This window comes from Ambystoma mexicanum, chromosome 14 (genome assembly GCF_040938575.1).
Source record: "Ambystoma mexicanum isolate Mex_15411 chromosome 14, UKY_AmexF1_1, whole genome shotgun sequence".
Taxonomy (NCBI): domain Eukaryota; kingdom Metazoa; phylum Chordata; class Amphibia; order Caudata; family Ambystomatidae; genus Ambystoma; species Ambystoma mexicanum.
In genome coordinates, this window is record NC_090940.1 from 645,837,288 (window position 1) to 646,990,286 (window position 1,152,999).

At 48.7% G+C, this 1,152,999-nt stretch overlaps 2 protein-coding genes across 5 annotated transcripts; one reads left to right on the forward strand and one right to left on the reverse strand.

Annotated features, from left to right (window-relative positions):
• Positions 1 to 263,878: 263,878 nt before the first annotated feature.
• Positions 263,879 to 774,532, reverse strand: LOC138527099 (protein ELYS-like). The gene is made up of 31 exons (XM_069638141.1): positions 774,257 to 774,532; positions 773,717 to 773,958; positions 707,404 to 707,584; positions 701,621 to 701,828; positions 681,227 to 681,343; positions 678,673 to 678,742; positions 639,085 to 639,217; positions 637,597 to 637,717; positions 633,495 to 633,661; positions 628,498 to 628,559; positions 470,577 to 470,664; positions 470,387 to 470,479; positions 466,703 to 466,843; positions 464,358 to 464,462; positions 459,897 to 459,978; positions 453,170 to 453,299; positions 451,678 to 451,734; positions 449,964 to 450,107; positions 443,370 to 443,563; positions 440,752 to 440,845; positions 436,478 to 436,577; positions 403,205 to 403,340; positions 398,542 to 398,725; positions 379,523 to 379,841; positions 375,873 to 375,999; positions 372,184 to 372,293; positions 370,369 to 370,538; positions 355,503 to 356,103; positions 317,215 to 317,340; positions 278,109 to 278,203; positions 263,879 to 266,363 (listed from the first exon to the last, which is right to left on the reverse strand). Exons 1-31 carry the CDS (start codon positions 774,387 to 774,389, stop codon positions 266,247 to 266,249), a joined length of 4,647 nt encoding a protein of 1,548 aa, XP_069494242.1. The 5' UTR covers positions 774,390 to 774,532; the 3' UTR covers positions 263,879 to 266,246.
• A 53,719-nt stretch (positions 774,533 to 828,251) lies between these two features.
• INF2 (inverted formin 2) lies at positions 828,252 to 1,048,453 on the forward strand. Of its 4 annotated transcripts, none has more exons than XM_069638142.1 (24): positions 828,252 to 828,606; positions 943,842 to 944,250; positions 948,286 to 948,401; positions 961,341 to 961,500; positions 980,855 to 980,888; positions 981,655 to 981,796; positions 983,044 to 983,185; positions 989,190 to 990,050; positions 1,000,142 to 1,000,284; positions 1,000,377 to 1,000,438; positions 1,004,190 to 1,004,292; positions 1,004,377 to 1,004,462; positions 1,012,319 to 1,012,419; positions 1,014,420 to 1,014,490; positions 1,014,620 to 1,014,727; positions 1,019,287 to 1,019,357; positions 1,022,930 to 1,023,053; positions 1,026,621 to 1,026,785; positions 1,028,142 to 1,028,244; positions 1,029,496 to 1,029,660; positions 1,032,657 to 1,033,319; positions 1,037,304 to 1,038,197; positions 1,041,208 to 1,041,261; positions 1,045,049 to 1,048,453. In XM_069638142.1, the coding sequence occupies exons 2-23, from the start codon at positions 943,857 to 943,859 to the stop codon at positions 1,041,258 to 1,041,260; spliced, it is 4,761 nt and encodes a 1,586-aa protein (XP_069494243.1). In that variant the 5' UTR covers positions 828,252 to 828,606; positions 943,842 to 943,856; the 3' UTR covers position 1,041,261; positions 1,045,049 to 1,048,453. The 4 variants fall into 4 exon arrangements, with proteins under 4 accessions (XP_069494243.1, XP_069494245.1, XP_069494246.1 ...); XM_069638143.1 differs by lacking the exon at positions 828,252 to 828,606 and adding an exon at positions 828,740 to 828,827; XM_069638144.1 differs by lacking the exon at positions 1,041,208 to 1,041,261.
• Positions 1,048,454 to 1,152,999: the final 104,546 nt, after the last annotated feature.

Here is a 1,152,999-nt window from a genome sequence, read left to right on the forward strand (position 1 = left end):
TGGAAAAGATAGGGGAGACGGAGAGCACCATGGGGGCAGAGACAGGAAGGGGTGTCAATTCAGCAATCCACATCTGCGAGCGTCAACCCAGCTGCTTTTTCATAGTTGGATATTTCATGAATAGATTGAAGAGTGCCACTTTTCCTAGTTAGCTTTGATGAATGTCTACCCATGGGTGTGTCAGATTTGCATTATTTCAGACACACATATCAACAGCTGTTTCCAGGAAGAGTTTCTATGTGCATCGTCATTGCGGGGCGCCGCATTTGTTGAATTTTGTGCACATTAGAATAGCCATATCTACAAACAAATCAAGTGACTCAATATTGCGCCCTCAGGCCCACGAAAATGTTTTCTTCATTCAGAGAGGTGATAAGAAGTGTATGTTATCATAGAGTGTTCCAAGTGTAAATGTCCCAGATTCCTGTTAGGATAAATTACATTTTTTTTTACCGAAAATGGTTTGTATTTTTGTATATGTATTGTAAATAATAGGTGAGGGGTGGGGTAAGGGTATAACTTATGGTAGGGGAGACAAGGGGGATGACAGGGGTCTCCCTCAACATTATTAAAAAAATGAAAAGGTTGAAAAAGCAAAAAGTAATTTTTCTTTTTCGGTCCCAAAAATTAGGTCATTTCTCTATTCTTTTTTTCCATTTGAAATGTTCACAGTAATCCGTCACAGACTCACGCTCTTACGCGGTACTATTGCGCGCCTTTTTAGATATGAAACTTTAGAGTTGCAGTAAGACATCCCATACTCTAGCCTCATGCATGGAAATATTCCTGGAATTAGGCCGCGCTGTCGATTTACCCTTCTATTCGATTGCGAATATTTCGATTTGATTTTACTGCTTGATTAATTTATGTGATAATTTGAACTGCCTTACCCTTTAAAACCTCATTTCTGATTGAAAGCCAACATCTACCTTCTCAATGTGTTACACAAGGAGCATGTTAAACAGTAAACAATTTAGTGCGGTAATCCAACATAAGAGGGCTCAGTGGAATAGCGCCGAGGCGACTGTACGAGCGCTCGGCGCTCCGTTGAATGGTTATGGAAGTTTCTCAGCACACAGCGACCATCATCCAAGCTCCACGGAGGTGAGCCCAGCTTACGCGATGCTTCTCGGGAACACAGGCCAAATTAATAGTATTGGCAGAGGAGCGAAGCAGGCTGTCAGAGTCGTAGGAATTCAATAATGGGCCTCATTACAACAGTGGCGGCCACGGTATGAACGGTGCCGGTAAGCCACCGACACCGTTCATTCCGGGCCGCTACATTACGAGTTCTGCTCGCGGGTGCCGCACTGCACACCTGGTCAGACCATGCGTGCAGAGCGGCACCCGCGAGCAGAACAGGATTGTAGCAACGGTACCGTTATGAACGGTACCGCTGCTACCATCCTCCCCACCCCCATTGAGCCCTATGAGGGCTCAAATGGGAATGGGGACGTACCGGCTCTGGAAGGGAATTACCGGGCCCTCCAAAGTAGGAATGGCCCGGTAAATCCACTTTTGCGGGACCCGGAGCAGGACCCGAGTTTGGGGCAGCCATGACCTTATTAAGAGCATGGCTACCTCCAAACTCGTAATGACACCCAATGTGTACTGCAGCGCTTCTTCGAATCACTTAGTTCAGCCGTTTTGAGGTTTAACTCCTCGGTGGCAGACGGATAAAACATAAAATATTCAGTAATGGAAAAGTATTGATGATGGATTTTGGTTTCAAATTATGGGTTTCGCTCGGGCCTGTAACCATGGGCCCCCGGAGCGTTATCTGAAGTGGTAATGCCCCCCATGCTCGGGGCTTATTGCTTAATTAAAAAATCGTTATAAAACCCCAAAAATAATACTTTAAAAATGCTCAAAATCCGTAATCCGGTCTGTTAGTGAGAATACCTTCAAAATGTCAGTGGGGAAACACAAACAAGTTTACCATCGACTTAGAATAAGTCCAACATCCCTCCACATCTCGAGACTTTCCAGCGATAGCTGTGTGTTGTCACTAAGAGTGTGGAGTGGAAACTGCAGATCTGGTACTAGTTACAGGTCCATGCGATCCAAGTTCACTTTAGGGGGTTATGACGCAGATTTAAAAATAAAAAAGTGCATAGTTTTTCATGTGAAACATACTATCACATGGCCAGGCAGGTAGGTTTGATATGATATGATATTTATAACGCGCTTAATACCCAGAGGTTTGTAAGCGCGGACCCGGGGATCGAACCTGTGTTGCTCCGTGTCATTTTGCTTCCAAGGCGAACAGGTTGGCCCTGAGCTATCCTCCCAAGTTTCCAAAATATTCTGCCTATTTACCACAGGGCAAAAGAAAAAGGGTCCACACTACCCAAATGTAACAATTTACAATATTACTTTGGAATTTTGCTGTGGGAAATGAACCAAGAGCAGGTGTTAAGCGTCGATACAACACCCGCTCCAGCCAACGGTGCAGACGGACACTAGGACCTGGGGGAGCCACTTGCCTCTACTCCGCGTACTTCAGCCAGTGGATGTTATCAATCAAACCCCATCCTCAGACTTTAAGGGGCTTCTAAAAGCAACCCCTCGATTATTTACCTCACAGAAATTCAGAAGGGCAATGTGCCCCCAACCTTTAATCTCAGCAGGTTGGCAGGCTTGGCAGTGTTGATGGCAAGGGCACTCTGAACAGGCCAATTCTCAGTTCCGGTGGTGGAGCCCGCATTATTGCTGGAGGGGTGTAAACTCTGCACGCATAGTGGCCATTTCTCGCTCCTGGCTTCGCTAATGTGTTACTCGTCGCGTCAAACGAGCCGAAGATGCGTGTCCTCAAAACAAAGCACCCAAGAAACATGAGGATGCTGATCTACCTCCTACCTACCCACTCTCCTACTTCCCTATTCTCCCTCCCACCCTTCTCCCTTCCCTCCCTTCCCTTTCCCTACTCCTCCTCCTTCCCTTTACCCCTCCCTCACCTTCCGTACCTAGGTAAATTGTTCTATATATTGTCTCGTTGGTTTGTCTCATGATTGTTATTACGCTTCATTCATTATTCTTGTATCCAGTTGTTATATTGTAAAGCGCTTTGGATTAAAGCGCTATATAAACCTAATAAAAATACAAATACTCAGACATAATTGCCCCAGAGATTGATGGTTATTCAGAATGTGGGATGAGATCAGCCCAAGCCACTGATTTGTTCATCTTTGGTTCAACGAAGGACTCAACGTGTTGGCAGCGGGTTACAGCCTTTTTTCCCTGCTTCCGCTGTGACTCAAGACAGAAGGGAGGGAAATTCATTGCAACCTGGCAATTTGGTTGGTATTCAACGTGAAACAGTTGGCTCATTTGAGCCCTGCAAGCTGCCATCCACTTTCAACAAAAACAAGACCACAAGAGGCACTCTTGCGGACAGTCTTAGGAGGGAGGCCAAAGCTTGAATGTAAAACAACAAAAATTAGGAATGAAGTAGAAGTAAGACCCAAAAATTGTTTTATTATTTCATTTTTGGTTCTTTTTATATAGCTTTGTTTCACTGGCTTTGGCACAACAGAGTAAAACAAAACTGGTGGACAACATGCATAATTCCCAAATACACAATAATTATGTAAAGTGCAGTGTGCAAAGAAAGTCCAAAGAGGGCATCCCCCAGAGTGGGGGAGGGATAAGGAGAGGAATGAATAAAGTGCATAAAGAGCCTTCGCCTCCTGCTCAAAGAGGGTAAAGGAAGCATTTCCCAATCGATTCACAATCGAACACAAATGATAGAAGAACTCCAATGGAACAACAATTTTGAATGCATAGCAGTCATCAAGCATTGTTCGTCATTATGCTAAAATCTGTCGTAAATTACAGAAACACAAGAGTCTCTTAGGTGAGACAATCTAAGGTTGAGCTGATTGTCTTCTAGAATTGGATGTCTTGAGCTCTGAAGAAGGGGGTACTGCAGCTACCCTAGTTTAAACAGATTCCCAACTTTGTGATGGGATAGCTTTCATCAAGACTTGCTCCCTATATTTGGATTCAGAGGAAGTCTGCGGTTGGCTTAGGGCCTCAATATCTGATCACCGGAAGAAACAGTGTCTCAGGTTGACGGGGATAATATCTGAATCAAGGATCCCATGGGGACAGAAGGCAAGGACTCCTAGAGGTGGACAGATGTCATGTTCTGGGTGAACACACGTGGAGGTGCAGCTCCGGCAAAGCCGGCGTGGTGCTCATGCTGAGGACTGACAGTGAATGAACAGGACGTTTGAACTCCATCTTAGCCATCCAGGCAAGTGTTTTAGGAATATGGCGTGTGTTCGGAGGTCACCTGTTTGCAGCGGAATCACAGGAATTTGGCAGAAACACCTGGGCTTCATTTTTCCCACCATGCATACATCGTAGAACATTGGTTTTATGCCAGTATGCCCTCTTCCATGTGAAAGTAACCCATAATATGGACCCTACTACTGTCTCACCTTACCAAAACTGATTGTCGAAGTTCTATGAGCTGAGCTCCCCCTCCGCTGGCTGAAATGGGAGTCAAGAATTACATTCAGGACACTTTGCATGCACAAAGCCTACTGGAGCAAAAACACCAGGTGCATGAACAATTGTGCCTTCCACTGCACACCAGTCAAGATCCGTCACATGACCACCATTCACGTGATCCACAAACATTCCAATACCAAAACTATGGACATATTCGCTGATCTAAGCACTGCGATGCACTAACCCCATGACTCAGGACAACAGCGGCCCGTCAATGCTTCTGGCAGCTTTGGAAAACTCAGATACTCTGGCAGGCGTGAAGGTTCCAACCCTTAGGGCAGTGACCAAGAGACACCAAAGAGGGGAGACCACCTCGTGCATCCAGCTGAAATGTAATGGTCCATGATTATCGATCACCGATTACTCTATTGGTCTACCAAGGGCATCGATTATTGAAATATATTATAAAATTATACATTGCACGTTTGAAATATGGAAACATTTCATTTGTTCAAACTCTGATCGATGCCCCCCAGAGAATGTTCACAAACTGTGCTGAATTTTCATGCAATTATTTCAATATTGTCGACTTGTTTTCCTAGAATGAGGGGCTTCATCAGGGCACATAATGAGGAGACCCCTTCCTAATGCAGGTGTGTACACTCTTCAACCTAGTCACACGTGAAGAACCTTGCATTTACGAGATGAGCCTATTCTTGATGTCATGCCTAGAACACATGCATGTGACCACCCTGCCCACTGCTGACATTCTTCCAAGCACACGGCAATTCAGACAAATGAATTAAATGCAAATAATTCCAGCTGGGTAGAGCGAGAGAGCAGTGTGCATGGATCAAGAGTGATGAATATTTATTTCTGCGTGCTTACCATACCTCGGTTTTATTTGGTTGGACGTGGCTTAGCAGGAACATACAGCACAGAGCTGAGTGATCTCAATAAGCTCTGCCTTGGCAAGTCTATTGCTCTTGTCAGCCCACACTAGCTATCAGAATGAGGCAACTTCATTTGCAATTGTAGAATCAGGCCGAGAGTATTCCAGGATTTCCATTATGATAAGCGTCCAGTTATTGTAGATTGCATGTTGTGCTTATAGAGACTGAATCTGGGGGTGGCTCCCACACGTTTACACTGCATGGGAGTGCGGAGAAATTAACATGATTGCACATGGTTTCTGAAAAGTTGACCTGCCCCTTGGCTTTATCGGAAGAAAGGAAATGAGTTGCGCCTCTGCGCTGATTCCTGGGCTGAGTGTGACATTTCACATTGCGACTGTCCATCACTAGAGAGATATTGATAAGCTTCGGCAGAAGGTTCTGGTTAGTGACTTGCTTCATAGATTTGTGGTCTACTGTAAATGTTTGGCCATGAGATCTTTCACTGGATTAACAGTCTTGGATAAAACACAACAAATGTGACAAAGAGGTGCAGGAATGTGCAGCTGTGTGCACACATGTTGTGGAAATCGATATAATATTGTGGCCCCAATCGCATTGTTTAAATGTATGTTGGCCTACGCCAAGCTGTCTAAAGAATACTATGTACATAGGTTCCGCGGCAAGGTCTTGACCTTAATGTATCGTGTAAGCCGCCATCTTGGATCTAGCCGCCATTTTAGGTACTCTTGCAGTGTGGAAGTCACCCTGAATCACAAAATGGAGGCCGAATGACATTTCGAGTAAGACTTCGGCCATGGTGACCTCCGCACACGTGAATGAATAAAATGTCCGCAGGCTACTTGTTAGGGTCATGAACTAAGACCCTGTCCTCTCTTTAACCTATGTGTAAATATGTAACCGTATCAGCGGAACTGATCTAATATATGGAAATTGTGTGTTCGACCTGGCTACGAACCCTAGCCATGGTTCCAAGAATGGTTAACTTGCAAGAGGGCTGGCCAATGCAGTACAAAATGTATAAAAACCCAAGCATCCCGATGATCGGTCTCTCCCACTTTCAGTGCGAACCTAACGTTGAAGGTTCGCGTGTTAGTCAGAGGGCCGAATAGCTATTCGCGTGTCAATTGACTTTGGTAACTTTGTAACATTGAAATAAAGCGCTTTGTATGTCCTTTGTAACCTGTGTTGGTGTGTTTCCTTTTGGGCTTCCCGGCCTCATATAAATTTCTCTGTTTCCACAATGTATACAGTCAACTTAGTCTCAGGGCGCTTGCTGAAGCTGAGGGTTGTTACTAGATTTCTGCTAGTATGAATATTTTCTCTTCATTTACAGTTCTGAATCCAGATGAAAGGTACCAGCGAAGGCGCAATGAGTATATCCTGAGGTTATTCCATTGCTATAGTCCTCACATTCATCACAATGACTTGTCTTACTCTCAGCAGGGTTCTCTTGTCTTACTTTCAGCAGGGGTTTCTTTTCTTACTTTCAGCAGGGGTTCTCTTGTCTTACTTTCAGCAGGGGTCTCTTGTCTTACTTTCAGCAGGGGTCTCTTGTCTTACTTTCAGCAGGGGTTTCTTGTCTTACTTTCAGCACGGGTTCTCTTGTCTTACTTTCAGCAGGGGTCTCTTGTCTTACTTTCAGCAGGGGTTTCTTGTCTTACTTTCAGCAGGGGTTTCTTGTCTTACTTTCAGCAGGGGTCTCTTGTCTTACTTTCAGCAGGGGTTCTCTTGTCTTACTTTCAGCAGGGGTCTCTTGTCTTACTTTCAGCAGGGGTCTCTTGTTTTACTTTCAGCAGGGGTTTCTTGTCTTACTTTCAGCAGGAGTTCTCTTGTCTTACTTTCAGCAGGGGTTTCTTGTCTTACTTTCAGCAGGGGTTCTCTTGTCTTACTTTCAGCAGGGGTCTTTTGTCTTACTTTCAGCAGGGGTTTATTGTCTTACTTTCAGCAGGGGTCTCTTGTCTTACTTTCAGCAGGGGTCTCTTGTTTTACTTTCAGCAGGGGTTTCTTGTCTTACTTTCAGCAGGGGTTCTCTTGTCTTACTTTCAGCAGGGGTCTCTTGTCTTACTTTCAGCAGGGGTTTCTTGTCTTACTTTCAGCAGGGGTTCCTTGTCTTACTTTCAGCAGGGGTCTCTTGTCTTACTTTCAGCAGGGGTTCTTTTGTCTTACTTTCAGCAGGGGTCTCTTGTCTTACTTTCAGCAGGGGTTCTCTTGTCTCACCCGAATGGAATACACAATCAAGCTAATGATTTGTAGATAATGTTCTGTTTTGATATTAGAAAGATTGTTTCATGTGATAAAATTAGACCTGGGCAATTTATTGATCTGAAATTCATAATCAGGACAGGTCAGCCTTCTTCAAAGCGTGAGGACTGTATTGAAAGAGATGAAGTTGGCCGAAAAAACTTCAACAGCATAGCACTGGCAATCCAGGCTATGGCAATGCACTTCCAGTTCTGGAAACAACTCAAGACCTTCCTCTTCAGTCAATAACTAGGTGCTTCCAAGTCTGCTTATTTTCCTGCTTCACACCCACTGCCATGGCGGCAACATCCCTCGCCAGAAATTGCATCCCAGCACTGCTCACCTTATATGTTACCCTCCGCGACACGCGCAGCTAGACTTGCGCAGCATGAAACCTAGATGGAGACACACCAGCAAGGCCAGGGTTGCCACTGATGCTGATATCGCGTGCAAAGATGAGGCATAAGTCAAAACACGTGATGCGATCTTGCAAGCTACACGTGATCAGCATTCCAACGCAAAGGTGCTGAGTGGCTCAGATAAGCCATCAAGTCTATCCCAGTTTAATGGAACGGGCTTAACCAGCTACTCACAAGGTAAGATGCTGCATTCTGTTCTATTGCATAGAGTGGTGCCCCATGGCCCCTACCTCGTGCTTTAATGTGTAGCTTGCACGTGATGAGAATGGTCGAGTTGCTGCATAGTCATCACTGGTCAGCAATGACGCCCTTGACTTCTGCAATGGCTGGTCAATACAGTGGCTCAGGGTGGATGTGAAGGCCTGGTGGCAGGCCAAATGATTCAGGAATGCCATACATACTCTGCTCTTCAGTTCTGGGAGTGTTTTGCTTGTTGTCTTGTAGCTTACCTTCGAGATGTGCTCGTTTATTTCCCTATTAATAACGTCAAATCCGAATAATTGCATGACTATCCCGGGAATTCATGTCTGGCTCAGCTGGTCATTAGACACACCTGCTACACGCCTTCAATCTCCCTGCTCAGGTGTTGCAGAGGCTAGCATCTGTCGGGTCCATGGAACTGGGCCAACATCTGTAAGATTGGAGTCCGGCCCAACTCGGTGACTCTCATTAAATGGACTTGGGTCTTTGCACCTAACTTCAGCGCATGTTTCCCTAGGAACATTGTCCCACCAACCTTTCACTCAACATCCCGAAGCACACATTTAAGAGACCACTTGAATTCAAGCCTGCTGGTTATAAAACATAGGGCTCATAAAAAAAAAAGTGTACATTGCAGAGAGGGAACCGCTAACGGGTGCACTTAAGCGAATGCTACACCTGAATTCCATACTGCGCGGAAGTGTGAAAGCCTCGAACCATGTAGGCGTGGCAGGATGCCTTGACCACAGATTCCTATGCAAGCCACCAGCTTTAAAAAAATATCCATTTATTTCTGCAAAGCAGGCAAATCAGCCATTGTCCAAAACCAGTGGCCGCACTATGCAGGACGAGACCACGAAACTCCCCGGAATGGACATTCTTAGGTCTGGAAGTAGCAGCTCCTTTTGTTCTTTTGTGACTTGAGCCTCTGGGCTTCTACGTGTTTTCTCCACATCAAACGACACCCAGAGCAGAAACTGTAGCAGTTCTTGCCATCAGCCCATGATAGCTGCCTCCAGGCCTGGGCTGTCCAGATGTTTTGTACTACAACTCCCACCAGCCCTAGCCAGTATTGTCAATCATGGACGCTGTGGTTCAAAACACCTGGATGGCCAAAGGTTGCAGCATCCTTGCCCATGACCATGCCCTGTCCCTACCTATGGTAGTCCCCCAAGGTTTTGACCTCTCTCCCTTGGATTTTCAATGCTCGCATGCGCCCAGTGGGCAGAACAGTTGAGCAGTTTCGGGTGTCGTTCCAGATGAAGCTGTGCAGCCCTCAAACCATTCTGCACATTGGTAAAGACGAGGATATAATTCTGACCAATTGGCATTGCTTCTCCAGGAATGCCTGTGCCCAGGTGGCATAACAAATCGTGCCCTAATGGATCCAAGCCTGAGGGGCTTTCAGTTTGGCAAAGATAAACCAAAGCAACCACCAAATGGCCAAGATCACTAGATAAACCAAAGCAGCCACCACATGGAGAACATCACTAGATAAACCAGAGCAACCACCAAATGGCCAACATCACTAGATAAACCAAAGCATCCACCAAATGGCCAACATCACTAGATAAACCAAAGCAGCCACCAAATGGCCAACATCACTAGATAAACCAAAGCATCCACAAAATGGCCAACATCACTAGATAAACCAAAGCATCCACCAAATGGCCAACATCACTAGATAAACCAAAGCATCCACCAAATGGCCAACATCACTAGATAAACCAAAGCAGCCACCAAATGGCCAACATCACTAGATAAACCAAAGCATCCACAAAATGGCCAACATCACTAGATAAACCAAAGCATCCACCAAATGGCCAACATCACTAGATAAACCAAAGCAGCCACCAAATGGCCAACATCACTAGATAAACCAAAGCATCCACAAAATGGCCAACATCACTAGATAAACCAAAGCATCCACCAAATGGCCAACATCACTAGATAAACCAAAGCATCCACAAAATGGCCAACATCACTAGATAAACCAAAGCATCCACCAAATGGCCAACATCACTAGATAAACCAAAGCAGCCACAAAATGGCCAACATCACTAGATAAACCAAAGCATCCACCAAATGGCCAACATCACTAGATAAACCAAAGCATCCACCAAATGGCCAACATCACTAGATAAACCAAAGCATCCACAAAATGGGCAACATCACTAGATAAACCAAAGCATCCACCAAATGGCCAACATCACTAGATAAACCAAAGCATCCACAAAATGGCCAACATCACTTGATAAACCAAAGCATCCACCAAATGGCCAACATCACTAGATAAACCAAAGCATCCACCAAATGGCCAACATCACTAGATAAACCAAAGCAGCCACCACATAGCCAACATCACTAGATAAACCAAAGCATCCACCAAATGGCCAACATCATTAGATAAACCAAAGCAGCCACCACATAGCCAACATCACTAGATAAACCTAAGCAACTACCAAATGGCCAATATCACTAGATAAACCAAAGCATACACCAAATTGCCAACATCACTTGAGAAACCTATGCAACCACCAAAATGCGAACACCACTAGATAAACCAAAGCAACCACCAAATGGCCAACACCACTAGATAAACCAAAGCAGCCGCCAAATGGCCAACATCACTAGATAAACCAAAGCAACAGTCAAATGGCCAACATCACTAGATAAACCAAAGCAACCACCAAATGGCCAACATCACTAGATAAACCAAAGCAACAGTTAAATGGCCAACATCACTAGATAAACCAAAGCAACCAGCAAATGATGAACACCACTAGAAAAACCAAAGCAAACACCAAATGGCCAATATCACTAGATAAACCAAAGCAACCACCAAATGGCCAACATCACTAGATAAACCAAAGCGACCACCAAATGGCCAAAACCACTAGATAAACCTAAGCAACCAACAAATGGCAAACACCACCAGATAAACCAAAGCAACCACCAAATGGGCAACACCACTAGATAAACAAAAACAGCCACCAAATGGCCAACATCACTAGATAAACTAAAGCACCAGTCAAATGGCCAACATCACTAGGTAAACCAAAGCAACAAGCAAATGATGAACACCACTAGAAAAACCAAAGCAACCACCAAATGGCCAACATCACTAGATAAACCAAAGCAACCACCAAATGGCCAACATCACTAGATAAACCAAAGCAACCACCAAATGGCCAACACCACTAGATAAACCAGAGCAACCACCAAATGGCCAACATCACTAGATAAACCAAAGCAACTACCAAATGGCCAACATCACTAGATAAACCAAAGCATCCACCAAATGGCCAACATCACTAGATAAACCAAAGCAACCACAAAATGGCCAACATCACTAGATAAACCAAAGCAACAGTTAAATGGCCAACATCACTAGATAAACCAAAGCAACCAGCAAATGATGAACACCACTAGAAAAACCAAAGCATCCACAAAATGGCCAACATCACTAGATAAACCAAAGCATCCACCAAATGGCCAACATCACTAGATAAACCAAAGCAGCCACCACATAGCCAACATCACTTGATAAACCTAAGCAACTACCAAATGGCTAACATCACTAGATAAACCAAAGCATACACCAAATTGCCAACATCACTTGAGAAACCTATGCAACCACCAAAATGCGAACACCACTAGATAAACCAAAGCAACCACCAAATGGCCAACACCACTAGATAAACCAAAGCAGCCACCAAATGGCCAACATCACTAGATTAACCAAAGCAACAGTCAAATGGCCAACATCACTAGATAAACCAAAGCAACCACCAAATGGCCAACATCACTAGATAAACCAAGGCAACAGTTAAATGGCCAACATCACTAGATAAACCAAAGCAACCAGCAAATGATGAACACCACTAGAAAAACCAAAGCAAACACCAAATGGCCAACATCACTAGATAAACCAAAGCATCCACCAAATGGCCAACATCACTAGATAAACCAAAGCATCCACAAAATGGCCAACATCACTAGATAAACCAAAGCATCCACCAAATGGCCAACATCACTAGATAAACCAAAGCATCCACCAAATGGCCAACATCACTAGATAAACCAAAGCAGCCAACACATAGCCAACATCACTAGATAAACCTAAGCAACTACCAAATGGCCAACATCACTAGATAAACCAAAGCAACAGTTAAATGGCCAACATCACTAGATAAACCAAAGCAACCAGCAAATGATGAACACCACTAGAAAAACCAAAGCAAACACCAAATGGCCAACATCACTAGATAAACCAAAGCATCCACCAAATGGCCAACATCACTAGATAAACCAAAGCATCCACCAAATGGCCAACATCACTAGATAAACCAAAGCAGCCACCACATAGCCAACATCACTAGATAAACCTAAGCAACTACCAAATGGCCAACATCACTAGATAAACCAAAGCATCCACCAAATTGCCAACATCACTTGATAAACCTATGCAACCACCAAAATGCGAACACCACTAGATAAACCAAAGCAACCACCAAATGGCCAACACCACTAGATAAACCAAAGCAGCCACCAAATGGCCAACATCACTAGATAAACCAAAGCAACAGTCAAATGGCCAACATCACTAGATAAACCAAAGCAACCACCAAATGGCCAACATCACTAGATAAAGCAAAGCAACAGTTAAATGGCCAACATCACTAGATAAACCAAAGCAACAAGCAAATGATGAACACCACTAGAAAAACCAAAGCAAACACCAAATGGCCAACATCACTAGATAAGCCAAAGCAACCACCAAATGGCCAACATCACTAGATAAACCAAAGCAACCGCCAAATGGCCAAAACCACTAGATAAACCTAAGCAACCACCAAATGGCAAACACCACTATATAAACCAAAGCAACGACCAAATGGCCAACACCACTAGATAAACAAAAACAGCCACCAAATGGCCAACATCACTAGATAAGCTAAAGCAACAGTCAAATGGCCAACATCACTAGGTAAACCAAAGCAACAAGCAAATGATGAACACCACTAGAAAAACCAAAGCAACCACCAAATGGCCAACATCACTAGATAAACCAAAGCAACCACCAAATGGCCAACATCACTAGATAAACCAAAGCAACCACCAAATGGCCAACACCACTAGATAAACCAGAGCAACCACCAAATGGCCAACATCACCAGATAAACCAAAGCAACCACTAAATGGCCAAAATCACTAGATAACCCAAAGCAACCACCAAATGGCCAACATCATTAGATAAACCAAAGCAACCACCAAATGGCCAACATCACTAGATAAACCAAAGCAACAGTTAAATGGCCAACATCACTAGATAAACCAAAGCAACCAGCAAATGACGAACACCACTAGAAAAACCAAAGCATCCACCAAATGGCCAACATCACTAGATAAACCTAAGCAACCACCAAATGGCAAACACCACTAGATAAAGCAAAGGAACCAGTGAACACGACTAGGGTCCTAGGGATACATTTCAATGGATCTTCACACTTCTATCTATCAATCTACCTGTGGGTATTTATAATGTGCCTACGGCACCTAAAGAGTGTGATATGAACAGTTTGCAATGGTGAGTTTTGAGTTTGCACCTGGAATCAAGGAGATGTTCATTGCATCAGAGTGAGGCGCCCGAATTAATGCAAAACAAAGGGGGCTCCCCTCTAGCGGCATATGCTTAGCAATCTATCCCCTGTGCTCGCTCAGCGTGGACCGCAAAGTGGAGTTAGTTTGAGCCTCAGTGCTCTCTCGCGTAGAGTCTCGTACTCTAGTGTGCATTAGTTATCAAGGGACATATTGAGCCATCAGCAACTCATGGAAAGTCCACCTGTTAGGTAAATACTGGGACTAAAAGGGACTGGTCACATGACCCCAGCGATAACATCTTTGCTCTTAATGGCGCAAAGGGCGAGGTCCAACGGGCGGCATAGAAGATGTGCATGGTTAAGTGGGCTCGAGGATCATGGTAACTACAGTAGCGAACGCAGAACAAGGACTCGCCGTGAAACCTAAGGCCAGCCCAAGGAGGCAAAATACCCCATCTCTCTTCCGAACACAAATTTCTCCATCAATCAAGTCTAGGCAGCGGTGGGTCCAAGGGCTGCAAGCACTGCACAAAAAACAAGATGTCTGCCTTAAATTCTGGAAGAAGCTGAAACACCACCTTTCCACCACTCTGACCCCCCATAACTGAAGAGGAGAAGACACGGCAAGCTTTAAAGGTTTTATGGACTGTCATCCGCTCTGCGACCACCCTGCGCCCGCACTGCTTGACCATTGGCCTTCGCTTCTCCCCACCCGTGTCTGTGGCCATGCTCTGCACACGCTATGCTGGGAAGCAAGGGAGCGCTGTGCAAAGGAGATGCACTCGTGGGGTTACAGGTAGAGTGCAGGGGTACCACAGGATCTGGGGTGCTTAGGGGGAGCAACGAGAAGGGGGACTCGAGATGGGAGAAATCTGCACACAGAAGAAATCAAGGACTGACCCAGTACAGGCCATTCTGACCATAGAGTTCACAAGCTGTTAGAGATGGGTGATATCACTCGTTATTCCTCTGGTGCATTTCTGATCCTCCCATGTGACCCTTTGACTGCTCTCCTAGCCGTGTTTATGTACATCTGCCAACGATTGTCCCGTTTTGCCTGTGGATGAGTATCATTGCCCTTGGGAATCATTATTTCAATGAGAGTCTGGGTCCCTTGGGGGGCTGCAGGTCTGTTAGAGGGTTAACTGAGCTGATTCTGATTCCTGGAGAGAAGCTGACCTTTTGCAGCTTCTAAATTCAGAACCCCCCCCCAATCTCTTAATTTTAGAACCCGCGCGAGGAGAACGTAGCTTGGAAATTCAAAGAAGCAAATCGATGAGACGAACCAGGCCATCATGTTCAGGTATTGGCACCTGAATCTTTCGTTTCGTACCTTAAAAAGACTTTGGGATTATACCCAAAATACAAAAGCATGCATTTCTTAATTATTTGGTGGAAATGTATTAGGAATCTTCCACCAACCCCCTTCCCAAGCCCCTGGTTTCATCTTGGTGGACATAGAGGCCTTGCTTGCTCTTCTTGGGCCCTCGGGAACATCTGCTCTTCTTCACCTTCTTACGCAAGACTTGACTCCGGGAACAGCGCGTGCATCGGTCTCCCTGCTTCCCCTTACCCGTAGACCTCAGGGTGCCCAGAACGCAGCCCCACATCTTCACATCAACCTCAGGACGACAGTCACATCATTCCGACGCCGTCATGCCTTCACCTGCTCCCTCCGGCTAAAAGCATCATTTGGAATCTTTATGGACGGCTTACCGAGCATCCTCCCACCACCCGCGCTCCCCTTTCCTCTTGCCAGACCCCCAGTCTCCACACCCGGGAACCTCATCTCCCCCTCTGCTCTCCATCCCTCCAGGCCAATCTCCTGCTTCACCAGAGCCCGCACCTGAGGCTGGGCCCTCTCTGTCATCGCCTCTTAATGCTCATCAATTGGCTTTATCTGGGAACACCTGACTTTCCCCAAATCCCTAAAAACCTGGTTCTTCAAAAAGGATTTGCTCTCAAGCCATTGGCCACAGCCTGATCAGCCCCACCAGTGACGTGCCCAGGGAGTGGCCTAGGGTGGCACGTGCTACCCCTGGAATCTGATTGGCCACCCCATTATCCTAAACTATGATCACTATGCGTGTGTGCGCTTGTACTTCATGCCCCCCCCCTGCATAAGTCAGTGCCCCACTTGGGCCACCCCAGTCGAAAGAGTCTGGACACACCACTGAGCCCCAAGAGGCCATCTTATTGGGGAGCCCAGTGCTTTATAAGTATTGCAATTCAGAAATACTACAACTTCTTGAGAACTGATATGGAATCTACACATGATCAGAAAGGGACCTTTTCATGCACCCAATCAAATGGATCTTTATATAGCATCGGGCGTTGCTGTTCTAGTCTGCAGCCACATATTTAATCTTACATTCAAATTTCCTGAATATTTCATGATAGGTTTTCCAGAAATATTTGCTAACATTACACAATTTTAGGAGTGGGTGTTTAGTTTCTGTCCTTTAGAACCAAACCACCAGCCAAGGAAGATCAGACAAATTATAACCTATCATCAGAAATAAACCACATTGCGCAAGGATGTCCATGCATTTTATTGAACACGGCGACGGAGGCCCCACAACAAGCAATTTTGAAAAGTGTCTTGAAGAGGTGGGAAGAAAAGTTGCCTCAATTGGGAACTGGCTTCTTGCAGTTTCAAATGCAAGAATAACAGTTAGTCTGGAAGGGAACTGTGATTAACATAGGGGATGTCAGGTATAAGAGCAAAATGGACCCTGATTTGTGGCATTAGTTCTTGTTCAATACTTTCCAAACTGTCCAAATTCCTGTTGTTCAATAAAATGAGTGCTAACTTGGGCTATTATCATATTCTCCATGCTACAGAGGTTTACGGTTCACGACTGAGAAATTACTGCTCCGCGGGCACCTTTTTGACGCGTGCGGAGGATCATTAGAATGCATTAATTAGCAGGGAAATGATCATCTCCTCTTCTGTGCATATCACAGTGACTATTCAGGTAAGTGACTCCAAAGTCCATAGTCACTGATTAATGAGGTACCTTCCCAGGGTGCCTTTTCAGACAGGCCGCGCCCGAGGGGAATCACTTTGAGGAATGCATCCTCATCCCTTTCAAACTCTTTTATAAGAAGATGAAGGGCCGAGACAACCCCGTACGGCTTGATTTGCGAAAGATATGGTCATGATATGATATTTATATCGCGCCCATACAGGAGTGTTTCAGGGCGCGCAAGTGTGAAAAGGAAATCCTGAATATTGGGCCGGTAGTGGCGCAGATCGGTGTTGTCACAAGAAAAACGTATCGGACAATCCAAGTGCACACTTGTGACGGAGATAAATTTAACTTCCAGTTGAGCTTTGTAAAAACGAAACACAAAGTTGCTGATTTGTCTTTTGACCAACGCGTCAAGGACCCAGGTCCAAGTACTATCCCTCATGTGAGAATTTTCTTTATTATGCGGCTAAATGTGGACTGTAGTAATTCTATGGCATGCTACCAGAAGTGGCCCTAATCCCAGAAGTGGACATAATCACCGATGTGGCCCTAATCCGAGAAATGGACCTAATCCCAGAAGTGGCCCTAATCCCAGAAGTGGCCCAGAAGTGGACGTAATCCCCGAAGTGGCCCTAATCCCAGAAATTGACTGAATCCCAGAAGTGGGCCTAATCCCAGAAATTGACCTAATCCCAGAAGTGGCCCTAATCCCCAGAAGTGGCCCAGAAGTGGACGTAATCCCCGAAGTGGCCCGAATCCCAGAAATTGACTGAATCCCAGAAGTGGCCCTAATCCCAGAAGTGGCCCTAATCCCAGAAGTGGACATAATCCCCGAAGTGGCCCTAATCCCAGAAATGGACCTAATCCCAGAAGTGGCCCTAATCCCAGAAGTGGCCCAGAAGTGGACATAATCCCCGAAGTGGCCCTAATCCCAGAAATGGACCTAATCCCAGAAGTGGCCCTAATCCCAGAAGTGGCCCAGAAGTGGACGTAATCCCCGAAGTGGCCCTAATCCCAGAAGTGGACATAATCACTGATGTGGCCCTAATCCCAGAAATGGACCTAATCCCAGAAGTGGCCCTAATCCCAGAAGTGGCCCAGAAGTGGACGTAATCCCCGAAGTGGCCCTAATCCCAGAAATTGACTGAATCCCAGAAGTGGCCCTAATCCCAGAAGTGGCCCTAATTCCAGAAGTGGATCTAAACCAAAGGCTTTGGAATTTTAGAATCTCTGGTGCGCCAATGCTTTAATACCCAGAGGTTTCTAAGCACAGACCTCCCGAGACAAAGGGAGCAAGTAGAAGGGAGTATAAACTCCTGTTCCCTTGTGTCTGGTTTCAACACACCAAGGCTCACTGTGACACTGTAGCGTTGTGGAAGCCTCAAAAACCTTGCCGCCCCTGAGCCAAAGATACGCCCACATGATAATTTCACAGGAAAGGGTGGCAGACTGGCACTGTGTGTTGCAGGAGAGACATCCGGCCCTTCGCTCCCGCTTGCCCTACTTGTCGCATATTCACATCAGTGTCCAGTGATTATATCGAACTTAAAAAACAGAGAGGTATTTAATAACGGAATCTTTAAGAATGAAAAAATACCTAATTTTGTATTACATTTATATATGGATCGTGGGATAAGGAGTTAAAACGGGTGGGGATGGGCTCCACATTTAAATAAAAAATAATTTGGAATGTTTTTATTGTAAAAGTGTTGTCATAAAATACCTCTCTGTTTTCTTATTCGTTATAATCACATAGTAGCATTCACACACACCTTCCATACAGTGCAATTACAGGGTTGTCCAACTCCGGGCCTTGATGGGCCCAAATCCTGATGGGTTTCCAGGATATCCCTCATTAATATTCATGAGATAAATTTGCATACATTTGGAATCATTGTATGCAAATTGTTCTCATGAATATTAATGATGGGTATCCTGAAAACCTGGCATGGATCCGGTACTCGAGGCCTGGAGTTGGACAACCCTGAATTAACACAACCAGCACAGGTAGTTTAATGCCTATGTTCGAACTATAGCCATTAATATACTTTGATAACCTACTCCCAAATAAGGCACCAGACTGTCTGACTGTGAACTAAAATAAAGTCTACCACAACACAACACAGAACCAACTCTCAATTATGTTCTGACATCAAGGCGCCGGGAATTTTCCATTTCACTCTACTGGTTTGACCCCTTCATTTCCATACCCTCTGTTAGCAACCCAATTTACCTTTATACAAAGTCTATCATTGAGTAGGCCACTCTTGCCTCAGGATTGGCAATCCCAGCATTAACACCATGGAGTTTGACTGCGGTACAAATGCCCGGGCAAATAAGACACCAATCTTCCCCGAACATGCAATCAAACCCCTCGTGCATCCAACATTGCAACAAGAACTAATTAAGTATTCTCCAAATCGGCCTGGTACACCCAACCCAATTATCTCAACACTTAAGGTCACCCCCTCCTCCTCTCGTTCGCAGAAGTAGGGTGCACCTAACAGGACTGAAAGGCACCCACGAAGGCACTAGACATTCTTCCCCGCTGCATCCAGACCGTCATGTGTGTGTGTAGCATGTCTTCCCCGCTTCCCTATGCTCATATCTTCCACTGTGACCCTTTAGTGCAAGATACTGTGGGGCTGGAGCTCCCCCTGAAGCTGTTTCCTGGGGTTCCCTTGGCCACCAGTGTTCTTTTAAGGAGCTCACGCTGTGTGTATAAAAGGCTGCAGGGTCTTCAGCTGTGCTTTTGGGGTTCTGGGCCTTCTCATCCCAGAATCGGGTCTGTGTCCCAGGAGATTCAAGTAATCCCTAGAGGGAGCAGTGTGGGCCTCATGGGAACAGGCTCAGAGACCAGCAACTACCACTTCACTAACATAACCGTGCCATGGCCAAAAGTAGCATGCAAACACATACAATAGGCCGGTTAAATGGCAAACTCTGCTCGCCGCCTGCCCCTACAAGCACAAGACCCAAACCCTAGAATCAAACACACAAGATGCGAATGTGAATGCAGTGCCAGCCTTAGTGGCGGCAGCGCCATGGGCAGAAAAAGAACAATATGGCACCCCCCACTCTTGGTCAATTGGCGAGATGGGGTGGGGGGGGGGTTGAGGTGCCAAATGTTTCTTTTCGGTGGTGGCTGAAGGCCGCAGGCGCATTTAGCAACAATTGGGTGCAGCGGGACCCTATTAAAATGATTATCTCCCCACTCCCGCGCCGGAGCAGGCATCAGCGTCCTATTCTAATGAAAACCGCTCCTGCGTCGCAGCGGGCAGGACATTATCTCAATAGGGTGCCAACACCCTATTTTTGTTAAATGCGCCCCCGCCCGCGAGCTCATTTAATATCAAAAGGACACTTCTCCCACCACGCCAGCTCTGGGTAGCGCTTGGGAAAGGCTCCCCCAGCTTGTGCCATAAGGGGCTTTGGTGCCCCGGGCGGTCTCCTGGCCCACCCTGCCCTAAGGCCGTCCCTGAGTGAACCCAATATACCTGAAAAGAAGACTCGGCAGAGTCATGAGCTGGAAGGGATTGCCCTGGTGCGTCATCTTGTAGAGGCTGGCGCTGAACTGTTTTACACCATGAGGCCGGCATGAAGGCATAGAATTTTCCACAAGTTCAGAACACTGCAACGCTGCAGCAACCCCAAATGCATACAGAGATTCCGGCCCAATAACCACCTTGTACAAAACCTCCTCCAGATGATAAAGGGTGATATCGAGACCTGTAAGGACAGTTTCAGCCCTGAAGACTTGGCAGAGGAGATTCAAGGAGACTCTCACCCGCCAAGTCATCAGAGCTGACATGGGTCTCTTATGCAACAGTCTCACCGCAGCGGGGTCACTGGTGACACCCTAGTAATGACCCAACCCCCCCCCTTCAGCTAAGCAGCATGGGCAGTCCCAAGAGTGCTAAACCTTCACAGTCACCGTATGACCTCAGTGCACCAAGGTCCCTGGCACCATTGACAGCAGGCAACTGGGCATCCAAAGACCTGCCACTGCAGCCAGAAAGGTTACACCAGGCTCGGCATAAAGATGGTCTGCCCTGCACACCTTCGGTGCACCACTCACGTCACATTCTTCCTCTGAACATGGCATCGCAGTGGCACGATGCTTGCTTGCGTCGAGGGAGCCAGCCAGGCATCCAAAACTGATACAAGTAGAGTGTCCTGGTAGGTAAGTCAAGGAACCAAGGCGCAAGCCTAGTCAACAACATCCTCTCTACACCCCAACAGCCTCCACAATTCACAGATGCCTCACGACCGGCAGATACCAGCTATGCTGCGAAGTAACACCGCCTTCCGCTGGCTGCCACTCACGGAATGCAGAGCAAACCCACTGAAGACATGGTTAACGAAACCACACAACAACTGTAGTGACTAAGCTTCCCCTGGACCCTGAGTTGAATGCTTGGAATGTTGGGTGAGTAACAGAGAATGCAGCCGGTGAGCATATTGATGTACGAGTGGAAGTTCTGAGCGTGCAGTTGGAGAGATGTAGACCCCTAGAAAGGATGCCGGTGCATGTTGCCCTTAACTTATGTGTACCTGACCGTATCTACCTGATGTAATGTACAAGGAACTTATTAAAGGAGTCACTGGTACATCCCAGGATGTCAGAGTCATCATTGGCCAGGACCCATCTTTAGACAAACCCACAAAGCAGCAGGTTGAGGGCCTCATGATTTAGGTGGGCCATTGACCACCTGTGCGGCTTGTGACCGGGTCTTTCCATTCCTAAGGTATTCAGGGATGCTTCTTGGTATGTGTGTAGACATGATGTTTGAAGCTACGTCATGTATTTACAAGGTGCCCTTTGAAGGCTATTTTCCTCAGTTGGTTTCCCTGGAGTTTTTACATTTTTCTCAGATATTCCAAAGACGGTTGCGCTTCTTCGTAGTTGCGCAAGACTCCGTTTTGGTGTTTCAGCCGTAGGGCTTAATGTGTTTTTGAGTACTGTCTAAGACCTTCACTGGAATTCCTTTGTTGGGAAAACTTTGGGATCCAAGTTCTTCAATGATGCACATCAAAGGCAAAGTGAATGATTGAATGAGTATCTGATGCTCAGTCTTAAGCATAGCATATATGGCGACTACCTTCGTCCAGTGTGTACATTCAGAAGGGCGTATACAGTGACCCAAGCGGTTCATCAAATCACAATTATAAAGGTGATTAATATCCCGGGTCGTCAGAACCCCAAACCTCAAACACAGTTGTGTGTTTGCATGCAACCAGTCGATCTGAAGTGAGGCCTAACCTAGAGAAGCGTTATGTGCTAAGCTTTCCTGGTTCCTCTAGGCTCCCGGTAGGAGCAGCATAGCTCCTAGCTACTCGTCGTTTTGATTGGATGCTAACGCGCCTCCCTGCAACCTAGCCCAGCTGCACTACTCACCTCGCCTCCTGGATTCCAGCAGCTCGACCTTGCTACCGCTCAGCCCTCTGCAGCTGACCATTGCTACCGCTCAGTCCCCTGCAGCTCACCATTGCTACCGCTCAGCCCCCTGCAGCTCACCATTGCTACCGCTCAGCCCCCTGCAGCTCACCATTGCTACCGCTCAGCCCCCTGCAGCTCACCATTGCTACCCCTCAGCCCCCTGCAGCTCGCCATTTCTACCTCTCAGCAGTCCATTCCAACCCTTGCCTTTGGGAACTTTTGCAGAAATGCAGGCAGGTAGACCTTTGGGTTGTTTGTTGGTCCTTCACAGTCTTGTTTTTTGCCAGCTGATTTTTGCTCATCGATGCTTGCACCTGATACACAAGCAAACACCCCTTTCAGGTTATTTACCATAGTGAACACCTCAAATGTTTGTGAGGCCCACGTGCCTTTCAGTGATAAAGACTTTTTGATGGGAAATGCTTGCAATCCGTTTGATCAGAGGCCCCCATTTGAGTATTAGCACATGAATACATTCTTTAAACCTCTGAAGATGCTGGCATCGTCCTGTTCATGAGCCAATTCGCTCTTCACTGACACAGCGGGCATGCAAATTATCACAAATCTCATCCCTACCTACCACCTCCTCTCCTACCATTACAGATTGCTCCTGTCTGCCCACCACTTCTCCCCTTCACCCTTCCCCTCCTCTTCATTACTATAACTATCATTAGGGTATTTATTTAGCACCGGAGCGATTCACACTCATAGGGCCAGGAAACTAGGTTAGAATAGCAGAGGAACAAGAGAGCCGCAAGCTAACAACACGGGGGGTGGAGAATGTGTCGGCAAGGGATCTACAAGCAACCAGGGGAGGAAACAGTGGGGATCAGATCAGCCAGTCTCAGGTAAGGTGGGGAGTGGAGGGAGTGTGGACCTAGTAACCAGGGGAGGAAACAGTGGGGATCTGATCAGCCAGTCTCAGGTAAGGTGGGCAGTGGAGGGTGTGTGGACCAAGTGAATAGGGGAGGAAACAGTGGGGATCAGATCAGCCAGTCTCAGGTAAGGTGGGGAGTGGAGGGAGTGTGGACCAAGTGAATAGGGGAGGAAACAGTGGGGATCAGATCAGCCAGTCTCAGGTAAGGTGGGGAGTGGAGGGAGTATGGACCTAGTAACCAGGGGAGGAAACAGTGGGGATCTGATCAGCCAGTCTCAGGTAAGGTGGGCAGTGGAGGGTGTGTGGACCAAGTGAATAGGGGAGGAAACAGTGGGGATCAGATCAGCCAGTCTCAGGTAAGGTGGGGAGTGGAGGGAGTGTGGACCAAGTGAATAGGGGAGGAAACAGTGGGGATCAGATCAGCCAGTCTCAGGTAAGGTGGGGAGTGGAGGGAGTGTGGACCTAGTAACCAGGGGAGGAAACAGTGGGGATCAGATCAGCCAGTCTCAGGTAAGGTGGGGAGTGGAGGGAGTGTGGACCTAGTAACCAGGGGAGGAAACAGTGGGGATCAGATCAGCCAGTCTCAGGTAGGGAGGGAGTGCAGGGTGTGTGGACCAAGTGAATAGGGGAGGAAACAGTGGGGATCAGATCAGCCAGTCTCAGGTAGGGAGGGGAGTGGAGAGTGTGTGGACCTAGTAACCAGGGGAGGAAACAGCGGGGATCAGATCAGCCAGTCTCAGGTAGGGAGGGGAGTGGAGAGTGTGTGGAAAAAGTGAATAGGGGAGGAAACAGTGGGGATCAGATCAGCCAGTCTCAGGTAAGGTGGGCAGTGGAGGGTGTGTGGACCAAGTGAATAGGGGAGGAAACAGTGGGGATCAGATCAGCCAGTCTCAGGTAGGGTGGGGAGTGGAGGGAGTGTGGACCTAGTAACCAGGGGAGGAAACAGTGGGGATCAGATCAGCCAGTCTCAGGTAAGGTGGGGAGTGGAGGGAGTGTGGACCTAGTAACCAGGGGAGGAAACAGAGGGTATCAGATCAGCCAGTCTCAGGTAAGGTGGGCAGTGGAGGGAGTGTGGACCTAGTAACCAGGGGAGGAAACAGTGGGGATCTGATCAGCCAGTCTCAGGTAAGGTGGGCAGTGGAGGGTGTGTGGACCAAGTGAATAGGGGAGGAAACAGTGGGGATCAGATCAGCCAGTCTCAGGTAAGGTGGGCAGTGGAGGGTGTGTGGACCAAGTGAATAGGGGAGGAAACAGTGGGGATCAGATCAGCCAGTCTCAGGTAAGGTGGGGAGTGGAGGGAGTGTGGACCTAGTAACCAGGGGAGGAAACAGTGGGGATCAGATCAGCCAGTCTCAGGTAAGGTGGGGAGTGGAGGGAGTGTGGACCTAGTAACCAGGGGAGGAAACAGTGGGGATCAGATCAGACAGTCTCAGGTAGGGAGGGAGTGCAGGGTGTGTGGACCAAGTGAATAGGGGAGGAAACAGTGGGGATCAGATCAGCCAGTCTCAGGTAGGGAGGGGAGTGGAGAGTGTGTGGACCTAGTAACCAGGGGAGGAAACAGCGGGGATCAGATCAGCCAGTCTCAGGTAGGGAGGGGAGTGGAGAGTGTGTGGACCAAGTGAATAGGGGAGGAAACAGTGGGGATCAGATCAGCCAGTCTCAGGTAAGGTGGGCAGTGGAGGGTGTGTGGACCAAGTGAATAGGGGAGGAAACAGTGGGGATCAGATCAGCCAGTCTCAGGTAGGGTGGGGAGTGGAGGGAGTGTGGACCTAGTAACCAGGGGAGGAAACAGTGGGGATCAGATCAGCCAGTCTCAGGTAAGGTGGGGAGTGGAGGGAGTGTGGACCTAGTAACCAGGGGAGGAAACAGAGGGTATCAGATCAGCCAGTCTCAGGTAAGGTGGGCAGTGGAGGGAGTGTGGACCTAGTAACCAGGGGAGGAAACAGTGGGGATCGGATCAGCCAGTCTCAGGTAAGGTGGGCAGTGGAGGGTGTGTGGACCAAGTGAATAGGGGAGGAAATAGTGGGGATGAGATCAGCCAGTCTCAGGTAGGGAGGGGAGTGGAGAGTGTGTGGACCTAGTAACCAGGGGAGGAAACAGCGGGGATCAGATCAGCCAGTCTCAGGTAGGGAGGGGAGTGGAGAGTGTGTGGACCAAGTGAATAGGGGAGGAAACAGTGGGGATCAGAACAGCCAGTCTCAGGTAAGGTGGGCAGTGGAGGGTGTGTGGACCAAGTGAATAGGGGAGGAAACAGTGGGGATCAGATCAGCCAGTCTCAGGTAGGGTGGGGAGTGGAGGGAGTGTGGACCTAGTAACCAGGGGAGGAAACAGTGGGGATCAGATCAGCCAGTCTCAGGTAAGGTGGGGAGTGGAGGGAGTGTGGACCTAGTAACCAGGGGAGGAAACAGAGGGTATCAGATCAGCCAGTCTCAGGTAAGGTGGGGAGGAAACAGTGGGGATCGGATCAGCCAGTCTCAGGTAAGGTGGGCAGTGGAGGGAGTGTGGACCTAGTAACCAGGGGAGGAAACAGTGGGGATCGGATCAGCCAGTCTCAGGTAAGGTGGGCAGTGGAGGGTGTGTGGACCAAGTGAATAGGGGAGGAAACAGTGGGGATCGGATCAGCCAGTCTCAGGTAGGGAGGGGAGTGGAGAGTGTGTGGACCTAGTAACCAGGGGAGGAAACAGTGGGGATCGGATCACCCAGCCTCAGGTAAGGTGGGCAGTGGAGGGAGTGTGGACCTAGTAACCAGGGGAGGAAACAGTGGGGATCAGATCAGCCAGTCTCAGGTAGGGAGGGGAGTGGAGAGTGTGTGGACCTAGTAACCAGGGGAGGAAACAGTGGGGATCAGATCAGCCAGTCTCAGGTAGGGAGGGGAGTGGAGAGTGTGTGGACCTAGTAACCGGGGGAGGAAACAGTGGGGATCAGATCAGCCAGTCTCAGGTAGGGAGAGGAGTGGAGAGTGTGTGGACCTAGTAACAGGGGGAGGAAACAGTGGGGATCAGATCAGCCAGTCTCAGGTAGGGAGGGGAGTGGAGAGTGTGTGGACCAAGTGAATAGGGGAGGAAACAGTGGGGATCAGATCAGCCAGTCTCAGGTAAGGTGGGCAGTGGAGGGTGTGTGGACCAAGTGAATAGGGGAGGAAACAGTGGGGATCAGATCAGCCAGTCTCAGGTAGGGTGGGGAGTGGAGGGAGTGTGGACCTAGTAACCAGGGGAGGAAACAGAGGGTATCAGATCAGCCAGTCTCAGGTAAGGTGGGGAGGAAACAGTGGGGATCGGATCAGCCAGTCTCAGGTAAGGTGGGCAGTGGAGGGAGTGTGGACCTAGTAACCAGGGGAGGAAACAGTGGGGATCGGATCAGCCAGTCTCAGGTAAGGTGGGCAGTGGAGGGTGTGTGGACCAAGTGAATAGGGGAGGAAACAGTGGGGATCGGATCAGCCAGTCTCAGGTAGGGAGGGGAGTGGAGAGTGTGTAGACCTAGTAACCGGGGGAGGAAACAGTGGGGATCAGATCAGCCAGTCTCAGGTAGGGAGGGGAGTGGGGAGTGTGTGGACCTAGTAACTGGGGAGGAAACAGTGGGGATCAGATCAGCCAGTCTCAGGTAGGGAGAGGAGTGGAGAGTGTGTGGACCTAGTAACAGGGGGAGGAAACAGTGGGGATCAGATCAGCCAGTCTCAGGTAGGGAGGGGAGTGGAGAGTGTGTGGACCTAGTAACCAGGGGAGGAAACAGTGGGGATCGGATCACCCAGCCTCAGGTAGGGTGGGCAGTGGAGGGAGTGTGGACCTAGTAACCAGGGGAGGAAACAGTGGGGATCGGATCACCCAGCCTCAGGTAAGGTGGGCAGTGGAGGGAGTGTGGACCTAGTAACCAGGGGAGGAAACAGTGGGGATCAGATCAGCCAGTCTCAGGTAGGGAGGGGAGTGGAGAGTGTGTAGACCTAGTAACCGGGGGAGGAAACAGTGGGGATCAGATCAGCCAGTCTCAGGTAGGGAGGGGAGTGGAGAGTGTGTGGACCTAGTAACTGGGGGAGGAAACAGTGGGGATCAGATCAGCCAGTCTCAGGTAGGGAGAGGAGTGGAGAGTGTGTGGACCTAGTAACAGGGGGAGGAAACAGTGGGGATCAGATCAGCCAGTCTCAGGTAGGGAAAGGAGTGGAGGGTGTGTGGACCTAGTAACCAGGGGAGGAAACAGTGGGGATCGGATCAGCTAGTCTCAGGTAAGGTGGGCAGTGGAGGGTGTGTGGACCAAGTGACCAGTGGAGGAAACAGTGGGGATCGGATCAGCCAGTCTCAGGTAAGGTGGGCAGTGGAGGGTGTGTGGACCAAGTGAATAGGGGAGGAAACAGTGGGGATCAGATCAGCCAGTCTCAGGTAAGGTGGGCAGTGGAGGGTGTGTGGACCAAGTGAATAGGGGAGGAAACAGTGGGGATCAGATCAGCCAGTCTCAGGTAGGGAGGGGAGTGGAGAGTGTGTGGACCTAGTAACCAGGGGAGGAAACAGTGGGGATCGGATCACCCAGCCTCAGGTAAGGTGGGCAGTGGAGGGAGTGTGGACCTAGTAACCAGGGGAGGAAACAGTGGGGATCGGATCACCCAGCCTCATGTAAGGTGGGCAGTGGAGGGAGTGTGGACCTAGTAACCAGGGGAGGAAACAGTGGGGATCAGATCAGCCAGTCTCAGGTAGGGAGGGGAGTGGAGAGTGTGTAGACCTAGTAACCGGGGGAGGAAACAGTGGGGATCAGATCAGCCAGTCTCAGGTAGGGAGGGGAGTGGAGAGTGTGTGGACCTAGTAACTGGGGGAGGAAACAGTGGGGATCAGATCAGCCAGTCTCAGGTAGGGAGAGGAGTGGAGAGTGTGTGGACCTAGTAACAGGGGGAGGAAACAGTGGGGATCAGATCAGCCAGTCTCAGGTAGGGAAAGGAGTGGAGGGTGTGTGGACCTAGTAACCAGGGGAGGAAACAGTGGGGATCGGATCAGCTAGTCTCAGGTAAGGTGGGCAGTGGAGGGTGTGTGCACCAAGTGAATAGGGGAGGAAACAGTGGGGATCAGATCAGCCAGTCTCAGGTAAGGTGGGCAGTGGAGGGTGTGTGGACCAAGTGAATAGGGGAGGAAACAGTGGGGATCAGATCAGCCAGTCTCAGGTAAGGTGAGCAGTGGAGGGTGTGTGGACCAAGTGAATAGGGGAGGAAACAGTGGGGATCAGATCAGCCAGTCTCAGGAAGGGAGGGAGTGCAGGGTGTGTGGACCTAGTAACCAGGGGAGGAAACAGTGGGGATCAGATCAGCCAGTCTCAGGTAGGGAGGGGAGTGGAGGGTGTGTGGACCTAGTAACCAGGGGAGGAAACAGTGGGGATCAGATCAGCCAGCCTCAGGTAGGGAGGGGAGTGGAGGGTGTGTGGACCTAGTAACCAGGGGAGGAAACAGTGGGGATCAGATCAGCCAGTCTCAGGTAGGGAGGGGAGTGGAGAGTGTGTGGACCTAGTAACCAGGGGAGGAAACAGTGGGGATCAGATCAGCCAGTCTCAGGTAGGGAGGGAGTGCAGGGTGTGTGGACCTAGTAACCAGGGCGGGAAACAGTGGGGATCAGATCAGCCAGTCTCAGGTAGGGAGAGGAGTGGAGGGTGTGTGGACCTAGTAACCAGGGGAGGAAACAGTGGGGATCGGATCAGCCAGTCTCGGGTAGGGAGGGGAGTGGAGAGTGTGTGGATCTAGTAACCAGGGGAGGAAACAGTGGTGATCGGATCAGCCAGTCTCAGGTAAGGTGGGGAGTGGAGGGTGTGTGGACCTAGTAACCAGGGGAGGAAACAGTGGTGATCGGATCATTCAGTCTCAGGTAAGGTGGGGAGTGGAGGGTGTGTGGACCAAGTGAATAGGGGAGGAAACAGTGGGGATCGGATCAGCCAGTCTCAGGTAAGGAGGGGAGTGGAGGGTGTGTGGACCAAGTGAATAGGGGAGGAAACAGTGGAGATCGGATCAACCAGTCTCAGGTAAGGTGGGGAGTGGAGGGTGTGTGGACCAAGTGAATAGGGGAGGAAACAGTGGGGATCGGATCAGCCAGTCTCACGTAAGGTGGGGAGTGGAGGGAGTGTGGACCAAGTGAATAGGGGAGGAAACAGTGGGGATCGGATCAGCCAGTCTCAGGTAAGGTGGGGAGTGGAGGGTGTGGGGACCAAGTGAATAGGGGAGGAAACACTGGGGATCGGATCAGCCAGTCTCAGGTAAGGTGGGGAGTGGAGGGTGTGTGGACCAAGTGAGTAGGGGAGGAAACAGTGGGGATCGGATCAGCCAGTCTCAGGTAAGGTGGGCAGTGGAGGGAGTGTGGACCTAGTAACCAGGGGAGGAAACAGTGGGGATCAGATCAGCCAGTCTCAGGTAAGGTGGGCAGTGGAGGGTGTGTGGACCTAGTAACCAGGGGAGGAAACAGTGGTGATCAGATCACCCAGCCTCAGGTAGGGAGGGGAGTGGAGGGTGTGTGGACCTAGTAACCAGGGGAGGAAACAGTGGGGATCAGATCAGCCAGTCTCAGGTAAGGTGGGGAGTGGAGGGAGTGTGGACCTAGTAACCAGGGAGGAAACAGTGGGGATCAGATCACCCAGCCTCAGGTAGGGAGGGGAGTGGAGGGTGTGTGGACCTAGTAACCATGGGAGGAAACAGTGGGGATCAGATCAGCCAGTCTCAGGTAATGTGGGGAGTGGAGGGTGTGTGGACCTAGTAACCAGGGGAGGAAAAAGTGGGGATCAGATCAGCCAGTCTCAGGTAGGGAGGGAGTGCAGGGTGTGTGGACCAAGTGAATAGGGGAGGAAACAGTGGGGATCAGATCAGCCAGTCTCAGGTAGGGAGGGGAGTGGAGACTGTGTGGACCTAGTAACCAGGGGAGGAAACAGTGGGGATCAGATCAGCCAGTCTCAGGTAGGGAGGGGAGTGGAGAGTGTGTGGACCAAGTGAATAGGGGAGGAAACAGTGGGGATCAGATCAGCCAGTCTCAGGTAAGGTGGGCAGTGGAGGGTGTGTGGACCAAGTGAATAGGGGAGGAAACAGTGGGGATCAGATCAGCCAGTCTCAGGTAAGGTAGGGAGTGGAGGGTGTGTGGGCCTAGTAACCAGGGGAGGAAACAGTGGGGATCAGATCAGCCAGTCTCAGGTAAGGTGGGCAGTGGATGGTGTGTGGACCTAGTAACCAGGGGAGGAAACAGTGGGGATCAGATCAGCCAGTCTCAGGTAAGGTGGGGAGTGGAGGGAGTGTGGACCTAGTAACCAGGGGAGGAAACAGTGGGGATCAGATCAGCCAGTCTCAGGTAAGGTGGGCAGTGGAGGGTGTGTGGACCAAGTGGATAGGGGAGGAAACAGTGGGGATCAGATCAGCCAGTCTCAGGTAGGGAGGGAGTGCAGGGTGTGTGGACCTAGTACCCAGGGGAGGAAACAGTGGGGATCAGATCAGCCAGTCTCAAGTAGGGAGGGGAGTGGAGGGTGTGTGGACCTAGTAACCAGGGGAGGAAACAGTGGGGATCAGATCACCCAGCCTCAGGTAGGGAGGGGAGTGGAGGGTGTGTGGACCTAGTAACCAGGGGAGGAAACAGTGGGGATCAGATCAGCCAGTCTCAGGTAAGGTGGGGAGTGGAGGGAGTGTGGACCTAGTAACCAGGGGAGGAAACAGTGGGGATCAGATCACCCAGCTTCAGGTAGGGAGGGGAGTGGAGGGTGTGTGGACCTAGTAACCAGGGGAGGAAACAGTGGGGATCAGATCAGCCAGTCTCAGGTAATGTGGGGAGTGGAGGGTGTGTGGACCTAGTAACCAGGGGAGGAAAAAGTGGGGATCAGATCAGCCAGTCTCAGGTAGGGAGGGAGTGCAGGGTGTGTGGACCAAGTGAATAGGGGAGGAAACAGTGGGGATCAGATCAGCCAGTCTCAGGTAGGGAGGGGAGTGGAGAGTGTGTGGACCTAGTAACCAGGGGAGGAAACAGTGGGGATCAGATCAGCCAGTCTCAGGTAGGGAGGGGAGTGGAGAGTGTGTGGACCAAGTGAATAGGGGAGGAAACAGTGGGGATCAGATCAGCCAGTCTCAGGTAAGGTGGGCAGTGGAGGGTGTGTGGACCAAGTGAATAGGGGAGGAAACAGTGGGGATCAGATCAGCCAGTCTCAGGTAAGGTGGGGAGTGGAGGGTGTGTGGGCCTAGTAACCAGGGGAGGAAACAGTGGGGATCAGATCAGCCAGTCTCAGGTAAGGTGGGCAGTGGAGCGTGTGTGGACCTAGTAACCAGGGGAGGAAACAGTGGGGATCAGATCAGCCAGTCTCAGGTAAGGTGGGGAGTGGAGGGAGTGTGGACCTAGTAACCAGGGGAGGAAACAGTGGGGATCAGATCAGCCAGTCTCAGGTAAGGTGGGCAGTGGAGGGTGTGTGGACCAAGTAACCAGGGGAGGAAACAGTGGGGATCAGATCAGCCAGTCTCAGGTAAGGTGGGGAGTGGAGGGTGTGTGGACCAAGTGAATAGGGGAGGAAACAGTGGGGATCAGATCAGCCAGTCTCAGGTAAGGTGGGCAGTGGAGGGTGTGTGGACCTAGTAACCAGGGGAGGAAACAGTTGGGATCAGATCAGCCAGTCTCAGGTAAGGTGGGGAGTAGAGGGTGTGTGGACCAAGTGAATAGGGGAGGAAACAGTGGGGATCAGATCAGCCAGTCTCAGGTAAGGTGGGGAGTGGAGGGTGTGTGGACCAAGTGAATAGAGGAGGAAACAGTGGGGATCAGATCAGCCAGTCTCAGGTAAGGTGGGGAGTGGAGGGAGTGTGGACCTAGTAACCAGGGGAGGAAACAGTGGGGATCACATCAGCCAGTCTCAGGTAAGGTGGGGAGTGGAGGGTGTGTGGACCAAGTGAATAGGGGAGGAAACAGTGGGGATCAGATCAGCCAGTCTCAGGTAAGGTGGGCAGTGGAGGGTGTGTGGACCTAGTAACCAGGGGAGGAAACAGTGGGGATCAGATCAGCCAGTCTCAGGTAAGGTGGGGAGTGGAGGGAGTGTGGACCTAGTAACCAGGGGAGGAAACAGTGGGGATCAGATCAGCCAGTCTCAGGTAAGGTGCGGAGTGGAGGGTGTGTTGACCAAGTGAATAGGGGAGGAAACAGTGGGGATCAGATCAGCCAGTCTCAGGTAAGGTGGGCAGTGGAGGGTGTGTGGACCAAGTGAATAGGGGAGGAAACAGTGGGGATCAGATCAGCCACTCTCAGGTAAGGTGGGGAGTGGAGGGAGTGAGGACCAAGTGAATAGGGGAGGAAACAGTGGGGATCAGATCAGCCAGTCTCAGGTAGGGAGGGGAGTGGAGAGTGTGTGGACCTAGTAACCAGGGGAGGAAACAGTGGGGATCAGATCAGCCAGTCTCAGGTAAGGTGGGAGTGGAGGGTGTGTGGATCAAGTGAATAGGGGAGGAAACAGTGGGGATCAGATCAGCCAGTCTCAGGTAGAGAGGGGAGTGGAGAGTGTCTGGACCTAGTAACCAGGGGAGGAAACAGTGGGGATCAGATCAGCCAGTCTCAGGTAGGGAGGGGAGTGGAAGGTGTGTGGACCAAGTGAATAGGGGAGGAAACAGTGGGGATCAGATCAGCCAGTCTCAGATAGGGAGGGGAGTGGAGGGTGTGTGGACCAAGTGAATAGGGGAGGAAACAGTGGGGATGGAATCAGCCAGTCTCAGGTAGGGAGGGGAGTGGATGGTGTCTGGACCTAGTAACCGGGGGAGGAAACAGTGGGGATCGGATCACCCAGCCTCAGGTAGGGAGGGGAGTGGATGGTGTCTGGACCTAGTAACCAGGGGAGGAAACAGTGGGGATCAGATCAGCCAGTCTCAGGTAAGGTGGGGAGTGGAAGTTGTGTGGACCAAGTGAATAGGGGGGAAACAGTGGGGATCAGATCAGCCAGTCTCAGGTAAGGTGGGCAGTGGAGGGTGTGTGGACCAAGTGAATAGGGGAGGAAACAGTGGGGATCAGATCAGCCAGTCTCAGGTAAGGTGGGCAGTGGAGGGTGTGTGGACCAAGTGAATAGGGGAGGAAACAGTGGGGATCAGATCAGCCAGTCTCAGGTAAGGTGGGCAGTGGAGGGTGTGTGGACCAAGTGAATAGGGGAGGAAACAGTGGGGATCAGATCAGCCAGTCTCAGGTAAGGTGGGGAGTGGAGGGAGTGTGGACCTAGTAACCAGGGGAGGAAACAGTGGGGATCGGATCACTCAGCCTCAAGTAGGGAGGGGAGTGGATGGTGTCTGGACCAGCCTCCGGTAGGGGGGGGAGTGGATGGTGTCTGGACCTAGTAACCAGGGGAGGAAACAGTGGGGATCGGATCACCCAGCCTTAGGTAGGGAGGGGAGTGGATGGTGTCTGCACCTAGTAACCAGGGGAGGAAACAGTGGGGATCAGATCACCCAGTCTTAGGTAGGGAGAGGAGTGGAGAGTGTGTGGACCTAGTAACCGGGGGAGGAAACAGTGGGGATCATATCACCCAGTCTCAGGTAGGGAGGGAGTGCAGGATGTGTGGACCTAGTAACCAGGGGAGGAAACAGTGGGGATCGGATCACCCAGCCTCAGGTAGGGAGGGGAGTGGATGGTGTCTGGACCTAGTAACCAGGGGAGGAAACAGTGGGGATCGGATCACCCAGCCTCAGGTAGGGAGGGGAGTGGATGGTGTCTGCACCTAGTAACCAGGGCAGGAAACAGTGGGGATCAGATCACCCAGTCTCAGGTAGGGAGGGGAGTGGATGGTGTCTGGACCTAGTAACCAGGGGAGGAAACAGTGGGGATGGGATCACCCAGCCTCAGGTAGGGAGGGGAGTGGATGGTGTCTGCACCTAGTAACCAGGGGAGGAAACAGTGGGGATCAGATCACCCAGTCTCAGGTAGGGAGAGGAGTGGAGAGTGTGTGGACCTAGTAACCGGGGGAGGAAACAGTGGGGATCAGATCAGCCAGTCTCAGGTAAGGTGGGGAGTGGAAGGTGTGTGGACCAAGTGAATAGGGGAGGAAACAGTGGGGATCAGATCAGCCAGTCTCAGGTAGGGAGGGGAGTGGATGGTGTCTGGACCTAGTAACCAGGGGAGGAAACAGTGGGGATGAGATCACCCAGCCTCAGGTAGGGAGGGGAGTGTATGGTGTCTGCACCTAGTAACCAGGGGAGGAAACAGTGGGGATCAGATCACCCAGTCTCAGGTAGGGAGAGGAGTGGAGAGTGTGTGGACCTAGTAACCAGGGGAGGAAACAGTGGGGATCAGATCACCCAGTCTCAGGTAGGGAGGGGAGTGGATGGTGTCTGCACCTAGTAACCAGGGGAGGAAGCAGTGGGGATCAGATCAGCCAGTCTCAGGTAGGGAGGGGAGTGGAGACTGTGTGGACCTAGTAACCAGGGGAGGAAACAGTGGGGATCGGATCACCCAGCCTCAGGTAGGGAGGGGAGTGGATGGTGTCTGGACCTAGTAACCAGGGGAGGAAACAGTGGGGATCGGATCACCCAGCCTCAGGTAGGGAGGGGAGTGGATGGTGTCTGGACCTAGTAACCAGGGGAGGAAACAGTGGGGATCGGATCACCCAGCCTCAGGTAGGGAGGGGAGTGGATGGTGTCTGGACCTAGTAACCAGGGGAGGAAACAGTGGGGAGCAGATCACCCAGCCTCAGGTAGGGAGGGGAGTGGATGGTGTCTGCACCTAGTAACCAGGGGAGGAAACAGTGGGGATCACATCACCCAGCCTCAGGTAGGGAGGGGAGTGGATGGTGTCTGCACCTATTAACCAGGGGAGGAAACAGTGGGGATCAGATCACCCAGTCTCAGGTAGGGAGGGGAGTGGAGAGTGTGTGGACCTAGTAACCGGGGGAGGAAACAGTGGGGATCAGATCACCCAGCCTCAGGTAGGGAGGGAGTGCAGGGTGTGTGGACCAAGTGAATAGGGTAGGAAACAGTGGGGATCAGATCAGCCAGTCTCAGGTAGGGAGGGGAGTGGAGAGTGTGTGGACCTAGTAACCAGGTGAGGAAACAGTGGGGATCAGATCACCTAGTCTCAGGTAGGGAGGGAGTGCAGGGTGTGTGGACCTAGTAACCAGGGGAGGAAACAGTGGGGATCAGATCACCTAGTCTCAGGTAGGGAGGGGAGTGGGGAGTGTGTGGACTTAGTAACTAGGGGAGAAAACAGTGGGGATCAGATCACCCAGTCTCAGATAGGGAGGGAGTGCAGGGTGTGTGGACCTAGTAACCAGGGGAGGAAACAGTGGGGATCAGATCACCCAGTCTCAGGTAGGGAGGGAGTGCAGGGTGTGTGGACCTAGTAACCAGGGGAGGAAACAGTGGGGATCAGATCACCCACTCTCAGGTAGGGAGAGGAGGGGAGAGTGTGTGGACCTAGTAACCAGGGAGGAAACAGTGGGGATCAGATCACCCAGTCTCAGGTAGGGAGAGGAGTGGAGAGTGTGTTTACCTGGGTGTTTTTCAGGGTGTTTTCAACCTCTCACAGAAGTTGCGATGATCATGTTCACGGCACAGAGGTGCCTGTTTTAGTTCCGGTGGGAAATCTGCCAGAAAGAGTCGGTCTATTTCCACAGTGCGGGCACTTTCTGGCCGCTTCTCCCCATTCACTGCAGAGTGCAGTGTTAGGCACTGGAAGCCAGCACACCATGGACTTATGTGATTAGCGCCCAGGCAGGTGGTGAGTTTACAGGGCTATTTGCCATGTGTGCACAGCAGTGGTCGGTGATGGCAATCACCATCAAGAAATATGAGGTTCTATGGGAGGATAGCTCAGGGGCAACGTGTTCGCCTTGGAAGCAAGACGATGCGGAGCAAAACATGCGCTTAGAAACCTCTGAGTATTAAGCACGTTATAAATAACCAATTAAAATTCATTTAAAAAAAAATCATCAAGTATTTTTTCTATGGGTGTTTTGCCGAATTTTCTTTGCTGAAAAAACAAATCAATACATTTTATTTTTATTTTTTGGGGGTTTCCCCCAACCCCCTCCTCTATTAATTTTACACTAATCCCTACCCTGGCCACTGCATATATACTCTAACCCACAACCCCTCCACCCCCTATATTTTTCGATGAGTTTTTTCGAGAAAACAAATTTGCAGAAAAAAACATTGAAACAAAGCACTCTCGATGAATGAAGGTTGTACCGAAAATACAGTGGCTGTGCTTAATGAGGAGCGCTACGGGCGCTGCCTTCTCTTTGCACGCATTAACCTCTCGATGTGGAGGGCCACATGGGCAGGTTACCTGCAGGGTGGGGGGAAAGGAACAGAGTGGGTTTCAAGCCCTGGGAGGCCATGAGAACCACTAAGTCAGGTATGGCCTCGCTCTTAGCCGCAGTCTGATTTCCAATACTAGTCTGCAGGGGAGTGGAGGGGTCCAGAACCTTAATTAGTGCTGTCGTGAGAGCTTGAGTTCGCTATCCGTTCATATTCATGAGGTGGGGGTCCCTTTGGCCGTTGCCCCTCTGTTCCATCATCCTTAATGAGCTTGAACTTAGAAAAACGGTCGAAGATAGACACTATGCAGATATCAGGGCCAGGGGGGTTGATGGATACACAAGTCACTATGGATTTTGTGGGCTTTCTTACGTGATTGATGGTAGTTGGGTCCATTTCACGCCAACCCTATTGACAATTTGAGCGGGAAGCATCGTGATTGGAGGAGAGGGTGCAACAGTTTGTATGCAAATGAACTGCCCTTGGTTGCTGCAGTGCTGCACTAAAACAATTCTGCTTAGTATAATTAGCGTATTCCCGCAGCACGTCTTGATAGGAACAGGGGCTTCGTAGGGTGTTTAGATAAAGAAGGGAACAATTGCCATAAGGGCGCTGTTGCGGCTTATTAAATGCCGGGTGGCAAGGTTTTTAGGCCGTATAACTGATATCAGGATCTCAAAGTGCTGGTGAACAGACTAGAAGGGCACGGGGCCCAGTAATCCAGTCCAGGTGCTCTGTTTCCTGGCTCTCTGCCTTCCGGAATGGTGACCTTCGTTTCAGCCGCGCATTTGGTTATCCGGCAGCATTGGGTCCATACTTATGCCGGATAATTATGGAGCTTTTACTGTATTTTCAGAAATCACCCATGGTTGGTCCAAAATGTGTTGAGTTATGAAGATCTCCCGCAAATAAATGTTTTCTATTTGCTTGGTTAATTTTATTATGTCTCTATGGTGGGCTGCGAGCCACACATGTTTCTCATTACTGGCTGCAGTGCATCATGCATACAACATACACTCGAAAGCCTGATAACGTGTTCTTATGTAGTCCATCGTGCCAGTCAGTGCGTGGAGGGACATTCCCTGGACAGGGTCGGATTGGACCCTCGGCCTTTCGGCCCGGCCGTCCCTGGGGAGTGGGGGCTGGTTTCTGCCCACACCTGGGCCAGTTTTAAAAAAAAATTGAAAAAAAAGAATTTTGAAAAAAAATTGAAAAAAAATAAGAATTTGGAAAAGAAATGTCTTTGTGATAAAATAATAACACATGGAGTTGCTGTGCTGTTGTATTAGTGATATTAATGATAAAGACCAATTTTAGAGTAGAATAAGCATCCATTTCGGACTCCGTATATTGCCTTTCGCAAGTTGCAGTGATAGCATGTTTTTATTTTCTGCTGTTGTCTCTGTTATGATCATCACAAGACATTCCATCTCTGTGTCCTCAGTCACTTGACTGAATCCTTGTGCCTAAAAGCTTCTGTACAGTGTAGAAACGTTTGACTAGAGCACATCAAGTGGCGCTTGACTTCATTGTGCCACAATTAATGCTTTGTTGTAATGGGCATCATTACAAGTTTGCGGTACAGTAACAACGGTACCGGTAAGATTGCTGGTACCGTTGTTACCGTACCAGCAAACTACGAGTTCTGCTCTTGTGTGCCTTTTTGCCCACCAGGTCTGACCTGGCGGGGGCACCAGCACCCGCGAGCACAGTATGTCGGATGCACCGGCACCATTCACAAATGGTGCCGGTGCATCCAGCCTCCTCATTCCCATTCAGCCCTATTGGGCACAAATTGGGAATGGTGAAGAATATTTTCTGGTGCCAGGGAATGGGCAATTACCGGGTCCGGCGGGGTTGTAATACCCCGGTAATTGCCCATTCTCAGGTGCTGGAAAAATTCGCAATTTCAGCGGCAGCCTGGCGGTTTTACTAGCAAGGCTACCGCCAAACTTATAATGAAGCCCAATGTGTCTATCTTTCCCAACTCCCTGGCATGCTGTTCAGGATGTTTGTTTGTATGTAAGAGGTAATGAGTGATTAGGGTATGGGATGTCCTGTGAGTGTGCTGCTTTCACTATTTTGCCAACCTCTGAAGCCTGAAAGTAGATGCATGCAGGCCTGACATGCAGCCAACTTTGCACCAGACCTGCAGATGAACTTAACTAGTCGGTTGTTAAATCTCAGTTACAAATTTAATGGTATCCATGACAGAATAATTGCACATTTTACTATAGCTGATATGATAGCTCAGTGGGTTGAGCGCTCACTGCTGCGATGTGTGTGTGATCTGCAGGTTCGAATCCCAGCAAGAGAATCTTAGCTTTTCATCCTTCTTAGGTCAATAAATGAGTACCAACACATGCTGGGTGATATTGTATGCATATTTGTTCAACAAAAAAGAGCTTTAGCGTAAGTGCTATACAATAACATATTATCGTTTGACCTTGGACGTCTGCTTGCATTCATAGTAATTTGACAATATGGATCTATACACACAGATATTAACGATACATAACATGATCCATTCTAGTATGAAATGTATATCACATTAGTGAAATCATAACCATATTTTTCATAGTGTACTTAGGAACAATGCTATTTGATGCCACTTCCTGTTTTGTCAAGGGGTGAAAGGTCATGTTTCATCGTTTCCCGGGATGTCACTTTGGGGTGGGGTCAAATTACATCACTTCCCGTGATGTCATCAGAGGTGAAGGGTCGTGAGGTGAGTGGTGGGCCACTTTTTTGAGGCAAGGGGTGGGCCACTTTTTTTTGGGTGTCCGGGCCTATTTCTTGTCCCAGTCCAACCCTGTCCCTGGAGCACTTTCTTATCTCTCTGTGACTCGGGGCATGCTGGGTCTTAGCAGAATATTAACACCCTGGTCTCTGAGTCAGCCAATCAGGTTGGTCGGATTGTGAGCTGAATCCCATGACACAAATGTGCATTCCAAACAACCTGATGGCTGCTTCCCCACCGCACCACCCCTCCCCCCACAACCTGCAATCACTGTTTCCTCCCCCTTCAACCACTTACCCCAATCACCTTATTCTTTTGGGGAAGCGCAACTCGCCACTGTTCCAGCCTCTGTCCTGGGTCCACCGTAGAAATGGAAGACATGCTTTGCATGGAGCCCCAACTTCCAGCTCCATGGTAGCCACCATAAGTAAATATAGTGTTTCAATGTGGCGTCTTGTTCATTCAAACAAAAGACATTGCTGTCAGCATCCCGGATTTCCACCGGATTGTGTTTTATTGCGCTATAGTCGATGATGCTGTCGTTCTCCGGCAGCCCTACTATCAATTACTTTCTCATCAGACAGAGGCAGACGCGCTGGTGAGACCTCAGCGCCCGCTGCTTCAGGGGGGTATAGGGTAGTTCTTGTGAAAAATATAGGACACACATATTCATAACCTTAACTTTCAAACATTCAAATGAGGAATTTCAAATATTTCTCCTCTTCGACAGCAGCAGACAGTCTAAGTCCTGTGACGAATCGGGACTGTTCATCCCTTCAACCAAGAGGGGAAACACCCCCTTTTAGGAGCACCCTTTCAAGAACACATTGGGCCTCATTATAAGATTGCCGGTCCGAGAACTACGGTACCAGTAGCATGGACCAGCAAACTACGAGTTCTGCTCGCGGGTGCCAGTGCGGCTGCCAGGACTGGCCTGGCGGCCGTACCGCCCGGCACCCACGAGCAGAGCATGTCGGATGCACCGGCACCCTTCAAAGCGGTGCCCCTGCATCTGGCTTCCCCATTCCCATTGAGCCCTAAGAGGCTCAATGGGAATGGGGAAGAATATTTTCCAGTGCCAGGAATGGGCAAATACCGGGTCCAGCAAGGCCGTAACGACCCAGTAATTGCCCATTCCTGTGCACCGGAAAATAAATACTGGCGGCAGCCGTGCCTGTATTACACCACCAGCCTCGTAATGAGGCCCAATTTGTGCATGCATGGGAATCGAAAAGACTGATGGAACTACTTTTTGGATTCAACAAATAGTGACATGACTTCAATCTCATTGGCTTCAGGTACAGCTGCATTTCTCCTGAGATTAACAGTCAAAGAGGAACAACACACCCCTTTCATTAGTGGTGGCAAACGTAAAAAGACGGGGAACCTTGAATGGAGGAGAAGGAATCCTATGCAGAGGTGAGCCTCTGATTGGAAGGCGTCCTGGAGGGGCACAGCAGAGCTAAACCGTTGAGCCAGTGATAGCATTAAGGTGGTCTGGAAAATCCCAAATAGACCCAGAGGATTGGGAATCATTCCAACGCAGACTCAATGATAGATTAGACAAAGTGCACGGCAAAATCCAGCTTTATTCACATCAAGACAAAGCCGAGACATCATCCAAGCATTGAAATCTTGTCCCTCACGACATGCTTATGAAAAACAATTGCTTAAGTACTACAAATGTGAACAAATAGTCCTTAATTCAGTAACCTGTCATGCATGGATGGGATGCAGAGTAACTCTTACACCAAATAATCAGATCGACTCAGGAAGTTGGCAAAGTCTCATTCGACTGTTTTAATATCAATTGTCTAAAACAGGAAGTTACAACAGACTTCAACGGACGTTTGCTCAGGCTCTCAACGCAAATCACATAAAAATACACTTAAGTACTAAAAGTTCCTCATAAATTACATCATACTACATGGCAAATAAGGAAAACCTGCGGGGTGTTGTGGTTGGCTCAAGGGGAACATATAAGTATACTTTCTATATAGGAACGGGTTGTGATTGGGCCTCTATAGTCAGGTGGACAACTTATGCCTTCCACTAGTGCCAGTCATCTTCAACACTTACTTGACACACAGATTACTATTTGCTCTTAAAATATAAAGCCCTTTGTTATATGGCCTCCTATAATTGATTGGCATATTTGTGCCATGCCTGGAACATTCGGCCCCTTAGCAGCACGTAAGCTCATACCCAGGTGCTGGGGGGTGGACATGACTTTTGCTTCCCACTCAATTAGCCCCTCATCTCTCATCGGCCAGGACTTCTGCCTTGGAGACTGTCTTTGAACTCGGCCTTGCAGTAGACTCTCTTCTCTTGGGAATAAAAGAGAGTACAGGCACACGCTTATCACAGTTCTGGTCTGCGTTACCCAACTCCTATTTCCATCCTTGGCTAACATGACAGGAGACCTTATTTCAGTCTGTTCTGCAGCATTTAATTGTCTTGAATTAATAAACTTGGCACTCATGGTGTTCCTTCTTTGCACCTTAATACAAGAAGATTCAGCATCTCACGGTTTCTGTTCTTCATGGATAGATAACCAGTTCTTGGCTGCATCAGCTTAGATACCAGGCCAAACAGCTTCACCCTTCAAGTCTGCAATCTCCAGCTAATTCTTTGTTGCGACACACACAGCTCTCGATCCTTCTTTCTCTGTGGCTTTGAACTTACTAAAATTGTGATACAGATGTCCAGACACTATATAATGGTGGCTTTGTCTGCAGTCTATTCACCACATATAGCCAGCTTCTAAGATTACTTGATCTCCTTGTGTTGCTGCATCTGTACAGCGATTGAACGGCTTGCATTATCTGCAGTGCTCTTCACACGTGCAATCTTGTTTTCTGCATAAGGATGTTCACTCAATTCCTTATTTCATCATCAGTGTCTATAAGGTCCATAAACTTTCTTCTTCAGCCACTCTTCTTAGTGCGTCACTCTCACTTCTTGTGACGTCACCAGCAATCTATTCCTCTTGTTTTCATATTCCGTCGGGGACCTCTTCCAAGAGCTTGCCATCTCTTCGGGGATACATCTGGTATAGCTTTCTTAATGGATACCTTGTCACGAATACTCATCGAGGTATGGTCACAACCACCGGTGTCAAGCATGGTGCAGTTTGAGGCTTCCAACATACAGCAAGGGTGGTGGGCACTTCCTGCAGAGGAATTCAACTGCTCCTCTACAAATGTGTCATCAATGATGTCATAACATGATATCAGCATACAAACCTTATGGGGACTGGGGATAGGTTAATGGGTTTGGCTACATGTAGATTCCATACGGGTTAAACATTTCATTGGGTTACAAGTATCTGATGGCTCCAACTGGAACCAACCCTAAATTGATAAATCTTAAAAGATCATCTCACGACAAGGGGTTGGTTGGCATACTACTTCAGGGCGGTGTGACACTAAGGAGTTTGATAGGTTGCCACATTGCTAACCAACCCTGGACACTTGAAAGGTCGTTGTCAAGATATGAGCCAGGTGTAAAGTAGGGGGAGAGAGGCCCATGGAACGTTCTTCCTTCAATTAAAAGTTACCACCCCTCATTCTCTGGCCATGAGACCGGGAAATCCCTTTGTACTTGGCCTTCTGTTGTGCCTCATTTCTACGTGTGTGCCTAGGGAGTATTGGAGGTGTCCTATCTATGTTTCTTTGTAATGAATGGCCAGTGTTCTCCAATTATGGGTCAAATATGATGGGACCATGTTTGGAATAGATTTACTTCCTATTTATTGAGGTTTTAACTAATATTAATGCGTGTGTTGTGTTTTCTGTGGCAAATAGGGACACTCTTGAGTTATTCTTCATGAAGTGTTTTGGCTTACAGTTGCTGCACCTGGCTAACAAAGTCTGTTTGTGCCCTTATAAAACCTTAACTAATCTGGGAGTATGCTGCTTGTGTCTTGGGAATTGCTATCTCATGCCTTACGGTTACGCTCACCTGGTCTCTGCGGAGGCGTTGGGGCATGGTTACAGCCCTCCCTGAACTTGCATCACCCCCTTCAGGCCTCTCCCTCAGTAGAAAAGCTGTGAGCGGTGGTACGTGGTGATATTGCTCCTGCGTGGAGATAAGAGTGTGTGAGTGCATCAATCTGTGATTGTTGAACCTCTCAGACCTTTCACCCCAAACTACGGTTTCTGTGAGCATACGCCGGCCCATAAAGCTCAGCTGTGAATTATGGAAGATAAGCTCTCCGTCCTGCTACTTCTCGCAGGGGCGCGTCGAATCTAGTTCCTTCACTGATCCCTGATAAGGATTAGTCCAGTCCAGCTGCGACTATGCTTCTCCTTATGATTGGTAAGTCTTTCTTGAGCTCTTGTGATGCTGTTGGTTCTGTTTAATGTCTTTATATGTTTCTTCCCTTAGATGGAAATGCGGCCTCATTGCAGCTGTGAGAAACGAGACGCGGCCGGATGGAAGATGGATGCTACCGCAATGTCCGACAGCAGGTAAGTGATGGTTTAAGGAAAGCGTGAAGTATGGTGAAGCGCAACCTTAAACTGACTGTTTTTTCTATGTCTAACCTTGTCTTCGGTTTTTCTTTGCAGGCACTGCTGTCGACGATGGAGCGTGTCATGCTGTGGTGCCAAGATGAAGATTTTGGCGTTCCGGAAAGTGTAAAGATGAATACTTGGTTCACCAATTTACAGGTAAGAACAGCTTCCCCCAGTTGGTAAGTATGCTGGCAGGAAGCAGGATGTCCAGGAAACAGGATCTTCAAAGGAAGTCTGACCTCAGTCGATGGTGAGCGTTAGGCTGCTTTTAAGTGCAGAATAACGCGAAGCGTCTGTCTTGAGGATCGGGGCAGCTTATATAGCTGAGATTGTGGGCACGCCCATTAGGGCCGGCTTACCAGCCACACCCTGCCCCTCCTAGAGAGTGAGCACGTGCGAAGGCAATCCATTAGCAGCCACACCCAAGAATACACTTGGGGATGCTTAATGGATGGAGTGTTCAAGGTTAATGAATCCTGCTTAATGGATGGAATGTTCAAGGTTAATGCATCTGAAGTGCTATGTCCATAATAAAAGCTTTTTGGTGTTAAATGGATGTTCTTGTTTACTTTTGTTCATGAGACTGGTGCCAAAGGCGCCAGGACAGTGTCCACCCAGGTCTCCTGTGCATGTGACCCCTGCATGCCTGGGCCCCTGACTTCATGACCATGACACTTGCAAACCCAACCTCTCTCAATGTTGTCCGCCAAGAAACATCATGAGACTATCACATTTGATGCCCTTGCAGCTCCACACCTTCAAGATATTTTAGGACTTCCTTGATTGAGATTTCAAAACCCACTCATCGAATGGAAGCAGAACAAATTAACCTTTGAAGGTCAACATTGTCCTCCCTCATGCACTCAAGATTATATAGAAAACCAGCCTGATTAACACCTAAACCTTACGTCCATTTAAGTACAAAGACTCCTAATACTGCACCAGGGCTATGTTGACATTTCTAACCTCAAAGAATCTGAAATTTTACCACCAAACCGGAAATACGATTGTCATGTTCAGTTGATACCAGGAGCTAAAATACCCTATGGCAGAACTTACTTGGATGTGATATGTGAAGAATCCTATGGATCTCACTACCCTGCCTAAAGTCTCCTCCCAGGTGACCCGGGAAAGGCAGACATTTCCTGATCCTGAACTTGGGGGTGGTGCTCTGCAGGAAGATCACCTGAGAGGAGACAGGGCCCAGGGCGGTGAGGAGATCCTGTGGAATGAGATGCAGTATTTGTCCTCTGAAAGGAAGTGCCTTTCTGGGTTGCCAAAAAAGATAATGGCATATTGCCCTTATATTGTCCCAGGCCCACATATAAGATGTGTTACCCTGGGTAGAAGTTCTCTTAAATCTGAACATACATTGTCAATAGAAGGACCTTATAAGAATAAATGTCCTCTTACTCCCTAAGGTATAACATAATACGATCTGGAGAAAATGTCTTAAAACCAATGTTCTCCTCTGTAACAGCCAATCCTAACAGTCCATTGTTTAATAAGCTTAAGGGAAATAAATATACTGTTAAAAATGTCTCAATTGTGGAAAAAACTAACTTTACTGAAGGGGACAAGTTCCATATTCCCAGAAGTACTGGGACAAGGAGGAGGGCTGAATAAGCAGGTTGAAGCAGCAGTCAGTTAATTCAGTCTAACAGCCCACACCTGAAAGAACCCAGGGTCATAAAAGGCCCCCTCAGATTCAGGTAATTGGAAGGAGTTGAAGGAGCTGGATGGTTTATAGTGATAGCATCAAATGCAAAAGTATCGAATGCAAAAGCCTCAACAAAAAAATGCATTAAAAAATTCATTTTTTTCATTTTTTTCAATGGGGCCGCGTTTTTTTACCCCTTAAAACCCATTTTAATAATAAAAAACTTTACCTACAAAAAAATGCATTTTTTCAAGGCTTTTGCATTCGATGCTTTTGCATTTGATGCATTGTATTCGATGGAATCACTGGATACCAGCTGGACTCGTGACTGTAATGCTAGCTGTAGCAGTAGTAGCAGAAGGAAGAAAGAAAGTGGCTGACAGACCAAACAGAAGTGGGAGGACAAGAAGAGGGTCCTGTTCCCCATAACCCTGAAGTGCAGAGGCTGTTCAGCGGAAGACGTGTAGGAGAGCTGTCTTTCTCCATGTGAGCCTGATTGCCGAGCGGCGGACGTGCAGGAGACAAGAAGCAATTCATACGCCATGGGTCTCAGGAGCAAGTGGGATTCCCGAAACGTGTGGCCAGACCCAGAGACACCTTTACTGTAGAAGGGTATGGGTTCCCAGTAAGCCCAAAGGTATGGAAGTTGTAGCAGAAGTTGGGAAAGCAGTGCAACCAGCAGGATAAATGTTTAAGAAGCTGTGACTGAAGCACAGCGTTCTAGCACATTTCAAAAGCGTTGCCGGCAACAGCATCCAGCTCCCCTTTTACTTATTTAAGACCTTAAGCAAGTTGAAGTTGTTTGTCGCAGTTAAAAGTATTTGAACAATGCAAATGTAGCACTCGCGTAGAACCTGAACAACATTTCATTGGCGTGGGAAGCTTTAATACATTGTTCTATTCTTAAAAGACTGTTACTGCTTAAAGGAGTGTTCACGTGTCCAGGGACATAATTTGGGGGGTGCCAGGGGTAGAAGCTGCTACCCCTGGCTCCCCCTCTACTACCCCTAGAACTGCCCTTTCAACCCATGGGCCACTGTACAAAGAGGCAGTGCCAAGAGCAGATATCTGCGTTGCACCTGAAAAAGGCGGATGTAAATGCAGCTAAATGTGCCACAGCTTTTTTTCACCTGGAATCTAGATCTCATTGGCTGGAGAAATAACAGGGATGTAAGAAAAACCATGAAGCCGCCATCACTAACAGGTTGGCAGTCCATTGGTGAAGCATGCCTGAATGGTTGGGTTCAGAGGCGGGGCTGTCTGTGCAGCTCATACCCAGTACTGTAGCAACAGGAAGGGTGTGGGGGCTAGGTCTAGCTGGCTGGGAATGGGTAAGAGCAGCCTTCAGTACTCAGTGACAGCAGAGCATGAACACACATCTCATCAGTGTTTCTCGTTGTCTGCTTTGTACAGGGTCGGATTGGCCCCTCTGCCTTCCGGCCCCTGGGAAATCGTCCCTGGAGAGTGGGGGGCGGATTCTGGCCATGCCTGGGCTAGTTTGGGAAAAAAGAATTTGGAAAAAAAAGATTTTCTTTTCCATTTTCTTTTTTTTTTCAAAAAGCCTTTCATCCTTCTTAGGTCGATAAATGAGTACCAACACAGGTTGGGTGATATTGTGTGCATATTTGTTCTATAAAAAAGAGCTTAAGCGTAAGTGCTATATAATAACATATCATTTGGCCTTGGGCGTCTCCTTGGATTCACAGTAATTTAGTGTACTTAGGAACAATGCTATTTGATGCCATTTGCTGTTTTGTCAAGGGGTGAAAGGTTGTGTTTCATTGCTTCACGGGATGTCACGTTGGGGTGGGGTCAAATGACATAACTTCTGGTGATGTCATCAGAGGTCAAAGGTCATGAGGCGAGGGGTGGGCCACTTTTTTGAGGCGAGGGGTGGGCCACTTTTTTTGGGTGACCAGGCCTATTTCTTGTCCGAGTCCGACCTTGGCTTTGTACATCCAGGGAGCCACTGGGCCTTTGATGTGAGGGGGGTGCCCCAGTGGCGTCTGCCACCAATCCTGCCTGAGCACTGTGTGACCCGTCCCAGGTCTGCCAGACCGGCATTACAGGCTCACTGTAGTCGCAATGTGAGATAATTAATTTACATGAAGTTGCCCTCTGCCTTTGCATTAAACCATCTGTTGCTTCCTTAATCAAAAAATATATATTTTTGGAAAGATAGCTCAGGGGCAACACACTTGCTTTGAAACAAGAGGATGCAGTGCAACATGGGTTCAGTTCCTGCTCAAGTGCTTAGAAGCTGGACAAGGCTGACATTAAGAAAGATATTATGGACCAAATAAATAATAAAATGGGTGTGATGTCATGGAGCTGCTGCCTCTGTCTACATTTAAAACATTTTTAAAAACCTGCAGTTACTGTGACCTGCAACACATCCTTCCCCTCTATCTCCCATCTAACAAAAACAAATGCGGGTTACTTACCAAACAAGCAAAACAGAAAGATGATGGCTGTAAGGTTTCAAATCATTCATAACCACTGGCACTGTTCTAGGCAACCCTCCAGCTCATTGTTTTTCTGGTTGAACTTGTGTTGGTCAGTTGCTGTTTCCAGTTTGTGTCCCGACACTTGACAGACACTGCATGTCTGCGCTTTGGGGTTTAGGTCTCTTCAAAAAGCTCTGTCTGTTTACAGTTTAGCTCGAGTGATGTACAATGGTCCAGGTTTTTGTGTTGGATGTCTGCTGACATTCGAAGTAATGTGATAATATGGGCCGATACACACTGATATTAACGCTACATGTGCTGATTCATTCTTGTATCAAATGCGTATCATAATACAGTGATATCATAACCATATTTTTCTTAGTGTACTGAATAACAATGTTATGTGACGCAACTTCCTGTTTTGTCAAGGGGTGAAAGGTTGTGTGGCACCCCTTCCTGTGATGTCCCTTGGGGGTGTGGTCCAGTGACATGACTTCCTGTGATGCCATCAGAGGTCACGGTTCATGTGATGTCACTTCTGCTACCCCTGACGTTTTGGTGAAATGATGTTCCTGTACCTGTACCTAATTAAGGAGAGGAAACTCTGCTAAATCCATTTCTGAATACCTAACGTTGACAATACGAACGGTACATTCTTTAAACCATGAAAACTACATCAAAGAATGGTCGGTTGTAACTAATTTTGATTTCTAAAAAAAGAATGAATTCTATTCTTTTTCCTTATATGGCAGACCTTTCATTTAAATAAGTTAACGTGTATAACAATTGAAGAGGAGAACAAGCATTACCCAAGCCAAGAGTCTCCCCATAATAACACTGAAACCAACCTTTCTCAGAGTTAAGAATTCATCTAACTGTGCTGTGAAGTTGATAACAGTTTATTGGCCTGAGATACAAGTGTGCAAATATTACCTGAAGCTAAGATATGTCACCAAGGCGTCTATGTAAATATTTAGGCTGATAACTGCCAGGAAGGTGCAGGTAAAGCTGGGCCAGAGACTGTGGAAGACCAAGAGATGTGAGTCTCAAAGACAAGCCCAGGTTTTTATTATGGAAGACAGACAAGAGAGGCAAAGAGGCTGCCCCCTTTGAAGAGAGTTATTCAGAGGAAGAGTGCCTTGCCTACTTAAAGTTGTTGAAGTACTTTGAAGTATATCTTGTTGAAGCCTGTCTAAAAATACAGATCACTGAAGCTGTGGTAGTATATCTCGTTGTCAGTAAATGCAACATTGTAGTAGTGCAAACCAAGAGTTGTACTGTGAGACAAAAGTGACTTTTCTCATAGTGAGTGAAGTAGAAGTGAAGTTGTTAAAGTTGAAGCAGCAGAACTGAGAAGTCATCCTAACAAATACACCATTGTGAAGTCTAAAACTGTTAACCAAGACCTGTGTATTACTGGTGGTCCTGGATATTGCATTTCTGTTGAACGGTGGCAAATCTTCTACTTGAGGAGGTGACAACGTATTGTGGCTGGGATTACCATTGGTGCTATTTGGAGGAAGTGGAAAGTGGATATTTCACCAAGAAGAAGAGTTTTGCTATTGCTGAAACCTTGGTTAACAAACTGTCACAATGACTTTTATCTACCCAGAACTGATTTGAGATATTTCTTACTTTTATCTATCCAGAACTGATTTGAGATATTTCTTACTTTTATCTACCCAGAACTGATTTGAGATATTTCTTACTTTTATCTATCCAGAACTGATTTGAGATATTTCTTACTTTTATCTATCCAGAACTGATTTGAGATATTTCTTACTTTTATCTACCCAGAACTGATTTGAGATATTTCTTACTTTTATCTACCCAGAACTGATTTGAGATATTTCTTACTTTTATCTATCCAGAACTGATTTGAGATATTTCTTACTTTTATCTATCCAGAACTGATTTGAGATATTTCTTACTTTTATCTATCCAGAACTGATTTGAGATATTTCTTACTTTCATTGAACACTAACAGAACTGACCCTGAATCCTGGGGAAGGGAAATCCACCAGGACATTAAAAGGTTACTCAGAGACTGTGAATGTTATTCATGTGATATTGTATCGCCATTCATTTTTTGTGTGTATTTGTTGCTTTATGCGAGGGCCAGTTATCTTGAGTGAGCATATTTTTCCTTAGTTTTGGTTGTGCAGGAAGATCCTCAGCAGAGTAGAGATAGTGAGGCATTTTTTAATATCTTTTTGTTAAGAATAAAATTGCATATGATAATAAATCATCCAACAGCTGTGCACCTCGCATTACTGACCCCTCACATATATCACAACCGACTCATCGATCGAAAGGAGAACAAATTAACCTTTCATGGTCAACATTGTCCTCCCTAATGCACACAAAGAGAATTTAATATTAAAACAGTACATAGCTGACAACCTCAAGATAGGCTTCATCCAAGGTTCTACTTCACCAGCAGAGGTTCCAATATTCTTTATCCCAAAAAAAGGATGAAACCGAACTGCGACCATGCATTGACTATCGTCAACTCAATGCCATCACCATCAAAAACTGTCATCCCTTACTACTCATTCAAGTGCTATTGGACCAAGCTCAGGCTAGCAGTTGGTACACAAAATTGGGCTTAAAAGGCACATATAACTTGATAAGTTAATGAGTGGAGAACAGCCTTCAGAACACGGTATGGGCATTATTAATACCTTGTAATGCCTTTTGGTCTTTGTAATGCTCCTGCCGTCTTCCAGTACTTTTTGAATGACATATTCAGAGACATCTTGGACACTATGTCATAGTCTATTTGGATGACATTCTTGTCTTTTCATCCTCTAAGACAGAACACATACATCATGTGCACACAATACTATAATGCCCCAGAACCCACTGTTTGTATGCTAAGATATCAAAGTGTGCCTTTCATTAAACCCATATAGCATATCTAGGCTATTTATTTTGGTTATTCTTGATTTAACTGTTATTAGCAGTTTTTACAAGACGTCCTCCTTGTCCTTTTGAGTTGTGTTTTTTTAGACCAAGATGTCCCGTTTCCCAGTTCAATGTATCCAGGCAGCGGACCTCTCTTTGGGGCTTCGATTAAGACGCTGAAGATATTGCCCGACTGCAATTACTGTTTTAGTTTCTTTCCTGCACATTAGCTGGTTCCACCAATGGTCTTCGTCCAGACATTGGGCGTACTTAAACAGATGACCCATATCTGCCATTCTTTTTGCTCTCAGGGCTGTGCATGTTAGTAAGAGGTGTCTTAGATTCTCAATGGAGTCCAACTGGGCACAGAACCAGCCGCTATTGTTTTTAGCAAAGCTTCTAATTGCAAGTATTTAGTTAGTTTTTAAAAGATTGAGCCTTGCCCTCAAGTAAGTAGATCTGATTTTCTCACTTGGGCATATCAGCAGGTATCCCATGGGTTTGTTTGCTTTTTGAAAATTGGTCGGGAGGTGAGTAGTTAGTTTGTTTTCGCAGCAGTTTCCAGAGTTGTAATCCAATCTGTTTCTTTCAGTCTTTTTGCAGTTTTGTTTGGGTTGGTTTCCAATTCGACCCACGAGCTTCCTATTTCTTCCAAAAAAAGGCAGCTCTTGTTTACCCATGTTGTCAGCATTTTGTTGGTCCCTGCATTTATTTCTTTGCGGATTATCTCAAATATTTTTGGAGTTGAGAGTCTTATTTTTCAATGTAACATCAATCCATTCAGGTCCACTGTTCCTTTTAGAGATGTCAAGCCAAGTTCCCTTCGAATTGAGGCCATAGGTGTAGATTGAGGGAGCATTAGTACTTTTCTCCAGAAGTGACCCTCTAGTTTGGGCCAAGTGTGTTGCGGTATCATTGGCAATCGCAGGTACAGCCTTGGCTTTGTAGAAATGTATTGCTGCTTTTGACAAAAATCTGCCAAATTCTGTGTCTAGAATACATGTCTGGGTTGTCATACCTTCGGTTTTGGCTAGTACTCACCCCTCAGGGTACCAAGATGGATCCTGGTAATGTTTCTGCTACAGTGAATCGGTCGGCACCCACTTCTATCAAGGAGTTGCAGCAGTTTCTGGGATTTGCTAACTTTAACAGGAGGTTTATCTGAGAATATTCTCATCTCCTTTTACCTCTAACCAGGCCTCTCAAGAAAGAAACCCATATGTTTGGAATGCCGAGACTGCAGCGGATTTCACTGACTTAAAGAAATAATTATCTTCAGCTCTAATACTAAGACTTCCTGTTACAAGTCTTCCTCATATATTAGAAACCGATGCCTCTAAATATGCCATGTGTGTCTTGTTAGGACAACGAGAACCAACAACAGCAAAGACACACCCCATAGCTTATTTTTCTCACACATTTAATCCAGCCGAAAGGAACTACGTAATCTTTGAAAAATACCTTTTCACCTTTAAAGAAGAATGTGTAACCTGGGGACATCTCTTAGAGGGAGCTCAGCATCCCATCACTGTTCTTACAGACCACAAACATTTGGGATTTCTTAAACCTGCTAAAGCTGTAAATCAAAGACAGAACCGGTGGATACATTTATCTTCTTGTTTTGATTTCACAGTCCGTTTCAAGCCAGGTTCTCTTAACACCAAAGACAACGCCTTATCTCAAGCCTACCAAAATGACGTTGATACCATCCAGGAGATTCCTTCTTTTTTCCTGAAGGGGTCACTATGGCCCTTTATGTTCCACCTCGCTTGTACAAAGAGACATTAAGAAAGACCTACACCCCAGTACAAAGGAGAAGGTTCCTACAACACGTCTTATTTAATCATGAACATCAAGGATTACTTTTTCATAAAGACAAACTATGGTTACCATCTCCTCCAAGCCAACAGACCGTGCTTTATGGTTTCCTGATATCCCTGGTGCTGGACATTTCGGAATACGAAAGACATTCCAGAGGATCTCAAGATATGCCAAGTGGAGTTTCATGAGAAAGAACACTGAAAATTATGTATCTATATGTGTTATATGTGCTAGTGCCAAAACGTCTCGACAGAAAACCCATGGGTCTATTATGTACTCTACTGGTTCCGGACCATCCATGGCAGTCCTGTTCAATGGATTTCATAACAGACCTCCCTGTGATGAAGGCAAGACAGTGTTAGGAAAGATTTCTTAATTGTAGGTAATTTTCCTTCCATGTGGCAACCCCTAAACGTTTTGCTGTTGTTTTTCACCATGATCTAGACTTTGCCAGAGAAGTGCAGCCTTCTGCTGCACTCCTCTGGGCTTTCGCTCCATTCTTACGGGGAAACTGACATGCCCTTAACAGTCAGTACCGGGAAACGTTATTTTCCGTAGTTCTTTTATCATGTTGCAGCTTTCGCGCAACATGACACAAGAGGGCACTGTAAGCTAAGTTACTGCTCTCTTGGGGCTCTAGTCACTCTACAGGCCCTAGACACTCTCTTTGGATTGTTAACGAACGGTGCAAGTGAATCAAGGACGGGACTGGTGGCAGCGATCGTTTCTTTGTGTTTTGAGCTCCTTTTGGCTGTTTAAACGCGTTTCTCGCGCTTAGCCCAAAATGGTGGCCTGGCTTCCAAAATGGCCAGACCACGAGGCTCTTTGTCCTGCCCACTGACCGTCTTGCCCCCTTCACCTTCCCCAGGTCGAGCCGACCCGGGGCCTTTCTTATTTGGGCATGTACTTTCCCGCGAAACACGGATGCTTTTGCGGGCTTCTACAGGCCTTGTGTGTGCCTCCAGGATGTGGGCTGGGATGTCTGGTCCCAATACACATCCTGGGTGCCAGAGAGTCTAGTGTTCTTGAATGCCCGGGACCACTGTGGTCCGTGATAGGTCCACGTATGGTGTGAGTGTTTTGTGAGCAGATCTCCCATTGCGTCCTCTCCGTTTTGGCGCGAAGGGAACTCTGGATAAGAGGAGGCTGGAAACACCACTACCATGTCGATCTACTGAGTTCTCAGGAACGACGGATACAGGAGCCAAGTATCCTGCAACTACGAGGCTGAACCGAGGAATCGCTGGTGACCCGCTGAAGGACTGCTCCTCTGCACTGCTGTCGCTCTGTGAAACCATTCTGCCTCTGATCGAACGAGAAGGCCTGTACTGGTACTTCGACCCTTTGGAATAGTGGGAACAACTATTCTTGGCATCTTCATCATCTCCTGCACGTAAGCCTTCGGAAGCGTCTCTGGGACATCCAGTGGACTGACCAGCCTACACAGGAGTCTTGCTCTGTTACCGCCATCAGGTTGTGTTGTATTCCGAGTCCTTAGCACTCTCACACGATTCGTACACTTGGCATTCCCAGGTCTGTCGTGAGAAGTGTACCTTGGGCTGAAATACACACGGCCGCTCTGTTGCCCTGCTGTGGTAACAATCTGTGCGGGTTCACTGTGTTTGGGACATCCTCAACTCTACCTTCTGCTGCCACGGAATCTACACGACGCCGAGACGTCCCCTGCTCGCATCTGAACCTGCCAGCACTGAAACTGACGCGGAGAAGCCTGGGTCTGCCTGCATCGGGGACCAGTGAGTAGCAACGCTAGGAACTGGTTGCCCTCCTGCAGTAGCCCGTAGCTTTTCATCGCTGTGTTAAACAGCACACCTTTTTTTCGCACTCGCGCTCTACTTCTGCCCACAAGTGGAGGCCGTGCTTGAGTAGCGGAGATCGCTTCGCCCTCCTTTGTTCACCACTCTGAACTGCCTGACTTCCTTGAAGAGACTCCCCTTGGCCCATCGGCACCAGCGTGTCCAGGTACTTTTGAGCACAAGGCTCCACTCTTCGTAGGGCTCGGACTTCCTGCTAGTTAGGTGGCCTCTGAAGGCGAACTGGGTTTAAACGATTACTTGCACTGCCTGTTTTCCCCCCCATCTAGGTGGTCTGCATATTTCGTGCTTCTAACTCTTTAGACTCTTCGGTAATTGTATATGTATTGTATTTGATTGTGATGTGTTGGTTTACTTGAGTTTTATCATGACTCTTTACTATGGTTAATATTACAAAGGCCTCGTAATGTGTCTATATTTTTAATATAACACCTGCTTGGAGTAATTTATAAGCGTCCTTGCTTTGTGTGCTCATTGCGGGCTTTCAGTCACCCTCACCCCTCTTGAGACCTAGGGCCTCATTACACGGAAGGCGGTAATGGTTAACGGCCACCGTTAATGGTAACGGTGACCGTTAACCATTACCGCCTTACTACGAGGTCCCTTAGCGGGTTGGTGCTTTAACGCCTGCTTTTTGCAGGCGTTAAAAACCAACCCGCTAAGGGACCTCGGAGCTAATTACGGCACCGCAAAATTGCGGTGCATTAATTAGCGCCTTCCCCATTCCCATAGAGCCCTATGGGGCAGAAATGGGAATTGGGAAGGGCAATGGCGGAAGGAGGATTTACCGCCCCACCAACCTTGGAATGGGGCGGTAAATCCCCTTTCCGCTAAGACGGTGCCGGTATTTTACCGGCATGAGCCATGACGCTAATAGCGCCATGGCTCACTGCCTTCCGTGTAATGAGGCCCCTAGTCTTGACTGCCGCGATCGCTACCTTGATTGGTCTGGCTTGTCCAGAGGTTACCCTGTTCCAAGAAACTAGGCTGGCCTTCTGAACCTCTGCCCCTCCTGGACAGAGTTCAGCAATCCATCTTAACAAATTGGTGTACAGTGGTGGGATACGACTGAAGGTATCCAGTGTTGCGCACGAGCGAAGGCATTTCAAGTTATTCCTACCAGGACACATAGTGAATTGTCGTAGTATAACTTTTTAAAAGGCCATAGTCCTATCTAATAGTATGGAAACAAATACCTTGTTAACATTAAATGCTTCTAAATCCGAAACATTGAAAAAGATGTGTGCGGAGAGAGGTGTCTCCTCTCAAGGCACCAAGTTGGATATGATCCAAAGAATCGTGGCGTGGCAAGAAGCTCAGCTTGACGCTATAACTTCTGAGGACAGTGCAGAAGGAGGTGGGGCTGCTCTCACTGGCAGAACCGACTGTTCTGCTGCTGCACTGGTCCACCGCGACCACGAGGACAGGGAGGATGAGATGTCTAATGTTTCCTCTGCCAGTGTCGATGGGGAGGCCATGCTTGAATTCAAGAAGCAAGAGCTGCTGTTTAGGCAGAAGGAGCTTGAGTTCAATGTGGCCAAACTACAGGAATAGCTTGAGTTCAATAGGGTCAAGCTAAAAATCGAACAGGCAGAAAAACAGAAAGACAGGGATCATCAGTTGGAACTGGCCAAGCTTCAGGTTGCAAATGGATCCAAGGGTCCTAGACATGGGTGTGGGGCCTACTATCATCCACGGTTTCCAAAAGATCTGCTCAGTCTGCATGAGGAAAAGAATAACATTATGGACTGGCTGAATACGTTTGAGTATGCATGTAAAGTTCAACAAATTGACATTGCCTGGTTACTCAGCAGACTGCCCCATTCTGGCTGTAGTGCCATTATGGAAATGTCGAAGGCTGAGTGAGCGGATTTTGCAATGTTGAAGCAAACTCTCATTTTAAAGTTTGGAAAGACTCCTGCCCAATATTTAAAACGATTCCGAGAGTATAAGAAAAAAAAAGGTGGTACTTGGGTATCTTATGTAACCGTATCCCTAAAAAACTTGACTGGCTGGGTCGAAGGTTATAAGGTTTCTACCTTTGAAGGCATGATAAGTCTTGTCATGCTGGAACATATCTTTGCATCTTCTTCCCCGGAGCTTAAGCAGCATTTGGCCGATTCAAAGGAGATAGATCCTAAGAAGCTGGCCATTGCAGCAGATTTATGGGTGTCACATTGAGTGTCCCATAAGGACAAAACTCATCCTGGTAAGCAGGAGGAAGGGAAAAAGTCAAAAGATAAGGAGGGTGGAGAATCTGATAAATCTTCTTCTCAAAAGGGCCACAAAAAGAAAAATAAGGGTAAGACACAAGAGAACTCACAGGGTAGTGGAGGTCAACCTCCGAAACAGAACTCTGGTTACAATAAGCCTCCCTATGTAAACAGACCCAATGGATCTTGTTTTGCTTGTGGAGCAACTGACCACATGAAGGGGGATCTCAGATGTAAGGTCAGTACCTTGGGGGTCCACTCTGCTAATCTGGCCTTCTCCTCCTACGAGGAAGAAGAGATTACCAGAGCATCCTTCTCCTCAGACTCCTTCCCCAGTGGGATAGAAGCTGAGGTAGTTTTAGTTTCCCTGGGTTCCTGGGACCTAAAGTCGCAGAGGCTTATGCTAGGATTCCAGATAATGCCAAGCACTACTTTAAAGACAGTGTGCTGATCAATGGAGTAGATACTCCAGCTCTTAGGGATAGTGGGTGCAGTCGAACCGTAGTGGATTCTACCTTGGTAGACTCAGAGGAAGTTGCCATAGCTACTCTGATGCCCACTAAGTTGGCTGACGGCCCACCTCGCATGTTTCCAGTAATACCTGTAAATCTTACTTTAAATGGTACAGCAGTCAGGATTCCAGTGAGCATTCAGAGAAACGTCCCAGGAAAGGTCTTGTTGGGCAACGATCTCACAGCTTTAGGGCTCGTAGGAGACACTGCTGACAGACCCTGCACACGGTCTCAAACACGGGCAGCATTGGCCAAGACCAATACGCTGCCCCAGCCAAAGGGGAAACCCAAGGCTAAAGGAGTACGAAAACCAAAACGAGGGAAAGAGAATATTCCCCCGAACTCGCCTACTACTGCGGTGGAGGAAGTTGGTCAATCGCCCGGGCCTGACGAGGAGGTGGCGATGCCTGAAGTATTTGACCCCAATAACCATCCTGAACCAAAAGACTTGTTAGTAATAGGTGGTCCTGACAGGGAAGAATTCAGTAAAGGACAACGTGAGTGCCCATCTCTGGAAGGCCTAAGGAGACAGGCCTGCTCCCAGCTTGAGGGTGAACCTCCTGGGAAGCATCGGATTTATTGGGAAGGTGCATTCCTGTACAGTGAGCCCACAGAGTCTACAGAAGGAGACCATAGGAGGTTGGTGGTTCCCCTTGCTGTAAGACCCTTCCTCCTGCAGCTGGCGCATGAAGTGCCCCTTGCTGGTCATCTTGGTATTAAGAGGACCAAGCAAAGGTTATCCATGCACTTCTACTGGCCCAAGATGGGGGTGCAAGTAGAAAGTCACTGCAGGAGTTGTGCCTCCTGCCAGTTATCTGGTAAGATTGGCTCAACAATCCAATCTCCATTGGTACCACTCCCAGTTGTGGGAATACCATTCGAAAGGGTAGGGATCGACATTGTTGTTCCCCTTGACCCGCAGACATCCTCAGGCAATAGGTTTATCTTGGTGCTAGTCCACTATGCTACCAGATATCCTGAGGCCATCCCATTGAAAACTGTAACTGCCAAGTCAGTTGCAAAAGCGTTACTTGGCATCTTTACTAGGGTTGGCTTCCCTAAAGAAGTTGTGTCTGACAGAGGCAGCAACTTTATGTCAAAGTATATGCAGGCTATGTGGTAAGAATGTAGGGTCACCTACAAGTTCTTTTCTGCATACCACCCCCAGACCAATGGTCTGGTGGAACGTTTCAACAGAACGTTAAAGAGCATGATTGGGGCTCTGGAAGAACCTCAGAGAAGAAAATGGGATCTTCTTTTACCATGCTTACTGTTTGCCTACCGAGAGGTACCACAGAAGGGTGTTGGTTTCAGCCCCTTCGAACTTCTGTTTGGTCATCCTGTACGGGACCCTTAGCCATAGTCAAGGAGGGATGGGAGATGCCCACTCCCCCTATTACTACCAACATAGTCGACTATGTGTTAGGGCTCAGAAAACGGATGGCACTTCTGATGGGCTTGGCTAGTGATAAATTGAAGGCAGGACAAGCGCTGGTAAAATATTGGTACGACCAGAGAGCTTCCCCCATCAACTTTACACCTGGTCAGCAAGTCCTGATCATGAATCCCATAAGGCCTAGAGCTTTACAGGACAAATGGTCAGGCCCTTACACATTGGTGGAGCCCCTGGGTGAGGTTAACTATTTAGTGGACCTTGGAAGGCCTGGACAGGCTCCAAAAGTGTTCCATGTAAATAGGCTGAAGGCTTTCGTTCAAGAGTCAAAATCGCAGCACTCCTACTGGCTTCAGATGTTGAAGAAGAGGAGTCTGAACCTCTCCCCGACCTGTTCCAAAGCGGTCCTTCAGATAGCTCCTTTGAGGGTGTCCGAGTGGCCCCTCACCTGACTTCTGATCAGCAGGCTGAGGTGAAAAGTTTGCTTAGGCAATGTTCCCCCCTGTTTTCGCAGTCCCCTGGTTTGACACCTTGGTGCAAACATAACATAGACACAGGAGACAGCGTTCCTACCAAAAGTAGAGGATACAGGATGTCAGAAAAAATATGGTCTTACATTAAGACAGAGGTCAACAAAATGTTAGATCTTGGGGTGATTGAACCCTCTAGTAGTCCTTGGTCCAGCCCTGTGGTTTTGGTTCCAAAAGCAGGCACTTCTGAATTGAGGTTCTGCGTGGATTACAGGGCTCTGAATGCTGTCACCAAGACAGATGCACACCCCTTGCCTCGAACAGATGAGCTGGTGGATACCTTGGGTGCCTCCAAGTACCTCAGCACGTTTGACCTCACTGCGGGCTATTGGCAAATAGCCTTAGCAGCACATGCCAAGGAGAAGACAGCGTTTTCCACTCCAGGCGGTCTTTACCAATTCAGGGTAATGCCGTTCGGGTTGAGGAATGCACCTGCCACTTTTCAGAGGCTTGTGAATCATGTGTTGAATGGGTTGGATGAATTCTGTCTCGCATATCTGGATGATATAGCAGTTTTCAGTGCCACCTGGGAAGACCATGTGAAACACCTCGGGTTTGTGCTACAGGCTCTTCAAAAAGCACACTTGACCATAAAGGCTAGTAAATGCCAGATTGGACAAGGCTCAGTGGTTTACCTTGGACATTAAGTAGGTGGAAGGAGGATACAGCCTCTTCCCAGTAAAGTACAAGCAGTACAAGACTGGCCTACCCCCACTACACAGACCCAAGTGAGAGCCTTCTTAGGACTCACGGGGTATTACCGCAACTTCATGGCAGACTATGGCACCATAGCTGCCCCCCTGACTGCCCTCACCATTCCGCAGAAACCCAAGAAGGTAACTTGGACCGATGAGTGTGAGAAGGCCTTCAACGGCTTAAAAGACTCCTTGTGCCAGGCCCATGTCCTCAGGGCCCCTGATTATCAAAGACCTTTTATTGTGCAGACAGACGCCTCTGACACTGGGATAGGAGCTGTACTATCACAAGTAGATGAGAAGGGTAAGGAACACCCTATTGGTTTCATTAGTCGCCAGTTTAAGGACAGAGAGCTCTGATGGTCCACAGTAGAGAAAGAATGTTTCTCTGTTGTGTGGGCCCTATGGAAGCTGAGGCCCTACCTCTATGGGACCCACTTCACTGTGCAAACTGACCATAAACCCTTAAAGTGGCTGATGAACATGAAGGGAGAGAATCCAAAGTTGCTTAGGTGGTCCATAAGTCTACAAGGCTTTGACTTCACTATTGAGCATAGGCCAGGTGTCCAACATAGCAATGCTGATGGGTTGTCCAGAATGTTTAACCGACCTGAACAAGAGACTCATCCAGGGGTGGATTAGTTCCCCCTGTCCATAGTCTGGGAGGGGCGAGTGTTAGGAAAGATTTCTGAATTGTAGGTAATTTTCCTTCCATTTGGCAACCCCTAAACGTTTTGCTGTTGTTTTTCACCATGATCTAGACTTTGCCAGAGAAGTGCAGCGTTCTGCCTTACTCCTCTGGGCTTTCGCTCCATTCTGACGGGGAAACTGACATGCCCTTAAGACAGTCAGTACGGGGAAACGTTGTTTTCCGTAGTTCTTTTATCATGTTGCAGCTTTCGCGCAACATGACACAAGAGGGCACTGTAAGCTAAGTTACTGCTCTCTTGGGTCTCTAGTCACTCTACAGGCCCTAGACACTCTCTTTGGATTGTTAACAAACGGTGCAAGTGAATCACGGACGGGACTGGTGGCAGCGATCGTTTCTTTGTGTTTTGAGCTCCTTTTGGCTGTTTAAGCGCGTTTCTCGCGCTTAGCCCGAAATGGTGGCCTGGCTTCCAAAATGGCCAGACCACGAGGCTCTTTGTCCTGCCCGCTGACCGTCTTGCCCCCTTCACCTTCCCCAGGTCGAGCCGACCCGGGGCCTTCCTTATTTGGGCATATACTTTCCCGCGAAACACAGATGCTTCCGCGGGCTTCTACAGGCCTTGTGTGTGCCTCCAGGATGTGGGCTGGGATGTCTGGTCCCAATACACATCCTGGGTGCCAGAGAGTCTAGTGTGTCTTGAATGCCTGGGACCACTGTGGTCCATGATAGGTCCATGTATGGTGTGAGTGTTTTGTGAGCAGATCTCCCATTGGGTCCTCTCCGTTTTGGCGCGAAGGGAACTCTGGATAAGAGGAGGCTGGAAACACCACTACCATGTCGATCTCCTGAGTTCTCACGAACGATGGATACAGGAGCCAAGTATCCTGCAACTACGAGGCTGAACCGAGGAATCTCTGGTGACCCGCTGAAGGACTGCTCCTCTGCACTGCTGTCGCTCTGTGAAACCATTCTGCCTCTGATCGAACGAGAAGGCCTGTACTGGTACTTCGACCCTTTGGAATAGTGAGAACAACAATTCTCGGCATCTTCATCATCTCCTGCACGTAAGCCTTCGGAAGCGTCTCTGGGACATCCAGTGGACTGACCAGCCTACACAGGAGTCTTGCTCTATTACCGCCGTCAGGTTGTGTTGTATTCTGAGTCCTTAGCACTCTCACACGATTCGTACACTTGGCATTCCCAGGTCTGAAGTGATAAGTATACCTTGGGCTGAGATACACACGGCCGCTCTGTTGCCCTGCTGTGGTAACAATCTGTGCGGGTTCACTGTTTTTGGGACATCCTCAACTCTAACTTCTGCTGACGCGGAATCTACACGACGCCGAGACATCCCCTGCTCGCATCTGAACCTGCCAGCACTGAAACTGACGTGGAGAAGCCTGGGTCTGCCTGCATCGGGGACCGGTGAGTAGCAACGCTAGGAACTGGTCGCCCTCCTGCAGTAGCCCGTAGCTTTTCCTTGCTGTGTTAAACAGCACACCTTTTTTTCGCACTCGCTCTCTGCTTCTGCCCGCAAGTGGAGGCCGCGCTTGAGTAGCGGAGATCTGTTTACCCTCCTTTGTTCACCACTCTGAACTGCCTGACTTCCTTGAAGAGACTCCCCTTGGCCCATCGGCACCAGCATGTGCAGGTACTTTTGAGCACAAGGCTCTACTCTTCGTAGGGCTCGGACTTCCTGCTAGTTAGGTGGCCTCTGAAGGCGAACTGGGTCTAAACGATTACTTGCACTGCCTGCTTTCCCCCCCATCTAGGTGGTCTGCATATTTCGTGCTTCTAACTCTTTAGACCCTTCGGTAATTGTATATATATTGTATTTGATTGTGATGTGTTGGTTTACTTGAGTTTTATTGTGATTCTTTACTATGGTCAATATTACAAAGGCCTTGTAATAAATGTGTCTATATTTTTAATATAACACCTGCTTGGAGTAATTTGTAAGCGTCCTTGCTTTGTGTGCTCGTTGCGGGCTTTCAGTCACCCTCACCCCTCTTGAGACCTAGGCCCTCATTACGACCCTTGCGGAAAGCGACTGACCGGAGCGCCACAGCGTAAATAGCGTTTCCGCCATTGTACGAAGGAGCAAAGTGCGGCCCATTCCGACCCATCGGGCACGAGCACCACGCCACGGCGGAAGTGCAAAGTCCGCGATGGCGGAAATGACCCCAAAACGGCCCACACCGCCGCCGTACGGCGCCCTAGGTGCAATACCGCCACCCCTCTTAGCGGTCACCGCAGTGTGCGCCTACCGGAAAGTACGGTGCCCGGAAATATACGGAAACGGAAGTTAAAACATGGGCCCGGAACGGGAAACATCCCGGCGTACACCTATAAAAACACCAAAACCACACAACCACTAAAATCACTACCCTGAAACACACCCCAACCCGTCAACCACCCTAGCGAAACCACGAAAAATGGGAAAAGTAGCGAAGAAAGCGTGCGACCGCAAGCGGCAGGTCCACTTCTCCCGTGAGGAACTCACCGTGCTAACAGAGACCCTCCAGGAGAATGCAGCCGTCGTCTTCTCCACGCAAATGACCAGGACGGCACTTGCAAACAAGAAGGCCATATGGGCTCTGGTGGCACAGCGGGTAAGTGCGGTGGGGACCGCACCCCGCACCCCACAGCAATGCCGCAAGCGATGGGACGACCTGCGGATACGCGTCCGCAGCATACTCTCTGCCAACCGCAACATTGCCACAGCCACCGGGGGAGGTCCTGAATCACCCATCAAGTTGACCCCCTGGGAAGAAATCTGTGCCTCCACCATCGGAATGGAGAGCATAGAGGGAGTCGGAGGGATGGAGAAAGGAGTGCAGACATCCGAAGATTCAGGTAGGTGGGCCAGATAAAACAATGCCAAATCCACAAAGTCCAACCATGTGAAGTACCATGCGTCCACATAGTGCAACAGAAACACATGTCCAGGAGAACGTCCACACACATCGGCCTGAAAGCGCACGTCAAAACCCACAATAAATACATAAATAATTAAAAACCCCTAATACACGCACTACACGTGCAGCAGGCACACCCTAACTGCAGGCTGCCAAACAACTGCACCCTCACTCCACACACAAATCAAAGCACCTCCAAGACCCCGACCCAAATCACCCTCAGGTACCACCCCAATGCATGTGATACAATGCCATTCCAATTCCCACTGACCCATCAATAACCCTCGCCCTCCTTTACTCCACCACAGGGTCCGATCCAAACGACGAGCTACAGGACACCCCTACCAGCACACCTGCAAAGAGGGCCAAGACCAACGGCCAGAGACCCTCCACCTCAGCTGCACGCATCAAGACACGGCAGCAGCACAAATCAGGTGGCAGCACAGAGGAGGGAACATCAACAGGCACCCCAGCAGCCAGCATGGCCACAACACCACCACCACAGGTCCCCCCAATGGATGCCACAGAAGGCACTGCCTCTGGTGGCAGCAGCACCATAGGTGACACCCCATTGATGGCAGCATGCTCGGACACAGAAGACGGGGATGTCGAGGTCAGATCCATCCATGACCTGTCCCAATCCCCCTGTCTGTCCCATCCCGTACAACATGAGGATACCACGCAGGTGCAGCCACAAGACGACGACTGGCCATCCCCCACAAGCCCTGTGGCAAGGCAACATGAGGACAACAGCCCCTCTGTGACACCACCGCAAATGGCCATGGCCCAGCAGAGGCAACAGTCCCTCGACAAGTTAATCGTCCAACAGCAGCAAATGGCCACACTCCTCAAGGGCCATGCCGATGAATGTGGGGGCACCAAGGCAGACATAGAAACATCAACAGAGACACTTAGGGCAGAAATGGAGAGAGGTACAGAGACGCTAAGGGCACAAATTGAGAGTAGCACCGAGAGCCTGAGGGGGGAACTGCATGCGACGTCCAAAGACGTATGTGCCGAACTTGCCGCAGTGCGCCGTGTGCTCACTGAGCTCTCGCAAACCCTTAGGGACATGCATGGACGTGAGCAGGCAGACACATCATCCGTTGCAAGTTCCGTCCAGGGCAGCCCCCAACGTAGATCTGGAAGGAACCTGCGCTCCACAGGCAGGGGTGCCCCTGATACCCGCAGAGGGGGCATGCAATAGCGACAGCCCACTGACAATGAGCATCTTTGGACACTGGTGTTCGGGTGGGAGGTAGGAGGGTGGAGGGGGTGTGTTGGGCTCACTTGGGTGGCGGGTCGATAGGGTGTTCAACATGATATCACATATGCCATAAAAAGTGCACGATCAACCAATGAGAAGTGTGGACATTGATCTTTGTGTACTAGGCCATCATAGGCGTACAGTCCATATTGTGCATGTCCCAGACACACGCAGTGCCACGAGTCCCGTGTCCATGTATCAGCCACCAGGCGTGAGTGCTAGAAGCATACATCAATGAGATGCTGACGAATGTCACGGCCCTCCGGTGCCTCGCAGACTCCATGAGGTGCTGCCACATCCCCACCCTCATCATGACCATCATCAGGTGCTTGCAGTTCTGCGTCAGGGGGCATGGGCACATTTCTACGTACGCACATGTTGTGGAGCATGACACATGCCATGACCATCTTTGCAACCTTCTCATGGCGGTACAGGAGTGCCCCGCCAGACCTGCTGAGGCAGCGGAAACAAGTCTTCAGTAGGCCGAATGCCTGTTCTATGACTACACGGGTACGTGAGTGGGCATGGTTGTAGTCCTCCTCATGCTGGTCCCGTGGGTTCCGGACTGGTGTGAGGAGCCATCTCTTCAGTGGATATCCAGCATCACCTGTATGTGGACGAGAAACGTATGATGTGGAATGCCATTGATACGTACGCACACCCCCCCCCCCCTTCCTGGCAGGTCATTGGCAATTCACATACCCCACATCATCATGCATGTAATGAGACTCACCGAGTAGCCAGGATCTGTTCCCTGCGTGTCGTTCCATGTAGCGTGGTATTGTAGAGTTCCTCAAGACCATAGAATCATGGGTTGATCCAGGGAATCGGGCACAACAATGTGTAATGATCCTGTTGGAGTCACACACCATCTGTACATTCAGGGAATGAAATTGTTTTCGGTTGCGGTTCTGTGCGCTTCCATGTTGCCTTTTCGTACGTGAATGTGGCTCTGTGTACCATGGGGGAACAGGGCGACACACAGGTAGTGGCTGGTCATTTCTTGCGGAAGCGGCCCACAATGGTGATTGGTGTTTTGGATTTCATGGCCTGATGGCTGTATGTGCTTGGTGATTTTGATGTGCATAAATTTCTATTCTGATTTGGCCCGTGTAGCGTTTTTCTTTGCAAGTGATGTGGCATATGCCTATTTGGGGGGCGATGTATTGTGAGGAGATCTGCATTGGGTTCCAGCTTCGGGGTTTAGTTGCGTGGTACTGTGCTGTGCGCGTTTGCCTACGAAGCCCAGTGAGGTCAGGGATGGGGGCTGCCAATATGCCAGTTTGAATGTTGTCATGCTCAGGGGCGGGGGATTGGGTTTTGTGTAACAGATGCCGGTCAGCCAGGTGGACTGGTTGAATGATGTGGTTTTCGGAATATTGCTGGTCACAGGTGCCTGTGTTTGCGTGCGTTTCTTGGTGGGGGTCTGTGGTCATGTCCATTGGGATGGCTTCTGTATTCGTGCCATCTGTGCCCTGCAGCTCCCATTGGCCCCTGTTGTGTTTCTTTTGTTCGTTGGCATGCATGGGTGACTTGTACATTTCAATGGTTGCATTGTGGCTTCATTGCACCTACGGGGAGTTGTACTTTGTGGGCAGGGAGCGGTGTACAGGCACTCAGTGGGGCCGTTTACGGTTGATTCGCGATGCCGTACTTCTCGCCATGGCGGAATGGTACATTCCGCCATGCCTGATGGCGTTAGGTACATGTCCGCTAGGGTCGGAATTGGCGTACCGTTGCACCATGGTGGTGTTTGCGGTTTGGCATGGCGCGCGCGCGCGTGCTTGGTGCAGTTAGCGTTGGCGTTCACTACGGTGTCGCTAATGGCTTCGTACTTTGCGGTGACGGGTCATAGTCGCACCGAGCGCTATTCGATGGCGGTATTGCATTTCCGCCATCGTTTTTCGATTTCCGCCAGGGTCGTAATGAGGGCCCTAGTCTTGACCGCCGCGATCGCTATCTTAATTGGTCTGGCTTGTCCAGAGATTACCCTGTTCCAAGAAACTAGGCTGGCCTTCTGAACCTCTGCCCCTCCAGGACAGAGTTCAGAAATCCATCTTAACAAACAGTAATACCCACTATTGACTTGAATTGAATCATTTAGAATGCTTGCCTGACAAACTCAATCATAGATGAGCGCAGCTGGAACCGTAAGGGCACCCACTGAGGTATCGACATCTAATACCAAAATCCTACCAACTTTCACAACCAGTGATGCCGATACTAACTGTATATGTTGCCAAGTTTCCCAAGCTTAACCGAATAAATATGTTTTCAGAGCTTTCCGGAAAGCAGTGAGTGTTTTTAATGCTCGAATTTGTAATGGGAGTTTGTTCCACAACTTTGGACCATAAACCCCAAATCGTTGGTCACCACTAAACACACATTTATAAGGCGGGACCTGCAACAGCAACGTATAACAAAAATGTAGCTGACGTGATGGTATATACAATTCAATTTTGTCAAAAAGATAGCTAGGGGCTGAATGATTACAACATTTAAATACCATACAAAGAATTTTCAAATAAATCCTCTCCTTCACTACAAGCCAATGCAGGGACTACGCAAGTCTGAAATTGGAGAGGATTTAGGAACCTCACAGATAAGCCTGACAGTCGTATTTTGGGCTATTTTCATTCTCTGGACTTGAGTAGCTGAAACACCTGACAGCAGAGCATTGCAATAGTCCAAAGATGTGTAAATAATGGTTCCCATCACTGCTGCATGATCCTTTGCTGGTATAAATGGAAGAACCTTTCTTAACAGGCACAAGGTCCCAAAGACTGATTGAACTTCTGTACTCACCTGTGTTTTACTCCGATGATCCTTCTCCCAAATACAAACCAAGTTTTTTTATCTTAGGTGCTAGAGTCAGATGGGAGCCCAAAAGCAGGGAGATGGCGGGCACCTACCACTCTGAAGCCTAATTTCTGGACCAAATAGAGCCACCTCGGTTACCCCGGCATTCACCAGGAGCCAATTCGAGCACATCCACGCTTGAACTTCCTTTAGGAAGCTTTTGGCTATCTCAAATGTCTCCTCGCTCTTACCGACCCTTAAGAACTCCTGAGTATTGTCCGCATATGAGTGAAATTTCACTTTGTGTTTCCTCAAGATTTCCATAAACGGTCTCACATATAGGTTAAAAATGAGGGGAGAGAGAGAATACCCCTGTGGGACACCACAGTCTGTGGGAGAAAGACTGACAGGTAACTCCCAAATCTAACCTGTTGTTCCCGATCAGACAGAAAAGACCGGAACCACCCGCAGGCATGCTTGGACACATTCCTGATCTCACTAAGGCATTGCAGCATGATACCATAATCCACTGTATCAAATGCCACTGACAGATCCAACATGATCAGCAGTGATAACTCCACCTGATCAGCCACCTCAAGCAGGTCATCCCAAACTGTCAGCAGGGCCATCTCAGTACTGAACCCAGGTCGAAAGCCTGACTGAAGGGGGTCCAACAAGGACTCCCTCTCCACATACTACTGCAACTGAGAGGTCACAATGTTCTCAAGATCTTACCTGGCCAGGGTAACCCTGCCACTGGCCAATAGTTCTGCAGATTTTGAGGGTCTAATGTCAATTATTTGAAGAGAGGGGTAACCACAGATTTTTTTTTTTTTTTAACACTGTAGGTCTTGAGCCCGAAGATAAGGATTTGTTCACGAAATCGGTCACAAAGGGTGATATATCTAAAGCAAGCCTTTTTTCCTACCCAGGCTGGCCTGGGAATAATGCATCAGTCTCTGGGCTTAAAGTTCTGAAGAAACGCTTGTACTGTATTATTCATACATTCTGCAACTTGGGGCATTCCATCGCCATGAAAAATGTTCCCTCAGACCATTTCCTCTCATTATGTTTCCTCCAAAACATATACAGACTCCACGGCCTTCCACAGAACATCGTCACAGATTGTGGATCACAGTTCGTTTCAAACTTTTGGAAGGAGATGAGCAGATTATTAGGAATCAAATTGGTGTATTCCTCATTTTACAACCCACAAAGCGATGGTTAAAGCGAACGAGCAAACCAGATCATAGGTCAGTATCTGAGATGCTACTTGACAGAAATAGAAACAGGATGGGAAGGCATGGTGTCACCCAGATTCATAGGCCTTTGTTCTATCCGTCGCATTATTAATCCTGTTGCCATGGAATTAAAACTCCCTCCTCAATATGAAATACATCCTGTTTTCCATGTCTCACTACTGAAACCAACCGCTATATCAGATTTGTATCCTCGTAACATAAAAAAAAGGTGAACCAGCGGTAGGAACTCACAAGGAATATGAGATACAAACCATATTGGATTCCCGTAAATACAGAAATGATGTGCAATCCTTCATACATTGGAAAGACTATGCCAAAGAGGACAGGTCATGAGTGGCTTCTAAGGAAATGAATGCCCGTACTTTACTCAAGAGATTCCATGCCAAATATCCTGAAAAACCAGTACCTGCTAATCCCTTGCATGGAAAGACCCTTAGAGGGTGTAATACTGTTGGGAACTCTCTTCCTACCTGCAATTTATGGCATAGTATGCAGGGGCTCATCGGCTGCCTTGGAGACTGCGGCAGGCACTGCAAGGTTGATGGCCGCGGCATCATTCTTCTGTATTCAAAGAACCACATGACCGTGCAATGCTCCCAGGTTCTTTTCTCTAGTGCGTTGCTCTGCACCTGATCTCTGCGTCTTCAATGGAGACTATTTTAACCACTGCAAGTCTCTTCAGAAGGATTCCAGCAATGGTTCCAGTGACTTGAGAACCCCAGATCAAGGACATAATGTATTCTGTTGTTTTCTTCTCTTTAGTTACGTAGGTAATTAATTACGACTCTCAGGACCTTATTGGATGTATCCGGATTCTAATGGATTTACCAGTTTACATGGACATTCTTATTTTTCTTGCACTCTGCATTGATCTTTGTCATCAAACTCCCAAGTACTATCCATTTTGCCTTGCTGTTGCATTTTCAACTATAATCCTCTACCGTTACCCCACTTACCCTCTATCCCTGGCATCCCTTGCAGCGCTTATACTCGGCATCAATATTCACAGATAGGAGGTGTGTCACTTAGCACTTCTGCCAGGGGGAAAACATTCCCCTGTGTGGTTAAAACCCGGCCGGGTGTCACTTTCTGACTGGTGGGTGGTGTTTTTCTTCATGCTCCTGAGAGGCTACCAGGCTCGTTGAATTCACTAACACTGGGAACAGAGAGAACCTGGAGGGTTGGGTCCATCGATCAAACCCAAACCAAGGACAATATCAAAAACAAGGTCAAAAGTGGTGGAATAGCACTAAGAACATTATTTTTCCCTTTAAAGAATGGAAAGTATTGGATGTGTGTGAAGGCTTAAGACTTGTCATTCAGAACCTGAAAAGAGGATGGAGGAATGTATTGTGAAAAGTTGACAAACTTTGAACATTTGATGAACATTATTTGGGAGGAACCCAAGGAATTTGGCAGGCGATGCCCGAGTCAATAGGCTACTGCTCTGGTCTCTTTTTATGTTATGTTTGTCTCAAGTGTTAGGGCCAAATAGCAAGTAGGTTTTGGACGTAGGACTATTTTGTTTTGGACATTTGATGAGCACCCTTAGTTTATAAGGTAGTGAATTTCCCTCACAGAAATACGGTTGGAAAGGCATTTTCTTATTATTTAAATAAAATCTCCTTGAACATGATAAATCCTAGTCCGACTCCTTCGTCTGACTCACCACAGTTCCCATTGAAAGGAATTGAGTCAAACATGTTTAAATAATACATTATTAATTATGAATTGATCTTTAATTTTGTTATGGTAGTTGGCCACTCTGTGGGCTATTTTAACATATGGCTGCTGCAGTCTTCCACCGCTGTCCTCTTGTGGGACACTCATTGTAGTTGTTATGTTTTTAAGAGTATTTGAAAATATATTAAAGTAGCCAATTCTGGATCTCAAAATCTGGTAAATCCATCTTTCATTCCTGATGGATCCTTCTTTCAAATCTGGTGAATCTTTTTTCCATACCTGGGGAACTCTTCTTCTGTATCTGATGGGTCTTTCTTCCCTATATGGAGGACATTTCTACCAGAATCTGTTGGTTCCTGCTTTCATACTGGGTGGATATTTATACAATATCAAATGAGGTGGATCCTTCTTCCATATCTATGACACACATCTACCATATCTGGCATATTATGTATCTAGTGGATCTTTCTTCAATATCTACAGGATCTTCCTATTATATCTGAATAATCCCTATTTCCTTACTGGTGGCTCCTTCTTTCACCTGATGTATCTTTGTATCATATCTGCTGGATCCTTCTTCCATATTTTCTGGATCCTTCTTCTTTATTTGGTGACTCCTTCAACCATATTTGGTTGATCCTTCTTCCATACTGTATGTGGTGGATCTTCCTACTATATCAGGTGGCAACTCCTTCAACCATATTTGGTTGATCCTTCTTCCATACTGTATGTGGTGGATCTTCCTACTATATCAGGTGGATTCTTCTTCCATATCTACAGGACCCTTCTTAGGTATCTGGAGGATCCCCCTTCTACATCGAGTAAACCCTTCTTCTATATTGGGTGGATCCTTCTTCGGTATCTTGTGGAAACTTCGTCAGTATTGATTAAGCTTGGTTATCTGGTGGACCTTTCGTCTGCATATGGTGAATTCTTCATCTATATCTGGTGGATTCTTCTTCTTTAACTGGTATATCTTTCTTCAATATCTAGAAAGTCTCTTTACCACATATAGCAGAATCTTCTTTCAAACCTGGTGGATATTTCTTTCATATCAGGTGAATCCTTCTTCCTTATCTACGAGACCCATCTTCTATATCCGGTTGATCCTCCTCCTATTTTTGTGTGGATCCTTCTTCCTCATGTGGTGGATCTTTCTTCCATATCTAATGGAACCTCCTATATCTAATTGATCCTTCTACTATATATTGTGGCCCTTTCCACTTTTTCATTTTGACCATCTCTGGTCGATCCTTCTTTCAAATGTGGTGGATATTTCTACCACATCGTCGGCATCCTTCTTTCATATCTGGTACATGTTTCAACCATATTGGGGGATCCTTTTCCCCCGTATTCTGGTGGATCTTTGTGCAATACCTGGGGATCCTTCTTCCCTATATTTTGGTGGATCTTTCTTCCATATCTGGTGAATGTTTCGACCATGTCTGCGGGATCATTCTTCCATATCTGGCGCATCCTTCTAATATATCGACTATACTCCTCCATATCGGGTGAATGTTTAGTCTGTATCTGGTGGATCCTTCGTCTAAATCTGGTGGATCCTTCTTCTAAATCTGGTGGATCCTTCTCCGAAATCTGACATTGCCTTCTTTATATTTTATGGATTTGTCATGACAATTAGGGATTTTGGATAAAATGAATAAAAGAGGCATGTCTCCCCCTAGCACCACAGACTCACTGCCACACCGTCAAAGGGATAGTTTGTGTAGTTTGGTAAATTACCCTGTATTAGGCACAGCTGCTAAGAGAAGGGTGATACAGTGGAGAACAAAATTGTCACATATTCGCAAATTTAAACTTAAGTGCGCTCATTCTTTTAGGGATTAACTGATTCTCTGTCCTCATTAAGCCAATGAATTCTCTGCACACTGTCCCTGGAAGGCAAAGCCCTCAGAGGTTTGGAGATGCAGACTTATGGCACACACACGAGTTCCAAAACAATGCTCGTCTGTGGTCTCTGAAGCGTAGAGAAGAATTAACTCTTCCCTTTACGAGATCTCCACATTCTACCGTGCACAAGTAGCATGTCTGCCTCTGTGCTGGAGCATTTCTGCCTCTGTGCAGGTGTATGTCTGCTTCTATTCAGGTGCATGCATCTCCCTGTGCTGATGCATGTCTTCTTCTGTTCAGGTGCATGTCTGCCTCTGTGCTGGTGCATGACTGTCTCTGTGCTGGGGCATGACTGTCTCTGTGCAGGTGCATATCTGCTTCTATTCAGGTGCATGCCTGTCTCTGTGCTGGAGCATGTCTGCCTCTGTGCAGGTGCATGTCTGCCTCTGTGCAGGAGTATGTCTGCCTCTGTGCTGGGGCATGACTGTCTCTGTGCTGGGGCATGACTGTCTCTGTGCAGGTGCATATCTGCTTCTATTCAGGTGCATGCCTGTCTCTGTGCTGGAGCATGTCTGCCTCTGTGCAGGTGCATGTCTGTCTCTGTGCAGGAGTATGTCTGCCTCTGTGCTGGAGCATGTCTGCCTCTATGCAGGAGCATGTCTGCCTCTGTGCAGGTGCATGTCTGCCTCTGTGCTGGAGCATGTCTGCCTCTATGCAGGAGCATGTCTGCCTCTGTGCAGGTGCATGTCTGCCTCTGTGCTGGAGCATGTCTGCCTTTGTGCAGGAGCATGTATGCTTCTGTTCAGGTGCATGCCTGCTTCTGTGCTGGAGCATGCCTGCCTCTGTTCAGCAACATGTCTGCCTCTGTGCAGGTGCATGTCTGCCTTTGTGCTGGAGCATGTCTGCTCTGTGCAGGAGCATGTCTGCTTCTGTTCAGGTGCACATCTGCCTCTGTGCTGGAGCATGTCTGCCTCTGTGCAGGACATGTCTGCCTCTGAGCAGGAGCATAGCTGCCTCTGTGCAGGAGCATGTCTGCCTCTGTCCAGGAGCATGCCTGCCTCTGTGCAGGTGCATGTCTGCCTCTGTGCTGGAGCATGTCTGCCTCTATGCAGGAGCATGTCTGCCTCTGTGCAGGTGCTTGTCTGCCTCTGTGCTGGAGCATGTCTGTCTCTGTTTGGGTGCATGTCTGCCTCTGTGCTGGAGCATGTCTGCCTCTGTGCTGAAGCATGTCTGCCTCTGTGCTGGTGCATGTCTGCCTCTGTGCTGGAGCATGTCTTCCTCTGTGCTGCAGCATGTCTGCCTCTGAGCAGGAGAATATCTGCCTCTGTGCAGGAGCATGTCTGCCTCTGTCCAGAAGCATGCCTGCCTCTGTGCAGGTGCATGTCTGCCTCTGTGCTGGAGCATGTCTGCCTCTATGCAGGAGCATGTCTGCTTCTGTGCAGGAACATGTCTGTCTCTGTGCAGGAGCATGTCTGCCTCTGTGCTGGTGCATGTCTGCCTCTGTGCTGGAGCATGTCTTCCTCTGTGCTGGAGCATGTCTGCCTCTGTGCTGGAGCATGTCTTCCTCTGTGCTGGAGCATGTCTGCCTCTGTGCAGGAGCATGTCTGTCTCTGTTTGGGTGCATGTGTGCCTCTGTGCTGGAGCATGTCTGCCTCTGTGCTGGAGCATGTCTGCCTCTTTACAGGAGCATGTCTGCCTCTGTGCTGGAGCATATGTGCTTCTGTGCTGGAGCATGTCTGCCTCTGTGCAGGAGCATGTCTGCCTCTGTCCAGGTGCATGTCTTCCTCTCTGCTGTAGCATGTCTGCCTCTGTGCAGGTGAATGTCTGCCTCTGTGCTGGAGCATGTCTGCCTTTGTGCTGGAGCATGTCTGCCTCTGCGCATGTGCATGTATGCCTCTGTGCAGGCACATGTCTGCCTCTGGGCAGGTGCATGTCTGCCTCTGTGTTGCAGCATGTGTGCCTCTGTGCAGAAGCATGTGTGCCTCTGTCCGGGAGCATATCTGCCTATGTGCAGTTGCATGTCTGCTCTCTGCTGGTGCATGTCTGCCTCTGTGCAGGAGCATGTCTGCTTCTGTTCAGGTGCACATCTTCCTCTGTGCTGGAGCATGTCTGCCTCTGTGCAGGTGCATGTCTGCCTCTGTGCTGGAGCATGCCTGCCTCTGTACAGGAGCATGTCTTCTCTGTGCAGGAGCATGTCTGCCACGGTGTTGGAGCATGTCTGTCTCTGTGCTGGAGCATGTCTGCCTCTCTTCAGCAGCATGTCTGCCTCTGTGCAGGTTCATGTCTGCCTCTGTGCTGGAGTTGGAGCATGTCTCTGTGCTGGAGCATGCCTACCTCAGTGCAGGAACATGTCTGCTTCTGTTCAGTTGCATGTTGGACTCTCTGTTGGAGTATGTCTGCCTCTGTGCAGGAGCATGTCTACCTCTGTGCAGGAAAATGTCTGCCTCTGTTCAAGTGCATGTATGCCTCTGTGCTGGTGCATGTCTGCCTCTGTGCTGGGGCATATCTGTCTCTGTGCAGGTGCATGTCTGCTTCTGTTCAGGTGCATGTCTGCCTATGTGCTGGAGCATGTCTGCCTCTGTGCAGGTGCATGTCTGCCTCTGTGATGGAGCATGTCTACCTCTGTGCAGGAACATGTCTGCTTCTGTGCAGGTGCATGTCTGCTTCTGTTCAGGTGCATGTCTGCCTATGTGCTGGAGCATGTCTGCCTCTGTGCAGGATCATGTCTGCCTCTGTGCAGGTGCATGTCTGCCTCTGTGCTGGAGCATATCTGTCTCTGTAGAGGAACATGTCTGCCTTTGCGCAGGTGCATGTTTGCCTCTGTGCTGGAGCATGTCTGCCTCTGTGCAGGTGAATGTCTGCTTCTATTCAGGTGCATGCTTGTCTCTGTGCTGATGCATGTCTGCTTCTGTTCAGGTGAATGTCTTCTTCTGTGCAGGTGCATGTCTGCCTCTGTGCTGGAGCATGTCTGCCTCTGTGCAGGAGCATGTCTGCTTCTGTTCAGGTGCACATCTGCCTCTGTGCTGGAGCATGCCTGCCTCTGTGCAGGACATGTCTGCCTCTGAGCAGGAGCATATCTGCCTCTGTGCAGGAGCATGTCTGCCTCTGTCCAGGAGCATGTCTGCTTCTATTCAGGTGCATGATTGTCTCTGTGCTGATGCATGTCGCCTTCTGTTCAGGTACATGTCTCCTTCTGTTCAGGTGCATGTCTGCCTCTGTGCAGGCGCATGTCTGCCTCTGTGCAGGTGCATGTCTGCCTCTGTGCTGGAACATGTCTGCCTCTGTGCAGGAGCATGTTTGCTTCTGTTCAGGTGCACATCTGCCTCTGTGCTGGAGCATGACTGCCTCTGTGCAGGACATGTCTGCCTCTGAGCGGGAGCATACCTGCCTCTGTACAGGAGCATGTCTGCCTCTGTCCAGGATCATGTCTGCCTCTGTGCAGGTGCATGTCTGCCTCTGTGCTGGAGCATGTCTGCCTCTATGCAGGAGCATGTCTGCCTCTGTGCAGGTGCTTGTATGCCTCTGTGCTGGAGCATGTTTGCCTCTGTGCAGGAACATGTCTGCTTCTGTTCAGGTAGATGTTTGTCTCTGTGCAGGAGCATTTCTGCCTCTGTGGAGGTACATGTCTGCCTCTGTGCAGGTGCATGTCTGCCTCTGTGCTGGAACATGTCTGCCTCTGTGCAGGAGCATGTCTGCTTCTGTTCAGGTGCACATCTGCCTCTGTGCTGGAGCATGACTGCCTCTGTGCAGGACATGTCTGCCTCTGAGCGGGAGCATACCTGCCTCTGTACAGGAGCATGTCTGCCTCTGTCCAGGATCATGTCTGCCTCTGTGCAGGTGCATGTCTGCCTCTGTGCTGGAGCATGTCTGCCTCTATGCAGGAGCATGTCTGCCTCTGTGCAGGTGCTTGTATGCCTCTGTGCTGGAGCATGTTTGCCTCTGTGCAGGAACATGTCTGCTTCTGTTCAGGTAGATGTTTGTCTCTGTGCAGGAGCATTTCTGCCTCTGTGGAGGTACATGTCTGCCTCTGAGCAGGAGCATGTCTGCCTCTGTGCAGGAGCATGTCTGCTTCTGTTCAGGTGCACATCTGCCTATGTGCTGGAGGGCCTGCCTCTGTGCAGGACATGTCTGCCTCTGAGCAGGAGCATATCTGCTTCTGTGCAGGAGCATGTCTGCCTCTGTGCAGGTGAATGTATGCTTCTATTCAGGTGCATGCTTGTCTCTGTGCTGATGCATGTCTGCTTCTGTTCAGGTGCATGTCTCCTTCTGTTCAGGTGCATGTCTGCCTCTGTGCTGGGGCATGTCTGCCTCTATGCAGGAGCATGTCTGCCTCTGTGCAGGTGCTTGTCTGCCTCTGTGCTGGAGCATGTTTGCCTCTGTGCAGGAACATGTCTGCTTCTGTTCAGGTAGATGTTTGTCTCTGTGCAGGAGCATTTCTGCCTCTGTGGAGGTACATGTCTGCCTCTGAGCAGGAGCATATCTGCCTCTGTGCAGGAGCATGTTTGCCTCTGTCCAGGAGCATGTCTGCCTCTGTCCAGGAGCATGTCTGCCTCTGTGTAGGTGCATGTCTGCCTCTGTGCTGGAGCATGTCTGCCTCTATGCAGGAGCATGTATGCTTCTGTTCAGGTGCACGCCTGTCTCTGTGCTGGAGCATGCCTGCCTCTGTTCAGAAACATGCCTGCCTCTGTGCTGGTCTATGTCTGCTTCAGTGCTGGAGCATATCTGTCTCTGTGCAGGAACATGTCTGCCTCTATGCAGGTGCGTGTTTGCCTCTGTGCTGGAGCATGTCTGCCTCTGATCATGTGCATGTCTTTCTCTGTGCAGGAGCCTGTCTGGCTCTGTGCAGGTGAATATCTGCTTCTATTCAGGCGCATGCTTGTCTCTGGGCTGATGCATGTCTGCTTCTGTACAGGTGCATGTCTCCTTCTGTTTAGGTGCATGTCTGCCTCTGTGCATGTGCATGTCTGCCTCTGTGCAGGTGCATGTCTGCCTCTGTGCAGGAGCATGTCTGCTTCTGTTCAGGTGCACATCTGCCTCTGTGCTGGAGCATGCCTGCCTCTGTTCAGGAACATGTCTTCCTGTGTGCAGGTGCTTGTCTCCCTCTGTGCTGGAGCATGTCTGCCTCTGCAGGACATGTCTGCCTCTGAGCAGGAGCATATCTGCCTCTGTGCAGGAGCATGTCTGCCTTTATCCAGGAACTTGTCTGCCTCTGTGCAGGTGCATGTCTGCCTCTGTGCTGGAGCATGTCTGCCTCTATGCAGGAGCATGTATGCCTCTGTGCAGGTGCTTGTCTGCCTCTGTGCTGGAGCTTGTTTGCCTCTGTGCAGGAACATGTCTGCGTCTGTTCAGGTAGATGTTTGTCTCTGTGCAGGAGCATTTCTGCATCTGTGGAGGTACATGTCTGCCTCTGAGCAGGAGCATATCAGCCTATGTGCAGGAGCATGTCTGCCTCTGTCCAGGAGCATGTCTGCCTCTGTCCAGGAGCATGTGTGCCTCTGTGTAGGTGCATGTCTGCCTCTCTGCTGGAGCATGTCTGCCTCTATGCAGGAGCATGTATGCTTCTGTTCAGATGCACGTCTGCCTCTGTGCTGGAGCATGCCTGCCTCTGTTCAGGAACATGTCTGCCTCTGTGCTGGAGCATGTCTGCCTCTATGCAGGAGCATATCTACCTGTGTGCAAGAGCATGTCTGGTTCTGTTTAGGTGCATGTCTGCCTCTGTGCTGGAGCACCTCTGCCTCTGTGCAGGAACATGTCTGCCTCTGTGCAGCAGCATGGATTTGTATGTTCAGGTGCATATCTGCCTATGTGCTGGACCATTTCTGCTTCTGTGCAGGAGCATGTCTATCTCTGTGCAGGAACATGTCTGCTTCTTTTCAGGTGAATGTCTGCCTCTGTGCTAGAGCATGTCTGCCTCTGTGCAGGAGCATGTGTACCTCTGTGCAGGAATATGTCTGCTTCTGTTCAGGTGCATGTCAGCCACTGAGCAGAAGCATGTCTGCCTCTGTGCAGGTGCATGCATGTCTCTGAGCATGTCATTGCTGCCTCTGGGCAGTTGTATGTCTGCCTCTGTGTTGGAGCATGTCTGCCTATGTGCAGGAGCAAACCTGCCTCTGTGCAGGTGCATGTTTGCCTCTCTGCAGGTGCATGTCTGCTTCTATTCAGGTGCATGTATCTCTGTGCTGCTGCATGTCTTCTTCTGTTCAGGTGCATGACTGCCTCTGTGCTGGTGCATGTCTGCCTCTGTGCAGGAGCATGTCTGCCTCTGTGCAGGAACATGTCTGCTTCTGTTCAGGTGCATGCCTGTCTCTGTGCGGGAGCATGTCTGCCTCTGTGTAGGAACATATCTGCTTCTGTTCAGGTGCATGTCTGTCTCTGTCCCGGAGCATGTCTGCCTATGTGCAGGTGCATGTCTGCCTATGTGCTGGAGCATGTCTGCCTATGTCCAGGAGCATATCTGCCTATGTGCAGTTGTATGTCTGCTCTCTGCTGGTGCATGTCTGCCTCTGTGCAGGAGCATGTCTGCTTCTGTTCAGGTGCACATCTGCCTCTGTGCTGGAGTATGCCTCTCTGCAGGTGCATGTCTGCCTCTGTGCTGGAGTATGCCTGCCTCTGTACAGGAACATGGCTGCCTCTGTGCAGGAGCATGTCTGCCTCTGTGTTGGAGCATGTCTGCCTCTGTGCTGGAGCATGTCTGCCTCTCTTCAGCAGCATGTCTGCCTCTGTCAAGGTTCATGTCTGCCTCTGTGCTGGAGCATGTCTGCCTCTGTGCTGGAACATGTCTACCTCTGTGCAGGAACATGTCTGCTTCTGTTCAGTTACATGCTGGCCTCTCTGCTGGAGCATGTGTGGATCTGTGCAGGAGCATGTCTACCTCTGTGCAGGAACATGTCTGCCTCTGTGCAGGAGCATTTATGCTTCTGTTCAGGTGCACAACTGCCTCGGTGCTGGAGCTTTCCTGCCTCTGTTGAGGAACATGTCTGCATCTGTTCAGGTGCATGTCTGCCTCTGTGCTGGAGCATGTCTGCCTCTGTGCAGGAGCATATCTACCTCTGTGCAGGAACATGTCTGCTTCTCTTTAGGTGCATGTCTGAATCTGTGTTGGAGCATATCTGCCTCTGTGCAGGAACATGTCTGCCTCTGTCCAGGAGCATGTCTGCCTCTGTGCGGGTGAATGTCTGCCTCTGTGCTAGAGCATGTCTGCCTCTGTGCAGGAGCATGTATGCTTCTGTTCAGGTGCACATCTGCTTCTATGCGGGAGCATTCCTGCCTCTGTTCAGGAACATATCTGCCTCTGTGCAGGTGCATATCTGCCTTTGTGCTGGAACATGTTTGCTCTGTGCAGGAGCATGTCTACCTCTGTGCAGGAACATGTCTGCTTCTGTTTAGGTGCATGTCTGCCTCTGTGCTGGAGCATGTCTACCTCTATGCAGGAACATGTCTGCTTCTGTTCAGGTGCATGTCTGTCTCTGTGCAGGAGCATGTCTGCCTATGTGCAGGTGCAGGCCTACTTCTATTCAGGTGCATGCCTCTCCCTGTGCTGATGCATGTCTTTTTCTGTTCAGGTGCATGTCTGCCTCTGTGCTGGTGCATGTCTGTCTCTGTGCAGGAGCATGTCTGCCTCTGTGCAGTTGCATGTCTGCTTCTATTCAGGTGAATGCCTGTCTCTGTGCTGATGTGCGTCTTCTTCTGCTCAGGTGCATGTCTGCCTCTGTGCTGGTGCATGTCTGCCTCTGTGCTGGAGCATGTCTGTCTCTGTGCAGGAGCATGTCTGCCTCTGTGCAGTTGCATGTCTGCTTCTATTCAGGTGAATGCCTGTCTCTGTGCTGATGTGCGTCTTCTTCTGCTCAGGTGCATGTCTGCCTCTGTGCTGGTGCATGTCTGCCTCTGTGCTGGAGCATGTCTGTCTCTGTGCAGGTGCATGTCTTCTTCTGTTCAGGTGCATGTCTGTCTATGTGCTGGAGCATGTCTGCCTCTGATCATGAGCATGTCTGTCTCTGTGCAGGAGCATGTCTGCCTCTGTGCAGGTGCATGTCTGCGTATATTCAGGTGCATGCCTGTCTCTACGCTGATGCATGTCTGCTTCTGTTCAGGTGCACGTCTCCTTCTGTTCAGGTGCATGTCTCCTTCTGTTCAGGAACATATCTGCCTCTGTGCAGGTGCATGTCAGCCTTTGTGCTGGAGCATGTTTGCTCTGTGCAGGAACATGTCTGCTTCTGTTTATGTGCATGTCTGCCTCTGTGCTGGAGCTAGTCTACCTCTGTGCAGGAGCATGTCTACCTCTGTGCAGGAACATGTCTGCTTCTGTTCAGGTACATGTCTGCCTCTGTGCAGGTGCATGTCTGCTTCTATTCAGGTGCATGTCTGTCTCTGTGTTGATGCGTGTCTTCTTCTGCTCAGGTGCATGTCTGCCTCTGTGCTGGTGCATGTCTGCCTCTGTGCTGGAGCATGTCTGTCTCTGTGCAGGTGCATGTCTACTTCTGTGCTGGTGCATGTCTGCCTCTGTGCTGGAGCATGTCTGTCTCTGTGCAGGTGCATGTCTGCTTATATTCAGGTGCATGCCTGTCTCTATGCTGATTGATGTCTGCTTCTGTTCAGGTGCATGTCTCCTTCTGTTCAGGTGCATGTCTGCTTCTGTGCGGGAGCATACCTGCCTCTGTTCAGGAACATATCTGCCTCTGTGCAGGTGCATGTCTGCCTTTGTGCTGGAGCATGTTTGCTCTGTGCGGGAGCATGTCTACTTCTGTGCAGGAACATGTCTGCTCCTGTTTAGGTGCATGTCAGCTTCTATTCAGGTGCATGTCTGCCTATGTGCTGGAGCATTTCTGCCTCTAACCATGAGCATGTCTGTCTCTGTGCAGGAGCATGTCTGTCTCTGTGCAGGTGCATGTCTGCTTATATTCAGGTGCATGCCTGTTTCTGTGCTGATGCGTGTCTTCTTCTGCGCAGGTGCATGTCTGCCTCTGTGCTGGTGCATGTCTGCCTTTGTGCTGGAGCATGTCTGTCTCTGTTCAGGAACATATCTGCCTCTGTGCAGGTGCATGTCTGCCTTTGTGCTGCAGCATGTTTGCTCTCTGCAGGATCATGTCTACCTCTGTGCAGGAACATGTCTGCTTCTGTTTAGGTGCATGTCTGCCTCTGTGTTGGAGCTAGTCTGTGTCTGTGCAGGAGCATGTCTACCTCTGTGCAGGAACATGTCTGCTTCTGTTCAGGTGCATGTCTGTCTCTGTGCAGGAGCATGTCTGCCTATGTGCAGGTGCAGGTCTGCTTCTATTAAGGTGCATGTCTTTTTCTGTTCAGGTGCATGTCTGTCTCTGTGCAGGAGCCTGTCTGCCTCTGTGCTGGTGCATGTCTGTCTCTGTGCAGGAGCCTGTCTGCCTCTGTGCAGGTGCATGTCTGCTTCTATTCAGGTGCATGTCTGTCGCTGTGTTGATGCGTGTCTTCTTCTGCTCAGGTGCATGTCTGACTCTGTGCTGGTGCATGTATGTCTCTGTGCAGGTGCATGTCTACTTCTGTTCAGGTGCATGTCTGCCTCTGTGCAGGCGCATGTCTGCCTCTGTGCAGGTGCATGTCTGCCTCTGTGCTGGAGCATGTCTGTCTCTGTGCAGGAGCATGTCTGCTTCTGTTCAGGTGCACATCTGCCTCTGTGCTGGAGCATGACTGCCTCTGTGCAGGACATGTCTGCCTCTATGCAGGAGCATGTATGCCTCTGTGTAGGTGCATGTCTGCCTCTGTGCTGGAGCATGTCTGTCTCTGTGCAGGAACATGTCTGCTTCTGTTTGGGTGCATGTCTGCCTCTATGCTGGAGCACGTCTGCCGCTGTGCAGGAGCATGTCTGCCTCTGTGCAGGAGCATGTATTTTTATGTTCAGGTGCACATCTGCCTCTGTGCAGGAGCATGCCTGCCTCTCTTCAGCAGCATGTCTGCCTCTATACGGGTGCATATCTGCCTATGTGCTGGACCATTTCTGCTTCTGTGCAGGAGCATGTCTATCTCTGTGCAGGAACATATATGCTTCTTTTCAGGTGCATGTCTGCATCTGTGCTGGAGCATGTCTGCCTCTGTGCAGGAGCACGTGTACCTCTGTGCAGGAACATGTCTGCTTCTGTTCAGGTGCATGTCAGCCACTGAGCAGGAGCATGTCTGCCTCTGTGCAGGTGCATGCATGCCTCTGAGCATGTGCATTGCTGCCTCTTGGGCAGGTGTATGTCTGCCTCTGTGTTGGAGCATGTCTGCCTCTGTGGAGGTACATGTCTGCCTCCGAGCAGGTACATGTTTGCCTCTCTGCAGGAGCATGTCTGCTTCTGTTCAGGTGCACATCTGCCTATGTGCTGGAGTGCCTACCTCTGTGCAGGACATGTCTGCCTCTGAGCAGGAGCATATCTGCCTCTGTGCAGGAGCATGTCTGCCTCTGTGCAGGAGAATGTATGCTTCTATTCAGGTGCATGCTTGTCTCTGTGCTGATGCATGTCTCCTTCTGTTCAGGTGCATGTCTGCCTCTGTGCAGGTGCATGGCTGCCTCTGTGCAGGTGCATGTCTGCCTCTGTGCTGGAGCACGTCTGCCTCTGTGCAGGAGCATGTCTGCTTCTGTTCAGGTGCACATCTGCCTCTGTGCTGGAGCATGTCTGCCTCTGAGCAGGAGCATATCTTCCTTTGTGCAGGAGCATGTCTGCCTCTGTCCAGGAGCATGTCTGCCTCTGTGCAGGTGCATGTCTGCCTCTGTGCTGGAGCATGTCTGCCTATATGCAGGAGCATGTCTGCCTCTGTGCAGGTGCTTGTCTGCCTCTGTGCTGGAGCATGTTTGCCTCTGTGCAGGAACATGTCTGCTTCTGTTCAGGTAGATGTTTGTCTCTGTGCAGAAGCATTTCTGCCTCTGTGGAGGTACATGTCTGCCTCTGACCAGGAGCATATCTGCCTCTGTGCAGGAGCATGTCTGCATCTGTCCAGGAGCATGTCTGCCTCTGTGTAGGTGCATCTCTGCCTCAGTGCTGGAGCATGTCTGCCTCTATGCAGGAGCATGTATGCTTCTGTTCAGGTGCATGCTTGCCTCTGTGCTGGAGCATGCCTGCCTCTGTTCAGAAACACGCCTGCCTCTGTGCTGGTGCATGTCTGCCTCTTTGCTGGAGCATATCTGTCTCTGTGCAGGAACATGTCTGCCTCTATGCAGGTGCGTGTTTGCCTCTGTGCTGGAGCATGTCTGCCTCTGATCATGTGCATGTCTTTCTCTGTGCAGGAGCATGTCTGGCTCTGTGCAGGTGAATGTCTGCTTCTATTCAGGTGCATGCTTGTCTCTGGGCTGATGCATGTCTGCTTCTGTTCAGGTGCATGTCTTCTTCTGTTTAGGTGCATGTCTGCCTCTCTGCAGGTGCATGTCTGCCTCTGTGCTGGAGCATGCCTGCCTCTGTGCTGGTGCATGTCTGCCTCTGTGCAGGAGCATGTCTGCCTCTGTGCAGGAACATGTCTGCTTCTGTTCAGGTGCATGCCTGTCTCTGTGCTGGAGCATGTCTGCCTCTGTGTAGGAACATGTCTGCTTCTGTTCAGGTGCATGTCTGTCTCTGTCCCGGGGCATGTCTGCCTATGTGCAGGTGCATGTCTGCCTATGTGCTGGAGCATGTCTGCCTATGTCCAGGAGCATATCTGCCTATGTGCAGTTGCATGTCTGCTCTCTGCTGGTGCATGTCTGCCTCTGTGCAGGAGCATGTCTGCTTCTGTTCAGGTGCACATCTGCCTCTGTGCTGGAGTATGCCTCTCTGCAGGTGCATGTCTGCCTCTGTGCTGGAGTATGCCTGCCTCTGTACAGGAACATGGCTGCCTCTGTGCAGGAGCATGTCTGCCTCTGTGTTGGAGCATGTCTGCCTCTGTGCTAGAGCATGTCTGCCTCTCTTCAGCAGCATGTCTGCCTCTGTGAAGGTTCATGTCTGCCTCTGTGCTGGAGCATGTCTGCCTCTGTGCTGGAACATGTCTACCTCTGTGCAGGAACATGTCTGCTTCTGTTCAGTTACATGCTGGCCTCTCTGCTGGAGCATGTGTGGATCTGTGCAGGAGCATGTCTACCTCTGTGCAGGAACATGTCTGCCTCTTTGCAGGAACATGTCTGCTTCTCTTTAGGTGCATGTCTGAATCTGTGTTGGAGCATATCTGCCTCTGTGCAGGAACATGTCTGCCTCTGTCCAGGAGCATGTCTGCCTCTGTGCGGGTGCATGTCTGCCTCTGTGCTAGAGCATGTCTGCCTCTGTGCAGGAGCATGTATGCTTCTGTTCAGGTGCACATCTGCTTCTATTCGGGAGCATTCCTGCCTCTGTTCAGGAACATATCTGCCTCTGTGCAGGTGCATATCTGCCTTTGTGCTGGAACATGTTTGCTCTGTGTAGGAGCATGTCTACCTCTGTGCAGGAACATGTCTGCTTCTGTTTAGGTGCATGTCTGCCTCTGTGCTGGAGCTATTCTGCCTCTGTGCAGGAGCATGTCTACCTCTATGCAGGAACATGTCTGCTTCTGTTCAGGTGCATGTCTGTCTCTGTGCAGGAGCATGTCTGCCTATGCGCAGGTGCAGGTCTACTTCTATTCAGGTGCATGCCTCTCCCTGTGCTGATGCATGTCTTTTTCTGTTCAGGTGCATGTCTGCCTCTGTGCTGGTGCATGTCTGTCTCTGTGCAGGAGCATGTCTGCCTCTGTGCAGTTGCATGTCTGCTTCTATTCAGGTGAATGCCTGTCTCTGTGCTGATGTGCGTCTTCTTCTGCTCAGGTGCATGTCTGCCTCTGTGCTGGTGCATGTCTGCCTCTGTGCTGGAGCATGTCTGTCTCTGTGCAGGTGCATGTCTTCTTCTGTTCAGGTGCATGTCTGTCTATGTGCTGGAGCATGTCTGCCTCTGATCATGAGCATGTCTGTCTCTGTGCAGGAGCATGTCTGCCTCTGTGCAGGTGCATGTCTGCGTATATTCAGGTGCATGCCTGTCTCTACGCTGATGCATGTCTGCTTCTGTTCAGGTGCACGTCTCCTTCTGTTCAGGTGCATGTCTCCTTCTGTTCAGGAACATATCTGCCTCTGTGCAGGTGCATGTCAGCCTTTGTGCTGGAGCATGTTTGCTCTGTGCAGGAACATGTCTGCTTCTGTTTATGTGCATGTCTGCCTCTGTGCTGGAGCTAGTCTACCTCTGTGCAGGAGCATGTCTACCTCTGTGCAGGAACATGTCTGCTTCTGTTCAGGTACATGTCTGCCTCTGTGCAGGTGCATGTCTGCTTCTATTCAGGTGCATGTCTGTCTCTGTGTTGATGCGTGTCTTCTTCTGCTCAGGTGCATGTCTGCCTCTGTGCTGGTGCATGTCTGCCTCTGTGCTGGAGCATGTCTGTCTCTGTGCAGGTGCATGTCTACTTCTGTGCTGGTGCATGTCTGCCTCTGTGCTGGAGCATGTCTGTCTCTGTGCAGGTGCATGTCTGCTTATATTCAGGTGCATGCCTGTCTCTATGCTGATTGATGTCTGCTTCTGTTCAGGTGCATGTCTCCTTCTGTTCAGGTGCATGTCTGCTTCTGTGCGGGAGCATACCTGCCTCTGTTCAGGAACATATCTGCCTCTGTGCAGGTGCATGTCTGCCTTTGTGCTGGAGCATGTTTGCTCTGTGCGGGAGCATGTCTACTTCTGTGCAGGAAAGAAACAAAGGGGTAGACCTGCACTCTAGTTCCTGATCCTTCAGGTATTATGCAGCGAAAAACTATAAGTTGGATCAGTGAAACGGGTTAACTCTGGCAGAATTTAGAACATATCATCTTTTATTTAAATTGTTTTATTACAAAAATATATCATTAATTACATAAGAACTCTAAAAAAATCAACAATTCATCATCTCTTTCATACCTTCATACAATCCCCATTCTGACATGTCTATCTAAAAAAACACATCAAGTAATACCCAATGCTTAATTTTTAGTAGAACATCTATTATTACTGTTTGTTAACATTTTTCAGCAATGACCCAGTCCATAGTTTCAAGTGTCATTGTATAACTGGTATGATGTTTGACCAGATATCGTATTTCTAGAGAAAAGCGTCGACACGTGTTTCGGTCAAAGACCTTCTTCAGGACGTTGGGCAGGAGGACACTTCTCCGCCCTATTATATACTTGTATGGGCCAAAGTTCAATCCCCAAGAAGCAATTCCTAGGATCATGAGAAAGGACCCACAGGATTAATCCTCCACTGGTCTCGGTATTTATATCGAGCACCTATCTGATGGCACAAGGAGCAAATCGTGCGAAGACTGCACGGTTATGTAGGTCGGACGTGCACTGGTGTATTGCAAGCACTAAATCCTCACTGGACCCATCAACAACTCAGTCCAGTCAATCGGCAACCATAAACAGGAGAACCACTGCTCCGGACGGCGTTCAATTCGCGCGTAACTGCCGACTCAATCCGATTGATGGTTGCCGATTGACTGGACTGAGTTGTTGATGGGTCCAGAGAGGATTTAGTGCTTGCAATACACCAGTGCACGTCCGACCTACATAACCGTGCAGTCTTCGCACGATTTGCTCCTTGTGCCATCAGATAGGTGCTCGATATAAATACCGAGACCAGTGGAGGATTAATCCTGTGGGTCCTTTCTCATGATCCTAGGAATTGCTTCTTGAGGATTGAACTTTGGCCCATACAAGTATATGATAGGGCGGAGAAGTGTCCTCCTGCCCAACGTCCTGAAGAAGGTCTTTGACCGAAACACGTGTCGACGCTTTTCTCTAGAAATACGATATCTGGTCAAACATCATACCAGTTATACAATGACACTTGAAACTATGGACTGGGTCATTGCTGAAAAATGTTAACAAACAGCAATAATAGATGTTCTACTAAAAATTAAGCATTGGGTATTACTTGATGTGTTTTTTTAGATAGACATGTCAGAATGGGGATTGTATGAAGGTATGAAAGAGATGATGAATTGTTGATTTTTTTAGAGTTCTTATGTAATTAATGATATATTTTTGTAATAAAACAATTTAAATAAAAGATGATATGTTCTAAATTCTGCCAGAGTTAACCCGTTTCACTGATCCAACTTATAGTTTTTCGCTACTTCTGTGCAGGAACATGTCTGCTCCTGTTTAGGTGCATGTCAGCTTCTATTCAGGTGCATGTCTGCCTATGTGCTGGAGCATTTCTGCCTCTAACCATGAGCATGTCTGTCTCTGTGCAGGTGCATGTCTGCTTATATTCAGGTGCATGCCTGTTTCTGTGCTGATGCGTGTCTTCTTCTGCGCAGGTGCATGTCTGCCTCTGTGCTGGTGCATGTCTGCCTTTGTGCTGGAGCATGTCTGTCTCTGTTCAGGAACATATCTGCCTCTGTGCAGGTGCATGTCTGCCTTTGTGCTGCAGCATGTTTGCTCTCTGCAGGATCATGTCTACCTCTGTGCAGGAACATGTCTGCTTCTGTTTAGGTGCATGTCTGCCTCTGTGTTGGAGCTAGTCTGTGTCTGTGCAGGAGCATGTCTACCTCTGTGCAGGAACATGTCTGCTTCTGTTCAGGTGCATGTCTGTCTCTGTGCAGGAGCATGTCTGCCTATGTGCAGGTGCATGTCTGCTTCTATTCAGGTGCATGTCTTCTTCTGCTCAGGTGCATGTCTGCCTCTGTGCTGGTGCATGTCTGCCTCTGTGCTGGAGCATGTATGTCTCTGTGCAGGTGCATGTCTACTTCTGTTCAGGTGCATGTCTGCCTCTGTGCAGGCGCATGTCTGCCTCTGTGCAGGTGCATGTCTGCCTCTGTGCTGGAGCATGTCTGCCTCTGTGCAGGAGCATGTCTGCTTCTGTTCAGGTGCACATCTGCCTCTGTGCTGGAGCATGACTGCCTCTGTGCAGGACATGTCTGCCTCTATGCAGGAGCATGTATGCCTCTGTGTAGGTGCATGTCTGCCTCTGTGCTGGAGCATGTCTGTCTCTGTGCAGGAACATGTTTGCTTCTGTTTGGGTGCATGTCTGCCTCTATGCTGGAGCACGTCTGCCGCTGTGCAGGAGCATGTCTGCCTCTGTGCAGGAGCATGTATTTTTATGTTCAGGTGCACATCTGCCTCTGTGCAGGAGCATGCCTGCCTCTCTTCAGCAGCATGTCTGCCTCTATACGGGTGCATATCTGCCTATGTGCTGGACCATTTCTGCTTCTGTGCAGGAGCATGTCTATCTCTGTGCAGGAACATATATGCTTCTTTTCAGGTGCATGTCTGCATCTGTGCTGGAGCATGTCTGCCTCTGTGCAGGAGCACGTGTACCTCTGTACAGGAACATGTCTGCTTCTGTTCAGGTGCATGTCAGCCACTGAGCAGGAGCATGTCTGCCTCTGTGCAGGTGCATGCATGCCTCTGAGCATGTGCATTGCTGCCTCTTGGGCAGGTGTATGTCTGCCTCTGTGTTGGAGCATGTCTGCCTCTGTGGAGGTACATGTCTGCCTCCGAGCAGGTACATGTTTGCCTCTCTGCAGGAGCATGTCTGCTTCTGTTCAGGTGCACATCTGCCTATGTGCTGGAGTGCCTACCTCTGTGCAGGACATGTCTGCCTCTGAGCAGGAGCATATCTGCCTCTGTGCAGGAGCATGTCTGCCTCTGTGCAGGAGAATGTATGCTTCTATTCAGGTGCATGCTTGTCTCTGTGCTGATGCATGTCTCCTTCTGTTCAGGTGCATGTCTGCCTCTGTGCAGGTGCATGGCTGCCTCTGTGCAGGTGCATGTCTGCCTCTGTGCTGGAGCATGTCTGCCTCTGTGCAGGAGAATGTCTGCTTCTGTTCAGGTGCACATCTGCCTCTGTGCTGGAGCATGTCTGCCTCTGAGCAGGAGCATATCTTCCTTTGTGCAGGAGCATGTCTGCCTCTGTCCGGGAGCATGTCTGCCTCTGTGCAGGTGCATGTCTGCCTCTGTGCTGGAGCATGTCTGCCTATATGCAGGAGCATGTCTGCCTCTGTGCAGGTGCTTGTCTGCCTCTGTGCTGGAGCATGTTTGCCTCTGTGCAGGAACATGTCTGCTTCTGTTCAGGTAGATGTTTGTCTCTGTGCAGAAGCATTTCTGCCTCTGTGGAGGTACATGTCTGCCTATGAGCAGGAGCATATCTGCCTCTGTGCAGGAGCATGTCTGCATCTGTCCAGGAGCATGTCTGCCTCTGTGTAGGTGATTCTGCCTCAGTGCTGGAGCATGTCTGCCTCTATGCAGGAGCATGTATGCTTCTGTTCAGGTGCATGCCTGCCTCTGTGCTGGAGCATGCCTGCCTCTGTTCAGAAACATGCCTGCCTCTGTGCTGGTGCATGTCTGCCTCTTTGCTGGAGCATAACTGTCTCTGTGCAGGAACATGTCTGCCTCTATGCAGGTGCATGTTTGCCTCTGTGCTGGAGCATGTCTGCCTCTGATCATGTGCATGTCTTTCTCTGTGCAGGAGCATGTCTGGCTCTGTGCAGGTGAATGTCTGCTTCTATTCAGGTGCATGCTTGTCTCTGGGCTGATGCATGTCTGCTTCTGTTCAGGTGCATGTCTTCCTCTGTTTAGGTGCATGTCTGCCTCTCTGCAGGTGCATGTCTGCCTCTGTGCTGGAGCATGCCTGCCTCTGTGCAGGAGCATGTCTGCTTCTGTTCAGGTGCACATCTGCCTCTGTGCTGGAGCATGCCTGCCTCTGTTCAGGAACATGTCTGCCTGTGTGCAGGTGCTTGTCTGCCTCTGTGCTGGAGCATGTCTGCCTCTGCAGGATATGTCTGCCTCTGAGCAGGAGCATATCTGTCTCTGTGCAGGAGCATGCCTGCCTCTGTCCAGGAGCATGTCTGCCTCTGTGCAGGTGCATGTCTGCCTCTGTGCTGGAGTATGTCTGCCTCTATGCAGGAGCATGTCTGCCTCTGTGCAGGTGCTTGTCTGCCTCTGTGCTGGAGCTTGTTTGCCTCTGTGCAGGAACATGTCTGCTTCTGTTCAGGTAGATGTTTGTCTCTGTGCAGGAGCATTTCTGCCTCTGTGGAGGTACATGTCTGCCTCTGAGCAGGAGCAAATCAGCCTCTGTGCAGGAGCGTGTCTGCCTCTGTCCAGGAGCATGTCTGCCTCTGTGTAGGTGCATGTCTGCCTCTGTGCTGGAGCATGTCTGCCTCTGTTCAGGAACATGTCTGCCTCTGTGCTGGAGCATGTCTCCCTCTATGCAGGAGCATATCTACCTCTGTGCAAGAGCATGTTTGCTTCTGTTTAGGTGTATGTCTGCCTCTGTGCTGGAGCACGTCTGCCTCTGTGCAGGAGCATGTCTGCCTCTGTGCAGGAGCATGAATTTGTATGTTCAGGTGCATATCTGCCTATGTGCTGGACCATTTCTGCCTCTGTGCAGGAGCATGTCTATCTCTGTGCAGGAACATGTCTGCTTCTTTTCAGGTGCATGTCTGCCTCTGTGCTAGAGCATGTCTGCCTCTGTGCAGGAGCATGTGTAACTCTGTGCAGGAATATGTCTGCTTCTGTTCAGGTAAATGTCAGCCACTGAGCAGGAGCATGTCTCCCTCTGTGCAGGTGCATGCATGCCTCTGAGCATGTCATTGCTGCCTCTGGGCAGTTGTATGTCTGCCTCTGTGTTGGAGCATGTCTGCCTATGTGCAGGAGCAAACCTGCCTCTGTGCAGGTGCATGTTTGCCTCTCTGCAGGTGCATGTCTGCTTCTATTCAGGTGCATGTATCTCTGTGCTGATGCATGTCTTCTTCTGTTCAGGTGCATGTCTGCCTCTGTGCAGGAGCATGTCTGCCTCTGTGCAGGTGCATGTCTGCCTCTGTGCAGGAGCATGTCTGCCTCTGTCCAGGAGCATGTCTGCCTCTGTGCAGGTGCATGTCTGCCTCTGTGCAGGAGCATGTCTGCCTCTGTGCAGGAATATGTCTGCTTATGTTCAGGTGCACATCTGCCTCTGTGCTGGAGCATGCCTGCCTCTGTTCAGGAAAATGTCTTCCTGTGTGCAGGTGCTTGTCTCCCTCTGTGCAGGTGCATGTCTGCCTCTGTGCAGGAGCATGTCTGCCTCTGTGCAGGAACATGTCTGCTTATGTTCAGGTGCATGCCTGTCTCTGTGCTGGAGCATGTCTGCCTCTGTGCAGGAACAGGTCTGCTTCTGTTCAGGTGCATGTCTGCCTCTGTGCAGGTGCATGTCTGCCTCTGTCCAGGAGCATGTCTGCCTCTGTCCAGGAGCATGTCTGCCTCTGTGCAGGTGCATGTCTGCCTCTGTGCAGGTGCATGTCTGCCTCTTTGCAGGAGCATGTCTGCTTCTGTTCAGGTGCACATCTGCCTCTGTGCTGAAGCATGCCTGCCTCTGTTCAGGAACATGTCTTCCTGTGTGCAGGTGCTTGTCTCCTTCTGTGCTGGAGCATGTCTGCCTCTGCAGGACATGTCTGCCTCTGAGCAGGAGCATATCTGCCTCTGTGCAGGAGCATGTCTGCCTTTGTCCAGGAACATGTCTGCCTCTGTGCAGGTGCATGTCTGCCTCTGTGCTGGAGCATGTCTGCCTCTATGCAGGAGCATGTCTGCCTCTGTGCAGGTGCTTGTCTGCCTCTGTGCTGGAGCATGTTTGCCTCTGTGCAGGAACATGTCTGCTTCTGTTCAGATAGATGTTTGTCTCTGTGCAGGAGCATTTCTGCCTCTGTGGAGGTACATGTCTGCCTCTGAGCAGGAGCATATCAGCCTCTGTGCAGGAGCATGTCTGCTTCTGTCCAGGAGCATGTCTGCCTCTGTCTAGGAGCATGTGTGCCTCTGTGCAGGTGCATGTCTGCCTCTGTGCTGGAGCATGTCTGCCTCTATGCAGGAGCATGTATGCTTCTGTTCAGATGCACGTCTGCCTCTGTGCTGGAGCATGCCTGCCTCTGTTCAGGAACATGTCTGCCTCTGTGCTGGAGCATGTCTGCCTCTATGCAGGAGCATATCTACCTGTGTGCAAGAGCATGTCTGCTTCTGTTTAGGTGCATGTCTGCCTCTGTGCTGGAGCACGTCTGCCTCTGTGCAGGAGCATGTCTGCCTCTGTGCAGGAGCATGGATTTGTATGTTCAGGTGCATATCTGCCTATGTGCTGGACCTTTTCTGCCTCTGTGCAGGAGCATGTCTATCTCTGTGCAGGAACATGTCTGCTTCTTTTCAGGTGCATGTCTGCCTCTGTGCTAGAGCATGTCTGCCTCTGTGCAGGAGCATGTGTACCTCTATGCAGGAATTTGTCTGCCTCTGGGCAGTTGTATGTCTACCTCTGTGTTGGAGCATGTCTGCCTCTGTGCAGGAGCAAACCTGCCTCTGTGCAGGTGCATGTTTGGCTCTCTGCAGGTGCATGTCTGCTTCTATTCAGGTGCATGTCTCTCTGTGCTGATGCATGTCTTCTTCTGTTCAGGTGCATGACTGCCTCTGTGCTGGTGCATGTCTTCCTCTGTGCAGGAGCATGTCTGCCTCTGTGCAGGTGCATTTCTGCCTCTGTGCAGGAGCATGTCTGCCTCTGTCCAGGAGCATGTGTGCCTCTGTCCAGGAGCATGTCTGCCTCTGTGCAGGTGCATGTCTGCCTCTGTTCAGGAACATGTCTGCTTCTGTTCAGGTGCATGCCTGTCTCTGTGCTGGAGCATGTCTGCCTCTGTGCAGGAACAGGTCTGCTTACGTTCAGGTGCATGTCTGTCTCTGTCCAGGAGCATGTCTGCCTCTGCACAGGTGCAGGTCTGCCTCTGTGCAGGTGCATGTCTGCCTCTGTGCAGGAGCATGTCTGCCTCTGTCCAGGAGCATGTCTGCCTCTGTGCAGGTGCACGTCTGCCTCTATGCTGGAACATGTCTGCCTCTATGCAGGAGCATGTATGCCTCTGTGTAGGTGCATGTCTGCCTGTGTGCTGGAGCATGTCTGCCTCTGTGCAGAAACATGTCTGCTTCTGTTTGGGTGCATGTCTGCCTCTATGCTGTAGCATATCTACCTCTGTGCAAGAGCATGTCTGCTTCTGTTTAGGTGCATGTCTGCCTCTGTGCTGGAGCACGTCTGCCTCTGTGCAGGAGCATGTCTGCCTCTGTGCAGGAGCATGGATTTGTATGTTCAGGTGCATATCTGCCTATGTGCTGGACCATTTCTGCCTCTGTGCAGGAGCATGTCTATCTCTGTGCATGAACATGTCTGCTTCTTTTCAGGTGCATGTCTGCCTCTGTGCAGGAGCATGTGTACCTCCGTGCAGGAATATGTATGCTTCTGTTCAGGTAAATGTCAGCCACTGAGCAGGAGCATGTCTCCCTCTGTGCAGGTGCATGCATGCCTCTGAGCATGTCATTGCTGCCTCTGGGCAGTTGTATGTCTGCCTCTGTGTTGGAGCATGTCTGCCTATGTGCAGGACAGGAGCAAACCTGCCTCTGTGCAGGTGCATGTTTGCCTCTCTGCAGGTGCATGTCTGCTTCTATTCAGGTGCATGTATCTCTGTGCTGATGCATGTCTTCTTCTGTTCAGGTGCATGCCTGCCTCTGTGCTGGTGCATGTCTGCCTCTGTGCAGGAGCATGTCTGCCTCTGTCCAGGAGCATGTATGCCTCTGTCCAGGAGCATGTCTGCCTCTGTGCAGGTGCATGTCTGCCTCTGTGCAGGAGCATGTCTGCCTCTGTGCAGGAACATGTCTGCTTATGTTCAGGTGCATGCCTGTCTCTGTGCTGGATCATGTCTACCTCTGTGCAGGAACAGGTCTGCTTCTGTTCGGGTGCATGTCTGTCTCTGTCCAGTAGCATGTCTGCCTCTGCACAGGTGCAGGTCTGCCTCTGTGCAGGTGCATGTCTGCCTCTGTGCAGGAGCATGTCTGCCTCTGTCCAGGAGCATGTCTGCCTCTGTGCAGGTGCATGTCTGCCTCTGTGCAGGTGCATGTCTGCCTCTTTGCAGGAGCATGTCTGCTTCTGTTCAGGTGCACATCTGCCTCTGTGCTGGAGCATGCCTGCCTCTGTTCAGGAACATGTCTTCCTGTGTGCAGGTGCTTGTCTCCCTCTGTGCTGGAGCATGTGTACCTCTGTGCAGGAATATGTCTGCTTCTGTTCAGGTAAATGTCAGCCACTGAGCAGGAGCATGTCTCCCTCTGTGCAGGTGCATGCATGCCTCAGAGCATGTCATTGCTGCCTCTGGGCAGTTGTATGTCTGCCTCTGTGTTGGAGCATGTCTGCCTATGTGCAGGAGCAAACCTGCCTCTGTGCAGGTGCATGTTTGCCTCTCTGCAGGTGCATGTCTGTTTCTATTCAGGTGCATGTATCTCTGTGCTGATGCATGTCTTTTTCTGTTCAGGTGCATGCCTGCCTCTGTGCTGGTGCATGTCTGCCTCTGTGCAGGAGCATGTCTGCCTCTGTCCAGGAGCATGTATGCCTCTGTCCAGGAGCATGTCTGCCTCTGTGCAGGTGCATGTCTGCCTCTGTGCAGGAGCATGTCTGCCTCTGTGCAGGAACATGTCTGCTTATGTTCAGGTGCATGCCTGTCTCTGTGCTGGAGCATGTCTGCCTCTGTGCAGGAACAGGTCTGCTTCTGTTCAGGTGCATGTCTGTCTCTGTCCAGTAGCATGTCTGCCTCTGCACAGGTGCAGGTCTGCCTCTGTGCAGGTGCATGTCTGCCTCTGTCCAGGAGCATGTCTGCCTCTGTCCAGGAGCATGTCTGCCTCTGTGCAGGTGCATGTCTGCCTCTGTGCAGGTGCATGTCTGCCTCTTTGCAGGAGCATGTCTGCTTCTGTTCAGGTGCACATCTGCCTCTGTGCTGGAGCATGCCTGCCTCTGTTCAGGAACATGTCTTCCTGTGTGCAGGTGCTTGTCTCCCTCTGTGCTGGAGCATGTCTGCCTCTGCAGGACATGTCTGCCTCTGAGCAGGTGCTTGTCTGCCTCTGTGCTGGAGCATGTTTGCCTCTGTGCAGGAACATGTCTGCTTCTGTTCAGGTAGATGTTTGTCTCTGTGCAGGAGCATTTCTGCCTCTGTGGAGGTACATGTCTGCCTCTGTGCTGGAGCATGTTTGCCTCTGTGCAGGAACATGTCTGCTTCTGTTCAGGTAGATGTTTGTCTCTGTGCAGGAGCATTTCTGCCTCTGTGGAGGTACATGTCTGCCTCTGAGCAGGAGCATATCAGCCTCTGTGCAGGAGCATGTCTGCTTCTGTCCAGGAGCATGTCTGCCTCTGTCCAGGAGCATGCGTGCCTCTGAGTAGGTGCATGTCTGCCTCTGTGCTGGAGCATGTCTGCCTCTATGCAGGAGCATGTATGCTTCTGTTCAGATGCACGTCTGCCTCTGTGCTGGAGCATGCCTGCCTCTGTTCAGGAACATGTCTGCCTCTGTGCAGGAGCATGTCTGCCTCTGTGCAGGAGCATGGATTTGTATGTTCAGGTGCATATCTGCCTATGTGCTGGACCATTTCTGCCTCTGTGCAGGAGCATGTCTATCTCTGTGCAGGAACATGTCTGCTTCTTTTCAGGTGCATGTCTGCCTCTGTGCTAGAGCATATCTGCCTCTGTGCAGGAGCATGTGTACCTCTATGCAGGAATTTGTCTGCCTCTGGGCAGTTGTATGTCTGCCTCTGTGTTGGAGCATGTCTGCCTCTGTGCAGGAGCAAACCTGCCTCTGTGCAGGTGCATGTTTGGCTCTCTGTAGGTGCATGTCTGCTTCTATTCAGGTGCATGTCTCTCTGTGCTGATGCATGTCTTCTTCTGTTCAGGTGCATGACTGCCTCTGTGCTGGTGCATGTCTTCCTCTGTGCAGGAGCATGTCTGCCTCTGTGCAGGTGCATGTCTGCCTCTGTGCAGGAGCATGTCTGCCTCTGTGCAGGAGCATGTCTGCCTCTGTCCAGGAGCATGTATGCCTCTGTCCAGGAGCATGTCTGCCTCTGTGCAGGTGCATGTCTGCCTCTGTTCAGGAACATGTCTGCTTCTGTTCCGGTGCATGCCTGCCTCTGTGCTGGAGCATGTCTGCCTCTCTGCAGGAACAGGTCTGCTTATGTTCAGGTGCATGTCTGTCTCTGTCCAGGAGCATGTCTGCCTCTGCACAGGTGCAGGTCTGCCTCTGTGCAGGTGAATGTCTGCCTCTGTGCAGGAGCATGTCTGCCTCTGTCCAGGAGCATGTCTGCCTCTGTGCAGGTGCATGTCTGCCTCTATGCTGGAACATGTCTGCCTCTATGCAGGAGCATGTATGCCTCTGTGTAGGTGCATGTCTGCCTCTGTGCTGGAGCATGTCTGCCTCTGTGCAGGAACATGTCTGCTTCTGTTTGGGTACATGTCTGCCTCTATGCTGGAGCACGTCTGCCACTGTGCAGGAGCATGTCTGCCTCTGTGCAGGAGCATGGATTTTTATGTTCAGGTGCACGTCTGCCTCTGTGCAGGAGCATGCCTGCCTCTCTTCAGCAGCATGTCTGCCTCTATACAGGTGCATATCTGCCTATGTGCTGGACCATTTCTGCTTCTGTGCAGGAACATGTCTATCTCTGTGCAGGAACATGTCTGCTTCTTTTTAGGTGCATATCTGCATCTGTGCTGGAGCATGTCTGCCTCTGTGCAGGAGCATGTGTACCTCTGTGCAGGAACATGTCTGCTTCTGTTCAGATGCATATCAGCCACTGAGCAGGAGCATGTCTGCCTCTGTGCAGGTGCATGCATGCCTCTGAGCATGTGCATTGCTGCCTCTTGGGCAGGTGTATGTCTGCCTCTGTGTTGGAGCATGTCTGCCTCTGTGCAGGAGCATACCTGCCTCTGTGCAGGTGCATGTTTGCCTCTCTGCAGGTGCATGTCTGCTTCTATTCAGGTGCATTCCTCTCTGTGCTGATGCGTGTCTTCTTCTGTTCAGGTGCATGACTGCCTCTGTGCTGATGCATGTCTGCCTCTGTGCAGGAGCATGTCTGCCTCTGTGCAGGAACATGTCTGCTTCTGTTCAGGTGCATGCCTGTCTCTGTGCTGGAGCATGTTTGCCTCTGTGTAGGCACATGTCTGCTTCTGTTCAGGTGCATGTCTGTCTCTGTCCAGGAGCATGTCTGCCTATGTGCAGGTGCATGTCTGCCTATGTGCTGGAGCATGTCTGCCTATGTCCAGGAGCATATCTGCCTATGTGCAGTTGCATGTCTGCTCTCTGCTGGTGCATGTCTGCCTCTGTGCAGGAGCATGTCTGCTTCTGTTCAGGTGCACATCTGCCTCTGTGCTGGAGTATGCCTCTCTGCAGGTGCATGTCTGCCTCTGTGCTGGAGTATGCCTGCCTCTGTACAGGAACATGGCTGCCTCTGTGCAGGAGCATGTCTGCCTCTGTGTTGGAGCATGTCTGCCTCTGTGCTGGAGCATGTCTGCCTCTCTTCAGCAGCATGTCTGCCTCTGTGAAGGTTCATGTCTGCCTCTGTGCTGGAGCATGTCTGCCTCTGTGCTGGAACATGTCTACCTCTGTGCAGGAACATGTCTGCTTCTGTTCAGTTGCATGCTGGCCTCTCTGCTGGAGCATGTGTGGATCTGTGCAGGAGCATGTCTACCTCTGTGCAGGAACATGTCTGCATCTGTTCAGGTGCATGTCTGCCTCTGTGCTGGAGCATGTCTGCCTCTGTGCAGGAGCATATCTACCTCTGTGCAGGAACGTGTCTGCTTCTCTTTAGGTGCATGTCTGACTCTGTGTTGGAGCATATCTGCCTCTGTGCAGGAACATGTGTTCCTCTGTCCAGGAGCATGTCTGCCTCTGTGCGGGTTCATGACTGCCTCTGTGCTGGAGCATGTCTGCCTCTGTGCAGGAGCATGTATGCTTCTGTTCAGGTGCACATCTGCTTCTATGCGGGAGCATTCCTGCCTCTGTTCAAGAACATATCTGCCTCTGTGCAGGTGCATATCTGCCTTTGTGCTGGAACATGTTTGCTCTGTGCAGGAGCATGTCTACCTCTGTGCAGGAACATGTCTGCTTCTGTTTAGGTGCATGTCTGCCTCTGTGCTGGAGCTATTCTGCCTCTGTGCAGGAGCATGTCTACCTCTATGCAGGAACATGTCTGCTTCTGTTCAGGTGCATGTCTGTCTCTGTGCAGGAGCATGTCTGCCTATGTGCAGGTGCAGGTCTACTTCTATTCAGGTGCATGCCTCTCCCTGTGCTGATGCATGTCTTTTTCTGTTCAGGTGCATGTCTGCCTCTGTGCTGGTGCATGTCTGTCTCTGTGCAGGAGCATGTCTGCCTCTGTGCAGGTGCATGTCTGCTTCTATTCAGGTGAATGCCTGTCTCTGTGCTGATGTGCGTCTTCTTCTGCTCAGGTGCATGTCTGCCTCTGTGCTGGTGCATGTCTGCCTCTGTGCTGGAGCATGTCTGTCTCTGTGCAGGTGCATGTCTACTTCTGTTCAGGTGCATGTCTGTCTATGTGCTGGAGCATGTCTGCCTCTGATCATGAGCATGTCTGTCTCTGTGCAGGAGCATGTCTGCCTCTGTGCAGGTGCATGTCTGCGTATATTCAGGTGCATGCCTGTCTCTACGCTGATGCATGTCTGCCTCTGTTCAGGAACATATCTGCCTCTGTGCAGGTGCATGTCAGCCTTTGTGCTGGAGCATGTTTGCTCTGTGCAGGAACATGTCTGCTTCTGTTTATGTGCATGTCTGCCTCTGTGCTGGAGCTAGTCTACCTCTGTGCAGGAGCATGTCTACCTCTGTGCAGGAACATGTCTGCTTCTGTTCAGGTACATGTCTGTCTCTGTGCAGGAGCATGTCAGCATATGTGCAGGAGCAGGTCTGCTTCTATTCAGGTGCATGTCTGCCTCTGTGCTGGTGCATGTCTGTCTCTGTGCAGGAGCCTGTCTGCCTCTGTGCAGGTGCATGTCTGCTTCTATTCAGGTGCATGTCTGTCTCTGTGTTGATGCGTGTCTTCTTCTGCTCAGGTGCATGTCTGCCTCTGTGCTGGTGCATGTCTGCCTCTGTGCTGGAGCATGTCTGTCTCTGTGCAGGTGCATGTCTCCTTCTGTTCAGGTGCATGTCTGCCTATGTGCTGGAGCATTTCTGCCTCTAACCATGAGCATGTCTGTCTCTGTGCAGGAGCATGTCTGTCTCTGTGCAGGTGCATGTCTGCTTATATTCAGGTGCATGCCTGTCTCTATGCTGATGGATGTCTGCTTCTGTTCAGGTGCATGTCTCCTTCTGTTCAGGTGCATGTCTGCTTCTGTGCGGGAGCATACTTGCCTCTGTTCAGGAACATATCTGCCTCTGTGCAGGTGCATGTCTGCCTTTGTGCTGGAGCATGTTTGCTGTGTGCGGGAGCATGTCTACTTCTGTGCAGGAACATGTCTGCTTCTGTTTAGGTGCATATCTGCCTCTGTGCAGGTGCATGTCTGCGTTTGTGCTGGAGCATGTTTGCTCTGTGCGGGAGCATGTCTACTTCTGTGCAGGAACATGTCTGCTCCTGTTTAGGTGCATGTCAGCTTCTATTCAGGTGCATGTCTGCCTATGTGCTGGAGCATTTCTGCCTCTAACCATGAGCATGTCTGTCTCTGTGCAGGAGCATGTCTGTCTCTGTGCAGGTGCATGTCTGCTTATATTCAGGTGCATGCCTGTTTTTGTGCTGATGCGTGTCTTCTTCTGCGCAGGTGCATGTCTGCCTCTGTGCTGGTGCATGTCTGCCTTTGTGCTGGAGCATGACTGTCTCTGTTCAGGAACATATCTGCCTCTGTGCAGGTGCATGTCTGCCTTTGTGCTGCAGCATGTTTGCTCTGTGCAGGATCATGTCTACCTCTGTGCAGGTGCATGTCTGCTTCTATACGGGTGCATATCTGCCTATGTGCTGGACCATTTCTGCTTCTGTGCAGGAGCATGTCTATCTCTGTGCAGGAACATATATGCTTCTTTTCAGGTGCATGTCTGCATCTGTGCTGGAGCATGTCTGCCTCTGTGCAGGAGCACGTGTACCTCTGTGCAGGAACATGTCTGCTTCTGTTCAGGTGCATGTCAGCCACTGAGCAGGAGCATGTCTGCCTCTGTGCAGGTGCATGCATGCCTCTGAGCATGTGCATTGCTGCCTCTTGGGCAGGTGTATGTCTGCCTCTGTGTTGGAGCATGTCTGCCTCTGTGGAGGTACATGTCTGCCTCCGAGCAGGTACATGTTTGCCTCTCTGCAGGAGCATGTCTGCTTCTGTTCAGGTGCACATCTGCCTATGTGCTGGAGTGCCTACCTCTGTGCAGGACATGTCTGCCTCTGAGCAGGAGCATATTTGCCTCTGTGCAGGAGCATGTCTGCCTCTGTGCAGGAGAATGTATGCTTCTATTCAGGTGCATGCTTGTCTCTGTGCTGATGCATGTCTCCTTCTGTTCAGGTGCATGTCTGCCTCTGTGCAGGTGCATGGCTGCCTCTGTGCAGGTGCATGTCTGCCTCTGTGCTGGAGCATGTCTGCCTCTGTGCAGGAGCATGTCTGCTTCTGTTCAGGTGCACATCTGCCTCTGTGCTGGAGCATGTCTGCCTCTGAGCAGGAGCATATCTTCCTTTGTGCAGGAGCATGTCTGCCTCTGTCCGGGAGCATGTCTGCCTCTGTGCAGGTGCATGTCTGCCTCTGTGCTGGAGCATGTCTGCCTATATGCAGGAGCATGTCTGCCTCTGTGCAGGTGCTTGTCTGCCTCTGTGCTGGAGCATGTTTGCCTCTGTGCAGGAACATGTCTGCTTCTGTTCAGGTAGATGTTTGTCTCTGTGCAGAAGCATTTCTGCCTCTGTGGAGGTACATGTCTGCCTCTGAGCAGGAGCATATCTGCCTCTGTGCAGGAGCATGTCTGCATCTGTCCAGGAGCATGTCTGCCTCTGTGTAGGTGCATCTCGGCCTCAGTGCTGGAGCATGTCTGCCTCTATGCAGGAGCATGTATGCTTCTGTTCAGGTGCATGCCGGCCTCTGTGCTGGAGCATGCCTGCCTCTGTTCAGAAACATGCCTGCCTCTGTGCTGGTGCATGTCTGCCTCTTTGCTGGAGCATAACTGTCTCTGTGCAGGAACATGTCTGCCTCTATGCAGGTGCGTGTTTGCCTCTGTGCTGGAGCATGTCTGCCTCTGATCATGTGCATGTCTTTCTCTGTGCAGGAGCATGTCTGGCTCTGTGCAGGTGAATGTCTGCTTCTATTCAGGTGCATGCTTGTCTCTGGGCTGATGCATGTCTGCTTCTGTTCAGGTGCATCTCTTCTTCTGTTTAGGTGCATGCCTGCCTCTGTGCAGGAGCATGTCTGCTTCTGTTCAGGTGCACATCTGCCTCTGTGCTGGAGCATGCCTGCCTCTGTTCAGGAACATGTCTGCCTGTGTGCAGGTGCTTGTCTGCCTCTGTGCTGGAGCATGTCTGCCTCTGCAGGATATGTCTGCCTCTGAGCAGGAGCATATCTGCCTCTGTGCAGGAGCATGCCTGCCTCTGTCCATGAGCATGTCTGCCTCTGTGCAGGTGCATGTCTGCCTCTGTGCTGGAGCATGTCTGCCTCTATGCAGGAGCATGTCTGCCTCTGTGCAGGTGCTTGTCTGCATCTGTGCTGGAGCTTGTTTGCCTCTGTGCAGGAACATGTCTGCTTCTGTTCAGGTAGATGTTTGTCTCTGTGCAGGAGCATTTCTGCCTCTGTGGAGGTACATGTCTGCCTCTGAGCAGGAGCAAATCAGCCTCTGTGCAGGAGCGTGTCTGCCTCTGTCCAGGAGCATGTCTGCCTCTGTGTAGGTGCATGTCTGCCTCTGTGCTGGAGCATGTCTGCCTCTGTTCAGGAACATGTCTGCCTGTGTGCTGGAGCATGTCTGCCTCTATGCAGGAGCATATCTACCTCTGTGCAAGAGCATGTTTGCTTCTGTTTAGGTGCATGTCTGCCTCTGTGCTGGAGCACGTCTGCCTCTGTGCAGGAGCATGTCTGCCTCTGTGCAGGAGCATGGATTTGTATGTTCAGGTGCATATCTGCCTATGTGCTGGACCATTTCTGCCTCTGTGCAGGAGCATGTCTATCTCTGTGCAGGAACATGTCTGCTTCTTTTCAGGTGCATGTCTGCCTCTGTGCTAGAGCATGTCTGCCTCTGTGCAGGAGCATGTGTAACTCTGTGCAGGAATATGTCTGCTTCTGTTCAGGTAAATGTCAGCCACTGAGCAGGAGCATGTCTCCCTCTGTGCAGGTGCATGCATGCCTCTGAGCATGTCATTGCTGCCTCTGGGCAGTTGTATGTCTGCCTCTGTGTTGGAGCATGTCTGCCTATGTGCAGGAGCAAACCTGCCTCTGTGCAGGTGCATGTTTGCCTCTCTGCAGGTGCATGTCTGCTTCTATTCAGGTGCATGTATCTCTGTGCTGATGCATGTCTTCTTCTGTTCAGGTGCATGTCTGCCTCTGTGCAGGAGCATGTCTGCCTCTGTGCAGGTGCATGTCTGCCTCTGTGCAGGAGCATGTCTGCCTCTGTCCAGGAGCATGCCTGCCTCTGTGCAGGTGCATGTCTGCCTCTGTGCAGGAGCATGTCTGCCTCTGTGCAGGAATATGTCTGCTTATGTTCAGGTGCACATCTGCCTCTGTGCTGGAGCATGCCTGCCTCTGTTCAGGAAAATGTCTTCCTGTGTGCAGGTGCTTGTCTCCCTCTGTGCAGGAGCATGTCTGCCTCTGTCCAGGAGCATGCCTGCCTCTGTGCAGGTGCATGTCTGCCTCTGTGCAGGAGCATGTCTGCCTCTGTGCAGGAATATGTCTGCTTATGTTCAGGTGCACATCTGCCTCTGTGCTGGTGCATGTCTGCCTCTGTGCAGGAGCATGTCTGCCTCTGTGCAGGAACATGTCTGCTTATGTTCAGGTGCATGCCTGTCTCTGTGCTGGAGCATGTCTGCCTCTGTGCAGGAACAGGTCTGCTTCTGTTCAGGTGCATGTCTGCCTCTGTGCAGGTGCATGTCTGCCTCTGTCCAGGAGCATGTCTGCCTCTGTCCAGGAGCATGTCTGCCTCTGTGCAGGTGCATGTCTGCCTCTGTGCAGGTGCATGTCTGACTCTTTGCAGGAGCATGTCTGCTTCTGTTCAGGTGCACATCTGCCTCTGTGCTGGAGCATGCCTGCCTCTGTTCAGGAACATGTCTTCCTGTGTGCAGGTGCTTGTCTCCTTCTGTGCTGGAGCATGTCTGCCTCTGCAGGACATGTCTGCCTCTGAGCAGGAGCATATCTGCCTCTGTGCAGGAGCATGTCTGCCTTTGTCCAGGAACATGTCTGCCTCTGTGCAGGTGCATGTCTGCCTCTGTGCTGGAGCATGTCTGCCTCTATGCAGGAGCATGTCTGCCTCTGTGCAGGTGCTTGTCTGCCTCTGTGCTGGAGCATGTTTGCCTCTGTGCAGGAACATGTCTGCTTCTGTTCAGGTAGATGTTTGTCTCTGTGCAGGAGCATTTCTGCCTCTGTGGAGGTACATGTCTGCCTCTGAGCAGGAGCATATCAGCCTCTGTGCAGGAGCATGTCTGCTTCTGTCCAGGAGCATGTCTGCCTCTGTCCAGGAGCATGTGTGCCTCTGTGCAGGTGCATGTCTGCCTCTGTGCTGGAGCATGTCTGCCTCTATGCAGGAGCATGTATGCTTCTGTTCAGATGCACGTCTGCCTCTGTGCTGGAGCATGCCTGCCTCTGTTCAGGAACATGTCTGCCTTTGTGCTGGAGCATGTCTGCCTCTATGCAGGAGCATATCTACCTGTGTGCAAGAGCATGTCTGCTTCTGTTTAGGTGCGTGTCTGCCTCTGTGCTGGAGCACGTCTGCCTCTGTGCAGGAGCATGTCTGCCTCTGTGCAGGAGCATGGATTTGTCTGTTCAGGTGCATATCTGCCTATGTGCTGGACCTTTTCTGCCTCTGTGCAGGAGCATGTCTATCTCTGTGCAGGAACATCTCTGCTTCTTTTCAGGTGCATGTCTGCCTCTGTGCTAGAGCATGTCTGCCTCTGTGCAGGAGCATGTGTACCTCTATGCAGGAATTTGTCTGCCTCTGGGCAGTTGTATGTCTACCTCTGTGTTGGAGCATGTCTGCCTCTGTGCAGGAGCAAACCTGCCTCTGTGCAGGTGCATGTTTGGCTCTCTGCAGGTGCATGTCTGCTTCTATTCAGGTGCATGTCTCTCTGTGCTGATGCATGTCTTCTTCTGTTCAGGTGCATGACTGCCTCTGTGCTGGTGCATGTCTTCCTCTGTGCAGGAGCATGTCTGCCTCTGTGCAGGTGCATGTCTGCCTCTGTGCAGGAGCATGTCTGCCTCTGTCCAGGAGCATGTGTGCCTCTGTCCAGGAGCATGTCTGCCTCTGTGCAGGTGCATGTCTGCCTCTGTTCAGGAACATGTCTGCTTCTGTTCAGGTGCATGCCTGTCTCTGTGCTGGAGCATGTCTGCCTCTGTGCAGGAACAGGTCTGCTTACGTTCAGGTGCATGTCTGTCTCTGTCCAGGAGCATGTCTGCCTCTGCACAGGTGCAGGTCTGCCTCTGTGCAGGTGCATGTCTGCCTCTGTGCAGGAGCATGTCTGCCTCTGTCCAGGAGCATGTCTGCCTCTGTGCAGGTGCACGTCTGCCTCTATGCTGGAACATGTCTGCCTCTATGCAGGAGCATGTATGCCTCTGTGTAGGTGCATGTCTGCTTCTGTGCTGGAGCATGTCTGCCTCTGTGCAGAAACATGTCTGCTTCTGTTTGGGTGCATGTCTGCCTCTATGCTGTAGCATATCTACCTCTGTGCAAGAGCATGTCTGCTTCTGTTTAGGTGCATGTCTGCCTCTGTGCTGGAGCACGTCTGCCTCTGTGCAGGAGCATGTCTGCCTCTGTGCAGGAGCATGGATTTGTATGTTCAGGTGCATATCTGCCTATGTGCTGGACCATTTCTGCCTCTGTGCAGGAGCATGTCTATCTCTGTGCAGGAACATGTCTGCTTCTTTTCAGGTGCATGTCTGCCTCTGTGCAGGAGCATGTGTACCTCTGTGCAGGAATATGTATGCTTCTGTTCAGGTAAATGTCAGCCACTGAGCAGGAGCATGTCTCCCTCTGTGCAGGTGCATGCATGCCTCTGAGCATGTCATTGCTGCCTCTGGGCAGTTGTATGTCTGCCTCTGTGTTGGAGCATGTCTGCCTATGTGCAGGACAGGAGCAAACCTGCCTCTGTGCAGGTGCATGTTTGCCTCTCTGCAGGTGCATGTCTGCTTCTATTCAGGTGCATGTATCTCTGTGCTGATGCATGTCTTCTTCTGTTCAGGTGCATGCCTGCCTCTGCGCTGGTGCATGTCTGCCTCTGTGCAGGAGCATGTCTGCCTCTGTCCAGGAGCATGTATGCCTCTGTCCAGGAGCATGTCTGCCTCTGTGCAGGTGCATGTCTGCCTCTGTGCAGGAGCATGTCTGCCTCTGTGCAGGAACATGTCTGCTTATGTTCAGGTGCATGCCTGTCTCTGTGCTGGATCATGTCTGCCTCTGTGCAGGAACAGGTCTGCTTCTGTTCAGGTGCATGTCTGTCTCTGTCCAGTAGCATGCCTGCCTCTGCACAGGTGCAGGTCTGCCTCTGTGCAGGTGCATGTCTGCCTCTGTGCAGGAGCATGTCTGCCTCTGTCCAGGAGCATGTCTGCCTCTGTGCAGGTGCATGTCTGCCTCTGTGCAGGAGCATGTCTGCCTCTTTGCAGGAGCATGTCTGCTTCTGTTCAGGTGCACATCTGCCTCTGTGCTGGAGCATGCCTGCCTCTGTTCAGGAACATGTCTTCCTGTGTGCAGGTGCTTGTCTCCCTCTGTGCTGGAGCATGTGTACCTCTGTGCAGGAATATGTCTGCTTCTGTTCAGGTAAATGTCAGCCACTGAGCAGGAGCATGTCTCCCTCTGTGCAGGTGCATGCATGCCTCAGAGCATGTCATTGCTGCCTCTGGGCAGTTGTATGTCTGCCTCTGTGTTGGAGCATGTCTGCCTATGTGCAGGAGCAAACCTGCCTCTGTGCAGGTGCATGTTTGCCTCTCTGCAGGTGCATGTCTGCTTCTATTCAGGTGCATGTATCTCTGTGCTGATGCATGTCTTCTTCTGTTCAGGTGCATGCCTGCCTCTGTGCTGGTGCATGTCTGCCTCTGTGCAGGAGCATGTCTGCCTCTGTCCAGGAGCATGTATGCCTCTGTCCAGGAGCATGTCTGCCTCTGTGCAGGTGCATGTCTGCCTCTGTGCAGGAGCATGTCTGCCTCTGTGCAGGAACATGTCTGCTTATGTTCAGGTGCATGCCTGTCTCTGTGCTGGAGCATGTCTGCCTCTGTGCAGGAACAGGTCTGCTTCTGTTCAGGTGCATGTCTGTCTCTGTCCAGTAGCATGTCTGCCTCTGCACAGGTGCAGGTCTGCCTCTGTGCAGGTGCATGTCTGCCTCTGTCCAGGAGCATGTCTGCCTCTGTCCAGGAGCATGTCTGCCTCTTTGCAGGAGCATGTCTGCTTCTGTTCAGGTGCACATCTGCCTCTGTGCTGGAGCATGCCTGCCTCTGTTCAGGAACATGTCTTCCTGTGTGCAGGTGCTTGTCTCCCTCTGTGCTGGAGCATGTCTGCCTCTGCAGGACATGTCTGCCTCTGAGCAGGAGCATATCTGCCTCTGTGCAGGAGCATGTCTGCCTTTGTCCAGGAACATGTCTTCCTCTGTGCAGGTGCATGTCTGCCTCTGTGCTGGAGCATATCTGCCTCTATGAAGGAGCATGTCTGCCTCTGTGCAGGTGCTTGTCTGCCTCTGTGCTGGAGCATGTTTGCCTCTGTGCAGGAACATGTCTGCTTCTGTTCAGGTAGATGTTTGTCTCTGTGCAGGAGCATGTCTGCTTCTGTCCAGGAGCATGTCTGCCTCTGTCCAGGAGCATGCGTGCCTCTGAGTAGGTGCATGTCTGCCTCTGTGCTGGAGCATGTCTGCCTCTATGCAGGAGCATGTATGCTTCTGTTCAGATGCACGTCTGCCTCTGTGCTGGAGCATGCCTGCCTCTGTTCAGGAACATGTCTGCCTCTGTGCAGGAGCATGTCTGCCTCTGTGCAGGAGCATGGATTTGTATGTTCAGGTGCATATCTGCCTATGTGCTGGACCATTTCTGCCTCTGTGCAGGAGCATGTCTATCTCTGTGCAGGAACATGTCTGCTTCTTTTCAGGTGCATCTCTGCCTCTGTGCTAGAGCATATCTGCCTCTGTGCAGGAGCATGTGTACCTCTATGCAGGAATTTGTCTGCCTCTGGGCAGTTGTATGTCTGCCTCTTTGTTGGAGCATGTCTGCCTCTGTGCAGGAGCAAACCTGCCTCTGTGCAGGTGCATGTTTGGCTCTCTGCAGGTGCATGTCTGCTTCTATTCAGGTGCATGTCTCTCTGTGCTGATGCATGTCTTCTTCTGTTCAGGTGCATGACTGCCTCTGTGCTAGTGCATGTCTTCCTCTGTGCAGGAGCATGTCTGCCTCTGTGCAGGTGCATGTCTGCCTCTGTGCAGGAGCATGTCTGCCTCTGTGCAGGAGCATGTCTGCCTCTGTCCAGGAGCATGTATGCCTCTGTCCAGGAGCATGTCTGCCTCTGTGCAGGTGCATGTCTGCCTCTGTTCAGGAACATGTCTGCTTCTGTTCAGGTGCATGCCTGCCTCTGTGCTGGAGCATGTCTGCCTCTCTGCAGGAACAGGTCTGCTTATGTTCAGGTGCATGTCTGTCTCTGTCCAGGAGCATGTCTGCCTCTGCACAGGTGCAGGTCTGCCTCTGTGCAGGTGAATGTCTGCCTCTGTGCAGGAGCATGTCTGACTCTGTCCAGGAGCATGTCTGCCTCTGTGCAGGTGCATGTCTGCCTCTATGCTGGAACATGTCTGCCTCTATGCAGGAGCATGTATGCCTCTGTGTAGGTGCATGTCTGCCTCTGTGCTGGAGCATGTCTGCCTCTGTGCAGGAACATGTCTGCCTCTATGCAGGAGCATGTATGCCTCTGTGTAGGTGCATGTCTGCCTCTGTGCTGGAGCATGTCTGCCTCTGTGCAGGAACATGTCTGCTTCTGTTTGGGTACATGTCTGCCTCTATGCTGGAGCACGTCTGCCACTGTGCAGGAGCAAACCTGCCTCTGTGCAGGTGCATGTTTGGCTCTCTGCAGGTGCATGTCTGCTTCTATTCAGGTGCATGTCTCTCTGTGCTGATGCATGTCTTCTTCTGTTCAGGTGCATGACTGCCTCTGTGCTGGTGCATGTCTTCCTCTGTGCAGGAGCATGTCTGCCTCTGTGCAGGTGCATGTCTGCCTCTGTGCAGGAGCATGTCTGCCTCTGTGCAGGAGCATGTCTGCCTCTGTCCAGGAGCATGTATGCCTCTGTCCACGAGCATGTCTGCCTCTGTGCAGGTGCATGTCTGCCTCTGTTCAGGAACATGTCTGCTTCTGTTCAGGTGCATGCCTGCCTCTGTGCTGGAGCATGTCTGCCTCTCTGCAGGAACAGGTCTGCTTATGTTCAGGTGCATGTCTGTCTCTGTCCAGGAGCATGTCTGCCTCTGCACAGGTGCAGGTCTGCCTCTGTGCAGGTGAATGTCTGCCTCTGTGCAGGAGCATGTCTGACTCTGTCCAGGAGCATGTCTGCCTCTGTGCAGGTGCATGTCTGCCTCTATGCTGGAACATGTCTGCCTCTATGCAGGAGCATGTATGCCTCTGTGTAGGTGCATGTCTGCCTCTGTGCTGGAGCATGTCTGCCTCTGTGCAGGAACATGTCTGCTTCTGTTTGGGTACATGTCTGCCTCTATGCTGGAGCACGTCTGCCACTGTGCAGGAGCATGTCTGCCTCTGTGCAGGAGCATGGATTTTTATGTTCAGGTGCACGTCTGCCTCTGTGCAGGAGCATGCCTGCCTCTCTTCAGCAGCATGTCTGCCTCTATACAGGTGCATATCTGCCTATGTGCTGGACCATTTCTGCTTCTGTGCAGGAACATGTCTATCTCTGTGCAGGAACATGTCTGCTTCTTTTTAGGTGCATATCTGCATCTGTGCTGGAGCATGTCTGCCTCTGTGCAGGAGCATGTGTACCTCTGTGCAGGAACATGTCTGCTTCTGTTCAGATGCATGTCAGCCACTGAGCAGGAGCATGTCTGCCTCTGTGCAGGTGCATGCATGCCTCTGAGCATGTGCATTGCTTCCTCTTGGGCAGGTGTATGTCTGCCTCTGTGTTGGAGCATGTCTGCCTCTGTGCAGGAGCATACCTGCCTCTGTGCAGGTGCATGTTTGCCTCTCTGCAGGTGCATGTCTGCTTCTATTCAGGTGCATTCCTCTCTGTGCTGATGCGTGTCTTCTTCTGTTCAGGTGCATGACTGCCTCTGTGCTGATGCATGTCTGCCTCTGTGCAGGAGCATGTCTGCCTCTGTGCAGGAACATGTCTGCTTCTGTTCAGGTGCATGCCTGTCTCTGTGCTGGAGCATGTTTGCCTCTGTGTAGGCACATGTCTGCTTCTGTTCAGGTGCATGTCTGTCTCTGTCCAGGAGCATGTCTGCCTATGTGCAGGTGCATGTCTGCCTATGTGCTGGAGCATGTCTGCCTATGTCCAGGAGCATATCTGCCTATGTGCAGTTGCATGTCTGCTCTCTGCTGGTGCATGTCTGCCTCTGTGCAGGAGCATATCTGCTTCTGTTCAGGTGCACATCTGCCTCTGTGCTGGAGTATGCCTCTCTGCAGGTGCATGTCTGCCTCTGTGCTGGAGTATGCCTGCCTCTGTACAGGAACATGGCTGCCTCTGTGCAGGAGCATGTCTGCCTCTGTGTTGGAGCATGTCTGCCTCTGTGCTGGAGCATGTCTGCCTCTCTTCAGCAGCATGTCTGCCTCTGTGAAGGTTCATGTCTGCCTCTGTGCTGGAGCATGTCTGCCTCTGTGCTGGAACATGTCTACCTCTGTGCAGGAACATGTCTGCTTCTGTTCAGTTGCATGCTGGCCTCTCTGCTGGAGCATGTGTGGATCTGTGCAGGAGCATGTCTACCTCTGTGCAGGAACATGTCTGCATCTGTTCAGGTGCATGTCTGCCTCTGTGCTGGAGCATGTCTGCCTCTGTGCAGGAGCATATCTACCTCTGTGCAGGAACATGTCTGCTTCTCTTTAGGTGCATGTCTGACTCTGTGTTGGAGCATATCTGCCTCTGTGCAGGAACATGTGTTCCTCTGTCCAGGAGCATGTCTGCCTCTGTGCGGGTGCATGACTGCCTCTGTGCTGGAGCATGTCTGCCTCTGTGCAGGAGCATGTATGCTTCTGTTCAGGTGCACATCTGCTTCTATGCGGGAGCATTCCTGCCTCTGTTCAGGAACATATCTGCCTCTGTGCAGGTGCATATCTGCCTTTGTGCTGGAACATGTTTGCTCTGTGCAGGAGCATGTCTACCTCTGTGCAGGAACATGTCTGCTTCTGTTTAGGTGCATGTCTGCCTCTGTGCTGGAGCTATTCTGCCTCTGTGCAGGAGCATGTCTACCTCTATGCAGGAACATGTCTGCTTCTGTTCAGGTGCATGTCTGTCTCTGTGCAGGAGCATGTCTGCCTATGTGCAGGTGCAGGTCTACTTCTATTCAGGTGCATGCCTCTCCCTGTGCTGATGCATGTCTTTTTCTGTTCAGGTGCATGTCTGCCTCTGTGCTGGTGCATGTCTGTCTCTGTGCAGGAGCATGTCTGCCTCTGTGCAGGTGCATGTCTGCTTCTATTCAGGTGAATGCCTGTCTCTGTGCTGATGTGCGTCTTCTTCTGCTCAGGTGCATGTCTGCCTCTGTGCTGGTGCATGTCTGCCTCTGTGCTGGAGCATGTCTGTCTCTGTGCAGGTGCATGTCTACTTCTGTTCAGGTGCATGTCTGTCTATGTGCTGGAGCATGTCTGCCTCTGATCATGAGCATGTCTGTCTCTGTGCAGGAGCATGTCTGCCTCTGTGCAGGTGCATGTCTGCGTATATTCAGGTGCATGCCTGTCTCTACGCTGATGCATGTCTGCCTCTGTTCAGGAACATATCTGCCTCTGTGCAGGTGCATGTCAGCCTTTGTGCTGGAGCATGTTTGCTCTGTGCAGGAACATGTCTGCTTCTGTTTATGTGCATGTCTGCCTCTGTGCTGGAGCTAGTCTACCTCTGTGCAGGAGCATGTCTACCTCTGTGCAGGAACATGTCTGCTTCTGTTCAGGTACATGTCTGTCTCTGTGCAGGAGCATGTCTGCATATGTGCAGGAGCAGGTCTGCTTCTATTCAGGTGCATGTCTGCCTCTGTGCTGGTGCATGTCTGTCTCTGTGCAGGAGCCTGTCTGCCTCTGTGCAGGTGCATGTCTGCTTCTATTCAGGTGCATGTCTGTCTCTGTGTTGATGCGTGTCTTCTTCTGCTCAGGTGCATGTCTGCCTCTGTGCTGGTGCATGTCTGCCTCTGTGCTGGAGCATGTCTGTCTCTGTGCAGGTGCATGTCTCCTTCTGTTCAGGTGCATGTCTGCCTATGTGCTGGAGCATTTCTGCCTCTAACCATGAGCATGTCTGTCTCTGTGCAGGAGCATGTCTGTCTCTGTGCAGGTGCATGTCTGCTTATATTCAGGTGCATGCCTGTCTCTATGCTGATGGATGTCTGCTTCTGTTCAGGTGCATGTCTCCTTCTGTTCAGGTGCATGTCTGCTTCTGTGCGGGAGCATACTTGCCTCTGTTCAGGAACATATCTGCCTCTGTGCAGGTGCATGTCTGCCTTTGTGCTGGAGCATGTTTGCTGTGTGCGGGAGCATGTCTACTTCTGTGCAGGAACATGTCTGCTTCTGTTTAGGTGCATATCTGCCTCTGTGCAGGTGCATGTCTGCGTTTGTGCTGGAGCATGTTTGCTCTGTGCGGGAGCATGTCTACTTCTGTGCAGGAACATGTCTGCTCCTGTTTAGGTGCATGTCAGCTTCTATTCAGGTGCATGTCTGCCTATGTGCTGGAGCATTTCTGCCTCTAACTATGAGCATGTCTGTCTCTGTGCAGGAGCATGTCTGTCTCTGTGCAGGTGCATGTCTGCTTATATTCAGGTGCATGCCTGTTTTTGTGCTGATGCGTGTCTTCTTCTGCGGAGGTGCATGTCTGCCTCTGTGCTGGTGCATGTCTGCCTTTGTGCTGGAGCATGTCTGTCTCTGTTCAGGAACATATCTGCCTCTGTGCAGGTGCATGTCTGCCTTTGTGCTGCAGCATGTTTGCTCTCTGCAGGATCATGTCTACCTCTGTGCAGGTGCATGTCTGCTTCTATCAGGTGCATGTCTGTCGCTGTGTTGATGTGTGCCTTCTTCTGCTCAGGTGCATGTCTGCCTCTGTGCTGGTGCATGTCTGCCTCTGTGCTGGAGCATGTATGTCTCTGTGCAGGTGCATGTCTACTTCTGTTCAGGTGCATGTCTGCCTCTGTGCAGGCGCATGTCTGCCTGTGTGCAGGTGCATGTCTGCCTATGTCCAGGAGCATGTCTGCCTCTGTGCAGGAGCATGTCTGCTCTCTGCTTGTGCATGTCTGCCTATGTCCAGGAGCATATCTGCCTCTGTGCAGTTGCATGTCTGCTCTCTGCTTGTGCATGTCTGCCTCTGGGCAGGAGCATGTCTGCTTCTGTTCAGGTGCACATCTGCCTCTGTGCTGGAGTATGCCTCTCTGCAGGTGCATGTCTGTCTCTGTGCTGGAGTATGCCTGCCTCTGTACAGGAGCATGTCTGCCTCTGTGCAGGAGCATGTCTGCCTCTGTGTTGGAGCATGTCTGCCTCTGTGCTGGAGCATGTCTGCCTCTCTTCAGCAGCATGTCTGCCTCTGTGAAGGTTCATGTCTGCCTCTGTGCTGGAGCATGTCTGTCTCTGTGCTGGAACATGTCTACCTCTGTGCAGGAACATGTCTGCTTCTGTTCAGTTGCATGCTGGCCTCTCTGCTAGAGCATGTGTGCCTCTGTGCAGGAGCATGTCTACCTCTCTGCAGGTGCATGTCTGCCTCTGTGCTGGAGTATGCCTGCCTCTGTACAGGAACATGGCTGCCTCTGTGCAGGAGCATGTCTGCCTCTGTGTTGGAGCATGTCTGCCTCTGTGCTGGAGCATGTCTGCCTCTCTTCAGCAGCATGTCTGCCTCTGTGAAGGTTCATGTCTGCCTCTGTGCTGGAGCATGTCTGCCTCTGTGCTGGAACATGTCTACCTCTGTGCAGGAACATGTCTGCTTCTGTTCAGTTGCATGCTGGCCTCTCTGCTGGAGCATGTGTGGATCTGTGCAGGAGCATGTCTACCTCTGTGCAGGAACATGTCTGCATCTGTTCAGGTGCATGTCTGCCTCTGTGCTGGAGCATGTCTGCCTCTGTGCAGGAGCATATCTACCTCTGTGCAGGAACATGTCTGCTTCTCTTTAGGTGCATGTCTGACTCTGTGTTGGAGCATATCTGCCTCTGTGCAGGAACATGTGTTCCTCTGTCCAGGAGCATGTCTGCCTCTGTGCGGGTGCATGACTGCCTCTGTGCTGGAGCATGTCTGCCTCTGTGCAGGAGCATGTATGCTTCTGTTCAGGTGCACATCTGCTTCTATGCGGGAGCATTCCTGCCTCTGTTCAGGAACATATCTGCCTCTGTGCAGGTGCATATCTGCCTTTGTGCTGGAACATGTTTGCTCTGTGCAGGAGCATGTCTACCTCTGTGCAGGAACATGTCTGCTTCTGTTTAGGTGCATGTCTGCCTCTGTGCTGGAGCTATTCTGCCTCTGTGCAGGAGCATGTCTACCTCTATGCAGGAACATGTCTGCTTCTGTTCAGGTGCATGTCTGTCTCTGTGCAGGAGCATGTCTGCCTATGTGCAGGTGCAGGTCTACTTCTATTCAGGTGCATGCCTCTCCCTGTGCTGATGCATGTCTTTTTCTGTTCAGGTGCATGTCTGCCTCTGTGCTGGTGCATGTCTGTCTCTGTGCAGGAGCATGTCTGCCTCTGTGCAGGTGCATGTCTGCTTCTATTCAGGTGAATGCCTGTCTCTGTGCTGATGTGCGTCTTCTTCTGCTCAGGTGCATGTCTGCCTCTGTGCTGGTGCATGTCTGCCTCTGTGCTGGAGCATGTCTGTCTCTGTGCAGGTGCATGTCTACTTCTGTTCAGGTGCATGTCTGTCTATGTGCTGGAGCATGTCTGCCTCTGATCATGAGCATGTCTGTCTCTGTGCAGGAGCATGTCTGCCTCTGTGCAGGTGCATGTCTGCGTATATTCAGGTGCATGCCTGTCTCTACGCTGATGCATGTCTGCCTCTGTTCAGGAACATATCTGCCTCTGTGCAGGTGCATGTCAGCCTTTGTGCTGGAGCATGTTTGCTCTGTGCAGGAACATGTCTGCTTCTGTTTATGTGCATGTCTGCCTCTGTGCTGGAGCTAGTCTACCTCTGTGCAGGAGCATGTCTACCTCTGTGCAGGAACATGTCTGCTTCTGTTCAGGTACATGTCTGTCTCTGTGCAGGAGCATGTCTGCATATGTGCAGGAGCAGGTCTGCTTCTATTCAGGTGCATGTCTGCCTCTGTGCTGGTGCATGTCTGTCTCTGTGCAGGAGCCTGTCTGCCTCTGTGCAGGTGCATGTCTGCTTCTATTCAGGTGCATGTCTGTCTCTGTGTTGATGCGTGTCTTCTTCTGCTCAGGTGCATGTCTGCCTCTGTGCTGGTGCATGTCTGCCTCTGTGCTGGAGCATGTCTGTCTCTGTGCAGGTGCATGTCTCCTTCTGTTCAGGTGCATGTCTGCCTATGTGCTGGAGCATTTCTGCCTCTAACCATGAGCATGTCTGTCTCTGTGCAGGAGCATGTCTGTCTCTGTGCAGGTGCATGTCTGCTTATATTCAGGTGCATGCCTGTCTCTATGCTGATGGATGTCTGCTTCTGTTCAGGTGCATGTCTCCTTCTGTTCAGGTGCATGTCTGCTTCTGTGCGGGAGCATACTTGCCTCTGTTCAGGAACATATCTGCCTCTGTGCAGGTGCATGTCTGCCTTTGTGCTGGAGCATGTTTGCTGTGTGCGGGAGCATGTCTACTTCTGTGCAGGAACATGTCTGCTTCTGTTTAGGTGCATATCTGCCTCTGTGCAGGTGCATGTCTGCGTTTGTGCTGGAGCATGTTTGCTCTGTGCGGGAGCATGTCTACTTCTGTGCAGGAACATGTCTGCTCCTGTTTAGGTGCATGTCAGCTTCTATTCAGGTGCATGTCTGCCTATGTGCTGGAGCATTTCTGCCTCTAACTATGAGCATGTCTGTCTCTGTGCAGGAGCATGTCTGTCTCTGTGCAGGTGCATGTCTGCTTATATTCAGGTGCATGCCTGTTTTTGTGCTGATGCGTGTCTTCTTCTGCGGAGGTGCATGTCTGCCTCTGTGCTGGTGCATGTCTGCCTTTGTGCTGGAGCATGTCTGTCTCTGTTCAGGAACATATCTGCCTCTGTGCAGGTGCATGTCTGCCTTTGTGCTGCAGCATGTTTGCTCTCTGCAGGATCATGTCTACCTCTGTGCAGGTGCATGTCTGCTTCTATCAGGTGCATGTCTGTCGCTGTGTTGATGTGTGCCTTCTTCTGCTCAGGTGCATGTCTGCCTCTGTGCTGGTGCATGTCTGCCTCTGTGCTGGAGCATGTATGTCTCTGTGCAGGTGCATGTCTACTTCTGTTCAGGTGCATGTCTGCCTCTGTGCAGGCGCATGTCTGCCTGTGTGCAGGTGCATGTCTGCCTATGTCCAGGAGCATGTCTGCCTCTGTGCAGGAGCATGTCTGCTCTCTGCTTGTGCATGTCTGCCTATGTCCAGGAGCATATCTGCCTCTGTGCAGTTGCATGTCTGCTCTCTGCTTGTGCATGTCTGCCTCTGGGCAGGAGCATGTCTGCTTCTGTTCAGGTGCACATCTGCCTCTGTGCTGGAGTATGCCTCTCTGCAGGTGCATGTCTGTCTCTGTGCTGGAGTATGCCTGCCTCTGTACAGGAGCATGTCTGCCTCTGTGCAGGAGCATGTCTGCCTCTGTGTTGGAGCATGTCTGCCTCTGTGCTGGAGCATGTCTGCCTCTCTTCAGCAGCATGTCTGCCTCTGTGAAGGTTCATGTCTGCCTCTGTGCTGGAGCATGTCTGTCTCTGTGCTGGAACATGTCTACCTCTGTGCAGGAACATGTCTGCTTCTGTTCAGTTGCATGCTGGCCTCTCTGCTAGAGCATGTGTGCCTCTGTGCAGGAGCATGTCTACCTCTCTGCAGGAACATGTCTGCCTCTGTGCTGGAGCATGTCTTCCTCTATGCAGGAGCATTTATGCTTCTGTTCAGGTTCACAACTGCCTCTGTGCTGGAGCATGTCTGCCTCTGTGCAGGAGCATATCTACCTCTGTGCAAGAACATGTCTGCTTCTCTTTAGGTGCATGTCTGACTCTGTGTTGGAGCATATCTGCCTCTGTGCAGGAACATGTCTGCCTCTGCCCAGGAGCATGTCTGCCTCTGTGCGGGTGCATCTCTGCCTCTGTGCTGGAGCATGTCTGCCTCTGTGCAGGAGCATGTATGCTTCTGTTCAGGTGCACGTCTGCTTCTATGCGGGAGCATTCCTGCCTCTGTTCAGGAACATATCTGCCTCTGTGCAGGTGCATTTCTGCCTTTGTGCTGGAACATGTTTGCTCTGTGCATGAGCATGTCTACCTCTGTGCAGGAACATGTCTGCTTCTGTTTAGGTGCATGTCTGCCTCTGTGCTGGAGCTATTCTGCCTCTGTGCAGGAGCATGTCTAACTCTGTGCAGGAACATGTCTGCTTCTGTTCAGGTGCATGTCTGTCTCTGTGCAGGAGCATGTCTGCCTCTGAGCAGGAGCATACCTGCCATTGTGCAGGAGCATGTCTGCCTCTGTCCAGGAGCATGTCTGCCTCTGTGCAGGTGCATGTCTGCCTCTGTGCTGGAGCATGTCTGCCTCTATGCAGGAGCATGTCTGCCTCTGTGCAGGTGCTTGTCTGCCTCTGTGCTGGAGCATGTTTACCTCTGTGCAGGAACATGTCTGCTTCTGTTCAGGTAGATGTTTGTCTCTGTGCAGGAGCATTTCTACCTCTGTGGAGGTACATGTCTGCCTCCGAGCAGGAGCATGTCTGCCTCTGTGCAGGAGCATGTCTGCTTCTGTTCAGGTGCACATCTGCCTATGTGCTGGAGTGCCTGCCTCTGTGCAGGACATGTCTGCCTCTGAGCAGGAGCATATCTGCCTCTGTGCAGGAGCATGTCTGCCTCTGTGCAGGTGAATGTATGCTTCTATTCAGGTGCATACTTGTCTCGGTGCTGATGCATGTCTGCTTCTGTACAGGTGCATGTCTCCTTCTGTTCAGGTGCATGTCTGCCTCTGTGCATGTGCATGGCTGCCTCTGTGCAGGTGCATGTCTGCCTCTGTGCTGGAGCATGTCTGCCTCTGTGCAGGAGCATGTCTGCTTCTGTTCAGGTGCACATGTGCCTCTGTGCTGGAGCATGTCTGCCTCTGTGCAGGACATGTCTGCCTCTGAGCAGGAGCATATCTGCCTTTGTGCAGGAGCATGTCTGCCTCTGTCCGGGAGCATGTCTGCCTCTGTGCAGGTGCTTGTCTGCCTCTGTGCTGGAGCATGTTTGCCTCTGTGCAGGAACATGTCTGCTTCTGTTCAGGTAGATGTTTGTCTCTGTGCAGGAGCATTTCTGCCTCTGTGGAGGTACATGTCTGCCTCTGAGCAGGAGCATATCTGCCTCTGTGCAGGAGCATGTCTGCCTCTGTCCAGGAACATGTCTGCCTCTGTCCAGGAGCATGTGTGCCTCTGTGTAGGTGCATGTCTGCCTCTGTGTTGGAGCATGTCTGCCTCTATGCAGGAGCATGTATGCTTCTGTTCAGGTGCACGCCTGCCTCTGTGCTGGAGCATGCCTGCCTCTGTTCAGAAACATGCCTGCCTCTGTGCTGGTGCATGTCTGCCTCTGTGCTGGAGCATATCTGTCTCTGTGCAGGAACATGTCTGCCTCTATGCAGGTGCGTGTTTGCCTCTGTGCTGGAGCATGTCTGCCTCTGATCATGTGCATGTCTTTCTCTGTGCATGAGCATGTCTGGCTCTGTGAAGGTGAATGTCTGCTTCTATTCAGGTGCATGCTTGTCTCTGGGCTGATGTATGTCTGCTTCTGTTCAGGTGCATGTCTCCTTCTGTTTAGGTGTATGTCTGCCTCTGTGCAGGTGCATGTCTGCCTCTGTGCTGGAGCATGTCTGCCTCTGTGCAGGAGCATGTCTGCTTCTGTTCAGGTGCACATCTGCCTCTGTGCTGGAGCATGCCTGCCTCTGTTCAGGAACATGTCTGCCTGTGTGCAGGTGCTTGTCTGCCTCTGTGCTGGAGCATGTCTGCCTCTGCAGGATATGTCTGCCTCTGAGCAGGAGCATATCTGCCTCTGTGCAGGAGCATGCCTGCCTCTGTCCAGGAGCATGTCTGCCTCTGTGCAGGTGCATGTCTGCCTCTGTGCTGGAGCATGTCTGCCTCTATGCAGGAGCATGTCTGCCTCTGTGCAGGTGCTTGTCTGCCTCTGTGCTGGAGCATGTTTGCCTCTGTGCAGGAACATGTCTGCTCCTGTTCTGGTAGATGTTTGTCTCTGTGCAGGAGCATTTCTGCCTCTGTGGAGGTACATGTCTGCCTCTGAGCAGGAGCATATAAGCCTCTGTGCAGGAGCATGTCTGCCTCTGTCATGGAGCATGTCTGCCTCTGTCCAGGAGCATGTCTGCCTCTGTGTAGGTGCATGTCTGCCTCTGTGCTGGAGCATGTCTGCCTCTATGCAGGAGCATGTATGCTTCTGTTCAGATGCACGTCTGCCTCTGTGCTGGAGCATGCCTGCCTCTGTTCAGGAACATGTCTGCCTCTGTGCTGGAGCATGTCTGCCTCTATGCAGGAGCATATCTACCACTGTGTAAGAGCATGTCTGCTTCTGTTTAGGTGCATGTCTGCCCCTGTGCTGGAGCACGTCTTCCTCTGTCCAGGAGCATGTCTGCTTCTGTGCAGGAGCATGGATTTGTATGTTCAGGTGCATATCTGCCTATGTGCTGGACCATTTCTGCCTCTGTGCAGGAGCATGTCTATCTCTGTGCAGGAACATGTCTGCTTCTTTTCAGGTGAATGTCTGCCTCTGTGCTAGAGCATGTCTGCCTCTGTGCAGGAGCATGTGTACCTCTGTGCAGGAATATGTCTGCTTCTGTTCAGGTGCATGTCAGCCACTGAACAGGAGCATGTCTGCCTCTGTGCAGGTGCATGCATGTCTCTGAGCATGTCATTGCTGCCTCTGGGCAGTTGTATGTCTGCCTCTGTGTTGGAGCATGTCTGCCTATGTGCAGGATCAAACCTGCCTCTGTGCAGGTGCATGTTTGCCTCTCTGCAGGTGCATGTCTGCTTCTATTCAGGTGCATGTATCTCTGTGCTGCTGCATGTCTTCTTCTGTTCAGGTGCATGACTGCCTCTGTGCTGGTGCATGTCTGCGTCTGCAGGAGCATGTCTGCCTCTGTGCAGGTGCATGTCTGCCTCTGTGCAGGAGCATGTCTGCCTCTGTCCAGGAGCATGTATGCCTCTGTCCAGGAGCATGTCTGCCTCTGTGCAGGAGCATGTCTGCCTCTGTGCAGGAACATGTCTGCTTCTGTTCAGGTGCATGCCTGTCTCTGTGCTGGAGCATGTCTGCCTCTGTGCAGGAACAGGTCTGCTTCTGTTCAGGTGCATGTCTGTCTCTGTCCAGGAGCATGTCTGCCTCTGCACAGGTGCAGGTCTGCCTCTGTGCAGGTGCATGTCTGCCTCTGTCAAGGAGCATGTCTGCCTCTGTCCAGGAGCATGTCTGCCTCTGTGCAGGTGCATATCTGCCTCTATGCTGGAACATGTCTGCCTCTATGCAGGAGCATGTCTGCCTCTGTCCAGGACCATGTCTGCCTCTGTCCAGGAGCATGTCTGCCTCTGTGCAGGTGCATGTCTGCCTCTATGCTGGAACATGTCTGCCTCTATGCAGGAGCATGTATGCCTCTGTGTAGGTGCATGTCTGTCTCTGTGCAGGAACATGTCTGCTTCTGTTTGGGTGCATGTCTGCCTCTATGCTGTAGCACGTCTGCTGCTGTGCAGAAGCATGCCTGCCTCTCTTCAGCAGCATGTCTGCCTCTATACAGGTGTATATCTGCCTATGTGCTGGACCATTTCTGCTTCTGTGCAGGAGCATGTCTATCTCTGTGCAGGAACATATCTGCTTCTTTTCAGGTGCATGTCTGCATCTGTGCTGGAGCATGTCTGCCTCTGTGCAGGAGCATGTGTACCTCTGTGCAGGAACATGTCTGCTTCTGTTCAGGTGCATGTCAGCTACTGAGCAGTAGCATGTCTGCCTCTGTGCAGGTGCATGCATGCCTCTGAGCATGTGTATTGCTGCCTCTTGGGCAGGTGTATGTCTGCCTCTGTGTTGGAGCATGTCTGCCTCTGTGGAGGTACATGTCTGCCTCCGAGCAGGTGCATGTTTGCCTCTCTGCAGGAGCATGTCTGCTTCTGTTCAGGTGCACATCTGCCTATGTGCTGGAGTGCCTGCCTCTGTGCAGGACATGTCTGCCTCTGAGCAGGAGCATATCTGCCTCTGTGCAGGAGCATGTCTACCTCTGTGCAGGAGAATGTATGCTTCTATTCAGGTGCATGCTTGTCTCTGTGCTGATGCATGTCTGCTTCTGTACAGGTGCATGTCTCCTTCTGTTCAGGTGCATGTCTGCCTCTGTGCAGGTGCATGGCTGCCTCTGTGCAGGTGCATGTCTGCCTCTGTGCTGGAGCATGTCTGCTTCTGTGCAGGAGCATGTCTGCTTCTGTTCAGGTGCACATCTGCCTCTGTGCTGGAGCATGTCTGCCTCTGAGCAGGAGCATATCTGCCTTTGTGCAGGAGCATGTCTGCCTCTGTCCGGGAGCATGTCTGCCTCTGTGCAGGTGCATGTCTGCCTCTGTGCTGGAGCATGTATGCCTATATGCAGGAGCATGTCTGCCTCTGTGCAGGTGCTTGTCTGCCTCTGTGCTGGAGCATGTTTGCCTCTGTGCAGGAACATGTCTGCTTCTGTTCAGGTAGATGTTTGTCTCTGTGCAGGAGCATTTCTGCCTCTGTGGAGGTACATGTCTGCCTCTGAGCAGGAGCATATCTGCCTCTGTGCAGGAGCATGTCTGCCTCTGTCCAGGAGCATGTCTGCCTCTGTGTAGGTGCATCTCTGCCTCTGTGCCGGAGCATGTCTGCCTCTATGCAGGAGCATGTATGCTTCTGTTCAGGTGCACGCTTGCCTCTGTGCTGGAGCATGCCTGCCTCTGTTCAGAAACATGCCTGCCTCTGTGCTGGTGCATGTCTGCCTCTGTGCTGGAGCATATCTGTCTCTGTGCAGGAACATGTCTGCCTCTATGCAGGTGCGTGTTTGCCTCTGTGCTGGAGCACGTCTGCCACTGATCATGTGCATGTCTTTCTCTGTGCAGGAGCATGTCTGGCTCTGTGCAGGTGAATGTCTGCTTCTATTCAGGTGCATGCTTGTCTCTGGGCTGATGCATGTCTGCTTCTGTTCAGGTGCATGTCTCCTTCTGTTTTTGTGCATGTCTGCCTCTGTGCAGGTGCATGTCTGCCTCTGTGCTGGAGCATGCCTGCCTCTGTGCAGGAGCATGTCTGCTTCTGTTCAGGTGCACATCTGCCTCTGTGCTGGAGCATGCCTGCCTCTGTTCAGGAACATGTCTGCCTGTGTGCAGGTGCTTGTCTGCCTCTGTGCTGGAGCATGTCTGCCTCTGCAGGATATGTCTACCTCTGAGCAGGAGCATATCTGCCTCTGTGCAGGAGCATGCCTGCCTCTGTCCAGGAGCATGTCTGCCTCTGTACAGGTGCATGTCTGCCTCTGTGCTGGAGCATGTCTGCCTCTATGCAGGAGCATGTCTGCCTCTGTGCAGGTGCTTGTCTGCCTCTGTGCTGGATCATGTTTGCCTCTGTGCAGGAACATGTCTGCTTCTGTTCAGGTAGATGTTTGTCTCTGTGCAGTAGCATTTCTGCCTCTGTGGAGGTACATGTCTGCCTCTGAGCAGGAGCATATCAGCCTCTGTGCAGGAGCATGTCTGCCTCTGTCCAGGAGCATGTCTGCCTCTGTCCAGGGGCATGCGTGCCTCTGTGTAGGTGCATGTCTGCCTCTGTGTTGGAGCATGTCTGCCTCTATGCAGGAGCATGTATGCTTCTGTTCAGATGCACGTCTGCCTCTGTGCTGGAGCATGCCTGCCTCTGTTCAGGAACATGTCTGCCTCTGTGCTGGAGCATGTCTGCCTCTATGGAGGAGCATATCTACCTCTGTGCAAGAGCATGTCTGCTTCTGTTTAGGTGCATGTCTGCCTCTGTGCTGGAGCACGTCTGCCTCTGTGCAGGAGCATGTCTGCCGCTGTGCAGGAGCATGGATTTGTATGTTCAGGTGCATATCTGCTTATGTGCTGGACCATTTCTGCTTCTGTGCAGGAGCATGTCTATCTCTGTGCAGGAACATGTCTGCTTCTTTTCAGGTGCATGTCTGCCTCTCTGCTAGAGCATGTCTGCCTCTGTGCAGGAGCATGTGTACCTCTGTGCAGGAATATGTCTGCTTCTGTTCAAGTGCATGTCAGCCACTGAGCAGGAGCGTGTCTGCCGCTGTGCAGGAGCATGGATTTGTATGTTCAGGTGCATATCTGCTTATGTGCTGGACCATTTCTGCTTCTGTGCAGGAGCATGTCTATCTCTGTGCAGGAGCAAACCTGCCTCTGTGCAGGTGCATGTTTGCCTCTCTGCAGGTGCATGTCTGCTTCTATTCAGGTGCATGTATCTCTGTGCTGATGCATGTCTTCTTCTGTTCAGGTGCATGACTGCCTCTGTGCTGGTGCATGTCTGCCTCTGTGCAGGTGCATGTCTGCCTCTGTGCAGGAGCATGTCTTCCTCTGTCCAGGAGCATGTATGCCTATGTCCAGGAGCATGTCTGCCTCTGTGCAGGTGCATGTCTGCCTCTGTGCAGGAGCATGTCTGCCTCTGTGCAGGAACATGTCTGCTTATGTTCAGGTGCATGCCTGTCTCTGTGCTGGAGCATGTCTGCCTCTGTGCAGGAACATGTCTGCTTATGTTCAGGTGCATGTCTGTCTCTGTCCAGGATCATGTCTGCCTCTGCACAGGTGCAGGTCTGCCTCTGTGCAGGTGCAAGTCTGCCTCTGTGCAGGAGCATGTCTGCCTCTGTCCAGGAGCATGTCTGCCTCTGTGCAGGTGCATGTCTGCCTCTATGCTGGAACATGTCTGCCTCTTTGCAGGAGCATGTATGCCTCTGTGCTGGAGAATGTCTGCCTCTGTGCAGGAACATGTCTGCTTCTGTTTGGGTGCATGTCTGCCTCTATGCTGGAACACGTCTGCCACTGTGCAGGAGCATGTCTGCCTCTGTGCAGGAGCATGGATTTTTATGTTCAGGTGCACGTCAGCCTCTTTGCAGGAGCATGCCTGCCTCTCTTCAGCAGCATGTCTGCCTCTATACAGGTGCATTTCTGCCTATGTGCTGGACCATTTCTGCTTCTGTGCAGGAACATGTCTATCTCTGTGCAGGAACATGTCTGCTTCTTTTCAGGTGTATATCTGCATCTGTGCTGGAGCATGTCTGCCTCTGTGCAGGAGCATATGTACCTCTGTGCAGGAACATGTCTGCTTCTGTTCAGGTGCATGTCAGCCACTGAGCAGGAGCATGTCTGCCTCTGTGCAGGTGCATGCATGCCTCTGAGCATGTGCATTGCTGCCTCTTGGGCAGGTGTATGTCTGCCTCTGTGTTGGAGCATGTCTGCCTCTGTGCAGGAGCATAACTGCCTCTGTGCAGGTGCATGTTTGCCTCTCTGCAGGTGCATGTCTGCTTCTATTCAGGTGCATTCCTCTCTGTGCTGATGCGTGTCTTCTTCTGTTCAGGTGCATGACTGCCTCTGTGCTGGTGCATGTCTGCCTCTGTGCAGGAGCATGTCTGCCTCTGTGCAGGAACATGTCTGCTTCTGTTCAGGTGCATGCCTGTCTCTGTGCTGGAGCATGTCTGCCTCTGTGTAGGAACATGTCTGCTTCTGTTCAGGTGCATGTCTGTCTCTGTCCAGGAGCATGTCTGCCTATGTGCAGGTGCATGTCTGCCTATGTGCTGGAGCATGTCTGCCTATGTCCAGGAGCATATCTGCCTATGTGCAGTTGCATGTCTGCTCTCTGCTGGTGCATGTCTGCCTCTGTGCAGGAGCATGTCTGCTTCTGTTCAGGTGCACATCTGCCTCTGTGCTGGAGTATGCCTCTCTGCAGGTGCATGTCTGCCTCTGTGCTGGAGTATGCCTGCCTCTGTACAGGAACATGGCTGCCTCTGTGCAGGAGCATGTCTGCCTCTGTGTTGGAGCATGTCTGCCTCTGTGCTGGAGCATGTCTGCCTCTCTTCAGCAGCATGTCTGCCTCTGTGAAGGTTCATGTCTGCCTCTGTGCTGGAGCATGTCTGCCTCTGTGCTGGAACAAGTCTACCTCTGTGCAGGAACATGTCTGCTTCTGTTCAGTTGCATGCTGGCCTCTCTGCTGTAGCATGTGTGGATCTGTGCAGGAGCATGTCTACCTCTGTGCAGGAACATGTCTGCCTCTGTGCTGGAGCATGTCTGCCTCTTTGCAGGAGCATTTATGCTTCTGTTCAGGTGCACAACTGCTTCTATGCGGGAGCATTCCTGCCTCTGTTCAGGAACATATCTGCCTCTGTGCAGGTGCATATCTGACTTTGTGCTGGAACATGTTTGCTCTGTGCAGGAGCATGTCTACCTCTGTGCAGGAACATGTCTGCTTCTATTTAGGTGCATGTCTGCCTCTGTGCTGGAGCTATTCTGCCTCTGTGCAGGAGCATGTCTACCTCTATGCAGGAACATGTCTGCTTCTGTTCAGGTGCATGTCTGTCTCTGTGCAGGAGCATGTCTGCCTATGTGCAGGTGCAGGTCTACTTCTATTCAGGTGCATGCCTCTCCCTGTGCTGATGCATGTCTTTTTCTGTTCAGGTGCATGTCTGCCTCTGTGCTGGTGCATGTCTGTCTCTGTGCAGGAGCATGTCTGCCTCTGTGCAGGTGCATGTCTGCTTCTATTCAGGTGAATGCCTGTCTCTGTGCTAATGTGCGTCTTCTTCTGCTCAGGTGCATGTCTGCCTCTGTGCTGGTGCATGTCTGCCTCTGTGCTGGAGCATGTCTGTCTCTGTGCAGGTGCATGTCTGCGTATATTCAGGTGCATTCCTGTCTCTACGCTGATGCATGTATGCTTCTGTTCAGGTGCATGTCTCCTTCTGTTCAGGTGCATGTCTGCTTCTGTGCGGGAGCTAGTCTACCTCTGTGCAGGAGCATGTCTACCTCTGTGCAGGAACATGTCTGCTTCTGTTCAGGTACATGTCTGTCTCTGTGCAGGAGCATGTCTGCATATGTGCAGGTGCATGTCTGCTTCTATTCAGGTGCATGTCTGTCTCTGTGTTGATGTGTGTCTTCTTCTGCTCAGGTGCATGTCTGCCTCTGTGCTGGAGCATGTCTGTCTCTGTGCAGGTGCATGTCTACTTCTGTTCAGGTGCATGTCTGCCTATGTGCTGGAGCATTTCTGCCTCTAACCATGAGCATGTCTGTCTCTGTGCAGGAGCATGTCTGTCTCTGTGCAGGTGCATGTCTGCTTATATTCAGGTGCATGCCTGTCTCTATGCTGATGGATGTCTGCTTCCGTTCAGGTGCATGTCTCCTTCTGTTCAGGTGCATGTCTGCTTCTGTGCGGGAGCATACCTGCCTCTGTTCAGGAACATATCTGCCTCTGTGCAGGTGCATGTCTGCCTTTGTGCTGGAGCATGTTTGCTCTGTGCGGGAGCATGTCTACTTCTGTGCAGGAACATGTCTGCTTCTGTTTAGGTGCATGTCTGCCTCTGTGCTGGTGCATATCTGCCTCTGTGCAGGTGCATGTTTGTGCTGGAGCATGTTTTCCCTGAGCGGGAGCATGTCTACTTCTGTGCAGGAACATGTCTGCTCCTGTTTAGGTGCATGTCAGCTTCTATTCAGGTGCATGTCTGCCTATGTGCTGGAGCATTTCTGCCTCTAACCATATGCATGTCTGTCTCTGTGCAGGAGCATGTCTGTCTCTGTGCAGGTGCATGTCTGCTTATATTCAGGTGCATGCCTGTTTCTGTGCTGATGCGTGTCTTCTTCTGCGCAGGTGCATGTCTGCCTCTGTGCTGGGGCATGTCTACCTTTGTGCTGGAGCATGTCTGCCTCTGTTCAGGAACATATCTGCCTCTGTGCAGGTGCATGTCTGCCTTTGTGCTGCAGCATGTTTGCTCTGTGCAGGATCATGTCTACCTCTGTGCAGGAACATGTCTGCTTCTGTTTAGGTGCATGTCTGCCTCTGTGTTGGAGCTAGTCTGTGTCCGTGCAGGAGCATGTCTACCTCTGTGCAGGAACATGTCTGCTTCTGTTCAGGTGCATGTCTGTCTCTGTGCAGGAGCATGTCGGCGTATGTGCAGGTGCAGGTCTGCTTCTATTAAGGTGCATGTCTTCTTCTGTGCAGGTGCATGTCTACCTCTGTGTAGAAGCATGTCTGCCTCTGTGCTGGAGCATGTATGTCTCTGTGCAGGTGCATGTCTACTTCTGTTCAGGTGCATGTCTGCCTCTGTGCAGGCCCATGTCTGCCTCTGTGCAGGTGCATGTCTGCATCTGTGCTGGAGCATGTCTGCCTCTGTGCAGGAGCATGTCTGCTTCTGTTCAGGTGCACATCTGCCTCTGTGCTGGAGCATGACTGCCTCTGTGCAGGACATGTCTGCCTCTGAGCAGGAGCATACCTGCCTCTGTGCAGGAGCATGTCTGCCTCTGTCCAGGAGGATGTATGGCTCTGTGCAGGTGCATGTCTGCCTCTGTGCTGGAGCATGTCTGCCTCTATGCAGGAGCATGTCTGCCTCTGTGCAGGTGCTTGTCTGCCTCTGTGCTGGAGCATGTTTGCCTCTGTGCAGGAACATATCTGCTTCTGTTCAGGTAGATGTTTGTCTCTGTGCAGGAGCATTTCTGCCTCTATGGAGGTACATGTCTGCCGCCGAGCAGGAGCATGTCTGCCTCTGTGCAGGAGCATGTCTGCTTCTGTTCAGGTGCACATCTGCCTATGTGCTGGAGTGCCTGCCTCTGTGCAGGACATGTCTGCCTCTGAGCAGGAGCATATCTGCCTCTGTGCAGGAGCATGTATGCTTCTATTCAGGTGCATGCTTGTCTCTGTGCTGATGCATGTCTGCTTCTGTACAGGTGAATTTCTCCTTCTGTTCAGGTGCATGTCTGCCTCTGTGCAGGTGCATGGCTGCCTCTGTGCAGGTGCATGTCTGCCTCTGTGCTGGAGCATATCTGCCTTTGTGCAGGAGCATGTCTGCTTCTGTTCAGGTGCACATGTGCCTCTGTGCTGGAGCATGTCTGCCTCTGTGCAGGACATGTCTGCCTCTGAGCAGGAGCATATCTGCCTTTGTGCAGGAGCATGTCTGCCTCTGTCCGGGAGCATGTCTGCCTCTGTGCAGGTGCATGTCTGCCTCTGTGCTGGAGCATGTCTGCCTATATGCAGGAGCATCTCTGCCTCTGTGCAGGTGCTAGTCTGCCTCTGTGCTGGAGCATGTTTGCCTCTGTGCAGGAACATGTCTGCTTCTGTTCAGGTAGATGTTTGTCTCTGTGCAGGAGCATTTCTGCCTCTGTGGAGGTACATGTCTGCCTCTGAGCAGGAGCATATCTGCCTCTGTGCAGGAGCATGTCCGCCTCTGTCCAGGAGCATGTCTGCCTCTGTCCAGGAGCATGTCTGCCTCTGTGTAGGTGCATGTCTGCCTCTGTGCTGGAGCATGTCTGCCTCTATGCAGGAGCATGTATGCTTCTGTTCAGGTGCATGTCTGCCTCTGTCCAGGAGCATGCCTGCCTCTGTACAGGAGCATGTCTGCCTCTGTGCAGGAGCATGTCTGCCACTGTGTTGGAGCATGTCTGCCTCTGTGCTGGAGCATGTCTGCCTCTCTTCAGCAGCATGTCTGCCTCTGTGAAGGTTCATGTCTGCCTCTGTGCTGGAGCATGTCTGTCTCTGTGCTGGAACATGTCTACCTCTGTGCAGGAACATGTCTGCTTCTGTTCAGTTGCATGCTGGCCTCTCTGCTAGAGCATGTGTGCCTCTGTGCAGGAGCATGTCTACCTCTGTGCAGGAACATGTCTGCCTCTGTGCTGGAGCATGTCTTCCTCTATGCAGGAGCATTTATGCGTCTGTTCAGGTGCACAACTGCCTCTGTGCTGGAGCTTTCCTACCTCTGTTGAGGAACATGTCTGCATCTGTTCAGGTGCATGTCTGCCTCTGTGCTGGAGCATGTCTGCCTCTGTGCAGGAGCATATCTACCTCTGTGCAGGAACATGTCTGCTTCTCTTTAGGTGCATGTCTGACTCTGTGTTGGAGCATATCTGCCTCTGTGCAGGAACATGTCTGCCTCTGTCCAGGAGCATGTCTGCCTCTGTGCGGGTGCATCTCTGCCTCTGTGCGGGTGCATCTCTGCCTCTGTGCTGGAGTATGTCTGCCTCTGTGCAGGAGCATGTATGCTTCTGTTCAGGTGCACGTCTGCTTCTATGCGGGAGCATTCCTGCCTCTGTTCAGGAACATATCTGCCTCTGTGCAGGTGCATTTCTGCCTTTGTGCTGGAACATGTTTGCTCTGTGCATGAGCATGTCTACTTCTGTGCAGGAACATGTCTGCTTCTGTTTAGGTGCATGTCTGCCTCTGTGCTGGAGCTATTCTGCCTCTGTGCAGGAGCATGTCTACCTCTGTGCAGGAACATGTCTGCTTCTGTTCAGGTGCATGTCTGTCTGTGTGCAGGAGCATGTCTGCCTCTGAGCAGGAGCATACCTGCCATTGTGCAGGAGCATGTCTGCCTCTGTCCAGGAGCATGTCTGCCTCTGTGCAGGTGCATGTCTGCCTCTGTGCTGGAGCATGTCTGCCTCTATGCAGGAGCATGTCTGCCTCTGTGCAGGTGCTTGTCTGCCTCTGTGCTGGAGCATGTTTGCCTCTGTGCAGGAACATGTCTGCTTCTGTTCAGGTAGATGTTCGTCTCTGTGCAGGAGCATTTCTACCTCTGTGGAGGTACATGTCTGCCTCCGAGCAGGAGCATGTCTGCCTCTGTGCAGGAGCATGTCTGCTTCTGTTCAGGTGCACATCTGCCTATGTGCTGGAGTGCCTGCCTCTGTGCAGGACATGTCTGCCTCTGAGCAGGAGCATATCTGCATCTGTGCAGGAGCATGTCTGCCTCTGTGCAGGTGAATGTATGCTTCTATTCAGGTGCATACTTGTCTCGGTGCTGATGCATGTCTGCTTCTGTACAGGTGCATGTCTCCTTCTGTTCAGGTGCATGTCTGCCTCTGTGCATGTGCATGGCTGCCTCTGTGCAGGTGCATGTCTGCCTCTGTGCTGGAGCATGTCTGCCTCTGTGCAGGAGCATGTCTGCTTCTGTTCAGGTGCACATTTGCCTCTGTGCTGGAGCATGTCTGCCTCTGTGCAGGACATGTCTGCCTCTGAGCAGGAGCATATCTGCCTTTGTGCAGGAGCATGTCTGCCTCTGTGCTGGAGCATGTTTGCCTCTGTGCAGGAACATGTCTGCTTCTGTTCAGGTAGATGTTTGTCTCTGTGCAGGAGCATTTCTGCCTCTGTGGAGGTACATGTCTGCCTCTGAGCAGGAGCATATCTGCCTCTGTGCAGGAGCATGTCTGCCTCTGTCCAGGAACATGTCTGCCTCTGTCCAGGAGCATGTGTGCCTCTGTGTAGGTGCATGTCTGCCTCTGTGTTGGAGCATGTCTGCCTCTATGCAGGAGCATGTATGCTTCTGTTCAGGTGCACGCCTGCCTCTGTGCTGGAGCATGCCTGCCTCTGTTCAGAAACATGCCTGCCTCTGTGCTGGTGCATGTCTGCCTCTGTGCTGGAGCATATCTTTCTCTGTGCAGGAACATGTCTGCGTCTATGCAGGTGCGTGTTTGCCTCTGTGCTGGAGCATGTCTGCCTCTGATCATGTGCATGTCTTTCTCTGTGCATGAGCATGTCTGGCTCTGTGAAGGTGAATGTCTGCTTCTATTCAGGTGCATGCTTGTCTCTGGGCTGATGTATGTCTGCTTCTGTTCAGGTGCATGTCTCCTTCTGTTTAGGTGTATGTCTGCCTCTGTGCAGGTGCATGTCTGCCTCTGTGCTGGAGCATGTCTGCCTCTGTGCAGGAGCATGTCTGCTTCTGTTCAGGTGCACATCTGCCTCTGTGCTGGAGCATGCCTGCCTCTGTTCAGGAACATGTCTGCCTGTGTGCAGATGCTTGTCTGCCTCTGTGCTGGAGCATGTCTGCCTCTGCAGGATATGTCTGCCTCTGAGCAGGAGCATATCTGCCTCTGTGCAGGAGCATGCCTGCCTCTGTCCAGGAGCATGTCTGCCTCTGTGCAGGTGCATGTCTGCCTCTGTGCTGGAGCATGTCTGCCTCTATGCAGGAGCATGTCTGCCTCTGTGCAGGTGCTTGTCTGCCTCTGTGCTGGAGCATGTTTGCCTCTGTGCAGGAACATGTCTGCTTCTGTTCTGGTAGATGTTTGTCTCTGTGCAGGAGCATTTCTGCCTCTGTGGAGGTACATGTCTGCCTCTGAGCAGGAGCATATCAGTCTCTGTGCAGGAGCATGTCTGCCTCTGTCCAGGAGCATGTGTGCCTCTGTGTAGGTGCATGTCTGCCTCTGTGCTGCAGCATGTCTGCCTCTATGCAGGAGCATCTATGCTTCTGTTCAGATGCACGTCTGCCTCTGTGCTGGAGCATGCCTGCCTCTGTTCAGGAACATGTCTGCCTCTGTGCTGGAGCATGTCTGCCTCTATGCAGGAGCATATCTACCTCTGTGTAAGAGCATGTCTGCTTCTGTTTAGGTGCATGTCTGCCCCTGTGCTGGAGCACGTCTGCCTCTGTGCAGGAGCATGTCTGCTTCTGTGCAGGAGCATGGATTTGTATGTTCAGGTGCCTATCTGCCTATGTGCTGGACCATTTCTGCCTCTGTGCAGGAGCATGTCTATCTCTGTGCAGGAACATGTCTGCTTCTTTTCAGGTGAATGTCTGCCTCTGTGCTAGAGCATGTCTGCCTCTGTGCAGGAGCATGTGTACCTCTGTACAGGAATATGTCTGCTTCTGTTCAGGTGCATGTCAGCCACTGAACAGGAGCATGTCTGCCTCTGTGCAGGTGCATGCATGTCTCTGAGCATGTCATTGCTGCCTCTGGGCAGTTGTATGTCTGCCTCTGTGTTGGAGCATGTCTGCCTATGTGCAGGAGCAAACCTGCCTCTGTGCAGGTGCATGTTTGCCTCTCTGCAGGTGCATGTCTGCTTCTATTCAGGTGCATGTATCTCTGTGCTGCTGCATGTCTTCTTCTGTTCAGGTGCATGACTGCCTCTGTGCTGGTGCATGTCTGCCTCTGCAGGAGCATGTCTGCCTCTGTGCAGGAGCATGTCTGCCTCTGTCCAGGAGCAGGTATGCCTCTATCCAGGAGCATGTCTGCCTCTGTGCAGGAGCATGTCTGCCTCTGTGCAGGAACATGTCTGCTTCTGTTCAGGTGCATGCCTGTCTCTGTGCTGGAGCATGTCTGCCTCTGTGCAGGAACAGGTCTGCTTCTGTTCAGGTGCATGTCTGTCTCTGTCCAGGAGCATGTCTGCCTCTGCACAGGTGCATGTCTGCCTCTGTGCAGGACATGTCTGCCTCTGAGCAGGAGCATATCTGCCTTTGTGCAGGAGCATGTCTGCCTCTGTCCGGGAGCATGTCTGCCTCTGTGCAGGTGCTTGTCTGCCTCTGTGCTGGAGCATGTTTGCCTCTGTGCAGGAACATGTCTGCTTCTGTTCAGGTAGATGTTTGTCTCTGTGCAGGAGCATTTCTGCCTCTGTGGAGGTACATGTCTGCCTCTGAGCAGGAGCATATCTGCCTCTGTGCAGGAGCATGTCTGCCTCTGTCCAGGAACATGTCTGCCTCTGTCCAGGAGCATGTGTGCCTCTGTGTAGGTGCATGTCTGCCTCTGTGTTGGAGCATGTCTGCCTCTATGCAGGAGCATGTATGCTTCTGTTCAGGTGCACGCCTGCCTCTGTGCTGGAGCATGCCTGCCTCTGTTCAGAAACATGCCTGCCTCTGTGCTGGTGTATGTCTGCCTCTGTGCTGGAGCATATCTGTCTCTGTGCAGGAACATGTCTGCGTCTATGCAGGTGCGTGTTTGCCTCTGTGCTGGAGCATGTCTGCCTCTGATCATGTGCATGTCTTTCTCTGTGCATGAGCATGTCTGGCTCTGTGAAGGTGAATGTCTGCTTCTATTCAGGTGCATGCTTGTCTCTGGGCTGATGTATGTCTGCTTCTGTTCAGGTGCATGTCTCCTTCTGTTTAGGTGTATGTCTGCCTCTGTGCAGGTGCATGTCTGCCTCTGTGCTGGAGCATGTCTGCCTCTGTGCAGGAGCATGTCTGCTTCTGTTCAGGTGCACATCTGCCTCTGTGCTGGAGCATGCCTGCCTCTGTTCAGGAACATGTCTGCCTGTGTGCAGGTGTTTGTCTGCCTCTGTGCTGGAGCATGTCTGCCTCTGCAGGATATGTCTGCCTCTGAGCAGGAGCATATCTGCCTCTGTGCAGGAGCATGCCTGCCTCTGTCCAGGAGCATGTCTGCCTCTGTGCAGGTGCATGTCTGCCTCTGTGCTGGAGCATGTCTGCCTCTATGCAGGAGCATGTCTGCCTCTGTGCAGGTGCTTGTCTGCCTCTGTGCCGGAGCATGTTTGCCTCTGTGCAGGAACATGTCTGCTTCTGTTCTGGTAGATGTTTGTCTCTGTGCAGGAGCATTTCTGCCTCTGTGGAGGTACATGTCTGCCTCTGAGCAGGAGCATATCAGCCTCTGTGCAGGAGCATGTCTGCCTCTGTCATGGAGCATGTCTGCCTCTGTCCAGGAGCATGTGTGCCTCTGTGTAGGTGCATGTCTGCCTCTGTGCTGCAGCATGTCTGCCTCTATGCAGGAGCATGTATGCTTCTGTTCAGATGCACGTCTGCCTCTGTGCTGGAGCATGCCTGCCTCTGTTCAGGAACATGTCTGCCTCTGTGCTGGAGCATGTCTGCCTCTATGCAGGAGCATATCTACCTCTGTGTAAGAGCATGTCTGCTTCTGTTTAGGTGCATGTCTGCCCCTGTGCTGGAGCACGTCTGCCTCTGTGCAGGAGCATGTCTGCTTCTGTGCAGGAGCATGGATTTGTATGTTCAGGTGCCTATCTGCCTATGTGCTGGACCATTTCTGCCTCTGTGCAGGAGCATGTCTATCTCTGTGCAGGAACATGTCTGCTTCTTTTCAGGTGAATGTCTGCCTCTGTGCTAGAGCATGTCTGCCTCTGTGCAGGAGCATGTGTACCTCTGTACAGGAATATGTCTGCTTCTGTTCAGGTGCATGTCAGCCACTGAACAGGAGCATGTCTGCCTCTGTGCAGGTGCATGCATGTCTCTGAGCATGTCATTGCTGCCTCTGGGCAGTTGTATGTCTGCCTCTGTGTTGGAGCATGTCTGCCTATGTGCAGGAGAAAACCTGCCTCTGTGCAGGTGCATGTTTGCCTCTCTGCAGGTGCATGTCTGCTTCTATTCAGGTGCATGTATCTCTGTGCTGCTGCATGTCTTCTTCTGTTCAGGTGCATGACTGCCTCTGTGCTGGTGCATGTCTGCCTCTGCAGGAGCATGTCTGCCTCTGTGCAGGAGCATGTCTGCCTCTGTCCAGGAGCAGGTATGCCTCTGTCCAGGAGCATGTCTGCCTCTGTGCAGGAGCATGTCTGCCTCTGTGCAGGAACATGTCTGCTTCTGTTCAGGTGCATGCCTGTCTCTGTGCTGGAGCATGTCTGCCTCTGTGCAGGAACAGGTCTGCTTCTGTTCAGGTGCATGTCTGTCTCTGTCCAGGAGCATGTCTGCCTCTGCACAGGTGCAGGTCTGCCTCTGTGCAGGTGCATGTCTGCCTCTGTCCAGGAGCATGTCTGCCTCTGTCCAGGAGCATGTCTGCCTCTGTGCAGGTGCATATCTGCCTCTATGCTGGAACATGTCTGCCTCTATGCAGGAGCATGTCTGCCTCTGTCCAGGACCATGTCTGCCTCTGTCCAGGAGCATGTCTGCCTCTGTGCAGGTGCATGTCTGCCTCTATGCTGGAACATGTCTGCCTCTATGCAGGAGCATGTATGCCTCTGTGTAGGTGCATGTCTGTCTCTGTGCAGGAACATGTCTGCTTCTGTTTGGGTGCATGTCTGCCTCTATGCTGTAGCACGTCTGCCGCTGTGCAGAAGCATGTCTGCCTCTATACAGGTGCATATCTGCCTATGTGCTGGACCATTTCTGCTTCTGTGCAGGAGCATGTCTATCTCTGTGCAGGAACATATCTGCTTCTTTTCAGGTGCATGTCTGCATCTGTTCTGGAGCATGTCTGCCTCTGTGCAGGAGCATGTGTACCTCTGTGCAGGAACATGTCTGCTTCTGTTCAGGTGCATGTCAGCTACTGAGCAGTAGCATGTCTGCCTCTGTGCAGGTGCATGCATGCCTCTGAGCATGTGTATTGCTGCCTCTTGGGCAGGTGTATGTCTGCCTCTGTGTTGGAGCATGTCTGCCTCTGTGGAGGTACATGTCTGCCTCCGAGCAGGTGCATGTTTGCCTCTCTGCAGGAGCATGTCTGCTTCTGTTCAGGTGCACATCTGCCTATGTGCTGGAGTGCCTGCCTCTGTGCAGGACATGTCTGCCTCTGAGCAGGAGCATATCTGCCTCTGTGCAGGAGCATGTCTGCCTCTGTGCAGGAGAATGTATGCTTCTATTCAGGTGCATGCTTGTCTCTGTGCTGATGCATGTCTGCTTCTGTACAGGTGCATGTCTCCTTCTGTTCAGGTGCATGTCTGCTTCTGTGCAGGAGCATGGATTTGTATGTTCAGGTGCCTATCTGCCTATGTGCTGGACCATTTCTGCCTCTGTGCAGGAGCATGTCTATCTCTGTGCAGGAACATGTCTGCTTCTTTTCAGGTGAATGTCTGCCTCTGTGCTAGAGCATGTCTGCCTCTGTGCAGGAGCATGTGTACCTCTGTACAGGAATATGTCTGCTTCTGTTCAGGTGCATGTCAGCCACTGAACAGGAGCATGTCTGCCTCTGTGCAGGTGCATGCATGTCTCTGAGCATGTCATTGCTGCCTCTGGGCAGTTGTATGTCTGCCTCTGTGTTGGAGCATGTCTGCCTATGTGCAGGAGCAAACCTGCCTCTGTGCAGGTGCATGTTTGCCTCTCTGCAGGTGCATGTCTGCTTCTATTCAGGTGCATGTATCTCTGTGCTGCTGCATGTCTTCTTCTGTTCAGGTGCATGACTGCCTCTGTGCTGGTGCATGTCTGCCTCTGCAGGAGCATGTCTGCCTCTGTGCAGGAGCATGTCTGCCTCTGTCCAGGAGCAGGTATGCCTCTGTCCAGGAGCATGTCTGCCTCTGTGCAGGAGCATGTCTGCCTCTGTGCAGGAACATGTCTGCTTCTGTTCAGGTGCATGCCTGTCTCTGTGCTGGAGCATGTCTGCCTCTGTGCAGGAACAGGTCTGCTTCTGTTCAGGTGCATGTCTGTCTCTGTCCAGGAGCATGTCTGCCTCTGCACAGGTGCAGGTCTGCCTCTGTGCAGGTGCATGTCTGCCTCTGTCCAGGAGCATGTCTGCCTCTGTCCAGGAGCATGTCTGCCTCTGTGCAGGTGCATATCTGCCTCTATGCTGGAACATGTCTGCCTCTATGCAGGAGCATGTCTGCCTCTGTCCAGGACCATGTCTGCCTCTGTCCAGGAGCATGTCTGCCTCTGTGCCGGTGCATGTCTGCCTCTATGCTGGAACATGTCTGCCTCTATGCAGGAGCATGTATGCCTCTGTATAGGTGCATGTCTGTCTCTGTGCAGGAACATGTCTGCTTCTGTTTGGGTGCATGTCTGCCTCTATGCTGTAGCACGTCTGCCGCTGTGCAGAAGCATGTCTGCCTCTATACAGGTGCATATCTGCCTATGTGCTGGACCATTTCTGCTTCTGTGCAGGAGCATGTCTATCTCTGTGCAGGAACATATCTGCTTCTTTTCAGGTGCATGTCTGCATCTGTTCTGGAGCATGTCTGCCTCTGTGCAGGAGCATGTGTACCTCTGTGCAGGAACATGTCTGCTTCTGTTCAGGTGCATGTCAGCTACTGAGCAGTAGCATGTCTGCCTCTGTGCAGGTGCATGCATCCCTCTGAGCATGTGTATTGCTGCCTCTTGGGCAGGTGTATGTCTGCCTCTGTGTTGGAGCATGTCTGCCTCTGTGGAGGTACATGTCTGCCTCCGAGCAGGTGCATGTTTGCCTCTCTGCAGGAGCATGTCTGCTTCTGTTCAGGTGCACATCTGCCTATGTGCTGGAGTGCCTGCCTCTGTGCAGGACATGTCTGCCTCTGAGCAGGAGCATATCTGCCTCTGTGCAGGAGCATGTCTGCCTCTGTGCAGGAGAATGTATGCTTCTATTCAGGTGCATGCTTGTCTCTGTGCTGATGCATGTCTGCTTCTGTACAGGTGCATGTCTCCTTCTGTTCAGGTGCATGTCTGCCTCTGTGCAGGTGCATGGCTGCCTCTGTGCAGGTGCATGTGTACCTCTGTGCAGGAATATGTCTGCTTCTTTTCAGGTGCATGTCAGCCACTGAACAGGAGCATGTCTGCCTCTGTGCAGGTGCATGCATGTCTCTGAGCATGTCATTGCTGCCTCTGGGCAGTTGTATGTCTGCCTCTGTGTTGGAGCATGTCTGCCTATGTGCTGGAGCAAACCTGCCTCTGTGCAGGTGCATGTTTGCCTCTCTGCAGGTGCATGTCTGCTTCTATTCAGGTGCATGTATCTCTGTGCTGCTGCATGTCTTCTTCTGTTCAGGTGCATGACTGCCTCTGTGCTGGTGCATGTCTGCCTCTGCAGGAGCATGTCTGCCTCTGTGCAGGTGCATGTCTGCCTCTGTGCAGGAGCATGTCTGCCTCTGTCCAGGAGCAGGTATGCCTCTGTCCAGGAGCATGTCTGCCTCTGTGCAGGAGCATGTCTGCCTCTGTGCAGGAACATGTCTGCTTCTGTTCAGGTGCATGCCTGTCTCTGTGCTGGAGCATGTCTGCCTCTGTGCAGGAACAGGTCTGCTTCTGTTCAGGTGCATGTCTGTCTCTGTCCAGGAGCATGTCTGCCTCTGCACAGGTGCAGGTCTGCCTCTGTGCAGGTGCATGTCTGCCTCTGTCCGGGAGCATGTCTGCCTCTGTGCCGGTGCATATCTGCCTCTATGCTGGAACATGTCTGCCTCTATGCAGGAGCATGTCTGCCTCTGTCCAGGACCATGTCTGCCTCTGTCCAGGAGCATGTCTGCCTCTGTGCAGGTGCATGTCTGCCTCTATGCTGGAACATGTCTGCCTCTATGCAGGAGCATGTATGCCTCTGTGTAGGTGCATGTCTGTCTCTGTGCAGGAACATGTCTGCTTCTGTTTGGGTGCATGTCTGCCTCTATGCTGTAGCACGTCTGCCGCTGTGCAGAAGCATGCCTGCCTCTCTTCAGCAGCATGTCTGCCTCTATACAGGTGCATATCTGCCTATGTGCTGGACCATTTCTGCTTCTGTGCAGTAGCATGTCTATCTCTGTGCAGGAACATATCTGCTTCTTTTCAGGTGCATGTCTGCATCTGTGCTGGAGCATGTCTGCCTCTGTGCAGGAGCATGTGTACCTCTGTGCAGGAACATGTCTGCTTCTGTTCAGGTGCATGTCAGCTACTGAGCAGTAGCATGTCTGCCTCTGTGCAGGTGCATGCATGCCTCTGAGCATGTGTATTGCTGCCTCTTGGGCAGGTGTATGTCTGCCTCTGTGTTGGAGCATGTCTGCCTCTGTGGAGGTACATGTCTGCCTCCGAGCAGGTGCATGTTTGCCTCTCTGCAGGAGCATGTCTGCTTCTGTTCAGGTGCACATCTGCCTATGTGCTGGAGTGCCTGCCTCTGTGCAGGACATGTCTGCCTCTGAGCAGGAGCATATCTGCCTCTGTGCAGGAGCATGTCTGCCTCTGTGCAGGAGAATGTATGCTTCTATTCAGGTGCTGATGCATGTCTGCTTCTGTACAGGTGCATGTCTCCTTCTGTTCAGGTGCATGTCGGCCTCTGTGCAGGTGCATGGCTGCCTCTGTGCAGGTGCATGTCTGCCTCTGTGCTGGAGCATGTCTGCTTCTGTGCAGGAGCATGTCTGCTTCTGTTCAGGTGCACATCTGCCTCTGTGCTGGAGCATGTCTGCCTCTGAACAGGAGCATATCTGCCTTTGTGCAGGAGCATGTCTGCCTCTGTCCGGGAGCATGTCTGCCTCTGTGCAGGTGCATGTCTGCCTCTGTGCTGGAGCATGTCTGCCTATATGCAGTAGCATGTCTGCCTCTGTGCAGGTGCTTGTCTGCCTCTGTGCTGGAGCATGTTTGCCTCTGTGCAGGAACATGTCTGCTTCTGTTCAGGTAGATGTTTGTCTCTGTGCAGGAGCATTTCTGCCTCTGTGGAGGTACATGTCTGCCTCTGAGCAGGAGCATATCTGCCTCTGTGCAGGAGCATGTCTGCCTCTGTCCAGGAGCATGTCTGCCTCTGTGTAGGTGCATCTCTGCCTCTGTGCCGGAGCATGTCTGCCTCTATGCAGGAGCATGTATGCTTCTGTTCAGGTGCACGCTTGCCTCTGTGCTGGAGCATGCCTGCCTCTGTTCAGAAACATGCCTGCCTCTGTGCTGGTGCATGTCTGCCTCTGTGCTGGAGCATATCTGTATCTGTGCAGGAACATGTCTGCCTCTATGCAGGTGCGTGTTTGCCTCTGTGCTGGAGCACGTCTGCCTCTGATCATGTGCATGTCTTTCTCTGTGCAGGAGCATGTCTGGCTCTGTGCAGGTGAATGTCTGCTTCTATTCAGGTGCATGCTTGTCTCTGGGCTGATGCATGTCTGCTTCTGTTCAGGTGCATGTCTCCTTCTGTTTAGGTGCATGTCTGCCTCTGTGCAGGTGCATGTCTGCCTCTGTGTAGGTGCATCTCTGCCTCTGTGCCGGAGCATGTCTGCCTCTATGCAGGAGCATGTATGCTTCTGTTCAGGTGCACGCTTGCCTCTGTGCTGGAGCATGCCTGCCTCTGTTCAGAAACATGCCTGCCTCTGTGCTGGTGCATGTCTGCCTCTGTGCTGGAGCATATCTGTATCTGTGCAGGAACATGTCTGCCTCTATGCAGGTGCGTGTTTGCCTCTGTGCTGGAGCACGTCTGCCTCTGATCATGTGCATGTCTTTCTCTGTGCAGGAGCATGTCTGGCTCTGTGCAGGTGAATGTCTGCTTCTATTCAGGTGCATGCTTGTCTCTGGGCTGATGCATGTCTGCTTCTGTTCAGGTGCACGTCTCCTTCTGTTTAGGTGCATGTCTGCCTCTGTGCAGGTGCATGTCTGCCTCTGTGCTGGAGCATGCCTGCCTCTGTGCTGGAGCATGCCTGCCTCTGTGCAGGAGCATGTCTGCTTCTGTTCAGGTGCACATCTGCCTCTGTGCTGGAGCATGCCTGCCTCTGTTCAGGAACATGTCTGCCTGTGTGCAGGTGCTTGTCTGCCTCTGTGCTGGAGCATGTCTGCCTCTGCAGGATATGTCTGCCTCTGAGCAGGAGCATATCTGCCTCTGTGCAGGAGCATGCCTGCCTCTGTCCAGGAGCATGTCTGCCTCTGTACAGGTGCATGTCTGCCTCTGTGCTGGAGCATGTCTGCCTCTATGCAGGAGCATGTCTGCCTCTGTGCAGGTGCTTGTCTGCCTCTGTGCTGGATCATGTTTGCCTCTGTGCAGTAACATGTCTGCTTCTGTTCAGGTAGATGTTTGTCTCTGTGCAGTAGCATTTCTGCCTCTGTGGAGGTACATGTCTGCCTCTGAGCAGGAGCATATCAGCCTCTGTGCAGGAGCATGTCTGCCTCTGTCCAGGAGCATGTCTGCCTCTGTCCAGGAGCATGTGTGCCTCTGTGTAGGTGCATGTCTGCCTCTGTGTTGGAGCATGTCTGCCTCTATGCAGGAGCATGTATGCTTCTGTTCAGATGCATGTCTGCCTCTGTGCTGGAGCATGCCTGCCTCTGTTCAGGAACATGTCTGCCTCTGTGCTGGAGCATGTCTGCCTCTATGCAGGAGCATATCTACCTCTGTGCAAGAGCATGTCTGCTTCTGTTTAGGTGCATGTCTGCCTCTGTGCTGGAGCACGTCTGCCTCTGTGCAGGAGCATGTCTGCCGCTGTGCAGGAGCATCGATTTGTATGTTCAGGTGCATATCTGCTTATGTGCTGGACCATTTCTGCTTCTGTGCAGGAGCATGTCTATCTCTGTGCAGGAACATGTCTGCTTCTTTTCAGGTGCATGTCTGCCTCTCTGCTAGAGCATGTCTGCCTCTGTGCAGGAGCATGTGTACCTCTGTGCAGGAATATGTCTGCTTCTGTTCAAGTGCATGTCAGCCACTGAGCAGGAGTGTGTCTCCCTCTGTGCAGGTGCATGCATGCCTCTGAGCATGTCATTGCTGCCTCTTGGCAGTTGTATGTCTGCCTCTGTGTTGGAGCATGTCTGCCTATGTGCAGGAGCAAACCTGCCTCTGTGCAGGTGCATGTTTGCCTCTCTGCAGGTGCATGTCTGCTTCTATTCAGGTGCATGTATCTCTGTGCTGATGCATGTCTTCTTCTGTTCAGGTGCATGACTGCCTCTGTGCTGGTGCATGTCTGCCTCTGTGCAGGAGCATGTCTACCTCTGTGCAGGTGCATGTCTGCCTCTGTGCAGGAGCATGTCTTCCTCTGTCCAGGAGCATGTATGCCTATGTCCAGGAGCATGTCTGCCTCTGTGCAGGTGCATGTCTGCCTCTGTGCAGGAGCGTGTCTGCCTCTGTGCAGGAACATGTCTGCTTATGTTCAGGTGCATGCCTGTCTCTGTGCTGGAGCATGTCTGCCTCTGTGCAGGAACAGGTCTGCTTATGTTCAGGTGCATGTCTGTCTCTGTCCAGGAGCATGTCTGCCTCTGCACAGGTGCAGGTCTGCCTCTGTGCAGGTGCATGTCTGCCTCTGTGCAGGAGCATGTCTGCCTCTGTCCAGGAGCATGTCTGCCTCTGTGCAGGTGCATGTCTGCCTCTATGCTGGAACATGTCTGCCTCTATGCAGGAGCATGTATGCCTCTGTGTAGGTGCATGTCTGCCTCTGTGCTGGAGAATGTCTGCCTCTGTGCAGGAACATGTCTGCTTCTGTTTGGGTGCATGTCTGCCTCTATGCAGGAACATGTCTGCCACTGTGCAGGAGCATGTCTGCCTCTGTGCAGGAGCATGGATTTTTATGTTCAGGTGCACGTCAGCCTCTGTGCAGGAGCATGCCTGCCTCTCTTCAGCATCATGTTTGCCTCTATACAGGTGCATTTCTGCCTATGTGCTGGACCATTTCTGCTTCTGTGCAGGAACATGTCTATCTCTGTGCAGGAACATGTCTGCTTCTTTTCAGGTGTATATCTGCATCTGTGCTGGAGCATGTCTGCCTCTGTACAGGAACATGTCTGCTTCTGTTCAGGTGCATGTCAGCCACTGAGCAGGAGCATGTCTGCCTCTGTGCAGGTGCATGCATGCCTCTGAGCATGTGCATTGCTGCCTCTTGGGCAGGTGTATGTCTGCCTCTGTGTTGGAGCATGTCTGCCTCTGTGCAGGAGCATAACTGCCTCTGTGCAGGTGCGTGTTTGCCTCTCTGCAGGTGCATGTCTGCTTCTATTCAGGTGCATTCCTCTCTGTGCTGATGCGTGTCTTCTTCTGTTCAGGTGCATGACTGCCTCTGTGCTGGTGCATGTCTGCCTCTGTGCAGGAGCATGTCTGCCTCTGTGCAGGAACATGTCTGCTTCTGTTCAGGTACATGCCTGTCTCTGTGCTGGAGCATGTCTGCCTCTGTGTAGGAACATGTCTGCTTCTGTTCAGGTGCATGTCTGTCTCTGTCCAGGAGCATGTCTGCCTATGTGCAGGTGCATGTCTGCCTATGTGCTGGAGCATGTCTGCCTATGTCCAGGAGCATATCTGCCTATGTGCAGTTGCATGTCTGCTCTCTGCTGGTGCATGTCTGCCTCTGTGCAGGAGCATGTCTGCTTCTGTTCAGGTGCACATCTGCCTCTGTGCTGGAGTATGCCTCTCTGCAGGTGCATGTCTGCCTCTGTGCTGGAGTATGCCTGCCTCTGTACAGGAACATGGCTGCCTCTGTGCAGGAGCATGTCTGCCTCTGTGTTGGAGCATGTCTGCCTCTGTGCTGGAGCATGTCTGCCTCTCTTCAGCAGCATGTCTGCCTCTGTGAAGGTTCATGTCTGCCTCTGTGCTGGAGCATGTCTGCCTCTGTGCTGGAACATGTCTACCTCTGTGCAGGAACATGTCTGCTTCTGTTCAGTTGCATGCTGGCCTCTCTGCTGTAGCATGTGTGGATCTGTGCAGGAGCATGTCCACCTCTGTGCAGGAACATGTCTGCCTCTTTGCAGGAGCATTTATGCTTCTGTTCAGGTGCACAACTGCCTCGGTGCTGGAGCTTTCCTGCCCCTGTTGAGGAGCATGTATGCTTCTGTTCAGGTGCACATCTGCTTCTATGCGGGAGCATTCCTGCCTCTGTTCAGGAACATATCTGCCTCTGTGCAGGTGCATATCTGACTTTGTGCTGGAACATGTTTGCTCTGTGCAGGAGCATGTCTACCTCTATGCAGGAACATGTCTGCTTCTATTTAGGTGCATGTCTGCCTCTGTGCTGGAGCTATTCTGCCTCTGTGCAGGAGCATGTCTACCTCTATGCAGGAACATGTCTGCTTCTGTTCAGGTGCATGTCTGTCTCTGTGCAGGAGCATGTCTGCCTATGTGCAGGTGCAGGTGCAGGTCTACTTCTATTCAGGTGCATGCCTCTCCCTGTGCTGATGCATGTCTTTTTCTGTTCAGGTGCATGTCTGCCTCTGTGCTGGTGCATGTCTGTCTCTGTGCAGGAGCATGTCTGCCTCTGTGCAGGTGCATGTCTGCTTCTATTCAGGTGAATGCCTGTCTCTGTGCTAATGTGCGTCTTCTTCTGCTCAGGTGCATGTCTGCCTCTGTGCTGGTGCATGTCTGCCTCTGTGCTGGAGCATGTCTGTCTCTGTGCAGGTGCATGTCTGCGTATATTCAGGTGCATTCCTGTCTCTACGCTGATGCATGTCTGCTTCTGTTCAGGTGCATGTCTCCTTCTGTTCAGGTGCATGTCTGCTTCTGTGCGGGAGCATGCCTGCCTCTGTTCAGGAACATATCTGCCTCTGTGCAGGTGCATGTCAGCCTTTGTGCTGGAGCATGTTTGCTCTGTGCAGGAACATGTCTGCTTCTGTTTATGTGCATGTCTGCCTCTGTGCTGGAGCTAGTCTACCTCTGTGCAGGAGCATGTCTACCTCTGTGCAGGAACATGTCTGCTTCTGTTCAGGTACATGTCTGTCTCTGTGCAGGAGCATGTCTGCATATGTGCAGGTGCATGTCTGCTTCTATTCAGGTGCATGTCTGTCTCTGTGTTGATGCGTGTCTTCTTCTGCTCAGGTGCATGTCTGCCTCTGTGCTGGTGCATGTCTGCCTCTGTGCTGGAGCATGTCTGTCTCTGTGCAGGTGCATGTCTACTTCTGTTCAGGTGCATGTCTGCCTATGTGCTGGAGCATTTCTGCCTCTAACCATGAGCATGTCTGTCTCTGTGCAGGAGCATGTCTGTCTATGTGCAGGTGCATGTCTGCTTATATTCAGGTGCATGCCTGTCTCTATGCTGATGGATGTCTGCTTCTGTTCAGGTGCATGTCTCCGTCTGTTCAGGTGCATGTCTGCTTCTGTGCGGGAGCATACCTGCCTCTAACCATGAGCATGTCTGTCTCTGTGCAGGAGCATGTCTGTCTATGTGCAGGTGCATGTCTGCTTATATTCAGGTGCATGCCTGTCTCTATGCTGATGGATGTCTGCTTCTGTTCAGGTGCATGTCTCCTTCTGTTCAGGTGCATGTCTGCTTCTGTGCGGGAGCATACCTGCCTCTGTTCAGGAACATATCTGCCTCTGTGCAGGTGCCTGTCTGCCTTTGTGCTGGAGCATGTTTGCTCTGTGCGGGAGCATGTCTACTTCTGTGCAGGAACATGTCTGCTTCTGTTTAGGTGCATGTCTGCCTCTGTGCTGGTGCATATCTGCCTCTGTGCAGGTGCATGTTTGTGCTGGAGCATGTTTTCCCTGAGCGGGAGCATGTCTACTTCTGTGCAGGAACATGTCTGCTCCTGTTTAGGTGCATGTCAGCTTCTATTCAGGTGCATGTCTGCCTATGTGCTGGAGCATTTCTGCCTCTAACCATATGCATGTCTGTCTCTGTGCAGGAGCATGTCTGTCTCTGTGCAGGTGCATGTCTGCTTATATTCAGGTGCATGCCTGTTTCTGTGCTGATGCGTGTCTTCTTCTGCGCAGGTGCATGTCTGCCTCTGTGCTGGGGCATGTCTACCTTTGTGCTGGAGCATGTCTGCCTCTGTTCAGGAACATATCTGCCTCTGTGCAGGTGCATGTCTGCCTTTGTGCTGCAGCATGTTTGCTCTGTGCAGGATCATGTCTACCTCTGTGCAGGAACATGTCTGCTTCTGTTTAGGTGCATGTCTGCCTCTGTGTTGGAGCTAGTCTGTGTCCGTGCAGGAGCATGTCTACCTCTGTGCAGGAACATGTCTGCTTCTGTTCAGGTGCATGTCTGTCTCTGTGCAGGAGCATGTCTGCGTATGTGCAGGTGCAGGTCTGCTTCTATTAAGGTGCATGTCTTCTTCTGTGCAGGTGCATGTCTACCTCTGTGTAGAAGCATGTCTGCCTCTGTGCTGGAGCATGTATGTCTCTGTGCAGGTGCATGTCTACTTCTGTTCAGGTGCATGTCTGCCTCTGTGCAGGCCCATGTCTGCCTCTGTGCAGGTGCATGTCTGCCTCTGTGCTGGAGCATGTCTGCCTCTGTGCAGGAGCATGTCTGCTTCTGTTCAGGTGCACATCTGCCTCTGTGCTGGAGCATGACTGCCTCTGTGCAGGACATGTCTGCCTCTGAGCAGGAGTATACCTGCCTCTGTGCAGGAGCATGTCTGCCTCTGTCCAGGAGGATGTATGGCTCTTTGCAGGTGCATGTCTGCCTCTGTGCTGGAGCATGTCTGCCTCTATGCAGGAGCATGTCTGCCTCTGTGCAGGTGCTTGTCTGCCTCTGTGCTGGAGCATGTTTGCCTCTGTGCAGGAACATGTCTGCTTCTGTTCAGGTAGATGTTTGTCTCTGTGCAGGAGCATTTCTGCCTCTATGGAGGTACATGTCTGCCGCCGAGCAGGAGCATGTCTGCCTCTGTGCAGGAGCATGTCTGCTTCTGTTCAGGTGCACATCTGCCTATGTGCTGGAGTGCCTGCCTCTGTGCAGGACATGTCTGCCTCTGAGCAGGAGCATATCTGCCTCTGTGCAGGAGCATGTATGCTTCTATTCAGGTGCATGCTTGTCTCTGTGCTGATGCATGTCTGCTTCTGTACAGGTGCATTTCTCCTTCTGTTCAGGTGCATGTCTGCCTCTGTGCAGGTGCATGGCTGCCTCTGTGCAGGTGCATGTCTGCCTCTGTGCTGGGGCATATCTGCCTTTGTGCAGGAGCATGTCTGCTTCTGTTCAGGTGCACATGTGCCTCTGTGCTGGAGCATGTCTGCCTCTGTGCAGGACATGTCTGCCTCTGAGCAGGAGCATATCTGCCTTTTTGCAGGAGCATGTCTGCCTCTGTCCGGGAGCATGTCTGCCTCTGTGCAGGTGCATGTCTGCCTCTGTGCTGGAGCATGTCTGCTTATATGCAGGAGCATCTCTGCCTCTGTGCAGGTGCTTGTCTGACTCTGTGCTGGAGCATGTTTGCCTCTGTGCAGGAACATGCCTGCTTCTGTTCAGGTAGATGTTTGTCTCTGTGCAGGACCATTTCTGCCTCTGTGAAGGTACATGTCTGCCTCTGAGCAGGAGCATATCTGCCTCTGTGCAGGAGCATGTCCGCCTCTGTCCAGGAGCATGTCTGCCTCTGTCCAGGAGCATGTCTGCCTCTGTGTAGGTGCATGTCTGCCTCTGTGCTGGAGCATGTCTGCCTCTATGCAGGAGCATGTATGCTTCTGTTCAGGTGCACGCCTGCCTCTGTGCTGGAGCATGCCTGCCTCTGTTCAGAAATATGCCTGCCTCTGTGCTGGTGCATGTCTGCCTCTGTGCTGGAGCATATCTGTCTCTGTGCTGGAGCATGTATGTCTCTGTGCAGGTGCATGTCTACTTCTGTTCAGGTGCATGTCTGCCTCTGTGCAGGCACATGTCTGCCTCTGTGCAGGTGCATATCTGCCTCTGTGCTGGAGCATGTCTGCCTCTGTGCAGGAGCATGTCTGCTTCTGTTCAGGTGCACATCTGCCTCTGTGCTGGAGCATGACTGCCTCTGTGCAGGACATGTCTGCCTCTATGCAGGAGCATGTATGCCTCTGTGTAGGTGCATGTCTGCCTCTGTGCTGGAGCATGTCTGTCTCTGTGCAGGAACATGTCTGCTTCTGTTTGGGTGCATGTCTGCCTCTATGCTGGAGCACGTCTGCCGCTGTGCAGGAGCATGTCTGCCTCTGTGCAGGAGCATGTATTTTTATGTTCAGGTGCGCATCTGCCTCTGTGCAGGAGCATGCCTGCCTCTCTTCAGCAGCATGTCTGCCTCTATACGGGTGCCTATCTGCCTATGTGCTGGACCATTTCTGCTTCTGTGCAGGAGCATGTCTATCTCTGTGCAGGAACATATATGCTTCTTTTCAGGTGCATGTCAGCCACTGAGCAGGAGCATGTCTGCCTCTGTGCAGGTGCATGCATGCCTCTGAGCATGTGCATTGCTGCCTCTTGGGCAGGTGTATGTATGCCTCTGTGTTGGAGCATGTCTGCCTCTGTGGAGGTACATGTCTGCCTCCGAGCAGGTACATGTTTGCCTCTCTGCAGGAACATGTCTGCTTCTGTTCAGGTGCACATCTGCCTATGTGCTGGAGTGCTTGCCTCTGTGCAGGACATGTCTGCCTCTGAGCAGGGGCATATCTGCCTCTGTGCAGGAGCATGTCTGCCTCTGTGCAGGAGAATGTATGCTTCTATTCAGGTGCATGCTTGTCTCTGTGCTGATGCATGTCTCCTTCTGTTCAGGTGCATGTCTGCTTCTGTGCAGGTGCATGGCTGCCTCTGTGCAGGTGCATGTCTGCCTCTGTGCTGGAGCATGTCTGCCTCTGTGCAGGAGCATGTCTGCTTCTGTTCAGGTGCACATCTGCCTCTGTGCTGGAGCATGTCTGCCTCTGAGCAGGAGCATATCTGCCTTTGTGCAGGAGCATGTCTGCCTCTGTCTGGGAGCATGTCTGCCTCTGTGCAGGTGCATGTCTGCCTCTGTGCTGGAGCATGTCTGCCTATATGCAGGAGCATGTCTGCCTCTTTTTGTCTGCCTCTGTGCTGGAGCATGTTTGCCTCTGTGCAGGAACATGTCTGCTTCTGTTCAGGTAGATGTTTGTCTCTGTGCAGAAGCATTTCTGCCTCTGTGGAGGTACATGTCTGCCTCTGAGCAGGAGCATATCTGCCTCTGTGCAGGAGCATGTCTGCCTCTGTCCAGAAGCATGTCTGCCTCTGTGTAGGTGCATCTCTCCCTCTGTGCTGGAGCATGTCTGCCTCTATGCAGGAGCATGTATGCTTCTGTTCAGGTGCACGCCTGCCTCTGTGTTGGAGCATGCCTGCCTCTGTTCAGAAACATGCCTGCCTCTGTGCTGGTGCATGTCTGCCTCTGTGCTGGAGCATATCTGTCTCTGTGCAGGAACATGTCTGCCTCTATGCAGGTGCGTGTTTGCCTCTGTGCTGGAGTATGTCTGCCTCTGATCATGTGCATGTCTTTATCTGTGCAGGAGCATGTCTGGCTCTGTGCAGGAACATATATGCTTCTTTTCAGGTGCATGTCAGCCACTGAGCAGGAGCATGTCTGCCTCTGTGCAGGTGCATGCATGCCTCTGAGCATGTGCATTGCTGCCTCTTGGGCAGGTGTATGTCTGCCTCTGTGCTGGAGCATGTCTGCCTCTATGCAGGAGCATATCTACCTCTGTGCAAGAGCATGTCTGCTTCTGTTTAGGTGCATGTCTGCCTCTGTGCTGGAGCACGTCTGCCTCTGTGCAGGAGCATGTCTGCCTCTGTGCAGGAGCATGGATTTGTATGTTCAGGTGCATATCTGCCTATGTGCTGGACCATTTCTGCCTCTGTGCAGGAGCATGTCTATCTCTGTGCAGGAACATGTCTGCCTCTTTTCAGGTGCATGTCTGCCTCTGTGCTAGAGCATGTGTACCTCTGTGCAGGAATATGTCTGCTTCTGTTCAGGTAAATGTCAGCCACTGAGCAGGAGCATGTCTCCCTCTGTGCAGGTGCATGCATGCCTCTGAGCATGTCATTGCTGCCTCTGGGCAGTTGTATGTCTGCCTCTGTGTTGAAGCATGTCTGCTTATGTGCAGGAGCAAACCTGCCTCTGTGCAGGTGCATGTTTGCCGCTCTGCAGGTGCATGTCTGCTTCTATTCAGGTGCATGTATCTCTGTGCTGATGCATGTCTTCTTCTGTTCAGGTGCATGACTGCCTCTGTGCTGGTGCATGTCTGCCTCTGTGCAGGTGCATGTCTGCCTCTGTGCAGGAGCATGTCTGCCTCTGTCCAGGAGCATGTATGCCTCTGTCCAGGAGCATGTCTGCCTCTGTGCAGGTGCATTTCTGCCTCTGTGCAGGAGCATGTCTGCCTCTGTGCAGGAACATGTCTGCTTATGTTCAGGTGCATGCCTGTCTCTGTGCTGGAGCATGTCTGCCTCTGTGCAGGAACAGGTCTGCTTCTGTTCAGGTGCATGTCTGTCTCTGTCCAGGAGCATGTCTGCCTCGGTGTCCAGTCAACTGGTCGAAAAAAACTGGTCGACCGCAATTTGGTCGATGCAATTTGGTCGAAAACCAAATGGTCGAATTTTTTTTTTTATTTATATATTTATTTTTCGGGTTTTTGTTTAATATAAAAAGGGGTTTTTAGAGAAAAAAAGGGGGTTGGGGGGGACCCCCCCGGATCCCCCCAAAAAAAAAAAAAATGGGTTAAAATAAAAAAAAAATAAATTCGACCATTTGGTTTTCGATCAAATTGGTTCGACCATTTGTCTGGTCGACCAATTTTTTTCGACCAAATGTCTGGCAACCGTCTGCCTCTGCACAGGTGCAGGTCTGCCTCTGTGCAGGTGCATGTTTGCCTCTGTCCAGGAGCATGTCTGCCTCTGTGCTGGAGCATGTCTGCCTCTGTGCAGGAGCATGTCTGCTTCTGTTCAGGTGCACATCTGCCTCTGTGCTGGAGCATGACTGCCTCTGTGCAGGACATGTCTGCCTCTATGCAGGAGCATGTATGCCTCTGTGTAGGTGCATGTCTGCCTCTGTGCTGGAGCATGTCTGTCTCTGTGCAGGAACATGTCTGCTTCTGTTTGGGTGCATGTCTGCCTCTATGCTGTAGCACGTCTGCCGCTGTGCAGGAGCATGTCTGCCTCTGTGCAGGAGCATGTATTTTTATGTTCAGATGCACATCTGCCTCTGTGCAGGAGCATGCCTGCCTCTCTTCAGCAGCATGTCTGCCTCTATGCGGGTGCATATCTGCCTATGTGCTGGACCATTTCTGCTTCTGTGCAGGAGCATGTCTATCTCTGTGCAGGAACATATATGCTTCTTTTCAGGTGCATGTCTGCATCTGTGCTGGAGCATGTCTGCCTCTGTGCAGGAGCATGTGTACCTCTGTGCAGGAACATGTCTGCTTCTGTTCAGGTGCATGTCAGCCACTGTGCAGGAGCATGTCTGCCTCTGTGCAGGTGCATGCATGCCTCTGAGCATGTGCATTGCTGCCTCTTGGGCAGGTGTATGTCTGCCTCTGTGTTGGAGCATGTCTGCCTCTGTGGAGGTACATGTCTGCCTCCGAGCAGGTACATGTTTGCCTCTCTGCAGGAACATGTCTGCTTCTGTTCAGGTGCACATCTGCCTATGTGCTGGAGTGCCTGCCTCTGTGCAGGACATGTCTGCCTCTGAGCAGGAGGATATCTGCCTCTGTGCAGGAGCATGTCTGCCTCTGTGCAGGAGAATGTATGCTTCTATTCAGGTGCATGCTTGTCTCTGTGCTGATGCATGTCTCCTTCTGTTCAGGTGCATGCCTGCCTCTGTGCAGGTGCATGGCTGCCTTTGTGCAGGTGCATGTCTGCCTCTGTGCTGGAGCATGTCTGCCTCTGTGCAGGAGCATGTCTGCTTCTGTTCAGGTGCACATCTGCCTCTGTGCTGGAGCATGTCTGCCTCTGAGCAGGAGCATATCTGCCTCTGTGCAGGAGCATGTCTGCCTCTGTCCAGAAGCATGTCTGCCTCTGTGTAGGTGCATCTCTGCCTCTGTGCTGGAGCATGTCTGCCTCTATGCAGGAGCATGTATGCTTCTGTTCAGGTGCACGCCTGCCTCTGTGTTGGAGCATGCCTGCCTCTGTTCAGAAACATGCCTGCCTCTGTGCTGGTGCATGTCTGCCTCTGTGCTGGAGCATATCTGTCTCTGTGCAGGAACATGTCTGCCTCTATGCAGGTGCGTGTTTGCCTCTGTGCTGGAGCATGTCTGCCTCTGATCATGTGCATGTCTTTCTCTGTGCAGGAGCATGTCTGGCTCTGTGCAGGTGAATGTCTGCTTCTATTCGGGTGCATGCTTGTCTCTGGGCTGATGCATGTCTGCTTCTGTTCAGGTGCATGTCTCCTTCTGTTTAGGTGCATGTCTGCCTCTGTGCAGGTGCATGTCTGCCTCTGTGCTGGAGCATGCCTGCCTCTGTGCAGGAGCATGTCTGCTTCTGTTCAGGTGCACATCTGCCTCTGTGCTGGAGCATGCCTGCCTCTGTTCAGGAACATGTCTGCCTGTGTGCAGGTGCTTGTCTGCCTCTGTGCTGGAGCATGTCTGCCTCTGCAGGATATGTCTGCCTCTGAGCAGGAGCATATCTGCCTCTGTGCAGGAGCATGCCTGCCTCTGTCCAGGAGCATGTCTGCCTCTGTGCAGGTGCATGTCTGCCTCTGAGCTGGAGCATGTCTGCCTCTATGCAGGAGCATGTCTGCCTCTGTGCAGGTGCTTGTCTGCCTCTGTGCTAGAGCATGTTTGCCTCTGTGCAGGAACATGTCTGCTTCTGTTCAGGTAGATGTTTGTCTCTGTGCAGGAGCATTTCTGCCTCTGTGGAGGTACATGTCTGCCTCTGAGCAGGAGCATATCAGCCTCTGTGCAGGAGCATGTCTGCCTCTGTCCAGGAGCATGTCTGCCTCTGTCCAGGAGCATGTGTGCCTCTGTGTAGGTGCATGTCTGCCTCTGTGCTGGAGCCTGTCTCCCTCTATGCATTCTGTTCAGATGCACGTCTGCCTCTGTGCTGGAGCATGCCTGCCTCTGTTCAGGAACATGTCTGCCTCTGTGCTGGAGCATGTCTGCCTCTATGCAGGAGCATATCCACCGCTGTGCAAGAGCATGTCTGCTTCTGTTTAGGTGCATGTCTGCCTCTGTGCTGGAGCACGTCTGCCTCTGTGCAGGAGCATGTCTGCCTCTGTGCAGGAGCATGTCTATCTCTGTGCAGGAACATGTCTGCCTCTTTTCAGGTGCATGTCTGCCTTTGTGCTAGAGCATGTCTGCCTCTGTGCAGGAGCATGTGTACCTCTGTGCAGGAATATGTCTGCTTCTGTTCAGGTAAATGTCAGCCACTGAGCAGGAGCATGTCTCCCTCTGTGCAGGTGCATGCATGCCTCTGAGCATGTCATTGCTGCCTCTGGGCAGTTGTATGTCTGCCTCTGTGTTGGAGCATGTCTGCCTATGTGCAGGAGCAAACCTGCCTCTGTGCAGGTGCATGTTTGCCTCTCTGCAGGTGCATGTCTGCTTCTATTCAGGTGCATGTATCTCTGTGCTGATGCATGTCTTCTTCTGTTCAGGTGCATGACTGCCTCTGTGCTGGTGCATGTCTGCCTCTGTGCAGGAGCATGTCTGCCTCTGTGCAGGTGCATGTCTGCCTCTGTGCAGGAGCATGTCTGCCTCTGTCCAGGAGCATGTATGCCTCTTTCCAGGAGCATGTCTGCCTCTGTGCAGGTGCATGTCTGCCTCTGTGCAGGAGCATGTCTGCCTCTGTGCAGGAACATGTCTGCTTATGTTCAGGTGCATGCCTGTCTCTGTGCTGGAGCATGTCTGCCTCTGTGCAGGAATATGTCTGCTTCTGTTCAGGTAAATGTCAGCCACTGAGCAGGAGCATGTCTCCCTCTGTGCAGGTGCATGCATGCCTCTGAGCATGTCATTGCTGCCTCTGGGCAGTTGTATGTCTGCCTCTGTGTTGGAGCATGTCTGCCTATGTGTAGGAGCAAACCTGCCTCTGTGCAGGTGCATGTTTGCCTCTCTGCAGGTGCATGTCTGCTTCTATTCAGGTGCATGTATCTCTGTGCTGATGCATGTCTTCTTCTGTTCAGGTGCATGACTGCCTCTGTGCTGGTGCATGTCTGCCTCTGTGCAGGAGCATGTCTGCCTCTGTGCAGGTGCATGTCTGCCTCTGTGCAGGAGCATGTCTGCCTCTGTGCAGGTGCATGTTTGCCTCTGTCCAGGAGCATGTCTGCCTCTGTCCAGGAGCATGTCTGCCTCTGTGCAGGTGCATGTCTGCCTCTATGCTGGAACATGTCTGCCTCTATGCAGGAGCATGTCTGCCTCTGTCCAGGACCATGTCTGCCTCTGTCCAGGAGCATGTCTGCCTCTATGCAGGTGCATGTCTGCCTCTATGCTTGAACATGTCTGCCTCTATGCAGGAGAATGTATGCCTCTGTGTAGGTGCATGTCTGCCTCTGTGCTGGAGCATGTCTGTCTCTGTGCAGGAACATGTCTGCTTCTGTTTGGGTGCATGTCTGCCTCTATGCTGGAGCATGTCTGCCGCTGTGCAGGAGCATGTCTGCCTCTGTGCAGGATCATGGATTTTTATGTTCAGGTGCACGTCTGCCTCTGTGCAGGAGCATGCCTGCCTCTCTTCAGCAGCATGTCTGCCTCTATACAGGTGCATATCTGCCTATGTGCTGGACCATTTCTGCTTCTGTGCAGGAGCATGTCTGCCTCTGTGCAGGAGCATGTGTACCTCTGTGCAGGAACATGTCTGCTTCTGTTCAGGTGCATGTCAGCCACTGAGCAGGAGCATGTCTGCCTCTGTGCAGGTGCATGCATGCCTCTGAGCATGTGCATTGCTGCCTCTTGGGCAGGTGTATGTCTGCCTCTGTGTTGGAGCATGTCTGCCTCTGTGCAGGAGCATACCTTCCTCTGTGCAGATGCATGTTTGCCTCTCTGCAGGTGCATGTCTGCTTCTATTCAGGCGCATTCTTCTCTGTGCTGATGCGTGTCTTCTTCTGTTCAGGTGCATGACTGCCTCTGTGCTGGTGCATGTCTGCCTCTGTGCGGGAGCATGTCTGCCTCTGTGCAGGAACATGTCTGCTTCTGTTCAGGTGCATGCCTGTCTCTGTGCTGGAGCATGTCTGCCTCTGTGTAGGAACATGTCTGCTTCTGTTCAGGTGCATGTCTGTCTCTGTCCAGGAGCATGTCTGCCTCTGAGCAGGTCCATGTCTGCCTATGTGCTGGAGCATGTCTGCCTATGTCCAGGAGCATATCTGCCTATGTGCAGTTGCATGTCTGCTCTCTGCTGGTGCATGTCTGCCTCTGTGCAGGAGCATGTCTGCTTCTGTTCAGGTGCACATCTGCCTCTGTGCTGGAGTATGCCTCGCTGCAGGTGCATGTCCGCCTCTGTGCTGGAGTATGCCTGCCTCTGTACAGGAACATGGCTGCCTCTGTGCAGGAGCATCTCTGCCTCTGTGTTGGAGCATGTCTGCCTCTGTGCTGGAGCATGTCTGCCTCTCTTCAGCAGCATGTCTGCCTCTGTGAAGGTTCATGTCTGCCTCTGTGCTGGAGCATGTCTGCCTCTGTGCTGGAACATGTCTACCTCTGTGCAGGAACATGTCTGCTTCTGTTCAGTTGCATGCTGGCCTCTCTGCTGGAGCATGTGTGCCTCTGTGCAGGAGCATGTCTACCTCTGTGCAGGAACATGTCTGCCTCTCTGCAAGTGCATGTCTGCTTCTATTCAGGTGCATTCCTCTCTGTGCTGATGCGTGTCTTCTTCTGTTCAGGTGCATGACTGCCTCTGTGCTGGTGCATGTCTGCCTCTGTGCAGGAGCATGTCTGCCTCTGTGCAGGAACATGTCTGCTTCGGTTCAGGTGCATGCCTGTCTCTGTGATGGAGCATGTCTGCCTCTGTGTAGGAACATGTCTGATTCTGTTCAGGTGCATGTCTGTCTCTGTCCAGGAGCATGTCTGCCTCTGTGCAGGTGCATGTCTTCCTATGTGCTGGAGCATGTCTGCCTATGTCCAGGAGCATATCTGCCTCTGTGCAGTTGCATGTCTGCTCTCTGCTTGTGCATGTCTGCCTCTGTGCAGGAGCATGTCTGCTTCTGTTCAGGTGCACATCTGCCTCTGTGCTGGAGTATGCCTCTCTGCAGGTGCATGTCTGCCTCTGTGCTGAAGTATGCCTGCCTCTGTACAGGAGCACGTCTGCCTCTGTGTTGGAGCATGTCTGCCTCTGTGCTGGAGCATGTCTGCCTCTCTTCAGCAGCATGTCTGCCTCTGTGAAGGTTCATGTCTGCCTCTGTGCTGGAGCATGTCTGCCTCTGTGCTGGAACATGTCTACCTCTGTGCAGGAACATGTCTGCTTCTGTTCAGTTGCATGCTGGCCTCTCTGCTGGAGCATGTGTGCCTCTGTGCAGGAGCATGTCTACCTCTGTGCAGGAACATGTCTGCCTCTGTGCTGGAGCATGTCTTCCTCTGTGCAGGAACATGTCTGCTTCTCTTTAGGTGCATGTCTGACTCTGTGTTGGAGCATATCTGCCTCCGTGCAGGAACATGTCTGCCTCTGTCCAGGAGCATGTCTGCCTCTGTGCGGGTGCATCTCTGCCTCTGTGCTGGAGCATGTCTGCCTCTGTGCAGGAGCATGTATGCTTCTGTTCAGGTGCACGTCTGCTTCTATGCGGGAGCATTCCTGCCTCTGTTCAGGAACATATCTGCCTCTGTGCAGGTGCATGTCTGCCTTTGTGCTGGAACATGTTTGCTCTGTGCATGAGCATGTCTACCTCTGTGCAGGAACATGTCTGCTTCTGTTTAGGTGCATGTCTGCCTCTGTGCTGGAGCTATTCTGCCTCTGTGCAGGAGCATGTCTACCTCTGTGCAGGAACATGTCTGCTTCTGTTCAGGTGCATGTCTGTCTCTGTGCAGGAGCATGTCTGCCTCTGAGCAGGAGCATACCTGCCATTGTGCAGGAGCATGTCTGCCTCTGTCCAGGAGCATGTCTGCCTCTGTGCAGGTGCATGTCTGCCTCTGTGCTGGAGCATGTCTGCCTCTATGCAGGAGCATGTCTGCCTCTGTGCAGGTGCTTGTCTGCCTCTGTGCTGGAGCATGTTTGCCTCTGTGCAGGAACATGTCTGCTTCTGTTCAGGTAGATGTTTGTCTCTGTGCAGGAGCATTTCTACCTCTGTGGAGGTACATGTCTGCCTCCGAGCAGGAGCATGTCTGCCTCTGTGCAGGAGCATGTCTGCTTCTGTTCAGGTGCACATCTGCCTATGTGCTGGAGTGCCTGCCTCTGTGCAGGACATGTCTGCCTCTGAGCAGGAGCATATCTGCCTCTGTGAAGGAGCATGTCTGCCTCTGTGCAGGTGAATGTATGCTTCTATTCAGGTGCATACTTGTCTCTGTGCTGATGCATGTCTGCTTCTGTACAGGTGCATGTCTCCTTCTGTTCAGGTGCATGTCTGCCTCTGTGCATGTGCATGGCTGTCTCTGTGCAGGTGCATGTCTGCCTCTGTGCCGGAGCATGTCTGCCTCTGTGCAGGAGCATGTCTGCTTCTGTTCAGGTGCACATGTGCCTCTGTGCTGGAGCATGTCTGCCTCTGTACAGGACATGTCTGCCTCTGAGCAGGAGCATATCTGCCTTTGTGCAGGAGCATGTCTGCCTCTCTCCGGGAGCATGTCTGCCTCTGTGCAGGTGCTTGTCTGCCTCTGTGCTGGAGCATGTTTGCCTCTGTGCAGGAACATGTCTGCTTCTGTTCAGGTAGATGTTTGTCTCTGTGCAGGAGCATTTCTGCCTCTGTGGAGGTACATGTCTGCCTCTGAGCAGGAGCATATCTGCCTCTGTGCAGGAGCATGTCTGCCTCTGTCCAGGAGCATGTCTGCCTCTGTCCAGGAGCATGTCTGCCTCTGTGTAGGTGCATGTCTGCCTCTGTGCTGGAGCATGTCTGCCTCTATGCAGGAGCATGTATGCTTCTGTTCAGGTGCCCGCCTGCCTCTGTGCTGGAGTATGCCTGCCTCTGTTCAGAAACATGCCTGCCTCTGTGCTGGTGCATGTCTGCCTCTGTGCTGGAGCATATCTGTCTCTGTGCAGGAACATGTCTGCCTCTATGCAGGTGCGTGTTTGCCTCTGTGCTGGAGCATGTCTGCCTTTGATCATGTGCATGTCTTTCTCTGTGCAGGAGCATGTCTGGTTCTGTGAAGGTGAATGTCTGCTTCTATTCAGGTGCATGCTTGTCTCTGGGCTGATGCATGTCTGCTTCTGTTCAGGTGCATGTCTCCTTCTGTTTAGGTGCATGTCTGCCTCTGTGCAGGTGCATGTCTGCCTCTGTGCTGGAGCATGTCTGCCTCTGTGCAGGAGCATGTCTGCTTCTGTTCAGGTGCACATCTGCCTCTGTGCTGGAGCATGCCTGCCTCTGTTCAGGAACATGTCTGCCTGTGTGCAGGTGCTTGTCTGCCTCTGTGCTGGAGCATGTCTGCCTCTGCAGGATGTGTCTGCCTCTGAGCAGGAGCATATCTGCCTCTGTGCAGGAGCATGCCTGCCTCTGTCCAGAAGCATGTCTGCCTCTGTGCAGGTGCATGTCTGCCTCTGTGCTGGAGCATGTCTGCCTCTATGCAGGAGCATGTCTGCCTCTGTGCAGGTGCTTGTCTGCCTCTGTGCTGGAGCATGTTTGCCTCTGCGCAGGAACATGTCTGCTTCTGTTCAGGTATATGTTTGTCTCTGTGCAGGAGCATTTCAGCCTCTATGCAGGAGCATGTCTGCCTCTGTCCAGGAGCATGTCTTCCTCTGTCCAGGAGCATGTGTGCCTCTGTGTAGGTGCATGTCTGCCTCTGTGCTGGAGCATGTCTGCCTCTATGCAGGAGCATGTATGCTTTTGTTCAGATGCACGTCTGCCTCTGTACTGGAGCATGCCTGCCTCTGTTTAGGTGCATGTCTGCCTCTGTGCAGGTGCATGTCTGCCTCTGAGCAGGAGCATATCTGCCTCTGTGCAGGAGCATGCCTGCCTCTGTCCAGGAGCATGTCTGCCTCTGTGCAGGTGCATGTCTGCCTCTGTGCTGGAGCATGTCTGCCTCTATGCAGGAGCATGTCTGCCTCTGTGCAGGTGCTTGTCTGCCTCTGTGCTGGAGCATGTTTGCCTCTGTGCAGGAACATGTCTGCTTCTGTTCAGGTAGATGTTTGTCTCTGTGCAGGAGCATTTCAGCCTCTGTGCAGGAGCATGTCTGCCTCTGTCCAGGAGCATGTCTTCCTCTGTCCAGGAGCATGTGTGCCTCTGTGTAGGTGCATGTCTGCCTCTGTGCTGGAGCATGTCTGCCTCTATGCAGGAGCATGTATGCTTTTGTTCAGATGCACGTCTGCCTCTGTACTGGAGCCTGCCTGCCTCTGTTCAGGAACATGTCTGCCTCTGTGCATGTGCATGGCTGCCTCTGTGCAGGTGCATGTCTGCCTCTGTGCTGGAGCATGTCTGCCTCTGTGCAGGAGCATGTCTGCTTCTGTTCAGGTGCACATGTGCCTCTGTGCTGGAGCATGTCTGCCTCTGTACAGGACATGTCTGCCTCTGAGCAGGAGCATATCTGCCTTTGTGCAGGAGCATGTCTGCCTCTCTCCGGGAGCATGTCTGCCTCTGTGCAGATGCTTGTCTGCCTCTGTGCTGGAGCATGTTTGCCTCTGTGCAGGAACATGTCTGCTTCTGTTCAGGTAGATGTTTGTCTCTGTGCAGGAGCATTTCTGCCTCTGTGGAGGTACATGTCTGCCTCTGAGCAGGAGCATATCTGCCTCTGTGCAGGAGCATGTCTGCCTCTGTCCAGGAGCATGTCTGCCTCTGTCCAGGAGCATGTCTGCCTCTGTGTAGGTGCATGTCTGCCTCTGTGCTGGAGCATGTCTGCCTCTATGCAGGAGCATGTATGCTTCTGTTCAGGTGCCCGCCTGCCTCTGTGCTGGAGCATGCCTGCCTCTGTTCAGAAACATGCCTGCTTCTGTGCTGGTGCATGTCTGCCTCTGTGCTGGAGCATATCTGTCTCTGTGCAGGAACATGTCTGCCTCTATGCAGGTGTGTGTTTGCCTCTGTGCTGGAGCATGTCTGCCTCTGATCATGTGCATGTCTTTCTCTGTGCAGGAGCATGTCTGGCTCTGTGAAGGTGAATGTCTGCTTCTATTCAGGTGCATGCTTGTCTCTGGGCTGATGCATGTCTGCTTCTGTTCAGGTGCATGTCTCCTTCTGTTTAGGTGCATGTCTGCTTCTGTGCAGGTGCATGTCTGCCTCTGTGCTGGAGCATGTCTGCCTCTGTGCAGGAGCATGCCTGTTTCTGTTCAGGTGCACATCTGCCTCTGTGCTGGAGCATGCCTGCCTCTGTTCAGGAACATGTCTGCCTGTGTGCAGGTGCTTGTCTGCCTCTGTGCTGGAGCATGTCTGCCTCTGCAGGATATGTCTGCCTCTGAGCAGGAGCATATCTGCCTCTGTGCAGGAGCATGCCTGCCTCTGTCCAGGAGCATGTCTGCCTCTGTGCAGGTGCATGTCTGCCTCTGTGCTGGAGCATGTCTGCCTCTATGCAGGAGCATGTCTGCCTCTGTGCAGGTGCTTGTCTGCCTCTGTGCTGGAGCATGTTTGCCTCTGTGCAGGAACATGTCTGCTTCTGTTCAGGTAGATGTTTGTCTCTGTGCAGGAGCATTTCAGCCTCTGTGCAGGAGCATGTCTGCCTCTGTCCAGGAGCATGTCTTCCTCTGTCCAGGAGCATGTGTGCCTCTGTGTAGGTGGATGTCTGCCTCTGTGCTGGAGCATGTCTGCCTCTATGCAGGAGCATGTATGCTTTTGTTCAGATGCACGTCTGCCTCTGTACTGGAGCATGCCTGCCTCTGTTTAGGTGCATGTCTGCCTCTGTGCAGGTGCATGTCTGCCTCTGAGCAGGAGCATATCTGCCTCTGTGCAGGAGCATGCCTGCCTCTGTCCAGGAGCATGTCTGCCTCTGTGCAGGTGCATGTCTGCCTCTGTGCTGGAGCATGTCTGCCTCTATGCAGGAGCATGTCTGCCTCTGTGCAGGTGCTTGTCTTCCTCTGTGCTGGAGCATGTTTGCCTCTGTGCAGGAACATGTCTGCTTCTGTTCAGGTAGATGTTTGTCTCTGTGCAGGAGCATTTCAGCCTCTGTGCAGGAGCATGTCTGCCTCTGTCCAGGAGCATGTCTTCCTCTGTCCAGGAGCATGTGTGCCTCTGTGTAGGTGCATGTCTGCCTCTGTGCTGGAGCATGTCTGCCTCTATGCAGGAGCATGTATGCTTTTGTTCAGATGCACGTCTGCCCCTGTACTGGAGCATGCCTGCCTCTGTTCAGGAATATGTCTGCCTCTGTGCTGGAGCATGTCTGCCTCTATGCAGGAGCATATCTACCTCTGTGCAAGAGCATGTCTGCTTCTGTTTAGGTGCATGTCTGCCTCTGTGCTGGAGCATGTCTGCCTCTGTGCAGGAGCATTTTTGCTTCTGTGCAGGAGCATGGATTTGTATGTTCAGGTGCATATCTGCCTATGTGCTGGACCATTTCTGCCTCTGTGCAGGAGCATGTCTATCTCTGTGCAGGAACATGTCTGCTTCTTTTCAGGTGAATGTCTGCCTCTGTGCTAGAGCATGTCTGCCTCTGTGCAGGAGCATGTGTACCTCTGTGCAGGAATATGTCTGCTTCTTTTCAGGTGCATGCCTGTCTCTGTGCTGGAGCATGTCTGCCTCTGTGCAGGAACAGGTCTGCTTCTTTTCAGGTGCATGCCTGTCTCTGTGCTGGAGCATGTCTGCCTCTGTGCAGGAACAGGTCTGCTTCTTTTCAGGTGCATTCCTGTCTCTGTGCAGGAGCATGTGTACCTCTGTGCAGGAATATGTCTGCTTCTGTTTAGGTGCATGTCAGCCACTGAGCAGGAGCATGTCTGCCTCTGTGCAGGTGCATGCATGTCTCTGAGCATGTCATTGCTGCCTCTGGGCAGTTGTATGTCTGCCTCTGTGTTGGAGCATGTCTGCCTATGTGCAGGAGCAAACCTGCCTCTGTGCAGGTGCATGTTTGCCTCTCTGCAGGTGCATGTCTGCTTCTATTCAGGTGCATGTATCTCTGTGCTGCTGCATGTCTTCTTCTGTTCAGGTGCATGACTGCCTCTGTGCTGGTGCATGTCTGCCTCTGTGCAGGAGCATGTCTGCCTCTGTGCAGGTGCATGTCTGCCTCTGTGCAGGAGCATGTCTGCCTCTGTCCAGGAGCATGTATGCCTCTGTTCAGGAGCATGTCTGCCTCTGTGCAGGAGCATGTCTGCCTCTGTGCAGGAACATGTCTGCTTATGTTCAGGTGCATGCCTGTCTCTGTGCTGGAGCATGTCTGCCTCTGCACAGGTGCAAGTCTGCCTCTGTGCAGGTGCATGTCTGCCTCTGTCCAGGAGCATGTCTGCCTCTGTCCAGGAGCATGTCTGCCTCTGTGCAGGTGCATATCTGCCTCTATGCTGGAACATGTCTGCCTCTATGCAGGAGCATGTCTGCCTCTGTCCAGGACCATGTCTGCCTCTGTCCAGGAGCATGTCTGCCTCTGTGCAGGTGCATGTCTGCCTCTATGCTGGAACATGTCTGCCTCTATGCAGGAGCATGTATGCCTCTGTGTAGGTGCATGTCTGCCTCTGTGCTGGAGCATGTCTGTCTCTGTGCAGGAACATGTCTGCTTATGTTCAGGTGCATGCCTGTCTCTGTGCTGGAGCATGTCTGCCTCTGTGCAGGAACAGGTCTGCTTATGTTCAGGTGCATGTCTGTCTCTGTCCAGGAGCATGTCTGCCTCTGCACAGGTGCAGGTCTGCCTCTGTGCAGGTGCATGTCTGCCTCTGTGCAGGAGCATGTCTGCCTCTGTCCAGGAGCATGTCTGCCTCTGTGCAGGTGCATGTCTGCCTCTATGCTGGAACATGTCTGCCTCTATGCAGGAGCATGTATGCCTCTGTGTAGGTGCATGTCTGCCTCTGTGCTGGAGAATGTCTGCCTCTGTGCAGGAACATGTCTGCTTCTGTTTGGGTGCATGTCTGCCTCTATGCTGGAACACGTCTGCCACTGTGCAGGAGCATGTCTGCCTCTGTGCAGGAGCATGGATTTTTATGTTCAGGTGCACGTCAGCCTCTGTGCAGGAGCATGCCTGCCTCTCTTCAGCATCATGTTTGCCTCTATACAGGTGCATTTCTGCCTATGTGCTGGACCATTTCTGCTTCTGTGCAGGAACATGTCTATCTCTGTGCAGGAACATGTCTGCTTCTTTTCAGGTGTATATCTGCATCTGTGCTGGAGCATGTCTGCCTCTGTACAGGAACATGTCTGCTTCTGTTCAGGTGCATGTCAGCCACTGAGCAGGAGCATGTCTGCCTCTGTGCAGGTGCATGCATGCCTCTGAGCATGTGCATTGCTGCCTTTGGGCAGGTGTATGTCTGCCTCTGTGTTGGAGCATGTCTGCCTCTGTGCAGGAGCATAACTGCCTCTGTGCAGGTGCGTGTTTGCCTCTCTGCAGGTGCATGTCTGCTTCTATTCAGGTGCATTCCTCTCTGTGCTGATGCGTGTCTTCTTCTGTTCAGGTGCATGACTGCCTCTGTGCTGGTGCATGTCTGCCTCTGTGCAGGAGCATGTCTGCCTCTGTGCAGGAACATGTCTGCTTCTGTTCAGGTACATGCCTGTCTCTGTGCTGGAGCATGTCTGCCTCTGTGTAGGAACATGTCTGCTTCTGTTCAGGTGCATGTCTGTCTCTGTCCAGGAGCATGTCTGCCTATGTGCAGGTGCATGTCTGCCTATGTGCTGGAGCATGTCTGCCTATGTCCAGGAGCATATCTGCCTATGTGCAGTTGCATGTCTGCTCTCTGCTGGTGCATGTCTGCCTCTGTGCAGGAGCATGTCTGCTTCTGTTCAGGTGCACATCTGCCTCTGTGCTGGAGTATGCCTCTCTGCAGGTGCATGTCTGCCTCTGTGCTGGAGTATGCCTGCCTCTGTACAGGAACATGGCTGCCTCTGTGCAGGAGCATGTCTGCCTCTGTGTTGGAGCATGTCTGCCTCTGTGCTGGAGCATGTCTGCCTCTCTTCAGCAGCATGTCTGCCTCTGTGAAGGTTCATGTCTGCCTCTGTGCTGGAGCATGTCTGCCTCTGTGCTGGAACATGTCTACCTCTGTGCAGGAACATGTCTGCTTCTGTTCAGTTGCATGCTGGCCTCTCTGCTGTAGCATGTGTGGATCTGTGCAGGAGCATGTCCACCTCTGTGCAGGAACATGTCTGCCTCTTTGCAGGAGCATTTATGCTTCTGTTCAGGTGCACAACTGCCTCGGTGCTGGAGCTTTCCTGCCCCTGTTGAGGAGCATGTATGCTTCTGTTCAGGTGCACATCTGCTTCTATGCGGGAGCATTCCTGCCTCTGTTCAGGAACATATCTGCCTCTGTGCAGGTGCATATCTGACTTTGTGCTGGAACATGTTTGCTCTGTGCAGGAGCATGTCTACCTCTATGCAGGAACATGTCTGCTTCTATTTAGGTGCATGTCTGCCTCTGTGCTGGAGCTATTCTGCCTCTGTGCAGGAGCATGTCTACCTCTATGCAGGAACATGTCTGCTTCTGTTCAGGTGCATGTCTGTCTCTGTGCAGGAGCATGTCTGCCTATGTGCAGGTGCAGGTGCAGGTCTACTTCTATTCAGGTGCATGCCTCTCCCTGTGCTGATGCATGTCTTTTTCTGTTCAGGTGCATGTCTGCCTCTGTGCTGGTGCATGTCTGTCTCTGTGCAGGAGCATGTCTGCCTCTGTGCAGGTGCATGTCTGCTTCTATTCAGGTGAATGCCTGTCTCTGTGCTAATGTGCGTCTTCTTCTGCTCAGGTGCATGTCTGCCTCTGTGCTGGTGCATGTCTGCCTCTGTGCTGGAGCATGTCTGTCTCTGTGCAGGTGCATGTCTGCGTATATTCAGGTGCATTCCTGTCTCTACGCTGATGCATGTCTGCTTCTGTTCAGGTGCATGTCTCCTTCTGTTCAGGTGCATGTCTGCTTCTGTGCGGGAGCATGCCTGCCTCTGTTCAGGAACATATCTGCCTCTGTGCAGGTGCATGTCAGCCTTTGTGCTGGAGCATGTTTGCTCTGTGCAGGAACATGTCTGCTTCTGTTTATGTGCATGTCTGCCTCTGTGCTGGAGCTAGTCTACCTCTGTGCAGGAGCATGTCTACCTCTGTGCAGGAACATGTCTGCTTCTGTTCAGGTACATGTCTGTCTCTGTGCAGGAGCATGTCTGCATATGTGCAGGTGCATGTCTGCTTCTATTCAGGTGCATGTCTGTCTCTGTGTTGATGCGTGTCTTCTTCTGCTCAGGTGCATGTCTGCCTCTGTGCTGGTGCATGTCTGCCTCTGTGCTGGAGCATGTCTGTCTCTGTGCAGGTGCATGTCTACTTCTGTTCAGGTGCATGTCTGCCTATGTGCTGGAGCATTTCTGCCTCTAACCATGAGCATGTCTGTCTCTGTGCAGGAGCATGTCTGTCTATGTGCAGGTGCATGTCTGCTTATATTCAGGTGCATGCCTGTCTCTATGCTGATGGATGTCTGCTTCTGTTCAGGTGCATGTCTCCGTCTGTTCAGGTGCATGTCTGCTTCTGTGCGGGAGCATACCTGCCTCTAACCATGAGCATGTCTGTCTCTGTGCAGGAGCATGTCTGTCTATGTGCAGGTGCATGTCTGCTTATATTCAGGTGCATGCCTGTCTCTATGCTGATGGATGTCTGCTTCTGTTCAGGTGCATGTCTCCTTCTGTTCAGGTGCATGTCTGCTTCTGTGCGGGAGCATACCTGCCTCTGTTCAGGAACATATCTGCCTCTGTGCAGGTGCCTGTCTGCCTTTGTGCTGGAGCATGTTTGCTCTGTGCGGGAGCATGTCTACTTCTGTGCAGGAACATGTCTGCTTCTGTTTAGGTGCATGTCTGCCTCTGTGCTGGTGCATATCTGCCTCTGTGCAGGTGCATGTTTGTGCTGGAGCATGTTTTCCCTGAGCGGGAGCATGTCTACTTCTGTGCAGGAACATGTCTGCTCCTGTTTAGGTGCATGTCAGCTTCTATTCAGGTGCATGTCTGCCTATGTGCTGGAGCATTTCTGCCTCTAACCATATGCATGTCTGTCTCTGTGCAGGAGCATGTCTGTCTCTGTGCAGGTGCATGTCTGCTTATATTCAGGTGCATGCCTGTTTCTGTGCTGATGCGTGTCTTCTTCTGCGCAGGTGCATGTCTGCCTCTGTGCTGGGGCATGTCTACCTTTGTGCTGGAGCATGTCTGCCTCTGTTCAGGAACATATCTGCCTCTGTGCAGGTGCATGTCTGCCTTTGTGCTGCAGCATGTTTGCTCTGTGCAGGATCATGTCTACCTCTGTGCAGGAACATGTCTGCTTCTGTTTAGGTGCATGTCTGCCTCTGTGTTGGAGCTAGTCTGTGTCCGTGCAGGAGCATGTCTACCTCTGTGCAGGAACATGTCTGCTTCTGTTCAGGTGCATGTCTGTCTCTGTGCAGGAGCATGTCTGCGTATGTGCAGGTGCAGGTCTGCTTCTATTAAGGTGCATGTCTTCTTCTGTGCAGGTGCATGTCTACCTCTGTGTAGAAGCATGTCTGCCTCTGTGCTGGAGCATGTATGTCTCTGTGCAGGTGCATGTCTACTTCTGTTCAGGTGCATGTCTGCCTCTGTGCAGGCCCATGTCTGCCTCTGTGCAGGTGCATGTCTGCCTCTGTGCTGGAGCATGTCTGCCTCTGTGCAGGAGCATGTCTGCTTCTGTTCAGGTGCACATCTGCCTCTGTGCTGGAGCATGACTGCCTCTGTGCAGGACATGTCTGCCTCTGAGCAGGAGTATACCTGCCTCTGTGCAGGAGCATGTCTGCCTCTGTCCAGGAGGATGTATGGCTCTTTGCAGGTGCATGTCTGCCTCTGTGCTGGAGCATGTCTGCCTCTATGCAGGAGCATGTCTGCCTCTGTGCAGGTGCTTGTCTGCCTCTGTGCTGGAGCATGTTTGCCTCTGTGCAGGAACATGTCTGCTTCTGTTCAGGTAGATGTTTGTCTCTGTGCAGGAGCATTTCTGCCTCTATGGAGGTACATGTCTGCCGCCGAGCAGGAGCATGTCTGCCTCTGTGCAGGAGCATGTCTGCTTCTGTTCAGGTGCACATCTGCCTATGTGCTGGAGTGCCTGCCTCTGTGCAGGGCATGTCTGCCTCTGAGCAGGAGCATATCTGCCTCTGTGCAGGAGCATGTATGCTTCTATTCAGGTGCATGCTTGTCTCTGTGCTGATGCATGTCTGCTTCTGTACAGGTGCATTTCTCCTTCTGTTCAGGTGCATGTCTGCCTCTGTGCAGGTGCATGGCTGCCTCTGTGCAGGTGCATGTCTGCCTCTGTGCTGGGGCATATCTGCCTTTGTGCAGGAGCATGTCTGCTTCTGTTCAGGTGCACATGTGCCTCTGTGCTGGAGCATGTCTGCCTCTGTGCAGGACATGTCTGCCTCTGAGCAGGAGCATATCTGCCTTTGTGCAGGAGCATGTCTGCCTCTGTCCGGGAGCATGTCTGCCTCTGTGCAGGTGCATGTCTGCCTCTGTGCTGGAGCATGTCTGCTTATATGCAGGAGCATCTCTGCCTCTGTGCAGGTGCTTGTCTGACTCTGTGCTGGAGCATGTTTGCCTCTGTGCAGGAACATGCCTGCTTCTGTTCAGGTAGATGTTTGTCTCTGTGCAGGACCATTTCTGCCTCTGTGAAGGTACATGTCTGCCTCTGAGCAGGAGCATATCTGCCTCTGTGCAGGAGCATGTCCGCCTCTGTCCAGGAGCATGTCTGCCTCTGTCCAGGAGCATGTCTGCCTCTGTGTAGGTGCATGTCTGCCTCTGTGCTGGAGCATGTCTGCCTCTATGCAGGAGCATGTATGCTTCTGTTCAGGTGCACGCCTGCCTCTGTGCTGGAGCATGCCTGCCTCTGTTCAGAAATATGCCTGCCTCTGTGCTGGTGCATGTCTGCCTCTGTGCTGGAGCATATCTGTCTCTGTGCTGGAGCATGTATGTCTCTGTGCAGGTGCATGTCTACTTCTGTTCAGGTGCATGTCTGCCTCTGTGCAGGCACATGTCTGCCTCTGTGCAGGTGCATATCTGCCTCTGTGCTGGAGCATGTCTGCCTCTGTGCAGGAGCATGTCTGCTTCTGTTCAGGTGCACATCTGCCTCTGTGCTGGAGCATGACTGCCTCTGTGCAGGACATGTCTGCCTCTATGCAGGAGCATGTATGCCTCTGTGTAGGTGCATGTCTGCCTCTGTGCTGGAGCATGTCTGTCTCTGTGCAGGAACATGTCTGCTTCTGTTTGGGTGCATGTCTGCCTCTATGCTGGAGCACGTCTGCCGCTGTGCAGGAGCATGTCTGCCTCTGTGCAGGAGCATGTATTTTTATGTTCAGGTGCGCATCTGCCTCTGTGCAGGAGCATGCCTGCCTCTCTTCAGCAGCATGTCTGCCTCTATACGGGTGCCTATCTGCCTATGTGCTGGACCATTTCTGCTTCTGTGCAGGAGCATGTCTATCTCTGTGCAGGAACATATATGCTTCTTTTCAGGTGCATGTCAGCCACTGAGCAGGAGCATGTCTGCCTCTGTGCAGGTGCATGCATGCCTCTGAGCATGTGCATTGCTGCCTCTTGGGCAGGTGTATGTCTGCCTCTGTGTTGGAGCATGTCTGCCTCTGTGGAGGTACATGTCTGCCTCCGAGCAGGTACATGTTTGCCTCTCTGCAGGAACATGTCTGCTTCTGTTCAGGTGCACATCTGCCTATGTGCTGGAGTGCTTGCCTCTGTGCAGGACATGTCTGCCTCTGAGCAGGGGCATATCTGCCTCTGTGCAGGAGCATGTCTGCCTCTGTGCAGGAGAATGTATGCTTCTATTCAGGTGCATGCTTGTCTCTGTGCTGATGCATGTCTCCTTCTGTTCAGGTGCATGTCTGCTTCTGTGCAGGTGCATGGCTGCCTCTGTGCAGGTGCATGTCTGCCTCTGTGCTGGAGCATGTCTGCCTCTGTGCAGGAGCATGTCTGCTTCTGTTCAGGTGCACATCTGCCTCTGTGCTGGAGCATGTCTGCCTCTGAGCAGGAGCATATCTGCCTTTGTGCAGGAGCATGTCTGCCTCTGTCTGGGAGCATGTCTGCCTCTGTGCAGGTGCATGTCTGCCTCTGTGCTGGAGCATGTCTGCCTATATGCAGGAGCATGTCTGCCTCTTTTTGTCTGCCTCTGTGCTGGAGCATGTTTGCCTCTGTGCAGGAACATGTCTGCTTCTGTTCAGGTAGATGTTTGTCTCTGTGCAGAAGCATTTCTGCCTCTGTGGAGGTACATGTCTGCCTCTGAGCAGGAGCATATCTGCCTCTGTGCAGGAGCATGTCTGCCTCTGTCCAGAAGCATGTCTGCCTCTGTGTAGGTGCATCTCTGCCTCTGTGCTGGAGCATGTCTGCCTCTATGCAGGAGCATGTATGCTTCTGTTCAGGTGCACGCCTGCCTCTGTGTTGGAGCATGCCTGCCTCTGTTCAGAAACATGCCTGCCTCTGTGCTGGTGCATGTCTGCCTCTGTGCTGGAGCATATCTGTCTCTGTGCAGGAACATGTCTGCCTCTATGCAGGTGCGTGTTTGCCTCTGTGCTGGAGTATGTCTGCCTCTGATCATGTGCATGTCTTTATCTGTGCAGGAGCATGTCTGGCTCTGTGCAGGAACATATATGCTTCTTTTCAGGTGCATGTCAGCCACTGAGCAGGAGCATGTCTGCCTCTGTGCAGGTGCATGCATGCCTCTGAGCATGTGCATTGCTGCCTCTTGGGCAGGTGTATGTCTGCCTCTGTGCTGGAGCATGTCTGCCTCTATGCAGGAGCATATCTACCTCTGTGCAAGAGCATGTCTGCTTCTGTTTAGGTGCATGTCTGCCTCTGTGCTGGAGCACGTCTGCCTCTGTGCAGGAGCATGTCTGCGTCTGTGCAGGAGCATGGATTTGTATGTTCAGGTGCATATCTGCCTATGTGCTGGACCATTTCTGCCTCTGTGCAGGAGCATGTCTATCTCTGTGCAGGAACATGTCTGCCTCTTTTCAGGTGCATGTCTGCCTCTGTGCTAGAGCATGTGTACCTCTGTGCAGGAATATGTCTGCTTCTGTTCAGGTAAATGTCAGCCACTGAGCAGGAGCATGTCTCCCTCTGTGCAGGTGCATGCATGCCTCTGAGCATGTCATTGCTGCCTCTGGGCAGTTGTATGTCTGCCTCTATGTTGAAGCATGTCTGCTTATGTGCAGGAGCAAACCTGCCTCTGTGCAGGTGCATGTTTGCCGCTCTGCAGGTGCATGTCTGCTTCTATTCAGGTGCATGTATCTCTGTGCTGATGCATGTCTTCTTCTGTTCAGGTGCATGACTGCCTCTGTGCTGGTGCATGTCTGCCTCTGTGCAGGTGCATGTCTGCCTCTGTGCAGGAGCATGTCTGCCTCTGTCCAGGAGCATGTATGCCTCTGTCCAGGAGCATGTCTGCCTCTGTGCAGGTGCATGTCTGCCTCTGTGCAGGAGCATGTCTGCCTCTGTGCAGGAACATGTCTGCTTATGTTCAGGTGCATGCCTGTCTCTGTGCTGGAGCATGTCTGCCTCTGTGCAGGAACAGGTCTGCTTCTGTTCAGGTGCATGTCTGTCTCTGTCCAGGAGCATGTCTGCCTCGGTGTCCAGTCAACTGGTCGAAAAAAACTGGTCGACCGCAATTTGGTCGATGCAATTTGGTCGAAAACCAAATGGTCGAATTTTTTTTTTTATTTATATATTTATTTTTCGGGTTTTTGTTTAATATAAAAAGGGGTTTTTAGAGAAAAAAAGGGGGTTGGGGGGGACCCCCCCGGACCCCCCCAAAAAAAAAAAAAAATGGGTTAAAATAAAAAAAAAAAATAAATTCGACCATTTGGTTTTCGATCAAATTGGTTCGACCATTTGTCTGGTCGACCAATTTTTTTCGACCAAATGTCTGGCAACCGTCTGCCTCTGCACAGGTGCAGGTCTGCCTCTGTGCAGGTGCATGTTTGCCTCTGTCCAGGAGCATGTCTGCCTCTGTGCTGGAGCATGTCTGCCTCTGTGCAGGAGCATGTCTGCTTCTGTTCAGGTGCACATCTGCCTCTGTGCTGGAGCATGACTGCCTCTGTGCAGGACATGTCTGCCTCTATGCAGGAGCATGTATGCCTCTGTGTAGGTGCATGTCTGCCTCTGTGCTGGAGCATGTCTGTCTCTGTGCAGGAACATGTCTGCTTCTGTTTGGGTGCATGTCTGCCTCTATGCTGGAGCACGTCTGCCGCTGTGCAGGAGCATGTCTGCCTCTGTGCAGGAGCATGTATTTTTATGTTCAGATGCACATCTGCCTCTGTGCAGGAGCATGCCTGCCTCTCTTCAGCAGCATGTCTGCCTCTATGCGGGTGCATATCTGCCTATGTGCTGGACCATTTCTGCTTCTGTGCAGGAGCATGTCTATCTCTGTGCAGGAACATATATGCTTCTTTTCAGGTGCATGTCTGCATCTGTGCTGGAGCATGTCTGCCTCTGTGCAGGAGCATGTGTACCTCTGTGCAGGAACATGTCTGCTTCTGTTCAGGTGCATGTCAGCCACTGTGCAGGAGCATGTCTGCCTCTGTGCAGGTGCATGCATGCCTCTGAGCATGTGCATTGCTGCCTCTTGGGCAGGTGTATGTCTGCCTCTGTGTTGGAGCATGTCTGCCTCTGTGGAGGTACATGTCTGCCTCCGAGCAGGTACATGTTTGCCTCTCTGCAGGAACATGTCTGCTTCTCTTCAGGTGCACATCTGCCTATGTGCTGGAGTGCCTGCCTCTGTGCAGGACATGTCTGCCTCTGAGCAGGAGGATATCTGCCTCTGTGCAGGAGCATGTCTGCCTCTGTGCAGGAGAATGTATGCTTCTATTCAGGTGCATGCTTGTCTCTGTGCTGATGCATGTCTCCTTCTGTTCAGGTGCATGCCTGCCTCTGTGCAGGTGCATGGCTGCCTTTGTGCAGGTGCATGTCTGCCTCTGTGCTGGAGCATGTCTGCCTCTGTGCAGGAGCATGTCTGCTTCTGTTCAGGTGCACATCTGCCTCTGTGCTGGAGCATGTCTGCCTCTGAGCAGGAGCATATCTGCCTCTGTGCAGGAGCATGTCTGCCTCTGTCCAGAAGCATGTCTGCCTCTGTGTAGGTGCATCTCTGCCTCTGTGCTGGAGCATGTCTGCCTCTATGCAGGAGCATGTATGCTTCTGTTCAGGTGCACGCCTGCCTCTGTGTTGGAGCATGCCTGCCTCTGTTCAGAAACATGCCTGCCTCTGTGCTGGTGCATGTCTGCCTCTGTGCTGGAGCATATCTGTCTCTGTGCAGGAACATGTCTGCCTCTATGCAGGTGCGTGTTTGCCTCTGTGCTGGAGCATGTCTGCCTCTGATCATGTGCATGTCTTTCTCTGTGCAGGAGCATGTCTGGCTCTGTGCAGGTGAATGTCTGCTTCTATTCGGGTGCATGCTTGTCTCTGGGCTGATGCATGTCTGCTTCTGTTCAGGTGCATGTCTCCTTCTGTTTAGGTGCATGTCTGCCTCTGTGCAGGTGCATGTCTGCCTCTGTGCTGGAGCATGCCTGCCTCTGTGCAGGAGCATGTCTGCTTCTGTTCAGGTGCACATCTGCCTCTGTGCTGGAGCATGCCTGCCTCTGTTCAGGAACATGTCTGCCTGTGTGCAGGTGCTTGTCTGCCTCTGTGCTGGAGCATGTCTGCCTCTGCAGGATATGTCTGCCTCTGAGCAGGAGCATATCTGCCTCTGTGCAGGAGCATGCCTACCTCTGTCCAGGAGCATGTCTGCCTCTGTGCAGGTGCATGTCTGCCTCTGAGCTGGAGCATGTCTGCCTCTATGCAGGAGCATGTCTGCCTCTGTGCAGGTGCTTGTCTGCCTCTGTGCTGGAGCATGTTTGCCTCTGTGCAGGAACATGTCTGCTTCTGTTCAGGTAGATGTTTGTCTCTGTGCAGGAGCATTTCTGCCTCTGTGGAGGTACATGTCTGCCTCTGAGCAGGAGCATATCAGCCTCTGTGCAGGAGCATGTCTGCCTCTGTCCAGGAGCATGTCTGCCTCTGTCCAGGAGCATGTGTGCCTCTGTGTAGGTGCATGTCTGCCTCTGTGCTGGAGCCTGTCTCCCTCTATGCATTCTGTTCAGATGCACGTCTGCCTCTGTGCTGGAGCATGCCTGCCTCTGTTCAGGAACATGTCTGCCTCTGTGCTGGAGCATGTCTGCCTCTATGCAGGAGCATATCCACCGCTGTGCAAGAGCATGTCTGCTTCTGTTTAGGTGCATGTCTGCCTCTGTGCTGGAGCACGTCTGCCTCTGTGCAGGAGCATGTCTGCCTCTGTGCAGGAGCATGTCTATCTCTGTGCAGGAACATGTCTGCCTCTTTTCAGGTCCATGTCTGCCTTTGTGCTAGAGCATGTCTGCCTCTGTGCAGGAGCATGTGTACCTCTGTGCAGGAATATGTCTGCTTCTGTTCAGGTAAATGTCAGCCACTGAGCAGGAGCATGTCTCCCTCTGTGCAGGTGCATGCGTGCCTCTGAGCATGTCATTGCTGCCTCTGGGCAGTTCTATGTCTGCCTCTGTGTTGGAGCATGTCTGCCTATGTGCAGGAGCAAACCTGCCTCTGTGCAGGTGCATGTTTGCCTCTCTGCAGGTGCATGTCTGCGTCTATTCAGGTGCATGTATCTCTGTGCTGATGCATGTCTTCTTCTGTTCAGGTGCATGACTGCCTCTGTGCTGGTGCATGTCTGCCTCTGTGCAGGAGCATGTCTGCCTCTGTGCAGGTGCATGTCTGCCTCTGTGCAGGAGCATGTCTGCCTCTGTCCAGGAGCATGTATGCCTCTGTCCAGGAGCATGTCTGCCTCTGTGCAGGTGCATGTCTGCCTCTGTGCAGGAGCATGTCTGCCTCTGTGCAGGAACATGTCTGCTTATGTTCAGGTGCATGCCTGTCTCTGTGCTGGAGCATGTCTGCCTCTGTGCAGGAATATGTCTGCTTCTGTTCAGGTAAATGTCAGCCACTGAGCAGGAGCATGTCTCCCTCTGTGCAGGTGCATGCATGCCTCTGAGCATGTCATTGCTGCCTCTGGGCAGTTGTATGTCTGCCTCTGTGTTGGAGCATGTCTGCCTATGTGCAGGAGCAAACCTGCCTCTGTGCAGGTGCATGTTTGCCTCTCTGCAGGTGCATGTCTGCTTCTATTCAGGTGCATGTATCTCTGTGCTGATGCATGTCTTCTTCTGTTCAGGTGCATGACTGCCTCTGTGCTGGTGCATGTCTGCCTCTGTGCAGGAGCATGTCTGCCTCTGTGCAGGTGCATGTCTGCCTCTGTGCAGGAGCATGTCTGCCTCTGTGCAGGTGCATGTTTGCCTCTGTCCAGGAGCATGTCTGCCTCTGTCCAGGAGCATGTCTGCCTCTGTGCAGGTGCATGTCTGCCTCTATGCTGGAACATGTCTGCCTCTATGCAGGAGCATGTCTGCCTCTGTCCAGGACCATGTCTGCCTCTGTCCAGGAGCATGTCTGCCTCTATGCAGGTGCATGTCTGCCTCTATGCTTGAACATGTCTGCCTCTATGCAGGAGAATGTATGCCTCTGTGTAGGTGCATGTCTGCCTCTGTGCTGGAGCATGTCTGTCTCTGTGCAGGAACATGTCTGCTTCTGTTTGGGTGCATGTCTGCCTCTATGCTGGAGCATGTCTGCCGCTGTGCAGGAGCATGTCTGCCTCTGTGCAGGATCATGGATTTTTATGTTCAGGTGCCCGTCTGCCTCTGTGCAGGAGCATGCCTGCCTCTCTTCAGCAGCATGTCTGCCTCTATACAGGTGCATATCTGCCTATGTGCTGGACCATTTCTGCTTCTGTGCAGGAGCATGTCTGCCTCTGTGCAGGAGCATGTGTACCTCTGTGCAGGAACATGTCTGCTTCTGTTCAGGTGCATGTCAGCCACTGAGCAGGAGCATGTCTGCCTCTGTGCAGGTGCATGCATGCCTCTGAGCATGTGCATTGCTGCCTCTTGGGCAGGTGTATGTCTGCCTCTGTGTTGGAGCATGTCTGCCTCTGTGCAGGAGCATACCTTCCTCTGTGCAGATGCATGTTTGCCTCTCTGCAGGTGCATGTCTGCTTCTATTCAGGCGCATTCTTCTCTGTGCTGATGCGTGTCTTCTTCTGTTCAGGTGCATGACTGCCTCTGTGCTGGTGCATGTCTGCCTCTGTGCAGGAGCATGTCTGCCTCTGTGCAGGAACATGTCTGCTTCTGTTCAGGTGCATGCCTGTCTCTGTGCTGGAGCATGTCTGCCTCTGTGTAGGAACATGTCTGCTTCTGTTCAGGTGCATGTCTGTCTCTGTCCAGGAGCATGTCTGCCTCTGAGCAGGTCCATGTCTGCCTATGTGCTGGAGCATGTCTGCCTATGTCCAGGAGCATATCTGCCTATGTGCAGTTGCATGTCTGCTCTCTGCTGGTGCATGTCTGCCTCTGTGCAGGAGCATGTCTGCTTCTGTTCAGGTGCACATCTGCCTCTGTGCTGGAGTATGCCTCGCTGCAGGTGCATGTCCGCCTCTGTGCTGGAGTATGCCTGCCTCTGTACAGGAACATGGCTGCCTCTGTGCAGGAGCATCTCTGCCTCTGTGTTGGAGCATGTCTGCCTCTGTGCTGGAGCATGTCTGCCTCTCTTCAGCAGCATGTCTGCCTCTGTGAAGGTTCATGTCTGCCTCTGTGCTGGAGCATGTCTGCCTCTGTGCTGGAACATGTCTACCTCTGTGCAGGAACATGTCTGCTTCTGTTCAGTTGCATGCTGGCCTCTCTGCTGGAGCATGTGTGCCTCTGTGCAGGAGCATGTCTACCTCTGTGCAGGAACATGTCTGCCTCTCTGCAAGTGCATGTCTGCTTCTATTCAGGTGCATTCCTCTCTGTGCTGATGCGTGTCTTCTTCTGTTCAGGTGCATGACTGCCTCTGTGCTGGTGCATGTCTGCCTCTGTGCAGGAGCATGTCTGCCTCTGTGCAGGAACATGTCTGCTTCGGTTCAGGTGCATGCCTGTCTCTGTGATGGAGCAGGTCTGCCTCTGTGTAGGAACATGTCTGCTTCTGTTCAGGTGCATGTCTGTCTCTGTCCAGGAGCATGTCTGCCTCTGTGCAGGTGCATGTCTGCCTTTGTGCTGGAGCATGTCTGCCTATGTCCAGGAGCATATCTGCCTCTGTGCAGTTGCATGTCTGCTCTCTGCTTGTGCATGTCTGCCTCTGTGCAGGAGCATGTCTGCTTCTGTTCAGGTGCACATCTGCCTCTGTGCTGGAGTATGCCTCTCTGCAGGTGCATGTCTGCCTCTGTGCTGAAGTATGCCTGCCTCTGTACAGGAGCACGTCTGCCTCTGTGTTGGAGCATGTCTGCCTCTGTGCTGGAGCATGTCTGCCTCTCTTCAGCAGCATGTCTGCCTCTGTGAAGGTTCATGTCTGCCTCTGTGCTGGAGCATGTCTGCCTCTGTGCTGGAACATGTCTACCTCTGTGCAGGAACATGTCTGCTTCTGTTCAGTTGCATGCTGGCCTCTCTGCTGGAGCATGTGTGCCTCTGTGCAGGAGCATGTCTACCTCTGTGCAGGAACATGTCTGCCTCTGTGCTGGAGCATGTCTTCCTCTGTGCAGGAACATGTCTGCTTCTCTTTAGGTGCATGTCTGACTCTGTGTTGGAGCATATCTGCCTCCGTGCAGGAACATGTCTGCCTCTGTCCAGGAGCATGTCTGCCTCTGTGCGGGTGCATCTCTGCCTCTGTGCTGGAGCATGTCTGCCTCTGTGCAGGAGCATGTATGCTTCTGTTCAGGTGCACGTCTGCTTCTATGCGGGAGCATTCCTGCCTCTGTTCAGGAACATATCTGCCTCTGTGCAGGTGCATGTCTGCCTTTGTGCTGGAACATGTTTGCTCTGTGCATGAGCATGTCTACCTCTGTGCAGGAACATGTCTGCTTCTGTTTAGGTGCATGTCTGCCTCTGTGCTGGAGCTATTCTGCCTCTGTGCAGGAGCATCTCTACCTCTGTGCAGGAACATGTCTGCTTCTGTTCAGGTGCATGTCTGTCTCTGTGCAGGAGCATGTCTGCCTCTGAGCAGGAGCATACCTGCCATTGTGCAGGAGCATGTCTGCCTCTGTCCAGGAGCATGTCTGCCTCTGTGCAGGTGCATGTCTGCCTCTGTGCTGGAGCATGTCTGCCTCTATGCAGGAGCATGTCTGCCTCTGTGCAGGTGCTTGTCTGCCTCTGTGCTGGAGCATGTTTGCCTCTGTGCAGGAACATGTCTGCTTCTGTTCAGGTAGATGTTTGTCTCTGTGCAGGAGCATTTCTACCTCTGTGGAGGTACATGTCTGCCTCCGAGCAGGAGCATGTCTGCCTCTGTGCAGGAGCATGTCTGCTTCTGTTCAGGTGCACATCTGCCTATGTGCTGGAGTGCCTGCCTCTGTGCAGGACATGTCTGCCTCTGAGCAGGAGCATATCTGCCTCTGTGAAGGAGCATGTCTGCCTCTGTGCAGGTGAATGTATGCTTCTATTCAGGTGCATACTTGTCTCTGTGCTGATGCATGTCTGCTTCTGTACAGGTGCATGTCTCCTTCTGTTCAGGTGCATGTCTGCCTCTGTGCATGTGCATGGCTGTCTCTGTGCAGGTGCATGTCTGCCTCTGTGCCGGAGCATGTCTGCCTCTGTGCAGGAGCATGTCTGCTTCTGTTCAGGTGCACATGTGCCTCTGTGCTGGAGCATGTCTGCCTCTGTACAGGACATGTCTGCCTCTGAGCAGGAGCATATCTGCCTTTGTGCAGGAGCATGTCTGCCTCTCTCCGGGAGCATGTCTGCCTCTGTGCAGGTGCTTGTCTGCCTCTGTGCTGGAGCATGTTTGCCTCTATGCAGGAACATGTCTGCTTCTGTTCAGGTAGATGTTTGTCTCTGTGCAGGAGCATTTCTGCCTCTGTGGAGGTACATGTCTGCCTCTGAGCAGGAGCATATCTGCCTCTGTGCAGGAGCATGTCTGCCTCTGTCCAGGAGCATGTCTGCCTCTGTCCAGGAGCATGTCTGCCTCTGTGTAGGTGCATGTCTGCCTCTGTGCTGGAGCATGTCTGCCTCTATGCAGGAGCATGTATGCTTCTGTTCAGGTGCCCGCCTGCCTCTGTGCTGGAGTATGCCTGCCTCTGTTCAGAAACATGCCTGCCTCTGTGCTGGTGCATGTCTGCCTCTGTGCTGGAGCATATCTGTCTCTGTGCAGGAACATGTCTGCCTCTATGCAGGTGCGTGTTTGCCTCTGTGCTGGAGCATGTCTGCCTTTGATCATGTGCATGTCTTTCTCTGTGCAGGAGCATGTCTGGTTCTGTGAAGGTGAATGTCTGCTTCTATTCAGGTGCATGCTTGTCTCTGGGCTGATGCATGTCTGCTTCTGTTCAGGTGCATGTCTCCTTCTGTTTAGGTGCATGTCTGCCTCTGTGCAGGTGCATGTCTGCCTCTGTGCTGGAGCATGTCTGCCTCTGTGCAGGAGCATGTCTGCTTCTGTTCAGGTGCACATCTGCCTCTGTGCTGGAGCATGCCTGCCTCTGTTCAGGAACATGTCTGCCTGTGTGCAGGTGCTTGTCTGCCTCTGTGCTGGAGCATGTCTGCCTCTATGCAGGAGCATGTCTGCCTCTGTGCAGGTGCTTGTCTGCCTCTGTGCTGGAGCATGTTTGCCTCTGTGCAGGAACATGTCTGCTTCTGTTCAGGTAGATGTTTGTCTCTGTGCAGGAGCATTTCAGCCTCTGTGCAGGAGCATGTCTGCCTCTGTCCAGGAGCATGTCTTCCTCTGTCCAGGAGCATGTGTGCCTCTGTGTAGGTGGATGTCTGCCTCTGTGCTGGAGCATGTCTGCCTCTATGCAGGAGCATGTATGCTTTTGTTCAGATGCACGTCTGCCTCTGTACTGGAGCATGCCTGCCTCTGTTTAGGTGCATGTCTGCCTCTGTGCAGGTGCATGTCTGCCTCTGAGCAGGAGCATATCTGCCTCTGTGCAGGAGCATGCCTGCCTCTGTCCAGGAGCATGTCTGCCTCTGTGCAGGTGCATGTCTGCCTCTGTGCTGGAGCATGTCTGCCTCTATGCAGGAGCATGTCTGCCTCTGTGCAGGTGCTTGTCTGCCTCTGTGCTGGAGCATGTTTGCCTCTGTGCAGGAACATGTCTGCTTCTGTTCAGGTAGATGTTTGTCTCTGTGCAGGAGCATTTCAGCCTCTGTGCAGGAGCATGTCTGCCTCTGTCCAGGAGCATGTCTTCCTCTGTCCAGGAGCATGTGTTCCTCTGTGTAGGTGCATGTCTGCCTCTGTGCTGGAGCATGTCTGCCTCTATGCAGGAGCATGTATGCTTTTGTTCAGATGCACGTCTGCCCCTGTACTGGAGTATGCCTGCCTCTGTTCAGGAATATGTCTGCCTCTGTGCTGGAGCATGTCTGCCTCTATGCAGGAGCATATCTACCTCTGTGCAAGAGCATGTCTGCTTCTGTTTAGGTGCATGTCTGCCTCTGTGCTGGAGCATGTCTGCCTCTGTGCAGGAGCATTTTTGCTTCTGTGCAGGAGCATGGATTTGTATGTTCAGGTGCATATCTGCCTATGTGCTGGACCATTTCTGCCTCTGTGCAGGAGCATGTCTATCTCTGTGCAGGAACATGTCTGCTTCTTTTCAGGTGAATGTCTGCCTCTGTGCTAGAGCATGTCTGCCTCTGTGCAGGAGCATGTGTACCTCTGTGCAGGAATATGTCTGCTTCTTTTCAGGTGCATGCCTGTCTCTGTGCTGGAGCATGTCTGCCTCTGTGCAGGAACAGGTCTGCTTCTTTTCAGGTGCATGCCTGTCTCTGTGCTGGAGCATGTCTGCCTCTGTGCAGGAACAGGTCTGCTTCTTTTCAGGTGCATGCCTGTCTCTGTGCAGGAGCATGTGTACCTCTGTGCAGGAATATGTCTGCTTCTGTTCAGGTGCATGTCAGCCACTGAGCAGGAGCATGTCTGCCTCTGTGCAGGTGCATGCATGTCTCTGAGCATGTCATTGCTGCCTCTGGGCAGTTGTATGTCTGCCTCTGTGTTGGAGCATGTCTGCCTATGTGCAGGAGCAAACCTGCCTCTGTGCAGGTGCATGTTTGCCTCTCTGCAGGTGCATGTCTGCTTCTATTCAGGTGCATGTATCTCTGTGCTGCTGCATGTCTTCTTCTGTTCAGGTGCATGACTGCCTCTGTGCTGGTGCATGTCTGCCTCTGTGCAGGAGCATGTCTGCCTCTGTGCAGGTGCATGTCTGCCTCTGTGCAGGAGCATGTCTGCCTCTGTCCAGGAGCATGTATGCCTCTGTTCAGGAGCATGTCTGCCTCTGTGCAGGAGCATGTCTGCCTCTGTGCAGGAACATGTCTGCTTATGTTCAGGTGCATGCCTGTCTCTGTGCTGGAGCATGTCTGCCTCTGCACAGGTGCAAGTCTGCCTCTGTGCAGGTGCATGTCTGCCTCTGTCCAGGAGCATGTCTGCCTCTGTCCAGGAGCATGTCTGCCTCTGTGCAGGTGCATATCTGCCTCTATGCTGGAACATGTCTGCCTCTATGCAGGAGCATGTCTGCCTCTGTCCAGGACCATGTCTGCCTCTGTCCAGGAGCATGTCTGCCTCTGTGCAGGTGCATGTCTGCCTCTATGCTGGAACATGTCTGCCTCTATGCAGGAGCATGTATGCCTCTGTGTAGGTGCATGTCTGCCTCTGTGCTGGAGCATGTCTGTCTCTGTGCAGGAACATGTCTGCTTCTGTTTGGGTGCATGTCTGCCTCTATGCTGTAGCACATCTGCCGCTGTGCAGAAGCATGCCTGCCTCTCTTCAGCAGCATGTCTGCCTCTATACAGGTGCATATCTGCCTATGTGCTGGACCATTTCTGCTTCTGTGCAGGAGCATGTCTATCTCTGTGCAGGAACATATCTGCTTCTTTTCAGGTGCATGTCTGCATCTGTGCTGGAGCATGTCTGCCTCTGTGCAGGAGCATGTGTACCTCTGTGCAGGAACATGTCTGCTTCTGTTCAGGTGCATGTCAGCCACTGAGCAGTAGCATGTCTGCCTCTGTGCAGGTGCATGCATGCCTCTGAGCATGTGCATTGCTGCCTCTTGGGCAGGTGTATGTCTGCCTCTGTGTTGGAGCATGTCTGCCTCTGTGGAGGTACATGTCTGCCTCCGAGCAGGTGCATGTTTGCCTCTCTGCAGGAGCATGTCTGCTTCTGTTCAGGTGCACATCTGCCTATGTGCTGGAGTGCCTGCCTCTGTGCAGGACATGTCTGCCTCTGAGCAGGAGCATATCTGCCTCTGTGCAGGAGCATGTCTGCCTCTGTGCAGGAGAATGTATGCTTCTATTCAGGTGCATGCTTGCCTCTGTGCTGATGCATGTCTGCTTCTGTACAGGTGCATGTCTCCTTCTGTTCAGGTGCATGTCTGCCTCTGTGCAGGTGCATGGCTGCCTCTGTGCAGGTGCATGTCTGCCTCTGTGCTGGAGCATGTCTGCCTCTGTGCAGGAGCATGTCTGCTTCTGTTCAGGTGCACATCTGCCTCTGTGCTGGAGCATGTCTGCCTCTGAGCAGGAGCATATCTGCCTTTGTGCAGGAGCATGTCTGCCTCTGTCCGGGAGCATGTCTGCCTCTGTGCAGGTGCATGTCTGCCTCTGTGCTGGAGCATGTCTGCCTATATGCAGGAGCATGTCTGCCTCTGTGCAGGTGCTTGTCTGCCTCTGTGCTGGAGCATGTTTGCCTCTGTGCAGGAACATGTCTGCTTCTGTTCAGGTAGATGTGTGTCTCTGTGCGGGAGCATTTCTGCCTCTGTGGAGGTACATGTCTGCCTCTCAGCAGGAGCATATCTGCCTCTGTGCAGGAGCATGTCTGCCTCTGTCCAGGAGCATGTCTGCCTCTGTGTAGGTGCATCTCTGCCTCTGTGCCGGAGCATGTCTGCCTCTATGCAGGAGCATGTATGCTTCTGTTCAGGTGCACGCTTGCCTCTGTGCTGGAGCATGCCTGCCTCTGTTCAGAAACATGCCTGCCTCTGTGCTGGTGCATGTCTGCCTCTGTGCTGGAGCATATCTGTCTCTGTGCAGGAACATGTCTGCCTCTATGCAGGTGCGTGTTTGCCTCTGTGCTGGAGCACGTCTGCCTTTGATCATGTGCATGTCTTTCTCTGTGCAGGAGCATGTCTGGCTCTGTGCAGGTGAATGTCTGCTTCTATTCAGGTGCATGCTTGTCTCTGGGCTGATGCATGTCTGCTTCTGTTCAGGTGCATGTCTCCTTCTGTTTAGGTGCATGTCTGCCTCTGTGCAGGAGCATATCTGCCTCTGTGCAGGAGCATGCCTGCCTCTGTCCAGGAGCATGTCTGCCTCTGTACAGGTACATGTCTGCCTCTGTGCTGGAGCATGTCTGCCTCTATGCAGGAGCATGTCTGCCTCTGTGCAGGTGCTTGTCTGCCTCTGTGCTGGAGCATGTTTGCCTCTGTGCAGGAACATGTCTGCTTCTGTTCAGGTAGATGTTTGTCTCTGTGCAGGAGCATTTCTGCCTCTGTGGAGGTACATGTCTGCCTCTGAGCAGGAGCATATCAGCCTCTGTGCAGGAGCATGTCTGCCTCTGTCCAGGAGCATGTCTGCCTCTGTCCAGGAGCATGTGTGCCTCTGTGTAGGTGCATGACTGCCTCTGTGTTGGAGCATGTCTGCCTCTATGCAGGAGCATGTATGCTTCTGTTCAGATGCACGTCTGCCTCTGTGCTGGAGCATGCCTGCCTCTGTTCAGGAACATGTCTGCCTCTGTGCTGGAGCATGTCTGCCTCTATGCAGGAGCATATCTACCTCTGTGCAAGAGCATGTCTGCTTCTGTTTAGGTGCATGTCTGCCTCTGTGCTGGAGCACGTCTGCCTCTGTGCAGGAGCATATCTGCCTCTGTGCAGGAGCATGGATTTGTATGTTCAGGTGCATATCTGCCTATGTGCTGGACCATTTCTGCCTCTGTGCAGGAGCATGTCTATCTCTGTGCAGGAACATGTCTGCTTCTTTTCAGGTGCATGTCTGCCTCTGTGCTAGAGCATGTCTGCCTCTGTGCAAGAGCATGTGTACCTCTGTGCAGGAATATGTCTGCTTTTGTTCAGGTGCATGTCAGCCACTGAGCAGGAGCGTGTCTCCCTCTGTGCAGGTGCATGCATGCCTCTGAGCATGTCATTGCTGCCTCTGGGCAGTTTTATGTCTGCCTCTGTGTTGGAGCATGTCTGCCTATGTGCAGGAGCAAACCTGCCTCTGTGCAGGTGCATGTTTGCCTCTCTGCAGGTGCATGTCTGCTTCTATTCAGGTGCATGTATCTCTGTGCTGATGCATGTCTTCTTCTGTTCAGGTGCATGACTGCCTCTGTGCTGGTGCATGTCTGCCTCTGTGCAGGAGCATGTCTGCCTCTGTGCAGGTGCATGTCTGCCTCTGTGCAGGAGCATGTCTGCCTCTGTCCAGGAGCATGTATGCCTCTGTCCAGGAGCATGTCTGCCTCTGTGCAGGAGCATGTCTGCCTCTGTGCAGGAACTTGTCTGCTTATGTTCAGGTGCATGCCTGTATCTGTGCTGGAGCATGTCTGCCCCTGTGCAGGAACAGGTCTGCTTCTGTTCAGGTGCATGTCTGTCTCTGTCCAGGAGCATGTCTGCCTCTGCACAGGTGCAGGTCTGCCTCTGTGCAGGTGCATGTCTGCCTCTGTCCAGGAGCATATCTGCCTCTGTCCAGGAGCATGTCTGCCTCTGTGCAGGTGCATGTCTGCCTCTATGCTGGAACATGTCTGCCTCTATGCAGGAGCATGTCTGCCTCTGTCCAGGACCATGTCTGCCTCTGTCCAGGAGCATGCCTGCCTCTGTGCAGGTGCATGTCTGCCTCTATGCTGGAACATGTCTGCATCTATGCAGGAGCATGTATGCCTCTGTGTAGGTGCATGTCTGCCTCTATGCTGGAACATGTCTGCCTCTATGCAGGAGCATGTCTGCCTCTGTCCAGGACCATGTCTGCCTCTGTCCAGGAGCATGCCTGCCTCTGTGCAGGTGCATGTCTGATTCTGTGCTGGAACATGTCTACCTCTGTGCAGGAACATGTCTGCTTCTGTTCAGTTGCATGCAGGCCTCTCTGCTGGAGCATGTGTGCCTCTGTGCAGGAGCATATCTACCTCTGTGCAGGAACATGTCTGCCTCTGTGCTGGAGCATGTCTGCCTCTATGCAGGAGCATTTATGCTTCTGTTCAGGTGCACAACTGCCTCGGTGCTGGAGCTTTCCTGCCTCTGTTGAGGAACATGTCTGCATCTGTTCAGGTGCATGTCTGCCTCTGTGCTGGAGCATGTCTGCCTCTCTGCAGGTGCATGTCTGCTTCTATTCAGGTGCATTCCTCTCTGTGCTGATGCGTGTCTTCTTCTGTTCAGGTGCATGACTGCCTCTGTGCTGGTGCATGTCTGCCTCTGTGCAGGAGCATGTCTGCCTCTGTGCAGGAACATGTCTGCTTCTGTTCAGGTGCATGCCTGTCTCTGTGCTTGAGCATGTCTGCCTCTGTGTAGGAACATGTCTGCTTCTGTTCAGGTGCATGTCTGTCTCTGTCCAGGAGCTTGTCTGCCTCTGTGCAGGTGCATGTCTGCCTATGTGCTGGAGCATGTCTGCCTATGTCCAGGAGCGTATCTGCCTATGTGCAGTTGCATGTCTGCTCTCTGCTGGTGCACGTCTGCCTCTGTGCAGGAGCATGTCTGATTCTTTTCAGGTGCACATCTGCCTCTGTGCTGGAGTATGCCTCTCTGCAGGTGCATGTCCGCCTCTGTGCTGGAGTATGCCTGCCCGTGTACAGGAACATGGCTGCCTCTGTGCAGGAGCATGTCTGCCTCTGTGTTGGAGCAGGTCTGCCTCTGTGCTGGAGCATGTCTGCCTCTCTTCAGCAGCATGTCTGCCTCTGTGAAGGTTCATGTCTGCCTCTGTGCTGGAGCATGTCTGCCTCTGTGCTGGAACATGTCTACCTCTGTGCAGGAACATGTCTGCTTCTGTTCAGTTGCATGCTGGCCTCTCTGCTGGAGCATGTGTGGATCTGTGCAGGAGCATGTCTACCTCTGTGCAGGAACATGTCTGCCTCTGTGCTGGAGCATGTCTGCCTCTATGCAGGAGCATTTATGTTCTGTTCAGGTGCACAACTGCCTCTGTGCTGGAGCTTTCCTACCTCTGTTGAGGAACATGTCTGCATCTGTTCAGGTGCATGTCTGCCTCTGTGCTGGAGCATGTCTGCCTCTGTGCAGGAACATGTCTGCCTCTGTCCAGGAGCATGTCTGCCTCTGTGCGGGTGCATGTCTGCCTCTGTGCTGGAGCATGTCTGCCTCTGTGCAGGAGCATGTATGCTTCTGTTCAGGTGCACGTCTGCTTCTATGCGGGAGCATTCCTGCCTCTGTTCAGGAACATATCTGCCTCTGTGCAGGTGCATGTCTGATTTTGTGCTGGAACATGTTTGCTCTGTGCATGAGCATGTCTACCTCTGTGCAGGAACATGTCTGCTTCTGTTTAGGTGCATGTCTGCCTCTGTGCAGGAGCATGTCTGCCTCTGTGCAGGTGCTTGTCTGCCTCTGTGCTGGAGCATGTTTGCCTCTGTGCAGGAACATGTTTGCTTCTGTTCAGGTAGATGTTTGTCTCTGTGCAGGAGCATTTCTACCTCTGTGGAGGTACATGTCTGCCTCCGAGCAGGAGCATGTCTGCCTCTGTGCAGGAGCATGTCTGCTTCTGTTCAGGTGCACATCTGCCTATGTGCTGGAGTGCCTGCCTCTGTGCAGGACATGTCTGCCTCTGAGCAGGAGCATATATGCCTCTGTGCAGGAGCATGTCTGCCTCTGTGCAGGTGAATGTATGCTTCTATTCAGGTGCATACTTGTCTCTGTGCTGATGCATGTCTGCTTCTGTACAGGTGCATGTCTCCTTCTGTTCAGGTGCATGTCTGCCTCTGTGCATGTGCATGGCTGCCTCTGTGCAGGTGCATGTCTGCCTCTGTGCTGGAGCATGTCTGCCTCTGTGCAGGAGCATGTCTGCTTCTGTTCAGGTGCACATGTGCCTCTGTGCTGGAGCATGTCTGCCTCTGTGCAGGACATGTCTGCCTCTGAGCAGGAGCATATCTGCCTTTGTGCAGGAGCATGTCTGCCTCTGTCCGGGAGCATGTCTGCCTCTGTGCAGGTGCATGTCTGCCTCTGTGCTGGAGCATGTCTGCCTATATGCAGGAGCATGTCTGTCTCTGTGCAGGTGCTTCTCTGCCTCTGTGCTGGAGCATGTTTGCCTCTGTGCAGGAACATGTCTGCTTCTGTTCAGGTAGATGTTTGTCTCTGTGCAGGAGCATTTCTGCCTCTGTGGAGGTACATGTCTGCCTCTGAGCAGGAGCATATCTGCCTCTGTGCAGGAGCATGTCTGCCTCTGTCTAGAGCATGTCTGCCTCTGTCCAGGAGCATGTCTGCGTCTGTGTAGGTGCATGTCTGCCTCTGTGCTGGAGCATGTCTGCCTCTATGCAGGAGCATGTATGCTTCTGTTCAGGTGCATGCCTGCCTCTGTGCTGGAGCATGCCTGCCTCTGTTCAGAAACATGCCTGCCTCTGTGCTGGTGCATGTTTGCTCTGTGCATGAGCATGTCTACCTCTGTGCAGGAACATGTCTGCTTCTGTTTAGGTGCATGTCTGCCTCTGTGCTGGAGCTTTTCTGCCTCTGTGCAGGAGCATGTCTACCTCTGTGCAGGAACATGTCTGCTTCTGTTCAGGTGCATGTCTGTCTCTGTGCAGGAGCATGTCTGCCTCTGAGCAGGAGCATACCTGTCATTGTGCAGGAGCATGTCTGCCTCTGTCCAGGAGCATGTCTGCCTCTGTGCAGGTGCATGTCTGCCTCTGTGCTGGAGCATGTCTGCCTCTATGCAGGAGCATGTCTGCCTCTGTGCAGGTGCTTGTCTGCCTCTGTGCTGGAGCATGTTTGCCTCTGTGCAGGAACATGTCTGCTTCTGCTCAGGTAGATGTTTGTCTCTGTGCAGGAGCATTTCTACCTCTGTGGAGGTACATGTCTGCCTCCGAGCAGGAGCATGTCTGCCTCTGTGCAGGAGCATGTCTGCTTCTGTTCAGGTGCACATCTGCCTATGTGCTGGAGTGCCTGCCTCTGTGCAGGACATGTCTGCCTCTGAGCAGGAGCATATCTGCCTCTGTGCAGGAGCATGTCTGCCTCTGTGCAGGTGAATGTATGATTCTATTCAGGTGCATACTTGTCTCTGTGCTGATGCATGTCTGCTTCTGTACAGGTGCATGTCTCCTTCTGTTCAGGTGCATGTCTGCCTCTGTGCATGTGCATGGCTGCCTCTGTGCAGGTGCATGTCTGCCTCTGTGCTGGAGCATGTCTGCCTCTGTGCAGGAGCATGTCTGCTTCTGTTCAGGTGCACATCTGCCTATGTGCTGGAGTGCCTGCCTCTGTGCAGGACATGTCTGCCTCTGAGCAGGAGCATATCTGCCTCTGTGCAGGAGCATGTCTGCCTCTGTGCAGGTGAATGTATGATTCTATTCAGGTGCATACTTGTCTCTGTGCTGATGCATGTCTGCTTCTGTACAGGTGCATGTCTCCTTCTGTTCAGGTGCATGTCTGCCTCTGTGCATGTGCATGGCTGCCTCTGTGCAGGTGCATGTCTGCCTCTGTGCTGGAGCATGTCTGCCTCTGTGCAGGAGCATGTCTGCTTCTGTTCAGGTGCACATGTGCCTCTGTGCTGGAGCATGTCTGCCTCTGTGCAGGACATGTCTGCCTCTGAGCAGGAGCATATCTGCCTTTGTGCAGGAGCATGTCTGCCTCTGTCCGGGAGCATGTCTGCCTCTGTGCAGGTGCATGTCTGCCTCTGTGCTGGAGCATGTCTGCCTATATGCTGGAGCATGTCTGCCTCTGTGCAGGTGCTTGTCTGCCTCTGTGCTGGAGCATGTTTGCCTCTGTGCAGGAACATGTCTGCTTCTGTTCAGGTAGATGTTTGTCTCTGTGCAGGAGCATTTCTGCCTCTGTGGAGGTACATGTCTGCCTCTGAGCAGGAGCATATCTGCCTCTGTGCAGGAGCATGTCTGCCTCTGTCCAGGAGCATGTCTGCCTCTGTCCAGGAGCATGTCTGCCTCTGTGTAGGTGCATGTCTGCCTCTGTGCTGGAGCATGTCTGCCTCTATGCAGGAGCATGTATGCTTCTGTTCAGGTGCACGCCTGCCTCTGTGCTGGAGCATGCCTGCCTCTGTTCAGAAACATGCCTGCCTCTGTGCTGGTGCATGTCTGCCTCTGTGCTGGAGCATATCTGTCTCTGTGCAGGAACATGTCTGCCTCTATGCAGGTGTGTGTTTGCCTCTGTGCTGGAGCATGTCTGCCTCTGATCATGTGCATGTCTGCCTCTGTGCTGGAGCATGTCTGCCTCTGTGCAGGAGCATGTCTGCTTCTGTTCAGGTGCACATCTGCCTCTGTGCTGGAGCATGCCTGCCTCTGTTCAGGAACATGTCTGCCTGTGTGCAGGTGCTTGTCTGCCTCTGTGCTAGAGCATGTCTGCCTCTGCAGGATATGTCTGCCTCTGAGCAGGAGCATATCTGCCTCTGTGCAGGAGCATGCCTGCCTCTGTCCAGGAGCATGTCTGCCTCTGTGCAGGTGCATGTCTGCCTCTGACTGGAGCATGTCTGCCTCTATGCAGGAGCATGTCTGCCTCTGTGCAGGTGCTTGTCTGCCTCTGTGCTGGAGCATGTTTGCCTCTGTGCAGGAACATGTCTGCCTCTGTTCAGGTAGATGTTTGTCTCTGTGCAGGAGCATTTCTGCCTCTGTGGAGGTACATGTCTGCCTCTGAGCAGGAGCATATCAGCCTCTGTGCAGGAGCATGTCTGCCTCTGTCCAGGAGCATGTCTTCCTCTCTCCAGGAGCATGTGTGCCTCTGTGTAGGTGCATGTCTGCCTCTGTGCTGGAGCATGTCTGCCTCTATGCAGGAGCATGTATGCTTCTGTTCAGATGCACGTCTGCCTCTGTGCTGGAGCATGCCTGCCTCTGTTCAGGAACATGTCTGCCTCTGTGCTGGAGCATGTCTGCCTCTATGCAGGAGCATATCTACCTCTGTGCAAGAGCATGTCTGCTTCTGTTTAGGTGCATGTCTGCCTCTGTGCTGGAGCACGTATGCCTCTGTGCAGGAGCATGTCTGCTTCTGTGCAGGAGCATGGATTTGTATGTTCAGGTGCATATCTGCCTATGTGCTGGACCATTTCTGCCTCTGTGCAGGAGCATGTCTATCTCTGTGCAGGAACATGTCTGCTTCTTTTCAGGTGCATGCCTGTCTCTGTGCTGGAGCATGTCTGCCTCTGTGCAGGAACAGGTCTGCTTCTTTTCAGGTGCATGCCTGTCTCTGTGCAGGAGCATGTGTACCTCTGTGCAGGAATATGTCTGCTTCTGTTCAGGTGCATGTCAGCCACTGAGCAGGAGCATGTCTGCCTCTGTGCAGGTGCATGCATGTCTCTGAGCATGTCATTGCTGCCTCTGGGCAGTTGTATGTCTGCCTCTGTGTTGGAGCATGTCTGCCTATGTGCAGGAGCAAACCTGCCTCTGTGCAGGTGCATGTTTGCCTCTCTACAGGTGCATGTCTGCTTCTATTCAGGTGCATGTATCTCTGTGCTGCTGCATGTCTTCTTCTGTTCAGGTGCATGACTGCCTCTGTGCTTGTGCATGTCTGCCTCTGTGCAGGAGCATGTCTGCCTCTGTGCAGGTGCATGTCTGCCTCTGTGCAGGAGCATGTCTGCCTCTGTCCAGGAGCATGTATGCCTCTGTCCAGGAGCATGTCTGCCTCTGTGCATGAGCATGTCTGCCTCTGTGCAGGAACATGTCTGCTTATGTTCAGGTGCATGCCTGTCTCTGTGCTGGAGCATGTCTGCCTCTGTGCAGGAACAGGTCTGCTTCTGTTCAGGTGCATGTCTGTCTCTGTCCAGGAGCATGTCTGCCTCTGCACAGGTGCAGGTCTGCCTCTGTGCAGGTGCATGTCTGCCTCTGTCCAGGTAGATGTTTGTCTCTGTGCAGGAGCATTTCTGCCTCTGTGGAGGTACATGTCTGCCTCTGAGCAGGAGCATATCAGCCTCTGTGCAGGAGCATGTCTGCCTCTGTCCAGGAGCATGTCTTCCTCTCTCCAGGAGCATGTGTGCCTCTGTGTAGGTGCATGTCTGCCTCTGTGCTGGAGCATGTCTGCCTCTATGCAGGAGCATGTATGCTTCTGTTCAGATGCACGTCTGCCTCTGTGCTGGAGCATGCCTGCCTCTGTTCAGGAACATGTCTGCCTCTGTGCTGGAGCATGTCTGCCTCTATGCAGGAGCATATCTACCTCTGTGCAAGAGCATGTCTGCTTCTGTTTAGGTGCATGTCTGCCTCTGTGCTGGAGCACGTATGCCTCTGTGCAGGAGCATGTCTGCTTCTGTGCAGGAGCATGGATTTGTATGTTCAGGTGCATATCTGCCTATGTGCTGGACCATTTCTGCCTCTGTGCAGGAGCATGTCTATCTCTGTGCAGGAACATGTCTGCTTCTTTTCAGGTGCATGCCTGTCTCTGTGCTGGAGCATGTCTGCCTCTGTGCAGGAACAGGTCTGCTTCTTTTCAGGTGCATGCCTGTCTCTGTGCTGGAGCATGTCTGCCTCTGTGCAGGAACAGGTCTGCTTCTTTTCAGGTGCATGCCTGTCTCTGTGCAGGAGCATGTGTACCTCTGTGCAGGAATATGTCTGCTTCTGTTCAGGTGCATGTCAGCCACTGAGCAGGAGCATGTCTGCCTCTGTGCAGGTGCATGCATGTCTCTGAGCATGTCATTGCTGCCTCTGGGCAGTTGTATGTCTGCCTCTGTGTTGGAGCATGTCTGCCTATGTGCAGGAGCAAACCTGCCTCTGTGCAGGTGCATGTTTGCCTCTCTGCAGGTGCATGTCTGCTTCTATTCAGGTGCATGTATCTCTGTGCTGCTGCATGTCTTCTTCTGTTCAGGTGCATGACTGCCTCTGTGCTGGTGCATGTCTGCCTCTGTGCAGGAGCATGTCTGCCTCTGTGCAGGTGCATGTCTGCCTCTGTGCAGGAGCATGTCTGCCTCTGTCCAGGAGCATGTATGCCTCTGTCCAGGAGCATGTCTGCCTCTGTGCATGAGCATGTCTGCCTCTGTGCAGGAACATGTCTGCTTATGTTCAGGTGCATGCCTGTCTCTGTGCTGGAGCATGTCTGCCTCTGTGCAGGAACAGGTCTGCTTCTGTTCAGGTGCATGTCTGTCTCTGTCCAGGAGCATGTCTGCCTCTGCACAGGTGCAGGTCTGCCTCTGTGCAGGTGCATGTCTGCCTCTGTCCAGGAGCATGTCTACCTCTGTGCAGGTGCATATCTGCCTCTATGCTGGAACATGTCTGCCTCTATGCAGGAGCATGTCTGCCTCTGTCCAGGACCATGTCTGCCTCTGTCCAGGAGCATGTCTGCCTCTGTGCAGGTGCATGTCTGCCTCTATGCTGGAACATGTCTGCCTCTATGCAGGAGCATGTATGCCTCTGTGTAGGTGCATGTCTGCCTCTGTGCTGGAGCATGTCTGTCTCTGTGCAGGAACATGTCTGCTTCTGTTTGGGTGCATGTCTGCCTCTATGCTGTAGCACATCTGCCGCTGTGCAGAAGCATGCCTGCCTCTCTTCAGCAGCATGTCTGCCTCTATACAGGTGCATATCTGCCTATGTGCTGGACCATTTCTGCTTCTGTGCAGGAGCATGTCTATCTCTGGGCAGGAACATATCTGCTTCTTTTCATGTGCATGTCTGCATCTGTGCTGGAGCATGTCTGCCTCTGTGCAGGAGCATGTGTACCTCTGTGCAGGAACATGTCTGCTTCTGTTCAGGTGCATGTCAGCCACTGAGCAGTGGCATGTCTGCCTCTGTGCAGGTGCATGCATGCCTCTGAGCATGTGCATTGCTGCCTCTTGGGCAGGTGTATGTCTGCCTCTGTGTTGGAGCATGTCTGCCTCTGTGGAGGTACATGTCTGCCTCCGAGCAGGTGCATGTTTGCCTCTCTGCAGGAGCATGTCTGCTTCTGTTCAGGTGCACATCTGCCTATGTGCTGGAGTGCCTGCCTCTGTGCAGGACATGTCTGCCTCTGAGCAGGAGCATTTCTGCCTCTGTGCAGGAGCATGTCTGCAACTGTGCAGGAGAATGTATGCTTCTATTCAGGTGCATGCTTGTCTCTGTGCTGATGCATGTCTGCTTCTGTACAGGTGCATGTCTCCTTCTGTTCATGTGCATGTCTGCCTCTGTGCAGGTGCATGGCTGCCTCTGTGCAGGTGCATGTCTGCCTCTGTGCTGGAGCATGTCTGCCTCTGTGCAGGAGCATGTCTGCTTCTGTTCAGGTGCACATCTGCCTCTGTGCTGGAGCATGTCTGCCTCTGAGCAGGAGCATATCTGCCTTTGTGCAGGAGCATGTCTGCCTCTGTCCGGGAGCATGTCTGCCTCTGTGCAGGTGCATGTCTGCCTCTGTGCTGGAGCATGTCTGCCTCTATGCAGGAGCATGTATGCTTCTGTTCAGGTGCACGCCTGCCTCTGTGCTGGAGCATGCCTGCCTCTGTTCAGAAACATGCCTGCCTCTGTGCTGGTGCATGTTTGCTCTGTGCATGAGCATGTCTACCTCTGTGCAGGAACATGTCTGCTTCTGTTTAGGTGCATGTCTGACTATGTGCTGGAGCTTTTCTGCCTCTGTGCAGGAGCATGTCTACCTCTGTGCAGGAACATGTCTGCTTCTGTTCAGGTGCATGTCTGTCTCTGTGCAGGAGCATGTCTGCCTCTGAGCAGGAGCATACCTGCCATTGTGCAGGAGCATGTCTGCCTCTGTCCAGGAGCATGTCTGCCTCTGTGCAGGTGCATGTCTGCCTCTGTGCTGGAGCATGTCTGCCTCTATGCAGGAGCATGTCTGCCTCTGTGCAGGTGCTTGTCTGCCTCTGTGCTGGAGCATATTTGCCTCTGTGCAGGAACATGTCTGCTTCTGTTCAGGTAGATGTTTGTCTCTGTGCAGGAGCATTTCTACCTCTGTGGAGGTACATGTCTGCCTCCGAGCAGGAGCATGTCTGCCTCTGTGCAGGAGCATGTCTGCTTCTGTTCAGGTGCACATCTGCCTATGTGCTGGAGTGCCTGCCTCTGTGCAGGACATGTCTGCCTCTGAGCAGGAGCATATCTGCCTCTGTGCAGGAGCATGTCTGCCTCTGTGCAGGTGAATGTATGATTCTATTCAGGTGCATACTTGTCTCTGTGCTGATGCATGTCTGCTTCTGTACAGGTGCATGTCTCCTTCTGTTCAGGTGCATGTCTGCCTCTGTGCATGTGCATGGCTGCCTCTGTGCAGGTGCATGTCTGCCTCTGTGCTGGAGCATGTCTGCCTCTGTGCAGGAGCATGTCTGCTTCTGTTCAGGTGCACATGTGCCTCTGTGCTGGAGCATGTCTGCCTCTGTGCAGGACATGTCTGCCTCTGAGCAGGAGCATATCTGCCTTTGTGCAGGAGCATGTCTGCCTCTGTCCGGGAGCATGTCTGCCTCTGTGCAGGTGCATGTCTGCCTCTGTGCTGGAGCATGTCTGCCTATATGCTGGAGCATGTCTGCCTATATGCTGGAGCATGTCTGCCTCTGTGCAGGTGCTTGTCTGCCTCTGTGCTGGAGCATGTTTGCCTCTGTGCAGGAACATGTCTGCTTCTGTTCAGGTAGATGTTTGTCTCTGTGCAGGAGCATTTCTGCCTCTGTGGAGGTACATGTCTGCCTCTGAGCAGGAGCATATCTGCCTCTGTGCAGGAGCATGTCTGCCTCTGTCCAGGAGCATGTCTGCCTCTGTCCAGGAGCATGTCTGCCTCTGTGTAGGTGCATGTCTGCCTCTGTGCTGGAGCATGTCTGCCTCTATGCAGGAGCATGTATGCTTCTGTTCAGGTACACGCCTGCCTCTGTGCTGGAGGATGCCTGCCTCTGTTCAGAAACATGCCTGCCTCTGTGCTGGTGCATGTCTGCCTCTGTGCTGGAGCATATCTGTCTCTGTGCAGGAACATGTCTGCCTCTATGCAGGTGTGTGTTTGCCTCTGTGCTGGAGCATGTCTGCCTCTGATCATGTGCATGTCTGCCTCTGTGCTGGAGCATGTCTGCCTCTGTGCAGGAGCATGTCTGCTTCTGTTCAGGTGCACATCTGCCTCTGTGCTGGAGCATGCCTGCCTCTGTTCAGGAACATGTCTGCCTGTGTGCAGGTGCTTGTCTGCCTCTGTGCTAGAGCATGTCTGCCTCTGCAGGATATGTCTGCCTCTGAGCAGGAGCATATCTGCCTCTGTGCAGGAGCATGCCTGCCTCTGTCCAGGAGCATGTCTGCCTCTGTGCAGGTGCATGTCTGCCTCTGACTGGAGCATGTCTGCCTCTATGCAGGAGCATGTCTGCCTCTGTGCAGGTGCTTGTCTGCCTCTGTGCTGGAGCATGTTTTCCTCTGTGCAGGAACATGTCTGCCTCTGTTCAGGTAAATGTTTGTCTCTGTGCAGGAGCATTTCTGCCTCTGTGGAGGTACATGTCTGCCTCTGAGCAGGAGCATATCAGCCTCTGTGCAGGAGCATGTCTGCCTCTGTCCAGGAGCATGTCTTCCTCTCTCCAGGAGCATGTGTGCCTCTGTGTAGGTGCATGTCTGCCTCTGTGCTGGAGCATGTCTGCCTCTATGCAGGAGCATGTATGCTTCTGTTCAGATGCACGTCTGCCTCTGTGCTGGAGCATGCCTGCCTCTGTTCAGGAACATGTCTGCCTCTGTGCTGGAGCATGTCTGCCTCTATGCAGGAGCATATCTACCTCTGTGCAAGAGCATGTCTGCTTCTGTTTAGGTGCATGTCTGCCTCTGTGCTGGAGCACGTATGCCTCTGTGCAGGAGCATGTCTGCTTCTGTGCAGGAGCATGGATTTGTATGTTCAGGTGCATATCTGCCTATGTGCTGGACCATTTCTGCCTCTGTGCAGGAGCATGTCTATCTCTGTGCAGGAACATGTCTGCTTCTTTTCAGGTGCATGCCTGTCTCTGTGCTGGAGCATGTCTGCCTCTGTGCAGGAACAGGTCTGCTTCTTTTCAGGTGCATGCCTGTCTCTGTGCTGGAGCATGTCTGCCTCTGTGCAGGAACAGGACTGCTTCTTTTCAGGTGCATGCCTGTCTCTGTGCAGGAGCATGTGTACCTCTGTGCAGGAATATGTCTGCTTCTGTTCAGGTGCATGTCAGCCACTGAGCAGGAGCATGTCTGCCTCTGTGCAGGTGCATGCATGTCTCTGAGCATGTCATTGCTGCCTCTGGGCAGTTGTATGTCTGCCTCTGTGTTGGAGCATGTCTGCCTATGTGCAGGAGCAAACCTGCCTCTGTGCAGGTGCATGTTTGCCTCTCTGCAGGTGCATGTCTGCTTCTATTCAGGTGCATGTATCTCTGTGCTGCTGCATGTCTTCTTCTGTTCAGGTGCATGACTGCCTCTGTGCTGGTGCATGTCTGCCTCTGTGCAGGAGCATGTCTGCCTCTGTGCAGGTGCATGTCTGCCTCTGTGCAGGAGCATGTCTGCCTCTGTCCAGGAGCATGTATGCCTCTGTCCAGGAGCATGTCTGCCTCTGTGCATGAGCATGTCTGCCTCTGTGCAGGAACATGTCTGCTTATGTTCAGGTGCATGCCTGTCTCTGTGCTGGAGCATGTCTGCCTCTGTGCAGGAACAGGTCTGCTTCTGTTCAGGTGCATGTCTGTCTCTGTCCAGGAGCATGTCTGCCTCTGCACAGGTGCAGGTCTGCCTCTGTGCAGGTGCATGTCTGCCTCTGTCCAGGAGCATGTCTGCCTCTGTGCAGGTGCATATCTGCCTCTATGCTGGAACATGTCTGCCTCTATGCAGGAGCATGTCTGCCTCTGTCCAGGACCATGTCTGCCTCTGTCCAGGAGCATGTCTGCCTCTGTGCAGGTGCATGTCTGCCTCTATGCTGGAACATGTCTGCCTCTATGCAGGAGCATGTATGCCTCTGTGTAGGTGCATGTCTGCCTCTGTGCTGGAGCATGTCTGTCTCTGTGCAGGAACATGTCTGCTTCTGTTTGGGTGCATGTCTGCCTCTATGCTGTAGCACGTCTGACGTTGTGCAGAAGCATGCCTGCCTCTCTTCAGCAGCATGTCTGCCTCTATACAGGTGCATATCTGCCTATGTGCTGGACCATTTCTGCTTCTGTGCAGGAGCATGTCTATCTCTGGGCAGGAACATATCTGCTTCTTTTCATGTGCATGTCTGCATCTGTGCTGGAGCATGTCTGCCTCTGTGCAGGAGCATGTGTACCTCTGTGCAGGAACATGTCTGCTTCTGTTCAGGTGCATGTCAGCCACTGAGCAGTAGCATGTCTGCCTCTGTGCAGGTGCATGCATGCCTCTGAGCATGTGCATTGCTACCTCTTGTGCAGGTGTATGTCTGCCTCTGTGTTGGAGCATGTCTGCCTCTGTGGAGGTACATGTCTGCCTCCGAGCAGGTGCATGTTTGCCTCTCTGCAGGAGCATGTCTGCTTCTGTTCAGGTGCACATCTGCCTATGTGCTGGAGTGCCTGCCTCTGTGCAGGACATGTCTGCCTCTGAGCAGGAGCATATCTGCCTCTGTGCAGGAGCATGTCTGCAACTGTGCAGGAGAATGTATGCTTCTATTCAGGTGCATGCTTGTCTGTGCTAATGCATGTCTGCTTCTGTACAGGTGCATGTCTCCTTCTGTTCATGTGCATGTCTGCCTCTGTGCAGGTGCATGGCTGCCTCTGTGCAGGTGCATGTCTGCCTCTGTGCTGGAGCATGTCTGCCTCTGTGCAGGAGCATGTCTGCTTCTGTTCAGGTGCACATCTGCCTCTGTGCTGGAGCATGTCTGCCTCTGAGCAGGAGCATATCTGCCTTTGTGCAGGAGCATGTCTGCCTCTGTCCGGGAGCATGTCTGCCTCTGTGCAGGTGCATGTCTGCCTATATGCAGGAGCATGTCTGCCTCTGTGCAGGTGCTTGTCTGCCTCTGTGCTGGAGCATGTTTGCCTCTGTGCAGGAACATGTCTGCTTCTGTTCAGGTTGATGTTTGTCTCTGTGCAGGAGCATTTCTGCCTCTGTGGAGGTACATGTCTGCCTCTGAGCAGGAGCATATCTGCCTCTGTGCAGGAGCATGTCTGCCTCTGTCCAGGAGCATGTCTGCCTCTGTGTAGGTGCATCTCTGCCTCTGTGCCGGAGCATGTCTGCCTCTATGCAGGAGCATGTATGCTTCTGTTCAGGTGCCACTTGCCTCTGTGCTGGAGCATGCCTGCCTCGGTTCAGAAACATGCCTGCCTCTGTGCTGGTGCATGTCTGCCTCTGTGCTGGAGCATTTCTGTCTCTGTGCAGGAACATGTCTGCCTCTATGCAGGTGCATGTTTGCCTCTGTGCTGGAGCACGTCTGCCTCTGATCATGTGCATGTCTTTCTCTGTGCAGGAGCATGTCTGGCTCTGTGCAGGTGAATGTCTGCTTCTATTCAGGTGCATGCTTGTCTCTGGGCTGATGCATGTCTGCTTCTGTTCAGGTGCATGTCTTCTTCTGTGCTGGAGCTATTCTGCCTCTGTGCAGGAGCATGTCTACCTCTGTGCAGGAACATGTCTGCTTCTGTTCAGGGGCATGTCTGTCTCTGTGCAGGAGCATGTCTGCCTATGTGCAGGTGCAGGTCTGCTTCTATTCAGGTGAATGCCTGTCTCTGTGCTGATGTGCGTCTTCTTCTGCTCAGGTGCAAGTCTGCCTCTGTGCTGGTGCATGTCTGCCTCTGTGCTGGAGCATGTCTGTCTCTGTGCAGGTGCATGTCTACTTCTGTTCAGGTGCATGTCTGTCTATGTCCTGGAGCATCTCTGCCTCTGATCATGAGCATGTCTGTCTCTGTGCAGGAGCATGTCTGCCTCTGTGCAGGTGCATGTCTGCTTATATTCAGGTGCATGCCTGTCTCTACGCTGATGCATGTCTGCTTCTGTTCAGGTGCATGTCTCCTTCTGTTCAGGTGCATGTCTGCTTCTGTGCGGGAGCATGCCTGCCTCTGTTCAGGAACATATCTGCCTCTGTGCAGGTGCATGTCAACCTTTGTGCTGGAGCATGTTTGCTCTGTGCAGGAACATGTCTGCTTCTGTTTATGTGCATGTCTGTCTCTGTGCTGGAGCTAGTCTACCTCTGTGCAGGAGCATGTCTACCTCTGTGCAGGTACATGTCTGTCTCTGTGCAGGAGCATGTCTGCATATGTGCAGGTGCAGGTCTGCTTCTGTTCAGGTGCATGTTTGTCTCTGTGCAGGAGCCTGTCTGCCTCTGTGCAGGTGCATGTCTGCTTCTATTCAGGTGCATGTCTGTCTCTGTGTTGATGCGTGTCTTCTTCTGCTCAGGTGCATGTCTGCCTCTGTGCTGGTGCATGTCTGCCTCTGTGCTGGAGCATGTCTGAATCTGTGCATGTGCATGTCTACTTCTGTTCACGTGCATGTCTGCCTATGTGCTGGAGCATTTCTGCCTCTGACCATGAGCATGTCTGTCTCTGTGCAGGAGCATGTCTGCCTCTCTGCAGGTGCATGTCTGCTTATATTCAGGTGCATGTCTGTCTCTATGCTGATGGATGTCTGCTTCTGTTCAGGTGCATGTCTCCTTCTGTTCAGGTGCACGTCTGCTTCTGTGTGGGAGCATACCTGCCTCTGTTCAGGAACATATCTGCCTCTGTGCAGGTGCATGTCTGCCTTTGTGCTGGAGCATGTTTGCTCTGTGCGGGAGCATGTCTACTTCTGTGCAGGAACATGTCTGCTTCTGTTTAGGTGCATGTCTGCCTCTGTGCTGGTGCATATCTGCCTCTGTGCAGGTGCTTGTCTGCCTTTGTGCTGGAGCATGTTTGCTCTGTGCGGGAGCATGTCTACTTCTGTGCAGGAACATGTCTGCTTCTGTTTAGGTGCATGTCAGCTTCTTTTCAGGTGCATCCCTGTCTCTGTGCTGATGCGTGTCTTCTTCTGCGCAGGTGCATGTCTGCCTCTGTGCTGGTGCATGTCTGCCTTTGTGCTGGAGCATGTCTGTCTCTGTCTAGGTGCAGGTCTAGTTCTGTTCAGGTGCATGTCTGCCTATGTGCTGGAACATGTCTGCCTATGATCATGAGCATGTCTGTCGCTGTACAGGAGCATGTCTGCCTCTGTGCAGGTACATGTCTGCTTATATTCAGGTGCATGCCTGTCTCTATGCTGATGCATGTCTGCCTCTGTTCAGGAACATATCTGCCTCTGTGCAGGTGCATGTCTGCCTTTGTGCTGCAGCATGTTTGCTCTGTGCAGGATCATGTCTACCTCTGTGCAGGAACATGTCTGCTTCTGTTTAGGTGCACGTCTGCCTCTGTGTTGGAGCTAGTCTGCGTCTGTGCTGGAGCTTTCCTGCCTCTGTTGAGGAACATGTCTGCATCTGTTCAGGTGCATGTCTGCCTCTGTGCTGGAGCATGTCTGCCTCTCTGCAGGTGTATGTCTGCTTCTATTCAGGTGCATTCCTCTCTGTGCTGATGTGTGTCTTCTTCTGTTCAGGTGCATGACTGCCTCTGTGCTGGTGCATGTCTGCCTCTGTGCAGGAGCATGTCTGCCTCTGTGCAGGAACATGTCTGCTTCTGTTCAGGTGCATGCCTGTCTCTGTGCTGGAGCATGTCTGCCTCTGTGTAGGAACATGTCTGCTTCTGTTCAGGTGCATGTCTGTCTCTGTCCAGGAGCATGTCTGCCTCTGTGCAGGTGCATGTCTGCCTATGTGCTGGAGCATCTCTGCCTATGTCCAGGAGCATATCTGCCTATGTGCAGTTGCATGTCTGCTCTCTGCTGGTGCATGTCTGCCTCTGTGCAGGAGCATGTCTGCTTCTGTTCAGGTGCACATCTGCCTCTGTGCTGGAGTATGCCTCTCTGCAGGTGCATGTCCGCCTCTGTGCTGGAGTATGCCTGCCTCTGTACAGGAACATGGCTGCCTCTGTGCAGGAGCATGTCTGCCTCTGTGTTGGAGCATGTCTGCCTCTGTGCTGGAGCATGTCTGCCTCTCTTCAGCAGCATGTCTGCCTCTGTGTTGGAGCATGTCTGCCTCTGTGCTGGAGCATGTCTGCCTCTCTTCAGCAGCATGTCTGCCTCTGTGAAGGTTCATGTCTGCCTCTGTGCTGGAGCATGTCTGCCTCTGTGCTGGAACATGTCTACCTCTGTGCAGGAACATGTCTGCTTCTGTTCAGTTGCATGCTGGCCTCTCTGCTGGAGCATGTGTGGATCTGTGCAGGAGCATGTCTACCTCTGTGCAGGAACATGTATGCTTCTGTTCAGGTGCATGTCTGCCTCTGTCCAGGAGCATGCTGCCTCTGTACAGGAGCATGTCTGCCTCTGTGCAGGAGCATGTCTGCCTCTGTGTTGGAGCATGTCTGCCTCTGTGCTGGAGCATGTCTGCCTCTCTTCAGCAGCATGTCTGCCTCTGTGAAGGTTCATGTCTGCCTCTGTGCTGGAGCATGTCTGTCTCTGTGCTGGAACATGTCTACCTCTGTGCAGGAACATGTCTGCTTCTGTTCAGTTGCATGCTGGCCTCTCTGCTAGAGCATGTGTGCCTCTGTGCAGGAGCATGTCTACCTCTGTGCAGGAACATGTCTGCCTCTGTGCTGGAGCATGTCTTCCTCTATGCAGGAGCATTTATGCTTCTGTTCAGGTGCACAACTGCTTCTATGCGGGAGCATTCCTGCCTCTGTTCAGGAACATATCAGCCTCTGTGCAGGTGCATGTCTGCTTTTGTGCTGGAACATGTTTGCTCTGTGCATGAGCATGTCTACCTCTGTGCAGGAACATGTCTGCTTCTGTTTAGGTGCATGTCTGCCTCTGTGCTGGAGCTATTCTGCCTCTGTGCAGGAGCATGTCTACCTCTGTGCAGGAATATGTCTGCTTCTGTTCAGGGGCATGTCTGTCTCTGTGCAGGAGCATGTCTGCCTATGTGCAGGTGCAGGTCTGCTTCTATTCAGGTGAATGCCTGTCTCTGTGCTGATGTGTGTCTTCTTCTGCTCAGGTGCATGTCTGCCTCTGTGCTGGTGCATGTCTGCCTCTGTGCTGGAGCATGTCTGTCTCTGTGCAGGTGCATGGGTGCATGTCTGTCTATGTGCTGGAGCATGTCTGCCTCTGATCATGAGCATGTCTGTCTCTGTGCAGGAGCATGTCTGCCTCTGTGCAGGTGCATGTCTGCTTATATTCAGGTGCATGCCTGTCTCTACGCTGATGCATGTCTGCTTCTGTTCAGGTGCATGTCTCCTTCTGTTCAGGTGCATGTCTGCTTCTGTGCGGGAGCATGCCTGCCTCTGTTCAGGAACATATCTGCCTCTGTGCAGGTGCATGTCAACCTTTGTGCTGGAGCATGTTTGCTCTGTGCAGGAACATGTCTGCCTCTGTTTATGTGCATGTCTGTCTCTGTGCTGGAGCTAGTCTACCTCTGTGCAGGAGCATGTCTGCCTCTATGCAGGAGCATGTATGCTTCTGTTCAGGTGCACGTCTGCCTCTGTGCTGGAGCATGCCTGCTTCTGTTCAGGGACATGTCTGCCTCTGTGCTGGAGCATGTCTGTCTCTATGCAGGAGCAAATCTACCTCTGTGCAAGAGCATGTCTGCTTCTGTTTAGGTGCATGTCTGCCTCTGTGCTGGAGCACGTCTGCCTCTGTGCAGGAGCATGTCTGCCTCTGTGCAGGAGCATGGATTTGTATGTTCAGGTGCATATCTGCCTATGTGCTGGACCATTTTTGCCTCTCTGCAGGAGCATATCTATCTCTGTGCAGGAACATGTCTGCTTCTTTTCAGGTGCATGTCTGCCTCTGTGCTGGAGCATTTCTGCCTCTGTGGAGGTACATGTCTGCCTCTGAGCAGGAGCATGTCTGCCTCTTTGCAGGAGCATGTCTGCCTCTGTGCAGGTGAATGTCTGCTTCTATTCAGGTACACGCTTGTCTCTGTGCTGATGCATGTCTGCTTCTGTTCAGGTGCATGTCTCCTTCTGTTCAGGTGCATGTCTGCCTCTGTGCAGGTGCATGGCTGCCTCTGTGCAGGTGCATGGCTGCCTCTGTGCAGGTGCATGTCTGCCTCTGTGCTGGAGCATGTCTGCCTCTGTGCAGGAGCATGTCTGCTTCTGTTCAGGTGCACGTCTGCCTCTGTGCTGGAGCATGTCTGCCTCTGTGCAGGACATGTCTGCCTCTGAGCAGGAGCATATCTGCCTTTGTGCAGGAGCATGTCTGCCTCTGTCCAGGTGCATGTCTGCCTCTGTGCAGGTGAATGTCTGCTTCTATTCAGGTACACGCTTGTCTCTGTGCTGATGCATGTCTGCTTCTGTTCAGGTGCATGTCTCCTTCTGTTCAGGTGCATGTCTGCCTCTGTGCAGGTGCATGGCTGCCTCTGTGCAGGTGCATGGCTGCCTCTGTGCAGGTGCATGTCTGCCTCTGTGCTGGAGCATGTCTGCCTCTGTGCAGGAGCATGTCTGCTTCTGTTCAGGTGCACATCTGCCTCTGTGCTGAAGCATGTCTGCCTCTGTGCAGGACATGTCTGCCTCTGAGCAGGAGCATATCTGCCTTTGTGCAGGAGCATGTCTGCCTCTGTCCAGGTGCATGTCTGCCTCTGTGCTGGAGCATGTCTGCCTCTATGCAGGAGCATGTCTGCCTCTGTGCAGGTGCTTGTCTGCCTCTGTGCTGGAGCATGTTTGCCTCTGTGCAGGAACATGTCTGCTTCTGTTCAGGTAGATGTGTGTCTCTGTGCAAGAGCATGTCTGCCTCTGTCCAGGAGCATGTCTACCTCTGTGTAGGTGCATGTCTGCCTCTGTGCTGGAGCATGTCTGCCTCTATGCAGGAACATGTATGCTTCTGTTCAGGTGCACGCCTGCCTCTGTGCTGGAGCATGCCTGCCTCTGTTCAGAAACATGCCTGCCTCTGTGCTGGTGCATGTCTGCCTCTGTGCTGGAGCATATCTGTCTCTGTGCAGGAACATGTCTGCCTCTGTGCAGGTGCGTGTTTGCCTCTGTGCTAGAGCATGTCTGCCTCTGATCATGTGCATGTCTTTCTCTGTGCAGGAGCATGTCTGGCTCTGTGCAGGTGAATGTCTGCTTCTATTCAGGTGCATGCTTGTCTCTGGGCTGATGCATGTCTGCTTCTGTTCAGGTGCATGTCTCCTTCTGTTTAGGTGCATGTCTGCCTCTGTGCAGGTGCATGTCTGCCTCTGTGCAGGTGCATGTCTGCCTCTGTGCTGGAGCATGTCTGCCTCTGTGCCGGAGCATGTCCGCTTCTGTTCAGGTGCACATCTGCCTCTGTGCTGGAGCATGCCTGCCTCTGTTCAGGAACATGTCTGCCTGTGTGCAGGTGCTTGTCTGCCTCTGTGCTGGAGCATGTCTGCCTCTGCAGGACATGTCTGCCTCTGAGCAGGAGCATATCTGCCTCTGTGCAGGAGCATGTCTGCCTCTGTCCAGGAGCATGTCTGCCTCTGTGCATGTGCATGTCTGCCTCTGTGCTGGAGCATGTCTGCTTCTATGCAGGAGCATGTCTGCCTCTGTGCAGGTGCTTGTCTGCCTCTGTGCTGGAGCATGTTTGCCTCTGTGCAGGAACATGTCTGCTTCTGTTCAGTTAGATGTTTGTCTCGTTGCATGAGCATTTCTGCCTCTGTGGAGGTACATGTCTGCCTCTGAGCAGGAGCATATCAGCCTCTGAGCCGGAGGATGTCTGTCTCTGTCCAGGAGCATGTCTGCCTCTGTCCAGGAGCATGTGTGCCTCTGTGTAGGTGCATGTCTGCCTCTGTGCTGGAGCATGTCTGCCTCTATGCAGGAGCATGTATGCTTCTGTTCAGATGCACGTCTGCCTCTCTGCTGGAGCATGCCTGCCTCTGTTCAGGAACATGTCTGCCTCTGTGCTGGAGCATGTATGCCTCTATGCAGGAGCATATCTACCTCTGTGCAAGAGCATGTCTGCTTCTTTTCAGGTGCATGTCTGCCTCTGTGCTAGAGCATGTCTGCCTCTGTGCAGGTGCATGAATGCCTCTGAGCATTTCATTGCTGCCTCTGGGCAGTTGTATGTCTGCCTCTGTGTGGGTTGCGAGAGGTTTTCAAGAATGGCTGCTTCCCTCGCCCGTCTGCATCATACTTTGGTCAAGCCGATATAGAGGTTATACACCTTTTATGCCAGTGATAAGGGACCACACCAGGCTACCCGATGAATGTGCTCTCCGCACTATATACTCCACCTTTCATCTGTGTATGCTATTTAGCTACAGGATATAATCCACATTTGTTGTTTTCTCCAATATGAGTCCTTACTCGATGCAGTGACACCAAGGGCCCTGTCGGTTCCGCTTTACAGGCATCACTGTCGTGGGCCCCTGAGCCCCTTTTTTCACGCCTGTATTTCTAACTTACCCACAGCCTTCGAAATTGAGGGTTAAACTAAGAAACTATGGCCAGACAGGCGGCATGTTAGCCGAAACGTTGTTGTGATGATGTCAACCTTGATTTTTTCTGAAATATTTTTTTTGACACCTACACGTAGGCAGACCTGTCATTAGGATTATTGGAGTTAGAGTTTGAGTGGACACGGCTGTTCTGTGTAGAAAAGGAAGAACTTTTTACCTTAAGAACCGTCCATATACTTTCTCTCCACTAGTACTCCAATCCTTCATTATTTCTTTTTTGTGACTTTATAAAAAGAACAACCTATTCAAAAAACAAAAAATTTTTTTACTGTTTCACAAAAAGAATAATTGATTGTTTTTTTGTTCTTAAAACTATACAAAATTTTGCACTGTGATTTACAATTCTGAGTGTTTTTATAATTTTTGTTATACTTCTCCGTTATTACAACTTTTGTGTTATTAGGATTTTCTTTGTTTAAAAAATAAATATTTCAAATAATTTTCTAGAAATTTGCCCTTTTTGTTTTCAGAGAATTTCACAAAAGTGCATGATACCAGAGTTTGGTACTTTTCTGAACAATTTAATCACGTTGACTTTGATACATAGCAGTAAGGGATCAATGGTGTTATTTTGGTCTTCTGTCCCCTCCCTTTCTGCTCATGGGACAAATCCCCCCCTCTTCTTTGTATCTGTGTTGGAGCATGTCTGCCTCTGTGCAGGAGCAAACCTGCCTCTGTGCAGGTGCATGTTTGCCTCTCTGCAGGTGCATGTCTACTTCTATTCAGGTGCATGCCTCTCTGTGCTGATGCATGTCTTCTTCTGTTCAGGTGCATGACTGCCTCTGTGCTGGTGCATGTCTGCCTCTGTGCTGGAGCATGTGTACCTCTGTGCAGGAACATGTCTGCTTCTGTTCAGGTGCATATCATCCACTGAGCAGGAGCATATCTACCTCTGTGCAGGTGCATGCATGCCTCTGAGCATTTCATTGATGCCTCTGGGCAGTTGTATGTCTGCCTCTGTGTTGGAGCATGTCTGCCTCTGTGCAGGAGCAAACCTGCCTCTGTGCAGGTGCATGTTTGCCTCTCTGCAGGTGCATGTCTACCTCTATTCAGTTGCATGCCTCTCTGTGCTGATGCATGTCTTCTTCTGTTCAGGTGCATGACTGCCTCTGTGCTGGTGCATGTCTGCCTCTGTGCTGGAGCATGTTTGCCTCTGTGCAGGAATATGTCTGCTTCTGTTCAGGTAGATGTTTGTCTCTGTGCAGGAGCATTTCTGCCTCTGTGAAGGTACATGTTTGCCTCTGAGCAGGAGCATATCAGCCTCTGTGCAGGAGCATGTTTGCCTCTGTCCAGGAGCATGTCTGCCTCTGTCCAGGAGCATGTGTGCCTCTGTGTAGGTGCATGTCTGCCTCTGTGCTGGAGCATGTCTGCCTCTATGCAGGAGCATGTATGCTTCTGTTCAGATGCACGTCTGCCTCTGTGCTGGAGCATGCCTGCCTCTGTTCAGGAACATGTCTGCCTCTGTGCTCGAGCATGTATGCCTCTATGCAGGAGCATATCTACCTCTGTGCAAGAGCATGTCTGCTTCTGTTTAGGTGCATGTCTGCCTCTGTGCTGGAGCACGTCTGCCTCTGTGCAGGAGCATGTCTGCCTCTGTGCAGGAGCATGGATTTGTATGTTCAGGTGCATATCTGCCTATGTGCTGGACCATTTCTGCCTCTGTGCAGGAGCATGTCTATCTCTGTGCAGGAACATGTCTGCTTCTTTTCAGGTGCATGTCTGCCTCTGTGCTAGAGCATGTCTGCCTCTGTGCAGGAGCATGTGTACCTCTGTGCAGGAATATGTCTGCTTCTGTTCAGGAGCATGTCTGCCTCTATGCAGGAGCATTTATGCCTCTCTGCAGGAGCATGTCTGCTTCTGTTCAGGTGCATGCCTGTCTCTGTGCTGGAGTGTGTCTGCCTCTGTGTAGGAACATGTCTGCTTCTGTTCAGGTGCATGTCTGTCTCTGTCCAGGAGCATGTCTGCCTCTGTGCAGGTGCATGTCTGCCTATGTGCTGGAGCATGTCTGCCTATGTCCAGGAGCATATCTGCCTATGTGCAGTTGCATGTCTGCTATCTGCTGGTGCATGTCTGCCTCTGTACAGGAGCATGTCTGCTTCTGTTCAGGTGCACATCTGCCTCTGTGCTGGAGTATGCCTCTCGGCAGGTGCATGTCCGCCTCTGTGCTGGAGTATGCCTGCCTCTGTACAGGAACATGGCTGCCTCTGTGCAGGAGCATGTCTGCCTCTGTGTTGGAGCATGTCTGCCTCTGTGCTGGAGCATGTCTGCCTCTCTTCAGCAGCATGTCTGCCTCTGTGAAGGTTCATGTCTGCCTCTGTGCTGGAGCATGTCTGCCTCTGTGCTGGAACATGTCTACCTCTGTGCAGGAACATGTCTGCTTCTGTTCAGTTGCATGCTGGCCTCTCTGCTGGAGCATGTGTGCCTCTGTGCAGGAGCATGTCTGCCTCTGTGCAGGAACATGTCTGCCTCTGTGCTGGAGCATGTCTGCCTCTATGCAGGAGCATGTATGCTTCTGTTCAGGTGCACAACTGCCTCTGTGCTGGAGCTTTCCCACCTCTGTTGAGGAACATGTCTGCTTCTGTTCAGGTGCATGTCTGTCTCTGTCCAGGAGCATGTCTGCCTCTGTGCAGGTGCATGTCTGCCTATGTGCTGGAGCATCTCTGCCTATGTCCAGGAGCATATCTGCCTATGTGCAGTTGCATGTCTGCTCTCTGCTGGTGCATGTCTGCCTCTGTGCAGGAGCATGTCTGCTTCTGTTCAGGTGCACATCTGCCTCTGTGCTGGAGTATGCCTCTCTGCAGGTGCATGTCCGCCTCTGTGCTGGAGTATGCCTGCCTCTGTACAGGAACATGGCTGCCTCTGTGCAGGAGCATGTCTGCCTCTGTGTTGGAGCATGTCTGCCTCTGTGCTGGAGCATGTCTGCCTCTCTTCAGCAGCATGTCTGCCTCTGTGTTGGAGCATGTCTGCCTCTGTGCTGGAGCATGTCTGCCTCTCTTCAGCAGCATGTCTGCCTCTGTGAAGGTTCATGTCTGCCTCTGTGCTGGAGCATGTCTGCCTCTGTGCTGGAACATGTCTACCTCTGTGCAGGAACATGTCTGCTTCTGTTCAGTTGCATGCTGGCCTCTCTGCTGGAGCATGTGTGGATCTGTGCAGGAGCATGTCTACCTCTGTGCAGGAACATGTATGCTTCTGTTCAGGTGCATGTCTGCCTCTGTCCAGGAGCATGCTGCCTCTGTACAGGAGCATGTCTGCCTCTGTGCAGGAGCATGTCTGCCTCTGTGTTGGAGCATGTCTGCCTCTGTGCTGGAGCATGTCTGCCTCTCTTCAGCAGCATGTCTGCCTCTGTGAAGGTTCATGTCTGCCTCTGTGCTGGAGCATGTCTGTCTCTGTGCTGGAACATGTCTACCTCTGTGCAGGAACATGTCTGCTTCTGTTCAGTTGCATGCTGGCCTCTCTGCTAGAGCATGTGTGCCTCTGTGCAGGAGCATGTCTACCTCTGTGCAGGAACATGTCTGCCTCTGTGCTGGAGCATGTCTTCCTCTATGCAGGAGCATTTATGCTTCTGTTCAGGTGCACAACTGCTTCTATGCGGGAGCATTCCTGCCTCTGTTCAGGAACATATCAGCCTCTGTGCAGGTGCATGTCTGCTTTTGTGCTGGAACATGTTTGCTCTGTGCATGAGCATGTCTACCTCTGTGCAGGAACATGTCTGCCTCTGTGCTGGAGCATGTCTGCCTCTATGCAGGAGCATGTATGCTTCTGTTCAGGTGCACAACTGCCTCTGTGCTGGAGCTTTCCCACCTCTGTTGAGGAACATGTCTGCTTCTGTTCAGGTGCATGTCTGTCTCTGTCCAGGAGCATGTCTGCCTCTGTGCAGGTGCATGTCTGCCTATGTGCTGGAGCATCTCTGCCTATGTCCAGGAGCATATCTGCCTATGTGCAGTTGCATGTCTGCTCTCTGCTGGTGCATGTCTGCCTCTGTGCAGGAGCATGTCTGCTTCTGTTCAGGTGCACATCTGCCTCTGTGCTGGAGTATGCCTCTCTGCAGGTGCATGTCCGCCTCTGTGCTGGAGTATGCCTGCCTCTGTACAGGAACATGGCTGCCTCTGTGCAGGAGCATGTCTGCCTCTGTGTTGGAGCATGTCTGCCTCTGTGCTGGAGCATGTCTGCCTCTCTTCAGCAGCATGTCTGCCTCTGTGTTGGAGCATGTCTGCCTCTGTGCTGGAGCATGTCTGCCTCTCTTCAGCAGCATGTCTGCCTCTGTGAAGGTTCATGTCTGCCTCTGTGCTGGAGCATGTCTGCCTCTGTGCTGGAACATGTCTACCTCTGTGCAGGAACATGTCTGCTTCTGTTCAGTTGCATGCTGGCCTCTCTGCTGGAGCATGTGTGGATCTGTGCAGGAGCATGTCTACCTCTGTGCAGGAACATGTATGCTTCTGTTCAGGTGCATGTCTGCCTCTGTCCAGGAGCATGCTGCCTCTGTACAGGAGCATGTCTGCCTCTGTGCAGGAGCATGTCTGCCTCTGTGTTGGAGCATGTCTGCCTCTGTGCTGGAGCATGTCTGCCTCTCTTCAGCAGCATGTCTGCCTCTGTGAAGGTTCATGTCTGCCTCTGTGCTGGAGCATGTCTGTCTCTGTGCTGGAACATGTCTACCTCTGTGCAGGAACATGTCTGCTTCTGTTCAGTTGCATGCTGGCCTCTCTGCTAGAGCATGTGTGCCTCTGTGCAGGAGCATGTCTACCTCTGTGCAGGAACATGTCTGCCTCTGTGCTGGAGCATGTCTTCCTCTATGCAGGAGCATTTATGCTTCTGTTCAGGTGCACAACTGCTTCTATGCGGGAGCATTCCTGCCTCTGTTCAGGAACATATCAGCCTCTGTGCAGGTGCATGTCTGCTTTTGTGCTGGAACATGTTTGCTCTGTGCATGAGCATGTCTACCTCTGTGCAGGAACATGTCTGCTTCTGTTTAGGTGCATGTCTGCCTCTGTGCTGGAGCTATTCTGCCTCTGTGCAGGAGCATGTCTACCTCTGTGCAGGAATATGTCTGCTTCTGTTCAGGGGCATGTCTGTCTCTGTGCAGGAGCATGTCTGCCTATGTGCAGGTGCAGGTCTGCTTCTATTCAGGTGAATGCCTGTCTCTGTGCTGATGTGTGTCTTCTTCTGCTCAGGTGCATGTCTGCCTCTGTGCTGGTGCATGTCTGCCTCTGTGCTGGAGCATGTCTGTCTCTGTGCAGGTGCATGGGTGCATGTCTGTCTATGTGCTGGAGCATGTCTGCCTCTGATCATGAGCATGTCTGTCTCTGTGCAGGAGCATGTCTGCCTCTGTGCAGGTGCATGTCTGCTTATATTCAGGTGCATGCCTGTCTCTACGCTGATGCATGTCTGCTTCTGTTCAGGTGCATGTCTCCTTCTGTTCAGGTGCATGTCTGCTTCTGTGCGGGAGCATGCCTGCCTCTGTTCAGGAACATATCTGCCTCTGTGCAGGTGCATGTCAACCTTTGTGCTGGAGCATGTTTGCTCTGTGCAGGAACATGTCTGCTTCTGTTTATGTGCATGTCTATCTCTGTGCTGGAGCTAGTCTACCTCTGTGCAGGAGCATGTCTGCCTCTATGCAGGAGCATGTATGCTTCTGTTCAGGTGCACGTCTGCCTCTGTGCTGGAGCATGCCTGCTTCTGTTCAGGGACATGTCTGCCTCTGTGCTGGAGCATGTCTGTCTCTATGCAGGAGCAAATCTACCTCTGTGCAAGAGCATGTCTGCTTCTGTTTAGGTGCATGTCTGCCTCTGTGCTGGAGCACGTCTGCCTCTGTGCAGGAGCATGTCTGCCTCTGTGCAGGAGCATGGATTTGTATGTTCAGGTGCATATCTGCCTATGTGCTGGACCATTTTTGCCTCTCTGCAGGAGCATATCTATCTCTGTGCAGGAACATGTCTGCTTCTTTTCAGGTGCATGTCTGCCTCTGTGCTGGAGAGATGTCTGCCTCTATGAGTGAGCATGTCTGCCTCTGTGCAGGTGCTTGTCTGCCTCTGTGCAGGAGCATTTCTGCCTCTGTGGAGGTACATGTCTGCCTCTGAGCAGGAGCATGTCTGCCTCTTTGCAGGAGCATGTCTGCCTCTGTGCAGGTGAATGTCTGCTTCTATTCAGGTACACGCTTGTCTCTGTGCTGATGCATGTCTGCTTCTGTTCAGGTGCATGTCTCCTTCTGTTCAGGTGCATGTCTGCCTCTGTGCAGGTGCATGGCTGCCTCTGTGCAGGTGCATGGCTGCCTCTGTGCAGGTGCATGTCTGCCTCTGTGCTGGAGCATGTCTGCCTCTGTGCAGGAGCATGTCTGCTTCTGTTCAGGTGCACATCTGCCTCTGTGCTGGAGCATGTCTGCCTCTGTGCAGGACATGTCTGCCTCTGAGCAGGAGCATATCTGCCTTTGTGCAGGAGCATGTCTGCCTCTGTCCAGGTGCATGTCTGCCTCTGTGCAGGTGAATGTCTGCTTCTATTCAGGTACACGCTTGTCTCTGTGCTGATGCATGTCTGCTTCTGTTCAGGTGCATGTCTCCTTCTGTTCAGGTGCATGTCTGCCTCTGTGCAGGTGCATGGCTGCCTCTGTGCAGGTGCATGGCTGCCTCTGTGCAGGTGCATGTCTGCCTCTGTGCTGGAGCATGTCTGCCTCTGTGCAGGAGCATGTCTGCTTCTGTTCAGGTGCACATCTGCCTCTGTGCTGAAGCATGTCTGCCTCTGTGCAGGACATGTCTGCCTCTGAGCAGGAGCATATCTGCCTTTGTGCAGGAGCATGTCTGCCTCTGTCCAGGTGCATGTCTGCCTCTGTGCTGGAGCATGTCTGCCTCTATGCAGGAGCATGTCTGCCTCTGTGCAGGTGCTTGTCTGCCTCTGTGCTGGAGCATGTTTGCCTCTGTGCAGGAACATGTCTGCTTCTGTTCAGGTAGATGTGTGTCTCTGTGCAAGAGCATGTCTGCCTCTGTCCAGGAGCATGTCTGCCTCTGTGTAGGTGCATGTCTGCCTCTGTGCTGGAGCATGTCTGCCTCTATGCAGGAGCATGTATGCTTCTGTTCAGGTGCACGCCTGCCTCTGTGCTGGAGCATGCCTGCCTCTGTTCAGAAACATGCCTGCCTCTGTGCTGGTGCATGTCTGCCTCTGTGCTGGAGCATATCTGTCTCTGTGCAGGAACATGTCTGCCTCTGTGCAGGTGCGTGTTTGCCTCTGTGCTAGAGCATGTCTGCCTCTGATCATGTGCATGTCTTTCTCTGTGCAGGAGCATGTCTGGCTCTGTGCAGGTGAATGTCTGCTTCTATTCAGGTGCATGCTTGTCTCTGGGCTGATGCATGTCTGCTTCTGTTCAGGTGCATGTCTCCTTCTGTTTAGGTGCATGTCTGCCTCTGTGCAGGTGCATGTCTGCCTCTGTGCAGGTGCATGTCTGCCTCTGTGCTGGAGCATGTCTGCCTCTGTGCCGGAGCATGTCCGCTTCTGTTCAGGTGCACATCTGCCTCTGTGCTGGAGCATGCCTGCCTCTGTTCAGGAACATGTCTGCCTGTGTGCAGGTGCTTGTCTGCCTCTGTGCTGGAGCATGTCTGCCTCTGCAGGACATGTCTGCCTCTGAGCAGGAGCATATCTGCCTCTGTGCAGGAGCATGTCTGCCTCTGTCCAGGAGCATGTCTGCCTCTGTGCATGTGCATGTCTGCCTCTGTGCTGGAGCATGTCTGCTTCTATGCAGGAGCATGTCTGCCTCTGTGCAGGTGCTTGTCTGCCTCTGTGCTGGAGCATGTTTGCCTCTGTGCAGGAACATGTCTGCTTCTGTTCAGTTAGATGTTTGTCTCGTTGCATGAGCATTTCTGCCTCTGTGGAGGTACATGTCTGCCTCTGAGCAGGAGCATATCAGCCTCTGAGCCGGAGGATGTCTGTCTCTGTCCAGGAGCATGTCTGCCTCTGTCCAGGAGCATGTGTGCCTCTGTGTAGGTGCATGTCTGCCTCTGTGCTGGAGCATGTCTGCCTCTATGCAGGAGCATGTATGCTTCTGTTCAGATGCACGTCTGCCTCTCTGCTGGAGCATGCCTGCCTCTGTTCAGGAACATGTCTGCCTCTGTGCTGGAGCATGTATGCCTCTATGCAGGAGCATATCTACCTCTGTGCAAGAGCATGTCTGCTTCTTTTCAGGTGCATGTCTGCCTCTGTGCTAGAGCATGTCTGCCTCTGTGCAGGTGCATGAATGCCTCTGAGCATTTCATTGCTGCCTCTGGGCAGTTGTATGTCTGCCTCTGTGTGGGTTGCGAGAGGTTTTCAAGAATGGCTGCTTCCCTCGCCCGTCTGCATCATACTTTGGTCAAGCCGATATAGAGGTTATACACCTTTTATGCCAGTGATAAGGGACCACACCAGGCTACCCGATGAATGTGCTCTCCGCACTATATACTCCACCTTTCATCTGTGTATGCTATTTAGCTACAGGATATAATCCACATTTGTTGTTTTCTCCAATATGAGTCCTTACTCGATGCAGTGACACCAAGGGCCCTGTCGGTTCCGCTTTACAGGCATCACTGTCGTGGGCCCCTGAGCCCCTTTTTTTCACGCCTGTATTTCTAACTTACCCACAGCCTTCGAAATTGAGGGTTAAACTAAGAAACTATGGCCAGACAGGCGGCATGTTAGCCGAAACGTTGTTGTGATGATGTCAACCTTGATTTTTTCTGAAATATTTTTTTTGACACCTACACGTAGGCAGACCTGTCATTAGGATTATTGGAGTTAGAGTTTGAGTGGACACGGCTGTTCTGTGTAGAAAAGGAAGAACTTTTTACCTTAAGAACCGTCCATATACTTTCTCTCCACTAGTACTCCAATCCTTCATTATTTCTTTTTTGTGACTTTATAAAAAGAACAACCTATTCAAAAAACAAAAAATTTTTTTACTGTTTCACAAAAAGAATAATTGATTGTTTTTTTGTTCTTAAAACTATACAAAATTTTGCACTGTGATTTACAATTCTGAGTGTTTTTATAATTTTTGTTATACTTCTCCGTTATTACAACTTTTGTGTTATTAGGATTTTCTTTGTTTAAAAAATAAATATTTCAAATAATTTTCTAGAAATTTGCCCTTTTTGTTTTCAGAGAATTTCACAAAAGTGCATGATACCAGAGTTTGGTACTTTTCTGAACAATTTAATCACGTTGACTTTGATACATAGCAGTAAGGGATCAATGGTGTTATTTTGGTCTTCTGTCCCCTCCCTTTCTGCTCATGGGACAAATCCCCCCCCCTCTTCTTTGTATCTGTGTTGGAGCATGTCTGCCTCTGTGCAGGAGCAAACCTGCCTCTGTGCAGGTGCATGTTTGCCTCTCTGCAGGTGCATGTCTACTTCTATTCAGGTGCATGCCTCTCTGTGCTGATGCATGTCTTCTTCTGTTCAGGTGCAAGACTGCCTCTGTGCTGGTGCATGTCTGCCTCTGTGCTGGAGCATGTGTACCTCTGTGCAGGAACATGTCTGCTTCTGTTCAGGTGCATATCATCCACTGAGCAGGAGCATATCTACCTCTGTGCAGGTGCATGCATGCCTCTGAGCATTTCATTGCTGCCTCTGGGCAGTTGTATGTCTGCCTCTGTGTTGGAGCATGTCTGCCTCTGTGCAGGAGCAAACCTGCCTCTGTGCAGGTGCATGTTTGCCTCTCTGCAGGTGCATGTCTACCTCTATTCAGTTGCATGCCTCTCTGTGCTGATGCATGTCTTCTTCTGTTCAGGTGCATGACTGCCTCTGTGCTGGTGCATGTCTGCCTCTGTGCTGGAGCATGTTTGCCTCTGTGCAGGAATATGTCTGCTTCTGTTCAGGTAGATGTTTGTCTCTGTGCAGGAGCATTTCTGCCTCTGTGAAGGTACATGTCTGCCTCTGAGCAGGAGCATATCAGCCTCTGTGCACGAGCATGTTTGCCTCTGTCCAGGAGCATGTCTGCCTCTGTCCAGGAGCATGTGTGCCTCTGTGTAGGTGCATGTCTGCCTCTGTGCTGGAGCATGTCTGCCTCTATGCAGGAGCATGTATGCTTCTGTTCAGATGCACGTCTGCCTCTGTGCTGGAGCATGCCTGCCTCTGTTCAGGAACATGTCTGCCTCTGTGCTGGAGCATGTCTGCCTCTATGCAGGAGCATATCTACCTCTGTGCAAGAGCATGTCTGCTTCTGTTTAGGTGCATGTCTGCCTCTGTGCTGGAGCACGTCTGCCTCTGTGCAGGAGCATGTCTGCCTCTGTGCAGGAGCATGGATTTGTATGTTCAGGTGCATATCTGCCTATGTGCTGGACCATTTCTGCCTCTGTGCAGGAGCATGTCTATCTCTGTGCAGGAACATGTCTGCTTCTTTTCAGGTGCATGTCTGCCTCTGTGCTAGAGCATGTCTGCCTCTGTGCAGGAGCATGTGTACCTCTGTGCAGGAATATGTCTGCTTCTGTTCAGGAGCATGTCTGCCTCTATGCAGGAGCATTTATGCCTCTCTGCAGGAGCATGTCTGCTTCTGTTCAGGTGCATGCCTGTCTCTGTGCTGGAGTGTGTCTGCCTCTGTGTAGGAACATGTCTGCTTCTGTTCAGGTGCATGTCTGTCTCTGTCCAGGAGCATGTCTGCCTCTGTGCAGGTGCATGTCTGCCTATGTGCTGGAGCATGTCTGCCTATGTCCAGGAGCATATCTGCCTATGTGCAGTTGCATGTCTGCTCTCTGCTGGTGCATGTCTGCCTCTGTGCAGGAGCATGTCTGCTTCTGTTCAGGTGCACATCTGCCTCTGTGCTGGAGTATGCCTCTCGGCAGGTGCATGTCCGCCTCTGTGCTGGAGTATGCCTGCCTCTGTAAAGGAACATGGCTGCCTCTGTGCAGGAGCATGTCTGCCTCTGTGTTGGAGCATGTCTTCCTCTGTGCTGGAGCATGTCTGCCTCTCTTCAGCAGCATGTCTGCCTCTGTGAAGGTTCATGTCTGCCTCTGTGCTGGAGCATGTCTGCCTCTGTGCTGGAACATGTCTACCTCTGTGCAGGAACATGTCTGCTTCTGTTCAGTTGCATGCTGGCCTCTCTGCTGGAGCATGTGTGCCTCTGTGCAGGAGCATGTCTGCCTCTGTGCAGGAACATGTCTGCCTCTGTGCTGGAGCATGTCTGCCTCTATGCAGGAGCATGTATGCTTCTGTTCAGGTGCACAACTGCCTCTGTGCTGGAGCTTTCCCACCTCTGTTGAGGAACATGTCTGCATCTGTTCAGGTGCATGTCTGCCTCTGTGCTGGAGCATGTCTGCCTCTGTGCAGGAGCATATCTACCTCTGTGCAGGAACATGTCTGCTTCTCTTTAGGTGCATGTCTGACTCTGTGTTGGAGCATATCTGCCTCTGTGCAGGAACATGTCTGCCTCTGTCCAGGAGCATGTCTGCCTCTTTGTGTGTGCATGTCTGCCTCTGTGCTGGAGCATGTCTGCCTCTGTGCAGGAGCATGTATGCTTCTGTTCAGGTGCACGTCTGCTTCTATGCGGGAGCATTCCTGCCTCTGTTCAGGAACATATCTGCCTCTGTGCAGGTGCATGTCTGCCTTTGTGCTGGAACATGTTTGCTCTGTGCATGAGCATGTCTACCTCTGTGCAGGAACATGTCTGCTTCTGTTCAGGTGCATGTCTGTCTCTGTGCAGGAGCATGTCTGCCTATGTGCAGGTGCAGGTCTACTTCTATTCAGGTGCATGGCTGTCTATGTGCTGGAGCATGTCTGCCTCTGATCATGAGCATGTCTGTCTCTGTGCAGGAGCATGTCTGCCTCTGTGCAGGTGCATGTCTGCTTATATTCAAGTGCATGTCTGCCTCTGTGCTGGTGCATGTCTGTCTCTGTGCAGGAGCATGTCTGCCTCTGTGCAGGTGCATGTCTGCTTCTATTCAGGTGAATGCCTGTCTCTGTGCTGATGTGCGTCTTCTTCTGCTCAGGTGCATGTCTGCCTCTGTGCTGGTGCATGTCTGCCTCTGTGCTGGATCATGTCTGTCTCTGTGCAGGAGCATGTCTGCCTCTGTGCTGGAGCATGTCTGCCTCTGTGTTGGAGCATGTGTGCTTCTGTGCTGGAGTATGTCTGCCTCTGTGCAGGTGCATGTCTGCCTCTGTGCAGGAGTATGTCTGTCTCTGTGCAGGAGCATGTCTGCCTCTGTGCAAGAGCATGTCTGCCTCTGTGCAGGAGTATGTCTGCCTCTGTACAGGAGCATGTCTGCTTCTGTTCAGGTGCACATCTGCCTCTGTGCTGGAGTATGCCTCTCGGCAGATGCATGTCCGCCTCTGTGCTGGCATATGCCTGCCTCTGTACAGGAACATGGCTGCCTCTGTGCAGGAGCATGTCTGCCTCTGTGTTGGAGCATGTCTGCCTCTGTGTTGGAGCATGTCTGCCTCTGTGCTGGAGCATGGCTGCCTCTCTTCAGCAGCATGTCTGCCTCTGTGAAGGTTCATGTCTGCCTCTGTGCTGGAGCATATCTGCCTCTGTGCTGGAACATGTCTGCCTCTGTGCTGGAGCATGTCTGCCTCTGTGCTGGAGCATGTCTTCCTCTATGCAGGAGCATTTATGCTTCTGTTCAGGTGCACAACTGCCTCTGTACTGGAGCTTTCCCACCTCTGTTGAGGAACATGTCTGCATCTGTTCAGGTGCATGTCTGCCTCTGTGCTGGAGCATGTCTGCCTCTGTGCAGGAGCATATCTACCTCTGTGCAGGAACATATCTGCTTCTCTTTAGGTGCATGTCTGACTCTGTGTTGGAGCATGTCTGCCTCTGTGCAGGAGCATGTATGCTTCTGTTCAGGTGCACGTCTGCTTCTATGCGGGAGCATTCCTGCCTCTGTTCAGGAACATATCTGCCTCTGTGCAGGTGCATGTCTGCCTTTGTGCTGGAACATGTTTGCTCTGTGCATGAGCATGTCTACCTCTGTGCAGGAACATGTCTGCTTCTGTTCAGGTGCATGTCTGTCTCTGTGTTAGGAGCATGTCTGCCTATGTGCAGGTGCAGATCTACTTCTATTCAGGTGCATGGCTGGCTATGTGCTGGTGCATGTCTGCCTCTGTGCTGGAGCATGTCTGTCTCTGTGCAGGTGCATGTCTACTTCTGTTCAGGTGCATGGCTGTCTATGTGCAGGAGCATGTCTGCCTCTGTGCAGGTGCATGTCTGCTTATATTCAAGTGCATGTCTGCCTCTGTGCTGGTGCATGTCTGTCTCTGTGCAGGAGCATGTCTGCCTCTGTGCTGGTGCATGTCTGTCTCTGTGCAGGAGCATGTCTGCCTCTGTGCAGGTGCATGTCTGCTTCTATTCAGGTGAATGCCTGTCTCTGTGCTGATGTGCGTCTTCTTCTGCTCAGGTGCATGTCTGACTCTGTGCTGGTGCATGTCTGCCTCTGTGCTGGATCATGTCTGTCTCTGTGCAGGAGCATGTCTGCCTCTGTGCTGGAGCATGTCTGCCTCTGTGTTGGAGCATGTGTGCTTCTGTGCTGGAGTATGTCTGCCTCTGTGCAGGTGCATGTCTGCCTCTGTGCAGGAGTATGTCTGTCTCTGTGCAGGAGCATGTCTGCCTCTGTGCAAGAGCATGTCTGCCTCTGTGCAGGAGTATGTCTGTCTCTGTGCAGGAGCATGTCTGCCTCTGTGCAGGAGCATGTCTGCCTCTGTGCTGGAGCGTGTGTGCTTCTGTGCTGGAGCATGTCTACCTCTGTGCAGGTGCATGTCTGCCTCTGTGCAGGAGTATTTTTGTCTCTGTGCTGGAGCATGTCTGCCTCTGTGCTGGAGCATGCCTGCTTCTGTGCAGGTGCATGTCTGCCTCTGTGCTGGAGCATGTCTGCTTCTGTGCTGGAGCATGTGTGCTTCTGTGCTGGAGCATGTCTGCCTCTGTGCAAGTGCATGTCTGCCTCTGTGCATGAGTATGTCTGTCTCTGTGCTGGAGCATGTGTGCCTCTGTGCTGGAGCATGGGTGCCTCTGTGCTGGAGCATGTCTGCCTCTGTGCTGGAGCATGTCTGCTTCTGTGCAGGTGCATGTCTATCTCTGTGCTGGAGCATGTCTGCCTCTGTGCTGGAGCATGTCTGCTTCTGTGCTGGAGCATATGTGCTTCTGTGCAGGAGCATGTCTGCCTCTTTGCTGGAGCTTGTGTGCTTCTGTGCTGGAGCATGTGTGCTTCTGTGCTGGAGCATGTCTGCCTCTGTGCAGGTGCATGTCTGCCTCTGTGCATGAGTATGTCTGTCTCTGTGCTGGAGCATGTGTGCCTCTGTGCTGGAGCATGGGTGCCTCTGTGCTGGAGCATGTCTGCCTCTGTGCTGGAGCATGTCTGCTTCTGTGCAGGTGCATGTCTATCTCTGTGCTGGAGCATGTCTGCCTCTGTGCTGGAGCATGTCTGCTTCTGTGCTGGAGCATATGTGCTTCTGTGCAGGAACATGTCTGCCTCTTTGCTGGAGCATGTGTGCTTCTGTGCTGGAGCATGTCTGTCTCTGTGCAGGTACATGTCTGCCTCTGTGCAGGAGTATGTCTGCCTCTGTGCTGGAGCATGTCTGCTTCTGTTCAAGAGCATGTCTGCCTCTGTGCTGGAGCATGTCTGCCTCTGTGCTGGATCATGCCTGCTTCTGTGCAGGTGCATGTCTGCCTCTGTGCTGGAGCATGTCTGCCTCTGTGCAGGAGCATGTCTGTCTCTGTGCTGGAGTATGTCTGCCTCTGTGCAGGAGTATGTATGTCTCTGTGCTGGAGCATGTCTGCCTCTGTGCTGGAGCATGTGTGCTTCTGTGCTGGAGCATGTGTGCCTCTGTGCTGGAGCATGGGTGCCTCTGTGCTGGAGCATGTCTGCCTCTGTGCAGGAGCATGTCTGCCTCTGTGCTGGAGCATGTCTGCCTCTTTGCTGGAGCATGTCTGCCTCTGCGCAGGAGTATGTCTGCCTCTGTGCAGGAGCGTGTTTGCCTCTGTGCAGGAGCATGTCTGCCTCTGTGTCAGAGCATGTGTGCTTCTTTGCTGGAGCATGTCTGCCTCTGTGCAGGTGCATGTCTACCTCTGTGCAGGAGTATGTCTGCCTCTGTGCTGGAGCATGTCTGCTTCTGTTCAGGAGCATGTCTGCCTCTGTGCTGAAGCATGTCTGCCTCTGTGCTGGAGCATGCCTGCTTCTGTGCAGGTGCATGTCTGCCTCTGTGCTGGAGCATGTCTGCCTCTGTGCAGGAGTATGTCTGTCTCTGTGCTGGAGCATGTCTGCCTCTGTGCATGAGTATGTATGTCTCTGTGCTGGAGCATGTCTGCCTCTGTGCTAGAGCATGTGTGCTTCTGTGCTGGAGCATGTGTGCCTCTGTGCTGGAGCATGGGTGCCTCTGTGCTGCTGCATGTCTGCCTCTGTGCAGGAACATGTCTGCCTCTGTGCTGGAGCATGTCTGCCTCTGTGCTGGAGCATGTCTGCCTCTGTCCTGGAACATGCCTGCCTCTGTACAGGAGCATGTCTGCCTCTGTGCAGGAGCGTGTTTGCCTCTGTGCAGGAGCGTGTCTGCCTCTGTGCTGGAGCATGTGTGCTTCTGTGCTGGAGCATGTCTGCCTCTGTGCAGGTGCATGTCTGCCTCTGTGCAGGAGTATGTCTGCTTCTGTGCTGGAGCATGTCTGCTTCTGTTCAGGAGCATGTCTGCCTCTGTGCTGCGGCATGTCTGCCTGTGTGCTGGAGCATGCCTGCTTCTGTGCAGGTGCATGTCTGCCTCTGTGCTGGAGCATGTCTGCCTCTGTGCAGGAGTATGTCTGTCTCTGTGCTGGAGCATGTCTGCCTCTGTGCAGGAGTATGTATGTCTCTGTGCTGGAGCATGTCTGCCTCTGTGCTGGAGCATGTGTGCTTCTGTGCTGGAGCATGTGTGCCTCTGTGCTGGAGCATGGGTGCCTCTGTGCTGGAGCATGTCTGCCTCTGTGCTGGAGCATGTCTGCCTCTTTGCTGGAGCATGTCTGCTTCTGTGCTGGAACATGCCTGCCTCTGTACAGGTGATTGTCTGCCTCTGTGCTGGAGCATGTCTGACTCTGTGCAGTAGTATGTCTGCCTCTGTGCAGGATTATGTATGTCTCTGTGCTGGAGCATGTCTGCCTCTGTGCTGGAGCATGTGTGCTTCTGTGCTGGAGCATGTCTGCCTCTGTGCAGGAGTATGTCTGTCTCTGTGCTGGAGCATGTCTGCCTCTGTGCAGGAGTATGTATGTCTCTGTGCTGGAGCATGTCTGCCTCTGTGCTGGAGCATGTGTGCTTCTGTGCTGGAGCATGTCTGCCTCTGTGCAGGAGTATGTATGTCTCTGTGCTTGAGCATGTCTGCCTCTGTGCAGGAGTATGTATATCTCTGTGCTGGAGCATGTCTGCCTCTGTGCAGGAGTATGTCTGCCTCTGTGCAGGAGCATGGCTGCCTCTGTGCAGGAGCATGGCTGCCTCTGTGCAGGAGCGTGTTTGCCTCGGTGCAGGAGCATGTCTGCCTCTGTGCAGGAGCGTGTTTGCTTCGGTGCAGGAGCATGTCTGCCTCTGTGCAGGAGCATGGCTGTCTCTGTGCTGGAGCATGCCTGCTTCTGTGCAGGTGCATTTCTGCCTCTGTGCTGGAGCATGTCTGCCTCTGTGCTGGAGCATGTCTGCCTCTGTGCAGGAACATGCCTGCCTCTGTGCAGGAGCATATCTGCCTCTGTGCAGGAGCATGTCTGCCTCTGTGCAGGAACATGCCTGCCTCTGTGCAGGAGTATGTCTGTCTCTGTGCAGGAGCATGTCTGCCTCTGTGCAGGAGTATGTCTGCCTCTGTGCAGGAGCATGGCTGCCTCTGTGCAGGAGTGTGTTTTCCTCAGTGCAGGAGCATGTGTGTGTCTGTGCTGGAGCATGTGTGCCTCTGTGCTGGAGCATGGGTGCCTCTGTGCTGGAGCATGTCTGCCTCTGTGCAGGAGCATGTCTGCCTCTGTGCTGGAGCATGTCTGCCTCTGTGCTGGAGCATGTCTGCCTCTGCGCAGGAGTATGTCTGCCTCTGTGCAGGAGCGTGTTTGCCTCTGTGCAGGAGCATGTCTGCCTCTGTGTCGGAGCATGTGTGCTTCTTTGCTGGAGCATGTCTGCCTCTGTGCAGGTGCATGTCTGCCTCTGTGCAGGAGTATGTCTGCCTCTGTGCTGGAGCATGTCTGCTTCTGTTCAGGAGCATGTCTGCCTCTGTGCTGAAGCATGTCTGCCTCTGTGCTGGAGCATGCCTGCTTCTGTGCCGGTGCATGTCTGCCTCTGTGCTGGGGCATGTCTGCCTCTGTGCAGGAGTATGTCTGTCTCTGTGCTGGAGCATGTCTGCCTCTGTGCATGAGTATGTATGTCTCTGTGCTGGAGCATGTCTGCCTCTGTGCTAGAGCATGTGTGCTTCTGTGCTGGAGCATGTGTGCCTCTGTGCTGGAGCATGTCTGCCTCTGTGCAGGAACATGTCTACCTCTGTGCTGGAGCATGTCTGCCTCTGTGCTGGAGCATGTCTGCCTCTGTGCTGGAGCATGTCTGCCTCTGTGCTGGAGCATGTCTGCCTCTGTCCTGGAACATGCCTGCCTCTGTACAGGAGCATGTCTGCTTCTGTGCAGGAGCGTGTTTGCCTCTGTGCAGGAGCGTGTCTGCCTCTGTGCTGGAGCATGTGTGCTTCTGTGCTGGAGCATGTCTGCCTCTGTGCAGGTGCATGTCTGCCTCTGTGCAGGAGTATGTCTGCTTCTGTGCTGGAGCATGTCTGCTTCTGTTCAGGAGCATGTCTGCCTCTGTGCAGGAGTATGTATGTCTCTGTGCTGGAGCATGTCTGCCTCTGTGCAGGAGTATGTATATCTCTGTGCTGGAGCATGTCTGCCTCTGTGCAGTAGTATGTCTGCCTCTGTGCAGGAGCATGGCTGCCTCTGTGCAGGAGCATGGCTGCCTCTGTGCAGGAGCGTGTTTTCCTCGGTGCAGGAGCATGTCTGCCTCTGTGCAGGAGCGTGTTTGCCTCGGTGCAGGAGCATGTCTGCCTCTGTGCAGGAGCATGGCTGTCTCTGTGCTGGAGCATGCCTGCTTCTGTGTAGGTGCATTTCTGCCTCTGTGCTGGAGCATGTCTGCCTCTGTGCTGGAACATGTCTGCCTCTGTGCAGGAACATGCCTGCCTCTGTGCAGGAGCATATCTGCCTCTGTGCAGGAGCATGTCTGCCTCTGTGCAGGAACATGCCTGCCTCTGTGCAGAAGTATGTCTGTCTCTGTGCAGGAGCATGTCTGCCTCTGTGCAGGAGTATGTCTGCCTCTGTGCAGGAGCATGGCTGCCTCTGTGCAGGAGTGTGTTTTCCTCGGTGCAGGAGCATGTGTGCTTCTGTGCTGGAGCATGTGTGCCTCTGTGCTGGAGCATGGGTGCCTCTGTGCTGGAGCATGTCTGCCTCTGTGCAGGAGCATGTCTGCCTCTGTGCTGGAGCATGTCTGCCTCTGTGCTGGAGCATGTCTGCCTCTGCGCAGGAGTATGTCTGCCTCTGTGCAGGAGCGTGTTTGCCTCTGTGCAGGAGCATGTCTGCCTCTGTGTCGGAGCATGTCTGCCTCTGCGCAGGAGTATGTCTGCCTCTGTGCAGGAGCGTGTTTGCCTCTGTGCAGGTGCATGTCTGCCTCTGTGCAGGAGTATGTCTGCCTCTGTGCTGGAGCATGTCTGCTTCTGTTCAGGAGCATGTCTGCCTCTGTGCTGAAGCATGTCTGCCTCTGTGCTGGAGCATGCCTGCTTCTGTGCAGGTGCATGTCTGCCTCTGTGCTGGAGCATGTCTGCCTCTGTGCAGGAGTATGTCTGTCTCTGTGCTGGAGCATGTCTGCCTCTGTGCATGAGTATGTATGTCTCTGTGCTGGAGCATGTCTGCCTCTGTGCTAGAGCATTTGTGCTTCTGTGCTGGAGCATGTGTGCCTCTGTGCTGGAGCATGTCTGCCTCTGTGCAGGAACATGTCTGCCTCTGTGCTGGAGCATGTCTGCCTCTGTGCTGGAGCATGTCTGCCTCTGTGCTGGAGCATGTCTGCCTCTGTGCTGGAGCATGTCTGCCTCTGTCCTGGAACATGCCTGCCTCTGTACAGGAGCATGTCTGCCTCTGTGCAGGAGCGTGTTTGCCTCTGTGCAGGAGCGTGTCTGCCTCTGTGCTGGAGCATGTGTGCTTCTGTGCTGGAGCATGTCTGCCTCTGTGCAGGTGCATGTCTGCCTCTGTGCAGGAGTATGTCTGCTTCTGTGCTGGAGCATGTCTGCTTCTGTTCAGGAGCATGTCTGCCTCTGTGCTGCCGCATGTCTGCCTCTGTGCTGGAGCATGCCTGCTTCTGTGCAGGTGCATGTCTGCCTCTGTGCTGGAGCATGTCTGCCTCTGTGCAGGAGTATCTCTGTCTCTGTGCTGGAGCATGTCTGCCTCTGTGCTGGAGCATGTGTGCTTCTGTGCTGGAGCATGTGTGCCTCTGTGCAGGTGCATGGGTGCATGTCTGTCTATGTGCTGGAGCATGTCTGCCTCTGATCATGAGCATGTCTGTCTCTGTGCAGGAGCATGTCTGCCTCTGTGCAGGTGCATGTCTGCTTATATTCAGGTGCATGCCTGTCTCTACGCTGATGCATGTCTGCTTCTGTTCAGGTGCATGTCTCCTTCTGTTCAGGTGCATGTCTGCTTCTGTGCGGGAGCATGCCTGCCTCTGTTCAGGAACATATCTGCCTCTGTGCAGGTGCATGTCAACCTTTGTGCTGGAGCATGTTTGCTCTGTGCAGGAACATGTCTGCTTCTGTTTATGTGCATGTCTGTCTCTGTGCTGGAGCTAGTCTACCTCTGTGCAGGAGCATGTCTGCCTCTATGCAGGAGCATGTATGCTTCTGTTCAGGTGCACGTCTGCCTCTGTGCTGGAGCATGCCTGCTTCTGTTCAGGGACATGTCTGCCTCTGTGCTGGAGCATGTCTGTCTCTATGCAGGAGCAAATTTACCTCTGTGCAAGAGCATGTCTGCTTCTGTTTAGGTGCATGTCTGCCTCTGTGCTGGAGCACGTCTGCCTCTGTGCAGGAGCATGTCTGCCTCTGTGCAGGAGCATGGATTTGTATGTTCAGGTGCATATCTGCCTATGTGCTGGACCATTTTTGCCTCTCTGCAGGAGCATATCTATCTCTGTGCAGGAACATGTCTGCTTCTTTTCAGGTGCATGTCTGCCTCTGTGCTGGAGAGATGTCTGCCTCTATGAGTGAGCATGTCTGCCTCTGTGCAGGTGCTTGTCTGCCTCTGTGCAGGAGCATTTCTGCCTCTGTGGAGGTACATGTCTGCCTCTGAGCAGGAGCATGTCTGCCTCTTTGCAGGAGCATGTCTGCCTCTGTGCAGGTGAATGTCTGCTTCTATTCAGGTACACGCTTGTCTCTGTGCTGATGCATGTCTGCTTCTGTTCAGGTGCATGTCTCCTTCTGTTCAGGTGCATGTCTGCCTCTGTGCAGGTGCATGGCTGCCTCTGTGCAGGTGCATGGCTGCCTCTGTGCAGGTGCATGTCTGCCTCTGTGCTGGAGCATATCTGCCTCTGTGCAGGAGCATGTCTGCTTCTGTTCAGGTGCACATCTGCCTCTGTGCTGGAGCATGTCTGCCTCTGTGCAGGACATGTCTGCCTCTGAGCAGGAGCATATCTGCCTTTGTGCAGGAGCATGTCTGCCTCTGTCCAGGTGCATGTCTGCCTCTGTGCAGGTGAATGTCTGCTTCTATTCAGGTACACGCTTGTCTCTGTGCTGATGCATGTCTGCTTCTGTTCAGGTGCATGTCTCCTTCTGTTCAGGTGCATGTCTGCCTCTGTGCAGGTGCATGGCTGCCTCTGTGCAGGTGCATGGCTGCCTCTGTGCATGTGCATGTCTGCCTCTGTGCTGGAGCATGTCTGCCTCTGTGCAGGAGCATGTCTGCTTCTGTTCAGGTGCACATCTGCCTCTGTGCTGAAGCATGTCTGCCTCTGTGCAGGACATGTCTGCCTCTGAGCAGGAGCATATCTGCCTTTGTGCAGGAGCATGTCTGCCTCTGTCCAGGTGCATGTCTGCCTCTGTGCTGGAGCATGTCTGCCTCTATGCAGGAGCATGTCTGCCTCTGTGCAGGTGCTTGTCTGCCTCTGTGCTGGAGCATGTTTGCCTCTGTGCAGGAACATGTCTGCTTCTGTTCAGGTAGATGTGTGTCTCTGTGCAAGAGCATGTCTGCCTCTGTCCAGGAGCATGTCTGCCTCTGTGTAGGTGCATGTCTGCCTCTGTGCTGGAGCATGTCTGCCTCTATGCAGGAGCATGTATGCTTCTGTTCAGGTGCACGCCTGCCTCTGTGCTGGAGCATGCCTGCCTCTGTTCAGAAACATGCCTGCCTCTGTGCTGGTGCATGTCTGCCTCTGTGCTGGAGCATATCTGTCTCTGTGCAGGAACATGTCTGCCTCTGTGCAGGTGCGTGTTTGCCTCTATGCTAGAGCATGTCTGCCTCTGATCATGTGCATGTCTTTCTCTGTGCAGGAGCATGTCTGGCTCTGTGCAGGTGAATGTCTGCTTCTATTCAGGTGCATGCTTGTCTCTGGGCTGATGCATGTCTGCTTCTGTTCAGGTGCATGTCTCCTTCTGTTTAGGTGCATGTCTGCCTCTGTGCAGGTGCATGTCTGCCTCTGTGCAGGTGCATGTCTGCCTCTGTGCTGGAGCATGTCTGCCTCTGTGCCGGAGCATGTCCGCTTCTGTTCAGGTGCACATCTGCCTCTGTGCTGGAGCATGCCTGCCTCTGTTCAGGAACATGTCTGCCTGTGTGCAGGTGCTTGTCTGCCTCTGTGCTGGAGCATGTCTGCCTCTGCAGGTCATGTCTGCCTCTGAGCAGGAGCATATCTGCCTCTGTGCAGGAGCATGTCTGCCTCTGTCCAGGAGCATGTCTGCCTCTGTGCATGTGCATGTCTGCCTCTGTGCTGGAGCATGTCTGCTTCTATGCAGGAGCATGTCTGCCTCTGTGCAGGTGCTTGTCTGCCTCTGTGCTGGAGCATGTTTGCCTCTGTGCAGGAACATGTCTGCTTCTGTTCAGTTAGATGTTTGTCTCGTTGCATGAGCATTTCTGCCTCTGTGGAGGTACATGTCTGCCTCTGAGCAGGAGCATATCAGCCTCTGAGCCGGAGGATGTCTGTCTCTGTCCAGGAGCATGTCTGCCTCTGTCCAGGAGCATGTGTGCCTCTGTGTAGGTGCATGTCTGCCTCTGTGCTGGAGCATGTCTGCCTCTATGCAGGAGCATGTATGCTTCTGTTCAGATGCACGTCTGCCTCTCTGCTGGAGCATGCCTGCCTCTGTTCAGGAACATGTCTGCCTCTGTGCTGGAGCATGTATGCCTCTATGCAGGAGCATATCTACCTCTGTGCAAGAGCATGTCTGCTTCTTTTCAGGTGCATGTCTGCCTCTGTGCTAGAGCATGTCTGCCTCTGTGCAGGTGCATGAATGCCTCTGAGCATGGTCAAGTGGCACAGCGAGTAGAGCGCTCGCTTTGACATCCGTGCAGAGCCTGCTAACGCAGGTTCGAATCCCGGCAGGGCCAATCTCAGCCTTTCATCCTTCCGAGGTCGATAAATGAGCACCACACACCGTGGGTAATAATAAGCAGCGCTCAGATACCTGAGGGTTTGTAGCGCTATATAAAAGCCTAATTATTATTATTATTATTATTATTTCATTGCTGCCTCTGGGCAGTTGTATGTCTGCCTCTGTGTGGGTTGCGAGAGGTTTTCAAGAATGGCTGCTTCCCTCGCCCGTCTGCATCATACTTTGGTCAAGCCGATATAGAGGTTATACACCTTTTATGCCAGTGATAAGGGACCACACCAGGCTACCCGATGAATGTGCTCTCCGCACTATATACTCCACCTTTCATCTGTGTATGCTATTTAGCTACAGGATATAATCCACATTTGTTGTTTTCTCCAATATGAGTCCTTACTCGATGCAGTGACACCAAGGGCCCTGTCGGTTCCGCTTTACAGGCATCACTGTCGTGGGCCCCTGAGCCCCTTTTTTCACGCCTGTATTTCTAACTTACCCACAGCCTTCGAAATTGAGGGTTAAACTAAGAAACTATGGCCAGACAGGCGGCATGTTAGCCGAAACGTTGTTGTGATGATGTCAACCTTGATTTTTTCTGAAATATTTTTTTTGACACCTACACGTAGGCAGACCTGTCATTAGGATTATTGGAGTTAGAGTTTGAGTGGACACGGCTGTTCTGTGTAGAAAAGGAAGAACTTTTTACCTTAAGAACCGTCCATATACTTTCTCTCCACTAGTACTCCAATCCTTCATTATTTCTTTTTTGTGACTTTATAAAAAGAACAACCTATTCAAAAAACAAAAAATTTTTTTACTGTTTCACAAAAAGAATAATTGATTGTTTTTTTGTTCTTAAAACTATACAAAATTTTGCACTGTGATTTACAATTCTGAGTGTTTTTATAATTTTTGTTATACTTCTCCGTTATTACAACTTTTGTGTTATTAGGATTTTCTTTGTTTAAAAAATAAATATTTCAAATAATTTTCTAGAAATTTGCCCTTTTTGTTTTCAGAGAATTTCACAAAAGTGCATGATACCAGAGTTTGGTACTTTTCTGAACAATTTAATCACGTTGACTTTGATACATAGCAGTAAGGGATCAATGGTGTTATTTTGGTCTTCTGTCCCCTCCCTTTCTGCTCATGGGACAAATCCCCCCCTCTTCTTTGTATCTGTGTTGGAGCATGTCTGCCTCTGTGCAGGAGCAAACCTGCCTCTGTGCAGGTGCATGTTTGCCTCTCTGCAGGTGCATGTCTACTTCTATTCAGGTGCATGCCTCTCTGTGCTGATGCATGTCTTCTTCTGTTCAGGTGCATGACTGCCTCTGTGCTGGTGCATGTCTGCCTCTGTGCTGGAGCATGTGTACCTCTGTGCAGGAACATGTCTGCTTCTGTTCAGGTGCATATCATCCACTGAGCAGGAGCATATCTACCTCTGTGCAGGTGCATGCATGCCTCTGAGCATTTCATTGCTGCCTCTGGGCAGTTGTATGTCTGCCTCTGTGTTGGAGCATGTCTGCCTCTGTGCAGGAGCAAACCTGCCTCTGTGCAGGTGCATGTTTGCCTCTCTGCAGGTGCATGTCTACCTCTATTCAGTTGCATGCCTCTCTGTGCTGATGCATGTCTTCTTCTGTTCAGGTGCATGACTGCCTCTGTGCTGGTGCATGTCTGCCTCTGTGCTGGAGCATGTTTGCCTCTGTGCAGGAATATGTCTGCTTCTGTTCAGGTAGATGTTTGTCTCTGTGCAGGAGCATTTCTGCCTCTGTGAAGGTACATGTCTGCCTCTGAGCAGGAGCATATCAGCCTCTGTGCAGGAGCATGTTTGCCTCTGTCCAGGAGCATGTCTGCCTCTGTCCAGGAGCATGTGTGCCTCTGTGTAGGTGCATGTCTGCCTCTGTGCTGGAGCATGTCTGCCTCTATGCAGGAGCATGTATGCTTCTGTTCAGATGCACGTCTGCCTCTGTGCTGGAGCATGCCTGCCTCTGTTCAGGAACATGTCTGCCTCTGTGCTGGAGCATGTCTGCCTCTATGCAGGAGCATATCTACCTCTGTGCAAGAGCATGTCTGCTTCTGTTTAGGTGCATGTCTGCCTCTGTGCTGGAGCACGTCTGCCTCTGTGCAGGAGCATGTCTGCCTCTGTGCAGGAGCATGGATTTGTATGTTCAGGTGCATATCTGCCTATGTGCTGGACCATTTCTGCCTCTGTGCAGGAGCATGTCTATCTCTGTGCAGGAACATGTCTGCTTCTTTTCAGGTGCATGTCTGCCTCTGTGCTAGAGCATGTCTGCCTCTGTGCAGGAGCATGTGTACCTCTGTGCAGGAATATGTCTGCTTCTGTTCAGGAGCATGTCTGTCTCTGTCCAGGAGCATGTCTGCCTCTGTGCAGGTGCATGTCTGCCTATGTGCTGGAGCATGTCTGCCTATGTCCAGGAGCATATCTGCCTATGTGCAGTTGCATGTCTGTTCTCTGCTGGTGCATGTCTGCCTCTGTGCAGGAGCATGTCTGCTTCTGTTCAGGTGCACATCTGCCTCTGTGCTGGAGTATGCCTCTCGGCAGGTGCATGTCCGCCTCTGTGCTGGAGTATGCCTGCCTCTGTACAGGAACATGGCTGCCTCTGTGCAGGAGCATGTCTGCCTCTGTGTTGGAGCATGTCTGCCTCTGTGCTGGAGCATGTCTGCCTCTCTTCAGCAGCATGTCTGCCTCTGTGAAGGTTCATGTCTGCCTCTGTGCTGGAGCATGTCTGCCTCTGTGCTGGAACATGTCTACCTCTGTGCAGGAACATGTCTGCTTCTGTTCAGTTGCATGCTGGCCTCTCTGCTGGAGCATGTGTGCCTCTGTGCAGGAGCATGTCTGCCTCTGTGCAGGAACATTTCTGCCTCTGTGCTGGAGCATGTCTGCCTCTATGCAGGAGCATGTATGCTTGTGTTCAGGTGCACAACTGCCTCTGTGCTGGAGCTTTCCCACCTCTGTTGAGGAACATGTCTGCATCTGTTCAGGTGCATGTCTGCCTCTGTGCTGGAGCATGTCTGCCTCTGTGCAGGAGCATATCTACCTCTGTGCAGGAACATGTCTGCTTCTCTTTAGGTGCATGTCTGACTCTGTGTTGGAGCATATCTGCCTCTGTGCAGGAACATGTCTGCCTCTGTCCAGGAGCATGTCTGCCTCTGTGTGTGTGCATGTCTGCCTCTGTGCTGGAGCATGTCTGCCTCTGTGCAGGAGCATGTATGCTTCTGTTCAGGTGCACGTCTGCTTCTATGCGGGAGCATTCCTGCCTCTGTTCAGGAACATATCTGCCTCTGTGCAGGTGCATGTCTGCCTTTGTGCTGGAACATGTTTGCTCTGTGCATGAGCATGTCTACCTCTGTGCAGGAACATGTCTGCTTCTGTTCAGGTGCATGTCTGTCTCTGTGCAGGAGCATGTCTGCCTATGTGCAGGTGCAGGTCTACTTCTATTCAGGTGCATGGCTGTCTATGTGCTGGAGCATGTCTGCCTCTGATCATGAGCATGTCTGTCTCTGTGCAGGAGCATGTCTGCCTCTGTGCTGGAGCATGTCTGTCTCTGTGCAGGTGCATGTCTACTTCTGTTCAGGTGCATGGCTGTCTATGTGCTGGAGCATGTCTGCCTCTGATCATGAGCATGTCTGTCTCTGTGCAGGAGCATGTCTGCCTCTGTGCAGGTGCATGTCTGCTTATATTCAAGTGCATGTCTGCCTCTGTGCTGGTGCATGTCTGTCTCTGTGCAGGAGCATGTCTGCCTCTGTGCAGGTGCATGTCTGCTTCTATTCAGGTGAATGCCTGTCTCTGTGCTGATGTGCGTCTTCTTCTGCTCAGGTGCATGTCTGCCTCTGTGCTGGTGCATGTCTGCCTCTGTGCTGGATCATGTCTGTCTCTGTGCAGGAGCATGTCTGCCTCTGTGCTGGAGCATGTCTGCCTCTGTGTTGGAGCATGTGTGCTTCTGTGCTGGAGTATGTCTGCCTCTGTGCAGGTGCATATCTGCCTCTGTGCAGGAGTATGTCTGTCTCTGTGCAGGAGCATGTCTGCCTCTGTGCAAGAGCATGTCTGCCTCTGTGCAGGAGTATGTCTGCCTCTGTGCAGGAGCATGTCTGCTTCTGTTCAGGTGCACATCTGCCTCTGTGCTGGAGTATGCCTCTCGGCAGATGCATGTCCGCCTCTGTGCTGGCGTATGCCTGCCTCTGTACAGGAACATGGCTGCCTCTGCGCAGGAGCATGTCTGCCTCTGTGTTGGAGCATGTCTGCCTCTGTGTTGGAGCATGTCTGCCTCTGTGCTGGAGCATGGCTGCCTCTCTTCAGCAGCATGTCTGCCTCTGTGAAGGTTCATGTCTGCCTCTGTGCTGGAGCATATCTGCCTCTGTGCTGGAACATGTCTGCCTCTGTGCTGGAGCATGTCTGCCTCTGTGCTGGAGCATGTCTTCCTCTATGCAGGAGCATTTATGCTTCTGTTCAGGTGCACAACTGCCTCTGTACTGGAGCTTTCCCACCTCTGTTGAGGAACATGTCTGCATCTGTTCAGGTGCATGTCTGCCTCTGTGCTGGAGCATGTCTGCCTCTGTGCAGGAGCATATCTACCTCTGTGCAGGAACATATCTGCTTCTCTTTAGGTGCATGTCTGACTCTGTGTTGGAGCATATCTGCCTCTGTGCAGGAACATGTCTGCCTCTGTCCAGGAGCATGTCTGCCTCTGTGCGTGTGCATGTCTGCCTCTGTGCTGGAGCATGTCTGCCTCTGTGCAGGAGCATGTATGCTTCTGTTCAGGTGCACGTCTGCTTCTATGCGGGAGCATTCCTGCCTCTGTTCAGGAACATATCTGCCTCTGTGCAGGTGCATGTCTGCCTTTGTGCTGGAACATGTTTGCTCTGTGCATGAGCATGTCTACCTCTGTGCAGGAACATGTCTGCTTCTGTTCAGGTGCATGTCTGTCTCTGTGTTAGGAGCATGTCTGCCTATGTGCAGGTGCAGATCTACTTCTATTCAGGTGCATGGCTGTCTATGTGCTGGTGCATGTCTGCCTCTGTGCTGGAGCATGTCTGTCTCTGTGCAGGTGCATGTCTACTTCTGTTCAGGTGCATGGCTGTCTATGTGCAGGAGCATGTCTGCCTCTGTGCAGGTGCATGTCTGCTTATATTCAAGTGCATGTCTGCCTCTGTGCTGGTGCATGTCTGTCTCTGTGCAGGAGCATGTCTGCCTCTGTGCTGGTGCATGTCTGTCTCTGTGCAGGAGCATGTCTGCCTCTGTGCAGGTGCATGTCTGCTTCTATTCAGGTGAATGCCTGTCTCTGTGCTGATGTGCGTCTTCTTCTGCTCAGGTGCATGTCTGCCTCTGTGCTGGTGCATGTCTGCCTCTGTGCTGGATCATGTCTGTCTCTGTGCAGGAGCATGTCTGCCTCTGTGCTGGAGCATGTCTGCCTCTGTGTTGGAGCATGTGTGCTTCTGTGCTGGAGTATGTCTGCCTCTGTGCAGGTGCATGTCTGCCTCTGTGCAGGAGTATGTCTGTCTCTGTGCAGGAGCATGTCTGCCTCTGTGCAAGAGCATGTCTGCCTCTGTGCAGGAGTATGTCTGTCTCTGTGCAGGAGCATGTCTGCCTCTGTGCAGGTGCATGTCTGCCTCTGTGCTGGAGCGTGTGTGCTTCTGTGCTGGAGCATGTCTACCTCTGTGCAGGTGCATGTCTGCCTCTGTGCAGGAGTATTTTTGTCTCTGGGCTGGAGCATGTCTGCCTCTGTGCTGGAGCATGCCTGCTTCTGTGCAGGTGCATGTCTGCCTCTGTGCTGGAGCATGTCTGCTTCTGTGCTGGAGCATGTGTGCTTCTGTGCTGGAGCATGTCTGCCTCTGTGCAGGTGCATGTCTGCCTCTGTGCATGAGTATGTCTGTCTCTGTGCTGGAGCATGTGTGCCTCTGTGCTGGAGCATGGGTGCCTCTGTGCTGGAGCATGTCTGCCTCTGTGCTGGAGCATGTCTGCTTCTGTGCAGGTGCATGTCTATCTCTGTGCTGGAGCATGTCTGCCTCTGTGCTGGAGCATGTCTGCTTCTGTGCTGGAGCATATGTGCTTCTGTGCAGGAGCATGTCTGCCTCTTTGCTGGAGCATGTGTGCTTCTGTGCTGGAGCATGTCTGCCTCTGTGCAGGTACATGTCTGCCTCTGTGCAGGAGTATGTCTGCCTCTGTGCTGGAGCATGTCTGCTTCTGTTCAAGAGCATGTCTGCCTCTGTGCTGGAGCATGTCTGCCTCTGTGCTGGATCATGCCTGCTTCTGTGCAGGTGCATGTCTGCCTCTGTGCTGGAGCATGTCTGCCTCTGCGCAGGAGCATGTCTGTCTCTGTGCTGGAGCATGTCTGCCTCTGTGCAGGAGTATGTATGTCTCTGTGCTGGAGCATGTCTGCCTCTGTGCTGGAGCATGTGTGCTTCTGTGCTGGAGCATGTGTGCCTCTGTGCTGGAGCATGGGTGCCTCTGTGCTGGAGCATGTCTGCCTCTGTGCAGGAGCATGTCTGCCTCTGTGCTGGAGCATGTCTGCCTCTGTGCTGGAGCATGTCTGCCTCTGCGCAGGAGTATGTCTGCCTCTGTGCAGGAGCGTGTTTGCCTCTGTGCAGGAGCATGTCTGCCTCTGTGTCGGAGCATGTGTGCTTCTTTGCTGGAGCATGTCTGCCTCTGTGCAGGTGCATGTCTGCCTCTGTGCAGGAGTATGTCTGCCTCTGTGCTGGAGCATGTCTGCTTCTGTTCAGGAGCATGTCTGCCTCTGTGCTGAAGCATGTCTGCCTCTGTGCTGGAGCATGCCTGCTTCTGTGCAGGTGCATGTCTGCCTCTGTGCTGGAGCATGTCTGCCTCTGTGCAGGAGTATGTCTGTCTCTGTGCTGGAGCATGTCTGCCTCTGTGCATGAGTATGTATGTCTCTGTGCTGGAGCATGTCTGCCTCTGTGCTAGAGCATGTGTGCTTCTGTGCTGGAGCATGTGTGCCTCTGTGCTGGAGCATGTGTGCCTCTGTGCTGGTGTTTGCCTCTGTGCAGGAGCGTGTCTGCCTCTGTGCTGGAGCATGTGTGCTTCTGTGCTGGAGCATGTCTGCCTCTGTGCAGGTGCATGTCTGCCTCTGTGCAGGAGTATGTCTGCTTCTGTGCTGGAGCATGTCTGCTTCTGTTCAGGAGCATGTCTGCCTCTGTGCTGCGGCATGTCTGCCTCTGTGCTGGAGCATGCCTGCTTCTGTGCAGGTGCATGTCTGCCTCTGTGCTGGAGCATGTCTGCCTCTGTGCAGGAGTATGTCTGTCTCTGTGCTGGAGCATGTCTGCCTCTGTGCAGGAGTATGTATGTCTCTGTGCTGGAGCATGTCTGCCTCTGTGCTGGAGCATGTGTGCTTCTGTGCTGGAGCATGTGTGCCTCTGTGCTGGAGCATGGGTGCCTCTGTGCTGGAGCATGTCTGCCTCTGTGCTGGAGCATGTCTGCCTCTTTGCTGGAGCATGTCTGCCTCTGTGCTGGAACATGCCTGCCTCTGTACAGGTGATTGTCTGCCTCTGTGCTGGAGCATGTCTGCCTCTGTGCAGTAGTATGTCTGCCTCTGTGCAGGATTATGTATGTCTCTGTGCTGGAGCATGTCTGCCTCTGTGCTGGAGCATGTGTGCTTCTGTGCTGGAGCATGTCTGCCTCTGTGCAGGAGTATGTCTGTCTCTGTGCTGGAGCATGTCTGCCTCTGTGCAGGAGTATGTATGTCTCTGTGCTGGAGCATGTCTGCCTCTGTGCTGGAGCATGTGTGCTTCTGTGCTGGAGCATGTCTGCCTCTGTGCAGGAGTATGTATGTCTCTGTGCTTGAGCATGTCTGCCTCTGTGCAGGAGTATGTATATCTCTGTGCTGGAGCATGTCTGCCTCTGTGCAGGAGTATGTCTGCCTCTGTGCAGGAGCATGGCTGCCTCTGTGCAGGAGCATGGCTGCCTCTGTGCAGGAGCGTGTTTGCCTCGGTGCAGGAGCATGTCTGCCTCTGTGCAGGAGCGTGTTTGCTTCGGTGCAGGAGCATGTCTGCCTCTGTGCAGGAGCATGGCTGTCTCTGTGCTGGAGCATGCCTGCTTCTGTGCAGGTGCATTTCTGCCTCTGTGCTGGAGCATGTCTGCCTCTGTGCTGGAGCATGTCTGCCTCTGTGCAGGAACATGCCTGCCTCTGTGCAGGAGCATACCTGCCTCTGTGCAGGAGCATGTCTGCCTCTGTGCAGGAACATGCCTGCCTCTGTGCAGGAGTATGTCTGTCTCTGTGCAGGAGCATGTCTGCCTCTGTGCAGGAGCATGGCTGCCTCTGTGCAGAAGTGTGTTTTCCTCGGTGCAGGAGCATGTGTGCTTCTGTGCTGGAGCATGTGTGCCTCTGTGCTGGAGCATGGGTGCCTCTGTGCTGGAGCATGTCTGCCTCTGTGCAGGAGCATGTCTGCCTCTGTGCTGGAGCATGTCTGCCTCTGTGCTGGAGCATGTCTGCCTCTGCGCAGGAGTATGTCTGCCTCTGTGCAGGAGCGTGTTTGCCTCTGTGCAGGAGCATGTCTGCCTCTGTGTCGGAGCATGTGTGCTTCTTTGCTGGAGCATGTCTGCCTCTGTGCAGGTGCATGTCTGCCTCTGTGCAGGAGTATGTCTGCCTCTGTGCTGGAGCATGTCTGCTTCTGTTCAGGAGCATGTCTGCCTCTGTGCTGAAGCATGTCTGCCTCTGTGCTGGAGCATGCCTGCTTCTGTGCAGGTGCATGTCTGCCTCTGTGCTGGAGCATGTCTGCCTCTGTGCAAGAGTATGTCTGTCTCTGTGCTGGAGCATGTCTGCCTCTGTGCATGAGTATGTATGTCTCTGTGCTGGAGCATGTCTGCCTCTGTGCTAGAGCATGTGTGCTTCTGTGCTGGAGCATGTGTGCCTCTGTGCTGGAGCATGTCTGCCTCTGTGCAGGAACATGTCTGCCTCTGTGCTGGAGCATGTCTGCCTCTGTGCTGGAGCATGTCTGCCTCTGTGCTGGAGCATGTCTGCCTCTGTGCTGGAGCATGTCTGCCTCTGTCCTGGAACATGCCTGCCTCTGTACAGGAGCATGTCTGCCTCTGTGCAGGAGCGTGTTTGCCTCTGTGCAGGAGCGTGTCTGCCTCTGTGCTGGAGCATGTGTGCTTCTGTGCTGGAGCATGTCTGCCTCTGTGCAGGTGCATGTCTGCCTCTGTGCAGGAGTATGTCTGCTTCTGTGCTGGAGCATGTCTGCTTCTGTTCAGGAGCATGTCTGCCTCTGTGCAGGAGTATGTATGTCTCTGTGCTGGAGCATGTCTGCCTCTGTGCAGGAGTATGTATATCTCTGTGCTGGAGCATGTCTGCCTCTGTGCAGGAGTATGTCTGCCTCTGTGCAGGAGCATGGCTGCCTCTGTGCAGGAGCATGGCTGCCTCTGTGCAGGAGCGTGTTTGCCTCGGTGCAGGAGCATGTCTGCCTCTGTGCAGGAGCGTGTTTGCCTCGGTGCAGGAGCATGTCTGCCTCTGTGCAGGAGCATGGCTGTCTCTGTGCTGGAGCATGCCTGCTTCTGTGCAGGTGCATTTCTGCCTCTGTGCTGGAGCATGTCTGCCTCTGTGCTGGAACATGTCTGCCTCTGTGCAGGAACATGCCTGCCTCTGTGCAGGAGCATATCTGCCTCTGTGCAGGAGCATGTCTGCCTCTGTGCAGGAACATGCCTGCCTCTGTGCAGGAGTATGTCTGTCTCTGTGCAGGAGCATGTCTGCCTCTGTGCAGGAGTATGTCTGCCTCTGTGCAGGAGCATGGCTGCTTCTGTGCAGGAGTGTGTTTTCCTCGGTGCAGGAGCATGTGTGCTTCTGTGCTGGAGCATGTGTGCCTCTGTGCTGGAGCATGGGTGCCTCTGTGCTGGAGCATGTCTGCCTCTGTGCAGGAGCATGTCTGCCTCTGTGCTGGAGCATGTCTGCCTCTGTGCTGGAGCATGTCTGCCTCTGCGCAGGAGTATGTCTGCCTCTGTGCAGGAGCGTGTTTGCCTCTGTGCAGGAGCATGTCTGCCTCTGTGTCGGAGCATGTGTGCTTCTTTGCTGGAGCATGTCTGCCTCTGTGCAGGTGCATGTCTGCCTCTGTGCAGGAGTATGTCTGCCTCTGTGCTGGAGCATGTCTGCTTCTGTTCAGGAGCATGTCTGCCTCTGTGCTGAAGCATGTCTGCCTCTGTGCTGGAGCATGCCTGCTTCTGTGCAGGTGCATGTCTGCCTCTGTGCTGGAGCATGTCTGCCTCTGTGCAGGAGTATGTCTGTCTCTGTGCTGGAGCATGTCTGCCTCTGTGCATGAGTATGTATGTCTCTGTGCTGGAGCATGTCTGCCTCTGTGCTAGAGCATGTGTGCTTCTGTGCTGGAGCATGTGTGCCTCTGTGCTAGAGCATGTCTGCCTCTGTGCAGGAACATGTCTGCCTCTGTGCTGGAGCATGTCTGCCTCTGTGCTGGAGCATGTCTGCCTCTGTGCTGGAGCATGTCTGCCTCTGTGCTGGAGCATGTCTGCCTCTGTCCTGGAACATGCCTGCCTCTGTACAGGAGCATGTCTGCCTCTGTGCAGGAGCGTGTTTGCCTCTGTGCAGGAGCGTGTCTGCCTCTGTGCTGGAGCATGTGTGCTTCTGTGCAGGTGCATGTCTGCCTCTGTGCAGGAGTATGTCTGCTTCTGTGCTGGAGCATGTCTGCTTCTGTTCAGGAGCATGTCTGCCTCTGTGCTGCCGCATGTCTGCCTCTGTGCTGGAGCATGCCTGCTTCTGTGCAGGTGCATGTCTGCCTCTGTGCTGGAGCATGTCTGCCTCTGTGCAGGAGTATCTCTGTCTCTGTGCTGGTGCATGTCTGCCTCTGTGCAGGAGTATGTATGTCTCTGTGCTGGAGCATGTCTGCCTCTGTGCTGGAGCATGTGTGCTTCTGTGCTGGAGCATGTGTGCCTCTGTGCTGGAGCATGGGTGCCTCTGTGCTGGAGCATGTCTGCCTCTGTGCTGGAGCATGTCTGCCTCTGTGCTGGAGCATGTCTGCCTCTGTGCTGGAACATGCCTGCCTCTGTACAGGTGATTGTCTGCCTCTGTGCTGGAGCATGTCTGCCTCTGTGCAGTAGTATGTCTGCCTCTGTGCAGGATTATGTATGTCTCTGTGCTGGAGCATGTCTGCATCTGTGCTGGAGCATGTGTGCTTCTGTGCTGGAGCATGTCTGCCTCTGTGCAGGAGTATGTCTGTCTCTGTGCTGGAGCATGTCTGCCTCTGTGCAGGAGTATGTATGTCTCTGTGCTGGAGCATGTCGCCTCTGTGCTGGAGCATGTCTGCTTCTGTGCTGGAGCATGTCTGCCTCTGTGCAGGAGTATGTATGTCTCTGTGCTGGAGCATGTCTGCCTCTGTGCAGGAGTATGTATATCTCTGTGCTGGAGCATGTCTGCCTCTGTGCAGGAGTATGTCTGCCTCTGTGCAGGAGCATGGCTGCCTCTGTGCAGGAGCATGGCTGCCTCTGTGCAGGAGCATGTTTGCCTCGGTGCAGGAGCATGTCTGCCTCTGTGCAGGAGCGTGTTTGCCTCGGTGCAGGAGCATGTCTGCCTCTGTGCAGGAGCATGGCTGTCTCTGTGCTGGAGCATGCCTGCTTCTGTGCAGGTGCATTTCTGCCTCTGTGCTGGAGCATGTCTGCCTCTGTGCTGGAGCATGTCTGCCTCTGTGCAGGAACATGCCTGCCTCTGTGCAGGAGCATATCTGCCTCTGTGCAGGAGCATGTCTGCCTCTGTGCAGGAACATGCCTGCCTCTGTGCAGGAGTATGTCTGTCTCTGTGCAGGAGCATGTCTGCCTCTGTGCAGGAGTATGTCTGCCTCTGTGCAGGAGCATGGCTGCCTCTGTGCAGGAGTGTGTTTTCCTCGGTGCAGGAGCATGTCTGCCTCTGTCCAGGAGCGTGTTTGCCTCGGTGCTGGAGCATGTCTGCCTCTGTGCAGGAGCATGGCTGTCTCTGTGCTGGAGCATGGCTGTCTCTGTGCAGGTGCATGTCTGCCTCTGTCCTGGAGCATGTCTGCCTCTGTGCTGGAGCATGTCTGCCTCTGTGCGGGAACATGACTGCCTCTGTGCGGGAGCATGTCTGCCTCTGTGCAGGAGCATGTCTGCCTCTGTGCAGGAACATGCCTGCCTCTGTGCAGGAGCATGTCTGCCTCTGTCCAGGAGCGTGTGTGCCTCGGTGCAGGAGCATATCTACCTCCTTGACCTACTAGAGCCAGTGATTGGGCAATGGCACTCGCAAAGCCCGAAGGACGCTTCTTGTCCTGGCTGGCTTTTCACTTTCATTGTTTTATAGAATATAAAGCATTTCTGGTATAAAGTCCAATGCGTCAGCATGTGGGAAACATGATATGGGTGTTGCTATTGTGCAAGCACCAACTTTTTAGAATGTTAATGTAAAAAACTCGGGATTTAAAACTCAGACAAAAAAGGGATAAAGTGAGAGGGCACCTAACGAACCTGCAGTTGCGTAGACAGTCTCTAAACCAACCAAAAAGTCACGAGTGGACAGATTTTAATCCCTTCTAACCATATGCCGTTGTGCTGGCCCCACTGCTTGCCCACAAGTGCCATTCCACGAGGAGAACCTACATATGCCAATCACTCGTGGTCCCACCAGTGGCAGAACAGTCCGCACCGCTCGGTCATATGCCTGCTTTCCTCGGGGAAACTTTGAAAGAACCTGAAAGGAATGACTCAAAACCTCATGACTGTTGCAAACTTGCAGGCCGCATTCCACACCATGGATTTGCACCCAGCATGTTCCATCACAGATGGGTGCAAAACAGATTGATCCCGCCACCCGTTTCAAGTGGGCGAGTCCAATCTGTTAGGAATCCAAGGACCCCCAGATAGGTTGTTGAGTTACCCATCACTGAATATGAAATTGATTCCAATTGATATAATGTTGGAAGGCTGGGCCCAGACATGGTCCTAAGCTTCCAAGCTGCCCCTCAGGAATTAATCCTGTCTGGGGCCACTTGTGCTCCAGGGCTGAAGGGATCTGACCCAAAAGGGCTGCACTTTCGCTTGTGGCGTAGGACCAACAATAATGTCCATCTGGTTTTCCCCTCTCTGCAACTGCAGAGAAGCAGCAAACACAGGACCATGAGGGAACTGTTCCCAACCTTCTGCAACTGCAGAGAAGCAGCAAACACAAGACCATGAGGGAACTGTTCCCAACCTTCTGCAACTGCAGAGAGTCAGCAAACACAGGACTATGAGGGAACTGCTCCCAAGCACTACTCAATATAGTAATATCTATGTCTATGTTGTTGCTTCAAAGTCTCGCTCAGTTGCAGAGGCATGGCTCGGTGGTCATGCAATCATGCAATCAATCATGTGTTTTGTGCAGCTTTCTTGAGTCCCAGCAGTGAGGCGCAGCTTGATTTCATAGACCCAACATGCAAGTGAACCATGTCTTGGCATAACACCTCTAACTTAGGGAATTCACTATAAACACCAAAAGATCGGGTTGCCCCTATGCCATCCTCCCTGGGGACACACCACATCAGTCGTGAGCATTTCTCTGACTTTACTTTTGCTCAAGTCCAGAAACGTGATCCAAGAGAACGACCCCCAGAATGCAATTGGTGGAAAAATGAAAGTCCAGACTGGAGCATGGTGTCCCCCTGAAACTTGGAGTCACCCTGGAACCCCAAGAAAAGGCATGAATGGGTAGCTGTGAATCATTCATTACTCAGAGGGGTTGCTTGTGGTCGCCCGCACGCGACCTCGCAGTTCCTGTCCCCCGGTTGGGGTTGAAGCAAAGCTGATTTGCATATGTTCTTTGCCTTGTCTATGATGGAAGAGTGGGCCACTTAGTGCACACTTGGAACACTCAAGAGGACAGGAGGGAATGTCTGCTGCATTGGACATGCAAAAGCTCCCTACACTTGTCTCCAGTCCTGAGAGCAAATGTTCCCGCCTGCATGGAGTATGTATTTGCAGAGGCGATTTTGGCAATTGGCAGCCCATTTAGGTTACAATATGTTGCACCGGATCAGTCAGAGGCCTGCTGCAATGAATGCAAAATGGCTGTGCTGCTGTAAATGTAAAATAAGGATGAACACATATTTCGACATAACTTCCCATCAAGCAATAAACACTTGAAATATGCAGCGAATACCGTTGAACATGTTCAGCAATAAACCACTTACCATTAACACTTGAATGTTGTTAGCGTCCTGATGTATTGCTGTAAACCAGACTGACAGCAAACGTCAATTGCAACAGGCATGTGTAATTATTACTCACTTCAATGCCCGGGCCAGTCATTTCAAGAACAATCAAACACGAAGAGTGCAGTAGGGCCGCCTGATTGAGGCTCATTGCGTTCACCTTAAAATGGCCGCCAGTGAAGCATCCTCTGCCGGGTTCCATTTTGGACCGCTTCCCATTTTAGAAAGCGGAACAAATCTGGCAAGGCGGCAGTCAATTCTCAGAGTAATTGCTCGCCTTTGCAAATTGCCGAGTTATTCGCATGGAGGACCACAATCGGAGGTAAAAATTGCAAATGGAGGGAACGCGCCCATCGCGCATTACTTATGAGGGCCATTAAGCGCGAGCCCCACGCGCACGGTTTCACAGGTTGGTAAGTAGCCGCTATTCATAAATGCTATTTCAGGGCTGAGGACACCAAGACGGAGGCAGAACTTATTCTCCTGAAGGGTGAATTAGAACTGGAGAAAGAATGGTTAACCCTCTGCTTTTTATCACCACTTTCTAAGAGCCGGCGCGCGGCTGGCGCGCAATGTAATGTAATATTGAGCGAATAACAGAAAATGAAAATATATTAAATGGGAATGCCTGAATACCTTTACAATTCTTTCTGGTACATTGGCTTCTAGGCTACTGAGACAAGCAGTGGTAGAGCCCAGGGCCTGTTGCTAGCAGATCCCAGGGCCTGTTGCTAGCAGACCCCAAGGCTTGTTCCTGAATCTCACTGTCTTGCCACCCCAGACCTCGTTTTAATGTATTACTTTCATTGGAGTGTCACTATCAAGGCATTGTTCTGTTTAGTGCCTCGGACTGACTACTAAAGACAAGATTCCATCAGTATGACGCCTTTGGAATTAGTAAATTGTGGAAAGCTACTGAAGACACCTGTTGAAGTATTTCATGCCCCCCGCCCCGCCCTTAAGGATTATTATAATTTCAATAAACCTATAAACCACACTAACCTAAAAAGCAATACGTAATACCCAAACTCGAGAAATAGGCCAAACAGTAGAGCGGGATTAAATAGGGTTCCAACACTATTTACAGAAAAAGTTTAAGAACTGTGGGTTTGTGTCAAAGGTGCATTTATTGGGGAAAGACCCCATGGATCCTCTGGCAGCCTCTTAGTTGCATCTACAGAGGTGTGCTCAGACCTCATTTGCGCGTGCAGGTTCCTCGTATCACTAGAAAAACAGAATGGAATGCATGCAGTGCAAAGGCATGAGAGCTGCACACGCCCTGTTGACCAGGACTGAGCTATATGGATGGTGGCCTGCATAAAGGTCCATGCTGCACACCCCGTTGACCAGGACTGAGGTATATGGATGGTGGCCTGCATAAAGGTCCATGCTGCACGCCCCGTTGACGAGGACTGAGCTATATGGATGGTGGCCTGCATAAAGGTCCGTGCTGCACGCCCCGTTGACCAGGACTGAGCTATATGGATGGTGGCCTGCATAAAGGTCCATGCTGCACGCCCCGTTGACCATGACTGAGCTATATGGATGGTGGCCTGCATAAAGGTCCATGCTGCACGCCCCGTTGTCCAGGACTGAGCTATGTTGATGGTGGACTGCATAAAGGTCCATGCTGCACGCCCCGTTGACCAGGACTGAGCTATATGGATGGTGGCCTGTATAAAGGTCCATGCTGCACGCCCTGTTGGCCATGACTGACCTATATGGATGGTGGCCTGCATAAAGGTCCATGCTGCACACCCTGATGACCAGGACTGACCTATATTGATTTATTTATTTATTTATTTATTTATTTATTTATAGAGTGCTTTATACCAAGGTGCTGTACAATGGAACAACATAATACAGAGTAACAACAACAAATAACATTGGGAGCAAAAATTACATCTTGAATCATTCAAGAAAACAGTGCAAAGAGCAATTAACTGAAGGGGGGAAGGGGAGTGGGAATAGGTGGGGGAGGGAGGGTAGGAGATGGATTGGACAAGAGAAAATGGAAGGGAGAGAGAGTGTAGCAGGAGAGGGGAGAGAGGAATTAGAAGAGGGGAAAAAGAGGGGGGGAGTAGAGAGGGCAGAGGGTGAGTTTTCAAGGTGGAGAATGGAGGAGGAGGGATTTAAGGGAAGAGCGAAATGAGGTGAAGGTCATGGTAGAGCGGATTGAGAGAGGGAGCGAGTTCCAGTGGAGAGGAGCAAGGAGTTGGAAGGCGCGGAACCGCAATAAAGGTCCATGCTGCACGCCCCGTTGACCATGACTCAGCTATATGGATGGTGGCCTGCATAAAGGTCCGGGCTGCACGCCCTGTTGACCATGACTCAGCTATATGGATGGTGGCCTGCATAAAGGTCCATGCTGCACGCCCTGTTGACCATGACTGAGCTATATGGATGGTGGCTTGCATAAAGGTCCGGGCTGCACGCCCCGTTGACCATGACTGAGCTATATGGATGGTGGCCTGCATAAAGGTCCATGCTGCACGCCCCGTTGACCATGACTGAGCTATATGGATGGTGGCCTGCATAAAGGTCCATGCTGCACGCCCCGTTGACCATGACTGAGCTATATGGATGGTGGCCTGCATAAAGGTCCATGCTGCACGCCCCGTTGACCAGGACTGAGATATGTGGATGGTGGCCTGCATAAAGGTCCATGCTGCACGCCCTATTGACCATGACTGAGCTATATGGATGGTGGCCTGCATAAAGGTCCGGGCTGCACGCCCTGTTGACCATGACTCAGCTATATGGATGGTGGCCTGCATAAAGGTCCATGCTGCACGCCCTATTGACCATGACTGAGCTATATGGATGGTGGCCTGCATAAAGGTCCGGGCTGCACGCCCTGTTGACCAGGACTGAGATATGTGGATGGTGGCCTGCATAAAGGTCCATGCGGTTGGCTGGGCGAGTTGGCATGACCACAAGGCTTAATGTGGACTGCTGCCAAGCGTAAACTTGCCACCAGAGGAAACCTGTGGTGCAAGAGCCTAATGCTCCAGAGATGGAGGGGTGGCCGATAGCAAATGTCTCATTGCGGTGTCAGAACCAAAAAGTGGTTCTGGTGTGCATGCACCACTCTCGAAATGTCTGCCGCGCTGTGACATCAACATGCATGTGTTCCAGTGTGGAAAGCCGAGCACCTGCCACGAGGCCGTCAACGAGCCAGCCGCTCTAGCACCGCTTCTGGCAGGACCACTCGACCGGGATGTGCCGCGCTCAACAGGTGATGCGTAGTCAAGTGGTGGGTCTGCCAAGAGCATCGCTAAGGCAAGGAGCCACCTACAGACCGAGGGCACAGCAAGCATGCCCACAAAATAGATTGGCAAAATCAAATCAGGTACACAGAGAGAATAGCAATTAATTCAGCAAGTCTATTCGTTCAAAATGATTCCAACCTCTGCACACACAATTGTGGAATTAAGTGGGGGGAACCCCCCTGATAGAGCCTGTGCCTAGGATTGGAGAAAAGAGTGGATGTGGTCTCACTAGTCCATCTTAAAGACAAGCCTGTCCGCTGAGTTTTGGAACACTCCCAGGCTTGTAATTGGCCCCTTGTAGTGTGTCGTTGCAGTGGTGCAATCTGGAAGGGATACGAGCTTAGTTAGGCGACAGGGTTCAAGCTGGATTTGGAGGGAAGGCGTTATGTTTCGGAGGACAGCTGCCAGATGGCAGTGCAGACTTGGAGTTAGCTTCAATGCAGAGCTAGCTGCCTAGAATGACAGCAGACTTTTTGCTTTCATAGTTCTGAAGATTGTGAAGTCAAGGAGAACAGTGTAAGAGCTCTGATGAAGCCATCTGCTTTTTTTGGGAACTTCTAAAGGGGCCTCATTGGAGGCAGATGCCTCCCTAAGCCAGCGGATGATGGGACCGGGAGTCTAATGGGTGGGTCGCCATGGCCCTCCAGCAGGCGAGGACCATCACGTGTGCCAAAGAATTGTTACTAGCTTTTCAACAACCAAACATGAATGCAGGAACAGACAAGAATGTTTCCCTAACATGTGTTACCAAACATTCTTGCAGCAAGCAACACGGTGAAGAAAAACAAAAGCTTACAATTGCATTTCTTGTGCAGCCTATATGATGCAAACATGGACCAGACAGATGGAAGCAGACACAACTACACACCCGAGCCAGGCGACAGTGCAAAGAATGTGAGGAAATATAAACTTTCCCAATCCAAGATGGCTGACACAGCTGCTGTCCGGTCATTTGGTCGACAGAAAATTGGTCGACAGACAAATGGTCGACGCAATTTGGTCGAAAGACAAATGGTTGATTTTTTTTTTTTATTTTTGTATATATTTTTCAGGTTTTCGTTTAGGAAAAAAAGGGTTTTTAAGCAAAAAAAGAGGGTTGGGGGGACCCCCCCCAAAAAAAAAAAAGTGAAAATACAAACAAAAAAAAATGCGACCATTTGTCTTTCGACCAAATTGCGTCGACCATTTGTCCTGTCGACCTTTTTTTTCGACCAAATGACCGGTAACCGACACAGCTCTTACAGCCACGGTCTGCTTGCTGCTCTGAAAAACGGTTCCAACAACTGTAATAAAAAGCCTATGATACAGGAACTAATCCGCTATGGAAGTTCAAACTAACACCTAAGTGGAAATCTTCAAGCTAAGCCCAATCCTGTGGAGGAAGCAAAGGGGCCTATAAAGCCACCACGGGGCGCACAGGGTGTGGGTGTTTGGAGTAAGGCAGGAGCAGAGGTCAGAGTAAGTTAGCGATTTGAGTTAGAGCTGGGAGATGGAGATTGGCGGAAAAGAGGAGGGGGTAGAGGAGAATGGAGGTGTGAGGGAGTGAAGGGAAAACTGTAGATGGTGGCGAGTGTCACTGGGGGCATGCACATTAATAAAGGACACAGTACCGGAGGGTTGCAACAAACGTCTTGCTTTATAAACTTTAACTACGCACTGCCTTTTCCCTCTCTTAACTCCTCCCCTTTCTTTTCCTTCCACCTCCTCCCGCTGAGGTCATGTCTCTCCTTTAAAGGGGCAGAGACCTGCAACATCACCCCCGGACAAATGTTCAAATGTCCAGCTTAACATTCTTCAACTAGACGAGTGGGTCTCCTGATCATGCGCTGGGGTCGTGCACTTCTCTCACCCTGTCCTGCCGGTCCTGATGCCTTGGGTGTCTCCGGTACCCGGTGGCAGACCTCTTCTAGAGGAGTACACGGGGGTTCCCGCAGCTCTCTTGGTTCGGGATCAGGTTCAGGAGGGGGTAATTCGCAATACTCTCTTTTGATGAGGTGCTTGAACTGTGAACTGTTTCTTGTGACTTCACGGTCTGCGTTTTGGACAGTCACCATGGTTCCTTTGATGGCGACAACTTTCAGTGGTTTCTGCGCATATCTTGCATCCGTTTTCCTTTTCATGGCTTGTTGGACGAGGACCTCCTCTCTCACATGGAAGTCTTTGAGTACAGCTCTTCTTCTCATGTCTTAGTCCGCCTTTGCCCGTTCTTTCCTTTCAGTGTCCCTTCGTATGACTTCTGCGTCCCCTTCTTCTTGGGCACTGGGTTTTCTCACAACGCGGGTGTGTACCTGGTAGCATATCATCAGTTCTGCCGGCGCCTTGTTGGTGGCCTCATGTGGTGTGTTACGATAGTCTCGTAGTAGCCTGCATAATGCTTGGTGTGGGTTCGTGCCTTCTATGCAGGCTCTTTGGACTGTCTTCTTGATGGAAGCCATGAACCGTTCGGCCATTCCATTTGCTTGTCGCCATCTGGGGGTAATCCTCTGGTGTGTAAACCCCATGTGTTTTGCGAACACTCCAAATTCATGGCTGTTGAATGGTGGCCCATTATTTGATTTGACGGACCTCGGGATGCCCCACTAAGTACTTTGTCAAACGTTGCGGCCAGTTGCGTGTATGCTGTTGTCATTTTCATGACAATGGTGAATCTAGAATATTCATTGATGAACAGCAAAAAGTATTCCCCCCGACTCCATCGGCCCATAGAAATCGACCACTACTCTGTCCCATGGCCGGTCTGGAAAGTGCGTCGGCTGTAGTGGGATGGGGGCTTCTGCTCTTCCTGTACACTGGCATGCCAGGCAATTCCTGACCCAGGTGTCTACCAGTGAGTCCATGAAGTGGAACCATGCGTGGCACAGCAGTTGCCTTTTCGTGTTGTCTGCTCCTCGCTGCCCTTCATGCACTGTTTTAATGACCTCTGCTCTGAGCATCGCAGGGATGATTAGTGTATTCTTGACAATCTGTCTAGCTCTTCTTTGCACACCCCCGGGTGGTTTACAATGGTAATCCTTCCACTTGTTGCACGTCAAACTGATGGCTACCGCCATGAATGAGTCAGCTGCAGATGCAGCTGCGACCGTCTTAAGTGATATTGGCAGAGGAGGTGCGTTTGCGGCCCGTAGTTGATGAATTCTGCATCTCTCTGTGGGGTCATCGGCGTACCTGCTGGATGGCAAGATAAATAGTCTGTCAGACTTTGATCCCCACCTGGCCTGAGAATGATGTTATAGTCATACTCCTGAAATCTGATGCCCCATCTCTCTATCCTGGGTGGCATCTTCCTGCGCGGATTTCCATAAAGGAACAGTAGTGCCTGGTGGTCCGTGATGAGCGTGAATTTCTTTCCAATTATGAAGTTGTGGACATGTTCACAGGCTCTCCTTTTCGGCTTGCGAGTATGCAGATTCAGGGGCTGACAGGGCTCTGCTCGCATAGGCGACGATGTGCCTGGGGTGTGTATCATCCTGCTTGTCTGCACCAGGATGGCCCCAAGTCCTACAGAGCTTGCATCAACTATGATTTCCATGTGTCAGTTGGGGTCGAAGTATGCCAGGCGGCGTGCCTCTGCCAGGGCCTTCTTGATGGAGTCGAACACCTCCATGCAATCTGCGGACCTGACGAACGCAGACTCTTTTTGAAATAGGCGTCGTATCGCTTCAGTGAGGGATGCATAGTGAGGGATGTAGCGTGCACAGTAGCCGGCCATCCCAAGGAATGATCGGACATCTGCTACTTGCGTTGGTTTCCATAGGTTGGTGATGGTACTGGCTTTGTCGGGGTCAGAAGTCATGCTGTCGGCAGAGAAAATGTGACCAAAAAATGATGGGTCTAATGACCTGTCTTATGGCCTCCTGAAAAATTTCGGCCGCAGAGGAAATGCCGAAGTTGAGGCATCTGTACCAAAATAGACCTTCGTGGGTGGCAAATGTGGTGATGCACCTCGATTCAGGGTGCAGTTCCAGATGGTGGTACCCTTGAATTAGGTTGAGTTTAGAGAACATCACAGACTTGTTGAGCTGGACGATCATGTCTTCTATGCACGGTCCAAGGTGGCATTCCCATTGTATGTCAGTGTTTGCCATCCTCATGTCTACACACAAACATAGTCACCCAACTTCCTTGGGCACGATAACCAGAGGGAAACACCCATGTGGTGGGGCCCATCGCTGGCTCAATGATACCATCGCTAAGCAGTTGATTGAGTTCTTTTGAGACAGACTCTTGCACATGACAACCCACCCTTCTGGGGTCTTGGGGAACAGGTCTGATGGGTTCATCTACGTGTAATTTAACAGGCGCCCCTATGAGTTTCCCTAGTCCTGTGCACAACTGCTTGAACATCGCCAGGATCGTCTCCTTAGTGATGAGGTTTGGCCATGTGGGGGCGGTGTTGATCGTGTAAATGTTCTCTTTTCTGTCACTTGTCAGTGCGGCTGATTGGATCACCTCACCTTCACAAAAGTGAATGTTAATGAGCCCTAAATAGGACGCTGTGTGGTAGCTGAGAAGGCAGCACCCTTTATTCGGGCTCTGGATGACATGGATGGTGGTGGCCACCGTTAGACCCTTGTGAATGAGATGTTGCTTCAAGTGTCCAATGGAGTGAAGGGGTATTGTGGCCCCCCCATTGGAAGATCCTTGAGTTTGTTTTCGCAAGCGTCAGCCTCTCGGGAATGTGCAGAAATTCCTGCTCCCCCATGATGTTGACTGTGGTGCCGGAGTTGACCAGAAAACAAATCTGTCTGTTCCTGATATTGACTGCTATTCTGGGTGCCTCTCTCGCCTCCCAGTCATCATGGATGAGGTTGACGTATTCATCCTGGTATGCTTGGTGGTAGTCAAACCTTCCGTGAGAGGATGCGAACTGTTGGTGTTCATTGTAATCTTTCTATGTTTGTGGGGGTTCATCATACCCGTCCTCGAATTGGGGGAGCAGATTGTAGTATTCGTAGTCATGGGCATGGTCTGGAGGGTGGTATTCTTCTAACGTTCTTACGTTTCGCCGTTGTCCGGGATGTTAGAAGCAGTTTTGGTAGACTGGGCCTTGCAGGGGTCGTCCATACATCCTGCTTTGTGGTTGCAGATTCATTTGTGGGGTAGGGAATGGTCTCCCTTCCCTGCAGACAGATTGGAAACGGCCTTCTCTCCCGCAGTTGGTGCATCTTTTCTTGAGAGGGAAGCACGTTCCTGAATGTGGGAAAGCCATTCCACAGCAGTAGCATTGCCTTTGTGGTCTGGGACGTGTCTGGCTGGCCACTTTGTAGAATGTGTTCCCTCTGTCTCCTGGTCACTGGGGTGCTGGTTGGACAGTGGCAATGAGTTCAGTTTTGTCTTGCTTTGCGTTGGGGCTGCCTGCCATGGAAGCTGCCTGTGCGTCTACTCTCTCGAAAATTCTCACCAACTCGCTCACTTCGTCAATTGAGAGAGGCTTCTTCAGCAATTGGTTTCTGAGGGCAGGTGGTAGGCATCCCTCTATCACCCGTAGCCGTATTGCTTCGTCTATGGAGAATGCATGGAACTGACAATGTGCGTTCTTCACCCGAAGGAAAGGTGATAAATTCATCGACAGTCTCTTCTACCCTCTGGTGCACTGGTTGAACATGTATCTTTCATAGTTTCGGTTTGGTTCAATTATTAGTTTTCTGTTTAGGGCGGTGATTAGCGAGGCGAAATCCGCTGGTCTTCTGGGGGAATTGTCTTGGCAATGCTCTTTATTTCACTGCCAACCAGGTTAATAAACATGTCGTGTAGGTTAGGTGACTTCTCCTCTCCCGCCACGTTTACAAAATGGCTAAAATCCTCCATCCATTTGATCCACCTTGGACCTTTATCCACTTGAGGGCTCATGGTGAATGGGCGTGGCTTACGCAGCAAGGCTGTTTTGGGTGTGGGTGCAAGGGGGCGGTGTCCCTGGGCTGCTCAGGGTGACAGGTGTGGCAGGTGTGGCAGTTGAGTTACCGGTTACACACTTGCTGTGGGTCTCTGTTGTGGTCGACGCAGCAGTGTTCTTTCAGAAACTGGGCAGTTGTCTTTGGCCCTCACCCGGTGTGGGACTAGGCCCGGGCAGAATTACTGTAGGTGCGACTTTGTTTGCAGCGCATGTGTGTCTTGTGTGCTAGTCGTTGTGCAAGGACCCTTAGTGGGTTAATGTTTCCTGACTGCATGATCACTCCCTCTTTGGTTTTTTTTTTGTTTGTAGTTTTGCAGGGACCCATCGTTGGTTAATTTTTCCTGAGGGTTTGTTTTCTCCCTCCTTTCTCTTCCCTGTTGTAGGTAATGGGAGGTCACTGTTCATGTCCACATTCCTGTGCCTTTGTCACTCTTTTGTACTTCTAGGGAGCTGCGTCGTGTGGAGGAGACTGGCTGACTGTAGCGGTTCTACCGTAATGTTGAATTTCGGAAAAAAATACTTTCAAGGCACAGACCTAGACATGCTGCGCACCAACACGTGTCCTCAGCAGGTGTAATTGAAGAAAGTGCTGGCGGATTGCCACGCGGCAGCCACGGTGGATGCCCGTATCTCTCTTCCTCGCATCGAGCACTGTAGGGAGGACGTCGTGGATCGTGCTCTCCTTCGGCATGGGATTGGGCGTGGCACTGTGCCGCGGGATCGCCGGCACCTGTAAAGATACACGGAAAGCGTATGCACTCTGGATGAATGTGCGGTGCGGTGGGATCACCCGCCAGTCACTGGAACTCTGGTCCGTTGGAGACAGCCTCGTCACCAGTTGTTACTCGGGGCATGCACGTTAATAAAGGACCCAGCACCGGAGGGTTGGAACAAACATCTTGCTTTAATAACTTTAACTACGTACTGCCTTTTCCCTCTCTGAATTCCAACCCTTCCTTTTCCTTCCACTTCCTCCCGCCAAGCTCATATCTCTCCCTTAAAGGGGCCGAGAATAGCAACATTGTGGACGAAAACAAGAAGTTGAGGCAGGATGAGAACGACTGGTGTATTTGGTTTATGTCAGTGTATTTACATATAATTGATATATTAGCGTCACAAGGTGGTTGGGTCATGCAGTTTTTAGTGCCAGTGAAGAAACTTTGAATTGTGTTGATATTTTTGTATTTTTGTATTTTTACATATTAGGTATATGCGTCTTCATATAAACAAATTGTTCGCAATTCCTCTAAGATAGTAGGAACCCCCTAGTTTGAAGAATCAATAACTATGCTCAAACCTTATTGTGTTGATATCATAGTATTTTGAGTCTGGGGAAAGGTTTGAGTCCATTGAGTGTGCAAAGCTCCTGGGACCCCGGAATTCCCTTCTTGTTCATACAATCATTATCCAAGACAGGAGTAGGGGAAAAGGCCCAAACTGAAGGGGTCAAGTCAATAGTGGGAGGAGGAACAAAACCATAGCATGAAGTCGGGTTTTGTTTATTTATGGATTGAGTGTTTATAAGGTGCACTATACAGCAAAAAGTGTTTCCAGGCACCACAAGGCAACGGGGGGGGGGGGGGAAGGGGGGTGGAGGGGAGACAGGGGATATAAACAATAATAACAGTCCTACTCAGCCTTGTGATATTCGGATCGTGCAAGTGTAGTAAAAAGAGGGCATAAAGGTTCAGGGGTGTGGGGAGGGGCCGAGGGGTCAGGCAGTGCTCAGGGGGAGACCAGGGGAGAATCAACATCTAAGTGTGAGGGGGTGGACCAGACTCAGGGGGGTGCCTGTCTCACCAGGCTGGTCAGGGAAAGGGGCCCAGAAGGGCAGTACTGGTTTGGGAGGGTGCCGAAGAAGACTGGTCAGTGAGGGCCTGGTCCTAAATCATAAGTGAACCAGTCCGCCAGTCGCAGCATCAGGTGGGGGCAATTAGCAAGGGAGGGAGAGGGGGAAGGAGGTAGAGAAGAGCATGGTCTTGAGAAGATTCCAGAACGTACGAAGGTCCCGATCAAGTCTGAGATGGGCAGGGAGGCCATTCCAGAAGGAAGCACCTGCCGAAGAGAGGTATCTACCCCCCACACTCTGCTTGGAGAAGCATCTGATCTACAGAGAGTTGGAGCTAGAGGACCGAAGGACTCGAGTAGGGAAGTATTTAGGGAGAGAGAGTTGGATGTAGTGGGGTCCTAGGCCCCGGAAAGCCTTATGAATGATGCAGATGGTCTCGAATTTGATCCTTGCAGCCGCAGGGAGCCAATGGAGAGATTTAAGGGCTGGAGAGATGCGGTCCCTGGGCTTGAGGCCAAGGATAGTTCTCACAGTCCTACTCTGGATTAGTTGATGGGGGCAAGGAGTGGAATGTGGCAGATTGAGGAAGAGACTATTGCCGTAGTCTAGCCGAGAGAGATCCAGATCTCTGGTTGAGAAGAGTACCCCATGGGAGGGTGGTGAGATGACTCTCCAGAGCACCCTTTGAGGATACTAAGACGGGAGATGGTGGTGGCTTGGCCTGCCACTTAAAGTGAAATTCCACCGAATACTATAACCTGTGGAGGAAACCCAGCAACATTTACATGCAGCAGCATCTAGAGGGTAACGCACCCAAAGTCAACCCAGGCAGAAGCCCAAAGGTTGACACTTGCAAACGAGAACAATGAATAGAGTGTGGGTGCCAAGGGTTACCAAGAGCCCTCTTGAGCTGTATGACAACGCTTGGGAAGGGCCCCGCAGAGTTGGCATTTAAGAATTTGGGTTTGATCATATTATGTCATGGAGTGTCATATTTGATTGATATGATATGATATTTTATTTGATCAGGGAACAGGCATGTAGGAGCATTTTGCCCAAGACCAACCAAGGACCCTGAGGCTGTAACCCCAAAAGGCTGTAACCGACCTGGCATGGCCAAAGCCGAATATGGAATCTAGTGATTCACTACCACATTCCCAACAAAAGGCCCCCACCGTGGCACCGCAAGTTCACCTGAGGGTAAACGCCGGCAAGCACACACTGATTACAGCCACACAGGTCGGACATGCCTTCTGCCAGTCCATACACAGCATGCACCACAACCACTAGCAATAACCAGCCCAATACCCACTCCCTACACGCACACACGCCGCACCTAACGGCAAACACTAACCCCACCACACAGCATACCTCTCTCTCTTCCACCTAAGTGCACACAGGCGTGAGATCCGCAGCCACGCGTTTCTATGGCAGCAGTTAGCTCATGCCTTCATTGCTGCAAGGTCAAGTGCCAAGGACGAGTATGCTGACACAATCACACGAGTAAATGTCACACATTAAGATACTGAGTATGCTCGTCCTTTTTGCATAGTCTTGCATAGCCTGGCAGTTAAGGGATAAGGGCAGCAATTATTACAGCGCTTCGAAGTGGAAGGAATGTGACATGTAGCGCTATACAAAGCCTGATAGTCGTATCATAGTGCCATCTGGTTGACTAAATGGTTCTAGCCGGTGCCCGGGTACACAAACGCAACAACCCTCCACACCAAAAGCGATGCAAGCAACAAACATTTTCCTCTGCAAATACCAAGTAATGTGTCCAATACACACATCAGTCCAATTCGTGCAACATCATACAGTGAGCACATCATCGTGCATGGATTGCTGGTTTGTCCTCTTGCCCCTGAGCCATTGAGGCTGTGCTGTGCAGTGTGCACTGCACTGGGGATGCACTGCACTGGGGTTGCACTGCATTGAATTCGCCCAACAAGGACCAATAGATTCATCCAAATGGAGATTGTGTCATTTTAACCTTAAGGTCACAAAGGGGTTTATAAATCCCCTGCCATTAAAACAGAACACGCGTGAAATCCGTTCCCAGCGAGGCTGTAAGAATGGTATTCTGGAGGGCTGGGCTAGTGGCAGGTCAGACATAACCCCTGCAGGTTATGCAATCGCAGTTTGTGGCATTTCAGAACGATTTCCTGAAATGCCATTGGATGCCTGAAGGGGCCTCTGAGATCAGATGAAGCCTCTCTGGCGAGTGGCTTTGATGGACCCATAAAAAGAGATGCTTGTAAAACCGAATGCATTATGCACACTTAGTTCAATCGTGATTAAAAGAAAGAGCGCGTGCTCAAGGTCGGGAGCAGCAAAGAGCAGGCTTTTCTCCTAGTGCTTCACAAACACGGCCTGAATGTTGTATGCGGCTACAAACTCAAGGGGCTGCCTGATAAGGCAACGGATGACGACTGCCACATCCACACAAAGATTCACTAGATATCAGAAATCTGTCGGATTCCTGGTTGGAGTTCTGCTCCGGCAGTTGAACCCATCGTGTAGCCGATGAGTTCTTTCTGCCAATGTACCCCTCAGGGAGGCAAACACAATCGCCTGAGGAGTTAATTGACCGAAAGATGGATAGACGCCACAGGATACCGCTAACCTGCAAAGGAAGGTCAAGATTAATACCAACATGTGCACAAGAACAACTGACAGGACAAAATCAAGGAAAAGTACCTTTAGATGTTCCAGTATTAAGATCTATGTTCCTGAGATAAGTAACAGGCGTACCCTATGAAATGGATAACAGGATAATAATTGGGTTGAATTAACCGAGGAAATTAGCAGTGTGACAAAACAAGACAAGCAAGACAACACCTTAACATATGTCCAAGAGTGGGTACTGTAGGGTGAAGTAGGCTTGGGATGAATGGAGAGGGAAGAACCTATCCTCTGTTAGACCGTCCTTGTACCAATGAGTTGAAGAATGCTCCTCCTAACATCCGCCGGCACGAGGACGCCTAGCAGAGTTCCCAGAAGCAGTCCAAGTTCCAGCGAAGAAATGAACCTCCTAACACCCGCCGGCATGAGGACGCCTAGCAGAGCTCCCATGTATGTGGCGCAATACACTGAGAGTGTAAACGAGAGAGGAAACCGTGGATAGGGAACCTAGCCCGTAAATGAGCCTTAATATTTTCTGATGTCGGGACCGAGGCGGTTTCCTGGCACTATACAGCCTCAGCTTTGACTGACCTAAAATGGCTGCCATCTGAGCATGTGCAGTGCAGAACTGTTGCACTCTGGATATTGCTCATTGGGCAGTCTCTGCCCGAGCAATTCTAAAGTATTACACGGAGCGTACAGGCCATATAAAGGAAAGCCCAGCTTCACATCATTGTTTTGTGATGTGATGACCACTTTTTAGCAGAGCTGCTGGAAGCCGATCCCTGTCGTTAGTCGTTACTCGATTACCTCATGCCCGCAATATTGTTAAGCTACAGGTAGCTCAGGGGGTTTCACTTGACTACACCATCCATTGGAGCTCAAATCTGGAAATTAAATTCCAGGAAGATACTCTGACAATGCAATGTTGCCTTATAACTTGAAAGGCCTGATTAGAATTTTTACAGGAATGGCGTCCAATGGGATTACAAAATGGAGAATAACCAAATTGTTGGTAGGACTCTAAAACATGTGAACGTTCCCCCTACTACATGCTTACTACAATACCGCCAAACACGCAATGAGCTGGTCCTTAATCTGATTTGGACTTGACTTGGTAGTAGTCTGCCGCTGTTCTCCAGGGGATCCCGCTGAGGGATTCGAGCCTGTATCCAGTGAGGAATCTACATCCATTGCATGCCCTCAATCTGGGGGGCGCTTTCACCCTGATATCTGTTGCACCATTAGCCACGAGTCACTCCCAAACCTTGACGAACGCCTATATTCAGAGTCGGTTTTTAAAGAGGATTTGGAAATTAAATCACAGGGATAGGTTTGCATAAGTATTTCCAGAAGTGTTTGAGACTAACACCAGGAAAATTGAGTCGTTTACAGCGACGAGCTCATTCCCGAAAGTTCTTGTTTGTGATTAAGAATACACTCGCCCCTCCCACGGAGGCATGGGAGGCGAGGCAATGTGTGTTTGGCGAGGCCATGTAGCATTGCGACTTCCGCTCACCGCCACCACTTCCTTTTCCTGTTTTCAGCATCAGCGTTAATATGGGGAGAGCGGACAAGGGCACGGCGGTGCCAGTCTGGTTCACTAGCGGCCTGCCGGGGACACAGGAGTATGACCCTATGAAGAAGAGACCTAGAACCGAGAAGGGCCACGAAGGAGGAACAAGGAGAGGTGGGGCCTGGTGCAAGGCAGTGGATGAGAGTGACCAAGCCACCCACCCCACCGATGTCCAATCCTGGCTCCATGCATAGAGAGGTTGAAAGGGGGTGGTGTTTCCTTGAGACAGCCTCACCTCCAGAAAACTGGGCCAATGAGCCTCACTGGGGCTCATTGGCCCCGCCCATGTCAAATATTGGGGCCTTGAAATGCCAAGTGTAATGTGGTGGTCGCTTGCTAACTGGCTCATACCTGCAGCCTTTTCAATCTACACTTTCTCCTATGTGGCATCTAGAACAACTTGTTGATGACTATGGGCCCGATTCATGAAATTATTTGCACGATAAATAGGGACCTTGCGCGCCAAAATGCATGCAAAATCAAATTTTTTTAACTTTGCGGGGACTTAGTGTGGTGGCTCGGCACGTCTCTGCAAGTATCTGGTGCCTTGCGCGAGACACCACAAAGAGCGTGGGCGTGGCTTTCGCAGAGGGCAGGGAAGGGGCAGAACTCAGAAAATGAGGAACAACAAGGGAAAATGTAGGCGTTATGAGGGACGGTCCACAGGCAGTCCATCACACGTCCACTATTGCGCGGAACAATACATATTCCGGGATCCAACCATGCAACCTCCCGTCATGGAAATCGCCTTGGAAATCCCTCAAATTATCCGCCACCCGAACGGCAGGCACACAGACACTTGCGCATAGGACTCATCGTGCAGAGGTAAGATCGGGTGTCAGATTTAGGGATGCGTGCGTGCAGCTGGGGTTCAGATATAACTTAGGGGTGTGCGCACACAGCATAGTGCGCTGCAGGAACGGTTTACGGGGTTCGCATGCAGATTTTCTGAGTTTTACCAGAGTTACGATAAATCGTACGCATGTTATCGGAGTCCCAGTAACAGTTACGGGGGAACGCTGCAGGGTCCCCGAGATGTAGGCCTGCTTACCGGGACCCTATGCACTGTTTTCAGGGTGCATGTATTTGCACCCAGGGAGCATGCAAGGTAGCTGTTTCTGGCTATTTTTTCTTTGTGTGGGGGTGTGTTGGGGGTGTTCTTGCCACAACTTGCATATATGGTTACTTTGCAAAAACAATTCAGTGAATACGCTAAGTGCGCAGAAAAACCTCTGCGTGCAGGCTCGCGCAGAGTCGTTCTCTGCGCGCTGGATTTGCTGGATTTCAGCACGATATTCCATGAATCAGGCCCTATATATTTATCATGCATGCACATCATTTAGTGGTTGCCACAGCCACCAGATGTTACACCTCGTAATCCCCGTGATGGTCATATTGCTGTCTTTGCGAACTCTGTTAAAGAGTTTGCAGAGGGCAGTTCCATGACCAGAATGACAAAACTGCTCTCTATGAAGCATGTTTACTTTCTTCAGTTTCCATACCTTGGGAGAAGCCAAATATCCAGCTGGTATATGTGGGACACAGGGGTACTGATAGCATCTGAGGGTGTGAAGGCCTACACAAGCTGACATTGTTTCAATTACTTACACTAGTATTGACTACAGCCCTTGGCGTCATCAGGTCTGGTGATAGTTTCACCAGACATGTTTCTGTTTTAGGTCTACGCTGTGGTCAGCCGAGAAGTCCTGGAGAGAAGAGGCGCCAAGCCAAGTTTCTGGATCTACGGAGCCAGTCTGCTGGGAGCGGCTCAACCGAAATGGATACATGCACGCTGCGCGTAAGAGGAGAAGGCCCACGCTGCTGGAAGGGCATGGCGTCGAAGACGACGCAATCATAGCCACCCCGTCACACAGTACTCTGATATTTTTGGCTTTGCTTGGTATACAGTACCGACTTGTGTAAATATTAGGCCGCGCCTCACATATGATGACTATTCCAGACATGCGGGGTATTGACCGAGATTAGATAGCATTGGTGAGGCATTACAGGCTGCCCCTGGAATACGATGACATCAGCTGATCATGTCAGACTGCACTTTCGCAGTCAGCCGGTCACTCAAACCGCCGACCCAGTTTCCTTAGTTCTCTCAGTAGTGCGCGCGCCGGTGGGTGCGCTGCTTTTAGTGTATCTCACAGAGTAACTGGCAGCTGCCCTAGAGGTGTAGCCAGGATTGTCCAACGAGTGGGGCCAGAAGCTAATATAGTTGGGCCCACCTTAATGACATCAACATATGTAAATGCCCATAGAGCACTGCTGAGTGGGCATTTACAGCTTTTGGTTGGGCCTTGCCCGCTCAGGCTCTACCCTGTCTACGCTTTTGACTGGGCATACCCAGGAATGCCGGCAGAACTTTGCTGCCAGTCTATTCAATATGGATGCTTCTGGCACAGGCAATTTCAGATCTATTGATGTCAGAAATTCACGTTTAATACATCGAAATATAAGGAAAGCACAATGTACTTATGGATTTAGAGTGGGTGCAAAATGTCAAACGTACATAAATACATTTTAAAAAGCAGACATTTGGTACACGGGCACCAGCGTTCACTGTGAAGCCATGTTGAGGCACTGCGTGATTCATTCTTGCAAAGGATCACACATTTCATCATTGCACAGGAGAATGGAGTGACTCAGTGGTATCAGGTTGCTGTCTGCAGCTTCTCCCCTCCACACATGAGCTTAACTAACCACCGGCAAGCACTTGTGCCGAGGACGAGTATGCGCATACTATTTGCACAGACATGCATAACAGCCCCGCAGCTAAGGGGTTAAGCCAGTGGTGAACGCCCCAGACTCTAAAGCAGAGCTTTCATGGTGAGACGATACCCCTGCGATTGGATGGGAGGCGGGGCACGTGGCACTTTTGCTCACATAATGTTCAGCATTGCCTCTGTGTCCATTGGGGATCTGGGTAGCGGTTGCCTCAGCAGTGGTTATTGCATTTCTCGCGTACCTCTAGGAAGGTGCCTTCATCTTGGCATGACGAACCACAGAGGCACAAGGTTCCCCCACCGCTTTTCATCTTCACCACCATCCGGCCACCCGCCTCTCTGGCTCACACCCAGTGCTTTAAGTGGGATTGGAAATCGAGGGTGGCTCTAGTTAGGGGAGGTGTGGCTTAAGGACACACCCCCTAATGAGAACCCCCCGCGATTAAGGGGGGGGGGCAACCAGTAAAAGAGGTTGAGCTGGGGTACACTGGCATGATATGATATGATATGGCATTTATAACGCGCCTATACACAAGTGTTTTGAGGCGCGACGAGGCAAGGGAGGGGGAACAGAGGGAAGACAGACAGCGATCTTACTAGGCCAGGTGTCATTCAGATCGCGCAAGTGCATGGGAAGGGGGAAAGGTAAAAAAAAGTACGTGGGGGAAGGGAGAGGGGAAAGTGCAGTACAAGAGATAGTAGAATAAATAAGATAAATAAAACAGCCAGCTGGTGGCAAGTGCAAGGTAAGTGCAGATATAAGTGCTGGTAGGGGGACTGTAGGGATGCAGAATAACAGTCCCCAGGTGCAGGGGTTCCTGGGAGGCAGTGCATGTGTGCAATTGGCGGGGCCTGGACCCGAGATCAGAAAGGGTGGCCAGGTAACCAGTCCAGTTTCGACCAGGAATTCAGCAGGAGAGAGAGGGAGAGAAAGCAGAAGCAAAGAGGAAGGCTTTGAGGTGCTTCTGGAACCGGAGATGGTTCTGCTCAAGTTTCAGGGAGGCAGGAAGGCTGTTCCAGAGGGAGGCCCCTGCCGAAGAGAGAGATATACCACCAACTTATTGCTTGGAGAAGCAACCGACCCTGAGGGAATTGGAGGTGGATGAGCGAAGAGCTCGAGAAGGAAGATATTTGTGAAGAGAGAGTTGAAGGTATTGAGGCCCCAGAAGGCCTTCTGGACAATGCAGAGGGTTTTGAACTTAATCCTCACAGCCACTGTGAGCCAGTGCAGAGATTTTAGTCCTGGAGAGATATGATCCCTGGGCTTGAGGCCAAGGACAAGTCTTGCAGTCCTGTTCTGGATAAGTTGCAGAGGGCAGAGAGTGGAGGCAGGCAGATTTAGATAGAGGCTGTTACAATAGTCCAGCCTAGGGAGGACCAGAGCTCTGAAGACAGTGAGCTTTTGGGGAAGGAGAGGAAAGGGAGAATACCTCTGAGGAGGTGCAGCTGGTAGTGTGACTTCTTAGAGATGTCAGAGATGTGAGGAGAGAAGGAGAGTGGGGAGTCGAAGATGACCCTGAGGTTCTTAGCCTTGCAGGTGGGAACAGAAAGAGGGCCAAGAGAGGCCGGCCAGAGAGATGCAGGGAAGGAGGGAGGGAGTGGGTGAGCCAATGAGTAAAATCTCAGTCTTAATGGCATTAAGGCAGAGGTCATTGGCGGCACACCACTCCGGGATAGCAGACAGACAGTCAAAGATGAGGGAAGGAGAGGAGGAGGCCGAGGGTAGCCTGAAAATGAGTTGGGTATCATCTGCATAGCACTGAAAATTGGGGCAGAGAACGTTGATGCGGTGGGCAAGGAGTGCCAGACACTGGTTGAACATCCAGGTAGAGATGTTAGATCCCTGGGGGACACCACAGGTAGAGAAAAAGATATATCGCAGAGGAAGGACCCAAGTTGGACCTGGGATGGTCGGTCAGAGAGGAAAGAGGTCAGCCACGCCAGAGCCTGACCAGTGATACCCAGGTTATCAGGGAGACAGTTGAGCAGGATGGCATGGTTGACAGTATCAAAGGCAGAAGAGAGATCAAGCAGGATGAGGGCACACGGGGTGTTGGAGTCAAGGTTGGGGAGCAGGTCTTCACGGATGTTCAGGAGAGCAGTTTCCATGCTTCTGGCAGCTCTGAAGCCAGACTGATGGTCATGAAGACAACCAACAGATTCAGTGTGGAGATTAGGCTGGAAGATGGCCAGTTTCTCCAGGAGCTTGCCCAGGAAGGGAGTAATGGAGATTGGGCGATAGTTAGCCGGGCAAGAGGGGTCGGCAGAGGGTTTTTTAAGAAGAGGGTGCACAAGGGAGTGCTTCAGGGGGATGGGAAGACTCCAGTGGCGAAGGAGTGATTGCAGTAATCAGCCAGGGCAGGAGCCGGGGAGTCGATGTGGTTCTTGATAGTTTTGGAGGAACATGGGTGAACCTGTTTCGACAAGACTTGCATAGATCGGACTTGTCTAGAAACCTCATCTGCAGGAAAAAGGGGAAGGGCGGAGAAGGAGGGAGGGGGGGGGTGGCTGCAGAAAGGCCAGAGGAAGAGCAGGGAATTTAGGGAGGGAGGTGATAGGAGGAGAGTGAGGACAGGATGTCCTGCATTCTTTAAATGAAGTGAGAAGCCAGTGCCGTGCAGAGGGCCTGGGAAGGTACAGGAGAGGTAGAGACTGCGGCTGTATTGGCTAGTTCATTGCAGATTTTAAAGAGTTCAACGGATGAACATGAAGCACGCCATTTTCTCTCGGCCACCCTGCACTTGCGTTTAAGGGTGACGAGATCCGAGTCATACCAGGAGTTGCATTTGGCTTTGGGCTTCAGGTGGATTCTCATGACAGGGGCAAGGATATCAAGAGTATCAGATATAGAAGAGTGGAGCAGGGAGAGGGTTGTGTCAGGGTGAAAGTCAGCCAAAGGGGGAGGATGGGGTGAGAAAGTGGTGGCTAAAGCCTCAACTGACACGTGCTTCATGGGTCGGATGACCGAGAAGGTGGGTGGCAGTGATGAAGGTGTCTTGGCCTGAGGGGTAGGGAGGGTGAGGTGGGAGGATAGGAGAAAGTGATCACTCCAGGAGAGAGGAGTGGAGAGAGGGACAGAGAGGGGAAGATTAGAGGAGATCAGAGCATCAAGAGTTTGCCAAGCAGAATGAGTCGGGCCAGAGGGGAGAATGGTGAGTGAGAGAGAGTGGCAGAGGTCACAAAAGAGTCCAGAGGGGGGACAGGAGGCATTCAGGTGGATGTTGAAGTCTCTGAGAAGGAGGAGTTGAGCGCATTACCTTTGATGCGCCCAGCACCTCCTTTTAAATAAAAGAAGGGGCTTGTGTTAGCCTTGTGAAGACATCCCTACACACCTCACAAGCGACACGGGAGCCAGGTTCAACACAACCTTCCCTTTATTCCTCCATCTACCATCTGCCCGTTGCTTCCCTTGTCCCTCCCCTCCCTCCCGCCTCCCGCTCCCTCCCATCGTCCTGATTCCTCTTCTCTTAAAGGGGCTCTGCCCTTATTCTCTGGTAACTGCTGGGCACACCAAAATGTGTGATGCCAGTGTGCTCCAGCTCGCACGCAGCAGGTAGTCCTTACATTCAAGGAGCCCACTTATGAAAGGTCTGCCTGCTGCTGGTGTCTACGTACTTGAAACAGTAGGAGGGGTGGAGGGCCCAGTCTCTCTTTTTGTTCCGAGTATCTAGTCATCACCCAGCATTCATGCTGGGTGATGACTAGTTACTCAAAACAAAAGGAGAGCTGAGCAGTCCAGCCCTCCTCCTGTTTCGAGTACATAGACATTAGGCAGCCCGCACTGCACGGTTACACCTGCTGCTTGCAGGTGTCAGTACTTCGGTTTAGAAAAAAGAAAAGGCGGTGTCTTTTCTTTTTTCTAAACCGAAGTGCTGACACCTGCAGGCAGCTCGTGTAACCGTGCAGCCACTTACACGGGCTGCTTGAGGTGTTGGCTGACTGGGGCTAGTCGGGGGTGGGGCGTGGCAGGGCCTTGGCTCGGGAGCCCTTTCTGGAGACTGATGGTGCCCGGCTTTGGCTTGCCCCGTCCAACTTAAAGTCCTGCTCACACCATAAGTAGATTAATTTGGGCACTTACCCATTGGTTTTCAATGTTTCAGAATAGTAGGACTTACGCTATTTTGTTCATTGGTGATGTGTACGGGTCGGCGATGGTCAGTATTGACATTTATACCAATATTGTTGGTGTTTCGCACCTTGCACTGGCTTGCACAGCACGCGTCAGGCCATGGCCAACAGTCAGGGCACACGCCGTCGTCACAGACCCCCCTTAACGCAGACCCGGAAGGACACCACCACCGAGGTGTTGCACTCGGTGCACCGCTCCCGAGACGACACCAAGGCTACACCGGATGGATGCTTCAAGTTGTCCACAAGACCCACAATTAGATTCTTCTCAACCTCTTAGCGCAAGCGCACTATTCGCAAACCAAGCACGTGCCCATTGCGCTGTGAGTCACATTTGCTTCTGCCCTGGCTTCTGTCCTGGACATAGGGAGGGCGTTTGCAAGTGGGAAGTGTCCTTTGAGCTGTTTGGAACATGAACGTGTCATCTTCAATGATGCAAAGCCTCATTAGTGAAGCAAAGGAAATCTCAGCATGAGACTTGCTTGCACAGTCTTGTGGCCATCCTGCGAACAGACACACTGGAGGAGAGAGACACACTGTTAAATGTGCCTTCTTGGAAAGAGTGTGTGTGTTTACAATAGCTGTATGTGAATGGCAAACAGTTGCATGCCAATAAAACTGCAACTTAATGTGAGTTAACAAAACGTTCAAGTTGCCTAACAACTTTTGTGAACACATTTAAATCGCAAGAACACATTTAAGTTACGTTACACCTGGTCTATTACTATGAATACATGCTGCATGTGGGAAGGGGGTAAGGGGTCGTTAATGCCTCTAAATGTTAATGTTAAAGGTATTTGTACCACGCACCGTCACCACTGCTGTGGTCCTCAGGTGCTCTGGCAGTTCTGAAACTGAGCGTGACAAGATAGGGGTGGGTGAGATGGTGGGGGGGTTAGTAGGGTCTAGCGTGAATAGGAAAGTGAGAGTAGTGATGTCCTGTTGGCCGCTTCAGTTCGGCTTGCACCGTACGCTGAGCTTAGGTGTGGTTTTCGATCAGTGCCAGAATTCCCATGTGCTGTTGTGCCGGGTTATGTGTTGTTAGTCTATTGTTGCAATGTGGTGAAGTGTGTGCAGATTGTTGGGCAGAGAGGTGGTTGTGAGAGTTTCTGTATGTCAAGTATGTGGAAATTGGAATTTTAAGGTATGGTTATAATGGTTTTCAAGCATTAGTCGATTTCATACCACTTTGTCTTTGCGTTTCTGCGCTCAACCACTATGGTTATCCTGTGTGTTTGGTACGCTGCTTTGACTGCCTAGTTGGCAGGCATGCTGCGTAGTCAGAGCTCTCTTTTGTGTGGCCTCAGTGGCTTGTGTATCTACGTCATATCCGTTACTTCCCCTGCCCTGTGGCAGGTGTAGTTTTGGTCACAATACTTGTCCCTTATGGTCCATCCTGTTGGTTGTCCCCACCTAACCAAGTATCCTTTAAGATTGGTGGCGTGTGGGGCTGGGTGGGTGATGCGTGCCTGCCCCTGATTTTTATTATGGAGGGGTAGATTAGGGTTTTTTGTTTCCTACAGGGGTATTCACAGCTTTCGTTGTGGACCTTTCTTCCTAATTGATTCCTCCTGAATCTGGAGCAAAGACCCATGTTTTGAGGAGTTTTCTGAACTCCAAATGACCCCTTGTGTTGCATATGTTTTTTGGTAGGTTATTCCAGATCGAGGTTGCCAGGTGAGTGAAAGATGATCCCCAGAGTTTTCTTTTGTTGTAATCTTTTGTTACTAGGCGAATGTCGTTGCTTGATCTGAGTGATCTTGTCGGGTGGTAGACGGTAATTTTTTCTTTAGGAACTCCGCTCCCTTGCTGTGGACCGCTCTGTTCATTATGCACATTGTTTTGAACTTTATTCTCTCTTTTATTGGTAGCCAGTGTAGCATTTACAACGCTGGGGTAATGTGTTCTCTTCGTGGTAGTGTGAGCAGGAGTCTTGCAGCAGCGTTCAGGGTGCGCTGACATTTTTTTAACAGCCGTTCTGGCATTCCCAGGTATAGGCTGTTGGCATAGTGTACTCTGGACATGATGAGTGCGATGATGGTGAGTGTTTTGTGTGTGAAAAAGAGGAATGGTAGGATTCTTTTTACTGCCTGTAAAAGGAAGAAACATTTCTTGTTTATGGTGGTTACTTGTGGTTCAAGTTCATTGTCCTTCAAAACTCCAAGGTTTTTTACTATCGTTGATGGAGTCAGTGCTGTACCCAGTTCTGTTGCCCATGGGATGTAGTGGTTGTTTTCCTCGCTTCTAGCTACGATCATTATTTCAGTTTTGCCCGGGTTGAGGTTGAGGCTGTTTGTGTTCATCCAGTTGTAGAGCTCTTGTAGGCAGTTGTTCAGCATTTTGTTTTCTTCCTGCGTATCTTGTATTTTGCGTGGATGGGAAGGCATATGTGGTGTAAATCTATTTTGCACCGAGCGGCATAACTGAGCACAAGTAGCTCTGAAATAAATCGTTCCCACAGAAGAATCATGGCCATTATCTTCTCTCGTTTAGTTTTTCAAAAGGGTGTGAAAGCAAAGTGAGTGTATGGCCCTTAGGAACGTGCATATGGAAATGGATGGGTAATGGAGTCCAAATAACCGAACAAACTCAATAATATGGCAAGTTCTGTTTTATTTAAAAAGTGTCTAAAACAGGAAGGTTACAACGAACATCAACGGAAGTACGCCCAGTCTCTGAATGATATCCACACAAAATATGGTCCTTATACTAAATAATGCATCATAGTGACGTCATACTACGTGGCAATAATGAAAATAATGGGTATCGAGGCGCTGTAAACGGAGCGTAAGAAGGCTTATTTAAGGTTTACAATAAAGCCACCCATCAGATTGATTAAGGTAAACATCTAATTATACATTTTATAGGAGCTAAGATTGTTATTGGCTGCCCGTTAGCAGGTGGACAACTTATGCCTACCTCTAAAAACATGTCATTTCAGAAATATTAGATATAAAGTTTCTCATTGGTCTTCAAACCACAAGGTCCTTCGTTATATGGACTTATACAATTGGTTGGCATGTCAAGAACATTTGGTTCATTTAGCAGCACGTAAGCCCAGACCCAGGTGCAGGGAGATGGGACATAAAGCTACCTCACCAGCCAATTAGCCCAGCATCTCTCATCGCCCATGCCTTCTGCCATGAAATTGTCTTTGTACTTGGCCTTGCAGAGTATCCTTGTCTTTGAGAATGCGCAGGAGTGGGGGCACTCACTATCGTGTCCGGAACTCCAAGTTCAAACTCTATTTCCACCCTTGGCTCACATGACAGGAGACTATGATTTGGTCGATTTTGCAGCCTTTAAAAGCTCTAACTGAATTAAAGATTGGCATCCTTTGTGTTCTTTCTTGCACCTTAACTTGAGAAGGTTCATCCTCCACACACTCGTCCTTCTTCAGAGGAGAAAGCTAACCTCGCTTTCTAGAATCTTGACTTTAGGCCAGGCAGCCTCATTACGCAGCGCCATGAGCCTACTATTCTTGCTGCTACACAGATTTCCATTCCCGCTTCGTGGTTTCTGGCCTACTTAATTCATGATACCAATGTCCAGTACCTGTACAATGGCGGCTTCGCCTGCATTTGAATCACTACTCATAGCCAGCTTCTATGATGACTTAATCTACCTTGCGTTTCAGTGTCTGTACACTTATTGAACGGTTGTTTTCTGCAGCACTTTGTGCACGTGTAATCTTCTTTTTCATTCGAGAGTTCACTCAATACTTACATCATCATTAGCCCTCTGGAATCCATACATCATGTTCAGTCAGTATCTCGATATGTCGTGCACACTTTTTATGATGTCACCAGCTCCTCTTCTTTGCTCTTTCTAAAATGCCTTCAGGGTGTTCCTCCTGCAGGTTGTCGTCACTTCGGGGAAACATTCGATAAGGTTCTCTTATTGGGTATCTTCTTCTAAACACTCGCTGCAGTATTGGCACAACGGCTGGTGTCAAACATGGCACGGTCTCATATCTCCAATACAAGGGAGGTGGGTGGCGCGATCTCCTACAGATGTATACAGCTGTTCCTCTACAAAAGGTTTGCGTTTATTCACAACAATTCCTGTTCCAGAATCCGTCTGCAGTCCTAAATTAAGGTTATCGCATTGTTTCAAAAAATAGACTGCATGTGGAACTACAAGATGAAAGTGTTTGCACGCTACAAGTCAATCAAAAGTTAGATCGTTTTAGAGAAATGCCATAGTTTTTGCAATAGCGTTAACAGAATAAATGGCAACAGATGAGCAATTCAAAAGTCAAGATGGCTACACTCTTTACACAGACATCTAATTACCATATCTTCTCTGATAGACAACCAGCTCAGTGAGAGGCTTATTAAGAACACATGAGGACCAGGCGGGCAATCGATCGAAGCTTGAACAATAACTATGTTCTGGGCTTCATAGAGTGAGATACTGGCTGTGAAGGTGCAGAGCTTGGTAAACCAAGAGGTTAAAGAAAGAGGGCACAAGAATATGGATACTGTTGAAAGGATGGACTATTAAGGTACGAGTAGCTCAGGGGCAACGCGCTCCAAGACAACGCAGAGCAACACATGTTTGAATCCCCGGTTTGGAATTAAGCACATCATAAAAAAAACAATTATAATAATATTTAAGGGCCCAAAATGGGCAAGGGCGTGATTATAACTCACTTAAACATGTTGACTTACTCTCACATTTCGGTGATTAAATATAATACAAAATGACTTTCAGAAATTTCTAAAACATTTTGGAAGAGTTCTCTTTGGGTTAACTTTAACAATAAAAGATTAGTTTGCTTTTTAAATACATAAAAACCTTTTAATTGACAAAGGTCTACACAGTCAGGATGATCTGCTGTTATAGCCTAGACTTCACTGAGGGGTGCAGTACAGCTCCCCTCCTTGCCTTGTCAGGACATTATTGGGGCCAGTTGTGGCTGTCTGTGCATGGTGTTAGGAAATCTGGTCTTGACACCCTCTTTACTTTCTATTTCTCCGGCATCCTGCGGAGTAGGAATTGTGGACGGTCTGCTTCTCTGCCCGGCTCACTGTGATCCTGTCGGCGCTCCTCTTTAACACAGAATCTTCTTTTCGGCTCTGCAAAGCAAGCACATCATGCATTTTACTGCAAAGTATACACCTTTCAAATATCATGTAATCCCCCCAGTCAATCCGCCATCAGCGGCAAAAAAACATTCCTCAAAGCCAGTTGTCTGTAACCTTTGGCTTGTCCAGATGTTTTGGAATGCTACTCCCATGATCTCCCCACCCCCATTGAATATGCTGGCTTGGGCTGAATGGAGGTGTAGTCCCAAACATCTGCATAGTCATAGGTTGCAGATCCCTTCTCTAAGAACATGTTGCAGTCAGCTAGAATGAGTGCACACAGATGCTGGGGCCGGTTCACAAGGAACAAACTATGAGTAACTTGGGGATATACCCAGTTTGTTTTTAAAAAAAATTATACTCCAAAAACGAGGCACAAATTTCATGAAGCCAAAAATTGGGTTCTATGTCATTTCATCGACGGGTGCAATTTCGATGTTTTTTTTTTTTACGAGTATGCTTTACCGAAAAAACTCATTGAAATTGATTTATTTTTTATTTTTGAGGGGGGTTCCCCTCCAAGTCCCCCATCACCTATTTTGTTACCTATTCTCGACACCCCCACCCCTTATATACACTTTTCCAAACCCCCCAATATATTTCGATGAGTTTTTTCAGTAAAATGTACTTGTAAAAAAAAACATGAAATTGCACCCGTCGATGAAAAGAACGTTATACCAAAAATTGCACCCAATATAGTAGATAAAAAAGGGAGAAATACTGTAGGTGGTCAGTAGTGGTAGATAAAGACAGAAAGATGGGTGAAAAAATACAGGCGTTACAGGGGGCCCCGTAAACAAGGTAATTCAGACAAAAAAAAACCCAAAGACTATGAGAAAAAGGCATGGGAGGAATACACAGAGAGCTGTAATTCTGAATTACCTGTGAACTACTCTGGAGAGGGCTTCTCAGTTCACAGAGACGTTCTTCATGAGTAATTCTGACTTCCTCTAAGTAAGCCAGGTGTAAGTCAGAGTTACTCATAGTAGCTTCTTTGGGACTTGAAAAGCCTTCTCCCGTAGAGGATCGAGCCAGAGTTACAAAGTGCAACTTCTTTGCGAGGTCGCCCCTTCGTGTTATTTATCCTGTAGTTCCCCGTATCATCTATTAGGAGGGTGCATTTTAAGAGTCTTGATGTCTCCTACATCCTTCCATACCATCCACACTGCAATCATTTTGCAAATTCGCTTGCATGTGTTTCTACTCACGCTACAGGAGATGGTTTGGGGTGGCCCGGTGGGGGGAGGTGTATCTCCAGCCATGTTCATTTCATAGTTGGGTTTTTTCTTTAGAAAGGTGATTCTAAAATATAGAGCTGTAGCCCTGGGCCTCGGAAAAGAAACCCCAGATTTTTTATTTTTTTTTAATCCTAAATTCCAAATACATTAAATAAAGGTCAATATGAGGCCACTATTCCAAGGGCTAAAAAGCTTTTTCTAGGAAACTTCTTTTATAGAACTCCCTTCCAATGGGTCCTAAGGCCTGCTGCTTCCATTAAGTGTCTTTGGATGTAACTGAGGGCCTTTCTATTTGACCAGCTCCTCAATTCCTCATGCCCAATATCCTTCTCGGTTTCTAATAACTACCTTTCTGAATGCATGTCTGTTTCCCTCTCTGCTTCCACTCAATTACTTCTGGCAGGTTTAATCGATGGCAACCTTGGCTGGAGTCCCTCTAAGCTCTCTGTACTCACGGACCAACGGAGCCTCCGCGAAGGCGATTCCACAAAATATAGTGATAATAAGGAGCTCCTGAATAGGCTGGACTCTCAGCCTGTTGGAGAATTGCCTCTAGAATCACAACGGACTGATGTCATATTTTTCGAGTACCCTATCCCCTCAACAGAACTTCCCTTTGTCTCATTGGCCGCAAATGGCTCCTAACTTTCTCTCCAGTAGATGGTGATAGACAATGGGAGCATTATGGCTTATTTATTTATTTATTTATTTATTTATTTATTTATTTACTTATTTATTTATTTAGTTTATTACAAACTTTTGAAGAGAAACAAAACCTAATGTCCAACACCAAAGTTTCTTAATAGTCTGCTGACAGGAATCACGACTCCATTTTCTATTCCTATAACGTGTCCTGCCATTTCGTTTCAGTCTTTTTATTTTTCGATGTTCACTTCCTCTGCTTCTTTCAACTTCTTTTGCATCTGTTTGAGGAACAAGGCGAGTGCCAATGTCCATTTCTGTCGCTCACTGCAGTGCTTTCGCCTCCACCAGTCTTCTGCGCTTTAAGTCATCCCATAGCTCAGCTGCTTTCCTAGGTGATTTGTTCTTAAAGCTCTTAAGTACGAACAGAAGAGGACCAGATGTTTGAAGGTTTCCTCTTCCTGGTGGCAAAATCGACATTTCAGATCTCTGACAGATTTGCTTTGCCTTTTTTTTTCATTTATTTTGTTTTGAACAAATTCAGTCTGAATTTCAAGTAGAACTTCCTTAGACGTTCACACGGAAATATTTCCATGTAGTTTGGTATGCTGTTGAGACTCTTGGCTTCTCTGGGGGAGTTTTTCATGCTTGTGCATTACTCTCTTCTCTTATGTTTCAATCCAATCTAATGGCTTATTTGCTTAATGTAAGGGATGTCCAAAAGGATACGGCTATGAACAGAGTACAGGGACTTGGACGGCGTTGGCCACTAAATCAAATGCAAGGATTTCAATTTGAAAGCTTTTTTTGTTGGATGTTGAGCGTTGTCTCCTATTTTGGTGCATATATTGCTTTATTGCAATGGTCCGCAACCTCTCCCGATGTTTCAGACTACAACTCCCATCAGCCCTAGAGAGGACAGTCAATGGTGGATGATCATGGATGTCTTAGTTCAGAAGAAGTTTAGAGCTGCAGGTTGAAGTCCCCTGTTGTGATTCCGGAATCAGCGCATGGGAAGCTGGAATGCAAGTTGTGTGAGGACCACAATGACCGTCGTGGAACTCAAGAACTGAACCAAAGCTTGTCTCGTGCAACTCCTCAAGAAGGGCCAAAGAAGTCAGTCAACGAAGCAAGAAAGGTTGCAGCCAGAAGAAAGCAGCAGATCAACTGGGAAAAGGAAGGCTGTAAGGAACTGAGCGGAAAAAGCCATGTCAGGACATAGCCAAATAAACCTGTCGCTCAGTGGCACGTGTGAACTGACAAGTGTAGAACGCACCCAGAACTAGAAGAGGAGCTTCCGTGGGCTTTAGGTCTGAAGATAGAGCCATTTTATTCACAGGGTTTATTTACCACAGAGCTGTCAGTGCTCAGCCTGTGGACACACTGCTGCGCCCCTGAACCCCAAACTCGAGGCTCAGTGCTCTATGCAAACCCTCTACCAGCTGCTGGGGTTACCAGCCCTAGTCACTCGTTGGCCGGTGGACTCGCCGCCAGCTGCAGTAGCTTTCCACCTGGGAGTAAGAAAACATTGCTAACACCCTGGTTGCACTTATCATGGTCCCCGATTCACGCCCTTACTGACCTGTCACCGATGGCAGCCATCTTTATTGAAGTCTCTCCGCAGGATTTGACTAATTTCGCCCTCTCTTGATCCTCAACCGGATCCTGGCTCCACGGGCCGCTCCAATGAGAGAAGCTTTTGCCATGTAAAGGAAAGGAGACTGCGCGGGGAAGCACAGATGTCACGCCGCTACCTGGAACGGAACCCGCCATAGAACGAATTCTCCATCCTCCTATCACAACACGCTGAGCGCTAGAACTGGCTGAGAAACATGAACCTTGATGGCTTCTTTGCTCAGCCCACACCCAGTGCTAAATCCCTCGGCTTCCACCCAACAGCAACGTTTCCGAAGGCGTTGCTAGGGGGGGAAGAGGGGGCTATAGCACCAGGTCTTTTGTTTGTAGCCCCGGATAGAAGCTCAGTCTTCAACCTAAAGGCTAGCGAGCTCCGAGTCCCGACAGTCCCGACATTAGCATAGCCCCCTGGCAACACCCCTGGTTCAAGACTCATGAGGGCAAAGGAAGCAAGGACAGCCTGGTTCCAGCTCTCTCTCTTCTGCAAAACCAAGCCCTCCATCCCCACCGCAGACTTGAGGACCGCGGCCTGAATCCTGACCTGGTCCCCCTTGGATGGGGCGCCAGATTCCCGCCCTGCTGAAAGCTGTGCACCCCGCTCTCAGCTCATGGCTAAAATACACCTCTTGATGACATACTAGTAACCCCTTCAAGCCTGCAACACTATATACCAGACAAGGACAAACACAGCCCTGCCCGGCTGATAAGAGCGCCATCACTGAAGACCACCACAGCACCAAAAGCCTCAACATCACCAGAGTAGAATCTCACAGAATAGAAAGAACCAGAAAAGTGGCCTTTCCCTGCTGCACCCCCAGGAGCATGGAATCGGCCACACCGTTCGCGAAACTTCAGTAAGGTGCTGTGCTCTTCAAGGAACGCCTTGAGATCTGCTGGCCCCTTGGCTGTATTCCTCACCCCACACTGCTCTCTCTCTGTCTGCTCTGCCCCACTCTGGGGCATGTCAGCTAGGTCTCTACTGTATCAATCCCATGCGTTCGTGGAAACACACAGGTGAGCGCTGGTCTGGGTGTACCTGATTAATCAGATCAGTGAGAGACAGGCTCCCCATTCCAACAGCACTGTCCCCTAAAGCTTGCATGTCCACATGTGCCAGCATTATAGCTCAGTTAGTTAAGGGCCCTCGGTTTGTGTATGGTGCAACGGAAAGCAAACGCTGTGTGGAAAGACTCGTGCAACATTCACGTGTGCCTTCAAAGTACTCCTGCGGAAAACCCCAGACGCTTTCCTTCGCCCAAAAAATCGCGTCAGGTTAATTTGCTAAAATATCCTGATAGTGAGGCCACAGCGCCATCTTCTGGCTGGACCCCTCTTGTTAGAACATGAAGTGTAAGCAGCCCACCCGCTGCTCCCCTTGCCTTCTCTGGCTGTGAACTGGGCCAAGACACACTTGTCATGGGCTCAGGGAAGTGAGTGTTTCCCATTGGTGACTTAATTCCAAAGCCACAATTAATCACCCCGCCTGGCTAAACGGATCAAAAAGCCCCATCAATTACTGCCCCCCCAGCGCCTAGCAACTGTGTTAGCAGCACAAAGAAGCGGTCCATTCTTTGATTAATTAGCCCTGGAACCGCCCGGAGGCCCAATGAAACCGCCTGCTGTCCAACACAATGAGCAACATTTTGTGTGAAATGATTTCATGAAATGCTTTACGGAGTGATGGATGGGCCACGACTTGAAAGGCAAGGCGTCTGATGTGGTCGCGAGATATGTTAACACGTTCGCATTAGCATAGAGTGCCCGAACACTCCCCATTAAGAAACACACAACACATTAGCAGCTGCGAGTGGAGGGAACCTCCGCGTTCCATTCTGCGAAACAACTACACCTAAAATATGTATAGCTTCAGAAAATAATTAATATGTGTTTTCTTTGATGCTGAAAACTGGACTGCAAGAAAGGCCTCTGCAATCATACAACCCGCAGCGAGGCGCGTATTAAACAATGGCCCTCATTACGACCCTGGCGGAAATCGCGGTGCTAAATGCACCGCGGAGCACGGCGGAAAGCTGCCGATAGCGCCATGGAGGTTGGCGGATTTTCCGCCCCATGCCGACCTTGGCGGGGCGGTAAATCCCCATTCCCCATTTTACCCTTCCCCATTCCCATTTTTGCCCCATAGGGTATAATGGGAGTGGGGAAGGCGTTAATTGCGCCACCGCAAAATACGGTGGCGTAATTAACATCAAGGTCCCGTAGCGCCATGGATTTCTCCGCCCGGAAAAACCAGGCGGAAAACGTTCCATGGCGCTACGGGAACTCGTAGTAGGGCGGACGGGTCCGCCGCGAATAACGCTGGCGTAAACCCACTCCGCCAGGGTCGTAATGAGGGCCAATGTCTGCAGCAGCAGGCAATCCAGAATGCAAATCCGAGAGAGGAGCTGGGGAGACACCATTACACAAACTGGCAGTGCAGCAGCCCGTCTTTAATGCAGGTGATGGCTCCTGAGAATGTAGACAAATAGGGTGTCAGCAGCAGGGGGCGCCACATCGACCACCCGAGCCTCTACTCTGAAATGACCTCATTCCTTGAGTAACGGCAGAATCTGAGTTCACCTCAGAGGGATCTTTTTGAAGCTTACCTGATTCATGTTGCATTGTAATATACCAATGTATTTTAAGGAAGACCCATATGGTTGCTCGTGTTTGCTACACGCGCCCCAATACTCCGAGTGCACGGCTGTCAGACTCTGCTCCACTGATGATCCCTAATAAGGGTGACATTCGTGTGTAGCTTTGGGAACTGTCTGTCTTGGGTTGAAAAAGCAATGTATAAAATAGCACAGACCTGTAGGAGAAAAACACATTTCTGTACTTGCGATTGGTCTAATTTGCATACCCACAATGCTTTCCTGTTGTAGCTCGGATCTGATGGTGAACTTGCCTAATGGCTACTAGGTGGCACTGTGGCACGTGTGACTTGGCTCAAATGGCTTACCTACTTTAAAGCACTGAAAAGGCAAGACTCTACCTTTTTTATAGCCTGGGTGCTTTCCTGCCCAGATGGGTATGGCCATTAGTAAACGGGACCTATATTCTTCCAGTGAACTGTTGCAATAAAACACAGGGGTGTCACAAGGGTGGCCCCCAGTATCAGGCGTAGAGTAGCATGTTCTCGCATATTAGCACCTAAGGGAGAGTCATCCACCAATCAGGTGGACAGGAACACTGGCGGAATCCGATCAGTACCGTGAATATTGTCGCGGAAGGAGGGAGTCACATGGGCTGGCAGCCGGTACGTGGAAGGAACACGCTATGGCTTTCACATGTATGCAGCGAGGAGTTGTCACCAGGAGTTTATTCTGGGAGATAAGATTTCTCTTGGGTTGGTTTGTTTGCTGGAAACAGAAGTGGGATTGTCTACTATGTGCTTTGTAAGTAAAAAGAAGAGCCTTGAACTATATTCTGGCACTTCCCAGGAGTAGGGGTGCGTTCCTAAAGACTGGTAAAACAGTACCCCCACATGGGTAGTAGTCACTGTTCTAGCAGCTTTGCTTAGGAGAATCAGAAGGGGCATCACTATGTTTTGATTGGCCATGAGAAAGAAAACACTCCAGTAGTCCAGTTTCCAACCTATGATGGTGCAAGCCATTGTTAGACCGATGGCTGCAGAAAGAAACGGCCAACATTGCCCCAAATGGACAATAGCATTAAAACGGGCGGTCACAGAGAAAGACGAATCAGGTGGCGGGTGGGGTCTGAGGGATTTTCCTGTTTTGAGTACAGTTGGAGGCAAACAAGATGAAAACATGCGGATAGATTTGGTCAGGCCATTGCTTGCAAGTATTCTGTATCAAGGAGTAAAGACTAAGCCTTAGACTAGTTAAGGCTTAGCCAACTTGTCTTCACCCAGGTCTCAATTAAGGTTGTCAGCAGGATTCCATGTAAACCTCTACATGATCTGTGTGCTGGCCTTATAACTGTGGAACACCACTTCTTCTTTGACCAACAGATCATAAAGGGTAATATTCAACATTACAGGGGACAGGTGGGACCCCTGTGGGTATATTATTACAGTCTATAATAAGTGAACATCATTAAAAGGAGTCCACTCTCACTCTTGATGATCTCTGGTAAATGCTCTTAACCATTTTACATCCACATCAGTCAGACCTACAACCTCCTTCAATCTCTCAAGGAGAACAAGACGGTTAATGGGGTGAAAAGTGGCTGACAAGTCCAACTGCACCACTATACCATTCCCGTCAGAGTCTGGAAGCTGGAGTAGAACATCCTTTGCCTCTAACAAGTCTCTGTGCCCCTCTGTGAACCATTACTCCACCATCTCCAAGGGATTCAAATCCCGCAACGAAGGAGCGAAGTCGAACAGTCGATAACTTCTCCAAGATGTTTAGGAGAAAGGGCACGTTAGCAACCAGCGTGATATTGCCACAGATCAAAGGCTCCCAAGCAAGTTTCTTTAGAAGCAGAGGACACAGGAACTTCGTTATCAATTCTGGAAAATGCCATCGACAGATGAGTGGTTTAGGGACCAAGACGTCAACGCAAATCCGTCATCGAAGCAGAGGGGCAAGATGGCGGGGATCGGCTTCATGATAATGGCTCAGATATCCCTCCCACTGGTGGATGGAAAGAACTGTTGGCAGTAGGTTCAACACCAGCATCAGTTGAGATGTTTGCGTGATGTAATAGGTTATTGTTAGTGGTATTACTAGCAGTTGTGTCAATATTGTTCTGTCAATTAGCTGTTTAGTCCATGAAGAAGGAGTGCAGATCAGTGCACCAGGGCTCAGAAGGCTGAGCTCCATCAGGGTTTGCTGACGGATTGGCACTTTGCTTAAGAGTTTTTGCTGAAATCATTATCTGGTTGTCATAACACTTGTTTTAGCCTCCATGATGGCAGCTTGGTTAACATTCCACGTCGTTCTTAAAATGCTGTATTGTCCTTAATTTGGGTCTTTCCCCTAGTTCCGTTTAGCTCTCCTGACCTCAGCTTAGGGTCGACTTATTTACTCCAAAAACCATCATTTTTTTAATTTAAGTCTTCTAAAACATCTTGTATTCTTCATAGACGCCACTAAGTGAGTTACCGGTGGCAGGGCAGGGATATATTGTGGAGCCAGCGCCGTGAAGTCAGGTCTGGCTCGGTCTTCGGGAGGTGCTCCCTTGATCAGAGGAGAAAGAGCATCTCCGCTTCTCTGATATAGATCATGGTACTAGCCAGAGGCTTGTTTCCACTCCGTACTTGGGTTGGGTCAACATCAAAAACAGCAGGGTTGTAGGTCAAAGGATCGACAACCAAAGGGTCGAATGGCCAAAGGATCGACACCAAAAGACCGAAAACCAAAGGATGGAATTTTTTTAAAACATTTTTTTTACTTTTTTTAAAAACTTTTTTTTTGGGGGGGTTCCCCCCAACCCCTGTTTTTTTGCTAAAAAACATTTTTTTTACCTATACGAAAACCTAAAAAAAATATATAATTAAAACAAAAAATTCGATCCTTTGTCCTGTCGACCCTTTGGTGTCGATCCTTCGATCCTTTGACTAGACACCAAACAGCAGCACTCTGGTCTGACTGGTCCAACGCTTCTACTGACCAATACTTCTTGCCACATTTGTCTTGCAAAAAGTAGATGGTAGTTTTGGTGAGGCAATATTGGTTGGCGTGAAAGTCCCAGTTAAACAAGGCTCTCTTGTCATAGTTTGTAGGAAACATGATGAAAAATGTGTAATTGTTCAGTAAACACATTGTTCAGACAGTCCAGTGCAAGGGAGGATAGCTCAGCGGTAACATGCTCACCTTGGAAGCAAGATGACATGGAGCAACACAGGTTCGATTCCCGGGTCCACGCTTAGAAACCTCTGGGTATTAAGCACGTTATAAATAACCTATCACATCATAGTACTCAGAGTGACACTCCATGGTAAAACTCAATAGAGGGTAGGTCTGTTGGCATAGGAGGGGTGGTGTGGTGTCTCTTTCCTCGAAGTCTAATCCGCTACCGCGGGTGGTGACCTTGGTGCTAAGACTATTGCAACTGGTCATTATGACACAAAGACAAGAGTAAATGCTCAAGGAATATTTTCAATTAAGGGTACCACGCCACCCCAACCACCATGTTGATCTGCATACCAGATAGACGAGCCAATAAGAATGACTGGGTAGAAAAATTGACTCGAGAGGCTGGATGGCCAGTCTGTGATTCTTACAGTGGAAACATTCTTCAAAGCCTGTACTCCCCAGGAGGTTCCCAGCGGAGCCTCAGGGGCAAATACATTGATTTATGGCAGCCTCGGGAATCATCGGACATCTTTCCCAATAGTTCTTGGATCCTGGAAAATGTTTTGGTGTTTGTTTGCCAAATAATCTGCGGAAATCAAGGATCCGGGGTGCCTAGCGCTATGTTTCTAGGTGCATTTGCGGCACCCGCAGATGAGGAAAAATATCCGGGGCATGCGTCTGGGCTGGTGACCACATATCATGCATGGTAATTACCAGGCAGTGAAAGAGGATTAGTAGCCAAAAGATTCATAAGGTCGTCCCGATCTCCAGCGGACCCCGTTTGGCCTGGTTGGCAGGAGCAGGGGTGTCTTTGTTGCTTTTAATCGCAATCATAACATGCAGCTGAAGGAACAGACTTCATAACTGCTTGTGAAGTACCCAGGAGAACCTCAATGAAGGACAAGAAGAGTTGGCCAATAGATAGGACCACGTGTCAGGAAAAATAACACGAAACCTAGTGGCTGAGATTCCTAATATCAGAGAGTTTAAGTGCAACTGCCAGCTAATATCTCACCAGCCGGTTATGTTAGACCTACGGGTTTGGAGAGTTAGCATCCGCGGTTTGATACTATTAGTATCTGCAAGACCTTCCCACCATTTTGGAAAATAAATTTAAGGTGCACCATTCAAACAGCATGTCCACTTGTGATGCCACAACTCGGTTACACAGTAAAGGAAGACTGCTCACCTATGTTCATTTCAAGTATGTTTCCCTCAAAAATATAAATTCTTATCGCTGACCTTTTCCTTGTTATCATTAAATCACTTGAAATTACTTTTGCCAATTTAATAGAATATCTTTTCATTTAAAATTCTTCTGTGCCCGTGCACAGTTGTCCACATATAAAATCTTTATCATTGAATGTATTCTTTACTTATTCATCTATATGGTGACAGCAATGTGATTTGTAAACCAGAACTGTTGTCATCCATTAGGTATCCGTGCAATATTTTCATCAAGTGAATTAATCTTTGTGTTTCTTGAAATCATGTTTCCTTTTAAAAATCTGTTGACATGAAAATAATTTTCCTTAATTTCAGAGCAGTTTAAATCTGCAGGAAGATGGAATTAAATTGTGTTAATTGTGATTAGCATAAAGAGGCACACTCTGCTAATGTTTGCAAATAATTTTGCGTTAGCGGAGAAGTGCAGAGCGTTAATCAAGTCTATGGAAAAAGGATGAGCATACTCGTCCTTGGCACTTAAGGGGTTAATAATCACATGCTTGAGCTTACAGGTTTCTTGTAAAGTACCACTGACCTTATGGACGATGTCTGCGGAAAAGACACAGAGTGGGGTCTTGGTAACATCATAGCCGGTGGGTGAGTTATACTGAGTGAATTACTCATATGTCAATCAGTTCACTCTTCCAACATAAAGCACCACAAACATATACATATATTCTTGCCATTCATGTACATACATGACCATCTACTTACATGACCATCTACTTATAGGTCATACATTTCCAGAGGTTTAAGAAAGCTTCTACATGCAAAGTCCTTCACAGTTATTGGACTCTGATGCAAGACAAAATGGCTGCCAGGGCAAGAGACAGACAGGACACTAACAATTTTTAAGTGATACTCATATCCAATAATTCTAATTGTGTACATTGGTTACACTTGGTATTTTATTTAGGATTTTGGTTGTTTTTTCCACACGTTGCGTGTAATCTAATAAAATCCTTTATGCTACGACTTGGTCCATAAAAGCCTATTGCAAAGTGATGAACTGAAGATCCCTCCAGGACAGACTTAATAACTTATTGTGAGTAAATTCACATAGAAAGAAACATAAGGAAACGTTGCACACTTTAATATCTTACATTTTTCATCAATGTTACTACAGTTCTGGATTCTTCCGAGAGACCACCATTTGTGTCAAATGCCTTTGGTAAATGTTGGACCGTTCATCGTTCACAAGATGGGGAATTCTCTTCCATGACACTAACCTTTTCGGGGGGCTTTCTTGAGGAACACTGCTGGAATATGCTCTTAGATATCGGGGTCCTTTTTAACTGCCCCAATGTCTGCGTCGATTCCGTGCCTTGAAAATAAATGGGTACATATTTGTATAATCCAAAAAGCATGGCAGATTCAGCTTGAAGCTGATGTGGAATTTGGTACACATGAGAATTATAGGGCTAAACCTTTTACATAAATGCATTTGAAATCCTGATCATTCTCAAAGCATGAACATTTGCAAAAACGGGGGAAATGAATGGATTTACAGAAGACATTTGTGCCGTTTAGGTCAGGGGTCTGCAAATTGCGGCTCTCTGGGTATTCCGGGCAACCCATGATCCCTCACCATGGACTGTGGAGGCTCGGACCTCAGGGAGGTGTAGTCCAAAGCACCCGGTGAGGTTGCAGACCCCTTTTTGAGGGCTAAGTATGTACACAGGCTTACCCAGAATCCCATTATTCTAGGCAGCTGCTAAAGTAGAGTTTAGAACCCAGGCCTACGGGTTCCAAATTTCTCAACGTAGTGACCTTGTCCCCGACCTACATTACTGCATGGACCGAAGCAGGGCTTTCATGCGAGGCCTTCACATAAACAAAGGGCCAATATGTTCAAAGACACACTAACCCGGAAGTGAACACTTGCAGCAAATTCTCAGTTTCATCACAAAGGCGTGTGCACATTTGACTTCTGTATTTAAATTATACAACTCGGAATCGTACAAAAATGTCGACCTGGGAATTGCGACTGCCGAAACTGCCGACTTTTTATTTTAACCCCCCCTTACACCACATATATATATATGTGGGGGGATTAGAGTATAATATTAATATGGGTAGGGCCTGCGGGGGCTGGGGGGGTTTCCCCCGCATATATATGTGGTGTAAAGGGTTAAAAAAGAAAGTCGCCATTTTCGGCCATCGCAATAATCACATAGATCAGTACAACTCCACTGCCATCATGAAATCCTAATGCATCATCGTGTTGCTTAGCAACAACAAATGTAACCACTATGCGTGTATTTGCAAAACAAAATTAGCAGTTTACATGTTCCAGTTTGGAAATGTGCCAAATCGCTTACCTCCTCTGATCTGGTGCCCCGTGCAATCAAAATGCAAAGTCTGCAGAGTTTTCTAGAATGTACCATAACATCTCACAATGAGAGAACTCTATGCCATGGTCAGGCAATGCAGAGGGACTGTGAGGGGCGGGATAGGCGGTTGAGGAAACCTCTTTAATTAAAAGCCCCTAAACCTTCACTGAACACCTTCCGCGGGTGCTTATCTAGTAAGTTGCATTAGCTAAAAACACGAAAACCTTTAAAAAACACCCATTGTAATTCAGCAGTTATTCATCTGGTGTTTTGTAATACACTACACTGCCATATGAACTGCTTCCAAGTGCAAGGATTTAGGAGGACAGGGTCCGGCGAGGCGTGTCGGCGGCGCCCGCACCTAGACCCATACGCTGCTTTCCGGAGGCTGAGTGGGGCAATGGAAAGGAAGACAGACAAGGGATGGACAGAGAAGCAGGGGAAAGGCCAAAGGGTGTTCCCAGACAGGCCTGAAGGCAACAGTCTGGGTGGATGGGCTAGAGAGTGAGCTTGATGGTGAAGGAGAGGTGTAGTGTGACGATCTGGAATCCGTGTTCCATGCAGGGACGAGGACTAGACAGCAAAGGCTATCTAATTTAGCAGCTTATACAGCTCACAGCCAACAATTATATAAAGAAAGAAAACATTACAGCAAATCTGGTGTGTGTATATTTGCTGGCAGACATGTATTTATCTATTTATTTATTTATTTATTTCCCATTTGTTAAGTGCACTAAACCCGGAGGAATCAAGGCGCTGGTTACTTGCAGTAGAGAGCATAAGGCGCAGGTTACATACAATTGAACAGTTAAGATTGAGAGGAGGTACAGGTGGCATAGTTGCACTCAGGCAAGAGGTAACTCTGTCGAGAAGAGTAGCGTTTTCAGTTGTTTCCGAAACACCAATAGGATTGTTCAGATCTCAGTGTGAAAGGTAGGGAATTCCAGGTCTTGGAAGCTATGACCGGGAAGCTAGACTCCCCCCCCCCCCCAACTCTCTTGTGCTTGAATCGAGGGATGGTAAATTGGTGAGAATGCGAGGAAGGTGTTGGTCTGTTGGATTGGGCGTTGGAGAGTTTTTGAGAGAGATATTTCGGCGCTGAGTTGGAGAGGCATTTGTGCGTGATTGCTACCATTTTGAAAGGAATACACGCGTGAATCGGTAACCAGTGCATACTTCTCCTTGCCACTCAGATGTGTTCACGCTTTGGGAAGTGGAAAATGTTTAGATATGAGCTGTGTTTTTTGTTGGTCAACAAAATTCCTCAATACAACAAAAAAAAAAAAATGTTTAACATACTTTTTCTATATGAAATGCCATGAACCTCACCAAATTTGGCAAGAGTGTTCAAGTGAGGCTACATACATTGCTAGCCATCTTTTATCAATTTTCAGAGATGGTGGAAAAGATCTTTTTTATATTCCTTTGTAAGATGCCATCAAATCCTATCTATAGTGTCACGCCTGAGACTCTACAACATAAATATGTCCCTTCATTCATAGTTGGTCAATAAACTTTTGTACAATTAAGACAAGTTTACTCCTATGAAAAGATAAAGGGCCTCATTACACGGTAGGGGGTAAACCATGATGCTATTAGCACCATGGTTGCCGCCGGTACCATACCGGTACCACCATGGAGGAAATGGGAATTACCACCCCATTCCAAGGTTTGGCGGGGCTGTAATTCCCCCTTTCCCCATTGCCCTTCCCCATTCCCATTTTTGCCCCATAGGGCATAATGGGAATGGGGAAGGAGCTAATTACGGTACCGCAAATTGCGGTACCGTAATTAGCACCAAGGTCCCTTTGCGGGTCCCAACTTTAACGGCTGGTCTACACCAGCCGTTAAGGTCGGGTCCCGCAAAGGGACCTCGTAGTAAGGCGGTAAGGGTTAACGGTCACCGGTACCCTTACCAGTGACCGTTAACCCTTACCGCCTTCCGTGTAATGAGGCCCAAAGTCTACAAAGTCTGTGAATGCCGACGTTAAGGTCGGCAGATATTACATTTTTTGGCCAACAATAGACATTAAATATTTATGAACCATAAACATACTCTTGCACACTGTAAATAGACAACGACTGCGTTGCATCACGCTTCCTTTGCACAATATTTGGGTGCAGGGATAACGCATAGGTTCCTCTGAGCTGGGTACCTTAAGACATTGCCTTGTACAGAAGAATTTACTCTGCAGAGCCCTCTGCAGCCACCACTCTAGGAATAACGAATTTCTCACCGGAAATATCTATCTTGTTATTTTCAGTTTCATTAAAAAGTCTAAAAAATGCATTCGTGAAGGTAGAGAAATCTTGTAAATAGTTAATCACACTAGTCTAATTAAGGCCCCTGCTTCCTGTGTTCCTTGGTGATTGACTTTACAATCACAATTGTTTTGAAGAAGCAGGTTTACGTAATGATTTCTGTTCTCATGTAGCGCTTCAATGCTGGATTCTTCCAGCTGTAGAAACAGGTTTTATCACCCCATTTTTTAATAGTATTCGATTTATTGACCTCAGAAGTGAGCATTGCAAGACAATTCAAATTTGCGAAGTTCTGTCTGTCCTCATGTCTGAGACAAGGGCTGTACTTTTTAGCAAGTGTTTTACAGTTTATAAAAAAAAAAGGAAATCACATCATTGCCATGAATTATAAGAAAGTAAAAAACAAATTCACCAGCTTCTCAGTATCTCCTTGAATCTCAACAGAGCCATAATTAGCCCATGTACTTTGACCATCCATAGTATTATCCAAATGTATTATGTTACCACACCTGTTAAATCGTCTACATATACAAAAACCGTCTCAACATCAAACTTGAGAAATCCAAGGTGAAGATATGCCCAGGCTCTAGACAAAAAAAATTATCTCCAGAACATGGACTCTCTCTAAAGCACCTATTCCAACTGTACATCAGGATATCTATCTAGGAGTAAATACAAGCGACAATCCAGCTGACATTCCGCTGACATTCCGTACCTTACCTCAATTACAACTAAAACACGTGCTGCCATGTCACAAGCCAAGGTTTTACACACCAAGTACGGGAAATGCTCATGCTTACCAATTCTAACATTCTTTAATCAAAATGTAGCTCCCCAAGTTCTACATGGCTCAGAAACCAAGTCGATTATAGCGGAACAATTCTGGACAAGACTAGAGGGCAGATTTTGGAAGGAGCTATTATGTCTGCCTAAAGCTACCCACACGGTTCTCATAAGATTTGAAATGGGTGCATCTTCATTGTATTGTCTATTCCTGTGTACACTTTGCTTACTCTATAGAAAGTGTAGGCTGAACACAAATAGGAATTATTTAATGTCTGTTATAGCAAACATTTTTGCCAATTCAAAACTAACTTTCTGTATCCAATGGAAAAGAAATGTAATGGAAGTATTAGAGGCAGCAGATATTACTGATGACATTTTGTTAAATGATCCATCTCGTGCTAAATGCAAACTGTTGCTACATGATTGGATAAGAACATGCAATCTATGCTCAAACTGTAAAGAGTTCAGCTAGAACCCATTTACTTCTAAAGCTTTAGGCATGGTTGAAGGATATATAACTAAATGTGCCTCCCCGAAATTCAGAAGCACGTGGGTGTGACTGAGGCTCAACCTATGGCCTACGAGACAGATTTTGGCTCATCGTAAAATTAACATTGCTCGATAATAACGAGCGTTGCCATTGTCAGAGTGAGGGCAACGTCGAGACGCTGATGCACCTGATAGCAGAATGCCCCTCCTTGAGTGATCAGCGTAATTTGCACTTTAGAACGATGTTTTTACACAATCAAAATTTAGATGCAGATACCTTTTGGTCTCTAATCTTTGCAACTGATAGAATTTGAGTGAAAATAACTGTGATGAACTATTTGGAAGCACTAAATTGGAATCAGGATGAGTTGACAGTTCAGTCTATTCCTCAATTAGAAAATGTGACTAGATTCATTAGTTGTTTTTAGTTGAAATAAAAATTGACCGCGTAAAATAGCTTTATGAATATTTTATAATAACTGACGATGACATGAATTAATGTATATACACCCGACTGAATTGCTGTACATGCAATCTTATGTTTTTCTTTTTATATTTTTACTATATTCTCTGCTCATTGAACTGATCCAATTTGCACCTCTTGTGCCTTCATTAATTATAAATAACTGAGTAGATGTCCAATTAGAACCCAGTTGTTAAGACTATATTCATGCCTACTTAGTAATGTACAGCTAAATAATGTATAGATAGTAAAGGGGATATATTATTGTAAAGTGGCTGTTGCTAATAGATATTGTAATGCTAACTAAGCCAATTCATGCTTTTCTGTTTTCTGTCTTCTTCTTATATATCTGTGTAACGTTTTACTAAAAAATGTTGTATTGAAAAGTTGATGTAATCAGCTTGTTCAATAAAAATATATACATATATATATATATATATATATATAGACTTCTGCTTCCTCCTCTTCCTCTTTGTATTTGAGGCATTATGGGAGTTGGAGTCCGTGAGTGTTCTAGGTTTCTCAAGGTGATATTGGTTAGGGTTTTTATTTGAAAAAACGTAAGAGACAAGGAATGGTATTTTGCCTAGAGTGATTTTCCAAAAAGGGGCTTCAGGGTTTTTACAAAGGGAGGGGTTTGTACAGTGATAACAGGCCATCAAGAATTTAGGGATGATGGGGTCTTCCTCCCCTGGAGGGGAAGAACACTGTGTCTCTCCTGATGGGGTCATCACCTTCCCCTGACCCCTTCCCACATGATTCTCCCTCATAGCACCACCCCAAGGGTCAGAATCAGGTATTATCCATCCCCAGGGTCAGGATCAGGTAACACCTGCCGTCCCCTGGTCACATGATCCTCGCTCATAGTACCACCCCCAGGGTCAGGATCAGGTAGCACCTGCCGTCCCCTGGTCATGCGGGAGGAGATCCTAAATGGGGAATCAGTGACGACTCCATAGGTTTCATCACATTACCCTCCAGTGAACTGTACTGATTAAATAAATATGACCTGTTACAACATCTTACAAACGTAAAATACTACTTTGTTCTGTACTTATAACCAAAGTGGTCTCATATCTGAAGTACTGACTGCGTTCTACAGGCTGCATAGTTTCTTTTCCTTCCCTCGTCATATGTGCGGAGGCACACGCCCATATCTTCTCCACATTGCATATTAATAGAGAATGTGACCTGAAGAGCTAAGCTACACTTTCTCTTCGGTATGTGTTGCTTCACCTCTCATGAAATACGACAGATCCTGAGATTCTGGGAAACGCTACCTACCACCGCCAGCTGATGCTTCTAGAAATCACCTGCTGAGCGCGGGAGGATTTGAAAAGACCCCACACCTGAGCCACATTCAAAGCACAGCTGAGTCAGCAAACAGCAGCTTACTTGTCAAACGCCCTGTGCACGCTTGCTTGCAATATCTCGCAACAGCTCAGTGAGTCCATAGCTCTTAGGTGGCCTCCACACCATGTTTGATATGACAGCCAGGCCATGCCAGCGTATGTAGGACGGGCTGAGCAAGGTTTCCGCGGGTGGGACGGGAATCCAGAATTCACAAACAAATGTCAGATCAAGGGGGAAAGAGCAACCTCCGTGCATTTTCCACCACTGTTGATTTCTGTAATCTTTGCATGCCTTTTTGCTGGCTCGCCACCCAAATCTCTGCACAAATGTGATACCATGGACTTTCACACATCGCCGTGGCCAACACACATGAAACCTCATTATAAATTGGCCGGTGCAGAATTGACGTGCTGGTATTAACATATACCGGGATGTTTTCCCAACTGCGATCTACAAGTTTGTTGGTGGGGTGGAGGAATTACCTCCAGCTAAGAGGGGGAGGAAATTCTGCCACCCCATTGCCATTATGCCTTCCAAGATGGCTGTTTTGCTTGTTTCATTGTGAATGTTGCTTCCATCTTCTGGGCCAGCTCCTGCCTACCTCTCCCATTGGTTGCCTTGGCCCCCTTGAGCCAATGGCTGCAACCGGGAGGCAGGAGCCGGCCACACTGTCGAAGGCTCACTACGAGGCCCTCCCTCCATCTACCCTCCATTCCTTTCCTTTCTCCGACTTGGATGAGCCCCTTCCCTCTGCTCCCTCTCTCCCCATTACCATCCACCTGCGCTGGACTGCCAATACTGATGCGCTTTAATGGGGGTAAGGAATCTGCAATTTGGAACTTTTTTTCAGGGTGCGACGAGTGACGCTGCAAATTCACTCAAAATGCACGTTTCCATCATGCGTGCATACTTTGCTTTGTTTGTTGTGCATTTCCGCCCTCCTTGCATTACCCACTTGGGATTACATTATTTGAGCAATTGACTTGCCTGTTACCATTATGCCTTCCAAGGTGGCCGTTTTGCTTGTTTCATTGTGAATGTTGCTTCAATCTTCTGGGCCAGCTCCTGCCTCCCTCTCCCATTGGTTGCCTTGGCCTCCTTTAGCCAATGGCTGCAACCGGGAGACGGGAGCCGGCCACACTGTCGAAGGCCCACAACAAAGGCCCTGTCTACCCCTGTCCAGCACGGTACGCCACATTCCTGCCCCCCATGATTGTCCGTGTACCCCCAATGCCCCCCTTGAATGTCTGTGTATCCCGAATGCCCCCGTGAGTGTCTATGTACCCCCAATGCCCCCGTGAATATCTGTGTATCCCCAATGCCCCTGTGAGTGTCAGTGTACCCCCAATGCCCCCTGTTAGTGTCCACCTGTCTCCCCTGCCCCCCTCCAGGTTCCCTTGTCCCCTTGTCTTTCCTCCTCCTTCTTTTACTTCCTTCTTCCCTTCTGCCCCTTGTGATTGTTCTTCTCCCTCTCGCTCCTTTCCTGTTCCTTCCTCTGGCCTCACGCCCTATGCCCCCCCTACCTTCTTCTCTCCCCTCCTCTCCACTACCCCCTTCCTCCCCTCCTCCCTCACTGCCGTCTGTCATTTTCTGGCACTACCCCAATTGCCGTCAGGCATAGTAATTCGTAGCCGCCAGTCTTTGCAGCCGTCTTTCCACCCCCTCACCCCCTCCCCTATACCTCTTTACTTCCCTAAGCACTTACTCTTATCACCGGTCCAAAGATCATTGATAACAGCTCATCCATCCCCCCGTTTGCCTTCTGTTCTCCCTCCAACACTATCTTGACAGTCATCGACCTTCTATTAATAGTCTCTTCTTTTGTTTCCTCTCCTCACCCCTTCAATCCTCTCCCCTCCGCCCCCCTTCCTTCCCTTTCCTCTTGTCACTCTTGCACTGCAACAATCGTCGTCAGACATAGTAATGTTACTACTAGCTCTGTCTCCCTCCTTCCCCCATCCACTCCCTTACTGTTTCTATGCACTTGTACTATCTGCTATGATTTGATAGTACATTTTTCACATTCTGTACTGTTTCAAGGACTTGTAAGAATGTACGTGTATTTCTCCCATGTTCCCTTCCTCCTTGAAGCGCTTTGAAACACATTGTGTATAGGTGCTATACAAATAAACAATCAATCAAACCCCAGGGGCAAAAATCGCTGCTGTTATACATACAAATCCCCCAGGAAGTCCTATGGGTCTCAATGAATGGGGATTAACACTGTCACCCCGGCACTCAGAATCCGGCGTTAATACCACCAAGAACTCTGCTGGCAACTGCATCACCATTTCCCAGTATGCTGGCGGATTTACCACCAGAATAAAGCGACCGAATACAGAAAATCATTGCTCCGTGCCGGCATTCACGAACATTTGCAGTGCAGGGATTTGATGAATGCACTGCTGAAGACGAAGGAGGCGGCGATTAAAGCAACCATGCCACTCTTGTCATCGCAGCTCCTGCGCAGGCATTTTATGGATGCATCGCCAGGGACTCCCGGGGATAAAACAGGGAAAATACCGGCAACATTCTAATTTTAATCAGGAAAAAATGTATACACCAGCAGGTGATATCCCTGCAGAAGACAGAAAAGTGTCCCACTCCTCGGAAAACACCTGCAGAAGTTAGGCAAGGAATCCAGCCCACCCTTACCTGTAAGCCCAAACCCACAACGGGATAACAAAACGTCAAGTCCCAGAATGGAAAGTGGTGCTTTAGATAAGAGGAGAGGGGGAGAGAGAGTTTGTTTGCAGGTACATCATTTGGAGGGGAGCCAGGGGTAGCAGCTGCTACCCCTGGCTCCCCCTCTGCTACCCCTAGACCTGTCCTTGCTACCCCTGGGCCACTGGACAAAGAGGCAGTGCCAAGAGCAGATGTCTGTGTTGAACCTAAAAAAGGCAGTTGTAAATGCAGCTAAATGTGCCACCTTTTTATTTTTTTTCACCTGGAATCTAGATCTCATTAGTTGGAGAAATAACAGGGATGCAGGAAAATCCATGAAGCCGCCATCACTAACAGGTTGGCTCTCCATTGGTGAAGCATGCCTGAATGGTTGGGTTCAGAGGCAGGGATGTCGGTGCAGCTCATACCCAGTACTGTAGCAACAGGAAAAGTATGGGGTTTGGGTCTAAGTAGCTGGGATTGGGTAAGAGCAGCCTGCAGTACTCAGTGACAGCACAGCATGAACGTGCAGCTCATCAGTGTGTCTCATTGCCTGCATTGTACATCCAGGGAGCCACTGGGCCTGTGATGTGAGGGGTGTGCCCCAGTGACGTCTGCCACCAATCCTGCCTGGGCACTGTGTGACTTAACCCATCACAGGCACACTGTGGATAGATGCATAGTGAGATAATGAATTTACAGGAAGTTGCCCTCTGCCTTTGAAGTAAGCCATCTGTTGCTTCCTCAAGCAAAAAAGATGTATTTAGAAGGATAGCTCAGGGGCAACACACTTGCTTTGAAACAAGAAGATGCAATGCAACATGTGTTCAGTTTCTGTTCCAGTGCTTAGAAGCTGGAGGATGCTGGCATTATGCAAGTTATAATGAACCAAAGAAAATAATAAAATGGGCCTTTTCTAGGGGTGATGCAATGGATCTGCTGTCTCGGTCTACATTTTAAAATAAACCTACAATTACTGTGACCTCCCATCTAACACAAAAAATGAGGGGTTACTTACTAAATAAGGAAAACAGAAAGGTGATGGCTGGAAGGTTTAAAATCATTCATAACCACTGGCACGGCCCTGGGCAGCCTTCCAGCCCATCGTTTTCTGGTTGGACTTGTGTTGATCGGTTGCTGTTTCCAGTCTGTGGCCAGACACTTGACAGACACCGCATGTCTGCGCTTTGGGGTTTAGGCCTCTTCCAAATGCTCTGTCTGTTTACAGTTTAGGTCGAGTGATGTACAATAGTCCAGGTTTTTGTGTTGGACGTCTGCTTGCATTCACAGTAATTTGGTAATATGGGCATATGCTGATCCATTCTTGTATGAATGTACATCATATTACAGTGATATTATAACCATATTTTTCTTATTGTACTGAGTAACAATGCCTTGTGATGTCACTTTCTGGTTTGTCAAGGGGTTAAAGGTTGTGTGCCATCACGCCCCGTGATGTCACTTGGGGGTGTGGTCCAGTGACATCACTTCCGCTACCCCTGGCATTTTGGTGAAATGACGTCCCTGTTCGTGTGCGTGTTATTTGAATGCTGCATGACTGTTGCTCATTTGCTGTAAAGATAACTCAGTCAGTTAAGCTCTTGCTTCAGAGGTCTGTGTGACCTACAGTCACAGGTGCGAATCGGAGGATAGCACAGGGGCAACCTGCTGGGCTTGGAAGCAAGACCAGCAGAGCAACAGAGGTTCGAATCCCAGATCAGCGCTTAGAAACCCAACTAAGGTAATAAGCACGTTATAAAAAAAACAATTTAAATGAAATTAAAAAATACAGTCCGGGAGGGCTTCCTCATCCATACACCCTTGATGGTCGATACATTGGATACCATGATTTGGGAATAATCCCAGCTATCTTCACAATACTTTGGAGCAGCGGCACTCTGTCATGCAGAACTGTAAAACATAAATGCAGTTTTGGTATTCCAGTCATCCTCACAAAAAACACAACTGTCTCATTTTAGGTTTCAAATAAATGACTGCCCATGGATGGCAACTCATGTTAGTATTTTTGGCGTCGAGCGCCTGTCCCAATTAATTAAGCCAGAGTTACGGGTCCAGTGCCTCCTGCTCCGGCTCTTCTCTGCATATCCCCAAACACTTGTGTCTCCGGTTTTACCGCTGTAGATTTCCAGGTCTCCATGCGTTCTGCCTGCTCATTTTAATTGTTTCTCTGGAGTACAGTGTGCAGCTAATGAGTTAATCATGCAATTTATGGACTTGTATCGTTAGAGGAGCGCTTGCTTCGCAGGCCCAGGGAGATTAACACAGCTCTGACATGGCTCGCGAGGCCTTGCTCGTGCCCACACTTTTTCTCCGAGGTGCAAACCCAGCATGTGTAATTAGCCTCAAAGGTAAAAAGCAGCGGCTAGACACATGATCATTCTCTTCTAAATATGCTCATTCTCAGAGCGCTGATTGACTAAGAGGCTGTTTAGGAGTTTGGAGGCAGTCACTAATTGCCATTAACGGCTAGTTTCGTTTTCCAAACTCATATTTGTCCCTGCTTTAGTGTGGAGGTAAATTACCGCCTGTATTAATTACCACGTGTAGTAATTACTGGACCCCAAGCAGTCCTTTGGATCTCAAAAATGGGGAATAACACAAAGTTTTGTATGAAGCACACCTTCCGGGAGCACTAGATAATTACTGCATGCCGTAACACTAAGGGCCCGATTCATGGAAAAGTGCGCATTTAGCCCGCAAAGGCTGCGCGTCAAGATAGACATCGCGCGAAGAATACAAATTGTGGGCTCTGCAAATTCATGGATCCAGACACGCACAACACACCCCCACGCAAACCAAAAACATAGCCAAAGACCAACCTTTCCGCAAAGCTCTGTATCCACCTATGACATCACATCCAGCACCCCAGCTACTCTGCGTGAGGTTCCACGTAAGTAACGGCTTCACCCAAGCTACTCCGTGCGAGGTCCCACGTACGTAACAGCTGCATCCCAGCTACTCTGCAAGAGGTCCCACGTAAGTAATAGCTGCACCCAGCTACTCAGCGCAAGCTTCCACGTAAATAATGGATGCACCCCAGTGTCCACCTACGACAACACATCCAGCACTCCAGCTACTCTGCGCAAAGTCCCATGTAAGTAATGGCTGCACCCTAGCTACTCTGCGCAAGGTCCCACGTAAGTAACGGATGCACCCCAGCTACTCTGCTCGAGGTCCCCCATAACTAATGGATGCACCCCTGTGAACCATCCCCCCTACTTCCACTGCACACAAAGTGCTGGCACATACCCCGGCTCCACATCAGCCCCTTCATGTGCAGACACCACCGACCAGCCCTCCTCGCCTCCGTAACATCCACCGGCAGCTCTCACACCACCCGCCAGCCCCCCTCAACTCCACCACTACCCCAGGCAGCCCTCACACCAGCCACCACCCCCTCACCTCCAAGACTACCCCAGGCAGTCCCTTCAAGTACTGGTACCACCCACCACCCCCCCTCACCTCTGACACTACCCCAGGCAGCCCTCACACCACCCACCAGCCCTCCTCGCCGCCGTAACTTCCACCGGCAGCCCTCACACCACCCGCCAGCCCCCCTCAACTCCACCACTACCCCAGGCAGCCCTCACACCAGCCACCACCCCCTCACCTCTGATACTACCGCAGACAGCCCTCACACAACCCACCAGCCCCTCTTCCCTCTACCGCTACCCGAGGCAGCCCTCACAACAGCCACCAGGCCCCCTTCACCCTGACACCAACCCAGCAAGCCCCTGCCACACCATCCCCCTAACAGTGCAATATTGCACAACAACTTACCTGCCGCCAACATGATGCACACTGGCCACGTACCCACCCATAAACCTAACAACTGGATGCATTGATGCAGAATGCAGGTCTCTTAGCTCATCACAGGACGCCCTGGTACATCACAACCAGTGGCACAGCAACAGGCCAGCTGAATTCAGCAGACGCTACACAGTGAAACCACCATGTACATGTCACACAGTAAACCCATGTGATGTATCATTATGCACACGTGTCATTGCAGGTGAATGACCTAGGAGGACACTAGTCCAAGACATCACTGACAGGACAGAGTCGCATGTCTTGTCAGTGCATAGTAGCAAACAACATGCAATGAATCAAGGGACTGAGGTCGGAAACCTCAGCATTTTAACCCCCACTAACTAACTTAATTTGAACAGGCATGTTCTATTGTGATGCAAAGGAATTCTGAGAGTGTGTGAGCCAAGCAGACGTATGATGGGTACAGCTACATATAATCAAACTCATATTTGATGAAGAAGCAATACAGTGGCTGAGGTGCTGCGTGACATGAGACCACACACTGTTAGCTGATGTGTGTTGGTGGGTGTCCATGCATTGTGACCCCCCCCCACACCACCTCCATACATAATTGTTGGGCATATGCCACTCCTCCACAGTTTGGCCCCCAACCCACGTGAGACTCACATAACAAATGCATAGCAAAATAAAACAAAAACACATGAACAAAAAGACAACAACTGTGTGATGAACGAGAAACTGTATTAACAATATATACACCATCAAAAATCTCTAGGTGGAAAGGGGGAAATGTCCAAGGGAAAAAATTAACCAAAACAATAAACCACACAGTCAACTATTTACATGGGCAGCGGGCGCCATACTGTGCCATTATGCCCTCCAGGGCCGAGTCGCATTATTCATCCTCCATTTGGAGGCGGGCCACTGTCTAGTCCTGGATGGCTTGCAGGCGATCCCGCATCCTCCTCCCCAGCATCCTAGAAAGCTTCCTTTAGAATCTCAATCCGCCTCAGTGTCCTTCTTTCCACCACCTCTGCCCTGGCCCTGTCAACCCGTGCCACCCTAGCCCGCTGCCTCTCAGCCATCAGGTGCACTCTCAAATCCATCCTGATGCACACCATGTGCCTGAACCTGTCGGCGCTCCTCCTGACAGTTGTCCAAACCTTGCTGTGTAGCTTGCCTCGCCGATGTTGTTGGGCCTGTGTTTCTTGCACCTGGACACTCCTATAATGATGCTGCTTGCCCAAGCGTACCCTGCGCATAAACCCCCACCATCTGGATGTTGCACGATGGGGGTACAGTACTAGCACTATCCCAATGTGCCAGTGGCCCCACTGATGCCTGGGCAGGCACAGCAACCACCTCGCTGTGCTTTTTTCAACTTCCACCTTTAGCAGAGACGTCCTGACCACCAGTCTGGGTGGCGTAGGTAGGACAGGAGGAGAGGGGGCCATGATGGCAGGTGGCAAGGAAGGCCCCGCGGATGATGACTGGAGGAGGAGGCAGCTGAATGTGCCAGTGCACAGACACCACCCGGGAGCAGCGCACGTGACAGCTGGGACATTGAGACGCACTTCGTTTGGTCAAGATGTGAGAGGAGCTCGCTAATCTCTCTCACATCATCACAAATACCACCTGTCCGGCTTGCAATCCCAGCCAGCAGGACATGCAACATCTCTGTGGTGACCTTTGTGGTCCCAAAGGCAGGACCGGACTGGGAGGAGGCACCCACGACAGTGGTTACCGGTGCATCAGATGGAGCGCGGACAGGAGGTTGGTCAGCTCCCTCCATGGTGCACTGCACATCCTCCTGTTCCTGGCCCAGGGTTGACACCTGAACACCCTCCTGCATGGACCCCACCCGACTCCTTCCACTGGCCTTCATCTTCCTCCTCCTCCACCACCACCTACATCTCAATGGATGACTCCAGGGAGCCTTCCTCCCTGGATGGCACCTCCATCCCTGCACCCCGCCCCACAGCCTCTGAGGAGTCCCCTTCCACAATAACCTCCTGGGACATACCCCAGCAGCTCTACCCTGAACTGGAGGCTCCGTCCAGCGCTTTAAGATGAGTAGCGGTACCCTGGACATAGATGGGGATGCAGATTTTACCCTGGAGATAGATGGGGATGCAGATTTTACCCTGGAGATAGATGGGGATGCAGATTTTATTCATACATCAATAATCAAGATGACACAAATAGTTTGGCAAAGTTCGTCTGTTTTAATGTCAAGTATCTAAAACAGGGAGTACAACGAACATCAGCAATCGCTTGATACTCCGACTCTACTTCATAAAAAAAGTGGGTTCTTATACCCATAACTGGTCATAATTGACATGTTGACCTGCGTCATTACCAACGTCATCCTACGTGGCAAACTAAAAAAACGGGAGGTGGGATTGGTTCTAAGTGAATAACTAGGCATAGGTTCTGTATCTGTATGGAGTAACGATGAGAGGTAATTGGATAGTTAACATCAGGTAGGGCAACTAAGCCCTCCCTTCAAAATGGCCACTATGAACATCACTAAATGCACAACGTCCCATTGGCTACACAAGCTATAGGACCCCCAACTACGTGGTCCCCTACAATTGGTTGGCTTCTAACACCCATCAGTACTTTTCCACCTACGTTTAGCAACACGCAGACTGAACAACCAGGTGCGGGTGAGCTCGTCTTTGCACCAGCTTCCCACCAATTAAAATATCATCCATCATCACCTCAATGGTCCAGTGTCAATTAGCACACAGAGGGGAGTCCCCCAGATGAACCATTTCAAATCAACTATAATGGCCTAGCTCTAATTTAAACTAGGTCACATTTCGTGAAATGTATACATCACCTCACAAAATGAAGATTACACAGAGTACCAGATTTTTCATTTAATAAAAATTGTTTTCATAATTTAATTACGTAGGCCATAGGTCCTACGTGCAATAGTCATAAAAAACACCACACAAAGACATGTATCAAATGTGGAAAATATGTACAGTGCATCAATTAGCAATTACATGTGTAATTATAAAAACACGGATGGCACCGCCAGGGTTTTGTGTCACTGAGCTGGGAGGGCACATATTCTAACTGCCTATCCCTATCTGGCTAACAAGTCACAGATATTCTCTGCATGGCAGTGTCACCCGATGACAATGCTACAACTAATTAGACATGGCACATAAAAATTGCGTCTGACCAACACACACACATCCCGGGTCTGACAATGCTACAACTAATTAGACATGGCACATAAAAATTGCGTCTGACCAACACACACACATCCCGGGTCTACGTCCGTTGTGGCGTTGATGAGCCACATCACCAAACTCGATTGTGCGGAATGGTGTACCGGGCGTTTCGGCAGGGCATTAATTCTGCTGCCTTCATCGGGACCCCAACGGGAATGGAGTTCTGTGGATGTGATAAATTGTAATGTTACTGGCCTATACAACCAAATACACATATCATCAGCAACTCAAGGAATAACTGCTTACAGTTACTGGTGCAATTAACTAACAACAACATATTAGTGGTGGGGGAATTCTCCACCTATAGAAAACCCCAAACTCCTGTGTATTGGAGGAAATCCACCCTAGAACAGAGTGGTAACAAAAATATAGAAACAACCTCCACCAAGCCGAATTAATCACCGTGCCCATCTCTATTGCAAGCAGGAGAAGGGCAGAAAAGACAACACTCACCGAAAAACGTGAAAGAAAAGGAAAAAAATTATACAGCCTAATAGTATAATTCCCCAAAGGGGCGAAATGAGGTGCTACTGTGTCAAAATGTATGCATGCCGAGAGAGCCCAAACCCCCTCGACCCAAAGTGAGGAGGTATACCGGACCTTCCGTCATGCACAAATAGGGCTAACAATGGCCCAGTACTTACTAAGAATGGTAAGGTGGCGGCCCCATAACGCATTTCAGAAGCCGAAAAAATGGCGTGGAGGCCCAAAGGAGTGCCTCCTCATCGGCTCATCTGAAACCACAGGACCAAGTTGAAACACACATAAATCAATATATAAGCCAGAGCCCTACTAACAAGAACAAAGCCAAAAGTGGGAGATTTACCTGCAGCTGTAGAACGAAGCAGGTGATAGGAGATAATCAATCTCACGGCCGACACAAGATATCGAGGACCGGTAGTGCCGCTCTTGGGGGAACAATGTCACATGACCACTACCCCGACTGTAGACGGGAGAGAGGAGCCCTGTGCCGTTCGTTCCTGCAGGAAAGACGCAGAAAAATATGCCGTTTCAGAGAAATGTAAATTCGAAATATATTGGAACTTAACCATATCTTAAAATCGTAAAAGCCACAGGCTTGCATATAAGTGTGTGACGTAATCCGCTCCTCACGAAAAATCTACCCCGCGCGGTCTTATCCACGCGTGTCCCATTTCTACATTCATATTGTTATAACAAATGCATGGGGTAGGCACCTACCTAGGGAGGGCCCACAATCCGAACGGAGCCCTACAGTTGAGGTTGTTGGTCTGAGCCGATGACGACCCGCGCCGTGATCTCATGGACTCAGGCTCAGTACGTGCTCGGAGGTGAACTCTCCACTTGCCGTATCTGAAAATCGGCACAGAGGAAGGGACCCAACGTTGCCTAGGCAACGTGTGTAAAAATAGAAGTCGAGCACAAAACAGGCATAGAAAACGAAATAGGACTCAGGAAAAGGGGCTGGCTGTAAGCTGAGCTTAGCCAGAGTATCAGAACCTACCCCAAGGGGTCTCATACAGTCTTTATAGCCAGATTAATGTAAGTGTGGCGTCCCTGTACGGGGACCCCGCACACTGCTGTCGGTCCGCATGAAATCACCCCGAAGGATCACAGTCCGCATGAATCCGAAGCTACGGGGGCAGGGAAAACTATCTACACGTTGACTGGTAAGCATCACAATGTGTAGTGGGAAAAGAGGGTACATCGAAGGGAATCACCACCGAAGGGGGTTATTTTCATTTAAGCCCCGTTCTATGGTGTCCAATCTGTGTATCCACCTGGCTTCTGCTTGGTTAAGACTACGTGTCGAGATATTGTGTTTCGGTAGGGCCTCCAGAATCCACCAGAAGAGATCCTCAGGGGAATGACCTAATTGCATATAGTGAGAGACTAAGGGGGCCGTGATATTTTTACATCTGATGCGTGACCTGTGTTCCACAATACGTGTGTGGGCAGGTCTCCCGGTTTGGCCCACATACTTAAGATTACATGGGCACTGAATGCAATAAATAGCATTAGATGTTTTACAGTTTGTCATATCTCGGATGTCCCACTTCCTGTCTCTTACCTGGAAGTCCTTGATTTTTTTGGTGTACTTGCATACAGAGCAACCTCCACACGGGAAATGTCCTACAAGGGGCCGGAGATCCCATCCTGTAGTTCTATTTCTTGAAAGCCGTGGTTTCGAGTGCACAAAGAGATCTCTCAGGTTTTTCTGTCTAGTCATAGCAAAAAGTGGTGTTGGCTCATCACACAATTCCAGTTTAACCAGAGGCCAAAATGTTTTAATCAATTTCTTAACCGCATAAATATGCGTAGAATAAGGCAAAACACAGACAAGTTTTTCTTCTGTGGTGCGGACTTTGGGGGTAAGCAGGCATTCCCTCGGAGTAAATCTCGCCCTTTTAGCCGCCTTTAAGACCAATTTTCTCGGGTAGCCCCTAGCCACCAAGCGTGTGGTAAGGCTATCTGCATGGATGGTGTATTCATTGGTAGATGTGCAATTTCTGCGTAATCGCAGAAATTGGCCATATGGAAGATTCTCCTTCACTGCCCTCGGATGGAAACTCGAGAAATGGAGTAATGTATTTCTATCCGTGGGTTTTCTAAATAGCGAGCATTCTAAGTTGCCATCTCTTACATAGATTCTGAGATCTAGAAAGTGAATCTCTTTGGTACTTGAGCTAATCGTGAATTTAATCTCTGTGTGTTGTCTATTAATCCACGAGAAGAATTCCTGGAGAGCCGATGCTGGGCCCTGCCAGATAAGAAAAATGTCGTCAATGTACCGCCGCCAAAGTTTTATGTGATTTACAAACGGGTTGGTTTCAGCTAGTACAAAATGATGTTCCCACATAGCCATGTATAATATGGCTAAGCTAGGCGCGAACGCCGCGCCCATCGCTGTTCCATGCGTTTGCACAAAGAATTGTTCCTTATATCGGAAATAATTCTTTTCCAAGGCCGTAGTAAGTAACTCTAAAATGAATTCTGTAGGGGTATTACGTGGTGATTCCTCAATCGAGAGGATTTCCCGTATACATTGAATCGCCTCCTGCTGGGGGATACTCGTATATAAAGCACATATGTCCAGTGTGACAAGGATTTCTTCCTCAATATTGAATGGTCTACCCTCGACCAGTCCTATAACTGAGGAGCTATCACGTAAGTAGGTGTTAGTGGCCTGACTAAGAGGCTGCAAGAATTTGTCAATATATTTACAGACTGGTTCGAGAACCGAACCGCAGCCCGCAACTATTGGGCGCCCCGGGGGGTTATCAGCATTCTTATGAATCTTCGGGATCGCATAGAATGTAGGGGTGCGCCCTTCCGACAGATTCAAAAAATCAAACTCATCTTTAGACAGCCAGCCCCGCTCGAGCGCAAGAGTGGTAGCTGACTGTATAGTCTGCCTAAGGTCCATACGTGGATCTTTCTTGATTTTCTTGTAACTGACCTTGTCATCCAATAGGTTCAGGACCATCGTATGGTATTGTTGTTGGTTGAAAACAACAATACCTCCACCCTTATCCGCTGGTTTAATAACTAATTCAGAGTCCTCCGATAGGGTTTTGATGGCTTGTCTCTCCAAGTTGGTCAGGTTATATCTGATAGATTGCTTCTTGTGTTCTAAATCTCGGACTCCCTTGAGGACACATTTCTCAAAGGTAAGGATCTCCTTAGTCACCTGGTTGTCGGTAGGTGTAAATGAAGACGGACCTTTTAATCCCGTATCAGAACTTTTTTCCAGTGGTTCTGAGTTCTTAAAAAAAGATTTTAGTCTAACTTTCCTCAGGAATTTTCTGATGTCTGTTTCAACTACAAACCAATCAGTGCGGGTAGTAGGAACAAATGAAAGTCCCTTTGTTAGAACATTTTTTTGTGCTTGTGTTAAAATTTTGCCCGACAAATTAAATATGGGTAAGTCAAGCTGGTCATCAATCTGATTTATCTCCTCCGGCGTTGCCGAGGCCTGTATGTCGGAGGAAACCACATGGGGGGCGGCGGATATTGAGGGCCCCAAAACTGGCCTTGTGGAGAACCTCTGCCTAAAAAAGGTCTGTAGCCCGGTTGCGGGGGCCCAAGGGGATACTGATTAGAGCCCTGGGACGAGTCACTGCCTGAGCTTGAGAAACTAACACGTGTCCCCTGTCTACGTACCCGGCCTCCTATTGAATTTTTACTATTTCTACTCTGGAGGAAATCAGCTGATAAATATGGATAAATGGTCTCCAATTTGAACTCTTGAATATCTTTAGATAATTTTTTGTTTTTTTTAGTTAGAGTCATATTTTTAAATTCTTCGAATAATTTTTGGACCTCCTTAAGTTTTTCCTGTGCATTGGCAATCACCGTACTGGTACGAAATTTAGTCTCTGCCTCATCCAATTCAATTTGTATCTGACTTGTGAGGCGTTGCGCCGTAGATATAGTGAGATACATGAGATCGCGACTACATTTCGTCGCAATAAAACTAAAGTTTGTTTTATACATCTCATCTTCTAAGAATAGACACGGTTCGTTTCTAACGACCAGGCCTGCCGGTATAATATTGGCCTTCAAATATTCCCGAAGGAAATGCCCATGTAATTCGGTACGAAAAGATTTTTTCTTTAGTTTAAGTAAATCTTCCCCCGATGATGTTTGGGGAACGTTGGCATCAGAGCTGCCTAGATCGAAAAAAGAAGGGCCTTTAAGAATATTTGTAATCTGTTCCTCCGTAAAGCTGAGCGTGGCCGCTTCCGCCATCTTGTCTTCAAAATAAAGGACAAGTGGCGCTAAGAAAAAAGGGGAAAAACAGGATACGTAAAGGGACACCACACATCCAAATAAGTACTGAGTCGAAGGAAAGAGGGCTCCCAGCAACAAACACACACCACCGACACAATCTCACCACAAAGTCCAAATGAAAAAATGGCTACCCATGTAGTCAAATCGCCTCATACACCAAATGTGAAACCTCAAGAAAGGGGGAAGAAAAAGAACCAAACTAATTGGAAACCCCTATAGACAGCAACAAACTGTCTGGGTATCGCCACACAAGGGATACGCACTCAAAGGCATACAGGGGACAAATGAGTGACAACATTAGCACACAGAGGGGAGTCCCCCAGATGAACCATTTCAAATCAACTATAATGGCCTAGCTCTAATTTAAACTAGGTCACATTTCGTGAAATGTATACATCACCTCACAAAATGAAGATTACACAGAGTACCAGATTTTTCATTTAATAAAAATTGTTTTCATAATTTAATTACGTAGGCCATAGGTCCTACGTGCAATAGTCATAAAAAACACCACACAAAGACATGTATCAAATGTGGAAAATATGTACAGTGCATCAATTAGCAATTACATGTGTAATTATAAAAACACGGATGGCACCGCCAGGGTTTTGTGTCACTGAGCTGGGAGGGCACATATTCTAACTGCCTATCCCTATCTGGCTAACAAGTCACAGATATTCTCTGCATGGCAGTGTCACCCGATGACAATGCTACAACTAATTAGACATGGCACATAAAAATTGCGTCTGACCAACACACACACATCCCGGGTCTGACAATGCTACAACTAATTAGACATGGCACATAAAAATTGCGTCTGACCAACACACACACATCCCGGGTCTACGTCCGTTGTGGCGTGATGAGCCACATCACCAAACTCGATTGTGCGGAATGGTGTACCGGGCGTTTCGGCAGGGCATTAATTCTGCTGCCTTCATCGGGACCCCAACGGGAATGGAGTTCTGTGGATGTGATAAATTGTAATGTTACTGGCCTATACAACCAAATACACATATCATCAGCAACTCAAGGAATAACTGCTTACAGTTACTGGTGCAATTAACTAACAACAACATATTAGTGGTGGGGGAATTCTCCACCTATAGAAAACCCCAAACTCCTGTGTATTGGAGGAAATCCACCCTAGAACAGAGTGGTAACAAAAATATAGAAACAACCTCCACCAAGCCGAATTAATCACCGTGCCCATCTCTATTGCAAGCAGGAGAAGGGCAGAAAAGACAACACTCACCGAAAAACGTGAAAGAAAAGGAAAAAAATTATACAGCCTAATAGTATAATTCCCCAAAGGGGCGAAATGAGGTGCTACTGTGTCAAAATGTATGCATGCCGAGAGAGCCCAAACCCCCTCGACCCAAAGTGAGGAGGTATACCGGACCTTCCGTCATGCACAAATAGGGCTAACAATGGCCCAGTACTTACTAAGAATGGTAAGGTGGCGGCCCCATAACGCATTTCAGAAGCCGAAAAAATGGCGTGGAGGCCCAAAGGAGTGCCTCCTCATCGGCTCATCTGAAACCACAGGACCAAGTTGAAACACACATAAATCAATATATAAGCCAGAGCCCTACTAACAAGAACAAAGCCAAAAGTGGGAGATTTACCTGCAGCTGTAGAACGAAGCAGGTGATAGGAGATAATCAATCTCACGGCCGACACAAGATATCGAGGACCGGTAGTGCCGCTCTTGGGGGAACAATGTCACATGACCACTACCCCGACTGTAGACGGGAGAGAGGAGCCCTGTGCCGTTCGTTCCTGCAGGAAAGACGCAGAAAAATATGCCGTTTCAGAGAAATGTAAATTCGAAATATATTGGAACTTAACCATATCTTAAAATCGTAAAAGCCACAGGCTTGCATATAAGTGTGTGACGTAATCCGCTCCTCACGAAAAATCTACCCCGCGCGGTCTTATCCACGCGTGTCCCATTTCTACATTCATATTGTTATAACAAATGCATGGGGTAGGCACCTACCTAGGGAGGGCCCACAATCCGAACGGAGCCCTACAGTTGAGGTTGTTGGTCTGAGCCGATGACGACCCGCGCCGTGATCTCATGGACTCAGGCTCAGTACGTGCTCGGAGGTGAACTCTCCACTTGCCGTATCTGAAAATCGGCACAGAGGAAGGGACCCAACGTTGCCTAGGCAACGTGTGTAAAAATAGAAGTCGAGCACAAAACAGGCATAGAAAACGAAATAGGACTCAGGAAAAGGGGCTGGCTGTAAGCTGAGCTTAGCCAGAGTATCAGAACCTACCCCAAGGGGTCTCATACAGTCTTTATAGCCAGATTAATGTAAGTGTGGCGTCCCTGTACGGGGACCCCGCACACTGCTGTCGGTCCGCATGAAATCACCCCGAAGGATCACAGTCCGCATGAATCCGAAGCTACGGGGGCAGGGAAAACTATCTACACGTTGACTGGTAAGCATCACAATGTGTAGTGGGAAAAGAGGGTACATCGAAGGGAATCACCACCGAAGGGGGTTATTTTCATTTAAGCCCCGTTCTATGGTGTCCAATCTGTGTATCCACCTGGCTTCTGCTTGGTTAAGACTACGTGTCGAGATATTGTGTTTCGGTAGGGCCTCCAGAATCCACCAGAAGAGATCCTCAGGGGAATGACCTAATTGCATATAGTGAGAGACTAAGGGGGCCGTGATATTTTTACATCTGATGCGTGACCTGTGTTCCACAATACGTGTGTGGGCAGGTCTCCCGGTTTGGCCCACATACTTAAGATTACATGGGCACTGAATGCAATAAATAGCATTAGATGTTTTACAGTTTGTCATATCTCGGATGTCCCACTTCCTGTCTCTTACCTGGAAGTCCTTGATTTTTTTGGTGTACTTGCATACAGAGCAACCTCCACACGGGAAATGTCCTACAAGGGGCCGGAGATCCCATCCTGTAGTTCTATTTCTTGAAAGCCGTGGTTTCGAGTGCACAAAGAGATCTCTCAGGTTTTTCTGTCTAGTCATAGCAAAAAGTGGTGTTGGCTCATCACACAATTCCAGTTTAACCAGAGGCCAAAATGTTTTAATCAATTTCTTAACCGCATAAATATGCGTAGTATAAGGCAAAACACAGACAAGTTTTTCTTCTGTGGTGCGGACTTTGGGGGTAAGCAGGCATTCCCTCGGAGTAAATCTCGCCCTTTTAGCCGCCTTTAAGACCAATTTTCTCGGGTAGCCCCTAGCCACCAAGCGTGTGGTAAGGCTATCTGCATGGATGGTGTATTCATTGGTAGATGTGCAATTTCTGCGTAATCGCAGAAATTGGCCATATGGAAGATTCTCCTTCACTGCCCTCGGATGGAAACTCGAGAAATGGAGTAATGTATTTCTATCCGTGGGTTTTCTAAATAGCGAGCATTCTAAGTTGCCATCTCTTACATAGATTCTGAGATCTAGAAAGTGGATCTCTTTGGTACTTGAGCTAATCGTGAATTTAATCTCTGTGTGTTGTCTATTAATCCACGAGAAGAATTCCTGGAGAGCCGATGCTGGGCCCTGCCAGATAAGAAAAATGTCGTCAATGTACCGCCGCCAAAGTTTTATGTGATTTACAAACGGGTTGGTTTCAGCTAGTACAAAATGATGTTCCCACATAGCCATGTATAATATGGCTAAGCTAGGCGCGAACGCCGCGCCCATCGCTGTTCCATGCGTTTGCACAAAGAATTGTTCCTTATATCGGAAATAATTCTTTTCCAAGGCCGTAGTAAGTAACTCTAAAATGAATTCTGTAGGGGTATTACGTGGTGATTCCTCAATCGAGAGGATTTCCCGTATACATTGAATCGCCTCCTGCTGGGGGATACTCGTATATAAAGCACATATGTCCAGTGTGACAAGGATTTCTTCCTCAATATTGAATGGTCTACCCTCGACCAGTCCTATAACTGAGGAGCTATCACGTAAGTAGGTGTTAGTGGCCTGACTAAGAGGCTGCAAGAATTTGTCAATATATTTACAGACTGGTTCGAGAACCGAACCGCAGCCCGCAACTATTGGGCGCCCCGGGGGGTTATCAGCATTCTTATGAATCTTCGGGATCGCATAGAATGTAGGGGTGCGCCCTTCCGACAGATTCAAAAAATCAAACTCATCTTTAGACAGCCAGCCCCGCTCGAGCGCAAGAGTGGTAGCTGACTGTATAGTCTGCCTAAGGTCCATACGTGGATCTTTCTTGATTTTCTTGTAACTGACCTTGTCATCCAATAGGTTCAGGACCATCGTATGGTATTGTTGTTGGTTGAAAACAACAATACCTCCACCCTTATCCGCTGGTTTAATAACCAATTCAGAGTCCTCCGATAGGGTTTTGATGGCTTGTCTCTCCAAGTTGGTCAGGTTATATCTGATAGATTGCTTCTTGTGTTCTAAATCTCGGACTCCCTTGAGGACACATTTCTCAAAGGTAAGGATCTCCTTAGTCACCTGGTTGTCGGTAGGTGTAAATGAAGACGGACCTTTTAATCCCGTATCAGAACTTTTTTCCAGTGGTTCTGAGTTCTTAAAAAAAGATTTTAGTCTAACTTTCCTCAGGAATTTTCTGATGTCTGTTTCAACTACAAACCAATCAGTGCGGGTAGTAGGAACAAATGAAAGTCCCTTTGTTAGAACATTTTTTTGTGCTTGTGTTAAAATTTTGCCCGACAAATTAAATATGGGTAAGTCAAGCTGGTCATCAATCTGATTTATCTCCTCCGGCGTTGCCGAGGCCTGTATGTCGGAGGAAACCACATGGGGGGCGGCGGATATTGAGGGCCCCAAAACTGGCCTTGTGGAGAACCTCTGCCTAAAAAAGGTTTGTAGCCCGGTTGCGGGGGCCCAAGGGGATACTGATTAGAGCCCTGGGACGAGTCACTGCCTGAGCTTGAGAAACTAACACGTGTCCCCTGTCTACGTACCCGGCCTCCTATTGAATTTTTACTATTTCTACTCTGGAGGAAATCAGCTGATAAATATGGATAAATGGTCTCCAATTTGAACTCTTGAATATCTTTAGATAATTTTTTGTTTTTTTTAGTTAGAGTCATATTTTTAAATTCTTCGAATAATTTTTGGACCTCCTTAAGTTTTTCCTGTGCATTGGCAATCACCGTACTGGTACGAAATTTAGTCTCTGCCTCATCCAATTCAATTTGTATCTGACTTGTGAGGCGTTGCGCCGTAGATATAGTGAGATACATGAGATCGCGACTACATTTCGTCGCAATAAAACTAAAGTTTGTTTTATACATCTCATCTTCTAAGAATAGACACGGTTCGTTTCTAACGACCAGGCCTGCCGGTATAATATTGGCCTTCAAATATTCCCGAAGGAAATGCCCATGTAATTCGGTACGAAAAGATTTTTTCTTTAGTTTAAGTAAATCTTCCCCCGATGATGTTTGGGGAACGTTGGCATCAGAGCTGCCTAGATCGAAAAAAGAAGGGCCTTTAAGAATATTTGTAATCTGTTCCTCCGTAAAGCTGAGCGTGGCCGCTTCCGCCATCTTGTCTTCAAAATAAAGGACAAGTGGCGCTAAGAAAAAAGGGGAAAAACAGGATACGTAAAGGGACACCACACATCCAAATAAGTACTGAGTCGAAGGAAAGAGGGCTCCCAGCAACAAACACACACCACCGACACAATCTCACCACAAAGTCCAAATGAAAAAATGGCTACCCATGTAGTCAAATCGCCTCATACACCAAATGTGAAACCTCAAGAAAGGGGGAAGAAAAAGAACCAAACTAATTGGAAACCCCTATAGACAGCAACAAACTGTCTGGGTATCGCCACACAAGGGATACGCACTCAAAGGCATACAGGGGACAAATGAGTGACAACATTAGCACACAGAGGGGAGTCCCCCAGATGAACCATTTCAAATCAACTATAATGGCCTAGCTCTAATTTAAACTAGGTCACATTTCGTGAAATGTATACATCACCTCACAAAATGAAGATTACACAGAGTACCAGATTTTTCATTTAATAAAAATTGTTTTCATAATTTAATTACGTAGGCCATAGGTCCTACGTGCAATAGTCATAAAAAACACCACACAAAGACATGTATCAAATGTGGAAAATATGTACAGTGCATCAATTAGCAATTACATGTGTAATTATAAAAACACGGATGGCACCGCCAGGGTTTTGTGTCACTGAGCTGGGAGGGCACATATTCTAACTGCCTATCCCTATCTGGCTAACAAGTCACAGATATTCTCTGCATGGCAGTGTCACCCGATGACAATGCTACAACTAATTAGACATGGCACATAAAAATTGCGTCTGACCAACACACACACATCCCGGGTCTGACAATGCTACAACTAATTAGACATGGCACATAAAAATTGCGTCTGACCAACACACACACATCCCGGGTCTACGTCCGTTGTGGCGTTGATGAGCCACATCACCAAACTCGATTGTGCGGAATGGTGTACCGGGCGTTTCGGCAGGGCATTAATTCTGCTGCCTTCATCGGGACCCCAACGGGAATGGAGTTCTGTGGATGTGATAAATTGTAATGTTACTGGCCTATACAACCAAATACACATATCATCAGCAACTCAAGGAATAACTGCTTACAGTTACTGGTGCAATTAACTAACAACAACATATTAGTGGTGGGGGAATTCTCCACCTATAGAAAACCCCAAACTCCTGTGTATTGGAGGAAATCCACCCTAGAACAGAGTGGTAACAAAAATATAGAAACAACCTCCACCAAGCCGAATTAATCACCGTGCCCATCTCTATTGCAAGCAGGAGAAGGGCAGAAAAGACAACACTCACCGAAAAACGTGAAAGAAAAGGAAAAAAAATATACAGCCTAATAGTATAATTCCCCAAAGGGGCGAAATGAGGTGCTACTGTGTCAAAATGTATGCATGCCGAGAGAGCCCAAACCCCCTCGACCCAAAGTGAGGAGGTATACCGGACCTTCCGTCATGCACAAATAGGGCTAACAATGGCCCAGTACTTACTAAGAATGGTAAGGTGGCGGCCCCATAACGCATTTCAGAAGCCGAAAAAATGGCGTGGAGGCCCAAAGGAGTGCCTCCTCATCGGCTCATCTGAAACCACAGGACCAAGTTGAAACACACATAAATCAATATATAAGCCAGAGCCCTACTAACAAGAACAAAGCCAAAAGTGGGAGATTTACCTGCAGCTGTAGAACGAAGCAGGTGATAGGAGATAATCAATCTCACGGCCGACACAAGATATCGAGGACCGGTAGTGCCGCTCTTGGGGGAACAATGTCACATGACCACTACCCCGACTGTAGACGGGAGAGAGGAGCCCTGTGCCGTTCGTTCCTGCAGGAAAGACGCAGAAAAATATGCCGTTTCAGAGAAATGTAAATTCGAAATATATTGGAACTTAACCATATCTTAAAATCGTAAAAGCCACAGGCTTGCATATAAGTGTGTGACGTAATCCGCTCCTCACGAAAAATCTACCCCGCGCGGTCTTATCCACGCGTGTCCCATTTCTACATTCATATTGTTATAACAAATGCATGGGGTAGGCACCTACCTAGGGAGGGCCCACAATCCGAACGGAGCCCTACAGTTGAGGTTGTTGGTCTGAGCCGATGACGACCCGCGCCGTGATCTCATGGACTCAGGCTCAGTACGTGCTCGGAGGTGAACTCTCCACTTGCCGTATCTGAAAATCGGCACAGAGGAAGGGACCCAACGTTGCCTAGGCAACGTGTGTAAAAATAGAAGTCGAGCACAAAACAGGCATAGAAAACGAAATAGGACTCAGGAAAAGGGGCTGGCTGTAAGCTGAGCTTAGCCAGAGTATCAGAACCTACCCCAAGGGGTCTCATACAGTCTTTATAGCCAGATTAATGTAAGTGTGGCGTCCCTGTACGGGGACCCCGCACACTGCTGTCGGTCCGCATGAAATCACCCCGAAGGATCACAGTCCGCATGAATCCGAAGCTACGGGGGCAGGGAAAACTATCTACACTTTGACTGGTAAGCATCACAATGTGTAGTGGGAAAAGAGGGTACATCGAAGGGAATCACCACCGAAGGGGGTTATTTTCATTTAAGCCCCGTTCTATGGTGTCCAATCTGTGTATCCACCTGGCTTCTGCTTGGTTAAGACTACGTGTCGAGATATTGTGTTTCGGTAGGGCCTCCAGAATCCACCAGAAGAGATCCTCAGGGGAATGACCTAATTGCATATAGTGAGAGACTAAGGGGGCCGTGATATTTTTACATCTGATGCGTGACCTGTGTTCCACAATACGTGTGTGGGCAGGTCTCCCGGTTTGGCCCACATACTTAAGATTACATGGGCACTGAATGCAATAAATAGCATTAGATGTTTTACAGTTTGTCATATCTCGGATGTCCCACTTCCTGTCTCTTACCTGGAAGTCCTTGATTTTTTTGGTGTACTTGCATACAGAGCAACCTCCACACGGGAAATGTCCTACAAGGGGCCGGAGATCCCATCCTGTAGTTCTATTTCTTGAAAGCCGTGGTTTCGAGTGCACAAAGAGATCTCTCAGGTTTTTCTGTCTAGTCATAGCAAAAAGTGGTGTTGGCTCATCACACAATTCCAGTTTAACCAGAGGCCAAAATGTTTTAATCAATTTCTTAACCGCATAAATATGCGTAGTATAAGGCAAAACACAGACAAGTTTTTCTTCTGTGGTGCGGACTTTGGGGGTAAGCAGGCATTCCCTCGGAGTAAATCTCGCCCTTTTAGCCGCCTTTAAGACCAATTTTCTCGGGTAGCCCCTAGCCACCAAGCGTGTGGTAAGGCTATCTGCATGGATGGTGTATTCATTGGTAGATGTGCAATTTCTGCGTAATCGCAGAAATTGGCCATATGGAAGATTCTCCTTCACTGCCCTCGGATGGAAACTCGAGAAATGGAGTAATGTATTTCTATCCGTGGGTTTTCTAAATAGCGAGCATTCTAAGTTGCCATCTCTTACATAGATTCTGAGATCTAGAAAGTGGATCTCTTTGGTACTTGAGCTAATCGTGAATTTAATCTCTGTGTGTTGTCTATTAATCCACGAGAAGAATTCCTGGAGAGCCGATGCTGGGCCCTGCCAGATAAGAAAAATGTCGTCAATGTACCGCCGCCAAAGTTTTATGTGATTTACAAACGGGTTGGTTTCAGCTAGTACAAAATGATGTTCCCTCATAGCCATGTATAATATGGCTAAGCTAGGCGCGAACGCCGCGCCCATCGCTGTTCCATGCGTTTGCACAAAGAATTGTTCCTTATATCGGAAATAATTCTTTTCCAAGGCCGTAGTAAGTAACTCTAAAATGAATTCTGTAGGGGTATTACGTGGTGATTCCTCAATCGAGAGGATTTCCCGTATACATTGAATCGCCTCCTGCTGGGGGATACTCGTATATAAAGCACATATGTCCAGTGTGACAAGGATTTCTTCCTCAATATTGAATGGTCTACCCTCGACCAGTCCTATAACTGAGGAGCTATCACGTAAGTAGGTGTTAGTGGCCTGACTAAGAGGCTGCAAGAATTTGTCAATATATTTACAGACTGGTTCGAGAACCGAACCGCAGCCCGCAACTATTGGGCGCCCCGGGGGGTTATCAGCATTCTTATGAATCTTCGGGATCGCATAGAATGTAGGGGTGCGCCCTTCCGACAGATTCAAAAAATCAAACTCATCTTTAGACAGCCAGCCCCGCTCGAGCGCAAGAGTGGTAGCTGACTGTATAGTCTGCCTAAGGTCCATACGTGGATCTTTCTTGATTTTCTTGTAACTGACCTTGTCATCCAATAGGTTCAGGACCATCGTATGGTATTGTTGTTGGTTGAAAACAACAATACCTCCACCCTTATCCGCTGGTTTAATAACCAATTCAGAGTCCTCCGATAGGGTTTTGATGGCTTGTCTCTCCAAGTTGGTCAGGTTATATCTGATAGATTGCTTCTTGTGTTCTAAATCTCGGACTCCCTTGAGGACACATTTCTCAAAGGTAAGGATCTCCTTAGTCACCTGGTTGTCGGTAGGTGTAAATGAAGACGGACCTTTTAATCCCGTATCAGAACTTTTTTCCAGTGGTTCTGAGTTCTTAAAAAAAGATTTTAGTCTAACTTTCCTCAGGAATTTTCTGATGTCTGTTTCAACTACAAACCAATCAGTGCGGGTAGTAGGAACAAATGAAAGTCCCTTTGTTAGAACATTTTTTTGTGCTTGTGTTAAAATTTTGCCCGACAAATTAAATATGGGTAAGTCAAGCTGGTCATCAATCTGATTTATCTCCTCCGGCGTTGCCGAGGCCTGTATGTCGGAGGAAACCACATGGGGGGCGGCGGATATTGAGGGCCCCAAAACTGGCCTTGTGGAGAACCTCTGCCTAAAAAAGGTTTGTAGCCCGGTTGCGGGGGCCCAAGGGGATACTGATTAGAGCCCTGGGACGAGTCACTGCCTGAGCTTGAGAAACTAACACGTGTCCCCTGTCTACGTACCCGGCCTCCTATTGAATTTTTACTATTTCTACTCTGGAGGAAATCAGCTGATAAATATGGATAAATGGTCTCCAATTTGAACTCTTGAATATCTTTAGATAATTTTTTGTTTTTTTTAGTTAGAGTCATATTTTTAAATTCTTCGAATAATTTTTGGACCTCCTTAAGTTTTTCCTGTGCATTGGCAATCACCGTACTGGTACGAAATTTAGTCTCTGCCTCATCCAATTCAATTTGTATCTGACTTGTGAGGCGTTGCGCCGTAGATATAGTGAGATACATGAGATTGCGACTACATTTCGTCGCAATAAAACTAAAGTTTGTTTTATACATCTCATCTTCTAAGAATAGACACGGTTCGTTTCTAACGACCAGGCCTGCCGGTATAATATTGGCCTTCAAATATTCCCGAAGGAAATGCCCATGTAATTCGGTACGAAAAGATTTTTTCTTTAGTTTAAGTAAATCTTCCCCCGATGATGTTTGGGGAACGTTGGCATCAGAGCTGCCTAGATCGAAAAAAGAAGGGCCTTTAAGAATATTTGTAATCTGTTCCTCCGTAAAGCTGAGCGTGGCCGCTTCCGCCATCTTGTCTTCAAAATAAAGGACAAGTGGCGCTAAGAAAAAAGGGGAAAAACAGGATACGTAAAGGGACACCACACATCCAAATAAGTACTGAGTCGAAGGAAAGAGGGCTCCCAGCAACAAACACACACCACCGACACAATCTCACCACAAAGTCCAAATGAAAAAATGGCTACCCATGTAGTCAAATCGCCTCATACACCAAATGTGAAACCTCAAGAAAGGGGGAAGAAAAAGAACCAAACTAATTGGAAACCCCTATAGACAGCAACAAACTGTCTGGGTATCGCCACACAAGGGATACGCACTCAAAGGCATACAGGGGACAAATGAGTGACAACATTAGCACACAGAGGGGAGTCCCCCAGATGAACCATTTCAAATCAACTATAATGGCCTAGCTCTAATTTAAACTAGGTCACATTTCGTGAAATGTATACATCACCTCACAAAATGAAGATTACACAGAGTACCAGATTTTTCATTTAATAAAAATTGTTTTCATAATTTAATTACGTAGGCCATAGGTCCTACGTGCAATAGTCATAAAAAACACCACACAAAGACATGTATCAAATGTGGAAAATATGTACAGTGCATCAATTAGCAATTACATGTGTAATTATAAAAACACGGATGGCACCGCCAGGGTTTTGTGTCACTGAGCTGGGAGGGCACATATTCTAACTGCCTATCCCTATCTGGCTAACAAGTCACAGATATTCTCTGCATGGCAGTGTCACCCGATGACAATGCTACAACTAATTAGACATGGCACATAAAAATTGCGTCTGACCAACACACACACATCCCGGGTCTGACAATGCTACAACTAATTAGACATGGCACATAAAAATTGCGTCTGACCAACACACACACATCCCGGGTCTACGTCCGTTGTGGCGTTGATGAGCCACATCACCAAACTCGATTGTGCGGAATGGTGTACCGGGCGTTTCGGCAGGGCATTAATTCTGCTGCCTTCATCGGGACCCCAACGGGAATGGAGTTCTGTGGATGTGATAAATTGTAATGTTACTGGCCTATACAACCAAATACACATATCATCAGCAACTCAAGGAATAACTGCTTACAGTTACTGGTGCAATTAACTAACAACAACATATTAGTGGTGGGGGAATTCTCCACCTATAGAAAACCCCAAACTCCTGTGTATTGGAGGAAATCCACCCTAGAACAGAGTGGTAACAAAAATATAGAAACAACCTCCACCAAGCCGAATTAATCACCGTGCCCATCTCTATTGCAAGCAGGAGAAGGGCAGAAAAGACAACACTCACCGAAAAACGTGAAAGAAAAGGAAAAAAATTATACAGCCTAATAGTATAATTCCCCAAAGGGGCGAAATGAGGTGCTACTGTGTCAAAATGTATGCATGCCGAGAGAGCCCAAACCCCCTCGACCCAAAGTGAGGAGGTATACCGGACCTTCCGTCATGCACAAATAGGGCTAACAATGGCCCAGTACTTACTAAGAATGGTAAGGTGGCGGCCCCATAACGCATTTCAGAAGCCGAAAAAATGGCGTGGAGGCCCAAAGGAGTGCCTCCTCATCGGCTCATCTGAAACCACAGGACCAAGTTGAAACACACATAAATCAATATATAAGCCAGAGCCCTACTAACAAGAACAAAGCCAAAAGTGGGAGATTTACCTGCAGCTGTAGAACGAAGCAGGTGATAGGAGATAATCAATCTCACGGCCGACACAAGATATCGAGGACCGGTAGTGCCGCTCTTGGGGGAACAATGTCACATGACCACTACCCCGACTGTAGACGGGAGAGAGGAGCCCTGTGCCGTTCGTTCCTGCAGGAAAGACGCAGAAATATATGCCGTTTCAGAGAAATGTAAATTCGAAATATATTGGAACTTAACCATATCTTAAAATCGTAAAAGCCACAGGCTTGCATATAAGTGTGTGACGTAATCCGCTCCTCACGAAAAATCTACCCCGCGCGGTCTTATCCACGCGTGTCCCATTTCTACATTCATATTGTTATAACAAATGCATGGGGTAGGCACCTACCTAGGGAGGGCCCTCAATCCGAACGGAGCCCTACAGTTGAGGTTGTTGGTCTGAGCCGATGACGACCCGCGCCGTGATCTCATGGACTCAGGCTCAGTACGTGCTCGGAGGTGAACTCTCCACTTGCCGTATCTGAAAATCGGCACAGAGGAAGGGACCCAACGTTGCCTAGGCAACGTGTGTAAAAATAGAAGTCGAGCACAAAACAGGCATAGAAAACGAAATAGGACTCAGGAAAAGGGGCTGGCTGTAAGCTGAGCTTAGCCAGAGTATCAGAACCTACCCCAAGGGGTCTCATACAGTCTTTATAGCCAGATTAATGTAAGTGTGGCGTCCCTGTACGGGGACCCCGCACACTGCTGTCGGTCCGCATGAAATCACCCCGAAGGATCACAGTCCGCATGAATCCGAAGCTACGGGGGCAGGGAAAACTATCTACACGTTGACTGGTAAGCATCACAATGTGTAGTGGGAAAAGAGGGTACATCGAAGGGAATCACCACCGAAGGGGGTTATTTTCATTTAAGCCCCGTTCTATGGTGTCCAATCTGTGTATCCACCTGGCTTCTGCTTGGTTAAGACTACGTGTCGAGATATTGTGTTTCGGTAGGGCCTCCAGAATCCACCAGAAGAGATCCTCAGGGGAATGACCTAATTGCATATAGTGAGAGACTAAGGGGGCCGTGATATTTTTACATCTGATGCGTGACCTGTGTTCCACAATACGTGTGTGGGCAGGTCTCCCGGTTTGGCCCACATACTTAAGATTACATGGGCACTGAATGCAATAAATAGCATTAGATGTTTTACAGTTTGTCATATCTCGGATGTCCCACTTCCTGTCTCTTACCTGGAAGTCCTTGATTTTTTTGGTGTACTTGCATACAGAGCAACCTCCACACGGGAAATGTCCTACAAGGGGCCGGAGATCCCATCCTGTAGTTCTATTTCTTGAAAGCCGTGGTTTCGAGTGCACAAAGAGATCTCTCAGGTTTTTCTGTCTAGTCATAGCAAAAAGTGGTGTTGGCTCATCACACAATTCCAGTTTAACCAGAGGCCAAAATGTTTTAATCAATTTCTTAACCGCATAAATATGCGTAGTATAAGGCAAAACACAGACAAGTTTTTCTTCTGTGGTGCGGACTTTGGGGGTAAGCAGGCATTCCCTCGGAGTAAATCTCGCCCTTTTAGCCGCCTTTAAGACCAATTTTCTCGGGTAGCCCCTAGCCACCAAGCGTGTGGTAAGGCTATCTGCATGGATGGTGTATTCATTGGTAGATGTGCAATTTCTGCGTAATCGCAGAAATTGGCCATATGGAAGATTCTCCTTCACTGCCCTCGGATGGAAACTCGAGAAATGGAGTAATGTATTTCTATCCGTGGGTTTTCTAAATAGCGAGCATTCTAAGTTGCCATCTCTTACATAGATTCTGAGATCTAGAAAGTGGATCTCTTTGGTACTTGAGCTAATCGTGAATTTAATCTCTGTGTGTTGTCTATTAATCCACGAGAAGAATTCCTGGAGAGCCGATGCTGGGCCCTGCCAGATAAGAAAAATGTCGTCAATGTACCGCCGCCAAAGTTTTATGTGATTTACAAACGGGTTGGTTTCAGCTAGTACAAAATGATGTTCCCACATAGCCATGTATAATATGGCTAAGCTAGGCGCGAACGCCGCGCCCATCGCTGTTCCATGCGTTTGCACAAAGAATTGTTCCTTATATCGGAAATAATTCTTTTCCAAGGCCGTAGTAAGTAACTCTAAAATGAATTCTGTAGGGGTATTACGTGGTGATTCCTCAATCGAGAGGATTTCCCGTATACATTGAATCGCCTCCTGCTGGGGGATACTCGTATATAAAGCACATATGTCCAGTGTGACAAGGATTTCTTCCTCAATATTGAATGGTCTACCCTCGACCAGTCCTATAACTGAGGAGCTATCACGTAAGTAGGTGTTAGTGGCCTGACTAAGAGGCTGCAAGAATTTGTCAATATATTTACAGACTGGTTCGAGAACCGAACCGCAGCCCGCAACTATTGGGCGCCCCGGGGGGTTATCAGCATTCTTATGAATCTTCGGGATTGCATAGAATGTAGGGGTGCGCCCTTCCGACAGATTCAAAAAATCAAACTCATCTTTAGACAGCCAGCCCCGCTCGAGCGCAAGAGTGGTAGCTGACTGTATAGTCTGCCTAAGGTCCATACGTGGATCTTTCTTGATTTTCTTGTAACTGACCTTGTCATCCAATAGGTTCAGGACCATCCTATGGTATTGTTGTTGGTTGAAAACAACAATACCTCCACCCTTATCCGCTGGTTTAATAACCAATTCAGAGTCCTCCGATAGGGTTTTGATGGCTTGTCTCTCCAAGTTGGTCAGGTTATATCTGATAGATTGCTTCTTGTGTTCTAAATCTCGGACTCCCTTGAGGACACATTTCTCAAAGGTAAGGATCTCCTTAGTCACCTGGTTGTCGGTAGGTGTAAATGAAGACGGACCTTTTAATCCCGTATCAGAACTTTTTTCCAGTGGTTCTGAGTTCTTAAAAAAAGATTTTAGTCTAACTTTCCTCAGGAATTTTCTGATGTCTGTTTCAACTACAAACCAATCAGTGCGGGTAGTAGGAACAAATGAAAGTCCCTTTGTTAGAACATTTTTTTGTGCTTGTGTTAAAATTTTGCCCGACAAATTAAATATGGGTAAGTCAAGCTGGTCATCAATCTGATTTATCTCCTCCGGCGTTGCCGAGGCCTGTATGTCGGAGGAAACCACATGGGGGGCGGCGGATATTGAGGGCCCCAAAACTGGCCTTGTGGAGAACCTCTGCCTAAAAAAGGTCTGTAGCCCGGTTGCGGGGGCCCAAGGGGATACTGATTAGAGCCCTGGGACGAGTCACTGCCTGAGCTTGAGAAACTAACACGTGTCCCCTGTCTACGTACCCGGCCTCCTATTGAATTTTTACTATTTCTACTCTGGAGGAAATCAGCTGATAAATATGGATAAATGGTCTCCAATTTGAACTCTTGAATATCTTTAGATAATTTTTTGTTTTTTTTAGTTAGAGTCATATTTTTAAATTCTTCGAATAATTTTTGGACCTCCTTAAGTTTTTCCTGTGCATTGGCAATCACCGTACTGGTACGAAATTTAGTCTCTGCCTCATCCAATTCAATTTGTATCTGAATTGTGAGGCGTTGCGCCGTAGATATAGTGAGATACATGAGATCGCGACTACATTTCGTCGCAATAAAACTAAAGTTTGTTTTATACATCTCATCTTCTAAGAATAGACACGGTTCGTTTCTAACGACCAGGCCTGCCGGTATAATATTGGCCTTCAAATATTCCCGAAAGAAATGCCCATGTAATTCGGTACGAAAAGATTTTTTCTTTAGTTTAAGTAAATCTTCCCCCGATGATGTTTGGGGAACGTTGGCATCAGAGCTGCCTAGATCGAAAAAAGAAGGGCCTTTAAGAATATTTGTAATCTGTTCCTCCGTAAAGCTGAGCGTGGCCGCTTCCGCCATCTTGTCTTCAAAATAAAGGACAAGTGGCGCTAAGAAAAAAGGGGAAAAACAGGATACGTAAAGGGACACCACACATCCAAATAAGTACTGAGTCGAAGGAAAGAGGGCTCCCAGCAACAAACACACACCACCGACACAATCTCACCACAAAGTCCAAATGAAAAAATGGCTACCCATGTAGTCAAATCGCCTCATACACCAAATGTGAAACCTCAAGAAAGGGGGAAGAAAAAGAACCAAACTAATTAGTGCTTTGAAGTTGGTCTTGAGTTTGTACTGTTCTCTGACAATTGTTAAGGAGTATGGGCACTAGCTGGCTTCCGTGCGTAGGTGTGATAATCTCGCTTGTCCAACTTCCTTCTATCACATGACTGGACACCATGAATTGAGCCTTTTCGTGTATTTGATTTTGTATTCAATAGTCCTCTGATGTCTTTGTTTTTTGCTTGGCCTCTCTGAAGAGGAGCTTCTGTTCTTTCACGTTACTTGTATCCAATGTCAGCCAATTGCAGTTTTATAAGAACTTGGCTTTCTTGGCTCAGTGAACTCCTTAGCTGAACTTTTATTCTGTTTAATTCAATTGCTTTTCTGAACTATGACACTTAAAATGGGGCCTTCTTGCTTCATTCAGTACTGCTTATATACGTAGTGGAAACATTCATCCTTTACTTTTCCATATATATATACATATATATATATAAGGGTATATATCAATATGTTGGCACGTGCCAGGGGCTAAGGACAAACGCACACAAAATGGAGCAGGTAACAGGGAAGTGCAAGTAAACACTCCCATCCCCAACCTTAAACACGTTTCACAGCACACAACCATCTGACATTCCACCCTCATGACAACTCACCAACAAAGGCCCTACAGTGATTGCCACTCCCCCCCCCAATAGGGGTATATATAGGTATATATCAATATGTTGGCACGTGATGTGGTCTAATCTATTTAAAAGCATGTGGCTAGCTTTATGATTGTGTTGCTGCTTGCGTTTCATTACATCTGTACATGTTTAAATTAACTAAGTATCTTCATCAGGTCTGTGGCATAAGTCTCTTCATCTTGATCCCAAGATGTCACTCATCCTTGGCACCTTCTTTTACTTTATAAATCATCTGCCGCTCTGGTCTGATTATCTTTCTATATAGGTGTCGATTCAACTTTGTATGACGTCACCATTCATCTTTGCCATTTAGTTTCTCTGCTTCTTGGGGAATGTCATTCAAATGGCCATCATATTGTCTTGTATGCAGGCATGGTTTCCTCAATGGGTACTTTACCCCCCATATTCTCTTAGGTATAGGTATTCTTATGGGTACTGCACAGAGTACACGCTCTTCCCTTTGCTGGTTTAACTGTTCAGTATACGTCACATGCTTTGGTTCATACGTTTCAGGTAATGTAAGCGGGGCAGTTGGAGTGGGGGTACTTGGCTCCTCCTCCACAGCATGATTGAACTAGAGCTCCCAAGCCAACTCACCCTCAAATAATGTAGACTCCTGTAGGGCTGTCCGGGGTGTGTGCTTTTGCCTGGTGGCTTTGTCCCTGACCTTCAGCTCCACAACAATGCCTCCGCCCTCTTCACGAGCAGCAGTAACTGTAGAAACTTCCCAAAAAACATTGACATTAGTAATTGTCATCAATGGATGTCTTGCATACACAAAATTAACAAGAGAAATCATGCATCATGTCACAACCATGAACTGACACACACACAATACACATACACATGATTGTGCCCCTGGTAAACTTCATTGAAAATTATCCATGATTGTAGTGTGAAGGCTCAATCATAGTAATGACCCATGCACTAGTGAACAATGCACATTGTACAGTGCCCAACAACACATCCCCTACAACAGGCAATGCCACCATACCAGTCAGCAACCAACACAAGAACAACCTGCAGCCATGGTCGTGGAGACAGCACCAGGGCACCTGCTCACACAAACACAATCACCAATGTCCACATTCCACAGCATAACCTGCATGCAAGCAACATGTACCGCCAGCCATGTCTGACATTAAATTGCGCATGTCAGTTGACCAACCACACTAATATTGCATGTACACACTTACACTTGTCTTAAAAATCCAGTGGAATGATATGTCACATTCCAGTCTCGGAGGCGTCAATGCATGAACCCCACACACTTAGGCATCAAAGTACATGTGTCACCATCATCAGATGTGCCTGCATGGATGCACTGTCAGTTGTGCCAAATATAGACTCGGACAACATGCATGTCACTCACATGCCCACAACATAGCATGTCCACATCGGTCATGTCCAAGCACTTGCTCCATGCTCACACACTGCACGTGCACAACAACAACAAGCCATGAATGCACAATCTGGCAATCCTCATGCAAATGACAGCATGCAATGTCTGACGCCACAAATAGCTTGCATCAGCAATCAGCTGCGTCCCACAACACAAACAAGCCACAAACAGGATGTGGCATCTGCAAACATGCATGCCTAACATACGCCCTAGAGCATTGTCCCACATAGGTACTCACCAGCACCATCCAGATGACTTTTCCAGGCAAAGAGCCGGGAGTGGAGGTCCGGATAGAACCTCTCAAGTACTGCAGCTGTATATGGGCAAACCAGCGGCAGCCAGCACAGTACACCTCCATGGTGGGTCCATGGAAAGGGCTGCCAATGACTTGGTATGGCTACGGGTCTTGAGGTTGTCCTTGCATTTCAGGACCGTCTCCCTGGGCCGGACTGCCACCTCCTCCATGTTGATGACAGCTATGATGTCGTCCCAGACCTTTTGCCTTGCGTTGGTGCGCAGCTGGGTAGCTGGGTTGAAGAGGGCATCATAGCCACTGAGGACCCGATCCACCACGATGCCAAGTATGGTGTTGGTTAACTTGGAAACCCTCTGTCTCAACACAGGGGTGCTGCCCTTCCAAGATTACATGGATGGGGCAGACATGGCACACCCAAGGCAGCTATGACTTCCTGGGTAGTTGCTGTGTAGCTACAGTGGTGTTGGCAGTGGTGGAAGTCCTGGAAATTCCAGAGGAGGTGGTCGCAGGGCCAACACAGGAGTCCAGGCAAAAGTGGGGCAGCTGGCACACCAAGGCAGTGCAGGTTGCAGGCCAGCACTCACTCTTTAGCAGGCAGCAGCAATATAGGACTGAAGGAGGCAAAGCAGGGCCAGAGGAGGCAAAATCAGCTGCAGTTTAGGCAGGAGGAACAGTGGTGTGCGTCTTGCATACGCAGCAGCCGATAGCAGAGGAAAGACCCTTAACGCGTAAGTTACATTCTGCCTGCGGTGATACTGTAGGCCTACGTGACACGCATATGCGGCTCACGGCAATGATGCAGTAATATAAGTCAAGCGGCACGCATCACTTGTTGAGCGCATGAAGGTTACGATCCGGAGGAGTTACGCAGTAGTATGTGTTTTTGCTACGAAATCATTACCTTCAGATATCGCGTACCCATTTTTCTTTGGAGGGGTGTTTGCTTCTGCGCATCCGTGCAAGTATTTGTGTACTTTCTGAGGCATATGATGTGTTGCGTACAATTTTTGCATATCTAGGTGCCATTGTGTATCGGGTACCACTCTTTTTTACTTGACAGAAGCTTTCCGGGTACCGCGTATGGATTTTTTGTTTTTTCAGGGCACCATTGTATATCGTGTACCTTTTCTTTCCCTTTTGGGGTACATTTGAGCTTTGCTGGACCACACATTTATTGCGTATATCACATATCATGTTTCCTGACTCATATTGTCCAGGACAATAACTTGGTGTGCCCTCCATTCATCCCTTACACCTGTGACATGAGTGGAAAGGCCCCAAGAGGGAAAGGGGGCAGGCGGGGTCGGGGACGCGGTGATGAAACACCTGCCCCAGCCCTAGGTGGTCGGGACACACTGTGGCGACATCTACCCCATCCCCAGGAGGACATGCCACTCGTGGCAGGAAGGGACACCCTGCACTGCATGAACAGGCTCAGCAGCAAGACACAGCACAGGACACTGGCCCGCAGAGGAGGAAGAACTTCACTGATGAGGAGCTACACATCCTCATTGACTACGTGACTGATCACCATCATGACATGTGCCTGTATGCGGGGAGCACACATACACACGCACAATGTATGGTGCATTGGCAGCATGTCACTGAACAGATAAATACCTTAGGTGTGGAGATGCACACTGCTAAACAGGTTCTGAAGCACTGGAATGATCTCACCAAGCTGAGTGTCAACCTGGCCTCTGCTCTGACAACCGCAAAGGGGTCCAGCAGAGGAGGAGCAGCTCACACCGCATGAGGAGGCCGCAAGCCAATTCACCCTCCTTGAGCAGGTGCAAGTTGTGGGAGGACTGGAGAATTATGAGAACACATCAGGTGAGTGTCTGTCATTGCACCTCCTGTGTTTGCCAGTCATGCATCACCCACATAATTTGTGTATTGACACATCTGGCTGCATGTGTATGACAGCCCTCGGTAATGCATATCCTGTAACGTACAGACTCATGTCAAATGGCCATCATACTGGGAGTACCCAGTGTGGCTGCCATTTCTGGCACCTGTCTGTGTGACGGGACACATCTCCTACAGGGTACTCCCCTGGTACATTTGCACAATGTGGCACCTACATGTACTGCTGAGTGCTATATTCTTGTTGCATTTCACCCTGCACTGCTAGACAGGTGCATGCAGACAAAGTTTACATTTCACGCCGTGTCATGCAGAGTTGAATGTTCAATTTGTCACCTGCTCCTATGGGTCTACTTGTCACGATGCATATCACAGCTGCCTGTCAACGCAAGTTGTGGTGTTCCCTGAGTGAAGTTGCATACGTGTCCACACACAACATCCACAGTGACTCAATTCCTGTGACACAGAGAGCCAACTCATTGGGATGCCTGCTCTCTCTTACACTCTGGGACCCACTCCATGGGGCCACTCCCCTCACCCTCATATGGCTCAGTGTTTACATCGCTCAATCCACTCTCCATCTCTCTGCACTTCAGGGACCGTGACCAGAAGTCACACTTTCGGGTGTACCTACTCATGGGCTTTTCCCCTTTCCACACCTTCCTGCAGGTCCTCATTGTATCCAGTTCCCTACACAGACCTGACTAGTGAGTCATGTTTTGACCGGGGTGTGGTCTGTGGATATGGATGCCTTGCTGTTGCCATGTGATGTCATTGAGCATTCAAATGTCACATGTGAATTACTTTCCCCCTGCTATGTGTGTCGAATTGACAGTTGAATGGCCCCTCGTTGTGTGCTTACGACACTGTTGAATGTCAATGGGCCTCATTACGAGGCTTGCGCTCCCGTAATGAAGGGTGCCGGTACGGGACCGGCACCCTTAATTACGGGATGCGCAATTACGAGGTTCCCTTTGCGGGACCCTGTAAGGGCGCCTGGTAAAACCAGGCGTCTTTAGCGGGTCCCGCGAGGGGAAGAGGGAGCTATTAACGGGCCATTTGTAATGTGCCCGTTATTACCTCCCTCCCCATTCCCATTGAGCCCTATGCGATGGGTTCCTGCAAGGAGGAATTACCGGGTCCTCCTATGTCGGAATGACCCGGTAAGTCCTCATTGCAGGAACCCGGTATTGGAGCCCGGTATGGAGGCAGCCATGGCGCTAATAGCACCATGGCTACCTCCATACTCGTAATGAGGCCCAATGTGTCCACTGCTGGCATGGACATGATGGGTAGGGGCGGTCACTTGTCAGTAAATGCCATGCATCTGTTAATTACCGAACAAAGTGTGTGAATGCACAATCAGCCTCATTTTAAGTTTGCCGGACCAGGAACTACGGTACTGGTAAGCATGCCGGTACCGTAGTTCCCGGACAGGCAAACTACGAGTTGTGCTCGCGGGTGCCTTTCTGCCTGCCAGGTCGGACCTGGCGGGCAGAAAGGCGCCCGCGAGCACAGCATGTCGGATGCACCGGCACCGTTATAAACGATGCCGGTGCATCCGACCTCCCCATTCCTATTCAGCCCTATGGGGCCGAATGGGAATGGGGAGCATCTTTTTTCCGGCGCCTGCAAATGGGCAATTACCAGGTCCGGCAGGGCTGTAATGACCCGGTAATTGCCCATTTGCGGGCACCGGAGAAAATTGCAAGTTTGGCAGCAGCCTGCCGGTTTTACCGGCAAGGCTACCGCAAACTTGTAATGAGGCCCAATGTCTGATGGCTGTATGTCCTGCCAATTTGTTGTTAAAGTGCACCTTTAACCATATGTGCATTGTTGTCTCTTTGAACATGTCTCAATATGTCTTCCTCTGTACATGTGTAGATGAGGATGCACATGATGCAGAGGAGGAGGAGGAGGAGGAAGAGTTAATGGTGCATCAGACCACCAGTGGGGGATGTGTTGTGGTAGGCAGTGAGAAGCCACGGGTGCTCTAGACCATCCTGAGAATCCGGAATCTTCTGTCTCAGCTGGCTTTGATGCTGAACCTGAAGTTTATCGCTTAAATGTACATCCCACAGATGTGCGCGCATACAAACTCTGCAACCATCCGTGAGGAAATGCATGGAAACATCGCCAGCATCACTGTGCTGGTGCATTCAGCTGTGTCATGGCTGGCTGTGGCCACTGAAGACCAGGCCGCAGCACTGCGTGGTAAGGGTCCAACACCACAGCCACCTGCAGATCAAATACAGGATGGGGTCCCAGCACATACCAGCCTCCTTGTCCACTGTTGCCCTGAGGTCCATGAGCTCATGGAGGTGAATTTATGTGGGGGTCTTATGTTTGTGTCCACTCATATGCATTCTACCCCTCAACCCTCCTGGGTGGACTGCCACCCCTACCCCCCCAACTCCATGATGGACTTTTCTTCTTCTTCTTTTGGACCTTGAGATGTGCAGTTGCACTCTCAGGGGCTTGAGGAATGCAGTTGCACTCTCAGGGGCTCGAGGAATGCAGTTGCACTCTCAGGGGCTTGAGGAATGCAGTTGCACTCTCAGGGGCTCGAGGAATGCAGTTGTGGACAAGCAGCCAAGCACAGTGACGTCAACTGGCATGGTTGCATCTTCGTGAACTGGAGGGCATGTGCAGGTAACACTGGGTTGAGTGAATCTTTACGCACGTGTGCTGTATGCATGATTGTGAAATATGGCTGTTGTAATGCATTGTCGCATGTTTTTGCAGTACTACACAATCATGTAGTGACTGCACTCCATGGGAGGTCCACCATGCACACTTTCACATCCCTAGTCCCCATGCCCTCTGCCTGGCACTGGTCCTCCTCTCACATGTTTGGTGGCACAGTTCCTGGTGGAGGTGCTGAGGGAATCACATCACACCAGCTCAGATAAGTGACACCATGATTGGAAGTGAACGGAGAGCACTATACACACCTTACCCATTGGCAGTGTTTCATTCACTCTGAATGTATGTACTGATTGATGCCATGCATTCACTGTGCCATGCATGACCAAACGTGATGATGTGTCCTTACTGCCACCCTTCCACTACCCCTGTCCACATGTTTCCTACAGTGCCCTGCATGTGTACTCCCTATGATGCACACTTGTCTTTGACCTGTGCCAATTCACAATCCCAGCCCAGACATGCCACCATTCAACATGTGCCACACACATTGATTCTCATATACCTTCATCTTCAGGGCTTCATGACGTAGCCTATTGAGAAGCGTTATGTCCTTTGGTGTGCATTGACTCCACAGGACATGTTTGGCACACTCGATGCATGGCGGATTGGCCAAATGTGTGCATGTGTTCCTGTGACTGACTGCTTCTGTGTTACACAATGGTGAGACTTTTGGCACAGTGTTTAATTATGTTGGTTATCTGCACCAGGGTGTGTTCAATGTTCATTGGTTTGGATTCCTTCTTCGTCTCGTCTGCCAATGTCAGTGAGCGAACATTGCATGCCGACAATGGGGACCCATGCATGTGTGAGATTGTCCACTCCCCACAGCTTGTCTTTATCTGTTCTCCCCGTGTGAGTTGCAAGTGCACCCTGGAATCCATGTACCCTTACTGGCACAGTCTCAATCAGGGTGTGAGTTGTGTTGGGGGTGAGTGAACGGATGCAAGTTGTCTGGAGGTCCGTTTGCAGTGTTGTGCACGGGAGTGTATGTTTGATGTTGTATGGTTGGGTATATGTTTGGAGTGCCTTCTGAGGGATGTGGCGTGCATGGGCCTTTTTGTGATTTGCATGTCATGCTGGGTGTTGCCCGTGTTGTTTCTGATGTAGAGCTGATGATTGACCTTTCACATGTGCACATTCTTTGGCAGTCTAAACTTCAGCTTCCCCCTCTTTTGTCCTTCATGTACCGCTACATGTGGTTCGATACCATCTCTGTACAATCCATGCTCTCAAACTAGGATGCGTCTTCCAGAGGTGTTCATGTCACCACCTCCTTCCTGATGTTGGCTTATCTAAGCCGTCACCCACTGTGGTGTCAGACATGTCTGTCCTCATCTCCTCTGCAGACAGTGTCCTCCTTGAAATTCCTTTCTCCTGTCCCACTCTCTCCCACTCCACTCCACTGCTAGTCAATCGTCACTCCATGTCCTGTCTACCTCTTGCACTCTGTGATCTAAGTACACTGGGTGGTACACGCTACATTTCTTGTTCACTACATGAGTTGTCAGGGATGTCCAGTATCTTTTGATTATTGCAATGCATATCTTTACAATTTGTAAATGTATTTCCTGGTGTGATGCAGGCCAGGTGGTTACCCTGTGCAGGTGGCTGAAGGGCACTCAGTGTGTCACTTGTCTTTTGGTTTGTGGCAGGTAATCTGGCATTGTGTGTGCTCGGTTTTGTTTTCCTTTTTTTGTGGGTGTGGGTCCAGCTTCATGGGTGCATGTCACACATGGTGTTATTGGGTTTGTGTGTATATGCATGAGGTTTCGGACACACATTGATGGTAGTTCAGGTTGTGGGATCCTATTGGGGGGGGGTGGCAATCACTGTAGGGCCTTTGTTGGTGAGTTGTCATGAGGGTGGAATGTCAGATGGTTGTGTGCTGTGAAACGTGTTTAAGGTTGGGGATGGGAATGTTTACTTGCACTTCCCTGTTACCTGCTCCATTTTGTGTGTGTTTGTCCTTAGCCCCTGTCATTGTTTTATCATGTCTGCTTGTGTCTTCAGGCCAGTTGACTTGGTGCCCTGCCTTCAATTCTGACACCTACCTCGGTGAACGGCTGCCTTTTGCAAGATCCCGCCTTCGGTGCAATTAGTGAGATTTGTGTTTCACTTCTTATTGGACTTTTCATCATCAGCTTCCCTGACAGTGTTTGCTGCATTGTCCCTTTGCCACATTGAGGAGGGGATGGCATATGATGGCATTGAGAATACTACAAAGGTTCTCCTGGGTTTCCTTCCTCTACGTGGTCTTTCTTTGGGGGTCCTCTCAGTGTCATGCTGGTTCTAGCGGCCGGCCCGATGGTTCCTTCTGAGCGCACAGAGCCTCCTCTGCGGACCGCCTACTTCTCATACCTAGTGTCCCTTGAGCACTATTTGACGACCGGGTTTCATAGTCTGTGGTTCCGGCCTTAGGAACATGGAGGGTTCCACACATGAAATGTACCTGATATGAACTTATAGCTCACACCCTGAAGATGGATTTTGAATCCAAAACGCGTCAGTTATTGAAACAACATTTATGAGCTATTTGATGCCTTAACTATTGTACTACAGTGTGAATGTTGTAAACACTGTGAATTCAAACACATGTTTCAATGTACCGACTGGAATTTGGCACTGATCATTTTTAGGTGCTGACACTTAATTTGTGATTTGTTTTAATGACTTATTTGGCCTCATTACGAGCATGGCGATAGCCGTTCCTGTATGGCAGTCCCGGCTACCGCCATGCTCGCTACCGGCACCTCCTCCCGCAATTGGGCAATAACCGGCACATCACGAGATGAATGGGCCAGTAATTGCCCATTTGCAGGAGGCGGTATTGCTGGGCTCCCAAACCCCATTCTGCCCCGTAGGGCACAATGGGGTTCAAGAGCATGGATGCGCCGGCACCGTTAATAACAGTGCCGGGGGCATTACAAGTTCTGCTCACGGTTGCCGCACAGGCTGCCAGGTGAGACCTGGCAGTCTGTCAGGAATCCGCAAGCAGAACTCGTAATGTGGCGGCCCAGTATGTACGGTGCCGGTGCCTTACCGGCACCGCTCATACCGTGGCCGCCACTATTGTAATGAGGCCCATTGTGTTGAAAATAAATATTTTTGTGATTAACCTTTGTATAACCACGAATATGAAAATGATGCATTTTCGCATTTCTACTCAGCTGCATGTATACTGAATTCATGAAAGCTCTTGAGTAAAGACTCATCCCAAACATTTGTGTAGTCACTGCTTAGGTTTCTACTCAAACAAACACAGGGGCGTGCGTCCCCGGAGGAGTGCATCCGGGGCTACTGTGTAGTAATACACGGTTTTGTTTTTTATGCTGGATAAGTGTGACATGGTCCTTCACTGCGTGGCACTCGGGGGGCAGTGTAAGCCTCGTGGGTGGGTATGGTGTCACTGTGGGAATTATGATTGTTTAATTGGCGTGAGGTGGGTGGATGTGGCTGCATGTGTGCCAGGACACATGGTGAAGGGTGGCTGGTGAGTTATTGTATGCATTTGTTGCAGGCCACTCATGGCGGCACATGTTGCTGTATGTCTGGGTGCATGGATGTGTTGCCTGCCCTCACATTGATTTGTATTTCTCTACAGATCAATTGTTCATGGAATGATGGATGCAGCAATTGTGGAGGGAGTTCATGCTGGATGCGTACACAGGACACTGCAATCGTGTTGGTTGGTTTATAGTCCGGCAGAATTTAGGAGGACTGCACATTCCAGCTGCTGCTGGCTCACATGGGATGAGATAAGATTATTAAAAGGGACATCATATTGTGGCTCCTTTATTGTATATATTGGCCTAAGCCCAGTCGCTCTGCAAAGAAATCCGCGTTGCAAAGTTCCGATCTTAGATCGACTTAGCCGCCATTTTAGGTCCATCCACCATTTTGAATTTCATTTCAAAGTAATTCTGTGTTCTAAAATGGTGGAAAGTGTTTCCCGCTTGTAACTTAGCCGTCCTGACCATTGCACATAAGTTAATGTCTAAACTGTCAGTTGGCCGAATGTGTGGGTCAAGTAGAGAGACCTTGTCCAACGTTTACTTGTAGACAGAGGATTACCTGTGTCAACGAGTCCGATCCGCGGACATACATCAAATACAATGCTGTCTAAATACTGAACGTGGACACTTGTTAAACTACATTGTATAGGACATGTACTAAGACTTAATGTTAAATCCGAAGATACACTGTTGCCATTGTGACTTGTTGATGTACAAACTGAAAATAATCCACATGCATATAGTTGGACAAACTAGAAGTGAACTCACCACGAACCCTAGGCCGAGTATGATTAACCTGTAGAGGGGCTGGACATTACGATTGGAAAATGTATAAAAGGTGTAAATGTTTAGACGTCTAGTACCTCTCACTTCTCACACCGAAAGGGCTGGTATTCGCTGTGATGTACTGAGGGCCAGATAGCTATCTGATACTTTGTTTCTTTGTAAAACTGTACAGTTATAGAATAAAGATCTGTGAATCTTTAAAAGCCCGTGTTTGGTGTATTTCCTTTTGGGGTACTCAGCCTCAATATTTCCTTTTGCTTTTACAGATGGCGCCCGAATAGGGACCCTCAAGATTGATGCCAGCTCGTTGAAGGTTGACGCAGCTATCGGACCGGGATCGGACGGTTTAAAGGGGGGGCCCCTTTCATGGATGAGACGCAACACCTCAGCAGCGCTGCACGACCCGATCCCTGGACGGTGAGCATGCGGTCCGAGTCGGCATCTTGACGAGGGTCCATATATCGAGGCGGACAGATTTGCTGAAATCACCAACCACGTGGGACCTTAGTTAGAACTTTGTCATCCGATCGGACCTTCTTAGGATTTGATCAGGTGAGTTGTGACCCAATTCTTAAGTATCCTGATATTTTGTTTTGGCGCATTACACTTGCAAGTGCAATTGTTGACCAGGTAACACCAGTATTCTGACATGCCTGGGAAATTGACTGCCTGCTTCAGAGCGTTATTCCGCAGTGACAGACAATCTTTGGAATTTGGCCAACCGGCACCAATGGAGGGGTCACCGGTGTGTACTATGTACTGTAAGCACGGCATTGATAGTATAGTATTTAATGATATTTGGCACAGACAAACTAGACATGCTTCCGAACTTCAGTGGACAATCAATGGTAGTTTTGAAATTCCTTGTATTGAATACTTAGAATCCATATTAGGAAAGAAAAAGGCTAGACCTGCAGCATTCGATGTATTACAGAATTGGAAGAAAGAAGTGTTGCAGCAGCTTAAGAGTAGAGAAAAGCATGCGCGCCGTCATATGACGAATGCCGAAAAAGCGTTGTTATACGACCAGAATAAACAGCCTGAGTCAGTTAGGAGTATGGATAGGGCTTTTTCACTTGGTATCCAGAAAATGTATCCTTCTAAAGACTTTCATGTATCTGATGAGCTCATTGACAAACTTTTAAATGAACAAAGGCCTGGTGCCACTGCACCACCTGCGTAGGTTCCTCTTCCTGCTGTTATTTCTCCTCCCATTGTTCCTCCTGCTCCTCCTATTGCTCCTCTTAATGTTCCTCTTCCTCCGGCTGTTGTTCCTCCTCTTGTCGCCACTCCACCACCTGTTCCTCCACTTTTGCCTGCAGTTACGGGTCCGGTGGGTTTGTCTGCCATGCCAGTGATAGTACCTCTGTTTCCAGATGATCAAAACTTGCCTACTCTCCCTCTTCCAACTGGTTCTACTCCGCTTGTAGTAGATCGGGGAGTGGGTTCGAAGGTTGCAACTCATAACACTGTGTCTTCAGAGAGAAAGCGTGAATTGACTGCATGGGCTAAACATTGCATGGAGAGGGGTGAACAAGCTGATGTTTTTGCCACACTTTGTAATTTAGACCATTTTCCTGGGAAAAACGTTTTTATTGAAGGATTAGGAATTAATTTATGTGTAATGTGGAACAGGCTAAACGATATAGATCTCCCACAAGGGTTAAGGGATCTGAACACTTTAGCATTCTCTAGAGATACTGCAGAGAAAGTACAAGAGCATGTCGAGAGGGTTTTTGTGTATAGAAGGGAGTGGGAAAGGTTAAGGAATGAAGATGTAGATGGTGATAGTTTGGACGCTATGTTAGTACAGAAACAGTTCTTTCCTTGTTGCAAGTCGATAAATGAGGAAACCCGAATTTGTATGAAAGATGCGATTAGGTGGATTTCAGACACGTCAATAACTCCCGTTGAAGTATATGACATGTATAGTCAGTAAACGCCAGAAATGCAGAGGTAACAGGTAATGGTAGAGTACCTACAGGATGAATGCGTAAAACGAAAGATTTGTTTTCCTGCAGATTTATTGAGTATTTATAAGAGGGTTTTTTCATTTGACACTTCTTCAGCTGCTTTAGCGCTCGATTTAGCTCTGTTGCTTAGTAAGCGTTCGGAGTTGCCTACTTCTCAGTTGCCTATCAGAGAGGTTCCTCTGACATTTGTCCCAAAAGTAGAGATTCCCGCTAATGTTGCAACGCGTGCACCTGCCAAGATATTCTTACACATTATGTGTCGCAATTCGTTCACGTCCCGTTCTCGAGACAGGAAGTGAACACCATCAAACAATCTATTCCCGATATTAGGAAGAATCCGACAGGGTTTTACAAAGAGATAGAATCTGTCTTGCAATCATCAGTATTCACCTTAAGTGATCTTGATTTGTTATTTCCTGTACTCCTGCCTGTTGATTTATGGAAGCAGATTAGGACTGTAGATGATGTAGCAGGGTTAGGAGATTCATGGGATACTATGGCTAGACTCGATAGAGAAAGGCAAGCTGGCGAGAGACCACCACAAGTAATACTAACTTTGCCTGATAGAATAGTTACAAAATTGAAAGCTATAATTCCTGAGAGAAGGATTATTTGGGACAAGTTTACGGCCTGTGTCCAAGGAAAATCTGAGGGTGCTACCGAGTTCTTTAATCGGTTCGAACAAGTATTTTCAGATTACAGTGGGCAAGACTTAAGCACAGAGTCTGGGAAATGACTATTTGTGGACAAATTTGTGCGTGGATTGCTGCCTGACATCCAGTCACAGATGATGTCCTCCGAGAGCGCTTGGCAAGCAAAGTCTCAGTCAGAAGTAGTGCACATGGCTCAGTACTATGAGAATCGTGTCAATAACTAAAAGGAAAGAGTAGAAAAGAGAAAAGGTGACTTAAAAACAAAGTACTATTGCAGCAAATTGTTAGAGGCCCTAGAGGGGGTAATTTGCAATTTAGGGGTTAGTATGTTCCACAGGGAAATGCGCCATAGGGTCCTGTAAACATAAACCAGTGTGCTTATTGCAGACAAAAGGGTCATTGGCGTGCACAATGCCCGATCCTCCAGCAGAGGTCGAATAACGCATTTGGGAATATGGGTAGACAATCCAGAGGCCACCCTGGGGTACGGGGTCCTGGTAGAAGTCAGTTTTCATAGGATTCACAACAACCTTTTTCACAGGACAATCAGGCACCAAGTGTGGACAATAGAAACATGTTTGATCATCCGTCTGCTGCTTACCTCTCTGAAGAACTTCCTTTCAACGACATTCTGTTTTGCTAGGATTGCCCAAAGCAGGGTTTGGAACCAATGCCTATTCCCGTTAATCAGAAAGGTCCGTATATTGAGATGACAGTGGGAAATAGGAAGCATCTATTCTTGATAGATACAGGGGCACAGAAGTGTTCCATTGACCATTCACGGGTTCCCAACATTCCACTGTTAGGGCAAACCAATGTTTCTGTAGGGTTTTCTGGCACGCCAGTTGTCTGTCCGGTTTCTTCGCCGGTACCTATTACTATGGGTCCATTTACAGACCAATGTCCATTCCTTTTGACCATGAATTGTGGAGAGAATTTGTTGGGGTTGAATCTGTTGAAAGAATTAAATGCGGTAATTCATTGTTCTTCTGATGGAGTGTGTTTGACGATTTCACCACCGCAACTTTCTGTCTCTCAATTCTTGACCAGACCTGTGCTGCCGGAATTCTGTGATGTTCCCGGGTGTTTGTGGGCAATTGTCGATAATGATGTTGGTGTTTTACAAATTGAGCCCATTAAGATTATTTTCAAACATGGAGTAAAGCTGCCACGTATTCCCCACTTTAAGATCTCGGTCGATGGTGAGCAAGCTTTGAAATGCATCGTCTCCGATTTTATGCATCGAGGGGTGATTGAGGAAATTGCAGGTAGTTTGTGCAATAGTCCAATTTTACCCGTGTACAAAAAAGGTGATAATGCAATTCCCTTCCGTTTCATTATTGATTTGCGTGCCATTAATAAGATCGTTGCTCCACAATTTCCTAGTGTGCCTGATGTGACGACAATATTGAGCATGATTCCGGCTTCAGCTACTCACTTTAGTGTTGTGTATCTAAAGAACGCCTACATAAGGACAGTAGATACTTGTTCACGTTCACCTTATGAGGACGCTCAATTACCTTTACCCGTGCACCGCAACGTTACACAGAAAGTCCTAGCATCTACAGTAGGGCTTTGAAAGAGCAGCTCGACACACTCGAGTTGCCCACTACTTGTACATTGCTTCAGTATGTAGACGATTTACTCTTAGCAGCTGACTCAGACAGTGCTTGTAAAGAGGGCACTGTGTTGTTGCTTATCCACCAAGCACAACATGGAAACAAAGCTTTGCTTAAAAAATTTCAATATTGGCGACAGGAGGTTGCCTATTTAGGCTATCTCCTGTCAAAGGAGGGAAGAAGGTTGACACCTGAATGGATAAAAATCATTTCTAGCATGTCTGTCCCAAATACACAGAAAGAAGTTACAGCCTTGATAGGAATGGCTTCTTACTGTAGACAGTGGATCCCCAACTTCTCCGTAGTGATTAAACCAATGTTGGCTTTGACGAAGAAGGGAATTTCTTCGCCATTGCTGTGGAACTTGGAACACCAGCAAGCATTTGATCTGCTCAAGACTGCATTGTGCTCGGCACCAGTTTTGGGCACACCAAACTATGAAAAGGCCTTCGTGTTGTATGTGCATGAATGTGATGGATATGCTTTGGCTGTATTAACACAGGAACATGGAGAGAAGTATAGGCCGTGCGGCTACTTTTCTTACGCCCTTGATCCTGTCGCATGCGCTTTGCCAAGATGTTTGAGAGCTGTCACCTCACTCTGTAGATGTTCTATTAAACAGAACACAAACGCAACACCTCACCTCTGCACGATTAACGAGATACGAATTGATCTTGTTTGCACCACACATCCAAATAAAGAGGTGTGGTGTTCTTAATCCGGCTGAACTTTTACCTTTCTGTTGGCAAGGTACTGCTTGCAGTGACGAAGAGTCACATGATTGTCTCTACACTACAGAACAAGAGATAAAAGGCAGAATTGATCTAAAAGATACTCCTTTGAACAATCCACAAGGGGAACTGTTTTGTGATGGCTCCTGTTTCAGACTCCTGGATGGTACATCCACAGCTGCTTATGCAATCACTACATTAAGCACGGTCGTGGAGACCAAAAGAATTGTGTATAACTCTGTGCAGGCCGCAGAGATTATAGCAGTGACCCGAGCTTGTGAACTTTCCGAAGGGTTTACCGTAAATATATATACTGACAGTCAGTATGCCTTTGGGGTGGTTCACAACTTCGGCAGACTTTGGGCAGAAAGAGGTTTCTTGACCTCACATGGCACTAAAATCCAGTATAGCTCCTTGATAGTATGGTTACTCTCAGCGCTTGCACTCCCTACTCAGCTAGCCATTATGAAATGTGCAGCACATCAGAAGGTTATAGACATCGTAGGAAAAGGGAACGCTTTCACTGACCAGATAGCCAAAAAGACTGCCTCTGATCTCTCTTCAGAAATGTATACTTCAAGGGAAGCCACAAATGCCTGTACTTTGGATGAGGGTATTGAATCCATAAAGAACATTCAAGCTGATGCCACGTTAGAAGAATCTAAGAAATTCTAAGGGTTTGGCAAAATTGGATGATGACGGTTGTTGGATGGACAAAGTAGAAGGGAAGTGGTTACTGCCTGACGCGTATATTATGATGATGGTTGTTATGGCTCATGGCCCCACCCATATCTGTGCACGCAAGGTCACCAAAATGTTGTAAAATGTGTGGGTAAATGACAAAATCTCTAAAGTAGCTGAGCGCTTCGTTTAGGGGTGTATGATTTGTTTGCAGCATAATGTGGGAAAGGGCACATCAACTCCTAGGGGTAGTTTCTGTCGACCTTCTGTCCCATTTGAAGTAATTCAATTTGACTTTATTGAAATTGAGTGTTGTAATAACCTCAAATACGTACTAGTTGTCATCTGTGCCTTTAGCAAATGGGTTGAAGCTTTTCCCGTCAAAGATGCCACAGCCATGACCGCGGCAAAGACTATGCTGAAGGAATATTTTCCTAGATTTGGTTTGCCAATAGTCATCTGGTCGGACGATGGTTCATATTTTATCGCTGCTGTAATTCTGCAGATATGCGCAGGATTACAGATCGATAAATGGTTCCATTCAGCCAGACACGTACAAAGTGCTGGACTAGTAGAAAGACACAATGGCATCATCAAGAACAAGCTCGCTAAGACGTGTGTCGGCACCAAACTAAAATGGCCGGACACCTTACCGATTGTGTTATTATCCATGAGTACGACCCTTCAAACTAAGACTGGTGCCTTTCCCTTTGAGGTGGTCAAGGGTAGGCCAGCCAACATTTGGAATATCCCAAAGCCCCGTTCTTTACGCGATGTTGAGAATGTACTTCTTTCTGATTACTGTGGCCAGTTAACTAAAAATCTGTATTTGATTTATCACCAGGTGCGAGAGGCTTTACCTGTAAGGTATGAGGGCCCTGGTCACAGCATACAGCTGGGAGATTGGGTCTTCACAAAGTCGTTTGAGCGTTCTTCTTGTCTCGCACCTCATTGGCGGGGCCCCCATCAGGTCCTCCGGGTCACACAGACGGCAGTGCGGGTAGCAGGCAAGAAGCATTAGATGCATGCATCTCACATCAAGAGAAATCCATACCCCTTGCCACACGCTACAGAAGATACAGAACCCCTCACCAGTGCTGCAACCTACGATCACAAAGCGGTAAACAGCATCGAGAGTGTGTCAGAGACTCTCCCTGAGCCCTTGGGGCCTGGGGAAACAGCAACTTCACCTTCACACTCTCCAACAATTCCGTCTTTAAAATTTGTTCCGAATCTTGCATCAGATCTTGCTTTGGATTTGTCACTTCCATCGGGAAGTGGCGACACGTTGTTCACAGATCATTCAGTACCAGAAAGCACAAGGTACGATCTGCATCCGAGGAAATAGACCTACTGCACGGTTCGGCTGTGCCATCAAAGAAAATCATCAAAGGGCTTGCCTTTTTGGCCCGATCATTTGTATATAAGGGGATTCTGTTGGCTAGGGTTTGTGAAAGGACTAAGAAGACGCTCAGCCTGGAGGTCGTCAGCAAATAAATTTGGTGCAAATTGTTTGAAGAACTCAATGCCTGCAACCGCTCCCACTCATACTGAACAGATAAGAGACTGTGTGACCAGCCACGAAAACGAACAATCGAGTGTATGGGCCCCGAAAACATATTGTTGTCTAGTGATAATGTTAACTGGTTTCACAATAGTCATTGCCTTAGGATTCTGGTATCTGGAAGAAGTACATCCGCTTGAAAATGTGTTACCGACTGAAAATGTACCCACTGTTTCTACTCCTTTCGTGCATCTGCACACTCTATCTCCTAGAGACTCTCAGCACAGACAGAGTTACCACAACAACCCTCTATTACTCATTATGAATGCTACACATGCCATTTTTAATAGGTCCAACTGCTGGATCTGCTCGCATTTACCGCAACATGGGCATAAGGGGCTGGGTTGGTATATTCATCCTTTACCTTTGACAACTGCTTGTTATGCTTCTCTTAGAGCACTGTTCTTTGGCCGATGGAACGATAGTATCTCAGGGAACTTTGATGGGACTAACTTGAATGATTTTGAAAAACGTGTTCTAACGCCCCTGGGATGCTCACTCTTTGCGAACAGTAGCAAGCCAAATGTTGCTTCCATTAGGCCTTCTGACAGACTGTCCCATCCTTTTCAATCTTTGATCTCTTTCAAGATGGCTCCTATAGGCAATATGGATGCCACGCCACCTTCCTATACTGATTCTGTTTCTTTCTGCATACAGAGGATGGTACTCAGTCAATAGGTGATTTCAAGGGTTGCGCCAACGTTGCGAATTTGACTAGTGAGGACCGACCTTTGTATGTAGGCGAACCTGTCTACTTTGTTTGCGGTAATGTAGCATTTCCATGGTTGCCCAGGGATTGGCAGGGAACCTGTTATTTAGGGATTCTGTTAGCCGGGGTTTTCATTGCTAGCACTGTAGAAATTTCAAAGGCTCGTCCACGGCGGGACGAGAATGGAGATACTTCAGCAAAAGTTCTGGGCGATGTAGCTAAATCCTTTTTGCCATTTTGGGGGCAAATACTAAACTCTGAAGATATCAGGAGACTAGCTAGAGTACTGGAGAGGACCATCAACCGGACCACTGACATACTCTATAATATGACGTTAGAACAGAAAGAAATAAGGTTTGTGGCACTTCAGAACCGGATGGCATTAGATGTCATCCTGGCTGAACGTGGTGGGGCATGTAAATTAGTGGGGTCCGCTTGCTGTGTTTTCGTACCAGATTCCTCCCCAACTATCTTTAGGGCAATTCAAAATCTGCATGTTCTCAGTTCAGAAGTGCATGTTCCCGAGGGAAACTGGGATCTTAGTGCTTGGTTCTGGGACTTCCTACGATCTTGGATATGAAAGCTACTTTCGTTCTTGCTGATTATTTTAGGCATTCTGGTGTTTTTCTGCTGTTGTATACAATGTCTTCCTGGTATGTGTTCAGTGTTAGGAGGATGTTGTGCACAAGCAATGGGTACACTAGGGCACAAGGTATACGCCTCAGAGAAAATATCCAGCAAATTCGTGCTGAACGAAATCTCAGTATCTGACTTCATGGCAATTGATATTTCGAATAGTGATTTAGGATGTATGGACATTGAGACGTGGAGTTACTCGTAAAGTGACTAGAAGTAGTTTAGCTCTTGGCTTAAGCCAAAAGGAGGGTTTGTTAAACGGGACATCATATTGTGCCTCCTTTATTGTATACATTGGCCTAAGCCCAGTCGCTATGCGAAGAAATCCGCGTTGCAAAGTTCCAATCTTAGATCGACTTAGCCGCCATTTTAGGTCCATCCGCCATTTTGATTTCCATTCTAAAGTAATTCTGTGTTCTAAAATGGTGGACAGTGTTTCCTGCTTGTAACTTATCCGTCCTGACCTTTGCACATAAGTTAATGTCTAAACTGTCCGTTGGCCGAATGTGTGGGTCAAGTAAAGAGACCTTGTCCTACGTTTGACTTGTAGACAGAGGATTACCTGAGCCAACGAGTCCGATCTGCAGACATACATCAAATACAATGCTGTCTAAATACTGAACGTGGACACTTTTTGAACTACATTGTAAAGGACATGTACTAAGGCTTAATGTTAAATCCAAAGATACACTGTTGCCATTGTGACTTGTTGATTTACAAACTGAAAATAATCCACATGCATATAGTTAGACAAACTAGAAGTGAACTCACCACGAACCCTAGGCCGAGTATTATTAACCTGTAAAAGGGCTGGACATTACGATTGGAAAATGTATGAAAGGTGTAAATGTTTAGACGTCCAGTACCTCTCACTTCTCACACCGAAAGGGCTGGTATTCGCTGTGATGTACTGAGGGCCAGATAGCTATCTGATACTTTGTTTCTTTGTAAAACTGTACAGTTATAGAATAAAGATCTGTGAATCTTTATAAGCCTGCGTTTGGTGTATTTCCTTTTGGGGTACTCAGCCTCGATATCTCCTTTTGCTTTTACAAGATGTGCATTTCCTTTGCAGTGCACTTTAAAAAAAGATTAAACATGAATTCTTTGATGTGACTGGGCCTCAATTCAAGGTTGCCGGTCCGGTAACAATGGTAGCGGTAAGCTTGCCGGTACCGTTGTTACCAGACCGGCAAACTCCGAGTTTTCCTCGCGGGTGCCTTTCCGGCTGACATTATTAACAGTGCCGGTGCTACCGGCCTCCCCGTTCCCATTTGAACCCTATGGGACTCAAATGGGAATGGGGACTAATAATTACCTGTAATGGGCAATTACCGGATTCGGCAGGGCTGCAATGCCCTGGTAATTGGCCATTGCCGGATGCCGATAATTTCATGACTCCGGCGGAAGCCATGCTGGTATTTACCAGCATAGCTACCGCCGGACTCATAATAAGGCCCACTGTGTATTGTGCGCATAGTGCTTGTCAGGAAATGGGTTGGCCAATGAACATGTTCATTGTTGTCTAACACACATTGTGGGTCCAGGGCTGTCCTTGCCTGAGTTTGTTAGCATCTATATTGTACTATGACTTCCTACTTGTGGTCTGATGTGTGTGGTTTGGTGTCTACATGCAGTACAGTTGTCCAAGTGACAGTGGTCAGGGACTTTGTTGCTTGTGGTGTGTGCTTTTGGGTGTACTACATGAACACTGTTTGTGCAAGTTGCTATGCCTGTGTTCATTTCAGCATTGCCATACAAATTTGCCCATGAGTTATAGGCTGTTGTCATGTGCGATTGCACCATTATTTTACGCTTCTGTAAATGTGGCCCTTGGGATGTGATAACCACTTTTGGTCACTTACAAATTGTGTCTTATTCAGTGGTTGTATTGACATGGGGGCAATGTATCCATCTTCCCAACATGTATGTCACATGTGCAATCTTGCTTCCCTGCTTTCACGCTCACAGCTACATGGATTTGTTTGTGCCTGTAGTGCACATGGTCGCACAGGTCTGTAATCAGATTGTTTTTTGATTATGTGAATTGTTGGTATTGTTGTGTTGGTGGCCATGAATGGATGGGTCCTAATATTTGATTGTTGCATAGTTCATGCATTTTTCATTCTCAACATGTTTTTTAAGTGTTCTCATATTTTTGGCATTTGTACAGTTGTTGAGGCTCCAGAATCATTTCACTCCACACTTCACGCAGTGGTATACTCCCAGTAACAAGCTTTTTCTGGGGCCTCTGCTTGTGCACGTTGTTTTATGTCTAATGGACACACACATTTCTGCACTCCCAGTGGCACCTTCTCAAGGTGTTGTTGTCGGCATGGAGGATAGGCCCCAATTCATCATTGAATGGCACCTGGAAGGTGGCTTCTCTGTGTGTGCTCCACAGGGGCTATTTATTAGAAGTTCGATTGTGCCAGCTGTGTGTGTGCAGCCGCTCCACGTGCCCTTTGGCCAGGCATGGGCAAGGGTGGTGCCTGTGGGTGCGGCCGGTGTCCCACATGCATGTCCACTGGTACACTCTACCGTGTGACTACATTGTGCAGGACACATGCAGCCACAATGATTCTACAAACTACTGGTGGTGCATATAGCACCACCCCACCAGAGTGGTCAAGGGAGCAGTACCGTGACTTTAGCACTCTGAATGTGTGTTCCAGTATGCCCGTAGTGGCTACATGTGCAGTATTGTACCTCACCTGAGCTGGTGTTGTTGGGTTGCAGATGGGTGTAACTATAAAGGTAGTCAGCGTGTAGGCACTGTCTCCTGTAAATGTGTACATGGTTATCATTCTCATTTATTGGTGGGGTCTATTGTTCAGTGTGTGACATGCATGCTTGTGCATGAGCGTTCATACTCACCAATGAGCCATGCGTTGCCATGTTTTCCAGATACCAGGGCCCAATGCAGAGGTGACATGCGGAAGATGTAGCTGTCATGTGTGCTGCCCAGCTAATTAGCATAGACATCCATGATGATTCCCATGGCATCACATACTATTGCACATTGATGGAGTGCCAGTGCTTTCTGTTCTGTCAAATGTGCTCTGTCAACCAGGGTGGCCTTAGCGCAACATGGGTGTAGTCTATTGCACCTAGTGCAGGGGGAAGCATGCCACTGCATAGAACTCCTGCATGATTGTCTACCTTTCTTCTGGTTTTCGGGGCATATATATGTGCCTGTGCACACATGCACTTGCTGTTATACAGGACAGCACCTGGTGTAGACAGCATGACTGGGTGGCCTGCGATATCCCACCAACTACTGCAGTTGTCCACTCTAAGGCCCCAATGGCAATGAAATTTAGTGCAGTCAGCACTTTGTCTAGTGGGGTAAGGGCCTGAGAGCAGATGGTGGGGGATGTTAGGCCATCTTACCACTCCCTGACAAGGTCTAGGATTATATGGGGGTACTTGAACCTGCAATATTCCTGATCATCGGGCATCCCAAAAAGTGTGGTGTGTGTTGTGAAGATCCAGGCCCTGGACATCCTCCTCCTCCTGCGGTGTCTGAGCAAAATGGCTCTGAGTACTGCTGGATTCATCGTGGCTATAGACGTTCATTTGGTGTGTATTGCGTGCTTGATATACATTTGTTCCAATGCACGTTGAATGCACGTTGACGTTTATGCCTGCTGTCATATGGCATATGTGTTCCGGGATGTGAGTGTACTTTTTCGCATCCTGATGCTCCCTGGTCAAATCCATGAATACGGTTATATCTGTGCGCCGATGAGCGTGCGATTACTTGCCCGTGTACCGTCCCTCAACATACCCACATTTCCACATGTTCTTCCTCATTATGCATGTTCCGCCCCCTATTTTGGTCAATGCGCAGGTCTGGCCCACACTCTGTCTGGAGTCTCACGCAAGGCACTCGTCGACTCGCACAGACGTGCAGGGCCTGTGCGAGCTCCACACAAGTCCCAAGAAAGTCCTGCGCAGTTGGTTCCATGAGTCAACAAACGTGGATTTGCACCCAGTTTGTCACGCAAGTTCCCTATTTTCAGTGCAAATAATTCCAGGAATTTGCCCCTAAAAGTGTTTGGGGGCAATACAGCCAAACTCATAATCAGGCCCTAAGTGGTTTTGCGCTGCCGCGAGCGAATGAAAAGTGTAGCACTGTCCAAACCTCTGAGACTGAAAAGCACAACAATGGCCTTATGGACAGATTTGTGTGCATTAATGGATTGATAATGTGACAGGCAGACCTCACATTATAGTCATATAAAGATTACATTATTTGGGAGTCAGCCATCCTTGTTCTATTTCTTACTCTACAAGTGGTTGAACAGTCACAGTGGCCCTCATTATACCTTTGTCGGTATCCTGCCGGCGGTTTTTGTAAAGTGCTTACACGGCATAGGCCATTTCAAAGTGCTACCTTTTACTGACTGTTTGAGCTATGATCATCTTAATAGAAGCGCATCAAATCTTGAATTCCGGATTTGGGCCACTATTAAACGATTCCTGGGAACTTCCACGTGGGCACTTTCCACTCTTTTTCTGTACGATTTAAATTTTAATTATATTTTTGAACACTCAGCAGTCCTACTTTGGGTGCTGCTGTATGAGAGTATATCCTACACATTCAATTTTACCTATAAGGGGTAAAGGAAAAAGTGAGGGTGGTCTCTCTCTCTCTAGGGTGTTTGATGAGCTGGTCCAGTCAGAAGCAGTAGAAATTGGTCAGTGTGTGTCATGTGTGACATGTCAGTGTTTCACCTGATATATGAGGTCACTGGGAAAGGTATCTACAGTAGGACACTTTGATTGCCAGACTGACACCAGGTGAATATGAAGGATAAAATCACATGATAGGTATTATTCTGAAATGTTAATTATCAGAGTGACTTTGCATCGAACATCTTTACTAAATAGAGATACTCTTTATCTTTTTGGTTGAAATTAGCAGCATGCACCAGAGGCACGCAATACCGGAGAATTGCTCCCGAGGAAGGGAATTGAATTCCTGAAACACGTAGAACACATTGTTGATTTGAGAAATCAATGGCATTATATTGTTGAAAATCATTTGTGTTGCAAATACAATTGTGTAAAATATATTATCATTCTAGTCATTCGATATAAACAATCAAGATTGGGGATATAAAAAGTTCAGAGCAAAATTGTTTAATTTAATTGTGAACTTACAAATACTTCTTATCAAATGTATGCTTTATAATATTGATTGTACTTCAATAGATTTTGTTGTGCAGAGGACGGGAGTGTTTCACAAGTTTGGGGACACCTGTTTGTTTTTCACATTAAAAATCCAGGTGGACATAAATGTCCCAGAGGCAAGAGTGGTATGTTCTGAGAACCCAAAATCACCAAACAGCTTTAAATCTTCGGATTGGCTTTGGCTCCTGCTGCATTGGGGGACTCTAAAAGATGTTTGCCGACTGACCAGGCATAACATTCAAATTTGAGAGTCTTGTCATGGAACACAAGGGGTTTCAATCACTTATTGCCAAGTAATACTATTTCAATTTGTTTGTCTAATTATCAAATTAAAATTTTAAAGGAAACTTGGTTTCACAAGGCCCCTCTATTAGATGGTTACTCATTGTTTTTACAGCCTGCACAGAATGTTTTTCGAGGGCGTCCATTTGGAGGTTTTATAACTGCCTTCAACAGGGATTTAGGTGTAAATTGTAAACTCTTGGAAGGAAATTAGACTGGCAGTTTGGTAGTCGACTTGTCCAACATATCTAAGGGTATATCGCTATTTGAGAACATGTTCAATTTAAGCGTTTATTGAAATTAATTTACTATGAAGGTACCATCTTTTATTGTTTTAATTTCTAATTTAATTGCAGATTGGTCAAGCAATGGAAACCCTGATTATATTATTCTTGCAGAGGACCTGAATTGTGACCATCGGAATTATTTACAGGACCCTAATTTGATAAGAAATGGCCGTGCTGATTTGAACAACCATAAATGGTGTGATCTAACAGGACTATGGAACCTATTCTGCCTTAACAGCGAAATTGAGTTTAAACCAACGCTGAGTGCAACTTGGCTGATATTTTCCCAATCGTCAGTCATAGACTATATCTTCCTAGTGCAAGCCCTGCGTGATAACTGTATTGATGTCATGTTATTGCTCTAAAACACTTGTGTATGGGCGCGATATAAATAAAATATCATATCATTTCATTGCTTTTGGAGACTTATAAACTCTATGGAAGGAAATCGTGATGCCGCACTCATAAATGCGATACCCGGGAACATCTGGAGGGACGACTTTAGTGAGCCATATTCAGATCCAGGAGGGAGCAATAAGATTGCCTTTTCCAAAGAGCATAAACCCAATAGCTTGGAGCTCTCATGGGAAGTTATTTATAAGCAGGTGACCAAGCTGGAACTTTCAAAGGCAGCTGGGCCAGATAGCCTGTCCAATGTTACATTAAAAGGTAACCCTACATTGTGGGCAACCATTCTCATCATACTTCACTGGAACGTCGTGCAGAACTGGATTATCCACTCCTCTTGGAAGGTTTCTTAGGTTGTGCCAATTTTCAAGAGGAGCAATCGGTAATTACTGGCGAATTATCGTCCAATTGCCCTTCTTGATTAACATAATTAAAGGATTGGCCTAAACTCAACAATCATTTTGATATGTTTCAATCAGGCTTCCAGAAAGGGGTGGGAACTCAACAAAATGGCCTCCTGCTTTCTCTTTTGCAACACCAATCTCATGCCAAAAATTGGTGCATTTGTATGGCCTCCATTGACCGATCGCGTGCTTCCGATATGGTCGATAGAATCAGCTTGTGGTATATGCTGGAAATGTGGGGTTTCCCCGACACACTACATAACTTAATTATGCAACTCCACTCAAACACTACAATCAGCATTAGAATGAATAATTCAGGTTCAATGTCTTACGCCATTGGCACTCATCAAGGACTTTGACAGGGGTGTGTTTTAGCCCCGCACTTTTAAACCTTTACATATCTGATATAGGCTGCTGCCTACATTTAGGTAAAGTATCTCCACCTAGTCTAGGACCTTTGAATATTCATTATTTGGCGTATGCAGACGACCTTGTAATTTTTGATAGAGTCTTGATCGGACTTCAACGTAGCCTGTACACCCTTCAGGGCTATATGACTGTTAACGATGTTCAGATTAATAGCAACAAATCAAACATTTTTATATTTTAATAAAGTCAGATGGAAGAGTAGTTTCTCCTGGCTATTAGAACATGAAAAACTGGAAGTGGTGGATGAGCCTCTCTAAATGGGCTTTATCCTAGATAGGAGCCCTCGACTGCTCTCGTGTTTAATAGGCTTCACAATAAATGCAAGAAATTTGCATCCCAAAGGAAGTCAATTAATTCCAGGTTTGGTCGGTTTTCTTTGACACCTGGTGCTCAAGTACTATAAGATTAAGGTAATTTCTAGTTTACTTAATGGAGCAGAGTTCCTTCTATAAATGATAAGAGTTTCTGGATGTAACTGGCGGGAATCCTCTGGAGGAGGACTTTAGCCCTCCCCAAATGCCTCCCGTTGACAACCCTAAGGTATGAATTGTGCCCAATCTCATTGATGCACATGTTGCCTGGAGAGTACTAGCACTCTATAGAAAAGTGTTGGACCCTCCCAAATGCAGTGTGATGTAAATGCAATGATAGCTGATCTTAAGGCTGCAGTCTTGGCCAAAAGGGTTGATAACTGTGAGAGTTGTGATGAGGAGGTTGAGTTTAACAAATTAGGTGTTGCCAGAGAGACCCCAGGCTGTCAAAAAAGTTATCTATGATAAAGACTGTTGTACCACTAGAGACAAGATCTCTGCCTATCGTCTCTCATATATTGCGTCGTCTCAGGAGAAACCCTATAGTAACATCAAACCATACTTATCTCAATTCCCATATCGCAAATGGAGAGCTTTCTTCTAACGCTTTCACCTCAACCTCTTGCCAAATAGGGAGGTCCTAGGGTTAGGATCCAAAATGCCTTTGGAAAGCCTTGTTTGTAGGTACTTTGGCAAAATTAGGGACATTGAAACTTTACAAGAACTGATTATTCAATGTCCCAGTTTACAACCTATAAGATATGAGTTTTTTTTAAACTTAATGCTGGGAGAGAAGCTAACAGTAGGTGACCAGCTGTGGCTTCGTATCTGCTCTGGATAAAAGGTCTCCTTAACTTTAGCCACCATACGACATCTGTGTAAGGTTTTGGATCGAGGGTCTTCGGACTGCATGAAATAAGATTGGGAAGTGTATGTTCTTCAGGGCTGATTATAGTCATTTTTGCCTTTTGGTGTGTGGAAATTTGATAAGTGTCTTATAAATAGTTTGTCTTTTAGAGGAATTGTATATGCACGTGATCTGTATGTTTGCATGTGATCTTGTATGGTGTGCAGTGATTAGATTGAATAAAAAACTGAGAATAACTTTAATAAAGAAACAATAATAAAGAAAAAATATCGAATTTTTGTTTCAAATGTATATGGTGTGGGATAAGGGGTTAAAACGGGTCGGGAGGGGTTGGGTGGGTTTAAAAGCATAGGGCTATGGGGGGTTGGGAGGGACCCGTCAAAATAAAAAATAAATAAAGAATTCGATATTTTTCGTTATAAAAGTTTGGTTATTAAAGCATTGTCTTAATTCGTTATGATCACATGTAGCCATCTGTATGTTTGTTTTGGATATTTGTGAGCAATATGTGTAAGGTTTAATTAAAACCATAACACAATAATGAAATTTAACTATATATGAAAGGAAAACCTATTGTGGTGTGCTGGACTATTTGATTTCCATCCCAGCCAGATTTTAAAGAAATGGGTTTAGCTGCGATTATTTAATATCAAAACAGACCTTCCCTTTGGAAATGTCGCTGGTGTTTTTATAATTGCAGAGCTGGGTGGTCTATGCGCATAAAGAGGGGGGATTTTCTTCTAGGAAAAGCCTCTGAGCTGTAACCAGCACCACAAATAGGCAGCCTTAGCTCTGAACCCCAGGTTGCAGCTGTCCCTCTGTTTTGTAGTCCTGGAAAAAACCCAAATTTAGAGGGAAGCTGATCAGAAACAGGGATACCTGCAGTGGCAAATTCTGGGCCACTTTCTCAGAACAGTCTTTTTAGGTCAACTTTCTGCCTTGGCAATAGTTCCTGCGGGACTGAAGGTTGCTTGCAGGACAGGACTGCCTGTTCCTGGAGTGTGATCACCCAGTAGTGTGTGGTCCCTCCGGCGCAAGGTTTGGAGCTCTGGGTCAGTCGGTCTCCGGAGGCACCCAGAGGCTGGTTCATTGTCCCGGGAGGATAGCTCAGCGGCAACGTGCTCGCCTTGGAAGCAAGAAGACACAGAGCAACACAGGTTTGATCCCCGGGTCTGCGCTTCGAAATCTCTGGGTATGAAGCGCATTATAAATAACCTATCATATCATAAGGTAGTTACTGGTAATCACTCTTGACTTACTCTTCTCTTTCCAAGAGATGCGTCTCGTAACTTCTGTGTTGACAATAGTAGTCTCTATCTCTTTAAGTTAAGAGTAAATCCAACTTCATTGTGGACCAGCCCCATGTGCCCAGGGAGTGCCTGCTGCTCTGGAGCGCTGATCTAGTTGCTTAGGTGCTGGTCCGGAAAGAGAGAGGGCACCACCCAAGCTCCAGATTGAGGTTGCCGGACAATGCACCTAGCCGGAATGGGCCCGCTCTTCTTTAATTCAACACCATAAACGATTTGTGAAACCAAATACTAGTAAAATATGCACCACAGACAGTCATATTATTAGATTTGTATTTTTAATTTTCATTTATATAGCGCTTGATACCACTATATGGTCACTTCTAGGAGCCCAGGGGCGGGGACAAGTTACATGCGTGCTGGAAAGGTCTCCTTTCTTAACGGGTGTATTAAGGGTGTTGCAGAAACATTAGGGTATGGGAAGCCCACCTTAAGCGTCGCTTCACTATCAGCCTCACCTATTTCCTGATGTTTCCTAGCCACATCTAACTGATGTGAAGTTGCTCCTTAGTTTTGGCTTATAGGTGGCACTTTAGCACATCCAATAGACCAAAACTTTTGCAGTGACATACAGGTAGGAGGAGCGAGATGGTACATGTGAGTGGGAGACACAGCTTGTGGGTGTTGTTTGTCTGTTTACTCACCCATTGACTGCCCTTGGCAATGTGTTGTATAGTGCATGGGGTGGACGTGGAAGCCTGGTGATGTAAGAGAGAATGTTGGCTGTGACTGAGAGAATGTATGCAGACAAGGTTCTGGATACAGGCAGTGGCAGAGCCCCTGCCTGGGTGATGGGAGCCAGTGGTTATCTCTTAATTATCTCTGTAAGATCTCGATGTAACTGACTGAAGCTGTAATAAAGGGATTGTACTGGAACCTATATGAGAGCCTGAGGACCCTACATTATTTCACAATGTTAATACATATGGCCATTCCCACCCAATTCCTTCTCTGCCCTAACAGAAATACACCCTCCTAGGATCTTTTTCAGCTAGCCCTATCATGCAGTAACATAGAACATTGTGCAGTATATGTCCTCGCCATGTTATTTAAGGAGTAAACCTAGTGTATGTATAAACATGTCTTAACGAAGTATGCCTTTATCCCTTGATTTAAAAGTATTATGGGTGTCCTTACAACTGCTCCATGCACTGAATTCCTGTTAAAAACAAGCATTGGCAAAGGCAGCCGTTTCATCTCTGGAATAGGCATTAGACGTTTGCCAGGCACGGTTTTATTATGTCCAGGCACTAACGCCACTTACCAGCTGTTGCCATCAGACTCCCAGGTAGTGCCATTACGCCAACGCCCAGAAAATCGCTGTCCCCCGCTTACAGAAAAGCCAAAACTGTTGCTCTGCTAATGCTTTAAAAAAAAAAATATTCCCGAAGCAAAGCTTGAAAACACTGGGCCCTCATTCACAGCAGAAGGATATTCTGCTTCTGATGGCATAATTATAAACATGTTTATTTTAGGCAGGTTTTAGCCCCTTCGAGTTCTATAAAAGCATTAATCCTAAAAGGCTGTTTCATGTGTAATTCGTCTTGCCAGCAGCGCGCCCCCTCTCCTCGCTCAGGGACGGATACTGCAGAGGCCTGTGAAGTATTCCGTGATTTAAAAAAGATATGACTTTATTTTTTTGTAGCCATTTGCATACAGTAATGATAAAACCCCAATGCACGTGAACTCAGGCAAATTGGTAGGTCATAAAAAAGCACCAGTGAATTACTATTTTATTAAAGTTTTAAAATAATCTGGCTCGGCGTGCGAAAAATAAAGGTCAAAGGAGAAAGAGGCCTACCCAGGCGCGTGCATATTGATGTCGCGGGGAACGCCGCACACTATTAATTTCCGGGCATAAAAGTTTATATTTTTCAACAGAGCAATCATTTGTGTTGCCCTGCTGGGTATTTTAAATGTGCTCTTGTGTATATAACTGTAATTTAGTCGTATAATGTAACGCCATAATCCGTGCTGTGGGCCCGGGAGCTACACAATCTCCGAGAGATGTGTGAAGTGCTGGCAGTGCCGCTTCCCCGGGGGGCTGCGATGCAGAGATGGCGAGGGCCTGACTCACGCTCATGTTGCCCCACAGGTCTGACTGGCTCGCCTGCTGGTACCCGGAAGTCAGTGACGTAGCCAGCATTTCAGGACAAGGTGGGCCTGTGGGTCTAGAGCAGGGGTCCCCATACATTAAAGGGGATGTATGTTTCCTCATCCGCTGCACACAAGTCACCTGCTGGGAACCTACCTGATGGGTGGAAACATTTCAAAGCTAGTAATTCAGACAAAAACTACGAATTCCTTCAAACCTCTTCTCTTGTAAACAATCTGCTAAAAAAGAGATCTCAAATCATGCTCTGCACATCCTGGCATGTAATTTTAAATTCCCGAACTGGTGTATACATGTTATAAATGCAGGACTACAAGTACCAGAATGCAATGTCATGTAAGCAAGACAGCTTGGTTATTACACACCGGTTATGGAACAACTTAAGATCCTTCCCAATGAGCTGGGTTATTTCCAAGACGCAGACGCACCCGAGAAGAGTCTGTGTGATATAATCACTCCCTTGTTGTCATTTTTTGACACAGACCTGCAACTTATTTTTACGAATAACATGTTCAATTCCAGAAACAGACAACATGTCATTTGCACATCAACACAAAATAGACTGGAGAGGGAGACCTAAATGTGGCCCTCGTTGCACCGGTCCAACCCTCATCTCGACGTCACAGAAATGAAAGGTGTACATCGTTCCTCGCCCATTCCTCCCCATCTTTGATGTACCTGTGACAAATCAACTTCCGGGGCACCAGTGGTTCAGGGATGAATATCGGTTTCTAAACCATCAATCAGCCCCATACCTCTGGTACACCAGAAGGGATCGAAACAGATTGGAAACACCAGCACATTTTAAACCTCCTAGTCCAATTTTGGTATAGTTGAGGGAAGGACAGGCTTATCTCCGCAAGGACGTGGATCGTTGGTTAGTTGCAACACAGCGAAAATACAATTATTACCCAATGATAAAAGGGACTGTCCGGTCAAGGTTGTATAAAAATATCTACTTTAATATTATTCAACAGGCAATTCTAGACAGTTCTGTTTGGCATGTCTGGAGCACCGGTTGAGGCATCGCGGACGACGTTAGCGACTGTGGTGTGACAACAGTCAGCAGTGCAGCTGGTTGCAGCTCGAGGGGCTCGACTGGCTTGAACATTTCCTATAAGATGGACGCTGGCTGATACTTGTCGTGGCACTCCTCCTAGCTTCTTCTCTGGGCTTGTGTCATCCTTTAAGGCAGATGGCCCAAAGCTGTGGAGAGTGTTGCAGGCAGCTGCCTTGTCCTTGGTTTGGTTCAGAGACTCTCTGGCACTTTCCACCTACGAAGCTTGCTTGCAGAGTATAGCAGGGCACGCTGTGTGCTGGCTGGGTACTGGTTCTGCAGCTGCCGGAGGGTCCTCCCATTCAGTAACTCCCTCTGTTTCCTGGGAGATGTGTATGGGAGGGATCTTGCTTCCCTCTTTGGAAATCCTTGCCTTCCTTCACTGGCGGAAGCTGTAAGGCAGACTGTACCTTCAGCCAGGATCCACATGAGTTCTTCTTGTTACTCCTTGCAAACTCTCATGATGATCTGCCAAAAGAGGGGCTCGAACCTCTTTTAAAGCAACATGGGCCCCAGTAATTGGTGTAGGCTAAGCCTACCTTAATGAACCAATCTCCTGTATGCATGAGGTCATAAACAGAGTGCTTTGCAACAGAAAAGGTAAAGTGATGAAAACATGTAATACTAAATCCCACCCATCTTCCTGTCTGTTGTGGATCAAAGGGTCTCTCTGGTTAATTGAGCTCTCTGTGGCTCCTGATTAAAGTGGCAAGTCTCCCTTGAAGCTGTGGCAAGATCAGACTTTTGGTCGCCAGCAAACCACATAATAGAACCATCTGAATGAGGTCCCCCTGCTGGGGTGACTACTGTAAATACATAGTGTCAGACATGACAGTTCTCTGCCCTTTATACTGAGAGGCGCGAGCTGGCTACAGGTTGGAACAGTGCATATCAAATTTTGTTGGGTGTTTTCCTGTCTGCAGCTAGGCCCCCCGTCGGCCTGTTTGAAGTATACTCTATTAGTATGCTAATCATGTCAATTGCTGCCACCATTCTGCAGTGCTTACAGAAAAGGACAGGGCGATCCACGGAGCCTTTGATAGTTAATTCGGCTGGCCATGGCAGGAGGAAGGTTTTGCCTTCCCCCTGCTGAAGTGCTTTGATGTACTCTTGGTTGTCATATTCCAACTAAATATGAGCGGGGGACAGCGCCTGTAGACTGTGTCCCTCAGAGTACACAGGTCTATGTGTATGTCATGCGGTGAGCATAGGAAAATGCGTGCAGATTAGCCCCACAGTTGATCTACCATCATTCAATTTCATTTAAAATTTCAAAAAAGCCCAGGTGAGAGCACACCCACCATGCTGATGGTCGAATTCCTAACAGTATCACAGATCCGAGAAACGTTATTCACTCAGACAGCCATTTAGACCTTATCATCATGATGTTGTTGTAGAGATAAATCTGCAATCGATTGAGCAAGTAGACAGGCTGTGACCACGCAGAAAGCTGACGACGTCACGACAAAGACTGTGACATAGATGCCTTAGACATGAAGCACATACGCCTTCCTACACAAAGTTACACACACACTTAGACCACACTGCTCGAAGACATGAAGAACATGCTTATGACCCACTAAGCTAGAGGACGAGCACACCTATGCTATGCAGTAACCGTAAATTTCACAAGAATACATGTGAACTTCTTGCTGACGCTAAAATGCAACTAACATGAACGGCCAAATAAACAAAGATGGAGGCCACAGCCACGTTGAAATGAATGGAAGACACTGAAAGGGCTCGAGAATGCAGAGAGAGGCCAGACAGGCTAATTTCGCTGAGACACGCAGGCCAGGCTGTCAGTGCAGCTATTTTGCACAGCCTTGTCAAGGACACAGAGGGAGATAAAGTATCACATTAAGCATAAAAGATAGGACACCAGCATGTGCAAAGTCAACAATCCTCATAAATGCAAGCAGGAAAATTAAGTTTGTGGTCCCTACACACATGACTTGGACCTGAAGACAAAGCCTATTCATTTGAGCTTGATGGAGCCGGTCGTTCCCCTCCAACTGAAGACAAGATGATATAAAGGTAATACCAGGTTGAAAGCTCAATGTTCTGCCTCAAGACCTAGAGGATTGGAGACGGTAACTTGCTAGCTACAAGCAGGACCTTTGCAGCTGTTCCCACCACCTTGAATAGTTGCTCATGGGTTGGTAACTGTCCAAAGCACCAAAGCTGAGAAGACCGTTGCTGACCAATCCCTACCCACATTCCACACTAGCTCAGACTTTGTTGCCAGGCCCAATGACAGACATGCCTGTAGTTGCAACATTTAGGAGGTGGTCGCAGGAGGAGCCACCTACTGTAGTTTTAGCCAATAATGTTACTAACCCCATAAACATCTTGTATGTAGTCTACCTCACTAACCAATCCCATGTTACCTTAGGTGTTTGCAATGTATCATTTATTTTGTGACATCACAAAGCCTTAAAAGATTACAATAAGCCTGAGAATGATGAGAAAGTATTGGAGAACAATGTGTTGTCCATAACTTGATCCCTGTTTCGAAAGCTTTCAATAAGCGGTACGACTCGTCATATTTTTGGACTCTTCCATTTTTGAGTGCAGGGGATTTCCTGTGGCACAGTTCCTCTTGCTTATAAGTGGGGATATTAATAAGTCCTGCGCCTGACTTCAAGGTCACTTTATGTGCTCTCAGAAACAAATCTGAACTAAGCTGATCTGTGACCACTGCTACATGCTGGGTTCTGGAGCATCGAGGGTGAGCCTGGCTCCTCATTCAACATCCCATCTATGCCACCGGTGTAAACAGATTTAATTTGGAACAGAAGTATGATTCCTTCTGCTGCCATACATTGCATAGGTCTACAAACTGTGGGGTGCGCACCCCCAGGGGGGCGTGGCGGCATCCCAGGGGAGGGGGGCGCAAGAGGCCAGCATGAAATGTGTAAAAAAAATTGTGAAAAGAAAACATTTTAAATATTTTTTTTAGATTGGAGGAAATGGGAAGGGGCAGCTCACCTGGTCAGACTGGACCATAAAAAGGTCTTAGGGACCAATGAAAAAATGGCCAGCAGTTGCAAATGGATATTCAGTCCTTTAGTCACAGACTGTTTGAATAGTACCCAAGAGGCTGTTTTTTGTTCAAATGTAAACAAATTGTGATATTTAAAGAATATTTATTCAGCACCAATGGTCAAAACTACTAGCTGCATAGCAAAGTAAGTCCTCAAACTGGCCCACATTGGCCAAAAAGGTGGCCCATTTTGACTGGCCTGCACTAGTATTTTGCATGTTTGGTACGGTTATTGCCCTATAGGCCTGTCCAAGCCTGGTGGCTCATCCATAATGGGTGAGGAGGCGTCCACCCACTGGCCACCTCACCCATTATGGAGTAGCCGAGGAGCCAGCCCAGTGAAACACTGATCACTCCCTCAGCTGCATTTTCCAGCTGAGGGAGTGCTCCTGGGCTGGCTGAACTGTCAAAGGGAAACTCTGTTTGCCTTTGACAGTTCATTTCCCCAGCCGCACATGATCACTGAGCCATGCAACACTGGGGGTGTTTTGCTTCGCCAGCCTTGCATACCTCATTGGAAATGCTGGCTGGGCACTGCATGTATGCATGTGCGAGGGGGCACTCCAGCGCCTCCTTGCACATATGGGCAGAGCAGCCTGGAGCGGGGTATTTTAGCAACCACGTGCAGGCCCCTGCAGAAGGTAAGTTTATGGCGATTCATTTTTTATTTAAATATGTGTATGGATGTGTGTATGCTTGTGTTATGGGACGGTGGTGGGAGCAGGATGGGCGGCAGCACTAAGATAGTGGCGGGAGTAGGGTGGGGAGAGCCCAGGGTCTGTACTGGGAGTAGGGTGCGGTGACGACACGCAAAAGTTCATAGCGATTTCTACATACTGTCCATCTGGCACTTTTGGGGGGGCCTGGCCTGCCCAAACTTTGCTCAGGGGGGCCCAGGCCAAAAAAGTTTGAAGACCACTGCTTTACAGGGTTTGCTTATTCGCCTGGTGCTGTTCTGCAACATGGCAAGGCATAAGACTGACACACAGGTGTGCGCTGAAAAAAAAATGTTTAAATATAATTCCACCTAATACTATGAGGCAAATTCTCAACATGCCACACAGATAAAAAAAATGTGCAGAGGAGGCACTTCTATTTTAACCCTCTGTCTTTGAGAAATGCGCAGGTTACAGTGACAAATTAAGTGAATTTGTTCTTTATCCCCAAAGGAAGCCCCCCCCGTGAGACTAGGGAAGTAAGCCCACTCCACAACACCCTCCCTAGGGGTTTGAGAAAGCGGGACCTCACTAGGAGAGACTCTTCCTTTTGGGACAAGGACACATGTTCCCGCGAGGAGCTCCCTGATGCCCTCCAAGTGATGGCTTCTATGGACTAAGTCTCCAATTAAATATGCAGAGGATACTGAAAAGGGATGCTGTGCCAAAGATCCAGAGAGAAAGGGTAGAAAGCCAAGAGAGAGCAAGAGACCGAGAGAACGAGGGGAAACCCCTTGTACATAGCAGATCGGAAGGAGACAGGGCTGTCATAGAACGCAAGGCCTGCGTAAACCAGAGTAGCTCTGACGCACAGCGAGAAAGGCTGGGTGACCGGCGTGTGAGAGCAAAGGAAATCCAAACCCTGTGGAATAGAGGGTTCAGTGGTGGCATGACCACAATGTAATCGTAGTGGGCAGACTGTCCGTACAACAACGCTAGCAACACCAGCGGGAGGAAGAAACTCCCGATCCGAGTCACAGCATCAGTGCTATCCAGAAGGCAAGAGCGGGATGGAGAGGAGGGAGAAGCTGCGGAAAGAAAGCTACAGAGCTATGAAGAAAGCAAGAGACAGTCCAAAATCCTACAGGTGCAGACGCCGTTACCCCTGAAAACAGAAGGTAATACGGTGAAAGAGAATACCGGAAGGTCAAGAGGGACTCATAAGTTAAACAAAACTTGTCCCACTACTAGAGTGAAAACAAGAAAAAACAATCTAAAGAAACAGAACTGTGTTAATGAGGTAAAGAGAAACACGAAATCATAGAGTGGGCGAGAAACAGAACTAGAATCTTATTACACCAGGACTGTGTTAATGAGATAAGGAGACACCTGAAAAACGATAGAGTGAGAGAGATAACATTGGAAGCTTGATACCTTGGGAAAGGGGAAAGGCCAACCGACATTCCAAGGAGAAGAGAGAGAATACAATAAAGAGAGGCACATGGTAATACAGACCCATGGGTCAGAGAGGTCAACCTATATTAGAGAATAAGAAAGAGAGCACACTAGAGAGGGACACTTGGGGAGTAGAGACCCGTGAGCTCAAGAGGATGAACCTCATATATGAAACAACACCCAGGCAAGAGAGGGATCATAATTAGAAGCTGAACAACCAAAATACCAGAGAGGAGAGCAATATACCAGTGGGTCTCGAACCCTACAAGAAAGAGAGAAGGATCCTGAACAGAACTAAGGCAATCTTTAAGAAAGAGGGAGGGCAAAAAACCAGACCCCTAAAAGCACTGCTGTACTTATTCCAGAGGAAAACCAGAGATTATTTAAGAAAGGTCTACTAATTGAAACAACAGAATCAAGAAAACCCTGTGACAAAACACAGCAATCTATTGTCTGGCTGCCTCTCCACCCTGCCCTGAAGCAATTACTCGATAGCAAGGGGGGGTTTACAAGAAACCCCAATAAATAGATATGTAAAATATTATGGAATTACCAAATGAGTTAGGGAAATCACTGGTGCAAGATGGCAATATGTGGCGGATGGGGTGAGTATCTGGGTATATAAGAGCAATGCATATACAAAGGGCAAAACTGTTGGCTTTGTCAATGCTTGTTTATATTGCTTCTAATACTGATGGTCCGCCCATTTCTAAGTGTCCCCAAATTTAGCTGTAAGAAAACCAACGATGCATGGAGATACAGTTGCTAGTCCTGGATCCCGCGCACTTGCGGATTATAACTCACGTCTCGCGACTTCAACGTCGACATCCACTCGGCGCCTCTTTACGGAGTTAGGGTTGGCTAGGACAGTATGCAGCTCTTTACACAACATCTATTCCTTTATACTTTTCTAAATACAGGTAACAGATTGCAGCCCTTCGTCAGAAAAAGACTCTTGTCCGCACTCCTGTCCCTTGCTGTTGTGGATGGGCCCCCAACAAGACTGGTGAGCAAATGGACAGCACCACCTCTGACCCAGGGACAGTGACACCCTATAGGGATAGGGTGTTCTTCCGCCTTGGGACTTTGGTAGCGTACACACTGAATGAAAAAAGTAAACTAGCATTACTAGAATTTATTCTTGCGTGTATAAGTGTTCTTATGTGACATATCTTATGCTGTACCTAACACTTAAGTCTACCGTCTACCCTGAATCAGGTTCCCCGATTGTTGTTGAGCTAATGGATAGGTCACTGCTGAATGGACGGCACAGAGAGCTCAGCAGTGACTGCAGACACTCCTCCTTAGTGGATAGGCTATTAGGCTTGCTCGATCTGAGAAGCGGGTGGGGGCCGCACACTGGTGTAGATGCTTTGCATAGTAAACAAGCCACAGCAGTTACACCAGCTTGGCCCTATCCATGGAGGTCATTGAGGGTGTTCTTCTCTTCATCCCTATGGTTTCCCTTGCTTTCCCTGTGCTCATGAAACTCCCTGCTTTCTTAGGGGTGAACTGCTGGGTCTCTAGTCCCACAGGAACACATGTATTGGTGCTATTTACATATTGCAGTTTTGTATCATGCTACTTGCAGAGCAACCCACTTGAAAGCATGCAGTGGTGACGTTTCAGAGGAAACGGAAGGCGGAAGGGTGGGGGACAGGGTGTAAAGGGCCTACAATGAAGTACCCTCAGCTATTGTGCAGACATCCACTCCCCCCTTCTGCAGAACCCAAAAAGTAGATAGTGAGTAAGCATGCTAGCGTGCTACTACACACTAACCAATGTTAGTGTGCTGAGACTCTGCTGATTAACCTTCATCACGCCAATGACCTGAACCTCTATGCAACGCTGGGAATCTATTTAAACTACATTTTATTTCTGTATCCCAACATATTTTACAACAATTTCCTTCAGCGTTCATTCGGCAGTTCACGTCAAGAATTATTAGCCGCCGATAGAAACTTACCTGGGCCACTGCTGGAAACTTTTTCAAAGACAGGCAAAAGTCCTGCTGAAGGCCTCCGGCCAGTGTCCAGGGCTTGCTTCCACCAGCTCCCGAGCTTCCTGTTGCCAAGCTCATCAGAGTTGCTCCTGAAGCTGATCTGCTCCTTTGTCTTCTGGCAAGGAGTTTGGGGTTGGTAAGAGAATGGGGGCGCCCTTTGTGTCGAGGAAATAACTGTTTTCCAGCCTGGAGAATAAGCCGCCGAGGCAAAGGCACCTGCGTTTTTTAAGCCAACGTCGCTTCCCCAAGACATTTTTCTAGAAGAATAGCAGGGATGCGACAGCTTTCGTGTGAGGAACCTCTCCATTTGATCGAAGCTGCTGGTTCTTACTAATATTTTGCTCTTGCCATGGTCGGACTGTAGCTTTCCATCCTTCCAAAGACTTGTGCGATCCTCGTGGCTGCCGAAACCATTGTCGCTTGTTTTCCAATGGCCTTCATTCTTGTTGCCAATTTCCTCTGGAGCATCACAGAGGGTGAGGATCTCTGGTTGCTCCATTGCTTTCTGCAGTTCTGGTACCTCTTCCTCCTGATTGCAGGCTTGGTCGCCGAACTCCTCAGCTCTCTGGAAGGATTTAAAATAAGTCATACAAAAATGAAGATGGTTCTTCTCTCCTATCATTAATGGCAATGTCAAGAGCCCCCACAGTCGATCGTCAGTGGCCAACACCAAATGTGCCCCTGCACCTCGACATTTCCATACATACAACCCACAACATATTTCAGGTTCCTTCAAGTCCCCTGTATCTCCCATCACACGTAGCCCCTTCACACCCCAATATATCACTTCTCCTCCCTCAAGGAAGTACATATGTACCTTGTTCAAGCATAATTGGAGGTTAAATGAGGTCTTCAACCTGGAATAACACAACTAAATTCATTATTTTGTATCCTAAAAGTATGGGCACTGAACAGAATAACACCTCACAGTGCCAGCGTTGGCCACGATTTGTTATGCCCCCTTGTGCTTGGAGGCAGGAGGTTCTACAGAAATCTCACTGTCTCCTTCCCAGACTTCAGAACCACTGCGAACACCAGGGATGGTCTGCTCTTAGACCAGAAGTCCTCTGCACCTCCAGGACCAAAATATTGCTCTGCAGGCCCCTCTCTCCAAATATCAGGCATACCAAACTGCCTTTGATCCTGCGACTTTTCACCAACCGCCATTCCCCGAACATCCCAGGGTTGGCCCCTTCCCTCCTCATCGCCACAGGTGGGTAAAACCTTGACAGGCCATTCCTAGAGAAGTTTGCCTTCATCACAAGACCAATCAACATGAAAAGGCTGATGGGTGGAAGGTTTTTAATTAATCATAACCACTGGAATTGCTCTAGGCAGCCCTGAAGATCATTGTTTCTCAGTGTGCCATGTGGCTCATCTTGGTCTTGTACTGTAGTTTTAGGAGTGATATCTGGAGGTGATTGCTCTCTTTCTGTCACCTGAAGTGGTGAACACATATCACCACTATTCTGGCTGCAAGATCCCACAGAGAGGAGTCCGATACAGCTGCAATATATCACTTCACCACTAGGCGTCTCTGCATTATTGAACTGATCCCATCGCAAGTGCAGCAACATGGTCTCTCCACAGTGCGCTTGGGCGGCTTGGGATTAAGTGGGTTCGTGTTCACTCAAGCGTTCGTGGGGCCGGGGCTGGGACACTGAGCCGGGAGAGCTGTGGGTTCGGTCCTCCCCACTAGTGATATGTTATTATTAATGATAATAAAATAATAATAATAACAACAGTCGTTTTTAGTTTAATATAAAGAATGTAGCACAATTTGAAATATATTCTATATGACAATATGTTGTAAAGTGTGAGAGGATTGGGGCTGTCCCTGGGAGCTCCAGTGCATTGTCTCTGACAATCTCTCGTTTTACTTATTTCTGTGCCCCACCACCAGTGCCCCAATGCTGCCCTCCGCTGGCGTCGCCGGAAGCTTCTCTTCTGCATCTGCCCCATCCCCATGGCAACCATCAAGTGTAGAGTTCTTTGTGCTGGTTGGGCATCCCAAAAAGACAAGAATGACTTCGCTGCAGTGCGCCGACCTACGCCTTCCGTTAGACCCCGAAACCCTCACAACACTACAAGCAATCCTGCCACCACAAGCCAAAAGGACTTGAACCACCCAACATGTTCTGTCTAGTGCAGCCATTAAGAATATATCGACCAGCAGCTTCATTACAGCAAAGCACCACCTTAAAATGCAGGTTTCAAAATGTAAAGACATACACGCCTTTTACTATTAGTCGGCAGTTGGAGCGTGGTGTGCAGATTGTGACAGCGTGCCGCGGTTTAGTGGAAAGTTATCATCAGCCAAACACTGCACATTCACCCAAGTCTGTCACCCCCAGATGACAAACGCTCACCGGGGAACTGACAAAGGCAAGGACTGTATCCCTTCCGCCAGTCAACATGTTCCCTTCCCTTGATAACCAATTCTCTTTTCCTTTTATTTTACAATTCCCCCAAAAGCCATTTAAGTAACTTTTGGCACAAACAGGGCAAAACTATACTATAATTTCAGTCTATCAACAGAGTCAAACTTGTGACACAGGGACAAAAGCTACCCCACCTCTATGGCACTTGCCGGTAGTGTCATGTTGCACAAGAAACTGGTCATACCATTTGAGCTGTATATGAATAAGAGAGCAACAATATTTTAGTTTTCACACACATCCTAATACATCCTTAAAAAAGCCTGTGGAGGCTACTGTGTATCTATAAACATCTTCAACCCCCTGTCTATGAGGGGTTTTATACAAAATGCCATCATATTAAATATTCATATGACTAACAAATTGTAAAACAGTTTTTTGTGAGGGTTAGTACAAGTTGTGACTTAGAATATGGTTAATATATCCACACGTCTGTCTAGTCGACACTTCTGGTGTTTCTGGAATGAACTGGGTGGTTTTGCTGTTCTAGTGCCGTCTTCAGGACTGTGCAAGTTGACTGGGTGGTGTCATATTTGTCATTAAACAGATCTAAATGACTGCATGTATCATGGGCCGTGGCCCATATATTCATGAATGACTGGTATTGTCACTGATTAGCCCCGTTATTAATGGCTGGCATGGGCAGACCCCTATGGGGACCTGTCGACTTGTGATCGGTACTCTATGGCAAACAGAGTGTGTGCTGCCATTTTGTCCACTTCAGGCAAGAGCAGTGGCGTGAACCTGGATGGGTGGGCTGGTGAGTCCAACAACTACTCCAAGACCATTGGAGCCTTGGAGCTGCAGAGAGCAGTCCAAAGCAGACGGAATGAGAAATCAAGCTGTCCTGACAACGTATGAAGTCACGCTCCTGGCCGGGTGATGCCAGCTTTCGAAAAGCAAGGTAACTGGGACAGCACAAGACCCACAAGGCCGCCCCACAGCCTGCTCATCACAGTGAGTGGCCCAAAGTTAAGAAGAGTGACAAACACTCCAGGACTCAACCTACTCATCCCGGTGAGTGACCCAAAGTTAAGGCGAGCAACAAATACTCTGGGAGTCAGCCTATTCGTCCCAGAATAGTGATAATACACTTGGGCAATCTCCTCTGACCGTGAGCGGTAAGAAGAGAAAAACCATTGTGAAACCCATCCTACTCATCTCAGTGAGATAAGGACTGCACAAGAGAATTACTATTGGGTCTACAATAAGAATAGCAAAGAGGAAGACAGTGAATCAGAAGAGGGGGGGATATGATATCAAATGTCTTATGCACAGAGTTGAAGAACGTTAGCAAGAGAGAGAAAAGGAAGCTTACAAAGAGTGAATTAGTCTCCCTAGTGGAACCAGGAAGAAAAAGTCTTCTAGAGACACTGAAGAGAGATTTTTGTTCCAGGATTTCCAAAGCTAACTAAGCTGAGGAGGAAAGGCCTGCCAAAGGAACAAGCAAGGGAAACCAAACTGGGAAAAGCCCCCTCCAAGAACTAAACCAATTACTTCTCGAGATAGCCAAGCAATATCTCAAGATTGCACACCAAATCTGAAGAAGTCAATCCACGAGAAGGAGTCATTCTCTTGGTCATTTGTTTTTTTCTTTTAGTGGTAGGGACAGAGTACATTTACAGTTGGACGGAGGACAGAATGTTTAATTTCTGGACTTCACAACAAGCGATGAGCATATTAGTTAGTTTTCCTTTATTATTTGAATGAAGAATCTTGAAATGACAAAAACTGGTCTGTGTCTTCCTTCTGACCTGCCAGATACTCCACCTGCCTGCTTCTGATGGTCACCCAGCTGCAGCATGTCCAGATGTGGCAGCATGTCCAGATGCTGTTGCTTCTGATGGTCACCCAGCTGCAGCGTGTCCAGATGCTGTTACTTCTGATGCAGCGTGTCCAGATGTTGTTGCTTCTGATGGTCACCCAGCTGCTGCGTGTCCAGATGCTGCTGCTTCTGATGGTCACCCAGCTGCTGCGTGTCCAGATGCTGTTGCTTCTGATGGTCACCGAGCTGCAGCATGTCCAGATGCTGTTGCTTCTGATGGTCACCCAGCTGCGGCGTGTCCAAATGGTGTTGCTTCTGATGGTCACCCAGCTGCGGCGTGTCCAGATGCTGTTGCTTCTGATGGTCACCCAGCTGCGGCGTGTCCAGATGCTGTTGCTTCTGATGGTCACCCAGCTGCGGCGTGTCCCGATGCTGCTGCTTCTGATGGTCACCCAGCTGCGGCGTGTCCAGATGCTGTTGCTTCTGATGGTCACCGAGCTGCGGCGTGTCCAGATGCTGTTGCTTCTGATGGTCACCCAGCTGCCGCGTGTCCAAATGGTGTTGCTTCTGATGGTCACCCAGCTGTGGCGTGTCCAGATGCTGTTGCTTCTGATGGTCACCCAGCTGCGGCGTGTCCAGATGCTGTTGCTTCTAATGGTCACCCAGCTGCGGCGTGTCCCGATGCTGCTGCTTCTGATGGTCACCCAGCTGCGGCGTGTCCAGATGCTGTTGCTTCTGATGGTCACCCAGCTGTGGCGTGTCCAGATGCTGTTGCTTCTGATGGTCACCCAGCTGCGGCGTGTCCAAATGCTGCTGCTTCTGATGGTCACCCAGCTGCGGCGTGTCCAGATGCTGTTCTTCTACCCATCCCATCTCCTCTATAACCATCTCCTTGTCTGCGATGGCTCGAGTGCAGTGTGCCGCTGCCCATCTTTCACCATCCACCATGTTCTCATCCCTACTGTATCAAAGCAGTCTCTGAGCTTGGCAATCACAGTGTTTAAATCCCAGACTTGGGTTTTTAATTCTCCATCAATTGCATTCTGGGCTTTAGAGGCAGCCAGGGTAGCTGGGCAGCACAGCCAAGGCACGCGTAATAACAAGAAGGTCAGTGTACCAGAGGTTGGACCGCGCGCCTGTGGAGGGAGCAATGCACCTCCCTCCAACATTCTCCTATTACTCTAATACATTACTTTTGTCTCCACACATTATGAGATATTTTTATGTTTTTGACATTTTCACCCCAGAAAATGTTGCTACCCCAAGGCAACCAATGCGCTTTTCCTATGTATTTGCAAGCCAAACAGTACGCAGTATTATATAAAAGCGTAGGTGGGAATTCAGGCAAGCCTTTGGTGACTTATCACAAGACATCCAGGTCCTCCAGGCTTGTTTCCTTGAGGGCACCAATGCTGATTAATTTAGGTTTTCTGCTGCTGCTAACTGTCTCCTCGCAGGGGGGTCACTATAGGGGACTCTCCGGTGCCTCCTTCTCCTATGGCGCGTCCGTTTGCTTTGGATTGCCCGGGCACTTTGAAATAAGCCCTTTATTACCACTACTGATTGATGGCCTCTGGGCCCCGGGCACCAGCCTAACTGCCACCATCTTGTCACACAGCTCTCTCCAAATGGTTGTGGCTTTATTTATTTATTTATTTATTATGTTGGCACGTTTGCTCTTCTGCATGATGTACAACCTCATCAGGGATTCGAGTGAGTTCAGCTTCAGTGAACTTTGGTTTCTGAAGCCTCATTTCCGGGACTTTGGACTTAGTTTTGGCCCTGATACATTGGATAAAATCAGAAAATGGGTAATTTCAAATGGATTCTATTTTTAAAGATGGCCGCCAATCAACTTCCTATTTCTGAAATGATGCTATTTCTGCGTAGTGGCAATACTTCCACTTTTGGGAGGAATCACCATACGGTAATTCCTCAACTAGAGCTAGCAGTAACGGTAAATCCTACACAAATGGTTGGACTTTCAGTGAGGTTATTTAGCGGTTATTCCTCCAGATGGAAGTACCGTCGCTGCTAGACTAATTGCTGTATGAGCATGTGCTAGTAATATGGTGGTTATTCCACCTGACTCATTAGTGGTAACAGTAATACTCTTCTGAGCCATTACCATCATATTTACAGCCGAACTCGTGATGCGGCCCATGGTTTTGTATCATCAAAGTAATCACGGATGAAGATGTCGGCATCCGTGAGGAAAGCTCCTAGAGGACGCTTGAATATGTAGCATTCAACGAGCAACAAGATGGCCACCTGAACGCAATTGATTAAACAGCATTCCATTCATAGCCATTTCTCTAGTTCTGCAATGTCAAAGATGGCCAATCATGTTAACGCTCACATAACTTCAAGAAAATCTTTAAAAAACAATCTCAAACTCTCGGTTGGGTTTAATATCTTAAGGGCTAAAGTTCCCGCCGTTGCCACAAGATCAAGAAGCAGCAGAAAAAATGAAAGATCTATGAAAATATAAAAGATTGTAGGTTCCTGGGGGGGTGTGCTGTACATTTTTGAACATGGATTAATTTGCACCTCTTTATCAGAATTAATTATTAATTTGCTATTTATCTGTATGATGTTCTACTGAACGGCTACATATTTAGAGGCAATACATATTAATGTGTGAGATGAAGACGAGCGGCTCTTTTCAATAACTAGATTCGTAGAAATGTCTATTATTTATTTATTCGTGTGTTTACAATCCCCCTGGCAGCGACACAGGCGGTCTATTAAACTCTCTCCGCGAGCAGTAGCCTTGAAAATCCTATGTTCCCTCATAAGAAGCAGATCTGAGTGCATGTTGCCCTTACTGATTCCACCGGATGGAAATGTACCTGGAGACTGCAAGTGCAAGTGCAGAGCATGGCTGCCTTGTATGTCTGACTGTGTATTACGGACACGCGCACTCTTTGACTGTGTGTGTAGGCACCTCCCTGGTCGTTTTGAAGAGGGAAAACTGTAGAAATGTGGATATTCCTCTGTTCTAATGAAGTCTATTTTCCATTCATTGGTTTTGAACGTAATAACTTGTCTTTACAGGTAATATTGTATAACGTTCACAAGAAAGAAGGAAATAAGGACCGGCCCATGTTTCTAACCAGAAGCACCCCCTCAACATCTGGCGTGACCTTAAAGCATGAACGGGAGCCCAAAGGAACATCAACTCCCATCAGCCCCTCCCAGCATAGTCAATGGTGAAAGCTCATGAGAGCTGTAGTCCTAAACACCTCGAGGGGTGCAGGTTTCAGACCCATTTTTTAGGCACCTGCCCTCTCTCAACCTCATGCACTCAACAGACATATTTCATTCCCATATAAAAATATCTAATGTTCAGAACACTGATCAGAAGTGAACCGCACTCCAAAATTCCTTCCACACTATCAGTCTTCCAAACAGTGGGGAACGTTGTTTTTGTTGTCAAATCCTCCCACTCATCCCACATTAGACATAGAGAAAATACTACATCTAACGCTGGCCATTGGGTTCTCAAATACCACCCAGGGAGACCTGCAAATATTTCCAGCTTGCCCAAATTTCCAAGCATGGCTACGACTATTTGGAGGTTACTTGAAAGCGAATTTCCCCAGAGTTACTCAGGAGAAGCAGTTCACACTATGCCAGTGAGGCGTGAGAAATGGAAGTCTTTAAGAATTCTGATTAATGAATACAATGCTTTCACCACAATAGGAGTTCTTTGCTTAAACATTACCAACCATGTACCTAGTACATCACGGTACACTGTGGCAGGTCAGAAGAAGGACACAAACTCTGACTTTCCATCTCACTGATGATTTTTATTAACTGAAAAGAAGAAACACCCATCATCCCTACGCTAAGGGTTTCCCTAGCGAACAGAGCTACGGTCCTCGTCAGTCGTCAGTGAGATTCCAAATCAGAATCACTCCAATGTCCACTCTAATCTATCCTAACCTTACCGCTATTATGACAACAAAAACCAGGAGAATGACGCCCTTCTCCTGTAAGCTGGTTCGTCCCCAAGTTCAGTTCAAAAAGGTATTCTTAAGTAGTTCTGGGTAACTACATTTATTAAGTCACACAGTTCTGATACTGGGTCCTTCAATTTTTTATTTTCTATTTTATTTTTTTGTCCATTTATAAGGAGCTTAGTACCAGCCAGTGGTTTCTAAGCATGAGATCAGGATTCAAACCTGTGATGGGCCACGTTGTCTTGCTTCCAAGACAAATGTGTTACCCCCGAGCTATTTCAATCCTCGCTTGTATTTGATTACTCTTTTGTTTCTTCTTGTTCTCTTCTTTTGTTGTATTTGTATTCATTTTTTCCTTTGATAAAGCAATTTTGTCCAACACTTAAAACTTCTCCTTTCAGATCGACCCTCCCAGGTCCAACTTGGGTCCTTCCTTTCATCTATCTTCCTCTCTACCTGTGGTGTTCCCCAGGGGTCCAACCTCTTGCCCTGGCTTTTCAACCAATACCAGGCAACTCTCGCCCACTGCATTGCCACTTTCTGCTCAAATTTCCAATTCTACGCTGGTGACACACAATTCATTTTCAGGCTGCCCTCTGCCACCTCCTCTCCCTCTCTCATCTCTGATTGCCTCACTGCCATTCAAGATTGTTGGGCCGCCAATGATCTTTGTCTGAATGCCAGCAAGACGGAGATCCTCCTCACCGGCACACCTTCACCATCCTTTCCCCTCTCTCTCTCTGGCCAGCCTCCTTTGGCCCTCCTCTTACCCCCACCTGCGAGGCTAAGAACCTCGGGATCATCTTTGACTCCACCCTTTCCTTCTCCACCCACATCTCTGAGGTCTCTAAAAAGTCAAATTTCCAACTGCACCTCCTCAGAGGTACTCTGCCTTTCCTCTCCTTCCCCCAGAAGCTCATGGTATCCCAAGCTCTGGTTCTCTCTAGGTTGGACTATTGTAACAGCCTCTTTCTAAATCTACCTACCTCTACTCTCCGCCCTCTGCAACTAATCCAGAACAGGACACGAGACTTGTTCTTGGCCTCAAGCCCTGGGATCGTATCTCTCCAGCTCTGAAATCTCTCCATTGGCTCCCAGTGGATGCAAGGATTAAATTCATAACCCTCTGCATTGTCCGCAAGGCTTTCTGGGGCCTGGATCCGAAATACCTTCAGCTATCCCTCCGCAAATACCTCCCCTCTCGAGCTCTTCGCTCCTCTACCTCTAATTCCCTCAGGGTCAAAGAAACAAGCTGGGGGTAGATCTCTGTCTTCGGCTGGGGCCTCCCTCTGGAACAGCCGCCCTGCCACTCTAAAACTTGAGGAGAACCATCTCTAGTTCCGGAAGCACCTCAAGATCTTCCTCTTTTCTTCTGCCTTCGCTCCCCCTGTCCCCTGCTGATCTGTTCTCTCTTGGCACAGTGCACCTGGCCACACTCTGTCCTCCGGGCCCAGATACCTACTCACCCCGCCACCCTCCCGCACTGCCTCCAGGCCACCCCTTGCACTGGGGTATGTATCTGTACCCATACAGCCCCCCCTTTTTTCTTCCTGCATTTCTCAAACCTACCCTGTCTGCAGCCTTAAACCTAGCACTTGCAAATTTCTGGCTGCACTACTACTGTTTGTTGCCTTTATTATTTATTTATTGTTATGTATCTGTTTCTCCTCTGCTTCGCACTTTCCACTTCTCCCCCCTTCCATGCACTTTCCCCTCCCCCTCTCCCATGCTCTTGTGCGTTCTCACAGTCACTGGGCCTAGTAAGATCGCTGTTTTGTTCTCCCCTGTTCCCTCCGTTGCCTTGTCGCGCTCTGAAACACTTGTGCACGAGCGCGATAGAAATAAAATACAATATCAATATTTTTCGACTTCTGGGGTTCTCACTCTTTATTTCACAGGCTTTGGTTTGGCTCTTATTCTCTGCTTCAGTTTGGTCCTCAGTTTTTCCCCTTTCATGGTGTACCTATTCTGTAATGTTTCCAGGTTTTCTCTTTGACCTCCCGGAGTGTAAACCTTCCAGAAAGGATTATCATTCCATGTTAATGCTTTCTCTCGACTTGAACGACTATGAGCATTCCAGTAATGATTGGCTTTCTCTTCATTCAATGTCGATATCTTCTCTTTATTGGGACGATTATGAGCGCTCCAGTAATGACCTTCAGCCCCCCTCGTGGGTCTCCCCTTTCCCCCGTTACCTGTTGTGCTCAGGGGAAGCGTCACTAGGGCTCTTGCCTGGTCAGGCCCTTCTCTTCCACTTGTCAGGTTGGCCTCTAGTATTTCCCCTTGGTTTCCTCTATGGTCTCCCGGTCTCTCATTTGCTGACACGTTTCGTATTGAGTCAAAGGAAGTAGTATCGGCTTCGATTGTGTTCACGCCACCACTTAGCCCTCACTCGGGATGAGGGCGACACACATCCACCTCAGCTTCTCTCCTTTCTTGTACTTCTCCAGCCTGCACATTTGAAGTTTCACTCAGGTTATTCTTTGGCATCTGACGCTGCATGTCCTGCTTTCCTTCAGCATACGTCTGCAAGCAAGTTCGCAACTCGCGGGTTCTCTCTCTCCTCTGCCAGTCTCTGCCTCTTCTTTTTTACGCTGCCGTGTTACTTCCTGGCGCAGTGTCACAGTCAATTCTCTCTGTTTGTTTTATGCTCTGTATTCCTCCACATCCATTTGTCCTCATATAAGTAAAATGATGTCTTTCCCTCAAAGGGATAATACGGGTTTCCTGATGATGATAACACATCTTAGTATGTTCTTGATACCTTTCTTCACTGGATGTTTTAGGAAGTGTACTATTGGTATGTTTCTTAGGGAGTTCCTCGTAAGAACGGTAGTCCTTGTCCCCAAAGGGTCCCGCTTGCATCTATCCCTCGGGAGGGTGTTGCAAAGTGGGCTCACCACCCTAACCTCACAGGGAAAGGCTTCCCCTTGGGAGGAAGTGACAGATTCTTGTGATTCGGCACGTGCAGTGTGCAGACAGGAAGCTCGTGAAAATGTGAAACGGCTTAAACGGAAAGCCATCCGCATGCTCTCTGATAAGGCAACAGTGGCCACGAGACGATTTACAGACTGCTGTGCTACAGAAGCAGCATGAAAATGTGGCAGGAACTAAAATAGCACAAACCACTGTTTTGCCTGATTTCCTTTTGGTTATTATTACGTAACTCCCAGCTCTATTGGCTAGATAACTTGGTCTGAGTAAAAGAGAGTTCTGATAAAGTCCCTCATTGGCTGAAAACCTCCAGCAATCCTAAAGCTCTCTTGTCTTATAAAGGCGCCAGCACGCATGCTGAAAATGTGCTTCATCTAAGAGCCTTGTCTCTGCTTTGACAGCAATAGCTCATCAGCAGTCCTTTAACAGGCTTGAAGGTTCCAGCTCAAGATTAAGTTCCCACAACAAGATGACAAGAGAGGTTCCTCCTAAATTCAGTCTTGTTTCACTCCTGTCCCCGGTCTTTTGCCAAAGTCCTTACTTAAGCAGACATGGTGAGGAGAGACTTTGGTACGAGCCACCTTTGTTTTGTGAGAGTGAGACTGGATCTGCCTTTGATGGAAAGAAAAGAAAGACTAGTGACCCTGTTGGCTTGAAGCCAATTCTTCTTTGGGACTTTTGGCAGCAGAGTCAGAAATTCAGTGATGAAGAAAGACCTCAGCATCGTGAGATAGTTTTAAACTCTCATCTTTTTCTGGTGTTTTGTGAATTAAACGATTTGAGTATACATAGCTACCAGTCGTAAACTTAGAGTACGATGTAGAGCCACCCAGGGAAGCCGACTTATGAATTTCCCGGGGTTGCCCAAATATAGGAAGTGACATCATGAGCAGTTATATGACCGCATTTGCACGTAGTTGCCAACTTGGTGCGAGGAGGGTGGGGGGTGCAGAACAGTGGGTGGCTAGCATGTACTGCATATACTAAAGGCAAGTAAGAAGGAGGTTTAAGCCTTCCAATTTCATTCCAGTAGGCAAACGCTGCCCTTACTCCACACCTCTATAAACATCCAGGTTGTAGTAGCTCTCAAAAGGCAGAGCAACACAGCTAGGATGGGAGAACGAAATGCCACCCCATCCTGTGAGTGTGTCAAACCTCAGAGCAAAGACTGTGCATGTGCCTCCTACCTTGGAGCGCAATCTCACTAATTTGGCGCAAATCTTGCAAGTGGGAGCATGGGAATACCCCGGATCACATGTTCACTTCTTCAGTGTGAAACTCTGGCCAAGGCTCTTTGGGCAAGCATTCAGGATGGGTCTCACACCTTTAAACGGTGTGATATATTGAGTGGGCACCTCACTCCGTGGAGCATAGTATACCCGTTGCTGGTAATCTCACAACTGAACGTACAGGTTCACTCTTGGTCCTCTCAGTGACCCCATGTATATTAATGGAGTCAGTCTCCCATCTGGGAAGACAATTATATTTCTGTTAAAACACTCTGAATTCTCACTCCAGTTTTCTCAATCTATAGATCCATACCATTTTCATTCATTGTGTGTGCAGGGGTCATAATTTGTGTCTGAGAAAGCTCATTCTTTCATTCCGGAGAGATAAAGGGGTAACAACCCCCTGTATGCGGAAACAGGCTCATTTTGCCCCATGGCTCCTCACTCCAGAATGAGTGAGCAGGTTTCAAGACCCTGCTGATTCTGCTATCCAAATTAACAAGGGGGTCCTGGGAGTCCCTCTGCCAGACATTAGTCCTGGTTACCAGAGACTTACCCAGAGTCTTTAGCTCACTATCTTTCACAGAGAAGAAATATCCCAAACATATCAGTCTTTGTCCTGCCCTGGGGCAGTCCAGCACCGAAATGCTGGGCAATTCTCCTCTGAACAAGAGTACCGACAGCATCCCCAGACATGTGTTTCAGTCTGGTTGGACCTCATCAGTAATCTTAGAGAGGCACAGATCCACCCTACTGATGAGGTCCAACCAGACCGAAACACGTGTCTGGGGTTCCTGTTGGTACTCTTGTACTACAGCCGATTTGTGGGGTCTTCAAAAGGCCGAATTATCACATTCTACTGCCCCCACCCCGCTAAACCCCCCCAAGAAGGTGATCCCTCCTCACCCCACACTCCCACCCTCTCCCATGCTGTTACCTTCCTTAGAATTCAGGGGAGTTACCTCCCTCAATGCCTCCATTCCCCGCCCATAGCATAACATTCACCCTCACCACGTACACACTCAGAGACATGCAAACAGTGTTATTTGCCCTCTCCCTGACACCTCCTTCTGCAGATGCAATGCAAGAGGGATGCCCAGATGTACAAAAACACCCAACCCAAAACGATTTTTAGAAATTGATGGACATACTTGGTTTGCATCTGTGCCTCCATTTCTAAAAGTCGTTTTGGGTTTGTACCTCTACTTCCGTGCACCCGGGTGCACAGATGTAGAAGTATACCCAAACCGAAACGATTTTTAGAAATTGAGGGACAGATGCAAAACAAGAGCCTCTTGCTTTGCATCCGTCCCCCAATTTTTAAACATTGTTTTTTACCCGGCTATTACGCGGGCCGCTAGAGAGAGAGAGACACAGTATGAATGGAACAAAGGGCCATCCATACTGCTTCTCTTCTCTACGGCCCCGGGGGCTCAGCCCTGACTTCATTCTGCCCGATGGTTCCCGTGCCCCGCAGCACCCACGTACTCGGCGCCCCTAGAGCCAAGTTTAGGATGTTATGTTTTATTAGACAGCTTCTCCATGGACGAACCTCTAGATTACGCCCTCAAACCTCGGCTTCAGCTTGAAGAAACCTTTCCCCAGGGAAAGGACTGCATCTGAAAGCATCTTTGTTCCAGAGCCTCAACCTCTACTACTGAGCAGCTGGGAGCCCTTCCGGCCTGTCTCAGCCACTCTGGCGCTTATGGCCACAATAGATGCCACCATTCCTTCCCAGGAGTTTATTATTCTTCACTCTTAAAAGCAGATGAGAAAAACATCATTCTAAAACGTGAATAACCATAAATCACTATTGGCTAGTGGAAGGATCATTCTGCCATGGGACTAGTATCCACACTGCCGGTCTCAGATGCAACAGGCCGTGTGGACTACACACCCCACCGCATAGACCTCACCACTTGAGTTGCAACGGAAGAACCTTGGGAGAGTGACTCACGTTCATGCGATAGTTAAAATGAGTCTTGTCAGGAAGGGGTGGTTCCATGTGTTAATATCCCCGCAAAAAGATTGCCGTACAAAAATGTTGCCATATTTCCTTGCCGATATTAAGCCATGGAACCTGCGGGGACACCCCTGCCACCCCATAATTTTTTAATGGAGTGGGGGACTCCCCCACAACCCCAATTCCTAATAACCCCATAAATTATCCAATGACCTTACCCCATGACCATACATATGGTGATATTATCGGTGGGGATAATGTTACCTGATACCGGAGGGGTGAAGTGTGAGTTAAGGTTACATCTGTAGTGTGAAGGGCTTTGTTTGCAATGGGGAAAAAGTTCATTTAGGCTGAGTGTTTGCCGCGTAAAATTGCATGCCCAACCTTTATAGACTTCAACTTTCTGTAGGTAAGAACTGAACGCTTTTTAATAATATAGCTTTAATTTATCGCCTTGAAATCTCTCACTGCGTTACTCATATTAATCGCCAGAAAGACAGATTTGATTAAAGCAATGTGTAGTTTCCCAAACGTACCCGCAAGGGTTCCAACTCCAGATAAGCCAGCAATGGTAAACTTGAGAATGACGTATCAGCAGAGGACGTCTCCCAAGAGCAGCAAGAAGCTTCCTGCAACTTTCCCGGAAGTCCTTCAGCTGGGACATGGAGGCCCAGGAGACTTGGCTGCAGGTTTCCAAGAGCGCCCTCTGGAATACATAAGCAAACTTGATGTAAGTTGTACAATATAAATAAACAGAGCACAATGGAGGGAAGACGCAGATTACGACACGGGTGGTTGATAGCTACACATTGATTCAAGCGATGAGATGTGTTACTTTAAAATTAAGCAACCATTGACATTCTTGGAGGAATTGATCCGTAATAGCTGAGAGGGAAAGAGCGTGGACAATACAAATAGGGCCTTATTACGAGTTTGGCGGCATGGCTGCTGCCGAAATCGCGTCCGGGTCCGGCTTCTCGGAATTAGGACTTACTGGGACATTCCGAGGTCGGAAGGCCCGGTACTTCCTCCCTCCGAGGACCCGGACACGGTCCTTCCCCATTCCCACTTCAGCCCTCATAAGGCTGAATGGGAATGGGAGAGGGAGCAAACAACCGCCCATTACGAGATGGCCCGTTGTTTGCTCCCTCTTCCCCTCGCGGGACCCGCTCTGCACGTCTGGGGAGACCAGACGTGCAGAGCGGGTCCCGCGAGGGGAACTCGGAATCGGGCGGTACGGGGTTGACGGCACCGGCACCTTTACCGGTGCCGTTAACCCTGTACCGCCCGACTCGTAATGAGGCCCATAGTAAAATCACAGAATTGCAAAGTAAGCATCTGAAGCCAAGACCCTAGCATGAGTCAGCATTTGTCGCATAAATTGCTGAGTCAGAGGTGTCAGCAAGGAATGTGTATTTGAGCAGAAATATTTAGTACTATAGAAAAACCTCCATGAGTGACCATAATATTGGTCTTATACATTTCCTAAGTAGAGCCATAGAGAAATGTAATACCTAGGTCACACGTCAAAGGGCTGAGAGGGCTTTACGTGTGCTCGCGGACTCTACGCCGATTCCCCAGAGCATGACTTACTAAAGGCCGGGAGAGACCAGCTCCTGAGCCACAGATTTCATCTCATAGTCATGGCTGCGTCTGATTCCTAAAACAAATTGGGCTACTTCCACAATCAGCACCGCAATGACCCTGTATGAATCCCTCATATGATGCCCTCGCCATCGTTCCCTCGTGTCCGGGACTCTTTCCCCTATGGGAAACCGCACACAATATGATGGATTTGGATTCGACCGAATCTCCTCGATGAAATAACATAGAACCAATAAATATGCTTTATGTAAATTAGTAAATTCTTTTGTAAGAAGTACATATTTCTTTCTGAATTTTTTCTCGATAGTGATATTCTCTGTGTGCAAAATGTGATGTGCCAGGTGGTCCTCTGTCATGAAACGTATGTTCTGTGGTGTTGGAGGTGGCCGCAGAGGCTCGTGTGTGGCCCCAATGCCCCCCCCCTCTCTGAGAAGCCTTCACTAGAAGTGTTTGCCCATCGTGTTGACTCCCTATTGGGGAAAATGCAGGTGCCCCAACCAGGGCTTTAGGTGCATGACAATGGTGGGACCTCTTCTGATCCGTAGCAATTCTAGTGAATAGGAAAGAGACTGGTGTGACCCATTAGAATCTGAATAACTGAGGTGGGTCCAGATCCTACAAACGCAAAGGACACGCGGGGGGGGGAAATGTGATCATTTGGGACCACAGTAGATGGGTTACTTAAACATTAGTGGCAGAGTGTCTACTCATTGAGGGCCACAGCTCTAGACAGTTGCTGTTCTTACCTGAGTGAGACTCAGCACAGAGCTCCCGCTTGCCAAGATTCCTGCAAACAGACTGCAAGTGCCTGCTTTCGGCATTGAAGGTCTTCTCTTCCACCAATTCCTGTTTAAGCCTGAGCATACAAAAAGAATAAAAACGTAGGAAAAGTTTTTTTTAAACACGATACATATGTATGCGAAAGAGCTACTGATTTTATTTTTTATTTAAAGAGCATGGAGAGAGAAGTTGGGGCCTCTAGGAGGACGGGCAGATAGCAAGGAAAAGTGGGTTAGGTCCAGGGAGAAAGGCGACCCCCAAATAAGAATGGACGATCAGGCTGTGTACAGTGAGCTGCCTCTCTGCGCTTGGATAACATTATCAAAGACCTTTTGAGGGAGAGTGGGAGGGGCCAGCAAAGGGGCAGGGCAGTAAATTATAGTCTCCTGGTGGGGTTTGGACCCTAAAGCAAAGGTCCTTGGTGATTCCGCCTTTCTGGGTGCTCTTCGACGCTGGTCTGGGGGCACCCAGTTGGACTTAAGCCAATTGAAATATCGCCCATTCGGTTGTCTCACTTCTCAATGAAGGTCGATAATATTCCAAGATTCAATGGTCTGGCTCTGGGCAGAATCATTCGGTCTTTTGGTCTCTTTGGAGAACTGAGGAACGTGTTGGCAGTCGCTCCTTGGAGATGTTTCAATCAGGAGAACAGAGCACCTTCTGAGAAATTCTGCAATTCTCCAGAGGACTTCTCGGAAGAGAGCTCCCAGCAGACAAGTTGTTATTTCTGCCATTTCGGTAAATCGGCTGTATTGCACGGTGTTCGCTAGGAGCTCTTTCCTTTGGGCTCTGAACAGCGCGGCACTGGAACAAAATGTGTTCTAGAATTTGAATGTCTTTATCACTCTATGCAGCTGGCACGGTATCTCAGACACATCTCCTGAATTTGTCACTTTCCCGTAGGCTCATCCGGAGTATTACGCGAGCTGTTCTTGCCTCTGGGTTTTCTTAGCTTGGGAGGTTTGACGTGTGTTGCTTAGCTCGAACACTTGCTTGCGGAGAACACTGTTGAGTTGGTCCATTTTGGACTCTCTTTCCTGTTGCTGGAGATTAGCATTTCTTTCCTCTTTGGTTGCCTGGAAAGCGGGTATTTTATTGACAGGTCTTCTCGTTCCTTCGTGATGATCTATTTTCTGTTTTCTTTTTCTGATTCGCTTCTCAGTTTTTGGCTGATTCCGTCTATAAGGTGGAAGGTCCTGGGCCACCAGGATGAAGCTTCAGTCCACCGCCACTGCTGCTGACGGGGAAGCTGCTGGGATCGGAATGTTTTTCCCTTTGCAGAGGTACCTCTGGTGGACTCCCACAACCCATCAGCCGTTGGGAAGCTTTAAGTAAAAATCCTTCATACGCTGTGAATGCAGATAGCTTGCCAGCCATTACAACGCACCACCCCCTGACCAAACTATTTCTGTCGTCCTTGAAGTCGTAGGGAGCAGGGCAGAACAGTTTTCGCCCTGGCATCACAGCTCCTCAACTCTCCCTCGTCACCCGGGACCAGCATCCACACCTAGCTGCAATGTGGCGAGGCCATTTAATACTCTTGCCTAAGCTTTGCAGGTTTTGCATTTCTAAGAGGGCACACAAGCCAACCTGCAATCGTGTACAGGCAACTCCTGACACATGTGTCTTTCTCATGAGACGTCATGGGAGGGTAGGACGACAGCTGTGCATGTTCTGGGGACATGGCACATGTGGAGCCAAAATGCTCTGAAGCAAGGGCTGATCCAAGAAGTAAGCAAAACCAGAATCCCAAGTGAGGCCCTTTAATACACACCCGCAACACCCAATACCACAGCTCAGGCCTCTGTATTATGGCCAAGGCTTCAGGGAACTATACCATCAACGCAAAGCTTGAAAAGGACACATTCTTTTACCATTGCACACGTTGGGACCGCTTCATGAAATTTTTAACACAGTGCAGAGTGACTCTTTGCTGGTGCAAAGTGACTTTGCAGTGCCAACAACCAGGGTGTTTGTAGGTAGTGAAAAGCACCACTCTGTGAATCAGGGTGTTTGTTGGCTGTGCAAAGCACCGCTCTGTGAATCAGGGTGTTTGTTGGCAGTGCAAAGCACCGCTCTGTGAATCAGGGTGTTTGTAGGTAGTGAAAAGCACTGCTCTGTGAATCAGGGTGTTCGTTGGCAGTACAAAGCACTGCTCTGTGAATCAGGGTGTTCGTTGGCAGTGCAAAGCACCGCTCTGTGAATCAGGGTGTTTGTTGGCAGTGCAAAGCACTGCTCTGTTAATCAGCAGGTTTGTTGGCAGTGCAAAGCAGCGCTCTGTGAATCAGGGTGTTGGTTGGCAGTGCAAAGCACCGCTCTGTGAATCAGGGTGTTTGTAGGTAGTGAAAAGCACCACTTTGTGAATCAGGCTGTTTGTTGGCAGTGCAAAGCACCGCTCTGTGAATCAGGTTGTTTGTTGGCAGTGAAAAGCACAGCTCTGTGAATCAGGGTGTTTGTTGGCAATGCAAAGCACCGCTCTGTATATCAATCAGGGTGTTCGTTGGCAGTGCAAAGCACCACTCTGTGAATCAGCAGGTTTGTTGGCAGTGCAAAGCACCGCTCTGTGAATCGCTCTGTAAATCAGGGTGTTGGTTGGCAGTGTAAAGCACTGCTCTGTGAATCAGAGTGTTTGTTGGCAGTGCAAAGCACTGCTCTGTGAATCAGGGTATTTGTAGGCAGCGAAAAGTACCACTCTGTGAATCAGGGTGTTTGTAGGTAGTGAAAAGCACAGGTCTGTGAATCAGGGTGTTTGTAGGTAGTGAAAAGCGCTGCTCTGTGAATCAGGGTGTTTGTAGGTAGTGAAAAGCACAGGTCTGTGAATCAGGGTGTTTGTTGGCAGCGATAAGTACCGCTCTGTGAATCAGGGTGTTTGTAGGTAGTGAAAAGCACTGCTCTGTGAATCAGGGTGTTCGTTGGCAGTACAAAGCACTGCTCTGTGAATCAGGGTGTTCGTTGGCAGTGCAAAGCACCGCTCTGTGAATCAGGGTGTTTGTTGGCAGTGCAAAGCACTGCTCTGTTAATCAGCAGGTTTGTTGGCAGTGCAAAGCAGCGCTCTGTGAATCAGGGTGTTGGTTGGCAGTGCAAAGCACCGCTCTGTGAATCAGGGTGTTTGTAGGTAGTGAAAAGCACAGGTCTGTGAATCAGGGTGTTTGTTGGCAGTGCAAAGCACCGCTCTGTGAATCAGGGTGTTTGTAGGTAGTGAAAAGCACCGCTCTGTGAATCTGGCTGTTTGTTGGCAGTGCAAAGCACCACTCTGTGAATCAGGGTGTTTGTGCAAAGTCCCTTTGCACCTCCGCTAAATGTTCCATGAGTCGGGCCCTTAGTGTTAGAGCTTTTTGATTGGTAACCGAACAGCAAAGGGAACGTGGAATAGTGTACAAGCAACTGCTGACAGTGCTTCGCTCCTCCCTCGCTAGAAGAGTGCACCAGAAAGGCGCAGGGCACCCAGTACAGGCGAAACCAAAACCCCTTTAGAAGCAGAGAAATAGAAGCTAGAGCTGCACAAACGGCCGGCTGCACTCTGCCTTATAAGCGATATGGAGAAAAGAAAAGGTCTTGGGGGAGAAATTGGAAAAATGCATAAAATGCAACCAGCAGATCATAGGCGTGTCACTACTAATGTATATGATAGCACGGCGAGGCGGTCCTTGTTTACCTGTGGTGATCCTCTGCAGATATTTCCGATGGTTCTTTGTCTCCCTCTAGTGGTGGAACTGGGTAAGTCACCGACCTTCTAATGAGGGAAGGCCGGACATCTGGCATTCTTAGATCACAGCACACCACTGTGAAGAGAGAGAGAGAGAGAGAGAGAGGGGGGGGGGGGGGCTCATGCGCACGCGCGCAGACTGCCGCATGCAAAGCTAGGCGCGCCATTTGCAAACAGTACACATGGAAACCACGTCAACTGTGGGCTACAGTAATGCAGGCAAGAGGATAGTCTACAACTGCTATTATTATTCCTATTAATAAGGGCGCACTTAATCATTATTTCATTAGCATTATTACAGAATATTAAACCACTATGACAATAAAAATAAGCATTGTGATGTCAATAATAAGACAATAACAATGAAATTAAATATTATAACGGAGATTGCAGTAAAATATAACAAAACAGTTCTATTTCAACTTAACAAGAAGTCTGTTGCCCTGTTCGAAAACGAGTAGGGAGAATATGATCTAATATGGCCATATGATGTCAGAGTAGTCTAACCCTACACACAGCACTTGCCTTGGCACTTACCGGCCTTTGCCACTGTAGGCCTGCACTTACCCTTTTATTTTGATTTTTGTACAGATGATGGTTCCCTGGCACTTCCTACTCTGGGCACTTACGCCTGCTGCTGACTCACGAGCACGGGCACCCCAGCACTTACCCCACTCCCTCTTCCCCCTTCCTCTCTCTCTGCACTTGCCCGCGCTGAATGCTCACAAGGCCTAGTAGGTTTGTCTTTATCTTCCAGTGTTTTCATTGTTTTCTATCCCATGTTCCCTCCCTGTTGCCCTGTGGGCACTTTGAAACGCAATTTACTTGTATAAGTTCCTAAAAATGCCCAATAAATAAAGGCACTGAAAATGCTTGGCAAAGACTGTTTCTATGTCTAAAGTGATGTGCAGTCGTGGTGTCTCCGACCCTAGTGTGAGGTGCTGTGGGTTTTCGTGACACTGGAGGACGCATGCACACTGAGCTGAGGCTTTGAATCCTAGGTTCAGGCTTTGCCCTGAGCTTCGAAGTACACTCTGTCCGGCCAACAGTGTGAGAAATCCTCTACCGAGAACAAATTTTAAAAAAATCTTACTCTAAGGGCTCAGGCACAGCCGCGAGGGCAACCCAGCCTGAAATGCCCAGGAAATCAACTCTGGTCGTGAGCACCAAAAGCAACCTGGTTGTGTCTTTAAGCCTTGATGGACATCAGAGCCGGGGTGCCACATTAGCCTGCCTGCCATGCCAGCTAGGGGGGAGTCATTCAAGGGCTCCCCCGAGCAGGCATGGTGGATGAAGGCAACAGGCACCCTAATGTAATGAAATGATCCCCCGCTCTCGTACTGGCATGTCAGCAGGACACGGCGTGCATGTGTGGAATTCGACCATCCGCATGGTGTGTGGATGCTCAGCTGGGCTTTTTTTAAATTTCAAATGAACTTGAATGTTGGTAGATCAACCTCCGGTAAATTTGTGGGGCTAATCCACACACATTTTCTTATGCTCACTGCACAACATATGCATTCACCTATGTACTCCGGGTGGACACAGTTTACAGGCGCACCCCCCTCCTGTCATATTAAGTTGAGATCTGGCAGGTGGAGCACACAATGCATCTCCAAAAAGGGGGAGGGCCAAACATTTCCCCTGCCATGGCAAGCCTAATTAACTATCAAAGGCTCCATGGATACGTCCTGTCCTTTTGTTGGGCCCTATAGCTGGTAGCATCAATTTGCATACTAATCAGAGAGTAATTCAAACAGGCCCACATGGGGCCTGGCTGCAGAGTCTAACAACGGAGAAAGGTAATCCCAACAACCTTTCATATGCAACTATGTCAACCTGATGCCAGCACCCACCCTCAGTATCGATTGACACTGAATTAATAATAGCCTCCATGACCGCCTTGAACTATTCCTACCATGCAACTGTACCCACCTATGTATCTAGCGCAAGATGCCCGAGGGCTAGGCGCGCTGCTATGAATGTTAAAATAAAAATAAATAAATTAACTAAAATAAAATGTCATGTCTGCGACTGCTTGTTTACAGTAGTCATCCCCACAGGGGGACCCCATTCAGAAGGTACGAGTATGTGGTTTGACACATCCAGAAAGTCTGGTCTCGCTGCAGCTTCAAGGGAGACCTGCCACTTTAATCAGGAGCCAAAGAGAGCTCCATTAACTATAGAGACCCTTTGATCCCTAAGAGACAGGAAGAAGGGTGGGACTAAGTATTACATGTTTTCACCCCTTTACCTTTTCTGTTGCAAAGCACTCTGGTTGTGACCTCATGCATAGAGGAGATTGTTGGTGGGGCCCAGGATTGGTTCATTAAGGTCGACTTAGACTACACCAATCACTGGGGCCCATTTGACTTTAAAGGAGGGATGAGCCCCTCATTTTTCAGATTATCTGAAGGCTCCACCAGAAGCAGAAGCAAGAACTCATCATTGGACCCTGGCTGAAGATACAGTCTGCCTTACATCTTCCACCAGTGAAGGAAGGCCAGGACCTCCAAGAGGGAAGCAAGATCCCTCCCCTAATCATTTGCCAGGGAACAGAGGGAGATACTGAATCCAGAGGACCCAGCTCCAGAACCGGCACCCAGCCAGCACACAGTTTGCCCTGCTAGGCTGTGCAAGCAAGCTTCCTAGGTGGGAAGTGCCATAGAGTCTCCGAACCAAACCAAGAACAAGGCAGCTTCCTGCAACATTCTCCTCAGCTTTGGGCCGACTGCCTTAAAGGATGACTCAAGCCCAATGAAGAAGCTAGGAGGAGTGTGTTGACAAGCATCAACCTGCGTCTGCTTTAAAGGACATTTTCAAGCTATTCGAGCCACAAGAGGAAATGGGTGCTTCCCTGTCTACGCGTCTTCCCCCAAACCTGGCTACTTGGTTGGACAGGATGCCAAAATGTCAGCATCCGCCTAGTGTAAGACTCATTCTTCCCACTACTGCCGACTCCACAGTCCAGTGTGGTTCTGCCCCTCCAGGACGACTCCCCAACAGAGGCTTCCCTCTGCGTAGGAATCCCTCTTTTCCCTGCGTAGGCGCTTCCTCTGTATTCACAGTTCCTCCTGTGTTTATGTACGTCATCACGCTCAAAAAGGGTGTGTCCTTCTTTGCCTGTGTCGCTCAGACGAAACTCAGCATTACCTGAAGCCAAAGGGATGGAAGGAGGTTCACTGGTTGTTGGAGTCAAAACATGAGTAAAACTGTTTTCCCAAGTCCCATGTTGGCAGACAATATAGTCCGACTGGGAGATGCTTACCGGACTGAGTGTCCTTGTCCTAGAAGAGAAGTCACTCCTAATGAGGTCCCACTTGCCCAAATCCCTAGATAGACTCTTGCAGAGTGAGTTCACATCCTTGGCCTCACGGGGGAAGGAGGGTGACTCCTCTGTGAGGAGAAGGGACGGGACAAATTGACTAGATTTGTCACAGTAAACAATATTTCTTAAACAATTCTTGCACAATTTAGTGTTCCTTTGTGTGTGAAAAATAATATGTGCGCAAATGATGTGAAAGTAACTTGTAAGAGTCATGCACAATGTACCTCCAATTATTGCTCTCACCCTGCAAAAATGATATGCCGTGTCTTACCTGTTGGACTTGGGTGAGGGAGAGTCTGTGTTGCGCAGTTACCATTCACGCAGTCATTTTCTGACCGGCTTCCCTGGTTTTTTAGAGCAGCATTGTCTGTATAGTGGCCGTCACCACCCCCTGCGGCATGGACTGCTTCCTTGAAAGGTAAGTCACTCTCTGACGAACAGGAATGGCCGGTAGAAAGCTGCGAGTCACTCTCTTGCGAGTGAGGGGAGCAGTTCTGTTCCTCTGCACAACTGTCTTCACTGGGACTGTAGTAGTGGTCGCTGCTGGATAGAGAGGCTGGACTGGTCACTGTGGTCCCATCCTCCAGGCCCTTCAGTAGAACAACACAACACACAAAACCACTTTTAAAGCCTATAACGCAACAAATGACACACAATACGTACTTATTACATGTACGTTTGTTACAACAATGATTAGGAGGTGTTTTGGCCGCAGTTTCCAGATGTTTGGAGAAAGAGCTGCCAGTCTCCATTGTCAGAAGTCTGAGTTTAGGAGGAGGATTGCAGGAGGACTTGTGATGTAGGGGTGCCCGCCCCACCATCTACAGGCTGTTTCTCTACATGCTAAGGCTCAGTGGTGTGAACCTACCACTGACATGGGCTCGAAACCATGTCTAACACTGTAGCTCTGTGGCAAAGTCACCTGCCTGGTGGCGGGGAGGAGTGTTGTGGTGGTCTGGTTAGCATGGGGTGGTATGGGGGGGAAGAACGCCCGGTCACCCCCACTTTGTCCCCTTGGTTTGTTAGGGGTCACACGCATGCTTAGCCCAGAGGGCACTGGCAATTCCAATTATTATACACAGAGATTTACTGGCAGGGTGTCATCAGGCCCTTTCATATAGTCCCACAGTTACAGAACCAGTCAAGTGCCCTGTCCAAGTCTTCTCTAAAAGGGTAAGCACGGCAGAGCACCCCACAGAAGCAGAGCGAGCTGGCAGGGAGTCGACAAGCATGCGCACCGGAGTGGCGATGCTGGAAAAGTCCAAGGCTGTGGTGCACCAGCGAACTTTAGCTATCTGTGATGGCAGGCCTGCCTTCTATAGGCTCAAACCTTGCTTCACGACTGAACCACAGGAAAGAGGAAAATGGAGTCTGGAATTGAGGAACCAGTTAAAACGAACAACTCCCCGTTAGACAAAATGGACCATACCCGGCTGCAGGACCTTGAGGGAAGCCCAGGTGAGGAGGTGTATGTAAGGCGAGGACAACAATGACTTGGTGTGGGTGCTGTGAGGAGGACCACGGAGTGCTTAGAGCGAGATGGGCTGGAGCGTAGCAGAAAGAGAGCGATGGAGAAAGTTAGAGAGAGCAGAAAGAGGTGGAAGGGAGCAGAGAGTAGGGAAGAGGCGCAGAGAGCTGGAAGGAGGTAGAGAGGGGTGCAAGAGATTAATGAGAAGGAGGTTGGGAGAAGTTTGCATAAGGTGTGAAATGGAGAAAGCTAGAGAGAGCAGAAAGAGGTGGAAGGGAGCAGAGAGTAGGGAAGAGGTGCAGAGTAGGAAAATATGTGTTGATCGTGCGGCCCATAATGTCGACAATTAAATTGCCGACTCCCATTATGGCGTGGCGCGGTGATCACATAGATCACTGTGCCCTGCATCCCGCTAACCGCCTCCCCTGACCCACTTACCTTTTCGGCGGCACACCGTGAAGTGTGCAGCCGACTCTCCTCGGACCCTGCAGTGCCAGTTCTCGCCCACAAAACGTGGGTTTGAATTGGTGTTGCAAGGTCAATTTTTCTGTTTTTTTCATTTTTTTTTAATTGTCCCCCGCTCCCATCTAATGAAAGCGCAGGTAACTCCCGCAACCCATGCTCCCATTAGTCGGTGTCGTGCGGGTCAGCATTTTATTACTGTGCAAAGGCACGGTAATGAAAATGTCGCAATTTTGGGGGTGACATTTTAGTATTATTTCAGAGAGCTGGAGAGGGGGGACAGCTGGGAAGAGGAAGAGAGTGATGTAAGAGATTAGTGAGGGGGGTTTGGGGGGAGCCAAGGGGGAGATGGGTGGGTGCATTCAACAGGAGAATGTGGATCAGAGTCTAGGGAAGACGAAGTGGCCCGCATAGAGCTAAAGCAGAAAGTTGGGAGAGATCAGAAGGAGGCGGAAGAAGCAGAGGGGGCGCAGGAAGCAGAGGAGGCTCCGATCAGTGAAAACAGATATGAGAGCAAATTCAGGAAAAGGGAGGCAGCTAGCCAGTACAGGGTAGGCCACGCGACAGGTGTGTCTGGCCTGGGGGCTGTGCCAAAGGTGATCCCTCGATAAAAAGGGGGTGAGTATGGGAGGGGCAGAGACAAAGGCCGGTGGTGAAGCAGCAAGTGAGTAGAGATGATTGGCAGGAGTAGAGAGGGTTCTGAGGAGAGGGAGTATGTAGAGGAGGTCCCAACTATGGCCTGCACTCCAGTCACCCATTTTGAAGTACTAGGAACGTTCACACCGAGACATGTGACATATGATGAGCAAATAAACCAGCAGAGAGCCGCAGTCGGGCTCTGCCCAGTGCCTATCAGAAGAACAATACCTATTGAAGTATCGATACTAGGAAACCGTGGACATTAAGATATCCATTGCGAAAACCCTACCAGCAAATGAGATGAAATGAAGATTGTTTAAACACTGTCCCTGAAGAAACTCAAAAGGCCTTAATTGAAGACGAATGGTGACAACAAGAGGGACCGGACAGACTCTCAGATAGGAGATAAAACGACCCAAAGATGACACACAGAGACGAAACGCCATGAATAAGGATATTGTGAATGTAGAAGGAGAGACAATGTTGAAATATAAAGAAACTTAGGCTGTAAAGCAGGATGAAGCCATTCAACCAGCTAACACCTGTATATATGCTTGAAACCGCAAGAAGCTAAGGAAACAGCGCGGCTTGCTATGCTTAGTAGAAGAATAGGGCGGCAAGCGCCACCTATACATATCTACCTCAACGAAGCACATTATACAAGTGCGAGTCCACTTTACACAAAAGCAGAATTAACCCAGGTTACTAGGGGTCAAACAGGACAGGATTGGTATTACAGCTAAAATGAGAAGAGAAGGCTGAATCCAAACTCAGCAAGAGCAACTTGTGCCTGGGGAGCCAAGGTCAGACCAAGAGAAGGAGCGAACAGTAACTTTGTGGAATCAAAACTTAAGAACAGAACAGCCCATCTCAGGAAGGCCGAGATAAGGAGGCCCAGGAAGGTAGCAAGCCGAATAAGAATTAAATGTGCAAATAGAAGGAAAACTAAGCTGATTCACGGTGTGCTAGCACGTGACCAGCCCAGCGAGAAGAGGCACAGGTTCACACCTACTCCTGGCAGTAACTTTTTCTGACAAGAAGATACAGTTTCAAGACCGACCACAGCCAACTAATTGACACATAGCCATTAAAGTAATGATTGATGGAAGGGAGGCTGGGTGAATCTTGGGGAATCCTGCACCTGGTTGACCATTCAGCGTGCTGCTAATGAAAGTGGAGATTTATGCATGGGGTTGCAGCCAACCCAATCACAATGGACCAAATAATCTAGGGTCCTATAGATAGTAGAACCAATGAGACGTCATACTTTTGTGACGTCCACCGTATTCATTTGTGAAGGAAGGGTTTAGATGCCCACCTGATAGTGTTTATCCAATCCCCACACTCCATTACCATATACAGATATAGCACCTATATTTAAGCTACCTTTTTCCAACCAATAGAATTGTATGCTAACTTTCGAGTATTACACGTCAACGATGACGAGTTTTGGGTATAAATGTTAGTGTTTGCATGAAGTTTTTGGGAGTTGAAGCGAGACGGGCCATCGCATCACTGTTGATTTCCTTGTTTCCCTGTTTTTTGTACTTGTCAATAAACGGACTCCCCTTTGGCAAAGCATTGAGTTGTCCTTATTGATTGGTGTTGGAATAACAAACCTGCACCCCCATCCATCTCAAGGTGCAGCTATCTCGTCTTAAAGTATTCGAGAGCGAGCTCTGACTCCATGGGCCGGCCGGGGGTCTCTCGAGTACACTTTGTAGCGGAGGACGGTTGGAAACCATCTATTATTTGACAAAAATAAGACACCTATTGACCGTCGACATAAAGTAACTCTAGGTCTTCGACAATATCGCGAGTCCTTTGCCATTCGGCTGAGTAGACCATGAAGCTCCCCATAGACAATGGTAGCATAGAACCAAACTGCAGTAAGGCCTGAAGGGACTCGTTTTCCCACATATCCCTTCCCATTCCTACGGGCAGCTGAGCGAGCAAAAAGCTGAAGAAGGCGGTAACAAAGGCAGTGATCCCGAGGGTCCAGAGAGGAACCATGCGAACGGTGAGTGAAGGAAAAATTGAATGCTTTGGCAAACAGTGCAGGCCTTAGAACAAGGAAAGGGAAAGGGTAACGGAGGGAAGAGGGAAAACAAAATAGAAGTAGAGAAGACTGTATATATATAAGGGGATAATGGCTCGAGAGTAATAATCGAATAAATAGAGGTTACCGGGGTGGACACCCGAGAAGATAGAGGTTACCAGGGCAGACACCTGAGAAGTGAGAGGATTCGCCTTATTCCTGCGCTTTAATATAGCGGCCAGAAGAAACGTGTGCCCAAAGTCCCACATAATGGGGAATGAATAGGCTACCACAATGTTTAAAGACATCGTGAAAGGGGTACGTTTACACTCCATGAAGGGGTATTGATTAGAGGCAGAGATATCTGTGTCCAGCTGGTGTCCGTCTAGTCTGTTAAATGTCTGTTTTATATGTTTCTTTGTTGTGACGTAATACATATATTGAAAAATAAAATGTTTTTAAGAGAATTGTTTTCAAATTTTGCGATTTAATAGCTGAGATAAAATCACACGCGAACTGTTGGGTTTTGAGTTTACTAGATTATATAAAATTTTGAGAAAATTTGGATTGGAGCTTGCGATATTTGGTGCTCGCTCATATTGCTGGAAGTATTGAAGTTGCATGGAAGTATTGACAAGTGTTATATAAGAGGAAAGGAAACAGATTTAAGTATGGAAGACATTACTCCACCAGCACACTTATGCAAACAATTGCCGAAACACGCACCCAAGCTAAAGAAATATAGCACCGATGTGGGTTAAAGGTACTGCCCACAAGTTGTTTATGCCGTGGCCACAAAATGGGTCTTTATATAAAGCCGTCTTACAACACATGAGGACATATTTACATGCCACATATACAGGCAAGAAGTTAGAAAAACGCCTTACTGTTCTCGAGTTGTGGAAAATGTACGAAAGGAGGAAGAGCCTCCAGCTGATTGGATACTAAATATATGCACAGAGGGGGTTGAGACGCCTACCGCGCCACCTGCCCCGCCGGAAACGAGAACCGAAGAAAGTAAGGATGAGGGATTATACCCGTTAAGGGAATTTAAAGCAGCCAAGGGGTACAGCAACCCCGCACATGAGTCGCCTACACATAGTAGTGAGGACAATCAAGGGAGAGAAAAGGACAAAAATACTACCTCCATGGTCCCAAGGGACAAGGGGAGACGCAATGAGGAAGGAAAAGATCAAGCACAGAAAAGTGCATCTCTCAACAAGGAGAGAGAAGGGAAGCGATGGAAAGGGAGCGAATGCAGAACTGATGAGATAGCATTCACAAAAGACAAATGGATGGGAGGACAAATCTTATTGAAACTCAATGGGAAAGGCAGTGATGACGTGAGACCAAGAGAGAGGTTAGATGAGACACAGAGAAAGGAGAAAGAAAAGGAGTTAAGAGACGAAAGGATAAGAAGGAAGGACAGACTAAGGCGAGAACAACTATATCGTGAAGAACAAGAAAAACAGCTTGATCGCAACCCAAGAGCAGCCTATGATCTAGACAGACAGAAACAGCAAAGGTTAGAAGAAGAAAAAAGGGTACGTGAAAAAAGGATATGGAGACGAAGAGATGAGGAAAGTCGAAGAGCAGATGAACATAGAAATGAAGGGAGAAAGGAAGAAGATAGGGTCAGAGAAGAGGCGAGTGGGCGCAAGGAGTTCGATGACGATATTGAACGTAAACAAAGACAGAGGGCACGTGATCCCAAATATTTGGAGAGGGGAATTAAAAAACCTGATACAGTTGTAGACTGGGAAGACATTTAAGAATTATTTCCTGCGTACGATTCAGTACCAGGCACGTCTAGTGCAAATATTGATGATGACTTTGATACCAGAAGCATCGGGGAAACGATCAATAAAATATATGATGAAATGGGGCTAGAACAAACACCACAAGGAGAGGGGGGGGACGAGCGCTTCGAAAGCACTGAGCTGTATGACACTGAGGATGTCACCTGAAGCAGTGGGAATAGAGAGCTATCCCTGGATAGATTGGAAATAAATAAGGACAAGGAGGATACAAGAAGTTGCGTGGATTGGGGGCAAATAATGTCCGACTCCGAAGGGCAGAAGTGCAAGGAAAACGAGGAAGGGAGACAGAGCGAATGACGACTCCCAAGGGAAAGAGGGATACGATGGTCAGACACTAGCGAGTCCGCACCAAGGGCATCAGAGTCAGCCACACAGTCTGACCGACATGAAGGAGTACCTCATGGTCAGAGGGGGTGTCTTCACCACCCTATGTAGACAGAATAAGGACATTGCCAGGTAGACGGCGATGCAGGAATATCACCCATGCAATAGACAGGAAAACAATGAGAGAAGAGAAAGGGGGCTACGCATTTCCATTTCCACTATTAGAGAAAGGGGGAGCAAGACCACAATATATTCCATGGGCACACATGGATCAAGAAAATGTGAAAAACTAGCTTCCAATGCTGACATCGGGAGCTGGAAAATGGATACATAAGTTAGAAAAAATGACAGGAGGAAACACGCTAGCTATAGGGGACATTAAAGGTCTCCTGATCGCCATACTTGGTGAGAGAGCAGACGATGTGTGGACACGAGCAGGATACCCTGGTGTAACCACAATCAATACCGCGCATGACGGGGCACCATTCAATACCCAGATACGTCCGATATGGGGGCTATAATGACTCGAAAAATGAAGGAGTCAGAAGGCCCATTGATTTATATACAGAACCTACAAGACACGTGGGTGCTTGAGGCGCATGCATCTTGGACAAAATCTATACCTGTGTTTTACCATATATTGTGCCAAGAATTGCCAGAACCGGTACAAAAACAGCTCAAGAAATTGGTGGAAATCGAAGCCAAACCTTGGGCTGAAATACAGTTGACTATTGCCCATTATTGTAGATTGTTGCAAGAAAAGAATCGCAAAAAGGAAGCGACTCGAAAGGGTGAGGAAGTGAAGCTGTTGCAAAAGAAATGATCAAAGTATGCTCTTGAAGGAGCCATGCTAACTAGCGCAGCTGAAAAAAGCATACAGCAGGTGTCTCATCCACAGCAGAATAATCAGGGCAATATGTAATTCTATCCCAGGGGAAGAGGATTTAGGGGAAGAGGATGGCAGAGCAATCAGGGAGGTTTCCAAAATAATCAAGGAGGCTTTCAAAATATGCAAAATAGAAACCAAGATATGTCAAATGGGCAAATGATCCGACCACCGCCAGTTTGTTGGCTGTGTGGAATGACAGGGCATTTGGCGCGCTCATGCAGAAGTCAAGGCATGATGCAGAACAGCCAAGGGACAGGAGCAGGCATGACAAGTCCACCTGCAGGCTTGCAGCAGGGTGGTGCACAAAATCACACGGTGCAACAGCAAGCACAAAGAGCACAGCAAGGGGTGCAGCCGCAAAACATGGGCAACTTTCCACAAGGACAATCCCAACAGGCACCGCCGCAACTATCACAGGCTATGCACCCCGGAATTGGAGGTTACAATGGGAATGGGGGAAATCCACCGGCACACGGTGGGTTGAATTTATATATAAGTTAGGACAGCTCACTGGGAACCCTGGTGTGCTCTATCCTAACAGTGACACCAGACCCTCATAGGGAACCTAGGGTGGATGTCGTTATAGGGGGTAAAGAAAATTCCTTCCTAGTTGACACCTGTGCGACACGCTCGTGCATACGTGAAGGCAAGTTTTCCTTGTCCGGCGAGGCCATAGATACTTAGAGTTTTACAGGAGCTCACAGTCGAGTTCCCTTTACAGACGCACACCCAGTCTCCATAGGAGAGTGTGAAATGAATGTACCTTTATTATATTCACGTCAGACCCCAGTAAACATTTTGAGTCAAGACTTAATGACAAAATTGAACATGACAATTTCGTTCACGGAGGGTATAGTATGCTCCACTCCAGGAATGCACTATTCAAATGTATGCAAAATGATTAGAGCATACTCAGGACACATAGCCATGAGAGCCATATCACTGGAGCCAGAAATGTTCACATACGGCATGCGTGTGCTTATGGCAGGATTGCCAGGCCTTGCAGATAGGTTCATGAGAACCCCTGATGAGTTTTTATTCAGACCAAGAATACCTATGCATGAGTAGGAAGGACAAGTATTTCCCTTGATGATACAGGCAGCTGCAATACAGGGGGAAAGTAGTATTGGTTGATGGTAACGCTGATGAAGGCAGACAATGGTGCGCAATTATCCCCATCGAAGAAGGATATCGAGTGACTGATGTCACCGTTGATGATCTGTTTCAAGAACAATCAGACACGAGAGACAATGGTCGAAGTAAGTCTCACCTTTGGTGTAAAGATGATCAAAAGAGAAGTGCCTCAGAGGATGATGTTGGCGCTAAGACGTCCTAAATATTTTTATGATGATATAGCTAAAGTGCCTATCTCAGTGTGGACTACAGGACCCTATGATGTAGGCCTCCTGAAGGGAGTGGGAGAAGTGAACATTAAACTAAAACCAGGAGCAATTTTACAGAGAGCTCGACAATATCCCATGTCCAGAGAGGCAGATGAAGGGATTTCTAAGACAATTTCCGCCATGATGGACCAGGGCATCCTAGTGACGTCAGAGTCACCATGTAATACGGCAGTTTATCCTGTCAAGAAATAAAAGGGGGGGTCTTGGAGGCTAATTGAAGATCTTAGACCGATAAACAATATTGTTGAGGCGGAGTTTCCTTTAGTCCCAAACCCGGCTACAATATTATGCAATATACCCATCGAAACAAAATATTTCACAGTGATTGACTCGACAAATGCTTTTTTCTCAATCCCGTTGCACCGTGACTCACAATATCTGATGTCATTCACGTTCAGACAAATGCGTCTGAAAAGCACGAGGCTACCACAGGGGTACTGTGAGTCTCCGTCTATTCTCAACAGAGTCCTGCAGATGGACTTAAGCAATATTCTATTAGAAATCATCGTCTTGCAGTATGTGGATGACATCCTAATCTGCAGCACCACAGAAGAGCAATGCAGGCACGATTCGGTTCAGTTATTGACTATGCTGGCTGGGAAAGGATATAAGGTTGACAAGAAAAAGTTGCAATACTGTCAACAGGAAGTTCTGTACATAGGCCAACTAATCTCACATGAAGGCAAGAAGGTGACCCCAGAAAGGGCTGAAGGCATATTGAACACAGCTAGGCCACACACGATAAAGCAAATTCAGAGCTTTCTAGGCCTGTGCAACTATGTTAGGGCGTGGGTTTTCGATGACAGCTCTTACACTAAGCCTCTACTTCAGGCCCTAAAGAAGGCCCAAGTGACAAAGGAAAAGATTGAATGGTCTGAAACAATGGAGAAAGGGTTTGCTGAACTCAAGAGAGCGATTTGTACAACTCCAGTTCTCGGAATTCCTAATTACGCAGAGGAATTTTACCTGTTTTCACACACAGATGGCAGCGTTATGACACCAGTGCTCGCTCATAAAACCTTGTTGGGGTACAAGCCCCTAGCATATTACAGTGGGAATCTGGATCCAGTAATGAGAGGCCACTTCCTATGCGAACAAGGTTTAGCTGCCACAACGTTCGCCATAGAGAAGGCGACGACCATTGTGATGGGATGCTCCATGACGTTGTACGTCGAACACTCATTGTTTGCCATTCTAGAGAAACCAAAGGGCACATTGACATCTCAAAGAGCTTCTGCCTATGAAGTGATCATATCAAACGCATCGATTAAAATAGTCTGATGTAAGATAGTGAACCCAGCTATGTTTATAGCAGAGGCGGTCACTGAAAGAGAGCCGATACATGACTGCATGAATTATGAAGAATTCTATGATGAAATTCCAAGGGTGAAAGAAAATGCCCTGGCAGGAGGAGAGATCATCTTTATTGACGGGTCTTCAAGAATCGAACAATGTGATGGCAAAGATACACAAGCATCGCTGTGATAAAGCACACAGCAAATAGAGAATTTCAAGTGCTTCTTAGTGCTCGAATACCATCTCACTACTCAGCACAGGCTGCAGAATTGTTGGCGTTGATACTCGCCATTGAGAACCACGCAGACAAGGAAGTAACGTTGTATAGTGGCTACGCCTATGTGACGTCAACGGTGCATGCAGGCTTATCGCGCTGGATAAGGAGGGGATACCTCAGAGTGGACGGCACGCCAGTGCAGCATGCAACCTTATTGGACAGACTGATAAAGGCACTACAGCTCCCAGTGGGCATAGCGGGCGTGAAATGCGCCGCCCACACGAAAGGGACAGATTTTGTCTCACGTGGAAATCACGCAGCAGACACAGAGGCCAAGCGTATGGCATCCAAAAATGAGACGATTATGGAAGTGGAAGTGGCGTGCACCCATGAAAGAATGATGGTTGCCCGAACCACACCTGAAGCCTATAGCCTATACCGATCTTGGGCAAACACAACTAATGGAGCTCCAAGAGGAGGCACCGCAGGAAGAGAAAAACCTGTGGAAACGTCGACGGTGTTCTTTAAACCCCTCTGACAGCTTGTGGTGACAAGACAGCACTGGTAAACCAGTAATACCTGTAGCCCTACTAAAAATAGCGCTGGAGCAGTTACACTACCCAGCACATATGACAAAGGAGAATATAGCAGCAACACTAGCGGAAGACTGGTTCATACTGAATTTAGCTCAGCATGTTGCATTCTTTATGGTGAGCTACATAATCTGCCATCAATTCACCACTGGGCACACACTAAAAGTAATGAGAGGAGTCATCCCCAGGCCAAATGGGCCTTTTCAGCACTTGCATGTCGATTATGTTGACATGATTAAAATTTGTAATGGGTACAGATACTTAATTGTTGTGGTGTGTCCATTCTCTAGATGGATAGAAGCAGGTCCATGTACACACCCAAACTCTACCTGTGCGGCCACATTTTTAGTGAGGGAAGTGTTCCCCAGGTGGGGGGTGTGTGAAGTCATGAGATCAGATAATGGGGCTCACTTTGTCAACGCAGTCTTTGAGCAGATTAGCTTGCTGCTTGGTATAAAGCACAAGTTCTCATTGGTGTATCATCCTGAAGGTAATGGGATCTGTGAGCGGCTCTAACGGCTTGTTAAAGGAAAGGATAGCCAAGTTTAAGCTTACTCTAAAGAGGGGATGGTTGCATTGCCTTCCTCTGGCACTGTATGCTCTTCGGAACCAATCAGGCTCCGACCATCATCTTACGCCACACGAGATAGCCACACGAAGAAGAATGAGAACTCCCCTAATGCCCCGAGACAGAGCTAGATGTGATGCCCAGTCGACAGGAGAGGTTTTAGGATCTGAAATGCAAAACTACCTGAACTGCATGACATCTTGCCTTACTGTAATTTAAGATCAGCTGCAGCGACGATGAAAAGGGTGCAGTGCAGCACAAGACACAGAAGGACACACTGCAACAGACCCAGTTCAAGGTCTATGTGTTCCACTTGTCTTCCCTGGAGTTGCCGCCTTGGTGAGAAACCATACGAGGAAAAAGTGAGACGAGCCAAGATTCAACGGACCATTCACAGTCGAAGACGTTACTCAATCTGCAGTCAAGCTTCAAGGAAGAAGAGCTTGGGTCTTCCTGGGTGATATCAAGCCATACATCGGAGGAACCCCCCTGCCTGCACCCCACCGTGAAGAGACTTCAGACAACAGAGAAGAACCACAGCACGTGCAGACGAGATCGATGACGAGGAAGAAGGACGCATGACCAGCAAAATAAAGATAAAGAACATTTGCAAGTGTGGCTTAAATAGGACATTCCTCTAAGCAAAAAAGGGGATAAGGACATACAAAATGGACACTCTGTGCATCCTAGTTGCAGGGTGAAGGAGAAAATTGTGTGTATAAGCCACAACATGTTTTGTTGATTCGAACTTTGGACTGAAGCACGTTGAAGCATTAATTAGGAAGAATATGCCAAATTGTGATCGAGAACACATAAATCGGAAGAAGATACAGTATCCTGAATCCTTCCACACCGAGACTTTGTTTTAAAGCACCTATGATGTCCCACAGTAGGGATACCACAAAGGACGTGGTCACCTATTTCAACCTAGTGTTAAGATCATACCCTTCACAGGTAGGGAGGCTCACCAGTGCCACAGACTTTGTACAAAATCCTGAGAACGAAAAAATAATAAGACAACTGCTCACTGTCATTGCCGAAAAATTCATCCGGATATAGATGAGCTCATCAATACACTTTTCTTTCGCATAATCAAAGACTGTACAACCACTGTTGGAAGAACAATAGATACACTAACTTTTCTTCGAGACCCAGCAAACACTGAACATTTAAGCCATCTTTTAAGTAGGATCATCATTTCAATCACACTCCACGCGACCGGACAGGGCAGACATTGTTTACATCAACGAAAGAACATATAATCCTGAAACAAGCGAGACAGGACAGATGTCCCTGTCACCAGAAGACAGCAGGTTGGTCTACCAAGTATTCTTTCACCTTATTGAGGACTTTCCAGAGCTAGTAGGAAGACCAATCAAGGTTGACGTACTCACATTTCTCGGAGATCCAGTAAAATGTACTCAGCTAAACATGCTCTTACAGGGTATTATAGCTCAAATCAAGACTTCCAATCTCCATCGAACCCTTAGGACATGATCGTGAAAGCCTTCCGCCGAGGGACAGATCGGGGGAGCAGAGTCAAGAACCTATCTGTCATATTTGTAATTTTTCCCTATTTCTTCATACTGACCAATGTCCAATATGTCCTCCGGTCTGAAGCAGATTTGAGGATTGGACTGGTAACTCACGTATTATGAACATGCACAGTAAAAGTGACTCACCAAAGTGCTATGATTAATAGATTTTTTTCCATAGTCCAGCAAAGGAACTATATCCTGTATTAAGAGACGATCGTCAATCGCAAAAGGGGGGACACTTGTGAAGCACCTGACACTTTTGACACAGAGCTCAAAGAACGATATTGGGTGGGGGAACAATAAAATTGACATTGGGTAAATGATTGAGATGGGGGCCCAGAGCAGTAACCTGGTCCTCCCTCAAGCAGAGAGGCACCCTCGCTTCTCTGGAAGAAAATGCTGTCGCCTGACCTATAAGAGCATAATGTACCTATGTATTATAATTGTCATTATTTTTCTGTCATTAACAATCAGAACTGCATTCTTTATTCACAAAGCGGTCCAATTTGAGTGCACCCACCTGATGATATAGGCATGAAGCCCACAAAGGCACCCAGACCATATGTCATTATTCCAGTCCCTAGAAAATCTGATGGTAGAGTAAATGTACTTGAATGAGATTAATAGTGATACACACACATTTATGGTAACGAGTGAGCAGGAAAGCCGGAGACAGGGCCGGCATGAAATGAATGAAGAAAAAGCACCAACACCTACACGCACACACACACTGAATGCACACGAAACAGGCCTAGTATCAATGACCGCAGAACCACAAATGAAAGCAGCATGGAAGATGAGACTGCCTGCCATAAAAACCTTGACAGAAGATAGTGTGAGAAAACAAGAAGAATTAAGAGAAAGACCAACAGAAGCAGACATATCTGAAACTCTTGAGACAACAAAAGCCAAGTCGGAGAAACTGTGTGCAAGAACACATATGATGGCAGACTTATTAGTCCCATACATAGCCAAAGCAAGGGAATTACAAGAAGAACTGAAGAAAAAAACGGCAGAGACGATATCGACAAACACACATGTTCCTACACAAGGGACAAGTACCAGGGCTACAATAGAGCCATATACCAAGCCTGTGCCAGGCTGGTTGGCAAGGGCATTTGCATGCAGCAGAGAAAGGATGCATGAGAATCCTCCAGCAAGAAAAAGCCATACAGAGGCATTCAGAGATGTAGTTATAGCAAACTACAGGAAAACCTTAAGAATCAAGAGAAGCATGCATGAAGATGACAATGAACTAAACGACTACCTGGACAGCACAGCACATCTGGGAAACAACATTTGGTACCAACATATGAATGAAGTTGGAAGACGAAGTTCAGAAGGAGAATGCTTTGTTTGTGCACTCCTACCGTACAGCATGGGGAAATCCAAGATCTTCGTAGCTGTAGAAATTGATGTCCCGACAGCACACTGTCTCTCACATGTAGCAATGTGCATCACCAGAGGCCAGTTCATGGGAAATGATGCCTCATTGATATGGGCAACTGAGACAGATTACCCCAATGAAGATGATTATGTCCAGGACCTTAAGACAAAAAACAGAGCTCATACGAGGAATCACGTGATCAGGTACGAGAAACCTGAAGTTAAAGGAGCAGGAATAAAATGGGAAATAAACCCGAGACTGAATGTCCTAGGAAAAACTCCAGAAGAGGCTCAAATTTGGAAGAACAGAGGCCAAATGCAGATTTGGGGAACAGTGCTTTCACCAAACGGATGGGAAGAAAGAGTAGTGATCTGCCAAGCATGGATGGTCCTTGGAACCTGCAAGGAAGCAATAGAAAACTCACAGAGACTGTGCAAACCACTATGGCCGAAACGTACAAAATTATTGACGTGGGTCGAAGATAGAGGGGGACCCTTGCAGATAGTGCCACTAGAAAGCCCGAAATTGTGCTTCAGGAACAATGGCACGAGGAAGATGGGAGAGAATCAAAACTGCGGACTCATTTTTTATGCTCCAGGAATGACGCATGGAACTGCAGTAATTATGGATCATTATTGGGCATGCGGATCCAAAGCATACATCAGACTGCCGAAGAACTGGGGAGGCATATGCACGATAGTGAATGTGCATGTTCCAGCACTAGTAATCCCGTAAAGCGACCTGAATATTGACAGTTTCCCGAAAGCAGATGCTCACCTAAGGAAGAAGAGATCTGCGTAACTGATAACCCAAATAAAGAGAGAGAATGACTTCTCTACCAAATCAGAAGAAGCAGTTCATGCAATACCATATGAACACAGGCTGTTCAGCCTCACCTCATCAGTGTTCACAACAATCTTCGTACCAAGAATCCAAGTTGGAGTACACAGTAAATGGTTACAGATAACCAGATGGGAGTTATTGCAGACCATCAACACAACCATAAAAGGATTCAATGCGATTAAGGAAGAATTAAGAGCAATTTGACTGATGACCATCCAGAACAGATATGTAGTTATGTTCTATAGTTAGGTTGTGCAACACAGATTAATCAGTTATAGTATCCAATACTCTTAGAGTAGATTTCCTCTGACACGTGTTTCAACCATTCAGTCGTTCTTAAGGCCAAGATGTTGCTGTGGGTTTATCCCCAAAAGAGTTTGAGAGAAAAGCTTCAATGAAGAGTGTTCTAGGTTGCAGTAAGTCAGACAAATGTCTCTTGTAGTGGGTCCTGTGGAGGAATGTCCACTTCCAATATGGCTCAAATGCCTTCAAAGGAAGAAAAAATGGGGTAATGCAAGATGGACAGTTCTTTCAGGTTAGGGATCTTTCAGTAAAGTAGGTTCAAATACCTTGCACTTTAACAGGGGTTGAATCCCAAGGAAAAGGCTGGAGGTACAGATATGTACTTGACATGATCACAGCTATGGATGGAGGTGTTTGTGCAAAAATTGGAGAATCATGTTGCACATTTATACATTCTCACGATGAAAAAAATTGAACTTTGACAGAAGCCATAGGACTGCTGACAAACCTACAGAACCAGATGATCAATGAAACTGACGAAGTTGATGATGACAGCTGGTTTGGATCACTATTCTCGTGGGTCCCACAATGGATGGCAGACGCATTCAAGTTCCTGGGAGTCCTGCTAGTGATGATATTGCTAGGATTTTGTGTCATCAAGATAATAATTTTGCAATGCCAGAAAACTGCAAAGAAAGCCATAGGGATGAAGATCACGATCGATGTCAAACCAGGATGGAAGCCCAGAGATCTAACTGATGATGAAATAAGAGACTTTGTGAAGGCCAGTGAGCATGCGCCAGAAGGTACGAAGTTTCTTTATCCCAGGAAATGCAGAAATTATGAAGGAAAATTGATCTATTGCAGCCCAAATGGACAATGTCAGCTAATGACATGGAATAAAGATGAACATGTAAGGACAGCAGGAAGCCTGAAAGGAGTGATAAAAATACAGACTCCAAAGAGACACTCCTTTAAACCATCATGTACAAACCTAGAAGACGAAGAAGAAATGAACACAGAAGAACCAAGCAAGATGAATCCAAAAGAGGAAGCAGAAGTGGTTGATGTATTGACCAGAGGGGGGAGTGTACAGGAAGTCCCAAATATGGCCTGCACTCCAGTCACCCATTTTGAAGTACCAGGAACATTCACACCGAGATATGTGACGTATGATGAGCAAATAAACCAACAAGGAGCCGCAGTAGGGCTCTGCCCAGTGCCTATCAGAAGAGCAATACCTATTGAAGTACCTATTAACAGACAACCATGGGCAGTAAGATATCCATTGAGAAAACCCTACCAGCAAATGAGACGAAATGAAGATTGTTTTAACACTGTCTCGGAAGAAACTCAAAAGGCCTTAATTGAAGACAGACTCTCAGATAGGAGATAAAACGACCCTAAGATGACACACAGAGACGAAATGCCATGAATAAGGATATCGTGAATGTAGAAGGAGAGACAATGTTGAAATATAAAGAAACTTAAGCTATAAAGCAGGATGAAGCCATTCAACCAGCTAACACCTGTATATATGCTTGAAACCGCAAGAAGCTAAGGAAACAGCGCGACTTGCTATGCTTAGTAGAAGAATAGAGTGGCAAGCGCCACTTATACATATCTACCTCAACGAAGCACATTATACAAGTGCGAGTCCACTTTACACAAAAGCAGAATTAACCCAGGTTACTAGGGGTCAAACATGACAGGATTCGTATTCCAGCTAAAATGAGAAGAGAAGGCTGAATCGAAACTCAGCAAGAGCAACTCGTGCCTGGGAAGCCAAGATCAGACCAAGAGAAGGAGCCAACAGTAGCTTCGCGGAATTGAAACTTAAGAACAGCACAGCCCATCTCAGGAAGGCCGAGATAAGGAGGCCCAGGCAGGTGGCGAGGCTGAATAAGAATTAAATGCGCAAATAGAAGGAAAACTAAGCAGATTCATGGTGTGCTAGCACGTGACCAGCCGAGCGAGAAGAGGCACAGGTTCACACCTACGCCTGGCTGTAACTTTTTCTGACAAGAATACAATTTCGAGGCTGACCACAGCCAACTAATTGACACATAGCCATTAAAGTAATGATTGATGGAAGGGAGGCTGGGTGAATCTTGGGGTATCCTGCACCTGGTTGACCATTCAGCGTGCTGCTAATTAAAGTGGAGATTTATGCCTAGGGGTGTAACCCACCCAATCACAATGGACCAAATAATCTAGGGTCCTATAGATAGTAGAACCAATGAGACGTCGTACTTTTGTGACGTCCATTGTAGTCATTTGTGAAGGAAGGGCTTAGGCGCCCACCTGATAGTGTTTATCCAATCCCCACACTCCATTACCATATACAGATATAGCACCTATATTTAAGTTACCTTTTTCCAACCAATAGAATTGTATGCTAACTTTCGAGTATTACACGTCAACGATGACGGGTTTTGGGTATAAATGTTACTGTTTGCATGAAGTTTTTGGGAGTTGAAGCGAGACGGGCTATCGCATCACTGTTGATTTCCTTGTTTCCCCATTTTTTGTACTTTTCATTAAACAGACTCCCCTTTGCCAAACCATTGAGTTGTCCTTATTGATTGGTGTTGCAGTAAGAAACCTGCACCTCCATCCATCTCAAAGTGCAGCTATCTCATCTTAAAGTATTCGAGAGCGAGCTCTGACTCTGTGGGCCGGCCAGGGGTCTCTCCAGTACAAGCACAAAAGGCTGGTAGGCAGCAGAGCCTGGACCCTGAGACAGGGAGGTGAGCAAGTGCCCTGTAAACAGTCTTCGGAAACCGGGGAAGGGCCCACCAATTGGCGACACCTGCGAGTGGCAGAACTGGTCCGCCTTTACCTGGGCTGGTGGCTGAGGTCCAGCAGCGACTATAGAACGCCAGCATGACCCTAGGGTGGGTTGCGTTCCACTGACAATGGTGATCCCACAACCAATGCGCTCTAGACTGGCAAGGGAGACTGAGTGATGAAAGGAGGGGTCCCCAGACCCTTGTGGAACTGTAAAGGTGACTTTGAGTTGTGTTACTTCACTGAAAGACCAAGCCATTGCATGCTTTTCTTTATGCAACGTTTCAGAGAAATGTAACAATCCTTAATGAAAGCACTTCATGAACCGCTCTTCTGATGTGGGCTTTCTGGGAAGCCATGTTGGGTTTCTGACAGGCTCCTTCCAGCGCAGACAGAAACGTAGAGGTGTGTGTAGCAATACTTCACATTCTATGTCTGAGTGATGTACTGCAATGTAAGTGATCTTGTATGGCGCCTGTCTGACACTAGTGGGGGCCTCATGGCTCTTCCAACTCTACTTCTGGTATTTATTAAGTGTGAACCGAGCCCGGAAGCAGCAGAGTGCCCATCATAAGGGACACGCCCAGTGGGTAACAGGAAGGGTACACGGGTGGCACAGGAGCTGGAATGGGTAGGAGGAACAGGGGAGGATCTTAGCTGCCTCAGGGGTGATGTATGGTTGAGCGGCACTAACATGCCCCCTCTTCCTTACTGCTGGAAGTGTAGACATTTGCATTCTTATTAATTCATCAATAAAATGTATTTAATTTACCAAATGGAAATCTGGTGAAGCAGCGGGATCTTCAGCCTTTCCTGTTCCTGAACTCTTTCCATCGCTTGCTGCTGCCGCGGCATCGTTGCTTCGCACGCGGGGAAACATGGCCGCCGCGTTCAACCTGGGCGATTGGTTCTCTTGCTTCGTGATCAGCGTTGGCCAAACAATCGCTGGCTCATCTCTGGAATGGGACAAAATAAAGACAGAAAGTACACTTTGGGGAATTTTAAGATGTGCTGTACCCTGAGAAGATGCATTTAATGTCAGAAATGATATACCTTGGCATACAATGTTTGGTAGGTTTGCAAAAAATAAAATATATGGATACAATTTTCACAATCAAGTAGCTGGAAAACCTGGATGCAACAGTCTGACTATTCCCAATTACACCGATGGCTCTTTCTCAATTGTCTATGCACCGATAGTTGGTTTTTTGTCATGCGCCCCTGTTCCATCCCCTCTTGCATCCCCCGCACACGTGCACGATCTGAATGACACAATGCCTAGTAAGATCATTTGTTTCGTCCTCCCTTGTCTTGTTGCGCCTAGAAACACCTGTGTACACGCGTGTTATAAATGACTTATCATATCATATCATTCTTTGTGACCATATAGCATTGGTGATGCCCTGACGCAGTAAAAATTGTGCCCACCTACATTTATCAAGAATTTCTTGCTGTTTTTTGTGAAATTGGTTCTCTTAATCTGCCTCCCACGTTCACCTTTCCATCCAATTCCAGAAAAAACTAACCTCACTTAGAAGAAATGTCGATGGCCAAATGCAACAATTTAAACAAACATCGTAATAACGTCCATGGACACATTAAGGCAGCACTTGAACAGTGTAACTACTTAAACTTGTAATTGAGCAAAGGGGATGTGTGCAAGCTCACACCCTGTGGCGTGCAGGCGAGCCAAGCCTCAGGCTGCTTATTTGTGTATTTCAGGTCAGTTTCAAGGGCATTTCGTAATTACATTATTCCATAAAATGCAGAAAATAATATATACTCAGTGACTAGCATAAAATAACATGTTCAACACAAGTATAAGACGTAAGCCAATGCATAATGGTTCCTAATTCTTAATGCTTGCTGAAGTATGAAAATATAGTCCAGCAAATGAACTGTGTCTGTGTCCATAATGCAGGACAACATTGATAAAAACCAGAGTCCCGTAGGATTAAGGTCAAAGTTCTCGTTCCAACATGTGACTAGCCGGGGCAAAACATGTATTTATCATCCGCCTTCCAAAGTGAAAATTACAATGAAAAGCAATGCTTCATAATGTGCAGGGGACTGAAGGGGTAGGAAGGTTATTTGGGGTATCTGTCATCTCTTTGATTTTCTGCATGATCGCTTGCTTTGTTGGTTGATTTATTGAATGATCGGCTGGGTCGATGGTGATTTTCTGCATGATTGGTTTGGTTGTTCGGAGGGTGATTTTCGGTATGATCGGTTGGGTTGTTGGTAGGGGGATTTTCTGCATTATGGGATGGGTTGTTGGTTGGTGATTTTCTCCATGATCGGTTGGGTTGTTGGTAGGGGGATTTTCTGCATGATGGGATGGGTTGTTGGTTGGTGATTTTCTCCATGATCGGTTGGGTTGTTGGTAGGGGGATTTTCTGCATGATGGGATGGGTTGTTGATTGGTGATTTTCTCCATGATTGGTTGGGTTGTTGGTAGGGTGATTTTCTGCATGATCGGTTGGTTTGTTGTAGAGGGATTTTCTGCATGATGGGCTAGGTTCTTGTTAGGGTGATTTCCTGCATGATTGGTTGCTTTGTTGGATGCTGATTTCCTGCATGATTGGTTGCTTTGTTGGATGGTGATTTACTGTATGATTGGTTGAGTTGTTGGTTGGTGATTTTCTCCATGATCGATGGGGTTGTTAGGGTGATTTTCTGTATGATCGTTTGGGTTGTTGGTAGGATGATTTTCTGCATGATCGGTTGGGTTTTTGGTAGGGTCATATTCTGCATGATCCGTTCAGTTGCTAGTTGGTGATTTTCTGCTTGATTGGCTGGGTTGTTGGTAGGATGATTTCCTGCATGATCAGTTGCTCTGTTGGTTGGTGATTTTCTGCAGGATTGGTTGGGTTGTTGGTTGGTGATTTTCTGCATTATCGGTTGAGTTGTTGGTTGGTGATTTTCTCCATGATCGATGGAGTTGTTGTTAGGGTGATTTTCTGTATGATCGTTTGGGTTGTTGGTAGGATGATTTTCTGCATGATCGGTTGGGTTTTTGGTAGGGTCATATTCTGCACGATCCGTTGGGTTGTTAATTGGTGATTTTCTGCATGATTGGATGGGTTGTTGGTATCTGCTTGATCAGTTGGGTTGTCGGTAGGGTGATGTCCTGCATGATCAGTTGCTTTGTTGGTTGGTGATTTTCTGCAGGAACGGTTGGGTTGTTGGTTGGTGATTTTATGCATGATCGATTGGGTATTTGGTAGGCTGATATTCCATTGGCAGTTTAGCCTTTACATGTTTTATGTGAGGTAGAAATAGTTTGCCCCTAGATGAGTTAGAGCCAGGTTATATGTAATGTAAGTGCTTTTGTTTAACATCTTGCTGCGCTTGGCTCTGTAAGAGAAAACGGGGTGGGGTTCATCAGTGCGACAGTTGGAAAGGTAGATGGGAAACCTGTGGTATTGATGGGTGCAGGTCGTAAGTACCCAGTTACTGAGTGCCAGCCTGCTTTCTATGGGTTTGTCAGAAGAGACACAGTATATTATCCTTAGGGAAGAGCCCAGGATCTGATAGACTGCAACCCTTTGGGTCTGATCAGCCGCTGATGAGGAAGAGTGTGGCAGGACTAAAGAGAAGAGCTTATTGGTGACTCGGTTAGTGTGGAAGTGCTAACAATCTGTGGTGGTGTCTGTGTGGATATTGTGTGTAAGGTGGTAGGAGATCTTAGAAGCGAGTTGGTTAGTCGGGGAAGGCCAGAGTAGACCTTAAAAGGCAAACCAACCTGCAACCCTGCACGCCTACCTCTGGCCATTTGCAGACATATCCCATTTCTCTAGCTCCTGATATCTCTCTCTCTCCCCCTCTCTCTCTCTCTCCTCTCTCTCTCTCTCTCTCTCTCTCTCCTCTCTCTCCTCTCTCTCTCTGATACATTGTACCCCACGAGGAACAAAACACGTATCTGCAAGTTGGCTGATCAGGGAAACGGCCGGTGTGAAAACCAATGTTATCATAACCTGCAAAGGCTTATGGGAGACAAGAATGTAAGGTTCAGTGGAAGGGCAGCTTAAAATGTGAGGACTGCAATCACCCATTTCACCTTCCTTAGTATGTTGGTTAGCCGGCCCAGAGATAGGGACTAGTTGGGGAGGGGGCCAGCATCCCTGCTCATTTGGTCCCCGGAGCTCTACCCTGCTGTCCCCCAAGAAGCCCCAAGCTCTTCTCACACAGTCCAAAAATAAATCCCTCCCTGCTACTTACAGCCACTAATCACCAGTGTTTGACCGAACACCAGGCCTTCATGGAAATCTTGACAGTGTTTTATAGGTTTTCAAAAATGAGTGAACAAATAACTTTACTTTCACTGTGCAGTAAAACAGCACTCACGGTACACATTTCTAAAATGATGAGTGCGCTACATGAGATGTTGCTTGGAATGAACTAACATTACTTATATGTTTTATTATATGTAGAAGTCTGGCTGGGGGCTTGAGAATGTTTAGGGAAGTGGGGTGAGGCTTGCGTTCTCATGCACCTGCAACCTGGTGGTGTGCTTAGTTCTTTGACTTCTTTGATTTAGCACTTCATTAAAACCACGGTGCAAATGTAACCTATTTTGCAACAACATCAAAAACCCAAACAGGCTCCCAAAACGTTAGTTTCATGCAGTAAAAGTAAATATTTTAATTACGAGGTACACAAAAGTATAGGGATTTTAATGGGAATAATGGCACCGGATATGTGCGCCCTGACACCTATGGGTGAGTGGTGCGTTATAAAAATTCAAATAAATAAATATAAGACGTGGAAAGGAAATGCATTCAAAAATATCGAGAAATAAACACTTAGAAATATGAAAAAACAAGGACATTAAAGAGTTGGAATAATGAATAGATATTTGAATAAAGGAAAAAGGAGCGTGGGCTAAGGTAAAAAAAAAAGAAAACATTTAGAAAAGGCCTTGAAGTATTACTGCATTGGGCATGAATTAGCATGTTAGAGGCGCGTACTGATCGTATCCTTATATTTCATGGACATTCATGAGCATGTCATAAGCATGCACTGGTATTGCATGCAGAGTCCTGTACAAAGCACCGACTTGCAGCGCCATTGGATAGAAACAGACTATCATGGCATGCGTTGGACCTACATGGGTGTGCAGTAGCATAAAAGGCATAGATTGGCATGTCGTTGATTTGTATTGGCACAAGTAGGCACAGAATGGGTGTGCATTTGAATACCACATACATGATTTGGCATCACACGAGCATGCATTAACGCTGAATAGAAGCAAATAGTACCGCTGTGTGTTGGTGTAGCATTTGCATGGATTTGCAGACAATGCACACTTAGTGGCATAGCATGGACATGCATTGCCGTATCATGAGTGTGTGTGGCATGTCCTGGGCACACAGTGGCATAGCACCATCTGGCATAGCATGCACTGCAATTTGCTGGCAGATCGGGGCACTCACCTCCTTCCTGACTGGAGTAGTTGCTGGTTGGTTGCGACTTGTGCTCCTTTGATAGTAGGAATGAGCGGTTTTCCAAAGACTCCACCAGACGCCTGAAGATTGTTGAGCCAGCCAGATAAAGGTTCGCTGGGAACACCTAGCAATGAAAAACATTTTTTTCCCAGTAAATCATTTTTCTTAGATGTTTGAAGATCAAAAATCCAGCCACTGAAGGATACCATACATGTAATTATGAGTTTGGTGGTAATTTGGTGGTAAAACCATAAATTACTGTCAAGTTCGGTTACTGTTACCACTACTTCCTCCCACGGATTTACCGCGGGATTAAAAGTGATGGTAGGGAGGCGTAAATCCCCATTTTCGGGGTTCATAGGACTTGTAGGGATTTCCGCAGAATTACCACCGGCGGTTATTACGCCGTTTTGCACATTTGTGGTGTTAAGGTGCAGGATTTACCTCCAGCTGTTTGCTGGAGGAATTTCCTCCACTTTACCACAAAATTTACAGGGCAGTGCGGTATTGCGTCAGTAATGCAGCGGTAATAGAATTACGGGCGCATTACCTAATTTTTTTACCCGCACCGCCATACTTGTATTGATGCCCAATGTGTCTACACAAAGTATTTCACTAATACAAAGTCGATTGCACCGGTAAGGAAAACTTAAGTAGCACAGCAGCACCAGTCCACAAGAGTCACATTAATTATAGCACTGATGTTAGCTACTCAATGTTTAAAGTGAATGTTGTGATGCGGTGGTATGAGTTAAGGCTTGACTGTTGTGTGATTGACTTCGTTTGCATTAGGAATAGACTAGATTTAGACTAAGGATCTCATCACGAGTTTGGCGGTATCCCGACTGGAATACCGGCCAACTGTATTTGCGTTACTGCCCACCCGTCCTGCAGTATTACAGCCGGATCACGAGTTGGATGGTAAACGCAATTCCCCAGGGAATTATCAGTGCAATTACCGCCGGCAGTATTACTGCGTGGTAATTGAACCAAAAATCAGAATTTTTCCAGCGTATTTACCCCCAGTTTACAGCTGGGGGTAGAAGCTGCCAACTCATGTTTGGGCGGAGCCTTATATGCGGCAGTAATAAGGGCTTTTAGCTTGACGTTACCATTCCCAATATTTGTAGAGTTTACGTTTTTCCCTTTGGACACCAAGGGTACAATGGCAATACAGATAATTAAGCAGAGAATTTTTCTCCTGTTTTGAAGCCGCTCTATGGAACGCTTTTCAAGGCATGTCTTCTGGTGCACCAGGCAGTATTAATCAATTCTATTTCCTGGATGATCATTAGCGATCGTCTTAATGTTCTCAGGAGAGCTCCTGACGATACTGGACTTGAGTATTGGAAAACGACGCAAGGATTTCAAATTGATCATCGATAGTACTGCGGCCCATTGCAGCCACCCCCTTTGTCTGCTTGATTAATCCTAATTGCGCCGGTCACGCTCCAATTGGCTGAAGTATGTCCATTGACCTATGGACAGAATAATTGTGCAGGAATTTGTGCTCTCTCGAATCACCATTGGCATTTACTTAATGGCACAATTTGTAGAAGACGTTTAATGGGGTTAGCGGTTTTACGCCAATGGTGCATGCCGTAAAAAGAAACCGCAGCGTAAGGAATCGGCAGGGATCGCAGAATATTCATCAGAGTCGGTTCAAATGTGGGATGGATTGGGGACTATATCCAAGATCCAGTTTTATTGGGGTACTACTCTGCTTGTTTTGGGATATACAATACAGATTTAACCGGGAGGTGTGGGTCATTATACAGAATTTCCAGAACCAGGTAATTATGGCAAAGACAGATGATTCAATCCCATATCAGTGTCTGAGTTTGGTTATGCCCTTGAACAACGATTGTGGCACAGTTACTCCATGCAATGTTTTTACTTATAATTCTTGTTAAATGCAAAGTAAATGAGCTACAGGTACGGGGTTTGGCCCACAATAGCCGTTTCTGTGCTGTACCACAAACTGTACTAATAAAAATGAGATGTGGTTCCCTTGGGAGCTCTCGAAAACACATATCTTCAGTGTGGCGGAGTGGTCAAAATACACACCAAAAACCTGAAATCTGTTTAACCTGGTTAATCAGTTATTTCTTTAATCAAAGAAAGTTGGTAACCCTTTCAAAGCGCCTGTTCCTTTCTCCGCGGCTTTTGCCTGCTAGCATAGTTTTATCCATGATCAGAGCCTTTTGTTGTCGCCAGCATCTTCCAGAGTTTTGAAACTGAGACCTCTCGGCCAAAGAGTTTCCATGGTGATTCTTTTTTAGTTCTGAGTCTCCCTCAGATTCGTTCTCTTGAAGTCCAGCAGTAAGGCAGGCCTTCTCCTCCAGAACCATGTTTTCTTGCTCTTCAAGAAATGTACTGAGAGTTTTGTTTCCCCATAATTGTCATCTCTGTGGTTCTTTTGCCATTATCACATCTGAGTTGTTTTACTGTTTAACCTCCTTTGATGTTCTCGATGTATCTCCATATGTATCTTCTCACTGTGGTTAAGTATTTCTTCCCTTTCAGTTTCTTTCACTTGTTGCCAAACAATACAGGAATCCATAATTCACAGCAGAGGGGGTTTGACTTCCTTCCTTGCATATACTCTGTGGTGGGTTTGAAGAAGGAGTCAGACACAGACAACATTTTTTAACAGGTTTATTGAAAATAACAAAGAAAAGCCCTATCCTACCTTATCGGGGATATTCCATACCTATCCAAACTAAGGTGCTCGTCTGTCGTCAGGATGTCCATCTCAAAAAAGTCCTCTGTCCAAAACCTAATCTACCTAACCCTACCACTAAACTGAATAACTAAAGTTGCCCAAAGGAATATCTCTCTCTTGGCTGCTTCCCTTCGTCCGTTGGTCTCAAGGCTTTACTTGAGAGTGCACTCAGTTCACATATACCAGATGAAAAAAAGTTCATCCTCTAGAAACAAATTCATTTCAACGGTCTCAGTGTCTGATATATGAGTTCCTGTAGCTCCTGCCACCTGCTTAGAGGTTTTGTTTTCCAGACGATGTACTGCTTATCAGTATTCCCAAACCTCTCATGAATGGTCTTCTCAAGAGAGTCTCTTACAGTCCTTCCTCTGACTTTGACTATTTCACTCTCTTTCCACTCAACCCTTTTGTGCTCTTTTGTGACCCCTGGGGCCTCTCTACTAGGCTCTTTCTCTTAGCCCTGGGTGTAACATATACATTCAGTGATGGAAGTAAGCGGAAACAGTCAGGATCAGTGTTTTTATTTTATTTTATTTTATTTTGTACAGTTAACAATTGCACTAATTTTTTCACACTTCTCCACTTTAACACCCAATAGCAGTTACATTTGAAATTAAATCTGTTTCAACTCAATTGGCTGTCAACTAGCATGGCCGCAACCTTATAATAGTGTGTTGCATGTTGCTCCCTTCCTGCCCACTCTTCCCCGTGCCAGGCTCACAGCTCCACTACTTTTTTTGATACACTTCTACCACTGCTCATAATGCTTCTCAAAGAAATTCATTAAGGGATATGTCAAACTCTTGTCACAAGTTTCACCCCTTCTCACCTGTTTTTGTTGTTTGCTTGCGACCTTCTGGGATGTCTTCTTTCTCAGAGTCTGGGATTTGTACAAACCCGAACGCTGGTCCTCGGATTCCAGCGTGAGGTTCGCTACTCAGCTTCCAGGAGCATTCAGAAGTCCAGAGTGGATACCAGGATGGAAGAAGTTGTACTTGGAGGCACGGAACGCCCTGACCCGAGCTCGAAAGAAATCCAGGAAGGTAAGGTAGAGGAATGGGAGTAAGGACGGAGGTTTCAAGGAACCGGGAACAAGGAATCAAAAGAGAGCCCCGAACGAACTCCGGCAACACACGTCCGACTACAGCAAGCGGTAGCGTTGAGACGCGCAGAGCGGTGGGGACGTGCCTGTTTTGTAGAACGCGTAGCATGGAACGTAGCAACTGACCAGGAGCATTCCGTTTCGGGCGGCCATGTTGGAAGGATCACTTTAATCAATCCCCTATGGGTCAGGGACCAGGAAGTCCAGAAAGGGCGCAGACGACGGTTCATGACAACACTTCAACATTTAACTTTGGCCACGGCTTCCATCCTTCATAGGATACTGCTGTCATGAGTATTTTCTGTCAGCATGCGCATTGAAGTCGATGGAGACGTATTGGTCTGCTGTTCTTCACTTCTTCCAAGATAGCAGTGAGTGTGCCATGTATCAGTCTATGCATTTCACATACGGCACGATCGTGCTTCCCGGATGAAGTTAGGAGCCAGGGTTGCCAGGACAACAGTGCGTCGCTACTTTTCGAGCAGGTTGCTCCCTAGGTTTGTTTCCAATTGCTCCACTCTCCTTACTATTCTGCCTGTATCTATTTTCCTGATCACTAGATGCGCACAATCCTACCCGCAGCACCATGTGTTCTATACCACACTCGCGCATCAGCCCTGCTAGCTGCATTTCAGCGGTACGTGTTCCCCGAGACCCATAAAATACATAGAATTCTCTGCGTAGCCTTAGTATTGATAATTACACTCTGGGATGTAATTACACTCTGGGATCCCGCTTCTCTGATTGCCACTGGCTTCGCGGCTACACTCTGCGTCTGCGGGCTTCCCCTGTGTATGGCTCCCTCTCCTCTCTGGTTTTCCACTTGTCCTGGTTACATATAAGTTTGTTCTTAAAGTGATATTCCCTTTTCCTTCAGGCATCGTGGGTGTGGCATGATTTCCATTACTGAACGCAGTCCCATATAGGCAGATAAGGCGGCTTGCATAGGGAATTTCCTGTGCGAAGCGGTCAAGTGGCACAGCGAGTAGAGCGCCCGCTTTGACACCCGTGCAGAGCCTGTTAACGCAGGTTCGAATCCCGGCGGGGCCAAACTAAGCCTTTCATCCTTCCGAGGTCGATAAATGAGCACCACACACCGTGGGTAATAATAAGCAGCGCTCAGATACCTGAGGGTTTGTAGCGCTATATAAAAGCCTAATTATTATTATTATTATTTATCTCATTTCGGGCAGCGCACGCGAGTGAGTTAGAAACCTGGTGAATTTCCTGAGATGAAACCACCAGAAAACGAACACGAAGGTTCAAGAAAGCTGCTGAATGAATACTCGCCCAAAGTATATCAGTGGAGCAGAATGATATATCTTCCAGCCTTCCCCTTCTAGTCAAGACTGTGGGGTTTACTTCCCCAGAGGGTTTTCCTGGAATCCCTGCATCTCTGTTATCTGGTATTTAGGATATACAGAGAGACAGGGGAAGCAAGGGAAACTGCTCATTGCACCCCACTGCGGTGCTTACAAGGTTAGCCCTCTTATTTCAGTTGTTTTATGGGGAATTTATGACAACTGTTTCCGGGCTTATCAAAGCTCCATTCTTAATATCACCACTCACTTTCTTTGGCTTTTTTGGGACATATATCTTTATGATTTTTTAATGTCCCAACATCAATATCGTAGTTTTCACAAGTTCCTTAACTTAAGCTATGCTCCCCTGGTGGCCTTCCTCTTCTTTATTCCACCCTGGTACCTTTGTTCGTTGTGGATGGCTTTTTGGGTTTTGGTGCTCGTTTGCGTCTCTGCGCTCCAGCCATCCCAGTCACTCCACTATCTGTGCTTCTGTGGCTTCCCGTGCTCTGTGAGGGTTCACAAATGGGAGGTTTCAGATCTCCTACCTCCTCGAGTATCAGCGTCAATGGATGGGCCGCAGACCTACCACAGTGCTTCTGTGGCCACACCACCATGTGTGACGGTCCTCTGCACTCTGTCCCAATTGCAGTTTTTCTGCTGTTTGGGTTGCCAGCTATCTGCAAATTGACAAGGGGGTTCCTGGGAGTCTGTCTGCCAGACATTAATCCTGGTTACGAGAGACTTACCCAGAGTCTTTAGCTCACTATCTTTCACAGAGGAGAAATATCCCAAACATATCAGTCTTTGTCCTTCCCTGGGCAGTCCAGCACCGAAATGCTAGGCAATTTCTTCTCTGAACAAGAGTACCAACAGCATCCCCAGACACGTGTTTCGGTCTGGTTGGACCTCATCAGTAGGGAGAAGCTGTGCCTCTCTAAGAATAGTGAGCAAGGGGTCCACGTCTGGATTCCCCTAGTAACTTAGGGTGAGACCCAAAGTTACTTAAATATGCAAATTGACAAGGGGGGTCCTTGGAGTCTCTCTGCCAGACATTAGTCCTGGTTACGAGAGACTTACCCAGAGTCTTTAGCTCACTATCTTTCACAGAGAAGAAATATCCCAAACATATCAGTCTTTGTCCTGCCCTGAGGCAGTCCAGCACCGAAATGCAAGGCAATTCTCCTGGTCAGTGGGTTGCCAGGTATCTGGCCTTGGTCTGGCGTTACCCGCTTCTCTGATTGCCACTGGCTTCGCGGCTACACTCTGCGTCTGCGGGCTTCCCCTGTGTATGGCTCCCTCTCCTCTCTGGTTTTCCACTTGTCCTGGTTACATATAAGTTTGTTCTTAAAGTGATATTCCCTTTTCCTTCAGGCATCGTGGGTGTGGCATGATTTCCATTACTGAACGCAGTCCCATATAGGCAGATAAGGCGGCTTGCATAGGGAATTTCCTGTGCGAATGAGAGTCCTTATCCCCTATTGGGGGGGAGGGGGCGGTCTTCAGTCATTTCTCCTGCATGTTTAAGAGTGCTCAGGCAAGCGCTCAGCATTAGTCCACCAGTGTCTTCAGTCATTTCTCCTGCATATTTAAGAGTGCTCTGGCAAGCGCTCAACATTAGTCCCCCAGTGTCTTCAGTCATTTCTCCGGCAAATTTAAGAGTGATCAGGCAGGCGCTCAGCATTAGTCATCCAGTGTCTTCAGTCATTTCTCTGGAATATTTAAGAGTGCTCAGGTAGGTGGTCAGCATTAGTCCCCCAGTGTCTTCAGTCAATTCTCCTGCATATTTAAGAGTGCTCTGGCAGGCGCTCAGCATTAGTCCTCCAGTGTCTTCAGTAATTTCTCCGGCAATTTTAAGAGTGCTCAGGCAGGCGCTCAGCATTAGTGCTACAGTGTCTTCAGTCATTTGTCTGCAATATTTAAGAGTGCTCAGGCAGGCGCTTAGCATTAGTCCCCCAGTGTCTTCGGTCATTACTCCGGTATATTTAAGAGTGCTAAGGCAGGAGCTCAGCATTAGTCCCCCAGTGTCTTCAGTCATTTCTCCGGCATATTTAAGGGTGCTCAGCATTAGTCCCCCAGTGTCTTCAGTCATTACTCCGGTATATTTAAGAGTGCTAAGGCAGGAGCTCAGCATTAGTCCCCCAGTGTCTTCAGTCATTTCTCCGGCATATTTAAGGGTGCTCAAGCAGCCGCTCAGCATTAGTCCCCCAGTGTCTTCAGTCATTTCTCCTGCATATTTAAGAGTGCTCTGGCAGGTGCTCAGCATTAGTTCCCCACTGTCTTCAGTCATTTCTCCGGCATATTTAAGAGTGCTCAGGTAGGCGCACAGCATTAGTCCTCCAGTGTCCTCAGTCATTTCTCTGGCATATTTAAGAGTGCTAAGGCAGGCGCTCAGCATTAATCCCCCAGTGTCTTCAGTCATTTCTCCTGCATATTTAAGAATGCGTGCTCCGGCAGTCGCTCAGCATTAGTCCTCCAGTGTCTTCAGTCATTTCTCCGTCATATTTAAGAGTGCTCAGGCAGGCGCTCAGCATTAGTCCCCCATTGTCTTCAGACATTTCTCCTAGATATTTAAGAGTGCTCTGGCAGGCACTCAGCATTAGTCTTCCAGTCTCTGCAGTCATTTCTCCTGCATATTTAAGAGTGCTCTGGCAGGCGCTCAGCATTAGTCCTCCAGTCTCTTCAGTCATTTCTCCGGCATATTTAAGAGTGCTCAGGCAGGCGTTCAGCATTAGTCCTCCAGTGTCTTCAGTCATTTCTCTGGCATATTTAAGAGTGCTCAGGCAGGCACTCAGCATCAGTCCGCCAGTGTCTTAAGTCATTTCTTTGGCATATTTAAGAGTGCTCAGGCAGGCGCTCAGCATTAGTCCCCCAGTGTCTTCAGTCATTTCTCCTGCATATTTAAGAGTGCTCTGGCAGGCGCTCAGCATTAGTCCCCCAGTGTCTTCAGTCATTTCTCCGTCATATTTAAGAGTGCTCAAGCAGCCGCTCAGCATTAGTCCCCCAGTGTCTTCAGTCATTTCTCCTGCATATTTAAGAGTGCTCTGGCAGGCGCTCAGCATTAGTCCCCCACTGTCTTCAGTCATTTCTCCGGCATATTTAAGAGTGCTCAGGCAGGCGCTCAGCATTAGTCCTCCAGTCTCTTCAGTCATTTCTCCGACATATTTAAGAGTGCTCAGGCAGGCGTTCAGCATTAGTCCTCCAGTGTCTTCAGTCATTTCTCTGGCATATTTAAGAGTGCTCAGGCAGGCACTCAGCATCAGTCCTCCAGTGTCTTCAGTCATTTCTTTGGCATATTTAAGAGTGCTCAGGCAGGTGCTCAGCATTAGTCCCCCAGTGTCTTCAGTCATTTCTCCTGCATATTTAAGAGTGTTCTGGCAGGCGCTCAGCATTAGTCCCCCAGTGTCTTCAGTCATTTCTCCGTCATATTTAAGGGTGCTCAAGCAGCCGCTCAGCATTAGTCCCCCAGTGTCTTCAGTCATTTCTCTGGAATATTTAAGAGTGCTCAGGTAGGTGGTCAGCATTAGTCCCCCAGTGTCTTCAGTCAATTCTCCTGCATATTTAAGAGTGCTCTGGCAGGCGCTCAGCATTAGTCCTCCAGTGTCTTCAGTAATTTCTCCGGCAATTTTAAGAGTGCTCAGGCAGGCGCTCAGCATTAGTGCTCCAGTGTCTTCAGTCATTTGTCTGCAATATTTAAGAGTGCTCAGCCAGGCGCTCAGCATTAGTCCCCCAGTGTCTTAGGTCATTTCTCTGGCATATTTAAGAGTGCTCAGGCAGGCGCTCAGCATTAGTCCCCCAGTGTCTTCAGTCATTACTCAGGTATATTTAAGAGTGCTAAGGCAGGAGCTCAGCATTAGTCCCCCAGTGTCTTCAGTCATTTCTCTGGCATATTTAAGAGTGCTCAGGCAGGCACTCAGCATCAGTCCGCCAGTGTCTTAAGTCATTTCTTTGGCATATTTAAGAGTGCTCAGGCAGGCGCTCAGCATTAGTCCCCCAGTGTCTTCAGTCATTTCTCCTGCATATTTAAGAGTGCTCTGGCAGGCGCTCAGCATTAGTCCCCCAGTGTCTTCAGTCATTTCTCCGTCATATTTAAGGGTGCTCAAGCAGCCGCTCAGCATTAGTCCCCCAGTGTCTTCAGTCATTTCTCCTGCATATTTAAGAGTGCTCTGGCAGGCGCTCAGCATTAGTCCCCCACTGTCTTCAGTCATTTCTCCGGCATATTTAAGAGTGCTCAGGCAGGCGCTCAGCATTAGTCCTCCAGTCTCTTCAGTCATTTCTCCGGCATATTTAAGAGTGCTCAGGCAGGCGTTCAGCATTAGTCCTCCAGTGTCTATAGTCATTTCTCTGGCATATTTAAGAGTGCTCAGGCAGGCACTCAGCATCAGTCCTCCAGTGTCTTCAGTCATTTCTTTGGCATATTTAAGAGTGCTCAGGCAGGTGCTCAGCATTAGTCCCCCAGTGTCTTCAGTCATTTCTCCTGCATATTTAAGAGTGCTCTGGCAGGCGCTCAGCATTAGTCCCCCAGTGTCTTCAGTCATTTCTCCGTCATATTTAAGGGTGCTCAAGCAGCCGCTCAGCATTAGTCCCCCAGTGTCTTCAGTCATTTCTCTGGAATATTTAAGAGTGCTCAGGTAGGTGGTCAGCATTAGTCCCCCAGTGTCTTCAGTCAATTCTCCTGCATATTTAAGAGTGCTCTGGCAGGCGCTCAGCATTAGTCCTCCAGTGTCTTCAGTAATTTCTCCGGCAATTTTAAGAGTGCTCAGGCAGGCGCTCAGCATTAGTGCTCCAGTGTCTTCAGTCATTTGTCTGCAATATTTAAGAGTGCTCAGCCAGGCGCTCAGCATTAGTCCCCCAGTGTCTTAGGTCATTTCTCTGGCATATTTAAGAGTGCTGAGGCAGGCGCTCAGCATTAGTCCCCCAGTGTCTTCAGTCATTACTCAGGTATATTTAAGAGTGCTAAGGCAGGAGCTCAGCATTAGTCCCCCAGTGTCTTCAGTCATTTCTCCGGCATATTTAAGGGTGCTCAAGCAGCCGCTCAGCATTAGTCCCCCAGTGTCTTCAGTCATTTCTCCTGCATATTTAAGAGTGCTCTGGCAGGTGCTCAGCATTAGTCCCCCACTGTCTTCAGTCATTTCTCCGGCATATTTAAGAGTGCTCAGGTAGGCGCTCAGCATTAGTCCTCCAGTGTCTTCAGTCATTTCTCTGGCATATTTAAGAGTGCTAAGGCAGGCTCTCAGCATTAGTCCCCCAGTGTCTTCAGTCATTTCTCCTGCATATTTAAGAGTGCTCCGGCAGTCGCTCAGCATTAGTCCTCCAGTGTCTTCAGTCATTTCTCCGTCATATTTAAGAGTGCTCAGGCAGGCGCTCAGCATTAGTCCCCCATTGTCTTCAGACATTTCTCCTAGATATTTAAGAGTGCTCTGGCAGGCACTCAGCATTAGTCTTCCAGTCTCTTCAGTCATTTCTCCTGCATATTTAAGAGTGCTCTGGCAGGCGCTCAGCATTAGTCCTCCAGTCTCTTCAGTCATTTCTCCGGCATATTTAAGAGTGCTCAGGCAGGGGTTCAGCATTAGTCCTCCAGTGTCTTCAGTCATTTCTCTGGCATATTTAAGAGTGCTCAGGCAGGCACTCAGCATCAGTCCGCCAGTGTCTTAAGTCATTTCTTTGGCATATTTAAGAGTGCTCAGGCAGGCGCTCAGCATTAGTCCCCCAGTGTCTTCAGTCATTTCTCCGTCATATTTAAGGGTGCTCAAGCAGCCGCTCAGCATTAGTCCCCCAGTGTCTTCAGTCATTTCTCCTGCATATTTAAGAGTGCTCTGGCAGGCGCTCAGCATTAGTCCCCCACTGTCTTCAGTCATTTCTCCGGCATATTTAAGAGTGCTCAGGCAGGCGCTCAGCATTAGTCCTCCAGTCTCTTCAGTCATTTCTCCGGCATATTTAAGAGTGCTCAGGCAGGCGTTCAGCATTAGTCCTCCAGTGTCTTCAGTCATTTCTCTGGCATATTTAAGAGTGCTCAGGCAGGCACTCAGCATCAGTCCTCCAATGTCTTCAGTCATTTCTTTGGCATATTTAAGAGTGCTCAGGCAGGTGCTCAGCATTAGTCCCCCAGTGTCTTCAGTCATTTCTCCTGCATATTTAAGAGTGCTCTGGCAGGCGCTCAGCATTAGTCCCCCAGTGTCTTCAGTCATTTCTCCGTCATATTTAAGGGTGCTCAAGCAGCCGCTCAGCATTAGTCCTCCAGTGTCTTCAGTCATTTCTCCTGCATATTTAAGAGTGCTCTGGCAGGCGCTCAGCATTAGTCCCCCACTGTCTTCAGTCATTTCTCCGGCATATTTAAGAGTGCTCAGGCAGGCGCTCAGCATTAGTCCTCCAGTCTCTTCAGTCATTTCTCCGGCATATTTAAGAGTGCTCAGGCAGGCGTTCAGCATTAGTCCTCCAGTGTCTTCAGTCATTTCTCTGGCATATTTAAGAGTGCTCAGGCAGGCACTCAGCATCAGTCCTCCAGTGTCTTCAGTCATTTCTTTGGCATATTTAAGAGTGCTCAGGCAGGCGCTCAGCATTAGTCCCCCAGTGTCTTCAGTCATTTCTCCTGCATATTTAAGAGTGCGTGCTCAGGCAGGCGCTCAGCATTAGTCCCCCAGTGTCTTCAGTCATTTCTTTGGCATATTTAAGAGTGCTCAGGCAAGCGCTCAGCATTAGTCCCCCAGTGTCTTCAGTCATTTCTCCTGCATATTTAAGAGTGCTCTGGCAGGCGCTCAGCATTAGTCCCCCAGTGTCTTCAGTCATTTCTCCGTCATATTTAAGGGTGCTCAAGCAGCCGCTCAGCATTAGTCCTCCAGTGTCTTCAGTCATTTCTCCTGCATATTTAAGAGTGCTCTGGCAGGCGCTCAGCATTAGTCCCCCACTGTCTTCAGTCATTTCTCCGGCATATTTAAGAGTGCTCAGGCAGGCGCTCAGCATTAGTCCTCCAGTCTCTTCAGTCATTTCTCCGGCATATTTAAGAGTGCTCAGGCAGGCGTTCAGCATTAGTCCTCCAGTGTCTTCAGTCATTTCTCTGGCATATTTAAGAGTGCTCAGGCAGGCACTCAGCATCAGTCCTCCAGTGTCTTCAGTCATTTCTTTGGCATATTTAAGAGTGCTCAGGCAGGCGCTCAGCATTAGTCCCCCAGTGTCTTCAGTCATTTCTCCTGCATATTTAAGAGTGCGTGCTCAGGCAGGCGCTCAGCATTAGTCCCCCAGTGTCTTCAGTCATTTCTCTGGCATATTTAAGAGTGCTCTGGCAGGCGCTCAGCATTAGTCCTCCAGTGTCTTCAGTCATTTCTCCTGCATATTTAAGAGTGCTCTGGCAGGCGCTCAGCATTAGTCCTCCAGTGTATTCAGTCATTTCTCCGGCATATTTAAGAGTGCTCTGGCAGGCACTCAGCATTAGTCCCCCACTGTCTTCAGTCATTTCTCCGTCATATTTAAGAGTGCTCAAGCTGGCACTCAGCATTAGTCCCCCACTGTCTTCAGTCATTTCTCCGGCATATTTAAGAGTGTGTGCTCAGGCAGGCGCTCAGCATTAGTCCCCCAGTATCTTCAGTCATTTCTCCTGCATATTTAAGAGTGCTCTGGCAGGTGCTCAGCATTAGTCCCCCAGTGTCTTCAGTCATTTCTCCGTCATATTTAAGAGTGCTCTGGCAGGCGCTCAGCATTAGTCCCCCAGTGTCTTCAGTCATTTCTCCGGCATATTTAAGAGTGCATGCTCAGGCAGGCGCTCAGCATTAGTCCTCCAGTGTCTTCAGTCATTTCTCCTGCATATTTAAGAGTGCTCAGGCAGGCACTCAGCATTAGTCCCCCAGTATCTTCAGTCATTTCTCCTGCATATTTAAGAGTGCTCTGGCAGGCGCTCAGCATTAGTCCTCCAGTGTCTTCAGTCATTTCTCCGGCATATTTAAGAGTGCGTGCTCAGGCAGGCACTCAGCATCAGTCCTCCAGTGTCTTCAGTCATTTCTCCTGCATATTTAAGAGTGCTCTGGCAGGCGCTCAGCATTAGTCCTCCAGTGTCTTCAGTCATTTCTCCTGCATATTTAAGAGTGCTCAGGCAGGCGCTCAGCATTAGTCCCCCAGTGTCTTCAGTCATTTCTCCTGCATATTTAAGAGTGTTCAGGCTGGCACTCAGCATTAGTCCCCCAGTGTCTTCAGTCATTTCTCCGGCATATTTAAGAGTGCGTGCTCAGGCAGGCGCTCAGCATTAGTCCTCCAGTGTCTTCAATCATTTCTCCTGCATATTTAAGAGTGCTCTGGCAGGCGCTCAGCATTAGTCCCCCAGTGTCTTCAGTCATTTCTCCGTCATATTTAAGGGTGCTCAAGCAGCCGCTCAGCATTAGTCCCCCAGTGTCTTCAGTCATTTCTCCTGCATATTTAAGAGTGCTCTGGCAGGCGCTCAGCATTAGTCCCCCACTGTCTTCAGTCATTTCTCCGGCATATTTAAGAGTGCTCAGGCAGGCGCTCAGCATTAGTCCTCCAGTCTCTTCAGTCATTTCTCCGGCATATTTAAGAGTGCTCAGGCAGGCGTTCAGCATTAGTCCTCCAGTGTCTTCAGTCATTTCTCTGGCATATTTAAGAGTGCTCAGGCAGGCACTCAGCATCAGTCCTCCAATGTCTTCAGTCATTTCTTTGGCATATTTAAGAGTGCTCAGGCAGGTGCTCAGCATTAGTCCCCCAGTGTCTTCAGTCATTTCTCCTGCATATTTAAGAGTGCTCTGGCAGGCGCTCAGCATTAGTCCCCCAGTGTCTTCAGTCATTTCTCCGTCATATTTAAGGGTGCTCAAGCAGCCGCTCAGCATTAGTCCTCCAGTGTCTTCAGTCATTTCTCCTGCATATTTAAGAGTGCTCTGGCAGGCGCTCAGCATTAGTCCCCCACTGTCTTCAGTCATTTCTCCGGCATATTTAAGAGTGCTCAGGCAGGCGCTCAGCATTAGTCCTCCAGTCTCTTCAGTCATTTCTCCGGCATATTTAAGAGTGCTCAGGCAGGCGTTCAGCATTAGTCCTCCAGTGTCTTCAGTCATTTCTCTGGCATATTTAAGAGTGCTCAGGCAGGCGCTCAGCATCAGTCCTCCAGTGTCTTCAGTCATTTCTTTGGCATATTTAAGAGTGCTCAGGCAGGCGCTCAGCATTAGTCCCCCAGTGTCTTCAGTCATTTCTCCTGCATATTTAAGAGTGCTCTGGCAGGCGCTCAGCATTAGTCCCCCACTGTCTTCAGTCATTTCTCCGGCATATTTAAGAGTGCTCAGGCAGGCGCTCAGCATTAGTCCTCCAGTCTCTTCAGTCATTTCTCCGGCATATTTAAGAGTGCTCAGGCAGGCGTTCAGCATTAGTCCTCCAGTGTCTTCAGTCATTTCTCTGGCATATTTAAGAGTGCTCAGGCAGGCACTCAGCATCAGTCCTCCAGTGTCTTCAGTCATTTCTTTGGCATATTTAAGAGTGCTCAGGCAGGCGCTCAGCATTAGTCCCCCAGTGTCTTCAGTCATTTCTCCTGCATATTTAAGAGTGCGTGCTCAGGCAGGCGCTCAGCATTAGTCCCCCAGTGTCTTCAGTCATTTCTCTGGCATATTTAAGAGTGCTCTGGCAGGCGCTCAGCATTAGTCCTCCAGTGTCTTCAGTCATTTCTCCTGCATATTTAAGAGTGCTCTGGCAGGCGCTCAGCATTAGTCCTCCAGTGTATTCAATCATTTCTCTGGCATATTTAAGAGTGCTCTGGCAGGCACTCAGCATTAGTCCCCCACTGTCTTCAGTCATTTCTCCGTCATATTTAAGAGTGCTCAAGCTGGCACTCAGCATTAGTCCCCCACTGTCTTCAGTCATTTCTCCGGCATATTTAAGAGTGTGTGCTCAGGCAGGCGCTCAGCATTAGTCCCCCAGTATCTTCAGTCATTTCTCCTGCATATTTAAGAGTGCTCTGGCAGGTGCTCAGCATTAGTCCCCCAGTGTCTTCAGTCATTTCTCCGTCATATTTAAGAGTGCTCTGGCAGGCGCTCAGCATTAGTCCCCCAGTGTCTTCAGTCATTTCTCCGGCATATTTAAGAGTGCATGCTCAGGCAGGCGCTCAGCATTAGTCCTCCAGTGTCTTCAGTCATTTCTCCTGCATATTTAAGAGTGCTCAGGCAGGCACTCAGCATTAGTCCGCCAGTATCTTCAGTCATTTCTCCTGCATATTTAAGAGTGCTCTGGCAGGTGCTCAGCATTAGTCCTCCAGTGTCTTCAGTCATTTCTCCGGCATATTTAAGAGTGCGTGCTCAGGCAGGCACTCAGCATCAGTCCTCCAGTGTCTTCAGTCATTTCTCCTGCATATTTAAGAGTGCTCTGGCAGGCGCTCAGCATTAGTCCTCCAGTGTCTTCAGTCATTTCTCCTGCATATTTAAGAGTGCTCAGGCAGGCGCTCAGCATTAGTCCCCCAGTGTCTTCAGTCATTTCTCCTGCATATTTAAGAGTGTTCAGGCAGGCGCTCAGCATTAGTCCTCCAGTCTCTTCAGTCATTTCTCCGGCATATTTAAGAGTGCTCAGGCAGGCGTTCAGCATTAGTCCTCCAGTGTCTTCAGTCATTTCTCTGGCATATTTAAGAGTGCTCAGGCAGGCACTCAGCATCAGTCCTCCAGTGTCTTCAGTCATTTCTTTGGCATATTTAAGAGTGCTCAGGCAGGCGCTCAGCATTAGTCCCCCAGTGTCTTCAGTCATTTCTCCTGCATATTTAAGAGTGCGTGCTCAGGCAGGCGCTCAGCATTAGTCCCCCAGTGTCTTCAGTCATTTCTCTGGCATATTTAAGAGTGCTCTGGCAGGCGCTCAGCATTAGTCCTCCAGTGTCTTCAGTCATTTCTCCTGCATATTTAAGAGTGCTCTGGCAGGCGCTCAGCATTAGTCCTCCAGTGTATTCAGTCATTTCTCCGGCATATTTAAGAGTGCTCTGGCAGGCACTCAGCATTAGTCCCCCACTGTCTTCAGTCATTTCTCCGTCATATTTAAGAGTGCTCAAGCTGGCACTCAGCATTAGTCCCCCACTGTCTTCAGTCATTTCTCCGGCATATTTAAGAGTGTGTGCTCAGGCAGGCGCTCAGCATTAGTCCCCCAGTATCTTCAGTCATTTCTCCTGCATATTTAAGAGTGCTCTGGCAGGTGCTCAGCATTAGTCCCCCAGTGTCTTCAGTCATTTCTCCGTCATATTTAAGAGTGCTCTGGCAGGCGCTCAGCATTAGTCCCCCAGTGTCTTCAGTCATTTCTCCGGCATATTTAAGAGTGCATGCTCAGGCAGGCGCTCAGCATTAGTCCTCCAGTGTCTTCAGTCATTTCTCCTGCATATTTAAGAGTGCTCAGGCAGGCACTCAGCATTAGTCCCCCAGTATCTTCAGTCATTTCTCCTGCATATTTAAGAGTGCTCTGGCAGGCGCTCAGCATTAGTCCTCCAGTGTCTTCAGTCATTTCTCCGGCATATTTAAGAGTGCGTGCTCAGGCAGGCACTCAGCATCAGTCCTCCAGTGTCTTCAGTCATTTCTCCTGCCTATTTAAGAGTGCTCTGGCAGGCGCTCAGCATTAGTCCTCCAGTGTCTTCAGTCATTTCTCCTGCATATTTAAGAGTGCTCAGGCAGGCGCTCAGCATTAGTCCCCCAGTGTCTTCAGTCATTTCTCCTGCATATTTAAGAGTGTTCAGGCTGGCACTCAGCATTAGTCCCCCAGTGTCTTCAGTCATTTCTCCGGCATATTTAAGAGTGCGTGCTCAGGCAGGCGCTCAGCATTAGTCCTCCAGTGTCTTCAATCATTTCTCCTGCATATTTAAGAGTGCTCAGGCAGGCACTCAGCATTAGTCCCCCAGTGTCTTCAGTCATTTCTCCTGCATATTTAAGAGTGCTCTGGCAGGCGCTCAGCATTAGTCCCCCAGTGTCTTCAGTCATTTCTCCGTCATATTTAAGGGTGCTCAAGCAGCCGCTCAGCATTAGTCCCCCAGTGTCTTCAGTCATTTCTCCTGCATATTTAAGAGTGCTCTGGCAGGCGCTCAGCATTAGTCCCCCACTGTCTTCAGTCATTTCTCCGGCATATTTAAGAGTGCTCAGGCAGGCGCTCAGCATTAGTCCTCCAGTCTCTTCAGTCATTTCTCCGGCATATTTAAGAGTGCTCAGGCAGGCGTTCAGCATTAGTCCTCCAGTGTCTTCAGTCATTTCTCTGGCATATTTAAGAGTGCTCAGGCAGGCACTCAGCATCAGTCCTCCAGTGTCTTCAGTCATTTCTTTGGCATATTTAAGAGTGCTCAGGCAGGCGCTCAGCATTAGTCCCCCAGTGTCTTCAGTCATTTCTCCTGCATATTTAAGAGTGCGTGCTCAGGCAGGCGCTCAGCATTAGTCCCCCAGTGTCTTCAGTCATTTCTCTGGCATATTTAAGAGTGCTCTGGCAGGCGCTCAGCATTAGTCCTCCAGTGTCTTCAGTCATTTCTCCTGCATATTTAAGAGTGCTCTGGCAGGCGCTCAGCATTAGTCCTCCAGTGTATTCAGTCATTTCTCCGGCATATTTAAGAGTGCTCTGGCAGGCACTCAGCATTAGTCCCCCACTGTCTTCAGTCATTTCTCCGTCATATTTAAGAGTGCTCAAGCTGGCACTCACCATTAGTCCCCCACTGTCTTCAGTCATTTCTCCGGCATATTTAAGAGTGTGTGCTCAGGCAGGCGCTCAGCATTAGTCCCCCAGTATCTTCAGTCATTTCTCCTGCATATTTAAGAGTGCTCTGGCAGGTGCTCAGCATTAGTCCCCCAGTGTCTTCAGTCATTTCTCCGTCATATTTAAGAGTGCTCTGGCAGGCGCTCAGCATTAGTCCCCCAGTGTCTTCAGTCATTTCTCCGGCATATTTAAGAGTGCATGCTCAGGCAGGCGCTCAGCATTAGTCCTCCAGTGTCTTCAGTCATTTCTCCTGCATATTTAAGAGTGCTCAGGCAGGCACTCAGCATTAGTCCCCCAGTATCTTCAGTCATTTCTCCTGCATATTTAAGAGTGCTCTGGCAGGTGCTCAGCATTAGTCCTCCAGTGTCTTCAGTCATTTCTCCGGCATATTTAAGAGTGCGTGCTCAGGCAGGCACTCAGCATCAGTCCTCCAGTGTCTTCAGTCATTTCTCCTGCATATTTAAGAGTGCTCTGGCAGGCGCTCAGCATTAGTCCTCCAGTGTCTTCAGTCATTTCTCCTGCATATTTAAGAGTGCTCAGGCAGGCGCTCAGCATTAGTCCCCCAGTGTCTTCAGTCATTTCTCCTGCATATTTAAGAGTGTTCAGGCAGGCGCTCAGCATTAGTCCTCCAGTCTCTTCAGTCATTTCTCCGGCATATTTAAGAGTGCTCAGGCAGGCGTTCAGCATTAGTCCTCCAGTGTCTTCAGTCATTTCTCTGGCATATTTAAGAGTGCTCAGGCAGGCACTCAGCATCAGTCCTCCAGTGTCTTCAGTCATTTCTTTGGCATATTTAAGAGTGCTCAGGCAGGCGCTCAGCATTAGTCCCCCAGTGTCTTCAGTCATTTCTCCTGCATATTTAAGAGTGCGTGCTCAGGCAGGCGCTCAGCATTAGTCCCCCAGTGTCTTCAGTCATTTCTCTGGCATATTTAAGAGTGCTCTGGCAGGCACTCAGCATTAGTCCTCCAGTGTCTTCAGTCATTTCTCCTGCATATTTAAGAGTGCTCTGGCAGGCGCTCAGCATTAGTCCTCCAGTGTATTCAGTCATTTCTCCGGCATATTTAAGAGTGCTCTGGCAGGCACTCAGCATTAGTCCCCCACTGTCTTCAGTCATTTCTCCGTCATATTTAAGAGTGCTCAAGCTGGCACTCAGCATTAGTCCCCCCCTGTCTTCAGTCATTTCTCCGGCATATTTAAGAGTGTGTGCTCAGGCAGGCGCTCAGCATTAGTCCCCCAGTATCTTCAGTCATTTCTCCTGCATATTTAAGAGTGCTCTGGCAGGTGCTCAGCATTAGTCCCCCAGTGTCTTCAGTCATTTCTCCGTCATATTTAAGAGTGCTCTGGCAGGCGCTCAGCATTAGTCCCCCAGTGTCTTCAGTCATTTCTCCGGCATATTTAAGAGTGCATGCTCAGGCAGGCGCTCAGCATTAGTCCTCCAGTGTCTTCAGTCATTTCTCCTGCATATTTAAGAGTGCTCAGGCAGGCACTCAGCATTAGTCCCCCAGTATCTTCAGTCATTTCTCCTGCATATTTAAGAGTGCTCTGGCAGGCGCTCAGCATTAGTCCTCCAGTGTCTTCAGTCATTTCTCCGGCATATTTAAGAATGCGTGCTCAGGCAGGCACTCAGCATCAGTCCTCCAGTGTCTTCAGTCATTTCTCCTGCATATTTAAGAGTGCTCTGGCAGGCGCTCAGCATTAGTCCTCCAGTGTCTTCAGTCATTTCTCCTGCATATTTAAGAGTGCTCAGGCAGGCGCTCAGCATTAGTCCCCCAGTGTCTTCAGTCATTTCTCCTGCATATTTAAGAGTGTTCAGGCTGGCACTCAGCATTAGTCCCCCAGTGTCTTCAGTCATTTCTCCGGCATATTTAAGAGTGCATGCTCAGGCAGGCGCTCAGCATTAGTCCTCCAGTGTCTTCAATCATTTCTCCTGCATATTTAAGAGTGCTCAGGCAGGCACTCAGCATTAGTCCCCCAGTGTCTTCAGTCATTTCTCCTGCATATTTAAGAGTGCTCTGGCAGGCGCTCAGCATTAGTCCCCCAGTGTCTTCAGTCATTTCTCCGTCATATTTAAGGGTGCTCAAGCAGCCGCTCAGCATTAGTCCCCCAGTGTCTTCAGTCATTTCTCCTGCATATTTAAGAGTGCTCTGGCAGGCGCTCAGCATTAGTCCCCCACTGTCTTCAGTCATTTCTCCGGCATATTTAAGAGTGCTCAGGCAGGCGCTCAGCATTAGTCCTCCAGTCTCTTCAGTCATTTCTCCGGCATATTTAAGAGTGCTCAGGCAGGCGTTCAGCATTAGTCCTCCAGTGTCTTCAGTCATTTCTCTGGCATATTTAAGAGTGCTCAGGCAGGCACTCAGCATCAGTCCTCCAATGTCTTCAGTCATTTCTTTGGCATATTTAAGAGTGCTCAGGCAGGTGCTCAGCATTAGTCCCCCAGTGTCTTCAGTCATTTCTCCTGCATATTTAAGAGTGCTCTGGCAGGCGCTCAGCATTAGTCCCCCAGTGTCTTCAGTCATTTCTCCGTCATATTTAAGGGTGCTCAAGCAGCCGCTCAGCATTAGTCCTCCAGTGTCTTCAGTCATTTCTCCTGCATATTTAAGAGTGCTCTGGCAGGCGCTCAGCATTAGTCCCCCACTGTCTTCAGTCATTTCTCCGGCATATTTAAGAGTGCTCAGGCAGGCGCTCAGCATTAGTCCTCCAGTCTCTTCAGTCATTTCTCCGGCATATTTAAGAGTGCTCAGGCAGGCGTTCAGCATTAGTCCTCCAGTGTCTTCAGTCATTTCTCTGGCATATTTAAGAGTGCTCAGGCAGGCACTCAGCATCAGTCCTCCAGTGTCTTCAGTCATTTCTTTGGCATATTTAAGAGTGCTCAGGCAGGCGCTCAGCATTAGTCCCCCAGTGTCTTCAGTCATTTCTCCTGCATATTTAAGAGTGCGTGCTCAGGCAGGCGCTCAGCATTAGTCCCCCAGTGTCTTCAGTCATTTCTTTGGCATATTTAAGAGTGCTCAGGCAGGCGCTCAGCATTAGTCCCCCAGTGTCTTCAGTCATTTCTCCTGCATATTTAAGAGTGCTCTGGCAGGCGCTCAGCATTAGTCCCCCACTGTCTTCAGTCATTTCTCCGGCATATTTAAGAGTGCTCAGGCAGGCGCTCAGCATTAGTCCTCCAGTCTCTTCAGTCATTTCTCCGGCATATTTAAGAGTGCTCAGGCAGGCGTTCAGCATTAGTCCTCCAGTGTCTTCAGTCATTTCTCTGGCATATTTAAGAGTGCTCAGGCAGGCACTCAGCATCAGTCCTCCAGTGTCTTCAGTCATTTCTTTGGCATATTTAAGAGTGCTCAGGCAGGCACTCAGCATTAGTCCCCCATTGTCTTCAGTCATTTCTCCTGCATATTTAAGAGTGCGTGCTCAGGCAGGCGCTCAGCATTAGTCCCCCAGTGTCTTCAGTCATTTCTCTGGCATATTTAAGAGTGCTCTGGCAGGCGCTCAGCATTAGTCCTCCAGTGTCTTCAGTCATTTCTCCTGCATATTTAAGAGTGCTCTGGCAGGCGCTCAGCATTAGTCCTCCAGTGTATTCAGTCATTTCTCCGGCATATTTAAGAGTGCTCTGGCAGGCACTCAGCATTAGTCCCCCACTGTCTTCAGTCATTTCTCCGTCATATTTAAGAGTGCTCAAGCTGGCACTCAGCATTAGTCCCCCACTGTCTTCAGTCATTTCTCCTGCATATTTAAGAGTGCGTGCTCAGGCAGGCGCTCAGCATTAGTCCCCCAGTGTCTTCAGTCATTTCTTTGGCATATTTAAGAGTGCTCAGGCAGGCGCTCAGCATTAGTCCCCCAGTGTCTTCAGTCATTTCTCCTGCATATTTAAGAGTGCTCTGGCAGGCGCTCAGCATTAGTCCCCCAGTGTCTTCAGTCATTTCTCTGGCATATTTAAGAGTGCTCAGGCAGGCACTCAGCATCAGTCCTCCAGTGTCTTCAGTCATTTCTTTGGCATATTTAAGAGTGCTCAGGCAGGCGCTCAGCATTAGTCCCCCAGTGTCTTCAGTCATTTCTCCTGCATATTTAAGAGTGCGTGCTCAGGCAGGCGCTCAGCATTAGTCCCCCAGTGTCTTCAGTCATTTCTCTGGCATATTTAAGAGTGCTCTGGCAGGCGCTCAGCATTAGTCCTCCAGTGTCTTCAGTCATTTCTCCTGCATATTTAAGAGTGCTCTGGCAGGCGCTCAGCATTAGTCCTCCAGTGTATTCAGTCATTTCTCCGGCATATTTAAGAGTGCTCTGGCAGGCGCTCAGCATTAGTCCTCCAGTGTCTTCAGTCATTTCTCCTGCATATTTAAGAGTGCTCTGGCAGGCGCTCAGCATTAGTCCTCCAGTGTATTCAGTCATTTCTCTGGCATATTTAAGAGTGCTCTGGCAGGCACTCAGCATTAGTCCCCCACTGTCTTCAGTCATTTCTCCGTCATATTTAAGAGTGCTCAAGCTGGCACTCAGCATTAGTCCCCCACTGTCTTCAGTCATTTCTCCGGCATATTTAAGAGTGTGTGCTCAGGCAGGCGCTCAGCATTAGTCCCCCAGTATCTTCAGTCATTTCTCCTGCATATTTAAGAGTGCTCTGGCAGGTGCTCAGCATTAGTCCCCCAGTGTCTTCAGTCATTTCTCCGTCATATTTAAGAGTGCTCTGGCAGGCGCTCAGCATTAGTCCCCCAGTGTCTTCAGTCATTTCTCCGGCATATTTAAGAGTGCATGCTCAGGCAGGCGCTCAGCATTAGTCCTCCAGTGTCTTCAGTCATTTCTCCTGCATATTTAAGAGTGCTCAGGCAGGCACTCAGCATTAGTCCCCCAGTATCTTCAGTCATTTCTCCTGCATATTTAAGAGTGCTCTGGCAGGTGCTCAGCATTAGTCCTCCAGTGTCTTCAGTCATTTCTCCGGCATATTTAAGAGTGCGTGCTCAGGCAGGCACTCAGCATCAGTCCTCCAGTGTCTTCAGTCATTTCTCCTGCATATTTAAGAGTGCTCTGGCAGGCGCTCAGCATTAGTCCTCCAGTGTCTTCAGTCATTTCTCCTGCATATTTAAGAGTGCTCAGGCAGGCGCTCAGCATTAGTCCCCCAGTGTCTTCAGTCATTTCTCCTGCATATTTAAGAGTGTTCAGGCTGGCACTCAGCATTAGTCCCCCAGTGTCTTCAGTCATTTCTCCGGCATATTTAAGAGTGCGTGCTCAGGCAGGCGCTCAGCATTAGTCCTCCAGTGTCTTCAATCATTTCTCCTGCATATTTAAGAGTGCTCAGGCAGGCACTCAGCATTAGTCCCCCAGTGTCTTCAGTCATTTCCCCTGCATATTTAAGAGTGCTCTGGCCGGCGCTCAGCATTAGTCCTCCAGTGTCTTCAGTCATTTCTCCGGCATATTTAAGAGTGCTCTGGCAGGCGCTCAGCATTAGTCCCCGAGTGTCTTCAGTCATTTCTCCGGCATATTTAAGAGTGCTCAGGCTGGCACTCAGCATTAGTCCTCCAGTGTCTTCAGTCATTTCTCCGGCATATTTAAGAGTCCTCTGGCAGGCACTCAGCATTAGTCCCCCAGTGTCTTCAGTCATTTCTCCTGCATATTTAAGAGTGCTCAGGCAGGCGCTCAGCATTAGTCCCCCATTGTCTTCAGACATTTCTCCTAGATATTTAAGAGTGCTCTGGCAGGCACTCAGCATTAGTCCTCCAGTCTCTTCAGTCATTTCTCCTGCATATTTAAGAGTGCTCTGGCAGGCACTCAGCATTAGTCCTCCAGTCTCTTCAGTCATTTCTCCGGCATATTTAAGAGTGCTCAGGCAGGCGTTCAGCATTAGTCCTCCAGTGTCTTCAGTCATTTCTCTGGCATATTTAAGAGTGCTCGGGCAGGCACTCAGCATCAGTCCTCCAGTGTCTTCAGTCATTTGTTTGGCATATTTAAGAGTGCTCAGGCAGGCGCTCAGCATTAGTCCCCCAGTGTCTTCAGTCATTTCTCCTGCATATTTAAGAGTGCTCTGGCAGGCGCTCAGCATTAGTCCCCCACTGTCTTCAGTCATTTCTCCGGCATATTTAAGAGTGCTCAGGCAGGCGCTCAGCATTAGTCCTCCAGTGTCTTCAGTCATTTCTCCGGCATATTTAAGAGTGCTCAGGCAGGCGTTCAGCATTAGTCCGCCAGTGTCTTCAGTCATTTCTCTGGCATATTTAAGAGTGCTCAGGCAGGCACTCAGCATCAGTCCTTCAGTGTCTTCAGTCATTTCTGTGGAATATTTAAGAGTGCTCAGGCAGGCGCTCAGCATTAGTCCCCCAGTGTCTTCAGTCATTTCTCCTGCATATTTAAGAGTGCTCTGGCAGGCGCTCAGCATTAGTCCTCCAGTGTCTTCAGTCATTTCTCTGGCATATTTAAGAGTGCTCAGGCAGGCACTCAGCATCAGTCCTCCAGTGTCTTCAGTCATTTCTTTGGCATATTTAAGAGTGCTCAGGCAGGCGCTCAGCATTAGTCCCCCAGTGTCTTCAGTCATTTCTCCTGCATATTTAAGAGTGCTCAGGCAGGCGCTCAGCATTAGTCCCCCAGTGTCTTCAGTCATTTCTCCTGCATATTTAAGAGTGCTCTGGCAGGCGCTCAGCATTAGTCCCCCAGTGTCTTCAGTCATTTCTCCTGCATATTTAAGAGTGCTCTGGCAGGCGCTCAGCATTAGACCCCCAGTGTCTTCAGTCATTTCTCCTGCATATTTAAGAGTGCTCTGGCAGGCGCTCAGCATTAGTCCTCCAGTGTCTTCAGTCATTTCTCCGGCATATTTAAGAGTGCTCAGGCAGGCGCTCAGCATTAGTGCTCCAGTGTCTTCAGTCATTTCTCCGGCATATTTAAGAGTGCGTGCTCAGGCAGGCACTCAGCATCAGTCCTCCAGTGTCTTCAGTCTTTTCTCCGGCATATTTAAGAGTGCTCAGGCAGGCGCTCAGCATTAGTCCTCCAGTGTCTTCAGTCATTTCTCCTGCATATTTAAGAGTGCTCAGGCTGGCTCTCAGCATTAGTCCCCCAGTGTCTTCAGTCATTTCTCCGGCATATTTAAGAGTGCATGCTCAGGCAGGCGCTCAGCATTAGTCCTCCAGTGTCTTCAGTCATTTCTCCTGCATATTTAAGAGTGCTCAGGCAGGCACTCAGCATTAGTCCCCCAGTATCTTCAGTCATTTCTCCTGCATATTTAAGAGTGCTCTGGCAGGCGCTCAGCATTAGTCCTCCAGTGTCTTCAGTCATTTCTCCGGCATATTTAAGAGTGCGTGCTCAGGCAGGCACTCAGCATCAGTCCTCCAGTGTCTTCAGTCATTTCTCCTGCATATTTAAGAGTGCTCTGGCAGGCGCTCAGCATTAGTCCTCCAGTGTCTTCAGTCATTTCTCCTGCATATTTAAGAGTGCTCAGGCAGGCGCTCAGCATTAGTCCCCCAGTGTCTTCAGTCATTTCTCCTGCATATTTAAGAGTGTTCAGGCTGGCACTCAGCATTAGTCCCCCAGTGTCTTCAGTCATTTCTCCGGCATATTTAAGAGTGCGTGCTCAGGCAGGCGCTCAGCATTAGTCCTCCAGTGTCTTCAGTCATTTCTCCTGCATATTTAAGAGTGCTCAGGCAGGCACTCAGCATTAGTCCCCCAGTGTCTTCAGTCATTTCTCCTGCATATTTAAGAGTGCTCTGGCCGGCGCTCAGCATTAGTCCTCCAGTGTCTTCAGTCATTTCTCCGGCATATTTAAGAGTGCGTGCTCAGGCAGGCACTCAGCATCAGTCCTCCAGTGTCTTCAGTCATTTCTCCGGCATATTTAAGAGTGCTCTGGCAGGCGCTCAGCATTAGTCCTCCAGTGTCTTCAGTCATTTCTCCTGCATATTTAAGAGTGCTCAGGCTGGCGCTCAGCATTAGTCCCCCAGTGTCTTCAGTCATTTCTCCTGCATATTTAAGAGTGCTCAGGCTGGCACTCAGCATTAGTCCCCCAGTGTCTTCAGTCATTTCTCCGGCATATTTAAGAGTGCGTGCTCAGGCAGGCGCTCAGCATTAGTCCTCCAGTGTCTTCAGTCATTTCTCCTGCATATTTAAGAGTGCTCAGGCAGGCACTCAGCATTAGTCCCCCAGTGTCTTCAGTCATTTCTCCTGCATATTTAAGAGTGCTCTGGCAGGCGCTCAGCATTAGTCCTCCAGTGTCTTCAGTCATTTCTCCTGCATATTTAAGAGTGCTCAGGCAGGCACTCAGCATTAGTCCCCCAGTGTCTTCAGTCATTTCTCCTGCATATTTAAGAGTGCTCTGGCAGGCGCTCAGCATTAGTCCTCCAGTGTCTTCAGTCATTTCCCCTGCATATTTAAGAGTGCTCTGGCCGGCGCTCAGCATTAGTCCTCCAGTGTCTTCAGTCATTTCTCCGGCATATTTAAGAGTGCTCTGGCAGGCGCTCAGCATTAGTCCCCGAGTGTCTTCAGTCATTTCTCCGGCATATTTAAGAGTGCTCAGGCTGGCACTCAGCATTAGTCCTCCAGTGTCTTCAGTCATTTCTCCGGCATATTTAAGAGTCCTCTGGCAGGCACTCAGCATTAGTCCCCCAGTGTCTTCAGTCATTTCTCCTGCATATTTAAGAGTGCTCAGGCAGGCGCTCAGCATTAGTCCCCCATTGTCTTCAGACATTTCTCCTAGATATTTAAGAGTGCTCTGGCAGGCACTCAGCATTAGTCCTCCAGTCTCTTCAGTCATTTCTCCTGCATATTTAAGAGTGCTCTGGCAGGCACTCAGCATTAGTCCTCCAGTCTCTTCAGTCATTTCTCCGGCATATTTAAGAGTGCTCAGGCAGGCGTTCAGCATTAGTCCTCCAGTGTCTTCAGTCATTTCTCTGGCATATTTAAGAGTGCTCGGGCAGGCACTCAGCATCAGTCCTCCAGTGTCTTCAGTCATTTGTTTGGCATATTTAAGAGTGCTCAGGCAGGCGCTCAGCATTAGTCCCCCAGTGTCTTCAGTCATTTCTCCTGCATATTTAAGAGTGCTCTGGCAGGCGCTCAGCATTAGTCCCCCACTGTCTTCAGTCATTTCTCCGGCATATTTAAGAGTGCTCAGGCAGGCGCTCAGCATTAGTCCTCCAGTGTCTTCAGTCATTTCTCCGGCATATTTAAGAGTGCTCAGGCAGGCGTTCAGCATTAGTCCGCCAGTGTCTTCAGTCATTTCTCTGGCATATTTAAGAGTGCTCAGGCAGGCACTCAGCATCAGTCCTTCAGTGTCTTCAGTCATTTCTGTGGAATATTTAAGAGTGCTCAGGCAGGCGCTCAGCATTAGTCCCCCAGTGTCTTCAGTCATTTCTCCTGCATATTTAAGAGTGCTCTGGCAGGCGCTCAGCATTAGTCCTCCAGTGTCTTCAGTCATTTCTCTGGCATATTTAAGAGTGCTCAGGCAGGCACTCAGCATCAGTCCTCCAGTGTCTTCAGTCATTTCTTTGGCATATTTAAGAGTGCTCAGGCAGGCGCTCAGCATTAGTCCCCCAGTGTCTTCAGTCATTTCTCCTGCATATTTAAGAGTGCTCAGGCAGGCGCTCAGCATTAGTCCCCCAGTGTCTTCAGTCATTTCTCCTGCATATTTAAGAGTGCTCTGGCAGGCGCTCAGCATTAGTCCCCCAGTGTCTTCAGTCATTTCTCCTGCATATTTAAGAGTGCTCTGGCAGGCGCTCAGCATTAGACCCCCAGTGTCTTCAGTCATTTCTCCTGCATATTTAAGAGTGCTCTGGCAGGCGCTCAGCATTAGTCCTCCAGTGTCTTCAGTCATTTCTCCGGCATATTTAAGAGTGCTCAGGCAGGCGCTCAGCATTAGTGCTCCAGTGTCTTCAGTCATTTCTCCGGCATATTTAAGAGTGCGTGCTCAGGCAGGCACTCAGCATCAGTCCTCCAGTGTCTTCAGTCTTTTCTCCGGCATATTTAAGAGTGCTCAGGCAGGCGCTCAGCATTAGTCCTCCAGTGTCTTCAGTCATTTCTCCTGCATATTTAAGAGTGCTCAGGCTGGCTCTCAGCATTAGTCCCCCAGTGTCTTCAGTCATTTCTCCGGCATATTTAAGAGTGCATGCTCAGGCAGGCGCTCAGCATTAGTCCTCCAGTGTCTTCAGTCATTTCTCCTGCATATTTAAGAGTGCTCAGGCAGGCACTCAGCATTAGTCCCCCAGTATCTTCAGTCATTTCTCCTGCATATTTAAGAGTGCTCTGGCAGGCGCTCAGCATTAGTCCTCCAGTGTCTTCAGTCATTTCTCCGGCATATTTAAGAGTGCGTGCTCAGGCAGGCACTCAGCATCAGTCCTCCAGTGTCTTCAGTCATTTCTCCTGCATATTTAAGAGTGCTCTGGCAGGCGCTCAGCATTAGTCCTCCAGTGTCTTCAGTCATTTCTCCTGCATATTTAAGAGTGCTCAGGCAGGCGCTCAGCATTAGTCCCCCAGTGTCTTCAGTCATTTCTCCTGCATATTTAAGAGTGTTCAGGCTGGCACTCAGCATTAGTCCCCCAGTGTCTTCAGTCATTTCTCCGGCATATTTAAGAGTGCGTGCTCAGGCAGGCGCTCAGCATTAGTCCTCCAGTGTCTTCAGTCATTTCTCCTGCATATTTAAGAGTGCTCAGGCAGGCACTCAGCATTAGTCCCCCAGTGTCTTCAGTCATTTCTCCTGCATATTTAAGAGTGCTCTGGCCGGCGCTCAGCATTAGTCCTCCAGTGTCTTCAGTCATTTCTCCGGCATATTTAAGAGTGCGTGCTCAGGCAGGCACTCAGCATCAGTCCTCCAGTGTCTTCAGTCATTTCTCCGGCATATTTAAGAGTGCTCTGGCAGGCGCTCAGCATTAGTCCTCCAGTGTCTTCAGTCATTTCTCCTGCATATTTAAGAGTGCTCAGGCTGGCGCTCAGCATTAGTCCCCCAGTGTCTTCAGTCATTTCTCCTGCATATTTAAGAGTGCTCAGGCTGGCACTCAGCATTAGTCCCCCAGTGTCTTCAGTCATTTCTCCGGCATATTTAAGAGTGCGTGCTCAGGCAGGCGCTCAGCATTAGTCCTCCAGTGTCTTCAGTCATTTCTCCTGCATATTTAAGAGTGCTCAGGCAGGCACTCAGCATTAGTCCCCCAGTGTCTTCAGTCATTTCTCCTGCATATTTAAGAGTGCTCTGGCAGGCGCTCAGCATTAGTCCTCCAGTGTCTTCAGTCATTTCTCCGGCATATTTAAGAGTGCGTGCTCAGGCAGGCAGCTCTGGGCCAATATCTGCGGGTTCAGCCCCTTTCTACCAGCACATTTAGTTGAAGGATTTTTGGGGTATGCCACTTCTTCAGCAAACACTTCTTTGTGGGTCTGAACTCTCCCCGCTGGGTATTGTTTCCAGGGATCGTGTTCCTCACACCAAGTGCTACTTTCAGGTTCTCAGTGCACTTATGGGACACCACTTTTAGGGTCTCTGTGCCTCTTCTCACGTGCTACTTTTAAAGTCTCAGTACCTCTTTTGAAGCTCTCCTTTCACAGTCAAAGCTCCTCTTCCCAAGCTCTAGTCTCAGGGAATTAGCGCCTCTTTCCAAATGCTTCTCCAAAGGACTCAGGCCCTTTCCTCAAGCTCTACTGTCAAGGTCTCAGCTCCCATTCCCAAGTGCTCCTTAGAGGGTTGCAGCACCTGTTGCCAAGTGCTAGTTTTAGGAACTTATCACCTTTTCTCAAGCACTGCTGTCAGGATCTCGGCGCCTCTTCTCAAGGGCAGTTTTCAAAGTCTCAGCACCTCTTTCCAATCCCACCTTGCAGAGTCACAGCGCCTCTTCCCAGGCACTAGTTCCAGGGACTTAGTGGGCCTCATTACGACCCTGGCGGCTGCGGTATGAACGGTGCCGTTAAGGTACCGGCACCGTTCATACCGGGCCGCCACATTACGAGTTTGCTCCCGGGTGGCGCCATGCACGTATGGCCACCCACGAGCAGACCAGGATTCCAACATCGGTCCCGTCATTAATGGGTCTGTTGTTAGCATCCTCCCCATTCCCATTGAGCCCTAGGGGGGCTCAAATGGGAATAGGAACGTACCTGGTCCGTGTCCTGAAAATGGGAAATACCGGGCCCGCAAAAGTCGGAATGGCCCGGTAATTCACTTTTTTCGGGACACGAGTTTGGAGGTAGCCAGGCTGGTAATGACGGCATGGCTACCTCCAAACTCACCATGAGGCCCAATGTCTCTTTCCAAGTATTCATGTCAAGGTCTCAGAGCCTGTTTTCTAGCTTGACTTCCTCACAATCCTTTGAGGGTTCCAGTACCTTGCAGCTCGCGCTACTTTAGGATCTTAGCGCCTTTCCTCAAACTCACTCAGGCATTCAGTGCCTCTTCTCAAGTGCTCTTTTCAGGGAGTCAGCACTTTCTGTGATATGATATGATAGGTTATTTATAACGCATTTAATACCCAGAGGTTTCCAAGCACGGACCCGGGGATCGAACCTGTGTTGCTCCGTGTCGTCTTGCTTCCAAGGCGAGCACGTTGCCCCTGAGCTATCCTCCCTATCCTGTCTAGTTCTCCTTACAGAATCCCATGTTCTTGCATAACATTCGGTGGCTCAGTGGTCCTTCTCAAGCGCCCCTCACAGTATCACAGGGCCTCTTCCAAAGAACTACTTTCACTCCTCGTTCATATGTGGCAACTGCTTAGTTCTACACGTATTCCTCACTCTTGCTCTCTTTATACCCAGACTGGCTTCTCTCATGACGGGTGGGGCCTCTATGGTAACCTGTTCTTTGTAACAATTGACTACAGCTCCCCGCTTCCAGTTTAAACTATTTCCTGTCGGCTCTCCCACTCTAGCAACATTTAAAGGGTCTCACCCGCATTGTTAACTGGTCTGGCCACCATTTTGTTTTCCCCATGTGCCTGTCCAGGAGTGCTCGCTAATCTCTGGGATTGGCTGGTCGCCAGCACCCTCAGCCAGATGATCTGACTTCCTCTTTCGTTACTTTTCACTGCTGTTGAGCTGCTGAGTTGACCCTCACTTTGGGATCCGTCTGGGAGGCGACATGTTAACAGCGTCAGTACTGTTGAAAAACCGCTGCTGGTGGCACAAGGGCTGGCGATTACAGATGTGAGCGGATAGGGCCCGTTCATTCCCCTATATGTCACAGATTTAAATGTATGTGATATACATGACTTATTTGTGATATGTACCATACATTACTATATATGTTGCATGTAATGTACTACCAATATGTATTTCGTATGTATGTATAAACATCATATATGGGATTTTTTTAAACTGCTTGTTCATGTCACCAGTCTCTTGCTAGCATGCACTGCAGCTATGACGGAATAACAGATGGCTGTGGACTTAATACGCAACAGTGAATCTGTCTTGTATTGTATTGTTTATTTATATAGCGCCTACTCACAGGAAAGTGTTTCAAAGCGCTCAAGGAGGGTGGGAACATGGGGGGGGGGAGCCAGTTGCTCAGAGCCCTTCAAATTCTGAGACGGTAAAAGTATGCACAGGCAGAGTAAGTGCGTAAAATACATTTAACAGTTGACTTCCCCAATTGCACCTATTGCAACCACTAGGATGGGTCGCGTTCTCAGTGTATACCCAGCTATGGTACGCTGAAACCAGTGCGGTGAAGACGCTGCACTGCTGCTCAACCATCCTGCTGCACGGCCGCCGAGTGCACCAATCAAGACCAAGCTCTCAGACTCCATCATTATGTAGCGTGTGAATCCACCATTACCACAGTTCAGTGCCGCCATTTTGAAAGTCCAGAATCTAGCCTTTCCATGTACTCTCTTTGGATGAGGGCTACATTCTCCAGGTGTGCTGTGCAGGACGTGCCAAGAGCACCCCGACTAGTGCTTCTGGGTACAGACCAATGCCTCAATGCACCCGACTGCATTTCCTGACCTCCCTCCTGCCTCCGCCATCTCTGAAGACCTCTACGAGGGCAACACGTCCAATGTAAATGCACGTCGCATTATAAGTGCAAGGACTGACACACGAATCCTAAAAGGACTGAATTCCTCCCGCCGCCCCCACAACACCAGCCCTGAACCGGAAGTACGTCTCTAAACCCTGTGTAAGGGACGTGCATTTGGGATCTGGGCTCCAGTGCTCCCGTACTGGACTGTGCCAGGTTGTGTCTGCCTGCCTGCCTTCGCTCACGCCTGCTCTTGCATTGCTCTTCGACTGGATGCCTGCCTCCTGTGGTCTTCTGCGGCCCTGGTTTGCCTGTTGTGCTGAGCCCTGGTGCCTTCTTCCCCCGACGATTCAGACCTTTAGACCCTATTTCTTGCATCTTTTGTACATCTCGAATGTTTGGAAATCTTCCCAGACGCCTGAACCTTTGAACTGGATTGCCCTCTTCCCGCACCTGTGCCACTGTGGGTGGAGCTCTTCAAACCCCAAAGACTCCATTGCATATCCTCAGGTTGGCTTCGATACTCTTCTCCCGCCTTCCTTCTTCAGGTGCCAGTGATTTCTACTGGTATTTATTCTTTCAGATGTAACTATGCTTTACAGCCTATGGGTCCGGGTCTATTTGACCTAAAACATTTGATTGAATTTATTTGACCTTTTCTTTGTTCTAAAATGTGGGTGGAGACCCCCGCACCACCCCCTACTTCCCCCAACCTAATCTATACCCTTACCCACGCACATATATATATTTACCAAAGAAAAGTCAAAAGAATGCGATCAAATATGTTAGGTAAAATATTTTTAGGTCAATTATGCTAAGGTATCTAGTCTATCCATCGAATGCCTTTCCATTAAATTATTTTGCATAGAGAGATTTGCAACGAATACATTTGCATCGAAGGCATGTTTTTGAGGGGTAAAGGGTTCATTCTTACTGTGGTGGGTTTTAAAGGGGAAAAGGGGGGGCTTGGGGGGCCCCTCCCATTGAAAAAACAAAAAAATGCATTAAATGCAAATTTCTTTGTTGCAAAAAATTCGATGGAAATGTCCCTCGATGCAAAACATTTGATGGAAAGACCATAAACCGTATGCTAATACCCAGCCTATGAGGTGCTTGGCTCTTTTCATGTACCCGACCTTCCTCCGGGTATCCAAACTTAGGTGACTGGAGATCGCTTGTGTAGACATCAGAGCAGTGCAATTGGGCTTTTTTTCTCTAACAGCAATGATAACCCAATGGTGCCAGATAAACACGTGTGGTCAAGAACCCGAAAACAGAGCAAAAAGGCTAAACAATGGAGCTTCTAGGCCTCTGGTTTTGTTAACAGGAATTTTAGTTATCCCGCCTCCAAACTTTGTTATCCAACATTTTGTGCCCAGAACAGTACTATTACTGGCAATGGCAGAGACCAGTTAGGGGGTTCTAGTTAATGGACTGCCAGATAAGAAGAGAGCTTGTACCTTATTACTCTTAATTAATCATAAGGATTTATTTTTTATTAAATCAGATTGAGCATACCACGTGATTGGTTCTTACTTTACGTCAACATTGGCACAGTGGCACGTACCTCCACCTGACAATGAGAGGGTGTGGCCTGAATCCAGGACACAGCGCGGCGCGCCCGTGCAGGTGTTCGTCGGTCTGTCCATCTTCTCTCTGCTCGTGCACTTCCAGAAAAGAATGGTGTAAATTGAACAGGAAAACAATCGTTTATAAACACGGTCTCATTCATTCAAATTCTATACATTGGCATAAGTTTTAAATAACCCTCAAAACGCCCATGTTATGCCCAATTCATTTTAAAACTCTGTCCACTGACGCCATTAAAAAATCTCACACCACAATGGGACTTAGAAAGTCACATTTCGCATTGTAGTCTACGTACCCTTAAAAGCGTGGTTAAAATGAACATGACTGTGATAGTTGTGGCATGCACTTGGCCAGCATCCGATGGGGAAGGAGCAGCCAATGAGGGCAGGGTTTGCTTCTTGAACAAGTAAGGGGTTAATCCAAGGGATTAACATGTTGCATAGTGCAACACATTGGCTGAACTATCCAGGACTCCATTTAATGGTCCAAAGAGATGTGAAACATTTGAAAGGTTTTGTTAGAAAAGCAAATTGAAAGAATTTGTTGAAAATCATTTGTTCAGACTCCTATTGCTTTCAATGGAAAGGACAAACTGTTTAAGCACCAAATGTTCACACGTGTTCTGTCAGTCAGATGAAAAGTTAGTACACAGTATGAAACGGGTAAGCTTTAAGCTAAAAGTTAAACACTGGACATTATATATGAAAAAGCTAGCGCTTCACATCGGTGCATGGTGTTCTTTGAGCTATAGGAAGGTCCAGGGGCTCGTAATACTGAGAGGTTACAGCCTGGAGGGATTGGGCTCTAACAGGTGTTAGAGCGCACACCCGAGTTAGGGTGCCGAGGTGAAGCTGACGGAACCTACTGGAATTAAGGATCGATGGCACCCATCGCAGCCCTCTCCGCCAGACCGGTAATACAATTGTAACACAGCAAAAGGGCAAAAACAGGTAACAAATAGGTTGCTCCGAACCTTGCAGCAAGCTTGGTTCTGATTGGCTGGGGGGCAGACTGAGCAGTGACCCAGAATGTTGCCCAGAAACCATAGCATTTGTAGCAGCAGTGAGGGCCTTTGCTTAGCCATTGTTTGCAATGGCCACGCCAACATTCCAATGGTATAATGTGGCAGAGTGGATGGACCTTCTGGGTGCTTGGAGCACATTGGGTGAGGAGGCTCATAGCTTCAGCGCCGGGACCTTGAAACCTGTGTACGCACAATTACAATAGTTCTGACACTCTTCACGCTCAGGAAAGGGCTAGAGACTTTGCTTTTTTAAGGAAAGTCAAGGAGATATTGCCAAGACCTAGCGTTCCGCTCGCCATCCTATGCTACAGACTGGAACCCTGCACACCTTTTTGTAATTCTTTTAGCATTGTGGAGTGACCCCACCACTCCGGTGGTGACAGTGTGCGGTATGCATATCCTTTAACATAACATATGATTGACCCATAGCTGCAGTAGGTTAACACTTCATAGAAACCCCATGCACGCGGATAGCTAACATGAACATTTCCACATTGAAGCAAAAGCAGACTCCCAAAAGTCGATATATTGCATGTTGTGATATGAAATTTAAAAAGAAGACAATGTTTGTGAACATTTATCCTGCAATAATGCAGAATGATTAGAGGCCGGTGATCAGCCTAGTGTTTTAAAGATTGTTTTTGAGTAACTGACCTGCTGGTGGGATGAGGTTTGGGAAGGAATGAAAATGGCGATGGGTGGAAGTCTTAACAGGGACAAGTCATTATTGCTCGTGAATGAAGGTTTGGGAGGAGAACAGCGCGTGCGGCCCGGTGGGGTCACCTGATGGCCAAGAGGCTGCATTTACTGTAATGTAAAATTACTCATTGAAGATTTTTGCAATATATGAGCAAAAAGGGAAAAGCAGGAAAACAATACATTTCACAACTACTAATCAGGAGGGATCATCTTTAGATATTTTGAAAGTTGATAGAACTGACGTACTGTTTTTTCCAAGATAATGAGAAACTAGACTATATATATCAACTCTGCGACGCAATGTTCTTACTCTTTGCAAATCTGCCAGTCTCTGCTTAGAGAAGGCTACTTGATGAACCGTAAATGCAGTACTTCAGTGATCTTATGCTGGACATTCACAGATTGTTAGTTTCATTAAAAGAAAAATGGTTTGTTAGACTCAGCAAAGAAATTGGCAGGTTAAGTTTTGTGGACAATTCATTAATATAATTCAATGATCCTGTAGAATTTGCTAATTAGTTCAAGGGATTGTTTAAACTCAGTTTGAAATGTTATTATTTTGGAATTCTTGTTTGGAAGGTGAGATAAAGGAAATGTTGTTTTTGTAAAGTAATTATTTACTTTCTCTATTAGAGGTTTTTGTTATGAAATGAAAACTAAAGTGCTTCAAAGGGGATGAATGTGACAAGACGTGTCAAAAGTGTTGAGGAAAAAAAGGAGATTGTTAAGGAGGCGCAACATGTATCCATTCTCAGCTCAGCCTGGATACAAAGTGCCTCGCATAGTCCTGATGAGAAGAGAGAAGAATTAGATTTAAAATACCTTAAACGTTCACAATATTTCTTTTAAATTTAATGGTGAATGGATTTGCACATTGGCATGTTTACAAGTATCACTAGCACAAAAAAGATAGTTTGCAAGTTGCCCAATATGGGGCTGTTTTTTGGTACATGCCTTGTGCATGAAACAAGCCATTTTTAATAGTATCCTAGTACAGTTGGGAACTGTGAACATGTGTCAAACATGAGAAAGGGTCAGATCTGTCTAGTCGCTGTGTTCCGCGCACGCGGTGCAACGTTAGAATGATCAAGGTATGACATCACTTCCACCGCCCTCAATGCAGCACTGCGAAGAAGTCATACACATTGACCACCAGAGTTCCATCAGAAGCTCCAGCTGCTGTAGAAGTGTGCTGGCACTTTTAAAGGATTATGTAAGGGTTATTTTATATCAGCTTCGCCTATTTAAGACATCTGGTAGGGATGTTTCTTAGCCCAAGGGGGGCAATGCAGGGGGGCTCAGGTTGTGTTGCAAGCATAGAGTATCAGGACCCTCAGTGCTGAGGAGCAGGTATGGTAATAGGCACCGAGGAATACTGATGATGGCTAAAGGCTAAAGGATGTGGTGGAGGGTGACGCACAACAAGGGACGATTACGGATGAATCCCCTAACTGGCCCTAAAGCACCATTGAATGCAGCGAGGATCAGACATAGGATCAGACATAGGGACCCATTCAGAGTTTGTGGGATTTACTTCTTTTAAATCGGTGGTAAATGTACCATGGTATGACTGGCGGGCTGGCACTGTTATTCCGCATTAAAGAGTCATATTTTGCCTCCATTGTGGTATGTAGGAATTTTTGCCATCAGTAACCAAGACGTTGGATAAATCCTCAATTTTTATGGAGGAAATTCCTCCAGGCAAGTGCAGGCAGCATTTCTTCCAGCTAGCCCCCCAAAGTTGTAATACGGTGGTGCAGTAACAATGCTGCCAAAACCACAACTGACATATTTTTACCTCCCCTCCATACTTCCAAAGAGGGTCACAGTCAAAAAGCTGGTACCCCACACTGGGTTATTATGATTCAGTAACCAAGAGCAATGCCATGCCTTACCCATTACACCTAAATACAATATTACACATAGCTCTCTGCACTTACTAAGCTGGGAACCAGGTAGGGGGACAGCGGAGGGGGGGGCGGTATTAACTTACCATACCACGCATCAATAGAACCAAGGCTGGAGGTATAGGCTTCGCCTACCGTGCACCCAAGTTCTGCAGCATGCTACCCACAACCCTCAGAGCCGAAACATCACTACTCTCCTTCCGCAAACAACTTAAAACAGCCCTCTTCAACTAACATGTTCACCGGACCTCTCTCATGCTCAATGTATGTATATTATTAAAGCACAATCATTGTCCAATGTAACCACGGGCAGTATTTGTATGTAACCAAGGTTAAGAAACACTGCAACAAGCGCCACGATGCCTTCGGTCTGCTGTGCGCTCAACAAATGTGAATAAATAAATAAATAAATAAATATTAAGTCGTACAACTGCTGCCTCTTCCACTGATACCTTCCTGACACACAGAAACCGGAATAGCATATGATTCAGAGCAGAGAGCGGGGTAGGATAGTCTGCTCTTTCGGTGTTATTGCTGCTATTAATGCCTCACACATTGCGCTTGCAGCCCCGGTGAAGCCTTGCATCGCAGGAAATTGAGGTATGTTGCGCGTTTTCTTACCATGCAGGTCCTAGGACCTCCTTGAAGCAAGCATTCACACGCGTCCTCTTCCCCAGCAACACTTCTTAGGAGCATCTCGGCGTCCACGTGATACCTGTAGGGACACGAGCGGAGAGCGCGGCGTAAATAGAATTGCATATCATTGCGCTGAAGCGTGGACTTCAGAGGTTAATGCATTATGCATGTGTGTGGCTTTTCAGTCACTCATCTGTAACCAGTGTCGATTTATCGAGCAGTGATCTATGTAGGAGATATCACTAACATGCAAGTGTCATGTGCATGCTATGCCGTCATGGTGGTACAAGCTGGATGCAATCCAGTCTACATAGTTGCACATATGCATCTCTCAACAGTTTCCACTGGGGGGAGGCCAGAATCACCATCGACAACTAAATGAAAATTGGACATGTCATTAAGCTCTACAGGTATCAGGTAATGATGTCCGCCATGCAGAAGGCTACGCTGTGCTTTGTCCCATAATCCCTCAGGGCCCCAAAGTAGATAGAGCCTGTGTGGGCACCTCCAAAATAAGTTCCTCGCCCTAAAAGAGTGCCTGGCATTGTGCCACCTGCTGGCAAAGACGCATGACCGGAAGCGAAGGAGGCGTGCACGGTTACAGGCCACACCCTAAGCCTCACTCCTCACTTTTCCTTTGCTCTGCTAGTGCCGTTCACAGTTGGCGCGTGGAGTTGCAGCCGCTTCCCTCACCCCGGTCGGCCATTGCAGCTATCCTCCTTCCGTCATGTGACAGTCGGTGTGAAATAGTCATGTTGGTCATTGCAGGAGGGAACTCCAAGGCACAAGTTTACCAAAGTGGCGGGTCAGGCCATGGCCGTTGACTCAGAACCTTCTGAACTCACCACCCCCCGCCCCAGTCACTAGCTATCTGAATGGCTCACTTTTATTTGTAGATTGTTGCATAATTGTGAAATGGTGAGCTTGCACTGCCCTGCCAAGTTCTGCACAGTTTGATCAAGGTTTTCACAGCATGATCGGGCCTGATAGCAGGTACACCCTTTCCTTGATTAAGTGAATTCATCCCTTTAATATTTCATTTTGCAATCATATTGACGAGGCTCAACTTTTAGTCAAACTCAATCCGGACACTACCTTTTCGCATGGCGGCTGGCACAGTCCTCCCTCAGGGGATGCAAGACGGACCTATCTATGCACTCTTTCGCAAAACATTAAAAACCGCACCGTTCAACAAATATATGTACATTTTTGGATTGACCCCCCTATTCTGAACTTGACTCCTTATCTGTGATGTAGCGAAACTACCTTAATGATTGATTCCCAAGATGTTATGTCCCCACTCTATCTTCTATGACTCCAGTTCTATGATGTAATGTAATTAGCACACTATTTTCCATCGAGTCCTAACCATGCACCTTTAGTGCTGTGATACCTCCGGGTCTGGGTACTACCAACAAATACAATAAATACATAAAAAAATAAAAATAGTGCCGTACGCCAATAGGCCATCAGGTCTGAGCGTTGCACCCAAACCATCTACACCATAGCATCGCCAGGGGACACTCATGTTATAACTCTGTGATGTGTGTGTTCGCTTCAAAAACGAAGAGGGTGCGAAAAATAGGGCATTCAAAAGGGGTGGATGAAAATAACTGGGAAAGGAGAAGGGTGTAAAACTCTCTGAGCAGAGGAAAGGACAGGGACGGGTAAACCGGAAGACACCGAAGTCTAACAGAGCCCCTGGAACACTATTGTTTTTCATACAAAAAAATGGATACATGTCCAGTTTTAGATACCTTCTTGCTTTCTGGCCTTCTTTCATAAACAGTTATGTGTTTATAAAGAAGAAACGGCCATTCTTTTGTATTAAAAACAATTAAGGGTGCGTATCCCCCTTAAGATGCTTCAGAGTGACGCTGGCAGCGCAACAAGGGACAGAAAATCCAACAGTAAACAAAGCACGGGCGCGAAAATGAGTGATATTGGGATTTCACTGTAGGAAATTTGCTCAACAACTCTCTCTAAACAACTAAATATTTACACAATCCATCTCACCAGAAAATCCAACAGTATTCAGTGTCCGGCCTTTCATGTGCTGTTCACTGTCTCTGAACTCTGCAACTCTTGCTTGCCTAAATTCTCTAAATTGTACAAGCTTTTAACAAAATGCCTCCCTTGGCCAAAGTGATAGCCATACATTGGATGTTTGCCAGTCGTCTGTCATTATATCTTCAACAGATTGTATTGTTTTCGCGTTTTCGCACCGATTGGGTCAACGCTGAGGGCAACGGCTTCCTGTCTTAATCGCGACAGCCTTGAAAATGTGTTTTTTCCTTTATCAAACCTAAGATCACTTACTCTCAACCAATATATTTGTACACTCGTTTTTTCCCTTTCTTTTTAAAATAATTGGGTACCAGAATTATCTGGCGCTGAAATTTGGCGACGAGTCTGTGTGTAGTCCAATGGTTTCTACATTTTAGGGGCGCACAGAAGGTTAAGGAGAAGCCATGCATTTTCTGCTCCCTCCTGCTCAGCAGTGAGGCTCAGAGTGAATTCATGGTAGCAGGGCCAAGGGCCAAGGAAGCTTCTAAGACTAAACATGCTTGCCAAACATGGACACTTGTCGCTTGCCACAGTACCTGTTCAGTTGCAGAACTTGGGTGCGTAGACGCAGGTCTTCAGGGCTGACAATAGGTGGTCGAACGTGCAGAATGTACCTCAGCGCAAGCGGCGGCGCGCCGTACTCAAATAGAAGGAGTTTGGTGATCCACGTGTGTTGCCATGGCAGCCAAGGTTTCCAGGTACTTGGAGAAAGAATCCTATTTAATCCAGCCTGTGTTGAAGAATTTTTGAATTAGTGACAAAAACATTCTCTTTATGGTTCGAGTTTTAGCCTTAAGAGTCAGGAAAGCTGTGTTACACTTTAGTTTGAACTTTAACCCTTTGGAGAAAAATACTTCTAAATAGTTCAGAAAACTGTACAGTATTAAGTGAAAGCTCTATTTACAAAACTGGTTCCCAAAGGTTTACCATTAAATTACAACTTGACGCCAGCAGTTTATTCATTAAAACAGGCTCCTAATAAGCACAAATTGAGTGATGACGTGTGTAACTTTACACCAGGCGTGTCTCCACCTATACAGACCGGCAAGGTTTCAAGTTATATGTAATCATAAGCACTGAAAATTGTCTTTCGAGTATGCAACTGGATTTTCGTTATAAGAACTTACAAAGGAAGTGCATAACTATTGCAACCAAGGTGTCCTTGTTTCTTGGAAGGACCTGTGTGGTTTAAATATGACACCGTTTTTGGGGTTAATGCCCTCCTGACTATTTGTGTGTCCGCGCTCTACTCCTCGTTTTTTTACCCAGAGTGGGACTGACACCCCCCCTGCAATCCCCCCACGTGGCTTCAGCTATTCTGTGTACACCTCAGGTACTTCAGAGCCTTCCTGGTTCCGTTTGGTGGACAGGGACCCCTTTCTAAGTTAACAAAATCAGCATCTCTCACACCAGTGTTTACGCAACCAACGGCAGAGGCGGGGAAGCGGGGGGAGTGGTCATCCCTGTTGGGCTCCTCCTTGTAACTCATAATGAAAGTTATTTACACGGGCAGATGCAACCTGCATTGCATGCGGCACATTGCCAAAATTAATTACTTCGGCAATGCTGGAGCGCATCATTAACATGTCAAGCTGCACTTATGCTGGTGTCTATTGTGGGTGCAGCTTCATGAAAGTGATTTACTGTGCCAATGCTGGCATGTATTGGTGCATCTTCATGGAAATGCTCTACTGGGCAATGCTGGCATATTGTGGGAGTAGCTTCATAAAAGTAAATTACAGTGGTAGTGCTGGTATATGTCGACTTGGCTTCATAAAAGGGATGTAGAGTGGCAAAACTGACATGTCTGGTAAGTGCAATATCCAATGGATTTACAGCATGATCGCTGGCATATATTGCAGGTGCATCAGTATTGTGAAAGAGATATACATTGGCAAAGCTGCCATACATTGTGAGTGCATATTCATGAATGTGCTTAGCAGTGGCAATTCTGGCATATATTGTGGGCACAGCATCATGAACATGATTTGCAATGGCAATGCTAGCGTATATTCTGAACACTTGCATCATTAAATGTTTATGAAATTGTCTTGTCAACTATTGATGGACTAGCATCCATTTGAGTATTTACTGTGTTACTCTGGGGAACTGATTGTAATTTGTATGGCTTTCAGGCCCATTTTCTCAAAGGTTGTGCTGTTAAATTGATATTTTAAGCCAATTATTGAAAATGAAATGTTTGGGGAGAGAAGACCCAGAGCACTCATATGATACTTGGGGCTCCCTAGCAATGACCAGTTACTTGCACTCATTTAGGAAAGAAGTTAACACCCCTTCACTGAAAGTATTCATCATCTGCCACTAACCATGAGTTGTTTACAATGCTGATGTGCGCTCAGACACCCCGCCTCTCGGCACCAAAAGCTGCCTCGGCTACTTTTTGCAATTCATCATTGAACCAAGGAAGCACGTACTCAGGAACGATCTTACGCAAAGGTTGTATAACTCCTACCTTCTCTTTGATCGGCAAGCACTTAGCAAGCCCTCTGTTTGTTACACGGTGGCTAGTCCTTTATCAGTCAAGTCTCTCTTTAAGCTCCGGATCTGTCCTGGAAAATGATGTTGATTTCAACGCACTTAAGGGGAAGAGATGACTCTCGCCTCTTGGGTAATTTTTTTAACTGCCATGGGTTTTCCCCCCAGTGCCGAGGCCTTTTTTGGTGATTTTGGTATTTCGCCATTCAATGCCTTCTAACGTTTTCTGTTCATTAACCCCATAAGTGCCAATGACGAGGTATCTCGTCCTTGGCAACAGGGAGGTAATCCCAAGGACGAGATACCTCACCCTTGGCACTTAAGGGGATAATCTATGTTCCTTCGATTCTGAAGAACATACCAAGCACATATGTTCCTCGATGCAAGTTCTAGGCTATATGTCTCGAAGAACATGGAGGTGAGGTCTCTGGCACCTTTGGATCACTGTGTGTGAGCTCTAACAGACGGGCATCGGAAACACACAATAGAGACTGTTACTCTTACTTCTCGTGGCCCCCTATTCATCCTTACTCTTGCATTTAGGTGACTTGGTTTAAATTCTTGGGGCCCAGCAGGGTCATTAAACGATATTCTAGCAGTTTTTAGTCAGGTCGTTAGTCATGCACCTCCGTGCATGCCAGAGTCCCTACAGAGACTCTGCCAAGACCAACCTCTCGAAGTCCTTGTTGGGTGGTTCTCCAAATAGTGGAGTGTTATGCTTTCCTGGGGCACTCCATAAAGTGGAGGACACTGATTGGTAGTTTGCATGGCTCCTTATCTAGAAACCACTAGATTTGACTGGGAAGCTGCTTTCTGCAACCAGCTTCCTTCAACCTCAGACTGCCACCGACCCTCATCCTACTCTCAACTAAATAATGCCTCTCAGTCTAACTGGCCTTGCTTGGTCTGGACCAGCACAGCCAGATTCTTGAGCTCTCAGTCCTGCACTGCCAGTTTCCTTTCTAAAGGGGCCACCACGCTCTCCAGGCTGTTACCTGGAGGCTGGCATCTTCCATCCTACTCAGGGCAGAAGGCGTGAGGGGAACACCGTCGTGACGCAGGGGTCTGGAAAAGATCCGGGGCTAGGCTGATGTCGGGTCTGTGGGGACTCGGGGCTAGCTAGCCTTTTGATTGTAGCCCCTGAGATTCTGTCCAGGGCTACAACCCAAAGACCTGGGGCTATAGGCCCCTCAGCCCCCTGCCCCCAGCAACGCCTCTTGTTGTGAGCAAGCACGCAGTCCTGGCCCTCCATCTAGAGTCATAGATATGTTGATAGCCTTTTATGTGTAGTTTAAATATTGATGCTGTGCGTGTGCTTGTTTGCACTTGCCATGTTGTTGTTTGCTGTAACATGTGGGTTGAACATGGTAGTGAGAACCTTTGTTGTTGTGGGCTCGCGATTTTAGTAACGGTTGGTGTTAGTGTTGAGGTCGTTTATTATAAGTTGTGATTCTGCATGTATATTTTTAGGTCATTTGATATAAGGTGCGGCTGGTGGTGTCTGTTTTGAGTTGATGTCAAATAATGGGTGCTTTATTGGTATTTATTTCAATATTTAATGTAATGTGGTTTTAGAAAACATGTTATGCTTGAGGTGTATGTTACTTTTTTCTACTTGTCATTTGTGAGGTTGAGGTTGAGTTGAGGTTTGAAGGATGCTGGCTTTACTGTACGCCACGCCTCATCTTTGATAATAGGTTAAGCCTCAACGTTGGCATTCCCAAGCATACTCCACCTCTGGGTCCTGTCTGACCCTTGAATGATCAGTGACTGTTGTAATCAATATTTTCCTTCCAGGTGGGTGGAAGTGGCTCATTTAATCATAATTGCTATGACTTCTTCTTACAGGCAGAAATTACTGATCTTCAGAAGCATTGGAGCAACCAAGGTGTGGGGGCAGTTTAATACTCAGCCAGAGACATGGTGAGAAGAATTAATTGTTGATTTAAAGTGGATGCCCCATCTTACAATGCAATAGTATACTTTAACGGATCCAAGTACGTAGTGCAGATCCTATTATATAGGGTAATGCATTTGGAACTGGTGGACTTTGGTGGCCGTTGTAATTCTTGTCTGAATCTTTTTTTATGGTTGATGTTTACACACGTTTCAATATCAGGGTGGGTGTTGTGAAAACATTGAAATGAGCATGCTTCCCGTGCATTCATTACATACTTAGTGATTCAAGCAGAGATCCATGTTATCAGTCGTACTTGTCAAATACAAAGATTTGTAGTTATTCCTATGGTTCACAAATGGTTTTTAATTTCATGCAAGTCAGCCATGAACCCTCATTGGTGCTAGTTGTCCCTTTCCCCTTACTCATATGCAGATTGTGAAAGAGCATCACAGGAGTGTACCAGACTGGCCACCCTGGAATGTTAACCTTCTATCAGAAAATGATTTAAATGGCTAGTATAGATTCTCATAATGGGCTCTGTTCAGTAAAACTCCTGACATGTGCTTATATCTGCAGCTGATACTGGATGTGATCAATAGACATGAACAATTTTAAAATGAACCAGTTTGCAATGTTAGTGCAAATGAAATAATTTCATTTTTTAACAGGTCTTTCCTTCGCACCCCTTTCAAGATATCTGTGATTTGTTATCCGAGTGGAAGCTTTAATGTGCACTTCACTACACGAGTCTCGCTCACATAGACATAGAGAGAGAGAAAATGAAAAAAGAATAGAAAGGAACGAGAGAGAGAGAGTGGGAGAATGTGAGAGAGAGAGAGAGAGATAGTGGGAAGGAGAAAAAGGGAAGGAGAGTGGGTGGAGAGAGAGGGGGTGAGGGAGAGGGAAAATGAGAGGGGGAGAGCGAGAGAAAAAGAGAGATAGAGCGAGAGAGGGATAATGGGAGGCAGAGAGAGTGGGGGAGGGAGAGGGAATAGGAGAGGGAGAGAGAGAGAGAGGTAGAGGGAGAGAAAGAGAGATAGTGTGAGGCAGAGGGTGGGCGAGAGAGTAGGACGGTGAGATAGCAAGAGAGTGGGGGGCGAGGGAGTGCGAGAGGGAGAGAAAGGGGAGTGTGAGATTGTGTGAGAGGGGAACTGTAAGGGAGAGGGAGGAGAGACAAAGAAGAGAGTATGGGAGAGCGAGAGAGCGAGTGGGAGGGAGATGGAGAGGGGCGGGAGAGGGAGAGGATGAGGGAGAGAGACAGAGACCGGAAAAAGAGGGAGAGAGAGAGAGTTGAAGGGAGAGGGAGCGAGAGAGAGAGAGGGAGAGAAAGAGTTGTAGGGAGAGGGAAACAGCGAGAGGGGGAGAAAGGGAGAGTGTGTGAGAGGGGTACTGTGAGGGAGAGGGAGGAGAGACAAAGAGAAGAGAGTGTCGGAGAGTGAGAGAGCGAGTGGGAGGGAGATGGAGAGCGGTGGGAGGATAGGATCAGGGAGAGAGAGAGAAACCAAGAAAAAGAGGGAAAGAGAGAGAGAGTTGAAGGGAGAGGGAGAGAGAGGAAGCGAGATAGAGAGAGAGAGAAATAGAGAGAGAGAGAAAGAGAGAGAGAGAGAGAGAGAGAGAGAGAGAGAGAGAGTTGGAGGGAGAGGGAAACAGAGAGAGGGGGAGAAAGGGAGAGAGCAAGAGTGTGTGAGAGGGGTACTGTGAAGGAGAGGGAGGAGAGACAAAGAGAAGAGAATGTGGGAGAGAGAGAGTGGGCGAGATGGGGAGAGAGGGCGAGGGAGAGAAGAAGAGAGAGAGAGAGAAAGAGCGAGAGAGAAAGAGGGAGAGAGAGAGTTGGCAGGAGATGGAGAGAGGGGAGAGAGAGGGAAAGAGAGAGAGAGAGAGAGAGAGAGAGAAAGAGTTGGAGGGAGTGGAAGCGGGAGAGAGAAAGAGAGTGTGGGAGAGTGAAAGAGAGTGGGGGAGATGGGAAGAGAGAGGGCGAGGGAGAGAGAGAGGGAGAGAGAGAGAGAGAGAGAGAGAGAGAGAGAGAGAGAGAGTTGGAGGGTGTGGAAGTGGGAGAGAGAGAGAGAAGAGAGTGTGGGAGAGTGAAAGAGAGCTTCCAGTTCTTTGAGGTCAAAGGTCCTTTATTCCGCACCTGGAGATCGGGCGCCGGGGAGAGTTATTGAGGTTGCCCCGTCATCCCTCGATGTGGCTGGGGGCAGCATCTCCTTTTCTAGGGGTATCATTTAACTCACGGAGCACTGATCTTAATGTTTGGCTCCCAGCATGCAATGTGTCGCCACTTTTGCAAACACAGGGGGTAGCTCACCATATTGCTAGACAGTCCCTTTGACTCCACAGTGTTATAACTGCGCGGCAGTCGGACAACAGGACGGGGGGACTTTGGGAGTGGTCTTTTGGAGACTATATTTAGGGGGCACCCTGTAATTAAGCTACTCTAGGGTCACACTCGTCCATTTCTGCAATTAGTGCAGTGGCAAATCTTTTTTTGTTTTGTGCGGGCAAACCCTCATTATCTGCTGGTCCACTTGACTGGTAGAATTGCACCGATGGGGATTCTACTGAGCCCCCTGACCTTCTTTCATTCTACAGGAACAATGGCCGCAGGCATGCATAAAAGCTGCCCAAAACATGTACACGAACGTCCATCGAGGGCGGAAAAGCTGCCATGTTCCAAAAGGAGCCGGTTCCAATTAGACTCTCCTAGACTGGCCCCTGAGAAGTGCCAGGATCTTACCTGTGTCTCCCCGCGGTCCAACAGCCAGAACCCCTGGACCAGTTGGCAGAAGCCAAGGGGCAGGTGAAGCGAGGCTGAGTAGATGGACACAATATCTTCCTGGCTTTCCCAAAAATGTTGAACATCCAGTAAGAAATACAGAACCTGCGTGGCCGGATTAAGGCTTCCAAGGTCACCTTCTTGGCTCATTAAATCACATGCAATGCACCGGTCGCCATACCCACAGTAAGCAGCCTCTTCATCGCAGCAAGAAAGCCAATGGGAAACCTCAGAATGGGGTACCTAACTACTGGCATGGTGCTTAAAAGTGCTCACAGGCACTGGCAATAAGCCATAAGAGGAGGAGAGAAATCGAGGCTGGGATGTGGAGGCGAGGAGGACTGCTTCATGCACTAATACCACCATTGACCCAAGTGCAGGCAGGTAGATATCGCTGCGCATTGTACACTGACCTCTCCATGCCCCCTAGCAGGCAAGATGTATTGACAGTTTCTACCGTCAGTGCAATGTACTTTACTTTTAATACACCGACACTTAAAGCAAAGCCATTGCAAATTACAAGCACACAACATGGAAAGTGTTTTCTTCACACAGACTCTGTGGCAGCTGAAGAGCAGTGCCTGCTGTAAGATGCTACTGTTCTTTTAAACAGTTACCATATTAACCCGAGCACTGTGGCCCTTAGTTTAAAAAAAAACTATAACAAACATTTCCCATTAGTCTTCCTAATGAAATCGCAAAATAAACTATTTATAAAAGTGCAAAAAGTTAAAGACACATTTCTGTAAAGCATGTTCCTACTTTTTGAATCTTTATGTTAAAACATTTCTTTTGTAGTGTTTTGTTTTATAATTGTTTTTCAAAACTCCAAAACACAAAAAAACAGCGAAACAACTTCCTGCTGAATTAGGCAAAATTATGTACAGATTGGCCCATTTATTAACAGGTTGAGAAGCTGGTTTTCGAGTTGCAGCCGTACACTGTAAATCCCACTTTCTCTAATGCCTCTTGCAGCCATATTGCCTTACCGCAAACACTACATACTATGCTCATTGGTTGGAGGTGCCAGCCCTCAGAGACAGTATGTTTTCTGCTGCAGTCAGTACAGTCATGATGAAGAGGCAGATATAAAATATGACTCTTCCTTTAGTGATCACAAGCTCTTCTGTGACTTCACTCAACCCACACCCCGCGATGTCTCAGATCTCGTTGGTAGAACGACCCATTCGGACATCTTGCAGTAGGAATCTGCGTGGGTGTAATTTTAGCGGGGGACAGGGGAGTTTGACCACACCCCTCCCCCCACTTCCATGGCACACCATTTTGTCCCCATTCATTTGGGTGGGGAAGCTTTTCTTCAGATGTCATGCCCCCCCCCAACATTTTCAGCAAAGTTACTCCACTGGCAATCTGCACCCTTTGGCTCCACCGATGTTTTGGACTTCAATGCCCATCAGCCCTAACCTGCATAGTCAAGGGGAGGAGATCATGGGAGTTGTAGTCGAAATCACCTGGACAGTCACAGGTTGTAGAACACTTACTCTTCCATTACAGGTCATTTTACAGGTACACTCGTAGCATCGCCTCACTCGCCACAAGCCTTCAAGGTGATACCCCTACTGTTGCTACTATGGTAGCAAATGTACGTTATGAGTCAAATGGGAATATTGTATAAACAAACAAATTAACAAATGAAAGAACGGAATAAGGATACTGTGAGATGAATGAGCCTGTTCTCCTCAGGGTCCAATAAGTACAGTTTTAAAAGAGCCTGTGGAGGGAAATGAAAGAGTGATGAGGTCAGCAATTACTGGTCAACATTTCCAAAAGCATAGTCCCACTCAGCACTTCCCATCCAGCTATGGCGTGTCCAGACTCTTGACTGGGGAGGGCCAATGTCATCCAGTATAGGCAAAGCAGGAAGTCACAGGCATTGTTAAAGGTCCATTCCGGTTCAAACACGTTCACTGCCTTTTCCACCGCTTTATAAATCAGTTCCTCATTTTAGCAGTCATTCGAAACCAAGAAAAGACACCTCACCGGGCATAGGGAAGGGCTACGAGTTGAGGCATTCCCCAAGACCATAACATGAGAAAATGCACAAACTGACAGAGGCAGAAATATTCAGAGAGGACAACCATGAGACACCATTTACAGCACTAATGTGAATTCTGTGTTCAGGTCACTGCTGTTGATATTATGATAAAAATATGGGCGGAAAGTCACATGCAAAAGGCGGACACATTATTGTGTAATCATCCAACACAGACAGTTGTTGCAGTATGTGATGTCGGTGTCAGCCATTGTAATCAGGCTTGGGGGGGACCCCCAAGCACACCCTTAATCATCTGCCCTTCTCCTCGATATAGCTGGGCTATTATAGAGTGCCCATAAGCGTAGCAGGTGGGCTGAGGTCCCAATTGCTTCTCAAGATCCATAAATATCAGCGAAAGCGATTGGGTGGCTGCTCTTTCTCAGTTCTGGCCCCCAGCTTGTGGAACGCTCTTCCGCTATCTCTGAGAACGCTTGCTGAGTAGCTCCCTTTTAGAAAAGAGCTGAAACTCCTCTGTATTAACTTGGTTTCTTATCTCCTCTATTGGGAGTGTGAAGAACTGGTTAGTGGGCTGTCGTTCTTCCCAGTGCCTAGAAGCCTCCGGGTCTTAATCTGACGCTCTATACCTTTTCCAAAAAAAGCTAACTTCAGCCACGAGTTGCAAAGAACTCTCCTTTTCTTGAAAAATGATCATCCTCACAAAAGAGAACAAAAGAAACAGCGATTAAAAAAAAAAATACAAGTGACTCAAAAGATAGCATTTTTTTAAAGGACTCATGAATTGATTTAAAAAACAGCATTTAAAAAACTGAACTGAATACAAAAATAATGTTAACTTCTTTGTATACAGTAAACCAACTAAAACACGAGAAAAAATGATTTGACAAATTAAATGCGCCAAAAAGTTCACAGCGCTTGGATTGCCCCGAAATCGAACATTTCCATTTGTTGAGATGTTTTGGTATTATTCCTTTTATCTATAAAAGGCAAACAAATTTCACTCTACTCCTGAGCATTTTCAAAATGTCCATATGATGAGTGAGTTCATTCAAACCCCGCTGTGTTTAATTAATTTATTTTCAAATATCAACCTAAGAGTAGACATTAGAACAAGGTGTGAACATACATGTTTCCTCCACAGCACACTACATACCTCAAGGCTCGGGGGCGGGTATATGTCATGGGCATTCTCATCCACTGTACCCCACAGGCTGCCATGTTGCTCCGTGAGTCTGCGTAGTACTTCGTTTACCAGTAGCCCACTTGATGGCCGGCATATGGGTCTGTAAGAGGTCAATTAAAATGTACATCATATTATGATCACTGCAGTAGTTAGTCAGTGTCTTGGTCATGGCCTCACTTCCGGCCTCTCTGCTTATCTCCCGCAACCTCCCTGTATGGCCTCACTGTTGGCCAATCTACTTGGCTAAGACACATCATCTAACTTGCTGGACCCTTTCCTTTCTATCGTCCCCTTTTTACATCTAAAAGGATAATGTGGGTGGCTGACCACATGCTCAGAGACCAGCATGACACAGTGCTACTTTATCCTTTCATCCTATGAGATCAAATTAGTCCATTGAGTTGGAAAATGAAAACACATTACTACTGGGTAAGCCACCCCGCTACATATGTGCTCCTTGGCAGGTATTACATAATTACTAGAGTCATACTACTCCCCATAACACCATTAAGAGGCACCGGTGTTCTCTGATCTTCTGTCCCCACCATGGAAGTGGATACCCAATACATTGGCAGCTCTCTGCACCAGCACAGAAATGTGCCTTGCTGCCTCTCCTGCATATAGTGATAAGACATCGATGCAGCGCTGACAACGGAATCTGGCGGCAACCTGAACTGCGCTGATCGTTCTTTGCATCGCCTCCTCCATAGTTCAACGGATGTGTTGCAAACTGCACCGCCCCAATGTGCTGAGGGGTGGTCTCTACAATTACAGTACAACCCACTGCTACACCTCACAACACAAGTTTCTGCAGATAACTTTATCACTAAACTAACAAGCAAAACAAGAACTTTGTGTCAGGCTGTCCTTGCAGTGGTGAGCTAAATCATGGTTAGGATTAAAGTGTAGTCTGCACGGCAGACAGTGGCACCGCTACTCCACGCTTCAGCTCCTTAAAAGCCCCAAAGTTCCTCCCTCATAAACCACCTCTGCTCCCAAGCTTCTCTAACTTAACAACCAAACTCTCCAGATCTGAGATTCTGAAGGCAGATGGTGGCCCTTTCCCAGCCCTCAAATCACAGTTCTGTCAATTCCACCAAGCAGCAATTATTCTATTAACCCCTTCCATTTCTTAATGGGATATACCTACATATTATGGATATCATAAACGCCCCATTATGATGTGTACCAGAATGATCTTGGGGAGCAAGCAAGGGTGGCTCATCCACAATGGACGAGGGGGCGATGACCCACTGTGTCTTGGCCCCATCTCACCCATTATGGAGGATCCAGCCCAGTGAAACACTGAGCGCACCGTCAGCTGTTTTTTCAGTTGAGGGAGTGCTCTAAACTGTCAAAGAAACATTGTTTCCCTTTGACAGTTACAGTTCCCCAGCTGCTCAAGCTCAATGAGCCATGCAAGGCTCGGGCGGTGTACTTCCGCAGCCTTGCATAGCTCAGTGGAAACGCTGGCTGGGGAACTGCATGTCTGTATGTGCAAGGGGTGCTACTGTGCTCCTCACACATACCGACTGAGCAGGTTGAAATGGGGCGTGTGCTCACCCATGCTCAGGCCCCTGCATGCATGTGCATGAGCAGGAAGCTTCCCGATTCCTGTTCATGCTAGCAAACTTCAGGACCCGTGGCAGATGGTAAGTTTGTTTATGTTCATGTATTTTTTATTTAACTTATGTGTATGGATGCGTGCATGCTTGTGTTGTTATGTGAATGTATGATGATGGATGCCAGCGTGAATGAGAGAGTGCTTGCTGTGTGTAGAATTTAAATCATGCACTATCGCACTGCACTGATTGACAAGAATTTTATCAGAACACACAGCCGACACATGTTTCGACCTACAAGGTCTTTTTCCAGGCTAGTTATATCATTTAAACACATACATGCATATTATACAAAGGTTCATATGTATATAAAAATGTCCAACAATAATTGCAATGTAGACCAATTCAGCCCATGGGCATACATAATCATACCAATACAAAACAAGCATTTTGTGAAACCATTTTGGGTACTATGATTATAACAACACAGGGCATCGAGTTCAGTTGCATTTCGAAGTGAGACAAACATTGAAAGTAAATATGAACCCACAAAGCAAAAAGATAAACAAGATATGAGGGAGAAGGGAACATATTAAAACAAAAACGACAAGGAAAGACCAAAAACAAACCCACAAAGAACACCATTAGTAATATTTCTGTTAAAGAGAGGTCATTCCTCAGACATAACCTCATGCAGTCAGCCATCCTTGATAACACACACCGTGCAAGAAAGAGAGATAAAGCAACTGTTTAATCAACTGTTTCACACGCTAACAAAGAAACGCTCACTGTTTTCCTACATACACCATACGTTTATAGGATGGCACGCGTTACAGGTCAATTCTAAAATGAACCTCATTACACAATTGGTCACATTCCTACAAGTGTATTGACTTTTTTCGTGGGACACAAACACTTCCTGAAAAACATGACTTCTTCTTTCTTGCAATGACCTCATGTATGCTAATCATCATGACTGGTTCTTGTCCACATTCACAGGGCATACGTTGCAGCTTTAAAACTGGAAGCAAACAGTTCTGTGATGATGCACACTTGCGCAAGACTCTAGCATATTCTGCCAAGGACATGAGATTAGCTGCCATGTTTTCATTTGCCACCTCACTCTTAACTCCTCTTAGCCCTCTATTGTTCTCAAATATCCTTAGCTTGAACTGTTATTTGTCTGAGCTTCCACACATCCCCAGAATTCTGCTTGTTCACCTTTAAATGTCCCTAAGGCTTAAGGCCTGTAGCCATTTGTAATGCATACTGTGGAGTCCATTTGAAAATGAATGGACATTTGTTGCTGTAATATTTCTTATGTCACGGAGCTATATTCTGCATGTATTTGAGCACCACATTTTCTAATGTCTAGTGTCTATTAAGTGTAGGTAATATCCTTCATATCTAAAGACAGTTGCCCTAATGTCTGTGTAACTTTGTAATGAACATATGTTTGTCTTGTCTATTAAGCAGCTACATGTGTCATAGGTGAGATGGCATCACTTACCTCTGTCATCCTTTGCTCACACTGTGTTTATCCTCACTGTTTCTGTTTAGGGTATGGATAATACTTTTGATTGAGTGCATAACTACTCTCATATTTGCAATATTGGACCAGGGGGTAGGACACGGGCTCTGAATAAAATGTTTACATGTCCGTCAACAGAGGGAGAGTGGGTCTACTCCTCTTTATTTCATTGATTACAGATCTCTTCTGTATCCAAAGTACTGATGTAGTTTCCCAACTGGGCAATTGCCACGCCCTTGGTGTTCATGCATATGCATGCTGAGTGATCAATTGTACATTCCACCACCTCCAGGTGCCAAAAAATAATTTCACCACAAGTGGGAAATTGTATTGTGACCATATAGTGAGTCGTGCCAATTATAGGTTCCCCTGTTAGAAGGGTTTTTAATGTTCTAAAAGGGGAATCGATCATTGGCATAACTCATTATATATTCACAATAGAATGGCACAGTATTTTGAATAGAGAAGTGATCTGTAATCAGTAGCATTATTTTTAAGCACCTGAAGGTGGTTGAATGTACAATTGATCCTTCAGGATGCATATGGCTCGGGAGGATAGCTCAGGGGCGACGCGCTCGCCTTGGAAGCAAGACGATGCGGAGCAACACAGGTTTGATCCCCAGATCCGTGCTTAGAAACCTCTGGGTATTAAGCGTGTTATAAATAACCAATTATAATTATGCATGAACGCTAAGTGCATGGCAATGGCCCAGTTGGCAAACTACATGAGTACTTTGGATACAGAAGTGAGTGATCTGTAAGTAATGAAATATTACTAATGGTGTTCTTTGTGTTTTTTTGTCTTTCCTTGTCATTTTTGTTTTAATATGTTCCCTTCCCCCTCATATCTTGTTTATCTTTTTGCATGGTGGGTTTATATTTACCTTCAAATTGTTGTCTCACTTTGAAATGCAACTGAACTTGATGCCCTGTGTTGTTATAATTATAGTACCCAACCTGGTTTCACAAAATGCTTGTTTTGTATGGGTATGATTATGTATGCCCATGGGCTGAATTGGTATACATTGCAATTATTGGTAGACATGTTTGTATACATAGAAACCTTTGTATAATATGCATGTATGTGTTTTGATGATATAACCAGCCTGAAAAAGACCTTGCAGGTCGGAACATGTGTCGGCTGTGTGTTCTGATTAAATTCTTGTCAATCAGCGCGTGGGATAGTGTATGATTTAAATTGGAAATGTCTACAGGATCTCATTTGGACACAGGGACCCAACTGGCATTATCACCCAAAGCAGATTGTTTTGCAACTTTGTTAACCTGTTCTTGTACTGTGTATTGAACTGGCATGCACAGTAGGCTGTGTGTATGTTGTGTAAATGTGTGTTTGTATGTTCATTTATTTATTATTTAAATATGTGTATAGATGTGTGTATGCTTGTGTTATGAGTGAGTGCGTGATGATGGGTGCTTGTGTGAATGAGAGAGTGCTTGCTGTATGAATATTGTGTTAGTGCGTGTGTGTGTGTTTGTGTTTTTGTGTGTTTGTGTGTTTGTGCTGGTCCGTGGAGCTGATTTTGGCAAGTGGGGGGAGGAGGTTTGTGCCTTTGTTGCACAATCCCCCTCCCCACAGGCCAACATCAGCTCTTCTGAGGTGCTGTTGTGCACAGGGGACAGGGATGGAATTTATTTACTGGACATCTATGACATATGTCTAGTATACAAATGCCCTCCCTGCTACTTGAGTCCACGAGCTCCTTGCATACACACATACTCACTTTGATTGTGTGCGTGTGTTTTGCGCTATGGAGCCCAGGGAGCAGGCATGGTATTTTCTTACAGGACCTCTATCATAGATGTCCAGTTAAAAAATACCATGCCTGTGCCTTGGATCCCGAGTACCTGGCACAAATACATAGGCACATTAATTTTGTGTGTCTGTGAGGAGCTGGGGACACAGGGAAAGGCATGTCATTTGTTTTACTGTCAACTATGATAAATGTTCAGTAAAAATACCATGCCTGACCCCTGTGCCCCCAGCACCTCGCTTACACACAATCACATTCATCGTGTGCGTGTGGCACATGGTGGCCCAGGGGGAAGGCATGGCATTTTTTGCTGGGTATGTCCAGTAAAGAATGCCAACCTAGTCTGCTGGGATTCATAGCGCCTCACATGCAATGTCATGTCTGATCCGTAAGCTCCCAAGTGCCTTGCATGTACACATAATTGATTATCTCTGCATGTGAGGCGCTGGAGGGCAATGGGAGAAGGAATGCCATTTATTAATGGGCATCTGGTAGATACCCAGGAACAAATACCATGACTGGGCCCCAGCACCTCGCACACACACAATTAATGTGTTCCTGTGAGGCACTCGGGCCTCAGGGGGCGGACTTGGTAGTTTTTACTGGGCACTATGCCCAGTAAAAAATGCCATGGCTGTACTCTTGGAACCTAGCTCTTGACACGCATCTGCCCTCTAGGCCCCCCAGCACCTTGTAATCACACATAACCACACTCATCATTAATGTGATTATGTCTGAGTGCAAGGTGCTGGCGTGCCATGAAGCAGGCATGGAATTATTTTACTGGGCATGGTTGATAAAGCAAGCATAGTAAGTGTTATTATGTAGCTGGACAGGAATTTTGATGCAGCCAGTCTAGCCTTTTCTTGTTGTGGTATGAAATTGTATATTGGGTAGCTTTGATAAAGGAAGCATGGTCATAGGTGTTATTCGTTCTGTGGCGTGAGATTTTATATTGGGCATCTTTGATAAAGCAAGCATGATAAGTGTTAATATGTAGCTAGAATGGCATGTCAATGCAGCCAGTCTAGTCATTTCTTATTGTGGTAGGACATTTTGTATTGGGCATCTTTGGTAAAGCAAGCATTATAAGTGTTATTATGAAGCAAGACTGGCACTTTTATGCAACCAGTGTAGCCATTTCTTATTGTGGTATGGCATTTTGTATTGGGCATCTTTGCTAAAGCAAGTATGATAAGTGTTATTATGTATCTCGACTAGCATTTTAGTGCAGCCAACGTATTGGCACTGCCAGTGTGAAAATATTTTTTACTTGCGGATATTGTGAGAAAAGGCATCGTGAAAATGTGTTGGGGAAATGCTCATGTGCACTGTTGGTGATTTGCATCTATTGGATTTTTTCATGAGTTACCCTACAAAACCTATTGCAAACTGTTTGACTTTTTACCCAATTTTTCTAAAAAAGTGTGCTCTAAAATGCACCATTTTAACCAATTTTTCAAAAAAAGATTCTCGGGGGGAGAACCCCCCCGAAACTCTCTTGATTGGTGCGGGCTCCCACGCTATGCTCGGTCACTTTGGCATATCTGGGACAAATATTTACACCCCTCCAGTTAAACAATTCACCATCCGCCACTGAGGACAAGGGAATGTCTGTGCAGCATATATAAGGATGTGTGTGCTTTGCATTGCAGCAGAGTAGACCTGTATTCCCAAGTCCGGGAGAGCCCAGTTCTTCTGCTCTGATGCTTCATTTTGCAGACTGTGCATTAGAAACTATTCAAAAACATGGCATAAGAAACAGGTGAGCAGATAACATGATAATCCATATTGTTTAAAGAAATATTGTAAATTATCAGAAAAATCATTACCCTAATATGTCCTTCTGGCCAGCCTTAGTACATTGGTGCAAGGAGAGCCACATTTCTGAAATTGTTTTCTTCTTTGAATTATCTATAAAAGAAATATATTCTGAAATTGATTTGAGTCTAAATGAATATCCTATATGTAGAAATATCTTTTAATTTATTTTAGAAGTTCATTGGCTTCAATAAACTGAGTAACATAATCCAATCTCCTTTGTGACATGTATCGATCAAAGGCCACATTTCCTATATTTAGATTTGGTCTTCATATCAGTGGGGGGCTTTATATTGTAGAGGGGGTTGATTAACAATGAAGTTACTAGAAGCCACTCTGACTTACTCTTGACTTGAACCCGGAAAAGGCTATGCGATTCACAAAGAGGTTACTAGGAGCAACTCTGACTTACTCTTGACTTAAACCTGGAGAAGGCTATATGAGTCACAAAGAAGTTACTAGGAGTTACTTTGACTTACTCTTGACTTAAGCCTGGAGAGGGCTATTCGATTCACAAAGAAGTTACAATGAGCAACTCTGATTTACTCTTGACGTAAAACCTGGAGAATCTATTCGATTCACAAAGAAGTTAGTAGGAGTAACTCTGACTTACTCTTGACTTAAACCTGGAGAGGACTATTTGATTCACAAAGAAGTTAATAGGAGCACCTCTGACTTACTCTTGACTTAAACCTGTAGAAGGCTATTCGAATCACAAAGAAGTTACTATGATTTACCCTGATTTACTCTTGACTTAAACCTAGAGAAGGATGTTTGATTCACAAGGAAGTTACTAGTTGTTACTCTGAATTACTCTTGACTTAAACCTGGAGAGGGCTATTCAATTCACAGAGAAGTTACTAGGTGTTACTCTTACTTACTCTTGATTTAACCCTGGAAAAGGCTATTCAATTCACAAAGAAGCTACTAGGAGTAACTCTGACTTAGTCTTGACTTAAACCACACAAAGAAGTTACTAGGAGTAACTCTGACTTACTCTTGGCTTAAGCCTGGAGAAGGCTATTCAATTCACAAAGAAGTTACTAGGAGTAACTCTGACTTACTCTTGACTTAAACCTCACAAAGAAGTTATCATGAGTAACTCTGACTTACTCTTAATTTAAATCTGAAAAAGGTTATTCAATTCCCAAAACAAGTTACTAGGAGTTACTCTGACTTACTCTTGATTTAAATCTGGAGAAGGCTATTCAATTCACAAAGAAGTTACTAGGAGTAACCCTGACTTACTATTGATTTAAACCTCACAAAGAAGTTACTAGGAGTAACTCTGACTTACTCTTGACTTAAATTTGGAGAGGGCTATTCGATTCACAAAGAAGTTACTTCGAGCAATTCTGATGCACTCTTGACTTAAACCTGGAGAAGGCTATTCGATTAATAAAGAAGTTACTAGGAGTTACTCTAAGTTACTCTTGACTTAATCCTCACAAAGAATTACTAGGAGCAAAGCTGAATTACTCTTGATTTAAACCTGTAGAAGGCTATTTGATTCACAATGAGGTTACTAGGAGTAACTCTAACTTACTTCTGGCTTACTGGATATAAATCAGGAATAATTCTGGTGAAAGTCTGAGTTTATCAAAGTAACTTCTTTCTGAATCCAATAGCCTCCTCCAGGGTTAAGTCAAGAGCAATTCTGAATGCCTTCTTTGCAAACCGGCCCCTCTATCTTTGAACTGTCTGTGCAAATTTACATGCAGAACTGTGTATATAATTGCGTGGCCCTGTTGTTTGTACACCCCTTGTTCTACCAACGTTTCTGAGGAAGATGAGTGAATGCACACATCTGGAGCAAAGGAGTAGTCCTGACACATTGGTTACTGCGGCTTTATTCTTCTATGGGTAGGGTAGTTAGACAGAAGCCCTCCTCTGACCCCATCCTCCCATTTTCCCCACTTTCTATCTATGCCAACACTCATAGTATCAATGAAGAGCCACGTGATAGCACAGCATGGGCGAGACCTTACTCCAACTGATCACATCCTGTTCCCAAAACCTGAGGACCGAATACACGCGATGGGGGAAAAAGAGTTTCCACTGCCTAAACTCTACCAGCGGGCAGTCTACTTATCACGCAGCAGGCTTAAGCTGAGAGGATGGTGGAATGGTGGCAGACACAGCAGGTGACCTGACCACTCTTCCACTATACCGCTTGGGTCGAACTATGGATGGGGGGGGCACTGGGACGGGCAGGAATGTAGGCTGGAGGGCTTCGCAGGATAGCTGGCTTGAGGATTACAGAACCTGCGATATTACAATGCACCGAACAGGGACAGCACATGCCGGAAGCAGCCGGATGGGAGTCAAATTCACAGGGGACTTGATCAAGATGTCAGATCCGTCCACCACAGGCGCAAGGAAATCCTCTGAGGAAACCAATTCTACTAGAAAACTGCAACTGACAGGTGTTATGGGCACTGCACTGGAGAGGTGTAAGGAAGTGCGGCCAGTCAAGGGATCTGCAAGGGTTGGGCTTTACACGCTACCAAACGCTACACTGAAAGGAATTGTGGAGAGCGACCCTGGAAAGCAGATAGTAGAATAAGTAAAGACGGAATATTGCGCCCAGATAGAATTTAGGAATCTTGCCCTCTAGACACCCGATAAACAAGATACAAGGATTGTTGGGGAGAGACCTTATGCACCCGAGCAGCCGTGGAAAGACTGATTCATTTCACAACATGGCCTCAGCATGTAACAAAATTACATGTATGAACTTCAGAACTTTCATCTTTGCATGGCCAACCCACATGACGGCGTAGTGTGATTGGAAGAGAAAATGTTTTGCCCGGGAATTTGGAAACTCTACAGCTCTTGGCTGCTTCTCAAATGTTCACCCCGTTGTGAACTGGTGCCGGATGCAAGCTTTGCTAAGACCCTTGAATGTATGGCCCTGGTCTTTAAAAAAAGGCATGCCCGTTCATTAAGGGGCTTGAGTGTAGGGATGTCTGTAAGCAATGGCAAGTCTTTGATTTTAATAATGACTTGCTCAAAATGTGTGACCTGGGACAGAAGAGTGTGTCCGTCCAATGATGTCATAGACATTCGGGATGATGAGACTTACAACGTGAGCAGAAAAAAATTATAAAAGCAAATTGAAAAAACTGGCCTTGTGTCCCAAGTCACCTCAAAAAATGTCCTAGCTGTCTGATACAACTTCCCCACCGCCAACCAGCCCTCATTCCCCTACAGTGCCTACACAAACACACACCTATTAATCGATTTAAAAAAATGCCTTCCTCTCCTCTGCCCTGTCCAGCCAGTAACCTTTGCTCCAAACGGCTTTGTCTCACAGTTCATGTGATCACCTCTTCAGGTGGCCTGTTCTATTTAGGTTTTGGCTCATAGATGTCACTTTAGCGACACCCAGTGGTGCAAATAGTATTGGTAGAGGAAGTGGTAAGAATGGACCATGGCCTCAATGACGTAACATTATTCTCGCCTTGTGTATTTTTCTGGCATTCTGATTTGATCTATTTGAAATTACAGAGAGAGAGAGAGAGAGAGAGAGAGAAGGAGAGAGAGAGGGGGGGAGAGAGAGGGAGAGAGAAGGAGAGAGAGAGAGAGAGAGAGAGAGAGGAGAGAGAGAGGGAGAAAGAGAGAGAGAGAGAGAGAGAGAGAGAGAGAGAGAGACGGAGAGAGAGAGGGGGGAGAGAGGGAGAAAGAAGGAGAGAGAAAGAGAGAGAGAGAGGGGAGAGAGAGAGAGAGAGATGGAGAGAGAGGGGGGGAGAGAGGGAGAGAGAGACTGACTATGTGTGTGTGGATGTGTGTGCCATAGTTACAGTTGGTCGTCTCAGCTCCCAATCATGGAAAGAGTGCCTGATGTCCGAGGCTGGACAGGTCAGTGTTTGCTTCTCCCTAGCTTTTGCTTTTGTGCTTGATTTGTGTTCCTATTTTTGGATTATCGGGTGGATCTGTGTGAATGTGGTGCATCTTTGGAAGATAAGTGAGCCAAGACCTGATGATGTAATCCCTTACCTCGGTGTCAGGTGTAGTTCTTTCTGTTGTTGGAAGAATGATGTTAGTAAACTTTTCATCAATTAACTGAAAGCACGCGATCTATACTGTAAAGTCACAGGGCCTGATTCACAGAGCATTTTCCTATGGAATTGTGTCATTATAAAACACTTTTATGAATCAGGCCTTGTGTTTATAACAGGCTTGAGATGGAATTATTGGTGCGATTGGGGGTGCCCATGGCATATACTGATGGCACCTGGGCATGAGATGCCAACCCTTTCATATAGTCACTATACTTGGCGTATGATTGCATTTTTGGATTACTTATAGCAGCTGAAGTCTCTTAAACGTGTTGAGGTGTGTTTGCTGTGCTCTGGTGCTTTGCAGAGAAGAACTTCTCCTGATAGGAGGCCGCCAATGTCCTCTCTGTGTATCACTGCAGCCACTGGTTATTGACATCTTTATGCAATAGGAAATGTTAAGACATTTACCCACAGACTGCGGTAGGAGCGTTCCATCCCAGCAACACTGCACCACACGGGCGTACGCGGAGTGCTGCTCCACACTGCGCCGCGCCTTCCTCCACAGGGAGCCAGCTGCAAAGGTTGCCAGGAGATTATTTATATTATTTATTTATTTATTTATTGCATTTGTTACACGCCCAAACCCAAAGGTATCACGCCGTTGGTTACTTAGAAACTTCACTTATTACAGACATGGATAAGGTGACATACATATCTTTGGTTGCGGTATGTTAAGAACACTGACGGGGTGGTTACAGCCTTAGTCGCATTTGTCAAAGATTGCTCACTTTCGTTCTTTCTGGGAAAATCACTTTAAGAACGTGCAAAAGTTGCTGGCAGACATCCACACTTTTAATGAGATTTAACAGTTTCTTATATTTTGAAAAGAATCAATATGTTTAGATTGCGGGTGGCTCAGAATCCACAGTGGGGTCCATGCACACCGGGGTGTTTTTCACTGATGAGCCCTGAGTGGGAGCAAACCATTGGTTCACTTGGAATCATCCTGCACCATTACCTGGAAAACCTGTAGTTGTGAAGGGTGATGCCACCTGACACCAGAAACATCTGCCCAAACAGCTGCACACCAAAGTCTACCGTATTTAAGGTTCCCTTCTCCATCGCTCGCAACACTCTCTTCTTCCAAATACAAATACATGCCCAGTCAGCGCATACCTCCACACACCCCAGAGTGCTTTACAAGTCCTTTTTAAATATTGAGAACCACTTGCCATCCTGGCACGCACCCCGTGACCCCTCAACCCTCCTGTTCAAACATGAGAGCCATGCATGTCTTTCTGTGCCCTCCACCTGCCTCTCGCAGGTCGCTTCTCTTTTCTGCCTTCATTGCTCAGATGCCTAAGTGTTAGGTGCGCTCTATAAATGGAAACATAAATAAATAAGTAAATGACTGGAGGGGAGGGAGAAACAAAAATGCACAATAGTGACAAGGTCCTATTGACAACACTAGAAAGGGATGGTTGGGTAGCTTTGAATTAATCACAATGTCCAGCGCTTGCTGTTTCCATTTTTCATTGGTATGAGAGTGACTGAAATGGAGAACAACCACACACAAATAAATCTCAATCCCACCGCAGGGCAGTTCACCCCAGACTTCCAGGGCACATCCTGTTTGCACAGGACCATAAGTAACTCCAGACATGTTTCGGCCTCGCCAGCATCATCAGGGAGGTTTGCTTTCGACCCTAGGCACAGTGAGTGTGGGGGGGGGGGGGAATAAATAAATCTGTTTGCTAGAAAAGAACTGTGCTTTCGACCCTTATAACACCTGAAAGTGACTGGGAGTGAAGTCCACATCTGACATGCCATCATCGCCCAAACGTCACACAGTTCCGTAATGGTATTGAAATCTAGTGATTAATTAAGCAATGACGCTCAGACCTTAGCAGCCATGCTGCAGTTGCGCAGGCGGTGGTGGCGATTTTACCCTCAGCGTAATAACACTGCAAAAACAAAGAGGTGATGGCATGAAGGTTTGGAATGAATCTTAATCCTTGGCATCGCTCTAGGAAACCCTCCAGACCATCGTTCTTCACCTGCCAAGCCATTACAAAAGGGGAAAGGCCATATGCAAATCAGGCTTGGTCCCACCCCAAAAGGGTCAGTCCAGCCCCGAGCTGCTAGGTCACATCTTTCCTGCACAAGACATGTCTGGGGATGCTTGTGGTCTCGAAGAACGATGTCCTGGAGGGTTGCCCAGAGCAATGCCAGAGGATGATTAATTTTAAACCTTCCAGCCACCACCTCTTGTGATTTGCCAGGACTAGCACCGCCGCCCGCATTAAGTGACCCTCGCGAATGGAGGAAAGCACTGCCAGATAATGGCTGATGAGGCTGGACTGCCAGATAACGGCTGATGAGGCTGGACTGCCAGATAATGGCTAATGATGCTGAACTGCCAGATAACGGCTGATGATGCTGGACTGCCAGATAACAGCTGATGAGGCTGGACTGCCAGATAACGGCTGATGATGCTGGACTGCCAGATAACGGCTGATGAGGCTGGACTGCCAGATAACGGCTGATGAGGCTGGACTGCCAGATAACGGCTGATGATGCTGGACTGCCAGATAACAGCTGATGAGGCTGGACTGCCAGATAATGGCTGATGATGCTGGACTGCCAGATAACGGCTGATGATGCTAAACTGCCTTAATGTCTATGAAACAACCTACACATTGCAGGTGCCTTCTGCCCGCCACAGTTATTTATTTATTTATTTATTTATTTATTTATTTATACCGCACCATAGCCCATGGGCATCAGGGCTCACAGTTAGCCTCACTGTTTACCTGAAGGCTCGTGGTCTTTCAGCTGTTTGTCCACAATATTCATTATTGTTTTAGTAGCTCTCAGCTGTTTCTGCACAGATGCCAACGACTGAATGCTCGCCTGGTCCGGGCACATCCACGAACCCTTAGAAACACTTGAACCTAATGGTAAAAGGAAATAACTTAAAGAACAAAGACATACTTTTTATTAACACATAAAGATCATTATCGGCCTCCTCTAAGCCAATCAGAATGTTTAGATTGCAGTCAATAACTACTGGTGTTGACTGCATTCTGAACATTTCGTCTTCAGAAGCAGACAGGGAAACAACAATGCAATTTCCAGGCAAGATCTTGTTTCAACAAGACGCTTCCACTCTCGAAGGACATATTTTTTGCTGCAACATCCTATTTAACACATGAAAGAGAAAGATCAAACACTGGAAAACGCTTTCACTTTCTTATAGAGGAACAGTTTACTTTTGCATGACACCACTTGCATGCCCATGTTAAACTGTTCCAGTTCAAACAGGTTTGCAATTAAAATGCCTAATTGTCTATGGCAGCCACCTTATTTCAATACTGCAAAATAAAGCCACTTTTAATTTACTAACTTAGCTGCCTATTTACGCAGTCTTGAAGTAACATGTGTTACTTTCACTCCAACACATGTATTGCTATCACCATGTGCCAATAGCCTTACAGACCTGAGGAGGGGTCATTATTGCTTGGGATAATATCCTTCCCCGAAGTTATGGCCCTCTGTGCGATAACGGCCCCTCCTTCAGTCTATACTAATATTTGTTTACATATTATGCAATTATACCTGTGTATGTTGGACTCCTCATGGGCACAAGCACAAGGTGGTGTGTGCCATGCACACAAGCCCCTCGCATGTTGCAACACAGAGTTTTGCCCTTTTGCTTTTGCATACTAACCATGTGTCCTAATCAATAGACTGCTAGCTGTCCTTTAAACACTCACAACATCTCTCCAGCCTTGAAATGACTGCTGAGGTTACACCACGATGCCCACACTGCCCCGTTGCAATTCTTTCCCTTCAGCTGTAAACCACCCACCTCTGTTTTACCCCACAAGTCTGCTCCTGATTGATAAAGACGCAATCACCTCTGAGGTGGTAAAGCATTGCTTGGTTGGAAATTGACAAGAGAGACTGCTATTAAATTTAAAAAAGTACATCTCCCAACCGAAGTCTTGGCATGTCTTACCTGCACACCAACCACTTACATTATTTATACCACCTTGGGAGGATAGTTCAGGGGCAATGTGCTCACCTTGGAAGCAAGACAATGCAGAGCAACACCAGTTCAATCCCCGGGTCTGCGCTCTAGCGCATCATAAATAACCAATTACAATCCTGATGTAAAATGTCACTGGCTGCAGTATAAATTACTCAGTATTCTCCCTCCACTCCCTCAAAGTGCTTGCCCAATAAATATTTGAACCCCTATTTTAAGTGCCATTCATTATAGGCGAGCATCTCTTTCAATGAGTGCAATGGCGTATGACAGAGGACCACGAATGTGGAGATCGCCATATGCTTTGGGCTGCGGTTCCCATGAGCACTCACCATTGACTATGCTGGCTATGCCTAGTGGGAGTTGTAGTTCAAAGTTCATGCAGAGCCAAAGGTTGCAGACTCTTGTCATAGGGCAATTGGTTAATTTCTCTGCAGGGCACTGGTAATCAGGACGCAATCATGAACATTTTCCATTATTTGCCATTTGGGAACTGGATGAATGTATTTGTCGTTTGCAAAAATGAACAATAAAATGGTCATCATTTTAGAATCTCAAAAGATAAGACGTTGAATGAATATCACTGCTGCTCCATTATTCAGGTGTCTACCAGCATAGCAAAGGCACAAATGGTGTAAGTGCATAATTCATGAAGCATTTATTTAACATTGTCAAGACAGGGTTATCCCTGGTTTCCCCACAATGCACCTTGGTTTTTGTAACTTTTCACAGTGAGTTGGGAGTGGGGACAGCCCCTGCCATACTTGCATAGCCCATGAGTTCATCATTCAGCTGGTAGCCCATGCCATACTTACATAGCGCCATGAGTTCATCATTCAGCTGGTAGCCCATGCCATACTTACATAGCGCCATGACTTCACCATTCAGCTGGTTGCCCATGCCATACTTACAAAGCGCCATGAGTTCATCATTCAGCTGGCAGCCCCTGCCATACTTACATAGCGCCATGAGTTCATCATGGAGCTGGTTTCCCATGCCATACTTACATAGCGCCATGAGTTCATCATTCAGCTGGTTGCCCATGCCATACTTACACAGCGCCATGAGTTCATCATTCAGCTGGTTGCCCACGCCATACTACACAGCGCCATGAGTTCATCATTCAACTGGTTGCCCATGCCATACTTACACAGCGCCACGAGTTCATCATTCAGCTGGTTGCCCATGCCATACTTACATAGCGCCATGAGTTCATCATTCAGCTGGTTGCCCACGCCATACTTACACAGCGCCATGAGTTCATCATTCAGCTGGTTGCCCACGCCATACTTACATAGCGCCATGAGTTCATCATTCAGCTGGTTGCCCACGCCATACTTACACAGCGCCATGAGTTCATCATTCAGCTGGTTGCCCACGCCATACTTACACAGCGCCATAAGTTCATCATTCACCTGATTGCCCATGCCATACTTACATAACGCCATGAGTTCACCATTCAGCTGGTTGTCCATGCCATACTTACATAACGCCATGAGTTCACCATTCAGCTGGTTTCCCATGCCATACTTACACAGCGCCATGAGTTCATCATTCACCTGGTTGCCCACGCCATACTTACACAGTGCCATGAGTTCATCATTCACCTGATTGCCCATGCCATACTTACATAACGCCATGAGTTCACCATTCACCTGGTTGCCCATGCCATACTTACACAGCGCCATGAGTTCATCATTCACCTGATTGCCCATGCCATACTTACATAGCGCCATGAGTTCATCATTCACCTGATTGCCCACGCCATACTTACACAGCGCCATGAGTTCATCATTCACCTGATTGCCCACGCCATACTTACATAACGCCATGAGTTCACCATTCAGCTGGTTGTCCAAGCCATACTTACACAGCGCCATAAGTTCATCATTCACCTGATTGCCCAAGCCATACTTACACAGCGCCATGAGTTCATCATTCAGCTGGTTGCCCATGCCATACTTACACAGCGCCATGAGTTCATCAGTGAGCTAGTTGCCCACGCCATACTTACACAGCGCCATGAGTTCATCATTCAGCTGGTTGCCCATGCCATACTTACACAGCGCCATGAGTTCACCATTCAGCTGGTTGCCCACGCCATACTTACAGAGCGCCATGAGTTCATCATTCAGCTGGTTGCCCACGCCATACTTACACAGCGCCATGAGTTCATCATTCAGCTGGTTGCCCATGCCATACTTACACAGCGCCATGAGTTCACCATTCAGCTGGTTGCCCACGCCATACTTACACAGCGCCATGAGTTCATCATTCAGCTGGTTGCCCACGCCATACTTACACAGCGCCATGAGTTCATCATTCAGCTGGTTGCCCATGCCATACTTACACAGCGCCATGAGTTCATCACTCACCTGATTGCCCATGGCATACTTACATAACGCCATGAGTTCACCATTCAGCTGGTTGTCCATGCCATACTTACACAGCGCCATGAGTTCATCAGTGAGCTGGATGCCCATGTTGAAGACCCAGCTTTGAACAGACCGGGACCTGACTACACTTCCCATCTTCCCATCTGTTTAATAGGAAAGAGAAAGTGCATTCAGATGGCTTAGTTTTCCAACTGAGTCACAAGGTCGATAAGATTTAAGAATATCTCAAGCGTTGCTTACCCGCCAAGCGAGCCTTCTGTAGCCACGTGAGTGTGTTTGCGATCTTCCCGCTCCTTAGCGCACTCATTAAAACTCCTTCCGGGGTGTTCTTGGACGACAAGAAATAGCAGTCATGTTAAATATTCCATACCTTTGCCATCTGGTGTGAAATCAAACACTTGTCATTAAAACAGTCAATCTTTTTCCCAGGCGTGCACCCTGGCATCTTTACTTGTGACATTGGACAAGTGGGGTGCCTGCTACTCACAGCAACAGACCAAATATGCCCTGAGGATCTGATGCCATAATTGACCTCCCAATGGATACCACCAGTAGCAGGCCTCAGCAATGTTTACAAGGGCTGTAAAGCCAACAAAAACAGGTGCATGCAGCAATGTCCTTTGCTTTCCACAAGAGGGTACTGTTAGCCTTCAAATAACAGAACTGAAGTTCCAAAATGAGTCACTGTCTTCAGTAGGGTTCAAGTGTGTGAAATGGGGTGAGGATACAAGGGTGTGGGTGTGTGTGTGTGGGGGGGGGTGTGTGTGTACACACATACATATATATATATATATATATATATATATATATATATATATATATATATAAGGATCATTTATATGATAGAATTCACACATGCCGTAAAGCCATTTAGTACCCATCTCTGAGAACTCACCTCCATATCAAAGCCATATCAGCCAGGCATTGTGGGTAGGCAAATTAGCCCAAAGTCAAACCTTTTGCTCGAGGCATAGCGTTGTCGTTGTCTTTCGGGGGCAGCACTACTCTATGCATAGCTTAATCACCCCAGGACAGACATTTCTCAGCGCTGCCAGACAGCTAAATACCGTTTCCCGCTTAGCAGGGATCATCATTGCAGAATAGTATTCCCAGTCTGTGTACACAGACTTTCCCAAAATGCTATTGCTAATAACCTTTGACTCGCTGGATGCATTTGGATGTCATTTTCCCCCCCAAGAATGTTTGTCACAGGCCCCAGAAAACTAGTAATTGTAGGGAAAATGTGTTAAAGAGTAAAAGGTTATTAAGATAAGCAATAAAAATACTGTTTTAGGCTGGATCCTCTTAAGTTCCAGAAGCTTCTCAAGACCTTCCTTTTCTCTTCCTCCTTCTCTCTCCCCCTCCCCTGCTAGTGTGCCCCCTCTGCCTCTTGACTGGCCGCTTGGTTCCTTCAGAATCGTACAGGGCAACAGGCCCTCTTCGAGCAGTGTACTCCCGCACTTGGTCTCCCCTGACCGATCCCCCCGCCCCCACTCCAGCCTGCTCTTACCCTTCCGGGACCCCTCCCCCTGCAATAGCCTGGCTGGGCATGCACCTCTTGAGCCCTTCAAGCCATGTACCTCGCACTTACCACGTGGACCTTCTTTCCCTGCACTCTCTTCATTCCCCTGGCTCTGTCCACCTGGCCTTCCCTGGCCCTCACTTAACCCTTTGGGCCCTTCCGCCCTGGCAAAGCACTTCCCCCTTCCCCGCACTTCTTGTTACTGCACTTGCACGATCCAAATGACACAGGGCGTAGTAGGACCGTTTTTGTTTTTGTCATGCCTGCCCCCCTTCTCTTGTTGCGCCTTGAAACACATTGGGACTCATTACAAGGGTGGTGGCCACGGTATGAACGGTGCTGGTAAGGCACCGGCACTGTTCATACCGTCCCGGCGTATTACGAGTTCTGCTTGTGGGTTCTTGACAGCCCACCAGGTCTTACCTGGCAGGCTGTCAGATACCCGCAAGCAGAACTCGTGATTGCACCGGCACCGTTCATACCGGGCCGCCGCAGTACGAGCTCTGCTTGTGGGTTCTTGACATCCCACCAGGGGCTACCTGGTGGGCTGTGCGGCACCAGCGAGCAGAACTCGTGATTGCACCGGCACCGTTCATACCGGGCCGCCGCATTACGAGTTCTGCTTGTGGGTTCCTGACAGCCTGCCAGGTCTAACCTGGCGGGCTGTGCGGCACCCGCAAGCAGAACTCGTGATTGCTCCGGCACCGTTATCAACGGCGCCGGTGCACGCATGCTCCACACCCCCATTCTGTCCTATGGGACAGAATGGGGATCGGGAGCCCGGCATTATTGCCACCCGCGAATGCGCAATTACCGGCCCACTCATCTCGTAATGGGCCGGTTATTGCCCAATCGCGGGAGGCGGTTCCAGTGGCGAGTATGGCGGTAGCCACACCTGCCATACAGGCACGGCTACTGCCATGCTCGTAATGAGGCCCATTGTGTATAGGCACATGATACATACCAAATAAATAAATAAAAATTAATACTCCCATTTAGTTTCCCATAGAGAATAAGTGCAATTTTTCACAGCTGTAGTGCAAAACCACTGCGCAGATTGGGACCAAATAAGAAACAAAGTGTTGGCTTAATTTCCTTGGCTGGTTTGGGGTAAATCCATCCAGTAGTTTTTAAAATATTCGATAAAGAAGTGGGTCACCTTGCTCCTTCAAACATTTATATATCGGCCTGGGTCTTTTTTTCCAGAACAAAAGGCTTGCATTTGGGCTAATTTGCATACCCACAATACTTTGCTGATGTGGCTCTGATCTACAGGTGAACTTCCAGCGATGACTACTAGGTGGCGCTGTGACATGTGTGAATTGGCTCAAATGGAATATTGTACTTTCACATTTCAGGTGAAAGGGTTTTTTTCAAGCCTTTTTTTTAACCCACCATAATTTTGCTAGTGTTACATGTATATGGGCCCTGAGATCAGACCCTTCCCACTGGTCCTTCCGCAAAAATCTCAAAACCTGACTCTTTGCCCAAGATACATAGAAGTGGCACTCCTCGAGGTGTTGCAACTATGTCCTAACCTGCCTGTATTCCACACAGAACTTCTCCTGCACATAGCAACCTGATGTAATGTATAACTACTGTAACCTAATGCAAGACGCAGCCACTGTACCCAAAGAATGGAACCTACTATGTAAGATCGTAACCTAATGCAACATTATACATTATACGAAGGTATACATGAACAAAGACCTGAAAGACGCCCACGCATGGAAATTGAAAACGAGAGCAACCAGCAGGCAGATGAGTTCATAAAGTTGAAGTCAATGCGTGTGGGCCCTTTGAATCTCCTTCTAAAATAAAAAACAGCATATAAAAGTCGCGAAGAAGCCTCGACAAGGAGGTACAGAGCCTGATATTGAAAAATGCAAAAACACGTCTGTTACCTGAATTATTGAGAAACAGATTCGAAGTTACCAAGTGGATAAATTGTCCAAATTTACAAATCACGAAACAGGAAGTCACGGCCTCAGAAAACCATTAAATACTTTAGTCCAACCAACTCAAGATCAAAAGAGTCTCCTTTTCGATTCCAACCAAACGGAGACGGGAGCATTGAACGTACTGTCAATTTTCTAAAACAACACACTGTCCTGAAGAGGGCTTTAAACAATAAGAGCGGAACACCAGGGAAGGTGTTCACGAAATTCTGTTCAGCCGAAACATATGTAGACATCCCTAAGACACTTTAAATCTTGCTGTCTTTGTACACAAAAAGATATTTGTGTATTTTCTGTTTGAACACTGATAGTTTGCTCCTCTGCGAATATAGATATCGGTAATAACATCTCATGTCTATGCATAATTGTATTTGTCACTTACTAACCTCAGCCACAATTGGCACCATCGTGCCATCATTCTGGATTTGTTTTTTCTAAATTGTCTTTCTTAAACGTTTTTATATATTCGAAAGGTGGTTATGTCTTGTGGAAAGCATATACCACACTATGTATTGAATTTAATTGTTGATTAAAATGTGTTTTTAACACCTGTATTCTGGCACGACAAATCTTTTTGTCAACACATATGCACTGTGGGTAAATGAAATAGATAACTTACCCAAACTGTTTTAGTTTCTATCTGACTAGCCTATAAGGTGGACTAAGAGAGAGGTAATTGAGCAATGTTCTTTTTGTTTACACTATATGAATAGTCCCTTTTCTTGCTCAATCCCCCTTAAACAAAAAACCCCGGGACTTACCCATTTATTTTTCCTAATGCAACATGCAGCCACTATAACCAAAGAATAGAACCTACTATGTAAGATCGTAACCTAATGCAACATGCAACCACTATAACCAAAGAATGGAACCTACTATGTAAGATCGTAACCTAATGCAACATGCAACCACTGTAACCAAAGAATGGAACCTACTATGTAAGATCGTAACCTAATGCAACATGCAACCACTGTTACCAAAGAATGGAACCTACTATGTAAGATCGTAACCTAATGCAACATGCAACCACTGTAACCAAAGAATGGAACCTACTATGTAAGATCGTAACCTAATGCAACATGCAACCACTGTAACCAAAGAATGGAACCTACTATGTAAGATCGTAACCTAATGCAACATGCAACCACTGTAATCAAAGAATGGAACCTACTATGTAAGATCGTAACCTAATGCAACATGCAACTACTGTAACCAAAGAATGGAACCTACTATGTAAGATCATAACATAATGCAAGATGTGACCACTGTAACTAAAGTATGTAACCTACTATGTAAGATCGTAACCTAATGCAACATGCAACCACTGTAACCAAAGAATGGAACCTACTATGTAAGATCGTAACCTAATGCAACATGCAACCACTGTAACTAAAGAATAGAACCTACTATGTAAGATTGTAACCTAATGCAACATGCAACCACTGTAACCAAAGAATGGAACCTACTATATAAGATCATAACATAATGCAAGATGTGACCACTGTAACTAAAGTATGTAACCTACTATGTAAGATCGTAACCTAATGCAACATGCAACCACTATAACCAAAGAATGGAACCTGCTATGTAAGATCGTAACCTAATTCAACATGCAACCACAGTAACCAAAGAATGGAACCTACTATGTAAGATCGTAACCTAATGCAACATGCAACCACTGTAACTAAAGAATGGAACCTACTATGTAAGATCGTAACCTAATGCAACATGCAACCACTGTAACCAAAGAATGGAACCTACTATGTAAGATCGTAACCTAATGCAACATGCAACCACTGTAATCAAAGAATGGAACCTACTATGTAAGATCGTAACCTAATGCAACATGCAACTACTGTAACCAAAGAATGGAACCTACTATGTAAGATCATAACATAATGCAAGATGTGACCACTGTAACTAAAGTATGTAACCTACTATGTAAGATCGTAACCTAATGCAACATGCAACCACTGTAACCAAAGAATGGAACCTACTATGTAAGATCGTAACCTAATGCAACATGCAACCACTGTAACTAAAGAATAGAACCTACTATGTAAGATTGTAACCTAATGCAACATGCAACCACTGTAACCAAAGAATGGAACCTACTATATAAGATCATAACATAATGCAAGATGTGACCACTGTAACTAAAGTATGTAACCTACTATGTAAGATCGTAACCTAATGCAACATGCAACCACTATAACCAAAGAATGGAACCTGCTATGTAAGATCGTAACCTAATTCAACATGCAACCACAGTAACCAAAGAATGGAACCTACTATGTAAGATCGTAACCTAATGCAACATGCAACCACTGTAACTAAAGAATGGAACCTACTATGTAACATCGTAACCTAATGCGACATGCAACCACTGTAACCAAAGAATGGAACCTACTATATAAGATCATAACATAATGCAAGATGTAACCACTGTAGCTAAAGTATGTAAGCTACTATGTAAGATCGTAACCTAATGCAACATGCAACCACTATAACCAAAGAATGGAACCTGCTATGTAAGATCGTAACCTAATTCAACATGCAACCACAGTAACCAAAGAATGGAACCTACTATGTAAGATCGTAACCTAATGCAACATGCAACCACTGTAACTAAAGAATAGAACCTACTATGTAAGATTGTAACCTAATGCAACATGCAACCACTGTAACCAAAGAATGGAACCTACTATATAAGATCATAACATAATGCAAGATGTGACCACTGTAACTAAAGTATGTAACCTACTATGTAAGATCGTAACCTAATGCAACATGCAACCACTATAACCAAAGAATGGAACCTGCTATGTAAGATCGTAACCTAATTCAACATGCAACCACAGTAACCAAAGAATGGAACCTACTATGTAAGATCGTAACCTAATGCAACATGCAACCACTGTAACTAAAGAATGGAACCTACTATGTAAGATCGTAACCTAATGCAACATGCAACCACTGTAACCAAAGAATGGAACCTACTATGTAAGATCGTAACCTAATGCAACATGCAACCACTGTAATCAAAGAATGGAACCTACTATGTAAGATCGTAACCTAATGCAACATGCAACTACTGTAACCAAAGAATGGAACCTACTATGTAAGATCATAACATAATGCAAGATGTGACCACTGTAACTAAAGTATGTAACCTACTATGTAAGATCGTAACCTAATGCAACATGCAACCACTGTAACCAAAGAATGGAACCTACTATGTAAGATCGTAACCTAATGCAACATGCAACCACTGTAACTAAAGAATAGAACCTACTATGTAAGATTGTAACCTAATGCAACATGCAACCACTGTAACCAAAGAATGGAACCTACTATATAAGATCATAACATAATGCAAGATGTGACCACTGTAACTAAAGTATGTAACCTACTATGTAAGATCGTAACCTAATGCAACATGCAACCACTATAACCAAAGAATGGAACCTGCTATGTAAGATCGTAACCTAATTCAACATGCAACCACAGTAACCAAAGAATGGAACCTACTATGTAAGATCGTAACCTAATGCAACATGCAACCACTGTAACTAAAGAATGGAACCTACTATGTAACATCGTAACCTAATGCGACATGCAACCACTGTAACCAAAGAATGGAACCTACTATATAAGATCATAACATAATGCAAGATGTAACCACTGTAGCTAAAGTATGTAAGCTACTATGTAAGATCGTAACCTAATGCAACATGCAACCACTATAACCAAAGAATGGAACCTGCTATGTAAGATCGTAACCTAATGCAACATGCAACCACAGTAACCAAAGAATGGAACCTACTACGTAAGATTGTAACCTAATGCAACATGCAACCACTGTAACCAAAGAATGGAACCTACTATGTAAGATCATAACATAATGCAACATGCAACCACTGTAACCAAAGAATGTAACCTACTATCTAAGATCGTAACCTAATGCAACATGCAACCACTGTAACCAAAGAATGGAACCTACTATGTAAGATCGTAACCTAATGCAACATGCAACCACTGTAACCAAAGAATGGAACCTACTATGTAAGATCGTAACCTAATGCAACATGCAACCACTGTTACCAAAGAATGGAACCTACTATGTAAGATCGTAACCTAATGCAACATGCAACCACTGTAACCAAAGAATGGAACCTACTATGTAAGATCGTAACCTAATGCAACATGCAACCACTGTAACCAAAGAATGGAACCTACTATGTAAGATCGTAACCTAATGCAACATGCAACCACTGTAATCAAAGAATGGAACCTACTATGTAAGATCGTAACCTAATGCAACATGCAACTACTGTAACCAAAGAATGGAACCTACTATGTAAGATCATAACATAATGCAAGATGTGACCACTGTAACTAAAGTATGTAACCTACTATGTAAGATCGTAACCTAATGCAACATGCAACCACTGTAACCAAAGAATGGAACCTACTATGTAAGATCGTAACCTAATGCAACATGCAACCACTGTAACTAAAGAATAGAACCTACTATGTAAGATTGTAACCTAATGCAACATGCAACCACTGTAACCAAAGAATAGAACCTACTATATAAGATCATAACATAATGCAAGATGTAACCACTGTAACTAAAGTATGTAACCGACTATATAAGCCACTCTTGTGACCAACCATCTTAAGCAAAAAGCGCTCAGATACCTCTGGGTTCGCTGCGCTATGCAAGTGTCAAAATAAATAAATAAATAAACATAAAAATATATACACAATACCAGTCATTTCAGGGTCAACACTGTAAGACCTTGCATTTAGCGAAATGCAGGACCAACAAAAACAAGGACAATACCATGGCACATGCACTTTATCCGCTGTATGCACAATTTGCACAGTTGTGCTTAACAAGATGATGCACCTTATTAAACTGAACATATAAACACCCGTCACAAAATATAGGACCGTTTGGTGGGAAAGGCTAACATAGGAACATCAAAACAAATAATGTCTCAGGGACAAACTAAACTGCACGTATGAGAAGAAAAAGAAAAACAACTTATAAGAGAAAGGTTCCATCAAGAGATGTGTGATCCAAAGCTCAAGCACTTATAGAATAAATAAATGAGCTTGTTTTTTAACAAAAGCTTTGAAAATTGCAAATTAATAATTTGCTTTTAGACAAACAGAGGAACCTTTTTAGTCACCAAGAATAGCATTTGGACTAAACCACAACATTACGTTGCAGGATTTGTGCAGCCCGAATAGACTAAGGGGAATGGCAAAAACAGCCAAAGATGGCGCTCAAGAAATACAACTATGGCAATAGAAACCCGTTGGGACTTGACAGGAGCAGTCAGACTGAAAGAAGGACTGCTTGTTCATATGCTCGAATGCCACTGTATGGACATGTGAAGCCTGAACACACGGCACTCGGATGAAGCCGCAAGGCGAAACGCGCTAGTTGTTGTTTGCCTTTTTGTTTTTACACCGTCATGCCTGCCGACATGGGATGCATTTAATAAAATCAGAACTGTTTGCTATACAGCGGACTAAATGACTGTGTTTCTTTTTTCCATTTGAGAAGTGAAGAGTCCGGGGAGTGCGTAGCAAGTAGCGGGTGTTCCTCCTGTGTGTTTTTTGGAGAATATATATATTTATATATAGTTCAGTTTGCTTGTACCGTATTAACCAAGGGTAGAAAGGACTTTTGCTCCAAAAGAAAACAAAGAGCCGGTACCTTAAGTAGGCAAAAAAAGTAAGCGATATGCCTCTTTGCGGGCTTTCGCGGTCTTCACCTCTCCTTCATGCAGAGATCAAATGGAGTCCTTGAAAAACATGACAGCCTTTATTTATTTATTTATTTATTTGTTTGTTTATTTATAAAGCACACCTAACCCAAAGGTATCTGGGCACATAAGTGAATTGCATTGCAACTAAAATAGCCCCTCAGGTTCCATTTTTCTTTATTGGTGCCTGTCTATGTGCCTGATTCATAGTTTTGCTCAGAGAGGCATGAAAGATACCCCCCCCCCACCACCGCCACACACACATTGCAGTCTTCAAGGTCTCAATGGTATTCTGTGTGAAGTGGGGCAGGGGTCAGTGGAGCTGAAGAGTCGGCAAAGAAAGAAGACATATTGGAAAAAAACACACAGGGCTCACCCTCTTTGATTGCTCTCAGGAAGTCAGAAGGGGATGGGGTAGGGTCAGTCACAGTCGGTGTAGTCCAGTTGAACCTCGGTATGTCAGGCCAGTCCATTTGCAAGACCAGTGATGGCGCAATCATCCACGCATAGAGGGTGGAAAGAGGGGATGCACAATCCACCATGCGTTAGATGCCACTTCGGGATTGTATTATAATAATAATGATGTGTTATTTATATAGCGCCTTAATCCAAAGCGCTTTACAGAGCACTTATTTACATACAACATCACCCAACCGAAATTCGTGCTCATGTATTACATGACAATCACGAGGAACGGGCATGGTATGACTTGAGAAAGGGTCCTTGGCAAGTCCCTTGGAAGCTTCTGAGACGGGGCAGTTTAAGGGCTGATGGGGCTGGGTTGGAGAGAGTCTGGCAACAAGCCTGTGTCTTAGAGAGGCTGATGGCGCTGGTGTAGTGCCAGTTGGGTCACTGAAGGGCCTGTGAAGGGCTTTGGACAAATTGATGGAAAGTGTCAGGCAGGATTGCTGTGATCCCGGTGTCTCTATATTTGGAAACAGTGAGAGGCTGTTAGTTGGGATAGTGACTCATGAAACCGCAATGTCTGTTCAACCCCCCCCCCCCCCGCCCCCTTTCAGTGTATTGAAAATGTGCAGTCAGATGTGGAACACTAAGTCCTAATAGGCAGGTGAGGTTAAATAGAGCCTGACTCAGGTGCGGGCATTTTGAAATGCTTTTGGTCAAGATTAAGAGTGAGCCCCCAACGACTTCCACGTCCACCTCAAGACCCTCTAATGCAAGCAGCTGAAGACAGAAGTGTTTGAACACCTTGTGAGGTTGGCTTCTGTTTTCAGCTGTAATCTCAAAACAGATGCCTAAAGTGATGGCAAGTGTAACTGAATGCATCCCTTTTTAAAATGCCTTTGTCTGCAGAAGTGAAATTAGAATAAGCCTTAAATTGGAGGCTTCTCTCCCTATCTTTGTGTAGGGCCGAGGTCTGCAACCTGCAGCTCCCCAGCTGTGCTCCACCACAACTCCTAAGATCTCTCACCACTGGCTATAATGGCTAGGACTGATGGGAGAGGTAGTCCAAAACATCTGGAGAGCCTATTGTTGCAGACCCCTAAAGTAGAGATGGGAGAACCTTTCTCCCTCTTCCTAATCTTCTTTTCTTATTTCTTTCTCCCATCTTTTCTTGCTCTCTATTTTACCCTTAGTTTCCAGTTTGCAGCTCCACTTTTCCCGTTTCCTTTCTCATTTCTGCCTTATTCCCTTTCTCTTTCTGTCTGACCCTTACTTTGTCTTTCTCTTGTTCCTCAATTTTGCAGGTTGTCTTTGTCATTCCCCTTATCCCATCTGTCTCTTTCTTGCTCTCGATACATCTCTCTCTTTGCCACTAACTCTCCTTATCTATCTCCTTTCACTCTCCACATCCTTACTACTCTCCTAACTTTCCCTCCTTCCCCACACCCTCTTACTAATCCTCCTCTGTCTTTCCCCTAACATCTGCCTTTAAATCCCATTGCTCGTGTTTTCTTTCCTGCCCAGTCAACTCCTTCCCTGGCTCTGTATCACTCTTCCTGATGGGCAATTGTTTCCACTTTCTCTCTCTTTCATTTGCTTTCTCTCTCTCTCCATCTCGTCCCCGCCTCTCTGTTTCCATCCTCTACTTTCTTTCTCCATAATGAGCGCTAGGGGACCACTCCGGTGCTGATAGGGTGTGGTACAAGTAACCTTTAACATTAACATTAACCTGCAGAAAGCCAATCCAAGCTCTCGGTACTGCAGGTCACTTTATTTTGTTGTCCTTGCATATGTTCTGGTCATTGGAGGATATCTGTGGCACCAGGCTTACTGGCGGTGGTGAGGGTGGTGATTGCAATAACAAGGGTTTCAGCAAGCCAACTGTTGGCCATTGGTCAATACTGGGGCGCAGTGTTCCGTCCTCTTTCTTAATGTAGGGAGAGGCCATGGCCCACACATCATTCTTCATCTGTTCCCGTTCCCTCCCTCCAGTGATAGCTATGTTCTAATTTCTTTATTTTTCAATGTACTTTCATTCCGCGCTTTCCTGCATTACCACCATCGTCCACCGCATCCTTTCAAGCACCCATATATTATCCCACATAGTCCACCAGAGCATTCCAAGCTTCCCTACTTTGCCAACCATAGTCCACCAGAGCATTCCAAGCTTCCCTACATTGCCCACCATAGTCCACCAGAGCATTCCAAGCTTCCCTACATTGCCCGCCATAGTCCACCAAAGCTTTCCAAGCATCTCACCATCAGCCACTAGAGCAATCAAGCTTCCCTACATTGCCCACCATAGTCTACTTGTGCATTCCAAGCCACCCAGCACAACTGACCATCATCCACCAAAGCGCTCTGCGCTTCCCTGCATTACCCGCCCTTGTCCACTAGAGCCTTTCGGGCTGCCCTATATTATCGTACATAGTCCACCTGGGAATTGTGACCTTTTCTACATTGCCCATAAGTGTATATTTGAGTATTCCGAGTTCCTCTACATTACTAGCCATAGTCCACTAGAGCATTGCAAGCTTCTCTACATTGCCAGCCTTAGTCCACCAGAGGATTCCAAACTTCCCTACATTGCCCACCATAGTTCACCAAAGCATTCCAAGAATCTCACTGTCCCACTGCTCACACTTTCCTTCCCGGGAGACCGGTAATAGCGAGTCCAGCCAATCGCATTGTACCAGGAAAAAGAACACTGCAGTCAGACTCCATCCAAGCATATTGTACGTATACCACGTATACCTTCCACCACGTCTGTTGACACAGGCCCCAGGCACGGCGACCCATCCATGCACCCTAGACTGGAGCTATGGCTATGCTATTCCGGTCTTGCAGCTCACATAGCCGTCGCACTAAAACACCTGACATACCTCAACACCTCTGCCATTAGTATACAGCGACAACCAACTAAACCAAATTTGGTCTAGCTGCGCACACATCAAATCTTCACACTAGGACTCGATCCTAAACCACCAACAGCACCCACCCACGTGCCTGACCACCGGGCTGCTTACTGGAGCCTAGCCAGCCACCTAACTCCTAACCTGGCAGAAATGCACACAAGCATTTTTAGTGTAAACTCTTAGAACCTGCTAACATGGACTGTGGTCACTGATGGCGTTCCAAACACAAAGTGCATTGAGGCCATACAAATGGGGAAAGGGCGCTATACAAAAAACGAATAGAATACAATACAATTCTCTACATTGCCCACCATAGTCCACCTGAGCCTGCCAAGCTTCCCTACATTGCCCACCATAGTCCACCTGAGCCTGCCAAGCTTCCCTACATTTCATACCATCATCCACCAGATCAATCAAGCTTTCCTGCATTGCACACCATAGTCTACTTGTGCATTCCAAGCCACCCAACACAACCCACCATCATCCTCCAAAGTGTTCTGCGCTTCCCTACATTTATTTTTTATTTTATTTTATTGAGCATTTGTAAGGCGCTTTATACAACAGAATTGTGTTTCAAAGCGCCACAAGGCTAAAAGGGATGGGAACAGAGGAAATTATAACAATGGCAAAAAAATAAAATAATAATAATATATATACAGTCGTGGTCCTACTAGGCCTTGTAGCACTCGGATGTGCACTTGCAGTGAGGTGACGTGCAAGAGATAGGGATGGAAGGAGGCAGGGGGAGCAGAGGAGTGGACAAGTGTCGGAGGAGGGCCCAGGAGAGAAGTGCTAAGGGGAGTCATGAGGAGAACCTCAGGGTAAGTGCTACAACAGGCGACTTCCAAGTGTGGTAAGTGGAGCCACCAGGCAGAGGCCCACAGGGTAGTGCAGTGAGGCTGGTGGTGCTAGTAATGACTGGGAGGAAGGGACTTGGATCCTGGAAGATTCATGAGGATCAGGCCACCCGTCACAGTGGGGTGATTAGCAGGGAAGGGAGCAGGAAAGAGGTAGAAAGGGGCAGAGTTTTGAGCAGTTTCCAGAACTTAAGGAGTTCCGGCTCAAGTGTGAGGGGGGCAAGGAGGCTGTTCCAAAGGGAGGCACCAGCCGCAGAGGGAGACTTGCCCCCCATTCTCTGCTTGAAGAAGCGTTTGACAGTCAGGGAATTGGAATTAGAGGAGTGCAGGGCTCTAACAGGGGAGTATTAGGGGAGGTAAATTTGGAGATACGTTGTCCCAGGCCTCAGAAAGCCTTGTGGATGATACAGAGGGTCTTGAATTTGATCCTTGCAGCCACTGGGAGCCAGTGGAGAAATTTTAGGGCTGGAGAGATACGGTCCCTGGGCTTGAGGCCAAGGATAAGTCTTGCAGCCCTATTCTGGATTAGCTGAAGGGGGCGTAGGGGGGAAAGAGGGAGATAGAGAAATAAGCTGTTCCAGTAGTCCAGCCCGGACAGCACCAAAGCTCTGGAGACATTGAGCTTCTGGGGGAAGTGAGAAAAGGAAGAATGCCTCAGAGGAGGGGAGCTAGAACTGGGACTTCTTAGTAAGGTCCATGATGTGAGGGGTGAAGGAGAGAGCAGAGTCGAAGATGACCCCGAGGTTTTTGGCCTCACAGGATGGTGGGGTTAAAGGGCCTAAAGAGGGTAGCCAAGGGTTGGAGGAAAAGAGTGCAGAGGTGGGTGTCCCGATGAGGAGTATCACCATCTTACTGGCGTTGAGACAGAGATCATTCACTGGACACTATGCCTGGAGGACAGACAGACAGTCAGGGATGAGAGAGGATCAAGAGGGGAAAGTATAGGGAAGTTTGAAGAAAGCTGGGTCATTGGCATAACACCGGAAATGAGGAGAGAAGGAGGAGATCAAGTGAGAAAGAGGGGCGAGATAGATATTGAAGAGTCATTGTGATAGGATAGGGCCCTGGTGGATGCCACAGGTCGGGAGGGTGTTGGTGACGGAGGAGAAGGTCCCATTTGAAGCTGGAAGGGCAGTTAGTGGGGAAAGAGATCAGCCAATCCAGTGCCCGGTCATTGATGCCAAGGGTGTCATAGAGCCGTTTTATGAGGATGGAATGGTTGACCGTGTCATAAGCAGAGGAGTGATCAAGGAGAATAGGAACAGCGGCAGATTTTGGAGTCGAGATTTGCGAGCATGGTTTTCATGGGTGTTCAGGAGTGCAGTTTCCATGCCTCTGGATGCCAGGAATCCAGATTTATGGTCATAAAGGTGACCAATAAGATCGATGTGGAGGGTCACTTGGGGGAGGACCAACTTTTCCAAGAGTTTACTCAGGAAGGGGGTAGTAGAGTTAGGGGCATAGTTAGTCGGGCAGAAAGGGTCAGCAGATGCCTTTTTTAACAGAGGGTGCACAAGGGAGTGCATGAGGGATAGAGGGAAACAGCCAGTGGCAAAGGAGTGGTTAAAGAACTCAGCAAGAGCTGGGGCTCGAGCAGAGATGTTGTCCTTGATGCTTCTGGAGGAGCAGGGGAGCAACTGTTCGGAGGAGGCATTCATAGAGCAGACCACATTAGAGACCTCATCCAGTGCTATGGACAGGAGGGAGGAGAGTGAGGGGGGGTGGGAGGAGGGGGGCCAAGGGAGGCCGGGGAGCAGGCATGGTAGAGGAGATGGGGGTGGAGGAGAGTGAGGACAGGAAACCCTGAGTTTTGGATGTGAAGTGGGAGGCCAAGGCAGTGCAAAGAGCCTGACAAGGAAGAAGAGAGGAAAAGACTACAAGTGGATTGGTGAGTTCCTTGCAGATTTTGAAAAGCTTGGCCGTGTTGTTAGTGGCTTCAGAGAGGCGGGCTTGGATGTGGGCCAACTTCTTGGAGCGGATAGAGAAGCGATAGTGCGTTTGGAGCAGGCAGACGTCCAGTTTGTCAGAGGATGAGCCCAAGGTCTGCCACCTCCATTCAGCAACTCTGTACTTGGGTTTCAGAGATGCTATATTGGGGTTGTACCAGCTGTTGTTCTTGGTGGCAGGTTTTAGGTGGATTCTCATGGCAGAGACAAGGATGTCAAGGGAGAGATGGCAAGGTGCAGGTTAGCAAGGACAGAGTCAGAGGGAGAGTCAGGAGCAAGGGTTGGAGGGGGGATGAAGGTGGAGGCAAAAGTAGCAACTGACACTCGCTTCATCAGTCAAATGATGGCAAAGGAGGCTGACAGTGGAGGGAGTAGCTAGGAAAGACGGTCAAGAGGCCTCAGGTGGGAGGAAAGGGGAGAGTGGTCAGACCAGGAGAGGGCGGTGGTGACCAGATTAGAGATGGCAATGTCACTAGGGATGAGGGCATAAAGAGTGTGGCCGGCAGAGTGAGTCGGGCAGGAAAGAAGAATAGTGAGAGAGAGGGAGTCATGGAGGACCCAGAACTGAGAGGTGTATTGTAGGGGGGAAAATTATGCCGGGGTCGGCCGGGCCGTCCGCAGACCTCCAGGCAGGGAGGCCCCAACTCCTCCCGTATATCCCAGAAGAGATAGAGTATGAGACACACGCAAGAAGCAAGGTGACTCTGCTGTTTATTATACAAAAACGGCAGGGATGGGTCAAGGATCGTACGCGTCCGTCCTGACACACACGCAATCGTGGGGCTCGCAGGCCCTTTTTACCTTTGTATGACGCGCTACTTGCGTCACCTTAGAAAGTTAGCAAAAAACCTATCGCCACTCTTAATTGGTTGCTCGAGTGGTAGGGTTAGTATAGCATACGTATAGAGAACAATATTAGTGGACAAGGGTTAGTCAGGTGATATATCTGGGTTGTCCCTACAATTAGACACATGAGAATTGTTACATGAAGACTCCTGATGATTGGTTAATGTTAATGACGTCAGTGATACGAGCCCCATGTTCTGATTGGTGCGCCCGCGAGCTTCCCAGCCTGGGACCATCGCTGTTCCAAGCTCTCGGTGTACCTGTCATTTGCAACAATGTTTCACTTTGAGTACGTGCAGACAATGTGAGGGCTTATTCATGAGCTGGAAGGCCGACTACTCCCACTGTCGCAGATGTCCATTGAGCCTTTTAAGTATATCTGCCTGTGTCTTGTAACGAGGGATACAGACGCCTTCTTCCTCCTGGGCTTGGCATCCTGTCAGGTTCGGCTTGGTCACGTGAGGTGGGACCGTGTTTGAGGCAGAATTCTGCACAATTAATATTGTCTTTCCACTGTGTGCCTGGTTTAATTTGCAGGTGTGATTTTAACGTTGGTGCGCGGCGTGCGAGGTTGCAACATCGTGCCCTTGATGGTCTGCTTTCGGAATGTGGGTTTGCAACAATACGACCTTGCCTGTCTGCTTTCGCCAGACTCATTCTGCAGGATCAGCAACCTGACTCTTGTTCTTTTAACGTCCATGGGAGCTCTTGCTTGCGGCCTACTTAGGCCTGGTGTATAGGTGGAACCGTTTGGTGCACGGGCGCTTTAGGGTATAGTATCATATTGTCTTATGAACAGTATCGTGTCTTCGTTATATTTCTCATTATGGCACCTGGGTTTAGGAGAAGCGTAAGCAAGCTCTTTAGATGAGTTCATGATGCGTCTTGCGTTTCTGCATGTTGAGAGCCTATGTGGAAAATAATAAAGATGCACGTCCGTGAGTATGTCTGTCGCCTACGTCATAGCACTGAGTATATTCTTTGTGTAGATTGGTGCGGGAATGTCCAGTGTGTATGTTTGCACAGGTGTGCTGACCGTTGGCTAGGTCGTCATGGCATCTCTAACGACGTGTGGGTTTTAGTCTAGTTGATCCGGGCCGCAGGTGTCGGCATGGGCAGGGCGGGCTGCTGGGCAGGCAGATGGACACATCCGTATGTTCCTGTACCAGGGTATTTGGTCGTCTGGTAGATGGGCAAACTCTTCTCGTGGCGGGTGCCTGGGCCGTGATCCTTTAGGCCAGGCGCGAGAGGGGAAGGACGGGAGCCTGTTTTTCCATTCTCCCACTTCAGTATGATTCAAGAGAGTCGAGGTGGGTGTTGAAGCCACTGAGGAGGAGGAGTTTGGAAGAAGAGGTTGAAAGGAATGAGGCAGGGTCGTCCCATTCAGGGAGCAAGAGGGTGATAGGGCCATGGGGTCTTTAGATAGTGGTGTGGATGAGAGAGAGTGTAGGGGACACCCCAAGCCTACAGACGAGGCATTCAAAAGAGGATTAGAATTGAGTAGGAATAATGTAAGTAGGAACCCACTCATGGAAGATCAGGGCCACTCCATCTTAAGGCCTGTTAGGTCTGGGTTTGGAGAGGATTTTGTAGCCCTCAGGAAGAAGAGTGTCAAGAAAGGTGACAGAGCTGGCATTGAACCATGTCTCAGTAAGAACAAGGACATCCAGGTGAAAGTCTCAGAGAAGGAGACAGATTTCAGAGTAGTGTTTGACAGCGGAGCGAGCATTCAGAGTAGCTTAGTGAAGCTGGTTACCAGCTTGGAAGGTTTTCCGAGGGGGTGTACAGGGGTGTGGTACTTCCATCAGTGATGGTGGAGAAATGAGAAGAGAGGAAGCAGAAGTGGCAGGAGAAGAGAGGACGTATGAGAGAGGATAGGTGCCGGTCGAGAAGAAGAAGAGTAGGTTGAGAACCTTGAGCCATGATAGTGCCATTTTGATAGACGCTAATGGTGCATCTAGAGGATGAGAGGTATGCAAGGAGTACTGCCCACCTAGTGCCACCATTAATGTCACCATCATCCATCAGAGGTTTCTACGCAACCCTATATTATATGATATGATATGATTGGGTATTTATAAAGCACCTATACACAATGTGTTTCGAGTAGTCCACCTGAGAATTGTGAGCTTCCCTACATTGCACACCTGTGTATACTAGAATATTCAGAGCTTCTCTACATTGCCCAACATAGTCCAGCTGAGCATTCTGAGCTTCCCTACATTGCACACCAGTGTATACTAGAATATTCAGAGCTTCTCTACATTGCCCACCATAGTCCACCTGAGTATTCTGAGCTTCCCTGCATTGCACACCAGTGTGTACTACAATATTCAGAGCTGCTTTACATTGCCCACCATAGTCCAGCTGAGCCTTCCAAGCTTCCCTACATTTCGTACGATCATCCATTGTAGCATTCAAGCTTCCCTACATTGCCCACTGTAATTTACTTGTGCATTCGGAGCTGCCCAACACAACCCACCATCATCCACCAGAATGTTTCACACTTGCCTGCATTACCCACCATCATCCACCAGAGCCTACGAACTTTGCTACATTTACGAACAATGTCCATCAAAGCATTCCGAGCTTCCTTGCATTGCCCACTATAGTCTACTTATGCATTCCAAGCTGCCCAACATAACCCATCATCGTCTACAGAGCGTAGCACACTCCCCTACATTACCAACAGCCTTCCACCAGAGCATTAAGAGTCTCTCTACATTGCCCAGAGCATTCTAAGCCTCTCTGCATTGCCCTGCACAGTCCACCTGAGCATTCTGAGCCTCCCTATATAGCCTGGTACAGTCCACCTGAGCATTCTGTGATTCCCTACATTGCCCAGCACAGTCCACCTGAGTATTCTGAGCATCCCTACATTGCCCATCAAAGTCCACTTGAGCATTCTATGCTTCCATACATTGCCCTAAACAGTCCAACTGAGCATTCTAAGCCGCTCTACATTGCCCGGTACAGTCCACCTGAGCATGCTGTGCTTCCCTACATTGCCCTGCACAGTCCACCTGAGCATTCTAAGCCTCGCTACATTGCCCATCAGAGTCCACCTGAGCATTCTAAGCCTCTCTACATTGCCCAGTACAGTCCACCTGAGCATTCTGTGCCTCCCCGTTTGCCCAGCACAGTCCAACCTAAACCTTTCACTCCTCTGTACATTGCCTGGCACAGTCCACCTGAGGATTCTGAGCCCCTCTATATTTCCCAACACAGTCCACCTGAGCATTCTAGGCCCCGCTGCATTGCCCAGCCCAGTCCACCTAAGCATTCTGGGCCTCTCTACATTGCCCAGCACAGTCCACCTGAGCATTCTGAGCCTCTATACATTGCCCAGCACAGTCCACCTGAGCATTCTGAGCCTCTCTGCATTACCCAGCGCAGTCCCCCTGAGCTTTTCATTCTGAGCCTCTCTAGATTGCCCAGCACAGTCCCCCTGAGCATTCTGAGCCTCTCTACATTGCCCAGCACAGACCACCTGAGCATTCTGAGCCTCTCTGTATTGCCCAGTACAGTCCATCTGAGCATTCTGTGCCTCTCTACATTGCCCAGCGCAGTCCCCCTGAGCATTCTGAGCATCTCTACATTGCCCAGCACAGTACTACTGAGCATTCTGAGCCTCTCTACATTGCCCAGCACAGTCACCCTGAGCATTCTGAGCCTCTCTGTATTGCGCAGCACAGTCCACCTGAGCATTCAGAGCCTCTCTGCATTGCCCAGCACAGTACACGTGACATTGTGAGACTCTCTGCATTGCCCAGCGCAGTCCACCTGAGCATTCTGAGCCCCTCTACATTGCCCAGCGCAGTCCACGTGAGCATTCTGAGCCTCTCTGTATTGCCCAGCACAGTCCACCTGAGCATTCTGAGCCTCTCTACATTGGCCAGCGCAGTCCCCCTGAGCATTATGAGCCTCTCTAAATTGCCCGGCACAGTAATCCTGAGCATTCTGAGCCTCTCTACATTGCCCAGCACAGTCCACCTGAGCATTCAGAGCCTCTCTGCATTGCCCAGCACAGTACACGTGACATCGTGAGCATCTCTGCATTGCACAGTGCAGTCCACCTGAGCATTCTGAGCCTCTCTACATTGCCCAGCGCAGTCCACGTGGGCATTCTGAGCCTCTCTACATTGCCCAGCGCAGTCCCACTGAGCATTCTGAGCTTCTCTACATTGCCCAGCGCAGTCCCCCTGAGCATTCTGAGCCTCTCTATATTGCCCAGCACAGTCCCCCTGAGCATTCTGAGCCTCTCTTCATTGCCCAGCACAGTCCCCCTGAACACTCTGATCCTCTCTACATTGCCCAGCACAGTCCACCTGAGCATTCTGAGCCTCTCTGCATTGCCCAGCACAGTCCCCTGAACATTCTGAGCCTCTCTGCATTGCCCAGCAGAGTCCACCTGAGCATTCTGAGCTTCTCTACATTGACCAGCGCAGTCTCCCTTAGCATTCTGAGCCTCTTTACTTTGCCCAGCACAGTCCACCTAAGCATTATGAGCCTCTCTACATTGCCCAGCACAGTCCCCCGGAGCATTCTGAGCCTCTCTACATTGCCCAGCACCTGAGCATTTTAGGCTTTCCTACATTGCCCAGCACAGTCCATCTCAACATTCTGAGCCTCTCTACATTGCCCAGCAAAGTCCACCTGAGCATCACTGTAAGCCTCTGTACATTGCCCAGCACCTGAGCATTCAAGGCCTCACTACATTGCCCAGCATACACCACCCGAGCATCATTCTGAGCTTCTCTAGATTGCCCAGCACCTGAGCATTCCAGGCTTTCCTACATTGCCCAGCACAGTCCACCTGAACATTCTGAGCCTCTCTACATTGCCGAACACAGACCACCTGGGCAATATTGTGAGCCTCTGTACATTGCCCAGCACCTGACCATTCAAGGCCTCTCTACATTGCCTAGCACAGTCCACCTGAGCATTCAAAGCCTCTCTACATTGCCCAGCACTGTTCAACTGGGCATTCTAAGCCTCTCTACATTGCCCAGCACAGTCCACCTGAGCATCATTCTGAGCCTCTCTACATTGCCCAGCCACTGAGCATTCCAAGCTTTCCTACATTGGCCGTAACAGTCCACCTGAACATTCTGAGCCTCTCTACATTGCCCATCAACTGAGTTTTCCAAACTTTCCTACAATGCCTAGCACAGTCCACCTGAGCATTCTGAGCCTCTCTACATTGCCCATCAACTGAGTTTTCCAAACTTTCCTACGTTGCCCAGCACAGTCCACCTGAGCATTCTGAGCCTCTCTACATTGCCCAGCAGAGTCCACCTGAGAATCATTTTGCGCCTCTCTACATTGCACAGCAACTGAGCATTCCAAGCTTTCCTACAATGCCCAGCACAGTCCACTTGATCATTCAAAACCTCTCTACATTGTCCAGCACAGTCCACCTGAGCATTCTGAGCCTCTCTACATTGCCCAGCACAGTCCACGTGAGCATTCTGAGCCTCTCTACATTGCCCAGTGCAGCCCCCTGAGCATTCTGAGCCTCTCTACATTGACCAGAGCAGTCCCCCTCAGCATACTGAGCCTCTCTACATTGCCCAGCACAGTCACCCTGAGCATTCTGAGCCTCTCTACATTGCCCAGCACAGTCACCCTGAGCATTCTGAGCCTCTGTACATTGCCCAGCACAGTCACCCTGAGCATTCTGAGCCTCTCTACATTGCCCGGCACACTCACCCTGCGCATTCTGAGCCTCTCTACATTGCCCAGCAGAGTCACCCCGAGCATTCTGAGCCTCTCTACATTGCCCAGCACAGTCCACTGAGCATTCTGAGCCTCTCTACATTGCCCAGCGCAGTCCTTCTGAGCATTCTGAGCCTCTCTACATTGCCCCACACAGTCCAGCTGAGCATTCTGAGCCTCTCTACATTGCCCAGCACAGTCCTCCTGAGCATTCTGAGCCTCTCTACATTGCCCAGCACAGTCCACCTGAGCATTTTGAGCCTCTCTACATTGCCCAGTGCAGCCCCCCTGAGCATACTGAGCCTCTCTACATTGCCCAATGCAGTCCCCCTGAGCATTCTGAGCCTCTCTACATTGCCCAGTACAGTCACCATGAGCATTCTTAGCCTCTCTACATTGCCTAGCACAGTCACCCCAAGCATTCTGAGCCTCTCTACATTGCCCAGCACAGTCCACCTGAGCATTCTGAGGCCCTGTATATTGCCCAGCGCAGACCATGTGAGCATTCTGAGCCTCTCTACATTGCCCAGCGCAGTCCCCCTGAGCATTCGGAGCCTCTCTACATTGCCCAGCACAGTCCATCTGAACATTCTGAGCCTCTCTACATTGCCGAAAACAGACCACCTGGGCATCATTGTGAGCATCTGTACATTGCCCAGCACCTGACCATTCAAGGCCTCTCTACATTGCCTAGCACAGTCCACCTGAGCATTCAAAGCCTCTCTACATTGCCCAGCACTGTCCAACTGGGCATTTTAAGCCTCTCTACATTGCCCAGCACAGTCCAGCTGAGCATCATTCTGAGCCTCTCTACATTGCCCATCAACTGAGTTTTCCAAACTTTCCTACAATGCCTAGCACAGACCACCTGAGCATTCTGAGCCTCTCTACATTGCCCAGCAACTGAGTTTACCAAACTTTCCTACGTTGCCCAGCACAGTCGACCTGAGCATTCTGAGCCTCTCTACATTGCCCAGCACAGTCCACCTGAGAATCATTATGCGCCTCTCTACATTGCACAGCAACTGAGCATTCCAAGCTTTCCTACAATGCCCAGCACAGTCCACTTGATCATTCAAAACCTCTCTACATTGTCCAGCACAGTCCACCTGAGCATCATTCTGAGCCTCTCTACATTGCCCAGCCACTGAGCATTCCAAGCTGTCCTACATTGGCCGAAACAGTCCACCTGAGCATTCTGAGCCTCTCTACATTGCCCATCAACTGAGTTTTCCAAACTTGCCTACAATGCCTAGCACAGTCCACCTGAGCATTCTGAGCCTCTCTACATTGCCCAGCAACTGAGTTTTCCAAACTTTCCTACGTTGCCCAGCACAGTCCACCTGAGCATTCTGAGCCTCTCTACATTGCCCAGCTCAGTCCACCTGAGAATCATTCTGCGCCTCTCTACATTGCACAGCAACTGAGCATTCCAAGCTTTCCTACAATGCCCAGCACAGTCCACTTGATCATTCAAAACCTCTCTACATAGTCCAGCACAGTCCACCTGAGCATTCTGAGCCTCTCTACATTGCCCAGCACAGTCCACGTGAGCATTCTGAGCCTCTCTACATTGCCCAGTGCAGCCCCCTGAGCATTCTGAGCCTCTCTACATTGACCAGCGCAGTCCCCCTGAGCATACTGAGCCTCTCTACATTGCCCAGCACAGTCACCCTGAGCATTCTGAGCCTCTCTACATTGCCCAGCACAGTCACCCTGAGCATTCTGAGCCTCTCTACATTGCCCAGCACAGTCCCCCTGAGCATTCTGAGCCTCTCTACATTGCCCAGCACAGTCCACCTGAGTATTCTGAGCCTCTCTGTATTGCCCAGTATAGTCCACCTGAGCATTCTGAGCCTCTCTACATTTCCCAGCACAGCCCCCCTGAGCATTCTGAGCATCTCTACATTGCCCAGCACAGTACTTCTGAGCATTCTGAGCCTCTCTACATTGCCCAGCACAGTCACCCTGAGCATTCTGAGCCTCTCCACATTGCGCAGCACAGTCCACCTGAGCATTCAGAGCCTCTCGGCATTGCCCAGCACAGTACACGTGACATTGTGAGCCTCTCTGCATTGCCCAGCGCAGTCCACCTAAGCATTCTGAGCCTCTCTACATTGCCCAGCGCAGTCCACTTGAGCATTCAGAGCCTCTCTACATTGCCCAGCGCAGTCCCCCTGAGCATTCTGAGCTTCTCTACATTGCCCAGCGCAGTCCCCCTGATCATTCTGAGCCTCTCTGTATTGCCCAGCAGCACAGTCCACCTGAGCATTCTGAGCCTCTCTACATTGGCCAGCCCAGTCCCCCTGAGCATTATGAGCCTCTCTACATTGCCCAGCACAGTAATCCTGAGCATTCTGAGCCTCTCTACATTGTCCAGCACAGTCCACCTGAGCATTCAGAGCCTCTCTACATTGCTCAGCACAGTACATGTGACATTGTGAGCCTCTCTGCATTGCACAGTGCAGTCCACCTGAGCATTCTGAGCCTCTCTACATTGCCCAGCGCAGTCCACGTGGGCATTCTGAGCCCCTCTACATTGCCCAGCGCAGTCCCACTGATCATTCTGAGCTTCTCTACATTGCCCAGCGCAGTCCCCCTGAGCATTCTGAGCCTCTCTACATTGCCCAGCACAGTCCTCCTGAGCATTCAGATCCTCTCTACATTGCCCAGCATAGTCCACCTGAGCATTCTGAGCCTCTCTGCATTGCCAAGCACAGTCCCCTGAGCATTCTGAGCCTCTCTGCATTGCCCAGCACAGTCCACCTGAGCATTCTAAGCCTCTCTACATTGACCAGAGCAGTCCCCCTGAGCATTCTGAGCCTCTTTACATTGCCCAGCACAGTCCACCTGAGCATTCTGAGCCTCTCTACATTGCCCAGCACAGTGCCCCGGAGCATTCTGAGCCTCTCTAGATTGCCCAGCACTGTCCACTTGAGCATTCTGAGCCTCTCTACATTGCCCAGCACCTGAGCATTTCAGGCTTTCCTACATTGCCCAGCACAGTCCATCTCAACATTCTGAGCCTCTCTACATTACCCAGCAAAGTCCACCTGAGCATCATTGTGAGCCTCTGTACATTGCCCAGCACCTGGGCATTCAAGGCCTCACTACATTGCCCAACATACACCACCCGAGCATCATTCTGAGCTTCTCTACATTGCCCACCACCTGAGCATTCCAGGCATTCCTACATTGCCCAGCACAGTCCATCTGAACATTCTGAGCCTCTCTACTTTGCCAAACACAGACCACCTGGGCATCATTGTGAGCCTCTGTACATTGCCCAGCACCTGACCATTCAAGGCCTCTCTACATTGCCTAGCACAGTCCACCTGAGCATTCAAAGCCTCTCTACATTGCCCAGCACTGTCCAACTGGGCATTCTAAGCCTCTCTACATTGCCCAGCACAGTCCACCTGAGCATCATTCTGAGCCTCTCTACATTGCCCAGCCACTGAGCATTCCAAGCTTTCCTACATTGGCCGAAACAGTCCACCTGAGCATTCTGACCCTCTCTACATTGTCCTTCAAAGTCCACCTGAGCATCATTCCGAGCCTCTCTACATTGCCCAGCACCTGAGCATTCCAGACTTTCCTACATTGCCCAGGACAGTCCACCTGACCATTCTGAGCCTCTCTACATTGCTCAGCAACTGAGTTTTCCAAACTTTCCTACGTTGCCCAGCACAGTCCACCTGAACATTCTGAGCCTCTCTGCATTGCCCAGCACAGTCCACCTGAGCATCATTCTGCGCCTCTCTACATTGCCCAGCAACTGAGCATTCCAAGCTTTCCTACAATGCCCGGCACAGTCCACTTGATCATTCAAAACCTCTCTACATTGTCCAGCACAGTCCACTTGAGCATTCTGAGCCTCTCTACATTGCCCAGCACAGTCCACGTGAGCATTCTGAGCCTCTCTACATTGACCAGCGCAGTCCCCCTGAGCATTCTGAGCCTCTCTACATTGCCCAGCACAGTCCACCTGAGCATCATTCTGCGCCTCTCTACATTGCCCAGCAACTGAGCATTCCAAGCTTTCCTACAATGCCCAGCACAGTCCACTTGATCATTCAAAACCTCTCTACATTGTCCAGCACAGTCCACTTGAGCATTCTGAGCCTCTCTACATTGCCCAGCACAGTCCACGTGAGCATTCTGAGCCTCTCTACATTGACCAGCACAGTCCCCCTGAGCATTCTGAGCCTCTCTACATTGCCCAGCACAGTCACCCTGAGCATTCTGAGCCTCTCTACATTGCCCAGCACAGTCACCCTGAGCATTCTGAGCCTCTCTACATTGCCCAGCACAGTCGCCCTGAGCATTCTGAGCCTCTCTACATTGCCCAGCACAGTCACCCTGAGCATTCTGAGCCTCTCTACATTTCCCCAGCACTCTCACCCTGCGCATTCTGAGCCTCTCTACATTGCACAGCAGAGTCACACTGAGCATTCTGAGCCTCTATACATTGCCCAGCACAGTCCACCTGAGCATTCTGAGCCTCTCTACATTTCCCAGCACAGCCCCCCTGAGCATTCTGAGCATCTCTACATTGCCCAGCACAGTACTACTGAGCATTCTGAGCCTCTCTACATTGCCCAGCACAGTCACCCTGAGCATTCTGAGCCTCTCTACATTGCGCAGCACAGTCCACCTGAGCATTCAGAGCCTCTCGGCATTGCCCAGCACAGTACACGTGACATTGTGAGCCTCTCTGGATTGCCCAGCGCAGTCCACCTGAGCATTCTGAGCCCCTTTACATTGCCCAGCGCAGTCCACTTGAGCATTCAGAGCCTCTCTACATTGCCCAGTGCAGTCCCCCTGAGCATTCTGAGCTTCTCTACATTGCCCAGCGCAGTCCCCCTGAGCATTCTGAGCCTCTCTACATTGCCCAGCACAGTCCACCTGAGAATCATTCTGCGCCTCTCTACATTGCACAGCCACTGAGCATTCCAAGCTTTCCTACATTGGCCGAAACAGTCCACCTGAGCATTCTGAGCCTCTCTACATTGCCCATCAACTGAGTTTTCCAAACTTTCCTACAATGCCTAGCACAGTCCACCTGAGCATTCTGAGCCTCTCTACATTGCCCAGCAACTGAGTTTTCCAAACTTTCCTACGTTGCCCAGCAGTCCACCTGAGCATTCTGAGCCTCTCTACATTGTCCAGCACAGTCCACCTGAGAATCATTCTGCGCCTCTCTACATTGCACAGCAACTGAGCATTCCAAGCTTTCATACAATGCCCAGCACAGTCCACTTGATCATTCAAAACCTCTCTACATTGTCCAGCACAGTCCACCTGAGCATTCTGAGCCTCTCTACATTGCCCAGCACAGTCCACTTGAGCATTCTGAGCCTCTCTACATTGCCCAATGCAGCCCCCTGAGCATTCTGAGCCTCTCTACATTGACCAGCGCAGTCCCCCTGATCATACTGAGCCTCTCTACATTGCCCAGCACAGTCACCCTGAGCATTCTGAGCCTCTCTACATTGCCCAGCACAGTCACCCTGAGCATTCTGAGCCTCTCTACATTGCCCAGCACAGTCCACCTGAGCATTTTGAGCCTCTCTACATTGCCCAGTGCAGCCCCCTGAGCATACTGAGCCTCTCTACATTGCCCAATGCAGTCCCCCTGAGCATTCTGAGCCTCTCTACATTGCCCAGTACAGTCACCATGAGCATTCTGAGCCTCTCTACATTGCCCAGCACAGTCACCCCAAGCATTCTGAGCCTCTCTACATTGCCCAGCACAGTCCACCTGAGCATTCTGAGCCCCTCTACATTGCCCAGCGCAGTCCATGTCAGCATTCTAAACCTCTCTACATTGCCCAGCACAGTCATCCTGAGCATTCCGAGCCTCTCTACATTGCCCAGCACAGTCCACCTGAGCATTCTGAGCCCATCTACATTGCCCAGCGCAGTCCATTTGAGCATTCTGAGCCTCTCTACATTGCCCAGCGCAGTCCCCCTGAGCATTCAGAGCCTCTCTACATTGCCAGTACAGTCCCCCTGAGCATTCGGAGCCTCTCTACATTTCCCAGCACAGTCCACCTGGGCATTCTAAGCCGCTCTGCATTGCCCAGCACAGTCCACCTGAGCATTCTGAGCCTCTATACATTGCCCAGCACAGTCCACCTGAGCATTCTGAGCCTCTCTGCATTGCCCAGTGCAGTCCCGCTGAGCATTCCATTCTGAGCCTCTCTAGATTGCCCAGCACAGTCCCCCTGAGCATTCTGAGCCTCTCTACATTGCCCAGCACAGTCCACCTGAGTATTCTGAGCCTCTCTGTATTGCCCAGTATAGTCCACCTGAGCATTCTGAGCCTCTCTACATTTCCCAGCAGAGCCCCCCTGAGCATTCTGAGCATCTCTACATTGCCCAGCACAGTACTTCTGAGCATTCTGAGCCTCTCTACATTGCCCAGCACAGTCACCCTGAGCATTCTGAGCCTCTCCACATTGCGCAGCACAGTCCACCTGAGCATTCAGAGCCTCTCGGCATTGCCCAGCACAGTACACGTGACATTGTGAGCCTCTCTGCATTGCCCAGCGCAGTCCACCTGAGCATTCTGAGCCTCTCTACATTGCCCAGCGCAGTCCACTTGAGCATTCAGAGCCTCTCTACATTGCCCAGCGCAGTCCCCCTGAGCATTCTGAGCTTCTCTACATTGCCCAGCGCAGTCCCCCTGAGCATTCTGAGCCTCTCTGTATTGCCCAGCAGCACAGTCCACCTGAGCATTCTGAGCTTCTATACATTGGCCAGCCCAGTCCCCCTGAGCATTATGAGCCTCTCTACATTGCCCAGCACAGTAATCCTGAGCATTCTGAGCCTCTCTGTATTGCCCAGTATAGTCCACCTGAGCATTCTGAGCCTCTCTACATTTCCCAGCAGAGCCCCCCTGAGCATTCTGAGCATCTCTACATTGCCCAGCACAGTACTTCTGAGCATTCTGAGCCTCTCTACATTGCCCAGCACAGTCACCCTGAGCATTCTGAGCCTCTCCACATTGCGCAGCACAGTCCACCTGAGCATTCAGAGCCTCTCGGCATTGCCCAGCACAGTACACGTGACATTGTGAGCCTCTCTGCATTGCCCAGCGCAGTCCACCTGAGCATTCTGAGCCTCTCTACATTGCCCAGCGCAGTCCACTTGAGCATTCAGAGCCTCTCTACATTGCCCAGCGCAGTCCCCCTGAGCATTCTGAGCTTCTCTACATTGCCCAGCGCAGTCCCCCTGAGCATTCTGAGCCTCTCTGTATTGCCCAGCAGCACAGTCCACCTGAGCATTCTGAGCCTCTCTACATTGGCCAGCCCAGTCCCCCTGAGCATTATGAGCCTCTCTACATTGCCCAGCACAGTAATCCTGAGCATTCTGAGCCTCTCTACATTGTCCAGCACAGTCCACCTGAGCATTCAGAGCCTCTCTACATTGCTCAGCACAGTACATGTGACATTGTGAGCCTCTCTGCATTGCACAGTGCAGTCCACCTGAGCATTCTGAGCCTCTCTACATTGCCCAGCGCAGTCCACGTGGGCATTCTGAGCCCCTCTACATTGCCCAGCGCAGTCCCACTGATCATTCTGAGCTTCTCTACATTGCCCAGCGCAGTCCCCCTGAGCATTCTGAGCCTCTCTACATTGCCCAGCACAGTCCTCCTGAGCATTCAGATCCTCTCTTCATTTCCCAGCATAGTCCACCTGAGCATTCTGAGCCTCTCTGCATTGCCAAGCACAGTCCCCTGAGCATTCTGAGCCTCTCTGCATTGCCCAGCACAGTCCACCTGAGCATTCTAAGCCTCTCTACATTGACCAGAGCAGTCCCCCTGAGCATTCTGAGCCTCTTTACATTGCCCAGCACAGTCCACCTGAGCATTCTGAGCCTCTCTACATTGCCCAGCACAGTGCCACGGAGCATTCTGAGCCTCTCTAGATTGCCCAGCACTGTCCACCTGAGCATTCTGAGCCTCTCTACATTGCCCAGCACCTGAGCATTTCAGGCTTTCCTACATTGCCCAGCACAGTCCATCTCAACATTCTGAGCCTCTCTACATTACCCAGCAAAGTCCACCTGAGCATCATTGTGAGCCTCTGTACATTGCCCAGCACCTGGGCATTCAAGGCCTCACTACATTGCCCAACATACACCACCCGAGCATCATTCTGAGCTTCTCTACATTGCCCACCACCTGAGCATTCCAGGCATTCCTACATTGCCCAGCACAGTCCATCTGAACATTCTGAGCCTCTCTACTTTGCCAAACACAGACCACCTGGGCATCATTGTGAGCCTCTGTACATTGCCCAGCACCTGACCATTCAAGGCCTCTCTAGATTGCCCAGCACAGTCCCCCTGAGCATTCTGAGCCTCTCTACATTGCCCAGCACAGTCCACCTGAGTATTCTGAGCCTCTCTGTATTGCCCAGTATAGTCCACCTGAGCATTCTGAGCCTCTCTACATTTCCCAGCACAGCCCCCCTGAGCATTCTGAGCATTTCTACATTGCCCAGCACAGTACTTCTGAGCATTCTGAGCCTCTCTACATTGCCCAGCACAGTCACCCTGAGCATTCTGAGCCTCTCCACATTGCGCAGCACAGTCCACCTGAGCATTCAGAGCCTCTCGGCATTGCCCAGCACAGTACACGTGACATTGTGAGCCTCTCTGCATTGCCCAGCGCAGTCCACCTGAGCATTCTGAGCCTCTCTACATTGCCCAGCGCAGTCCACTTGAGCATTCAGAGCCTCTCTACATTGCCCAGCGCAGTCCCCCTGAGCATTCTGAGCTTCTCTACATTGCCCAGCGCAGTCCCCCTGAGCATTCTGAGCCTCTCTGTATTGCCCAGCAGCACAGTCCACCTGAGCATTCTGAGCCTCTCTACATTGGCCAGCCCAGTCCCCCTGAGCATTATGAGCCTCTCTACATTGCCCAGCACAGTAATCCTGAGCATTCTGAGCCTCTCTACATTGTCCAGCATAGTCCACCTGAGCATTCAGAGCCTCTCTACATTGCTCAGCACAGTACATGTGACATTGTGAGCCTCTCTGCATTGCACAGTGCAGTCCACCTGAGCATTCTGAGCCTCTCTACATTGCCCAGCGCAGTCCACGTGGGCATTCTGAGCCCCTCTACATTGCCCAGCGCAGTCCCACTGATCATTCTGAGCTTCTCTACATTGCCCAGCGCAGTCCCCCTGAGCATTCTGAGCCTCTCTACATTGCCCAGCACAGTCCTCCTGAGCATTCAGATCCTCTCTTTATTGCCCAGCATAGTCCACCTGAGCATTCTGAGCCTCTCTGCATTGCCAAGCACAGTCCCCTGAGCATTCTGAGCCTCTCTGCATTGCCCAGCACAGTCCACCTGAGCATTCTAAGCCTCTCTACATTGACCAGAGCAGTCCCCCTGAGCATTCTGAGCCTCTTTACATTGCCCAGCACAGTCCACCTGAGCATTCTGAGCCTCTCTACATTGCCCAGCACAGTGCCCCGGAGCATTCTGAGCCTCTCTAGATTGCCCAGCACTGTCCACCTGAGCATTCTGAGCCTCTCTACATTGCCCAGCACCTGAGCATTTCAGGCTTTCCTACATTGCCCAGCACAGTCCATCTCAACATTCTGAGCCTCTCTACATTACCCAGCAAAGTCCACCTGAGCATCATTGTGAGCCTCTGTACATTGCCCAGCACCTGGGCATTCAAGGCCTCACTACATTGCCCAACATACACCACCCGAGCATCATTCTGAGCTTCTCTACATTGCCCACCACCTGAGCATTCCAGGCATTCCTACATTGCCCAGCACAGTCCATCTGAACATTCTGAGCCTCTCTACTTTGCCAAACACAGACCACCTGGGCATCATTGTGAGCCTCTGTACATTGCCCAGCACCTGACCATTCAAGGCCTCTCTACATTGCCTAGCACAGTCCACCTGAGCATTCAAAGCCTCTCTACATTGCCCAGCACTGTCCAACTGGGCATTCTAAGCCTCTCTACATTGCCCAGCACAGTCCACCTGAGCATCATTCTGAGCCTCTCTACATTGCCCAGCCACTGAGCATTCCAAGCTTTCCTACATTGGCCGAAACAGTCCACCTGAGCATTCTGACCCTCTCTACATTGTCCTTCAAAGTCCACCTGAGCATCATTCCGAGCCTCTCTACATTGCCCAGCACCTGAGCATTCCAGACTTTCCTACATTGCCCAGGACAGTCCACCTGACCATTCTGAGCCTCTCTACATTGCTCAGCAACTGAGTTTTCCAAACTTTCCTACGTTGCCCAGCACAGTCCACCTGAACATTCTGAGCCTCTCTGCATTGCCCAGCACAGTCCACCTGAGCATCATTCTGCGCCTCTCTACATTGCCCAGCAACTGAGCATTCCAAGCTTTCCTACAATGCCCGGCACAGTCCACTTGATCATTCAAAACCTCTCTACATTGTCCGGCACAGTCCACTTGAGCATTCTGAGCCTCTCTACATTGCCCAGCACAGTCCACGTGAGCATTCTGAGCCTCTCTACATTGACCAGCGCAGTCCCCCTGAGCATTCTGAGCCTCTCTACATTGCCCAGCACAGTCCACCTGAGCATCATTCTGCGCCTCTCTACATTGCCCAGCAACTGAGCATTCCAAGCTTTCCTACAATGCCCGGCACAGTCCACGTGAGCATTCTGAGCCTCTCTACATTGACCAGCACAGTCCCCCTGAGCATTCTGAGCCTCTCTACATTGCCCAGCACAGTCACCCTGAGCATTCTGAGCCTCTCTACATTGCCCAGCACAGTCACCCTGAGCATTCTGAGCCTCTCTACATTGCCCAGCACAGTCGCCCTGAGCATTCTGAGCCTCTCTACATTGCCCAGCACAGTCACCCTGAGCATTCTGAGCCTCTCTACATTTCCCCAGCACACTCACCCTGCGCATTCTGAGCCTCTCTACATTGCACAGCAGAGTCACACTGAGCATTCTGAGCCTCTATACATTGCCCAGCACAGTCCACCTGAGCATTCTGAGCCTCTCTACATTTCCCAGCACAGCCCCCCTGAGCATTCTGAGCATCTCTACATTGCCCAGCACAGTACTACTGAGCATTCTGAGCCTCTCTACATTGCCCAGCACAGTCACCCTGAGCATTCTGAGCCTCTCTACATTGCGCAGCACAGTCCACCTGAGCATTCAGAGCCTCTCGGCATTGCCCAGCACAGTACACGTGACATTGTGAGCCTCTCTGGATTGCCCAGCGCAGTCCACCTGAGCATTCTGAGCCCCTCTACATTGCCCAGCGCAGTGCACTTGAGCATTCAGAGCCTCTCTACATTGCCCAGTGCAGTCCCCCTGAGCATTCTGAGCTTCTCTACATTGCCCAGCGCAGTCCCCCTGAGCATTCTGAGCCTCTCTACATTGCCCAGCACAGTCCACCTGAGAATCATTCTGCGCCTCTCTACATTGCACAGCCACTGAGCCTTCCAAGCTTTCCTACATTGGCCGAAACAGTCCACCTGAGCATTCTGAGCCTCTCTACATTGCCCATCAACTGAGTTTTCCAAACTTTCCTACAATGCCTAGCACAGTCCACCTGAGCATTCTGAGCCTCTCTACATTGCCCAGCAACCGAGTTTTCCAAACTTTCCTACGTTGCCCAGCACAGTCCACCTGAGCATTCTGAGCCTCTCTACATTGTCCAGCACAGTCCACCTGAGAATCATTCTGCGCCTCTCTACATTGCACAGCAACTGAGCATTCCAAGCTTTCATACAATGCCCAGCACAGTCCACTTGATCATTCAAAACCTCTCTACATTGTCCAGCACAGTCCACCTGAGCATTCTGAGCCTCTCTACATTGCCCAGCACAGTCCACGTGAGCATTCTGAGCCTCTCTACATTGCCCAATGCAGCCCCCTGAGCATTCTGAGCCTCTCTACATTGACCAGTGCAGTCCCCCTGAGCATACTGAGCCTCTCTACATTGCCCAGCACAGTCACCCTGAGCATTCTGAGCCTCTCTACATTGCCCAGCACAGTCACCCTGAGCATTCTGAGCCTCTCTACATTGCCCAGCACAGTCCACCTGAGCATTTTGAGCCTCTCTACATTGCCCAGTGCAGCCCCCCTGAGCATACTGAGCCTCTCTACATTGCCCAATGCAGTCCCCCTGAGCATTCTGAGCCTCTCTACATTGCCCAGTACAGTCACCATGAGCATTCTGAGCCTCTCTACATTGCCCAGCGCAGTCACCCCAAGCATTCTGAGCCTCTCTACATTGCCCAGCACAGTCCACCTGAGCATTCTGAGGCCCTGTATATTGTCCAGCGCAGTCCATGTGAGCATTCTGAGCCTCTCTACATTGCCCAGCGCAGTCCCCCTGAGCATTCTGAGCCTCTCTACATTGCCCAGTACAGTCCCCTGAGCATTCTGAACCTCTCTACATTGCCCAGCACAGTCCCCCTGAGCATTCTGAGCCTCTCTACATTGCCCAGCACAGTCCACATGAGCATTCTAAGCCGCTCTGTATTGCCCAGCACAGTCCACCTGAGCATTCTGAGCCTCTCTACATTACCCAGCACAGTCCACCTGAGCATTCTGAGCCTCTCTGCATTGCCCAGCACAGTCCACCTGAGCATTCAGAGCCTCTCTACATTGCCCAGCACAGTCACCCTGAGCAGTCTGAGCATTTTGAGCCTCTCTACATTGCCCAGCACAGTCATCCTGAGCATTCCGAGCCTCTACATTGCCCAGCACAGTCCACCTGAGCATTCTGGGCCCCTCTACATTGCCCAGCGCAGTCCATGTGAGATTCTAAACCTCTCTACATTGCCCAGCACAGTCATCCTGAGCATTCCGAGCCTCTCTACATTGCCCAGCACAGTCCACCCGAGCATTCTGAGCCCATCTACATTGCCCAGCGCAGTCCATTTGAGCATTCTGAGCCTCTCTACATTGCCCAGCGCAGTCCCCCTGAGCATTCACAGCCTCTCTACATTGCCAGTACAGTCCCCCTGAGCATTCGGAGCCTCTCTACATTTCCCAGCACAGTCCACCTGGGCATTCTAAGCCGCTCTGCATTGCCCAGCACAGTCCACCTGAGCATTCTGAGCCTCTATACATTGCCCAGCACAGTCCACCTGAGCATTCTGAGCCTCTCTGCATTGCCCAGTGCAGTCCCGCTGAGCATTCCATTCTGAGCCTCTCTAGATTGCCCAGCACAGTCCCCCTGAGCATTCTGAGCCTTTCTACATTGCCCAGCACAGTCCACCTGAGTATTCTGAGCCTCTCTGTATTGCCCAGTATAGTCCACCTGAGCATTCTGAGCCTCTCTACATTTCCCAGCACAGCCCCCCTGAGCATTCTGAGCATCTCTACATTGCCCAGCACAGTACTTCTGAGCATTCTGAGCCTCTCTACATTGCCCAGCACAGTCACCCTGAGCATTCTAAGCCTCTCCACATTGCGCAGCACAGTCCACCTGAGCATTCAGAGCCTCTCGGCATTGCCCAGCACAGTACACGTGACATTGTGAGCCTCTCTGCATTGCCCAGCGCAGTCCACCTGAGCGTCCTGAGCCTCTCTACATTGCCCAGCGCAGTCCACTTGAGCATTCAGAGCCTCTCTACATTGCCCAGCGCAGTCCCCCTGAGCATTCTGAGCTTCTCTACATTGCCCAGCGCAGTCCCCCTGAGCATTCTGAGCCTCTCTGTATTGCCCAGCACAGTCCACCTGAGCATTCTGAGCCTCTTTACATTGGCCAGCCCAGTCCCCCTGAGCATTATGAGCCTCTCTACATTGCCCAGCACAGTAATCCTGAGCATTCTGAGCCTCTCTACATTGCCCAGCACAGTAATCCTGAGCATTCTGAGCCTCTCTACATTGTCCAGCACAGTCCACCTGAGCATTCAGAGCCTCTCTACATTGCTCAGCACAGTACATGTGACATTGTGAGCCTCTCTGCATTGCACAGTGCAGTCCACCTGAGCATTCTGAGCCTCTCTACATTGCCCAGCGCAGTCCACGTGGGCATTCTGAGCCCCTCTACATTGCCCAGCGCAGTCCCACTGATCATTCTGAGCTTCTCTACATTGCCCAGCGCAGTCCCCCTGAGCATTCTGAGCCTCTCTACATTGCCCAGCACAGTCCTCCTGAGCATTCAGATCCTTTCTACATTGCCCAGCATAGTCCACCTGAGCATTCTGAGCCTCTCTGCATTCCCCAGCACAGTCCACCTGAGCATTCTAAGCCTCTCTACATTGACCAGAGCAGTCCCCCTGAGCATTCTGAGCCTCTTTACATTGCCCAGCACAGTCCACCTGAGCATTCTGAGCCTCTCTACATTGCCCAGCACAGTGCCCCGGAGCATTCTGAGCCTCTCTAGATTGCCCAGCACTGTCCACCTGAGCATTCTGAGCCTCTCTACATTGCCCAGCACCTGAGCATTTCAGGCTTTCCTACATTGCCCAGCACAGTCCTTCTCAACATTCTGAGCCTCTCTACATTACCCAGCAAAGTCCACCTGAGCATCATTGTGAGCCTCTGTACATTTCCCAGCACCTGGGCATTCAAGGCCTCACTACATTGCCCAACATACACCTCCCGAGCATCATTCTGAGCTTCTCTACATTGCCCACCACCTGAGCATTCCAGGCATTCCTACATTGCCCATCACAGTCCATCTGAACATTCTGAGCCTCTCTACTTTGCCAAACACAGACCACCTGAGCATCATTGTGAGCCTCTGTACATTGCCCAGCACCTGACCATTCAAGGCCTCTCTACATTGCCTAGCACAGTCCACCTGAGCATTCAAAGCCTCTCTACATTGCCCAGCACTGTCCAACTGGGCATTCTAAGCCTCTCTACATTGCCCAGCACAGTCCACCTGAGCATCATTCTGAGCCTCTCTACATTGCCCAGCCACTGAGCATTCCAAGCTTTCCTACATTGGCCGAAACAGTCCACCTGAGCATTCTGACCCTCTCTACATTGTCCTTCAAAGTCCACCTGAGCATCATTCCGAGCCTCTCTACATTGCCCAGCACCTGAGCATTCCAGACTTTCCTACATTGCCCAGGACAGTCCACCTGACCATTCTGAGCCTCTCTACATTGCTCAGCAACTGAGTTTTCCAAACTTTCCTACGTTGCCCAGCACAGTCCACCTGAACATTCTGAGCCTCTCTGCATTGCCCAGCACAGTCCACCTGAGCATTATTCTGCGCCTCTCTACATTGCCCAGCAACTGAGCATTCCAAGCTTTCCTACAATGCCCGGCACAGTCCACTTGATCATTCAAAACCTCTCTACATTGTCCAGCACAGTCCACTTGAGCATTCTGAGCCTCTCTACATTGCCCAGCACAGTCCACGTGAGCATTCTGAGCCTCTCTACATTGACCAGCGCAGTCCCCCTGAGCATTCTGAGCCTCTCTACATTGCCCAGCAGAGTCACCCTGAGCATTCTGAGCCTCTCTACATTGTCCAGCACAGTCACCCTGAGCATTCTGAGCCTCTCTACATTGCCCAGCACAGTCGCCCTGAGCATTCTGAGCCTCTCTACATTGCCCAGCACAGTCACCCTGAGCATTCTGAGCCTCTCTACATTTCCCCAGCACACTCGCCCTGCGCATTCTGAGCCTCTCTACATTGCACAGCAGAGTCACACTGAGCATTCTGAGCCTCTATACATTGCCCAGCACAGTCCACCTGAGCATTCTGAGCCTCTCTACATTTCCCCGCACAGCCCCCCTGAGCATTCTGAGCATCTCTACATTGCCCAGCACAGTACTACTGAGCATTCTGAGCCTCTCTACATTGCGCAGCACAGTCACCCTGAGCATTCTGAGCCTCTCTACATTGCGCAGCACAGTCCACCTGAGCATTCAGAGCCTCTCGGCATTGCCCAGCACAGTACACGTGACATTGTGAGCCTCTCTGGATTGCCCAGCGCAGTCCACCTGAGCATTCTGAGCCCCTCTACATTGCCCAGCGCAGTCCACTTGAGCATTCAGAGCCTCTCTACTTTGCCCAGTGCAGTCCTCCTGAGCATTCTGAGCTTCTCTACATTGCCCAGCGCAGTCCCCCTGAGCATTCCGAGCCTCTCTGTATTGCCCAGCACAGTCCACCTGAGCATTCTGAGCCTCTCTACATTGGCCAGCCCAGTCCCCATGAGCATTATGAGCCTCTCTACATTGCCCAGCACAGTAATCCTGAGCATTCTGAGCCTCTCTACATTGTCCAGCACAGTCCACCTGAGCATTCAGAGCCTCTCTGCATTGCCCAGAACAGTACATGTGACATTGTGAGCCTCTCTGCATTGCACAGTGCAGTCCACCTGAGCATTCTCAGCCTCTCTACATTGCCCAGCCCAGTCCACGTGGGCATTCTGAGCCCCTCTACATTGCCCAGCGCAGTCCCACTGAGCATTCTGAGCCTCTCTACATGGCGCAGCACAGTCCACCTGAGCATTCAGAGCCTCTCGGCATTGCCCAGCACAGTACACGTGACATTGTGAGCCTCTCTGCATTGCCCAGCGCAGTCCACTTGAGCATTCTGAGCCCCTCTACATTGCCCAGCGCTGTCCACTTGAGCATTCAGAGCCTCTCTACATTGCCCAGCGCAGTCCCCCTGAGCATTCTGAGCCCCTCTACATTGCCCAGCGCAGTCTATGTGAGCATTCTGAGCCTCCCTACATTGCCCAGCGCAGTCCCCCTGAGCATTCTGAGCCTCTCTACATTGCCCAGTACAGTCCACCTGAGCATTCTGAGCCTCTCTACATTGCCCAGAACAGTCCCCCTGAGCATTCGGAGCCTCTCTACATTGCCCAGCACAGTCCACCTGAGCATTCTAAGCCGCTCTGTATTGCCCAGAACAGTCCACCTGAGCATTCTGAGCCTCTCTACATTGCCCAGCACAGTCCACCTGAGCATTCTGAGCCTCTCTGCATTGCCCAGCACAGTCCACCTGAGCATTCTGAGCCTCTCTGCATTGCCCAGCGCAGTCCCCCTGAACATTCTGAGCCTCTCTAGATTGCCCAGCACTGTCCACCTGAGCATTCTGAGCCTCTCTGCATTGCCCAGCACAGTCCACCTTAGCATTCTGAGCCTCTCTGCATTGCCCCGCACAGTCCACCTGAGCATTCAGAGCCTCTCTGCATTGCCCAGCACATTACATGTGACATTGTGAGCCTCTCTGCATTGCACAGTGCAGTCCACCTGAGCATTCTCAGCCTCTCTACATTGCCCAGCGCAGTCCACGTGGTCATTCTGAGCCTCTCTATATTGACCAGCGCAGTCCCCCTGAGCATTCAGAGCCTCTCTGCATTGCCCAGCACAGTACACGTGACATTGTGAGCCTCTCTGCATTGCACAGTGCAGTCCACCTGAGCATTCTCAGCCTCTCTACATTGCCCAGCACAGTCCAGGTGGGCATTCTGAGCCTCTCTACATTGCCCAGCGCAGTCCCCCTGAGCATTCTGAGCCTCTCTGTATTGCCCAGCACAGTCCACCTGAGCATTCTGAGCCTCTCTACATTGGCCAGCCCAGTCCCCATGAGCATTATGAGCCTCTCTACATTGCCCAGCACAGTAATCCTGAGCATTCTGAGCCTCTCTACATTGTCCAGCACAGTCCACCTGAGCATTCAGAGCCTCTCTGCATTGCCCAGAACAGTACATGTGACATTGTGAGCCTCTCTGCATTGCACAGTGCAGTCCACCTGAGCATTCTCAGCCTCTCTACATTGCCCAGCGCAGTCCACGTGGGCATTCTGAGCCCCTCTACATTGCCCAGCGCAGTCCCACTGAGCATTCTGAGCCTCTCTACATGGCGCAGCATAGTCCACCTGAGCATTCAGAGCCTCTCGGCATTGCCCAGCACAGTACACGTGACATTGTGAGCCTCTCTGCATTGCCCAGCGCAGTCCACCTGAGCGTTCTGAGCCCCTCTACATTGCCCAGCGCTGTCCACTTGAGCATTCAGAGCCTCTCTACATTGCCCAGCGCAGTCCCCCTGAGCATTCTGAGCCCCTCTACATTGCCCAGCGCAGTCTATGTGAGCATTCTGAGCCTCCCTACATTGCCCAGCGCAGTCCCCGTGAGCATTCTGAGCCTCTCTACATTGACAAGTACAGTCCACCTGAGCATTCTGAGCCTCTCTACATTGCCCAGCACAGTCCCCCTGAGCATTCGGAGCCTCTCTACATTGCCCAGCACAGTCCACCTGAGCATTATAAGCCGCTCTGTATTGCCCAGAACAGTCCACCTGAGCATTCTGAGCCTCTCTACGTTGCCCAGCACAGTCCACCTGAGCATTCTGAGCCTCTCTGCATTGCCCAGCACAGTCCACCTGAGCATTCTGAGCCTCTCTGCATTGCCCAGCGCAGTCCCCCTGAGCATTCTGAGCCTCTCTAGATTGCCCAGCACTGTCCACCTGAGCATTCTGAGCCTCTCTGCATTGCCCATCACAGTCCACCTTAGCATTCTGAGCCTCTCTGCTTTGCCCGCACAGTCCACCTGAGCATTCAGAGCCTCTCTGCATTGCCCAGCACAGTACACGTGACATTGTGAGCCTCTCTGCATTGCACAGTGCAGTCCACCTGAGCATTCTCAGCCTCTCTACATTGCCCAGCGCAGTCCACGTGGGCATTCTGAGCCTCTCTATATTGACCAGCGCAGTCCCCCTGAGCATTCTGAGCCTCATTACATTGCCCAGCACAGTCCACCTGAGCATTCTGAGCCTCTCTGCATTGCCCAGCACAGTCCACCTTAGCATTCTGCGCCTCTCTGCATTTCCCAGCACAGTCCACCTGAGCATTCTGAGCCTCTCTATATTGCCCAGCACAGTCCCCCTGTGCATTCTGAGCCTCTCTAAATTGCCCAGCACAGTCTACCGAAGGATTCTGATCCCCTCTACATTGCCGAGCAAAGTCCACCTGAGCATTCTGAGCCTCTCTGCATTGACCAGCACAGTCCAGCTGAGCATTCGGAGCCTCTCTACATTGCCCAGCACAGTCCAGCTGAGCATTCTGAGCCTCTCTTCATTGCCCAGTACTGTCCAGCTGAGCATTCGGAGCCTCTCTACATTGCCCAGCACAGTCCACCTGAGCATTCGGAGCCTCTCGACATTGTCCAGCACAGTCCACCTGAGCATTCTGAGCCTCTCTACATTGCCCAGCACAGTCCCCCTGTGCATTCTGAGCCTGTCTACATTGCCCAGCACAGTCTACCAAAGGATTCTGATCCTCTATACATTGCCCAGCACAGTCCACCTGAGCAATCTGAGCCTCTCTGCATTGACCAGCACAGTCCAGCTGAGCATTCGGAGCCTCTTTACATTGCCCAGCACAGACCAGCTGAGCATTCTGAGCCTCTCTGCATTGCCCGGCACTGTGCAGCTGAGCGTTCGGAGCCTCTCTACATTTCCCAGCACAGTCCACCTGAGCATTCGGAGCCTCTCTACATTGCCCACCACACTCACCCTGAGCATTCTGAGTCCCTCTACATTGCCCAGCACAGTCCCCCTGAGTATTCTGAGCCTCTCTACATTGCCCACCACACTCACCCTGAGCATTCTGAGCCTCTCTACATTGCGCAGCACAGTCCACGTGAGCATTCTGAGCCTCTCTACATTGCCCCGCACAGTCCACCTGAGCATTCTGAGCCTCTCTGCATTGCCCAGCACAGTCCACCTGAGCATTCTGAGCCCCTCTACATTGCCCAGCGCAGTCCATGTGAGCATTCTGAGCCTCTCCGCATTGCCCAGCACAGTCCACCTGAGCATTCTGAGCCTCTCTGCATTGCCCAGCGCAGTCCCCCTGAGCATTCTGAGCCTCTCTACATTGCCCAGCACAGTCCAGCTGAGCATTCTGAGCCTCTCTGCATTTACCAGTACTGTCCAGCTGAGCATTCAGAGCCTCTCTTCATTGCCCAGCACAGTCCACCTGAGCATTCTGAGCCTCTCGACATTGTCCAGCACAGTCTACCCAAGGATTCTGATCCTCTATACATTGCCCAGCACAGTCCACCTGAGCAATCTGAGCCTCTCTGCATTGACCAGCACAGTCCAGCTGAGCATTCGGAGCCTCTTTACATTCCCCAGCACAGACCAGCTGAGCATTCTGAGCCTCTCTGCATTGCCCGGCTCTGTCCAGCTCAGCATCCGGAGCCTCTCTACATTGCCCAGCACAGTCCACCTGAGAATTCTGAGCCTCTCTACATTGCCCGCCACACTCACCCTGAGCATTCTGAGTCCCTCTACATTGCCCAGCGCAGTCCCCCTGAGCATTCTGAGCCTCTCTACATTGCCCACCACACTCACCCTGAGCATTCTGAGCCTCTCTACATTGTGCAGCACAGTCCACGTGAGCATTCTGAGCCTCTCTACATTGCCCCGCACAGTCCACCTGAGCATTCTGAGCCTCTCTGCATTGCCCAGCACAGTCCACCTGAGCATTCTGAGCCTCTCTGCATTGCCCAGCGCAGTCCCCCTGAGCATTCAGAGCCTCTCTACATTGCCCAGCAGAGTCCAGCTGAGCATTCTGAGCCTCTCTGCATTTACCAGTACTGTCCAGCTGAGCATTCAGAGCCTCTCTTCATTGCCCAGCACAGTCCACCTGAGCATTCTGAGCCTCTCGACATTGTCCAGCACAGTCCACCTGAGCATTCTGAGCCTCTCTACATTGCCCAGCACAGTCCCCCTGTGCATTCTGAGCCTCTCTACATTGCCCAGCACAGTAATCCTGAGCATTCTGAGCCTCTCTACATTGTCCAGCACAGTCCACCTGAGCATTCAGAGCCTCCCTACATTGCCCAGCACAGTACATGTGACATTGTGAGCCTCTCTGCATTGCACAGTTCAGGCCACCTGAGCATTCTGAGCCTCTCTACATTGCCCTGCGCAGTCCACGTGGGCATTCTGAGCCCCTCTACATTGCCCAGCGCAGTCCCACTGATCATTCTGAGCTTCTCTACATTGCCCAGCGCAGTCCCCCTGAGCATTCTGAGCCTCTTTACATTGCCCAGCACAGTCCTCCTGAGCATTCGGATCCTCTCTACATTGCCCAGCACAATCCACCTGAGCATTCTGAGCCTCTCTGCATTGCCAAGCACAGTCCCCTGAGCATTCTGAGCCTCTCTGCATTGCCCAGCACAGTCCAACTGAGCATTCTAAGCCTCTCTACATTGACCAGAGCAGTCCCCCTGAGCATTATGAGCCTCTTTACATTGCCCAGCACAGTCCACCTGAGCATTCTGAGCCTCTCTACATTGCCCAGCACAGTGCCCCGGAGCATTCTGAGCCTCTCTAGATTGCCCAGCACCGTCCACCTGAGCATTCTGAGCCTCTCTACATTGCCCAGCACCTGAGCATTTCAGGCTTTCCTACATTGCCCAGCACAGTCCATCTCAACATTCTGAGCCTCTCTACATTGCCCAGCAAAGTCCACCTGAGCATCATTGCGAGCCTCTGTACATTGCCCAGCACCTGGGCATTCAAGGCCTCACTACATTGTCCAGCATACACCACCCGAGCATCATTCTGAGCTTCTCTACATTGCCCAGCACCTGAGCATTCCAGGCTTTCCTACATTGCCCAGCACAGTCCATCTGAACATTAAGAGCCTCTCTACTTTGCCAAACACAGACCACCTGGGCATCATTGTGAGCCTCTGTACATTGCCCAGCACCTGACCATTCAAGGCCTCTCTACATTGCCTAGCACAGTCCACCTGAGCATTCAAAGCCTCTCTACATTGCCCAGCACTGTCCAACTGGGCATTCTAAGCCTCTCTACATTGCCCAGCACAGTCCACCTGAGCATCATTCTGAGCCTCTCTACATTGCCCAGCCACTGAGCATTCCAAGCTTTCCTACATTGGCCGAAACAGTCCACCTGAGCATTCTGACCCTCTCTACATTGTCCTTCAAAGTCCACCTAAGCATCATTCTGAGCCTCTCTACATTGCCCAGCACCTGAGCATTCCAGACTTTCCTACATTGCCCAGGACAGTCCACCTGACCATTCTGAGCCTCTCTACATTGCTCAGCAACTGAGTTTTCCAAACTTTCCTACGTTGCCCAGCACAGTCCACCTGAACATTCTGAGCCTCTCTGCATTGCCCAGCACAGTCCACCTGAGCATCATTCTGCGCCTCTCTACATTGCCCAGCAACTGAGCATTCCAAGCTTTCCTACAATGCCCGGCACAGTCCATTTGATCATTCAAAACCTCTCTACATTGTCCAGCACAGTCCACTTGAGCATTCTGAGCCTCTCTACATTGCCCAGCACAGTCCACGTGAGCATTCTGAGCCTCTCTACATTGCCCAGTGCAGCCCCCTGAGCATTCTGAGCCTCTCTACATTGACCAGCGCAGTCCCCCTGAGCATTCTGAGCCTCTTTACATTGCCCAGCACAGTCACCCTGAGCATTCTGAGCCTCTCTACATTGCCCAGCACAGTCACCCTGAGCATTCTGAGCCTCTCTACATTGCCCAGCCCAGTCCCCAGGAGCATTATGAGCCTCTCTACATTGCCCAGCACAGTAATCCTGAGCATTCTGAGCCTCTCTGCATTGCCAAACACAGACCACCTGAGCATCATTGTGAGCCTCTGTACATTGCCCAGCACCTGACCATTCAAGGCCTCTCTACATTGCCTAGCACAGTCCACCTGAGCATTCAAAGCCTCTCTACATTGCCCAGCACTGTCCAACTGGGCATTCTAAGCCTCTCTACATTGCCCAGCACAGTCCACCTGAGCATCATTCTGAGCCTCTCTACATTGCCCAGCCACTGAGCATTCCAAGCTTTCCTACATTGGCCGAAACAGTCCACCTGAGCATTCTGACCCTCTCTACATTGTCCTTCAAAGTCCACCTGAGCATCATTCCGAGCCTCTCTACATTGCCCAGCACCTGAGCATTCCAGACTTTCCTACATTGCCCAGGACAGTCCACCTGACCATTCTGAGCCTCTCTACATTGCTCAGCAACTGAGTTTTCCAAACTTTCCTACGTTGCCCAGCACAGTCCACCTGAACATTCTGAGCCTCTCTGCATTGCCCAGCACAGTCCACCTGAGCATCATTCTGCGCCTCTCTACATTGCCCAGCAACTGAGCATTCCAAGCTTTCCTACAATGCCCGGCACAGTCCACTTGATCATTCAAAACCTCTCTACATTGTCCAGCACAGTCCACTTGAGCATTCTGAGCCTCTCTACATTGCCCAGCACAGTCCACGTGAGCATTCTGAGCCTCTCTACATTGACCAGCGCAGTCCCCCTGAGCATTCTGAGCCTCTCTACATTGCCCAGCAGAGTCACCCTGAGCATTCTGAGCCTCTCTACATTGTCCAGCACAGTCACCCTGAGCATTCTGAGCCTCTCTACATTGCCCAGCACAGTCGCCCTGAGCATTCTGAGCCTCTCTACATTGCCCAGCACAGTCACCCTGAGCATTCTGAGCCTCTCTACATTTCCCCAGCACACTCACCCTGCGCATTCTGAGCCTCTCTACATTGCACAGCAGAGTCACACTGAGCATTCTGAGCCTCTATACATTGCCCAGCACAGTCCACCTGAGCATTCTGAGCCTCTCTACATTTCCCCGCACAGCCCCCCTGAGCATTCTGAGCATCTCTACATTGCCCAGCACAGTACTACTGAGCATTCTGAGCCTCTCTACATTGCGCAGCACAGTCACCCTGAGCATTCTGAGCCTCTCTACATTGCGCAGCACAGTCCACCTGAGCATTCAGAGCCTCTCGGCATTGCCCAGCACAGTACACGTGACATTGTGAGCCTCTCTGGATTGCCCAGCGCAGTCCACCTGAGCATTCTGAGCCCCTCTACATTGCCCAGCGCAGTCCACTTGAGCATTCAGAGCCTCTCTACATTGCCCAGTGCAGTCCTCCTGAGCATTCTGAGCTTCTCTACATTGCCCAGCGCAGTCCCCCTGAGCATTCCGAGCCTCTCTGTATTGCCCAGCACAGTCCACCTGAGCATTCTGAGCCTCTCTACATTGGCCAGCCCAGTCCCCATGAGCATTATGAGCCTCTCTACATTGCCCAGCACAGTAATCCTGAGCATTCTGAGCCTTTCTACATTGTCCAGCACAGTCCACCTGAGCATTCAGAGCCTCTCTGCATTGCCCAGAACAGTACATGTGACATTGTGAGCCTCTCTGCATTGCACAGTGCAGTCCACCTGAGCATTCTCAGCCTCTCTACATTGCCCAGCGCAGTCCACGTGGGCATTCTGAGCCCCTCTACATTGCCCAGCGCAGTCCCACTGAGCATTCTGAGCCTCTCTACATGGCGCAGCACAGTCCACCTGAGCATTCAGAGCCTCTCGGCATTGCCCAGCACAGTACACGTGACATTGTGAGCCTCTCTGCATTGCCCAGCGCAGTCCACTTGAGCATTCTGAGCCCCTCTACATTGCCCAGCGCTGTCCACTTGAGCATTCAGAGCCTCTCTACATTGCCCAGCGCAGTCCCCCTGAGCATTCTGAGCCCCTCTACATTGCCCAGCGCAGTCTATGTGAGCATTCTGAGCCTCCCTACATTGCCCAGCGCAGTCCCCCTGAGCATTCTGAGCCTCTCTACATTGCCCAGTACAGTCCACCTGAGCATTCTGAGCCTCTCTACATTGCCAGAACAGTCCCCCTGAGCATTCGGAGCCTCTCTACATTGCCCAGCACAGTCCACCTGAGCATTCTAAGCCGCTCTGTATTGCCCAGAACAGTCCACCTGAGCATTCTGAGCCTCTCTACATTGCCCAGCACAGTCCACCTGAGCATTCTGAGCCTCTCTGCATTGCCCAGCACAGTCCACCTGAGCATTCTGAGCCTCTCTGCATTGCCCAGCGCAGTCCCCCTGAACATTCTGAGCCTCTCTAGATTGCCCAGCACTGTCCACCTGAGCATTCTGAGCCTCTCTGCATTGCCCAGCACAGTCCACCTTAGCATTCTGAGCCTCTCTGCATTGCCCCGCACAGTCCACCTGAGCATTCAGAGCCTCTCTGCATTGCCCAGCACAGTACACGTGACATTGTGAGCCTCTCTGCATTGCACAGTGCAGTCCACCTGAGCATTCTCAGCCTCTCTACATTGCCCAGCGCAGTCCACGTGGGCATTCTGAGCCTCTCTATATTGACCAGCGCAGTCCCCCTGAGCATTCAGAGCCTCTCTGCATTGCCCAGCACAGTACACGTGACATTGTGAGCCTCTCTGCATTGCACAGTGCAGTCCACCTGAGCATTCTCAGCCTCTCTACATTGCCCAGCACAGTCCAGGTGGGCATTCTGAGCCTCTCTACATTGCCCAGCGCAGTCCCCCTGAGCATTCTGAGCCTCTCTGTATTGCCCAGCACAGTCCACCTGAGCATTCTGAGCCTCTCTACATTGGCCAGCCCAGTCCCCATGAGCATTATGAGCCTCTCTACATTGCCCAGCACAGTAATCCTGAGCATTCTGAGCCTCTCTACATTGTCCAGCACAGTCCACCTGAGCATTCAGAGCCTCTCTGCATTGCCCAGAACAGTACATGTGACATTGTGAGCCTCTCTGCATTGCACAGTGCAGTCCACCTGAGCATTCTCAGCCTCTCTACATTGCCCAGCGCAGTCCACGTGGGCATTCTGAGCCCCTCTACATTGCCCAGCGCAGTCCCACTGAGCATTCTGAGCCTCTCTACATGGCGCAGCATAGTCCACCTGAGCATTCAGAGCCTCTCGGCATTGCCCAGCACAGTACACGTGACATTGTGAGCCTCTCTGCATTGCCCAGCGCAGTCCACCTGAGCGTTCTGAGCCCCTCTACATTGCCCAGCGCTGTCCACTTGAGCATTCAGAGCCTCTCTACATTGCCCAGCGCAGTCCCCCTGAGCATTCTGAGCCCCTCTACATTGCCCAGCGCAGTCTATGTGAGCATTCTGAGCCTCCCTACATTGCCCAGCGCAGTCCCCGTGAGCATTCTGAGCCTCTCTACATTGACAAGTACAGTCCACCTGAGCATTCTGAGCCTCTCTACATTGCCCAGCACAGTCCCCCTGAGCATTCGGAGCCTCTCTACATTGCCCAGCACAGTCCACCTGAGCATTCTAAGCCGCTCTGTATTGCCCAGAACAGTCCACCTGAGCATTCTGAGCCTCTCTACGTTGCCCAGCACAGTCCACCTGAGCATTCTGAGCCTCTCTGCATTGCCCAGCACAGTCCACCTGAGCATTCTGAGCCTCTCTGCATTGCCCAGCGCAGTCCCCCTGAGCATTCTGAGCCTCTCTAGATTGCCCAGCACTGTCCACCTGAGCATTCTGAGCCTCTCTGCATTGCCCAGCACAGTCCACCTTAGCATTCTGAGCCTCTCTGCTTTGCCCGCACAGTCCACCTGAGCATTCAGAGCCTCTCTGCATTGCCCAGCACAGTACACGTGACATTGTGAGCCTCTCTGCATTGCACAGTGCAGTCCACCTGAGCATTCTCAGCCTCTCTACATTGCCCAGCGCAGTCCACGTGGGCATTCTGAGCCTCTCTATATTGACCAGCGCAGTCCCCCTGAGCATTCTGAGCCTCATTACATTGCCCAGCACAGTCCACCTGAGCATTCTGAGCCTCTCTACATTGCCTAGCGCAGTCCCCCGGAGCATTCTGAGCCTCTCTAGATTGCCCAGCACCGTCCATCTGAGCATTCTGAGCCTCTCTGCATTGCCCAGCACAGTCCACCTTAGCATTCTGCGCCTCTCTGCATTTCCCAGCACAGTCCACCTGAGCATTCTGAGCCTCTCTATATTGCCCAGCACAGTCCCCCTGTGCATTCTGAGCCTCTCTAAATTGCCCAGCACAGTCTACCGAAGGATTCTGATCCCCTCTACATTGCCGAGCAAAGTCCACCTGAGCATTCTGAGCCTCTCTGCATTGACCAGCACAGTCCAGCTGAGCATTCGGAGCCTCTCTACATTGCCCAGCACAGTCCAGCTGAGCATTCTGAGCCTCTCTGCATTGCCCAGTACTGTCCAGCTGAGCATTCGGAGCCTCTCTACATTGCCCAGCACAGTCCACCTGAGCATTCGGAGCCTCTCGACATTGTCCAGCACAGTCCACCTGAGCATTCTGAGCCTCTCTACATTGCCCAGCACAGTCCCCCTGTGCATTCTGAGCCTGTCTACATTGCCCAGCACAGTCTACCAAAGGATTCTGATCCTCTATACATTGCCCAGCACAGTCCACCTGAGCAATCTGAGCCTCTCTGCATTGACCAGCACAGTCCAGCTGAGCATTCGGAGCCTCTTTACATTGCCCAGCACAGACCAGCTGAGCATTCTGAGCCTCTCTGCATTGCCCGGCACTGTGCAGCTGAGCGTTCGGAGCCTCTCTACATTTCCCAGCACAGTCCACCTGAGCATTCGGAGCCTCTCTACATTGCCCACCACACTCACCCTGAGCATTCTGAGTCCCTCTACATTGCCCAGCACAGTCCCCCTGAGTATTCTGAGCCTCTCTACATTGCCCACCACACTCACCCTGAGCATTCTGAGCCTCTCTACATTGCGCAGCACAGTCCACGTGAGCATTCTGAGCCTCTCTACATTGCCCCGCACAGTCCACCTGAGCATTCTGAGCCTCTCTGCATTGCCCAGCACAGTCCACCTGAGCATTCTGAGCCCCTCTACATTGCCCAGCGCAGTCCATGTGAGCATTCTGAGCCTCTCCGCATTGCCCAGCACAGTCCACCTGAGCATTCTGAGCCTCTCTGCATTGCCCAGCGCAGTCCCCCTGAGCATTCTGAGCCTCTCTACATTGCCCAGCACAGTCCAGCTGAGCATTCTGAGCCTCTCTGCATTTACCAGTACTGTCCAGCTGAGCATTCAGAGCCTCTCTTCATTGCCCAGCACAGTCCACCTGAGCATTCTGAGCCTCTCGACATTGTCCAGCACAGTCTACCCAAGGATTCTGATCCTCTATACATTGCCCAGCACAGTCCACCTGAGCAATCTGAGCCTCTCTGCATTGACCAGCACAGTCCAGCTGAGCATTCGGAGCCTCTTTACATTGCCCAGCACAGACCAGCTGAGCATTCTGAGCCTCTCTGCATTGCCCGGCTCTGTCCAGCTCAGCATCCGGAGCCTCTCTACATTGCCCAGCACAGTCCACCTGAGAATTCTGAGCCTCTCTACATTGCCCGCCACACTCACCCTGAGCATTCTGAGTCCCTCTACATTGCCCAGCGCAGTCCCCCTGAGCATTCTGAGCCTCTCTACATTGCCCACCACACTCACCCTGAGCATTCTGAGCCTCTCTACATTGTGCAGCACAGTCCACGTGAGCATTCTGAGCCTCTCTACATTGCCCCGCACAGTCCACCTGAGCATTCTGAGCCTCTCTGCATTGCCCAGCACAGTCCACCTGAGCATTCTGAGCCTCTCTGCATTGCCCAGCGCAGTCCCCCTGAGCATTCTGAGCCTCTCTACATTGCCCAGCACAGTCCAGCTGAGCATTCTGAGCCTCTCTGCATTTACCAGTACTGTCCAGCTGAGCATTCAGAGCCTCTCTTCATTGCCCAGCACAGTCCACCTGAGCATTCTGAGCCTCTCGACATTGTCCAGCACAGTCCACCTGAGCATTCTGAGCCTCTCTACATTGCCCAGCACAGTCCCCCTGTGCATTCTGAGCCTCTCTACATTGCCCAGCACAGTAATCCTGAGCATTCTGAGCCTCTCTACATTGTCCAGCACAGTCCACCTGAGCATTCAGAGCCTCTCTACATTGCCCAGCACAGTACATGTGACATTGTGAGCCTCTCTGCATTGCACAGTTCAGGCCACCTGAGCATTCTGAGCCTCTCTACATTGCCCTGCGCAGTCCACGTGGGCATTCTGAGCCCCTCTACATTGCCCAGCGCAGTCCCACTGATCATTCTGAGCTTCTCTACATTGCCCAGCGCAGTCCCCCTGAGCATTCTGAGCCTCTTTACATTGCCCAGCACAGTCCTCCTGAGCATTCGGATCCTCTCTACATTGCCCAGCACAATCCACCTGAGCATTCTGAGCCTCTCTGCATTGCCAAGCACAGTCCCCTGAGCATTCTGAGCCTCTCTGCATTGCCCAGCACAGTCCAACTGAGCATTCTAAGCCTCTCTACATTGACCAGAGCAGTCCCCCTGAGCATTATGAGCCTCTTTACATTGCCCAGCACAGTCCACCTGAGCATTCTGAGCCTCTCTACATTGCCCAGCACAGTGCCCCGGAGCATTCTGAGCCTCTCTAGATTGCCCAGCACCGTCCACCTGAGCATTCTGAGCCTCTCTACATTGCCCAGCACCTGAGCATTTCAGGCTTTCCTACATTGCCCAGCACAGTCCATCTCAACATTCTGAGCCTCTCTACATTGCCCAGCAAAGTCCACCTGAGCATCATTGCGAGCCTCTGTACATTGCCCAGCACCTGGGCATTCAAGGCCTCACTACATTGTCCAGCATACACCACCCGAGCATCATTCTGAGCTTCTCTACATTGCCCAGCACCTGAGCATTCCAGGCTTTCCTACATTGCCCAGCACAGTCCATCTGAACATTAAGAGCCTCTCTACTTTGCCAAACACAGACCACCTGGGCATCATTGTGAGCCTCTGTACATTGCCCAGCACCTGACCATTCAAGGCCTCTCTACATTGCCTAGCACAGTCCACCTGAGCATTCAAAGCCTCTCTACATTGCCCAGCACTGTCCAACTGGGCATTCTAAGCCTCTCTACATTGCCCAGCACAGTCCACCTGAGCATCATTCTGAGCCTCTCTACATTGCCCAGCCACTGAGCATTCCAAGCTTTCCTACATTGGCCGAAACAGTCCACCTGAGCATTCTGACCCTCTCTACATTGTCCTTCAAAGTCCACCTAAGCATCATTCTGAGCCTCTCTACATTGCCCAGCACCTGAGCATTCCAGACTTTCCTACATTGCCCAGGACAGTCCACCTGACCATTCTGAGCCTCTCTACATTGCTCAGCAACTGAGTTTTCCAAACTTTCCTACGTTGCCCAGCACAGTCCACCTGAACATTCTGAGCCTCTCTGCATTGCCCAGCACAGTCCACCTGAGCATCATTCTGCGCCTCTCTACATTGCCCAGCAACTGAGCATTCCAAGCTTTCCTACAATGCCCGGCACAGTCCATTTGATCATTCAAAACCTCTCTACATTGTCCAGCACAGTCCACTTGAGCATTCTGAGCCTCTCTACATTGCCCAGCACAGTCCACGTGAGCATTCTGAGCCTCTCTACATTGCCCAGTGCAGCCCCCTGAGCATTCTGAGCCTCTCTACATTGACCAGCGCAGTCCCCCTGAGCATTCTGAGCCTCTCTACATTGCCCAGCACAGTCACCCTGAGCATTCTGAGCCTCTCAACATTGCCCAGCACAGTCACCCTGAGCATTCTGAGCCTCTCTACATTGCCCAGCCCAGTCCCCATGAGCATTATGAGCCTCTCTACATTGCCCAGCACAGTAATCCTGAGCATTCTGAGCCTCTCTGCATTGCCCAGCACAGTCCAACTGAGCATTCTAAGCCTCTCTACATTGACCAGAGCAGTCCCCCTGAGCATTCTGAGCCTCTCTACATTGCCCAGCACAGTCCTCCTGAGCATTTGGATCCTCTCTACATTGCCCAGCACAGTCCACCTGAGCATTCTGAGCCTCTCTGCATTGCCAAGCACAGTCCCCTGAGCATTCTGAGCCTCTCTGCATTGCCCAGCACAGTCCAACTGAGCATTCTAAGCCTCTCTACATTGACCAGAGCAGTCCCCCTGAGCATTCTGAGCCTCTTTACATTGCCCAGCACAGTCCACCTGAGCATTCTGAGCCTCTCTACATTGCCCAGCACAGTGCCCCGGAGCATTCTGAGCCTCTCTAGATTGCCCAGCACCGTCCACCTGAGCATTCTGAGCCTCTCTACATTGCCCAGCACCTGAGCATTTCAGGCTTTCCTACATTGCCCAGCACAGTCCATCTCAACATTCTGAGCCTCTCTACATTGCCCAGCAAAGTCCACCTGAGCATCATTGTGAGCCTCTGTACATTGCCCAGCACCTGGGCATTCAAGGCCTCACTACATTGCCCAGCATACACCACCCGAGCATCATTCTGAGCTTCTCTACATTGCCCAGCACCTGAGCATTCCAGTCTTTCCTACATTGCCCAGCACAGTCCATCTGAACATTAAGAGCCTCTCTACTTTGCCAAACACAGACCACCTGGGCATCATTGTGAGCCTCTGTACATTGCCCAGCACCTGACCATTCAAGGCCTCTCTACATTGCCTAGCACAGTCCACCTGAGCATTCAAAGCCTCTCTACATTGCCCAGCACTGTCCAACTGGGCATTCTAAGCGCCTCTCTACATTGCCCAGCACAGTCCACCTGAGCATCATTCTGAGCCTCTCTACATTGCCCAGCCACTGAGCATTCCAAGCGTTCCTACATTGGCCGAAACAGTCCACCTGAGCATTCTGACCCTCTCTACATTGCCCCACACAGTCCACCTGAGCATTCTGAGCCTCTCTGCATTGCCCAGCACAGTCCACCTGAGCATTCTGAGCCCCTCTACATTGCCCAGCGCAGTCCATGTGAGCATTCTGAGCCTCTCCGCATTGCCCAGCACAGTCCACCTGAGCATTCTGAGCCTCTCTGCATTGCCCAGCGCAGTCCCCCTGAGCATTCTGAGCCTCTCTACATTGCCCAGCACAGTCCCCCCGTGCATTCTGAGCCTCTCTACATTGCCCAGCACAGTCTACCCAAGGATTCTGATCCTCTATACATTGCCCAGCACAGTCCACCTGAGCAATCTGAGCCTCTCTGCATTGACCAGCACAGTCCAGCTGAGCATTCGGAGCCTCTTTCCATTGCCCAGCACAGACCAGCTGAGCATTCTGAGCCTCTCTGCATTGCCCGGCTCTGTCCAGCTCAGCATCCGGAGCCTCTCTACATTGCCCAGCACAGTCCACCTGAGCATTCTGAGCCTCTCTACATTGCCCACCACACTCACCCTGAGCATTCTGAGTCCCTCTACATTGCCCAGCACAGTCCCCCTGAGCATTCTGAGCCTCTCTACATTGCCCACCACACTCACCCTGAGCATTCTGAGCCTCTCTACATTTTGCAGCACAGTCCACGTGAGCATTCTGAGCCTCTCTACATTGCCCCGCACAGTCCACCTGAGCATTCTGAGCCTCTCTGCATTGCCCAGCACAGTCCACCTGAGCATTCTGAGCCTCTCTGCATTGCCCAGCGCAGTCCCCCTGAGCATTCTGAGCCTCTCTACATTGCCCAGCACAGTCCAGCTGAGCATTCTGAGCCTCTCTGCATTTACTAGTACTGTCCAGCTGAGCATTCAGAGCCTCTCTTCATTGCCCAGCACAGTCCACCTGAGCATTCTGAGCCTCTCGACATTGTCCAGCACAGTCCACCTGAGCATTCTGAGCCTCTCTACATTGCCCAGCACAGTCCCCCTGTGCATTCTGAGCCTCTCTACATTGCCCAGCACAGTAATCCTGAGCATTCTGAGCCTCTCTACATTGTCCAGCACAGTCCACCTGAGCATTCAGAGCCTCTCTACATTGCCCAGCACAGTACATGTGACATTGTGAGCCTCTCTGCATTGCACAGTGCAGTCCACCTGAGCATTCTGAGCCTCTCTACATTGCCCTGCGCAGTCCACGTGGGCATTCTGAGCCCCTCTACATTGCCCAGCGCAGTCCCACTGATCATTCTGAGCTTCTCTACATTGCCCAGCGCAGTCCCCCTGAGCATTCTGAGCCTCTTTACATTGCCCAGCACAGTCCTCCTGAGCATTCGGATCCTCTCTACATTGCCCAGCACAGTCCACCTGAGCATTCTGAGCCTCTCTGCATTGCCAAGCACAGTCCAACTGAGCATTCTAAGCCTCTCTACATTGACCAGAGCAGTCCCCCTGAGCATTCTGAGCCTCTTTACATTGCCCAGCACAGTCCACCTGAGCATTCTGAGCCTCTCTACATTGCCCAGCACAGTGCCCCGGAGCATTCTGAGCCTCTCTAGATTGCCCAGCACCGTCCACCTGAGCATTCTGAGCCTCCCTACATTGCCCAGCACCTGAGCATTTCAGGCTTTCCTACATTGCCCAGCACAGTCCATCTCAACATTCTGAGCCTCTCTACATTGCCCAGCAAAGTCCACCTGAGCATCATTGCGAGCCTCTGTACATTGCCCAGAACCTGGGCATTCAAGGCCTCACTACATTGCCCAGCATACACCACCCGAGCATTATTCTGAGCTTCTCTACATTGCCCAGCACCTGAGCATTCCAGTCTTTCCTACATTGCCCAGCACAGTCCATCTGAACATTAAGAGCCTCTCTACTTTGCCAAACACAGACCACCTGGGCATCATTGTGAGCCTCTGTACATTGCCCAGCACCTGACAATTCAAGGCCTCTCTACATTGCCTAGCACAGTCCACCTGAGCATTCAAAGCCTCTCTACATTGCCCAGCACTGTCCAACTGGGCATTCTAAGCCTCTCTACATTGCCCAGCACAGTCCACCTGAGCATCATTCTGAGCCTCTCTACATTGCCCAGCCACTGAGCATTCCAAGCTTTCCTACATTGGCCGAAACAGTCCACCTGAGCATTCTGACCCTCTCTACATTGTCCTTCAAAGTCCACCTAAGCATCATTCTGAGCCTCTCTACATTGCCCAGCACCTGAGCATTCCAGACTTTCCTACATTGCCCAGGACAGTCCACCTGACCATTCTGAGCCTCTCTACATTGCTCAGCAACTGAGTTTTCCAAACTTTCCTACGTTGCCCAGCACAGTCCACCTGAACATTCTGAGCCTCTCTGCATTGCTCAGCACAGTCCACCTGAGCATCATTCTGCGCCTCTCTACATTGCCCAGCAACTGAGCATTCCAAGCTTTCCTACAATGCCCGGCACAGTCCATTTGATCATTCAAAACCTCTCTACATTGTCCAGCACAGTCCACTTGAGCATTCTGAGCCTCTCTACATTGCCCAGCACAGTCCACGTGAGCATTCTGAGCCTCTCTACATTGCCCAGTGCAGCCCCCTGAGCATTCTGAGCCTCTCTACATTGACCAGCGCAGTCCCCCTGAGCATTCTGAGCCTCTCTACATTGCCCAGCACAGTCACCCTGAGCATTCTGAGCCTCTCTACATTGCCCAGCACAGTCACCCTGAGCATTCTGAGCCTCTCTACATTGCCCAGCCCAGTCCCCATGAGCATTATGAGCCTCTCTACATTGCCCAGCACAGTAATCCTGAGCATTCTGAGCCTCTCTGCATTGCCCAGCACAGTCCAACTGAGCATTCTAAGCCTCTCTACATTGACCAGAGCAGTCCCCCTGAGCATTCTGAGCCTCTCTACATTGCCCAGCACAGTCCTCCTGAGCATTTGGATCCTCTCTACATTGCCCAGCACAGTCCACCTGAGCATTCTGAGCCTCTCTGCATTGCCAAGCACAGTCCCCTGAGCATTCTGAGCCTCTCTGCATTGCCCAGCACAGTCCAACTGAGCATTCTAAGCCTCTCTACATTGACCAGAGCAGTCCCCCTGAGCATTCTGAGCCTCTTTACATTGCCCAGCACAGTCCACCTGAGCATTCTGAGCCTCTCTACATTGCCCAGCACAGTGCCCCGGAGCATTCTGAGCCTCTCTAGATTGCCCAGCACCGTCCACCTGAGCATTCTGAGCCTCTCTACATTGCCCAGCACCTGAGCATTTCAGGCTTTCCTACATTGCCCAGCACAGTCCATCTCAACATTCTGAGCCTCTCTACATTGCCCAGCAAAGTCCACCTGAGCATCATTGTGAGCCTCTGTACATTGCCCAGCACCTGGGCATTCAAGGCCTCACTACATTGCCCAGCATACACCACCCGAGCATCATTCTGAGCTTCTCTACATTGCCCAGCACCTGAGCATTCCAGTCTTTCCTACATTGCCCAGCACAGTCCATCTGAACATTCTGAGCCTCTCTACATTGCCCAGCACAGTCCACGTGAGCATTCTGAGCCTCTCTACATTGCCCAGTGCAGCCCCCTGAGCATTCTGAGCCTCTCTACATTGACCAGCACAGTCCCCCTGAGCATTCTGAGCCTCTCTACATTGCCCAGCACAGTCACCCTGAGCATTCTGAGCCTCTCTACATTGCCCAGCACAGTCACCCTGAGCATTCTGAGCCTCTCTACATTGCCCAGCACAGTCGCCCTGAGCATTCTGAGCCTCTCTACATTGCCCAGCACAGTCACCCTGAGCATTCTGAGCCTCTCTACATTGCACAGCAGAGTCACCCTGAGCATTCTGAGCCTCTATACATTGCCCAGCACAGTCCACCTGAGCATTCTGAGCCTCTCTACATTTCCCAGCACAGCCCCCCTGAGCATTCTGAGCATCTCTACATTGCCCAGCACAGTACTACTGAGCATTCTGAGCCTCTCTACATTGCCCAGCACAGTCACCCTGAGCATTCTGAGCCTCTCTACATTGCGCAGCACAGTCCACCTGAGCATTCAGAGCCTCTCGGCATTGCCCAGCACAGTACACGTGACATTGTGAGCCTCTCTGCATTGCCCAGCGCAATCCACCTGAGCATTCTGAGCCCCTCTACATTGCCCAGCGCAGTCCACTTGAGCATTCAGAGCCTCTCTACATTGCCCAGTGCAATCCCCCTGAGCATTCTGAGCTTCTCTACATTGCCCAGCGCAGTCCCCCTGAGCATTCTGAGCCTCTCTGTATTGCCCAGCACAGTCCACCTGAGCATTCTGAGCCTCTCTACATTGGCCAGCCCAGTCCCCATGAGCATTATGAGCCTCTCTACATTGCCCAGCACAGTAATCCTGAGCATTCTGAGCCTCTCTACATTGTCCAGCACAGTCCACCTGAGCATTCAGAGCCTCTCTGCATTGCCCAGAACAGTACATGTGACATTGTGAGCCTCTCTGCATTGCACTGTGCAGTCCACCTGAGCATTCTCAGCCTCTCTACATTGCCCAGCGCAGTCCACGTGGGCATTCTGAGCCCCTCTACATTGCCCAGCGCAGTCCCACTGAGCATTCTGAGCCTCTCTACATGTCGCAGCACAGTCCACCTGAGCATTCAGAGCCTCTCGGCATTGCCCAGCACAGTACACGTGACATTGTGAGCCTCTCTGCATTGCCCAGCGCAGTCCACCTGAGCATTCTGAGCCCCTCTACATTGCCCAGCGCTGTCCACTTGAGCATTCAGAGCCTCTCTACATTGCCCAGCGCAGTCCCCCTGAGCATTCTGAGCCCCTCTACATTGCCCTGCGCAGTCTATGTGAGCATTTTGAGCCTCCCTACATTGCCCAGCGCAGTCCCCCTGAGCATTCTGAGCCTCTCTACATTGCCCTGTACAGTCCACCTGAGCATTCTGAGCCTCTCTACATTGCCCAGCACAGTCCCCCTGAGCATTCGGAGCCTCTCTACATTGCCCAGCACAGTCCACCTGAGCATTCTAAGCCGCTCTGTATTGCCCGGAACAGTCCACCTGAGCATTCTGAGCCTCTCTACATTGCCCAGCACAGTCCACCTGAGCATTCTGAGCCTCTCTGCATTGCCCAGCACAGTCCACCTGAGCATTCTGAGCCTCTCTGCATTGCCCAGCGCAGTCCCCCTGAGCATTCTGAGCCTCTCTAGATTGCCCAGCACTGTCCACCTGAGCATTCTGAGCCTCTCTGCATTGCCCAGCACAGTCCACCTTAGCATTCTGAGCCTCTCTGCATTGCCCCGCACAGTCCACCTGAGCATTCAGAGCCTCTCTGCAATGCCCAGCACAGTACACGTGACATTGTGAGCCTCTCTGCATTGCACAGTGCAGTCCACCTGAGCATTCTCAGCCTCTCTACATTGCCCAGCGCAGTCCACGTGGGCATTCTGAGCCTCTCTATATTGACCAGCGCAGTCCCCCTGAGCATTCAGAGCCTCTCTGCATTGGCCAGCACAGTACACGTGACATTGTGAGCCTCTCTGCATTGCACAGTGCAGTCCACCTGAGCATTCTCAGCCTCTCTACATTGCCCAGCGCAGTCCACGTGGGCATTCTGAGCCTCTCTACATTGCCCAGCGCAGTTCCCCTGAGCATTCTGAGCCTCTCTGTATTGCCCAGCACAGTCCACCTGAGCATTCTGAGCCTCTCTACATTGGCCAGCCCAGTCCCCATGAGCATTATGAGCCTCTCTACATTGCCCAGCACAGTAATCCTGAGCATTCTGAGCCTCTCTACATTGTCCAGCACAGTCCACCTGAGCATTCAGAGCCTCTCTGCATTGCCCAGAACAGTACATGTGACATTGTGAGCCTCTCTGCATTGCACAGTGCAGTCCACCTGAGCATTCTCAGCCTCTCTACATTGCCCAGCGCAGTCCACGTGGGCATTCTGAGCCCCTCTACATTGCCCAGCGAAGTCCCACTGAGCATTCTGAGCCTCTCTACATGGCGCAGCACAGTCCACCTGAGCATTCAGAGCCTCTCGGCATTGCCCAGCACAGTACACGTGACATTGTGAGCCTCTCTGCATTGCCCAGCGCAGTCCCCATGAGCATTCTGAGCCTTTCTAGATTGCCCAGCACAGTCCACCTGAGCATTCTAAGCCGCTCTGTATTGCCCAGAACAGTCCACCTGAGCATTCTGAGCCTCTCTACATTGCCCAGCACAGTCCACCTGAGAATTCTGAGCCTCTCTGCATTGCCCAGCACAGTCCACCTGAGCATTCTGAGCCTCTCTGGATTGCCCAGCGCAGTCCCCCTGAGCATTCTGAGCCTCTCTAGATTGCCCAGCACTGTCCACCTGAGCATTCTGAGCCTCTCTGCATTGCCCAGCACAGTCCACCTTAGCATTCTGAGCCTCTCTGCATTGCCCTGCACAGTCCACCTGAGCATTCAGAGCCTCTCTGCAATGCCCAGCACAGTACACGTGACATTGTGAGCCTCTCTGCATTGCACAGTGCAGTCCACCTGAGCATTCTCAGCCTCTCTACATTGCCCAGCGCAGTCCACGTGGGCATTCTGAGCCTCTCTATATTGACCAGCGCAGTCCCCCTGAGCATTCAGAGCCTCTCTGCATTGCCCAGCACAGTACACGTGACATTGTGAGCCTCTCTGCATTGCACAGTGCAGTCCACCTGAGCATTCTCAGCCTCTCTACATTGCCCAGCGAAGTCCACGTGGGCATTCTGAGCCTCTCTACATTGCCCAGCGCAGTTCCCCTGAGCATTCTGAGCCTCTCTGTATTGCCCAGCACAGTCCACCTGAGCATTCTGAGCCTCTCTACATTGGCCAGCCCAGTCCCCATGAGCATTATGAGCCTCTCTACATTGCCCAGCACAGTAATCCTGAGCATTCTGAGCCTCTCTACATTGTCCAGCACAGTCCACCTGAGCATTCAGAGCCTCTCTGCATTGCCCAGAACAGTACACGTGACATTGTGAGCCTCTCTGCATTGCACAGTGCAGTCCACCTGAGCATTCTCAGCCTCTCTACATTGCCCAGCGCAGTCCACGTGGGCATTCTGAGCCCCTCTACATTGCCCAGCGCAGTCCCACTGAGCATTCTGAGCCTCTCTACATGGCGCAGAACAGTCCACCTGAGCATTCAGAGCATCTCGGCATTGCCCAGCACAGTACACGTGACATTGTGAGCCTCTCTGCATTGCCCAGCGCAGTCCACCTGAGCATTCTGAGCCCCTCTACATTGCCCAGCGCTGTCCACTTGAGCATTCAGAGCCTCTCTACATTGCCCAGCGCAGTCCCCCTGAGCATTCTGAGCCCCTCTACATTGCCCAGCGCAGTCTATGTGAGCATTCTGAGCCTCCCTACATTGCCCAGCGCAGTCCCCGTGAGCATTCTGAGCCTCTCTACATTGCCCAGTACAGTCCACCTGAGCATTCTGAGCCTCTCTACATTGCCCAGCACAGTCCCCCTGAGCATTCGGAGCCTCTCTACATTGCCCAGCACAGTCCACCTGAGCATTCTAAGCCGCTCTGTATTGCCCAGAACAGTCCACCTGAGCATTCTGAGCCTCTCTACATTGCCCAGCACAGTCCACCTGAGCATTCTGAGCCTCTCTGCATTGCCCAGCACAGTCCACCTGAGCATTCTGAGCCTCTCTGCATTGCCCAGCGCAGTCCCCCTGAGCATTCTGAGCCTCTCTAGATTGCCCAGCACTGTCCACCTGAGCATTCTGAGCCTCTCTGCATTGCCCAGCACAGTCCACCTTAGCATTCTGAGCCTCTCTGCATTGCCCCGCACAGTCCACTTCAGCATTCAGAGCCTCTCTGCATTGCCCAGCACAGTACACGTGACATTGTGAGCCTCTCTGCATTGCACAGTGCAGTCCACCTGAGCATTCTCAGCCTCTCTACATTGCCCAGCGCAGTTCATGTGGGCATTCTGAGCCTCTCTATATTGACCAGCACAGTCCCCCTGAGCATTCTGAGCCTCTTTACATTGCCCAGCACAGTCCACCTGAGCATTCTGAGCCTCTCTACATTGCCTAGCGCAGTCCCCCGGAGCATTCTGAGCCTCTCTAGATTGCCCAGCACCGTCCACCTGAGCATTCTGAGCCTCTCTGCATTTCCCAGCACAGTCCACCTGAGCATTCTGAGCCTCTCTACATTGCCCAGCACAGTCCCCCTGTGCATTCTGAGCCTCTCTAAATTGCCCAGCACAGTCTACCGAAGGATTCTGATCCCCTCTACATTGCCCAGCAAAGTCCACTTGAGCATTCTGAGCCTCTCTGCATTGACCAGCCAGTCCAGCTGAGCATTCGGAGCCTCTCTACATTGCCCAGCACAGTCCACCTGAGCATTCTGAGCCTCTCTGCATTGCCCAGCACAGTCCACCTGAGCATTCTGAGCCTCTCTACATGGCGCAGCACAGTCCACCTGAGCATTCAGAGCATTTCGGCATTGCCCAGCACAGTACACGTGACATTGTGAGCCTCTCTGCATTGCCCAGCGCAGTCCACCTGAGCATTCTGAGCCCCTCTACATTGCCCAGCGCTGTCCACTTGAGCATTCAGAGCCTCTCTACATTGCCCAGCGCAGTCCCCCTGAGCATTCTGAGCCCCTCTACATTGCCCAGCGCAGTCTATGTGAGCATTCTGAGCCTCCCTACATTGCCCAGCGCAGTCCCCGTGAGCATTCTGAGCCTCTCTACATTGCCCAGTACAGTCCACCTGAGCATTCTGAGCCTCTCTACATTGCCCAGCACAGTCCCCCTGAGCATTCGGAGCCTCTCTACATTGCCCAGCACAGTCCACCTGAGCATTCTAAGCCGCTCTGTATTGCCCAGAACAGTCCACCTGAGCATTCTGAGCCTCTCTACATTGCCCAGCACAGTCCACCTGAGCATTCTGAGCCTCTCTGCATTGCCCAGCACAGTCCACCTGAGCATTCTGAGCCTCTCTGCATTGCCCAGCGCAGTCCCCCTGAGCATTCTGAGCCTCTCTAGATTGCCCAGCACTGTCCACCTGAGCATTCTGAGCCTCTCTGCATTGCCCAGCACAGTCCACCTTAGCATTCTGAGCCTCTCTGCATTGCCCCGCACAGTCCACTTGAGCATTCAGAGCCTCTCTGCATTGCCCAGCACAGTACACGTGACATTGTGAGCCTCTCTGCATTGCACAGTGCAGTCCACCTGAGCATTCTCAGCCTCTCTACATTGCCCAGCGCAGTTCATGTGGGCATTCTGAGCCTCTCTATATTGACCAGCACAGTCCCCCTGAGCATTCTGAGCCTCTTTACATTGCCCAGCACAGTCCACCTGAGCATTCTGAGCCTCTCTACATTGCCTAGCGCAGTCCCCCGGAGCATTCTGAGCCTCTCTAGATTGCCCAGCACCGTCCACCTGAGCATTCTGAGCCTCTCTGCATTTCCCAGCACAGTCCACCTGAGCATTCTGAGCCTCTCTACATTGCCCAGCACAGTCCCCCTGTGCATTCTGAGCCTCTCTAAATTGCCCAGCACAGTCTACCGAAGGATTCTGATCCCCTCTACATTGCCCAGCAAAGTCCACTTGAGCATTCTGAGCCTCTCTGCATTGACCAGCCAGTCCAGCTGAGCATTCGGAGCCTCTCTACATTGCCCAGCACAGTCCACCTGAGCATTCGGAGCCTCTCTGCATTGCCCAGCACAGTCCACCTGAGCATTCTGAGCCTCTCTGCATTGCCCAGCGCAGTCCCCCTGAGCATTCTGAGCCTCTCTAGATTGCCCAGCACTGTCCACCTGAGCATTCTGAGCCTCTCTGCATTGCCCAGCACAGTCCACCTTAGCATTCTGAGCCTCTCTGCATTGCCCCGCACAGTCCACTTGAGCATTCAGAGCCTCTCTGCATTGCCCAGCACAGTACACGTGACATTGTGAGCCTCTCTGCATTGCACAGTGCAGTCCACCTGAGCATTCTCAGCCTCTCTACATTGCCCAGCGCAGTTCATGTGGGCATTCTGAGCCTCTCTATATTGACCAGCACAGTCCCCCTGAGCATTCTGAGCCTCTTTACATTGCCCAGCACAGTCCACCTGAGCATTCTGAGCCTCTCTACATTGCCTAGCGCAGTCCCCCGGAGCATTCTGAGCCTCTCTAGATTGCCCAGCACCGTCCACCTGAGCATTCTGAGCCTCTCTGCATTTCCCAGCACAGTCCACCTGAGCATTCTGAGCCTCTCTACATTGCCCAGCACAGTCCCCCTGTGCATTCTGAGCCTCTCTAAATTGCCCAGCACAGTCTACCGAAGGATTCTGATCCCCTCTACATTGCCCAGCAAAGTCCACTTGAGCATTCTGAGCCTCTCTGCATTGACCAGCACAGTCCAGCTGAGCATTCGGAGCCTCTCTACATTGCCCAGCACAGTCCAGCTGAGCATTCTGAGCCTCTCTGCATTGCCCAGTACTGTCCAGCTGAGCATTCGGAGCCTCTCTACATTGCCCAGCACAGTCCACCTGAGCATTCGGAGCCTCTCGACATTGTCCAGCACAGTCCACCTGAGCATTCTGAGCCTCTCTACATTGCCCAGCACAGTCCCCCTGTGCATTCTGAGCCTGTCTACATTGCCCAGCACAGTCTACCCAAGGATTCGGATGCTCTATACATTGCCCAGCACAGTCCACCTGAGCAATCTGAGCCTCTCTGCATTGACCATCACAGTCCAGCAGAGCATTCTGAGCCTCTCTACATTGCCCAGAACAGTCAGCCCAATGATTCTGATCCTCTATACATTGCCCAGCACAGTCCAACTGAGCAATCTGAGCCTCTCTGCATTGACCAGCACAGTCCAGCTGAGCATTCGGAGCCTCTTTACATTGCCCAGCACAGACCAGCTGAGCATTCTGAGCCTCTCTGCATTGCCCGGCACTGTGCAGCTGAGCGTTCGGAGCCTCTCTACATTTCCCAGCACAGTCCACCTGAGCATTCGGAGCCTCTCTACATTGCCCACCACACTCACCCTGAGCATTCTGAGTCCCTCTACATTGCCCAGCACAGTCCCCCTGAGCATTCTGAGCCTCTCTACATTGCCCACCACACTTACCCTGAGCATTCTGAGCCTCTCTACATTGTGCGGCACAGTCCACGTGAGCATTCTGAGCCTCTCTACATTGCCCCACACAGTCCACCTGAGCATTCTGAGCCTCTCTGCATTGCCCAGCACAGTCCACCTGAGCATTCTGAGCCCCTCTACATTGCCCAGCGCAGTCCATGTGAGCATTCTGAGCCTCTCTGCATTGCCCAGCACAGTCCACCTGAGCATTCTGAGCCTCTCTGCATTCCCCAGCGCAGTCCCCCTGAGCATTCTGAGCCTCTCTACATTGCCCAGCACAGTCCAGCTGAGCATTCTGAGCCTCTCTGCATTTACCAGTACTGTCCAGCTGAGCATTCGGAGCCTCTCTTCATTGCCCAGCACAGTCCACCTGAGCATTCTGAGCCTCTCGACATTGTCCAGCACAGTCCACCTGAGCATTCGGAGCCGCTCTACATTGCCCAGCACAGTCCCCCCATGCATTCTGAGCCCCTCTACATTGCCCAGCACAGTCTACCTAAGGATTCTGATCGTCTATACATTGCCCAGCACAGTCCACCTGAGCATTCTGAGCCTCTCTACATTGGCCAGCCCAGTCCCCATGAGCATTATGAGCCTCTCTACATTGCCCAGCACAGTAATCCTGAGCATTCTGAGCCTCTCTACATTGTCCAGCACAGTCCACCTGAGCATTCAGAGCCTCTCTGCATTGCCCAGAACAGTACATGTGACATTGTGAGCCTCTCTGCATTGCACAGTGCAGTCCACCTGAGCATTCTCAGCCTCTCTACATTGCCGAGCGCAGTCCACGTGGGCATTCTGAGCCCCTCTACATTGCCCTGCGCAGTCCCACTGAGCATTCTGAGCCTCTCTACATGGCGCAGCATAGTCCACCTGAGCATTCAGAGCCTCTCGGCATTGCCCAGCACAGTACACGTGACATTGTGAGCCTCTCTGCATTGCCCAGCGCAGTCCACCTGAGCGTTCTGAGCCCCTCTACATTGCCCAGCGCTGTCCACTTGAGCATTCAGAGCCTCTCTACATTGCCCAGCGCAGTCCCCCTGAGCATTCTGAGTCCCTCTACATTGCCCAGCGCAGTCTATGTGAGCATTCTGAGCCTCCCTACATTGCCCAGCGCAGTCCCCGTGAGCATTCTGAGCCTCTCTACATTGCCCAGTACAGTCCACCTGAGCATTCTGAGCCTCTCTACATTGCCCAGCACAGTCCCCCTGAGCATTCGGAGCCTCTCTACATTGCCCAGCACAGTCCACCTGAGCATTCTAAGCCGCTCTGTATTGCCCAGAACAGTCCACCTGAGCATTCTGAGCCTCTCTACGTTGCCCAGCACAGTCCACCTGAGCATTCTGAGCCTCTCTGCATTGCCCAGCACAGTCCAGCTGAGCATTCGGAGCCTCTTTACATTGCCCAGCACAGACCAGCTGAGCATTCTGAGCCACTCTGCATTGCCAGGCACTGTGCAGCTGAGCGTTCGGAGCCTCTCTACATTTCCCAGCACAGTCCACCTGAGCATTTGGAGCCTCTCTACATTGCCCACCACACTCACCCTGAGCATTCTGAGTCCCTCTACATTGCCCAGCACAGTCCCCCTGAGCATTCTGAGCCTCTCTACATTGCCCACCACACTTACCCTGAGCATTCTGAGCCTCTCTACATTGTGCGGCACAGTCCACGTGAGCATTCTGAGCCTCTCTACATTGCCCCACACAGTCCACCTGAGCATTCTGAGCCTCTCTGCATTGCCCAGCACAGTACACCTGAGCATTCTGAGCCCCTCTACATTGCCCAGCGCAGTCCATGTGAGCATTCTGAGCCTCTCTGCATTGCCCAGCACAGTCCACCTGAGCATTCTGAGCCTCTCTGCATTCCCCAGCGCAGTCCCCCTGAGCATTCTGAGCCTCTCTACATTGCCCAGCACAGTCCAGCTGAGCATTCTGAGCCTCTCTGCATTTACCAGTACTGTCCAGCTGAGCATTCGGAGCCTCTCTTCATTGCCCAGCACAGTCCACCTGAGCATTCTGAGCCTCTCGACATTGTCCAGCACAGTCCACCTGAGCATTCGGAGCCGCTCTACATTGCCCAGCACAGTCCCCCCATGCATTCTGAGCCCCTCTACATTGCCCAGCACAGTCTACCTAAGGATTCTGATCGTCTATACATTGCCCAGCACAGTCCACCTGAGCATTCTGAGCCTCTCTACATTGGCCAGCCCAGTCCCCATGAGCATTATGAGCCTCTCTACATTGCCCAGCACAGTAATCCTGAGCATTCTGAGCCTCTCTACATTGTCCAGCACAGTCCACCTGAGCATTCAGAGCCTCTCTGCATTGCCCAGAACAGTACATGTGACATTGTGAGCCTCTCTGCATTGCACAGTGCAGTCCACCTGAGCATTCTCAGCCTCTCTACATTGCCGAGCGCAGTCCACGTGGGCATTCTGAGCCCCTCTACATTGCCCTGCGCAGTCCCACTGAGCATTCTGAGCCTCTCTACATGGCGCAGCATAGTCCACCTGAGCATTCAGAGCCTCTCGGCATTGCCCAGCACAGTACACGTGACATTGTGAGCCTCTCTGCATTGCCCAGCGCAGTCCACCTGAGCGTTCTGAGCCCCTCTACATTGCCCAGCGCTGTCCAATTGAGCATTCAGAGCCTCTCTACATTGCCCAGCGCAGTCCCCCTGAGCATTCTGAGTCCCTCTACATTGCCCAGCGCAGTCTATGTGAGCATTCTGAGCCTCCCTACATTGCCCAGCGCAGTCCCCGTGAGCATTCTGAGCCTCTCTACATTGCCCAGTACAGTCCACCTGAGCATTCTGAGCCTCTCTACATTGCCCAGCACAGTCCCCCTGAGCATTCGGAGCCTCTCTACATTGCCCAGCACAGTCCACCTGAGCATTCTAAGCCGCTCTGTATTGCCCAGAACAGTCCACCTGAGCATTCTGAGCCTCTCTACGTTGCCCAGCACAGTCCACCTGAGCATTCTGAGCCTCTCTGCATTGCCCAGCACAGTCCACCTGAGCATTCTGAGCCTCTCTGCATTGCCCAGCGCAGTCCCCCTGAGCATTCTGAGCCTCTCTAGATTGCCCAGCACTGTCCACCTGAGCATTCTGAGCCTCTCTGCATTGCCCAGCACAGTCCACCTTAGCATTCTGAGCCTTTCTGCATTGCCTGCACAGTCCACCTGAGCATTCAGAGCCTCTCTGCATTGCCCAGCACAGTACACGTGACATTGTGAGCCTCTCTGCATTGCACAGTGCAGTCCACCTGAGCATTCTCAGCCTCTCTACATTGCCCAGCGCAGTCCACGTGGGCATTCTGAGCCTCTCTCTATTGACCAGCGCAGTCCCCATGAGCATTCTGAGCCTCTTTACATTGCCCAGCACAGTCCACCTGAGCATTCTGAGCCTCTCTACATTGCCTAGCGCAGTCCCCCGGAGCATTCTGAGCCTCTCTAGATTGCCCAGCACCGTCCACCTGAGCATTCTGAGCCTCTCTGCATTGCCCAGCACAGTCCACCTTAGCATTCTGCACCTCTCTGCATTTCCCAGCACAGTCCACCTGAGCATTCTGAGCCTCTCTACATTGCCCAGCACAGTCCCCCTGTGCATTCTGAGCCTCTCTAAATTGCCCAGCACAGTCTACCGAAGGATTCTGATCCCCTCTACATTGCCCAGCAAAGTCCACCTGAGCATTCTGAGCCTCTCTGCATTGACCAGCACAGTCCAGCTGAGCATTCGGAGCCTCTCTACATTGCCCAGCACAGTCCAGCTGAGCATTCTGAGCCTCTCTGCATTGCCCAGTACTGTCCAGCTGAGCATTCGGAGCCTCTCTACATTGCCCAGCACAGTCCACCTGAGCATTCGGAGCCTCTCGACATTGTCCAGCACAGTCCACCTGAGCATTCTGAGCCTCTCTACATTGCCCAGCACAGTCCCCCAGTGCATTCTGAGCCTGTCTACATTGCCCAGCACAGTCTACCCAAGGATTCTGATCCTCTATACATTGCCCAGCACAGTCCACCTGAGCAATCTGAGCCTCTCTGCATTGACCAGCACAGTCCAGCTGAGCATTCGGAGCCTCTTTACATTGCCCAGCACAGACCAGCTGAGCATTCTGAGCCTCTCTGCATTGCCCGGCACTGTGCAGCTGAGCGTTCGGAGCCTCTCTACATTTCCCAGCACAGTCCACCTGAGCATTCGGAGCCTCTCTACATTGCCCACCACACTCACCCTGAGCATTCTGAGTCCCTCTACATTGCCCAGCACAGTCCCCCTGAGCATTCTGAGCCTCTCTACATTGCCCACCACACTCACCCTGAGCATTCTGAGCCTCTCTACATTGCGCAGCACAGTCCACGTGAGCATTCTGAGCCTCTCTACATTGCCCCGCACAGTCCACCTGAGCATTCTGAGCCTCTCTGCATTGCCCAGCACAGTCCACCTGAGCATTCTGAGCCCTTCTACATTTCCCAGCGCAGTCCATGTGAGCATTCTGAGCCTCTCCGCATTGCCCAGCACAGTCCATCTGAGCATTCTGAGCCTCTCTGCATTGCCCAGCGCAGTCCCCCTGAGCATTCTGAGCCTCTCTACATTGCCCAGCACAGTCCAGCTGAGCATTCTGAGCCTCTCTGCATTTACCAGTACTGTCCAGCTGAGCATTCGGAGCCTCTCTTCATTGCCCAGCACAGTCCACCTGAGCATTCTGAGCGTCTCGACATTGTCCAGCACAGTCCACCTGAGCATTCTGAGCCTCTCTACATTGCCCAGCACAGCCCCCCCGTGCATTCTGAGCCTCTCTACATTGCCCAGCACAGTCTACCCAAGGATTCTGATCCTCTATACATTGCCCAGCACAGTCCACCTGAGCAATCTGAGCCTCTCTGCATTGACCAGCACAGTCCAGCTGAGCATTCGGAGCCTCTTTACATTGCCCAGCACAGACCAGCTGAGCATTCTGAGCCTCTCTGCATTGCCCGGCTCTGTCCAGCTCAGCATCCGGAGCCTCTCTACATTGCCCAGCACAGTCCACCTGAGCATTCTGAGCCTCTCTACATTGCCCACCACACTCACCCTGAGCATTCTGAGTCCCTCTACATTGCCCAGCGCAGTCCCCCTGAGCATTCTGAGCCTCTCTACATTGCCCACCACACTCACCCTGAGCATTCTGAGCCTCTCTACATTGTGCAGCACAGTCCACGTGAGCATTCTGAGCCTCTCTACATTGCCCCGCACAGTCCACCTGAGCATCCTGAGCCTCTCTGCACTGCCCAGCACAGTCCACCTGAGCATTCTGAGCCTCTCTGCATTGCCCAGCGCAGTCCCCCTGAGCATTCTGAGCCTCTCTACATTGCCCAGCACAGTCCAGCTGAGCATTCTGAGCCTCTCTGCATTTACCAGTACTGTCCAGCTGAGCATTCAGAGCCTCTCTTCATTGCCCAGCACAGTCCACCTGAGCATTCTGAGCCTCTCGACATTGTCCAGCACAGTCCACCTGAGCATTCTGAGCCTCTCTACATTGCCCAGCACAGTCCCCCTGTGCATTCTGAGCCTCTCTACATTGCCCAGCACAGTAATCCTGAGCATTCTGAGCCTCTCTACATTGTCCAGCACAGTCCACCTGAGCATTCAGAGCCTCTCTACATTGCCCAGCACAGTACATGTGACATTGTGAGCCTCTCTGCATTGCACAGTGCAGTCCACCTGAGCATTCTGAGCCTCTCTACATTGCCCTGCGCAGTCCACGTGGGCATTCTGAGCCCCTCTACATTGCCCAGCGCAGTCCCACTGATCATTCTGAGCTTCTCTACATTGCCCAGCGCAGTCCCCCTGAGCATTCTGAGCCTCTTTACATTGCCCAGCACAGTCCTCCTGAGCATTCGGATCCTCTCTACATTGCCCAGCACAGTCCACCTGAGCATTCTGAGCCTCTCTGCATTGCCAAGCACAGTCCCCTGAGCATTCTGAGCCTCTCTGCATTGCCCAGCACAGTCCAACTGAGCATTCTAAGCCTCTCTACATTGACCAGAGCAGTCCCCCTGAGCATTCTGAGCCTCTTTACATTGCCCAGCACAGTCCACCTGAGCATTCTGAGCCACTCTACATTGCCCAGCACAGTGCCCCGGAGCATTCTGAGCCTCTCTAGATTGCCCAGCACCGTCCACCTGAGCATTCTGAGCCTCTCTACATTGCCCAGCACCTGAGCATTTCAGGCTTTCCTACATTGCCCAGCACAGTCCATCTCAACATTCTGAGCCTCTCTACATTGCCCAGCAAAGTCCACCTGAGCATCATTGCGAGCCTCTGTACATTGCCCAGCACCTGGGCATTCAAGGCCTCACTACATTGCCCAGCATACACCACACGAGCATCATTCTGAGCTTCTCTACATTGCCCAGCACCTGAGCATTCCAGGCTTTCCTACATTGCCCAGCACAGTCCATCTGAACATTAAGAGCCTCTCTACTTTGCCAAACACAGACCACCTGGGCATCATTGTGAGCCTCTGTACATTGCCCAGCACCTGACCATTCAAGGCCTCTCTACATTGCCTAGCACAGTCCACCTGAGCATTCAAAGCCTCTCTACATTGCCCAGCACTGTCCAACTGGGCATTCTAAGCCTCTCTACATTGCCCAGCACAGTCCACCTGAGCATCATTCTGAGCCTCTCTACATTGCCCAGCCACTGAGCATTCCAAGCTTTCCTACATTGGCCGAAACAGTCCACCTGAGCATTCTGACCCTCTCTACATTGTCCTTCAAAGTCCACCTAAGCATCATTCTGAGCCTCTCTACATTGCCCAGCACCTGAGCATTCCAGACTTTCCTACATTGCCCAGGACAGTTCACCTGACCATTCTGAGCCATCTTCATTGCTCAGCAACTGAGTTTTCCAAACTTTCCTACGTTGCCCAGCACAGTCCACCTGAACATTCTGAGCCTCTCTGCATTGCCCAGCACAGTCCACCTGAGCATCATTCTGCGCCTCTCTACATTGCCCAGCAACTGAGCATTCCAAGCTTTCCTACAATGCCCGGCACAGTCCATTTGATCATTCAAAACCTCTCTACATTGTCCAGCACAGTCCACTTGCGCATTCTGAGCCTCTCTACATTGCCCAGCACAGTCCACGTGAGCATTCTGAGCCTCTCTACATTGCCCAGTGCAGCCCCCTGAGCATTCTGAGCCTCTCTACATTGACCAGCGCAGTCCCCCTGAGCATTCTGAGCCTCTCTACATTGCCCAGCACAGTCACCCTGAGCATTCTGAGCCTCTCTACATTGCCCAGCACAGTCACCCTGAGCATTCTGAGCCTCTCTACATTGCCCAGCCCAGTCCCCATGAGCACTATGAGCCTCTCTACATTGCCCAGCACAGTAATCCTGAGCATTCTGAGACTCTCTGCATTGCCCAGCACAGTCCAACTGAGCATTCTAAGCCTCTCTACATTGACCAGAGCAGTCCCCCTGAGCATTCTGAGCCTCTCTACATTGCCCAGCACAGTCCTCCTGAGCATTTGGATCCTCTCTACATTGCCCAGCACAGTCCACCTGAGCATTCTGAGCCTCTCTGCATTGCCAAGCACAGTCCCCTGAGCATTCTGAGCCTCTCTGCATTGCCCAGCACAGTCCAACTGAGCATTCTAAGCCTCTCTACATTGACCAGAGCAGTCCCCCTGAGCATTCTGAGCCTCTTTACATTGCCCAGCACAGTCCACCTGAGCATTCTGAGCCTCTCTACATTGCCCAGCACAGTGCCCCGGAGCATTCTGAGCCTCTCTAGATTGCCCAGCACCGTCCACCTGAGCATTCTGAGCCTCTCTACATTGCCCAGCACCTGAGCATTTCAGGCTTTCCTACATTGCCCAGCACAGTCCATCTGAACATTAAGAGCCTCTCTACTTTGCCAAACACAGACCACCTGGGCATCATTGTGAGCCTCTGTACATTGCCCAGCACCTGACCATTCAAGGCCTCTCTACATTGCCTAGCACAGTCCACCTGAGCATTCAAAGCCTCTCTACATTGCCCAGCACTGTCCAACTGGGCATTCTAAGCCTCTCTACATTGCCCAGCACAGTCCACCTGAGCATCATTCTGAGCCTCTCTACATTGCCCAGCCACTGAGCATTCCAAGCGTTCCTACATTGGCCGAAACAGTCCATCTGAGCATTCTGACCCTCTCTACATTGCCCCGCACAGTCCACCTGAGCATTCTGAGCCTCTCTGCATTGCCCAGCACAGTCCACCTGAGCATTCTGAGCCCCTCTACATTGCCCAGCGCAGTCCATGTGAGCATTCTGAGCCTCTCTGCATTGCCCAGCACAGTCCACCTGAGCATTCTGAGCCTCTCTGCATTGCCCAGCGCAGTCCCCCTGAGCATTCTGAGCCTCTCTACATTGCCCAGCACAGTCCAGCTGAGCATGCTGAGCCTCTCTGCATTTACCAGTACTGTCCAGCTGAGCATTCGGAGCCTCTCTTCATTGCCCAGCACAGTCCACCTGAGCATTCTGAGCCTCTCGACATTGTCCAGCACAGTCCACCTGAGCATTCTGAGCCTCTCTACATTGCCCAGCACAGTCCCCCGTGCATTCTGAGCCTCTCTACATTGCCCAGCACAGTCCAGCTGAGCATTCAGAGCCTCTCTGCATTGACCAGCACAGTCCAGCTGAGCATTCGGAGCCTCTTTACATTGCCCAGCACAGACCAGCTGAGCATTCTGAGCCTCTCTGCATTGCCCGGCTCTGTCCACCTGAGCATCATTGTGAGCCTCTGTACATTGCCCAGCACCTGGGCATTCAAGGCCTCACTACATTGCCCAGCATACACCACCCGAGCATCATTCTGAGCTTCTCTACATTGCCCAGCACCTGAGCATTCCAGTCTTTCCTACATTGCCCAGCACAGTCCATCTGAATATTAAGAGCCTCTCTACTTTGCCAAACACAGACCACCTGGGCATCATTGTGAGCCTCTGTACATTGCCCAGCACCTGACCATTCAAGGCCTCTCTACATTGCCTAGCAGTCCACCTGAGCATTCAAAGCCTCTCTACATTGCCCAGCACTGTCCAACTGGGCATTCTAAGCCTCTCTACATTGCCCAGCACAGTCCACCTGAGCATCATTCTGAGCCTCTCTACATTGCCCAGCCACTGAGCATTCCAAGCTTTCCTACATTGGCCGAAACAGTCCACCTGAGCATTCTGACCCTCTCTACATTGTCCTTCAAAGTCCACCTAAGCATCATTCTGAGCCTCTCTACATTGCCCAGCACCTGAGCATTCCAGACTTTCCTACATTGCCCAGGACAGTCCACCTGACCATTCTGAGCCTCTCTACATTGCTCAGCAACTGAGTTTTCCAAACTTTCCTACGTTGCCCAGCACAGTCCACCTGAACATTCTGAGCCTCTCTGCATTGCCCAGCACAGTCCACCTGAGCATCATTCTGCGCCTCTCTACATTGCCCAGCAACTGAGCATTCCAAGCTTTCCTACAATGCCCGGCACAGTCCACTTGATCATTCAAAACCTCTCTACATTGTCCAGCACAGTCCACTTGAGCATTCTGAGCCTCTCTACATTGCCCAGCACAGTCCACGTGAGCATTCTGAGCCTCTCTACATTGCCCAGTGCAGCCCCCTGAGCATTCTGAGCCTCTCTACATTGACCAGCGCAGTCCCCCTGAGCATTCTGAGCCTCTCTACATTGCCCAGCACAGTCACCCTGAGCATTCTGAGCCTCTCTACATTGCCCAGCACAGTCACCTTGAGCATTCTGAGCCTCTCTACATTGCCCAGCCCAGTCCCCATGAGCATTATGAGCCTCTCTACATTGCCCAGCACAGTAATCCTGAGCATTCTGAGCCTCTCTGCATTGCCCAGCACATTCCAACTGAGCATTCTAAGCCTCTCTACATTGACCAGAGCAGTCCCCCTGAGCATTCTGAGCCTCTCTACATTGCCCAGCACAGTCCTCCTGAGCATTTGGATCCTCTCTACATTGCCCAGCACAGTCCACCTGAGCATTCTGAGCCTCTCTGCATTGCCAAGCACAGTCCCCTGAGCATTCTGAGCCTCTCTGCATTGCCCAGCACAGTCCAACTGAGCATTCTAAGCCTCTCTACATTGACCAGAGCAGTCCCCCTGAGCATTCTGAGCCTCTTTACATTGCCCAGCACAGTCCACCTGAGCATTCTGAGCCTCTCTACATTGCCCAGCACAGTGCCCCGGAGCATTCTGAGCCTCTCTAGATTGCCCAGCACCGTCCACCTTAGCATTCTGAGCCTCTCTACATTGCCCAGCACCTGAGCATTTCAGGCTTTCCTACATTGCCCAGCACAGTCCATCTCAACATTCTGAGCCTCTCTACATTGCCCAGCAAAGTCCACCTGAGCATCATTGTGAGCCTCTGTACATTGCCCAGCACCTGGGCATTCAAGGCCTCACTACATTGCCCAGCATACACCACCCGAGCATCATTCTGAGCTTCTCTACATTGCCCAGCACCTGAGCATTCCAGTCTTTCCTACATTGCCCAGCACAGTCCATCTGAATATTAAGAGCCTCTCTACTTTGCCAAACACAGACCACCTGGGCATCATTGTGAGCCTCTGTACATTGCCCAGCACCTGACCATTCAAGGCCTCTCTACATTGCCTAGCACAGTCCACCTGAGCATTCAAAGCCTCTCTACATTGCCCAGCACTGTCCAACTGGGCATTCTAAGCCTCTCTACATTGCCCAGCACAGTCCACCTGAGCATCATTCTGAGCCTCTCTACATTGCCCAGCCACTGAGCATTCCAAGCGTTCCTACATTGGCCGAAACAGTCCACCTGAGCATTCTGACCCTCTCTACATTGTCCTTCAAAGTCCACCTGAGCATCATTCTGAGCCTCTCTACATTGCCCAGCGCCTGAGCATTCCAGACTTTCCTACATTGCCCAGGATAGTCCACCTGACCATTCTGAGCCTCTCTACATTGCTCAGCAACTGAGTTTTCCAAACTTTCCTACGTTGCCCAGCACAGTCCACCTGAACATTCTGAGCCTCTCTGCATTGCCCAGCACAGTCCACCTGAGCATCATTCTGCACCTCTCTACATTGCCCAGCAACTGAGCATTCCAAGCTTTCCTACAATGCCCGGCACAGTCCACTTGATCATTCAAAACCTCTCTACATTGTCCAGCACAGTCCACTTGAGCATTCTGAGCCTCTCTACATTGCCCAGCACAGTCCACGTGAGCATTCTGAGCCTCTCTACATTGCCCAGTGCAGCCCCCTGAGCATTCTGAGCCTCTCTACATTGACCAGCGCAGTCCCCCTGAGCATTCTGAGCCTCTCTACATTGCCCAGCACAGTCACCCTGAGCATTCTGAGCCTCTCTACATTGCCCAGCACAGTCACCCTGAGCATTCTGAGCCTCTCTACATTGCCCAGCACAGTCGCCCTGAGCATTCTGAGCCTCTCTACATTGCCCAGCACAGTCACCCTGAGCATTCTGAGCCTCTCTACATTTCCCCAGCACACTCACCCTGCGCATTCTGAGCCTCTCTACATTGCACAGCAGAGTCACCCTGAGCATTCTGAGCCTCTATACATTGCCCAGCACAGTCCACCTGAGCATTCTGAGCCTCTCTACATTTCCCAGCACAGCCCCCCTGAGCATTCTGAGCATCTCTACATTGCCCAGCACAGTACTACTGAGCATTCTGAGCCTCTCTACATTGCCCAGCACAGTCACCCTGAGCATTCTGAGCCTCTCTACATTGCGCAGCACAGTCCACCTGAGCATTCAGAGCCTCTCGGCATTGCCCAGCACAGTACACGTGACATTGTGAGCCTCTCTGCATTGCCCAGCGCAATCCACCTGAGCATTCTGAGCCCCTCTACATTGCCCAGCGCAGTCCACTTGAGCATTCAGAGCCTCTCTACATTGCCCAGTGCAGTCCCCCTGAGCATTCTGAGCTTCTCTACATTGCCCAGCGCAGTCCCCCTGAGCATTCTGAGCCTCTCTATATTGCCCAGCACAGTCCACCTGAGCATTCTGAGCCTCTCTACATTGGCCAGCCCAGTCCCCATGAGCATTATGAGCCTCTCTACATTGCCCAGCACAGTAATCCTGAGCATTCTGAGCCTCTCTACATTGTCCAGCACAGTCCACCTGAGCATTCAGAGCCTCTCTGCATTGCCCAGAACAGTACATGTGACATTGTGAGCCTCTCTGCATTGCCCAGCGCAATCCACCTGAGCATTCTGAGCCCCTCTACATTGCCCAGCGCAGTCCACTTGAGCATTCAGAGCCTCTCTACATTGCCCAGTGCAGTCCCCCTGAGCATTCTGAGCTTCTCTACATTGCCCAGCGCAGTCCCCCTGAGCATTCTGAGCCTCTCTGTATTGCCCAGCACAGTCCACCTGAGCATTCTGAGCCTCTCTACATTGGCCAGCCCAGTCCCCATGAGCATTATGAGCCTCTCTACATTGCCCAGCACAGTAATCCTGAGCATTCTGAGCCTCTCTACATTGTCCAGCACAGTCCACCTGAGCATTCAGAGCCTCTCTGCATTGCCCAGAACAGTACATGTGACATTGTGAGCCTCTCTGCATTGCACAGTGCAGTCCACCTGAGCATTCTCAGCCTCTCTACATTGCCCAGCACAGTCGCCCTGAGCATTCTGAGCCTCTCTACATTGCCCAGCACAGTCACCCTGAGCATTCTGAGCCTCTCTACATTTCCCCAGCACACTCACCCTGCGCATTCTGAGCCTCTCTACATTGCACAGCAGAGTCACCCTGAGCATTCTGAGCCTCTATACATTGCCCAGCACAGTCCACCTGAGCATTCTGAGCCTCTCTACATTTCCCAGCACAGCCCCCCTGAGCATTCTGAGCATCTCTACATTGCCCAGCACAGTACTACTAAGCATTCTGAGCCTCTCTACATTGCCCAGCACAGTCACCCTGAGCATTCTGAGCCTCTCTACATTGCGCAGCACAGTCCACCTGAGCATTCAGAGCCTCTCGGCATTGCCCAGCACAGTACACGTGACATTGTGAGCCTCTCTGCATTGCCCAGCGCAATCCACCTGAGCATTCTGAGCCCCTCTACATTGCCCAGCGCAGTCCACTTGAGCATTCAGAGCCTCTCTACATTGCCCAGTGCAGTCCCCCTGAGCATTCTGAGCTTCTCTACATTGCCCAGCGCAGTCCCCCTGAGCATTCTGAGCCTCTCTGTATTGCCCAGCACAGTCCACCTGAGCATTCTGAGCCTCTCTACATTGGCCAGCCCAGTCCCCATGAGCATTATGAGCCTCTCTACATTGCCCAGCACAGTAATCCTGAGCATTCTGAGCCTCTCTACATTGTCCAGCACAGTCCACCTGAGCATTCAGAGCCTCTCTGCATTGCCCAGAACAGTACATGTGACATTGTGAGCCTCTCTGCATTGCACAGTGCAGTCCACCTGAGCATTCTCAGCCTCTCTACATTGCCCAGCGCAGTCCACGTGGGCATTCTGAGCCCCTCTACATTGCCCAGCGCAGTCCCACTGAGCATTCTGAGCCTCTCTACATGGCGCAGCACAGTCCACCTGAGCATTCAGAGCCTCTCGGCATTGCCCAGCACAGTACACGTGACATTGTGAGCCTCTCTGCATTGCCCAGCGCAGTCCACCTGAGCATTCTGAGCCCCTCTACATTGCCCAGCGCTGTCCACTTGAGCATTCAGAGCCTCTCTACATTGCCCAGCGCAGTCCCCCTGAGCATTCTGAGCCCCTCTACATTGCCCTGCGCAGTCTATGTGAGCATTCTGAGCCTCCCTACATTGCCCAGCGCAGTCCCACTGATCATTCTGAGCCCCTCTACATTGCCCAGCGCAGTCCCACTGATCATTCTGAGCTTCTCTACATTGCCCAGCGCAGTCCCCCTGAGCATTCTGAGCCTCTTTACATTGCCCAGCACAGTCCTCCTGAGCATTCGGATCCTCTCTACATTGCCCAGCACAGTCCACCTGAGCATTCTGAGCATCTCTGCATTGCCAAGCACAGTCCCCTGAGCATTCTGAGCCTCTCTGCATTGCCCAGCACAGTCCAACTGAGCATTCTAAGCCTCTCTACATTGACCAGAGCAGTCCCCCTGAGCATTCTGAGCCTCTTTACATTGCCCAGCACAGTCCACCTGAGCATTCTGAGCCTCTCTACATTGCCCAGCACAGTGCCCCGGAGCATTCTGAGCCTCTCTAGATTGCCCAGCACCGTCCACCTGAGCATTCTGAGCCTCTCTACATTGCCCAGCACCTGAGCATTTCAGGCTTTCCTACATTGCCCAGCACAGTCCATCTCAACATTCTGAGCCTCTCTACATTGCCCAGCAAAGTCCACCTGAGCATCATTGCGAGCCTCTGTACATTGCCCAGCACCTGGGCATTCAAGGCCTCACTACATTGCCCAGCATACACCACCCGAGCATCATTCTGAGCTTCTCTACATTGCCCAGCACCTGAGCATTCCAGGCTTTCCTACATTGCCCAGCACAGTCCATCTGAACATTAAGAGCCTCTCTACTTTGCCAAACACAGACCACCTGGGCATCATTGTGAGCCTCTGTACATTGCCCAGCACCTGACCGTTCAAGGCCTCTCTACATTGCCTAGCACAGTCCACCTGAGCATTCAAAGCCTCTCTACATTGCCCAGCACTGTCCAACTGGGCATTCTAAGCCTCTCTACATTGCCCAGCACAGTCCACCTGAGCATCATTCTGAGCCTCTCTACATTGCCCAGCCACTGAGCATTCCAAGCTTTCCTACATTGGCCGAAACAGTCCACCTGAGCATTCTGACCCTCTCTACATTGTCCTTCAAAGTCCACCTAAGCATCATTCTGAGCCTCTCTACATTGCCCAGCACCTGAGCATTCCAGACTTTCCTACATTGCCCAGGACAGTTCACCTGACCATTCTGAGCCTCTCTACATTGCTCAGCAACTGAGTTTTCCAAACTTTCCTACGTTGCCCAGCACAGTCCACCTGAACATTCTGAGCCTCTCTGCATTGCCCAGCACAGTCCACCTGAGCATCATTCTGCGCCTCTCTACATTGCCCAGCAACTGAGCATTCCAAGCTTTCCTACAATGCCCGGCACAGTCCATTTGATCATTCAAAACCTCTCTACATTGTCCAGCACAGTCCACTTGAGCATTCTGAGCCTCTCTACATTGCCCAGCACAGTCCATGTGAGCATTCTGAGCCTCTCTACATTGCCCAGTGCAGCCCCCTGAGCATTCTGAGCCTCTCTACATTGACCAGCGCAGTCCCCCTGAGCATTCTGAGCCTCTCTACATTGCCCAGCACAGTCACCCTGAGCATTCTGAGCCTCTCTACATTGCCCAGCGCAGTCCACGTGGGCATTCTGAGCCCCTCTACATTGCCCAGCGCAGTCCCACTGAGCATTCTGAGCCTCTCTACATGGCGCAGCACAGTCCACCTGAGCATTCAGAGCCTCTCGGCATTGCCCAGCACAGTACACGTGACATTGTGAGCCTCTCTGCATTGCCCAGCGCAGTCCACCTGAGCATTCTGAGCCCCTCTACATTGCCCAGCGCTGTCCACTTGAGCATTCAGAGCCTCTCTACATTGCCCAGCGCAGTCCCCCTGAGCATTCTGAGCCCCTCTACATTGCCCTGCGCAGTCTATGTGAGCATTCTGAGCCTCCCTACATTGCCCAGCGCAGTCCCACTGATCATTCTGAGCCCCTCTACATTGCCCAGCGCAGTCCCACTGATCATTCTGAGCTTCTCTACATTGCCCAGCGCAGTCCCCCTGAGCATTCTGAGCCTCTTTACATTGCCCAGCACAGTCCTCCTGAGCATTCGGATCCTCTCTACATTGCCCAGCACAGTCCACCTGAGCATTCTGAGCATCTCTGCATTGCCAAGAACAGTCCCCTGAGCATTCTGAGCCTCTCTGCATTGCCCAGCACAGTCCAACTGAGCATTCTAAGCCTCTCTACATTGACCAGAGCAGTCCCCCTGAGCATTCTGAGCCTCTTTACATTGCCCAGCACAGTCCACTTGAGCATTCTGAGCCTCTCTACATTGCCCAGCACAGTGCCCCGGAGCATTCTGAGCCTCTCTAGATTGCCCAGCACCGTCCACCTGAGCATTCTGAGCCTCTCTACATTGCCCAGCACCTGAGCATTTCAGGCTTTCCTACATTGCCCAGCACAGTCCATCTCAACATTCTGAGCCTCTCTACATTGCCCAGCAAAGTCCACCTGAGCATCATTGCGAGCCTCTGTACATTGCCCAGCACCTGGGCATTCAAGGCCTCACTACATTGCCCAGCATACACCACCCGAGCATCATTCTGAGCTTCTCTACATTGCCCAGCACCTGAGCATTCCAGGCTTTCCTACATTGCCCAGCACAGTCCATCTGAACATTAAGAGCCTCTCTACTTTGCCAAACACAGACCACCTGGGCATCATTGTGAGCCTCTGTACATTGCCCAGCACCTGACCATTCAAGGCCTCTCTACATTGCCTAGCACAGTCCACCTGAGCATTCAAAGCCTCTCTACATTGCCCAGCACTGTCCAACTGGGCATTCTAAGCCTCTCTACATTGCCCAGCACAGTCCACCTGAGCATCATTCTGAGCCTCTCTACATTGCCCAGCCACTGAGCATTCCAAGCTTTCCTACATTGGCCGAAACAGTCCACCTGAGCATTCTGACCCTCTCTACATTGTCCTTCAAAGTCCACCTAAGCATCATTCTGAGCCTCTCTACATTGCCCAGCACCTGAGCATTCCAGACTTTCCTACATTGCCCAGGACAGTTCACCTGACCATTCTGAGCCTCTCTACATTGCTCAGCAACTGAGTTTTCCAAACTTTCCTACGTTGCCCAGCACAGTCCACCTGAACATTCTGAGCCTCTCTGCATTGCCCAGCACAGTCCACCTGAGCATCATTCTGTGCCTCTCTACATTGTCCAGCAACTGAGCATTCCAAGCTTTCCTACAATGCCCGGCACAGTCCATTTGATCATTCAAAACCTCTCTACATTGTCCAGCACAGTCCACTTGAGCATTCTGAGCCTCTCTACATTGCCCAGCACAGTCCACGTGAGCATTCTGAGCCTCTCTACATTGCCCAGTGCAGCCCCCTGAGCATTCTGAGCCTCTCTACATTGACCAGCGCAGTCCCCCTGAGCATTCTGAGCCTCTCTACATTGCCCAGCACAGTCACCCTGAGCATTCTGAGCCTCTCTACATTGCCCAGCGCAGTCCACGTGGGCATTGTGAGCCCCTCTACATTGCCCAGCGCAGTCCCACTGAGCATTCTGAGCCTCTCTACATGGCGCAGCACAGTCCACCTGAGCATTCAGAGCCTCTCGGCATTGCCCAGCACAGTACACGTGACATTGTGAGCCTCTCTGCATTGCCCAGCGCAGTCCACCTGAGCATTCTGAGCCCCTCTACATTGCCCAGCGCTGTCCACTTGAGCATTCAGAGCCTCTCTACATTGCCCAGCGCAGTCCCCCTGAGCATTCTGAGCCCCTCTACATTGCCCTGCGCAGTCTATGTGAGCATTCTGAGCCTCCCTACATTGCCAAGCACAGTCCCCTGAGCATTCTGAGCCTCTCTGCATTGCCCAGCACAGTCCAACTGAGCATTCTAAGCCTCTCTACATTGACCAGAGCAGTCCCCCTGAGCATTCTGAGCCTCTTTACATTGCCCAGCACAGTCCACCTGAGCATTCTGAGCCTCTCTACATTGCCCAGCACAGTGACCCGGAGCATTCTGAGCCTCTCTAGATTGCCCAGCACCGTCCACCTGAGCATTCTGAGCCTCTCTACATTGCCCAGCACCTGAGCATTTCAGGCTTTCCTACATTGCCCAGCACAGTCCATCTCAACATTCTGAGCCTCTCTACATTGCCCAGCAAAGTCCACCTGAGCATCATTGCGAGCCTCTGTACATTGCCCAGCACCTGGGCATTCAAGGCCTCACTACATTGCCCAGCATACACCACCCGAGCATCATTCTGAGCTTCTCTACATTGCCCAGCACCTGAGCATTCCAGGCTTTCCTACATTGCCCAGCACAGTCCATCTGAACATTAAGAGCCTCTCTACTTTGCCAAACACAGACCACCTGGGCATCATTGTGAGCCTCTGTACATTGCCCAGCACCTGACCATTCAAGGCCTCTCTACATTGCCTAGCACAGTCCACCTGAGCATTCAAAGCCTCTCTACATTGCCCAGCACTGTCCAACTGGGCATTCTAAGCCTCTCTACATTGCCCAGCACAGTCCACCTGAGCATCATTCTGAGCCTCTCTACATTGCCCAGCCACTGAGCATTCCAAGCTTTCCTACATTGGCCGAAACAGTCCACCTGAGCATTCTGACCCTCTCTACATTGTCCTTCAAAGTCCACCTAAGCATCATTCTGAGCCTCTCTACATTGCCCAGCACCTGAGCATTCCAGACTTTCCTACATTGCCCAGGACAGTTCACCTGACCATTCTGAGCCTCTCTACATTGCCCAGCACCTGAGCATTTCAGGCTTTCCTACATTGCCCAGCACAGTCCATCTCAACATTCTGAGCCTCTCTACATTGCCCAGCAAAGTCCACCTGAGCATCATTGCGAGCCTCTGTACATTGCCCAGCACCTGGGCATTCAAGGCCTCACTACATTGTCCAGCATACACCACCCGAGCATCATTCTGAGCTTCTCTACATTGCCCAGCACCTGAGCATTCCAGGCTTTCCTACATTGCCCAGCACAGTCCATCTGAACATTAAGAGCCTCTCTACTTTGCCAAACACAGACCACCTGGGCATCATTGTGAGCCTCTGTACATTGCCCAGCACCTGACCATTCAAGGCATCTCTACATTGCCTAGCACAGTCCACCTGAGCATTCAAAGCCTCTCTACATTGCCCAGCACTGTCCAACTGGGCATTCTAAGCCTCTCTACATTGCCCAGCACAGTCCACCTGAGCATCATTCTGAGCCTCTCTACATTGCCCAGCCACTGAGCATTCCAAGCTTTCCTACATTGGCCGAAACAGTCCACCTGAGCATTCTGACCCTCTCTACATTGTCCTTCAAAGTCCACCTAAGCATCATTCTGAGCCTCTCTACATTGCCCAGCACCTGAGCATTCCAGACTTTCCTACATTGCCCAGGACAGTCCACCTGACCATTCTGAGCCTCTCTACATTGCTCAGCAACTGAGTTTTCCAAACTTTCCTACGTTGCCCAGCACAGTCCACCTGAACATTCTGAGCCTCTCTGCATTGCCCAGCACAGTCCACCTGAGCATCATTCTGCGCCTCTCTACATTGCCCAGCAACTGAGCATTCCAAGCTTTCCTACAATGCCCGGCACAGTCCATTTGATCATTCAAAACCTCTCTACATTGTCCAGCACAGTCCACTTGAGCATTCTGAGCCTCTCTACATTGCCCAGCACAGTCCACGTGAGCATTCTGAGCGTCTCTACATTGCCCAGTGCAGCCCCCTGAGCATTCTGAGCCTCTCTACATTGACCAGCGCAGTCCCCCTGAGCATTCTGAGCCTCTCTACATTGCCCAGCACAGTCACCCTGAGCATTCTGAGCCTCTCTACATTGCCCAGCACAGTCACCCTGAGCATTCTGAGCCTATCTACATTGCCCAGCCCAGTCCCCATGAGCATTATGAGCCTCTCTACATTGCCCAGCACAGTAATCCTGAGCATTCTGAGCCTCTCTGCATTGCCCAGCACAGTCCAACTGAGCATTCTAAGCCTCTCTACATTGACCAGAGCAGTCCCCCTGAGCATTCTGAGCCTCTCTACATTGCCCAGCACAGTCCTCCTGAGCATTTGGATCCTCTCTACATTGCCCAGCACAGTCCACCTGAGCATTCTGAGCCTCTCTGCATTGCCAAGCACAGTCCCCTGAGCATTCTGAGCCTCTCTGCATTGCCCAGCACAGTCCAACTGAGCATTCTAAGCCTCTCTACATTGACCAGAGCAGTCCCCCTGAGCATTCTGAGCCTCTTTACATTGCCCAGCACAGTCCACCTGAGCATTCTGAGCCTCTCTACATTGCCCAGCACAGTGCCCCGGAGCATTCTGAGCCTCTCTAGATTGCCCAGCACCGTCCACCTGAGCATTCTGAGCCTCTCTACATTGCCCAGCACCTGAGCATTTCAGGCTTTCCTACATTGCCCAGCACAGTCCATCTCAACATTCTGAGCCTCTCTACATTGCCCAGCAAAGTCCACCTGAGCATCATTGTGAGCCTCTGTACATTGCCCAGCACCTGGGCATTCAAGGCCTCACTACATTGCCCAGCATACACCACCCGAGCATCATTCTGAGCTTCTCTACATTGCCCAGCACCTGAGCATTCCAGTCTTTCCTACATTGCCCAGCACAGTCCATCTGAATATTAAGAGCCTCTCTACTTTGCCAAACACAGACCACCTGGGCATCATTGTGAGCCTCTGTACATTGCCCAGCACCTGACCATTCAAGGCCTCTCTACATTGCCTAGCACAGTCCACCTGAGCATTCAAAGCCTCTCTACATTGCCCAGCACTGTCCAACTGGGCATTCTAAGCCTCTCTACATTGCCCAGCACAGTCCACCTGAGCATCATTCTGAGCCTCTCTACATTGCCCAGCCACTGAGCATTCCAAGCTTTCCTACATTGGCCGAAACAGTCCACCTGAGCATTCTGACCCTCTCTACATTGTCCTTCAAAGTCCACCTAAGCATCATTCTGAGCCTCTCTACATTGCCCAGCACCTGAGCATTCCAGACTTTCCTACATTGCCCAGGACAGTCCACCTGACCATTCTGAGCCTCTCTACATTGCTCAGCAACTGAGTTTTCCAAACTTTCCTACGTTGCCCAGCACAGTCCACCTGAACATTCTGAGCCTCTCTGCATTGCCCAGCACAGTCCACCTGAGCATCATTCTGCGCCTCTCTACATTGCCCAGCAACTGAGCATTCCAAGCTTTCCTACAATGCCCGGCACAGTCCACTTGATCATTCAAAACCTCTCTACATTGTCCAGCACAGTCCACTTGAGCATTCTGAGCCTCTCTACATTGCCCAGCACAGTCCACGTGAGCATTCTGAGCCTCTCTACATTGCCCAGTGCAGCCCCCTGAGCATTCTGAGCCTCTCTACATTGACCAGCGCAGTCCCCCTGAGCATTCTGAGCCTCTCTACATTGCCCAGCAAAGTCACCCTGAGCATTCTGAGCCTCTCTACATTGCCCAGCACAGTCACCCTGAGCATTCTGAGCCTCTCTACATTGCCCAGCCCAGTCCCCATGAGCATTATGAGCCTCTCTACATTGCCCAGCACAGTAATCCTGAGCATTCTGAGCCTCTCTGCATTGCCCAGCACAGTCCAACTGAGCATTCTAAGCCTCTCTACATTGACCAGAGCAGTCCCCCTGAGCATTCTGAGCCTCTCTACATTGCCCAGCACAGTCCTCCTGAGCATTTGGATCCTCTCTACATTGCCCAGCACAGTCCACCTGAGCATTCTGAGCCTCTCTGCATTGCCAAGCACAGTCCCCTGAGCATTCTGAGCCTCTCTGCATTGCCCAGCACAGTCCAACTGAGCATTCTAAGCCTCTCTACATTGACCAGAGCAGTCCCCCTGAGCATTCTGAGCCTCTCTACATTGCCCAGCACAGTGCCCCGGAGCATTCTGAGCCTCTCTAGATTGCTCAGCACCGTCCACCTGAGCATTCTGAGCCTCTCTACATTGCCCAGCACCTGAGCATTTCAGGCTTTCCTACATTGCCCAGCACAGTCCATCTCAACATTCTGAGCCTCTCTACATTGCCCAGCAAAGTCCACCTGAGCATCATTGTGAGCCTCTGTACATTGCCCAGCACCTGGGCATTCAAGGCCTCACTACATTGCCCAGCATACACCACCCGAGCATCATTCTGAGCTTCTCTACATTGCCCAGCACCTGAGCATTCCAGTCTTTCCTACATTGCCCAGCACAGTCCATCTGAATATTAAGAGCCTCTCTACTTTGCCAAACACAGACCACCTGGGCATCATTGTGAGCCTCTGTACATTGCCCAGCACCTGACCATTCAAGGCCTCTCTACATTGCCTAGCACAGTCCACCTGAGCATTCAAAGCCTCTCTACATTGCCCAGCACTGTCCAACTGGGCATTCTAAGCCTCTCTACATTGCCCAGCACAGTCCACCTGAGCATCATTCTGAGCCTCTCTACATTGCCCAGCCACTGAGCATTCCAAGCGTTCCTACATTGGCCGAAACAGTCCACCTGAGCATTCTGACCCTCTCTACATTGTCCTTCAAAGTCCACCTGAGCATCATTCTGAGCCTCTCTACATTGCCCAGCGCCTGAGCATTCCAGACTTTCCTACGTTGCCCAGGATAGTCCACCTGACCATTCTGAGCCTCTCTACATTGCTCAGCAACTGTGTTTTCCAAACTTTCCTACGTTGCCCAGCACAGTCCACCTGAACATTCTGAGCCTCTCTGCATTGCCCAGCACAGTCCACCTGAGCATCATTCTGCACCTCTCTACATTGCCCAGCAACTGAGCATTCCAAGCTTTCCTACAATGCCCGGCACAGTCCACTTGATCATTCAAAACCTCTCTACATTGTCCAGCACAGTCCACTTGAGCATTCTGAGCCTCTCTACATTGCCCAGCACAGTCCACGTGAGCATTCTGAGCCTCTCTACATTGCCCAGTGCAGCCCCCTGAGCATTCTGAGCCTCTCTACATTGACCAGCGCAGTCCCCCTGAGCATTCTGAGCCTCTCTACATTGCCCAGCACAGTCACCCTGAGCATTCTGAGCCTCTCTACATTGCCCAGCACAGTCACCCTGAGCATTCTGAGCCTCTCTACATTGCCCAGCACAGTCGCCCTGAGCATTCTGAGCCTCTCTACATTGCCCAGCACAGTCACCCTGAGCATTCTGAGCCTCTCTACATTTCCCCAGCACACTCACCCTGCGCATTCTGAGCCTCTCTACATTGCACAGCAGAGTCACCCTGAGCATTCTGAGCCTCTATACATTGCCCAGCACAGTCCACCTGAGCATTCTGAGCCTCTCTACATTTCCCAGCACAGCCCCCCTGAGCATTCTGAGCATCTCTACATTGCCCAGCACAGTACTACTGAGCATTCTGAGCCTCTCTACATTGCCCAGCACAGTCACCCTGAGCATTCTGAGCCTCTCTACATTGCGCAGCACAGTCCACCTGAGCATTCAGAGCCTCTCGGCATTGCCCAGCACAGTACACGTGACATTGTGAGCCTCTCTGCATTGCCCAGCGCAATCCACCTGAGCATTCTGAGCCCCTCTACATTGCCCAGCGCAGTCCACTTGAGCATTCAGAGCCTCTCTACATTGCCCAGTGCAGTCCCCCTGAGCATTCTGAGCTTCTCTACATTGCCCAGCGCAGTCCCCCTGAGCATTCTGAGCCTCTCTATATTGCCCAGCACAGTCCACCTGAGCATTCTGAGCCTCTCTACATTGGCCAGCCCAGTCCCCATGAGCATTATGAGCCTCTCTACATTGCCCAGCACAGTAATCCTGAGCATTCTGAGCCTCTCTACATTGTCCAGCACAGTCCACCTGAGCATTCAGAGCCTCTCTGCATTGCCCAGAACAGTACATGTGACATTGTGAGCCTCTCTGCATTGCCCAGCGCAATCCACCTGAGCATTCTGAGCCCCTATACATTGCCCAGCGCAGTCCACTTGAGCATTCAGAGCCTCTCTACATTGCCCAGTGCAGTCCCCCTGAGCATTCTGAGCTTCTCTACATTGCCCAGCGCAGTCCCCCTGAGCATTCTGAGCCTCTCTGTATTGCCCAGCACAGTCCACCTGAGCATTCTGAGCCTCTCTACATTGGCCAGCCCAGTCCCCATGAGCATTATGAGCCTCTCTACATTGCCCAGCACAGTAATCCTGAGCATTCTGAGCCTCTCTACATTGTCCAGCACAGTCCACCTGAGCATTCAGAGCCTCTCTGCATTGCCCAGAACAGTACATGTGACATTGTGAGCCTCTCTGCATTGCACAGTGCAGTCCACCTGAGCATTCCCAGCCTCTCTACATTGCCCAGCACAGTCGCCCTGAGCATTCTGAGCCTCTCTACATTGCCCAGCACAGTCACCCTGAGCATTCTGAGCCTCTCTACATTTCCCCAGCACACTCACCCTGCGCATTCTGAGCCTCTCTACATTGCACAGCAGTCACCCTGAGCATTCTGAGCCTCTATACATTGCCCAGCACAGTCCACCTGAGCATTCTGAGCCTCTCTACATTTCCCAGCACAGCCCCCCTGAGCATTCTGAGCATCTCTACATTGCCCAGCACAGTACTATTAAGCATTCTGAGCCTCTCTACATTGCCCAGCACAGTCACCCTGAGCATTCTGAGCCTCTCTACATTGCGCAGCACAGTCCACCTGAGCATTCAGAGCCTCTCGGCATTGCCCAGCACAGTACACGTGACATTGTGAGCCTCTCTGCATTGCCCAGCGCAATCCACCTGAGCATTCTGAGCCCCTCTACATTGCCCAGCGCAGTCCACTTGAGCATTCAGAGCCTCTCTACATTGCCCAGTGCAGTCCCCCTGAGCATTCTGAGCTTCTCTACATTGCCCAGCGCAGTCCCCCTGAGCATTCTGAGCCTCTCTGTATTGCCCAGCACAGTCCACCTGAGCATTCTGAGCCTCTCTACATTGGCCAGCCCAGTCCCCATGAGCATTATGAGCCTCTCTACATTGCCCAGCACAGTAATCCTGAGCATTCTGAGCCTCTCTACATTGTCCAGCACAGTCCACCTGAGCATTCAGAGCCTCTCTGCATTGCCCAGAACAGTACATGTGACATTGTGAGCCTCTCTGCATTGCACAGTGCAGTCCACCTGAGCATTCTCAGCCTCTCTACATTGCCCAGCGCAGTCCACGTGGGCATTCTGAGCCCCTCTACATTGCCCAGCGCAGTCCCACTGAGCATTCTGAGCCTCTCTACATGGCGCAGCACAGTCCACCTGAGCATTCAGAGCCTCTCGGCATTGCCCAGCACAGTACACGTGACATTGTGAGCCTCTCTGCATTGCCCAGCGCAGTCCACCTGAGCATTCTGAGCCCCTCTACATTGCCCAGCGCTGTCCATTTGAGCATTCAGAGCCTCTCTACATTGCCCAGCGCAGTCCCCCTGAGCATTCTGAGCCCCTCTACATTGCCCTGCGCAGTCTATGTGAGCATTCTGAGCCTCCCTACATTGCCCAGCGCAGTCCCACTGATCATTCTGAGCCCCTCTACATTGCCCAGCGCAGTCCCACTGATCATTCTGAGCTTCTCTACATTGCCCAGCGCAGTCCCCCTGAGCATTCTGAGCCTCTTTACATTGCCCAGCACAGTCCTCCTGAGCATTCGGATCCTCTCTACATTGCCCAGCACAGTCCACCTGAGCATTCTGAGCATCTCTGCATTGCCAAGCACAGTCCCCTGAGCATTCTGAGCCTCTCTGCATTGCCCAGCACAGTCCAACTGAGCATTCTAAGCCTCTCTACATTGACCAGAGCAGTCCCCCTGAGCATTCTGAGCCTCTTTACATTGCCCAGCACAGTCCACCTGAGCATTCTGAGCCTCTCTACATTGCCCAGCACAGTGCCCCGGAGCATTCTGAGCCTCTCTAGATTGCCCAGCACCGTCCACCTGAGCATTCTGAGCCTCTCTACATTGCCCAGCACCTGAGCATTTCAGGCTTTCCTACATTGCCCAGCACAGTCCATCTCAACATTCTGAGCCTCTCTACATTGCCCAGCAAAGTCCACCTGAGCATCATTGCGAGCCTCTGTACATTGCCCAGCACCTGGGCATTCAAGGCCTCACTACATTGCCCAGCATACACCACCCGAGCATCATTCTGAGCTTCTCTACATTGCCCAGCACCTGAGCATTCCAGGCTTTCCTACATTGCCCAGCACAGTCCATCTGAACATTAAGAGCCTCTCTACTTTGCCAAACACAGACCACCTGGGCATCATTGTGAGCCTCTGTACATTGCCCAGCACCTGACCATTCAAGGCCTCTCTACATTGCCTAGCACAGTCCACCTGAGCATTCAAAGCCTCTCTACATTGCCCAGCACTGTCCAACTGGGCATTCTAAGCCTCTCTACATTGCCCAGCACAGTCCACCTGAGCATCATTCTGAGCCTCTCTACATTGCCCAGCCACTGAGCATTCCAAGCTTTCCTACATTGGCCGAAACAGTCCACCTGAGCATTCTGACCCTCTCTACATTGTCCTTCAAAGTCCACCTAAGCATCATTCTGAGCCTCTCTACATTGCCCAGCACCTGAGCATTCCAGACTTTCCTACATTGCCCAGGACAGTTCACCTGACCATTCTGAGCCTCTCTACATTGCTCAGCAACTGAGTTTTCCAAACTTTCCTACGTTGCCCAGCACAGTCCACCTGAACATTCTGAGCCTCTCTGCATTGCCCAGCACAGTCCACCTGAGCATCATTCTGCGCCTCTCTACATTGCCCAGCAACTGAGCATTCCAAGCTTTCCTACAATGCCCGGCACAGTCCATTTGATCATTCAAAACCTCTCTACATTGTCCAGCACAGTCCACTTGAGCATTCTGAGCCTCTCTACATTGCCCAGCACAGTCCATGTGAGCATTCTGAGCCTCTCTACATTGCCCAGTGCAGCCCCCTGAGCATTCTGAGCCTCTCTACATTGACCAGCGCAGTCCCCCTGAGCATTCTGAGCCTCTCTACATTGCCCAGCACAGTCACCCTGAGCATTCTGAGCCTCTCTACATTGCCCAGCGCAGTCCACGTGGGCATTCTGAGCCCCTCTACATTGCCCAGCGCAGTCCCACTGAGCATTCTGAGCCTCTCTACATGGCGCAGCACAGTCCACCTGAGCATTCAGAGCCTCTCGGCATTGCCCAGCACAGTACACGTGACATTGTGAGCCTCTCTGCATTGCCCAGCGCAGTCCACCTGAGCATTCTGAGCCCCTCTACATTGCCCAGCGCTGTCCACTTGAGCATTCAGAGCCTCTCTACATTGCCCAGCGCAGTCCCCCTGAGCATTCTGAGCCCCTCTACATTGCCCTGCGCAGTCCCCCTGAGCATTCTGAGCCTCTCTACATTGCCCAGCACAGTCCTCCTGAGCATTTGGATCCTCTCTACATTGCCCAGCACAGTCCACCTGAGCATTCTGAGCCTCTCTGCATTGCCAAGCACAGTCCCCTGAGCATTCTGAGCCTCTCTGCATTGCCCAGCACAGTCCAACTGAGCATTCTAAGCCTCTCTACATTGACCAGAGCAGTCCCCCTGAGCATTCTGAGCCTCTTTACATTGCCCAGCACAGTCCACCTGAGCATTCTGAGCCTCTCTACATTGCCCAGCACAGTGCCCCGGAGCATTCTGAGCCTCTCTAGATTGCCCAGCACCGTCCACCTGAGCATTCTGAGCCTCTCTACATTGCCCAGCACCTGAGCATTTCAGGCTTTCCTACATTGCCCAGCACAGTCCATCTCAACATTCTGAGCCTCTCTACATTGCCCAGCAAAGTCCACCTGAGCATCATTGTGAGCCTCTGTACATTGCCCAGCACCTGGGCATTCAAGGCCTCACTACATTGCCCAGCATACACCACCCGAGCATCATTCTGAGCTTCTCTACATTGCCCAGCACCTGAGCATTCCAGTCTTTCCTACATTGCCCAGCACAGTCCATCTGAATATTAAGAGCCTCTCTACTTTGCCAAACACAGACCACCTGGGCATCATTGTGAGCCTCTGTACATTGCCCAGCACCTGACCATTCAAGGCCTCTCTACATTGCCTAGCACAGTCCACCTGAGCATTCAAAGCCTCTCTACATTGCCCAGCACTGTCCAACTGGGCATTCTAAGCCTCTCTACATTGCCCAGCACAGTCCACCTGAGCATCATTCTGAGCCTCTCTACATTGCCCAGCCACTGAGCATTCCAAGCTTTCCTACATTGGCCGAAACAGTCCACCTGAGCATTCTGACCCTCTCTACATTGTCCTTCAAAGTCCACCTAAGCATCATTCTGAGCCTCTCTACATTGCCCAGCACCTGAGCATTCCAGACTTTCCTACATTGCCCAGGACAGTCCACCTGACCATTCTGAGCCTCTCTACATTGCTCAGCAACTGAGTTTTCCAAACTTTCCTACGTTGCCCAGCACAGTCCACCTGAACATTCTGAGCCTCTCTGCATTGCCCAGCACAGTCCACCTGAGCATCATTCTGCGCCTCTCTACATTGCCCAGCAACTGAGCATTCCAAGCTTTCCTACAATGCCCGGCACAGTCCACTTGATCATTCAAAACCTCTCTACATTGTCCAGCACAGTCCACTTGAGCATTCTGAGCCTCTCTACATTGCCCAGCACAGTCCACGTGAGCATTCTGAGCCTCTCTACATTGCCCAGTGCAGCCCCCTGAGCATTCTGAGCCTCTCTACATTGACCAGCGCAGTCCCCCTGAGCATTCTGAGCCTCTCTACATTGCCCAGCAAAGTCACCCTGAGCATTCTGAGCCTCTCTACATTGCCCAGCACAGTCACCCTGAGCATTCTGAGCCTCTCTACATTGCCCAGCCCAGTCCCCATGAGCATTATGAGCCTCTCTACATTGCCCAGCACAGTAATCCTGAGCATTCTGAGCCTCTCTGCATTGCCCAGCACAGTCCAACTGAGCATTCTAAGCCTCTCTACATTGACCAGAGCAGTCCCCCTGAGCATTCTGAGCCTCTCTACATTGCCCAGCACAGTCCTCCTGAGCATTTGGATCCTCTCTACATTGCCCAGCACAGTCCACCTGAGCATTCTGAGCCTCTCTGCATTGCCAAGCACAGTCCCCTGAGCATTCTGAGCCTCTCTGCATTGCCCAGCACAGTCCAACTGAGCATTCTAAGCCTCTCTACATTGACCAGAGCAGTCCCCCTGAGCATTCTGAGCCTCTCTACATTGCCCAGCACAGTGCCCCGGAGCATTCTGAGCCTCTCTAGATTGCTCAGCACCGTCCACCTGAGCATTCTGAGCCTCTCTACATTGCCCAGCACCTGAGCATTTCAGGCTTTCCTACATTGCCCAGCACAGTCCATCTCAACATTCTGAGCCTCTCTACATTGCCCAGCAAAGTCCACCTGAGCATCATTGTGAGCCTCTGTACATTGCCCAGCACCTGGGCATTCAAGGCCTCACTACATTGCCCAGCATACACCACCCGAGCATCATTCTGAGCTTCTCTACATTGCCCAGCACCTGAGCATTCCAGTCTTTCCTACATTGCCCAGCACAGTCCATCTGAATATTAAGAGCCTCTCTACTTTGCCAAACACAGACCACCTGGGCATCATTGTGAGCCTCTGTACATTGCCCAGCACCTGACCATTCAAGGCCTCTCTACATTGCCTAGCACAGTCCACCTGAGCATTCAAAGCCTCTCTACATTGCCCAGCACTGTCCAACTGGGCATTCTAAGCCTCTCTACATTGCCCAGCACAGTCCACCTGAGCATCATTCTGAGCCTCTCTACATTGCCCAGCCACTGAGCATTCCAAGCGTTCCTACATTGGCCGAAACAGTCCACCTGAGCATTCTGACCCTCTCTACATTGTCCTTCAAAGTCCACCTGAGCATCATTCTGAGCCTCTCTACATTGCCCAGCGCCTGAGCATTCCAGACTTTCCTACGTTGCCCAGGATAGTCCACCTGACCATTCTGAGCCTCTCTACATTGCTCAGCAACTGTGTTTTCCAAACTTTCCTACGTTGCCCAGCACAGTCCACCTGAACATTCTGAGCCTCTCTGCATTGCCCAGCACAGTCCACCTGAGCATCATTCTGCACCTCTCTACATTGCCCAGCAACTGAGCATTCCAAGCTTTCCTACAATGCCCGGCACAGTCCACTTGATCATTCAAAACCTCTCTACATTGTCCAGCACAGTCCACTTGAGCATTCTGAGCCTCTCTACATTGCCCAGCACAGTCCACGTGAGCATTCTGAGCCTCTCTACATTGCCCAGTGCAGCCCCCTGAGCATTCTGAGCCTCTCTACATTGACCAGCGCAGTCCCCCTGAGCATTCTGAGCCTCTCTACATTGCCCAGCACAGTCACCCTGAGCATTCTGAGCCTCTCTACATTGCCCAGCACAGTCACCCTGAGCATTCTGAGCCTCTCTACATTGCCCAGCACAGTCGCCCTGAGCATTCTGAGCCTCTCTACATTGCCCAGCACAGTCACCCTGAGCATTCTGAGCCTCTCTACATTTCCCCAGCACACTCACCCTGCGCATTCTGAGCCTCTCTACATTGCACAGCAGAGTCACCCTGAGCATTCTGAGCCTCTATACATTGCCCAGCACAGTCCACCTGAGCATTCTGAGCCTCTCTACATTTCCCAGCACAGCCCCCCTGAGCATTCTGAGCATCTCTACATTGCCCAGCACAGTACTACTGAGCATTCTGAGCCTCTCTACATTGCCCAGCACAGTCACCCTGAGCATTCTGAGCCTCTCTACATTGCGCAGCACAGTCCACCTGAGCATTCAGAGCCTCTCGGCATTGCCCAGCACAGTACACGTGACATTGTGAGCCTCTCTGCATTGCCCAGCGCAATCCACCTGAGCATTCTGAGCCCCTCTACATTGCCCAGCGCAGTCCACTTGAGCATTCAGAGCCTCTCTACATTGCCCAGTGCAGTCCCCCTGAGCATTCTGAGCTTCTCTACATTGCCCAGCGCAGTCCCCCTGAGCATTCTGAGCCTCTCTATATTGCCCAGCACAGTCCACCTGAGCATTCTGAGCCTCTCTACATTGGCCAGCCCAGTCCCCATGAGCATTATGAGCCTCTCTACATTGCCCAGCACAGTAATCCTGAGCATTCTGAGCCTCTCTACATTGTCCAGCACAGTCCACCTGAGCATTCAGAGCCTCTCTGCATTGCCCAGAACAGTACATGTGACATTGTGAGCCTCTCTGCATTGCCCAGCGCAATCCACCTGAGCATTCTGAGCCCCTATACATTGCCCAGCGCAGTCCACTTGAGCATTCAGAGCCTCTCTACATTGCCCAGTGCAGTCCCCCTGAGCATTCTGAGCTTCTCTACATTGCCCAGCGCAGTCCCCCTGAGCATTCTGAGCCTCTCTGTATTGCCCAGCACAGTCCACCTGAGCATTCTGAGCCTCTCTACATTGGCCAGCCCAGTCCCCATGAGCATTATGAGCCTCTCTACATTGCCCAGCACAGTAATCCTGAGCATTCTGAGCCTCTCTACATTGTCCAGCACAGTCCACCTGAGCATTCAGAGCCTCTCTGCATTGCCCAGAACAGTACATGTGACATTGTGAGCCTCTCTGCATTGCACAGTGCAGTCCACCTGAGCATTCCCAGCCTCTCTACATTGCCCAGCACAGTCGCCCTGAGCATTCCGAGCCTCTCTACATTGCCCAGCACAGTCACCCTGAGCATTCTGAGCCTCTCTACATTTCCCCAGCACACTCACCCTGCGCATTCTGAGCCTCTCTACATTGCACAGCAGTCACCCTGAGCATTCTGAGCCTCTATACATTGCCCAGCACAGTCCACCTGAGCATTCTGAGCCTCTCTACATTTCCCAGCACAGCCCCCCTGAGCATTCTGAGCATCTCTACATTGCCCAGCACAGTACTATTAAGCATTCTGAGCCTCTCTACATTGCCCAGCACAGTCACCCTGAGCATTCTGAGCCTCTCTACATTGCGCAGCACAGTCCACCTGAGCATTCAGAGCCTCTCGGCATTGCCCAGCACAGTACACGTGACATTGTGAGCCTCTCTGCATTGCCCAGCGCAATCCACCTGAGCATTCTGAGCCCCTCTACATTGCCCAGCGCAGTCCACTTGAGCATTCAGAGCCTCTCTACATTGCCCAGTGCAGTCCCCCTGAGCATTCTGAGCTTCTCTACATTGCCCAGCGCAGTCCCCCTGAGCATTCTGAGCCTCTCTGTATTGCCCAGCACAGTCCACCTGAGCATTCTGAGCCTCTCTACATTGGCCAGCCCAGTCCCCATGAGCATTATGAGCCTCTCTACATTGCCCAGCACAGTAATCCTGAGCATTCTGAGCCTCTCTACATTGTCCAGCACAGTCCACCTGAGCATTCAGAGCCTCTCTGCATTGCCCAGAACAGTACATGTGACATTGTGAGCCTCTCTGCATTGCACAGTGCAGTCCACCTGAGCATTCTCAGCCTCTCTACATTGCCCAGCGCAGTCCACGTGGGCATTCTGAGCCCCTCTACATTGCCCAGCGCAGTCCCACTGAGCATTCTGAGCCTCTCTACATGGCGCAGCACAGTCCACCTGAGCATTCAGAGCCTCTCGGCATTGCCCAGCACAGTACACGTGACATTGTGAGCCTCTCTGCATTGCCCAGCGCAGTCCACCTGAGCATTCTGAGCCCCTCTACATTGCCCAGCGCTGTCCATTTGAGCATTCAGAGCCTCTCTACATTGCCCAGCGCAGTCCCCCTGAGCATTCTGAGCCCCTCTACATTGCCCTGCGCAGTCTATGTGAGCATTCTGAGCCTCCCTACATTGCCCAGCGCAGTCCCACTGATCATTCTGAGCCCCTCTACATTGCCCAGCGCAGTCCCACTGATCATTCTGAGCTTCTCTACATTGCCCAGCGCAGTCCCCCTGAGCATTCTGAGCCTCTTTACATTGCCCAGCACAGTCCTCCTGAGCATTCGGATCCTCTCTACATTGCCCAGCACAGTCCACCTGAGCATTCTGAGCATCTCTGCATTGCCAAGCACAGTCCCCTGAGCATTCTGAGCCTCTCTGCATTGCCCAGCACAGTCCAACTGAGCATTCTAAGCCTCTCTACATTGACCAGAGCAGTCCCCCTGAGCATTCTGAGCCTCTTTACATTGCCCAGCACAGTCCACCTGAGCATTCTGAGCCTCTCTACATTGCCCAGCACAGTGCCCCGGAGCATTCTGAGCCTCTCTAGATTGCCCAGCACCGTCCACCTGAGCATTCTGAGCCTCTCTACATTGCCCAGCACCTGAGCATTTCAGGCTTTCCTACATTGCCCAGCACAGTCCATCTCAACATTCTGAGCCTCTCTACATTGCCCAGCAAAGTCCACCTGAGCATCATTGCGAGCCTCTGTACATTGCCCAGCACCTGGGCATTCAAGGCCTCACTACATTGCCCAGCATACACCACCCGAGCATCATTCTGAGCTTCTCTACATTGCCCAGCACCTGAGCATTCCAGGCTTTCCTACATTGCCCAGCACAGTCCATCTGAACATTAAGAGCCTCTCTACTTTGCCAAACACAGACCACCTGGGCATCATTGTGAGCCTCTGTACATTGCCCAGCACCTGACCATTCAAGGCCTCTCTACATTGCCTAGCACAGTCCACCTGAGCATTCAAAGCCTCTCTACATTGCCCAGCACTGTCCAACTGGGCATTCTAAGCCTCTCTACATTGCCCAGCACAGTCCACCTGAGCATCATTCTGAGCCTCTCTACATTGCCCAGCCACTGAGCATTCCAAGCTTTCCTACATTGGCCGAAACAGTCCACCTGAGCATTCTGACCCTCTCTACATTGTCCTTCAAAGTCCACCTAAGCATCATTCTGAGCCTCTCTACATTGCCCAGCACCTGAGCATTCCAGACTTTCCTACATTGCCCAGGACAGTTCACCTGACCATTCTGAGCCTCTCTACATTGCTCAGCAACTGAGTTTTCCAAACTTTCCTACGTTGCCCAGCACAGTCCACCTGAACATTCTGAGCCTCTCTGCATTGCCCAGCACAGTCCACCTGAGCATCATTCTGCGCCTCTCTACATTGCCCAGCAACTGAGCATTCCAAGCTTTCCTACAATGCCCGGCACAGTCCATTTGATCATTCAAAACCTCTCTACATTGTCCAGCACAGTCCACTTGAGCATTCTGAGCCTCTCTACATTGCCCAGCACAGTCCATGTGAGCATTCTGAGCCTCTCTACATTGCCCAGTGCAGCCCCCTGAGCATTCTGAGCCTCTCTACATTGACCAGCGCAGTCCCCCTGAGCATTCTGAGCCTCTCTACATTGCCCAGCACAGTCACCCTGAGCATTCTGAGCCTCTCTACATTGCCCAGCGCAGTCCACGTGGGCATTCTGAGCCCCTCTACATTGCCCAGCGCAGTCCCACTGAGCATTCTGAGCCTCTCTACATGGCGCAGCACAGTCCACCTGAGCATTCAGAGCCTCTCGGCATTGCCCAGCACAGTACACGTGACATTGTGAGCCTCTCTGCATTGCCCAGCGCAGTCCACCTGAGCATTCTGAGCCCCTCTACATTGCCCAGCGCTGTCCACTTGAGCATTCAGAGCCTCTCTACATTGCCCAGCGCAGTCCCCCTGAGCATTCTGAGCCCCTCTACATTGCCCTGCGCAGTCTATGTGAGCATTCTGAGCCTCCCTACATTGCCCAGCGCAGTCCCACTGATCATTCTGAGCCCCTCTACATTGCCCAGCGCAGTCCCACTGATCATTCTGAGCTTCTCTACATTGCCCAGCGCAGTCCCCCTGAGCATTCTGAGCCTCTTTACATTGCCCAGCACAGTCCTCCTGAGCATTCGGATCCTCTCTACATTGCCCAGCACAGTCCACCTGAGCATTCTGAGCATCTCTGCATTGCCAAGCACAGTCCCCTGAGCATTCTGAGCCTCTCTGCATTGCCCAGCACAGTCCAACTGAGCATTCTAAGCCTCTCTACATTGACCAGAGCAGTCCCCCTGAGCATTCTGAGCCTCTTTACATTGCCCAGCACAGTCCACCTGAGCATTCTGAGCCTCTCTACATTGCCCAGCACAGTGCCCCGGAGCATTCTGAGCCTCTCTAGATTGCCCAGCACCGTCCACCTGAGCATTCTGAGCCTCTCTACATTGCCCAGCACCTGAGCATTTCAGGCTTTCCTACATTGCCCAGCACAGTCCATCTCAACATTCTGAGCCTCTCTACATTGCCCAGCAAAGTCCACCTGAGCATCATTGCGAGCCTCTGTACATTGCCCAGCACCTGGGCATTCAAGGCCTCACTACATTGCCCAGCATACACCACCCGAGCATCATTCTGAGCTTCTCTACATTGCCCAGCACCTGAGCATTCCAGGCTTTCCTACATTGCCCAGCACAGTCCATCTGAACATTAAGAGCCTCTCTACTTTGCCAAACACAGACCACCTGGGCATCATTGTGAGCCTCTGTACATTGCCCAGCACCTGACCATTCAAGGCCTCTCTACATTGCCTAGCACAGTCCACCTGAGCATTCAAAGCCTCTCTACATTGCCCAGCACTGTCCAACTGGGCATTCTAAGCCTCTCTACATTGCCCAGCACAGTCCACCTGAGCATCATTCTGAGCCTCTCTACATTGCCCAGCCACTGAGCATTCCAAGCTTTCCTACATTGGCCGAAACAGTCCACCTGAGCATTCTGACCCTCTCTACATTGTCCTTCAAAGTCCACCTAAGCATCATTCTGAGCCTCTCTACATTGCCCAGCACCTGAGCATTCCAGACTTTCCTACATTGCCCAGGACAGTTCACCTGACCATTCTGAGCCTCTCTACATTGCTCAGCAACTGAGTTTTCCAAACTTTCCTACGTTGCCCAGCACAGTCCACCTGAACATTCTGAGCCTCTCTGCATTGCCCAGCACAGTCCACCTGAGCATCATTCTGCGCCTCTCTACATTGCCCAGCAACTGAGCATTCCAAGCTTTCCTACAATGCCCGGCACAGTCCATTTGATCATTCAAAACCTCTCTACATTGTCCAGCACAGTCCACTTGAGCATTCTGAGCCTCTCTACATTGCCCAGCACAGTCCACGTGAGCATTCTGAGCCTCTCTACATTGCCCAGTGCAGCCCCCTGAGCATTCTGAGCCTCTCTACATTGACCAGCGCAGTCCCCCTGAGCATTCTGAGCCTCTCTACATTGCCCAGCACAGTCACCCTGAGCATTCTGAGCCTCTCTACATTGCCCAGCGCAGTCCACGTGGGCATTCTGAGCCCCTCTACATTGCCCAGCGCAGTCCCACTGAGAATTCTGAGCCTCTCTACATGGCGCAGCACAGTCCACCTGAGCATTCAGAGCCTCTCGGCATTGCCCAGCACAGTACACGTGACATTGTGAGCCTCTCTGCATTGCCCAGCGCAGTCCACCTGAGCATTCTGAGCCCCTCTACATTGCCCAGCGCTGTCCACTTGAGCATTCAGAGCCTCTCTACATTGCCCAGCGCAGTCCCCCTGAGCATTCTGAGCCCCTCTACATTGCCCTGCGCAGTCTATGTGAGCATTCTGAGCCTCCCTACATTGCCCAGCGCAGTCCCACTGATCATTCTGAGCCCCTCTACATTGCCCAGCGCAGTCCCACTGATCATTCTGAGCTTCTCTACATTGCCCAGCGCAGTCCCCCTGAGCATTCTGAGCCTCTTTACATTGCCCAGCACAGTCCTCCTGAGCATTCGGATCCTCTCTACATTGCCCAGCACAGTCCACCTGAGCATTCTGAGCCTCTCTGCATTGCCAAGCACAGTCCCCTGAGCATTCTGAGCCTCTCTGCATTGCCCAGCACAGTCCAACTGAGCATTCTAAGCCTCTCTACATTGACCAGAGCAGTCCCCCTGAGCATTCTGAGCCTCTTTACATTGCCCAGCACAGTCCACCTGAGCATTCTGAGCCTCTCTACATTGCCCAGCACAGTGACCCGGAGCATTCTGAGCCTCTCTAGATTGCCCAGCACCGTCCACCTGAGCATTCTGAGCCTCTCTACATTGCCCAGCACCTGAGCATTTCAGGCTTTCCTACATTGCCCAGCACAGTCCATCTCAACTTTCTGAGCCTCTCTACATTGCCCAGCAAAGTCCACCTGAGCATCATTGCGAGCCTCTGTACATTGCCCAGCACCTGGGCATTCAAGGCCTCACTACATTGCCCAGCATACACCACCCGAGCATCATTCTGAGCTTCTCTACATTGCCCAGCACCTGAGCATTCCAGGCTTTCCTACATTGCCCAGCACAGTCCATCTGAACATTAAGAGCCTCTCTACTTTGCCAAACACAGACCACCTGGGCATCATTGTGAGCCTCTGTACATTGCCCAGCACCTGACCATTCAAGGCCTCTCTACATTGCCTAGCACAGTCCACCTGAGCATTCAAAGCCTCTCTACATTGCCCAGCACTGTCCAACTGGGCATTCTAAGCCTCTCTACATTGCCCAGCACAGTCCACCTGAGCATCATTCTGAGCCTCTCTACATTGCCCAGCCACTGAGCATTCCAAGCTTTCCTACATTGGCCGAAACAGTCCACCTGAGCATTCTGACCCTCTCTACATTGTCCTTCAAAGTCCACCTAAGCATCATTCTGAGCCTCTCTACATTGCCCAGCAACTGAGTTTTCCAAACTTTCCTACGTTGCCCAGCACAGTCCACCTGAACATTCTGAGCCTCTCTGCATTGCCCAGCACAGTCCACCTGAGCATCATTCTGCGCCTCTCTACATTGCCCAGCAACTGAGCATTCCAAGCTTTCCTACAATACCCGGCACAGTCCATTTGATCATTCAAAACCTCTCTACATTGTCCAGCACAGTCCACTTGAGCATTCTGAGCCTCTCTACATTGCCCAGCACAGTCCACGTGAGCATTCTGAGCCTCTCTACATTGCCCAGTGCAGCCCCCTGAGCATTCTGAGCCTCTCTACATTGACCAGCGCAGTCCCCCTGAGCATTCTGAGCCTCTCTACATTGCCCAGCACAGTCCACCTGAGCATCATTCTGAGCCTCTCTACATTGCCCAGCCACTGAGCATTCCAAGCTTTCCTACATTGGCCGAAACAGTCCACCTGAGCATTCTGACCCTCTCTACATTGTCCTTCAAAGTCCACCTAAGCATCATTCTGAGCCTCTCTACATTGCCCAGCACCTGAGCATTCCAGACTTTCCTACATTGCCCAGGACAGTTCACCTGACCATTCTGAGCCTCTCTACATTGCTCAGCAACTGAGTTTTCCAAACTTTCCTACGTTGCCCAGCACAGTCCACCTGAACATTCTGAGCCTCTCTGCATTGCCCAGCACAGTCCACCTGAGCATCATTCTGCGCCTCTCTACATTGCCCAGCAACTGAGCATTCCAAGCTTTCCTACAATGCCCGGCACAGTCCATTTGATCATTCAAAACCTCTCTACATTGTCCAGCACAGTCCACTTGAGCATTCTGAGCCTCTCTACATTGCCCAGCACAGTCCACGTGAGCATTCTGAGCCTCTCTACATTGCCCAGTGCAGCCCCCTGAGCATTCTGAGCCTCTCTACATTGACCAGCGCAGTCCCCCTGAGCATTCTGAGCCTCTCTACATTGCCCAGCACAGTCACCCTGAGCATTCTGAGCCTCTCTACATTGCCCAGCACAGTCACCCTGAGCATTCTGAGCCTCTCTACATTGCCCAGCCCAGTCCCCATGAGCACTATGAGCCTCTCTACATTGCCCAGCACAGTAATCCTGAGCATTCTGAGCCTCTCTGCATTGCCAAGCACAGTCCAACTGAGCATTCTAAGCCTCTCTACATTGACCAGAGCAGTCCCCCTGAGCATTCTGAGCCTCTCTACATTGCCCAGCACAGTCCTCCTGAGCATTTGGATCCTCTCTACATTGCCCAGCACAGTCCACCTGAGCATTCTGAGCCTCTCTGCATTGCCAAGCACAGTCCCCTGAGCATTCTGAGCCTCTCTGCATTGCCCAGCACAGTCCAACTGAGCATTCTAAGCCTCTCTACATTGACCAGAGCAGTCCCCCTGAGCATTCTGAGCCTCTTTACATTGCCCAGCACAGTCCACCTGAGCATTCTGAGCCTCTCTACATTGCCCAGCACAGTGCCCCGGAGCATTCTGAGCCTCTCTAGATTGCCCAGCACCGTCCACCTGAGCATTCTGAGCCTCTCTACATTGCCCAGCACCTGAGCATTTCAGGCTTTCCTACATTGCCCAGCACAGTCCATCTCAACATTCTGAGCCTCTCTACATTGCCCAGCAAAGTCCACCTGAGCATCATTGTGAGCCTCTGTACATTGCCCAGCACCTGGGCATTCAAGGCCTCACTACATTGCCCAGCATACACCACCCGAGCATCATTCTGAGCTTCTCTACATTGCCCAGCACCTGAGCATTCCAGTCTTTAATACATTGCCCAGCACAGTCCATCTGAACATTAAGAGCCTCTCTACTTTGCCAAACACAGACCACCTGGGCATCATTGTGAGCCTCTGTACATTGCCCAGCACCTGACCATTCAAGGCCTCTCTACATTGCCTAGCACAGTCCACCTGAGCATTCAAAGCCTCTCTACATTGCCCAGCACTGTCCAACTGGGCATTCTAAGCCTCTCTACATTGCCCAGCACAGTCCACCTGAGCATCATTCTGAGCCTCTCTACATTGCCCAGCCACTGAGCATTCCAAGCGTTCCTACATTGGCCGAAACAGTCCACCTGAGCATTCTGACCCTCTCTACATTGCCCCGCACAGTCCACCTGAGCATTCTGAGCCTCTCTGCATTGCCCAGCACAGTCCACCTGAGCATTCTGAGCCCCTCTACATTGCCCAGCGCAGTCCATGTGAGCATTCTGAGCCTCTCCGCATTGCCCAGCACAGTCCACCTGAGCATTCTGAGCCTCTCTGCATTGCCCAGCGCAGTCCCCCTGAGCATTCTGAGCCTCTCTACATTGCCCAGCACAGTCCAGCTGAGCATTCTGAGCCTCTCTGCATTTACCAGTACTGTCCAGCTGAGCATTCGGAGCCTCTCTTCATTGCCCAGCACAGTCCCCCTGTGCATTCTGAGCCTCTCTACATTGACCAGCACAGTAATCCTGAGCATTCTGAGCCTCTCTACATTGTCCAGCACAGTCCACCTGAGCATTCAGAGCCTCTCTACATTGCCCAGCACAGTACATGTGACATTGTGAGCCTCTCTGCATTGCACAGTGCAGTCCACCTGAGCATTCTGAGCCTCTCTACATTGCCCTGCGCAGTCCACGTGGGCATTCTGAGCCCCTCTACATTGCCCAGCGCAGTCCCACTGATCATTCTGAGCTTCTCTACATTGCCCAGCGCAGTCCCCCTGAGCATTCTGAGCCTCTTTACATTGCCCAGCACAGTCCTCCTGAGCATTCGGATCCTCTCTACATTGCCCAGCACAGTCCACCTGAGCATTCTGAGCCTCTCTGCATTGCCAAGCACAGTCCCCTGAGCATTCTGAGCCTCTCTGCATTGCCCAGCACAGTCCAACTGAGCATTCTAAGCCTCTCTACATTGACCAGAGCAGTCCCCCTGAGCATTCTGAGCCTCTTTACATTGCCCAGCACAGTCCACCTGAGCATTCTGAGCCTCTCTACATTGCCCAGCACAGTGCCCCGGAGCATTCTGAGCCTCTCTAGATTGCCCAGCACCGTCCACCTGAGCATTCTGAGCCTCTCTACATTGCCCAGCACCTGAGCATTTCAGGCTTTCCTACATTGCCCAGCACAGTCCATCTCAACATTCTGAGCCTCTCTACATTGCCCAGCAAAGTCCACCTGAGCATCATTGCGAGCCTCTGTACATTGCCCAGCACCTGGGCATTCAAGGCCTCACTACATTGCCCAGCATACACCACCCGAGCATCATTCTGAGCCTCTCTACTTTGCCAAACACAGACCACCTGGGCATCATTGTGAGCCTCTGTACATTGCCCAGCACCTGACCATTCAAGGCCTCTCTACATTGCCTAGCACAGTCCACCTGAGCATTCAAAGCCTCTCTACATTGCCCAGCACTGTCCAACTGGGCATTCTAAGCCTCTCTACATTGCCCAGCACAGTCCACCTGAGCATCATTCTGAGCCTCTCTACATTGCCCAGCCACTGAGCATTCCAAGCTTTCCTACATTGGCCGAAACAGTCCACCTGAGCATTCTGACCCTCTCTACATTGTCCTTCAAAGTCCACCTAAGCATCATTCTGAGCCTCTCTACATTGCCCAGCACCTGAGCATTCCAGACTTTCCTACATTGCCCAGGACAGTCCACCTGACCATTCTGAGCCTCTCTACATTGCTCAGCAACTGAGTTTTCCAAACTTTCCTACGTTGCCCAGCACAGTCCACCTGAACATTCTGAGCCTCTCTGCATTGCCCAGCAACTGAGCATTCCAAGCTTTCCTACAATGCCCGGCACAGTCCATTTGATCATTCAAAACCTCTCTACATTGTCCAGCACAGTCCACTTGAGCATTCTGAGCCTCTCTACATTGCCCAGCACAGTCCACGTGAGCATTCTGAGCCTCTCTACATTGCCCAGTGCAGCCCCCTGAGCATTCTGAGCCTCTCTACATTGACCAGCGCAGTCCCCCTGAGCATTCTGAGCCTCTCTACATTGCCCAGCACAGTCACCCTGAGCATTCTGAGCCTCTCTACATTGCCCAGCACAGTCACCCTGAGCATTCTGAGCCTCTCTACATTGCCCAGCCCAGTCCCCATGAGCATTATGAGCCTCTCTACATTGCCCAGCACAGTAATCCTGAGCATTCTGAGCCTCTCTGCATTGCCCAGCACAGTCCAACTGAGCATTCTAAGCCTCTCTACATTGACCAGAGCAGTCCCCCTGAGAATTCTGAGCATCTCTACATTGCCCAGCACAGTCCTCCTGAGCATTTGGATCCTCGCTACATTGCCCAGCACAGCCCACCTGAGCATTCTGAGCCTCTCTGCATTGCCAAGCACAGTCCCCTGAGCATTCTGAGCCTCTCTGCATTGCCCAGCACAGTCCAACTGAGCATTCTAAGCCTCTCTACATTGACCAGAGCAGTCCCCCTGAGCATTCTGAGCCTCTTTACATTGTCCAGCACAGTCCACCTGAGCATTCTGAGCCTCTCTACATTGCCCAGCACAGTGCCCCGGAGCATTCTGAGCCTCTCTAGATTGCCCAGCACCGTCCACCTGAGCATTCTGAGCCTCTCTACATTGCCCAGCACCTGAGCATTTCAGGCTTTCCTACATTGCCCAGCACAGTCCATCTCAACATTCTGAGCCTCTCTACATTGCCCAGCAAAGTCCACCTGAGCATCATTGTGAGCCTCTGTACATTCCCCAGCACCTGGGCATTCAAGGCCTCACTACATTGCCCAGCATACACCACTCGAGCATCATTCTGAGCTTCTCTACATTGCCCAGCACCTGAGCATTCCAGTCTTTCCTACATTGCCCAGCACAGTCCATCTGAACATTAAGAGCCTCTCTACTTTGCCAAACACAGACCACCTGGGCATCATTGTGAGCCTCTGTACATTGCCCAGCACCTGACCATTCAAGGCCTCTCTACATTGCCTAGCACAGTCCACCTGAGCATTCAAAGCCTCTCTACATTGCCCAGCACTGTCCAACTGGGCATTCTAAGCCTCTCTACATTGCCCAGCACAGTCCACCTGAGCATCATTCTGAGCCTCTCTACATTGCCCAGCCACTGAGCATTCCAAGCGTTCCTACATTGGCCGAAACAGTCCACCTGAGCATTCTGACCCTCTCTACATTGTCCTTCAAAGTCCACCTGAGCATCATTCTGAGCCTCTCTACATTGCCCAGCACCTGAGCATTCCAGACTTTCCTACATTGCCCAGGACAGTCCACCTGACCATTCTGAGCCTCTCTACATTGCTCAGCAACTGAGTTTTCCAAACTTTCCTACGTTGCCCAGCACAGTCCACCTGAACATTCTGAGCCTCTCTGCATTGCCCAGCACAGTCCACCTGAGCATCATTCTGCGCCTCTCTACATTGCCCAGCAACTGAGCATTCCAAGCTTTCCTACAATGCCCGGCACAGTCCACTTGATCATTCAAAACCTCTCTACATTGTCCAGCACAGTCCACTTGAGCATTCTGAGCCTCTCTACATTGCCCAGCACAGTCCACGTGAGCATTCTGAGCCTCTCTACATTGCCCAGTGCAGCCCCCTGAGCATTCTGAGCCTCTCTACATTGACCAGCGCAGTCCCCCTGAGCATTCTGAGCCTCTCTACATTGCCCAGCACAGTCACCCTGAGCATTCTGGGCCTCTCTACATTGCCCAGCACAGTCACCCTGAGCATTCTGAGCCTCTCTACATTGCCCAGCACAGTCGCCCTGAGCATTCTGAGCCTCTCTACATTGCCCAGCACAGTCACCCTGAGCATTCTGAGCCTCTCTACATTTCCCCAGCACACTCACCCTGCGCATTCTGAGCCTCTCTACATTGCACAGCAGAGTCACCCTGAGCATTCTGAGCCTCTATACATTGCCCAGCACAGTCCACCTGAGCATTCTGAGCCTCTCTACATTTCCCAGCACAGCCCCCCTGAGCATTCTGAGCATCTCTACATTGCCCAGCACAGTACTACTGAGCATTCTGAGCCTCTCTACATTGCCCAGCACAGTCACCCTGAGCATTCTGAGCCTCTCTACATTGCGCAGCACAGTCCACCTGAGCATTCAGAGCCTCTCGGCATTGCCCAGCACAGTACACGTGACATTGTGAGCCTCTCTGCATTGCCCAGCGCAATCCACCTGAGCATTCTGAGCCCCTCTACATTGCCCAGCGCAGTCCACTTGAGCATTCAGAGCCTCTCTGCATTGCCCAGTGCAGTCCCCCTGAGCATTCTGAGCTTCTCTACATTGCCCAGCGCAGTCCCCCTGAGCATTCTGAGCCTCTCTGTATTGCCCAGCACAGTCCACCTGAGCATTCTGAGCCTCTCTACATTGGCCAGCCCAGTCCCCATGAGCATTATGAGCCTCTCTACATTGCCCAGCACAGTAATCCTGAGCATTCTGAGCCTCTCTACATTGTCCAGCACAGTCCACCTGAGCATTCAGAGCCTCTCTGCATTGCCCAGAACAGTACATGTGACATTGTGAGCCTCTCTGCATTGCCCAGCGCAATCCACCTGAGCATTCTGAGCCCCTCTACATTGCCCAGCGCAGTCCACTTGAGCATTCAGAGCCTCTCTACATTGCCCAGTGCAGTCCCCCTGAGCATTCTGAGCTTCTCTACATTGCCCAGCGCAGTCCCCCTGAGCATTCTGAGCCTCTCTGTATTGCCCAGCACAGTCCACCTGAGCATTCTGAGCCTCTCTACATTGGCCAGCCCAGTCCCCATGAGCATTATGAGCCTCTCTACATTGCCCAGCACAGTAATCCTGAGCATTCTGAGCCTCTCTACATTGTCCAGCACAGTCCACCTGAGCATTCAGAGCCTCTCTGCATTGCCCAGAACAGTACATGTGACATTGTGAGCCTCTCTGCATTGCACAGTGCAGTCCACCTGAGCATTCTCAGCCTCTCTACATTGCCCAGCTCAGTCGCCCTCAGCATTCTGAGCCTCTCTACATTGCCCAGCACAGTCACCCTGAGCATTCTGAGCCTCTCTACATTTCCCCAGCACACTCACCCTGCGCATTCTGAGCCTCTATACATTGCCCAGCACAGTCCACCTGAGCATTCTGAGCCTCTCTACATTTCCCAGCACAGCCCCCCTGAGCATTCTGAGCATCTCTACATTGCCCAGCACAGTACTACTGAGCATTCTGAGCCTCTCTACATTGCCCAGCACAGTCACCCTGAGCATTCTGAGCCTCTCTACATTGCGCAGCACAGTCCACCTGAGCATTCAGAGCCTCTCGGCATTGCCCAGCACAGTACACGTGACATTGTGAGCCTCTCTGCATTGCCCAGCGCAATCCACCTGAGCATTCTGAGCCCCTATACATTGCCCAGCGCAGTCCACTTGAGCATTCAGAGCCTCTCTACATTGCCCAGTGCAGTCCCCCTGAGCATTCTGAGCTTCTCTACATTGCCCAGCGCAGCCCCACTGAGCATTCTGAGCCTCTCTGCAATGCCCAGCACAGTACACGTGACATTGTGAGCCTCTCTGCATTGCACAGTGCAGTCCACCTGAGCATTCTCAGCCTCTCTACATTGCCCAGCGCAGTCCACGTGGGCATTCTGAGCCTCTCTATATTGACCAGCGCAGTCCCCCTGAGCATTCAGAGCCTCTCTGCATTGCCCAGCACAGTACACGTGACATTGTGAGCCTCTCTGCATTGCACAGTGCAGTCCACCTGAGCATTCTCAGCCTCTCTACATTGCCCAGCGCAGTCCACGTGGGCATTCTGAGCCTCTCTACATTGCCCAGCGCAGTTCCCCTGAGCATTCTGAGCCTCTCTGTATTGCCCAGCACAGTCCACCTGAGCATTCTGAGCCTCTCTACATTGGCCAGCCCAGTCCCCATGAGCATTATGAGCCTCTCTACATTGCCCAGCACAGTAATCCTGAGCATTCTGAGCCTCTCTACATTGTCCAGCACAGTCCACCTGAGCATTCAGAGCCTCTCTGCATTGCCCAGAACAGTACATGTGACATTGTGAGCCTCTCTGCATTGCACAGTGCAGTCCACCTGAGCATTCTCAGCCTCTCTACATTGCCCAGCGCAGTCCACGTGGGCATTCTGAGCCCCTCTACATTGCCCAGCGCAGTCCCACTGAGCATTCTGAGCCTCTCTACATGGCGCAGCACAGTCCACCTGAGCATTCAGAGCCTCTCGGCATTGCCCAGCACAGTACACGTGACATTGTGAGCCTCTCTGCATTGCCCAGCGCAGTCCACCTGAGCATTCTGAGCCCCTCTACATTGCCCAGCGCTGTCCACTTGAGCATTCAGAGCCTCTCTACATTGCCCAGCGCAGTCCCCCTGAGCATTCTGAGCCCCTCTACATTGCCCAGCGCAGTCTATGTGAGCATTCTGAGCCTCCCTACATTGCCCAGCGCAGTCCCCGTGAGCATTCTGAGCCTCTCTACATTGCCCAGTACAGTACACCTGAGCATTCTGAGCCTCTCTACATTGCCCAGCACAGTCCCCCTGAGCATTCGGAGCCTCTCTACATTGCCCAGCACAGTCCACCTGAGCATTCTATGCCGCTCTGTATTGCCCAGAACAGTCCACCTGAGCATTCTGAGCCTCTCTACATTGCCCAGCACAGTCCACCTGAGCATTCTGAGCCTCTCTGCATTGCCCAGCACAGTCCACCTGAGCATTCTGAGCCTCTCTGCATTGCCCAGCGCAGTCCCCCTGAGCATTCTGAGCCTCTCTAGATTGCCCAGCACTGTCCACCTGAGCATTCTGAGCCTCTCTGCATTGCCCAGCACAGTCCACCTTAGCATTCTGAGCCTCTCTGCATTGCCCCGCACAGTCCACTTGAGCATTCAGAGCCTCTCTGCATTGCCCAGCACAGTACACGTGACATTGTGAGCCTCTCTGCATTGCACAGTGCAGTCCACCTGAGCATTCTCAGCCTCTCTACATTGCCCAGCGCAGTCCATGTGGGCATTCTGAGCCTCTCTATATTGACCAGCACAGTCCCCATGAGCATTCTGAGCCTCTTTACCTTGCCCAGCACAGTCCATCTGAGCATTCTGAGCCTCTCTACATTGCCTAGCGCAGTCCCCCGGAGCATTCTGAGCCTCTCTAGATTTCCCAGCACCGTCCACCTGAGCATTCTGAGCCTCTCTGCATTGCCCAGCACAGTCCACCTTAGCATTCTGCGCCTCTCTGCATTTCCCAGCACAGTCCACCTGAGCATTCTGAGCCTCTCTACATTGCCCAGCACAGTCCCCCTGTGCATTCTGAGCCTCTCTAAATTGCCCAGCACAGTCTACCGAAGGATTCTTATCCCCTCTACATTGCCCAGCAAAGTCCACTTGAGCATTCTGAGCCTCTCTGCATTGACCAGCACAGTCCAGCTGAGCATTCGGAGCCTCTCTACATTGCCCAGCACAGTCCAGATGAGCATTCTGAGCCTCTCTGCATTGCCCAGTACTGTCCAGCTGAGCATTCAGAGCCTCTCTACATTGCCCAGCACAGTCCACCTGAGCATTCGGAGCCTCTCGACATTGTCCAGCACAGTCCACCTGAGCATTCTGAGCTTCTCTACATTGCCCAGCACAGTCCCCCTGTGCATTCTGAGCCTGTCTACATTGCCCAGCACAGTCTACCCAAGAATTCTGATGCTCTATACATTGCCCAGCACAGTCCACCTGAGCAATCTGAGCCTCTCTGCATTGACCATCACAGTCCAGCTGAGCATTCTGAGCCTCTCTACATTGCCCAGAACAGTCAGCCCAATGATTCTGATCCTCTATACATTGCCCAGCACAGTCCAACTGAGCAATCTGAGCCTCTCTGCATTGACCAGCACAGTCCAGCTGAGCATTCGGAGCCTCTTTACATTGCCCAGCACAGGCCAGCTGAGCATTCTGAGCCTCTCTGCATTGCCCGGCACTGTGCAGCTGAGCGTTCGGAGCCTCTCTACATTTCCCAGCACAGTCAACCTGAGCATTCGGAGCCTCTCTACATTGCCCACCACACTCACCCTGAGCATTCTGAGTCCCTCTACATTGCCCAGCACAGTCCCCCTGAGCATTCTGAGCCCCTCTACATTGCCCACCACACTTACCCTGAGCATTCTGAGCCTCTCTACATTGTGCAGCACAGTCCACGTGAGCATTCTGAGCCTCTCTACATTGCCCCACACAGTCCACCTGAGCATTCTGAGCCTCTCTGCATTGCCCAGCACAGTCCATCTGAGCATTCTGAGCCCCTCTACATTGCCCAGCGCAGTCCATGTGAGCATTCTGAGCCTCTCTGCATTGCCCAGCACAGTCCACCTGAGCATTCTGAGCCTCTCTGCATTGCCCAGCGCAGTCCCCCTGAGCATTCTGAGCCTCTCTACATTGCCCAGCACAGTCCAGCTGAGCATTCTGAGCCTCTCTGCATTTACCAGTACTGTCCAGCTGAGCATTCGGAGCCTCTCTTCATTGCCCAGCACAGTCCACCTGAGCATTCTGAGCCTCTCGACATTGTCCAGCACAGTCCACCTGAGCATTCCGAGCTGCTCTACATTGCCCAGCACAGTCCCCCCATGCATTCTGAGCCTCTCTACATTGCCCAGCACAGTCTACCCAAGGATTCTGATCCTCTATACATTGCCCAGCACAGTCCACCTGAGCAATCTGAGCCTCTCTGCATTGCCCAGCACAGACCAGCTGAGCATTCTGAGCCTCTCTGCATTGCCCGGCACTGTCCAGCTCAGCATCCGGAGCCTCTCTACATTGCCCAGCACAGTCCACCTGAGCATTCTGAGCCTCTCTACATTGCCCACCACACTCACCCTGAGCATTCTGAGCCTCTCTACATTGTGCAGCACAGTCCACGTGAGCATTCTGAGCCTCTCTACATTGCCCCGCAGAGTCCACCTGAGCATTCTGAGCCTCTCTGCATTGCCCAGCACAGTCCACCTGAGCATTCTGAGCCTCTCTGCATTGCCCAGCGCAGTCCCCCTGAGCATTCTGAGCCTCTCTACATTGCCCAGCACAGTCCAGCTGAGCATTCTGAGCCTCTCTGCATTTACCAGTACTGTCCAGCTGAGCATTCAGAGCCTCTCTTCATTGCCCAGCACAGTCCACCTGAGCTTCTGAGCCTCTCGACATTGTCCAGCACAGTCCACCTGAGCATTCTGAGCCTCTCTACATTGCCCAGCACAGTCCCCCTGTGCATTCTGAGCCTCTCTACATTGCCCAGCACAGTCTACCCAAGGATTCTGATCCTCTATACATTGCCCAGCACAGTCCACCTGAGCAATCTGAGCCTCTCTGCATTGACCAGCACAGTCCAGCTGAGCATTCGAAGCCTCTTTACATTGCCCAGCACAGACCAGCTGAGCATTCTGAGCCTCTCTGCATTGCCCGGCACTGTCCAGCTCAGCATCCGGAGCTTCTCTACATTGCCCAGCACAGTCCACCTGAGCATTCTGAGCCTCTCTACATTGCCCACCACACTCACCCTGAGCATTCTGAGTCCCTCTACATTGCCCAGCGCAGTCCCCCTGAGCATTCTGAGCCTCTGTACATTGCCCACCACACTCACCCTGAGCATTCTGAGCCTCTCTGCATTGCCCAGCACAGTCCACCTGAGCATTCTGAGCCCCTCTACATTGCCCAGCGCAGTCGATGTGAGCATTCTGAGCCTCTCTACATTGCCCAGCGCAGTCCCCCTGAGCATTCTGAGCCTCTCTACATTGCCCAGTACAGTCCCCTTGAGAATTATGAGCCTCTCTACATTGCCCAGCACAGTCCCCCTGAGCATTCGGAGCCTCTCTTCATTGCCCAGCACAGTCCACCTGAGCATTCTGAGCCTCTCGACATTGTCCAGCACAGTCCACCTGAGCATTCTGAGTCCCTCTACATTGCCCAGCACAGTCCCCCAGTGCATTCTGAGCCTCTCTACATTGCCCAGCACAGTCTACCCAAGGATTCTGATCCTCTATACATTGCCCAGCACAGTCCACCTGAGCAATCTGAGCCTCTCTGCATTGACCAGCACAGTCCAGCTGAGCATTCGGAGCCTCTTTACATTGCCCAGCACAGACCAGCTGAGCATTCTGAGCCTCTCTGCATTGCCCGGCACTGTCCAACTCAACATTCGGAGCCTCTCTACATTGCCCAGCACAGTCCACCTGAGCATTCTGAGCCTCTCTACATTGCCCACCACACTCACCCTGAGCATTCTGAGTCCCTCTACATTGCCCAGCGCAGTCCCCCTGAGTATTCTGAGCCTCTCTACATTGCCCACTACACTCACCCTGAGCATTCTGAGCCTCTCTATATTGTGCAGCACAGTCCATGTGAGCATTCTGAGCCTCTCTACATTGCCCCGCACAGTCCACCTGAGCATTCTGGGCCTCTCTGCATTGCCCAGCACAGTCCACCTGAGCATTCTGAGCCCCTCTACATTGCCCAGCGCAGTCCATGTGAGCATTCTGAGCCTCTCTACATTGCCCAGTGCAGTCCCCCTGAGCATTCTGAGCCTCCCTACATTGCCCAGTACAGTCCCCCTGAGAATTCTGAGCCTCTCTACATTGCCCAGCACAGTCCCCCTGAGCATTCGGAGCCTCTCTACATTGCCCAGCACAGTCCACCTGAGCATTCTAAGCCGCTCTGTATTGCCCAGAACAGTCCACCTGAGCATTCTGAACCTCTCTACATTGCCCAGCACAGTCCACCTGAGCATTCTGAGCCTCTCTGCATTGCCCAGCAAAGCCCACCTGAGCATCATTGTAAGCCTCTGTACATTGCCCAGCACCTGAGCATTCAAGGCCTCACTACATTGCCCAGCATACACCACCCGAGCATCATTCTGAGCTTCTCTAGATTGCCCAGCACCTGAGCATTCCAGGCTTTCCTACATTGCCCAGCACAGTCCATCTGAACATTCTGAGCCTCTCTACATTGCCGAACACAGACCACCTGGGCAATATTGTGAGCCTCTGTACATTGCCAAGCACCTGACCATTCAAGGCCTCTCTACATTGCCTAGCACAGTCCACCTGAGCATTCAAAGCCTCTCTACATTGCCCAGCACAGTCCACCTGAGCATCATTCTGAGCCTCTCTACATTGCCCAGCCACTGAGCATTCCAAGCTTTCCTACATTTGCCGAAACAGTCCACCTGAGCATTCTGAGCCTCTCTACATTGCCCATCAACTGAGTTTTCCAAACTTTCCTACAATGCCTAGCACAGTCCACCTGAGCATTCTGAGCCTCTCTACATTGCCCAGCAACTGAGTTTTCCAAACTTTCCTACGTTGCCCAGCACAGTCCACCTGAGCATTCTGAGCCTCTCTACATTGCCCAGCACAGTCCACCTGAGAATCATTCTGCGCCTCTCTACATTGCACAGCAACTGAGCATTCCAAGCTTTCCTACAATGCCCAGCACAGTCCACTTGATCATTCAAAACCTCTCTACATTGTCCAGCACAGTCCACCTGAGCATTCTGAGCCTCTCTACATTGCCCAGCACAGTCCACGTGAGCATTCTGAGCCTCTCTACATTGCCCAGTGCAGCCCCCTGAGCATTCTGAGCCTCTCTACATTGACCAGCGCAGTCCCCCTGAGCATACTGAGCCTCTCTACATTGCCCAGCACAGTCACCCTGAGCATTCTGAGCCTCTCTACATTGCCCAGCACAGTCCCCCTGAGCATTCTGAGCCTCTCTACATTGCCCAGCACAGTCACCCTGAGCATCTGAGCCTCTCTTCATTGCCCAGCACAGTCCCCCTGAACATTCGGATCCTCTCTACATTGCCCAGCACAGTCCACCTGAGCATTCTGAGCCTCTCTGCATTGCCCAGCACAGTCGACCTGAGCATTCTGAGCCTCTCTGCATTGCCCAGCACAGTCCCCTGAGCATTCTGAGCCTCTCTGCATTGCCCAGCACAGTCCACCTGAGCATTCTGAGCCTCTCTATATTGACCAGCGCAGTCCCCCTGAGCATTCTGAGCCTCTTTACATTCCCCAGGACAGTCCACCTGAGCATTCTGAGCCTCTCTACATTGCCCAGCCCCGTCCACCTGAGCATTCTGAGCCTCTCTGCATTGCCCAGCACAGTCCACCTTAGCATTCTGAGCCTCTCTGCATTTCCCAGCACAGTCCACCTGATCATTCCGAGCCTCTCTACATTGCTCAGCACAGTCCCCCTATGCATTCTGAGCCTCTCTAAATTGCGCAGAACAGTCCAGCTGAGCATTCGGAGCCTCTCTGCATTGCCCAGTACTGCCCAGCTGAGCATTCGGAGCCTCTCTACATTGCCCAGCACAGTCCCCCTGTGCATTCTGAGCCTCTCTAGATTGCCCAGCACCGTCCACCTGAGCATTCTGAGCCTGTCTGCATTGCCAGGCACAGTCCACCTGAGCATTTTGAGCCTCTCTGCATTGCCCCGCACAGTACACGTGACATTGTGAGCCTCTGTGCATTGCACAGTGCAGTCCACCTGAGCATTCTGAGCCTCTCTACATTGCCCAGCGCAGTCCACGTGGGCATTCTGAGCCTCTCTACATTGCCCAGCGCAGTCCCACTGAGCATTCTGAGCTTCTCTACATTGCCCAGCGCAGTCCCCCTGAGCATTCTGAGCCTCTCTACATTGCCCAGCATAGTCCCCCTGAGCATTCTGAGCCTCTCTTCATTGCCCAGCACAGTCCCCCTGAACATTCGAATCCTCTCTACATTGCCCAGCACAGTCCACCTGAGCATTCTGAGCCTCTCTGCATTGCCCAGCACAGTCCACCTGAGCATTCTGAGCCTCTCTGCATTGCCCAGCATAGTCCCCTGAGCATTCTGAGCCTCTCTGCATTGCCCAGCACAGTCCACCTGAGCATTCTGAGCCTCTCTATATTGACCAGCGCAGTCCCCCGGAGCATTCTGAGCCTCTCTAGATTGCCCAGCCCCGTCCGCCTGAGCATTCTGAGCCTCTCTGCATTACCCAGCACAGTCCACCTTAGCATTCTGAGCCTCTCTGCATTTCCCAGCACAGTCCACCTGAGCATTCTGAGCCTCTCTACATTGCCCAGCACAGTCCCCCTGTGCATTATGAGCCTCTCTAAATTGCCCAGCACAGTCTACCCAAGGATTCTGATCCCCTCTACATTGCCCAGTAAAGTCCACCTGAGCATTCTGAGCCTCTCTGCATTGACTAGCACATTCCAGCTGAGCATTCGGAGCCTCTCTACATTGCCCAGAACAGTCCAGCTGAGCATTCTGAGCCTCTCTGCATTGCCCAGTACTGCCCGGCTGAGCATTCAGAGCCTCTCTACATTGCCCAGCACAGTCCACCTGAGCATTCTGAGCCTCTTGACATTGTCCAGCACAGTCCACCTGAGCATTCTGAGCCTCTCTACATTGCCCAGAACAGTCTACCCAAGGATTCTGATCCTCTATACATTGCCCAGCACAGTCCACCTGAGCAATCTGAGCCTCTCTGCATTGACCAGCACAGTCCAGCTGAGCATTCAGAGCCTCTTTACATTGGCCAGCACAGACCAGCTGAGCATTCTGAGCCTCTCTGCATTGCCCGGCACTGTTCAGCTGAGCATTCGGAGCCTCTCTACATTGCCCAGCACAGTCCACCTGAGCATTCTGAGCCTCTCTACATTGCCCACCACACTCACCCTGAGCATTCTGAGTCCCTCTACATTGCCCAGCACAGTCCCCCTGAGCATTCTGACCCTCTCTACATTGCCCACCACACTCACCCTGAGCATTCTGAGCCTCTCTACATTGCGCAGCACAGTCCACTTGAGCATTCTGAGCCTCTCTATATTACTCCGCACAGTCCACCTGAGCATTTTGAGCCTCTCTGCATTGCCCAGCACAGTCCACCTGAGCATTCTGAGCCTCTCTGCATTGCCCAGCACAGTCCACCTGAGCATTCTGAGCCTCTCTGCATTGCCCAGCGCAGTCCCCCTGAGCATTCTGGGCCTCTCTACATTGCCCAGCCCAGTCCAGCTGAGCATTCTGAGCCTCTCTGCATTGACCAGTACTGTCCAGCTGAGCATTCGGAGCGTCTCTTCATTGCCCAGCACAGTCCACCTGAGCATTCTGAGCCTCTCGACATTGTCCAGCACAGTCCACCTGAGCATTCTGAGCCTCTCTACATTGCCCAGCACAGTCCCCCTGTGCATTCTGAGCCTCTCTACATTGCCCAGCACAGTCTACACAAGGATTCTGATCCTCTATACAGTGCCCCGCACAGTCCGCCTGAGCAATCTGAGCCTCTCTGCATTGACCAGCACAGTCCAGCTGAGCATTCGGAGCCTCTTTACATTGCCCAGCACAGACCAGCTGAGCATTCTGAGCCTCTCTGCATTGCCCACCACACTCACCCTGAGCATTCTGAGTCCCTCTACATTGCCCAGCGCAGTCCCCCTGAGCATTCTGAGCCTCTCTACATTGCCCACCACACTCACCCTGAGCATTCTGAGCCTCTCTACATTGTGCAGCACAGTCCACGTGAGCATTCTGAGCCTCTCTACATTGCCCCGCACAGTCCACCTGAGCATTCTGAGCCTCTCTGCATTGCCCAGCACAGTCCACCTGATCATTCTGAGCCCCTCTACATTACCCAGCGCAGTCCATGTGAGCATTCTGAGCCTCTCTACATTGCCCAGCGCAGTCCCCCTGAGCATTCTGAGCCTCTCTACATTGCCCAGTACAGTCCCCCTGAGCATTCTGAGCCTCTCTACATTGCCCAGCACAGTCCACCTGAGCATTCTGAGCCTCTCTGCATTGCCCAGCACAGTCCACCTGAGCATTCTGAGCCTCTCTGCATTGCCCAGCGCAGTCCCCCTGAGCATTCTGAGCCTCTCTAGATTGCCCAGCACCGTCCACCTGAGCATTCTGAGCCTCTCTGCATTGCCCAGCACAGTCCACCTTAGCATTCTGAACCTCTCTGCATTGCCCCGCACAGTCCACCTGAGCATTCAGAGCCTCTCTGCATTGCCCAGCACAGTACACCTGACATTGTGAGCCTCTCTGCATTGCACAGCGCAGTCCACCTGAGCATTCTGAGCCTCTCTACATTGCCCAGCGCAGTCCACGTGGGCATTCTGAGCCTCTCTATATTGACCAGCGCAGTCCACCTGAGCAATCTGAGCCTCTCTGCATTGACCAGTACAGTCCAGCTGAGCATTCTGAGCCTCTCTACATTGCCCAGAACAGTCTACCCAAGAATTCTGATCCTCTACACATTGCCCAGCACAGTCCACCTGAGCAATCTGAGCCTCTCTGCATTGACCAGCACAGTCCAGCTGAGCATTCGGAGCCTCTTTACATTGCCCAGCACAGACCAGCTGAGCAATCTGAGCCTCTCTGCATGGCCCGGCACTGTCCAGCTGAGCATTCGGAGCCTCTCTACATTGCCCAGTACAGTCCACCTGAGCATTCTGAGCCTCTCTACATTGCCCACCACACTCACCCTGAGCATTCTGAGCCTCTCTATATTGCGCAGCACAGTCCACGTGAGCATTCTGAGCCTCTCTACATTGCCCCGCACAGTCCACCTGAGCATTCTGAGCCTCTCTGCATTGCCCAGCACAGTCCACCTGAGCATTCTGAGCCCCTCTACATTGTCCACCGCAGTCCATGTGAGCATTCTGAGCCTCTCTGCATTGACCAGCACAGTCCAGCTGAGCATTCTGAGCCTCTCTACATTGCCCAGCACAGTCTACACAAGGATTCTGATCCTCTATACATTGCCCAGCACAGTCCGCCTGAGCAAACTGAGCCTCTCTGCATTGACCAGCACAGTCCAGCTGAGCATTCGGAGCCTATTTACATTGCCCAGCACAGACCAGCTGAGCATTCTGAGCCTCTCTGCATTGCCCGGCACTGTCCAGCTGAGCATTCGGAGCCTCTCTACATTGCCCACCACACTCACCCTGAGCATTCTGAGTCCCTCTACATTGCCCAGCGCAGTCCCCCTGAGCATTCTGAGCCTATCTACATTGCCCACCACACTCACCCTGAGCATTCTGAGCCTCTCTACATTGTGCAGCACAGTCCACGTGAGCATTATGAGCCTCTCTACATTGCCCCGCACAGTCCACCTGAGCATTCTGAGCCTCTCTGCATTGCCCAGCACAGTCCACCTGAGCATACTGAGCCCCTCTACATTGCCCAGCGCAGTCCATGTGAGCATTCTGAGCCTCTCTACATTGGCCAGCGCAGTCCCCCTGAGCATTCTGAGCCTCTCTACATTGCCCAGTACAGTCCCCCTGAGCATTCTGAGCCTCTCTACATTGCCCAGCACAGTCCACCTGAGCATTCTGAGCATCTCTGCATTGCCCAGCACAGTCCACCTGAGCATTCTGAGCCTCTCTGCATTGCCCAGCGCAGTCCCCCTGAGCATTCTGAGCCTCTCTAGATTGCCCAGCACCGTCCACCTGAGCATTCTGAGCCTCTCTGCATTGCCCAGCACAGTCCACCTTAGCATTCTGAACCTCTCTGCATTGCCCCGCACAGTCCACTTGAGCATTCAGAGCCTCTCTGCATTGCCCAGCACAGTACACCTGACATTGTGAGCCTCTCTGCATTGCACAGCGCAGTCCACCTGAGCATTCTGAGCCTCTCTACATTGCCCAGCGCAGTCCACGTGGGCATTCTGAGCCTCTCTATATTGACCAGCGCAGTCCACATGAGCAATCTGAGCCTCTCTGCATTGACCAGCACAGTCCAGCTGAGCATTCTGAGCCTCTCTACATTGCCCAGAACAGTCTACCCAAGGATTCTGATCCTCTACACATTGCCCAGCAAAGTCAACCTGAGCAATCTGAGCCTCTCTGCATTGACCAGCACAGTCCAGCTGAGCATTCTGAGCCTCTTTACATTGCCCAGCACAGACCAGCTGAGCAATCTGAGCCTCTCTGCATTGCCCGGCACTGTCCAGCTGAGCATTCGAAGCCTCTCTACATTGCCCAGCACAGTCCACCTGAGCATTCTGAGCCTCTCTACATTGCCCAGCACAGTCCACCTTAGCATTCTGAACCTCTCTGCATTGCCTCGCACAGTCCACCTGAGCATTCAGAGCCTCTCTGCATTGCCCAGCACAGTACACGTGACATTGTGAGCCTCTCTGCATTGCACAGTGCAGTCCACCTGAGCATTCTGAGCCTCTCTGCATTGCCCAGCGCAGTCCACGTGGGCATTCTGAGCCTCTCTATATTGACCAGCGCAGTCCACCTGAGCAATCTGAGCCTCTCTGCATTGACCAGCACAGTCCAGCTGAGCATTCTGAGCCTTTCTACATTGCCCAGAACAGTCTAACCAAGGATTCTGATCCTCTATACATTGCCCAGCACAGTCCACCTGAGCAATCTGAGCCTCTCTGCATTGACCAAGACAGTCCAGCTGAGCATTAGGAGCCTCTTTACATTGCCCAGCACAGTCCACCTGAGCATTCTGAGCCTCCCTACATTGCCCACCACACTGACCCTGAGCATTCTGATTCCCTCTAAATTGCCCAGCACAGTCCCCCTGAGCATTCTGAGCCTCTCACATTGCCCACCACACTCACCCTGAGCATTGTGAGCTTCTCTACATTGTGCAGCACAGTCCACGTGAGCATTCTGAGCCTCTCTACATTGCCCCGCACAGTCCCCCTGAGCATTCTGAGCCTCTCTGCATTGCCCAGCACAGTCCACCTGAGCATTCTGAGCCCCTCTACATTGCCCAGCACAGTCCATGTGAGCATTCTGAGCCTCTCTGCATTGCCCAGCACAGTCCACCTGAGCATTCTGAGCCTCTCTGCATTGCCCAGCGCAGTCCCCCTGAGCATTCTGAGCCTCTCTACATTGCCCAGCACAGTCCAGCTGAGCATTCTGAGCCTCTCTGCATTGACCAGCACTGTCGACCTGAGCATTCTGAGCCTCTCTACATTGCCCAGCACAGTCCCCCTGTGCATTCTGAGCCTCTCTACATTGCCCAGCACAGTCTACCCAAGGATTCTGATCCTCTATACATTACCCAGCACAGTCCACCTGAGCAATCTGAGCCTCTCTGCATTGACCAGCACAGGCCAGCTGAGCATTCGGAGCCTCTTTACATTGCCCAGCACAGACCAGCTGAGCATTCTGAGCCTCTCTGCATTGCCCGGCACTGTCCAGCTGAGCATTCGGAGCCTCTCTACATTGCCCAGCACAGTCCACCTGAGCATTCTGAGCCTCTCTACATTGCCCACCATACTCACCCTGAGCATTCTGAGTCCCTCTACACTGCCCAGCGCAGTCCCCCTGAGCATTCTGAGCGTCTCTACATTGCCCACCACACTCACCCTGAGCATTCTGAGTCCCTCTACACTGCCCAGCACAGTCCACGTGAGCATTCTGAGCCTCTCTACATTGCCGCGCACAGTCCACCTGAGCATTCTGAGCCCCTCTACATTGCCCAGCGCAGTCTATGTGAGCATTCTGAGCCTCCCTACATTGCCCAGCGCAGTCCCCCTGAGCATTCTGAGCCTCTCTACATTGCCCAGTACAGTCCACCTGAGCATTCTGAGCCTCTCTTCATTGCCGAGCACAGTCCCCCTGAGCATTCGGAGCCTCTCTACATTGCCCAGCACAGTCCACCTGAGCATTCTAAGCCGCTCTGTATTGCCCAGAACAGTCCACCTGAGCATTCTGAGCCTCTCTAAATTGCCCAGCACAGTCGACCTGAGCATTCTGAGCCTCTCTGCATTGCCCAGCACAGTCCACCTGAGCATTCTGAGCCTCTCTGCATTGCCCAGCGCAGTCCCCTGAGCATTCTGAGCCTCTCTAGATTGCCCAGCACTGTCCACCTGAGCATTCTGAGCCTCTCTGCATTGCCCAGCACAGTCCACCTTAGCATTCTGAGCCTCTCTGCATTGCCCCGCACAGTCCACCTGAGCATTCAGAGCCTCTCTGCATTGCCCAGCACAGTACAAGTGACATTGTGAGCCTCTCTGCATTGCACAGTGCAGTCCACCTGAGCATTCTCAGCCTCTCTACATTGCCCAGCACAGTCCCCCTGTGCATTCTGAGCCTCTCTAAATTGCCCAGCACAGTCTACCGAAGGATTCTGATCCCCTCTACATTGCCCAGCAAAGTCCACCTGAGCATTCTGAGCCTCTCTGCATTGACCAGCACAGTCCAGCTGAGCATTCGGAGCCTCTCTACATTGCCCAGCACAGTCCAGCTGAGCATTCTGAGCATCTCTGCATTGCCCAGTACTGTCCAGCTGAGCATTCGGAGCCTCTCTACATTGCCCAGCACAGTCCACCTAAGCATTCGGAGCCTCTCGACATTGTCCAGCACAGTCCACCTGAGCATTCTGAGCCTCTCTACATTGGCCAGCAAAGTCCCCCTGTGCATTCTGAGCCTGTCTACATTGCCCAGCACAGTCTACCCAAGGATTCTGATGCTCTATACATTACCCAGCACAGTCCACCTGAGCAATCTGAGCCTCTCTGCATTGACCAGCACAGGCCAGCTGAGCATTCGGAGCCTCTTTACATTGCCCAGCACAGACCAGCTGAGCATTCTGAGCCTCTCTGCATTGCCCGGCACTGTCCAGCTGAGCATTCCGAGCCTCTCTACATTGCCCAGCACAGTCCACCTGAGCATTCTGAGCCTCTCTACATTGCCCACCATACTCACCCTGAGCATTCTGAGTCCCTCTACACTGCCCAGCGCAGTCCCCCTGAGCATTCTGAGCGTCTCTACATTGCCCACCACACTCACCCTGAGCATTCTGAGTCCCTCTACACTGCCCAGCACAGTCCACGTGAGCATTCTGAGCCTCTCTACATTGCCGCGCACAGTCCACCTGAGCATTCTGAGCCTCTCTGCATTGCCCAGCACAGTCCACCTGAGCATTCTGAGCCCCTCTACATTGCCCAGCGCAGTCTATGTGAGCATTCTGAGCCTCCCTACATTGCCCAGCGCAGTCCCCCTGAGCATTCTGAGCCTCTCTACATTGCCCAGTACAGTCCACCTGAGCATTCTGAGCCTCTCTTCATTGCCGAGCACAGTCCCCCTGAGCATTCGGAGCCTCTCTACATTGCCCAGCACAGTCCACCTGAGCATTCTAAGCCGCTCTGTATTGCTCAGAACAGTCCACCTGAGCATTCTGAGCCTCTCTAAATTGCCCAGCACAGTCCACCTGAGCATTCTGAGCCTCTCTGCATTGCCCAGCACAGTCCACCTGAGCATTCTGAGCCTCTCTGCATTGCCCAGCGCAGTCCCCTGAGCATTCCGAGCCTCTCTAGATTGCCCAGCACTGTCCACCTGAGCATTCTGAGCCTCTCTGCATTGCCCAGCACAGTCCACCTTAGCATTCTGAGCCTCTCTGCATTGCCCCGCACAGTCCACCTGAGCATTCAGAGCCTCTCTGCATTGCCCAGCACAGTACAAGTGACATTGTGAGCCTCTCTGCATTGTACAGTGCAGTCCACCTGAGCATTCTCAGCCTCTCTACATTGCCCAGCACAGTCCCCCTGTGCATTCTGAGCCTCTCTAAATTGCCCAGCACAGTCTACCGAAGGATTCTGATCCCCTCTACATTGCCCAGCAAAGTCCACCTGAGCATTCTGAGCCTCTCTGCATTGACCAGCACAGTCCAGCTGAGCATTCGGAGCCTCTCTACATTGCCCAGCACAGTCCAGCTGAGCATTCTGAGCCTCTCTGCATTGCCCAGTACTGTCCAGCTGAGCATTCGGAGCCTCTCTACATTGCCCAGCACAGTCCACCTAAGCATTCGGAGCCTCTCGACATTGTCCAGCACAGTCCACCTGAGCATTCTGAGCCTCTCTACATTGGCCAGCAAAGTCCCCCTGTGCATTCTGAGCCTGTCTACATTGCCCAGCACAGTCTACCCAAGGATTCTGATGCTCTATACATTGCCCAGCACAGTCCACCTGAGCAATCTGAGCCTCTCTGCATTGACCATCACAGTCCAGCTGAGCATTCTGAGCCTCTCTACATTGCCCAGAACAGACTACCCAAGGATTCTGATCCTCTATACATAGGGTGTCCGGTTTTCGGGGATAACCGGAAAGTGCCAGATATGTGACCCCCGTTAAAATTTTACAATTCTCGGGGTTATCCGATAAACCCCGTATTTCATAGTGCTGGGAGCGGGATTCGAAACCATGGTGTCTTGTTTCCAAGACACACACGTTGCCAGTGAGCTATCCTAGCAGCTCTGTTAAAGCATTGTCTATTGGAACTGACATTGCTACTGACCCTGCAATGATCATTTTTTATTATCCCATATTGCCACCTTGTGGCCAAATGCCGATTTGACTGCCTGGTCATAAGGACCACACATTGCAAACTTTGGGCTTGTTTTTGAAGCAAGTCGCGTGTTTTTTTCATAGGTCGCTTGTCGAGGGATTTGTCCGCTTATCGTGTGTTTTAGTCGCTTATTGTTGTGCTTATTTCTTCATAAGCACAACAATAAGAACACTTCAGTTCTCCCTGCACCTAAGATCAGCCCCTTCCATTACAATGCAGCACCAAACTGCTAATGATGGGCCATTAGTCACTGAATGGTTTCGTGCTGTTATTGTAATGGTAGGGGAGGTGTGCCGGTGCATGGGGAGTGGGCCTGCATTCTAGGCAGCTTTACCTCTCTGCAGGTGTGCAACTGTCATCAGTTAACACTCTGTGACTCATTCATACCAGCACCAGTTTGCCCGCGTAAAAAGCGCTTAAAAACACCCCACTGTCACTAACAGAGCAGAGAGCACTGACAGCAGCCACTTGTCTGCCGTCTCCAGTGAGCCTGAGCCAGCTTCTTCTTTGTTTTGCTCCTGCCCGGCATCACCGTCAGTCCCCAGAGGATCCAGCCTGCAGCCTGCGCGGGAGTCGCGACACACCCCTCTCCCCCCCCATTCAGTATCTTCAGTAAGGTGAGTCATGTGTGTTCCGCTTTTGACCACTTTGTGCCCCGAGCTCCCCAGCCCCCTTCCATGCGTTTTAATGGCAAATGTGCCCCCCAGGCACGTCGATGAAACGCCCGAGATGCATGGTGATCCAGCAGTGGCAGTCCTCTTCACATTTTGTGACCCAAAAAGTGGATGGGCGCGCCGTACTATCATGGCAGATTTAGAGGTGGTTGAAACTTGCAATACGGTTTCAGTAGCGGCATTACTCCAGAAAGTCCTCAGCAAGTTTGGGAAGGACTGGAGAGATGTAGTGTGCGTTTGTAGTGATTCGGCAAGTTATATGAAAAAGTTATGTGATGATCTGTCCAAGGGCAATGCCGATTTCAAGGCATTCCCCATGCGGGACCCCTGCCACTTACTTGATGGAGTTTTAAAAGCAGCCTCAAAGTCCTCAGATTTGGTTAGGGGTGTAGTTGACTTTGTGGTCCATTCTGGTGCTCTATTTAGATATGCACGTGAACTCAAACGCAAATACCTATCATTTTGCACTTTGTTTGGCATGAAAGGAAAGGTTATCCCAACTGTCTCCTTTAGTCGGTGGTTCTCTGTATTAGAGGCAGTGAATGCCATACTATTGATGTGGCGACCTTTTACCGATTTCCTCCTTAGTGATGATGCCTCAGGCAAGAAATGTGAGGATCTGAGGGCGCACATTGATACTGAGGTGAATAAAAGTACAGTCTACTGTGTTCTCCGATTTTTGCAGGAGAACATGACCGCTGTCGTTGATATAATGAAGAGGCTGGAATCCGAAAACACATACGTTTACCAAGTGTACAATGTCATTGGTGTGGAGGTCAAACTCTTATTTGAAAGAAAGTTGGGTGACACTTTCAGTGACTTTGGTCCAGTAACATGTGCACTTTTGGAATGTCTGCCACTTGGAAAACAAAGGACTGTTGAGGAAAATTTTAGGATATTCTACGCAACAATGCATGTAAAATGGCAAGCAATGCTTTGTCGAAACATTCCATCAGCCACCATGTCATTCGAAGTGAGTGAAGCCTCTTTGTGGTATGCCGTGCAAGTACTAGATCCCTTCCGCAAAAAAGAATTTAGTCAAAACTTTGAAAAATATGCATTTATTTTTAACCATTTTAAAGCCACTGAGACTTTGTGCAGCCAGTTTAACGCCTATTTGGCAGAGCCTGTGCCTGAGAATCTGCAGCTTCGGATGCATGAGTATTGGGTGGGAAAGCACCAACAGTGGGCAGATTTATCAGCTTGTGTGTTGGATATTTTGGCCCTGCCCGTGTTCAGTGCCAATGTGGAAAGGTCGTTTTCCCAAATAAAAGTCTTTATGGGAAGAAAAGAAAGGGCACGGATGGGCAAAGAGTCCTTGAAGAAATATTGTATGATTTATTACAATCATTTTGACTTGTAGGAATGCAACATATTACTTGATTAACATGAAATTGCTTAGAACATCTTGCACTGAGAGATTACCCTACATATGCACGCAGCGAAGCAATAAAAGAACATTTCTGTGTTTACACCTGAAAAAACAGTTGTCCGCGATTTTTGAAAGGGGCAAACGGGAAAACACTGATAAACACAGATTCCCAAAGTTTTTGAAAAAACTGGAAAAACACCCCCGGAAGTAAAAAAAAATAAACCCCTAAAACAGGAAACCCTATCTATACATTGCCCAGCACAGTCCACCTGAGCAATCTGAGCCTCTCTGCATTGACCAGCACAGTCCAGCTGAGCATTCGGAGCCTCTTTACATTGCCCAGCACAGACCAGCTGAGCATTCTGAGCCTCTCTGCATTGCCCGGCACTGTGCAGCTGAGCGTTCGGAGCCTCTCTACATTTCCCAGCACAGTCCACCTGAGCATTCGGAACCTCTCTAAATTGCCCACTACACTCACCCTGAGCATTCTGAGTCCCTCTACATTGCCCAGCACAGTCCCCCTGAGCATTCTGAGCCTCTCTACATTGCCCACCACACTCACCCTGAGCATTCTGAGCCTCTCTACATTGCGCAGCACAGTCCACGTGAGCATTCTGAGCCTCTCTACATTGCCCCGCACAGTCCACCTGAGCATTCTGAGCCTCTCTGCATTGCCCAGCACAGTCCACCTGAGCATTCTGAGCCCCTCTACATTGCCCAGCACAGTCCATGTGAGCATTCTGAGCCTCTCTGCATTGCCCAGCACAGTCCACCTGAGCATTCTGAGCCTCTCTGCATTGCCCAGCGCAGTCCCCCTGAGCATTCTGAGCCTCTCTACATTGCCCAGCACAGTCCAGCTGAGCATTCTGAGCCTCTCTGCATTGACCAGCACTGTCGACCTGAGCATTCTGAGCCTCTCTACATTGCCCAGCACAGTCCCCCTGTGCATTCTGAGCCTCTCTACATTGCCCAGCACAGTCTACCCAAGGATTCTGATCCTCTATACATTACCCAGCACAGTCCACCTGAGCAATCTGAGCCTCTCTGCATTGACCAGCACAGGCCAGCTGAGCATTCGGAGCCTCTTTACATTGCCCAGGACAGACCAGCTGAGCATTCTGAGCCTCTCTGCATTGCCCGGCACTGTCCAGCTGAGCATTCGGAGCCTCTCTACATTGCCCAGCACAGTCCACCTGAGCATTCTGAGCCTCTCTACATTGCCCACCATACTCACCCTGAGCATTCTGAGTCCCTCTACACTGCCCAGCGCAGTCCCCCTGAGCATTCTGAGCGTCTCTACATTGCCCACCACACTCACCCTGAGCATTCTGAGTCCCTCTACACTGCCCAGCACAGTCCACGTGAGCATTCTGAGCCTCTCTACATTGCCGCGCACAGTCCACCTGAGCATTCTGAGCCTCTCTGCATTGCCCAGCACAGTCCACCTGAGCATTCTGAGCCCCTCTACATTGCCCAGCGCAGTCTATGTGAGCATTCTGAGCCTCCCTACATTGCCCATCGCAGTCCCCCTGAGCATTCTGAGCCTCTCTACATTGCCCAGTACAGTCCACCTGAGCATTCTGAGCCTCTTTTCATTGCCGAGCACAGTCCCCCTGAGCATTCGGAGCCTCTCTACATTGCCCAGCACAGTCCACCTGAGCATTCTAAGCCGCTCTGTATTGCCCAGAACAGTCCACCTGAGCGATCTGAGCCTCTCTAAATTGCCCAGCACAGTCGACCTGAGCATTCTGAGCCTCTCTGCATTGCCCAGCACAGTCCACCTGAGCATTCTGAGCCTCTCTGCATTGCCCAGCGCAGTCCCCTGAGCATTCTGAGCCTCTCTAGATTGCCCAGCACTGTCCACCTGAGCATTCTGAGCCTCTCTGCATTGCCCAGCACAGTCCACCTTAGCATTCTGAGCCTCTCTGCATTGCCCCGCACAGTCCACCTGAGCATTCAGAGCCTCTGCATTGCCCAGCACAGTACAAGTGACATTGTGAGCCTCTCTGCATTGCACAGTGCAGTCCACCTGAGCATTCTCAGCCTCTCTACATTGCCCAGCACAGTCCCCCTGTGCATTCTGAGCCTCTCTAAATTGCCCAGCACAGTCTACCGAAGGATTCTGATCCCCTCTACATTGCCCAGCAAAGTCCACCTGAGCATTCTGAGCCTCTCTGCATTGACCAGCACAGTCCAGCTGAGCATTCGGAGCCTCTCTACATTGCCCAGCACAGTCCAGCTGAGCATTCTGAGCCTCTCTGCATTGCCCAGTACTGTCCAGCTGAGCATTCCGAGCCTCTCTACATTGCCCAGCACAGTCCACCTGAGCATTCTGAGCCTCTCTACATTGCCCACCATACTCACCCTGAGCATTCTGAGTCCCTCTACACTGCCCAGCGCAGTCCCCCTGAGCATTCTGAGCGTCTCTACATTGCCCACCACACTCACCCTGAGCATTCTGAGTCCCTCTACACTGCCCAGCACAGTCCACGTGAGCATTCTGAGCCTCTCTACATTGCCGCGCACAGTCCACCTGAGCATTCTGAGCCTCTCTGCATTGCCCAGCACAGTCCACCTGAGCATTCTGAGCCTCTCTACATTGCCCAGTACAGTCCACCTGAGCATTCTGAGCCCCTCTACATTGCCCAGCGCAGTCTATGTGAGCATTCTGAGCCTCCCTACATTGCCCAGCGCAGTCCCCCTGAGCATTCTGAGCCTCTCTACATTGCCCAGTACAGTCCACCTGAGCATTCTGAGCCTCTCTTCATTGCCGAGCACAGTCCCCCTGAGCATTCGGAGCCTCTCTACATTGCCCAGCACAGTCCACCTGAGCATTCTAAGCCGCTCTGTATTGCTCAGAACAGTCCACCTGAGCATTCTGAGCCTCTCTAAATTGCCCAGCACAGTCCACCTGAGCATTCTGAGCCTCTCTGCATTGCCCAGCACAGTCCACCTGAGCATTCTGAGCCTCTCTGCATTGCCCAGCGCAGTCCCCTGAGCATTCTGAGCCTCTCTAGATTGCCCAGCACTGTCCACCTGAGCATTCTGAGCCTCTCTGCATTGCCCAGCACAGTCCACCTTAGCATTCTGAGCCTCTCTGCATTGCCCCGCACAGTCCACCTGAGCATTCAGAGCCTCTCTGCATTGCCCAGCACAGTACAAGTGACATTGTGAGCCTCTCTGCATTGCACAGTGCAGTCCACCTGAGCATTCTCAGCCTCTCTACATTGCCCAGCACAGTCCCCCTGTGCATTCTGAGCCTCTCTAAATTGCCCAGCACAGTCTACCGAAGGATTCTGATCCCCTCTACATTGCCCAGCAAAGTCCACCTGAGCATTCTGAGCCTCTCTGCATTGACCAGCACAGTCCAGCTGAGCATTCGGAGCCTCTCTACATTGCCCAGCACAGTCCACCTGAGCATTCTGAGCCTCTCTACATTGGCCAGCAAAGTCCCCCTGTGCATTCTGAGCCTGTCTACATTGCCCAGCACAGTCTACCCAAGGATTCTGATGCTCTATACATTGCCCAGCACAGTCCACCTGAGCAATCTGAGCCTCTCTGCATTGACCATCACAGTCCAGCTGAGCATTCTGAGCCTCTCTACATTGCCCAGAACAGACTACCCAAGGATTCTGATCCTCTATACATAGGGTGTCCGGTTTTCGGGGATAACCGGAAAGTGCCTGATATGTGACCCCCGTTAAAATTTTACAATTCTCGGGGTTATCCGATAAACCCCGTATTTCATAGTGCTGGGAGCGGGATTCGAAACCATGGTGTCTTGTTTCCAAGACACACACGTTGCCAGTGAGCTATCCTAGCAGCTCTGTTAAAGCATTGTCTATTGGAACTGACATTGCTACTGACCCTGCAATGATCATTTTTTATTATCCCATATTGCCACCTTGTGGCCAAATGCCGATTTGACTGCCTGGTCATAAGGACCACACATTGCAAACTTTGGGCTTGTTTTTGAAGCAAGTCGCGTGTTTTTTTCATAGGTCGCTTGTCGAGGGATTTGTCCGCTTATCGTGTGTTTTAGTCGCTTATTGTTGTGCTTATTTCTTCATAAGCACAACAATAAGAACACTTCAGTTCTCCCTGCACCTAAGATCAGCCCCTTCCATTACAATGCAGCACCAAACTGCTAATGATGGGCCATTAGTCACTGAATGGTTTCGTGCTGTTATTGTAATGGTAGGGGAGGTGTGCCGGTGCATGGGGAGTGGGCCTGCATTCTAGGCAGCTTTACCTCTCTGCAGGTGTGCAACTGTCATCAGTTAACACTCTGTGACTCATTCATACCAGCACCAGTTTGCCCGCGTAAAAAGCGCTTAAAAACACCCCACTGTCACTAACAGAGCAGAGAGCACTGACAGCAGCCACTTGTCTGCCGTCTCCAGTGAGCCTGAGCCAGCTTCTTCTTTGTTTTGCTCCTGCCCGGCATCACCGTCAGTCCCCAGAGGATCCAGCCTGCAGCCTGCGCGGGAGTCGCGACACACCCCTCTCCCCCCCCATTCAGTATCTTCAGTAAGGTGAGTCATGTGTGTTCCGCTTTTGACCACTTTGTGCCCCGAGCTCCCCAGCCCCCTTCCATGCGTTTTAATGGCAAATGTGCCCCCCAGGCACGTCGATGAAACGCCCGAGATGCATGGTGATCCAGCAGTGGCAGTCCTCTTCACATTTTGTGACCCAAAAAGTGGATGGGCGCGCCGTACTATCATGGCAGATTTAGAGGTGGTTGAAACTTGCAATGCGGTTTCAGTAGCGGCATTACTCCAGAAAGTCCTCAGCAAGTTTGGGAAGGACTGGAGAGATGTAGTGTGCGTTTGTAGTGATTCGGCAAGTTATATGAAAAAGTTATGTGATGATCTGTCCAAGGGCAATGCCGATTTCAAGGCATTCCCCATGCGGGACCCCTGCCACTTACTTGATGGAGTTTTAAAAGCAGCCTCAAAGTCCTCAGATTTGGTTAGGGGTGTAGTTGACTTTGTGGTCCATTCTGGTGCTCTATTTAGATATGCACGTGAACTCAAACGCAAATACCTATCATTTTGCACTTTGTTTGGCATGAAAGGAAAGGTTATCCCAACTGTCTCCTTTAGTCGGTGGTTCTCTGTATTAGAGGCAGTGAATGCCATACTATTGATGTGGCGACCTTTTACCGATTTCCTCCTTAGTGATGATGCCTCAGGCAAGAAATGTGAGGATCTGAGGGCGCACATTGATACTGAGGTGAATAAAAGTACAGTCTACTGTGTTCTCCGATTTTTGCAGGAGAACATGACCGCTGTCGTTGATATAATGAAGAGGCTGGAATCCGAAAACACATGTGGAGGTCAAACTCTTATTTGAAAGAAAGTTGGGTGACACTTTCAGTGACTTTGGTCCAGTAACATGTGCACTTTTGGAATGTCTGCCACTTGGAAAACAAAGGACTGTTGAGGAAAATTTTAGGATATTCTACGCAACAATGCATGTAAAATGGCAAGCAATGCTTTGTCGAAACATTCCATCAGCCACCATGTCATTCGAAGTGAGTGAAGCCTCTTTGTGGTATGCCGTGCAAGTACTAGATCCCTTCCGCAAAAAAGAATTTAGTCAAAACTTTGAAAAATATGCATTTATTTTTAACCATTTTAAAGCCACTGAGACTGTGTACAGCCTATTTAACGCCTATTTGGCAGAGCCTGTGCCTGAGAATCTGCAGCTTCGGATGCATGAGTATTGGGTGGGAAAGCACCAACAGTGGGCAGATTTATCAGCTTGTGTGTTGGATATTTTGGCCCTGCCCGTGTTCAGTGCCAATGTGGAAAGGTCGTTTTCCCAAATAAAAGTCTTTATGGGAAGAAAAGAAAGGGCACGGATGGGCAAAGAGTCCTTGAAGAAATATTGTATGATTTATTACAATCATTTTGACTTGTAGGAATGCAACATATTACTTGATTAACATGAAATTGCTTAGAACATCTTGCACTGAGAGATTACCCTACATATGCACGCAACGAAGCAATAAAAGAACATTTCTGTGTTTACACCTGAAAAAACAGTTGTCCGCGATTTTTTGAAAGGGGCAAACGGGAAAACACTGATAAACACAGATTCCCAAAGTTTTTGAAAAAACTGGAAAAACACCCCCGGAAGTAAAAAAAAATAAACCCCTAAAACAGGAAACCCTATCTATACATTGCCCAGCACAGTCCACCTGAGCAATCTGAGCCTCTCTGCATTGACCAGCACAGTCCAGCTGAGCATTCAGAGCCTCTTTACATTGCCCAGCACAGACCAGCTGAGCATTCTGAGCCTCTCTGCATTGCCCGGCACTGTGCAGCTGAGCGTTCGGAGCCTCTCTACATTTCCCAGCACAGTCCACCTGAGCATTCGGAACCTCTCTAAATTGCCCACTACACTCACCCTGAGCATTCTGAGTCCCTCTACATTGCCCAGCACAGTCCCCCTGAGCATTCTGAGCCTCTCTACATTGCCCACCACACTCACCCTGAGCATTCTGAGCCTCTCTACATTGCGCAGCACAGTCCACGTGAGCATTCTGAGCCTCTCTACATTGCCCCGCACAGTCCACCTGAGCATTCTGAGCCTCTCTGCATTGCCCAGCACAGTCCACCTGAGCATTCTGAGCCCCTCTACATTGCCCAGCGCAGTCCATGTGAGCATTCTGAGCCTCTCTGCATTGCCCAGCACAGTCCACCTGAGCATTATGAGCCTCTCTGCATTGCCCAGCGCAGTCCCCCTGAGCATTCTGAGCCTCTCTACATTGCCCAGCACAGTCCAGCTGAGCATTCTGAGCCTCTCTGCATTTACCAGTACTGTCCAGCTGAGCATTCGGAGCCTCTCTTCATTGCCCAGCACAGTCCACCTGAGCATTCTGAGCCTCTCGACATTGTCCAGCACAGTCCACCTGAGCATTCTGAGCCTCTCTACATTGCCCAGCACAGTCCCCCTGTGCATTCTGAGCCTGTCTACATTGCCCAGCACAGTCTACCCAAGGATTCTGATACTCTATACATTGTCCAGCACAGTCCACCTAAGCAATCTGAGCCTCTCTGCATAGACCAGCACAGTCCAGCTGAGCATTCGGAGCCTCTTTACATTGCCCAGCACAGACCAGCTGAGCATTCTGAGCCTCTCTGCATTGCCCGGCACTGTCCAGCTGAGCATTCGGAGCCTCTCTACATTGCCCAGCACAGTCCACCTGAGCATTCTGAGCCTCTCTACATTGCCCACCATACTCACCCTGAGCATTCTGAGTCCCTCTACACTGCCCAGCGCAGTCCCCCTGAGCATTCTGAGCGTCTCTACATTGCCCACCACACTCACCCTGAGCATTCTGAGTCCCTCTACACTGCCCAGCACAGTCCACGTGAGCATTCTGAGCCTCTCTACATTGCCGCGCACAGTCCACCTGAGCATTCTGAGCCTCTCTGCATTGCCCAGCACAGTCCACCTGAGCATTCTGAGCCCCTCTACATTGCCCAGCGCAGTCTATGTGAGCATTCTGAGCCTCCCTACATTGCCCAGCGCAGTCCCCCTGAGCATTCTGAGCCTCTCTACATTGCCCAGTACAGTCCACCTGAGCATTCTGAGCCTCTTTTCATTGCCGAGCACAGTCCCCCTGAGCATTCGGAGCCTCTCTACATTGCCCAGCACAGTCCACCTGAGCATTCTAAGCCGCTCTGTATTGCCCAGAACAGTCCACCTGAGCGATCTGAGCCTCTCTAAATTGCCCAGCACAGTCGACCTGAGCATTCTGAGCCTCTCTGCATTGCCCAGCACAGTCCACCTGAGCATTCTGAGCCTCTCTGCATTGCCCAGCGCAGTCCCCTGAGCATTCTGAGCCTCTCTAGATTGCCCAGCACTGTCCACCTGAGCATTCTGAGCCTCTCTGCATTGCCCAGCACAGTCCACCTTAGCATTCTGAGCCTCTCTGCATTGCCCCGCACAGTCCACCTGAGCATTCAGAGCCTCTGCATTGCCCAGCACAGTACAAGTGACATTGTGAGCCTCTCTGCATTGCACAGTGCAGTCCACCTGAGCATTCTCAGCCTCTCTACATTGCCCAGCACAGTCCCCCTGTGCATTCTGAGCCTCTCTAAATTGCCCAGCACAGTCTACCGAAGGATTCTGATCCCCTCTACATTGCCCAGCAAAGTCCACCTGAGCATTCTGAGCCTCTCTGCATTGACCAGCACAGTCCAGCTGAGCATTCGGAGCCTCTCTACATTGCCCAGCACAGTCCAGCTGAGCATTCTGAGCCTCTCTGCATTGCCCAGTACTGTCCAGCTGAGCATTCGGAGCCTCTCTACATTGCCCAGCACAGTCCACCTAAGCATTCGGAGCCTCTCGACATTGTCCAGCACAGTCCACCTGAGCATTCTGAGCCTCTCTACATTGGCCAGCAAAGTCCCCCTGTGCATTCTGAGCCTGTCTACATTGCCCAGCACAGTCTACCCAAGGATTCTGATGCTCTATACATTACCCAGCACAGTCCACCTGAGCAATCTGAGCCTCTCTGCATTGACCAGCACAGGCCAGCTGAGCATTCAGAGCCTCTTTACATTGCCCAGCACAGACCAGCTGAGCATTCTGAGCCTCTCTGCATTGCCCGGCACTGTCCAGCTGAGCATTCCGAGCCTCTCTACATTGCCCAGCACAGTCCACCTGAGCATTCTGAGCCTCTCTACATTGCCCACCATACTCACCCTGAGCATTCTGAGTCCCTCTACACTGCCCAGCGCAGTCCCCCTGAGCATTCTGAGCGTCTCTACATTGCCCACCACACTCACCCTGAGCATTCTGAGTCCCTCTACACTGCCCAGCACAGTCCACGTGAGCATTCTGAGCCTCTCTACATTGCCGCGCACAGTCCACCTGAGCATTCTGAGCCTCTCTGCATTGCCCAGCACAGTCCACCTGAGCATTCTGAGCCCCTCTACATTGCCCAGCGCAGTCTATGTGAGCATTCTGAGCCTCCCTACATTGCCCAGCGCAGTCCCCCTGAGCATTCTGAGCCTCTCTACATTGCCCAGTACAGTCCACCTGAGCATTCTGAGCCTCTCTTCATTGCCGAGCACAGTCCCCCTGAGCATTCGGAGCCTCTCTACATTGCCCAGCACAGTCCACCTGAGCATTCTAAGCCGCTCTGTATTGCTCAGAACAGTCCACCTGAGCATTCTGAGCCTCTCTAAATTGCCCAGCACAGTCCACCTGAGCATTCTGAGCCTCTCTGCATTGCCCAGCACAGTCCACCTGAGCATTCTGAGCCTCTCTGCATTGCCCAGCGCAGTCCCCTGAGCATTCTGAGCCTCTCTAGATTGCCCAGCACTGTCCACCTGAGCATTCTGAGCCTCTCTGCATTGCCCAGCACAGTCCACCTTAGCATTCTGAGCCTCTCTGCATTGCCCCGCACAGTCCACCTGAGCATTCAGAGCCTCTCTGCATTGCCCAGCACAGTACAAGTGACATTGTGAGCCTCTCTGCATTGCACAGTGCAGTCCACCTGAGCATTCTCAGCCTCTCTACATTGCCCAGCACAGTCCCCCTGTGCATTCTGAGCCTCTCTAAATTGCCCAGCACAGTCTACCGAAGGATTCTGATCCCCTCTACATTGCCCAGCAAAGTCCACCTGAGCATTCTGAGCCTCTCTGCATTGACCAGCACAGTCCAGCTGAGCATTCGGAGCCTCTCTACATTGCCCAGCACAGTCCACCTGAGCATTCTGAGCCTCTCTACATTGGCCAGCAAAGTCCCCCTGTGCATTCTGAGCCTGTCTACATTGCCCAGCACAGTCTACCCAAGGATTCTGATGCTCTATACATTGCCCAGCACAGTCCACCTGAGCAATCTGAGCCTCTCTGCATTGACCATCACAGTCCAGCTGAGCATTCTGAGCCTCTCTACATTGCCCAGAACAGACTACCCAAGGATTCTGATCCTCTATACATAGGGTGTCCGGTTTTCGGGGATAACCGGAAAGTGCCTGATATGTGACCCCCGTTAAAATTTTACAATTCTCGGGGTTATCCGATAAACCCCGTATTTCATAGTGCTGGGAGCGGGATTCGAAACCATGGTGTCTTGTTTCCAAGACACACACGTTGCCAGTGAGCTATCCTAGCAGCTCTGTTAAAGCATTGTCTATTGGAACTGACATTGCTACTGACCCTGCAATGATCATTTTTTATTATCCCATATTGCCACCTTGTGGCCAAATGCCGATTTGACTGCCTGGTCATAAGGACCACACATTGCAAACTTTGGGCTTGTTTTTGAAGCAAGTCGCGTGTTTTTTTCATAGGTCGCTTGTCGAGGGATTTGTCCGCTTATCGTGTGTTTTAGTCGCTTATTGTTGTGCTTATTTCTTCATAAGCACAACAATAAGAACACTTCAGTTCTCCCTGCACCTAAGATCAGCCCCTTCCATTACAATGCAGCACCAAACTGCTAATGATGGGCCATTAGTCACTGAATGGTTTCGTGCTGTTATTGTAATGGTAGGGGAGGTGTGCCGGTGCATGGGGAGTGGGCCTGCATTCTAGGCAGCTTTACCTCTCTGCAGGTGTGCAACTGTCATCAGTTAACACTCTGTGACTCATTCATACCAGCACCAGTTTGCCCGCGTAAAAAGCGCTTAAAAACACCCCACTGTCACTAACAGAGCAGAGAGCACTGACAGCAGCCACTTGTCTGCCGTCTCCAGTGAGCCTGAGCCAGCTTCTTCTTTGTTTTGCTCCTGCCCGGCATCACCGTCAGTCCCCAGAGGATCCAGCCTGCAGCCTGCGCGGGAGTCGCGACACACCCCTCTCCCCCCCCATTCAGTATCTTCAGTAAGGTGAGTCATGTGTGTTCCGCTTTTGACCACTTTGTGCCCCGAGCTCCCCAGCCCCCTTCCATGCGTTTTAATGGCAAATGTGCCCCCCAGGCACGTCGATGAAACGCCCGAGATGCATGGTGATCCAGCAGTGGCAGTCCTCTTCACATTTTGTGACCCAAAAAGTGGATGGGCGCGCCGTACTATCATGGCAGATTTAGAGGTGGTTGAAACTTGCAATGCGGTTTCAGTAGCGGCATTACTCCAGAAAGTCCTCAGCAAGTTTGGGAAGGACTGGAGAGATGTAGTGTGCGTTTGTAGTGATTCGGCAAGTTATATGAAAAAGTTATGTGATGATCTGTCCAAGGGCAATGCCGATTTCAAGGCATTCCCCATGCGGGACCCCTGCCACTTACTTGATGGAGTTTTAAAAGCAGCCTCAAAGTCCTCAGATTTGGTTAGGGGTGTAGTTGACTTTGTGGTCCATTCTGGTGCTCTATTTAGATATGCACGTGAACTCAAACGCAAATACCTATCATTTTGCACTTTGTTTGGCATGAAAGGAAAGGTTATCCCAACTGTCTCCTTTAGTCGGTGGTTCTCTGTATTAGAGGCAGTGAATGCCATACTATTGATGTGGCGACCTTTTACCGATTTCCTCCTTAGTGATGATGCCTCAGGCAAGAAATGTGAGGATCTGAGGGCGCACATTGATACTGAGGTGAATAAAAGTACAGTCTACTGTGTTCTCCGATTTTTGCAGGAGAACATGACCGCTGTCGTTGATATAATGAAGAGGCTGGAATCCGAAAACACATACGTTTACCAAGTGTACAATGTCATTGGTGTGGAGGTCAAACTCTTATTTGAAAGAAAGTTGGGTGACACTTTCAGTGACTTTGGTCCAGTAACATGTGCACTTTTGGAATGTCTGCCACTTGGAAAACAAAGGACTGTTGAGGAAAATTTTAGGATATTCTACGCAACAATGCATGTAAAATGGCAAGCAATGCTTTGTCGAAACATTCCATCAGCCACCATGTCATTCGAAGTGAGTGAAGCCTCTTTGTGGTATGCCGTGCAAGTACTAGATCCCTTCCGCAAAAAAGAATTTAGTCAAAACTTTGAAAAATATGCATTTATTTTTAACCATTTTAAAGCCACTGAGACTGTGTGCAGCCAGTTTAACGCCTATTTGGCAGAGCCTGTGCCTGAGAATCTGCAGCTTCGGATGCATGAGTATTGGGTGGGAAAGCACCAACAGTGGGCAGATTTATCAGCTTGTGTGTTGGATATTTTGGCCCTGCCCGTGTTCAGTGCCAATGTGGAAAGGTCGTTTTCCCAAATAAAAGTCTTTATGGGAAGAAAAGAAAGGGCACGGATGGGCAAAGAGTCCTTGAAGAAATATTGTATGATTTATTACAATCATTTTGACTTGTAGGAATGCAACATATTACTTGATTAACATGAAATTGCTTAGAACATCTTGCACTGAGAGATTACCCTACATATGCACGCAGCGAAGCAATAAAAGAACATTTCTGTGTTTACACCTGAAAAAACAGTTGTCCGCGATTTTTGAAAGGGGCAAACGGGAAAACACTGATAAACACAGATTCCCAAAGTTTTTGAAAAAACTGGAAAAACACCCCCGGAAGTAAAAAAAAATAAACCCCTAAAACAGGAAACCCTATCTATACATTGCCCAGCACAGTCCACCTGAGCAATCTGAGCCTCTCTGCATTGACCAGCACAGTCCAGCTGAGCATTCGGAGCCTCTTTACATTGCCCAGCACAGACCAGCTGAGCATTCTGAGCCTCTCTGCATTGCCTGGCACTGTGCAGCTGAGCGTTCGGAGCCTCTCTACATTTCCCAGCACAGTCCACCTGAGCATTCGGAACCTCTCTACATTGCCCACCACACTCACCCTGAGCATTCTGAGTCCCTCTACATTGCCCAGCACAGTCCCCCTGAGCATTCTGAGCCTCTCTACATTGCCCACTACACTCACCCTGAGCATTCTGAGTCCCTCTACATTGCCCAGCACAGTCCCCCTGAGCATTCTGAGCCTCTCTACATTGCCCACCACACTCACCCTGAGCATTCTGAGCCTCTCTACATTGCGCAGCACAGTCCACGTGAGCATTCTGAGCCTCTCTACATTGCCCCGCACAGTCCACCTGAGCATTCTGAGCCTCTCTGCATTGCCCAGCACAGTCCACCTGAGCATTCTGAGCCCCTCTACATTGCCCAGCACAGTCCATGTGAGCATTCTGAGCCTCTCTGCATTGCCCAGCACAGTCCACCTGAGCATTCTGAGCCTCTCTGCATTGCCCAGCGCAGTCCCCCTGAGCATTCTGAGCCTCTCTACATTGCCCAGCACAGTCCAGCTGAGCATTCTGAGCCTCTCTGCATTGACCAGCACTATCGACCTGAGCATTCTGAGCCTCTCTACATTGCCCAGCACAGTCCCCCTGTGCATTCTGAGCCTCTCTACATTGCCCAGCACAGTCTACCCAAGGATTCTGATCCTCTATACATTACCCAGCACAGTCCACCTGAGCAATCTGAGCCTCTCTGCATTGACCAGCACAGGCCAGCTGAGCATTCGGAGCCTCTTTACATTGCCCAGGACAGACCAGCTGAGCATTCTGAGCCTCTCTGCATTGCCCGGCACTGTCCAGCTGAGCATTCGGAGCCTCTCTACATTGCCCAGCACAGTCCACCTGAGCATTCTGAGCCTCTCTACATTGCCCACCATACTCACCCTGAGCATTCTGAGTCCCTCTACACTGCCCAGCGCAGTCCCCCTGAGCATTCTGAGCGTCTCTACATTGCCCACCACACTCACCCTGAGCATTCTGAGTCCCTCTACACTGCCCAGCACAGTCCACGTGAGCATTCTGAGCCTCTCTACATTGCCGCGCACAGTCCACCTGAGCATTCTGAGCCTCTCTGCATTGCCCAGCACAGTCCACCTGAGCATTCTGAGCCCCTCTACATTGCCCAGCGCAGTCTATGTGAGCATTCTGAGCCTCCCTACATTGCCCAGCGCAGTCCCCCTGAGCATTCTGAGCCTCTCTACATTGCCCAGTACAGTCCACCTGAGCATTCTGAGCCTCTTTTCATTGCCGAGCACAGTCCCCCTGAGCATTCGGAGCCTCTCTACATTGCCCAGCACAGTCCACCTGAGCATTCTAAGCCGCTCTGTATTGCCCAGAACAGTCCACCTGAGCGATCTGAGCCTCTCTAAATTGCCCAGCACAGTCGACCTGAGCATTCTGAGCCTCTCTGCATTGCCCAGCACAGTCCACCTGAGCATTCTGAGCCTCTCTGCATTGCCCAGCGCAGTCCCCTGAGCATTCTGAGCCTCTCTAGATTGCCCAGCACTGTCCACCTGAGCATTCTGAGCCTCTCTGCATTGCCCAGCACAGTCCACCTTAGCATTCTGAGCCTCTCTGCATTGCCCCGCACAGTCCACCTGAGCATTCAGAGCCTCTGCATTGCCCAGCACAGTACAAGTGACATTGTGAGCCTCTCTGCATTGCACAGTGCAGTCCACCTGAGCATTCTCAGCCTCTCTACATTGCCCAGCACAGTCCCCCTGTGCATTCTGAGCCTCTCTAAATTGCCCAGCACAGTCTACCGAAGGATTCTGATCCCCTCTACATTGCCCAGCAAAGTCCACCTGAGCATTCTGAGCCTCTCTGCATTGACCAGCACAGTCCAGCTGAGCATTCGGAGCCTCTCTACATTGCCCAGCACAGTCCAGCTGAGCATTCTGAGCCTCTCTGCATTGCCCAGTACTGTCCACCTTAGCATTCTGAGCCTCTCTGCATTGCCCCGCACAGTCCACCTGAGCATTCAGAGCCTCTGCATTGCCCAGCACAGTACAAGTGACATTGTGAGCCTCTCTGCATTGCACAGTGCAGTCCACCTGAGCATTCTCAGCCTCTCTACATTGCCCAGCACAGTCCCCCTGTGCATTCTGAGCCTCTCTAAATTGCCCAGCACAGTCTACCGAAGGATTCTGATCCCCTCTACATTGCCCAGCAAAGTCCACCTGAGCATTCTGAGCCTCTCTGCATTGACCAGCACAGTCCAGCTGAGCATTCGGAGCCTCTCTACATTGCCCAGCACAGTCCAGCTGAGCATTCTGAGCCTCTCTGCATTGCCCAGTACTGTCCAGCTGAGCATTCGGAGCCTCTCTACATTGCCCAGCACAGTCCACCTAAGCATTCGGAGCCTCTCGACATTGTCCAGCACAGTCCACCTGAGCATTCTGAGCCTCTCTACATTGGCCAGCAAAGTCCCCCTGTGCATTCTGAGCCTGTCTACATTGCCCAGCACAGTCTACCCAAGGATTCTGATGCTCTATACATTACCCAGCACAGTCCACCTGAGCAATCTGAGCCTCTCTGCATTGACCAGCACAGGCCAGCTGAGCATTCGGAGCCTCTTTACATTGCCCAGCACAGACCAGCTGAGCATTCTGAGCCTCTCTGCATTGCCCGGCACTGTCCAGCTGAGCATTCCGAGCCTCTCTACATTGCCCAGCACAGTCCACCTGAGCATTCTGAGCCTCTCTACATTGCCCACCATACTCACCCTGAGCATTCTGAGTCCCTCTACACTGCCCAGCGCAGTCCCCCTGAGCATTCTGAGCGTCTCTACATTGCCCACCACACTCACCCTGAGCATTCTGAGTCCCTCTACACTGCCCAGCACAGTCCACGTGAGCATTCTGAGCCTCTCTACATTGCCGCGCACAGTCCACCTGAGCATTCTGAGCCTCTCTGCATTGCCCAGCACAGTCCACCTGAGCATTCTGAGCCCCTCTACATTGCCCAGCGCAGTCTATGTGAGCATTCTGAGCCTCCCTACATTGCCCAGCGCAGTCCCCCTGAGCATTCTGAGCCTCTCTACATTGCCCAGTACAGTCCACCTGAGCATTCTGAGCCTCTCTTCATTGCCGAGCACAGTCCCCCTGAGCATTCGGAGCCTCTCTACATTGCCCAGCACAGTCCACCTGAGCATTCTAAGCCGCTCTGTATTGCTCAGAACAGTCCACCTGAGCATTCTGAGCCTCTCTAAATTGCCCAGCACAGTCCACCTGAGCATTCTGAGCCTCTCTGCATTGCCCAGCACAGTCCACCTGAGCATTCTGAGCCTCTCTGCATTGCCCAGCGCAGTCCCCTGAGCATTCTGAGCCTCTCTAGATTGCCCAGCACTGTCCACCTGAGCATTCTGAGCCTCTCTGCATTGCCCAGCACAGTCCACCTTAGCATTCTGAGCCTCTCTGCATTGCCCCGCACAGTCCACCTGAGCATTCAGAGCCTCTCTGCATTGCCCAGCACAGTACAAGTGACATTGTGAGCCTCTCTGCATTGCACAGTGCAGTCCACCTGAGCATTCTCAGCCTCTCTACATTGCCCAGCACAGTCCCCCTGTGCATTCTGAGCCTCTCTAAATTGCCCAGCACAGTCTACCGAAGGATTCTGATCCCCTCTACATTGCCCAGCAAAGTCCACCTGAGCATTCTGAGCCTCTCTGCATTGACCAGCACAGTCCAGCTGAGCATTCGGAGCCTCTCTACATTGCCCAGCACAGTCCACCTGAGCATTCTGAGCCTCTCTACATTGGCCAGCAAAGTCCCCCTGTGCATTCTGAGCCTGTCTACATTGCCCAGCACAGTCTACCCAAGGATTCTGATGCTCTATACATTGCCCAGCACAGTCCACCTGAGCAATCTGAGCCTCTCTGCATTGACCATCACAGTCCAGCTGAGCATTCTGAGCCTCTCTACATTGCCCAGAACAGACTACCCAAGGATTCTGATCCTCTATACATAGGGTGTCCGGTTTTCGGGGATAACCGGAAAGTGCCTGATATGTGACCCCCGTTAAAATTTTACAATTCTCGGGGTTATCCGATAAACCCCGTATTTCATAGTGCTGGGAGCGGGATTCGAAACCATGGTGTCTTGTTTCCAAGACACACACGTTGCCAGTGAGCTATCCTAGCAGCTCTGTTAAAGCATTGTCTATTGGAACTGACATTGCTACTGACCCTGCAATGATCATTTTTTATTATCCCATATTGCCACCTTGTGGCCAAATGCCGATTTGACTGCCTGGTCATAAGGACCACACATTGCAAACTTTGGGCTTGTTTTTGAAGCAAGTCGCGTGTTTTTTTCATAGGTCGCTTGTCGAGGGATTTGTCCGCTTATCGTGTGTTTTAGTCGCTTATTGTTGTGCTTATTTCTTCATAAGCACAACAATAAGAACACTTCAGTTCTCCCTGCACCTAAGATCAGCCCCTTCCATTACAATGCAGCACCAAACTGCTAATGATGGGCCATTAGTCACTGAATGGTTTCGTGCTGTTATTGTAATGGTAGGGGAGGTGTGCCGGTGCATGGGGAGTGGGCCTGCATTCTAGGCAGCTTTACCTCTCTGCAGGTGTGCAACTGTCATCAGTTAACACTCTGTGACTCATTCATACCAGCACCAGTTTGCCCGCGTAAAAAGCGCTTAAAAACACCCCACTGTCACTAACAGAGCAGAGAGCACTGACAGCAGCCACTTGTCTGCCGTCTCCAGTGAGCCTGAGCCAGCTTCTTCTTTGTTTTGCTCCTGCCCGGCATCACCGTCAGTCCCCAGAGGATCCAGCCTGCAGCCTGCGCGGGAGTCGCGACACACCCCTCTCCCCCCCCATTCAGTATCTTCAGTAAGGTGAGTCATGTGTGTTCCGCTTTTGACCACTTTGTGCCCCGAGCTCCCCAGCCCCCTTCCATGCGTTTTAATGGCAAATGTGCCCCCCAGGCACGTCGATGAAACGCCCGAGATGCATGGTGATCCAGCAGTGGCAGTCCTCTTCACATTTTGTGACCCAAAAAGTGGATGGGCGCGCCGTACTATCATGGCAGATTTAGAGGTGGTTGAAACTTGCAATGCGGTTTCAGTAGCGGCATTACTCCAGAAAGTCCTCAGCAAGTTTGGGAAGGACTGGAGAGATGTAGTGTGCGTTTGTAGTGATTCGGCAAGTTATATGAAAAAGTTATGTGATGATCTGTCCAAGGGCAATGCCGATTTCAAGGCATTCCCCATGCGGGACCCCTGCCACTTACTTGATGGAGTTTTAAAAGCAGCCTCAAAGTCCTCAGATTTGGTTAGGGGTGTAGTTGACTTTGTGGTCCATTCTGGTGCTCTATTTAGATATGCACGTGAACTCAAACGCAAATACCTATCATTTTGCACTTTGTTTGGCATGAAAGGAAAGGTTATCCCAACTGTCTCCTTTAGTCGGTGGTTCTCTGTATTAGAGGCAGTGAATGCCATACTATTGATGTGGCGACCTTTTACCGATTTCCTCCTTAGTGATGATGCCTCAGGCAAGAAATGTGAGGATCTGAGGGCGCACATTGATACTGAGGTGAATAAAAGTACAGTCTACTGTGTTCTCCGATTTTTGCAGGAGAACATGACCGCTGTCGTTGATATAATGAAGAGGCTGGAATCCGAAAACACATACGTTTACCAAGTGTACAATGTCATTGGTGTGGAGGTCAAACTCTTATTTGAAAGAAAGTTGGGTGACACTTTCAGTGACTTTGGTCCAGTAACATGTGCACTTTTGGAATGTCTGCCACTTGGAAAACAAAGGACTGTTGAGGAAAATTTTAGGATATTCTACGCAACAATGCATGTAAAATGGCAAGCAATGCTTTGTCGAAACATTCCATCAGCCACCATGTCATTCGAAGTGAGTGAAGCCTCTTTGTGGTATGCCGTGCAAGTACTAGATCCCTTCCGCAAAAAAGAATTTAGTCAAAACTTTGAAAAATATGCATTTATTTTTAACCATTTTAAAGCCACTGAGACTGTGTGCAGCCAGTTTAACGCCTATTTGGCAGAGCCTGTGCCTGAGAATCTGCAGCTTCGGATGCATGAGTATTGGGTGGGAAAGCACCAACAGTGGGCAGATTTATCAGCTTGTGTGTTGGATATTTTGGCCCTGCCCGTGTTCAGTGCCAATGTGGAAAGGTCGTTTTCCCAAATAAAAGTCTTTATGGGAAGAAAAGAAAGGGCACGGATGGGCAAAGAGTCCTTGAAGAAATATTGTATGATTTATTACAATCATTTTGACTTGTAGGAATGCAACATATTACTTGATTAACATGAAATTGCTTAGAACATCTTGCACTGAGAGATTACCCTACATATGCACGCAGCGAAGCAATAAAAGAACATTTCTGTGTTTACACCTGAAAAAACAGTTGTCCGCGATTTTTGAAAGGGGCAAACGGGAAAACACTGATAAACACAGATTCCCAAAGTTTTTGAAAAAACTGGAAAAACACCCCCGGAAGTAAAAAAAAATAAACCCCTAAAACAGGAAACCCTATCTATACATTGCCCAGCACAGTCCACCTGAGCAATCTGAGCCTCTCTGCATTGACCAGCACAGTCCAGCTGAGCATTCGGAGCCTCTTTACATTGCCCAGCACAGACCAGCTGAGCATTCTGAGCCTCTCTGCATTGCCTGGCACTGTGCAGCTGAGCGTTCGGAGCCTCTCTACATTTCCCAGCACAGTCCACCTGAGCATTCGGAACCTCTCTACATTGCCCACCACACTCACCCTGAGCATTCTGAGTCCCTCTACATTGCCCAGCACAGTCCCCCTGAGCATTCTGAGCCTCTCTACATTGCCCACTACACTCACCCTGAGCATTCTGAGTCCCTCTACATTGCCCAGCACAGTCCCCCTGAGCATTCTGAGCCTCTCTACATTGCCCACCACACTCACCCTGAGCATTCTGAGCCTCTCTACATTGCGCAGCACAGTCCACGTGAGCATTCTGAGCCTCTCTACATTGCCCCGCACAGTCCACCTGAGCATTCTGAGCCTCTCTGCATTGCCCAGCACAGTCCACCTGAGCATTCTGAGCCCCTCTACATTGCCCAGCACAGTCCATGTGAGCATTCTGAGCCTCTCTGCATTGCCCAGCACAGTCCACCTGAGCATTCTGAGCCTCTCTGCATTGCCCAGCGCAGTCCCCCTGAGCATTCTGAGCCTCTCTACATTGCCCAGCACAGTCCAGCTGAGCATTCTGAGCCTCTCTGCATTGACCAGCACTATCGACCTGAGCATTCTGAGCCTCTCTACATTGCCCAGCACAGTCCCCCTGTGCATTCTGAGCCTCTCTACATTGCCCAGCACAGTCTACCCAAGGATTCTGATCCTCTATACATTACCCAGCACAGTCCACCTGAGCAATCTGAGCCTCTCTGCATTGACCAGCACAGGCCAGCTGAGCATTCGGAGCCTCTTTACATTGCCCAGGACAGACCAGCTGAGCATTCTGAGCCTCTCTGCATTGCCCGGCACTGTCCAGCTGAGCATTCGGAGCCTCTCTACATTGCCCAGCACAGTCCACCTGAGCATTCTGAGCCTCTCTACATTGCCCACCATACTCACCCTGAGCATTCTGAGTCCCTCTACACTGCCCAGCGCAGTCCCCCTGAGCATTCTGAGCGTCTCTACATTGCCCACCACACTCACCCTGAGCATTCTGAGTCCCTCTACACTGCCCAGCACAGTCCACGTGAGCATTCTGAGCCTCTCTACATTGCCGCGCACAGTCCACCTGAGCATTCTGAGCCTCTCTGCATTGCCCAGCACAGTCCACCTGAGCATTCTGAGCCCCTCTACATTGCCCAGCGCAGTCTATGTGAGCATTCTGAGCCTCCCTACATTGCCCAGCGCAGTCCCCCTGAGCATTCTGAGCCTCTCTACATTGCCCAGTACAGTCCACCTGAGCATTCTGAGCCTCTTTTCATTGCCGAGCACAGTCCCCCTGAGCATTCGGAGCCTCTCTACATTGCCCAGCACAGTCCACCTGAGCATTCTAAGCCGCTCTGTATTGCCCAGAACAGTCCACCTGAGCGATCTGAGCCTCTCTAAATTGCCCAGCACAGTCGACCTGAGCATTCTGAGCCTCTCTGCATTGCCCAGCACAGTCCACCTGAGCATTCTGAGCCTCTCTGCATTGCCCAGCGCAGTCCCCTGAGCATTCTGAGCCTCTCTAGATTGCCCAGCACTGTCCACCTGAGCATTCTGAGCCTCTCTGCATTGCCCAGCACAGTCCACCTTAGCATTCTGAGCCTCTCTGCATTGCCCCGCACAGTCCACCTGAGCATTCAGAGCCTCTGCATTGCCCAGCACAGTACAAGTGACATTGTGAGCCTCTCTGCATTGCACAGTGCAGTCCACCTGAGCATTCTCAGCCTCTCTACATTGCCCAGCACAGTCCCCCTGTGCATTCTGAGCCTCTCTAAATTGCCCAGCACAGTCTACCGAAGGATTCTGATCCCCTCTACATTGCCCAGCAAAGTCCACCTGAGCATTCTGAGCCTCTCTGCATTGACCAGCACAGTCCAGCTGAGCATTCGGAGCCTCTCTACATTGCCCAGCACAGTCCAGCTGAGCATTCTGAGCCTCTCTGCATTGCCCAGTACTGTCCACCTTAGCATTCTGAGCCTCTCTGCATTGCCCCGCACAGTCCACCTGAGCATTCAGAGCCTCTGCATTGCCCAGCACAGTACAAGTGACATTGTGAGCCTCTCTGCATTGCACAGTGCAGTCCACCTGAGCATTCTCAGCCTCTCTACATTGCCCAGCACAGTCCCCCTGTGCATTCTGAGCCTCTCTAAATTGCCCAGCACAGTCTACCGAAGGATTCTGATCCCCTCTACATTGCCCAGCAAAGTCCACCTGAGCATTCTGAGCCTCTCTGCATTGACCAGCACAGTCCAGCTGAGCATTCGGAGCCTCTCTACATTGCCCAGCACAGTCCAGCTGAGCATTCTGAGCCTCTCTGCATTGCCCAGTACTGTCCAGCTGAGCATTCGGAGCCTCTCTACATTGCCCAGCACAGTCCACCTAAGCATTCGGAGCCTCTCGACATTGTCCAGCACAGTCCACCTGAGCATTCTGAGCCTCTCTACATTGGCCAGCAAAGTCCCCCTGTGCATTCTGAGCCTGTCTACATTGCCCAGCACAGTCTACCCAAGGATTCTGATGCTCTATACATTACCCAGCACAGTCCACCTGAGCAATCTGAGCCTCTCTGCATTGACCAGCACAGGCCAGCTGAGCATTCGGAGCCTCTTTACATTGCCCAGCACAGACCAGCTGAGCATTCTGAGCCTCTCTGCATTGCCCGGCACTGTCCAGCTGAGCATTCCGAGCCTCTCTACATTGCCCAGCACAGTCCACCTGAGCATTCTGAGCCTCTCTACATTGCCCACCATACTCACCCTGAGCATTCTGAGTCCCTCTACACTGCCCAGCGCAGTCCCCCTGAGCATTCTGAGCGTCTCTACATTGCCCACCACACTCACCCTGAGCATTCTGAGTCCCTCTACACTGCCCAGCACAGTCCACGTGAGCATTCTGAGCCTCTCTACATTGCCGCGCACAGTCCACCTGAGCATTCTGAGCCTCTCTGCATTGCCCAGCACAGTCCACCTGAGCATTCTGAGCCCCTCTACATTGCCCAGCGCAGTCTATGTGAGCATTCTGAGCCTCCCTACATTGCCCAGCGCAGTCCCCCTGAGCATTCTGAGCCTCTCTACATTGCCCAGTACAGTCCACCTGAGCATTCTGAGCCTCTCTTCATTGCCGAGCACAGTCCCCCTGAGCATTCGGAGCCTCTCTACATTGCCCAGCACAGTCCACCTGAGCATTCTAAGCCGCTCTGTATTGCTCAGAACAGTCCACCTGAGCATTCTGAGCCTCTCTAAATTGCCCAGCACAGTCCACCTGAGCATTCTGAGCCTCTCTGCATTGCCCAGCACAGTCCACCTGAGCATTCTGAGCCTCTCTGCATTGCCCAGCGCAGTCCCCTGAGCATTCTGAGCCTCTCTAGATTGCCCAGCACTGTCCACCTGAGCATTCTGAGCCTCTCTGCATTGCCCAGCACAGTCCACCTTAGCATTCTGAGCCTCTCTGCATTGCCCCGCACAGTCCACCTGAGCATTCAGAGCCTCTCTGCATTGCCCAGCACAGTACAAGTGACATTGTGAGCCTCTCTGCATTGCACAGTGCAGTCCACCTGAGCATTCTCAGCCTCTCTACATTGCCCAGCACAGTCCCCCTGTGCATTCTGAGCCTCTCTAAATTGCCCAGCACAGTCTACCGAAGGATTCTGATCCCCTCTACATTGCCCAGCAAAGTCCACCTGAGCATTCTGAGCCTCTCTGCATTGACCAGCACAGTCCAGCTGAGCATTCGGAGCCTCTCTACATTGCCCAGCACAGTCCACCTGAGCATTCTGAGCCTCTCTACATTGGCCAGCAAAGTCCCCCTGTGCATTCTGAGCCTGTCTACATTGCCCAGCACAGTCTACCCAAGGATTCTGATGCTCTATACATTGCCCAGCACAGTCCACCTGAGCAATCTGAGCCTCTCTGCATTGACCATCACAGTCCAGCTGAGCATTCTGAGCCTCTCTACATTGCCCAGAACAGACTACCCAAGGATTCTGATCCTCTATACATAGGGTGTCCGGTTTTCGGGGATAACCGGAAAGTGCCTGATATGTGACCCCCGTTAAAATTTTACAATTCTCGGGGTTATCCGATAAACCCCGTATTTCATAGTGCTGGGAGCGGGATTCGAAACCATGGTGTCTTGTTTCCAAGACACACACGTTGCCAGTGAGCTATCCTAGCAGCTCTGTTAAAGCATTGTCTATTGGAACTGACATTGCTACTGACCCTGCAATGATCATTTTTTATTATCCCATATTGCCACCTTGTGGCCAAATGCCGATTTGACTGCCTGGTCATAAGGACCACACATTGCAAACTTTGGGCTTGTTTTTGAAGCAAGTCGCGTGTTTTTTTCATAGGTCGCTTGTCGAGGGATTTGTCCGCTTATCGTGTGTTTTAGTCGCTTATTGTTGTGCTTATTTCTTCATAAGCACAACAATAAGAACACTTCAGTTCTCCCTGCACCTAAGATCAGCCCCTTCCATTACAATGCAGCACCAAACTGCTAATGATGGGCCATTAGTCACTGAATGGTTTCGTGCTGTTATTGTAATGGTAGGGGAGGTGTGCCGGTGCATGGGGAGTGGGCCTGCATTCTAGGCAGCTTTACCTCTCTGCAGGTGTGCAACTGTCATCAGTTAACACTCTGTGACTCATTCATACCAGCACCAGTTTGCCCGCGTAAAAAGCGCTTAAAAACACCCCACTGTCACTAACAGAGCAGAGAGCACTGACAGCAGCCACTTGTCTGCCGTCTCCAGTGAGCCTGAGCCAGCTTCTTCTTTGTTTTGCTCCTGCCCGGCATCACCGTCAGTCCCCAGAGGATCCAGCCTGCAGCCTGCGCGGGAGTCGCGACACACCCCTCTCCCCCCCCATTCAGTATCTTCAGTAAGGTGAGTCATGTGTGTTCCGCTTTTGACCACTTTGTGCCCCGAGCTCCCCAGCCCCCTTCCATGCGTTTTAATGGCAAATGTGCCCCCCAGGCACGTCGATGAAACGCCCGAGATGCATGGTGATCCAGCAGTGGCAGTCCTCTTCACATTTTGTGACCCAAAAAGTGGATGGGCGCGCCGTACTATCATGGCAGATTTAGAGGTGGTTGAAACTTGCAATGCGGTTTCAGTAGCGGCATTACTCCAGAAAGTCCTCAGCAAGTTTGGGAAGGACTGGAGAGATGTAGTGTGCGTTTGTAGTGATTCGGCAAGTTATATGAAAAAGTTATGTGATGATCTGTCCAAGGGCAATGCCGATTTCAAGGCATTCCCCATGCGGGACCCCTGCCACTTACTTGATGGAGTTTTAAAAGCAGCCTCAAAGTCCTCAGATTTGGTTAGGGGTGTAGTTGACTTTGTGGTCCATTCTGGTGCTCTATTTAGATATGCACGTGAACTCAAACGCAAATACCTATCATTTTGCACTTTGTTTGGCATGAAAGGAAAGGTTATCCCAACTGTCTCCTTTAGTCGGTGGTTCTCTGTATTAGAGGCAGTGAATGCCATACTATTGATGTGGCGACCTTTTACCGATTTCCTCCTTAGTGATGATGCCTCAGGCAAGAAATGTGAGGATATGAGGGCGCACATTGATACTGAGGTGAATAAAAGTACAGTCTACTGTGTTCTCCGATTTTTGCAGGAGAACATGACCGCTGTCGTTGATATAATGAAGAGGCTGGAATCCGAAAACACATACGTTTACCAAGTGTACAATGTCATTGGTGTGGAGGTCAAACTCTTATTTGAAAGAAAGTTGGGTGACACTTTCAGTGACTTTGGTCCAGTAACATGTGCACTTTTGGAATGTCTGCCACTTGGAAAACAAAGGACTGTTGAGGAAAATTTTAGGATATTCTACGCAACAATGCATGTAAAATGGCAAGCAATGCTTTGTCGAAACATTCCATCAGCCACCATGTCATTCGAAGTGAGTGAAGCCTCTTTGTGGTATGCCGTGCAAGTACTAGATCCCTTCCGCAAAAAAGAATTTAGTCAAAACTTTGAAAAATATGCATTTATTTTTAACCATTTTAAAGCCACTGAGACTGTGTACAGCCTATTTAACGCCTATTTGGCAGAGCCTGTGCCTGAGAATCTGCAGCTTCGGATGCATGAGTATTGGGTGGGAAAGCACCAACAGTGGGCAGATTTATCAGCTTGTGTGTTGGATATTTTGGCCCTGCCCGTGTTCAGTGCCAATGTGGAAAGGTCGTTTTCCCAAATAAAAGTCTTTATGGGAAGAAAAGAAAGGGCACGGATGGGCAAAGAGTCCTTGAAGAAATATTGTATGATTTATTACAATCATTTTGACTTGTAGGAATGCAACATATTACTTGATTAACATGAAATTGCTTAGAACATCTTGCACTGAGAGATTACCCTACATATGCACGCAACGAAGCAATAAAAGAACATTTCTGTGTTTACACCTGAAAAAACAGTTGTCCGCGATTTTTTGAAAGGGGCAAACGGGAAAACACTGATAAACACAGATTCCCAAAGTTTTTGAAAAAACTGGAAAAACACCCCCGGAAGTAAAAAAAAATAAACCCCTAAAACAGGAAACCCTATCTATACATTGCCCAGCACAGTCCACCTGAGCAATCTGAGCCTCTCTGCATTGACCAGCACAGTCCAGCTGAGCATTCAGAGCCTCTTTACATTGCCCAGCACAGACCAGCTGAGCATTCTGAGCCTCTCTGCATTGCCCGGCACTGTGCAGCTGAGCGTTCGGAGCCTCTCTACATTTCCCAGCACAGTCCACCTGAGCATTCGGAACCTCTCTAAATTGCCCACTACACTCACCCTGAGCATTCTGAGTCCCTCTACATTGCCCAGCACAGTCCCCCTGAGCATTCTGAGCCTCTCTACATTGCCCACCACACTCACCCTGAGCATTCTGAGCCTCTCTACATTGCGCAGCACAGTCCACGTGAGCATTCTGAGCCTCTCTACATTGCCCCGCACAGTCCACCTGAGCATTCTGAGCCTCTCTGCATTGCCCAGCACAGTCCACCTGAGCATTCTGAGCCCCTCTACATTGCCCAGCGCAGTCCATGTGAGCATTCTGAGCCTCTCTGCATTGCCCAGCACAGTCCACCTGAGCATTATGAGCCTCTCTGCATTGCCCAGCGCAGTCCCCCTGAGCATTCTGAGCCTCTCTACATTGCCCAGCACAGTCCAGCTGAGCATTCTGAGCCTCTCTGCATTTACCAGTACTGTCCAGCTGAGCATTCGGAGCCTCTCTTCATTGCCCAGCACAGTCCACCTGAGCATTCTGAGCCTCTCGACATTGTCCAGCACAGTCCACCTGAGCATTCTGAGCCTCTCTACATTGCCCAGCACAGTCCCCCTGTGCATTCTGAGCCTGTCTACATTGCCCAGCACAGTCTACCCAAGGATTCTGATACTCTATACATTGTCCAGCACAGTCCACCTGAGCAATCTGAGCCTCTCTGCATAGACCAGCACAGTCCAGCTGAGCATTCGGAGCCTCTTTACATTGCCCAGCACAGACCAGCTGAGCATTCTGAGCCTCTCTGCATTGCCCGGCACTGTCCAGCTCAGCATTCGGAGCCTCTCTACATTGCCCAGCACAGTCCACCTGAGCATTCTGAGCCTCTCTACATTGCCCACCACACTCTCCCTGATCATTCTGAGTCCCTCTACATTGCCCAGCGCAGTCTCCCTGAGCATTCTGAGCCTCTCTACATTGCCCACCACACTCACTCTGAGCATTCTGAGCCTCTCTACATTGTGCAGCACAGTCCACGTGAGCATTCTGAGCCTCTCTACATTGCCCCGCACAGTCCACCTGAGCATTCTGAGCCTCTCTGCATTGCCCAGCACAGTCCACCTGAGCATTCTGAGCCCCTCTACATTGCCCAGCGCAGTCCATTTGAGCATTCTGAGCCTCTCTACATTGCCCAGCGCAGTCCCCCTGAGCATTCTGAGCCTCTCTACATTGCCCACCACACTCACTCTGAGCATTCTGAGCCTCTCTACATTGTGCAGCACAGTCCACGTGAGCATTCTGAGCCTCTCTACATTGCCCCGCACAGTCCACCTGAGCATTCTGAGCCTCTCTGCATTGCCCAGCACAGTCCACCTGAGCATTCTGAGCCCCTCTACATTGCCCAGCGCAGTCCATTTGAGCATTCTGAGCCTCTCTACATTGCCCAGCGCAGTCCCCCTGAGCATTCTGAGCCTCTCTACATTGCCCAGTACAGTCCCCCTGAGAATTTTGAGCCTCTCTACATTGCCCAGCACAGTCCCCCTGAGCATTCGGAGCCTCTCTACATTGCCCAGCACAGTCCACCTGAGCATTCTAAGCCGCTCTGTATTGCCCAGAACAGTCCACCTGAGCATTCTGAGCCTCTCTAGATTGCCCAGCACCGTCCACCTGAGCATTCTGAGCCTCTCTGCATTTCCCAGCACAGTCCACCTTAGCATTCTGAGCCTCTCTGCATTGCCCCGCACAGTCCACCTGAGCATTCAGAGCCTCTCTGCATTGCCCAGCACAGTACACGTGACATAATGAGCCTCACTGCATTCCACAGTGCAGTCCACCTGAGCATTCTGAGCCTCTCTACATTGCCCAGCGCAGTCCACGTGGGCATTCTGAGCCTCTCTATATTGACCAGCGCAGTGCCCCTGAGCATTCTGAGCCTCTTTACATTGCCCAGCACAGTCCACCTGAGCATTCAGGGCCTCTCTACATTGCCCAGCGCAGTCCACCAGAGCATTCTGGGCCTCTCTAGATTGCCCAGCACCGTCCACCTGAGCATTCTGAGCCTCTCTGCATTGCCCAGCACAGTCCACCTTAGCATTCTGCGCCTCTCTGCATTTCCCAGCACAGTCCACCTGAGCATTTTGAGCCTCTCTACATTGCCCAGCACAGTCCCCCTGTGCATTCCGAGCCTCTCTACATTGCCCAGCACAGTCTACCCAAGGATTCTGATCCTCTATACATTGCCCAGCACAGTCCACCTGAGCAATCTGAGCCTCTCTGCATTGACCAGCACAGTCCAGCTGAGCATTCGGAGCCTCTTTACATTGCCCAGCACAGACCAGCTGAGCATTCTGAGCCTCTCTGCATTGCCCGGCACTGTCCAGCTCAGCATTCGGAGCCTCTCTACATTGCCCAGCACAGTCCACCTGAGCATTCTGAGCCTCTCTACATTGCCCACCACACTCTCCCTGATCATTCTGAGTCCCTCTACATTGCCCAGCGCAGTCCCCCTGAGCATTCTGAGCCTCTCTACATTGCCCACCACACTCACTCTGAGCATTCTGAGCCTCTCTACATTGTGCAGCACAGTCCACGTGAGCATTCAGGGCCTCTCTACATTGCCCAGCGCAGTCCACCAGAGCATTCTGGGCCTCTCTAGATTGCCCAGCACCGTCCACCTGAGCATTCCGAGCCTCTCTGCATTGCCCAGCACAGTCCACCTTAGCATTCTGCGCCTCTCTGCATTTCCCAGCACAGTCCACCTGAGCATTCTGAGCCTCTCTACATTGCCCAGCACAGTCCCCCTGTGCATTCCGAGCCTCTCTACATTGCCCAGCACAGTCTACCCAAGGATTCTGATCCTCTATACATTGCCCAGCACAGTCCACCTGAGCAATCTGAGCCTCTCTGCATTGACCAGCACAGTCCAGCTGAGCATTCGGAGCCTCTTTACATTGCCCAGCACAGACCATCTGAGCATTCTGAGCCTCTTTACATTGCCCAGCACAGTCCAGCTGAGCATTCTGAGCCTCTCTGCATTTGCCAGTACTGTCCAGCTGAGCATTCGGAGCCTCTCTTCATTGCCCAGCACAGTCCACCTGAGCATTCTGAGCCTCTCGACATTGTCCAGCACAGTCCACCTGAGCATTCTGAGCCTCTCTACATTGCCCAGCACAGTCCCCCTGTGCATTCTGAGCCTGTCTACATTGCCCAGCACAGTCTACCCAAGGATTCTGATACTCTATACATTGCCCAGCACAGTCCACCTGAGCAAACTGAGCCTCTCTGCATTGACCAGCACAGTCCAGCTGAGCATTCGGAGCCTCTTTACATTGCCCAGCACAGACCAGCTGAGCATTCTCAGCCTCTCTGCATTGCCCGGCACTGTCCAGCTCAGCATTCGGAGCCTCTCTACATTGCCCAGCACAGTCCACCTGAGCATTCTGAGCCTCTCTACATTGCCCACCACACTCTCCCTGATCATTCTGAGTCCCTCTACATTGCCCAGCGCAGTCCCCCTGAGCATTCTGAGCCTCTCTACATTGCCCACCACACTCACTCTGAGCATTCTGAGCCTCTCTACATTGTGCAGCACAGTCCACGTGAGCATTCTGAGCCTCTCTACATTGCCCCGCACAGTCCACCTGAGCATTCTGAGCCTCTCTGCATTGCCCAGCACAGTCCACCTGAGCATTCTGAGCCCCTCTACATTGCCCAGCGCAGTCCATTTGAGCATTCTGAGCCTCTCTACATTGCCCAGCGCAGTCCCCCTGAGCATTCTGAGCCTCTCTACATTGCCCAGTACAGTCCCCCTGAGAATTTTGAGCCTCTCTACATTGCCCAGCACAGTCCCCCTGAGCATCATGAGCCTCTCTACATTGCCCAGCACAGTCCACCTGAGCATTCTGAGCCTCTCTACATTGCCCAGCACAGTCCACCTGAGCATTCTGAGCCTCTCTGCATTTCCCAGCACAGTCCACCTTAGCATTCTGAGCCTCTCTGCATTGCCCAGCGCAGTCCCCCTGAGCATTCTGAGCCTCTCTAGATTGCCCAACACAGTCCACCTGAGCATTCTGAGCCTCTCTGCATTGCCCAGCACAGTCCACCTTAGCATTCTGAGCCTCTCTGCATTTCCCAGCACAGTCCACCTGAGCATTCTGAGCCTCTCTACATTGTCCAGCACAGTCCAGCTGAGCATTCTGAGCCTCTTTACATTGCCCAGCACAGTCCACCTGAGCATTCTGCACCTCTCTACATTGCTCTCCGGAGACTACAGAGACCTTCAATCTTCCCTAGACTGCTCATGAAGAGCCTTGTAGACCAATTCCAAGATGTGACTGGAAAGCGTGTGGGCAGGTGCCCCCCGAAACAAGTTAGTTGTTGGACTTTTTGGAGAGATAGCCATCAAGGAAGGGTTTAATGCCAACTTTGATCATTTTCTTGGAGAAACCCATTTTCATGATACTTGATATACACTCATTCTAAGGTATGACGGAAAGCGTGTAATGCGTCAATACGACTCGCTATATTAATTTCCGCTGCTGTGGCTTTTTTTTTTACATTAGAAATTATGTCTAATGTAAAAAATGTAATGTGTACTATTAGAAAAACAGTATATTATTACATAATTGGTCTCACTTCAACATTCACGGTAAACCCCTTACCGCTATGCAGTACCGTAGACATGTTTTATGCTCTATTCCATCTTCAAGTAGTATTACAACATCTGAAAAGAAACACGAGGAACAGTGTCAGAAATCCCAACATTCTTGTAGAAATGGCTCAGATACTTTCTAAATTAAGGAATCCTTCTCAGACTCGTAAAGCATGGTACACTGGGGAAATCTACAAAATGGCCTCCTCGCCAGGAATGCTCTGGAGCCTTGTTTTTTCGCCATCACAAATTAATTAATTAAATTGTGCAATTCCAGAAATTCCAGTCATATGCCTGACATCAGCAGATCAATTAATAGGTTTTGTTTTTTTACTTTACTGCCTAATTCCTTTCCCTAGTTGTGGCACGTGCTCCTTATCATTAATCTGGTGTTTACAGCTATAAGATCAAGATCAGAGACAGATATTACCTGATCAAGAACATTTGACAGAAATTGACATGTTTTTCAGGGAGAAGCAACTTCTATCATAAGAGAAGCAGAAAACCTGTCATTGTCATTGCCCAGGTTTTGACAACTAAACACTTACAGGCGGAGATTATTGCAGTGAAATCCCTCAATATACATTACACAGATTCTAGACTCATGCTCAGTAGCCAGAAAGTGAACTAGAAATTACTTCCTTGGAGGAAAATATTTCTGCACAGCCATAATCCCCAAATAGATTTAGTCACAATAATCAAAAAATCCCAGAGGACGAAGAGCCATTGCAATGTCAAAGACGAGTCTGTGGGAATCTGGCAAGAAAATGCAGGAATCAAGAACCAGTGGAGCGCGCGCCTTAAACACCAAGGAGAGTGGACATCTACAACATGTTCTGGTTAAGTTCCCTCGCTACGACAGGCAAAGGAAAAGACTTCTAGAAAAGAGCCGAACCGGGCAGGCCTCAGGGAAACCGCGGAACTGGCGGCTCATCTACACGGAGATGGCTACTCACTCGCACATGGTAGCATAGTAGGATTTTCTAAGACCCTCCTCAGTTTACAATGAATCTCCCCCGCCTGTGCAGACGTGTTTCTGTTCATATTTCATGATAAAAGTGTCAATGATTCCATGTCCCTTTTCTTTCTCTGGCCTGGCTCCTTAGCTCATGTGCCGCTCTCTCCAACTCTACAATCCATTGTTATTTGTATGATCTTCTGTGCGGATACAGGAGTTTTTAAATATTCCATTTGCTGATTTGTGTGCTAAGGCTTGAACATGTAATGACATCATACCAGAAGGCACCTTAAAACCCCAAAGTTCCTAGCCAGCATGACTCCATTTTCATTGCTCAAAATATGTATTTGCAAAGAATCTCGCAAGAGCATGTTAGATTGGCAAAATGTTACGCAAATAAAATTGCCTGAGAGATATTTTTGTGCTTTTTGGTAGGGATTTGAACTGCTACGAACATCTTACATTTCCTCTGCTTGTTTATTTTCTCCCTACAAAGGTTCGGGGCAAGGCTTTCAATAAATGGGGAATTGCTTTGTTTTGGTTCTGCCCCCCTCCACCCCCCCATTGTGCAAAGAAAATATATCTATCAGGAAAGAGGGGATTGCCTCCTTCTCACAGTGCTCCCTGTCTAAGCTCTGGCTCCCCATCAGATCCCAGCTTCTCTTTAGTGTCAACCTTGTTTTCTTTGCCAACCTCAGCCACTCCTCATCACTCATTCTGTGTTCCCTATTAATGCACCCCCTTTGCTACAAGGCGACGTTAAGTGCTGGCTAAGAACATCTATGTGTGTGGATGGATAGATAGATAGATAGATAGATAGATAGATAGATAGATAGATAGATAGATAAATGATGGCTGGATGGATGGATAGATAGATAGATGATGGATGGATGGGCGAATGGATAGATGGATGGATAGATGAATAGATGGACAGATGGATAGATGGATGCATAGATGGATGCATAGATGGATACATAGGTGTATACATGGATGGGTGGGTAGATGGATAGATGGATGATGGATGGACAGATGGATGGACAGATGGATGGATGGATGGATGGATGGATGAATGGATGGATGACTGGATGGATGGATAAATAGATGAATGGGTGGGTGGGTGGATGGATGGATAGATGAATAGATGGATGGGTGGGTGGATGGATGGATGGATGGATGGATGGATGGATAGATAGATGAATAGATGGATGGATGACTGGATGGATGGATGGATGGATGGATGGATGGATAAATAGATGAATGGGTGGGTGGGTGGATGGATGGATAGATGAATAGATGGGTGGGTAGATGGATGATGGATGGATGGAGGGATAGATCTTTATTTAGAAAATGAACCCTTTTTCATAAGGGAACAAAATACAATACACTAGCAAACCAGTAACCTAAACATTTTAAAATACTGTATAATATTAAGACACATTGAACTGTAAGAAATGGCTTCTTAATGTTCAGTCGTGTTCAATGTGGCAGTGGATGCAAAGTACAGAGTGCAGGTCGGGTGCTGCCACCGCGTGGAGAAAGGCTGAACTTGCCTGTCTCACTCCCCATCTTTTCAGCACGGGTAAAGGGCATTTCCTTCTGAGGTTGGAGTAAACGGGGCATAAGAAGAAGATGAAATGGAACGTGTCGTAGCCTGAGGCCAGTTACAGAGGCCTTCGCTTATCGCGTTGTAGCCGTCGCCGCACGCAGGCCAGCACCTTTTATGAATAGCAAGTTTGACCTAGGGCGAATCAAACACCTATTTTCCCAGGTTTATTGGACCGTGTGCAGTATATGCTTGAGGTAAACCTGGGCACTCTGTGTTTCTTTTGAATTCTTTGTGTTCTCTGTGTGCGGATCTTAATAAAAGGACGTCTTTAGTGACCCTCGCGCAGTCATGAACACTAGACCTATGGCTGTTGGGAAAGAGCTCTTTGCTGCCAAATTTCCTTAAAGAGGTTCTGATGTAATTTCACCAAGGAGAGCTATTATGCAGGTCAGAGTTCAGAATATCGTCCACTGACAATTTTAGTGAGAGTAAGATGTGAGTTCCTCCAGGATCGTGTCGAGTAACTTAAAGCCTGCAGGACTATATAACCTTAAATATACCTCACTCCATATTGCTCATGTAAGAGACAGCCCAAAAAGCAGTGGCGTACTCCCATTACTGCTGAAGGAATTAGTTCTCCTCGGTTTGGATTAAATGTCTGGCTTTGGTAGCCCCCAAATGCCCACCCCATACAGATCCAATGGAAGGAATTTGCCTTTTTCTACATGCGGGCAATGGGCTCTAAGGGTAGGCCTCCCAGTTTTCCCCTATATCTTAACATGGAACCATTGACCTGTGCCACTTTAACAGCTTGATTTTTAATATGAGAATGTCATTTAAGATCTTGTCATTTAATAACACCTAAATAACAAAAAGAAGTGACCCAGTAATGTTTCCTCCCGTGGCTAATATTGGGGCACCAGCCCATCTTGTGTTACTGATGCACACAACTTTTGAATTGTTAACATTAACCTTTAGATCCCCTGTGCTCATGTAATGTGAATATCCTGTGGTCAGCATTTGCAAATCATGTTTTGTTCTTGCAATGAAGGCTGCATCGTCTGCGTACACGAGAACGCATATTTTACGGTCACAAATTTTAGGAACATCGCTTGTCAATTTGCCCAATTCTGTACTGACATATACATTAAAAAGTAATGACTCAAAGACACAGCCTTGTTTTACCCCACACATTGATGGTCGAAATGCCTGCGTTAATTTGCCCGTGCTACCATACCACACTCTTTCTGTTAGATTTGTATTCAATCAATATTTGGAGTATCGAGTTAGGCCTTCCAAGACCCTGTACAGTGATTTGTACAGTTGACGCAATCGGATGCCGTGGACAGAGCCATGAAACCTGAGTGCATCGACTTTTGTATCCCCGAACATGCTTATCTAAAATTAATGTCAGGATCTGATCCACGGTTCCAAAGCCTGCCGGAATACATATTGAAAAAGGATTCTATTTGTTTGTACCCATTCTAATATCTTTCCATGCATCACCCCGCCAAACCATGTGGCTGTGGTGGCAACTATGGAGATTGGGCAGTAAGATGCGGGATCTGCTCGATAGCCTTTAAAAAAAAAAACGTATGATTACCACTTTTTCAGATTTTCAGAATAGCCTTTAATTGTAAAAAGATAATGAATGTCTACTACGATGGCAACTAAGTCTGGCCCTGCAGTCTTACCATTTCCCATCCCAGATAAATATGAATGTTAATATTTCTCAAAGTCCCTTCACTTTTTGTTTGTCTCTGGTTCTTGGTCATCAACTCAACCTCCTCACCATGAGCGTTGTAAAGTGTTCTACACATCTCATTGAACCCACCTTATCTGCGGGATCAGAAGGGGGGTTTGTGTTATCACTCAGACCAGCAGCGACTACCCTCCAGTACCGGATAGTGAAGCCTGCTCTAAGTTTGACCAGGCTTGTACCATTCATTCTAGCTTCCTCGGCCTGAGTACCTAATCATAGCCAAATCTAGGTTTGACTAGTTCGGATTGATTTCTATTCTGACCTTTCAGAGCTGTCAATAGTAGCCGCTTTGCGATTCTGGACTTGGCTTCGAACCACGACTTGTACATAGATTTACCAAACTAAATGATATGATATGATATGATGATATGATAGGTTATTTATGACGCACTTAATACCCAGAGGTTTCTAAGCGTGGACCCGGGGATCGAACCTGTGTTGCTCCGTGTCGTCTTGCTTCCAAGGCAAGTACGTTGCCCCTGAGCTATCCTCCCGAGACTATGATGAAAAAGCACCTTTTTTAAATATTGTATTTTTCATATTTACCAAATGTTTTGTGCGGTTAAGATAAACCTTTCTCAAAATGCTTCTTAACAAACTGCTTGAGCAAAAAAGAAGACATAGCCGGCACAAATCAGCTTGCACCTCAAGCTACTTAGAAGAGAAGCGGGGCGCAGCACATTGGTAATGGGCCACCATATGCGCATGCAATCAACATGTTAGAAATGCGACGAAACTCACCCAAGAACCTCCACATCGGCACACTTTCATCCTGTGTTCCAGAACATCGCCAGAAAAAATGTTGATGAAAGGAAACGTCTATGATCCTGCTGTGGGTGGGAGCTTTGTTCTCGGGGCTGAAGGCTAGTGTGGTAAGAAGCCTGGGGTGATCCTCCTCCGTAGGAAAGCTGCAAGTAAGTTATACAATTACTTCCATCGCTTGTGAAAAAGGCAGAAAAACCCAAAGCTATAATTCACAGTAAGTATCCATTCCAATCCAAATTTGGGGACAGACCGAATTGCGTGTCACAGTCCTAGATTTTGTTAGGTTGATTAACTTGGTTTGTCCCACTCACCACCCTGGGGCATTCTGCTTTCTACTGGGTCCAGTAGGCAGAACTTACAGGACGATTTATATTACATGAAAAATTACTAGAATGAAGAAGTGACAATGAAGCACAAAATGGTTCATTTGTTTATTATACAGCCTTTCATAATGAAATCACTATCTATTCATTCTACGTATTTTAACTGAGTAAAATCAACTCACATTAATGTTTTTGGTGTTTTCCTTTGCAATCAGTTTAAAAAAATGAAATTCGGGACAAAACAGAGAATTCTGTCAAGCTATGAGAATTCACCAAATCCCCTTTATTATTGAAAAACATTACTTAACAGTTAAGAATTTGTTATCCCTTATCCATGAGAAAACTTCCAGATCGCTTAATAAAAAATATTTTTGGGGAAAAAGAAAGATGCATCGAAATTTCAAATGATGATATGCGTCATATTTTAATTCCATTTAATAAATTAAAACACTTTAATGATTTAATACTAAAAAATAAGCTATGTTTTCTATTTGGCATTTTCATTATTAGATCCCATTTTTTTGAAACGTCTCCATTATCACTTCCTTCATATTGATGTTATCTTTGTGACTTTCTTCTTTTCCTTCCCTTAGGATCACAGAATTCCCTTATCGTGCAGTGGACTTCCTGTCCCCCCACCTAAGTGGGCCGGGAAGATGCTGGGGATAGAAGCGCGAGGCCCCTTCTGATGGCAAAACAGTATTGTGGTTTAGTGGAAAATAGCAGTAGTTCTGGCATTGGTCAAGGGGAGCTCAGTGGCAAAAAGCTCAGAAACAACTGCCTAACTGTGGGGACTTCGACCATCCACTCGGTGGGCGTGCGCTCACCTGGGCTTTTTTGAAATTGTATATGAAATTGAATGATGGTAGATCAAGCTCTGCTAATCCGCACACATTTTCCTATGCTCACTGCACAACACATAGTCCAGTGTACTCTGGGTGGACACAGCCTACAGACACAGTCTTCCGTGTCATATTTAGTTGGGATCTGACAGGTGGAGTACATGATGCATCTCAGAAAGGGGTAGGGCCAAAACCTTCCTCATGCCATGGGCCTATCAAAGGCTCCATTGATCCGCCATGTCCTTTTGTGGAAGCACTGCAGATGGTGGCAGCAATTAACATAATTCACATAATAATAGAGTATACTTTAAAGAGACCCACATGGGGCCTGGCTGCAGAGCCTAAACAAAAAAACAGGAAAACCCCAACAACCTTGGATATACACTGTGTCAACCTGAAGCCAGCTCCCGCCTCTCAGTAGCAAGGGCAGTGACCTGTCATGTATGTGAATATCTATTTACAGTAGTCATCCCTGCAGGGGAACCCAATTCAGAAGGTACAAGTATGTGGTTTGGCGGCGTCCACAAGTCTGGTCTTGCCACAGCTTCAAAGGAGACTTGCCTCTTTGTTCAGGAACCGCCGCAAGCTCAATTAACCAGAGAGACCCTTTGATCCACAACAGACAGGAAGATGGGTGGGACTTCGTATTACATGTTTTCACCCCTTTACCTTTTCTGTTGCAAAGCACTCTGGTTTTGACCTCAAGCATAAAGGAAATTGTTGATGGGGGCCCAGGATTGATTCATTAAGGTAGGGTTAGCCTATGCCAATCACCAAGGCCCATTTGACTTTAAAAGAGGGTCGACCCCTCTTTTGGGCAGATCATCTGAAGACTTGGCAAGGAGCAATAGGAAGAACTCATTTGGACCCTGACTGAAGGTACAGTCTGCAGTACATCTTCCTCCAATGTAGGAAGGCCAGTATTTCCAAAGAGGGAAACAAGATCCCTCTCCTAAACATGTCCCAGGGAACAGAGGGAGATATTGAATCCAGAGGACCCACCAGCAGCTCCAGAACTGGTACCCAGCCAGCGAACAGCGTGCCTTCTAGGCTCTGCAGCAAGCTTCCTAGGTGGGAAGTGCCAGAGAGTCTCTGTAACAAACCAAGGACAAGGCAGTTTTCTGCAACACTCTCCTCAGCTTTGGGTCGTTTGCCTTAAAGGACGACACAAGCCCAGTGAAGAAGCTTTGGAGGAGTGCATCGACAAGCATCTACCAACGTGTGCATTAAAGGACATTTTCAAGCCAGTCGAGCCCCTTGAGCTGCAACCAAGTGCACTGCTGACTGTTGTTATGCTGCAGTCGTTCACGCTGTCTGAGACACCGCGATCAGTGCTTCAGACCCGCCGACCAGCACTATAACAACGATTCCTAACCCCGAGCAGCCTTGTAGGCCAGACTGCAGCCGTCCATCCAGCCTCGCTCGCCGAAATGCTTGCCGCCTGATACCTGCAGCTGTCTCCCGTCTTGAACTCTGTCGCAGGAGCCGCAAAGCCCCTTGAAACCGACTCTATGCTGTTGAGCACCAAGAACTTCTACAAGCACAAGGTACATTGTGGTTCTGTCCCCCTGGTCCTTCTCCGAAGGCCCCATGTGACATTTTATGACCCTTTGTGTTGAAACCAAGTATCCTTGAACTATTGTGATTAATTACTTTACCGACTAGCCTCCTGTTTGTATCCAGAGTGCATCCCTTTTCCTTCTTGAAACTGTCTGTCCTCTGCATTCCTTTACAGAGTGGGTTGTATTTTGTAGTGTGCTAGAACTGTCTGTTGTGATAATATTAAAGTAGATATGTTTATACAAGCTTGACTGGGCAGTCCCTTTTATTATTGGGTAATAGTTGTATTTTTGCTGTGTTGCAACTAACCAATGATCCACGACCTTGCAGACATAAGCCTGCCATTCCGTCCACGTTACCAAAATTGGACAAGGAGGTTTATAATTTGCTTGTAATTGCAATCTGTTTGGATCAATTCTGGCATACTATAGGTGTGGGGCTAATACATGGTTTACAAATGGATATTCATCTGTAGACCACTGGTGCCCGGGAAGTTGATTTGTCACACTTACAGTGATCTGAAAAGAGCCAGAGTAGATACACCTGGAACCGCTTCCTGAAATTGGCATGATTTAGGGAAGTTTGCAGGAAGAGACACAAGAAGTTCTACACAATGGGGTCACCCACTTACAAATCTCTGACAAACTTCAGAGTAAAAGAGATATTGCAATAATGGGAACAGAGTTGGAGGAGCATTCCTGAAAGGGGGTGTGGCTTTATTTAGACTTGTAGCTATTGACGTATTTGAGGCAATCTGGCACTCAATGAGGTATTCTGGGTTAGGCAACACATTCAATGGATTATCAATTCTCAAACAATTGATCTACAATATGTTGCAGGCATTCCATACTGAAAATGTATATTCTGGGGAAAGTTAGGCAATCAGTGTGTTTTCATCTTTGTAAAGCACAGTAATAGTGACTCACAAGTGATGCAAATGACCCAATAGGCGCAGTCGTATTGCAGACTAAAACACACGCCATACCAAATGGTGCATTCTTATGTCCCCTGATACCATGACGGCTATGCATTTTTTCGATGCATTTTTATTAAAAACTTTGCCATTCGAAACTATGGTATTCGAAACTATCACTATAAACCATCTTGGTCAGTGCTGGAAGTGTGTGCCCACTGAATGTTATTTACATTGTGCCTGTGAATGGCTTGTCATCATATTGCTCTCCGGATGTTTTGGACTACTACTCCCATCAGCCCCAGCCAGCAAAGTCAGTGATGTGGGATAATGGGAATTATAGTCCAAAACATCTGGAGGGTCACATGATGAGTACTCATGTCTTGGAGTCTTACACCACGCACAACTAGGACGTCTGCTTACTCTGAGATTTTACATACCTTAATGTTTTAGGCCTGCCTTCCTTCAGCCACAGCTCAATGTCAAACATGGCCATCACGAGAGAGGATTCTGGCTGCTTCCATTCCCAGGCAAACACGATCAGATTCTCGCTATATTTCCCTCGATCAGTAAAGGAAAAACGAATATGAATAATAACTATTTTATGAAAATGCTTGATTTTTCACAAACAAATTATTTAAGAAAAACAGAAACCCGACTATGTTTTTTCCCTAAACCAGAGACTATGTAAGTTGCTCAGCTGTTAACTCTTGACTCATGGGAGACTATTTATAATGCAATTCTCTAAAAGCAGGACTTTTCACAGGTAGAAAAGACCACAAACTAATATTTATGCCATAAAAAAAACTCCAGTTTGGCAATAGGTTTGCCTTAACTTGGATTGTGTTTCAGACGTATATATTGTAAAATGCTTCGGGTAAAAAAATTGTAGATGCAGAGCAAATCTCCAGGCTCATCACAGGTTTGGTGGTTGTGGTAAAACGAGTGATTTTTGGAAATACCCACTGCATTGCCACTCCGCCAAATGATGTGATTTCTTGCAGAGGGAAGCATCTCGAAATCTTCTAGATTTTAAGTTACATTATTTTGAACACTTGCTTCTTTGCTACGTGCATACTTATTAATGTATTTATTTATTTATTTTGGCATTTGTAGAGCGCACCCAACCCTGAGGCATCTGGGTGCATGCATTTTCATGCACTGGTTATTCCATTCATCGATGTTTGGTTACGTGGTGCAGGTTGGTAAGAAAAAGAGTGTGTTTTTATTTTAAGGTATCTTCTCCAGACCCCATCATTTGACTTGCTTCCCCTTCTCAGGTCCACCCAAAGGAACAGGTGAGTTTCACATGTGCAGCCCCTTCGATACCAGGAAGGGGTGCCTTACACCAAACCCTTGCCGACCACTGTTCTAAAACTCAGGCTTAACCGGACATCCTGGAAATCACCCCCGCCCCCAGAGAAACTTTCCGCAGGAGGGTTTTGCGATACTTTAATTAATATGTCGCTTGGTTCTCCTCTTTGGCAGTAAAGGATTTTTCATATATCAAAGACCCCTGCTGCAAGCTTGCAGTTTGTCAATTCTCTTAGAGTCTCTTCTCAAGTACTCAGTACTGTTTACCTGTGATAATGCAGAGTTTTCAAGATCATATGGAAATTTACAATTACCCTCATCAGACAGGCATGTCATGAAATTATGCTTTTCTTTTGTATGTGTGTTTATTAAAGACAATGAAAGAGTGCATCTAAAAGCAAAAATACTATAAGGAGTAACCAAACAGAACAAAGCGATGCCATGAAGGAGGGCTTAGTAATGGGAATCCAGACTGATAATGGTAGGATAATTGCCGAGCGAGATGAGGCATTGATAGCAGAGAGATATTGACGATTTAATTACAGGAGAAAGGCGGTATATACAGAGATATTCTGTGTCACTGACACTGATGGCTGTTAGTTTCCGATGATTACCTTCTGTCGTGCGCGCGCGGCTGTGTCGCCGCAGGACCTGGCAGCTGAGATAACGGCAGACAGATTTGTTGAGAGTCGATCCGGCCTCATTGCTCAAATCCAGCGTGCAGCACACCTGACAATCGTTCAGGCCCTAAAAATAAAAGATAAATGAAGGCCTCCAAACCCAGTCCATAAGATATCCAACCACACCTGGTTTTCAAGGCAACCGCTGCCCAAATGAATAGCTCCCATTGGATTGACTATATTCAAATGTATTTTCTTTGTAAATTCTGAAAAATGGAGCCATATTACTGTTGACTTGAAACCCTCTGTCATAAATAAAATATGTAATGCTAAGCAAGCATTTAACACCAATAAACAGTCTAAAAGCTGACATCTAGAACAGCAACAGAAAAATGCTGATATCAGCGTGCAACCCGACACTAGCCAAAAGGCGTGATGAGTACACCGTGAAGATGAACTAGAAGCGGGATTGCCCTTATGCCCCCTGAATCTATCAGATGCCCCCACCATCTCTCCCTCCCTCTTCCTTTCTCTCCTTGGATGGAGCACCTGCCGATAAAAAGCATTCAGAAAGAACTTCTCTGGTAGTGGTTGTAGTTTAGCTCTCAGAGTTTGATAGCAACTTCCTAGAGGATTGGCTACAGTTCGTGCCTACTCACTAGTGGTACAGGGAGACTCCTATCTGGGGATCATGTATGCCGCCAGCAGAGCTGCACATGACCTCATCACAAGCAGGGAAAACCTAGGCTTTCTCTCAAAGGCTGACATGCCCAACGTACCCACACGTTCGCTCCCCTGATTTGATGATTACCTTTCATCTATCTCGTGTCAAGGTTTAGACTCCTTTACTTTTCTGGTCCAACACCCTCCTGGCCTCCACTCTCTTCCCCAGACATATGACCAACCGCTGATCAATATTAATAACTGACACACTACCCACAGTCCACCAGAACATCTCGAGTGAGTCCTTGGCCAATGCTTTAGTGACGTCTCAAACTATATGAAGATATCATCCTCTTATGAGCATATCCTCAAGAACTTCCAGGATGAGATCCCAAAATCTCTCTAAGTCCTAGCATGATCAGGGTCCAGGAAGGAGGCCTTCCCAGCAAGACGTCCGATACCTGGTTTAACGTGGAGCTGGTTGATTTAAGGAAACATCACAGTTGGATGGGCAATGAAGAGATGGTAAGTTACATGCCATGCCCACCAACACGCTATCTGTCTTAGGAAGGACAGAACTTCCAAGGGCACCTCCTGAGCCCCCCAATAAAACTAGAGAACTACTGAAAATCTAGAAGGAACAGCCTTCCCCTTGAATTCTGTAGCCGAATCATGAACCAGCACACACGTTGACGAAGGAGCTTTCTAGCATCTTACACTGCAAAAGCACTAATATCAATGAGTCTGTAATATAGTGTCAAGGCCATCAACCAGCTGTAGCTTTGATCACCCATTATGTTCAACGTGTCCAATGTTTTGTGGAGCTGTATGTGCTGAAAACTGAAGATGAAGATTTTCACGCTCAGCGATCCCTCTGTCCGCTGTCTTCATGAGGGCAAATGTAGCCCCTATCCACGTTGCTCTCTGACCCCTGCGCTGCCACTTTTCACTCTGGCAGGGTTCAGCATTTTCCGAATGTAAGCAACAGACCTACTTTTAAAAAGACCACTGCTGTCCCTTCGACTCGCATGAGCTATCACTCTCATCAACATCTCATTGGAAGTGAAACCCCTGCCCGAGGTTTTCTTACAGCAAATTCAGATGTTCAATGACGATAATACCATTTTACATGACTACGAATCAGGGTTCCACCCCACAATGGGGAGCGGTACAATGTCGGTGTGCATCAGGTAAGGTCCTATTGACTCAACAGAGAATTACCAGCCAGGGGTCTCCATCCTGTTTGTTCTGTCCATCGCCTATGACATCATGGCTCATATTTCCTTACTCCACCACCTCCTAACAAGTTAGGACAATTGGCAGAGATGCCCTTTAATGATTTGAATCATTCTGAAAGAGTAGGCCCTCCCAAGTAAAACTAAGACAAGTCCTCTCTAATGAATGAGTTTACGCCCGTTGAGTGCCCCAAGGTTCATCAGTATCGCTATGGCTCTACAATGTCTACACAAAGCTCTTCACTGCTCTTTAACTCCTTTACAGTCCATTGCATCTGTATGTAGATGATGGCCATGTCATGATCTGTCTTGGAGCAGCAAACAACCAACCTCAGGATATCACACTAGTCACATGGGAAAAGAGCGAGAAGAGGCTGGCATCCAGCTGTTTTGCTGAAATGCAACACACGAGAGGTCATTACCTTTGGTGTATCAAGAATTAGCAAGTTGTTGTTCACCTGACCAAATTTCATACATTCACCATCAACCGCAACCTATCAAAGCCTGAAACCACAGCATAATCATTAACTCGGGCCTCTCGTTCCCAGCCCAAGTGACTATCAGGTCTACCGAATCCAATTTCACATGACACATGTGGGAAAGTATCCTGCCCATCTGTGATCTATGCAGCATGGCAAACCTGGTTAGGGCTTTGATTTTCCAACATTTAGACGACGACAATAGCATCTAGCAAACTTACAATATAGCTCTAACCTAACAGTCCCTTTTATCATCAGGTAATAATTGTATTTTCGCTGTGTTGCAACTAACCAACGATCCACGACCTTGCGGAGATCAGCCTGCCGTTCTGTCCACATTACCAAAATTGTACAAGGAGGTCTTATAATTCACTTGTATTCCAATCTGTTCGGATCACTTCTGGTGTAGTAGAGGTGTGGGGCTGATTGATGGTTATGAAACCGATATTCATCCCTGGACCACTGGTGCCCCTAATCGTCACACCTACCGGGACATCTCCAGAGTTCCATGTAGGCCAGTCCACCCGTTCCAGTGACTTATTAACACCTTGTCTGTGTTTGGTTTTGCACAGGCATGACATAACCCTGATTGTATACCAATATTTTTGACTTGTACCCTGTCAGAACTGATTAGGCTAGGATATTGTTTGTACCAAGATAGGCAAATTTATATCTCTGTCATTTCGGCTTTATATGCTGCTGTTTGCGTAATATGTTTATATGTGCTTATATATAAACAAGGATATCATGTTTTTAATCCAGTAACTGCAGGCTCGTCTCCAAAACATATGACTATGTGTATTTGTTATTTGTGATTGTTCGCAGGTAGAATTTATTAAGAATAGCTCATTAAATAGGAAATACTGGATTGAGCTGTTTACACATCCCCCACACAGAAAAGCACCTTCTGCTCCCTAACCTAATGCTGACATTTAGAGGAAACGTGCTGTAATGTGAGTTGTGGGTCGTGGTGTCATGGACAGCAAGGTGTGTGGTATTTACCTATGTCAGAGTGGAGTGTTGATGTGTGATTGGCTCTGAGGGTTCCACGTGTGTCAGTTAAGATCTGGAAGATGCCTGGATGGGATGGGAATGTGCCAGTGTCTCTGTACCAAGTAACATACTTGGAATAAACCTACCTATGGAACTTACCTGCTGGCTCCGGCGTGGTGTGTAACCAAAGAACCCCACTACTTCAAAACGCAGTGACTCTGGCTAAAAGGTCAAAAGTACTTTTTTCATTCTGATCCGGAATCCATGCATGCCAGCATGCTCCATTCCATTTGTGAGATTTTTATTCAGTCCAGGTTTTCTCTTTGCGAGTCTTTCTTGTCCTTTGCAAGAATGTTTAATCCTGAAATGGATCCTACAAGTCTGAAGTACAAATAAAACTCCTAGACAGAACAGCCACGCTTGAATGAATGGGAAGAGGCACGTGTTAATGAATGGGATGAGGCACGTGTCAATGAATGGGATGAGGCACGTGTCAATGAATGGGATGAGGCACGCTTGCATGAATGGGATGAGGCACGCTTGAATGAATGGGATGAGGCACGCTTGAATGAATGGGATGAGGCACTTGTCAATGAATGGGATGAGGCACGCTTGCATGAATGGGATGAGGCACGTGTCAATGAATGGGATGAGGCACGCTTGCATGAATGGGATGAGGCACGTTTGAATGAATGGGATGAGGCACGTGTCAATGAATGGGCTGAGGCACGCTTGCATGAATGGGATGAGGCACTTTGAATGAATGGGATGAGGCACGTGTCAATGAATGGGATGAGGCACGCTTGCATGAATGGGATGAGGCACGCTTGCATGAATGGGATGAGGCACGTTTGAATGAATGGGATGAGGCACGTTTGAATGAATGGGATGAGGCACGTATGAATGAATGGGATGAGGCACGTTTGAATGAATGGGATGAGGCAAGTTTGAATGAATGGGATGAGGCACGTTTGAATGAATGGGATGAGGCACGTTTGAATGAATGGGATGAGGCACGTGTCAATGAATGGGATGAGGCAAGCTTGCATGAATGGGATGAGGCACGCTTGCATGAATGGGATGAGGCACGTTTGAATGAATGGGATGAGGCACGTTTGAATGAATGGGATGAGGCACGTTTGAATGAATGGGATGAGGCACGTTTGAATGAATGGGATGAGGCAAGTTTGAATGAATGGGATGAGGCACGTTTGAATGAATGGTATGAGGCACGTTTGAATGAATGGGATGAGGCACGTGTCAATGAATGGGATGAGGCACGCTTGCATGAATGGGATGAGGCACGTTTGAATGAATGGGATGAGGCACGTGTCAATGAATGGGATGAGGCACGCTTGCATGAATGGGATGAGGCACGCTTGCATGAATGGGATGAGGCACGTTTGAATGAATGGGATGAGGCACGTTTGAATGAATGGGATGAGGCACGCTTGCATGAATGGGATGAGGCACGCTTGCATGAATGGGATGAGGCACGCTTGCATGCATGGGATGAGGCACGTTTGAATGAATGGGATGAGGCACGTTTGAATGAATGGGATGAGGCACGTTTGAATGAATGGGATGAGTCACGTTTGAATGAATGGGATGAGGCACGTTTGCATGATTGGGATGAGGCACGTGTCAATGAATGGGATGAGGCACGCTTGCATGAATGGGATGAGGCACGCTTGCATGAATGGGATGAGGCACGTGTCAATGAATGGGATGAGGCACGCTTGCATGAATGGGATGAGGCACGTTTGAATGAATGGGATGAGACACGTTTGAATGAATGGGATGAGGCACGTTTGAATGAATGGGATGAGGCACGTTTGCATGACTGGGATGAGGCACGTGTCAATGAATGGGATGAGGCACGCTTGCATGAATGGGATGAGGCACGCTTGCATGAATGGGATGAGGCACGTGTCAATGAATGGGATGAGGCACGCTTGCATGAATGGGATGAGGCACGCTTGCATGAATGGGATGAGGCACGCTTGCATGAATGGGATGAGGCACGTTTGAATGAATGGGATGAGGCACCTTTGCATGAATGGGATGAGGCACGTTTGAATGAATGGGATGAGGCACGTTTGAATGAACGGGATGAGGCACGTTTGAATGAACGGGATGAGGCACGTTTGAATGAACGGGATGAGGCACGTTTGCATGAATGGGATGAGGCACGCTTGCATGAATGGGATGAGGCACGTTTGAATGAATGGGATGAGGCACGTTTGAATGAATGGGATGAGGCACGTTTGAATGAATGGGATGAGGCACGTTTGCATGAATGGCATGAGGCACGTGTCAATGAATGGGATGAGGCACGCTTGCATGAATGGGATGAGGCACGCTTGCATGAATGGGATGAGGCACGTGTCAATGAATGGGATGAGGCACGCTTGCATGAATGGGATGAGGCACGCTTGCATGAATGGGATGAGGCACGTTTGAATGAATGGGATGAGGCACGTTTGCATGAATGGGATGAGGCACGTTTGAATGAATGGGATGAGGCACGTTTGAATGAATGGGATGAGGCACGTTTGAATGAATGGGATGAGGCACGTGTCAATGAATGGGATGAGGCACGCTTGCATGAATGGGATGAGGCACGCTTGCATGAATGGGATGAGGCACGCTTGCATGCATGGGATGAGGCACGTTTGAATGAATGGGATGAGGCACGTTTGAATGAATGGGATGAGGCACGTTTGAATGAATGGGATGAGGCATGTTTGCATGAATGGGATGAGGCACGTGTCAATGAATGGGATGAGGCACGCTTGCATGAATGGGATGAGGCACGCTTGCATGAATGGGATGAGGCACGTGTCAATGAATGGGATGAGGCACGCTTGCATGAATGGGATGAGGCACGCTTGCATGAATGGGATGAGGCACGTTTGAATGAATGGGATGAGGCACGTTTGAATGAATGGGATGAGGCACGTTTGAATGAATGGGATGAGGCACGTTTGAATGAATGGGATGAGGCACGTTTGCATGAATGGGATGAGGCACGTGTCAATGAATGGGATGAGGCACGCTTGCATGAATGGGATGAGGCACGCTTGCATGAATGGGATGAGGCACGTGTCAATGAATGGGATGAGGCACGCTTGCATGAATGGGATGAGGCACGCTTGCATGAATGGGATGAGGCACGCTTGCATGAATGGGATGAGGCACGTTTGAATGAATGGGATGAGGCACGTTTGCTTGAATGGGATGAGGCACGTGTCAATGAATGGGATGAGGCACGCTTGCATGAATGGGATGAGGCACGCTTGCATGAATGGGATGAGGCACGTGTCAATGAATGGGATGAGGCACGCTTGCATGAATGGGATGAGGCACGCTTGCATGAATGGGATGAGGCACGTTTGAATGAATGGGATGAGGCACGTTTGCATGAATGGGATGAGGCACGTTTGAATGAATGGGATGAGGCACGTTTGAATGAATGGGATGAGGCACGTTTGAATGAATGGGATGAGGCACGTTTGAATGAATGGGAGGAGGCACGTTTGAATGAATGGGATGAGGCACGTTTGCATGAATGGGATGAGGCACGTGTCAATGAATGGGATGAGGCACGCTTGCATGAATGGGATGAGGCACGTTTGAATGAATGGGATGAGGCACGTGTCAACGAATGGGATGAGGCACGCTTGCATGAATGGGATGAGGCACGCTTGCATGAATGGGATGAGGCACGTTTGAATGAATGGGATGAGGCACGTTTGAATGAATGGGATGAGGCACGTTTGAATGAATGGGATGAGGCACGTTTGAATGAATGGGATGAGGCACGTTTGCATGAATGGGATGAGGCACGTTTGTATGAATGGGATGAGGCACGTTTGCATGAATGGGATGAGGCACGTGTCAATGAATGGGATGAGGCACGCTTGCATGAATGGGATGAGGCACGCTTGCATGAATGGGATGAGGCACGTGTCAATGAATGGGATGAGGCACGCTTGCATGAATGGGATGAGGCATGCTTGCATGAATGGGATGAGGCACGTTTGAATGAATGGGATGAGGCATGTTTGCATGAATGGGATGTGGCACGTTTGCATGAATGGGATGAGGCACGTGTCAATGAATGGGATGAGGCACGTTTGAATAAATGGGATGAGGCACGTTTGCATGAATGGGATGAGGCACGTGTCAATGAATGGGATGAGGCACGCTTGCATGAATGGGATGAGGCACGTGTCAATGAATGGGATGAGGCACACTTGCATGAATGGGATGAGGCATGCTTGAATGAATGGGATGAGGCACCTTTGCATGAATGGGATGAGGCACGTTTGAATGAATGGGATGAGGCACGTTTGAATGAACGGGATGAGGCACGTTTGAATGAACGGGATGAGGCACGTTTGAATGAACGGGATGAGGCACGTTTGCATGAATGGGATGAGGCACGCTTGCATGAATGGGATGAGGCACGTTTGAATGAATGGGATGAGGCACGTTTGAATGAATGGGATGAGGCACGTTTGAATGAATGGGATGAGGCACGTTTGCATGAATGGCATGAGGCACGTGTCAATGAATGGGATGAGGCACGCTTGCATGAATGGGATGAGGCACGCTTGCATGAATGGGATGAGGCACGTGTCAATGAATGGGATGAGGCACGCTTGCATGAATGGGATGAGGCACGCTTGCATGAATGGGATGAGGCACGTTTGAATGAATGGGATGAGGCACGTTTGCATGAATGGGATGAGGCACGTTTGAATGAATGGGATGAGGCACGTTTGAATGAATGGGATGAGGCACGTTTGAATGAATGGGATGAGGCACGTGTCAATGAATGGGATGAGGCACGCTTGCATGAATGGGATGAGGCACGCTTGCATGAATGGGATGAGGCACGCTTGCATGCATGGGATGAGGCACGTTTGAATGAATGGGATGAGGCACGTTTGAATGAATGGGATGAGGCACGTTTGAATGAATGGGATGAGGCATGTTTGCATGAATGGGATGAGGCACGTGTCAATGAATGGGATGAGGCACGCTTGCATGAATGGGATGAGGCACGCTTGCATGAATGGGATGAGGCACGTGTCAATGAATGGGATGAGGCACGCTTGCATGAATGGGATGAGGCACGCTTGCATGAATGGGATGAGGCACGTTTGAATGAATGGGATGAGGCACGTTTGAATGAATGGGATGAGGCACGTTTGAATGAATGGGATGAGGCACGTTTGAATGAATGGGATGAGGCACGTTTGCATGAATGGGATGAGGCACGTGTCAATGAATGGGATGAGGCACGCTTGCATGAATGGGATGAGGCACGCTTGCATGAATGGGATGAGGCACGTGTCAATGAATGGGATGAGGCACGCTTGCATGAATGGGATGAGGCACGCTTGCATGAATGGGATGAGGCACGCTTGCATGAATGGGATGAGGCACGTTTGAATGAATGGGATGAGGCACGTTTGCTTGAATGGGATGAGGCACGTGTCAATGAATGGGATGAGGCACGCTTGCATGAATGGGATGAGGCACGCTTGCATGAATGGGATGAGGCACGTGTCAATGAATGGGATGAGGCACGCTTGCATGAATGGGATGAGGCACGCTTGCATGAATGGGATGAGGCACGTTTGAATGAATGGGATGAGGCACGTTTGCATGAATGGGATGAGGCACGTTTGAATGAATGGGATGAGGCACGTTTGAATGAATGGGATGAGGCACGTTTGAATGAATGGGAGGAGGCACGTTTGAATGAATGGGATGAGGCACGTTTGCATGAATGGGATGAGGCACGTGTCAATGAATGGGATGAGGCACGCTTGCATGAATGGGATGAGGCACGTTTGAATGAATGGGATGAGGCACGTGTCAACGAATGGGATGAGGCACGCTTGCATGAATGGGATGAGGCACGCTTGCATGAATGGGATGAGGCACGTTTGAATGAATGGGATGAGGCACGTTTGAATGAATGGGATGAGGCACGTTTGAATGAATGGGATGAGGCACGTTTGAATGAATGGGATGAGGCACGTTTGCATGAATGGGATGAGGCACGTTTGTATGAATGGGATGAGGCACGTTTGCATGAATGGGATGAGGCACGTGTCAATGAATGGGATGAGGCACGCTTGCATGAATGGGATGAGGCACGCTTGCATGAATGGGATGAGGCACGTGTCAATGAATGGGATGAGGCACGCTTGCATGAATGGGATGAGGCATGCTTGCATGAATGGGATGAGGCACGTTTGAATGAATGGGATGAGGCATGTTTGCATGAATGGGATGTGGCACGTTTGAATGAATGGGATGAGGCACGTTTGCATGAATGGGATGAGGCACGTGTCAATGAATGGGATGAGGCACGCTTGCATGAATGGGATGAGGCACGTTTGCATGAATGGGATGAGGCACGTTTGCATGAATGGGATGAGGCACGTGTCAATGAATGGGATGAGGCACGTTTGAATAAATGGGATGAGGCACGTTTGCATGAATGGGATGAGGCACGTGTCAATGAATGGGATGAGGCACGCTTGCATGAATGGGATGAGGCACGTGTCAATGAATGGGATGAGGCACACTTGCATGAATGGGATGAGGCATGCTTGCATGAATGGGATGAGGCACGTTTGAATGAATGGGATGAGGCAAGTTTGAATGAATGGGATGAGGCAAGTTTGAATGAATGGGATGAGGCACGCTTGCATGAATGGGATGAGGCACGCTTGCATGAATGGGATGAGGCACGTTTGAATGAATGGGATGAGGCACGTTTGAATGAATGGGATGAGGCACGTTTGAATGAATGGGATGAGGCACGTTTGAATGAATGGGATGAGGCACGTTTGCATGAATGGGATGAGGCACGTTTGTATGAATGGGATGAGGCACGTTTGCATGAATGGGATGAGGCACGTGTCAATGAATGGGATGAGGCACGCTTGCATGAATGGGATGAAGCACGCTTGCATGAATGGGATGAGGCACGTGTCAATGAATGGGATGAGGCACGCTTGCATGAATGGGATGAGGCATGCTTGCATGAATGGGATGAGGCACGTTTGAATGAATGGGATGAGGCACGTTTGCATGAATGGGATGTGGCACGCTTGCATGAATGGGATGAGGCACGTTTGAATGAATGGGATGAGGCACGTTTGAAAGAATGGGATGAGGCACGTTTGCATGAATGGGATGAGGCACGTGTCAATGAATGGGATGAGGCACGCTTGCATGAATGGGATGAGGCACGTTTGCATGAATGGGATGAGGCACGTTTGCATGAATGGGATGAGGCACGTGTCAATGAATGGGATGAGGCACGTTTGAATAAATGGGATGAGGCACGTTTGCATGAATGGGATGAGGCACGTGTCAATGAATGGGATGAGGCACGCTTGCATGAATGGGATGAGGCACGTGTCAATGAATGGGATGAGGCACACTTGCATGAATGGGATGAGGCATGCTTGCATGAATGGGATGAGGCACGTTTGAATGAATGGGATGAGGCAAGTTTGAATGAATGGGATGAGGCACGTTTGCATGAATGGGATGAGGCACGTGTCAATGAATGGGATGAGGCACGCTTGCATGAATGGGATGAGGCACGTTTGCATGAATGGGATGAGGCACGTGTCAATGAATGGGATGAGGCACGTTTGAATGAATGGGATGAGGCACGTTTGCATGAATGGGATGAGGCACGTGTCAATGAATGGGATGAGGCACGCTTGCATGAATGGGATGAGGCACGTGTCAATGAATGGGATGAGGCACACTTGCATGAATGGGATGAGGCATGCTTGCATGAATGGGATGAGGCATGCTTGCATGAATGGGATGAGGCACGTGTCAATGAATGGGATAAGGCACGCTTGCATGAATGGGATGAGGCACGCTTGCATGAATGGGATGAGGCACGTGTCAATGAATGGGATGAGGCACGCTTGCATGAATGGGATGAGGCATGCTTGCATGAATGGGATGAGGCACGCTTGCATGAATGGGATGAGGCACGTGTCAATGAATGGGATGAGGCATGCTTGCATGAATGGGATGAGGCATGCTTGCATGAATGGGATGAGGCATGCTTGCATGAATGGGATGAGGCACGTTTGAATGAATGGGATGAGGCACGTTTGCATGAATGGGATGAGGCATGTTTGAATGAATGGGATGAGGCACGTTTGAATGAATGTGATGAGGCACGTTTGAATGAGGCACGTTTGAATGAATGGGATGAGGCACGTTTGAATGAATGGGATGAGGCACGTTTGAATGAATGGGATGAGGCATGTTTGAATGAATGGGATGAGGCACGTTTGAATGAATGGGATGAGGCAAGTTTGAATGAATGGGATGAGGCACGTTTGAATGAATGGTATGAGGCACGTTTGAATGAATGGGATGAGGCACGTGTCAATGAATGGGATGAGGCACGCTTGCATGAATGGGATGAGGCACGTTTGAATGAATGGGATGAGGCACGTGTCAATGAATGGGATGAGGCACGCTTGCATGAATGGGATGAGGCACGCTTGCATGAATGGGATGAGGCACGTTTGAATGAATGGGATGAGGCACGTTTGAATGAATGGGATGAGGCACGCTTGCATGAATGGGATGAGGCACGCTTGCATGAATGGGATGAGGCACGCTTGCATGCATGGGATGAGGCACGTTTGAATGAATGGGATGAGGCACGTTTGAATGAATGGGATGAGGCACGTTTGAATGAATGGGATGAGTCATGTTTGAATGAATGGGATGAGGCACGTTTGCATGATTGGGATGAGGCACGTGTCAATGAATGGGATGAGGCACGCTTGCATGAATGGGATGAGGCACGCTTGCATGAATGGGATGAGGCACGTGTCAATGAATGGGATGAGGCACGCTTGCATGAATGGGATGAGGCACGTTTGAATGAATGGGATGAGACACGTTTGAATGAATGGGATTAGGCACGTTTGCATGAATGGGATGAGGCACGTTTGCACGACTGGGATGAGGCACGTTTGAATGAATGGGATGAGGCACGTTTGAATGAATGGGATGAGGCACGTTTGAATGAATGGGATGAGGCACGTTTGAATGAATGGGATGAGGCAAGTTTGAATGAATGGTATGAGGCACGTTTGAATGAATGGTATGAGGCACGTTTGAATGAATGGGATGAGGCACGTGTCAATGAATGGGATGAGGCACGCTTGCATGAATGGGATGAGGCACGTTTGAATGAATGGGATGAGGCACGTGTCAATGAATGGGATGAGGCACGCTTGCATGAATGGGATGAGGCACGCTTGCATGAATGGGATGAGGCACGTTTGAATGAATGGGATGAGGCACGTTTGAATGAATGGGATGAGGCACGCTTGCATGAATGGGATGAGGCACGCTTGCATGAATGGGATGAGGCACGCTTGCATGCATGGGATGAGGCACGTTTGAATGAATGGGATGAGGCACGTTTGAATGAATGGGATGAGGCACGTTTGAATGAATGGGATGAGTCACGTTTGAATGAATGGGATGAGGCACGTTTGCATGATTGGGATGAGGCACGTGTCAATGAATGGGATGAGGCACGCTTGCATGAATGGGATGAGGCACGCTTGCATGAATGGGATGAGGCACGTGTCAATGAATGGGATGAGGCACGCTTGCATGAATGGGATGAGGCACGTTTGAATGAATGGGATGAGACACGTTTGAATGAATGGGATGAGGCACGTTTGAATGAATGGGATGAGGCACGTTTGCACGACTGGGATGAGGCACGTGTCAATGAATGGGATGAGGCACGCTTGCATGAATGGGATGAGGCACGTGTCAATGAATGGGATGAGGCACGCTTGCATGAATGGGATGAGGCACGCTTGCATGAATGGGATGAGGCACGTTTGAATTAATGGGATGAGGCACCTTTGCATGAATGGGATAAGGCACGTTTGAATGAATGGGATGAGGCACGTTTGAATGAACGGGATGAGGCACGTTTGAATGAACGGGATGAGGCACGTTTGAATGAATGGGATGAGGCACGTTTGCATGAATGGGATGAGGCACGCTTGCATGAATGGGATGAGGCACGTTTGAATGAATGGGATGAGGCACGTTTGAATGAATGGGATGACGCACGTTTGAATGAATGGGATGAGGCACGTTTGAATGAATGGGATGAGGCACGTTTGCATGAATGGGATGAGGCACGTGTCAATGAATGGGATGAGGCACGCTTGCATGAATGGGATGAGGCACGCTTGCATGAATGGGATGAGGCACGTGTCAATGAATGGGATGAGGCACGCTTGCATGAATGGGATGAGGCACGCTTGCATGAATGGGATGAGGCACGTTTGAATGAATGGGATGAGGCACGTTTGCATGAATGGGATGAGGCACGTTTGAATGAATGGGATGAGGCACGTTTGAATGAATGGGATGAGGCACGTTTGAATGAATGGGATGAGGCACATTTGAATGAATGGGATGAGGCACGTGTCAATGAATGGGATGAGGCACGCTTGCATGAATGGGATGAGGCACGCTTGCATGAATGGGATGAGGCACGCTTGCATGCATGGGATGAGGCACGTTTGAATGAATGGGATGAGGCACGTTTGAATGAATGGGATGAGGCACGTTTGAATGAATGGGATGAGGCATGTTTGCATGAATGGGATGAGGCACGTGTCAATGAATGGGATGAGGCACGCTTGCATGAATGGGATGTGGCACGCTTGCATGAATGGGATGAGGCACGTGTCAATGAATGGAATGAGGCACGCTTGCATGAATGGGATGAGGCACGCTTGCATGAATGGGATAAGGCACGTTTGAATGAATGGGATGAGGCACGTTTGAATGAATGGGATGAGGCACGTTTGAATGAATGGGATGAGGCACGTTTGCATGAATGGGATGAGGCACGTGTCAATGAATGGGATGAGGCACGCTTGCATGAATGGGATGAGGCACGCTTGCATGAATGGGATGAGGCACGTGTCAATGAATGGGATGAGGCACGCTTGCATGAATGGGATGAGGCACGCTTGCATGAATGGGATGAGGCACGCTTGCATGAATGGGATGAGGCACGTTTGAATGAATGGGATGAGGCACGTTTGCTTGAATGGGATGAGGCACGTTTGAATGAATGGGATGAGGCACGTTTGAATGAATGGGATGAGGCACGTTTGAATGAATGGGATGAGGCACGTTTGAATGAATGGGATGAGGCACGTTTGCATGAATGGGATGAGGCACGTGTCAATGAATGGGATGAGGCACGCTTGCATGAATGGGATGAGGCACGCTTGCATGAATGGGATGAGGCACGTGTCAATGAATGGGATGAGGCACGCTTGCATGAATGGGATGAGGCACGCTTGCATGAATGGGATGAGGCACGTTTGAATGAATGGGATGAGGCACGTTTGCATGAATGGGATGAGGCACGTTTGAATGAATGGGATGAGGCACGTTTGAATGAATGGGATGAGGCACGTTTGAATGAATGGGATGAGGCACGTTTGAATGAATGGGATGAGGCACATTTGCATGAATGGGATGAGGCACGTGTCAATGAATGGGATGAGGCACGCTTGCATGAATGGGATGAGGCACGCTTGCATGAATGGGATGAGGCACGCTTGCATGAATGGGATGAGGCACGTTTGAATGAATGGGATGAGGCACGTTTGCTTGAATGGGATGAGGCACGTTTGAATGAATGGGATGAGGCACGTTTGAATGAATGGGATGAGGCACGTTTGAATGAATGGGATGAGGCACGTTTGAATGAATGGGATGAGGCACGTTTGCATGAATGGGATGAGGCACGTGTCAATGAATGGGATGAGGCACGCTTGCATGAATGGGATGAGGCACGCTTGCATGAATGGGATGAGGCACGTGTCAATGAATGGGATGAGGCACGCTTGCATGAATGGGATGAGGCACGCTTGCATGAATGGGATGAGGCACGTTTGAATGAATGGGATGAGGCACGTTTGCATGAATGGGATGAGGCACGTTTGAATGAATGGGATGAGGCACGTTTGAATGAATGGGATGAGGCACGTTTGAATGAATGGGATGAGGCACGTTTGAATGAATGGGATGAGGCACATTTGCATGAATGGGATGAGGCACGTGTCAATGAATGGGATGAGGCACGCTTGCATGAATGGGATGAGGCACGTTTGAATGAATGGGATGAGGCACGTGTCAATGAATGGGATGAGGCACGCTTGCATGAATGGGATGAGGCACGCTTGCATGAATGGGATGAGGCACGTTTGAATGAATGGGATGAGGCACGTTTGAATGAATGGGATGAGGCACGTTTGAATGAATGGGATGAGGCACGTTTGCATGAATGGGATGAGGCACGTTTGTATGAATGGGATGAGGCACGTTTGCATGAATGGGATGAGGCACGTGTCAATGAATGGGATGAGGCACGCTTGCATGAATGGGATGAGGCACGCTTGCATGAATGGGATGAGGCACGTGTCAATGAATGGGATGAGGCACGCTTGCATGAATGGGATGAGGCATGCTTGCATGAATAGGATGAGGCACGTTTGAATGAATGGGATGAGGCACGTTTGCATGAATGGGATGTGGCACGCTTGCATGAATGGGATGAGGCACGTTTGAATGAATGGGATGAGGCACGTTTGAATGAATGGGATGAGGCACGTTTGCATGAATGGGATGAGGCACGTGTCAATGAATGGGATGAGGCACGCTTGCATGAATGGGATGAGGCACGTTTGCATGAATGGGATGAGGCACGTTTGCATGAATGGGATGAGGCACGTGTCAATGAATGGGATGAGGCACGTTTGAATGAATGGGATGAGGCACGTTTGCATGAATGGGATGAGGCACGTGTCAATGAATGGGATGAGGCACGCTTGCATGAATGGGATGAGGCACGTGTCAATGAATGGGATGAGGCACACTTGCATGAATGGGATGAGGCATGCTTGCATGAATGGGATGAGGCACGTTTGAATGAATGGGATGAGGCAAGTTTGAATGAATGGGATGAGGCACGTTTGCATGAATGGGATGAGGCACGTGTCAATGAATGGGATGAGGCACGCTTGCATGAATGGGATGAGGCACGTTTGCATGAATGGGATGAGGCACGTGTCAATGAATGGGATGAGGCACGCTTGCATGAATGGGATGAGGCACGCTTGCATGAATGGGATGAGGCACGTGTCAATGAATGGGATGAGGCACGCTTGCATGAATGGGATGAGGCACGCTTGCATGAATGGGATGAGGCACGCTTGCATGAATGGGATGAGGCACGTTTGAATGAATGGGATGAGGCACGTTTGCTTGAATGGGATGAGGCACGTTTGAATGAATGGGATGAGGCACGTTTGAATGAATGGGATGAGGCACGTTTGAATGAATGGGATGAGGCACGTTTGCATGAATGGGATGAGGCACGTGTCAATGAATGGGATGAGGCACGCTTGCATGAATGGGATGAGGCACGCTTGCATGAATGGGATGAGGCACGTGTCAATGAATGGGATGAGGCACGCTTGCATGAATGGGATGAGGCACGTTTGAATGAATGGGATGAGGCACGTTTGCATGAATGGGATGAGGCACGTTTGAATGAATGGGATGAGGCACGTTTGAATGAATGGGATGAGGCACGTTTGAATGAATGGGATGAGGCACGTTTGAATGAATGGGATGAGGCACATTTGCATGAATGGGATGAGGCACGTGTCAATGAATGGGATGAGGCACGCTTGCATGAATGGGATGAGGCACGCTTGCATGAATGGGATGAGGCACGCTTGCATGAATGGGATGAGGCACGTTTGAATGAATGGGATGAGGCACGTTTGCTTGAATGGGATGAGGCACGTTTGAATGAATGGGATGAGGCACGTTTGAATGAATGGGATGAGGCACGTTTGAATGAATGGGATGAGGCACGTTTGAATGAATGGGATGAGGCACGTTTGCATGAATGGGATGAGGCACGTGTCAATGAATGGGATGAGGCACGCTTGCATGAATGGGATGAGGCACGCTTGCATGAATGGGATGAGGCACGTGTCAATGAATGGGATGAGGCACGCTTGCATGAATGGGATGAGGCACGCTTGCATGAATGGGATGAGGCACGTTTGAATGAATGGGATGAGGCACGTTTGCATGAATGGGATGAGGCACGTTTGAATGAATGGGATGAGGCACGTGTCAATGAATGGGATGAGGCACGCTTGCATGAATGGGATGAGGCACGTGTCAATGAATGGGATGAGGCACACTTGCATGAATGGGATGAGGCATGCTTGCATGAATGGGATGAGGCACGTTTGAATGAATGGGATGAGGCAAGTTTGAATGAATGGGATGAGGCACGTTTGCATGAATGGGATGAGGCACGTGTCAATGAATGGGATGAGGCACGCTTGCATGAATGGGATGAGGCACGTTTGCATGAATGGGATGAGGCACGTGTCAATGAATGGGATGAGGCACGCTTGCATGAATGGGATGAGGCACGCTTGCATGAATGGGATGAGGCACGTGTCAATGAATGGGATGAGGCACGCTTGCATGAATGGGATGAGGCACGCTTGCATGAATGGGATGAGGCACGCTTGCATGAATGGGATGAGGCACGTTTGAATGAATGGGATGAGGCACGTTTGCTTGAATGGGATGAGGCACGTTTGAATGAATGGGATGAGGCACGTTTGAATGAATGGGATGAGGCACGTTTGAATGAATGGGATGAGGCACGTTTGAATGAATGGGATGAGGCACGTTTGCATGAATGGGATGAGGCACGTGTCAATGAATGGGATGAGGCACGCTTGCATGAATGGGATGAGGCACGCTTGCATGAATGGGATGAGGCACGTGTCAATGAATGGGATGAGGCACGCTTGCATGAATGGGATGAGGCACGCTTGCATGAATGGGATGAGGCACGTTTGAATGAATGGGATGAGGCACGTTTGCATGAATGGGATGAGGCACGTTTGAATGAATGGGATGAGGCACGTTTGAATGAATGGGATGAGGCACGTTTGAATGAATGGGATGAGGCACATTTGCATGAATGGGATGAGGCACGTGTCAATGAATGGGATGAGGCACGCTTGCATGAATGGGATGAGGCACGCTTGCATGAATGGGATGAGGCACGCTTGCATGAATGGGATGAGGCACGTTTGAATGAATGGGATGAGGCACGTTTGCTTGAATGGGATGAGGCACGTTTGAATGAATGGGATGAGGCACGTTTGAATGAATGGGATGAGGCACGTTTGAATGAATGGGATGAGGCACGTTTGCATGAATGGGATGAGGCACGTGTCAATGAATGGGATGAGGCACGCTTGCATGAATGGGATGAGGCACGCTTGCATGAATGGGATGAGGCACGTGTCAATGAATGGGATGAGGCACGCTTGCATGAATGGGATGAGGCACGCTTGCATGAATGGGATGAGGCACGTTTGAATGAATGGGATGAGGCACGTTTGCATGAATGGGATGAGGCACGTTTGAATGAATGGGATGAGGCACGTTTGAATGAATGGGATGAGGCACGTTTGAATGAATGGGATGAGGCACGTTTGAATGAATGGGATGAGGCACATTTGCATGAATGGGATGAGGCACGTGTCAATGAATGGGATGAGGCACGCTTGCATGAATGGGATGAGGCACGTTTGAATGAATGGGATGAGGCACGTGTCAATGAATGGGATGAGGCACGCTTGCATGAATGGGATGAGGCACGCTTGCATGAATGGGATGAGGCACGTTTGAATGAATGGGATGAGGCACGTTTGAATGAATGGGATGAGGCACGTTTGAATGAATGGGATGAGGCACGTTTGCATGAATGGGATGAGGCACGTTTGTATGAATGGGATGAGGCACGTTTGCATGAATGGGATGAGGCACGTGTCAATGAATGGGATGAGGCACGCTTGCATGAATGGGATGAGGCACGCTTGCATGAATGGGATGAGGCACGTGTCAATGAATGGGATGAGGCACGCTTGCATGAATGGGATGAGGCATGCTTGCATGAATAGGATGAGGCACGTTTGAATGAATGGGATGAGGCACGTTTGCATGAATGGGATGTGGCACGCTTGCATGAATGGGATGAGGCACATTTGAATGAATGGGATGAGGCACGTTTGAATGAATGGGATGAGGCACGTTTGCATGAATGGGATGAGGCACGTGTCAATGAATGGGATGAGGCACGCTTGCATGAATGGGATGAGGCACGTTTGCATGAATGGGATGAGGCACGTTTGCATGAATGGGATGAGGCACGTGTCAATGAATGGGATGAGGCACGTTTGAATGAATGGGATGAGGCACGTTTGCATGAATGGGATGAGGCACGTGTCAATGAATGGGATGAGGCACGCATGCATGAATGGGATGAGGCACGTGTCAATGAATGGGATGAGGCACACTTGCATGAATGGGATGAGGCATGCTTGCATGAATGGGATGAGGCACGTTTGAATGAATGGGATGAGGCAAGTTTGAATGAATGGGATGAGGCACGTTTGCATGAATGGGATGAGGCACGTGTCAATGAATGGGATGAGGCACGCTTGCATGAATGGGATGAGGCACGTTTGCATGAATGGGATGAGGCACGTGTCAATGAATGGGATGAGGCACGTTTGAATGAATGGGATGAGGCACGTTTGCATGAATGGGATGAGGCACGTGTCAATGAATGGGATGAGGCACGCTTGCATGAATGGGATGAGGCACGTGTCAATGAATGGGATGAGGCACACTTGCATGAATGGGATGAGGCATGCTTGCATGAATGGGATGAGGCATGCTTGCATGAATGGGATGAGGCACGTGTCAATGAATGGGATGAGGCACGCTTGCATGAATGGGATGAGGCACGTTTGCATGAATGGGATGAGGCACGTTTGCATGAATGGGATGAGGCACGTGTCAATGAATGGGATGAGGCACGTTTGAATGAATGGGATGAGGCACGTTTGCATGAATGGGATGAGGCACGTGTCAATGAATGGGATGAGGCACGCTTGCATGAATGGGATGAGGCACGTGTCAATGAATGGGATGAGGCACACTTGCATGAATGGGATGAGGCATGCTTGCATGAATGGGATGAGGCACGTTTGAATGAATGGGATGAGGCAAGTTTGAATGAATGGGATGAGGCACGTTTGCATGAATGGGATGAGGCACGTGTCAATGAATGGGATGAGGCACGCTTGCATGAATGGGATGAGGCACGTTTGCATGAATGGGATGAGGCACGTGTCAATGAATGGGATGAGGCACGTTTGAATGAATGGGATGAGGCACGTTTGCATGAATGGGATGAGGCACGTGTCAATGAATGGGATGAGGCACGCTTGCATGAATGGGATGAGGCACGTGTCAATGAATGGGATGAGGCACACTTGCATGAATGGGATGAGGCATGCTTGCATGAATGGGATGAGGCATGCTTGCATGAATGGGATGAGGCACGTGTCAATGAATGGGATGAGGCACGCTTGCATGAATGGGATGAGGCACGCTTGCATGAATGGGATGAGGCACGTGTCAATGAATGGGATGAGGCACGCTTGCATGAATGGGATGAGGCATGCTTGCATGAATGGGATGAGGCACGCTTGCATGAATGGGATGAGGCATGCTTGCATGAATGGGATGAGGCACGCTTGCATGAATGGGATGAGGCACGTGTCAATGAATGGGATGAGGCACGCTTGCATGAATGGGATGAGGCATGCTTGCATGAATGGGATGAGGCATGCTTGCATGAATGGGATGAGGCACGTTTGAATGAATGGGATGAGGCACGTTTGCATGAATGGGATGAGGCATGTTTGAATGAATGGGATGAGGCACGTTTGAATGAATGTGATGAGGCACGTTTGAATGAGGCACGTTTGAATGAATGGGATGAGGCAGGTTTGCATGAATGGGATGAGGCACGTTTGAATGAATGGGATGAGGCACGTTTGAATGAATGGGATGAGGCACGTTTGAATGAATGGGATGAGGCACGTTTGAATGAATGGGATGAGGCACGTTTGCATGAATGGGATGAGGCACGTTTGAATGAAAGGGATGAGGCACGTGTCAATGAATGGGATGAGGCACGCTTGCATGAATGGGATGAGGCACGTTTGAATGAATGGGATGAGGCACGTGTCAATGAATGGGATGAGGCACGCTTGCATGAATGGGATGAGGCACGCTTGCATGAATGGGATGAGGCACGTTTGAATGAATGGGATGAGGCACGTTTGAATGAATGGGATGAAGGACGTTTGCATGAATGGGATGAGGCTCGTTTGAATGAATGGGATGAGGCACGTTTGAATGAATGGGATGAGGCACGTTTGAATGAATGGGATGAGGCACGTTTGCATGAATGGGATGAGGCACGTTTGTATGAATGGGATGAGGCACGTTTGCATGAATGGGATGAGGCACGTGTCAATGAATGGGATGAGGCACGCTTGCATGAATGGGATGAGGCATGCTTGCATGAATGGGATGAGGCATGCTTGCATGAATGGGATGAGGCACGTTTGAATGAATGTGATGAGGCACGTTTGAATGAATGGGATGAGGCACGTTTGCATGAATGGGATGAGGCACGTGTCAATGAATGGGATGAGGCACGCTTGCATGAATGGGATGAGGCACGCTTGCATGAATGGGATGAGGCACGTGTCAATGACTGGGATGAGGCACGCTTGCATGAATGGGATGAGGCACGTTTGAATGAATGGGATGAGGCACGTTTGAATGAATGGGATGAGGCACGTTTGAATGAATGGGATGAGGCACGTTTGCATGAATGGGATGAGGCACGTGTCAATGAATGGGATGAGGCACGTTTGAATGAATGGGATGAGGCACGTTTGAATGAATGGGATGAGGCACGTTTGAATGAATGGGATGAGGCACGTTTGAATGAATGGGATGAGGCACGTTTGAATGAATGGGATGAGGCACGTTTGCATGAATGGGATGAGGCACGTTTGAATGAAAGGGATGAGGCACGTGTCAATGAATGGGATGAGGCACGCTTGCATGAATGGGATGAGGCACGTTTGAATGAATGGGATGAGGCACGTGTCAATGAATGGGATGAGGCACGCTTGCATGAATGGGATGAGGCACGCTTGCATGAATGGGATGAGGCACGTGTCAATGAATGGGATGAGGCACGCTTGCATGAATGGGATGAGGCATGCTTGCATGAATGGGATGAGGCACGCTTGCATGAATGGGATGAGGCATGCTTGCATGAATGGGATGAGGCACGCTTGCATGAATGGGATGAGGCACGTGTCAATGAATGGGATGAGGCACGCTTGCATGAATGGGATGAGGCATGCTTGCATGAATGGGATGAGGCATGCTTGCATGAATGGGATGAGGCACGTTTGAATGAATGGGATGAGGCACGTTTGCATGAATGGGATGAGGCATGTTTGAATGAATGGGATGAGGCACGTTTGAATGAATGTGATGAGGCACGTTTGAATGAGGCACGTTTGAATGAATGGGATGAGGCAGGTTTGCATGAATGGGATGAGGCACGTTTGAATGAATGGGATGAGGCACGTTTGAATGAATGGGATGAGGCACGTTTGAATGAATGGGATGAGGCACGTTTGAATGAATGGGATGAGGCACGTTTGCATGAATGGGATGAGGCACGTTTGAATGAAAGGGATGAGGCACGTGTCAAGGAATGGGATGAGGCACGCTTGCATGAATGGGATGAGGCACGTTTGAATGAATGGGATGAGGCACGTGTCAATGAATGGGATGAGGCACGCTTGCATGAATGGGATGAGGCACGCTTGCATGAATGGGATGAGGCACGTTTGAATGAATGGGATGAGGCACGTTTGAATGAATGGGATGAAGGACGTTTGCATGAATGGGATGAGGCTCGTTTGAATGAATGGGATGAGGCACGTTTGAATGAATGGGATGAGGCACGTTTGAATGAATGGGATGAGGCACGTTTGCATGAATGGGATGAGGCACGTTTGTATGAATGGGATGAGGCACGTTTGCATGAATGGGATGAGGCACGTGTCAATGAATGGGATGAGGCACGCTTGCATGAATGGGATGAGGCATGCTTGCATGAATGGGATGAGGCATGCTTGCATGAATGGGATGAGGCACGTTTGAATGAATGTGATGAGGCACGTTTGAATGAATGGGATGAGGCACGTTTGCATGAATGGGATGAGGCACGTGTCAATGAATGGGATGAGGCACGCTTGCATGAATGGGATGAGGCACGCTTGCATGAATGGGATGAGGCACGTGTCAATGACTGGGATGAGGCACGCTTGCATGAATGGGATGAGGCACGTTTGAATGAATGGGATGAGGCACGTTTGAATGAATGGGATGAGGCACGTTTGAATGAATGGGATGAGGCACGTTTGCATGAATGGGATGAGGCACGTGTCAATGAATGGGATGAGGCACGTTTGAATGAATGGGATGAGGCACGTTTGAATGAATGGGATGAGGCACGTTTGAATGAATGGGATGAGGCACGTTTGAATGAATGGGATGAGGCACGTTTGAATGAATGGGATGAGGCACGTTTGCATGAATGGGATGAGGCACGTTTGAATGAAAGGGATGAGGCACGTGTCAATGAATGGGATGAGGCACGCTTGCATGAATGGGATGAGGCACGTTTGAATGAATGGGATGAGGCACGTGTCAATGAATGGGATGAGGCACGCTTGCATGAATGGGATGAGGCACGCTTGCATGAATGGGATGAGGCACGTTTGAATGAATGGGATGAGGCACGTTTGAATGAATGGGATGAGGGACGTTTGAATGAATGGGATGAGGCTCGTTTGAATGAATGGGATGAGGCACGTTTGAATGAATGGGATGAGGCACGTTTGAATGAATGGGATGAGGCACGTTTGAATGAATGGGATGAGGGACGTTTAAATGAATGGGATGAGGCTCGTTTGAATGAATGGGATGAGGCACGTTTGAATGAATGGGATGAGGCACGTTTGAATGAATGGGATGAGGCACGTTTGAATGAATGGGATGAGGCACGTTTGCATGAATGGGATGAGGCACGTTTGAATGAAAGGGATGAGGCACGTGTCAATGAATGGGATGAGGCACGCTTGCATGAATGGGATGAGGCACGTTTGAATGAATGGGATGAGGCACGTGTCAATGAATGGGATGAGGCACGCTTGCATGAATGGGATGAGGCATGCTTGCATGAATGGGATGAGGCATGCTTGCATGAATGGGATGAGGCACGTTTGAATGAATGTGATGAGGCACGTTTGAATGAATGGGATGAGGCACGTTTGCATGAATGGGATGAGGCACGTGTCAATGAATGGGATGAGGCACGCTTGCATGAATGGGATGAGGCACGCTTGCATGAATGGGATGAGGCACGCTTGCATGAATGGGATGAGGCACGTTTGAATGAATGGGATGAGGCACGTTTGCATGAATGGGATGAGGCACGTTTGAATGAATGGGATGAGGCACGTTTGAATGAATGGGATGAGGCACGTTTGCATGAATGGGATGAGGCACGTTTGAATGAATGGGATGAGGCACGTTTGCATGAATGGGATGAGGCACGTGTCAATGAATGGGATGAGGCACGCTTGCATGAATGGGATGAGGCACGCTTGCATGAATGGGATGAGGCACGCTTGCATGAATGGGATGAGGCACGTTTGAATGAATGGGATGAGGCACGTTTGCATGAATGGGATGAGGCACGTTTGCATGAATGGGATGAGGCACGTTTGAATGAATGGGATGAGGCACGTTTCAATGAATGGGATGAGGCACGTGTCAATGAATGGGATGAGGCACGCTTGCATGAATGGGATGAGGCACGCTTGCATGAATGGGATGAGGCACGCTTGCATGAATGGGATGAGGCACGTTTGAATGAATGGGATGAGGCACGTTTGCATGAATGGGATGAGGCACGTTTGAATGAATGGGATGAGGCACGTTTGAATGAATGGGATGAGGCACGTTTCAATGAATGGGATGAGGCACGTTTGAATGAATGGGATGAGGCACGTTTGGAAGAATGGGATGAGGCACGTGTCAATGAATGGGATGAGGCATGCTTGCATGAATGGGATGAGGCACACTTGCATGAATGGGATGAGGCACGTGTCAATGAATGGGATGAGGCACGCGTGCATGAATGGGATGAGGCACGCTTGCATGAATGGGATGAGGCACGCTTGCATGAATGGGATGAGGCACGTTTGCATGAATGGGATGAGGCACGTTTGAATGAATGGGATGAGGCACGTTTGAATGAATGTGATGAGGCACGTTTGAATGAATGGGATGAGGCACGTTTGCATGAATGGGATGAGGCACGTGTCAATGAATGGAATGAGGCACGCTTGCATGAATGGGATGAGGCACGCTTGCATGAATGGGATGAGGCATGCTTGCATGCATGGGATGAGGCACGTTTGAATGAATGGGATGAGGCACGTTTGAATGAATGGGATGAGTCACGTTTGCATGAATGGGATGAGGCACGCTTGCATGAATGGGATGAGGCACGTTTGAATGAATGGGATGAGACACGTTTGTATGAATGGGATGAGGCACGTTTGAATGAATGGGATGAGGCACATTTGCATGAATGGGATGAGGCACGTGTCAATGAATGGGATGAGGCACGCTTGCATGAATGGGATGAGGCACGCTTGCATGAATGGGATGAGGCACGTGTCAATGAATGGGATGAGGCACGCTTGCATGAATGGGATGAGGCACGCTTGCATGAATGGGATGAGGCACGTTTGAATGAATGGGATGAGGCACGTTTGCATGAATGGGATGAGGCATGTTTGAATGAATGGGATGAGGCACGTTTGAATGAATGGGATGAGGCACGTTTGAATGAATGGGATGAGGCACGTTTGAATGAATGGGATGAGGCACGTTTGCATGAATGGGATGAGGCACGTTTGAATGAATGGGATGAGGCACGTGTCAATGAATGGGATGAGGCACGCTTGCATGAATGGGATGAGGCACGTTTGAATGAATGGGATGAGGCACGTGTCAATCAATGGGATGAGGCACGCTTGCATGAATGGGATGAGGCACGTTTGAATGAATGGGATGAGGCACGTTTGAATGAATGGGATGAGGCACGTTTGAATGAATGGGATGAGGCTCGTTTGAATGAATGGGATGAGGCACGTTTGAATGAATGGGATGAGGCACGTTTGAATGAATGGGATGAGGCACGTTTGCATGAATGGGATGAGGCACGTTTGCATGAATGGGATGAGGCACGTTTGTATGAATGGGATGAGGCACGTTTGCATGAATGGGATGAGGCACGTGTCAATGAATGGGATGAGGCACGCTTGCATGAATGGGATGAGGCACGCTTGCATGAATGGGATGAGGCACGTGTCAATGAATGGGATGAGGCACGCTTGCATGAATGGGATGAGGCACGCTTGCATGAATGGGATGAGGCACGTTTGAATGAATGGGATGAGGCACGTTTGAATGAATGGGATGAGGCACGCTTGCATGAATGGGATGAGGCACGCTTGCATGAATGGGATGAGGCACGTTTGAATGAATGGGATGAGGCACGTTTGAATGAATGGGATGAGGCACGTTTGCATGAATGGGATGAGGCACGTTTGAATGAATGGGATGAGGCACGTTTGAATGAATGGGATGAGTCACGTTTGAATGAATGGGATGAGTCACGTTTGCATGAATGGGATGAGGCACATGTCAATGAATGGGATGAGGCACGCTTGCATGAATGGGATGAGGCACGCTTGCATGAATGGGATGAGGCACGTGTCAATGAATGGGATGAGGCACGCTTGCATGAATGGGATGAGGCACGTTTGAATGAATGGGATGAGACACGTTTGTATGAATGGGATGAGGCACGTTTGAATGAATGGGATGAGGCACATTTGCATGAATGGGATGAGGCACGTGTCAATGAATGGGATGAGGCACGCTTGCATGAATGGGATGAGGCACGCTTGCATGAATGGGATGAGGCACGTGTCAATGAATGGGATGAGGCACGCTTACATGAATGGGATGAGGCACGCTTGCATGAATGGGATGAGGCACGTTTGAATGAATGGGATGAGGCACGTTTGCATGAATGGGATGAGGCACGTTTGAATGAATGGGATGAGGCACGTTTGAATGAATGGGATGAGGCACGTTTGAATGAATGGGATGAGGCACGTTTGAATGAATGGGATGAGGCACGTTTGAATGAATGGGATGAGGCACGTTTGCATGAATGGGATGAGGCACGTTTGAATGAATGGAATGAGGCACGTGTCAATGAATGGGATGAGGCACGCTTGCATGAATGGGATGAGGCACGTTTGAATGAATGGGATGAGGCACGTGTCAATCAATGGGATGAGGCACGCTTGCATGAATGGGATGAGGCACGCTTGCATGAATGGGATGAGGCACGTTTGAATGAATGGGATGAGGCACGTTTGAATGAATGGGATGAGGCACGTTTGAATGAATGGGATGAGGCACGCTTGCATGAATGGGATGAGGCACGTTTGAATGAATGGGATGAGGCACGTTTGAATGAATGGGATGAGGCACGTTTGCATGAATGGGATGAGGCACGTTTGAATGAATGGGATGAGGCACGTTTGAATGAATGGGATGGGTCACGTTTGAATGAATGGGATGAGGCACGTTTGAATGAATGGGATGAGGCACGTTTGAATGAATGGGATGAGGCACGTTTGAATTAATGGGATGAGGCACGTTTGCATGAATGGGATGAGGCACGTTTGAATGAATGGGATGAGGCACGTGTCAATGAATGGGATGAGGCACGCTTGCATGAATGGGATGAGGCACGTTTGAATGAATGGGATGAGGCACGTGTCAATCAATGGGATGAGGCACGCTTGCATGAATGGGATGAGGCACGCTTGCATGAATGGGATGAGGCACGTTTGAATGAATGGGATGAGGCACGTTTGAATGAATGGGATGAGGCACGCTTGCATGAATGGGATGAGGCACGCTTGCATGAATGGGATGAGGCACGTTTGAATGAATGGGATGAGGCACGTTTGAATGAATGGGATGAGGCACGTTTGCATGAATGGGATGAGGCACGTTTGAATGAATGGGATGAGGCACGTTTGAATGAATGGGATGAGGCACGTTTGAATGAATGGGATGAGGCACGTGTCAATGAATGGGATGAGGCACGCTTGCATGAATGGGATGAGGCACGTTTGAATGAATGGGATGAGGCACGTGTCAATCAATGGGATGAGGCACGCTTGCATGAATGGGATGAGGCACGCTTGCATGAATGGGATGAGGCACGTTTGAATGAATGGGATGAGGCACGTTTGAATGAATGGGATGAGGCACGCTTGCATGAATGGGATGAGGCACGCTTGCATGAATGGGATGAGGCACGTTTGAATGAATGGGATGAGGCACGTTTGAATGAATGGGATGAGGCACGTTTGCATGAATGGGATGAGGCACGTTTGAATGAATGGGATGAGGCACGTTTGAATGAATGGGATGAGGCACGTTTGCATGAATGGGATGAGGCACGTTTGAATGAATGGGATGAGGCACATGTCAATGAATGGGATGAGGCACGCTTGCATGAATGGGATGAGGCACGTTTGCATGAATGGGATGAGGCACGCTTGCATGAATGGGATGAGGCACGTTTGAATGAATGGGATGAGACACATTTGTATGAATGGGATGAGGCACGTTTGAATGAATGGGATGAGGCACATTTGCATGAATGGGATGAGGCACGTGTCAATGAATGGGATGAGGCACGCTTGCATGAATGGGATGAGGCACGCTTGCATGAATGGGATGAGGCACGTGTCAATGAATGGGATGAGGCACGCTTGCATGAATGGGATGAGGCACGCTTGCATGAATGGGATGAGGCACGTTTGAATGAATGGGATGAGGCACGTTTGCATGAATGGGATGAGGCACGTTTGAATGAATGGGATGAGGCACGTTTGAATGAATGGGATGAGGCACGTTTGAATGAATGGGATGAGGCACGTTTGCATGAATGGGATGAGGCACGTTTGAATGAATGGGATGAGGCACGTGTCAATGAATGGGATGAGGCACGCTTGCATGAATGGGATGAGGCACGTGTCAATCAATGGGATGAGGCACGCTTGCATGAATGGGATGAGGCACGCTTGCATGAATGGGATGAGGCACGCTTGCATGAATGGGATGAGGCACGTTTGAATGAATGGGATGAGGCACGTTTGAATGAATGGGATGAGGCACGTTTGAATGAATGGGATGAGGCTCGTTTGAATGAATGGGATGAGGCACGTTTGAATGAATGGGATGAGGCACGTTTGCATGAATGGGATGAGGCACGTTTGCATGAATGGGATGAGGCACGTTTGCATGAATGGGATGAGGCACGTTTGTATGAATGGGATGAGGCACGTTTGCATGAATGGGATGAGGCACGTGTCAATGAATGGGATGAGGCACGCTTGCATGAATGGGATGAGGCACGCTTGCATGAATGGGATGAGGCACGTGTCAATGAATGGGATGAGGCACGCTTGCATGAATGGGATGAGGCACGCTTGCATGAATGGGATGAGGCACGTTTGAATGAATGGGATGAGGCACGTTTGAATGAATGGGATGAGGCACGCTTGCATGAATGGGATGAGGCACGCTTGCATGAATGGGATGAGGCACGTTTGAATGAATGGGATGAGGCACGTTTGAATGAATGGGATGAGGCACGTTTGCATGAATGGGATGAGGCACGTGTCAATGAATGGGATGAGGCACGCTTGCATGAATAGGATGAGGCACGTGTCAATGAATGGGATGAGGCACGCTTGCATGAATGGGATGAGGCATGCTTGCATGAATGGGATGAGGCACGTTTGAATGAATGTGATGAGGCACGTTTGAATGAATGGGATGAGGCACGTTTGCATGAATGGGATGAGGCACGTGTCAATGAATGGGATGAGGCACGCTTGCATGAATGGGATGAGGCACGCTTGCATGAATGGGATGAGGCACGTGTCAATGAATGGGATGAGGCACGCTTGCATGAATGGGATGAGGCATGCTTGCATGAATGGGATGAGGCATGCTTGCATGAATGGGATGAGGCACGTTTGAATGAATGGGATGAGGCACGTTTGCATGAATGGGATAAGGCACGTTTGAATGAATGGGATGAGGCACGTTTGAATGAATGGGATGAGGCACGTTTGAATGAGGCACGTTTGCATGAATGGGATGAGGCACGTTTGCATGAATGGGATGAGGCACGTTTGAATGAATGGGATGAGGCACGTTTGAATGAATGGGATGAGGCACGTTTGAATGAATGGGATGAGGCACGTTTGCATGAATGGGATGAGGCAGGTGTCAATGAATGGGATGAGGCACGTTTGAATGAATGGGATGAGGCACGTTTGCATGAATGGGATGAGGCACGTGTCAATGAATGGGATGAGGCACGCTTGCATGAATAGGATGAGGCACGTGTCAATGAATGGGATGAGGCACGCTTGCATGAATTGGATGAGGCATGCTTGCATGAATGGGATGAGGCACGTTTGAATGAATGTGATGAGGCACGTTTGAATGAATGGGATGAGGCACGTTTGCATGAATGGGATGAGGCACGTGTCAATGAATGGGATGAGGCACGCTTGCATGAATGGGATGAGGCACGCTTGCATGAATGGGATGAGGCACGTGTCAATGAATGGGATGAGGCACGCTTGCATGAATGGGATGAGGCATGCTTGCATGAATGGGATGAGGCATGCTTGCATGAATGGGATGAGGCACGTTTGAATGAATGGGATGAGGCACGTTTGCATGAATGGGATAAGGCACGTTTGAATGAATGGGATGAGGCACGTTTGAATGAATGGGATGAGGCACGTTTGAATGAGGCACGTTTGAATGAATGGGATGAGGCACGTTTGCATGAATGGGATGAGGCACGTTTGAATGAATGGGATGAGGCACGTTTGAATGAATGGGATGAGGCACGTTTGAATGAATGGGATGAGGCACGTTTGCATGAATGGGATGAGGCAGGTGTCACTGAATGGGATGAGGCACGCTTGCATGAATGGGATGAGGCACGCTTGCATGAATGGGATGAGGCACGTGTCAATGAATGGGATGAGGCACGCTTGCATGAATGGGATGAGGCATGCTTGCATGAATGGGATGAGGCTTGCTTGCATGAATGGGATGAGGCACGTTTGAATGAATGGGATGAGGCACGTTTGCATGAATGGGATGAGGCACGTTTGAATGAATGGGATGAGGCACGTTTGAATGAATGGGATGAGGCACGTTTGAATGAATGGGATGAGGCACGTTTGAATGAATGGGATGAGGCACGTTTGCATGAATGGGATGAGGCACGCTTGAATGAATGGGATGAGGCACGTTTGCATGAATGGGATGAGGCACGTGTCAATGAATGGGATGAGGCACGCGTGCATGAATGGGATGAGGCACGCTTGCATGAATGGGATGAGGCATGCTTGCATGCATGGGATGAGGCACGTTTGAATGAATGGGATGAGGCACGTTTGAATGAATGGGATGAGGCACGTTTGCATGAATGGGATGAGGCACGTGTCAATGAATGGGATGAGGCACGTTTGCATGAATGGTATGAGGCACGCTTGCATGAATGGGATGAGGCACGTTTGAATGAATGGGATGAGGCACGTTTGCATGAATGGGATAAGGCACGTTTGAATGAATGGGATGAGGCACGTTTGAATGAATGGGATGAGGCACGTTTGAATGAGGCACGTTTGAATGAATGGGATGAGGCACGTTTGCATGAATGGGATGAGGCACGTTTGAATGAATGGGATGAGGCACGTTTGAATGAATGGGATGAGGCACGTTTGAATGAATGGGATGAGGCAGGTGTCAATGAATGTGATGAGGCACGCTTGCATGAATGGGATGAGGCACGCTTGCATGAATGGGATGAGGCACGTGTCAATGAATGGGATGAGGCACGCTTGCATGAATGGGATGAGGCATGCTTGCATGAATGGGATGAGGCTTGCTTGCATGAATGGGATGAGGCACGTTTGAATGAATGGGATGAGGCACGTTTGCATGAATGGGATGAGGCACGTTTGAATGAATGGGATGAGGCACGTTTGAATGAATGGGATGAGGCACGTTTGAATGAATGGGATGAGGCACGTTTGAATGAATGGGATGAGGCACGTTTGCATGAATGGGATGAGGCACGTGTCAATGAATGGGATGAGGCACGCTTGCATGAATGGGATGAGGCACGCTTGCATGAATGGGATGAGGCACGTGTCAATGAATGGGATGAGGCATGCTTGCATGAATGGGATGAGGCACGTTTGAATGAATGGGATGAGGCACGTTTGCATGAATGGGATGAGGCACGTTTGAATGAATGGGATGAGGCACGTTTGAATGAATGGGATGAGGCATGTTTGAATGAATGGGATGAGGCACCTTTGAATGAATGGGATGAGGCACGTTTGCATGAATGGGATGAGGCACGTGTCAATGAATGGGATGAGGCACGCGTGCATGAATGGGATGAGGCACGCTTGCATGAATGGGATGAGGCATGCTTGCATGCATGGGATGAGGCACGTTTGAATGAATGGGATGAGGCACGTTTGAATGAATGGGATGAGGCACGTTTGCATGAATGGGATGAGGCACGTGTCAATGAATGGGATGAGGCACGTTTGCATGAATGGGATGAGGCACGCTTGCATGAATGGGATGAGGCACGTGTCAATGACTGGGATGAGGCACGCTTGCATGAATGGGATGAGGCACGTTTGAATGAATGGGATGAGGCACGTTTGAATGAATGGGATGAGGCACGTTTGAATGAATGGGATGAGGCACGTTTGCATGAATGGGATGAGGCAAGTGTCAATGAATGGGATGAGGCACGCTTGCATGAATGGGATGAGGCACGCTTGCATGAATGGGATGAGGCACGTGTCAATGAATTGGATGAGGCACGCTTGCATGAATGGGATGAGGCATGCTTGCATGAATGGGATGAGGCATGCTTGCATGAATGGGATGAGGCACGTTTGAATGAATGGGATGAGGCACGTTTGAATGAATGGGATGAGGCACGCTTGCATGAAAGGGATGAGGCACGTGTCAATGAATGGGATGAGGCACGCTTGCATGAAAGGGATGAGGCACGTTTGAATGAATGGGATGAGGCACGTGTCAATGAATGGGATGAGGCACGCTTGCATGAAAGGGATGAGGCACGCTTGCATGAATGGGATGAGGCACGCTTGCATGAATGGGATGAGGCACGTGTCAATGAATGGGATGAGGCACGCTTGCATGAATGGGATGAGGCATGCTTGCATGAATGGGATGAGGCATGCTTGCATGAATGGGATGAGGCAAGTTTGCATGAATGGGATGAGGCACGTTTGCATGAATGGGATGAGGCACGTTTGAATGAATGGGATGAGGCACGTTTGAATGAATGGGATGAGGCACGTTTGAATGAATGGGATGAGGCACGTTTGCATGAATGGGATGAGGCATGTGTCAATGAATGGGATGAGGCACGCTTGCATGAATGGGATGAGGCACGCTTGCATGAATGGGATGAGGCATGCTTGCATGCATGGGATGAGGCACGTTTGAATGAATGGGATGAGGCACGTTTGAATGAATGGGATGAGGCACGTTTCAATGAATGGGATGAGGCACGTTTCAATGAATGGGATGAGGCACGTTTGCATGAATGGGATGAGGCACATGTCAATGAATGGGATGAGGCACGCTTGCATGAATGGGATGAGGCACGCTTGCATGAATGGGATGAGGCACGCATCAATGAATGGGATGAGGCACGCTTGCATGAATGGGATGAGGCATGCTTGCATGAATGGGATGAGGCATGCTTGCATGAATGGGATGAGGCACGTTTGTGAATGAATGGGATGAGGCACGTTTGCATGAATGGGATGAGGCACGTTTGCATGAATGGGATGAGGCACGTTTGAATGAATGGGATGAGGCATGTTTGAATGAATGGGATGAGGCACGTTTGCATGAATGGGATGAGGCACGTGTCAATGAATGGGATGAGGCACGCTTGCATGAATGGGATGAGGCACGCTTGCATGAATGGGATGAGGCATGTGTCAATGAATGGGATGAGGCACGCTTGCATGAATGGGATGAGGCATGCTTGCATGAATGGGATGAGGCACGCTTGCATGAATGGGATGAGGCACGTTTGAATGAATGGGATGAGGCACGTTTGAATGAATGGGATGAGGCACGTTTGAATGAATGGGATGAGGCACGTTTGAATGAATGGGATGAGGCACGCTTGCATGAATGGGATGAGGCATGCTTGCATGCATGGGATGAGGCACGTTTGAATGAATGGGATGAAGCATGCTTGCATGAATGGGATGAGGCACGTGTCAATGAATGGGATGAGGCACGCTTGCATGAATGGGATGAGGCACGCTTGCATGAATGGGATGAGGCATGCTTGCATGCATGGGATGAGGCACGTTTGAATGAATGGGATGAAGCATGCTTGCATGAATGGGATGAGGCACGTGTCAATGAATGGGATGAGGCACGTTTGAATGAATGGGATGAGGCACGTTTGCATGAATGGAATGAGGCACGTGTCAATGAATGGGATGAGGCTCGCTTGCATGAATGGGATGAGGCACGCTTGCATGAATGGGATGAGGCATGCTTGCATGCATGGGATGAGGCACGTTTGAATGAATGGGATGAGGCACGTTTGCATGAATGGGATGAGGCACGTGTCAATGAATGGGATGAGGCACGCTTGCATGAATGGGATGAGGCACGCTTGCATGAATGGGATGAGGCATTCTTGCATGCATGGGATGAGGCACGTTTGAATGAATGGGATGAAGCATGCTTGCATGAATGAGATGAGGCACGTTTGCATGAGTGGGGCTCACACAGTGCCACTGCATGGCATCTCCTTAAAGCAGAGCTGCCCTTTTGTCATTTCATTCCTTCCCCTCATATCATTTATTGACTCTTCAGAGTTTGGCAAACTGCGGCTCATCAGCTGTTTTGTTCTATGACTCCCATGATCCTTCACCATTGACTAAGCTGGCTAGGGCTGATGGGAGTTGCCGTTCAACATATCTGGTCAGCCAAACATTACAGACTCTTGCCTTAGAGATGGGGGCTATGGCATTCAGTTTGCCCAATTTATTTGAGAATTATTAGCGGAGTCATCACAGCCGATACCCGAGCACTTCACCCTGTGAAAAACCTGAAGGTACTCTCACATCCACTCCCCAGGGAGCTTCTGTTCAACTGGCCAGGGAAGGGCCATCGCTTTTGGATCCCAACCGTGGGGGTGTACAAGTGGGAGAGGATAACCTAATTGGAGGGTCCCTGAGGACTGGAGAGAGTGTGTACCGAAGGTGAGACATGGTATCCCCCTTTCCTGATATTGACCTACCCTCCCCTTACTTAGCCTTTATGGGATATTGCCAATCTCATCCCATCCTCCCCTATAGTTGTTCCTTAAGTACTGAGAAAAAGAAGAAATAACTAGGAGCAGTGCCGATTTCCTATTATAAACACCACTCTGGTACTGAGATGAAATAGAGTGGTCTGAAGGCATGTGGCAATGAAGATCAGGCATGTCACACTAATAGACTCATGGAGAGTCAGGCGATTGAGGATACCTCATTTCACCTGCAACCTGTTAGTAACAGAGGAGAGTATAAAAGGTGGAACCCAGAAGCACATGGAAGGAGCAGTCGCAGGCAAGGAAGAGAACAGAGGAATTGCTGTGCTGAGGCGAGAGAAGCAGAGACGCAGACGAAGATCCCAAGAGTCTTGCCAAGGTGACTCTGCAGGACTGGGAGCCTCTATGAGGGAAGGCATACAGCAGGTACTGCTAAGGAGCAGAGATGGAGCCAAGCACGAAGGCCGACGTGTGCTGAATGGAGCACCCGGCAAACTGATAATTTGGTTTTCCTGCTCTAGGAGAAGCCGACAAACTTAGCTACAGAGACTTGGTAAGTGTTGGGAGACGCTAGGAACGCCAGAGCACTCCAAGGGACCATGGAATTGGTAATGGTCCCCAGAAGTAGTGAAAACTATATTTCTTGAATACCAAACTGCCTGAAAGGTACTGCTTAAGCCCACGCAAAAGAAAACTGCATTTATTGAATACCGAAGTGCCTGAAAGATGCTGCTTAAGCCCACATAAGTGAAAACAACATTTAATGAATACCGAACTGCATAAAAGGTTCTATCCAAGTTTGCACACCTACATTTTTTTAAAGCCGAATGGAATGAAAGGTGCTATCCTGATGAATGCAACACAGCATTACATTTCCTGAATCTTGAGCGGCAGGATAGTCGTGGTTTGAGTGAGACCAAGTAAATGTTACATTTATGAAATACTGAATGAAAAGAAAGCTGTTACTTGATTAGACTATGAAGTGCTAAAGGCTGCATAAACATTCTGAGACAATCAAGTATATCAAGTAACCTGCTATCAGAAAAGCACTTTAAGAATAATGTGAAAGTGAAGAGTTGTCTTGAACACTGGAAATGAACCACAGCTTTGAGGAAATGTATGGTTGCGTGCCCTGTGATGGGTGGACCTGTCGGAATTGAAACAATATTATGCCTCCTATCGCAACAATTGTATGTGTATTGGCCTACGCCAAGTTGTCTAAACATTGTATGCGAACAAACTCCACGGCAAGGTCTTGACCTTAGAGAAAGTAATGTAAGTCGCCATCTTGGATTAAGCCGCCATTTTAGGTCCTCTTGTTATATGGAAGTCACCCTGAACATCAAAATGGAGGCCGAATGACATTCTGAGTAAGATTCTGGCTGTTGTGACCTCCGTACACATGAATAATTAATATGCCTGCAGGCCACTTGTCGGGGTCGCAAACTGAGACCTTGTCCTACCGTTGACCTATATGTAAATGTACTATATCAGTGAAACTAATCAAAATGCATGTATTAAAGGATTGACCTGGCAGGGAACCCATAGGCCCGGTTCACAGAATGGTTAACCCGCGAGAGGGTTGGCCAACGGCTGGACAAATTGTATAAAAGACCCAAGTATTCCAATGTGCGGTCTCTCTCACTAACGCATTGAACTCTCGCACAGTGAAACTAAGCAAAAACCCTGTCTGTCCCTATGAATAAGAGGGGGTCTCCCTGCCTCAAACAAAACTTTGGATAGTGTCAGCATGTCTGCCAAAGAAAAATAGCCCGCTGTAGTATGTCTCAAACCTATTTCGTCCCTCACACTTCAAAAGGAAACCATATAACTAGTTCCACCTTCCAGAAAGGTGGGTCCTTCATTCTGGACAGTTTTGGGGCAGTGTGTGACTGTTGGGGAAATCTCCTTCTTCCCCTGGCCGGCCGTCACACTGATGGAGGGAGAGGTCTCCCTTTCCAGACCTTCTTAGACAACTCTTTCTAGTTCCACAAAGATGGGGGAAATATCTCCCTTCCCCAAGCCTTTCCCAGGCTCTCCTTTAATATTCCCAATGATGTATCTAGTTTTGCCAGAGGATATCGCTCATCATCTGGTCTGTTCTTGACTTTTGTCAAAGGGAATCTCCTGCCCCCTTGGTCTTTTCTTCCAGTTATGTGGGTGCCAGACCCCTTTCTCAGGTGTATAATGTCTCTCAATCAGGCCCGGTTCACTTAACTGCCAGGCACTGTTTGATACATAAAGTTCTCTGGAATTCGTCTGAGTACTGGTACGAGGAAGATGACGACACGTGTACTCTGATTGTTTTCAACAGTTGGTTTTACCCTGGGGATCTCTCTTTTATCCCAACTTGGTTCACCTCCACCCCTCAGGGTCTCAGCAGGGTCTTTCCTCTGTCCCCTGCTTCGTAGAGCAAATCCCCATTCATTAACACAGTTCTCTTTATAGATTCTTCCAACCCCGGGGGCTTGCTCTTTGCCTCCGCTCCGCAGGTTGCTTCTCTCGCCTGCTCTTAGCTTCTCCAGGCTTCTCTCGCCCCTAGAAGACGTGTGGCGGTTCCACAGCCCAGGGTCATTCACTGGTACAGTGGTACCTCCTTCTGCTCTCCAGCTCGCCTACGGATACCTGCTTCTCCCGCTATGGTACCCGTATGTCAGAGGCGTGCTCCTCTGGCACACGTCTGCTGTCTGGCCAGCATCCCGATCTCCTTCAGTCCCCATTCTCCGCACAGTGGCTCCTTCCAGCTCACGGTTTCTCCAGAAGGGATTAGGCCCCAAAAGAAGTCCTTCCTCTCTGTTTATCTTTGGCTTGCTTATATAAGAGTTTGTATGTTCTCTTTGGTTCTGTGAAAGGCCCTTCACTCCACTTTTCTTCTTCCTCGTGCCAGTATCTACAGAACTATAGCTTTCCAAGTGTTTGTTACTCTTCCTCGTCACATTATGGTTTCCCTCACAATCATAGACGGGTCTGTCCTGCAGAAAGTAACTGAGCGGAAAGAGGAAGTACAGAGGATGGCAGTGTTTTGGCCCTAAGAGTGTGTGGGGATGTGGTTTTGGGGGTAGAGTGCTAATTGTTATACCACAATCTCCCTTCCTCCTCATAGGGGGTCCCTTCCCATGGGACCCTCCCACTGATTACCACCCCCAGGGGGACTATCAGGTAGTGGCATCATGTCCCTGGACCCGTGGGAAGGGTCTTCGCCTAGGGAGGAAGTGATGATATCCAGGGATTCGTGACAGAACACTGTTGACATTAGTTTTCATTTTTCATTCGATTTTAGGCATCTTTTTTTAAAATTAACAGGCTTTCCATAACTACATTACATTGTCTTGCAATCCTATTTCCCATCAGCATGACTAATGCACGATTATTTTCACTTTTCTTCTACACCTACAATCATGAAGTGAAATCGAAACTCAGAAAATCGACATTTCCTGAAAACTCAACACTATAGAATACCATCAGTGCTACTCACCGTGTAGGAATCCTTGCAATAATCATTAAATGCCATCTCCAACAAGCTGGCCCCAATGCTCCCTGGCTCTCTGGGAAGGAATATAAGAGCATATGGGATTAATAAAACTGCCAGCTCATAGCCGAAAGAAATCCCCCATGTCAACATAAACAAGGAGGGTGAAATGTCTGAATCCTTGCAATATCAAAATGAATCAGAATGAGCAATTAAGTAAACACCAAATCCATAACATAATGTATGTGCAGTTTCTTAGGCCAAAGGGTCACATTTCTTTATTGATAGGCATTTGGCAGCCCGTGTTGTCATCGATATACCACCAAACACAATTTTACAAATACATTATGACATTTTCATGCCCTAATTTCCTCTTCCGTAGAACCCGCCTCTCGACACAAGGCGGGCATACACCAGAGCACTCCATATTTTTTATTCCACTCATTGTGTCAGTAATCACACTAAGCGGGTTCATTTCAATTGGACGATGCAGGAAAAGGTGTCATACAAGAAAGGTGTACTGCTTTTGCGCCTCCATTTTACACTTCGCCCAATGTTCATACTCAGACAAGGCGGAGGAGGGGCACGGCGTGGGGTTAACCTCTGTGCCGTGCTTCCCTCCTCTATGTGCAGAGAACTTCATTTTACGCAGCATGAGATTTTCATGCAGGAGTAAAACCAAAGGATTCTTTGGGAATCCTCCCCAATTAGCACCTGCAAATAAGCAGGTGGATTCCATAAAAATCAATTAGTAAACGCCCCCTGCAAAGCATAATTTCCAGGCAGCATTTCCTACTTTGCAAACATGAGGAGCAAGTGTTATGTCACCTTGTTGTATTAGGCTCCCCAAGCGGAGCACCGGAGACCCAAAGTGAAAGCCAAGGCAGGCAGAAACACATCGCGGTTGTGTTTCCATGCCACAGTGTTTCTGTCTAAAGCTGTTTTCCCATTTGGGGCTCTCGGGCTCCCCGTATGGAGCCCAAAAGCCCCAAATGGGAAAGCAGCTTTAGGCAGAAACACAATGCGGTTGTTTTCTGAAATGCTAAATGCTGCAGTGTTTCTGCCTACAGCTGTTTTCCCATTTGGGGCTCTCGGGCTCCCCAGGGGGAGCCCGAAAGCCCCAAATGGGAAAGCAGCTTTAGGCAGAAACACAACCCGGTTGTGTTTTCGAAAACGCTGCGTTTTTTCTTTCTAAGTTTCGCAGGCTCCTCCTCGGCTTCATTTACTCAAAATTTTACATAGGGACTTTAAAAAAAAGTGCCAATCTATTTTTTTTATTATTGCCCATCTTTTTTTGCAATAATATTTTTTGGGTGAACCATTCCTTTAATTATTAGGGTTATTTTGTTATTCTAAATGACTGTATAGGTATCTCCATGTCAATAGTATTTGCATTGTGTAGTTCTGTGATATGTTTTTGTAGTGCGTGGTTCTCTTGAAAACCTTCACGGTATAATTTATTTTTTATTGCAATTTTAATGTGAATTCCAAGAGCCACGCCAACAACATGGGAGATTTCCTTCACTGTATCATTAAATAAAATATTCATGACGCACCAGAACACAGTAGGTCTGTCCAAAGTTTAAGTAAGAACAAAGAATATGACTATGATAGGTTATTTATAATGTGCTTAAGACCCAGAGGTTTCTAAACGTGGACCTGGGGATATAACCTGTGTTGCTCCCTGTTGTCTTGCTTCCAAGGCGAGCACGTTGCTCCTGAGCTATCCTCCCAAGACAGAAAAAAATGATGAACAAATGAAATGTAAAAAGTAATAACTGAACAAAAATCAGTTCATAGGATTACTAGTACCTTTTGTCCTCTTTTCTTTTGAATGGTGATGGATTAACAATGTTATATAGGGTCAAGTGAAAAAATATAAATTAATTTGTTCCAAAATCAATAGCCGAAAGAGACATTTTGTAATTTTTTTTTATTTTTAAACACCCTGAACTGAATAATAACGATTCTGTTAGTCTGCATGCAAATTTGTGTGCCAACTCATGATACTTTGTGGAATGAGTTTGACCTCTCACCCTAGAACATGTTGTTCTCATACTAACATTGACCGCACGAACACCTCATCATCCTAATAAAACACATCTAGCTGAGCACATACCGGCTAGCTTAGGCGTCTCCTCAGACCTAACGCAGCCAGAACTCAGGCTGGGTGTCCACCCTCCAGACTGAACACATCCAACTGATCTCCTCAGCACCACACCTACCGCTAAGAAGCAGCTATCATGCAACAATCACACCAGCTGCACACATATCCGATGCACCCACGTACCATACACCACTCTCTCTCTCTACTGACTAGAACTGCGGTTCCTGATGGCGTTCAACCTACCAGCGCTTTGAGGTCATACCAATGATACATAAGGCGCTATATAAATGCCAAGTAACATAACATAACATAACATAGACGTTTGCCTCCAAAGACAGCAGAATCAGGTTTACGCCTCCAAGAGCCGAGCCGCCTCAAGGCGGAGAACTGCGTGAAATTTCAGTGAGAGGAGGCAGAACTTAATAAATTCAATTGCTCCACCCATGCACGTACCTGTTCAGTGCAGAGAACATCACCCAGAGGTAGCAGTGAGGCTCAGCTGTGCTGTGCGCCCTCTGAAACTGCAGGGCAGAGATGCAAATCTCGGGGAAGCCCATATGAATTTCACACCTGTGCCAAAATATGAGTAAAGTATCATTGTTGGATGACAACAGAGCCACAACACCAAACAGAAGTTCTGTAAAGCAAGATATGAGCTTCCACTGTCACAGCGGAGAAGAGGCAAGAACCTTACACACATTCTTTCTTTTCTACAGAAATGTATACATGATATCGCTGTCAAGGGTCCACAACCTTTGTCTATCGAGATCTTTCGGACTACAATACCCATCAGCCCCAGCCAGTTTAGTTAAGGGCAGGAGATCATGGGGAGTCGTAGTCCAAAACATCCAGAGAGCTGCGGGTTACAGACCTATGTGTATAATGCCAGATGAATAACATTTTGTGATCTTTTTTATAGATCATAAAACACACTTCTGACACCTGAGCGGCAGAGATGACCTCATATCATGAAATGGCTGGGGGCCTCCATGGAAGCGGGCAGCTGCCATCTTCCATGTCGATACTGAGGTAAGTGCACCTTCCTTCCCCCACCCCCAATTTTCACATCCCCCACCCCATCCCGCTTACCTTGCGCTCCTTCATCCCTTGCTGATGCCAGAAACACCCTGTTTTCTTGGAGCAGCTCTGTCACAGCAATGTCTGCCATGGAAAGGGAGAAGGGACTATGTCTAGTTTCCTTCGCCCTGATCCATGGCGGCCATTTTGTTTTGTAGTTTCTTCAAGTTGAGAAATGGCAAACACACAGTTTTTCAACTTGAAAAAAAACGATTAGTATCCTGGTACGTCGATACTAATAGCAATAAAACGCTCCTAGTCGGGGGCATTACCATAACAGGTAATGCCCCCACCCTCCGAAGTTTATTGCTTAAGTGCACGCTGTGACATCACAATGCTGTCTGTTTGCATACTTCTCTGACGTGATGACGCCTTGCTTGTTTACATACCAGAATCATTCTTTCCTTTCTCTAGGCCGACAATGCGCTGAGCTTGGCTAACGCTTCACCCTTCAATTCTTTGGCCTACAACTCCCATGATCCCTCACCATAAAATATGCACCAAGAGCCTCCAATGCCTGCAACATCTAAATGACACAAGGGTAAGGTCTTTGCTATAAACCAATCACAAATTTGTATAATTTTATTGAGATGCGCGTTAATGTTTGTTTTTCAGCACAACAATCTTGAATGTGTGTGCTATGTGTGTGTATATTCATGTGTGTATGGTTTTATACAGGATAAACTACCCATTAATGTATCTGATAAGATTAATGATTTATCTTGTATGTCTATACCTCACTAATTCATACCTCCTCCTCTTCTGCAATGTTTTGTGACTGCATAGTAGCATAATACATCTTGATATCAAGGTAGTTTATTCAATATATAGCTATAAAACACAAAAGCAGTTGTTCACAAACCGTATGTAAGCGTCAACATAGCTTCAATTAGCATACGACACATTGGTCAATATATATTAAGTCTGGACTTTTTTAATATTAGTACCAGGACCAGTATCCTCTTACTGGGCCTGATAAGAGGAAGCCAAATCCATGAGCCTTCACTGGATCAGAAGGTAACATAACGGAGGGAGGTAAGAGTGCGTAACAGAAGGTAACATCAGGGAGGTAGGTAAGAGTGCGTAACAGAAGGTAACATTAAGGAAAGTAGGTAAGAGTGTGTAACAGAAGGTAACATGAGGGAGGTAGGTAAGAGTGTGTAACAGAAGGTAACATAAGGCAGGTAGGTAGGAGTGCGTAACAGAAGGTAACATTAGGGAGGTAGGTAAGAGTGTGTAACAGAAGGTAACATGAGGGAGGTAGGTAGGAGTGCGTAACAGAAGGTAACATAAGGGAGGGAGGTAGGTAAGAGTGCGTAACAGAAGGTAACATAAGGAAGGTAGGTAAGAGTGCGTAACAGAAGGTAACATCAGGGAGGTAGATAAGAGTGCGTAACAGAAGGTATCATAAGGGAGGTAGGTAAGAGTGTGTAACAGAAGGTAACATGAGGGAGGTAGGTAAGAGTGTGTAACAGAAGGTAACATGAGGGAGGTAGGTAAGAGTGCGTAACAGAAGGTAATATAAGGAAGGTAGGTAAGAGTGCGTAACAGAAGGTAACATAAGGGAGGTAGGTAAGAGTGTGTAACAGAAGGTAACATGAGGGAGGTAGGTAAGAGTGCATAACAGAAGGTAACATGAGGGAGGTAGGTAAGAGTTTGTAACAGAAGGTAACATAAGGGAAGGAGATAAGAGTGCTTAACAGAAGGTAACATGATGGAGGTAGGTAAGAGTGCGTAACAGAAGGTAACATCAGGGAGGTCGGTAAGAGTGCGTAACAGAAGGTAACATAAGGAAGGTAGGTAAGAGTGCGTAACAGAAGGTAATATCAGGGAGGTAGGTAAGAGTGTGTAACAGAAGGTAACATGAGGGAGGTAGGTAAGAGTGCGTCACAGAAGGTAACTTGAGGGAGGTAGGTAAGAGTGTGTAACAGAAGGTAACATGAGGGAGGTAGGTAAGAGTGCGTAACAGAAGGTAACATGAGGGAAGGAGGTAGGAGTGCTTAACAGAAGGTAACATGAGGGAGAGAGGTAGGTAAGAGTGCGTAACAGAAGGTAACATAAGGGAAGGAGGTAAGCGTGCTTAACAGAAGGTAACATGAGGGAGATAGGTAAGAGTGCGTAACAGAAGGTAACATAAGGGAGGTAGGTAAGAGTGCATAACAGAAGGTAACATAAGAGAGGTAGGTAAGAGTGCGTAACAGAAGGTAACATAAGGGAGGTAGGTAAGAGTGCGTAACAGAAGGTAACATAAGGGAGGTAGGTAAGAGTGCGTAACAGAAGGTAACATAAGGGAGGTACGTAATAGTGCGTAACAGAAGGTAACATAAGAGAGGTAGGTAAGAGTGCGTAACAGAAGGTAACATAAGGGAGGTACGTAATAGTGCGTAACAGAAGGTAACATAAGAGAGGTAGGTAAGAGTGCGTAACAGAAGGTAACATAAGGGAGGTAGGTAAGAGTGCGTAACAGAAGGTAACATAAGAGAGGTAGCTAAGAGTGCATAACAGAAGGTAATATAAGGAGGTAGGTAAGAGGCGTAAGAGAAGGTAACATAAGGGAGGTAGGTAAGAGCGTGTAACAGAAGGTAACATAAGGGAGATAGGTAAGAGTGCATAACCTAAGGTAACATAAGGGAGGTAGGTAAGAGTGCGTGACAGAAGGTAACATAAGGGAGGTAGCTAAGAGTGCGTGACAGAAGGTAACATAAGGGAGGTAGGTAAGAGTGCGTAACAGAAGGTACATAAGGGAGATAGGTAAGAGTGCATAACATAAGGTAACGTAAGGGAGGTAGGTAAGAGTACGTAACAGAAAGTAACATAAGGGAGGTAGGTAAGAGTGCGTGACAGAAGGCAACATAAGGGAGGTAGGTAAGAGTGCGTAACAGAAGGTACATAAGGGAGATAGGTAAGAGTGCATAACATAAGGTAACGTAAGGGAGGTAGGTAAGAGTACGTAACAGAAAGTAACATAAGGGAGGTAGGTAAGAGTGCGTGACAGAAGGTAACATAAGGGAGGTAGGTAAGAGTGCGTAACAGAAGGGAACATAAGGGAGATAGGTAAGAGTGCATAACCTAAGGTAATGTAAGAGAGGTAGGTAAGAGTGCGCAGGAGTGAACGCTTACGCGTTCTTTCAGCACACACCGATACAACATACACTCTGAATCAGTGTGAGTGAATAGCCCCCAACTGCACCTCAGTCCTCATTCTTAGGGACAGTCATTGGCCCTTCTTGATCACCTCACCATGAGCTTCACACTCGAATGCTTCCAACAGTCTATCTGAGAGAAAGGATCATGCAGACCTACATGTCATCGCATGTCAGTGTTTAGGCCTGGTCAAAATATATTGGCATGAATTTGAATCATGCAAATTTCAGGGAGAATCGAGGTCCGGGATATCCGCAAATATTTTAGTGATTTCAGCTGAAAAGAATGGACGTTTGCTCCGAAGCACGGGATGTTATGAGACACAGGGCATTAATTAATTTTTTTTAAAACATTTTTTTTTGTTTTACAGAACTCATCCTGCAGAGCATCGAAACCTGCTTTATTGTTTGGAAACATGCCAGGACTAGTGCAATAATTAGAAACAAAGAGTGAGGACGTCTCTAAGTCTGGCTTTGGGTCATGTACAGCTGTTTATCTGTTTTTAAAACGAGTCCTCCAGGACAAAGAAAGGCTTAAACTCTACATTTGCAAAGTAGGCTCTGTTGCCATCCTCAATGCTTACTGTAACAAGAGCAGAATTCCATTTTTGAGGTTCCCTTCGCCCACACTGTGGGTACCGTAAACGTTTCGCTTTGCTGACTTTGGGATTTATTTTTGTGGGGCCAAGAGACTTCTAAAGGGGGTTCTTCCTCGTGTCTCTGGTCAGGGGTTCGACACCATCGATGCCCGAGTGGTTCCCCAGACCTGTAAAGCACCCCCGTACATACAGCATTCTCCCACCGTCCCTCGACCGAACTTGAAGTGACTGGCGCTGTGAATACTTGCCCTCTGGGTCCTTGGATCCCGATAAATGACTCATCAGGCGTCACCCGGGGTCAGTGGGTCAATATATAAACGTCTTTGCTATACACTGATCACACATTTGGTATATGCTTAAATTGGATATGCGTTAATGCTCTGATTACTTACCGGTAATCTTCATTACTCCTAGTCCTACTCTTCCTCGTCCCAGTACTTACTTCATGAGGTATACCAAAGCAGCAACGGGGAAAAGGTCCCAATGAGACACAGAGCCAAAAACAGTGCAGCAAAACACACCCACAATAACTCTTAAATCACATCCCCACAGACAAAACTCCAACCACGAAGGAACCAACCCCTGAGTGGGAGAAACTCAACCCATAGCGGTTGATGAAAATGCCTAAACCTGCCAAGGCGGCAGCCATACAAATCTCTTGCAGAGAAAAACCCTCCTTGCATCGGCCCAGGAAGCCGCCAAACCCCTGGCAGACCGCCCCTGATTGTGCGCAGGCACAGGCAGGCCAGAAGCCACATAGACCCTAGAGATCACAACCCGGAACCACCGGAAAATGGAAACCACAGATGCGTTATGCCCAGCCCCAGCCGGACCACAAGCAATCAGAAGACTATCAGATTGGTGGAAAAAGCAAACCAAGCCAAATACTCCAACGCGTCCCGTCGGACATCAATGTTAAGCCGAGCCACCTCCTCAGGCGTTCTTGGATCATGAAAGAAGTCAGGGAGAACCAGACCCTGAGAGGTGTGAAAACCGAGAGACAACTGAAGGGAGAAACATCGGACCACACCCCGGCACCACCGAGTCTGGCAGCACCCTCAGGAAAGGAGCGTGACATAAGAGAGCCCCAATCTCCCCAAGCCTATGGGCAGAAGTGAGGGCAATAAGAAAAGCAGATTTCAGTGTAAGATGTTTGATATCAATCTCGGAAAAGGGCTCAAAAGGAGGCCCGTGAAGGAACCGTAATACAAGAGGGAGATCCCAAGAGGAAAGCCCTTTATCAGCACAAGGACGGGAAGAAGAAAAACCCTGGATCAATTTCCCCACCAACACCTCCCCATTCAAGTGACCGTCAGAGTCCCCCAAAAGTAATTTCATGGAGGCCCACTGAGAGCGAAGCCTGGAAAAACTGCCAGGCCTCTGTCAAAACCCCTCCTGGAGGAACTGAAGGATAGCAGAGGCCAGAACGCAGGGGAGGGATCCCAGACCGCCCATACCAGTCTCGGAAATGGCCCCAGAGTCTGCCTAACACCTTCAGAGTGGAGGGTCTAAGAGCATCCATTTGGACCCAACTACAGGATCTGAGAACCCCTGAGATATCAACCTAGACTGAGCAATAGCTACACCGCCCATTGCATCTGGTGGAATTCCAACCGCAGATCCCCTTGAAGGGGACACGGCCACCTCGGAACCAGCCAAGGTTCCTAGGACCGAAGCTCCAACAGAGAGGGGAGCCAACTCCGGCGGGACCAGAACGGAGCTAACAACAACACAGTCACCCTGGACACTCTGATGCGCCAAACCACCCGGGGCAGAAGGGGAATAGGCGGAAAGGCATAAAGGAAAACCCCAAGGCCACTGTACAGAGAGGGCGTCCATCCCCCAATCCCCTCAGCCTGAAACCTAGAGCAGAAGAGGGGAACTTCTGCTGAGGCCAGGGATGCAAACAGGTCTAGAACCAGGGACCCTAATCTGACACAGGTCACCGCAAAGACCTGGGCCAACAGGACCAGTTCCGCAGAGGAGTGAAAACCGGCGTCTGAGAAGATCCGCTTGAACATTGTCCACCCTTCTGATACGTGAGGCCACCAGAGACACCAGATGAGAGTCCTCCCAGGTGCCTATCAGCGCTGCCAGAGCATTCAAGGAGTGGCCGGAACCCCTTTTGCAGTTGACATATGCCAAGGCCGTCGTATTGTCCGATCGGACCAAAAACCGCCGACCGTCCAGCAACTCCTCGAAGTACACCAGAGCTTGGACAATGGCACAACTCTTGCCAATTGGATGATCGCCGGCTCTCCCCAGATCTCACAACCCTTGAGCTGAGAGGACCCCCAATGTAGACCCTTTCTGCTGGTGTTGGTAGTAGGAGAGGCCACAGGAGGAAGGACCAAGCACACCTCAGCCTGTAGACCTGAAACCCCCGGCCACCATAGCAGGGACACTCGCAGCGCTGGGGACACTGAAAACAAAACTACGAAAGCTGAGATGTCGGGAGCCAGTGGGAGAGAGTATAAGACACCAGGAGACATAACCGAAGACGGGCTCAAGGAACTGGAAAACATGCAAGACGCCACGTGCCCCGTAACTTCAGCAAAAGGCGAGCCGAGACATACTGCCTTCTGAGAACCCAGCCCAGAACAGCCAGCAAGCGCCCCCCCTGCACAACATCCAGAGTACGCTCTCCCCAGACGTCCGGACAAGCAGTGCAGGGTCTTGAGACCCATAAGCAGGTGACACATCCTAGAAGGCATAGGGACCAGAAACACCCGCAAGTAGAAAACTTGACCCTGAACAGGGAGAGGAACGGGCAAGACGGTAACCCACAACAACCGTTCGGAGAGAACGGATCCCATGGCCAACTTCTTGGACCGTGAGCTGGGCACCAAAGTCCTAACCATGCAAACCTGGACAGGAGGAGACAGGAACGGCAACTGATACCCCCTCCAGAAGGAGCCCATTACCCAGGAAGCCGAACCCCACCGGTCCCATACACCTCCGAGAAGATAGAGACGAGGAGCCAGGGAAAACCGCCAGTCACTGCACTTGCACCAGAGGGAAATCACAGGACGTTGAAACAGGCCTGCGCCACAATATAACAGCATGCTGGTCAGCCCACAAAAAGATCTGACCTATCAAAAGGAAGATACTGGACAGCCCAGAAGTCCAGCAGACTATGGCCCCCTCAGCTGACAGAGGAGCCACCAGGCTGGCGTCAAAAGGGCAGAGTACTGTCACAAAGCGGGGCAAAGCAATCCATCCCGGATAGCCGACATCAAAGGCAACCCCCTACCTGAGGTATGCCTATACTGGAAAACCCACTGAAGTGACATCCCCCTCCACCAGGGGCTCTGAGAACCCCTCTAAGCACAGACATGTGCCACCATGTGCCCTATTCTTCCCACAAGTCTGAGAGGAGGCGTGAAAGCAACACGTCGGCACCGGAGGACCTAGGCCCTAAAAGAAGAGACACTGGGAACCCCCTGCATGGCCGTTACTTCCATGATGCATTTTCCATAATCCCATGCCGGACAAGGGAAAAGCAAATCAACTCCTTCGACTTTCCCTCGCGCAGTTTAGAGGAAGAGGACAGGACAAGGAGTCTGCGTCCATAGCTAGCACAGACCCAAACACACCACTAACACGCCACATGACTGAGAGGTGGCTTGAGCCCTGTATCCAGTAGCTGGTAGCCCCATGCTCTAGATCGTTCCAATGCGTCGGTCTAGGAAGGTTGAAGGACCGAGTCAGCACCGCTGATACTCGAACCTGAAGTGTAGATTATGCCAGGCCGGTACCTTCCGGCCGCTTGCAGACGTGTCCAAATCTGCACCGTATTCACAGGCAGCACGCAAGGAATGCAGCCAACATCCGGTGAAACCTGGGCTGTGTGTGTCTGAGGAGCGCGTGGTATGTGACATGCCTGCGACAGAACAGAGCCCCCACACTTTCAAATACTCTGTCACAGACACCCCACGACAAGAAGCAGAGAGGCCTCACAACAAAAAGGGAAGGCTAGCCCATACTGCCAAGTGCTTGCCATCATTTCCAATAAAGATGTGTACACAGAGCACGAGGTAACGGCCTTTCGAAGGAGTCAAGATGGCCATACCAGCAAGAGAGGGGAAAACATCAAGCACAGTCCTCCCCTCTCCTTACCTTCCCCCAGATAATGCAGCTAACATCCGGTGCATCCTGGGCCGTGTGTCTCTGAGGAGCGGGTGGTATGTGACATGCCTGCGACAGAACAGAGCCCCCGCACTTTCAAATACTCTGTCATAGTCACCCCACGACAAGAAGCAGAGAGGCCTCACAACAAAAGGGAAGGCTTAGCCCATACTGCCAAGTGCTTGCCATCATTTCCAATAAAGATGTGCACACAAGGCACGAGGAAAACGGCATGTTGAAGGAGTCAAGATGGCCACACCAGCAGGAGAGGGGAAAAATATCAAGCACAGTCCTCCCCTCTCCTTACCTTCCCCCAGATAATGCAGCTAACATCCGGTGCATCCTGGGCCGTGTGTCTGAGGAGCAGGTGGTATGTGACATGCCTGCGACAGAACAGAGCCCCCGCACTCCCAAAGACTCTCTGCCACTGTCACCCCACGACAAGAAGCAGAGAGTTCTCACAACAAAAGGGAAGGCTAGCCCATACTGCCAAGTAGAATCAAGAAGGCCAAAACAGGAGGAGAGGGGAAAAACATCAAGCCCAGTCCTCCCCTCTCCTTACCTTCCCGGGGCCGTGCAGGACCCGGGACACAATGCTCACGCTGCGGTCCGGAGCCCAGCAAAGAACCGAGCGAGGCAATCCAGCTCAACTGTGACCCCAAGCCCCGCAGGGGGCCCAGGAGCAGCGCCGCACCTGAGGGAGCCGAGGGCCCCGCCACACAGCCCCCCCCAGGGGGCCAGCAATCGGTGCTCCCTGGTGCCCCGCACCGGGAAGAAAAAGTCCAACCTGCTGGAGGCAGGAAAAAATAAAAACTGAGTGACATGGATGTGGGGGAGGAGTTATAGAGATTTAAAGAAATAGAAGAAGGTCCTGTGTCGGAGGCAGGTGCCTCATGAAGTAAGTACTGGGACGAGGAAGAGTGGACGTGGAGGTAATGTGTGTTTTTGAGCACAACAATCCGTACTGTGTGTGTTCTGTGTGTGTATTTCTAGGTGTCTAGTATTATACAGGATAACCTACCCATGCAAGATTAATAATTTATTTTGTTTGTAATCTAACGGGAGTTTTGCAGGTCCACTCTATTTATTTATTTTATTGTTTGCTTGTTAGGCGCTTATACAATTAAAAATAAAAACCTGTTTCAAAGCGCACTCTAGTGCGTAATACCACTGTCATCCATCAGTGCAGATCCTGCTCTACCTCCATCCTGCCTGGGTCTGGCCCCTGGAGATGGAGCTCTTCAGGGGGTCTCCTCTGCCTCTTATGGGGATTGGTTGCTTCCTGGAACCCCCTGCTCGGGGAGGTATGGTACTTACCTTACTTTACTCCACACTGCTCGTCCACACTCCCCAATAAAGAGAGTGTGGATTAGCTTTGGTCGACACCCGGCATTCATGACATACAGGGCTGCCGCTCTGCAGATGTTTTGGACTACAATCCCCATGATGCCTCACCATTGGCTCTGTTGGCTAGGACTGATTGGAGTTGTAGTGCAACACATCTGGGGAGCCAAAGGGTGCCGACCTCAGACTTAGGATAAGTGCTCTTACACCCCTTGCCAGAGGGCTGTGGGAAACCATTCCAAACACTTTGCAGGTTTGCCACTGAAGGCACTTCCCAATTCCTCCACTTCCTATGCCTGTGAGATGCCCTGTGCAGCCTTATTTGTATAAGTATTCCTCCCACCAGTACCTGCCCCACATGCCCCACAAAGCAGCCAGGTGCCATGCTCGTGCCCAGGAAGCCCTGTCTATTTGGTACTGAGTGAAGACATCGATTTCCTCAAAGACCGATTTAGAAACACCGCTCCGAGCGGTCTTTCTAAATCCAACTGCCAGCCCCTGCCAGGCACACGAGTGCACGCAGGGGCTGCCAGGCATGGCGTAGGCGGCAGAGGGAAGTCGATGGGGCCCAGGTAAGCGTGTTGTTTTTTGTGAGTGCTGTGTGTGTGTGTGTCTGGGCGTGTGTGTGTGTCTGTGTGTTTGTGTGTGTGTGTCCGAGTGTGAGTGTAAGATTTAGGGAAGGGCCGGGGGGTAGGGGAGCGGGTAACTGTACGTGTGTGCATGTTAGAATGCCTGTGTGTGTGGTTGTAGGTGGGACGGGAGAAAGGCTCTTGGTGTAAAAGGAGGGCGGAGAGTGAGGGGAGAGGGGCTCGGCCGGTGAAACCCACCAAATGACAGAAAAACTCGCCAGTTTGGGAGGGGTGGGGAGCGAAGGGGGACAGGGACTGGTTTTGGGATCATGCAAAGTGATATGTCGACATATTTGGGGCCGCACAAAAACGACCGAAATAAATTGTTCTTTTCTGTGCTCTGTCTTCAATGTGCGGAAACATCACATTCAACCTTCTGTTTTCATTGAACCCTGATGCATCGTGAGACAAGTTCGCTTTTCTTACTTGATGGAGTAGAACGGGCTCTGTGAGGATCTGTGACTCGAAAGACTGGAATAAACGTAGTGCCCCTTTCTTCCATGCTTATAAAAAAGCTTCACTTGGAAGTGCTTGCTCCTTTTTTTTTCTTTTTTTTTAACTCTTTATTTTAAAATTTATATACAAAACCATAAAATCACATACCACAGGACACACTCCAGAAGATAATAAACAGTATAATACATTACAAGATAAACCCCAACAACTAATATCCACCCCCTACTCCCCTATACTAATAAAGCTGAAGAAATGTACCCCAGATCTTTTTAAATAAACTCATCTTCCCTCCTCTTCTGTAAAGTGACTTTTCCATAGCTGCTAACTCTTCCATCTCAATCACCCACGTCTCAACATTCAAAGTCAAAACAGACTTCCAATTTCGCAAAACAATTTTCTTACCAATCATTGCCCCACGAAACAACCACTTCTTCTGACTTAAGGTAAGTTCCTCTAGAGACTCATCATCACCCAATATCACCATTTTGAAGTCTAAGGTAGGTAAACCCTCAATCACCTCACCACATATTCGACCAACCTCACTCCAGAACAATCTTTCCAACCAACAGCCCCACAACATATGCTCCAACGTACCTTTTGTATGAATACATCTCCAACAATCTGAATTCTCCGACATCACCAATCTCTCCGGCGTCCAAAAAACCCGATTGTTCCGACCAACACACAGACAAGAGCTATCACAAGAGGTTCTAAAATAAGCTTCCCACCCCACTGCAGCAACCTCAGTATCTTGCAAAAACAGTCATCTTTAGGTGCCAACTTTTACAACATACCCCGGAGATGATTTCACTGCAACAAGGAAAACACACAACGCCAAAATGTACCATAATGCGGCTTTAGTTAAGAGTCAATGGTGCAATGGCAGCCTCTCCAGGCACGAAAGAGCTGCCGATTCTTCTGGACCTCAAACTTTGGGGGTACATTCTTTAAGCGCGCTGTCATTTGGCATAAAAGTGGCAAGCAGCATGTAAATAAAAGAAGCTCTTAGAAGCAACATTTGGCGCCTTCAGAGTTTCAATAGCTTCTGTAAAATGGCTGACATGTCGAGACAGTCTTTCTGCATCAACGCAAAGATGATTGACATTAGGGCCCCTCTACATACTGCTGTAAGTGTTTCTAAACGGACCTAGCAGCACTAATTCTAGCGCCTGTTGGGTGCAGTAAGAGGGATCCCGATGGCCTCCTGAACCCCAACATGGCCCTAATTATGGGTCTAGAGGAATGTACACAACCCGGCGTAATGCTGGTGTTAAAAAGATGCACTGCAATTATAAGTGCATTCGAAGAAAGAAGAATAATTAACCCATGATTTATTCTGGAATTTATGCCACGGCATAAAGAAAATAAAAATATAATAAATAAATAATTAATAAATATAAAAGTTATGTGTGGATGGCAAGATAAAGCAGGTCTGGTGTCAGTACCTGGGTACTGCGCTGTGTTTTGTCTGTGCACCTGTTGGAGGAACGCTGTCCCATTTCTATTTCGGTTATTTGCATTCTGTATTCAGCCATTTTGGGAGCTGGGGGCTGGTGGGCCCCTCTCAGACAGGGCTACATACTCTGTATGGACAGTGCAGCCTGACTATAACAAATGAGGTGGAGACATTCTAAGATGCAACATCTCTTTATTCTCCTCTACATCATACTGCCGAATCCGGGCTCTACTAGGCCTTCCTCTTCCTCACATGACGTCCCCTTCCTGTCTCTGTCTTAAAGGGCGTACCTTGAGTTAAGGTCGTTTCCTGTTGTTTCACCTGGAACAGGGGCTCAGGGTGGAAATCACAACATGGAGGGTGTTAGCTGTGCCCATCTCAAGGGGAACAGGTGGGCGTTTGAGGTGATTTCACGGGTGACTGGAGTTCCCCTGCAGTGAAACGGATGGAGGGATAAAAAGGAATCCGCAGAGTGCAAAAAGTAAGCGTGGAAGGGAGAGAGAGAACCCAGAGGACGCTGGTTTTTGTTTAGTGTCTGAAGGAACCTCTGAAAGGCCTGCATGACCTGCCGCTTTGCGCTGCCCGATCCCCTGCATTGGGCATGCAGCGAACAGGGTCTGGGACCCAGGTGGTCTGTTCCATGTAAGACGGATCGCCGGGGCAGTGTGGTAAACTGCAGTTTGTCGAGTCCTGTCGGAAGTTGTTGCAGTTGAGGTAGGAGAAAGGCAGGCTGACGGGCCGCAGCAGTCAGTTGTTAGCCGTTGTGAGTGCCAAGGTCCGCCTCGCATACCACACACACACGCATACAATGAGGGAGACTCAGAGACGCATCTGATGGTTGCAAGGTCCCGGTGGCAACTGCCATTCGGGACGCGTTTATTCCCCCAGCGCATGCGTGAGCCCAACCGAGGCTTGCGCATGCATACACACTTATTACTTTGTAACATCCCTCCTTTTCTTTAAAACAGAAAGACAACAACAACAACATGTAACATAACTGTGACTCAACGTGAGTCGCCTAACCTTGGCTGCTGATGACTCAGTTCTCTGAGTCCATAATATAATCTTTAAATCGGGCAGGGGTTGTCAACCCTGTCTGTTCGGGTACCGGCTGCTACTCCCAAAGGTCGGCAGTGGTGCCTCCTCTTCCATAACGCATGCAAGTCCCATTGCGCCGTCATTCTCGCTTTGCGTTGTTGCCCAGTATCTCCTTCCATTCCCCACTTCCTATGGCCGTCCGAATGACCCGGAACACTTCATCTTCATCGGACGCCTTGACGATGTCTTGTCGAGCCACTGCCACTGGCATGGCCACTTCCACGACGTTGTGGACTATTTCTTGACACGCAAAGATCTCCCCGAGGCCTTGCTCCCGTCTTTGGTTCGGATGACGGGACAGGTAATCGGCAGTATTGTTTGTACCAGGCCTGTATTGGAGTTTCAAACTGTACTCTATGAGTGACAGCATCCAGCGTTCAATGCGTGGGGGAGGCTTCGAGGATACCCCGGCCATAATGGGGATCAGGGGCTTGTGATCGGTGACCACCACCACCGGTTACCTAGGATCTAAAGGCAGAAGTGCCGACAACCCCATAGTATTGCAAGCGCTTCTCTTTCTATCTGAGAAGAATAGAATCTTTCTATCTTTTCTCCCTCTCGGACAGCGCTTTGCTTGCATTGGCAACGCATAGGCAATGCATATTTCCTTGTGTGCCTGACTGCAGTAGTACGGCCCCCAGGCCTACGGGGCTGGCATCTACGACAATCTCTGACTCAATTGCCGGATCGAAGTAGGCCATGGTGACCTGATCCGACAGTGCCGATTTGATGTCCTGGAACGCCTTTTGTTCTTTCTTGTCCCATGTCCAGGGCACATCGTTTTTCGTCAAGGCTCGGAGAGGTTCCGAGAGCAAAGCAAGTCCCTTGATAAATCGGCCGCAGTAATTCACCATGCCGAGGAAGCTGCAGACTTCTGCTGGCGACTCTGGTGCTGTTGCTCGCGAATGTCGCAGACCTTTTCTGGGTCGGACGAGATCCCTCCTGCGTGAAAGACAAACCTGAAAAATTCTATGCGGTCCCTGAAGAATTCGCATTTACTTCTGTGCAGCGTCAAACCCAGCTTGCTCAGCCTTTGAAGGGTCAGTTACAGCCTCTTCATGTGCTCCATTTCCGACGACACAAAGACTAGAATATCGTCGCTCATGTTGAGGACCCCTTTTAAACCAGCCAGTGATCCCCTGATAGTGTTTTGAAACACTTCGGCGGCGGACGACATGCCGAAACTCAGTCTCTTAAATTGATATAACCCCTCGTGGGTTGTGAAGGTTGTGATGTACCGTGATTCCGGGTGAAGTTCAAGTTGGTGGTACCCGGGAACGCAGGTCCAATTTTGAAAACACCTTGGGACCTTGTAGTTCACTGATAACATCATCCATCGTCGGGGTAATATGACGTTCCCTCTTTATAACCGCATTGGGCAACCGCATGTCCACACAGATGCGGACTGCACCTGGTTGTTTGGGTTTAGGTGCTACTACGATTGGCGATACCCACTGCGTGGGTACTTCTACTTTTTCTATAATGTCCATATCTATCAGTGTTTGTAGCTCTTTCGCCACTTGCGTTCTTAAATGGTATGGTATCCTCCTATGCTTGAGAGCAGTGGGCCTTACAGTCTCGTCAATGTGTAGGCGTTTCGGGTCAGCTTTCAACTTGCCTACTGCCTGAAAGAGGGTTTCAAACCTGCTCAGGAGCTGTTCGATGTCTGACTGGTACACCGCTAGCGTGAAGTGAACAGTGTTCAGGGCTTCTGATGCGGCGCAGCTAGGGAGAGAATGGGGGCTGACATCCGGCACATAAAATCGAGCTTTCATCGCATTGGGGCCATGGGTAACTGGTGCAACAAAGACCCCTTGGATCGGTAATGAAGTGACGCCTCCAAATGTGTAAATCCTGGCATTTGAATTTTCAAGCTCCGGTGGACCAGGGAGGGCCTTGTAATGCTCTGTAGCCAGAACACACACTGACGCACCAGTCTCTATTAGGACTGGTGTGGGGGTGCCTTTAATGTCTACTACATAGGTTGCTTGCCTCCTTTTCCTGGCTCCTGTAGCTATATTGGATATGAAGAATATCTCTTCGCCCTCTTCTTCCTCTTCAGCCAGGTTGAGTCTCTGTATGTCTTGTTCTACCGTGGCCACGTTCCGCGGTCTCCTGAAATTGTCACTACTCGCCCTCGCAAGGCCTCTGTGGGTTGTCACTGGCGCTACAGCTCTGCACATTCTGGCGTAGTGGCCTGGTGTGTTGCACGTGCCACATACTCTTGGGTTCGCAGGGCAGGCTTCTGCGTGCAGCAGATCGTAACCGCAGTAGTGACACGCTGCTGGGGTGCTCTGGGTGGGGGATGCATCTTGACGCTTTTGGATCCACCGAGACTTCGATGGGGTGGACCTCCCTAGGGCAAAAGCCTCTTCACCTTTGCTTGGCCGTACGGCCGTGTCCATCTTTGCCCCTCTACTTTCTGCCAGTTCATATACCCTGCCAGTGTCCAGGATTTGAGCCAAAGTCATTCCGGGTTCCCACAGGATCTGCCTCTGCAACTTGCTCGAGCTGCACCCCTGTATTAGCTGGTTTCTCACCATCCCTTCTTCATTGTCCCATCTGCACATGCTTGAAAGTTGGCGCAGTCGCGCACAGAATTGGTCTAGGGACTCGTGGTCATGTTGTTTTTCACTACGCATCACAAACCTGTCAAAGTCCACATTCGACAGTGGTATGAAATGATTCTGAAGGGCAGTCTTGACTGCGGCGTAAGTTACCACCTGAATGTTCAATGATTCATAGATTCAGAGTACCTCAGTCCCCGCTGAGTACAGCAGCGTCGCAACCTTTGCATCATGGTCGTCTTCCACAGTCGCTCTGAAGAACATGTCCAGCTTCTTGATCCATATAAGCCACCTGGGCCCCAGCTTGGAAGGAGGACCTGATGTGTCGAATTCCGGCATCGGTGCCAGAGCGCCTTGTTGTCTACGTGACATTTGTGCTGGTGCCGCTGTCTCTCCTTCTTGGTCACTCATTCTCACAGGTCGCACAGGCACCTCAACCGCATGTGTGAGGCCGCAAACCTTTCCCACATGGACAGCACTCCACCACTGGAGAAATTTGTGGGCAGAAGTGGGCTTCTTGGCCTGTAGCTAGTGACCACTGACCTCCTTCACAGCATGCAGTCACTTTGTTCCAGCAACTCCTTCTCAACTGGTCCACCAGACTGGGTGATAAAAAATGTTCCTAGGCTCCCATGGCCAGAAATCATGGCTCCCCGTCCAGGGCAACAATGAAGGTTCCAAAAATTGTTCCTTTATGATCACGTGGGTAACGCTCGAGCACCCTCGCCGGCCGCTACTACCACACGTTGGATTACAAAATGGCCGACCGTAGCAGCGTTGGATTCGAGCTGCGTGATGAGATGGGCTGCCACGACTTGCAGTTCGGGAGCTTGCCGCTCACAAACACTCACTACGTGCCGATTACTCGTCACCAATGTTAGCCGTTGTGAGTGCCTCGGGCCACCTCGCATACCACACACTCACGCATACAATGAGGGAGACTCGGAGACGCAAATGATGGTTGCAAGGTCGCGGCGGCAACTGCCGTTCGGGACGCATTTATTCCCCCAGCGCATGCGTGAGCCCAAACGAGGCTCGCGCATGCGTACACGCTTATTACTTTGTAACATCAGTGTCCCCCTTTCTATTTATTCTGACTTGTCGTCGGTAACACAACCTTTCTGTGAGGTATATCCTGCCGGGATTGATAATATTTAAATGTATTTATTTTCCCGGTTTCTTTTCTCGTGTGATTCCATATCCCCATTTTGTGCTGGTAACTGTGTGGAAAATGTTCACTCATCTTATATGGAGGTAAGGAGTCCTTGTGGTGTGTCAATCACGTTGGCGCATTAAGTGAAAGTATTTCTGGTAGCATTGCTTGGATTTCGGTGAAGCCGGGACAGCCCTTTGCACTTTGGTCTTGTAACAGTATTGCAAGAATTGGTTGATCTTCTACTCTACAGCGGTCATTTCTCTGCAAAATAGTGGTTTGCGTATTTCTGAAAAAAACAACACAGAAAAAAAGAAAATGCTCTTGTGGGTTTCGCACCCTCATCTCGCTCTCCCGAGGCTGCTGCGGTTTTTTTGTAGCCCGGCGTTTTCCCATTAAAAAAAAAATTAAAATACACATGATTGAGCCTATTTCCCACCATAGGTTTAGTGGGCTTATTTAGGCGGGGGACCTGGCGGTATCTATATCTTTTAGTGAGACGTTCCGCTTTGTGGTCAGGTTTTATTTATTTATTTATTTATTTATTCAGCGCGCAGCAGCCCAAAGGCATTGTGGCGCTGTTACAGACAGAAAGCTTAGTTACATAGTACAATGTATATTTACACTTAGAAAAACAACATATTGCTACATTTCAGGCAGACAGAAAGAAAAATAAAATCCATATTGTAGTTTCTTTCTTCCAGTTTTGCTTACAGTCCACGAAGCGATATTGGCTGGCACCGTCGGGTGTTTAAAGGTGCGGGCTGTTTTTATACACATGCCATTATTGCCTGCCGTGTGGAGGAGGAGAGGTCCTTTGAGTTCTATAGCTCAGCTCTAACCCAGTTCTATAGCAAATGGGTAAACTCTATTTGTTGCACGGTGGGGTTGTCTTGTCTGATGTGTGTTTATGGGCAGTCTTAGCTGTTGTGAGGCAGACTGCAGCTACCTTGGTGAGCATTAGCATTGCCACCAGAGGCAAGTGATTTAGTCACATTAATAGGGGAGGGTGAGTTCCCTCCCACTTGTATTGTGTTCTCTCTACGCAGCGCCCAGGTGTTCACTCATTGGAAATGACAGGGATGCTCACCCTAAATTGATTTCAGTCTACACCTAAACTATAGGTGAACACCCAATCTGTATAGCTTTTCCTCCACAGTCTCACCTAAGGGTCCGCGAAAGGGTCGCAGCGCTGACCCCTGCATTTAGGCAAGCCTGGTGGCTGAGTAGCCAAAGAAGCAAGTTGGACCCATTTCTAAAATACATGTCAATATGCAAAATGTTCGAATGCATAACCACCTGTGCCGGAGGATATTAGGCCCAGCTGTTGGTGGGGTTTCTTGATGCTGTTTGCGTGCACCCCCACTCTGGCGCGCACTGTAAACGACTGCGCGGGAATTTAAATGGCCGTCCCCCTGGGCGAGTTAACAGACAAGCTGGGCCCGTTGATTAAGACCGCGCCGAGAGGTCTGTTTACACCAATTTCACTGAGAATATTTGACAGATAGAATGCGGAATTATTTACTTATTTAATATGTTTGGAACCGAGGATGCATATGTATTCATGACTAGGAAGGTTATCCTTTTTATGGGTCTTTATAAAGCGAATTGTTTCTCAATCCTTATCGCTGTCACTGAATGTATTGGGCATCAACCCTTCTGTTGTAGGATGCTTTAGAACGTGGGGATCTCACAGGAAAAAGGGGTTCCCGGGAGCTGGCAGCTTATTTGCTCCTGGTGGAGGCGCACATCCTTTTCTCAAGACCGCTCACGATCGGTGGTTGTTTTTCATTTCTGTCTCGGATCCTATGCTACGCGCATGCGCGCGCTAAGGTGTTGGCCCATCGCTCATGTCTACCTACAGGCTGCTGTTCAATCGTACATTCCCACAGGCGCTCTCTATAATTAAGGGCAGAGTCACCTTACACTTACCCGATGAATATTAACTTGGAATATTGCTCGTGGTAATTAGCCGCTGACAGGCCGGCAATAAACATGCATGTTTTTACCTCCTCCCAAAAGATGGAAATAAACATTCGAAAATCCCTCCCACCCCCCAGCTTTTAAAACACTTTTCTTCACTTATATGAAAGAATGAACAGGTGCATCTCTGCACATGGGAGAAAGAAAACACGATGTGTGTCACCCTGGAGGGCCTCTAAGTATCTAAGCTTATACCGCCTTTCCCAAAGTAACTACACAAGGATTGTCACTGACCCTACTGCGCAGGTCCCTGTGACAGAAACCTCATGTGCTATGGCTGTGCCGACTCACTTCCCTCCCCCCAGCAGGGGTGCCGATGGATATTTTTTGCGGGGTGCTCAGAGTGAACATGCGATTTTCAGAAAAACAGCACAGCATGTCGGACTCAGAAACATATGACAAGCGAAAATGAAGTGTAAAATGTCAAAAATATTTCTGAAAACCCACATGCTTTACCGCCAGTTCAATTTATAATCACCACGGTCCCCAAGATTTCGACACGCGGTAATAGCAAACCCAGAAATACCAGCAAAACATCTTCTTATCTTGTAATGCAGGCTCAAGGGTGGCATTCAGGAGCCCCCAAATACCCTGCAAACATTCACATGTTACCCCCATTTCTAAGGACGAACATTCATTCTTCAAAAATATCACTTTTGTGTGATGCATTTGGGACAATTCTATTATTTCAATATGGTATTTCTTCAATAACTTTCAACTGTATCCCTACATATTATCCCCACCGAAAATATCGCCGTATATATGGTCGTCTGTAACGCCTTAGGTGGTATTTTTGGGGTGGATAATTTGTGGGAACGGGGGATGCGGGGGTGTCCCCTGCACATTTAAAAATAATGCAGGGGTTGTCGGGGTACCCCCCCGCAGGGTCCATGCCTCAATATCGCTGCAGAAATATGGTGATATTTTTGTATCGTGATATTTTTGCGGGGATATTAACACATGGAACCCTTTCAACGTTCAAAATGACAACATCAGCTTGAATGTTAATGTTCTTGTGTTTTTAGAGTCCTTATTTTGGAAGCTCTTTCTCTAACAGGGCCTGTGCACAGCAGAAAGCTGACTCTTAGATAATAAACCTTTCATGTTGCACAGCCTTCTGGTCTACCAGCAGGATGTTCTTTGTGGGATAACACAACCCGGGGACTTTCTGGACAATCCGCACACGCATGCATATCCACCCCAATGGGACTTACTCTACACGAAGCTGCTTCAGATTCCAAAACTGGACAACTCCTCCGGCGTAGGCAACCGCTAGATGATTGGTCTGGCCAACGTAGAGCATCGCTGAGACGTCGCGTCTGACACCGCGCGGCAGACGTACGCCTACGTGCCGCCCATGCTGTCGTGCATCATTGATCCGCACATCAATGTCTGGTTCCAAGACGGGGAAGCATTTCAATTCTGTGAAGAGCAGAAGACAGCATATCAGGCTGAACCTTTTAGATTAACCAGGCCTAATCCTGAAGGAAGCCACAAAGGCTACCACTTCCTTCTAATTGGATTGGGTGGAAAGGGCCGCGACGCCCCTTCTCCAATGGGCCTCAGGGCTCCCTGTGGCCCACATAGTAAACATGTCATTACAATGCTTGGCATGATTTCTCTGTGCCATACTGTCTGTCATAAGCCATGTTGATGCAATCTTCCTTACTGGGGGAGCTTAATGGCATGTGCAAAGGCACGTGTCCCATAGATAAGTAAGGGGACGCCTTCACTCAACAAGGAGCAACACCATCACAGGCTAAGTCAGAACCCTCATATGCTGTAAAAGGATCTCTCCCACTTATAAGGAGAGGAGAGAGTTTCAGTCCTAACTATTGTAGACAAGGCATAGTACAGATGGGGCAGTGCCCTTTCTAGGGTCTTTGCGAAGGGTCCTTGCAAACCGGTTGGCCCACACACCAGGATGTGCATGGGAGTGAGCAGCAAACATTCAATAAGGACATTACAGGGCAGAGCGCAAGGCCACATTTTGATTAGATCCTTTCCAAAAGGCAGTTCAAGGAGATTTAAGAAAACCACGAGCGAACCATAATCGCAAAGATGCACAAATATCAGCCATCAAAAGATTGAAAGAAAACTATAACATCATGGTCAGAATGGCTGACAAGGGCGGTAACATCGTACTACTCAAAACTGAAGATTACATCCAAATAGCAATGAACCATCTGAATGATACGGCATGCTATCAACCACTTCAAACAAACCCTGTCAAAAAGCTAAATGCGGATTGGAAACTCATGAGTGCACATTGGCACAAACAAGGTTTACTTTCAGATGATGAATATGATTATATGAACATTCTACACCCAATACTTCCGACAGTTTACTTTATGCCCAAGATTCACAAACCATTCAATAACCTACCACAATGCAGACCAATCATTAACAGCATCGGCTCATTCACAGAAAGAATTTCAGAATACATCGATCATTATCTTCAACCCCTTGCATCTGGTCTAAGTTCTTTCATCAAAGACACAACACATGCATTGAAACAACTAGAAAACATCTTTTCCGAAGAAAACTTTCAGTTTGTAACATTTGATGTCACCGCCTTATACACCAGCATTATTCATACTAGAGGAATCTCAACAGTCAATCACTTTTTGAAAAGTAGATCAGTTTCATTACAAGAACAAAACCTGATGATTTCGAAAATGATCCACTTCACATTAACCAACAATATTTTTTGCTTTCGAGAAAAATTATTCAGACAAGTCCAGGGAACTGCCCTGGGCACAAAATGCGCACCTTCATACGCCAACCTCTACATGGGACATTTTGAGACTCAAGTCGCCTGGCAACATTCAGATTTCACTACCAACAACAGAATTGCTTTCTGGGGAAAATATATTGACGACATTATTGTAATATGGAATGGTACAGAACAACAATTACTAGATTATCACTCTTTTTAAACAATAATTACTACAATTTGAAATTCACTATCTCCTACAGCCAGCAATCCATAATCTTTCTGGACCTCACCCTCTACATACAGGACCAAACTATCTACAGCACACTATATACGAAAGAGACGGCAGTCAACAGTGTTTTACACGCCACCAGCAATCACCCTCATCATATCATCCAAAACTCACAATTTGGTGAACTCCTGCGAATTAAAAGGAATTGTACATCAGCAGAGGAATGTACTAAACATCAAGATATGGCATTCAAGAAATTCCAGAATCGCGGATACAGTTCTAAACATCTTAAAAATATGGTAACTGAAAGTATGACGAGATCCAGACAAGATCTACTTCAGGACAAACCCAAGAAAACACTAGAAACAGATAAACCCAGGTTTATCACAACCTTTAGCAGCAATAACCATGTCATTAAAAAGATTCTTCAAAGAAATTGCAACATTCTTACAACAGATTCGGAACTGAACACCATTCTAGACAAGAAGCCTAATATGGTTTTTCGGAATTTATGACCTTAAAGAAAATGTTAAGTCCATCTTACTTCGACAACAAGAAATTTGAACAGGACCAACTCTTCATCAACATGGTTAACACCACCTTCTAAAGGGAATTTCAAATGCAGTAATTGCCAGATTTGTTCCTATATGTTTAATGGAAAGAAAGAATTTGTGCTACCGAATGGCAAAAAAAATCACAATCAAACAACTTATCAACTGCAACAGCCAATTCGTGATATATGCCATAATATGCTCATGCAGCAAAACCTATATTGGCAGTACAATCAGGAAGTTCAAAATCAGATTGGGCGAACATCTGCGAGCAATCAAAAACAAGGACATGAGATCGCCATTAGCTTTTCACTTTGACCAACACCATGCAGAGTCTGATATAACCAAAATCAAATGTTATGGACTTGAACAATTGTCCATACCAAGAAGAGGAGGAAACTTGGAGAGACTTCTCCGTAAAAGGGAAGCTTTTTGGATATGGCCGATGGACTCAATCCATATGGGTCTAAACGTTGATCAGGAACTACATCATTTTCTCTGACAAGTACAATGTTATTTGCTATAATTTTCTCTTCTTCTATTTTATGTGTTAATAATCATCTTGATTTACTTTTTCCTTTTGATTCAATCGTGAAATATACACACCAGTATGATCAACATATGAAGTCCCACATATGGGACTTTATTTATAACAATGAGCAAATATATTGAACTCGTTTTGAACCTCACCATGTGCAATTACTAAAAATGAACTTTGCCAATGATGAGCATGTTATGACACACCAGGTCGTTTCAAGATTACCGCCTCCATTGTAATCCCTCCATTTGTATCCTGCTATGTTCAATTGTTCAATTGTTTCTTAGTCTGCTAATAGTTTTATGCAACTACAATGCGATCTTCACGTTAGTTTTGAATTCTTCATATAACCACAGTAAGATTCAATTTTTTCTGATTCATCTGAAATAGGTTGTTTTTATTTGGATGCCCACACATAAACAACAACTTTAGATATTTTGGAACACATTCCAATCAAAATCATAAATAATTTTGAGGCACACACCTATCATGCTTTTTATCCATATCCAATATGGCGCCAGGCGAACGGTCGCAACGTCACGACATCACGTGACTCATCCATTCAACAGCATTTGTTTACAATGCCGCTTTGAACGCGTTTGCGCGTAACACCCTGCTCTCAGCATTCGAACCGTGTACAGCAACCTGTTTGGCTAACAGCACGGTCATTTTCCTTATGTAAGTAAGACGATCGGAATTTTACTTTTATAGAAAATATATGTCCACTTACCAGACACAAGCATTTTTCAGGCGGAATTATACATACTCGCTTTCTGTCTATTTAGTGCCATCACGAACTCCATCCAGGAGGCATTTTGTGAACGCCCAAACGGGAGACCATTTATAACACGAACCAATTTACAGATTATACATGTAAATTGTAATCCTCTTTGTTCTTTTCCTTCTTTTTCACTGCTTCCACTGTATTTGGATTTAGAATTGCCCTTATAAAGTAAACACTTGCACATTTTCAAAGCTATGCCTGAAGATCTCATATTAGTTTTTTTCAACAATTTTAAGTTCTGTCTTTTTTGCATTCTGTCTCAACAGGAATCAAATGTGTAATTGGTGACTTTGAACTGTGGGAATATTTTACATCATTTCTTTGACAACAATCTGCCATTAAACCCCTGAGGAACCGCCAATAAATAGGCGGGGAAACACGTGACTGGAACGGGCTGGACATTTCAAAGTACAATTTCTGTTAGAACAACTTCTAACCTTTGGAAACGGATTAGATATAAACTATAACTCTGTCACAAAAGACTGATTTTTTTATTTTTTATTTCATCAAGAATTATATTGATGTTTGAATTTGAATGACTTTATAATTCAAATTGAATCTATCATTTAAGCAACCCTGAAATAAAACCAAGAAAATAAGGCTAAGAAAACCAAATTAACTGTCTCACGTAACAGTGATTTCACCGAAAAATGTATTTATAAAACAAGTTATTCTTTGGATCGTTTTTGTCCAAGCGCAGACTCCATCAAGGTCTAATTCACCTATTTTTCACATTTTGCTTAGTCGAAAATTCATAGAAATGTACAGGTCTGCGCTCCACCAATCACCACAAAGGGATTACAAAGTGGGCGATACTGTGGGAGGGGCTATGTGTTGTGCTTCTAAATGCATGCAGATAAATAATTTCTAACTGAAATTGTCAGGTGCGCATGTACTCATCTTTTAGGTTTAATGAGGGGTGCCCCACAGCCCCTTAACACGTACTCCCCCCCATCTCTGCCTAACCCGGTTCCCACCTTGTGTTTCTGTCTTCATTTCGGTTGTTATCGAAATCCATTTTTCGAGTTTATGGTTACTTGTTGTTCCAGTTTAAGGGCATACACCTGTTGAAGTTGGTGCCCGAGAGAGAGTAATTTGTCTTGCAGAAATCGCCTGGTACACCATTTGCTGTATATTATATATACCCTATAAATGAAATAAATAAGTCTTGAGGAATCGCTTGAAGCTGTTGACAGTGAGGCTGTACTTTACGCTTAGAGGCGGGTTACAATGACGCATGATCATAGTCCCTTCAAGATTTAAAAAAAAAAATGAAATAAAGAATTATTTACTGCTTTTGATTCCAGAGGAGCTGGAGTGGGTGAGATAGTTGCCATGAGGAGAATTGTGTCGTGTACCCTTTCGTAACATTGCCCTGTCTAGTTGACACTCAATGTGTTTTATTGGATTTTGAGCTCGTATTATGAGTTGTTTTATTTGGGTATTTTAAAGAATGTAATTATTTTCATTTTTATAAAAAAGTTTGAATGTTAGTTAATATGAAAAATGGAAGTAAGTAAATAAATGTATCTACAAACCTATTCTTGCTGTCAGCTTTAATTATTTGCTTCTCTAAAATGGAAAGACTTGTGACAATGGGCAGCCGGAAAGAGATATTGCGGTATTTTTATATCACACTGGTATTTGTATTAAAAAACTTTGGAAGAAAAGAACAATCTTAACAGGACTCCTGTTCTGCGATAAAGTCATGTAAACAAAGTGGGAACATGTTTACTAGGAAAATCTGGCCGTGGTGGAATGTGGCAGGCCTTCAGGTGCCTGTCAGAATCACACACTGAGTCAGCACCCAAGGCTCAGTCCTACCAAGTACCCAACTCTGCAATGCCAAGCAAATATCCAATCAGTTTCACAAACAGGGGGTTTAAACACCTTGAGCAATGGGTGGCATTCATGATAAACCCATAAGCAGAGACGTTCATTTTGCCAGTCCTTTAAAAAATCAAAATAATCAAAAACAGCCCATCTTCTTCCTTGAAATGTTATATGACCTCTACACTAAGTCAAGACATCAGCAGACATAATCAATTGATTACCTATAGATAGGGCAAGTAGATTACACAGACTGTTTAATTAGATACACCCTAATGCTCTTTCTAAAGCTTATTTTTAAACTGTATTTTCTTAATCTAATGCACTTGTCCAAGACTTGGTTTACCTGTTGGATCTTTCTCACTTCTTCCCGCCAGCTCTTTTCTTAGGGCAAGGTCGAGTAGTATGACGTCACCTGTGCTTGTACCAATTGCAATTGTTCCACTAAACGTCTGTAGGATGGCGTGAAGATCGTCCATACTTTTGGGTGGTGCGTGTAAGTCTCCAAGCATTGTCATGTACTCGATCTATATAGACCATGGGCCATAACCAACACAAAATTAGCAATGCTGCATCATCACCCATGTCCAAAACATATCCATGTGCTGTATCGCCTATAATCTAAGTGCCACGCTTAAAATGCCATTTTCCCTTTGTCTTGACATGGTAATTGTTCTCTCTTTCTCTATTTTTAACGGTTGTATGCTCAATCTTTCTCTTCTATCATCTACTGTAGAGTTCAGCCTTAAGCTCCACCAAGCTACCAAAGTGTGAGCCAAACTCGAGACGCATAGTTACCTCTGGCTGTAAATGAGCTTTGGCTATAGCACTCATTTCAACATTGCCCTTTGTCCACTGCACAACTTTCCAATGCAATAATATCCTGCCAAATTCTCCTCAGCGTAAAAATCGGCACTTGTCTAAGACCACATTTTAGGAGCACTCTTATCTTCGTGGGGGTACCAAAGACACAGACATACCTTTATCTCAAGGCTAACGCTTATGTCAGAATATATTTTATATTTTTTCATCTGCTCATACACATTATTGGACCAGAGACCTAACTTATATTTTGCTTTCAATTTCACTGCGCGACTTCACCCAATCATGTTTCAGCTAAACCCAGAAAAAGTGCTGTTGGTAAACAACTCACCCAATCATGTTTCAGCCAAGCCCAGACAAAGTCCTGTTGGTAAACGTCTCACCCAATCATGTTTCAGCTAAGCCCAGACACAGTCCTGTTGGTAAACATCTCACCCAATCATGTTTCAGCTAAGGCCAGACAATGTTCTATTGGTAAACATCTTACCCTATCATGTTTCAGCCAAGCTCTGAAAAAGTCATGTTGCTAAACATCTCACCCTATCATGTTTCAGCCAAGCTCTGCCAAAGTCCTGTTGATAAACATCTCACCTATTCATGTTTAAGCCAAGCCCAGACGATGTCCTGTTGGTAAACATCTCACCCAATCGTGTTTTAGCTAAGCCCAAACTAAGTGCTGTTGGTAAACATCTCACCCAATCATGTTTCAGCTAAGGCTAGACAAAGGTCTGTTGGTAAACCTCTCACCCAATCATGTTTCAGCCAAGCCCAGACGAAGTCCTGTTGGTAAACATCTCACCCAATCATGTTTCAGCCAAGGCCAGACAAAGTCCTGTTGGTAAACATCTCACCCAATCATGTTTCAGCTAAGCCCGGACAAAGTCCTGTTGGTAAACATCTCACCCAATTATGTTTCAGCAAAGCCCAGACAATGCCCTCTTTGTAAACATCTCACCCAATCATGTTTCAGCTAAGCCGAGACCAAGTGCTGTTGGTAAACATCTCACCCAATTATGTTTCAGCAAAGCCCAGACAATGCCCTCTTTGTAAACATCTCACCCAACCATGTTTCAGCTAAGCCCAGACAAAGTCCTGTTGGTAAACATCTCACCCAATTATGTTTCAGCAAAGCCCAGACAATGCCCTCTTTGTAAACATCTCACCCAACCATGTTTCAGCTAAGCCCAGACAAAGTCCTATTGGTAAAAATCTCACCCAATCATGTTTCAGCTAAGGCCAGAGTCCTGTTGGTAAACATCTCACCCAATCATGTTTCAGCCAAGCCCAGACAGAGTCCTGTTGGTAACCATCTCACCCAATCATGTTTCAGCTAAGCCCAAACTAAGTGCTGTTGGTAAACATATCACCGAATCGTGTTCCAGCTAAGCCCAGACAAAGTCTTGTTGGTAAACCTCTCACCCAATCATGTTTCAGCCAAGCCCAGACGAAGTCCTGTTGGTAAACATCTCACCCAATCAGTAATCAGCTAAGCCCAAACTAAGTGCTGTTGGTAAAAATCTCACCCAATCATGTTTCAGCTAAGGCTAGACAAAGTTCTGTTGGTAAACCTCTCACCCAATCATGTTTCAGCCAAGCCCAGACAAAGTCCTGTTGGTAAACATCTCACCCAATAATGTTTCAGCCAAGCCCAGACGAAGTCCTGTTGGTAAACATCTCACCCAAACATTTTTCAGCTAAGCCCAGACACAGTCCTGTTGGTAAACATCTCACCCAATCATGTTTCAGCTAAGGCCAGACAATGTTCTATTGGTAAACATCTTACCCTATCATGTTTCAGCCAAGCTCTGAAAAAGTCATGTTGCTAAACATCTCACCCTATCATGTTTCAGCCAAGCTCAGACAAAGTTCTGTTGGTAAACGTCTCACCCAATCATGTTTCAGCCAAGCCCAGACACAGTCCTGTTGGTAAACATCTCACCCAATCATGTTTCAGCTTAGGCCAGACAAAGTTATATTGGTAAACATCTTACCCTATCATGTTTCAGCCAAGCTCTGCCAAAGTCCTGTTGATAAACATCTCACCTATTCATGTTTCAGCCAAGCCCAGACGATGTCCTGTTGGTAAACATCTCACCCAATCGTGTTTTAGCTAAGCCCAGACAAAGTCCTGTTGGTAAACATCTCACCTAATCATGTTTCAGCTAAGGCTAGACAAAGTTATGTTGGTAAACCTCTCACCCAATCATGTTTCAGCCAAGCCCAGACGAAGTCCTGTGGTAAACATCTCACCCAATCATTTTTCAGCTAAGCCCAAACTAAGTGCTGTTGGTAAACATCTCACCCAATCATGTTTCAGCTAAGGCTAGACAAAGGTCTGTTGGTAAACCTCTCACCCAATCATGTTTCAGCCAAGCCCAGACGAAGTCCTGTTGGTAAACATCTCACCCAATCATGTTTCAGCCAAGGCCAGACAAAGTCCTGTTGGTAAACATCTTACCAAATTATGTTTCAGCAAAGCCCAGACAATGCCCTCTTTGTAAACATCTCACCCAATCATGTTTCAGCTAAGCCGAGACCAAGTGCTGTTGGTAAACATCTCACCCAACCATGTTTCAGCTAAGCCCAGAAAAAGTCCTATTGGTAAAAATCTCACCCAATCATGTTTCAGCTAAGGCCAGAGTCCTGTTGGTAAACATCTCACCCAATCATGTTTCAGCCAAGCCCAGACAGAGTCCTGTTGGTAAACATCTCACCCAATCATGTTTCAGCTAAGCCCAAACTAAGTGCTGTTGGTAAACATATCACCGAATCGTGTTTCAGCTAAGCCCAGACAAAGTCCTGTTGGTAAACCTCTCACCCAATCATGTTTCAGCCAAGCCCAGACGAAGTCCTGTTGGTAAACATCTCACCCAATCAGTTATCAGCTAAGCCCAAACTAAGTGCTGTTGGTAAACATCTCACCCAATCATGTTTCAGCTAAGGCTAGACAAAGTTCTGTTGGTAAACCTCTCACCCAATCATGTTTCAGCCAAGCCCAGACGAAGTCCTGTTGGTAAACATCTCACCCAATCAGTAATCAGCTAAGCCCAAACTAAGTGCTGTTGGTAAACATCTCACCCAATCATGTTTCAGCTAAGGCTAGACAAAGTTCTGTTTGTAAACCTCTCACCCAATCATGTTTCAGCCAAGCCCAGACGAAGTCCTGTTGATAAACATCTCACCCAATCATTTTTCAGCTAAGCCCAAACTAAGTGCTGTTGGTAAACATCTCACCCAATCATGTTTCAGCTAAGCCCAGACAAAGTCTTGTTGGTAAACATCTCACCCAATCATGTTTCAGCCAAGCCCAGACGAAGTCCTGTTGGTAAACATCTCACCCAATCATTTTTCAGCTAAGCCCAAACTAAGTGCTGTTGGTAAACTTCTCACCCAATAGTGTTTTAGCTAAGCCCAGACAAAGTCCTGTTGGTAAACATCTCACCCAATCATGTTTCATCTAAGGCCAGACAAAGTTCTGTTGCTAAACCTCTCACCCAATCATGTTTCAGCCAAGCCCAGACACAGTCCTGTTGGTAAACATCTCACACAATCATGTTTCAGCTAAGGCCAGACAAAGTTCTATTGGTAAACATCTCATCCTATCATGTTTCAGCCAAGCTCAGACAAAGTCCTGTTGGTAAACATCTCACCCATTCATGTTTCAGCCAAGCTCAAACAAGTCCTGTTGATAAACATCTCACCTATTCATGTTTCAGCCAAGCCCAGACAAAGTCCTGATGGTAAACATCTCACCCAATCATGTTTCAGCCAAGCCCAGACAAAGTCCTGTTGGTAAACATCTCACCCAATCATGTTTCAGCTAAGCCCAGACAAAGTTCTGTTGGTAAACATCTCACCCAATCATGTTTCAGCCAAGCTCAGACAAAGTCCTTTTGGCAAACACCTCACCCAGTCATGTTTCAGCCAAGCACAAAGTCCTGTTGGTAAACATCTACATTGGCATGTTATATCAGGTTTCACAAGAGCAGTGGCTAGCAGCAACTTCAAACTTCATCCTTCTGCGCGCAGGTGTTTAGATGAGTGACCCTGGTTTTAATTGGAGTTACAGAGGGTAAGCTAGCTCAGCGAGTTTAGCTATCACTTCACAGATCTGCATCCAATTTTCAACCAAAGGTCCAAATCCCTGCAGGACTGTCTCGGCCTTTGATCTTTCTAAGGTTGATAAATTAAGTACTGTAGAGTTGTTTAATAACTCTATCTAGTATTGCAGCCTGCAGAAGTTGGGGGAACCAGCAAGAAGAGTTGCATATACACATGATATTATTTCCATTGCTCAATAACAGTCCCCATATATACGCGCTACTCTGGCCACCTTCCGGCTTTTCAGACTTGAATAGAAGAAGGCACGGGGGTGCTTTCTGTATTCTTACCAAATTACAGAATTCCATTATTCAGTGGCAGAATTTTGACTTCCAAAAAGAGTAAGATGTCTTCCACCTTTTGTCGGCCTGGTATTTGAAGACACCCAGGATTTAGGAGGGATATCTATGTGGGGTGCTTTTTATTTTTATTTTTGCATTTATATAGCACTGTGAACCCTCAGGCATCTGAGCGCTGCTTATTTCCCATTGTGTGTGGTGCTTTAGAGCCAGTGCCTCCGAATCATGGTTTACATTCATTGAAGACGTAAGTATAATTTAATGGTGGGAAGGTATTGCATTGTTGCTTGTGATGACACTTCCTTTCAATGTATTCCCTTCGCTTAATATCCTGAGCCTACAATAGTAGCCCTTACCTCCATCTTCTTTTGTCGATCTAGTCTGCTAATAATCCATGAATAAGCTTTGAAAGTGACTGGCTGAGGGCCCGATCCTCAACTGGAAAGTACGGAAAAGGTTGTTAAAGCATTAACGACATTTTCGGTATTTAAGACCTATTCTGAAGGTGACGCATTCTTCTGAAGTCAGTGATTCTCTTTTCTGGCAAGGTTCCCAGAGATATCAAATCTATTTTCAAGACACTCCCATCTCCCTTGCTAAACCTGACACTCCCATCTCCGTTGGCTAAACCTGACACTCCCATCTCCCTTGGCTTAACCCGACACTCCCATCTCCCTTGGTTAAAACTAAACTTTTAACAGTCTGGCAAACATACAGTATTTGGTGAGGTGGGAGCCGTAACCTGCATTCTGGTCAAATATCTTTGGCATGTGAGTGAAGGAGGTCTAATGATCTTGCTGTTCTTTTCTCAACTGGAATAGTTACTAGAACTGGCAATGCAGGTGCTGGTTAATAGAGTGTTCCAGTTAATAAGGTGCCAGATAACCATGCTTCTTGGCCTGTTTGCTGTGCAATCTGTCGCCAAAACGTTATCTGGCATTTTCTCAACTGGAATAGTTACTATAACTGGCAATGCAGGTGCTGGTTAATAGAGCGGTCCAGTTAATAAGGTGCCAGGTAACCTTATTAGTTCTTTTAATCAGATAAGGATTGTACCAAGCAAGGCATTATTACATTATTAAGGAACCCCCTGAACCACCTCTCAAGCTCTTCAAACATTGTAAAATTTCTAATAGGACTGTGGGCTACTAAAATAATGAGAACCATTGAAGTGCTGATACGCTCTATTAACCAGCACCTCCAGTGCCGGTAAGAATAATGGCTCCAGTTAAGAAGAGGCAGCTTGACAATATTTTGGAGCCAGGAAACAGAGCTTGGTTATCCAGATTGCTTGCTTTGATATATAGCTCGGACAACCAACATTTGGTTATCCAGCATCTTTCATTATGTAGCGCATTCGATCCCAAAGATGCCGGATAATGTAGCTTTTACTGTAGCATCCCTGTAAATAATATGCCTCTGGTTTATTAACCACTAGGCTCTGGCTCAGGATTCATTCGTTTTCTCTAGAAAAATGTCACTGACTTAGAAATTGGACGTGACACGGCCCTGTAGCCAGGAATATAGGCAAGACGTGTTTGTCAAGGGCGTGTGTGTGCTGTATTTTGGTGATTTGCGCAGCGCTAAGTCGTGGCATGCCATGGAGTATGTTGGAAAGAGTCTTTGCGGATGAGCCGACGAAGAGAAGAAATACTACACATCAGGAAGTCTTTTCTTGCTCTCTATGCTGGAGGTTATCTGGCATTCTTGATGAGAGAAGGCGCTGGACATGAAAGGAGTGTGGTTGGTGGATTCCCAGTGACCTAGGTAATGAGGAGTGGGAACTGGCTGGATCGAGGACAAACAAGAAGACCTCCGGATGTTCAGAAAAAGAAGAGACCACCAGTGACTGGCTTATGTCCGGCACAGAGTTACTTCCTAAGAATGGGGACCAGAGAGCCTACACATGAGCCAGAGGACAGCTGAAGACCACAGCAGAGAGAGAAATCCCACGAAGCGAGAGTCAGACATCGCTATCTGGGAGTGAAGAGAGGATTCAGAGCGGTAACAAGTGTTAAGTGGAAGCCACAAGGGCTAGAAGTCCCAAGTGAGAGCGGTCACTGCAGAGGATCCATGGCGTGGCAGAAGCCACAAGGGCTAGAAGTCCCAAGTGAGAGAGGTCACTGCAGAGGATCCATGTCGTGGCAGAAGCCACAAGGGCTAGACTTCCCAGGTGAGAGAGGTCACTGCAGAGGATCCATGGCGTGGCAGAAGCCACAAGGGCTAGAAGTCCCAAGTGAGAGAGGTCACTGCAGAGGATCCATGTCGTGGCAGAAGCCACAAGGGCTAGACTTCCCAGGTGAGAGAGGTCACTGCAGAGGATCCATGGCGTGGCAGAAGCCACAAGGGCTACAAGTCCCAAGCGAGAGAGGTCACTGCAGAGGATCCATGGCGTGGCAGAAGCCACAGGGGCAAGAAGGCCCAAGTGAGAGAGGTTACTGCAGAGGATCCACAGCTTGGCAGAAGTCACAAGGGCTAGAAGTCCCAAGTGAGAGAGGTCACTGCAGAGGATCCATGTCGTGGCAGAAGCTGCAAAGGCTAGAAGTCCCAGGTGAGAGAGGTCACTGCAGAGGATCCACGGCGTGGCAGAAGCCACAAGGGCTAGAAGTCCCAGGTGAGAGAGGTAAGTGTAGAGGATCCACGGCTTAGCAGAAGCCACAAGGGCTAGAAGTCCCAAGTGAGAGAGGTCACTGCAGAAGATCCACGGTTTGGCAGAAGCCACAAGGGCTAGAAGTCCCAAGTGAGAGAGGTCACTGCAGAGGATCCACGGCTTGGCAGGAGCCACAGTGGCTAGACGTCCCAAGTGAGAGAAGTCACTGCAGAGGATCCACGGCGTGGCAGAAGCCACAAGGGTTAGAAGTCCCAGGTGAGAGAGGTCACTGCAGAGGATCCACGGCGTGGCAGAAGCCACAAGGGCTAGAAGTCCCAGGTGAGAGAAGTCACTGCAGAGGATCCACGGCATGCCAGAAGCCACAAGGGCTAGATGTCCCAGGTGAGAGAGGTCACTGCAGAGGATCCACAGCGTGGCAGAAGCCACAAGGGTTAGAAGTCCCAGGTGAGAGAAGTCACTGCAGAGGATCTACGGCTTGGCAGAAGCCACAAGGGCTAGAAGTCCCAGGTGAGAGAGGTCACTGAAGAGGATCCATGACTTGGCAGAGCCAAATGAGAAGGCCAGACGGTGAGATGTCAAGAGGGAGATGGCAACCCTGAGGCAAGGACTTGGCAACCCAGTTCTCTAAAGCACTAGTGACCAAAACAAGTGAAACCTCATAAACCTGAGAGGTGGAAACCATGGGAAGCAGACAGGCGAACCACAAATGGAACAGATGGGGGTGAAGCCAAACGCAGAGTGGGAACCAACAAGAGACAGACAACCATTCCAAATGCCCCCACTCCAAGATGGGGAGTGAGCGACCACTGAATAGCAAAGATTGGACATTTCATTCTGGGAGTTGAAGCGTAATCCCTGAGGATCACATAACCCTGAGAGATGGAGAGAGAATCCAGGAGGAATGGTGGTTCACGGTAAAAAGTGTGTCTACTTGTGACATCCTGTTGTGGCAAACCGAGCAAAGCCTCTAAGTGTCACTTGAGGGAAACACAGGTGTCACCTTGCTTCGAGGGGTGACTGGGCCAGTAATGGGGACTCGGGTGTAGGTGGGGACTCAGGGTTGTTACCAGTCCGACACGCCCGCCCCGAACCAGGGGTGATAGCTATTTGCACCCTATGGTTCTTTCCGGAGTGAAAATAGTTAACTTTTTTTCCATGGGAGACTGACTCCAGGTGTATTCCGTGTGCCCAATCTCCTGTGGAAAAAACAAGATGGCAACCACCAGAGAAAATAGAAAAGGTAGCAAGTCACTTTCCATTTCTATTGCGGCAGCCGAAGGCAGACGGGCAGCAGAGCACGACCCAAAGCATCACTGCAGGCAAATGGGGGAGGGATAAGGGTGTTGGGGGCGAGAGGGTGTGGAGAAGGGGACAGGAGAAGGGACTGCAGGTGTGGTACCAGAGTGGAAAATATAAAGATGATGGCAGCTGTGTAAGGGGGTCGGGTGGCTGGCGGAGCGCGGGCAGGACACTGACTGCTCTCCCCTGAGTGCCCCTTCCCTGGGTGCAAATAAACGTTAATGCTGAGAGGTGAAACTTTGATGTTGAGAGGTGGGAAGAGAATCCACTGTGAGGAATGCAATATTTGAAAGAGGGTTGTATGGTAATCCACATCTTCCGTTTAATCGTGGAGACAGCGATAGAAAGAGAGGCAAAGCCGGGAGCCTGCCAGAGGATGGACACACACATCCAGTCATTGTGCTCTGGGGGAGTGAAAGAGTCCATTGTAAGCTTGAGCAAGGCAGCCAATGCAAATGAGCCTACATTGGGAAAAAAGGGAATTATCCTAAAGTGGGTTACTGATTTCACAGCCTTGCCCTATCCTGAGCACACAACTCTTTAATACATCATTGGATCTTTAATTCAGTTTTTGCTTGTTCTTTTGAACACCCTAGTCGCGCGCGCTAGACTGCAGAGGCGCGCAGAACAAGACGATGAAGGGTTGTTTGCTCACTGACTTCATTTTCAGATTGTTCAGCCTTCTGGGTGACACCACTATATTCAAACAATGAATGCATAACCACAGCTCATGTGATATCAAAATACGGTACAACGTCCTTTCATCAACAGACTTTTTTTAATGGTTTTTTTTACGAACATTTTTCAACAAAAAACCTCATCGAAAAATATAGGGAGGTGGGAAAGTGCATATAAGGGGTGGGCCGGGGGGGCGGGAATAGAGAAAAAAACTGTAGGGGATGGGGAGTTTGCGGGGAGAACCCCCTCCAAAAATAAAAGAAATCAAATTCGATGGTTTTTTTTGTTGAAAAATATTCATAAAAAACCCATCGAAAAGAAATCCATCAATGTAATGACATAGAAGCTAAAATACAGCTCAGTGGTTTGTGGGCAGAATTTTCTTGGCCAAGCGGTCACTGTACACAGTGGCATTGTTAAAAATAGATCTCAGGACATAGAGCTGGTAGAATTTCCTGAAGCGCACCGGACGGACATTATTATATTACATCTCTCCTCAGCCGGCAAGAAAGAAATCCTACTAAGTCAGGGGGCAAAACTGCTATCATTGGGTTTTCTATTTTGGGGGTGGGATAGGGGCAGATCAAATAATAGTCAGTGCTCTCAAACCCCTATATGGAAGGAGCAGCAAGGAGGGCCTCCCCTTTAGTTTAGTTTAGTTTAGTTTAGTTTAGTTTAGTTTATTTATAGAGCGCGGCCGAACCCTCGGGTAGCTGGGCGCATAATCATGTGGACAGCATAGTTACATATCATTGCATGAGATCATAAGACATAGGTACATACATTCAAAGTTGCATAGGTGGGTACAATGAGAGTAGCAAATACAGTGGATCGTGCGGACCGGTTACAATATGGTCCGTTTCAGGATACAGATAAATCATATGGTAGGAATTGGTGGAGACAGGTATGTACGTAGCGGAGTGGCAGCGTGTTAGGTAGAGAGCCAGGATTTCACCATGGCTCTGAATGGCCAGAAGGAGGATTCCGATCTGATATCGAGAGGGAGTGTATTCCAGCATTGAGCTGCAAGAACAGGGAAGCTGGAGCCTCCTGCTGTTTTTAGATTGAATTTGGGGATCTTTAGTTGGTGCAGGTAGGGAGTTCTAGTGGGTCTGGAGGTGCTGTGTCTAGAGAATTTGTCAGATAGGTAGCGTGGGGCAGTTAGTGAAAGGCACTTGTGTGTGATGACAAGGGTTCTTAACTTAATTCTGTCGCGGATGGGGAGCCAGTGGGCTTCTTTGCTGGCCGTGGATATGTGAGCCTTACGCGGGAGGTTGAGAGCGCATCTTAAGGCGTTATTTTGTAGAGTCTGTTCAGATTTTTTGATGTGGAAAAGAGTGTTACAATAGTCTAATTTAGACAATATCAGAGCTCTAGCTAAGGTGAGACAACTGGAGGAGGATAAAAATGGTCTGCATGCATTGATAAGTTTATTAGTGTAGGTGGTAGCTGAGATGGTGGCGTTTATTTGTTTTTTCAGTGATACAGTGGAGTCGAGATACACACCTAATGTTTTGACCTCTTTGGATACTTTTATAATGTTGCCATCAATGGTGAAGGAGTGGTACCTGGAATCCAATTTATTGAGGCAGGCCTGAGATCCTACGATAAGTAGTTCTGTCTTATCGTCATTGAGGCAAAGACTATGTGTGGCCATCCAGGCCTGAATTTCTAGGTAGATTTCGTTAAGCTTTGCAACATCTTTTTCGTAGCAGCCAGTGAGTGTGATGAGGACCTGGGTGTCAACAGCGTAGTTGGTGTAGCTGACACCCAGTTCGTCAAGTCGGTCAAAGAGAAGCTTAGTGAAGTTGTTGTAAAGTGTAGGCGAGATGCAGGAACCTTGGGGGACTCCACATTGGATTGGGATATGGTCAGCAGCCGCTGAAGGGGCGAAGAAACCTAGTCGACCTGTCAGACAAAAATGACTGAATCCAATTGGTGGCATTCTGGGAGAATGCGTCAGCCGAAGAGAGGTGTTGAGTAAGGATCTGGTGGTCAACCAGATCGAAGACAGCTGAGAGATCCAACAGGAGCAAGATGGCCAGGTTGCCCTTGTCTTTGGCTTCATCCATTTGGATTTTTAGATCCAGGAGGGCGGTTTATGTCCCGTGCCTAGGTCTAAAGCCAGACTGTCGCAGGCCTAAGCAGTATTTTCTTCCAATGTTGTTGTATTTGGAGGTAGGCTACTCTGTCTAATATTTTGAGGAGAAAAGGGACTGTTGTGATGGGTCTGTAATTTGTGGGGCTGTTAGGGTCTAGGTTGGGTTTTTTAAGAAGGTGGAGGGCCCACGCTTCTTTGAGGTTATTGGGGACCACTGAATTCTTAAATGAAGAATTGATCAGTGAAGTGATGAGGGGAGCTACGTCTTTGGGTCCGTCCTTGATGACGGAAGCAGGGCATAGGTCACCTTTACAATTAGATGGTTTAAGGCTGGTGATTATCTTAATTACTTCATCCTCAGTGACTGGGGAGAAGTGAAAAGGAGGGCAGTTGGGAGTGGTGAGGTCTTTTTTGCTATTGAGGTAGTCTTTGGCGGCAATGTTAGCTTTTTTGTTTTCAATCTTAGCTTGTAGCAGGGCAATTTTGTTGGAGAGGGCTAGCTGGATGTTATTACACTGTGCTTTGTCTTTAGTACAGTCCTCTGTGGGTGGTAATGGTGATTCAAGTTCTCTTAGTATAGTGAATAGTTCTTTTGTGCCAGATTTAGCATTGAGTATTCTCGTATTGTAAATCTCTTTTTTGGTGTTTAGGATAGCAGATTTGTAGGTGGAGGCAGCTGTAGTGAAATGATCTTTTGTGGAAGGGGAGGGAGCTTTTCTCCAGCTAGTTTCCGCAGCTCTTTTGATGTTACAGAGAGCCTTTAGTTGTGCTGAGAACCATTTGTTGGTATGGGCTATGGGTTTGGCTTTATGTTGTTTGAGTGGGGCTATCTGGTTGAGGGCTAGTTCCATCATGTTGTTGTACAGGTCTACCAAGGTAGCGGGGTTGATATTCTGCGAAGGGAGATTGGCTTTGGTGATGGGCGTGATGAGAGGTCTAAGGTTATCTATGGTGATGTTACGGTTATTTCTGGAGATTACTTGTGGTGTCCTGGAGAGTAGTGTCGTTCTGGGAGCAGTTCTGGGTAATTAGAAGGTGATAAGGTGATGATCGGTCCAAGCACACGGTGTGATGTGTGTCAGTGAGAGGTTACAGTTGGAATCTGCTAGCCAGTCTAGGGATCTTCCTTTTGTGTGTGTTGGCTTATTGATGTGTTGAGTGAGGCCTAGGTGAGTAATGGTGTCATTGAGAGAGGTAGCGGGATTGTCGTTAGGGTCATTAAGTCCCACATTGAAGTCACCCTTGATGATAATTTGTGAATTGGGTTTGGAGTTCGTGGTAAGCAAGAGGGAGATATCCTCTTCAAAGGTGGAAAGGGGGCCTGGTGGTCTGTATATAATGTGTAGGAGAATGGTTTGGGTGTTCAATAATGGAAGGGTTGTGTTAGATGCTTCTCTGATGTTTAGGTCAGATTTAGCAATGATCGCCACGCCCACTCCTATTCCATTTCTCCTGTCAGCACGGATGATGTTATAGTTATCAGGGGTGGCTAATGCTAAGGTAGGACCAGTAGGTGGGTGGAGCCAAGTTTCCGTTATGGCCATAAAGTCAAGGTGGTAAGAGGTGATGATGTCAGCCACATCGGTAGCGTGGGCTACCAAGGAGCGGGCATTGATGAGGGCACCCTTGATGGGAAACTTAGAGGGGTTCGCTTTCGGTTGTGGTGGTGTGGTGGTGACTTTGCAACCAGAGTGGTCAACTGTCACGTTTGACACGTTCAAGGATGGAGGAAAGGGCCCCTCCATCTTACAACTACATGGTAACGCTGTTGGGGCCGATAAGGTCCAAGCAGGTCGTTACCTTTCGAGAAAATACACCAGGGCAATCGTGCGTCAACAGAGGTCCAGTGGATTGGAGTTGGTTGGCTGGCGCTCTGGCGAGGGGTAATAAAAGCTCATATCTTGCCCCATGGGGCGGGTCAGAGGGGTCGCAAGTTTTAAGCACTCAAAATAAAATCTGCAGCTGGAACACCCAGGGCTTTCTGCATTTGTTCAAGGAGGGCATCCCAAAATTACCTGAACTAGACATTATTTGCCTACAGGAAACGTGGTAGCGGACCCTTCCTCTTTTGGAGGGTTTCACTATAGCTTTCTGTGCTGCTGGAAAAGGAACGAACGGTGGGCCAACAGCAGGTCTTTTGATTGCCCTACGAGTCACCACTGATCCAGGCTTTATTACTCTGACTGGGAATGCCCTCAAAAGGAACCAAAAAGATGATTTTGTTCATAGACTTATATTGGAATGTGGCCTCAAAGTGGAGTGAGTCATTTTTGGCAAAGTTGTCGCACTGATTCATAATGTCAGAGCTGATCATCCAAACTTGGAGATTCTGGTATGCGGAGACCTCAACATGCATTGTTTTGATCGCACCAGAGTCCTCTTTGAAGACTTGCCACCCTTTCCATCTCAACGAGTAAAAAGAGGTCTATGTCTGCGCCATGAATTATCAGAAAGAAACATCTTCATGGTAAATGGCCAGATTCAGGGGGACCGCCCTCCTAGGGTAACATGGGAAAGAAGGCCTGACTCTAACATACTAGACTATATTTTTGCTTCTGAATTTTTCTTTTCGTTTTTTTAAGTCAGGAGATTTGGGACTCGAACAAAAGCGATCACAATATTTTGGTGTTATCAGTCGCTAACTGGCCAGTTAAGACCTTCAAGCACCATAAATCATCTTTGCAACCTGAGCCAGGCAGAAACAGGTTGAGGTTAATACCATCTCTTCCCTTACCGGACCAACCTCCTGTCATTAAGTGCAGTGATCAAGACGCTCTCAAAGCCTTTATCCCCAGGTCACCTACAGTGAACAAACCAGGATTTACTAAATATCACAAATATGATCCTGGAGTGGCCAAGAGGAGAAAAGCCTTGAAGAAAGAGCTAACCTTTAGTTTTTCAACCCTGGGATTGGAGGTCAGGGAACATTGGAGAAAACTAAACCAAGCTTACAAGAACTGGTTGAAGGCCCATAAACATTTAATGTTGCAGAGAGAGGCAGAAAGTATGCTACTTCATATCTCATCCAAAAATACATCGGAGATATGGAGATTGATCAGGCACCTGCTGGTGCCCAAAGAAGCTTTGTTGTTAAATTCAATACCAGCTGAAAAATGGAAGCATCACTTTGAAACAGTTTTTGCTGGCACTCATTCAGGATGGCCCCAAACCTTTGGGAAATCTGAAGTAAAGTGGTCTTTCTCTACGCTAAAGAAGGACATATACGACTTGATTCTTAAGGCCAGAAACTCCAGAGCAGCTGGCCCAGATGGAATGACAAACTTACAGCTGAAACAGGATCCAGAGTTTTGGGCCTCAGAACTGGGGACATGGTTCTGGCATATCAAATGATTTAAAAAAATTCCAGTTTCTTGGACAAGGGCAAATATCGTCCCTATCTGCAAAAGGGGAGACAGGGCAATCCCTGCTAATTATAGGCCTATTGCCCTTTTAGATGTCTCCAGTAAAATGTTCGCCTCTCTACTTCTGAAAGCCCTATTGAACTGGATAACATCATCAAAGCATTACGACCCATGGCAAACAGGGTTTATCAAAGGCATGGGTACGGTAGTTAACCTCTTCATTCTCAATATTCTTAAAATAAAGACAAAGAAGGGGTCGGACTTAAATGTGACCTTAATCGATTTGGCACAAGCTTTTGACACCGTAGACCGCCAGCGCTTGTGGGCCAAATTGGAAAAGTGGGGTTGCCCGATAGATATTACAGAAGCTTTGAAATCACTTCAGTCGGGTACTTGACTTTGTGTAAGACTAGACCGAAAGGGCCTGCTGACTGAGCCCACTGGAACATATAATGGTTTAAAACAAGGCTGTCCATTGGCCCCAGCTGTCTTTAATTTGTTCATCTCAAACGTAGAGGAGACGTTTGAAAATATTAAATGTTTTCCACCATCACTGGCAGGCGTTCAAATAGGCAGACTCCTCTACGCTGATGATTTAATACTGCTGGATCAGATCAAGGTCGGCTTTCAAAGGCTGCTGAGTGCCTTGGAAAAGTATGTTCTTCTAAACGGCCTAAAGATTAACGTCAAAAAGTCCATAATTCTATCTTTTGGGAAAACAAAGAAGAAGGGGGGCATACAAAGGGATGGTTTCTTAATGGAGAGAAAATTTAGGAAGTGAACCTATCCGGGGTTTTGTTTAAATGACAGTGTGGCCGATGCTCAAAGAGAACAAGTACTAAGGAGCAAGACAAAGAACTTAGCTGCTCAAGCTATCATTATTAAGAACACATACTGTAAATTCTCTTTGACCCCACTGATCCAGTTTTTCCAGTTAAAGGTCTTTCCAATTTTGACCTATGGGGATGAAACGTCGTTTTGACTTTCAGCATCCATCTGGGGGAAACTGGAGGGGATATTCTTGAGGAGGGGATTGTGCCTGCCGAATTGTGTTCCAATACAGGTGATAAGGGCAGAACTCGGGCTGATCTCCCTCTATTCCATTCCGATCTGCAAGACCCTCTCACTCTTTAGGAAATGCAGTGCAGAAGGCAGTGAAGGAGGGTTGGTGTCCATTCACATGGCTCTGTCTCGCCCCTCTGAAACTCTAGTGATCGCATGGAGTTCACTGTGCACTGACATTTTATTTGATCTAGGTGAGACAGCAGAATCACTTCAGCAGAGACCAGCACGAGTCAAAAGAAAAGTGAATGATCTAGACTGGATTCAGACAATTGAGGCCAGAGGTAATGCAAACATCTATGGTAACAACTTCAAAGATTTATAGTGTTGTTTGCGTCCCCACGACCGGGATACTCTGTTCCATCTTATCCTGTACTGTCCGGGTTCTAAAAATATCCGATCGAAATGGCTGGCCAAGTTTTTTGATCAATTTGTAACTCTGACGGTGGAGGAGTGGTGGCATAGAATGATGTCTAGCACACAAACATCGCTGACCCTGGCTGTGTTGGCTTTTGTGAATGAACTTTTGGAAGTAATAGCAGCAAAGTAAACTGGAGTTTTGGAGGTTTGAAATCATGGGAGCACCTGTTGCACTAACAGGACTAATGGGTATGACCGGATTTTATCTGTAGTTGTAGAACAAGGAGTATGGGTGCTCCTGGTCATAGTTTTTTTTTTCTTGTTTTTTTTTCTTGTTTTTTTGTTTGTTTTTTGTTTTTTAAATCAAGTGCTGTTAGAGATTTTGTAGGCGATTATGAATTGTACTTTGTTTTATTGTTTTATTATATTGTATTATCAAGGCAAAGCTTTAAGTTATAAACCAATGGTAATAAAAAAAAATACTTTATAGCGATGCAGAATGGGATGCGTCTCAACTCAGCAAGGAAGCAATCCAAAACAAATCTTCAAAGTCAAATCTTCCTCTGCATCTTTGCTCAAGAACGCACCCAATAGGAATGGTTTCCTTTTTTGTTTATACTTACATGACGTCAGTGTGTGGGTTTGATATCACCCAGAGGCATGGTCGGGGGATCAGTGCAAGCTCCTACACTCTTTCTCGGGTAGCGCAGTGGCAGAGGACTCCGCAAGCGGGGGCTGCATGTGCCAGAGCAGGGGTCCTCTTTTAGTTTCTAACAGTATGAAGAGATAGAGGACTGTGGCATGCAGCCAGCAATGCACACTTCGGTATTTTGTGTGTATCTCCAATGCGTTCCACAGCCGTGAACACAGCCGCTGAGACACTAAATCCCCCACCTTCAAGGAACAGAATTGGCTACCACTTCAAGCACTCATGAGGTTTAAGCCATCATACATCAACGAAATAGCTCTCTCATTCTACCTGGGGAAGAAACGTACAGTCTCGCCATACCCAGAGGCCAGCGAACAACCAGAAGCCACAACATTGCAGGCTGGAAACAAAGAACTACAAGAAGGAACAAAAATTAAAAGAACAGGACTTTTCCTGCTGTGCACCATGTCTCTGGAACAGGCTACCAATGCAGATGATGTAAGAGCAGCTGAGTGTAAATGCTCTCCTGAAATTAGGATACAGCTAAACCAACAATTCTCAACAGTTAGAGTCTGTTTTTAGTTTCTAGTACTGACACAATAGTCAATACATACACAGAGGGGAGTCTGTGTATGTGTACCATGGTAACGGTATAAACGCACGCGCCGAGACACCGTCTGCCGTTTGGAGATCGGGAAACATATCGAATGACTTACTGGTCCACATTGTAGGTAGGTTTATACCAGTTGAGCACTGTGTATACTCTTCTTTCTATCTTACGCGCATTAGATTCTAATCGTAGACGCCCACACATTTTTATCAGTTGCCTATTCTGAGCTGTACACACCAGCACTTACCGAGATCCCCGATGATAGTAGTCATAGTTACCAACATACGTTCTTCATCTCCCTGGAGAATTGGACATTATAGGTAGGCATATAACGGATGGCCATTGCCATTGTTGTTGTTATGTCTATTATACAAACGTATTTTGAGAAGCGCCCCTGAATGTTCTTTTACAGTTGCTATCCTCACGCTGAATGAATTATTTAATCACGCATGCTGCGGACTCGATCAGTGATTGCATCACTAATCCAGTCCCTGCTGTCTCCACATAGGATACACTTGTGCCTATAGAGATGAGGTCACTTTCAGACCTTCACTCTTATTTGGAGTTTTTCTCCCTCTGGAGGATTTACAATGTCGCCCAGAGATATATGTCCGAGGTGCCTAGATAACCTGCCAACCGGAATGTTGAAACTGTTAATGAATTTATATACACATATACATGTAATAATTTACTGTTTGCGTTTCTTGTTAACCTTGGTTAAGAATAAGACTCCTTATCTAATCTTATCTCCCAAGAAAAAATGATTTTCTGTATTGTTCTACAAAAAATTATGCTGTATTGTTTAAAAGTATATTCTCAAACAATTTACAGAATGTCATGTTACATTCTGTTATAGATTATCGAATTGCACCTGATGAAGGAACATTGAATCCCGAAACACGTTGTGCAAACGGCACTGGATACAAAGAATCTTATTATTTACTTGTGGAATTAACCATTACAATTTGTGATTTATTCAGCACAAAGGTGTGCATAGCACGGGAGTATCCGATTCCTTGGATACTCTTTCGTGTGCAATGCAGATAAGACAGGCCACATCCGTCCTACAATTCAGGAAGCGCCAGAACACCCGACTCTTCAAAGAACATCTCACCAATCACTGATTGCTCCACTCAACCCTACTTTCCCCCGTCCCCTGCTCTCCCTCCTAATCCCAGCTTCTCTGTTACCCGGCACCCTACTTTTAAGTCGCTTGGTGCGTCCCTTTGCTCCTCAGCAGGGATTGTGCTTTATAGTCCCATAAATACACACATAGCCCCTATAGCAAGAGAGTCACGACTTGCCGAGAAGCTGAGGGGAGCACTTGAACCCCCTCATAGAAGTTTATGAGGGCCGGTGAGGCACAGCGTTGCGGGAAAAGCCTCAACCATAAGAGCAGCAGGAATCCTGAACAGGTCTAGACTTCGACAGAGGTTGAGAATGACAAATGTTACTCCAACCAAGCAAGGAGAGAGAGCTTGAATAGGTACTCACACCTGAGAGGTACTTAACATTAGTCAATGCTCTTGGAAAAGAAAAGGTATCGAGAACTCTGAGTGATACGCAACTGAAAAGGCAATAATAAACTCGAGTGGCCCTCACCCTAGGAGGTGCTCAGACAGGTTGGAAACCCTTATTAATTTCTAAGGTGAGTCTGGCTCTGATCCGGGGGGGGAAGTCCGCTGGTTGCATTGTAATGTTTCCAAGAGCTTTGTCCGAGAAAGTTGCGTACTGTGAGCAAAGGCACTCCCAAGGGCAACCAGAGTCACCAAAACCCAGAGAGCTGCGTACTGTGAGCAAAAGCACTCCTAAGGACAACCAGAGTCACTGAAACCCAGAGAGCTGCGTACTGTGAGCAAAAGCACTCCCAAGGGCAACCAGAGTCACCAAAACCTAGAGAGCTGCGTACTGTGAGCAAAAGAACTCCTAAGGACAACCAGAGTCACCAAAACCAAAGAGTTCTATTTTTTGGGAGCGAAGCGGGACAGGGAAAACTCCAAACTTTTGTGTTGGCAACTCCGGCCGAATGATAAAAGGATGACATTATTTGAGAAGGAGAAGGCAGCCATACAGCCAGGGGGGAAAAGGGGAAAAGAAGGTGGGAACCCATCAACCCTGGCAACATGAAGAAGACAGGGACCAGAAGAGCAGACACCTATGGAAGACTATGGAGCAAATGGAATGAGATGATGGAACCCAGTGTTTTTAATGCAAACTATTCAACCGCACAAGAATCAGTGCCTACATTGTATATATCTAAGACCGGTAGCAATAGTGTAACCCTTCATTTAAATCAGGGGGTTATCTATGAGTTATGTAAGTGCTGAGAAAAAATAAAATATTACTTTATGCCTGGATCGTAAAATGTGGGTGTTTATACGTTGTGCGTTACTCCTGGGCTACATGGGTACTGTTGTATTGTGTCTTGTTTGTCTGCCAGGGGAGTAGGATCCCAGTTCTATATTGTGGTGACCCGGGAGGCATCCATTTTAGGTTCCTGTTGGTTCTCGGTATCCTGATCAACATGGCAGGCATTGGTGTCGCCCACTTGCAGGGGAGCCTCTGTGTCCCTGAGGTGTAATCACCTCACAGGTGGGATGGGCTCCCCTGCAGCGGCATGAAGTGGGAGATTTCACAATAAGGGGACGTACTAGCCCCTGCAGGGGGCGCTGGAGGGACGTCCCACATAGCGTGGGTGCCCCTCTGGCAGCCCCCCCCCCCGCAGGGAGGTTCCCACCCCTTCCGCTTTGCCACGGTGGGGGGAGGGCGTCCCCAGGGCGGGCATTTCCGGCCGGGCCCTGGGACGGCCTACAAATAGGGATGAGGACTGCAAAGGCGGCCTCTTTGCAGTCCTCATCCATTGAGTTACCCACCCACCCTCACCCAATGACAGGTTAGATAGCACGAGTGGATGGAGCTGGGGCAGGAAGATCCAGGTAGGTTAGGGACAGGGAGTTAGGAATTGGGGCAGGGGGGGGACAGAGGACAGGAAGGTAAGAAGAGGTGTGGCAAGCAGGGTCAAGGCTCAACTTGCTTAGTAGAGCACCAGCATCCTATTTTAACAGACAGCGAGGGGCAAGGGGGGCAAAGGAAATGGTGCCAGAGGAAGTCTACTGCAGATGGTTACTAATATTACATGTTTAGATTACAGCGAGGTGTAAGTTCAAACAAAGGTAGTTTAATTTGCTAATGTGCACAGTACAAAGTTGAAGACTTCAGAGGACTGTAGAGTGGGAGTAGGGACAGGAGGTTAAGGAAGAGCCGCAGGTTTCAATTCATATTCTATTTTCATGTTTCAGCGGACATCGAGGTGTAAGTTGGTGCAAAGGGCAGGTTTTAGGGTGCTGGTGGCAGGGGGGACATTGGTTCCAAGTTTGTTGTCCAATTTTGTGCATTGACTAGGGGTGGGTTGGGAAAACGGTTTTAAAAATGTTTAGCATGCTTCAATTTGTGTTAATTTTCTTTTCATTTTCAGCGGAGTTCGAGGTGTAAGTGGGTGAAGGGATTTGTGGAATTTGCTGGCTTTATCTTGTACTAATTGTTTCCTTTTTTGTCACAGGCGGAGTTAGGGGCAGTCCTAGCCGGGGAGGAGCTCGCCACGGCTTGAACCGTGGGTGGTTTCCCGATGGCCGTACACGAGCCAAAGTCGGATGACAGGCATTGGATCCCTATGGACACTGGAGACTCCTCACCTGCATGTGCAGTGGCCCGAGGGAGAAGCACTTTGTGCAATCTGGCGCGGATGTCCGGTGCCTTGCGGCAATCGGATACCGGAACAGTCAGAAGATGCCCCACACTTTTTGGGGGCTAGGACTTTTTGTGGTATAGATGGTCATGAACCATGCTGCTTTAGGGCTGGGACTGCCCCCCAATTTTGTTGTATGCTCCAATAAACTGTGATCTGTGTTTCCAAAATGTAAAAGGTTGTTGGACTATTATTCACTGACTGATCAGGTTGATTTCCAAGGGATGTCATCTGTACACGACAAAGGGGGGGGGGAGGCAATGGGGGCTGACACCGCTATGTAAAAAGAGGGAGCGGGTTGTCCCTGGGGAGGAGCGAACCCGGACCCGGGACGTGGAGGACTCGTGGGACTCCCTCGCCTTTCCGGGCGATTGGGCTCTGCCTTCAGGCCTAACGACTTGGCAAAGTAGCCCCACCCTGGTATTTCGTACCTGGGGTTCAGACAAGCTAACCGTTGCAACTCATTGGTCCGCCAACCGGAGGACCGTCGAGATCGAGTGTCCAACGTCCTCGTTGGCAACTCCATTCCGGGGTTGTTTGGTTCATGTGCTAAGTGGGCCTTACTGAGGTAGGAGGTAATCAACTTGGGATGAAAGGAATGACCGCTGATGAGGGCATGCACATTTTGTTTCCCAGGTCTAAGCTGGTCAGTTGGTCAGGAGAAATAAAAATAGAACACTGTATGCTACATTGCATACTTTCTTATTGGTGACTGAACTAGCACCGGGATATAAACCGCTTGATTCACAGCGCTGAAGCACTTCTGAGGTGGGCAGTGTTTACTTGATGCAAGGCTGCTAAAGGACGTGAGTTATCTGCAGCGTGCATGCTGTAAGGCAGACAATCGGGTTCTCTTTTACAAGAAGAGTGTGTTGGGGCGAGGCGTACTCCGCTGCAGTTTGGCGGTTCGGTCTGCGTTCTGCAGCACGCCTGTGGCTCTGTTGCCGTCTGGGGTGAGCCAGTTTACAGTTGCTGCTGTAGGATTGACATAGCCGCGTTTGGTTCAGCGAGTCGGGAAAAACTAGGAAAAACGTGGGTCCCGTCTCCACTGCGCAGCTCCATTTCTCTGGCTCACTGGGCCACATGGGAAGTTGGCGAGGGCATTTTATTAGAGGTGATTTGCGTGGTACAGATATTACAAGCTTTTACTTGCTGTGCACACAAGAGGAAAAGAAAACCGTCTCTTAGTAAGCCAACACATCTGTGCATACCGTCTGGATTTCAGCCCCCAGTGAGTGTCTGCCTTCACTTCCGGCACTGCATTGCATTTTCCTGGGGAGCTCTATTTGCCATGTTGCGTCCATCCCTGGAAGATTGGGGATGCTCTCTTTTTCTTTCTCTCTCTCCTAAATGTCCATGAACATAGTGGAAACGACGGGCTCCCGCGCCCTACGAAGGAGGGCCCCTCGGCGGGGGCCCCCCCTTAGTGACGACTGCCTCACAAGGCACGGTGGCGCGAGGAGTCGGGGGGGGTGGGGTGAGGGGGGGTGTGCGCCAGGCATCACTCCACCCTGGTGAGGGAGTGGAGGGGCGGGTGACATCATCACCCGCGCGCCCATTTGGGGCTTAAATACACATGTAAGCTGCAAACCGGAGGAGCACCAGCGGGGAAGGCTGCGACACAAGTCATCACGCCACCGGTTGTCAGCCGGAGGGCCTGCGTGCCTGTTGCGGACGGAGTGAAAGGGGTGAAAGGCGCATGGATAGTTTAACCGGGGATTCCTGAGCTAAGGCGACCAGGTGCATGAGGGGGAACTCACTACGGCCGGTGGCCCGCTGTGAGTCATGGCGGTGACACCGGTCGCAGCGACTGGTCTTTGGCAGACAAGCCCAGCGGATGTTACCTGGTGTTCCCATTAGAAAGTACTGGCGGAGACCACAAGGGGAACTGCACAGCCATCAGTTTATTAAGAACGGCGCCCAGGAGTATTAGACTCAGGGGAGGCCCACGTTAATGGGGAGGGTTAGGGGGCTTGGAAGACCTTTCCAACTCCAAAAGTGGGTGGGGGAAATGGGAAGTGCATCGTTGGAAACTGAAAATTGCAAAGCATCAATGAAGTCAGCAAGGGGGGGTGAATTGAAAGTTTGCACTGTAAACGGGGCTCCGGCAAGTACGTTGGTAACTGAGGGGAAGGGGGGGCCCCTGGGAGATAGGGGGGGCTCAAGAGAAGGGGACCCTTTGGGATTGGCACCCTTTGGGATTGGCAGCTTAAGGAGATCAAAAAGAAACCTGGGGGGGAGGGCCTTGGAGTGCGGGGGCTAGGGGCCAGGAGGAGCAGGGAGGTTAGTTGGGGTGGACCCCCCGAAGCGAAAGGCGGGGGAAGAGGAGGGGGATAAGAAGGATGCTGGGGCTCTGGGGGATAGGTATGCGCTTGATGGATGGGGCTCTCTAGAACAGGAGGGCGCGATGGGGGCCGGAGGGGATGGGACAACTAAGGCGGCGGGGAGAGCTTGGGCTGATCAGGGTCTTGGCTGAAAGGGGGAGAGGGGCTCCCTGGCAGGATGGGCTGGAGGAAGACCTGTTTGGGGAGAGAAAGTTAACTATGATCAATAAGCCAACCCGGGGAAACGGGAAGAGAGAATCCAGGGGAAAGGGAGCTAGAAGGGGAAAAGAAGACCGGAACGCATCCTTTAGAAGGAGCCTAAGCGGAAATGAAGAATGGAAAGAAATTAAAGCACGAAATAAAAATTGCACTTAAATAGCGTTGGGGAAAGAAATGAAAAGAAAAATTGCAAAATAAAGAAATGGCCAAAGGGTAGAGAGGGACTGCTGAGGAAGGGACTGGGCGCCCGCGTCGGGTCCCCCAAGGACCCGAGGGGGCGGGGGGGGAAAGTTGCTTGCTCTCAGAGTAGAAAATCCTGAGCGTGAACGGAACACCTGTAAGCTAACTCCTGACTTTATGTGTAATAAAGTTTGCTGTGGCAATTTTTCTCCCACTCATCCTACTGGTCTCTGCCTATCCTTTGGGTGGATGGGGGTTGGGTTGCTTTGGGAGGAGGGTAGTTGGGAAGGAGTGAGAGTCGGAATGTGGAATGAGAGCTGGGGGGCGGGGGGGTTATTGGGAGCAGCATGGGCGGCCACTGTGCCACCCCACTGAGGGTGTCGGCGTTAAGGGTAGATCAAGTGGGAGTAATTGGAACCCTCCCATTTTGGTTCCTAACGTACAACGAGGCAGTGCCAGGGCTGTATGCCTACTGTCCTAACTCTGCGAGCTCGTGTTAGGCTCGGAGCCATGCTAGGCATCAGATTTCTTGGGTGTGTTTCATACTAGTTTCTTTCGGCCTGCTAGCATTGTGTGGTTTGTCTGTAGCATTGTTGTGTTCTTGTTCTGTATGTGGCTTTGTGCTGTGTGGTAAACTGCAGCTACCAGGGGAGAACAGGGCTGGTTTCACAGAGACAGTGTGCACACGTATAACTCAGGTGTGTGCCAGAGATTTTAAGAACACCTAGTGAAGTTGTTACATGCAACAAACTAAATGGTAGGCGTTTCCTGATAAGGAAGAGCTCTATAGAAATCGCATTGGGCCTATCACATGTTGGGAAGGGTTAAGTGATACTTGCCGCCCAACTACATGAAACACTGGACTTATGTTAGTTGGCATCAGTGGCGGCTAGTAACGGGTTAACAGCTATCGATGTATTTATTGTCTATAACACTCTGGAGCTTCCCTTAAGATATTATGTCAAATGAAGAGAGCACTCCTTGCAGGCTGTTTCTTTTTGTAACTAGAGGGAGGTAGTAAGTCAAGGATAAAATGTCCAAGCCTTTCACTGTGTTAAGGTTGAGTGCGGTATTGCTGCCATGTTTATTTATTTAATCGCTTTTACATATATCCAGGTGTTTAAACGAAGGTGATGCAATTTACTATGTACTCAAATGTTAATGAATTGATGCTATTTAATTAATTATTTATTCTACGTATGAACTTCAAGCGCCCAACCCTCGAGAGCACAGTAGTGTTGCAAGTGACTGATGTATTAAAGTGGGTCCAGTAGACACATACATTTTTATAAATAAAAATAAGGCTGTTTCAAGCAGCGCCAAGGAAATAAGGCTATGTCTTTTTATTTATCCATGATCTTATATGCCCAGGTCAGTCATCAGGGCTGACCGGCCATAGGGCAGAGCCAAATCCCACGCAGAGCACCCTGCCGATACGAGAGGGCTGCAACAGGCCGGCACGGGGTTTTTCACAGGTTTCATTTTTGTACATGTGTGCAGTGAGGTGTAAGTGCTCCATCTCAGGGTCTCCATACGGGTTGCCTCCGTCCTACGTAAATAAGGGCAGAAACACCTTACAATAGTAGGTTTGGAAAAGGTGATAATAATGTATTTGGACTGGGAGTGGGTGGCCTGGGTGGAATGGGTGGCTGGGGAGTGGGTGGCCTGGGTGGAATGGGTGTCTGGGGAGTGGGTGGCCTGGGTGGAATGGGTGTCTGGGGAGTGGGTGGCCTGGGTGGAATGGGTGTCTGGGGAGTGGGTGGCCTGGGTGGAATGGGTGTCTGGGGAGTGGGTGGCCTGGGTGGAATGGGTGGCTGGGGAGTGGGTGGCCTGGGTGGAATGGGTGGCTGGGGAGTGGGTGGCCTGGGTGGAATGGGTGGCTGGGGAGTGGGTGGCCTGGGTGGAATGGGTGGCAGGGGAGTGGGTGGCCTGGGTGGAATGGGTGTCTGGGGAGTGGGTGGCCTGGGTGGAATGGGTGGCTGGGGAGTGGGTGGCCTGGGTGGAATGGGTGTCTGGGGAGTGGGTGGCCTGGGTGGAATGGGTGTCTGGGGAGTGGGTGGCCTGGGTGGAATGGGTGTCTGGGGAGTGGGTGGCCTGGGTGGAATGGGTGTCTGGGGAGTGGGTGGCCTGGGTGGAATGGGTGGCTGGGGAGTGGGTGGCCTGGGTGGAATGGGTGGCTAGGGAGTGGGTGGCCTGGGTGGAATGGGTGGCTGGGGAGTGGGTGGCCTGGGTGGAATGGGTGGCAGGGGAGTGGGTGGCCTGGGTGGAATGGGTGTCTGGGGAGTGGGTGGCCTGGGTGGAATGGGTGGCTGGGGAGTGGGTGGCCTGGGTGGAATGGGTGTCTGGGGAGTGGGTGGCCTGGGTGGAATGGGTGTCTGGGGAGTGGGTGGCCTGGGTGGAATGGGTGGCTGGGGAGTGGGTGGCCTGGGTGGAATGGGTGTCTGGGGAGTGGGTGGCCTGGGTGGAATGGGTGGCTGGGGAGTGGGTGGCCTGGGTGGAATGGGTGTCTGGGGAGTGGGTGGCCTGGGTGGAATGGGTGTCTGGGGAGTGGGTGGCCTGGGTGGAATGGGTGGCTGGGGAGTGGGTGGCCTGGGTGGAATGGGTGGCTGGGGAGTGGGTGGCCTGGGTGGAATGGGTGGCTGGGGAGTGGGTGGCCTGGGTAGAATGGGTGGCTGGGAGTGGGTGGCCTGGGTGGAATGGGTGGCTGGGGAGTGGGTGGCCTGGGTGGAATGGGTGGCTGGGGAGTGGGTGGCCTGGGTGGAATGGGTGTCTGGGGAGTGGGTGGCCTGGGTGGAATGGGTGGCTGGGGAGTGGGTGGCCTGGGTGGAATGGGTGTCTGGGGAGTGAGTGGCCTGGGTGGAATGGGTGGCTGGGGAGTGGGTGGCCTGGGTGGAATGGGTGTCTGCAGAGTGGGTGGCCTGGGTGGAATGGGTGGCTGGGGAGTGGGTGGCCTGGGTGGAATGGGTGGCTGGGGAGTGGGTGGCCTGGGTGGAATGGGTGTCTGGGGAGTGTGTGGCCTAGGTGGAATGGGTGGCTGGGGAGTGGTTGGCCTGGGTGGAATGGGTGTCTGGGGAGTGGGTGGCCTGGGTGGAATGGGTGGCTGAGGAGTGGGTGGCCCGGGTGGAATGGGTGGCTGAGGAGTGGGTGGCCTGGGTGGAATGGGTGGCTGAGGAGTGGGTGGCCTGGGTGGAATGGGTGGCTGAGGGAGTTACGCCCCTGCATTGTGCTGATCCAGTGAATTGTAAAAAGTGAACATTTCAAATTTAATAATATTCCAGGTAAAAAAAAAGACCAGTAAGAACACACTTAACCAATGAGGCCACTTGATTTGAAAAGGAAAATGTGTGCACTTACAAATGATTATTGCTACACCACTGCTGTGAGTAATGTCACAGGAGACCTTTGCATTTGTGACTCTATGATTCATTCCTGATCTAATTAATAAAAGACTGCACAGGATATATGGTCTTACACCATATATGGACATTAGCAGACTAGATGGGTTGTGTATTAAATGCTTCGTATATAGGTAGTTAGCTGCTACTAAAGGTTCCATGTAATGATGTCCCCGCAAAAATTTCCCCTGATAAAAAAGTCGCAGTTTTTGGAAGAGACATTATTACACTGAACATGCGGGGGAATACCCCCCACCCCAACCCCTGAACCGCACTCTCCCGTCCCTCACAACCTGTGCCCATACATAATGGCACCATATATAATATCGCCAATGGCTTTTCCCGGCGATATTACGTATGTGGACATTATGACCTGATACCCTACTAAATAAAAAGTGTAAACGTAAATATTGATCTATAAGCTGCACATGGTGGTGTTACAGTCAAGCTACTGGGCGGATTACACGGGTAAGCGCCACAGCGATTACAGTGTGCAGTCGCATGTGGCTTCCCTTAGAATTCCCATTTCCATTCACAATAAGAGAAGCCAACCAAACCTGCCCTTAACTGATAACATGGGCATCAAGCAGTATGTGTTTATCGTGCAACAGCTTCCACCACCTCACAAAATGGCCAGTTTGGAGGGGCCGTCACCAGAAAATGTCACCCCGATCCGTCCAGTGAGTCAAAAGTTATTAGCAATAGGATTGTGGGGAGAAGCCAATGCATATTGGCCTGTCTTAACTATAGGGTGGCGGCCGATGACCTATTTTACATATATATATATATATATATATATCTTTACAAAATGTACCCGTTCTCTGAACGGGTTCTGTGGACAGACATGACAACACTCCCATCAATTGTTAAAAATCGCTGATCCTGTAGGTCGCTGCTTCCGACTCGCTTATCGCTTGATGTGCTTTGCACCCTGAAGTAAACTGCACTGAGAATGGGTGCATGTGGCTGGCTGACATACCCCGGAGCAGACGTTGGGGAAAGGCGAGAGTTGGTGTGCTTCTGCACACTGAGACCTTCTGTGCTCTCTCCCCCCCTGTCGCTTCACCCTGGCGTGGTGCAGTTCGCGGCGGTGCATTGCGGTGCAGTATCTCGGAAACCATGCATCCTAGGGCCTTGAAACGTGGTTTTCGAAGTGCCTGAGTTGTGTTCCTCGTGTCGAGACCGGTCCTTCTACGACCACCACATCAATGTTTTGCTGATTTCAGGCAAACGTCTCATGTGTGAAGGTGCTGAAATCCAGTGGAAAGGGGTTGGGTGTCCAAATGTCATGTAGCCAGTAATGTCCGGAGGGTCCTAACAGGTAACTATGCACATTTTTGTGCAGATTGTTGAAACGGTGTAGAATTGTATATGGAACAATGCTTCACTAAGCCACAAACCCACACTTTTTGACTTTTGCCGAAATAAGGGGAAAGGAGTGGGGTGTCCAAAGTCATGTAGCCAGTGTTGTCCGGGTGAACCTAACAGGTGACTATGCAAAATATTGTCCAGATTGGTGCAACGGTGTGGAATTGTATAAGGAACAACGCTTCGCCAAGTCACAAACCCGCAAACAAATGTTCACTTTTGCTGAAATCCGGGAACGGGTTGGGGTGTCCAAATGTCATGTAGCCAGTAATGTCCGGAGGGTCCTAACAGGTAACTATGCACATTTTGGTGCAGATTGGTGAAACAGTGTGGAATTGTATAAGGAAAACGCTTCGCCATGTCACAAACAAACCCACACATTTTCACATTTATAAATATAGATATATACAGCGCCCCTACCTTGTAAATTGCCTAAACTGTAGGTCTGTTATTCCTGCAAAACATTCATCTTTCTGGGCTCAAGATGATCAAAATCTATCACTCTGGCTTGGCTTCCATTTTTTTTCATCCACCCGTCTGTTTCTCTGTACCTTTTAGTGCTTTGAAGCACCGCCCCCTGCGAGTTGGCACTCTACAAAACCACAAAATGAAATCAAATAGATTGGTGGGGCATTTCAAGCTGTAGTTCGCATGACAGCCAAACCCATATCATCCTTAAAAAGGCTTGTTTCTACTTGCTTGTGCAATTGGCACAGGCCAGTAGGGAAAATATGTTATGAGTTGAGCTCTAGGCATGGGCGAGCCTTCAAGTGTTTGACTCAAGTCATGATCCAAACCAGTCGAATGCATTTAGGACAGATTTGGGAGTAGAACAGGAATTCCGACTTTTCCCAGTTTGTGGTATTGTTGCATCCGACAATGGGGAGGCTACCATTGTCATATATCACCTCCATCAGGGTCTATACAACACCGTCTTTATTCCTACACCTTCACTTATCAACTGCTTCCTCCATGTCATGTCCATTCCCTCCGCGCTCCCCATGTCCCGATCTCGCTTAGCGCTAGACTGCGTGCCCGATGCAGAAACCTCACCCCATTTTATGTATCAAGTTTGCATCAGCTACCCCATTTCTTCAATCAGCCGCTCTGGTATTATTCAAGCTCTCCGCGGTCTCTCCATCCTTCGCTCCTGTTGACCGGACCTGTTGGTGAAGTCGAGTACAGCTTGATATGATATGATATGATATGATATATATATATATATAGGCTACTTAGCTATACTCTCTACACTTTCTGCCTTAGCCATTATGGTAGCCCCACACCACAATCTGCCTACAGAAAAGGAACCAACCAGAAAGATGCACACACAGCTACCACCCCAACAGCCTGCTCCCTTTACCCAGACCCAACCGAATCAGGCTTGTCCTACCGGACTAAGGAACCTCAGACTAGGCACTAGACTACCCCAACAGCCTGCTCCCTTTACCCAGACCCAACCAAATCAGGCTTGTCCTCCCGGACTAAGGAACTTTAGACTAGTCACTAGACTTCCCAAACCACCAGGTGCACACCCACCTCACAGCCATCCTTAGAAGTAGCTAATACACGCTAGGCGAAACACGCACAAAAGGAAACCTAGCTGCAATCAAACACCCTGTTTCAAATCGTCTGAAACCTTGCCTAACAAGGACCACATCAGCAATAACACTAAAATAACACAAAACCTCAAGGGAGGTCTCATCAACGCTAGATCCCTAATAGCCCACGCCTCTGAAATTGCTGACATCATCACCTGTAACCTACTCGACTTCCTAGCTGTTACTGAAACATGGCTACACAAAGCTGCTGGCCCTAGCCTTATGATAGCCATACCCTAAAACTTTACCATCGTCAGAAAAGACAGAGAAACTTCCAAAGGAGTTGGAAGTTTAGAAATAGAGAAATAGACAGCATTACTATGCCGTCAGCTGAACTACTCTTCCTAAAACTGGAAATCTCCGCCTCACGTACTATCACGGTACACCTTATCTACAGACCCCCCAGTCCATTAGGCACTTTTGAAGAAGACTTAACCACCCTCTTAAACAAGAATGCTAAACCGGGAACACAAATCATTCTACTAGGCGACTTTAACTTAGGCTATAAGGACCTAAAAGACTCCAATGCCTCCACCATAGCCAACACTATTGTGGAAGTAGGCCTCACTATACGGAATAACGGCCCCACGCACTCTAAAGGCCGCACATTGGACTGGGTCGCAGACATCAACTGCGTTTCCCTCATAACGGCAATTGAACCTTGCATATGGACTGATCACTATCTGATTTCATTGACCATTTCAGACCCTCCCGAACCCAAATCTACTTAACCTCATGCTCCTCCTGCCCTCACCCGCTGCAAAAAAAATATAACACTCTCAAATCTTCTCCCCCTGATCCAACCTATCACTAATCACTCTAGCCAGATCTCTAACCCTAATGATCTAGCTGACCTGTACAATAACACCATCAACTCGGCGATTGACGCCATTGCGCAGCTGAAACTCATCAAATCTAAACCTATTGCCTATCTTAACACCTGGTTCACTCCCACGCTAAAAGCCTTACGCAAAGAGAAACGACACGCAGAAGCCTGCTGGAGAAAAAAAACCTTCTCCCCATAACAAAAATCTCCTCACTGCCCTTACTAACAGCTACAAAAAACAAATCATTGAGGCAAAAAAAGAGACTTTTAATGACAGAATCAAAAAAGCTAATTCAAATACCAGGGAAATCTTCTCCATCCTGAGAGAACTAGAATCCCCAATTGCACCCATAGACTCTTGTACCAAAGACAAAGCCTGGTGCACAAACATTCAAAAGCCCTATGCAACAAAATCACAATGTTACAAGACAAAATATTAGCCAAAAAATCTGCCCTCCACAACATTGCCCTCTCCACGCAAGAGACCATCCTTCAGGAACTTGCCGCCAACCAAACTAAGCCCCCGAACCAATTTAGTTTTAGAGCCATTTCTATTGCGGAAACTAAGAACATCATCATGTCTTTGAATCCGTCTCGATGCCTTGGTGACACCTGCCCAGCCCCAATTATTAAAGAGGCTGCACATGAACTAGCCCCCTTGTCACATCATTTATCAACTCATCATTCAAATCATGCTCCGTGCCAACCAACCTTAAAGATGCCTGGATATTACCTCTCCTAAAAAAAGCAAACCTGGACCCCAATGTCCCAAAGAACTATAGGCCCATAACAACTGTCCCGTTCCTCCTCAAAATCTTAGATAAAGCTGCATATCTACAAATCCAATCTTATCTGAAAATCAACAATCTACTAGGGACAAGACAATCAGGATTTAGACCGAGACATGGAACCGAAACGGCTCTCCTTGATCTTAAAAACCAACTAGGCGGGTGCAAAGATAGAGGAAACATCTCTATTCTCCTACTCCTAGGCCTATCAGCTGCCTTCGACCTGGTAGATCACAAGATACTTTGTAATCACCTCAAATCAGCGGCCAACTTCTCCACAAAAGCCACGGCGTGGATAAACTCATTCTTGGACCAGAGAACTATAAGAGTCTTCTCACCTACATCAGCAGCGGATCCAGTTCCCATCACCTGTGGAGTCCCTCAAGGGTCATGTGTTTCCCCCACTTTGTACAATATTTTTACAAAGCCTCTCTTTGATATATTGGACAAACTAGAGGTCTCATATACCAACTACGCCGATAATACCCAGATCCTTATCCCAATCCAGGGGGACTATGAAAAGGACACCAGCCTCATAAATAAAATCTATCAAATCATCCAAACCTGGATGGCCACACATGGCCTATGTCTTAACGAAGACAAGACAGAGCTATTAATCATCGGATCTACCAGTAAACTTAACAAATTACCCCATCCGTACAACTCCATCACGATTGATGGCATCAAAATCAAGGTAGCCAAGGAAGTTAAAACCTTAGGATTCTGCTTAGACTCAGCTCTCACCCTCGACATGCAAGTAAATGCCACAGCCTCAGCAACCAGTTACACCTGCAAACTTATTCACGCATGTAAACCATTCCTTTCCACAGACAGCTGCACCTCCATAGCACGAGCCCTCATCCTCTCCAAATTAGACTACTGTAATGCACTGTACCTAGGCACTAGTAAAAATAACATCAACAAACTCCAAACCCTGCAGAACAATGCCCTTAGAACAGCTCTAGGTATTCCCAAAGGGCAACACATATCTGCCCATAGAAGAATCGTCAACTGGCTGGCCATCAATGACAGTATCAAATTTAAAACTCTGAACGTTACACAAAATTGTCTGAACAACAAAGCACCTGCATACCTCACAGAAAAATTCACAAAGCACACGTCCGAACGACCCATCAGAAAGGCCCTCTCAAACAGCATCAAAATCCCCAACTTTAAACTGAAAAGAACTGGTGGATCCAGCTTCCCAGTCCTAGCAGCTCAGCTCTGGAACTCCATCACAGACGCACTCAGAGCCACCCCCTCCTTCCATGTGTTCAAAGCTAACGTCAAACTCTGGCTTCACACCAACGACTGCTAAATGCCTCAACTGTACCAAATACTCTGTACATTTACTGTAAAATACCTGCAAGTGTAACATATCCTACATGTAAGTCATCTGACATTGTAACATAAGAAATGCTTGATATATGATCCTGTAACATAAGAAATGTAACATATTTATGTACCTGTAACCTAAGATTTTATCTTTGCAAGCGCCCAGTTGCTTAACGGCCAGGTGCGCTCTATAAATAAATAAACAATACAATACAATGATATGATATGATGGGTTATTTCTGACACGCTTAATACCCAGAGGTTTCTAAGCACAGACCAGGGGATTGTCCCGTGTTGCTCCTTGTCATCTTGCTTCCAAGGCAAGCACGTTGCCCCTGAGCTATCCTCCCGAGACGTTGGCTAGGGCTTCACATTCGGACTCTTCTCCATCGCCTTGATATGACTCATCCGACTGATAGACAACTTCTTCATCCGATCTTCTACCTGTGCTCCCACTTGCATTCAGCATCTTCCTGAAGTGTGAAGTGTTTGTGGTCACTTGTCTGTGATCTCCTTCTGCCGTTATCGTGGATCCCATTTTGTGGGTTATCACTAACGGATCCTCATTTAACACTGCACTGTGCTTGTGAGTTTGTGGCTGCTTTGCCAACAAGCCTCCTACATCCAGACATGACTCCTTTGCTCCTCTCCGCCGACCAGCGTTCCGCTTCATCTTGCCCTTTGCAGCCTCATCCTGTATTCTCATGGTGTCATCCTGTTGCTATTTCTCAGCCACGTCCGGTATGTGTGGTATCCGTGCACGTATATTTCGTCCGAACATTACTTCTGATGGACACTTCCTGCTGGTACTATGGGGAGAGCTCCTGTAGTCCCTCAATAGTTTTTGAAGTGTCTGCTCATATGGTTTGCCAGTGAGGTGACTTATCTGCAATGCCCTTTTCAAGATGGACATGAATCTTTCAACTGTCCCCTAAAGGGATCCCCTTCCTATGTCTGAATCCCATGGGCTCAACAAATGCCTCAAACTCTTGCCCTGAGGACGGGGCACCGTTGTCTTTCTTTACTATTATTATTATTATTATCTTCATTGTTTTGGTTTTTATAAACCTTTACAAAATTATTCATGAAATTCTTTTTACAAAACATTTTTAAAATGCACAATTTAAACCAATACAAACAAACTAATCGTACTCATTACAATCCTATAAAAACTAAAGTGTATACCTTAAGATAATAATTCACTTTGTTAAAACAAACAACCTTTCTTAAAATTCCCAAACATTAAAAGACCATTTTACATCACATTAAAACACGTAAAACTTCATCATTTTAAACAGTACTTATAAAAGTAATTCATAACATATCTCATATAATCCTTCAGTTCGTTTCACGTATTTCAGTAATTCATGTTACATCACATGTTATCCTCAAGAATTCATTAACTTGTATTTTCATTATCGTTGAGTTACCGTGAAGCATCTCGTACCAAATATTTTCTCTATTTACATTTGATGTATCATTAACACATTTTGAGAAATATTCAATCCTTTGCTTCATCAGTCTTGGACAAATCAATAACAGATGTAATAGTGATTCCTTTGTATCAGGTATATTACAATGTCTGCAAGTTTTGTAAATCATCTCATTTTTCACACGAATGCTTTGTATCTCATAGGTATTCAAAACATTAAACTGGAATCTCATTGTTGAGTTACGAAAGGATCTCGGTGGATATTTCATTAAGTATTTCTCTGGTACTGCGTACCATTTCCAAAAGGAGATTAACTGTGTATATAAAGACGAATTTAGAACCACCACGTTGTTCTCTAGCCAGTCATATGCTTTTATCAATTCGTTTACTTTCCGTGGGTTTACTATTAAGGTCTCATTTGTAAGTCCGAGATCCAATAATTTCTTATCACATAACTTTTTTAGATCTTTCATAAAAACTCCATCTAGACCCTTTCCCAGAGTTTGATACAATGGCCCTCATTACGACCCTGGCGGAATTCGGAAAACGATGGCGGAAATGCAATACCGCCATCGAATAGCGCTCGGTGCGACTATGACCCGTCACCGCAAAGTACGAAGCCATTAGCGACACCGTAGTGAACGCCAACGCTAACTGCACCAAGCACGCGCGCGCGCGCCATGCCAAACCGCAAACACCACCATGGCGCAAGGGTACGCCAATTCCGACCCTAGCGGACATGTACCTAACGCCATCAAGCATGGCGGAATGTACCATTCCGCCATGGTGAGAAGTACGGCATCGCGAATCAACCGTAAACGGCCCCACTGAGTGCCTGTACACCGCTCCCTGCCCACAAAGTACAACTCCCCGTAGGTGCAATGAAGTCACAAATGCAACCAGTGAAATGTACAAGTCACCCATGCATGCCAACGAACAAAAGAAACACAAGAGGGGCCAATGGGAGCTGCAGGGCACAGATGGCACGAATACAGAAGCCATCCCAATGGACATGACCACAGTCCCCCACCAAGAAACGCACGCAAACACAGGCACCTGTGACCAGCAATATTCCGAGAATCACATCATTCCACCAGTCCACCTGGCTGACCGGCATCTGTTACACAAAACCCAATCCCCCGCCCCTGAGCATGACAACATTCAAACTGTCATATTGGCAGCCCCCATCCCTGACCACACGGGCTTCGTAGGCAAACGCGCCCAGTACAGTACCACGCAACTAAACTCCGAAGCTGGAACCCAATGCAGATCTCCTCACAATACATCGCCCCCCAAATAGGCATATGCCACATCACTTGCAAAGAAAAACGCTACACGGGCCAAATCAGAATAGAAATTTAATGCACATCAAAATCACCAAGCCCATACAGCCATCAGGCCATGAACTCCAAAACACTTTTCACCATTGTGGGCTGCATCCGCAAGAAATGACCAGCCACTACTTGTGTGACGCCCTGTTCCATCATGGTACACAGAGCCACATTCACGTACGAAAAGGCAACATGGAAGCGCACAGAACCGCAGGGCCGTCCCAATGGGGAGGCACTAGTCCAGCTGAAAGGCCGAAATGTTGCTCCGAGCCACCAGTACTGCGTAAGGGCATGTGGGCCATTGGCGATCGTCCCATAAGATCGTAATGCTGCTCCACTGATTAACACGAAGCAGCAGGTGTCGGGAGTAAAACCCATCTGCAGGAGTGGCATACAGATGGCAGTGGCAAAAGGGGAGGAGATACCTGTCAACCAAAAGAAAAGAAAAAGAACAGAATGGCCATCAGAACTACATTCCAACAACTCACTCCAATGACCACACTAAATCCACAGCCATATGCATGCTAGCCCACTCCAAAGGATCATCACCACCCCAAAACCACTTGCGACTCATAACCATCTATATCGAGGTGCAAACACCATCACAAACGAGTGTACCATTGCATGCGTCTGTCAAAACAGAATCCATCAGATGGGAATGTTAACGTGCATGGACACAAGTGTCTGAGGGCGCGTCGAGACAGGGAGGGCTCAACAAGGCCAGATAGACGATGGTCCCACTATGGCAGCCCTGCATCACATAGCGTAGGGGAGGCGGATAGATCCCAAGAAGCCCTGTACATGGCAAACTCTGTATCAAATCACCTGCCCATGCATCCATTCATCATTCCCTCATCCCGGGATTAAAACGCCTGAATATTTACTCACATAACATTAGAAATATCCATTGAGTCTGTGCGTTATGCAGCCTGCAAAATCCACAGTGCCCCAGCCCGTAATTCCAGTGTAGTGGAGTAACATGTATTTGTGAACGTCCGGCCTCATCGCCCACGTCGCAATTGCGCATCCCAAACTATTCATATCAATCATTGCATCCTCGCCATGGCCCCTGTCTCAAGGACATTGAACAATAGTACGTTATATTTGCAGTCAGACCTGTGGGCATTTCCTCGCCGCTAGCTGAAAACCGAAAGCGCCGCCCTTCGAATTCCTCATTTGCAACATCACGTCGAAGAGGCATCTGTGGCCGTTTGAAATCACTAATTATTCCATCGAGTGCGGCTGTGTGTGAAAATGGCAACTGCCTTCACCCACAAATGGGACGCCCCGCCCGTCGTTGCAACTCGGTACAGTGATGCATGAGGGCCCACCGTTACTCGAGTACTACGTTCCACTGACCCTTCACAAGTCTGTTCGCGACTGCACAGATAGTATGTGAAACAATGGGACCACAGCAGAATGAACATATCAACCAATCTTACACGGCCATCGGGTACAAATACATGATTGCAATAGCAAGATGCCATTCCCCGAATTGCAGCGTTGTGCGCGGGACGTGCCCGGCCAAAGGGGAGAGCAGTTTGCACAGGTGGAATGAATCACCACAGGTGGAGGCCATACAGCCTGAAAACACATAAATTGCACACCCAGTCTCCTCCCACAACCACACCGAAATGCTACCGGCAGGACTCGCGATGTTGGCCCTGGGGGACCTGATAGCACTGCAAGTACTCCAACTCCAAGAAGAAGACGAACACCAACTACAACCGGCCGCACGGAGGAGACGCAGGAGGAGGAGGAGGGCAAGGCAGGGCCAGCAAGGGCCGCCAGCACAGCCACTACCACCACGCAGGCAGCCCGCAATCCCACGCCTCCGAGCACATCCGTTCAACCTCACTGATGAGCAGATCCACACCCTCTACCGCCTGGACCGGGACACCATAGCCGCCATTGTGGACATGACACAGGCTGACCTTGTCAGCATGATAGATAGCCCAACCGCCATCCCACCCCTACTGAAGGTGGTGTCTGTACTCCACTTCCTGGCCACAGGCACCTACCAGCACACAGTCGGACAGTTGCATGGCATTTCTCAGCCACTGTTCTCACGGACACTATTTCAAGTGCTCGATGCCCTCCAGCAGCACGCAGACGACTACATCTCTCTACCACGCTCGGAGCAGGAAATTACCAACACAAAGGTGGGATTCCATGCACTTGCCGGCATACCGGGTTGCATTGGTGCCATCGACTGCACCCATGTGGAATTGGTCGTCCCACATGCCATGGAGGCCCAGTACCGCAACCGAAAACAATTTCATTCCCTGAATGTACAAATGGTGTGTGACTCCAACAGGATCATTACACATTGTTGTGCCCGATTCCCTGGATCAACCCATGATTCCATGGTCTTGAGGAACTCTACAATACCACGCTACATGGAGCGACACGCAGGGAACAGATCCTGGCTACTCGGTGAGTCTCATTACATGCATGATTATGTGGGGTATGTGATTTGGCAATGACCTGGCAGGAAGGGGGGGGGGTGTGCGTACGTAGCAATGGCATTCCACATCATACGTTTCTCGTCCACATACAGGTGATGCTGGATATCCACTGAAGAGATGGCTCCTCACACCAGTCCGGAACCCACAGGACCAGCATGAGGAGGACTACAACCATGCCCACTCACGTACCCGTGTAGTCATTGAACAGGCATTCGGCCTACTGAAGGGTCGTTTCCGCTGCCTCAGCAGGTCTGGCGGGGCACTCCTGTACCGCCATGTGAAGGTTGCAAAGATGGTCATGGCATGTGTCATGCTCCACAACATGTGCGTACGTAGAAATGTGCCCATGCCCCCTGACGCAGAACTGCAAGCACCTGATGATGGTCATGATGAGGGTGGGGATGTGGCAGCACCTCATGGAGTCTGCGAGGCACCGGAGGGCCGTGACATTCGTCAGCATCTCATAGATGCATGCTTCTAGCACTCACGCCTGGTGGCTGATACATGGACACGGGACTCGTGGCACTGTGTGTGTCTGGGACATGCACAATATGGACTGTACGCCTATGATGGCCTAGTACACAAAGATCATTGTCCACACATCTCATTGGTTGATCGTGCACTGTTTATGGCATATGTGATATCATGTTAAACACCCTATCGACCCGCCACCCAAGTGAGCCCAACACACCCCCTCCACCCTCCTACCTCCCCCCCGAACACCAGTGTCCAAAGATGCTCATTGTCAGTGGGCTGTCGCTATTGCAAGCCCCCTCTGCGGGTATCAGGGGCACCCCTGCCTGTGGAGCGCAGGTTCCTCCCAGATCTACGTTGGGGGCTGCCCTGGACGGAACTTGCAACGGATGATGTGTCTGCCTGCTCACGTCCATGCATGTCCCTAAGGGTTTGCGAGAGCTCAGTGAGCACACGGCGCACTGCGGCAAGTTCGGCACATACGTCTTTGGACGTCGCATGCAGTTCCCCCCTCAGGCTCTCGGTGCTTCTCTCCATTTGGACTCTCAGGCTCTCGGTGCTACTCTCCATTTGTACTCTCAGGCTCTCGGTGCTACTCTCCATTTGTGCCCTTAGCGTCTCTGTACCTCTCTCCATTTCTGCCCTAAGTGTCTCAGTTGATGTTTCTATGTCTGCCTTAGTGCCCCCACATTCATCGGCATGGTCCTTGAGGAGCGTGGCCAGTTGCTGCTGTTGCACGATTAACTGGTCGAGGGACTGTTGCCTCTGCTGGGCCATGGCCATTTGCGGGGGTGTCACAGAGGGGCTGTTGTCCTCATGTTGCCTTGCCACAGGGCTTGTGGGGGATGGCCAGTCGTCGTCTTGTGGGTGCCCCTGCGTGGTATCCTCATGTTGTACGGGATGGGACAGACAGGGGGATTGGGACAGGTCATGGATGGATCTGACTTCGACATCCCCGTTTTCTGTGTCCGAGCATGCTGCCATCAATGGGGTGTCACCTATGGTGCTGCTGCCACCAGAGGCAGTGCCTTCTGTGGCATCCATTGGGGGGACCTGTGGTGGTGGTGTTGTGGGCATGCTGGCTGCTGGGGTGCCTGTTGATGTTCCCTCCTGTGTGCTGCCACCTGATTTGTGCTGCTGCCGTGTCTTGATGCGTGCAGCTGAGGTGGAGGGTCTCTGGCCGTTGGTCTTGGCCCTCTTTGCAGGTGTGCTGGTAGGGGTGTCCTGTAGCTCGTCGTTTGGATCGGACCCTGTGGTGGAGTAAAGGAGGGCGAGGGTTATTGATGGGTCTGTGGGAATTGGAATGGCATTGTATCACATGCATTGGGGTGGTACCTGAGGGTGATTTGGGTCGGGGCCTTGGAGGTGCTTTCATTTGTGTGTGGAGTGAGGGTGCAGTTGTTTGGCAGCCTGCAGTTAGGGTGTGCCTGCTGCACGTGTAGTGGGTGTTTTAGGGGTTTTTAATTATTTATGTATTTATTGTGGGTTTTAACGTGCGCTATCAGGCCGATGTGTGTGGACGTTCTCCTGGACATGTGTTTCTGTTGCACTATGTGGACGCATGGTACTTCACATGGATGGACTGTGTGGATTTGGCATTGTTTTATTTGGCCCACCTACCTGAATCTTCGGATGTCTGCACTCCTTTCTCCATCCCTCCGACTCCCTCTATGCTCTCCATTCCGATGGTGGAGGCACAGATTTCTTCCCAGGGGGTCAACTTGATGGGTGATTCAGGACCTCCCCCGATGGCTGTGGCAATGTTGCGGTTGGCAGAGAGTATGCTGCGGACGCGTATCCGCAGGTCGTCCCATCGCTTGCGGCATTGCTGTGGGGTGCGGGGTGCGGTCCCCACCGCACTTACCCGCTGTGCCACCAGAGCCCATATGGCCTTCTTGTTTGCAAGTGCCGTTCTGGTCATTTGCGTGGAGAAGACGACGGCAGCATTCTCCTGGAGGGTCTCTGTTAGCACGGTGAGTTCCTCACGGGAGAAGTGGACCTGCCGCTTGCGGTCGCACGCTTTCTTCGCTACTTTTCCCATTTTTCTTGGTTTCGCTAGGGTGGATGACGGGTTGGGGTGTGTTTCAGGGTAGTGATTTTAGTGGTTGTGTGGTTTTAGTGGTTTTATAGGTGTACGGCGGGATGTTTCCCGTTCCGGGCCCATGTTTTTGCTTCCGTTTCCGTATATTTCCGGTCACCGTACTTTCCGGTAGGCGCACACTGCGGTGACCGCTAAGTGGGGTGGCGGTATTGCACCTAGGGCGCCGTACGGCGGCGGTGTGGGCCGTTTTGGGGTCATTTCCGCCATCGCGGACTTTGCACTTCCGCCATGGCGTGGTGCTCGTGCCCGATGGGTCGGAATGGGCCGCACTTTGCTCCTTCGTGCAATGGCGGAAACGCTATTTACGCTGTGGCGGTCCGGTCAGTCACTTTCCGCCAGGGTCGTAATGAGGGCCAATGAGTTTGTTTCTCCAAGAAGACACTTACGCAGTAAACTTAGTTTTTTGCGATATACTATACTTTGTAACAATGTCAATCCTAGTTCATAGCGTATCATTTCCATAGGAATACATTTCGGTAAGTATCTCAATACCTTACGCCATATACATGCTTCAATGTTTTTTAGATATGGTAACAAATCATTTGAACAGAATTCAAGGGCGTAAGCCAATTTTGGGATTGCTTTTGTGCGGTAGAATAGAATACAAGCACTTAAAGTAAATTTTCCATATCTCCTTTCTATTATTAACATCTGATTTGCAGTGCATAATGCTTTCATTTTGAGTTCCTTCTTCATGTAGCTAAGTGTATGTGTACTGGAGAATGTATAACCCAAATATTTCAAAATCGGCTGATTTTTTATTTTTATGCCACCACAAAACATTACCAAGGATTCTTGTTTCAGTGGTTTTGTCCCTGTTTGATAAATCACCGTTTTGTTTGGGTTTATTAGCAGTTTTCTTTCATTTATAAATACTTCAAAAGAAGTCATCATTCTCTGCAGACCAATTTTTGTTCCATAGAACAGGAGCAAGTCATCTGCGTATGCAGTCCACTTTATGGTTGTATTACCAATCTTCGGGGAGACTAAACCGCTAGTATCCAGAATTTTACCTACCCGGGATACATATATTTTAAATAATGTAGCAGCAAGTCTACAACCCTGATGCAGTCCATTGTTCGCAATAATTTGTTCTGATAGGTCACCTTTATTACTTAGGCGTACTTTCAATACGGTATCTGTTTCTTTCTTTACTATTAGGGGAATGCCATTGGTAGTAAATATTCTGTCAAGTACTGGTATGGCGCGGTGCGTTGCAGTAGATCCTGCAATCTGCGCTTCTGCAAATCGTGAGTATTCGTCTATGGCTGCTGTGAGGAACCTGAGGGTACCCTCACTTCTTTTTTCCTTATATTCTCCGCTCAGGTGGCCTGGTAAAGGCCATTGCTCTTGGATCCGGATCCTGGGTGTGGATATGTGATGGGGGGATCACCTGGGGGAGGAGGCTTGGGGAGTGAGGAGAGGCAATCCTTGGGTAAGACATGGCATCCCCCATTCCCTTTTTAAAATGTTTGTGCCAACAGCCTTTGTAGGTTATGGTCAACCTTTCCCCTTTTCTTCCTTACAAAATGCCCCTCAGAAATGCCATTTTTATAATGAGAAGAGGAATAGATCCACTAGGAGGACACCTCCTTGTTTGGGTGGGATAAACACATATCAGCCCCTTCTTGTTAATACGGCCAAATATCAGCCAGGTACCAAAATGAGAAGGAGGCTACATTGAGTTAAGAACACTTAATGTAAAGCCTCCCCAAACACTACTTTGGTACTGAGACAATGAAGAGGGCTTTGGAGAATTTCAGTTAGAATAGCCAGGAATGTCCAGCTAATACGTTTCACCATGGTCAGGCAATTAAAATCAATAGGCCTCATTATGAGTTTGGAGGTAGCCACGCCGCTTTAAGCTGAATGGCTACCCCCAAACCAGGTACCATGTCCGGGTCCCGAAAATAGGGAATTACCAGGCCATGCCGACTCAGGCGGGCCTGGTAATTCCCATTTTTGGGACCGGGAACCTGGTACATCCTCATTTGAGCCCCCATAGGGCTCAATGGGAATGGGGAGGATGCTAACAATGGGGACGTTAATAACGGGCCCGTTGTTAGCATCCTGGTCTGCTCGCAGGTGCCGGTAAGGACATCTGGTATGGACCAGACGTCCTTACCTCCACCCGCGAGCAGACCCGTAATGTGGCGGCCCGTAATGAACGGTGCCGGTCCCTTACTGGCACCGTTCATTACGTGGCTGCCTTCCTCGTAATGAGGCCCAATGACTCGCACCTCCAGTCATTAGGCAAATTCCAGATGTATAAAAATGGTGCCCGCCCAGCATTGAGAGATAGACGGCCTGGAGAGAAGGAAGCAGCCAAGAGCATCGGAGTGGACTGGAGAAGAACAGGCTTGATAGAAGCTGTGCCGAGTGTGAGTGAGAGAGAGAGAGAGATGCCGAGGTAAAGGCTGTCCACGAACGCGTTGAGGATCCTGCTGTCCTCCCTGCTCCGTGCCCACCGCAGGAGCTGTGGGGTGCCGAAGCCTCCCGATCGCTGCAGGTCTCTGAGAGAGCGAGTAGGGCTATCAGTAGCTGCCACTGGGGAAGAACAGAGCTACACACTGCAGGATTCCAGGACGGCGAGCGCTGCTCACTCTGCCTCCCACAACTGGAAGGCGGAGCGAATAGAAGCCGAAAAGCTGAGCCGAGAAAACCGAAGGAGATGCCGTAAAGCACCGGTGAGTGAAAAGAAGGGAACACTCATGCTGTGGTGAAGTGGGGACTGGAGACAAGCATGTATGAATGCCGAGCAAACTGAAAACTGTTATGAGTATTATGGAAGGCCGAAACAAGGGCCTCTGAATACCAAACAAGCTGCAAGATATTACAAGTACTCTTGAAAGTTGAAACAAGTAATATTGAATACCGGATTGACCGAAAGACATTGTGAGCATATTTGAATACCACACAGAACAAAAACATGTGAGTGAATGAAGTGAAAGCAAGGTGGTGCTAATGGCACAGACCACGGAATGAGTTGTGTGAGTCACAAGTGGTGGTAAAGCAAAATGATTGCCATGGAGGATATGAAATGAGAAACTAAGTATTGGCCAGGGATACAGGAGCACAAGGAACTACATGTTAAGAAAGAAAACCTGTGTTGGCAAAAGCCAGAAGAGTACAGAAAGCATAACAAAGTGCATAGGGCTGTCAGTTGCGTGACCTGTAATGGGTAGACTGTGTGGTCCAACAACTTCGAGTAACCCTTACTTGGAAAGAACCAAGGAAAGTAAAATGTAATGAAGCTTGTGTTTTGTAACAGTTGCTGAAGTGAGTTTGAAATGAAGAAACAAAGCAGTCTAAGTTAACTAGTGAAAAGCATAGATGATCAAAGATTTGAAATGGTACTGTTTTGAAAGTGGTGTTGTTTTTGAAAGCTGAAAAATGTTTACTCCTGGGGAAGGGAACCCCCAGGTTTTGTGAACTGTGGTGAACTCTTGGGGAAGGGAGCGCCAAGGCCTTTTGAACTGTTCTGAACTTGGGGAAGGGGAAGCTGATTACAAGCTAAATCCGGAAGAAGCTCAGAACGTTATTTTGATCACTATTCATTTTTGTTGCTGACATCCCTACACATTGTATACAGTTAGTTGAGAGGGCAAGTATAGGTTTCTGACAAACAGACCTTTGAATGTAACTTACTGACTCACACTCTCCTTACTTTCTTTAGGTAGTGAAATCCCACCTTAGTATAGGGCTAGTTAGGCCTTACTCCATCCTGACATTTAAGTAAAATAAAACGTTTGATTAGAAATTAGAATCTTTAGCCTGTGTCTTACTTCATGATGCCTTTACAGTGCTAACATGTACTTTCCTCCTTCTACGGGTCCAAATAAGTCAACAGAGATCTTCTCCCACACAACCTGTGGTAACATGGTCATTTGTAGTGGTTCTGGAAGCTTTGCTGGTGTGATTAGACAACACGTGGGGAATTCTTTGAGCAGCTCTTCTACCTGGGTATCTAGCTTTGGAGAGCACACCTTCTAGCGCAACATTGTTTTGGTTGACACAACACTCCTGTGTCCCTCGTGAGCCAGATCGACAACTTGTCATCTAAGAGAGGTTAGTATAATTAATTTGTTTCCCTTGAGTAACAGTCCGTCTTCAGTCACTGACAGTTCTTCCTTGACCAACACATCGCTGTCAACATCCCGCCGGATCTCTGGGGATTCCTCTTTCCCCCTTTCATTGACCTTTTTTAACATTTACCGGAGTGAACGTCGTCCATCATGATTTGCATCGCTCTGTCTTTGTCTGTCTCTTGTATAATCTTTAGCGAGTCCACACCCTGAGGCGCCGCCTGTTGCACTATGTACCTAATGTATCTGTCAGCCAACAAAGGTTCCGTGGGTTCCAGCTCTTCCCTGGTGCCTGGCGAGGAAGTCTGCAGAATGTTCTTCTTTCCCAGGTCAATGGGCAATGTCAAATGGATAATCCTGAAGGCGGAGACCCCATCGTGCTATATGTGGAGGCATTCTAGCTTGAGAGATCCCATACAGGATGATCCATCACAACTATAAACGGCTTTCCGTATAGAAACAAATGAATGTGTTTGCCGGCCCAGACTACCGCCAGGCTTTCCTTCACAGACTGAGAGTAGGCCTACTCGGTCTTGTATAGGCTCCTGCTGGCATATGATATGATGTGTCTTTCAGGCATGCCGTCTTCCCCTTTCTGAGCCAGAATGGCCCCCAACCCTACAGGATTTGCATCCACAGTGAGTACCGTGCTTCTTGTGGTGTCAAAGTATGCTATGTTGTCTGAGATTCTTTTGTGGTTGATGGTGAACACTTCCTGACACCGACACAACCACTGGAACAGAGTGTGCTATTTGTTCAACGCCTGCAGTGGCTCACTGATAGTCGAAATATCTTTGATGTATCTTGTGCAGTAACTTGCAAGGTCTAAGAAGGATCAGAGCTCCGACACGTTAGTGGAAGGTGGAGTCTCATTCAATGCAGCTACTTTGTCTGGGTCAAGTTTCATTCCGTTCTCTAAGAAAATGTGACCAAAGAAGCGCAACGTGCCTTTCCTGAACTCGCATTTGTCCTTATTAAGGGTGAGACTTGCTGCTTCTAGTGCCATGCACACCATGCATAGTGTGTTATCATATTTTTCTACAGTGTTGCCAAATGCCAAGGTGTCATCGCTATAGTTAATTGAGTTTGGAATATGCTTCATGACGTGTATTTCCTATGAGAACATTTCTGCGGTGGAGGACACGCCAAAACTCAGCCTCTTGTATCTTAAAAGAACCAAGTGTGTCACAGAGGTGGTGATGATGCGGCACTCAGGCTTTAGTACTAGCTCGTGATAACCTTTATTTATGTCCAGTTTTGAAAACACATTGACACCATTTAACAGATGTATCATATCAGTAATACAAGGTGCTTGGTGACGTTCTCTTCGAATTGCTTGGTTGGGTCTCCTCATGTCTACACAGAGTCTTATAGACTCTGACGCTTTCTTTGGCACTCGTACGATGGGGGACACCCATGGCGTGGGTCTCGATGCTGGTTCCATTATGTCTTGCTCAAGCAGTTTGTGAAGTTCCTCTTCCACCTGTCTCTGTATGTTAATGGGGCTGCCCCTGTAATGTTGGTCCGCAGGCGGTACGGTTTGATCTATGTGGAGTTGGATTTGCTTGTTTTTTAGCTTCCATATACTTTTAAATAGCTTTGGGAACAATTGGTCAATTTTGTCCACTGCATCTATGTGTTTGTTGACCATGAGCTTATAAAGTACGTGAATCAAACCCATTTCAATGGCCGTCCTGAAACTCAGTATGCATCCACTTTCAGTCGCTGTGGTGTGAAACAGGGAACACTTCTGGGAAGATAGCCAGACCAATTCACAGTAGCTTGGTGAGCAGTCAAGGCTAAGTGGCAGGAGGAGCGAGGGTGATCCGAGGTCTTTAATGAACACACACAGCAAGACACAAAGAATTACCCTTAGACAGTAGTATACGAAAATATACAGTCCATTAGGCCCAGGAATAAACACAAGTGGAATATGAAATGCGCAGTAAAATCAGCACTCAAAAAACACACTTTGTAAACTATAAACAGTCAATGCAGTAAAGTGCGGAATCCCCGCCATAACCTGTAAGGGAAAAGGGCAGGCAAACTTTATAAGAGATGGGTAACCCTAACTTTATAGGGCCTCATCACAAGTGGGCTGTATCCCACTGGATTTAATGCAAATAGTGTTGCCGCAACTTGGGCCGGCGCTATTAGCACCGGATTCCAAGTTGCGGTGGGGTAGTAAGTCCCCATTCATATTGGGTAATTTGGAGCCAATGGGGCATTTCGGCACTATTACCACGGCGCTAATAGCACTGCAGCAAATGCACCGAAAAAGGTTGGAAAGTGTTCAAATTTACCCCCCACCTCAAAGCTGGAGGTAAATGTCCAACTTTCCGCCCAACTGGTAATGCTGCTGTAATAACGTTACCACTGCATTTTTACCACTGTGCCCAACTTGTGATGAGGCCCTATAAGTTCAGCCCTAAAATGAATGAGAGGGTTGAGGACCAAAACAAGTATAAGCAGAACCAAAAACACTTGACTCTTAACTCGCCAACTCTCCAAAGGTTGCCTTCAAGGCTGCATCGTTGCATCTTTTCTAAGATGAATGGAGCCTTGTGCTCAGTGTTAGAGGCACGCCTAAAAGCACTTGGTCGTGCGTAAACTCCCAAAGTACAATTTCTAAGGAGCTGGCAAAGTTAGAGGAAGAATCTAAGAGTAGAAAACAGATTCCAAGCGTCAGGAGAGGATCTGCTATGATGAATAAAGCTATTCCCAATGTTCTTAGGACTTTAGGAAGCAGAGTACCCAAGCCAAAGAGAAAACTACAAAGGATTCTCTGTGCGTACAAATACAATGGATGAACTAGGGCCCACCGGTAAGTGGTTTCAGTACTCACCTCTCTTAGCTCAGTCCGGATCCAAACTTGGCAGGTCTGAAGAGGGTCGCCAGCGGTACGATTTCCCACCCTTGATTCAGCTTCAAAGAGCACAGGCACTATGGTGCGGATGCAGGTCCAGTTTACACCAGGAGCTGTATCTATCGTCTCGGTTGCAGCCGGACAGATAGCACAGCGAGTAGAGCGCTTGCTTTGACATCAGTGCAGAGCCTGCTGACGCAGGTTCGAATCCCGGCAGGGCCAAACTCAGCCTTTCATCCTTCCGAGGTCGATAAACGAGCACCACACACTGTGGGAAATAAGCAGCGCTCAGATACCTGAGGGTTTGTAGCACTATATAAATGCACAAACAAACAAACAAACAAAAGAAAACCCCAATGTATCTGGTCTCAGGGCACTTGAAGAAATATGGGAAAGTTGCCTTCAATGACCGTCACTGTCGCACAGTAAAGCAGGGGCACCCAACTCTCGCGGTCTGACGCATGCTTCCCCCAAAGCATCTGGGACGATGACATTTGGCAAGAAGGTGCTTTGCAGTGTAAGCTATGATTCCCACAAAGTTCGAGGCAAAACTCAATAGGACAATGCTCCTGCATGGGTGCTAAGGTTCAAGATGGACAGTCCACTGGATGGCAGAGGAACACTTTGAACAAGCTATTTTGCAGGGCAACTAGGAGGCGTTGACAGTGATTGGACCCGCCACTCCAAGGGGTTGAAGCACCTTTGCAGGTCTTCAGAGATGGACTCTAGCAGAACAACAGAGGGCTAAGGGTACCAACCTTCTTCTGCGCGGTTCCAGATAGCCTGTGGGTCTGTTCGGCTCTTCTGGATACTTGGCTCTATCTATCGATTCTGACCTGTTGCTGATCTGTGGGTGTGCATTCAGGACCCCTCCTCATATCCACAAGTCCAATGAGTGCTCGCACCCATCCGTCCAATGAGGAGATCTGCTCCACTCATGCACGCCAGCAGTGGTCCAATCAGGGACCACTGTGGCTCTCATGTGCTCGTGCACACCAGGCATCCTGGCACCAGAAGTGTGGTTTGGGACCAGACAGTCCCAGCCCACTTCCTGGGTATCTACACATGTGACCTGCAGTTGCCCACGAAAGATGCAGCTTTCTCAGGGAACTGCATGCCCAAATAAGGAATTCTCGGGTCACAAAGACCAGGGGTGAAGGCCAACGGACAAAATGACCAAAGGTGTTGACAAAAGACCTTGTGGCACAGCCATGACGGACACTAGCCACAGTCATGAGCCAAACGCAGTAAGCGCAGTATGGCTTGGTAAAAAGTTAAAGAAAAACATTAATAAGCTTTGGCTGCCACCAGTCCACTCCTAGATTGTCCAGAGACCAAAAAATCCTTAGTGGATGACTAGGGCCCGAAAACACAAGGACTCCATTGCACGGTCGAGTCATGTACATTGCACAAAGAAATACCTTTCCAAAAGAGGCAACAAAGTCATAAAACTAAGGGAAACATAGTTTCCCAGTACTGACAACCTGAAGGACGTGTCAGTTTCCCCATAACAAAGCGCGAAAGCCCAGAGGAGCGCAGCCGAAGGCTGTGCTCCACTGGCAAAAGTCAGGTCAGGATGCTGCAACAAAAGAAAAAGGTTTGGTGGTCCACAAGTATACAGGTAAATTAGCAGTAGGAGAAATGTCCCCTAACTCATAGTCCACATCAGTATTATGGGTGAAATATGCTGTGAGTGCTGCTTTCAGCCGTAGAAAAGTGTCAATTGAGTCCGCCGGCAGTTCATCAATGATATCCCTCATGTATAGATCCACCGCCGGCTTTGAGAGGCATTGTTTCCTCATGTCTTCCAACAGTCCTATTGCCCCTACATAGAGCTCAAATTCCCTCGCCCATTTGGCCCATCATGTTGCTCGTGTTCGTAATATCAAATGCGCCAGGCAGCTGCAGCACTATGGAGTCATGTGGCCTGGCTGATGGGTGGCTGGTGTAACAGCCACCAACCGTGGCTTTGATCTCCTGGTCAGACATCGTGACGTGGTCTGTCTTCCACTTCTACTGAGGTGCGGCTTTCCCTGGCAGCCCGCTAAGGAGGCACACTGTCATCGTGATGCGTGCAGGCACCCGCTCATCGCCAGTGTTGTATCCAACGGTGAGGAGCCTGCCCACTGTCTATCACCTCACGCACTGAGCTTTAGAGTAATAAGAATGCGGACAATGGAGCCTCTACTGTCTTTATTCCTACACCTTCACTTCTCAACTGCTTCCCCCATGTCACGTCTGTTCCCTCCCTGCTCCTAGGTCCCGCCCCCTCCCAACACTAGACTGCGTACCCGATGCTACTGGTGAAAACCATTTTGTACCCTAGAGGCAGGTACTACTTTGAAACAAATATGCATTGAATCGACCTATAAAAAAACTCTTAATATCAGAATCATTTGACAGCAAAGCAGAAGAAAATCTGAAGAAATGAAATCATGACCAGAAAAATGTAACAGATGTGGGTTCTGAGTCGAGCAAGCCATCAAATACTCGTATCTATCCGAGCCACTCGAATCAGGGATTGAATCTTTGAGTCAAGGGTAAGGTTTAGAGCTTAAATGGGTTTGAATCAGATCTGAAATATTTCTCTTTGAAATGTTCACTCTGAGCTCAGGCATGTGCACCGTAGGCATGCATATATTGGCATATTTCCAATGCCATGTGAGGACAACAGCCACCTGGTCACTCCCATAATTATAAAGTGGAAACAGACGCACTCATGAAAACTAAGTCGCTGTTTGGGTGTCTGCCATTTCAGCCTCACTGGTTCTCAATAAAGCAAGGTCAGGCAACTTCTCCCCGCCCGGTTAGAACTATACGTTGCGTGTGAGAGCAATTCAGAAGTGTCACAATGCCAATATACATGTCAACATGCCCGATTCCATTCTTGGAGATGGTAGCCCGGGCCTGTCTTTTTCTATACTTTTTGATCTTTGCAGTCCCCGATGATGTGGGAGTTCTGGACTGCATGTCCCAGAATGCAAATAAATAAACAGGACTGGACTAACATCTCCTGAATAGAATAGAATAGGTCATGATGCCACGTTTGCATCACTGATACAAGTGAGATTCATATAAATAACGGATTGAAAGGAAATTCCTGGTGTGAGAAACCTGAGGGCGTCTTCACTTCCTTTTCCCAAACGCCCTCTGCTCAGGTGGCCACGGAAAGGCCATGGCTTTTGGATCCTGACCCTGGGGGTGGATATGTGAGGGAGGATCACCTGGGTGGAGGGACCTTGGGGAGTGGAAGAGGATGCCCTTAGGCGAGACACAGTAATCCCCCATTCCCTTTTCACAATGACCCTTCAGTCCCAGAAGCCTTGTCAACCTTCCCCTTTTCCTACCTTCCAAAATGGCCCTAGGAAAAACCATCTTTATAGGCATTGTGCAGCAGGGATGGTATCAAGAGAGACGCAGACTCAAAAGCAACAGTTCAAAAAACGTTTGTATCAACTTTGTTGGGTTGGTTTAATGACTAACTGGCCCTAACTCTAAAGGGGTGGTTCCCTCAACTGAGGTTTCTAAGGGCGGTCGAGGTCCGTAAGTCCAAAACCAAAGTCTGTCTGTGTCCAAACCTATGCTTGCCCTCACTCATAGACCTGTGATCTGGGGTCTTCTTAAAAGAAAATGGTGCTCAAAAAGAAAAGTAAACCAAGACTGGTTTCAGGTAGCCTTTCCATCAGGTGTAGTTCTGCCAGGTTCAAAAATGATTCAACAAAAAAAAGGTATCCCTTCGAACCTTCCACGTAGGGCTCTTGCGCCAAGTTAATAAAGTTCAAAATGTCCCCAGGTCCCTTGGGGGTCCCTTCCCCAAGCTTCAATTCCAAACACAAAGACACAGTTCTTGTTAGTCCTCTCAGTGTTCCGTTCCCCAAGCTTAGGCCCCTCTGGTCTCACACTAAAGTTCACCACGACAAGATGCACCATTTTAACACACAGTTCTTTCCATGGGCTAGTGTCAGAGACTTTAAAAAATGCTGGGGCTTTGGCACCTCCCCTGTGCGACCACTCTGACTTCTGAGCCGTCTCTTTTCACTGCACTCTCTCTCTCTTCCTTCTGGCAACGTTCCCTCTTGTGTTCTTTCCAGTCTGACTGTATTTCTCTTTCACCTTTGTTTCCTTCTATGGTGCACACCTGCACCTTCCTCTCTTCTTCACTGTGCCTCTTTCACAAGCTTCTTGACTTTATCATGGCCCTGGCACTCTCTGTCCTTTGCTCGTGCATCCTTCCACCTTTGTTTCCTTGTATCGTGCCTCTTGCACTTTCTCTTTTCAACCTACGGGTCTTCCGTACCCTCCTTACCAGCTTTTGGGTTGCTATCACTCTTTCTTTACTTTTTTTCACTGTATCTTTAACTTTTCCGAACTGCCGGGTCACTTGCACCCTACTTTCCTGTTTCAGGTCGCTCGCACCCTCTCTGTACTTTCATTCACTTTTTTTCACTCTGTCGGGTCGCCCGCACCCTTCGCTCCTTTTTTCGGGTTGCTCGCACCCTTCTCTCCTTTATCAGGTCACTCGCACCCTCTCTTGGCTTTCTTTCACTCTGCTTTTCAATCTGTCGGATGGCTTGCACCTCCTTTCCTGCTTCGCGTTGCTTGCTCCCTCACTTTACTGTCTTTCGCTTCACGAACTTTGCACACTCTGCTTTTCCTTGCTTTCTCTTTCTTTCCGCTTACCACTTTAATTTCTGCTTTCTCCTTCAAGCCGCCGCTCCTTCGCCAGCCAACTTCATGCCGCTGAGTTTCTCTCATTCCCATAGAGACTCGCCCAGGCAGCGCAGCACCGGTGAGCAAGTTCCCGGGATACGGGGTGTGAGGTCAGGGACTCACACATGCCCCTCAGACACCTCCGAGATGGACAAACATCCCAGGGGAATGAGCACTGACCTGCACACGGCCAATAAGCAACCACTCGCCTTCCTCCAGCTTCACAGAGACACGGCTCCTCCACCACGCTGCGACCCCTCTGTTACATCGGGCCAGCGTCTCGGCGTCCCATTCTCCCCTGGTCCTCATAGGCTTCTCGTGTTGCTGCCTTCGCGTTCCAACCAGCAATTGGCAGAATCACACCTTTTATACCTGAAGTAATTGTCAAGTGCAGTCAGGTGGAAATGGTTTGGGTTAATTGCCTGACCATGCCTGACTCTATCAGTGGGACAATCTACTGGTGTTATATATGGTAGGCCTCACTTCGTATCCCCATGTTGTTTCTATGGGCAATACTCTTTGCTCTCGATCGCTTCTTCTTCATCCCAGTACTTATTGGAAACAGGGAGGGGGAGATTGGGTGTGATTGAAAATACGCCATTAAGGCGGAGTAGAGTGGGTTGTTGTATCATTGTAAAAGGGGGGGTACCATGTCTCACCCTTGGGTAGCCTCCTCGCAATCCCCCGTGACCCTCCTCTCAGGTGTTCCTCCCCCGCTTGTCCACCCCCAGAGTCGGGATCCAAAAGTGATGGCCCTTGCCTGGCCACCTGAATGGAAGATCCCATGGAGTAGATGGGAGGATACTGTCAGGTTTCTCACAGACCCTTCCCCTATGCGATTTGGACTGAATTGCTTCACAGGGGAACCTCAAAATTAAATCTATGTTTCCTTGTTCTCTGCCCTTTCGATGTTGCACTGAGAAGCAATAGGGTTGCAGGTCCAAGATCCGCAGCAAAACCCTTGGGCTAGACTCTTTCCTTTAACTAATCCATATTAGGGGGAAGTGATCGGTGATCAGTCTAAACTTTGCAGCCTAATAGGTAATATTTTAGATGTATAATGGCCCACTTGATCGCTATAGCTTCTAATTCGATCACTGAATAGTTATTTTCCCTGGGAAACAGCATTCAACTAGCGTATAGAATGGGATCTTCTAGCCCTTCATGGTTCTGAGATAATACTGCACCTAAACCAGTCAAAGAAACGTCTGTAATATGAAGTCCTTAGAAAAGTCTGCTTCCTTGAGAATAGGGCTTTGACATAGTGTTTGTTTGAGGGCATGGTAGCATTCTGCGTCCTCTTTATCCCATTGAAGTTTCTGGGGTTCTGCTTTTCATAGTTTGTCGGTCAGTCTGGCAGTTTTAGTGGAAAAGTTAGGTACGAATCTCTGATAATACCCACTTAACGCTAGCAAAGATCTTAAATCCTATTAAGTTTTGGGTGTAGGGGATTCTAAGAAAGCTCTAATATTTTCCTCTTGAGATTGAACGCTGCCATTTCTGACAAAAAAAACCTAGGTATTTAATGGCAGATTGGGCCAACTTGCTTTTTCTTGGGTTGGCCGTTAATCCCACTTTTCTTAAGGCTCTTACTACAGTGTATAGATGGTACAGATCGTCTTCCAAGGTTGAACTGTGGATTACAATGTCTTCGATGTATGCCCCGCAGAATTCCGAATAAGGCTGGAGAATCTTATCTGCCAACCTTTGGAAAACTGCCGGGGCACCATGCAACCCGATATAGGGCCTCATTACACGGTATGTGCTGGTATTCTACCGTGTCCGCCTTGGTGGATGGTGGAATTACTGCCCTACTCCAAGGTGAGCGGGGGTGGTAATTCCCCATTCACCAAGGCACTTCCAGTAAAACCAGCCGTTAAGGCCGGGTCCCGCAAAGGGAACTCGTAGTAAGGTGGTAAGGGTTTACCGGTGCTGGTGCCCTTACCGGTACCGGTAAACATTTAGCGCATTCCGTGTAATGAGGCCCATAGACCTTTCAGGTTGGCAAAGGTGGTCTTTTCTTTATCTGGTCCATGTAGTGGGACTTGCCAATAACCCTTGGTTAAGTCTAGGGTGGTCAAACTGACAGCACTACCCAATTTATAGATAAGATTGTCAATGTGAGGGACTGGGGAGGTGTCGAAGGGTGTACAGCACCTCCAACTTTTGTCTGGATTTTCCACTAGCACAATGGGAGAGGACCAGGGACTGATAGACGCCTCAATTATGTTGGCCTGGAGCATGTGCTCCACCTCTTTGATGATAATATTTCTACGGGCCTCAGGTAGTCGATATGGTCTAAGATGTTATGTTATGTTATGTTACTTGGCATTTGTATAGCACCTTACGTATCATTAGTATGATCTCAAAGCGCTGGTAGGTTGAACGCCCTCGGGAACCGTAGTTCAAGTCAGTAGAGAGAGAGAGTGTCTTATGGTGCATGGGCGCACCGGATATGTGTGCAGCTGGTGTAGTTGTTGGATGATAGCTGCTTCCTAGAAATAGGTGTGGTGCTTGAGGAAATCAGTTGGATGTGTTCAGTCTGGTGGGTGAACACCTAAACTGGGTTCTGGCTGTGTTAGGCCTGAGGGACACCTATGCGAACAGCTAGCCGGAATGTGCTCAGCTAGCTGTGTTTTATTAGGGTGATGAGGTGATCATGGAGTCGTGTTCGTATGTGAACAGCTAGGCCAAATTAACAGGGGTATAGCTGTCTTCTGGTTGAAGGGTGGTATATAGTAGAGAGTATGCGTAGTGGTGTGATATGCATAGTGGTGTGATATGGTGGTTATCAGTATAAGCCCTGAGACCAGGCACGTGAGTAGGACAGTGGGGACGTACATACGGACGTACAGATAAATAGCGATACAGGGATATATGGGATACAGATATATACGGGGATATAGGTAGATAGCATATGTAGGGTATATATGGCAACATCATGGTGAACAGGTGTTGACTCCATCCGCAACATCCGCACCATCCACACCATCCGCACCATCCGCAACATCCGCACGGACCGCACCCTCCGCACCGTCTGCAACATCCGCACCATCCGTAACGTCTGCACCGTCCATACTGTCCACACCATCTGCAGTGTCTGCAACATCCGCACCGTCCGCAACAGCTGCACCGTCCGTAACATCCACACCGTCCGTAACATCCACACCGTCTGTAACATCCGCACCAACTGTAACATCCGTAACATCCGCACCGTCCGTAACATCCGCAGCGTCCGTAACATCCGCGCCGTCAGCAACATCTGCACCGTCCGTAACATCCGCACCGTCCGTAACATCCGCACCGTCTGTAACCTCCGCACCATCCGTAACATCCACACCATCCGTAACATCCACACCATCCGAAGCATCCACTCCATCCGAAGCATCCACACCATCCGAAGCATCCATAAAATCCGTAACATCCGCACCATCCGTAACATCCGCACCATCCGTAACATCCGCACCATCCGTAACATCCGCACCATCCGTAACATCCGCACCATCCGCACTACCTTGTCTGCGGGGGTGCGGGTATGATGGTATATTCCTTTCACTCTGCCAGGCTCTTCAAGGAAAACATCTGGGAATTGTTCGAGCAACTCAAGGAGATCTTCTTATTGAGTATTAGTAATATCAGAGGGAATTAAAGTGTTATTGTTCACCTTGTTAAGGATTAAACAAGATAACACAGTGGCATTAGACTCAGAGATGTTCTCCTTCCACTCTTTCAACAAGTTTCAAACTCTTTCAAAATGCGCTCACCACATGTTCTGCCCTCGCCTCTCCCCTGCTGTCTTCAACATGAGTTTGCTGTATTCACTGCACAGATTCCCTTAGTTTGTGTTTCACCTCCCAAAGTGGTTGTTTTTATTTCTGAAATGATATTATTTTGCTTGGCAGCCACATAATATTTATCTGTTACTTATTTTTCTGTACGACGCGTTCACTCCCTTGGGGCTTGGTCTGCACTATATGAAACTGCTTTCATCCTCAGGTACCTCATGCCACAAACCGCCCTCATAATGTTCCAATTGTTAGTCTATGGGCCTCATTACACGGAAGGCGGTAATGGTTAACGGCCACCGTTAATGGTAACGGTGACCGTTAACCATTACCGCCTTACTACGAGGTCCCTTAGCGGGTTGGTGCTTTAACGCCTGCTTTTTGCAGGCGTTAAAAACCAACCCGCTAAGGGACCTCGGAGCTAATTACGGCACCGCAAAATTGCGGTGCCGTAATTAGCGCCTTCCCCATTCCCATAGAGCCCTATGGGGCAGAAATGGGAATGGGGAAGGGCAATGGCGGAAGGGGGATTTACCGCCCCTCCAACCTTGGAATGGGGCGGTAAATCCCCTTTCCGCCAAGGCGGTGCCGGTATTTTACCGGCATGAGCCATGGCGCTACTAGCGCCATGGCTCACCGCCTTCCGTGTAATGAGGCCCTATGTGTCTTCTTTCCAACTCCTCCTTCCACAGTGCCCTCAACTTGTACCCTGTTCTGCGATCCAGCAGACCACGCCCTGCTTACTCGGAGTGACCACAATATGCTCCTATTCTCAAAAGCCACTACACCATTAAACCACTGTGGTAGCGACTGCCGAGGTGTAAAATCTTCATAAAATAATGTAACATTAGCATTTTTGGCAAAAGGCTTGAGGCAAATGGCATTTTCTTTCATGCACTTGCTCACAAACGAGCATTGATTCATGAAAGAAAATGTGTGCGTAATCCAAGATAGCCACCAGGGAAATCAAAAAGGGACCTTAAAAATAGAGCACCTTTTCCATTTCTATGGTGATCAAGCAGGGGTGAAGTCCTCAAAAAAAGTGGGGGGACTCATTAACATACCAACTGAATGTGGCGTCACCAGAAATTAGCATATCAAGGTGCCCTCTGAAAGAAGTGCACGGACTACGTCCACCCGCGAGTACCCTCAACTTGAGCATGGCCCCCATCGATATGAGGGTAAGTAGCAGATTGGGAATGAGGGCACATGGACATGGTGGCAGTTCCAAAACAGGAAGGTTGGAATGGTGGCGGTGGCGAGAAGCGGAGGGGGCGGGGGTCGCATCCTGCTGCTGTGCCAGCGTTAGTTGGGAATCTCTACGATCTATAGACAAAAGCCCACTTCAGTGCTTCCTGATTGGCTCACACACAGTATCTGGATGCTAATGATTGAAATAAACCCTGCACCTGACCTCGACGAGTGTGGAATCTGTGCTGAGCAACACCATGCGAAGATCTACCACGTGATTGTGCTCTTGCACGTATTTATTTATAGTTGTTTCCTGCTCCGACGCACCATATATGCGCGGAGTAGCTGCAGAGTAGCAGTCTCTGCAGTACCTTCTACCTGTCCTTGGCTCCAGTGTGCTTTGTGAAGTCTTTCTACAGTGTTTTCTGCAGAGAGGGCGGGACTTTTGCTTAAAACCCCTCTCATCCCGTGGAGTGGCCACGGAGTAGCTGCAGAGTAGCAGTCTCTACAGTCTATGACAGCAAGGGCGGCAAAAGGGAAAAGCGGAAAGGACATCGTCTCCCCGCCTCCGTCACACTGACTCTGCAGACCGACTCAATCCAGCCAGAGCCGAAGGGCCGCTGCCTACAGAGTTCTAAAAAAAGTATAGCATCCCTGGCGATACATCCTTCTCCCCCGGGTCGGGAGGAGGGGCTTTCCGCGGTGTGGCAGGTGCCCCAGGCAACCATCGAACTTGGACTGCTCCCGACGGTGGAAGACCCAGAAACCCGGAGACTCCCAGTGGAACTCGCCAGCTTCTCCCGACACAGCTCCCACCTCCTGCCGGCAACCTCTTGTCGTTGGAGGCGGGTTCGGCGTCGCCCCTCGGAGGAGAGGAAACGCCATCCGTCCAAGGTGAGGAGGCGAATGCGGGAGGGGAGGGGAGCGAAGGGGACTCTGTATTGTCTGCATTATCTGCACCATTTGATCTACTGCCACTTGCAAGTGCGACTTCTGAGACAGTCCCTTCCCCCCTCCCGCCTATTACTCCTCTCTCTTCAAGGGAGGGGTTGAAAGACCTGGGTGCGGAGGGGGCACCTATGGCCTTGTTAAGCGCTGGGAATAGCGCTCTGGGGCCAGTAAAAATAACTGTGGTCCCCATCCTGCACCATCCCGCCCACAGTCATTAGAGGAGCTGGCAGTGGTGGGCCCGTCTCCGTCAGGATTGTTGTAGGTGGAGGAGCTGCAGGCAGTAGCCGACGAGTGGGTGTCAACTGAGCCTGTTCTGTCTGCCGTCATCCCGAGAGACCAGTTGCCGGGCAGCAACGTTAAATCCCAATATGTTTCTGCAAACCACTCCCACCAAAAGAAAAAGGGGGCACCGGCGCATAGAAAATGATGCGCCCATTTTCGACAAAAAACTGGCCTTAAAGCACAGCCGACCACGCGCTTAAGACTCTCAAACCCGTCTGTAAGGCCTCAGAAATCTCCTGAAGGGGGACACAACACTGCCGCACCTAACAACAAGTTCTTTGCAAACTTTCTAAAAAAGAAACCAACTGTCCCAGAAGAACTTTCAGATGCTGAGATTCTGAAAGCAGTCTTACATCAAACTTCTTTGACCAAGAACCCTGGGGGGCCCATGGCGTGAGACCAGCCTTTGCGACAGACCCTGCTCGAGGCTTAACTACCTGCACCGTGCCAGACGCCAGAGTCAGATGGCACTTTGGTTTGCCAAGACAACCCGCCTCCTCCACCACCTGGGACAAGGAGGTGGATAGTACATTGCAGATTCCGAGGCGCCCTGTGGCGCTCATGAAGGCCTCTCTAAACTCAGTACCGCAAGCTGGGAGGTCGCTTGCCCCCCCCTCCCGCCTTCGTGGCCACGCTGCCTTCATCTGACTGTGCACCGAGGCACCTGGCTTCTCGGCTATCTTCGGCGGACGCTCTCGACAGATCTAGTGACCATGAGTGCCATCCCCCTGAACTGCTCCCACCAGTACGGAGGCCTCACACGAAAGAACCTGGACTCGTCGACATTACACAGGTCCCCTCTTCCTTAGGGGAAACTGTGGGGGCACGGCCGGGAGGGATTAAGGATTCTTCCCCAATCCCAGCAGTTTTAGCCTCTGATATCAGGGGAACCCAAAAGTCGGACAGGGGCCCTGCCCCATCGGCACCTGACAGCCCCGCTATTCGAGGAGCCCCAGTGCGGGCCCAGAGCTTTGGTTCCCAAACTCCAGCCAGCCCCACGAGAACTCGACACTCAAGCGAGTTACCAGGTAATCCTTCTAAAGATTCCCCGGGGAAGAAGACAGACTTAAGGCTAATTATGTCCACAGTAACATTGGCTCTCGCTCCGTTCTGTAAATTGTACGAGTCTATAAATGACTCTTTGAAAGATCACACCTCTATTTCAGCAATGATGAACAGCCAGCTGAACTTCTTGGAAGGATACATAAATGCACTAAACAACAGAATGGAAAAACGCCAGGCAGACGAGGAGCCGGTGCAAGCTCAGACCTTTGCATCGAAAGACAGAAGTTTGCTCTCCACCGCATCAATGCGAGCCCCAGACCTTGGTTCTAGCTCCCAGACCCCTCACTCGTGGTTGACCCCTCTTTCAAAGGGTCAAACGGAAAGGTTTGGGTCAGGGCCCATAGGCCTGGGCAATGCCGGGAGCAAAGCCAAGACAGTAGTCTCAAACACAAATGGCGCCATCAACAATGAAGTTATTCTCATTCTACCTGACTGCGAGCCGACTCAAGATCCCAAAGAAAGGGTAAAAGTACCTGCAAACAAACAATTTGCTATCCTTGAAAATCAGAAAACAAACAACAACCTAGCCTCTTCACAATCTAGTCTGACTAGAGAGGTTATCGCCACAAAAGAAAGGGGACCCCGCATCTGGACGGAGAAACCTGTGCACACCGCATCATCAGTAATCACTGCCCGGCAGGAAAATCCAAACCGGGAGGGAGGGGGGGGGAACGCCTCGGGTAGCGCCCCCGTAACTGAGGCGTACGAACCAAAGGTGGAGGAGGATTTACTCAACCTTAGTGTTTACCCGCTATCCGACGACCACGAGGATAGCAGTCAGTCTCTGCACATGGAAGAGGAGATCTCACCCTTTCAGACCTTAGAAAATCATTGCAAGAAGCTCACCTACTAGGTGCCCTCCCCATGAACACGCAAAATACATACACATAAAAGCGGGCGAAGGCCACTCGAGCCTAGTCCATTCTCTACCCAGACGGAAGGCCGAGAGAACCGCCTTCTCCCCTACCCCCGGCAACGCTCCAACTTAGAGATGGGTCCACGCTACTCGGGCCAAACGGCTATCTGGAGTGTTAAAGGACGCTGAAACCCTCAATACAGAAAATAAGATTAGGCATGGCTCTAGAGCAAGCCCAAAGCATGCTTTTTGGAGACCTGTTCTCCGCCCCAAAACAGAACGCACTTTTAAGATAGAACAACTGCTGGATAACAAAAAATATGTGGTACTAAACCGAAGCTTTGTGCTTCAACTTTTCAAATGTGTGCCGTCGCTCAGACGAGTGGAAACAAAAAACATTGTTCTGGTAGAGCCCTTCCACGAAGGTAAAACTGCTAGCGCATATTTATATGTGCCTACTAACTGGGCAAAAACTAGGATCTCCGAGGCAGCTGAAAATTTGTTGAAGTTAGGGTTCGACTTGTTCGAACTAGAAGAGAGTGTGCCTCCCACTTCACCACGACTAAGCTCGGAGTCGGCCAGGCCCCATCATTTTGGCCATCCTACGAACTCAAGCAGCAAACCAAAATCGCCTCGGGTGACTACCGAATCGACACGCCCGGAACCGCAAGTCAAAAACAAAGAACCAAATGACCCGGCTGGCTCTACATGGGGTCTCACCCCGAGATCTCACTCGGTGACAGACATCTATCTTCCCACGCAGGACAAGCCCGGAAATGAAAGTGCGTACAAAGACCCACTGGGAATAGGGAGATTCCCGGTTGGCCCTACGGCAAAAATTCAACACACCATTACCCAATCCCTTAAGCCGAAGGACCCTGAGTTTCAACAAACCATCAAACAAGCTCCATTAGCGCAACTATGGGCTTGGATACCGAAGGCCCTCACGCTCAACAAGAACAAATAGCAATGCGCAAAGCGCCCCGCCTTACCGCTTTCCATTCGATCAATCATTGGGAAAGAAGAGATGTCGCTGGGGTCGTGGAACACTCAGGGCTTTCTGCATCTGACCAAGAAAGGGGATCTAAATCTTGGAGGTTTTGATATTGTATGCATACAAGAGTCTTGGATGACAGAATGCCCCTTAATGGATGGATATGACATAGCGTGCGCCCCAGCAACAAAAGGGATCTTCGGGCGTCCTTCCTCCGGCCTTATAACAGCTATCCGTTTTGGCTGTGGATTACATCTTAAGAAAATGCTGCAATCCTCTACATACCTTCTAGCAACGGAGCTAAGCTGGGAACAGCCTTCTGAAGACAAGGGCCCTTCCACTCAGCTGCCTTTAATTGTCATCAATGTCTAATGGAATCCCACAGCCATGAGCGACAACTCTTTTATAGCCTTGATCGGACAGTCTATCGACAAAGCTCTTGTGAACTGTCCAGAGGCCCTCTTGATACTCTGCGGCGACCTGAACGTCACCTGGCCCCCGCATGATACAAGCTGCGTCCCTTCATCCTCCATATCTCCGAGAAAAGGATGCGGAACCAAGTGGTTGTATTTGATGTCTTCTAGAGCCTTACTCTGTGCTGGCGACCTATTTTCGAGAGTAAATCGACCACCAACCTGGGAGAGGGGTAACTCCTATGCGGACATTGATCATATTTTTGTAAGCAGACACGTGGCAGCTTTAACTAACTCGTTTGAAGTCCTCAAGTCTACGGCTAGCGATCACAATCTGCTGGCCCTAAAATGTAAGACTCGCTCAACGGATAAATTACATATGCTTGCACAAGTGGAGACCAACAATCAAAACAATTGTCTCAAATTATCGGTGGCTTCCCTTCTGAAGATCACACATCACTATCAAAAAGAAGGAAACAAGCACTGCCAAAAGCAAGACCCACTATTACCAGACTATCAACCTCTCCTGGTTCCATATATACTGTTAAATAACAAGTCTAGACGCAGTAACAAACCTTTCACTCACAAGTACAGTAGAGAACTGGTTGAGAAAAGGCGTCTAGTGAGGAAAATGAAAAGACAACTGCGCGCATACCCATCGTCAGAAAATCAAGTCAGTTTCAACAGGGCTCAGTTAACTTACAAATCCTGGATCAGTCAACATCGAACACATTTATACCAACAGGATGCGGAAGCCATGCTGAAGTTGGTATGTGGTCACCACCCTCGAGAATGTTGGTCACTTTTAAGATCTACATCCGCTCCTTCGGAGGAATCACCAACAAATCCAATTAGCGAGGAAGGCTGGACGAACTTTTACAAAACTCTCTTCCAGACACCCTCGGCGCTAAACCTCTCAGAGACCAACACTCAATTGGAGCCTTGGGTAGACCTGAGTAACGAAGCAGAGATAACCAAAGTTCTTCAAAGACTCAAACCATCGAGAGCTCCTGGTCCAGACAGAATTACCAACTTCGACCTTAAACAAAACCCAAAAGAATGGTCCATGCTGATAAGTGCAATTTTCAAACGATGTAAAAAATCTAGGCAAATTCCGTCCTCATGGACCACATCACTCGTGGTGCCCATATTCAAAAAGGGGTGCAAAGAAGATCCAAAGAACTACCACCCATAGCATTGTTGGATATCATCAGTAATGTTTTTGGAGCTCTACTACTACAACACTTTCAGCGATGGGTAATACAGGCTCTGTGTGCTGACCCGTTCCAAATGGGGTTTACAAAAAATAATGGTACGGCTACAAACATCATGTACCTGAGCGCATTAAAGAGTAAAGTCCTTGGAGGAGGGCCACGTGTCTTTTTGGCGTTTGTTGACCTGGCTCAAGCCTTTGACCAGGTCAACAGAGCGATTCTGTGGGAAAAAATTGAGACACTGGAACTGCCCCACAGAAATTTTCCAACCTATCCGAGCGCTCCACCAAAACACCAAGCTGCGTGTGAGGCTGAATCAAGTTGGCTTACTATCGGCAGAAATCCCAGTGGGAAGAGGAGTGAAGCAGGGCTGCCCATTAGCCCCGGCCCTCTTTATCGCATACATTGGTGATTTCAAGGATTCTGAATCATCTATTTGCTCTTTCCCCCCATCTATGGGGGAGCAGAAAACAACAAGGCTATTATATGCAGATGACCTGATCCTAATGGATATGACTCTGATCGGCCTTCAGCGCCAGTTAGACAACTTGGCTGTCTATACTTGAGCTAATGACCTTACCATCAATGTATCCAAAACCAAGATACTGGTATTGGAAAAAGCGAAACAGGCAAAAGAAAAACTGTCCTGGTACCTGGAGGGGGTCGCATTAGAAAAGGTTTACAACTTCAAATACTTGGGAGTCACCATTGACGGCTCTAGCATGAACGCAACCTTGCAGTGCACCCTAATGGACAAAGCAAAAAAACTGGCTGCACAAGCTCGCGTGTTGGACCAGAAATTCAGACGTTTTTCCCTGCTGCCGATGATCCGATTCTACTGTGCAAAGGTGGTCCCTTCTCTCACTTATGCAGCGGAAGCTCTCCCACATACGCCAGCGCATCTATGGCAGAAGAAAGAGGGTTACTTTTAGCGCGCGGTATTAGGCCTGCCAAAATCAACATCCATGCTATTAATTAGAAGAGAGCTAGGTCTCCTCTCTTTGGGAGGGACCACGGAGATAAAAAGCATGATGTTGTACAGGAAAACGCTGCTTCCGAGCTGTCCGCATCTATTAGCCATAATATGATCAGAAACTTTGGGCGCGCGCTGCAGCGTGCTAGAATCCTCGGAAGAAGCGTGTAAACTGAAACTGTCGGAAATTCACTCTTCAGAGGCCGAGCTCATCCGAAACCCGAAAAAAATAAAAAATAAAATGGGTAAGCTCGACTGGATCAAAACCCTGGACAATGCAGCAAAGGCAAAATCAGTTAGACATCTTCCACCCTAGCAAAGTAAACTAAACATGGTCCCAAATTACCTGAGTAAGTTTCCTAGCAAATCGGCTAGAAATTTGTTTTTGAGACCGCGCTTAAATCTTCTGGAAACCAAGGAGATTTTAACAGTCAGAGGGCCAAGCAACTCAGACTCATGTCGTTTCTGCAAAAACGAAGAAGAGGTTGAAACCATACGTCACCTGTTACTAAATTGCCCGGGGACAAAGGCAATAGGCAAGAAGTTTCTGCTACCGCACCTTTCGGCATCGTACACTAAGGAAGAGGAATTGTGGTGGGGTCGCTTAATGAGCGGAGAAAGGAATACTTGGACAATCGCCACCACACAGACTCTCAAACACATTTTGTCTTTGTGAATCAAAAACCTGGTTTCTTAATCAATTAAGCGCTCACTGCGACTACTTGACGCAAATTTAGACTGCTTTCTTTCTGCAGCTGCGCTCTTCCTTTTCTTGGACTGTTCTTTATATACGTTCTTCTTTTGCAGTTTCTTCTTCTACATTGTTTGTAAAAATCATCAAATTGATTAAATAAAATAAATAAATAAAATAAATGAATAAACCCTGCTCCTATGCTCAGCAGACATGTATAGAGCTCAAGCAGGAGAAGGAGGCAGATGCCAGCCAGACAAGGGGGGGTGTCGATACCCAGGCGATCGATAGCCCCTAACAAGGATAGCTTATGCTTGGCGAGGGATCTCTTAAAGCGGGAGTTTGCATCCCGGTGCTCAACAGACATGTTGGAATACAATTCCCAGGATCCCTCACCAATGACTACACTGGCTAGGGCTGATGGAAGGTGTAGTCTAAAACATCTGTTGAGTCAAAGCTTGCAGACCGCAGTTTTAGAGAGATAAACAGATGGCGGGGTATCTTGCTGTTGATTGCATGCATCATGTGAAGCGCCCTGACGCCCTATGCGACTGATCTGGCCTCATCATAACTGCACAACTAAAATAAAACTTGGTCCGCAAAGGCCAAGGCTTGTGTGGGTTTTAACACATGATAAGAGCCTTGGATTCACTTGTGAGAAAAGGAGTTGCTTTATTTTGCACCTATAAATATGAAACTTTGCTTTACCAGGCACATGTAAAATTGAAATTCCTCTATACAAAGCATGCTGATAACCCAACGTGCACGAGAAGCCATTCAATTTGCTCAGATGAACATTCCAACGTTTGATCAGTGATCAAGCCAATCTGCTAATGACTGCGCAACTAAACCGGTAATTAAAGAGGTCGGTGTGTTCTTGTGACTAATAGTGACAGCTATTTACAGTCAACAGGATTTAACCTTCACAGGCCCACATTAAAAGTAGGTCACAGGAACTCTGAGCCATCAAAATACATACTTTATCTTTCCGATCAAAAAAAAGCTATGAAGGCACCATGTGATGAAGCCTACATCCTGTGCTCACCTTTGAGGGAACACGTATTGCCCTCGTAATCCTCGACGTGCCCAGGTCATAGCAGCAGAGCAGGCCACCATGGCCTAGCTGGACCTCCAGAAGAAGACCACCATGCCTATTAAAGCTGTAATCGCGTACGTGTCCCACCGTGGCGCCGTCTCCAAAATGGTGGTGTGATATTCTCTGGCCCGTTATCCAGTTGAAAACTTCTAGGGCGGGACCGCGCGTCAGCCAGCCCAGTGACGGAGCGACTAGAGTGTCAAGAAGCAGAAAGAAAACCAATGATGTCCAGATTCTGTTATGTTGAGGAGCTTTTTCACTGTGCCCGGGACCAGTGTAGTGGTCTTACAGTGTCTGGATAGTGCCACATGGGGCCCCCTAAAGGGGTGACGGAGAGTGTAATCTCTGTGGGAAAGGAATAGGGAAAAGGTGGGAGGATAAGGGAAGCAGGAATTGGGTAGGGAAAGACAATAGGACAGGTATACGGTGGTTGAGAGTCACATACATGATATAATTATCAAAGAAAGGAAAAATTATAAATATTGGTACCTCTTGAGAGGCTTCCACTGGTTTCCAAAACACTGCCTTGCGATCCTCTCAGGCACTGGAGGAGTTCCTCAGAAAACCGGCAGCTTCTTAGAGTCGGGCCTGGTTTCAGTATCTGGTCCTGGCCATGCATCATGATAGAATCGGGAAGTCAAATTCAATTTTAGGATCCGGGAGCAGAGCATATATCTCTGTGCAGTTCCTTCGGCTTGCTCGCACCGCCCGTGCCACGCGGAGAACATGAAAGCAATGCAATTGATGGATCTGCACGGCCAGGGATGAGCAGGTAATCTGCGTAAAGCTGAAATACTGAGCTAATCTGCACAAAGCTGAACCATCTGCCGCTGAAATACAAATTGCCAATTGAACAGGAACGCGCACCGCGGATGCGCATTAAACACAGATTTACCTTTTGCTGACCCGGGGGAAAAAAATGGACTCCGGCGACCAGACAAATTCACAAAATCAATATACAATTTTAATTAACCCACAGATATCTTATTCTCAAATGCATCAATTGAATTAAGATTGTTTTGGGCTGCAGTTGATCACAGATAAGATCTAAGGTCACAGATTCCTGTCCCAACATGGCTCGGCTGAATCAGCCTTTTATCCTGCTAAAGTTGATCAAATCAGTACCAGTGTTTTGCATAACTTGGACCCTTGATTTTGAGGGCGCTTTGAAATGGTTACATTCTGAAACAAGCGCTATATTCGGTGGCCCTGAGGTACTTAGACCTTTTTTCAACATGCCGTCGCGGGTTTGAATCCCTACGGCTGCCATCCATCAATCTGGCATGGATAAAGGGAGTATCACCTATTATTTCAGTGATGAAAAGTTGTCAAAACTGGGTTAGAAAATTCCGTATAAAATTGTGTTTTATCTGCTGTTATCACGAAGAAAATGAATTCTTATATTGCATGTTCAGGGCGTACTTGGTAGTTAATTATGCTAAGGCTGCTTACAAAAGAGACTGCCACATTTGGAGAATATAAATTCAGGATATAGGAACTGTCTCGGGGACATGTTTGGGTACTGGGTACCAACTCATAATTAGTGATACTTTAACAATGGGACGTTTTGAAACGACCACGTTCTTAGCGTTAGCACCCTGCTTACAATGGGGGCCTGCGAGTTCTGGCCACGGCTCTACGGTCGACACCCAGTTCAATCCATTGGCTTTAAATGGAGGCTGCAAGGGGGAAATTCTAAACATTTCTCCGGCCCCCCCCTCTCCCTTCCTCCCTTCCTCCCCCACGGTGAGATTCAAAGAAAGGGGGTGCTCAGTGGTACCACTGGTGGCCTGAATATGTGTCAGTTACACTCCCTCTCTGCCCCTCCCTTCCCCCACAGGTTGCGGCAGTCACTCTTGGCACCTGAAGGCATGGGCGGAAGGGCTGCTCCTTAGGGTACATTTGCTGTTGGGGTGGGTGCTTCCAAATTGTGCTCATTTTCTGCATCTATGTAATGAAAGGAATAGACTGGTTGCATGGGATTTTTTTTTCGAAATATGAATGACCAATCCACAACATTTTTAGAGTTTTGCATTTTTTAAATATTTGTTCTATGTTTTTTTAAAGGGCAAGTACAATAATCAGAATAATTTCCGGTATTTGGGTTTCATTTTTCAAATCATCATCCTGAAACTCCCTCCCATGTTTTCGCTTACTTTGATTGTAACTGCAGCACGCTTTGCCACTGGCGTGGTCATTTTTTTCTTTTTTGGGTGCTTTTGTCCCAGTTCAGTCTGCTCCACCCACCCTCTTCTCTTCGTAGTTGAGTGTCAAATGTTACTTTGTTTTCCCAGCAAACTAATTACTGGGGCTGGAATGGACCTCTTGAGGTGAAAGGTACTGGAAAGTCCCAGATTTAAAGAACATAACATGTGACTTCAGCTGCCTAGCAATCCTTTCTCATCCACGCGGCTCTACGACGTTTCACTGCTCATGGAATGTAATGTAATGTAAAGTGGTCTTGTATAGTGTGACTTCTGCTGCCTAGCAATCCTTCCTCATCTACACGGCTCTATGACGTTCTGCTGCTCATGGAATGTAATGTAAAGTGGTCTTGTGTAGTGTGACTTCAGCTGCCTAGCAATCTTTTCTGATCCACACAGCTCTACGACGTTCCGCTGCTCATGGAATGTAATGTAATGTAAAGTGGTCTTGTATAGTGTGGTTTCGGCTGCCTAGCGATCCTTCCTCATCCACACGGCTCTATGACGTTCTGCTGCTCATGGAATGTAATGTAAAGTGGTCTTGTGTAGTGTGACTTCAGCTGCATGGCGATCCTTTCTCATCCACGCGGCTCTAGGATGTTCCGCTGCTCATGGAATGTCATGTAATGTAAAGTGGTCTTGTATAGTGTGACTTCAGCTGCCTAGCGATCCTTCCTCATCCGCACGTCTCTACGACGTTCCGCTGCTCATGGAATGTAATGTAAAGCGGTCTTGTATAGTGTGACTTCAGATGCATGGTGATCCTTTCTCATCCACGCGGCTCTACGACGTTCCGCTGCTCATGGAATGTAATGTAATGTAAAGTGGTCTTGTATAGTGTGGTTTCGGCTGCCTAGCGATCCTTCCTCATCCACACGGCTCTATGACGTCCTGCTGCTCATGGAATGTAATGTAAAGTGGTCTTGTGTAGTGTGACTTCAGCTGCATGGCGATCCTTTCTCATCCACGCGGCTCTAGGATGTTCCGCTGCTCATGGAATGGAATGTAAAGCGGTCTTGTATAGTGTGACTTCAGCTGCCTAGCAATCCTTCCTCATCCGCACGTCTCTTCGACGTTCCGCTGCTCATGGAATGTAATGTAAAGCGGTCTTGTATAGTGTGACTTCAGATGCATAGCGATCCTTTCTCATCCAAGCGGATCTACGATGTTCCACTGCTCATGGAATGTAATGTAATGTAAAGTGGTCTTGTATAGTGTGACTTCAGCTGCCTGGCAATCCTTCCTCATCCACGTGGCTCTACAACGTTTCGCTGCTCAGGGAATGTAATGTAATGTAACGTTGTCTTGTATTGTGTAACTTCAGGTGCCTAGCTATCCTTTCTCATCCACGCGGCTCTACGACGTACTGCTGCTCATGGAATGTAATGTAAAGTGATCTTGTATAGTGTGACTTCAGATGCATGGCAAGCCTTTCTCATCCACGCGGATCTACGATGTTCCGCTGCTCATGTAATGTAATGTAATGTAAAGTGGTCTTGTATAGTGTGACTTCAGCTGCCTGGCAATCCTTCCTCATCCACGTGGCTCTACAACGTTTCACTGCTATGGGAATGTAATGTAATGTAAAGTTGTCTTGTATTGTGTGACTTCAGAAGTCTCGCTATCCTTTTTCATCCACGCGGCTCTACGACATACCGCTGCACATGGAATTTAATGTAAAGTGATCTTGTATAGTGTGACTTCAGCTACCTAGCAATCCTTCCTCATCCACGTGGCTCTACGACGTTCCGCTGCTAATGGAATGTAATGTAATGTAAAGTGGTCTTGTATAGTGTGACTTCAGCTGGCTAGCAATCCTTCCTCATCCACGCGGCTCTACAAGGTTCCGCTGCTCATGGAATGTAATGTAAAGTGGTCTTGTATAGTGTGACTCCTGCTGTTTTCGCTGCACCTGTGAATTCCCTCCTTATTTGCAATCACCTGCACTCGCTAACAGACATACTCCCAGATCCTCTCATCACCACCAAGGAGCTATTTGCCACCAAACTCCCTCAATAGACCACGCCTTTACAGCCCATATACTCCTAACCAACCACCTAAACCGGCAAGCCATATAATGCCCAGACCAACCGCTTTCTTGCTATCTGCTTCCCCCTTCCATCGTCCAGCACCGGGTGCACGCCAAGGCTTGCCCTACTCTTCCAGCACACCACCTGCCTCCTTGCTCCACTCAGAAAGCGCCACCTATGCAGAGCAAGTATACACCAGAATCGGGGCTCACTCTCCCTCAACCCCAGCATCACATCCTAGACCCCCAACGACACAAACAGCTACCGCAGCTACTCCACCATGACTTCCTCACCGTGCACAGGCCATATTAGGATTCTTGCGACTACGTACTTGCACACCTATCTTGACCTACCTACCTTGTTCTGGCCCATCCAGAAACAAGCGACTACTCGCCACCCTGCCTCTGTCTTGATCCTCTGCTGTCTCCATCCCTCCACCAATACACCCCACCTCTCCCCTCCTCCACCCATATTGCAGCCCAATATTTTCTCTTGTGCCCTCATCAATGTGTGCTCCCTTTGCACCCATGCACCAAACGTACATGACCTTATACTGGAAAACTATATTGACAGGCCAGCGCTATCTACAGCCATCCCTCCTGGATATGCCATCTTGAGTTCTGACAGGCCCACTCAACCTGGTGGCAGAGTCGCTATCATCTCCAAATCCTCTATACATATCAGAGCCTTTCCCTTACCCCCACTGCAAGGCTAGAAACTCCTGCTTCCCAAACTGGAGCCAAGCCCGTTGACCACCATCAATAGCCTTCTCCTCTACCACCAGCCCAATCACCTCAACTCCCGGGATACCGACATCCCTCTTCTCCTCATGCCGCTCATCAAACCTAACACTAAATTCACCCTACTAAGAGACTTTCATCTTGGCTTCAATGACACTGCCGACACGACACGAAGTCCGCTGCCCTCACCGCTACATTACAAGAGATTAACTTTGCTCAAGCCGTCAGAACCCCCACTCACGCCAAAGGCTGGATCCCTGATTGGATCTTGCACCTAAACACTCCCATCACGGTTACCTCCATTGACCTTGTTCCATGGACAGACCACTTCTTGATCCAATTCCTCGCACCACTGGAGCCCGTGACTGCCGATCACCCAACCATAACCTTGAGGCACACTCGCAAACTCACTACAGAGCTGCTTGAAGCCACCATCTCCTCCTTTATCGCTACATTGCCTGACAGTAACGGCCCCAAAGCCATTCTCAGCGCCTACAATGCCACTCTATTACACACACTTGACCTCCACGCACCTCTCCAAAATGTACTCCAATAAAGACCACAAATCACAACTGGTTTACTGAAGAATGAATCACCCTACGCAGACATAAACTGGCTCAAGTACACCTCTGGAGCTAGAACCCCAGAAGAACAATGAGGGTTTCCTCTCTGCGGTTAAGGCATATAAAGCAGCCAGAATTACTACTAAATCCAGCATTTAGAACACCAGAATCAGGGCGGACAGCTCCAACACCAGGGAGTTTTTCAAAATGTCCCCCGCCACATCCCACCATCAGCTTCCCTAAGGACAAAGCATGGTGTACAACCGTCCAATCAGTGTTGGCAAACAAAACTGCCAAGCTCAGACGTAAAGCCATTCTTAAGAAAACCATGCTATCTGCCAATGCCTCCGTCCCTTCTCCAAGCAGAACTCGCCATTACTACCCCTCTACCCTCCCACTTCACCCCAGTCACACCCTCTGACATCCAAACCATCATCCAGCACCTTAAACCATCGAACTGCAAAGGCGACCTCTGCCCCTCCCACATCATGAAAATGTGTACTGAGCCCCATGCACCTAGCATGTCCAAATTCATTAACGCCTCGTTTGACTCTAGCTGTGTCCCCATAGCTGATAAAGAAGCCTGGGTCACCCCCGTACTCAAGAAACCGTGCCTCGACCCCACCCTCCCAACGAACTGCAACAGTACCATACCTTCTCAAAATTCTCGACAGCCCCGCATACACCCAACTGCAATCCCACCTGAAAAACCACAGCCTTCTTGCCTCGCACCAATCTGGCTTCAGACCTAGAGACAGGTCGGAGGATGCCCTCCTTGACTTCAAGATTATGCTTGATGGTACATGTGACTCTGGAGAACTCGCCATCCTATTTCTACTTGACCGCCAGTTGGATCAAATTCTTTTTTAATGAGCGCTCCTCTCGGGTGTTCCCCCCGGCTCTGAAGCTGCTGCCCCCATGCCATATGGTGCCTCCCAGAATTTCACCCACCCTCTACAATATGTATATTAAACCCCTTTTTGACCACCTCAACAATCTTGAGATCCTGTACACAAACTTTGCCGATGACACCCACATCCTGCTTAAACAAACTGGGAATCACAACCTAGACTCCGCCAACATTAACCAACATGGCATCATTCAGGTCTTGGATGGCTGAACACCATCTCTGCCTAATTGATGATAAAACGGAGCTCCTCATTGTAGGTTACCCACATCGGCTTAAATGCCTGGACCCGGCCTTCACATCCTTTTCCATCGATGGCAAATCCATCATTGTCCCCAGTCACGTGAAAACCCTGGCTGTTTACCTAGATGCAGAACTATCCACGCACAAACATGTCAAGGCCCTCGCCTCATCAGCAGCTTACACCACTAAGCTCATCGACCTCAGCAGAAAATGTCTGTCTTCTGCCAGAGGAGCTAGCTTTCCTGACACAGCTCCCACCCTACAAAGGTCCTTCCACTCTACATCCAAGAAGTACCATCTTAACCTTTAGAAAAAGACTAAAAGCCTGGTTGTTCAAGAAATATAACTAAGACTGCAAGCTTGTGCCATCTAAGGCTCCTCCTTACCGTCCTGCTTACTTTTGTTTGTTTTCTTTCCTAAACTGTACCAGCGCCGTGATACCTCCGGGTCTGGGCGCTGTCAATAAATGCAATAAATAAATAAATAAATGAAATAAAAACATTGTTAATTTCTGCTCTAAACTTGTGTCTTTTTCCAAAACCCAGAAACTGATGCACACACAGAGTCCAGGCTCTTCCGGTCTACACGCAGCAAGAGTCCAGGCACTTCCGGTCTACACGCAGCAAGAGTCCAGGCTCTTCCGGTCTCCACGCAGCAAGAGTCCAGGCTCTTCCGGTCTCCACGCAGCAAGAGGTCCGGGCTCTTCCGGTCTCCACGCAGCAAGAGTCCAGGCTCTTCCGGTCTCCACGCAGCAAGAGGTCCGGGCTCTTCCGGTCTCCACGCAGCAAGAGTCCAGGCTATTCCGGTCTACACACAGCAAGAGTCCAGGCACTTCCGGTCTACACGCAGCAAGAGTCCAGGCTCTTCCGGTCTCCATGCAGCAAGAGTCCAGGCTCTTCCGGTCTGCACGAAGCAACTCGCCTCTCCCTCTTACCCGGCTAACCTTCCCCACCTCTTTTCTTGCAGGACACAGCGCCAAGAGGGTTCTTCCAAAGTGAATCTAGTGCTTTTGCAGGGGAGATAGATCAGAGGCAGCGAGATAACACTGAAAAGCATAGGTTCGAAACCCGTTCCACCACTTGAAGGCTTGGATCTGGCATGATGTGCCAAATAAGAATCCCATTTTTTTAAAACTTTACAACACCCATGCATGATATCGCTCTGCCATCTTGTTTTACAACTTTCGATGTCATAATCCACTTTCAGACTGGCATCTACCCAGCAGTAAGAATCCTGGACGTGTCTTTCCATCTGTTTAATCCCGCCTCAAAGCTTGGTTGTTCCTCTGTATTGTAGTGGCCAGAATTGCTTCTGAGGCGTGTGGCAGCTCCACATCCTGAGTGAATGTGAGGTAATCCCTCACGGTTCATGAAAAGGCGTACTATATACATAGATCTTTTGCTTGTTTACCAGAATACCCACTGTTGTTTGACCGTGATTTAATTCTGTGTGGGACGAGCCTGGCAAGCGCCTGAAGACTGTTTACCAGCTCAGATAAAACACAATCGCTCCCTTAAACCCCCTGTACTTAGAGAACCAGTTGTACAAATGTTATATTATTTTAAAAATCAGATTATAAGCTATACAGGTGGGCGACAGGTTCTGATGTGTTGGGGCTTGCTTCCATTAGCGCCAAAACCCTTCCTCCAGTAGTCGCTTAGATTCCCAAAGAGTAGAGCTGATACCACTTAGTACCTCCTCTACCCAGCTGCCAGAGCTGGCCTGCAGGCTCTAGGGTGGAGGACGGGTACTTTGGCTGTCATAGGCTAGCCGTTGCTCACCCACTGGGAGTCAGGCCGAGTAATCCGGGCCATGGTAGCTGCATTGGAGCGCTAGAGCGCGAGATTACACGATAGCACTTCATCATTAGGGATGAAATGAATGTCTACACTAGGTTCTAATCTGGTGGTAGGGTGCAACCTCAGCACTCGCATCACACATAAGTGTGCGGCCTGAAATCGATGGCAAGGCTGACTCCAACCGTTACCCTTTCTGGGTTCTTGAGTACCATTGCATGTGGGGATATCATTGCAGCGCTTAGAAGAATGTGTATCTGGCTCCAAGCACTATATAGAAAATGTATGTTGTAATAGATAAGTACTTTCTATCAAATCACACAGGATATTTGGGCACACAAATTTTTAAAAAGCAAGTGTCTGGGTTCCGGCGATGAAGAGTAAGCGCAGGGGTCCTCGGGATTTGGATTCAGTGGGACCCGTGTGCCCACTGAAGAGTTCCAGCTCAGGGCTCAGGTTTTAAGGCCAGCAATGGCTCATAGGCCCAGGAGAGCTATTGCCCGATACTGAGCTGGCATAACCTTGGCACCCACAGCATCCACGTCGGGCTACACCGTTGTGCTTACCCGCCTTTGGGATGGCTCATTTCCTCATGGGTCCAGGTTGTTCCTATTTCTTCACGAATCCCTAACAGATAAATCTGCCAATCGGAAGTCGTGCATGGGCCTAAAGCAGAAAAACAAAATGGCTGCTTCCTTGTGGGGCTGTTGTTGGGTCCTAGCTGTCATTTATAGGGTTGTATATCTTCAGCTGCCTTCACTCCCGAGCTATCAAATGCTTGGCTCCTTGGGGTCCGAGACCCTTCTTGGATTATTGTACACGTCTCTGGGTTTCCAGTGATGCTGGCCTGCTTCATTGGGAGGGGGGTGGTCCTACAAGGTCAGAAAGGATGCTGAGTCAGCGAGAAGATCCTTCCTGGCGCCTGAGTGGCCATGAAGAGCTGGTCAATATTGCTGGGGTGTGTGTTCAAATGCCCTGGCGCAGTGTAGATGCATCTCCAATGACGGAGGTGCAGACCGCTCCTAATGCAAGTAAAACATAGACATAGGTTCTCCGGAGGCGCGGAGGCGCGGACCCGCTGCTGGAAGGTACCTTCAGCTGCCACACTAGTCTTTTCACTTTGTACCTCCAGACCTCTTGCTCTTTCAAGCTACAGGTTGTCTTGGTTCCCCGTGGTCCCCCTCTCCAAGAAGTTGGATCAGAGCCTTGACCTTGCCTGGCAATTGGGGGAAGGAGCAGAAGTCAAGACTTCCTCCCAGCTGCGCCGGACACGGTAAGGAGATGTGCACCAATCTGGGCAATACAATTGGACAGGGCTGGGCAACATGGGGCTCCCTAGATGATTTGAACTACAACTCCCATCATCCCTTGCCAGAAGAGGGTGAAGGGTGATGGGAATCACAATCTGGAAAATGTGAAGAGCCTTCCTCCTCTTCCTCCGACGTGTGAATGAGGCAGGCTGTCCATGCTCATGGGGGTCGCACAGAGTGCAATGGTCTTGAATCGCAAGCACAGAAATGCACCCATTCAGTGTTTTTTCTTTGGTGCTTGTCTGGGAAGGTCTCAGAATAAGAGGATAGCAAGGAACCTATCAAAACCAGCAATGGAAAAAAAGCAGGCTGACACGAAAGCAGGCTGACACTGTGTTAGCCCACGTTCCAAGTTGCCTGATGGCCGGTTCCCCCGCCCGCCATCTTCCCCCCACAGACTCTGCTTTTTTTCCACCCTCTCCCAAGCCCACTTACCTGATTGCTGCGGAGGGGACCTGCTGCAGTTCCTGCAGCTCCTGTGCCCGCTCCGTTTGGCCGCCACGGAAATGGATGAGGGGCTCGACACAGATCCCTGCCTTCCTATTCCATAGCAGCCATGTTGGTATAGCATTTTAACACTGCGAGGCTTCCAAGCCACATTTTTAGAAACTTCCTCCGTAGACTAGAATGGCAATTAGTGCACGGTGCTGGAATATGTGGGAAGTGCTTCTTTCACTGTAGTTATAAACATATTTAATTGAGGCGATTTTGCTTTTCACTAGTATTGCCAGATCGATATTTCTGCTGGAGATTTAATACTTAATTTAACTTTTCTCACTTCTGTAGTAAGGCTTAATGAAGGACACAGAGGTCCAGCAGAGAACAGTACAGTCAACTCTCATAGACTTAGACCACATTACAATTAAAATGCAGTAATACGAATTAGAACTGGAAATGCATTCCATACAAAGCTACCCATAGTTGATTTACGGAAGGACAAGAAGTTACTACACTATTGAGAAGGAATTGGAAAGGTGTTCAAGCATGATGCTACAGCGCTTGTATGGGATTTTTAAGAGTAGAGGCACTACAGAACCGTGGGTCCCCAATGCAAAGGTTCTCACAGCTCCTGAGTCCAACTCTGCCCAAGTTAACCAGCTTTGATGCCAGATCTCTGTGTACAGGCAGGTGTGCAAGGCAGGCAGCTTAACCACTTAAGAACATGCCGAGCGCGGTACCCACAATCACAGCAGTTGGCACAAGGCGGAGGTCATCCCCATCCTGGGAAAGTGATAGAGGTAGATGAGGATGTTGATTGCCGCGTCCTCGATGCTCAACTGGATTTACTGTGAAAGGAGGATCAATGAGGCTGTTTCTCATAGGCCTGGGAGAGATGTGGTTGCCTTTCCTGGCCCTAGCAAATGCCCTGGCTCCGGACCACCTTCCATGAAGCAAGACCAGCAGGAGAAGGAGCCGAAAGCTCAGACCACCCAGTGTTGGTGCAAGCGGGCATACCTGGGTCGGCAAGGAGGGAGCAGAATTTAACACAAATCCCAGGGAGGGTGGACTGAAGAAACTCAGTCCTAGAAGTGTTTGGGCGCTCACTTCTCTATAACCTGAAGCCTGTACTTGAGATGAAAAATATCATTTCTAAGCAAAACCTGCCCAAACTTCTGGGTGTCATCCCCGTAGCGTTGCAGGGAGAAAGCCATACTGGCTACCATATCTCCCAAAGGCTGCGTGTAAACATTAAACAAGGTGCGCAATAACATTGACCACAGAGGCATGCAATATGACAATGGACAAGGGTCAGATCGTGCTGACTCCAAACTACTGAGTATGACTGGCTAAGAAGGACCGCACTGGTCCAGGACCTAATACTCTCGACCTACTGTGATAAATTCCGAAATATCGTCACTTTTCCCCCAGGGGGTGCCCCTTTTCATGAGGCCTGTGAGATGAGGCCAGTACCCCATGGTCCGCCTGGGAGTGGTACTCAGCAGGTGGATCTCATGAGGGGGAAGCCCCCTACGGGATTAGTGATGACCTGGGCAGAACATGGTATCCCCATAACTCAGCTAACCCTAACGCACACCTTCCTATCCCTCCCCACACCAACACTTTCCCTAGTGTTCCTATATGTTATTGTAATACTGGCAGTGTAGGAAGTACTGGGACGAGGAAGAGTGTGGAGTGCTCAAGGGATGCACATCCCCTAAGTACAGGGACAAGGGAGAGACCAGTTGACTCACTGGAAGACCTCAAGATCAGTACTGGGACGAAGAAGAAGAGCAGAAGCATAAAGAGCACTTGTGAGAACTGTAACAAACGATCTAGTGTTTACCAAAACCTGATTGGGCAAAACCCATTTAAAACTGAAGAGGGGAAGCAGGACGAAGAGAGAGGCCCTCCCAGGAGTTTTGGGAGCCTGTAGGATGTCCGGCTTGGAGGGGAGAGAAAACAGTGGCCAGAGGCGCAAGGGCTGATCAAGAGGTGTCCCTTTTCGTTCTGCAAGCAGCAGACAGACCAGAAAGCTGGAGGAACCGAAGCAGGCAGAAGCAAGCCACTGAACTCATCATGGAGAGAGCCTCCAGCCGCCCAGCCTCTACTGCTGCAGAGCTGGCACAGAGAGCACAGAGCCCGTGAGAAAGGAAGGGCGTGGGAAACCAAACAAAAGAGCTGCACAAGCGCTTCGTACCTGCGGAGAACACTCAACAGTGAACCTCGAAGAAACCAGCATTGTTGGGGGAAGCTGAAGAGGCGCGGGAAGCTTGAGAACCATGGTCTGGGACCCAAACACTTGTGCAGAGACTGCCTTAAGCCAATTAAACGAGGTGAATACCTGGCAGCGTAGTGAACAAGGTACCTGGAGGATAGTGAACTAGGTCTATGGCAGAAGGATACGAGAAATACAAGGGTCTGAGAGCCGCACCCATAAGAGTGGGAGTGAATGTGAACTGTGAACTTTTGAAATGCAAACCAAACCCGGTAAGACTGAACTGTGAACTCTGAGGCAGTCATGCAAGGAAGCCAGGGGAAGGGAGACATTCCTGCTGGCATTGCATAAAGCCTGAGAAGGGCTTGGGGGAAGGGAGTCATTACTCCCAGCCATGGTGAACTGAGAAGCCAAGAGACACCAGTAGAAGGAAGGTATACTTCCTGGTGTGGTGCAAAACCAAGCAGAAGAAGGCCTGGAGGAGCGTGTCATTCCCCTGGCACTATGGAGGCGTTGAGAGTAAAATGCCTGGAGAATGGAGGCTTTCCCACAATAGTGAAGGAATCTATGGGCAGCAAGGAATGATGTTTGTACTGGAACTGATAACTGGAACTGTGTTTTGTATTATTGGAAAACTACTGGGACCTGGGTAAGGGGTCAGTCCCTATGGCGAAGTTCCCATCAGCGATTTGAACTGTGGTTCATTGTCCAGGAGAAGGGAGTCATTCTTCTGGACCACGAAGATCTCCTATTTCTTTTAGTATTAGTTATAAGTGTTAGGGACAGAAGTGGGCATTTTGACACACAACGGTGGACTCTTTTTATTTACTTGGACATTCTGACTGACTCCTTAGTTCCTTAGTAGAGGCAGGGACAGCCCTCTTAGAGTTCGGGAGCGATAGGTTTCCTCTTTATTTCTACGAAAAACAAGTTGATGCCAACACAAGCATGCCACCTGTGTGTCAGTCTCCTCCTTCTTCACCCTTCTCCCATCCATTGGAAAAGAATGTCCAGAGGGGCCGCATCATTGGTAAATTGAAGGCCACAATGAAATCTAATAGGCCAGCAAAATGTTACTGCCAACATCAATCTCCCGCTGCACACAGTCCAATGACTGCAGAATGATGTCCTTGAATTGTGGGAAGGTCTGACACCAGCTTGTCACACAGTCAGAAGACAGTTGTCCAAAGCAAGTGGACTAACACCTCAATTTGCAGAATTGCACCAAAAAGGCTTACCATGTAACACGTCAGCAGTTTCATAGACAGCTGGAACGAGTGACGGTTGCAAAGGAACCTGGTGGCCTGGACTAGTTTTAAGGACTCTGGAAAGCAGCCCAATGATGAAGAGGAGTTGGTCAGCAGATGCCAACCAGAAACAAATGAGTGCAAGACAATTGTTTACAATAGAAGTGGGCATGGACCATTGGCATGCATGGCTGGTTTTCATTGATCTTATCAGGCAAGATCAGACAATAACGGAATGCCCTCGCCCTCCCGTGAAGAGTGGGTCTTTGGAGATGCCTGGACTCTGCACAAAAAGTAACACAGTCTTGGCCTATCTTTTGCATATGTTTCATTGGACTTTTTAATGGTGGGTTGTCTTTCTAGATGACATTTGGACCATGTGGATTGGTTCAGTTGGAAGATCAGACTTTTTTCATTGACAACACAATAATCAATTTTCTGGGTGGTTTCCAGAGAGTGACGCTATCTGGTCGCGGGCAGGCATCTGCATGAACGTCTAACATTCCCATGGCCCAGAGTACATTGGTCATAGAGGAAGGAGACACATGTTCATTGTTATGCTTATTCAATTTCTAAGTGTACGTCTAGACACTGAACTGTATCTGGGCACTGGCAGTGCAGGTTATCTTACATCGCGGACCGCCTTGTTTTAGGTCCTGGTTCCCTAATCCTACCCTCAGTTCTTCATTCTGTTGGTAGTGAGAGTAGGTGGCGCGTTGGCTTTGTAGGCGCTCAGAGGAGGTTAGATTGCATCTTTCCATTTGTGTACTTTGGACACAAATGTGGTAGATGTGTTGTTTCATGCACAACACAGTAAAAAGATGAAAAGTTCTAGGTGCCAATGAATGGCTACGTTGGAGCATCGCAGAAGGCGAGCGGCTGCACCAACAGCACATAGACACTGTCTGAAGGTTTCTAAAACTAATGGCTGAAAAAACATCTGGATGTATTACTTCTGCCACGAATTGAATCGAGTACATTTGCCCACACCTCGATGGGGTACCTCATTAATAGAAAAAACACTGCTGCCTTCAATACTGAGAAACGAGACTGCCAATGAAGCGCAGTAGCTCCACTTCGGTTTATCAACCACATCAATGCGCTAAGTAGTCTTCTCATAGAGATAAATCCTGCTTGTTCCCCATCACAGCCTGCAGGAAATTCCAGTTTTGTTATATGCCGACGGCGCTGTCGTGATAGCTCACACATCTATTGGCTTACAAAAATTGGTTGAAGGCAACACATGGTTTATGAGTAGTAGAGGCAAGAAGTGAGCAGAATTAGGTTTAATATCATGCATTTTGGAATGAAACCAGATTTACCCAACTCCATCTCTCCTGGTGCTGGAATGCTCTCCAGGTGCAGGACTTATGGCTATTTGGGTCTTGGCGTGTGTGACAATTTGTCATGGCTACCAGACATCGACAAGACCAAACTTGAGATTTTACAATCAATTGGTAAATTTGCCCACAAGCCAAATCAATTTTCCTGTTGAGGATTCTCTCAGAAGAGGTAAGAGCTAACAGAGAGCAAAGGGGAGTATCTGTGAAAGCGCATGTACCCTTCTCTCTACACAAAGAAAAGCTGTATTTGTGTTGGACTATGTGATGAATCCTGCAGAGTCATCCCAGAATCCAAGGTTAAAGCCTCCTCCCATGTGGCCAGGGGGAGGCAGACGCTACCTGATCCTCACCCTCGGGTTGGTAATATGAGGGAGAATCACATGGGAGGAGAAGGCCGTCAAGGGAATGTGGTGACTTCGTCAGAGGGACGCAGTATTCATCCTCTTCTAAGGATGAGGGTTTGTTAATGCCTGAATATTAAATGGCTTCCCCTCCCAGATTTACACAAGGTACCAAGTATAAGCACCTTCTTTGTGAACATGAAGATGACATATGCAAGAGTCGTTACTACCTTTAGTAGTACTGATTCTCCAGAGTGTTCAAGTAAGAAAACTAAAAGAGAACCTATAACTCCATTAAAATCTTCCTTTAAATATATGTCACATAAAACTCCTAAACAAAATGGATTAAAAAGTATTGAAGAAACTAAGAAAATTATGGACTTCAACTCCTTCATGCTCTTAGTACTGAGATGAGGAAGAGTGGCACAGAGTCACTAACAGTGAGCGGTCTAGTTCAACTAATGACCCACACCTCAGCAGGACCTTTCAATATATTAAGGCCTGTCAGGTGCAGGTCAGTAGAAAGCTGTGGCAGCAGGTGCACTTGAAGCAGCAGGAGAAAACAGAGGTTGGTGCCGCCGCTTTGCCAGTTGTGGGCCACTGTGCAGAGAATGTGGTGGAGGTGGTAGTGCCCTGCAGATGCAGCGAATGCGCAGCGGGAAGCGGTGTTGCAACCAGCTGTTCTGAAGGAGAGACTCACTCTTCATTTCTGCATCTCGCTCTGGTGTGAGAACTTCACCAGAGCATGTGCGGAGCCGTGTGAGCTCCAGTAAGAGACAGCACGGGCAGCATGAAGCTGACCATAGCTGTCAAACACGAGGGAAAACCTGACAAGCCGCAAAGTGTAAGAAGTGGGTCCAGAGGAGATGCCAACAGAAACCTGGGAGTTGGCCTGAGCTATATAACCCAGGGGCACTCCGAAATAGACTGCTGCACCAGAAAGCACAATTTCAACACATAAAACGGGAGAGGGCGAACAGAAGGATCTTGTAACTCACATTGCCCAAACCAAAAGGTGGCAATTGTTAAACAAAGTGAATGTGACTTGCCTGAAAAAAGACACCCAGTAAGAGAACATTGTAACCCACATTGTCCAAGCCAAAGAAGAGTAAATATAAAACGATGGGGATAGAGTTTTCCCAAAGATGGATAGTCAAACAAGTGACATTATTACCTGCTTTTCCAAAGCCAAGCGATGCCAAGGGAGTTTGAATGTGGCAGTCACAGGAGTTGTAAACCACATTGTCACCAGACAATAGGTTGTGTAGAAAGAAATAAGAGACAACAGGAGAAAGGCCCTCCGTGTAGAAAGGATCGAGGGGGAGAGAATTGTAGCCTCAATTGCCAATGGCAGATAAATACATTAAGAATAATTGTCCTTCTGTGCAGCATGCTTATGCAAGAAGTTATAAATCAGTGGTGTTACAAGTTCAGAGACTTATCCCAGAAGCTGTTGTTGGTTTCACTTTCTCCATTGAGGAGTCAAGTTTGGAAAGTTGGGAACAAACCTTACCACTGATTACGAATAGTGGTAGTAGTAGGAGTTTTATCCTGGCAGGCAAGTATACCAGGAACGGGACACATAGTGGTTAGTCCTGGCAGGCGAGTGGACCAGGATGAAGAGAAGTTAAAATACTTTAAATGTGGTAGAAGGCTGTAAAGATTGTGATGGAAAAGAAGTAACAATACTACTCCTATGTTTGATGAACTGTTGTGCAATCATCTTGCTGAACTAGAACTTTGAATTGTGGTGGAAAAGAAGTGGCAATTGCACTACTGTGTTTGATGAACTGTTGTGTAACCATATTGACTGAAGTAGAACTGTTGAATGATCCTTGCTGCTTAAGCTGTTAGTTGTGAAGAAGCATAATGTGATGAAAAGTGATTGATCTCCTGAGAAATTAATCTCTTTGGCAATAACTTTTCAACTTGAAGTATGAAGAAGGAAACATTTTGATTTGCCAAGTGGAATCTTTAACAAGAAAGAAATGTTTTTGATTTGCAGTGAAGGCATCATGAAGTTAGACACAGATCACAGATTCACCTTTCTAGAAAAAGCTTTATTTTCTTTAAATGTCAGAATGGACTAAGGCCTAACTTGCCCGATTCTAAGGTGGGATGTCCCTACCTAAGGAAACTAAGGATAGTCAATGTCAGTAAGTTAAAAAGAAAGGTCTGTCTATGTCCAAAGCCTATGCTTGCCCTCACAACTAAATCTATACAATGTGTAGGGATGTCAGCATCAAGGTTCTGAGCATCTTCCAGCTCTTTGGCTTTCTTGTAGATCGCCTCCCTAAAGTTCAAAACAGTTTCACAAGGATCTCGCGTTCCTCCTAACCCAAGAGTTCAACACAGTTCAACAGTTCCTCAAAACAAAGATTTCGGGTTCCCTTGCCTAAGAGTTCAACACGGCTCAACAATTCCTCAACAATTCCTTAAAGCAAAGATCTTGGGGTTACCTTCCCCAAGTGTTGAACACCTTGTTCATTCCCAGTGGGCCACTCGGTCTAGGCACAGTTGTCGGGCCACACGGTCCACCCATCAGGTCATGCAATCAGTAGCTATTCTTTCCTTGGCTCTTGTGAAGTAGGGGTCACTCGGTCTAGGCACAGTTGCTGCACCCCGCGGTCCACCCATACAGGCCACGCAACCAATAACTCTGGGCACTTTGCTGTAGTTCTGTATTCTTTAGGATTTGGCCAATGCAGGTCTCTTTCTATCTCAACCTGTAGTCCTTTGGACTCTTCTATCCTAAATGCACACGTAGTGCACCTTCTTCTTGGCAGTCTTTTGGCTTACCCACAACTTGTATCTCATACAGTTCACTCCGTGAGGGTTTAATCCTTCTCGTCCCCTGGCTTTCACTTCATTCAGAAATGCTCATAATAGTTAATCGCTTGCTTTACTTTGCTTTCCGTATTCAAAACATACTCAATATATCCTTTAGTTAGTTCGGTTTTCAATAATGCTTTTTGCTTCCTTCAAAAGTACTTCATTGGCTTTGTAACAATTCAATAAAAGCTTTATTTTGGCAAAAGAGCCATAAAAATACATGTCAATAGAACAACATAGAATAAAACATCACCCCAAGGCATATAGTACAGACACAATTGCGCTTTGGGTGACCTAGTGAAAAAAGAAAATACTTTTTAATTTTCTTTATTTACAAAGGCACAAGGGACCTATTAAAACAATCAAACTAAAATCAAAACAAATTTAAAAGGAAATAGGATTCATATAATCCACTAGAGCATTATGTAATACATGGATCTATAAAAGACCTCGGGAGGAGCGTCGCTCAGATAGTGACAAATAGCGGCGTGGGACGAAGAGAGAAAATCTTGCAGCCTTGCCCACATCAGCTGACTACAGACCACCTCCAGTCAGTCCCAGACTCCTCCCTCTTAATAGCCAGGCCCTGTGTATAAAACGTGCAGTTGCAAAGATTACAGGCAGGTCGGCACATTGGCTCAGGAACCTTTTCTGCCACTGCTGTCTGACGAATCGGCTTTAAATACTTTTTTCTCAGATTGGTAAATCCATTACAAATCAACAAGAAGTGTATATTCGCCTCATTTACCGACCCACAAAGGGGGCTTACACTTGTGTTGGATACTTGCCAGTTTTTGGTAAAAGCAGTGTCAGGAAGAATGCCCAATCTATATCTTAAATATAAAGATTTTTCAATGGTGGATAAATACCATCAAGGTAACATTTGAAACCTGGGAACATCCTGTGCCCGATGTAATCCAAACCTGTCTATAGATAGATGGCATCGATCACAAGAGATTAGCCGCTCCTGGATTATAGGGTACGCGTCACGTTTAATATAGAAGACGTTGCGGAGGCCATCAGGGTTATATTAAACAGGAATCACAGACTACCCCCTTCTCCTGTTCCTTCGAGCTTAGGCCAGAGATAGATCATGTATGCTGATGCTTACATTCATGCACAATAAAAGGTCCCATACCCAGGTGTCTTTTTCAAACAAAACTTAAACTTATTTATTAAACACATAGAGACTTCCTGTGTGGAGAGTGCTTTTTCTAAAAAAAATAAATCGCATCAAATAATACATAATAAAATGCATACTTTTAGTCAATCAATCAAGAGTGAGTATAGCTGGGGAGCGCTGCTGCGCAGCCAGCGGATGCAGACGTAGCTCCATGCTGCTCTGGCTGGGCTGCCCGTAATCCTGCATTTATCCTGATTTTTAGCCAGAAGTTGTTATATATCGTGCAGAATCTCCGGAGGCAAGAGTCTCGGCATCACCCAGATGAAGTTTGAGGGAAAATCAGAGCCCCTACGCTGCAGAAGCACCGACTAACGGCTGGGACGGCGTTACGCGGGAAGACGGCCATTCTGTGTGTGGCCAGCAGCGGTGCGGGAAGACAGCGACTCACGTGCTAGGGCTCCGTCGCCATCCGGGGCTGAGCAGCAAGGAGGGGGGACCCCCGGGGTGCCCACGGACACACACACAGACTGTGGCGGCGCAAACGGAAGCGAGTGAGGAGGAGACGGCAGACCTTCGGATCCCCACTGGCCTGGCCCGCTCCGGGTGGCGGCAGAGCAGAGTCGGAGAAGGGCCGCGGCTGGACAACACCTCGTGTGCCCGCGCCGGAGACAGGAACCGCTGGCTCGGCCCCCCATTGCCCCTCTGGGCATCATCTTCTCCCGTGGTCCTGCGGGCGGTGGCCGTGTGAGGGGGCTGCCGCCGCCTGACGGATGGCCTGGGGCCCAGGAGACGCTCCAGTCCGCTCGGGCTGATGGCGGTGGTCCAGGTGGGGAGGCCCGGGATCCAGCAAAATGAAGGCCACCAGAATTAAGCACAGCACAACCGAGTGGCGGCAGCATCAGAGAGGGGGAGACCGCGTAGCAACCGGCATATCCTGCATTGTGGAGGAGTCTGAAGGAGAGGGCCTGCTGGCTCTTTCTACCTCGTGGCCGCGGTGGCCTAGCACCCAGGGATTGACTGGTCTAGTGGCCAGGGGCCTTGAGGTGGCCGTTGTGGCGCCGCAAAGAGTGGGGGTGGACCCCAATCCCACTGAAGACCGGAAGGACCGGAGCAACAGCATGTAAGTGGGGGGTGTGCCCTGGATATACCATTGCCGCAAGTAGGGCTGGGGGAAGCCCGGGCCTCGGGAGGGCCAGGACCCGGTAAGCCACAAGGTGGGCAGGAGGTGCCCCATAGTGCTGGAAAGTCTACAGCTGGCACATGGGCTTGGGATCCCCCTCCCCTTCCTGAGACTTTTGGGGGCCGGGAGCGCTTCAGGGTGGCCTCTGTCGACGACCCCTGGCCCCCCTCCTTCCCCTGCCCCCCGGTCATAATCATCATTGAGTACATATACTGAGGACCCGGAGCAGTTGCCGGGGAGCCACTCCAGTTTTACCCCCCTTGGGCCTGCGGACTGCTCCCCCCCTCCCTTTGAATGGGGCGCCACGTGCTTCGTAAAAGTACAGCACAAAACAAGATGGACAAATACACCACGGCCATCCCAGCGAAGGTCCCTGCCGCCATGAACCATGCAGTGAAGGACATTCCACCTAGTGAAACAGGCCTAACATTGTCCCTCACAGACATAATGTCAGCCATTGGGGAGTCGAGGGCGTCCGTGGAGACCAAAATAGATGGTCTGTCATCGGCGGTCTCCCTCATCCGTCAGGACTTGCAGAACCTGTCATCTTGTGTGGGTGAAACGGAGAAGAGGATCTCAGACGCTGAGGATATGACCCAGAGAGCGGAGGAACGCCTAGCACAAGTGGAAAAGAAGCTTGCCAACCTTGAGGCCAGGGCTGAGGACAGCGAAGGCCGCTCCAGACGTAACAACCTCCACATTCTTGGGCTCCCCAAGTGGGAGGAGTGCCCGTCCATGGAGCTCTTTGTGGAGGGCTAGCTTGCTGACCTCATGGCTCCCCGGAAGCTCTCAAACTTTTTCTCCATTGAAAGGGCGCATAGAGCCCCTAAGGGCAGGCCGGTACCCAGGGCGCTGCCACGAACAGTGATTGCCAGACTGGTGAACTATCGAGATCGGGATACAATCCTTCATATGGCACGCTCCAAGGGCCGCATCACTTACAATGGAAGCCGGATAGGGTTCTTCCCTGACTACACGCGGGAGGTCCAAAAGGCCCGCCAGTCCTACGACTCTATCAAGCGGAAGCTGGCGACAATGGGCATCAAATATGCACTCTTCTTCCCGGCCACCCTTAAGCTGTATCATAACAATGTGGTCCACGTGTTCCAAAACCCGAAAGAAGCTTGGGATTGGCTGGAAACTCATGTCCTGTCCTCCCCGAGATCTAGGGGTCACGCACTACGGGTGGGGACTGGTCGCAACACCCCGCCCCGGGGACAAACACCTATTCCGAGTATGGACAACACGGAAGACAACTCACCCAGAGGAAATGGGGAAACATGAAAGCAGCTGGGGCCCAAATGAAATAGTGGGGGTGGGCAGGGAGGGGGGCAAAATGTCCTTCTTGCTCCTCTCTCCCCCTTAGCTGGAGACGCCTAATTCAAGAGACTTCATTATTCACACGGGTTGCCCAGGGGAGACAGATGGAGCAGCGATTGGATCCCCGGGGGAGCTCCCCGAACAAGTTCTTATCGTTTAAGGTTGTAGGTTTGGGTGACAGGTGCTTCCGGTTGGGGGGGAAGTACAGGGTGGGGGGAGTTCATGGGTGCTGGGCTACAAGCACCGCAGAATTCGATAGTAAGTAAGCTGTTGTTGGTGGCGCTGGTTGCACCGAGGCTAGAGATACGGTGTTTCGGATTTCAGAGATAATTCAGAGCACGAGGTGCAGTTTTTGGGTGGGGAGGGAATGGCTGGCTGTGGGGCCTTGGGGGCTGGAATGGGGGGGACATTTGGCCCAGATGGTTCTGCTTAATATTCGACTGCGCTCAACACACTAACAGCCCGGAAACAAGGCAGCTGTCTTTGTTGACCTGGAACGTGAACGGCCTCGGATCTGGTATTAAGCGGAAGTTAACATTGCAATATCTTAACAGGCACTCCCCGGACGTGGCCTTCCTCACAGAGACTCATTTGGTGGGAACGGAGTGTGGGTTTTTCAGGAGATCCAACTACTCACAGTCATATCAGGCCGGTTTCTCTAGTGGTGCCAGGGGCACAATGATACTCTTCAATAAGTGCACTTCCTTTCAGGTTAAAAAAGTCTGGGCGGATCCTGGGGGAAGATTTGTGGCTGTGGTGGGTGATTTACGGGGAGAGCGATGGGGCTTTATCGCGGCATATGCGCCCCCTGCGCTCACTGGGGCCCTCCTCCATGACCTGCAGCTGTTATTATGGGAAGAGAGGGCAGAGGTGTGGGCTCTGGGGGGGACTTCAATGAAGTAATGGTGGCCGCTATGGATAGGTCGCGAAAGGGTGTCATGAATAGGGGGGATCCGACGGCACTTTACAGGTTTGCTAACTCCGCAGGGTTACTAGACACCTGGCCGGCTCTGCATCCGAATGAGTCGGGATTCTCGTTCTACTCCCATGCACACAAATCAATGTCTAGAATCAATTACATCCTCATTTCTCAGAGCTCAGCCTATAGTCTTATTTCCGCTACCCTCCTTGCCAGGGGAATATCGGATCACTCTCCCTTATTGGTGTCCCTAAAGAGCACGCACCAGATACCGGACACCATCTGGTGCTTAATCCCGTACTATTTGGGGTTCCCGAAGATATCGGAGGGGTTGCAGAGTAAATTTAACAAATACTTTGAGATCAACGAGGGCTCGGTTACCTGTCCAATCATGATCTGGGAAGCCTATAAATCTGTTTTACGGGGAGAAGCTATTTCCCTGGTGACCACTCACCGGCAGACCCGCACCAGGGAACTTATAGAGGCGGAGAGACAGGTAGCGGAACGAGAGGCGCAATTCTTGGAACTTGGTACCGAGGCCTCACGAGAGGCCATGGTAACAGCACAGGAGAACCTACATAACCTGGCCCTAGCTGGTGCTCGGTCCGCCCGTTGGTACCCAGAGCCAGATATATGAGTGGGGAGACAGGGCGAGGAAAATGCTTGCGTGGTTGGAGAGGCAGGAGCAACGTAAGGGATATGTCCAAATGATTCAGGGGCCGAATGGGGATCGGTTGACAGAGGACTCCGACATAGCGGAGGCCTTTGCTTGATATTATGAACACCTCTACTCCTCCCCAGACGGGAACCCCGAGACTGGTAATTCGAGCTTCTTGGACTCGATTGTGCTTCCGCGCCTCACTATGCAACAAAGGGATGAGCTAGACCTTGATCTGATGGAGGAGGAAGTCCAATTGGCAAGTACACAGCTCAAAACGGGGAAAACTCCGGGACCCAATGGGCTCCCTGTGGAATTATGGAAGGGTATGGGTGGTTCCTCGGTCACGCATATGCACCGCATGTTTCTCCGGAGCAGGGATTTAGGTGCCCTTCCTCCAGACCTCCGGGAGACCTGCATCGTGGTATTGCCCAAGTCGGATCGCCCCCCAGACCAATGTGCCTCCTATAGGCCCATCTCACTGATAAATGGGGAAGACAACATTCTTGCGAGGGCCCTAGCCAACAGGTTACTAAAGGTGATTGAGTCCTTGGTCCACCCCGACCAGTGTGGATTCATGCCTAACAAGTCCACCGGCATGAATCTACGCAGACTTCAACTCGCTCTGCAAGGTGCCCCTGAGATATCGGACCCGCTAGCCTTGCTGGCGGTCGATTTTGAAAAGGCATTTGATTCGGTGTCGTGGGACGCTTTGTGGGATATTTTAGAGGGAACTTTGGACAGGGCTTCCTCTCATGGGCCAAGCTTTTATATGAGTCCCCTGTTGCTAGAGTTAGAGTGAACGGCAGATTGTCCAGGGCATTTCCACTGAGATGTGGAACTCGACAAGGTTGCCCCTTCTCGCCCCTGTTGTTTCTCCTCGCTATAGAGCCACTAGCGATTAGGCTCCGGACGGACGGGGGTTTGTCGGGGTTCATCTGGCTTAGGGGTGGGGAGGACCGAATCTCATTATACGCTGACGATCTCCTTATTTATCATAGTAAACCAATGATCTCCTGCCCGGTGGTGTCTCAGATCCTGGCGGAATACCAATTGTACTCCAGCCTCAAGGTGAACAACCAAAAAACGGTGTTCTTTCCAATTCAAGGGGGAGCGCACACGATCCCTGACCCATGCCCACACCCGGTTTCCATTCGAGGTTTTAAGTACCTTGGCATACGAATTATCCCCTCCTTAGAGGAATTCCTTCAACTGAATTTGCAGCCCGTCTTGGATAGACTGGCCACAGACATTTCACATTGGCAAGCCTTACCATTGTCTCTAATGGGCAGGGCCGCATTCTTCAAGATGCTGTCACTTCCGAGATTACTATATGTCCTACAGTGCGCCCCGCTGCCCATCCCATCGGGTATTTTTACAGCAAGATAGATAGGCATATACGGACCCTCCTATGGAAGGGGAAACAACCCAGAATCGCTCTAAAGACACTGCAACAATCAATTTGGGAGGGAGGGATAGGCTTACCTTGCATCCGCACATATTATCTGGCGGCACAGGTAGGGGTGGTAAATAATTGGCTACATGGGGACGCTGAACTCCCCCATATCAGTAGGGAATAATTGGCTATGCACCCATGATCTCCCCTCCAAGTCCTATATGCACCCCGGGGCGAAGTGGCCAACATCCCATGCATGTCGCTGCATATTCGTGGTGTGTGGGAGGAGGCTCAAAAACATACTGGATGTGGCTCTAGGCCCACACTGGCCCAACCCCTGTGGCATAACGCACACCTCCCCGAAATCCAAAAGATGGGACCCCTGGGGCACTGGGAAAGGCTTGGGATACACGCATTGGGTCATGTGATTCAGGGGGTTTGCATGGTTGAGTTCGGTACACTCTGGGAACGCTTTGACTTGGGGCCTGGGGACCACTACAGGTGCGCGCAACTTGCGCATGCTATAAATGCTCAGTTTCCAGACTTAGGAGTGGTCCCGCCTTGCTCCCCTCTGGAAATGAATATCCTCATGGAATGCATTCCATCTAGGGTTACCTCCACGCTGTATCAGGTGCTCAATTCCTTTGGCACCCCAGAGCTCACCACACTGAGGGGGAAATGGGAAAGGGACATAGATAAGCTGGAACAGGTGGAATGGGTGGAAGCTATGATGTTCCCCCGCGAGGTTGGTATAGACGCAAAGTTACGTCTGATCCAGCTCAGGATATTGCATCGGTCATACTATTCCCGCACTGTGCTGGCCAAATGGAGCGGGGAGACTGAGGAGTCCTGCCTGCGAGCAGGCATGAAAGGGGGACCTTCATCCATACATTCTGGGAGTTTACTGTAGTACAGACTTTTTGGGAAGGCTGTACGCGCTTAATTTCCAGCACGGTGCGATTCCAAGTACCGCTGGACCCAAAGTTGATACTGCTTGGGATTTGGGGACCTGAGCCTTACCAAACACAAAAAGTTGTTCACAGCGGTTGCGCTGGGGGTGGGCAAAAGCATGATTGCAGCAAACTGGGGTTCTGCAGCTGCGCCGAGCCTAACTCGATGGTCCAATGAGGTTACCAGGTGTGCCTCCTTAGAGAGGCGAATTTACACAGCAAGGGGATGCCCACGCAAGTTCCATAAAGTTTGGGGGAAATGGATGGACAACCAGTGAGACTCATCCCAGCGCACCTTCCGCCCCCTCTCCCCCTTTTTTGTTCTTCTTCTTCTCTTCCTTCCCCCCCTGCTTACCCTTGACGCAGCCTAGATTACATTATATCTGTATGCACCACCCAGTCAATTGCTTATTGCTCACTGTAACTGTATGTTTCATGCACTTGTTAAAATTAATAAAATGTGTTTTTAAAAAAAAAAGAGTGAGTATAGCAAAACATTTTTTACAAACAAATACTACAGATCTTCAAAGGGTTTACGAGCATTTATTATCAGAGAAAAACAGAAGCAGAAAAAAGGACAAAACCGTACTTTTGTTTCCAGTGCCTTACAATCTGGGACATTGTATTTCTATACAGTCATTCCGTAATTGTAGGTTCCTGATGTATATGGAGCCTTCTGCTGTCGTTTGTGTCACTCTGTGTCTGCTTTAGTGTGGGGCATTTGGTTAGAATAAAGAGTCGAGAGCTGACAATAAATAGCCTGCAAAGGCAGAGGGAACATTGGAATCACTTTGACTAGGGAAAGGGGGATACTGTGTCTCACCAAAGGATGTCCTCTCCCCACTCCCCAAGTTCCCTCCACACAGGTGATCCTCCCTCGCATGTACACCCCAGGGTCGGGATCCAAGAGCGATGGCTTTTCCCTGGCCCCCTGAGAGGAGGATTTAGGGGGAGTAGAAGTGAAGACGCCCTCAGGTTCCTCACATTGCCAAGTGGAAGCTTTGACGATTGTTCTAAGAGTGAGAAACGTTTTTGAACTGAGAAGTCACTCTGCCAAGTGAAGGATATATTGGCGATAAAGAACTGTGTATTTCACTTAGAGTTGAATTGGAAAAAAAGTGCGCGCTGTTGAGAAGCCCTGTTGTTAAGGGCTGTCTGTGGCTGCATCCTTTGGATTTTATCTTAACAGTGTATTTACCCTTGAAAATGTTCTAAGTATTTGAGGCCCTCCCACCTTACCCAGAATCCAATAACAGCCTCCATGCACACGCCATTGCGCGTGCGCTGTTGAGAAGCCCTGTTGTTAAGGGTTGTCTGTGGCTGTCTTGGGCTGGGTTGGCGGGTGAGGACTAGCTTTTACTTGCATGTATCCTTCTTTTCCTTTTTAATTGAAAGCAACAAATGTTCATCTCATTTTGTACCAGTGGGGGTGTACAGTTGCATTTAACATCACCCACACTTTGAGGCTTGAGAAGAAATAACATGCCATGTGAAAAGCAAATACTTCATATCTGTTAAATCGCCTCTTTATATGCAGCTGCTAAGGACCATACATTATACACGTAATAGCGACACGCTGAGTAAAATCGAAACACTACTACTAGTCGAACGACTTAAACGTACTCCGCTTGAAAACACACGAGACAATCATTTAAGTAAAGGCGTAGTACTTGTAAGACATGCGCGTCTACATTCAGTGCCAAGTGATATTAGGCGATTCTATCCAGTTGAGAATGTTAAAGTAAACCTGCATAAGGATACCGATATTATAATGCCCGCTGCCCACCTAAGCGATGATACGATGCAGCTATTACCCATAATGACCGATCTAGAACAAATAATTGGGTCACCTTTGGAAACACCTGAACCCAGTGTTATTCGTGAAGCGACATCACTAAACACTTCTGATCTAAGACAGCCTGATACTGTTAGCGTACCAGTAACCTCTGACTTGGTGATATTAGATTCACCCTCTAGAGTCATTAATTCTGACGCTACCCTATAGGACATGCCTATGTTTACTCCTATTCCAAATCGCATGGCCTTGCCGCATGTGAATCACAGTACTGCTAGAACTCGTCAGGCACAATGTGATACAACACATTGCTCGATCCTTTCACAATCCCCGGAAACGGTTGAGCATGAAACAAAGAACTCATCTGCACTTTCCTTATCTTTTTTGCAACCCATTCCAGCAATAACCGCTCCTAGTCATAATTCCAACTTCAAACAAAATCTAGATCAAAGTGCGTATAGCTCACTTCAACCTATGTTGACAGCAATGAATGTAGCCCTTTCATCATTGCTTAAACTTTATGAAACCATTTACACAAGAACCAACGCACGAGCTAATCTAGTAAATAAAATACTGCAACAACAGACAGAAATGGGCACTATGTTACCGACCCACTGTAAGAAACAAACAGCTGCTTCTGATGAATGTTCACGCGGTTCGACCCTTTGTGCTAGAGAATTCCCAATCAATATCACTTCTTTAGAGGGAAATAAATCTGTGGCCGCGACAGGAGTAGAAACTTCATCAAAAGGCATTATTGATGCAGAAGCTTGTAAATCTAAGACAAACAGACTGTTTGCTGCTGCACAACCAATATCTTCCATAAAAGTAGTGGATCTAACTACAGAACCTACTTTAGATATAGACAGTGGAGATCTTACTAAGAATCCCTTAAAGAAAAAAAATCAAACAAAAGTACGACAGACTAAAACAACAGTGAAAACTAAAAATAAGGAGGACATTACACTTTGATGCAAACCCAGGAGAGTCATGGACAATATGACATCACAATTAAATCAGCAGAAGAAAAGTAAAAACATACAAAATGTTGGCCCAGTCAATCGGTCCACAACAAAACAATGTATTAAAAATTTGATCAAACCGAAGAAATGTGTTAATGACGTAACAGCAGCCATTACAAAGAAATACGTTAACATTGCGAAGCTCAATAAAACTGGAGAACGTTATAAAAACAACTGATGACAATGCCACCAGCTCATGAACCTTTGGATGATCTTGTTAAGGTGATTAACAATGTAAAGCAGAATCTCCAAGAAATTCAACAAACATCGGGAAATGAGACAAACAAGGGTCAATCCCATTTGCAACAGAATGGAAATTGTGAAGAACTACTATCCAGGTTGGAGCAAAGAATGTTAGTCATAGAAAGGTCAATAAATTCTCAAACTCTTATTGCGCCACCTGTCGTTAAACCACAGGGTTTACAAGCTAAGCAAAATCTCAAGTAAAAACGTTTTCCCAAATACTAGATCCAGAGTGTCGGGGTAAAACTGATCAAAGAACGACAGACATGCTCAAGTATAATAACACTAATGCTAGACATACTTCTGTATTGTACTATCATACTCTGATGATGCAGCGTAGAACCGATGTACCTGCTACTTATGATCTTAATAGAACATCTATTTTGAATATTTTTGCTGACGTTCCAAGCCTGGAGGATTTGTCATCTTCGGATGTAAACCAAGTTGAATTTCTACATGAAAAAAATCTTTCTTCGGCAAGGATTTGGATTCCATCCGGTGTAGTCCTCAACTTGATCTGGCAGGCAAGGTGCTCTCTCTTTGATCTGGGCTTTACTCTAGCTTATGAAAAATCTCAAGAAGTAGAGCACGGACCCAGAAATCATAAAGAGTATCACAATAATCCAAGACAATTAGATCTTGCAACAGATATCAAAAACGCCCTTATGGAAAGACCGATGTATCTGCATCATGAAACATACCCCTTTTTCAATGATAAAAATGTTTCTTCATGATTTACATCATCCTTATAACCATCAACCATTCATATTAACCAGAGGCTAAAATTACTTAGCTGGAACACCCGAGGCCATAGTCACTTAATGAATGCTGACATTTTCAATCTTAGTCACTGTGGCAACATAGCCCTCCAAGAATCTTGGCTCATCGAGACACCCATTTGGAATGATTATACTATTCAAACTGTCGATGCCACGCACCAGATTAAACTTGACTGAGTTGGGACTGATGCCCCCATTCCTGGTAACGGTGTGTGGCCAGCCTGGGCTTGGAGTAATTGTCTGGCTAGATCATTGGTACGCTCTTTTGCCACAATCAGTTCTCTTCTTAGAGCGTTAGTCTCTTGTCGTGCCAAATGCACCTCTGCTCTGAGTTCCCCAAAAAGCTGGGCTAATTGGTCAGTGTCTGAGGTTTCCATGACGCCCAGGTAGAGGTTTGTGTGAAGTCTTTGCGTTCTGTTACGCTCACCTAAGTCTCCGCATGGGCGCCGAATAGAGCTGGACAGTCCGATGCTGAATGGCTCCACGTGCCCCCTCTGTTTGCCCCTTCCATCATGAAAATCAGATTTGCCGAAAAATGTTAAAACTAAATGTTACCTAACAGTAAGGCGGAAGACCGACTCCCACCTCGCGTGGCCTCCTTGTGCACTCCTCTGCTATGTCTCATCTTAATGTTATGAATGGCAGACTGTCCATCCTGCGACTGTATGCAGGGGTGCGTAGCAGTTCAAGGATCGAGTTACTTCACTGATCCTGAAGAGTTCTGGACAACTATGACTCAATGGGGTAAGTCCTTATACCAATGGTATGGCTTGCTTTAGAGTTCAAGTTGTAAAAAGTTCACTCTTGTGCCTCTTCTTTGCAGGTTTCCCCTTGGTGCATAAAATGAAGCGGACACCTCCCCTGAAATGTTGAGCTGAATTCCAAAGTAAGTTTCCATGCCAGCGTTATGCGATAATGTCTAAACATGCGGTATTGTTCTTCTGTGCAACTAACCTGCTGTTCTTTTTCTATTCTGCAGGTGCAGTAACTCCGGGGCGAAGATTGCGTGATGATGTCTTGAGGGACCGCAAGGAAATGCAGCCTTCAGGTCAGTAGTAGCGCTGCGTAAGATTTAAATGTCTTTAATGAGGCCCTTCCCCATTGCGCAGCTAACCTGATGCCTTCTTTGTGTTCGACAGGTGCGGCAACTCCGGAGCGGCGATTGAGTGATGGTGCTTCGATTTATCTTAAGGGTGAGCTGCCTTCTGGTAAGTATTGGGGTTGCACAGCATTGTAATGTCTTTAACGTGGTCTGCGCAGCTAACCTGGTGTCTTCCTTTTCAGCTCAGCAGAAGCGGAGACTCCTGAGGATCGAGATGGAACATCAGGTAAGAGTCTTGTTCAGTTTCTCCTTTCTCTTCTTTCCTTGCAGGTAGCTCGAGAAAATCTGGACAGGCGTGGCTGAAGAGTGGCCTGAAGTTAGTAGTCACGATGAGTGTTACGCTGCAGGAGTGCAGAATAAAGCCAAGCGTGTTCTGTTCTGAGGGCGTGGTTTAAATAGCCTTCCAGAAGTAGTCCCCAGGTAAAGTAGTCCCTCAAACCACACCCTATCAAATAGTTCCCAGGTAAAGCAGTCCCTTCAGCCTGCCTCAGACTGATCTGCACGTGGTTCTCTTAATTTGTAACCTGCCTTGCCTGAAAGGGCAGTATGAGCCATGCGCCAACGGTGCCAGGACCTAGTCCAGGAAGCCCTTAGGCAATCCTTTGGGGCCTTAAAGGTCCCCATGGGTGCCAGTACCCTGGGCAGGCTGGTCTGCTCCTGATGTCTGGGGGCAGCACCGTGACAACTTGTGAGAAAACTTCACCTATGTGTCCATCTCCCATGTCTGACTCCTCACAACTACCGATCTAAGGCCAAGGGCTCTGATGACGGTTGGAGGATCAAGGTTTGAAATTCATATGTGGGACGTGGAAACATGAATGCACTCAGTGTTCATTTATCATCTAGATAGCTATAAAAAGAAGAACCAATGTTGCTGCTCTTCTGTAATGTAGGGGCTTTGGACAATGCCACCCTGTGCTGTTTTACTACAGGGAATTCGCTTGTGGAAGCCTTGTGGGCTAGGATCAAGATTAAGCACTATAATCACTACATGGGGCAGCCGTGGGCCTGTACCCATTGGCTCTCCAGATGTTTTGTCCTATAACTCCCATCAGCCCTAGCCAGCATAGTGAATGGTGAAGGATCATGGAAGTTGTAGTGCAAAACATTTGGAGAGTTGTGTAATGAATCCTGTGGAGTCATCACTGATTCCCCGGTGAAAGTCTCCTCTAACATGGCCTGGGGATGGCAGCCTCTACCTGATCCTGACCCTGGGGTGGTACTCTGAGTGAGGATCATGTGGGAGGGTACAAATGCATGACACCTAAACATCTGATAGCCTACTGACATTTGAGTCAAGACAAACATAATGCACCTTTAACATCTCCTATCTCTAATGGTTTTCTGAATAGAAATTCTGAATAATATCACATTGTAAATCATAGAAATGCTATGGACTCCAAGTCCCAGAAAGCCTTAGGTCTGGGATGAGGAAGAGGAGAAAGGAGTTGATGCAGATCAGGAGAAACACAAAGTCAAGCATGCAGACTAGTTGTTTTGGGCAGGCCGGAGTGAGCGGGACATTTAAAGATGGTATCCGAATTCAGATCCAGAGAACCAGAGAAGAAAGAAGTGAAGCTGTAGACGAGAGAAGCAGAGCAAAAGCGGACAGCAATCCAGAGAACCAGAGAAGAAAGAAGTGAAGCTGTAGACGAGAGATGCAGAGCAAAAGTGGACAGCAATACGAGGAAGGGCCGTGCTGGATAAAGCAGGCACTTCCACTCTACTGCTCTCAAGCATAACCTACCTATGTGGCATGAGACCAGAAGCGACACTGCAGACACCGAGAGAGAACCATGGAGCAGCTGGCAGCAAAGGCAGTGCTGTCGGGAAAACGCGGTGGCTGTGCTGGTCGGAGAACGGAAAGCTGTCCGGAATGCTGAAAAAAGGGCTGCAGTGCGAGAAAGACCATTCTGAAGCAGGAGCTTCACTACAGCAACGTGCCATGGGTCAGGAACGCTTCAATACACCGGTAAGTCTACCCAGAGCCATTGGGGACCCCAGGGCGTACCGACAGGCATGTGAGCAGGTAAGGATATTTGAATACCGAACAAGTGAAATACGAAGACAGAACTTGAACAAAGTCCCTTATATGAGATATAAATATGGGGAAAGTTGGAGCAAGTATTAACCTAAGCAAATGAATACTAATGAAAAAATGAAAAGGCAAAACTTAAACAAATCCCCATACAAGAGATGTCAGTCTGGTAAAAGTTGGAACAGGTAAAGCCTTAATCCAATAAAATGGAGCACAGTCAAGTTACACAACTGTGCTGAATTAAAGGACAGTGTACGCAAGACGAAGTCCTGGTGAAAAGGGACACATCAGGTAGTGAACCTTGCTCACAAGCCTCAGCATGATATGTGGTAGGAGAGTATACCAGAGGATCTGTAAGACCCAGAGAGAGAATTCCCGGCAGGGGAGTATACCAGGAGATCCAGAGAAAGTTGTATGAAGAAACACATTTATTTTACAAGGTATATGGTGAAGAAGTCTACCAGAAACACTTTTGTTATCCTAAAAGAACTGTGGTTTGAAAGAGAAATGTTTGCCATCTTCAAGGAACTATTATTTGAAACTGACACTTTGCCATCCTAAGTAAATATCTAGGGGAAGGGAACCACCTTCTGGATTTAAGGATTTATCCTTTGAGAAAATACTCTTGCTGGATTTATCTATTTATTTTTACCTAGCTGTCCCTGGCCAGGCGTTGCTGTGGCTCAGTCTGGCTCTGGCGGTTCTCCAAGTTGAGGCAGTTTAATTTTCCCGGCGGCACAACACATTCCTTTGGTTTCTCCATTCAATTTCAGAGCCTTGCAATAAGGACACACGTCAGTCATGGTGCCGATGAGAACATGCTGGCTCAAACTATAATCATCAGCTGGGTTGTACCGGAATGCAAGGCGATTGTAATCGTGTGATTGCTGAGCACGGAGTCATGTTTGACGCTGATCTGCTATTTCTCTTGACGTCTTTTAGCCACTCTCAGCCTGTCGCGTTCATTCTTTTGACAACGAAGCAGATCTGAAGCTGCAGAACGCAATCGCTGTGCTCGCAACCGTGCATCCTAAAGTCTCGCTGGACGTCGCTCTGCAGCTTCCTCTGCACGTATTTCAGCCATTCTAAATCGGTAACATTGAAATGGAACCACAAAATAGCGTGTGTTACTTTTACGTCAAACAGATGGCGTTGTTTTGCAGTAAAATGTTCAGTATAGCGTGTGTTGCTTTTACATCCAACAGATGGCGCTGTTTTTCAGAAAAGGCATGTTTTTACCTGTCACAGGTGTGACATCTATGTATAGTAGGTATATAAAAACACGCGCCTATTCGAATGCAACGTAGTGTCAAAATGTCAAAGGAATCGGTGAAGAACTTTCGGAGATTTAAGATTTTGAACAAACAAACGTTTACATTTTTATTTATATAGAAGATTATGAACACGTTTTGCCAAACATAAGTTAGAGACATTCCCTTGCACTGTTAGTTGATCATTTTTAGTGCGAGGGTCTTATTAGTATGGTTTTGGAGACAAGGACAGTTTATATGTTTGATGACGAGACACAGACTGATCCTTAGATTTAGTTTCCGAGGCAGAGAAACTCTCTTTAGGATACGGATCGAAAGGCCTTTATCCAACCCCTTTTATTTTAATGAAGATATCTGACGTTGAAAACATTACAACTGTGAGTCCACCTCTAATTTCTGACCGCTCACAGTAGCAAGTGGCCCAAAAAACAGCAATTTCTGTTTTTATTTTGATGTCATTTTTATTACCTTGGGTGAACATTTGAAAATATTTGAAAACATTTGAAAATAAAATGTCTTGCCTGCAAGCTTTGCGTCTCTCCTACCCTCTCGATCACCCTTGGTACTAGCTACAATACCACTGGACTGATCTCCTCCTTCCTTTCGGAGTGGGCCGACCTCGCCTCTTCTCTTCTGACCCTCAATATTCATCTGAATTCTCCTGATGCTGCCACTCTACTCTTTTACAACCTCTGCAACACTCTCTCGCTCACCAATCTTTCCTCTGGCCCAACCAACTCAGCCGGGCACATCTTGGTTGTGCTCATTTCAGCTGATATCTCCTTGTCAAACCCTCTCATTACTCCTCTCTCCTGGACTGACCATGCTCTCCTCTCCTCCCATCTTGAGCTCTTGGGCTCCCCGACTAAGCCTCTGCCGGCACTGTCAGTCTCCTTCTCTGTCATTCGACCGATGAAGCGAGTGTCAGTAGCTGCTTTCACTGCCTCCTTCACTCCCACCCACTTATACTATTCACTCTCACACTTACTCTGCTCTTGCTAACCTTCACCTCTCCATCTCCAACACCCTTGACATCCTTGGTCCTGCCATGAGGATCTGCAAGAAGCCTGCCTCCAAGTGCAATAGCTGGTAGGATTCTGATTTAGCCTCGCTGAAAAGGCAAGTGCAAAGCTGCAGAACGGAAGTGGTTGCTTCTAGCACATCCTCTTAACAAACTGGCCTGTCGTACTGCTCCAAAGGCAATACAGACTCTCTAGCCACTCCAAGAAATGGGCCCATATCCAATCCTGCATTTCTGGGGCCACTAACAACACGGCTGAACTTTTCAAAATCTGTAAGGAACGTGCCAATCGTACCGCTGTCTCCACTTCTCCTCTTCCCACACAGGTCCTCTACACAGCGTTGGCCTCCCATTTCACAACTAAATCCTGTCCTCTCTTTCCTTTTCACCCTTCCCTCCCGTGCCTGTATACAGGCCTCCCCTGACCCCCCTCGCCCTTCCCCTTCTCGCCTCCTTCGCAACTATAGCCCCTGATGGGGTTACCATGTCAATCTGCTCTATGAAAGTCTCCTCCAAACAGATGCTTCTCTGCTCCTCTACAACTATCAAGGACACCGTTGCTGCTCTCGCTTCTTACCTGGCTGAGTTCTGTAACCACTCTTTTGCCACTGGCTCCTTCCCTTCCCCCGCAAGCCCTCTCTTGTGCACCCCCTCCTAAAAAGCCATCTGCTGGCCCTTCCTGCCTGGCTAACACCTGGGGAAGTTGATAATCTCCCAACTAATCCATCACACTGAATTAGTTAGTTGCCTCCATGACCACCAGTCTGGCTTCAGAGCAGCCAGAGGCATGGAAACTGCTCTCTTGAGCACCTGTGAGGACGTTCTCTCAAACTTTGATTCCAACACTCGTTCCACCCTTATCCTCTGTCCTCTGCCATTGATATGGTCAATTATTACATCCTCATAAATCGGCTCTGTGATACCCTGGGTATCACAGACGGGCAATGGACTGGTTCGCCTCTTTACTCTCGAATCAGCATTTTCAAGTGCAACTGGGCCCTTTTGTTTCCTCTACCTCACTCTTGACTTGCGGCATCCCTCAGGGCTCTATCCTTCCGCCGTGACTTTTCAACATTTACCTTGCCCCTTTGGTCCACTTGATCTCCACCTTCTCTCCTAATTTCCAGTGTTATGCTGACGACACACAGCTGTCCTTTAAGCTTCCCTACTCTTCTTCCTCTCCTTCCTCTCTCATTCCCAAATGTCTGACTTCTATCCAGACAGGGATGACTGCTAATGACCTCTGCGTTAACCTCAATAAGACTGTGATCCTTCTCATTGGGACTCCTATCCCCTCCTTCCCTCCTACTCTCTGGCCACCCTCCCCTCACCCTCGTGTGAGGCAGTAAACATGGGTGTTATCTTTGATTCCTCTCTCTCCTCATATAGCTGACCTTACCAAGAAGGCCCATTATCAGCTTCAACTCCTTAGAGGCATTCTCCCTTTCCTCACCTTCCCCCAGCAACTCAATTTCTCTACAGCTTTGGTTCCCTCGAGGCTTGATTACTGTAACAGCCTCTTGCTTAATCTACCTCTCTCGTCCCTTTGCCCTCTTCAACTAATCCAGAACAGGACTGCAAGACTTTTCCTTGGCCTCAAGCACAGGGACCGCATATCTCCAGCCCTGAAATCTCTCCACTGGCTTCTGGTGGTTGCGAGGACCAAATTCAAGGCTCTTGGCATCATCCACAAGGCTTTCTGGGGCATGGGACCTTGCTACATCCAACTCTCCCACCCTCCCTAAATAGCTCCCTGCTAGAGTCTTTCAGTCCTCTAGCTCCATCTCTCTACAGATCAGATGTTTTGCCAAGCAGACAGTGGGGGGATAGATCTCTATCCTCGGCAGGAGCCTTCCTCTGCCTCCATGCTCCTCTCAGGCTTGAGCCAGATCTCCTTAAGTTCCCGAAGCTCCTCAAGACCTTCCTTTTCTCCTCCTCCTTCCCTCTCCCCTTGCCCTGCTAGTCTCTTCCTGTTGCTGCGGCTGGACGCCTGTGTTCCTTATGTATCTTACTGGGGGGCAGCCCCTCCTTTGGCCAGACTTCCCCTGCGCCCTCCCTACTAGCACTTGCCCTCTGGCACCCTTCCCCGACTATCCTTTCCGAGACTAGTCCACCCCCTTACTCGCACTTGAACCTACCCCCTGGTTTCCCCCTGGCACTTGCCCTCCACAGAAGCCTTTAGCACTTGCCCAGCCCTGGGCACCCTCCCTCCAGCACTTCTCCCTCACTACCCTCTCCCTACTTCATACCCTCTTGCATACCTTCCCCCTCCCCTGGCACTTTTATACTGCACTTGCACAATCCGAATGTCACAAAGCCTAGTAGGACTGCTAATGTTGTTTTTTCTCCTCTCCCCCACCCCTCAGCCCCCCTCTTGTCTTGTGGCACCTGGAAATACTTGTTGCTGTATAGGCTCCATACAAATGTTCAATAAATAAAAGAAATAAATAAATGAAAACTGAGGATAGTTATATTTCTTTTTTTATTAATTTGGCATTGCTCTTCAACCTTGGTGTTTAGTTCTATGCAAGGTATTGCATGTTTACTGATTACAGTACAGTTTGAGCAGAAGGCATTTCTGTGCTGACCTCTTGTTTATTAGAGCACTGACCCTCAGCCGGGTCTGTAGCTCAGTGGACAAATGCATCCACTACAGGGGTCTGTGTTGACCTCATGGTCACAGGTTCGAAACAAGGCAGGTCCATCCATGAGTTGAGTAACAATAAACATCTGTTAGGGTTAACGTACACTTTACAAATATGCCTGTTATGTTATTAATGGAAATACTTTAATGCAGAAATAAATTAATCTTGATTGGCTAAGTAAGGGCATGAAAAAGGAAAGGCATGGCAGAGTAAATGTCAGGCAAAGTAAAGGCATGGCAAGGAAAAGGCATGAAAAAGTAAAGGCACAGCACAGTAAAGGCATGGCAGAGTAAATGTATGACAAAGTAAATATGTGGTGTAGTAAAAGGGGGCTCCTGTACTGGTTTATGTTTCCCAATTATATGGTAAGACTGTTTTTTCCACAATGTTTTAACATCCTCTATATATGTATTGACCGCTTCCCTGCGTTGTTTTGACCTGATATCCAGTGTACAGCTGTGCCCGTCACAAGCAGAGCGAATGTCAGAGTCATTTGAGTTCAAATGTAATTTCATTTGCTAGAGTGTGTTAGTTTTGATTACACCTGTGTTCTCCAAAGCTAAACTAAATATTCCCCGCATGTGTATCCTGGACCAGCCGAGATAACTGCTCTGACTTGGCCTCTTATCGCGCTAGTTGCTTATCGCGTGTCAGTGCTGTGTTTCATGCACCATAGAACTGAACTGCGTGCTGTTCCAGTGATGTTAGGAGCCGCTCATAGTCTCTCTGGAAGTCCTCAGTGTCCTACACAGCTGATGCTGGCAGAGTTAGTTACACGGGGAACGTGGGAAACACTGCCTGACATCAATGAGGCAATGCAGATGTCTGTGGTCAGTTTCTAACATTGAACCCATCACACCACATTGCATCGGTTTTCAATATTCATCAACCACAAAGATCGAATGTTGTGTTAAAATATGAATTAATGTCAGAAAGCGATTCCTCTGTGTCCAGAAGAGTTTGATTTGGCGCTTTTTTGTAGACACCCTGATATCAGAGCGGTGTATACTCAGAAGTGAATAAAGCAGGTCCCTTGTGCAATACTTGGTCCGCTCCCCCTACACCGGTATCAGTCACACTGGCCTTTATCTTAACACTGGGAAGGGCCATTGGCACATTCATAAGGAACTACACACATCAAACAAAAGTTGCTCAAAGCTAATATGTGTGTTTGTTTGTCGCCACGTCCGCCACGGGATCTTTCACTAAGCAGGGCGCACATCTCCTGGCTCCTCAGGACTCTCTCCAGCTTCTCAGCATCTTCCGTTGAGTGTGCCTGTCCAGCTTTTGGGTTTTCTAAGTAACATCTCCCCGGTACCTCCGGGCTTCAGGACTGGATGTTCAGAGGGCATCACGCACACTGCCCATTCCCCCGCCCAGGCGGGTGTAGCATTGTCAGGCTAAGTGTACCTCCAATGCACAGCATGTTCTGGGGGGTCATAGCTCATTCATGGTGCAGCTGTGTGGGTTCTCTTACCAAATGCCCTCACATTTCCTTCTTGGCCTGTCAAAGCTCCTGTCTTATATCTTTCAGGAAGTTATCTGATTGGTAGAGAGTGTCCTAATAGTACTTCCTGGGTCTGAGTGGTGTCATATTACGACTGCTTGATCTTGTTAAAATTCTCATTAGACATTCGTGTGTGTACTAGGCCAGTCATTGTACGCAAGGTGAATCTCTTTATTTCTTGTTCTATAGATTGGAATATCCCAGAAAATACAGGGGCAGATGTGTTCGTACAACAGGTGAAATAAGGTCAACTTCCGTTCTTACTGGAAACATGACATGTGTCACTCATCTAATGAATTATTGATAAGGTATGAAATATCTGACCCAATTTTCATTAGCGTGAGCAAGGGTCCTAAGTATTCTCTCTCTGCAAATGTTGGCAATTTCTATCCATTGTTTTCAATTACTTGTTACCTTTAAATCAGAGATATTTCATAATGGGAACAGATAGGACACTCATATCACATGACAGCGCCTCATTAATGTTCTCCTTCAGATTTAAGACTTGTTTTGGCCTTAGGAATCTGTAGCTCTGGGCAGTCCAACTCCAGGTCTCAAGTGCCGGAAACATGCCGCATTTTCAGCATACCGCTCATTAATATTCTTGGGATTAATTAGCATACAGTGATTCTAAATGTATGCAAATGTTATCTCATGAAAATTCATGAGGGATATCCTGAAAACCCATCCGGATTCTTGCCCTTGAGGCCTGGAGTTGGACAACCCTGCTGTAGTTCATTTCTTGGTTTGAACACAATGGATGTGCAGTCACACCTCTGTTTAAAATAAAAATAAAAAGATAACAAATATTTTTCATCTACACCCTATTGGTCTTTTTTAGTACGTTTTCTTTTTGCTCTGATAAATTATCCTGTGTATTTGTAATATGACTCCCTTCATGGCTGCTTGTAACATACAGGTTACTTCGGTCGGTTTTTAGAAATACTTTTTCTCTAGCTTGTTGTCTTTGCTATACATTTCAAGACAGTAGCAGTTGTTGATTCTAAACTTAATGTACGAGTAGGTTCAATTTTGACAGAATTCTCATTTAGTCTGATGGTATCTTGTTCCAAAGTTGCCAGTACCCTTCCAAATTGCAACTATATCTTTGCTGTAATGTGACCACATTCTCCCATGCTGCTAAAGTCTACAGTCTATAGCACACTTGTGATCTTATAGTGGCCCATAAATAAGTTGGCGAGAGCATAACTGGCCCCCATGGCCGTCCCCTTTGTTTGACAGAAATATTACCTATTAAATAAAAAGGCATTATGCCTTCCAGTGAATTCTAACATTTTGAAACCATGTTATACTTTCATCAGTAGAACACAGATTTCATTTTAAAGAAAAGCTGTATGGTGTCTACGGCTAACTCATGCTCCATAGACATATATAGTGATTTTCAATAGTAAGTAACAGAGTGAAAGTTCACATTCTACTCTGGTGTACTTAGTTTACTCAAGATGTCCATTGAGTCCCCTTAGTTTACTCAAGATGTCCATTGAGTCCCTGGTATAAGACTGCAGTTTCAATACCATTTGGTTGAGGGGTGAGTAAATATATTTTGATATAGGTTCGGCGACACATCATAACCCGCTCATAGTGGGTCGTACCACATGCAACCTATCCACCTTGGGTAGGAAATAGATTGTGAGCATCTTGAGGTGCTTAACTGTCAAAAATGTATAATTTATCATGCATTAAGATCCCCAAATATGATCAGAATCAGTTCAGTCACGGAACCTATATCGGAATATATTGAGAAACATTGTAACCAGTTGGTGTTTCTGGAATCTTAAACTACGGAGCTCTGCACAATTCTTTGCTCTTCTCATCTCATTTTGATCTCCTACCCTGTAGTTTTGTACTTATTATCAATGCTATTATTTCTCAATACAAGGGCCCCACCGGAGGACTGGAAGAGGAAGAGGTAAGTGGGATCTACCACAGCTTCTGCCACTTACGACGGCAGAGGTGCAAAGTAAATCACCTTCAGGTTCTCTTTGGCTGGTCTCAAGGCTTATCCTGGTCAGGATCTCTGGAATAGGCAAGAAACAGTAATCAATGTGCAATGGAGTAAACAAATAATGATTTTACATTTTGGACAAAGGGTCATAATAAATAACTACATCACCAAATGCAGCCAACCATCAATTATGGACCACTTTTTCCTAACTAACAAAAAATAATCTGTCACGCCTCCATCCATCATGTCCTGTTCTATGCCTCCTCCCGCCATGCCTCCATCCATCATGTCCTCTTCTCCTATGCCTCCTCCCACCATGCCCTCATCCATCATGTCCTCTTCTCCCATGCCTCCTCCCGCCATGCCTCCATCCACCATGTCCTCTTCTCCTATGCCTCCTCCTGCCACAACTCCATCCACCATGTCCCCTTCTCCTATGCCTCCTCTCACTACACCGCCATCCACCATGTCCTCTTCTCCTTTGCTTCCGCCCGCCATGCCTTCATCCACCAGGTCTTCTTCTCCTATGCCTCCTCCCGCCAGACTTCTGTTTGTACATGCAGTTTCGTGTCAGCTGACTCTATCTGCATGTGTTGTGGGGTGTAATCAAAGGCCCCAAAACAACAAAACTGAAGGGTCCACTGGAAAACTGACCTGCCAGCATTCAGAAAACTTCACGCCGAAGAATGGGCCTATTTAGGTGGACTATAAAGGTGTCTTTCTGTGGCGGAAATCCAGAGAAGGCTAAAACAAAAATGTAATCCAAGTGCTGATTGCAAAGGCACATCACATTACTGACTGAGACAGAAATGCAGCATTTGTCACTGAAAGTGTCACCCATTAATAGGTGGTGCACTGTGACGATTCAGACCCACTTTACAGCAAAAAAATGAACAGTAAATAATTAAAACTGTATTTTATTAAGGACTGGAAAAAAAAGTCCTGCACTTTCGGCACAAAAGCAAAGTGAACTCTGATCAGTAAAACACACTGTGTGTCAAAGAATAAAGGCTGATGTCAGAAAATGCAGGATGTGAGTTTCTGTCAGCAAAGGACAATGGGCAAAATTCACAAATGGCTTCCCCCGCTGAATCCCTGGTTTGTTCATACAAACTGTTTACTACTGCAATAAAATGTAGCCTGCCTGAAAGGTGTGAAAGGCTGCGCTCTAGGCAGGACTAGTGGCCCCGAGTGGTGAATGACCGGAATGTAGGGGGGAGGTGTTAAAAAATGGCCTACAATAAAGGGTAGCTGAAACTGAGAAAGAACTACAAGAAATAGAAGCCTTTCAGATCAGAATGATAGTCCCGTTCAGATAAGAGGATAGCCTTTGTGCCATCACAGGGCCACTCCAGCTTATTATCTCTGTGTAGAAAATGCACCCCCCATTTACAATCTACAGCCACCAACTTCAAACAACAAGGAGACTAATAAAAACTCTGGCCACTGACTGGCTGAGAGAGAGAAATGGCTTGGAGGAAGCAGAGCTCATATTTGCATTTAACATAAAGATTTTCAATTAATTTAAAAGGACTATTGTAACTTAGGCCTTTTTCCCAGCAACCACAACTGTACCGCATTGATTTATGTGTATTTTTTTAGATCATTTCCAGGCAATTTTCATCAAAATCATCCACCTGTGATTTAAGGAACCATAACGACCAGCTAAAATCAGTTTGTGGCTGATCTGAAAATGTGCAAATTTAAGGGCTGGCGAGCTGGTGGAGGGTAAAATTGTCAATGTGGCGAGTAAATTGCATGCTCAAAATTGTTATGCGTTTTGTATAAACTGCGGCAACTTGCCACACGACCGTGCATCATGATGCAGAAATGGCTGTCATTTTATTAAATCCCCCATGAGCAGCTGAAGCGGAATACATATGTATATTTTATTGCAGTTACTAGTAAAATTATGAGGTTCTGCTACAAAATTATGTTTTGCCCAAAAGCAGACTTCGAAAAAAAAGGGGATTTCAAAGGGAAGTTGCCCTATGTCTGTTCCAGACTCTTAAACCAATGCTTAGAGAGAGGCTGGATTTGGGAGGAGAGAGAGTAACTGTCCAATCCTGGGTGTGAGAACTCTTGCAGGGAACTCCTCAAGAGTGTAAAGTTGATGGTGTCATCACTGCTATATAATGTGGATGCACTATGAGGAAAAGGAGAGGTCCTAAAATTGCCATTGTGAAAGGAGCTGCTAAAACTGACCACCTGACAGCCACAATGAAACACTGAAAGCACAGTTTGCAGAGATTGCCTCTAGGTGGAGCTGTCTATTGCTGGGAAGGCCTAAAAGCTGACTGGGTGCTGTGGTGGAGAGCTGGAGGCCATCCTTGAGAGTGTAGTGACCAGACCCCTGCCCTATCTTTCCAGAGGGTTCTGAAATGGAGCTGACTTTACTGAACTTTAAACAGAGGTTTTCAATGTAATTAGATTTGAGCCCTTGGTGACTAAAAGGTGGGGTAATCTGCTGGCCTTAAATCCTTTCCCTTTATAGTGGTGGGGTGGAGGGGCAAAACGGTATAGATCCTTAGCCTATTTAACTTAAAATATTAATTTTAATATAAATAATTAATTCCCCATGGCGGAAATGTGTTAAAATTTGAAATTAACAAAGCTCATACCCAGTGTGCACTGAAAACTATAGATTGTAATCTAATTGGATAATCCTATGGGTCCAGCTTCCCCAACACATGCTTTTAAGTGGAGGGGGATCTGAAATCCAAAATTCTCAAATCCTCCCAATTTTCTGTCTGACTTCCCCAACACAGACCAAATTAAAGGATTGGGGGGATCTGCGAAAACAAACTGCTAGCCTTTTAAGCATGCAGGTAAATAAAAATTGCACAGCACTACATTTGTGGTTGATGTTGTTCACTGACCAGCGCTAATTATTTCTTGAATTGAAATTGAGATAAAGTACTGTGATTTGTGTTTTTCCCAATTAATTTATGTGATTTATTTGTGTAACAAGAAGTTAATTGTGAGACTCAAAGAAGGTGGCGCGTGTAGTGTGATTTTTCTATTACCTATCATTGAAATAAATACAATTATATTTCCTGTACATTGGCCTGGTTCTTGGCTCATGGGTGGCTCAGGAGGAGGGATCCAAGGGGCATGATATGTGTCTGAGATAGGGCTGAATAAAGAACTAAAATCAAACTGTTTATTGTGTGACACCTAGATTGGGGAGGGAAGGAACTCTCCGAGTTGGAGGTGGCCTCTTAATAAATCATTAGAGTGTATAAACTCAAATAAAGGCCACCAAAATATCAACCTAGTTATGACAATATTCTAAACCTCCTATCAAATACATGACACACGATGATGAAATATGAATTTATTCCTATACCTGAAAGAAAAAGAGAAATATTGACAAAACAACATGGTGAGTTTAAAAAGTAAAACAACCTTAACCACTCTAGTTATCATTTATTGAAGGAGAAAAGTAACTTATTTTAATCCAAAGAAAGAGAATACATTGAGGCCAGATTACTGAGTCCTTACGTTCACAAGCACACTATACTAGTAACTGCAGTGTTAACAGTGGAGTAACTTTGCTGAAAATGTTGGGGGAGACATGACATCTGAAGAAAAGGTGCTCAAGCAAAATGAATGGGGACAAAATTATTTGCCATGAAAGTTGGGGAGACAAACACCCCTGCCCCCCCTAAAATTACGCCCATGAGTGTTAATAACCACACACATCTCAGTGTTTGGCCAGTTAAGAGAACTTCTTCCTTCCCCATTGCCTTGGCCCGGGATGTGCAATCTGTGGCTCTCCAGATGTTTCGGACTACAACTCCCATGATCCCTCACTTTTAGCTATGCTGGCTAGGGCTGATGGGAGTTGTAACGCATAACATCTGGAGAGTCCACGGTTGCAGGCCCCTGCCTAGGCCTAATCATCTGCTCTTCTCCTGCCTTTCTCTGCCTGCTTTAGATTCCTCTGAAATCTCAGTCTGTCGTGGAGCAGTAAAACGTCCCCTCTATGCCGCGATACACTATGCCATTTCCCCACAGATCCAACATGCAATGATACTTATGGACTCCTTATGTCGTTTGACGATATTTTCTGAAACACCTATTCCCGTCCCAGATTCTGGTGAATACATCTGACGTATGATCCTGTAATACGCTGCGTGGCTTTTTGGGACACTTATGAAGCGATGGCCCCATACCAGGTGAACGAAAGCGAATTTTCTGCCCCATGGCAGCTCTTTGAGGCAAAAGAAAGTTTGCTACAACATCAACTCCAGAATTCCGCTTATACGTATGGGGACCTTTGTCAAATTATTCATTTTTTTGTGATAAGGTTGAATAAAGGGAGAGATTGAACCTACCCAAGGACTTTGTGAAGAATTAAACTTTATTTTTATTTCAAAAGTGAATGATATGCAGGGGGGAATTAGAATTTAAGGCAGCAAACCTCTGATGAGGGCACCACCCATCAAAGATGGAAGTCATGCTGCTGGCCCCAGTTTGCTCTTAGCAATCAGAATGCTCCCATGCCATGTAGGCTGTCTGAGGGTAGTGTTGCCCACACTAAGTTGAAGAACGCAGGAGTTCTTTGCAATAGAAACCTGGAAAGGATCTTCCAAATGGTGGTGGCCTTTTTTTAAATTGCGCCCAGTCCACTGAACACTCCCTCTTATCGCCAAGGGCGATCATGGCAGGCTGGCTGTAACGCTGGTGAACGCCAACCTGGATTATGCTAATACACTTTAGGTCAAGCCTAAAACTTGCCAACTTCAAGGGGTCCAAAATGTAGTGGTCCGTCTCTCGAAAAGCATCCCTGTGTCTCCTTCTTGACGAGCCAACACCCATTGACTTCCTGCGGAGTCGATGCCTCATTTTTAGATCGCTCTGTCTCAATATTAAATGGGTTCAGGAACAACCCCAACTTACTTGAGTGATAAAGTGATTACCCAACTATCTGAAATTTAAGAGATCAGATATATCTGTTCTTGGCAGTCATGATAAGTTCACCTTCTTATGCCTATTTTCACTGCACGGAGCTGGACCATACAAATTTACATAGATTTTAAAAAGTCTTTTTATTTATAAACCAAAGTATGTCATGAGGAACAGAAATCAAGGGCAGTGTAAGTACAACGGGAGAAATTATCTCGGTATGGTTCCTTCTCCCGTACAGTTCCTTCTCCCGTACGGTTCCTTCTCCCGTATGGTTCCTTCTCCCGTACGGTTCCTTCTCCCGCGTTGCAAGATATCAGAGTTTGAGTAGCCAGATGAAGTGGTGCTAGGGTGAAGGGGCATACACCTGGGATTTTGGCAAGGGAACATACACTGCGGGCCTAGTGCCACGACAGCAGGTCATATACATAAATACAGCTCTACAGCTGGTTTAGTAGGGAGGGAGGTCCAGGGGTCAGTTCGAGGCAGTGGAGAGAGAAGCCCCCTCGGTGGACTCTATCTGGGCCGCAAGGAGTGACCCGTGCGGTGTTGTGTGCCTGTAAACGCCTGGTCAGGAGGTTCCCATTGTGTTACTAAAAACTTCCCTGATTCACTGAAAATTGCTGAGTCGACTGTCGCACGTCACGCGCCTTGCTCAATGCCCGCTCCATTTCATGGATGCGTTTCACAGTTCACATTTTTAAAAAATAACCAAAGTTCTTAACCAAACTACTGTCCCTCCGAACGCAACCAAGCTCTAAATCAACACCCAACACCCAGACGTGGAAAAAAAGTGAGACACCACTAGAAAACACAGAAAGGGGCTGAGGGGCCAGGGAGGGACGGAGAGCATTTGCAGTCTTGGTAGAGGTCACATTAGAGCTATGGGGTGGGGGAGGGGGTCACTAGAGAGACTGGGGGTGTATCTTCCACTACTGGAAACTCCCGCCTGACAGTACACATCTTGCCCACAGCATGAGGTCACAGTCTGAACTTTCACTTCCAGGCTTTCTGGTCAACCACCCTCTGCTGCCCTGCCCGGACCAGGATATGGTTTATCAATAATCAGAATTATTTATACGTTTTGCTGTAAAATTGATTCGATAGATGTATGACCAGTATAATTCTCCAGGCACCTGAATAATTCATGAGGTTTCATGTAATTTAAATTCATGCACCAGAAAACTTGAAATCTGGACACTAAATACAATAACCTTAGGTGCAAAACTAAGAGGTGTACCCACCATATATGTTGTTGTTTTTTCAGTTTATGTTGTGAATTTGTCTTTTCCTTTCAACTGCACTAGTCTTCTGACTAGGATGTGGTTAATGCTGTCCCTTGGTCTATGACACCAATATATGTTTTCTTTTTCAGTCCAGAAATGTGTTTCACATGCAAGTGTTCATAAGGAAATTTCAATTTTTGTCTAAATACAATTAAGCACGTTCTATGAAACAGTCCCTTCTGTGTATGTGTGGTTTTTCTTCCTTGACAATTTCATGGGCAATTACCTTTGGGATTTATTCCTTGAGTTTAAGTAGAAAGGCTCCCCAATATACCTAAAAGGCTTTTCTCCCTTTGAGGAAGCATTTGGGTCGAGCCCACGAGTAGCAGTACGACCTTTTAGTGTTTTCTTTACCCCTTATGCCTGAGTCTGCTACCTCTCAACCATGGGCATTCCGAGAATATTTTTTGATGTGGAGTATATGGTTTAGGTCTGTGTCTTCCCTTCTTAAATGCACTGTGCGGTGTGTACTCAGATAGACCTCACTGGAAGGCTCCCCGTAGTGACTGACACTCTGCGGGCCCAACCATTATGGAGGCCCTACCTTCTCCTGCATCCCAACCGGAAGTCGACCTAGTAACTGACTCCCTTAAGTAGCCGGAAGAGCTGCAGTGGAAACACAGTGATGGCCTAATTTACAAAACATAGTTTTACTTGCACGAGCCAACTATATGTTTTTGGGGGGGAATGTTTACTCGGTTAGCGCCACCCCTGTTCCACGGCACCAAAAACAGCATTTGTAAAGGTCTATATGAATTCACGTGCACCCTAATTCAAATGGGGGCGTATTTGGTGCGCCAGCGGGGATAGACGGAGCACAACATAGCGAATTCCCTATTCATGATAGGAGGCGTCAATAGGAGACACAGTTGTTTTGGTACATTGGTGGGGAAATTGTCCTAAGTTGCTGAATGGGTTGCCTGTGGAGAGTTCTGTAAGCTAGACCTAGAATCTTGAATTACAATGCCCAGCAGGGCCAAGACGTTGGCCTGTAATTATTTTAGCATAGAGTGAGGATTACATATTGTGAGGCTCTACTCAACTTCTCCAGAGTTGAGTAAAGCCTTCATGAGTTTAGTGATAAGCAAAGTGATAAAAGGTGCGCATAGTGTGATGGCATTCATCCTACACACATCAACTCGTTGAGTCAAATCCTTCAAGTTGTTGATTTTGTTTTTTTAATCACTATCCGCGGTGGGGGTTGCATAGCCTTGCATTTGCTAATACGCAGGCCTTACCTCACTGTGTAGCTCGTTGAACCATTTCTGCAGCGGACGCTGGTCCAATTGCTGCCGCCATTGCTCTCCTCGTTCCACCATTCATCCTCTTCCTTTTCCTCCCGACTCCCTGCTCTCGCCTCTACAATCCCGTTCCTCCTCGCCGCACATCCTCCACACCTTCCTATCTTGTTCCTTGGTCTGCTTCCTTCTTTCTCTTCTCTCTGGGTCCCTACAAATGTCACCTCCCTTCCGGTCAGTCTTCCCTCCTACTAGCTCCCACCACTAATATTTTTGCTTTGAAGGTGTTTGTGTCTTGGTTATTATTAACCAACATGTGCCAATGGCTCGAAGCCAATGCGAAAAAGCGGCCCTAGAGCCAGATGGGAAAGGATGCAATATCCTTGGTGTAGTTGCAAACCCTTAGACCCAATGAATGGGGCAGATTCCTAAGTGGCAGTAGATAGATATCAAACAATTAGTGGTGGGAGGGTGGAACCCCGGGGAACCCCACAGGTTATTTCCTTGAACTCACACTAGGACGGAGGAGAAGGAATGGCCACCTCTTTTTTAGTTATGATGCAAGGAAACCAGTGCAGATACAGACCCTGCACACCAAGGTGAGACAATCTTTTCAGTTGGATGTGGTGGTGCACACTATCCACTATCTAATGCCATGAGTGTGAGGAATTCGACCATTCGCAGGGTGGGTGTTTTCTCGCCTGGGTTTTTTGACATTTTAAAAATAAATTGAATGATGGTAGATGAACCTCTGGAAAATGTGTGGGGCTAATCCACACATATTTTCCTATGCTCACCGCACGAAATACACATAGACCTGTGTACTCTGGGTGGATACAGCCTACAGGGGCCGACCCCATTGTCATATTTAGTTGGAATATGATAGCCAAGAGTACATCAAGCCATATCAGAAGGGGGAAGGCAAAACATTCCTCCTGCCATGGCCAGCCCAATTAACTAACAAAGGCTCCATGGATCTGTCATGCCCTTTTGTGTAAGCACTGCAGATGGTGGAATCAATTAACGTACTTAACATACTAATATATTATACTTCAAACGGGCCCACATGGGGCCTGGCTGACAGAGTTTAACAAAGGAGACAGGAAAGCCCAACAACCTTTCATATGCACTGTGTCAACCTGAACCCAGCTCCCACCTCTCAGTATCAAGGGCAGTGACCTGTCATGTCTGAGGCAATGTGTTTACAGTAGGCAACTCCTGCAGGGGGTCCCCATTCAGAAGATACAAGTATGTGGAATGATGGAGACAGAAAGTCTGTCCTCGCTGCAGCTTCAAGGGAGACCTGCTGCTTTAATAAGGAAACACAGAGAGCTCCATTAACTAGAGACCCTTTGACCCACAAAAGACAGGAAGATGGATGGGGCTTAGTATTACCTGTTTTCACCCCTTTAACCTTTTTTGTTGCAAAGCACTCTGGTTATGACCTCATGCATACAGGAGATTGTTGGTGGGGCCCAGGATTGGTTCATTAAGATAGGCTTAGCCTACAACAATCACTGTGGCCCATTTGATTTTAAAAGAGAGCTGACACCCTCTTTTGGGGAGATCATCTAAAGACTTTGCAAGGAGTAACAAGAAGGGCTCATTTGAAGCCTACAGCTTCCATCAGTGAAGGAAGGTCAGGATTTCCAACAAGGGAAGCAAGATCCCTCCCATCAACATCTCCCAGGGAACAGAGGGAGATACTGAATCCAGAGGACCCTCCAGCAGCTCCAGAACCGGTACCCAGCCAGCACACAGCGTTCCCTGCTAGCCTCTGCCAGCAAACCTCCTAGGTGGGAAGTGCTAGAGAGTCTCTGAATCAAACCAAGGATAAGGCTGTTGCCTGCAAGACTCTCCTCAGCGTGGGGCCGTCCGCCTTAATGAACAACACAAGCCCAGTGAAAAAGCTCGGAGGAGTGCATCGAAAAGTATCAACCAGCGTCCACCTTAAATTAAATTTTCAAGCCAGGCGAGCCCCTCGAGCTGCAACCGACTGCACCGCTGACTGTTGTTATGCTGCAGTCGCTGACGCCATCTGAGACGCCATGACCAGTACTTCAGACCCGCCAACCAACACTGAGACAATAACTCCTGACCCAGAGCTGCCATTGAAGGACAGCCTGCAGCCATCCGTCCAGCCTCGCTCGCCGAACTGCCAGCCGCTTGATACCCGCAGCTGTCTCCCATCTTTAACTCTGTCGCAGGAGCTGCAAAGCGCCCTGAAACCGACGCAACCCTATTGAGCACCAAGAACTTTTACAAGCATAAGGTACATTGAGTATCCTTGAACTATTGAGATTAATTTTACTGACTACCCTCCTGTCAGTATCCTGAGTGCTTCCCTTTTCCTTCTTGAAACTATCTGTCCTCTGCATTCCTTTACAGGGTGGGTCTTATGTTGTAGTGTTGCTAGAACTGTCTGTTGAATAATAATAATAAGGTACATATTTTTATGCGACCTTGACTGAACATTCCCTGTTATTATTGGGTAATAATTCTATTTTCGCTGTGTTGCAACTAACCAGCGATCTACGACCTTGCAGAGATAACCCTGCCCTTCTGTCCACGTTAACAAAATTGGACAGGGAGGTTTATAACTTGCTTGTGTTTCCAATCTGTTCGGATCTCATCTGATGTACTATGGGTGTGGGGCTGATTGATGGTTTAGAAACCACTATTCATCCCTGGACCACTGGTGCCCCGGAAGTTGATTCGTCACCAAGATGTCCAATAGAACCAGGAAATAGACCCACCAGAATCTACTTCTTAAATTGTTTACAATGGAGACAATCACAGACTGCAGTTTGAATCTGGAAATACTCTTCATTAGCAGGGGCAGCAACCAATCAGGTTGATCGGAATGCGGGCTGAAACTAATGGTCTAAGCCCGCGTTCCAAGCAATCAGATGGCTGCTTCTCCAACACTGCCATCTTCCCTTCTTCTTTTAATCCGCCCTCACTTACCTGATTTCTGTGGTGGAGGCACCTGCCCCCACTGCCAATGCCTCCTCTCGTTGTCCTCGCTGGCTGCCATGGAAATGGAAGAGGGGCTCCATATGGAGCCCTGTGTTCGAGTTCTGTGGCGGCCATCTTGGTAAAGTATTTTGTTTGAATGAATGCGACGCTGCGAGGCGTCCCATTCATTCAAACAAAATACAATGCTCTCAGCACCCCAGGTTATCGGATTGGTAACCCGGGGCGCTAATAGCATTCATACCCGCTCCGGTGTGCCGGATCAGGTGTTATCGGCCCAAGGAACCCTAAGTAAATGTCCTCGCTATGCTTGGGCCTTTAACTCGACACCGGCCCGATAATGCTTCAATAGTTTAAAACACTGCATCCACATATGCCTGGATTCTATCTTCGCCATGACTACAAGATGGTAGTTGCCACGTTTGCTTCAATAAAAGATGGTAAACATTTGCCTAGCGGACACACTGCAAGCTGGAGTGGGCATCTGCACTGAATACCACTGTACATTTTATCCATCTCTTTGTTCTTTTCATCGCTCTCAAAATGATGATAGGATGTGACAGCCGGCTGGGATGCAAACATGTTACCTTCAAGTGACACACAGATGTCTGCAGCCGGTTCATTTACCCACAAGGCTATCATGCAGTATTTAAGCACTATAACCCGAGCAGGGGGGCATTACCGGTCACTAGGTAATGCCCCAGGGAATAGGTTACAAGCCAGAGCGAAGCAAGGTCTTTAACTGTAGCCCGGGGCCTTATCTGACTGGTAATGCCCCCCTGCAAGGGTTAGGCATGTTACTGGGGTAGTAATGATGTATTTTTCTCAAGTTGAGAAACGGCGTGTTAGCCGTCCTAATTCAGAAGTAGGACAGAGTTACTGAGTTACTCAAATTGAATAGGTCTCTCCATGCTTAGGTCAAGAGAAGGTCAAGAGTTAGTCATTGTAACTTGTTTGTGAATCCAATAGCCTTCGCCAGGTTTAACTCAAGAGAAGGTCAAGAGTTAGTCATTGTAACTTGTTTGTGAATCGAATAGCCTTCAAGAGTTTAAATCAAGAGTAAGTCAGAGGGGCTCATAGTAACTTCTTTGTGAATCGAATGGCCTTCTCCAGGTTTAAATCAAGAGTAAGTCAGAGTTACTCCCAGTAACTACTTTGTGAATTGACAAGCCTCTCCAGGCTTAAGTCACGAGTAAGTCACGGTTGCTCATAGTAATTTTTCTGTGCATCGGCCCCTTAGTAAGTCTGCTTAGCTGGCTCCAGAGATCTGCTCAGGACCCCTGCCCCCAGTGAGCTATTCTGAATGTCTGCGTCAATGCCCACCGCTTCTATTTAACAGAGACGTATTGCCCCCCCCCCCCAAAACAGAAACAAAAAAATGTATAGCGCATAATTTAACATGTGAATTCAATATACATGACGCAGAGTACATGATACAAATCAGAGCTTCAAGCATAAAAGCAGCAAACACTGGAAAAAAACTTGAGAAAACATTATTTTATTTGAAAAATGCAATAATTATGTAATGACACAAAAGTTGTAGAAAATATACTTTATTTTCAAGCATTTGACAAATACATTTTGAACCCGATATATCATCGCTCCCTGCACTCACTGCACTGTGTGCATTAACCAGCCCAACCTTTATTGAAAAAGCGCCACACCTGTGACTCTAGCCTGATAAATCACACTTAAAAAGATAGACCGGCTTATCAGAAGCAGGTAAACACCGGTGGGAGCTGCCTCACATGAAATAGGGCTTTGCACAGGCAAATCAGCTGTGAACCAGAGCCTTCTCACAAAACAAGAACAGAACTGCTAAACTCAGAGGAAAAACACGTCTTTGTTAGAAAATATATCAGTGAGAAAGGAAAGTTCACAGTGATTTCCTCTGGGTGAATTTAGGAGCTGTTGGGAGACCGCCAGCCCTTGAGCACTGTACATTCACAAGGATTTGCACCAGGGCGCACGTGCACATTCTGGAAGCAGACTCGGTATTCACCTCGGCAAATGTTTGGCAATTCCAGTTGCGCACACGCGTCTCCAGGCTCTGCTCCAGTGCAAATATGTATTCACATGTTCAACTTCGGCAGTTGCTACTCCAAAAAACACTGGGCAACTTATCTAGCTGTGTGAGGAAATCACGGGCAGGGCCAGAGTGGATGAAAAAGTAAAAAGAGGCCGGGGAGATAGCTCAGTGAGATAGGCGCTCGCCGCTGAGATCTGTGTCCAACTCGCAGTCAAGGCTATGAAACGCCGACAGCAATGACTCAGCCTTTCGTCTTTCAGAAACCTTGCGAGATGGCAGCACTTGTTATTCATAGTGCTATGAGTGTTAGCGCTTTGAATGTTAGCGCTACGAACGAAAGCGCTACCCAATAACATGAACCGTAGTAGGTCGCACAAGTACAACTCCCACGAGGCAGACATTTCTTTCATACAAGGCCAGAAATGGAAAACTGGTCTTATCATCTCTGATCTATATTTTCCGGTGGTCATACAGTGCTTGGGGGGTCTGCCTAATGGTTTAGACTACAACTCCCATGATCCCTCATCATTGAATATGCTGGCAAAGGCTGCTGAGAGTTGTAGTCTAAAACATCTGGAGAGCTGAAAGGTTGCTGGCTCCAGCTGTCCCCTGGATGTGTAACCTTTATAAAAGCCCTGCGTGGCGCAGGGTGTGTTGTGTGGAGTTTGGGAGCGGGCTGTGGTGATTATTAGACAGCACTACAGCAGGTCCCCTTTGCAGTCAGAAAGCAACAGGCGGCCCATTCATTGGAAGCAGAGCGAGCAGCTGTGGAAAAACACAGGCATTCCAGACATATTACTGGGATGAGGAGGGGCTGACGCCGAGGAAAGAACCAGAAAGTGCAGAGGCAAAAAAACAGAAAGTTCAACAGCAAGAACTGGGGCAGGCGGCGCTGCTAAGGGAGGGGAACTCGTGAAGAGGCGGCTGGCTGTCCTGCCTGTGCCCCACCCCAGCCCATGCCAGGGAGTGGCCAAGGCGGGGTGATGGGGAGGGAGATGGCGGGTGGAGCTGCGCTGCTGCACTGTGTGTCACTGTGTGTGTGACTCACACGAGACTTCAGAGAGAACACACACAAGCCCCACCGCGCCTCAGTTCCCTTTACTCCTGGTTCCTGCCATGAAGCCAGCGTCAGGACCAGCGCTGGGAGCTGCCATCCACTGAGGTGCCCCCCCACCCCCCGGAGGGACGTGCCCTGCGCCTGCTGCTGCCGCCACCACCAACCACCTGTGAACTGCAGAGAGTCTCGTGCCCGGTAAACCATCATCTGTGCCATGTCTAAGGGGTATCTAGTGGGGTAGAGGGGGGTATAGTACCCGAACACTGCACTAATCCGGAGGCCCTTTCTGCCCCCCCAGCGTTTGATAACAGTAGGACAGCAGTGTGTGAAGTGTGCTTTCATCAGCACCCAATTGCAGCGCCCTGAGGCGGCTTCTCGGCGTCACGCCCTGTTGATCACCAAAAAGTCGTGGGAAGGTATGTCTTTATAGTTGCTTAAAAGGGACCCTCTGTGAAACGTATTCACCTCGAGGCGCTATCCTTAAAGATTAGGGGCTACCGCACACAGTGCAGTTTAAGCGCTGCACACGCTGTTATATGTATTCTTGCAGTCACGCGTAGGAAGGCTTCTCCGATCAGGAACTGGGACTATTTGGGACTTTTTTCAGATGCGAAGGAAAACGTAGCGCGGAGAGACGCAACCTGGGACTTCACGCCGCTAGCAGTGCCCCACTTGTGTTGCATAGCGTACTGCACGCTTGGGTTCCATGTGTTAATATCCCTGCAAAAACATCGCCATACAAAAATATCGCCATATTTTCGCAGCGATTTTAAGGCATGGAACGTACAGGGGACACTCCCGCAACCCCTGCATTATTTTTAAAGGAGCGGGGGACACCCCTGCAACCCTTGCTCCCAAAACCCCTAAAAATGATCCCCCACAAAAATATCACCTATGGGTGTTGCAGACGACCATATATAGGGCGATATTTTTGGTGGGGATAATGTGTAGTGATACCGCACGCTTGGTGCCCGGAGAGAAAGATTCTGTACCTAAAGCTGAGTGATATGATATGGCATTTGTGACCAGACACACTCAACATGCCAGTGCTCTCCTTGCCACTTGTATAACCTATGTAAAGCAAACGGTAGACACGATGATCACTCTGTAACACTCTCTGTCTACTCTCTATTGTACTGTAACTAAGCAATTTCCTTGAAACAGCGCCCCGATGCCTCTGGGCTGCGAGGCGCTTTACAAATGCAAAAATAAATACAAATACAAATGTATAACGTGGCTGAAAGGGCACGCTGGCACCGTAGAGATGGGCTCTGGAAAGGCCAGTAAATCGAAAGTAACATGGAGGCGGCCGGTACTGGCCCAGTCACTCAACCAGCCCAGTGACTGGTTGAATGACTTTGGTTGCAGTGTCGGTGACCTTTCCAGTGTTATGAAAGATGTGCTGCTTTGATTGGTGGTTGACAACTAACTCTCAATGTCCGCCCAACACCCACACACCCGCATGCCAGTATCCAGGCTACAAGCATCACAGAAATCAAACAGTCGCTAAACTCCCCAACTTTACCGCCCACCCTTACCACCGCCAACCGAAGCTCAGGTGCCACGCTCTAACTTGCTTTACAGCAACACCAAACACGGATGCCGCACACCACCCACACCCGCATGCAGGAAACGATTAGGCCAGCCTGCCTTGCACTGCCTATCCAATAGGAACCTCTGCACTGCCACCGCTGCCCCCTTCCCCCATTCACCCACACATAACCCGTTTTACTTTCATGACCCAAAGTGCCAGAGGTCAAGTGATCGGCCAAAGTTTCACGGATTGCAGGACCCAGAAGCATGATATATAGTGTGCTAAAGAATATTAGACTGGCGTTTATTCTGATCTACCTCTCCTCGTGGGACACTTATCTCCTCCTTTGGGGTCTCATACTAACTCTTTGCAGACATGACCCAAAACATCTTCTCTTTTCCTGAACTCTCCTCGGGTCTCTCTATCAACATTTCCAACTGTCTCTCTACCATTAAATATTGGATGCCTTCACACTCTCGGATGTTAAGCGCTACCACAACAGAGGTGCTCTTCTTCGCTGCCAAAAGCTCTCTCTCATCTGCTTATCCAGTTCCCACCTGCCACTCTCCCCTACTCTTCTTATGCTCGAAACCATGGCGTCACCTATGACCCTTCTGACACCTTCTCTACTTGCATCTCCAAAACTGGAACAGCAGCTCGCCTCAAGCTCCTAAATATTAGGAAAATCAGGCACCTCCTTCCTTTCAACACCGCCGATCATCTCTTAATGACTATCGTCTTCTCTAAACCTGTAATTGTAAGTGTTTATTTGTGTAGCGCTTATACACAAGTGAAGTACTTGAAAGAGCTTCAAGGCAGGAAGGGAGTAAGGGAATACGGTGGTCATTCTTAGGCCGGGAGGTTTCCGAATGATCTAACAAAAAAGTAACTAGCGTACTAGGCCTGACGGCATTTTTCCTGGTGCAAGTGCATGAAGTGTTTCAGGCGCAACCAGATTAGGGAGGGGAGACAAAGGGGGGACAAACAGAACTTACTAGGCCTAGTAAATTCAGGTCATGAAAGTGAACAGACAGAAGTGCAAGGGAGGGGGAGGGGGATCAATTGCACCCAGTCCAGCAAGGCCAAGGGTTTGTAAGTGCAGAGAGCTTACGCCTCTCATGGAGCGTATGCTGAAAGTGCAATAGTGCAGAGCACAGTGCAGCGGACCGGAGGCAAGTGCAAAGGCTGGCGGGGGAGCCTGGGACATGTGTGGCTCTGGAGGTGAACCAGGCGACCAGTCAGCAAAAGCAGAACAGAGTTAGGGGACAGATGGAGGAGTGAGGGGGAGCGAAAGAGAGAGGAGGTTAGCAAGGGGGAGAAGTATATAAACAGAACTACTGTACCAGAATCCTCTTTGGTCTCCCAACTATGCTTTCTGTCCTCTCGACAAGATAATTACCTTTGCTACCAGGATTCTCTTTGAAATCCCTCACTTCACACCTATTTCCGTGTACTGTCGCCAGGCTGGAGGGCTGACGATGCAAAACAGGGCCAGATTTAAAGTTCTTTTCCAGGTTCACACATCTATTCATGGTAAGGCACCACCACATCTATCCTCCTCTATTCAACTTAACAAGCTCTTCTCATAATCTTTATTCTATCTCCTCGACTACCCGTGTGACACCTCACCCTCCCTCCATGTGCTTCCTCTCGCTGCTCCACTTGAATGGAATTCTCTTCCTCTGCAAATCCGAGAAACAGTCCACACTGATTTGCTCCAAACCAAACTAAAACCCTATCTCTTCACCTCTGAGTTACACTCTTAAGCTACTTCTCATCTGCCTTGAAGCTAACATTTTGTCCCTTGCCTCTAACCTGCCCCTGTCCCTCACTTCCTCTGCCTCCACTCGAGCACTTCAGCCATCATGGTCACATCCCTAACAGAGCTGCCCTTACCACCTACCTGCACTTAAAAATGTCTAACGTTGCTTGTCCTTAATCTATGTAAGTCCACTTATGTATTGTCCCTGGTGACTGTCCCATTTACTCCCCACCACAACCTGCTCAGAATGTCCCTCAAACTCACCCCACTGTAAAAATCTCAAGGCTTCCCGTAAAATCTGATATCTTATCTGTTGTACGTTCTTTTGTAATTAAAAGAGCATTGTTCTTCCCTGTATATAAATATCAATAACTACAATATTTGTATATTGTGACAAATCAAGGGAATTAGTCCCTTCTCCCTAAGGGGGAGGAGCCCCCCCCAGTGAGGTTAGGGAAGTGAGCCCGTCCCGCAACACCCTCGATAGTGGTTGAGACAAGTGGGACCTCACAGGGAGAGACTCCCCCTTTGGGGACAAGGACTCCTGTTTCTGTGAGGCGCTCCCTTCATCAGTAAACATAATGGCATACATGAGACTACCAAATCTTGTCAAGTTTCAAGACTGGGCCGAAGAAGAGGCTGAGGAAGGCTACTCTTTAGGAGAAAAAGAAAATGTCTCTTTACGGAAAAGTAACAAATCCACTGAGACGAGTGCTACTCGTCATGTAGCAAACGAGAACAAGGACGAAGTGAGAAAGAGAGCAGTGAGTCTCCACACAGGGGAGGTTCCCTGCAGACGTATGCCTAGGAAGAGGCGAAGCAAATATGAGATGCAGAACTTGCAAATTCTAAACTTGCTGGGAAGCAAGAGAACGACTGCTGAACGGTCAGTCTACCCAAGAGCCTCAGAAGAGAGGAATTGATGGTGGCCTGACCCTGAGAGAATCAGGGTGGGCAGCTGGCCCATGCAACAACACCAAGACCATCCAAGGGAAGCCACTACAAGCGAAGCGGCTCCCTGGTGAGATAGCGAGAAAACCAGAAGAAGTGTGAGGACCGTTGGCGAGGGGCACAGAGGAAGCCGGCTCAGAAGTGCAGCGAAGAAATCGAACCACGCCACACCGGTGAGAGTCCTAGGGTCATTTCCTAAGAAGAATGAAGGTAACAGGGGACCAGGGATGCACAGGAAGAATATCAAAGAGTATAATACAGAATGAATAACTCGTCTCAGTACTTAGGGAGTACCAAATAGTACATTTAAGTATTTAACCAAATAGTTGGACAAGTATTCGGCCGAAGCCAAATACGGAGCCCAATAGTTGCAATTTTAAATAAACAAAGTTATGTAGACAAGAAAAACACTTTGTAAATTAAAAACACTATTTAAAATATGCATATACATTCTGTATTGCATTTCTTTTCTTTGTTGTCTACAGAATATATCTGTATAAACCCTGAAAGGAACACATTATCAGAAAATAAACTGTTCAGTAACAGCACAGTTGGTATTTTTGAGCATTAATAGATATTGCTTGTTTGGCAGGGCCCAAGTATTTACAACTAGCCCAGAGTATAGTGTGCATGTATGCAATCACTCTGAGGGGAGATTGGGATGAGAGAGATAAACCATGAAATATATTCTTATCCAGGAAAGAAAGGAACATGTGAGACACCCAAACTAAAAGCGTGTGAGATAAGAAGGAGAGACTATCAGGTGTTAAAGGCCCATCTGGCCTATACAACAAAACAAGGTAAACAAAGCAAAGACTTGCCTAACGTGGAACGCAAATTCTTTAATGTGAGAAGAGAACTATCTGAACTGATGAAGAGGTTTGGCAAAGAAGAGAACATATACCAAGAAGACAGGTGCTGGAAGCACAGAGCAGGAGAAGGGAGTCATTCTCCTGGCCTTATGTGGTTACGATCAGTGATGTGGTCGGATAGTAATTTTGGACGGTGGATAGGTTCTTTTTGGACATTGAGGAAAAGACGACTGATGAGCACCTTAGTTATTCTTTAGGTAGGGAACTGCCCATAGCCATAGGAATAGCTAGTTTTTTTTTACTTTTATTTAATACCCCTTACTTGAAAATGTCCTCAAAGAGTCTGTGTCCTTCTTCTTACCCGTCACAATAGACATAAACAACCCCATGGAGAATGATTTTTTTAAACATTTCCCTTTAAAGTTATTGTATTCATGCTTTGAATAAGCATTTTATCTTAAAATCAAATCTGGCTTAATTTGTACTTCCCATGATTACAGCCTCATTAACCAAGGCTCTACTTAACTGTTCAGAGAGTGACTGTGTGTTCCAGGAGAAGGCGTCTGCGTGACACGTGAGAGGAGACCGCAGCAGCACACATTGCTCCGCTCTGAGTACAGAGCGCTTAAAGGACACGACAATGTCAGGCAAGCGTGTAGGCTGCCACCAGCAGGGGGCGCTGGACTGACCCACAAGCAGGGCATCTGGCCCCACTTCTAGGGGAGGGTTTCCAAGTGTCGCGCTGCCTGAGGAAGGGGAGGTCCTTGCAACGGCCTTGCCGCCATGCAGCAGGAGTGGGCGTCGCCGCACCGCTCCCGTCCCCGGCTGTCTCCACTCTTATAACTAACTCAGCATGCCCTGCAGTCCTCTGCTCTCCAGCGGGACATACACGCCCCAAATCCCATGCCAATGTAAGTGCATGTGAACCAAAGCCTGTTCCTCATACACTCCACTAGGTGGGAGTTGCCTAAAGGTGTAATTCTGTCATCCTTAAAATACATTCGTGGGGAGGAAGGATAGCTCAGGGGCAACATGTTCGCCTTGGAGGCAAGACAACGCAACGCAACACAGGTTCTAATCCCGATCCCACACTTAGAAACCACTCGCAGGTATATAGCGCACTGTAAAAGAACAATTATGATTATACTTGTTGGGTCGCTACATGGGTGGTATTGCTTCCACAACTTGTCACTCCACTAACCCATACTGGCCTGATGCCGTATGATGGAGTAACTCATGTATACCCCCTCCAGTTACATACAACCACACAAGGGGCCCGAATTATGGTATACTTTGCACTGCTGAAAAGTGACTTTGCACTGCCGACACAAACCCTGATTCATGGAACTGTGCAAAGTGTATTTTGTACTGCAACAATGACTTTGTACTCATTTGCACTGACCTTGCACTGACTTTGCACGGTTCCATGAATCAGGGTTTCTGTCGCCAGTACAAAGTTACTTTTCAGCAGTGCAAAGTCACTTTGAACCGTGTAAAACATCCCATGAATCGGGACCCAAGTATATAAAGTACGTTTTTTAATTTTTTTTTTAAAAAAAGGGGATTTACTTTGTGTTTCAGTTTGTTCTCTTGATATATTAGATTTTCATTTCGTGTGTGTTGGGTCTTTGAGACCGGTTGCACTCACTGCATTGCGAATCATTCAAGTATTCACACTAGCTAGGAAGATGTGTCACAGACAATGGAGTAAATGCAATACCTAGCACTGAGTGCCAGTAGGTCACTGCATTTAAGGTTACCAGAAGACTCCGCCAGGGACACTATGATCCAATGGAGGCCTTTCATTTCTCTACTAATTGCATTCTGGGGTGTGTAGACTTTAGTCATTTCAAGAGAATGAAACAAACGTTAATAAAAACAAAATTAAAAGCAAAACTGGGACTATAGTAAACTGTTCCCAGTGACAACGACTCATCTGGTTACCATACAACATTTTAGATAAATCTAGGATTTCATTCTGACATCAGAGTTTGAGATCCCTGTAAACTACTGTCAGACAGTCACAGAACCAAGAGATAGTGTGTGATAGTCACCTGCTTGAAGTCCTTGTTTGACACATGCAAATATTTGGGGATTATGCAAATAAGTAAGGTAAGCTGCCCACTCCACACTCCTCTCCCCCGTGCATATAATGTGATGGGGCGGGTCCTGGGGAAATGAGGGTGGAGCTTGCCCCTCAGGCAATAACCTGTCTACCAGACAGACCCAACCCCAGATTAGAACAATTCCAATTCTGGGTTTTCATCTTAACTTGAAACAAGGATTTATTTTCCGTTCATATAAAATGTTTTTTTTTCTATTTCCAGCTTTGTTGTGAGGTAAACACTTAGTCAGGAATACTAATTTGGTTTCAAAGGATAAGCCTTGTCTCTGACTGAATGGATAAACTGAGCATGTCATTGACATATGGCCATTCTTCATGTTCTGTTTTGTTCCTTCCCTCCCTCTTCCCCCCACCTTTTTGTTTTTCTTTGATTTGAGATAATTCATGTCTATTTTTAAGAATGTGTAATTGTTATGCCTTTGTTAATTTAACACCCCCCTCCATGTTGGGCCTCACTGTGTATACATTCATTTAATTTTTTCTGTGTTTTATATGATGGTATTTTCAAATAATATTTTGACTGTTGATAAACCTGGGGCTGACAAGGTGTCTTTTGTTCTATATGATTGAATGTAGTAGTAATAACCTCTGTGGTGAAACAGGATTGAACCAGGTAATTGCTTTAAATAATTAAAACCTAATAGGGCCAATCCACGATGCACCAGTGCCCCTCCTTTTGTTGATATCAGGTACTCTAGCCCCAGACAGTTGCGTCTCCCAAGGGGCAGACGATTGCCACTGGATAGTGGCCCCTTTGTTTACATAACCTGTCTACGCCATTTCCAGGCTGTGCAGCCGAAGTATAGAACATTCAGAACTGACAATATGACCCCTCAGGGCACCCTCTACTACTCCCCCACAACCTCTGCATCTCTTCACTTTGCACCCCCTGTACCTCTCAGGGTGTTTTTATCCCCATCCTTGTCAACACTCCCAAAGCATTTGTACACTCAGGCGCTCTGTAAACTCACAACGGTGGGTCTTTAGCCAGCAAGGCTGTGTGTTTCACCCGTACCTGTTGCTATGTGAAGCACTCCACTGCCCCCAACGTCAGGTCCATGATATAGAAATACCCCCAATAAAGTACATTAAAAAATAAAATCGATTGATTAATTTATCTATCATGTATCTACCTGTCTTCCTATCTATCCTTCTGTCCATCCATCCCCCCTTCATAGCTTACACCACGGCCCTGATTCATGGAATTATTTGCGTGTAAAACAGGGATTTGCGTGCCATTCTGCTCGCAACTCCCCATTTGCCAAAAAGGGATTTGCGGGCAGAATGGCAGGCCTTATAACAGAAAGAGCATTCGGTCTGTACTTGTAAGACAATGACTACCAGCGGGCGCCTTTACCATTCAATTTCTTTTGGATTGTGTCTTTAAAAACAGTAATAAAACTCGTACACTGCTTGCACCTCGGTTTTACGCCCTACTTTTACACTCCAGGCACTGACAAAATGACCCTCTTTAATGGGAATGGGCCCTTAGTTGAGACTTAAAAATTATGAAAGTATAATATTTCAAACGTTGGCCTGATCTGCCGGAACAAGCCCAGATAAAATAAATACATCTTCTGTTGCGAAGACCCATGTCCTTGGACAAGGTTTATAATGTCAGGCCGGTATTGACAAGCAACCCTGGCTACACCACTGGGGGCCCCTGCCCTAGGATCTCCTGTATCTCTCTCTCTTCTCATATCATTGGACCAATCTGCCGCGTTCGACCTGATCGAACACTCTATTCTGACTTCCAGATTGGAGGGGGTAGCCAATTTTCCCCCCATGGCCGTTTCCTGGATTGTCTCTTTTCTAGAGCATACATGTAGTAGAGTCTGTTCGGAGGTCGCTGAGGCCGCTCCAATTCATGTTCTCTATGGCGTCCCACAGAGGGCCAGTACCTCTCCATGTGTGTACAACTTATTCATGACTCCTTTCTTCTTTATGCTAGAATCAGATCGAGTCATGTTTTCGAACTACGCTGACGACACGCAATGTGTGTTCCCTCTCTCGGGCTGTCATGCGCAGGATGAATTGGAAATAAGTGGGTGCTTGAAAACTACCTTGCTCTAAAAAAGGGGAAGACTGAACTGATGATAGTAGGTAGCTTAGCTTCCCTAGGTAAGCTGGACCAGGCTTATAGCTTTTTCATGCTAGGGGATAACCTCATCACCCCTCTCCCTAAAACAAAGATTTTGGGCGTGATCCTCGACCAGACACTCTCCATGAGACCCCACGTAACTAGCGTGGTCTATGCCTCGGTCTATTGCGTCAAACTGCTCTTGCATCTTATCACTCAAGCAAGTGCGGAAACGATTGGCAGAGCTATAATAGGGGCTAAGATCGATTATTGTTGTAGCCTTTTGTCTGGTCTATGCAAGTGGGATGTTCACAGACTCCGGATGGTTCAAAACTAGTCATTTAGAGTCGTGATGGGCCTATCCCACCAAGATCATGTCTCGGAGGCTAGGTGTTCCCTTCACTGGCTACCAATAGAGGCTCGGGTCAAGTTCGGTATTGGTCATCACCTTTAAGTGTAGACTGGGCCAATTGCCACCCTACCTGCAGGTTCAGGTCATTGACAAAGTTAATGGTAGAGCTTTGAGGTCTTGTACTCAGAATTATTTACTCTTTCCCCGGTGCAGAACATCGAAAGCAAAGAATGGTGCATTCTTTTTGATAGCTCCTAAGTTCTGGAAGCAGCTACCGGTGACAATGAAAAGCCAAAGCTCTTGGCAAGTGTTTAAGAAAGACCTGGAAACGCTGCTATTCTCCTAATCTTGCTGTGGATTCGCACCCCTGGCTCTGCTCTAGACTTCAGGCATCGTAGTCTATCCTTATGTGTCTCCTTTGTGTTGTCTGTCAAACAGTATACGCCTTCATGCCTCAGGGTCCACAGTGCGCAGGCCCCCCCTGGCTAGCCATCCTGCCTAGACCACTGGGGGCCCCTGCCCTAGGCCCTCGTGTATGATGTGCAGGCCTGCCCTGGCTAGCAATCCTGCCTAGACCACTGGGGGCCCCTGCCCTAGGCCCTCGTGTATGATGCGCAGGCCCGCCCTGGCTAGCCATCCTGCCTAGACCACTGGGGGCCCCTGCCCTAGGCCCTCGTGTTTGAGGTGCAAGCCCGCCCTGGCTAGCCATCCTGCCTTCACTACTGGGGGCCCCTGCCCTAGGCCCTCGTGTATGATGTGCAGGCCCGCCCTGGCTAGCCATCCTGCCTAGACCACTGGGGGCCCCTGCCCTAGGCCCTCGTGTATGATGCGCAGGCCTGCCCTGGCTAGCAATCCTGCCTAGACCACTGGGGGCCCCTGCCCTAGGCCTTCGTGTATGATGTGCAGGCCCGCCCTGGCTAGCAATCCTGCCTAGACCACTGGGGGCCCCTGCCCTAGGCCCTCGTGTATGATGCGCAGGCCCGCCCTGGCTAGCCATCCTGCCTAGACCACTGGGGGACCCTGCCCTAGGCCCTCGTGTATGATGCGCAGGCCCGCCCTGGCTAGCCATCCTGCCTAGACCACTGGGGGCCCCTGCCCTAGGCCTTCGTGTATGATGTGCAGGCCCGCCCTGGCTAGCCATCCTGCCTAGACCACTGGGGGACCCTGCCCTAGGCCCTCGTGTATGATGTGCAGGCCCGCCCTGGCTAGCCATCCTGCCTAGACAACTGGGGGCCCCTGCCCTAGACCCGCGTCTAGGAGACGCAGTCCCGCCCTGGCTAGCCATCCTGCCTAGACCACTGGGGGCCCCTGCCCTAGGCCTTCGTGTATGATGCGCAGGCCCGCCCTGGCTAGCAATCATGCCTAGACCACTGGGGGCCCCTGCCCTAGGCCCTCGTGTATGATGTGCAGGCCCGCCCTGGCTAGCCATCCTGCCTAGACCACTGGGGGCCCCTGCCCTAGGCCCTCGTGTATGATGTGCAGGCCCGCCCTGGCTAGCAATCCTGCCTAGACCACTGGGGGCCCCTGCCCTAGGCCCTCGTGTATGATGTGCAGGCCCGCCCTGGCTAGCCATCCTGCCTAGACCACTGGGGGCCCCTGCCCTAGGCCCTCATGTAGGATGCCCAGGCCCGCCCTGGCAAGCACTCCCGCCTGCACCACTGGGGGCCCCTGCCCTAGGCCTTCGTGTATGATGTGCAGGCCCGCCCTGGCTAGCAATCCTGCCTAGACCACTGGGGGCCCCTGCCCTAGGCCTTCGTGTATGATGTGCAGGCCCGCCCTGGCTAGCAATCCTGCCTAGACCACTGGGGGCCCCTGCCCTAGGCCCTCATGTAGGATGCCCAGGCCCGCCCTGGCAAGCACTCCCGCCTGCACCACTGGGGGCCCCTGCCCTAGGCCCTCGTGTATGATGTGCAGGCCCGCCCTGGCAAGCACTCCCGCCTGCACCACTGGGGGCCCCTGCCCTAGGCCCTCGTGTATGATGTGCAGGCCCGCCCTGGCTAGCCATCCTGCCTAGACCATTGGGGGCCCCTGCCCTAGGCCCTCGTGTATGATGCGCAGGCCCGCCCTGGCTAGCAATCCTGCCTAGACCACTGGGGGCCCCTGCCCTAGGCCCTCGTGTATGATGCGCAGGCCCGCCCTGGCTAGCAATCCTGCCTAGACCACTGGGGGCCCCTGCCCTAGGCCTTCGTGTATGATGTGCAGGCCCGCCCTGGCTAGCAATCCTGCCTAGACCACTGGGGGCCCCTGCCCTAGGCCCTCGTGTATGATGCGCAGGCCCGCCCTGGCTAGCAATCCTGCCTAGACCACTGGGGGCCCCTGCCCTAGGCCTTCGTGTATTATGTGCAGGCCCGCCCTGGCTAGCAATCCTGCCTAGACCACTGAGGGCCCCTGCCCTAGGCCCTCGTGTATGATGCGCAGGCCCGCCCTGGCTAGCCATCCTGCCTAGACCACTGGGGGCCCCTGCCCTAGGCCTTCGTGTATGATGTGCAGGCCCGCCCTGGCTAGCCATCCTGCCTAGACCACTGGGGGCCCCTGCCCTAGGCCCTCGTGTATGATGCGCAGGCCCGCCCTGGCTAGCCATCCTGCCTAGACCACTGGGGGCCCCTGCCCTAGGCCATCGTGTATGATGCGCAGGCCCGCCCTGGCTAGCAATCCTGCCTAGACCACTGGGGGACCCTGCCCTAGACCCGCGTCTAGGAGACGCAGGCCCGCCCTGGCAAGCACTGCCAGGAAGGTGCGTCTGAGCTGAACTGCGGGTGCTGGGCGTGCGTCTGGCGAGGTGGCGGTTTCCTCTTAAGCAGCCCCAGGTTTTGCTCGTTGACGGAGTTTTGAAGCGGAATCTTAAATCAGATTAAAGCACACGTGAGGAGGTGGGGACTGTCTTTGCTGGAGGCCACCCTTATTTGGTGGAAATTGTAACTCAATTGTGGCCCAGTGCTCTGACCTCGCATCCATGACTCATCCCCAGCAGGCGCACGTCCTGCAGGAGTCCCAGGACTAGTCGGATGTCGCTGCATGACCCGTTTGTTTACAGGAAATGACGTAATGTGGATGGAGTTTTTTTTTGGGCCAAGTCCTGTCAGCAGAATTTTCAAAATCTCCTCTCTAGACCCATCCGGTGCCCTTTTGTTGGCATATTTCCACTTTAACTGTTTGTTGGGCCCCACGTTACCAAGGCTCGCTCTATTCGGTGCCAATGGGCGCCGCCCCCTCCGGTGCAACACCGCATAGAACACGAGCTCCTGGATGCTTTAAATTGCCTGGGTTTCTATTGCTAAACTCTGCATTTATGTGTCCAGGTGGAAATCCTTTTAACATAGGCAGTCGGGTACTGATTGCCCCCTCCAACATACCCCGCCCGCAATCACTCCGAGGCTTACTTTGTACCAATACCTGGGGCAAGACCAAGTTCTTCTTTTGGTGGCAAAACAATTCCCCAGTTTATTATTCCATATTCACCCCCATAAATTCAAACCACACAATATTAATAACACAGACGATGGGCAGCGCCTTTTCTTGGCTCTTCCTTCCTGCGCGACCCCCTTTTCCCTTTTTATCATTTTATTCCTCTTTCTGTTCTTATTAACTCTTTACCGAGCATCTTAGGGTTTCCCTCCCCGAGCCTCCCTTAGCGCCCCCCCCCCCTGCTCAGGGCGAGCCACTTTGGCAGCCGCCGCTGTTGGGCTGCGGGGAGCGCTGTTATGCTTTCCTTTCCACCAGCGAAGGCTGGAAGCCGACGCCCCAACGGGGGATGTACCTCTTTATCTGAGCTTTCCGCCCCCCAGCCGTGCGAGGTCATCTTAGCCCTCCAACAGGAAGTTAGTTTTGGCACTGCTCGATCGCCTGAGGAACCGCCTGCGACAATACATCAAAACACGTTAGCAAACCTGCACTAGAAGTCGTGTTAGGGTGTGGTGGGTGGGACAAGATGAAACTTCCAGCAGGGGGGGGCAAGCGGCGAAAGCGACCACTCCCCCCGTGCATCCCCTATAGTTGCCGTTGCCCGCCAATCAGGGGATTCAAACAGGGGAGAGGGTTTCCTCCCCTTCCTGTCCCTAAGCCCCTTTCTCCCTACACTTCCTCTTCCTGACCCCGGCTTCCTGCTCCTTCACTTAAGAAGGAGGTGGGGCAAGGGGGGTCTTGGCCCCTCCGCCATGTCAATCCCTGGCATCCTTGCCCCCTTCGGGCCCGCGCCGTTGGCGTTCCAGAGCTGAGGCATGAAGCTGAATGCATGGGCGGTGGCCATGAAGTAGCACCTCTGCGTGCCAAGCGCGGTGTCAGACTCTGTGCCAGGTGTGCCAGGCTCCCGCCAGGCAACTTGTGTTATGAGCGGAAGAAAACATGTCAAGGGCGTGTGCGCGTAAATGCCGGTGACTCACTGTGTCTGATTGCGACCGCACAGTGCTGTGCGCAATCCCTCAACCCAGATATTCCCCTCCAGCACTGAGCCGGTTAACCCTTTACAGCGCTGTGACAGTAGCTGTGATTATATGCAGAGGTTCATTGTCACGTGGACTGAATGAAATGTAGGACATTGAACATCTGACCAACCAATCACAGAATAGCTCTGTCTATGCAGCCTGGATCAGATCCCGAATTTCCAGAATAGGGATCGGGGCAAAACCTGTTTGCTCCATTTAATTTTACACAAAAAGCCAAATTGGTACTACTAAGTACATTTGTCTATTTTTAGTTTCGGCTATTATTTGGCTCTTAAGCTCCACCTTTAAGCTGATACGATTGCATTGGAGTAGAACTAGGGTTCAGATGACATGTGAGGAGGGACACACAGTTTGTGGGAGTTGTTTTGTTAATTGCCCACCTATTGACAGTCCATGGCCATGCTAAACCCTATAGACTTTCCCACCCGCCAGCTGCCCCTCTCTGCTCAAAACACATGCTCCTGGGATCTCTTGGAGCTATCTCTGAGAAGCAGTAACATCAAACGCTGGCCTGCCAGTCTTATTTGCAAGCAGTCTGCTGAGAGTTAATGGCTTGTTTGAGGATGTAAAAGCGTTACTGGTATAATAAAAACATCTTAACCAAGTGTGCCTTCTGCCACTTCAATTATGGCTGTTCCTTGCACTGACGTTCTGTTAAATTGATAAAGCCAACAGTTTTGGCTTGTGAATAGGTATTAGATAGGCATTTGCCAGGCACTGCTATCATATGCCTGGGTAATCAGGCAGTGTTCCAGCTGTTCAGGCTGTTTTCCAGCTGGTGCCATCTTTTGGCCAGATACTGCTATTATGGCAGTGTGTGGTAAATGCCTCTCCCATGCTGACGCCAAAGCCAAACTGTTGGCTCTGCCAAAGCTTGCTTAGCATTGCTGCAAATAGTTTTCTGCGCCGGTTGTGCATAAGCACTGGACACGGGTGAAGTGGAAGCGGGCGGTGATGACGGGTAATGCTGAATCTTTAGTACGGTCCACGGTTTCTTCCTAAGGTTCACTGGTGCTGCCGCATCCCGACAGCTTGGGCACCTCATGTCATGGACGGGGCCACAACAGGGCTCCTGTTGTCTGCAGTCCTTGGCATCCATGCCTCCTGCCCCCTAGTGGCATGCTCCTGCAGCTCAGTGCATGTAGCTGGGCTGCGCTCTCCCTGCTCGCTTAATGCTGTGGCTAGGGGAGTGCATTGTTGGGTTAATGTGCGCGTGCAAACACATTCTCGTTTCCTGTTACCCCCTAGTGCAGGAACCTTTTCCATGCTCCCAACGCCATTTTGAAGATTAGAATTGTGCCGTTTTATTATGATTAACAGGTTTAGAGATTAAGATCTTGTAGGCATCTTGGTTTAAAGGCTGTTGTCCTCATTATGAGTTAGGCATCAAGTGGTAAAATTGATGGTAACTGAATTACTGCCAGTTTTACCACTATGCCAAATTATGTTTTGGTTTTGAGTCGAGTCTTTACCTCCAGCAAAACCCTAGACGTAAATCTTCCCACTCAATGCCGTAAAATTGGCAGAATTGACAGAATTACTGCGGCGGTAGTTCAGCTGCGTTTATTCCACAAAAAAAGCTACATTAGGTCCAATTGACTCAAAGTAAAGCAGGGATTTACACCACCACCACTTGTAATCAGGTGGAAATTCCTCCTGACCAAGTGGCAGTAACGGTAATTCCTCAGGGCTATTGTTGGGAGGATTTACCTCCGAATTTCCACCTGACTCGTAATGAGGCCCTATGTATGGTGTTAATAAAATCGAAGATTTAGTCTGTGGCGATAGCAGCTTTAGGAGCAATATTGTTTTGTTTCCCGCTGTCATCGTATTGCTCTTCTTCATGTGAACTGCACCGATCTCCATTAACCAAAATTTACCATCAGTTTGGACGGTGCTAAGTCAAATAAACTGGGTTATTATCAGAACACCATAGATTCGTAAGAGACATCCAATGCTTGCTGTTTGCAGGAGGTTTGCTTGCTGGAGAAGTTATCCAGGAACATGGAGGGCCCCATTGGTAGATTACGGACCGGTCCTAGGACCCGTTCTGGGGGAGCTAGTTGGGATCCTGTGAAGGCTATTTAGAAGGAGGAACGCGACACAGGCGTCTAAATTGCATTAGTCAGTTTCATGCAGAAAACATCATTTGGAACGGGAAGACATTAGCCAATCAGATTAAATCTTCAAGTTCCTGGTCGTATAAAGGAGTTGAGCAATACAAGAAAGGGAAGGAAAAGGCTTCTGTGGTTGGTGGAAGGAAGGCCCAATGGTGGAGCAGTGTATTTATAGTGTTTTTTGCAAAAACTCATTAACGATCAACAGTGTTTTCAAGCTCCGGGGAAAGGCTACACCAGTTGCACTCCCATAGCCGGATCTCTCCCACTGTGTGGTGCTTTACAAACCTTAACGAGGACACAGGCTATTATGCAAGTCTATGCAAAGAGGACGAGCATACTATTCCTTGGCACTTAAAAGATGAATACAGTAAACTGGTTTGTGCTGGCACAGGAGCAGGAAACAGCGAATAGGGACAGCACAAGACAACTCCATTAGTTACACAATATACTGACATATGCTGATATGCAGTCCAGTGCTGGCAGGGGTTAGGGATCATTGGGGGAGGGGTGATAGCACTATAAGAGTCTGGGGGCCCTGCTGGGGGAGAAAGTGTTTCTTAAAGGTGGTCTTGAAGCCAGGCACTCCTGGAACGTCCTAGGTTTCAGGGGGAGAGAGTTCAAGTGATCGGAATCCAGGAGGATGAAGGAGCGAAAGCATGAGACATCAGAGGGTGGGGTGGAGGGGTGGTTGGGGTGAGAAGAGTTTTGGCACATAGAGTGCAAAGGGGTGATGATCAGCAGATATATTCAGACACTGTGGGGTGGGGGTCACACGCAATGTCTTAACGTATGAGGTGTAGACGAAGAGTGGGGGCCAAACACTCCATTAGTTTACACTCATCGTCAGATGCTCTGGAAGTCTAATCTTTGTCTATAAGAATTCTTGGTTAAACACTCAGGTCTTGTGAGGACCTTGGATTCAACCCTCAGTGTTGATATCTCACTCTCACATCAGTATGTATTAGTGAGTGGCCTGCACAGTCCCAGTTCCAGTCTTTCAGATTCTCTTGGAAAGAGAACCTTGGAACTTGGAGTACCAGTTCCAGCCGGCAGTGTTTCCCAATGAAGCCTCTGGATCAACAAAAAACTAGACATTTTAACACTGTATTAAAGGACTCCTCTCCCTGCCGGTCTCTTTCCCAGTTGGATTCATGAACGTTACCTTCAAGTTCTATTAAGTAGTCAATTTCCATGGGATCTAAGAGACTTCCCTCTGCCAATACCTTAGGCAAGAACCCACTCCACCCTGTCAAGAAGTGCATGTGTTTCTAGCGGAGTCATACATTGCATCAGGGATGCCTTTGTCCTTGTCGGTCTCTAGACTCACATTGTAAAAGAATAACCGATCCTGCATTTTGGGTCACCTGATTTGAAACTCTTTGATGTCAAGTTAAAGGTCAAATCTTCTCAATCAATTTGCACAGGAGTTTTTCCCCAGCATGCATCAGTTCCGTTCCTTCACTGCTCATTAGGCATGAGAAGTCTTTGTGTCATCAACTTTGAGCTATATAATATGCCCAGGGTCAGAATCCCTTTTCTTCTTTTTTATTAAAATGTTCAACAGATATTTTCTTGTGGTTGCTAGTGCTGGAATTGAGTTCTATTTCATAACACCACTGACTGTTCAGCTTAAAATGAGCTACCTTGCACCATATGCTTTGCTTCATACTACTTCAAAAAATGAAAATGATTAAACCTAGAATGGTCTGCACTTTGCTATCAACATTGCATTTTATGCCTAGACTTGAAATTAAATTCACTAAATGCAAGCATGCATCCTATTCATTCAATTGCTATTAGACTTAGAATGAGTGTCACTGCATCCTATTCATTCGATGGCTATTAGGCTTAGAATAGACTCACTATATTGCAAGCATGCATCCTATTCATTCGATGGCTATTAGACTTAGAATGAGTGTCACTGCATCCTATTCATTCGATGGCTATTAGGCTTAGAATGAGTGTCACTGCATCCTATTCATTCGATGGCTATTAGGCTTCGAATGAGTGTCACTATATTGCAAGCAAGCATCCTATTCATTCGATGGCTATTAGGCTTAGAATGAGTGTCACTATATTGCAAGCATGCATCGTATTCATTCGATGGCTATTAGACTTAGAATGAGTGTCACTTTATTGCAAGCATGCATCCTGTTCATTCGATGGCTATTAGGCTTAGAATGAGTGTCACTGCATCCTATTCATTCAATGGCTATTAGACTTAGAATAGACTCACTATATTGCAAGCAAGCATCCTATTCATTCGATGGCTATTAGACTTAGAATGAGTGTCACTTTATTGCAAGCATGCATCCTGTTCATTCGATGGCTATTAGGCTTAGAATGAGTGTCACTATATTGCAAGCATGCATCGTGTTCATTCGATGGCTATTAGACTTAGAATGAGTGTCACTGTATTGCAAGCATGCATCGTATTCATTCGATGGCTATTAGGCTTAGAATGAGTGTCACTGCATCCTATTCATTCAATGGCTATTAGACTTAGAATAGACTCACTATATTGCAAGCAAGCATCCTATTCATTCGATGGCTATTAGGCTTAGAATGAGTGTCACTGCATCCTATTCATTCAATGGCTATTAGACTTAGAATAGACTCACTATATTGCAAGCATGCATCCTATTCATTCGATGGCTATTAGACTTAGAATGAGTGTCACTGCATCCTATTCATTCGATGGCTATTAGGCTTAGAATGAGTGTCACTATATTGCAAGCATGCATCCTATTTATTCGATGGCTATTAGACTTAGAATGAGTGTTACTTTATTGCAAGCATGCATCGTATTCATTCGATGGCTATTAGGCTTAGAATGAGTGTCACTGCATCCTATTCATTCAATGGCTATTAGACTTAGAATAGACTCACTATATTGCAAGCATGCATCCTATTCATTCGATGGCTATTAGACTTAGAATGAGTGTCACTGCATCCTATTCATTCAATGGCTATTAGACTTAGAATAGACTCACTATATTGCAAGCATGCATCCTATTCATTCGATGGCTATTAGACTTAGAATGAGTGTCACTGCATCCTATTCATTCAATGGCTATTAGACTTAGAATAGACTCACTATATTGCAAGCATGCATCCTATTCATTCGATGGCTATTAGACTTAGAATGAGTGTCACTGCATCCTATTCATTCAATGGCTATTAGACTTAGAATAGACTCACTATATTGCAAGCATGCATCCTATTCATTCGATGGCTATTAGACTTAGAATGAGTGTCACTGCATCCTATTCATTCAATGGCTATTAGGCTTAGAATGAGTGTCACTATATTGCAAGCATGCATCCTATTCATTCGATGGCTATTAGGCTTAGAATGAGTGTCACTGCATCCTATTCATTCAATGGCTATTAGACTTAGAATAGACTCACTATATTGCAAGCAAGCATCCTATTCATTCGATGGCTATTAGACTTAGAATGAGTGTCACTGCATCCTATTCATTCAATGGCTATTAGACTTAGAATAGACTCACTATATTGCAAGCATGCATCCTATTCATTCGATGGCTATTAGGCTTAGAATGAGTGTCACTATATTGCAAGCATGCATCCTATTCATTCGATGGCTATTAGGTTTAGAATGAGTGTCACTATATTGCAAGCATGCATCCTATTCATTCGATGGCTATTAGGCTTAGAATGAGTGTCACTATATTGCAAGCATGCATCGTATTCATTCAATTGCTATTAGACTTAGAATGAGTGTCACTGCATCCTATTCATTCAATGGCTATTAGACTTAGAATAGACTCACTATATTGCAAGCAAGCATCCTATTCATTCGATGGCTACTAGGCTTAGAATGAGTGTCACTGCATCCTATTCATTCAATGGCTATTAGACTTAGAATAGACTCACTATATTGCAAGCATGCATCCTATTCATTCGATGGCTATTAGGCTTAGAATGAGTGTCACTTTATTGCAAGCATGCATCGTATTCATTCGATGGCTATTAGGCTTAGAATGAGTGTCACTATATTGCAAGCATGCATCGTATTCATTCGATGGCTATTAGACTTAGAATGAGACTTAGAATGAGTGTCACTACATTGCAATCATACTCCTTGAATGACTGTTAGACCTGAAATCAATTTGAACAAAGCAGAATACCCATAATGCACGGGTACTCCTGTCCCCTGCACACATATGAATACTGAAAGTACCTTTCATTCAGAATTTGATTTGAGAATTTTACATATTCATTTAATACTTTATAAAGATTCTCATGAGTCAGTTGTAAAAAGTTGTATCTCATTATCTTCAAATCAAAATTATTTATTTTAAATTATTCCAAAAATGTGTGTATTTCCATCATACACATTTACAGTTACCTTAATACAATAATAGGTATTTCAATAAGAATTAGTGTTCATTCAAAATGTATACATTCAGTCAAAACAGAAAAAAGTAGAATTTTCAAGCTCTACGCGTTTCAAAAGGAATCTCTCTTCTTCAGGAGCAAAAAGAAATCCTACATCATTTTTAATACAGTTTGATACATTGTTCTAGTACCTTCTTCTTTCTAGCGTGGAAATTGTTCCATATTCAAACTTCACTGTCTCTGATATTTCAATCTCAGGTACCAATGTGGAGTCAAGGGTACTTGTCCTGAAATTTGGTAATGGTTTGGAAGGTGCAGGATGAAATGGCACCTGTAATGTTAAATGAGGGTATATTAGCATTCTGTGATGATAAAAATGAAATGATGTGATATTATTGTATTAGATTTCTTAGTATATTTACCTTCAGAACGTGTTTGGGTGGCGTATATCCGTTTGGAATGATCCACGCCCACACAGTAACAGCAGTGTCAACATACCATCTTATTCACCAGCCAATGTGGGTTATTTGACCTGAAATACAGGTGTTGTTTGTTTCAGTATTTGGTAACATGTTTGTTCAATACCTGAAATAAATGTCCCTGCATTCATAGCTTTCCTTCACATTCCTCCAATGGCTATTAGATTTAAAATGAGTTTGGATGCATTGCAAGATTTGCCTCATATTCCTTTAATGGATGTAAGACTTGGAATGAATTACACTGCATCACCCACTTTCCTTCCTACTCCTCCAATGACTGTTAGACTTAGAATTAATGTCCCCACATGAGCTTTACTTGATATTCACACACTGGCTGTTAGACTTGGAATGAGTTGCAATGCATTGCAGGCTTTGCTTCATATTTCTTAGATGACAGTTCACCATCCCTGCGCTGGACAAGATATTTGCAGACTACTGTGCCCCCAACATTGTGAAGTCTGACAATGGTCCTCCTTTCATTGGGCAGGAGTTTGCCATGTTTTCTGAACACCTTGGGTTTCAGCATAGAAAGATCACTGCGCTTTGGCCCCAGGGCAACGGCACTGGCGACACAGTTCTGGTACGGCAAAAGCAACCTCAGAAAGATGTGCCAGCTTCCATCCGAGGCCACTACGTGTGACGGACGTCAAAGGCTCCAAGGTGTTGGTGGAAAAGGAAGCTTGCTCGATCACTCGAAACTCCTCGTTCTTCGGAAGGTTGATGGCATGTCCTCTGGAGATGACGCTGATGGAGAGGATCCATCCTGCAGTTGATATGATTACATGGACACTGATGTGGACAATGCAGGCAGTAGTGAAAGTGAGGTAACTGAGCGGCCTCTTGGCCGAAGTTTGTTTAAGAGGGTTGTACATCGACCAGTGAGATGGATCGAAAAGATGGAGTAGTTCAAGTATGTATTTTCTTATGTGGGGGGAGATGTAGCGTTCTAGTGGTCTTGCGGGCAGTCCCCTTTGCCTGTTCACACAGTGCCGGAACAGGAAACACGTGCTGCGCGTATTCGGCAGCTCGCACAAGTGTGTAATAATGGTAAGGCTTCAATGCTACACCGTAGAGCGGGCAAGCCTTCCTCTGGCTTTTCTGGGTTGGCTGCTATTCACCATGAAGTCAGTGGCTGTGCTTCCAGCTTCCAACAAGGTGACTGTGTATTCACCCACCGACACTCTCCTGCTTCTTCCTCCATCTCTGTCTTTTTAAAGGTCTGCAGCTCTGCGGGCAGCGTCACACGCTGATAGAGAGCGATGACAGACTTACACAGATGGCAACAATGCTTCTCTTGCAGGTGGCTGGGGAGGCCATCACTCACAACACTTACACTGCACTGGGACAGAAAGATGCATTAAGTGTGCAGAAGTGTCCGTGTAAACCGAGCACTCTTTAGCATCAACAAAGATCTGCTCTTAAGGGCCCCAATCACATTTCTGTGCCCTCCTACCCAACTGCATCGTTCTTGCCTCTCCACAGCAGCACCACCCAAATCATTGGTCTATGGTCCTTGCCCCTGTGCCCCTCTCTGCCCCGCACCCACTTGAATCTGAGCTCTTGCCCAAGTCTGCCCCCTTCCCTCCCAATCCCTTGCTACTATACACCTGCCCACAATTATTTTTGGAACAACGGCTTTGTATATTATAGTATAAGTTTGTATATGAATTTGCAACATTACATTTTATTTCAGGTGTGTTTCCTCAATAGAATCAGTGTTCTGTAATTTTGGAACTATGGTAATTGTTGCAAGCTGTGCTGTTTCTACTCGCTGCTGGAATATTTCAGATTATCTGGGCTCCTGACTCAGACCTTCAAGGCTTTGGCTCATCCATGTATCTCGACATGATTCCACAGATAGGCCTTCCTGCAAACACTAGTATGCGTCATGTTATTAGGCCGTGCTAGTGACTAAGGATGCGACGGCCTTTGCAAACCCTGAAAAGGCAAGCAAATATTGGACTCCCTGAGGAGGGAAACCGTCTTCCGGTCTGCTGTTTACCCTGGGCGTTGCTTGCGTCTGGTTTGCAGCATGCCTCTTACTCATGCATGGAGAATGTGTTTAAATGGAGGTTGACCAGCAAACGGCGGGCGCTTATTTCTCATTTACTCTTAAATGAAAATGTTTCAATTCTTTTGCCCATGAATTCACTTGTGCATATTGTAGTAAGAGGACTCTTTAAATGTTGCACATCCAGTTCAAGTGCTTGCCTTCTTATAGACCCCTTAACTGCTGAGCTTTAATCAAGTCTATGGAAAAAGGACGGGCGTACTCGTCCTTAACACTTATTAAAGAGAAGCCCAAATTATGCAGCTCCTGGAAGTTTTTGAAATGCATAAGGCGCTCAGTTTTGTAGACAAACGGTCAAAGTTACGTTTACTGTTGTTTTGGTGTGATTATACTGGACCCATTTACCCCAGTGCTTCCTCAAGCCCCTAGGATGTGCCCCAAAGCTAGACAGACTTCACACCTAGCCCGCCGTGTCTAGCCCAACACACCTGCCCACTCTGGCTAACAGCGACCTACGCGTCCTTTCAACATGTTCACTCTGATCTGTGTCCTTCCCGTCCTCTCCCAAAAGTCAGATCGCTGTGAATTGCAAATCCTTAAAATAAATACAATACTTATGAACGTATTGTTACAGGAGACGACTAGAGAGTCTATCCAGTGTACTGATCCATTCATTGTGAGATGAAGTTCTGATAAGGCCACCTCAAAACACCCGAAAGAGGCCACGCAGAGTTCAGGAATTCAGTTTAGCGATTGCAGACATGGATGTATAGACTGGGGGGCACTGCAAGAAGCCAGGGAAGTGCAATTGACGACGCTGGTTACATGGCTTGCATGGTGATCCCACCCCCAGCCACTTTCAATCCTGGTGTAGACACCAGTCTTCCCACAGGTTGCCTGCTGTGGTTTCACCTTTGAAAGTGGAATCACCCATACTGCTCGCCACTCCTAATGAGAGGGGACTGTGTTTTTGTGTGGATATGCGAACCTGGGACTGGCTCATCCGATCCCCTCACGCAGGCTTGAGAACAGGAGCCCTCTGAAAAGGTACCAGGGACATGGTCAGATGCTGATTCACAAAGCGTTTCCCTATGGGATTGTGCCATTATAAAAAAAAACATGCTTCTATATATCAGGCCCTTAGTCTGGAATCTGTGTCTATTTAGTAATCATTTGACTCAAGTTTTTAATGGAGTTTCAGAAAATAATACACAGTCATTTATTTACACTATTTGTATACAATTATATGGCCATTTACTGGCAAAGTAAGGTGTATTTAGGGGGCCTTTAAATTCAGTAGGCAGTGAATGCAAGTTGTGAAAAAATGTTAAAGGCTAACCCACACGGCGCATAAAACCCATGCATAAAAGGTTGCACACGATGTGAGTTTTTGTAAAATGATCCAGCCATCTTTACTTTTGAGGTCACCTGCTATTGCCAGTGCTCTGGCTATTGTTATGACTAATTCACAACAGTCAACTACTGTTTCTATCTTATTAGTGCTTTAACTACAGAGTCACTTTGCAATATTTATTAAATAATATACTGTGCCGCCGATTTTTGTTTAAAATTGTACAGCTCATAATATGGGACTCGTGCCTTGCCAGCTTTTTGCTATTAATATTATTTATATTGAATGTTTTCAACAAAAGAAAACTTGTATTCACTTTGGAAATTGGGGCAGCAGCTTTTGTGTTTAATACTTTGGCAGCCATTTCTGAGTAAGGTAGCGGAGCGCCCATGACACTCTCATGCTCTCTTTGGGAGGGTGCTTCTAGCTGCCTCCAATAAGTGGTGAGGGAAGTTTACTGTCACAGTTAAAAAGTAATAGGCTGTGCCATGTTCCAGGGATTTAAATAGTGCACTGCTGCCATTGGCATGGCCTCTAGGTGCTCTGTGAGATCTGGAAGTGGGCTTCGTGGCTACTAATATCAAGGAAGTAGACTTAAAATAATCCCTGGTCTCTCTGGAGCTCAACGTGTGATCCTGGGAAACCAAGATTGTATGTCTAGAGTTAGATAAACTTTAGTGTGGCGTTCCTGGCACATCCTTGGCAAGCACTTCCTCTGTACAAATGGGTATCTACTGTTTGTGTTTGGCAGAGCTGATGTTTGCCAAGGCCTTGTCTCTGGTTCCTGAGGAAACCACTCTAATGCCTGGCCAAGTCTGAACCAAACACATCACACCCCTTCAGAAAGATGTTATGTTATGTTATTTGGCATTTATATAGCGCTCTATATATCATTGGTATGATCTCAAACTGCGGGTAGGTTGAACGCCTTCGGGAACCGCAGTCCTGGTCAGTAGAGAGAGTGTCGTAGGGTGCATGGGTGCACCAGTTATGTGTGCAGCTGGTGTAATTGCCGGATGGTAGCTGCATCCTAGCGTTAGGTGTGGTGCTGAAGATATCAGTTCAATGCGTGCAGTCTGGTGGGTGGACACCCAGACTGGGTTCTGTTATCCCTGAAAGACGCATATGTGAGCAACTAGGACGGAGTGTCATGGGATAGCTGCGTTTTATTAGGGTGATGAGGTGTTCATGGAGTAGTGTTCGTATGTGGACAGCTAGGCCGAATTTATCAGGGGTGTAGCTGTGTTCTAGTTGTGTGATGGTGTATAGTAGAGAGTAAGCGTAATGATGTGATATGTTATGATGGCTCATCTCTAAAGCATCCGAGACCAGGCACGTGAATAGGATGGCAGGGAACACAGCGACACACGGATACATAGCGACGGGGGCTGGGCATACAGTGACAGGAAGGGGGCATAGGGGTATGCAGCAACAGCATTGGGAACAAGAAGGCAGGGTACACAGTGACACACAGGTACGACGGGCACACAGGGGGATTAGAGGGTAGGGTAATATATTGGAATACATAGCGACATCATGGGAACAGGGGGGCGGGGTACACAGCGACACACAGGCAGAGAGGGGCATAGAGCGACAGAGGGCTGGGCTTACAGCGACAGGACGGGGTGGCAGAGGGATACATAGTGACATCATGGGGAACAAGAGAGAGGGTACACAGCGACGTACAAGCACAGCGGGGCATACAGTGGCATCAGGGGGGCCAGAGGGGAGGTAAATACAGTGGGATATATAGTGACATCACAGGAACAGGAGGGGAGGGTACAAAAAGGGGCACACAGTAACAGAGGGCTGGGTTTACAGCAATAGGAGAGGGATGCATAGGGACATGATGGGGAACCGAAGGCTGGGTACACAGCGACAGAGGCAAAGTGGGGCATACAAAGACATCACGGGGGCTAGAGTGGATGGCAATATAGAGGGATACACAGGGATTAGAGGGGAGGGCAATACAGAGGGATATATATAGTTATATCGGGGAACAAGAGGGCAGGGTGACTTTGCAAGGATGAAGTAAGGGCACACAGCGACATCGTGGGGACATGTTACTGGGGGGCACATCGGCCTCGTGTGGGTAGGATCTAAAGAGATCATTGGTCAGTGTTCAGGGATACGGTTGTCTATAGGCCAATCAGTGGGCATATTCATTGAAGACATGGATGGGAGTCCTTATGTGTATTTAGTCATTGGGTTGTTGGGAGTTCAGTCGCATCTTTAAGGTTGGTGTTATGGAAAGAGCCATGTTTTTATTAATTTACGGAATGTCATATAGTCTTGGGTGTGTTGGATGTTTGGTGGAAGCGAGTTCCACAGAGTCGGGGCCAATGCTGAGAAAGACGATCCCCAGATCCTGACGGAGTTAGTGGTTGGGATCACTAAAAGGAGGGCAGAGCTTGATCTTAGGGTGCGTGGTGGGAGGTAAGGTTTTAGCTTGTCTTGCAGGTATAGAGGGCCGGTCTTGTGCACTGCACGGTGAGTGAGGCACAGGGTCTTGAAAGTGGCCCTTGATCCGACTGGGAGCCAGGGGAGGGTTCTGAGAGCTGGAGAGGCGTGGTCTCTTGGACCCAGGGCGAGGAGCAGTTTAGCAGCAGCGTTTTGCGCTCTTTGGAGTTTATTAAGGTGGTATGCAGGCAGTCCTAGGTATAGGGAGTTGGCATAGTCCAGTCTGGACATCACAATAGATGATTTTTGTTGTTGTTGTCAGAGCTCATAGTCCAGGCTCCAACCAACACATTGGTCTACGTGGTGAAAAAGGGCAATAGACTTATCAGATAGAATAATTAATAGAGTGGTGTCATGCACAATGTTCTTTTTTTTTAAGTGAAGTAGTCATGAGATTGGCTTGTGTGGGCAGGGATGTTGGAATGCACCCTTGCCACTCTGCAGCAACTGTTACAAAGTAACCCGAAGGGATTGGTCAGCAGAATCCTGACATTGTTCTTCCGAGGCTACATCGGTCTAGAAGACAACCCAAAGCCACAATGTATCAGTGCACTGAGCCCAGGTCTCTAGAGGGGGCGGCAGGCGAGAGCGTCATTTCCTGTTCACTCATATAGTCTGCAGGATAGAGCAGCGATCACATGTTACCTTAAGTTCACTGTCTGGCAGGATGCAGCCCTAGAAGAGCAATGTGGGGCTTCCAGTGATCAGGCTGTCCTTGCTACTTTATAACAGTTCTGGCAGAGTGTCCAGGATTAGTTCTAAAATGGCCGCCCATAGCAGTCAACCCGAGTGCTCATTCGGGAGATGAATGACATATCAGTGTGGAGTCTGTTGCCTGCACCACGGTTGCGGCTCATGATTACTTGGGCAGAAAGGAGAGCCTGCGCTTAGGCTTAGAATTGTGGTAAATGGATCCAGCAGAACACGTATATAAGCGGGGCACTGAAATGTCCCAACATGGCCGCCATTTTGTTGAAAGTCCTTCCATTTAATGAGCCATAGTAACCATTGTGAGGGGGTTACATTCTAAAGCCATAATGTTAACTGCAGAGAAAAAAAGAACAAAAAAAACTCCCTTGATTTCGCTATTAGTAGCTTCATGATATCTGGAAAGGTTAAATGGGAGGCCCTGAATGCCACCAAAACCTGGAGTGCTTGAAAGTGGCCACGTGCACTTTAAATGTAGTTTCACTCTCCCAAAGAGAGTGCAAGAGAGTGAGATGCTTGCAGCACTGCACCTGACAGCCAGGCGAACGAGGCCAGGAAGTGGCAACCCAAGGGCGGGGGGCGGGGGGGCTTGGAAAGCTACACACAGTCGCAGTTTATTGCAGACAGACTGCAGGGCGGAAGAGTGATGACGTGCAAGAATACCAGTGCACTGTGCAGAGACCCCCCCCTCAAACCCCCTCTCTAAAATAATAGTGACGGGACCCAGGAATCTGGCGAGCTCAGCGCGCTTCTGCCCTGGGAGGCCGAATGTGGCCGCCTTTGATGCAAAACAGCCATCAATGGAACTGCGCTCCAGCTCTGGGCTGTGAATATCCAGTATTTGGGGACCTTTATATATGACTAAGTATTTATACTACACCCACCACCATAGAGGTGTTATGGCGCCCAAGATACTACAAAAGGGTAGCATATTTCCTGCCATTTGGAGGGGGCAGCAAATCGTGATATATGGTAGAAAAGAGGAGCAGAGGTGAGAAAAGGAGAGGGGGGGGGGGGGGGCTTGGACAGCAACAGACGAACAAACAGAACGGGACCCCAGGGTTGGAGGAGAGGGAACATGCTTGAGGAGTGCCTGTCTTTTCACTGCTTGGTGGGTGATCAGACGGACTGCTGATGACAGGTGGTAAAACTCGCTTGTATACCTGCCATACAGTACAGTTCTTTCAAAGGAGTGCTCTTGTGCCTATTTTTTCTTTTTAACACATTGAAGTAATGAGCAGCGCGTTGGTGAATTGTAAAGAGCGATAAGTCAAACTGGGCACTCAACTGACTTCTGTGGGCCGCCATTTTAGAATTAATATTCACCTCTGCAGCAACTGTTACAAAGTGAAAAGAATTGCTTAATGACTGAAGCCTGACTCTACATCCTGTCTGATATGAAACACAGAGCCACGGTATTATAATTTTAATTATTTATTTATAACACGCTTAGTACCCAGAGGTTTCTAAGCGAGGGCTCAGGGATCGAACCTGCGTTGCTCTGTGTCGTCTTGCTTCCCAGGCGAGCACGTTGCCCCTGAGCTATCCTCCCGAGACAAGAGCGGGGTTGATGTGTGAATGTTTAGGTAGGTAGAGGATAAGTCCATGTTGTATCACTGGCCTACACATGTACCCTGCAGAGAGAGAGAGAGAGAGAGAGAGAGAGAGAGAGAGAGGAGAGAGAGAGAGAGAGATAATGGCTGCCCATGGGAGTTCATTTGGGCGCTCATTTACATGTAGTCTATTGCCCTTCTCCAGGGTGCTGCTGGTCATTATTCCTGTGTTTTTACAGAAAAGCGATGTACAGCACCAATGCGGGAGTGCCAGGCATCACATAGGGGCAAGGCTGGTTAGTCACATTAGAAGCCAACAGTTGTGTTTAGTCACAGAGAACAGTGGAGCCCCCTGTCACATATTCGACCACAACAGATATGGTCTTTTCACATGTCATCCCGGCTTCTTTCGACTCCTAATCAGTTGCCAGCAGGCTTCACTTTTCCGATGTGTCATACACAATAAAAGAAACACAAAAGACTGCGCTTCCTCTTTGCCACAGCGGGGCGCGTGCAGGCCCAAAGCTTGGGCGGTGACGCTTGGGATCTCAGCAAGCTAATGGCAGGTCAGTAATTCCAACATGTGTGCATTAGACCGTCTAAAGGACGCCCAAGCTACCTGCTGGCCTATTAACATTGCACAGAATTGCTACGTCTACAACTGCTCCTCCTACGCAAAATCAGACCTATCCTTCCTCCTGACGACTTCCGCAACCGCAGAGCAAGCACTGGTTCTCTCTAAGCTGGACTATGGCAATGCTCTCCTTGCTGAACCCAACAACACCATTACCCCCGCAATCCACAGTAAACACAGCAGCTAGACTTATCCTCCACCTACCCAAACATTTCACACATCACCCCCACTCTTGCCCAGCTCCACTGGCTCCACATGCCACAGAGAATTGCCTTCAAAGGACTCTGCATTATATTCAAAGCCCTCCATCACAAAACTCCATCTTACCTTCATGTTAACCTAAACCCATCACCCACACAAACACCAGAAAAGCCAGCCAACATCTTCGGCACATTCCACTCTGTAAACGCACATGCATACAAAAACAAGCATTTACCCACTAAGCACGCAGGGCATGGAACACCCTACCACTCCACATGCCCACTGAATCCTCCATCACCACTTCTTTCAGAAAGAGCCTCAGAGCACACCTGTTTCCCCACACATAACCCTGCTATCGAGGGTGGCGTGGCCAGCAACCATGGAATAAGACGTGCTCACTCCGAGCTCCTGATGGATCCTACTCTTTGATATGTTCCCATGTGAATTAAAGGTGGAAATCATCCACAAGATCGGAAGAAGTGCCCTGGTTCCTGGGGGGTTGATGATCGAGCATCGGAGGATGGCGGCTGGAGGTGCTGGAGCCCAGAGGGGAATGGACGTGATGCCCGTGGCCAAGATGGCGATGAGCTGAGGGAGACAGATCCAAGTGACGTGGTAGCCCGTGATGGGCGCCGTAGTGTGCACTCACACTAGATTGGAGGGGCTGCGGACCCGCAGCGACTGCAGAGTTGACCACGGGTGGTGCGGACAGCTGGCAGTAACCGAGTCAAATCAGCTCTTGGGAGGGTGCGGAAGCTGGGAGCCGCTGGCCGATCGGAAAAGGGAGAGACCGCCCCTCCTGGTGCTCTCTGCTCTGAATGGTGTAAGGGTGTCAAAGAAAGATGCTGACACAAAGGTGGCATGATTTTGGGCATAGACTTTTATTTTGAAGTAAAAAAAGGAGCCTTACTAACCCTAACTTCTAAGAGGGGTTTTCCTGCCTTAAAGCTCATACTAAAAGGTTCTATCAGAACGTCCGTCAACGTACATTCCACTGTCCTGTGTCACAACCTAGTTCTGCCCCTAACACTACAACAAAAAAATTAAACTAACAGAAAGGTCCTTCTTAAAGGAGAATTGCTCCATTCTCCTGCTTCTTGGATGGGGTTCAACTAAGTGTTCCTTCAAAACAAATATACCAAGGGGGAATGACTCCCTTCGCCGGGCTTGCAGGTTTCAAACAGTCTTTACAAAATGGTCTCTCCAGGAGAATGGCTCCCTTCCCCTGGTGTGGCTCTGTACAATTTCCAGAAATACCAGGGGGAATGACTCCCTTGCCCTGGTATGGCTTGGTACAATTCACAGCAAGGTCAGGGGGAATTACTCCCTTCACCAGGCTTGCAGGTTTCAGACAGTCTTTACAAAATGGTCTCTCCAGGAGAATGGCTCCCTTCCCCTGGTGTGGCTCTGTACAATTTCCAGAAATACCAGGGGGAATGACTCCCTTGCCCTGGTATGGCTTGGTACAATTCACAACAAGGTCAGGGGGAATGACTCCCTTGCCCTGGTATGGCTTGGTACAATTCACAGCAAGGTCAGGGGGAATGACTCCCTTGCCCTGGTATGGCTTGGTACAATTCACAGCAAGGTCAGGGGGAATGACTCCCTTCGCCTGGCTTGCAGGTTTCAGACAGTCTTTACAAAATGGTCTCTCCAGGAGAATGGCTCCCTTCCCCTGGTGTGGCTCTGTACAATTTCCAGAAATACCAGGGGGAATGACTCCCTTGCCCTGGTATGGCTTGGTACAATTCACAACAAGGTCAGGGGGGATGACTCCCTTGCCCTGATATGGCTTGGTAAAATTCACAGCAAGGTCAGGGGGAATGACTCCCTTGACCTGGTATGGCTTGGTACAATTCACAGCAAGGTCAGAGGGAATGACTCCCTTCCCCTGGTATGGCTTGGTACAATTCACAGCAAGGTCAGGGGGAATAACTCCCTTCCCCTGGTATAGCTTGGTACAATTCACAGCAAGGTCAGGGGGAATGACTCCCTTCACCTGGCTTCTTCACCTCAACTCTCAGTTCAGGACCAAGAGAATACCTAATTTCTCCGGGTGTTACTTTGGCACAGTTCAATCACAAAGTCAGGAGGAATGACTTCCTTCCCCCTGGCGTTTCCATCACAACTTCTGTTTGGATACTAGGAGAATGACTCCCTTCTCCTGGTATAGGTCGATACAGTTCCAGCTTGATATACACTTTGCCACTGTCACTTGTTCTCATCAATGTCTTGTTGGGGTCCCAGATCCTTCTCTGGGTTTTAAGGGTCTCCTATTAACCACTGTGACATGGAAGAATCCCTCATAGGTTTCACTTATTCACGTTGGGGGCCCAGAACCTTCCCTTGTACCTAGTGGGCTTATCTCCACAGCTATAATGAGGAAGACTTCCTCTACGCTTTGCTTTATTTTTGTTGGGGTCCCGGACCCTTTTTGTATGGCCAGTGGTGTCCTCTTTCCCACTGTTATCCCAAACCCTTCCCTCACGGCAAGTGCTCTCCTAACTTCCACTGTGATGATGGGCAGGGTCAAAGACCCTTTCGTGGGGGCCAGTGGACTTCCCTTCCCCACTGTGATGGTGGATATGGTCCCAGACACTTCCCTGGTGGCCAGTGGGCTACTCTCCCCCACTGTCATGATGGACAGGGTCAGACACCCTTCCCTGGGGGCCAGTGGACTTCCCTTCCCCACTGTTATGATGGAGAGGGTCCCAGACACTTCCCTGGTGGCCAGTGGGCTACTCTTCCCCACTGTTATGATGGACAGGGTCAAAGTCCCTTCCCTGGTGGCCACTGGACTTCCCTTCCCCACTGTTATGATGGACAGGGTCCCGGAGCCTTGCCTGGTGGCCAGTGGGGTTCACTTACCCACTGATATGGTGGACAGGGTCCCGGACCCTTCCCTGGTGGCCAGTGGGCTTCTTTTCCCAGCTGTTATAGTGAACAGGGTCGCAGAACCTTCCCTAGTGGCCAGTGGGCTACTCTCCCCCACAGTGATGATTGACAGGGTCAAAGACCCTTCCGTGGGGGCCAGTGGACTTCCCTTCCCCACTGTGTTGATGGACAGGGTCCCAGACCCTTTCCTGGTGACCAGTGGGCCTCTCTTCCCCACTGGTACAAGGAGGAGGAGGAGGTTAGATGCACTCTTGACCCTTCAGGAGTCTGTCACTGGTATGCCTTGTACAAAGTTAAGTAAGAATTGCTTGCTCGGCTCATGCCTGTGGCCATGCATGCCCCCTGGGTCTCCCATACCACCTTTTACCTGATTTCGGGCTTTGGTACGCCTCCAGGGCTTCCAGGGATGGTGATCCGTCTTCTCCTCTAGCTCAACTTTCCCCGTCTGCTTCTGCAGCTCTGTTGCGTCACCAGCTGCTGGGCCACCTATCTCTTCTTGCCCTTAGTGTTGTGCATGAGTTTGCTCCTGTGGAATCCCTTGAGGATTCACGCAGCCAACCAATGGCGTTCTCTGTCCCTCTTCTCCTCAGGTCTGGAACCAGATTTTGGATTTCCTGCACCGAATGCTCTCCGCGTCTTTTGCTTCTCCCAGCAGGCGCTGCAGCTGAGCTCCACACTGGAGTTGACGACTTTACTAGTCCATAGTCAGTTTTTATACAATGTATCCCATTCTTGAGGGGCAAGCTGTCAAGGTTCCTTGTGACTTTTGACAGGTTGATCGTTATGCCTCACTGTGGCCACCTCTTCTTAGTACCAGTATCCAGAGCCGTCTTTGTGTTTTCTGTGCACTTCCTCGTCTTGGTGTTTTTGAGACCATTTGTTTCTTTTGCATCACAGTAGTATATGGTTCTACTTTCAACAAGAAGGTTGGGGATGGAAGGATGGGCTGGAGAACATGGAGATGATTTATTATTCCCTGGGCTAACCCCAAGACGGTTGTCCTTGTCGCCAAAAAGGATGTCCCTCCCCTGCATTAAACCACCCCTAGGGGGACTATATGGTAGCAGCCTCACCTCCCTAGCATGATGTGAAGGGGCTCCCCCTTGGGGAGAAGTAACAACACCTTGTGACTCGTCACAGTGAATGGAACGGGAACCAGCGGGCACAATAGGCTGTGGTTGTCTGGGCGGTGGCTTCTGAGATACATTGGAGTATGGAGTGGTGGGGCAGATTGAGGGTCCCTCACAGTGTGGTGGAACCAGGGGCTGGCTGACCAGGGCGTGCATCCTGGAGATAAAACCGGAATGCTGCGGCCACCCGCCTGGTATTGGCAGGGGATGCCTATGGCCCGGGAGGGATCTAGGAGAGTGAATGGTTTTGAGGTAGAGCTCTCCCTAGGTACTACTGGTGGCCAAATCCATTGGAGAGGTCTGGAAGACAACTGGCATCTGGCTGGAAAGTGGATGCGATATTGAGCCGCTCAAACAGTGACCCTATCATCAGCATTGGGACGAACAACCTCTGGAGCCCCTTTAGGCCTACCCCATGCCGGACCAGAATCCCACTGTAAGGGCAAAACAGTCAAAGTTGGAGGTCTTTACCCACAAGCACACACAGAAGGTCGACCCTTGCCCAGCAGAGGAGGCGGCACAGAGGACACCGCCTACCGCTGTATCACTGAAGGAGGATCACATCCTGGAGGCTACAGCTTCCCTGTGGACATTGATGGAAGCAAAGATAGAGGAGGTAAAGATATATGTGAATTCGCTTTGGCAGGATGTCCGTTTCCTTACAGAAAGAGTGGTGGTTGCCGAGTCAAATATGTCAGAGACTATGTGCACTACAAAGGAGCTCCGGACAATGGTGATAGACTTGTCGACAAAGGTGAAGGCCTTGGAATACAGAGCGGAAGATACTGAAAGCACAGCTCACAGGAACAACATAAGGATACTGGGCATTCTGGAATTCTGGAACGCTAGGAAGGTTGGGCTCCAACTAACTATGTGGGTAACCTGTTGCTTCACGAGATTGGTCCTGGCGTGCTGACACTGGGATTTATGGTGGAATGGCCCCATAGATCTTTAGCAAAGAAACCGTAGCCGGGTGTCCCAACGAGACCGCTGATTGCGAAGATCCTGAACTTTAAGGACAGGTTAGCGCATTTTGCCATTTTCTAGGGAAGGAGGCGTCATACATAGGGCGTCCTCCACTACGGCCATATACCAAGTATATACAGTGCTCGTACAATGGAGAAGAACCTAGATTCTGGCCATGAGGTTGGAGGTTCGTTAAGTGGTACGGACTCACTAATGTTGTCCCTTTGGTTGTTCAGTAACTGGTTTTGGTTACCACCCGGTTGTGTTATATAATTTGGGAGTACCTACGGTTGGGTACCCACTACCTGCTGCTGCCCGCATGTTGGGTGGGAAGGGACAGGCATGTACGGTTGAATAGCTTGGTACTGTTGAGCTTTTGGTCTGTTCATTTGGTCTGGTTGCTTTGTTATGGCTGCTTGCCGATATACTGTTCACTTTACTCAATGGAATCTGGGGGAAAGCCTACCTCGGTTGGAGGGACATGGAGGTGTGATAGACCTGGGGAGGGCCACTGCATTGGCAACTAGATTGAGATCAGGGGTAGAATGTTGTAAGATACTTCTCTCTGGCTCTCAAGTGATAATTCGGTATAATGGGTCGGGGGGTGGGACGCCTTGAAAGGGAGGTGGGACGGAAGCCTGCGAGAATCTATGGCGAATGGCCTGAATGTGGTGACCTGGACTGTACGGAAAATGAATACCATAAATGCAATAGAGTGGGATGGTATTTACACAGGAAGTATAAGGGGCTTGCCCTGCTTCAAGAGATGCATCTCACGGCTGAAAGGCAGGCGGCTCTCGTGGGAAAGGGGTCAGGGGTTTGCAACGGGGCTACATATTCTACGTATACTGGGGGGGGTTGGTAAGGATAGCCGCCTTGGTACCTTTTAGGCTCATGAATGTACGCACTGACAACCATGGTAGAATGGCACCGGTCTATGGGTTAGTAGCACACAGGGAAGTAAGTATAATTAACCCCTATGCACCCAACTGCCATGCTTCCATCTCCCTGAATGCATAACTGGCCCCTTTCAGGGATGCCATGTGCCTCTGTGGGGAGACTTTAAATGTACGCTAGATCACCGGCTTGACAAATCAGATGACAAATACGCACGCTAGACTGTTTGCTCTAACTCGCAGCTTTATACATCTATTTTTTTTTTGCTCTTCCAGGTTTTAAATGTATTTTTTTGTTTGGAATTATCTACTTCACTTGTCTAGCCACGAGAACATACATAATCAATTAAGAGGAGATGGCTGTGACTCTCCACCCAAAATTAGTTCTAGTATATGGGTTGAATGTTTTCTATTTCTACAAATTATATTATGCGTTTGTCAATGTGTGTTTGCTTGTAACTATATGGTATCATTAACAGACAACAGGATACACTTCCTGACCCTTTCCTTCATTGGAGAATATTTGTTTATTAAGAATAGCTTTTACCCCACACCTTTCCTTCAGCCAAATGAGACTGCTGTTGACAGCATTCAGTAAAAATATGTATATGTGTCAATGCATACTTTTTCCGAATGTCAACTTCATGTAAATTCCTGTCCTGGAACAGGCCAAGTAAAACAAAAAACTTTTTAGCAGGTATAAAGACTGGACTCTGGAAACTCAAGGATGTTCTGATTGGAGATACGTTGGCAGACTTTGGCTTTTTATGCTTCAGATATAAGCTAAGCATGTCTGAGGCCCAGAGATATCAAATACTACCCAGGATCTTTGCATCCATCTTCTCCCCATTAAATGCAACACTACATAGTGAACCGCAGGTAGACCAACTTTTGAGAACACACCTTATGTGTGTGTAGCGTTTACTGCTTCCCAGCCCGTATCGTACTGATTCAAAACATCGACAAAGGGAAAATTAACTCCATTCGACTATTTCAGATAAAGGCTGGTCGAGCATAAGCGGAAATATTTCTCGATTGAAAGTGGATTTGGAGGTGCGGTACACCCAACAGAGTTATTCATTGCCTGTATTCGACACCGTAGAGAATGAACGATTGTACGTTTTTACCCACAGATTTATGCGGGTCCTGTAAAATTGAAAGTGGAACAAATGTACATATGATCTGGGAATGTAACAAAATAAGAGGATACTGGGAGGACATCATACATCGCATGGAGATCTCAATGAATTGTGATATTCCTAAATCACCGTTGATCGGTATCCTACGTCTACTGTCGGCGATTCCACAAAATACTGGTTACATAGAGCATTGATAATCTCAAAACAAATCTTATGACAATGGAAGAGTTCAGATAAACCGTTGCAGGAGGATTGGACACAAGGTGGATCCTGCTGTCAGCTAAAGTGAAGGTGTTTTGTATTAGAAAAAACACTTTACACGATTATCACGAGGTATGGGGGTCCTTCCAATTATTTGTATGCCTGAGGTCAACATAATTACATTATGATTCTTGTTATAATATGAACATCTGGAACATACATAATTGCCTCCTCCCTTTGCTTGGTCCCCCTCCCTGTTATTTATAATTAACATACAATTTACGGGCGTGACAACTATTAGTTATTGTTAAGATGGATTTCTGAACTCTGACCTGGAGGGGCAGAGGTTCAGAAGGCCAGCCTAGTTTCTTGGAACAGGGTAACATCTGGACAAGCCAGACCAATCAGGGTAGCGATGGCGGCGGTCAAGACTAAGTCTCCAGAGGGGTGAGGGTGACTGAAAGCCCGCAATGAGCACACAAAGCAAGGACACTTACAAATTACTCCAGACAGGTCTTATATTAAAAATATAGACACATTTATTACAAGGCCTTTGTAACATCGACCATAGGAAAGAATCACAATAATACTAAAGTAAACCAACACATCACAATCAATACAATATATATACAGACCGAGGGGTCTAAGGAGTTAGGAGCACGTAATATGTAGACCACCTAGATGGGGAGGAAAACAGGCAGGGCAAGTAATCATTAGACCCAGTTCGACATCAGAAATACAGGCAGTCCAAGCCCTACGAAGAGAGGAGCCTTATGCTCAATAGTACATGCACGCGCTGTGCCAATGGACAAAATAGGGTCTCTTCTAGGGTCTCTGACAGTTCAGGAAGGTGGATGAAGCGATGAAGAACAAGTCCCCACTACTCAAGCAAGACCTCCACTTGCGGGCAGAGGCAGGGTGAGAGTGTGGGATGAATCCGCTATTTCGCAACAGCGGTAGAAAAGAAATGGGTTCCTACGCTAGGGGCCACCAGTTGGGGTATGGACTACTCACTGGTCCCCAGCGCCGGCAGACCCAGACTTCACCAGTTCACGTCACGTTGCTGGCAGGTTCGGATGCAACAATCAGGACGTCTCGACACCGTGTAGATTCCGCGGTAGCAGGATTCAGGGTTGAGGGGGTCACAAATGCAGCGAACGTGCACAGGTCGTTACCACAGCAGGGCAACACGGCAACCGCGTTTACTCTGGTCCGGGCGCACTCGTCTCACTTCAGACCTGGGAATGCCAAGTGTACGAAATTCGGTGTGAGGGTGCCATGGACACAGAGCTAGCAGTAGGCCAAGTTTCGAGGGCTTCCCCAAAACGGCGGCGGTGACAGAGCAAACGTCCCGTGTAAGCTGGTCAGCCCACTGTTTGGCCCAGGGACACTTCCAAAGAGGCTTACTTGCAGGGTTTGATGAAGGTGACGAGAATAGTTGGTCCCACTATTCCAATTGGTTGAAGCGCCTTCGCAGACCTTCTAGGACGATCAGATGCAGAGGGGTCTCGCAGGACGACAGCGGGCTCAGGGTGCCAAACCTTCCAGCGGGTCACCAGCGGTTCCTCGACTCGGCTTCTTGTTGCAGGATACTTGGCTCCTTATCCCTTGTTCGGTGTGAACTCAGGAGATCGACATGGTAGTGGTGTTTTCGGCCTCCTCTTATGCAAAGTTCCCTTTGCGCCAAAACGGAGAGGACCCAATGGGAGATCTGCCCACAAACACTTACTCCATACGTGGACCAATCACGGACCACGGTGGACGCAGGCATTCAGGACACTCCAGTGTCTCTGGCACCCAGGATGTGTATTGGGAACAGACATCCCAGCCCACATCCTGGAGACACACACACAAGGCATGCAGAAGCCAGTGAAAGCTTTGGGTTTCGCGGGAAAGTGCATGACCAAATAAGGACTGACCTGGGTCGACTCGACCTGGGGAAGGTGAAGGGGCAAGATGGCCAAAGAACAGGACAAAGAACCGCGTGGCATGGCCATTTTGGAGCCAGGCCACCTATTCGTGCCAAACGCGGTAAGCGCGGCTAATATGGCAAAAAAGGGTTCAAAACATAAGATAAACGATAGCTGCCACCAGTCCCGTCCGTGACACACCTTCACAGTTCATAATAAGTCCAGCGAGAGTTTCTAGGGCCTTTGGAATGACTAGAGACCCAAGAGTGCGGTAAAGTAAGTTACATTGCACTCTTGTTACATGTTGCACACAAGCTGCAACATGAGGAAAGGACTAAGGGAAACGAAGTCTCCCAGTACTGATTGTCTTAAGGGCATGTCAATTTCCCCATAAGAATTGAGCGAAAGCCCAGAGGAGTGCGGCGGAGGGCTGCGCTTCTCTGGCAAAGGTTAGATCAGGGTGTAAAACAGCAGCAAAAAGTTTGGGGGTTGACACATGGCGGGAAAATTACATTCAAATATGAAATCTTTCCTAACAGTTATCATGATAGGTAAGTTTTTTTTTCTTTGTAATGTACGAACTGGTGTAATATATATTTAGATCTCAATATAATTGTTTATGGAGTGCATCTGTATACCTTTGTCTTATAGAAGAGCTTGTTTGCGAAATCTTATAAATAAATAAATAAATAGGTCCTGCCATGGGAAAGAATAGCCGCGATGGGGGAGTGGACCCAATTCCTCTGGAAGGCTGGTGAGAGCTTAGCATCACTCTTAGTGCTTGTGGGACTCTCTGTGACCTTTAACCCCGTGCAGAATGCCACATACACCGAGACATACAAGGTGGGCGTGGGACTCACTTCCTCAGGGTAAGATCCCACATGGTGTGCGTGGGACTAGTTCCCTCTTCTAGTGCCATTAGGTTCCCCCCTCTAATGTCTATTTGACCCCTCCTGTTTTCCAGGTAAAACCTTTTATTAATCTGCCCATTAAGAGGCTGTTCATATTCATCAGTTTCACCCCCCCTTCCACACCCCTCCAGGGCTCCTCAATCAGGGCCACCTGGGTATCTTCCAAGATGCCATTAAGTGAACGATACCAGACAGTAAATTAAAGCAATATGGGTCCTATTCTATTTGGGACTAACACCCAGGAGGCATGTGTCGACCTCAGTGTCCCGCCTCTATTAGCGCACGTGCTTCCATTAGCAAAGTAAACAAGCATTGGCAAAGCCAGCAGGTGCTTTTGGTTTTGGTATGCAGTTTTCAAATACCTGGCCATAAGGCGACAACAGCTGGCAAATGTTGTTAGTAGCCGGGCACGTTACACAAGGGCCTGGTAAATGCCCACCTGGTGCTGACACAAGGCACGGCAATACTGTGGATAATGCAATACCAGGCCTGCCAGCTTTACACATCCAGCCATGTTTCTGCTGCCAGGCCAGACAGTCACTGGCTCCCAGGGGCCAGCTCACTTGCTTTGAGGTCAGAGAGCCTCGCTTTCAGCTGCCTCCATTGGGGGGCCTGCTCCTACCTGAAAGGCAGCACGATGCAGTACCCCTCACCCCAATAAACACCATGATTTGGGCTCATGGTCACAAATGTGGTCAGCCGACACGTGTTTCGACCTCGTGGGTGTTTATCAAGGCTAATGGTAGATGTCAAAGCCCCTGTTGGGGTCCTGTGTAGAATCTATCTAGGTCCTGTGTGTTCACAGCTGGGCTTCTCGTAGGCCCTGGAATATTCCGTACTGTTCCGTCCTCGGGCTGTTGGCCTACACACAGGACCTAGACCGATTCTACACAACTTTGACATCTACCATTATCCGTGATAAAGACCCACAAGGTCGAAACTCGTGTTGGCTGACCACATTTGGGACCATGAGCCCACATCCTAATTTATGAATAAAATCTGCACTTACCAATAAAACGTAAAAAGCCTGGAATAGCTACTTTTTCAACAATCAAAAATCCCCACTATCGAACTAAACAAGGAGGTGTGGTCTTCACCTCAAAAACAACCTGTGACCTTGCATCATTATTAAGGACACCACAAAAAACAGAGCTTAGCAAAGGACGGTTCCAACCCTAGCGCCCAATCTCATTTCTGTATTAATAGTAGGTTATGATATGGTATGATATGGCATTTATAACGCGCCGATACACAGGTGTTTTAAGGCGCGATTGAACAATCTCCGAAGGATGAAGGGTTCTGTATATCCTAAAGATGTTTAAACCTGTGACTTCAGGTTGCCGATGGAGGCTAGCAGCAAGCCCTAAACACACTGTGCTATCTTATAGAAGTCAGAAGAAAATAAGGTACCTGGCCCAAACAAATTGGGGAAGCCTGTTTACTGTAACATGCAGTGGAACAAGCCAGAGACTGCCCCACTGCCCTGGCCCACCTCCGTCAAATGCGGTGTTGCAGTCCAGGAAACCTAAACTGGGAACCACACGCTTTTCTGCGTCACATATTCCAAGCAAAAGCTCAGATTAAGCTCCTTATCTATGGGGAGTTTAATAAACGGTTGCATAATCTTTCAACGCCACACTTTTATGTTGGCACTAAGACGGAGGTGGCCATTGGGTACAAGGAACCTCTTACAGGAGTCCAGCTCCAGCCCTCCAGGTCAGGTTTTCAGGATAGCCCTCATTAATATTCATGAGACACATTTGCATAGAGTGATACTAAGCATCATGCGTTTGCATGGATTTAGAATCATGGATGGAAGCATGAAACACAGCCTGCCCCATAGGAGCCTTACAATGCCAGTACATGTTGCCAATGGTTGGATTTTTAACAGGAAGGCCGTGTATGTCCAAAGGCAGCTCGCGATCCTCGGCACTGATTGGCGTTCTCTCATGTGACCTGTTCAGCAAGTGCCCATGCTCAGTTTTCCCAGACCCTCATACCATTTCTCTTTGCCATGAAGGCTTTTCGGAGCTCAGTAAATGATTGTCAAGTCTCCCGCTGTGGCTGGATCATAGAGATGAAAGAAAGACTTCTTGCGGAACCAGCTCGCCCCATATGGAGACATATGTTCTCTTGCTTCTGCTCCGACTGCCTACGTTCCTATGCCTTTCCAGGTGTAGTGCTGAACGGGAAAGGTGTCCCGCTGCCAGGAGGACAATGAATCACTGTGTCCAGTCCAAGTGTCCTGGCAGCGGAACACCTCCCGTTCGCCACTCTCATTGGCAATGAAGGTGCCGAACGATAGGTCTCCCGCTGACAAGCAAAGGACTCTGCTGAGCGGGAGCACACCACACGACAAACAGGTTTCCATTTCCCACCCTGCTCTGAGCCACTTCAGCTTGGAGCAGTGTGGGACACGGGCACCAGACAGGGCTCCTGTGTATTTTGTATTTTATTGATTTATAAAGCGCCTTACGCCAAAGCGAAAGAAGTCTAGTCATTTAGACAGAGATGATCTGACTTCTTGCTGTAGTCGCACTAGTGACTGCACTCAAGGATGGAGCTGGAGGGGGGCACACAGGAGCACTGTCTGGTGGCTTTTTTTCTGGGCATCTATACATGCCCATGAAAAATCATGCCACAGTAAGAAAGGGCTTGACTGGCTGCCACAAATGCCAGTCTAGCCAAGTAATAACGCATAGAAAAGTTGGTTTCAAACTAATTTATTACTTGCCTATACTGCATTTGGGGACAGCCCAGGGGTGGCACCAGGGCCTTTCAACCGTTTCAAATGTAAGGGGCCAGCCTGAGCAACTGCCCCCATTTGCCAGTCAACAGTCTTGTAATCAGCAATATATAAATTTCTCTATTTTCCTTCTGTGGCCCAAAATTTACACTTTGCAGCGCTTCCATTACAAGTTGAGTTTTCTCTCCCCACGGCATAAACAGAAGTGTTATCACCTCATTGCCTTCTAACACTGGTTCCACCACAACAGCCTCTTGCTGACAAAGACGGGGTTAGAGCTCTTCAGTGGGCATTTGGTGTTTAAGCTCCCTGCTGGGTGGCTGTCACGTGATAATCGGCAGCTATTAACCTTATCTTTGTCCCCTGACTATCCCCCTCCACCTCCCGAACCATCATGTTCAATAGGCTCCCACATATCTTCAGCCAGGCCTGGAGCAGCCAGTCTAGCCCTTTCTTACTGTGGCGTGACCTTCTACATCTACATCTACATCCTGTCTACAGCAGTGTGGCCGTGTGTTCCTGCTCGGCCTGGCTTCCTGTAAAACAGCGGTTTGGAGCAGGAGACAGACAGCTTTGTGGCCGAATGCTATTGCCCTGTACCCTCCATGCACAATGGGGAGCATAGCAGGAGCACACAGCTCCACGTCCCACTCCAGGCCATTGACTGCACTGCCGGCCCAATAAGGGGCAGAAACAAATGCAGAACAGGAGCACACAGCTCTGCGTCCCATTCGAGGCCGTTGACTGCACTATTGCCCCATAAGAAGCAGAGCCAGATGCAGAGCAGGAGCACACAGCTATGCGTCCCACTCCAGGCCATTGACTGTACTTCAGGCCTAATAAGGGGCAGAGCCAGATGCAGAGCAGGAGCACACAGCTCCGCTTCCCACTCCAGGCCATTGACTGCACTGCCGGCTCAAAAAGGGGCAGAGCCAGATGCAGAGCGGGAGCACACAGCTCCGTGTCCCACTCCAGCCCGTGGCTGCACCGCCGGCCCAATAAGGAGCAGAGCCAGATGCAGAGCGGGAGCACACAGCTCTGTGTCCCACTCCAGCCCGTGGCTGCACCGCCGGCCCAATAAGGAGCAGAGCCAGATGCAGAGCAGGAGCACACAGCTCCACGTCCCACTCCTGGCCATTGACTGCACTGCCGGCCCAATAAGAAGCAGAGCCAGATGCAGAGCAGGAGCACACAGCTCCATGTCCCACTCCAGGCCATTGACTGCACTGCCTGCCCAATAAGAAGCAGAGCCAGATGCAGAGCAGGAGCACACAGCTCCCTGTCCCACTCTTGTCCGAATGTTGCAGGGAGAGGGTACGGAGGCATGTCATCACATGGGGGGGCAGGAATGATTGTGTGTCAGTTTAGCATTCATTTTCCAAGGTGCATTTGGAGGGAAAAGTAGCAAGACCTTTTTCATGGCTCACCCATCCCCCACTCTCTTGCAATGCTTGGTACTGCCCTAATTCCTTAACCTTCACACATGACCACCCAACAATCCCCTACCCCTCTCTCCTCACCACCTCAATGCTAGTTGCCAGACATGCATAACGGGTTGCTCTTCAAACGTCTTGTAGTCCTCATCAAACCTGCTCACTGTCTTGCTCCCACTCTATCTAATGTCTTGCCTATCACGGCACTCTTCTCTCTGCCTCAAAACGTACGCGATAGTGTCTCCCTCAAACTAGAACTCGATTCTCCCAGACAGAGCCGGCCGAGACATGGACAGTCTGTGCGGGGGCCCAAGGCCCCGCTGCCAGAAGCTGTCAGAGAGGCCCCATAAGGCACCAGTGTCTGCCTCAACTGCTGTGCAGCTGCCATGTAGGAAGCGGCGTGAGGCCTCCCAACCTCCTGTGGCTCTCTAGAGAGAGACACCCGTTCCAAGCGGCCCTTTAATGGCTGCTTTCTTCAAGAAGAGCATTGAAGTGGGGGCGATTTGCAAATGGTGGCCCATTTAAGAGACACTAGTTTTGGAGAAGATCTTCATAACGTTTCTGTTGCTAAGAAAGGCAAATAGCCATTTGCATTCTGAAAGCACACACAAAGCACCAGTTAGCTGCCTAAATCTACGCCCTCCTCCAGGTCAATTCCATTATATCAACGAAAGCAGTTGTAAATTAGCTACATTCTTTTCTTCATATTTAACGTGCCGAAAAGAGTTTATTTTGGTAGAATGTGATATTTTCATCACATCATATATGAACTCTGCATTTGTTGAACATTGAAACACAAACAGGGAACCTTTTCACACATTACATGTTGTTATAGGTCTTGAAAACACATTTTCAAAACCCAAAGGCAATTTTTTGGCACTTTGGTGAATTGCATTCTGGTATTTGTAGTTGCCCAGTCAAGATGGGGAACAATGCCACAATTGGAAACTTGTTGCTTAACATATTTCAGTAATGATTTATGTATTTGAGTGGGTAATTGCTATGGTATGTGTACTTTTCAAGTCAGCTTTATAAAGCAGAGTCTTGTTGGAAGCCAGGCATGGGGTTGAGGAGGGGGAATGATGAGAGGGCAAGCTAGCCCTGAATATTTGCCCAGGATGTGGCAAGCGATGTTGCAAACCTGGAGACTGGTGCAGTTATGTTTCCCTGATTGTGTCCAGGTGCTGCTTTTCAGGGCACAAGTAAAGGATACATGAAGAATATGACAACAGAAAAGGGTGGAAATGGTTAAAAAAGCTTCTGCTAGGGATTGAAGTGCCTCAGAAGAGAATCTTTGAAGTTCTCTCGTGGAATTCTCGTGGCCACTCACACTTTATACAAAATGGACTTTCACTTGACACCTCGGGTAGGTGCCTGGTATTCATGCTCCAAGAGACACGGTTGAGACATACGGTCATTATTGACAGATATGTGATCCACCAAGATTTGGCTAGGAGAGGTTCGGAGGGTCGTCCGTTTGGGGGTCTTGTCATCGGAGTTGAACGAAAAGTAGAGTCCTCGATGATAATACACCCAAACGATTGTGATAATGTGGAATTAACTCCTCACACAGTGATGGGCAAACGCCGAATGCTAATTGTGAATGTGTACGATCCCCCAGGGGTTGATACCACTGATAAGGTTTTTGAGGCCACTGAATCAGTTATTACCACCTGGGGTGGGAATGTCGATACTGACTCGTTACTGCAGGGTGGTGACCTAAATGCATGCGCGGGGCACACTCCACCCAGGAAAGGTATTCTACAATGGCAGTTGAGAATGTGTTGGTACCGAAGCCCTCAAATTCCAAGGGTAATAACTGGCTGCCCTTCTTGAACCAATGGGTTTTGGTGATATTCAGTGGGCGTTCGCCTGGTGATGTACCTCGATTATTTACCTGGCACTGTGGGGATAACATTGCCAGGGCTGACTACCTATGTGGCAATTCCAAACTAATTTGTACTGTTAAACACTGATCCATCAGTAAGAACCAGAACAGTGACCATGCAACCGTAAGCCTGACCTTAAATTTAGACTTCGTCTGAAAGTCGACATTATGCCGCTTGGGACCTGGTTCCAAACCAGGCCGGAAATCGTGTGGTTTGGACTGAGGGAAATATTAACAAAGCATGTATGCTGACGGCCTAGTCAATATTCACTAATAACTCCTTACTAAATCTTTACACAGGGGACGAGATGGAAGCTTGGCTAAAAGGGTTTGCTTTTGAAAGTGGCGAGCCTAAGAGGAATATATTGATTCTACCTGAGAAGCTACATGCGCGAGCATTTGATATTGAATTTCAAACTCAAAAACGAAGACTCTGCATGCATATTCGTAGGTTGAAAATAGTGGGTGGAGCAACCATAGAAGTACAGAAGGCAATTCGTAAAATGTAAAACCAACATGCTAATTGGCTGAAGCATAGGAAATGTATGGGTCGGACCGCTAATTGGCAAAAGATGATCAGGGCACTCAACAACCAGAACACAAAACAAATGTGGCATACCCTAAATTTAGCTAGACCCTCCACAGACAAAGCTATTACTAACCCCATCCCTGAGAGTGTATAGGTAACATTCATTGAGGGAAAAATGAAGAAGTGTGCTATTACGGACAGATTTGATTTGTCCAAAAACAACAGCTGGCCCATGACTTTTAGCACACCCGATATGATTGCCCATTTAAGCAAACTAAAAAACTCCAGAGCCCCGGCAGCTGTACTCAAAGGTGACTATGAATTATGGGATGCAATTCTCTGTGACATGTATTCGAAGGTCTGCCGAGAGAGACGTATCCCCAGCTCTTGGAAAAAAGCCATCTATGCACCAGTGTTTAAAACTGGGGATCGTCTATCCCTAGGGAATAATCGTTTACTACCCCTCCTGGACATTATAGGAAAGGTCTTTGGCGGGGTTGTCCTAGACCATCCACAGACATGGGTTAGTGAGCTTAACATTTTGCATGCATTACAGGCGGGATTCCAAAAGGGGTCTAGTACCCCTCATAACATCCGAGTGTTAGATACAGTCATGATGCAGGCAAAAGCCGAAGATTGTCCATCTGTCTATATCACGTACTTTGACTTTCATGCAGCATTTGACTAAGTAAATAGAGAGTTGCTGTGGAAAAAGCTCTGTGCACTTGGTTGTCTGAAATGGCTAATGCAGATCATCGTGGCTCTACTCACAGAAACATCAGCACAGATACGGCGAGGTAATGATGGACTCCTTTCCAGGGACATCCGTGTTGATGGACGGGTAAAGCAAGGATGCATTCTCGCTGCCCTGCTTTTGAACCTCTACATTTCGGATCTCCCATCCAGGATGTCACTGAGCGCCAAATGCCCTACAAAGATTGGTCAGTGTACGGTTACAGCCATGTTACATGCAGACGACCTTGTACTATGTCACCACCTATTGTCGGGGATGAAAGCAATTCTGAATGCCCTTGCTTCTTATGCAGAGGAACATTGTCTCACTGTCAATCCAATAAAAACAAAAATAATGTTAAAGAGGCAAACGATGAGCACGGACCTCGGCTGTATAGAATATACCCAGTGCTATTCGTACCTAGGACTAGAAATTACTAACAAAAAGGGATACTGCGACTTTATAAGATCTAAATCTCGCAGAGCCAAACAAATTTAATTCATGGTTCATCAATTTGCACTGGGTCATGCAGGGCTTTCATTGGTTGGGATCCTTGTTTTGTATAAACAGTGGTTCTGTACGGTAATGTTGTATGGGTTGGAGGCACTGGAACTCCATGACTTTGATTGGTTGCAAGTACTTGAGGTTTTTTTTGGCGCTGTGTGTTAAGGCTACCTCCATTGACATCGGTTGAGTACATATGCCTAGAATTGGGCCTGCTGTCGTTAAAAGCGTTAGTACTCGAACGAAGAGGAGAATTTTTCTTAAAATCTAAAACTCTCTCGACTTGCCCTCTGTTAACAATGTTGGACGCTAACTATTGCCTTGACCACACACCCGAGAAAAACCATGGTTTTTGAAGTCAGTAAAAGGGGCATTTTGCATGATTGACTGGAGACCAGATGTTAAGCAATGTGCAAATTTCCTGAAATTAAAAGGGGTCTTTTCAAGTCGCATGAAATAATGGCATCGGGCCAACAATTATGACCATCTACATAAACTCCAGGGCCATTGGCAAGCTGCGTAGGTTAGCCACAAGTACCCGAAACCACAGGGTTACCTCTTATGTTGCCCCAACCCTGAGGTGCGTCGATTTAGGTTGTGAATGTGCACCAACCAGCTCCCTGTAAGAGCTATCCGTGGAGCCCAGTGGAAAATCCCGCGGGAAAGGAGATTCTGTAGAATGTGTACGTTTCCCTCATGTGTGGGAACGTCGAGTCCTCTGCTCTCTGAATGTCCTAGATTAGGCCACTTGACTCGCGACTATGAGTCGATAACAAACCCTTGAATTTTGGTCATACGGTTTAAACACAGAAAATGGGTCTGTTCACGTTGCCTTGTATAGAGTATGGTGTTGTGTGAAAATGCATTTTGATGGTCCCAACGGTTGATTTATTTGACAGAGTATGAAGGAACAGAAGAAGACCACACAAGCAGTTTTATTATATCATTGAAAGTTATTTGGCTATTTAATGTGTGTATGACATTTTAAAATGAATGAACTAAAAAGTGTAAAATGCACATATCCGCTTCGCAAAATGGTCTGAATACTAACAGATAAATATATGTATGAATTAATTTCTTTTATGTATGATACATGTTAAGTTTACTATGAATGTAATTTGTTTAATTTTGTAAAAGTTGATGTATTAAACTAAATACAAATAAATTAAAAGAAAAAGGAAAAAGATACATGTGGGTGGACAGCGTAACTTTTTTCAGAGGGCGGACGCAACCCCCTTGGGTGTTTTTGAGGTCGGCAAGCTTGCTCCAGCATTTGGCTACCAGGATCTCATGTTTCCAGTGCAGACACTTACCCTCAAGACGCATAAAATTAGGATCAAAGCACATGCTTGTATTGGGATTTTGTTTTCTAGGGAATATTTCACTACATATTGCAGGGTTAAAAAGGTGAGCACCCTTTACTTGGTCAGCGTATTTAATGAAAAATGTCCTCTCTCATGTTATTTTCCAGTTGTTGATTACTTTTTATGAAAGTACAATGCTCTTTTGTCTGGTGCACTTTCTTCTAAGGGCAAAGGTCAAGTGAACTAAATGTGTTTCTTTCACTTTAAGATATGTTTACTTACTGTACGTATATTCTTGGGTGCCAGCTTTTGATTTTTGCTGTGGAGGCCAAAGTTCCCACACCGAGTTAAGCGCGGCAGCCATACTCATCCCCCATGTCAAAACACCACATTTTACAGCACATGTTGCCTCAGCAACAGTCTCCCAACCTGCTCAGTTGCCTTTGCAACTTTCTGCTAAAAGATCCCCTGCTATTCTACACCCGGCGAACAGTTTTTGCCTGCTCCTCCCCTCCACTCAAGGCTCGGGGGGTACATTAATGAGGCTACCTTCTCATTTGGAGTGAGCAGCACTAGACAAACGTGGTTATTAGTTGCTATACATGTTTTTGACAGAGAAGATAATCCTTATCTGTAGCTTCTGAAATAAGAGCATATATATATTTATATATATATATATATATATATATATATATATATATATATATATATATATATTATTTTTTTAATTCAGCGATGGTTAAAATACAAACCTTTAGCCAATTTTAAAACATCAACATCATGTCAATAATAAAACATTCTTTGTATACAAGAGAATAAAACAATTTTGGCTGAGACTAAAACAAGAAGAACAAGAAAGTGTCTGATAACAACCAAATATCAAAATGTCAACAATATGTCCAAATATACAGACAATAAAAATAAAAATAATTGTGAAACTTCCACAAAAAACGACCTTTGTTTTAGTGAGCAAAACACAATCACCCTATGTTTGCAATGCCTTCCACAGATAGTGTTTTTAAACCAAAGTTTCAAAAGACCTTTTGCAAACAGTATTTCTATCAATTAGATCTGGGAAGAGTTGTGCTCAAGTTCCGAAATTGCAGACTGCTCTCAAATCTGGCCTTCGCCACTTAACCTAAGTGAGTGCTCTCGCAAATTTGATCACACTATGCCTTATCTGCCAAAATTAGAAGTCTGTACAATAAAAAGCAAATCCCACTGCAGTGGCTTTAGGAGCATGTGTGCACCTGGAACGCTGTGCAGCCGAGTCGGGCACCGCTGCCGACTACTCGGGCGCCACTCTTTCTGCGGACACGGGCTCTCTCTCTCTGCCTTGCCTGCTAACCGCCACCACCCTGGTAACTACCACCTGGGAGCCAGAGTCAACATCCCAGGGAAGTCTCATCCAGGAAGCCACTGGAATGCATTCCACCCTGACGTCGGTATCGGGCGCATGCAACCACACGAGAGCGAGCAACGATGCATGGAACGAGAACTGCGCATGCCTCGATCAAGTCCATTCCAATCCAAGGACCCCGGCAGACCCTTATTAAGCTCTGAGCCGTAAAAGGGGCGACCCTGATGTTCCGGGCGGGGGCAGATATGTTATGTCTTTGGGCATTTGTATAGCGCCTTTCGCCGTTGGTATGATTTCAAAGCGCTGTGGGTTGAACGCCCTCGGGGAACGTAGCCCAGATGATACTATGGTCTATGTTACAAAATTGAGTTTTTAAAACCTTGATCCAAAAATGAGTGCAATGGTCCAGATAATTGTTTTAATAAATATAAAATAAAAAATAAAAAGAGTCAAAAAAGTGCTTTGATCCAGATACAAAAAAAAGAAGACCTGGGGTCACTAGCACCCTCTACCTGCACCCACAAACACTGAAACCTTTGACCCTCTTTTTAGTTTGAGCTGTTAGGTGGCACTTTAGCACCACTTTTAAGCCAAATATATTGCATTGGAGAACAGATACGGCGAAATAGCAGATGAAGAGGGACACAAAGGGCCCGATCACTACTTTGGCGGTACCCCTTAAATCCGGCGGTAGCGCTATTACCACAGTATTTAAGGGTCCGCCAAATCAGGACTCCGGCGGATTTCACCCCAGCTCTGAGCTGGGGGGAAATCTGCTGAAAATTTGCCCTATTACCGCCGGCGGGAAATCCACCGCTGGTAAGAGCGTGAAAATTCCCCATTGAGCCCAATGGGGAATGGGGCATTCCCAAATGGGCTCAATGGGGATTAACATTACCGCCGAACTCGTGATCCAGCGCTATTAGCACCGGGGAGTTCGGCGGTGGGGCTAATACCGCCGGTGGTAATACCGCCGCCGTTACCGCCAAAGTCGTGATCAGGCCCAAAGTATGCAGGTATTGTGTGGTTATTTGCCCACCCATTGACTGCCCATGGCCATGCTAATCCCCATGGCTATTCCCACCCAGTCCTTCCCCTCCCCACCCAAAAAAAACACCTCATGGGAACTCTCTGAGCTGGCTTTAAGCAAGCCTTGCCATCACATTTTGCACCTAAAGTGGCTGCCAGTGTTTTGTCAAAGCAGTCTTCTGAGAGTTCATGACTTAATTGGAGATGTAAAATCAGATACTGGTGTAATAAAAATGTCTTACCAGGTCTGCCTTCAGCCACTCGATTTATAAGCACTCTGCGTGTCCTTCATTGAATCTGTTAAAAACAAGCATTGGCAAAGCCAATAGTTTTTGCTTGTGTAAAAGTAGTAGGCCTTTTGCCAGGCACTGCTACTATATGCCAAGGTACTCGCACCATTTTGTACCTGCTACTATCAACAGCCAGTTGATACTGTTGGGTTGTGAGCTTGACTGCTTCATACTTCATCTGTAGATCAGCTGTTACGGGTGTTTTAAATGACAATACTGATGAAATGAGCATTGTAAAGGACAGTTAAATATTAACTTTTAGCAATATTTTAGTGTAGCGGTTTTCGTTTATTCTTTACTAATTCCATTTTAATTACTGTGTTTTCCGGGAGACTGCATGCCCTAACCCTAAGCGGGATATTTCTACCGCTCATGTTCCCGCCCCCTAGGCATTATTTATAGTTCAGCCTGGAGTGGACTAAGAGCCTATGAGAGAATGAAGAAGGCACGCAAAAGGTAAACGCGCCTGGGCGCGCCCGTGCGTCGGGTGGGCACTGGGCCTTAACACAATGCCAGAATCAGGAGGATTCCTACGAGGAAAGGGACATAAGGGTAACCTGTGTATTTAGGTATTCACGGAATGACTTAATCGAGCTGGCACCAGAGGGTACATTGCTTTATGAGGGTCCTTACTGTCCCGGCCAAGAAGGGGGAGTATCTGGGTCTTGCCCCCCCAGGGTAAAGATACTGATTGGAGGGAGGTTCTGCAATGCCATGGACACTCTTAAGTGCTTGCTGATTAATGCAAGATGAGCGGGAGCTCACAGATACAATTTGGATACCACACAGCCCTTGATTTTATTTGCATTACAGGGACCCGTTCACTGCTATCTCTGATCCTGATTTACGCCAGCTGTTGCCAGCATCTTAGGCAGCACTGCGCTTAGACAGGCCTCCACCAGCTCTTCCTGGTTAGAGTTTAGGTTAATGCCAACATGACTGTTCACTTCCTACTGGTATATAGACCTCCATCATCAGGCGAAACATATTTTGCAGTCAATTTTGCCCAGCTGATTGCCAATTTGGGCCTGGTACACCTAAACCTAGTTGTGCTAGGAGATTTTAACCTCCACATTAATGATTTGTCTGATCGTTGCGCCAGGAACCTGGTAACCAGCCTATGAGACCTTTCTTCAGGCCGTCGTAATCATCTTCCCACTCACAAAAGTGGTAATTTGCTGGACCTAATCTTCTCTGAGGTAGAATTGGTCACAAGCTTCCCCCCTGTTCCGTTACCTAGTCCAATCACTTCCTGGTACCTTTTATGATTAAGATACCTTCCTGCCTTCCGAAGGTCTCTCACGACATGCAGGCCCATAGACTTTGGGCTTGGCACGCTAGGAGGGGCTAGCTCAGGGGCAACGTCGAAGCAAGACCACACGGAGCATCACAGGTTCGAATCCCACGTCCGCTCTTAGAAACCTCTGGGTATTTAGCGTGTTATAAATAACCATCATATCATATGATATAAGCAACAAAATAAATAAATAAATAAAGTGGATATGTCTGTGATGGCTGATCAACTACTGGAGGCCAACAATAGATTTAGGGATGAGGGAGATGACCCCTGCCCCTCTCTCCTCAGATCATTGGCTAAGGTGGCTGATGGCTTGGCAGCTATCAAACCTCACTTTGGGAGAACTTAATCTACTGACGCCTGGTTTACTCCAGATCTCAGATCTCAAAAGCTACTGTGGCCTCGTCTGGAAAGGAAATGGCGGCTGCATTCTGATGTGGCAACGCGTAATTTATATAAACAAACAGTGCTTTGTTACCATAAGATGATTCGGGCTGAGAAATCAAAACACTACGCAAATCGGACAACAGAAGCTTCCTGTTCCTCTGGGGAACTGTTTTTAGTGGCAAAAGAATTGTCAGTTTCCCCTTTAGGAAGTCAGGATAAACTGCCAGGTGCACAACTGCAATGTAATTAAATGAATGCTATTCGTAAAGCCATCAGAGGCAGCCATACGGCTGTGGAGGTGGAACAGCTCCAAGAGCTGCCGTAAGGGAACTTCCCTCTCCTACTCTGGTAAATACTTGCAGTCTTCATCTCATAAATGATGGTGTTGCATTTAAGGCTCTTCTTGGCCTGAAATCGGCCTCTCCCTTGGATGCTCTACCTCTCCGTATCTTGAAAGCCCTCCGGCAGGGGGCTATTGGTATGTTGACAGATGCTCTACAGCACTTGCGGACCTCGGACAAAGTTCCTGCTGCTCTGAAACACGCAGTGGTCACACCCCTCTTGAAAAATTCCAATTAGGATCCACGGGTGGCATCTATAGGCCCATCGCTCTTCTCCCAGCCACGGTGAAGCTGTGATTACTCCACAGGTTTCTAAATTCCTGGAGGAAAATCAATGTCTGCACCCTTTTCAATCTGGTTTTCGACCTACAATGGGCACAGCATCAGTTATGATCTCATTGATAATTATGACCTAGCTTTGCTCGAGGACCGTGGAGAGGCCGGAGTTCTAATTCTCCTGGACCTTTCAGCAGCATTTGGTACGGTGGATCATGACATCTTATTGACCCGGCTGGACCTCTTTGGCATGGTTCGAGTCTTTTCTTGAAGGGCGCTCTCGGACTGTCTCTTTTCAAACCTCTTAGTCTTCTACTCTGGAACCGACTTGTGGAGTTCCTCAGGGGTCAGCTCTGTCTCCCCTTCTTTTTAATTTGTTTGTGTGTTTATTGGCTGATCTTATTGCTGAGTCTGGAGCCCTCTTTTACACTTATGCTGATGGCACACAGTTAGTGTTTCGGCTGGACTCCTCGCAAACGACGACCCCCCCCCCCCCACCGGAAAACCTCCGGACTGCCTGGAGAAAATAGGTAGTTGGGTGTCGGCAAACTGGCTAATACTGAATGGAAGCAAAACCGAGGTCCTGGTGTTCGGGCCTCAAAAGGTGGATTACCTCTGGAACTCACAGTACTGGCCCGTGTCGCTGCTTCCCTGTCCTGTGCCCTGTGCCTCAGTTAAGCTCTTGTCCTCTGGCTCGTGCGAAGCGCAGATTTCTGCCATATGCAATGCAGGGTTCGGAATACTGAAGGTTTTGAGGAAGATTCTTGCCCTGCTACCCCCAGCCAATCGAACAACACTGGTTACAGCAACTATAATGGGGTGACTGGATTACTGCAACGGGATATACTTGAGGCAACCCAAATACCAGATCCAGCATATACAGGTGCTCCAGAACTCAGCAGCAAGACTGGCACTCATGGCGCCGTGGTTGCCCCCTCATTAGGTCTTTTGAATCGCCTGCACTGGTTGCAAGTGGCAACACAGATTGAGTTTAAGACACTTTGTGTCGTCCATCGGGCTGTGCACAATGCTGGCACAGAATATCTAAAAAATAAGATAGAGCGCTACTGCCCAGCCAGACATCTACGCTCTGCGTCACACTTACTTCATAAGACCCCAAAGTACCAGCGGAAGCGACTGGGAGGTCGCTCTTTCTCAGTCCTGGCCCCAAGTCTATGGGACGCAATCCTGCTATCTTTAAGAGCCATTGATGAGTATCTCCCTTTCCGCAGAGCATTTAAACCCCACTTGTTCTAAATCAGTTCTATGCAGGCTATGAGTATGAAGCATCCTAGCGTTGCTGCCGACATTAGCACCTAGATGCCTCTGGGCCTTAGTTTGCGCTTTTTACGTTTTCAAATAATAATAATAATACCACTATGGCTGTGGCTTTCCCATGCCCAAACCCTTGGCATTGCCAATTTGTGTTTCCTAATGCAATGAAGAAGTTATGCACTAAATACGCTGCATTCTATTCATGCTAACAGGATAGAAAATGAGGGAAAACCTTATTTAGTGTCTGTGACCCCATTATTTCCCGATTAATAGTGTTATTTGGGAATCTGGTTTGTTGTTTAATGTTTCCCATTTTCCTCTGTGGCAGCTATTTAGGCCGAAGTAAAGAAACACTCTATTGTTGTCTTGAAATAAACACTATTATTAAACCTCATCAAAAGAAATGCTAACAAGTTACAAAACCAATATTAACGTTGACATCACTGTTTTTAATTTTGGTAGCTGGCATTTCATGCAATACTAATTTTAAGATAAAAGCAAATCCCTTTGTCAATTACGAATGCAGAGGAGACCAATCAATTTCCGTCGCTGCCTTATAGATTTTTCAGGTGTGGAAAATGACAAATACGTACAATCGCCATGAATCGTGCCCGTGAGTTTCCTTAAAAAATGGCTGCCCAAATAGCTTTCATTGTTCCACATGCACTTCCTCTTGCTCAAATCTAAGGTTTGTGACCACGAAAAAACAGGCCTACTTAGAAATGTTTTCCCTTTTTGACAACATATTTTAATGTAAGTATGACCACACAGACAGAGATATACTATATGTCTGTCATTCTTATTGTTTGTCAAGTCCTGATGAAGTGCAACCCATGCAAAACACATGTCGACATAGGACAGATCATGGTGTGCTTCACTGAATTGAATGATATGATATGATAGGTTATTTATAAAGCACGTAATACCCAAAGGTTTACAAGCACGGACCCGGGGATCAAACCTGTTTTGCCCTGTGTCGTCTCGCTTCCAAGGTGAGCACGCTGCCCCTGAGCTATCCTCCCGAGAATGGATTTGCTAAAAAGTTAAAGAACGTCAGCACTTTGGCTCATTCTTCAATGTTTATTTTTGTGGCAATGCAAGGAAGGAAGAGGTCTGAAAAGTGAAGGGCTTTTCAGGTCGTGTGGTCTCAAGTGGGAATACAAGGGTTTGGTTCCCTAGTGAGATTTGGCTTCCGTTGCCGAAAGACTTTCCTCGTCGTGACATCAGGTGTACGTGCTCTCTAGGAAATCAAACACTCACGTTGGAGCCCAGTTTCTTCATTTACACACAAGACCAAAGCCTTCTCCCCCAAAAATAGAACATTTTGAAAAGGGTGTCTACTGAGTATAGCGCTGAAACCAGCGCTGAAACCAGAAGACTAATCAGTGGTGCGGAGAATACAAGTAGAAATTAAAAATACCCCCATGCCAAAGCAATTTCATTATAATGAGTGGTATTTTGTTGTGCTCTAGGGCAATAACTCTATATTTCCCCCCCTTAATCCACATCAGTGTGAGGCTCAGTACCTTATGCATCCTCTACAGGGGCCTGTGTTTGACCTCATGGTCACAGGTTCGAATCCTGTCAGGTCCACTCAGCCTTGAATCTTCTAAGGTAGACAAAGTGAGTACCATTGAGTTGGGTAACAACACTGACATCTGTTATTTATCTATATAGCTAAGATACCCTTGTGGGGGTGAACGTGTGCTCTACAAATACACATCTTAAGTTGCTTTTCATGGACACTGTGCTCTATTTACTCGGTAGTCTCTCCTGTGTTTGAGAACACTTAAATCAGTGTAGAAGGATGCTCTGATTACTTACCAGTAATCTTCATTACTCCTAGTCCTACTCTTCCTCATCACAGTACTTACTTCATGAGGCACCTGCCTCCGACACAGGACCTTCTTCTATTTCTTTAAATCCCTATAACTCCTCCCCCACATCCACGTCACTCAGTTTCATATTACCAAGCCGGAGCATGGGACCTTCCCCGCAGGGAGGATAAGGAGGGTCGTCAGTACTGTGACGCGGAAGAATAGGACTAGGAGTAATGAAGATTACCAGTAAGTAATCAGAACATTACCTCCACGTCCACTCTTCCTCGTCCCAGTACTTACTTCATGAGGTATACCAAAGCAGCAACAGGGAAAAGGTCCCAATGAGACACAGAGCCAAAAACAGTGCAGCAAAACACACCCACAATAACTCTTAAATCACATCCCCACAGACAAAACTCCAACCACCAAGGAACCAACCCCCGAGTGGGAGAAACTCAACCCATAGCGGTTGATGAAAATGCCTAGATCAGCCAAGGTAGCAGCCATACAAATCTCTTGCAGAGAAACACCCTCCTTGCATCGGCCCAGGAAGCCGCCAAACCCCTGGCGGACCGCCCCTGATTGTGCGCAGGCACAGGCAGGCCAGAAGGTATTACCCAAATTGTTCGTTTACAATTGTTGGAATGAACAATTGACCGAATTTAAAGGGTCACAATTGACCTTTTCACAATTGACCTTATATATATATATATATATATATATATACATATATATATATCTATATATATAAATATATATATAAATATATCGGTTTGGTAGGGGTGGGGGGTTGTGGAGAGTTTCCCCCCACATATATGTTACAATTGACCTTCACAATTCGGTCAATTGTGAAAAGGTCAAATGTAATTCGAACAGTTGTAAAACGAACAATTCGTATGCAACCGGCCAGAAGCCACATAGGCCCTGGAGATCACAACCCGGAACCACCGGAAAATGGAAACCACAGATGCGTTATGCCCAGCCACAGCCGGACCACAAGCAATCAGAAGATTATCAGATTGGTGGAAAAAAGCAAACCTAGCCAAATACTCCAACGCGTCCCGTCGGACATCAATGTTAAGCCGAGCCACCTCCTCAGGCGTTCTTGGATCATGAAAGAAGTCAGGGAGAACCAGACCCTGAGAGGTGTGAAAACCGAGAGACAACTTAAGGGAGAAACTTCGGACCACACCCCGGCACCACCGAGTCTGGCAGCACCCTCAGGAAAGGAGCGTGACATAAGAGAGCCCCAATCTCCCCAAGCCTACGGGCAGAAGTGAGGGCAATAAGAAAAGCAGATTTCAGTGTAAGATGTTTGATATCAATCTCGGAAAGGGGTTCAAAAGGAGGCCCGTGAAGGAACCGTAATACAAGAGGGAGATCCCAAGAGGAAAGCCCTTTATCAGCACAAGGACGGGAAGAAGAAAAACCCTGGATCAATTTCCCCACCAACACCTCCCCATCCAAGTGACCGTCAGAGTCCCCCAAAAGTAATTTCATGGAGGCCCACTGAGAGCAAAGCCTGGAAAAACTGCCAGGCCCCTGTCAAAAGCCCTCCTGGAGGAATCGAAGGATAGCGGGGAGGCCAGAACGCAGGGGAGGGATCCCAGACAGCCCACACCAGTCTCGGAAATGGCCCCAATGCCTGCCGAACACCTTCAGAGTGGAGGGTCTAAGAGCATCCATCGTGGACTCAACTACAGGATCTGAGAACCCCTGAGATATCAACCTAGACCGAGCAATAGCCACACTGCCCATTGCATCCAGTGGAATTCCAACCGCAGATCCCCTTGAAGGGGACACGGCCACCTCGGAACCACCCAAGGTTCCTAGAACCGAAGCTCCAGCAGAGAGGGGAGCCAACTCCGGCGGGACCAGAACAGAGCTAACAACAACACAGTCACCCTGGACACTCTGATGCGCCAAACCACCCGGGGCAGAAGGGGAATAGGCGGAAAGGCATAAAGGAAAACCCCAATGCCACTGTACAGAGAGGGCGTCCATCCCCCAATCCCCTCGGCCTGAAATAGAGAGCAGAAGAGGGGAACTTCTGCTGAGGCCGGGGATGTAAACAGGTCTAGAACCAGGGACCCTAATCTGACACAGGTCACCGCAAAGACCTGGGCCAACAGGACCAGTTCCGCAGAGGAGTGAAAACCGGCGTCTGAGAAGATCCGCTTGAACATTGTCCACCCTTCTGATACGCGAGGCCACCAGAGACACCAGTTGAGATTCCTCCAAGGTGCCTATCAGCGCTGCCAGAGCATTCAAGGAGCAGCCGGAACCCCTTTTGCAGTTGATATATGCCAAGGCCGTCGTATTGTCCGATCGGACCAAAAACCGCCGACCATCCAGCAGCTCCTCGAAGTACACCAGAGCTTGGATAATGGCACAACTCTTGCCAATTGGATGATCGCTGGCTCTCCCCAGATCTCAGAACCCTTGAGCTGAGAGGACCCCCAATGTAGACCCTTTCTGCTGGTGTTGGTAGTAAGAGAGGCCACATGAAGAAGGACCATGCACACCTCAGCCTGTAGACCTGAAACCCCCCGCCACCATAGCAGGAACACTCACAGCGCTGGGGACACTGAAAACAAAACTAGGAAAGCCGAGATGTCGGGAGCCAGTGGGAGAGAGTATAAGACAGCAGAGGACGTAACCGAAGACGAGCTCAAGGAACCGGAAAACACACAAGACTCCACGTGCCCCGTAACTTCAGCAACAGGCGAGTCGAGACATACTGCCTTCTGAGAACCCAGCCCAGAACAGCCAGCAAGCGCCCCCCCTGAACAACATCCAGAGTACGCTCTCCCCAGACGTCCGGACAAGCAGTGCAGGGTCTTGAAACACATAAGCAGGTGACACATCCTAGAAGGCATAGGGACCAGGAACACCCGCAAGTAGAAAACTTGACCCTGAACAGGGAGAGGAACGGGCAAGACGGTAACCCACAACAACCATTCGGAGAGAACGGATCCCATGGCCAACTACGGTATCAGGTAATAATATCGCCATATATATGGTCGCCGTAAATAATATTGCCGGGAAAATGTTGTGGCGATATTATTTGGGTGACCATATATATGGGGACAGGGGCAAAAAAAAAACATTTAAAAAAAAAAAGTTTGGGGGTTGCGGGGGTGTCCCCCGCATGTTCCATGCAATAATGTCGCCACAAAAAACGGCAATTTTTCGGCGATATTTTTGCATGCTGAGATTTTTGTGGCGACATTATTACATGGAACCCCAACTACTTGGACCGTGAGCTGGGTACCAAAGTCCTAACCATGCAAACCTGGACAGGAGGAGACAGGAACGGCAACTGATACCCCCCCTCCGGAAGGAGCCCATTACCCAGGTAGCCGAACCCCACCGGTCCCATACACCTCAGAGAAGATAGAGACAAGGAGCCAGGGAAAACCACCAGTCACTGCACTTGCACCAGAGGGAAATCACAGGACGTTTAAACAGGCCTGCGCCACAATATAACAGCATGCTTGTCAGCCCACAAAAAGATCCGACCTATCAAAAGGAAGATACAGGACATTCAGAAGTCCAGCAGACTATGGCCCCCTCAGCCAACAGAGGAGCCACCAGGCTGGCGTCAAAGGGCAGAGTACTGTCACAAAGCGGGGCAAAGCAATCCATCCCTGATAGCAGACATCAAAGGCAACCCCCTACCTGGGGTATGCCTATACTGGAAAACCCACTGAAGTAACATCCCCCTCCACTGGCACCAGGGGCTCTGAGAACCCCTCTAAGCACAGACATGTGCCACCATGTGCCCTATCACTTCCCACAAGTCTGAGAGGAGGCGTGAAAGCAACACGTCGGCACCGGAGGACCTAGGCCCTAAAAGAAGAGACACTGGGAACCCTCTGAATGGCCATTACTTCCATGATGCATTTTCTATAATTCCATGCCGGACAAGGGAAAAGCAAATCAACTCCTTTGTCTTTCCCTCGCGCAGTTTAGAGGAAGAGGAAGAGGACAGGACAAGGAGTCTGCGTCCATAGCTAGCACAGACCCAAACACACCACTAACTCGCCACATGACTGAGAGGTGGCTTGAGCCCTGTATCCAGTTGCTGGTAGCCCCATGCTCTAAATGGTTCCAATGCGTCGGTCTAGGAAGGATGAAGGACTGAGTCAGCACCGCTGAGACTCGAACCCGAAGTGTAGACTATGCCAGGCCGGTACCTTCCGGCCGTTTGCAGACGTGTCCAAATCGGCGCTGTATTCACAGGCAGCACGCAAGGAATGCAGTCAACATCCGGTGCATCCTGGGCTGTGTGTGTCTGAGGAGCGGGTGGTATGTGACATGCCTGCGACAGAACAGAGCCCCCGCACTTTCAAATACTCTCTGTCACAGTCATCCCACGACAAGAAGCAGAGAGGCCTCACAACAAAAAGGGAAGGCTAGCCCATACTGCCAAGTGCTTGCCATCCTATCCAATAAAGATGTGCACACTAAGCACGAGGAAACGGCCTGTCGAAGGAGTCAAGATGGCTATACCAGCAAGAGAGGGGAAAACATCAAGCACAGTCCTCCCCTCTCCTTACCTTCCCCCAGAGAATGCAGCCAACATCCGGTGCATCCTGGGCTGTGTGTGTCTGAGGAGCGGGTGGTATGTGACATGCCTGCGACAGAACAGAGCCCCTGCACTCCCAAAGACTCTCTGCCACTGTCACCCCACGACAAGAAGCAGAGAGGCCTCACAACAAAAGGGAAGGCTAGCCCATACTGCCAAGTCGAATCAAGATGGCCAACAGGAGGAGAGGGGAAAAACATCAAGCCCATCTCCCCCTCTCCCCTGCTGAATTCCTGGCTGATACTGCACTGGTTACCTGGCCACTCTTCTGTTCTCGGGCCCAGGCCCCACCAGCTGCACACCCGCACTGCCTCCCCGGCAACCCTTGTACCTGGGGACTGTTTTCTGTAGCCCTACAGTCCCCTACCAGCACTTATCTGCACTTACCCTGCACTTGGTGCCTTCTGGCCGTTACTATCTTGTTATTCTACTATCCTATGTACTGCACTTCCCCTCTCCCCTCCCCCTTGCACTTTTCCCTTTCCCCCCTCCCACGCACTTGCGTGATCTGAATGACACTTGGCCTAGTAAGATCGTTGTCTGTCTTCCCCTGTTCCCCCTCCCTTGCCTCGTCGCGCCTTGAAACACTTGTGTATAGGCGCGTTATAAATGCCATATCATATCATATCATATCAGTCCTCCCCTCTCCTTACCTTCCCCCGGGCCGTGCAGGACCCGGGACACAATGCTCACGCTGCGGTCCGGAGCCCAGCAAAGAACCGAGCGAGGCAATCCAGCTCAACTGTGACCGCAAGCCCCGCAGGGGGCCCAGGAGCAGCGCTGCACCTGAGGGAGCCGAGGGCCCCACCACACAGCCCCCACCCCCCAGGGGGCCAGCAATCGGTGCTCCCCAGTGCCCCGCACCGGGAAGAAAAAGTCCAACCTGCCGGAGGCAGGAGAAATTTAACTGAGTGACGTGGATGTGGGGGAGGAGTTATATGGATTTAAAGAAATAGAAGAAGGTCCTGTGTCAGAGGCAGGGGCCTCATGAGGTAAGTACTGGGACGAGCAAGTGTGGACGTGGAGGTAATACAGGGTTCATGCCTCCTAATGTTTTGGACTACAACTCCCATGAGTCCAAGCCAGCAGAGTCAATGGTGAGGAATCATGGGAATAGCAGTCCAAAAACACCTGGAGAGCCGCAGATTGCAGACCCCTGAATTAGAAAATGAACACACCCACATAAATGTACCCCTTTGTGGATTGTTGTGTCGACGGGATAGATCAGTTAATGGCACGTCACTATGATTATAAGCACAGCAGGTTTGCTTGCTTTAGGGGTCTTTCGCTGGCCTTTGCCCCTTCTGACTAATTTTGTATGTGGTTATTTTTTACATTTAAAAAACAGCGTCAGGTAAAGGAGCTATTTCCTTGGCACAAACACATGGGCATTGTTTTTAGGGGGTCTGAAAAAATCTTTAACATGTGTTTTTTTCTACACCTGACTTAAAAAAAAGTGTCCAGCACACAGCCCTAAACACACCATTAGCCACCTTGTCTCCCAACAGACAACAATGAGATCAGGCCAAAAAAGCCCTTGATATTGAGATGTACATTTAATAATAATTTATTTATATAGTACTTTCACCAAAGCGCTAGAACATTTTTAAATACAATCATTATTACCCAGCAACATTCTTTGCTCATTTATTCAACACGGGGCAAAGCTTGGCTCGCCTTGCCAGTATCCAAACCTGCAAATAGCCCAGCGAGATTTCAGCAGGGAGCTCCTAACCTGCTGAGCTATCTTCCCGTGTCAGAACTAGTGAAGTTGGCGCGCATGGTTCGCCACTCCTGGCCATTCCTTGTGCTTTTCCGAATTGCGTAAGCACTTGGCTCCTGCAGGATGGAAAGAGCCATCCTTAAGCCTGAGCACACTTTCCATGTTGAGGCCTCTGAGAGAGCACCGTTTTGGGGAAGTGTCATGTATTTTTCCACACCAAAGACGCCAACATCGTGTAATGCAGTCTCAGGCTGTGGGCCTCTGAACAGCACCACCCTCACCTCAATTAAGGGCAGGGCCTTCACGGCAGAGCAGAGTGAATCCGTCTCTGTCTGGTGGGGGGGAGCTGCACCAGTCGGGAGTGGTTCAGCCGCCTCCCTTTCTCTTGGGCTGCAGGAATGTACCGAAACCTTTCTTTCTGTGGCATTGCCACGGAATCCAGTGCTTCAGGCCTGCTGTGTTTGGATAGATGGCGGAGGCTCGCTTAAGGGATACAACAAAGGTTGTTCCTTGTGATGTCAGCTCTCGGAATGCCTTGTCTACAGGACATAAGGGGGAGGCTCAGGAAGGAAGTGGGGGCTTGGCAATCAAAGATGGCTGCCACGCTCTCCAATGGTCCTCGCTCGACTGCACTGTGCTTCCTACCTCTGGTCAAAAGGGCTCCAGCTAGGGTGCCCCTGTATGACTCGCCCCTTCATTTCCTGCGGTCCATTAGAAGCTCCCACTTCGCCCCTATATGTCCTGCTCTCCTGGGAAGATGCCAACGCTGCCCAGGGAATCCTGGACAAGCCAGCCCCCGTTAAGGGGGTGAAATTCCCAGGATAAGACACTATACCCAGATGGCCCTGCAGCTCCCAGTGGAAGCCAAGTGGGTGCATTTAAATGGCCTCAGGTTGGGCCTTGGCAATTTTAGGTGTATTTCCTCATATAGCACGATATCTAATAGATATCACTGAATGAAAGTACTCCTGCCAAGCAATAAGTTGATGCAGTTAAAGTTACTTGGAAACACGGGTGCCAGTGCCTGTAAGGGCACCCCGTTGCTGTTGGAAATAATTTGATTCCAGCGGGAAGACTCCTATCACACTGCAGCTGCCATGTTGCAAATTGAAATTGCAGCTGCTGGTGGGTGTGTCCGTGGACAGGGCCCAGCAGAGTGTATGTTTACATGTGTGCACTTGACCTTTCAGCATGGAGCATTTTGAAAGCGGGGCCCACTTAGCAGAGTGCCGTTTTTGGCAGAGAAAAGCAACATAATGTTGCTGACCCAAGAGGTAGGGTCCCTTTAGCCTTACTCTAAAGGGCGAGTCAGGCAAACAGGACCCTTGCGGAGCAAAGGCCTGGCTGGGCTCCATTACCGGTGGACCACCAGATACCCACGAATGCCCCCAGGATGCCGCCGCCATAGGGGGACTTGGCAAAGGCCCGTCAGCTGAGCCGCTGGGACCGGCAGGAGATGTCGGAGCATGTCCAGAGCTAGGTGCGCCGCTGAGGTGCATGCACCAGAAGACGGTGGTAACAGGCTAGAGACCCCGTCGGTCTGCAGAAAGAGCAAGGAGCCATCCCAGTCAGTATGGCGGCGGGGAAACCATCACTCACGGAAAAGGAGGAGCGCAGCCAGGGGACCTGAGGACAGTAACCACCGCTACCTGCGGCCCATCATGGCCAAGACCCTATGAAACTAGCCCTACTGTGACAAGTCCACACAGACCATGAAGAAATCCTAACCCACGACTACACACTCAAGCCAAAAGGATGGAGCAATGAGGCACAAGCTTCGGTATCCAATAATCACAGCTGATGGATACAATCCGTCAGCAAGGAGAAGCCTCCTATCCAAGAATCACAGCGGATGGATACAATCCGTCAGCAAGAAGAAGCCTCCTATCCAATAATCACAGCTGATGGATACTATCTGTCAGTAAGAAGAAGCCTCCTATCCAATAATCACATCTGGTGGATACAATCGTCAGCAAGAAGAAGCCTCCTATCCAGGAATCACAGCTGATTGATAGAATCTGTCAGCAAGGAGAAGCCTCCTATCCAAGAATCACAGCTGATGGATACAATCCGTCAGAAAGAAAAAGCCTCCTATCCAAGAATAACAGCTGATGGATAGGAAAGAAGCCTCCTATCCAATAATCACTGCTGATCGATATAATCCATCAGCAAGAAGAAGCCTCCTATCCAATAATCACAGCTGGTGGATACAATCGTCAGCAAGAAGAAGCCTCCTATCCAAGAATCCCAGCTGGTGGATACAATTGTCAGCAAGAAGAAGCCTCCTATCCAGGAATCACAGCTGATGGATACAATCTGTCAGCAAGAAGAAGCCTCCTATCCAATAATCACAGCTGATGGATACAATCTGTCAGCAACAAGAAGCCTCTTATCCAATAATCACAGCTGATGGATACAATCCGTCAGCAAGAAGAAGCCTCCTATCCAATAATCACAGCTGATGGATACAATCCGTCAGCAAGAAGAAGCCTCCTATCCAATAATCACAGCTGATGGATACAATCCGTCAGCAAGAAGAAGCCTCCTATCCAATAATCACTGCTGATCGATACAATCCGTCAGCAAGAAGAAGCCTCCTATCCAATAATCACTGCTGATCGATATAATCCGTCAGCAAGAAGAAGCCTCCTATCCAAGAATCACAGCTGATGGATACAATCCGTCAGCACGAAGAAGCCTCCTATCCAATAATCACTGCTGATCGATACAATCCGTCAGCAAGAAGAAGCCTCCTATCCAAGAATCACAGCTGATGGATACTATCCGTCAGCAAGAAGAAGCCTCCTATCCAAGAATCACAGCTGATGGATACAATCCGTCAGCAAGAAGAAGCCTCCTATCCAATAATCACAGCTGATGGATACAATCCATCAGCAAGAAGAAGCCTCCTATCCAATAATCACAGCTGATGGATACAATCCGTCAGCAAGAAGAAGCCTCCTATCCAAGAATCACAGCTGATGGATACTATCCGTCAGCAAGAAGAAGCCTCCTATCCAATAATCACCGCTGATGGATACAATCCGCCAGCAACAAGAAGCCTCCTATCCAATAATCACAGCTGATGGATACTATCCGTCAGCAAGAAGAAGCCTCCTATCCAATAATCATAGCTGATTGATACAAAAGAAGCCTCCTATCCGATAATTACAGCTGATGGATACAATCTGTCAGCAAGAAGAAGCCTCCTATCCAATAATCACAGCTGATGGATACAATCTTTCAGCAAGAAGAAGCCTCCTATCCAATAATCACAGCTGATGGATACAATCAGTCAGCAAGAAGAAGCCTCCTATTCAAGAATCACAGCTGATGGATAGAAAAGAAGCCTCCTATCCAATAATCATAGCTGATGGATACAATCCGTCAGCAAGAAGAAGCCTGCTATCCAAGAATCACAGCTGATGGATACAATCCGTCAGCAAGAAGAAGCCTCCTATCCAATAATCACAGCTGATGGATACAATCTGTCAGCAAGAAGAAGCCTCCTATCCAATAATCACAGCTGATGGATACAATCCGTCAGCAAGAAGAAACCTCCTATCCAATAATCGCAGCTGATGGATACTATCCGTCAGCAAGAAGAAGCCTCCTATCCAATAATCACAGCTGATGGATACAATCCGTCAGCAAGAAGAAGCCTCCTATCCAAAAGAAAAGAAGCCTCCTATCCAAGAATCACAGCTGATGGATACAATCCGTCAGCAAGAAGAAGCCTCCTATCCAAAAGAAAGGAAGCCTCCTATCCAAGAATCACAGCTGATGGATACAATCCGTCAGCAAGAAGAAGCCTCCTATCCAATAGAAAAGAAGCCTCCTATCCAAGAATCACAGCTGATGGATACAATCCGTCAGCAAGAAGAAGCCTCCTATCCAATAGAAAAGAAGCCTCCTATCCAAGAATCACAGCGGATGGATACAATCCGTCAGCAAGAAGAAGCCTCCTATCCAATAGAAAAGAAGCCTCCTATCCAAGAATCACAGCGGATGGATACAATCCGTCAGCAAGAAGAAGCCTCCTATCCAATAGAAAAGAAGCCTCCTATCCAAGAATCACAGCGGATGGATACAATCCGTCAGCAAGAAGAAGCCTCCTTTCCAATAGAAAAGAAGCCTCCTAGCCAAGAATCACAGCGGATGGATACAATCCGTCAGCAAGAAGAAGCCTGCTATCCAAGAATCACAGCTGATGGATACAATCCGTCAGCAAGAAAAAGCCTCCTATCCAATAATCACAGCTGATGGATACAATCTGTCAGCAAGAAGAAGCCTCCTATCCAATAATCACAGCTGATGGATACAATCCGTCAGCAAGAAGAAGCCTCCTATCCAATAATCGCAGCTGATGGATACTATCCGTCAGCAAGAAGAAGCCTCCTATCCAATAATCACAGCTGATGGATACAATCCGTCAGCAAGAAGAAGCCTCCTATCCAAAAGAAAAGAAGCCTCCTATCCAAGAATCACAGCTGATGGATACAATCCGTCAGCAAGAAGAAGCCTCCTATCCAAAAGAAAGGAAGCCTCCTATCCAAGAATCACAGCTGATGGATACAATCCGTCAGCAAGAAGAAGCCTCCTATCCAATAGAAAAGAAGCCTCCTATCCAAGAATCACAGCTGATGGATACAATCCGTCAGCAAGAAGAAGCCTCCTATCCAATAGAAAAGAAGCCTCCTATTTTTTTTTTTTTTTTTTTTTTTTATATAAAATGTTTCGTTTGACTTATCAAACTTTTCATTTGTATTTCTGCTTCTACTCTTCTTACCACAAGATTTTATTCTGATTTTTCTTTTACGGTTCTTTGTTGATTTCAATCCAAAATTTGATCACTGTAATGATCAGCGATTGTTTGTTTCCTTGGAGCAACATTGCCCATCGCTCTTCGGTTGACATTCGGTGGTTTGATATTTTAAAGAAATCTCTGAATAGGTCACGTTTGTTTGTTAGCCTTGGGCACACCATGATTAGGTGAAATAATGTTTCTGGTTCTGTAGGGTCTTTACAGTAACGACAGACTGGTGACGTACTATGTGTTCGATCTATTAATGACAGATATTCACGCGTAGGTAGGATGTTCAAACGAAATTGCAAAAATAAGTCACGGATTTTCGTACAAGGGAATTGAAGTAAATACGCAGGCAACACGTTTATAGCTCTTGCTTCCATGTCAGCGTTCAGATGTCTTTTAAATTTTTTCTGGTCTTCTATTGTTCTTATCCAGTCGTTTTTCTGAATTTTTCGTTTAGCATATTGAGGTCTGTTTCTCAAGATTTCCTCCGTGATTTCCTCTTGTTCCATTTTTATTTTGATTTCGCTTGTCCACTTTGTTAACGCTGTGACGTGGAATGCCTGTTTTTTGTCTTTTAAGATTTCCAATGCTGGGATTTTTTCCTCCAAGAAAATTTTTCTATATAGGTCCATTTGTTTCCACAGTACAATGGATTGAATAGATTGGAGGGCAAGTTCATAACGAATTCTAGATATTGGAAAGGCTTTTGGCAGAGCAAGGGTTTTTCTCCAGAATATAGCTTCATATCTTGGCCATTTCAATAGTTGTTGATTTATCAAAGATTCGCTCGCGTACGTCAGGATGGGAATGATTTTTTGTTTATACAGTAGGGTTGTAGGTTTTACCGTATATGCGCCATATTTGCAGTGAAAGAAGCGGCCTTGTCTTGACAACGATATTGCTTTTTCTTCAATGTTTTCTTGCCATTCTTTTTCATTCTTAGATGGGTTAATTATTGCACCTAAATATTTTATGGTTTTGGTTGTCGCGATGATTTTCTGGTCCAGATAGCATTTTGGCGACCATTGTTTCTTTGAGTTCTCAGCGATGAGTTTCATCATTTTGGTTTTGTCTGTGTTAATTTGTAAATCATTTGCTTTCATGAAAGCTTGCGTTTTATTCAGTGTTATTTGTAGTCCTTTCACCGTTTTGTCCATGATTATAATGTCATCAGCGAAAATTAAGGTTTGAATAGATTCGCTATTTATCTTTGGTGGATTTGCCATAGTATGTTTAATTTTTCGTTCAAACTCGTGGGTGAAAAGGTTGTAGAGACAGGCAGCTAAGGGACAACCCTGTTTCAACCCATTCCACGTATGGATTGGTGCTGTTGCCTTTCCATCAGTTGAAAGTCGAACTCTAATTGACGTGTTCGAGTATAGTTGTTTGATTGGGTTCAGAATGGATGCTGGACAACCCCAAGCAGCCAATTTGGACCACAAAAGTGGTCGATTGACTGAATCGAAGGCCATTTTTAAGTCTATAAAGATTGCATATACCTGCTGTATTTTTGTGAACGCTTCATGTTTTATCATGTTCAGCAAGAGAAGATTAACGTTGGTACTTATTTTTTTCACAAAGCCAGTCTGTCTTTTAGCTTGTTTACCATGGTGTATAGCCCAATCAGTTAATTTTTTCTCAAGGTAGCCTGCAAATAGTTTCCCCAACGGATCTAGTAAGGCTATTGGTCTATAATTGGCTGGGTTTTTTCTATCTCCTGCTTTGTAGATTGGTATTACAATGGCTACTGTCCATGTGCGGGGAATCTCTTTCGTCTTTTCTATCAAATGTAAGAGATGTGAGAGAAATTTAGCCCAGTGTTCGGGATTTGCTTTCAGGTTGCTGTTCGCCAGCCCATCAGGACCAGGTGCCCTAGATGAATTCAGGTTCCTCATCGTGTTGGTAATATCATCTAAGTCCCATTTAAGGGTCCAGGGGTCATCATCTTTTTGCAGAATTGATGTTGGTTCGAATACCGGTTTCTTATAGAGGGTTTGGAAGTGTTTAACCCAGATGTGTGAATCTACTTCTTGGATCATAGTTTGATTTTTCGCTGTTGTATTCATCAGGGACCATAACTGCCGCGTGTTTTTCCCATTTAGCGCCTTCAACAGTTCTTCTGCATCGTCTTGCTTCATTGTCATTTTGTGTGATTTCATTATGTTGGAGAATTTTTGTTTTTCCTTTTTTATTTCAATTTGCGTGTCTCCTTTATTTTTCTTTATTTGTCGCAGTTGTTTATAGTGTTTCTTTTTTTCCAGAAAGATTTGTAAATTGAAATAATGAGTATGTGGCTGTTTGGGTCTTTGTTGATTTCTTGGTGTAGATTGTTGGTACTTCTTCAAGATCCAGCCATAGTTTAATTTAAGTTGGTCCTTCAGCACTGTGTCTTCAAATAGAGTAGTTAGATCTTGTATTTGGTGATCTTTAATGCGAAGCCGGTTCAACCCGTTATTTATTTCGAGTTCAGGGAGGTTCAGACCTTGCTCGGTCGAGGGTTCAGCTGGCCAGGAGATAAAAATTTGACGATGATCACTATCTGGGTTTGGGGAACTCGCAGTAAAGGTTGTGATTTTCCGAATACCTTCTGTTGCGAAGATATAATCGATTATTGTATTAGAGTTCTCCCGTGACCAGGTCGGCAATGGGATGCCTTTATCGTTCGTGGGTTGGACGCTTAGGCAAATATTGCGTAATGTTGTTTCTTTCATCCATATTTTCGCTCTGGATGACAGTTCGTTTGGTGCCAATTTGTTTCCTCTTTTATCAAAGAGATGGAAGTTAAAGTCCCCTGCCAAGATGATTTCGTTTGTAGTATTCGTGATGTTCAGTCTGTCGATTTCCTCTAATATAGAATCGATAAATTTGTTGTCAGACATAGCTGCAGGATTCCAATATATGTTAAAGATTGATAAATAAGTGTTTTTTGTCTGATCAGGTGGGTTGAGATTCAGTATTGATGGAATGCTGATGGATAGGAGTTGTGCCCACGGATGGAGTATTTTAGTTTCCACTATTCGCCATGTAGGTTTAATTTTTGTTAGTAGGAGCATTCCTGATGCTGGTCTCCCTTGTTGCGAGGATATGGCTGGATTCATAAATGAGCTATAGCCATCACAGACTACTTCCTCTTTCAACCAGGTTTCTTGGAAGCAGATGATATCGACTTGATCGAGTATAGATGATTTATTTTCAAACAGATGACTATGTCCCCTTGTATTCCAAGAACATAGGGTTGTGTGGGCTTTCGGTGGATCTTTTCGTTGTTATAGATATGTTTTCTTTGTTCTCTGATTCACGTCTGGTCTAGAGGTGTATCTTAAAGTTTCTCGTGACATCTTATTTTGATTGTTTGGTCTTAGACATAAGTCATTACATTTTTTTCCAGAATCTTGTCTGTAGCTTTGTCCAATCTGATTTTTGGGTAAATTTCTGGAAAAAATGTCTAAGGTTCTTGTTTTCTTTTCCATCATCAAACGAGATACCATTATTTCTTCTGTTTGGAATCCCAAAGTCAGTAGATGGTGTCTGTTGTCAATGACACATTGCATTGTGTCATAGCTTGAAAAATCGACATGGGCTTCTTCCATATATTTCTTATTTGGAAATATAATTAACTCGATGTCTTCTGTTTTTATGTGAGCCAACTGAGGAATAGCCTTAAACAGTCGTAAGGTATTGGATCTATTTAAGATGACCGGGTCTTCGGTGCTCGAGTTCCTCGGATAAATGGCCAGTCGGTATGCACATGAGGAGTTTAACGGCTTTTTGAAAATTGGTCTGCGGAGTTTGGGGGTTTCCTGAGTTGTTAATTTGCCATTGGGTTGAATGGGTCTTTCTGATTCATCAGTAGGCCATATTTGTTCTATGGAGACTGCTGAATATGCCAGTGAGATGTTGATTTGGTGTACATTTTCGCTGCTTTCACTATGGGTACATTCATAGAACGAGTCTTCATATTCATCTATTACAATGAGAGATTCGTCTTGAAAGTTTATAGAAGTGGAATTATGGGCACTTATATCATCATCTATCTCAGTCTCTGGGAGATTTGCTGGATTTGCGGCTTTGATTCGCTTTTCCTGATTTGTAACCTCTCTAGGTGAGTCTATATCATCATCTGTCTCAGTCTCTGGGAGATTTGCTGGATTTGCAGCTTTGATTCGCTTTTCCTGATTGGTAACCTCTCTAGGTAAGTCTTGAGGTTCGACCATTGTATGTTTTCCGTGTGGCATATCTTTCAGGATTTTGTCTCTTGTATCTGAGTTGAGTGGGGTTTGTTGATTGATTGCATCTATCAGTATATCTAGTGGTTCCGGCGATGACTGATTACCTTGAGAGGTAGGAGTTAAGACTTTATCTCCTTTTCCAGTGTTCAGAATAGTTCGTGTAAGAGTAGTTTGATTATTCACGAGAGATTTTCTGTTGGTCTTTGTCTTTTCATTATTCGTTTTCTGCGGATTTAGTACCTTTCGAAGAAATGCACGTGACCCATTTTTTAAAATTTTTTTGGAGTTTGATTTAGTCGCTGTATCATGCCCTACTAATCCTCGTTTTGAAAGATCAAAGATATCGAATGGGGTACACACCGATGGTTCTGTGGTATTTTGCCCCGCAGACGTCAGAGCTTGTGGAACTGGATAGGGTTGCTGATCATATTGAGTTGTTTGATCTGATTTCTTCATCATCGTATTCGGTTGAGTTTCGGTCTGAGTTTGTTTAGTTGTATATTGTAAGTTCATTGTTACTTGTGCAGATTTTTTTACTTTGTCATCCACCATTTTTTTGGTTATTGTTGAGAAAGTGTCCATTAAGTTAAGTTTATCCGCTCTATCAGCTCTCGCCACTTCTGCTAGTCTATTTTGCCATGTTCTTGATGCTTCAGCTTCATATTTTAATCTCTCTTGAATGGAGTTTATTAGAGATTCGAACTGTGTTTGCTTGGTCAAGATCATTGCCAGCAATGTCGCTTGGTCTTTAATAGAGTCAACCATTGCTTCTTCAATTTTTAGAAACGGTATCATAGATGTTGATAACACTGCTATCAGAGTATTTTGTAGCTCTAGCATTGTCGTAGGTAATCTTTGTTGGTATTCTGGATAGTTACTTATATTCCCAGGATTCGCACGTGTGGATGAATTTGTGTCATCCAGGTTGGTTTTCCAAGTTTTCTTCACTGGCGAATCGGTTTTTAGAAAACCTCTTGGGGTAGATGCCTCAAATTTCCCAATTTGTTTAGGCGTAGACACACCGCTGAGAACCTCGTTTTTTTTTCCTTGTAGATCCATAATTGTATCTATTTCTGTAATGTCTAGTGAAAGGCGAGCAGTTCGTGTTATGGGTGTATTTGTGGGATCATCGGTTTTCATAACATTCGGCAGGTGCGTTGTTTGCCATTGATGTTTAGCTGCCCTCGCACGCTCTTGCAGAGGCGTTAGATAGGAATCTTCACGTCTCGAAGTGTATCCCAGCATCTCTGGAAATGTGAGGGTCTTCGTAGCGTCGCGTATAAGACAAACGTGCTCGATTTGAGATATCGGAGTTGTGGCAGAACATATGTTTCTTGTATCTAGTTTGTCATTATCCAGAGTATGTGGTGCAAAATCTGCGGAGTCCAGGGAGGGCTGGTCCACAGATTTGGGTTTGATTGTGGTGTGTGTGATTGGTGTTTTTACCTTGTTAGCTACTGCTCCATCGAGGTCGCGGTTGCTGTTCATATTCTGTGTAGGCGCTAACGATTCCTCTCGCTTGCCCTGGAGCCTTGTACGAGGTTTAGTCGGTTCCATGTAGACTTCCGAGTCTTCTCGCCGATCCAGCCGCAAACAGCACAAAACAGCCTCGCCCTTTTCTCCACCTCGGGCTTCTCGCCACAAGGGCGCGGGAGTGTTGGTTTTGAAGGCACTTCCTGTGGGCGTGTCACTCAGCTGTCAGGTGACGCGTGTCACGTGATGGGGAAGCGCTAGGGAAACACACCGCTCGCTTCAACTGCTATCGGCTCCTGCCGATAGTCTGATGCGAATTGGAGCGGCGCCTCGCCTTTCCTTATTTCTGCAGTAGTGAGTAGAATAAACTCGAATGTGCTCTCAGCCGCACAGCACAAAACAGCCTCGCCCTTTTCTCCACCTCGGGCTTCTCGCCACAAGGGCGCGGGAGTGTTGGTTTTGAAGGCACTTCCTGTGGGCGTGTCACTCAGCTGTCAGGTGACGCGTGTCACGTGATGGGGAAGCGCTAGGGAAACACACCGCTCGCTTCAACTGCTATCGGCTCCTGCCGATAGTCTGATGCGAATTGGAGCGGCGCCTCGCCTTTCCTTATTTCTGCAGTAGTGAGTAGAATAAACTCGAATGTGCTCTCAGCCGCACAGCACAAAACAGCCTCGCCCTTTTCTCCACCTCGGGCTTCTCGCCACAAGGGCGCGGGAGTGTTGGTTTTGAAGGCACTTCCTGTGGGCGTGTCACTCAGCTGTCAGGTGACGCGTGTCACGTGATGGGGAAGCGCTAGGGAAACACACCGCTCGCTTCAACTGCTATCGGCTCCTGCCGATAGTCTGATGCGAATTGGAGCGGCGCCTCGCCTTTCCTTATTTCTGCAGTAGTGAGTAGAATAAACTCGAATGTGCTCTCAGCCGCACAGCACAAAACAGCCTCGCCCTTTTCTCCACCTCGGGCTTCTCGCCACAAGGGCGCGGGAGTGTTGGTTTTGAAGGCACTTCCTGTGGGCGTGTCACTCAGCTGTCAGGTGACGCGTGTCACGTGATGGGGAAGCGCTAGGGAAACACACCGCTCGCTTCAACTGCTATCGGCTCCTGCCGATAGTCTGATGCGAATTGGAGCGGCGCCTCGCCTTTCCTTATTTCTGCAGTAGTGAGTAGAATAAACTCGAATGTGCTCTCAGCCGCACAGCACAAAACAGCCTCGCCCTTTTCTCCACCTCGGGCTTCTCGCCACAAGGGCGCGGGAGTGTTGGTTTTGAAGGCACTTCCTGTGGGCGTGTCACTCAGCTGTCAGGTGACGCGTGTCACGTGATGGGGAAGCGCTAGGGAAACACACCGCTCGCTTCAACTGCTATCGGCTCCTGCCGATAGTCTGATGCGAATTGGAGCGGCGCCTCGCCTTTCCTTATTTCTGCAGTAGTGAGTAGAATAAACTCGAATGTGCTCTCAGCCGCACAGCACAAAACAGCCTCGCCCTTTTCTCCACCTCGGGCTTCTCGCCACAAGGGCGCGGGAGTGTTGGTTTTGAAGGCACTTCCTGTGGGCGTGTCACTCAGCTGTCAGGTGACGCGTGTCACGTGATGGGGAAGCGCTAGGGAAACACACCGCTCGCTTCAACTGCTATCGGCTCCTGCCGATAGTCTGATGCGAATTGGAGCGGCGCCTCGCCTTTCCTTATTTCTGCAGTAGTGAGTAGAATAAACTCGAATGTGCTCTCAGCCGCACAGCACAAAACAGCCTCGCCCTTTTCTCCACCTCGGGCTTCTCCTATCCAAGAATCACAGCGGATGGATACAATCCGTCAGCAAGAAGAAGCCTCCTATCCAATAGAAAAGAAGCCTCCTATCCAAGAATCACAGCTGATGGATACAATCCATCAGCAAGAAGAAGCCTCCTATCCAAGAAGCACAGCTGATGGATACTATCTGTCAGCAAGAAGAAGCCTCCTATCCAAGAATCACAGCTGATGGATACAATCCGTCAGCAAGAATAAGCCTCCTATCCAAGAATCACAGCTGATGGATACAATCCGTCAGCAAGAAGATGAAAGAAGCCGAAGTCTGGAAGCAGAGGAAGGAGACATGATGGACTATACCTTAGGGTGACCAGAACTTCAAGACCAAAAACCGGGATGGCCAACAACGAAAAAGGAGGACTACCTCCTCACAGTCCGTTGCCCCCACTCAAACCGCCCCACCGCCAACCCCCCTCCATCCTAAAGCATTTACAGCACTGTTCCATACATTGCATGGTTCTGATTGTTGGTATTAAGCATGTTACTGAAAAGAGCTTTTGCTCGGATACATGTTACAGGCCTTCTTGCAGTTCACTTATTTACCAACTGGCCTCTGTGGCCCATATCAGCTAATGTGCCTGCCATGGACCCGTACTGTTAGGGGTTTGCACCCTATTATAATATGTATGCACTTTTCTAAGTGTTACAGACCCTTCATTTCCCCAAAACCGGGAAAAAAGCTCTCGGGACAGTGGTCCCATTTCCGGGACTGTCATCTGGTCCCCCCCTAGTACACCCGGGCCTATTGAATGCCAGAAGCCAGAGAGGAGGAGACAGGCACGCTGCCCCGGTCTCTGCTGGGGAAATGGCCAGGAACCTTGCTGTTAAAATGGAGCGATTGAATTAATAACGCACTGCTCCTGCAAGTGCGGTGAGAGGGGACAGATGACTGGGGGCTGCATCAAAGGCCCCTTGTCTCCAGGTCCGTCCGGATGCGAGGGGGGGCTTTTGATGTGGGGTGTCAGGGGCAGGGACTACCTGTTGTCACCTGCCCCTGTCACCTTCTCTCAGTGAGTCTGGGTCTCTTTTGTTACTAAGGCCTGGTGGCCCACCCTGTACACCCCTGGAAGGTGCTGCCCATTTCCGGTCCCGCTAGAATCCCACCTCCCATCTTATGTCCCTGGGCCATGCACCTCGGGGGGGGGGGGGGGGGTAGTCCATGTAAAGGACCCTTGCTGTTAAAATTGAGCGATTGTAAACAGCAGGGCTGCTGGGCAAGTGCAAGCAAATCAGGCCTGTGCAGCCATCCCTGAGGTCCCGCCCTGTTGACACACAAGGAGACCATTGTGAACAGTCTGCAGCAGCCCCCCATGTAATGCCAAGTGTCCAGTCATCCGATGGAAGGTGGGAGGCTGGGGGAGCGCTGATCTAAGAGGTATCTTGCCCTTCTGCAGAAGGCTGTCAGTAGGCAGGCAGAAAGACCAACTCTGGGCTCCTTTGAGCTTTTTGTTTAGTAATGGCGTGTGTGTTTAACAAAGAATGACAGCCACTGGCCGGTGCCGCAATGCATGCTGGTCCTCGTAGTTATTAGAGCCGCGCATGCTCTATGGAGAAACACACACACTGTGTTGCGGGCTGCAGAGCTGCCATTATGGGGCCATTGCTGGAGGCCGCACTGCTGGAGGCCAGTGCTGCAACGTGCAGGAAATAGTGTCATCTTCCACACAGGGCTCTGGGACCAGGAAGCCAGCCCTGCAGTCACTGTGCCCTGCCTCTAACTCACAAATGTAATTCCAGTCCATCCTATCTCCCTTAATCCATGCCTTGTATTCAGCTTGCCTCGGTTCCCCACCAAATACTGTTTTTTTGTTTTGTAAGAACCTTCAGCACCACCTCCTGCTCCAAGTTTTTTTTTGTTTTTTTTATTTTTTTTATTTTGTATTTAATCAATAAAAGATTTTTACAAAAGTCTTTTGTCATTTTGATAACAAGTTCAGACGAGAGTACTTAGGACACCACTATCGGCTGATTTTTTTCTTTCCCAAGTCATTTGCGCAATCTTGTCATCAGACTGATCAATATCCGTTTTACGGTAAACGTTCGAGGATAGACATTAGACGTTAGAGGTTGACTGGTTTGGCTCGTTTCAATGCAGTATCCAAAGGTTTAGCTGCAGCCCTCGACCATCTGGCTGAGTCACCAGCAATTAGCCGACACCAACCCGTTTCTTCACTTAATGCTGATGGGTGAGATAATAGCGGTGCCAAGTACGCCTCTCTTTCTTTAGACATTTCAGGACAGGACGTCAGGACGTGTCTCACAGTTTCAAGCTGATCCGGGTTTTCACATAGCCGACATGAAGCTATGGTAGATTGTGATCTGAGAGCCAAGATTTCTCTTGTATGTAAGGTATTTAACCAAGCTCTCATGAATGTTCTTCTCAATTCTTTCTGAGGGAATTTTTCACAATATCTAAATGGTGTTTTTAGTTTATTGTGTCCCGGCGGGAGATCTATGAGAAGTTTGTATAACAGGATTTTTTCATTAGACAAAATCCAATCTTGCTCTATTTTTTTCTTCACTCTGCCTGGGTTTAAGATTAGGAGTTCTTCCGTGCAGGCTATCTCTCCCAGTTTGTTTTTTTAATTTCTTTACCCAGTCATTCAGAGGTTTACACTTCCTCTTTGAATTTCTTCTGCTACAGCCTGGAAGATAGGGAGGGAGTCCGGCAGAAGAATTTTTCTGAAGAGTTGCAGCACACCTTGCTCGACTGTTGATGCAAGAGACATAAGACCTAGGTCCCGTCGAATCGCCGCCATAGGTGCTGACTTCGGCAGACCCCGCACCGCCTTCCACACAAAGCCTTCCAGCTTTAGCCACAGATCTCAGGGTGAGATTCGCACTCATTCCATATACCAGAGCTGGGACTATTTTGGACTTGTAGAATTGAAGCGCTGGCGTCCGTGAAAACTTTCCACATTTTTTATCCACAGCTTTTAATTGCGCTGTCAGATTTCTTGTTTTATCCCACAGGGCCTTCGTGGTGGCGTTTTCTTTCAGGGAATTATCAATCCACACCCCAAGATATGTATATTCTTCCACCACTTCCAGTTTGGTATTCTCCAGGAACCAAGTTGGCGAGATTTTGCGCTCGACTGTCGATTTTGTGAAGAGAAGGATTTTAGTTTTCTGCGTGTTCATTTCCAAGTTGTTATTTTTCATCTAAGCAGAGAGATTTGCTAGTTGACATTGCAAACCTACTTTGGTCTGATCCATCAGGATCAGATCATCCGCATACCATAATCTAGACACCTTCGACAGACCGACACTTGGCTGGAATGAACACATTTTTTTTTCAGTATCCTGGTAGTCACCGATGAAAGCAATAAATAGTGCCGGGGCCAGGGGGCAACCTTGCTTGACCCCACGTTCTGTATGGATTATGTTTGACAGGTGGCCTTGCTGACTCAGACGGACGCGCATCGTAGTTTTAGTGTGTAAGACCATCATAGGATCCAATATTGCAGTCCGGCATTTCCAGGTTCTTAATTTTGCCCGAAGTTTCTCGCGATCCACCATGTCAAAGGCCTTCGAGAGGTCGACCAAAGCCAAATGGACTTTCGGGGCACCTGATGTCACCCTTGCTTTTATGATATTAAGGATTAGGATGTTGATCGCCGTCCCTGTACCCTTTTGCAAACCAGTCTGGAAGATGGCTGTAGCCGGCGAACCTTTTGCCCACTCTTGGAAATGCGAGAGGAGCAAGGTCTCAAATATTTTTCCCAGGATGTCCAACAAGGCAATTGGTCTGTAGTTGGACAGGCTTTCTCTGGACCCTTTCATAAAAATTGGAACCAATACTGCTTCTGTCCAAGATGCAGGGATCTGTTTTGCCTTGTGGCAGTGGTTAAAGATTTCTCTTATCACTGCAGCCCATTCTTACGGATGTTTTTTGATGTCTATGTTGGTCAGTCCATCAGTGCCTGGCACTCGTGAGGATTTCAGTTTTGCTATTGTTCTTAAGATATCCTCCACATCTGTCAGAGGAATCCAGTATTCACTGAGCGGCTGAATTTTCCTGTCTACTGATGTTGCGGACGGCTGAAAAAGGGCGCTGAAGTACGACACCCAGTTTTGTTCCGAGACCGCATTTGAGATGGGGGGAGCTCTTTGCCCATTGGTCGATTTTAATAAGTTCCAAAAGTCTCTTTTATTTTTTGAGACCAGGGACTTCTGCATGGATTCGGCATTGTTTTGATAAAGACACGCCGCATGATGTTTAATGCAAGATTTGTAGTGGATTGCTTCCTTTCGGTATGCGGACCATGCCTCAGCTGTTTGATGCCTGATTGCAAAAATGACGTCTCTTGATTACCACCATCCGATCGTAAGTATGGTTGTGTGGAAGTTGTTTACCCGTTGATCCTGAAAAGCACACCCTATGTGGTAACAGTAGGGGAATATAGTCTGGTCTTTTGACAACTGCAATAGATGTTCTGAAATCAGGATCTATGCTTAGCCTGTCCTTTATAGATTTAATGTTTTCTGCAGTGAGGCGAAGTCGAGTTTGTTGCTTGTTTGTCACCAGTGTTGCTGCATATAAAAGCCTTTCCGGAAACTGTGTGTCATGATCTCTGCTTCCAAAAGGTCAGGGTTTTCCCAACTCCCTTGGAAGCAGATCCATAACCCAGGTTCCGAGTGCCAACCAGTCCCAATTGGGACCTTTTGGACCCAGTCCTGGCGCCAGTGGCACCAGGCTCATAAATATGCCCAGTCCCAGCGCTGGAAGCGCCGGGCTCATAATGCTTGGGTGGACTTACCTGCAGCAGACCATGCTGCTTACTTGCCTGCCAGTTGAGCCTCTGATCCTCTTCTGTTTGGAACTACTTTTCCTGTTGGGTGGGGCAGGAGCCACTCCCTAGGTTCAGAACACTGGAACTCTTCTGGAAAGCAGGAACTCTTTTCTTACCTAGGCGTGGCTATGGAAAGAGACACCTAAGCACTACAGGAGGCTATTTAAACCACACCCGATGGATGAATCTTGCTTTGCGTTATTCTGCATCCTCTGCAGCAGAACGCTCATCGTGTCTTCTGCATCTGATCCTGGGCCTAAGGAAAAAGGCTTACCATCCTGAATCCAGTCTTCAGCCACACCTATAAAGACAAGAAAGAACAGGTTAGCATTACGGTCTTCAGTGACAGCGCTTCACTTACCTGGTCCATCGGCTGTCACCAACGCCTCGCGCTGCATTCCGGCATCTGAAAGACAAAGGCTTACCTACTCTTCGTGCGCTCCGGAGGTCTTCGCACTACATTCCGGCATCTGATCTGAAAGACAAAAGCTTACCAACTCTTCGCACGCTCCAGAGGCCTTTGGCGCTGCATCCCGCATCTGAAAGACAAAACAAGGTGCGTTTAAAGACATTGGGGAACTTTAATACTCACGTGCCATTACTCCTTTCCACATCTAACCCAGTGGGTATTCCGGCACCCTGCAGCCGCTCCGAACTTTTACCTGCAAAATAAAAAGACAGTTAGAGCGCATCATGAAGCAGGCAACAAGCGCTTACTTACGTGCTTCCAGGCGCTTCTATTCATCACACGGGCTCCATCTTCAACTCACTTCAGCCCGTCATCCGCCATCGCCGGAACCCTGCAAAACAAGAGACATCATTACTAAAGACTTTTAAAGACATTAGAATTACTCGAAACTTACCGTTCGTGCAGTAAACGACGGACAGCAGTCCTCTGAAGTCAAGAGGCCTGCTCCCCTTATCCAGTGAAGAAACTGGTTACAGCACCCTGCCCCGAGGCAGATGGAGAGCACGGCGTTCACTTACCTAAGGTGAGAGCGTTAACCTTTGGGGTTCTACAGGAGAAGAGAAAGGGAAGAAGAGAGAGACATTCAATAACCCAGTTCATTAATCCCATATTTTCTATCTGCAGACATCTTACCCTTCGAGGCAGACATACAGTGCACAGAGGTCCAGCCCAAAGAGCCAGCCGTGTGTTACACATCACCTTTGAAGATACGGTATACGCCCAGTCAAGACCGGCGCCTCTACGGGAATCAGATGAGCGTTACAGAACGCAAAGCCTACCGCAAAACTCCCGTCCAGGCGCTATGGAAACCTCGGATACCGACCAGCTAGCCCAGTTACTTGGGGAACTAAGGGCAGAAGTGCATGCAGCCCGTCAGGAAACGAACGCTCTAAGAAGGGAACTGATTATTTCCAAGGAGCGAACCGATCTCGCTAGACAATTGCTACAGTCTCAAGCCGGACAGACCCCGTTACCCGCATCTGGGGGAAATCTTCCTTCTACATCCTCTATGAATCCAGTGCAGATCAACCTACCTGGGAATGTACCTCTGGCTCCGCCCGAACGATTTTCTGGTGACCCAAAGAGGTTTGCAGTATTTATCAATCAGTGCCGGTTGCATTTCTTATGCCGGCCAGCAGCCTTTCCAACTGATCAAGCTAAAGTAGCTTTCGTGCTTTCGTACCTTAGTGGCAATGCGGCAGACTGGTCGATCCCTCTAGTAAATCAGGATGATCCGGTCCTCCATGATTTTCAAAGTTTTCAGCTCAGTATGGAAAAACTGTTCGCAAGACATTCACAGGGGCAGGCCTTGGACAATGAGCTTCTTTCGTTGCGACAAGGTAATCAAGACCTTTTGGCTTATATTGCGTCTTTCAACAGACTGATAGTGGAAACTCAATGGCCTGAGGATAAAAGGATTACGCTGTTTTATAGAGGTCTACGTGGAGAGCTCAAAGATGTGTTAGCCCAAGTAGTGAATCCCCCACAAGATTGTTCGGACTATATAGACTTAGTCGTTCAAATAGATCACAGACTGCAGAACAGGAAGGCCGATCGTTCCAAGTTTGATGCTCGAGTATTTTCCAAACCGCCAACTCCTTCCAAAGGAGTAGACTCTGGGGAACCCATGCAAATAGGGGGCCTGAAAGGTCCTCTAACACAAAAGGAGCGGGAAAGGAGAAAACAGTTGCAATTATGCCTCTATTGCGGAAACTCAGGGCACTTTCTTCGAGACTGTCCGGTGAAACCTGCCAAGAAGGCAGTAGGAGCTGCAGTTACCAAAGTTACAAACTCTGAGCAGGGAAACGACCTCGCCCGACAAGAATAGAGGTCCTCTTGCCGAGCGTGAAAACCAGTTCCGTGACCTCGCATTTCGTGATACCTATGGTCCTCATTAGCCCTGATAATCCGGATCGATTACATGCAATTGAAGCTTACGTCGACAGCGGTGCCATCGGCAATTATGTGGATCATGAAATGGTTTTGAGGATGAATCTAACTCTTTGTCCCAAGGCTGTAAAGGACGTCATTACTACGGTGGATGGAACGGAGATAGCCTCCGGACCAGTAACGCATACCACTCAAGAAGTGACGCTAGTAAGTCAAGATGGACACCATGAGAAGATCGTGTTCGATGTGATCAAGGCTCCTCAGTTTCAGATTATTCTAGGAATACCTTGGTTAGAGAAACACAATCCTCTGATCGATTGGCGAGCAAGAACGGTCCAGTTTCCAGAATGTGTCTCTACTTGTCACCCTCCACCTGGTGTTGCACTGGCAGCAATTTCTTCAGAAACTCCCCAGTTACCTCCCGAATACCTAGAATACCAAGATGTTTTCCGGAAGGATCAGGCTAACTCTCTACCTCCTCATAGGTCTTATGACTGCCAGATAGACCTGATACCTGGATCTACTCCTCCTTGTAGTAGAATTTATGCCCTCACCGAGCCTGAGAACCATCACCTTCGACAATACCTGGATCAATACCTGGCAAATGGGTTTATTCGTCCTTCCAAGTCCCCTGCTTCTTCAGCTTTGTTCTTCGTTCCAAAAAAGGAAGGAGACCTTAGAACTTGTATAGATTATCGCTCCCTGAACCAGATCACCGTCAAGAATAGATATCCGTTACCTTTGATCTCTGAACTCCTGGACCAGGTCAGAAAAGCATGCATATACACAAAGCTGGATCTTAGAGGAGCCTACCACTTGGTACGAGTAAAAGAGGGCGATGAATGGAAGACGGCCTTCCGCACCAAATATGGGCTATTTGAATATCAGGTCATGCCCTTCGGACTTTGCAATGCCCCGGCCGCCTTTCAATATTTTATGAACGATGTCCTCACAGAGCTCATAGACGTGTGTGTTGTTGTTTACATTGACGACATCCTCGTTTATTCTTCATCGGAATCTGAACATCGGAAACATGTGAAAATGGTCCTCGAAAGATTGCGTCAACACAAACTTTTCGCTAAGTTGGAAAAATGTGTTTTCAACGTGACTGAAGTTGAATTCTTGGGATTCATATTATCACCTAGCGGAGTGCGTATGGATTCAAAGAAGGTCGATGCAGTTCTCAAATGGCCATCACCATCCTCCGTAAAAGGTGTGCAAAGCATGTTAGGCTTCGCTAACTTTTACCGCAGGTTTATCCCCGAATTTTCTCGAATAGTCCAGCCCATCACTGCCTTGTTAAAGAAAAACAAACGTTTTGAATGGTCTACCGAGGCGGAACAAGCTTTCCAGGATTTGAAGACTAAATTTATCTCTGCACCAATCTTAAAACACCCTCGCCCCGAACTCCCCTACATCGTGGAAACTGATGCTTCAAGCCTTGCCATGGGGGCAGTTCTATCACAAAAGGACCCGGTAACCAATCAGTTACATCCCATGGCATTTTGGTCCCGCAAATTCTCGCCTCCTGAAATCAATTACACGATTACTGACAAGGAACTTCTGGCTATCAAGTCTGCCTTTAAGGCTTGGCGGCATTATCTGCTGGGGGCCCGACACACCGTTACTGTGATTACGGATCACCGAAACCTGCAATATTTGAAAACCGCAAAAGCCCAATCCTCTAGACAACTCCGTTGGGCATTATTCTTTGCCGAGTTTGACTTCATAATTACCTATCGACCTGGCACAAAAAACGGTAAAGCTGATGCCCTTTCTCGGATGGGAGTGGAAGAACACTTGATCAACCCTAAACCTGTACCAATCATTCCCGAACAAAGAATTCTGGGTGTAATCGCCACACAATCCATAGAGGAAGTTAAGGATGAAGCCAGGCAACTTGTAACTCCAGCAGACATACAGAATTGGCATCTGCAGGGAAAGGACTTTGCAGTAAAGGACAACTTATTGTATTTCCAAGAACGATTATACCTGCCCAGCACAGATTTACAGAAAAAAGTAATCTCTTGTTATCACGATTCTTTAATGGAAGGACATCCCGGTATGGCCAAGACCTCAGAAAAGATCAAGCGCTACTTCTGGTGGCCGTCTTGGAAAAAAGATATCAGAGACTTTATAATGTCCTGTGGAGTATGCGCCCAAAACAAGAGTCAAAAGGAAAGACCAGCAGGCCTCTTACGCCCTATTGACATCCCACCTCGCCCTTGGCATACGCTTTCTATGGACTTCATCACCGATCTACCTCCATGCTCCGGATACAATACGATTCTGGTAATCGTGGACTTATTCTCCAAGATGGCGCATTTCATTCCGCTCAAAGGCTTGCCAACAGCAGCAACTCTGGCCCGAGAATTTCTCGAAAACATCGTCCGACTGCACGGTTTTCCTTCGGTTCTAATTTCGGATCGAGGTAGTCAATTTATTTCTCATTTTTGGCGAAGTTGCTGTCGGTCGGCTCAAATTGATGTGAGACTATCGACCAGTCACCACCCTCAGACCGACGGACAAACCGAGAGGACCAATCAAACTCTGGAACAGTATTTACGCTGCATGCTGCAACAAACTGAAAAAACTTGGAAAGACATCCTTTGGATAGCCGAATATGCCTACAATAACTCTGTCCATTCGGGAACTGGGAAAACCCCGTTTTTTCTTTTATACGGCAGTCACCCTCGAACCTCAGAGTTGGATCCCCTCCAAGATCTTGAAACACCAGCAGTAGACTACCTGCATTCTACAATCACCCAAGCCTTTAAGGAAGCTGTTTCTCACCTTCAAAGGGCTAAAGAACAATACAAGAAAGGAGCAGATCAACATCGGAAGGAAGCCCCTCAATATCAAGTAGGGGATCAAGTCTGGTTATCCACCAAATATCTACCTCTAAAAGGGCCACGCACATTCAATCCAAGATACCTTGGTCCCTATTCCATCACTACCATAGTAAACCCAGTAGCGGTCAAGTTGGACTTGCCCCCGCACATGAAGATACATCCGGTCTTCCACGTCTCTCTATTAAAACCCGTGCAACCTCAAACCCGACTAACTAAATCTCCAAAACCCATCCTAGTTGATGGAGAACTCGAGTTTGAAGTCAAAAGCATTCTGGACTCCAAGATCTCCAAATCTAAACTATTTTACCTAATTGACTGGAAAGGCTACGGACCCCAAGAGAGATCCTGGGAACCTGCTGAATATGTCCACGCTCCTCGCCTAATCAAAAGATTTCACCAAACATTTCCTGACAAGCCAAAACCCCCGGAAAAGCCCGGTTTGGGAGGGGCCTTGAGGGGGGGTACTGTCATGATCTCTGCTTCCAAAAGGTCAGGGTTTTCCCAACTCCCTTGGAAGCAGATCCATAACCCAGGTTCCGAGTGCCAACCAGTCCCAATTGGGACCTTTTGGACCCAGTCCTGGCGCCAGTGGCACCAGGCTCATAAATATGCCCAGTCCCAGCGCTGGAAGCGCCGGGCTCATAATGCTTGGGTGGACTTACCTGCAGCAGACCATGCTGCTTACTTGCCTGCCAGTTGAGCCTCTGATCCTCTTCTGTTTGGAACTACTTTTCCTGTTGGGTGGGGCAGGAGCCACTCCCTAGGTTCAGAACACTGGAACTCTTCTGGAAAGCAGGAACTCTTTTCTTACCTAGGCGTGGCTATGGAAGGAGACACCTAAGCACTACAGGAGGCTATTTAAACCACACCCGATGGATGAATCTTGCTTTGCGTTATTCTGCATCCTCTGCAGCAGAACGCTCATCGTGTCTTCTGCATCTGATCCTGGGCCTAAGGAAAAAGGCTTACCATCCTGAATCCAGTCTTCAGCCACACCTATAAAGACAAGAAAGAACAGGTTAGCATTACGGTCTTCAGTGACAGCGCTTCACATACCTGGTCCATCGGCTGTCACCAACGCCTCGCGCTGCATTCCGGCATCTGAAAGACAAAGGCTTACCTACTCTTCGTGCGCTCCGGAGGTCTTCGCACTGCATTCCGGCATCTGATCTGAAAGACAAAAGCTTACCAACTCTTCGCACGCTCCAGAGGCCTTCGGCGCTGCATCCCGCATCTGAAAGACAAAACAAGGTATGTTTAAAGACATTGGGGAACTTTAATACTCACGTGCCATTACTCCTTTCCACATCTAACCCAGTGGGTATTCCGGCACCCTGCAGCCGCTCCGAACTTGTACCTGCAAAATAAAAAGACAGTTAGAGCGCATCGTGAAGCAGGCAACAAGCGCTTACTTACGTGCTTCCAGGCGCTTCTATTCATCACACGGGCTCCATCTTCAACTCACTTCAGCCCGTCATCCACCATCGCCGGAACCCTGCAAAACAAGAGACATCATTACTAAATACTTTTAAAGACATTAGAATTACTCGAAACTTACCGTTCGTGCAGTAAACGACGGACAGCAGTCCTCTGAAGTCAAGAGGCCTGCTCCCCTTATCCAGTGAAGAAACTGGTTACAGCACCCTGCCCCGAGGCAGATGGAGAGCACGGCGTTCACTTACCTAAGGTGAGAGCGTTAACCTTTGGGGTTCTACAGGAGAAGAGAAAGGGAAGAAGAGAGAGACATTCAATAACCCAGTTCATTAATCCCATATTTTCTATCTGCAGACATCTTACCCTTCAAGGCAGACATACAGTGCACAGAGGTCCAGCCCAAAGAGCCAGCCGTGTGTTACACATCACCTTTGAAGATACGGTATACGCCCAGTCAAGACCGGCGCCTCTACGGGAATCAGGTGAGCGTTACACTGTGCACACCAGGATAGTTGGAGGAAGTTTTGATCACTTTCTAGTGTTTTCAGGACCTTGAAGGACGAGATCAAAGGGATCAGACCTTCAGTTATGAAGATGTAATCAAGGGTGGCAAAAGAGTCATCTCTTTCCCACGTTGGGATCTGGGGTTCGGAGTCTTGTAGCGTTGCTGCATTGAAAAAGTTGCGTGATTTCATAAGCTTTGACCACGCCACCCCTCTTTGTCAGCCAAAGGGCAGGTCGACAGTGCCCTTTCAGGTGTTATTTCTGTTTTGCACTTTGCGTTTAAATCTCCACAGATTAAGATGGTATCAGTATCGAGGTCTACGTTGATAGTATCAATGGCTTCGGCCACAGAGTGACAAAATTCTTTTGATGATGTTCTCTCTGGATTTCAATAAAGATTTATTATCGCGAGGTCTGAGGTGATCCAAGAATCCTGTACTGGATCATGGCGCTGCCAAGACACAAGCGTGGCAAGCATGCCATAGGCTTCGGTGATTTTGGTATCAACCCTGATCCTATACGAATGGCAGTTAGAAGGCCCGAGGATGGTCTACCCATTAGTGACCTGCATGCAGGAGAGAGTTCAATTTCGGATCCGTCTAATGTCGGTATATCGGTTAACCAAGTTTCCTGTAGACACAGGATGTCGAAATTCCCAGATTAACATCACTCGGGCGGGTCAGATGCTTATAGCCTCTTGTATTCCATGATGCCATTACCAGCTCTTTTTTTGACGATTTAGAGGCCAATTCTACTCTTGACGTATGAAGCTCTAGGGGGCTACGTGTTAGCTGCTATTTCTTTTGACTTCATCCAAACTTGTCCGCCAGCCATCTCCATGGTCCCTCTGAAACTTTCGCCTTCTTCTGAGACATTTGATTTTAATTATGCTCCTCCCTTTTGTCTGTGGTGAAATAGCTGTCTGTTGAACTCAGCAAAGTTTTTTGATGATTTCGCTGACGGGTGCTCCGGGCAAAGATTTCGAAATGTAATGAGGAGTCAGATTTACCACCTTCTTTTCTCCTGCAGGAGTCTTCTGGACCATTTTTCGGCGACTGATGCCAGGCGATTCTTCCCCTCAGGGAATCTTGCCATCGATTTTGGCTGTAAAGAGCTTCCGTTCTTGAGATGTAGCAGGACCTTGTCAGGGAAGCCCTCCTCCGAGTTTCTTGATCTAGTTGCTTTTGTGTGGATTTTGATACTAGGAGCAAATTGAATCCTAATTTGTGTAGATCTTTAGACACTTCTGTAGGGATTTCCACGAGGGCTTTGTTTCGTTTCTTATGTTTTCATTTCAAGAGACCCCATCGCCCCGTTGAACTGTCCTCGCTGCGAGTGATCGTGGCTTTCTAAATGCGCATTTAAGTCGATGCTGGTGCCGTTCTGGTGCATTGGCCTATGATCTGAAAGTGCTCTTCAGTTGCCAGCCTTTGGGTGGCTTTGCCAGAGGACACCCCATGTTGGATTCACAGGGATTTATGTGTTGACGTTTCTGGACACAATAATACATCTGTGTGTGGCTCACAAATAAACATAATCCAATGGCAACTCAAGCCCAGCACTGCTACCACCAATAGTGCCTCCCACCCGCTTCTATGCGCTTCATCGCCGCACATACCTTCCCGACTCTTCCATCGGCTCCTGTGTGTCCTACAATGCATTTGTTTCTCTTAATGGTGGGGCCATTTCCCACCCTCCCACGGGCCAGTGAACCCCCCCGCCACCCCCACAGGGAGCTGCAACTTGGCAGGAAATAAACCAATAAGCCACCACCGCTCCCCATGTGACACTCATAGCCCCACCCCACTTATAAAAGAAAAGGCAAACCTGCTATTTACAAGAAATAAAGACTGGGGAGATTACCCGCTGCCAGGGGTGGACTGGCCTACACGGAACTCTGAAGACTTCCCGGTGGGCCTCTGCACACTGGGCCTCTTTGCCCGCTGCAGCCACCGAAGAGTCCAGCCAAGCCCTTGCCCAGGCACTGGCACAGTGGTATTAACTGGCCCTCGATGGAGGCAGCTGCAAAATGGGATTCATGTGTTGGCATATAATAGCAGTGGCTGGCAATTTCGGGATTCTTAAACACAAGCCACAACTGTTGGCTTTGCCAAATGCTTGTTTAAATCAAATGGCTGAAGGCAGACCTGGTAAAGACATTTTCGTGACACCCGTAGCACGTTTACAGCTCCAATAGAGCCATTCACTCTCAGCTTTGAAAAAAAACACTGGCAGGAAACTTGGAGGACAAAGTTTGATGGTAAGGCTTGATTAAAAGCAAGCTGAAAGTATTCCCACGAGGAGGTGTTTTGGGCAGGAACGGGTAGAATTCAGTGGGTATAGCCATAGGGACAAGCATGTTCACTTGCATTCAATGCGTGGGCAAATTGATGGGTAAATAACCAAACAACACCTACAAGCTTTGAGTCCACCCCCCACCCCCTCGTATGCCATTTCGCCGTATCTGTACTCTAAGGCACCAGTTTTGGCTTATAGTTGGTGCTACAGTGTCCCCCTAATATCCCAAACAAACAAAAAAAGGTAATTAAATGCTCTAGCATTCCCTGAAATCAATCACGTGATGCTTCAATATTAATATTGTTACCTAACAAAAGACAATTTTCACTATAGCCAGTTCCTGTCCTTCCCTCCAACAACACCTCCTCACGGGAACTATTTGTACTCGCTTTATCAAGCTTTGCCATCAAACTCTGAGCTCTTTCAGTGCCTGCCAGCGTTTTTTCAAAGCAATCTTCTGAGAGTTAATGAGTTAATTACTTAATTGGAGCTCTAAATCTACTGGTGTAATAAAAATGTCAACCAGATCTGCCTTCAGCCACTCCATTTGTAAGCACTCTGCGTGTCCTTCACTGAACTCCTGTTAAAAACAAGCATTGGCAAAGCCAACAGCTTTGGCTTGTGTATTAGGCATCTACTATCATTAATAATCAGTTAATACCCCCGTTAATAGCACGGGCAAGTGCCTTTCCCAAGACTACAGAAAAGCCCAAACTATTGGCATTGCCAATGCTTCTTTTATATAGACACCAGCGCGCCACTATGACCGCAGGGCTCTCTGGAAAACGTGCCCACGCAGTGGGGTTTTCTGGGAAAGCACAGAACACCCGCTCTTTATACAGGAGCTGAACACACAGCAAAGCTCCCCTCCCTCCTTGCCGACAGCTCAGCAGTGCTTCCAAATAAATCAGAAAGGCGCTTCTTCGACCCCCCCCCCCCCTCGACCTTACCCCCAGTGTCGGGGACACAAGACGGATGTGGGAGGAGACGGGAGGCGCCTCACGACCTGGGGGGGGCGAGGGGTTCATCTGCCGCCACTTTACTCATAAAACGGCATTTCACACAGAGGAGATTTTAGGGGTACCACGTTTTATTCGAGCGGTTATCGATTCTGGTTTTTACCATGCATTCTGGAACTTGTAGTCCCACCATTTGACGTTAAGAGTGGTCCACTGGGTCCGTGACACACGTGTAGCAGCACGGGAGCCCTGTTAAACAGGGGTATTATTTCATAGATCGAGTACTCACATGTCAAGTCTGAGTATTGCGTGTTTTCCTATTGCGGAACTTGGCAGCTCGCTGTTACCAGTGCAAAATGCGGGACTACAAGAACCAGAATGCTAAGGTGCGCACGAGTAACTCACACCTGATTTGGGAGAACTTGATGTCTCTGGCACTGGGGCAGGGGTGTGAAACCCGGGGCAGTGCTGCTGTGACATCGAGGAGCTGCACGAAGAGGGCACCCCTGACTTTCTGGAAACTTCAGAACACTTTGAATGACCTAGTGGAGGACCCGCGTCACGTTTTTTGGGACGGCACACGTTCCTGCACATGGCACTTGGGTAGGTGATGAGGAGGGGTACAGGTGTGCTGGGCAGCCAGGTGTAGGGACTAGCACATTACACTGAGGTGCTTACTATTCTCACATGCCTGGCTTATAGCAACAGACCTGTGCATGCTGGGAGTTGTAGGCAATACTTCGAATGCAAAAAAAAATGCAAGACTTTCTAGGATGCCAGGTGTTGTTGACTAAAAATCCTGGACTGCATAAAACTGTCCAATTTAGCATCTATTGCTGTTTGTGTTTACTAGGGGAGGACGGGGGGGGGGGGACATGTACCTAGGGCCCCTGCCAAGAAACCGAGAGTGCTGAGTTGTTTTTTCATCTGACAGCCCTCTGCATGCTGGGACTTGTAGGCCCAGATCAGTACTGGGCGGAAGTGAAACTAAAGGTCCCAGAATTTGAAGCAGCAAGGGGTAGCCGAGGGGGACCCACGTGACATGGGGCCAGTTGGCTGACACGCCGCTGGGTGGGAGAGAGTTGTATTGTGTAAAGGTCACTGGTGTGAAGTGTTATTTTGGGCACCGACGGCGGCCTGGGGGCTGGGAGCTATTCTCCCACGCACGGGGGTGTGGCGGGCCGCCGCATGAGGGCGTTCTTTGTTTTCTGATTGGGACATGCCCGCTGCTACATCCATTAGGAATATGGAATAAAGCATGATACTGTGGATTTATTTTTTGGGGGGGGAGGTGGGAGGTGATATAATGCACTGTGCGCTAGTCATTTGTACTTTAAAACTTGAGATGTTAAATTGCCTGGTGGAGTACAGCGTGTCGCGTGAGGATCTACGTTTTTTTTTCTTCATCTCAAATATTCTGTGCCTCCAAAACCCGACGTGGATCACCCCCTTCTTGTAGTATTCGGCGGTCCTCGTCTATGCAATCGTTACTCATATGCCTCATTCCTTTCGGGAGAGATGAGGCCAGTCCTGGTTTTAACTTTGCATCCTTAGTGCTGGGTTTATAATGGGCGAAAATCCAGGACTACATGTCCCAGATTGCAAAATTAAAACCAGGACTGAACTAGTGGGTCCCGAATGGAAGAGATAATGTTGGCATATATGTGTCGAGCCAGTTCTTGCTTTATAGGTGACATCACTTTTCCAGAATAACCTTTCAGGCCTGCCATTCTTACAATGGAAAAAAAGTAAAACTACATATCCCAGAATGCAAAGTGCCACTGTTTAAAAAAAAAGGTGGGGGTTGTCGGGATGTTTTGCACAAGACATGGTGGCTTTGGGTCTGACCTACCCGTTCTTGTCTTACTCCCCATTGACGTGTCTATCCCACTACATATTTCATAAAAGCCAAGATTCCATTCCATGTGGGACGTGTTATCCAGTCCTGATTTTTTGTTTGATTTCTGGGACTTGAAGTCATAGGTTTATAAACAGAAATCCGGGATTGCAAGTCCTGGAATGCAAACACTAAACCAAGCCTGCGCAAGCCCCTACCAAATAGAATGGAGCAAGTTGGCATGTGTGCATAGCTGGTCTATGTGAAGTTGGCATGTATGCATAGCTGATCTATGTGAAGTTGGCATGTGTGCATAGCTGATCTATGTGAAGTTGGCATGTATGCATAGCTGATCTATGTGAAGTTGGCATGTGTGCATAGCTGATCTATGTGAAGTTGGCATGCATCATAGGGTCTATGTGAAGTTGGCATGTGTGCATAGCTAGTCTATGTGAACTTGGCATGTATGCATAGCTGGTCTATGTGAACTTGGCATGTGTGCATAGCTGGTCTATGTGAAGTTGGCATGTATGCATAGCTGATCTATGTGAAGTTGGCATGTGTGCATAGCTGATCTATGTGAAGTTGGCATGTATGCATAGCTGATCTATGTGAAGTTGGCATGTATGCATAGCTGATCTATGTGAAGTTGGCATGCATCATAGGGTCTATGTGAAGTTGGCATGTGTGCATAGCTAGTCTATGTGAACTTGGCATGTATGCATAGCTGGTCTATGTGAAGTTGGCATGTGTGCATAGCTGGTCTATGTGAACTTGGCATGTGTGCATAGCTGGTCTATGTGAAGTTGGCATGTATGCATAGCTGATCTATGTGAAGTTGGCATGTGTGCATAGCTGATCTATGTGAAGTTGGCATGTGTGCATAGCTGATCTATGTGAAGTTGGCATGTATGCATAGCTGGTCTATGTGAAGTTGGCATGTGTGCATAGCTGGTCTATGTGAACTTGGCATGTATGCATAGCTGATCTATGTGAAGTTGGCATGCATCATAGGGTCTATGTGAAGTTGGCATGTATGCATAGCTGGTTTATGTGTTTGTTTTCTTTAAAAATCGTATTACAAAGCCATGTAATACTTCAGAGACAGTGGCATGTTAACCTCAATGCATTCATGACAAAAATTCCCACTTTGGGTAATTCAATATGTTTCAATTGTATCCAAACAAGACCATGCTGAGCAGCATGGGTTCGGTACCCGTTCCATTGCTTAGAGGCTGGGGTCTGCAAGCAAGACCGTGCCGAGCAGCTTGGGATCGGAAACCGGTCCAGTGCTTAGAGGCTGGAGTCTGCAAGCAAGACTGTGCCGAGCAGCATGGGCTCGGTACCGAGCAGCATGGGCTCGGTACTCGGTCCAGTGCTTGGAGGCTGGAGTCTGCCAGCAAGACCGTGCCGAGCAGCATTGTTTCGGTACCCGGTCCAGTGCTTGGATGCTGGAGTCTGCAAGCAAGACCGTGCCGAGCAGCATTGGTTCGGTACCCGGTCCAGTGCTTAGAGGCTGGAGTCTGCAAGCAAGACCGTGCGGAGCAGCATAGGTTTGGTACCCGATCCAGTGCTTAGAGGCTGGGGTGTGCAAGCAAGACTGTGCCCAGCAGCATGGGCTCGGAAACCGGTCCAGTGCTTAGAGGCTGGAGTCTGCCAGCAAGACCGTGCCGAGCAGCATTGTTTCGGTACCCGGTCCAGTGCTTGGAGGCTGGAGTCTGCAAGCAAGACCGTGCCGAGCAGCATTGTTTCGGTACCCGGTCCAGTGCTTGGATGCTGGAGTCTGCAAGCAAGACCGTGCCGAGCATCATTGGTTCGGTACCCGCTCCAGTGCTTAGAGGCTGGAGTCTGCAAGCAAGACCGTGCGGAGCAGCATAGGTTTGGTACCCGATCCAGTGCTTAGAGGCTGGGGTGTGCAAGCAAGACTGTGCCCAGCAGCATGGGCTCGGAAACCGGTCCAGTGCTTAGAGGCTGGAGTCTGCAAGCAAGACCGTGCCGAGCAGCATTGGTTTGGTACCCGGTCCATTGCTTAGAGGCTGGAGTCTGCAAGCAAGACCGTGCCGAGCAGCATTGTTTCGGTACCCGGTCCAGTGCTTGGAGGCTGGAGTCTGCAAGCAAGACCGTGCCGAGCAGCATTGTTTCGGTACCCGGTCCAGTGCTTGGATGCTGGAGTCTGCAAGCAAGACCGTGCCGAGCAGCATTGGTTCGGTACCCGGTCCAGTGCTTAGAGGCTGGAGTCTGCAAGCAAGACCGTGCGGAGCAGCATAGGTTTGGTACCCGATCCAGTGCTTAGAGGCTGGGGTGTGCAAGCAAGACTGTGCCCAGCAGCATGGGCTCGGAAACCGGTCCAGTGCTTAGAGGCTGGAGTCTGCAAGCAAGACCGTGCCGAGCAGCATTGGTTTGGTACCCGGTCCATTGCTTAGAGGCTGGAGTCTGCAAGCAAGACCGTGCCGAGCAGCATTGGTTTGGTACCGATCCAGTGCTTAGAGGCATGGGGTCTGCGAGCAAGACCGTGCCGAGCAGCATGGGCTCGGAAACCGATCCAGTGCTTAGAAGCTGGGGTCTGGAAGCAAGACCGTGCCAAGCAGCATGGGCTTGGAAACCGGTCCAGTTCTTAGAGGCTGGAGTCTGCAAGCAAGACCGTGCGGAACAGCATGGGCGTGGTACCCGGTCCAGTGCTTAGAGGCTGGAGTCTGCAAGCAAGACCGTGCCGAGCAGCATGGGTTTGGTACCCGATCCAGTGCTTAGAGGCTGGGGTCTGCAAGCAAGACCGTGCCGAGCAGCATGGGCTCGGAAACCGGTCCAGTGCTTAGAAGCTGGGGTCTGCAAGCAAGACTGTGCCGAGCAGCATGGGCTTGGAAACCAGTCCAGTGCTTAGAAGCTGGAGTCTGCAAGCAAGACTGTGCCGAGCAGCATGGGCTTGGTACCGAGCAGCATGGGCTCGGTACTCGGTCCAGTGCTTGGAGGCTGCAGTCTGCAAGCAAGACCGTGCCGAGCAGCATTGGTTCGGTACCCGGTCCAGTGCTTGGAGGCTGGAGTCTGCAAGCAAGACCGTGCCGAGCAGCATTGTTTCGGTACCCGGTCCAGTGCTTGGATGCTGGAGTCTGCAAGCAAGACCGTGCCGAGCAGCATTGGTTCGGTACCCGGTCCAGTGCTTAGAGGCTGGAGTCTGCAAGCAAGACCGTGCAGAGCAGCATAGGTTTGGTACCCAATCCAGTGCTTAGAGGCTGGGGTGTGCAAGCAAGACTGTGCCGAGCAGCATGGGCTCGGAAACCGGTCCAGTGCTTAGAGGCTGGAGTCTGCAAGCAAGACCGTGCCGAGCAGCATTGGTTCGGTACCCGGTCCAGTGCTTAGAGGCTGGAGTCTGCAAGCAAGACCGTGCCAAGCAGCATTGGTTTGGTACCGATCCAGTGCTTAGAGGCATGGGGTCTGCAAGCAAGACCATGCCGAGCAGCATGGGCTCGGAAACCGGTCCAGTGCTTGGAGGCTGGAGTCTGCAAGCAAGACCGTGCCGAGCAGCATTGGTTCGGTACCTAGTGTGTGATTGGAAGGTTGGCTTAATACATTCCGGAGTCGGACTGCTTATTGCATAGTTCCGTAGATTCATAACTAAATTGCTGGAGGATTGCCCCATTGTCCAAAGGCTTCTGGAGGTCCTGCCCATGTTTTTCCTTGGACCCCGCACACTCTTCTGGTTGCTGGCTGTCCCATGTGGGGACCACTTATGGGTTATCGCTGTACCCGACCCTGCCAAACCCACCTGGAACAGGTGCATCGGGGCAGCGAGTCCCTGCGGCCTGGAACAGTGGCGGGTCACCACTAGTCTTAAGCTATGCCTTGGGCTGTCCTTGGTCGCTCCAAGATCGCCCCCATCATGGCACAACTTGTTTGCTGGCAGGCTGCCCCGCCTTGCCCCTCAAGCTGCCCGGAACCCGTTGGTTGGGTTCCTGTTTCTTTCTGGTGCCTTCTTTGTCGCTGCAGCTACTGCTGCTTTTTCCCGGTGGATGATCTTCCTGGGACACTGATTATTATTCTTTTCGTCATCGCTGGTCCGGGGTTTAGGTGTCTGGGTAACGGATCCTTGTCCTGGCCCTATGGAAGAAGCCTGGTACTTCCGCTGTTTCCAAGCCGAATCCTCCGTGACTGGCACCATAAGTGCTTCTACCTGAGTTCTGGACTATTGATATATTCCTCGGAATAGTCTTCGGGTTCCCCTACTCTGGGAGTAGCGTGGTGGTGAAGGCAAATCCCAGTAGACTTCCATTTCTCCAGATCCTGACCGGCATCCATCCTTGGCTGGTTGGCTCAGTCTGGAGAACATCTCTGCTGTCCCTTCCCTGGGCTTAGTTGCTTCTTCAGCTGTACCTGTGCTACTTTCCTAGCTTTGACCCGTAGTTGTGGAAGGTCTCCGGAATTTGTCCTAATACTTTCTATTGGAAACCTTCCACAAACATTTCAACTCCTAAAGGTACTCACATGAACGTTGACATTTTGGGTGGTGTAAGGGCGTAGAAGGAGGAGACCGACACAGAGGTGGCTTGCTTTTGGGCAAAGACTTAGATTTTTTAAAGAAAGTAAAGAAAAACCGCTATCATTCCCTACCTCTCAGAGGGGGTTCCCCACCTCAACTAAATACTAAGGAGTCTGCCAAGATGTCAGTCTAAAGGAAAGAGTCCGCCGTCCTGTGTAAACCTATTTCCAACCCTTACACTTGAAAACAAACTGAAGTGGTTTACTGTCGTCTTGGTCCAGAAGAAGGACTCCCTTCCTCTGGACGTGTACAGTTCGATATGGCTGGCAATTTTACGATGTAGGGGCATGTCTCCCTTCCCCTGGCCTTCCCCGGCTTACTTCCACAGTTCCACAAAATGAGGGGATTGTCTCCCTTCCCCTGGCCTTTCACAGGCTTCTTTGCACAGTTCTGTGAAGTGAAGGGATTGTCTCCCTTCCCCTGGCCTTTCACAGCGCGAGGAGGAATGACTGCTCCTTTTCCGGCTTTCCTTCTTCACAATACTAGGGTGGAATAGTTGCTTCCCCTGGCTCTCCTCGCAGGCACAGTCCGCCTGGTTCACCATCTTTTCAGACACTGTGACTATGAAGATCGATGATGATGCTTGACTCTTCATGGGTGCAGGTCCCAGATTCACACCTCTTGCTTTATGCTTTCTTTTGATAGCCTTAGTTCACTCTCCTGCCAAGGTCTATCACCAGTCACCAGTTTTCCAATATGCAAATGTTCTTTTTCTTATCTCAAGGACTCAGACAATATATTTTTGGCTCCTTCCCACCTTGCCAGCCATTCGCCATTCCTCTCTTCAGGTCTACGTGTTGTCCCAGGTCCTCCTGGATGCCTGTGATCTTTTGTGGGGCCTCCCTGGTTTGCTGTGGCTCTCCTTTGTCTGCGGCGGCCCAGCAGCGGAATCCTTTCTCCGGCTGGTGTGGCTCCTGCTTCCCATGATTCCTGGACTTCAGGGGCACCAGGACCACCTTCTTCGGTGTGCTGTGTGCAGTCCCTCCACACGGGGCCCACTCTGCACCAGCCTACTCCCGCTTCGGCGTCCTGATCTGCCTCGTTCCTTTTTGGGTTGTAGGACCTTTCGTGGGTCAATATCGTTAGTCCTTCTTCCATTTTATTTGGTTCAAAACCAATGGGAGTTTGACAAATGCTAGACCGCTCAAGACAGTTCAAATAGCAGCTCTTGATATCTCTGCAGCCCCTCCTCCTCGTCACAGTATAACTTTGGTGTTTTTCAAAAGAGTCAATAGAGATCTCCTTCGTCTCAGTGGTTGGTACAGAGAGTCTAGTTGGGGGGCTCTTATTCCTCCTTGTCCCAGTACTTTCTAGGGAGATGTTTTCTTCCACCCTAAATGCATACATAGGAGTATGGGGCATGTAAGAGGGAACGTGAAGTGAGTAGGGTGAGGGAGGAATACCAATGCCGTGTTCTCTTCGGATAGTCGTCCCTAGTCTCATTGGGGGGATCCCTCCTGATGAGATCCTCCTGCTGAGTACCATTCCAGGGGGACTTTCAAGTAGCGGCCTCACCTCCCTAGCCGCATGAGAAATGGCTCCCCCTAGGGGAGAAGGGACAACATCCGAGAATTTGTCACAGTGCTCCCCTTGGAATTTTACAAATAAACTGGAATTTTAGCTCGTACCTGTGCTGCATTAGGGACATTAGAGTAGCACTGCACTGCACTGCACTGCACTGCACTGCACTCCTACCCTTAAGTTTTCTGGGTTACTGTATGAAACCTTGGTTATGTGTTTGTTTCTAGCTATTTCCATGAGTACATTGAAACCATGTATATCTTGTATTATAAACCTAACTCGATTAGGATGTGTAGAGGTTCACTGGGCATTGATGAATTGTTTAACCCCCTCAGCATTATGATCTGATTGGTTATTTATAACGCTCTTAATACCCAGAGGTTTCGAAGCGTGGGCCCGGGGATCGAACTTGCGTTGCTCTGTGTTGTCTTGCTTCCAAGGCGAGCACGTTGCCTCTAAGCTATCCTTCTGAGATTATAATGTCCTGAGTTCATCCCCAGGTACAGGCCAGGCATTTAGTTTAGGAGTGAGATGGTTCTGCACGAAGGACTATTATTATTTTTATATATACTGCTCTAGTGTATCCAACTAAATGATTTACTTTAACTTTGTGCGATTTTATGTGTAGCCCTATAATACGGATATATAGTTCAGTATATGTTTGTGCGTCTTCCATTTTGATGCCTATCGTAGCTAACTGTGCCTATGCGCAGTCTTCTCCCCTCCCTTCGGTGAAGCCTGGCCGCTGTGCCATGGATACCCAAAGAGAGCTTGGTGTGTCTTTTGGGATCCTTGGCTTCACACCACTCACCAGAGAGCTGTGGATCAATCGCGTTACCACTGAGTAAGTGTATTGTGAGTACCGGCATGTTGTGGTAGTAGTGAGGTAAGGTTCGTTATAAGGAGTAAGCACCGTACGATGGCAAGAATCCCAAAATAGTTATAATTGTGGACATTTGTAGAATCCTGTGAAACACGCCAACACTGAATAAAGCCAATGTGGACACAACTCAATAGGGGAGGATAGCTCAGCGGCAGAGTGCTCGCCTTGGAAGCAAGACGAGACAGAGCAGCACAGGTTCGATCCCCCAGTCCGCAGTTAGAAACCTCTGGGTATTAAGGGTGTTATAAATAACGTATCATATCATATCATGCCTACGACCAAACTCAGAAGTAGGGAGGGTGTATCTTTCCGGCAGGACTGATTGCTACATGCCCGGGTACTGGAACTACCTGCGATTAGAAGAGCTCACAAGGAGCAAGAGTTGCAGGGCTCGATGCATCTAGCTCAGCAAAAATGCCAAGAGGCGAAAATCCCCATGAAGGAGTAAAGGAACGCAATGTTCCAGATGGAGTAAAGATCCATGGTATGCAGAGGGCATCCAATAGGATGTGTGGATTACACAACAGGGCCCACTTTATCTCCTACCACTTCTCGTCGCATTCATTACTACAAAATATTATCTCTACCTCAGTTCTTATGAGCAAAAATCCCTGTCCCATGCCCTAAAAGGCTCCACTTCTTTAATCGTCCCCCCCCATATAAAAGAACCTTCCCAAAAATTCCTCCTGAGATGTTCGAAGCGTCCCTCGGTGAAAGCCAACACAGTTGCCCAGAGGGAGGGTGGGTGAGTACTGTCTAGGACAAGAGGAGTAGGAATACATCAGATTATCCGTCATTAGTCCAGGTGTTATCATCCTCATCCTAGTCATTACATGTGTAGATTTCCAAAAGCCCACTCACCTAAGAATGTTCGAGTCCCACCAAGCATTCTGCAAAGCTATCAAAACCAAGCTTTTTGTCTGAAAGTAAAATGACAATGATCACCCTGTAAAATGACGTCATTGTATTAACTTATCTATATGCAACTCTGATCATATCTGTATTTCATGCAGTCTGTATTTGTGACCAAGAGACCTTTGGTCGCCCTTTCACATATGAATCAAAACATTCTACAAATTCTTGTAAGAGCGCCTCGATGCCCCCCGGGCTGCAAGTGCGCTGTACAAATGCAAATAAATAAATAAATAAAAGATCACGAGCTTTGCTAAAGAAAAACAACACAATCCGCAAGAAATGCCGACCAGGCAAATCTTTAATGGAAATGATGATCCAGGCAAAGTTGGAAGATAAAAGCATGTGTGAGGGCCTAGTCACTGCCCTAATGAGGCCTGAGATGGAAACCCCCTGAGCCTTTCCCCATGAAACTGCCCACCCCAGACTGACTTGCCCTGTAAGAGGAGAGGAGTCGGGTGCATGCACTAAGCCCCAGGAGGAGGCTGCTCAGCTCTGACCTGCAGCCGAAAGGCTAAAAAGACCCTCCTGCAAATCTCCCTGTAGGCAGCCAAAGGGCGGCAAGGAGAGATTCTGGCTAGGGGGGAAAGACCATGCTCTGCTTGTCAACTTCAACTCTGTCCCCCTTCCCTGTGTGTTGTCGTGCTGGTGGGCGATCACTTCGGCTATTTTTATCTCCTTAAAAAAATACCTCAAAGAACACCTTTTTAAAGAACACTTTACATAATTGTGATGTGATGTTCTGTTAAGGACTGACCCCTGTATGACTGGCTCTTTTCTCTCTTGTTTGGTTTACTCTTCTTAGTAATGTGTTATCTATGCAGCACTTTGACGCTTACGGACTTGAGCGCTCTATAAATAAATACATAATGTGGACCATGTTGATAAAGACTGCAGAAACCCCTCAGCCCAGTCACTGTACTGGCCTGCTGTCGCTGGCAAAGTTTTGATTTGACCTTTAACCCGCCTGATAGGATGATTTGGGCCGGTGTTGCAGCCTTCTCGGTTTTGATCAAGACCGTTTGTCCGGGAAGAAACTCCTGAAGGATCTCAAGAGTCACCATCCTCTGCCTCAAATGTGAGAACAGCATCTCTCTTTTTCTACTCAAACCCCCCCCTGGTTCATACAAGAGTCTAGAGTGACACAGCCACCCCAGCTCCTGGAACTGGCATCTGTTGGCCCAGCTCTTAGAAGTTGGGGAATGAAAGAACCCACCCAGCTCAGAGTGTCCAGATTAAGCCACCATTCTGTGTCCTTCACTTCGGCTGTTTCTAGAACCGTAGCGCCATTCTCTAGGGAAAGCGGGTTTCCGAAGGCATGCAGGCGGGACCACACAGAACGGAGATGCTGTCTGTGCATGGAGCTATGTCTCGGGAGGATAGATCAGGGGCAACGTGCTCACCTTGGAAGCAAGACGACACGGAGCAACATGGGTTCGATCCCCGGGTCCGCGCTTAGAAACCTCTGGGTATTAAGCACGTTCTAAATAACATATATCACATCATACCATATGAAAATGGGGGCTTCGCATATTCACAAATTACCAGCCATTACCTTGCAAGCTCCAGCGGAAGATTCGGACGGAGGCTGGAGAAGACCTGGCTTGCAGCCCTTGGTTTCTGTGAGAAAGACCTACGCTAAGTTGGTGCTGAACAGTGTGTGTACAGAAGTAGGATCCTGAGAAGAGCAAATGCTGAACAGATTCTAACTGATTAAGAGTCCGGGATCCTGCAGAAGAGGCCCCCTCCCACCTGAAGATCTTCGCACAGCGGAGCACGAGGGAGCGAGAGAGAAGATATAGATATATCTATGGATGCCACCAGCCATTCACCCTGGTCAGGAAGTGAGGAGATGCTGCTCTCTTGACCTACCACCAGTAGAGCTGGAGCTTAGGTCAAAACACAAGGAGCGGATTCGGAGCAGAGTGGCGCAGCAGGGTTCCTTCCGTGTCTCCTGGCTGTTGGAATTCCTCTCTCTAGGGTGAGGAACATCACCGCATTTGAGTTAAACCGGGTCTAACTTGCGGCTAAAGCTGGGGGTTCCAGCCACCATATGGGTTTCATGTTGCCACGTGTTCTTATTGACCCCTTCCACGGTCATGGATCAACTAAGGTTTGTGGCACCGATGATGCAAACGACCGCCGGTTCACTTGTGTTTCCAACAATGACACAAAGCTGGTCTCACCTCAAGTCTAGCCTTCACCAGACATCTACTGGGAGCCATTCAAAGAACTGGTGAAAGCCGAGGACATTTGTGGCCGCCCTGGGTGGCTTGGCGTAGCCCACTGCATGGCAATTCTCTCCAATGATAGTTTTTCATTTGTCTCCTATTGTTTCTGACTTTCCAACTCAACCAACTAGACTTACAGTGTTCTGGGCATACGGGTCCTGATTGTCTCGAGTATTAATACTTAGAGTATTAATACTTTGAGTATGTGCAGAACAAACACTAACAAGAGGCCCTCTTCTAGATTAAGAAATGTTCTCTAATGAGAAGGTACTGGTACCGTTCCTCTACTTAAAGCTGCTGACTAGCTGTCGTGGCCGCGGGACATGAGTAAACACATGAAACCAAGATTGGACCCTCGCGTCCCCTGCACACTATAGTTATCCCATCAACAGACGGTTATCAATGTTCTAAGAATTCGAAAACATGGTTTGTATTTCAGACAATATTGTCATCTTACAGTTCAACTGAGGCTCAAGAAAAAGAGATCTTTAACTCGAAACGCGTCAGCCGTTTAAATCGAACTTTACACAGGCAATGTTGTGATTGCTAACACAAGCTGTTTGTTTGGGACTTTGAATCTGCATTACAGAAGAATAATAACTTTCTGTTCACATTAAATTTTTTATGAAACAAATACTCAGTGTTGTATTGACACTGATAACTGTTGAAATCTGAAATACAAACCATGTTTTCGAATTACTAGAACATTGATAACCGTCTATTGATGGGATAACTACAGTGTGCACGGGATGGGAGGGTTCCAATCTTGGATCCGCTTTTCTTCTTTGCATATGTTAGTGGGCTTGTGCCACGTCCCCTTTTCCTCCCCCAAACCTTAAACACAAGGTAAATAACAACAAATATCTAGATTGAAAACGTTAGTACATAAACCTAGGAGTGCTCCAACACCCCCCCTCCACATTTTACACATATGAAACCCACCATGACAAACACTTGTTGCAAATCACTGTTCCACACATTAGTTGCGACGTTGCCCTTTAAGGAGCAGAATCAACTTTTCTCTTATATTGCATGTGACTTCCTAAACCATCATTGGCTTTAGCCCCCCAGAGTGTGCTTGCCCTTGAAAAACTGCATGCTAGCAGATGTATTGTTATTTCCCGGGGTCCATTGTCATCAGAAGAAGATGACAATGGTGTCTCACCTTTCCCCTTGCCCCCTTTATCGCACCCCTGTCCACAAGTTATGGGAGGTGGAATTAATTGGCAGTTGAAATTCAAAGGATCGATTTTATTTTACACAACTATTACACTTTGTTTAAGCTAGAGTACATCCAATGATAGGAAAAATAGCCTTTGACAATAAACAGGTCATTAATGAGCAGTATGGCCTGCCCGGATATTGTTTATCCCTAATGGTACCCGAGCAAGAAGCTTTACAGCCTAAAAAGGAGCCCCAACAAAGATGGCCACCATGGAAAAAAAAGACTGTTTCTATTTCATGCATAAACAAAGAGGTGATGGCTGGAAGGTTTAGACTGAATCTTAACCACTGGCATTGCTCGGGGCAACCCTCCAGACCATCGTTCTTCGCCTGCCAAGCCATTACAGAAGGGGAAAGACCATATGCAAATCAGGCTTGGCCCCACCCCAAAAGGGGCAGTCCAGCCCAAACTGCTAGGTCACAACCCTTCTGTAATGGCTTGGCAGGCGAAGAACGGTGGTCTGGAGGGTTGCCCAGAGCATTGCCAGTGGTTAAGATTAATTCTAAACCTTCCAGCCATCACCTCTTTGTTTTTGCTCTATTTCATGCATAGCAGGAGGAGAGAGAGGTGGTGCGGAGGGGGCGGGGTTTATAAACATCGGAGGTGGCGAGTTGGTGGATAGAAGATGACAATGCCCACCCAAAATCTATACATGCTCACTCAGCTGCGCTGTGTGGGCATTTACAGATGTTAATGTCGCTGCAGTGTGCCCAACTACGTTAGCTTTAAGCCCCACTTGTTAGACAATCCAGGCTACGCCTCAGCGGCAGAGGCAGAGGACAGGGAGCACTCAAAGCCAGTTCAGCCATCAGTGAATGCCCAGAGCATGGCCTTGCACCAGCGGTTGAAGTCGGACTCGGACAGCCAGTGGGGCGACTGTTGGCTACTTTATGACAGTGTAGCTGCTAAGTTTAACCAATGGGACGTCCTGTTGTGTTTTAAAGGGCAAACCATCTTACACTATGCCTCCCAAAGTGCTTCCCCAGATGCTAACTACTGAAACAGTTCCTTGTGAAAAATTAGGTCCTGCTAAATGCGCCTGAGGACCCCTATTTCGTTGGTCCCCGGGCATCTCTTTTGTCCCTCTGCGACTCTGCAAGCCGACTCACTGGACGGCCAATTTCGGATACAACTTTGTTGTATTGGTTCGTTTGGGATTTTTTCTTCGAAGACTGCCCAAAAGCCTCCGAATTTTCATTTTGTTATTTAATGAACATTTGGCAAATGACGGCACAGCACTGTGTAAAACCTGGTAGGTAAGGTTTTTAAATAAAAAGCAAATCTCATCAATTGTAATCAGTGTCTTGAATCTGAGGGGTGCCGAGCAATAATTGAACTCGATCCACTTCATTGTATTTAATCTCTGCTTTATTTGAACGTGCAAAGCACTTTGAAGCACTTCACTTGTGTATAAGCACTTTACAAATAAACAATTACAATTACAACCAGCAGAAGATATGTCATTTGTGATTTTCGATTTTATAAAGTTAGTTTGCTGAGATATTTGCCCTTCCACCTAAAGGAAATTACAGCCCCTCCAAACCAAGGATGATCCTGGTTGCGAGGTGCAATCTCAGTGCCTATTTACCTGGGAAATCAATGTGTACTGGAAAACAGGCTCCAAAGTCCATCCAGGATTGACTGAACTACTGGGTGCTGCCAAATGCATTGACGAGTATAATCGCACGCCATGTGCTTATGCAAACACATCTGGTATGCAGCCACTTGTTCTCCGGTACACACCCAATTCCTGTTCCCCTTCTGTTATCTACTGGTCCAAGGGTGTAAACGCTGCCTTCAATTAATGATACAGGTGTGACCGTGACACGCCAAGGATACATATCTCCATATAACGTCCAAACCGGTCTAATGTGCTCCAGGAACTATAAACCGATGTGGCCCAATGGTGCTGTAGGCATGCGCAATGCATCCTTGCAACATGGTGTAGCCAGCATTCATTCATTCATGTTGTCATTTGTGTAGCGCCTTTCACCAGAATTATGGTCCCATCGTACTGTTGGTTGAACGCCCTCGGAGGGACCAGAGTCGGAATTTGGAAGAATTAGGAGGTCCTATTATGCGTGTGTGCAGTATCTTTGACCGACCACTGGGAGTCAATGGGCCTCATTACAAGCCTGTAGGTCTGTAAATAAGGGTGCTGGTAGCAGCGTACTGGCACCCTCACCGGACCGTCAGACTACAAGTATGCCTGCAGGGGCTGTAGACATAACTTCATACATAGGTGGCTTACTTTTTTAACAGTGATTGCTGGCTTTGTCAGTTATGTTTCTTGGTTCATTCATGATTTGCATCCTAGTTGTAATCACAGTATCCCATTTATATTGAGTCTTTGTCATAAATTGTCTTTATCTGTTTGTCACGCAAGTCCCTGGTGGTTTCCAATTCAGTCTGTTTTCATGAAGTCATAGGTATTTCTACTTTCATTCCTGCTAAGGCTGTAGTGTCTTAAATGTTCTTAAAGTTTTCTTGCACCCATTGTGCACTTTCATGTTCGTTTTCTATTAGATAGGTTGTTTACCCTTATTGCTTGTCATTCACGGGTCTGGTTCTTTCAGGATGGCAGAGTTCTGTTAAGAAAGTAAACAATCGGAGACAGGCAAAATGGCTGCCATTCGCTTCCTTCGCCTGCCGTGGCGGAATAGCGGACGGCAGACGTCAAAGACGCCAGACTGCCCGCAAAATGCCACCAGGTTTGGCCTGAAGTAGAGAAAATGTGAGCTGAGGTACTGGCAAGGGTCGGGAGAATGAACGCCCGACTCGCAGTAGCTCCTAAACGCGTGGAGACCCGCGGAGGCCCCGTGAGTAAAGCCAGCTGTGCACGCACCCGAAGCATCAAGCCGTTAGTGGGGGCCTGATTGCGGCGTGCTGATAGGCACTGTAACAAGCGAAAGCAAGCAGTGGGGAGGGCCACCGATAGCAGCGGGCAGGAGGCGGGCGATAGTGCCCAGCGAAGTGAAGCACAGGAAGGAAGGCGCGCACCCGCGCAGGCCCCACACGGAAGGGGAAGCATCCCGGCCCGATGGAGGAAAGCTGCTCCTGCTGAAGCACCATAGAGTGCTCCCCCAGGATGAAGGTCCTTACACCACGAGGAGAGCTCAGTGCTGTGGGCCATTAACAGGTAGCGGGCAAGGAACGACATCGTGCCAGGCAGAATGAAGGGGTACAGAGCCGCTGGCGAGAACAAAGGCTAAGCGCACTAACATGGTGACATAAAGTACCACAGTTGGCCCTAAGAAGCAAATACTAACGTGCAGCCAACTAGCCCCAGCAAAACCTAACCACATTGGCAAGGCCATAACAACGCAGGCGCAGGCAGTGGAGGCAGAGTGACCAACACCGCCATCTTCCACAGCCCCCCTATCAGGAGACCGGGGAGAGACAGCCTTCATAGCCCCACAACCACACAGTAGGGGCCACATCAGTCTCGAGAGGATAGCTCAGGGGCAACATGCTCGCCTTGGAAGCAAGACGACACCGAGCAACACAGGTTCGATCCCCAGGTCAGCGCTTAGAAACCTCTGGATATTAAGCACGTTATAAATAACCAATTACAATAACAATCAATACTGCAGGGAGCACAAGTGAGCAGCAAGATACTGAGAGGCGGACAGCCAACGGCCTTTTGCACCACGTTCATTGGGTGGACTCAGTGAACCGGAGAAAGGGCGCCCCTGCCCAAGACAAAACAAAATAAAAGCTCATGGATATTTTAGGAAGGGCGATGATGTACCACGGTGCCAGAGACATCTCCAGAGGGCATTTAGCATTGGAGACTGCTGAAGGTATGGAGGGTTAGGGCCATGCGCATGGCATTTGCTACCCACCGCCCCCACCGGGCAGAACCACAGGAGGTACGGCCCTAGAAGAAATAGCTCACCGTATGCCACACGCTGGAAAGTAGAGTAGCCCACTGCATGAGAGAGTACTCACAAAGGAGCCGTAAAACAGCAAATCAGCAACCCACCACCGCACAGCTTGCCCTGTCGCAGCAGCGGCCACGCTGGCCCCAGCAGAAGAGCATCCCTGCAGTCATACCGTTGGGACGTTCCCACAATGGAGAGTCAACCTCTGCCAAGTGTGTCAAACATTCCCAGGGAAGACCATGGGGCTTTGACAAAAAAGCAGGAATCCGCCTCATGCTAGAAGAAATCAGGTCGATGAAGACCAGCATCTCAGCAACCATAACACTACTCCAGACACGAATGGACAAAATGGAAGACAGACTGAGTCTCATGCTAGAAGAAATCAGGTCGATGAAGACCAGCATCTCAGCAACCATAACACTACTCCAGATACGAATGGACAAAATGGAAGACAGACTGAGTCTCATGCTAGAAGAAATCAGGTCGATGAAGACCAGCATCTCAGCAACCATAACACTACTCCAGACACGAATGGACAAAATGGAAGACAGACTGAGTCTCATGCTAGAAGAAATCAGGTCGATGAAGACCAGCATCTCAGCAACCATAACAGTACTCCAGACACAAATGGACAAAATGGAAGACAGACTGAGTCTCATGCTAGAAGAAATCAGGTCGATGAAGACCAGCATCTCAGCAACCATAACACTACTCCAGACACGAATGGACAAAATGGAAGACAGACTGAGTCTCATGCTAGAAGAAATCAGGTCGATGAAGACCAGCATCTCAGCAACCATAACAGTACTCCAGACACAAATGGAAAAAATGGAAGACAGACTTTGTCTCATGCTAGAAGAAATCAGGTCGATGAAGACCAGCAACCATAACAGTACTCCAGACACAAATGGAAAAAATGGAAGACAGACTTTGTCTCATGCTAGAAGAAATCAGGTCGATGAAGACCAGCATCTCAGCAACCATAACAGTACTCCAGACACGAATGGACAAAATGGAAGACAGACTGGAGGCATTCGAAAACAATCAGCAATCCACAGCGGGAGCTGAAATAAAAGTGGAAAGCTGCTTTCTCAACCTCAAACAAAGGGAAGCTGACTTGGCAGCGAAGGTGGATGACCTCGAAAATAGAGAGGGGTGCACCAACATACGGGCCACAGGCTTGAAGGAGGCGCCGAGGGAGACACTTCAAACGCTATAACAGCAGGTCAGAGCTCTGATAAATTCTCTTTTTGAAGATCTGCCAACACTTGCAAAAGAATTCAACAGGATACACAGAGGAGGAGGTCCTCCAAATGACCCATGGTCGGTCATAGCCAAATGCCAGCACTACAAGCAGAAGGTGGAAATTGTGCTAAAGGCAAGGGGATGGGACAAGATTGACTTTGAGGGGTTGAGCATCCATATATTCCAAGAACTGTCTGCAGCAACTCTCCTAAAACGGCGGCACTGCAAACAGTTGACGACATGGTTGTAAGATCAGGGCATCAGATACCGGTGGCGGTTCCCATTCTCGCGCAACTTCGAAAATCGAGGGGGAAGACTACAGGGTGACAATAGAAGATGCGGCTTCGAACGTCCTCCAACGGGTGAAAGCGGAAGACAGGTGATCGGCGCTCTGCAAGATTAGAAACACACAGGAGCCAAAATAAGCAGGCCATGGGCCCCAACCGAGGCGTGGCCGAGCCGGAGGATCACTGAATTATCACAGGTTTAATACTCTGTGAGAATTAGTTGGCTGTAAAGTGGCATCACACTACAGAGGACGGGCAACCACCAGTTAAGGAAGGTTAACAGCAGAATGAACAAAACACGGGGCTCAAGTCAAAGGCTACGAGGCCAGCAAAGCTTGGAGGCATGTCTGGACTGAATTATGTTGGGGTAGTAACTTGCCACACACGTTGTAGTTTAGTGGAAGAGTTTGAAGGCACAGCTAGACAAGGGGTCTCCTGAGAGTGGCCCTAGTTTTTAAAGGGCGTCTCTATCACTTGGGAAATGTGTTTCCTTGGTGTTTGCTGGGGGTCTGGGGGGCAGCATTCGAATGTTACTGAGTACGGAAGTACCAATGGCAGAAAAGTGTAAGGTCACCACACACCCGGTTGCACAAAACGGGTCAAAACCCAATAGCACATCAAGCAGTCGAGCCCCAAACCCAAAGGTGGCATGGGAACACTGCACACAGTGGGATGCTGGTTAGTGGCACAGTGAGGTGTTGGACACTGAATGTGAAAGGGCTCAACTCTCTGCGGAAACACACCATGCTCATACAGGAAGTGTACTTATACAGACAAGGGGAGGAATTGTAGGCGCCACCTGGGCCTCAAGCACTGCAAAGAAAACTGGGGTGGATATACTATACAGGGCCACGTTGGGCTTGACAGGGCTAACAGATACAGGCGTATGGAAGGAAGGTATTTGGCGGTGAGGGGGCGCCATTGGGCAAACAGCAGTGACCCTCTGCTCTGCATATTCACCCAACCAGCAGCAATCTGCCTTTGCAAATCAGTGATTGAGGTTTGGGGGGAATAAGGGGGAAGGAGTTCTAATCTTCGGGGGGGGGGGACTTTGACATGATAATTGACCCCACATTAGATTGGAGCTCACAAAGAAGTGGCGCGTCACCACCACACACCCCTAGTAGAGGCAACCTCCCAGAACTTTCACAAGAGGCATAAATGATAGACAAATTGCGAATGACACACCCTACCACAAAAGCCAATACCTTCTACTCACCGCCCCACCAAACCTACTCCCATATCGACTACATGCTGATAGAGGCAGCGCAAGAGTACAGAATAGTAAACTCAGAAATCACCATTGTTGGTGGTCAGACCACGACATGACTATACTTCCGCTGGAACTAGGGCCAAACACCCTGATGGGACACAGATGGGTATGCAATGACACTCTTTACAAAGACCCCCTCTTTAGGGAACAGCTTCACAATGAACGTGTGGAATACTTTAAGACCAGCGACACGGGTGATACTTCGCTCAGCATAGTGTGGGAGGCGGCAAAGGCGACTATTCGAGGGGTGTTGATAGCAAAAGGTGCAGGGAAAAAAAGAGCTTGTACACTTAGGGAAGCAGCCCTGAAGAAAGACATCAGGGCCAAGGAGACAGTCCTCCACAAAAGGATAGACCCACATGCAAACAAGGTGGTAGAGATTAAGGAACTCCGAACAGAGTTGAACGAATTTTGGAAAGGGACAGCCCTGACCCAGCTTTGCTACCTGAAACAATGGTACTTTGAGAAAGGGGACACGGCACACACACTGCTAGCATCCAGACTGAGGGCACGAAGGGCGGACAGGGCGGTGGACAAAGTAATGAGCACATCAGGGGAATCCCTAATTAGCACGTTGGAAATAAGCGAGTGCTTTGCCCAGTTCTATGCAGCGTTGTACACAACAGAGCCCTGAGGAACCTGGCGGCATTGAGCAATACCTCACTGGACATGTGCCAAAGACACTCACGACAGAACAGAGCGAACCCCTTAATGTCCCTGTTGATGGCAGTGAGGTCCATAAAGCAATTTCAAAGCTCAAAGCGGGCTCAGCACCAGGGCAGGATGGCTATACCCGAGTCTTCTTCAAGGCATAGGGGCTTACTCTTGCCCCATTTCTCGCAAAGCTTTTTAATAACATAATGCAGACAGGCCAGGCACCGCCATCATTCACTGAGGTCAGGATTATAGCTTTGTCTAAATAGGGAAGGGACAAGATGGACTACAGCTCATACCGCCCAATATTGCTCATAAACGTTGATGCGAAAATATATGCGAGTGTCCGGGCAGCCCAGCTGAGTAATATTCTTCTCAGGTTGGTCCACAATCACCAAGTGGGGTATGTAATGAGGCGACGGGGCTTGGACAATATCTGCAAGACCCTGGACCCAATTGCTTGCCTGAATGCAGACAACATACACCCGACTCAGATATCAATTGACACCAAAAAGGCTTTTGACAGATTGGAGTGGTGATTTCTAGGTGCAGTCCTTAGCAAATTAAGTCTGGGGAGCAATAGTCAACAGCGGCCCTGGCGCTGTATAAAAACACGATGGCCCAAGTGGTAGCCAATGGGATAGCCTCAGACAGCTTTCGATTAAGAAGGGGACGCGGCAAGGATGCCCGTTATCACTCTTACTTTATATGCTAGTCGTAGAATCATTAGCGCAAGCAATGCGCCAGAGTGCCAACATACATGGGCTAGTGTTAGGAAAGATTTCCCTTAGGTGCAATTTTTCCCTCCATTTATGGACACCCCCAAAGCTTTGGCTTTTCTTTGGTTACTTAACCTAACTTTTTCCAGTGGAGGATAGCCTTCAGCTGCACTCCTCTGGCACTCATTGGAAGCTTTACTGTGTGCTCATTGTGAGCCTCCGATCACTCTCACCCCCCTAAGACTTAGTATTGGCCATCTGTCAACCTACTGTAGATTGGTCTGGTTTGTCCAGAAGGTTCCCCAGTCCCACTAAACTAGGGTGGCCCCCTAAACCTCTGCCCACCAGGTCAGAGTTTAGAAATCCATTTTAACAGCTAGTGGAAAATGGGAAGGAGTACAAGTTTGCATTGTTCGCGGATGACATCTTGGCTTACGTCACCCATCCAGAATCTTCCGGCCCAGCCCTTCTGGAAGCCATAGCAGAGTACGGCATAGACTCAGGATTTTGCATCAACTTGCACAAAACCACAGCCATGGCGTTAACAATTTATAGAACCAGAGCTTCACTCATCATAGCACACCAGGGCATGTAAATACAAGAGGAGGGCATTAAATACTTAGGGGTGGCGCTCGCAAAACAGTTTGGAAAGCTCTACAAAGCAAATGACCCGCCACTTTGGGCAACCTTTGTCCAAATTATAAAGAGATGGACGAAGCTCGCCCTGTCGTGGCCGGCCAGGTTCATGACCGTAAAGATGAATGTCTTACCGACATTGGCGTTTCTGTTTCCATCTTGGCCGGTCAAGATACCGGGCACCTTTTCACTTAGAGATGCGGAAAGAACTCCTCTCATTTCTGTGGGCAGATCAGAGGCCTTGAATTGCACACAAAACACTCATTCTCCCGCAAGACAAGGGCGGGCTAGGTTACCTCGACCTTTACCAATACTACAGAGCAACCCAGCTACTAATAGTGCTAGACCATGTGTGAGAAAATAGTGAAAAACAATGGGTGGCGTTGGAGAACGGGCTCATTGCCCTGATAACAATGAGGGAATGGCTGTGGGTTCCACAACACAAACATCCCCGTAGAATCCAAACGCACCCTGAGTTAGCTGTGTTTTGGTCTTTGTGGCGGAAGAGGGGGGACACGATAGGAGTGCCATCATGGCCCTCCCCGCTTAGCTGTATATGGGTCCCACCAATAAGGGACGTTTTAGCTGACCCTAACCACTTCCAAGCACTATATGAGGCCGGCCTGATCAGGGCCAGGGAAATGTAGTGCAAAGGAAACATGCTAACAAAGGGAGAATTGGAACAAGCCCTAAACTTGAGGGAAATCCCAGCACTGCAGTAAGTGCAACATCGAGGCATGCTTTCAGACCCGCACTGGAGGGAAAAACTACAGGGGCCACTAGCACCTCTCGAGCAGGTTCTTGATACACACCGGGCACGTGCAGGCTCTTCTCCTAGTTGTATGCAGCGCTACTATACAGGGAGCACTTGCCCGTGCCATGCACTCACGCGCAGTGAGAAGTGGATTTGGGGCTGCAGGAAAAGGCAGAAGCATGGGCCACTTCTATTGGGCAGTGTGGTCCTCCACGATCGCGATGCAGTGTGAAATGCGAAACAGCAGATTGTTGTTTCGCTGGCACCTGACACAGCAGAGGCTATACAGAACGTACATAGGGGTTAGCCCAACCTGCTGGAGGGGCTGTGCTGCAGTAAACGATTATTGGCGTCAATGGTGGGTCTGCCCAAAGGCACAAGGCTATTGGGTGCGCGCAATAGATGGTATTACCAGAACTCTGTTGTTTGGGGTAGAGGAGGGGGAGGAGGACTACACGCTCCTCCTAAATATGCCTCGGAACGTGGCGTCAGCAGCAAGGGTGTGCTTAACGAGGCAATGGAGAAGGGACACCCTCCCCACAAAGTCGGAATGGTTCGACAAATGCTACGAAATCTACGAAATGGAGAGCCTTACGGCAGCTGTCGTGGAACGCGTGCACAGGTAGACATGGAACGGCTTCCCTTCTTGGAGTACTATAGGGCGGAAAAGCCAGGAAAAATTTGGTGTCTGAATGGTTACTGTAATGTGTATAAGCTGCTGGCTCTAATTAGCGCTGTTGTTGAAAATCACAGTCAAATTAAATTGGGGAAAAAAGTAAACAACCCATGTATGAAGTCATGTCTACCATGTTGCTGTGAGGGAACAAGTGATATGACAACAGGGACAACTATTGTACTGGATTAGAAGAAATAATACTGAATACTATGTATGATCAATATGCATGTGTGATCCGAGTGTGCAAGAACGTACTGAGCGTATAAAAGTGGAAATTAATCCGCCTTGTATGTACCTTGAGAAAGCCTGGGTAAGGGCGAAACAATCGCACGTGCCTCCAAAAGGAGAAAGCTTACACTTCTTGAAATGTATGACAATTTGAATAATTTTGGAAAAAACCTAAAAAGAAACTATTTTTAAAGATTGACTCTCTACTAATTCAAAGCATAGGTGCAGAACACTACCTCCAAGCTTCATTATATACGTTCTAAAATCTACCTACAAAGAATCCTGTCAAGTAATGAAAACTAGAGATTGGAAGTAAGCTGCTATCGGTCTGGGGTATTGCACTCTGGAACAACCTCCCTATAGCCATCGGAGATTAACGAAAACCCAAGAATATTCTGGTTTGTGGTCAAAAACACTCTTCCCACTGACAAAGCCAACCCATAGCCCCCCTCCCGCACCTCCGCTACCCCCTGGGATACTAGCTTAAAGACATGAATAGGCCCTTAAAAGTAGATTTGCCTGAGACATTTCCCCTGGAAGATGCTTACTGCATTGAGAATCAGAAATCAGAAGCCAACTTAGTTCACCTAAACGCGCTCCTGACTTGTATCTCCTGCGCGGTGCGGTCTGTACAAATCAAATAAATAAATAGATAACTGTTTTAATCATGAAACTAGTCAGCATTTCTACAGTTATCATTAGAAAAAGAAAGAACATTCTAAATATGTGTTACAAAATATAAGATGCACAATCTATGTGGACATGAAGGTTATTAATAGCCATGATATTAATGAACAATGCAGAAATAATTGTTTTAATTTAAAAGGGGAAGAGAAAACTTAGCATTCCTTATCTAATATTGTTGGCTTGCTTATCTATATATTGAATTTTTCTTTTCCAGGTAACATTTTGAAAGATGGCTTTCACGAAGGGTGGTGCCCAGAACAAATGGGCGGCCTTGAAAGAGAAACTCGCGTCTCCGGAGCCCGAGCAGATCGAGGGCAACCTTGAGAACGCCGACCCGGAGCTCTGCATCCGCCTCTTGCAAATCCCCTCCGTCGTCAACTACTCTGCCCTCAAGAAGCGACTTGAAGGATCCGACGACCCATGGATGGTGCAGTTCTTGGAACTGAGCGGCCTCGATTTGCTCTTGGAAGCGGTGGACACCTTGTCCGGGAGAGGAGTGGCGAGGATTTCAGATGCTCTCCTCCAACTCACATGCATCAACTGTGTACGGGCTGTGATGAACTCGCGCAAGGGCATCCAATACATCGTGACCAACGAAGGCTATGTTCGGAAACTCTCCCAAGGTAAGATGCATTGAATTATTTTATAGATCATTTTCACCCGACAAGAACAAGAAATTCATATCATTTATATCTGTGTTCTTTAAACTATGAGGGGTGCCCTCCAGGGGGGGCGTTAGAGAAAGGTATTGGGGCGAGGGGTGAGGTTAAAAAACGTGGTAGGCCCTGAGTGCTGATCAGTGGCTATAGCACAACGAAAGTGTGAAAGATTTCTAGTTTGGGCCTCTGAGTCAGGATAATGGAGTGAGTGCCATGCATCTTCCAGGCCTGCTGGGAACTCATTGGGCCTCATAAAGCAAATGTTAACTGCATTTAAAGAGAGCACGATGGAGGGTAGAAGAACAAGGGAAGATACTGTGTTGCTTTTTCTGTCACGTTAAGGGATTCAGAACCACCCACCTAACTACGCATACCAAACATTCTTGGACTCAGGGAGGCAATAACACACTCGCACCTTCAGACCAATAGTTAGAATATAGTTGACTCTTTACAGGCCGTTATTCAAACAAAATATAGACATACAAACAATTCTGAAAATGAATAGATTTGGTTATGCATGAACGCATGCATAAGTGAAAAATAGACAGGTTACATCACTGTTAGTGCAGTTGAAGAAGAAGACGTCATCTCAGCCAATACTACACTACCCAGTCCCAAGGCAGGTGGGCAGAGAGATCACTCGTACTAACGGGGTCTGGAGCGGAGCGTCCTCCCTCTCAGCGAGACTTCATCACCCAGGGTTCCATTCCTCTGAATCTTTCATTAGGAATCCCTCTCCCCTTTATGGGGAACAGATCCCCCGCCCCTTCACGGTTACCAACTGCCCCCGGCCAAAGGACAAACCGCACGCATGGGGAGCAAAGAGTGGAAAGAAATCTGGTTCGAAGTGGAAAAACCCAGCTTCTCTCCCTCATGTTTGTTCTCAGCACCTTTTATCACTGCACCTGCACAACTCTGACTCCCTTCTTGGCGCGTCCTTGATCGAACAATATGCCAGCTATCCTCCACAGTGAGCTCATCTGCTTCCAAATATGCACATCGCAACCGTGGCAGAACCCATAGCTGCTGACTGAGCCCACAGAAATGTAGACTTCCATTGCAGTTTTGGAAATTAATGTACAAAATGGCCTCCCACTAACGCCATGTTGTTTAGCTCATTTTCGCACATGCATTACAGATACTTGTAGAGTGAGAGAGGAGGGAAGCAGAGTGTGAAAGAAAGGCGAGTATATATTGGTAGGTCACAGGACTGGAGAACAGAAATAAGAGGAGAGTAGTGGAAAGAGACGGAAAAGGAGTGGAAAAAGAGGAGAGGTACCGGTAGATAGAGAATGGTGTGAAGGAAGAAGGGAGAGAGATGCAAAAGGAAAGAATCTAGAATGGTACACATATGGAAGACAGGATTACCGGGATCAGCCTCGCCTATTCCCGCCGTTGGCGTCTTCTGCTCTGAGGGAGAGTGCACAAGCGTTCCCTTAAAAAAAACAAGAGCGCAATGTACAAAATCAGTAAGGAATTCCTTTTTACTATTTTGACTGGCCTTACTATGTCAATGTTTGCCAGCTTTAGAACAGCAATTGTATGCTATTTTTGAGGAATTTTCTCTACCAGTGTCCACAACTCTCACTTGCCTTGTTTTTAGTTCATATGTTTTAATTGGATATCTGTATGTATTCATATGTATTTGAGCTGCAGATAGTGCTTCCTAAGGAAACACTGTACATCAGGGCACACACAGGCGGCAGAGCAATCTCAATTCTGCATCCCTTCCTCTGGATGAGCAGAGATATTGGAGCCTCAAAGGTGCCATCTGGTCTACAAGTACAGCTGTAAATCGACTTACAAGCATTTATTTACTGCATTGTACAAGTAAGAACCTGGTTGGGTAACAAGGTGGGTGACAGATGCACCTTATTTACAGCGTTGTACAGGGGATGACTAAGGTTGGGGGAGGGGCATGGGATGAGAACGCTTTGCCTCACACATGCTCCTTTGCAGGTAAGAAGAGATGATTCTTGAGAGTCCATTTTCAATCTTGAGAGCAAAGTGGTGTTCTTGGTTCCCTGGTGTAGACTGTGTCAAGAGAACAGATCAACAAGGGTAAAGTAACGGCACAGTGGGGAGGTGGAACTGACAGACTGGGCAGGGCAGGGTGTGAAGTAGAGAATTAGCCAGGTGGGCAGGGACACATTTATAAATGGAGAATAGGAACTGGTAGACAGGGCTTACAAAATCAATCTACTAGCCCACTTGCATTGGCCAGATTCTATGAAGGACGGGTACCATTTGCATGGTACTCGACCTTCCGGGCGAGTGTATGGATGTTCAAAACTTTTATTTGCCAAAGTGTGTTTGCAGTAAATGACAAATAGGTTTCACTGTGCATGGCTTGCCTTTGGGTGGCAGCATTGCACCATATAGGAAGTGGGCTTATGGTTGCATGCACCATTTTACAGAAAGCACTGGTCAATATTTTGCCACCCGTCACCATGGGGCGAGTGCATTTCCTTTAGGTCAAGCATGTAAGCTAAGGAACTTTCCTGCAGGCCTAGTGCGATTTATTTTTTTAGAATTTGCTAGGCCTGGCAGAGGAAGTAGTGTACTGCATGGAGCTACCCTGCATGAATGGGGATGGGCGGAGTTGGGAAGGTACATTTAATGAGAATGTGAGTTGCTAAGTTTTGTATTGAGATCGGCAAGAGAGTAGAGCGGAAGGGAGAAAACTCTTCAAACAATGCAGATTGTCAGGGGAAAAAGCAACATGTGGAGCAGAAGCTCAAGCACTTTTCTAAGGAAGGCCCTGGCCTACAATCCAAGTCCCCTACTATACAACAGCTTGTGATACAGGGCGAGGCACCACAGGAGGCATGTATAGGGTCGCACACGGTTCATGTGGGTCCTGAACGATGGGGAGACTTCCTTGGATGATGCCAGTGGACGTTGGCCCTCCTACCCATTGGTCGCCTGGTCTGCAGATGGCAGATCATTTCTACCCTGTCTGCCCTGGGTACATTTTCATGTGTCACTCACTCTGGTCACGCACCTCAACGCATGGCGATTGTGGTCATTACTTCTCCCTGGATTAAGAGCCTCCTCTGCCTTTTTTGCCCAGGTTCCTCACAGCAACTTTCCTTGGCTGGTTTAGCACAATCCTAGTTATGGCTCCCAGTTAGCTTCACTCAGCCTCTCTTTATCTAGGTGGCTCAGGCTTTTGGCCCTGTTAAGGTCAACATGGCTCTCTAGTTTTCTAACACTTGCCCCCTGGCATTCACAAGCTCTGGCACCACTGGTCTTTCAGCCCCACTGTCAGCCATTGGACCCATGGGCTCAGCCAGTGCTCCTTTCTTCTCTTGGACTTCTCGGTCCTCCTCCATCTCCAGGCTCACGGTGCCTCAGACGACCTCCTCCTTTCTCTCAATAATACTCTTCCAAACCTCCTCCTGGACCACCTTTCGCCTCCTTCCTCCCATTCCGTCCTCTCCTGTCTTTCCTCTTTCCTCCTAACATTGTCCTTCTCCATCTGCATCCAGTCTCAATGAAACGTCCGACATCTCATCACTGCCGACTACTCTCCAAACACCCTTGCCCTGGTCTGCCCCGCCTCCTTTAATATCCTGGCTTTATAGGGAACTGAGCCCTTACCGGAGACACCTGGGCCCTTTTAACAGTGGGCATGTGTGATTGGCAAGCACTCTATGTGCGATCCCCACCATCTTGGAATTGGGTGTCCCTGCCATCAGCCTGCCTGCGCCATCATGGCTTCTCCTGGGTTGATGTGTGTTTTGCTTGTTCTCCTCGCCTAACTGGTCCCATTCCTATTCCTTGTGTGTGTGGGGAGGGAGGAGGGTGTTTGGGGGGCCTAGTGGACCATGCAGAAGGATTTAGAATGGATGACCCTGCTAAGTATTCAAGTCACAGAATCTCTCGACGCGTGGAAGCTCCAGGGCCTTTCGAGGAGACGTTGCAGATGCAACGAGCCTGGGTCTTCTTTCATGGCACCCAATGGCTAGTCTTCTGACCATGTGTTTCTTTCTGCAGCCCTGGACACCTCCAATGTCATGGTGAAGAAGCAGGTGTTTGAACTGTTGGCTGCCCTGTGCATGTACTCCCCGGAAGGGCACTCGCTAGCCCTGGATGCCCTGGACCACTACAAGGTGGGTGCAGCAACCAGAAGAGAAATCTTCTTCTTACCAGGATCACACTGATTGGTTGCCAACTTTATTCCCAGGCTCATAATCCAGTGAATGCCGATATCTGGTAGGTGTTCCTGCTTGCTGAAAACTGAGCGATGAATTAGAACAATAGAAACTGAAGCAAGTGGGACAGCGACAATTGAGACATGTTTCCCATATGGCGGCTGTGTCCTGAAAGTCTAGCACAGCAGCGGCGTGCTATAGTCGCCAATGCGCTTCTGGGGCTTTTTGCAACTGAAGCTGTGATCAGGGGGAAAGCCCCCCACCTCACATGGTTGTCCTTCAGTGTGCCGCTAGCTTGTTTCTTGCACCTATTGTTGTTTAACTGAATGGCAATACTAACTTCACGGAGTGTCTAATTTTCTGTTTCACCCTGTTCTACTGTTTGCACCATGCACAAATTGGTTGGGACATGTAGTTGGGGTTCTGCAACGACTGGACTTGCCATGCACGTATAACTGCAAATGTACCGCATTTCTCATGTAATTCAGGCACTTGCACGGTTCCCCTTAAAAATATGTTCAGGACTACATAGTCCAGAATGCAATGCTTAAGCACAGGACACAAGCGATTCCTACTCGCGGCTGCGTTGACTAGGAAAGCCACACGGCTGCCCAGTTGGCATGCCGTCAGATCCACACTTTTCTGTGTAGTCTGCCTCATAGCCCAGGGGGATCTCTGGTCATTCACAAAGGCACAATGAGTCCATTCTAAACAAACTTTCTTCTCTTTTAAATTAAGATGTTTTAACCATTTTCGATAATCGCATTTCTTGTTCTTCCTTTCCACAGAAATTGACACATTCTCCTCCTATCCGGTCATATCTACCCCTCCTTCCCTGAGGTTCTATTTACTTCCCAGTACCACGGTGCACCTGAGCATTAATCTAGCCAATCAACTCTTCAAACTTACTGATTGCACCCCTGTCGGATCCAGTACCCTTGTTCCCCTCCTGTTCTATGAACTCCCACAATTTAATGCCAGGCAATTCTTGCACTTTGCAAGTTGGGCGGGTTGAATCTTCCTCTAGTGTTTGCGCCATTTGGATAAACACCTCCAGAACTGTCCTTCCCAAGTCTCCACGTTGCGGGAAGCGACCAATCTCCTCCCGGATCAGGATGGTCATATCAATTCTCCAGGGATGGACACTTTGATTGGCAAATATATGATCCAATCTAGACGCACTTCTCCCACTGACTCTAGTGCACCCATATCCTCTACCTCCTGGGCAAGGGCCATTTCCCCTTATAAATCCACATTGATACAGCAGCAGAGCCCACGCTGCACCCCCAGCGTTTCTATACATATGCCCGGAGGGGCAGGAACGAGGATCATATTTAATCGCCTTGCTGGAAGGCGGTATTTTGGCATTAAAATCACCACATATAAACACAATTGAATCACTGAGAAGTTAACTCCGCGTATCCTCTGGTGTTTTAATGTTTTCCTTCTCTGATACCAGTATACGAAGATCATTCGCATTTCCAATATATAGTAGGCTACCAGTGCCAGTCTTGGCCTTCAAAATACCTGCCAACGCAGTCTCGGTACTTGGTTCCTCACTAAGTGATATCAAATCTAACTTGTACTGAGATTGAAAGACCACCTTTTGGGCCCTTAATTCATTGAAAACACACAGAGGAGAGTTTCCACCCTCTGAAAAAAGTGGGCGGACGCCATCCACCCGCTTGCTCCCTCAACTGGAGCCCTGCTGCCGACTCCACACACCCCATAGGTCACAGAAGACCCTAACAGCAGCCCACTGTCCACGCAGAGAGGGCTGTGGGAAGCCCAAACAAAAACACTCTTGCAGAAATTGGGGTAAGACCGCCACAACAAAGGCGGCAGAGCTCCGAAGGCCGCCTCCAGTTCTATGCAGTCTGCGGACATTGCCTGCTCCTCTCGTGGCGACCAACCCTGTGAAGTCTTCTGCCTGACGAAGGCCTCCGTTCTGGGGAGCGGGCATATGTGGTCATCACCACTAATGGGGTTGGTCAAGTGGTAAGCCACTGAGCTGGATGTTTGCTTGTAGATGCCAGCCCCTCATGGGGGCTAGAAGGAGTGGGGTTTAGAAATACGCTTTAATCAATGGATTGGAAGAACTTTCAGGAAGGTGGGAGGCCTTCATGAGAAAGTACTGGGACGAGAAAGAGGGGTTCTGCCAATGCACTAAATGCAGAGTAATTTACAGGCCTGCAATTTTTGGCTCTCCACTTGATTTGGACTACCACTCCCATGATCCCTCACTGTTGACTATGCTGGTTAGGGTTGAGAAGATCTGCGCATGGCATGGGAGAAGCAGGGCCTCTTGGCAGGTCTGGATGTGATTAAAGTCGATGATGGAATCTTCAATTGCTATGTTTAGGCCACGTGCCGTTTTAGGCGTAATGTACTCTACGACCAGTACACCCCATTTCAGCGCGGGCCAATTTGGTGCGGACAGTTTGGAGCGGCCAGTCCGGCGCAGGGAAGTTTCGGCGCAAGCATGTTTCGGCACGGATAAGAACGAGATGTATCCAAACCACTCTTAGCTCATGTTTGCATTGTTTAAAAAGCCTTTAGGATGCCATTTTTCAATCTGTATTCTCTTCCCATGTCCTGCTCAGTGTGCTCAGATAAATCACGTTTTAGTGCGGCCTCTGTCATTAAAATGCAAAGTTATTAGATGCCGAGTCGATGCCTGTGTGTAGCGCCTACATATTCAGAGTATATGCAGGGCGTCGAGTGGGTGCAAGTGCCTTCACATGGAGTGCGTGCGCCCCCTGCAGAGGCACTGCGACAGGACTTGATTTTGTTCCTCTGACACCCCATTTCTGCGCGGCCAGGTCACACTGACACTGGTACAGTGAGAAATCGGGGCGATCCGTCCTGCTGCGCTTTCTCCCTATGTACTATTGAGAAAAGTTGTCTATGGTCGCCCCCTGCTGGCCATCTACCACATCTTCTAGTATCAGAGCAGCATACATTGCACGCTTGTGTTTCGTGTGTGTGTTATCACAGACCTGTCAGTCACTTCAGTGGGTGTAGTTTCCACACTGGTCAATCATGTGGCTCAAAAAATAGAAGAACGCACTATATGTATAATATCCTACGCAGAGCTCTGAGGTTTCCCTTTGTAGTTTTTCATTCCCATTTCATTATTCTTTTTTTTTAAACGACAAGTCTCAGAATTAGATGCTAAAACAAGACTGGGGGTCTTCTGGCGCATGGCCACGGGGAAAGTGTCGCAGTGGCTTTTAACCGGCAGAACCTTGCATTATGGGACTTGTAGTTCGGCGTTTTACAGCATAAGCCTTGGACCTACAAACCTCAGCAATCTGTTTTTTTCTTTCTAAAAAGACGGGGCTGTGCTGTCGAGAGGTGTCACCCAGGATAGTCAGTCCCTTTGCAGCTTTGCACTGAATACAGAACTATCGAAACATAAATAATAAAGAAATAAGTGACCTATGGGCCCAAGTGAGGTCAGAGAGGTCCGCATCCAACAATGTGACTATAACCTGGTCCTGGACTCAAATCCCACTCTAGGTTTATTGTAGATTGTCCACGTTAATGAGAATTTGGCAACTACAATTACCGGAATGCACTGAGATGTTGAATGAAAAACCAGGACTGGATTTTGAAACTACAGGCCCATCCGCGCTATCCCTGTCCTTTAATTAAATTCTATTACAGTGTTACACGTGTCATATTGTGGATTGGCACGTTAGTTTGAGTTCGGTACTGTATAAATCTATCATATCATTTGGTATATAAGAGGCCACGTCCAACTACAAGTACCAGAATGCAAAGTTATGTGATTTTATAAAAGCCCAGGGTGGGTGAAAAGCTGACACGTGACATGGATCAGGTTGACCCGTATTAGAATACAGACTGCGCGGCGGTCCGGTCCGCCCTTTCCAGCCTGCCCCAAGGGTTTCTGGCAAATGTACACTTGGCTTAGCAGGGCTTGGCAGTGTTTATGGGCGAGCGGCGTGGGCTGCACGGCCAGGGGGCCTGCCGGCTCACCTGAAGGCTGACGGGATGCACCGTGAGTATTGCGCCGTCTCTCAGGCAAGCACCCCCGGGGCCAGCAGCAGAGCCAGGGGGGCTGCGCACTCCAGCTGCAGGCACGCAACCATGCAGTGCTGCTTGACTTCGTGTATAGGGCGCACGCTTGGCGCTATAACGATGCGTTTGGGTAAACGAGGCGCAGCCCGAGGGCAGCAGGGGTCCCTGGAGACGCGGGGCTGGGAGCTGTTTTGTTATCGCTACACACAAAGCGGGGTGTTGCGCCTTCGCAGCGAGACGAGCAGGCCTAATCCACACCAGTGTGAACCCACACGTTGCCTCTGTGGGCAGCAAACGAACCACGGCACCCCGGGGGTGTGGGGGGGCGCGCGCGGCTTGAGTCAACGTACCCGAAAAAACTTACTAGGCGACTTAAATGTTAGCAATGCAGTCGATTTTGCAAATGTGTTGGTTCTGGTGGATGACGTTTGGAAAGGGGGCTGCTCTCCCCTGTACCCATAGTTACCAACATAACCATCCCAATCTTTGTTATCTGGGACTTGTAGTCCGAATTTTTTATCATGTGGACAAGGGAAACTACAAGTCCCAGAATGAAAAGAGAAAAGGACAGGACTGGATAAGCACCTACAGACTGGAATGGGACATTTTGGCAACTGTTACCCTGGCAAAGAAATGTAATGTACGTGAAATGTTTACGACTGTGGCCACTATTAAGGTCTAAAGGCCCCGCTTTATAAACGGTTTCGCTTTAGGTCGTGTCTGGTACGCAAGCCTGCTACACCTGTACGTGATGTCGATGGTGTTTTTCACCCTATACGGCTGTATCAATTGGGTTTTCCATGGGGGCAGCTCCTTTTTATTCCTTGGATTTCATTTACAACACAAATGCATTCTGGGCATTGTAGTTGTGATATTCGTTGGACATCCATACTGCTGGCCTGCCCTACAGACCCTCTTCAATATCTAAAAAGGTCAACCCAGTACGTTATAGTGCATCAAACCTTTATCCCACTCTGCGGACTTGCCATCCTCTCTTCGTCACTTCCCCTGTTCCCCGCCCAAACTCGACCCTGCCCACACAGCTGTGTGGGCTGTCACCATGACATCTCCCCCATTATTAAATACTAGATTGTACCTCAACCCATTTCTTCAATTAGTCTTGTTGGTTTTATTTTTGCCCTGGAGGGTCGTCCCTTTCTCTGACGTTCTGGGCTTCTTCTCGGCGTAGTGTCCTGGGGCTCATCGGGCCTCCCCCCCCCCCTCTTCCACCAAGGCCTCGCTGTCTCCTTGGTGTGCGTCTCTGCTCTTCCCCTGAGGCCTTGCTGTCTCGTTGGTGTGCGTCTCTGCTCTTCCCCTGAGGCCTCGCTGTCTCCTTGGTGTGCGTCTCCGCTCTTCCCCTGAGGCCTCGCTGTCTCCTTGGTGTGCGTCTCCGCTCTTCCCCTGAGGCCTCGCTGTCTCCTTGGTGTGCGTCTCCGCTCTTCCCCTGAGGCCTCGCTGTCTCCTTGGTGTGCGTCTCCGCTCTTCCCCTGAGGCCTCGCTGTCTCCTTGGTGTGCGTCTCCGCTCTTCCTCTGAGGCCTCGCTGTCTCCTTGGTGTGCGTCTCCGCTCTTCCTCCGAGGCCTCGCTGTCTCCTTGGTGTGCGTCCCCGCTCTTCCTCCGAGGCCTCGCTGTCTCCTTGGTGTGCGTCTCCGCTCTTCCTCCGAGGCCTCGCTGTCTCCTTGGTGTGCGTCTCCGCTCTTCCCCTGAGGCCTCGCTGTCTCCTTGGTGTGCGTCTCCGCTCTTCCTCCGAGGCCTCGCTGTCTCCTTGGTGTGCGTCTCCGCTCTTCCTCCGAGGCCTCGCTGTCTCCTTGGTTTGCGTCTCCGCTCTTCCTCCGAGGCCTCGCTGTCTCCTTGGTTTGCGTCTCCGCTCTTCCTACGAGGCCTCGCTGTCTCCTTGGTTTGCGTCTCCGCTCTTCCTACGAGGCCTCGCTGTCTTCTTGGTGTGCGTCTCCGCTCTTCCTACGAGGCCTCGCTGTCTCCTTGGTGTGCGTCTCCGCTCTTCCTCCGAGGCCTCGCTGTCTCCTTGGTGTGCGTCTCCGCTCTTCCTCCGAGGCCTCGCTGTCTCCTTGGTGTGCGTCTCCGCTCTTCCTCCGAGGCCTCGCTGTCTCCTTGGTTTGCGTCTCCGCTCTTCCTCCGAGGCCTCGCTGTCTCCTTGGTTTGCGTCTCCGCTCTTCCTACGAGGCCTCGCTGTCTCCTTGGTTTGCGTCTCCGCTCTTCCTCTGAGGCCTCGCTGTCTCCTTGGTGTGCGTCTCCGCTCTTCCTACGAGGCCTCGCTGTCTCCTTGGTGTGCGTCTCCGCTCTTCCTACGAGGCCTCGCTGTCTCCTTGGTGTGCGTCTCCGCTCTTCCTCCGAGGCCTCGCTGTCTCCTTGGTGTGCGTCTCCGCTCTTCCCCTGAGGCCTCGCTGTAAGTCTTTTTCTGTTCCCTTCTCGGCGTTCTTTGAAATGAGATTCATTTTGCGTGATTGTCCCCCCTTCTCCATCTCCAGCAGTGACCACTGTGCCTGTTAGAACTTCCAGAGCGATGTGTAGTCTTCCTTCCCCTGTTTAACCACCACCCAGTCCCCAACCGTGGAAGGCGATTCTCGGGCGCTTCTCCTAGCACCCGCCATTTCCTTCATCTTCAGTTTTGCATCAGTCCTTCTTACGATCCTCCGGTCACAGTCTGTCTTCCTGGACCTTGTCTCTGTGGGATTCTGGTCCTTATTCTCCTGCCAAACATGAGCTCTGCTGGACACACATCGGTGGTGCTGTGGGGCGTATGGCGATAATCCCTTAGGAGCTGGAATAACACCTGTTCAAATGCTTTGCCTGAGCTTCCGGAAGCAACCTCTTGATATCCCCTATGAACCGTCAACAATGCCATTGGCCTGGGGCCACAGCGGTGTAACTTTCCAGTTCTTGAACCCCATATATTGTGCAAAATGTGCAAAGCCTTGGCTAGTGAAGCGGGTAGGGGGCATTGTCTGACTTAATGATTTCCGTGATGCCATATGTTGTGAGAGTGCGGTCCAGCGCCGGTATGACGGAGTAGCAGCTGTGGATGGTAGGCGTTGTACTTCTAGGAACCGTGAGTATTCATCCTAGACCACGAGGACGTAAGAGCCATCTCTGATTGGGCCAAAGAAGAGTACTCCCAGTTCTTCCCATATGCCGAGCGGCAGAATTGCGTAGAGGATTGGGCCAGGGCAACTAGGGCCGCAACACAGCAGATGGTGCAAGCTTTGAGTGTCTCCACTACCTGCCTGTGGAGTCCTGGGAACCAGATCTTTTGTTTTACCAATTTTTTTGGTGGACACCACTCACTGATGGCCTTCATGTGCTAGTTCAACTACTTACTTGCTGGCGCATTGACCTGGGCAACATGATCTTGCATCCTTTCATGATAATGTGGTCCTCTGTGACTGAGAGCTCGGCACCCACAAGGGCCATGCACCCAACGTCTTCCTGGTGACTGGGTCGTGGTGTTTCGCCATGTCTGTAGCATGCCTCACCTTTCCAGTAAGAATGCATCCTGCAATGACTGTCAAAGCTGGATCCTTTTCCGACTCCCGGTGGAGCGTCGTCCAGGAAATGGGGAATAGTTTCATTTGGTGGATCACATCGTTGAAAAATATGCATTAACAGTGGAGTGTTCCGGTTGTGCAGGTCCCGTGGGGTGACTGGACAGGTAAGCTGCTGGGTTCTTGTCTTTCCCAGGCCTGCAATGGGTTGTGAATTTATAGTCTTGAAGCTTGAGCCCCCAATTTGCTAGTCTCTGCGGCATTCTAGACTTTGGGTTGCCATATATCTTGAGGAGTGCCTGGTGATACGTGACAATCGTGAAGGCTTTCCATACAGACACCGGTGAAAGTACTTGCATGCCCAAACCACCGCCAGGCTCTTTTTCTTAGTATGATTGTTGGGTGGTTGATAGGCTGCGACTAGCATAGGACACGATTGCCTTGATGTGTGGCTTATGCTTGGCATATTGTCAAAATGGCACCTAGTCTCACTGGACTGGCGTCCACGGTCACTTCCATCTCTTTTGATGAGCTGAAGTAAGCCATGTCTTCAGCCGAGGAGATGCTGGCCTTTATGGTCTCAAAACTGGTTTGGCACTCTTGAGTCCACTTGAAGTCCTGCTTGTCCTTCGTGAGTTTGTGTAGTGGGGCACTCGCTGTAGCATTTTCCAGGTAGCGTGACCAGTAGCTGGCCACATCCAGGAAAGATCTCTGATCAGAAGTATTATGTGGTCGGGAGCTTCATTCAGGACAGCCACTTTCACAGGGTCTGGGCGCATTCCTTGTTCCGAAAAGATGTGGGCAAAGAAAATGGCAGTGTTCACGAAATGTGTGTATTCAGGATTAGTCTGGCTGCTTCTAGTGCCATGCAGACACGACGTAGTGTGTTGTCGTGCTCACTCATGGAATTAACAAAAATGAAAATGCCATTGCTGTAGTTGAGGCCATTTTTTATGTGTTTGAGGACCTGATGTAGCTCTTCTTGGGCGATTTCCGCTGCAGAGGAAATTCCAAAATTGAGCCGTTTGTATCTTTACAGCCCCGTCTGCGTCTTGAAGGGGGCGAGTCTAGCTGATGATACCCCACATTGATGTCTAGCGCTGAGAACACTGTCACTCCGTTGAGAAGATGGATCATGTGTGTAATTCTGGGAGACTGTTATCGTTCCCTTTTGAATGGCTTCTTTTGGCTGTTGCATGTCTATGCATATCCCGATGGAGCCTTCTGCTGTGTTTGGTACGGGTACCACCGGGAAGAACCAATGAGTGGGGTCTGGACATGGCTTGATGTTGTGGCCAAGCAGATGGATCTCCTCGACTTGTCTCTGGATGTTAATTTGGAGGCCCCTGTATTGCTGGGCCACGGGTCTGACCGAGGGATCGATGTACAGACACAGTTGCAGTTGCGTAGTTTCCCTAGACTTTGAAGAATGTGGGAAATGCTATTGCTACGTCACCTTCTGGGGCAATGTACTTGTGCGCCATAATGTGATATAGAACATGTATCAATCCCATGTATATAGCCACCTTAAAGCTTAATATACACCCACTGTTGGTGTCGGTGGTGTACATGTGTAGCTGTTTGCGCACGGAGTGCGACTTGTCCAAGCATACCACCGCAAATATACCTTTTCTGGGTATAGGAGTGTTTGGGCCATATGGATAGATGTCTGCAGATGATGGCTTTAGTTTTGGCGGGTATGGGCGGTTGTTGTAAGCCTCTTCACTCGTAACGTTCACCATCGCAGCGGTGCAGATCAGGAAATCGGTCTGGGTGTTATTCACCTGCATTAAGGCCGTGGGACTGTGTTCTTTGGCAACGTTATTGCCCATTGCCCACACATCCTCTTTTCTGTTGATCATCTGGGGAGGAGGATGATTCACTCCATGATGGGGATCTGACGTCCCTTAACAGTTGGTTTGCAAGGAAAGTGTGCTTTAAAATAAAAATCAGTGCCCGCTTAGAAAAGCTTCCATGTGGCACCATATCGTGGGACAACTTCAGACATTGGCTTTTAGGCAATAGCACTTTGCATGCTGGGCCTGGTAGGTACATACTTGGTGGAAATGCAAAACTACAAGCCCGAGAATGCAAACTCTTGGATTAAAAGCCAGATATGGTCTGAAAAGGTGGCACGCTTCTATATGACCGGTTTGAGCTTCTTGTTTCTGGGGTTTTGTGAGATGTCCTTGACTGGTACCAGTCTCGTTCTCCTTCCGATTGTCTGTATCTTCTGTACTCGCAGTTGGGTTTACGGTCATCTGATCGAAATTTAATGAGCCGTCTTCCACTTTTCGGCAGTGTACCTTGCGTCGTCTTCTCAGGTGCAATTCTACAGGTTGCTCGAAAATGGTTGTCACCCCCCACAAGCTGTGCATTTTTGGCCTATTGCTGGTCATGTGCCCTCGTGAGGGAATTCATATCGGTATCTGAAGCATGGTTTATCCCTCCGTTTGTCTCCCTTACCTTGAGCTAGTGATCATCTCTGACAAGCCCAGTGTTACATCTTCTTCTGCTTGTCATCAATGTGCCCCATAGCACCAATATATACGCTGAAGTCCTTTGCCCAACTGATCCAACTTGGGCTTAGCTTACTCGTGTCAGCGAGATCGAAAAACGTGGGTAACGACCAAGGTATAGTTTCCCCTTGTCCCATCTGGAACATCCCAGAGGAGCGTGCTGACATTGTGGTTTGGATGTCTTCTCCGACATCTTCCAGTAACCTACTTTCTAGCTCCTGGGTCCCCTTGCATCCAGTATTAGGCACACTTCCAACTGGTTTGCCTGCCCACGGTCCTCGTTGCTGTGTCTTGGAGAGGATGACCCTAAATCCGCTGTGACTTATGTGCGTCATCTCACCTTGTGGATGGTACCACGTGGCAGGAGATGCATGGTCCTGCTGCTTGGGCTGCATGTCCCTCTCCCCAGGGTCGCAGGCTGTCTGCGTTTTGGCACTCCTGTGTGCAGTCACGGCGCACATGCGCATTGTTTATCACAGGGTCGCAGTCTTGTCTTGCAAATCACGCCCACTGCCCGGGTAGTAGGCTTGCAGCATTTGGGGCATGCGCGCACCCGTATCATGGAATATGGCTCTATGATGCTGCGATCAGTGCCGCGGCCTGGGAAATCGGCTGTGCACCTCCCGCGAGCCAAGCATCACACTCTGGCTGGCAGTGATCACACCTCCTGCACGCCCGGGTCTGCTGTCCCGTTGCCAGTGTTACGTTCACTGAGCACCGGTACTGCTGGCCTGCCGTACAGACATGCTTCAATATATGAAAAGTAAGAGGTCACACCAGTACGTTACAGTCGGTGGTGGAAATGGAACAAAATTGGTGGGGGATCCCACAAGGGCCGGGGTGGTGTTGGTCCAGAAACGACCCTATAGTATGTATAGCATGTATATTATGTTGGCCGGAAACCAATGGCATCATGTGACGAATATCGCAAACACAGAACCGTCAATGTAACCAGAGGGCGTCCATTTTGTGAAAATATCCGCCATTTGCTTTTTTCTTTTTTGTCACAATGCTTTGCAAATGTATTCTATGATTCAAGCTCATACACGGTGCTAGGCCACAGCCTGCATGTTGAAAGATCAACCCAGACAGGAATGCCAAACAGTACAGAAATACATTCTTTTCCTCCCTCACAAAGTCCTTGGAGGCAAGCAGAACGGCATTTAATCAGCGGCTCAGGTGCCGGCCTGCCTTACCAAAGCTGTAGCAATAGGCAGTTAAAGCATGAATTATACTCTACTAGCGGTCCTCCTTCGCGGATCTGTCTCAGAACAGTCTGACCCCTGGTTCACAAATAGAAACGGGTAGATAACGTACTAAGGAATGTCTCTCTTATGAACATGATATCCTTGCTGAACAAGTGCTTTATGTTCTCCATAACAAAATACTGTGTCTGCAACTGTTGCTAGAATAAGTATATTTAGACTGAATAGAAACTTGTCATGATTGCCAATCACCGAACCCTACCCTGAAAGATACATTATGGGCGGTTTGAATTGCCTTCTAAAGATTGCATGAATATGTATATATATTTGTTGCTTGAGCGTTGCTCGCTCTCTTGCGTCTCACGAGGTCTGGGTACACACGTTGCGAGACTTTAGACCCCAGTCGGCTGACTGAGCATACTTTGAAATAAACCAGACTTGTTTGCAAAAGCGAATCTCGTGTCCGTCGTGTCACTAGTATATGGTGATTGTGCTTTGGTTTCCGTATGCAGGGTCTTTACGGCCTAGCAGTGGGGGCGGAGTTTGGGGGCGGTGCCCAAGGAGGCTGCGTTAAGGGGGCGGAGCTCGCAGTTGACCTCTGATCAAAGGAAATGGCCAAAATAGTTTAAAACAGCGCTATTTCTTTTATGCTGCTTTTTCCAAACTATATATCAATTCCACTTTACTTCCATGGTACTGGTGATTTACTTCACTATGCGGACAATAGTTTTGACCAGTGTTGCCCAGTAAATATTCTTTAAAATGCACAATTTGCATTCCATTTTATTAAAAACAAAAAACAAGTGCCCTTGTATACTATTTAAACAGGGTGATTTCTGTTCGCGATAAGCAAGGTTTTCCTTTATTTGAACCACATCCGGCACAGCTCCTGCATCTCCCCTCTTGAAGCAGTTGGGTGGCTGCATCTGGTGTTTTGTTAATAGGGGTATTTATTTACGCATTGTTTGTCGGATACGTGTATATTTATTTATTTGTGCAATGTTTGTCAGATTCAAGTATCCGACAAACATTACATAAATAAATCGCGTTGTGACTGAGGACTGTAATTTCCTCCTGTGACCTCTTGCATGAGGTCACCAGATAAAGATGGTTTGCTCGCATGCCGTTTAAAAACAAAAAAAAAGCCCAGTGCAGGGGTTTGGGCAACTGACTCTGGCCAGATCCCGACATCCGGCTACACATCTGGTGCCAATGACCAGCCCTGGTTACGGTGCATCAAACCTTTATTCCACTCTGCGGACTTCCCGTCCTCTCTTCATCATTTCCCCTTTTCCCCTGCCCCAAACTTGACCCTGCCGACACAACGATGTGGGCTGTCAACATGACAGTAGCCTTGGCCAATAAGATGGAGCAGACTCGGCCTTTAATCCTTCCCAGATCAATAAGTTGAGCACCAATGAGTTGAGTAAGTATAGATATTGCTTCTGCCCTCCTCCTCTTTACATGATTCAACTGTAAGTAACCATTTGATACCAGTGTTTTGGTAAAATGTTGCCCAGAAGTGGCTATAGGGGTACCCATGGTGACGTGGAGTTGATTGGCCGCCCAAGTTACCCATTTAAAAGCCTTTTTGAGTGTGTACTCCAGGAACGTGCCCTCTGTTTTGCAGGTGGTGAAGAACCAGCAGTACCGCTTCAGCATTATAATGAACGAACTGTCCACGACGGACAACGTACCCTACATGGTCACGCTCCTGAGTGTCATCAACGCGGTCATCCTTGGGACAGAGGAATTGCGGCATCGCAGCCAGCTCCGTAACGAGTTCATAGGTAAAGTTCGGCCATTTTCTGCTCAAGGATACAATGTAATGTGTGAGGACGCCTTGATGTTTAATGGAGGCGTCGGTGGGGCACGCCCCCTAAAATGCATGCTTGATCCGTATTTTGTGTGGATCCAGGCAATTTTTGTTCTTAGTTGGGTGTGGCCACCTCGCCATTTCAACACTTCTGTCACTGTTGGGTCCAAGTGTGCCCCTTTCATTGAAATATTATTTTTACAGGTTTAATGTCACTTCTCTCATAGCTACCCAGGGACCCATGTCATTTATGACCACCTTTTCAGACCATATCTGGCTTTTAATCCAAGAGTTTGCATTCTGGGGCTTGTAGTTTTGCATTTCCAACAAGTATGTACCTACCAGGCCCAGCATGCAAAGTGCTATTGCCTAAAAGCCAATGTCTGAAGTTGTCCCACGATATGGTGCTATAGGGAAGCTTTTCTAAGCGGGCACTGATTTTTATTTTGAAGCACACTTTCCTTGCAAACAAACTGTTAAGGGTATGTAGAGTGCATTCTAGGACTTGTAGTTTTGGTTCACTTCTATTGAAAGCTTGGCAACAGGGTGCCAGAATGCATGGATATATACAAGAAAGTCCTGGGGTCACGTCGACTGGTAACCCTACACATGGCATGCCACCCTGTCTTTAGGCTGGCTACTTTTAAGGTTTGTTTATAAAAAAAAGAAAATGTATTTACTTGTGAGTAGCCACAATTTGGGCTTTTGCAAGAAAGACATCATAAGGTACTCTTCAAATTTTTCCAGTCCAGGTTATCTAGTTTTGAAAGTTTCACTTTTGCTCTTTTGCTACAATTTTCTTTAAGGCAATGGTTAAGATCTTTGTTCCTGCGATCGTCCATCTGATATAAGACGAGTCCACCAAGCTTCTTCCTCGTGTAGGTCATACGATGTAATCAAAGGGCACAAATAAGTAGACCTTACTTCAGTCATTGCTGGACAGGACAGCATCAGGTGTCTGATTCGGTTTGATGGCTCATTGGGCAGAGCCTACACTCCTTGGAATTAGCTAGAGATCTTCTCTCCGGGATTTCGCGGGTTGGGAGAAGATTAAGTCTAGCTCTCAGAAAAGTAGCTCTTAGGGTTTTGTCGTGGAATTTAGAGAGGTACGGCAGCAGATCTTTACGCTTACGTGCTTTTAAGGGTAAATGCAAGATGGATTTATAGGATGAGGCATCTTCCATTTTCTGTTTCACTCTTTGTGGGTTTGTGATCAAGGTGTCTTCTGTACAGGCTATCAAATTAAGCAGGGCTGTTTTCTTGTCCACCCAGATGTTTAACTTTGAGAGGTACCTTTAGTCGGTTCACCAGCCAACAAACTGTAAAGATGCGGGCCCTCTTAGATTAGGATCTTCCTGTACAGTTGCATACTAATGTGCTCTATTGATGCCGAGAGTGACGGCAGTCCTAGCTCTTGACGTATGACTGCTATTGGAGTCGACTTTGGAAGATTGAGTACGTAACCCACAGAAATCCTTCCAATTTAGGCCATATGGCAGATGGAATAGCCAGACTGTCATCCATCCCATAGATGATAGATGGAATCACTTTGGATTTGTAGAATTGTAGGGCAGGGAGCAGTGAAAACCTGCCATACTTTCTGTCAATTAAGCCGGTTTGAGCCGCAAGGTTGCATATCTTGGACGAGAGGACTTTTTGCATTCCAGCATTGACTGAAGAGGAGTCAATTGTTATCCCTAGATATTTAAACTGGACAACTTGGTCGACTTTGGTTCCATCGATGTACCAGCTATGTTTCAGAGCTTTCTTACGAACTTTCTCTAAGATCAGAATTTTTGTTTTGCTCTTATTAATTTCCAAGTTGTTTTGATTGATGTAACAGGTCAGGTTGTCCTCTGCAGGCCAATTGGGGTTTGATCTATTGGAATAAGATTGTCCGCATATTGTAGCCTGGGTACATCTGCATTCCCGATTTGTGGGGGGGAACACTCGGACCGATGTTGCAGAAGTTTGATAGTCTCCTAGAAAGGAAATAAACGGGGCAGGAGCCAGAGGGCATCCTTGCTTGACTCCATGGTAAGAAGGGATTTCTGCAGGAAGGGTACTTTGCTGACTGAGTCTCACTCTCATTTTGGTGTCTGAGTGGAGTGCCGTGAGAGGGCTCAGGATAGATACTGGGCATTTCCAGTCTGAAAGTTTCTTCCAGAGTCTTTCTCTGTCAACTCGATCAAAAGTTTGAGTAAGATCGATGAACATTAAGTAAACTTTTGGTGCTCCTTCCTTGATCTTACTCTTGATGATATTTAATAGTAGTATGTTGACTGAAGTGCTGGCATTTTTTAGGAAGCCTATTTGCAGAGGATCTAGACAGGGGGGAGCTTTTGGCCCAAAGTTGGAATCTTTCAAGGAGCAGCGATGCAAAAATCTTCCCAATTATGTTCAAGAGGGCTATTGGGCGATCATTTTCCGGGTCATCTCTAAGACCCTTCTTGAAGATGGATACGACCACGGCTGTCGTCCACGAGGATGGAATCTATTTTCTTTCCTTGCGCCTGCAAATATCTTGTTTTTAAAGTTATTAACAATGCTTACTTGAAAACACGTTAGCCCCCTGAAATCTGGGTTCTACAGCAGACACTCCCAAGACCAGGCCCACCCCATCTCCAGGTCCCCACGACCGGCTAGCCTGCCATATGTTCACTTTTTTTTGAGGTTTCGGCTCTCGGTGGCTCTAAAGGTGGCTTATCTTTCCTGCACACACTCTCTCATCTTGACATTCAGATCTGGGGGGACCTCCTGCCTGGCCGGCTGCTCAGTGCCCCCCCCCCACCCCTAGACTACTGGGTGCTTATCCGCAATGCCCTCTCTGTGGGGATCCCCCAAGAATCGGTCAATGGTCATTTCCTCTTTATACTCTACACCATCTCCATCCGCTGACTTCTCACCTTTAGACTTCTCAAATCGCCTCTTTGGCGAGAATAGTCGCGCTTCACCATCTGCCTCGCTGTCATCCACCTCTGCATGGCACCGCTTTGCCTGATGCCCGAATCTTGTAAAGCCAAAGTGGTATGCTACACCCTTCTCTCACCCTCCCCTCTCCATAGCACTGACACTTCATATCAGGGGCCCGTCCCGACATACTGCAGTCACTCGCCCCATCGTATCCACTTTCCATTCTCACTCCCTTCTTCCCTTAGTCACCACTGCCCCCCACCCCGTACCCAAATGAGAGGCAGGACCAGTTGGCTGAGTGGAGTGAAATTGCCACAGCAAACTTTATTAAACATGCATAAAGTCAGGAGTTATCTTGCACGTGTTTCGTTTCTCTGCCACGCCTCAGGATTGTGCACTGAGCGTGGCATCCTAACCCACCACCCCTTTAAGGTGCTTGTGGCCCCATTGAGAGCCCATCCCTCTCTACCCATGGCCTTTTGACACTTTGCTTTTTGACACTTTGCTTTTTGACACTTTGCTTTTTGACACTTTGCTTTTTGACACTTTGCTTTTTGACACTTTGCTTTTTGACACTTTGCTTTTTCCCTTTCCCAAGTGTTACTCTTCCTTTCCCACAAAGGTTTTCATGTCCCCCTTGTGTACTTTCCCTTTTCCTTAAATAAATCTTCCTCCGCCAGCACATTCCCCTTCCCAGCTCCTAAAGGTCCTCCCCTATTCTTCCCAATCCCTGCTCATTGGCCCAATTCCCACTGCATTCCAATGTCCCCATCTTTTAAATTTCTGATAAGTTTCTTAACGCTGATCCCTTCCATTCCCCATTTTAGACCTATCCCCACCCTTTTCCGTCCGTCCCTTCCTACCCCCATTCGTAGATACCCTCTCTACCCCAATCGTAGATTCCCCATTACTCCAGAGAGCCCCGTTTTCCCCCAACTCCCCTTGTTTCAGATTCCTTCTTTTCTCTCCTTCTCCTTCTGATATACTCCCAAACCCACCCAAGTACATGTTGTGGTTGGAAGGTCTTGCAAACCCCCTTGCCCTCCATTTACCCGGGCTCTCCCCTGAGTGTAATACTCCTGGGTGCCGTTCTTTCTAAGCTGGTGGCTGCCCAGTCCCCTTGCAGTATCTGCCAGTGCTTTCTGTGGCGATTGACCTTTGACTCTGCCATGACTCTATGCTGGTTGCCGGCGGCAGTGAGTCTTTCCCCTCCACCCCCCTGCCCCCAAGGCACCTGGTCACTGAACCCGCCCCCCCATACCTCGACACCCCTGTAGGATCTTTCAAACCATCACCCAACCACATCCACGCCCACACAGCTTCAAACAACAAAATGGCCCTCCAGACTCGGCCAGCAGCGTGATCTGTGCTGGGGATCCCTGACACTCATCCATGCGTGAAGGCACCTTGGAATTGCTGCTAAAGCGGGTTTGGCTCTGTAGCAAGAGTGACCCCTGTCTGTAGATGGTGGAGTGCTGGACTGAGGTCAGCCCTTGACCGTAGTGCTCCTCTAGGGAGGCCGTCCCCTGTAGAGGGTGTGCTGGGGCCACTAACCATTGTGCTCCCTTCCAGGAAGGCCTTCCGCTCGTAGACGGTGGCGTAGCGATAGGAATGGTGTGACTGCCTCCTGCTTTTAGCCCCTCGTTGCCCTGAACGCCTCCCCACCTCGAGTCCTGCTTACTTGCAACCCTTAATTAGGAACCTTTTGGCACATTGAAATGCCTGTCTTTTTTTTCGCTATCCTACTGTCGGGCGAGGGCAAGTGGGACTTCAGGTGGGGGGCTAAGGAAAGAGACTGGGCTTGTCAGTCCCCCCTGCCTTATATCCGCTCCCCAGTGCCCAGCTGGATGTGGCTGGGCCCGGGGACACCCTTTCCTCCTAAGGAAGAGGCAAAGAGGGTGTGCCACCCTCTCATACTGATTTTCATTGTTAATTGCCTGCACATTTGGGAGTTCACAAATCATGGCCTCACTGCCCTGCGTAACCCGATCCATGGGCATCCCAATTAATCTTGTCCCCCTCCTCGCTTGCCTTGTCGATACCCCAATACTTAAATTGGTTGTCCTTATGTCATGACTCGTCTAAGGTACTGAGTAAAATCATTCGTCAGAAACTCCCCCAACTCCCAAATCTTAACTGTCACTGATCAAACCTACGCCCTAAAAGGGCCTAAAGTGGCTCGGCACGGAAACCCATCTCCCTTGTCCGTTAGCCCCCCGCGAAGGAGCTTCTGCTAATTGTCAGCAAGCAAACAGCAACTGATGGTGCCTGCTAAATCAAAATTCCACTGAGCAACCCCAGATGTGGAACAATGTACTGATCCACCCAAAACCGGCACCGGAAGGAAACGTAGCTTGAGGGGGCCGTTACAACCCATTCTGTTAAAAACACGCCTTCTGTTAAAAGAGAATCTCACCTATGAAACTTCTCCCTTCTGCCAAGTCACGTACCCCCGTTTAACGTATTAAATGGGCAATTGGAACTCCTTCCCATGGTGTCCGTCCGTGTGTGCCACTGATTCCAAACCCACGGTAACAATGGAGCCCCTTGTGACAGCCGTTTGTTCGTGCGGCATTTGCTTGTTTTGTAAGTAGTCGGTGCAGTCAGTTCGTAAGGATGCCCTAGTGTTTTTAAGTCATGTAAATGGCTCCTTGGAAGCTAATTACCCTCCATTTCATTTGTTAATTATGTATGCTGTATATAGAGCATGTTTGCATCCTCCACCCAAAGTATGGGAAGACCATGTATGGTCTTGCACCCCCCAGTTTTTCCCCTCGTCGCTACTAGCGCATGCCATCCCTATTTGAAGGAAACGGCTGCCTTAAAGACTAGGTAAGGCCCTTGTAAATTTCCATTGGCTGCCCCATGATCGTTGCCATCTTGAAAACAAAAAGCAAAATGTATTTGCATAGGTCATGACCACTACGTTCACTACGCAACAATATTGGCAGCCCCCCCTGCCTCCCCTGAGGTACCCATCAACCTAGCCCCAAACAGTGTCAAGGCATGCAAAACTCCCAGCCACTATGACCCTCCCCCCCCCCCCTTAAAAGCACCAACTGCATAGTGCAGCATCCCCAGCCAGAATGCAACGCTTGTCAAAACAACTAGCCGCATTGCCCGAAACCAGCTTAAGCTACAAGCAGATTGAAGGTGACGAACGGAGAGCGCAGCAAGTGGAGGAGGCACCCCGATAACCGGGGCAGGGGCCTTCCTCCTGGACGCTCTCTTGCCCCTCCCCCCCAGGGGCAGGGGGAAAGGGCGGCAAAGGAGCCAGAGGAGAGGGCGACAAGAGCCCGGGAAAGCCCGCGAAGGGCAACAAAGGAAGGAGGCGGGGCTTGGGACATAAAAGCGGCGGGCGCCCGGCGCAGGGGCACTTGCAGCTCTTCCAGCAGCTGGGCGCCCGCCAAAAGTGGAGGACTTCGTTTCCTCGTTAGTATAGTGGTCAGTATCCCCGCCTGTCACGCGGGAGACCGGTGTTCAATTCCCCGACGGGGAGGTTAAACCTTTTCGTTTCGAGTGGAGGACTTCGTTTGCCGTGCAGTTCCTGATCCAGTTTGGGCTGAGCAAGAGGCCATGCAGAGTTCCCGACCCAGAAGAAGAGGGTTCCGGTGATGGTGTGCCTTGCAGCAATGAGGAACTTTGCGGCGGCCAGGAATGGGCGGCGGGTAAGGAGTAGGGTTAGGCGAGAGAGGTTTGCGGGGCTCGGTGCTGGGGGCCAGACGCAAGGTACTTCAATGGGACAAGCGCTAGGAAAACGCTTTCGCCTGCGGTTATTATTATATTAGTATAGCCGGGCGGAGTGGCCGTAACCCAGGGGACTGGGTGACAGGATACGGCCATTTCGGGCATACAGGGATAGTGGAAGGGGATCAAAGCGAGGGGGGCCCAGCAGTGGCCTAAGGCTGTACATTAGTAGCGAGGCGTGCAGCGGCGGAGTTGGGGAAGTAAAGGAAGGGGGCGGGCGGCGGCAGCCTGGCGTTGCCGTTTTCGCTGCCCGCATTAGTTGCTGACCTTGACGAGGTGTGTGATGGAAACAAGGGAATGTTAACTACTGGTGGGGATCAAGGAGGCCTTTTGAGCAGAATACGATGGTTGTAAACGCGGTTGTATAGTAATAGTGATAACTCTGATGTAAGGAACACGGTGACAAATTCTAGAGTTAAGGAATGGGTAAGTTACCGTGAGCGTTGGTAGTAAAACCTGTAGGCGGCGGCACCGCACCATGTTTCTGGGGGCCATTTTAAGTAACGCAGGGGTTACGGGGCGATTTTGCATTCCGGACACTGCCATTACAAGGGAATGCAAGCAAGCACATTGGGAAGAGCAGTAGCTCAAGGGAAGGGCTTCGGACCACAATGCTTCTGCTGTTATAAACTGGTGAGATAGCGCAGTGGGTTGAGCGTCTGCGGATGAGTCCTGCATGTGATCTACAGGTCACAGGTCTGAACCCCGGCAAGTCCAATACCGCCTTTTATGCGCCCGAGGTTGATGAATAAGTACCAACTTCGGTTGGGGGATGTGTTATTGCGGGGAGTTCCGGGGAGCGCCTTGACATTGGTTGTCGCACCAGGTGGTGGGGGCGCATTTATTTAAAGGGCAGCAAGGGGTTGAGAGCTATGTTTAAAGCACAGCAGTTGGTTTCTTCGCTGCAATTGGTTGAGGGGGCGGCCATTGGTATAATGTGCAAAAATGTTGGGGGAGGACCGGATATCTGAGGAAAAGGTGCCCCGGCCAAAGGAATAGGGCAAAACGGTTTACGATGAAAGTGGGGGGGAGGTTAACACCCCTGTCACCCCCTAAAGGTACTCCGACGGGGGCAGCAATTTCCTCGGGGATCAAATGTAGATGTAATTGCCGGATGGGGGTGCAAAACCCTTTTTTCGTTGCAATATGGATATGGGCGCAGTTAATGCTGGTGGTGCCAGTGGCAATGTCGGTTTGAGGTACAAAACCTTTTCGTTCGAGTTGGTTATGGTCGGAAGTTAAGGCTGGTGGGACAAAAGCGAAGGTGGAGTGGGGTACAGAACCCCTTTTTGTTTTGAGGTGGATATGGGTGAGGGAACAGCGGAATGCTAGCACAAGGTGTAGGGGGCCACGGCGGTCGCATCACGACCGGGCCTTGTATAGCTAAGGGGAGGGTCTAGCAGGCATCGGACACTGCCGTTGCCGGCCCTATTATCACACATGCCTCAAGTCGCGCCATTGGAAAGGCGGGGAAGGCCGGGGCGGAATCGGTCAAGTACGCACGCGTGGCCCACAGGGGGGCATAATGCACAGAGTAAATTGCGTGACTTGAACCCGGCGCAAGTTGCATAATGTCTAGATTAAGTGAAGGTGGCATGAAGGGCAGGAAGCTTGGCACGTCTCAGGCAATAGGTCTATACGGCAAGGTGGATGCCTGCAAAAAATATGTCAAACAAGTGCAACAGTAGAAGGGAAGGGTGCGCTCGCGCTGCCCTTTTTTAAGCCAGGGGTACGGAAATCGGGGACAACGCGGCTAGCGTGCAAGGAGTGTAACAAAAGAGCCTTACCTTACCTGTCTGGGGAATGAGTATCTTGGAAACTGCGAGATCAATGGGTGAAGCATGGTGAAGTGACCCTTTCCTTGGGGGGGGGGGGGGGGTGCACAATATGGCACGGCCTGGTACAGTCGCTTTTGGGGAGCGTCACGTGGCAGGTATTTCAAAATGGCGCTAGGAGCTTTAGTGCATGCCCCCTCTTTTTTATTATGGGCGCGCCACGAGGTGGGCAGGGAAAACTGGCGCTAGGAGCCTTATGGCAGGACTCGGCGACAAGGGTGGTGAAGCGGCACGAGGCAAGGTTTATATGGGCGCGATAAGCAGTACTGCATTACTCTTTTCATGGTAGGTGGAGTAGGACGGAAGGGGCTATGAGCAGCATTGCATTAAGCTACCATGGCACGTGGGGGCACCACAGGGAGGGTATCGCAAGCGGCATTATGGCAGGACTCTTTAGAGTGGGTTTGAGAGTGCTACGAGGGAATGATTACAGAAGGGCGCTATGGGTAGCAACGCAGGACCCTTTCCATTATATGTGGGTATGCCACGAGGCCAGTAATACAAAGTGCGCGATAAGCAGTGTTGCAAACCTCTTTACACGGTGAGAGGGGTATAGATGTATGGCGCGATAAGCATGGCATCACGTTACCATGATAAGGGGGAGGGTATGACAGAGCGGCACTATGAGCATTGGGCCTGACTCTTTACAGTACCCAGGGGTACAGCTCTCTCTGTGCCGCCGTGCGCGGAACCATGTTTGAAGTGGGCAGCGCCGGACCGAGGGGGAGGTCCAACAGGGCAGCTGTTCACAGGGCCAACGGGGTACGAGTGGAGTACATATGCAGGGGTATCGAAGTTTGCAGGGTTCATTCCAAGGGACAGTTACGAACCGGAAGGGGATAAGGGGTCAATAAGGGAAGGGGCAAAAGCAGACGACTTTCAGGCAGCATGCCCAGGCTAGTCTGCCCCTCCCCCCATTCAGTGGTAGTGAGAAGGCGCCTGACACTCAGAGGCGTCTAGGAGAAGACGCGGGCTCGCGCCCGGGTTGGCTGACCATTCCTCGTACATGTCACTAGAAACCGGCACATCTGGTTGGTCGGGATCACGCAGGGTCACACGATTTGACATGAGTGGCAAGGCATTGCAAATTTGGAGGACATAAGAGTGAAGGTACCTAAGTGAATAGGGCTAACCAGGGGATGTACAAAGCGTAGAGGTGAGGTCAGCTCAGGGGGAGCAGGCTGGACTTGGAAGCAAGATGACACAGAGCAACAAAAGTTTGATCCCATGTTAGCGCTTGGAAACCTCTGGGTATTAAGCGCATTAGAAAAAACCTATCCTCCTACCAACGTTCCAAAGGATATAAAGCAGGTTAGGAGAGGATGGGAGAATAGCCCGGGGAGGCAATAAGGGCACAGAGGTAGACGGATAACCTTGTAGGCAACCATATCTGGGCAGATTCTAGTGGGCATGGGATGGGACATATCTGAATTGGCCAGGGGGTGAAGGTTGCTGGGGCACTCAGGTCAGTGGCCGATCCACCGAGGTCAAGGCACAGGAGGGCATACTCTATAAAACAGGTTGTCCATGTTGGGTCATGGTGGGGTACCTTATCACCGCAGGGCCTGGTAGTTGCAAGGGCATTGCTCCGGGTGAGAGGGCGTAGGCTAGCCATTGGGCTGCAGAAGTGGTCAGGAAAGTTACTAGTACACAACGCAATATATTGGGCTTGCGCACATGGGTCAGTTCGGTGGAATCAATATAACACCACTAGTATGTGGCAAAAGGTGGGATAAGTTTTGAACCAAAAGACAAGTCCGTATGTACAGTAGCTTCGTGTATAGACTCCACTACTCGGGAGTCGGACCAGCGCCTCTTGGGAGCCTAACAGGGCAGGGGCGTCTGGTGGTGGCAACGAGGGCTCCGCTTCCTCGGACAAATGGCTTTCTCTCAGCCCGAAAACACCTGCAAGGGCAGGGAGGTATCAGGCACGGAGGGTTGAGAGAGTTGTGTCTACGAAGGAGATGGTTGGATAATGCAAGGAACGGAGTCGGACCAGCGCCTCTTGGGAGCCTAAAAACGGCAGGGGCGTCTGGGGTTGGCAACGAGGGCTCCTCTTCCTCGAGCAAATGGCACCCTCTCAGCCCAAAAACATCTGCAGGGGCAAGGTGGTATCAGGCACGGAGGGTGCAGGGAATTGTGTCCACGAAGGAGACGGTTGGGCAAGGAACGGAGTCGGACCGGCGCCTCTTGGGAGCCTAAAACGGCAGGGGCGTCTGGTGGGGGCAGCGAGGGCTCCGCTTCCTCGAGAAAATTGCGCTCTCTCAGTCCAAAACACCTGCAGGGGCAGGTGGGTATCAGGCATGGAGGGTTGAGAGAGCGGTGTCTACAAAGGAGGTGGTTGGACTATGCAAGAAACGGAGTCGGGCCAGAGCCTCTTGGGAGCCTAAAACGGCAGGGGCGTCTGGTGGTGGCAACGAGGGCTCCGCTTCTTCGAACAAATGGCTCTCTCTCAGCCCAGAACCACCTGCAGGGGCAGGGGGATAGCAGGCACGGAGGGTTGAGAGAGTTGGGGCTACCAAGGGATGGTTTGAGGAAAGGCGAGGCAGTTGGCCTCAAAGCGGTGGTCAAACCGGGAGCCGGTTGTGCAAGAGCAGGTCAAGGTATGACGGAAAGAGGGAGGGGACTGAAGTATCCCTAGATCAGGCACAACGGGCAAAGGTGAAATCCCTGGTCAAAGGAGGATAGACGGAGTTGCACCGGGCAGCAAGGTGTACTCAGAACTGCTAGAACTACAAAATAAGAAAAGGGGGAGCCACGGTGGGCGGTAACCCACCTTTGGCGTGGCGGGTTGTGGCAACCGATGATAAGACTCCGAATGAGCCATTGCTAAACCGGAAGGGGCTTCGCCCATTCTAGACAGCGCCTCCTGGGAGCCTAAACGGCGGGGGTGTCTGGCGGTAGCAATTGGGGCTCAACTTCCCCCCAACAAACGGTGCTCCCCCAGTCCGCAAAGACCTGCAGGGGCAGGCGATTTCTCAGACTCGAAGGCCTTGGGGGAGTTGTGCCTGCAAACAATATGGAGGTAAAGGGGGAAGCAGGACGAGGAGCAGTCGCCACACCTTTTGGAACTAATTTTTAATACCTGTTTACAGTGGTTATGTATATGTAAAAATAAATCTGCGGCCTTGTTATGCCAAATCAAAGGAAATGTCTCATGCAGCACCTTACTGGAGGGGAAACGAAAGGGGCTGACAAAATGAGTAATGTTGGATACAACGGCATAGCTATTGGACAAATGCCCAGGTTATAGCGGTTTCACGCAGTTTGTTATCCGGGTAAAGCCTTGACTGCTGGCCAAACCGAATTCCCCTCAATTGGCATTACCCTGCATTGTGTCATGTGTTATATAGTGTCACAAATACTTTGCGTGTCCGGGGCTGGGCTACATTTCCCCTGTGCCCATGCAGACCCCGCCCCTCACTAGCCTACGCCCCTCAACCTGGGCCACCTCCTCTGTCCATACCCGGGACGTAACCTATAAAACCCCTCTTTGCCGTGCATGATGGTACCTATGGCCTGCTCCCGGAATGTTCCTTGGCCTTACAACCCCTCCCAAAGCGGCGCAGCGGCCGCCCAAGGTTAACTAATTTGCCCAAAGCCACCCAGCATATACTGCCATACCAGGCAGCAATGTTGCACTGAGCGCACTGCGCGTCGTAAGGCGCAATCCCGTTGGGGGACTAAAATGATTCCTTACTACTCCTCATTGCTGCCATGATCCCCCCCTCCACCCTTTCTTAACCATCGAGTCTGTCACCTGCGGTGCCCGGTTACCCCGCGGCCATTGTTGAGCTCACTGTGGCGCAGCGGCCGTTCTGGCACCGCAGCCGCTACAACGAAGCATTCTTCAATTTTAAAGTAAAATCTTCCATGTGCAACAAGCGATTGTAGAGCACGACCTCGCACCCCTCCCTCCATGGCACAGCTGCTTCCAAGGCAAACCTTGCACATTCCTGTAATTCACCCAGGCAGCCCGGGCGCCCTACTACTGCAAACCACCGCCCGCTGCAGTGATCTCGGTGCCAGTTCATACACAGACATGTTCAGAAGCCACGCACTGCTAAACCGTGCCTAGCAGTGCAGCAACTAGCATGCATCGTCCACGAAAACCACAGTACCAGTTCCAAAGCATTGCACGTTGCGTCCACTCAAACAAAGTTACATCACTAATGAACGTGGACTGTGGACAGGCCTCATAGAAGCGAGAAAGCGACTGCTTGCCTGGTGCTGCAGAAACACGTTTTACTTGAGGTTTCGAAGTTAAAGGACAGCAGCTAAATTTTAAACTTGTAGCCGTTCCAATATACACCTCCAACTGCCGGTGAACGACCGGCACAACTAGCCCGGCATTAAGCCAATACCCTGCCTTGTCAAATGTAACCCCATTGCGTCACGCTGTGTCTTGCCCCCCCCCATCCCTACCACCACTCGCAATACTAATCAACTGCAAAATGCACTTCTCAGCCCCCCCATCCTACTCGGCCTTCCCCATTCAAGCCCCAAAACCTGCTACGCTCGGCCGCCATGCACATATGATTCACTGGGCAATTAACCCTGCATTTACCGGTGACCAACCCCGTTTCCCGTGCACTTCGCAATCGCCCCATAACCGTTACACCAATGGTGCACAGTGCCCTTCCCTCTCCCCCCACCAGCCTCCAACAACCCTGCGTGGGCTGACCTCGGAGACCATTGCCCTCGCTCCTGCCCAGCCTGCACTTTTTCAATCCTACCTCAGTACGAAACCCCGATGTAGAACGCAACCAGTTACGAAGGACTGCTACTAGTTTTGTAACAAAACGATAAAATTCTGATTGCCATCGCAAAACGTGTGGCCACCTTTGCCAAGCTGGTGTGGGGTGTCGATGGAGCCTTCACAAAACGGATCATGTGACAAGAAAATATCAAATAGCGAATGAGTTGATTTCAGTGTAACTTTGCAGTGTGACGGGCAGATTATGTATTGCACACATGTGGTGGATTGCATGGTACCTTAACCACAACCCCCAGAATGCACCGTGAAGTCCCTCGTATACAACACTCCTGTTACAACTGAAAAAACAAAAAATTACTATTGCCACCGGTCAAGATATGTTACGATATAATATGCAGCCCAAGCAAGTCAGGGATCCCTTTCCCTTGCAAATGAATGAGGTGCAGAATAAAACCGCTTTTTATTCTTACAGTCCCAGTTTCTTTTGTAAGGAGGACTTCAACCAGTCTCGCACCCAACCTCCACCAGCACCCCTTGTCACAATAGACCAAGAACCAGGCCGGTGTGTTAATGAATATTTTATTTATTTATGATTTTAATAGGAGATTTAATAGTTACAATGTCCACCAGGGGGCAGCAACAAAGACTTCTGAGTATTCTTGGTCAAGTGGCACACTAGGACAAATCTTGGATGGCTGGCACACAGATTTACTTTACTGATTTTACCACTACATTCAACAGTTCAAAACATCATGAAAATTAATGCAACCCACAAGAAACTGCATGCACGCACAAAAGATTAGTCCCAGCAACCCTGACCCTCGGACCTCCACTAGGGTTGTCAGCTTGGGATGGAAAGCGGTGGCAGGGACTGGGAACACCAGGTTCAAATCGGATTTTAAATGGGGTTTTCAGAAACAATATGGGAACAGCAATGAATGGGACAATTTGTTTTCTGCCCCAGGTAAATGTGTTTTTACTTATTAGGACAGCTGCTATGTAGGACAACTGCTATGGGACAGCACACGAGCACTTCGTGCAGCTTAGACTACAAAAGAAATAGGGCTTCAGAAAAGACTAGCTAGCACACAATAGGCAACTCGATTTTAGTACATGCAACACATGAAAAAATAAAAAATGAAGGCAATCCGTTATCAAAATGTAGTAGGGGAAGAGGTATAGACTAGGAAAAGCGGTTTTAGACAATTTCCAGAAAAACGAAAATGCAAATGAGACACACTTTAAGCAATGAAGAACTTGCATAGGAAAGTTGGTTTTCAGTTAAAATGACACCTGCATAACAGGTAGGCTCTGGGCAATGGGATTACTCACAATAGGAAAAACGGTTTGGGTTTAAAATCACAGATGCACATAGAACTCAGTTTTTCAAAACACCTTTTAAACACACTGACAAATTCGTTTTTAGCTCACATTGGATTTGATTCTTGGGGGAAACACTTAGAATTCAAAACCAACTGTCTCTTCCCAGTGTCTAACTCTCTCGATCCCATGAAATAATGTGGGAATTCGATTTACTGAAGAAAAAAATATATACGAGGGCTCTACACAAGCAACTGGAGATTCTTCAATTAGAAATGCACACACAGAATTGCACGGGCAAACAAGGGATTTTCCCTGGGAGCAAATACCACAATGCACGGACAAGTGAAATATCTTTCAATAGGAAAATGACTGAATTACACAAACAAAGAAGATAGGGGAGTTTTCCATGGGGTAATCTCTACAGCAATGCTGAATAATATAGGGCTCGTTTAATCTATTGCTGGGGATGTCTATACTTAAAATAGAGGGCTGAATGGTGCACCAAGGAGCCTCAGGGCCTCAATGCTGGGACAGCCAGGGGTCAGTCAAGGATTATCTCTGTCCAAGGTCAGCTACTCCAGCTCCTGGCTTCACTCCAAGCCCAACTCTGCCAGGATGGTTCCAAATTTAGTCATCTGCAAACTTCAAGATATGGTGGGAGAGTTCGGATTGGAGGTGGAGTGACCTATTTATAAGGCAAATGACATCACAATTTGTCACAGTTCTCAAAGAATTGATAGGGCAGTGGTCGAGGGTTCCTACCCATCTGTGGACCAATGGGTCCAGAGACTGTGAGTGTTTTGGGAAGCCAAGGGAGGATACCCCATCCATCATTTAACTTAAGGGTCTAAGTCTGGTTTTTGCACATGAAAATCTCACTGCATGACAAATGCTCCTTTTCATCATATTATGACACATATGTCGGGCATTTTTTAATACTACACTTTTCAGGGAATCACATGAACCTTCTTTGATGTCTGTGTGGCCTATTGGTGCAAAGCTACAGTATTTTCTTGTTGTCTCCCAAACTATATTAATGAGAAATCTGGCACTCAGTTGGTGCACTACGGATACCATTTTTCATATTTCCACAAATGGTTCTGGTTCTCACATTTACACAGAGATCACAATCAAGTTTTTCCTCGTAACTTGTGGTATGCTGTTGTCACAAAACACTTTTTGGCTCATCAGAAACGGCTCACGAACAGCTTTTCTGAAGTCTGAACATGACTAGTGTACGATTAATATTTCCTGCGTTATCCCCTAAACAACATATCTCTCCTTATGTGCAATGGGTGTGAAACTATTCCGGACTGTACCCCAACCCTTTGAAGAGATCTGGTTTTAGCTCTGACGTCAAGACGGAGGCTTTTATTTAGATAAGCCCAGAGCTTCAATGGCTAATGGCCAGTTTTTATGATGGCTTAAGTGGTATTAGTCATAAAACCTGGGGAGCAGGATAATTCCTCAACTCTACCCCTGACAACAGAGCTTGGAATCTAGTTTCACTCTTGGGGGATTCACAGCAAAGAAATGAAACCAGGATTCCGGCCTGCCTCGGCTGAAAGCATTTTACATTTAAATCAACTCTTGGAATTGCACACTTTTACATGTACCTTGCACAGTGGTTGCCTGCAAAACAGTGATTACTGAAGGACAACATAATGTATATTTTAAGACTTTAGCTATAAATGTGAAAGTTCAAAGTATCCCTTTTAGGCAAAATTGAAATATCCTTCGTCACTACCAGTCGTAAATGGCTTCCACTCTGCTGAAACTCAAAATCTCCATGTAGATTCTGCAATATTGTCTTCTTGTGATGGGCTCATGATGAACAAAACGTACACTTCCTTTTATTACACTTTTGCACAAATTTTGAAGAGCATGTCTGTAATATAAAGGAAAAACTGTTTTTTTTGCATGCAATGTTTTCTGTCATAGTAAAAAGCTCCATTCTGCTGTGCAGGCTTGCACACAATCTAGTCATTTTTATTCACATGCTGGATGCCGCCATTTCTGACAATATGGCCTCAGCTTGCTCAGACATTTTGCAACTGTTTTTTCGTTTCCTTCCCTTAGGTAGGGCACTGAACATTTTAAGGCATCTACGCGTTTTGATGCCTAAATTCACTACTTTTTGCTTTGGAATTGCAAGGCCTTATTTCCATGTTAATTGACAACAGGCTTTTCATTTTGGGGAGCCCTCGTACTGACTCCGGCCAGGCATTTAGGGTTATTTCACCCCACACACTGCAATTCCAACATGACCCAAACACCCTTGTCGGAACCTTTACTTCCTGTACTATACCTATTCCGTAAATGTTCTTGTAATTTCAGGACCGGTGCATTTTACTTGGGCCATCAATCCCGTTCAACCAAAAATGGCCTCCATTAACTACGAGGTCACTGCCACAGGCCCCACCACCCATGCAGGAGTGGGTGTCCCCATTTAGAGACGGTCGATGCCTTTCACTCTGAACCGGCTACCACAAAGAGCAACGCATTCCTGTCTGTAGAAACATAGTGCTTGAGTCTATATCTGGTCAATTTCTGGAAAACATTCCATAACATGCAAAACCTAACATGTAAGCATAAACCAAGCATTCATAGTTTAAAAGTAATTCACCTCATGCCAATTTCCGTCACATATGTAGATGAGGAAGTCTTTATAGAAACTAGAATAAATCATTGCATAGTGTCCCGGTCACTCAACTGGAGAAACGCGTGCATTATTTAACGCCAAACTGCACCTTTCCTTTGCTCTTTAAGTTTGGCATTTTTACGGAGGAAAAAACGCATGCTGGTGAGTGGAATTCGCCAATTGGAACATATAAGTGGGTGTGTCGCGGCACACCCCACCATGCCTGCCCTTTACTCAGTTCTTACTCGGAGCAGGCCTGCAACCAGGCCTATCCAGTGCAGCGTAGTCCTAAACCTTGTGAGGGTGCCTCGAGCGCCAAAGCTTGCCCAGTGCCAGTGACTTCACCACCTGTTCTTGCCCTACTAACCGTCTGATTAAGGATTAAAGGTGCCCGACTAAAGTTGCATGCATCTCTCCGGGCTCTGGGTGCACGTAAATAGCCCCACAGATTCAAATCACTAACTTGGGGGAACATGGCCTCTTCTGAGTAACTTAATCTGTATGGAATTGATTATTCCCACCAAAATTGCCAAGAAAAACCACTACACGTGTCAAGCATTGCACAATGTAGAATAGTTTCTTTTTTTTGTTTTAAATCTCATGTGCACTACACTGACCCGTTTATTTTGCAACTCCTTCATACATCAAGAAAAGGCTCCCAAACCCCAGAACGCCAAAGGCCTTAAGGTCAGAAACTAGTTGGTCCTGCTTTCAGTAATACTGCTTACTACTTCTTTACCCAACCCCAGAAAATGATACCTTCATGTAGTGGCCTTCTCCTAGCTATTTTTGAAAACCTACGCACCCCGCCCGTGAGCAACGTTTGCGGATCCAACGAGTAGCATTAACACAGAGACAAGCCAACATGGTTCTGAGCAAATAGGCCTCCCAGACACCACTATGTGCAGCACTGGCAGCACCAGTTAATGCAACCACATCCAGTGTCTCGGGAGGATACCTCGGGGGCAACATGCTCACCGTGGAAGCAAGACAACACGGAGCAACAACGGTTCGATCCCCGGGTCCACGCTTAGAAACCTCTGGGTATTAAGCGCTTTTTAAATAACTATCGTATCACAGAGCCCATGAGAGGCGCATTGCCAAATACAATAAGACTGTAAGAAAAAACGAAACTGCCGTATAGGGGTAGCGCTAGAAGCGCTGCTGGGGACGGTTGCTCCCAGCAAGGCCGTACTCAGCACCACATCTCCCCCTCCCAACAATGCAACCTCCATGCTAGTTGTCACCGATCAATCTAAATTGCAGGGCGCACCCGATTGCAACTTGTGGCACAGTGACCTACTGGGCCATCCTAAACGCCCCAACAAACCTTAACACGCAGCAACGTGATTTTTGTGTAGCGTGCTTTCACTAAAGTGCGACCTTACTGTAAATGCCTATATAATATATTTTGGGCATTGTTAACTTTGCCTTCCAAACCGACCCAGCCGCCCAATTGATGAAGTACTCTGTGTGACTCTAGTTGTTTTTCTGAAGTGAGGGCAATTGACACTTTAAACTGACACTTAAAACTGAAGGCTATGCGACCCGCCAGAAGAGATGCATTTCATGGGTTAGTGAGAGTTTGGTAGGCACCAAACGTGTCCGGGCTTCTTTTTTTTTTTTTTTTTTCTGGGTCCTGGGCAAATCCCCCAAAGGCTTCCCCCAGCAATTGGGTCGTGCTCTCCGCCCAATAATTGGTCTGCAGATCTTCTAACCTATACCAACACTGGCAGAGCGACTGAGTAGCTACCAGCTGGGCCAACAATAGCCCTAGTTTTCCATCCAACCACACTGGGACTGCTAGTCCCATACTATTAAATGGAGAAGAGGAACTACAAGTTTGAAGCACCGCCGTTTTTAAGACGCACTGTTGGAAAGAGACCCTCTTGTCCCCACACCTACTAGACAATGGGCTAGTTTATGGAAAGGGGTTTCTATATCCAAGAACGAATAGCGGTCTTATTTCTTTGTGATAATCAACACATGTACTCTAATATGTTTCACACCCTTGGAGGTGCCAACAAGCTCTTCAAAAAGGCCGGCAGTGGCCTTGATGCCTCCTAGTCTTGAATCTCAAGAGGCAATGTATGCAAATAATTATTCTTTCAAGCCAACTGTTAAAGTTTTGTTGTCTCTCCTCTCTTTCTAGGTCTTCAACTATTGGATGTCTTAACTAAACTCCGGTGAGTTGTCTCAGATGTTTGTCTTATGCTTTGTTCTTCCCTCTCGCCTCACCTGTCTAGAACATTGTGGCTGTCTTGCGATTTGGCGCTGTCGCGCATAGTGCGCGTTTAAACCTATGGATAACGAGGGAACCTGTTGAGCAGATGATTGAATTGTGAACTGTATGAATGCCATCATCTTTTGTGTGCAACTTATACAAATCCACACCCTCCCACATTTCAACCTATTAGGCTGGGCTGTACTTCTGTTGTTTCAAGGCAGAGCTACACGTAGAATGATGGCATGTTGTGCCTATAGAAAGCGATGACAGGCTGGCATCTCCCCAAGTGCCTATGTCATTGCTGCTTTGGTTCAATACTTGGCGTTGTCCAAGCACTGTCGACATCTAATAGTCAACACATAAGCTACTGTTTACTGAGACCGTAGATATTGTGCGTCTGGACCTTTTGATTTGTCTCCTGTTCTGGAATTAAGGAAACACAAAAATGGAGTTCACCTGAGTTTTTCTACAGATTAATTGCAAATTGAGTTGTGCTGTGCTAATTGAAGGTCAACAATGGATCATTTACTTGAACGTACCTTTCTTAGTTGTAGATGAACTAAATCAATTTTATTTTAAATCTAGTGCTACTTGTAAATTGCTAATAATAATAATTGCATACAGTGAGTAGTGAGAGAGGATGGGCTGATTCTACAGAGTGCACTTGAATTACCATTGTGTTATGTTGTGATCTCTTACCCTGCCGACACTTCTCTCCAATACAGAGACCTTGAGGATGAGGACCTAGAGATTCAGGCCTCTGTGTTTGAGGACATCAAGGGCGAAGACGACGATGAGCTGTTCGCGATCTATGGGGGCATTGATATGAACAATCACCACGAAGTCTTCTCCACACTCTTCAATAAAGTGAGTGACCAAGGTATCTAGCATAATTCTGGAGGCTTGAGGTCTGCTGTGGCACCGCTGCCAACATGTGGGAGCCAAATCCAGCTCCAATTGCTTGAGACAGGGTGGCCATTTGAGATTTCTGGCAGGAAGTTCCTCTACCCAATTCTAACCATTCCGAATGTACACCCAGCTGCCTGGTGACTTCTAATATGACAAATATTTGTAAGATCTGGACACGTTGAAGGTTGAAATCTATTACAGAATATGATAAAGCTAGCAGATATTAGTATTTGAGCATATGAAAAAAATAAATTTATACTGAACAATTTATAACCTTGCATCCGCTGCCTCCCTGGTCAATGCTGCATTAAAAACCCAATCCAGGTACGTTCTGGAGCCTTCTATGTTGATGTTTCTCCTATTGGTGGTCCTTCACGCCTCAGTGGAGATCTCGCTCTGCGACTAACCTTTTCTTGTACTGCACAAGAGGATACCATGTTAACGCTGAATGATTAGAATCAAATGGAACCTGATGTAATTAAAGTGTGTGCAATTGCACTCTTTGCCTCTTTTGGTCCTTGCTGCTCCTACCCTCTACAAAGTCTGTGCTGTTCCTAAAGGTTCTGATCTTTGTCTTCCCCCCCCCCCCCCCCAATTTTCCCTTTGCGGGTGCTGTTGACTGGGTCTGCTCTAGAAGGGGACGCTCTTCGATATACTACGGTTTGGTGAAGCTTTATGTGGGTCTTTTTCTTCTCCCCACCCACAGTTTTTGCTAGCTCTTGGTTAGATCTTCCAATGAGTTTAACACTTGCAGAGCACCCTCTCTATACAAGCAGGTGACTCTCCTTCCCCATATCCCACAGGAAATCTGTGGCACATCTCCCAACACTCGCTTATTTTGCCCATTTGCTCTCACAATTGTTGCCGATTTTCCCCGCTACCAGAGTTGATGGCATTCCCTTGCTGGCCACCTGCTTCCTTCCCAGACCAAAGGAAAACCTTCAGAATGTCGGGTGTTGGGCCAATTCCCCTCCCTCCCCACCTAGTGCAATGCAACACCCAAACTCCTCCACCCTCGGTTCAGTGGTGTCCGACTCTCCATGCCACTCGCTCTTTCCCCACTAATAACGTTTTGAGTGTGCCTGCTTTGTGGTAGTGTTGAAGCCACTGCTTGGTCAATTCTCAGGAGTAATATGCAGCTGTGGTCGGGAACAAGTGAAAACAGTCCTGCTCTAATTCTTCCTGTTCATGTTTCTTCTTCCCAGGTGAGCAGTTCTCCCGTGTCGACGCAATTTCTATCCATCCTCCAGGGTCTCCTCCAGATGGACCCCAATACATCATCCAACCTGCTACTCTGGGAGGCCTTGGAGATCCTTGTAAATCGAGCGAGTCTGCTTGTTGATCAGGGTGAGAACTTTGGAGGCCTTGTGCAGTTTTCCTGTCCAGATTAGTCGCAGTGTATCGTAATATTGCAGAACGAATGAAGCCTCTAGCTTCTTCCACCGTTTTCAGTTGACCGACCCTGTGAGCCTGGGATTCAGCCCAACGCCTTTCCACCTTTCTTGGTGATGCAGTCTGGCCACTTGTTTTCTTTAAGTGGGTGTAGATCTTATTTGGAGGTTGTGAGGCAGTTTTTTAAAAAGTGGCAGTGGCATATAATTCAACAAACCTGGTCAAAGGATACTGGTTCTATCCACGCACCTATAAGCCCAAGGGTTATCATTAAACTTTGATCTAGGGAAGGGTCAGAAAACCGATCCATGTATCGGTCTATGGCAGGGCTGTGCAACCTTTGGCTTTTCATCTGTGTTGTACCACAACTCACATCTGCCTCAGCTACCATAGTTAATGTTGAGGGATCATGAGCTTTAGTTCAGAAACGTTTGGCCGCAGCTTTAAAAACTCTGGCCTACGGAAATGACTTGCTCCACCCTTAAAGCATTTGCATGAATGCTAATAATTGGTATTGCCTTGTTTTTGCATTTAATGCTTAAAGGTGAAGCGATCCAACTGGATCTTTCCTTTACCCTCTATCCTCCCTTTGATGGCTGTTAATCATGTAGCCAGCTTGCACACATCTAAAAAGTAGGCAAATCCACCCCCCTTATCTCTCCTTCGTGAGGCGTGCCTAATTATATTGCATACAGTGATATACATTTATTTACTCAGTAATCCATTTCATTTTTTGAATTTCACATGCACAAAAAAAACTCCCTGGAAACAGCAAGTCCAGCTGAACAGGGAAAACCTGTCCAAATATCTCAGAACATACTTCACCCCTCCCCAATCTCAAATTTAAGAAATCCACAATCTGTCATCACACTCTCTTCTACTCCCATCCGCTCCTTTCCATTAGGAATTGTAATTTCCATTGCAACTAAGCAATGTCTCTCCCCTGTTCTTCCACTGGCTGAGTTTGCTGTTCCTCCACTGGCTGAGTTTGCTGTTCCTCCACTGGCTGAGTTTGCTGTTCCTCCACTGGCTGAGTTTGCTGTTCCTCCACTGGCTGAGTTTGCTGTTCCTCCACTGGTTGTCCGTAAAGTGAAATCATTGAGAGGTGCTTCCGCATCAGTTTATCCTCGCATTACTCGTGCCTGAATGAAATCCTATAAATTCACTTGTATTAACTCTCTGGTCTTCTTTTGCCCTTTCATTGCAGAATCCATCCATTTTATAATTACATTTTGTCAAATATTTCATGAAATACAAAAAGCATTCAATCCTTATTCCCTTCTTTTCTGAAAACATGTTTACATACATGCCCCCTAAACACAATAATCAAAGACCTCCCTTAATGTAAAACCACAAAAGATATATACATTATAAATACTTAATGTCACAAACACTTTTAAATAAAATCTTGTACACTAATTTTCACACCTGCCTACACTTAAAGGACAGTCAAGCGCGCGTGTCTCTCTCTCTCGCGTCTTACCACTTGGATTTAAAATCCTTTAGGAATAAACCTATAAAAAGACAACACAATGAAACTTCTAGTGGAGGGTGCCTTTTGTTGGCTGCTCTCCTGCTTTCTGGCTTTTCCACCGGAGCCATTTTAACTGCAAAAGTGGTTTAAATCCTGAAAAGATAGCAGCACTCGGTCCTGGTCCCTCAATAAATGCCCCAAAAGGCCTGCAACACTGCGCAGTGGGTGTGTGACACTAGAGGGGGACCTTCACACCCTGAAAACCTGGATTCTGTTTTGAGCCAATGCAGATTTAGTGGCACAGCACTCTGTGGTATTCTCTGGCCTGTGTTGGTTTAATAATCGATGAACGAAGAAGCACAGAGGCAACGTGATGGTCTTGTAAGCAAGACCACGCAAAGTAACAGAGGTTCAAATCCCGGATCCGCGCTCAGAAACTGAACTCTGGTATTAAGTGCGTTATAAAACACAAATAAAGGGAAAAATCTGTTTTGCAACAGTTCAAAACCATGCAGATGGTCCTTCAGGCAACTGGTTCCAAAAGCTGCTGCCAGTCGTTACGACAACATGACTTCTGCATTTGCTTACCTTACGTGGTATTTATGTGTTCTGCATTTGATGTAAGCTTGGGGGGGGGGAAACTATTCAGATATCTTAACTTTGATGTCAGAAAATAGAGTTGTGCCGAGACCTGGTCCCCTGTATAAGATATTGAGTGGAATGAACGCACCCGTGTTGGAAGAGCTAGAATTCTAAAAGCAGTGCTTTCATATTTTAAATTATAAATCTAAAAACCACATTTGTTGGTATACCAAAGGGTGAGCTGCGAGAGTGCTAAAAAATTCTGATCTCCCGTTGGGTTTGTTAAAAGCACTCACCACTCTGGAGTGGGAAGACTGCATCTGTGTGGAGAGGGCCTGGCGATTGAACTAACCAAATGCTTTCATGTTGGGACGAGAGCGAGACGTGTTTTGTCCCCTACTTAGTTTTGCCTTCTACACCAATGATGCAGGGATCATGCCCCATCTTTAAATGCAGAGTTTACCACGTCCTGCTTTTTCCAGAGGACCCAGATTGATATCAAAAACCTCATGAATAAAAAATACCATCCAACAGGAAAGTCCGATTACGACACCAAAAACAAAACTCTGGTTCATATAGCAGGAGGTTGTACCATTTTAAAGTTGTTAAAACAGGCTAGAAATCAAAGAAGTTGATTAATTTGAGAATTTAGGGTTGTTGTTGAGTAGAAATGGTGGGAGAAATTAGTGCAGAGCTACATTGGCGAAAGCACGCGGGACGCTGAACAAGCTGGGTCTCCTATGATCCAGGAGCTCTCGAAACTGGAGCTACAAGACCAATCGGACAGAAACTCATTACATAATAAAAAGTTTGGACCATAACTATATATTCTACTTCAGATTTCGACACCATTTACAAAGAGTAGTCTAATTTTGCTAACCCAGCCCTAACAAAGATCAGTACGCGGTTGAAACACGTGTTGGCATATGGGCATTAAACTTTGAAATATGATATATGGGCATTGGAATAAAGTCAGAACTAAGTCCAATCACTGATCTTGGCTCTTACTGATTACAGGAATTGACTCATTTACGTAGCACACAGAAGATTAATTTGCTCAAATGATAAGCAACTCTCCCATCTGTGCACAACCAACTCTGACCAATCCCATCTGTGCAAAACCAACTCTGACCAATCCCATCTGTGCACAACTCCAGCTGAGTGCTAATAACCTACTGACTCTATGTGGGCATTGAGGTGTATTGATCATGCACTACATGGTGTTGTCCACAAGTTGTCGTGCTTTATTGAGATGTATTCACTCTTTTAGTAAGAATGTGGTGGCCTCTTCCCTGGTTTGACCCGTGGCCTGCTTGTCATTTTACAATCTATGGTCCTGATCTCTGAGGCCATTGCAGTACAACAAGTTGATGTGTTAGAGACCGTCATTCTTAAAGTGCACGTTGACTTGACCAAAATCTGCACCCAGTAACCTACTCCTTTTTGGAATTTGATTGGAAGGATATTGGTTAATTGGTTGTCATGAAACCAGTTCTTGATGAGATTCGATTACAGCCCAATCCCGTACTCCAAGAGTAAAGGTGCCCTTTTACGGAGATTTCGGTGTAATAAATTTATTCATTCCAATAAAACATACAGAATATGATATTTCATCAGAGTTAAATTAAAACAAAAACAATTAATCCAATTGAGTTTAACAAATGTTTAACAAGAGTAAAATACCCAACAATAGCCATAAAAGATCCCAAAGTAGAGGGGGGGCGGGGGGGAAAGAGAAAGAAAAAGGAGATAGAATAAAGAAAGGGAACCAAAATGCAATAATATGAACAGACCTACTGACCAAATAATAAGGTTGCATGCAACAATTCAAAACAGAAAATATAAACGTGTTAACAAAGAAATATAAGCAATTACAGAAACTCAGCAGCCCAAATAAAGGGTCTACATTAACCGTAGACTTCAAGGAAACTACTCCAAACGTCCTCAAACTTATCTAGGTCACCTGCATTCTCATAGATGGCTTTCTCATAGGTTGATATTGTGAGCAGCTCATCCACCCACTCGTCAATATTGAAGGAGCTGCTTGACTTCCAGGACCTCAATATCATTCTCTTTGCGACCATGCATGCCCGGAGCAACCAAGTTGTCTTGCCAAAAGTGAGCTCCTCCAGACTAGATAGATCTCCCAGAATCATCAAAGAAGCCGACATGGGGACTGCACAATTCAGAACCAATCCCAGTCTTTCACATACACATTCCTAAAAGTTCTTGTCTTTGCACAAAACCAAATTAAATGACTGAGGAGCTTCTTGCACCCTTGCATTTCCAGCAAATATCAAGCGTTGTCTCCTGAATAACCATACAGGTGTCCAGTACGAACTAAAGAGAATTTTTGTTTGAGAAGCCCTGAGGCCCCAGTTTAGACTCACCAAACGAGTATTCACACAGCAATGTCGCCAACATCGTAAATCAATCTCCTCTCCCAGCGCCTCTGCCCAAATGCCTGGCAACCTTGGATCGCCTTGACGGTGAGCTTTCAGAAAGCCATACATCATAGCAGCCGAGTGAAAAGCAGTCGAACATGTCTGCAGAGCTAACCATCAGCGTTCTGACTTGGCAATTGTGGCACACCAATGCAGTTAACTACAATAGTTTTCAATTTCCTGTAATCGACGAAGGAACAATCCGCCATGTTATGGGTCTGACTCAGTTGTGTGTATGAAATCCAATTGTTACCATCACGAAGATATTTAATGCCAGCCAAAAACCACTCGTGCCAAAAAAGCATTTTACCTTGATGTTTCAGGGACGGGTTGAGCCAAATGGAAGCATCCACGTGTAGGTATGGATCTGCATTCATGCTTTTGGAAATTCCACACCAACAATCCTGCAAAAAACTCGTTAAACGGTTTCACTTTTTTGGATTTGACTTTCTTGATAGTCAGCAGAGCCTTTGGAGCCAACTGGGATACGACACTACACCCGCAAGCCAAACAATGTGAACTCTCATTATCCAAATCAGCGATCTTGCAGAGATGGCGAGTTGAAAATGACAAATGGTGATCGATGAAGTTTGGCAAGTTCATCCCACCCAACTTCAACGGAAGCTGTAATTTCCAAATTGCAAGTCATGGTGGTTTCCCATTCCAGATGAATTTTTGAAAAATTCTATCTATTTCTTTAAAGAAGTGACGTGGTATCTTGACTGATAGCATTGACAGAATATAGTTTATTCGCGGAGCCAGATTCATCTTTATACCATTGATCTTAATGTGTGAGATTCCGAGTCTTGGAGGGTTGGCCTTGCCCTGTGATGTGGAAGACTTACTCCTCAAACTTGGTTTGGGTGAGGTTTGGAAGCACCCGGGCAGAATTCACTTGAACAGTAAAAGCATCTCATGTGTTGTAACTTAGTCTTTTTAGTAAATGGTTTGAAGTCACAGGAGCAAGAGGATGTATACGGAGGAAAATGAGAAGGCTATGATAATTACTTCCAACATATTCCAAGCACCCTTTGCTCCTAATGTTTATTAGAAATTGCAACTGGGGACTTCACTTGTGGGTCAGTTTCCAAAAGATGCAAAAGAAACCACCCCTCTACTGTTTGTGTCCTGTGCACCTGGGCATCCGATGTGGGTTCCTCCAAAATAGTTTAAAAAATTAATGTGTCAGATTCTGGGAAGCTGAAAAGTTATGTTTGACAACTGCACCCCAAGATGTGACATTTATTGTTGCTTTTTACATTTATAAAGCTGGGATATGCAGAATGCAAAATGTTGAGCATTAACGACTAGCGATATGTACTGGACTATTATACAAATCGAGAAATTGTATTTAACTTTAAATGTTTTTATAGTAATATACATGGACAAATAGATATTTGCAATATCGAATAAAACTCAATAAATGACTTTTTACTTTTTTATTTGGTCCTTTTTGTAGCGCAAGAAATCACCCTTGAGAAAATTATGGAAAGAATTACCGTTCTAAAGAACTTTCAGAATGCAGGCGAGGGTGGGAAAGTCAAAACGAGTAATAAATGTAGTCAGACTGAAAAGTGCAGTGAGGGAACTGCACGGGAAAAGGCTCCACCTTTGATAGATTCTGAGAAAATCACAATGGCGCAATCACCAGCTGCTTTAAATTCCACAAAGGAACATGATTTTGTACCCTCGTCGCCCCCTTCAAATGAAATTAAAGGACCTCCAACACTGCCTGGCATGGCCGCTTTGCCTCCACCAGCTCCTCCATTGCCTGGCGAGGCTGGTGTGTTACCACTGGCACCTCTACCTGGCATGCTTGGTGGGCCACCACCACCTCCTCCGCTGCCTGGCATATTTGGTGGACCTCCTCCACCACCACCACCTCCTCCGCTGCCTGGCATGTTTGGTGGACCTCCTCCACCACCACCACCACCACCTCCGCTGCCTGGCATGTTTGGTGGACCACCACCACCTCCTCCACTGCCTGGCATGTTTGGTGGGCCACCACCACCACCACCTCCTCCGCTGCCTGGCATATTTGGACCACCACCACCTCCTCCACTGCCTGGCATGTTTGGTGGGCCACCTCCACCGCCTGGCATGTTTGGTGGGCCGCCTCCACCGCCTCCGCTACCTGGCATGTTTGGTGGGTCGCCACGGCCCCCACCACTTCCAGGGTCAAGCAATGGTGACATTGTGGTTGCACGTGTGGACTACACCTTGGGATCTGCAAGAAATGCCTACTATAGCAGCGCTACTCGGCCAACACTGAAAATGAAGAAGCTGAACTGGCAGAAACTTCCTCCCAGTGTAACAAGAGGTATGTGATCCTCAATTTGGAAATTTTGGAAAATAGTATTTTTTTTAAATTATCTAAACATTTCATTATTAAGAATGTGTTCTTATCAAGTCTGGTAACTGATCTGATCAATGGTATGTATAACCAGAATGCACACTTTAAAGCTCCTCTCAATTGTAATGCTAATTCTATACATCATGTGATTAAATGATTTCTGGCCTCTGTTGGTCATTGTACAGCTATATGTCTGGCAACATGTTTGACAAGTAGCACAGGAATCACTCCAAGTCTTGGAGATGGTTCAAGGGTTTTTATAGATGTTGTGGGCCCTAGGGCACTCTGTCTCTCTCTACGTCTTGTCTGTCTCGCCACGGATTAGATTTCATAGGTTGAACATCTACTGTCTAAAGTCCGTCTTGTTCTGGTGCTGAAGATCTAAAGGCATAGCTGCCTTTGGTACCGAAGGCTCGCTCAGGGACTTCCTCCCCCTCTTTACTCTATCCAGGAGTTAGTGTTCTACTGGGATTTGGGTTTATGCCATACAAATACCCAGTTTGATCAAGACTCCACCTGCTCGGCCCGGTCTCACGCTATCCCTTCCCTACTTTTTGCCTCACTCGTCCCTCCATTCTTCCTGACCCATTGATGTTCTCACTCCTCGTAGGTCTTGCCTCCAACCTTTTTCATTTTACTCCCCCATCCAACCGCCTACTCCAACACCCTCCTTGTACTCCATGCATCTGCTTCCCAAACACTCCTTACACTTGTCCTCCTCGTTCTCCAGACGCACCCTCGCACCACAGAAACACTTCCACTCCTTAGCCAATGCTGCACCTACTCCAAAATTCGCTTCAGTGATCCACCGCTCCTTTTTCCCTCTTCCTCTCTCGGTTATCCTCCACCACTGACGCCACAGAGTAACCCCCACTTCTTGCTTCCTGTTGCTCCCTTCTATTTCCCATCCTTCCTGGGAATTTGTCTTCTATCCCTGGCTGATCTGTCCTCCTTGCCCCCATCTGGGTGGGTGTATGTGTGTTGGTTTTGTGGTGCTGTAAAGGCATAAGAAGTAGGCATGCATTTTCGTGCAGGGTTGCCGCAGAATGGCCATGACAGCCCAGTGAGGTAAGTTCATGTTCCTATTTTGGGGTTTGGTTTCCGGTTTCCCCAAGGTAGTTTGACCTGGGGACGGCGGATACTTCTCTCACTTTAGTCTCTTGTGGTCTAGTAGGTTCCTGTCTGGTTTCGCAGGTATGCCAAAATCTTCGGATGGCCCTGCAATGATTGCCTCTTGACCACATATAATGGCGGCTTCTCTGTCCTTCTCAGTGGTGTGCCGGTCATCGCTGCATGTCTGCGGGGGGTGCTGCCCCTCTCCCTGGGTCCCTGCCTCAAGCAGTCTGATGGCCTCTTCCCCCCTGCCCCTGAATCTTTACTGGAGCAGCCCTCCACCCCCACAATTGTGGGCAAGAAACAGGTGGTTTTACCACACTCGAATGTATTTAAGTAAAGAATTAAAGGGAAAATTGAGAAAAACCAGAGTTTAGTAAACGCAATTTCATAAAATCGGACCGCTGTCTATAAAAACAATGACCTTCCATGCATTTATCTCACTATTCCTCACACTCATTTACATAATCTATTAAATATCTATTTAAGTTCTAAAGTACAATTGGTCTGCTAATTTCACTTCTGCCACTTATTGGCCAATATTACAATACTTTAAACATTTTTAAATTGCACGTAAAGTTACATTTCCGAATGATGCAACCCTTTTGCTTTCCCCTGTATGACACGAGTACATGCTAGAATAAAAAAAGTTTCCAATCGCTTGCTTCCCTTGTAGATATGGTGTTGTGGGCTGCTAACGGTGTGCTTCCTAATATGCGTCTAATGACTTGCATTGGAATTTGGCTTGTGGAAGTTATGTTTTCAGTGTAGAATGCACGGACTGTTTTGACTAGTCACCCAACCATAGAACATTTCAGATTGTACTGAACACCTATAAATACCCCCCGCCGCTTTCATACAACATATGGCTCTCGCTGAGCAATTTCAGAATAAAGTGTTGCATGGGATTTGCAATCGGCCTATTTTATGGGTTTACAAGTTAATCCTTTTAAACTTGCTCTCATCTTTCTTTTTAAATGGCTATGGCCTTCACAGGTTACACATTATGAACTATTTCCTCATTAGACTCTGCTGTGGAGCTCGTCCTATCACAGCCCAAGTTTCTGTGAGGGTGGAAGGGAAGGAACGGGGGGAGGGGTTTGAGGGGGAGTTCCTTGCTCTTGGTTTCCTTAGGTGAGGAATGACTGTCCTTTTTGCAATAGGCTGGAAAGATAGCATTTGAGGCAGGCGTCTGAATAAGCCAAAGAGGTGAGCATGGATGATGGTTCCAAGTTCTTTTGGGTGCAAAGGAGTGAATTGGTGTGCAGGATGGCTTGGCAGAGCGTTTGATGAGTAGAAGCGAGTTGGAGAGGAGAGTGCATGGAAGGCGGTGGTAATGGAGACGGGGGGGGGGGCATGGGGAGAGCTAGAAGGGTGGACAAAATGTCCCATATTTTGGTGACTTTAAGTGGAAAAGTAGGAGAAAGTAATCGGCTGAGCGAGGGGGCAAAGAGTGGTTGTTAAGGGGTGGAGGGGGCCATTGCCATGGTGGCGAGGGCAGAGAATATAATGGGTGAGTGCACTAGTAGGATTGAGAGCTATGGTCCGGGTCAGCATAGTCCTTGGGGCCTGCAAGGGATGGGCTGGGTTTGGTTTTAGAGGGAGGAGCGCAAGGTCACTGTTTAAGTATTGATGCTTTTAGGATTGATGCTTTTAGGATTGATGCTTTTAGGATTGATGCTTTTAGGATAGGAGAGCCCGGGCTCTGTGTTGGTGTTGGGTAATACTCTATGGGTATTTAAAGCCAGTGTCTGATGAGACGTGGCCTGGGCTCTCCGGTGGTTGGGTAGATTTGTCATCACGTGCCAGTTGGTGTGGTGAGACACTTTGGCCGCTGCATGAATGTCACTTGCTTTGAAGTTCTGGCCAAGGATGTAAGGCTTGGGCTCTGGTGGTGGTGTGGACTCATCTGTGACGTGGGCTGAATCCTTAATTGTTACGGAATGGTGCTGTACAATCTGGTCACGTGCACAGAGGTTTACTCCAATTACTCCATTTGAGGAATATCTGATTAAAGGCACCCCCGGGTAAGGAATTGAGGAACCATGTCCATTAGCTTCACCACATCCGGTGAGTCCAAGGCTGTCTAGGTGAACTTGCAGCTGCTGTTGCTGCACTCACTCCCATTTGCTTTTAATGTTTGTGGAGGGAGCTGGGGGATACGAGGGTACAGTGGGGAGGGTGAGTACCTCTCCTGCAGAGCTGACCGGTGTGCACAGCCCGCTCTGCAGTTTTAATTTTACTTGCATATGCCATGGGAAATCCAAGACACATCGGGACATGACCAGTGATGGCCTCATTTGACCTATAATACAATTGGGACATAACCAGATTAATCAATGCCATTGTTTCCTATTGGTTGATGTCCCCACTTGCCCCAAATTTACTTTCAAAATTGTAAAGCACCAGAAATATTAAACCTCCTGTCCCTCTTTAATGTGTTAGTTCAAATCACCTTATGCTGTTATTAGTAATATAGACACGAGAGGCTGTGGGGATGCACTAGCGCAACCCTTTAAGGGGCAAAACCATCAAATTTTTTTCTTCTGGTATGGTTTGGGAGGAGATGAAGATTAGAGCGATTGAGTTATTTCACCTCTTAAACGGTCAAAGTTTATGAATGCAGTATTCCTAGGAATATTGCAAGATACAATATCGAGTTAAACCAAGTGGTATTTGAAATGCTGCCTGTTTTTACTTCCACAAACCTAAATGAGACCTTCTCAGTTCTAGATTTGTAGAATTAGTTTTTTTTTTCTTCTAAAACTCCTTCCGTTCTTTTGCTTCCAAAAAATCTTTCATGTGCTGGTATGTTCTTCTTCTTCGCTTGCCATCTTGCAAGCGCTGAGAGCTGAATGATGATTTTATAGAAGGGATGGTGTGGGGCTCTTCCACACAAAGCGCCCCAGGGCATTAGGACTAACTCCCATGTAGTTTCTCTTCCCAGGGAAGGCCGAGGATTGTCTACTGCAGCACGCCAAAGCATAGCATGACCTTCAGGATAGGCAGCCCATCCTGTGCTCTGGTTGACCGTCAACCGGAGTCTTTGACGCGCAGATGGCAAACCAGTCCTGAGATGTGTAGAGACTCTGTGGTCCACTGGGTGCTGCTGAGACCAGAGCAGGGCACGTTCCTAGCTTCCTGCAGGACTGGGGGATATCTCGTCACACGCTGCAATCTCCGCAGCGCCATTTCACCTCACTTAAAACTGCGTCTCTACAAATATTGGGGAGCAGGTGGAATCCCTGACCGGGTATTCACCAGATCGGTTTGGTCAAGGTGATGGTAGGAACTGTAGCTGGAAAGCCTTTCTAAGGGTAGCGCCTAGTGGAACCTCTGACCCTGGAGCAAACTATCCATAAGTAGATGGCGAATGGAGGCCACAATGCTTTCTGGCTGGTTATCTCCCTCTTAAAGGGTCGAATGGCTTAACGCGGTTACATGGAGGGAAACGCTTCCCTCCACCCTCCCTACTGCCCCCCCCCCCCCTGGCCACCCTCACGCCCAAGAATATATCTTTTTTTTCTTTTTCTTTCTATTTACAGAATATACTGTAAAAGGAAAATCTGGTGTTTCCAAGGACCTGTCCAGCGCCAGTAAAACAGGTGGCCTGTTACAGGGCACTCTGGGGGAGCGTAGAGTGGCAGAAGCATGCCCTCCATTGCAGTGCCATTCGCTTTACTCGCAGGTGACAATCAATGTCCCGGCTGAGTCTCTGGAAAAGGTAAGTTTGTGAGAACAAAAATACCTAAAATGCTGAGGATTGGGCAAATCACTGAGCAAGTTCACCCTGCACTAGTATTGACTGGGCCATGGCCTCCTATTGCATCGTTCTTTTTTCTCATAGAGGAGGTGTGGGGGCTTTCCAGCCCCTCCAAAGATTTACCAGGAGCCCCAGATTTAGAAAAGGCAGAGCGGGAAGCTGCCCAATGATTTTCTCCTATTTTAAGGAATTGTGTGTCTTTAAAGGCACACTATCTCGGTGTTGCTCTACTGCTCTTTTCACGCTTTCACAGCTTTCTCCTTTACCCCCCCCCAGCACTTTCTCTTCATCCATCTAAACCGGAGTCTTGGGCTTGGGTGAGCAGCTCCGGTGTTGGTGCCAACTCATGCTTGTAAAGTCTAAGGTATGATTCACAAGGTGGTGTCACTTCTCCCCTGGGGGGAGCTCTTCTCATGAAGGTAGGGAGGTGAGACCGCTATCCAATAGTTCCCCTAGGTGTGGTTGAAATTTAGGAGGACCTTGTGAGGAGGGATTCCGTCCTTGGGGGACAAGGGTGACCATCTTGGGGTTAGCCCAGCGAATAATAAAACGTGTCCACATTCTCGAGCCCATCCTTCCATCCCCAAACCTCTTGAACCATATACTACTGTAATCCAAAATAAATAAATGGCCAACACCAAGATGAGGAAGAACACAGAAAACCCAAAGACTGCTCCCAATACTGGTACTAAGACGAGGTGGCCCTGAGGAGGCATACAGATCAACCTGTCAAAGAAACAAGGGACTTTGACAGTCCTCCCCTCAAGAATGGGGCTAGAATGCAGAAAGCCAAACAAAGGACAACAGTTTTGGTCACTCCGAAAGCTCAGCTCAGCTGCAGCGACTGCTTGGAGAAGTAACTGACACGGAGAGCATTTGGTGCGGGGAATCCAAAGTCTGGTCGCCGACCTGGGGAGAAGAGGAACCAAGGACACACTAGGCATTCCGAAGGGCTGAGTGTGCATCCAACCACCACCTGCTCCTACCAGTGGGGAAGAGAAGCCCACTGGCTACCAGGGTAGGGTCTGGGGCCCTGCCCACCATAACAGTGGGAAATATAAGGCCACTGGCCATGAGGGAAGTGTCTGGGATAAGTGGGAAAGAGGACACCACTGGCAATGCAAGAAGTGTCTGGGACCCCAATAGAAATAAACCAAAGCATAGAGGAAGTCTTCCTCATTATAGTGGCAGAGATAGGTCCACTAGGTACAAGAGAAGGGTCTGGGACCCCAACGTGAATGAGCAAAACTCTTGAGGGTCTCTTCATCTGTGGTCAAGAGGAGACCCCAGAGAAGGGTCTGGGATACTAACAGGATTTGGGGCATTGTTGAAAACAACTGACGGTGGCAAAGTGTGAATGAAACTGGAAGCAGTGAGAAAGAACTGATACCAGGGGAAGGGAATCTTCTCTCCCCCCTCCGCCCTTGAGTTGAACAGTGCCAAAGCAGACCAAGCAGACCTTGGTCCTGCACTGAGAGTTGAGGTGAAGAAGCCCCCCCCCCTGGCCTTGTTGTGAATTGTACCACACCACACCACACCATACAAGGGCAAGGGAGTCATCCCCCCCCCCCCCCAGTTTTATTGTGGGGAACATTAAGTAACCCGGGGAAGGGAGTCACCCCCCTCACTCCCCCCCCGGGTATTTTTGTTTTGAGAGAACATTGTGTTGAGCTCCATCCAAGATGCAGGGCCATTCTCCTTAAAGAAGGAACTTTCGGTTAGTTTACTTTTTCAGTGTAGTAAAGTTGGCTGTGACACAGGATGGTGGAATTTACTTGATCTGACGGACCCTTTTAGTATTCGTTTTGTGGCAGCGAAGTACAAGTCTATAACCAAAACCATGCCACCTTTTTGTGTCAGTATCCTTCCTCGACATCCTACAGAGGGCAGAGGAAGAACAGGCTGTGGGTAAGGGACCCTGGATTATGGGGGAAACGAAATTGGCATCTCTTCCATACACCTGAACCCTTGGGTAAGACTGTTAGCAGATCCCGCTGACGGAAGAGGAAGAACCAAGACCTATGGCCTAGGCTAAAACTTGCAGGTTAGAACTTGGCGTTCAGAATGGTTCACAGCTCGAGTTCCAAAAAGCGGAGTGTTCTCCATGGTGTGTGCTAAAACATTTGTTATTTTGACTGACGCCAAGGTTGCCTGCTGCCATTCTATGGCTCTCGCGAGGGCTCCGGGGGGGGGGGGGGTTCTTGTTTTCTTAGTGGTCAGCCAACTCCAGTTTTCGCTATTTCTTTTTTCACTTATCTCTCCAGCACAGTGTTCTACTGTCCCCCATGCTTGCTTCACTCTGTATCAAATGTCCCACCAATAAAAGTGGGGGATGCATTTCTGAGCACCCCATCCTTTTCACAAGGAACAGTTGGTGTTCTGGGTCACATCGAACATCCATTAACAGTTATGAGGTTTCTCTCTTGTCTCGTCAACCGCAAAGGACTTGACCAAGGAAATCGTATTGTACTTAGAAAATATTATACAGTACAGGAGTTATTGCCGTTTGTGCGGTTCTTACGACACCTTAATTAAACAGTAGTCCATTTATATGCCTCTTTTGGAAGAGATCGGAGTTTGCCCTGCAGGGATTTGAACCTTGCCTGCAAGTCGAACAGCCTCTCTGCAGGGATAACTTCAACCCAACTCATTGAGCGGAGTTTACGTGAACTTGCTGCTTGGATCCTTTAGGCTATGAAGATTTCTCTTTCGGTCTAGCTCAGAAAGTTTCACGAAGTTAATATCATTACTGCGCAAGTCCAAGGTATTTATCTCTGTATATTAAGCATCTTGAAAACTAAAGCAAAATAGAAAGGTGATGACGTGGGTCCCGTGCCTTCTGGGCCTAGAGACCCAAGCTACTCCTCACTGATGATGCCCAACAAGGCAGAAACATGTTTGGGGATGCTTGTGGTCTCGGGCAGAAGGGATGTGACCAAGCAGTTCGGGCTGGACTACCCCCTTTGGGGGTGGGACCAAGCCTGATTTGCATATGGTCTTTTCCCTTTTGTAATGGCTTGACAGGTGAAGAGCGATGGTCTGGAGGGTTGCCCAGAGCAATGCCAGAGGTTGAGATTTATTCTAAACCTTCCAGCCATCACCTCTTTTGTTTCGCTCTTGAAAACTAAGCCAACATCTGGCTGGAGAGAATTTGTTCTGGTGGAACTCTTGAACAGTTACAGCAACATCAGTGGAAAGATGGGAAGGACTGGCAACCAGGTTTACCCCAAAATGCTGCCTGGTTCTGCATTCCTGGAAGCAATTGTGACGTCCTTGGTGTAACGGGAATAGGGGGTGCAGGTGTCCAGGCAGTAGTGGCTGGATGATCGGGTGTGTGGCAGCTGGGCCTCTTGGGCATGAGTGCGATTGTCCTCCCAGAAGAATTTCCAAGTTCCTGCTACAATGAAATTCCGGAAACCAAGTCTCCCATCCAAAGGGAGTCCAAGAGCAGTATGCTTCAAAGCTGCATAGACTGAAATATTAGCCCATCACCACAAGTTCATGAGCCAAACTACCAGAAGCTCTGAATGTTCATGTAAGTCTCAAGTGAATTGCAGGTGAGCAGATGTGGTCTTGAAACCAGTCTTACATCTGTCAGAAACATGGCCCACACTACTATAAAACATGACCTTATTCTAGTGTCCTCACAAAAATCAAGGACGGACCAGAAAATCAATGATGTGCAATTGTATAGAGTTTCGCAGTTTGACACAAACTCCAAGGGAAGCAGACAGCATCTTCCTGTTTCGGCATTGCTCTGATTAACGCTAACTTTAACCTTGTGCCTGTTTCCCAAGAGTGTGTGGAGGCTGTTATCCATGGAAAGTTTTGGGAATTTGTAAGGATTGCTTTTGTTGGTGCTTAATGTTTGCACAGAGCTGGGCTGGGTGTTGGTGCGTGTTGTGTGGAATGGCGGGAGTCCTGAAGGCATGGTCGGACTCGCTGCATCATTTGTATTTGTATTTTATTTGGCTTGTATAGCGCTTTAGACCAAAGCGCTGATCACCCAAAGACATGCTGGCACGGTTATCCTGTGCCAAGTTTAGCTGGCAGAGTAGAAAGACACGCTGGTACTGCCAGACACAGTGCAGTGCGCCTGGCACAATAACCACAACGTGCTCACACGTATCTGAACTCCTCCACACTCCGGCCAATGGGGATCCAGACATGTATGATGGAAACAAATGTAACCTTTTCAGTTGTTTGAATCTCTAATTTTAAGATAACATGCAAATCTTGAAGGAAGTCAAGCTGCGGAGAAACAAAAAAGGTGCTAAAATCATTGATCTAGAATTACCAAAGGGATGGGTGAGCTATTGGAAACTTCATTACGGCAAAAATACTCCATAAGGAGGGCAACATATAGTTGAGCTATAGTTATTTAAAACCCTTATCCTTGTGTATGAAGCTGTTGACCTTGAGAAATAATTTAGTTCTTTAGGAGGAGATCAAATACAGGGTTGCTGAGTGTGGTGGGTTTGCAGTGAAACCAATCTAATGTTAAGCAAACGATCAAGGGAAGCAAATATTGGATACTTCATTTTGATATTTAAAGCTTATCCTTTTGAACACAATTACATGATCCAAACTACTGCTCTGTGTGCTTGATGTCGAGTCCAACCATGGAGCTTTTTTTATTTTATTATTTTTTTTTTGTCTTTGTCTCTCCCATCCCCCTCTTCAAATTTAGGGATGGTAACCCTTTGCCGCAATGGTACGTTGTTTTATTTGCCGTTCTACAGCCTCAGGATTTCCTTTTTTGTATGTTGCTCACTCTTCTTACCATCTCAGAAGTATCTTGGAGATAATATTTTGGGATTGAGCAGTGACGTCAATGTCCTTCCTTCAACAGGTGCAGTGAACCATTTCGTCACTGTCCTGTGTGGGGCGTAGGTTTCCATGAGAACTGTTGCTATTGTCCAAGCTCCAGCACGCCGTTGTATTAAGTTCTGACCCACTTGAAATGTGTATGAAAGCATATGAAGCAAAATTATAAATGTGTTTCTTCACAATGTGTTGCATGCTCCATTTGTAGTGTTTGGCCAGGTTTTAGGACTAGAGTTTGGCGTTCACCAGAGGTCTGTAGTCAACTAGGTGGATGTCTTCTAACCGTGATGAGCAACCACTTTCAGGAGAGTCCCATGCCATTCTACTGACCATGTCTTCTCGCTCGGCCTTTCAGAAAGCCACTCGATGTGGGCATCCGCGAGCACCTCGAGTGACTCAATCGAACCAAACTATTCCAGCATTGAGGAGCTCTTCTGCGTGGCGCAAGTCCAGCCCAAAGAGAAGGAAGCCCCTGCAGCGAAGAAGTCGCCAAAAGAGGTACTGGGGTTCACTTTAGTTGTTCTCCAAGAAGAAGTCCGTCATTTTGTGAAGGACATACCTAAGGTTTCTTCTTTTCTTTTCTTTCACAGATCACATTCTTGGATTCCAAGAGAAGTCTGAATTTGAACATTTTTCTCAAGCAGTTCAGATGGTAAGATGTGTAATGTTATTGCACAGCTGCACAGCACGTGCCTCCCAAGTGGATGGCTCTGAGGTGGGTGTTAAATAAATTTGTCATGAGACCAGAAGACAACGTTTTTTGGATGATCCAGTGACCGTGAGTCTCCCGACACAGTCCACCCAGCCCCTGTTGAGAGAACTCTACTCTTGAACAGCGAGTGAAACTTTGCGTAAATGACTCTTCAACCCAACAACTTCTACCCTAAGTAACAGGCCTTCAGAGCACATTTCTGCTGCCTTGGGATTGTCAGGGTTTTCTGAATAAACCACTGTTATCTTAGACATTCTAGCTGGTTACCCCCTTCTCTTATTGGCTTCTTTTCATAAGTAGTTGCTAGTAATGATGTCATTTGTGGAATTTTTTGTCAGCGTGACGGTTCTTCATTTCGGAACATCTCTTCAGAGAGCTCTGCCATGCATCAAATCATTTCTTTACAAATCACGTAGTGCACCTTGGAAAACAGCAAAAGGCTTCTTAAAAAACAAATATATCCTATCCCCCAAAATCAACCCTCCATGTGGCTTCTGCTGGGAGATATTTTTCAATTCTTGCTTTTCCAAAACAGATAGGTGACGCAGGGCTCCAATGACCATGTATCAAAAACAGACTTTGCTGCATTTCAGAGTCGAAGAATGGTTATAGTTCAAAGGTTCGAATGAAAAGGATTGAATGACAAAAGCGTCGAATTAAAGGGACCGAAAACAAAAGGGCATTTTTTTTGGGGGGTTGCCCCCCAAAATCCCCTTTTTTGTGGTATAAAACACGTTTTTCCCTATACAGAAACCCAAAAAAATATGTAAATTAAAAAAAAAAATTCGACCCTTTTTGTTTTAGGTCCTATTGACTCGACCCTATGGCATTCGATCCTTTTGGATTCAAACCTTTGACCGGAAACCTTGAAGAATGTCGCCAAGTCCTAAGCATCGACTCGCTGCTGTACCCACCCGCTACATTTATTACTGCTCTCCCGACACTGGATATTTTTTTTGAACTGTAGAACTGTCAATTATGATGTTGAGCACTCCTTTACTTCCAAAACCCCATAATTTAACTCTTCTTCTTTACTGCTTGCCTCGGTTACCTAGGGTTCAGGTTAGTAAAGCCTGCTTTCTGCGCTCCAACTCCTGGGATCTTAATAAACAGTCTTGCATCACCACACATCCTTCTTTGCTATACTACATTTGAACGCCCTTAGATGGGCCCATTAAAGTTATCACTCATTGTCTGTGGTATTTCAAGTACTTGCTTGGATGACAAGCTGCTTGTTGACCCCTTGGAAGAGCAATATCCAGTTGCTCTACAGAACCTTTGCTAGATTTGCATGCTGAATGCAATGTTCTGACCGTCTGATCGCGTGCAGAGTGCTAGAAGATTTGTCTGCTGAATGCAAAGCTCTGACCCTCTGATCGCGTGCCGAGTGCTGCAGGATTTGCCTGCTGAATGCAAAGTTCTGACTCTCTGATTACATGCAGAGTGCTGGAAGATTTGCCTGCTGAATGCAAAGCTCTGACCCTCTGATTACGTGCAGAGTGCTGGAAGATTTGCCTGCTGAATGCAAAGCTCTGACCCTCTGATTACATGCAGAGTGCTGGAAGATTTGTCTGCTGAATGCAAAGCTCTGACCCTCTGATCACGTGCCGAGTGCTGCAGGATTTGTCTGCTGAATGCAAAGCTCTGACCCTCTGATTACATGCAGAGAGCTGGAAGATTTGCATGCTGAATGCAATGTTCTGACCGTCTGATCGCGTGCAGAGTGCTAGAAGATTTGTCTGCTGAATGCAAAGCTCTGACCCTCTGATCGCGTGCAGAGTGCTGGAAGATTTGTCTGCTGAATGCAAAGCTCTGACCCTCTGATCACGTGCCGAGTGCTGCAGGATTTGCCTGCTGAATGCAAAGTTCTGACTCTCTGATTACATGCAGAGTGCTGGAAGATTTGCCTGCTGAATGCAAAGCTCTGACCCTCTGATTACGTGCAGAGTGCTGGAAGATTTGCCTGCTGAATGCAAAGCTCTGACCCTCTGATTACATGCAGAGTGCTGGAAGATTTGTCTGCTGAATGCAAAGCTCTGACCCTCTGATCACGTGCCGAGTGCTGCAGGATTTGTCTGCTGAATGCAAAGCTCTGACCCTCTGATTACGTGCAGAGTGCTGGAAGATTTGCATGCTGAATGCAAAGCTCTGACCGTCTGATCACGTGCCGAGTGCTGGAAGATTTGCATGCTGAATGCACAGCTCTGACCCTCTGATCACCTGTCGAGTGCTGCAGCACAGCCTAGCATAAAATTACTGGTGTGTTTGCTGCGCGCCTATTTACCCCCTGTAGAGTATGTTTATAGATATTGATAAATGTATATAGTTGACAAATTATATTTGTTTCTCCAAACCTAGAAAGATTTTTTTTTTTTTTGTATTGTCCCACGCGGAGACCTAGCTAGAGAGCAGCGGAACGCTGTGCTGTGTGTGGATAGCCGGCATTGGGGCTGGCAGCTTTTAACAGTAGCACAGTACAGAGGGATCTGTGAGTCGGTATGTGCGTCCATTGGAATGAGTCCTTTTGGCATTGGATAAAGGGGTGCGTGGCTTTAGCAGCATTTTAACCTAGAACCATTAAGTCCAACTCACAAATCTGTAGTACATGCATTAGTCCACTGAGCCGCAGGCTCAGCTGCATTACTGTAACGCATGCCTCCCTTGTAATCCCCACTCCATGCCTTTCTGCACAGGATCTGGGTTGTTAGTTCGTGCTCGATTCGTTTCCGGCTGAACTGCCCTTGGTCTATTTGCTTAGGCCCTCGTTTTCAACTCTTCCCCTTCTTTTCGGATATTACTGCCCCGGGCAGAAGTTGACCCCTTGGGAGATCAGTATCCCTTTGCTCTACAGAACCTGCAGGATTCGCCTGCTGAATGCAAAGCTCTGACGCTCTGATCACGTGCAGCATGCTATCCATTGAGTGGTATCCATCTGGTAATTGTTACATGAGTGACTTAAGGCAGCAAAATCAATTCTCTAGATCTTCAGTCCAACCCCACCCATTTCTAAGTTTCCCAACCCAATTTGAGTTTAGGGTTGAGTAAGGTAAACTTGGGTTTACCTTACAAAGCTGCCTCAGTAGTGTCTATCGTTCATTGGTGGAATTTATCAACATGAACCTCCACCCTTACAAACCTCCCTGCCCCCCACTCCTCTAGTCTAGGCCCAGTAACTACCTATCCCGCTGGTAATCTACTCTGTTCTTTCTAGTTTTCACCTTCCATTACTCACATCTGCTGCGCACACCACGCTGCGGTAGAAGGTGCTCTCGCACACCCCGATCCTTATCACACCAGGACCTTCCAAGCTATATACTTCCCTCTCCAACCTCTACACAGTCCTCAAAGTAACACCATACAATCCTCCTTGTAGAGGTTGTCCTTAATCGTGAACCATATGCACGCTCAGGGCTCCTCTCTGGACACCCCACTCCCGCCCCTAAAAATGTCGCCAAAACTCTCCTGGAAACATACCAATAACGAAAAAAAGGATCCACGCTCAAAAGATGCATGTGGGCATCTTGCTGCCCTTCCCTTTAAGTTCTACCTAACCCCCTTCTCTTACCGAACCATAAGCCAAGAGGCCCCCAAAATGGCAGAAGGTGCAAAGTCGAAGACCACATTGATTGTGTTACACCGCGCGAGTATGTCTAGTCGTACAGCATACCTTTCTCATTGTTGTTTTCCACAGTCCCAACGAAGTAGTTGTTGAAATGATACATAAAGGTGACCGGTCCAAATTCGACGTCGAGATCCTGAAGCAATTTCTGAAACTACTTCCTGAGAAGCACGAAGTAAGAGTTGCGACTTTATTCTCTTGCACGTGCACCGCCTTGTGATGATTTTCCCTTACTCTGCTGACTTGTTCTACTCCACAGATTGAGAACCTGAAATCCTACCAAGAGGAAGCGGAGAAGTTGTCCAATGCAGATCGCTTCTATCTCCTCCTCCTAGGAGTTCCGAGGTAAGTGGAATATTCACAGTGCTGCTCGCTTGAAGGACAACCAATTGTCATCTTATAACAGAAACTGAGCAAGCCATAAACGTGTCTCTTATGTCTCTGATTACAAAGGTCTATTTTCCTTCGTGGTCCTATGGTGAGATGTTTACCACTTATTTTCCCTATTAGAGCGTCATGCGCATAGTACAGCACTCATTCCATATTGTGCCATTCTCCGGCTGCCCAGGTGCACCACAAAAAACTTTTATAATATTCAAGTCCTTTTTTTGGTGACTTCTAACAGCGTTGCTTAATAATTTGATTTGCCGGACCAGCTAGTGCAGTCCGTCCCCTCTCAACCTGACACGTTGCGATAAATGAACTTGCCATCCAGTTGATCTGGGGGTCGTACACTGCCTTATATCTTCTGCACTGTGAGCTAGAGCCGAAGAGGAATGAAGCGCAACAAGCTCCTTAAGTTCTAGCTTCATCTGTGGCCATTCGCTTGCTGGTACATGGGCACTGATGACGTACCAGTTGTCCACAATGACATGTGAGCAGATCCACACTCTCCCGCAATGTGCCTCCAGGTGCCACACAGCCCTTAAAGAGGGCATGCAAGCTGTTGCCGTCTCCTCGCTCCAGAACTCGCCGACCGAAGGTAAGGCAGGGACAACAAAGTTATGAACTATAGTCGCACCCTGGCAAGGGCTCTTAGTAAATCGGGTGGCTGGGAGAGTCTGCCAGTGCCTTCCTGCTTTCTCCCAGTCTGCATTAGGTGATGCCATATTTCTTTCCCCTTAGCGCACCCTTCATGTTCCATCCACCACCCCACCCTCCAAACTGCCCGCACCCCAATGGTATTCTGCCTCCCACACATACCCCTACCTTTACAACCCACCAACTGACTCCTCACCCTGCTGACTTGACTGTATTTTATTAGGTTTATATAGCACTTTACGTCAAAGCGCTTAACATTAAACAACAAGAATAAAATAGAAGCTTAATTGTAAAATATGAAACTAACCATCAAAAACAGTACAAAGAACAATTTGCATAGGAATGTGTGAGAATTTATACAGAGGACGAGTAAGTGAGAAGCAAGGTTAACAGGACGGGGAGTACAGAAGATGAGCTTTTAGGGGGGAACGGAAGGAGGAGTAAGAGGAGATGGCGCGGATAGAGAGAGCTAAAGTGTTCCAGTGTAGAGGGGCAAGGAGCTGAAAGGAACGGAAATGAGAACGGGTACAAGGGGATGGAGGAACAGTGAGTAGGAAGAGATCTCCAGATCTGAGGGTGCGAGAGGGAGCGTAGAACGAGAGGAGAGAGGAGAGGTGGGGGGGGGGCAAGTTCATGAAGAGATTTGAAGACCAAACGGAAGAAGTTGAGTTTAAGTTGAGAATGAAAGGGAAGCCAGCCTAGTTAAGAAAGCGAAGAGGAAATGGAATCATGAGGAGAGAGAAGACAAAGGGTGTGAATAGCAGAGTGATAGAGGGTTTTGAGGGGGCCAGGTGAGGGGCAGAGAGGCCAAAGAGGATAGTGGAGCAATAGAAAAGATGAGAGAAAATGAGGAAAGAGATTAAGAGTTTAGTGGCATGAAAGGTGAGGGAGGAATGGATTTTACGAAGATTGAAAAGGTGGAAGCGACAGGCGCGGGAGGTAAAAGAAATGTGGTCGGAAAAGGAGAGGGAGGCGTCAAAGTTTAAGGCCAAGATTGTGAGCAGAGGCAGAGATGGGGAGATTAGAAGTGGGAAAGAGAATAAATTGAGGGGGAGCGAGGGGGAAGAGTGTTGGAGGGAAAGAATAAGACTTCAGTCTTATCAGTGTTGAGGGAGAGCAAGTGAGATGACATCCAGTTTCTGATGGCGGAGAGATCAGAAGAAAGATTAAGGTGGATGTCGGGAGTGAAAGAAAGAGAGAAGGAGCTGGGTGTCATCAGCATCGAAATGGTGAGAGATGCTGAAGGAAGAGATGGGGGCAAGAAGGGAAGTGTAGAGAGAAAAGGAAAGGCCCAAGTACAGAGCCTTGCGAACACCATAGTCCAACGGGAGAGTAGAGGTGCGACCGCCCCATGAGAAAAGAACGGTTGGAGAGATAGGAGGAGAACCAGTTGAGAACAGGGCCTTTGAGACCAAAAGAGGAAAGAGTATTAAGGAGTAAAGGGTGTTCAAGGCAGCAGAGGGGTCAAGGAGGACGAGGATAGAGGATTGCTTAGAATAGCGAGCGGTAAGGAGGAAATTGAGAACGGAGGTGAGGGCAGTTTCTGTGGAGTGTTTAGGGCGGAATCCAGATTGAGAAGGGGGAGAAGGGAGATTGGATGCAAAATCAGAAAGTTGAGTGTAGACTAAGCGTTCCAAAAGCTTGGAAAGAAATGGTAGAAGCGAGATTGGACGAAAGTTGGAAGTAAGGGGAGGGTTAGCAGTGGGTTTTTTCAGGATAGGGATGATGATAGCGTGTTTGAAGGAGAAAGGGAAGGTGGCAGTGGAGAAACATGTTGAAGAATGAGGTGAGGTAAGGGATGAGGAGAGGGTAGATTTTGGAAATAAGGCGGGGTAGGGAGGGAATCGGAGGGGGCAGCAGTAGGGTGAGTTTTGGACAGGAGGAGGAGAAAAATCAGATGAAGTAATGGGGGAGAAGTTGGACATGTAAGAGGAAGGGGGAGAAGTAAGAGCGGGAGGAGGAGAGTAGGAAGGGGAGCGTAGAATGTTTTGACGCAGAGTAGTTTAGAGAAAAAATCAGCGAAATCGGAGGGGAGAGGTAGTGGAAAGGGGCTGGAGTAGGTGGAGAGAGAAGACGAGAGAGGGTCTGAAATATTCGACGTGGATGGAAGGATGGTGATTGGAAGAGGTTAGAGTAGTAAGAACGTTTAGCTGAGTTAAGGCAGAAATCATGAAGAGAGTGGTATGATAAATAGGAGGCCTGATTAGCAGGGGCGCGAAGCTTGAGCCAACATCGCTCAAGATGACGACGGAGGAGGTGGCACCTGGACAGAAGGTGAGGGGGAAAGCCAGGGTTGGGAGGGTTTTCGGGTGGGGCGGAAAGAGGAGGGGGGTGAAGTTGATCAAGACTAGAGGAAATAGAAGAGTAAAGCTTCATTAGCCGAGAGAGGAGAAATCGGAGAGCGGGTGGAGGGAGGCAGAGCAGGTATCGAGGAAAAGAGGGCTAAAATTGCGGAGATCCTGTCGAAAGATGGAAATGGGAAGAAGAGGGGGGTGAAGGAGGGGAGGTGAAGGAGAAGGGGTAAGGCATGGTCAAAGGGAGGTGGGAAGGGTAGATACTGGGGAGGAGGAGAAGGTAGAGATAAAGAGAAGAGAGTGGAAAACAAGGAGTGAGTAGGAGAAGTAGGGACAGGAGTGAGGAAGTAGAAGTTGAGAATGGAAAGAAGAGGGGATGGTTGATGAGAAGAGAGGAGATGAAGGTTGAAGTCCCCGAGTACAGTAAGTGGAAAGGGGGCGACGATGAGGGAAAGGTGATCAAGGTCATCATAGAAGGGAGAGAGATTATAAGAAAAGAGAGCGTGAGGTGAAGTAAAGGTTTTGTAAAGATATTCAAAGGAGGGGAAAATAGGAAGAGGAGTTGGGGGGGGGGGGGGGGGGGGTTAGGGAGGGGGGGATGGTAGAGGAGACCAAGGCCACCGCCGCGGCCAGAGGGGCGGGAGACATGAGAGGAGGAAGATAGTGAAGTGGGGTCCAAGTTTCTGTTATGCAGAGGAATTGAAGGTTAATAAACATGTCCAGAACAGCTGCAGTCTTATTGCAGAGGGATCTTGTGTTCCAGAAGGCAATGTTGATGAAACTGGAGGGTGCAAAGTTAGGGGGATTGATGAGGTTGGGGTGTCAAGGAAGGGTAGAAGGGGGATGGAGAGAGCTTGGGGAGTGGTTGAGCGAGGAGAAGGGCATGGAGATGAGGGAAAGTACAAGGGGAAGAAAATAGGGGTGAGGGAAGGGGGAAGGGAGCGAGAAATAAGGAGGAAGAGGAGAGTGGAGAAGGGGAACGCGCATGTCGGAGGAGGAGGAGGAAGACTGCACTCCAGCTCTGCTTTCTCCTGGCTGCCACCCTTGCTACCCTCCCTGCAACCGATATGTACGCTGGTGTTCTTCTCTGAGCTTGGCATGAGATGGACTGCATTTCTAAAGGAGCCTGGGAAGGGATGACTATGGACCTTCATCAGGCATGGGTCCCGTTTGAGGACTCTACTAAGACTGCGGTTATGGTTCAAGAAGGGTTGGGATATTCGGCCCATAACCTAGTTAGTCTAAATGGGTGTAATGCTAACACTGAGGAGAGTATTGTGCTCCAAGGACTCATCTAACTACTGCACTTCCTGATCCAGATGTGGAGATGATCATCTCTGTAAGACTGGTTCCTGTTGCTTCCCTCACCTATCTGGAGGGACCATTATCGAGAAGTGTGTGATGGTGCATACAGAGATGATCATCTCCAATCGTGGGCGATGAAGGGGAACCACGTCTCCCTAATCTACCAAATGCGTGTGGAGGCTGCGAGCCAAGTATGGCTTCCAGTAGCAGTTCTATGCTCTTTCGAGTGGCAGTGTTACTCCAGGTGGGATTGACATGGAAGGGGGCTGCCAAAAATGTGGAGCTGTCATTTGTTGGAGTTCCGGTTTTCTGTTGGTGGTAAGGGGATATCAGATAGAAATTGGCAATCTGAGACCCGTGAACCTGTGCCGTCCTGAAGATAGCTTGGTACCATAAACATCGTTACCCTGCTAGGTGGTGCAAACCCTTGGATGTTTGGGTTGGTCCTGAGGCACGCTGCGTTTCGCTACCTGCGAAGGGTGAAGGAAAGAATCAGCATAGAGTAGTAGTTAACCCATTGTTGGGAGGCTGCTCCTCTTCATTGGAGATGTGTGCGCTACTTGTAGAGCTAACCATGCCCCCTTTCTTGTTGGGTTATACGGCTTAAATATGTGGCATGGTATGCGAGTTTCACATGGCGAAGGGCATTTCGTGATGGCCTGGTTCCCTGGAATCTGGAGCACAGTTTGATAGTAGTTGCATGGCAAAGCATTTACTAATTGTAGGAACCCTTTTTGGGAGACCAATTCATGGCCCGGCACTATATTGGCAGCACATGGCTCTGTAGTAGATATGAAGTTAGGACATTTATGATGGCCGTTTACTCTTGGTTGTGGTCTAGAAGACCCCAGTCAGCTTGAGACCAAGAGTTTCCAGGATACTTGTGTTGCCCGGGGAGAGCAGGGACCATTACCAATCTACCTGCGTGATATTCGATGGATCAGTCTGGCAGTTTGTACGAGGATGCATTAGGAAATCTCTAGAAGTCACGGGTCTTACTTATTGTGCAAAAGGTTGCACTTTGAATTGTGTTTTGTGGCGTGGTCTGTGTTGGAACCTAATCTCCCAGGGGTGTTTAATGGCGGAAATCTGGCAGCGGAGTTCAGTTTCTTCTCAACAAATCTACTTTCTATCTGAGGGTGGTGGGACGTTTGGCGCAGTACGCCATGTTCTGGATCATTGGTGTATAGTCTGTGGCACGGTGCAGCAGCGTCATTCAGGCTCGGATCACTGGGAATTGCTATTAATTAGGGCATCGTTTTAGAGTCGCTTGTATGTTGGGCACTAGTTGTAATGTTCTAATGCAGACTGTCCATGAGGCAGGTCCTTCTACACTTCATGTGGGCACAGGTGTCTCTGTCTCAGCTGAACAGTTACTGGCACTGTTAATGCCAGTTCTGTTTTCTGCTTTTCCTGGTGCACGTTGGAAGCTCCATAGTACGGTTATTACTAAATTGGTGGTGGAAATGTCACGCGTGTTGCATGGAGTCTTTTGGGGTAACTTTGTGGCGGACGGTCCGCTCATTCCTCCCGGTGTGCCTGTGAATTATGACCACCAGTGAGGATATGATGGGGGATGAGAGGGTGTGGGGGGGGCGGTGATCCATAGGTGATGAGTAACCTAGCAGCGGGGTGGGGCGAAGACCCAATCGGGTTGTTGAACTCACTGGCGTGCCTTAACAGTATACACTGGCGTTGGAAGTGGGCAGATGGCTTCCTGCACCCTCACACCTCCCTGTTCATTTGTCTTTATCCAATTGCAATCTAAGCATTGCTTGCTTGCTGGACAGAACGTACTGCGATGACCACTGCCCTCGTTACTGCCCCTTGCCTCGTTTGTCCTATTAGCTTGGAGTGGTGTTCCCACCCGGTACAGCCCGCCCAGAAAGCCATTATTGCCACCATAAAGGGCAGTAAGCATGAGAAATGAAGGCTTTGGTTTGAGAAAAAGTAAACTCATTTGAGAGACAACAAGCGTTATAGAGTATAAAGAGGAGTGGTTTGGAGTGCGCAAGCCAGAGGGACTGGGAAAGAATGAGGGCGTATACCATTGGGACGGGGATGAAGGAAGTGATGGGCGTGGCCAAAATGAGATTTGGTGGCCATGAAGGTGTTGAAGATCAAGAGTAGGGTTTTATCTAGATTCCGAGACGGCTAAAGGGGTCTAAAGAGAAGGGCTGGGAGCGGGGGTGGGGGGAGTCCATGAGAAATGTTAGTTTTGAAAAGGCAGAACTCCCTCTATAGAAGAAATCGTGAACCCCAACACTAAGAGTGGGGACTGATTGAAGAAATGGGTTGGGGGGAAAGGAAAGCGAGAGAGGGAGTTCTAGAAACAGATGAACCCCTTTTCCAACCAAATTGAATCTACTGTGACTGTAGTTTCACTTCTATTCACTGCTTAAGGAAGACCTTCTGTGCTTAATTCGTAGGGGAGTTTGCCAGGGCGCAGCCCCGGCACTTATTTTTTTTCTCAGACTGTCTTCGTGTTTTGGCAACTTTATTATTCAATCTCATTCAGCAGTTGCAAAACGCAACAGTGAGCACTGGCCACATTCTCCCCACCCTGTGGCGGCGCGTCGTTATTCATGGACTTGGTGGTGTGTGTAGACAGCAAGTGGTAGATGTCCATCTTCATTGCTACCAATGAGCTGGCAGGTGACATTGCTGGGTGCTTGTGCTGGCCACGCCCACACTTCTCCACTCCTCCTGCATAACAATGGAGCTCCTACACTACTGCAATACGCAGCGACAATGCAACACTAGTGTGCGTTGGCAACCAGAGGACACTCGCCAGCCCAAACACGGGGCAAAGGACAGGGAAAAAGCCGCTGCCTAAGAAGACGGCCTTTCATGAGTGACAACCTGTACACTAAGGTTTTACTGCAAGGTTTGACAGACTGCATTAACAGTTCCGTCATCGTTTTTCCTGCATATGTCCATCAATTTAACTTGGAAGGAAAGCAGATTTGCTCGTTTTTCTTCTATAGGGACGTAGTCCACATGTTCCAATTGACACCTATACAATCCGAGCAAAATGTTACTGATGTGTTTAAAAAAGCACTTACATTTGTCTTAAACTAGTATGTTATATTGCTTGGTCTCTGTAAATGTCACATCTGCCATGGCTAGTGCATCCATCACCCAAAATAGCCAGTGGGAGTTGCCGGTCAGATGTGTCCTAGGCGCGCTACAAACGATTTGGCCCATGGCACTTATTTTTCTTTTTACAAATTAAGCACTGGATACAACCTATAAATTACCCATATTATTGGCTTTGTCGATATGTGAAATTAAATGAGGGATTGGTATTGGTCACTGAGCTATTTTTAATCTTTATGGTTTCTTTGCTTTACTTATTAATGTGCTTGTACAACCTAGAACCATGTCCTAGGTTTTGGATGAGTTTTGAACTATGCACTTTCATCGACCTATTTATGCATGCGACTTGTGTTTGAGATCGAATTAGACCAATTTCCCCCAATATTAGAATGCAATGACCTTCAGTCTTGAGAGGATGTTGAGAGATGACCATTTCTCTTGGATCTCCTTCCGATTGGCCAGCTACCAGCTTCGCCTCGAGTGCATGCTTATGTGTGAAGAGACCAGCATCGTCCTGGACATGCTGCAGCCAAAAGCCCGCCTGGTCAGCGCAGCCTGTGACAGTAAGTGACGCACTGAATATCGGCTATACGAATACTAATCTATGCAGACATGTCGGCCAGGGAGACGATGATTTTACTAGAAAGAGTTTAATAATGAAAATTGATGAAAAATATCAAATGAAATCCACAGTATAGATTGTCTAGAGATGGAACGCATGAAAGTTTTTGCTTGTTTTCACTTTCTGGAACTGTGTGACACTTTACAAATTTAAGTACCTGTTGAGAGCAAAACCTTGAAGTTGCTTCTGTCGAATGAACGGGAACAAAATGTTTGTCCCAAAAGGTTTACTAGAGTGGAAGAATTCTTCGCAAGTGATTATTATGTTGCGTAACAATTCTTTGCGACAGTGAATCTCCCTCGCCAATAGTTCTTAGACCACATCTGATGTCTAATGATTTTCTTTCTAATGTTGGGTATGTGCAATGTTGACTGCAAGACCTGTTCCAGAAGATCTGTCCACCCGACTATGGAACCACAGCCCGGGCACTGGTTAACTGGCATATCAATGGGGAGACACATTCCTCACTGCGTTCCAGCGACGCGCCTAGCCCCACTCGGGGTCACCCAACGTGCCATGATGCGACTCCTAATGGAAACAAGGCATCTTACACCATTTCTCCCATCTTAAAGGAGCTGGACCAGCCTCCCATCACACCTGGAATGATGGGATATGTTGTTTAAAACGCGCTTAATACCAAGAGGTTTCTAAGTGCGGACCCGAGAATCGAACCTGTGATGCTTTCATGTTGTCTTGTTTCCAAAGCGAGCACATGGTCACTGAGCTATCGTCCCAAGAACGTGTTCTTTAAGACTCCTTGCATTACTGACATGGCAGCCTACCCTTGCACACCTGCCTACCTACTTGCAAAACTCTGCAGCAGAGGTCAGTCGCGCTTCTTCAGGTGCTGGGCAATGGCTAGAGACGGAAGTGGCACGCAAGGAGGATAACCTAAAACGGGCTTCTTCTTGCTACACCGGCGCCTACTTGAACACCATCATACAGAGGCAATCCAGACAGTGCCAAAGTTCATTCAGTTCAGTAATTAACTCAAAACTTTACTCTTCAGGAAATACCTAAGTTTCCCCTTAGGCACCAGCTTTACCACCTCCCAACCCACTCTTTTGGCCAGATGATCCCATGTTGCGTATTGTAGCCCTACCTCCATACCTCCTCTCCTCAATAACCTGTATAGCGCTCTGCGGCTTGCCAGCTGGGTTTCAACTGTTTTGAAACCTGCTCTACAAATTACGATCCATAGTTGGGCATTTCCAAACTGTTTTTAATTTTCCCAAATCAAGAAACATAGGATTCAAAGGCTTCATAGACTTTTCTGTATGGTGCTGCTTCTCTCTATGTGGCTCTACCAATTGTTGTATTCTAGTATGCTCACTGGCGTAACGGGTGCCCCATGCTGCCCATGCCCAACGTGTGGCCCAGTGGTGGTGGGGGGGTGGGGCCTCAGCAGGGCTTGCAGGAGGGGGGGCACATTTTGTGTTATGCCACGGAGTACGTTTCTCCTCTCCTTACCACGCACAGTATATCTTCTGTCCATCACAACAGGTTTCTCCTCTCCTAATTTCTGGACAGCATCTCCTTCATCCATCGCAGGCTTCTCCTCTCCTTACATCTGCACCGCCTAACCTCATACACTCACCGTGGGCTGAACCTCTCCTTGCCTCAGCCCATTCTCCCCTTGATATTTTTAGTTTGCTCTTTCGTGACTCTATCTCCATCTTCCCGCCTGGTGTTTGCATCCCTTCTCCCGGGGGAAGGGGTCTCTATGAAATGGCCAGGTCTTTGGCCCACACCATAATCCTGTCCATTGCTCTAGTTGGTTCTCAAGAGTTGATGCCGGATGTGTCTTTCCTAGGTCATTTGTCCCTTGTCCCACCCCACATTGAATATGCGAACCAACAGGATTGTGATTGTTTTAGGTCTCTGCGATGACTGGTACAGTTTTCCTCTTCCTTCAGTTCACCTTCCAGTCTTGTCTTTCAGATCTTCTCACCAGCCACCGGCTTCCAGTGTTCTGCCAGCTCATTCTGAAAGTTGGAAACTTTCTCAACTACGTGAGTTCTTTTCATACCCAGACTCAACGGAACCTGTTAATAAATTCCTTTTCCAAATAGACTTCAAGATATCCATGACTAGAGTGCGAAGAAAAGAGCCTTGATCATTGTTGGATGCTTTATTTTTAGGGAAGCCACACAGGAGATGCCAATGGCTTCAAAATCAGCGCGCTGCTGAAGCTTACGGAGACCCGTGCAAATAAGGCCCGCGTTACACTCCTTCACCACATCCTAGAGGTCTGTTTCTTTGGGTTTTTTTGCTCCCATTTGTGGTATTGAAGTACACATGTATTGTGTTTATGTGCCATACACGCGTGTAATGCACATGTGATGCAAAGCATTTACATGTCTCCAATCCTGCATTGGTGCTAATACTGGTTTCTGTTCTTGACCTAAAACCCTTGTGCTTGTGGGTAAATCATTTCACTTCATTGTGCCTAATGTAAATATGTAAGATACCGCTATAGAGTTTGATGTCCAATGGTGTCTGACTGCTGGCCTGAAGGATTCCCGCTTTCTATTGCGTGCAATCTTTAAAAAAAATTGTATAAACAATTACATAAGCATCCAATAATGGCGTTCTGGTAGACGTACAGCCGGGTTTCAGAAAGAGCCTGTCGACAATCGATCACGTGTTCCGTCTCTCTTTATTCACCCAAGAGTTCATTGTTCTAGGAGCACAGACTCTATAATTGGTGATATGAGGGTTCCGTATCACCCAAGTGCAGTGTCCACCCTTTAGAACCTGGCGAGAGGTATCTTTGTCCAGAGGCGCCAGCTCGGACCAAGTTTTTCTGTTGAGCAAGGGGTCAGGCAAGGTTGCGTTTTGGCCTAGTTTTTGTTCTTATCCTATATTAATCCGGAGTACAAAACAAAATAGGTATGCTTGTATTTGCGGATGACGCCATTATAATCACAAAAAAACTCCCACTGGGTTGCAGAAACAGCAAATTATTTTGAAACCCTGTTAGGGTTTGGGGTTGGAAATTAACCGTAAGAAAATGAAATGTAGGAGTTGCAGCATAAAGAAAGTGTAACCCAATAATTGGCTGTTCCACCGTTAAATTAGATAAGCTAGCATTTTGTGACTATTTAGGAGTGTGGCTATCCAGCGATGGCAGGTGGTGAAGTGTTAGAACACTGTCCAAACAGGGGGGGGGGGGGGGTCGACGTACAACAATTGGGTTTTCTTAAAAGTTTGGGCGCTGCGCTGTTTCTGCCTCCCTTGAAATATGGGACTGAAATCTGGTGGGTAAGTGGTCCACGCAATTTAGAAATAGCTGAAAATAAAATCTTAAACTCCTCGCTGCTCTTGCTCCCCCAAAGTACTTCTAATGTAGCATGAAGGTTAGAACTGGGTATTGGGATTGAGGTATATTTGAAACCCCTAGTGATGTTGGGCCAAATTGTGACATTCGCCCTGTTTAGCCATGAATAGGGAAGCAATGGAAGATGTTAGTAAAGACAAGGGGGCAATGTTCTTTCACTGGTTTGGATACTTCCGGGGAGATGCTTCCGCCATAGGGATGCCGCAAATGTGGGTTGCCCCCTCATGACGCCCCATCAGTATTTGCAAAGCCACTGAAGGCAAAAGCAAGCAACAGTACAACAAACCAGTTATTGGTAACTGCTTAAAGAAGATTGTCCCTACATCGCTGCATTTATCTCTCTCGAAAACCAGCGTTGGGACTAGCAAAGTATCTGGAGGCAGTGGAGAATTTCCAGGCCACAAAGCTGAAACACTGTAATTACATAAAGAAATTGTGACAAAAGACCAGCTTTACAGGACTGCCAAGCTACTCAGATCTCCTGTTAGAATTACTTGATAGTCCTCGACAGTAGTCCTCAACACCACATTCTACAACAGGTGGCTATGCAGATGTTTTGGACTTTGACTCTGATGATCTCTTACTGATGAAGTTGCAGTGCGAAACACCTGGAGAGACGGTTTGCAGACCCCTGGTCAAGGATTGATAGAAACATGCATGCAAATATACAGCAGTCGAAAATTATGGCACATGAGGTTCAATGCTGGACATGTGTTGCCCTGATGATAACCCCAGTGAAAGTGTTTTAAAAAAAAAATGTTTTATAAACTTTCTTTATTAAACAGAATTTTCTCACCATCCGTACATGCAACAATGCTCATTTCTCACGCCTGGCACGCAGATCAATGAGTCAGTGTCCACATATCGATAAGTGTTACTATCGACAAACAACACCTAACGCTCCTACTACACCCTACTAGGTCGACGTAAGGCCATGTCATCGGCATAGGTGAGGCTTTCCATTCTTTTCTCCCCTAATATCGCTTAGTTCCCTCATTTCCACAATTGTCCCCTCCTATCAGCCAATTAGGACATTCCTCACTATACTGGCTTATGATAAACCTTCTCTATATCTCTAATCTATTCCTGGAAAAGCGCCCACACTTTCATAAAGTCATCAAGCTCCCCGTTGCCAGGGCTGTTTATCTTTTCCATTGCCAGGACTCCCCATAGTTTGAGCCAATAATGGGACCCGCTTTTGTTTTCTAGAATTGGTTTAATGTTGATCGGGACGTGTTGAGCATGCGAGTGATCAGGGTCGCTGTTGCACACATTCTGCTACCTTCCCCCAAACCACCACTTTGGAATACCCGTTATTTCCTTAATATGCCCCAACATGTATTTGCAGGTGCTATTACTACACTTCCATCACCTATGCCCTGTTTCCCAGTTCACTGCTTCCTCTCCAGCAAAGCTGAGAGGCAAGAGGAGAGAACGTATTAATTCACTGAGGGGTTAGATACCATATAAAGCCGATTTTGTGCCAGGTTTCCATTATCGTACTACATGTGGATGCTCTATGTGGCCGCTGCATGCATTCCCAATCCCCTTCTGCAATAGTTATCCGTATTTTCTTTTCCCATCTGCCCATGTAAGGTAGCCTATCAGCGGGAATCTCGCCATCCAACAGTATGTCGAACTTTGAGATCCTCCCACTCACAATCCCATCTCGTAACAAAATCTCTAATCCCCCTGTAAACTCTACACCAAACTTGGCGAACCGTTCTGCATTAATTCAAAGTCCGATTTGGGTGTATCGGAACCGTTCTTGCTCCTCCAGTATTGTGCCCTACACACCTCGTATTTTCCCTATAGAGATCCATGAGTCGGGTGATTCCCTTATTTTCTCAGCTGGCTAAGTAAGTACCATTTCCTTCCCGGTGTGAAGTCTGGCTTGTGACTAATTGGAGAGAGCGGGACCAACCCTAGCTTAATTCCTATCAATTGTAAGGCTCTGTACCAGTGGGATATGATAGAAGTCATTTATAACGCGCCTGTATTCAAGTGTTTCTAGGCGCAACAAGACAAGGAAGGGAGGACAGAAGGAGGAAAAAACTATGATCTTACTAGGCCTTGTGTCATTCAGATTGTGCAAGTGCAGCTGGGCGGGCGGGCGGGCGGGGGAGGGAAGGCAAGTATTGCCAGGGGATAGTGAACATTCTGTCGATTCCAGAAGACTACCTCCGGCGTGGCGCACGGTCCCCTCCAGAAAGGGATGTTTATGAAGGGGAATCGATGCGACTCCCCGTTACAACTCCTTCCATCCTTTAGTTCCCTGTGTCAAAGACCACTCCAGCATGGGTGCAAACTGTGCAGCCAACAAATAACCCCTGATATCTGGGATACCAAAGCCCCCTAAACCCAGAGCCCTCCAAGATTCTTTTGGCTGTCCTCAGATTTTTAAAATTACAAATACATTTTAATATCTCCCCTGAAATCTATTGCTCTCAGGGTCATCACTATAATGGCAAGAAACTGAAAAAGCACTGGGAAGTAACCTCCTTTTTACCACTAGAATTCTGACTGGCCAGGATCGCTCCTGCAAATCCCAACCTTTCAAATCCTCCCTAGATTGCTGACAGGTGTCTGGGATTTTGGCTTCTAGAGAGCCCCTCATATGATGATCAACTCACCCCTAGATAATCTAACAACTTTGCTTCCCGCTATTAGAGGGTTTTCATTGTCAATCCTGTAGACTTTGCATAATGTATCATCAACCCTGGTTCAAAGCCAATTCGTTTCATCTTTTCCAGTGCTAACGGTAATGTATGCAATGTGTCCGTCAGGAACAGTACATGATCGGCGTATAGCGCCAGTTTGTTCCAATCCCCTACTCGACACTCCCAAAATATTCTCGTCCTTTATGATCAGACATGCTAAGGGCTCCATAGGTATTGCAAAGACCAAGGAAGACAATGGGCAGCGTTTCCACATGCCTCTCGATATTGGTAGTAGGGGGTAAACATTCCATTAATGTTTATCCTTCTCGCCACATGGTCTCCTCACCAGAGTCCTCTTATCATTCTCTGGTAGGTCCCTCTTTCATCCTGTGGTACTTTCAAATAATTTGGTAAAACATTGTGCTGCAGCCAAACCCTCGAAAACCAGGAGTACGTTCCTGCTGGTAGCAGAGGCCCCCGAAAGCCGAGTTGTAGTAGGGGGTTCGGAAAGTTGCTGGTATGTTGTTACCGGCACCCTTCTTTCCAGACAGGCAGACAGAGGCCCTGTCTTTTGGCTTTAGTTAAATATACAGAATAGTTCAAATATCTACCTTGCGTGCTGCCTATGGCTAAATCATGGAGCAACTATTGAGATGGTGACCATAAATCTTGTAATTCATTTCCAGAAATTGGACTAGATTAGAAGAAAGCTAATTTCTCACATCACACACAGTTGAACTGCTAGTTGGTGTTATCAGAAAGAGATGACCATTTCAGAGGATAACGGCAGCATTTTCTTTTCTTGCAGGAGGTTGAGAAGAGCCACACGGATCTGCTTCATCTTCCAAATGACCTAGAGCCTGTCGCCAAAGCGGCCGGGTAGGTGTTCCGGAAATATAAACGGAAGATGGAATCAAAATATTTCTCACCGGGGTTGGAGCCGATAGTCCGAATGATGTCTGTTTTGCCACCATTTCTAATCTAGAAAAGAGATGCTTGGAGAGGCTTATTTTTTGTGCATTCCTTATGTATTCTAATTGGTGGTCCCTCTTTATAATTTGAAAGCTGGAGAGTCGTGCATTTGTTCACCCTCGGCCTCTGTGTGCGCCATGCACCTGTTGTCTCCCGCAGGTTGCGTTCTCCCTTTCGTTTTCTCACCCAGTGATACTCTACGGTGGAATGGTGACTAACACAACTGTCTGATGCCTGTGTCCTGTTTATATAACTTGGTTTCCTAGTTTTTCAGTAGTGGGTCTTCTACCCTTCTTACCTCCTTCCTCCACCCTCACTTACCTGCCCCAGTTCTTTGGCTGTCCAAAAAGGTCAGCACCTTCTTTTCCGTAACGCACCTTCAGCCCCTCACAATATCCATGTTGCTGTCCCTTTACATGCAGCAGTTACTCTGGGGGAATGGATGGAGCACTTTTATTTCCTATTGACCTAAGATTATAAGCCCATAATCGCATGATGAGTTACTGCACTACACTCCTTTTCGGCCCGACTTCTTGGCATCGTTCGCATTATAATAAAACCAAATAAGAGCAAGAGATTTGCTATAAGCATTTATTTTATGCAATTTAAATGCCAGGTAAATTAGGTTATGATGATAATGGGGTATATTATTGAGGCCTGTTATTTTATAAGCATGAAGTACACTGATGTATCAGTGGATTGTTTCCCTGATGAAGCCTTTGTTCAGCCGAAACCACACCGGCGAATCTTCATGGAATTTTGATTAAGTTGCTTTATGACTTGATTTGTTCAAATGAGCATTTTTGCTGCGGCGCAAGCTTTGTCATTGCAGTTCCTGCTTGGCGGTATGGACGCAAACATTTTGAACTGCGATAGTTACGATGCTAAATTACGATATGGTGCACAATAGCCCATCCTTATTATCCAGTTTAGTGCAGAAACCGACACAAGACCAAACAAATCTAAAGAGCCCTTGAGTAGTAGGTGGAAAGAAAATTGTTTTTAGTACTCCTGCTTATACAAAACACTTTGACAAAACCAGTCACACCACTGTTGCCAAAGTAAAACCTTTGCATGATTGACGTTTCAATGGTCATTTGGTAAAATATAAGGGGAATCGGTCAACTAAGCAAGAACGTCGTGAAGACTGCGTCAAGTATACAGACTTGGTTAAAGAAAGCAGTGTTATTTGCCCGCATAATATTCTTAAGAGGGGTCGACATCTAAAGGATTTGGCAAAGATGTTGCTTGTGCATGCCGGATATGATGACTGCAAGACACAAGTCTCCAGTATGTGTACATGAACCTATAAGCACGGGGGAGGGTGGGTCTAAGGAAATTTGCATAGTTTTCATTCTTTCATAACTATTAGTGATTCTGTTTCTTGTAATTGGCTAAATAAGGTTTTGGGGCTAATAACCCTGATACATTTGCTAACCCTAACACAGATGAAAATCAGTAATTCAGTCCAGAGAGTCCACGTGGCTTGCATAGATTTTAAGGTAGCTTTTGATTCCGTGTCAAGGGAACTTTTATTTTCAAAACCAACAAAGGCAGCCTGTCCAGCACATATTCTGGCTTTCATTGTTCAGCTTTACAAGGAAACCTCTATACAAATCAGATTAAATAAAGCTGGGCTTTTGATGCACTCGGCCCGGACCGCGAGAGGATTTAAGCAAGGATGCATATTGGGCCTGGCGCTTTCTAACTATTTAATCTCCGACATTGGTAATTTCCTGGCTGGTATTGTGGCACTCTCCAAAACTGAGCAATAGTCCTGGGCAGGGGCTGCTTTACGCAGACAATTTGGTCATTATGGATAAAACGCAAGTTGGTCTCCAAAGATCTTTAACAGCTTTGGAGCAATACGTAAATGCAAATCAACTGGCTATTGATGTTGAGAAGACAAATATTCTGGTATTCGCATCAAAGCAAAGTTCTGAAATGTCTGTTTAAGTGGTTTTTATAAAAGACGCCCTGGCTGATCGAGTATTGGTACTTGTGAATGAGCATTAATAATAGCAATAGAGAGATACCGTACCTCCTAGATCTAAGGAGACAAATGTTGGGAGCGGCGGCACAGGCATCTGTTAAGGCTGTATGGTAAACTTGCAAACCTCTGGTGATGTTTTATAGACGGAAGGTAATTCTGATGATTAATGGGGCGGACACTAAGATGATAGACTGTGTGCTAATAAGGAAAAAATAAGGGTTGTTTTGGAGAAAAGTTCCATCTCTGCACTGCTTGCCCTAGTGCAAGCGATACGTTTTGAGCCAGGTTTGCTATCCTTGGACATATTATATAAATGGCAGTTAATTTGAATAGGAAATGTATCGTCTGTAGCCCAGATCCTAGATCTATAGTTCCAATGATAGCCACTTTATTGGGCTCAGCAGAGGATCGGTCGCTGAAGGCATGGAAGCAATCCTGTCTGGACGTAATGGATAAAGCAGATATCCAGATAGACCTTCTGATAGAAAATAAATCCCAGCAGAGCTAAAACTAGTGGCTATATGACTAGAGGCTGACTTGGGAAGAATGCAACGGCTCCGAACATTTTTCACTTCTATATGAAACCATTCTATAGACTCCAGGGTTATCTGATGAAATTTCCTTCCCCAAAGATGAGTATGCTTTTTTAAGGTTACGTTTTAATCTCTAGCCAAGGAGTTCAAGGAGTTGGATCTAGAGAACCATATGAAGAAACAATGCTGTAGATTCTGTAAGAACGTTCATGAAATGGAAACTCTAAAACATCCGGTGGTGATATGTCCGGACCTATTGTCCCAGAGAAACTTTTATCTTTGGAGATTTTAGAGACTTAACTGCAGATGTTTTATGGGAAATTTTTAGGGGTCAGCGCCAGACAGAGATTTTAGCAGTGATTAAATATTTGCTGTTTTTAGATATTTTGTGGAAATAGTAACGGTGAAAGCTGGGATTAATAGACTACAATGATCTTATTAGTATTTTTACATTGGCCTGCCTAGATGAAATATGAAAACTGTATTGTTTTAACATTGATATACTTTTTTGTAATATTGAAAGGTTGAAATGTATATGTATTCAACTAAATTAATAATAGAAAGAAAATAAAAAAAATAAGGTTTTAGGCCTAATAACCCCTTTTATGCACTAGTGCAAACATTTAGAAACGGTAATCGCACCCCACAGAGCATAAAATGGTTTACTACTTTATTTTAATTGAAATATTTTTTTGGTGCATTTTTCTCCTTAAACCTTGCTCTGTGCCAAATAAATACTCCAAAATAAAATCGACCAAAAGAACTCCGATGTTTTCCTTGGCAGTGTCCACCTAAGTAACCTCCTATGTCCCTAAGTAATGGCTTGTGTGTGTGTGTATTCGGGGTATTCAATTAAATCAAATTCATGAAGGATGCTAGCCCAGAACTACCTAATTACCATATATCTATATCTATATATCCTTTACTGGTTTTCATTTGTCAACATTTTTCAGAATTAACATCGACAATCTCTACTCTGAAACCAGTGCAAACTTGAAAAAGCTCAGAGAAATTCAGAGCAAAATGTCCGCCGCAGCGATGCAAGATGTGAAAGAGCAGTATGAGAAACCAATCCAGGTAAGTAGATTTTTAGTTCCGTTAATGGAATTTGCCATCCTCCCTTACCCTCCGGTTCATTAACGCTGCTGTGATATCTGTAAAGTTGTTCAGAAGGCAGTACGCCTTGGCATTATAGCCTGCCTCCATTTGTACTGTTTGACTGTGCAAGACCCTCTTTATGTTGTGTTCTCGCCCCTCCTCACTGAGAACCATCTCTCTTCGAGCCCTATTTAATATTTTGTCTCCAATGTGAGAGGCCTGTGACGAAGGCCCTTGTTGATGGTCATGGTATGTGCTCTGTTGCCTGCTGTGAAGGACTCTTTGGCAATAGCAGCTCATGGCAATTCAAGCTTTCTCTTTGAGAAGCTGCTCCTAACGGGGTCTCTAGTGTCGGGAGCAATGCTTGCCAGTACGGAATCCAAAGACTCAGCAATCCCCCAGGGATCGAGATCATGTATCCAGAAGTGGAGTGTGGAACCACTGTCGAAGGCTTGTTTCTCAAAGATCGATATAGCTGTTCATTCTGTACCCTGAATAGATGATTACAAACTATCGACAAACCTTTAGCATTTTGGATGGTGAAAGTAATGGTAAAAATGCCAAAAAGAGGCCAGGTTCATAATGGTGCAACATTTTAGGGGAGTTGTGTGGAGGTGGCAGCAGAGCAGTTTGTGCCTCTTCGATGTTTCTTGTGCTAGTCATGATGCCTGCATGCTTTAGTAGTTGTCTGGGACATAGTGCCGGATCACGCACAAACACTTCAGCCACTGTCCCGGGATTGCTATGGCTTCGACGACTTATCTGGCTCGAGCAACACCTCTGTGCTTGCCATCATTGACTATCTACTGCCATAGACCGAGTCTGGCGCAACTTGCGGCGTAGCATCCCCGTGAGTGTGGTATGGGGTTCTTCTGGTACAGTTCTCTGCACCTGCTTTGCCACCCTTTACCCCTCACCAATCCCTACTGTGGCTTAATCATCCTACGCGGGAGGGACGGGGGGGGAGATGAGTGGTCTTGCAATGTCTCCATTGCCCTTTCCCTGTAGTACTTCTATGTGGGGAGAATGACTTTCTTTGAGAGGTCTGTGGTAACTCTTGGCTCGACACAAGCGCTAATCTGACACAAATTTGTAGTTCTTTTCATGACCCTAGAAAAGGACCCCCCACGAGTATCCCAAAGATGCACACATGCTGCTTCATGGAGGGAACGAGGCAGAAGCCGATACCACGGAGTGTGCGGTAGGCAGACGGTTAGCTGCCACCGCCTGAAAGAAAGCAGCTAATGAGATCCCTGCAGAAAAGTCAAAGGGCAGTTGATTTGTCCCTAGTTCACGCCAAGACCTGCCTGGTGACAGGTAATGGGCGTTCACACCACATGTTTTGGCAGGATTTGCAAGATGAAATGTTTCCGGTTTGCTGCACCCCATGAGGAAACCCTTCGCCCCTTCTCTATGCCGGGGTTTACTGACCGGGGGCAGGCTATGAACCAACTGCTTCACTGCCCTCTGTCCCAGATTACAACTTGTAATCATCACGCTTGTGCACCCCACAAGATGCAGAAAGGAGCATCCTCCAGCACACAGATTCCTATCCCTAATCAGAGCATGTATCCCTCGCCTGCAAGGCCATGAGGTGCCAAAAGGACTTCTGTTACCATCCCAAAAGTTGCTTCCTTGTTACACACATCGTTACTGCTCTGAATCGTGTATAAATTGCCAATCTTTCTAAATATGTATTTCTTCGTGTACACATTTGTGCGATGCAGATAATCCTGAGATGCTATGCGATACCATCGGCCAATTTCAAACCATAGCACAGATTGCAATCTTACAACTTGTTCAAACAACATGATCGAAAACCTCTCTCCTGTCTTAATACAATTGCTACCTCCTTTTAGTTAATTTGAACAGTCTGTCTTCCATTTCCAGGATCATATTACATTGACCATGCGAGAAACTGACTACACCGTAGTGTAGTGTGCCAGTGAAGGACGATGCAGACAATTACTTTTAGTACCTCCTCATCTTTCCCTGAAATCGAAGACCGTTAACCATTATATTTTCCACATAAAAAAAACATAAATATAAGTTTAAGGAACCTCACAACCGCACTTTAAGCAGTAGATCGGACATCTTGCATGTCAACAATATATGCATTTCAAACGAAGCAATGCAAATTAACGGTTACCAGACATTTGGTCGAAAAAAATTGGTCGACCAGACAAATGGTCGAACCAATTTGGTCGAAAACCAAATGGTCGAATTTTTTTTTTTTTCCCCCAACCCCCTTTTTTTTCTAAAAACCCATTTTTGTAAAAAATGAAAACCCGAAAAATAAATATATAATTAAAAAAAAAAATTCAACCATTTGGTTTTCGACCAAATTGTGTCGACCAAATGTCATTGGACCAGTTTTAGGTCGACCAAATGTCTGGACACCCAAATTTACTACTTCATTCATTCCACAGGAGAAAGTATTAAGTCTGTTGAACCAATAGGCTTCTCACCTAACGGTCTGCCGAAAAAGTATTTTTTGATAAATACAAAACCTGAAAGCACACATGCGAAACTTGGTGATTTAACAAATTGAAAAGTTGCGCCAGTACCGATTTCCGATTGCGTTTCCTAACATTTGACTTGGGTTTGTTCAAGCAAGTGTGCACCTTTTGCCACATGTGAATTTGATGCGGATTGCTTGTGTCACAAGTTGTCTAGTCGTCGTGCATTCTCCAGCATTGGATCTTTCATCGATTCATGTGCTGTGAATATTCCCCGTCAGGCTGGGAATCTTCGGTTAACCCTTTTCTCATAGTAATAAAAAGTATGCACCTATCAGGTAGCCCATTACCATCCTTCTGGGTGCTTTTGGTCCCCACCAATGGGACATGGAGTATGTAGTAACTTCATGTCATGCTGGAAGGTGTCCTCAAGTTTTTCTCCTCTGAGATCTTCAGAAGAATTTTCTTCAAATGAATATCTACCTCTTAACACGGATATATTCTGGTGGGTGATAAGCGATCGAAAGAAAGAAATCCCTGTTCAGGACCCGCTCCACATGTGGCCTAAAGAACGTTTTTGAGGGTGACCGACATGCTGATTGTATATATTGTCTGTACCCAGAGTGCAGCATTTATCAGACATTCAGCACGAAACCCGGAAAGATAAGGGTTGACGCCCCATATGCTGGTTGAATGAGGGTAATTGCCCCGTCCCCATAACCCCAATCAGAAGCAGTCTCTCCAAGAAGTCTGGCTTAGCCCAGACACCTCGCAAAAAGTGTCCCAGCACCAAAAAGGCCATGGTCTGAGAAAAAGCCGACCAAAAGACCTAGATTGCAGGTGAAAAAAGGCCTTGCTGCAATGTCTACCAGCCAAGCCACAAAAAGATGGGGTCTGCCGATGAGCCATCTAAATGGTACTCTACCTTAAAAAAATTATCTTTGCGGTTACTATTATTGCAGTTCAAGCAAGGCTGTGTTCCCAATCTTGGTGTGCTTAGAAAAATGTGAGTGCATCATTAAACCATGACCTTAAATCCAATGTAATGTGATCCAATTATTGCTGAAATGTTTTGTTATTTCCACAGGCCTGCCTTGATTCTTTACGATCCCTGGAAGAGGAGCTGGAATCCATTCAGCAGAAGAAAGCCAGTCTCGCTGTCTACCTTTGTGAAGATGTGACCCGGCTGTCATTGGAGGAGTCCTTCAGCACAATGAAAACCTTTAGGGACCTATTCCTGAAGGCTCAGAAGGTGGGTGTTTAAAGGTCCTGTGCCCCCTCTGCTGTGCATTGGCATTGCTGGCTGTGCCAGTAATCCCGATTCCTCATGAATCTAAGCAAATACCTGCGCGGCTTAAGCTCTAAAGATCTCCTTTGCGATTGAATCATACTTGGTCCCTATCTAAGGTACATCTCGCTGCAAGATGTAGGTCCGTGAAAATAAGTTGGACAGTAGTTTCTCTGCACTCTATGAAATGTATAGAACATGCAATGACTTTTCTCATCTTATGCTTTGGGATCTGGTAAATGGTGCTTGTTTTTTTTTTCAAGTAGGGATTGTTATCTTTGAAGTTCATTTGGACTCGCTTTATATTGTGAGTTGTCCTTTTTGAGCTTCAGTGGCTAAGCGGTTCTGCCTGCTCTCTGCACCGACTGGCATTGGATGGGTTACTTTTTGTAGCTACCAGCAAGCTTTGTAGGCTATTTCCTCCTGCTGATGGGTGGAGATTTTCTCCAACCAAACAGTAGTAAAGCCCCGCCCACAATTTACCATGGGCAATAAAGTGAATTTATGTAATACAACACTCAATCTGTGACTCGTGCCAAGTAGATCACTTTTGTACCACAAGTGTTGGAGCCCAATTGTTGGGATGTACTGTCATGCTGCCTGCCACCACTATTGGTTCTAGTCCCACACCTGTGCGCCAGTGACTATCAAATATCAGATGTGCAATTGCCCTAGTGTCTAGAATGCATAGGACCAAACATTAAGGGTGAGCTCTTTTGTTTTTAATTATAATTTTTTATTTTTATTTTGTTGCCACTGTCCAATCCTACTTGAACCAGCCTGGTAGTGGTGGCCCGGAATTGTCGAAGGAACTTTTCGCCCTTGCATTTATTTCCCGCCCTGACCCCTGTGCAACACTGTGCTACTCTAGAACCAATCTTTGTGTACCTTTTTAGAATACTTATTAGCTTGACCCTTGTTGACTATTTGTATTTTTGATGCACTTCTTTTGATTGCCTGCGGGTCAACCTGTGTGATGTCACTTCCTGGGGCGTAACCAGGGGGGTGGAGTCAAATGATGTGGGATGTCATTTCTGCTACCCTTCTAATTTGGGTGAAATGATGAGAGTGGTGTTTGGTGTACCCTTGCAAGCGTTCACACATGTTTTCCTTTTTCTGAAGTTGGTGGTGGTGCGGTGAAGACCACCATGAATTGCAGGGTCTAGGAATCTAGCCTAGCTATCAAACCATGTCTAGGCCATGATGGGGCTGGTACGGTGGCCCCTCCACCCAAGGAGCTGCTAAACCAACATGTTTAGGAGGCGTCATGAATGTAGACTTTTTATGTGTCGTACGGTGATCTATCCCGTTTCATTGCAGGACAATAAAGACCGGCGAGAGCAGGCGATCAAGGCCGAGAAGCGGAAGAAGCAGGCATTGGAAGACGAGGCCAAGAGGCAAAAGGGGCCTGATGGAAAGATTAGTGAGTTTAAGCTCTATATGAATCCCTTTCCTTTTAAGGAGGGGAGGTGTACAGGAGGGCAATCCTGGGGCGTGGCCACAGGCACACTCCGCCCTCATCAGGCATGGCTGACTGTTTGCGGGGCGCTGAAGCACTCCAGTCTGTCATAATGCATGAGTACCCTCCATCTAAATTTATTTTCTTGCAGCTCTTGCCACAGATGAGGAGTCTTAGAACTACAGAAAGAAACACAATAAATGAAAGGACCTCCCATATGACGAGCAGTAGCAAACCTCTGTGCGTAAGATGTGATGGCGCCTCGGGTCACAAGGGGCCAGAGCCCTTACAAGCCCCCGCTATTAGCAACTGAAATGGCTGGCCAGTGCCTATGGACCTTCTTTAGTTGTACAGGAACCATGAGGGTCCTTGGCAGGGGCACGGGGTCTACAAATCGTAGCCTATAAAATCACCAGGAACAGATTGGTTTAGAACAGGCTGGGAGGCAAGAGACTAGCTGAAGGGTATATGGGTGGTGGGCTAGTGGGAGAGTTTCCCCTGTTAAAGTAGACTCGGGTGAAAACAGACTAAAAGAAGGGGTGCTGGGGTGACCAAAAGTGGGTGGGGAGCATGATGTGGTGTGGCAGTCGCCCCCAATAATCTCCTAATGCTAACAAGATGCTGCTAAAGACAACCCAAATGTGACCAAAAACACATTGGGAGAAAAATGTTTTGTTCCTAGGCAACAAAAAAAGTAAAATACATTTTAATTTAAAACGTCCTTCCAAGATTATGGTATACAGTGCTTTCAATGTAAACTGATTTTTACATTTGCGCTAGAGCTTTGAGTTTTATATGGCCTGCTGGTTTGTATTGCATTAAACTAGTGAGTGGGGTGCGAATATTGCAGCCTACAGGAGGTGGTGGTTTTGGGGAATGCGGTGAGGCTAGGAACATTAGCTTGCGTGCGTTTACCACATATGTAACTCCTACACGACAGTTGACCAGGCACGCCTCCCGAGAGTTTCTTTAACTCTGCACCGCTTTATCTCAAACTATTCTTAAAAATATTCATAAATGCTGCTACGGCAGTGATCTCTCTACATATACATCGCGTATACAAAAAACAAGATCAATATATATACAAAGTGATTAACGATATGAATCTGTACTTGTGAATCCAACCCCATTCCTTGTGACTTAAGATCACACCTGCAGTTCATGGGAGGATACGAGTGTCTTCATGGTTTCCAATTTCTCTCCTTTCTTTTGCAGTTCGTAAAGGCGTGGTAAAAGAGGAAGAGGGTTGCGTCATTGACGCTCTTCTCTCGGATATAAGGAAAGGCTTCCAGCTCCGGAAAACCGCTCGGAGTCGGTGCGATACAGACTCTGCCCCAAAAGGTTCGACCGCCGAAACTGAGAAAGAGAGCCATGGTTCGGGTAAGCGAGGCGCTGGCATATGTCTGAAGTATTTGGCCAGGCACTAATCCCCCTGCTCGCTTCCAGCTGGATAAAGACTTTGTGTTGATTGTTGACTACGCTGCATGCTTTGCAGCCAACAAAGACCTTTCTTTGATTTTTTTGGGGGGTTTGATCAATATTTTTGCTGCTTTTGCTTGGCTACCGTATTACTAAATCCTGGAGGTTCTGCATGTCAACTCAAAAATAGATTGTATATTTTGTAAATTTGTTGTTCGGCTATGTGTTCGTTACTCGGGAGTGTGTATTTGTGCACTAACCCTCTGCTTGCAAGCGTTGCTCTCCAAGATTGAGGAGAAATGGCTTGTTGAGTGAAGAAACTCAACTTGTCAATACACCTCTTTGGTGAAACAAAGAGCTGATCGCCTGATGCTAGTATAGCTCGGTTGCATGTGCAGCTTATTTTAGCATGGTTTGATAATGCATGACAAAGATGTAAAAAAAAAAATTGGATGCATGTCATATTGAGCAGAAAAGAATAAGTAAATTATGTACAAAAAATGATTATGCAAATTGCCTTTGCATGTAAATATAGTTTAAATATTGTCTGTTTAAATGGTGTTATTTGCATCGCCCAACTCGGATCATATATTTTTTCAATTAAAATTAAAACATTTTCCATATTTTGTGTATTATGGATTACTTGAGAAGTATATTGGTGTGTGGAACGTTGTGTACATTTGCAAACACACACTGAATGAAGAAGGCAGTTTACACCAGCAATCAAGGGCGGTTGTTTCTGCTTAGTCAGATTCCTGGTGCCCTCTTGCTGCCACATTGTTGGTGCTGAGTGTTTCTCAACAGTTTACTTTGATCCAGTAGTCCCTGATCAATGGGAGCTCTAGGAAGATGAAAGCAGTCCGTGCTACACATTATATCTTTCACCACTCCACCCTGTCCATCTGTTTGCAATTGACAATGCCATGGTTACTGCAGAGATTAATGAGGGAACAGTCTGGATGCCCAATTCATTACTGGAGCATGACTTGTGCCCACATCCTCCCCTTATCTGCAAGCTGCTTCAACACTATAGCGCCACAAGAACTGGGTGCAATGCGACAATAGCCTATCCATCCATCCATCCATCCATCCATCGGGTCTGCTTCTGCTAGACAAGCACCCCTATATCAGTACTCGAGACCCTCTGCAAACCGCACTATGTTCTGCGACATCCACGCACATTCCACCTGGTCTACAATTACAGCTCCTGCTTCAACAATAACCTTCTCTGTGAAAACTGGCACATCAACCGCCATCACATGCATACAACTTTTTCTTGGACATTTACAAACTCAGAAGAACTCCTTCAACCACGACAGTGTTGTAGACCTTCCAATGAGCTCCCTACCTAATTGCTCCTGACGCCCAAGACCACCCAACCCCCTCGCCTCCCCCGGCTCTAATGGCAGATCTTGGAGCACAATATCGTGGCTCAAACCCCTTTGTGGACTAGTTGGACCACCAGACTGGCCCCATCAACAGGGACCATTCAACACCACAATGAACTCTTTCCTCCCTTTGAAAAGATCCCACTTGCTCCCACTTAACCACAACAGGCAGTTTTCGCTCTACATTCCAAAACAAGACCTGCACCACGCACACAAGTCGGCGCACACACAACATCCCTAACACACTATCCTGGCACAACACTAGTCTCTCTCGGTGCTCGCTCTTCACCACCCCCAACCATCTGGCAACCTCGCCATCACACCACAAGACGCACCCACACAAAGTCTTCTAAGAACTGACGTCTGCAGTCTATGCAAACATCCACACTTCTCAAAGTACTCTCCCAAGAATCTCTCGAGGATGAAAGCTTGACGTTTCCAAACCATCTCAACCAGAGCTTTGAGAATTCTCAATGCCCCTTTTGTGACAGTCCTATTCCCCTCCTCGTTAATGAGCGGCATTTGCAGAGGTTTGTGTTGGGGCGAGTCCTTGAACAGCAACGCAGGGGAGGAGTCGACTATTGAGGTGCAGGCATGAAGTCAAGTGTGGGCTTCTGGTCTCAATGTTGTAGGGGAGAGGTTCAGGGCATGGTAGGGGAATGTCACTAGGCTTGTGTATGGCTCCCTGCAATAGAATCGTGAGGTATGGTACAGGTAGTGTTGTGGTGCACTGGAAGAACTCTAGTATTTGAAATAAGCCACCTCTGAGAAGCTTACCATACCTGGATAGCACCAAACGCTGGCTAAGAGCCGAATCCCATCACATGTCATTTCACACTTGCTCAGTCCACGTTCTGTGCCACGATACATAGGAGGGCCTTTCCACACCGAAGTAGGGTGGGGGAAGCTTAATTAAGAATTGGCTCTAATGCAGTCGTTTGACTAAACTTGCGGTTGTTCAAGTGCTGCCCAGGGATGCCAGAGCCAGCATAGACCCATGAATACACAAGCTCATTGACCCATCCCACCCCTCCCGTTTCCAATGTAGAATCTTTGGGATTTTGAACTAAAAAGCACAGAGCAGTGGCGATTGATAAATATTTGCTGGGCCCCAAATGAAGCTTGCACCTCACGTCAACATCCATTGTGACTCCCCCTTCCTCATCGTCTGTGTTAACCTCAAATGTTCCCCCAGAAGCCCAGGTGTGCTGTTATCCACAGATACCTAATGAACAGAGCACTGCCCGCTCTCACGCTTGCCTCCACGATTGCACGGGAAGCCACGAGTGTCCGTGAGGCACTTTACACCTCCCATTCACAGCTGCTACACTGGGCCGGTCACATTTTGCAGGTCTATACTGGATTTTGCAGTCTGGCATGGCCCGTTCCCTAGTGCTCACAGTAAGTGCATACACCGAGCGCCCCCTATTTCACTCGCCCAGACTATATGCTGTAAAGGCTTTGTTTTTTTGTATTCATTTTTTAATGAATTATGGTCCATGCTTTTATCAATGATCCAAGAAGTGGGCAGTGCTGAATCGTGTTGGTCATCTTCTTATGTCTTTAAAGGGAAACCCGTTGTTATGACAAAGGATGTTGGGAAGAAGGTGGCGCCTGAATCCGCAACAGGCAGTCAAGCTACGCATTCCAACGCCACAGGCAGTCCTCTGTTGCCAGGTGCGGAGGAACAGCCGGTCGCTAGCCCCCCATTTCCTAAAGGCGATCGTGACATTGCTCCACCCCTTTCTAAAAAGGAAGGTCCAATAGAATCGTCTATGAATGCATTGTCCAATGGCCCATCTGGAAACGCTCCCATTGTGTTAAGTCCTTCTGTCGCTGTTTCAAGTGGCCTGTTTGCAGGTAAGTACTTTGTCCAGCCAGTCAATAAGAACTCCAACGATGAACCTCAAGGTCCGAAAGTCTTGGTAAAGCCAAAGGCAGATGTCCTTCACGCCTCTGAGGTCTGTCACACAGAAGGAGATAAAAAAACAGGAAGTTGTGATGATCTAACACCGACCGGCCAGGCTGTTACGTTGAGTTCATCACCAGCATCCGGTCTTAAAGAAGGCAGTGATCTCCAAATACAATCGTTTCTGGAGAAAATGACCCTACAAGAGCCGGGGATTGTGCCTCCCTCTGATGCATCTGGGCCACGCGTGGCGATTCCTGCTCCCAAACTAGCTCAAGAATGGTCTGACTTTGAGAACAAGAGACTCTTAGAAACTGGAGAAGGTAACGGCTTGTGACTGCATGCATCTTCTGGGTCTTGTTCCACCTCTTGGTTGCTGCTGGTGATGGGTTTGCGGTTTAAAACTTTCTAAATGCTCCCTTCTTTTCTGAATTCTTTAATAAGGTGTTTCCAGGGTTAAGGTCAAAATAACCATGTGGTGCGTGATCTGGATCTAAAACCTTTAAAAAAAAAAGTGATGCATGAAAAGGTTGAGTATAGGAACTGAAGTTGCACTTCACTGAACAAGCCCGACAGCGTTGAAGCATGGCTTGAGTCCATGACCCCCAGAGGTGTTGCCTAGAACATTTGTCTGGGCAGCTGTTTTTGGCTGAGGTTGAGTCGGCTTTGAATATATAGTTTTTTTCCTTGCTTGATGGCCCAGATGGGGAGAAAACGATGGTTTGAGTTTGATCTGCAGTGTTTTTAAAGTATTGGCTCAATCATTTCAATGCATCATTTTTTTTTAAAATTTAAATATTTTGATATTTGCTGGGTCTAAAATGGTGCTATTCTTGAAGTCTAATCCTGGATCATGAAAAGGGGCTAGATTGCACACGAGCATATCCTGGATATGCACAACCCAAGAATCTTGGTTACTCAAATGAAAATAGTCCTTTTCCTAGGTTCTGTCTTCAAGAACATGATTTTAACTTCTTTCCAAAAATCGACAATATTGGTGCATCCCGAGTTTTCTTACATTTTTTAAAAATATCGTAATCCAAATAGTGCATGAGATGTAGACCACATTGTAAAACAGCAACCCACTTGTCTATTTTTTTCTTTTTTTTTTGGTACGACCAAGACGTAACTTAATTATTGTACGTCTACTGTGTTTTGTGTTAGTAATCGACAGTGATTAGAAAAAGTATATCTATTAGGCACCAAGATATCGGCTGAATTGGAATCTCTTCCAAGTTTATTAGATTTTGTCGGCGGTAGGCGTTGCTGGTCCAAGTCTTGGAAATCTGATTCCATGCTTTGAGTTCCGGACACCCCACAGTCCCAGCTTTTCTGCTAGCGCTAGTTTCCACACTTCGTACTCCCTTTTTGTGTTGTCTTTAATCCCTGGTCATTGCAGAGAATTAGTCGTCAAAGGGTATCTGAGGCTGGTTAGCGATAGTCTGAGCTTTGATAGATCAGAGAGTTCTTTGGGGCAAACCTAACACTTCAGCATCAAGGTGCCTGGCAAGGGCGGCTCCTTTCATGTTTTGAGATCTGGAATAGCCGATGGTGCCCACATGAATATTGAGACGTGCACACATGTGCAAACGTGTACACTGCTTAGATTTTGTGCTACTGAATTTTATACAACTTAACAAAGCTTTGCGTTCAATTCTGCATTTTAACAGGAGCCGGTGGGAATTCTCAGATGCAGGTAATCTGTGAACTCTTTAAAGCTCTGATGTCTTATCATGCGGATAGAACTGTTTTCGGTAAATCAACTTGGAAGATACCAGAATCATCTATCATGTCATGTGGCCACTGCGATGGTCCTGGTTAAGTTTCCTTTTCACCCACCAATAATGCTTAGTTGGCCCTTACAGACGCAGGATTTTGGCTGCATGGAGATAACGGGAGCGGTCTTCCTAAGTCAATGTACCTAATATCTTCAAACTCTTACGAATGGAAGACCGATCTGGTCTAAAATGCCAGCATGTCTTTATGCCTCCGGCCTCGTTCTCAGGCGTCTGCATCCCTTTTTGGGCTCTCTGCCCCATCTCCCACCATCTCCTAACCCTGCCCTAAGCTATGCCCTGTGGTGCCCCTCCAAGACGCACTTAAATGCCTTCCTCCCCTTTTTACCCCCGCCCTCCCCGGCACACACTTCAGCGTTGCTATCGGTGCAGCGCTTGATCTGCTGATCTTGCATTCAGGCCTCTAAGCCTATTGTTCCCTTAACAAGATCAACTCTACGCCTACCTCTGTGAATAGGAATTTTGAATGTCTGTTTGGCACATCTGTATTTAGGTGTTGACCTGGGAAAGGCCATTATCCATCCCCAAAACATGATCTATAGAAACGGGATGCCTGTCCACCTGACTGTTAACCTCCCAACGCAAGATTGTTTTGTTGCCCTGGTAAGCTAAGAGACCGATATGGATTGCTTCCAGGCAGCCTCTCTGGCAGGTACGCAATCCTGCGAATAGCATGATCTTGGTTGCCTATCGCATCTCTCCGATAGGCCATGGAAACGTAGAGGACATAAAGCGTTTGTGTTGGTGAGAAGGGGCAGTGTTCGAGGAGCTCAAATTCATAGAAAATTAGAGCATGCCGGTAAATAAGACGCACGGTGGGAGCGGGGACTGCTTGCATGTAGGGCGGTGCCGGGTTATATAAATATGAACGCCACTGCACCAGGAGAGTTTGCACCAATTTAAAGTGTGGTGGAACACTCCGGGCCAATCTTGCCTCAGGCCACCTGATTTTCAGGACCAGCACTTACCTTTCTATACTAGATCTGCTTATGCCACAACTGGATTTGACAGAGGATCTAGTTGGGTAGCGCAAACTAACGTATCGCCCCTGGAGTCGTGAGTCTTCCGCCCTCAACTATGTCCAGGGCCCAGTGGAACAAAGGGGAGTCGACACAACCCAACACAAATCTGAGAGTGGAACAGGAGGGTGCCGGGTTTAGTGGAACAAAGGGGAGTCGACGCAACCCAACACAAATCTGAGAGTGTAACAGGAGGGTGCTGGATTTAGCGGGCCCGACGGTTCTTGCGCATCACTGGTGCTGCTCGGCATTTAACAGAGGTTCTTAGACTCTGGAGATCCTGACCTCAATGCCATAACTGGCCTCGGCTGATTTCATTGGGTCTAGTAGATCAACTGTCCAAGCTGGTGTTGTGAAAAATACACCCCCAGCTCATGAATACCCTTCATCTGGCCCTGATGTCACTGGTGGCCTGAAACATCTGGGCACCATTCTCATGGAATCTGAAGCTGCTACAAGGCTGCTTCAACACTACATCTGGATACATCGGTACTGTATTGCAACATCACTAGAAGCCATGATATAAAATGTTGTGAAACGCTCTGAAGCTCCATAGGACCATGCCCACATTCTATGCTTGTTGCATAGTTTGAGCATTTGATAGTCTGTAACATTTAATTGATTAATGGCACAATTCTAATGACCTATGAGGGAAAACAGGAACTTGCGTAATAGAATGTAAGTGGGCGGCATGGCAAAGTGCCAGAACAGCCTTCTACCGTTTTTGTAACCTTTTCCCAAAGTGGCGCCAAAGCTAGGGTTTTTTCCTTGTAGAGGACATGCCAAGAGTCTAAAAACAAGCAGGCACCCTTTTGTCAGTGTTCTAAGAGGCCAACATCAAGGAAGCCAAGCCATATCGGATCTACAAGAACGTACACCAATCGCCGCGTTATATGGTCTATCATGTATGCCACAGGGAGTTGTGGAATTTTTATCAGGAAAAGGTATGTTTGAGTATGTTGGTCTAGACCTCTCTGTAGCTGAAAACACTCCCATGGGCCTGTATGCTGTAATGAAACTGGTTGCACACCACTCTCTCCTTCTATAGTTCCTTGGTAGGTTTCTCAGATGCCTCTTTGCTCACCACCACCACCACCACCACCACCACACATCTCTGGTCCAGTGCTTGTTTCCTACTCCATGTGTGCAGCACCGCTTTGGGACTCTGGATGCCAAGTCTTAGGGGCTGGGCATTCTCATTCTTGATCGTACGGGTGAATGGGGTTTGCTTGTCCGTGCTTTTCACCAGCCCGAGGCAGATGGTAAGGCCAAGATTCTAAAGTGGGTACAGCTACTCCATCCATGCGGGAGCGGCTTTATATAAACTGCTCGGCAGCAAATGATCTATAATGGGTTAATAACCGAGGCAGAAGGTGGAAGGAGCTTGTCGGGGCATTTGAATGTGTAATTCTTGGCTCCTTGTACCAGGACCTCTCTGCTTGTATCACCATAGTGCACTATTAACACACCAGTCTTGTTTTTACTTTCAAAGGGGAAAGCGGTGATGCAGAAAAAGAAGCAAAGAAAGGCATTTTTATAACTGAGGAACCCAAAGCACCTTCTGAAGATACTTGCAGCTCCAGCTCCCCTCTGCTAGAGGGCGCCAAAGATACAGAGCAACACATTTCTGGAAGTTCAGCTGTCAAAGGTGATGTGGAAATTGACTCAAAGCGAACATCTGCTGGGCAGAGCTCCACAGATTCGCTAGATCCTGGTGAGGAAGACCTTGAAGGCCATTCCTTCAGCGCATGTCCATCACTCTCTGCTTCCAGTGGATTTTTTGCCGAGAAGCAATTCTCTCTGCTCAACATCTCGGGGGATGACTGTGCGAAAGAGAAGGGGGGTGAAGCCGGAATGCCTCCTCAGAAAGGTAGTGTGGAGGAAACTGTGTGCATCGCCTCAACAGACGGCAACATTGGGGTGACGGACACATCTCGTGTAAGACCAGGGTCGGGAGAGCTAGCGACGGCGAGATCAAGCTCTGCCACAGCCCCTCAAATAAAGACCTCTACTGGCAAAGAGAAAGATTACCCTGAATCGCTTTCAAGTAAATATACAGCAAAATCTGAGGACGTGGTCCAGAAGATCACTGATTCCAACACAACTGAAAATATTGAGGAAGTGCAGAGCAAGGAAAGTGTCCTCCTCACCCCAGCCAAAGACCAGTCTGGTTCTGAAACTGCATCCATCATCAGTGAGGGGACAGAAAGGACAGAACCTATCGCCCAGCAGGCTGTCGACACATCTCAGGGAAGCTTGGCTTCCGAAGAGCAGGTGATGGCAACTTCTGGCCCTGCTACAGTCCCTCAAAGGACAGCATCTGTGACAAAAGGACAAAAGCGGTCAGGGTCACAGAGGAAGAAAAAGCAGAGCCACAGTACAGAAGGTAACCCGTTTCACAAGTGTGCTGGTTTCCCTGACCTCTTGCTTCTTTGGTCTGGGTGGTTGGGTGGGTCACCTCTTCATTCTTATTTAACTTGGTGCAGATGTTAATTTTTAAAACCAGTTCATGTGTCCTTGTGCTTTAAGTTTGTGTACTGTGTGCTTTGCATATCATTAATTGTCCAAGGACTTATAAATGTTAGAGACAGAATCCTGTCATCTGTTCAAACCACCAGAATGGTGGGCAAGTATGCTTATTCTATCAAAGAGTCCCACAAGTCAAGTTGCCCAAACTCCTGCTGCTGAGACATGCCAACTCTTGCCCAGAAGAGCGAGATGTTGGCTCGAGATGGAACGTGCCAATACGCATGATCCACTATGCTTCCAATATTCATTAATGTGGGGTTTATCTTCCTTTATGCACATTCCCCAAACTTGTATAGTAAATATCACATAGTTATGTTGCATGGCGCCGGTTGGCCTGTGGAGCCAAGAGTATCTTCTGGTAGCTGTTGGTATCAAGCTCTTAAAGGCTGCCAGCAGGAGTGAAATAGGTCCCAGCACTTTCGAACCCTGCGGCAGTGGATACAAGTTGTCCTGTTATTAGATTTACCCAAACCTCAAATACAAAAAGGCCTCTCTCATTCTAGATGAATATATGTTTTAAACATATAAACGTACAGGCCTAGTCTCTGCAGTTGCCTGAGCAGTGTTATGGGGGTCCATTGTCCAGGGTGGCAGGAGCTTCCAGCTGCACGGAGTGTCTCCATGAATGCTGAATGCCTTTTGGGAAAATGGTTTTGGAATGAAAAGTAAAACTAACAGTTACATTTTAACTTTGTCATTGTACACCTAATTCTCATAATGGATCGCAAAATTCTTTACATAGTCGGTTTAACAAAGACTTTTTGTTGGGGTCTGAGATATTCGGGAGTTGCCACTCCTCCGTCACCATGAAGGGGTATTTGCTTTCCCCCTGCCTGACTCTGATGGCAGATTCCTAAGTAATTGCCACGTTTGGGGGTTTCTCGTCAAGAGGTACTTCAGGTTGTGAGAATAATCCTGGCTTCTTACAAAACAGTTTGACAACATTTCACCCCCACCCCAAAAATGAGTCCTACACCCTCCTCCCCACCACAGAAAGTCTGGTTGGTCCAGCTGCTGATGCACCATTATTTAACAAGGCTTGCAGACCCTCCTTCTCAAATAAAGCTCTTTTTTATGTAAGGGGGAAAAGATCAAAGTTGGAAACAACACTCTGCGTACATAGAGCCACATGAAACACTGGAGGATGTTAAGGTGAGAACAGATTGTTGCTTAAAAGGTCCAAGTGTGTAGTCCAGAGAAGGGAAGCTTTTTGGGTAACACTTGAACGTTTGAAATGGTGTAGAGTGAGTATAATTCAAATGGGTGGGACTAAAACACCCATATGGGCTGTCCGTCGTCTTACATATATGAAGAGATCACAGAATATCCATATTCTAACATATTAGGTAACTAATAGATGAAGCTAGAGGAAAATTAAACCGACATCCCAAAACAAATGCTGAAATAAGAGGTGCTGTGTTCATCAGTTTTTCAAAATCTTGCTGGAGGTAACTGGGATTGTAGCACATAAACTGCCTGTACCTACTACTACTACTACTGTGCACAGTGCATCTATGCCCCTGAGAAAGCATTAGAGGAGGGGCAAACCCATATTTATTGGAAATGAGAGGTAAAAGGTGCAAATTGCAGAATTTAATACCGTTCTGGCAATAGACGTGTCCCGTGGGAGGAATGCACATGTTGGGTCTTTGTGGTAATCCCTTCTCCGTGTCCTCTGCATCATCATACAAAGCGGTGACATTGGCGATGCAAGGTACAGATTGGAATCCTTCCTTGAGTATTCCCCATACAAGACCAAATCAAGTTAATAAGAAGTGGAACAGGGTCTTTTTTACCAAGTGATGATCTCTTCAGTGCTAACGACACATTTTATATCCGGGGGGGAAAATGACCCTGGAAATCCATGAACAACGAAACAGAAGCTCCATCAGAAAGAATGAAACCTACAATTATAGAAGAGATGAGGGAGGGAAAATGCTTGGAATGTTGTGAACATATCAGGACAGGCCTTGCACCGTCTTAAAGATCCCACTAGACTTGTAGGGGGTGAGTTCCTTAATTTACATGCTCAATGTAGGAGAAATGCATTTGCCACAAAGTGACTGGTGACAAAATATTTACCTGTGCTTTAAGTTAAATGGTGTATGTCACTATAAGCACACTTCGTATTTGGTGCAATGCGCCACCCAAAGGCCAGCCATGCACTGTGAAACCTTTATTTGCCATTTACTGCAAACACAGTTTGTTTACAGTAAATGTCAAGTTTCAAACATATCTGTACTCTCAAGCAAGGTCAAGTGCCATGCAAATGGTACGTGCCCTTCATACAATCTCTTTGCCAATGTGAGTGGGCTAGTGAATTGTGCAAGCCCTGCAGTTGTACCAATGCTCATAAAGTGAGTGAATAATGTGCGAGTAGAGAATCGAGGAGAAGAATAAAAGATGTGAAAGAAACCAATAACATGTATTTCAATTAGTTGTGTAGGTAAGTATTACAATAAAGGACTTATTAAAGATAATCTATGCCTGGAGCCAAATATTCTGAACATTGTTGTCAAATAGCATTTAATCATGGATAAATCTGTTCTATCTTCTATAGAGATGGCCATACTCGGATGAATGTTGCGAGTGGGTTAATCACAGAGCAGGTTATCTGTACTCTTTCTCCCAGTCTAGGATGAGGCTGTGCAGCCAATCAAAGATATGGTTTTGTAAGGGCAGCCTGTCCTGTATCATGGCAAAATCATCCGGGCTCAGAAGTAGAGCCAAGCTGCATAGCTTGTAGGCAACCTGTACATTACAGTGCCTCCATTAATTATGCTGCACAATGCATGTGGTCACAAACTCCCTTGATGTTAAAATGAAACAATACATTGTCGTCTCTTCTTGTTTTTATTCAATAACAGAGCATGGCAATACCACTGCTGGTTCCAATGCCAGGAGTTGTGTGGTTCAATGAGGTATGTAAATGTGCTTATGTGGTGACTAACTGGTGTTCGGGACTCGCTCTGCTTGCTTAATGACACAATAAACTGTACTATGATCACTTGTACTAACCCTACAACTTGATGGAGACCATGTGTTTAATCTCACTTTTGCTTGCTTTGGGTTTTCATGGGCTCCAAGCTTACAAATTCCCTGCTGCAAGGGCTTGCCTCTGTGCGTAACATTTGTATACTGTCTTTAGTAACCGGTCTGAGCTTTCTTGATATCTTATCAATGCCACCAAAGCCTTCATCACTCTTTCTTTATAGACCTGTCCTTGGTTTGTGTGGTAAGTGTTATCATGTTCATTGGCAAACCACGGTTGTTGGAAGATTCTCCATGGTAGGACATAATTGACATGTTTCTATGTGATATTTGCCCTGGCTTTCGGGTCACATGCAGATTTGCTGACTTTGACACCAAGCTGCTCAGCCCAAAACACATTTGTATATTTTTCTTGGTAACTTGACACTTGAACCAGTATCATCAAATTACATGTGCCTTTGCATATGGGCAAGGGCAAATGGTGGGGCGTACACACCGGGTCTCCAGAGAACCAGTAACTGAATAAAAGCATTCAAGACTCTTCAATTCTTTCTTGCCCCTACTCTGTACTGTTGCTCGTAATACTGGACGTTTTTCACTTTGGGTATTGACACGTGGATGCAGCCTTTAGCATTGAGTTACATCAGGATGAAAAGACTAAAATAAATAGCTAGGTTCGACTTGGTCTTAGTCTTTGCTAGGAGACAATTGATAGCAAGAAGAATGGTGTAATCGTCCTTTATAGCCGTTGTTAAAATATCATGAGACCAAAATAATGAAAAAATAACAATTTAACTTTTTAATCATTGAGATTTACGTTTCCACTCCTTAACATTTTAGAGAAATGTTTCCTGAAAGTAGTTGCCCGGTAGCAAAATAAAACCCACACACTCGGAAAGAGACTATTGTATGTTTTCTGATGTGGTCCTCAAATCTGAGGGTGATCTCTGCTTTCCAGTGTTTGCTTTCACTATACTTATTCACAATTTGATATCCCTTTTAAAAAGAAATAAAAATAAATCTGACAAACCTGACCAATCAAGCTGTATTTTAGGGAAATTAATGGAGACCGTCTATGCTGAGAAAACAAATTCGCTCAGTAGCCGGCACTTAAAAAAAGAAACTGATTATTTTATTTGAATGAGCAGTACATCAACCAAATTGCGTGAAGGTAACTGTATGGTTTTGTTGGCAAGATTTGTTTGCACAAAGATCTCAAACATAAATAGTTAAGATATAAAAAGACATATGGAGGTTACCCAAAGTAAATTCTAATTTTACCACAACACAAAGTACAAACCCTGTTGAGTATTTGGAGATGTTTCCACAATTCTTCGTAGTCCTTGTGAAGGTTTTCCACTCACAAAAGATAAGCAGCCAACAATTCATTAAACATGGGCATGAAACATGCACCCTAAAACAACCTCATTATGGGGTTGTTCAAATCCTACCACAGCTGAAAACAATGGCAACAATGCCAAGGGCCATAGGAATTAAACTGGGCACGAGATGCAATACTATTCATTTTCAAAACTTACATGGGTAGAAATATAAGAGCAATAAAAACCTGGGTGGGACAAGGGGCAGAGGGCGGTACCAACAATTGTATCTTGAGTGTGTTTATCCGAACCCTATATCAATGCTTTTCAGTAACCGAAGAAAGAGTTTTACTAAATTGTGGGCGTTCGAGTAAAATCCATCAAGACATAAAATGTTGAAGCAGAGGAAATTCAGGCTTCTCATAACCGTGTCATTGCCGTAGATATAAACATGTTTCGACAACCAAATATGAAGAATTCTTAATAATTCCACTCTTGATGGTGCCCAAAATCATCACACCAAATAACAATGAATGTCACAACCACTGGTGATCATGAATGATTCATTCACTTGTTTCATTACAAAAGTGTTAATATTTACACAACTGCAACACTTCTTTGTAATGGTTTCTTAGCTGAACTTCACAGTTGAACGGGTACCCTTATATGAATGTCAATATTTTTAAAAGACATTCTAGAACAAGAAAGGTGTGAAATCAAAATGTTTCCAGGGATTATGAATCCTCATTTTCAGGTTGTTTCTCTATACATTTCCAAAACAATTTTACAGTTAATCATCCAATATATGCCAACAGTATCTTCTTACCAAAGAACGACACACATTCCACTTCTCCCGGGAAAAAGGGGGGTTGGAGGAAGAACTGTTTTATAAACAAAGGAATTCGCAATTGCATATGGCCAATTCAAGTCCAATGAGTGGGGGTGTGAGGATGAAATGTAACGCTGGCACGGGAAGTGTCATGTCACAAAAACCTGCACATAACCAAAATCTAAACTAACTGCTACTAGAATCTCGAGAAATGAATTACTATTCCTGTCAGTGTATACATAAGTTCAATGTAAATAAGTGCACAACTGAAGTGCTTTCCACATGTAAAAGCATCAGATGGGCACTGCAGTGTCTCTCGACCACTGAAAGGGATGGTTATAAACTTGGATCATCAGGAAATTGTTCACCCTAAAGTGGAACTTTCAGCATTTCAAACAAAGGCAGTCTAATAAGAAAAGAAATGTTGCTAGATCAAAGAAAAAGGTTATTGAGAACACAACTCTTTGGTGTGTTTTCATGCCCGACCCTTGATGGAGTCAATGTAATTATGGTTATTCCTATCCTATTCAGAGTGAGGGCACTAGATTGGCATATGGTATGTTGTTCCGGCAAGTTCTAGTCATTTAAAATAGATTTTACCCCCTTTAACACCAGGTAAGATAACTGTCATTGTGTCTGTGCGACAGCTCCATCAGTTACCTAGGTAATGCATCTTTTAAAGGTTCCTTAGTTCCATGTATTTTTAGGCCATGCCACACAAATTGTTAAATTGCTCGTTGGATTCCCCCCTCGATTTCTCATGCTATTTCAAACCATGCTTATTAGGCCAATCTGACCAGCTTCTAGTTTTGGAGTTGAATTACAGCGCCTTAAGGATCAGTCATGGGTGTCCTATTTGCCTCATGATACGCTACAATTGACATTTCTACACAACTGTAACTCTTGCCATTGTAAAGCACTCTTTGTGCTTCGAATGCTGAAAACAAAGTAATCTATTGAATTTTTCATGTATGTATTAATATAATGGTTCTTTCCATGGTTCTCCGCGACTTGCATACATAAGATATTTCCTTTTATAGTCAGAGAAAGACCCAGCTGGTGGTTATTTCCAACTAACAAAACTCTGGTTGGTGATTTTGCCGTTCTGTTTCGTGTTCTTTTTAACTGTCATATGTTTGTAATGACTATTTGCTTTTATCATCGTGCTTGAAAGCGAAACTCTTCACGTGATCTGCTATTCTGGTCACTGATGACTGAATGTCTAACCATGTGACTTTGTCTTGTACAAAATAGGCAGTGTGAGCGTCTAGGGTTACAAAATAACATATGTTGATGAACCCTACTTGCTCATAAGTTACATTTCTGCACATTCGGTTTCTGTGACACTGATGCGGCTTCCACAAGTCTAAATTGTGACGTGTCGGTTGAAATCATACTTATTATCCCTAAATAAAAATACCTTTGTGGATTGACACATTTTTCATCTAATAATAGTATTCCCACTTCACCAACTTAAAATCAGTTAATCCGATTGTTGTCGATTTCCTGACTTCTTTCGTTGCAAATACCCCAAAAATCTCTAAACATTTGTTCTTTTGTATTTTACAGCTAATAAAACAAAGAAGAAAACCAAATAAAAAGACTTCTAAAGCTTTTAAACCAGCCTTCATAGTGGATCCTCATGGCGGAGCCGTTTAACACAGCTGCGCACGGTAAAGCTGCGTTTCAAGTAGCTCTTTGTTGCAATACTGCAAGGTTGCCGCAAACGATGGGAGAAATATGCATAAAATGGAAAGCATCCGGTTACCCAGCCTCTATGAAGCGAAATTTGAAGACCGGCCCTTTCTGGGCACTAGCTAATAACTAAGATGTATCTTTACCTGGGACAATAGATCACACTATCATGAAACGCTACAAAGAATTGCACTGCTGGCATTGCGGAACAGCTTTTGTTGGAGGAGATTGTAACGTACTTGTTGCTTTTACATTGTTGCGTATCCTCCGTCTCAAGCGAGAAATCTCATTCTGACGTCACTGTATCTCGAGGCTTGACCTGCGGTTAATTGCGCACATAGTTGGGTACTGGGATGAATGACGCACGCTGTCACATTCCCCACATCTGACATCCTCTGAGGGTTCAGACTGAGCTGAACCTGTACAGTGAATTTGCACCATGTTGTACATAGCGGATATGGGGGATAATACGGATATGGGGGATAATAGCACAACTTTTGTTTTAAATTGAAGTCTAATGATATTAAACAGTAGGTGCCACTGAAATTAAGAATGTTCAATTCCGAGGGTTGTTTTTACCGTTCCAAGTGTGCATCACACAAGTACCCTTTCAGCTGATCACAATAACGGTCTCCTTCATACTTTATCGGGGTGACATTATGTGATAAATATAACAGCTGTCTTTACATTCTAATTTGCTTGCTATTGCCATTGTTCATACAACTTTTGTTTTAATCACAGAAGTCAACTGCCATACCTTTGTACTACTCCCAAACAGAAGGTCCTCTTACCTATACATTTTGCTAAGTTTGTGTATTTTTTTTTTATGTGCCTATTTTATATTTATATGTATAAAGTGAGAGACGGGGGTCTTGCACCTTTTTAAGGTGCTTCTGTATATTTTCTACAATAGAGCGGCAGGTATTTAGGAGAATACGATAGTAGAAGCGTTCCACTTCTGCATTAACATTGGACGCTTCAGCAAATTGGTCTACTTTCGGCAATACCTTTTTTCACCCACTATCTCCAAGCTACAGATTATAGATGCCAATGGCGATCAAAACTATTGTACATGATAATGTCATACGTAATCCTTCTTGTAGATGGCCCCTCACTGCCAGGTGATCTTCATGCACTGGACATGCATCCACCAAGGTTTGTCTTCTTGGTAAAAAGCAGGAGAAGCAATTTAGGTTATAATGCATATGGAATCGAAGTCGTGCTTGTGCAATACTGTGTTGCCTCAGAACGTTGCGCAGTAGTTGATATACATTGTTTTATGCAACAGTGGGTCCTCAAGTGCTTTGGTCTTGGAGAAAACAGAGCAGCTGCTTTCCGTTAACCTACAATGCCCATTTAAAGAAAATGTTTTGCAAATTTCATGGTATCAGAATAGGTGATTGGAAGAGAGCATAAGGTTATCCAACCTAGGTCAATGAAATAGAGGAACTCCTTTTGAATAGAACGCTGCAAGATTTTCTTACTTTTGCTTTGTCTCCTATTAACTTTAGAACATGAAGAAGAATTATGATAAATATGTATTGCCAAGAAAGTGGATCTCGGACGGAATTTGTAAATGAACATTTACGTGGTTTACAATTCTGTCCATTTGTGGTGTTGCTAAAAATGAAAGCCTGGTTAAATAAAGTGGACCATGCATGAGCACTTATTTTAAGTGTGGAGGGTTACTGAAGTCAGTTTAATTTTGCTTTGGCAATAGTTGGCAGGAATCTAACATTTCCACTAGTTTTTATGAATTCTGTAAAGTGATCCAAACACTAACTGGTTCATGTGTATAAATTCTAATGATTACGGTTTTAAAAAGGGATGCAGTGAGCTAGATGGTGTAGCCTGCAACGCGATCAGAAAATGAAGGCTTTTAAGATAGCGCTGCTTCAAAAGTTTTTGGAAAAATTAAGAGAACGTGTATCCCAGAAATAGTAGACCTTGAATGTACAAGACCTTTGGGGAAATATTTGAAACATAGTGTCTTACTATGAAATCAAAGATCAGACCAATCATTTGGCCGAATGGCTTGTTCTGAAAGATCAGTTCTCAATCGAAGACCTACAATTCAAGTATTGGCGATGTCTTGAAATTGGCCTTGTGCCACAGGTATTGGCGGTGTTTGCTGTCGGGCAAAACCATTTACAGCGGCATTCTCCCAACTCCTTCAAATTTAACTATGGTGTTTTTCTTTACAAAGCACGCAAGAGATCTCCTTTGGAAGCGTGCATTTGTTGAGCACTTACAATATGCCTGGTGATTTACACCGTAGCCCTGTACGGCATCTGGCGATGGGAAAGACTCATGTTTGCACTACTTAATTGGAAGAGTAATTTGAGTATCAAGTTGGAAGATGTCGAACTAATTTAGTGAGTAGTAATAATGTCTCAAGTGTTTATGCCAAAATTAATTTGATCTCACGTTTTATGTACAACTGTTATTTAATGAAGGAGTGTCCAGAATGTTGAGAATGGATAACCAATTCTTTTTTTATTTTTATTTTATATAAAGGGATGCTTATATAGTCTCATTCTGGCAGCCTAATGGGGAACTTTCGCATCAAAACCACCCTTATTCCTGCAACAGTGCAATCCATAACCTGTTGCGCAGTTTGCAGAGGGCTTTGGCAAAGCCTGGAGAGGGAGTTGTATGGAAGACTATGCTTGGATCTGGTGCCAAGGCCTGCCTCCTTGTTGGGAGTGCTTTGCTTTGGAAGAGCTTGTTTAGCTGTTGATCCAGAAGGCCTGAAGCACCTGTTGGTAAGGCTGCAGGCTTTATTCAGAGGAACCAGCAGGTGTGGCAGGTGGACGCCTTCTACCTTGCCATTTCCAGGTGGCTGGCTTCCAAGTTGTGCTTGTCTTAAACATGGACCTAGCATGCACTTGGCAAGTTCAAACCTGGGCAGGGTCCATTCAGCCCTTAGTCTTTCTGAGGTCAATAAACTGAGTACCATTAAATTGGGTAATAATGCCACTTCTTTTTACAGCACTTCGAAGCACTATATAAAAACAGAAATGATTATTATTTAGCAAGCAAAAAACTGAAGCATGCACTGGTCTGATCTTCTCCGAATCATTCTTGCTGTAAATATTGTGTTTTTGTAGCTGCAGGACAGCATTTGTCAGCGGATTATGGAATATATGTAATCTCTGAACTTGTATCGCATGTGTCCATATCATCATGTGTGTGCCTTGTGTTTTAATGATCTGTCCATGCTGTCCTTCTCTGCGCCCTTCACATACATGTAACTAAATAAAATCTTAGTTCCAACGATCTCGTCTTTGCTGCCATTACTAAAACCTTTTGGTTTTTTTTTTCTCTTATTTTGTGTGTTGATGCAAAAGAGGGCACAGATCCTCCAGCAGGCAGAACTTGGAAACACATGAGCCTGCATGTGCCAGGAACAAGACCTGTCGCACAGCCACAGGGGAAGAGAAAACCGAGTGCAGGTGATGGAGATGGACACAGGCATGAATTCCAAGGGCACTGGACAAATGTCCAAGAGTCCAGGGTGGAATGGCTTAGTAACGCACAGAAGACACAATGTAAAGTTCAGAACCTGGATTGACTTTCTCGGCATGGGTTTCTTTAACACCTAAAGGCATTAAATGCAATAGATGCCTAAGTGTCAGGGTGGACGCAATCAAAGTATGTAAAGGGACTAATTATAGGAACTTTTCTTGTTCCCAGGATTCTCTGCTCTAAGTCATTGGGCCTCATTAGTTTGCCGGCACGGAAATAATGGTGCCGGTAGCAACGTACAGGCACGCTTTCCGGACCGGCAGACTACAAGTCTGCTTTCTGGGCCTCTGCGCACGGCATGTCTGACCTGCCTGGTGCAACAATCCCAGAAAGCTGAGTTGTCACAGAAGCACCGGTGCCATTGCTTCCGAGTCCCCATTACCGCAGAGTCCTCTCGGACTCCACATGGATAGGGACTAACATTTTCCAGGGACTGACTTCCTGATCGCTGGGACTTGTAATGTCCCGGTGGCACCGGGAAGTCAGGCGCCGGAAACAGTGTTACAGGGTTGGCGGCAACCCACCGGTGGGTTACTGCCAATCTCGTAATGAGGCCCATACTCTTGGGGATAATGTGCCCAGCATGTTTATTGCGCCAAACCTTCAGTATGACAGATAAAGCACTCTACTTACTTCTTGCCTGCTGAGTCCCAAGGGTATGGTGCCCTGCTCACTTCTAGGCTGCTCAGTCCTAGGGGTATGGTTCCCTGCTCGCTTCTTGGCTGCTCAGTCCTAGGGGTATGGTGCCTTGCTTGCTTCTAGGCTGCTCAGTCCTAGGAGTATGGTGCCCTGCTCACTTCTTGGCTGCTCAGTCCTAGGGGTATGGTGCCCTGCTCGCTTCTAGGCTGCTCAGTCCTAGGGGTATGGTTCCCTGCTCGCTTCTTGGCTGCTCAGTCCTAGGGGTATGGTGCCTTGCTTGCTTCTAGGCTGCTCAGTCCTAGGAGTATGGTGCCCTGCTCGCTTCTTGGCTGCTCAGTCCTAGGGGTATGGTTCCCTGCTCGCTTCTTGACTGCTCTGTCCTAAAGGTATAGTGCCCTGCTCACTTTTTGGTAACCATAGCCCATGGGGTATAATGCCCTTCTTTCCCTGTGACACTCTCGGGCCTTCAAGTACGTCTTCCTCCTTACTTTAGGGTAATTGCCAGGCATAGATACCCCCCAACCCCTGAGTATGGGTTGTATTGCTGGACCAGAATGAATACCCTTTAGTACACTGCTTCTAGCAAGTGCGCCTTCTACTTTCCATAGGGTCTTTCTCAGGCTGTGATATTCCCATCCTGCAGCCAGGGGCTTCCTCCTAATATGTTTAAATGATCATTGGTTTGCTGGTGGTGCGGGCCAAAAAAGGTCCATCCACCATGTTGAGATCAGGCAGAATGGAAGTTGGGGCCTTGCATCTCCCTAATGCGGGGCTGTGTCGGTCATACTGAAGTGCAGTGGGTGAGGTGCACCACAAGTGCATGTGTACCTGCTCGGTCAATTGGCTCAGAGCAGATTGCTGCACTTGCCAACAGGGCGGCTGAAGCAGGCGGCGGCAGCAGCAAGGGCCAGTACCGATATCTACACTGGCAAAATCATGTACACTGCAAAGCATAGACGTGGGGATGGGGGAGGCACTCTTTCTGATGTTGATCAATGCTCGCACAGCAGTCCTTCATGCCACCAACAATGCAGACCTAATTTCCACACATGAGCTTGATATCATCTTTCACTCCAAAACATGGGTCCTTCCACCTGCACCCCTGTCAAAATACTGACCACACAGGGAAGATCGGGGTAGGCGGGTGGCCCTCCCTAAATCTAAATGCACCTGTGTCACGGCCAACCGGGTGCCTATTTAAGTCCGTGGAGGGCCTCACTTGCCACTAGCACACAGACGGCCTCCTTCCATCTCAGTCATCACCACCATCTCTTGATGACATCTCGCCACATCATTGTCAATCACACACTCAGCAAACCTTCCTTCGTGGTTTGAACTTACCAGGGACCCAAGTCATGAAGAGCACAGAGGATACTCTCCATCTCGGGGAATCCATGAACATAAAACATGTACTGAATTCCACCAACAACAGGGTAAACGCTCCCTGTCTCCCTGGGCAAAAAGGTCTCAATTCATTCCCACTTGACTGTAGAGACCATGCTGCCATCACTATGCTTATTGCTCATAGCCTCCCGACTAATAATGGACAGGAGAAGCCAACCATGTCTTCTTAACACTCCATTGCAACCGCTGGTACAAGCTCTTGTAGCGCTAGCCAGCCCAACCAACCAACCCCAAAGCCTTATTGGTAACCTTCAACCGAACCAAGAAGAAACTGGGATACCTACATAGCCCATGAAAGAGTCGCCCAAAGGCTTAACCCGCAATCTCCCGGGTCTACTAAACAACTGCCTGACGATAACTTCACTTTCTGAACATAAGACAAAACAGTGGTGCAAAATATGTAATCATGAAGCCCTCTTCACCTTAAAAGCATTACACAGATTTCACCTGGCAGTTTATCACTGAAGCTAAAGCTGCATATCACTGTACGACAATTGTGGCTAATGGGAGTAAACCCCTCTTTGTGACACTCCAACACTCTTCAACCCGTTATCCAATCTGGTAATGCCGGAGTCTACACACTAAAATGTACCACAGTTCTCAGGTTCTTCCTCATCAAAGTAGATAAAATAACATGACCTACAGATTCATTAAACTTATTGGCCTCCCCACTCACACATACCAACAAACCTAAACCACCTGGTATCAAATGGCACCTATCTGGAAGATCAAATCCTACCTCCAACCTGAGGATATCGGAACCAATTTTCGGGCCTTGGCAATCTCTCACCTCGATGGATGGGAGTTCCTCGCCATTGCCGTTCCAATTCCGCCCCTCCCCTTTTAGCGACGTTGAACACCTGGCTACATGCTTCTTGATGGAATCTAAAAAGTGTGACCATATCTCTCCCACCTTCATTGGTTTATGCTTACTACCCAACCCAGCAGGAATATTCACTGAACATGCCTGCATCGCGTATACAGCAAGTACTGTCCAAGCAGTCGTGTACCAAGGCACAAAATAATTGGGATCGGGTGGGAAGCACTCCTATAGGAACTGCACCACTTTAGATTAAACGTTGGGCCTCCTCTTGCTATGCCCAAGCCTTCTGGGACACCTTCCCTGCTGCAATCCGACCCGGGAAGGAACTTAAGACTGCTTTTCAGGGAATACCCTGGGTTTAATTAGGAACTGCTACTCTGTGGTACGTTACACCCCAAGATACATTAACTGCAACATCCCTTTTTAACCCAAATTACTTCTACGGTGCTATTTCGCTTCCTAGGTAGGCTAAGACCCCATATACCCTCTCCTTAATTGAAAACTGGCCAGGATGAAGCTTTTTAAAAACATTTACTATGGCTGACATAAAATACGAGCATTTGGGCAAGTGGGGAGGGGTCCTGGGGACCATTCTACGTAACATTGTCCTTACCTCCTGACTGCCTTCTTTTATGCAAGTCTAAATCATGAATTGGAAATGCTAGGCAGACAGCGACTGCTCACGTGGCATAACGCGCTATTCAACTGTGGTCCCAGATTGAATTGGTAATGGCCTGGTTAAAACCCCTTAACTGCCAGGCTATTCTGCAAGTCTATGCAAAAAGGACGAGCATACTCGCCCCTGGCTCTTATGCTAGTGTTGCAAAATGTTGAGGTCTACTGTTGATTAAAACTGCTGTGTTCTAAAATGAATCTATAAATATTACTTCGACAACATTTCACCAAACACACATTTTAAAAAAATGGCTCCACCTATGTTCCAAACAAGAAAATGATCGATCGTTACAAACTCGAGTACAAAAATCGATAGATGACTTGAAACCTAACTATGAAAGAGGTACCACGTGACAATGGCCATACTCGGAATGAGTCCTTTGGTAGCATATTTACAATTCAAGGTACCACCATCTGAAAATCGATGGTATTAGCATAATTGACCTAAAAACATTTGATCGAACTCTTGTGGACTTTTTTTTTCGTCAAATGTAATATATATATATATATATATATATATATATATATAGGGGTGGGTAAGGGTATAGATAAGGTTATGGGGAAGGGAGGTATTGAGTGGGGGGGGTCTCCCCCCTGCATTTTAGATGGAAAATAAGGTCCAATAAATTTGATCAATGTGATTCGGTCAAATAGACCCAAACCAAAATCGACATGGCATGACAGAGTGTAACATGCAGAATTAGTGGGATAATTAAGCCTCATTAATGGATGTATATAGCGCTTTCACCAAGGCACTGAACACAATTAAACAACGGTACTAAAGTAAAATGTAGAAGTTGGATGCATGGTCCAGTTAGGTAGAAGCCAACAGACAGGCTTTAAGAGGGGAGCAAAAGAAAGGCAAGAATTGGGTCGAATGACAGATGGGGAAGAGTATTCCAGAGTTTGGAAGCGAGCAAGAAAAGTGAACGAAGTTGTGAGGGTGCACAAAGAGGTTTGGGAACAGAAAGGAGAAAAGGGTTATTGGGAGGCAAGGCACGAACAGAGCTGTTGAAGGAAACCAAAGAACAGGGATAAGGGGGTGCCAGTCTATAGGTGCTTTTGAAAACTATAGAGGGGAAAGGAACAAGAAGCCAGGACTTCATCACAGCCAAGAACTAGAGAGCAAAGCATTAGAGACAGAGGGGATGACGAAAGAGAGTACAGATTGCGGAATTATAGATGGAGTGCAAGGGAGCAACATGATGGGCAGGGAGACGAATAAGCAGAGCAGGAGTCCAGTCTAGAAAGACAAGTGATGCAATTAGAAGCGAGTGAGCAGTGGCTGCAATAGGATAGATCCGGGTCGAAGACGACTGCCAATTTGAGAGCAAAAACAGAGATATGGGAAGGGAGGACAAATGGACGAAAGAGTAGGTGAGGATGAAATAGAAGGGGCTGGGGGGAGAATTTCTGTTTTTGATGGATTTATGTGATGAAATCCTGAATGCATCCAGGATTGGACTGCGTGTTAACAGCTAGCGATGTTAAAATGTTTGGTAACTTGGGCAAGTGGGGCAGAATAGAGAGAAAGAAAATAGAGGGCCGAGGACTGAGCCTTGGAGAAAGCAGTGAAGAAGGCAAGCAGGAGTGGAACGTTTACCCGGCCAAGAGACAGCGAAAGTGTCAAGGCTGGCTGGTTTCTCCCCCAACTCCGCCTCACCTGTATCTTCACGTGAGCTCTCTGGGGCTTCTGAATTCCTCTTCTGTCTTGTTGTCTTAACTTCCTTACTCTTCTTCTCCTTTTTGTGATGCAAATGGGGACGAGCTCCCTCGGTGGCCACCTTGACCGGATTGAAATCCAGGTCCAGGGGACCGGCGAGGAGCACGCCCCTTTCAGGGAAAAAGCCTTCAGCAGAAAAAACCCTGTGTAAACAGATCTCAGTCCACTCTCTTTGCTGGGTAACTTGGTTGAGTACTGAGAAGCAAATAGGTTTTCTTTAAGTCGATGAACAGTACAGAGTCACAAAGTTCAAAGGAATCCGCGCTGAACAAGAGGAGGAGCCGTGTGATTGGGACTGAAGTACGATCCAGCGGGAGCGGGTCCAATATAACAGAAAACACTGCTGCGGGCGGCTTGCAAAAGGTAAGCAGAAAAAGATCAGAGAAATAGACAAAAAAACTGGCTAAAAGCTGAAAAGATTAATAACGAGCAGAAGGAGGGGCCAAAAGATTCTGGCAAGACAACAAAAGTAAACAGAGAAATGCTAAGAAAAATTGCTATTAGGAGTAAAGTATAGATAAGATCTAATAACTGAAAAGAATACCCCAAATAAGAAGCCGTCGCCAATAGAAGTAGCATCAAGAGGACAACACTGAAGAACCCAAAGACTGGGAAAGGCAAAGGGCTGAAACAATATGAAAGAAGAAGTCCGGCAGAGATGCCGGGGAAATCTAGTATGAAAAAGAAAGTAAGCAAACTTGTGACAAAGCAAGAGAAATATCCCCGAAATGTTGCCTTAAACTGGAGGCAGATCCCGAGTGTGTCGGAAGACCGAAAAAGGAACAACAGATGTCTGAAAGAAGGCTGCAAGGTAGAAAAAGTAAGCGAGTCACTGGAAAACGCAGATTAGCAGCATATGGATACTGAGATGATACAACGCACTGGCTCGCAAGAGGAATCAATGTAAATATCATCCCATGGCCATCTTAGAAATTGCATAGACCGTCGCAGTGGAACCTAGGCATCCATGTTGGGTGTATTTCCATTTATGCCAGTACTTCCAGGTCAGATGCATGACCGTAGGCCCCCCTCGGCGCCTACTTCCACCCGGGTTTAATCTGTGAAACCTTTGAATTAATCTGGGTGCATGTACGTGAGATCTGGGTTCCCAAGTCCTCTCTGACTTGGAATAACCCTTCCAATGGACCAGGTATTGTAAGATTCCATGTCTGTAGCGGGAGTCCACCAACCTGGAAACCTCATACTCTTCTGGTTCTGTAGTTGTGGGAGTCTTGATCCGTTTAAGAGCCCTCTTAAAGGGATCTTCTTTTATGCCTTCAGCAGTGATGAGTGAAACGCGAGGTGGGTTTGTTTTAAACTGCCAGGCAATTTCAGTTTAAAGGTGACTGGATTGATTTTAGAAAGCACCTGATACGTCTCAATGTAGCAGGGGGAAAACTTGCCGAAGTGCACCACCCACGGCAAATACTTTGTTGCCAACCACACCCGCATTCCCGCACCCCATTGCGGGTTGTCACCTCGTTTGCGATCAGTAAACCTCTTCTAGGACTTTCGACTATCCTCCAATGACTGTAAAGCTTCCTTGTGGATCCTGTCAAGATCTAACAACAAGCTGTTGACCGCTGGTTCCTTGGAAGCAAACTACTTGTACCCGGAATATGATGCGGATTGTAGCCGTAGGTGCATCTGAAGGGGCTCATGCAAATGGCTGTATAGTACGTACTGTTGTATGCAAATTCTGCCATCGGAATGTAATTTGCCCAGTTATCTTGCTCCTTGTTACAAAAACATTGAATGTACTGTTCTAAGCTTGCATTCAGCCTCTATGTCTGCCTATTAGACTGCGGGTGATAACCTGAAGAGAGCGCCCTTTGAATACCCAACTTTTCACAGAGGGAGGCCCAAAACCTGGAAGTGAATTGTGTACCTCTGTCTGAGATCACTGTCTCTGGAATCTCATGCAGTCTTACAATATCTCGAAGAAATATGGCTGCAGTTTCAGAAGCTGTGGGAACGCCAGGTAACACAGAAAAGTGGGCCAACTTAGTGTATGAGTCGATAGTTACCAGTATGGCCGTCTTCCCATGAGATGGAGGTAAATCTACTACAAAATCCATGTAAAGATTCTCCCAGGGTCGAGAGGGTAAATCTGCCTGCTGAAGAAGACCTAAAGGTCTTTGTCGGGATACCTTACAGGAAACACAGACTGGGCATGAAGGTTACATAGGATACCACATCCTGTCGCAGTGTTGGCCACCAAAAACTTATGGTGATTAATTCATACATCGCCTTCCGACCCTTGTGTCCTGCCAAAGGTGTATCATGACATGCTTGCAGAGCTTGTCTTTGGAGGGTACCTGTGGGTAGGAAAAGAGCAGTACCATGAAACCATAATCCGTTCTTCTTCTGCAGATGAAGCAACTTCAATTCTTTTGGAGTATAGTTCCTCAAATCAGCTTGCATAACTTGTAGGAATGTATTCACCTACGCAAGAAACTTGGGTTCAGTAAGGATTCTTTCCATACCCGATATCCCCTGGTCTTCCTTCGTCCAGCTTCTTGACAGAGCGTCGGCAACACTGTTTTGTGTGCCAGGGATATAGGTAACACTAAAATCAAAGTTGGAGAAATAGTAGGCCTATCTTACGTGTCTGGGGTTCCTACACTCCATCTGTTGCAACACCTTAAGAAGTTGGTGATCAGTTTGTATTATGAAGGGATGTGTGGCACCTTGCAATAGATGACGCCATTCCTCACAAGCCATTTGCATCGCCAATAGTTCACGTTCTAGGACAGAATAGTTCTTTTCACTTGTAGATAGAGTATGTGAAAAATAGGCTATGGGATGTTCCTGGCCCATCTGATCTTCTTGTATCAAAACCGGGCCCAAAGCACCTCCTGAGTCATCTGTCTCCAACACAAATGGCTTAGACTGATTAGGTTGCATAAGTACAGGTGCTGTGGTGAATGATTCCTTGAGACTTAAAAATGCTTTGTGAGCATCCGTTGTCCACTCAAAGGAAACGCCCTTCTAAAGCAAAGATGTGATGTGTAAGACCTTGTCTGAAAAATGTGGAATGAAACGGCGATAGAAATTCGCTAAACCCAGAAAACGTTGCACCTCTTTAACGGTAGATGTCTCAGCCCATCGAGTGATTGCCTTAACCTTATCTGGGTCCATAGGTACTCCATTGGCAGATAATATGAACCCAAAGTATGGAACTTCAGGAGCCTCAAATATACAATTCTCTGGTTTTGCATACAACTGATTCTTTTTCAGTCGGGTAAGTACCTCTGTTACATGGAAATGGTGCTCCTCAAGATTGTTGGAAAATATTAGTATATCGTCCAGATATACCACCACAGAGACATATAACATTTCTGCAAATACCTTATCGATGAATCTTTGGAACACTGCTGGGGCATTCACCAACCCAAAAGCCATGAGACATTATTCATACAGCCCCAACGGTGTTCTGAATGTGGTCTTCCATTCATCACCGCTCTTTATTCTCAACAGATGATCTGCACCCCTTAAGTCTAATTTCGTGAACACCTGTGAATCACGAACAGCTTCTAGGACATCTCGAATAAGGGGAATTGGGTATCTGTCCCGGATTGTTATACTGTTGAGGCCTCGGTAATCAATACAAGGGCAAAGTTCATTTGAATTCTTCTTGGAGATGAAAAACAAGGAAGCCCCTTCTGATGATTTAGATTCTTGAATAAGTCCATTCTTGAGATTGACTTCCAGATGATCCTTCAAAGCTTGCTTCTCAAGCAATGATAACGGATACATCCGTCCGAACGGAAGTGGAGCTTCTTCCTTGAGGTCTATGTTACAATCTTCTGGACTATGAGGTGGGAGGAGTCGAGGGACCATGTCCCCGAAAACTTCAAAGAAAGCTTGATACTGAATAGGTACTGACGAAATGGATTTGCTCTGTAGAATCTCTGAGATATTTGCCTTTACCTCAACCTGGGGTTGCTTGATACAATGTCTGCTGCAAAAATCGGAGTCAAAGTTCAACTTGCTGGATCCCCAATCAATCTGGGGTTACGTCGTCTTAACCAAGAAATTCCGAGAATTATGGGAAAATGAGCTGCACGTATGACATCAAATGTAAGGGTCTCAATATGGTTACTCATGGAAATCTGAATAGGTAGTCTCCCTTGTTATGGGTCCGGAAGACAAAGGGTGACCATCTACCCCTTCCACAGGTACAGCCCTGCTCTTTTCTTGGAGAGATGTGTTTTTTTTGTGCCCATGAAACGTCCATAAAGTTGTCTGCTGCCCCGCAGTCCAACATTGCTAGAACAAGCATAGGAGGACCGGATTGGACTACCAAAGAGCGCTGGAATATCATTAGACTGTTATCTTCTATTCCTTCCTTTACTGCTTGGGTACAGTTGCAAGGGTTTATGCTGCTTCCCCTGATATCTCCCTTGCATACATAAAGGGTTGAGCATTTCCGGGATGTCGTGGAGGTATTTCAGGACAATTCCGTAGTAAGTGTTTAGAGGATCCGCAGTATATACATACATTTGAATCCCGTCTTCTCTTCCTTTCCTCTGGTGTCAGAGGGCCTCTTGTGGCACCAATCTGCATTGGCTCTTCAATCTTTGCCTTTTCCTTTACCATAGAAGGGGGATTAAACAATGGTAGGTAATTACGGCATTTCTTCCGATCGTGACATCTCTCCTGTAGTCTGAACTCAATCTGAAGTACTAGCGTCACCAATTTTTGGAAGGAGTAAGGTCTTGCCACTCGGACGAGTTCGTCCTAGATGTCATCCTGTAATCCTCTTTGGAAGATGGTTAGCTGAGCTGTATCTGGCCAGCCGGCTGTAGATGCTAGCCTCTGGAACTGAGCCACATATGACTGGACATCCTGGTTCCCCTGCTTAACATACAATAACGCCTCATACGTAGAGTACTGGACTTCTGGATGGTCAAAACATGCCTTGAAATTTTGGACAAACTGATCAGGGTCCTGATTGGTGACTAACTGCATTGCCCAGGTGAGGGCACTTCCAACCATACTGGATATGGCAAACCCACTCTAGACTTTCCTGTGTCGAAGGCCTTGGGACTGAAAGAGAAATACACTGCACAAGCCTCCAAGAATTCTTTCAACATCTTGGGATTCCCATCGTATTTACCAGATGTGAGTGGCATCGATGGCAGGTCACTTACCTTCATCTCTGGCAGCTACCTGTTGTTGGAGGGTCTGATTCTGGGCTTGAAGGGTTTGCATCTCTGCACGTAGCACTTGGATGGCGTTACAAAGTTCCTGAAATTGCTTCAAGGATGCCATTGGTTCTTCGTGGCATTGTATACTGTCAAGGCTGGCTGGTTTCTCCCCCAACTCCTCCACACCTGTATCTTCACGTGAGCTCTCCAGGGCTTCTGAATTCCTCTTCCGTCTTGTTGTCTTAACTTCCTTGCTCTTCTTCTCCTTTTTGTGATGCAAATGGGGACGAGCTCCCTCGGTGGCCACCTTGACCGGATTGAGATCCAGGTCCAGAGGACCGCCGAGGAGCAAGCCCCTTTCAGGGAAAAAGCCTTCAGCAGAAAAACCCTGTGTAAACAGATCTTGGCCCACTCTCTTCCGTTGGGTAACTTGGTTGAGTACTGCGAAGCAAATAGGATTTCTTTAAGTCAATGAACAGTACGGAGTCACAAAGCTCGAAGGAATTGGCGCTGAACAAGAGTTGTGTGATTGGGACTGAAGTACGATCCAGCCGCAGCGGTACCAATATAACAGAAAATACTGCTGTGGGTCGGCTTGCAAAAGGTAAGCGGAAAAAGATCAGAGAAATAGACAAGAAAACAGGCTAAAAGCTGAAAAGATTAATAACGAGCGGAAGGAGGGGCCAAAAGACTCTGGCAAGACAACAAAAGTAAACCGAGAAATGTTAAGAAAAATGGCTAATACGAGTAAAGTATAGATAAGATCTAATAACTGCACAGACCAGCCCAAATAAGAAGCCGTCGTCAATAGAAGTAGCATCAAGAGGACAGAATTAAAGAACCCAAAGACTGGGAAAGGCAAGGGGCTGAAACAATATGAAGGAAGAATGCCCGGCAGAGATGCCGGGCAAGTCTAGTATGAAAGCAAAAGTAACCAAACTTGTGACAAAGCAAGAGAAAGATCCCCGAAATGTTACCTTCAACTGAGGGCAGATCCTCAGTGTGTCGGAAGACAGAAAAAGGAACAACAGACGTCTGAAAGATGGCTGCGAGGGAGAAAAAGTAAGCGAGTCACTGGAAAACACAGAGACTAGTAGCGTATGGATACTGAGACGATAGAACGCACCAGCTTACAAGAGGAATGGACGTAAATATCATCCGACGGCCATCTTGGAAATTGCATAGACCGTCACAGTGGAACCTAGGCATCCATGTTAGGTGTATTTCCATTTATGACGGTACTTCCAGGTCTGATGCATGACAGAAAGAGCGATCAGCGAGATAAGATCAAAACCATTTTAAAGATGGGCCAGCAATTCCAAGAGACGAACAGGACGCAAGAAGAACAGTGATTTACAGTATCAAAAATAGCTGAGAGATCACGAAGAACGAGAATAGAAGAAAGTTTCGCCTGACTTGCCGTGTGAAGCGATTCAGTGACCGCAAGTAAAGAGGATTCTGTTGAGGGCAGAGGACGGAAAACCGATTGAAAGGGAGAGAGAAGGGAGCTGTGAGCAAGGTAGACATAGATTTGCAGAAATAAGGTTCAGCTTTCATCTATGAGGCGTAATGTGTATTGCCAAGCAGTGTGCTAAACTCGTATGAGAATCATACAGAGGTACACTTTGAAAGGGTGTGCAACCATCCGTCTACAGGAGTGGCACTAATGAGGAAGCCTAACATAAAGGTGAATCCTGTCATGGTTGTTGAACAGTATACTCGATCTTTCAGGCAGTTGAATACTGCTTTTTGAATGGATTGTGTCCTCCAACGTATTCCACATCTTTGACATGTAATGTCCACAGCTGTGCTACTTCAGTAATTTTTCGGCAGAGGGTGTCCTGTGTCGATTGCGTCGGGTCGATGTCCCTCGAAGGCCTCTGTCGAGGGCGATGTCACCGGATGTTATAACTGGGACGCACGGCGTCCGTAGCCTCGGTTCCGTTTTTCCCGCAAACGTGTTTTCTTTGAGAACTCGGTGCGCCTCGTGTATTCTTCGTGAATATGTCTTCCTCCGACTCCGCGGTCTGGCTTTAAGACTTGCCGGGACTGTAAGTCTAAGATGTCGATTACGGACCCGCACCGCATTTGTTTGTGGTGTCTGGCCGAGAGTCATGACACTTACTGTTCGAAATGCCAGTCGCTGACTGCTATGGCCTTGCAGGAGCGTAAGGGGACGTTACAGGTAGGTCGGGGTACTAAACCCAGTAAGTCCCGAAAATCTGCAAAAGGGATGTCCGACGGGTGACTCTCCTCGTCGGATGGAGTCCCGGGGATCTCGGGCCCCAGTGTGGGTACCACAACTCGTCCTCGTCTAAGCACTCCCGGAAGCGACGTCACTGGTCGCCTTCCTCGTCCGATGATGGTGCCGCGAGGAAAGTGGCTTGTCCCACTAAGCCCTCGACTCTTGCGGAATGGGCAGCCTTCAGGGAGCAGATGCTGGTGATTTTTCAATCCCAGGGCACAGTTCCGTCCACGCCTCTGGAAGAAGCTGGCAGGGAACGGTCTTGGTCCAATGCTCGCGCGCCTACGGGCCCGGGTCCTCGGCGCGAAACTCATCGGGAACCGTCGAGGTCCTGTTCGGACAAGGTTCGGTTGATCGCCAGAGGTGTGCTAGATCCAGGTCTCGGTCTTTGTCCCCGGCGAAACCGCAGAAATCTGGTAAGGGCTCGAGGTCGGCGTCGACACCCTCAGCGCCTGTGGGGCCCTTTGGCCAGAATTTGCCGATGGGGGTCCTTGGTACTGTGGATCCTCCGAGGATGGCTACATCCAAGTCTGTGAAGCCTGTTAAGGAATTCAGACCCACTTATGTCCCTAGGCAGGAGTTCTTTCTTCCTCTGGATAATATCTATGAGGATGAGGAGAGGTCTGATTTGGAATTTGACCCTGTTGAGCCTGATGTGGCTCCTGCCTTTTCTGGGGACAGTCAGTTGGAGGGGTTACGTCAATCACTCCATGATGCCAGTGGTTTAGACACATCTCCTGAGGTGGAGTTTGGCAGGCCTGAGCCTGGGACTCATGCTGAGTCCTCTTATAGGAGACTGATGGCTAGGGTTACTGAGTATCTTGGTTGGTCTAGTCCTCTGGATGCATTTGTTCAGGATGACTTAATGGATATTCTGGATCAAGTTCTGTCCACTGACCCAGTGTTGCCTTTTATTTTGACTTTACAGAAAAGGGTGGTGCCGACTTGGCAGAGGGTTAATAACGTTTTAACTAAAAAATACTGCCCTTCCAGTAGCGACCCCAGCTACCTTTCCACTCACCCCACTCAGGAGAGTTTGGTGGTTCAGGCGGCTACGGCCACCTCGAGGCAAGCGCTGTACCCTACCATCCCTCCTGATAGGGACGACAAGCACTTCAATGGTTGAGCACGCAAGGTGTTTTCTGCGGGGAGTATGGGGCTGAAGTCAGAAAACTCCACTTGTTCTTGGCAAGATATTCACACACTCTGTGGAATTGTCTCTCTAGCGGCTGAGCATATTCCCAAGGGGGAAGAAAGGGATGGGTTCCTTGCTCTAATGCGGAATGGCAAGGATGCCTTGTGTGAAACCCTTCAGTCTGGGTTGGACACGGCCGACAATGTTAGCCGGTCCATGGCTCTGAGCACCGTTATACACAGGTTTGTGTGGTTGCAGATGTCGGCATTTGCTCCAGATGTACAGGCCCGTCTTCTAAACATGCCCTTTGATGACTCTCGTTTGTTTGGCAGCAAGGCTGACAAGAGCCTTGAGATGTTGCAGCCCTCCAAAGCTGCTGCAAAATCTTTGAGTGCCGCAGTGTCAACCTCTGCCTTTTCATCCTGGGGGACAACAGTGGAGGGGAGGTTCCTTTCGTTACTACTCCTCTTTTGGTAGGACGCGAGGAGCTGCCAGTCAAAGGGGTCAATGTAAAAGTACCCATGGTTGTCTGGGAAATAGAGGTGCCAAAGCTGCTCGGGCAGCTGCCCCTTTGCCTTCAGGCGCTGCCGCTCCAACACAACTATGAGGCCATGTTCCATTGTTCGCCGGGAGCAGACTGTCTCAGTATCTTGAAGAATGGCAAGCTATTACTTCGGATGCGTGGGTTCTGGATACAATAGCCCACGGCTACTGCCTTCCCTTCCTAAAGCGGCCTCGCGACAATCCACTGGGGAGTCTCTCTTTGAAGCTTCCGGTTCTGCTCCTTGTGCAGGAAATCTTGAACCTTCTGGAGAAAGGTGCTAGAGAACTAGTGCCTGTAGCGGAGAGGAACAAGGGATGGTATTCCCCACATTTTTTTATTCCACAGAAAGACGGGGGACTGAGACCCATCTTGGACTTGAGTTGGTTGAACAAGTTTCTCAGGAAGGACAAGTTCAAGATGGTCACTCTTTCTCAGGTCCTTCAGCCCCTTCGACTTCAAGATTGGTTGGTGTTTCGAGACCTACAGGATACTTACTTTCAGGTGCCGATTCATCCAAAGCACAGAAAGTACCTGAGGTTTGCGGCTGGCAGCTCGCACTTTCAGTTTCCGGTCCTGCCATTCGGATTGACCTCCACCCCGAGGGTCTTCACCAAGTTAATGGTGGTGGTGGTGGAAGCGTATCTCGGGTGAGGGAAGGGGGGCATTCACGTCTACCCCTACCTGGACGACTGGCTGATCCAAGCACGTTTGCCCGAGGAAGCTCTGGATCATCTCAGCCTCACCTGCCGATCCCTCCACAAGCTGGGCTTCTCCCTCAATTTCAAGAAGTCGCAACTGACACCTTCCCAACAGCTCTAGTACATCGAGCTGTGTTGGACACGTCCTTGGGGAAAGTGCTCGCCTCCCAAGGTGAGGGCTCATCACATTGTGCAGATGGTGGACAAATTTTAACATGCCCAGCGTCTTCAGGCTTTTCAAATTCTTAAAGTTGCTCGGCCTCATGGCATCCTGCATGAGGCCAGACTGAGAATGAGGTCTTTGCAATGGGTTCTCAAGATGTAGTGGTCTCAATTCTCAGGCAAGATGTCCAATCCCATTCAGATTCCATTCTCGGTCTCGCAGGATCTTCTGTGGTGGGCCAACGAGGGAAATCTGATGAAGGGGGAGCCGTTTTGGCAACCGTGGCTGGAGTTGACATTAGTGACGGACGCCTCCCTCACAGGATGGGGAGCTCATGCCGACGATCTGACCGCCAGCGGTCGTTGGTCTCCATCGGAGTCCAAACTCCACATAAACCTTTTGGAGCCAAGGGCCGTCAGGCTGGCCCTGAAGGCTTTTCAGCCGTCTGAGCGGGGGAAGAGTGTCCTGTACATGACAGCAACACAGCCATGCATTACCTCAACAAACAAGAAAGGGAGTCGGGGGGGGGTTGAGGGTCCCTCCCGTTGTGCAAAGCGGCGATGCAGCTCTGGTTCTGGGCAATACAGCAAGGAATATCACTCTCTGCAATACATCTGGCCAGAGAGGAGAATGCAGCGGACTCTCAGAGCAGGCAAAGCCCGGTCTCTCACGAGTGGGAGCTGGCTCAGGAAGTCCTTCTGGAGATCTTCACCCTTTGGGGAACCCCACAAGTGGACCTCTTCGCGGCCAGTGCTAACCGGAAGTGCGAGAGATTCTGCACAAGGGAATTTCCTCCAAGAGGAGCCTTAGGAGACGCATTTGTCGTGGATTGGTCATTCCCATTTCTGTACGCGTTTCCTCCAGTCCACGTCATTCCTCAAGTGTTAAGGAGGTTGCGGAGGTTCGGATCCCATATGATCCTCATTCCTCCAGATTGGGCCAGGAGAGCGTGGTACCTGGACCTTCTAGAAATGTCCATCTGCCCTCCACGCCGTCTTTCCTACCGAGAGGACCTTCTCTCGCTCGAGGGGGGTCAAGTTCACTATCCAGAGGTCAACACTCTCAACCTTCACGCTTGTTATCTGAAAGGTTGAGATATAAGGATTAGGACCTCCCGGATGATATGATGGAAGTATTGCTTTAGGCTAGGCAGCTAGCGACCAAATGCCTGTACTGTTGCCGTAAGTTTTGCGACTGGTGCAGAGGACACGATGTAGCTCCTTTTCAGTGTTCCATTCCCATGGTTCTGTCTTTCTTGCTTTATTTGGCCCACAGGGGTCTTCAAATAGGTACCATTAAAGGTTACCTGGCGGCGCTCTCTATCTTCAAGCGCTCGTCTGAAGAATGTTCTTATTTTAAGATTCCTTTGATTTCCCAATTTCTAAAAGGGCTCACGAATGTGTTCCCGCCGTCCCCGTTTAAGGTGCTGGTATGGGATCTGAATTTGGTCTTGAAATTCCTGGTGGGTGCTCCTTTTGAACCCTTGCACTCTTATCCTTTGAGACTGTTGTCTTTCAAGACGGTTTTCTTGGTTGTGGATACATCTGCTCGCAGAGTGAGTGAATTGCAGGCACTTTCATCTAAGCCGCCCTTTACTGTGTTCCACAAGGATAGGGTTGTACTGAGGGTACAGCCTTCCTTTCTACCTAAGGTAGTGTCTGAGTTTCATTTAAGCCAGAAAGTGGTTCTTCCGTCTTTCTATCCTCCTCATCCTGGTAAGGAAGAGGAGCGACTCCATAGGTTGGACCCTAGGAGAGCTATGAGCTTTTATATTTCTAAGATGTCCAGTGTCACAGTGGACGATCAACTCTTTGTGGGGTATGCTGGACAACGATTGGGCCAGGCTGTTACCAAACAGACCTTGTCCAGGTGGATTATCCTCACCATTACTGAATGTTACAGATTGGCGGGCAAGGACCCTACTGAGGGGTTTCGAGCTCACTCCACTAGGGGCGTGGCTACTTCCACAGCCCTACAGCAGGGAGTTCCTATTAGGAATATCTGTGACGCAGCGACATGGGCTTCTATCCACACCTTTGTCAAACATTACTCCCTGGATATGATCCATGGTCAAGATATGGTATTTGGTAAAGCGGTTCTTTATTCTGCCATCTGCTTGGGTATTCTATATTCTTCTCCCTCCTCCATTTTCTGGTACTGCTTTTGGAGTCTGTCAAAGATGTGTAATACGTTGGAGGACACAATCCATTCGAAGAACAAGTTACTTAACTATTGGTAACATTCTTTCGACTGGATGTTCCTCCAACGTATTCCACATCGCCCTCCCACCCTGCCCCTCTGGAGAATTTCCTATGCTATTGCAGCTTGCATTCCCTCAAGGTTATGTGCGGTCCAGCAAGCATTGTGTACAAGCATGTCGCACGCTTTGGAGGAAAAAACATAAACTGAGGCTACAGGCGCCGCGCGTCCTATTTATAACATTCGGTAACGTCGCCCCTCGACGGAGGCCTTTGAGGGACATCGACCTGATGCCATTGACGCAGGACGCACTCTGCCGAAAATTTACCAAAGTAGCACAGCTGTGGACATTACATGTCAAAGATGTGGAATACGATCGAATCCAATCGAAAGAACGTTACCAGTTGGTAAGTAACTTGTTCTTCATAAACAGCGGCAGCTCAAAGAGTTTAAATCTAACACCTTAACCAGATATGTCTGCTGTTTGCTTAGGTTAGCTGTATAAATATTTAGGGCTAAGCGGATATAGATGGTTAGTTTATACAATACATTGCCCTCCATATTTGTTGCAAAAGTGGATCCCTTTGTCATAGAATGCAAATTGCTTTAGCTTCAAAAGCAGACAGAATATGTTTTTCTCCAATTACCATTGTAGCGTGTTCCTTCCAAAGTCCTGTGTTTCAGTTTGCATGCACATTTCCTATCTGATGACTTGGGTCCTAAAGTGAAGCTTCTAAAATCCTGTAAAATCTGAGTTTTGTTATTAACATCCTGGACTATGGATGGCCAATAACACTCAAATACTGTTCTGCTGTAGCTCAAGACTTAAATGCAATGTAGGCAATCACTGTTGGTCAAGTTATCACGTTATACTAAGTCACTTTCTAGCATCAGTCCATCACAGGTTCTTTGTCATTCTTTGTCAACTTCTTTTTTTGTTGATGAAAAGTTTGCTACCATTCGGAGTAAGATCATCAGCTCCTGATCTCCTGCCCTTATATCCAATGCGTCCTGCATAGACATCTGCTAAAGTGTGGTCTGGTTCTCTTTTCTGACTTTTTGTTCTTTAGACATTCTGTCTGCCATCAAGATATTTCAGATGATATTTCCTGGATCACAGTAGCACTGAACGACTTTTTTTTCCTGTAGAGGAGGTCCCAAGTATAGCCCGCACTCCAACCGTCCATATCCACGAACCAGGAACGTTCACGCCGAAATATGTGACGTATGATGAGCAAATAAACCAGCAGAGAGCCGCAGTGGGGGCTCTGTCCAGTACCTATCAGAAGAACAGCACCTATTGAAGTATCGATACCAAGGAAACCGTGGACAGTAAGGTACCCATTGAGAAAGCCATATCAACAAATTAAACGAAATAAAGATCATCTAAGTACAGTCCCTGAAGAAACCAAAAAGGTCTTAATGGAAGATGAATGGTGACGTCACGAGAACCCAGACTGACTCATATACAGAAGATATGACGACCAGAGAATAACATAAAGAGACGAAACGCCATGGGCCAGGGGTATCGTGAACCTATAGTGAAAGGACGATGTCAAATGTAAGACGCTTAAGCCATGAGCATGATGAAGATATTCGACCAGTTTACGCATGTACATATGCTTGGAACTGCAAGAAAGCTAAAAAATCGTGCAGCTTGCTATGCTTAGTAGAAAGATAGTGCGGCAAGCGCCACCTATACATATCTACCTCAAAAAAAGTATGTTATATAAGTATAATTCCACTTTGCACAAGAAGCAGAATCAACCCAAAGGTTACTAAAGGCCACACGAGGAGAGCTTCATATTTAGCAAAATCAAGAATAAGCGGCAGAAACGAAACTCAGCAGAGGCAGATCGTGCCAGGAAACCCAAGGTCGTATCAGTCAAAATGGACGAACAGTAGCTACAATTAATTGAAGCAAAGAACAGAATATCCTGCTCTGAAAGGTCAAGATAAGAAACCGAAGGCAGGTGGTGGGTGAAACGAAAATCAAATACATTCATTACATGAAGAAGAGGCAAATTCACGGTGTCTGAATCACGTGACCAGCCGAGCAAGCAGAAGTAAGACTTTCACACATACGCATGGTAGCAGGCAAGCGAAGATATCAGAACTTTTCCAGACAGGAGATGCAGTCTCCAGGCCAACCACAGTGAAATAATTGACACATGGCCACTAAAGTGATGATTGATTGTAACAATAATTGAAGGAAGGCCGGGGGAACTGGGGCTCAACCTGCACCTTGCCATCCATTCTGTGTGCTGCTAAGCAAAGCGGAAAAGTATGAGTGGGGTTGGTGCCAACCCAATCGCAATGGACCAAGTAATCTAGGGTCCTATAGTTAGTAGAACCAATAGGACGCTGTACTTTTAGTGACTTCTACGGTAGCCATTTTGAAGGAAGGGCTTAGATGCCCCACCTGACAGTGTTTACCCAATCCCCTTACTCCGTTACCATATACAGATATAGTACCTATATTAAAGTTACCTTTCCTGAACCAATAAAATTGCATGCCAACTTTTAAGTGTTACACGTCAATGATGATGAGTGTTCAGTATAAATGTTATATTTTTTCATGAGGTTCGTTGGAGTTGTGAAGAGAGAGAGAAGATCATGCATCCGCTGATATTCATGAAACTCCCCGTTTTTTGTACTTGTCATTAAACAGACTCCCTTTGCCAAACCGTTGAGTTGTCAGTATTGTTTTGGTGTTGGAAAATAATCTGCACCCCCATGCATCTCACGGGTGCTGCTATCTTGTCTTAAAGTGCTTCTGGGCAAACCCTGACTCTATGGGCCGGTTGGGGGTCCCGGAGCACACTCCTCAGGCTATATTCCCAATTACCGGAAGCATGCGCTAGTTATCCCTCCTTATATTTTATTTTTTTTAAAGTCTTTGGATCCTGCAGTTTTGTCTAATTTCCATCCTATTTCACTCCTCTCATTCTCTATGAAGTTGCTTGAATCTCTGGTCTCTCCTCTTCTGGGCTCTTTTCTGGAATCTTCCCTTTTTTGATCCCTTGCAATCTGGTTTTCACCCAGGCAGGGGCACTGAATTTGTTCTTGTTTCGGTTGTGGATGACCATGCTTGCCTAGTGACCAGGGTGGGTTGGGGATGCTGATTCTACTCGATCTCTCAGTGGCATATGACACAGTTGACCACCCCACCCTGGTTGCCTGACTGTCCGATGCAGGCCTTTCTGGCCAGATGCCTACCTGGCTTTCTTCCTTTCTTTCTGGTCCTATACTCCATCTATTTTCCTCTCTCCTTTTTCTTCTAAAGCAGGGTCTCTGTCTTGTGGAGTCCCTCATAGCTCCGCTCTGTTGCCTGTTCTATTCAACATCTATCTATTCCTATGCCGGCGATAGGCAGGTTAATCTGCGACTCAATCTATTGCGGCCTGATATGGCTGGTCAATTTAGGGTTTGCTTGCAGGCCGTGGGTGGATGGATGACCAGGAACTGGCTGAAACTGAACGGTGAAAAGACAGAGGGGCTGGTTGTGGGCTCTGCTTTCCCGCTTTCTTTCTGGACTCCTGATTTCTGGCCCTTTTGAAGAGGGAGTCCCGAGACCACCCCTCCGTGCCCCCAGGTTCTGGTCAGGACGAAGAGCTAAAAATGTTTGCTGCCATTCATTTTATGCTGCACAAATCCTGAGTGCACCAATGATCGATAAGTACACTGAAAGATGCCCTCTCAGCCAGTCATACAGACCGAATACAATGCAAGTCTTCCTGAGTGTGGGAGAAGAGCCAGTGATCATGTACAGAGACACCTATATGGACAGCCTCAACTAAGCACCAATGAAGCCATGGTGCTGACATAATTAGTGACACCACAATGAAGCAGCGTTCGACAAGAAGCACATGTGCAGTCCACACTGCACCACATAAACACACACTCATATACTATGTACAAAGAACATGATAGTACAGTTCTATAGCTAGAGGACAGATACATACACATACTGTCAATGCTTTTATTATTTTGTCATTAGCCAAATGCAGTAACGCAGAAACCGCAAGGCACAAGAGATCCTGAGCCAGCTTGCTGATGCTAAAGCTAAATGTTTGCATGGGCATACAGGAGTATATATGGAACCTGATCGAACCACAGATAGCTAACCCATAGGGAATGTAATACAACATGGACCGCATTATAAGGTTTAGGAAAATTACAGCTGGCTTCAAGCCACTGAGCAGGAGACTGTGAGAGCAAGATGTGTGAGACAGGCCCACAACCAAGGTCAGAGACATGAAGGCGCATTCCAATCCCCAGATGACAAAGGGACCAGCTGCAGAGAAATGGAACAAAGCCTCATAATCTGGAGCTGCAGAGCTCAAATTTGTGGTCTCTAAACACATGATGCAGCCAAGCAAGACAATAGACAGTCATCAACGGTGAGAAAGAGGAGCCGGTCTCAGCAAACCAGACGCAGATCGCAACAAGGGTTGCTACCTTGAGGAGAATATTCTCATAAGGCAATGTGGTGTACACAAGTTACAATACAGACATGTGATCATTCACATCATCTTGAAGAGGTGCACAGCGAGCTGAGAACTCCTCGAGTCCCAGGCCTGGGGGCAGCTGTTCTAACCAATCATGGTTTGGTATTCCAGGGGTGGATGGCTAGTGGCAGGAACCAATGGTGAGACCACTACTCTGCATCAATGTAACAGAATAGTTTTTGGGGACGTGACAGGCCAGCCACCTAACATATAAGAGCCAGTAGACTAACAGCAATATGAGACCGTATAGGTTGACTCTCGATATCCAATCCTTCACACCGATAGGTCTTTTGGAGAAGGGTCCAAGTGATGATGCCAGAGTCATACAAAACCTGCCTGCGCGCTGTGGAGCTTTGTGAGGTACCGGAATCTTTCTGTGTTCTTGTATTAATCCCTGTTTGTTTCATTTGCAATAAACCGCAGTTGTACTTACCATCTGACTGAGTCCTCCATTTATTCTGGGGACGGAGTTAGGCCCTCCGAGTCCGCGGACCCCCAGCATCACTCTGGCATACCTGGGAGTCCTCCCTAACACTCTAGTATTGGACCGTTTCCACTCCCGGTTACTCTAGTGAAAGATCTGGGTGTTAAAATCTCTGCCTCACTCTCGATGTTTTATCAGGTGACCTCTGTCAAGTTGGCCACTTTAAGCTAAGGACCTTGTCTTCCTCCTCAATTTCATGCGCCGGTTATTTCTTCCCTGGTAATGAGCGGTATCAATTACTGTAACGCTCTCCATCTGGCTCAACTGGCCCATTTAGTTCATCGACTTCAGCTCTTGCTGAATCTGGCTGCAAGAGCTGTGCTTCACCCTCCTTTTGGCACTCACATGACCTCTTTTCTATGTCAGCTACATTGGCTCCCCTTTGGAAAACGTGGGGTGTTTAAATCCTTATGCATTGTGCCCAGAGCCTTTTACAAACTGGGATCTGAATATCTTCAGGCTAAATTCTGTCCCTACATCCCCTCCAGAGCACTTTGCTCTTTATCGTCTCTGACGATTCAAGTACCCTGGATAAAATATTCCTGCATAGGTGGACGTGCGTTCTTCGTTGCTGCAGCGAACTCTTGGAATTCCCTTCCATTTACCCTCCAGGGCTATGGATTACTGTCTCTCTTTTCATCCTGCCTTGAAGACTCTCCTGTTCTAAAATGGTGGTTCTGCTGTCTGTTGGTCGCCTCTGGTTCCCCTAGCCCCAAGATGCCTTCGGGCGGCTGCTGCGCTTTACAAGTTTTATTCACATAACATAATATACAACATTTCCCTCCTGTCACCTTGTTTTTGTTATCTTCACATGGGAGCTCTAGCATTTGAAAGCACAATCCAATGTATGGTAACTCAAACCAGGTTTCAATATATCATACCCTTGGGATGGCAGACCAATGGTTGGAATTCAGTGACACTGGGTAGTCGATTGGCCTATAATCGTCTACTAGTCGGGCGGCTGTTATAAGCTTTTATCGATTACGCCCAACATGGAAGGAGACTCGGCAAGATCTAATCCAATGACTGTGTAAAATGCTAAAATCTGTAGGTCCTAAAGTATAGTCATCTGGGCAGGGAGGAATTAAACACAGGCTTGTCAAATTGACCAGTTGTCTGAGATTGGGAATTCCCGAGTGACCACCAATAACCATGGCAATGAAAAAAAAGTACTAAATTGGCAAGAATTAAAAAGCCTTGCCGAAGAACAAGTACCCCCGGGCTGTGTCCTTACACGAGGGAGGCTTCAAGAAGCAGAGGGCACAGCAACCAAAAGAAATCATAAAGAAGGATGTGCACTGATGCCTGCGGGCTCCCGGCGCGTTACAAATACATTTAAAACCCGAATCTACCTCTGATTCCAGACATTGATTAGAATGAAGTAAAGGAGACGCGGTTAAAATATATGTCTTGTTCTTCACCGGAAAAGAGCCTTCTAGGGCAAACTGGGGTCATTTTCATTGACTTCGTTGTAAAACCTTTATGCGTGCTTTAAATAAACAGTTCATTTTCCTGGATTTACCCTTGCGGAACAGAGGCACAGATCATACTGTGTGAGACAACCACCCCTTCTGCTTTGAGAGCATCAGGCTTTCGTGGGGTGGGGCTTTTCTAGATTCCAATGGAATCCGCATGATTCTTGCACCTTCTCAAAGCTGGTGGATTCCATAGGGGTGCCTGGAGATACCGCCTGCCATGCATGTCTGTGGCGAGAGGCACTTATGATGGCATGGAAACCCGGGGTCGCCATGGATTCCGTGCTGTGTACACTTTGTAGGGCAGTCATTATTACACAGAAGGTAGTGCGTGCATGGAAGTGCACACGGACGTGGTCTCCTCCATGAAATAACCGGGCACTCAGAAAAAGAGGTGGGGAGGAAGGATAGCTCTGGGGCAACGCGTTGTCTTGAAGACAAGACAACGCAGCGCAGCCCCGGTTCGAATCCCGATCCTGCACTTAACCCACTCGCTGGTATTGAGCGCATTATAAAAGAAAAACTATAATATAGTGTTAGTCTACATATCAAGGGAAGCACAAGCATCTGGAAATGTTGACGGCGCTAACGAGCACTACCTTATTGGATACTGCAAACAGTTTAATTCATTTGAACAAAACAAAGACATGCAACGACCACAAAGAAGGGAAAAAATTATGAATAAATTAACAACATGTCTTAAATAATCTACATTAATGAAATATTCAATCGCCAGTATTTTACCACTTCCGACATCTGCATGAGCAAACAATAAATGCAAAGGACACTCTTTTGCGGTAGAAGTTGACTTTTGGAATCCATACGGTGTAGTCTAAAACCTTGTTTCATCAATCATGCAATGGCCTTGCAATATTCCAAGCATCACTGCATCTAATATTTTACATAGTTTTTCAAGGTATGTAATATGATATAGATTTGTATTTGTTTATTTATTTAGGGTTCCTGTAGTGCGTCCATGCAGTCTGCGGATTGCTTCAGAGGATGTGATCAAATACGGCCACTCTGAAAAAGAGGTGAGTGAAAAGAAAGGTCTTGAGGGAGCTTCTGAATCGAAGATGGTTGTTTTTGTTGAGACGGTTGGTGTGATATGTAGTACCATGTATTGCACTGCCCCTTCCCCTGCACTTGCGTGATCTCAATGTCACCTGGCCTAGTAGGATCGTTATCTGTCCTCCCTCTGTTCCCCCTCCTTTGCCTTGTCGCGCCTTGAAACACTTGTGTATAGGTACGTTATAAATGCCACATCATAGAAAGTTCCAGAAGCTGGGAGCAAGGACTATAAAGCAATGTTTACATAGGGATGTCTAACATTTTTTTTTCATAAGTACAAATTGAATCCACATTTCATGTTTGCATAACTTCAATAGTCTGCGCACACCTTGCTGTTTGTAATTTAGGCCATTCCTCTGCTTGATATCATAATCTAACAGAATCTTCATGGGGCCAACGTGATTCTCGACAGTCAAGCGGTGAAAAATCTTCCATGATGCTGGGGGGAGTGAGTGATCTGGAATACTTCATTGTGCAATTCTTGAGTAAATCACATTATTAAAATAAAACTATTATGAAATGGATGGTAGGTGCCCTGAATTCCAGTGAGTTATCTCTGAACACGTTCTTTTGCTGTCTTGTACTTAGTGTCCCAGGCTACTTCTTTGAAAATATTAAAAGGTATACACTTGCGGATGACCAGGATGGACTGAGTCTCGCGAGACTTGGGTGGTCTAGCTGGAAATCCCGCGAGATTTGCGTGCGGTCTCACGCGCGCGGGCAATAGACTGTGGGGACAAAATGGAACCTTTTTCGACGGCGGAGAGGCGTTTTTATGTTAATTCTCCCCGTTCCTTCAGGTGAGAGGTTCACACGGCATGCAGAAGTCTGACCATTGAAACCCTACCAGTTCATGCACTGGCAGTGCTCCTGCTGCCTTACTTTATATGATCAATATCACATTTTGAATATTTTACAAACTGTCTCATTCACACAAGTACATGGGTAATCCAGTGACCAGAAAAGGGGTTGTTTTGGCTGGATGTACATGTACAGTGGTGGAGATGGAGGTGTGGAGAATATTGCGTACCATGTCACCAGTGCTGGTCATTGGGCCGGCTCTTGGTGGATCTGAGATCCGGCACGGCACCAGATATGGAGCTGGATCTCGGGATCTGGCCAGAGTCAGCCGCCCAAGGCCATGAACTGCGCTGGAAAACTTAAAAAAAAAAACGCCTGAAACGGCAGCCTTGCCTTTTACCGCCGCTTTGGCAATGTTGTGTAATGAACAATGCTCACTACATGTACAACTGATTCCTTTCAGTTGTACATGTAGCGGAGCATTGTGCGTTACAAACCAGTGCCAAAGCCGGCGGTAAAAGGCAATGCTGCCGTTTCAGGCAATTATTATTATTTATTTTTTTTAAGTATTCCAGCATTGCTGGATGACCACTACGAACCCTGCCCCCTCTAGACCACGTCCCTTCGGCACCGCCACGCCTCCGGCGCTTGTGTTATGGGATCCCCCACCACATTTTTTCCATTTCCACCACTGCTTGTCACCTTTATATTGAAATATGATGAACGCAGTGCTTGACGCTGTTGTGTGTCCTAACACACAATAGGGGGGACTTCGCTCACTGGAAAATTGATTCCTGCTGTATCTCTGGCTGTAAAGTGGGTCTGCTGCCTCTATGCAGCTTGTTCTACTTATGGGTCTTAAATGTGCAGGTTTCCAGATGTTTTGGGCTACGACGGCCATGATCCCTCTCCTGCTCCTTCTTCTGAAGCCAGAAACCTTGGAGTCATCTCTTTCTCCTTCCTACCTCACACTCAGTACATTGCTAAGAAGTACCACTTTCAACTCTTCCTTCCCAAAGGAATTTTCCCGTTTGTCACTTTCCCCCAGAAGCTCAATGTTTCCCGAGCCCTGGTTCTCTCTAGGCTTGACTATTTCAATAGCCTCCTTCTCAATCTTCCTTCTTCCACTCTGCAACCCCTTCAGCTAATCCAGAAAAGAGCAGCAAGATTTATCCTTGGCCTTAAACCCAGGGACCACACCTCTCCTGCCCCAAAAAGTCCTCACTGGCTCCCAGTGGCTGCATAGATCAAATTTGAATCCCTCTGCATCATCCACAAGGCCACCTGGGGCCGAGGACCACACTATCTTCAACTCTCTATACCAAAATACTCTTCTTCTAGACGTCTACATTTCTCTGGCACCAACTCCTTGTGTGTAAAGCGTTTCACAGAACAGAGAGCAGGAGGTGATTTGCTTTCCTCAGCTGGATCCTTCTTATGGAACAGCCTCCCACTGCGCCTTGAGCAGGACCTTCTTAAATTCAGTAAGCACCTCAAGACTTTCCTCTTTTCCTCCTCCTTCCCTACTCTGCTAATCTCACAGTTGCTGTGATTGGTGTCTTGGCCCCTTATGCATTCTCTGGCCCCTGACACTCACACACAATCTTCCCAGCTTCTGTCTACCCTCAGCACTTGTCTCGGCACAGCCTCAGACCCAGAGGCTCGCACTTTTCTACCCAAAGTGGCTCCAGGCCGTATAGCATTTACCATACCTTGCACTTCATCTGTGGCTCACCCATGAGCACGGACACCCCAGCACCTACTCCACTGCCCTCTTCCTTGCTGCACTTGCACGTTCTGAATACTCACAATGCATAGTACGTTTGTCCGTTCCTTCTCCCTCTGTATTTATATTTGTGTATTTTTATTGTAATGCAATCCCATGTTCCCTCCCTGTTGCCCTGTGGTCACTTTGAAACAGAATTGATTTGCTGTATAAGCACCTAACAAGCAAATAATAAATAAATAAGGCTCTTATCTAAGGAAAGATTACTGTTTAACAGGAAGGGAGATAGGTCCTTTCAGGTTTTTCATTTGGAATGGGCTTCAGGAGGCCCCCAAACCTCTGCATCTAAGTTGGCAGTCATATAATGAAGCAAATGCTTCTTTAGGTCAGTACACTAAATGTGTGCTTTGCAGCCCATAGGTTACAGGCTGCCTTTAATGGCGCCATCAGGCCGCCCATTACTGCCAAGCCTTGCCGTATCCAGCAGCCCACACCTTGACTACATTAGCACCTTGGTGACAAAGCTTAATATGCCATTTAGAGGTCAATAAACCTATTCTGCGATCAACTGCAGCATTCCACCCAATCTCTCCTTAATCTAGGACTTTTTCCATTAATTAAATCGCAAGCTGGGGCTGATGTGCACATATTCACTAAGGAAGCATCCGTCTTCACACGCTAAAGGCTCTGTCCATTTAAATGTGTATAGGTCAGCAATGGCAACCATTTAAAAAGATTTCTACCTAGCGCAGGCATGTTTTACTTTGCTTTCAGGCCTTTGCCGCGGGGCAGTGACTATGCTTGGAGATTAATGAGGTTCCATGTGCGGCAAATCACCCATTGGAGTTTGTATTAGCAAATATTTCCATTAAGCAATGCCAGGGGTAATCATTTCAAGATGAAAGCTACAAGCCAGCCATAAAAAGACACTTACCACCTCAATTTGTATTTATTTATTTATTTCTGCCGCGCCGTAGCCCACAGGCATCAGGGTGCAAAACACACAAACATAAAGAGTTTACAGTCTGGGGGTGTTGGTTTATTCAAACAGAGAGGTTTTCAGACTTTTTCTGAAAGCTGCATAGTTTACCTCTGCTTGCATAGATACAGGAAGTTTGTTCCAGTTACTAGCAGCATTACTGGTGAAGGATCTTCCAGATCCTCTGGCTCTTTTAACATGAGGTATAGTCAGGAGATGTGTGGTGCTGGAGCGCAAAGACCTGCTAGGAGAATATTTCCTCAATGATTGTTTCAGATATTGTGGAGCGTCTCCATACAGACACTGAGAGCTAACGTCTTAAATAAGATTCTTTAACCTACGGGTAGCCAATGGAGTTCCCTGTGGTGGTTGAAACGTGATCCATTTTAGTTGTGTTGTATATTATTCTTACAGCATCATTTTGAATTGTCTGCAACTTTTGGATGCTCCCTCTACTTGCTCCGGCCATAACTGCATTGCAGTAGTCCAGCCGGGGCAAAACAATGGCTCTGACTAAGGTTTTGCAGTTTTTCGAGATACCAGAGAGTTTATATGCCTTAGAATTATAAGATGGTATTGAGCATTTTTTGTCAGGACAGAAGGAAGGTTAGAGTCTAGATTGGAGAGCAAGTCTTCACAGGTGTCCAGTAGAGCAGTTTCCGTGCTTCAGGCTGCTCTGAAGCCAGACTAGTGGTCATGGAGACAACCAACAGATTCAGTGTGTAGATTAAGCTGGGAGATGGCCAGCCTTTCCAGGAGTTTGCCCAAAAAAGGAGTGATGGAGATCAGGCAATAGAGGATTGGCAGAAGGCTTCTTAAGAAGGGGGTACACAAGGGAGTTCTTAAGGGGAGATGGGTTGGTTCCAGTGGCAAAAGTGTGATTGCAGAAATTGGCCAAGGGTGTCGGTGTGGTCTTTGATGGCTCTCTTAAGTCGAAATTTTCTAGAAACATCGTCTGGAGTGTACAAGAGGAAGGAGGAGAAAGGAAGAGGAGAACCACCCGCAGAGGGGACTGGAGAGGTAGAGGAAGAGGAGGAAGAGAGAGCGGACATGATGTCATGAGTTTTAGTGGTGAAATGAGATGCCAAGGCAGTGCAGAGGGCCTTTGAGGGAACAGGAGAGATAGACACTGCAACAGGATTGGCCAGCTTCTTGCAGATTTTGAAAAGTTCAGCTGAATTGTTCGAGGCCGCCTAGACAATGATTTGGATGTATGCTCTCTTCTTAGAGAGGACAGAGAGTCTGTATTGCCATTGTAGCAGGTGGCAGGCCAGTTTGTCAGAGGGTTTTGCTTGATGCCCTCCACTTCCTCTCTGCTACCCTACACTAACGCTTAAGGGTGGCGATGCCCGAATCCTATCAAGAGTTACGCTTGGATGCAGGCATCAAACAGATCCTCATGACAGGGGCAAGGACATCAAGGGTGTTAGAGATAGAACGATGAAGGTTGGAAAGGGCTCTGTCAGAGTGTGAGTCAGCCAAAGGAGTACAGGGTGGAGAGAAAGTAGCAGCGAAAGCCTCCACTGACACAAACTTCATGGGCCGGTTGACAAAGAAGGTGTGTGGCAGTGTTGTGGATGGCTTAACCTGAGGGGCAGAAAGCGACAGGTGAGAGGCGAGAAGAAAGTGGTCAGTCCAAGAGAGAGGAGTGGCGATGGGGTTGGAGACGGTGAGGTCTGAGGAGATCAGAACATCAAGGGCGTGCCTTGTAGAGTGAGTTGGGCCAGAGGGTAGAATAAAAAGAGAGAGTGAGTCCCAGAGGTCGCAAAAGAGCCCAGAGGAGGGGCTGGTAGCATCCAAGTCGATGTCAAGATCACTGTGGAGAAGTAAAGAGGTAGAGGCAAGGAGGGAGGAGGAGAGGTCAGCCCACAGTAAGGAACACATTGGTGGCAATAGTAAGACAGACACAAGTGATTACAGTTCAAGGGTGTTTAATACACTTTTGCGAAGGTGTGATGAACGCCTATCTAAACCTAAATCTACAGATGGGAGCAAGCTACGATCATCAAATCATAATAACGCAGTCCTAGTGGAGTCTTGTCAAATAAAAAGGGCCTGCACTAAAAAAAACTATTGCCAATTCTTACCACTAATTTACAAATAATGTGGGGTAATGTTCATGAAAAAGAAAGAAATCATATGTCAGGATGCTCGGGCCGTTGGCCTCGGTTCCCCACGTTTTCAGCACAGAGAATGGTGGGGTACTCGAGCAAAGCACACGCTGACTTTTGCGGCACGAGCATTCAGTTTTCAGCAATTCCGGGCCTTCAGTGTCCAGGCCTCTTTACTTCTTGAAAGTCTCTTGACTCAAAGGGTGCTGTTGTACAAAACAAATGTTCTTTTTCTGGCACCGGTATCCACCGGTAGAGTGTTCACACTGGATCTCCCCCTTCCGGGCTCAGATCTCTTTCACAGCAATATCATAGAATTCTTTCTCGGGTGACTCACGCTTCACCCTGGAACTTCCTCTTCCGGGCTCAGATCCTTTTCACATCAGTCTCCCTCAGCCGTGCTCGGACCAATGCTGATGCAATTTACATGATCGAAGACTTTCGAATGTACAAGGGGCTTATCTTGACCCGTTGTGTGACAACTTCGATCTCAATCTTCCTTTTTACCATAAAGCATCCGTTGTATACCTAACAGAGACTTGTGAATGAGCACCTACGTGGCGCTGGACCACTCTGTATATGGTATCTTTGCGGGACCTTCCAAAAGTTCAATCAGTCTTGATAGCTTTCAATTATATTTGCGTCGCTCATCGGAAATGCCTCTCACACAGTTCTCTTTATACAAAGTTGCTGCTTGCAACCTTTGTTCGAAACACAAGCTAGTTTGATTGATTGATTTGATTGACTGTTTATTTGTATAGCGCCTATACACAATGTGTTTCAAAGCGCTTCAGGGGGGAGGGAACATGGGAGAATACAATTCCATTCTAAAAGGTCCTTGAAACAAACCAGAATATGAGAAAAGAAACTATCATATCATAACCGATAGTAAAGTGCATGCAACGATAAGGGAGAGGAGAGGAAGGAAGAAAGGAGACAAAAACTAGCAGTAGCATTACTATGCCTGACGACAATTGTTACTGTGCAAGAGTGACAAGAGGAAGGGGAGAGAAGGGAAAAGGAGAGGAACAAAACAAGTGACTATATTAAAGGGTCAACGACTGATCAAGGTAGTGCTGGGGGGGAGTGGGAGGAGAAGACAAGCCGGAAATGGGGGCGGGCAGACAAGCTGTTGTCAAGGTCAAGGACAATGATAAGAGTAAGTGCTAAGAAAATGGTGGGTAAAGGGGGGAGTGGTGACACAAGGGCCAGTGGGGGCACACAGAAGGACAAGGGAGCCAGTGGGGGCACATGGGGAAACGGGGGGCAGTGGGGGCACACAGGGGGGCCAGTGAGGGCCCACAGAGGGGCACCTGGGGGCCCACAGAGGATCACAGGGGCCAGTGGGGGCACACAGAGGGACACTGGGGCCAGTAGGGGCACACAGAGGGACAAGGGGGCCAGTGGGGGTTCAAGTTTCTCACACCACTCAGAGAAGAAGGGGTCGACCTGGCCAGATGGCCTGTAGATGGTGGCCACAGTGAAAGAGAGGCCAGGAGAGATAGAGAGCCTGCATAATAGGCATTCAAAGGAGAAGTAGGCCTGCATCGGAATGACAGAACCAGGGATCCACTCTGGGAAGATCAGGGTTACTCCCCCCTCCAGGACGGTTGGGAAGAGAGAGCCATACGCAGGGGAAGCCCTCTGACGTTGCTTCGCCTTGGAGGCGCTGAGCAGTGAGGCACTGTGCAGGCTGTGGTTGTCCACGAAGGAGAGAATGGCCGCCGAGAATGCCAGATAGCTGATGTTGCAAGCACGGGTGAATCCGCTGGCAGGACCGAGTCCAGGGGATCGTCGATTGTGGTGGCGTGACCACAGGAGATCTATGGTGTGCCTGGGGCCCGACGAACAATGCCGAAACCAACAGGAATGGGAGAAACGAAATCTCCCGCCGGAGGAGTGACACTGAACAGCCCGAGTTGACCAGATGCTCACAGCGTCAACACGGTGGAGTCGGGAAGACGACAGCAGAAGCAGAGCGAAGTCGTTTGTTCTCGACGCCAGACCCCAGGAATCTAAACCCCTGGAAGGAAGGTACCGGGGTAGAGCGAGCGATGGGGAGGAAACAGAGACTACAGACTATATGTGAAATAAAATATAAGAAAAAATATGAAAAGCTGAGCAATCTCAAGAGTTTCTCCTGGTAGGAACCCCAGGAGTTGCAAAGTGTCACACTTGTCAAACATTGGAACATTCTAGGAAAAAGACAGTGAAAGCCATTTGATATTAAGTCAAAGAATAAAGCCCAGCATTAGAAGAGAACCAGAGAGGGGTGAACCAGTGGAAAGGACTCAGGAGAGTGGAACCACTATAGTGAAAAGGAGGAGCAATAGAAACCAAGTCCCAACAGAGGCCGACCTCAGTACAATGACTGATATTTTGGATATGAATCCTTTTAGATAAGCTACTTGTGAATTGACAACAATTTGAATCACTTTAGGTAAGTGACATGTAATGGATGAAATGATAGGTTTACAATGATGACTATTGGGTTTGGCTTCAACTGCTGTTGTATTGAGTACATTATATTTGGTGCTAAGTAGCTCAGGTTTATTGAGATACTCTTTTTAATTATAGTTTGGATTCAGCATAAGTGAGCGTGACATGAAATTCAACGTACACCATTTTTCATTTTAATGTAGTTTTGGTGACGGGTTTCAAGGCCAAGACGGGTCTAACTTGAGTGTTATGATGTGACACAACATACACAACATGGCTCTGTCTACAAAGGTATTTGGACTCACTTGTACCTTTTTGCTTTTTCTTTGTTTGCGGTGATGCTACACTGTTGTTGGGGAATGTATCCTTTTTGTGTTTCCATGGATGCGCTTAATTGGTGTCTGCTTATGCGTGTTATACATTATTGTGGGATGTATTTTGTTTGCAAAATTATTTACCATTGGGTTTGATAATGCACCCCTGTTACAAACTGGATGTATGTTTGTCATATGTAAATTGTACCTTGCATTACGCTAACCGCTATTGGGTGCACACAAATGATTACTATTGTATGACGGAATACATTAATTGGTAAATAACAGCCCTGTGCTCCAGATAAGATTTTGAGGTGGGAGTATTTTACTCCCCATTTTAAAACTTTAAGAGTACATGTGATTTTAGGAGAGTAAAAATAACTTTTCACCTTTGCCAGAGAGTAAAATGTATGTGACATCCAGCCGGCGTGTGCAAAAACAGGATTGAAATTATTGCCATGCGCCAGTTTTCTGCATTTTGACAGAATACACCTTTCATTATTTCTCTAAGGTCTGGCCATTTGATCTCTCCTGTATATATTTAAATGTTGAAAACGCAAAAACCTAGCCAATTACATAGTAAAGCAAACATGAATTGTATTGTGTGTTTTGAGGTTCGAAAGCAGAATTGTCTTTTGATGTTTAATGAAAGTCCTCATTTCCTGGAGCTATTACTACCTAATGCTATGCCAATGTTATGATACAACAGTGCAGAGAGGCAAGGACTCCATGCTAAATTCGATATCTAATATCATGATCAAATGGTTATTTATATAGTGCTTTTTGCAAAGTGCTGTACATAGAACATATTTATCACAATGATCACCAAACTGAAGTCGGTGCTCCTTTATCGATCTCAAAAGGATGAAAGGCTGAGTTGTCCTTGCCTGGGATTCAAACCCGCAACCTACAAATCACGCATAGATCCCAGCAACGAGTGCTCAACCGGCTGAGCTATCTTATTGGCTAACATCCTTCAGAGGTCGATTAACTGACTATCGACTGAGGTATAATAATCACAGTGCATAGATGTTGGACGAACCATGCATGAAGCGCTACATAAAGTTAAATATCTATCTGGATTATCACAGGGACAAGTTTGCTGAGTTTCTGTTTCAATTACAAATGTAACTTTCATTTGTTTGTTTTTTAACAGCTCTTGCAGTTTCTGGGAGTCAGGTTTTCAATGTTTTTATTGTAGTCTTGAAGACTTGAGAGGCTAAAACACCTGTGATTGGTGTAATGACAATCACTCACCCTTGAGAAAAGACTCTGCTGCCACTGACCATTTATAGTAATTGACTGCAAGGTTGAATGGATGTACACTAGACCGTGCATACTTGTCATTTTACACACTGTTTTTATAATTGTAGTGTAAATTAAATTCTAAGTGTAAAAATGATCTGCTTCAGCATGATTATGCTAACAGCACAGGAACTCTGAAAAATACAATTGTGCAATACTAGGTTGCTTTTACTGGAAAAAATCATAATTTGTTACAAAATGTTAATTCTGAAATGCAACTTAGTTTTCCATCTTATTAATTATGCAATCCTAAAATGCTAGGAACATAAATATGCACAATACTTCAGTTTGCTCCATGAGCATCAACACAGCAGAAGCTGAATGTTAATAACACATTCCTTTAATCACAGTGTGCAATTTCTTTTTTTGAAAGGCTTCAAAGAAATACATTCTGTTTCAGAGGCTTTTATCCATGGCTTGCAATTACATCCATGTAGATAAAAATCAAAGGAAGGGTTCTGCTTTGTGTCAAGTAATCTGACCATTGCACTGTCCTCTGCTCTAAACTTGTGTGTAAATGTACACATGAAAATAATAAAGCTTTTCATGTGTAAAAAGGTCTGGTACGTGCCTAATCTGGAGGCCTGTAACAGCCGTAGAAGAAGAGCTGTGCTCGAAACACGTGTCGGCTGATACCAATTCTACTTATTTCTTTTTATTTATGTAAAATACTGCTGGTTAACATGCTCAGTGTGATTGTACCATTTGTTTAACATTCTAATTGAAGGAGGCCTTGGGCAGCGGTCCCATGTCCAGGCGCAATCACCCGCCACAGCAGTGTCACCATTTACTACTTGATTGTTTTGTGATTTGGTTCCATGTGATTATGTTCTGTACAAGCGCTGTTGTTCCCAGTCTTTTCCTGCTTTGCTGAATTTGTATTATTCTCATTACAAAGCCAGCATAGAACTGAAAGCAATAGGAATATTAATAAGAGACTATACAGAGAAGGAACATAAGATGGACAGTAAGGTATGTTGGGATGCATGTGCAGCTTCCATGCCTGCCCAAACAATTCAGGCTTAGGAAAAACATTGCCTGAGAAAGTGAATGTGCGCTGTAGCAGGGGGGTGGAACTTGCGTGGTGGGAATGATAAATGCAGTTGTTTGTAAAAGTTATAGACGTGTACATAGGCCGAGGTATAAGGCACGGGTGATATTGTGTAACAGTAGTGAAAATGTAGTATATAATAATGATGATGTAGGCACTGGTCCCGGGTACAAAAAATACCTAAGCACTGCCATATTGGAAGTGAGGCCTAGCATTTTGTATTCCATGTTGGAAATGTGGCAGCACAGGGAGATGACGAGTTTGAATCATCTCCCCTTCCCAAGCCCCAGTATTGGAACTGAGAATCATGGCAAATATATAACTGTTTAATTGTACCGCGCTGTAGGTCTGCAAAACCAGAATGGAATGTGAATAGCCTAGCAAGGGTAGTGCTGTGCCTGTCCCGAAGGACAAACCCATGGGAGGTAGAGGTCTTAAGCTGCCAAAATGCTCAGTGTAGATTTGGGGCACTAGTGCTCCCCACCACCCCCACACCCCCCAATAATGGCCATCTCATTTGAACTACCAGACACCAGTAAACCAAAGTAACTAAACCCATCAGGATTTGGTTTATTAGTGTGATCCTCGAGAGTGCCAGAAGGTGCTCTGGGGAGGGGCAGTTGATAAGGGGGGAGCGAGGAGTGAAAAACTACTCATGATTTGTAATTCGAGGAGCAAGGGGTGATGCCAACAAATTTTAGTCCAGCGACGGGGAAGCATGTTATGGTCACCCACATAATCTGGTATCAAGAGAAGCGGACCATTATTTCAAGGAGCCAATTTGACCTCAGAGTTATCCACTGAGGTCATCTTAACGACCAGGTGCACACCACATGACTAAGCCAATGGGGAGAGTAACATTCCAGTTAACTCACCAATCCTGTAGCTGGCTCCCAAGGTAACAAAGCGGGGGACCATGTGTTAGAGGGTAGGGGTAGGTTAGAATGTGACCAAATGGTCAACGGACTATAGGGGACTGGTAGTATATATATAGGGGGTAGACACTGAGGGTTGGGGGATTAACACTGTATATTGTTCACTTCACAAGTGACGCTTCCTTTAAAAACCTTGTGCCTGCTTTGAACTAACAGAGAGCTCTGTGTCAGTTTGGTTCCACAGGACCTTCTGTCACCTTTTGCCTTTTTGTATACAAATTAAATCCTGTTTTTTCCTTGCAAAGAGGTGCACCAAGCCTTTTTTCTTAGGGGAGTGTTTTTTATTGTCTGGTTGTCTCAATGTATTGCCTTAGAGGTTGTCAGGAAGACTGACAAACACCAGGAAAGATTAACAGAAAATGTATACTACAAGCTACAGGAGCTCATGAGAAACCTTGTGAGAGTTCAGACCAATATTATTTATTGACTGATTTTGAAAACGCGAGGATAACAGAAACTTTTCTTGTGGAGAATACACTGGAGGTAAGGTCTCACACCGAACAGGCACAGAAGGGAACATGTCAGCGGGAATACAAAGTGGCAATCTTTAGGTATTACTTTTAGTGATCTGGCAAGTTAGTAGTACATTTTTGGACTGTGTACATTTCATTTTGGACTCTTCCTGGAAGGCACGCACCCTTATTTAGTTCTGTTAGGCAGGGACTATTCCTGATAGCAGTGGGGCAAGATAGGTATGTTCTCTTATTAATTAAATGAAAAGCTTCATCCTGTCTACCATGTGTCCAAATCCACTGAAGAGGAAGGACCGAAATCTACTCCTGTCCCCCTCACCCCAGATACATGAACAAGAAAGAAGAGCAGGAACAATAATGTGCGCACTCACCATTTTGCACCAGTCCCCAGTGTGCCCATGGGAGACAAATATGCAAAAAAAGATACCCACTTCACCAACACAGCAACCTAAAAGTAACACAAGCCTTGCCCAGAGTGGATGAAGAGCATCTGGGTGCTAGCAGAGACACTTTAAATGACAGTATTGATTAAAAGTGCTAAGAAGACATGCTGCATTAGCCTCAATGCAGCAATACCGCCATGCAGAATCTACAAAACACAAGAATTCCTGTTTAAAGGCTTGCAGATATTCACATGAATTAACCCCATGGAAAAGCAAAAGCATTGAGCCACCTAACAGCGCTATAACTAATTAATTCATGCATTATCAAATGGCACAGTGTAAGCCATGCCCGGCCTCAGGACATTACAGCCAAATACACTTGCCTCACTGAAGTCCAGTGGCACTGGAACGGCACGAGACACAGGAATGCATCTTGCAAACCCAGCTCAGCTCAAGGTGGCGCAGCAAGATAACATTATTTTTCTTTGAACGATAGTGAACTCTGGCAAACAAGCATTTTGAATTCTTCATAAATACAAGTGATTCAGAAGATAGAAAGCCCAGAGTACAATGTCATCATGTTTTCTCTGGGAACGAAGGACATTTTCGCAAAATCCAGACATCATTTGAAACATAATTATAACAAGAATGCCTGCATGGTGCATTTAAAAGCAAGTGCATTCCTAAAGCAGTGGTGATTCACAAATACTTATGACGCACAAGAGACAATTACTTTTATGGGGGAAACACACATGTTGAGCTGGGAGAAGAGTTTGTCTCAGGCTTGGAGACCTCAGCTCTGGCCAATCACCATTCGAGGCCCCAGGGGCGGAGAGCCTTGCTCAGCTAAACCGATGGGAAGACTTTCACAATGCAACATTTTAAAATTAGATAATTGTGAAAACAGCCAGGCCAGCCCCCTGACAACGTAGGACCAATTAACCGGGTTTCTATAAGGGAACTATATGTAGCCAATCACTCAGCAACCAATCTCAGGATGAGATAGGTTTCTGGGAGCCAGCCCAATTTGTGATGTCAGTATGATGCTGTTGTGTTACAAAACTGGCTTGCGAGCCCGTTCCTGAGACAGAGTGCTTTGATTTCTGTCCCTGCGCAAATCCATTTGTGTTTTTTGGCCAATAAAACACAGTTTGAAACTTGCTGCTTTCCTGGGCTCCTGCTGAATTCATTTTGGCAAAGAAGGGAGGTGTTGGGCCTCCCGGGATTTCTGATCCCGGGGGCCCCAGAAGCCCTTAACCTTCCTGGGGCTCCACTTCTACCCAACACCTCCTTCTGGCTCGCCACAAAAGATCTAGTGTAGTGGGCAGCCAGGACACAAATCGCTTTACAGATTTCACTTTATTGCCTTCTGTACATAGAACTAAGTGAGAACAATGATTTTGCAAAAAACTGTAGCGTATCAACCAACTCAGTCAGGTTAGGTGGATCATCATTCTCAGTCCTGGCCCCCACTCTGTGGAACGCACTTCCACCCCACATCCGACTCACTGAGGACCTCGTGTCTTTCTGCAAATTACTGAAAACATGGCTCTTCCCCTAAAATCAACTCTTAACTCAAACTGGATAACAGCAATCAATGACCTTAGCCCAAAGCTGCTTTATCATAAATAATATTCCAACATCATGATCCGAGCAAGAAATCGAAAACTAATAACCGCCAATGTAAATTAAAACGGATAAACTGAATAGAACGTGTGAAGTGGATGAATGTAGTGAAGTAGATGAAAGGAATAAACTGGATGAAAGCAGTGAAGTGGATGAAATTAAGGAAATGGATGAAATCAATTAAATGGACGAGAGGAATAAAGTGGACGAGAGGAATAAAGTGGACGAGAGGATAGAAAGGATGAATACATGATACGGACATGATACGAATGGAGTGCACAGAATAGATAGAGAGCATGGAACGCATAGATGTCATGGAATGAGAGAGTGCATGGAATGAACGGAACAAATGGAATAGATGAATCAAGTGCATGACATGGATGGAGTGCATGGGAAGGATGGAGTGCATGCGACGGATGGAGTGAGTGCGACGGGTGGAGCGGATGAAGAGTGTGGAGCGGATGAAGAGTGTGGAGCGGATGAAGAGTGTGGATCGGATGAAGAGTGTGGATTGGATAAAGTGTGGATCGGATAAAGTGTGGAGTGGAGCGGATGAAGAGTGTGGATCGGATAAAGTGTGGAGTGGATGAAGAGGGTGTGGAGCGGATGAAGAGAGTGTGGAGCGGATGAAGAGTGTGTAGAGCGGACACAGTGCGTGGAACGCATGGAGCATGAAGGCGCTTGATTTCAAGCATCGACTGAAAACTACCATATCACATCACCACGCTTACTCTCTTCTATACACCACCACTCAACTAGAACACAGCGATACTATGACACAGTCGGTATAGCTGTTCTCATACCAACACCTGCCACATACTCCCCATCATTCTAACTAAACACACCTGGCTGCACACTTGCCAGCCTAGGCGTTCTCTTCAGGCCTAATGCAGCCAGAATCAGTCTGGTATCACCCTGCCAGAACGAACACATACTCCTGATCTCCCAACCACCACACCTACCGCTAAGAAGCAGCTATCACACGAATGCCACACCAGCTGCACACATATCCGGTGCTCACACGCACCTTATGACTCTCTCTATCTACTGACTTGAACTACGGTTCCCGAGGGTGTTCATCCTACCAGCGCCTTGAGACTATACCAATGGTTCATAAGGCGCTACATAAATGCAAAGTAACATAACATACAATAAACAATGTATTGAACATTTTAACTGTTAGGTGAAGATCTCTCCTCTTTTGCATTGGCCTGGGTCCACTAAAGCTTCAACGGGCTGTAGTAGAGTACTTGAGGAAGCCGCTGGAAACACTTACATTTGCCATTTATGCTTAACCACTTCACTCACACAATGCTCTGCGCGTGCCCTCACATGTTGCATCAAAGATGACAAACAAGATTGTTCGGTTTTATGTATCCAGGTGTCTTGATTTTATTTCCATGCATATGAACTAACACTGATCAGCTTCATTTTTTTTCTGACCGTTTAAATGTATGTCAATTAAAAAGTGTATTTTTCTTATGAGGTTCTGAGTTATGGTTCCTATGGAAGTGTGTCACTAACATAGATGACGATCAGTGTAGTTTAATTGTGACAATTCCTGGAAATATCACCTTCATTTTTCTTACAACCCCAGAATCACTATAGAATATCCAAGCCGCCCCCTTTGTTGACATTGATCACTTAAATGTGCCATGTAAGGTTAACCACTCTGCTCCCATAATGCTCTGCACACGCCCTCCCACGTTGCATCAAGGATGACATAACAATGACATGAACGTCGTGAGTGATTCCTACTGTGGGTATCATGATCTAAAATGCAGAATGTGCCCTCTGGGTACTGAAGGGACTATGGGTAGTGGTAGGCCATGCCACGGGTGCAGTAGTCAAAAGGTGTGTGCAATTTCCGTGAGGAGAGGACACTTTCTTGCTGCTTGCTGCATTTTGATAACGTGCGCTGGGAGTTCTAACAACTTGCGCATTTCGTTTTTCCCAACTCGCCAGCTCGCTCGCTTCCAGGAGGAGGCGGAGCTTTGTGCCTGTCACGTGACTGCTCACGTGACCTACCCAGGCCCACAATACAGAGCTCAGCTCACCCTTGCGGCGTTAAGCCCGGCCGCGTAAAGGGCGTCTGCTGTGATTCCTGCTGTTTGGCTGTTTGCTGCTTTACTGCTGTCTGCAACTGTGAGATAAACAATGACCTTGCTATCAGACGGCCCCCAAACCCAGAAAAAATCATCACAGCAACGTCGCGTGACTAACCCTTGGGCCAGGATGAAAGCCATTGCTGGGGCTAAGGTAAGCAAAACCACTGGCCGTGCGCTAATGGCTGCAAATAACTCATCAACACTAAAAAGCCCAATAATTACTGGGGAAATTAAACCTTTAACATCTCCCCCATCATCGACTCTTGATGAACGATGCACCCCAGATGACGGCTCCAACGTATTGCTCCAGCCTTGCGTTCTTTTAGAAGCGCCAGCATCCCAACCTGACAACCAATATTCATCAGGCACTTGTGTTACCAATCTCGAATGCAATCCAACTCCCAATGGCGATCCCTGTGCAAGAGCGTTAGCCAGCGAATCTGACTCAGCTGCATTTCAAGCAGCTAGCACTGACCGGCCGAATTTACCTAGCCTTTCTGCTGCCATTTGGGTGTCTCAGCCTGATGCGAGAGCTCCTCCAACTGAGCGATCAATGAATTCAGTCTTGTTGGCTCCTGTGCCTTTCAGGACTGATAACTTCACAAATGATGTTGACCTCTGGAAAGAAAAAGGTCTTCTTTCAAATGTAGTGACTGACGAAGAACTGCTTAAAATTTCTAATTTAGACCTGGGAAATCCTCTGTTGAATAATTCGAATACTAAACATGCTCTGCACATTAATCGACCACTAATGCCCACAAAGGTGCCGACTTTACTTCTTAATGCCAGAAACACTCTGTCACAGGAAAATTTCTCTAGTTACTCTCTGGCCAAGTCAAGTGGCCTACAGACTGGCACGATCAACGCCAAACACGTCTTGAAGCCCCCTGTTTATATTCCATGTCCATCATCTGCAACAAATTTAAGTGGCTCTCTAATCGACCCTATTACACTAAAACCAGCAGGTCGAGCTACTTCAGAAGTCGTACTTGAATGCACCGAACCTGAGAACGACAGTGCCTTAGCTTGCCAAGCACCTGATGTTAGGCATCCTTCCATGTCAAGCATAAACGATAAATCCATCGATCTTAATACTCCAAGTACTTCCCAACTCCCAGTACAAAATCTCAATCTATTGCCTATACTTTTTGATCGGAGCGCGATCGCTCGTGCTAGTCGCCTGCAAAGAGTCGCTGAGCTTAAAAGAAAAAGCACATCCACCATACCTCCTCGACATGGAAATCCAACACTGAATGCGAGTACTCCGCATCATATGCAATCTCAATCAAGCAACGAGGTTCATTCAACGAACTTTGTAAAGAAATGTTCAACATTTAATCCGCAGTACAATCTGGATAATTCAACTTGCTCCTCATCACTTCAGGAACTTGAGCCACAACTGCTCGGTATTTCATCTGAAGCACTTTCGCAGATCCATAACAATGTGTTGGCCGCCTCGGCGGTTGCTCTAGCACCATTTACAAAAATCTTTGAGTCTCTGATTGGCACGATAAGTGATCAAGGTGCTGCAATATCCAATCTAACGACAAAAATTGACAAGTTAGAACATTTCTCGAGCTTTCTACAGGATCAAATGACAACTAATGCAGAAATTGCAACGAGATGGCAGGACAGGCTGAGTGATCTAGCCGCTCGGCTTCATTGCCAAAATGATGCTTTAATGGAAGGCCTCTTGCACTCTGTAAAATGGATGCGAAAGAATACATCCATTCAAGAATGTGGAGCCCCGGTGTCTCGAGACACATCTTCTGGCTCTAGTCATTCTCCATCGAGAAGTGATTTGGTGATATTTCCTAATGAATCTTCACAGCCTGGTTTACCAACGAGCTTGTTGGCTTCCATGCAGGACGCTCAAGATCCAACTCAGACTGCACAAGGCTCTGTTCCGCAAGTGAACACCCTTGTACCACACACGATTCCGCTAAAAGGAACTGTATCATTGCAAACCCTAACGACAGTAAATTCTTTCAATATTTTTAAAGGCTCTGCAAAAACAATTGCTACAACGACAGAAAGCAATCAAAAAAATATATCTGCGAAACAAGCCCAGCAATCCAAAAAAAAAAGTATTCCACCGAAACAAATACAACAAAAGGTCAAAAAATTCATAAGAAATATAACAACTCCGAAGAAGACAAGTCTGTTCACCAGACCAGCTCACACAATAATTACTAAGAGAACTGTTGGAAATCCTCCAACAAGTTCAACAGGCACTGTCTTGAGCTTTTCAAAGACTTCGGCAAAACGACGGCGCTTAGCATCTAACGCTCCTTCTTCTGAACACGGCTCCTTAGACTCTTCAACTGATTTATGCAATGTATCCACCTATTCAGCTGATCCTGAGAATTCCACCATTGTCTCTGTCGAAGAACAAGTCGTTAGAACTATCGAACCCCCTTTGAGGAAAATCCAAGAGGCAAATAATCTTTCTAGGTTACCGCAGGCTAGACCAATCAGTAGTCAACTCTCCTTCGTGACAAAAAAGGCTCCACAGAAAGCACTAAGTTCGAGGTTAAATCCAAAACAAACATTGAATCAGCTGAAAACGCGTTTGCCTCCAACTCAGCGAGCTCCCGGATTCGGAAATTCAGAAACACAAAAATACAAGTGGAAACTTCGCCTCCAAAATAATCACTCAGATGGCAACGAAGTTAATTTAAACAGAGGAAATATTCTAAAATTGCTTGCTTGTATTCCACCTTTGCGAGCGATCACATCAGACGACATCAAAATTGTGGAATATGTCTCTGAAATGTCCTCTGATCATGTTCTTCTTCATACAGCTTCTGCAGCAGTAAAAAATATGCTACTTCAAGCAAACGAAGATCGTTTGGTATATGGCTTTGACCTCACCCTCGAGCCATTGGCCTCGAATTCCATTTCATCGACTAAAACAAATTTTGATCACGAGGCAAACCTCGGAGCTGCCAAGCGATCAGCCCTGCGTCAGTCTATGGTCTCATCCCCTGACATCTTAGATGCTGCCACGCAACAGTCTTTCGAAAGAAGAGCTAATAACCTGAAAAGATTTCCACATGGGCCACGCAAATAACAACGATCACAAACTAAACAACAAGAGCTAATTCTATTGTCATGGAATACAAGGGGTTTCACACATTTATTCAACACATTCCAGGAATCTCTGGAGAATGTATTCATCATATGTTTACAAGAAACGTGGCTACGAGATCCTCCCACACGTGATGGTTTTTCCATATTAATAAATCCAGCTGGAAAGAACCCCAAAGGCCGGCCTTTTGCAGGATTAATAACTCTCTTGAAAATCTGGAATTGGTGGACGTTGGTGACGTCTACGAACCCTAATCCATTCGTGCAAAGCACTTTGATTAGACTATCATTGAGAGCTACGGTTTCTAATCTCTTAATTATCAATGGATATTGGAATCCCGCCATGATTTCATCCTCATCTTTCATTCAGTCAGTATTGAATGAAATTGATCTTACCTTTCTAAAATACGAAAACGTCTCTGTACTCATCTGTGGAGACTTAAACTGCAGCTGGTTTAAGTTTGATCTACTCTCCAAATCAAATGTTCGGCTGCCGGATTCTGAGGTTACTCCGAGAGGCCAACTTTGGGCCAAAGATCTTCTAGATCGCAACTGTCACATGCTGAATGGAGCAATTCAGGGCGACTCTCCCGCAAATCCAACATGGCATAGCATGACTCGGACGAATACACTTGATTATATTTGGGCCTCGTCTGACTTTTTTGAAAAATCCATCTCTCTAAACGTGCAGCCGATGACATCTAGTGATCATGACTTATTACGATTCGTTTGGTGCGAAGAGCATTGTGGCATGCCAGAAAAACACTCAGATCGACTTCAAATAAATGCTGCAGGAAATCGACTGAGAACCAACGGCTCTACGATCGCCCATTTAAGTCACAGCTTAAATGTACTTCAGACAGTAGAGTACACACCGCTTCTGACAGACCAAACTCAGATAACCCTTAATTCAAGAGTCCTTGGGATAATCCCGAAACACTTATATGGTTTAGAAATAGCAGAGGAAAACAAATCATTAAGGAGGGACCTCAGACAAATCAAAAGAACACAGCGTGATCAGAACTGTAAGGCTTTGGAAGTGAAGAAGCGGCGGCAATCATATAGAAACTGGTTAAGATCACATCTTGTTATAATCGATCAAGGACGAGCAGAATCCATGTTAAAACTTCTGGTACAGAAAAACACACGTGAAATCTGGGCCATTTTAAATGGAGGTCGCTCGAAATCCAATCCTTCAATTTCTAATGAAATTCCGAGCGAGAAATGGCGTGAATATTTCACTTTATTATATGAAAACTCTGCATTGGAAGTTTCTCTCCCGCCGAGTGTGTCAAATTCCAGTTGGGACCTTATACCTTTGTGCGAAGAGATTGAATTTGCAATCGCTAAGCTAAAAAATTCAAGAGCTGCCGGCCCCGATCAAATATCATATCTGATGCTTAAAAAGCACAAATCACATTGGGACAAATTCATCCACGAACTATTTCTTCAGATTGCTACTAGCAAGAAGATGCCCTCTTCCTGGTCCAAGGCAATAGTGGTCCCGATATATAAGAAGGGTTGTCGGGCTGGCCCTGCGAACTATCGCCCGATCACCCTTCTCGACACTATTGGTAAGATTTTTGGATCCTTCTTGCGCCAACAGCTGGTTAATTGGGCCCTCTCATCTGGTAAATTTGACTCCAGACAATCAGGCTTCACAAAAAATGTTGGCACCGATATGAACCTTATACTCTTGTCATTTCTAAAATTGTCAGCACTGGAAGCGAAAAGAAAAATCTTTTTTGCATTCGTCGACCTTCGACAAGCTTTCGACGCCATCAATCGGACCAAATTATGGGCAAAATTGAGCTTGAGGGAGTGCCCAGCTCATCTATTAGATCCCATCATCGCCCTGCACTCTGATACCTCGATCCAAATCAGAGTCAATTCACAAGGCGACCTCACCGATCCAATAAGAAAGTTCAAAGGCGTCAAACAAGGCTGTCCACTCGCAGCAGACCTCTTTAAACTCTTTATAGCCGACCTACCAGAGTGGCTAAAGTCTGTCCATTGCTTTCCTCCCAAGCTCAATGGTCACACTGTAAATCATCTGGTCTACGCTGACGACATAGTGCTGGTCGACCAGACTCAAATCGGCCTCCAACATCTTCTCTCCCGCTTGCAAGAGTTTCTATCCACCAATGAGCTCTGTTTGAATGCAGAGAAAACAAAAATTATCTGCATCGACGATCCATGTCAAAGAAAGATAAATCTTTCCGTTGGCATATAGAGCAAAAAGCCCTAGATGTTGTTAAGTCGATCTGCTATCTAGGTGCAATGGTCAATGACTCGCTATGTGAAGCTGCCTGGATAGATGACTTGATAGCTAAAACAAAGATCTTGAGTCTTCAAGCGGCCAAAATCAACTTTGACTATGGGAAATTTTCCATCACGCCTGTTATCATGTTCTACCTCCAAAAAGTAATACCAATAATAACCTTTGGCGGTGAAGCTGCCTTGAACATCGATCATAATGTCTGGAGCCGTTTGGAAGGAAAAGTTTGGAGACGTGTTTTGAATCTTCCGAATTACACCTCAATATCAGCACTGAGATATGAGTTAGCTCTGAACTCAATCTACATGACAATCGTCTGGAAATCTTTATCAACTTTACGTAAGATACTACTTGGTTCCTCCATACCCGCATATAACATTCTAAAGCCAAGTAAAGAATCCACGGATAACGTACTGATTCATGCATGGAAGCTTAAGCTAAACTTGATTATTCCTGAAGCAGGAGTTAATCCAGCGCCCACAACACGCAAAGAAGAAGCTAGCAACGTGGGATTGGATTTCAACGTACAACAGCCGCTCAGCCCTCAAGTCCACCCTTCCTTCCTCCAGAAGCATGGTTAAATTACACTCTCAACCAAAATTTCTCACAGGCTGCCCTTCGCGCCATCATAGGGCACAATTTTTGAGGTTACGATTGAATGCTCTAAACACTAATGAGATGCTCTGGATGCGTAAGAACAAAGATACAGTCAAAAACAAATGCCGCTTCTGCAAAACATCAGCAGTCGAGTCTCTAAAACATCTGGCAGCAGCATGTCCCATGTTGACTAAACTACGTGAAGTACACTTAAAAGAATTCAAACCATTATCCAATGAGTCAGACGATTGGTGGGACTATGCTGTGGCAGGACATAACATCAAGCTGTCCTGTCACTTAATTAACTTTTTTGATGAAGCTTTAAAGTCAGTTCCTATCTGAATGGCATAACTGCGCAATAGGAAATAATCTATTTATATCGGCTAGTACTCCGTGAGACCGACTCTCCCAATAGTCTAGCTTGAACTGTTAAGTAAGATCTGAGTAATACGAAGGAAGAGTTGGAAAGAAGGAAAGGAAGAAATACGTAACTTTTTTTTCTCTCTCTTAGATGAAATGTAACAAAAACATGATATAATTTTGTCAAGTTGAAGTTTTACAATAAAATATAAAAAATAAAAAATGGTATGGCCTGGCTAACGGAGGGCGCCACGTGTGTGAGCCATGCTCTTGGGCCACGCTTATGCTCAGTACTCACAGCCCACTGCCAAGTTGCTCTCACTGATCGGGTAACTGCTGAGGTTGTGTCTGATATTATTTGTAATGTCATCTTTGATGTTAAGTGTAAGGTCAGTAACAGTGCATTTTCATGGTTTGAATCGTAGCCAGACATGGCTGAAGAAGTGTGGGGACCCATTTCAACATGATGGTTGGGGCCCCCATTGTTTAGAGGGGAAAACAGACTGGACACCCTGGGGTGGATCCATTATTATGGAGACAATTACAGCCAGAGGTTAATAGCTGCAAATTATCACAAGACGGCCAGCCAGCAGGAAGCTGAAACATTAAATACTCACCAATTCCGTTGGTGATGGTGCGCGGTACAAATACCTTTAACATTTAACATTATCAGCTTGTTGTCTTCTAACACCCGGTTCTTCCACATCAGCCCCTTGCTGACAAATAGGAATGGATAGCTTTTCGGTGGGGATTTACAGGCCGATTCATGGAATTCCTCACAAAAGTGTTGCACGCGGCTGGCGCACAGCGTGCCCGTGCGAATGTCTGCGCCAGCCTCGTGCGATAAAATGAATTTCCGCGCACAGCGTATTCATGGATTCTCACCTCCAAAAGCAGACGTGGCGCAGAGTGGCGCAGCGACCCTGCAGCAGCGCCAGTTACGCCCCCAAGAACGCCCTCACGGAAGGAAAAACCATCAAGATCGCAAAACCATCGCAAAGGGCTGCGCCAACCCTGTACCAGTTTACCGGACTGGCAAACAGCAAACGCAAAGCAGGGAACGTGTATTACGGGTTTCGGGAACACGCGTGCGCGAGAAGTCTCACACGCGATCTGGCCTGGTGGAGCGTGTGCGTGTATTTCAGAGGTGCGCGAGAACTTTCACACGCGAACGGGCTGGGTGCGTGTATTTCAGGGATGCGCGAGAAGTATCACACGCGATTGGCCTGGGCGCGTGTATTTCAGAGGTGCGCGAGAAGTTCCACACGCGATCGGTCCTGGGGGAGCATGTGCATGTATTTCAGGGGTGCGCGAGTAGTATTACGCGCGAATGGCCTGGGTGCGTGTATTTCAGGGGTGCGCTAGAAGTTCCACACGCGATTGGCCTGGGCGCGTGTATTCCAGAGGTGCGCGAGAAGTTCCACACGCGATTGGCCTGGGCATGTGTATTCCAGAGGTGCGCGAGAAGTTTCACACGCGATTGGCCTGTGCGCGTGTATTTCAGGGGTGCGCGAGAAGTTCCACACGCGATCGGGCCTTGGGGAGCGTGTGCGTGTATTTCAGAAGTGCGTGAGAAGTTCCACACGCGATTGGCCTGGGCACGTGTATTCCAGAGGTGCGCGAGAAGTTCCACACGCGATCGGGCCTGGGGGAGCATTTGCGTGTATTTCAGGGGTGCGCGAGAAGTTCCACATGCGATTGGCCTGGGCTCGTGTATTTCAGAGGTGCGCGAGAAGTTCCAAATGCGATTGGCCTGGGTGCGTGTATTTCAGAGGTGCGCGAGAAGTTCCACACGCGATTGGCATGGACGCGTGTATTCCAGAGGTGCGCGAGAAGTTCCACATGCGATTGGTCTTGGCGCGTGTATTCCAGAGGTGCGCGAGAAGTTTCACACGCGATTGGCCTGTGCGCGTGTATTTCAGGGGTGCGCAAGAAGTTCCACACACGATCGGGCCTGGGGGAGCGTGTGCGTGTATTTCAGAGGTGCTCGAGAAGTTCCACACGCAATTTCAGTAGGGTAGGTGTATTTCAGAGGTGCGCGAGAAGTTCCACACGCGATTGGCCTGTGCGCGTGTATTTCAGGGGTGCGCAAGAAGTTCCACACGCGATCGGGCCTGGGGGAGCGTGTGCGTGTATTTCAGAGGTGCGCGAGAAGTTCCACACACGATTTCAGCAGGGTAGGTGTATTTCAGGGCTGCGCGAGAAGTACTACACGCGATCGTGAAGTTCCACACGCGATCTGGCCTGGGGGAGCGTGTGCGTGTATTTCAGGGGTGCGCGAGAAGTTCCACACGCGATCTGGCCTGGGGGAGTGTGTGCGTGTATATCAGGGGTGCGCAAGAAGTTTCACACGCGATTGGCCTGGGCGCGTGTATATCAGGGGTGCGCGAGAAGTTCCACATGCGATTGGCCTGGGCGCGTGTATTTCAGGGGTGCGCAAGAAGTTCTACACGCGATTGGCCTGGGCGCGTGTATTTCAGGGGTGCGTGAGAAGTTCCACACGCGATTGGCCTGGGCGCGTGTATTTCAGAGGTGCGCGAGAAGTTCCACACGCGATTGGCCTGGGCGCGTGTATTTCAGGGGTGCGCGAGAAGTTCCACACGAGATTGGCCTGGGCGCGTGTATTTCAGAGGTGCGCGGGAAGTTTCACACGCGATTGGGCTGCGTACGGGTATTTCAGGGGTGCGCGTGAAGTTTTACACGTGATCTGGCCTGGGCGAGCGTGTGCATGTATTTCAGGGGTGCGCATGAAGTTCCACACGTGATCTGGCCTGGGGGAGCGTGTGCGTGTATTCCAGGGGTGCGCGGGAACTTTTACACGCAATTTCAGCAGGGTACGTGTATTTCAGGGGTGCCGGGGAGTCCTACATGTGATTTGGCAGTGTGGGTCCTCCCAGGTGTTCCCTGTACATCCTCCACGGCCCCTGCAGGCAGCCCACACCACAGGGGACTACCCTGCATCCCTGGTCATGTCCCGCAGGCAGCCCACCCAACATGGGCATGCTCCCCAGCAAAGGCACATGTCTCCTTGCACTAATGATCACCAACTCATGTCCCCTTGCACCGCCACCCCCAGCATTGCGGGGTACCTGCCAGCAGGTCCCCACTCATGTCCCACTCATGTTCCCCACCCCCCCAGCACTATGGGGCACCTGCCAGCAGGCCCCCACCCATGTCCAACTCATGTCCCCACCACCCCCACCCCCCAGCACTGTGGGGCACCTGCCAGCAGGCCCCCACCCATGTCCAACTCATGTTCCCCACCACCCCCACCCCCCAGCACTGTGGGGCACCTGCCAGCAGGCCCCCACCCATGTTCCCCAGCCAACATGTCATCACAATCTAGATCCCTGGTCCCTATGGTCAGCCTCCAAATGCAAAACACCCACCCGAGTATTGCATCCACCCACTCAGAAATGGCAATTACATGACAGAACACCAATTGCAAGTTTCGAAACAAACACATGTCCCTCACATACACCCAATGGGTGTCAGTGAATCTCAAAACCCATATCATGATATGCATGAAACCAATGAGATGATACTACACATTGAAGTTCGATAAAAAAATATGTATTAAAGGAAACATAAATAGATTCAAAAATAAAGCAACAGAAATGGGAATATACAAAAATGAAAAGAAGCATGTCCGTGAAAAAAAGCAAAACCAAAAATCATAATCCAAAGTAATGGTGTCCAAAGTCACTGTCCACAAAAGCAAATCCAATGGGAAATAATAATTGAAAGCCATTGCTCCATGGGTAAATTGTGAAAGAAAAATAAAATCCAACAGTGAACTATGTACAGACGAACAAGCCAGGGTCCATTATCCCAACAAAATAAATGAAACCTATCTAACAACACTAACTAATAAAATAAACTATATACATAAATGTGGCCAATGTCCAAAAGTGCCAAAATAAATAAAAAAACAAAGGAAACCTAACACTACCTACATAACTATGTACAAGGGCAGCGGGCTAGTCTGACGGCTCACTTTTGGATGTCCCGGCCCAGGGCATCATCGAACTCCTGCTCAATGTCCCGGAGGCGGTCCTCCTCCATGGCCCCGAGGGTCCGCAGGGCCGTCGACGTGTCCACCTCCAACCCCCTGCGGATTGCCTCAAGGCACTCGGCCCGCCTCAGGGCCCTCCGCATGGAGTTCTCCGCCCTGACCATTGTGAGCCGTGCCTCTTCCGCCCGCTGCCGCTCCGCATCTATGGCGTGGCCCAACCGCTGCCACACGGAAGACACTCTCTGTCCTGGGTCCTCCTGCCCTCCGGCCGATGCCTGCCCCTCCGATGTTGAAGGCCCCGAGCCTTCATGGCTCCCACCACGTTGCTGCTGCTGCTGTGCCTCTGCCCGTGCACTGCCTCCTGCTGCCTGCACATCCTCCGCCGGCTGGGGTGCAGTCGTTGATGTGGCCACCCCTGCTGGACGTCCGACTCCCGACTGTGGCAGGGATGCCTCCTCCACCAGCCTGGCCGCACCGTCAGAGGCAGCTCCACAGGGCACCCAGGTGACTGATGGGTGGGAAGATGGCACGGAGGACGACTGGCGCGTAGGGGGGTTCAGTTGAGGAGGAGGTCGTAGCAAGCCCCATCAAACGGAGGAATCCAGCCTGGGTGACCTGACCAAGCAGGCTGACGTGGTCAACGAGCCATTCGAGATGACGTGCAGTCTCCTCATGAAAAGACTGCAGGTCACCTCGCATGGCCCGTTGACGCAACGCCACACCAGTCGGGACAGGCTCAACCCGGACCCGGATAGCCACGTCCGCAGGCAGAGGAAGGCCAGTTGTCGTTTGCTCATCCCCTGCCTGAAAACGGGTCTGGATGTAGGCATCCCTGCTGGTGCAAGATGATGCAGGGACAGGATCAGGGACAGGATTGCACACAGGCACCTCCGCGGCGGCCTGTGCTGCCTCCTGTCCCTGGTCCTGCACTGCACCACTAGCACCAGTGGGATCCCCACCTCCAGACCCCGTCTCTGTTGCTTGCACGGCCTCCTCCTCCACCAAACCCCCCACCAACCTGGATGACTCTGTGCCATCTTCCAGCTTTGGGCCCTGTGGGGTCCCAGCTGCCCCTTCTGCTGCCGAGGAATCCAACTCCAACCTCCGCCTCTTTGACCTCCCCTCGGCAGCTGCGGCCTAGGACGCGGCACCGGACTCCTCACTCCCCGACGAGATGACAACATGGGAGGGGAGCCTAGCCTAGCGTCTCCGGCTGGCGGTGGGATCCCGGCCGCTGTGCTCCACAGCACCTTCTCCGCCCTCTTCATCAGTTGACGCTGCAGACAGGGAGAAATAAAACACAGGCATCAGGGCACTGTACAATGGACACATACACACATGACAGTTGTACATGAGTGGCATTGGCAAACCTCAGACATGGCATCACATGTCCTTTCAACTCGCACACATGAGCCATACCACAGCCATATCGCAACTGCCAGCACCATCCATACCCATACCCATACAACAGCATGAGCAGGCAAAGCTGAGCCAGACATCACATGCAACACAGGAAGTGCACCACACATGTACACACACCACCACACTTGCATGCATGTGTACACCTCTGCCAAGTGTCGCAGTGTTCAGATGGGCATCCATGCCACATCTGCCAATCAGGCTTCCACATCCCGCTGTCACATGCATCCATGTTGCATCACTGTTGCACCCTTGTCAAATACACACAAATGCACATGTACACAGTGCTGATACATGCAGCTGAAAACAACATACATGCATGACATCACGGACATGTCTACTTACATACACATTCATCCAAACATGTGTGCCCACACAACTGCATTTGGCATGCAAGCCTACACACACAAGCACCATCCATGTCTCACACATTACAGCCCTCGCATGTGTTAGCCCCACGGCCCTGTACACCCCCACCCATGCTCAACCCCATACAAACAGATGTGCAACCTGCACACTACTGAAACATCACCACACGCACAGCTCACAGTCAGGATGCATGTACACTTACCGCTCGACTCCAGACGGGTCTGCCTCTCAAGGACCTGGACGTGGAGCGCTGGGGATATGCGTTCCAGGACCCTCATCTGATCTTCCGACAAGTGGCCCCGGCGCCCCTTGGCATCCGCTGCCTTCAAGAGGCTCCGGGCCTTGTTCAGGGTCCTGGACCTGAAGTCTTCCCAGCGCTTCTTGACATGTTGGAAGTCGCGGACTGCCACCCCCTCTGCGTTGATGGCAGTCACAATGTCAGTCCAGATCCGAGTCCGTCCTTCCTTGTCGGCGCGGGAACTTCCGAAGAGGGCATCATACTGCCCCAGGACATGCTCCACCAGGACACCAACTTCGGTGGCACTGAAGCTGGTGCCCCTCTGCCTCTCTGGCCGGGGGTTGTCAGTGGTGCCAGATGTTGCAGTGCCCAATATGACAACCCCAGAGGCAGGAGTGGGTGGGCAACTGGGTCCTGGGGCTGGGCTGTGGAGCGATGGAATCCCAGTCCGGAGTCTTCGGTTCCAGCAGGGGTGGTCACAGCAACAGCACCCCTGGCTGATGTGCAGGCAGTAAATGGCAGGGCACGTGGGCAGCAGGCAGTCAGGCAGCAGCAGATGGCAGGTGGGACCGTGCTCGGGGCTCTGGGGGGCAGTAGTTCGGCCTTCTAGGCAGGAGCATGGTCTTCCGTGTGCTTACGCGTGGCCAGCTTGATACGGAGTGATTTGGCACGTGAAAATTCTGCACGTCAGCGTGTAATTCGAGGAAAGGCTCTTAGCGCGTAAGTGCGTCAGCACGCAATACCGATTCCATTGGACCAAAGGCCCTTAGCGCGTATGCACGTCTGTGACGTATCGCGCAGGGGCGTTGCTTTTCGTGGGGTGCGGTGCGTGTGTTTTGCAGGCGTTGGGGTTCACACTCTATCACTTCACAGCGGGTGGGTGTTGGCTACGCATTCTTCTACACGCAAGGCAGACGGTGAGTGGTACCCTGCTCCCCCAGGCTCGATCGTGTGTGAAACCACCCGCGAGCCCCAGAAATACACGTACCCCGCTCCCCCAGGCCTGATTGCTTGTAAAACCACCCGCGAGCCCCTGAAATACACGCGCCCAGGCCAATCACGTGTGGAACTTCTCGCGCACCTCTGAAATACACGCACACGCTCCCCCAGGCCCAATCGCGTGTGGAACTTCTGACGCACCTCTGAAATACACGCGCCAGGCCAATCGCGTGTGGAACTTCTCGCGCACCCCTGAGATACACGCGCCCAGGCCAATCGCGTGTGGAACTTCTCGCGCACCTCTGAAATACACGCACACGCTCCCCCAGGCCCAATCGCGTGTGCAACTTCTCGCGCACCCCTGAGATACACTCGCCCAGGCCAATCGCGTGTGGAACTTCTCGCGCACCCCTGGAATACACGGGCCCAGGCCATTCGCGTGTGGAACTTCTCACGCACCTCTGTAATACACGCACACGCTCCCCCAGGCCCAATCGCGTGTGGAACTTCTCGCGCACCTCTGAAATACACGCGCCCAGGCCAATCGCGTGTGGAACTTTTCGCGCACCTCTGAGATACACGCGCCCAGGCAATCGCGTGTGGAACTTCTCGCACACCTCTGAAATACACGCGCCCAGGCCGATCATGTGTGGAACTTCTCGCGCACCTCTGAAATACACGCACACGCTCCCCCAGGCCCAATCGCGTGTGGAACTTCTCGCGCACCTCTGAAATACACGCGCCCAGGCCAATCGCATGTGGAACTTCTCACGCACCCCTGAGATACACGCGCCCAGGCCAATCGCGTGTGGAACTTCTCGTGCACCCCTGGAATACACGCACCCAGGCCATTCGCGTGTGGAATTTCTTGCGCACCTCTGTAATACACGCACACGCTCCCCCAGGCCCAATCGCGTGTGGAACTTCTTGCGCACCTCTGAAATACACGCGCTCAGGCCAATCACGTGTGGAACTTCTCGCGCACCTCTGAAATACACGCACACGCCCCCCCAGGCCCAAACGCGTGTGTAACTTCTCGCGCACCTCTGAAATACACGCGCCCAGGCCAATCGCGTGTGGAACTTCTCGCGCACCCCTGAGATACACGCGCCCAGGCCAATCGCGTGTGGATCTTCTCACGCACCCCTGGAATACACGCGCCCTGGCCATTCGTGTGTGGGACTTCTCGCACATCTCTGATATACACGCACACGCTCCCCCAGGCCCGATCGCGTGTGGGACTTCTCACGCACCACTGAAATACACACACCCAGGCCATTCACGTGTGGAACTTCTCGCGCACCTCTGAAATTCACGCACACGCTCCCCCAGGCCCAATCGCGTGTGGTACTTCTCGCGCACCCCTGAAATAGACACGCCCAGGCCAATCGTGTGTGGGACTTCTCGCACACCTCTGATATACACGCACACGCTCCCCCAGGCCCGATCGCGTGTGGGACTTCTCACGCACCACTGAAATACACGCACCCAGGTCTTTCGTGTGTAGAACTTCGCGCGCACATTTTTTTCCTGCGCAGGGACGCTACCGCCTGCTTTCGTGTGGCGGACATGTATGGGCCTGTGCGCGTCTTTGGCCGTGCTCTGTTTTTCCCTATTCCATTCCATGAATACGTGTTGTAGGCGAGCGTGTGGGCGTTCCGTGCACTTGCCTCCTGTACTTGCCCCGTGACGCCCACATTTTCACGAGTTGTTCCCCATTCTGCGTGTAACGCCCCGTGTTACGCCTACTTTTGTTATGTGCGGCGCGCTATGTGCGAATTCGCTGTGGCCTTATCGCACGGCGTTCGATGACCTGTGCGCCAGCGTGCGCCGCGCACTTTATCAGCGCACATCCCACATTTTGCGCGTGCACAGACTTCCATGAATAGATGTGCGCTGTTTTCTGTGCGATAATCGCACTTGCACTGCGATTTTCGCTATTTCACTGCGAATCGCACGTTTTCACACGCGTGCGCCGTTTTTTCGGCGCACATTCATTCCATGAATCGGCTTGTTAATCTTTCAGCTCCCTGCTGGCTGGTCGCTCGTGATAATTGGCGGCTATTAACTCCCGGCTGTATTTCTTTGCTTTAAAAGCGTGCATTGCGGCACTCGCGTTACAAACTTCATTTGCTGGAGACCTTCAAGTCGTCACTTCCAAGTGACGGCCTGAAAGGCTCCGCAAATAACGCTTGCAACGCTAGTGCTGCAAAGTTCACCTTTTAAGCCGCAGAACGTAAATAAGGGGGAAAGGAATTTATTGCTGTATTATAAGACTGCGGAATGGCAACATGGGTATAGTTGCTCGGGGGCCCCCCTGAGGCTCAAGGCCCCTTTCATTTGAAAAGATTGAAAGGCCCTGACGCCATCCCTGATAATAGCCAAAATGTCGCTTCAGCTCTAAGAGTTTTTATAAATATAGTTTCATTTTCAAATTTGTCTGATTTAAACATGCTTTCAGACAAATATTAATAAAGGGTATCTTTAGATTTCGCAACATGCTGGAACATCTGCATGGATGGATGGCAGAGGCGGTTGCTTGTTAGCCTTATGTCTCTAAAGGTGCAGTTACATCATGTTTGTCCACTGGCTAGATCCACCAAAAGCTCAGAGTGGCTTGGGCAAAGTCATACCCACGTCAGGCTCACTAGCAAGTGCCCCTGATAACCTCCTTAAGGAACTGCAGAGTGAGGAAGCGCAGCCAGAGAGGGAAAGCCAGTGCCAACTGAGGGAACGTTTCAAACATGCATTTGCCCAACCTAAGGAACGCAGGAGAGAGGGGAGCTTGAGGCGTGCTAGAAAGTCAAGCGTGCAGCAGTCACTGCCCCCAAAGTGAAAAAAGATGGTGACAAAATAACTCTGTGGTTATTGTCCCTTATGTTTGCCTGCTCGTCGGGGAAGAGGAGGCAAGGCCGACTGCTAGCTTCCACATGCCCAGGTGACCTGGGGAAATCCAGGTGTCTCTACCTAGTTGGGCTATACGCCCTGAGTGTTTATGGTTTGGTTATGGGGTTGGTGTTGTGGGTTAGGTAGGGTAATCGCGGGTGGGGGACATAGGGGTTGGGAGAGGAGAGTGAGGGAGGGGGTCCGGCTCACGCAGGGCAGTGGGAAGGAGGGGGGGCAGTGGGGGTCCCAGGAGGGTTGGAGGTTCCCGATATGAGGACATTTCCCAGAAAAGGACCTGGTTGAGCTGAAGGTTGCAAAACTTTACCTTGAGGGACTCAACTCCCCAAACAAAGGTTGTTGACATATAATAAGTTATGGAGCCTTCAACTATCCATTCTGTTTCTACAAGAAACACATTTTACACAGGTGATGGAACGACCGTTGCGGAAGGGGGTGGTGGGGCAAATGTTCTGGGCCTCTAATAAGGACCATAAAAAGGAAGGGGTTGGAATTGTGATGGCAAGATCCTTCCATATGAAGGAGCTCCAGGTCAAGAGGGGACTGGGGGGGAGATTCCTGGTGCTTAAGGGTCAGGTGGATGGAGTTATGTTTACCCTAGCTACTGTGTATGCACCCAGCGTAGGCCAGCTCCCTTTTTTGAGAAAGATCTTTGTGGGAGTAGGGGAATAGGGGAGGGACACATGCTAGTAGAGGGGGGGGGGTTTCAACCTGTGGCCGACCCGGGACTGGACTGGTGGTCAGCGAGAGGAGGGGCGAACAAGCAAATAGGGAAAGAGAATAGAGATTTTGCTAGCCTCCTGGAGGATCACTTTTGGGTCGACGTTTGAAGGGCATCACACCCTTAAGCGGGTGGCTATACTTTCTTTTAGCCTCCCCCACTTAACCTATACTAGGATAGACCTTCTATTGATCCATAGGGAGCAGATGTATGATATCACCTCCCCCAAGATAGAGGCGGTCACGTGGTCGGACCACGAGTTGGTCATGGCATCTTGGCAATTTGAGGCAAAAAGAAGAGTTACCCTAGGATGGCGTTGTAATGATGTCTTGCTTAGGGACCCAGTCTTTAGAGACTTCTTGGGGAAGGCAATTAGCTCATTCTTTGAGGTCAATGAAACAGGGGAAGTCCACCCCAAGGTGGTATGGGACGCTGCCAAAGCCACGATACAGGGCCTGCTGATAGTGGAGTGGGCACGGAAAAAGCGAGAGAGAGAGAGAGAGCTAATTGAGAACAGTGTATGAGGGGAAATAAGAAGGCTTAGGGCGAAGCTGAACGGGGGAGATGGGGACAGGTTGCACTCTATCCGGGACAAGAGACAGGCTCTACATGCCAAACTAATAGGCGAGGTAGTCCAATAAATACGTTTACTAAACAACAATATTACGAGAAAAGGGATCGAGTGGGGTCGCTGTTGTCTAACAGCATCCGGAGTAGTAGAGGGGACAGGCGAGTTGAAAAGATTAGGGACAAAGATGATGGGCTGGTTTGTCTACAGGAAGGTATCCCTTAATGCTTTGCGGATTACTATGAAGCATTATAAAGGAGGGCGCCCGAACCAGGAGACCACATGGTCAGAACATATCTGGAGAGCCTGGCAATCCCAAAGCTCACCCCAGAGGAAATTGGGTCTTTACAGGCCAATGTCACGGCAGAGGAGGTAGTTATAGCCATAGGGAAATTGAACGCTGGGAAAGCCCCAGGGCAGTATGGGTGCACTGCTGATTTTTATAAACAATTTCGAGAGCTGCTGGCAGGTCCTTTGGCGGAGGTCTTTAATGCCATTAGTGACACAGGCGAAGTGCCCCCCCCCCCGCTTCTTTCCTGGAGGCAAGATTAGTAGTAATTCCAAAGCCAGGGAAAGACCCTACCCTGTGTCAGACATATATGCCCATCTCGCTCCTCAATGTTGATGCCAAGCTCTTTGCACGGGTATTGGTGACCAGATTGGAAAGATATCTTCCGAAACTGATCCATCCTGATCAGACGGGTTTCATTAGGAATAGGCAGGGGGCAGACAACCTCTGTAAAACCCTCCATGTTCTACACTCGCCCACAGCCAAAGAACAGGGGGCTCTGCTCCTATCTCTCGACGCCGAAAAGGCCTTTGACCGTGTCAGTTGGTCGTTTTTGCGGGGAGTTCTGGCATCTGTGGAAATGGGAGAGAAATGGGCAAGCTGAGTATCAGCCGTGTATTCAAGACCCAGAGCAAAAGTGGTAGCGAATGGGGAGGAGTCACGGCCACCCTGGTGATGGAACCATGGGCGAAAGACAGTAGGGCAGACTACCAAATCCGGGGGGTCTGGGTGGGGAGGGGGAAGTACAAATTGATCCTATTTGCGGACAGTGCCCTCTTATACATAACACAACCTCAGGTATCCCTTCCGAAACTATGGGATAGATTGGAAAGGTACGGACAACTATCAGGGTTTAAGGTGAATCTGAGTAAATCAGTGGCTCACCCGGTGGGACCAGACAGAGATCAGATTGAAGATTATGTGAAGGAACTGGGTTTTAATGTTCGGGGAATGGGTTCCGCTACCTAGGGGTGGAGATCCCGAGAGATCTTGGGAATCTGTTCAGTAAAAATCCCCCCCCCCCCTCCATGGGAAAAAGTGAAGGTGCACCTAGACCGCTGGACCAGGCTTAACCTGTCCTGGATGGCCAGACTTAACTGTATTAAAATGGTGATCCTCCCTAAATTCTGATTTTTGTTTCAGATGCTCCCGGTGGTCGTTACCCTAACTCTCCTAGGGACGATTAAATGTAACCCAGAATAGCATTCAGGGCTCTCACACTTTCAAGGGATGACCGGGGGTTAGGACTCCCAGATTTAGAGACTTACTATAAGCCGGCCCAGTTGCGTGTGTTAATACACCACCTAGAGCCGCAATCTGAGAATCAATGGGTGGCAATGGACAACTCGATCCTAAACCCGGTCCCTCTGGGTGAATGGCTATAGAGTGCCCCAGAAAGAGATCCTCAGTAGGATCCTGCAGCACCCGCTGCCAGAAGTGCTATGGATGACCTAGAAAGAAGGGGGTAGTATGCAGTGGATTACGACCTGGCCCTCCCCCCTGAGCTGTATCTGGGCCCCCCTGTTAAGGAATTTAATCGTAGAGCCCCTTCAGTTTCAGGAATGGTATGAGGCGGGCCAGAGCCGATCAGGGCAGATGTGGGACAAGAGGGAATTCCTACCTATGGAAGCGTTGGAAGAGTGCCTCCAAATTGGTCAACACTCCCCGTTTCACTATCTGCAGCTGAAGGGATCTCTCAATGACTTGCGATGGCGGAACAATTTACGAAGAGACCTTACGACCTTTGAGGCATTGCTTTTGCAGAGTAGGGACACAAAGGGCCATATAGCGAGTCTATATAAGGTACTCCTGAGGTCAGAGCCCCCAGGGTTCAAAGGCTAGGGAGCGATGGGCCATGGACCTGCAGCGGGAAATATTGGATGACTTATGGTTCATGATGTGCAGAGGGGTCACACAATCCACAGCCTCCCTCCAATATAGAATGCAGGCGATCAAGCTCTTACATCCCTGACACTGCCCCCTGTTCCTCTTAGCCAAGATGTACTCGGGGGTAGACTCAACATGCTGAAGGTGCCAGCGGATGCACCCATATACAGACTTATTGGGGAGAGGTCCTTTCATGGATTAAGGGGATCGATGGAATTCCACAAAGCCAATCACCCTGGGGGCTTTTGTTTGGGGTGTGCGAGAAGGATGAGGGGGAAGACCAGTGAAATCACATGATCCTCACCCTGTAGGTCGCGGCTAGGTGTTGCGTGGCACAATTATGGAAACGGTACAGAACCCCCACAGAGAAGGAATGGCTACAGAAAGTCAGGGGGATCTATGAAATGGAAAAGAACATAGGTTTCATCAACTTTGCTGATGACACCCAATGTGTCATTCCCATGTCAGGCCAATGTAAGGAGGATGAAAAAAGGTTAAATGAGACCTATGAAATCATCGATTGGTGGATGATGGAAAACGGCCTGGCACTAAATAAATAGAAAACCGAGCTGATGGCAATAGGCACAAGCAATACAATGAACACATTTGAAGATGACTACAAACACTTTGAAATAGCCGAGCGTGTCAAAGAAACAAAAAAGAAAGTGAAAACCTTGGGGGGGGGGGGGTCTTGGGCCAAAACTTAAATATGAAGGCACACGTAAGCAGCTTGATGTCTTCTACGGCATATCATATCAAACTGTTGGCCCAATTTAGACCCTTTATTTCCCAAAATAACTGCGAGACTATTGCTAGGGCCATTGTTGGGACTAAGATTGATTATTGTAGTACTCTACAGTGGGAGCAGCGAAGTCTGATATCTCTCGATTACAGACACTTGAAAACACTATCGTTAGAACCATTGTAGGCCTAAAAAAGAGAGACCATGTCTCAGAGGTGAGACGGGGGCTGCATTGGCTTCCTGTTGGCCATCACCCACAAATGTGATGGGTGATTTGGTCCACGTTATTTAACTGAAGCATTGACAAAAAAATGCAACATCAGAATGTTAAGGTCAAATAATTTAAACCAACTACAAATTCCCAAATGCAATCACACCCAAGTCATTAAGAGCACATTTTTTATGGCAGACCCCAGGGCATGAAATGATATCCCACCCTGACTCAAAGATCTCAATTCTGTAGCATTATTTAGAAAAGAAATCAAGACACTGCTATTCAAATTAAAAAGTTTTCACATTGCCTACTTTTTTGCTATCACATAGAAGGTCTGTCTGACTATTTGCCGCGCCCTCAGGCCCCCGTGTTTAGTAAAGACACATAGTCTTAATGAGTCCAGGGTTAGGGTGGGAGAGATGGGAGTACCTTTTTCGCTAAATATGGCAACTAACCGGAGTGTTGAGAGGAACTAGTGTGGGAATGGAAGGGACGTGCAGCTGCCTCTAATTGTTATATGTTGTACTAAAGGCTGTGTACTGGAGACAGGGGGCCAGGAAGGGAAAAAAGGCATATTGTCGTCAGGACAAATGTCCTGTTGTGAGAGGTGTTTATTCTTTATGTTGCTCTTCTCTCTTATAAAATGCTAATAAAAATTATTTTATTTTCACAAGAAAGTCATAGCCATGTCATGGTTACTAGCCAAAGCCTCTGAAAGCTCAGTGTGGTTGGGGCAGTCATAGCCATGTCATGGTTACTAGCCAAAGCCTCTGAAAGCTCAGTGTGGTTGGGGCAGTCATAGCCATGTCATGGTTACTAGCCAAAGCCTCTGAAAGCTCAGTGTGGTTGGGGCAGTCAGACCGATGTCAGGCTCACTAGCCAAAGCTTCTGACAGCTCAGTGAGGTTGAGGCAAAGTCATACCCATGTGAGGCTCACTAGCCAATGCATCTGCTAGATCAGTCGGTCTTTGGTGGAGTCGCTCACATGTCAGGCAGACTGGCTGAATTCCGATTGCGGTCTCTAAACCTTGTCACCCTATAACTGACCTGCAGAAGATTTAGTTATGTTGTTCAACCTGCTGTACACCTGTACTTCTCGGATGCAGGCTGCAGGGAATCTGGAAGAAGGCACCGAAGCCGGATGAGGTAAGAGGTGGTGAGTGGGGGTGGCAAGACAACGCAGGGAATGGGGTAGTTCACCTGCCCATAATAGATTGGGGAAAAGAGGGAGAGGCAAACAACCAATGTTCCCCGGGGTGCCCTTCACGACTGCTTCCCCAAAGTCGGTCTTTAGCATGCATGCCTTGTTTAGACCCTGCTCCCTGGATCCACCGAAAGCTGAGCACAGTTGGGGCAAAATGAGTCGCACCATTCTCACTGTTCACTGGCCGTTTCACAGAAAGCTCAATACCTTTAGGAAGAAACAATCAGTAACATGACAGGTCTAGTCATCAGTGTCTCCTGAAGCTCTGTACCGTTGGGGGGGGGGGTTGTTTTGGTGCTTTTAAGACAGACAGCACTGTTATGTCACTGCATTCGGCGACTAAAGGGACGACACGCGATGTGGTACTTCAGAGCACGAGTGGATTCCGTAACAAGAGTATCTGGCTCCACGCCACGTAGTGTGTCGCCTCCAAACCGCCAGGGGCACAACATTGGCAACGAGGGACGTTGTTGGCCGTCATCGTTCGGCACCGATCAATGAACTAGTAGCACCATTTCTGTGTCGGGCCCATGTTTTGTATGCCGGCCAGCGAGCGGCTGGATCATCACTGGTGCTCTTCTCCCGCCGGGATCATCGCAAGAGCCTGTTTCACCTTGCGGTGCATCAAAGTCGCCACTAAGCGTGGTTGAGGCACCGTGGGGTGTGCTTGTGCGCCTCAGGTGATGTTAACCACGCCTATGTCACACACCAAATACTGCAGACCGTGCTTTGAAGATTACACCACAACCAGGGCAAGTGGGAGCTGTGCACAAAATCCAGATCCTGCATTTTCTGTGACTCATCAGGCTTTTTGAAATGGGCTACCAAGTGGGCGACGCCACCAGCTTTGGCCAGTCAGGGCAGATGCAGTAGTAGGAGCTCAGGAGAGGGGACGACTGCCAAGACAGCAGGGGTCACTGGCACCATTGGTTGAATTTAACATATCAGGCACACCATCCAGCCTAGGCCCAAGACGTCATGGGTTGAACTCCTTGAAATGTATTTCGATGCCATGGGTGAACCCAATGACCACGCCAAAAAGTCAACGCTGCTGTATTCGGTTGACCCCTCAGTGTACAAAATGTTTAAGACGCTGCATCCGGCTGATGCACCGTATGCTGCGGCAATAGTGAAGTTGAACGAGTACTTTAACCCCATGGTCAAAGTAGATTATGAATGCCACATTCTCTGAGACGCCAAACAAAAGGAAAACGAAACACTTGATGTATTTCATGCAAGGCTCTGAACTGGCCTTCACGTGTGTGCTGGATGATGAAGAAGATGAGGTTCAGGCCCAGATAATCCAGGGTTGTTTCTCTGTTAAATTATGGACACGGATCCAGCGTGAAGCTGCCATCACTCTAGCACACATGTCTGAGCTGGGGAGATTGCATGAACTGGTAGATGTGTGTGCATCAAGGATGGACGCCACATTGAAGGCAGTCAAGCTAGGAGACGCGTTTGCTGTGAGTAAACAACCAGCCAGAACATTCAAGAAGGTGGCGCAACAAAGGGGGAGAAAACTCCTGAAAATACAACAATTTGCCTCTACTCTGCATATAACCTACCACACACAGTTGTCTGCCCGGTGAAAAGACACATGTGTGGTAGGTGTGGGCAGTCAAATCATTTCGCAAGGTTGTGTCGAGCGCAACTGCCGGTGTTACAACAAAAAGGTTGACAGTAGTTCCAGAAGAGGAAACTAAAAGTGGCACAGGTGAACTCTGCAGAGCCAGATGAGGACCAGAAGGGCGATGTGGGTGAGGATGGTGATGTTTTATTCATCTCAAGCGTGCTAAATGTAGGGAGGAAGTGAAAACGTTAGCTGAGGTGCACAGTTTGCATTAACAGGAGGAACAGCCCGGTGCTCATTGACATGGGAGTCTCTATCAATGTCAGGACCAAATCCCATTACAAGGCACTAGCAAACCACCAACATTGACTCAGGTACGTATCTTCACATTTGGAGGTTTCAAACCTCTCCCTCTAGATGGGCGTCCATGATGACAGTTTGGCATGAAGATTGGCATATCCAAGTGTGTTTTTATGTCACAGCTGTCAGTAAGGAGACTCTGCTTGGCTGTGCGGCAGCAGAAGCACTGAAAATTGCGCACTTTGCATTTGGGGTCTACGTGGAGGACAGCCAATCTGTGATCGAGAGCTTTAGCTTGATATTCACAGGCATTTGATGCTTTAAGTGGGATCCAGTCTGCTTGCATATCGATAGTACGTTCAGCCTGTGACCCTAAACACAGAAAGGTTCCATTTCATTTTAGAGAAAAGATGGAAGAAGAAATTGAAAAACTGGTGAAGTTGGACATGATTGAACAAATCGATGGTCCAACCCGATGGGTGTGCCTGTCAATACTCCAATACTCACGCAACCAGCCAACACTGAAACCCTTGAGGATTCGAGAAGATTCGTTATTGGATAGTTAGTTGATCAGCCCAATGTGGGCCTCCTCTGAGAGGGCGAGCTTCCCTATGAAACACCACCCTATCCAATAAAAAGTGATATGGACGGGATAGAGGGTCACCTGGAAGAGCAAAAAATACCACCAGGTATTCACCAGGCTGCAAAGAAATAAGGGACGGTTTTAGTACAGGAGCTTGATAGTAAACACAAAGCAATGAAGCTACTAGAAACTAACCTGAGTATGCTGGGAATCAGCTTTGAAGACAAGATGGTGTAGAGCTGGCAAAAAACTACTATCAAGATCATGTTTTTCAAATGGACTCCTTGATTAGAATGGTAGAATAACAAAATGGAGACCGGGAGGTGACTGGGTAAAATGAAGGGGTACTTAATATGGCTAGTAAGGACCTGAATTTCTGGGCGGAACGAGGGCGCTCTAATGGGAGACAGAGGAGCAGTGAGTTACAGAAAGGCATCCAAAGTCAGGGCTCTCTTTAAAATGGAAAGGTAATACATCCATCACAGTAGGGTCCAGTAGGCTATCCGTAAAGCAAAATGTGTCATAAACCAGGTAATCGGCCAACAAACATGAAAAAATCGTAATCCGAGGCGAAGTAGTACTACAAAAGCGTAGGTCGATAACAGTAAACAGGAGAACATTCGGAAACAAAGGCAAGTCGTAGTGAAGAGCAGAAGTCGGTAACAAAAGACAGCAATTTGGGAACACGAAACAATGGAGCAAGGAATCACTTCAATCAGAAGCACTCACTGAATGGAGTTCATGCTTCTTTATGCTTCTGGGCTGAGCGCTTGGTATGATGACATAAGCATAGGACTGGACACAGTGGTCGAGCGTCGTGCAACCGTTTGAGGCCGCAATGTTCATGCAGGCGCCATGGCAACCGTCAAGAGCATTTTATATGCTTTTGGGAGTTTTCAGTTCAAGGAAACGGCAGAGATCTGAGCCGTGAACCGTGACAGTGCCCAATTGTGATTGCACACAAACCGAACAACCCAACTCAGTGAGGATTTGTGTGGACATGCGTCTACCAAATAAGGTGATCAGACACAAAAGACACATCACCCTGGTGATCAACGATGTCAACTAATACTTTGAAGGGGCGGGATTCTTTTCAAAGTTGGACTTGAGAGCCAGATACCATCAACTGGTTCTCCAACCGGATTCCAGATAAATAACAATGCTTATGACACGCAGAGGACTATATCGATACAAGTGGTTTAGCTTTGGGGTTTCCTCAGTGGCGGAAGTGTTTCAGAACACAATTAGGGGCCCCTTCGTTGACCGACAGTATGCTATCACCATAAATGATGACATACTGGTCTATGCGAGAACAGAAATTGAACACCTGGAACGCTTTGTTAAAGTGATGGAAAGGATCAAGCCGCCAGGGCTATTACTCCAGAAAGTGAAGTGTGAATTTTAGCAGAAAAAGTTGGACTTTTTTGGGTACATCTTTCAGGAAAATGGCATTTACCCTGATCCCAGGAAAGTGACCGACATTCAGACTGCCCAAGCCCTGGGAATGTGTCTGATGTGAGGCGTGTCTTGGGCATGGGCTTGGACTGTAGCTGCTTTATCAAAAACCTTGCAACGTTGCCTCTAAGGAATTTAACTACGAAAGACATGCCGTGGCCATGGACCCCTCTAGAAGAAAATGTTTTTCTTAAAATGAAAGCTGCTCTTATAGCTGTCAACCCCATGGCATTCTTTGACCCGGCCGCCGTTCAGTGCTCGTGGCGGATGCCAGTCCATTTGGCTTGGGGGCAGTCTTGCTGCAAGCCAAAGCAGGAGCCAGTGTGCAACCTATGGCATACGCGAGTAGGGCACTCTGATACGAAGCAGCAATATTCTCAAATTGAGCGTGAGGCTCCAGCGGTCTTCTGGGGCTTTCACCACTATAACTTTTTTATTTACAGCAAGCCTATTTCTGTGATTACAGAGTACAAGCCTCTCCTTCCCATCATGTTGGGGTCGTCCGAGTGACCCCCGGCACAGGTAGGGAAGTGGCTCTTGGCATTGCAAGAGTATGATATGACTCTTCGGTATCGCCCAGAACGTAATAATGCTGCAGATTACTTATCCAGACATCCCTCCCTATGTAGTCCGGAGTCGGTAAAGGAGAAGAGCATCACAGAAGACTATGTGTGTCTAATAATGGAGCGGCAATTCCTTAGGCGATGATGATAGAAGAGATCACAGTAGTATCAGGAGAAGATGAATTCTTCATAATAATAAGACAGGCGATCACGAATGGGGAATGGAAACAAGTACTCACCCATGTAGACAAGTGCACCCAGCAAGCACATTTTTCCCTCGAGCAATTGTGGAAGGTCAAACATGAATTGACATTTGCTTCAGATGGTCAGTTGTTGAGAGGGAACGGCAAAGACAAAAGCTTGCATTTGTCAGAAATTATGTTTTCCAGGCCTCGGATGAGTATGCGAAGACCTGTGTGTGGAGCCAGGCGGCGTCCCCGAAAAACGAAACAACACTGATTAAGTTGATTGTCAGGAGCTGTAAGCCGTGGGGCAGAGTACACATTGATTTTGGGTTGATCACGCGATGATTGGGTTAAGCCGGGATGATCACATTCTCGTGCTGATCGATCAGATCTCACGCTACCCTGAGGTGCAAATTCATATTGTCGACAGCCTTTGTTGATGTGATACCTGTGATGGAGAAGGTTTTTGCAACACATGAATACCCAACTGAGATCTGCTCTGACAACGGCCCACCATTCCAGGGTAAAGGTTTTGCACGTTCATGCAGGCGTGTGGACTTCCTCACCGAAAGATCACCCCACTGTGGCCATGGGCCAGTGGTGAGGTATAGTGCTTAGTGCGCACACTAAACAAGACATTTTGGATTGCTCATGGTCAAGGTGTGTGCCTTCGCCGGGCACTATATCGGTTCCTTCAGGATTATCGCCTCACCCCTCAGTGCACCACAGGAGTTGCCCCAGCTGAGGCATTATGTCGGCGATGTCCGAGAAGGCTGCTTCCCAGTCATAAGTCTCAGAGCCCAGTGGTCATAGACAATGGTTCTTTGTGAGTGGACAGACAGCAGGCGAACGAGAAGGAGAGCATGAGGAGGCAGCTAAAGGATCATCATTTGGTGATCGGAGACTCAGTGTGGATACAGTACCAACGCTGTACTGGAAAGCTATCCCTTACTTACGAACCTCGCCTATTCCATGTGGTGGACATGAAGGCGTCCATAATCACTGTGTGTGATGGCGAGATACTGTGACAAGGAACTCGTGTTTCTTTTTGAAAGTTCGAGAGTGCCTCGGATGAGGGGGAGGATGGAGATAATGGGGAGGGAAGGATGATACTCCCAGAAATAGACTGCGCCAGGATAACGACGAGCAGCTTGGTGGTGGAACGACAGATGTCAGCTACAGAGGAGAAGGGAAAAGTCAAGATCAGGATGGTCAGCAAGCGAGTGTATCAACTGGTCAGGATGGAACTATGAGATACCCCCTGAGAAGCTCCAGATGTTGGCCTGAGCGCCTACAAGACTATATTTCAGATGTATGCGCGGACACTCTTATAAAAAGGGTGGGTCTGTGCAGGCGCACAACATCATTGGCTGACCGGGCTGAAGCCCACCCCTGCCCCCTGAAATGTTAGCTGAGGGGCGAAGCCTCCATGCCCTTTATCAGTTCAATGGATCAGGAACATACTTCGGGGCGCATTTTGCTTCTTCCGAGGCAAATCTACTATCTGCTCGGCTCTGATGATCAAGCACCACTGCCAGTGCTTGATCATCAGAGCCGAGCAGATAGTAGATTTGCCTCGGAAGAAGCAAAATGCGCCCAGAAGCATGTTCCTGATCCGTTGAACTGATGACATGGAAGCTCCCCGAGTCACGGCCCCCCTGATAAACACATGCTGCGTCCCTAATGAACTCCAAACACCTTTCTTTTGTCATCGGCAGCAGAGCCTTTCTTATGCATGATGGTGAATTTCCAGCTGAAAGACCACAAGTCACCTTGCAAATCTGTGACAGTTAAAGCGAGCACCACAAAAAAGCAACCTTTGAAAATGTGTTCATACCCATAACCTCTAATAGCTTGCTATGCTAAAAAGTGAAGCGTGCTTTGAAGTCCTTAGTTGAATGTTCTTCAACCATACATAACATCGCGCTGGAGGTTTGTGACGTATCTGCAAACCTATGTGAGTTTATGACTAAACGTATTTTATTGTGTGTCTTAAAGCGCTGAAAATAAAGTGGGTAAATAGATGTTTTGCCTTTTGCATCTTATAGTTTTCCATTCAGGACGTGAGAAATAAAGGTACACTGATATTGTTTTAGGCCATCATGCTGCTACAAGTATTTACATGTTGCCATGATGCTTTACTGTGCAATTTGTGTATTTTGCAAGTAAACTCTATAGGACAGTATTATTGTAGGTCTTGACACCCAAAACTTATATTTGTTCCAAGTAAAGCGTGGAAGAAAGTGGCTGTGCCCAAATTGCAGAGTGGGTTAAAATCCCTGCTTCGCTGTTTAGTGTCAGTGTGTGATTCTGGGCAAATAATGTAATCTCTCCCTGACTTCAACTGCAAAAAGTGGAGTGCTTATAAGTGATTACGTTTACAACCTAACAATAGGAGAGTTTTAATAAATGTAGGGACAAATTGGTGTACACTGGTGCTCCTCTGCTAGTGCCTCCAATACTGTCACATAGAATTGTATTATTGCTGCACTGGCACTCCCCGAATCTCGTATCACTTGATTTGAGAGGCAGACAGTCTTACCAGTGTTCACAAGGAGAGGAATTCGCTGACGGGCCCATTGGTCAGCACTCACTCTCTAGAACTTGTAAGACAAGATAGCTGCACCATGTGAGGACAGGGGGTGCAGGATTCACTTACTCCGACACGACTCAATAACGAGGACTCAGTAGTTTGGCAAAGGGAAGTCTGTTTAATGATACATACATCAAACAGGGAAACAAATGGGAATCAGCTGTAGTGCGATCACCGGTCTCGCTCCGATTTCCACGAACTTCAGTTGAACAGCAATTTTTATAGGCACAAATCATCATCATTGACGTCGAATTTCTATAAAAAATCATCATGCAATATAATTGGTTAGGAAAGGTAACTTAAATATAGGTGTTATATCTGTATATGATAATGGAGCATGTGGATTGGATAACTCTTATCGGGTGGGCGTCTACGCCCATCCCTCTATATCACACGTGATTGGCGTCACTACACGTACAACGTCTCATTGGCTACAGTGTCTATAGGACCCTAGATTACATGGTCCATTGTAATTGGGCAAGTTAGACCCCTAAACATAAATCTCCACTTTAATTAGCAGCATGCAGAATAGACACCCCTGAGCCATGGTGTCCCAAATTTCACCCTGCCTCCCTTCCATTAATCAGTGTTTTTGGGCGACGTGTCAATTAGTTGGCTAGGGATGGCCTGGAAACTGTAGTCTCTTATCGGGAAAAGTTAAAGCATCCTCGGGACCTGGATGACATCAGGCGATGGTACTTCTTCGCGCCTGGATGGTCACGTGTTAGTTCACCATGAATCTGCTTCAGTTTCCAGCTTTTAGTGCATTTAATTCTGTGTCGGCCTGGCCACCTGCATGGGCCCCCCTTATATTGACCTTCATGAGGCAGGCTGGTATGCTCTGAAGCTGGAGTCTTGTGAGCTGATGCTCTCCTCCCCTTCTCCGGTTGACCTCGATTTCCTAGGCACGAGCCGCTCTTTGTTGAGTTTCGATTCCGCTCTGTCTCTTGCCTTTGGCTGGGTTTCGAAATTTGGCCTGGCAGGCCTCTGGCCGCCTGGGTACCTTTTCTGCTTTTACAAAATGGAAACGAACTTGTATAATGTGCCTTATTGAGGTAGATATACGGTTGGCGCTTGCCGTTCTATCTTCTATTAAGCATTGCAAGCAATATCGATTTCTTAGCATCTTGCGTTTCAAGCCTATTAACACACATTTAGCAGGACGGCTGCTTCCATCTGGTCTCGTAACACTGTTTCCTGGCGTTGTAACATTGTCTCCTCTCTGTGCCTATTCCATTCAATTTCGTAGCTACTCGCATTGGCGTGCTATCTACGATAGCTTCTCTTGTTCATTCTCGAATCTGTTCAGGCCTTTGTGTCATTTCCACGTGCCTTCCATTAAGGCTTTTGGGGTCTCTTCGTGGACCGTGTGTCCTCATTTCGTATCAGCGGCTGCTATGGCTGTCTGATAGGGTCTGTGCTGCCCAGGGTTGTCTTGTTTATGGGTGCTTCAACCGGTATGGATCTTCTGATGTATACTGGGCAGAGTCCCACTGCAGCTCTTTGTAGGTTCATGTGCTCTTCATACATCACATACCTTGGCGAGTGCCTTCCGGGTGCCTTGAAATGAGGGGGAGGGGTGAAGGCCATGTCTGGGACCTCCTCTACACTCCCCCCCCTGGTCGGTTCATCGACCACTTTTGCAATCTCCTTTGCATTCATTTCTTTTGTTTCTTCAGTGTCATGCTCATCGTCCTCTGCGTTGGTACATGATGGTGTGAATGTGTGAGCCTTTGGAGTCCATATTTTTATCACTCCCTTCAAACTCCCTGCTGTCTTCACATGTTCGTCTTTGTTCCACGTCATTAGCTGACATTGTCCATTTGGGCTGCAGTAGATCCATTTTCCCTCATACCTTCTTCGTTTCTTAGGGTATGTGAACTCTGTTCCTTCTGCCGCAAATTTGCTGGCTTTCAAAAAGTCTCTTATTTCTTCATCAGTCAGGTCTCTGGGCTTCCATCCCGGTTCAGCATCAATCATTATTTTCATCCCTATGGCTTTCTTCGCAGTTTTCTGGCACTGTGTAGTGATTATCTTGATTACACAGAATCCTAGCAACACCATTGCTAGTAGAGCTCCCAGAAACTTGACTATATCTTCCATCCATTGTGGGACCCACGAGAATAGGTCTCCAAACCAGCTGTCATCGTCTACTTTGTCACTTTCATCGATCATCTGTTTTTTAGGCTTGTCAGCATGCTTATACCCTCTGTTAGGGTTCAGTTTTCTTCATCGTGTGATGGTACAAATGTGCAACATGATTCTCCAATTTGTGCACAAACACCTCCATCCATCGCTGTGATCATGTCAAGCACATATCTGTTCTGGAGGGTCATCAGTCTGATTGCTCTCAGCTCTTCTTTGATTGCGTTGAATCCTTTTATAGTGGTATTGATGGTCTACAATAACTCCCATCTGGTTATCTGCAACCATTTAGCATTCACTCCAACCTGGGTGTGGGGCAGGAGCAGTGTTGTGAATACTGTTGAGGTGAGGCTGAACAGCCTGTATTCGTACGGGATTGCATGGAATGCCTGTTCTGATTTGGGAGAAAAGTAATTTTCCCTCTTCATCCTGGATATCAGTTCCACAGATCTTCTTCTTCTTAGATGAGCATCTACTTTCGGGTAACTGTCCAACTTCAGGTAATTTTTAGGGATCACTAGTGCGGGAACGTGGACGTTCACTAGTGTGCATATGCCTCCCCACTTTTTCGGTAGTCTTGTGTATGCCTTGGATCCACACGCCCATTAATGGTCCATAATAACCGCGGTTCCTTGTGTCATTCCTGGAGCTTCAAAGATTTGTCTGCAGTTTTGATTCTCCCCCATCTTCCTTGTGCCATTGTTTCTCAAGCATAGTTTCGGGCACTCTGGTGGCACTATCTGCAGGGGTCCCCCTCTATCTTCCCATGTTAGCATATTTACTAGCTTTGGCCACAGAGGTTTGCATAACCTCTGCAAATTCTCTATTGCTTCCTTGCACGCTCCAAGGACCATCCATGCTCGGCAGATTACTACTCCGTCCTCCCATCCATCTGGGGAGACTACTGACCCCCAGATCTGCATTTGGCTTCTGTTTTTCCACATTTTAGCCTCTTCTGCAGTCTTCCCTTGAACGTTCAGTCTTAGGTTTATTTCCCCATCTTATCCCAGATCCTTTGATGCCAGGGTTCTCGTACCTGATCACATGATTTCTGGTGTGCACTGGGTTTCTTGTATTAATGTCCTGGACGTAGCCATCTTCATCCGGGTAATCCTTTTCGTTGGCCCATATCAACGAGGCGTCTCTTCCCATAAATTGTCCTCTGGTGTTGCAAATAGCTACATGTGACATACAGTGTGCTGTAGGGACATCAATTTCTACAGCCACGAAGATCTTGGACTTTCCCATGCTGTATGGTAGGAGTGCACAGATGAAGCATTCTCCTTCTGACTGCCTTCGTCCTACTTCCTTCATGTGTTGGTACCATATGTTGTTTCCGAGATGGGCTGTGCTGTCCAAGTAGTCATTAAGTTCATTGTTATCTTCATGAGGGATTCTCTTGATTCTCAGCGTTCTTCTGTAGTTTGCTATGACTACGTCTCTGAATGCATCTGTGCTGCTTTTCCACTTCAGGTATCTCGATGGAGCAGGCTGCCTTGACTGCATCGCTGTGGTAGGAGGGGGATTTGTGCTTCCCTTCCTTCCCTTTTGCAGTCTGCCACAGACTTCCCGTAACCACCATTGGTTCATCAACCTCCCAACTTGTGGCTGTGGTGTAGGCCTGCGGCTTGTTCCTTGAGTTGGAGCAGGTGTGCTTGTAGTTATAGTTTCTATAGTTCTGTTTTTCAGCTCCTCGTGTAGTTTTTTTGCTTGGACTATAAATGGGAACAAATACTCTATTAGCTTGTGGGTCTTCTCTGTGAGTTCTTCTGTGGCCACTTCTGTTCTTTTGAGGGATCTTGCTATTCCCTCCTTCTTTGGCATTTCACTTGGCTTTTCTTGGTTATCTCCACTATTCTCTGGAATTGAAAGTTCGGCAGGCAGTCTCTCCTTTTCTGCTGCCTTCGTTGGAGGCCTTGTAGCCATTGACACTTGCCCTTGTTTGTGTGCATTCTGAGTGTGGGTGCGTGCCGTGGCCAGTGCTACATTATCATTCATACCGTGCTGACCCTGTCTCCAGCCTTTTCTCTCATTTATCACCTCATGTGTATATGTATCACTGCTAATTATATTCAATTTTACATCATTTGTTTCACCATTAGCTTTTCTTGGAACTGGAATCACTATATAGGGTCTGGGTGCTCTTGTAGGCCCCTGACGTTCGTTATCCAGTGGGTGCACTGATAGGGGGACACTTCGTGCACCGATAAAGAAAGCAGTTCTGATTGTTCATAATAGAAAAACAGTTATGATCACTGTACATATACACATAATCGTTCTGAGTGAAAGTTTGCAGCATTGTCTTCCAGGAAAGCGGGGGCGCCCTTCTGTTGGGGGTAAAACCAAGTTACTGTTCTGGGCCCCCATTTCGAATGAGTTCATAGTCAGTTATTTATTCCTTCTTTTGCTCTGGTCTCACAGTTCGAATGTGTATTACTACTATAGTGTCGAGTGCTTTCAGTGTCCCTGCTCTTGTGGGTGATGATGGCAGTCTCTGGGTATGTAGAACGGTTCTGTTCGCTAGACTATGGAAAAAAGGTTAGGCTATCAATTCTGGTACATCACGTCCATCTAAGCATATTGATACTAGGTGAGGTCCCAGTACACGCCTCGAATTTGCTTTGGTCCTGAGGACGTGCTGGAAACAGTTCAAATGTGAAAAAAGAAAACGGTGGAACTGCTACAAAATCACACAAAATGAAATTTTGCAAAAATAAAAGTAAAAATAAAAACTAAAGCGAACATGAAAAATAAAAATAAAAAATAAAGAAAAAATAAAAGAAAAACTGAACGTATGGCTAAAATAGGAAAGGATGATTTAATCGTACAAAAATAAAGTTGTAAAAATAGGAACAAAAATAAAAATATGGAAAAATAGAAAACGAGTCAAAATCGGTAAACTAAGATGTTGTACCAACAGGAACAAAAATAAAAGCAGAAGTCAATATATGAAAAAATAGGAAAAAATGAGAAGGATGCAGAGCAGGGAAAAATACAATGGCGAAGTTCTTGTGTCTGCTCCTTTCGTTCGGTCTCTTGGCGACAAGTTGAGGAACAGTGTCTCTCTTCTCTATCTGCTCCACAGTGAAATGATGATGACAAAGTTCTATTTTGGATTTCCTCCTTCTAAGGCTGTCCTCAGTGGTGGATGTCCATAATTGCTTCTTAGTTGTGCTGCAATAGCCCTCAGGAGCCGGTTCAGTTGCGTGTTTTTGCTGGATTACTGAGGAATGCGGGTATGTCAACATTGCTGGGTCTACCCACTAGTTCTGGAAAGTTTTCAATGAGATGGAAGAAGACCGGGAATACGTATCTGCTGTCTTCTGGTGTCAACAACATTTGCTCTTGTTTTCTAGTCTCTAGATCACAGGCCTTTTTGCTGTGTTAACAGTTTTTGTCTCCTCAATCTGTCCCTCGGCGAAAGGTCTCACTGGAATCTCCCTAGGAATTCTCGCTGGAAGTTGGACAGCTCCACCTGGAGCATTATGCCTTGGAGGAGTGTGCCCATGTGTGGGGCGCTGGCCGGATCTCTAAGAAAGGTGATGACATCAACATCTGCAGGCCTCCCCACCATTTCCGGATAGTCTGTGACTAATCTAAACAGGACATTGTGCGCCAGCCGGGTGTCCTCGGGTGATAGGGACATTTGACCTATTTGGTTGTGTTCTGATCACAAGCTTTTCTTTTGATTCGCACAGTTTTTACACTTTCCTGCCGCGTGGATTGCAACCACGTAGTTCAATTTGTACCATACTTGGTTGAGAAAGTCATTGTTTCTTGGGTCTCTGGTAAAGGTTAGGGTATCTGTGGTTCTCCCGACGAGTCCTGGGCATTCCTTTATGATGCGGAAAAATAGGGTAAATGTAAGTTCATCAATGATCACTTGAGGTGGGAGCATTAGTGTTCTCTTCGCTGTGCTCAGGCAGTTTGATGAAGGCTTCCGTTATGACAGTCAGCATTTGCCGGATTACATTCTTGTTTGCAGGATCTCAAATAAAGTCTGTGACACTGGCTCTTCTCCCTATGAGTGACCGGTATGATAACACCACGAGTTGAAAGTAGGTTAGCACATCCCACTTGAGATTTCTGCTGGAATGTACCATGAATTCTGTGATTAAAGTCTCGATGCTGGTTGCTTCAGGATACTGTGTTGCACTCTTAGGCAAGGTTTTGGTTAGTCTATCAGGGTCTTGATTCTTGTATCACTCTGGGCATTTCGTGCTTTCAACAGTTCATTTTATCAATGTTATTGTGGCTTTGATTGTGCTTCCCTTTACCCTGCAACTGGGATGCACAGAGTGTTCGTTTTTTTTATTTTTATGTCCTTATCCCCCCTTTTTTTTAGAGGAACTGTCCAATTTTAAGCTACAATTTCGCACAAAAAGTTCCTGTCTTTGTTTTGCTGCTCATGCGTCCTTTTTCCTTGTCATGGATCTTGTCTGTACTTGCTGAGGTTCTTCTCCTTTGTCTGTAGATTCTTTGGAGTTGGGTGCAGCAGGAGGGCTCTCTCCTACAAAGGGCTTGATGTCATTTAGGAAGATCCAGGCTCTACTGCCGTTGAGCTTGACAGCGGACGGGGTGCAGTCCTCCACAATAAACGGGCCATTAAACCTTGGCTCGTCCCATCTTTTTCTTGTAAAGTTTCTCACGAGGACGCTGTCTCCAGGGAAGATGAGGGGTGCACACAGGCTGTGAGTTTCATCTGCATCAGCACTATCTGTTGTGGTTTGTGCTGTGCTGTCCCCTTTCCGCCATCGCTGCAGCTGGCCTGAAATGACAGGCGCTGGATGTGAGACAGTCCAGATAGGCTTTCATCTCTTTTCCTAGAACCTCCCTAGTCAGCTGGGCATCACATCTAGCTCTGTCTCGGGGGTAAGAGGAGTCCTCATCCTTCTACCAGTAACTATCTCGTGCGGCGTGCGGTGATGGTCGGAGCCTGGCTGGTTCTGAAGTGCATACAATGCCAATGGTAGACAGTGCAACCATCCCTTCCTTAATGTGAGCTTCAACTTGGCTAACCTTTCCTTAAGCAAGCCGTTGATTCGTTCACATATCCCATTCCCCTCAGGATGATACGGTGACGAGAACTTGTGCCTTATACCAAGCAACAAGTTAATCTGTTCAAATATTGATTTTACAAAATGGGCCCCATTAACTGATCTCATCACTTCGCACACCCTCCATCTGGGGAACACTTCCCTCACCAGAAATTTTGCGGCACAGGTTACATCGGGGTGTGTACAGGGACCTGCTTCTACCCATCTTGAAAAGGGACACACCACCACAATTAAATACCTGTACCCGTTGCACACTTGAATCCTGTTGACGTAGTCGATATGTATGTGCTGGAATGGTACATTTGGTCTGGGAATGATTCCTCTCACTACTTTTAATGTGTGCCCAGCGGTGAATTGCTGGTAGATAATGCAGTTCACCGTAAAAAATGCAACATGCTCCGCTAAATTCAGCATGAACCAGTCTTCTGCGAGCGTTGCAGCAATATTTTCTTTCGTCATGTGGATGGGGTAGTGCAGTTGTTCTAATGCTACCTTCAGAAGGGCGACAGGCATGACTAGTTTACCAGTGCTGTCTTGCCTCCACAGCCCATCAGAGGGGTTTAAAGAACACCCTTGAAGCTTCCATAAATTCTTCTCCTCTTGTGGTGCCTCCCCTTGGAGCTCCACTAGCTGGGTCTGCCCCATATTGCTATAAGCCTCTGGTGTGGCTCGTTCTATTATCATTCTTTCATGGGTACGTGCCACCTCAACGTCCATGATTGTTTCATTCTTGGATGCCATGCGCTTGGCTTCCGTGTCCGCTTCATGATTTCCGCGAGACACAAAATCTGTCCCCTTGGTATGAGCGGTGCATTTCACGACCGCTAGGCCCACTGGGAGCTGTAGTGCTTTTATCAACCTGCCCAATAAGGCTGCATGCTGCACTGGCGTGCCGTCTGCTCGGAGGTAGCCCCTCCTTTTCTAGCGCACTAGGCCTGCGTGAACTGTGGACGTCACATAGGCGGAGTCACTATACACCGTTACTTCCTGGTCTGCATGGTTCTCAATGGCGAGTATCAATGCCAATAGCTCTGCAGCCTGTGCCGAATAGTGAGATGGTATTCGTGCACTAACGAGTACTTGAAACTCTCCATTCGCTACGTGTTTTACCACGGCCACGCCTATATACCTTTGTCCGTCTTCTTGGTCAATTCTTGAAGACCCGTCAATAAAGATGATCTCTCCACCTGCCAGGGCATTTCCATTTACCCTGGGGATCTCATCATAGAATTCCTCATAGTTCGCACAGTCGTGTATGGGTTCTCCCTCTGTGACTGGCTCAGGTATGAATGTAGCAGGGTTCACAGTTTTACATTGCACTATTTTGATCGATGGGTTGGAGATAATCACCTCATAGGCGATTGCTCTTTGAGATGTCAGTGTGCCCTTTGGCTTTTCTAGTATGGCAAACAGTGAGTGCTCAACACACAATGTCATGGAGCATCCCATCACAATGGACAATGCCTTTTCGATAGCGAATGCTTCAGCAGCTAGGTTTTGTTCGCATGGGAAATGGCCCTTCATGACTGGGTCAGGATTCCCACTGTAATATGCTAGGGGCTTGTACCCCAGCGAGGTTCGCTGTGCGAGCACTGCTGTCATAAAACTGCCATCGGTATGTGAGAACAAGTAGACGTCCTCCGCATAATTAGGAATCCCGGACACTGGGGCCTTACAAATTGCCCCCTTGAGCTCTATAAACCCTTTCTCCATTGCTTCATTCCATTTAATTTCTTCTCGTGTTGCCTGGGCCTTTTTAAGGGCCTGTAGCAAGGGCTTGGTGTACGAGCTGTAGTCAAAGACCCATGCTCGGACATAATTGCACAGTCCTAAGAAGCTTTGCATTTGTTTTATCGTGCAAGGCTTGGCCGTGTTCATGATAGCTTCAGCCCTTTCTGGGGTTACCTTTTTTCCCCTCATGTGAGATCAGTTGCCCAATGTACAACAACTCCTGTTGGCAGTACTGCAACTTTTCCTTGTCAACCTTGTACCCCTTCTCAGCCAATATAGTCAATAGCTGGACAGAATCGCGTCTGCATTGCTCTTCAGTGGTGCTGCAGATCAGAATGTCATCTACATACTGCAACATCAAATTTTCATGAGCCACAATGATCCTCTTTTTAGGGGCTGAGTGGGTGAGGATGATTAAACACAAAATCAAAAAGATCCCACAAATCAGCTTCCTTCCCTTACCGCTCCGAGTGAGCTACCCTAGATGTATACATATTTAATCCTTTGCATCTTTTACCCCGAAACAAGGGCTCTTAACCATGTAGTTGTTGAAAAAAGATACATATTTTAATATTTATCACAACATATCTTCAATTCAAATACACAATGTTAAAACAACACATAAATTTGTTCAAAACACATACTTGACCACATATTATTGTGTGTGCATTTCACTAGAGGCATAAAAACAAAGACGTCAGAAACCTTATTTATGCCTGTCTATGGTGTATTCTCCACAAGGAGCCACCGGTCTTGTTTCTGCCCTTCCCAATTTATATGGGCAAAAAAGGAATGTGCCAACACTTGATACAACAATGTGTTTCTAGAACCAACATAGAAATATATCTCTTGAAAAATAGGCAAGGCAAATATTCCCTATTGCGTATCCTGTTGGTGATGTCCTCAGGGCACTCGGGCTTAGTTCATGTTCTGGTTTTCACACACTGAATGGTATACCACAATTTGCAATCTCTCTTTTGTTGAATCTTCAACTGTTATGCACTTATTAAATTTACTCCTGTATCTGCCATACAGGCGGAGTTGCCTCCCAATTGTGTTCTTTATCACAGGCAAAAGAAAACCATCTCCTATTTAGTACACACTCTTAGTCCATGAGGTTCTCTCCACTACCTTCAAATTACTTCAATTTATACGAGGAGAACTTCGTCTTTCCTCGCCCTTAGCGTGGCTGTGCTGAGCGTGGTCTTAGAGGTTAAGCTGCAACCTTCTGTCACTCTCGCGGTTGACAACTGCTTCTCTGAGAAGTAATTTGAAGGTAGTGGAGAGAACCTCATGGATTAAATGCCAGGACCCTCCCTTTGATTTCTTGACTGGATAAATCACTGTGTTGCAAGGTGATTCTGACGTCACTAGGATGCCTTAGTCCATCATGGTGGAGATAGTCTTCGCGATTCCTTCATCTGCCTCTCTGGACATGGGATATTGTCACGCTCGTGGTAAAATTACTCCTTGCTTTAATTTGATTTTCACTTCACCCGCCCCTTTCAGGAGACCTACATCATAGGTCCCAGTAGTCCATACTGCGGCAGGCACTTGGGCCATGTCATTTTCAAAGTATTCTGGACGTTTTAGTGCCAACATCATTCTCTGTGGTACCTCCCTTCTGATCATTTTGACCCAAAATATGAGACTCACTTCCACTCTTGTCTCTTCTAGGTCAGGGTGTTCTTCGAACAGATCATCATCGATGATGTCAGTCACTCGATACCCTTCTTTGATGGCGACTAATACCACTTTTCCTCGCACTGTGACAGATTGTATCATTGAGGGAAATACTTGTCCCTCCTCTTCGTGCATGGGTATTCTTGGTCTGAATAGAAACTCATCAGGGGCTCTCATAGTTTTGTCTGTGAGGCCTGGCAATTCCATCATAAGCACTCGTACGCCATATGCGAAAACTTCTGGCTCCAGTGGTACAGCTCTCATAGCTGCACATCCAGAGTATGCTCTGATCATTTCATACACGTTTGAATAATGCATCCCTGGGGTGGAGCACACTATGCCATCCTCTGTGAACGAGATGGTCATATTCAACTTTGTCATCAAGTCCCGACCCATGATATTTACTGGGGACTGACGAGAATATAATAGAAGTACATTCATTTCGCGCTCCCCTACTGAGACTGGGAGTGCATCTGTAAAGGGAACTCTACTATGAGCTCCGGTGAAACTCTGAGTATCTATGGCCTTGCCAGACAAGGAAAATGTGCCTTCTCATATGCACGAACGCGTTGCACCCATGTCAGCTAGGAAGGAATATTCTCTACTCCCTATGGTGACATTCACCCTAGGTTCCCTATTAGGGTCTGGTGTCACTGATAGGATAGAACACATCAGGGTCTCCCGTGAGCTGTCCTATTTTATATATAGGTTCAGTCCACTGTACACTTGTGGGTTTCCCCCATTTCCAGGGTTAATTCCCCCTCCGGGATTATTGCCCTGGGTCATCTGCAGTGGTGCCTGCTGGGGTTGTACTTGTGGCATACTCCCCATGTTCGGTGGTTGAACTACTTGCTGTGCACCTTGCTGCAAGCCTGCGCCTGCTGCTGCACCGTGTAATTTTGGGCACCGCCCTGTTGCGGGATGGAGGGTTGATTCGCCATGCCTGCCCCATCCCTTGGTTATTTTGCCACATGCCATAGCTTCTGCACATGCGTGCCACATGTCCAGTCATACCACACAGCCAAAATACTGGCGGTGGTTGCGCCATCTGTCCATCTGGCATAGTTGGATTGCCCATCTGTGTGTTCTGGAAGCCACCTTGAACATTCTGAAACCCTCCTTGGTTACCACGAAACCCTCACTGATTACTCTGCCATCCTCCATTTCCAAACCCTCTTCCCCTCGGGTAAAATCCTGTGCTACCTTGATTATTTTGCGAGGGGTTAGTCGCTTGCTGTATGCTTGGTTCGGCCGGGCTGGTGAGCATTGCTCCCTCGAGAGCATACTTCGAGAGCTTCCTTTGCACCAGCTTTTCTTCCTCCCCCTTACGCGTTGCCTCCTTCTTCCAATTCTTTTCTTGCAACAGACAACAGTAATGTGCAATTGTCAACTGGATTTCGGCCCATGGTTTAGCTTCTATTCCTACCAATTTCTTGAGCTGTTTTTGCACTGGTTCTGGTAACCCTTGGCACAATATGTGATAGAATACAGGGATAGATTTTGTCCAAGACTCATGCGTTTTGAGTACCCACGCGTCCTGAAAATTTTTGGATATAAAGCAACGGATCCTCTGACTCTTTCATTTTTCGAGTCATTGTAGCTCCCATATCAGACGTGTCTGGATATAGCGTACGCATCACTTTCCACACTGCTGCTCTACAGTTATTAAATGGCACTCCATCATGGGAGGTGTCAGTTAGGGTTACCCTAGGGTAGCCTGCCAGTTTCCATACATCATCGGCTCTTTCACCCAGTATGGCAATAGGAGGCCCTTAATGTCCCCTATAGGTAAGGTGAAACCCCCCGTCATTTTCTCTAACTCATGTATCCATTTTCCGGCTCCCGATGTCAGCATTGGAAGCTTATTTTTTTTTTTTTTTGAAATTTGACTTTTATTGATTTTAACATGGAATATGAACATACAGGTGGGTACACGTTATGCATTGCGAGCTGCTTCAGTATAATATTCAAGTCCACCTTAACAACAGTTATCAACATTAATGCTCATTATTCCAGGAAAGAGCAAAAGGAAAGGAAACCAGAAAGGGAGAAAAAAAAGGGGGAAAAGAAAAGCCCCCCCCTCCCACCCCCATCTTTCAAGTCCACTTCCTTCGGGGCATTGACATTCTGAATCGTAGTAGGCTGCGTGACGCGTATCTTGAATCGTCCTAAGGTCATAGATCTCCTCTATGGTCTGTGACATGCAAGCGTTGCCAACAAAGGGTCTTTCGGTTTTCCAGTCATTGGTAGCATGGGTCAGGAGTTAGTTTTCTTGCTGTGTCGAACCTTCTATGGTTGAACGCGAGATGTATTGCGCAGTGAAATCGAACCAGACTTCCTCTTGTCGCGCGGCTTTGTCATGGAGTATTGCTGTTATTTTTTCTATAGTGTAAATATTTGTAGCGATCTGTATCCAGTCCTTCTTATCAGGTAAGCGAGGGGCTTTCCATTTTATCACAAGGGCAGCTCTTGCCACAAGTAAGAGGGGAGATATCAAACCTTTTATCCTTATCATTTCGTCATCTTCTTCTTCGAGGCCAAATAGGATCAGGAGGGGTGACATTTCCCTATCTATGCCGTCCAGCTGTTTGATCCATCCCAGGACCTCCTGCCAGTAAATGCGGACCTTTGGGCAGGCCCACCACATTTGCCAGTAATCGGCGTACATCCCACATTGTCGCCAGCATCTCGGGCTGGAGGTCTGGAACATTTTGGACAGTCTTTGTGGGTCGTATTGCCATCTATGTAATAATTTTATGGCATGCAATTTATACTGGGCCGCGATTGATATTTTGGATGGTGTCTCACATATTTTGTTCCAGGCTTGCAGGTCGAACTCTCTGGCGAAGTCTCGTTCCCATCTTGCTTTGAGACAATGGTTTGGTGCGTCGTCTTTGGTAATTAAGGCTCTGTACATTCTTGCTATGAGGCATTTAGAGGTAGTAGTTGTGTCTAGGATCGTCTCAAAGGGCGTTAGTTCTCTCTGCGTGGTATCTTTCCATTCCTTTCTGGATATGACGCCTTTCAGACGTAGGTACAGGAAGACTGGTATCAGATGGATTAGGAGGGCCTCCTCCAGTTCCGTTATCGATATGAATTTCCCCTTTCTCCAGAGCTGACCGACCCTCTCGAGGCCGGCATCAAACCAGGATTGATATCTGGCGTGTTCCGGGATTTCCTCTCTGATTCCAGGGGACCAAAGATGGCTCAGTGGCGAAGGCCACGTGGTGACTCCCGACATTGCTCTCCCCTTCCTCCATATGTTCCACAACGTGCCCAGTATCGGGTGGTTGCGCAGTTTCCTCGATAACTTCGATCTGGGGACCCATAACCACTCTGCCAGAGTCACATTGTATAGAACATTGTTGTCTAGCTGGACCCATTGGAGGTCCTTCTTATCCCGCAGATGTGGGATTAAAATTCTGAGCTGTGTGGCCTGATAATAACGTTCTATGTCCGGTAGGCCCACCCCTCCTAGCTCTTTTGGTAGTATTAAGACATCGTAGGGGATTCTGGGTTTCTTCCCATACCACAAAAAGTCTAGGATGGCCTTTCTGACTTGCTTGAAGAATTGGCCCGGAATTGTGATAGGCAAGACCTGAAAGGGGTATAGAAACCGTGGGAGGGACACCATTTTGATTGCATTCAAGCGTCCCATCCAGGATATTGTTAGCGGTTTCCATTTCTTGAGATCGGTCTTGAGCGCCTCGAGGAGATGGGGAAAGTTGGCTTTGTAGAGGCCGTCGAGATGTTGTGTTAAGTTAATTCCCAAGTATCTCAGTGTCGGGCCTCCGATGATCAGCCCGAGATGCTCGAGGGCGCTTTGGTGTTCCGACGATGGTTCATGGAGTGGAAAAAGAGTAGATTTGGATTTGTTGATTTTAAATCCCGAAAGTGTGCCGTACTCCTCTATCAGCTGGATCGCTCTCGGAACGGAAGACGTTGGGTTTGACAGGTGGAGCAAAATGTCATCCGTATATAAGGCTAGCTTATATTCTTTACCATTCTCCTGGATTCCTTCCACTGCAGGGTCAGCTCGCAGCATCACGGCAAGAGGTTCTAGGGACAGCGCGAACAGTATTGCCGACAGGGGGCTACCTTGTCTCGTACCTCTGCTGAGGGGGAACCACCGGGAGAATTGGGCGTTCACCGAGACCGATGCTATTGGGGACTTATAGATTGCTTTGATCCCTCGGTGAAGTGTGGGGCCTAGGCCTATCTTCTGCAATGTGGCCTCGAGGAAGTGCCATTCGACTCTATCGAATGCCTTCTCGGCATCAATTGAGAGTAGCGCTGGGTTGCTCAGCGAAGTTTGGGCCTCGTGGATTAAGTGAAGAGTTTTCCGGGTGGAGTCCGCTCCTTGTCTGCCTAAAATGAAACCTACTTGGTCGTTGTGGATTATTGCAGGCATGTGTGACTCCAGTCTTGCAGCCAGGACTCTCGTATAAATGTTGGCGTCGATATTTAATAGAGATATTGGGCCGTAGGAGGTACACTACTTTAGGTCCTTGCCCTCCTTGGGGATGACTGTTATCAGTGCTTCAGAGATGGAGTCGGGTGCCACGCCGGAATTTAGGATATTGTTAAATAGGGCGACCATGAATGGGAGAAGGGCATCTTTAAAAGTTTTATAGAACCCTGCCGTGTATCCATCGTTTCCGGGGGCTTTCCCCGTTGGAAGCCTTTTGATAGCTTCTTCAATTTCTTCTCCTGTGATGGGGGCTTCTAATGTAAGTGCTGTATCAGATGGGAGAGTGGGCAAGGGTACCTGATCCAGATAGTCATTTATAGCTTCCGTGTGCAAGGGGGCGCGTGCCGAATATAATTTTTCATAAAAGTCGGCAAAAGCTTCAGGGACACTGGGAGGAAGTGGTTCACAAGAGTTCTCTTCTGTTTGAATCGTGGGCACCCACCTCTCTTGGCGTTGGCCTCGCAGCCTTGCGGCAAGCAGGGCGCCCGCTTTGTCCCCATGTTCATAGTGTTTCTGCTTCAGATGCTGTAGCTTGCGTGCTATGCTTCCCGCCTCTAGTTGTCTTAAATCCTCTCTCTTATCATTGGCCCCTTTAATCTTTTGTGGTCTATCTTGATCCGTCGTTTGTGCCATGAGGTCCAGTTGAGTGATTTCATTCCGGATCCTATTTTCTATTAGTTGTCTTTCTCTTTTTTTGGCTGCTCCTTCTCTAATAAGTAGCCCTCTCCAGGTCGCCTTGCCTGCCTCCCAAACTGTGTTCATGGAAGTTTCCCCTGTGTTATTGATCTCAAAGTATCGGGTAATGTCCTGCTCTAGTTGTTCTCGAAAGATGGGGTCCTTAAAGAGGGTTTCATTACAGCGCCATTTGAACATCTTCGAGGCAGGGCCATTTGGTCAAGGGTGACCGTGACCATGTCATGGTCCGACCATGAGACAGGGTTTATAACAGCTTCGGTCATTGCCGTGATGAGGTCTGCGGTTAGGTATATATAGTCTATTCTGGAAAAGGTTGCTTGTGGCGCTGAGAAAAAGGTAAAGCCAGTTCGGTTGGGGTTGGCATGTCTCCATGCGTTGGTGAGGTTGTAGGCAGCCATCATGTCTGCGGCTAGTGGGCGTCTAGCACCAGCGAGCGGGGGCGTAGTGGGGCGACCTGATTGTCTATCCTGTTCCGGGTCCATCCACGTGTTCAGATCACCTCTGAGAATTACGTCGCCTTCTGCTTCGCACATGATTTTAGGTATTATCCTCTGTAGGAATCTGTCTTGTCCTGTATTGGGGGCATATATTGCCACAAGGGTAACAACTGTGCCCTGTATCCTGCCCACCAGGGCTAGTGCTCTGCCACTGACGTCCGTCCATGACTTCAAGAGTTCAAATTGGATCTTTCTGTTGATTAATATGCCAACTCCTGCCTTCTTCAGCGGGCCAGAGCCCCAGTATTCCGACCCCAGCTTGGCATAGAGAACCTTCCTCTCTTCTCCCTTGCTATATCGAGTTTCCTGTATGAAGAGTATGTCCAATTCAGCCCTCCTGAACTCTCTCATCACCAGCGATCTTTTGGTGGGGGAGTTAAGACCCTTAACATTCAGCGTGCCAATTTTAAGCTTACCCTGCGTGTCATTTGATTCATCATGTCTGTGTGACATCAGTGCGTCTGTGGAATTCCTTTGCAGCGTCTTGGAGCCCATTGTAAGAAATTGCCATGTTGGAAGTAGTATTGTAGCTGCCTCTATTTAACAGAGGCTTTGTCTGAGGCTGTGCCATTCCCCATTTCCCTCCCCCACCCGTCCCCGTAGGGTATTGAACTTCATACCCTTCACCCTCTAAACTATCGCGTTGATCTTTAGTTCTACGATGAGGGTTTGTGACTGTTCGTGGTGGCGTCCGAGTTGGACTGGATGTAAACAACTGGTCTACTGTCGGACTGCCATACGACCCCATCAACTAATAGCATCAAAATAACATTTTTGAGCCCCCGGCCCCCTTCTCATGAGATTGTGTAACAAACAACGGTGTGTCAAACAACAGAAATTTTAACTATGAGCTAATATGTTCTATGATACATGCGATTTCGGGAGTCTTCCTTCCTCGGCAGCTCTCTTTTGCTGAACTGGCAGTTCGCCCGTCGTGTGACGGAACCGCAGATCTAGTAGTGCCGAGATCTGTGATGTAAGCGGGTCCCCCGCCAGGACCTTGAAAGCCTGGTTCGCCAGGATTTGAAGCTTGGAGCCACTATGTCATTTGTTGTGTTCGGGTGTATCATTGGGCCGCCTGTACTTTCTGGAACCCTTTACTCGTTTCCTTCTCGGGCCCTGAAGTTCCCATCGTGCTCTGTCATGCGCTGGTGTTACCTGAGTCCCCTCCCCCGGGGCCGGTCCGAGGAGGTCGGCAATGCATTCTCGGATTTCTTCTTCAGAGCGGAGTAGGAACTTCCTGCTTCCATGTTCAAACGCGAGGGAGAAGGGGTATCCCCACCTGTACCTCGTGCCTTGTTCTTTTAGCCATCTCGTGAGAGGACCGCACAAGCGACGCAAGGCCAGCGTCAGTGATGAAAGGTCCTGAAAAATAGTAATCTGGGCTCCTCCAAGGGTAGGAGTGCCTCCAGACCTGGCCTTAGCTAGTATCCTCGTTCTGTCCTGATACCTATGGAATCTGGCAAGGACTGATCTCGGGCCGCCGGCTCTGTGGATTCTCTCGGTCTTGAGTTCATCAATGTCCTCGTCCGCGGTCAGGATTTTGACGATATCATGTATAGTCTGCTTGAGATCTTCTTCTGTCTCCCCTTCTCTCTCCGGGATTCCGAAAAACCGTAGGTTATTTCTTCTCTCTCTATTTTCTAAATCGTCTATCTTCAAGCGAATCTCGTCCTCCTTCCTTTCTATGTTTCGTATTCTAAGCTCCATTTGGGCTTCTAGAGTGTCAATAGAGGCTTGGTTGTTCTCGACCCCTTCTAGTCTCTCCTCGATGTTATCTATCCTTTGGGTCATCTTATCCATTTTGCCGCCGAGGTTGGCGCCCATGTTTCGAATTTCGGCTAGGAGGGCGGCGATATCTCCCTTAGTGGCAGCTGCACCCGTTTCGATGGCTTGTACTGACATTGTTGATCTAGGGTCGGGAGCCTGAGATAGTGGGATGTAGGCGTATTTGGCAAGCTTGCTTGGTATGTTCATGGAGCACTAGCCAGCGAGGAGGCACACACCCCGGGATCGGGGGCCATACCTTCGGGACTAGTGTGTTGAAAGGCACGTGAGGAATGTCGGAGAGCACCAGGGTGGTTGTCCTCGTAGGTTCTTTTGGTGGAAGTGGGAGGAGGCACACGCCCTGTCTCCAGGGGCTCTACCCTCCGCACTGGTCTGTGTCCTTCGTTGGATCCAGCGTCTTTTTGGGGGGCCTTAGGTGTCGATATCGGCCTGTAGCGGGGCACTGGTGGGGGTATGTGGGCCCAGGTCTCAGGGCGAGGATTCGAGGTGCAGATGCAATGGGGGGGTGAGCGCCTCCATGTATTTCACTGTTTCCCAATTGCAGGGCCTCTTGTCTTTGTCCCGTTCAGTTCGTAAATTGGGGCCTTGCAGAGGAGGGCACACGCCCCAGGAGTGGGGGCCCAACCCTCCGCCCCCCTTTCGTGTGTAGGCGAGTTCGCTGCGTGGGGAGAGACCCCCGGCAACAGAGTCTTCCGTAGGTGTGTGATCGTGTCCCGCCGAGGACACTGGAGGTCGAGACGTTCACTTTCTCCTCCCCTCCCCTACTGCTGTGCGGGTCCCCCGCAGCTAGGCGGGGAGCGCGACCTTGTGGGCCACGAGCCACGTAGCGCGGGAACCCGCGTTGTAGCCGGTGCGTAGGATGACAGGACCGCGGCACCGTTACCAAATTAGGGCCCCTTCTGGTTGGCCCTTGTGCTCTGATTAGGGGGCTCCCTGGGGATTCTCGGAGGGGGGTGTCACGGGGGTCAGGCTCACGGCAGGCCTCCCTTGGCTGTGGGAGATTCAGATCTTCTGCTGCTGCGGGGGGGTCCTGGCCGCCCCCGTGCAGTTGTTCTAATCCGGGGGGGCAGAGCGGCCCCCCACCGGGGCGATGCGCTCCGAAGCTCTCAAGACTTGGCGGGCACTCACCTCCGCAGGGCCGATCCCCTGCGATGCGGAAACAGCCGCTCGAGGAGTCTGCCTTTTTGGACGCCTGGGGGGGGCCGGCCCTCAAAGTGCCCCGGAACGGTCGGCGGTCAGCGGTCCGCTGCTCTCTCCTCCAGAGCCCCCACGCCGCGCTGGTCTCCCGCGAGGAGAGCCGGGGGCGGAGTCAGGTGCCGCGGGCCACGGCCTTCTCTCACGTCGGTGTCCCCACAGGTGGGGGGGAGGCTGATTCCGCTGGACTTTTCTCACGGACCGAAGGTCCGATTTCCGCCGGGTTTTCGCTCGAGGGGTAGGGGGGCGCTTCCAGTGGCTCAGGCTGTCGTTGTTGGACACGGGGGGGGGGCCAAAGTGGGGGCTCAACTCACTTTTGGGGCCCGTGGGTTAGGAGCTCACACGGAGGCTGTCATCGTCCGTGCGCCCCCTGGTGGCCAGTGGAAGCTTATTTTTAAGGTTCTCTCGGTCCATGTGTGGCCATGGAATATATTGTGGTCTTGCTCCCCCCTTTTCTAGCAACGGGAATTGGAAAGCACAGTCCTCCTTCTCTTTCCCCATAGTTCTCCGGTCTACCGCCGGGGTTACGTTCCCACCTTGCCGTCTGCCTGGCAATGCCCTTAACCTTTCTGCATAGGCAGGCGCCGACGCCCCCTCTGACCGCGGGGTGTTTCTCCATGTCGGCTGGACTGTCCAGCGGCTTTTGGTGCCCTACTTATGGACCCGCCAGCATCTGACCAGCGTATATCTCGGTCCCCTGGGAGCCGCTTTTTGCACCGTCTCCCTTCGTCATGCGCCACTTCCTCCGTTTCCCCACCGGAGTCAGACTCTGAATACTCCTTGTTTACACAACTCCTTGCATCATCTTCGTTCTGTCCAATTTCTAGTCTATCTAGGGACAGTCCCCTACTCCCACTACTTCGGGTGACATCCTCAGTGTCATATAGCTGAGTGCTTTCTAAGCGCTCATCCGCCCTTGCTCCTTGGGAGATTAGTTCCAGTCCCATCTCATCATATATTCTATCAGTAGTTTCCCCGATGCTTCTGGTGTCGAAATCATCGTCAATATTTGTCCCGCTTGTACCTGGTACCGCATCGCTAGCAGGAAAGAATTCTTCTATGTCTTCCCAGTCTACAACAGGATGGGTTTAATGACTTCCCGTTCCAAATACTCAAGATCTTGTGCCCTCTGTCTACGCTTGTGTTCTGCTTCCTCATTTATTTCCTTTCGCTTCTTTGCTTCATCTCTAGCCAAATCTACTTCTCTCATTTGTTCGTTTCTACGTTCCTTTGCCCTTCTACTTTCCTCATCTTCTCGCTTCTTCACTTTCTTTTCGTGCACTCTCCTTTCTTCCTCCAACTTTAGCATGTTCTGCCTGTAGTTGTTCTCTCCTCAACCTATCCTTCTTTCTTACTCTCTCGTCTCTCATGTCTTGTTCTTTCTCCTTTTCCCTTCTTTGCGCCTCATCATACCGTTCACTCGGTCTTACGTCATCACTTCCTTTTCCATCTAATTTCAATAATATCTGTCCTTTCATCCATTCGTCTTTTGCGAATGCTAACTCATCACTTCCTTTCCGCTTTTTTCCCTCCCTCTCCCTATCGAGGGGTGCACTAGTCTGTCCCTGATCCTTTCTTCCATCGCTGCGCCTCTCCTTGTCCCTCGGAACTGTGGAGGTCATATCAATTTCCTGTTCCTTCTCTTTCATCTCGTCACTACTGCATGTAGGTGACTCATATGCTGGGTTGCTATTCCCTGTGTCTACTTTGAGCTCTCTCAACGGGTAAAGACCCTCTGACTTGCTTCCCTCAATGACTGGTTCCGGCGGGGCAGGTGGCGCGGTAGGCGTCTCACCCCCCTCCGTACATACGTTTAATATCCAGTCTGCGGGTGGTTCTTCTTCCTTCGCTTGCTCGAACATTTTCCAAAGTTCGAGGACAGCAAGGCGTTTTTCTAGCTTCTTGCCGGTATATGTGGCGTGTAGGAATGTTGTCATGTGCTGTAAAACAGCCTTAGACAGTGACCCGTTCTGGGGCCAAGGCATAAACATCTTATTGGCAGTACCCTTAACCCACTCCTGACTGTATTTTTTCAACTTTACTGCATGCTTGGGCAGCTGCTTACATAAATGCGCAAGTGGGGTAACTTCCTCCATTCTTAATTTTTGTCACCAACAATATTCACACACAGTTCCTTTAGCTTTCCACTAGTATGAGCGAGCACTAAATACGCAAGCTCCAATCCAACCTTTTCCCGCCAAATTTTGTATCAACAATTTGCTCAAAACTCATCAATTCAAAGGCGATTCCCTCTTAGTCACGAAATCGCGTAAAGCCAAAATGCATTGCAATCAATAAATAATACAATAATTTCACATTTGACATACACAGGACATATACGACAGACTAGACAGACGCCAGCTGGTCATACATATACCTGCCTTCCAATCACTGCCCCACCATGGGATTTGAACAAACCCCCTTATTACGTCTTTAAACATAATCGTAGCCTAATCGTCCCCCCACTGTGGGCTCTGGGTTCACGTTCCTTCTGACCACTCTTTAAAGTGCAGGAACAAGGCGAATCTTTACTTTTTACTTCAGGTGCCCCCCTGATTTACATTTTTACTTCAGGTGCCCCCCTGATTTACGTTTTATTTCTTATGCTTGAGTCATTAACCCCTATCTATATATATATATATATATATATAGTCTTCTCTACTTCTATTTTATTGTTTCTCCACCACCCTCCGTTACCTTTCCCTTGCTGGCTCTAATGCCTACACGACATTTGCCAAAGTAACGAGTTTACTGTTTCACTCACCGATCGCATTGTTTCCTCTCTGGAACTTCGGGATCACCGCCCCTTCCTCTTCCTGCTTTTAAGGTTTTCGATCGATCCGCTGCCTGGGGGAATGAGAAGGGTTATGCTTGGAAAGGCGGCTTCCTTCAGACCCACTGCAGATTTTTTGAAATTTTACTCTATCATTGTCCACGGGAAGCTTCATCCGTCTACTCAGCCGGAATGGCGAAAGGACTCGTGATCTTACCGAAGGCCCAGAGTTACTTTGTGCCTTCGGTCTAAGGGTGTCTTATGACTATATCAATCTATAATCTATAATTGATGGCTGTAACCATCCTCACGCTACCAAGTGTTCACGGGGAGAGGAATTCGCTGACCGGCCCACTGGTCAGAACTCACCCTCTAGAACTTGTAAGACAAGATTAGCTGCACCATGTGAGGAAAGGGGGTGCAGGATTTACTTACTCCAACAGGACTCAATAACGAGGACTCAGTAGTTTGGCAAAGGGAAGTCCGTTTAATGATACATACATCAAACAGGGAAACAAATGGGAATCAGCTGTAGTGCGATCATCGGTCTCGCTCCGACTTCCACGAACTTCAGTTGAACAACAATTTTTATAGGCACAAATCGTCATCATTGACGTCTAATTTCTATAAAAAATCATCATGCAATATAATTGGTTAGGAAAGGTAACTTAAATATAGGTGTTATATCTGTATATGATAATGGAGCATGTTGATTGGATAACTGTTATCGGGTGGGCGTCTACACCCATCCCTCTATATCACACGTGATTGGCGTCACTACACGTATCACGTCTCATTGGCTACAGTGTCTATAGGACCCTAGATTACATGGTCCCTTGTGATTGGGCAGGTTACACCCCTAAACATAAATCTCCACTTTAATAAGCAGCATGCAGAATAGACACCCCTGAGCCTGGTGTCCCAAGTTTCACCCTCCCTCCCTCCCTCCCTTCCATCAATCAGTGTTTTAGTGCGACGTGTCAATTAGTTGGCTAGGGATGGCCTCGAAACTGTAGTCTCTCGGGAAAAGTTATGGCATCCTCGGGTCCTGGATGACATCAGGCGATGGTACTTCTTCGCGCCTGGCTGGTCACGTGTTAGTTCACCATGTATCTGCTTCAGTTTCCAGCTTTTAGTGCATTTAATTCTGTGTCGGCCTGGCCACCTGCATGGGCCCCCTGTTAAGACGGATTTCTGAACTCTGTCCTGGTGGCGCAGAAGTTCAGAAGGCCAACCTAATTACTTGGAACAGGGTAACCTCTGGACAAGCCAGACCAATCAAGGTAGCGATCGCGGCGGTCAAGACTAGGTCTCAAGAGGGGTGAGGGTGACTGAAGGCCCGCAGTGAGCACACAAAGCAAGAGCGCTGACAAACTACTCCAAACAGTTGTTATATCAAAAATAGATACACATTTATTTTAAGGCCTTTAAAATAATGACCGCAGCGAGAAAATCACAATATCACAATATTAAACCAACACATACCATATCAACACAATATATATACAAATACACAGTTGCAAGCGTTTAAAGCACGAAATATGTAGTCCACCTGCCAGGGAAGGAAAACAGGCAGTGCGATAATGCTTTCGACTTAGTTCGCCTTCATAGGCACCTAACTAGATGGAAGTCCGAGCCCTGCGAAGAGTGGAGCCTTGTGCTCAAAGTACCTGCCACGCCAGTGCCGACGGACACAAGGGGAAGCTCTTCGGAGGAAGTCAGGCAGTTCACGTTAGTGCACAGCAGAAGAAGAACAGGTTCCGCAGCTCAAGCGCAGCCTCCACAGCGGGCAGAAGCAGAGCGCGAGCGCGGCAAAAGGGTGTTGTTTTTACACAGCGGGGAAAAGCAATGGGATACTGCAGGAGGGCGACCAGATCCTAGATATACTACTCACCGGTCCCCGAAGCAAGCAGACCCAGGCTTCTCCACGATAGTTTCAGCAGCTGGCAGGTTCAGAAGAGCAGGAGACGCTTTGTAGTCGTGTAGAGCAAAAAGACGTCCCAATCGACGAAACCGGCACAGTTTTGTTGCCGCACAGGACAACGGAGCGGCCGTGTGTATTCGAGCCAAATGAACCCTCCTCCCTTCAGACCTGGGGACGCCAAGCGTATGAAGCGTGGGAGAGGGTCAAGGACTCGCAATACAACACAACCTGGCGGCGGTTGCAGAGCCAACCTCCTTGGTAAGCTGGTCAGTCAACTGGATGGCCCAGAGACGCTTCCGAAGGCTTACTTGGCAGGAGATGGTTGAAGATGCCGGGAATAGCTGTTCCTGCTATTCCAAAGGTCGAAGCACCAGTACAGGCCTTCTGGTTCGATCAAAGGGGGACAGGGGCTCTCCGGACGACAGCAGTGCAAAGGAGGATTCCTTCAGCGGGTCACCAGCGATTCCTCGGTCCAGCCTCGTAGTTGCAGGATACTTGGCTCCTGTATTCCTTCGTTCATGAGAACTCAGGAGATCGACATGGTAGTGGTGTTTCCAGCCCCCTCTTATCCACGGTTCCCTTCGCGCCAAAACGGAGGGGAGCCAATGGGAGATCCGCTCATCAAAACACATACCATACGTGGACCAATCACGGACCACGGTGGTCCCAGGCATTCACACCACCCTAGACTCTCTGGCACCCAGGATGTGTATTGGGACCAGACATCCCAGCCCACACCCTGGAGGCACGCAAACGACATGTAGAAGCCCGCGAAAGCAACCACGTTTCGCGGGAAAGTACATGCCCAAATAAGGAAGGCCCCGGGTCGCCGGACCTGGGGAAGGTGAAGGGAGCAAGACGGACAGTGGACAGGACAAAGGAGCCTCGCGGCCTGGCCATTTTGGGAGCCAGGCCACCATTTTGGGTTCAGTGCAAAAACGTGCTCAGAACGCCAAAAGGAGCTCAAAATAAACAAAACGATCGCTGCCACCAGCCCAGTCCCTGAATGACTTGCACCGATCAAATACCATCCTAAAAGAGTATCTAGGGCCTGTAGAAGGCTAGAGACCCAAGAGAGCTGTAACTTAGCTTACAGTGCCCTCTTGTGTCGTGTTGCACTAAAGCTGCGACACGATAGAAGAAACTACGGGAAACCACGTTCCCCGGTACTGACTGTCTTAAGGGCATGTCAGTTTCCCCGTAAGAAAGGAGCGAAAGCCCAGAGAAGTGCGGCCCAAGGCTGTACTTCTCTGGCAAAGTCAACAACAAGGTTAAAAACAATAGCAAAAAGTTTAGGGGTTGCCACATGGAAGGAAAATTCCCTACAATTACGAAATCTTTCCTAACACTCGCCCCTCCCAGACTATGGACAGGGGGAACTAATCCACCCCTGGATGAGTTTCTTGTTCAGGTCGGTTAAACATTCTGGACAACCCATCAGCATTGCTATGTTGGACACCTGGTCTATGCTCAATAGTGAAGTCGAAGCCTTGAAGACTTATGGACCACCTAAGCAACTTTGGATTCTCCCCCTTCATGTTCATTAGCCACTTTAACGGCTTATGGTCAGTCTGCACAGTGAAGTGGGTCCCATAGAGGTAGGGCCTCAGCTTCCTTAGGGCCCACACAACAGAGAAACATTCTTTCTCTACCGTGGACCACCTGAGCTCTCTGTCCTTAAGCTGGCGACTAATAAAACCGATAGGGTGTTCCTTACCCTTCTCATCTACTTGTGATAGTACAGCTCCTATCCCAGTGTCAGAGGCATCCGTCTGCACGATAAAAGGTCTTTGATAATCAGGGGCCCTTAGGACAGGGGCCTGGCACAAGGAGTCTTTTAAGCCATTGAAGGCTTTCTCACACTCGTCGGTCCAAGTTACCTTCTTGGGTTTCTTCGGAGTTGTGAGGGCAGTCAGAGGAGCAGCTATGGTGCCATAGTCTGCCACAAAATTGCGATAATACCCCGTGAGTCCTAAGAAGGCTCTCACTTGGGTTTGCGTAGTGGGGGTAGGCCAGTCTTGTACTGCTTGTACTTTACTGGGTAGAGGCTGTATCCTCCCTCCACCTACTTCATGTCCAAGGTAAACCACTGAGCCTTGTCCAATCTGGCATTTACTCGCCTTTATGGTCAAGTGGGCTTTCTGAAGAGCCTGGAGCACAATCCCGAGGTGTTTCACATGGTCTTCCCAGGTGGCACTGAAAACTGCTATATCGTCCAGATATGCAAGACAGAATTCGTCCAACCCATTCAACACATGATTCACAAGCCTCTGGAAAGTGGCAGGTGCATTCTTCAACCCGAACGGCATTACCCGGAATTGGTAAAGGCCGTCTGGTGTCGAAAATGCCGTCTTCTCCCTGGCATGTTCTGCTAAAGCTATTTGCCAATAGCCAGCAGTAAGGTCAAACGTGCTGAGGTACTTGGAGGCACCCAAAGTATCCACCAGCTCATCTGTTCGAGGCAAGGGGTGGGCATCTGTCTTGGTGACAGCATTCAGAGCCCTGTAATCCACGCAGAACCTCAATTCAGAAGTGCCTGCCTTTGGAACCAGAACCACAGGACTGGACCAAGGACTACTAGAGGGTTCAATCACCCCAAGGTCTAACATTTTGTTGACCTCGGTCTTAATATAAGACCGTACTTTATCTGACATCCTGTATCCCCTACTTTTGGTAGGTACACTGTCTCCTGTGTCAATGTTATGTTTGCACCAAGGTGTCAAACCAGGGGACTGTGAAAACAGGGGGGAAAACTGCCTAAGCAAACTTTTCACCTCAGCCTGCTGATCAGAAGTCAGGTGAGGGGCCACTCGGACACCCTCAACGGAGCTATCTGAAGGACCGCTCTGGAACAGGTCGGGGAGAGGTTCTGACTCCTCTTCCTCAACGTCTGACGCCAGTAGCAGTGCTGCGATTTCGACTCTTGGGACGAAAGCCTTCAGCCTATTTACGTGGAACACTTTTGGAGCCTGTCCAGGCCTTCCAAGGTCCACTAAATAGTTCACCTCACCCAGGGGCTCCACCACTGTGTAAGGGCCTGACCATTTGTCCTGTAAAGCGCGAGGCCTTATTGGATTCATGATCAGGACTTGCTGACCAGGTGTAAAGTTGATGAGGGAAGCTTTCTGGTCGTACCAATGTTTCACCAGCGCTTGCCCTGCCTTCAACTTATCACTAGCCAAGCCCATCAGAAGTACCATCCGTTTTCTGAGCCCTAGCACATAGTCAACTACATTGGTAGTGACAGGGGGAGTGGGCATCTCCCATCCCTCCTTGACAATGGCTAAGGGTCCCCGTACGGGATGACCGAACAGAAGTTCGAAGGGGCTGAAGCCAACACCCTCCTGTGGTACCTCTCGGTAGGCAAACAGCAAGCATGGTAAAAGAAGATCCCATTTTCTTCTCTGGGGCTCCTCCAGAGCCCCAATCATGCTCTTTAACGTTCTGTTGAAACGTTCCACCAGACCATTGGTCTGGGGGTGGTATGCAGAAGAGAACTTGTAGGTGACCCCACATTCTTTCCACACAGCCTGCATATACTTCGACATAAAGTTGCTGCCACGATCTGACACAACTTCTTTAGGGAAGCCAACCCTAGTAAATATGCCGAGTAAAGCTTTTGCAACTGACTTGGCAGTTACAGTTTTCAATGGGATGGCCTCAGGATACCTGGTTGCATGGTCGACCAGCACCAGGATAAACCTATTGCCCGAGGATGTTTGCGGGTCAAGGGGACCGACGATGTCGATCCCTACCCTTTCAAATGGTACCCCCACAACTGGGAGCGGTACCAACGGAGCTTGGATTGTCGCGCCAACCTTACCAGACAACTGGCAGGAGGCGCAACTCCTGCAGTGACTTTCTACTTGCACCCCCATCTTGGGCCAGTAGAAGTGCATGGATAACCTTTGCTTGGTCCTCTTCATACCAAGGTGACCAGCAAGGGGAACTTCATGCGCCAACTGCAGGAGGAAGGGTCTAACAGCAAGGGGAACCACCAACCTCCTATGGTCTCCTTCTGTAGACTCTGTGGGCTCACTATACAGGAGTCCACCTTCCCAATAAATCCTATGCTTCCCAGGAGGTTCACCCTCAAGCTGGGAGCAGGCCTGTCTCCTTAGGCCTTCCAGAGATGGGCACTCACGTTGGCCTTTACTGAATTCGTCCCTATCAGGACCTCCTTCAACTAACAAGTCTTTTAGTTCGGGATGATCGTTGGGGTCGAATACTTCAGGCATCGCCACCTCCTCGTCAGGCTCGGGCGATTGACCAACTCCCTCCACCGCAGTGGTAGGCGAGCTCGGGGGAATATTCTCTTTCCCCCGTCTTGACTTGTAGACTCCTTTCGCCTCGGGTTGCCCCTTCGGCTGGGGCGACGTATTGGACTTGGCCAATGCCGCCCGTGCTTGAGACCGTGTGTAGGGTCGTTCGGCAGTGTCTCCTACGAGCCCTAAAGCTCTGAGATCATTACCTAATAAGACCTTTCCCGGGACGTTTCTCTGAATGCTCACTGGAATCCTGACAGCTGTACCATTTAAAGTTAGATTAACAGGGATCACGGGAAACATACGGAGGGGGCCGTCAGCCAACTTAGTGGGCATCAGAGTAGCTCTGGCAACTTCCTCTGAGTCTACCAAGGTAGAATCCACTACAGTTCGACTGCACCCACTATCCCTAAGAGCTGGAGTATCCACTCCATTGATCAGCACACTGTCTTTAAAGTAGTGCTTGGTATTATCCGGAATCCTAGCATACGCCTCTGCGACTTTAGGCTCCCAGGAACCCAGGGACACTAAAACTACCTCGGCCTCTATTCCGCTGGGAAATGAGTCCGAGGAGAAGGATGCTCCTGTAATCTCTTCTTCCTCGTAGGAGGAGAGGGCCAGATTAGCGGAGTGGACCCCCAAAGGTCTAACCTTACAACGGGGATCCCCCTTCACATGGTCAGTTGTTCCACAAGAAAAACAAGCCCCAGTGGGTCTGTTTACGTAGGGAGGCTTATTGTAACCAGAGTTCTGTTTCGGAGGCGCACCTCCACTACCCTGTGAGTTCTCTTGTGTCTTACCCTTGTTTTTCTTTTTGTGGCCCTTTTGGGAAGAAGATTTAGCAGATTCCCCACCCTCCACATCTTTGGACTTTTTCCCCTCCTCCTGCTTACCAGGATGAGTTTTGTCCTTATGGGACACTCGATGTGACACCCATAAGTCTGCTGCAATGGCCAGCTTCTTAGGATCTATCTCCTTCGAATCGGCCAAATGCTGCTTAAGCTCCGGGGAAGAAGAAGCAAAAATGTGTTCCAGCATGACAAGATTTATCATGCCGTCGAAGGTAGAAACCTTATAGCCTTCGACCCAGCCAGTTAAGTTTTTCAAAGATTCGGCGACATAAGATACCCAAGTACCACCTTCCTTTTTCTTATACTCTCGAAAACGCTTTAAATATTGGGCCGGAGTCTTCCCAAACTTTAAAATGAGAGTCTGCTTTAACATTGCGAAATCAGCCCGCTCAGCCTTCGACATTTCCATAATGGCACTACAGCCAGAATGGGGCAGTCTACTGAGCAACCACGCAATCTTATCAGCATTGTCAACTTCCTGGACCTCGCATGCATACTCAAACGCATTCAGCCAGTCCATAATGTCATTCCTCTCTTCATACACACTGAGCAGATCTTTTGGAAACCGTGGATGAGAGGAGGCCCCAGACCCATGTCCAGGACCCTTGGATCCATTTGCAACTTGAAGCTTGGCCAGTTCCAACTGGTGATCCCTGTCTTTTTGTTTTTCTGCCTGTTCGATTTTTAGTTTGGCTATGCTGAATTCAAGCTCCTGCTGCCTGAACCGCAGCTCTTGCTTCTTGAATTCAAGCATAGCCTCCCCATCAGCACTGGCAGAGGAAACATTAGACATTACATCCTCCCTGTCCTCGTGGTCGTGATGGATCAGTGCAGCGGCAGAAACGTCGGTTCTGCCAGTGAGAGCAGCCCCACCACCTTCTGCACTGTCCTCGGAAGTTATAGCGTCAAGCTGCGCTTCCTGCCACGCCACGATTCTTTGGATCATTTCCAATTTCGTGCCTTGAGAGGAAACACCTCTCTCCGCACACATCTTTTTCAATGTTTCTGACTTGGAAGCATTTAAAGTTAACAACGTACTTGTTTCCATACTGTTTGATAGGACTATGGCCTTTTTAAAGTTATACTATAACAATTCACTACGTGTACTGTTTGGAATAACCTGAAATGCCTTAGTTCGAGCGCAACACTGGATACCTTCAGTCGTATCCCACCGCTGTACACCAATTTGTTAAGACGGATTTCTGAACTCTGTCCTGGTGGCGCAGAAGTTCAGAAGGCCAACCTAATTACTTGGAACAGGGTAACCTCTGGACAAGCCAGACCAATCAAGGTAGCGATCGCGGCGGTCAAGACTAGGTCTCAAGAGGGGTGAGGGTGACTGAAGGCCCGCAGTGAGCACACAAAGCAAGAGCGCTGACAAACTACTCCAAACAGTTGTTATATCAAAAATAGATACACATTTATTTTAAGGCCTTTAAAATAATGACCGCAGCGAGAAAATCACAATATCACAATATTAAACCAACACATACCATATCAACACAATATATATACAAATACACAGTCGCAAGCGTTTAAAGCACGAAATATGTAGTCCACCTGCCAGGGAAGGAAAACAGGCAGTGCGATAATGCTTTCGACTTAGTTCGCCTTCATAGGCACCTAACTAGATGGAAGTCCGAGCCCTGCGAAGAGTGGAGCCTTGTGCTCAAAGTACCTGCCACGCCAGTGCCGACGGACACAAGGGGAAGCTCTTCGGAGGAAGTCAGGCAGTTCACGTTAGTGCACAGCAGAAGAAGAACAGGTTCCGCAGCTCAAGCGCAGCCTCCACAGCGGGCAGAAGCAGAGCGCGAGCGCGGCAAAAGGGTGCTGTTTTTACACAGCGGGGAAAAGCAATGGGATACTGCAGGAGGGCGACCAGATCCTAGATATACTACTCACCGGTCCCCGAAGCAAGCAGACCCAGGCTTCTCCACGATAGTTTCAGCAGCTGGCAGGTTCAGAAGAGCAGGAGACGCTTTGTAGTCGTGTAGAGCAAAAAGACGTCCCAATCGACGAAACCGGCACAGTTTTGTTGCCGCACAGGACAACGGAGCAGCCGTGTGTATTCGAGCCAAATGAACCCTCCTCCCTTCAGACCTGGGGACGCCAAGCGTACGAAGCGTGGGAGAGGGTCAAGGACTCGCAATACAACACAACCTGGCGGCGGTTGCAGAGCCAACCTCCTTGGTAAGCTGGTCAGTCAACTGGATGGCCCAGAGACGCTTCCGAAGGCTTACTTGGCAGGAGATGGTTGAAGATGCCGGGAATAGCTGTTCCTGCTATTCCAAAGGTCGAAGCACCAGTACAGGCCTTCTGGTTCGATCAAAGGGGGACAGGGGCTCTCCGGACGACAGCAGTGCAAAGGAGGATTCCTTCAGCGGGTCACCAGCGATTCCTCGGTCCAGCCTCGTAGTTGCAGGATACTTGGCTCCTGTATTCCTTCGTTCGTGAGAACTCAGGAGATCGACATGGTAGTGGTGTTTCCAGCCCCCTCTTATCCACGGTTCCCTTCGCGCCAAAACGGAGGGGAGCCAATGGGAGATCCGCTCATCAAAACACATACCATACGTGGACCAATCACGGACCACGGTGGTCCCAGGCATTCACACCACCCTAGACTCTCTGGCACCCAGGATGTGTATTGGGACCAGACATCCCAGCCCACACCCTGGAGGCACGCAAACGACATGTAGAAGCCCGCGAAAGCAACCACGTTTCGCGGGAAAGTACATGCCCAAATAAGGAAGGCCCCGGGTCGCCGGACCTGGGGAAGGTGAAGGGAGCAAGACGGACAGTGGACAGGACAAAGGAGCCTCGCGGCCTGGCCATTTTGGGAGCCAGGCCACCATTTTGGGTTCAGTGCAAAAACGTGCTCAGAACGCCAAAAGGAGCTCAAAATAAACAAAACGATCGCTGCCACCAGCCCAGTCCCTGAATGACTTGCACCGATCAAATACCATCCTAAAAGAGTATCTAGGGCCTGTAGAAGGCTAGAGACCCAAGAGAGCTGTAACTTAGCTTACAGTGCCCTCTTGTGTCGTGTTGCACTAAAGCTGCGACACGATAGAAGAAACTACGGGAAACCACGTTCCCCGGTACTGACTGTCTTAAGGGCATGTCAGTTTCCCCGTAAGAAAGGAGCGAAAGCCCAGAGAAGTGCGGCCCAAGGCTGTACTTCTCTGGCAAAGTCAACAACAAGGTTAAAAACAATAGCAAAAAGTTTAGGGGTTGCCACATGGAAGGAAAATTCCCTACAATTACGAAATCTTTCCTAACACCCCCCCTATCTTGACCTTCATGAGGCAGGCTGGTATGCTCTGAAGTTGGAGTCTTGTGAGCTGATGCTCTCCTCCCTTTCTCCGGTTGACCTCGATTTCCCAGGCATGAGCTGCTCTTTGTTGAGTTTCGATTCCGCTCCTTCTCTTGCCTTTGGCTAGGTTTCGAAACTTGGCCTGGCAGGCCTCTGGCCGCCTGGGTACCTTTTCTGCTTTTACAAAATGGAGTCGCACTTGTATAATGTGCCTTATTGAGGTAGATATTCGGTTGGCGCTAGCCGCTCTATCTTCTATTAAGCATTGCAAGCAATATTGATTTTCTTAGCATCTTGCGTTTCAAGCCTATTTACACACATTTAGCAGGACGGCTGCTTCCATCTGGTCTGGTAACACTGTTTCCTGGCGTTGTAACATTGTCTCCTCTCTGTGCCTATTCCATTCAATTTCGTAGCTACTCGCACTGGCGTGTTATCTTCGATAGCTGCTCTTGTTCATTCTCGAGTCTGTTCAGGCCCTTGTGTCATTTCCACGTGCCTTCCATTAAGGCTTTTGGGGTCTCTTCGTGGACCGTGTGTCCTCATTTCGTATCAGCGGCTGCTATGGCTGTCTGATAGGGTCTGTGCTGCCCAGGGTTGTCTTGTTTATGGGTGCTTCAACCGGTATGGATCTTCTGATGTATACTGGGCAGAGTCCCACTGCAGCTCTTTGTAGGTTCATTTGCTCTTCATACGTCACATACCTTGGCGAGCGCGTTCCTGGTGCCTCGAAATGAGGGGGAGGGGTGCAGGCCATGTCTAGGATCTCCTCTACACAGTATACTGAACAAATGTATCCAGATGTTGTTTCTTAGTTTTAAAGGTATCAAAAATGTATTTATTAAGATACATCATTTACAAAAAAGAATTAATCATTAATTAATGCACACATATGAATTACATTACCATTGCAGGAGAGCATAAGACACCAGATAATAAAATCCTAACATCACCAGCATTTGCAACACAAATCAATCCGCCTCAATCACTCACAGTAAAAACTTTTGAACTAAAACATTTAGTACAATTCAGAAGTGGTAGCATTTCATGAATTAGCCCCACAGAGTCTTTAATATTTCATTTTATGCACATGTAATGTGTAGCTGCACAATCATTAGCCAGAGAATGTGCTCTATTCCACGGAGTGGATATGTTCAACAATCAAGGATAAATTCCATCCCCGGACCTCCTCTACACCAGCCAGTCAGTGCACCAGAGATTCCAGTACAGCGGACTAACTGTGTTAGAACCAGCATTACATTTTCTCCCCTGATGCTCCCAGCCACTGAATTTGCTTGGGCCGATCAGAGTACTCATCCACACTCTGTAATGTTCTGTTATGCTATGATATTGAGTCTTTCATTGCTCACCATCTACCATTTTCACACTTTCTAGGACTTTCAGGATCTGCAAGAAGTGGGTGTTTTCAGACTTAAAGGAGAGAGTTAACTGATTTTAACATTGAAGCTGCACTAGAACAGTCTAATTACAATGAGTAATGAAGTTAGATGCCCCTACACAAGTAACTTTGCCCCTCTCCAGGGGCGTTGCTAGGGGGGGGCTAAGGGGGCTATAGCCCCTGATCTTTTGGTTGTAGCCCCGGATAGAATCTCAGGAGCTACAGCCAAAA

What these genes read in the sequence shown, in the direction of transcription:
- LOC138527099 (XM_069638141.1), bottom strand. Translation starts at nt 774,389, where the DNA reads ATGATGCATGGCCAGGACCAGATACTGAAACCAGGCCCGACTCTAAGA. An exon ending in GGCAGGCCTAAAACATTAAG is followed by an intron (nt 633,662 to 637,596) that starts GTATGTAAAATC and finishes ACTTACTTGCAG; the next exon opens with CTTTCCTACGGAGGAGGATC. An exon ending in TGGAGTTGGAACCCTTGCGG is followed by an intron (nt 356,104 to 370,368) that starts GTACGTTTGGGA and finishes AAATCCTTCCAG; the next exon opens with AGAGCTGAGGAGTTCGGCGA.
- INF2 (XM_069638142.1), top strand. Translation starts at nt 943,857, where the DNA reads ATGGCTTTCACGAAGGGTGGTGCCCAGAACAAATGGGCGGCCTTGAAA. An exon ending in TGTTCGGAAACTCTCCCAAG is followed by an intron (nt 944,251 to 948,285) that starts GTAAGATGCATT and finishes TTCTTTCTGCAG; the next exon opens with CCCTGGACACCTCCAATGTC. An exon ending in GCTCCGTAACGAGTTCATAG is followed by an intron (nt 961,501 to 980,854) that starts GTAAAGTTCGGC and finishes CTCTCTTTCTAG; the next exon opens with GTCTTCAACTATTGGATGTC.